We start from the raw sequence: 1,074,323 nt of genomic DNA on the forward strand, positions 1-1,074,323 counted from the left end.
GGTATCCGGTCTAGGGCCTGCCTTAATAAGGAACTCCAGACATCCCGGTTTTGCGCCGAGGTCCACCAATTCGATATCCCTAAAAGCTATCTGGCATCCTGACCTACGCCATCGCTCCATCTTAGGCAGGAACTGCCTCGTCTTCTTTTTCTAAAATAGATATTGCCCTTATAGACTTTCCGGGCTGGATCATCCTCATCCATACGGAATAAGTGACTCGCTCACCGTAACCTAATGAGTCGAATTTTATTCACAACCGGACGGTCATGGTATCGCTCATAGATTTCGTCGTTATGTAGGCTACGGAATCGTCCATCCTTATGTAGGGGGCCAAAAATTCTTCTGAGGATTCTTCTCTCGAACACGGCCAAGAGTTCGCAATTTTTCCCCAAGTTTCCGAGGAATACATGAGGACTGGCAAGATCATAGTCTTGTACAGTAAGAGCTTTGACCCTATAGTGAGATGTTTCGAGCGGAACAGTCTTTGTAAGCTGAAATAGGCTCTGTTGGCTGACAACCGTCCACGGATTTCATCATCGTAGCTGTTATCGATTGTGATTTTCGACACTAGATAGGAGAAATTATCAACGGTCTCAAAGTTGTATTCTCCTATCCTTATTCTTCCTGTCTGATCAGTGCTGTTTGATGTTGTTGGCTGGTTCGTCTTCGGTGCTGACGTTGCCACCATATATTTTGTCTTGCCTTCATTGATGTGCAGCCCAAGATCTCGCGCCGCCTGCTCGATCTGGATGAAGGCAGTTTGTACGTCCCGGGTGGTTCTTCCCATGATGTCGATATCATCAGCGTAGGCCAGTAGTTGGGTGGACTTAAAGAGGATCGTACCTCTTGTATTTACTTCAGCATCAAGGATCACTTTCTCGAGGGCCAGCTTAAAGAGGACTCATGATAGGGCATCCCCTTGTCGTAGACCGTTGTTGATGTCGAATGGTCTTGAGAGTGATCCTACTACTTTTTTTCCAATGTTAGCTCCGGAAATCTCCCTTGTAATTACTGCAGATGCAAGCGGGGGTTTACCTAGGCGTTTTTAGTGCTGGCCATTGCCGCTTCGGGAAGGTAGACTGTTAACATATGTGTGCCCCTGGCATACCATGCTCATCACATGTCAACATGTCTGCTCCATTCCAGCCTGGCAATTTAGAGACCGAGGTGCTGAGTCGCCAGTGTCCTTCGTCGCACATTCTACCAATATAAATTCTGATCAAATGCGCACCCCCGTAAACTCAAAGTCGACTACCACAATGCACTAAGAGTTTTCGTAGATGAGAGATTTGACTCCAGCAAAGCCACATATAAACCTTCCAGTCAAAAAAAAAACATCAAAGAGCAAGATTCGAATTTTGGGCATAAGATTGAGATCGCGAGGTCTCAACAACCATTCTAAATAGACATTAAAACTTAACGCCTAAAAATTAACTTCACCTAAAGATTTTACAAAATTCAAATGTAGATAAATTGCCCAATAATTTTTCACTTACTGTTTTGAGCTGAGTGTTTATAGAAATGCTCAGATATTTAGATCCGCAACTTCATGTTAAACCCTTCGGATACAATGAAAAGGTTACACGAAAAACCGACTACAAATTATATATACAAATACAGCTCTTAGCCTTGTTTTTAAAAGATCTCTAGTTCTTCTTGTACTTGTAATAAATGTTCAATATCACTGGTATCTGTGAAAATTTCTATTTTGAAAAAAAAGTTGAAAGCCCGGAACAATTTTCCGTTGTATACGGGGCAAACGTAGTATATATTCAACCCTAGTCAAAAACTAAATTGTCAAATATCACATAAATGGATGCATTTCGTTTTAATCTTTACTCTTTTTATTAAATCACGTGAAAAAGTAGGTACATGAGAAGAAAAAATAAATCAATTTTCAATGTGATAAAAAAGAAGCCAATTCTAGCCGTTCATCAATAACTTAAAAACCTTCTGAAATTTTTGCAAACTAAACTAAATTCCGTTCATAAAGAAAATAGATTTGATGTGCCACCCACGGAATTGCAGCGTTTAAGAAATTTTACTCGCATAATTCACCAGAAACTTTAGCGGGCAACTCTAAGGCCAGATCATCAGCCGATCGAATAAAAATTTTCTTTTCTCCTGGTGATTTCAAAAATGTTTCGAAATCTTGAGCATTTTTAATGTTTTCCTTCATTCCATCTGCAAGTAGAAAATGAATTATGTTAGCTTTGAATAGTTTGAAATCGCAGTTCTTGAAATACTAGCGAGGCTAATCATTGTCATCGTGGAAATATATGTAAAAAGGCTTTTAACGACAAAAGGAAAGATCAGTTCAATAAATGTATCTAGTTACTAGCGAACGCAGTAGCTATCCAGATAGTCTTAGTAAACCAAGCATGTGTGGAGAATAGTGCACCAGGCAGATTTAGGCACCATCGTTGTTGGTTCCTGGCAATGCACTTCAACTGCCCCACACGCTTCAGAGAAGCATACACTCTCCACGTGGATCTAGCCCCACCCACCGGTCGATCATGCTAGAATAGTGGAGTTGTCTCCTTTCCCGAGGTATAACCTATCCACTGCCGCATCTGCCTCATCAGCAAGTCCACGAGTATCCGGTAGGACGGAAAAGTTCTTCATTTGTTATTGTCTCAGGGCAGAGTACACCGATCACACGATGCTAGAATGAGTTGATGAAAGTTTATAGCTTTTGAACAGTGGCGGTCACTTCCCATACCCTACTGGCATATAAAAAATAACACAAAAGACATTGGCACGGAATACGCTCAATTTGATGTTGAGATAGTTATATTTCTGTGAAATCGAGAAGTACAGGGAAAACCGCACTAGGCACGAAAGTTTTACCAACAAGTCAGCAGGATCCCTGATGCTCATCCTGCGAGGCAGGTGGGAATATGAATTTCGACAGTATGAGCACATTGTAGTGATGGGTTGGGTAGTTTGATGAATGAAAATCAACCACCAGAATATTGCCGAGTTAGAAGTCCCATCAACTGAAGATCGGCTTAAGAATCATAAATTCTCAAGAGCTGATGGAATTATAGCCGAATTACGTAAATATGGGGTTCATCAACTTATGATCGAAGTTTGGCACAGCGAGTCAATGCCTGAAGGCTGGCAACGGGGCATTGTCTGTTCCGTACATTAAAAAAGGGATATCATTTAGTGCAGCAATTGCGTTACTGAGTACCTTCTATAAGCTATCTTCCTAGATTAGATGTTTCATACGCTCAGAACATCATCGGTCCATACCAAAGAAGCTTAATTTCAGATAAATGGAAAATTCTTACAAAGGCAAAATTGTTAGAATATAGCTATACGCACCATCCTTTCAGAGACTTCCAAGGTCTCTGGTCCCAGCCAAGATAAAACTACACGACCATGAGAAAATTCAGTAACCCGATTAAATTCACAAGATTGACCAGGCTGAAACTAATCAGTCTCCAATGCCACATAAAAGCAGCAGGATAACTCTCCACAATTTTCGCCATGAATAACGGTCTAACCCTAAAGGATACTCTATCGCGCATTCTTGAATGTCTGTTGAATGTTGATGTAAATGCTAAAAACACTATCCTCTCCAAGTCCACTGAACTGTCGGTCTATGCTCGCGATATTGACATTATGGGAAGAACCCGAGATGTACAAATTGCCTCCATCCAGATCGAATAGACGATTCGCTGGACTGCACATCAATGAAAACAAGACAAAGTACATGGTGGCGAAGACAACAACATTCTCCTAAATGCACCACTTACATAGAGAATCCCAACATATACTTCCTATTCATGCGGTCGAAATCGATTAAGGTGGAGCATTGATTTCAACTCCGTACACTTCACAATGTTCCGAAGAATGCTGATGTGGTCGATACAAGAGTCTCTATTGATAAAACTTCCTTCCAAGATGAACTTAGCTAATATCTTCACGACAGCCGGAAGTACGCAAATATCCCTTCAGTTGTCACTACCAAAATGACTGTCCGTTTTCGCAACCTTAACGTTCATTCGAAAAGTCCTCAGATTCACAAGATTTACGAATGAATGGAAGTCGCAACCCTTCAGAGATTGCCGAAATTACACCAGAAAGTTCCGCAGGAAAACCGTTGAAGCCGTTGGGTTTTTACTCATTTGAGCACGATGATCGCAAAGATAATTTCGCGTCTTACCATATCATCACAAGAGGTGAATTTTCACCATATATTATGCGATCAAATCATCAGGTGCTCATCATCGTGGATAAGCATTCACCCCTCAACTCGCCCATTAGAGAATGGCCTCCTTTGAGGTAGATTTGAGTTCCTCTTTTGTTACCCACAGCAACGCCCCGACACCGGATTCACGCCTGCTACCACCAGGCTTTACAGAATACAAAAGCACAGTGCCGAAGATGCAAGGGAGACTCTCCTGAGTACTATCATCTCGATCCACTTGGGACCCAGATTGTACAGACGGAATTTTTGTTCAAGCTGGCAAAAGCACACATTCTGGAAGTCCTCGGTACGTCAACGGTGTTGAGCATACAAACATTCCAGAAACCAATCCCAAAACGGTTTCGATAGAGAGAATTAATGATCCGCAACCGATAGTATATATTCGTATATTCGGTCGCTGACATCCGAGCGGACCATTACAAAAATCTTTACGATAAATTGGACACTCGGGCTGGCCAGAGAGATCTGTCTCCACTTGCCAAGAGCCAAAACGAACACACACACGATATCGAACACTTCTGTTGCGTTAATAACAAGAACGGTACTTTGCTTGCCAACCGTCGAGCCGCGACTGGCAGATGACGGGAATATTTTGAGCAGATTTCATTTGGAGCAATTCCACCTGTCAGCACAACTGCAGTCGAAAAGGCAATAAAACAAATGAAATCGAGAAAAGCCACAAGAGCTGACGACATGGCATCAGAGTTCTGGAAAGCGAAGAGCTGGAACCCAACACTGGCTCAGTGAATTCTTTAATGGGGTTATTCAGGAAGGTGGAACACCATCTGACTGGCAAGAAAGTACCACAGTTCCAATATAGAAAAAAAAGATAGTCCAGCAGAATGTTCAAATTACCGTTCAATCCGGTTACTTTCTCATACCATGAACATTTTTGAACGCATTCTAGATAACCGTATCCATGAAATCCTACGTGGTTACTCATGGAGAAACGCTGTGAGAAGCATCACCCTCTTCATATTGCATTTCCGGATCTAGAGAAAGCGTTTGATCGTGTGCCACAGGAACTCATCTGGTATGCTGTACGACAACACTTAGTGCCAGAAGAACTCGTGCGCTGGGTTCAATTGCTCTACCACCATCCGAAACGTAAAGTTCGAAGTGTGGCGGGTGCATCAAGACCGTTTCGTGTCTTTGTTGGCGTTGATCAAGGCAGCGCCCTCTCACCACTCCTCTTTGTTCTTGTTATGGACACCGTCACACGGGACATCCAATGTCCAACGCCCTATACACTGCTTTATGCAGATGTTTTCCTAGCATCTGATAGCAAAAATGACCTCGAGCAACCTGTCCAAAAATGGAATGATCGTCTCATGCAACACAATCCCAGATTGAATCTGAATAAAACTAAATTTTTAACGACCGATCCCCATGAAACAGGCGTCAGCGACAATGATTTGCATAGAGTTGAGCGATTTAAATACCTCGGGTCAACGCTATCAGCCAATGGAGAACTGCGCTATGAAATCGCTTCTTGCATTAACGCAACCTGGATGAAGTGGCGTTCCATAACTGGTGTTCTTTGTGATGTACGTATCAACAAACGTCTCAAATATAAAATTTGCCGTAATGTCGTACGTTCTGTCGCTTTTTATGGTTCTGAGTGTTGGCCGACTAAAAAGACAATGAACGGTGTCTCGCGATAATGGAGACGAAGATGTTGCGTTTGATTATTGGCGTGACACGTTTTGATCACATCCGAAATGAAGATATCCGCGATCGACATGGGGTTGCACCAATCATAGAAAAACTACGAGAGAGGCGTCTTCGACTGTATGGTCACGTAATTTGCGCTAACGAGAATTCACTTGGCAAGATTGGTCTGAACACCGAAGTCGATGGTAAACGTCTAAAAGGCCGAAACAACGGTGGCTTGATTTAAAAGCCTCGAGATTGCATCCAGATCCGCATCCAATGCCTGGCGCCCTATATTGTGCTTTATCCAGATGATTTTTTCCTAGCATCTAATAGCAAAAGTGACCTCGAGCAACTTGTCCAAAAATGGAACGATCGCCTCATGCAACACAATCTCAGATTGAATCTGAATAAAACTGAATTTTTGACCAAAGATACCCATGAAACAAGCAGAATCACTGTCAATGACAGTGACCTGCCCAGAACCGAGTGACTTAAATATCAATGCTAGTCAATGGACAATTGCATTATGAAATTGCTTCACGCATTAGCGCAACCTGGATGGAGTAGCGTTCCGCAACTGGCGTTCTTTGTGATCGATGTATTATCGAACGTTTGGAATCTAAAATTTATTGCAATGTCTTTCGCCCTGTCGCCCTTGATGGTTCTAAGTGTTGGCAGACTATAAAAGCCAATGAACCAAGTCTTGCGGTAGTGGAGACGATGTTGTGTTGAATTAGTGGCGTGACGCGTTTTGATCACATCCGAAATCAAAATATCCGCAATCGATATGGGGTTGCACCGATCGTGGAAAAATTGCGAGAGGCATCTTCGATAGTATGGTCACGTAATTCGCGCTAACGAGAATTCAGTTACCAAGATTGGTCTGAACATCGAAGTCGATGGTAAACAACCAAAAGGCAGGCCGAAACAATGGTGGCTTGATACGCTGGATGGGGATTTAAAAGCCTCGAGATTGCATCCAGATCAGGCATTTGATAAAGCCAAATGACGAAACCGATCACGACGAGCCGACCACGTTTGTGAACGCACAAAGAAAAAGAAGAACCGATATTATATATTTTAACCATCGAATTTTAGTTGAACAGATATCCACAAACACCGAATCCACATACACATTAGAATCAATATTGGTGAATTTTTTAAAATGGGTCAATGAATAAAGCCTAGAGGCAAACGTAAGGCAAAAATTTTATTCTTAGAATATGTCAAATTTTATAGGGAAAAATGATTGCAACATTGGTGCGAAATCTCGAGACCGGTAGATTTTGAAAGTATTTCATTTATATATCAAGTACTTTTCTAATAAAAGACTTGACAACCAACAGATGGTAAACAAATTTTTGACAAACTTATACTGCTTAATATAAGAAACTAAGAAGATAAAAATATAATAAGAAAACCAAATGTCCTGGAAATCATAACTTGGAATACAAATGGACTGCAACAGCACAAGAGCTGATCTGCTCAATATACTGTCCACCCCGACCTAGTTTTGAACAAATCGTGTGTACATTTCTTAGTGCAGAACTATTCCATTTGTACGTAGCATACCACACTACTTAGCGTGATATTATTTATTAATAATTAGTGTTTTATACTACTTTGTAGTAAATCTGCACGGAAGAAACGACTTTAAACTACTGTGACGGTCAGTAATAGTACAATTGACCTTTAACCAAACTTGCGGATATCATGTTTCATATTAAAGTCTATGTTACAACATGACTCTAGGGTAAAAGAGGAAAGGGTTTCCAGTCGATTACCCCAAAACAGCAGTATACTATTAATTTAAGTACATATAGGTATGGAGGCTATTTTGACGCTTGCACACCGTATAGAAGCAGCTTAATCTCTTTTTTTTTCAGATTTTCGTGTTGGGTAGTTTCTCAGAATAGGTCCGTGAAAGAAATGATTCCTTGATAGCCGAATGGCGAGCAATTGCAATTTCGACTACAGCGGTAAGACTGCATGACCTATAAAAACTACCGAAGTCATTGAGTCCTTCGACAATCTCAGAAAAATACATCCATTTTGTCAATAATGAAAACATAACCTCCGATCAATTGCCTGTTATGATGCTGGGCAGTGGAAAAGTGGGAAGAAAAGACATCCTCCTAGGCTGACTAATCGACAAAGTGGGCAATATTCAGAAAGTACATCCAAGGAAATGTTTCCCTAAATGACCAAATCAAGAAGGAAATCGATTTACTAATGAGGGAATTACAAGAGGCTGTTTCGAAAAGCACTCCTGCTCATTACGGACTAAATAAAAAATATACCGGTTTTCCTGCTGAAGTTAACGAACTAATTGTAGAGAAACGTGAAGCATGCAAATGCATGTAGATCTCTTCCCGAAGCATCTAGAAAGTACCTTCCAACCTCTAGATACGAAAGCGTCCACATGAATAACCCCGGTAAAGAAAGTTGATTATGACCCAAGGACAGGAATTAAAACAAATAAAGCTCCTGGCTATAAACGTATTACAGGGAGAATACTAAAGAAACTATCAGTAAAGAGCCTGGTCAAGTTGAAACAAATAATCAAGGCAGCGTTCAGATTAAAATACGTTTCACAACAATGGAAAGTGGCCGAAGTTATAATGGTCCCAGGGAATAGGCCAAGTCGAATCGTATTGGCGAATAGCGTTAGTCTCTACTACCGTTCTCCCAAAGAGGCAAACATGATGTTTGCGTGTGAAGCGAAACCTTGGAACAAACTCACCAATTCGGTTTCCGCGAAAAGCATTTTAGAATTCAATAGGTGCATAGGGATCACGAATCCGATTGGAAATGCAATGTGAAAAAAAACGGATGTCCCCCAGGCATTCAACAAGGTGTGTGACGGAGGTATGTTGTATAAATGGCATAGGGACCCGCTGCAAGAATTCATTGAGATTCTAAAATCCTATATATGAATGAATTTTAAAAAAATGTAGCTGGTGTACCGCAAGGCAGTATTTTGAGGCCCAAACACTATTTCTTTTGTATGTCAATGACACCTTGCTGTGATACTATTGAAGTTACAAAGAGCAGCCAAGGATTACGTTTACATGAAAATAACGAAGTGTAAAAATGATAGATATCTACAATATGAAAAGAGCAAATGGCTCCAACATAAAAGACAACTTGCCTAAGGAGATAAGCTTTTGAGCAACAGAGAGTTCCTCACGAAAGCCAACGAAGGTGCTGCATTAAACGACAGCGTCTTCTCCCTGTAAATACGAAACTGAAATTTGGGAAGTTTCTGGATGGGGAAATCAATTGTAGCTTAGCGAGAAATCTTTTCAGTGGATAAAAACCCCACGCTCTCACGCGACGTGGACCCTAAAGTTAATCTTTTAAAAAAGTATCATATATTAACAAGTCGAGAATAGCAATCAATAGAAGTCTGCCATCCAGGCTTCAATAATGTGGTTCACCCCTCTGCTCTCTGCTTCTATTACTTATAAACACCCACGGCTAAACGATTCGACCTACCCATCTACCTTCCAGACCTACCGCCTCCTCAACCACTCTCAATTACGACGAAATCTTTTTACTCCGTCTTGGACGAGAGAAACATTCAAGCATTTTATCCAACTCAACCAATTGAAACGACTAGCAAAACTCGTAACTACTACCTACCGTGCAAAACTCAACGACAACAGCACCGATAACTATCACCAAAGGTTACTTTCTCTTATAAGAGCGTGAAGTCGATTCCAGGTCAATTTCTTTTTAAAACAAGAAACTGAATTCATCGTTTTCCTATGTTATTTACTCCGCTCCTTGCAGTAACATTAGATACCCCGACCAAATATTACATAGAACTTACCCGGAATTATCATGTAATTCTTCGGATCTATTCGAAGATTAATCTTCATTAACTTTAGAAATGACGAATAATTTTCTGGATTCCAGTAAAACACTTGTTGGTTCCTTTGCAAAGCCCGTGTGAAGCATACTTTTATATTAGGTGTTCTAGGTTTCTCAACAATATAAATTCGCCGATCAACTTCTTTCGACTTTTCCAAGAAGACATAGAGAGAAGAATCATCATATATATCGACTTCGTCGTTGTCTGCATCTATAAAATCAAATAAAGTTGTGGTATATCACGTTAAATGTTTTAAACTAAAGAATGAGAAACTGAATCTTATGAAATGAATATCAAGTTACGAGAAGCTGACCAAACTCAAGAAATTGTTTAGTAGCTGAATAAATTTAGATATAAAAATTCGTTCGCGCCTCTAAAGTTTGGTTTGTTACTATAATGACTCACCTCTCCAAAACATGCGATAATCGATGCCTGCAAAAACCAAGTCGAACGTGGATTGGATTTCTTTAAGTAAACTGTTCCAATTTGCAACATAGTTTATATATTCTCGGTGAAAATCGCCTTTCTGATTAACCGATACTTTAATTGGGCCTGAGCTTTCTGCTGGTGTCGGCGCATTTTTTCGACTGATGTAGAGCTTGGAACCGCCATACTTCAAGAATAGCTCGAAACCTTTCTCATTGACGATGTTAAAATTATCGCCATCTGAATCTAAACAAAAAAATAATCTGTTACAACTGTTGTATATTTTGAATAAAATTATGCTGATAAAATAACTAAAACTGTGCTCTCTTGAGGGAACGTTACAAATATCGTCAACCTTTGAAACACTACAGTTCCTTAATTGCATAGATGGTACACTGACATAATGTCTACACCTAACAGTTTCTACGCATGGTTTGACGCCCTTGATGTCTCGGTATCCGAAATTTGTGCACAAAGTGCTTTTATTCAAAATACCTATTTTTCGGGATTTAACAATTTTAGTTCTGCCTACGAACGATATGACCGATGGAGAAAGTTGCTAAAAAGATAAATCTGCTGTTAAATTTCAAATTCCCCTCCTCCTAGTCTTGGTTCGAAGAACGGGCGAACCAGAACCCACTCCCACCCCGATCATTTCCTCATCAGCAGTAATATTGCTATCCCAAACATCAGAGACCAGCATGCCATAATACTCAACATCCAACTCTCGACAGAGCCATACACCCTCTACCACCACCAGTCCCTGGCTTCCAGAAAGCAGACTGAAAACACAGATACAGCCCTCAAATTCAAATTTCAACCTCCAACAGCCAAGTTCCTAACAACACTATTGACCTGAGAGTTCGTCAATACACTGAAGCAATTCAGCAAGTAGGAAGCAAACTGATCTCGATCCGATTTCTTAATTATCGCATCTGATCTTCTGGACGATATCAAATATAAGATTATCTGGCAGAAATTATTTAGAAACAGGTATTCTCCGCAGTCCTCACACTTCCTAGATGAAATGCGGCCCCTAGACAGGTCAATCCGAGAGGGAGAGAGAGGGATTTACACTAATTACCTCCACAGCACCTTCATTTGCAGTGAACTGAACTTCGCCACATACAAGGAGCTCAGAAAAACCTGTCCCCGGCCTTGGTAAAACATCTCAACAATGTGCTATACTTCTCCAAAACAAATCTCTGTCCGAAAAGGCGAACACCCGAGGACTTTCTCCAAGCGTAACCATAAAATTCGACGTAAGAGGATGAAACTTACTTGTATGCATGCGTGAGCGTTCACAGTTCCCATCTTTCCACCAAATTCGGTGTCAATCGCTGCGTCTTCGAGAAAAATGAGTGTGATGGACAAACAGACGGCTACTCTACGCAGCTCCAGTTTGGGCAACTGTTCTGGATAACAAAGTGAACTGCCGAAAATTGGGAATGGCGTATTGGCTAAGTGCACTCCGGGTATGCAGCGCGTATCGGACATCAAGAGAAGCAGCATATGTACTAGCAGGGATGCTCCCCATAGACATTTTGGCGAATGAAGGTCGGCGAGTCTAGCGCATTTCGACGGCAGCTAGCACGGTGGAAATCTATCGAAGAGTGGCAAAAGCGACGAGACGAGTCACAAACTTAGTGATCGTTGGATATACCGCATCATTCCAGATATTCCGAGATAGTTTCAACAAAGCCATGGAGAATTAAGCTGCGATGAACGCAATTCTTAACTGGACATGGAGGTTATCGTGCTTATTTACAACGATTTGGTCACGAGTTACCAAGCTGCCCAAGATGTAACGTGACTAAGAATGCGGAGCATGTCATATTTGATTGCCCCAGGTTCACCATGCACCTAAGAATGGAAGCGGTCGCAGACAGGCGCTTAACACCCGAAAACATTGTGGAGTTCATGCTGGAATCAACGGATGCCCGGGACCAGGTTCTAGAGGAAATGCAAGCTATTCACCAGCAGCTTAGGCAGGAAAAACTAGGACGAAGACAAGGAAAGGAGAGAACCATAGTGACCCGCAGTTAAAAGCTGATCCAACTACACAAAAGCTGATCCAACTACACAAAAGCTGATCCAACTACACAAAAGGTGATGAACTACACAAATCTGTCTAAAGTCCATGTAAACCCTGACGAAATTCCTGTAGTGGTAGAAGAAATTCTTGATGCAGCAAGGAAATTCGTTGAAAATAGGACCCCAGGGCCAGATGGAATTCCGAATATCGCCCTGAAAGTGGCAGCCAGGACAGCACCAGATGTTAGCCAAAGTTCTTACCGCATGCCGTAGAGAAAGAGAATTCCCCGAGTAATGAAAGGTATCCGACAAATAATTCGGGTTTCGTAAGGGGAGATCAACCGTCGATGCAATCAACATGGTGACTGGCCTGGCTCGCGCTGCAATACATGACAAATGCTGCGCAGCGGTGACACTCGATATAAAAAAAAAAAAAATGCATTCAACACTGCAAAGTGCACGAAAATCGTAGAGGCTCTAACCAAACTACAAGCTCCGAAGTACATTGTACGCATAGTTGTATTTATTCTAGGATTATATTGCGACTCGGACGATGGACTGAAATTATTCCCGATGACGTGCGCCGTACCGCAAGGGTCTGTCTTATGTCCCCCTCACTGTCGTTATGTACGATGGAGTGTTGACGCTACGCCTTCCTAACGGCATGACAACCACTGGTTTTGCGGACGATATCGAGGTAACAGTAGTTGCAAAGCGCTTAGACGACATCGAAAACTACGCAAATGAAGCAATATGGGAGACCAATTCCCGGTTAAAAAAAAAAATCCGGTCTATCACTTGCTGAACATAACTGCTTCTGAAAATTAAAGTTGGTGAACAAACAATTTACTCCCAACAGTCGCTTAAATACTTGGAACCAATGATTGACAAAAGGCTCAACTTTAAAAAACACATTGAGTGCGTCACAACTAAAACGTCTTCCATCGCTGTGCTACTCTATGCAGCTCCAATTTGGACAACTGTTTTGGAAAACAAATCAACTAGGAATGGCGTATCGACTAAGTGCACTCCGGGTATGCAGTGCTTATCGAACCACATCAAGAGAAGCAGCATATGTGCTGGCAGGTACAATCCTCGTAGACATCTTGGCGACATCTCTACGACTAAATGTATGCAAGCGGGGAGTCTATTGTACTTCGACGGGAACTAGCACGAAAATATAGTGGAGGTTATGTTCGAGGCAACGAAGGCTTGGAATCAAGTGGTAATTGAGCTGAAAATAATTCAACAGCTAAGGCATGAAGAACTGCGAAGAACTGCGAAGAAAGCAAGAAAGGTAGAACAATGAGCCGCAAATAAGAACTGATCCAGCCCCGCGATGTAATGCTTATGGCAGTCTCGTGTGGAGAGTGGAAGATGGTTTTAGTGAGGAGCATCACTTAATTGTATGGCAGGAGCCAGCAGTAGGTTTTGAACCTTTCCAACTTCCAATGATGAAAAAACAGACAGACCTGTGAGGAGTGGCGAGATCTCCCTATGAGCGATATCATGAGCGTCCGGTTGTGGATAAAATCCGGCTCAATAGGTTACGGTGGGCGGGTCACTTAATCCGTATAAATGAGGATGATCCCACCCGGAAAGTCTACAAGGACAATATCTATGGTAGAAAAAGAAGACGAGGCGGACCCTGCCTAAGATGGAGGGATGGCGTAGGTCAGGACGCCAGACAGTTTTTAGGGATATCGAATTGGTGGACCTCGGCGCAAAACCGGGATGTCTGGAGTTCCTTATTAAGGCAGGCCTAGACCGGATACCGGTTGTTGCGCCGTTGATGATGATGATAATAGGTCGCAGATGGAGGAAAAGAATAATGATCCGCCGGACCCCGCTGTACCAACAGTGTCACAAGCAATCCAAGTGACGCCCAACTGTATTACCATCGAATTACGGCGAAATAAACGAGTACGTGAAAAAGGGGAATCCTCTAAATAATCAACCGCCTAAGAAACAAAAAGGCGGACAGGACATTCTGAAAACCAGCACCAACAGCTCAGGTGGAAAGCCTACAGCGAATGTAGGAAACTCGACCAGCGTTGCGAAGCCCAAGACGAACAAAAACGATGGATGGACTAAAGTTACCAACAAAAAAAAAAGCGAAACTAAAAATATAAATTCGAACTCATCCAGATGCGATTGTTATCTCTAGTAAAGACAATCTGTCCTACGCGGATATACTCAAAAAGGTCAAAGCTGATCCTGACCTAAAAGATCAGAGTGTGAACAGAATCCGAAGAACTCAGAAAGGGGATCTCATGTTCGAACTGAAAGATCCAGCGTAGGCAAAACTGGCGACTTTCGCACTCAACTGAAACTCACTTGGGGAGAATGCCGCAGTACGTGCCCAAAAACATGAGATCTACAATACAATGTAAGGATTTCGATGAAGTGACATCGAAAGGAGAAATTTGTACTGCTCTGAAGGAGAAATTTGTACTGCTCTGAAGGAGAAATTTGTACTGCTCTGAAGGAGAAATTTGTACTGCTCTGAAGGAGAAATTTGTACTGCTCTGAAGGAGAAATTTGTACTGCTCTGAAGGAGAAATTTGTACTGCTCTGAAGGAGAAATTTGTACTGCTCTGAAGGAGCAATTCAAGTTGGAAGAACTTACCCAAGAGTCTGTTGTGAATTTACGTAAAGCCTATTGCGTTACTCAAACGGCTATAATACGACTACCAGCGGAGGCAGCGCAGTTGTTGGGGGCCGAAAAAGTTCAGATTGGATGGTGTCTGCCGCTTGGGAAAATAAACTTCACTAAAGAGGCGCTTTGAATGCTCCATGTTTGGGCATTTCGCGAAGGTATACACCAGCAGCGTTGATAGGTTGATAGATCGATCGATGCAGAAAGTGTGGGGAGAAGGGCCATATTGCCAGGGTGTGCAATAGGGACCCCAAATGCCTATTGTTCGAGGTGAAAGAGGGGCAGGATAACCGACACATTGCCGGAAGCAATAAATGTCCGAAATTTAGGAAGACGCTTACTGCAATTAGAAAATGAGGGTTATTCAAATAAATCTGAATCATTGCAGAGGCGCTCAGGATTTACTTGAGCATACCACGTTCGAATCGAATCGCCATCATAAGTGAACCGTATAGAAACCGTCACGGTGACATGAGTCACAGATTTGACTAGTGGAGCGGCGATATGGGATTGTGGTCGACAGACCATACAATATTCTGCAAGTCAGGCAGCCAGTGGCTTTGTGTGGGCTAAAATAAGTGGTGTATATGTATACGGCTGCTACGCCCCACCAAGTCTGACTGTCTGAATTCGAGGAAATGCTTGCTAACCTTGTTCTTGACGCAAGGAGATGCAGTCCAAAGGTGACTTCAGATGATTCCATTGTAGACCTGATCTTTGTCAGCCCTGCGCTGGCGCGTATGTCCCGGTGCCTCAGCGAAACCTACACCTACGGCGATCACCAGGCAATCATCCTTGAGACATGTGTCCAGCCACAGGGCAGAGACCCATCATGCCCGAAACGGAGTAAGATTTCAGGCTGGCTTTGGATGAGCTGACATTCTTAGAGGTGTCGCTAGATCAACCTGATAAAGCAAGCCTCTACGCCAAAGCATGCGACGCGCCCATGCCTAGGAAGTGCCCATTCCCAGCAGAAAACCAAACTACTAATGGAATGGTGAACTGGCCGGCCTTCGATCAGCCTGCCACAGAGCCAGAAGAGCGGTAGACAGTCGATCAGGGGCAAAAAGAGCGCGCCCATAAGGCAGGCCGCAAAACCCTCAAGCTCGCCATCCAGCGAAGCAAGAATAAATGCTTTAAGGAGCTTTGCTCGCGTTCATCTCCACAGATCACGTGTCCGACCCTCTTGCTGAAAATCATCCAAGAGTTATTCCCTCAGCAAGAGGGCACCGACACATTCCAACCACCTCTGAATGTGACGGCAATTCTGCCAGTTACCAGAGACGAGCTACTGGATATCTGCGGTAGAATAGAAGACAATAAAACGCCGGGCCTGGACAGAGTATCGAATAAGGCCCTTAAGCTTGCCGTGAAATCCAGACCGGCCATGTTCGCAGGGTTGTTCGAAGCGTGCATGGCCGGTAGGATATTTCCAGCAGTATGGAAGCGGCAGAAGTTGATACTTTTGCCTAAGCCTGGTAAACCTGCAAGTGAACCATCCTGATACAGACCTATATGCCTTTTGGACCCTGGGGAAAATGTTAGAGCGTGTAATCTATATTTCTCCCGGTTGTTGAGTCAAGGCGGCCTTTCAGATCGGCAGTATGGGTTCCGTAAAGCCAGATCAACCATTGATGCCATCAAATTCGTTACTAGCTTGGCCGAAGATGCAAATTGACGGCAAGGATAGTAGCAGCAAATATTGCGTGGTAGTAATCCTGGATGTGAAAAATGCATTCAATTCGGCCAATTGGAATCTAATACGCAAATCCCTAGCGAAGGTTGGTATTCCCGCCTATCTCGTTGCTATCTTCGATAGTTATTTAAGTGAAAGCGCGGGTGTCCCACAGGGCTCTGTATCGGACCCACTACAGTGGAACATCATGTACGACAATGTACTTAATCTTCCCCTTCAGAGAGAAGCCACAGTGGTGGGTTACGCTGACGACATAGCGCTGGTTTTTGTCGCAAAGCATCTCAAAGATACAGAGTTATATTCAGGCGAGGCAATCGGTGCTGTTAAAAGTTGGCTAGAGGCTCTGGTCTGACACTTGTGGAGGAAAAAACAGAAACAGTCATGACTAAGCGCCAGAAGAGAAATTACGCCTGTATTAGAATCGGGAACCATATCACTTCCAAGCCGACCAATAAATACTTGGGGGTGGTGATAGAAAGCTTAGCTAGAAGCAACACGTGCAGCATGTTTGCGACAAATCATCAATTGCATGGCCCTGGGATGGATGATACCGAAAGTGGGAGGGCCACGGCATATCTCTCGGTTGCTTATAGCCAGGGTGGTGACCTCAATCATGCTCTATGCGACCCCAATTTGGAAGGAAGCGTTGCGGATCTCAGTTACCACTAACAAACTGAGCGTAGTCTACAGGACGGCCCTGAGGGTATGTTCTGCCTTCAGGACTGTCTCAGATGATTCGCATTCGTCATCTTTAGAATGATGCCGATTGACATCTTGGCAGATGAAATGACATATACAATGCGAAGCCAATCTCCCCTCATCGCAGACGAAGAAGGCTGAAAGGGAGAGATCTATAAATATATGCCAAGAGCGATGGGAATGCTCGGGAAAGGGTCGATGGACTCACAGATCCATCCCATCAAGGAGCAGTTGTAGAAACGACATGGTGAAATTATTTCACCCAGTTCCTCACAGGACACGGAGGATATCGCCAACACCTACACAGGTTTAAATTGGAGACCTCACCCAGAGGACCCAAAGCATGTATTCTTCCACTGTCCGAGATTTGTGGAAGAAAGGAGAAATCTAGAGACTAGGAGAGGTGCTAATACCAGAAAATCTTATGCCGAAAGTGGTAGCACATTAAGAAAATAGGGATGCGGTGAACTCCACGATCGCATTTATCCAAATTAAACTGCAAAAGGCAGAGGAGAAAACCGCGGTCACGTACGCCGCGTATAGAAGGCGAGTTAGCTAGAGCGAGCCGACTCCGCTCCGTAATGTAATATCTTATGGTGGTTCCGCGGGGCAGGGGGAGTCGGGGGTGGTTTTAGTGGGTAAAATCCCACACGCTGGCGTGTCCAGACCACTCTTTTGACGATTTCCACAAAAAAAATAGGCAGACAGTAAACCGATTTTAATAAAGTTTTGTTTTAGACAAAATGAGCGTTTATCGCGCGTTAAAAGGTCGAAAATGGACCTGTGTGGCACCGTTCCTCACAAACCACGTAGTGGTCGAGCTGCGAAAATTTTGTCGGAGAAAACAAAACGACAGAACATAAGGAACAACTCCACGTAGTAACTATTGCAAAGCATTTTGAAACAAAAACAAGTAGAATCCCGATAATTCATATGATCAAGGAATTGACATTTGGTACGAAATATTGGGATTACCAATTATAGGAAGCGCAAAAACAAGAAAATTAACTGTGGGAACAGGCAGATTTATACATAACGATAATTCATAATCAAACCGTTCGAAATTTTCTATATTGCAAGGAAGAAACCATTGCTTTAAAAAAAAAATGGAAAATGATTTGAATAAGCTTAAGAATTTGTTAATAAAACAGACGAGCTCAGAACAAGTTATTTTTTTTACAACGAATTTATAATAGATTCAACATTTTCGGCTCCGATGGCCCGCAATAGGTGTGGAAGAGTGGGCACTGCCTTACAAGATCGCAATATTGTGTGAAGAGGTAAACGTGGCACTGGCATCATATGGGGTACCATAACGTTTAAAGTACCAGGGTCACTGTACATACTTGACAAACTAAGCTGACACAAACCAGCTACGGTTGCTGTATTTTACTTGTCATTTGATGTTAGATCATGACAATGATTTAAATCCGATAGAAAAGTTACGGGCGCACGAAAAGGGGCTACATAAAAGAGAGGTAAGGAAAAAAAGTTGAAGAGTCACACAAAGGATATCTGGGGGCCTATTCCTGCAGTAGTTATCGAAACTTATTCTGCCCATCTCAACTATGCATAAAAGTCCGTCTTTTCAAATGAGTAGATTTGCCTGTTGTCCAAGTAAATCAAGTATCTGTCGAGATGACCGAACAACTATATTTGATGACTAGTTTCACACATTTGCCTCTAACCCTATTTTTTGAAACAAAAGACCTTCCACTAAAGATTAAGCACCACCTCATAGTCATCATCGAATTTTGATATTGATAGAATGATTTTATTGGTTCCCTACCTGCGAACTGCATCTCTATGTTGCTATCGGACCAGAATATTACCCATAATATCAAAATGGGATATAAATACTTCTTTTCCAGCAGAAATGTTCAAATAGAACAGACTTTTATAGTCCTGTGATGACAAGTGAATTGCGTGAAGTGAATTCTTTATAATTTATTTTTTGTATTCAAACGTGAAACGTAAAAACCATGTTTTTTCTAAACAAAATCTCTCCAAAAACTGCCTTTTAAGTTTGACTAGAAAGGTTTACTTCCACTTAATCATTTTACTTCTTTTGTAGCATGTATTTTAGTTAACCATATTCTGAACGATATTAATGTAAAACCCATAATACCATTTGCCCTACTTATTTATAAAAACAAGAATAACTTTCACCGATGATTAGTTATACACATAACATAGCTCATCGCCCCCTTCTAAGCCCTTCATAAGGTTATATATATAATAAAACCTTATTAAAAATCGACTCATTGTCGATCCGTCTGTCATACCCATTTTTCTCTAAAACGGTAACACCGATTCAAACGGTGGAAATATTGAATCGCACTCATGAAGTGACATAAATTTACGTGGAATTTAAAGGGGGCCACATTCATGCCAACGGGGGACGTACACCGAATATGGTCATGTGGGGTTACAAATGAGAGGTCTCGTAATGCAAATTGGGAAGCGTGTAAGGAAACAAAATGTACACACTTAAAGACAGGACTCATTTTCGGAAACTACTCAACCCAAAAATTTTAAAAAAATCCGTAATGCGCTTATACAGAATCTAGGAGAGTAAGTAGATAAACTTATTAACAGAATACACCCCCGCTCCCCCTCCCTAGTAGAGACAGCGTGTTCATTCGCAAGAAAACTGTGTTGGAACTGTTTTCACATATAGCAAAATAGATTTCACCATTTCTGCGATTAAAAGCCAGCCCCGTGGAACCCCGGATGTTAGGAATCATCCTCGCTAGAAATAAACTAGCTTTTATTACCCCCTTCCCCCCTTAGTCCAAGTGCCCTAAACTCATGTCCCAGGTATTTGGATGATTGACTTCGAGACAACCTCGATCACCAAACCCGGATGTTAACAGTATTGCTTCTCCTGTGATTGGTAAGATGACTTTCCATTCTAACGAACCACTCGCAAACTCCTTTTCAACGTCTTTCCTATAGAATCTCAAAGACAGGAAGATTTGAAGAAGACAACACATAATCTTTGAGGCTCCAGGAGCGCCCTAATGGAAAATTTTTCAAATTTTCGCTGAACAAACCGTGATGGACTAGCATGACTTTGCCGTATTTCAGAAGGCGGACATGAGCTCACACCTCCCACCTTCGCCGCTGGTGGTATATAACATATTAAAAAAAAAACGGCCACCTTGTGGATATTTGTTCTATCAAAAGTAAAATATAGTGAAATTTAGAGCATTGTAACGTCCTCGAATAAAAATATCTACTTCGTACATACCAGTCCAATAGATGCGATAGTCCGTATTGGGGAATCCAATACGGAAGCAACCATCTATATCCTCCAGTAAGGTCTTAAATGTTTCCGCAAAACTATAGACCACTTCCTTCCGTTCAGCGAGATCAAAATGAACTTTTATTGGCGTCTTCTCTTCAGATTTAATGATTAACTTTCCCGAAGACATCTTTAAGAATGTCTGGAAGGTTTTCTCGTTACAGACAACGACTTCATCCCCTTGGTCGTCTGAAAGAGATATGTAAGAGTTAACATTAGAGACTTGAGAAAGCTTAACAAGATTCTTCCGATTAAAGACCAATACGCAAAACGAAAGTTTTCATATTATCCGAAACCGATTCCAAGGTATGTATGTACATTGCACATATGCGCAACTATTACACCTTCTGAGATAAACCAAAAAACCTCCCGGACCGATCTCGTGTTGTATTCAAAAGTAATGCACTCTCTACTTACCACTTTCATCTTATATGTAAATAAAAGTTAATTTATGGAATTTAAGATAAAAATAAAATAAACCTACTAAAACCGCAATTTTCCACTCTTTCTGTAAACGATCCCGAACGAGGTGCATTATTGAATAAGCAAACGAAGACATGTTATGAACCTAAGAACTACGTGCATAGAAAGGGTGACTTTTTTGCAACAAACGCCCATGCAACCGGACAAACTTCTAATTACCTAGCCAAGTCACGCTGAACTTCGGTGAATCAACATCAATATTTCTCTCCCTGTATATTTGCGCCACAAAATCCAACCAACTTTCCGGGAGATTTCCCACGTCAACACTAATCACTTTGGACATTTTAAAACAAATCAATTTCCGATTATGATTCCACAGGACCTCCGAAAACAACCGACATCCAACAAAGACCACGATACGAATGGACCCTTGACCGAGAAAATCTCTTTTTATATACTACGACGCCTACATCGGTTCGATGCAAATTCTATCTATTTCCTTTTTCCCGATGCATAGATATGTATATATGTACATCCAAATTTGACGAGTCTATATATATACATTCTGGCAAAGCGCCAATATCAGGGGAATCCCCCAGTACGGTAGTTCTGTTTTCAAAGAAACCACAAATCCAGGCTTGGCCAATAGGAAATTTGTTCGGAAACCGAGATTCAACGGTCACATATGTACATATGTATCCTCAACTCACAAACAAAAAACTGTTATATAAGTAGAATAAACATTTCCTTATATTAACCCTTTCTGTCCCAAGCATTGAAAAAACGTTCTAACAAATTACTTGTTTGCAGTTTCTTTGACAATTATTAATTTCTAATTAGAAATCAATTTGTTTCTACAAATCAATGTAGTCTTTTAGGAGAAAATGATATGTAGCTATATAGTTACAACGGGATTTCAAGAGGTAAAAATATTTATTAAATCATTTTTGAAGTGATTTTACTAGGGTATATCGATGCATATACCGTCACAACTATTACTGTTTACTGTTTTACATGATAATTTAGAAATCGATTTGTTTGTTATCCAGAGAGCTGCACATATTATATTTCATTCATTTAATTCTCGAAAATGCTACTAAATGCTTACAATCCTTACAACTTTTTTGTAGTTATAAATTGCATTCGAACATTATGTTATCATAACGCACATCTCCAATTAAAGGAACTAAAACTCCTTTTAGAGCAGGTGCGACTACAGGAATTTGCTCCCTCGATGAACCTCTTGATGTGCTAGGACGGTCTCTTTTCTGATGTGAGAGGAAACAAACGTAGATAACAGCATTTCCGAATTCCGCTTAAGGAAAGAACAAATTCGAAATATTCAATTTTTGCAATTCTTTCGATAAATAGCGTTAACATCTAGCAAAGCGAAAAATATCTTCATGTAATAGCGTTTGGTTTTTATATCCATTCGGTACAGCACTACTAGCATAACTGCCCGTATTTTTGTTGTATTCCTCCACCATTCGAGGTCGCTGAATCTGATGATTTGATTTATTTATCCAATAGTGACTTACAACTAAACAATGATTACTTACTGCTAGCTTAAATAAGGCTAATTGATCTTAACGCTATCAAACGGGTGACTATTATTAGGTTGTTGCAAATGAAATGTCGGATATTTGAGTAAAATTTCAAAAAACTAACTTTTATGAAAATTAATTTTATTAGTCAAAATAAGAACCAGCAGCTTCAATGCACTTCTCCCATCGAGATACAAGGGCATTTATTCCAGTTTCGTAAAAGTCTGGGTTTCTAGAGCTAAGAAATTCTTCAAAGGCACTTTTGACAGCTACTTCATTGCTGAATTGTTTCCCCGCCAAAAAGTGATCCAAATGCTTAAAAAAATGGTAGTCGGTTGGCGAGAGGTCGGGTGAATATGGTGGATGAGGAAGAGTCTCATATCGTAATTCATTTAATTTTTGGACCGTCATTCTGGAAACATGAGGTCGGGCGTTATCATGGAGCAGTATCACTCCATCTCTGTTGACCAATCTAGGCCGCTGAACACGTAATTTCTCGTGCATTTCATCAAGTTGGGCACAATATTTCTCTGCATTAATTGGTTCACCACGCTCCAAAAACGAATAATGAATAATTCCAGATGCAGACCACCAAACAGTTACCATTACCTTCTTCGGGTGAAGGTTCGGTTTTGGTATGTGTTGTGGAGGCTGATCGGCATCTAGCCATTGCGCTGATCTGCGACGGTTGTCGTACAATATCCACTTTTCATCGCATGTCACTATTCTGCGCAAAAAGGGATTGTTCCTGTTGCGGTTGAGTAGAGAACTGGATATTTCCATTCGCAGCGCCATGTTTTGCTCGTTCAGTTCATGCGGAACCCACTTATCAAGCTTCTTCACCTTTCCAAGCTGTTGTAAGTGCCGAGATACTGTCGAATAGTGTACGCCTATTTTCTCTATCAAACGCAACTCGTCGTTGTTGATCGATGGTCCTGGGTGTCCACGAGGTTCACTTTGGAGGGTCATGTCGCCTGATCGGAATTTTTCGAACCACCGCTGTGTCGTTCGTTCGTTTGCTGCGTCAGCTCCAAATGCTCTGCAAATGTTTCAGGTTGCCTCCGCTGCGTTGTGACCAAGTTTAAATTCATATAGAAAAAGTAGACGTTTTTGACTCCCTTCCATGCTTTTTTCTTTGAGTTTTACTTGGAACTTCAATGACGATTGAAACTGAAATGACTCCTTGATCGAACGAACGACTATTTATACTCAATTATCCCATACCACCAGAGTCACCTTGCGGCAGTTTTAAACATTAAAATCATAACTAACTTCACTTCATTGAAAAATTCGACATTTCATTTGCAACAACCTAATACATAGTTTGGCCAACCCGACCTTCTCTGTAATCTACTTTACTGTGTATATTATTATTTATATACATCGATCTTGACAATTTTGTATTCGAACTTGACATTTTCGAACTTAACCTAATTAAAAATAATTTAACCTAACTTGTTTTAACTTAACCTAACATAAATAATTCTTAACTGATATATACAATGAGCACATTACAATTTCCTCCTATCCACCCCTACCAGGCAAGGAGTTTCAAAAAGGGTTAGGATTTTTGGTCTGAGAAATGAACTCACGATTTGGCAGGGCGTTTAGAATGTGGCCAATGGGGAGGTTTTACCCTGTTGGTAGAGATGCCGAATTAATGGGTCGGGGTGGTCCTCCATTCTTTCGAAGAACCTTTCCATTAGTGTGAGAACGTATTCTCGAAGTGGTTTGACTTTGGCTCGCCTATACACTTCGACGTTTTTGCCGATCTTTTTAGTTTTCCAGTTGTATGAAAAGCCTGTGCAGTGTCTAAGGATTCCGCGTTCGAATGACTCGCATTTTCCCATGGCTTGGTTGGAGCATGAGATCCAAGTTGGCGCTCCTTAACAGATAACGGGTCTTATAAGGGCCTTATACAGAGTCAGTTTGGTTTTGGTGCTGAGACCTACTGTCTTGCGAAAAAGATAGTAGATGCCACTGACTGCACCGCATGCCTTGCTGATAGCGAGCTGAAGGTGGGGTTTGAACTTGAGGAGTTCATGCAGGGTTACTCCCAAGTATTTGATCGAACTAGATTTGCTCACTGTGGTGTTCTCATTTCTTCTCATTTTCAAGCGTTTAGCTTTCCTGTGGATGCCTCTAGAACCTAAGTATCTAAATTTTCTCCTAAAGGTGCAGATTTGCATTTTTCCCTCATTAATCTTGATTCCCCAACTATGGTAATACATGCAGAGATTTACAATGTATTTCTCAACCTGTTGCGGTGGAGGTTCGAAGCGAAGATAAGCGTGTCATCGGCGAATTGGATCAGTTCAACGCCGTCATCGGGGATCGGAACGTCAACCGTGACGATATTATAGAAAGTTGGCCCAGAAATGGATCCTTGCGGTACACCCGACGTTACCGGCAAGCGATCGTAGAATTCATTCCCCACGCTGACAAAGAAGTACCTATCTCCGAAGAAACTTAACGCAATTCTAATTATCGGGACTGGGAACTCATTATCGATTAATTTATACATAAGTCCATTTACCCACGCGGAGTCGAAGGGCTTTTCCAAGGCTAACGCACATGCTACTGTGGGTTTATTGTTGACGTTAAGTCTTGAGACGACAATGTCGTGCAGGTAGCTCAGCGCGTGCTGGGTTCCGTGTTTAGAGCGGAATCCGAACTGGTGGTCAGGGATAACTTTGTTGAGATTACAATGCTGGACTAGCCCAATTGTCCATGCTTTCTCAAACAGTTTGCCAAGGTTGGATAATAGGGAAATGGGCCTGAAATTGCTTGGCTCGTTGGAGGTTCCTTTTTTCCGGATCGCAATAATTTTTGCAACTTTCCATGTGGATGGAAAGTAGTCGTTATTAATGCAGTTGTTGAAAACTGCTAATAAAAACTTCAGTGAGGCTCTGGGGAGGTTCTTTATGACAAAGTTCGGGATTTCATCAGGCCCGGCTGACGTTTTACCATTGAGGTTTCTGGTTAAGTCGGTGAGTTGAGGTAAACTCAGAAAATTTTGCGATTCCGATACCTTGACTGAGGTGTTGGTTGAGGTGAATTTAGTTAGCTTCTTGGAGTTCTCAGAGACGAAGGCCTTGATTGTTGAATCAACAATCGACGATATAGCCGGGTTGTTTTGAGGCGGGGGAGCTGCGGGAATTGAGCTGAGTCTCAAAAGATTCCGCGAGAACTTGCGCTTTCCTGGCGTCACTGCAGATGTGCTCCCCGTTCTTGAAAGGGCGATATTGCGGGACTTATGTTTGACGGTTAGCCTGTTGATATGCTGAAACATATCTGGGCCGGGCTTAATATCTGCTAGTTTCCTTGTCAGTTCTTTGTTGGGAAATTCGCCACTCTTTGCCGAATTATTGTACTCAGACAATTAATCCGGGAAAGCAATGCTTTATACTCAGCATTAACTTTATTTCCGTGTTTGTGGAAAATCCGTTTGAGTTTCCTACGCAATATTTGCCTGACTTTCATGTGGAGCATGATATCGTGAGGGACTGAGTTATATTGTAACTCGCCGACTTTGATAAGCCTTGTGTTTCTGCGTGTAACAGTATTAATGGCTTCTGTGGCCAAGGTGATGGCTTCGTCGATCTCCATGTCTGATAGATTGCGGTCAGTTGCGAGTTTTTTCAAGTTCAGCTTTGGTGCAAGGTTTGCCTTGAATTTCTCCCAGTCAGTGTGGGCGAAGGACCTTACGGTGGTCACCACTCGCTTTCGCAGTTGGGAGGACGAGGACAGTTTAAGTTGTACTGCCAAGTGGTCAGACATGCCTGGTAGAGTATTACAAAATATCATTTGAAAGTTCAGGTAAGTTTCCTCGGATAGGAGGAAGTAGTCAATGGTTGATTGGCTACTGAATCTTGTCGGTGAATTTGGAAAGATCAAATCGACATAGGCTGGCGAGTGAGGGTCTTGGATCCATTTAAGCAGGGTTTCCCCATTTCTGTTGACTGCCGTATCGCCCCAAAAGGTGTGCCTCGAGTTGAAGTCGCCACCGAAAATGAGGTACTTGTACTTTAACTGGAGATTGTCCAAGATCTTAAGATCTTGTCCCAGTTGCTCATTTCGAGAGTTGCATTTGATGTATATGGAGACTTGCGCGTACGATACGCTGGGTCTGGCCAAGCTTTGTCACAGTTGTGTCACTGCGTGCTTGGCTCGGGAGCTTTCATTAGCTCTTCTTTGCATGGCAGCTTCCTTTGTTGAATCTGAATGTATTCTTTTTGCAAGGATGACCATCTCTGAACGATTTCCATACGTTCAAGGTCAAGTTCACTTCTTTATTAAATACACATTAAACATTTTTTCCTTGATCAAAGTGTTGGTTTCATTTAGAAATTTAACTACTACTGCTGTACAATTCGCACGTCAATCACTAACTTGAGTCGAAGCTTATCTAATATTGATTTGAAGTTTATTCTGAATTTGTATTTTATACCGCACAACTCGATTCCAAAATTGATTTAAGGGTTTTATCTTGTTATTACACAAATCTCGGATGGCTGGCTGGAGTGATAGCAGAGGGATTTGTATCGTGGCTGGATGTCGTATACCAATCGACTCAACTATGAATGAGTACCTGAGTCAAATCAAGGTAATAATCACGGGCAAATGCATTGCTGATCACATTCCTTCATATAGTGTATTATAATCCTGTAGTGTAGTGCCTTAAATGAAGACTCAGATAAAATTGGATTGTTGCGACAATGATTATAACTATTATTACACTTGAAGTGCATTTTCTCCAAATTTCAAAGTGAAATTGGGAAAATTGTAAAAGAACATCCTTTTGAAAAGATCATTAGGCTTAAGAAGAAATATCCTTCTAATGAAAACAGTTGTCTACTGTAAAGAATTAAAGTTGTGCTTGGATGTTTCGTCCATATATCCGGTGGACCTATTACAAGGAGACGTTCCGCCCCCTCATAGTCAGTCAAAACTTCAAATGAGTTCATCTCAAAACATTTTCAAAATCGGTTTATATGATAGCGTGAAAACTATTTAACCGATTGACTTGAAACTTTGTACACAGCTAAACAATATAATTGCCTTCTACATAACAGTAATTATTTTTTTGTAAGTTCCAACGAAACAAAAATTATTAACAAATAATGATGACAATTTAACGTAATGTCCGCCATTTTCTTCGTAGGATTTTTAAAATTTTCGCCCATATGCCTCTAAAATTAAATGCCATGACTTTTAAGGTTTTCTGCAAACATAAAACCCTATTAAAATCGATTCAATATCTATTTGTTTGTCTGTCACACCCGATTTATTCGAAAATGGCTGAACCGATTGTTACGAAATTTAATAAGAAGGTGCGGTCTGTGAATCGATTTACATATAGCCAGTGGCGCCATTTTGTATTAAATTTGAGAGGGACTCCCCACTCATTTGAAAGTGGGTGTGTAAATTTCTTTTTCACTGATAGCATTTTCCGAAAATGATCTCTTTTCTGATATTGGGTGGATGCAAAGCCGTGCACGGGGACTTTCCTACCTAAGATGAAAACAAATCCTTTTGCCCGAAGCGCCCAGCCTCCAGTATCCCGGTTTGTTTTGATTGATGATTGATGTTTTGTCCAGATTAAAGACTCTTTTTGTTCTTACTATAAAAAATGTTTGTTTTTATATTACAATACATTGTTTTCATGACTCTATAGTTTTATAATAGTTGAATGTAGATTCCTAGTTATCTTCCCTTAAGGTAACTTCTGTACATTTGCCAAATAATGTCCAATTCTTAGTACTTTCCAGAACGAATTGGTAGTGTAAAATGTTCTTAAAAGATACTATGTAAACTATAATTTTTTTGTACTCAACTCAAAAGAAAAGAGGAAAGTTAATTTTCATAATTTCATTATAAGGAACTCTTATTGGGTAACATAGTATGCAATTAGAAATAATTGTCCTCTCCTTCATTTTATCATCTTCTTCTTCAGCCTGTGCCCCATTTATAAGTGGGGGTAGGCTAGTCTTGATCAGCTACGCAATTTTGCTCGGTCATACGTTTGATATCGATGGAGTTGCGAAAGTTTTAAATCACCATCCAGCGTATCCAGCTATCGTTGTTTCTATCGACCTTTTGGTCGTTTCCCGTCGATTTCGAAGTTCAGACCAATCTTAGGAAGTGAGTTCCCATCTGCGCGAATTACATGTCCAGAACATCGAAAACACTCTCTCTCAATTTTTCCAAGATCGGTGCAAACCCACATCGACCGCAGATGATGGATTGATACGTCGATCTCAAAGAACACCAGCTATGGAACGCCATTCCTTTCATTGGCTGATAGCATTTATCATCAACGGCGCAACAACCGGTATCCGGTCTAGGCCTGCCTTAATAAGGAACTCCACACATCCCGGTTTTGCGCCGAGGTCCACCAATTCTATATCCCTAAAAGCTGTCTGGCTACGCTATCGCTCCATCTTAGGCAGGGTGTGCCTCGTCTTCTTTTTCTACCATAGATATTGCCCTTATAGACTTTTCGGGTGGGATCATCCTCATCCATACGGATTAAGTGATCCGCCCACCGTAACCTATTGAGCCGGATTTTATCCACAACCGGACGGTCATGGTATCGCTCATAGATTTCGTCATTGTGTAGGCTATGGAATCCTCATGTAGGGGGCCAAAAATTCTTCGGACAATTCTTCTCTCTAACGCGGCAAAGAGTTCGCAATTTTTCTTGCTAAGAACCCAAGTTTCCGAGGAATACATGAGAACTGGCAAGATCATAGTCTTGTACAGTAAGAGCTTTGACCCTATGGTGAGACGTTTCGAGCGGATCAGTCTTTGTAAACTGAAATAGGCTCTGTTGGCTGACAACAACCGTGCGCGGATTCCATCATCGTAGTTGTTATCGGTTGTGATTTTCGACCCTAGATAGGAGAAATTGTCAACGATCTCAAAGTTGTATTCTCCTATCCTTATTCTTCTTCGTGTTTGACCAGTGCGGTTTGATGTTGTTGGTTGATTCATCTTCGGTGCTGACATTGCCATCATATATTTTGTCTTGCCTTCATTGATGTGCAGCACAAGATCTCGCGCCGCCTGCTCGATCTGGATAAAGGCAGTTTGTACGTCTCGGGTGGTCCTTCCCATGATGTCGATATCGTCAGCATAGGCGAGTAGTTGGGTGGACTTGAAGAGGATCGTACCTCTTGCATTTACCTCAGCATCATGGATCACTTTCTCGAGGGCCAGGTTAAAGAGGGCGCATGATAGGACATCCCCTTATCGTAGACCGTTGTTGATGTCGAATGATCTTGAGAATAGATCCTGGTGCTTTTATCTGGCCTCGTACATTGGTCAGCGTCAGCCTAGTCAGTCTAGTTAATTTCGTCGGAATACCGAATTCTCTCATGGCCGTGTACAGTTTTAAACTGGCTATGCTATCATAGGCGGCTTTAAAGTCGATGAACAGATGGTGTAACTGTTGTCCATATTCAAACAGTTTTTCCATCGCTTGCCGCAGACAGAAAATCTGATCTGTTGCTGATTTGCCTGGAGTGAAGCCTCTTTGGTATGGGCCAATGATGTTCTGGGCGTATGGGGCTATCCGGCCTAGTAAGATAGCGGACAATATCTTATAGATGGTACTCAGCAACGTGATACCTCTATAATTGTTGCACTGTGTGATATCTCCTTTTTTATGTATGAGAGATAATGTCTCGTTGCCAATCGTCAGGTATTGATTCGCTGTCCCATACCTTGAGCACAAGTTGATGAACCACTTGGTGTAACTGGTCGCCTCCTTATTAAACCAATTCGGCTGTAATTCCATCGGCTCCTGGCGACTTATGATTTTTAAGCCGATGAATTGCACGGACTGTTTCTCCTAAACTTGATGGTGGCAGTATTTGTCCGTCGTCTTTAGTTGGCGGGACCTCCAACTCGCCGATGTTCCGGTTGTTCAGTAGTTCATCAAAGTACTCAACCCATCGCTCCAATATGCCCATTCTGTCGAAAATCAGATTTCCCTCTTTGTCTCGGCAGGATGAGCATCGAGGTGTATAAGGCTTCATCCTGCAGACTTGTTGATAAAACTTCCGCGCCTGGTGCGGTTGCTTCTTGTACTTTTCTAGTTCACAGACTTGTTGGTTCTCCCAGGCTTCCTTTTTCCGTCTGTGAAGTCGCTTCTCCGCTCGACGGAGTTCGTGAGAAGTCTCTGCGCGTGCCCGCGTTCTCTGAGAATGCAACATTACTCGGTATGCGGCATTCTTCCGTTCCGTTGGTAGCTTATATTCATCGTCAAACAAGCCGTTCCGGCTCCTTTTGCGGCTAGGGCCAAGTATGTTTGTGGCCGTATCCATGATAACGTTCTTCAGGTGATTGTGAAGATCATTTGTTAATGCTTCATCTCCAGGTTCTCTGTTGACTGCAGTTATTGCGGCATCCATTTCCCTCTTATAGGTCAAGGCTGAGAGGTGGCGGCGTTTGTTCAACACATGGTCAATTTGGTTGAAAGTGGTCCCGTCTGGAGAGGCGCACGTATGTTTGTGGACCGCTTTCCACGCAAACTAGGTACTTCCAACAACCATTTCGTGTGACCGTGTGCTAATTGAATAATCCGCAGTCCGTTATCATTTGTTTTTTCGTGTAAGCTATGGAAGCCAACGTATCGCCTGAATACGGGCTCCTTCCCTACTTGGCTGTTAAAATCCCCAAGTATGATTTTAATATCATATCTGGGAGAGGCTTCGAGGGTTTCCTTCTCCGACTCTGCAGTCTCCTCTGTAGGGGCGTGAACGTTAATGAAGCTTATATTTCTAAACTTGCCTGGCAAGCGCAAAGTGCATAGCCGTTCGCTTATGTTTTTAAAGCCGATAACAGCAGGTTTCATTTTTTGGCTGACTAAGAAACCTACTCCGAGCACATGGTTTACTGGATGACCGCTAATATATGGTGTAGCGGCTCTTCTCCAGGAAACCGGTCCATGTCCATCGCATCTCTTGTAACGCTGTTATATCAGCCCTATATTGGGACAGGGTATCGGTTAGCTGCTCATCAGCTTTATCTCTGTACAGGGAGCGCACGTTCCATGTGAAAATGCACAAATCGTTAGTCCCTTGTCGTTGCCGAGTTCGTCGTTGTAAAGTCCATCCTGTCCGAGGCTCCTTTCGTGGCTCCGTAACATCGGTTTTCCGTGTAGGGTTGTCAGCCCTACCTAACCCTCAACCTGGAGGACCAGTTGGTACAGTTTGTCCCGTTTTTAGGCGCGGGGGACTCGCCTTCTCCGTCTGCAGCTTTTCGTTACGAAAGAGCTCCCAGCGGTCACCACGTGGAGGTGGAGATAGGGTTTGGTAGTAGAGCTGTTGGTGTTGGTTCAGCAGACATTTCCCAGGTTTTATGCTCCTTCGTGGGTACACGTTTCGCCCTGGGACCTATACTACCCTTTGACCACTGATTTGACCGTTGATAGCATTGATCCGAGGTATTACAACTCTCAGTTCTACGCTGGTCGTTGCCACTGACACTGATAGTGCCTGTTTCATTGGGATCGATCAGTCTCAGACCAGGTTGCGTCAGGCGATCATTCAATTTTTGAACTAGTTACTCAAGACCAGCTTTGTTATGAGGCGCTAAGAAAACATCATCTACATAGAGCAATATGTAGGGCATTGGACATTAAATATCCGGTGTGACTTTGTCCATAACAAAAACAAAGAATCCGCAGTTCAGTAACAAATCCGACTTTGTCCACTAGTTTTTCAAAGATGTCACTGGACTACCTTTCATTTTCCATTTTGCAAAATTCGTTGTTTAAAACTCTCTTATAAAATTTTCATCATTTTCATCAAGTTTGCGCTCAATTTATCGTTAGAAGTTTCTGGTAGAAGTTTAGGCGCAAAGTAAATACTTCATACATTGTCTGCACATCGGTTGCCCCATTTGATTGATCGAATGTACCGTTTTATAGTTTGCCTTGGTACTTGACCGAACCGCACATTCGGATTTTCCTTTTTGTTTTTGCGAAAAGTGTCGATGGTCTACACACATGGTCCTTTCCTCCACATGTTCTCCTTCCGAGAAAATCCATTTTCTACGGTGTTCTTGTGGGCCTCCGTTATTTCAGAGATGTGGCCTTTGCTGGAGGCAAGTGGATGCATCCTTTCCTAGCATACGCTGCAGAAATTTCAATGGAGAATTCGTCGTCCTTTAGATTTTATGGGCGCAGAACCGAGCGATTTTAGGGGACAGGCTCAGGGTCCACCGCATAGGAGGTTGTGGCTTTATGTCCTTACGAAATCTAGTAGGATTATGTAAACAGTGTATTTATAAAAACTTGGCGTCAGTCCCGTGTTCAAGTGTATTTGTATTTGTAGTAACTATATTTTGTCCCATATCCGAAAAGGAATTTTTCAAACAATTTTTTGAAACGCGTTTTTGTCAAAATGGCGTTTTTCACATTTTGCGGGAATTCTAGCTCAAAAAGTAATACATCGATCATTATGAAATTTAGAGGTATGATTGTTTACAAAATTATCAAGAATATGAACCAACACTTCGAATGATATCCTATTTTTAAGGGTGCTTCATTTTGCATAATTAAAGAAATATGAATTTTTTTTTAACACAGGCAACATTTTTTATTTGAACTATTTTTAGCTGCATATTAATATTTTTAGAAAACAAGTTGGTGATGTAATGTTGAAAGCTTCTTGGTTTCAGATAGAAATTTGAGTGGCGGCACGTCCCGCAGTTGGAGAATTCTAGTTACGACCTTCAGCGGAATGTTGTCGCGTAACTCTATTATTTTAAAAACAAAATCCTCAAAGCTGTTCGGAATATAACAAATATAACGTCTAATTTGATTCAATTTCAAATAATTTTTCTCAGTAAAAAATTTTTAAACAAGTAGCGAAACCGGAAGCTAGACGCTTCAAGTATGAAAGGTTTTGTTTGTTTCTGATGTAAGTATATTTGGGTGAAGAACTATTCCATTTGTATCTAGCCCGTAATGTATATTTATATTAGGTTGGGGAAAAAATAATGTCGTATTTTATCAATAGATGGCGACACTTAAACATATCTTGCGTTGTACTTATCGCTTTGGGTCATACGGCGATTTGAAGACGACAATCTGGGCTGCAGGTGTCTCTTTGATAGTTTTATGATCGTATGTTTCAGTCTCAAGTTATAGCGCATCAAAGATGGAGCCCACCAAGCAAGAAATTCGTCACATTTTACATTTTTAATACCTAAGATAAAAATGCAACGAAGGCGGCCGTAAAAATTTGTGAAGTTTATGGGTCCGATACTGTAACGATTCGCACAGCACAGTGTTGGTTCGATCGGTTTCGTTCTGGTGTCGTCGTAGAAACGTCGTCGTAGAAACCGATAAAATCGTTGAAATCATCCAAGTAAACCAACATGTGAGCATTCGCTCGATTGGCCAGGAACTGGGTAAGGAACATAAAACCATGGAAACCAACATGGACTCATTTGCAGAAGATTGGATTCTAAAAAACAACTGGATGTTTGGGTGCCACACGAGTTGACGGAAAAAAATCTCTTGGACCGAATCAACGAATCCGAATCTGACCCATTTTGGAAGCGAATGGTGACTGGTGATGAAAAGTGGATCACGCACGAAAATCTCAAGCGAAAAGGATCGTGGTCGAAACGCGGCGAGTCAGCCCAAACCATCGCCAAGCCCGGATTGACGGCCAGGAAGATTTTGATGTGTGTTTGGTGGGATTAGAAGGGAGTCATCCACTATGAGCTCCTCAACTAGGGCCAGACCCTCAATTCGGTCCTCTACTGTGATTAACTCGAGCGTCTGAAGCAGGCGATTGACCAGAAATGGCCAGGATTGGTCAATAGGATGGGATGTCCTATCGCACCCACCGTATAGACCGGACCTGGCACCAAGTGATTACCATCTCTTCCGGTCCATGCAAAACGCTCTTGGTGCTACTAAGTTGGCCTCAAAAGAGGCTTGCGAAAACTGGCTGTCTGAGTTTTTTGGAAATAAGGAGGGACTTTTATAAGAGGGGGATAATGGAGTTCCCTTCTAAATGGCAACAAGTTTGCGAACAAAACGACGCATATTTGACTTAAATCGGATAATTCTAAGTATGTTAAATAAAGCGTTAAAATTCGATCACAAATACGACATTACTTTTTCCCTAACCCAATATTTAGCATATCGGATTACACACTTTAATGTGATATTGATATTTTGGATTGCAATAAATTTACACGGAGAAGATTACTTTCAGCTACTGTAACTTTATTATTAATAGCCCGATTTCGATCAAACTTGGAGATATAATGCTTTATATCAAAGTCTATATTACTGCAAACCTTGGTAACTCTAGGGTAAACTCAAGGGGGATTGCTAGTCAATTTCCCCAAAAAGAGAGTAATATACAGGGTGCGGAAGCATAACTTCCTTTTTTCAAAACTCAATAAAAACTATTGTATGCATCGGAAAATATTTATTTATTTTTAATAATGTAGGTACATGTCTAAAGTTTTTATTTACATTGTTTTGAAGATCAAATCTGTTAGGTGACGTCCCCCATTCTCCATACATTAGGTAAACCGATTTCTGGCGTTTGTCATGACTCTTGTTAGCATAGCAGGTGTTATGCTGGCAATTTCTTCTTGGATGTTGGTCTTCAATTCTTGGACGGTTCACATAAACACGGGATTTCAAAAAACCCTATAGAAAAAAATCACAAGGGGACAGATCGGGAGAGCGTGCCGGCCATTCCAAATCGCCTCTAATTGAGATAATGCGCTCTGGAAAGTGTTCCCTCAAAACAGCCATCGATGCTCTTGAAGTGTGTGCTGTTGCACCGTTTTGTTGGAAGCAAGTGTCCCCCAAATCCAAATTTTCTAGCCGTGGGAAAAAAAATGTTGTAGCATGTTTACATACCGGTCCGAATTCACTGTCACTGTAACCTCATTTTCCTCAAAAAACCAGGGACCAATAATTCCAGCTGAGGAAATTGCACACCACACTGTGACTTTGGGTGAATGCAAAGGCTTTTGATGCAATTCTCGAGGGTTGGTGTCAGCCCAGTAGCGCATGTTTTGTTTGTTAACCGACCCACACAAATGAAAATGGGCTTCTTCCCAAAAAAAAAAACAATAGCACCCTCGGGAACGACATCAAGAAGAAGCTCACACGCGTTCATCCGAGAATTGAAGTCACGTTCTGAAAGTTCCTGCACTATCGCCATCTTATAGGTATGAAAATGAAGATCATCATGAAGAATTCTTCTCACAGAACGATCGGATAGTGCAAGGGCAGATGCGTGTTTGCGCGCAGAACGCCGTGGCGATCGCAACATTGACGCTCTCACTGCTTCAATGTTCTCAGGTGATCTAACGGGCCGAGGGACTCCAGTTCTTCCTTTTGTCGCACCTGCAGTTTGTCTGAATGTAGTGACCCATGTAACAATTGATTTGCGGTCTGAGACGGGAGCCAACGGGGCTAAATTAAAGCGATTCCGAAATGCACGCTGTGTTGCAATAACCGAACATCCGCTTGAAAAGTAAACCTCAACGGCAAAGGCACGCTCCTCACTATTCCAGCGCATGATGGCGACTGAACCGTGTCGGGACAAAACTTTACAGTATCCCCTCTTGAACGAGACCACTAGCGCTCCGCTGTGACATCAACTAACTGAGTGGCGCGCATTTTAAAAAAGGAAGTTATGCTGCCGCACCCTGTAGTATGATTAATTTAATTTGAGCAGATATGGGCATCGAGAGTATTTTGAGACCTGGGCACCGTATAGAAGCAGCTTTATAAGTTTTTGCAAATTTTTCGGTTGGGTGCTTTCTGAGAATGGGTCCGTTAAAAAACCACCACTTTCGACACCCGCACTCCCCGCCTTTCTAACAAATGTTAACGCTAAGACTAGATTCGGAAAGTACTCATCGAGACTTTTCATTTTATACCCAACATGACTACATTCGGTGAAAACAAATTTCGAATATATATGTTTACTCGAAATGGGGCCTTCGTGAAGCCTATCCTTGGCATAATCCCGCAGGTTCCCACTAATATTCCAGTGCGAGAGTTATGGAGATGTTTTGAGTAGCTTTGGACAATTGGACAGTATCACATGCGTGTCTTTCACGCTTTATGTTTTGAGTTTCAATGTCATTATTATTATTTTTTAGTTCTCTCCGAATTTCGTTTTGCCTGAGAAAATAAGTTTTCGTTTGTTTTTTCGTCCGCAGAAAGGGTTTTATTTGATCCTTCTTAAATGATTTTCTTTGCATTGTATCCAACAAACTGTAAGTTACATTCATGTAAAAAACAAAACCCATACCACCCCGTGTTACCCCCTTTCCGAACACATGTATCTTGTACGACGATGTTTGTTAACTGTATGTCTGTTTCGAGTAACTGATATTGATACACAAGTAGTTAAAACAAGTCGGAATACCGGAAGCTCGCGCTTCGGGTATAAAGGTTTTGAGTTCATCTTATCTAAGAAATTTCAACGCACATTTTTCTATCCGTATATAGCTACAAATCCAACATACTCCTTCATATTTTTCCAAACTACGAGACATACGTACATATTACAGCAAACAAACTGCCTATTTCCGAATACTGTACACATATAGGCACGTATATAAATTGATCGTACCCATATTTCCCATTTACTTCGTCTATCTGAATTAGGCACTACCCGCAAAGTCCATTAGCACGCATATACTATATACCTACATACACACATGTCTCGTTGGAATAATTGATATTCATATACAAATGACTAAAAAACTAAAACAAAATAATCCTTTTCCACCCAATTCATACGAACTAACTTCGTTGTGGTATTGACCAATTGATATGTGATGATGACGTCATGCAGGTTGTAGAGTGCACGAAATTCACAAAAAATTGTGAAGTTTCACCCCCTATAACTTTGTTGATTATGGTTGGATTTTCTTCAAACTTGACTGAATTATGCACCATGCTCTTCATTACACCTATGCTAAATTTTGTACTTCTGCGATGAACATAAGCGGGGTGCCGGGTAAATTTCTAAAATGTAGAAATATACTATTATTAACTTTATTTGTGCATATATCGGAACCGGATATATTTTGAGGCCTAAATTTCATAGAGATGCATCACTGTGATTTTTTTCGGATTTTTCGGTTGGATAGGTTCTGAGAGCGAGACCTGTTACACTTTTGGATGGTCATATTTTGAGCCCTCACTCCCCTATGTTTCACCAAATATCAAATATTAGACCAGTTTCGAAAAGTACTAATTAAGACCTTTCATTTGATATCCCACATGGCTACATTCTGTGAAAAAAAATTTTGCAGCCTCATTTCACCTGTATGAGGAGCCCCCCCCCCCCTTAAACTTAACACAAAATGGCGCCAGTTGCTGCATGTAAAGGGAACGGTAGATCACATACTCTTACCAATTTTCGTGACAATTGGTCTAGCCGTTTCCGAATAAATCGGGTATGACAGACAGACAGACGGACAGACAGACATCGAATCGATTCTAATAAGGTTTTGTTTCACACAAAACCTTAAAAACTATTATAATAAAGGAAATATTTCTACGCCGTCCCCCGTCCATTTATGTTCTTTTTGATGATGACATCATAGAGTCCAACAAATTCACATGAAATCGCAAAATTTTTCACAAGAAATGACAAACTTCTACTTTCTATTTCTACAACTCTCTTTTCGGAAGTATGGGGATCCTCCTCTGAAAATCAACAGAAAAGGGGGCCAGTTTCTATGGGTAAAGGGGATTCACAGACCACAGGTTGCCTTCAAATTTCGTAACAATAGGGTCAGCCATTTCGAACCTTAAAAAGGACTCAACTAATAGCAATAAAGGCTAAAAGGGCTGAAGTAATTTTCTCATATGTGGTACTATAATATTGCACTCGAATGTTAATTATTTTCGTTAATTATCACGTCATTCCTAATTTGCGCAAATTGATAAGTTTGAACTGCTATACCTTTGGCACTAATGGCCAAATTTCCATGAATGTCCTCTATGCTAGTGCATAATCTGGTACTCAACTTAAGGGGGGTTTTTCAGTCAATTTCGAATATATTATTAGTAGACGCAGATATCGGGATAGGATAAATTTTGAGGCCTAGATTTTATATAACCGCTCCATCCTGATTTTTTTACAGAGTTTTGTATTGGGTAATTTTTGAAGAAAATGTGTGTGACAGATGGACAGTGAAACGGTTTTAATAAGTTTTTGTTTCTCACAAAACCGTAAAAATAAATATTACTGAAAAATGAACTCGTCAAACTCGCGAGAACCTTTCGGAAAAATGGCTTTGATATTTGCCTTCTACGGGAAACCCGATGGTCTGGTGCCAAAAACTTTGACATAGAACGCGAACGCAGTAAATAATGCTATAAACTTCTTTATTTTGGTAACCCACAAACTCAATACGGTGCTGGCATCGTTATCACTGACGGTGTCCAGGACGCCATTAAAGACGTCGGACGATTTGTTGACCAGCTGATGAAACTCGACATTATATCAGCTGATCGCACTATTTACTTCTTCACCGGGTACCCACCACAGACAAGATGACCTGATGCCGAAGGGTGGCAAGGGTATAGGCGATTTTGCGGACACTCACGACCTTGCATTTGTGAATACATGGTTTATCAAACGATTTATAGTAGGAACAGTAAAATGTAAATCGAATATATTCTCATAAGACGAATATATCCTCACTGACTGCAAGCCATTCCTTATGACACCATCGCACTTCAACATCGGTCGTTGATTGCCGCACTGGTCTACCGCGCATTAAATGGTGGCCACTTCGTGAGAAGAAAGAATAAATTATCTCATTTACGCGATTACCAACCATTACGAATGTGGAAGAATCGTGGAACCAGGGTAAAGACACAATCCACAAAGCGCCTATGCAAGCTCGGGGTCATCAAGCCAGGTAGAATGTTCATCAGCTGAGATACTTGTCTTTTTGATGACGATGTTAAATTAAAGGTCCGTGAAAGGAAACGGCTCTACCAGAAGTTTCTCAACGATAAAACGTGGGGCAACTGGAGGGCAGTGTGTCCGGATAGGTGAGTGGTTGGAGCACAAGGTTGTCGTACGGAAGGTCGCGGTTCAAATCTCGCTGGTGGCAGTGGAATTTGTATCGTGATTTAACGTCGAATACCAGTCGACTCAACTGTGGATGAGTACCTGGGTCAAATCAGGTTAATAATCTCGTTCGAACGCAATGCTGACCACATTGCCTCAGGGTAGTGTAATCCTGTAGTGTACTGTTACGGTCTTGAATGAAGTGCTCTAAAACACTTCAAGGCCCTGATCTAATATGGATTGATATGCCAACGATTATTATTATTATTAATAGGCATATTTACAAGAATACAAACCAGGAAGCAAAGAAGGTGCTGTTATCCAAATCGTTCATTGCAAAGATCTATAGGATAAACAGGATTTTCGGGATAGCGCGAGACTTTTGTATCGACTTGTCAAAAGCCGACACGAACAGGATATCGAACACTTCTGTTGCGTTAATGACGTGATGGATAGATGGCGAGAATATTTGGAGCAGATTTCGATGGAAGAATTTATTCATCCTCCACGCATCATCGCCGTTTGGAGCGATGCTACTAGTCAGCGCAACTGAAGTCGAGGAACAATAAAATATTATAGATGAAATTCGGGAAACCAACAGGGCCTGACTATATGCCATCTGAGTTCTGGAAAGCGAAGAGCTCAACACTGTGGCTCAGTGAATTTTTCAATCGGGTTATTGAGAAAGGTAGAACACTATCTGACTGGTAAGAAAGTACCAGAGTTCCAATATGGAAAAAGAAAGGTAGTCCAGTCGAATTTTCAAATTACCGTCCGATCCGGTTGCTTTCCATACCGTGACGATTTTTGAACGCTTTTTTCAAAATCATTCAAAATAACCGTGAATCATGCCGGGTTTGCCGGGAACTACGGAACTACTGATGCATTACACGTTGCCCGATTGCTCTTGGAGAAACACAGTGAGAAAGATCACCCTCTTTGTATTGCATTTCTCGATCTAGAAAAAGCGTCTGACCGTGTGCCACATGATCTCATCTGGTATGCTCTACGACAACACCTAGTGTCAGATGAACTCGTGCACTGAATTACCACGAAGCCAAAAGTAAAGTTCGAAAGGTAACGAGTGTGTCAAAGCCATTTCGTGTCTCATCAAGACATCAAGGCGCAACAGAAGTGAAATAACTATAATAGCTGGCTGTTCCATGGATGCTTTCGAGGAGGTAACATTTCTGGCGGCTCGAGAAGGAAGTCATGACTTGAAGGGAACGGCGCTAGAAAAGGTTCAACGGCGCTGATGTTACGACGGCATTTCCGCCGCAGTAAAAGACGAAACTACTGATGTAACCAAGAAGTCTCGCCGTTGAGATTATTGTATCTGCAAGCCAGGACACTTTTCTCAAGGGCAAGAGGAAAGCATCGGGAGCTGTAGCAAGAATACCGAGATCTTCCTAGAATCCTTAAAAAGCCATAAGGGAAAGTAAACGGAATTTCTAAAGGCGAAATCGGCAGTATGGGCAATGGTCGTGGATGTGGCTCGGGTAATGCCTGGCGGTGACACTAGAAATGAAGTTGTCTCAGTTTGGCTAACTGGTGTTGGATTAAGGACACCTCAACTAAATTGGGTATTCCTGGTCACTTAGCGCGATTAATCGAGAGTTACTTTTCGGAGAGGCTTCTCTAGCTCGGGATAGATGACGGGCCGAAAGAATGGGTTGTGAAAGCAGATGCTTCCCAAGGTTTCGTATTGGAGCCTCTACTGTGAAACATAAAGTATGATGGAGGGCATGGTCTTCGCGTACCAGATTAAGCAATCCTAAGGACGTGTAATTTTATGAAAGTGAAACCATTGATGTCATTATATCGTGATTACGAGTGGGTGTACTGGGCCTGAAGAAAAGATAAAGACGGCCCTTATTACCAATCTCAGGGGAACCAACACCGGCAAAATTCAGGTTGGTGTACATGAGGGTCGCCTGAAAAGCGATCATTGCCTAATGATCAATGCCGAATTGAATCTCAAGGGGCACTTGGACTATGCGCGAAAAAATGGAAGTTTATTTCTAGCAAGAATTGTGCATCTGATTAGAGGGCCAATATATAGTCGCCGGCTATTCATCGATGGAGTAATTTCGAAAAAGGGTTTCTGCATCCATATATTGATCCCATATATTGAGAGATAGGTCGAGCGAAACCACCTCACGGGACACGATGGTTATATAAAGTATTTACATCGTGGAATCTCTCGACTGTCCGCGAATGAAAGTGGAAGGTTAAACGACTCCCTCAACGTAGTTGCCAGACTACTATACTTTGAGGTGCGTATATTTTAAGCTCTAACTTCTTTGTCATCCATCCGCTATTAAAAATTTGGCTAACTCCAAAAAGTATATTAATTTTACTAGATATTACTTGTTATATTTTGAAAACTCACACATCATACTACTCGCCGCGAAGGATTTGTTTAATATATATTGGGTGAGTGGCTACGGAAGAACTTTGAAAAATACCAAATGAAAGTTATTGAATTGCAGCAAAATTACAAACAGTGGAAAATTAAATCTTGTTCCATGATGGAAAACAGCAGCAAAATTAAAATACTAGAAAAGGTTTTTATTCCTTTCTATTTTTCTTGGGACATAAAAGTTCCAGAGCGACATTGTTGCCAGCAGCGACTTTTAAGAATTCGTTGTATGTTTCCGCACTCTTAATTCAATTTTCCTTAACGTCATCTGTTAATACAAAAGAAAAGAAAAGTTTACTGGAATTTAAACGAAGCTCTTATGGAAGACAAGGAATAGCTAAAGATAAGATACAGATTGCAAGAAAAGATCAGGAAGCATCTGATTACTCAAATGTCGTCATATAATAAACGAAAGACAAGTCGGGAAACCGGAAGCTGGGCGCTTCAGGTATGAAAGGTTTTGTTGGCTTCTTCTGTAAGCATATTTTTGGGTGTACAACTATCCCATTTGTACGTAACCCGTTATGTATATGCATTTAGCATGTCAGAATTAGTACTTCGGGTTTTAAATTTACACCTTAAAGACAAGTTTGAGCTACTATAACTTTGTTACTAATAGTATGGTTTTGATCAAACTTGGGGGTAATATAATTCATATTATATATCAATTTCCCAAAACAAAAATTGTAATATACTATTATTAACTTAATTTGAACAGATATCGTTATGGAGAGTATTTTTAGGTCTGGGCACCATATGAAAGTAGCTTCATGAATTTTTTTCAGATTTTTCGGTTGGGTAGTTTCTGAGAATGGGTCCGTTAAAGCAAATTTCACTTCCCACCCCTCCCACTCCCCGCCTTTTTAACAACTCTCAAAACTAAGACCGGTGCTAATCGAGACCTTTCATTTGATACCCCACATGACTACATTTGGTGTTCCCTTTTACATGTATGGGGATCACCCCCCCCCCCCACCCCTAAATTCAAACTAAAAGAATATCACTCACTGTATGTCTGGGGGTCCACAGTTCCCACCTTCTCACCAATCGGTGTCAATCGGTATAGCCGTTTCTGAGAAAAGTGATTGTGACAGACAGACACCAATTACAAAGGCAAAGAATGATGGGCTAAAAGGAGATAGCTGACCAAAAAAGGCGATTTCGACACCCATCGGATTTGATCAAGACGTACTCCAGCAACAGCAAATAGATCCATTCAGGAGAAACTCTAAAATTTTAAGGTCGCCTCCAATACCAAAGCCGGCAAAAAAGAAAGTACAAGGGAACTCAGCAATTGGAAAAGCTGAAGGAGTCAGTAAAAGGAGTAATCTGGCCAAGACTCACCGAGAACAGATCCCTGACCCAGAAGAGCTACCTTTTATGCAGCTTGGGACTAAAGTGGTTGAGCTGTCCGAATTCTTCAAGGACAAGCACAACGTGCATCAAGCCATTAAGAACATGGTGAGAGCCATCAGGGTGCTTTACAATAGGTCATAGGAAGAGGTAAGAAAGCCTAAGGAAAAGCCGAACATCCCAGCCCCAACTGTGTCACAGGCGACCCAAGTGACACCAAAGCAAAAGGCCATCGGTCTTCGATCAAGTAAGCGAGTGCGAGACAAAAAGTGCGAAGCTTTGGGGAATCAACAGGCACCAAAAAGGAAACAAGTCGGGAAACCGGAAGCTAGAGGCTTCAGGTATGAAAGGTTTTATAAAGAGAGTTGAGTGTGCATTTGTCCCATTAGCATGTAGCACGTAAAATATGCATATATTATGTGAAAATTTCCACTTTCAAGTGATATTGACATTCATAGTCTCCAATTTGCAGAGAAGCGACAGCTTTGACCTAGTATTACTTTGTTAGTAATAGTGCAATTTTCACCAAATTTAGCATGATCATGCTCTATGCTGTAACCTATATAACCTATATTGTTTGTGATTCTAGGGTGAACTTAAGGGGGGTTTTCCTGTCAATTACTAAAAATGATAGTAATGTACTATGATATTATTAACTTTATTTGAACAGGTATCGGTGTGAAGGTTATTTCGGAGCCTAGGCACATAGTGACAGCCCCTGATTTTTTTCAGATTTTTCGGTTGGGTAGTTTCTGAGAATGGGTTCGTTAAAGAAATGACCACTTTCAACCCCCCGCACCCCCCACCTTTTCAACAAATGTCAAAACTAACACTGGCTTCGAAAAATACTAATCGAGACCTTTAATTTGGCACCATATATAACTATATTTGATGAAAAAAAAATTTACACCCCCCCCCCCCCCCTTTGCATGTATGGGACCCCTCCCTTAAATTCAAGGTAAAAGGATGTAACTCACTATATGCGTGAGCGTTCACAGTTCCCACCTTTCTACCAAATTTGGTGCCAATCGCTACAACCGTCTCCGAGAAAACTGTGTGTGACGGACAGACAGACAGACAGACGAACACACAGACAGTAAACCGATTTTAAAAAGGTTTTGTGTTTACACAAAACCTTAAAAAGGAGTCTCGACCAGTCCAACAACCGGAATTAAAAGTTCAGAATGACCCAAATTGCCCAAAGTAGGAACGTCGGCTAGCGAAGCGAAACTGAAAGAAAATAAGAGCGGTGGTTGGACTAAGGTCGTGAACAAGAAAAGAGACAAGAAGCCAAAGATGCGAATTCGTTCGGAGGCAATTGTAATCTCCAGCAGAGGACATCTAACGTATGCGCAGATACTGAAGAAGGTGAAATCTGACTCTGACCTAAAAGACCTAGGCGGAAATGTCAACAAAATCCGGAGGACCCAGAAAGGGGATCTCATGTTTGAGCTAAAAAAATCCAGCGTAAGGAAAACTGACGGTTTTCGTAATAATCGTAAGTTTTAAACTCACTTGGGGAGAATGTCGCGCTTCGTTCCCAAAAACATGAGATCTATATCCAGTGCAAGGATCTCGATGAGGTAACATCCAGAGAAGAGATCTGCACTGCCTTGAAGCAACAATTCAACTTCAAATGCCTAATATTTGGACACTTCACGAGGGCATGCACTAGCGGCATCGATCGGTCCGATCGAATAGACGGCAGTAAAGCCCCAGGTCTGGACGCCATACCGAATAAGGTCCTCAACCTTGCCGTTAAATGTAGGCCGGATATGCTCGCGGAGCTGTTCGAAACGTGCATGTCCGAGGGTATCTTTCCAGCACTGTGGAAACGGCAGAAGCTGGTGCTGCTGCCTAAGACTGGCAAACCGCCACGGGAACCGTCCTCCTATAGACCCATATGTCTTCTAGACACTATGGGAAAAGTGTTGAAGCGGGTTATTTGTAATCGACCATTCGCAGTCGTCGAGAGCCAAGGAGGCGTTTCATATAGGCAGTATGGGTTCCGTAAAACCAGATCAACCATTGATGCCATCAAAATGGTTACTGACTTGGCCAAAAATGCAATTCACGGAAGGGGTTCTACTAGCAAACATTGTGTGGTGGTCTCGCTGGCGACGATTGCGCTATTTGCATGAGCGAACACTCTGGTATAATACCAATGATGGACCCAAGAAGTACGTTGTCTCCGCGAGGGTCCCACAGGGCTCTATACTGGGCCCACTACTGTGGAACATCATGTATCATATAATGATGTGCTTAACCTTCCGGTTCCGGAGGAAGTCACGGTGGTGGGTTACGCCGATGATATAGCACTGGTTGTGGTCGCAAAGCATCTCGAGGATGCTGAATTGTACTCAAGCGAAGCAATCAGTGTTGTTAAGGCTTGGTTAGAGAGTGCTGGACTGGCAATCGCGGAGGAAAAGACGGAAGCGGTTTTCATCACTAAGCGCCGCAAAAGAAATTACGCCTGCATTAGAATCGGGAGTCGAATCATCATTTCCAAGCCGCCATCAAATACTTAGGAGTGATGGTAGACGGAAAACTCAATTTTAAGCAGCATATAGAGCATACTTGCAAAAAAGCATCCACCACAAGCATGGCTCTTGCAACGATGATACCGAACGTAGGAGGACCGCGGCATACTTGCAGGCTGCTCATAGCCAGGGTGATGAGTTCAATCATGCTGTATGGAGTCCCAGTTTGGGAAAACGCGCTGCAGGTTTTAGACAGTGCATATAAACTGAGTTCGGTTTACAGAAGAACAGCCTTAAGGGTGTGTTCGGCCTTCAGGACCGTCTCAGACGATGCAGCGTTCGTCTTCTTGGGAATGATGCCGATTGACATCCTGGCGACCGAAATGATAAACATTTACAACACCAGGTCCATCTGTCCCTTATCGCAGGTGAAAAAAGCCGAAAGAGAGAGATCCATAAGTAGATGGCAACACCGATGGGACCAGTCAGAAAAGGGTCGTTGGACTTACAGGTTGATCCCTTCCATCAGGGAGTGGCTGGAGTTTCTCACCGGCCATGGAGGATACCGTCAATACCTGTACAGGTTTAAATTGGACACCTCACCTAATTGTCCAAACTGCAATGGGGTCCCAGAGGACCCAGGAGAAACTGCGAAAAGCAGAAGAAGTGAGGAAAGCGTGGTTGCGAACCCCGCGGAAAGACGGAAGGAGACCTAGCTAAAGTAAGCTAATTTCGCCCCGTGATGTAATACCTAAAGGTGGTTCCACGGGGTAGTGGGGGAGTCGGGGGTAGATTCAGTGACAGACAGACATTGAACCGATTTTAATAAGGTTTTGTTTTGCAAACAAAACCTTAAAAAATAATCTTATCAAAATTAGTCCCACGATCATTACTCGGTTTACTATGGGACATAAAGTTATGATGTTATGTAGATGTACTAAATGATGAATCTATGAAATCAGTTTATGAAACACACTCGAAAATACCTCCTAATGGTTCGGATTTATTTGGAGTTCCCTTTGAATCAACTTCAAGAATGATGGATAATCCTCAGGGCACCAATAGAAAACCTGTTCGTTTCTCTGGCCAACTCGAGTGAAACACACTTTGATGTTAGGCGACCTGGGCTTTTCAGATATATAAATCCTTCTATTACTTCCTCTGGCTTTATCCAAGAAAACATAAAAGGATGCATTTTCGTTCCTCAATATCGTCAGCATCTAAGGAATCAAGAATTGGTTTTTGTTTGTCATGCAGTTTCTATTTTATGAATAATTGGACAGTACGTGATGATTTCCTAACTAAATTACAATATCTGTTGTCTGAAGTATGAAATGTTATGGGTGTTGTTCCTAGTGATATTGCGATAAAACATTCAAAGGTGCCATTAGCGATGACCTACCTTTCCAGTACATGCGATGATCTAAGCCAGTGAAAGCAACTCCAAAAGAGAACTGGAGTTCTTTCAGAAAACTGTTCCAGTTTTCCGCATGATGGCAATATTCTTTCCACAAATCATCTCTGCTATTGTATGTTATACGAGTACATAGTATTTTAATTGGGTCTGTGTTTCCTGCCGAGGTCTGCGTATTTTTTGGAGTAACATGGAGTTGTGAATTCTCATGCCTAAGAAATAATTCCAAGCCTTTTTCGTTGACGATGTTGAAATTATCGCCGTCTGAATCTATTGTGAAAATAAACAAAAGATCAGCGAGCAGAACATGTATACAAGAAATATTCGCCCTGAAGAGACTTGCAATAAACTCAAGTTTAAGATAACCGATGTGTATATGAAATGAACGGTCTTACTTTAGCAAATTAGTATTAAAATATCGCTTACTAGAGACACGTTTTAGTGGATATTAAACACCACATCCGCCGCTCACTTAGTATATTTTGATGATAGTTTCGACAGAAACATAACATCAATTATGGAAACCTAAGTTCCCCCATAGTATAAAATTCGATAGTGCACTTGTATTCTCAGGATATTCTGGTTATGCGGAAACGTAAATTTAATGTATCATTAACTGGTAGTGGTTTAAAGATAACTAGTTTAGCCCTTCGTGGGATATATTTGTGATTTTTATTCAGGGGATATAATTTTGGAATTGGCTTTTTGGCTCCTGGAGAAACTAAAGACCACTCTCATAATATCTGTTGAAATGCCCATTGTAGCAAAGGATCTGTTGGAAAAATTATGAATAATCTTTCACGGACGAACGGAAACTTTTGCATATAGTCAATGCACTCAAAGTTGTTAAAAAGATAATATTGCGCTAATGATGTTCGCACATGTGATAGGAGAGGAATTTTGTTGGTCCCCTAACCCCAAGCGAAGCTAACATTAATTACATTGTTCCCTGTACCGGGCTTGTATATTTAAATTCGACATATCCTGCGTGGACTTGTTAAGTTTCCTATTAAGCGCGTCTCTTCGTTTAGACAATAGAACGCTCGTTAATTGCGCTATGAACATGAACATGTGCACAAAGCGTTCACTGTTAGATAGAAGTTAGCTATGAGAATTCTTCTCGCGATTAGTAGTGGAAGTGATGATAGTCAAGGAGTAGTATATACAGGGTGCGGCAGCATAACAAAAATCACAAGGGGACAGATCGGGAGAGCGTGCCGGCCATTCCAAATCGCCTCTAATTGAGATAAGGCGCTCTGGAAAGTGTTCCCTCAAAACAGCCATCGATGCTCTTGAAGTGTGTGCTGTTGCACCGTCTTGTTGGAAGCAAGTGTCCCCCAAATCCAAATTTTCTAGCCGTGGGAAAAAAAAATGCTGTAGCATGTTTACATACCGGTCCGAATTCACTGTCACTGTAACCTCATTTTCCTCAAAAAACCAGGGACCAATACTTCCAGCTGAGGAAATTGCACACCACACTGTGACTTTGGGTGAATGCAAAGGCTTTTGATGCAATTCTCGAGGGTTGGTGTCAGCCCAGTAGCGCATGTTTTGTTTGTTAACCGACCCACACAAATGAAAATGGGCTTCTTCCCAAAAAAAACAATAGCACCCTCGGGAACGACATCAAGAAGAAGTTCACACGCGTTCATCCGAGAATTGAAGTCACGTTCTGAAAGTACCTGCACTATCGCCATCTTATAGGGATGAAAATGAAGATCATCACAAAGAATTCTTCTCACAGAACGATCGGATAGTCCAAGGGCAGATGCGTGTTTGCGGGCAGAACGCCGTGGCGATCGCAACATTAACGCTCTCACTGCTTCAATGTTCTCAGTTGATCTAACGGGCCGGGGGACTCCAGTTCTTCCTTTTGTCGCACATGCAGTTTGTCTGAATGTAGTGACCTATGTAACAATTGATTTGAGGTCTGGGACGGGAGCCAACGGGGCTAAATTAAAGCGATTCCTAAATGCACGCTGTGTTGCAATAACCGAACATCCGCTTGAAAAGTAAACCTCAACGGCAAAGGCACGCTCCTCACTATTCCAACGCATGATGGCGACTGAACCGTGTCGGGACAAAACTTTACAGTATCCCCTCTTGAACGAGACCACTAGCGCTCCGCTTTGACACCAACTGAGTGGCGCGCATTTTAAAAAAGGAAGTTATGCTGCCGCACCCTGTACATGCCCCAGGGCGAAAACGTGGATTGATACTTGCGATGGAGGATCAAACCTGGAAAATGCTTGGTGAGCCAACACCAATAGCTCTACTACAAAAACCTGTCTCCACCTCCACGTGGTGATCTCCGATAATTCTTTCTTAATGAAAAACTGTAGAAATGGAAAGAGGCGAGTCTTCCGTGCTTAAAAACGAGGCAAACTGTACTAACTGGTCCGTCAGGTTGGAGGTCGGATAGGGCTGATAACTCTACACAGAAAGTAATTGTTACGCAGCTACAAACTAGATTTGCGCATTTTCATATACAACGTGCACTCACTGTACAGAATAGAAGCCTCTGAGCAGCTAGCCGATACCCAATCCTATTATAAGGCTAGTGTCATCGCGTTATAACAGATGGTTTGGATGGGAACTCGTTTCAAAGAGAAAAGCCCCAATACCATATACACATATTACAGTGGCTATCCAGTAAACTATGTGTTCGGAGTAGACTTCCTAGTCAGCTAAAAATGGAACCTGCTGTTGTTGGCTTTGAAAACGTAAGTGTATGGACATACCCTTTTCGATTGTGAGGCAAATTTCGAAATATAAGCCTCATTAACGTTCACGCCCCTACAGAACCAACTGCAAAAAATAGAGAAGAATGTTTTCGGCGCGGCAGTGGGAGGGACATTCTTGGATATTTTAACAGCTAATTAAGGAAGGAGCCTGTATAAAAACACCAATGATATCACAGTGGGAATTATTCAAGTAACACTGTCAAACGTAGTGGCCGTTTAAAGTACCTGGCTCGCGCAGAAAGCAGTCCACAAACAAACGTGGGCCTCTCCAGACTAAATCACTTTCAACCAAATTGACACCGTGTTAATCGAACGCCACCACCTGACTACTGAAGTCATCCATAGGACTGTGTAACATATCATCATCATAATCAACGGCGCAACAACCGGGATCCGGTCTAGGCCTGCTTCAATAAGGAACTCCAGACAGCCCGGTTTTGCGCCGAGGTCCACCAATTCGATATCCCTAAAAGCTGTCTGACGTCCTGACCTACGCTATCGCTACATCTCAGGCAGAGTCTGCCATGTCTTTTTTTTTTACCATAGATATTGCCCTTATAGACTTTCCGGGCTTCATCATCCTCATCCATACGGATTAAGTAACCCGCCCACCCTAACCTATTGACCCGGATTATATGACAAACAGGGGATATTTTCACAAGCTGGTGATCGCTGAGGACGACTTATTCCCGAAATATTGATATATTTTGAATTCAAAAATTTCTACTAGCGACGGAGACAATGTTGAGTTTTGATTCCTAAAAACTTTTTGCTATAAATACTGCGAACACGCATTGATTGTAGAATATGACGGTTAAAGTTCAATCATGAAACGTGGATTTCAATATTCACGCCAACTATAATTACAAATTGTTCCATTGACTATTTGCCACCGAGTTGTTCAACAAAGAGAAAGAGTAGGAAAGTTTGGCAGTTTGTTAGGAACTAGATATAATGTCAATCGCCTTTAGCTACTGGACTATATCGAGGTTGATGACGATAAGTGTTATTCTTGATAAACATCGAATTCTGGAGGATGTTCACCAAATTGAAACAAACAAGAGCAACGGTGAGAATGACGATGATAATAATGCAACAATAAATATACACGATAGAGAAGAAATTATCCAACCAATCGTTAATTTATTTATTTATTTTTTTTGTGCAAAACCGGGATGTCTGGAACTCCTTATTAGAGGCCTAGTCCGGATACCGGTTGTTTCGATGTTGGTGATGAATCGTTAATTTGCAATTAAGAATTTTGCCAATGCCGAATGTACTAAATATAATACATTTTTTAACAAAGAATAGAAAAAATTTTGACAAAGGACAGAAACAGGCCGCTTAGGCAAAAATGACAGATCACCTTAAAAACTTAAAGATCTTACAACTCTTTGTTATTATTATGTTTTGTTCACTTTCAATGAACTATTTGAATCCATGACCATTGACCGATTTTTCCTCCATACGGTCTTATATTTTTTGTATCAATCGGTTAAAAATGATCAGCAGTTTAACAAAAATACCTTTTTAACGTTGCAGAACGCCCTTAGAAAACTTCGAGCTAAATTTAGAAACCAACATAAAAAAACAAAAATAATGGCTCTCCCGGGCACGTAGAGCCGTAACACCCTAAACCTGAATGCTGCGATCAAGAGGGAAGAAGAAGTTCTATGGTCGGTGAGGATGCCCCTATTAGTGTGAGCTTTGTAGGTTACATAGGACAAGGAGAAGAGAGGGCCCTCAAATAAAAGATAATTAGGTCCTCTTCAAATTATTATAAAGAAAAATAAAAAAATTATAAATTTCCCGCACAATTCGATTTATTCGACAGGAAAAGCCAGAATGTCCGGATAGTTCAGTGGCTAGAGTACTATGCTGTTATATGGAAGGTTCTGGTTCAAATCTTACTGGGGACAGAGCTCTAAGGTTGGTTCACAGTTAGATCTATTATTTGTTTTTATAATCCTACTTACACACACTCAACCGCATGACCTCGAAGTGGCGCTTAAAATTTCAAAAATTAAATATTCAGACGACTCAAGGTACATATCGGTTGTCACTTTCAGGAACAAGGCCCCTATTAACAACCATTTTCCATTACTGTCAATATATCTTCTTTTCACGATAAGCATTTATCGACGACGCTGATTCCAAGATGTATTACAAGCAAAATCTCGAGTTTGCAACTGAAATTTGATTTGTGATTATGAGAGTCAGTATATATCAGAGACAGCCAGCATATGCAACGTCGGCTCAAAAGGAGTTGAAGTATTTTCTCCTTGCATGCATGTTTTAATAGGTCTATAGCGCATAAAATAAATCGCCCAGACGCTTCCAGATACCCATGCAAAATATACTCAATCAGCAACTAATAATCTAATCTTACTACAGTTTAGAGCAAACTTCCGAATACATCCACTGATTAATTTCAATATGAATTGATGTAGTTTGTTATTTTATATAATGTATTACCACGACTTTGTGGGGTTTTGGATGTCCGTCTGTCAGTCTGTCATATCCGATTTTCTCGGTGAGAATATATGGTCTGTGTGCTGCTTTACATGCAGCGAGTGGCGCGATTTTGTGTTAAGTTTGACGAGGGACTTCCCATACATGCGAAGCGAGGGTGTACATTTTTTCGCCGTATATGATCATGTGGGGTATCAAATCAAAGGGATCGAATAGTACTTTCCGAAACTAGATTTCTGATGATAAAAAAAGGGGAGATAGGGTTCAAAATGTGTGCCCTAACAAGTGAAACAGGTCTCGTTCTCAGAACCTACCCAACCCAAAAATCTGAAAGAAAATGACAGTGATGCATCTATATGAAATCTAAGCAACAAAATACGCTCCGTTCCGATATCTGCACAAATAAAATTGATAATAGTATATTACCATGTTTTAGAAATTTACCGGAAAACCCCCCTAAAGTTCATCCTAGAAATACGAAATTTGGCAGCAGTGTAGGAGATAATATATAACATAATTCCGAAAAGTTTGAAGGCAATCCAACTATTATTAACAGGAGCTACAGAAGGTCAAAGTTTTGCATTTCAGGTAAATTTATTGCACCGTAAGAAGTGTATGACGTCATCATATAAAGTGAGCTTATATAGACGGCGGGATCCATGGGGACGTTTTAGTTTTCCTTTTTTGGCTTTTTTTAGTTATTTACATATCAGTGTCAAATACTCGAGGGAGACATGTGCGGATAGTAACCAATATAATAGACATGTACTTATGTACCCGGTCACCAGCGGTTTTTAATTTACGTACGTGCTTTTGTGCACAGAGTTAGGTAGAAATGGAAGATGCGTTAGATCAATTTGTCAATACGGTAATGGACTATGCTTGTTTATTTAGGGTGAACACAGTATTTATGTCGTTGATATGTGTATCTTAGAGTTTAGAAAAATATTGTGGAATATTTTGGAGCTTAGCTATGTATGAATGGAAAATTGTGCATAGAAAGTTGCTCACATAAGATGAACACAAAACCTTTTACCTGAAGCGCCGAGCTTCCGGTATTCCGACTTGTTTAAATAGCTTATTTGCGTTACAATTCATTTTCCACCCAATTTTTCAAATTTATTGTATCGTACAAAATTAACTCATCGTCAAAGTAAGCACCGTTAAGTTGTTATTGAATAAGCAGGTATTTTGGGAATTTCGAAGGGTAAACGGAAATATTGACACTTCTGTGTATGAGAGAAAGAACTAAGTCTGGCTCGGAGAACAGAGTGTTATCTCTTATCTATCTATAAGGAACCAATGAGTATTTCACGCATCAATAAAACGGTGAGCCACCCCTAATCAAGAAACGTCAAATCAAAATCACTGGTTGCCGATGACGGACCAAACAATAGTAGTCTGATATCAATTTACCCAATCTGGGTTTTATTATTGCGCTTGCATAGTCACATACCGTGCTGTTCATAAAGGAGGAGGGCTATTCACACTTCAAGGCTTTGATCCAATATGGATTGTTGCGCCAACGATTATTATTCCCTAGTTGTCACAATCTAGGCAGATGTCGGATTTTTCCTAATACTAGCACCAAATGCCACGCATTTAGGCTCGGACGATCCTACATACTTAAAAACTAAAGGGGCGCTGGGGATGGTGGCCAGTGGTAGGTCAATGGGAGAATCCCTCGTGAACTCCCCGCAGCATCGAGCACGTATGCAGAATGGTGTACTTCTGCATGGTTTGAACCAGACTGTGCGAAAGTCCCAGGACATCAAGTGAAGCCGTGAGGGAGTTAGGTACAATACTTATATCTGACAATATTCTTCTCCACTTATTTCTGTTCGATGTTACTATTATTGGAGATAGAAACATCAATAATATCCGCGGAGCAACCCGTCTTGTTAACTAATTGCACGTCACGATATGCAAGCGGTTCATATCGGTAAACCGGACATGTTTCCATGATCAGTCAATGCTAGTATACAAGGTTTTAATGAATCACGTTCCATGCAGCATTATGCCTGGTGATGTATTGCACCGGTGCCATAACAGTGCACCCAGAAATGAAACAGTCCAACGTCTCTAACGCCGAACTACACATTTTCACGTCAACCACGCCCGTACCTCCGATGTCACGAGACAGGTTCATCCACTCCACGGCAGAGTTTGGATGATGCATCCCGCTGGACGTTTTCCAGATCGGTCTTCTCCCACGACAATATTTCGAAAGCATAAGCCAGTGAAGGGAAAGCGAATACATTCAACGCGCTTATTTTATTCTTCCCCGAGAGATGCAATTTTAGTACCACCTTTACACGTCGCAGGAATTCGGACAGCAGAGCATCTTCAGATCACCAACTCAAGGCATGGGTTCCTTGCAGAATTTCTAGGTACTTGTACAAGTCTGTCTCGGTGATAGCTTGGATGTGGAGGTCACCAATGCTGTGTCCGGCTCGTGATGACCTTTGCGGATGGCTTCGATTCTACACTTGTCTAACCCAAACTCCATCCGAATATCATGGCTGAACATGTCTATTATTCGCAACAGACTTCTAACATGGTCGTCAGTGCCAGCATCCAATTTGATGTCATCTAAGTACGTCAAGTGTGTCAGTTTGTACTTAGCACGAAGGCCATACTTTATAGCAAAACCATGCCCTCTAGCATCATTCAGTAGCCATGAAACGGGGTTCAGTGCCATACAAAACCAAAGGGGACTCAATGAGTCCCCCTGGAAGATGCCCCTCCGTATACGGATGGGCTCTGAGGTATTGGCACCCTCAGATGTACACACTGATAAGGTGGTATGCCACCCTTCCATGACTGTCGCCAAAACTTTATTAGTTTCGGATCAATACGATACGATTAGCCAGATATTCGGAACGCTATCAAAACCCTCGGCATAATCGATATAGCAACTAAAGAGGTTTCTTTGGTCTCTAGTTTGTTGTCCTACAACTACCGAGTGGATAATGAGTTGCTCTTTGCAACCACTTGACCCAACTCGGCAGCCCTTCTGCTCCTCGGGCAGAATGTTGTTAGTCTCGAGGTGCGCATTGACCCTTCCACCAATGAAGACATTATGTAGAGGGTTGTTAAGCAAGTAATCGGTCTTGTTTCTGCGGGGTCCTGCAACGTGTCCTCGCAGTGAGGAAGGTTGGAAATTGTTCCGGCCGACTCATGACCTGATTTATGCTGTGTGCCAACCGACTGTGTATGCTGGTAAATTTCTTATACCAGAAATTCTGTACCCGATCCAGACCTGGGCCTCTCCAGTTCTGGCAGCTGTTTATGGCTCGTCGAACTTCTTCGTCGGTAACATCCGCAAAATTCATGCCAGGTGTATTGGCATGCGGGTGCCTTCGGATGTCCACTCCAATATTCTTTCGCTTCCGTCACCGAAAACTGCACTATCTGGACGCTCTGTTGGGATTCGTTGAGAGACCTGAAATGGTGGAATGACTTTCGCCATATCGTCGTATTCGACTGCATACGACGTGTCCAGAATTTCAACTACGGGTGTTTGACTGGCGATGGCATAGTTCCCACTGCACTTTATTCCCCGTCTACTGGCATTGCCAGGGCTGAGTTGAGTCAGCCTAGAAATGCCCTGCCTTAGTGAGTCCCGCCAACGTTCCAGACGAAATTTCCATGGTGGATCTCTTCGGTCACTCAACAACGACATATCAGCACACAGTCGAGATACAATCTCAGCATTGATTTGAGATAGAATATCCGAAAATTCTATGCATGATCTTTGGAATTCGTCCCGAACCTCAGCAGAAACCTCAGCTGGACAATCAAGAAGAGTACTTCGGCGAGTACTGAAACTGTTGCCTGCAGTGCGGCGTGGTATTGTTGATACCGCCGTCTCTGCCCCCATCGACTCTCAGTCAGTCTCCGCTTTGTCCTCAAGTCGAAGACGCTCCCTGATGATGGCCGGGATTTTGTCGCTGTGAGTTATAAAACGGTACTGGTCTGCGACTCGCTGCACAGTCACGTGCGCGAATTGCGGGAAACGCTCGACGAATCTCTGGTGCCACAAGGGGCGCTAAGATATTGTACCCACCCCCGCCATTATTTCGTAGTAGGAGCAGATGATGAAGAGGTTCATTTCTTCAGTCCACTTCATCCGCTGCCTACGTGAACTTGCTGAAGTGGTTGCCACAGATTGTGGCGAAACAGCTGCAGCAGGCGGAGCAATGCTCCTGGTCATCGTGGGGCCTAGACGTTGAACGGACTCACGAAAAGTTCCCTGCACAGATCGATCGGGTTTATGCAACAGCGTCGCGAGAAATGCGCTACATAGGGAACGTTTCTTGGAGAAGAGCCACTACACCACATATTATAGTGGTTATCCAGTAAACCATGTGCCCGGAGTAGGTTTCCTAGTCAGCCAAAAACTGAAATCTGCTGTTACCGACTTTAAAAAGATAAGCGAATGACTATGCACTCTGCGTTTGGAAGGTAAATTTCGAAATATAAGTCTCATTAATGTTCATACCCCTATAGAGGCAGTAGAACGAACCTTCGAAGCCTGTCCCAGATATGATATCAATACTTGGGGGTTTTAATAATCAAGTAGGGACGACCAACGTCCGTATACAGGCGATACGTTAGCTCTCATAGGTACCTCTCTCGACGGGACCTCTTGCAACCAAATTGGCCACATGCTCGAAAACCGACACCTTTCAGCCTTGGTGAATGTCAGAACACTCGGACCACTATCCCGTTTACATGATGTTCCGTGCTTGAAAAACAATACCACCTCGAATAGCCTGTGACAATCAGATAAGAGTGAACACTGAAACCATCCACAACAGAGTCCTTCGTAACACCTATAAGGGGAAATGGAGGGGGAATGGTCCGGCGACAAACATACTTGACCCAAGATGCAAAAGCAGTTGGAACGACTGATTCGACGTTTAATGTAAATTAGCAGCGGAACGGAAGAATGCTTCATACCAGACAATTTTGCACTCTCAAAGAACGCGGCCACGCGCAGAGACCTATAACGAACTTCTTCGGGTGGAGAAGCGACTTCACAGACAGAAAACGAAGCCTGGGAGAACCAGTCTGAAGTCTGGGAACTTAAGAAGTACAGGGAGCAACCGCACCAGCCGCCATAGTTTTACTAACAAGTCTTATACATCTCGATGCTCATCCTGCTGAAGAGGGAAATCTGATTTCCCACCGTATGAGCTAATTGTGTCTGGATAGCTGCGTGGTCAGAACACAAAGCTGTCACACGGAAGATTGCGGTTCGAATCTCACTGGTGGTAGTGAGATTTGTATCGTGATTTGATGCCGGATATCAGTCGATTCAGCTGTGAATGAGTACCTGAGTCAAATCAGGGTAGTAATCTCTGGCGAGCGCAATGCTGAATACATTTCCTTTACAGTGTACTGTAGTATTTCGTTACGGTCTTGAATGAAGTGCTCTTACACACTTCAAGGTCCTGATCCAATATGAATTGTTGCGCCAACGATTATTATTATTATTATGAGCTAATTGGAGCGATGGGTTGAGTGCTTTGGTGAACTGCTCTACAACCAAAATATCGGCGAGTTGGAGGTCCCGGATCACCTGCATCAAGAGCTGATGCTAGTGCGGGACATTAGAAAAAAAAAATTAAAATAAACAAATTAACTGAGTGAAATTATGCGGTGTTTCCAACGATTAATTATCTGAAATAATAAAAACTTGTTTCTTTTTCGTTGGTGTGAATATTTATTCTTGCATGTTCATTGTTTTTTATAGTTGGCCAACACTCAGAACCAAAGACAGCAACAGGACGGACGACATTGCGGTAAATTTTAGATTTGAGACGTTCATTGATACGTCGAGCACAAAGAAAACCAGTTGTAGAACGGCACTTCATCGAAGTTGCGTTGATGCATGAAGCAATTTCATAACGCAGTTCTTCATTGGCTGATAGCATTGGCCCGAGATATTTAAATCGCTCAGTTCTGGGCAGGTCACTGCCGCTTATAGTGGCTTTGTGCCGGTTTCATGGGGGAGAGAGAAAAGTCGATTTGTGTGTTTATGTTTGCGTTTGGGAGATGTACCGTCGTCCTGGGTATTGGGGGATGGATCACTGTGTACTTTCGTTAGATGTTTGGTGTGGAAGATGAAAAAAAGCATAGCTATGGTCTTCTTTACCAAAGCTATACCAAAAACTCCTAAGGGCCGTGTAGGCTTCCAGTATTGCACACAGCCCTTACATCATGAATCTGTTTTGAACCTTCATGTACCTTCCAACGGTTAATCTTCACGAGATTATGTTAACCTTATATTGATTTCAGTTAGGACTTTATCCCGTGTTTCTAACAGGAGATTGTGAAGGGGCGTCCAGCTTTGCTTGGTAGGCGTGTAATGTGGAAAACAGTTGATTGGTTTGAAAAGCCAGTGATAAAAGGGCGCTCATGTGAAGTTTTACCTTAAGCTCATGTGAAGTTTTACAGTTAAGCTACTCATCTGGATATATCTACGGGAAAAGGCACCTATATACGTATTTCGACCCCGTCCAAAAAGGTATCATCAGTAGGCTTGAAAAGTATTTTTAATAAAGATAGAATTTTTGTGTTGTAGAGAGTTGTCCCTACATAACATCCAGAGTTTGGTGGTTCCCAGTAAATGATACTTTGTTGACAAGTAGAGTTTATTAAGGTGCCCTGAGGCTCTTTATTTCATTGCGAGTGGGGATACTTTGAGTTCCAAAAATCGGTGGAGATGTTGTAACTGGTAAGGTAAATGTGTCAATTTATATGCCATTGAAGACAAGCTAAGCTCCAGTATCACGCGGGGAGTATGTGGCTAATAGTTTTGTGCAAAGAGAAGAGAGGAAACGAGGAACGAACATGTACAGTGAAACCTCTATTTACCGAACGCCCTTGGTGCACGTCATTTTGTCCATTATTCGGCGGCGTCCGTTAAATGGAGATGCTGCTTGTATGATGTAATAAAAGGGAGGGGGACCTTTTAGGAAATATGGTCATTGTGTCGAGACAGACAGAACTAAACTGAGTTTAAGAAGTTATTATAAAGGTGGCCTTTTCTCAGAATGCTACCACCATTGAGAAAGGGCTGCGCTTTACTACAATTCCATCGATCAATCCTATCCACCTAAAAACTCCCTTTTTCCGGTTTTCCAGCACGGAGTACCATTTTATGTTGTTTTCTGTTATGTTTGTTTAGTTGTATGTTATAAATTATTCTTAGGTTTAAGCACATGTTATGTCAATTCTCATTTCACCTTTTCACTTTATAACATGTAAGCGGCTAGGCCGGATATTTCCGTAGGTTAGCGTTACATACTTAATTAGCCACGCTTGAGCTTTAAGTTATTATTCTTTTTGTACGCACATGTATTTCTTTTCTTTGCTCAATAAATAAATTTGAATCTGAAGAGGTTTCACTGTATATGATTGAAGAATTGTAACATAAAAACCATCAAACTGATTGTATTTAAATGTAGTACATACCTTTAAGTTGTGTGATGGTTCCTGTCTGCCTTTATATCACTTTATATATAATGAAATATTATCTGAATTGGAGAGAGAAAAATTGAGAGGGGGATTTATTTTATTACACTACTTGAAGTTACTGTTCGAAAGAAAATAATGTTTGTTTTGTTATTAATTCATGCGATATATTATTGAATACTTACAATTCACTCAATGGTTACTCACTTGCGGGATGTTTGTTTTCTGGAGTTCAAGACGAATAAATCGGGTGGATTCTGTGACAATTCACTACACTAGAAGTAGTATGTGATATATTAGTAATTGAGGAATTTATTTTCACACTTGTTGACTACTTTGGAAATTGAGTACTTAGATATAGAGACCCGCGTACGCGGCTGCCAAAAGACGGAATAATTCTGGGAATATCAATACTTCTACGAACATTTTTCCATTCGTCGTTCGTTCGTCAAACTACAAGAAATACGTACATATTGCAGACGTAGATATTATGCTAACCCTAAACAAACAAACATTGCCTGTTCCCTACAATACTATACTTATACATGCACGTACATAAATTGATCGTACACATATTTCCGATTTATTTGAATAAAAACGATTTATGTGAATAAAAACGTGATTCGACGTGAGACGTAAATGTGAAAGACACCATCCTCTTCAAGTCCACTCAACTACTGGCCTACGCTGACGATATTGACATTATGAGAAGAACAACCCGAGATGTACAATAAAAATAGGAGACTACAACTTTAAGACTGTTGAAAATTTCTCCTATCTAGGGTCTAAAATCACAACCGATAACCGCTGTGACGATGAAGTCCAGGCACGGTTGTTGTCAGCCAACAGAGCCTATTTCAGCTTACAAAAACTGTTTCGCGCAAACTTGTTTGCACTGATGAAGGGAACAAGTGGTTCTCGAAATATCGGTATTTGCAAGAATAAATACCCACACCAACGAAAAAGAAACAACAAGTTTTTATTACTTCAATTAATTAATCGTTGGAAACACCGCATAATTTCACTCTGATTAAAATGATCTCCCATTCACGTGAGCTCACTTTGTTGTGGTATTGACGAATTGATATGTTATGCTGATGTCATACACGTTTTAGAAAGTACGAAATTCACATAAAATGTAAAAATTTCTCCTTCTATAACTTTGTTAATAATAGTTGGATTTCCTCTAAATTTCCCAAAGTTATGCCTTATGTTATCCCTTATGCCAGTGCAAAATTTTGTGTTTCGAGCATGAACTTAAAGGTTCCCGGGTAAATTTCTAGAATATGGTAATATACTATTATTAACTTTATTTGTACAGATATCGGAACGGGATGTATTTTGAGCCCTAGATTTCATTTAGATACACCACTATGATTTTTTCAAATTTTTCGGTTGGTCTCTTTCTCAGAACCTACCTTCTACACTTTTTGGAGGTCATACTTTGAGCCCTCACTCCCCTATGTTTCACCTGATATCAAATATGGGGCCAGATTCGAAAAGTATTAATTGAGCACTTTCATTCAATATTGCATATGGCCACATTTTGTGAACAAAAATATTGCACCCTCCATTCACATATATGGAGAGCTCCTCCTTGAACGCTTGAAGCCCGAACTGGCGCCATTTACCATATGTAACACAACAGACTACATGCTCCCACCAATTTTCGTGCCAATTGGTCTAGCCGTTTCCGAATAAATCGGGTGTGACAAACAGACAGACAGACATCGATTCTAATAATGTTTTGTTTCATACAAAACATTAAAAATGGGGAAGTTTATTGTTCTACCTGACATATGTGAGGGAGGGTCTGTGTGGTTACGTAATATGAGTAGGCGGATAAGATGCAGATGCGTGTAAGGTTTTTTAGGTAGTTGATATTAAAAGCATGTATTTTTTTCGATGACAAAAACGACATGTTTGAACATGAATAATTCGAAAACTACTACTTGTGCGAACAATTTTCATAAAACATTTCCTTCCTTAGAATTGACCACTTAATCGACTTCTGCGGCTATTTCGAATGTAAAATTTGCCATCCCCGAGAAAGGGTGCTAATCCCTCCCGGCGGAAGCACATATCGGCACTATATAAATTCTGTTTCTTATGCCACCCTCTACTACCACCCCAAATTTTATATCAATCGATCATGACCGAAAGAATTTGACAGTTGCTCCCGATTTTCAGCTTCAATTATTGGACTATAGGCTGGATAGCCTCATGCGACCAGAACATTATCCATCTAAAGAGGTTTCACTCCAGGCAAATTAGTAACAGTGCGATGGAAAAACTCTTGGAATATTCAGCATCTTTTCTTCGATTTGAAGGGCGCCTATAATAACATAGCCAGGGTAAAACTGTACACGGCCATGAGAGAATTCGATATTCCGACAGTTAATAAGACTGTCTAGGCTGCCCGTGACCAAAGTGCGATGCCAGATAAAAGCAGCAGAGTCACTCTCCAGACCATTTAACACCAACAACGGTCTAAGACAAGGGGTTACCCTGTCACGAATCCTTATCAGGCCCTGGAAAAAGGGATCCGCAGTGACGTAAATACAAGAGGAACCATCCTCTTCAAATTCATACAACTACTGGCCTTCACTGACGATATTGACATTATAGAAACCCGCGATATAAAGTCTACCTTCATCTAGATCAACCAAGCGGCGCGATAGAATAATAAAGATAGAATACTACAACTTTGAGACGCTTGATAATTTCTCCTATTTAGGTTCGAAAATTACAACCGGTAACAGCTATGACGATGAAATCCGTGCCAGTTGTTGCAGCCATTTCAGCTGTTTCGCTCGAAACTTCCCACCATAAGCCTAAAGCTCTTACTGTACAAGATAATGATGTAGCCAGTCCTCATGTACACTCGCTAGAAAAAATGTGCGTACACTAAGCAGTTCCTGGTTATTCGTTAGTAAAACACACGAATAAATTAGTTTTTTAAAAACATTTTATTGTTTGCATATTGCTTGTGGTCTTGTTGCTTTGATAAGGCCACTTTTACGAAATTAGAATCCAAGGAAACTGAGATAAAAAAAGGGAAATAAGAAAAGTCACAAATGTTCAGTAGAAAAAGTCTGCGTACAGCCACATAATTATGTAGGTGATTCCCCGAAATATAAATCCTTGCCATTTGGAGTAAATTGATTGTGAGTTATTGGTTTATGGCTGTGTTTGAAGTGTGAAAAATAAGGACCTTGTTTCGTTATTTTGTGTGTATAATTGTTATTATGGAATTGAAGCGAAAAGAGATTTGTGTAAGTGAAAGAAAAGTTATAATAAAATTATGGGAAGAAGGAAAAAGTTTCCGCGAAATAGCCAGGATAGTAGGAAGGCGACATTCATCTGTTCAAAGGGTAGTTAACAACTTTAAATCGACGGGAATAATAACATCGAAGCCACGATCTGGTCGCCCATCGAAGTTGTCGATTAGGGAAAGGCGAAGTATTATAGGTTCGGTGAAAAAGAATCCACGAATAACTGCACCACAAATCGCGAAAGATATTGAACTTAAGTTCAACAAAAAAATTTGTGCTGATACTGCACGGAAAATACTCGAGAGAGCTGGTTACCATGGGCGAGTTGCACGTAAGAAACCATTTATTTCATTAACTAATAGGCGAAAACGAATAAAATTTGCGAATAAGTACGTAAACCAATCAAATGAATTCTGGGAAAATGTGTTTTTCTCAGATGTAAGTAAATACTGCATTTTTGGAATAAAAGGAAGAAAAATAGTATGGAGAAAAGCATGTACAGCATTGAATAAAGAAAATTTGATGCCAACGGTAAAGCATGGTGGTGGCGGAATAATGATTTGGGGGTGTATGGCAAGTGGTGACGTAGGAAATCTGCAATTTATAGAGTCTACCATGGACAAATATGACTACCTAAATATTTTAAAACGTAATTTAAAACAAAGTGCTGAAAATTTACGCCTGGGTGACGAATTTTATTTTATGCATGACAACGACCCTAAGCATACGGCTGAGGTTAATAAGTTGTGGCTATTATATAATGTTCCCAAACAGTTACATACACCCCCACAATCGCCAGATTTAAATCCCATAGAACATCTGTGGGATTTATTAGAACGCAGAATTCGCCAATACGATATAACTTCAAAGGATATGCTGAAAAATGTATTACAAGAAGAATGGAATAAAATAAGTGTTGAAGAAACATCTAAACTTGTATCTTCTATGCCGAAAAGATTAAAAGAGGTCATAAAAAGAAAAGGGTATCCTACAAGCTACTGATTTGCTTTTCATATTTACTCAAATATAATTTTTTTTAAATATTTGTTTACTGTACGCAGACTTTTTCTACTGAATTATTGCGATTCTTTTAATTTTTGGCTTTATAACCTGGTTTTTGTAAGACTTATAACTTAGTGAATTAAATACACTAAAACTACGGAACTATTTTTAATGTTTGGATAATAAATTCGCCACAAAAATTAGCTTAATTTTTTTGTTTTACTAAGGAAAAGTATCATACTACTGAGTGTACGCACACTTTTTCTGCCTAGTGTATTCCTCGGGGATTTGGGTTCTTAGCAAGAAAAATTGGGAACTCTTGGCCGCGCTCGAGAGAAGAATCCAATGAAGATTTTTTGGCTCCCTACATGAGAATGGACGATTCCGTAGCCTATATAACGATGAAATCTATGAGCGATACCACGATCGTCTGGTTGTGGACAAAATCCGGCTCAATAGGTTGCGGTGGGCGGGTCATCATCAACGGTACCACAACCGATATCTGGTCTAGGCCTGCCTTAATAAGGAACTCCAGACATCCCGGCCGAGTTTCACCAATTCGATATCCCTAAAAGTTTTCTGACGACGAAATACTCGCTCGCTAACAAATAATTTCTATTCCATAAATTTATTTAAATTTTTAGTTTCCCGTCAACGCTTTTCGCATTTTAGAATTTCAATTTGTCCAACAGAATGAATTTTTCACTCCAAATCAATCGCTGTTCCGACGTAAAAGCGCCCACAGACGACAAACCAAGTTGGTGACCAAGTTGTCGGTTGCAGTGCGGTTGGACGTCTGTGGAGAAATTCCCCATACAAACTCAGGTTGGGGCAACGGTTGCAGCAACGGTTGCGCGAACATCAAAATCTTTTGATATTTTGTGGGCGTGGCCTCTAGATGTGAATCGGTTACGAATCGGTTCGGTGTGTGCTTGATCATTTGAAAAGCTTTCGAGCGATTTTAATGTGATGCGAACGCTTGAGACGTGTTTTTTGGGTAGGATGGGAAATGGAGATTAGATTGCCACTATGTAAAATTAAAGTGCAAGACTTTTAATTACCCGGTCGCTATAAGTTAATTACCATACTGTCTTAGTTTTCTTCTGTTTTGTTCGCTCATATGCTTTTCGTAAAATGCATTTAGCTTATTTGGAATGTAAAGACATGTTCTGTGGTATCTTATGATGTTCCTTATCCTTGAATATTCAAACAGATGTGCATTTGATACTTCATACATTTCATTATTGGTTTATGACGCTTCGGATGCACTTATTTCTTATCGTTCAATTGAATGGTTCATAATTCTCGTTTGAGCAGGTGTTTAGGGTAGTGAATTAGATTCTATGAGTTGAGCAACAGAAGCCGATTTATACTGGATGTACTTTCTTATAGAAAAGACGGAGTTGTTGTTTCGTACGGCTGATTCCCACCGTTAATTATTTGTATATGTTTACATCAACTCTTAAAGAAAGAAATTACCAAGGAATGATCCCTCTGGTCTACCTTAATCCTTTTATTAGGTTAATTGCAAGTAGGCGACGAATGGCTGTGTAGGTTGAATTCCCGTGAGGCACATGCCTCGTAATTAATAATTATGTTCTGTATTAACGAAAGCTAAATACCGCGTTTTGGTATTGTTCATATAGGAATTTGGTTTTTTTTTTTAAAAATGGGTTTGCGATGTATCTGTACTCTGCAACTTTGCTTACCATTTTCTGAAAACGAGAAATTATAGTGACGCTTGTCCTTTGCTTTATCTTGAAATTAACTTGTTAATTAAGATGCAACAAGTAATCACAGGAAAATCATTTAAGATACAATAATCAGTAATTCGCTCAATATACCGTTAATTTCTTTGTATTTATAAACATGCAATTAAATTAAATTATGCGCACTGAAAAATAAGAAGTTGATCCATCAAATTCTAATTAACCTATTGGTGAAAGATGACGCAAATATACATTTTGATATGTTTATATTTGTACTTAATCTATAGGTAAAATGACCTTCTATAAGCGGAATAGCTACTTCTGTAGATATAATTTAATTGTTTGGAACCATTTATTAATTTTTCAGGAGAAATCTAAATGTATATATTATGACAAGAAAAACAAAGCATTAAATGCAATGTTCAAAGGTGGCACATATATTTCCTCATTTTGCTTTTGTAAATAAGCACATTATTTACCATAGTTTTCTCATTTTTGCTATTTAGCAATCATTTCCCTTGCAAGGGATCGTCGGGTAACCTAATTAGTTTGCCTGCAAAATGGAAAGTAAGATCGACAATGGCAATCATGGTAATTAGGTTGGAGACAAAAATTCAAATGTCTGTGAAAAAGGAGAGGAACCCAATTAGTGAATGTTCACAGGTACCATATAATAATATCCATTTTCAGGTTTAACTCTTTATCATGTTTAATTTGTGTGATGTTTTGTAAAAGATTGTTAGTTGAGTGAGGTGGGAAATGCCGACAATGAAAATAATGATGGCCAATAAAAATTGAAGTCTAATAAATGTTGGGATGGGACGCATATATTTTGTTAGGAAGCTTTTTTAAATATACACGGCGCCTTTGAGAATTATGGCTTGCATTTCAGGAAGGACAGCTTCAATTGAGGAATAGGTAGCTGAACGAAATTTTCCATTGTTTTATTGTGTTACAAGCATTTGCCTTGTGCAGGGTCATTAGTAATATTTATGGCTTAAGTATTTTCCGGCGGGGTGAGCTGGCTAATCCCAAATATGAGGTGTAAAATACTGTAAACTTATCCACATTATCATTGCCTACTATGTAATATTTTCTCTAAAATACTGTAAATTCATATGTACCGGCCTACTAAGTATAGGTAAAAATTGTATAAAATAGGAAATATGAATTAAAAATACATAGTTCGTTGGAACTATCGAACACAAGCCTAACGTGTTTTATTCTGTGGAGTCCAGGCAATTTGCTGCTCCCAAAATTTACACTGCTTGACTAGATCATTGTGGAGTTCAGGCAATTGCTGCTCCCATAGCTGGTTAGTCTGGAGTTTTGGCATTTAGCTGCTCCGACTAACCATAAACCAATTTACAAAGCAAGAAGAGTAAGGGATTGTCAAGTGGACTGGCAACAACCACATAAGGTGGCACATCACAGAGGATTATGATAATAAAATAATAAAAAGTAAGTGTAGTTTAAAAATGAAAGGAAAATTCTTAACCCATGTTCAAAGGTGAAACATATTTTTAACATATACTTGTTGGTAATGATTAAAAAATAGCCCTTTAATGATGGTGACGTCGCCATACCGAATTAGATATAGTTTTCATGGAATTTCCGATCGACAGAGATTACTCCTGTAGCAAGGCGGAAACCGAGGTAAGATAATTTAGTATTGACGAAGCAATTAGGAAATTACCTGACACAGTATAAATAGGAACATTATATTCGTAGATACACCATACATTGAAATTTTTTACTAATAATTTTTTCAGCTAAATTTATAAAATTAATTAAGAAATACCTGATAGTACTTAGATTTGCCATTGTTTGCAGTATATTTTAAATTATAATTGAAAGAAGTTATTTACATTTGTAGTAAGTAGTATGACAGGGATTGTAGATACTGAGGCGTGGAGGGAGTTTTTCTCCGTGCTACAAACCTTGCCGGAGCTTTGGAAGATCAAAGCGGATGTCTTTAAAGACAAACATAAGAAAAAAATTGCGCTTTCAAAACTATTGGAAGTATACAAGTCCATAGACGGCAACGCGAATGAAGACACCGTGAAAAAAAGACTTCAAAATATAAGAAGCTGCTACCGCAGAGAGTGTAAAAAAGTCGAGAGGAGCCGAAAATCTGGAGCTGGCGTCAAGGAGGAGTATGTACCAACATTATGGTACTTTGATCTAGTTAAGTTCTTGAGGGATCAAGAAATTCAGTTGAGTGGTACGTCTACCGTCGACTTGGATGATGGAGATCTTGAGTTACCAACGGTAAGTAACTATTAATCTAAAATTCTATACTTACATTTCAAATTATTCGTTAATTTATGTTACAATTAACGTTATTTAATTATTTCAGGAAACTCATGAGTCGGGGCCCAGCCGCAAAAGGAGAAGAACGAATGATGCGCACCTAGAGTAGAGGAATGTGCTACTTAAAGACGCGCTGGCCCAGTTAGCATCCTCAGAAAAGCCGAAAGATGATGCCAGCACACATTCTGAAAGTTGGGCAGTTTCACTTAGGGAGCTTGCGCCGTTCCAACAAATATATGCCAAAAAAGCGATACAAGACATTTTCACGCTAGGGCAATTGGGAGCCCTACGGTTCACTACAGTAAATGTTGCTGAAGCCTTAGCAATTTCAAGTGAACATAGCGGTGAATAACTTTCCCTCCTTCCTTTCTATTATTTAATCATATAGTTACATATAAATACATACTTATAAAATCAAAAATACTAATTGTTGTTTTCATTTATAAACAAACTTTGCCAAGGCACTGTTCCAACTTCATTAAAATACTTTGCGTATTTGATTCTTGTTTCTTTTGCTATTAAAGTTGCATTTCTCGATGCAGTTGGTTGAAGTTCAGAAAGCTGCTGGCTGTCTTGTCTCCAAGCACCCAATCGAATATCACCATTATTTATGTGTTCAACATCAACACTTCCTCTTAAGTAGACCGAGGGGTTGGTTCTCCTTAAAAAATTGTGGAGATAACAACATGCTAGAACTATTATGGTAGCTTTTTTATTGTTCAAATTCATGCGGTTTATAAGTATGCGGAATCGCGTTGCCACAATTCCAAATGCATTTTCCACAATTCTTCTAGCCCTGTAATTGTATACCCTTTCCTCTATTGATAGATTATTGCGGCTGTACGGTTTCATCAAATTCCTCAATGATGGGAAGACATCTTCCCCCACAAAAACAATTTACAATATTGACATTTACATGCTCACGACGTCAAAGTGTTACATCGGACTATACAAACCAACACAAACACTCAATAAAATTTAGTAAATAAGATGTTGTAATCCACAAATAATGTAACATATCAGTTCCAATAAACTAATGCCGAATTCCAATAAGAATGCATGGCTTATCGGAACTAAAGAACAACAAACAAGGATCGTTTTTGGTAAGATTTACATAATATAACTGCCTACATAATATTGGACTCAGCTCACATTAGATTTGTTACTTTTCCGTTGCAATTTAAACTTACTAGTCAATTAATGGCTTTCAAATTGAACATAAAGACCATCGTTTGGTTAAAACCTGGTTATTCTCAATCATTGCTACTCCCTAAAACCCACCCGAAGGACTACGGACGTATGTAATTTAACGCCAGTCATAAACCAGACCACTCCAGATAAGCAAAATGAAATGACAACGACATATAAAGGTAAATTTGCGACGCGAGAATCAATTTTCTGATTAGGCTTAGATTGTGTATGAGCAGAAGGATGCATTTTAATGAGTCCACGCGATAATGTATTTCAGATAATCCTAATGAGCGTTTCATTTTTCTTATTTAGTCAATAGTTCAAAGGTTGATTTTAAGATAATGTTGTCCACATATAAGGACACGAAAAAGACATGTAACGAGCAGTTTAGTTGTTAGAGTTGAGTTTGGCGATTGGAAATAAAATCATATTAACAAATAAATCGTGCGTTTTCACTTTCAAGAGAACATATCTCGCCACACTAAAAGAGAGCGCGCAACATAGCGAAGCTCACGACGCAACGATGTGCACTGTTCGACATTTCGCATCGTAATGACCATTACGGTGCGACGATGTGCACTCGTCGAGATCTCGCAACGAAATGAAATTGCCGGTCGGTTGCTGCGTCTGTGGCAAACGAACCGCAAACTTGGTCACCAACTTGGTTTGCCGTGTGTGGACGCTCTTAGACACTCTTCTGGCTCGCATCACTTTCTTTCACTGAAATGCCACTATTCAAAGCACAAGCCATTACCCGTCGCCGTCAAACGGGTCTCCCATCGGATAGCGACCCAACCAGATCTCGGCTTACGCATGCACAATGTCTCGCTTTAGCCAGAAATAACCACTAGAAATCCAATTATTAATATGCAGCAAACTTGTAGTTCAAGCTTAAAAGGTAAAGCCGCACATCACTTTGAGCGTCTTTATTCGGAATACCGGACAGAACTAGACATTATGCTTCATTGAATGGTGATGTTAAAATACCAGAAAATTTTTCGTCTAGTGAAAACTCTTCCTTTTCACTAACTTCAGACATGTTAGCCACTACATGACACTTTGAAGAGCTTAATTAAATTGCAAATTACTTTAAATCCACTGAAGGCAGAAATACACTCATTACATAGAGACGGGAAATAATCTTCTTTTTATTTTCGTAAATTGACATTTTTCAACTTATCAATATTCATCTTTTTCAATTCAAAAATTAATTAATCATGGCCTGCTCTGCCACGGAGAACACCGATGGTGGCTACTGTCAATCGAATTAACAACATTCGAAATAAATTTCGAATGTTGTTAACTCCGCTGCGCCACAAGCTAATTTGAAAGCAAGAGGTTAACGATCGTTTCGTAACGTTAAAAAATTGCTATATTAAAATTTGTAATACAGTAGAATTTGTGTGGCTAATGGACAATGGAAATATTGGGATTACCAAATATCGGGAGTGCAAAATATAGAAAATTAATTCTGGTGTGTACTGGAGAAGCGACTAAAACGTGAGGAAAGGAAGAAATACTGTATATCAGCAAATTAATTCTCACATCTCACATTTTGCAAAGCCACGAGGATAGTATAAAGTGCGTTATTTCAACCATCCTTCTTTATATGGACTTGGAACCAGTACGCTATGTAAATAATATAACTTGGACAAGTTCCTCTATGAAGAAGATGAGCAACATATTTGCTTTTTACCCACCGTTATTATTAGCCTAAATAATCAATCGGAACCGCTTCAGATTCTGTGCAACCGACAAAAAAGCTCAAACGCAATGCGCTCCACGTACCTAATTTTCACCATAGATTCCACACCTATTCAGCATTCAGCGCCACCGTTCTACGAAATGACGTTTCGCAATTGTTCTTTCACGTTCCATAGAGCGAGCAAAACATCTGTGTGGACTGTAAATAGCTGTGAGTCAATTTTCTCCGTTGGTCCGTTTGCCGAGGAACACGTAGTCTTGTTGCGAAGTTGTGCAGCGCTATAAAAGTAGTTGCGTCTCAGAACCGTTTTTGTTTCAGTTTACCGTGAGTGTTGTCCGCAGGCCGTTAGTCCGTGAATTTTCGTGAATCCCATTGGAATTGGAAGTTAAAAGATGAGTCTCGTCTGGACTTTGATCGCGACCTTCCTCTATGCCGAAATCGGCGTAGTTTTGTTGCTCGTTTTGCCGGTGGCCAGCCCATCGCGATGGCAACAATTCTTCAGATCGCGGTTTCTAGCAATGTTAGGTCGGCAGGCGCATGCATATTTCTTCCTTTTGCTCGGCGTCTTGGTTCTATTTCTGTTGGAGGCAATCCGCGAGATGCGTAAATACTCGCAGACGGATCCCGGCGCCGAGACGCACCTAAATGTGGAGATGCAGCACAGCATGCGGCTGTTCCGAGCCCAACGCAACTTCTACATTTCTGGGTTTGCCATCTTTCTGTCGTTAGTGATCCGCCGGTTGGTGACCTTGATTTCCACGCAAGCGACCCTCCTCGCCCAGGCAGTGGCCTCCATGAAGCAAGCCCAGAGTGCCACCACCGCTGCTCGCAGTCTCTTCGAACAGAAAGGAAAGTCGAGTGGCGCGGAAGAGGTCAAGTCAGAGGCAGCAGAAGAGGTAATTCGCATTTTTGATTGTTCTAGAATTGTGAATGGACGTTGACGATCGCTGGCGAAAGTGCGACATTGAGTTGCGATACCACCGGCAGAATTCGGAGTTTCGCGTTTTACCCTTTCTTGAAATCTGCTCGTCACTTTTCCAGAAATTACAGTATTTCTCTAAAGTTAATAGAATTTCACGGTCGCCTTGTTTTGGCGATGATTCACTTCTCGTGAGGTCAGCGAATGATAACCGTGTTATCAAACATTTTTCTGAGTTGCCACACTGGAATGATGCTGGGTCACCTTTTGCTGTAACTACATGTTCAGTTCTATGTAGGGTCAAGAAAGCTTGATGATTTTCGAATTTTGATTCCACTCGAAATTTGCTGTTTGCTACAGCACAGTACAGCTCACAGCCTAAAATAAGAATTGATTTATCAAAGCCTCTTGAGCAGCTGAACAATCAGATTGAACAACAATTAGCTAACTGGCGCGAAGTTAGTCCTCTCATCGAATTTTCCAATCCAAAATTGTACGAATGTATGTGCTGTCCATATTCCTCCCCGGAAACCTAGAGGTTTCCAATAAGATCGCCTCATGTCAAAATTGATTATATTATGTAATGTGGACAAGTGCATTCGATGTTAATGACATCATCATTCAAATATTTACAGTCCTCTCCGGAGGCGGTTCAACATACCTTCTCTGCAGATGATTGAATTGGGTCCATATTTTTCCTCACAGACCTACCCTAATGGGTCAGTTGTGAATCCATACAAAAATGACTGAAGGGCTGACATGTTTAGTATAAAAAGACGACGAATGGCGAGCATTTAAATAACACAATTACATCTGCATTAAACTCAGTCTATTATCAGTGCATTGAAATTGGCAGATTTTATTAAAAAATTTAAATAGTCTTCGTTTTATCAGTCATTGCCGCAAATGATTCATTTGCCATCAAGGGTAGGTCATGAATGAAGAGTGAAATATGAAAGAGGGGACCCAGATAAATTAAAGGAAGCTGATGGGGAAATTCACCAGACTATGAGCATTTCATTAAGCATGAATAAGAAATTTAACACTTTCTTTGATTTGTTCGCTATCACAACTGTTTGGGACAAAAAAGTCAGTTTTGGGCTTCTAATGTGCTACAATTGCTACTTGAGAATTCAGTCCTTTGGAAGTAAACTGTGATTCCTCTCCAACTTTGATGTTTTTCGAACGTTCACTACTCGTCCCAATAACCATTTCGGTAACAGTTCCACTTTAGAATTTCGTGCTCTCCATTTTAGCCTAATAGTTGCATTCTGCAGTTTATCTATATTGGCGTGTCTAGGCTTAAAATCATTAGTAACTTTCCCCATTTTTTAAGGTTTTGTGTAAAACAAAACCTTATTAAAATCGATGCAATGTGTCTGTCTGTCTGTCACACACATTTTTCTCCAAAACGGCTAAACCGATCCGAACGAAATTTGATGGACAGATGGGAACTGTGAAATCCCACCCGTGGCATAAATTTAGGTGGAGTTTAAAGGGGGGATTCAAATTTTTTTTCCACCGGATGTAGTCGTGTGAAAGGTCTTGATTTGTACTTTCCGAAATTGACATTAGTTTTGGCATGAATTGCAAAGTGCGTGAGTAAGAACTCAAAATGTACGCACTTAAAGTGAGACAGGACTCATTTTCGGAAACTAAACCAAAAAATCCGAAAAAATTCAGGGTGCTGCGCTTAGATGAAATCTAGGCCTCAAAATATGTCCCAATCCGATATCTGCTCAAATAAACTTACTAAAAGTATATTATCAATTTTTAGAAATTGACTAAAAAACTCCTCTTAAGTTCATCCTAGGTATACTAAATTTCGCACCGACATAAAGGACAGTCTCGTGCATTCACATGCCAAGTTTCATGAAAATCCAACTATTAGTGGGAAAGTTATAGCAGTTCAAACTTATCAATTTCGTGTTAATTAACAGCATTCTAAGCCATACAAATAAGATGCTCACGTCATAATTAACGAGAATAATTGACATTCGAGTGAAAATTCCATTCAAGAAGAATCTATTCTCCCTAGCCATTTTTAAGGTTTTGTGTAAACACAAAACCTTATTAAAATCGGTTTACCGTCTGTCTGTCCGTCACACGCATTTTTCCCGGAGACGGTTATAGCGATTGACACCAAATTTGGTAGAAAGGTGGGAACTGTGAACGCTCACGCATACACTGAATTACATCCTTTTACGTTGAATTTAAGGGGGGGGGGGTCCCCATACATGCAAAAGGGGGGTGTACAATTTTTTTCATCAAATATAGTCATGTGGGGTATCAAATTAAAGGTCTCGTACTTTTCAAATCCGATCTTAGTTTTGACATTCGTTGGAAGGGTGGGGAGCGCGGGGGGTTGAAAGTGATCACTTCTTTAAGGGGGCCATTCTCAGAAACTACCAAACCGAAAAATCTGAAAAAAATCAGGAGGCTGCCACTATATGGTGCCTGGGCTCCGAAATACCTTCCATGCCGATATCTGTTTAAATAAAGTTAATAATAGTATATTACTGCAATTTTTTGTAATTGGTTAGAAACCCCCCTTAAGTTCATCCTAGTACCATTAAATTTTGCAGGCTATAATATAGAGCATGATCTTACCAAGTTTGGTGGAAATCGCACTATTACTAACAAAGTTATAATACCTCAAATTTGTTGCTTCTTTGAAAATTGAAGACTATGAATGTCAATATCACTCGAAAGTGGATACTCTCACATAATATATGGATATATTACGTGCTACGTACTAAGAAATACACAAAACCTTTCGTACCTGAAGCGTCCGGTTTCCCGACTTGCTATTGCTAATAATATTAAGCTCAGAGTGCGAAGCGTATGAGGTTGACTATTTCGATACAGTGCTTTCCATCAAATGATTTATTTAAATTACTTTCTAAAAAATAGAGGGCAATAGAATTTTTAACTATGTGACACGGAACTGTCTGGCTCATCGCTCCTCACATCTTCTTTTTCTTCAGCCTTCAGTTGTGATCGGTTTCGTAATTTTATTTTATCAAATGCCTGATCAGGATGTAATCGCGAGACCTTCAAATCCCCATCCAGTGTATCATGCGACCATTGTTTTGGGAGGCTTTTTGGTTGCTTACTATTGACTTCGATGTTCTGACCAATACTGGTTGTTGAATTCTCGTTAGCGTGAATTACGTGACCACACCATTGAAAACGCATCTCTCGCAGTTTTTCCACGATCGGTGCAAACCCATATCGATCGCGGATATTCTCATTTCAGACGTCATCAAAACGTGTCACGCCACCAGTGCAATGCAACATCTTCGTCCCCATTACCGCAAGATGCCGTTCCTTGTCCTTTATAGTCGCCAACACTCAGAGCTATAGAGAGCGGCAGACGGACGATATTGCAGTAAATTTTAAATTTGGGATGTGCGCTGATACGTCGATCACAAACTGCTTTTTACGTCGATGTTTTGCTTGCGATACCTTTGATTCGATATTAGGACCTGATTTTTCCTTTAGCACAAAAGCTTAAAAAATGTTTGTCAAATGGAACATCAAAGATAATCTGGTTGAAGCTGTCGTTACAGATGGAGGGAATAATATGATAAAGTCAGTGGAACTAGCTTTCCGAAAGAAAACTCACTATTATTGCTTTGTTTCTTCTAGCTTAAAAATCAGTTGAATGACTCGCTGAGCGAAGACGTTTATTGGACCAAATTAAGAGCACAGACAGCTGATTTAGAATCAACATAATCGAAGTGATGGGCTAAGGAAGAGTATTGTCCATAAGACAAATTTAATTCAGGCTGTTTCCACAAGAGTTCCACTTATTATATGGCCAAGCGGTTTTGAATGTTTTGGGAAATCGTAAACAGCATTACAACTTTTAATGCGTCAGCTGCGCGAATAATAATACCGGCTTCCTTTAGGACTTTGGATTACATTTTAAGCCAATCGGCGTTACTAATAAGGAAGCATGTGGTGAGAAATTCTCTCATTTTCCTAGTGGAAATCTCGAACCGGGGAATTAGATGTAAAGAGTTCGATAGCACTCGAATTTTCTACTCATCATCATCAACCGCGCGCAACCGGTTTAGGCCTGCCTTAATAAGGAACTCCAGACATTCCGGTTTTGCGCCGAGGTCTACCAATTCGATATCCCTAATAGCTGTCTGGTGTCCCTACGCCATCGCTCCATCTTAGGCAGGGTCTGCCTCGTCTTCTTTTTCTACCATAGAAATTGCCCTTATAGACTTTCCGGGCTGGATCATCTTCATCCATACGGATTAAGTGACCCGGCCACCGTAACCTATTGAGTCGGTCTCCGAGCAATACATGAGGACTGGCAAAATCATTGTCTTGTACAGTAAGAGCTTTGACCCTATGGTGAGACGTTTCGAGCGGAACAGTCTTTGTAAGCTGAAATAGGCTCTGTTGGCTGACAACAACCGTGCGCGGATTTCATCATCGTAGTTGTTATCGGTTGTGATTTTCGACCCTAGATAGGAGAAATTGTCAACGGTCTCAAAGTTGTATTCTCCTATCCTTATTCTTCTTCGTGTTTGTGTTTGACCAGTGCGGTTTGATGTTGTTGGTTGGTTGGTTTTCGGTACTGACGTTGCCACCATATATTTTGTCTTGCCTTCATTGATGTGCAGCCCAAGATCTCGCGCCGCCTGCTCGATCTGGATGAAGGCAGTTTGTACGTCTCGGGTGGTTCTTCCCATGATGTCGATATCGTCAGCATAGGCCAGTAGTTGGGTGGACTTGAAGAGGATCGTACCTTTTGCATTTACCTCAGCATCACGGATCACTTTCTCGAAGACCAGGTTAAAGAGGACGCGTGATAAGGCATCCCCTTGTCGTAGACCGTTGTTGATGTCGGATGGTCTTGAGAGTGATCCTGCTGCTTTTATCTGGCCTCGCACATTGGTCAGGGTCAGACTAGTCAGTCTTATTAATTTCGTCGGGATACCGAATTCTCTCATGGCCGTGTACAGTTTTACCCTGGCTATGCTATCATAGGCGGCTTTAAAGTCGATGAACAGATGGTGTAACTGTTGTCCATATTCCAACAGTTTTTCCATCGCCTGCCGCAGAGAGAAAATCTGATCTGTTGCTGATTTGCCTGGAGTGAAGCCTCTTTGGTATGGGCCAATGATGTTCTGGGCGTATGGGGCTATCCGGCCTAGCAAGGTAGTGGAGAATATCTTATAGATGGTACTCAGCAACGTGATACCTCTATAATTGCTGCACTGTGTGATATCTCCCTTTTTATGTATGAGACAGATTATGCCTCGTTGCCAATCGTCAGGCATTGATTCGCTGTCCCATACCTTGAGCACAAGTTGATGAACCACTTGGTGTAACTGGTCGCCTCCATATTTAACCAATTCGGCTGTAATTCCATCGGCTCCCGGCGACTTATAATTTTTTAGCCGATGAATTGCACGGACTGTTTCTCCTAAACTTGGTGGTGGCAGTATTTGTCCGTCGTCTTCAGTTGGCGGGACCTCCAACTCGCCGATGTTCTGGTTGTTCAGTAGCTCATCAAAGTACTCAACCCATCGCTCTAATATGCCCATTCTGTCGGAAATCAGATTTCCCTCTTTGTCTCGACAGGATGAGCATCGAGGTGTATAAGGCTTCATCCTGCTGACTTGTTGGTAAAACTTCCGCGCCTGGTGCGGTTGCTCCCTGTACTTTTCTAGTTCACAGACTTGTTGGTTCCCCCAGGCTTCCTTTTTCCGTCTGTGAAGTCGCTTCTCCGCTCGACGGAGTTCGTGATAAGTCTCTGCGCGTGCCCGCGTTCTTTGAGAATGCAACATTACTCGGTATGCAGCATTCTTCCGTTCCGTTGCTAGCTTACATTCATCGTCAAACCAGCCGTTCCGACTCCTTTTGCGGCTGGGGCCAAGTATATTTGTGGCCGTATCCATGATAACGTTCTTCAGGTGGTTGTGAAGATCATTAGTTGATGTTCAGTAAGGCTGTTTTTTCGTTCATTAAAAAAGCCTATAGTGTAGGCATTCCTCCTGTGGAAATTGGTTTCATATGGCGGCGTACAGTCTCATCGCGCAGATGTGATAAAGCAATCAGCCTTCCAGCATCAAATGTGAAAGTTTACATATAGAGCCTTCTATACCATGCTTCCTGTTGGCTGACACTACTGTTTGAAAGGTCTTACCGAGGGTGCCTGCTTTATCCGTTACTGCTATAACAGCCGTATCTTTGGGGATTGTTGCGTCCATGTTCGATATCAATTGATGTAGTTCCGTCTAACAAGATTTTCCCTGTTGATAAAAATGCTGATCTCGATGCAAAGGGGGAAAGTATAAGTTTTCACAAAGGAAGAGGTAAGACTCATTTACCTATAAGCTTTAACCTGGGTTTGATTTCGTCATGACTTTCCTAGGTAAGCCACCATAGGCTGCCGCCAAATTGTTGTTATATAGCGAAAAGTAACACTCAGGACCTGAAGCTGAGAATAGAGCATGGTGCGTCTGAACCAAGTAATTTTTACGGTTCAAATGAATATACACCCAGCACTGAACAAGGGAATAAGTAGTTCTCGAAATATCGATATATGTCGGACGAAAAATTCACCACTAGCGATGGAGGCGGTGTTGCATTTTAATTACGGTTCGAATGAATCTTGGAATTGGATTTGTTGGGAGGTTTTCTAGGGTCTCTTCTTCAGTTTTTGTGGGTAGAGTCCCGTGAGAGTGTTTTAGTGTTGTAGTCATTTGAGGTATCAAATGAATGGTCTCGGAGGATCTTAAGGGGACTTTTGCAGTCAATTACTAAAAACTATAGCAATATAATATTATTAACTTTATTTGAACAGATATGCAGGGTATTTCGGAGCCTAGGCACTATACAGCGGCAGCCTCTTTTTTCGATTTTTCGGTTGGGTAGTTTCTGAGAATGGTTTCCGTGAAAAAAATTATCAGTTTTGACCCCTGCATTGCCCACCCTTCCAATAAAAGTCAAAATTAAGTCCTTTTTGTCCTGTTTCCGCTTTTCTCTCTAGCGTTCCGAAACCAGTTTTTTGATTTGCCTTATGCAACGCTTTTCGCAAGTATTTGAAGTCCTCTATGTTTTTCGGACAAAGCAGCATGAAAAACGTTACCGATAACAAAGGACTTCGTTTTGAATTTAAAATTCCTCGAAAAATTTGATGGATTTAGCACGTAGTATTTTATACCGTTATATGTCGCTCTAATAATAGCTTATATTTTTTCCAAACGGTTCCTCCTCCATAGAGCAGTCAATGTTTTCGCTATCGAAAGTTTGTACTGGACTCTGTACATTGCTCCAGAATATCTGGAAGAACGTTAATGTGGTCGGTATAAGATCCAGGAAGGAATAGCTCTCCGCCGATTAAGCTTTCCAGGCTTTTTTGCGACTGCAGGAAGCACACAAATACCCCTTCAATTGCTTCAAGACGTTCTTAACGATCATCATCATTTCGTTCACTAGAAAAGATCTCGGATTGCGAGGTCGAAATGAAGTTGAGCTCAAGGAGAGTGCTCAGAAAGCAAAGATGATAAAGTGGAGGTATGACAACTCACAGATAACTGATTTGATAATAACCTCTTCCTATTAAAAGTTTAGTATCGCAAGATGGAGAGAGAAATTTGACACAGTCTCGTCGTAGCATTGTACACAATGGCGCGTGTCCTGTTCATTGAACCTAGATTGATGCACGGACTACTAAAAATTACCCAAACAAGTCCCTAACATTTTATACTAAGGTACTAACAAATGATTAATGTGGCCACAAGACTTTTCGATTGTTAAAGCCTAAGTCTAAAGGAAAAGCGGCTCATCGGAACCTGTTCTCACTTTATCAAGGCCCTTCTAGCTTTCTCCTATTGCATATACCCTCAACAATCTTCTATCCAAATTTTCCCATTTGTTTTTATATCCTTTCCTGAACATCTTCGCGATTTTTCCTGTACTATTAATCTCGATTCGACCCTATCCATTGAATGACATCATAAGAACGCCTTTGCTTAGTTAGTCCAAAAGTTTTGGAATACCATGACAGAAATCTGTTAAATTCCACAGATTTTCGTCACAACGTAGATTGAAGTTTCACACTTTGTATTTTGGGCATGTGATCTGCAAGTGGGGAATGGGTGCACCAAAACATCTCCACTGGGGCTCAATATTCAGCAATTTTGATCTTAATATGGATTTAAACATTAAAGCCTTTTCAGCCCTAAACCAAAAATTAAATCTTTGAAAATAACGTCCATTATAGGAAACTGAACCTCTTTTTCTTTCTATTTTAGATCAAAGAACTCAAGGATAAAGTTGTCGAGCTCACATCTGAATTAAACAAAGAAAAGAAGGACAAGGAAGCTATCAAGTCACAAGCTGAAAGCCTTAACCGTGAATATGATCGTTTGACAGAGGAATACAGCAAACTACAGAAGAAAGTCACAATATCTGCTGGAGGAGATAAGGAAGATTAAGCTTTCAAAGGACTGAAATACACGTGGCTACTGAGCGGCCATCACCTAGATATTAAGTTTTTTGTTTCACCAAGCGCATTTCATCTATTTAGGTAGAGGTTTTTTGTATACTCGGCCAAAGGTCACGCTCGTTTTCACTACTCTTCGGCAATTGTCATATAAAATATCGCGTTGTTGTACTTTCTAGACTTAACAAATAATTTCCTTTTTTAAATTAAAGTATTTAAAAATAAATTGGATTTAATCTTAAACAATTTCCGTGTTTATTTGTTGAATTCCACCTATATTCTTATCACAAATTATTTTCTGTATTATGTAATGCTTATTTCGAGTGTTTAAGCATAAGATTGATGGTCCGACTCTATTTGGCTTGGTTATGATAACTGGGAAGTCATTTGAAGCTGAAAGAAACATTGAAATTATGATGCCCATTGCGTACTTCTTAACGAAATATGCAGAGATCGTGATCGTGATTCATCTCCACGATACAACTCAAGGTATCCCAAGGTCACTGTTATCGGTTGGAGCTGATTTCGATTGAGTATACGTAATTTTTTTTTCTTGGACGACAGCTTTGATTATTTGTATTTTGATAACATTAGCCGTCAACTCCGTTTGTTTGCTGTTTTTATAACATAAATTTCATTCGGGAAAACGCGTCTTTTACTGTTTGTAAATTGCTTACAATGCTTTCAAAAAGCAAATAGAATGGAACTTTATTAGTTCTTTGCCTATTGGTTTAGGATTACTTTACTAAATAAATGGAAAATTATAAAATTACTTTTTTAAGCTGGATTTTGGCGAAAAATTGTAGATGCTAGTGAACAGAGTTGATTTTTTTCTTCACAATATGGACAAAAAGCATTAAACAAGATGTATCGTAGAGAATCGAAAATTCCGCAAGTTGGTTAAATGCAAGGCAGAATTAGAGCGCAATTAGTAGTATTTTTAAAATTGTGATTTTTGGGAATTTAAAAAGGAAATGAAAACGAATGCAAGTTTCGGGTTAACATTTTGAGCGAATGATTCTTGAGACTATATTCTGTAGAATTAGTGAAGTGTTGGCTGCGAAAAGTCCCCTAAATCCAATTAATTTTGTTAAAGATATTATGAGCTCTCTTTCCATACACTTTAAGATATTATTTATGATCGACATATGAGCGGGCCCGTTGTCATAGAGAAACCAGAGTTTCTCTTCGCAAGATGCGGTTTTTTTATGCACTTCATCCCTTAAATGCTGATGGCTTTATGCTTATGAAGGTAATCAATGAATGAACTACAACTTCTGAACACTCAGGCGGTGTTGGCCCATTGTGCTCGCCACCCCCGTCTAACGGAATATTCCGGATTCGTTAACAAATCGCAACTGGAGGACATCTGTACCAAAGATCTGATGGCTGATGCGTCCATAGGTTCAAATAGCAAATGCTCTGTGGATTCCGCTTCCTCATTACAGGAAGGACACGTTTCATTTCGAGTAATTCCTATTCTGAACATATGCCCAGCTAGTGAATTATGCTTTTCGACAGGATAAACTTTGTGGTACGCATGTTCGGTTCTGGCAGGAAAAGTTTGGTGTGTCGAGCAGTATTTAGGCTCTGCCACCTGTCATTGTGAGAAGCTTGTTCCCAGTTGCTGGTTGCTGATTTCGGTCCCGGCATAGGGGAGCTTGACCCCTCTTTCGCTTAAGCATCCGAGATTTCATTTCCCTCTACGCCACAGTGATCAAGTACCCAGAGTAGTTCCACCGTATTGAATCTAGAGATGGAGTTCAAACGATTTCTGCATTCCTGAACGATTTTCGAGGTGATCAAAGGACTACTCAAGGCCCTCAATGCTGCTTGGCTATCACTGCAGACTGCGATGCGCCTACTCTTCAATTGCTCGTCAATCATCCAGTTTGCCACCCCTAGGATCGCATAAACTTCGGCTTGAAAAACCGTTGCATATTGTCCCAAAGGAAAATCCCACTTCTCGTTTTTATTTGAGAGGTAGATTCCGGCTCCAGAACCATCTTCTGTTTTTGAGCCATCGGAGTAGAAGACTTCAGACTGCAGTGGCATTTGTATCGTGATTTTACGTCGGATACCAGTCGATTCAGCTTTGAATGAGTACATGAGACAAATCAGGGTAATAATCTCGGGCGAGCACAATACTGACCACATTGCCTCCTACAGTGTATTGTAGTGTACCGTCACGGTCTTGTATGAAGTGCTCTAACACACTTCAAGGCCTTGATCCAATATGGGTTGTTGTGCCAACGATTATTATTACAGTTGTGACTTCAACAGGGCGTCCTGAAATTCAGCAACCCACTGTTTAACTGCCTACGATTTCGAACGTGCTGTGGATTGTTTAACCATGGTTAACGATACTTTTCTGTAAATAGTTACGCGCTCGTTCTTTTGCTTCTGATGTGTTGTGCAATTAATGCTGACAAGTAGGTTTTAAAGTTTTCATTGGCTTTTGATTCTCTGGATGTGCTTCTTGGCTATAATTTTGCTACTTGATTAGTAGCATAGATTCCATTACTGATTTCTTTTGTGCGGCTTTTTGTGTTGCTACGTAAGCTTGACGTAACGTCAAGCTAGTTTTTACTTGGTAAAAAGATGGAAGAGGATGAAAGCGTTCCCCCTGATAGGGACCTGGATGGAGAAGTTACAACGGACATAGAGCAAAAAAGTACAGCAGACTTTTCCAACTAAGTAGCAAACGATTCTGTCAGTGAAGACGATAGATGGGAAATTGTGGGCAGGAATGTAGTAAAAAAAGAAAAATCTCTCAGGAGTGCTCAATAAGTAAGACGAGCATTTTAATTCCAATTGAGGCACAATTAAAGCTTGATTCATCTTTTTCAACAGCAGCAGGTAATCCCCTGGAAGTGAAACAAGTGGCAGGTGATATTAACAAATTGGTAAATGGGAAAAATGTGTCAGAAAATGACCAGCACTATTGTTCTGGGGATACAACAAAGGTTTTAAACCTTACTGTCAGTGTGGTTAGTATGGAGAAGAGGCCCTTGAGGTCGGCAACAGCTGCAAGGGAGTCGGGAGTTAACTTGACACGAAAATCAAATACAAGAGTATCCTGTGCTAGTGGAATCAATACAGCAAAACCGCGAGGTTAGAATAAGGTTGCATCCTCTTTGATCGTGCAGAGCATTTGAATTATAGAAGTGAGAATGTACCTTTTAAACATGAAACCTATACCAACGTACGTATCCTTTTTACTTCTGCTCATGCAGCTAAATATTGGGTTATAAAGCATATACCTAGCGATGTTGAAGCTTTTGAACAGCGTGAGCGACAGTGTTACAATTCATCATCATCAACGGCGCAAGAACCGGTATCCGGTCTAGGCCAGCCTTAATAAGAGACTCCAGACATACCGGTTTTGCGCCGAGGTCCACCAATTCGACATCCCTAAAAGTTGTCTGGCGTCCTGGCCTCGTCTTCTTTTTCTACCATAGATATTACGCTTATAGACTTTCTGGGCTGGATCATCTTCATCCATACGGATTAAGTGATCCGCCCACCGTAACCGGACTTTATCCACACCCGAACGGTCATGGTATCGCTCATAGATTTCGTCATTGTGTAGGCTACGGAATCGTCCATCCTTATGTAGGGGGCCAAAAATTCTTCGGAGGATTCTTCTCTCGAACGCGGCCAAGAGTTCGCAATTTTTCTTGCTAAGAACCCAAGTTTCCGAGGAATACATGAGGACTGGCAAGATCATTGTCTTGTACAGTAAGAGCTTTGACCCTATGGTGAGACGTTTCGAGCGGAAAAGTTTTTGTAAGCTGAAATAGGCTCTGTTGGCGGCTGACAACAACCGTGCGCGGATTTCATCATCGTAGCTGTTATCGGTTGTGATTTTCGACCCTAGATAGGAGAAATTGTCAACGGTCTCAAAGTTGTATTCTACTATCCTTATTCTTCCTGTTTGCGGTTTGATGTTGTTGGTTGGTTCGTCTTCGGTGCTGACGTTGCCACCATATAAAAGTGTTACAATTGCGACAATTTAGGGCATATAGCTAAATTCTGCACAGCCACGAAAAAGAAGTGTCTAAATTGTGCAAGTGTTGAGCGATGTGATGATAAGGTTGTAACAAAAGGCGTATTTTGTGTGCAAGTCAGGAGCATAGTGCGAGAGACAGAAATTATCCTAAATGGATCACGCATAAAAAAACAATCAAGATTGCTGCAATTAAAAACTTTTCAATCAAGGAAGCCACTCAAACCATGCAAAATTATTACAAAGAAATAGATAATGACATCCAATACGATACAGCCTTTCCGCTTCTAAGAAGTCCCAGAAGCAACAAGAATCAAGAGAGAAATACTATCTCAGAAGTTACTACCATTTTGATAGAAAGCAATTCCAACAAAATCCTGAAGAAAACGTTCGCAGCAACTCCAAGTTACAATTTTCCGCAAGTGAATAGGTTCAGATAGGTTCAGATCCCAAAAACAAATCTCCGGTGTATGAGCATCCTTAATTATTAGAACAATGGATTGCAACGCTGGTCATGCCAATCTGTTTGCTGAAACGCTCAGTCTAGCGCCAAGCATCACAATAGCATCTGTCTACTTTAAACCGGGAGTCAGGGACGCTGCTTTCAAGAAGGAAATGGAGAATCTTTCACAGTTTTTAGCAAATCGGTCCAATGGTATAATTACAGGCGATCTGAATGCTAAATTGACAGTTTTTAGGATTATTAAAAAAACCTAAAGGAAAAATGTTGATTGGTTGTTCCGATTTCTAACACTGATTTTTGGGAGGATGTAACAAATCAGGGGAATATGAAATTTATTTTGGAATAAAATCAAAATTTTCCGGAAATTCCTGGAAGAGAGTAGGCAATTATCAAACTGAAATGAAAGCAAAAATCGTAGTTTTCTTGTGGATTCACAAACCCAAGAAAACAATATGCCAGAGGACCTAACATTTCAACCACATGCAGTTTTTATCGATAGGGATTTCAATTCAGATGAATTTGAAAAAGTTCTAGCTAAGCATAAAATCAGGAAACCAAGGTCCAACTGCTACGGGAACTTATTGCAATATAGCAGAACTTAAAGCCACCCGAGGAATGGAGAGTGATCAGAATAGTTCCAATACTCAAAAAAGAAAAGGATTTGACAAACACAAACAATTTCAGGCCTATTTCTTTAATTAATGTCTTCGCCAAACTACTACATAATTTAATGGTTAAAGAAAGATTAATGGCTCTAACAATATACTAGCACATCACTATTTCGCGTATGGTAAAGGTGATGTACTACATCCTGTATAAATGAAATTCTATTAAAAGTATCCACAGCTAAGGGAAACAAATGCAGGTTAGAGCCGCCATTCTAGACATGAGTACATATCTGACGAGGTGGATTTGAAAACTCTGTCAAATATAGTGCATATATATACGACCCGAGACTCACATTTGGATTTTGAGGTTTCTTCCGAGCATTGAGCTCAAACTGGAGAGCTAAGTGGCCCCGGTGAATAATGGCATTCCTCAAGGTTGTGCTTTGACTCCTATCCTTTTTAACTTATATATCACTTCGTTACATAAAAAGGTCATAGTTCTATTGAAATATTGCATAATTGCAGTTGGTAGGGATAGTGTTGAAATCGAAGCCCTCTTACAAAGACAGATTAATCTATTTGCCAGAGGAATGTGGAGCACTGAAATTGCCAACAAATCCGGAAAAGTCATAAACTGTTACCTTTAAGAGAAGCAGAATCAATGCATGTTCTAACAACCGGTCTAGGCCTGCCTTAATAAGGAACTCCAGACATCCGGGTTTTGCGCCGAGGTCCACCAGTTCGATATCCTCCCATCCCCGCGGTGCTTATATATGTTGAAAACATAAGTTTTTTATGAAGAACGATCACATCTTCTTTGACTATGAAGGATCATGTTAACAAAACTATTGTTAACTTCTATTCCCTTAGGGTCTCAAACCGGATAAACCCATTAATCTCTATAGAGACCGCTCCTTACTATGCGAAGTATGCTCTGGCAAAAGAACCACTAAGTAAGGAGAACCAAGTAAAGAACCACTAAGTAAAGAGTTAATAAGGCAATGCCCGCTGTCCTACCAACTGGTCCCAGATAATTCTACCGCTAAAAATGATTTACAATGGTTTTCAGGATAATCAATGCGTACTACAATGATAATGCGTACTATTTCAGGGGCAACAGGATACAACATGTACGCTACATTTGAAGATTGTGCCAGCTGTGCAGTTGTATCACCATTTCCTGGGATCAAGGTTGGATATAAAGTGTGCTATCCGCTGGGTTTACTGGAAACAAAAAAGCAAAAGTAAAAAAGAAAGAAATAGGAAACTTAAAAAAAAATCATCTTAGTTAAGGATGCACTTAAAGCATGCAAATTATTTTGAAAATACGATAGTGCCCACCCAATAGCATGGGAGATTACGAAAATAATAAAGGGATCGAACTTTGAAGAGGTCAGGACACTTTGGTGTCCTGTTAGAAACTAGCTCAGCAGGCAGCAAGGTCAGCCCTAATGAGTGGTTGCACCATAAAGACGTTCCTTTCTGAAGTGGATGTAGTATAATACATACGGAACCAATTGAATAGGGACTTGGCACAGGAATACCGTCAGATCTCAAAAGGTAGATTTTTCGAGCATATTTCTCCGAATTTACCTGTATCTTTACAGGTTACGGATGTTATAATGGATGTAGCTATGATTAAAATGTTCAACAGACTTTATTCAAATCACACATATAACAAACTCTTTCTAAAGAAAATTAAAAAGATCGCAGATGACAATTGTGGGATTCCTGAAACTGTTAACCACATTATCTTTTACTGTCACAAATACAGAATATTTGGAAACAAATACAGCTGGAAAAATCATTTCCACTCCTCAAAAGTGTAAACCTGAACCAAATTCATGAAAGAATCAGAAATCAAGCTTTAAATTAAAACCTCTATGTGTATCATTTTTTTCTTTTTATTTCTCATCATGGTTTTTATTAAGGTTTTGTGTGAAACAAACCCATTTTCAAATCGATTCACTATCTGTCTGTCACACCCATTTTTCTCTAAAACGGCTAAACCGATCCGAACGAAATTTGATCGACTTATCGGAACTATGAAATTCCACGCATATAGTGAGTGACATAAATTTACGCGGAGTTAAAAGGGGGCTCACCCTACATGTAAAGGCGAAATGTACAATTTTTTTCATTGGGTATCGATTAAAAGGGCTCGATTAGAACTTTTCGAAACTGTCCTTATTTTTGAAACATTGGTGAGGGCGTGCTCAAAATGTTCCATATTTTAGAAATTTACCCGAACACTACCCTTAAGTTCTACATAAACTATAAAATTTGGCACCAGAGTAAATGATGCATGCCAGCCCACCCCATCACTCACTCCATTTTAATAATAATAATAATCGTTGGCGCAACAATCCATATTGGATCAGGGCCTTGAAGTGTGTTAGAGCACTTCATTCAAGACCGTAACGGTACACTAGGAGGCAATGTGGTCAGCATTGCGCTCGCCCGAGATTATTACCCTGATTTGACTCAGGTACTCATTCACAGTTGAGTCGACTGGTATCCGACGTCAAATCACGATGCAAATTCCACTGCCACCAGTGAGATTTGAACCGCGACCTTCCGTATGACAGCCTAGTGCTCTAACCACTGAGCTATCCGGACATTCACTCCATTTTAAGCAGGGATTTATTGCCAAGTTAGCACGCTGCACTAGTAAACGGTTTTTCCCTGGTTGACAAGCAAAAAACAGATAAGAAATCCAGACCAAGCCAGTGACATGGCGCTCACAAACATTTTACGACACTCGTTCCTCCTCTCCTCTTTTTCTTCTCTCTAGGACCCAGTTCCCCAGTCCTGTAGCGCGGTATATCAGGGCAGTCACAACGATAAATTTCCCTCCTGTGGCTGAAGCCTGAAGACAAAAAATTTAAAATCTCAAATTGGAATATCCAAACCTTGAAAGCGGCCAGGAAAATTATATCGACGTAATAATCGTCACCATAGATAGTGCCTAGAGGTTGGTTGAAAAGAGTGCAAGATCAGTCTACTGATTTTATTGGGGTTCCGAATTCTCCATGGTTGTGTACAGTTTTAACCTACCCATGCTATTATAGGCAACCTTAAAGTCTATGGGAAGATGGAACTGATGGCCTTATTACAAGTTTTTCTATCGATTGCCGCATGGAGGGAATCTAATCTATTGTTGATTTGCTTGGAGTGGATTTTCTTCGATATGGGCTGACGATGTTCTGCGGCTATCCGGTTTACGAAGATAACGAAGAATATCTGACATACATTTACTTTCTTATGGATAGGGCAGCTAACGCCTGGCCCATTGAGTGGAAGCTGGCAAACTTGTTGGTTTAGTTGGTCGACGTCATATTTAACAAATTCGCCGGCTCTTGGAGATTTATGATTCTTAAGCCGATGAATTGCACGAACTGTTTCTTCCGTGCTTGGTTGTGGCAGCATTTGTCCGTCCTCTTTAATTTGAGGGACACTAACTTATCCTATATGATCTGACATTAATCAAGGCTGAGAGGACAGCGTTCAGTTAACATTTAAATCAGTTTGGTTGAAAGTGGTTTCGGCGTTTTTTTATGGATCTCTTTCCATGTAAACCATATACTTCCATGAACCAGACGTTTGTCATTGGTACATTTACCGAAACTACGGATGTCGACATATCACATGAATACGGGCTCCGTCCTTACTTGAGTGAAATTCCAAGTATGATTTTGATATTTTTTCGTTCCACTGTCTCTTAAAAGGCATATATGTATTTGTTTAGTTCTCCTGGAAACCGGCCCCTGTCCAATGCATTTCTTGCAAGGCGTGATATCAGCTTTATATTGGGACAAGGTATTAGTTAGTTGCTTAGCAGTACACATGCTTCATACGTCCCATTAGAAAATGCGCAAATCGATTGTCCTTTTTTTTGTTTCTTGCACCCATTATTGTGCAATCAATCCAGGCCGATGTTGCTTCCATCTAGCCCCCTGCACCCAACACCAAGTCCAACCTGGTGGATATCCAACATTTGGCGTCCTAAACCTTCGAGTGAAAATGGAAAGATCGTCCCATGCTATTCGGTCTGCGACTTAATGTAGCAACCTGTACAGTGCAGCGATTAAAAAAAATCTTTAGATATTTCGAAAGTATAACATAATCAAAATTTCAGACTAAAATTCTAAATATTTCTAAAGTTATAGTACAAAGAATGGAGCATGTCCCAGTAGGTATAGGAATGGAAATTAGCCGGTGATAGTGATGAAGTCAGCTGGCGAAAGTCTAGACAATAAAATAAACATTGTCAGAAAATAAAAAATTGACACAGAATGCGGGAAATTGGAACATCTCATAAGTAAATTTTGTTACGAAAAATCAATTGCTAATAAAGTTTTAATGCATTTTATTCAAAATCAAAATTTCGGGGAAGAACTCGCAAAAAACTAAATTTGGATTCTATATTCTACACACCCATGTCGATACGCGGAACCTCAAAATTATTTAATTTTCTATAATAATAATAATTTTTTTTTCACAAATTTGCCATTTGTAATTGTTTAAAAATGTTTGTGTATTTGAGGTTCAGCATCTTTCGACACAGAAGGCTGTGTGCTTCTCCGAATGAAATCATCTTTTTTCGAGGAGTCTACTTTGGTCATAAAAATATACATTGATAAGTAAAAAAAAATTGTTGTGCTTTTTATCCGAAAGGTAGGCTCTTGTGGCCAGAATCCTGTTCTGTCTTTGTGTCATTGGTGTGAAACACTTCAGTCCTAGTTTTCTTTACGGTTGAAAATAAGAGAATCAGAAGGTAATACAAAAACTGGATTCAGTTCCTAAAATATTTCTTCCGATGCTTTGTGCCCCTCCCTTCTCTATTTCCCATAGACCTAGACCTAGACGAATTAATCGTTACACTGCTCTCACTGGATTACTCTGAAAGGCAGTCAAAGAGTAGTATAGTCCCAGGGCGAAAAAGTGGACGAGTACCCACGATGGAGCAGTTCAACAGTTTGCTGAACTAACATCAACAGCTCTACTGCCAAATCCTATCCCCGCCTTCACCTAGTAATCGCTGAGAGCTCTTTCTTTTCCAGATGGGAGTTTGTCCAACACCCCCTCCACTCTCTAATCAACTCTTCGAAGTGTAGATTGTTAAGGCGCATCCACATGTTTGCCAAATCTTAACAAACAATTGCAAACGTAATCCTGTGGATAGGGTAATTGACTTTATTTGTTCATACACTTGCAAAACCTCAATAACCCTTCGTAAGCGAGTCATCACCCACGAAGCAGATGACAAACAAAAACATCTGCGAACATCCCTTCCTCTCGGAAGGATCGTCGTAAAACCTAGGCGAGAGAAGATAAGATGGAAAGTCCCGGATGGATCTTTACGTGAACAATTCAACAATATTTAGAGCACGTGAGTCATAGAGAAAACTGTTCTGTATATCTTCTGTATAGAGTCATTAGATATAAGATAACAATAGATAATAAAAATGACAGTTCGTAGGGAAAGATGTTTTGTATATTTTCGCCTTGAATTTGTTATACACAAGATAAGGATAATAGAAGGATCTCGTTCGAGAAATACATGGTGTCATGTAATATATGTGAAAAGGCCTAATATTGTACTTCTGACCTGTCGATACTATAGAAGTTAATAAATCGGAAAGTCCAACGGTTAAAAAAATACAATTTTATTACACTTTCCTTCGTGGTTGATACAAAACTGAAAAACTCTTAATACAATAACTGCTTAAATATGTTTTAAATTGCCTAATATGCAATTAATATTTCACCTATGCAATTGTGCATTTTAATGTTTGTTGATGGCGATGACCCAGACATCTGCTGACACAGGTGCGGTTGCGCGTGTAGCTTATTCCGGCTGATGTTTGACCTGAGTTCAATAACTTCGATCGCTCGTGTATGAAATGATATCGTGTGCGATAACTTAGATATCAATTTAAGGAAGTAGAAAATAGGAATTAGTCAGTTGTAGTAGTACCACCAGACTACATATGGTCTGGTGGTACTACTACAACCTTTACGACCCTTTACGGTTAAATAAACGCATTATACCAAGTAAAACCGTCTTGTTATTGTTAACTAATGCAAACGTTTGGCTAGTTGGCTTAGTGTCTGTAGGTTCGCCAGCGCTTGCTGCCGATTCGATCGATTATCAAATTTTTGACACAAATCATGATATGGGATTTTCATTCTACATTGCAGTTACTAGCGAGTAGTAGCTCACCGTGCACCTTTGTGGAGGTTTGGAGTTTGCCGCAAGCTTCTTTCTTTTAGGATTGTATTTGCTACTTCGTCAGTAAATATGTTGAGCGTTTACATCACAATCTATTAACAGTTAAAGACCATTTGTATCTGCATATGTTACCGGATCCATTAGTTCTGCGTTAACGTAGGACACACAGAGTCATAGGGTAAGTGTACGGTGGCAATTAGCGTGTTTCTTCTCTTGCCACTAACTTGGTTTTGTAAGATGAGCTAAACTAGTTCCCTGCCTCTAACAATTTTGACATCAGGGCACAGGCTCTCAATTTTGTGGATCTTTCATCGTAAAAGATCTTAGTCCGTTTAACTGATCCAATCCACCAATTTTGTTAAATCGAATCCAAGGGTCTTGCAATAGAAATATAGAGTGACACACAAAATTGATCACGGTCGAAATTTTTACGCTTTTTAAGGTTTTGTGTAAACACAAAACCTTATTAAAATCGGTTTACTGTCTGTCTGTCTGTCTGTCTGTCCGTCACACGCATTTTTCTCGGAGACGGTTGCAGCGATTGACACCAAATTTGGTGGAAAGCTGGGAACTGTGAACGCTCACGCATACAGTGAATTACATCATTTTACAACGAATTTAAGAGGGGGTCCCCATACATGCAAAAGGAGGGTGTAAATTTTTTTTTCCTCAAATATAGTCATGTGGGGTATCAAATTAAAGGTCTCGGCGAGTACTTTTCGAAGCTGGTCTTAGTTTTTACATTTGTTGGAAAGGTGGGGAGTGAGGGTGGTTGAAAGTGACCATTCCTTTACGGGGGCCATTCTCAGAAACTACCAAACCGAAAAATCTGAAAAAAATTGAGAGGCTGCCACTATATAGTGCCTGGGCTCCGAAATACCTTCCACACTGATATCTGCATAAATAAAGTTAATAATAGTATATTACTATAATTTTTAGTAATTTGCTGCAGAACCCCCCTTAAATTCATGCTAGGGCCACGAAATTTCGCAACAATATAGGGTATAATATAGAGCATGATCTTATCAAGTTTGGTGGAAATCGCACTATTACTAACAAAGTTATAATACGTCAAAGTTGTCGCTTCTTCGCAAATTCAAGACTATAAATGTCAATATCATCCGAAAGTGGATATTCCCACATAATATATGCATATATTACGTGCTGCGTACTAAGAAATACACAAAACCTTTCGTACCTGAAGCGTCCAGCTTTCGGTTTCCCGACTTGTTATTTAATGCTGTAACCCCAATGTGCACAAATCTATAAATAGCATTTTATATTTTTGTTGGTTGGTGTTTGAACTTCAACATATTGCTAAGATCAGCCAGAACTAACGGTATAGTAATTTTTCATTAAGGAGCTCGTTATCGTCAATAGGCGCGGAATAAGCGAGCAAAACTTTAACCCACAACATTTGCAAGGGATGTGTCCGGATAGTTGAGTGGTTACAGCACAAGGCTGTCGTACGTTGCGGTTTAAATCTCACTGGTGGCAGTGGAATTTGTATCGTGATTTGACGTCGGATACCAGTCGACTCAGCTGTGAATGAATACCTGAGTCAAACCAGGGTAATAATCTCGGGCGAGTGCAATGCTGACCACATTGTCTCATAGTGTATTGTAGTGTACCGTTACGGTCTTGAATGAAGTGCTCTAACGCATTTCAAGGTCCTGATCCAATATGGATTGTTGCGCCAACGATTATTATTATTCGCAAGGAAATTAAGCATATGCTGCCTAGAGGTGAAACGAATTGGCAGACTCCAATGGAAGTGGGAATCTCTTTAAGCAAAGTGAGCAAAATCTGCCAAAAAATATCCAACTTGCCCGTAAAAAATGCAAACCGCAAGAGGAGTCCTACCCAAATCCTGGAGCGTGCAAGGGGTATAAGAAGTGATGAATACTGAAATGTGGTAAAAGTACGCCACTGCTCTCAACACATTGACAAACTGGAAATAATCTCAGAAAATTGCGAAATGCTTATCTTAGAGGGTGCGCAAAAGGTAAGAAATCCTTGCTAACAGAGAGACACCGGAAATTGCGGTTGGCGTTCGCAAAAAAGTGTAAAACCTTGGCTGAAAGTGGCTGGCCGAAGACTACAAGGTCAAATGATACCAAAATAAAGCATTTTGGATCGGATGGCGGCGAATGCGTGTAGAGGAAACATAGCGGAAAAATACATGCATGAAGCTCAATTATGGTATGGGGCTGTATAACAAGCAACGAAGCTGCGGGATTGGAGAAGATACAAGGAATAATGATAAGGGACTCTTATTAAGGTTTTGTTTGTAAAACAAAACCTTATTAAAATCGGTTTACTGTCTGTCTGTCTGTCCGTCTGTCTGTCTGTCTGTCTGTCCGTCACACGCATTTTTCTCGGAGACGGTTATAGCGATTGACACCAAATTTGGTAGAAAGGTGGGAACTGTGAACGCTCACGCATATAGTGAGTTACATCCTCTTACGACGAATTTAAGGGGGGGTCCCCATACATGCAAAAGGGGGGTGTAAATTTTTTTTTCATCAGATATAGTCATGTGGGGTATCAAATTAAAGGTCTCGGTTAGTACTTTTCGAAGCCGGTATTAGTTTTGACTTTTGCTGAAAAGGTGGGGAGTGCGGGGGGTTGAAAGTTGTCATTTTTTTAACGAACCCATTCTCAGGAACTACCCAACCGAAAAATCTGGAAAAAATCAGGGGGCTGCCACTATATGGTGCCTAGGCTCCGAAATACCCTCCATATCGATACCTGTTCAAATAAAGTTATAATAGTATATTACTATAATTTTTAGTAATTGACAGGAAAACCCCCCTTAAGTTCACCCTAGAATCACAAAATTTTGTAGCAATGTAGGCTACAGTATAGATCATGATCCTGCCAAATTTGGTGAAAATCGCACTATTACTAACAAAGTTATACTGGGTCAAATCTGCGCTCCTCTGCAAATTCAAGACTATGAATGTCAATATCACTTGAAAGTGGCTTTTTTCACATAATATATGCATATTTTACGTGCTACATGCTAATGGGACAAATGCACGCCAAAATCTCCTTATAAACGAAATACACAAAACCTTTCATACCTTAAGCGTCTAGCTTCCGGTTTCCCGACTTGTATTAAGGTTCTATAGGGTCGTCGGTTTGATACCATGGAAGGTGTCATGGTTGATGCTTTCGGCATTGTTGTTCAAAGGGACAATGATCTATGGCCTATTGCAAAATAGCAAGAGTACAGATAAAAAATGTTAGACTGGCTGCTCCACTATTTATACCTAACCCCATTGAACACCTTTAGACAGGGGAGAAGATAACACTTATCGAATGGTGTGGTGAACTAGATTCAACTCTGGGTGAGTCTGCTCGTTCGTTTACAACAATAAAACATAAAACGAACCCCGCAGTAGTTGACCAAATGAGGTAATGACTCTAGAAATGGTGAAGAAAATCTACAAAGCGATACTGATTGATCGTTAATTGAAAGTGCGCGAATTAGCAGACTTGGTAAGCATTTTGAAAATTGCAGTACATCGCATATTAACTGAAAATTCGGACATGACAAAGCTGCGCGCAAGATGGGTGCTGCGTTGCTCACGTTCGAACAAAAACAATGTCGTGAAAATGTTTCAATTGAGTGTTTAGTGAAGTTTCACAGGAACAAGGCAGAATTTTTGCGCCGTTTCATAACCATGATGATGGATGAAACATCGGTGCACCACTTCATACCCGAGAGAATAGAACGGTCGAAATAATGGACCTTTGGAGAACCAGCTCCAATGAAAACGAAGACCGTTTCATCTGCAGGCTTTTTGGGATGAGCATGGAATAATTTACATTTAATATCTTGAGAAGTGAAAAACAATCAGTGGCGAGTATTATGTGAAATTATTGCAACATTTGAGCGAAGAAATCACGCAAAAACGGCCACATTTGGCTAAGAAGAAAGTGCTGCTTTCATGAGAATAATGCACCAGCTCACAGGGACCGTGACAGTGGCCAAAATAAATGAAGCTTGAATTTCCACCTCATGCACCATATTCGCCAGATTTAGCGCCCTCAGATCATATTCTGTTCCCAAACTTGAAACAAGTCGCTTCAGGTATGAAAGGTTTTGTTTGCTTCTTCTGTGAGTATATTTGAATGTAGAACTATCCCATTTGTACGTAGCCTATTATGTATATGCATTTAGCATTTAGCATGTCTGACTACCCACTTTAGTTTGATATTGATATTTAGTTGCAGTAAATTTACACGGTAAGTCAACTTTAACCTACTGTAACTTTGTTACTAATGGTATGATCTTGATCAAACTTGGGGATAATATGCTTCATATTATATTTTATAGTACTGGGATAAACTTAACGGGGGTTTTACTCAATTTCCCCAAGAAGATGGTAATATACTATTATTAACTTAATTTGAACAGATATCGATATGGCGGGTAGAGAGGCAGCTTCATGAATTTTTTCAGATTTTTCGGTTGAGTAGTTTCTAAGAATGGGTCCGTTAAATAAATCATCAATTTCTACCTCTCCCACACCCTGTCTTTGAAACAAATCTCAAAACTAAGACCGGCATCGAAAAGTACTAATCGAAACCTTTCATTTGATACCCCACATGGCTATATTTGGTGAAAAAAAATTGTACACCCCCCTTTTTCATGTATGTGGACCCCCCCTAAATCTCAACGTATAAGGATATCACTCACTGCATGTCTGGGCATTCACAGTTCCAACCTTCTCACCAAATTTCGCGTCAATCAATATAGTCGTTTCTGAGAAAAGTTCGTGTGACAGACAGACAAATATTGAACCGATTTTAATAAGGTTTTCTTTTGCAAATAACTGGTGTTCTTTGTAATCGACGTATTAGCGCACATTCCAAATTTAAAATTTACTGCCGCTCTCTATAGTTCTGAGTGTTAGCCGACTAGAAAGGACAATGAACGGCGTCTTGCGGTTATGGGGACGAAGATATTGAATTGCACTGGTGGCGTGACACGTTTTGATCACGCCTGAAATGAGAATATCCGCGATCGATATGGGTTTGCACCGATCGTGGAAAAACTGCGAGAGAGGCGTTTTCGATGGTGTGGTCACGTAATTCATACTAACGAGAATTCAACGACCAGTATTGGTCAGAACATCGAAGTCAATGGTAAGCAACCAAAAAGCCGGCCAAAACAATGGTGGCTTGATACACTGGATGGGGATTTGAAGGTTTCGCGATTACATCCTGATAAGGCATTTGATAAAATAAAATGATGAAACCGATCACGAAGAGCCGACCCCGCTTGTGAACTGAAGGCTGAAGAAAAAGAAAAAGATGTGAGTCGCGACGAGTGCACGACAGCTCCGTGTAATATAGCTAAAAATTCCATTGCCCTCTATTTTCTAGAAAGCGATTTAAATAAATCATTTGATGAAAAGCCCTGTATTGATAATAGTCAACCTCATACGTTTCACACTCTGAGTTTAATATTATTAGCAAATGCCAAGAATTTATCCAACATCAAATATAAACAAGTCAGGAAACCGGAAGCTGGACGCTTCAGGTACGAAAGGTTTTGTGTATTTCTTAGTACGTAGCACGTAATATATCCATATATTATGTGAGAGTATCCACTTTCGGGTGATGTTGACATTCATAGTCTTCAATTTTCAAAGAAGCAACAAATTTGAGGTATTATAACTTTGTTAGTAATAGCGCGATTTCCACCAAACTTGGTGAGATCATGCTCTATATTATAGCCTATATCACTGCAAAATGTAGTAATATACTATTATTAACTTTATTTAAACAGATATCGGCATGGAAGGTATTTCGGAGCCCAGGCACCATATAGTGACAGCCTCCTGATTTTTTTCAGATTTTTCGGTTTGGTAGTTTCTGAGAATGGCCTTCTTAAAGAAGTGATAACTGTCAACCCCCCGCGCTCTCCACCCTTTCAACAAATGTCAAAACTAAGATCGGCTTTGAAAAGTACTAATCGAGACCTTTAATTTGATACCCCACATGACTATATTTGATGAAAAAAAATTTTACACCCCCCTTTTGCATGTATGGGGACCCCTCCTTAAATTCGACGTAAAAGGATGTAATTCACTGTATGCGTGAGCGTTCACAGTTCCCACCTTTCTACCAAATTTGGTGTCAATCGCTATAACCGTCTCCGAGAAAAATGCGTGTGACGGACAGACAGACGGACAGACAGACAGACAGGCAGACAGACAGAATATTTCAGGCGAATGTCAATTATTCCGGTTAATTATGACGTCACCATCTTATTTGCATGGCTTTGGAAGCAGTAAATTCGCGCGAAATTGATAAGTTTGAACTGCTATAACTTTGACCTTAATAGCCAGATTTCCACGAAATTTAGCATGTAGATACGAAATATTGTCCTCTATGTTGGTACAAAATTCGGAAGTCCTAGGATGAATTTAAGGGTTTTTTTCAGTAAATTTCTAAAAAGTAGTAATATACTATTAGTAAGTTTACTTGGGCAGATATTGGAATGGGACATATTTTGAGGCCTAGATTTCATCTAAGCGCAGCACCCTGATTTTTTTTGGATTTCTTGGCTGGGTAGTTTCCGAAAATGAGTCCTGTCTCACTTTAAGTGCGTACATTTTGACTTCTTACTCACGCGCAGTTTCGGAAAGTAGAAATCGAGACCTTTCATTTGATACCCTACATGACTATATCCGGTGAAAAAATTTTTTGAATCCCCCCTTTGCATGTATGGGGAGCCCCCTTTAAACTCCACCTAAATTTATGCCACCCGCTGTATTTCATAGTTCCCATCTGTCCACCAAATTTCGTTTGGATCGGTTTAGCCGTTTTGGAGAAAAATGCGTGCGACAGACAGACAGACATTGAATCGATTTTAATAAGGTTTTGTTTTGCGAACAAAACTTTAAAAAAGGCTTAGTCGTCAAAGATTTTCCAACGATGAAGAAGTGATGTCGGCAGTTAATGGCTATTTTGAGGGGAAAGTTTGTATTATAAAAAGGGCACCGAAAATATTGAACATCGCTGGGAAAAGTATATAAAGCTAAAAGAAGATTATGTTGAAAATTAAATACTTTTTTTCTAATTTTTTTTTGGGTGTTCTTTGTTATTTACTAACTACCAGTTATTTTTTCTTGTTCTGAAGAAATTCATTCAAATAACTTTCTTGCTGTTATAGTTAGAATAAGAAATAGAATAAAATAAATATTTCAAGAGAATATCAAAACGGTTTTAGTAACATTTCCCATTTACAGCGAAAGCGTGAACAATTTTGTGAGTCACTGTATAAGGGCAGTCTTCCAGCTTCGTTAGCCTTGCTGCGGGATTTGCGTCTTTTCACGCAAAGAACTTTTCTGTTTTCAATTTAGTACCTTTCCTGGTTCGAGGTGTTCAGTTTACGCAGATCCGATTCCATAAATTGGTATTAAGTCAGTTCCTTTCACGTCTCTCGCTTCTCCTTCTTCCGTTAAAGGTGTAGGAGAAGGGAGTAGTTAGGGTCGTCCGTTAAATGTGTAGGCGAAGATACAAACAGGTAATATTTGTCCGGTAGTCGCCCCACTAGTGAGAGCTCTCATATGGGAGTTCTGCCAATATATACGCGCACGCGGAAGATTTTGCAATTTAATCTATTTTGTATGTCAAAGGCCATCATTGTTCTTCACTCTCCCATTAAAAATGATGCTTTACAGTTTTCTGATATTTTTGAATTTTAACTTTCCTGACAAAAAGTGGAGCCCCTGAGCATCTTTTGACTCGTTTGGTATAGTTCAAACTCCAATTTAAAACCTCTCATATTTGGAATTTATCCTTTCAATCATTCGTGAACATACTTATTTATTTATTTAATTTAACGGATAACAGGCAGAGAAAACTCCTATTAATTATTGTCCTCAGGAGAAGGAGAAAGCAAAAAACTTATCCTACGTTTAAAAGTACTTAAAGTAGAGAAGTTCAAAGGACCAAGCTGTTCTGCGTTGTAATTCTGGCAAAGCCTAGGAATGGGGGAATGAAAATAGACTTCGAGCTCTGCGAAGGGCACGTCTGTTATAAGACACAGGACGGCAGGTGATGTCGTCAGCGGCGGAGCAGTCCATCAGACCCAAGGAAAGTTTAAAAAATGCACATAGATCCAGATAGGATGTACGCTGTTGTAGGAATGGAAGGTTCAGAAAGCGGAGGCGAAAGGGATAGTCCACACGAGGGAAGCTTTTCTTAAAGAAGAGGGAACGGGTGAATTTACGTTGCACATTTTCAAGAGCAAGACAATCACAGTTACGGGAGGGAGACCAGATCACGGAGCAATACTCGAGGGTATTCCTCACGAGGGAATTGAAGTGAGCTAAGGAGGGTTGGATGGAGTCAAAATCAGAGGAGGAGCGAAGTATAAAGCTTGACAATTTTGCAGCTCGATTGATGACATCGAGGCAATGGGTGTCAAAGCGGAGCTAATTGTCGAAAGTCACTCCGAGGTCTTGAGTGGAATTTAAGCAGGATAAGGAATGCCCGTTAAGAGAGTAGGAAAAAGAAGTGGGTGAGGATTTTAGGGAGTAGCACATAGAGTGACACTTTCTGACGTTTAGCGCTAAACCATTAGTCGAGCACCAACGAACCAGAGCGTCCAGGTTAGATTGAAGGGGAATACAATCCATAGACGATGATATAGCGGATTAAGGTCGTCCGCATAGAGCAAACAGGGACAAGTAAGGAGGGGAGGAAGGTCGTTAATAAAAAATAAAAAGGGACTCAGAATAGATCCCTGTGGGACGCCAGAGAAGGGGGAGAAGGAGCGGGAAGTACAGCCATCAAAAGAGACGCGACAGGATCGGTTGGAAAGGTAAGAGGCAAACCATAAAACCAGTGACGTTTAGAGACGAGAGTTTGGATAGAAGTATCATGTGAGTTACAGTGTCGAAGGCTTTAGCGAAGTCAGCGTAAATGGTATGCACTTCTTGTCGTGAGTTTCGACATTTGGCGACAAAGTAGGTAAAGTCAAGCAGGTTGGAGGTAGTGGACCTACGTTTAACGAAGCCATGTTGCTCTTTCACTATGTGCTGGTCAAAGTGGGCGGACAACCAGTCGCTGACATATCTTTCCAGGATTTTGGAACAGGAGGAGAGGAGGGAGAGAGGTTTCGTAGCCAGGTCCGACATTGGCATCAAGTTTGCCAATGAGGTACTCGACAAGGATAGGGGTAAGAAGGATAATGGTAGCGGATGCGGGGCAGGCTACATCCACTATCGGGAGGGATTCGGAGGGGGAACATAGACTGACGAAAAGTAGCGGCAGAGTAAATCACAAGATAGTTTGGGGGGAGTTAGCTGAGAAGCCAGTGGATTTAATGGAGGGAGGGGATAACTGGGCAGGGTAGCGGGAGTTGCGAATGTGGGACCAGAAAAGTTTCAGGTTTCTGTGCTTGGGTGAGTCTTCCACACTGGTCAAATATTCGTTTCTGGACTTACGTATTAGGGATTTGACCGATGAACGTAGAGATTTGAAAAAAAAATAAGTCAGCATCGTTTCTAGAAGACAGGAACTTCGCAGTCTCTTTTTGACGTAGCTTTTTGTGAACTTCAGTGGTGAACCAGACGGGGTAAGAGCGTAAGCACTTAGGAGAGGAGGGAACTTAACAAGGAAGAAGATCAGATAAAATGGTATAGAATGTGTTGAGTACTTGCTCATACGTAAGTGGAGAGAAGAGGGGGATTCATTTGATTGACGCCAGGGCTGAGTTCAGACCTTCGAAGTTCACCTTACGAAAGTTGAGCTTGGTAGGCTTGCGAGCGACCGGAGAGTGGAGTCGGGATATTTGAACACCGAACTCGAGAGCAGGGTGATGGGCGTCAGGAGCAACGTAAGACGGAGCATGAAGGGATTGGGAAAGACAACGCATAGAAAGGTTAGAGAGAACAAGATCAAGAGTGCGATCTAAGTGGTTTCTAGAAAGGTTGAACTGGAGGACGCCACAGGTGTACATGAAAGTGGAAGGGTAGGTCGAGTTATTAGGGAGGGAGGGAAGGCCAGAAGAGCATAGGAAGATTAAAGTCGCCACAGAGGATAAAAGGAAGTGTCGAAGAAATCCTCGTACAGAGAAGGCGGGCTTAGTCGGGGAAAATATACACACGATATGAAAAATGGACATACGTTTGGCGGAAAGACACATATGGTGACAGAATCGTAAGAGGGGGAGGGGGAGGAAAAGATGATTTCGGCACGGAGAGGGGACTTAATAGCTATTAGGCCTCCTCTGCCAGTTGTCTTGCCAAGCGCAGCGCAATCTCTGTCATAACGAAAAACAGAGTAACCTTCGAGGATCTCAGAATCTAAAATCCTGTCATCCAGCCAGGTTTCAGAAATGCAGATGACATGATGTTGGAATGATAAGGCAGGCAGTTTGAAATCCGACAGCTTGGTGTATAGTTGTCGGAATCATTCAAGTTTGGCGAGGCAGCCGGGCGGGCCGGAAATTTTCACGAAGCTTAGTCCTCTGATAGCGCTTGACGAAGATCCCCTGTGGCCAAAAGGAAGATTGGACAATAGCATCGAAGGCGTGGGGATATGTCACTTTGAAGGAAGCTATCACTCGGTCAGGACAGCCATCCTTCGTCAGCTTCACACATGAAAGAGGTAACAGAGTTGAGTTGGTTTTGCTTCTGATATAGGCCAGAATTTCGTCGGACGTGGTGGAGTACGCTAGCCTTGACACGAACAGCTGTTTTGGCGGCGAGGCGACGTCCAATTGGGGACCGCTCGGGCGACATGAGGTCGGAAAAACCTGCGGTGGCGGGCGTCGATGATACACAGGAGGAAGCGTGTGGTGGAACTAATGCAGCGACTGTAGGATAATCGCCAGCGTAGCGCATCCGATGCTGAGTTGGCAACATGTCCCTCCGATGGAGGACAATTTTTCAGTTGGCTAGCGCACGTCGTCGGGCTGATACAATCTTTTATAGACGCACTGGAATAGTGCGTGGCAGATAGAGGCAGAGGATTAGAATTAGTCGACCATAGCGACTTAGGTATTGCGCCAGTATTGTTGGCCGCAGTCGCCGGTAAGGTATAAGCGGGTCCAGTCAGCGGCATCTCAGGAGCTGAAGCTACGCTCGATGAAGCTGCAGCTTGTGGGGGCAAAATTGTCGGCGATTTTGAAACTGCATGTTGAATCGACGCCAAAGTCGCTGTGTGTTGATACAGCAGCTGAATCGCATCTGATAATGTGGTACCGCAGCAGGCGTTACCGGTATGTAACGTTCGGTGAACATTTTGCGCGAATATCTATAAACGCAGAGGGAATACCCAAACAGTTGGCGTGGAAGGGAGCGAATAGATTCCGGCCCTTACAAATGGCACACATCATCATCATCATCAACGGCGCAACAACCGGTATCCGGTCTAGGCCTGCCTTAATAAGGAACTCCAGACATCCCGGTTTTGCGCCGAGGCCCACCAATTCGATATCCCTAAAAGCTGTCTGGCGTCCTGACCCACGCCATCGCTCCATCTTAGGCAGGTTCTGCCTCGTCTTCTTTTCCTACCATAGATATTGCCCTTATAGACTTTCCGGGTGGGATCATCTTCATCCATACGGATTAAGTGACCCGCCCACCGTAACCTATTGAGCCGGATTTTATCCACAACCGGACGGTCATGGTATCGCTCATAGATTACGTCATTGTGTAGGCTACGGAATCGTCCATCCTCATGTAGGGGGGCCAAAAATTCTTCGGAGGATTCTTCTCTCGAACGCGGCCAGGAGTTCGCAATTTTTCTTGCTAAGAACCTAAGTTTCCGAGGAATACATGAGGACTGGCAAGATCATAGTCTTGTACAGTAAGAGCTTTGACCCTATGGTGAAACGTTTCGAGCGGATCAGTCTTTGTAAGCTGAAATAGGCTCTGTTGGCTGACAACAACCGTGCGCGGATTTCATCATCATGGCACACAGGGTACCATAAATCGGCGAGGAAGTTGCCATAGTGAATTTGAAAATGAGTGTTATGTGATGCAAAATGATTCACTGGGAAGTCACAATAGTTTAACGTTGGTAATATGAAGTTGCCTAGAAATTTTACGCGCACTCACAGAATAGGTTTATTAGCGTGAAAAAAGAGTGAAACGACGCGTGGAGGAATCGAACCCAGCACCTAGCGCACATTGAGCAAGTGTGCTGTCACAGTACCACGTAAGACCGGCTACAGGTTTGTATTCACCTAGCATGCAAATGATGTCCTCTACCTTCTTTCGAGGGCTGGATCTAACATTCTCCGTCCTGCTCAATTCGGTGATAACGATAGCAAACTTAGCCGGACCTTAGAGTTAAAAACTGGGATAACCTGCTGAAGCCGCTTTGAGACAGCTTCATCGGTGAGCTCCAAATGGAGGGGCCAATCGAGAAAACTTTGATTCTTAAACTATGGTTTCGGTCCAGGCTCCAACACTTTTTTCCACAGGCAGAATAGTAAATTGTCCCTTTGACATTTTGTCACCCTTAGAGAAAACTTCTATAGCAGCGGTTAGATACGAGACCGCTACTTGCGTATACGTCTTCTTTTTATTCGTTTCCGTGTTAGCATTATTATGGGAGGGACCGGCTTAGTTGATATCTCTCCCGGCGATTTGATCACCTCTCGGAATGCCGATGTTAATCCTCGTAGAAGGCGTGAAAATAGGACCTACTTCAGAGCATAACGAAGCGTTGTTCACGACAGATGTGTTGATCTTACGCTGCTTGCGAGCATAGCCGTTGACCGAAGAGTTTATTGCGTCCGGTATGAGTTTCACCGGGATTATCAATTCGTCCCCACCTTCGGTTCCGATTTTTTGGAATATTGCCATACCTGGTGGTGCTCTCTCTACTCGTTTTTCAACCGGGCGTCAACATATAATAGAGTTACTCATTGTTTCGTCGATCCAGCCGATGGAGCAATATTTGTCAAATTAAATTAGCTCATCAAGAACCTTAAGGTGCCAGAACGGCGGATGATTGGATTCACAAAATCGACTTTTTATGATGGAATTTAGAAATTGAAGAATATCGCAATTAACGATAGACTTTTTTTGACGCAGACTAATATTATTGAACAAAATTCAATTCGTAGTTTTTAGTGCTGAACTTTTAGGTTGTTCTGAATATATGAATAATAAGAGGAGATTGTTTTGAATCAGGGAAAATTCATATATGTCGATATGGCGAGAGTCAGTTGCTCCCTTTCTCCGTGAGGAAGGTAACAACTGGCTAGAAATATCGATTAAATATACTAGGGTTGTCCCAAATTAAAAAAACAATTTGCTGATTTTACCCAAAATTCAGTTTTCAAACCGAAAAAGTGACGTAACCGTATTCGTGTACTTTTCACAATAATTAAAGCAAAGGACAGTTAGGTACGATTAAGTGAAAATCACGGAAGTTTTCGTTACCCGTTCATCATAATCTGTTAGAAACAACGGTTGTTCTTCTTCACTGAAATTGAAACATATAAGGGACGCCATGGTCTTGTTGATTTTGAATGGATTAAGAGTGTAATCCCCGTAGAAGTGAAAATCACCTCAGTAGGAGGCTATCACCAGCAGAATGCTACAGGACCCCGTCTCCAAAACGAACCCGCATGTACTTCAGTTACGCTTTATTGAGAAATATTTTCAGGTAATCATTTTCAATCACTTTAGTCTTAAAATTTTCCACCCAATCATTCGCATTTCTACACAACACAATGGCTAACTACGCGAAGGAAACAATCTCAGTCGACTCACTTACATCTAAAGCCTTGCAGCGCCATTCTCCTCCGATTCTGCGGGACCCTTTCCCGCTTTCACACGCCTTTAAAAGTTCTAATCACGTACAATTACTTAGAGATCATCTTTGTCAAGTCTATTGAAGCTGAAACTCTCGAAATCGAGCAGCGGCGGGAGTTCCAGTGGGGCGAGCTGCGGGATCGAGTTCTCCTGCAAATCCATCTCCAGAATGGTTCTGCAGATGGCATCCGTCGAGGACCCTTGGCTGGACTGTTTGGGGGATGATTCGTTGCTGCGATCTGTCGACGCACTGGAACGGGACCCATTAGGACTGCGCTTCTTCGGGTTGGACTCGTTCTCCCGCTGGCGCTCCAACTCTTTAATGTACTTGTCGACCATCGCCTTCTTCAGCTGGATTAAATTCACTTGGCGCATGTGGTCCTTGTGCTGCAGCCGTAGGGAGGCCAGAACTGTCTGCGAGGTGATACCCTTCATTGCCTCCTCCGTGAACTCTGCAGCTTTCTGGTAGTTCTCAATGGCTTTGTCATAACGGAAATGTTTCAAGTGGTTTTCAGCCCTGCGCCCGTAATAATGTGCCTGAAATTTTCATCCGATTAGTCGCCAAAGGGTTATTGGTCTGGTGTGAGCTTACCAAGTTCAGATTTGAGTTATCCATTCAATTAGGACTGCTGCAAACAAGCTGGCGCATCGAAGCAACTTATTTGTTTGGGTTCCGCACTGGCTTTGTTATCATTTATCACCCGATCCCACTCGACTGACAAGCGGTCAGCTGGTTGAGTCCGTTCAAGGCGAATGACAGTTCGAGTGGTTTACACAACTGGATGCGGTGGAAAAAATCGTTATTTATTTAAATTCCGACAATAGGGCAAAGTATGTCCGTGATATTCCTACCCCTCTACTGCATGCAACATAATTTATGAGCACAAAGAATACGAACGATCTTTGAGAAGGAGTTTATTAACGTTTTTTTTTCTATCAGGCAATTAAGAGTATAAGGAAAGAATGTAAATAACACATATTTTTTTATTCACAAAGCTTTACTTGTCGAAATTAAAAATTCTTAACAAACAAAGCAATATTTGTTTACAATAATTTTTAAACAAGTCGGGAAATCGGAAGCTGGACGCTTCAGGTATGAAAGGTTTTGCGCAATTCTTTCTTAAAGACATTCGAGTCTGCGTTTGTCCCGTTAGTACGTAGCACGTAATATATGCATATATTATGAGATTACCCACATTCAATTCAAATTCTTCAATTTGCAAAGAAGAGACAACTTTGACTTCTTATAACTCTCTTAGTAATATTGCGGTTTCCACCAAACTTGGCATCATCATCATCAACGGCGCAACAACCTGTATCCGGTCTAGGCCTGCCTTAATAAGGAACTCCAGACTCACCGGTTTTGCGCCGAGGTCCATCAATTCGATATCCCTAAAAGCTGTCTGGCGTCCTGATCTACATGGATCCACAACAAGACGGTAGTGGTATCGCTCATAGATTTCGTCGTTATGTAGGCTCCGGAGTTGTCCATCTCCATGTAGGGGGCCAAAAATTCAAATCTTCAGGCTTCGAGGATTCATTCTACTGCCTCGTAGAAGGTATCCCTCTCCGACTTTGTAGTCTCCTTCGTAGCGGCGTTAGTGAGGCTTATATTTCTAAATTTGCCTCGCAAGCGTAGAGTTTATAGCCTTTCGCTTCTGTTTTCAAAGCCGGTAACAGTTTTTGGCTGACTTAGAAACCTACTTCAAGCGCATTGTTTATTGAATGCTACTATAATGTATGGTGTAGTGGCTCTTCTCCAGGAAACCGGTCCCTGTCCAGCGCATCTCTTGTAACGCTGTTATACCAGCCCTATATTGGGACAGGGTATCAGTTAGCTGCTATTCATGTTCCATGAGAAAATCGTTCGTCCGTTTTTGTTGCGGGTTCGTCTTTGTGCCAGCCTTAGCCAATCTCCAATCTGCAGGACCAGTTGGTACAATTTGGCCCGTTTTTAGGCGCGTTAAGAAAGAATGCCCAGAGGTCATCACGTGGAGATGGAGATAAGGGTTGGCAGTAGAGCTGTTGGTTCAGCAGCCGTTTCCCAGGTTTTATGCTCCATCGTGGGTACCAATCCACGTTTCGCCCGAGGACCTACACAACCCTTTGACTATAGATGGACCAAAGATGGCAAAAGTCTACGATAAACCGCTTTAAATATTGGCGGTCAATATTTTTTTGTGCAGAGAGTTATAGAAAACTTGAAAGAAGACGGGCACTTCCGTTTCTAAATCTCGCAGGCTCATTCAACTGACGAGAATCTGCTTGTCTGCTGGTCATGTGTTAGGGGCAAGTAGATCTGGCGGGGGCACTAGAGAAGGTGCTAATAAGACCCCAAGCCAAGGTAGAACAGCATACGCCGAGGACTGCGTGACCAATGGGGAGCTTGGTCTTTAGTATGCGAACTTTGAATACTTTGGGCACTTTAAGTTTCAAATAAGACCCTTATCCTGGTGGCCGGCCCAGCCAGGGTGGACATTCTTCCCGGACTACTCGTGAGACAAAGACATGAACTCAATTAAAAAAAAACAAAAAAAAACGACGATAGAAGAAAGGGGGTGATGCCAGGCGCATCATCGGAGGACGAGCTGTTGGCATTCGGCCAGGAGACTATAGCCGTCGAGAGGAGTACCATCGGTCCCAGACGTAGCATCGCTGTGCTGAAACCAATCACTGGGACTTCCCGGAGCGAGGCGGCAGACGGACTAGTGGTTTCCAGCCTGGAATCCACTGCTGTCAAACTGGATGTAGGGAGTACCAGATATAGTACTCCTAACCGGAAAACCTCGACGTCGGGGGATCCCTCCAAAGTGAAAACCGACAAGAACGTCGGTCGTCGGAAACCGACTAAGAAGCGAAGATGCACTGGTGTTCTGCTCAAGAGCCAGTACCAGAGGGCCATGCATATTCTCAGCAAGATTAGTAAGAATAAGGAGATCGGTAGTGTCGACGAACGGGATGAAAAAAACTAGCTAAATACCAGGCAATTGTTGAGGAATACAATAGCAAACGCCAGGCAGACGATACAGATGCTCTGAAAGGCAATCGATCTCAAGACGAGGTCGAGCAAGATCAGAAGCGGAGCAGAGTGGGCAAGAACTCAGACGCTAAGCAACACCTGAAGAAAAATACGCAGCAACAGGCGACGTGGGCAGGAGCCACTTACGTGTGGCGTTGGCGGATGGTAATTCAGCTAGCCATCATCGGCCTCCAAAGCAAATATTTTAATTTATTCCACAGCACAGGAGACGCTGATCAGGACATACCGAGAGCGTGTATTCTCGCGAGGAAGAGTCTTCTGTGTCCAGACCGGAGTTCTAGCGACCTGGTCGTGATCAAGCTAGAGCAAAGGGGGGGGGGGACACAGAATGTGTATATTTCCTCGGATTACATGGCTCACGACCAATCAACTCCGCCAGAAGAACTAAACCATGTGACGAACATCATAGCAATAAAGAAAGCCAACCTGTTGATAGGCTGTGATGCGAATGCAAGGCATACGTTTTGGGGCAGCTCGGAAATCAACGAGAGGGGTGAGTCATTCTTTGATTTTATTATTACTTCAAACCTATCGGTGTGTAACAGGGGAAGTACCAACCTTCCATTTTCCCTGTTCGGAAAACTATGACGGTTGGGAGGAGGTCCCCGATATCACCCTAACAACCGACAATGCGATTCTTAGGGTGAAGGACTGGAGAGTGTCTAACCAGAGATCCTTCTCTGATCACAGTTGCATATTTTTCAGTCTAGATCTTGCCGCAGAGGTCTCTAAATCCTTCAGAGACTACAGGTGGATCGACTGGAGAAAGTTTAGTCAAGTAATCAAAAACAAACTTTCCGGTGTGCAAATTGGTAAGATTAGTACAACAGATGAACTGGAGTCAAAGGTGGGGGCTCTGGAAAAGGCATTCAATACCGCCCTAAAAGTCTGGTGCCGTACTAAGTACAGCAAAAGGACACTGCCACCGTGGTGGAATTTTAACTTTAATATTAATTTCTTTGCAAACCACACTTTTAGGTACACCGGAACATAGACTGGGTTTTTACAATCAATACTTGATAGATTTAACCATTAGACTTTATTAAATAATTTGTGTGACTGTGACTGTTTGCTCGTTAGAGGCAGAAGAGACTCTCGCTTCATGTGTTTCTTTTCTGCCCCTAACTCATGGCACACTTTTCTCGCCGGTCCTCCACTCCCGTGGCGAGCACCGCAAAGTGGATGGATCAGCGCCATCTATTCGTTCGCATTCGCAACATTCGAAATAAATTTCAAATGCTGCGAATCCTGCCGCGCCACATCACTCCGCCCCCAGATGAAACCTAGGGGTTTCGGCGACTGATCCCGGAACTTCGTTCGCCGTCAATCCACAAAACGGACACGACGCTGCTTCGGGGTGGACACGGGTTTCAGCCTGGACAGAGAGACCGCCCTCCTGCGTCCACCGATCTCGAGCTGGAAGAAATGTTCTCCCCGCTCGAGAACGCGGTACGGGCCCTCATATGGAGGCTGCAGCGGCTTCCGGACGGCATCCGTAATGATCAGCACGTGCGTGCATGTGTCCAGTTCCTTGGGCGAACAAGCAGGTATGGACGAGTGTCGAGTGGGTGGTGGCGCTTTGATGCGTCGGAGATTGTCCCTCAGCAGACGCACCAACCCCGACTCCGTGAGACCCGATCTCTTGTCGAAGACCGGATCGCTTGGGAGTCTTGGGTTCTCCCCGTATACCAGCTCTGCGGGGCTGGCAGCAAATTCCTCTCGTCGGGTTGTACGTAGGCCGAGTAGGACGAGAGGCAAGACTTGGGACCAGGACGGATCGTCACGTGCCATAATGGCGGCTTTCAGCGTCCGGTGCCAACGTTCTAGCATCCCATTGAATTGCGGGTGGTATGCAGTAGTCTGCTGGCGTTTAAAACCAAGGAGTTTGCCTAACTCGGAGAAAAGAGTGGACTCAAATTGCATTCCCTGGTCAGTGATGACCACTGCAGGGACGCCAAAGCGAGGTATCCACTCTCGACAGAGGGCTTCGGCACATGATTGCGCCGTAATGTCTTTCAGAGGTATTGCCTCAGGCCACCGCGTAAACCTGTCGATGATTGTGAAACAATACCTATAACCGTGCGAGTCTCGCAAAGGCCCTACTATGTCGACGTGTATCGTGTGGAAACGCTTGGTAGTGCGGGGGAATGAGCCCACTTCTTTCCTTACATGCCTGGAGACTTTACACTTTTGGCATGCGATGCAACCCTCTGGCCCAGGAATTGATATCCTTGTTCATGGAGGGCCAGAAGTATTTTCCGGTGACTAACCGGTTTGTTGTCTTGATGCCGGGATGCGCCAAGTCGTGAACTGCGTGGAACACTTCCTTGCGAAATGTGGCCGGAATGTATGGCCGAGGTCCCTTTTCCGAGTCTTCGCAGCAGAGAGAGAGGTTTGAGCCGAAGATGGGCAACTCCCGAAATTTGTATTTGGGGTTGGATTTGAGGCTCTGAAATGCTGCGTCATCCTCCTGCGCCTTGGCAATAGCCGAGAAGTCGAGTGAGGCGGGGATGTTAACTTCGGAGACACGAGACAAAGCGTCAGCAACTATGTTGTCCTTGCCGGACACGTGCTGGATGTCTGACGTAAACTGGCTTATAAAGCTCAGATGACGAAGCTGACGAGGGGACGCTTTGTCGGGCTTCTGTTTCAAACCATACGTGAGAGGCTTATGGTCCGTGAACACTGTGAACGGCCTGCCTTCTAGGGAGAAACGGAAGTATTTGATGCTCAAATACGCGGCGAGCAGTTCGCGATCGTAGGTACTGTAGTTCCGTTGAGCGGAATTCAACTGCTTCGAGAAGAAGAACAACGGCTGCCAAACTTGATCCACCTTTTGGTGAAGGGCAGCACCTACTGCGATGTCAGAGGCATCAACAAAAATGGCTAGGGGTGCATCTTGCAGAGGGAATGCCAAGAGTGTAGCGTCGGCCAATTGTTGACGGGATTTGTCAAACGCGCAGATAGCCTCTTCAGACCACACGATCTCTCGTGTGTCCTTAGTTTTGGGGCCAGACAAGTACGCGTTCAAAATGGACTGGTGATGGGCGGCCTTGGGCAGGAAACGACGGTAGAAGTTCAGCATGCCCAAGAACCTCCTCAACTCCCTCACTGTCTTTGGACGCGGGAAGCTTGTTATCGCTTGCACCTTGTCTGGGTCGGGCTGTATTCCTTCAGGGGAAATGGAGTGGCCGAGGAATCTCACTTGTTTTTGGAGAAATTTGCATTTCTCAACGTTTAGGACTAAACCGGCCTCAAGGAGACGTTGAAAAATGCACTCGAGATGGGCTGAGTGCCTCATTTCGCGAAGCAATTGGCTGGGAGTTCGATCACCCAACGTTAAACCTGCCAGCAAGTGGTCTAATTTTGCCGACTTGCTTGCCGACAGGCGCCTGATCAACTCGCTCTTGAGCTGTGTGTACGATGCCGACTTCACTACGTCGGACACCAGAAAAATAGACTCCTCGTCCAGGCCGACCACCGCGTAGTTGAAGCGGGTCGCGTCCGATGTGATGCCGGACATTTGGAACTGCGCTTCCAAATGCACGAACCACAGCTCCGGGTTCCGCCGCCAAAACGGAGGAACGCGTACGACGAGGGCGGTCACTTGCGGGTCCGATGGGCCTGCCGCGTCTTTACTGTCAAACGACATCTCGAGTAACAACAAAAAAAAAGTAACAGTTTTCAATGAACACGCGGTGAGTTTATGATGAAACGCGGTGAATTTTGCTCCGACACGGCAGGCCGCACCCACAAATGCACGCACGAACAGAGAAATGACGACCGAAGCGGACGCTCTCCAGCGCAGACCAAAAACACCACCAAGGAAACGGAGAACCCGCGATGTGAAACACCTAACGCCGTCTCTTGCAGCGATTTTCAATTATTATTATAGAAATATTATCACAATTTTAACTTTTAACAATTAAATTTGAAGATTGATTGCCAAATAATCTATAACCTAAGTTGCTGCTGCCAATGTTGAAAGGTGGTCGCGCTCGTTAAATTTCTGATGCGGCAATAATGCTGGTGTCAGCTACGTTTGAGATGGTGATGGCTGCGGCTGCGGCGGCAACTATGGTGGCAGCGGCAGTGATGCTAACGTCTGGCGCTGCGGTGCTGGCGTCTGGGGCTGCGGTGCTGATGTTTGGTTAACTTGATAAAACGCGCTCGAGATCAGAGGAACAGAACGAGTCATCTGAGGTATCGGCTGCACAGGTTGTTCAATAGTTATGTTTACAGGTGAGGGTCCAGCATCTCTTTCTTCACTTTGGATACTGATAGTACTAGGGCTTTGTGCTCTTCGGGGTCACCAATTTAACTTTAATATTAATTTCTTTGCAAACCACACTTTTAGGTACACCGGAACATAGACTGGGTTTTTACAAATTTTCAACCTCTACTACAGGCATAAATATTGGCAGCCATACAAGGACTGGCTGAAGAAGTACAAGTCGGCTATCAGGACCGCCAAGAGGCAATCTTGGTTGGACTATTGTCAGAACATCGAAAGCACCAGTGAATCCGCGAGGCTCAGTAAGATTCTGTCCAAGGAACGTAAGAGCCCATTCTTTCTTAAAAAGTCAGTCAGTCCGGCGCTCTGGTTAATTGTAATGGACGAAATTTTACGAGCATTGGACAGCAGCGGGGTGACGGTGGTGGCATATGCCGACGACTTGGTGATATTAGTATCAGGGATATTTCCGTCCATTATCAGCGACATCATGGAAAGAGCGTTGCGAAAGGTGTGCATGTGGGTTGCGTAAACCCAACCAAAACGAAACTGATGCTATTCACCACCAAGACAAGGATACCTGAATTACATCTACCATCGCTGAATGAACAAAGATTCGTTCTTTCCTCTAATGTAAAGTATCTGGGTGTAATCCTGGATCCAAAGCTAAATTGGAGATTGAATATAGAACTGAAGGTCTGTGTAGCCTTCTATGCCTGCAAGAGAACCTTTGCAAAGAAATGGGGTCTCCGGCCGAGGATGGTTCTCTGGATGTACACCGCTGTAGTGCGTCCGATCCTAACGTACGGCTCTATTGTATGGTGGCAGGCTTTGAGTAAAAAATACAATAGGATGGAGCTTAATGTACTCCTGCATTCCTCCCCCTGGACTTCCACATTAAATACGTTGCAGCGCACAGTGCCGTCAGACTACGTGCCGGATGCTGGCAGCGAAGTCCTACGGCCACAGCAACATCCTAGACGAAGTACCTCGGGAAATCTGGGCATTCCCTGCGGACTATACTACATGCAAGCTGAACTTCATGAGAAGCTTTGCTGTGGACTTTCCAACCAGGGCAAAGTGGAAGACCGGCGGCGTGTTGCAAGGTTATGACTCAGTATTCTTTACCGACGGATCAAAGATGGCTTGTGGAGTCGGCGCGGGGGTTTTCTCGAGTACACTCAGTGTATCCAAGTCGCATGGTCTCCCAGGTTTCGCCAGTGTATTCCAGGCAGAGGTACTGGCGATATTGGAAGTCGATGTCGATGGCTGAAGTGAGATTCGAGCCCCAAGCGTAACATAGCCATTCTGACTGACAGCCATCAAGGCCTTGTACTCAGCGACGAAATTTTCCAGGCTGATGGGGCAGTGCATAGACGCGCTGAATCGTCTGGGCGGCACGCTCAAGGTCAATTTCCTTTGGGTTCCTGGGCCTGGCCCTTCGGTGAATACAGTTGGTGTTTCACTGGCGGCTGTTGGGGGCCGAGTCTATTCGTACTACCCAGCAGCCGCGGGCCTTTGATGGCGAAGGCTTACGAGCTGTGCCAAGTCAAGGAAAATTTGGCTCGCTTATAACATAGCCCGATCATGAGAGCTCCTGTGCCAGACGCGTGCAAATGCATTCAAAATTACGGCGGTCTGTACGGGGCACTGGTCCATATGGGACAATGCCGCCAGGCTCCGTATACCCTACAATTCGCATTGTCGAAGCTTCGGAGAAAGAAGAAAAACCCTCATGCACTTTCTCTCCGATTGCCCAGCTCTAGCTAGAGCCAGGCTACGGACACTGGGTAAACCATTCTTTGGGGACCTCATAGAGCCGGCTAGACTCTACCTCGATGCTCACTGCTTACAAACAGTAGTCACGGTCTTAGGAGTTTGTGGTATCAAAACGGCGCACCACAGCGTTAATTGGGCTCTTCGGAGCGGCCACTGACACCTACCTACCTACCTACTCCATGGGTAGTAATGGTGTCGTAAAACTTAAATTTATACAAGATATAACGGATAAATATGGGTACCTAAAAACCAATTGGAAAGAGAATGCCAGAATGTTACAGCTCGAGGTCATCTTTATGTTTCAGTAGAACCAGGATCCCAAGCATACGGTAGGGATTGTATGAGATTGGTTACTGTACCTTGCTCCAGCCAACTTCAAACATTGTCCCATTCACTAGGCCTCAATCCCACCCATTATTTGGAAACAAAAATTCATCAGCATACGATTTCTAGCAGGGAAATTTTGAAAAACGTTAACGACCTTAAATAATTGCGGATGCTTCGCAATGACCCCTCAAAGCGTATCTAAGTGTAATTATGCGGTACTTCTTGCGATTAAATTATTTGAAATAATTTGTTTTTTTTTCTATCCGCTAATGTTATTTATTGAGCTTGCAAATACCGATATTTCGGGAGCCACTTGTTCCCTATACCAGTGCTAACAAGTTTGTTCTTCAGTGGGTTTACTAACTATTTATATACTAATCTAAGTAAATAAATTGCCTGGATAGCTGCGTGGTTAGAGACCAAGGCTGTCGTATGGAAGGTCGCGGTTCGAATCTCTCTACTGGCTGTTTGCTAATGAATAAGCTTTTGTTTTAATACTTTCAGGTCGTCGGTACCCATTTTACGGCCGCATTCCACCATAGATTTTGTAGATTTTCGGGAGTACTTGATAGCCAACTCTGCTTCCTTCGTGTGCTCCCTAAATCTAGTGGTCACCAGCCTTTTCGTTTGTCCAATATACAGCTTCGGACAATCTGAGCAAGCGATTTTATATGCTTGGACAGATTTGAGAAGGTGACATCCAAGCATATCAAACGCACATCGAAAAGGTTCGACAAGTGGTTCCCGAAATATCGGTTTTTGCAAGACCAATAAATTCCATGTTGTTGGTAGTTCTTTACTTGCTCTCACAGCTTGCAATTTGTTTGGCATCAAGTGCCTCAATTTTTTTTAATAAGAGGGGTTAATCGGTTCTCATTCGGATTTCATTGCGTTCTTTAAGTCTTCCGGGTTATGAATGCTTCCTTTTCTATTTTTCGTCCAGATATACTTCTAAATGATCGATGACATTTAAGAGAGAGATTGAGGAGGTGGATCAAGAACGTTATAAAGTAACCGCAGTTAAACATTTGCAGTTTTATATTTCGCGTCCTTATCTTGGTAGAAGCTGAAATAATTGGCAATGTCTAATTTTTGGACACTTCCCGAGTCATTTTGCTATAGAATCTGTAGATACTTACGCCGATCTATGATCCCGTCAATAAAATGCAAATTAACCGGTCCAGTGGCTGTTTTCTTTTCATTCCTTATTTGGCTTTCTCCAAACATTTGATCGGCAATCAGAGCGAAAAATATTAAGCTTACTTTCGTCCATAAACAATATTGCCCTCCAAAATGAAAGCCCCTTATTTTTGTGTAGTTTTTGCAAATTTTAACGTTTTTGAATGGTTTTTCTTGTCGATAAACGGCATTTTTTTTCGCACGACCATACCATTTAAATTATTTTTCCTTAGTATTATTCTTAGCGTTTCCGGGTTGGTTTCCTTTCTAAATTGCGTTTTTCATTCTGCAGTTAACTTTGGGGCATATAACTTTGGATTTTTCTTAATTTCCATTAGTATCCATCGTTCATCGGACGTTGAAAATGTTTTCCGTTTGTTTGGTCTTGTGTTATTTTCCAAGCTTTTTGTGTGTTAAATCGTTTAATGATGTCGTGAACTGTAGAGTGACTTCGTTTTACAATGCCCGCGATCTGTGGTACTGAAAAATCAGCTTTAAAATGATTTATAATTAGCTCTTGAGTTGCCATAGGGGTTTGTCCCGACTGTCTCCCAATTTTAAAGCTTCAAAATCGAATTTAGCAGGAACAAGTTTCCGTAGTCCTACGATTTGGTGACGCAGTCTGGTATAACATCCCCAAAATAAGTCTAAAATAAAAAGTAAAAATTTTTGATATCTCCTTCCATTTTCGAAATATTGAAGGTTGAAGCTTTAGAAATGGCCCATAGCTAAAAGACGATCGAGGAGAAGACAAATCAAAAAAAATATTTGGAAAACACGAATGAGTGGCTCAGGCAGTACTGCTCCTCCCTCCTCGATGTATGGGAGGGTGCGCGACTAACCCTGAAAAGGGTCGCTGAGCTGCCATCGTTCATCAGGAGAGAGGGTCGATAGGCCGGGAACTTTCCTTACTATCGGCATTCCCGAACTCGATTCAGGAACAAACGGGCTGCCGGTTCAACTACGGGCTAGGGACCGTCACGTTGCAAGTGTCGGCTCCTGAAACCACTGAAGGGGACGCGCAACCCTCGGCATCTTCATCTGAAACGTAGGTATTTTCCAAATAAATTTGCAGCATTGTAAAGCGGTGACTGCACTTATATACCTCATAAAAAACCGTGGGTTGTTGGCGGAGTAGTCAGGGACCTAAACTTCCAATATGCTGACCTGTTGTATGCCAATGGAAGTGATTGACCCCGCTCCTGCAAGGTAGCCTCCAAAGACTTTCAAGCTAATTTGATTAGCAACCTATTTGATGGCGACACCACATCGGCTAAACTAACCATAAAAAGTCAACAGGGAGATAGAAAGATAATATGGTGCTCTGCATATTTCCCCTATGACGCAGAAGAAGTTCCCAGTGGAACATTCATCAGAATCATCCAATATGCGGAGAGTAAAGGCATGGGGGTAATAATAGGATGGGGAAGTTCCAACATCAATGCAAGAGGATCGAGACTAATGGAGTATCTGGTGGGAACTGATCTGCAGATCCTTAATTTGGGTAATGAACCCATTTTCTTCAACGTGGTTAGACGAGAGGCCATCGACATCACGGTGGCATCCCCTAACATTGCGGTTCTGGTCGGAAAGTGGAGAGTATCAAATGATACCGCATTCTCAGATTACAGACGCATTGATTTCGTAATGGGTATAGATCCAGCTCCACCCAATCCATTTCGGAATCCGCGGAAGACAGATTGGGCGGCGTATAAAACGATTTATAGAATAGAAGAGTCATGATCCCTGAGAGGCGCACCGAATCCATTGCTTTCGAGGAAAGCTGTCCAAGACGCCAAGGAAGTGTAAAACACCATGGTGGAACTCTGATTTGGCCAAACAGATAAGAACGACAAGGATGCTCCTCAATCGTGCTCTGAAGTCTGATTCCGTCGCTGGTTGGAATCGCTATAAAGAAGCTCAGAAAGCTCATCATGGAGACGCTTTTGCGAAGTGACTCACTCTCTTGAGGCAACCTCAAAGTTGAAGCCGACCCTTGTTAAAGAACATAGCCAGAAGCTGGCTTATTTACGTTTATAGAGCAGGAGGTATACAGAAAGCGATGAAACGAAACAGCAAACCATTTGCATCAAGTGCACTTTGCAGACAGCATCCAAAATTTCATCTCGGCGCCGACAGGTCCATATAGTCCTCTGCATGCAAATTAGTACCACTGGAGTGAGTGAATTGGGCATTTAACTCGTTCCATAGATACAAGTCTGCAGATCCGGACGGCATCATTCCTGCGCTAGAAATAGAGGGAATAGATGCCCTGGGTCTAGATATTCGGAATACATATCGTGCATGCCAAGCACACGCTTATATTTCAATTAACTGGCGTGATCTGAAGGTAATATTTACTCCCAAACCAGCGAAACCCACCTATACGGACACAAAAAGCTTCTGACCGATCAGTCTAACGTCCTTTCTATTAAAAGGACTAGAGACACTAGTAGATCGGTTCATAAGGGATACAAATATTCCGAGGTGGCCACTTCACCATAGGCAACACGCCTACCAGAAAGGCAAATCCACGAAGACAGCACTCCATGAACTCACGCTAAAAATTGAAAAGGTTATGTCTGAAAAACGGTACGCCTTAGGCGCATTCATGGACATCGCAGGTGCCTTCAATTATGCCTGATCTCTCTCCGCAGTTATGGCTCCTGGTAATGGATTCCTTGCTGTGGAGGACAAAAAAGTCTTCGCACAAGGATTTGCGGACGATCTAGCCGTAATAATTACCGGCAAGTTTGCTGACGCAGTATGTGATCGCTTGAATGCAACTCTGCATGGAATCCACAGTTGGACTGGACTATCTGAGTGAAATTATGCGGTGTTTCCAACGATTAATTAATTGAAATAATAAAAAATTTTTGTTGTTTCTTTTTCGTTGGTGTGGATATTTATTCTTGCAAATACCGATATTTCGGGAACCACTTGTTCCCTTCATCAGTGCTAACAAGTTTGATCGGGAGGGGAGATCCACATCTTGTGGCGCGGCCTTCGGGATTCCCCTTCCTCCTCTGACATTCTTAGGTCATAATTATGGACGATGTCCCTACGAAGTCCACAATCTCAGACAATTTTAAAAACATTCACAAGGATGACTCAACTTTCATGGTGTGTAACCTAAGTCCACTTGTTAGCACTGATGAAGGGAGCAAGTGGTTCCCGAAATATCGGCATATTTGCAAGAATAAATATCCACACCAACGAAAAAGAAACAACAAGTTTTTATTATTTCAATCAAGACTGGACTAGTTATGTTTACTAGGGACGCTAGGTGGGGCAGCTATACACTACCCACCTTAGCAGGGGCGGAAATCGAGCTGGCGTACACAGTCAAGTATTTAGAAGTACATTTCGACTCCAAGTTAACGTGGAAGCACTACATCCAGGAACAATATCAGGAATTCCGCAGATTGCTCTGGTGCTGTAGGACTGCGATAGGTAAGACCTGGGGAATTTCACTAAAACGGATACATTAGATGTATACATCTATAAAAAAACTCATTTTGGTGTATGCATGTATCGTTTGGTGGCCGAGACTGAACTTCCTTTCATTTGGAGGTGAAACGGAAAGCAGCCAACGAGGCATATAGACTCGATACCATTGGTGCGGAAATTCCTTCACAAACAACCGGTAGCTCTGATGCCGGGCGAACATATGTTTCCAGATTCGTCTGTGAAAAGACATACACTGTCGTAATTAACAAAAGAGAAGAATGATTGATAAATGGCCATGAGCCTTTTCAGATTGCAGACATTCTTTAATATCGCGAAGATGCACCGATAGTGCAAAACAGTACGAAGGTATTAAACAAATGTTCGACCTTAGTACGAGCGAATTATAGTAAAGGTGAATATGTTGAAGAATATAATCTAATCAACAGTATAAATGATTTAGAGTAGGAAACCGACTTTTGAAAAATTCCATCAAATATCGAATGTCTTCTCGCTTATTACGCCAATATACAGATGCTCACAAAATTGAAGGCCCAAGTGGTGATTTATTGCTTTGGATTATACTACATTAAAACTTTGCGGGAAATAAAATAGTTTTTTAGTTTTTGTGTAAAATCGATTCACTGTCCGTCTGCCTGTCTGTCACACATATTTTTCTCCAAAACGACTAAACCGATCCGCACAAAATTTGGTGAACTTTTGGGGACTATGAAATCCCAGGCAAAAAGTGAGTGACATAAATATACAGGCAGTTTAAAGGAGGGCTCCCCATATATGTAAAGGGGGATGTAAATTTTTTTCATCGAATATAGTCAAGTGGAATATCAAATAAAAGGTTTTGGTTAGTATCTGATATTAGTTTTGACGTGAATTGCAAAGTGCGCGGGTAAGGGGTCAAAATTTACACACTTAATGTGAGACAGGACTCATGTTCGGAAACTACCCGGCCCAAAGATCCGAAATAAATCAGAAAGGTGCGTTTAGATGAAGTCTAGGCATAAAAATATGTCCCAATTTGATATCTGCTCAAATAAACTTAGTAATAATAAATTTACAATTTTTAGAAATTCACTGAAAACTCCTCTTAAATTCATCCTAGGACTAGGAAATTTCAAATTTCATCATCGACGCCAAAGTTATGACAGTTCAAACTTAGCAATTTCGGACGAATTCACTGCTTCTAAAGTCATGCAAATAAGATGCTGACGTCATAATTAATAAGAATAATTGATAACTCCGCTGTAGCCGATCCCAAGCCCGGTTGTGAAAAGAGGAGGGATGGATATTTTGTTGAGGATGCTGGGAGTCCCGAGTCTGCACTCACTTGCTGACGGACCGGAGCAATTGGGAAGCAGCTACTTCCTTCTTTTGTAGCCCATGGACTCCTCTTTTGGGTTAAATACCTAAGTTTTCAAAAAAGAACGAAAAAGTTGACTGACTGTTTCGTCCAGAGGCTACTCATCAGATGCTGCCCTGGGAGCAGCGTGACCGAAAGTAACGACAGATGGTAATTGCTCCACTGAAATATAATCGTAAACACGTAATGGGTACGAATTATATTCAAGTGAAATCCGTCATAAGTCAAGACCTAAACCAGGCCGAAGTAAATTTTTTGTAGAGAATGCTGAGAGTTCTGAGTCCGCATCCAATTGGGAAGAATAAAATAAGCACATCCAAAATATTCACTGACTTATGCATTCGGAATATTGCCGTGGATGAAGACCGATCTGGAAAACGTCCACCGGCGGATACGGACAACTGTGTCCAAATTCCGAATGCACCATCCAAAGTCTGCCGTGGAGCGGATGAACCTGCCTCGTGACATCGGAGGTAGGGGCGTGGTTGCCGTGGCGGCACAACATCATCGCCAAGTCGACTCGCTGCGTACTTATCTTTACAACAAAGAACAAGCGAGTCCCTTGCATCCGGCTGTCTGTAAGGCAGACTGTGGGCTGACTCCACTTAACTTGAAGGATCGATCTTTCAATCCTCTGAGAGGGGTGAAGTCAGACCCAAGAGCGGATCGATGAATGGAAAAAATTCCGAATGCATCATCCAAATTCGTCTTCTAAAAAATAGAGGGCCATGGAATCTTAAACTGTGTACACTCGGAACTGTCATGCACTCATCGCTCCCCACATATACATAAAACCTTTTATATCTGAGTAGTTCAACTAGCTGGCAGTTACCGTGTCTATCTGATGGATCTGTTCACTTTTTGGCTGGCGTTTTTTTTTTTAATTTTTACATAATTTAAATACTCACCAAGCACAGTCAGTATTTTTCATGACGACTGGTTGAAAGTTGTATAAGTTGAGCCATTGCAGTGTCATATTAGAACTTACAACAACGTGAACAACAATAAAATATTTTTCATAAGTTTCTAAAATAAAACCTTATTAAAATCGGTTCATTGTTTGCCTGTCTGTACGTCAAACGTACTTTTCTCATAAACGGCTATATAGATTGACACGAAATTTGGTGGAAAGGTTGACACTATGGACGCCTATATATGCAGTGAGTTACACCTTTCTACATTGAGTCAAATAAAAGGTATCGATTAGTACTTTTCGAAGCCAGCGTTGGTTTGAACATTTCTTGGAAAGGTGGAGAATGCGGGGGTTGGAAAGGGATCATTTCCTAATCGGACCCATCCTCGGAAACTACTCAACGAAAAAATCTGAAAAAAATCATGAAGCTGCCTCTCTACTGCGTCCAGGCCTCAAAATATCGATATCTACTCAAATTAAGTTAATAATAGTGTATTACTATGTTTTTGAGAAATTGGCTAGAGACCCCATTAAGATTATCCTAGGGTCGTTAAAATTTGCAGTAATATAGACTATAGTATGAAGTATAACCTAATGATCAAAGTCGTACTTACTCATAAAGTCACAGCAGCACAAAGTTGTCTTTTCCATGTAAATTTACTGGAACCCCAAATACTAAATATCAATATCACACTGAAGTGAGTAGTCTGACAATCTAAACATACATATACGTTACGGGCTAAAAGAAATAAACAAAACCTTTCATACCCGAAATGTGGGGCTTCTGATTATCGACTTGTTTCTATTTTATTTAGGACAAACTTTATTAAAATGACTAATTTACTTGCTGTAAAGGGTAGGTTCATTTAGTAGCTGAATGCGGTAGTATTATTGGCTTTGACCGTCAGGTTGCGGATAAAATCCGGCTCAAAAGGTTGCGTTGGGCGGGTCACTTAACCCCTATGAATGAGGATGATCCAGCCCGGAAAGCTTAAAGGGGAATATCTATGGAAGAAAAAGAAGACGAGGCATTCCTTCCTTGAGATGGAGTGATGGCGTAGGTCAGGACGCTAGATAACATTTAGGGATATTGAATTGGTGGACTTCGGCGCAAAACCGGGATGTTTGGAGTTCCTTATTAAGACAAGAGTAGACCGGTTACCGGTTGATGATGACGATGATTATTCGCTTTGAAAATTTCATCATAAAATGATTAACTTTACAGTGAGGTTATGATAGGTAGGTAGGTATCAGTGGCCGCTCCGAGGAGCCCAATTAGCGCATTGGTGCGCCGTTTTGATGCCACAAACTCCTAAGACCGTGACTGTTGTTATAGGAACAAGGAAGCAGAGTCCAGCTGGCTCGGATCTTCCGAGCCAGCCCGTAGCATTCACGAAGGAAAGCAGCTCTCCGACCCTGCAGCTAGAAATCTCACTGAGGTCCCCAAAGAATGGTTTACCCAGTGTCCGCAGCCAGCCTGACTCGAGCCAGAGCTGGGCAATCGCAGAGAAAGTGCATGAGGGTTTCCCTTCCTTCTCCGCAGCTTCGGCAATGCGAGTTGTAGGGTAAGCCGAGCCTAGCGGCATGGTCCCCTATGGGCCAGTGCCCCGTGCAGACCGCCGTAATCTTGAATACATTTGCACGCGTCTGGCACAGGAGCTCTCGTGATCGGGCTATGTTATAAGCGGGCCAAATTCTCCTTGATTTGGCACAGCTTGTAAGCCTTCGCCATCTCAGGCCCGCGGCTGCTAGGTAGTGCGAGTAGACTCGGCCCCCAACAGCCGCCAGCGGAACACCGACTGTATTCCCCGAGGGACTGCCAAGAGCAGAGCCTTGCTTGGTCAATCCGTCAGCCCGCTCATTCCCCTCTATGTTCCTATGCCCGGGAACCCAGAGGAGAGTGATCTTGAGCGTGCCGCCCAGATGGTTGAGCGTGTCTCTGCACTGCCTCACCAACCGGGAAGATGTCCTCGTTGAATACAAGGCCTTGATGGCCGCTTGGCTGTCGGTCAGAATGGCTACGTTATGCTTGGGGTTCGAATCACGCTCCAGCCATCGACAAACTTCCAATATCGCCAGTACTTCCGCCTGGAATACACTGGTGAAACCTGGGAGACCATACGACTTGGATACACCGTGTGTATTCGAGAAAACCCCCGCGCCGACTCCATAGGCCATCTTTAATCCGTCCGTAAAGAATACCGTGTCATAGTCTTGCAACACGCCGCCGGTTTTCCACTTTGCCCTGGTTGGAAGGTCCACAGCAAAGTTTCTCGTGAAGTTCAGCTTGCGTGTGACATAGTCCGTGGGGGATGCCCAGATTTCTCGAGGTATTTCATCTAGAATGTTGCTGTGGCCGTAGGACTTCGCTGCCCAGCATCCGGACTCATGTAGTCTGACGGCACTGCACGCTGCAACATATTTGATGTGGAGGTCTAGGGGGAGGAGATGCAGGAGTACATTGAGAGCATCTGCCGGGCAGGACTGCAGAGCCCCCGTAGCACCTGCACACGCGGTTCTCTGAATCCTATTAAGCTTCGTTCTATTGTATTTCTTCTTCAAAGCCTGTCACCATACAATAGATCCGTACGTGAGGATCGGACGCACTACAGCGGTGTACATCCAGAGAACCATCCTCGGCCGAAGACCCCATTTCTTCGCAAAGGTTCTCTTACAGGCATAGAAGGCTATACAGGCCTTCTTAACCCTCAGTTCTATGTTCAACCTCCAATTTAGCTTAGGATCCAGGATTACACCGAGATACTTTACATTAGAGGAAAGAACCAATCTTTGTTCATTCAGCCGTGGTAGATGGAATTCAGGTATCCTTGTCTTGGTGGTGAATAGCATCAGTTGCGTTTTGGTTGGGTTTATGCTGAGTCCGCATCTTGCGGCCCACAGGCACACCTTTCTCAACGCTCCTTCCATGATGTCACTCATAATGGACAGAAACATCCCTGATACTAATATCACCAAGTCGTCGGCATACGCCACCACCTTCACCCCGCTGCTGTCCAATGTACGTAAAATTTTGTCCATTACTATTAACCAGAGCACCGGTGAGATAGCACCACTCTGGGGCGTGCCTCTGTTCACAGCTCTGGTCAAGTGGTTGCCTCCCAGATCAGACTGGATTATCCTGGTACGCAGCATGGATATAATCCAATGCGTGAGATACCCCTCCAATCCAATACCGGTCAAGGCTTCCTTGATGGCGTTGGTACTGACGTTGTTGAAAGCTTCTTCTATATCCAAGAAGGCAGCAAGGGTATACTGCAGCGACCGCTCAACCGTGCCAATTACCTCGTGGAGGGCGGTTTCTGTGGATTTTCCTTTGAGGTAGGCATGCTTGGACTTAGAGAAAGGCGTTCTCTCCATAATCGTCCTTAAGTGAATGTCCAGGACGCGTTCTAGGGTCTTCAGCACGAAAGAGGTCAGGCTGATTGGCCGAAAGTCCTTCGCGGACTCATGACCTCGCCCGCCGGCTTTCGGTATGAAAACCACCCGTGCGCGCCTCCAGGACTGCGGTACGTATCCTAAAGTGATGCAGCTCCGGTAAATCTCAACAAGCCACGGCACAACCCTTTCCTGCTGCTTCTGTAGCATGACTGGCATTATGTCATCTGGGCCTGGAGATTTATATGCGGAGAAGCTGTTTATAACCCAGCCGATCCTATCCCCGGTAATTACTGATTTGATAGTCTCGCACAGCTGGTGTTGCCGCAAACCCTCCAAGCGAGGTTCTGAGTCACAGTCCTCCTCGCTGTAAGGAAAGTGCGTTTGCACCAGCAGCTCCAAGTTTTCACTAGAAGATTCCGTCCAGGAGCCTTCCGACTTTTTAAGGAAGGATGGACTCTTATGTTCCTTGGACAGAATCTTATTGAGCCTCGCGGATTCACTAGTGCTTTCAATGCTCTGACAATAGTCTAGCCAAGACCGCCTCTTGGCGGTCCTGATGGCCGACTTGTACTTCTTTAGGCAGTCCTTATATGGCTGCCAGTATTTTTGCCTGCAGCAGATGTTGAAGATTTCTCTGGTCAGCTTCCTGAGACTAGAGAGATCTTCGTTCCACCACGGTGGCAAGGTCTTTTTGCTGTACTTAGCAGGGCACGAGTCTTTGAAGGCGGTATCAAAAGCCTTCTCCAGAGCCCCGACCTTTGACTCCAGTTCGTCTGTCGTGCCAATCCTACCAATTTGCGCACCGGAGAGTTTGTTCTTAATTATCTGACCAAACTTTCTCCAGTCGATCCTCCGGGGGTCTCTAAAGGGCTTGGGAACCTCTGCGGCGAGATCTAGACTGAAGAGTATCCAACTGTGGTCAGAGAAGGATCTCTGGTCAGACACTTTCCAGTCCTCCACCCTAAGAATCCCGTTGTCTGTTATTAGGGTGATATCAAGGACCTCCTCCCAACCGTCACAGTTCTTCGAGCAGGGGAAATGAAAGGTTGGTGTACTGCCCCTGTTACACACCGATAGATTTGAAGTAATAATAAAATCAAAGAATGACTCACCTCTTTCGTTGATTTCGGGGCTGCCCCAAAACGTATGCCTTGCATTTGCGTCGCAGCCTATCAGCAGGTTGGCTTTCTTTGCTGTTATGGTGTTCATCAGATGTTGTAGTTTTTCTGGCGGAGCTGATCGGTCATGAGCCATGTACGCCGAGGAAATATACACGTTCTCTGCCCCCCCCCCCTGCTCCAGCTTGACCACAACTAGGTCACTGGAACTCAGGTCCGGGCACAGGAAAGCGTGCAGACTCTTCCTCGCAAGAATACATGCTCTAGGTCTATCTTGATCAGCGTCTCCTGCGCTGTGGAATAAATTAAAATATTTGCTTTGGAGCCCTTTGATGGTTCGGTCGCTTCCGACCCAGGGCTCCTGTATTAATGCGATGTCGATGTCGATGTCTTCCTCTAAGAGGAAGACGAGCAGATTAGCCGAGGCACACTTCGAGTGCTGCAGATTTATCTGCGTTACCCTCAGCATGATCTGCTTGTGTGGGGGGTTTGTCAGCCCCTGTCGGACCGTCGATCGTCATCTCCTCCAACAGCTCGTTGGCGGCGTCGATTGGGTCAAGGTCGTCGTCCGGTTTCGCAGAACGGAACACTTTTACTTTGGCATTCCTGACTCCGAACCACACTTTATAATCAGCCTTTTTCAGTGCCTCCAGGCACTCCTCGTTTATGCGGAGTAGTACGGCCTGGCTGTTTATCTGAGGTTCCTCCTCCTTTATAACAACCCAGTCGTCCATGGGAATCCCGGGGTTGTGAAGGCGCAGGAAATGGACGAGCTTGTCCTTTTCCATGCTGATCTTCGGCAACCAGATGCGAGCGACCGGTCTCCTGGGAATCTCGTCGTAAGGGATAATCTTGAGCTTAACGCCCTCCCAGGCGTCACTGATCTTAGCGACATACGAGCTGAGAAAGCCCTTAGAGAACTGGTCCATGCAAGCTATTACGTGGAACCCACGGACCACCTGAGATGAATCAAAGTGGGGAGTGAGTCCCGGGTGCTTGCCTCCGGTCTTCACGAGATGTTCATAGACCATGCCCGACAGCCTAGCCTCCACACTGGTCCACACCTCCAGCGTTAGTTTGCCGCTAGCAGAATTGCCATCCGCCAGCGCCACACGTAAGTGACTCCTGGCCGCGTCGCTGAAGGGCTTCGCAGTATGTGGCCCGCCGGGTGACGGTTGCTGTACAATTTCTTCCGTATGTTGCTTGGCGTCTGCGCTCTTGCCCACTCTGCTCCGTTTCTTATCTTGTTCGACCTCGTCTTGAGATCGGTTGCGTTTTAGAGCGATGGGCTTCGCCTTCTGCTCGTCAGCCCGGCGTTTGCTATTGTATTCATCAACAATCGCCTGGTATTTAGCGAAGTCTTTTTCATCCCGCTCGTCGACAGTATCGGCCTCCTTATTCTTGGCAATCTTGCCGAGAATATGCATGGCCTTCTGGTACTGGCTCTTGAGCAGGACACCCGTGGACCTTCGCTTCTTAGCCGGTTTCCGGCGACCGACATTCTTGTCGGTTTTCGCTTTCGAGGGATCCTCCGACGCTGAGGGCTTCGGGTCAGGAGTACTATGTCTAGTACTCGCTACACCCAGCTTGACGGCAGTGGGTTCTAGGCTGGAAGCCACTAGTCCGTCTGACGCCTCGCTCCGGGAGGTCGCTGCGGTTGATTTCAGCACCGTAATGCTACGGCTGGCACCGAGCTCGTCCTCCGATGATGCGCCTGGCATCATCTCCTCCTCTTCTATCGTCGTTTTAGTTTTTTTGTTAATTGAGTCCTTGTCTTGGTCCCACGAGTAGTCCGGGAAGAATCTCCACCCTGGCTGGCCCGGACACGAGGGTAAGGGTCTTATTTGAAACTGAAGGTGCCCAAGGTATTCAGAGTTTGCATACTAAAGACCAAGCTCCCCATTGGCCACGCAGCCCTCGGCGTATGCTGTTCCACCTTGGCTTGGGGTCCTATTAGCACCTTCTCCGGTGCAGGGAGGACGATCCCCGGGCTGTTGCTTCAGGCCATCCCTCCGCCAGATCTACTTGCCCCTAACGCATGACCAGCAGACAAGCAGATCCTCGTCAGTTGGATGGGCCTACTCCCAGCCCGGCCCTACACACTCTTGGCCCGCCCGAAGACGGTTTCCAGCGGCCACCACGCGGAGGTCGTGTGAGGACTTGCCGAATTATGCAACTTTAACCTGAAGCATAATCAGACCAGGCCGCTCAGTGAGGTTATACTTATGGAATGCATTTTATATACATGATGTCTTGGGGAACAGTAACTTTCGAAGAAATAGAAACTTTTGACCTACTGTAACTTTGTAAGTAATATTATGTGTTATACCATCACAGCCCAAAACATTCTTGTAGAAAACCCCAAAACCTTTTATAATTATGATTGATCTTGAAAAATAGTGTGCAATTAAATTGTTAACTACGTGCAAATGGGACTGGCGTTAGCCTAAAGCTCCTAATATAAGGAAACCAAAAACCTTTCATACATTAGGCGTCCAATTATTCATTTGTTGTTATATTTTATTCGAACAGTACCATTTTGTTTCACAATATCAGTCAACGATTGCTATTTGGGTCCCGTCCGGTGCAAACTCCTTTACACTGGAATTAATGCATGTGTTGACGATGTAAAAGGGATGAGTTGTCAAAGGATCTGAACCGGTGGATGGCCAACATGCATGCTCATTTTGCGTATTACCAAGCGCCTTAAACACTGCAAACAGTACAGAGACTTCGAATATCTAAGTTAAAAGTTCCTGGGAATGGCGAGTACTGATATGGAAAGCCGATTGGGCTTGCTTTTAGCTTTACACTTTTGGTGATTATTGATTGATGATTAGTTTTGCAACTTGGGTGCTTGCTCAAGAATGAGGGGTTCGTGGACCACAACCGGTCATCAAGTAGATGGCGGACTTAGGACTCCCTCAATTCTAAAACAAAATTTAGAATTTGTCGGCAGTACATCATTCCACATGTATTTCATTGAAAAAGAAATAAAACAATGTAATCATGAACAAGCTTGGATTGAATTCTTTCCTATCATTAAACGAAGACGTATTTGGAGGCAGAAAAAGTATCTGCATTAAACTGGCATTCCACAAGGCTTGCCGAAAACTATTCCGACCAATGAACTAATTGTTCGAGGCAGCGGGGCACCAGAAGGAAGAGGGTGTTGAAATGAAGCCTGCGTTATAATATAAAAGCTATCATTATCGTTTGGTACCAAAAAGATTGCGATATTGTAAATCAGTGTGATCCGAAAGAGTTCGTCGTTGGTGGATCCAATGCAACATTTTATCAAGTGAGCCTGATGAAAACAATTGAATTGTTTATAGTATTTTTTAATTCAATTACTTAAACTATGAATGTGTTCTCAATGCAAATTATTCGCGGACCACCATATTTGCGGTACAAAAAAAACTGCAATTGTATAGAATCAATTAACTTGGAATTCGTAGTGAATAATAATGATTATAAAACTGCAAAACCATTATAGATTTCCAGTTCAAAAAAGGATAGCCATAAATGTGTTGTCTTAAATTCTTCAATGATCTTTAGCTTTAGATTTCCGTTGTCGGAGCAATGGAGCCTAAAATAAGTTATTCACTTTAAATATGAATTTGCATATTGATCTATTGGTCGCTGCGTGCTATGCCCCTCATTACAGGCGGGTGGCTTATTATTGCTAATTGTTTTCGGCGAGGTGTTTATTATAGAATTAAATCGTGGAGCTAAAACGGCACACTTAAAGACGCTGGTGTCCATTATTGTGAATTGGATTCTTATGAAAACAAAGTAAAATGGAGATGACACATTTCGCGTTGAATAAGCACAACAGATTGCGAGATGAGTGACGATACTGCAAGCGCTAAAGTAACGCTTTAAATGCAACCTGCATAGTGCCAGAAGACAATGTAGTTATAATTTCAATTTTATTTCATGAACGAGTAATCGGATCTGAGTGGGAAAATTGCGTGAAACTTTAGATTCTATGTGAGTGGAAAGCTTCCTGCAGATATTTTAAGATCGCCGTTTACGACTGTGGCCAATTGATATTCGAAGACAGTTTCCTTATACTCTCGATTAGTTCCGAAAATAAAATACATTTCTTGATTCAACAGGTTTTACTTTTCATAAGACGCACAACAATTCGTGGATTTACGCGAACTTATTTGAGGCGCCACTAAGCGAATAATTGTTTGCATTTTGAAGGCAATTCAATAGCCTTTGAAGTTATTGTTAGGACCAATTTGGATAGCTTCTTGGGACGGACTGGCGTCTACACGGTGGCTTTCTGTACTGAGGATAACTAAATAGTCTAGATAGCTGTCCACTTTTCACTAGCTAAGCTAGAGCCGTCTCTTCTTATTTGACTCTACTCATCAGAATTTAGGATACTTTCGGTTTAACATATAATCACTGGCTGAAATTAAAGTTCCAAACCCTTTCCGTTTCCGTTTCGCTAGTCTTGTGGCCGCCAGCCATGAAAACTAAAAATCCATTGATGTTTAGGTTTTAACTAACTAACAATAACACATTGATTGGAAAATGAACGAATGACAATCTCATCAACTAACAAAAATAACTTGAATCTAATGGTTATTTCTTCATGGCCTTAGTGGTAAATAAAGAAATATAAAAAGAAAGTAATAATCAGACCTACTCCTAGAATTCTCCTAGAATTACTCTGGAAGACACATGTCGGAAACATTTGTGGAAAAGCCATGAGGGCTCTGATGACTTGCAGATCCATAGCAGGAAAAAAATGGGGTTGCAGCCCGAAGAGACTACTTTGGATATATACTGCAATAGTAAGACCAATGATTACCTATGGAGCGGTAATCTGGTCAGAAAGAACCCAACTCAGCACACAAGCCAGGGAATTACATAAGCTCCAAAGACTGGCTTGCGTGTGTATCAGTAGGGCAATGAGGACATGCCCAACGGCATCCCTGGAGGTCCTTCTGGGATTAACCCCTCTCTATCTGCACATACAGATGCAGGCAAGGAGATCAATATTCAGGATGGCCGGTAGTATGAGTGAGGCGGGGAGCTACCTAAATCGAAGGAAGATTGATATCCTTTCTAGGCGGTATCCCGAATTACTGATACCGAGGGACAACATGACAACGAGGTTTCACTTCGATAAGAAGTTTGAAACACGTTGGAGTAACAAGGCAAACTGGGAGAGCGTGGCTGCGACATACGGCTTAAACCAGCAACTGATTACTTGGTACACTGACGGATCCCTCACAGCAGAGGGAGCGGGTGCCGGTGTCATTGGTCCAAGGAAAATGTACTTTGAGCCAATGGGCAGGTGCACTAGCATATTCCAGGCGGAAATTTACGCCATAGACAAATGTGCCTCCTTTAATCTGTAAAGGAACTACAGGGGGCAGAACATAGCTATTCTCACCGATAGCCAAGCAGCGATCAAGGCACTTAGGTCCAACCAGGTGAACTCTAAACTGGTATGGGAAGCCTTGAGAGATTGAATACACTCGGCTCGTCAACAAGGTCTGGATACTTTGGGTTCCAGGCCATGCTGAGTTGGAAGGCAATGAGGCAGCGGATGAACTAGCCAAGAAGGGAGCAGGGATGCTTTACACGGGCCAGAACCTTTCTGTGGAATCGGAAACGGTTTCATGGCTATGAATCTAAGAAACGAAGAGGAACGGTTGAGGGAACTATATTGGGTAGGCCTACCAGGGATGGAGCAGTCCAGGGTGCTTATTGGGGGATATGAATCCATGCGTACAAAGGATTGCTTAAACCTCACCAAAAAGAACCTCCGAATCATAGTGGGAATTCTCAATGGTCATTGTCGGCTGAACTATCACCTAGGGAAGCTAGGGATATCTACGGACACTGCCTGCAGGTTCTGTGAGGAGGAGGACGAAACCTCTATGCACGTCCTGGGACAGTGTCCGGCACTTGCGCAAAGTTGGTCGATACATCTGGGAGAACACTTAATACCAGATGCAAAGCTGAAACTTCTGGAAGTGGGGAACATACTAAAGTTCCTAACGGTTACAGGCCTGCTTGAAATACTATGATCAACAAGTACACTATAACCAGTAAAAGGGGCACAATAGTTCTTCAAGGACGCGGTGCGACTTTCCCTTAACAGAATAATAATAATAATAATGATCAGACCCTATTCTCAACTTCGCCGTAGCCTGCACCAACCCTGGTTATGACAGGAACAGGAGCTTCAGTCTGAATGGCTGTGGCCACCGCAGCGTCTCAGGTGGTAGGTGAAGAAAGTGCTGGAACTTTGCAGTCTTGCAAATTAATCACGAAAGAAGCTATGACCACACCTGGCAGCTAAGTATAAAATCATCATGATTATCAACGGCGCAGCAGCCGGTATCTATATCGAATACCTGCCTTAATAAGAAATTCCAGACATCCTTGGTTTGCGCCAGGCCCCAACAATTCGTTATCCCTAACAGTTGTCTAGCGCCCTGGCCTAAGCCATCGCTCTGTTTGCCACGTCTCCTTTTTCTACCATAGATATTGTCCTTTTAGGGAAGGCTGGAGCATCCACACCCATACGGATTGAGTGAACCACCCAGCGCCATCTATTCACAATCAGATAGTCATGACAAATCCATGACCTATAAAGGGGCCAACATTTTTTTTGGACGATTCTTCTCTCGAACGCGGCCAAGAGTTCGCAATTTTTCTTGCTAAAAGCTCGAGGTGATCTTGTACAGTAAGAATTTTGACCTTATGATGAAACGTTTTGAGGGAAACAGTTTTTGTAAAATAAAATAGGCTCAGTTGGCTGCCAACAACCATGCCACGATTTCGTCGTTGTAGCTTATCAACGGTTGGTCGTAGTTTCCTATCTTTGTTGTGCTTATTTGACCATCGCCATTTGATGTTGCTGCCTCTTTGGTTTTCGGTGCTGAGGTTGTTAGCATATATTTCGTCTTGCCTTCATTAACGTGCATCCTAAGATCTTGGCCGCTTGCTCGATCTGGATGAAGACAGTTCGTATATCTTTGGTTGTTCTTTTTATTATGTCGATATCGTCAGCATAGGCCGATAGTTGAGTGGTTTTAAAGAGGATGGTGCCTTGCGCATTTACCTCAGTATCGCGGATTACTTTTTCCAAGGCCAGGTTAAAAAGTATGTACGGTAGGACATCTTCTTGACTCATATAATTATAAAATACAAACCCATAAAATGAGGAGAAGGAGGAATTTAATCACTTCAGCAGGTTCGCATAGGCGAATGAAATGGGCTGAGGAAATGAACTTCTTTATCATCCGCTTCTACTATGAAATAACAACGGCCGGGGAAGGTACAGCAACTTACCGCCTCTTTTGCACCAGAGAATCGTTAAGCTTTTCTCGCAGACCAGTACCGCTTTATTATTCGCGGCGATGCAATCCCGGCCATCATCAGGTAGTTCGACTTGAGGTCATGCGGAAACTGGTGATCAAAATTCAATGGAGGCAGACGGGCGGTATCAACAACACCACAAATGGATCATTTGTACAGACTAGGTATTCCCAGGCTCTATGAATCTCCAGCAACTCCGAGAATTCTATTTCAAATCAATGATGAGTTTGCATTTCAACTGTGCGCTGATATGTCGCTTCTGCTTCGGTTTCGTGTTATTGGTTTGAGTGGTCGAAGAGATCAACCATCGACAATTCGTCTAGAATGCCGACATGACTCATTGCGGCAGGACATTGTTACGCTGACTCGAATCACCACACGCTAACAAACAGTTGAAAAATAGAATGCAGAGGGTTTGCCGGAACTACGCCAGTCGCAGTGAGACACCCGTATTCTGGATACATTGAAGCAAAAAGTTTCTGCCGTATGCAGTCGATTGCGACTGTATGGCAAAAGTCATTCTAGACATATTTAGAATGCAACGTACGCGAGGAATCAGTGGACTTCTTTTAGACCACTTAATAGATTCCAACAGAGCGTCCAGACAGTGCAGTTTTCGATAACGGAAACGAAAGAATATTGGGGTGGACTTTGGAGAGCATGCTGAGTGGATTACCGTTGAAGGCAGCCGCTATGCCACTATGTCGGTCATGAATTTTGCGGACCTTACCGAAGAGGAGGCTAAACAAGCCATAAACAATATTTTAGGAGAGCTCCTGCTTTAGATTGGGTGCACAATTTCTCGTATAAAAAGTTCACCTGTATACACGATTGTTTGTCATATGGCATAAACCAGGTCATTAGGCGGCCGTTGCTATATCGATTATGGCAAGGCTTTTGATAGTGTCTCGCATAACCGACTATGGAAGGTGGCGTACCACCTTATTACTGCATTCACCTAAGAACTCAGAGGAGCCTTCCAGGGGGATTCGTTGAGTCTCCTTTGGTTTTGTATGGTGCTGAACCTCCTTTTGAGGACTACTGAATGATACTGGAAGATATGATTTCGCACTAAAATATGACCTACATGCTAAATGCCAGCTGTCATACTTGATGGCATCAAGTTGTCCAAAGTCTGCTCTGAAGCAGGGTCCACCACCCAGGAGGAGTCGCTTTATGTCCTTATAAGATCTTGTAGCGTTATATAGAGTTATAAATACTTTGCGTCAGTCCCTTGTGCGAGTGTATTTATTATAACTGCATTTTGTTCGTAATTAAGAGGGATGAAGGGGATTTTTTGAATTTTTTTTTTAAAATGACATTTTTCACATTTGCGGGAATTTTAGCTCAAGAAGTAACGAATCGATTATTATGAAAATCGGGGATGTGATTTTTGGTTACCAACAAACATTTGGGATGATAGTGTATTTTCAAGTGTGCTTTTTAAGGTTTTGTGTAAAACAAATCGATTCACTGCCTGTCTTTCTGTCGTTCTCCAAAACGGGTAAACTGGTCTGAACAAAATTTGGTGGACAAGTTGGAACTATGAAATCCCACGTATACAATGAGTGGCATAAATTTACGTGAAGTTTAAAGCAGAGCTCCTTATACATGTAAAGGGCGGATGTAAATAGTTTTTGCCCCGAATATAGTCATGGGGTGTATCAGGGCTCAATTAGTACTTTCCATATTTGATATTAGTTTTGGAGTGAATTGTGAAGTGTGCAGGAAAAGAATCAAAATGTGCACTCCTAAAGTGAGACAAGACTGATTTTGGACCACTACCCAAGCCAAAAATCCGAAAAAATCAGGAAGGTGCGCTTATATGAAATCTATATTCCGATATCTGATACTAATAGTATATTGATTTATAGCTCTTAAGTTCATCTTAGAATCATGAAATTTTGCAGTAATGTAGGATTTAATGTAAAGCATAACCCTTCCAGTTTGGTGAAAATAGCACTACTGTTAAAAGAATTATAGTAGGTCAAATTGTCGCTTAAGTTCAAATTATAAAAATGAATGTAAGTATAACGCGAAAGTGAATATTCTGACATAATAGATGTATATACATTTGTTTTTCATGAAAAAAAACGGTGAACATTGGAAAATTTTTGATTTTGTCTAGTTTCAGCTGCATTGAGCTTCATATTCTCAGAAAATAATTTAGTGATGCAAAATTGCAAGCTTTTGATATCAGATGAAAATTTCAATTTTTCAGCAATTTGCATGCTTTTGATATCAGATAGAAATTGGAGTCGCTACACGTCTCACAGTTGGACAAGTCTTGTTACCACTTTGAGTGGAATACTTTCGCAGAACTCTTTTATTTTTAGGTTAAATTTTTCGAAAAATTCTCAAAGTTGTTCGAAATGTTACTAATATGATGTCCAGCATTGAATCTAAATAATTCTTCCCACTAAAAAATCTCAAAAAAGTACGTGAAAAAAGCCTTCTATTGTGGTTTCCCTCCTTAAGGAAGGTTTCCCCATACACCTAAAAGAGGGGTGCAATCTTTTTTTCACCGAATATAGCAATGTGGGGTATCAAATGAAGGGTCTCGATTAATATTAGTAGTAGTAGTAGCAGGCATTAGTGTTGATTGCAAATGGGAGGAGTGCGGGTGCTTGACAGGGCAAGGCCAATTTCTTAAGTATCCGTTCTCAGAAATTAACTAATCAACCGGAGAAAATGATAATAATCCATGCTCATGGTATCTAGATCTCGAACTACTCACCTTCTCCTTCTCTGGCTTAAATAAAGTTAACAATAATAATAATAATTATATATAAGTATATATAAGTGTGTTATATTTTGAAAATTTAGTTTGTGGACCTTAGAAATATGTTCTGAATAAGTCATGAAAATTTGAAAGAATTTTTCGTTGGATAGATTTTGGGCTATGGTGGCAGCAGATTTTCAACATGCAGTTTCAAGAAAAACCCATTTAAAAAGCAGAATTCGATTTTTAACCATAAAATCTTAACCGACCATTAATCTGCTATACCTAGTCCATAAACCTTCAGTTTCTTGAATTCAGTTCAATCCTTTTGATTTTAGTGAAGTCATTCGAACGTCATTTAGACGACATAAACCCGAACGATTCCGAATATCAAAAAAATACTTTGGCCATATATTCTATACTATATCTAAATACAATTGACGCCAAAAACAAAAAATCGATTCCTCGGATCCGACACACGGGATGACTCCCTTAAGATCATCCATAAAATTGCGCTAACATAGGATTTAATGTGAATCAGCATACTGGAAAGTTTGGTAGAAGTCCTATTAGTATTAATAAAGTTATGGTATGCTTCTTTCGCATCAAATTACTACTCCTTAGGAGATAAAATGTCTGTGTAGCGGAAAGCGGGGAGAACGCGGCCGTCCACGAGGTCGGTTAGGAAGAGCGGGGCTACTTCACACTGAGTAATCGTGTGAGTTAGGCCATGATTGCTCGTGATGACGCTTAAAAAGTTTTGAATGAATAATGTCTTGAATTCCAAAATAGTTTTCAAATTTTAATTAATTAATTCTAATAATTTAAATTGTTTAAAAGATTTTTTTAAATAAATTAGTTTCTGGCAGTAGGAAGAAAGATGACTAACGGTTTCTTCCAAAGTAGGGGAAACTCATCAGACATTCCTTCACCTCCGCCCTGTGAGCAGCGGGGTTGAAAGTGGCAACCGATATTTTTATATAATCACAAGCACGACAAGGGTGCGAATTATATCCAACTTAAAGCCGCACGTACTTTAAGCCTAAGCCAGACTAAAGCTAAGTTCGTTCTGATGAGAGATTAGGTCATTTCAACTTTGCGGCACTTTTCGCTTTCGGAAGTTACTTTTGAATATGCTAATTTGAATGAATTTGTTTTGAGAATGGCGAAACGTTACTGACATTAGTTTCGTCTCTTCCACTCATCAAAATTTAATTTAAGCCTGAGGTATGTGCATTCTTAGTGGCATTTACTTGTAAGAATTTTATTACATAAAATATATGAAGATGCATACGCTAATTGCATAAACTTGAAGATTATGTGCAATGCTGTCATTTTGTGCACGGACCATCCACTTGCGTGTATATTTTATGCCACTAAGAGTGCACACATCACCAAGTTAAATTCAATTTTTAAGGTTTTGTTTGCAAAACAAAACCTTGTTAGGTTTTATTAAAATCGGTTTAATGTCTGGCTGTCTGTGTGTCTGTCTGCCACAGGCACGTTTCTCAGAAACGGCTATACCGATTGACACCAAATTTGGTGAAAAAGTGGGAACTGTGGACACCCAGCCATGCAGTGAGTGATATCCTTATACGTTGAGATTAAGGGGGGTCCCCATACATGCAAAAGGGGGGTGTAATTTTTTTTTCTCCAAATATGGTCATGTTGGGTATCAAATGAAAGGTCTCGATTAGTATTTTTCGAAACGCATCTTGATTTTGACATTTGTTAGAAAGGCGGGGAATGGGAGGGGTGGAAAATGATGACTTCTTTAACGGAGCCATTCTCAGAAACTAACAATAATAATAATAATCGTTGGCGCAACAATCCATGTTGGATCAGGGCCTTGAAGTGTGTTAGAGCACTTCATTCAAGACCGCAACGGTACACTAGGAGGCAATGTGGTCAGCATTGCGCTCAACCGAGATTATTACCCTGATTTGACTCAGGTACTCATTCACAGCTGAGTCAACTGGTATCCGACGTCAAATCACGATACAAATTCCACTGCCACCAGTGAGAATTGAACCGCGACCTTCCTCAGCTATCCGGACACTACCACACATCTCAGAAACTACCCAACCAAAAAATCTGAAAAAAATTATGAAGCTGCTTCTATACGGTGTCCAGGACTAAAATACTCTCCATATTGATACCTGCTCAAATTAAGTTAATAATAGTATATAACCATATTTTTGGGGAAATTGAGTGGAAACCCCCCTTAAGTTTATCCTAGAGTTATAAAAGTTTGTAATACTATAGAATATAATATAAAACATGCTATCTCCTAGTTTGATCAAAATCATGCTATTACTAACAAAGTTACAGTAGTTCAAAGTTGACTTTACCATGTCAATTTATTGCAATAAATATCAATATCACATTAAAGTGAGTAGTCCGACATACTAAATGCGTATACATAATGGGCTACGTACAAATGGGTTAGTTCTACACTCAAATATACTCACAGGAGAAGCAAATAAAAGCTTTCATACCTGGAGCGCCGAGCTTCCGGTTTCCCGACTTGTTATGAATGGAAGCGGCGGGAGTAATGCAAGTGATATTAATAATTAGTATTTGCAACGCAAATACTGCCTTTCGCAGTTCTCAAAACGAATTCATTCAAAAGTAGCAGCCGAAAACGAAAACCGCCGCCCGATTTCAAATGACGTAATCTGTCATCAGAAGGAACTTTGCCGACGTGGAGTGACCTTTGCGACCTGAAATCTTCATTGTACATTGAAATTGTGTGCGGTCCCCAGATTCTCGTTTCCGCATTCCGCACGCATCGTAATTGCGTTTCCTGCTTAAACCTAAGCATGTTATCCCCCAAAATCCCTATTACTGAATACTGTATTCTATATGCATGTATATTAATTGATCGTACATCTATTTTCGATTTACTTCGTGCATGAAAGTACACATATGTTTACATAAAGTCCGTATATTGAATACCGCTTGTTCAATGTACAAATATATTTATCTAAATTAGGCACTACCCAAACCTTCATTTACATACATACACATACATATGTATGTTTGTCTGGAGCAATTGATATTTATTTATCACTCCGACCCATATTCACGTGAGCTCACTTTGTTCTGGTATTGACGAATTGATATGTTATGATTACGTCATACACGTTTTAGAATCCACAAATAAAAATAATAATCGTTGGCGCAACAATCCATGTTGGATCGGAGCCTTGAAGTGTGTTAGAGCATTTCAATCAAGACCGTAACAGTACACTACATGATTACCGTACCCTGTAGGAGGCAATGTGGTCAGCATTGCACTCGACCGAGATTATTACTCTGATTTGATTCAGGTACTCATTCACACCTGAATCGACTGGCATCCCATATCTAGTCATGATAACAAGTCCCTCTGCCACCACTGAGATTTGAACGGCGACCTTCTGCTACCACAGCCCCCTTTAAACTTAACCCAAAATGGCGCCACATGCTGTATGTAAAGGGAACAACAGACGACATGCTTTTATGAATTTCCCTGACAATCGGTCCAGCCGTTTCCGAATAAATCGGGTGTGGCAGACAGACGGACATAAAGACATCGACTCGTTTATAGTAAGGTTTTGTTCCACACAAAACCTTAAAAAATTAGCTTTAGTCTGCCAGGCTTGAAGTACGGGCAGTTTTAAGTTGATTATCATTTGCATCCTTATCGTGTCACTATTTCGGTGACGCCGCTCTCAGGGTAGAGGTGGGGCAGTATCTGATGAATTGCCTCTGCCCTGAACGAAACCGTTAGTCATCTTTGTTCCCACTTTTTGAATGCTTGGGTGTGCTATGCCCCAAACCAGGAGTCCGGGGACCAAAAAAGTGAGAGTATGCTGCTCTATATCTGGCCCGGTCTAACATCAAGAAGATGTGGAATTAGGAACCCTCATATTCCGAAGAAAAAAAAATAGTTTCTGATGTTATTTAAATGATTTGTAGTAACATAAATAAATGCTATATCAGTACTACATCGAAATTAATATTGGGTATCTTCAACGTATATACACGACGAGCTAAAATAAATGGAACCATCGTGGACCCGAATATTCTGACAGAAGAAATCAACAAAATCTCTCATACGTGAATTGCCTAGTTTTAGGTTTCTTACTTGTTTTAGTGTAGAGAATGCATTTTCAAATTTCCCCCTTTGCCACCACGAGTTTGACTTCAATCTTTTCAGGCTTGGAGTAATGATCCGCAATCTACCCCATCCGCCTACTGTAACCAAAGTATGGCTATGGTATATTTGGCGTTATTATTATTATTCTGTTAAGGGAAAGCTCACCGCGTCCATGAAGAACTATTGTGCCCCTTTTACTGGTTATAGTGTACCAATTGATCATAGTATCTCAAGCGGGCCTATAACCGTTAGGAACTTTAGTATGTTCCCTATTTCTTGATCTTTCAGCTTTGCATCTGGTATTAAGTATTATCCCAGATGCCTCGACCTACTTTGCACAAGTGCCGGACACTGTCCCAGGACGTGTATAGAGGTTTCGTCATCCTCCTCATAAAACCTGGAGGCAGTGTCCGTAGATATTCCTAAATTCCCTAGGTGATAGTTCAGCCGACAATGACCAGTGAGAATTCCAACTATGATTCGGAGGTTCTTTTTGGTGAGTTTTAAGCAATCCTTTGTGCGTATGGCTTCTTATCCCCTAATAAGCACCCTGGACTGCTCCATCCCTGGTAGGCCCGCCCAGTATAGTTCTCTCAACCGTTCCTCTTCGTTTCTTAGATTCATAGCCATGAAACTGTTTCCGATTCCACAGAAGGGTTTTGGCCCTTGTAAAGGCATCCTTGTTCCCTTCTTCGCTAGTTCGTCCGCTGCCTCGTTGCCTTCCAACCCGGCATGGCCTGGAACCCAAAGTATCCAGACCTTGTTGGACGAGTCTCTCAAGGCATTCCGACACCAGTTTAGAGTTCACCTGGTTGGACCTTAAGTGCCTTGATCGCTGCTTGGCTATCGGTGAGAATAGTTATGTTCTGCCTCCTGTAGTTCTTTCGCAGATTAAAGGAGGTGCATTTGTCTATATTATTCCACCTGGCATATGTTAGTGTACCTGCCCATTGGCTCAAAGTACATTTTCCTTGGACCAATGACACTGGCATCCGCTCCCTCTGCTGTGAGGGATCCATTAGTATACCAAGTAATCAGTTGCTGGTTTAAACCGTATTTCGCAGCCACGCTCTCCCAGTTTGCCTTGTTACTCCAACGTGTTTCAAACTTCTTATCGAAGTGAAACCTCGTTGTCAAGTTATCCCGTGGTATCGGTAATTCAGCATATCGTCTAGAAAGAATATCAATCTTCCTCCGATTTAGACAGCTCCCCATCTCACTGATACTACCGGCCATCCTGAATATTGCCCTTCTTGCCTGCATCTGTATGTACAGATGGAGAGGGGTTAATTCCAGAAGGACCTCCAGGGATGCCGTTTGGCATGTCCTCATTGCCCCACTGATACATACGCAAGCCAGCCTTTGGAGCTTATGTAATTCCCTGGCTGAGTTCGGTTCTCATAGGTAATCATTGGCCTTACTATTGTAGTATATATCTAAAGTAGTATCTTCGGTCTGCAACCCCATTTTTTTCCTGCTAAGGATCTACAAGTCATCAGACCCCTCGTGACTTTCCGAAAAGCGTTTCCGACATGTGTCTTCCAGAGTAATTTTTGGTTTAGCGTAATTCTCAAATATTTGACCTCTGTTTCTTGTTTCACCTCCATATCATGTAATGTTATGGGTCTCAGGTGATCATTACGCCTCCTAGTGAATGGTTCTATGGTGGTTGGGTTGATACACAGTCCCGCCTTCGTGCACCAGGCACTAGTAACCCTTAGTCCAGTTTGGATTCTATCACATAGGGCATCTTCATATTTGCCTCTACCGACAATGTCGTCCGCGTAACCCTGGACCTGTATTCCAGTATTTGTTAACAAGTCCAGGAGCTCATCCACTAACATACTCCACATTAGTGGCGATAGTACCACACCCTGTGGACAGGCTTGAGTGGTGTTCATGACAATAGAATTTGTACCTGTCGGTACTTCTATTTGCCTGCTTTCTAGCATTTTGCCCATCCAGAATGCCAGGGTGTTTCCCACTCCTTTGCGGCTCAGAGCATCTTGTATCTTTGCGTGCGATGGGTTGTCGAATGCTCCTTCGATATCCAAAAACGCGCACAGTGCAATTTATTTTGTTTCTATGGCATCCCGTTGTACCTCTGTCAGTTGATACAGAACAGTTTCAGTTGACCGTCCTGCCCGGTAAGCGTGTTGACAGTGATGTAGGGGATTATGCTTTGCAACGTTATTTCTAATATAGTTGTCTATGATCTCCACCGTTTTGAGTACGAACGATGTCATGCAAATTGGTCTGAAAGATTTTGGGGCGAAAAGGATCCTTTTTACCCGCTTTCGGAATCAAGACCACTTTTGCCCGTCTCCATGCCCTTGGTATGTATCCCAGTGCTATGCACCCCCTTACCACCTTCAGAAGAGACTCTAAGATAATTCCTAGGCCTCTCTGGATTAGTGCTGGGAAAATGCTATCTACTATATTTGTGTACATTTCATTTGTGTATATTTCTGCTAATGTGCTCTGCATGGTAGAAGAATCATGAAACTGTCTATGTTTGGAGTGTTTCTCCAAATTCTGGCTAATAAATGTTTGAAGGATTTACTGTTGTGTTTCCGTTTTACTACATACTATGTACGACAACTTGTGATAGATTTGAATGAGAAAAATCACAGAAATATCATCTTACGTCAATCGATACGTTAGAATTGTGCCATTACAAATGAAAATGTTGTGTCCTGATTGAGCAAGAGACAAAGTAAAACGCATTATAAATTCTACGGCATGTCATGTAATCATCACGAAACTCCAATATTCCATTAAATTCATTATTATTCAACCTTGTTCAATCTCAAATGATGCAACTGAGACTTCCAGCGCCCGTGCGACTTAGTAAAATAGATAATTCCAATTTCAAAACGCGTTAAAACTATTTTAAATTGCTCACAATTCAAGCACCCACCACACGCGCAACAATTCATGTACAACATATATAGATGATCCTGACCTGAATTATTCATCCTTTCAGAGTAATTCGTACCTCATTTCATTTTTGTTTACGCAAGCAATAAATTCATTCAGTTAAATGTAATGGCGCTTCGGCATTTGTCTTATTACTGTCGCCATATTGGTAAGACAAAAAGCTGGATATCAATCTTTGGACTATCTGAGGTTGAAGTTGCGTACTTGCTCCCTTTCTGAAAAACTCGGTTGCGTGAGTATGCCCCCTTGATGTAGTCTTACATACATACAAACATGTTTGAGTTTTTATCGCTATCCATTTATTCCAGCGGAGATGTAAGATAGTAGGTTTGGGAACATTAATTAAATACACAGGAGTTGTCAGGGCTGCGTCCTTCGTTGCGTCAACCGCAGCATTTCCGCATTTACACGAAATTATATTTACTCAGCTAATAATTGGATACTTTCCTGGAAAGATTTTCAGCACAATTTGGCACATGGCCGAAGCTGTTCCGGCTGAAAACAATATTTCCTTGAAAACCTACTTCCTTGCTGACATAAATAATGATTAGAATCAGCCAATAGACTTAGTCCTTATAGTAGAGTATGCTACATATATACTTACACTACACTGTGTACTGCAAACATGGAAATGGAAACAATTGTGAATACACGTATATATCATTACAGGAGGTTATTTTAGTCTGTGCATCAATATCAACTCGTTGGCGCCTTTCTATGCTTTCCCTTCAAAAACCTACAGATGGTGTTATCAAAAGTATAACATGAATTCCTTCTTCATGGTAAAACCATGGATACATACCAAACCAAAAACCAGCATGCCAGCAAAATTAAGGAAGTAAACATGAGTTCTGAGTTGAAACCAATTTTGAGTTCCCTTAACACTGCGGCCACATTAACGATATACTGTAGCTCCTAGGTGAAACTGCTTCTTGGAATTTTTCTGCTGTGTCCCGATTGTCACGAGAAGGATGAGGAACTTCCGATATCTCATTAGGTAATTCCAGCAAGGTAGAAGCGAGGAGTGAGAGACATGACACAGCCATAAGTAACTTCTCATCGAGTATCTGATGAAGTAGGAGTTGCAGCCCATACGCACGTAATATGCTCACGCTTGGAAAGATTGATGATGCTCGCAGGTGGTAAAGTGGACAGACGGTTCTTGTTCTTGATGCCGGGTGTGATACCAGTGGAAAATTGAATGACCACTATTCTGATTCGAAATGGGAATATAAACGAAGACGAAACTGTAGTGAAGAAGAGAAGAAAAGTTTTTAGCATGGAGATTTCCAGATTCTCAATTCCCATGACCGGGAAACTTAGTTCCAAATAGTAGAGGCAGGTCCAAAATTCTTCGTACCTATCGAGTATGTCGGTATCACTGGAGATTTGATTCCGAAGTCACCAAATGCCTGAGACCGTGTACCTGGTCTTTAGGAAACGCTATTGAGAATCGTTAAAGATTCTCCTGTTAGGCTCGATAACAGGCACAAAGCCATGGCGCTTCATAGACAGACATATGTTTTTTCCGTATTCTAAAATTTAAGAACTATGTAAAAAGACAGTTTGAGCTTTCAGCAGCGATGGGGATACCAGATGCCACTTACACTAAATCTTGGCCGTCGACGGGATTTCTTTAGAGGATTTATAATAGTCAGATATAGATCACTATTTCATTGGCATGGAGCTCCAGGCTTGAATAACAACACCACTTCGAATCACCCCTGATAATTAGGTGAGATTGAACACAGAAGCCATCCATAAGCAAGTCCTCCGCAACACCTGCAAAGGGGAAATGGACTTAATAGCAACCGCAGTTAACAGAGGTCTTGGAGGTGAAGCATAGAAGAAGAAAGCTTCGCCAACAAGTCACCAAGATGAAATTATTTACACCTCGATGCTCATTTTGTCGAGTTAAAGAGGGAAATCTGATTTTCGACCGTTGTCACTCACCAACCAAAATATCCGCGAGTATGAGGCCGTTGTTGGAGAGGACATACAAATACTGCCACCGGAAGCATGGAAGAAACAGTCCATGCAATTCGTTGGCTTAAGACTGACTGACTTGTTAAATGTGGGGGCGACCAACTCACTTCATCAACTTATACATAAGATTTGGGACAACGAATCAATGTCTGATGACTGGCAACGAGAGATTATCTGTCCCATAAATAAAAAGGGAGATATTACTCAGTGCAGCATTTGTAGATGAATCACCTTTCCGAGCGCCATCTTTACCAGATATTCTTCGTTTTGTTTTGCTAGGCCAGATTGCCCCATACGCCCAGAATACCAGTCAGATCCGCTGTTAAACAGGCTACACTCTAGCCAAATCTTCAATAGATTAGATTTTCCATGCAAAAATTCGGTATCTCGACTAAATTGATAAAACTGACTAGGCCGACATTCTCGAAACCAATCACCATCATCAATGGTCTAGGACAAAGGAATGAAGGAAAAAGTACCAGATATGTACAATGTGTCTTCAGCTAGATTGAGCAGCTATCAGGGCGAGATTTTGGGCTGCATATTAATAAAGCCAAAATGAAATACATTTTTTTTAAAGTCAGCGTCAGCGACGAAAGAAACAACGTTCTCAAATGGCACTGGTCAAATGAGAACAATAAAAATGGGAGAATACGACATTGAATTAAAGGTAAACAAATCCGTGCACGGTTTTTGGCAAACAACAGGGTTGAATTCAGCTTATAAAAAGTGTTCTGCATGAAACGTTTCACCATAGGATCAATGCTTTTATTGTACAGGACAATAATCTTGCCACCCTTTATGTAATCTTCAGAGACTTTGGTTCTTAGCAAGAAAAATTGCGAACTCTTAGCAGCCTTCGAGAGAAGAATCCTTCGAAGATCTGTTTGATCTCCTACAGGAGGATGAACGATTCGTAGCCTATATGACGGCGAAATTTATGAACGATACCACGACCGTCTGGCTGTGGATAAAGTTTGGCTCAGTAGGTTGTGGTGGACGAGCCACTTAATCCTTATGGGTGGGAATGATTCGCCCAGAAAGTCTATAAGGGCAATGTAGATAGAAAAAGAAGACGTGACCTTATCTGAGATGGAGTGGCCTCAGATAGTTTTCAGGGATATCAAATTGGTGGAGCTCGGCTCAAAACCGAGATGTCTGCAGTTCCTTATTAAGACACGCCTCACGCCGAGACTTTACACCAGTTGTTATGCCGTTGGTGATGATGATTTATAAAAGCGGCCGTTTCTAAACCCATATTCGGGGCTGGTTTCCTGGTAGAATACCAGCTTCTGGCAGATCTTCTGCACAGTTGCCTCCAGCGAAGTGGCAGAAAATAGAATACAATACCGATTAGATAGATTAGAATAATTACTGGGAGATCGTCGTATCTTGGAATTAGTGTGTCCTCTATGTAGTCATGTTGGTGAATACAAGCAAGGGCATTTTTGATCAGCGAGAGGCCAGGATATGCGGGTTTAAGGGAAGAATGTGTTCCCTGCCAGGCAAATTTAAAGTGTTATTATACATCCATAGTCAACTAACGTGAAGCAGTTCAGGGAACTTTTGGGTACGCTAACTTTATACAGGAGGTTTATACTCGGAGAACAGGTACTACTCAATGCGATTCTTCAGGGTAAAATCAAAGGAAATTCACCAATTAATTGGACTTTGCGAATCCACCGTCGTTTTTGGACCTTTTAGAAAGGCAATGGAGCATACTACGCTGCGCATCCGAAACTACTCTTCTACGATGAAGAAGAAAGCTCGACCCAGCGGACTGTAAATTCGAAGCGAACGAGTGGGGGCTACTGGTTATGTGCCTAGTGATAAAACACATGATACCAGGATACCATCCTGCAGTTAAGCGTTTTTATCGTCAGCTAAAAAAAATAATAATAATCGCTGGCGCAACAATCCATATTGGATCAGGGCCTTGAAGTGTGTTAGAGCACTTCATTCAAGACCGTGGTCAGCATTACGCTCGCCCGAGATGATTACCCTAATTTGACTAAGGTACTCATTCACAGCTGAGTCGACTGGTATCCGACGTCAAATCACGATACAAATCCCACTGCCACCAATGAGATTTGAACCACGACCTTCCGTTTGACAGCCTTATGTTCTAACCACTCAGCTATCCGGACACTAACAAAAAATACACTGTCTCAATAAACGCTAGGCAGAAGTATTACTGGAGATTGTGTACGCCTCCCACGCGAGTTCTTCGACTGACAACAAAGAGCAAGCACACGCCTCCAATTTCTTCAACGAGTTAAGACAGTGACAATAGAAGTTTTCATATTTAAGCACTTCATCATCAACGGCGCAACAACCGGTATCCGGTCTAGGCCTGCCTTAATAAGGAACTCCAGACATCCCGGTTTGCGCCGAGGTCCACCAATTCGATATCCCTAAAAGCTGTCTGGCGTCCTGACCCACGCCATCGCTCCATCTTAGGCAGGGTCTGCCTCGTCTTCTTTTCCTACCATAGATATTGCCCTTATAGACTTTCCGGGTGGGATCATCTTCATCCATACGGATTAAGTGACCCGCCCACCGTAACCTATTGAGCCGGATTTTATCCACAACCGGACGGTCATGGTATCGCTCATAGATTTCATCATTGTGTAGGCTACGGAATCGCCCATCCTCATGTAGGGGCCAAGAATTCTTCTGAGGATTCTTCTCTCGAACGCGGCCAAGAGTTCGCAATTTTTCTTGCTAAGAACCCAAGTTTCCGAGGAATACATGAGAACTGGCAAGATCATAGTCTTGTACAGTAAGAGCTTTGACCCTATGGTGAGACGTTTCGAGCGGAACAGTCTTTGTAAGCTGAAATAGGCTCTGTTGGCTGACAACAACCGTGCGCGGATTTCATCATCGTAGTTGTTATCGGTTGTGACTTTCGACCCTAGATAGGAGAAATTGTCAACGGTCTCAAAGTTGTAGTCTCCTATCCTTATTCTTGTTCGTGTTTGTGTTTGACCAGTGCGGTTTGATGTTGTTGGTTGATTCGTCTTCGGTGCTGACGTTGCCACCATATATTTTGTCTTGCCTTCATTGATGTGCAGCCCAAGATCTCGCGCCGCCTGCTCGTACTGGATGAAGGCAGTTTGTACGTCTCGGGTGGTTCTTCCCATGATGTCGATATCGTCAGCATAGGCCAGTAGTTGGGTGGACTTGAAGAGGATCCTACCTCTTGCATTTACCTCAGCATCACGGATCATTTATATTTAAGCACTTGCCAACTACAAACACCGTTCCGAGGTTCATATCGGATAATCAGAAGAATTGTTTTTTGTCGTAAAGTTTCAGGACGTAACATAACAGTGTCCATCGGTGGACTTAAAGTTGCTGATACGATTGCCGATGCTATCGAAGGAATACCAATATCGGGTCAGTATCAGGAAACTATCGTGACAACGACTGCTCTTGGAAAGGACGTTCCAAAATTGGCACGCTACCGTTGGATAACCTGCAGTGACAATCCCAGCGACCGATCCCGTGGAAGGATTACATTTCCGGGTCGTTAGCAAGCAGGACTTCAGTGATCTCGCTATCTGTCAGCAGAACGACAGCATAAATCCATCCCTGGAGTTATGATTCGGTCGGCTGAGTCATCATAATTTTCTTGCACTCAATCAGTGCAGTAATGATTGCCAATTACTTTCAGACACTTATCCAGAATATCAATGTCTGTCTGAACTATTTTAATTACTTTTCTCTTCTACCGAAATGATCTTTAGAAGTTTATCAAATTTAATCGTTAATGGGTTAAACGGACCGGTCACTCGGTAGAAAAGACATACATATAAATGCACATGAAATTTATCCAAAGAATTTTTTTAAGTTTCTGACAGCTTGTGGGCTATAGCATGCAATTCTCGAACAGGAATCTACGGTGTGTTCTATCCGTCTTGCAAAATTGCGGGGAGTACAATTAGCCTCATGTATCCTCTCTGTCTTTGATGTTGGGAATTAGTTTGAGGCATCAGCGAAACTTCTCCGGCGGTTCCCATTGCTGCTGTCACTTTATTGGAGGGACCCGTGTAGGCACTCGTACGGTGGTCGACTTGTAAATCACGCTCAATTCTTGGGCGTTCACCTGCTACCTTTACTTGAATTTAATTTTAGCGTAAACATGCTGCAGATCTTTTATCATATTTGTAAATTATGAAGCTGGCTTTGTGATGATGATGAGATTTTATATTCTGATGTGAGCAGATATTTCTTCAAACGCCGTGTAATTTTGTACCCTTCAGTTAGGGCGGTTGATGTTACTATAACTATACATATTCTTCTATGTTTTTAATACAAATATCCTTCGATTTTAAGCGGAGTAAAGCCGACGGCATTGACGGTTGCCCGGGGTTCCTAGGGTTCCTAGGGAGTTGAAGAGGGGGATATTGTTAAGATTTCAAAAATGACAATTGGAGGCTATTTACGTGCTGACTGTGATCATAATGATAATAGCTGAAATAATCCTGCAATGCATCAAAGAATATATCGAAATCTTGATCAGCAGAGAGCAAGTTAGTCTCCGCTCTGTAGCGCACTGATCATATCAGCGCCCTGCAGATCATTCTGGAACAGTGTTTGGAGTTTAGATTTCATCCTTGTCTGTTCATCATTGACTTCGAGAAGACTTTTGAGTATATGAATAGGGAAACGAGAGTGCTCCAGACAGGGAGACATTCCATAGAAGCTGGTAACTATTATTAAGGCTATGTATGCTAGCGCAATATATGTCGGAGTTCGTCAGAGTTTTCAGGAGGTCGAAAGGGGACATTTTTCCTCTAACAGTTCCACTGCGCTCATGATATATGGCTAAAAGGCTTTTCTTTCTGAAAAGGTGGACATCCAGTGCCCAGTACCAAAAGAATCAAATTTCTCATTCTAGCAATTCATCCCACTTTTTCAATCTACTTTACCGGGCAGAGCATTAAATCAATTTGTCTATCTTGGTACCGGGTTTTTTGCTCACGGTGCGACTCAACACAATGTTAATTGTCGCATTTATAACACTAAATCAATCTTTACTGTTTTGTCTAAAATCAGTAAACGCAGATACCTCAGCACAACAAGTTGAGAGCTTTACTGTTTTGTTTAAAATCAGTAAAAGGAGATACCTCAGCACAGCAAGTTGAGATTGTCTTGTGTCAACGTTCTCACCCTTAATCGAAAAATCTGGATACTCAGGTCTAAGACAATCTCGATCGAAGAACATCGCCAGCGGCGGAAGTGGGAGTGAGTAGGCCACTCTTCTCTGCAAAAGATTCTACTATCTCAAAATGACCGGCGAGTGAGTCGCCTTAGCAACACGTGGTATGGAGCAGTATAGGAGAAGTGCAGACTTTTTGAGAAGACCGCGATGGAGCTGGAAGCCATTTTATCAAACCGACAGCGATAGCATGTAGCTGTCGTACAATGGCAACTATATATTGATATATATCTGATGTGAAGTCATACAGCTTCTATTTCTGAAGCACCTGTGCCTTATGAGGAACTGTGTATGGTAATAATTTGTTCACCGTGTTTCCGTTTGGTATGGACCCCACTTTTAAAGGTGAATCTGAGCGTTCGCCAATCATTCGTGGATTTGCCTCTTCTTAATCTTAGCTACACGACTTTTTTTGTACATTGTTTGTCAATGAGTCCACTGTTTGTTCTATATCTGCTTTGCGGTGGTAATTTCGATCAAGCCATTCACTAAGATGATAACTATAGTCTTTTTCGGAGTGGGAAGCATTGCATAGAGACCTCTTTCAAAAGTAATCTTTGAAAATTGTTGTCAAGTGCAGAGGAACAGCTTTTCCAGTCAAAGCGTGTTTGATTCGTTCGTGATTCGCGAACATATTTTTACATTCAACACCAGCAGGGCTTAGCACTTTCCACGTCCGCAAATACAAAAAATAACACATACACGCCCAGTTGTGAAAGAGAATGGATAGACAGCTTCAGTTTGAACGGTAGTAGGCCACCGCAGCTTCACGGGGGTAGGTGAGGAAGGTGCAGGAACTTTTCAGTCTTGCAGATTATTCACTGAGGCAGCTATCACCACATTTGACAGCTAGGTATAAAATGCAAATTTACCGAATGAGAAATCTGTCTGTTCTGACTTGGTTACTGGGTCGTGTTCCCGCAATGGACAGCACGACGTCGAACCGCCCCATTATTTGCGGTTTCGACTTGAGTTGGTTACTGGGTCATGTTCCTGTAATGGACAGCACGACGTCGAAGCCGCTAATAATGGGGCGGTTCAACGTCTAGACGCAACGATGACTATAATCAGTTCTACTATAATCTGTGCCGACCACTTCAGCAGGTTCGCGTACGTTGCGGTTGAGGTGGACTGAAGAAATGAGCCCTCTTATCATCCGCAGCTACTACGATATAACAACGGCGAGGGCAGGTAGACCAGTACCTCTTCATTACTTGCAGCGGCATAATCCCGGCCGCCATTAGGGAATTTGTCCGACTTGAGGTCATCGCGGAAACTGGTGACCATGAGTCGATGGGGTGGAGGTAGTGGCATTAATAACACCAAGCCGCACTGTGGACAACAGTTCCAGTACTCACCGCAGCACTCTCATTCACGGTCCGCCTGAAATGGATCTTTTTCAAATCCAACAATTCTATTTCAAAACAACGATGAGGTTGCATCTCGATTGTGGGCTACAACTACAATCATTTGTGTATTATGATCCAGTGACGGCTGTCCGATTGTATAGTCAGAAGATTCGCTTGGTTTGAGTGATCGATGAGATCCACTATGGAAAATTCGTCTGGAATGTTGGCTCTGGCAGGAGATCGCTAGGCTCACTGAAATGACCACTGGTGGTGCCCGCAGATGGGTGAAAAATAAGGTGCAGAGGGTTAAACGGAATTATGCTATCCCCACTGAGACACTAGTAGTTGAAATTCTTGGCATACTAAAGCAGCAACTTTTTGTTGTATGCAATCGCCAGACGTGTTCGGAAAGCATCGTACGCGAGGAACCAGCGGAACTCACTCAACGAATCCCAATAGGGCGCTTTGTGGCGATGGCAACAAAAGAATATTGTGGTGGACTTCGGGGTTTATCGGCCCGACATGCTGAGGGGATTACCGCCGAAGGTGCCTGCCATACCACTATGGGGCATTAATTTTGCGGATGTTATCGAAGAGAATGTGCGACAAGCCATTAGCGGCTGGAAGAACATTACGGGCCCCTCGTCTGAATGGGGAATGAATTTACCAGTATACACAGTCGGTTGCCACATGGCATAAATCAGGTTACTGTGGGAATTACCTACATTATTCCTAAAGTAGACACGGTGTAGGACCCCATAGACACAAGACCGATCTTTGGTTTTGTGTGGCATTGAACTATTTTTCATGGCTATTGAATGGTTCTAGAGGGCGTGGTTTGACAATAAAGTGTGGCCTACGTGCTAAGTGAGAACTGACACACTTTCATCAAGTCATCAAGTCATCAAGTTGTACGCTGGTACTTATGACCATCTTAGATGTCTGTTACAAATATTATACATGTTTAGTCGTCATATTTGGACGGAATTTGGATTAGACACTGGTCAAATCTAAGCCATCCACATAGGTTATCAAAATGTTTAAGGGCAGATGCGGACCCCTATGTCATAAGTCATATTTTAGTGGAGTATAAGGCACCACACAGTCAAACTGTGCTTCAATTTCACTGTCATCACACTTACGTTTAGCCGGATATTATAATTCCTTTGCTTCAAAGATACTTTCATTGATTGATATCTCCTCTGAATAACAAGCCGAAATTATAATAGCTTGCTGGAGGATAAGAGATATTATTATTATCAACTGGGAAACTCCACTTTGTTTACCTGTTCATAGGAACTATAATACATTTTTTTTAAGGCATCTTAAGTAACTATTCTGTGTATATAAAGAAATGTATTTGTGGAAAGGCTCAGTATTCAAAGATTGTTTTTGCATCTGGAGCGATCAACTCACTAATAAAACTTAAAATGGGAGCTGGAAAAGCATTGTCCGTTGACGAGATTTGTGAAATAATGAAATATTCCAGGCAGAATATACCTATTGCCGAAATGTGCAGAAGGCTCAAAAGGAGCAGAAAAGTTATTAAGAGATTTCTAGCAAACCCTGTGAAATATCGTCCATCAATAGGGGTCAAACAAAGCAGTGGAAAAGATAGTTTCGCAAACTTGAAGGGCAAAACACACACTCAAGTAAAAATTGATACCATGCTCTATTCGTCAAAATCGCATGGAGAAATTCCCTCCACCAGTTATATAGAAAATGGACCAAGCCATTCTTCCGATCTGGATAATGATGAGGGATATGACCCTAATGATGACGTTGGTGAAGTAGGGGTTCAACACATTATTTTCAAATTACCCAATATGGAGAAATGTATCCGTAAAAAGTTGGCTAAATGATAAATTGGGAATTATCCCGTTTTTTCTTGGTATAGGCCTACTTATTCTTTCTTAGCCTCATAAGTAAGCAAAAATAACTTTAATGTAAGTGAATTTTTAATATGTTATTCGCAATTTGCTTTCGTTCTCTTTAAGTGCTTTAAACAGTGTAAATGTGTGATTTTGTAACAATATAAAAAAATATAATTGTAATATAATTAGCTTGTTGTCTTCTTACTTTTTAATTGAAACAAAAACTCACCAACTTTGTATGGTTGATGGGACATAGTCCGTCTACGATGCCACTGTCGTTCACAGATGGTTTGCTGGAATGTGTTTCAGTTACATCTATGATTTCTAAGGACGCTATTAATCGCCTGCCCACTGTGCGACCCAATCAACTCTTCTGTATTGACTCCACTCTCTTTCCGTCTTTTGATCAACATATCCTAACTAACGACCGTTTATCCCTTGCATGTGATCGGAAAGTTTTCGATGGTCCTCTGAAGGACGATAACGAGTAGCTGAAACGACCATTAACCGAATAACACCCGGTGAAGTTCCGTCTAATGTGTGGAAGTTTAAATCTGCCTGCTCTTCATGAATATGGAAGAATTTCAAGAAGGCTCGCTTTCGCAGGAGGTTCATTCTCGTTCTCGGACTATGTAAAATCTCCGAGGAATTTTTTTGGTGCAAAACAGAGGAGGACTCCCACTTTGTGACTTATTTTTTTATTTTTATTTTGGTCATTTCTCTAGGATATTTCTATGGCAATGATGACATTTAATTTAAAAAAAAATCTTTCTAGACTGACGATAAGTTGAGTATAGCGCAGTTATCATCGCGCTTTAATCGAAACATCATTTCCGAGTGGTTCGGAGAAATTAAGCCATCCCAGAACTGTTAAAATTTGCGGAAGCTGGATTTGCCAGGGCAATAATCATCATCATCAACGTTACAATAACCGGTAGTGACCCACCCACCGTAACCTATTGAGCCGGATTTCATCCATAACAGGACGGTCATGGTATCGGTCATAGATTTCGTCGTTATGGAGGCTACAGAATTATCCATCCTCATGTAGGGGGCCGCAAATTTTTCGGGGAACTCTTCTCTCGAACGCGGTCAAGAGTTCCCCAGTTTTTGTAAGCTGAAATAGACTCTGTTGGCTGCCAACAACAGTGCGCGGTTTCATCGTCATAGCTGTTACCGGTTGTGATTTGCGACCCTAGATAGGAGAAATTACCAACGGTCTCAAAATTGTAGTCTCCTATCTTTATTCTTCTCGTTTGAACAGTGCGGTTTGATGTTGTTGGTTGGTTTTTGGTGCTGACATTGCCACTATATATTTTATCTCTCCTTGATTGATGTCCAGCACAAGATTTTGTGTTTTTGTAAGCTGAAATATGCTCTGTTGGCTGACAACAACCGTGCGCGGATTTCATCATCGCAGCTATGGCTAAATTAGAATTTTAAAAAACTTATATCTTGGTCCTGGAAAAGACTAAATATTTAATTACATTCTAATGGCTAATTTATTTATCCTGAAACGAGAAGAGGTTTATTAGTTTTCTTAAAAGTTTTTTAAACAATTATCCAGATCTGAATTGAACCTAGTGGCCACCGGTTGTTTGCTAATGAACAAGCTTTCATAGGCATCCAGCTGGTTAATTTTTCTTACCTGCAAATCATCGGCGCTTATTTTATGGCCGCATTCCACCATATGTTTAGGCACCATCGATTTTGTAGGTTTTCGGGAGTACTTGACAGCCAACTCTGCCTCCTTCATATGCTCCCTCCAATCTGGTAGTTGCCAGTCTTCCCGTTTATCCAGACACGGGCGAAACTACCGGAAGAAAAACGAAGGGTATTGTCGTGCATCAGTCGGAAGTCTAAACCTACCTAAATCAGCTGCTTAGCGGACTTGGATATTTTTAGATTTACTTGTACACAATCGAGGAAATCACAGTCACCCAACTGCATTTACTGCAACTGTTGTGGCCTGGCTGCCAGACCTTTTAATTCTGCAGAAGGTAGTCGGAAGGGTATCAAATGTCTCTGGAGAACACAATTGAGACCATGGAGCAGAATGAGATGGATAGAAGAGATATCAGAGTAGCTGAGGCTACTTGAACCGCTGGGTTGTGTTCCTACTCTAAACCAGGGAGAAAGTTCACGGCGACCTCAGCCAACGAATTGAGGATAATAAGGCTCCGGGATTGGACGGGATTCCGAACCAAGCCCTGAAGTTGGCTGCCAAAATCAGACCCATATTATTCATAAGCACATTTTAATCGTAGTGGAAGGAGTGTTTCCCGGTCAGTGGAAGAGGCAGAGGTTATAAGGTCGTCTGAAATCGATCATTATATACCTAGGGGTAATGATCGATGCCAGGTTGAATTTCAAAGGGCATTTAGGGTAGTCGATGTGGCATTTAAGGTGGGGAATTTCCTGAAAAGGCCGCTGGACCCATTTAGTGATTCCGTGTATTGAGATCTGCAACCTGATGCATCATCGTCGTAGCTGATATCAGTTGTGGTTTTCCACCCTAGATAAGAGAAATTATCAACGGTCTCAAAGTTGTAGTCTCCTATCTTTATTCTTCTCGTTTGACCAGTGTGGTTTGATGTTGATGACGTTGCCACCAGATATTTTGTCTCTCCTTCATTGATGTTCAGCCCAAGATCTCGCGCCTCCTGCTCGATCTGGACGAAGGCAGTTTGTACGTCCCGGGACGTTCTTCCCATGATGCTGATATCGTCAACATAGGCCAGTATTTGGGTGGACTTAACAATTACCTTAGCATCACGGAGCAGTTTTTCCTGGGCCAGTTTAATAGGGTATCTCTTATCTTAGACCGTTGTTGATGTCGAATGGACTCGAGAGTGATCCTGCTGCTTTTATCGGGCTTCGCACATTGGTCAGAGTCAGCCTAGATAATCTTATTAATTTCATTGAATATCGAATTCTCTCATGGCCTATTCTACCGTAGATCTCCTACAGCTTAACCCTGGTGACTGGCGAAATCTTCGTGGCATTCAGAGGTTGGTGAAGGTTGTCAGTGGGGTGAATTTCAGAAGCATGTTATCTTCTGAGATTAACGGTTTCTGAAACGTCCTATCACATTACTAAATGCGTTCTCCTGTGGGTTTACGTCCACCTCTGACGTATGGCTCGGTTGCAGGCTTATTAAAGGCTGGTCAGTTCACTATTCTACCGGTAGGTGGATATTCCACTAAGGAATGCTCATCTGCTGTTGGCAGTAGTCTGATTAAAGTATAAAGGATTTCCTCTTTTGCTTGGGCGTAATTCGGTGGAAGTATAGTTAGACGATATGTGGGTCGACTGTGAAATTATTGGCACAGCCGGTTTCGGCCTTTCCTTCGATTTTTTTTATCTCCAGCAATCTGTTGCATAATATTCCAAAAGCTGTCACCATATTCTTTATGGTTTGGTGCATCTTGTGCTTGTCCTTGATAAACACGGAGAGTTCAATTATTTTTGCCTCTAGCTGGATGAAGAGTAATTCCCCCAAATCATGGCTTTGTTCTCTATGAGTCCCAATAGGGTTACTCCTTTTATCTGCTCCTTTATGATTAGTATGCATTGACCTTCTTTGTACCTTATATTCAACGTCTTTGGCATTGACAGAGATCCTAGAGTTGATGAGTTTCTTTTGGATGGATCTCTTCTCTGGTCCTGGGGTACTTTCCTCTGTCGCTCTCCTAGTTATACGCGTTGGGTGTTGTCACTGTTTTTGTTGTCCAACAATCTTCCTTAGCCGTAGAATATCTCGCTCCTGGAACGATTGTATTTCCAGCTGGGATCGTAAGGCTTGAAAAATTTCTTCGTTCGTTGTAATCTCGTCCAAGTCTTTACACTCAATAACCACGTGATTTTTACTCAGCTTCACTTTTGCTGTCTCACTCAGTGACGACAATTTGTATATCTGAAACTGAGTGTTACTCAGCGCATAAACAGCGCTAGATCCGCTTTCACTGCCTCATCGTAAATCTGGAAACGCAGTTATCTCAACATCAGATAGCTGCGGTGGATCCGTTTCGCCATTGCAACTACCACGTCCCATGCTGTATTTGATTGCACCATGTACCTTATCAGATTTACCACCGTTAAACGGGTATTTACCTCTGTTTCATGCTTTCTCCTTGAGCTTTTAAATCTTGGCCAGGCGAAAAATATGAATTCTGCATTTTCGGCTGCACCTTCACACGTAGGACAGTCGGACGATTCATCTAGACCGAACCTATAGAGGTAACGATATACAGCTTGAAGTTGTCTGTCGCATTGGTGCCGCGTATAAAAGTACTCGCGATAAAAGCAATCGTCGACTGTGCTTCGGGCCGCCTATATTTGGAAGCATCCAGTGTTGAGCTGGTAGTCGCTGCTTTCTGCCCAGTAAGCTTAAAGCTCTGCTTGGAGTTGAATTTTACTCCCAGATATTTCAGCGATGGCTGAGAGCTAACAACATGCCCCCCGATGCAAATTTAAACAGTTTTCTGTTTCCGCCGGTTTGTAAAGAGTACCAACTGCGTCTTGTGTTCGGGAAGTTCCAGCCCGTGGTCTTTAAGTCAAGACATGATCGTCCGTATAGTGTCGTTCGCATATATTTGTACTTCGTCGGGGTGATTGGATGTTATGACCACTCCAACGTCATCTGCGAATCCGACTGGAAACCCTAAAACGCCATTTTACATTAAGTTCCAAGCAGATGGCCCAGAACAGACCCCTGCGGATCCGTGCATATCCGTGCAAACATGCTTGGCGCCATTCTCATTGCCAATTTTAGCGCCTCGTTGGGGATTCGATCCATGCCGGGGATTGCGGACCCTTTTCACTGCGACCAAGACTTCGTCTGTGGTTACTGGAGGTATGTCTTCGGCGCTCATTGGAATCATTGGGAAGGTTGTTTCCGGATGTTGGAGGAACAATGTTGAAACTATCCTCCACAATAATCGAGGGCGCATAATAGGAGAGGACCGTTTGCCTCTTATTGCTGACATAACGGACTTGTACGCTCCCCCCCATGGATTTGAGTCTGCCTCATCACATAGCCGCTAGCAAAAATTTTTACTTTTTGTGATGGCCCACTGCAACCTTTTTCGTGCCTGTTTATATTCGAGGTACCATCGTTCATACTCTGGCATGTTTCTTCGACGTTGACCCCGCCTTCTGGTATTCCGTACGACACTTTGTTTAGCTTTCCACCAGTAGTTAGGGTTACGCTTCCGAGAATGTGCACGTCTTGGCATGGAAGCGTCACATGCTCGGTATATCTATTGGGTTAGCTGCGATGCTTTTTTTATGGCCGTCCCAGTAAACTCGGTGTTTCCCTGCAATGATGACCAACCTGTTCCTGGTTTCTTCTGGTGAAGATTTATTGTTCTGGATCCCTTTTCAATTGTAATATATATCGCCTGGTGGTCGCTATGCGTATATTCTTCGCTGGTTGTTCGTCTGTCTGTCACACGCATTTTTCTCAGAAACGGCTATACCGATTGACATGAAATTTTGTGAGAAGGCCTAGACATGCAGTGAGTGATATCCTACTACGTTGAGATTTAGGGTAGTCCTTATACATGCAAAAGGGGAGTGTAAAATTTTTTTTCACCGAATATACTGATGTCGGGTATCAAATGAAAGGTCTCGATCAGCACTTTTCGAAGCTGGTCATAGTTTTGAGATTTGTTAGACAGACGGGGAGTGGGAGGGGTGGAAAGTGATGATTTCTTTAACGGACCCATTCTCAGAAACTATCCAACCGAAAAATTTGAAAAAAATCATGAAGCTTCCTCTATATGGTGTCGAGGCGTCAAAATACTTTCCATATCGATATCTGCTTCAATTAAGTTAATAATAGTATATTACCATATTTTTGAGGAAATTGAGTAAAAACACCCCTTCCACATTCCACAGTTATTAAAGTTGGTAGTAGTATAGAATATAATATGAAGCATATTATCCCCAAGTACCTAAAATTTGACTTTACCGTGTAAATTTACTGCAACTAAATATCAATTTCACACTAAAGTGAGTAGTCTGACATGCTAAATGCATATACATATCGGGCTACGTACAAATGGGGCAGTCCTGAACTCAGATATACTCTCAGAGGAAGCAACCAAAACCTTTCATACCTGAAGCGCCGACCTTCCGGTTTCCCGATTTGTTTCTGTAGTAGCACATGGAAAGTATCATTCGGAGGCTCCAAGCCTCCGTCAACAACCAACTGTAAGGTATTATTGGAGAACGTCTAACACTATTAGAAACGAAGAACTGTCATCTGAAGGTGGAAGTGGCAGTGTGTAGGTCACACATTAAGAACCGGCGACAATTGCATTGCTGGCTTCTAAAATAGCCGACGAGTGGGTTGCCCCAAGGACACTTGGCGCAGAACGGGCGCAGGAGTGCAGGGGCCTCGGGAAGTCGTGGGTGGAGCTGAAGGGCATTTCAGGTAACGCGATAGCGCGTAGGTGTGGTTGACGCGCCATACCCCAGCAAGGGGTGAATATAACCATATACCCTACAAGCAGAAGAGGGTGTAATTTTTTTCCTACGGGTATGGTCATGTGGGTTATCAAGACAAAGGCCTCGATTAGTACTTTCCGAAGCGAATTTTGAACGGGGGGAGTACGGCGGCTGAAAAATAAGCACTTATTTAACGACACGATTCTCATAAACTACTCAACTGAAAAATCTGAAAAAAAATCATGAAGCTATGCAGTGCCTAAGGCTCAGAATATCCACTAAATGTATAAGAAATACACAAAACCTTTCATACCTGAAGCGTTCAGCTTCCAGTTTCCCGACTTTATTTTGAACATAATTTACTAAAATGAGTAACTTTACTTATTGGCAGGTTCTTTCAGTAGCTGAATGCAATAGTATTATTCACTGTGAAAATTTAATCATAAAATGATTAATTTGATGTTGGGGGGTATTGTTGTGAAATGTACCTTGTTTTTATCTTTTATCCGGTCAAGTTCAAATTTAAGATTTTAATGGGTGCTGGCGATGAATAACAGGAAATTTATGTGGTTCGAGTCACGAGAAGAGCAATAAAGTGAAATTGAAGTGGGCATCATATTCAAAATCCGCCGGAATTATAACTTTGGGGATGTTGCTCGTAAATAGCAGGCTTCAGGATTTGTTTGATTGCCAAGTGGTGTCAACAGCTCATTTAGGACTTGGCTGAATTTATTGAACATCACATCCTTCCTATTCCCAAGACCATGCAATTCTAATGCTGCCACAACATGGGGAGAAGCAAGTGTTTCCTAAGTTTGTTTTGATTCCATTCACAGAAGGTCGAATTATCTCAAATGGGAAGCATTCCAAACTTTTTCCATCAACTGCTATCACTTGGTCTGCAACTCCTGTTTACTCCTTTCGCCCTGGGCGAGCGTACGAAAGTTCGGATATGTCTGTTGCGTTCATTTTGAATATCCTTCCATGTGGACGAAACGTATTTCTATTTCCCACCGGGTTCCAGGGGCAGCACAACGAGCATTTGTTTTGGGCCACATTATGGGAGTTGCTTGACCATCCATCGCCATGACATGACGCCCAGCACTAGATGCTCCGGCTCCGATTCACACAGCAGTTGCGATGTCACAGATACTCATACGTCACTCGACTATATTACAAATATTAATTTAGAATTCAGGCGGCGAATCGATTGTGCCCTGAGGAGACAGCAAGCTTCGTGCGGAGGAAATGTGGAAGTGAACTCGGAGACGGATTCGAATTCGTGGCTGATGTTGATGTTTTGATGTTTCAATATCAATCCAATTGTCGCAAGATTGGCGGCGAATGGTTTGGTTATGATGACGGTTACGGGCTAGCGTCTCTAGAGTGGCTTTAGATGTCCCAGGTTTGCCAGTTAGTGATGAGCCGCCAAAGTGAACACAATGAAGATGGAGGAGGCCAGCAATCTCATTAGTCCAAGCGTGAACCCGACTAGTCCTAATTATTCCCTAATCACGGATATTCCGACGTCGGTGTCGGACGTGCGTGCAGTTAAATACGGACCCGAAGGTGTCGCTAATGGTGCGATCGCGCATTCCGTATCCGCTGCGTTTTTTATTGTGCTGTTGTTTTATGTGATTGGAGTATTTGGAAATTTTCTGGCGTTGATTATCTTGGCGAGGAAGAAGAATACTAAAAATAGCAAATACACACTCATGCTAAGGTACGTTACTCGAGCATTGCGTCCCATATGTGCAGATTGCGACGCTCTAATCAGTTGATGGAGCACGCGTCCGAATAGTTGATAAGACCTAAGTGCCCCTCGATGTGCCGGTGTCCGTGTGATGCAGCTTCCGAAATCATACCATTTGCCGGAGTGGGAAATCAGATACTAATTGAGCAGTAAAATCATACTAAATTGATTCGCATTAATTTCCTGGCAACCAGCTATCTGCGATGTTGATATAGTAAAACCGCTTTAGGGTTAGAGAGGAGGCTGGGAGTAGCAATAGCGTGAACTGATTCTTTACCACCAGACGACGGTGTACGCTTTCAATGAATGATATTTGGTAGTACCTGCTTGTGGTGCTTAGATGATTTTGTAATAGTTACTATTGAATGTTTACTAGCAATTGTGGTTTGCACCCCTTCGTGTTTTAAGGGAGGCATGAGATATTTGCTCAAGGATGGTTCGTGGCTTTCCTTGATTTTTTGACTGATGTTTTGAGATGTCTCACATTCAAAAGCAGTGGACGCTCTTCTCGTAAACGGATTATATTGTTTTTTATATTTACCTATTTTTTGATATTTATGCAAATAAGTTTTCGCATATGTCCAAAGCTTTGCATATTCCAGAAATTTTTAAGTTTTACCGTTGTTTATGAATTTATATAACCCGAATACTGCCCTTCAAATATTGTCCATTTGAAGACGACATAATTTTCGTACGAAACAGTATTTACGGCGCAGATGTAAAGTTTGAACATTGCCTTTCATAATTCCCTTTTTCCACCTAAATATGATAATTGACTCTTTAGCATGAAACTTCCAATATACGTTAAATGTGTGAAATCCCGTCTCCACGTTCGGATTAGCCGCTTTTTGAAGCCCCAATTTGTTTGAATTGAAAATTTTCCAAATCAGTGGTTCAAATATTTGAATTCAACCTATAATTTGAATTTCAGCAATCAACGCATTCCCCTTCGTATTAATATAACAGAGTAGGAATCAGACAAAATGTTATGTGGGTGTTACGGAAGTTTTTATTGTGGGAAACTTCCTGGAAAAGATATTCAGACCAGATTGGTATTATGCTAGGAAGGTCACCTTTTCCCTTATATCTAGGACAATATAAATTCACATAGGCACTGGATTATTATAATACCACTGATGAGAACCCATTAATTAACGGATATAGTGAGGTTGATGATATTTTAGGGACGATAATGTATAGAAACTAATATTTTGATAAGGATTAATCTTTTCCGAGTTTCACAAATCAAACCACTTTTCAGCGAAACTCTCAGAAAAAGAGGAATCAGAAAACATAGCCCAGGAGTAATTCGGCTGGCTTGAATGAAAACTTATTTCCCAACAAATCTAAAAAGCTACTAAAAAGTGTGATAATATCAATCTTGGATGATTAAATTTTCATTTGAATCATGGAAAGTAATGCTTTGATAAGCCCCAATTCGAATCTGCGGTGCTTTTATTCTGAATAACACTTTCAAGGGGAAAATGTAATTCCTATCCAAAATTATATTAAAGGTAAAATGCTTTCCATTAGCATAAGCATCCGGCATTTAACAAAACAAGACGGAAACCGGAAGCTGCGCACTTGAGGTAGAATACGAAATTTCTACTTTTCAGGTTAACCAAAGGTAAATTCAAAAAGTACGTGCGCTGCTATAGTGTTATTAATTCTATTTGAGCAGATATCGGGATAAGACGTATTTTTGCTTGGGTAGTTTTTGAAAATAAAATCTGTTGCCTTTCATCGTCAGCATGTTCTGAATTCTTCTTTTAACCCATATTGAAAGCTTTGGTATCCCATATGACCATATTTCTGGAAAAGAAATTTGGTAAACCCCTTTACCGGGGCTCGCGCCTTAAACTTCATACCACTTCGTACTATGGTTTTACAGAGCAGCTATATAATGTGGCATTTGCTTTTAATTAATTTTTACAATTATATATATATAGTTAAAAAAGCCCACGGACCCTCTTCCCGCCCAACCGGACCGAGGGGCGACCAACCTAAGGATGGGCTGAAGGCAACATCCAAAGGCCCGCATCGCAGCGATGATGCGTTTTAACGCAAAGTGTGTGCGACCATGCGAAAATGTATTACTACATCCCGATTGTCGCAAACACTTCAGCCAATGACGCGGAGGTTCTACACTACAGAGACATGGATCGTATATCGAAGACAGTGCGGGTCAAGACTGAAACCCATTAGGTCAGATTGTTACCGGACAGGACTCTTCGGACTATAGCACAGGTTGCAAGGATAACCGCTTTTTGCATCTCCATGTATAGTCCAGCCCTAAGATCGAGCGTTTTCAGCGCTTTATGTAAATTCTGCGGGACTAATCCCGTTGCTGAAATTACTACTGGGACTACTTCGATCTTTTGTAGTCTCCAGGTCTGCTTCATATCGTCTGCCAAGGGGCCGTAGTTCCGGATTTTTTCGTGCTGTTTTTCAACAGTGTTCCGGTCCAACGGTACGGCTACATCGATTATAAAGCACGCTCGTTCTTCCTTCAGAAGCAGAACTAGATCGGGTCTGTTATGATTAACACTGTGGTCGGTGGTAATAGTGTGATCCCACAGTAGTTTGACCCGATCATTTTCCAAGATTCTCTGCGGAGTATACTTATAGTAAGGATGGTAGGTTGCCACTAAGTTATACTTCAACGCAAGGTTTTGATGGAGAATCTTGCAGACGGAGTTATGACGATTGGTGTACTCGGTACCGCTCAACATCCTGCACGCAGATGTTATGTGGTGGATGGTCTCCTCTTCACAGTTGCATAAACTACAACTGGAGTTGGTGATTGAGGAGTCGTGAAGAATGTACCGTTTATAATATTTTGTTGGGAGCGAAGCATCCTAAATTGAAGTTGGGAATGCTTCGGTCTCATAGAAAAGTACACCATTTGTCAACCATTTGTTGGAGGCTTCGATGTCAATGCCTGACAACAACAAATTTTTTATATTTCCTCTGTGAATGGGTTTCTCTTTCCACATGTCGATCTTCTGTTGGACTGAAGTAACATTCGACATGGGATCCCATTCTCTGCTTCTCAAGTTCAAAGGAGATAATTTATTATCTGCCATGACGGTAGCCTGATGTATTTGGCTAGAGGATTGTTTCTCATAGAAAACTCACGAAGAGAGTGCACTTGATTGTAGTGCAACGTTTTTAAATCAAGTACCCCCCTTCCTCCCTGATGACGTGGGATAGTGATCCTCAATTTTTCGGAAGCTCTATTATGCATGTTGTTGTTTGCAAGAACTACCCTTACCCGTCTATTGACAGATTCTAAATCGGTATTACTCCACTGTATCACACCCAAAGTGTATAGAAGGACGGGAATGGCGAAGGTATTGATTGCCATGATCTTATTTTTCCCGTACAGCTCAGTTTTAAGGACAAGATCCAGACGCCGTTCAAATTCCCCCAGCAACTTAGATTTAATTATTGCCACAGCAGGTGTTGTTGCTTGCAATATGCCGAGGTATTTGTAGACGTCGTCCGAATCCATACCTTCAATTTGGATGTTATTTTGGCTTTATCCTTCGTTGTCGGTGTGTTTTCCCCGAACAATCGTTTTTATGCGACATTTTTCCAAACCCAACTGCATGCCGATATCCCTGCTGAACTGGATGATGATGTCCAGCAAGGAGCGAAGTTGGTTCTCGTCTTTGGCATACAGTTTGATGTCGGCAATGTACATTAAATGGCTTAATGTACATTTCGACAATATGCCATGCTTGACTTGGAACCCGTATTTGCTTTCATGCATAAGATGGGATAGTGGATTCAAAGCCAAACAAAACCACAGTGGGCTTAGAGAGTCGCCTTGGAAAATGCCACGCCTGATTGGTATCTCTCCTGATGTTTGCGAAGATACCGATAGCTTCGTGCTCCAATTCTTCATTACTGTTCTCAGTAGAAGAACAACATTCGGGTTGATTTTATACAAGCGTAACACTTGTAGTAACCACGAATGTGATATGGAGTCAAAGGCTGATTTATAATCGATGTAGGCTGTCGAGATATTTCGTTTTTGGTGGACAGCCTGCTTTACAGCTACCGTATCGATTATAAGCTGTTCTTTGCAGCCTCGGGAGCCTTTTGCGCATCCTTTTTGCTCCTCAGCTATCAATTTATGAACATCAAGATGTTTTGAGATGTTCGCGCACAGAACTGAAGTGAAGACCTTGTAGATGGTAGGAAGACAAGTAATTGGTCGACATTTTGAAGGGCAAGAGACACCCTGTTCCTTGGGGATGAGGAAAGTTATCCCCTTGGTGAAAAATGGTGGAACTAAATCAGGATCGGCAATCATCTGATTAAATTGATTTGCCAATATCCTGTGAGTGCTCTTGAACCGCTTCAGCCAGAAGTTGTGAATCTTGTCAACTCCTGGAGCCTTCCAGTTACCTGCCTTGTCAAGGACTGCTTTAACGTCGACTTCAGTTACGTCAGGCATGGTCATTTCGGGGAGGGTCTCGCATGAACGCATAAGGTGTGGGAGCCACGCTGCTTCTAAATTGCAACGACTGGATTCGCTCCAAACACTTCTTTAGAAGTCTTCTGCCTGATCCAGATTGAGGTTACTTTCCCTACCTGAGTTGATGAGTTTTTTGTAGAATCCTCGTTGGTTCTGGAAGAACAAGGTGTTGTCTGTCCTTCGCTGAAAGCTTTTCTGATACCTACGGATGCGATTGGAGCATACCGCAAGTTTCTGCTTCAGCACCTCGAGGATTTCTTCGATTGGCATATCATTGGACAGATGGTAGTTTCCAATGATGTTCGCAACGCATCTGTGCACTCTTGGTGATGGATTTCCAAGGAGTGCTTGCGTCACACGACCAATCTCCTTTCTCAACTTTTCGACTCTTTTGTTGAGACGAAACACCCAGAACGGTAAAGTCCTTCTGCGCATACCTCTGTTATTCGCTCTAAGATGTTGGTTATGGAGACGAATAACCGTGGCAGCTGCAACGTAGATCAGGCTGTGAACCTCTGTAGCAGTAATCTCGTTAGCCAAACCATCAGCCAAAATTCTGTCAACGGCAGCAATGATGTTAGTAGTTGCCGAAGTAAACTTCAGTTTTGGGATCTTTGGCCTAGCGTCTGGGAGAATCTCAGCATACTCTGTGAATGCGACCTGAAATGCGGTCAAAGCCTCATTATAAATTGGGTCGACATCCCCAGTTACTAAGCTTCTCCTGACTACTGGATTCATGGAGTGCCTTACAGGTGGAGTACTTGTGTTACTCCTTTGACTAGTCCGGTAATTTGATGACTCCAGCCCGAGCTCAACTGAAACCTCTTGGAAGATTTGTTGCCTAGTTGGTAAAGCAACTCGGTTGTTATTCACGATCACTCGGTACTGGTTGACGACGTTCTGTTCCGGAACATGACTTAGCTCCGGAAATCGGGTTATGAACGCGTCATGTAGTCGATGTCTGTACCCTGATGGATTCCGTTCCAAATCCGTGACACGGTAATAGGCGCGGACGATAAATTCGTTGAGTTGGTTCGTCCAAACCATACGACGCCTAGGTCTCCCGTCCCTGGTGGTTGACGGCATAACCGCCAAAACATCCAAGGGCGAAGAGCCGCTCTGATGTTGTTGAACGACCCTTAACCGTGTTGGGTACTGTCTTCGTGTCCCTGGGGTCCCATTTAAAAAATTTAAACCAAAGTCCCCAATTTTATTCCCACGAGTAATGGGGAACCAGTCAGCCCTGCAACAGAGCCCCAATGTTGCAATGCCCCATGGTTACCTCCAAAGGTAGGGAAGGTATTTGGAGGGGAGCCGCTGAAATACAGTGTAACGTCACTGCAATTCATCCGATAGGCGCGTCGATCCCTTCACCCCGGATTACGGATTTGTTAAGGAGGTTTACTCCCCCTGAACGGGAAGAATCAGTAAGGGAGGACGAGCACAAAGGGAAACGTTCTGCTTGCCCGCGGCTACTTATTTACAAGATTAACTTGCGATATTCGTAGCTGACCCGGTGGGTCATGTCATTATCCGCAACCCATGACACGCGCCTGGTCGCATGCAGCTCTACGTTTGCAACTCAGGTGAGGGTAAACCTGGTACGCCATAGTATATATATATATATATCTGACAATCTGACCTGATGGGTTTCAGTCTTGATCCGCACTGTCTTCGAAATAAGATCCATGTCTCTCTAGTGTAGAACCACCGCGTCATTGGCAGAAGTGTTTGCGACAATCGGGATGTAGCAATACATTTTCGCATGGTCGCACACACTTTGCGTTAAAACGCATCATCGCTGTGATGTGGGCCTTTGGATGTTGCCTTCATCCCATCCTTAGGTTGGTCGCCCCTCGGTCCGGTTGGGCGGGAAGAGGGTCCGTGGGCTTTTTTAACTATATAATTATATTAATAATAATAATCGTTGGCGCAACAATCCATATTGGATCAGGGCCTTGAAGTGTGTTAGAGCACTTCATTTAAGAGCGAAACGGTACACTACAGTATACTGTAGGAGGCAATGTGGTCAGCATTGCGCTCGCCCGAGATTATTACCCTGATTTGACTTAGGTACTTATTCACAGCTGAGTCGACTGGTATCCGACGTAAAATCACGATGTAAATCCCAATGCCACTGCTTGCATTTAAGTGAACGCTATTTAGATACAGGAACATTTTTTAATTTGTCAGCGGACAACGATGTTATATTGTTTATGTTGAAGATTGGGTATAAACAATTGACTTGTCGATCGATGAATCGAGTTTTAAACGAGAAGGTTCCGGTTTCCGAGCTTCTACTAGACTAGGTATAGTCCCGCTTTTTCATCGGCCGCGTACACCAGCATCAGCAGGGCTGCGAGCAAAACCTTTTTTGCGGGCGGCTGTACGGAGGCCAAGCAAAACAAAAAGCGACCTTATATGGGTCCCTTTTCGGAGATTTCGTAGATAGATAGAGGAAGGTCAACCGAAGATGGGGATTCCTTAAACTTGTATTTCGACTCCGACTGCAGGCTTTGAAGAACCCTTCTCGGCTGCAGCGATTCTCGGAAAATCAACTGGGGTTGGAATGTTGATCTCAGAGATCCGGGACAAGGTATCAGGGGCTGAATTGTTTTACCGGACACATATTGAATGTCTGAAGTAAAATAGCCAATAAAGGTTAAGTACTGAAGATAAGACACAGAAGACAACACAACAGGCGAAAATGGTAAGGAGTGTATAAGTGTAGCACCTATTGGCTACCGTTTGGTGGCTTTAAAAGTCAAAAATAATACCAAGTCCGCTTGACATTGGACAGGATGCTGGGGGTAGATTCTGGTCTTAACTGCGAAACATGATCTAGATGACCGTATGCGTTCTTAATTCGGTCAATGCACTCTTTGCATCTCTCAGGGATCGCAACTTCTATGGGTTTTGAATTGATGTAATTTCATTCCTTTTACGAAATTAATCAGACTGTATTTGATTTCCGTTCTTCTTTTTCTTCAGCCTTTGTCCCGTTCACAAGCGTGGTCGGCTCGTCGTGATCGGCTTCGCCATTTGGCTCTATCGAATGCCTGATCTGGGTGCAATCTCGAGGCTTTCAAATCCCCATCCAGCGTATCAAGCCACCGTTGCTTAGGTCTGCCTTTTGGTCGTTTACCATCGACTTCGATGTTCAGACCAATCTTGGCAAGTGAATTCTCGTTTGCGCGAATTGCGAGACCATACCATCGAAGACGCCTCTTTCGCAACTTTTCCACGATCGGTGCAACTCAATAACGATCGCGGATATCCTCATTTCGGATGTGATCTAAGCGTGTGACGCCACTAGTCCAACGTAGCATCTTCGTCTCCATTACCGCAAGACACCGTTCATTGTCTTTTATGGTCGGCCAACACTCAGAACCATAGAGAGCGACTGGACGGACGACATTGCGGTAAATTTTAGATTTGAGACGTTCGTTGATACGTCGATCACAAAGGACACCAGTTGTGGAACGCCACTTCATCCAGGTTGCGTTAATGCGTGAAGCAATTTCATAATGCAGCTCTCCATTGGCTGATAGCGTTGACCCGAGGTATTTAAATCGCTCAGTTCTGGGCAGATCACTGCCGCTGACAGTGATTGTGCCTGTTTCATGGGGATCGGTCGTCAAAAATTCAGTTTTGTTTAAATTCAATCTGAGACCGTGTTGCATGAGGCGATCATTCCATTTTTGAACAAGTTGCTCGAGATCATTTTTGCTATGAGATGCTAGGAAAACATCATCTGCATAAAGCAGTGTGTAGGGCGCTGGACGTTGGATATCCCGTGTGACGGTGTCCATAACAAGGACAAAGAGGAGTGGTGAGAGGGCACTTCCTTGATGAACTCCAACAGAGATACGAAGCGGTTTTGATACACCCGCCATACTTCGAACCTTACTTTTCGGATTGTGGTGGAGCAATTGAACCCATCGCACGAGTTCTTCTGGCACGAAGTGTTGTCGTAAAGCATACCAGATGAGTTCGTGTGGTACACGGTCAAACGCTTTCTCTAGATCCAGAAAGGCAATGTAAAGAGGGCGATGCTTCTCACGGTGTTTCTCCATGAGTAACCGCGCAGCGTGTATTGCGTCAGTAGTTCCGCAGTTCTTGACAAATCCGGCTTGATTCACGGTTATTTCAACGATTTCGCGAATACGGTTGTCAAAAATGCGTTCAAATATCTTCATGGTATGGGAAAGTAACTGGATCGGACGGTAATTTGAACATTCTGCTGGGCTACCTTTCTTTTTCCATATTGGAACAGTGGTACCTTCTTCCTCCACAGTGTTGGGTCCCAGCTCTTCGCTTTTCAGAGCTCGGATGCGATGTCGTCAGGTCCTGTTGCTTTCCCCGATTTCATTTGTTTTATTGCCTCCTCGACTTCAGTTGCGCTGACTGGTGGAACTGCTCCAAATGTCGGCAATGATTGTGGAAGTGGAAGATGAGCAAATTCTTCATTTGAAATCTGCTCGAAGTATTCTCGCCATCGGCGCCTCGACGGTTGGTAAGCAAAGTACCGTTCTTGTCATTAACACAGCAGAAGTGTTCGATATGCTGTGTGCGTTCATCACGGCTTTTGGCAAGTCGATACAGATCTCTCTCGCCATCCCGAGTGTCCAGTTTATCGTAAAGATTTTTGAAATGGTTCGCTCGGGTGACAGCGACTGCTTTCTTTGCTTCCCGGTTGGCATTCTTATAAATTTGCAATTAGGAGCCGTTTTATCGTCGAGAAATTTGTGGTAGAGGCGTTTCTTTTCACGGACCTTCATTTCAACATCATCATTCCAAAGCCAAGTATCTCGGTTGATGTACCGCTTACCCTGCTTGGTGACCCCGACGGTTGCAGAGGTCGCTTTGTGGATCGTGTCTTTCATTTGGTTCCATGATTCTTCCACATTCGTAATGGTTGGCAATTGTATGAGTGAAACCGTTTCTTCTTTCTTCTCACCAAATCGCCACCATTTAATGCGTGGCGGGCCAGTGCGTTCCTCACGGTGTTTTATCGGTGGCTTAATTCGCAGGACGGCAATCAACGGCCGATGTTGAGGTGCGATGGTCTCATAGGGAACGACTTGAATCAGTGACAGTGGTAAAATGTTGGCGTCTTATGAGAATATAGTCGATTTGCGTTTTATTGTTCCCACTATAAAATGTGGGAAGATGAGACAATCGTTTGATGAACCATGTAATCGTAAGTACAAGGTCATGGGTGTCCGCAAAATCGATTGTACGCTCGCCACCTTCATTGCGCGCTCCGAACCCCTTTCCCCTATGGCACCTCTTACCGTCTGCCTTTTCACCCACATGACTATTAAGGTCGCCAGCAATGATTATGTAATCGTCAGCAGACACGTGACAAGTCTTTTCATCGAGAAGTTGCCAGAAGGCATCTTTCTCGGCAGCAGGTCGACCTGTCTGTGGTGCATACGCGGTGAAGAAGTGAATAGTGCGATCAGCTGATATAATGGGCTTCATCAGCCGATCATCAAATCGTTCGACTTCTTTAATGGCATCACGGAAACCCTCTGAGATGGCAATGCCAACACCATATTGAGTGTGTGGGTTACCAAAATAAGAAGTTTGTAGCCATTTTTACCCCATTCGCGTTCAATGTCGCAGCTTTTGGCACCAGACCATCGGGTTTCTTGCAGAGCGCAGATGTCAATGCACCTTTTCCGAAGGGTTCTTGCGAGTCCCTCCGTCTTTCCAGTTAGGGTACCAACATTTAGCGTGCAGACACGTATTTGTTTTGTTCGTTGTGTGCGGACTAACTTGCTTACGTCCTGACGCCGTCCATGCGTCAAGAACCCTTGTCCATTTCTCGACAGGACCGGGACCCGTCCTGCCGCGTCGACTGAGGTGGACGCCCTAGTATTTCTCCGAGGCTTGTGACTCAATCTGATCATCATGTTTGTAACGACATTCTATGCATTTTCTTGGTCGACCTGTCGCGGGCCTGTCACCAAGAGAGATCAGGTAGGATTTAGCATAGTAGAATAACTCCAACTATACTCTATTTATCTCTTTCCCTGATCTCAGCATTTTATTTTTGTTTTACTGAGGGTAGTACAGAGTATGTTGCCTCAAACCCTCCTCCTTTACCTGGGCTTGGGACCAGCATACTATGTTAACAGCATGGCGGAGTTCTGTGTTTGATTTCCGTTATGCTCTGGGAAGAGCTGCTATATTAGTATATGTCATCGTGATTTATGGGGTCATCCCGTATGTCAATTATATCTAGATATAGTGTAGAATATATGAGCAAAGGGATTTTTTGATATTCGGGGTCGTTTGGAAATTATAGTGCTAAACACGTGATAAGTCACATGCCAGATTTATGTCGATCGCCGTACTAAAGTGCATATTTATCATTCCGAATGATGTTCGAATGACTTCGCCAAAAGGACGAAAATTGAAGCCAAGGTTGTACATGTGTTTTTTGAAGAAACCTAAGGTTTATGGGCTAGGTATAGCAGATTAATAGTCAGTTGAGATTTTATGGCTAAAAATCGCATCCTTCTTTTTAAATGCGTTTTTCTAGAATCTGCATGTTGGAAATCAGCTGCCATCATAGCCCAAAATCTATCCAACGAAATTGTTTGAAATTTTCAGGACTTATTCAGAACATATTTCTACGGTCCGCAAACTAGGATAATTCCGATTCAACACCAAAATTTACAAAAAAAAGTTTAACAAGGCACCAAAAATTTAGCTTTTAATATTTTTTAATAATCATAGTTTGCAGACTGTAGTTAAGTCTCTACGTTAAAATGCCGTTTACTTTTTTTCTTTAAGATGATTTTAGCGTCCTCTAGCGTGGCAGCAGAAAAACCCCTTTTCTGGAGGTGGGTGTATAAATTGCTCTGTATTTTAATAACCAACTGTGTGATCGGTCTGGAAAAATTATTATGCACGCTCAAGATATTAATAAATCTATGGTGAAAAACTTATATTTGTATCTTCATCCAGTTCTTCATAAAAAAATTCTGTAAAAAGCCAAAAACGGCCTTCACACGGGATGACCCTCTTAAATGACTTCTAGTCTGGCTGCGTTGACGAAAGCAAATTGACTACTCAGGTTGGGAGTCTCTAGTTTTACTTCTGCCAAACCCCACGTATTAATATTAAAACTTCTCTGGCTAGTGTGCTATTACTTTCATACCTTTGCTTCTCACAAATACGACACCCGCCGCATTTGCCCAAGAGAAATGGCTTGACCGCTTGTTATGAAAATTGGTGAAAGCGTGTGGTCTGTTGTTCCTTTTGCGTACAGCTAGTGGCGCCATTTTGTGTTAAGTTTAAGGGGGCTCCTCATAAATGTGAATGGAGGGTACAACGTTTTTTTCCACAGAATGTTGCAATGTGAGGTATGAAATTAAAGAAATTAGTACCTGTCGAAACTGGACCCATATTTGATATCGGGTGAAATGTAGGGGAATGAGGGCTCAAAATATGACCCATAGAAAGTGTAACAGGTCTCGTTTTCAGAACCTATCCTACCGAAAAATCTGAAAAAATCACAGTGGCGTATCTAAACGAAATCTAGGCCTCAAAATACATCCCGTCTCGACATCTGCACAAATAAAGTTAATAATAGTATATTAGTATATTTTAGAAATTTAGCCAGCCATTTGGCACTTGCATAAAATGTAGCATAAGGCATAACTTTAGGAAGTTTGAAGGAAATCCAACTATTACCAACGAAGTTATAGGAGGTGAAACCTTTACATTTTGTGTGAATTTCGTGCATTCTAAAATGTGTATGACGTCATAATAACATACCAATTCGCCAATACCTCAACAAAGTAGGCTCACTTGAATGAGATGTCGCAGGGAAACATTTCGTTTTAGTTTTTTAATCTTATATATAAATATCAATTGGTCCAAACAGACATACATATGTATGTGTCTATATGTATAATATATGGAAATGAAGCTTTGAGGTAGTGCCTAATTCAACTAAATATATTTGTACATTAAACAAACGGTATTCAATATACGTATTTTATGTGTACATACGTATGCTTTTATGTACGATACATGTATATAGAATACAGTATTCGGTAATAGGCAAAGTTTGATTGTTTAGCGTGAGCGTACTTTCTAGTTTGAAAAAAAATATGAATGAATATTTTGGGTTTTTAGCCATATACGAATGGAAAAGTGTTCGTAGAAAGTTTCTCACATAAGATGAACACAAAACTTTTATACCCAATGCGGCAGCTTCCGGTATTCCGATTTGTTTTTTGTTCAAATGGGGCCGTTTTTCCGCGATTTCCTTTATTCTACGATTATAGTCTTTCGCGGTTGCTTAACTCGTCCGTCAGAGTTGTCCTCCCTCTAGTGATATTATATTGGCCATTGTCCCTCGTTCCTCATATCTCTTTGACCTTGCGCTTTTTACCTTTTTCTGCAAATAGGAAACCAGAAATTTTTTGTTCTTTTGTTGTTTTTCCTTCTGAGGAAAGTATTTCCAATTTTGATTTTCACAGTCTCCTTCTCGCTATTCTAGCTTAACTTTATTATCATGTAGCCACATTTACCTTTCCCACAATGTGTTCGTGTTAATCCTGTTTCCTTTAAATGAATTAGAATTTTCGCTCCTTTCACTTTTTTACCTCGACTCCGTAACGGCAATACAACTTTACAACTGTTTTTAATTCAATCGTCAATCGTCAATCGTCAATCGGCAATATTAAGTCGCTTGTCCTGTTTTGGCACTTTTGAGATTTCTTTTCAAACAGAAATAATGGATTTCCATATTTACCTCTCATTAGAAGGAATCTCAATGCAACATGAACCTCGGAAAAAGATTATTATGTATAGATAAGAGTAATGTAAGGTTATTAACTTTTCTTAATAGCTCGAATTTGCATTTTCCCTGAGGAATGAGAGGACTAAGTTGAATCTTAGCAGATTTCCATTTTTCATTTCAAGACGTTCAGTCCTCATCTACAAATTTCAGTTAAAACATTAACGAATAATAAAGTACGTCCTACTGCTTTTTTCATCTGAGATGTCCAATCCAGATTTTAAACTCCTCCAGCGTAGTGAAATATGCAGTGCAGAATAATTGGTGATCTTTGTCGATACCACGAGCGTTTTCATGGTATTCATCGCCGACTTTAGTTGGAGGAGTATCTTACGCGTTTATATTATGATTGACATGGTTTCACTCTTTGACCAGAATCTTTAATTTAGACTTTTTCTTAGGTAAAGCGGATAGGTTTCGAGCAATCATTCCGAAACAAACTGCACATAGGTTGACTTTGTGTTTTCCCAGAAACTTTGTGATACCACCAGAGAGCATAGTGTCGATGAAACTATGCTAATATAGAGATTACTGGGTACTGAAATGGGTGTCAATCACTATTTGACAATAGGAACAACGGAAGGCCGCTCCAAAAGAGGTGTGCTATCACCACTTCTTTGGAGTATATTCATCGACTTACTACTATATGAACTACAAAACCTGTTAATACACGTTCAAGCTTATGCAAATGGCGCGGCTGTGCTAGATCTCAGAATGGCGGGTATGCTACGCGCCGTTGATGTGATTGCAAGTTGGTGCCGCAGGCATGGCCTTTCAGTAATTTCAAATAAAATCATAATGATATTATATACAAAAGGGAGGAAACTGGATGGTGGTTGCCTTATAGAGATGATGGGTACAACCAAATGAAAGGCTAGATTAGTACTTTTCGAAAATGATTATACTTTCGATACCAGGTAAAACATAGTGAAGTAAGAGCTCAAAATGAGTGCCCCAAAAAATGTAACAGCTTTCGTTCTCAGAACCCATCCAATCGAAAAATGTGAAGAAAATCACAACGGTGCATCTATACGAAATCTGTGCCCCAAAATATATTCCGCTTCGTATCTACTTAAATGAAGTTAATAATAATATATTACTCTTGTTTAGAAAATTACCCGTAAACCTTCCCTTACCCCCCTCCCAAGCTTTGGCAATGTTATTAGTGATAATATAATGCATAACTTTGGAAAGTTTGATGAAAATGCCACTATTATGAACATAGTTATAGAAGGTCAAAATTGTGTATTTCACGTGAATTTAACGTCATCATCATAAAAAGTGAACTCCCATGATTGTCGGAGTTGGAGTTTGGAAATACATATGTACGTATATAAAGGAATATTTTGAATTGGAGGTATACGGAAATATCAATTGTACATCCTAGTAGGGGGATTGGTTACCATAGATAACGCCAAAATTCAGAAAAGTCGAGAATTCGCTGAAATAGTACATATTGCTGGCTTTTTGATTCTGTTTTTACCCCGTATTCATGCTGAATCCCATTGAGAAAGCTTTATCAGAAATAAAGGGGCATCCATGCGAAGGCTTAGCAGATGATTCGCGAGAACAACACCTAATTGCAGGTGTATGGCTATCAGATTGCTGTGGATATGATGATGCAACTACCGAATGTGGTGACATGTACCAATATTTGCTTAATATTTTTAAAAATGAAAAGAGAAAATATAATTTTTTAATTTGGACAGGTGACATTTGACAAACCATTATTATCCCTCGGCAAATCGTCAAAATGCCTTGAAAAATTGTTAATTTGGTTTGAAACATAGTTATTTTCATTTGTTGAAGCGTTAATTTGGCTTTCTAAAGAGTTAATTTCATTTGTCAAGGAGTTAATTTGCAATGAAAGTGAGGGACACGACCATTGAAAGAGTTGTTAGGAGAACTGAATCCACTTCCTCCCCACACATCTAATTGGTAAAATCTTTATCCTCAAACGTATGAGAAAACTGGGATGAATTAGAAGAAAGCCTGGCAGGAAAATACTGCAATACTAAGGTTTTCTACGCCGGTGTTCCAAAAAAGAACCGCGTATGGAGTAGGAGTCTTCATTTCGAATAGAAACGGGAAGTGATTTTCTTCCTTGAGACAATATGCAACGGTCTTTCAAGCTAATGTGTATGCAATCCTAAGGGCAATAACCTGGATTATTGACGCGCGGTTAAATAGTAGGCTTATCATAATCTACATTGATAGACAAGTTACACCGAGGGCGTTGAATGGTACTTTCTATTTCTAGACCCTAGGATACGATGGGGCTATTCTCAGTTCCTGATCACTGTGGTCTAAAGGAAATGAAATCTGGGATGCATCTGGGGTGTCCGGATAGCTGAGTGTTTAGAGCGCAAGGCTGTCGTACGGAAGGTCGCGGTTCAAATCTCACTGGTGGCAGTGGAATTTGTATCGTGATTTGACGTCGGATACCAGTCGACTCAGCTGTGAATGAGTACCTGAGTTAAATCAGGGTAATAATCTCGGGCGAGCGCAATGCTGACCACAATGCCTCCTAGTGTACCGTTACGGTCTTGAATGAAGTGCTCTAACACACTTCAAGGCCCTGATCCAACATGGATTGTTGCGCCAACGATTATTATTATTATTATATTAGCAAACAAGTCGGGAAACCGAAAGCTGGACGCTTTAGGTATGAAAGGTTTGTGTGTTTCTTTTACAAAGATATTTGAGTGTACATTTGTCCCATTAAAAACTAGCATATATTGTGTGAAAATATCTACTTCCAAGTGATATTGACATTCAAATTCTTGAATTTGCAAAGAAGCACATACACATGATTATTTTTTATGAAAAAAAAATTTACGCCCACCTTATGCATGAATAGGGACCCCCGTTCAAATTCGACGTGGAATTATGTAACTCACTGCGTGCGTGAGCGTTCACAGTTCCCACTTTTCCACCAAATTTGGTATCAGTCGCTAAAGCCGTCTCCGAGAAAAATGCATGAGACAGACAAACAGAAGGGCGGACAGATGGACAGACGTACAGACAAACAGAATGTATCATGCTTTTTTTCGCTAATTATACGACGGAATTTCTTTTCGTTGACTTCGACCCTTATTCTAACTTATTGCGTTGTATGCGATTAACCCCATCCTGAACAGATTACTTAGTATTCGATGTACCCATCAGGTAACGTGAGGAAGGACATAAATAAGACCACTCACAATTTATGTACGTCGTAACATATCAACGATGACCAGTATATCCTTAGCCGCAGATGGATTTGAATCGTACTTCGGCAGCTGGCAGTGGGCAGTCAAATTAAGGTGAATGCATTGTTATCTTTCAGCCACAGCGTATTGGTACGTCTCGAAGTGCTCTGACTGGTTTGACGGTATAAATAGGAATGCTGCGCTATTGATTATTTTTATCAATAGTATGCTTTGATCACTGGCTATGCAGTTCTATGAACAACATTTTGTTCTGCCATCTTGCCAACTAAGTCATGATCACGGTGGGGGATGAGACATAGTGGGGCACCTGCAGCTTGACGGGTCGTATGTTGAAATCCTTCTGAGACAAAAACCTATCCCACTCATGGAACATGTGAGCTTTAAGGCATCATCGGATGAACCTTTAGTTTCTGTTTTGGTGGACTTTGGTATATATCTTTGCCTGTTACACGCAATTTTCTCCAAAACCGTCGTAGCGATTGACACCAAATTTGGTGGAATGGTAGAAACTGTGAACGCTCACGCAAACTGTGAATTATATCATTCTAGGTCGAACTTTAGGGGGTCTCCATATATGCAAAAGAGGGGGGCACCAAATATAGCCAGATGGGATATCAAATGAAAGGTCTCGACTAGTACCTTCCCATGCCGGTTTTAGTTTTGTCATCTGTTGAAACTGTGGGGAGTGCATGGGGCCAAACATTATCATTTCTTTTATGGACCCATTCTCAGAAACTACCCAACCGAAAAATCTGAAAAAATCAGGAGGCTGCCACTGTATGGTGCCAAGGCTGCGAAATACGAAACCTCCCTCAAGTTCATTCTAGCACCACTAAAGCAGTAACATATACTATTATATATAGCATAATCCTGCCAAGTTTGGTGTAAATCGCACTATTAGCTTCCGGTTTCCCGACTTGTTGTCATTTCCATTAACTTTCTAAGTTCTGACTCATCTCAGCTAGTTAGCTGGCATCAACGTGGATTACATGACTACACCATCGGGCCTGTGTGCTCTTCGCCTTGTTTCAACGGTGATTTGATTTACAGGACAGTATTAAAAGGTGTTGAGGTAATATTGTCTCGTAGAAAATTACTGAGGTGAGACCGTTGATACGAATTTGCGTGGCTCCGATTAGTTTGCTTAAGTTGCGACGACATCCATACGTCAACAATCCTTACTAATTTTTCAACGACAAGATATGAATGAGGCCTTAGTACGTATTTTTCCGAGGCTTGATATTGTAATTGGCCATGATCTCTTTGTTTGTGAACTAGATTGAAATGAATGCGTTTTCTTGTCCGGCCTGTCGCGAGGTTGGATTTAACATAGTGGAATAACACCAACTATACTTTATTTATATTTTTCCTTATTCTCCTCATTTACTGAGAACTGGACTGAGTGCATTGCCTCAAATTTTCTTCCTTTAATTTCGTTTGAGGTAACCATGTTATGTAAATAATATGTTCCCTAGTTTCTTTGTGGGGTGCGATGGGGTATATATACGCACATATAATATATCCTAGGAACCATGAGTCCTTCAAGCTAACAATTGATTTGTATGTAACGATTCATTATACATATGCACATATATAGCCTGTTTTTCATGGTTAAATTTTGGCAAGAAATTTTCCTTCTATCGTTTCTAAATCCTTAACTTAAGGCTTAAATTGAACTTTGACTTAACGCCTAAATTCTATTTTGCTTTCCGCTCGTGTACACATTGTGTAAGATTTCTGCGTTTAGGTGAATCTTACTCTCCATCGATCTGAATCTGCCATACTACTTTTACCATTATTTATGCGTGAGGGCACTTGAGATTCAAAACTCAAGTAGCCTTGACAGTGTTGGACTGTAGACGCAATCTTTTCGTTCTCTTCAATATCCCACAATTTATTCTTCTTATCCAATGATTTGCTCCGACGAACATGACTTTTTAAGTCCTTTCCCATCCTCATTATGCAATAGGACCAACTCCCTATCTTAAGGAGGTTATTTGTAATGATTAATGCCATGTGTAGCCACATGCTTCGCATTCTGTCTTGAAACGGAAGTATGAAAGAGCTAAAGCTTTTTCATTGATGTAATCAATGATTATTGCTGAAAATGGAGTTATTAATGGCGAAATTCGGATTGGAAAAACAAAATTGAATTCTTATAATGTGATTAGATAATAATAAATGAATTAGGAATGGTGAGTGGAATTCACTTGCCTAGTTCCCTCAATGGTCAACTATTGATAGGCTCGAAAGGCGTGTTAGCATGAATAATTAATTTATTTAGTATATTTGCCACTTTCATGCATTCCTAAAACAATAATATCAGCAACGAATAGTGCCATGATTGGTTCCCTGTCTAGAAGTTAACGGCGAATGATTTCTGAGTCTAGTAATCCAGAATCGTAAAGTTTAGCATTGCCCTCAGGTATTCATGAGGAATAATGATTGGCCAAAGCCTTTGCGTTGAAATTTCGGGTCTATAATGTGGATAACCTATGCGAACAATTTCAAAATATTAACGGTGTTTCACATAATTTATTTTCCATACTTGTCTTCAGGAGGTTTAGAAACTTTCAGATAGGCTCTGGAGTGTTGCTTTATTATCGCAGGGTTGGTATCACGCTTTGTTCTGTGTATCAGGCAGCAAGAATTGCCATGCCTTGTGCTGAGCTTGACTATTTCTCAAATTAAAGCAAATTGTTAAAAACCCCAGCAACATAGATCAGATTCAATTGTCTTACCCATGTCTTTGGGGGCTCTTGGGTAATGTAATAGGCAGACCCTAGGAATTTCATTTGAAATAGAAATCGGCTAATGCCGGAGAACAAATAAGCGTTATTTATTGAATGTTGAAACAAGGAATTCTAATTTATCATTCCTTAGAAATGGTAAAACAAAACAAAAATGCTAAGTAGGTTTGTAAGCATAGATAGATACATAAATATGTATGTATATTTCCATCTTTTAGCCACCGCAGAATTTGCTTGTGTAAAATCATGCGCAGAGTTTTATATAATATGTGGGTTAGAAAATGATCCCTGATCATTTGAGCTGTGTATTCTCTATTACGATTGTAGAGACTCCAGTGACATACTTCTTTCCCATTGTTTTCGTGGCTTTCCTAGGCAGTTGACCCCCTTGAATTTTTCTTTTTAGTGGTGTCATCCAGATGTGTTGGCCACCCCATTACAATTTGCCAAATTATTGTTCCAGTTGAATATTGGATGTTTAAAAGTGTTTTACAGTGCTATCGTCAGTATCCATAGCCATATAGTAATACATTTTTTATCTTGGTTTGTATACGTGGTTTCCACAAACTCCTATATGAGGCATAATGCGTGAATCACACCAACACACGTTCCTGATAATGTACTTCAACACCCCAGGATTTTCCAAGAAGCTTGCTTTCCTCTTTCACCGTTTTATTCTATGTATATATTTCTAAGGTGAACCGGACGCCTGCCATCCTGGGATAGTTCCATTGCATGGCACAACGTGATGCTGAGGTAAATGCAAGAGGTACGATCCTCTCTAAGCCCACCCAACTACTGGCCTATGCTGACGATATCGACATCATGGAAAGATCGATCCGCGACGTACAAACTGCCCTGCCTTCCAGATCGAGCAGGCGGCAATCAGCGCGAGATCTTGGGCTGCACATCAATGAAGGCAAGACAAAGAATATGGTGGCAACGTCAGAACCAAAAACCAACCAATTAACAAAATCAAACTGCACTGGTCAAACGGGAAAAACAAAGATAGGAGACTACACTTTTGAGACCGTTGATAATTTCTCCTATCTAGGGTCGAAAGTCACAACCGATAACAGCTACGATGATGAAATCCGCACACGGTTGTTGTCAGCCAACAGAGCCTATTTCAGCTTATAAAAACTGTTCCGCTCGAAACCTCTTGATGATGATGATGATGATGGTGGCACAACCAGACATGCGTATTTACTGACATTTTGTCATTCTCATCAACCTTCGAGGTCTTTTGAAATCACCATATAGCAGTGGGATCTCTATCACTTCCATTGTGATACAACAAGTCAGGATATCAGAAATACAGGCCACTGACTTCCCCATCAACAAAAAATGGTTTTTATATGAGGTATATCAATGCCTTGCAGCTCTCGATTCGACGACTGATAAATACAGTTATCGCTTTATAGTGTTGTAAATTTATTTAAGGAATATGGCACCTCATCTATGCTTCAGATGAACATTCTGTGTACCTCCTCTCAGTGGCTTTAATAGCCGACACTTGTAACGTGACGGTGCTAAGCGCGTAGTAGAGCGTGCAGCCTTCCTTATCTTCCTTCTTTGAGGAAACGATTTTCGCGCTATTGGCCTGTATGTGACTCATTAACCGTCTTCGGTGGATGACTCTACTCTGAATGTCGAAGAAGAGGTAAAAGATAATATAATATTAATATATGATTCCCCCATATTCTACATGGTTACTTTATGTGGGACCACTTCTGTACATTCAACTTCAAATTCAAAGTGCATTACTTCTACTGATGATTGTATGGGACTTTTCCAATTTTCGCAGCTCCAATTGTGAATTTTTTCTGGAAATCTATTCAAAGAAAACTATAATGGATCTAATGTCTGTCCGTCTGTCTGCGAAATATACACGGTATCCCGTTTACGATGGTAAAAATTTTAATGGTGGATAGCAGAACTCACTTGTGGAAGTTTGTTCCACGGAATGTCTTCTCTATCTGTTAATATTACGGAGTTATCGCGTTTTTCCTCAATAGTGTCAAAAAGCTTGACCTTCCCAACAAAATCACAATTTTCCACTGCCCCAATCATTTAATCCCCAAATCACAATCTTTTGGTAAGCAATCATCAAAGTTTTGCTTATTCTTTTTTTAGTATCGAAGGAGCATTTCCTATGCCACTAAGGCTACTGGGACTATGTCTGCTATAACAAATGCTGCATCGTTTAGGGGTGTCGGGCAGACATTAGACGCTAAACCAAATATACCTTTGCTTCATGCGTGAACGACGCATACAGTAATATAGGTCGCACCACATTAGTATAGTCTCCGACATTATTTCGGCAACTTTCTTGCAAGTGGCCAGAGCAATTGCATGTGTTCTGGCAGGCATATTCTACGTGACCCTTGAAACTCAACTGTCACCGGATTTGAGATAACCGTATATCCACCAACATTTTTCGCATGGTACTTCCTATTATACATACTTTACATACCATAATAGAGGGTTATTGCTTTTTGGTATCCCTTCTGCGTTGATTTACTTTCTCATTCTGTCGTTGTCTATCCCATATCAGAAAGTTTTTCCGAAAGATTGTAATTAATTAATGGATTGTGCGGTGGATAAAGGTTATCAGAGTTGGCCCAAATTAGCCTAGAGGGCAAAGCTGTCTCAAAAACCTAAAAAGTTGGCGAAATTGACTTCGAAGGTCCGCTTGAAAATACTGAAACTTTACTATAGTGCAAGTGAAGTCCCCGGTCTACATGCGCTTGTACAACTCTTTGCTAGTCAGGATCAGGGATATGAAGTGTTTTTTTAGACACTTTACTGCCTTGCGTGCCATTTTACATGTGTCCTTTAACTAATGTTTCGGACCACACCGGAATTTGAAATATAATAGTCAAAAATCAGATATGAAAAGTTTTGTGTATTTGTTATGGAAGGATGTTTGAGTGGATAATCATTCGTTTGCACGTAGCTAGGAATGTACATATGTATATAGAATAATTTAGTTGGTAATACTAGGATTTCCACCAAACCTGTTGATATCATGTACTATATTGTAGCTTACTTAAATGCAACATTTCATTCTTTGGGATAAACTTAAGGGGGTTTTCGGTCGATTTCCCAAAAATATGATAATATATATAATTCACTATATTTTGAGTAGATACCGACATGCTGGACGGACAGACCGGTTTTAATGCTTTGTTTTACACAAAACCGTAAAAAGGAAATATCGCGCGAACCAATCCACACGAGAAATTAAATTCAGAACAAAAAAAAAAAATACTGGCTCGACCGCGCCCGCGGAGTTACTAAACTCCGTCGTGATCGGGAGGGGAGATCCACGCCTCAGATTTTCTTGAGGCGCGGCCTTCGGGATTCCCCCTCTTCCTCTGACATTCTTAGGTCATAATTATGGACGAAAACGAAGTCCACAATCTCAAACAAACAAACAATCTCAAACAATTTTAAAAACTTTCACAAGGATGACTCAACATTCATGATGTGTAACCTAATTCCACTTGTTAGCACCGATGAAGGGAACAAGTGGTTCACGAAATATCGGTATTTGCAAGAATAAATATCTACACCAACGAAAAAGAATCAACAAGTTTTTTTATCTTTTTTTTCATTATTATTTCAGATAATTAATAGTTGGAAACACCGCATAATTACACTCAGAAAAAAGAAAGAAAAAATTTCCACTTCTGCTGTTGTTGTATTTTATGTCAAACCCATGTGTATCTTATAATGTGATTTACAATATTGTTGATACGTTATTTTAGGAGAGAGGAGTTTGAAAAGCGCACATTTTAACACATATGAATCGATACAATGAAAAGACTAGCACATTTATTCTCACGGAATACCGATAATACAGGGACAAAGAAAATAAATATAATCGAGAGCAACGAAAGTATTAGCACAGCAGCTTGGGGAGGGCAGTTTGGTGTTCGTTGAAAAGTACATATTCAATTAAAAAAGTATTCAAAAATGTTGAGGTACTGATACAGAAGGTATCAGAAGGTACAGAAGGAGCTAAATGAAGGTACTAAACCTTTGGAACTTAAAAGACACTATTTATGAGATTGGGCGATGGCCAAATGACGATCCTAGCTGGCCGAAGCAAGGTTGACACAATTGACCTTGTAAATACTCAAGCTCCAATTAAGGGCCCCTTTGACACGCATTTTTACGCCTCTGTCCTTGTTGGCCGAGGACTTTTTGGACACTTCAGTCCCTCTCGTACCATCTAACAAAATTTCACGTGTCCTTTAGCCGGTTTTGAGGACCGCACTCTAACTTGAAAAACCAATATGGAAAACATCGATTGAGGATATGATGCGTCATAAATCGTCCATCTCAATCGCGCCACTCGGATCCCGAATTTTACAGCTCTACGAGACCGATTCAGGGGGTATTTTTTTGAATAATATTCAGCGGAAAAATTTCACACACAGAATAGGTTTTGATTAATACGTGCCAAAGCTAGTCATATTTCTGACAGTTAACGCAAAAGGGGGAGTGCGGGGCTGGAAAGTGATCATTTCTTTCGCAGACGCATTTTCAAAAACTACCCATCCCAAAAAATGTGAAGAAAATCACGCAGGTAGCATTATATGGTATCTAGGCGGCAGTATATCGGTATCTATTCAAATAAAGTTAATAAAATTATGTTGCTGTTTTTTTTAGAAATTGATTGGAAACTCCCCTTGTATTCATCCTAGAGTTGTGAATGCAGTATATAATACAACATGATACAACCATTTCAAGTTTGGTGGAAATCGCACTGTTACTGACAAAGTTGTATTATTTGTCGCTTTTGTACAAATTTATTAAATTTAAATCTTCTGACTTTGAATGTCAGGATTACACTAAAGTGAATTGGCTGGCATACTAAATTCCTAATCTACTTACTAGCTAGCTTCAAAGCCACTAACGCATAAAAAATACGCATGCCTGAAGCACAAAGTTTCTGGTTTTCGACTTGCTTTTATCTTGGTTTTACCTTTAGTGTGATTTCCGCTAGGACTACGCAATATTCTCCGTTTACTTTTCAGGTTCCGGTGCGGTCCCTAGTATCGCCTAAAGGATACGTGGAATTGTGCAAGGAGATCGCCATAATGGCTCCCAACCAACTTGGCCATCGTGCCGTCTTCTGGAGATGTTACGCACTCGTTAGATTGGGCCATTATTCCTTTCCGCAATTTTTCAAGAAGATTCCGACCGGAAGCCTACATTAATCTTTACATTTCCTGCATTTCCACTTTGTAAGCTATACCACACGGCGCGATTGTTAAAGGGGTAGAGCATCAACCTCTTAATCTCGTTGTTCTGGATTCGAATCCTAGTTGTCATGGGTGTCTGTGCTCGACTTGTGTTTGACTCGATGCTGTGAGCTTAGTTTATCATTTGCATAGCGTTAAGTGTGATGACAGTGAAACTGAAGTACAATCTGACTGTATGGAAGCCCTATACTCCATTCAGGAGTGAACAGGAAACACTAAGCTATCCCATAAGATAATATTATATGACGGCCTCCTCCAATAGCTGTTTGAAGGAGTTCCTCTCATGGATGGCGCTTTTTAGGTTGCCTTGGTTTCTATGTTTCGATCTTACCTGGTTCACCACTATATTACTTACATAGTTACATAGCACAAAAGTATATGCCCCGCGGTGTTTATCAATACGTCAAGTTAATGCGGCATTTATGTAGGTCAGCGCCAAACCTTTTCTTCGGAATATTTGTGTTCTCCAGACATGGCATGTCCTATTTTCCAAATGTTCCGAACAGACTGTGTTTTTTGATATTTCTCATTTGGCTGCCCCATTAAAAAACCAACGTATTAAAATTCTCCGCATGGTTTTTGACTAGATCCTCTCGCCTCAATCACTAAAGAGTTAAGCGTCTAGTCATATTCAGTGAATGTTGTGCGTCATTACAAACTTGGCTTTAGAGCGTTTGATGATTTCTTGAAAGCTCCGCAATTGGAATATAGCTCATTAATATTTGTTTGTTTTTATACGGAGCTGCAAAACCGTAGATAGATACACTTCAGTTCCGCGGACAAACGCCGAGGCTAGAGCGGGCGCGTGTGGGACTCCCACTCACTAAAAACCACCTCTAGTTTTTTCAGTTCCAGCTTCGCAGGACCACAATTTAGGTATTACTTCGCGGGGTGGGTTTGCCTTTAGGGACGTCCTTGTGTTCCTTTTGGCTTTCTTCGTTTTTTCTTCCTGCATTGTCAGGCAAGCCTCAAAAGTATTAAGGAACAAGTGGGAGTTTTTCGTTTTGAGGAAACGGAGTGGTAATAATCTCAATTAAGAGGCACAGACAGCACATCTGGATATATATATGTATATATACCTCCCTCCATATTGATATAGAAGCAGTGTTGTTTGAAACAGTTCTATTTACATCTCCAAATGGGTTCTTTTAAGAGGCTGCGTAGTTACCTCTGTGTCTCCTCCCGATCGTCGCTACCGGGCTTTCCCTTGAGCCTTTGGTAAAGCCTCCTTGGTCGGAAACATGCGGCTTGCAGCCTTGCGATTTTATTGTTCCACCAGTAGTTGGGTTGCCGACTGGGGGGCAAACGTCTTCTGGGCATAGTAGCATCGCATGTTTTTGTCAGACATCGGGTGATTTGGGTAACTTTTGCTCTCTCCGTACCATCCAGGAATATGTCGGGCTTGAACGCCATACCGATTGCCTGGTGGTCACTGTGAGTGAAGGACCTCACTCACTTGCCAAGTGATTCTATTGGATAAAGCGGGGTTTACGTATGTTAGAACCACTATGGGATCCCAGGGTCCTTCCTCTACATTCACGAGTACCACGCCTAACTCCCTGAATGCCTAGAGCAGAACACGTCCTCTCACATTCGTTGTACGTTGTGTGGCAGCCCTATTCAACATCCCGCGCATAAAAATCAATTTGCTTATACTTATCAAGTGTAGCGCTGGGTGGGGTAGAGTAGCTGTTTCGCTATGATGAAACCTTCCTTCGGGTGTTCCATTATTTCACGAAGGCTTATTCTCCGCAAGCCCGTAGCGCTGGTTGGTCCGTTTGATCTTTGACCCAAATGTCACCATCGTGTTTTCAATATGGTTCACTAACTATGACTATATAGATGTTCGTTTGCGGATGGTTTGCGAGAGTAGGTTCTGGGCGCCCCGCAGTGGTTGAGGTTGATTTCTATCAAACTCGTCTGCGTTTTGTGTTGAGGGCTTTCCTAAATTCCAGGCTGCTGCCTGCGATGTGTCAATGTTTTACACTCTCTTTCGCTTTTGACATTAAGCAATTTAGGACAGTTCGACAGTCCTTGGAAATGGCCTGCATTGCTTCGACCTACCATTTGAACTGGTGCATGGCTTGGCAATGTCACCGAAGAGGAGGCATCGCTTCAGTGACACCTGCTCCTTAAATCGATACATAGCGTAGCCTATTTTTATTCTCCCTGCCGCTACTAGTTTGATTGCTGCCTCCACTGGTAGTCTGATGACCGCTTTTTGTGTTCCCCCGTATGTTTTTGTCGGCATTTTCAGCGCTTCTTTTCCGATTTGGCTCAAGAATTTGTCTGTGATTACAGTCTTGGACTACAGCATAAGGCCCTCTCTCTGGGACTGGGCTGAGATTGTCTCCCAAATCGGTAAGTTCGGCGTCTGCCTTCACTCTTCTGAGAATGTCAGCGTATGACGTTTCACCCTGTTTGGATATGATAATCACCTCTGATCTTATCTTCCTCTGATCCTTTCTTTCTCGTGGTGTCACTTTTCTCCCGGGATTTCAGATCCACTTCGTTTTCCGGGAGTTGCGCCTACGTTAGTGTGGCCGGCAACTCGAGCCATCGTTCACACTTGCTCCACTTTTTTGGGAGTTGAGCTCCTTTTTAATTCGGTCAACCTTTTGCGCAGCTTTTAATTTGGTCAACCTTTTGCACAGCTTCTTTCTCGGTTTCTCTGCGTCGTGTTTTAAACAGCCGTTACTTGTACCCCCTTGCTCATTTTTAGTTCGACCCTTTCTCCCTTTTTCCATCTTAAGCTTATCGTGCGCCAACCGGATGCCTCTATCATGACTCTTAAATTGTGATGAATATTCGGGCGCTGTATGACGAATTGACAAAATTCCATGATCTTTTTCCCAGTGCGATAAAGATAACTCCTGATTGGTCGCCTTTTCCAACATCGCTTTCCAGGCTTTCTTACTTATCAGACTTGCCACTGGAGGTAGGGCTTTTGATCGCGGAAGCCTGTGCCCGTATGGGTGGGGATCTGCGAAGGATTGAGTTTCCTCTGGACTGGTCCGTTGATGCAGTCCGTTTTAGCCCCTCCAGTATGTTTGTAATTTTAGATGCCATAGTAGCCAAGCTTTCCACTACTGAGGCGCTATGATGTTTGAATATCGATGGCCAGGGGCCGCCTACCCATTCCTAAAAGCCGCGCTGGGTATCCTTCCTATAGCCAATTTTTATCCATGGGGAGGGTTTTTGTTCCCACCTACTCGGTCTGCGCATCAGAGTGCCCATACATGCTTGTTTCCGGATGTGTGGATGAGTATGCCCATTACCCATCCGCCGACCGTGTTGTTATCCTCGTGAAGGAACGCGTTTGATGGGAGGTTTGGTAACTCCACACAGACATATTCATCAACCCACTCAAGAGTACAGAGTTCCAGGGAATTGTGAACCTCATTCACGGTAGTAATCTTATCGATTTCCTTGCATGTATGATGCAGCCCCTAAGACAGTAGATTATCACCTAAGATTTATATCTTTTCTATCTACTATGAAATAGTACGCGATTATTGCTCAGTGTAAAATGCATCTTAATAATTCGCTTCGCGGAAAATATATTATATATCACATAATCAAACGTTCACTATATCTCTAAGAAAGCTGTTGCTACTCTACGGAACGGAGGATTCCTGAATGGAATGATCTGTATTTACTAGGTTAACCCATGACCCACAATCTAAATTTTCCCGTCAAAGATGATTACTTGCTGAACATTTAGCATCATTCCAAAACTGATATCCATTCTTACAATCTCCTCGAGTTTACGAGTTCCTCCTACATATGTACATCCATATGTAAAAAACCTTTCAGTAAATTCAAGTGTACTTCCTGATTGAATATCGCATGGCTATGAAGCCAAGGGTAGTATATTCTGGCATTCCACGTTTATAGTCCCTTCGTTCATTTTTCATATGGTACATATACGGTTTACATTAGATATTAGGATTTCAGAGTATCACCGGTTTGGATTAATAAAACAAAAATTTTTCAACATTTGAAAATATCCTCAGGCGAACATGTGTCGGAACAACTTAATTGAGGATTGGGAGGATTTGCTCGTGAATGGATCCGGAATTCTAATCTAATCTAATCATAATGGAAATTGTCCATCATGCTTTTGACTTAGGCTGTTGTTGGGAATTAGAGAAGTTCTTGTTGAATAAGTTGGCCTCATTAAGGAAAATTCCGATCCAAATGATTAAGACAATTTTCTTTGCCTAAGTTTTTAGTTCATTTTGGACTCAATTTTGTGGGGGCTTCTTTCTACGTATTTTCGGCTTTCAACCTTGTACTCGGAGTCCCAAGTCTTGCTATGAATGAATACTTTGAATTTATAATGGTCTTTTCTATCTCTATATAAACACACATTTGCTTTGTCATCGCTCAGTAATGAAAGTTAAATTGCACCAACTCCAGAAGGAAGGTCATAAGAACATTTAACGGGGGCACTACGGTGCTTTTCCTGGCTGTATCCATTAATTGCGAGGAAAACTATAACAAGCGGTGAATGTTCCGTAAAACTAAATAGACCATAAATGCTTTTATCGTTGTCCTTGAGATTTACGCACTAAGTTTCTACGATTAAATAGGAAGAATAAATTAATTTTTGTCAAGGATGGGAATCCATTTTCATCAACACCTTTTATCCATGGGAGAGCCTGCTCTAAGAAAACGAGGATAGAGTTTGTAGGGTAATGAAAGGCCACGATGATTTCGACGAATTGAACTCAACAGGAATTCTAATTTTGAAATCAGCATGCACAGAATTCAACGTTATGACTGAACGAGGACAGATTCTGGGGGCGGCATTACTAGGCCAATGATCACTGATTAGAAAGTCTACGTGTAGTCTAGTCACAATTTTATTGGGATTAATTCGGATAAGTAAGAGTTGCGGAAATTTCCGCTTGTGTGCCAGTGTTTTCTTTTAATTTCTTCGTATTCAGGTCCTTCTCAGAAAGGATTTACCGTGAAATATATTTTTTGGAGGAATGGTATATTAATTAGGATTAAAGGTATTTTACGGTTAAACTTTATTGACTGTTAAGTGTTATTCATTTGTTTTCGGACATCATCTTGGAGGCACTAATAGCAAAGAGGAGACCAACATTTTTAGAAAACTCAACACAAAATATTTGCTGGAGGTGTAGTCCGAGTTTCGAAAAATTAACCAACTGACTATCTAATACATCACCAGAAAACCGTTTTATAGTATTTCCCTTGATAGTAATATTGTTGCCATTCCAGTCCTCAGGTGGTAATCTCTAAACGTCAAATGATATCATAAAGGGGAGCAGGAACTACCTGTGTCCCAGAAGTAAATAATTTCGGACTAGAATGTTAGACATTTGCGTGAGTATTTTTGATTGCATCAATGTCATTTTATTATATATAGGTACATACTATATATATGGAGCACTTGTACTACAAAAATCACACAACATTTGCTATGAATTCATTAATATCAAAGGTGTTTTCAATTATTTTCCGTTCCCTGCGGATAAAGGTGCCGTGCAATTCCATGTATAATGTCAGAAGCTTTCTAGACTTTTTTGTGGTTTCAGCCAGTTTTGTGGACAGCGAAAACTCGAGGCTTTTCTGGCATTTCCTCCATTTTGATATTTGCATGTCTTTCCATGTAAATTGCTGAAATAAAATCAAAAGTCCGGTTGCCTATGGTATTTGCAGGTTAAGCAGAAAGCAGCTAATGACGTGCATTGACTGGGAGCTTTTTGCTAATCAAACCTATGTGTTTCCATTGCTGCGATACTCTACCACAATGGGGATGCAAGGAATAAAATGGACCGTCAGAGGGAGAATTTTAGTTTTCTTGGCGTTAATCTTTAGTTTCGTTCTCTCTATCTCGATGTACTTACCGTGAAGTATCTAGCCGATGAGAGCAAGGTTTTCCCTACTGCTTTCTATTTAATTATGTGGGTTATGATTTTCTTCGATATTTCTTTTTATACAAAGCATGTGAACGGCGAACTCTCCGTATCAGCAACTTCCAACTAGCGTAGCCTCAGCAAGTGCTCTACATAAATCATAAAACAACAAATAATAAAAATTGAATTACGATCGTGACAATTTAATCATGAATCATCGGCAATCCTCAGCTCATCTATTGACAATTAATTAAATTGGGTTCTAGCAGACGGACTCATATTTCGTCGATTAATGAGCACCTCCCATCCTGGGTTCTAATACTGCTGAGCACAAAGTCTGCCCCAAGGATAGGCTTTTGCTTCCCGGTAAAGATTTGTTTCGAAGCAAAAGAACGAATGGGTCCTGTTTATGATTACCATTCACCCTTTCAGGGATCATAGAGCGTCAGCCTCTACTCGTCATTGTTGATGATCCGCTGAAATGCGGTTCAACTCCTCCTCTATTGTTTGGCGCCATATGATCCTTGTGCGACTTACTCATCAGTCATCTTGGGGGAGTGGGTTTCACTTCACGGCGTAGCGAGCAATACAATTGCCTCCCTTCCTTGATGTGTGACCTATCCGTTGCCACTTCCGTCTTCCGAGTAACTGGCTGACGGTTTCGTCCAGGACAGAGAAACCTCATCAGATGTTGGCTCTCCTCTGCTCTGTGATCATTGACTACAAATTATTGATAGACCAGTAGCTTACTCCAAACTATTATACAATTTTATTTTATTATGTATATATTTCGGGAGCAGCTTACTCCCTTCATCAGTACAAAGCTTTTATAGACTTAACTACAAACAGAAGGCAATATCTAACATTTCACAAATTATTTTTCATCGGTTGTATACCTAAGTATGCAAAGTTGCCTACATTTTCCAAATTGTACTGATTGACGTTATATTTTTTCTGGTGGACGTTATTTTTCTCATTTGTGTCACAAATGTCGTTTTGTTTTCATTAATTCGTTTGCTATTTTGTAGAGGTTTATCAAAACCTTCTTTGACGTTGTGACAGATCGCGCAATGATGATTATATCATAACATCCGCATATGCGACGATTTGGCAAGACTTTTAGAGCAGGATGCTTTCGGTACCCCTAGAAAACTTTCGTATTATCTGCTCCAGTGCCAGATTGAATAGTAGAGGTGCCAGCCGATCCTTGCCTCATCCGACTTTTCTTTCAAACCAATATGTTAGGCTATTATTGATTCTAACTTCCACTGTTGTGTGGGATATTGTCGTTCTGGTAAGACTCAATAATTTTGCTGGAATTCGAGCGGAGCATTACTTTGTATAGTACATTTCGGTCAATATTTTCATATGTCTGCTTGAATATTTAGTTGACGGTGACGTTGAAATCCCAGCCTTTTTCTTACACCTGTTTGACCGTGAATAGCTGGTCAATTATCGATCATCCAGGCTGAGAACATTTTTTCTATTCACGAATTGCTTTAACCTCGTATAGTCTAATTCTTTTCCCTAGTATTTTTGTAAGGATTTTATAGGCTGTACAAAGTCATCTGACTACTGTGATATTTACATCCACCTTTTCGCTTTTTGTGGATGGGGTATTTCACACTTTTTTATCACTCGTGCGGAATCGGTTCTTGGTTCCAGACGGAGAGAACCAAATTATAAATAGTTTCTATGGTCCATATAGCAACACAAAAAAAAACTAATACAGAACAGTCTCAACTTCGTCTTTGTGTTGATGTGTTGTTGAGAGAGCAGACAAATAAGCAGTTGAGTTGTTTGGTCCACTGAACTCTTCTTCATCCTCCGGATAAGATAGCATGAAGAACGTTAATAATAAGAAGAAATAATATTAGTGAGAGGGGCAACTCTGGCAGATTCCGCCTTGTACCACAAGTCCCTCTGAGATTTTACTTTGATCGAGCACTTGAAATAGCTTTTAGTTTCGCCGGAATGCCCCAGATATACTACTTGTTTAAGCTATCGAAGGCTTTCTCGAAATCGAAAGGCAGGTGAAGCGAAGGTCCAAACTCCGGGCACTGTTCCAAAATAATCCATAGTGCGTTGATGTGGTCAATTTAGGAGGATTCGGAGCGGAAAACAGGCTTGCTCTCTGTCGATCAACTTTCGAGATGTTCTTTGATGCGTTCCAGGATTATTTTAGCTATTATCCTTGCCTCGGTTGGAAGCACGTAGATACCGCTGCAGAAACTCCCTCTTCCTTCGTCTGTAATGAGATTGTCAAGCCCAGCGACTTTACTCCGTTTGAGTGCATCGATTGCCGAGATGATTTCTCCTTTGTTTGATTTGCCATTTGATCCAGAAGAGAGCTTTTGCTTCTTTGACCAGCGCAATAATAAATTCCCTTTCTCACTACACTATGCCAAACTTCGCAGGATTTCGCATAATAACGTAGCTCGAGGACGACATGGTCACTATCGCTGACCGCGATTAGTAGAGCTTTCAATCCGCCAACTCCTAAATATACTGCTGGTCGCAAAGTGGTTAATCTAATGGCCCGTGCGGTGTTGGTTGGTTAAAACGTAACTGACCTTATGGCAAGCTCTGTAGGAATAGCTTATCAAGAAACTTTCCTAATAATAAGAACCGTACCATCGTGAAGTATCTAGTCTTGCATTGAGTCGATAGGTATATACCGATAAAGGTTACAATTTAACTTGTGCTGCCGAAAGTACGCATGATTGGCTTAGACACTATTTCTTAACGATTTGAGGAGAAATTGAAATAATAGACAGATTTTTCCATTCGTTAATGTTTTTGTTTAAGTTCACGTGTACCTATATTTCAGGAGCAATTTGCTTCCTTCAGTGCTACACGCCTTCTCACAATTAAATTTTGTTTTGAAATTGAGGGAGTCCTGAGTCTGTTATCCACTTGATGGTGGATTGGACCAGTTGGGGAGCATCTTACTTCCACGGTTGTGAATCACTGACCTCTCAGTTTTGGGCAGGCACTCAAGGTGCAAAATTAGACTTGTGGTTTCTTTCTCTCCCTAATTAGTTCTAATTACAAAACTGCACTAAAGTTGTTTCTGGAGTGCTATGGTTGGTCGGAAGTTTACTGAGGCATGATGATCTTCTTGTTCATCCTTCTAGAGCATCCTTCAGGAGCTTAACTTCTGCGCAAAAATTTGCAGACGATCTAGCCTCAATATTTATCAGGAAGTTTGCGGACACAATATGCGAATGCAACGTTGTGGATAATCTATAATTGGTGCTTCCGTAACGGGATGATGGTGAACGGTAGAAATACTAGACTAGTTGTATTCAACAGGAATGCTAGGGGAGGCAACTACAAGCCACGCAACGTATTAGGGTTCAATTGAGACAGGAGTTGCAGTTTGCTCCAGGTGCTTCTGACTGGTTGACTGAACGGAACATCCCTGAAGTTGGTGCCCGGGCACTCGAAAATTGCTGGTAATGAGGAAGTTAACCGATTGGCTCGTCAAGTGTCTGATATCACGATGGCGGGGTCAGAGCCAGAATAAGGGTTAGGTCATCCACTGTCCAGTTTATTTTGAAAAGTTTTGGAAAACGAAAACGTTTTCAATGCAAAAGGTTGGAGGCGTTCAATACGCCGTTAAGGGCATGAGTGCTTCGAAGTGCGGTTTCCCGTGACCAATAACCTAATCTAACCGATAAGGTTAGGTTAATGATTTAAATACATAAGAGATAACATACAGTCACTCAAAGTGAAAATGATCCACCCATTGAAAATGACTTTAGTCGAGTTAGATTAAAGTATAGTTAATACAAATGAATTTATTTCAACGTAATAATAATTCTTGATATGTTAGTAATAAATACTCAAGATATATTTGAAATTAGTGTATTTTCTTTGCAGTTACTTGTTAATATTTGTCATTGGTCCGAATATGGGGTCAAAGTGAAAATGATCCAGGCAACTTATTCCAATGAACTTGGTACTAAACTTTTGTGATGTACTGTTAAAATGCGTAGCTGTGCAACTGTGCAGTTGACTATAGCCCTTCGCTGAGTGCAGTCATCAGTTACATTTCTATTTCGGCAAGTTTTTCTAGTGAAATGGGTCGACACACGACGTACGAAGAGCAGGAGGTAGTGATCCATCATTTTATGCTTGGAAAAAGTAAAAGAGCGATAGCGAATATTGTTAATAAAAGTCCTTCAACTGTACAACATATAATTGAGCGATTTAGAGAAAATCGCATCGGTAATAAAGTTCGTATAAGTCCTAAAAAGGCTTTTTCCGAGCGTGACGAACGATGGATTTTAAATTTGGTTCGAGACAATCCTAAAATAAGTGCACCAAAAATACGTGTAGAAGTTGAAAAGCATTTAGGTATCAAGGTCTGCGACGAAACAATCCGAATCGTTTTGAGAAATCATGGATTTAAAGACAGAGCCCCTCGAATAAAGCCGTTAATTAGTCCAAAAAATAAGCAACGCCGGCTAGAATTTGCAAATCGTTACTATTCACACGGTCCAGAATTCTGGAACAACGTTATCTTTGCAGATGAGAGCAAATTTAATGTTTTTGGATCCGACGGAAAAGTTCGAGTATGGAGAAAGAAGAATGAAGAGTTAAATTTGAAAAATTTACAAGCGAGCGTAAAACATGGGGGCGGTTCAGTAATGGTTTGGGGTTGCATGGCAGCCAATGGGGTCGGGAATATTTATGTCATAGACGGCAATATGGACAAATTTATGTACCTTCAAATTCTAAAGGACAATTTACATGCCAGTGCCAGAAATTTGGGTCTTGAAGGGAATTTCCAGTTTTACCAAGATAACGACCCCAAACACAAATCGTTTCTCATTCGCGAATGGATGCTCTACAATTGTTCTAAGGTTATCGAAACTCCACCACAATCACCAGATCTGAATGTTATCGAGCATTTGTGGGACTTTCTAGACGATCGAATCAGGCAACATAGAATATCTAGCCGAAATCACTTAAAGCAGGTTATTTTGGAGGAATGGGCAAAAATTCCATCAGAATTCACAAAAAACTTGTTGAGTCAATGCCAAGAAGACTGTCAGCTGTTAGGGGGGCTAAAGGGCTTCATACTAAATATTAATTAGCTAAAAAAAAATTTGAATTTACTTTGTTTTTGCCTTTTTTATTTTAATGGATCATTTTCACTTTGACTAGGAATTATGCATTTTTATGTTTATGTTATTATATTTATAAATGAAATAAATTTTTTATTTTTTACAAACTTAAAAGTAAACGAGTTCATCTTAAGCAACATTTTTTTATTTATAGTAGTTCATGATTTACTTATTTTAAATCAGTACAACACATTTTAACTGCTTTATACCGGGTGGATCATTTTGACTTTGAGTCACTGTAGTATGTTGGCGAAATATGCTACTTGTAATTAAACAGTGTTTACATTTTTTCTTTAGAAAATTACTAAGTTCTTCTATTTCACCTCGTAGGTGTTGCTTCTGAAGTACTGAGAAGCACAAAGTAAAAAGTTGGATTTATTTCTTTTTGGTAAGCTGTCCAGGCCAATCAGTATAAACAGTTTACTTTTATAATCTAGATTTTAGAGAGTTTAGGCAACTATATGCCCTTCCTGAGTACTATTTATTCCTATAAGATTTATATAAAATCTAGGATCTAAATTTTGAGTGCTATTTCGTTACGCATGCTATTATAATCATAGTAGCACGCCAACTCCCTAAATTAACATTTTATAGTTCCATCCATCTATCCATCATGTTCGTTTTGAGATGGAGTCTTTTATACTTCATCATCCGTTTAGTCCGTTTGAAGCTAATTCAAACGCTTGACCCCGTAGCTTAAATTTATGCGACTGCTGGAAGGGTTATATTCTTTAGTAACTTTATAAGATCCTAAAGTTTTGTACAATATTTGGCATTTTCCTCGAATTTATTTCACATTCCAGGAACATAACGTTCACGATTACACAGGAGGTGCAATTAGTCAGTGCCTTCCTCTCCAATAAATAGATGTTCTGCCATGCCTCGCTTGTTCGTCAGGCATAAGTCTAATGGGGAACCTGTAAGCAATCATCGTTTACTTTATTTAGTCTTAACGTAATAGTACTTGCAGCATGGGACCCTACCGAAAACGTAATTAGTAAAGCCTTGTGAACAGCATGACCATATTTTCAAATTTAGTCCTTACCATTCTAAAAAGCTCGACAATTATTAGTATACATCTACTGCATGTTATTTTGGCCTTTTAGTTATGAAATGGTCAAATTCCCGGTGCTGCATGAGAGAAAGATTTGTTCCCCTGATCCCCATTCTCCTTTTTTTTCAAAAAATATGGCTAACTAACTATTCGTGATTTTGCCTCCCCTGAAGTATTTTGAGACCGTTGTACAACAATCTAATTAGTCACGGTTGTTGAAGATTTTCGGTTTCAGTTTTTTGTAAGTAATCCTCTAGGACCTCTAGCATAAACGGTATAGCAATACGGTTTTCATCTGGTGATGTGAGAGATTTAGATGAGAGTCACCATCCTATTTTTTGAAACTGGTTGGCTGATGGAATATTAGGCCAAATTTAGGAGCTGATCGATATTTATGACCAATTTTGGTTTTTGGCCTTATCCTTCCATCGCCTCGTCCATGATATTCTTTACAGTACCCTATCTTTTTTGCTCTTTATGACCATTAGGAAATATTGTGAGTGAATTCTCAATCACCAGCTCACAGCGGAGTCATTAACTCAGTAGGATAGTTGACGCATGGTATTTTACCATATTGCCAGTTATTGATGTCTATTTTTTTCTGCCCACATACTTTTGGAGACGCCTAGGCGTCTCTTGTCATTTCCTTTCCCGGTCTGTCTGTCTGTTTGATTGTCTGCCTTTCTGTCCGCCCGACTGTCTGTTGCGCCCAGTTTATTCGAGGATACCTACAGTTATTGACACGAAATTTGATGAAACTATGGAATCTACAAAGCCATTTGTATGCAAGCATTAGCACAATTAGTACTGAGTGTAAGGGAGACTTCCAATACATGTAAAAGGGCAGTCGATTTTTTTTCTTAGAATTTGGTTCTGTGGGGTATCGAATGAAAATGTTCGGAATGCACGCACCAGTGAAGTACGTCTCGCTTTCAGTGTCTGTTTAGCGTAAGTATTAGTAAAAATACAGGCTAACAACTTGATTAAAACCTTACTGTTAATAACTAAGTATGTCAAAGTTGTCATTTTCCTGTGGTTTTACTGTATGCTGAGAGGTCATATGATGTTACTAAAGAAAAAAAAATGAAGAAGTTAAAGGGACATGTTTAACGTATTAAAAGCCCACCTATACATATATGAAAAAAGTATTCTATTTCGTAATGTAAAATTATTTACTATGTATTCAAATTCGACGAGCGTTTCTCCAACTAGGTTAAGCGTTGTTTCGAATAATCAGTACTTAGATCGGGGACCGGTTGAAAGTTTTATTTTTACTTCTTCCTGTTTTCATTGATTATAAAAAGTATATATAACCTGGGATATCTTATTCCAATGTTTTTTTTGGAAATCCTACTGTCATTCCGCTTGCCGAATGGTTTTTTTTTTATGCAAGATCGTTTTTTTGTATGTGGTAATGTTTAGTAGGACCCGCGGGACATTATTGTTTTCACAATTCACTTGAGCTGTTCACGTTATCGAGGCTCAGTTTTTGGTTGAAGAGGTAATACATACAATGCAAGACAATGCATCGTTGAGTTGATACCCTTCCTCCTTGCTTGTATAGATCGGACTACGAGTAAAGTTTGAAGAATGAGTACTTTCCTAGGATACTCTTGAATCGCATTTACATACATACATTGCATGCCAAGAATCCAACAAATAGAAATTTCCTTCGCTTAATTGCCAGCACGCGCAGAAAAAATCTTTCTTTTCTCAAAAATTCAAAATGTCTGTTATACTTTTCATAACAGTCAGACCAAATGTGAATATGTTCTATTTACTCGAATTGCTTTTATTCTCTCTACGTGCCTTGTAATGGTAATCTGAAGGTGGATTTATATTCGAATACGTTGTTCATTGTATATTTTTATAACGTTTGCTGAGCCAGATTTTATCCTAAAAACGTGCTAAAATCCTTTTTATAAACTTTTTGTTTTGTTTAATCTTGGAGCTTTAACTTTCGTCTATGACATGATTAATCTAGGTTCGTTCCAGTCATTAAGGATTCATGCACTAAGAACAACTTCAGTATCTCTAGTCGATTATTCCGGAAGTTATCTTTATAACAATATACGTACGAGCAGAGTTTGATTTGTCTCATTTCCATTGATTGGTGCTGAGGCTTTTGTTTAGAAATGAGGGGGGGTCTTATTTTTATAGTTGGGATGATTTTGATCTGATGCTATCTCCTGCAAGAGTATTCCGATAAAATTGATGAAAACTTGAAATATAGCGAGTGATACCGGCGAATACCCCCATTTGTTTTTTCCAGGGTAATAAAATAGCGATAATGTTGATGCGCAATAGTTTTATGGTAGGTTCTTAAGCTATTTATAGCTCATTCAAGTCCATACCACAATAAAAGCGTGAGCAGTTTTCGTAGATAATGTCCTTGCCATAACTGGATGTGTTACTTTATGGCTGCATCTCATTCGTGGGACATCTTAACAGTTTGAGAATTTCGAGAAACAAATTTCTTGAGACTTCCAGGTCAGGACAAATCCGGAAGGTAGACAATGCATTGTCTCGAACTGAACCCATATTCTTTAGTATCTGTCTCGCTCGAGGTCGGGGTGAAGTCGAGAGATTGTCAATTCAGCTTCTAGTATGTCATGCCGTTGTTGTTTCGACTGCTTTTTTAATCATTTCCTATTGGGTTAGATATTTATGTAAGTTAATCTTGGAGCAGTTACTATCACTTATGAAGAGTACATACAGGACGAGCAAATCTAGTTTCTAGGCGGCACGAATGTGATCGCGTCAAGAAGGGAAAAATCATTGCACATGTTCGACCGTCTACAGTAGATGCGAGGGAAAATTGGAATATATGAACTACCATCTGGTCCTTACTTCACGAATACGCAATGATATTACCTATTTCCTAGACACTTTATTTGCTCTTTCTGTATTCAGTCGTTTTGGATCGCGTATATGTGGGTTATACGAGGTAGCTAACTTGCGTGTGGTTAAAAATATTATCCAGAATGGGTTCTCCGCATGAATCGGGGTGTCGATGGTCTTTACCATACAAAGGTGACATAAAAATACGTCAGGGATCTCCTAGAGTCTCCTCTAAGTTCTTCCTTTCCTCCACAAATCTCGCACAGTGGAAGAATACATGCTCTAGGCCCTCTGGGACTCCATCGCAATTTGGACAGTCGTGTATTGGTGATATCCTCCATGCCCCGTGCCCCGAAACTGGGTGAGACTATAATTAACCTCACCGTGTCGGCTCTCCAACCAGTCCTTGATGGCAGGAATGAGCCTGAGTCCACCGACCCTTTTCCGAGCGTTCCCATCGCTCTTGCCATTTATTTACGGATCTCTCCCTCTCAGCGTTCTTCGTCTGCGATGAGGGAGAGGTTGGCTTCGCATTGTATATATTCGCCATCTCATCTTCCAAGATGTCAATCGACATCATTCCAGAAATGACGAATATTGCATCATCTGAGACAGTCCTGAATGCAGAGCATACCCTCAGGGCTGTCCTCCTGTAGACTGCACTCAGTTTGTTAGTGTTAACTGATATCCACAACGCCTCTCTTCAAACTGGGGTCGCATAGAGCATGTGTTGTTGGGGGCCGAAAGTGATCATTTATTTAACGGGGCTATTCTCAGAAACTGCCCAACCGAAAAATCTGAAAAAAATCAAGAGGCTGCCGCTATATGGTGACTAGGCTCCGAAATACCTTCCATATCGATATCCCTTCAAATAAAGTTAATAATATTACTATATTACTATAATGTTCAGCAATTGGCTGCAGAATCTCTCTTCAGTTTATCTTATCGCCAATTTTGCAGGCTATAATATAGAGCTTGACTCTACCAAGTTTGGTGTAAATCGTACTATTACTAACAAAGTTATAGTAGGTCAAAGTTGTCACTTTTTTGTAAATTCTAGATTTTGAATGCCAATATCACCCGAAGGAGAATATTCTCACATAATATATTACGTGTTACGTACTAATGGGACAAATTCACACTCTTTATAAAAGAAATAAACAAAACCTTTCATACCTGAAGCGTTCAGCTTCCGGTTTCCCGACTTCTTTTGCAATTGTTCCACGATGGTTGTAGCATGATACAAATTCCCCACTGAACTTTCCGATATTATCATTCTACCCAATGTTTCCTCCAGACTTTTCATTTCATGCATAAAATTTGCAGGGTAGGTGTTTAGCAGAGGTCTGTAATCTTTGAGTCCTATTATAATTATCACAATTCTGTAGTGTATAGCCAGTTTGATGCCTTTGAGAACTTATGCCTTTTTTGAGCTGTTAGTTAGATAACCTGCCGAAGTTCGGATACTTCATTACATAATAAAAACTACTGGTTGGGTCTTGAACTGAGGAGCATGTTTAGTTTTGGCATTGATGGTATGACTCATACATCATTGCGGTACATCCTATTACACTCTTACCGGAGTTCTTTTCGACCAAAGTTGGTAGAGTTAAACATATAGAAAATGTTGTTTGTTTATTGCTTTTGGTGATTAGCCTGACATTTTCCTTATTTTAAGGTATGCAAGGTCCAAACCCTGGTAGACATTTTGAAAATAACCGCTTAATGAAGGCTGAATCCATAACCGAATCGGCTTCTCCATTCCGGTAGATATGAATTCCTTCACGTTTGGAACAAAAAATGTCTAAGGCCGAGTCCTCTTGCATTTGAATCTGGATCTTGCTCATTATATGCATTGGAGTCATTGACCTTTTGTTCCTCTCCTCTTGCATGCGAAACCAGGCTGCCCAGCATGTGCTTCACCAATATAAGGGCTTAGAGGAGCATAGTAGCTTGTGGCGCTCTTCCAATGCCGAGGGCTAACCCTGACCGAGAGCAAATCATGGCTGAGGCAATGTGCATTCTATCAACGCTCTCGTTTTTTCGTGGCGGGTCTGTAGTGGTACAAGCAGCGGTATCATAGACATATATACATATGTATGTCAAATTTGTAGCTCTGTAGGATGTTAGAATAATTTTAAATTATACTGAAACTGATTTCTTTAGCGATCTGACACAATCGTTCATTTTGTTGATATATATGTACTCCAAGAATAAAGCAAAAGTTTCTTTACATGCCCCAATCCAATCCATCCTTTTAATGAAAATATCCTTGAACGGAATTCTTCAAAATATAATTATGGATCCTACCTTAATACACGAAAGGATATTGCTATTTATGCAGACTTCACGGTTTATCTAAAACTACTTTTCCAGCTAGCGAAACGGTGTTAATGCCAAATATTATGAATAATTTATCTTTGTCTCCTAGTTTCGTTGGCCTACGAAACATAATCAACAGGGAAACATGTACATGTGTAAGAGACACAATTTGTAGGTGAACTTGCTCCATATTTCCTTCTCGAATCACTTCCGAGAAACGTGATAGCCATGTGTTTCCCAGAAACAAATCCGGGCAGAATTCTTAAACAAACTTTATTCCTGGTGCCTTAAGTTTCGCAGTTGATTTGGTAAAACATAGGAACACATTGTTCCAGCATTATCATAATTATTCCTGTAGGTCGGCATATTAATGGAAATGAGATTCAGTTATGGAGACGGGTTGAGATTTGATTATTGGAATGGGAGTATGAATTTCTTTTGGGATAAGAAATTCAGGCGCAGGATATTTGAGAAGGGTTGAGTGCGGATTAATTCGAGGTTTCTTAATAATTCATACTTAAATGTGAGGAGACTTGAACTTGGAAAGGCTTATAAGTGATAATTTGATCCTGTTTGCAAGAAATATGCAAATTTAAATTTGACTGCCGTAAATGTAGTAAACTTGAATCTCTGAAGCGATTGAATTCTGAATTTTATGGAGGGTCCTTATGTTAGGATTTACTCGCAGTTTCTCATTCTTACTTCTATGTAATTGTGTAATGGCTCAGCTAAGGAAAACACTTCTCTTATAATAAACTTAAAATTTTGCTTCTACTAAATTTCGTACAAGCAAGTGTAAAAACAACTAAACCCAACTATTTACGAACCACGTATATGTACATATAGCCATGGATGATGACGCAAATACCTTCGCAGAATCTACTTGGGCAATTTGCTTAATTGCTTCAGCTGTGATGGTATCGAGGAGGATCTGGAGCATATATTTTTTTATTTTGCTATAGCACTTGGCGAGAAGCAAATACAGAGGAGACATTACATTCTAGGAAACCTAGGAACCTGGGTCTTGATTCTCATGATCAGACTCATTCAACCTAGGTTTATGAAAACGAAGGAAATCGCACATCCACATGTTGTTAATTTTGGGTTAGAGTTTTTTTTTATCAAAAGGAAGACAAACAGGCGGATAAGTGGACACACAGAAATTAATTGGATAAGGTTTAGCATACAGGTTTTACAGTTAAATCCGTCAAACTTATGAACATCAGTAACATATTCCGTAATGAAGTGGAAGCCACTCGTTTCCTTGACTTCTTTTGCTTCACTTTGAGATGTGACAAACTAAATATGTCTGAGGGAAATTGGCCTACCACCTCTCGTTAGTAGGGATTTTGAGTTAGCGTTTTTTAGTTTTAGCCGCAATTAGAATTCCCTACTCAGCCAAGCACGGAGACGTTGCTGACTGAAACACACTGCAGTTGATCTTTAACACATGTCCAATTTTGCTAGTATACCGAAATTACTGTGCATTCAAATGGCGTACTTTCTTCGCAATTTCTTCAGGACCAAATCTAATGTATTTACGTCCGTTATGCTTTGCATGCAACCCAGATAGAACGTTTATCTTAACTGTAACTCATTTCAATGTGACTGATATTAACTTTGAATGTCGATTTCTAAGTGAATAATTTGCACTTATACTAACTCTTTCGAAGTTTCTATTCGACATAAAATTGTAAATATATGGGTTGATATTTTTGGGTCTTAATAATAACGAGAGGCACCATCCTCTTCAAGTTCACTCAACTACTGGCCTACGCTGACGATATCGACATCATGGGAACAACGCGAGATGTACAATCTACCTTCATCCAGATGGAGCAGGCGGCGCGAGATCCTGGGTTGGATATTAATGAAGGGAAGACGAAGTACATGGTGGCAATGTCAACGCCAAAACTAAAGGAACGAACAACATCGAATCGCACTGGTCAAACGAAAACATTGAAGATAGGAGACTACAACTTTAAGACCGTTGAACATTTTTCCATCTAGGGTCGAAAATCACAACTGATAAAAGCTATGACGATGAAATCCGCGTAGAGTTGGCTGGCAACAGAGCGTATTTCAGTTAAAAAAAAACCGTTTCGCCCGATACGTCTCACCATAGCGTCAAAGCTCTTACTCTACAGGACTATGACCTTGCCAGTCCTTATGTATTCCTCAGACACTTGGGTTCTTAGCAAAAAAATGCGAACTCTTGGCCGCGTTCGAGACAAGAATCCTCCGAAGAATATTCGGCCCCTTACATGAGGATGAACAATTCCGTAGCCTACATAATTACGAAATCTATGAGCAGTACCATGACTATCTGGCTGTGGGTAAAATCCAGCTCAACAGATTGCGGTGACTGGGTCACGTAATCCGTATGGACGAGGATGATCCTGTCCGGAAAGTCTATAAGGGCAACATCCATGGCAGAAAATGAAGACGAGGCAGACCCTGCCTGAGACGGAGCGATGGCGTAAGTTTGGACGCCAGACAGCTTTCAGTGATATCGAATTGGTGGAACTCGGCTCAAAACCGGGGCGCTGGAGTTCCTTATTAAGGCAGGCCTAGACCGGATACCGGTTGTTGCGCCGTTGATGATGATTATGAATAGTAACGAGTGATTGCGGTATAAGTCCCAGTTCAAAGATCTGAGGAGAACCCCTGCTGAACCAACACCAACAGTTCTACTACCAAACTCTATTTCCATCTCTATGTGGTGATCGCTGTGAGTTCCTTCTTAATGAAAAACTGAAGAGGTAGGGTGGTGAAGGCCAGTTTTCTGGGCCAAAAGCCGGGACAAATTGTACAAACTGGCCTCTAGGTAGGGGGTTGGCTTGGGCTGGAAAACCTACACGGAAAACCGAAGTTACGGGGTTTCGAAAGGAGTCTCAGACTGGACGGATTCTACAACGACGGATCCGGGAACGAAAACGGTCTAACGATTTGTGACTTTTCTTATTGAGTGGACACTCCCTGTAAAGAAAAGGAGTTTCCAAGCAGCGATGTTGCATTAGAAGAGATGCGCTGGGCAGGGACCGGTCTCCTGGAGAAGAGCCGCTATACCATGTATTTTAGTGGCTATCCAGTAAACCATGTGTCCGAAATACGTTTCCTAGTCAGTCAAAAAATGATACCTGCTGTCATTGTCTTTAAAAACAGAAGCGAAAGATAATTCACTTTTTGTTTGTGAGGCAAATTTTGAAAGGTTGCAGAGCCGGGACAGAGAGGGGGTTCTACGGGACAGTAGAGCGGACCCTTGACGGAGCCCGTATTAAGGCGATACCCTGGCTCCTTTAGCTTACATAAAAATGACAATCATAACGGACTTCGGATTATTTAGTTGACAGTATCGCACAATATGCTTGCTGGAGGTTACCTGGCTTGCGCGAAAGCTTTCCGCAAACAAACGTCGGCCTTTCCAAACGGGACCACTTTCGACCAAGCTGACCACGTGTTGATTGATCGTTACCAGTTCTCAGCCTTGAATGAATGAATGTTAGAACATATGGGGGGCCAATACAAACTATTTTGTTGGCATAGTACCGGGCTTGAACTACAATACCACATACTCTCTGACAATCAGGTGAGAATGAATACCGAAGTCAACCATAACAAAGCACTCCGTAACATTTATAATGGAGAAATGGATGCCGCAATAACCGCAGCTGTCGGAGATTCTAGAGATGAAGCATTGACAAGTGATCTTCACAACCACCTGATGAAGTTATTGCGGCGGAGTGAGCAACTTGCGTATCAGACGCACGCCAAAATTGTTCTTCGGTGTCAGTGAAGAAATGGAGTGAGGAGGATAGCGCGGAGAGTTTAATTATAATAAAATAATATATTATATAATATATATATTTGGCTAATATAAAATATAATATATATTAAGAACACTGATAAATTTTAATTCAAATTTGATTAAGTTTAGATATTATAAAAAAATAATATAAAATTAAATACTTTAAAAAAGAAAGTTAGTGATTTCTTTAGTTGTGACGCCAAGTGTAAATTGAGGTGTGCGCATGAAGCGGAGTGTCAAGCGCAGCAGAAAGATTATTTCAATTGAGGTTCACTGTGCCGCAGGTTGCTGTCGCTATAGATGTGGTTCTCGGAACACTTCTGCTTCAGCTACTACATTTACTACCAGCACATCCCGAGGAAATGTTGCTTCTGTGCACTACGTCATCTTTCCTCAACTACCTCGTCTGTGCTGGTGACATCTCATCGAGAAGAAGGATAGTGAAGTCTGGCAGGCGATCGCACTGTTCTTTTTTGCATCAGTGGGCAGAGTATTGCTGGTATCGAACAGTTTGTGTATGCGGGCGGCATTGTTTTTGTCGTAGAAGTCACCGAACTTTATGTCACTCGAACCTTTAATAGTACTGGATACGCCTTTACTGGTTTGTCGAAAATCTATAAATATGGATCATCCTAGAATAATGAGCAGAAGCGGATCGGAAACCAATGATGATGGCACACATTGGCCTGGCTGATGAGCTGTCCCCATGTTAGGTCAATTGTATTATTAGCAGATATGTCTTTTTACAATAATTGTATTTTGGAAAGTGGCGCCCAATGTGGGATAAACCGATTTTGTATCTTTCTTCTAAATTCTTGTCTAGCCTGTCAAGCATCATGTATAGCGCAGTTAGGTAGATATTACAAAAGATGTAGGAGCAAATGCTACCACTACCTCTTCGCCACAATATCAGTCACACCTCTTCATCATCATCAACGGTCTAGGCTTGCCTTAATAAGGAACTCCAGACATCCCGGTTTTGCGCCGAGGTCCAGCAATTCGATATCCCCAAAAGCTGTCTGGCGTCCTGGCCTACGCTATCGCTCCATCTTAGGCAAGGTCTGCCTCGTCTTCTTTTTCTACCATAGATATTGCCCTTATCGACTTTCCGGACTGGATCATCCTCATCCATACGGATTAAGTAACCCGTCCACCGTAACGTGTTGAGCCGGATTTTATCCACAACTTGACGGTCATGGTATTGCTTATAGATTTCGTCATTGTGTAGGCTACGGAATCGTCCATCCTCATGTAGGGGGCCTCTTACACAAGCAAAAATTGTGCTTGCGAGATCCTTAAAGAGTCGAATATGGTGCTCTGAAGTTAGAGTCGTCAAGGATATGTATTTAGTTCGAAAGTTTTTTGGAATAGAACCGTTAATGCGATCAGTGTAAAAGTGAGTATGGATTTGCCTTTTAGCGAACCGAGTGAAGATTTGAAATGCATGGTAAACAGCAAGTCGCTCGATCATGGATCTATGGAAAGCCAGGCGGAATCGAACTCAAGGAAGAGAATTCAATCTATATAGGGGTCAAAGGAAGTTGTTTTTTGCGCTTCACTGAATGACCAAAGTTCATTTTCAGCATAGCCGTTAAGTCGCATAGCTGAATGGATGCAACTTGGTTCATTACGATTAAGGGGGAAATCTCCTTAAGCCAATATTTACGGTAGAGTTGCGGAATCTTATAGCTCGACCTAATATTTATTCCAAATTTGACGTGCTAGCTTTAGACCCGGGTCATAATCTTTGAAAAAATAATGATCAAGATATTTTTCAGCACACTATAAAAGATATATTTGACCAGATATGTTTTGTTAGATACGTTGCAAATTAAGTACATTTAAATATGTTAACGGTTTGAAGCGAAAGTATTTTTAAATATTTTGCAAGCAGTTTAATCAATTTATTTTAAATATCTCTGCTTTGGAAACGGTTTTGAAAAGGTTTTGCACCCTATGGAGAATGTAGATGGTCCTCTAAGGCCATCGTTCACGGAGTGGATTGCGCATATTCTTGATGGATATCAGCTTTCATCGGTTTCATTCCGTGGGAAATTACTATTGTTTCAGCTAAGCTATATTTTGCATTGTGCTGGTTGATGCTGAATTAGGGCACAGAGAGATTGAGATTTTTGCCTCCGGCAACTTATGTATGTTACAATTTATTCGCAAAGGGTTGAATCTTCTGTTGTACCAGTTTTTGCAAGTGTGAGAACTGTAAGATACCTGTGTTGAATGTCATAAGTTTTCCTACATATGAGAGATGTAGATATATATAATCAAATAAAATTTGAAGGTTGTATTTTCTAAACGGGATGTTGTTTTAGATATTGGCTGGAAGCTTATTTCTATCGCTGGGTTTATCAGCTGAATAAAGAATATCGTTCCTACTAGAGTGAGATGGGCAGTGGGAACTTTCCGCCTGAAATTACCCTGAGTGGATGGTATCTGCCCAGCACTCAACAGGGACCTAGAAATCCTTTTATGTTTTAGGTTAAGGGATCGAATACCTTTGGAACAAATATAAGGGTGTAGAGGCGGACAAAATTGGGCTTCGTTTTGAAGGCGGGTATAAAGGATACTTTATACCCCCTTCCGATCGATTGCTTGCCATCCTTTCTATTAAAAGTAGTGGAGAAGGTCTTGCCCAATTACAGCAGAACTAATGTTATAATGCCTTATCCTTTACATCTGTGCAAACATGCTTACCGGGCGGGACGACTAACCGTATAATAAGGTCTGGATACTCTGGGCTACGAACTATAATTCGTTAGAAAGCTATGAGGCAGCGGATGAGCTGGCCAGAAAAGGAGCAGAACTAGCGCTATATGAACCAGAACCGGAAGCGGAAAATTATGGTTATGGTACTAAAGGGTACTTTTATTTGAGCGTACTTAGCTTCATGCAAAAGGAGACAATTTTCACTTCTGTTGTTGTTTTATTGTTCTTGGTACACTGCGAGAAGTTGATCTAGGAGAGAGAATGTTGAAGAACGCATATCTAAACACGTATCAGACGATACGATGAAAAATCCTAAAACATTTATCCTCACCTCATACAGATCATAGAAGGAAATAAAAAAAGGGGAAAATAAAATATTGGCATAGCAAGAAAAATGAACGGATTCTAAGTCAATACTAACCGAATGCGAAATTTCATTTTAATTTTAATGTTATGTATTCAATTACGACTTAAAACAATGATTCATCGGATTAGAAAGGTATTGAATCACACCAGGGCAAGTTTCGTTCCAACAATGGTGCAATACCTCCGAGAAATCATTTCTTGCGGAGATGTGCCTTTCATTGACCTGAAGTTCGAGCAAATATTATAGATAAAGGTTAAGGTTTACCGATTGGAGAGTCATGTAGAGTTGGTATGAACATTATACAATACCAATTTTTAAAATATACTTTCTTTTCATGTTCCAGCCAATAAATACCAATCTACTCACTTAGGCAGTTTTGAAGCCCTAGTTAACTAATTCCCCTCACCATGCTTGACAGCTGCATGTATGTTGCTAGTTTTAAATTGCGTATTGACTTACCTATGGATATACTGCTTTCTATTAAACCGAAATAGGTTGCGTTTACTTTTTCCAGATAATCGAGATGAATATCAGAAGTCTAAGATTTAAATCTATGTTATAGGACACTCCTTCACAAAGGTTTCCTGGAAATTTTGGCCTATTTCACGAAGTGATGACAGGCAGCGTAACGCTACCAGATCAACTTTTCAATCACTTTATCATTCGGCAAAACGTGTTATTGCCAAAAATTAACTTTGTTTCGGTTTCTGCTGAAAAGTGCCGATTTAACTAAAAAAGTACTGAAAAATAAGGAAATGTATTGATGAACTTCAAAATGTGATTTAACTAAAAAAGTACTGAAAAATAGGAGAATGTATTGAGGTACTGATGAACTTCAAAATGTGCCAAATTTAGTACTTTTGGTACTTAAAAATCAACACTCACCAGGATCATTTTATAAAATCGGGATGGAGTTTATTATCATGACAAAAATTATGAAAGATTAATTATTTAGGGAACCGTACCGGGGAAATTGACTAGGAATAACTCAGTCCAGGGTGTTCATGGGGAGATATGAATCAAAGTGCTCGCAAGTTTCTTTAAACCTCACAAAGAAGAGCCCTACAATCGTAGTAGAAATACTCACGGGTCACTGCAGGCTAAACTACCACCTGCAAAAGTTTGAGATATCTATGGACACGGTCTTATTTTTGGGAGAGTGATGAAACCTGCATGAATTTTCTGAGACAGTATTCGGCTCTTGATGCTAGGAACAGTGAAAATGACTGGACTTTAAGACCGTTCTAAGAGAAAACAATCCGGATTTCACAAAAATGGCTTTCAGCAAGTAGGAATTGATTCAGAATAATTTTTACCGCTCGCTCTTGAAAAAGAGTGACTATCGCTTTTCTTTTTGTTCTCGTGTATTAGTTGGCATGTTAGTATAAATACAGATTTAATCTGATTTTTATAATCAGGTAGCATGCATGGCTTTACGTTACTTATTTTAATTATAGAATGAAGATCCAACTGGTCTAGAATTGAATATTAACTACTATTTTATCATAATTCGTCTATTACCTACCGTAAAGATTTTATTGTGGTCAAATGTATCAGTCAAGTGCTCTTTTTGAAGGTACGTGATATGAATATGTCCAAAAATATGTAATCGGATGATGTTTTCATTTGTTACCTGCTACTATTTGCGAGGGATTTCTCAAGGTCACCGCAATCGAGTATGTAATCATAACAAAACCATATCCGTTTTAAGGATTTTTTCAATTTATAGGTGTATCTAGTTTAGAGAAAAAAAATATTGTGGTGTTTGAGATAGCCCCACGTTGATAGGCAGAATTTTTTTTTATTTTGTCTCCATAATTTCACTAACCTGTGAACAGGGGAAGTACCATTGTAAGATGAATCCCAGAAATAATAATAGTCTACTTATCAAATTACAAAGAAGTTCTTTAAGAAACTTAATAATAAATAGAACGCTTTGGTAAGAAAAGTAGATATAGCTGATGAATTGGTTGAATGCATCCAAGTTATTATCGATACTGTATAAAAAAATTGGTGTGTTGAGCAAAAAGTTATATTAATCATAAAGAAACGTGACAAGTTCAAACTGACCATCGAAATGAATCGCTTTTTCACTGAACGTTGTTCAAGCGAATCCAGACCTTGCAGATTGTCTTTTGAAATGGGCGTTATAAGCATTTTATTTTATCTTTCACAAAATCAGTCGATACTGCAGAGAACTATCACTTAATCTAAGGTGAAATTAGTTAAAACTTCACTTCAGAACTGTTTCCCCCACCACCATATTTTCATCATCTCTGACAGATATTCATTAGTGAACAAAGACCAGTTCTCACAGGAGTTGCGTTGAATAAAATTTAGAAGTCGTTGCATCATTGATCGTCCACGTCCACGTCACGTCCACGTTTGGCAAATAATGAATACTAGTTCTAAACTTCGATTCTGAAGTACCGATGATCAGCCTTTCTAAACCTTATTTTCGGCAAGGATGGGTATGCACTTAATCATTTAAACAACAAAAGCTCTACTCAGCTTTTGACAGCTCGTCGTATTTTTTAATTTAGCAGGCGTTTCATATCATATAACCCATACTGCTTTGCTGAACTGAGCTTCCCATTGTTTTCCTTTTAGCAGCCTGTCTGCCTTTTCCTTGTTGGGGTTGGATATAAAAATCTTAGAAATTTTCCTTCCCTAAAGAATGACGGGGGAAGCATTACTTTGTGAGGATGACTGAGCTTCAAGCGTCTTTTCTTTCACGTTTTGCCTCACCAATTTCCTGCTGAATCCTACCTATTATTAAATTGGTGGCGTCACCGTCCGATAATTAGGGAAGTTGAGGCATTAGCTTCATGACCTTGGCTTTGTGGTCCACCTATTAAGGACCTGCATGCAGGAGTTAGGTCAAAGGGTAGTATAGGTCCCAGGGCGAAACGTGGATCGGTACCCACGATGGGAACCAGGCTTATGTTAACGTTCCCGCCCCTACAGAGGAGACTGCAGAGTCGGAGATACCTTCTACGAGGCAGTAGGACGAACCCTCGAAGTCTCTCACAGATATGATATCAAAATCATAGTTAGGGGTTTTAACAGCCAAGTAGGGATAGAAGTACCTGGTTTGCGCGGAACGCGGTCCACAAACAAACGTGGGCCTCTCCAGACGGGACCACTTTCAACCAAATTGACCACGTGCTGATCGAACACCACCATCTCTCAGCGTTGATGAATGTCAGAACATATAGGGTGGTCAATATAGACTCGGATCACTATCTTGTCGGCATGGTGCTCCGAGCTCGAATAGCAACACCAACCAGAATTCCCTCTGATAATCAGGTGAAGCCATCCACAACACAGCCCTCCGCAACACCTATAAAAGGAGTCGAAACGGCTGGTTTGAAGATGAACGTAAGATAGCAATGGAACGGAAGAATACTGGACACCGAGTAATGTTGCATTCTCAAAGAACCCGGGCACGTGCAGAGACGTATAACGAACCCTGTTGAGCGGAGAAGCGACTTCACAGACGGAAAAAGGAAGCCTGGGAGAACCAACCGTTCTGTGTAAGTACAGGGAGCAACCGCACCAGCCGCGGAAGTTTTACCGATAAGTCAGCAGGATGAAGCCTTACACACCTCGATGTTCATCCTGCCAAGCCAAAGAGGGAAATCTGATTTCCGATAGAATGGGCATATTAGAGCGATGGGTTGAGTACTTTGATGAACTACTGAACAACCAGAACATCGGCGAGTTGGAGGTTCCGCAAACTGAAGACGACGGACAAATACTGCCATCACGAAGTGTACAAGAAACAGTCCGTTCAATTCATCGGCTTAAAAATCCGGATCCGGTTAGAGCGCAAGGCTGTCGTACGGAAGGTCGCGGTTCAAACCTCACTGGTGGCAGTGGAATTTGTATCGTGATTTGACGTCGGACACCAGTCGACTCAGCTGTGAATGAGTACCTGAGTCAAATCAGGGTAATAATCTCGGGCGAGCGCAATGCTGACCACATTGCCTCCTAGTGTACCGTTACGTTACGTCGAAAGGGTAGTTTACGCATTTTCAGACCAACCGCTCTATTTGCCGTTGTCGATACTATTCATTTAATCGACTAGTATTAATTCGTTGGGAAGATTTGCTGCCCGGCACATACACAATTGAGTAACATTTGCTATTCTTGAATGAAGTATGAGGCGAGAGAGTGTATCTGGAAAAGCAAATTTGTCATAAAGAAGATTGGCTAGTTGGGTCCTATTATAGACAATGAGACGATATGTACCGATGCGGAAAAGGTGCTTGCAATTTCTGAGTTCTCGGAACTGAAAACTGTTAAGCGATTATGGTGATCTCTTGGAGCATGTGAGTGTTATGATCGGTTGGTGCCCATCTATGTCCCCACCTGTGAAAGGCATGTGTAATGGTCAGTTGGTTTGTCTGTGGAGATCTCTGATCTGGAAGCTCTTTTAATTGCCGGGCTTGCATTGTTGTGACTTCAGTAAGCCTTTGGCCATCCATTTCGTTATGCAAGCCGACAAGTCAAGCAGCAGGACTCTGCAAAAGAAGGAAAAGATGAAGTTACGGCAACATTTCTGTGAAAGAAGTTCATTCAGGCTCAGTGGAGCTGGTATGTTTAACTGCGCAAATTGTGAATATATGTTGGTAGGACTTAACTCATATTGTAATGATCACTTTAGACAAACTGGCGCTTCGTGTGAGGTTATTGATTGCATTCCAGTGCATTCAATTAGCTATTCAAAGATGATCACTTCATTGATATACATTCTTCGTACTCTTTGTAATATGTAAAATCCGCCTGTAAACATCTTTTCCGTGTGCTTATGGAATCGCAAAAGTGACAAATTTGCATATCATTCATTTGACTTGGATAAAATTTCAAAATGCGTTGGTAATATTTCTTTCGGATTTACTTGAATTATCCTCAAAAACTCATTTATATGTGCAAGGTCTACTGGAATTACTGATAATTCATTACTTCTGCCAGAGATAAATATGACGTCCATCATCGATATAATATTACAAACTCATGTGCTATGAATAATGCAAAAATAAATAATGTGCATTTACACATTTACGAATTAACTTTATGTCCAGAAATTTTAATTTAGTTCAATATTCTATTTCCTTATTGGTTTATTTGTCTACTGAGTTGGGCCACACGCAATTAGTTAGGTATCAGGAAATAAATTTAAATTAATTACTGCTCGCCATAATTTTTTTTATAAGCGAAATTTTTTTATTTGACCCCGACCATACATCCGAAACAGATTTCAGTCCTTAGAACTTATGAATAACATACAAAATCCAGGACCATTGCTGAAAGTTTTCTGTGGGAGGGTGAACATTTTTCACATTATTTCTTTAACAATTTCATTTTAATTAGAAGAGTTCATTTTTTAAAAAGGTAAGCAGTGATTATTATTAATTAATAATTATAACCGTTGGCCTAACATTCCAATTGGATCAGGGTCTTGACGCGCGTTAAAGCATTTCATTCAGGATAGTAATGGTACACTACAGTATAGTGTAGGTGGGAATGTAGTCAGCATTGCGCTCGCCCGCCATTACTATTCTGATTTGACTCAGGTACTCATTTACAGCTGAACCGCCTGGTGTACGATATCCAGTCACGATAACAAATCCCTCTGCCACCAGGACTCTTTTGAGCCTGAGAGACAAAATTCTCTTAGCTATTGGTCTAGGGTGACTTTTCTGGCCGGCTAAGTTGTTTACCAGTCGAACATTCAATTTCTTCCACTATTGCCTTAGTTTCCAAGCCTTTATGGAGGTTAGCGTTATGGAAATACCAGGGAGCATTGGAGATACATCCCAGAATTTTGGGCCGAGACCACTCTAACAGATTGATGCTGGATGGTTTGGCAGAATCTTACAGTTGATCGACTTATAGGTGACAAAATTCCGCCTAAAAACATGCGAATAATGAAGTCGGAGATGCTTCAACCAATTGGAAAAGTTATGGTAACGGTTTTTGTGTTTTTGCTCAAGCCTATTAAAATTTGTTTACTGTCTATCTGCTTGTCTTTCTCATATACATCCCTCAGAAGCAGTTGTATACAGTGACAATTGGAAGGAATGTCACTTCTGCGCATACAGTGAGTGGGTTGATTGTTTAGCTTAAAGGGGGATAGTTAAATGTAATATTTTTCGAATTCCTAAAAAGAGAATCGGAAATTGAATGCGGAAAAAAAACCATCGAATTGCAATTTGCTATTTTATCTCAATAGAACCGTCGCTCCTCATCCATTTTACCCTACAGAACTCTCTGCAAACGTTACGTCATGGAGCGCTCACTCACATGGTGCCAATATTTCTCTCCTTCCTATTTTTTCATACGTCATCTACTTCTCAACGTTCCTTTTGGGTATAGTTTATGGTTCCACTCAAACCAAAATCCATCCCTTTCATAATTCGTGGAGTTCCATTCATATAGACTCCTTCTTCCCAGTGAATATCGAAGAGTGGAAAAGTAATTCACATCGAATAGTCATGATTACTTAAAAACCCTGTCAGGTGGTAATGAATATCTCCATGAAGTCATATCAACTACCTCCGAATATTTGATATTGGTTTGTACTTCCACCTCCTCTATTGATATTTGGCCTAATACTCTAGCAAAACTTTTATTGGATGTTTTTTGTTGCCAATAACTACGAATGTTCTACGAATATTATGTACGCGTGGTACTAGCCAATCTTTAAGAAACCTAATTTTTGCTTCGTACGCCAAGGCTACAAGTTTAAGATGTTTGTCACCGACCAGGACTGCAATGTTGTCGGCACAGCTGATAAGTGAATGCAGCTGCTGGTCATACACGACGTTTCAAAGTAATGGATCTAATACAGATCCCTGAGGCATTCTATTGGTTGTTTCGTATTCAAAGGAGCCTACCTCAATGTTATAGGAGCTTCCTTTTTCGAAAAAGTATTTGGTGATACGTAGAGCAGGAGTTCCTTGAAAAAAGAAGAAAGAAACCCAATGGTCTGGTGCCAAAAGCGGCGCCATAGAGCGTGAACGCGAATTTTGTAAAACTTTTCTATTTTGGTAGTCCACACTCTCAATACGGTATTAGCGTTTCCATATCAGAGGGTTGCTGTGGTGCCATTAAAGAAGTCGAACGATTTGATGAGGTGCTTATAAAGCTCACCAGTATATGAACTGATCGCACTTCTTCACCGGGTATGCATCCCAGACGGCAACAGGTGCCATTGGGGAAGGGTTTGGAACGCGATGTCCACAACTGAACGATTTAAATATCTTGGGTCAACACTGTAAGCCACAGGAGAACTTTCGTTTTAATTGGTGGACTGTATCTGTTAATTCGACATCTTGTCGTGAGTGTGCTATAGATTCCGCGCATGATACTTGTAAGTTGTCTTTGAACATCCCTCTATCGAATATTTTCGAGCCCTTTTGTTTCTTCCGCCCTTCTCTTTTCGTTACGTTGAACAATATAACCCTATTGACGATTGACTCATCAGGTGGGGGATATTACTATGTGGTGTTTATGAAGGTTATGCCAACTTATTTCCTTATGATATTTGTGATATTAATAAGTACGATATTCAGTTATGGAAAACCTTTCAGCAACTACGGTCCTTTGCTATTTGTTGCGTCTTTATTGCATGCGCGCTCCTCTCTGACGTTTGGAGTTGGGCTTCCTTGTTTTCTGATATATTGTCAACATTAATGCGTGGCGGTGTTATGTTTTTCACTTGAGCTCAACGTATGAAAAGTTTGATTAAACGCTGCTATAATACTTGCAAAAGCTCACAACGATAGATTTTTTGCTTTTGAGCGTGTTTCATAGTCGATGCACTTATACCATACCGTTGGACTGGAACGCAGTTGACAAACAGTAAGAAAAACCCGGCATAATGGTCTTCTGGTGGGTGGTATGAAGCATATGTAGAAGGCATGGAAGATCTCTGTATTTTAGACTAATCTTGCGAGACATTCATAAAGATGTAAGGACGCTTTGACGAAGGCCAGACTATACAGAAAGTTGTCATCTTTGAAATTTTTTTTTAGTGGGCTCCATTTTAAATTTAGCATCATTCAGGTCTTGAATAGCTTATTTGGGCGCAGCCTTTTGCTTGCCATCCTTAAACCTTAAATTTTTTTCAAAAAATTATTTCAAGTTTTCTGTTTTAATTTTTTTCAAGTTTCTTATTAGCAAAGAAAACTGAAGTCGAAAAAGGGATAAGAATTCAGTGTATAAAAAAGGGTAGTTTTGGTTCTAGTAAAAATATTCTTTTGCTTTGGCTTAGATACCATCTTAAGAATTAACTACTATTCGTAGATTATCCTTGCATTCATTTGGAATCTTACAGGGAAAGGAAAATAGAATGAGTGGTATCCCCTATAACCCTGTTTAATGTTGACATAGTTTCATTCAGTGGGATCATTTTTCTCAAATTACTACCCTAGAATGCATATATCAGCTGCCTTTCTTTAACTTGTTTCTTCATCTTTGCGCCGGTAATGACGTTTGCATAGATAATAAAGACCACTTTTGTTTTCCCACAAAGAAATGCCTCTTTATTGGTTAGTCATCCGTTTGTTTTATATTGTCCTTGCTAATATATCATAGTGTCTTTTTAAGATCTGGATGACTTCATCGGCTACAACGTTCGTTTATCTTTCATTTGCGTGGTAATTATCTTCGGTTACAATATGCATTGCCTACTGTCAGGGACACAACTCAGAAAGTGCATTCTTTGGGCTCAAGCTCTAAAGCGTATCTTTCCGTTACCACTAAGTAATGCAGACACGTTCCACTTTCTGTTCGCTTTGCAATATTTTTGTCATTACTTATCATTGCTCATTTGTTCAAGGCAACATTACTTAAAAGGCAATTATTTTTCCTGTACTACTCTCTCTTTAGAAAGTCAATTGATTTCAAGGACTTTTCAACCCCATATTATACATATTAGGTATGTACGTGAATATGAATTGAGTGTTTTTATATAGCTACGAGTACTATGCATCTTCCATTGAAATTCTTTCGCCTTGAGAAGGATGAAGGAAAATTATAAGTTTCAGTGGGTGTGAGGAAATATTCTGAATAAAGGCTCTAGTTTCCTTTATATTACGTTAATTTGGGAAATTGATAATGTTCTCATGGATGCTTGTGAAGAACTATCATCATAGCGCTGAGTAGTTGGGAAGTAAACAATTGCGGGTTGTGTGCTTTAGGCGACAATTTGTTCGCGAAATGCTACTATTTTTAAACAATTCGGTAACCAGAACTAGGCATTTCAGGTATGAAAGGTATTGTGTATTCCCTATGTAGAAATACTTCCGTGTATTATATTATTCCATAGTTCGTAGTGCATTATTTACATTAAAATTTATGCGAAGAAGCTAACATTGAGCCACTACAACTTCAAAATGCGAAAAAAGGACGGATTACGAGGACCAGTTCTCCTCTTCCTCAGTTAGTTTTTGTTAACAAATTTTATTTTTTAAATGCCGAATTTCTCATTATGTTTATATTATTTCTCATATGCCGGTATTACGAGGATGCAGACAGGACGAGGAGGTGAGGAGACAGTCAACAGATAAAAACTCACTGAGGAAGAGGACAACTGGTCATGGAAATACCAGTATATGAGAAACAAGTCGGGAAACCGCAAGCTAGACGCTTCAGGTATGAAAGGTTTTGTGTATTTCTTTTATAAAGAGATTTGAGTGTGCATTTGTCCCATTAGCATGTAGCACGTAAAATAGGCATATATCACGTGAAAATAGCCACTTTCAAGTGATATTGACATTCATAGTCTTGAATTTGCAGAGGAGCGACAGTTTTGACCTAGTATCACTTTGTTAGTAGTAGTGCGATTTTCACCAAATTTGGCAGGATCTATACTGTAGCCTACATTGCCGCAAAATTTTGTGATTCTAGGGTGAAATTAAGGGGGGTTTTCCTGTCAATTACTAAAAATTATAGTAATGTACTATTATTAAGTTTATTTGAACAGGTATCGTTATGGAAGGTATTTCGGAGCCTAGGCACCATATATTTTTTTTCAGATTTTTCGGTTTGGTTGTCTCTGAGAATGGGTTCGTTAAGAAAATGACCACTTTCAACTCCCCGCACTCCCAACTTTTTCAGCAAAAGTCAAAACTAAGACCCGCTTCGAAAAGTACTAATCGAGACCTTTAATTTGATATCCCACATGACTATATTTGATGAAAAAAAAATTTACACCCCCCTTTTGCATGTATGGGGACCCCCCCCTTAAATTCGTCGTAAAAGGATGTAACTGACTATATGCGTGAGCATTCACAGTTCCCACCTTTCTGCCAAATTTGGTGCCAATCGCTATAACGGTCTCCGAGAAAAATGCGTGTGACGAACAGACAGATAGACAGTAAACCGATTTTAATAAGGTTTTGTGTTATTAAAAACGGTTTACTGTCTGTCTGTCTGTCTGTCTGGCTGTCTGTCCGTCACACGCATTTTTCTCGGAGACGGTTATAGCGATTGAGACCAAATTTGGCAGAAAGGTGGGAACTGTGAACGCTCACGCATATAGTGAGTTACATCCTTTTACGATGAATTTAAGGGGGGTCCCCATACATGCAAAAGGGGGGTGTAAATTTTTTTCTCATCAAATATAGTCATGTGGGGTATCAAATTAAAGGTCTCGGTTTGTACTTTTCGAAGCCGGTCTTAATTTTGACTTTTGTTGAAAAAGTGGGGAGTGCGGGGGGTTGAAAGTGGTTATTTTTTTAACCAACCCATTCTCAGGAACTACCAAACCGAAAAATCGGGAAAAAATCAGGGGGTTGCCACTATATGGTGCCTAGGCGCCGAAATACCCTCCATATCGATACCTGTTCAAATAAAGTTAATAATATTATATTACTATAATTTTTAGTAATTGACAGGAAAACCCTCCTTAAGTTCACCCTAGAATTACAAAATTTTGCAACAATGTAGGCTACAGTATAGTGCATGATCCTGCCAAATTTGGTGAAAATCGCACTATTACTAACAAAGGTATACTAGGTCAAATCTGTGGCTCCTCTGTAAATTCAAGGCTATGAATGTCAATACCACTTGAAAGTGGCTATTTTCACGTGATATATGCATATTTTACGTGCTACATGCTAATGGGACAAATGCACACCCAAATCTCTTTATAAAAGAAAAACACAAAACCTTTCATACCTGAAGTCTAGCTTGCGGTTTCCCGACTTGTTTCATTATAAAATAAGCCGAAGAAACGACATATATAACTGAAGAAACACTATCACTTTGTTAATAATAGTAGTACTGTCACCAAAATTTCCAGGACTTCCAGTATGTAACAAATTTATAAAATAACATTATTATTCTGTTAAGAGAAAGTCGCACCGCGTCCTTGAAGAACTATTGTGCCCCTTTTACTGGTTATAGTGTAGCTATTGATCACAGTATCTGAAGCAGGCCTATAGCCGTTAGGAACTTTAGTATGCTCCCTACTTCTAGATCTTTCAGCCTTGCATCTGGTATTAAGTGTTCTCCCAGATGCCTCGACCTACTTTGCACAAGTGCCGGACACTGTCCCAGGACGTGTATAGAGGTTTCGTCCTCCTCCTCACAAAACCTGTAGGCAGTGTCCGTAGATATCCCTAGTTTCCCTAGATAGTTCAGCCGACAATGACCAGTGAGAATTTCCACTATGATTCGGAGGTTCTTTTTGGTGAGGTTTAAGCAATCCTTTGTGCGTATGGGTTCGTATCCCCCAAGAAGCACCCTGGACTGCTTCATCCCTGATAGGCCCGCCCAGTATAGTTCCTTCAACCGTTCCTTTTCATTTCTTAGATTCATAGCCATGAAACCGTTTCCGATTCCACAGAAGGGTTCTGGCATGTGTAAAGGCATCCCTGCTCTCTTCTTGGCTAGTTCGTCCGCTGCCTCGTTGCCTTCCAACCCAGCATGGCCTGGAACCCAAAGTATCCAGACTTTGCTGGACGAGCCGAGTGTATTCAGTCTCTCAAGGCATTCCCATATCACTTAAAAGTTCACCTGGTTGGACCTAAGTGCCTTGATCGTTGCTTGGCTATCGGTGAGAATAGCTATGTTCTGCTCCCTATAGTTCCTGTGCATATTAAAGAAGTGCTTCCTTTAATTTGTCTATGGCGTATATTTCCGCCTGGAATATGCTAGTGACCTGCCCATTGGCTCAAAGTACATTTTCCTTGGACCAATGACACCGGCAGCCGATCCCTCTACTGTGAGGGATTCGTCAGTGTACCAAGTAATCAGTTGCTGGTTTACGCCGTATGTCGCAGCCACGCTCTCCCAGTTTGCCTTGTTACTCCAACGTGTTTCAAACTTCTTATCGAAGTGAAACCTCGTTGTCATGTTATCCCTTGGTATCAGTAAGTCGGGATACCGCCTAAAAAGATTATCGATTTTCCTTCGATTTAGGCAGCTCCCCGTCTCACTCATACTACCGGCCATTCTGAATATTGCCCTCCTTGCCTGCATCTGTATGTGCAGATGGAGAGGGGTTAATCCCAGAAGGACCTCCAGGGATGCCGTTTGGCATGTCCTCATTGCCCCACTATACTATACTATGTATTGGAATCCAGCCAGAGAGTTGTTCAGCAGTTGTTGATGTTGAAGCCAATTGTTGTAGTTTCTCCTCTGGAGCGGTCTACGCTTACAGTGTAGTCCTGTTTTATCGATGTTAAATAATCTTTTGGGGCTTTAATCAATTTTATTCTTAAAAGTTCAATTAAAGTGTCCGTAGATAATTAGACTGGCTTACCTTATTTCATGAATTCGATTGGCGCTCGGCGGATGTGTGTTTAGCTGGTCGCACTTGAAATGTTTGTCCTCTGGGTCAAGTCCACAATCCAGCAATTTTTTTATTTTCACCAAAAAGTTGATGCGTGAATTTTCATTGGTTACACAGATTGCTGGAAAGCATGTGAAATATATGAAGTCAAAGGATACTGAGTCTTTCGAGTAAATCGTGGTATTCGATATGTAGGAGTTTATGAGGTTTGAGTAGCTGACTCCTTCCGTACAGCTAATTAGATAATTAGATGTCTAACTTATTCCTTACGTATTTCCACATACATATTACATTTGTGTCAAAGGGTGGCCTTTGGAATTGTGACCTCTGATAAATATCTAAGTTTCCCCTTCTTAGAACGAACTTGAATTTTTGGATGGTTATTCAGCGTGAAATGATAATGTTGTCATATGATTGCACCAGTTTCTTATGAAACTTTCTCTCATTAATTTAATTCACATCTAATCATTCATTCACTTCTGTTATTCCTGCTACTTTCAATTATGGTTAATATTTTGTTTTATTTGTTCCAGGTAATGGTTACGTATACAATGACAATGGAGTACGAGTTTCAGTATGTATATATGTACAGAAAATTTCAAGGCTAGTTTTAGGTCTATTATTATGGTAATGAAGGAAAAGTAGTGGACATTTATAAATGTGTGTATATATGATATATCATTTATTCTGTTTCGTTCACTCTTCAGTGACTTTCCACAATTTGCTGCATTGGCAGAACATCTTAAAAATTAATTTTGTTCATTTATTCTATCTACATACATATATGCTACAGAATGTAGACAAATTTATCGTGTCTTTCTCCGTAAGTTCCTTTTCTAGGAATTAAGAATGACGTGGCATTTTGTGACTCAACCAGTATGTGTGTAGGCGTATCCTTGCTCAAAAAAAATGTTTCTTATGATTGAGTTGGGCTGTGAATATTGTGCTGTACGCTGGGCTTTGTGCCCAAAATACTTATTTATGTTCCTTACTTTAGTTGTCCTCCATGATGTGGAATTCCGTTCTTATTTTATTCCTACTTTGGGTGAATACCTTTTTCGAGAAAATGTCGAGTCATCCACTGATTTCTTGTTCTTAATTTAATGATTACTTGGGTCTTCTTGCTTTCCTTTTATGCATATGCATTTAACTATATTTAAATGACAAATTGTTCAGGTGTTCCCCATATTTTTGGCCTATATTTTCACATTAATATTTCTATGAAACGGACTCCATAGTTTCATGAACTCTCTGCAAGAAATATACGCCAAGGTTGGCCACACCTACTCGATTTCACAAGAAAGGTGTGCTACGAAATAATTATGTAGGCAAAAGGGGGTCGTCCTGTGCGCCGGGTGCGAGAAGTTTATTTTTTTTTGCCATTACTTGTATCCAGATATAGTGCAGCAAATTTGGGCAAAATTATTTTTTCATTCGAAAATCAGTGTTAAACAGATAAGGTAGGTGAGGTTTATGTCGATCGCCGCAGTGAAACACCAATTTATCGGTCCGAACGACGCTCGAATGGCTTCGATAAAAGAGCCAAAATTGAAACCAAGGAGGAATAGCTCAAAAACTAGATATTAATAAATATATGATGATGATGAAGATATTCATAAATATATGATGACAAGTCCGTGTGTATCTTTACCTTCCAGTTCATAAAAAAAAAATAATGAAAAAAGTGCCCCAAGATCTGAATAATACGCCTATAGGAAGTCTAGGTCCATTCCTATATTTACCCAAATACAGCTTCATAATAGAGTATCATCAAATTTTCAAATTGACCGGAAATCCCCTTAAGTTCATTGTCCCAATATCAATTCTAATAATATGAAGAATAGACTGGCGGATAATAAGGAGTTTTGTGAAAATCCTGTCATTCACAAAGCTCTATGCATGCAGTAGGTGCAAAACCAGACCTTATCGATTCAATGTCTGTCTATCACTCGTTCATACCTAATTTACTAAACAAGTCGGGAAACCGGAAGCTGGGCGCTTCAGGTATGAAAGGTTTTGTTTGCTTCTTCTGTGAGTATATTTGAGTGTAGAACTAACCCATTTGTATGTAGCCCGTTATGTATATGCATTTAGCATGTCTGACTACCCATTTTAGTGTGATATTGATATTTAATTGCAGTAAATTTACACGGTAAAGTCAACTTTGAGGTACTATAACTTTGTTAGTAATAGTGCGATTGATCAAACTTGAGGACAATATGCTTCATATTATATTTTACACTACTATCAACTTTTATAACTGTGGGATAAAGTTAAAGGGGGGTTTTACTCAATTTCCCCAAAATTATGGTAATATACTATTATTTATTTAATTTGAACAGACATCGATACGGAGAGTATTTTGAGGCTTGGGCACCATGTAGAGGCAGCTTGATGAATTTTTTTCAGATTTTTCGGTTGGGTAGTTTCTGAGACTGGGTCCGTTAAAGAAATCTTCACTTTCCACCCCTCCCACTCCCCGCCTTTTTAACAAACTTCAAAACTAAGACCCGCTTCGAAAAGTACTAATCGAGACTTTTCACTTGATACCCCACATGACTACATTCGGTGTTCCCTTTTACATGTATGGGGATCCCCCCCCCCCTAAATTCAAACTAGAAGGATATCACTCACTGTATGTCTGGGGGTTCATAGTTCCCACCTTCTCACCAAATTTCGTGTCAATCGGTATAGTCGTTTCTGAGAAAAGTGCGTGTGACAGACAGACAGACGGACAGACAGACAGACGTTGAACCGATTTTGTTTTGCAGACAAAACCTCAAAAAGGACTAAACCTTCCTAGAATCTACCCAAATGACTTGTTAAGATGGTAAGGTGAATGCGTCTATTTCAATGGTTGCATCTCGCCTCTATTTTTTCGGATGATTACGTTTTTTTTTATTTTTCCCTTCTTCATTTACCTGTCATAGTCTATTATATGCAGATCATTTGAAATTATTTTTCGTTATTGATTCACCTACCGTCAGAACAGCCTGCAGTTGACGGTGAACACATTATGTAAGTGTTGCCTTTGGAAAAAGTTGCTACTTAATGTTAGGCAATCTTAATCATTATGTTATTTACTAAAAGCCTCTTCCACGAAACCCATTTAAAATCTCGTTGCTCAGCCGATTCTTGATTGACGCATGCTTGCTTTTCAAGCTTGGTAACGGCTTAGTGGACATGGCCTGTGGCCTCGGAAATACAATATCGTGACACATCACATAATGTTCGTAACCTTTATATTTTTGAGGCACCATTTGCAGAACCCTTGTGCTACTCCAACTCCCTTTGTCCAGAATGTTACGTGAATATAATCGTTTGCAGCTTGGATCTTCAGCTTCATCCCTAGTCACTCATAAAAGGGAGTTATTCCGCACTGTATTCTGCGAAAATAGATAAACAATGAATAAATAATAAACCTCAGTTTATTGTAGAGAAATGAATAAATGTGATGTAACTAGGGTATTTTGACAGTTTGAAATCAACGATATTTCTTTTTGGGTAATACCAAAACTGCAATAGTGAACTGAAAACGTAAGTCAAATAAATTATCGCAACTTTGCACACTGTAAGAAAAAGCTAGCGGGATTTAATTCAAAATCTCAACCTTATCTCATTCGTTATAACTGGTGACTATTTATGGCTATATTAAGATATTACTCAATACGACAGCACATATCTTTTAGCTGTAGGTAGGTAAGCGAGAAAAATAAAGAAATTCGAAAATTGTGGATAATCTCGGTCATTAAAATTACTCGTTCATAGCTTTTATTGGTACGAACTATTAGTATGATTACGAAGTCAATATCAACAGGATAATCTTGTTTATTTAATTTGTTGTTGTTTCTGGGTCTCATCCCTTATCGTTTACCTTTATTAAACTCATAGTAAACAATATAGGTAAATAAACCTATTCAATGAAGAAATGTAATAACTTTTTTAAGGTTTTGTGTAAACACTGTGTCTGTCTGTCCGTCTGTCTGTCTGTCTTTTTTTTTTCGGCGTTGGAAGGTGGAAAGGTTCAAAACCTACTGCTGGCTCCTGCCACGCAGTTATGTGAGGCTTCTACTCACTAAAACCACCTCCTTCTCATTCCACTCTCCCCACGGAATTCCTATCAAGTATTGCATCGCGGGGCTGGATCAGCTTTTAACTGCGGCTCATTATGGTTCTCTCCCTTCCTTGTTTTCGTCGTAGTTCTTCCTGCCTAAGCTCTTGATGAATAGCTTGCAGTTCCCTTACAACCTGGTTCCAGGCATCCGTTGACTCCAGCATACATTCCACAATGTTTTCGGGTGTTAAACGCCTGTCTGCGACCGTTTCCATTCTTGTTCGGTGCGCGGTGAACCTGGGGCAATCAAATATGACATGCTCCGCATTCTCAGCCACGTTACCACATCTTGGGCAGCATGGTGATTCGTCGTGACCAAATCGATGTAAATAAGCACGATAACCTCCATGTCCACTTAAGAATTGTGTTAACTCGCAGCTTAATTCCCCATGGTTTCGTTCAAACCATCTCCGAATATTCGGAATGATGCGGTATGTCCAACGACCAGTTTGGGACTCGTCCCATCGCTGTTGCCACCGTTCGATAGATTCCCACCGTGCCAGCTGTCGTCGAAATGCGCTAGACTCTCCAGCTGCATACGCTTTGTCATAGAGTCGCCGACTTTCCTTCGCCAAGATGTCTATGGGGAGCATCCCTGCTAGTACATATGCTGCTTCTCCTGATGTTGTCCGATATGCACTGCATACCCGGAGTGTACTTAACCGATACGCCATTCCCAATTTTTGGCAGTTCACTTTGTTATTCAGAGCAGTGGCCCAAACTGGAGCTGCGTAGAGTAGCACGGAGCTGACTACCCTGGAGAGCAGAAGACATCGACTTTGTCTTGGCCCACCAATGTTCGGTAGTATTCTCGAGATCGTTGTAGCGATGGAAGACGCTTTAGTTGCGGCGTACTCAATGTGGCTTTTGAAGTTGAGTCCTCTGTCAATAATTACTCCCAAGTATTTGAGCGATGGTTGGGAGTAAATTGTTGTTCCGCCAACTTTGATTTTCACAGTTGTGTTCTTTCTTCTCTTGCTAATGAGAACTACTTCTGTTTTATGCTCAGCAAGTGAAAGGCCAGAATTTCTCAACCAGGAATTGATCTCCCATATCGCTTCATTTGCATAGATCTCGATCTCGTCTTGGTGCTTTGCAACCACCGTTATTCCGATATCATCGGCGAAGCCAATAGTTGCCACGTTGTCCGGTAGGCGTAGCGTCAACACTCCATCGTACATAACTAGCCACAGCAAGGGACCCAGGACAGAACCCTGTGGCACTCCGCAAGTTGTCGGGAATATTTTTAGCCCATCGTCCGAGTCGCAATAAAGTCTACTCCCAAGGAGAAACTCGACCACAATGCGTACAATGTACTTCGGGGCTTGTATCTTGTCGAGTGCCTCGATGATTTTTTCCATTTTGCACTATTGAACGCATTTTTTACGTCATTTTCCTTCTTCTATTGCAGCCTGAGCCAAGCCAGTCAGCATGCTGATTGCGTCGACAGTTGATTTTGCCTTACGAAATCCGAATTGTTTGTCGGAAAGGCCTCCTTCCTTTTCCGCAACAGCGAGCAGTCTGTTATATATTACTCGTTCAAATAGTTTGCCAATGGTATTGACCAGACATATCGGCCTATATGAGGAGGGGTCACCCAATGGTTTACCTGCCTTCGGAACGAGTATTAGTTTCTGTACCTTCCATTGCTCAGGGAATTCTCCTTCCCTAAGGCATGCCGTGAAAACTTGGGCAAACATACCTGGTGCTGTCCTGGCGGCTACTTTCAGGGCAATGTTAGAGATTCCATCCGGTCCTGGAGTCTTTTTTCAATCAATCTTTTTGCTGCGTCTAGAACCTCCTCATTTACCACTACCGGAACTTCGTCGGGATTTAAATGTACTGCAGGCAGACTTGTACCATTCAGATCTACTGGGAATAGAGTGTTCACTATATTCTGCAACAACTCTGGGCAAGTAATCTGTCTGTCTGTCTGTCCGTCTGTCTGTCTGTCTGTCCGTCACACGCATTTTTCTCGGAAACTGAGCGATTGACACCAAATTTGGTAGAAACGTGGGCACTGTGAACACTCACGCATATAGTGAGTTACATCTTTTTACGTCGAATTTAAGGAGGGGTCCCCATACATGCAAAAGGGGGGTGTAAACTTTTTTTCATCAAATATAGTCATGTGGGGTATCAAAGTAAAGGTCGCGATTAGTACTTTCCGAAGCCAGTCTTGGTTTTGACATTTATTGGAAAGGTGGGGGGTGAGGAGGGTTGAAAGGGGTTAAGTTCATCCTAGAATCACGAAATTTTGCAGAAATGTAGGCTACAGTATAGAGCCTGATCTTACCGAATTTGGCGAAAATCACACTATTACTAACAAAGTTATAATAGGTCAAAGTTGTCGCTTCTGTGCAAATTTAAAACTTTGAATGTCAATATAACTTGAAAGTGGATATTTTCACATAATATATGCATATATTACGTGCTACATACTAATGGGGCAAATGCACACTCAAATTTCTTTATAAAAGAAATACACAAAACCTTTCGCACCTGAACCGTTTAGCTTCCGGTTTCCCGACTTGTTTTTGTTTCAAAGTTGCAAATTCAGAGGAACCAAAACCAAGTTATTCCGCATTATTCCATAAAATATGTGCAATTACAATAAGCTTAGAGGGTTAAGTTTCAGATACAACTAATACTATTTACGCATTTTTGTAAAATTCAAAAGGACGTGCTAAGTATTGTTGAAATATTAACAATTCGAGGAGAGTCAACAACGTTCCTGATTAAGTGGAGCGGTAATAGGATTTGGCAAAAATTATAAACAGAAGATTACGTATAAAAGTAAATTTAATAAAAATTTCGTTAATCTCTCAATAAGCGATGGTATCTATTCAGATACCGAAAAAGGGAATATTTGGTATGAATTCGGATACCCTCTTTTAAAGAATTCCGTAGGCCATCTTCCTCGTGAAATTGTTATACATATTCAGCAAAGCAATTGTGTCTGGTCTAATTTTAAGGAAAATTCTTGATGCATTGATGCACCCATTTAATATAATATGAAAAATTTTCGCTTGCTGTCCCTCTGTCTGGCTGTCCATCTGCCTGTTTGTCACATGCATTTCTCTCAGAGACAGTTGTACCGATTGACCCCGAATTTGATGGGTAGATGCAAACCGTGAACGTCCACGCCTACAGCGGGTTGCATCGTTCTATGTGGGACTTAGGAAGGCTTTTTTTCACTAAATATGGTGATTTGGGGTTGACATTTTATGCACACGGGGGAAAGGCAGGGGCTGAAAAAAGTTTCAGAAATCTATTCTCAGAACCTACCAAATCGAAAAATTTGCAAAAAATCAGGAAGCTGCCACTATACAGAGCTTAGGCTCCGTAATAGCCTTCATTTGTTCAAATAAAGTTAACAATAACATATTACTGTAATTTTTAGTAATTAACTGCAAAACCCCCCTTAAGTTCATAGAGTATGATCCTACCAAATTTGGTGAAAATCGTACTATTAATGGGACAGATGCCCACTCAAATGTTTTTATATAAGTAATATACAAAACTTCATATCTAAAGTGTCCAACTTCCGGTTTTCCGACCTGTTCTTGTAGTAAAGTAATTTTTTTTGAATTGTCAGCCCTCTTCAGCTTTCAACTTCTGTTTCAGTAATGAGCACCTGTGTTTTTGCCACTCCCTCTTCACTTGGAGCTTGGGAAGAAGAAGCTATTGTTGTGCGCTGCAGTGCTACGCTGCATTAAAAGTTTCGAGAATTCTGTCGGCATAGGTATCAGTTTTGAGCACTGCTTTAGTTATTAAATGAGCACTAACATACTACCGAAATTTGAATCAGTTAGTCAATTTGGTCGTTCATCTGCCAGGTCTCCGTGATACCGAACTCGACCAATACTAGCGTTTTGCTCTTCAATTGGTAAATGTGTTGATTGTCTGGTGCAGGGCAAATTGTTTTCATTTGGGGAGAAGCAAGACGTGATCCCTACTGAATTTGTTTTGCTTCGTTGTTCCCATTTGCGGTTTGTTCCGCAGTAAATTTGAATTTTAGTGAGCAATATAGTTATTTGGTTGATCCATTCTGCCAGTCTTGCTTGAAGATAATGCTCCAAATGGTAATGTTTGATTCCCGTCCTTAGCAGTAATCTCGTTCCACCATAAGCCATGCGATCTGGAGGTTTTGTATCGTAGAAGTAGTATCCACGAAAGTTGAAATTGTTTCTTTTCTGGAACAAATAATAATAATAATCCTTTGCCCAACAATCTAATTGTGTCAGGGCCTTGAAAAGTGTTAGAGCACTTTATTCAAGACCATAACGGTACACCCAAGGATTACAGTACCTTATAGGAGGCAATATGGTCAGTATTGCGCTTGCCCGAGATTATTACCCTGATTTGACTCAGGTACTCATTCACAGCTAAGTCGATTGGTATCCGAAGTCAAATCACGATACAAATTCCACTGCCACCAGTGAGATTTGAAACGCGACCAACAAATGAACAAATGGTACTCCGAAATTAATAGCACAACAGTTTTGTTGTAGGAAGTCTTCAATTAATTTGTTATTTATTACTGAGAAGAACCGGGCAATTTACGTTTAGGTCTACATGATCTTGTGAAGTAAATTTTCCACGGTAACGAGAAGTCTCTCTAAGTTTTGTGAAACATTATTTTGCAAATGAATACTCTTGTGGAATATCTCATAATATTATCCTAACTGATTTTAGTTATGTCTGTCAAAACGGAAGTGATTTTAGTTTAAGGTATTCTAATTTGCAATTATCAAATGTTAAATAAATATGTTTTCCCCACAGAAAAAGGGTAACATTTTAAGGTTTAAAAATTACGTTTTATTTTACGCTCCTCATCGGGCAATAAAGGGGAACTTTGGGCCTAATTTTGCAAGAGAGACAATTTAGCAGAGAGTACTTTTACAATGTGTGTTCGGAAATTAAAATTTAATTTATTTTTAATTAGTGCTTCTTACTGAATAACGTAGAAGGTGCGTTGATGAATGAAACAAAGAAACCAATAAATTCGGGTTTTTTGTCAGTAAGGATAATTTTTCAGTATTTATATTGTACTTTGTTTAGTGCCTGTCTCTTGAACTCGTTGCCTCTTATCCGAAACCTGCTCAATCATAGGTGCTTGTGTTTATCTGCGTTTTGTTTCTCTATTGGGACTTAGTTCGCTCAGTCTTATGTATCCTTATTATGTCACTCGTTTTTACCATTTTCGGTGGCTCTGAATCGCTTTGATATCATTCTGAAATTCCTATTCGATGTCTTGGGGATAGAAAATTCAGAAAAAGTAATGTCGGTAATGTTCTTGATAGTGAATTGGTGTTGTTTCAACTTTTCGTCCGTTGCTTATGGCTTAGGGTGAGTGGAACATAGCCTCGCTGGCCATCCTAGGATAATTGATTACATTGCGGAGAATGCCACGCTATGAGTTGCCGCTTTTTGTCAAACAATGACCTACAGACTGTCATTCCCGCCTTATAATCAACGCTTCCGTGGGTGCCTCTTTCGCAGGTTAGCCAAGTTGTTCATTTGTTATTATGTTAGATCAAATCACTTCTATAGTTTGGAGCTACCTTGTAACAATGATGGTCATTTCAGAACATTGACGTGGAACAAATTTAATTTGAGGTTGATGTTTACGAATCTGCATTTCCAGTTTTTTTCAAAACAGGGAAAGCGGATTATGCCCGGTTAATACCCCTAGGCAATGAAGCTCTGTTTCATTATCAGCAGAAACAACGCCTTCAAGGTAGAGAAATCGATAAACGCCTCCAATTTTATGACTGTAGCAAATAGAAGTATTGGCATGTTCCACTGGACTGATATCTTCAATTTGCGTGTCTTCTTCTGCAAACCCAGAGTCATTTGGCCAAGGTCAATGACTCGGTGAGAGATCAAGTACACATATAGATGTCATCGACGTTGTTGAGGAGTTTGACAAAAGGTGTCACGGTCCATTGAACCCCACATTATCCTACAACTTCTGTTGATGTCGTTGAAAGCTTGTTGACGCGGTACCAAGCTTTCTTGAAGACAATGAAAAGGAGACGAAGCGGAAATCTAAACTCATGCTGTTCCAAGATGTTCCACAGAGTGTTTATGGGGTAAGTGAATGAGGATACATAGTGAAAACTAGTCTAATGTTTGTTGATCAAGTTTTCGATGTAGTTCTCACGCTTCTAGGATTATTCTATAATTATTATTTTCATGATGGACGTAATTATCGTATACAAGACGGGTGCTCTTTCTCGGAATCCTAACGGTTATTCCCTTCTTTCACTTCTTTGAAAGAATCTCAAAGTTGAATTCGAAAAAAATTTCTTAAAATAAAACAATTATTGAATTTAATATTTTTGGTGTCGTGATTTCATGCATTACTTTCAGGATTTCAGCAACCTATTTCATTTTACAAAAACTGCTCCGCTCGAAACGTCTACGTCTACGTACAAGACAATGATCTTGCCAGTGCTCATGTATTCCTCGGAGGCTTGGGTTCTTAGCAAGAAGAATTACGAACTCTTGGCCGCGTTCCTTTGAAGAATTTTTGGCCCCCTACATGAGGATGGACGATTCCGTAGCCTACATAACGACGAAATCTATGAGCGATACCATGACCGTCCGGTTGTGGATAAAATCCGGCTCAATAGGTTACGGTGGGCGAGTCACTTAATCCATATGGATGAGAATGATATAGCCGGGAAAGTCTAGAAGGCCAATATCTATGGTAGAAAAAGAAGACGAGGTAGACCCTGCCTAAGATGGAGCGATGGCGTAGGTCAGGACGCCAGACAGTTTTTAGGGATATCGAATTAGTGGACCTCGGCGCAAAACCGGGATGTCTGGACTTCCTTATTAAGACAGGCCTAGACCGGGTACCGGTTGTTGCGCCTTTGATGATGATGATGACTTTCTTATGAAAAGGGGAAAATCCGCTACAAAAAGTTTAATGGTTCACTGCTTTCCTTCGTGAACTTCAAACTTTGAATAACATTTTTAAATAACGGTCGGCATGATCAGTTATTGAATATCTGTAATGCTTAGGAATGGAATTAGCTTTGTGAATATTCTTCCAAAATGTATTATGATATTATTGGAATGTAACAATTTATTACGTTTCATTTAGATTAATATCTGAGAAGTAGTCACGAGAGATGGCCTCAGGGTTGGCTGAAAATAATGAGCGAGGGATGATAGCTTGAACAACTGAGAAATGGCTGCGCATCTTGTGCTATTGTTAGCTCCATCTTCTCCTTTGGCTAGTTAGATATTACGGATGCATTCACAATATTCCTTCAAGTTGTAAAAGTTAATTAGAAGAGCGATCAGCTGTGGGCCAGTAACCTAAGATTTGTAATTTCTTTTATAACTTCGAACACAAACATATTTCTGATACAGATGAATTCCTTAGCCTAGAATTGGGTCATTGGTTATAATGTTGCTGAGTCTCTTTTTCAATTGTCGAAGTGAATGATTTATTGAAGACATTATTACCTCCTATATGGTGTGCACACTGCACGCTCTAGTTTAATTTTTATAAATGAATTAGCATCACTGAGAAATGGCCTTTTAGCACGAGTAAAGTAAATTTAAATAGTTATCGCAGCTTACATAGGTAACCCTAAAGGTGTCCTGAGAGAGATAGAATTAAAAAAAATACTATTGTCTTTGAAAACAATTGTTTGTGAATGGAAATGTTATTCATTATGCATGAAAATGCCTAATGTGCCCATCTGGAACTCAAAATATTTTAAGGGGACATTCCAAACATGTAAAATTCAGAACGGTTTTTGTTGTAAAAAACGAGGGAGGACCTTTCTGCTTGCTTTTGCTCGTCTGTATGTCTGTTACACGTACTTTTCTCAGAAAAGATGACATCTATTGACACTAAATTTGTTGAAACCTGCTTGTACATACTGAATGACTTACTCCTCATATCATCTGCTTTGGAATTTCCAATTCGGAAATAGTTTAAATACTACATAATTCTGCAGAGAGCAGAGAGATGGTCTAAAATGTTTAAGTTATCTGCTGACTTTAACCTACCAGATAAACCGTAACTTGCCTGACACTTATGCTTTTTTTCAAATGTCATAGATCATCTGTAACAGAATTTGAAGAAGCAAGTGTCTATGTTTATTGCACTATCACACCTTTTCATAAAATGATTCTCTATAACGCCCTTCCACCTGAATAGACATAGTAATTAGAAAGGCATATTAGACGATACATGTCGGGGACATTGGATTCAATCTGTAAGTTGCTAACTAGTGAAGATATTTGAAAACTCCAGCAGGGAGTCCATATACTTTGGGGTTGAAGTGACACTTTGTAGTTTAATGTTCTTATTGTTACAAGTTCGCGATCTTGTTTTTCCTCCATTGACCGAGTTTAAGATTTTCAATCGCCTATTAAGGGTACTAATTGTTTTGCCTCATGGGTCCAGGGAGGTCTGTCCGAGTAGCTACAAGTATTTGTCCATAAGTAGCGCGTTATCCATTTTAGATGGTCTTTGGGAGAACTTCGTGGAGGGAATAACCTAATCCAGGCGTGAAATGCTATAGAAAACTGTGTCTTGGTGGGAATAGGAACTCATGGAATCCTGCCTACATTTGTTCTGACTCATATCATATTGCCTGGAATGGGACAACTATTGGAGAATTTCTTATCTACTATTCAATAGACAGGTCCTTTTTATTGAGTATTAATATTGATGCTGGTAATTGTATTGACTTCTTAGTTTATCAACCTGCCGTTTCTCACGATGTCTTACCGCTATAATTATGAACTCCTTTCTAATTCTTCAGAAGGATTCTGGTTCATATAGAGGCGTTCCTTGATCTTGCCAGTCCTCATGTATTCCTCGGAGACTTGGGTTTTTAGCAAGAAGAATTGCGAATTCTTGGCCGCGTTCGAGAGAAGAATCCTCCGAAGAATTTTTGGCCCCCTACATGAGGATGGACGATTCCGTAGCCTACATAACGACGAAATCTTTGAGCGATACCATGACCGTCAGGTTGTGGGTAAAATCGTATGGATGAGGATGATCCTACCCGGAAAGTCTATAAGGACAACATCTATGGTAGAAAAAGAAGACGAGGCAGACCCTGCCTAAGATGGAGCGATGGCGTAGGTCAGGATGCCAGACAGCTTTTAGGGATATCAAATTGGACATCGACGCAAAACCGTGATATCTGCAGTTCCTTATTAAGGTAGGCCTAGACGGGATACCGGTTGTTGCGCCGCTGATGGTGATAATGATAGAGGCATTCCTGCCCCTTTCCTGGCAATTTATTCGCCGCCTCATTGTCTTCTAATTCAATATGGCCTGTAATTCAGTAAGACCTAAGCACCTTAATACCTGCTTGTCTGTCGGTTAGAATGACAATGCTCTACCGTCTATGGTTCCTTTGGAGGATAAATGAGGTACATCAAATTATGGCGTATATTTCCGGCTGGTTTGCCCTGTTACTTTACCATTTTGAAATATTCTTGTCGAAATGAAATCTCATTATCATATTATAATTTGGAAAAATTCGGGATACCACCTAAGAAGAATGTCTATTTTCCCTAGATTTAGGCAGTTTCGCAGCTCGTTCGATGTAAAAATGCAAAGAACGCAATTTATGTAGTTTTGATGTATTTGACTACGACCTTCCTCTTCTGTTCCTCCAAACAAAAGAGAATCATTTTAGCCATCAACGCCTTGAAACTGAGTAAAGTCGCTCGGGTTGATGACCTCCTCGCAGAGTTATTTATCGTTGCACCTGCAGTTACTGCAGATCTGCTACTTCCAATCGTATGAAAATATTGGGAATCCGAGACCTTTCCTAGAGGGTGAAAGAAGTTGTGGCCGCTAAGATTTAAAAGAAGGGCACCCATTTTGAGTGTGACAGTTGGAGAGGTATCTGCGTGTTCCATTTTATCGCAAAGAGAATGGCGAAAATAATTTTGGAGTGCATGAAAGAACTTCTCGAAAACTTGATTGACAGAGAGCAAGCTGGTTTGCGCCCTGGAACTGCATTGACCACTTCAATCTTACGAATCATTTCGGAATAGTGCACGGAATTTAGATCTTCGCTTTACCTGCTCTTCATCAATTTCGAGAAAGCTTTCGATAGCATGAACAGATAGTCTATTTGGACTAATCTATGTGGGAGGGCCATTCCGGAGAAACTAATTGTTATTACAAGAGCGACATCGTACTTCATCGTGGTAAAATCGCAGAAGAATTTGAGGTCTAAAGCAGAATTCATCGGGGTTGGATCTTGTTACTGATATTATTTCTTCTTGTTATCTGTGACATTCTTCATGCTGCCTGGTCGGGAAGACATCCACTTCGACTACGCTGATGGCATCTATTTGCTCTCCCACCAAGCCATGGGGCTGGCCAAACCTCTTTTTTTTCTGTGTTGCTATATGGAAAGTGACGCTCACTGTCACTCGAAGGCTTCAAGCCTTCGTTGACACCTGTTTGCGTCGTATCATCGGAGTAAGTTGACCTGATACTATCGCAAACGAAGAACTTGGTCAACGAACAGATTTGCCATCCGTTCGCGATGTTATTGGGAGGAGAAGGTGGCAGTTCTATTGTTGGCTACACCATGTAGTGGAATCTATTCGCCCAAAATGGCCGATGAGTGGGTCGCCTCAAGACTACTTGGCACAGAACCGTAGAGGATCAGTGCCGGGGTCTTGGGAAGCCTTGGGAGGAGCTGAAGCGCGTTTAAGATAACCATGAACGATGACGCATAGGTGTGGTTGACGCGCTGTAACTCACCAAAGAGTAAATGGCAACCATATAATACAGATGCAGCTTTTGAATGGTGGAGGTTTACCTAGGTTACCTTAGCGTTGGTTCTACAATTGCTTCAAGTTTGGCAGAGGTAACGATGATGGTTTTGCAATGAGGCGTTGAGTTATATACAAGCAGGCATTTAAAGTAGAACTATTCTTAGAGCGATCTAACAACCATCCATTTTGGTGACTTCGCAAACGCGCCGTGGACTCGCCGAGATCAACAACATTCGCCGTCGAAAATTGTTTTTCGATGGCATGGCTAACTTGATTCGAACTTGCGCGCGTGCGACACGAAAGTTGCTCTTAATGCCACAAAAACCCACTTCCAAAGGCCATAATTTTTACGGGGAGAGGGGGCTCCTCTCTCCTTACGAAGATGGGCTTGAAAGTTTACCAATTTTCAGTGTCATCTAGTGGCGTGTTACAACAACGTGGATAAATTTCCATGGAAAAATACATGGCAATCGGGTGAACGATTTGGGAGTATATCGATCATAAACAGATATACATATGTTCTAACTGCTTCCATTGTGAAGGTTTTCTGTGAAACAAAACCTTATTAGAATCAATTCGATGAATTTATCGTAATCTAAGGCGTGTATGTGCCTTCTTGTTTTGCCGGTAAATTGTGGGGAATGATTGGATGCCTTTAAGTCTTCCAATTCACAGCCTCACTGTGCTTACCAATATGGTATTTCTCATCTTACAAAGTGAATGGCAGGAACTTGAAAATTAGACCAGTTTGAAACAAATTGAAAATTGAATTGCTGCGTGAGATCAAACCTTCAATTCGAAAAACTCAGAGTTTTGAATTACTGGCAGTTCGGATTAGCGAGAGTTGACTGACATTAGTTTCCTAGAAGTAAATACATAATTGTTGTCAATATAACAATTTTGGGAAAGACTTTCTGGTTGATCATCAAAGGAGGAACATATTCTTTGGATTTTTTAAGATCCTTTAAATGTACAGTAAAGGATATGAACGGTTTTCTAAATATCACTAAGGCCTTACGTCAGATTTGAGAAGTCGGCATTACAGTTTATATTTGTTTTTATCTCTCCAAAATAAATAAGATTATAAAACTAAGATAATATAATATAATAATGTAAATGTAAAACTGCCATTCAAGGGTCATTTGGAAACAATTTATAGCTTCTTCTCGAGTAACAAGCTTATCTTTATTCTATTTTCTGTCCGGGCGGAAAACTGGCCGACGTGTATGTCGACCTACTTCCAGATTTCTCAGTTTTATTCAAACCTGAGATGACTTCCCTTGACCTATTAAGATAGTATTATAGTTAGCGCTTTTTATGTCAGTAGTTTATCCGCTTATGTTGAAATAAAATCTTGATAAATCGTTGAGCTGGTTGGGAATAAGATATCCTTTGAAGGAGAGTCGAGAAAGTTCACCAACCTCTTGCCTTAAAATAAAATTTATAATATCTTTTTTTAAAAAATGTTTGAATATGAAAAATGCAACTATTAACAATTAATGCTGTTTATTTCATTTGTTGGTTTTGTATTTTTGTAACCACTATAGCTCTTCTCAAAGGAAGAAGGAATCTGGACACTGCTTTCTAGACTATAGAATCCATGACGGTAATAGAAAGTTGTTAACATAAAAACTTCTGGATTAACGTAATTCGTTTGCCGCTTTTCTTATGCAGTTCTCTGTCGAGCAATACAATCGAGTCGTCCTCATAGTGCACATACATATTTTACGAATTATCTCGACTTTCGGCACTAGGGTGAACTTGAATAGAGACTTCGATGAGTATACTACGTACTACGCATCATATGTGTATCCACAGTCTATAAAATCTGCGGATACAGTATTCCGAATAGAACTGAAAGTTGACCATCACGATCTCGGCTATTAATAATTTTTATCCAATTCTAAAAAAAGTTCCCTTGTGATTGATTCCAATAAGTACACCACTGATAGGTCAATTCCACATCATTTACGCAATACGTTTCCTGTAGGGTGAATGAGGTTGCAATTATATTTTTAGAATTAAAAGTCGGCGTGATGCCATTTGAATTAAATTTTACGAGATCATATATGCTTCAATAAAAAGAATCATTGTCATTTATGTCTTGTTTACTGCTTGTCCATTAGAGTAAACAGCGTATAAACAGAACCATTACGAAGATACAAGTCTTACTCGGATATGGTTTATCATGTGGATATGTTTGGGTTATATTGTAGTTTTTGGGATTTTTCCTTCTTATTTTTGATGTATGTAGTTCGTGTACTCATTCCAAAGTTTAGATGAGATTGTAAGTAAGTAATTTTGAACTTTAGTATGCAAACAACCGTTCGGAAAAATCCATTTTCCCGCATCATGGATTGTAGAGAATTAGATGAAATTTAGGATTACTCATACCAATATAAGATAAGCGAATCTGAATTATAGCTGCTTGACGTTTGTGACGAATCCTATAACTATAACCAATCCGCTTACTCCGATTCCGCTCCGCCGGAAACTACACATAGATTGGGTAAGATACTTAAAAAATAACTATTTTGATGTTGGAGATAAAGAGTGCTCTTGCACGTCAAAAATGTTTGAAAAAGAAGAGTTGGAAGTGTACTTTCATGACGTGTTGGGTCGCAGTGCCACCCCTAATGTTCGTGCGGATCTGCATGTAAATCGACTGTGTGGAAATTTTTATACAATCTGGCTGTATTTGGATTTATACGTAGCTTGGTTGGTGTACTGGTCGATTGTGTGCATTTTGGCATAGAAATCAGCTGGGTTGAAAGGGGGAGGAAAACCATTGGCTCGGGGAATCAAAGAAATTTGGCGTCTCGAGCGGGTGTTTGTATTTCCCATAATATTGTCAACTACAGGTATTGCACCTAAATCCCTAACGGCTTCCCTTGATGTCCTGGGACTTTCGCACAGTTGGGTTCAAACCATGCAGAAGTACATCATTCTGCATACGTGCTCGATGTTGAGGGGAGTTCTCGACGGATTCTCCCACTGACCTTCCACCGGCCACCACCACCAGGGCCCCTTTAGTTTTTAAGTAGGTAGGATCGTCCGAGTCTAAATGCTTGGCACTTAGTGGTAGTATTAGGTAAAATCCGGCTTCTGCCGAGATTGTGATAACTCGGGAAATAATAAAAATGATGAATACCGAGGTTGCTTTCGAAAAGAACGATCCATGATGGACCAAATTTTAACGGTCAAACAACTACTGAAAAAGTTCTATGAGTTCAATATCGATGTGTATCAGCTCTTCGTACAAACTGCCTTCATCCAGATCGAGCAGGCGGCGCGAGATCTTGGGCTGCAAATCAATGAAGGCAAGAAAAAATATATGGCGGCAACGTCAGCACCGAAGATGAATCAACCAACAATATCAAACCGCACTGGTCAAACACGAAGAAGAATAAGGATAGGAGAATACAACTTTGAGACCGCTGACAATTTCTCCTATTTAGGGTCGAAAATCACAACCGATAACAACTACGATGATGAAATCCGCGCACGGTTGTTGTCAGCCAACAGAGCCTATTTCAGCTTACAAAGACTGTTCCGCTCGAAACGTCTCACCATAGGGTCAAAGCTCTTACTGTACAAGACTATGATCTTGCCTCAGAAACTTGGGTTCTTAACAAGAAAAATTGCGAATTCTTGGCCGCGTTCGAGAGAAAAATCCTCCGAAGAATTTTTGGCCCCCTACATGAGGATGGACGATTCCGTAGCCTATACAATGACGAAATCTATGAGTGATACCATGACCGTCCGGTTGTGGATAAAATCCGGCTCAATAGGTTACGGTGGGCGGGTGACTTAATCCCTATGGATGAGGATGATCCCACCCGGAAAGTCTATAAGGGCAATATCTATGGTAGAAAAAGAAGACGAGGCAGACCCTGCTTAAGATGGAGCGATGGCGTAGGTCAGGACGTCAGACAGCTTTTAGGGATATCGAATTAGTGGACTTTGACGCAAAACGGGGATGTCTGGAGTTCCTTATTAAGGCAGGCCTAGACCGGATACCGGTTGTTGCGCCGTTGATGATGATGATCAGCTCTTCGGTAACTTCCTTCGAGCGTATGATAGCATCAAATGAGAAGTACTACTTCGTATTACGCGCTGGTTCCACCTACTAGAAAAACTGATACGAGTGAATGAACTGACAATAGCTAGGGCTGAATCCCATGTAAAGGTGCTTGGGAAGCTAACGCAATGCTTCGAAATGAACTGCCGATTAAAGCAAGGAGATAAACTCGCCCCATGCCTTTCAACCTAGCCCTTGAATATGCTATCCCCAAACTACAGTTAAGTACCACCGGAACATTGATCTACAAATCTTCACAAATAGTTGCATTCGCTGACGATGTAAACATCAAGACACGTTCAATTCCAGACGGCTAGGAAGTATTCCACAACTAAATGAAGTAGCGCAAGAAGTCGGCCTAAGAATTAATGAAAAGAAAACGAATGACTCAATCAGGAAAACAGGCGCCAATCCGACAAATGCAACAACCGGTATCCGGTCTATGCTTGCCATAATAAGGAACTCCAAACATCCCGGTTTTGCTCCGAGGTCCACCAATTCGATATCCCTAAAAGCTGTCTGGCGTTCTGACCTACGCCATCGCTCCATCTCAGGCAGAGTCTGCCTTGTCTTCTTTTTCTACCATAGATATTGCCCTTATAGACTTTCCGGGCTGGTTCATCCTCATTCATACGGATTAAGTGACCTGCCCTAACCTATTGAGCCGGATTTTATCCACAACCGAACATAGATTTCGCCGTTATGTAGGCTACGCAATCGTCCATCCTCATGTGGGGGGCCAAAAATTCTTCGGATGATTCTTCTCTCGAACGCGGCCAAGAGTTCGCAATTCTTCTTGCTAAGAACCTAAGCCCCCGAGGAATACATGAGGACTGACAAGATCATTGTCTTGTACAGTACGAGCTTTGACCCTATGGTGAGACGTTTCGAGCGAGAGAGTTTTTGTAAGTTGAAATAGGCTCTATTGGCTGACAACAACCGTGCGCGGATTTCATTATCGTAGCTGTTATCGGTTGTGGTGAAATTATCAACGGTCTCAAAGTTGTATTCTCCTATCTTTATTCTTCCTGTTTGACCAGTGCGCTTACAATGCGCGACATTAATTTTGAAAGTGTGGACAACTTTGTGTAACTAGGATGGAAATAAGAAGAAAGAAGTTCAGCAACGAATAATGATAGCCAACAAATCGTACTATTCAGTCCTACGAATAATGAATAGTAAAAAAGTGCATAGGAAAAATGAGCTCCGAATCTACAAGACCATAATAAGATTTGTGTTGCAGTACGGCTGCGAAACGCACCTGTGTTAGAGAAGTCCATTGACACATTCGAACGTAAACTTCTACGTTGGATACTTGGATCGGTAAAAGATGAAGCTCACTCGCGAATTAGATACGACCATGAGTTGTACCAGCTCTATGACGACCCAGCAGCATCGAAAGTTGCAGTGGGCCGGCCACGTAGAACGGATGGACGACGAGCCAATACTTAACAGGGTATTCAAAGGCACACTGGAAGTACGCCGCCCATTGGGAAAGCCTGAAGGAAATGTATCCTGGAGACCAAGGGCCGATTTGGCCTGTCCCGCTATTGAAGAAAAAGAAGAGGAAATGCTGTCTGGCTCCATCTGCTGAAGGGCCTACTGTGTTTTCTTTCTGTATCATAGATATTATATATTTTTCCTGCAAAGGACCCAAGCCTACGAGGTATGCAATAGTAAGAACTTTGGCCATAAGATGACACGTTCCAACGGAACACTCTTTCTGAGCTGAAATAAACTCTTTTGCCTGTTAACTACTATGCGGGATTCGTCGTAGCTGTTATCGGTTGGTCCCCACCGTGCTGACAAGCTCCTGCCAACAGCGAGCTTTGCTTTCACTAAACACGCTTCGGAATTCGCTATTAGGTCATCTACACTCTGTCATTCAGTTCCATACCTCCATTTAGCGCAGGTTAGGGCCTTCTCCAAGTCGGCAGTTAAATGGATGGGTGCCCTTGGTTTGGAAACCCCTTGAACTATCGGTTTCAAGTTCATAATTAAATTTATGACTATGACAGCTACAATCCATGCACCCCCTGAAATGTTCTCCAATGCAGCTTTATCTGTTCGAAGAGTTTCGACAAATCTCCTGCACAGGAAGATCGTGGAGCTGCTGCACGCGGCGAGTTAGTGTCGATCATATCGAATGCTATGTAATAATGGTTATTTGCAGAGAATTCTTCCAAAATTCGTCATCCTTCCATCGATAATACAGTTGTTCCTGGCCCGAAGGGTTTTTCGGTAATGTTTCCTTTCCAGCCAGGCGCCATTTTCGAATAAGGCATACTTTATTTATGCCAAGGGTCCAGCTTTCCGTGCCCAAGACATTGTCCTCCAGAGCATTAAGTTTCCGTCGAAAGTTCGGCATCGTCTCATTGGGATTTAGATAGACACCGAAAAACGTTTTCCGTAAGTATCGAATCCAGATATGGCCTTGGACCCGAACCCAAAAACGCATACCGTGTCGAACCCAGATGGTACCTGTAAAGTCAAGATATCATGAGGCTGGATCTTTGTTCCAGGCCAGGCCAGGCTCGAGAACACATAAACTTTTGCAAGTGCGAACATGTGACAAAAGGACAACTTGATCTCATTCAGGGGCTGAATACTATATTAAACACTTGCACAAATTATAGCGGTTGTCCGGCATGCTGATAAAAAATTGGGGCAGTGTGCGCTGTTTAGGGCGAATAATAAAGACGATCGATTTAATAAGGATGTTGTTATCAATAGCGATTTTTTATTGCAATAGTATTGTCCCGAGAGAAAAGTGCCCAGTTATGCGCGTTCCTTTTGTCCAAAATTTGCTAGGATACTTTTAATTTATAGCAAAGTATTCGTTTGCCACAATTGATACATTGTGGATTTTCTTCGTGCATCTTGGGGCATTTGTCTGGTTATTGCATGTGGCCACAGTGATAGTAGACGTAGTTGGAACTTTTTGCACTGCATGATCTATTTGTTGACATCGAGCCGACCCCGCTTGTAAACGGGACAAAGGCTGAGATCTTAGTCTTAATTTAGTGAAGAGTTTCCCTACCTTTTTTTCACTAATGACGGAAATCCGTTCGATGTTGCAATCTAACAAAAGATCGTCTTTGAAAAAAAACTGTGTGTTTGAAATTATCAGCATTTTAAATTGAAACTAAATTCAAACAGACTGAAAAGCCCCCGCCATGTTGTGTGATGTCACAACTCGACCTAGGAAAGTTCAGTAGCCCCGCAAATGGCAGTTACTCATAAAAATATAAAACCGTCAATATTAATTTCCCGCGTGAGATGCTAAGGAGGACGATGAAATATTGTTTCGTGCCTTCGTGCACAAATAACTCCATAAAACCCCGCAGGCAGCTTTTTTGGCTCTTCCGAAAAGAGATTTTTGGAAGAAGTGAATCGCTATTGTCCGACGGAATCCAATTTCTTTGGAGTTAGGTTTTACATTGTGAGGATCATTTCAATATGAGTTAACATTTTTTAAACTTGAACTCGAATCTTTATTGATAATATACGACTATGCTACAATTTTGGGTCATAATTATTCAAATTCCAATCAAGTCCTAAGAGAAAAATCTTTCAGAAACGTACGTTTTATTGCTGTTCAGGTAAAAATGTTATAATTTTCTATGCAGCTTTTTACCATTACTGCCAAAACGTAAAGTAACTTGAAAGATTGTCCATTCACGCATCAATTTCCCGCTTTCCTGTTAAAAACTGATTGATTACGTCAAAAGTAACAAGCAACAAACACTAAATCGGATGCCCTCACGTAGATAAGATTCAAATTGCTCGCTCGAGATGATTTTTCTCGACAGAAGAGTATAGATAAAGAACTTCGCCTTGTTTTCCATGGTAATCCGATGGTTTAAGCTCTCTAACTCTTTTGGCAGGAAATCCACCGGGATGGATTTCAAAACATAATTTCATAGGATGCGGTTTCCCGCTAGTAGTAGGAGCATTTTTATTACTTACTATTTTATTATTACAATAAAGAACGATAATTTCATAAATTTTTGTTGGTTCTGGTCTTTGTAATTAATTTCTCTTGCAAATAACTTCGATGAAACTGAAGAAATTAATTGATTTTGTTCAAATCTTCATTGTTCATTCTCCCCTAATTAATAAAAGTTCTATGCCTGTAAGGAGCTTCTGGATGTGCATGTGATGTTCCTTAAGGAAAAACCATCCTAAGAGGTTTCCATGTAATAAAATCTGCCCATAAAAGCCAAACTTGATTTTCTTTTCATAACATCTCTCTCCTTGAATTATTGATAAATTGACTGCTTTGTGGCTTTTATCCTACTTATCATTTATTCAAAATGATAAACCGCCCAAAATGAGCAAATATGTTTGCGTGAATGTTGGTTAAGCCAAAATTTGTCTGATTTCGTTAATTTATTGATACTTTGTGTACCGAAGAACTACGATGAATAATGTATGATATCTCATCATTGCTCTTTAGTGGGTTTTCCACTTCTTTCAGAGCTAACATAATCACAGAAAATTACATTATGAAATCTTATCTCTCGTTTATCTCTCCCATTGCATCTATAACTTCTGAACTATTATTTCCATAAATGCCGGTATTCTCAAAAATTTCCTGTCGGCGCAATCCTCATAATAACTAGTTTAGAGGCACATCAATAATTTCCATTGAAGGGAGTTGCATTAAATTAGTAACCAAATACTACGACCCGGGAAGGAGTTCAATCGACTGGTGGTTTCGTCTATCCTATCCTGGAGCGAAAAATCAAACACGGAGGAAAGTCGAGTAATCGAGTTATTCCCGCGGACGAAAGCTTAATGACCTTTCTAATTCCTTTCTCCAAAGTTTGATCGATTTCCTAGCGGCACTTGTTGAGCCAAATTGCTCAGTGAATTATTAAAAGCACTCGACAGGAGCACTTTACTTATTAATTTCGGAAACACAAAAAGTCTTCTACCGGCTAACAAGATAAAGTTTGGTCCTATTGATAGCAAAGTTGACATACTTCGCTGGGGAATTTTCAGTGAAAGGCAAAACTGAAGCGAGCTTTTCCTGAAATATTTCGAGTATGATTACAGAAAAGGCAGGAATTTAGGGTAAAGATGATGAGGTGGTGTACATTTCTGTTTTTCTTTCCTTTGGTGTTATGACCGAACTTTCTTAATTTCGGAATCCTTTCACGAGAAATTTCTGAGCTATGCTGTACATGTGCTGTCGGAATTAGTGAAATTAAGTTCGGTTTGCACGAGTTTTATCTTTTTTTACATAGGAAGTAGTAGTAGTAGTATTGAATATACGATTGGATGATATGTTGAAGGTATTTAGATACTTTTGGAGTGTTGTTAACTACGGAAAAAAAGTGTTGCTTGGTGTACCTGTCTTTAATCTGTCACGTCCTCTTTCTTTCGAAACCGTTTAGGCAAAAATAGGTCTAGTCATTTGGGAAATTACCGTCAACTAATCATTTTTCTGTGACCGCATAGTTCAGTAGTTAAACCGCTAGGTCGTCCTAGCGGAAGGTCGCGTTCAAACCTCACTGGTGGCAGAGGGATGATACCAGTCGACTCAGCTGTGGATGAGAGTGCCTGAGCCAAATCCTCCTACAGTGTATATCCTGTAGTATACCGTTACAATCTTAAATTAAGTGCTCGAACGCACGTCAAGGTTCAGATCCAGTTAGATTATCGCACTAATGATTATTAATCATGTTTCTTACAATACCATGGCCAATCAGTTGAGTGTACCTCTCTACCTCATGCTCTGGGTTCGAGTTTTGGTTTTAGTTCATACGTATGCTTGTCACACTGTTGTATTCTAATTACTTGCACAGCACTAAGAAGGATGATAACAAAACTGATGGATAATCCTGGAAAATGAAATTGCAAAAACAAAAAAACAATAATAAGAAGAGGTGGAGATATTAAAACTATTTTCTAAATTTGATAATTGGATGAATCTTCATTGGAGGCAAAACACGAGAGGTGAACTCACATATATGTATGTACTTTGTTGTGGTTTCGTTTTGCTCTGCATATATGTCAACTCCGCGTTAATGACTATTGTCATCATTTTTATTCACTGGATTTTTCGATAAAAATATTTTCTTTTTAACTGTCGCCCGGGGGTGTGCTTTTAGAATTTGGCTTTAAGTACATACGGTAGTGGTCAAAACTTCTCTGCAAGAAGAATGAAAAGCTTGTGAAATTTTTAAGCGTTCTACAATATTCTTTCATACGAATATAATGGTTGTGAATTTAGACTTTACAAAAAAAAAATCAAATCATGTTCCGCGAAAAAATCTGCGCAAAAACAGTACACATGTTCTTACGAACTGCTCAATTTTACAACGTTCCAGTATCGACACCAACTGCTCAGCGTCTTTTGCAATAGTGAAATTGTTGAATTTTGCTAATGTTGCCTAATTGTAATAACGTTTAGTAAAAATGGACTAATGGGAGGATGGCCATAAAAAAACAATGGATTTCGAGGAAAAATGTAAAAGATAGACTAAAATTTCCGGAAACGCATTAAGATTGATCTGCCTTTGATTGAGGTCGCGTTTTGTAAGGCGACTAAAACAAGCTTATTAAGGTTTGTACTGATTTAATTAGATATGTTCGTCGTCCAGGGAAGCCTGAAACGATCCCAAGAACCAAGTACTAACGGTGAAGCAAGGGAGTGGAAGCGTAATGATCTGGGGCTGATATTACTTACATTTATTATAGGATGCTTTTCTCGTGATGGTGTTGGTCCATTGATCCAAGCTACAGGAGATGTGAGATCGCCAATGTATTGTGACATTCTGGAAAAGCACTTGCTGTAACTTGTTCGTTACAAAATGGCAAAAAGACTGGGTCTGCATAACGATTCTAAGCACACGTCCAAGTTTGTTTAGAATGAACACAAAAACTTATTAAAATGCGTTCAATGTCTACCTGTCCCCCGTCTGTCTGCCTGTTTGCCTGTCACTTTCCTCAGAAATAACTATATCGAATAACAAAATTTGTTGAGAAGGTGGGGACTGTGAATGCCCACGTAAGTTATATCTTCCTACGTCGAGTTTAAGGGGGGTCTTCATACATGCAAAAGGCGGGTGTTACATTTTTTCATCGAATATAGTCATATTGGGCACCAAATGAAAGGTCTCGATTAGTGCTTTTTGAAACTAGTCATTTTGTCAGGCTAGACTTCCCATAAATTCATGTGGACTAGCAAATAAAAGGAGTAGATAGAACTAAACTGATCTTATTTCTGATACTGGGCGCAAGATAAAGGGTGAGCGCTCAATATGTGACCAAAAGGTCTCGTTGTGAGAATCTATCCAACGGGAAAATCTGAAACAAATCAATCTATATGAAATTTAGGCCGCAAAATACATTCCATTCTGATAAATAGAATAACGACGTTTTTTTTAAAAAATTCGAATTTAGCCATAATTATAATATTATAGTATATAGGAAAGGTTTAGACTAGTATAAATACAATTTATAAGCCTACTGATGAGGAGACTTGTTAGCACTGACGAAGGGAACAAGTGGTTCCCGAAATATCGGTATTTGCAAGTATAAATATCTACACTTCATACACATACAAGAATATTCCAAATGAGCAGAGCGAGTAAACATTCCCCCCAAAATTCAATACTGTAAAAAACGGGAAATCGAGTGAAGTTGTCAGAAATATATAGCTCGGCAGCATGGCTCCTCTAGCTTGATTCCCAGTTCACTTTGACCGGCGTCGCAGCGCTGAATGGCCTGGACGAGGAGCTTTTACTCCAAACAGCTCAATCCTGATCAACGGAATTACAGCACCTATGATACTAGTTACGTACGTTGCAATTAAATACTTCCGGTATTCTCTTGAAGACAGACTTTTCACATTATTCATGGACCAAAGCCGGTCATTTTTGCTTTGAAACAGTAGCCCGACAAAGCGTCTTCTCGTTAGCTCTGGCACTTGAGCTTTATCAGTCAGTTCCCTTCCGACATTCAATACGTGTCTGGGAAAGATAACGTGGTGCCTGACGCTTTGTGCAGAAGTCAAAATCTCTGTCATCGTCGATTTTCCGGTAATTGCCGAGGCACAAAAGGACGACGCTTGAGGAGCTTGAGGAGCAACCACATATACATGTTTAGGGAATTTCCTAACTTTGACGATAGTAATAGAAGATAGATAGATAGAAGCGGTACTGGTCTGCGAGTGGCCGCACAGTCACGTGCGGGAATTGCGGGAAACGCTCGACGAATATCTGGTGCAACAAGAGGCGGTCAGATGTTGTACTCGCCCCCTCCGTTATTTCGTAGTAGGTGCGGATGATGAAGAGGTTCATTCCTTCAGTCCACTTCATCCGCTGGCTACGCGAACCTGCTGAAGTGGTCGCAATGGCCCAGTTACCAAGTCAGACAACTTCCGCCGGCTATCCGTATCGGACCTCAAATTTCTTCTTCTTCTCATTTTTGATGGTGCATTTTATCCCTTACTGCCAGGTATGGTGATAAACTTTCTTAGTGAGTAATCTGCAAGAGTGCAAAGTTCCTGCAATTTCCTCACCCTTGACAAGCTGCGGTGGTATAAAACCATTCAGACTGTAGCTATCCATCCCTCCTCTTTTCACAACCGGGCTTGGGACCGGCTACGGCAGAGTTTATTATTATTATTATAAGTATACATATATATAAAACAATTTTGAAGAGAAAGGAGCGTGAGAGACATTCTAGTGTCGATGATGCAATGCATCAGGCCCTCCACTTGGCGCCCCGGATTTGAACCCTGCTCGTGTTGTGAATGTCTGTGAGTGCCCTATTGCTGTAGGATTATAATTAACAGAAAGCAGAAACTGTATAGATATCTTAAGGCCCACATAGTTTTCCTACATTTTGTGTTGATGTTGTGATGGAAGAAGTGATTAACCCTCAGATTCGCAATTTTTTAGCCCGAACTTCGAATTTAGTTTCGATCGTGGAAAAAGCAAACGTAGCACCTAAGTGCGGACATATTCATAGCCTATGCTATTTTTCTAACCTTATTTCGATGGTCATCGAGCACATTTTGGCTTTGAATTCCAAGTGGATATTGATCAGATCCAGACTTAAGTTCTATATGCTGAACAATGTGGGGACCTTTGCTACCTTTTCGGACGCCACAAGTGCGATCAAACAGCACTAAAGGTAGTAACTGTCAACGCCATCCTTATCTGAGATGTGAAATAACATATCAGTCGCAATATGTTGCGGTTTTTTAATATGTGAGTTGTTGACTATATTTTTATTATCTTTCACGGCGATCAAGGAATAATTTATATGAATTCTTAATCTTCGAAGCAAATGGGAGTTGCTGTCACTGCTATGATAATTATTTCTAATCGTTTGTGAGTGCTGATGTGGCAGGTGAGATTTACCCTGGGGAAGCATAGTAACATAATTCTCCTCTCTTTTTCTTCTCTGAGGAATATTTCGGACCTCTTAGTGAAGCATGGTTGCGTGCCTCAGAGTGTATGAGTTGACTGAACAACCTCGTTGTTCTAGTCAATCAAACAAATATGGTAGACCAACCACTGGAATAATTGCTCCTTCTCGAGGACGTTGCACTAAAAGAATAGACTTCACTAAATTATTAACGGATTTGCTTTGGTTTTTCTCCCTCTCTCTTGTAGCATTGGTGTGGGAGGTTGTTTATAGGAATAAAATCTCTCATTAATTAATAATTTAATGCGTTTAATATGAAAACGGAAGCTTTGGGTAGGAATTGTGAGAGCGGAACGTAAGAATAAGTTCAGTATGTGAGATGTCGAAAATTTGTTAATTTAAGGAAGGGACTCTAACGAAAACGATGACGGCTTCACAGAAAAAACGTACAAATATGCATACTTTTTTTAATATGCTGCTTTCGCTATCATTAGCTGACGATACTTCATTCATTTTGAATCTTTTCAAGATTTTTAAATATCTCTCTTTCTCGCGTTTCTTGTCGTTAAAGCCTAAAATGCGGTCGAGAATATTCATTTCGAAGGCCAATACTGCGCTGCAACTCGATTATTCTGCTCTATAGATATTGTGTTGTGTTGGACTCTATTCTGTTATTGAAATTCGAAACTTGATATATTTGAATGAAGAATGTCAACATGTTATGAAAACTCGGTGACACCTCAATACACATAATATAAAAGATATAGATTTTATATGTTCTACAGAATTAGGGTTTTTGTTTGAAAAGCCAGGAATCCGCTCTCGTATTCAGGAGCAGGCGTTTTAATTGTAATGTATTTATTATACTGTCGAGAATTAATTTATATCTTGATTTTTCCATTATGTCATTATTTTTTCTAAAATCTTTCGCATAATATTATACAATGCAGACTTGTAACAACAAATATTTTTCTTACAGGTATGTCACAACAAAATGGATTACACCAGCATCAGAATTTATAGGCGAGCGTAATTTAATGCGTATGTTATGGATCAAGGTGAAATCTATCGGTATTATTTATAAACTGTTTTCAACTATTAGTGTAATTTTACTAGTTTACATCAAATTAATGTATTCGCAACTAAAATTAACTCTTTACCAAATTGAACAATTAATTTTCCAGTGATTCGTCTCTAAAATTAGTGTGAAGCATGTTGTGAAAAAATATTAAAGTATTTATTTATTTTATTTTTTGAGGTATTTGAAGAGATATGATTTTCCTTTGAAAAAATAAAAAAAAAATGTCCCTAGTGAAACCCTCCATATTTCCGAAACTACGTATTTAAAATTCACTAAATTTCCATAGATTCTCATGAAATTCGGCTTACTTTCAAATTATAGGAGAAAACCAGGTTCTTTTAAGGTTTCGTGTAAAACAAAATGTAATAATGTAGATCCCATTGCCCGGGTCTGCCATGTTTTCTTTTTCTACCATATATATTGTCGTAACAGATTTTTCGGATTGGATTATCTTCATCCATATGAATTAACTGCTTGCCAATTATGTAGCCCTCGATTCTTCCGTAGACGACAAAAAGATCCTCCATTTGAATGCGATAAGAGTTAGTTTTCTTACTAAGAATCCAAATCTTTGAAGGATAGATGAGGACTGGCAAGATCCGTAGATCCTAAGAAATAGGCTATGCTGGCTAACAACAACCGCGCGCAGAATTCTCCTACTTAGCCAACGGTCTGTCAACACACTGACCAAGAAATCAAGAAATTGCATTGAATATCGTTATCCCGGTTCTATCGTGAAATGAGCAAGGGTTCTTGACTGATTAATGGACTTAAAATGTAAGCAGTCTAGTTTTGATTACATAATTCTCTTTATATGCGCTAATTATTGGTATGCTCATTGCAAAACGGGCGAACTTGCAAAAGCTTTTAGGTAGGATCGGTGTCCGCACTTTGCATGAATGGTGTGATGGTGTGATTCCAACAGTTCCAACATAGCATGCGAATGTATTAAGGGGGTCATCCCGTGTGTCGGGATCGAATTTTCTTTTACTTCAATTTTATCTAGTTATATTGGAGAATATATGGGCAAAGTGATTTTTTGATATTCGGAGCCGTTCGGAAATTATAGTGTTAAATACGTAATAAGTCACATGCCAGATTTATGTCGATCGTCGTAATAAAGCGCGTATTTATCGGTCCGAATGACGTTCGAATGACTTCACTAAAAGGGCAAGAATCGAAGCCAAACGTGTACATGTGTTTACTGAAGAAATCTCAGGTTTATGGACTAGGTATCGCAGATTAATGATCAGTTAAGATTTTACAGCTAAAAATCACATTCTACTTTTTAAATGCGTATATGTATATTGAAAATCTGTTGCCACCATAACTCAAAATCTATCAAATGAAATTCTTTCAAATTTTCACGACTTATTCAGAACATATTTTTACGGTCCGCAAACTAGGATAATTGCGATTCATTCAGTAGTTTTTTCTTATTCATTAAGGAAGCCTTAAAAAACACCGAAATTCACAAAAAAAAGTTTAATAGGTCACGAAAAATTTAGTTTTTAATATTTTTTAATAATCCTAGTTTGCGGACTGTGGTTAAGTCTGCACGTTAAAATTCCGTTCACTTTTTTATTTGAGATGATCGCAATGCCCTCTAGCGTGGCAGCAGAAAAGCACCTTTTCTTTGAGATGGGTATATAAATTGCTCTGTATTTCAATAATTAACTATGCTATCGGACTGAAAAAATTACTACGCATACTTAAAGTATCAATAAATATATGGTGAATTTGTATTTGCATCTTTATCCAATTCTTCACAAAATATTTCTAAAAAAAGTGAAAACAAGTCGGGAAACCGGAAGCTAGACGCGTCAGGTATGAAAGGTTTTGTGTATTTGTTTTATAAAGAGATTTGAGTGTGCATTTGTCCCATTAGCATGTAGCACGTAAAATATGCATATATTATGTGAAAATATCCACTTTCAAGTGATATTGACATTCATAGTCTTGAATTTGAGGAGCGACAGTTTTGACATAGTATAACTTTGTTAGTAATAGTGAGATTTTTACCAAATTTGGTAGGATCATGCTCTATGTTGTAAGCTACATTGGTGCAATTTTCTGATTCTAGGCTGAACTTAAGGGGGGTTTTCCTGTCAATTACTAAAAATTATAGTAATGTACTATGATTAACTTTATTTGAACAGGTATCGGTATGGAGGGTATTTCGGAGCCTGGCAGCCCCCTGATTTTTTTCAGATCTTTCGGTTTGGTAGTTTCTGAGAATGGGTTCGTTAAAAAATGATCACTTTCAACCCCCCCGCACTCCCCACCTTTTCAACAAATGTCCAAACTAAGACCGGCTTCGAAAAGCACTACAACCGTCAATTTGATACCCCACATGACCATATTGGATGAAAAAAAAATGTACACCCCCTTTTTGGATGTATGAGGACCCCCCCTTAAATTCGACGTAAAAGGATGTAACTCACTATATGCGTGAACGTTCACAGTTCCCACCTTTCTACCAATTTCGGTGCCAATCGCTACAACCTTCTCCGAGAAAAATGCGTGTGACGGACAGACAGACAGACAGACAGTAAACCGATTTTAATAAGCTTTTGTATAAACACAAAAACTGTCTTCACACGAGTTGACCCCCTTAAAGATACGAGCTAGTAGGTCCCCATTCAATACCGCACTAACGTTGCCACCTCTGAAAATTTCCGTGCCGTCATTAAAGAGATATATCGATTTGCTGGCCGGTAGATGAAATTTACTATTATCCCAACTGATTACATGATTCATTTCCTTACCGCATATGCAATCGAAAAAATATGGTGGCAACGTCAGCACCGAAGACAAACCAACCAACGACATCAAACCGCACTGGTCAAACAGGAAGAATAAGGATAGGAGAATACAACTTTGAGACTGTTGACAATTTCTCCTATCTAGGGTTGAAAATAACAACCGATAACAGCTATGACGATGAAATCCGCACACGGTTGTTGTCAGCCAACAGAGCCTATTTCAGCTTAGAAAAACTGTTCCGCTCGAAACGTCTCACCATAGGGTCAAAGCTCTTACTGTATAAGACTATGATCTTGCCAGTCCTCATGTATTCCTCGGAAACTTGGGTTCTTAGCAAGAAAAATTACGAACTCTAGGGCGCGTTCGAGAGAAGAATCCTCCGAAGAATTTTTGGCCCCCTACATGAGGATGGACGATTCCGTAGCCTACACAATGACGAAATCTATGAGCGATACCATGATCGTCCGGTTGTGGATAAAATCCGGTTCAATAGGTTACGGTGGGCGGATCACTTAATCCGTATGAAGGAGGATGATCCCACCCGGAAAATCTATAAGCGTAATATCTATGGTAGAAAAAGAAGACGAGGCAGACCCTGCCTGAGATGGAGCGATGGCATAGGCCAGACAGCTTTTAGCGATATCGAATTGGTGGACCTCGGCCCAAAACCGGGATGTCTGGAATTCCTTATTAAGGCAGGCCCAGACCGAATACCGGTTTTTGCGCCGTTGATGAGGATGATACGCAATTCAGACAGCTTGACCTGATAACGCGGAATAAGACGGTTTCTGGGAACTACTCGATATATAGGCCTGCAACGTGCCTACCCACAAGTTTATCGTCATTGCGGGTTACCTCATGGCTGAAAAATATATATATATGATTGCCCTTCACCCTTTAATGGTGCATAACGCGTCAAGCACGTCTACATGCCATTGTTTACGCTTCACTCAATTGCGTCTTAGCTCCCCTCAGGACTTCCTGAGACGTTTGCACTCCTGTTCCACGGTCCTGCATCATGTGCTCCGGGGGTGATCCAATTGCCGGCTATTATGGGATAGTGGATTCCACTGCTTGGTGTAACAAGCCATGGAGTTTTGGTTCTTCCTTAATGTGTGGTTTATCCATTGCCAATTTCGTCTTTTGATTAATTCGTTCACGGGTAACTGGCCTGTGCATCGGCCAAGCTTTCTGTTCGAAATTCTACCAGGTCATCTTACCCGATGACATGTCGCAGCCAAATGTTAGCAAAGGTTTGGAGCTTTTGAGTGACACTGGGGGTCACCTCCCTTGTCCCCCATATAACAATACAGAAAGAATATTCCAACAGAAAAGCCATAACTTGATCTTGATGCAGAGATATTCACATTTCTAGATTTTAGACAAAGCAGTGAAAATCAATTGAGTATTGTAAATACGTGTAACATCAAGGCAAATTAATCAACACCTTCGATATTCTGTCCATTAATGCAAATAGGAAAAGAGCAAACAAATGCCATTAACGCGTCTCCAATAACAAGAAGAAATAATATCAGCGCTAAGATACAATCCTGGCAGACACTGCTTTGGACTTCTAGTTCCCTTGAAAATTTACACCATCGCATTTCGCTCTGATAACAGTTATTAATTTCTTCGGAGTTCCCCCTATACGTTGCGTACTTTATAGTAGATGCACTTGCTGTTGACGGGGGCTTTTTCGAAATTTTAACCATCATCTTCTTCTTCGAATCTCTGGGGAAGGTCTCGAATTGCCAGGATTTCCGTGGAAGTAGCAGATCTGCAGAAACTGCAGGAGCAGCGATGAACAGCTCTGCGAGGATACTATCTAGCCTAGTGATTTTACTTTATTTGAGTGGATTAGTGGTCTATTTGGAGAAGCAGTTCGTTCCCCATGTTACGGTTACTAGCCATTTCATCCTTAAGAGGCAGAATTTCACCAGATATCATACAGTTAAGAACCATTGTAAAGTGTTCCTCCCACTTCTTCAGTTGCTAGTGATCGAGAGTGAGTTGTTGACCATCAACGTCTCTTACAGATTTATCGAAAGATTTGCGACCACATGATGCGGTATACGGTTCATTGTTATCTGCAGCAACTTCTACTTCCCTGAACAACGAAGTATCCAATTCCCTTTTTGGACTTCTTAGGATTTTTCATAGTATGAGAGCTCGACCGCGTTACCCTCGCCATGACTCGCAGCGATCAAAAAAGTCCTCAATCACTTTCGTTCATCTATCCGCTTTCATAATTCTGCAGCTAGTCGAATTTTATAACGCTCCTTCGGAACGTCTCCGATGACTTGAATAGTGGCCGACAAAAAAGTATTTTTATTGGCTGCCCTATGCTCATTAATATTTTCAAGCGAATTATTTAGGGTCTATGAAATTGGATTAGAACAATGGCTCTCCTAATTTCAAGTGACAGGTGGATCACATAGCCAACCGGTCGTTGTTGAACTGGAGACGTCACTGCTTTTCAAATCGGACGTAGCACCCTAGCGAAAACAGGCGACCTTTGAAAGATGATCCTTTTCGAGGACTATGTTACGTCTTATATCACACATATCTAGCAGACAAATCCTAAATCTACTACGGATGACAAACTGGTCAATCGGATTAATTGTACATTGCCGGTCAGTTGAAACTTAACTGTCCTCATGGCAAGCTCTGGGCTTGAAAAATGTGACATCCGCGATAAGGTTACGGGAGCTGCAGAAATCCACAAACGTTCCCCCATTATCATTACGGTCGCCAAGAAGATGCCTCCCATCACTTGTTCGCGCAAGATTTTGTCGGAACCCATCTTGACATTTAAATTACCCATCCCCGTCACGATGTCACTTTAAGGAAGCTTCTCCTGATCTGTATGTAATTGCTTATGGAAAGCATTCTTGACCCCGGGTCGAAAATCTCCTTAACATGGACCAGAATCTTGCAGTTAAGGTCCTGTCAGACACCGGATCGGGTTGCCGTTTGCTACCACAGCATAAATCTCACTTCACTTAGGCCAACTGGAATTCTCGTTCCAGTTGGAGAAAATGAGCGCCCTGGGGACCCTCGTTACCATTGTCAAGCAGCTTGCAGTCATTCCAGAAACCAACTATTAGCCGCTTCCGCCAATCGAAGCATGTGTCTATGAGATTAGCCCCTATCCGCGGCGTGGTTGATATTTCGTTAGCAGGAATGTTGGAAATTTTAGGTTGCGAGAGCACGAGTTTCTATCCCATTTAGTCGTCTCCTATGAATTTTGCAATGGAGGAGTAGAGTAACCCGCTAGATCATCGAGTTTAGTGAGCAGTTCATAAATTGAAATGTCTGCCATCTCAAACACGATTTTATTATAAGCTCATCGTCGACGAAACGCTGGTCAATTTGCACAAAATGCCTATCAGGAAGGAAAGAAAACGGTTTCTGCTGCCCGAGCGGCTCATTAGAGAGATCTTTACGAGAAACTAGACACTGGAGGCGGCGAAAGCGATTTGAATCGACCTGTCAGTGACGCCAGTGTACGATATCGAACACTATTATTGTGTTGATCATTCACCATTTCACTGCCGCAGGGAGTCAGCATGATGAAAGTTGACGAAATCAAGGCTGAGCTCCGGAACGCAAAGACTTGGGATCCAATAATGTAGTTCAGTTTGTTCTTCAATCTGATTATTGTATAGAATAGATCACCATCTGATTGGCAAGCCAGCAGAGCCTTTTCTTCATCTGGGATAAGATGGTAATTTGAAAGCTTCTCGACTCCATTAGTCTATAACCGACCAAATCGCACCACGTAACTGGACAAAGGCTGAAGTATGCGAAGCCTTTCTAAAATAATCTTGAGTAATTGGTTGCCATCGTCATTATTACTTTAGTGCACTTTATTTTACTACCTGCGATTACTGCACTTTGAATAGTCATTTTAATTTTGCTGGGCCCAGCTTGTCTTTTTCCGGACCTGTTATTGGCGGTAACGGATTTTGGCACGATGCAGCTCCTGTAGATCTTTTGCTTTATTACAGTCAGTAAGTTTGTCGACTGTCATCTTTTACAATTACCGGGCTTTGACGAGAAATTTTGTTCTTTGGGGATTTCGAGGTTTCAGTCACCATAAATATTTCAGGCAAATTGGGATTCGATCGATTTTGTGTGTGGTATAAATTTAGGTACCCATTGCATAAGGTTAGGTCGCTAGTTTTTCCCCGTGGGGTTGTGGAAATATCATCTTTTTGATAAGTTGACTGGAATCCTCTTCCCGTAATTTTGGAAGAGAGAAAGTGAAATTTGGTCGTATAGAAGGTCAATAGTTAAAATTAACTAAAAACCAAGAAAAAATCTTTTTCTCTTGTTTCAGCCTTCCTTACACTAGTTCCGGTTCCGATCGTCCATTTATTCTTCTTTTCCGTTGCCATCTTTCTTACTTGTCGTTGCCAATTTTGGCAATAATTCTAAAATGTTGAGCATTGTTACATGATTCTAAGTTTGAAGACAACTGTGGGAAACATCTTGAACTTAGGCAGTCTTTTTTAATAGTGAAACACACGTTGAGTCGCAGATGTTCAATCACATACATATAGTCTCATTTTGGCCGGTTTGAAGTATTTATAAATTATTTATTTGACTGTTTTATAGGCAATATATTTAATGTCAAGCAATTCATTCTCGAAAATTGTTTACTCTTAAAGATGATGTGTGATCTCACGCATTTAATATCGCTTTTTGTTCGAGAACGCTTTTTATTTTCCGAGCCTGTACCAAAGTCAAGCATTCTAGGATCGGTCAGTCCGTTGCTTTCCTGTTGTTTTGATATAGTCCCCAGGGTTTTAGAACATTGTTACGAACGCCTTTTGCTGGCAGATATCCTTTCTACGAACTTTCGCTTGATGGTTCTGTGCGCTAGATAGCGTGAAAACGCTCCAGAGGATTATCGAAAATTGGCTTTCCACCTGCTAATTGATCCATGATCAAGATTCAAACAATTATCCAAACGATTTGTATCTTTAGGTTCGCTTTCAATTGAAGTTTGATTTCAAGTAATATATTATCTTCATAAGTTCTATCTCGAATCAATAAGAATAAATGTTTGATTCAGAAAAAAATATGGTCATTCCCTCCCAGGAATTTACATTTCCATGATTACGTTATTGACATTTTCTCCTGTAATTAGTTTATTGGCACTTCTCGTTGCGGCTTTCTCTTCGTGGTTAGGAGCTTTTCACAGCGAATTGGTACCAAGAGCTGGCAAGCAACTTGAATTGGTCATCAAAAGTTCCTCACAATTCGAGACCCCAATAAAGAGAACCTTCACTCCAGCCAGTACGGTTGAATTAATTCAATTTATAATATCAATTCGGGAAGAATCATTTTCCAAGAAGCACTTACGTGGGCTAATACCTGGAAATCTAGGAATAGCTAACGTGAAAATTTATCGACTAATTAGTAAAAATGTCTATTAATATAAAATGCACGGGTACACACTTTTATTCAAATTGTTCTAGACTGCGCAAGATTGGAATATTCCACATTACACTTTCGCACGATTCCCTCCCGGGTTGATTCATTTACTGGTCTGGTGGTGGTGCGTGCTCGATTCATTCATAATTTATGGTTAATTTGGCTTTGCCCCTGAATTAGAGTGTCTTAATTTAATTGAGTGGTTCAATGTGGGGCTCGTATCTATTGGATTGCTTCGGTGGATATTTGATTTCGATGTAGTAACCCTTGTCGACTGTATGCCGGCGAAAGCGTTCCAAAAACAATGCCCATGTTTTCATTTGCATGAATTGTGATTATTGATAGGCTTCAATTGGTTCTCGAACGCGGCGGCAACTGATTGATTGTCAATTGCCTGATATCGTGCTGTCTTCAGGCTTTTTATCAATGAAAGTGGATCATAATTTTCATTATCATAATTGATCTTTATTTAGATGGTATTCTCTTAGCACTACATCCTTTTTATTTAAGAAATAAATTCTAGCCGTGATTTTTGTATGTAGGTAAATTCAGGATGGTTTTCAAATGTTCGAAATTAAATTGAATTAAGTTCTTGAAAGTTGCAATGAATGAATGAAAATTTCTCTTTGTGTATTAGGAACACCATGATTGTACTTCCGCAGTTTCTTCTGTATTATTGGGTGTTCGCCATTTGCTTTAGCTGAACATGTCAATATATCGGAAGTGGCTTCGTCGAATATGAGGATTCGAAATTACGCTTAAATCGTGGACATATTTGTGCAAACTGCCCATTAGAAAAATCTCGAAAAAGTTTATGTCGATGTCCTTATATTATATCCAGAAACCCATTCCGATGTCAGCTTAAATAAAATTTTTAAATTGTAGATTTACTGAAAACTGCCGTGTTCTGGGTATGTTGAATGCATTCACGCATTGTGTGTTGAATTCACTCAGCGGTGTAGGCAATCGAACAATTAACTAAACTCGTTATTGGCGAACCTGAGAGAGCCTGTAATCGCTTGGTACATTACTTTGTCAATAGGGCTACATCCACACTTCTCACTGTCTCTTTAATAGTGTTGTTTGAAGCGCTGTTGTGTCTGCCTAGAGTGAATAGTGAGTGAGTGAATTCCTTTCAGAAGAGAAAAGATCTGACTGACATCATCTTCCATTGCAAACCACACAGTTAAGGGATTGTGTTTTAGTGATCTTATGCAGGTAAGACTTACTAGAATACTTCCATACTCGCTAGAAGCTGAGTATCAAAATCATAAAGCTTTTGGCGAAGCCACGGACCTGAGTTTCGGATGAGCTGCGTAGTCCATCTGCCTTTAGACTTGTTTTCCCAAGACTTAAGACCGGAATTCCTGCCGCAGGCGTGTCCGCTGTCGCTTTAATTTCCTCGAAGAAGCTTATCTTCGAGTCGAGCGTCATTCCGAGGTGCTTATACATTACTTTGGATTCTATATCGAGATTGCTTTTTAATTAAGGTAACCATTTCGGGTTTTTCCAGTAGAAGGGTCAAAGCGTTGGCAACCATTCATCCACTTACAAACGTTTGTGATGTGCATCCGGCAACAAGTACCACAACATCATCTGCATAACTGACCGTGTGCGACTTTGGAATGTCGTCTCTTAGCACTATCTTTGAGGAGATCTCCTCTGGCCTTCTATCGTCACATAGAGCAAGGAGTGGTCTCTCAAATAACCTTTCAATATCTGGGAAATTTAGTCTGGCACATGGAAAACACGTTTTAGTGTGTCTTAATATCTCGCCATTTTACGGAATTAAAGACATTTCCGTAATCGAGTATTTCAAGGAGCACGAGATCGACAGTTGTACGCTTCAGCTTGATGAATTGCATCTATCGCCTCTTAATAGTATATAGTATGGATCTCACGGCTCTAAAACCAGACTGATATCGAGATAAATCACCAGCAGCACGTATCGTTTAAGCGAGTCTACTCGTGATAAGCTTTTTGAGCGTTTTCTCGGCTACGTTAAGCATGTAGGGTGGCTGGTATCCAGATAGCTGTTTAGGCCTTCCTTTGCTTATTATTGCGAGTGAGCGCTTGGATCTGATGTTTAAAGTTATTAGCACCATCCATGCCGCCATTTCCAGGATTCGCTTCCCCTTGGAGCCTGGAGGAGGCTATGTCTTGGCATTAAATGCTCTTCCCACCGAATTTTCGTGTCCAAGACGGCTTCCTCCTGGGCATCATGCTTGCGTCAAAAGCCCGGTATATTTTTATTCTATGTTAGACAGACTTTAAAAAGCGTTATCTTCAAATACCAAATCCATCCCCTCGGTATTGAGCCGAACTCAAATTCGGGGCTTCAAACCGAACCCAGCGGCCCCCGATAAGCTGAGATGCCATTAACCTGGGGTTCTGTTCCGGTACTGTTCGCTGACTAGCACTAAACTAGCATCCACAATGAACTGTACGTACGGTTGTACTTCCATGTAGGTTGATTTGCACTATGCGAATCATATTAGCTATATCGTAGCCTTTTCCAGTTTCTTTGCTGAAGACTATATACCCCTACGAACCCGCAGTAATTGCAAAAATTTCATCAGACGCGCCACGATCACTGCAGATAACGCAAATTTAGAAGAAAGCTGATGCTTACTTTTGGGAGTTGTTGCACTCCAATAACAGAAGTTCTACCACTTTACAAATTCAAGTTAAACGGTTGTTAAGCGTTTAAAGTACTCACTTGGTTTACGAAAACAACCACTTAAGCGCTTTCAAACGGGAGGATTCTGACAATCAAGAGCAGACTCATTTACACTACCCACGGATTAATCCGTTCTAGTGTTCGACCGATCTCTTGAAAATTTTCGATCTATTCGCAAATGAGGGTGTCACAGGATTCACCACTTAAGCTATAGAAATTATCATAACGAAATTTTCACGGTACAATCGCTGCGATCTACTCCTGAGGTATTCTCCATTCCTATCGAATTCCTAGAAGTCTTGAAACAGATTTGCTGCGTTACCCAATAAGCTAAACTAATCCATGTGTAAATTTTTTTGGGACACAGTGTACTTTTACATTTACGAAGGTTGCGATCTTATATGGAATAAAATAAGCTTTATCGGAAAAATGGCGCATGCACTGCCTGTTTTGTGGCAGCAATGGAAATCAGTTTTTCTAGTGAAAGTAGTGAAATCAATTGAAGTGTTGCCTTGAGAACGCTATTAACTGGAAGGACACTTTAGAATTCACTTTAAAACTCTCTACTCCTGTCAATGTTCCTTAGCAGCTTCCACGATTTTGCCAGTCCTCCTTTACTGTTCTACTCCACGTAGTTCTAGAGCGAACTCTTCCTCGGCCATCCTGGGCTGCACTCCACGGTTTAACCCGGAACACGTAGACTCGCACGCTGAGGAAAATCTTCATTTGTTATTGTTTCGGGCTGGGCAATCTCATGATAAGACGCTGAATTAATTTATTTCTGTATCGAGACTCAGTCATGAAATCTGTACTGGAAACGCGAGCTCTTCCGCATTTCCTGATGCAAATAGGCCCGGATGGGCAGGTCCGCGATTTGTTCGGTATCAAGCCGGTGACCTACCACACTGTATACTTGCAGCATCTGCGGAAAGGTGAAGTGTCCCCGGCCCGGCGAGGTCGACGCTTCGCTATCTGGAACTTATCGCAAATTCAAGACTTTCAGCATCGTATGCGGAAGCAATAGGCATCCGACTTCCTACCGTGGGGCTTCTGCATATCGTAAAGAAAAAACCATGAAGCAGCAGGTTCCGTGCTTGACTCGAAAGCCGACCGCATTGACGATGCTGAGGACTACCACTCGTCCGGCGCCAATTGTTCCAGGAGTCTCCTTTGCGGAAGTGTTCTGACAGGGGGGCATCAGGAAGCGCTAGCATAATATAAGCGTGAGCATAAAAATACTGGATATGTAAGAAAGCATGAAAACCCAATTACATCTACGCACCACTAAACTAAAAGAAGTTACATAACATGGTATGTACGCTGCTAGGTTCGTGGCTGCAACAGTATCATCGGATGGTCTCTGGATCATCGTGATAAATGTTAATGCCATCGGAGGGCGGATCTCCCCCATTTCACTGCCAGGTAACAACCTGACATTGTCCTAATTTTACAAACGCACCTCTATCCTAGGCATTCTGTATCATTCTCAAATTTTGATTTTTTGAAAAGCGGTAGGCAGTGACGGTAGCAATATTCTTGTGGATTGCCAGTATCGTTTCAATATGCCTGAATTTAAAACCTTTGAGTGTTATTATATCAGAGCTGGCGATACGAGCGATAGCTATACCTCATGGCTGAAGGCTGTAAACAATCCCAGAGGGGTATTCCTCAAATCTTGGCTAGACCAATCCCAGATAGAGTATGAATATGAACTGTATAGGTCAGATAGTTGACTTGGCCCAAGGTAAATTCACGAAAAGTTCGCCTTTTGTCGATGTCCACAATTTTAAGCAAACGGATTGGAAGACATTCCAAGAAAAGTTTGTTCAGGGATATTGGGATGAATGCCCATGTTAACGGGGAAGACGATGGTACAATTGTGTCCGGTGATATTCACTTGCGGAATGAAGAGATAATTCGCTATTCTTTCAAGTTAAAGAACCTGTCCCTGGACACAACTGAACTAGGTGTCCCCAAGATAAAACTGCAGTTATAAAAAAGCTGAAAAAGGTGAAGAGCCTTCTTTTTATACACATTAACACAATCTGTTGGAGGCTCGAAACTCTCCTCAAGGTTGCACAGGATCTCGTACATCAATATTGTATACTATACATAGATGAAGTGGACTTCTAATGACGGAAGAAGCTACAGGCGTTTTCACTAAGCAATTCGAATACCATCCGAAGGAAGTCGCGAGTAACCGTGCTAAAAATCAAAGTTGGTGGTAGCGAAATATGCCTCATTGACTTAGATACAGATGCTGATAGTGTGATCGTGATCGTTATAGATGTTGCTCTAAAGCTCGAGTTTGTAGGAGAGCACTGTGAATCGGGACAGAATGGACTTAGAGTCAATGCCACTTTGGTGATTGACGAGAGAATAAGGGATCTCCTGGTATGGATGACATTTTTAACGTGGTCATTCCGGGTAAAGTTCCTTTTTCGCTTTTTTTCATATTTTTTTTTTTGAAAAACGGAATAAAATACTAATATGAATCACCATATATTAACAGCTATGACGATGAAATCCGTGCATGTTGTTGGCAACCAACAGAGCCTATTTCAGCTTACAGAAACTGTTTCACTCGAAATGTCTCATCATAGGCTCAAAGCTCTTACTGTATAAGATCTTGCCAGTCCTTATATATTCCACTGAGGCCTGTGTTCTTAGCAAGAAAAACTAGGAACGCTTGGCCGCGTTGGAGGAGGAGTCCTCCGAAGAATTTTTGGCTCCCCGCATGAGGATGGACGTTTCCGCAGCCTCAATAACGATGAAATCGATGAGCGATACCATGACCATCTGGTTGTGGGCAAAATCCAGATCAACAGGTTGCGGTGGGCGGGTCACCTAATCTGTATGGATCAGGATGATTCAACCCAAAAAGTCTATAAGGCCAATATCTATGGTAGAAAAAGAAGAAGAATTGGTGGGCCTCGGCACTAAATCCGGATGCTTGGAGTTCCTAACTTAGGCCGACCTAGATGGGATACCGGTTGTTGTACCATTGATGATAATGAAAATATCTCATTATTGAAGTTGAAAAGCGGGACGCCTCGGCAAGGAGGGTCTGCTCATCGTAAAGGAAAAAAAAAACGGCGTTTTAATGTGTGGAGTATATCTTCGTTCGTGAACTAGAGTTATTAAAAAATATCGAAAGGTAAATTTTTGGTGTTTTTTCAAGGCTTCTTTAATGTAGAACGAAAACCCAACCGATCAACCGCACTTAGTCGCGAAAATTTCAAAGAATTTCGTTGTATACATTTTGGACTATGTTGGTACCTGATTTTGGGCATGTAGTTTCGAGGGAGATGCATTTAAAAATTGAAATTTGGTTACTAACAATGAAACAGGCCATTAATCAGCCGTATCTGGTCCCTAAATATTCAGCTTCTTCAAAAAAGATGTCACTGGAGTGTCGTTCGGACCGGTAAATTCCCGAAATTTCCGAAAAGTTCTAAATATCGAAAAGTAACGTTGACCAAATATTCTACACTATAACTAAATAAAATTGATGAAAAAAAAATGATTTCTAGGACCCGACACAGGGTATGACCCCCTTCAGCATCTACTGGAGATTACCATTCGCCATTATTACATCCCATTAAATAATCTATTTAACTATTCCTTCTTTCCAAGATAGTGGAAGAAATCTGGAGTGTAATCGAAGAATTCATTCAGTCCTAAGAGGTACTCCCTAAATGGGAGGGCCGAACGTCAGGTTTTAGTATTGAAAGCTTTAAACGGGCATATCAAGGGGAAGGAGTTATTGTCGAATCCCAATTCGGATTTCGATTTGGACATTCAACAATATATATATTAACGATGGTAAAGTCCGATATTTTCTGGAGGATTAACAGTGGTGAGAAGCGTTTGCCTTATAGACATGGAGGCGGTCTTTGATACCGTCTGGCTGGATCCTGAAGAACGGCTGTATGACATTAGTGTTTTGTCATTACCGGTAGAAATTTAACCACAGGTAGAAAATTTCATGTGCTGAATGGATTGCAGCAAAGAACAGTAACTTCGTCCCCACTTTTTGCAGTATTTACGAATTATTCAATTTGTGGGAGTTCAAAAACGCCTTCCTTGAAGATCTGATAGTCGACACGGCACATAAGATAATAATTGATATGCAAGTTCTACTCCAGCAGTTGGCGAATGGAAATCAACGCGCAAAAGTATGAATTGATTCTCTTTCGGAATTCCTTATAGTTCATCAGAAAGAATTTGAAAAGGAATTGGAGACATTTTCATATTGTCACGAATAAGAACGGTCCTCAGCGTTAGATATATTTGCATCTCTAACGTATTGAGAAATATATGCTCTCTTCACCCCGCTTATGCTTGGTCTTGAGGGGGATGAGTTCACATATTCGAAACTCATGACTCGCAAAATCATGAACACAGGGGTTTCTACAAATTGGCCGAAAATGGTCAAATCTTGATCTATGACATCTTCCCACCTAATAATACCAATTTCTGTTTGGTTCATGATTGAACTAGCGTGTATCATAGTTTTGTTTCAAGAAAAGTATAATCGCCCTTGCACTGCAGGTGCAATCATCATCATCAACGGCGCAATAACCGGTATCCGGTCTAGGTCTGCTTTAATAAGGAACTCCAGACACACCGGTTTTGCGCAGGGGTCCACCATTTCAATATCCCTAAAACCTGTTTGGCATCCTGACCTACGCCATCGCTCCATCTTAAGCAGGGTCTGCTTCGTCTTCTTTTTCTACCATAACTATTGCCCTTATAGACTTTCCGGGCTGGATCATCCTCATCCATACATCCACACATCCACCGTAACCTATTGAGCCGGATTTTATCCACAACCGGACGATCATGGTATTGCTCATAGATTTCGTCGTTATGTAGGCTACGGAATCGTCCATCCTCATGTAAGGGGGCACAAATTCTTCGGAGGATTCTTCTCTCGAACACGGCCAAGAGTACGCAATTCTTCTTGCTAAGAACCCAAGTCTCCGAGGAATACATGAGGACTGGCAAGATCATTGTCTTGTACAGTAAGAACTTTGACCCTATGGTGAGACGTTTCGAGTTCACAGACTTGTTGGTTCTCCCAGGCTTCCTTTTTCCGTCTGTGAAGTCGCTTCTCCGCTCGACGGAGTTCGTGATAAGTCTCTGCGCGTGCCCGCGTTCTTTGGGAATGCAACATTACTCGGTATGCGGCATTCTTCCGTTCCGTTGCTAGCTTACAATCATCGTCGAACCAGCTGTTCCGATTTTTCTTGCAGCTGGGGCCAAGCATGTTTGTGGTCGTATCAATGATAACGTTCTTCAGGTGGTTGTGAAGATCAGGTTCTCTGTTGACTGCGGTTATTGCGGTATCCATTTCCCTCTTATAGGTGTCGCGGAGGGCTGTGTTGTGGATGACTTCAGTGTTAACTCCCACCTGATTGTCAGAGGGGATTCTGGGTGGTGTTGTTATTCGAGCTCGGAGCACCATGCCAACGAGATAGTGATCCGAGTCTATATTGGCCCCCCTATATGTTCTGAATTTCATCAAGGCTGAGAGGTGGCGGCGTTCGATCAACACGTGGTCAATTTGGTTGAAACTGGTCCGGTCTTGAGAGGCCCACGTATGTTTGTGGACCGCTTTCCGCGCAAACCAGGTACTTTCAACAACCATTTCGTTTGACACTGCTGATTTAATAATCCGCAGTCCGTTATCATTTGTATTTTGGTATAAGCTATGGGAGCCAGTGTATTGCCTGAATACGGGCTCCTTCCCTACTTGGCTGTTAAAATCCCCAAGTATGATTTTGATATCATATCTGGGACAGGTGGTGGTGCATAGCCTTGGTTTATGTTTTCAAAGCCAATAACAGCAGGTTTCATTTTTCTGGCTGACTAAGAAACTTACTCCGAGCACATGGTTTACTGGATGGACACTGTAATATATGGTGTAGCTCTTCTCCAGGAAATCGGTCCCTGTCCAACGCATCTCTTGTAACGCTGTTACATCAGCCCTATATAGGAACAGGGTATCGGGTAGCTGCTCAGCTTCATCTTTGTACAGGGAGCGCACGTTCCATAAGAAAACGCGTAAATCGTTATTCCGTTGTCGTTGCTGGGTTCGTCGTTGTGTTATCCGTCCAGTCCGAGGCTCCGGTTGTGGCTTTGTAATAAGTTGTTTTCCGTGTAGGGTTGTCAGCCCTACCCAACCCCCAACCTGGAGGTTCAGTTGGTACAATTTGTCCCGTTTGTAGGCGCGGGAGACTTGCCTTCATCCTTCTTCGTCTGCAGCTTTTCGTTAAGAAAGAGCTTCCAGCGGTCACCACTTGGAGGTGGAGATAGGGTTTGGTAGTAGAGCTGTTGGTGTTGGTTCAGCAGGCATTTTCCAGATTTTATGCCCCATTGTGGGTACCAATCCACGTTTCACGCTGGGACCTAAACTACCCTTTGACCACCAGGTGCAATAATAATACAAATTTAAATGAATAGTTATGCACGCCAGGGATAAAGGCGGACTTACTGCTGGTGAACTTTGTCTATTGTGTAAGAACAAGCGTTGGTTTTGAAATTTCAACAATGGTATCAAGAACCCGTATAATGCCCTTTACGTTCAGCTTGAGCGAAAATTCTGGTCCTCAGCCAAGCAATGGCGTTCCTCTTTCGACCAATGCCTATTACTGCTGAGCGGTAGTAGGTTTCGGGGATTTAAGTACTGATTTCAAATAACATTTTAACTGTCAAATTCCGTCCAGTGCGGGAGCATTTCAAAATGGTACCTCAGTGCTTTGTAACTATGAAGACTTTCGATATAGTTCAGTGGGATACGATCAATTAGTAATTGCAAAAGTGGGTTCCTACAACATGTTACTGTAAGGTGTAAAGTTAACAGTGTTTCTCCTGGCTAGCATCGAAAATCTAGTCAGATCGACGATACCGTGGAAACAGTAGATGCAGAAGCTGCCTTCTTGAAGTCTAAAACAACTGGAGATTTATTTGAGTGTGCTCTCTTGTTACTTTAAATTAAACATCTCGAAAGTTTGGTTAACGAGGAGTATAGTGTTTTTTACTCTGGTGGTTGATGGGCTCTGCCCATGTAGTATCAGGTTGTCCACAAAGTTTTCGCACAAATATTAATGTGACAATTAAAAAGCAATTAGCAGACAAACCAAAACAGCAGGTACAACATGTGATATCCCAATGGAAAGGTCAGAGTCCTAACTATAAAATGCATGGTAAATTATCCTTGAAGGATCAGTGTTGTGAAGGATATTCAAGGATAAACATGGAATTCGACAAAGTACATTTTGGTCATTGCATTTTGTACGAGTTTCAAATGGGGACGAAGGTGCCGAAGGCGATTGAAAATTTGTCGAAGGTATTCGGTGAAGGAAAGGTAAAGCGCAGGACAGTTTACGATTGGTTCGAAAAATTCTACAGCGGAGACCTGACACTTGAAGATGAACCTCGCTCAGGAAGACCCTATACGATTGACGACGATATCCTGCGCAACAAACTGGAAGCGAATCCTTTTCTTTCGACACGTGTGCTTGCAGAGGATCTCGGTGTATCAAAATCAGGAGTAGCAGTAGCCATTACGCGTCTTGGATATGTTTTGAAGAGCACAAAGTGGGTACCGCACGAACTGACTGAGCGAAATCTGGCCGATAGAGTGAGAATTTGCTCCGCTAACCTTTTACGGAACGAAAACGACCTTTTTTTGAATCGATTGGTAACTGGCGATGAGAAATGGATTGTGTACGAAAACGTAGCGAAGAAACGAGCCTATACTCATCGAGATCAACCGGGTCCATCGGTAGCAAAGCCGTCTATTCATCAGCAGAAGCGAATGCTCAGTATATGGTGGGACGTTCGTGGCCCCATACACTACGAGCTTTTGGGACCAAACGAGACCATTACCGCCGATAAGTACTGCGAGCAGCTCGACAGATTAAACACCCAGCTACGTTCGAAACGACCAGCATTGGTCAACAGGCGAAATATTGTCTTTCATCATGATAACGCCCGGCCGCATACATCTTTAACTACTCAGCGAAAATTGAGTGAGCTTGGCTGGGAAGTTTTGAGTCATCCTGCGTATAGTCCCGACCTTGCTCCTTCTGATTACCATTTGTTCAGGTCCCTCCAACATTTTCTGGATGGTAAAAAAATGACTTTTGAAGCTGACCTCCAAAGTGCACTTCGCACGTACTTTGAGGGGAAGGGGGAAGAGTTTTATAGAGGGGGGATTTTGAAGTTGCCCGATAGATGGAGGGAAGTCGTATCTAATGGAGGCAATTATATATTAGATTAAATAATTAAAGGTTTTTATAAACTTATCTGCTGAATTCTGTCTTTGATTTGTGCGAAAACTTTGTGGACAACCTGATAGTTTATCGTAATAAATGAGCTTGAAAGGGAGAGACCGAATTTTTCAGAAAAGCATTAAATGGATGCTGGATTAGACTCGTTGCTGTTATTAATTTTTCAGTGCAGAGGAAACATAAAGGCCTTGATCTTAATGGCATACAACTATGGGGATAGAACCCATTGATTCCACATAGGAAAAGGCAGTGGTTGAGGTTGAATAAGCTCGTGATAAGTATCGCAGGCTTACTCTACGGGGAGTATGGCTACCGACCCAAAAGTTTTTGTCGTAGGTCGATATGCTCATTGGATCACATTTTATAATAGATACAAACAGGAAGAATGTGTTACAGCCTTCTCATGTATCAATGAAAGTGTCAATACCTACCAGCAAAAACGAAAATTTCAAAGGAAAATTACAATTTCTTTCCATTTTCAAGTGTTACTTGTATCTTGTAACTCACATATAAGCAATTTAAATGTCGGTCTCACATTATATTATGATGGAACGCCGAATAGAATGTTGGTTGCCGGGAAGCACCCTCTAACGTAGCAATCGATATTTTACCCATCCAATTTGTCTAGTAGGAATTGCTTTGGTGAATCTTTTGTACTTAAATTTTTCCTATCTCTTTGATTTTGCTTACTGCGACCTATTTAAATTGTGCCTAACACTTCAGTGCTCCCCTTTCTCCAATCGTGTATTCCAATAATTTAATTTACAAATTATAGCCCCGCTAGATAGAACTTTTCAGCCTTTAATATGATCTCATCTATGTAGCAGTTGATTCACTGCTGAATGTCAATTACATTGCGAATATCTGACTTCGCGAGCATAGGATGGGATGAATGATAAAATCCCCCGGACTTTTCCCCCAGTCCCCAGTTTACCACTTAGAAGTAAGCACTCGGTCTATCATCTAGTTAGTGCGAGTATTCTTTAGGCTGAAGAGGAATGGACTTGCCACGGTCCGTCTTTCACTGGCTTTCACGTTTCAATTGAAGTAATTTAAAAGGAGAGCCTTCCAGATAAGATACAGCTGAGAAGATTAAACTTAAAGTTGCTATTCATGAGTTTTGCTTTCCTATCGTGCTTGTTTTCTTTGTTTGACAGTCCACGAAGTTCCTCCCAAGTTCTTGCTGTCTTATTTACCTCAGCAGTTAACACTTAGGGAGTGCTTTATGAAAAGGTGTAACGATATTTATGGGGTGCCATGGGAGGGATAAAGCATATTGTACGGATACAGCTTATTGCTTTATTCTCGCCATTTGAAGATACACTTTAATGGCCTCATTACCATACCTACTTTTCATTACAGTTGCGATAATGTTCACAGCAGCAAAACGTGTTAATTTGTTTATGATGTGCCCGTGGACGCAACAATCTTTCGTCTTGCCTTCGTTTCACGTCCCTTGATCCGAAAAGTAGAAATGCGGCTTACAGTGCTATTTTCTTTCGAATTCGGAGCTCCTTCACTAGACACTTGATGCATTAAACTTCAAGAGGGAGAAGTGCTTTTCACATTTACTCCCATCCGGTATCGTACATTGTTACGCTAATAAACAATAAAGTTTATGTGTCACTTTTTATAAACCTAATAGGATTCCTTCTAAAGACCTAACTGCAGGGGCGATTACCTCCATCAAAGACCAAATCCCATGCTGGGCGAAATTTGAAATCAACTTGTTGTTTAGCCATTAATTACAATTAAGCGGAGTATCTCACATGAAGGAGCTGAGAAAGTGTTTGCGCTCTAGTTTTCTACATTCCCGAGAGGGTCGTTCCTTTCCAGGGATTTTGATACGTGATGGGGGGTGGAACGGAGAAGGACATTAGTGATGATATTTTTAGGATGTGTCATTCGTCTATTGTTTGCTTTCATAACTAATTAGTGTTTTGAACGTGATACAATTTCATGGTGTCGTGCAGTGTTTATTGAACTTGTTATAGAAACATGGACTAGGGGCAAAGGATACGAAAATAGTTTTTCTCAGACCAAATTGTTTTACTGGCCTGTTGAGCTCTCCTTCGATAAGAATATACGTCAAAAGTTTCACCAGCACATAATTAATGTTACTCCGTCCCTCAAAGGTAGGAAAACCTTTTAATTTGAGTTTGGGTGTTAAGGTTCCCTGTATGTACATATGGCTACATCCTTCAAGTATCAGAAAGAACAACAAGAAATACGGAACTGTTACGGCCCTTTTCAACTGAAACTTCCCATCTTGGGGGAAACGGGTCTGTTCCTTTTTCGCTCCCTGGAAGTTAATTTGTTCAAAGACTTTTGTCGATAGCTGAATCATTTAAAGGGATTTGGGTATTAAGGTCAAAGGAATGAGCGAGTGGGGCACAGCTGCTTATTTCTAGGAAGAATGTAATTGCAAAATTGAATGCCTACGGTGAATTCTCTCGACAACAGTAACACAACGTAAGTGGTAAGTGGAAATCGATTTATGAACGAACATTTTGTGGAAAGGGATAAAAAGGAGTACCATCAATTACATGGAATTTTGGTTTCGTGGAGAATGGCGTTTTGAAATGGGTGACAGAAATAAATAGATTGGATTGAGCAATACATGTACGATTTCCATACATTTTAATTGATGTAGGTTGGGCTAGATAAGAGCTGAGATTTTAAGATAAAACGGCACCTTTCTATACCTAAAATGAAGAAAGCCACCAAAAGATGAGTAAAGTCGGATGCACCCACATCGACTAAAATTAATGGAATAATTTTTTTGTGGGTGATAAATTTTCGTCCTAATATCAGATAACATTGGTGAATTTTGTTCCGCTTGCTCAACTTCAAGCATTCCATTTAAACTGCTTTGGTTCTGTATCAACATCTTCTAAAGCTGATATCAAGTCCTTAGTACAAGTTAGGCTAGTTATTTCAATGTTCTGCTTAACAAAACAGTCTGTCAGAGGAAAAGCAGTAGACTTTTGATCATGCTTTTTAGTTCAAATGAACTCCACAAGTAACTGGATTAGTACGCCAAGAAGCGTAGAATAGCATGGTGAAGCTCGAATTTGCAAAGCATAGAAAAACGACAAGGGAACCTCGCAACCGGACTCTGAGGTCGAATTAAGTTGTTGTTGGGAATCGGTAGCAAGAGGTTGAAGAACAGCATAAAGTCATCTAAACGACTATAATTGAGATGCTTTTGTAAGGAGGCAACCCCGAAATTGAAATGGATTTTCGCCAAAGAACGCAGCCAGCAGCCGGGAAACTTACGTTTGCAGAGTGTGAGTAAACGGGAAATCATCTGCTTGAAGTGCCCATCCCCGGCTGCATTCAAAATTTCAGCTCAGCGCCATATGACACTTAACAATGGGACTGGACTTTAGCGTGTAAAATAGTGACACTTGGGCGAAACAAACCAACACTTCCTGACACAAATCTGCGGGCTCGGATGGTATCATTTCACCATTTCATTTACCTTCCTGGATAGTTATTCTCAAACCAGGAAATTCCAACCACATGAATGTGAAAAGCTTCTGATTGATCAGTCTAACTTCGTTTCTACTAAAAAGACTGGCAAAGCTAGTAGATCAGTTTACAAGGGGTTCAAACGGTCATATTTGGTCGATGTTGGTAGAATATTATAAATAGATAGATGTATGATAGAAAGCGCTCCATGAGCTTACAGAAAAACGTGGAAAGGCGATATTTATAATTAATATGTCATTCAACGACAAAGGAACAACGATTTGCGCATTTTCTCATGGAACGTGCGCTCCCTGTACAGAGATGAAGCTGATAAGCAGCTAGCCGATACCCTGTCCCAATATAGGGCTGATGTAGCAGCGTTGCAAGAGATGCGATGGACAGGGACCGGTTTCCTGGAGAAGAGCCACTACACCATATATTATAGCGGTCATCCAGTAAACCATGTGCTCGGAGTAGGTTTCTTAGTCAGCCAAAAAATGAAACCTGCTGTTATCGGCTTTGAAAGTATAAGCGAACGGCTATGCACTCTGCGCTTGCGAGGCAAGTTTAGAAATATAAGCCTCATAAACGTTCACGCCCCTACAGAGGAGACTGCAGAGTCGGAGAAGGATACCTTCTACGAGGCAGTAGAAAGAACCCTCGAAGCTTGTCCCAGATATGATATCAAAATCATACTTGGGGATTTTAACAGGCAAGTAGGGAAGGAGCCCATATTCAGGCGATACGTTGGCTCCCATAGCTTACACGAAAAAACAAATGATAACGGACTGCGGACTATTCAATTAGCAGGGTCACACGAAATGGTTGTTGGAAGTACCTGGTTTGCGCGGAAAGCGGTCCACAAACATACGTGGGCCTCTCCAGACGGGACCACTTTCAACCAAATTGACCACGTGTTGATCGAACGCCGCCACCTCTCAGTCTTGATGAATGTCAGAACATATAGGGGGGCCAATATAGACTCGGATCACTATCTCGTTGGCATGGTGCTCCGAGCTCGAATAACAATACCACCTAGAATCCCCTCTGATAATCAGGTGAGAGTGAACACTGAAGCCATCGACAACACAACCCTCCGCGACACCTATAAGAGGGAAATGGATGCCGCAATAACCGCACTCAATAGAGGACCTGGAGATGAAGCATCAACTAATGATCTTCACAACCACCTGAAGAACGTTATCATGGGTACGGCCACAAATATACTTGACCCCAGCCCCAAAAGGAGTCGGAACGGCTGGTTTGACGATGAATGTAAGCTAGCAACGGAACGGAAGAATGCCGCATACCGAGTAATGTTGCATTCTCAAAGAACGCGGGCACGCGCAGAGACTTATCACGAACTCCGTCGAGCGGAGAAGCGACTTCACAGACGGAAAAAGGAAGCCTGGGAGAACCAACAAGTCTGTGAACTAGAAAAGTACAGGGAGCAACCGCACCAGGCGCGGAAGTTTTACCAATAAGTCAGCAGGATGAAGCCTTATACACCTCGATGCTCATCCTGCCGAGACAAAGAGGGAAATCTGATTTCCGACAGAATGGGCATATTAGAGCGATGGGTTGAGTACTTTGATGAGCTACTGAACAACCAGAACATCGGCGAGTTGGAGGTCCCGCCAACTGAAGACGACGGACAAATACTGCGCCACCAAGTTTAGGAGAAACAGTCCATGCAATTCATCGGCTAAAAAATCATAAGTCGCCAGGAGCCGATGGAATTACAGCCGAATTGGTTAAATATGGAGGCGACCAGTTACACCAAGTTGTTCATCAACTTGTGCTCAAGGTATGGGATAGCGAATCAATGCCTGACGATTGGCAACGAGGCATAATCTGTCTCATACATAAAATGGGAGATATCACACAGTGCAGCAATTATAGAGGTATCACGTTGCTGAGCACCATCTATAAGATATTCTCCACTATCTTGCTAGGCCGGATAGCCCCATACGCCCAGAACATCATTGGCCCATACCAAATAGGCTTCACTCCAGGCAAATCAGCAACAGATCAGATTTTCTCTCTGCGGCAGGCGATGGAAAAACTGTTGGAATATGGACAACAGTTGCACCATCTGTTCATCGACTTTAAAGCCGCCTATGATAGCATAGCCAGGGTAAAACTGTACACGGCCATGAGAGAATTCGGTATCCGGACGAAATTAATAAGACTGACTAGGCTGACCCTGACCAATGTGCGAGGCCAGATAAAAGCAGCAGGATCACTCTCAAGACCATTCGACATCAACAACGGTCTACGACAAGGGGATGCGCTATCATGCGTCCTCTTTAACCTGGCCCTCGAGAAAGTGATCCGTGATGCCGAGGTGAATGCAAGAGGTACGATCCTCTTCAAGTCCACCCAACTACTGGCCTATGCTGACGATATCGACATCATGGGAAGAACCACCCGAGACGTACAATCTGCCTTCATCCAGATCGAGCAGGCGGCGCGAGATCTTGGGCTGCACATCAATGAAGGCAAGACAAAATATATGGTGGCAACGTCAGCACCGAAGACGAATCAACCAACAACATCAAACCGCACTGGTCAAACAGGAAGAATAAGGATAGGGGAATACAACTTTGAGACCGTTGACAATTTCTCCTACCTAGGGTCGAAAATCACAACCGATAACAACTACGATGATGAAATCCGCACACGGTTGTTGTCAGCCAACAGAGCCTATTTCAGCTTACAAAAACTGTTCCGCTCGAAGCGTCTCACCATAGGGTCAAAGCTCTTACTGTACAAGACTATGATCTTGCCAGTCCTCATGTATTCCTCGGAAACTTGGGTTCTTAGCAAGAAAAATTGCGAACTCTTGGCCGCGTTCGAGAGAAGAATCCTCAGAAGAATTTTTGGCCCCCTACATGAGGATGGACGATTCCGTAGCCTACACAATGACGAAATCTATGAGCGATACCATGACCGTCCGGTTGTGGATAAAATCCGGCTCAATAGGTTACGGTGGGCGGGTCACTTAATCCGTATGGATGAAGATGATCCCACCCGGAAAGTCTATAAGGGCAATATCTATGATAGGAAAAGAAGACGAGGCAGACCCTGCCTAAGATGGAGCGATGGCGTGGGCCAGGACGCCAGACAGCTTTTAGGGATATCGAATTGGTGGACCTCGGCGCAAAACCAGGATGTCTGGAGTTCCTTATTAAGGCAGGCCTAGACCGGATACCGGTTGTTGCGCCGTTGATGATGATGATGTCATTCGCAGCAATTCGTGACGTGTCGAGACAGCACGGAAAACTGGAGCGGAAATAGAACGACATATTGGCCAAACGGAAATCTACTGAGGTTGGATGTCTTAGGCGCTACCCACAGGAAGGGGTTTTCTCTTTTGTTAGGGTTACTGTTAATGGACAAATTGCTAGGGCTTCTGGAGACGTAAAGGTTTTTGTGTGAGCATTTGCAGACAACTTGACATTCATAATTATTGACAAGTTTGCAAATACTGTACTATAACTCTGTAGATAATCCACAGTTAGTGCCTCCGTATTGCCTCACGGTGAACGCTAGGAAATCTGGACTAGTTATGTTGACTAGGAACATTACCTGGGATAGAGAAACCTTACTAACCTTGTCAGAGTTGAAAGTCCAACCGGTACAGTTTCGTGGGGACTTTTAGCACAACACACTTCCACAATAAAACTTATTTTGAGGTATGCATGCATGATGACGACGGGTAAATTTCTTAACGGCAGGAATTTGTTGGTCTTTAAATGGTGTCGGTTACCTAAGTCGACCGTGGCACTCGAAGCTATCCTATGTCCAACGCTTCCCCATTCATTTGGAGGTAAGACGGATAGACGGTATTGACGCATATTGGCTTCATACCATTGACACGTGGAAAGGTGACTAATCGTACCGTTATGGGATATCGTGATCCCTTGGCAAACATAGAGCGGCGCTGGTGCCTGGTGATCATATCGTTTTTAGATTTGTCATTGAGAAGACATAATCTGTGGTAATAAGTGGAAAAGAAGGATGGTCGACAAATGGCCCTTAGTCATGGAAGATGGATCGGGTTAAGGGGTGTTTTCGAAAAACCCACGAACCCACGAAAAAATGGCAACTATATTCCAGTTGGAGATGGTATACGTCAAATTGGAGGGAAGGTAAATCCATACAGTTTGTGTAATTAAGAAGTTTTATCCACCTAAGAAATTTTTTAAGAAAATTTCGAAACAAGAGGAATGTTAGCTCGCCTTTGAATTTCGAACTGTCGCATGACAAATGTTGGTTCTTAAGGTTAATGTAAGGAACACAACAACTTTATCTAAGGCGAATATGAAGTAACATTTCTCAAATAAATCTGCACATTGTAAAGTGGGCAGAGAAAATAAGGAAAATCTCTATATTTAAAGATTAAGAAGATATTGTAATAGCAGACTGGGATGTTAACCCCTACCATATGTATTGAGGAAGTTCTAAAATCAAGATTCGAAAGGCCTGATTAATAGTAAATATAGTAGGAACACGATAGTAAATCCTCAATTTTGGCATTAAAAAGAGTGCCAATACGGTTAATCAAAAAATCACCGACACCCCTATGACATTTCCTGATATAGCGTCTTTAGTCTAGTCGAATCGCGAATATAAAATGATATCACAGTGATAATACTCTTTTTAACAGCGTTAACTTCAGCATAGGCAAGTGTGGAATTCATATAGAAAATCTCGGAAAGCTTTGAGAAGAGCATAAAATTAGTTACTTAATCATCATGGAAATGGTTTCAAAAGAGGTTAACCCGTTCGAAGCAACCGAAAAGCAATTAACCAAGCCCTCAAGTGGTGAGAAGTATACTCAAAGTGACAGGGAACGAGTAAAATATTTGAATGAAGTCCACTTCACCAGAGCATTCAAAACTATCGCACTGAGCCAGAGACTGCCCGTTAGCATACAATATCATGTCATTCCAGTGAATAAAATTAGTGTTTAAATCATGCCATAAATACGAATGGATGGCTCAAGTGGTTAGAGCGCTGGGCTGTAGTAGCGGAAGGTCTTGGTTGAAATCTCACTGGTGGCAGAGGGATTTGTTATCGTGACTTCTTCTTTTTCTTCTGCCTTTGTCCCGATCACAAGCGGGCTCGACTCGTCGTCATCGGTTTTGCCATTTGGCTGTACCGAATGCCTGATCTGGGTATAATCTCGAGACTTTTACATCCCCATCCAGCGTATCAAGCCACCGTTGTTTCGGCCGGCTTTTTGGTCGTTTATCATCGACTTCGATGTTCAGACCAATCTTGGCAAGTGAATTCTCGTTAGCGCGAATTGCGTGACCATACAATTAAAGACGCCTCTCTCGCAATTTTTCCACGATCCGTGCAACCCCATAACGATTGCGGATATCCTCATTTCGGATATGACCAAAATGTGTTACACATCTAGTCCAACGCAACATCTTCGTTTCCATTACCGCAAGACGGCGTTCATTGTCTGTGTAGTTGGCCAACACTCAGAACCATAGAGGGCGACATGACGGACGACATTGCGGTAAATTTTAGGCTTGCGACGTTCTTTGATACATCGATCGCTAAAAGCACCAGTTGTGGAACGCCACTTCATCCAGGTTGCGTTAATGCGTGAAGCAATTTCATAACGCAATTCTCCATTGGCTGATAGCGTTGATCCGAGATATTTGAATCGCTCAGTTCTGGGCAGTAATTGTTCCTGTTTTATGGGGATCGGTCGTCAAAAATTCAGTTTTGTTCAGATTTGTGTTGCATGAGGCGATCATTCTATTTTTGACAAGTTGCTCGAAATAATTTCTGCTGTTAGATGCTAGGAAAACATTATCTGTATAAAGCAGTGTATAGGGCGCTGGACATTGGATGTCCCGTGTGACGGTGTCCATAACAAGAACAAAGAGTAGTGGTGAGAGGGCGTTTCCTTGATGAACACCAACAAAGATACGAAACGGTTTTGATGCGCCCGCCACACTTCGAACTTTACTTTTCGGATCGTGATAGAGCAATTGAACCCAGCGGACGAGTTCTTCTGGTACTAAGTGTTGTCGTAAAGCATATCAGATGAGCTCAAACGCTTTCTCTAGATTCAGAAATGCAATGTAAAGACGGCGATGCTTCTCACGGTGTTTCTCCATGAGTAACCACGCAGCGTGTATTGCGTCAGTAGTTCCGCAGTTCTTGACAAATCCGGCTTGATTCACGGTTATTTCAACGATTTCGCGAATACGGTTGTCAAGAATGTGTTCAAAAATCTTCATGGTATGGGAAAGTAATCGGATCGGACGTTAACTTGAACATTCTGCTGGACTGCCTTTCTTTTTTCATATTGGATCACTGGTACTTTCTTGCCAGTCAGATGGTGTTCTTCGTTCATGAATAACCCGATTAAAGAATTCACTGAGCCATAGTGTTGGGTCCCAGCTCTTCGTTTTCCATAGCTCAGATGCGATGTCGTCATGTCCTGTGGCTTTCCCCGATTTTACTCGTTTTATTGCCTCCTCCTCGTTTACGTGAGCACCTGTTTGGAAGACTTAATCCCACGGTCCTCTTCGTACACGGATTGATTTTGTGATCACAATCAGAGCCCCGCTGAGACAAGCAACAACGGTACCAGTCTATACCAAGTGCATGGCTTAGCATCATAGTGGTGGATGCAAGACCTACCTAAGTCTCTACCGACCTAAGGAGTGCAGCACCCGTGTTGAAACGCAACACCACGCCGATGCCCGAAAGTCTTTTTTCGCATAACAGAGCATAACCACAACCCCCCTGAAACTCCCACTAGGGAGCCTACCACAAATAACGAAGTATGAGAGTCCAGGAGCTATCCCGGTTTCCATGGTACCAGTAAGGTTTCGTGACCAATTTGCCACTTCAGATGAGTTCCCGTACAGACTCGGGTCTGATTGCCCTTTCGGCCTTTGGAGCATTCGCCTACTGCATTACGGCCGGCAAGCCAAAGTGAGTACAACGTTTCCCGGTGTCACCACTATGGAGGTTCTCCTCGGCCACTTGGTTATGGTTTGGCCGATAGGGTTGCCGCCCCGTCTTCCTCACTGTCACCTCTGAGCACTAAGTTGCGCTGACAGGTGGAACTGGTCCAAATGTCGGTAATGACTGTGGAAGTGGAGAATGAGCAAATTTTTCAGTTGAAATCTGCTCGAGGTATTCTCGCCATCAATCCGTTGCGGCTCGATAGTTGGTAAGCAAGTTACCGTTCTTGTCATTAACCCAACAGAAGTGTTCGATATCCTGTGTATGTTCTTTATGGCTTTTGGCAAGTCGATACAGATCTCTGTCCCCATTGAGTGTCCAGTTTATCGTAAAGATTTTTGTAATGGTTCGCACGGGTGACAGCGACCGGTTTCTTTGCTTCCCGGTTGGCATTTTTATAAATTTGCCAGTTAACAGGCGATTTATCGTCGAGAAATTTGTGGTAGAGGCTTTTATCTTCACTATCTCAGTTGACGTATTGCTTACTCGGCTTGGTGACCCCGAGGGTTGCAGAGGTCGCTTTATGGATCGTGTATTTCATTTGGTTCCACGATTCTTCCACATTCTCAATGGTCGGTAATCGTGTGAGCGAGATCGTTTGTTCTTTCTTTTCATCAAAGGGAGAAAAGGCATTATCTTTCGCGATTATCAAATGAAAAGAAAGGTCGTCAGACCACTATAATTGGCTTGGGATTGTACACACAATAGCCTTTACCGAAGTTTCAGTTGTTGCAATGAGGTTCGGGGATGTTTTCAGAACACCCTACAACAAAGATACACACCATTTTATTAAAAGAGAAACAATAACTGCAACAAAACTGGCAAAACCATTTTAAACCAGTTGATATGGAGCTGCTCCCAGAAAGAATTTTGCTTCCAAAACTTTCACCTGGATAAAACTTGGGTTCGCTTACAATCTGAGGAAAAGTTCGTGGCTGGCTTGCACTTCATATGGAGCTGCTTGGTTCCATCAGATAATGGAAGAAGATACTTCGGAAAGGTCCTCGAAGAATCTGCGTATTCAATGACAAAGACGTCCTTCGATTCGTGTAATATTTCGAGGATCATAAATAGGAATACTGAATATGTATTTCATGGGATAGTACAGTGGGCTAAAGTGAGAACTGTACTTTTCCTACTTCCCCAACCTAGCTTAGCCTAATATATGGTCAATTATGTATAGCCAAGATTTATCTATGCATATACAATCGTATACTGTATCATAGAAGTTCCACATTGTAGCAGTAAATTTACCAATGTCCTTCTGAAAGAAAAGCTGATTATGAATGAAAATATCATATTTGATAAATGTTCAGTTTCCATCCATCCCATTACTCCACCTTTTAAACAAAATGTGCCCGCGGGGAGACTTTTATCCAACATAATGCGAAATTTCATTGTATGGCGTTCGTCGTGGCTCGTTGGTTAATGCAGATTTCCCTCGCCGTCCCGAGTGTGAAGATTATTATAAAGATCTTTGTAATGGACCGCTTGGGTTAAAGCTTGCTTTCTTTACTTCTAAGACTTCGAAAAAAGTATGGCCGATATAGAACTGGAAAAGCAATCAGTTATGTTGAAAAATGGGTGGGATGTGGTAAAAATTGAGGAAAAATGATAACGAGGAAGCACACAAAATCATTTAGTAGAACAAGAAGCAACGGGAATTTCGAATAAGCCAGCAGGAAATACATATGACTTTCAATCGTTTCTGATGTCTTTCTATATATGTTCCAAAATATTGGGATTGCGCGTGTTTAATTAATATTTTCGTAAATGAACATATTGTCAGCAAGTTAATCCCATTTTCGTTACTAGCGAACTTGGACATCTCAGCCGAATTTTATGTTACGCTGGAAGAGCAACACAAATTTCCACAGTGACCCAAGTGCAGACGCAGTGATTTTGTAATGAATTCTGCAGTGCACTGCTTCAGTCAACTATGGAAAGAGATTGATTCAGGGATAGGGAATGAGAACCGTTCAAATTAAATTTCGACACCTTTGAACTTGGCTGTACATAAGCTCACTTGAAACAGAAGTCAAATTCAAGAGGCGGATTGGGATCCCCGGCTCTATAATAATCCTTGGAATAACGTGAATGGTGTTTTGGCGTTTTATTTTTGGTGGGAGCGGACTAGCACAGATCGCAATTATCCCTCGGCCACTTGCCGATAATTAATTCGGATATTTATTTTATCATTGCTCAAACTTGCGCTTCCTTCCGCGGAAATTCACGAGGAAGTGGACCATTAGGGCTCAACGAGATAACAGACATGGCAGGAATATACTTCTTAACGACCAGAAATAGAGTTCTTATCTTGATATCGTATTACGTTCATAGCAAAGGCTCGTGTAACTATGGAGAACTCTAAATTCGTGCCAAATTTCACTTATATTGATGTTGTCATGCATTGAGAGCGTAGCAGATAGTGCAAGTTGATATAAGTATTGATAGCGCAGTCTAGAGGATGGTCTCCGCTTAAATTTCCTTGGGTCTGTTCGTGAAAGTATTTGATGAAAACACAGGGTGTCCAAAGCAACAAATAATTTAATTCCTCCAAATCAAGTTGATCAGTCAATTTAGATTGACTCTGTAATACTTGGTGGTAGGTAGCTTAGTCTACGTTCTACAGGCATAAAGGTCGGATAATCTTCTGACATTACTTTCCGCTCCGCGTTAAACCGATAACGCCGAGTAGACGTTGACTCAGCACTCAACGCTAGTAGATCGAGCATGGGTGTATGAACGGATTTGTCTGTAGAGAAATGAGAGAGACATGAGAGTATTGATCGACCGAAAGATTTTGGCTTGAGCATGTGATGAGAGAGCTGGAAATGTTACATTGATGTTAGACTCATCGAGGACAGAAAGAATAGTTGAATAGTAAATAAAAGGTATCCACTAGGCTAAAATTCAGTCGAAGACGTGCCATGGATTCTTTGATTAATAGTCAAAGCTGCAGTGCGCTGATATAGAAGTTGAATTATACTATATTTGATCTCCTTACGATTACGAAAAAGCAAACTACCTTTCAATTTGAGTGTGTAAATGTTTCAGAGGTATTCTTTGGTTAACAGAATTATTTAGTTTCAACTGCGACGGCCGAAAAAATCTGCCTGATGTAGACAGACGCCAGACGCATATTAATGATCTAATCAAGCCGATATTTCACACAGATGTTAGTTGGGGGCACACCAATTTGCCATAAAATAAAAACAAAATCCAAAGCAACTCTTTTAAATTGCAAATTCTTGATATTTCAGCAGCTACTAAACATACATATTTAACCGGTTTGGTTCAGTTTGCTTGCTTTAAGGTGATTTTTGGTACCAGTAATGAGAGTGCTAACTTTGTTTAAATTACTTCTATGCTTGTTATGTTTCAGGAAATTGGCTAGATATATCACTGTAAACATCTCCAAAAATTACCCAATAATGGGTTGGTAGCAATTTTCTCTGAAAAATGTTGAAATCTAGCATTGAATCAGTAATATACCACGACATTTTTCACGCTTCGTACTTATGGAAATTAAATTTTTGAAAGTATACTAATAAATTTCGAGAAGGTATTTGTTATGCATTTATAACCGATTGGCACCAAAAGGTGGAAATGACCATACCCTCTCCGAATATCGGGGCCGGTGGATACTGTAGTGACAATATAGTCACAATTAGCAGAAAGAAAAACGGTGGCAGTAAAAAGCTATCTGTTGATGATATGCTTCCCATCCGAAATGGAAGCGTCACTTGTTTTAACTAGGAAATAATTTGAAGTAATACCATTCATTTCCACTAATTAGGCAACCACGCCCCTGCACCATTGGTGCCGATTCTCCTTGATTAGTGCAATTATAGAATCCCTTTCGTTACTGCATAAGCTAGGCTGAACTTGGAGAGATTTCCCTTTATAACGGAGCTTAAATATATCACGTTCGTCGCTTCCCCCTCGTAGTGGCTTGTCGTTCCTGCTCCGTTTCCGGAATCAGATCTTATTGCGCCCTGGGACGTGGTTTGCGTCAAAGGAAAGAACACTTTTGATAAACAACTCAACGCTTATCGATATTCTTGGCGGTCTGCTTCAGATGTCTGTGGGGCAATGCGACCGGATCAACTCGTTGTAGGTCGATTTGTGCGCGGGGGCGCCGGAAACTGCAGAAAGCTAAAACCTGTCACCATTATTACAATGGTTCTCAAAATCATATTTCCATGACCCCAAGCCATTCAAATACCATTATGATGAAGAAGTCTTTTCTAGACCGCAGATCATTAGGAGCATAATTTTCCCTTATATTGGAATTCTCCGCTGGTGCTTAGCACTGAACTACTGAGGTATTCCTCATTCTGGCTCCGAAGTTTGCAATCCATATTCCGTTTGATAGCGGTTCCTTGGATATAAGAGCGCATCGGCAGGAGCAGTAAATACGAATCTATGAACATCCGGCTGGCCTACTCATCATCATCATCAACGGCGCAATAACCAGTATTCGGTCTAGGCCTGCCTTAATAAGGAACTCCAGACATCCCGGTTTTGCGCCGAGGTCAACCAATTCGATATCCCTAAAAGCTGTCTGGCGTCCGGACCTATGCCATCGCTCCATCTTAGGCAGTGTCTGCATCGTCTTCTTTTTCTACTAGATATTGCCCTTATAGACTGGCCTACTAGAGTACCCCAAGAGAAAGAGAGTGAGAAGTAATTCCGCTACCTTACCCCGTGTAAACTCAGAATGTTCACTTCTGAATTGTCGCTAAATTTGGAGGAAATGGATTTGCATCGTAACTGTAACGTAGTGAATCCTAGTAGACCGTCACGGTCTTGAAATGAAGTACTCCGAGACCCTTTAAGACCCTAGATCCAAAATGGCTTGTCACGCTATCGATTATAATAATATCAAACAAGTAAGAGTCTCGAGTGCTGATCGTTACATGATGAGACGGCTGTGATTGTCGTGAATACCAGCTTTTCATGGATATTTGTGCGCGTGTTTGTGCTGTCCCGCTGCTGTAGGCTTATTATTTGTCTAGCATTAAGTATGATGATAACAAGACTGACTTTCAAAGTTTCATTGGGAATTTAGGGGTATTACTTTTCCCAAATTTCCCCAACAAAATGAAACGAACCCCTTGAGGTTAGTTTTGAGTTGAAAATTTCGCAAGGAACCTCTGTATGTCCTTTTCTTCATTTATACAAAAATGAATTTCATTGTTAATGCGGAGGAACTACAAAATATTGGAAGAAATTTTCAGGCTTTGGGGCCTGTAGTGGATTTTTACCAAAATAAGGCAATAATAATGAAATCTAAACTAAATACAAAACTTTAAAATTCAATCGTTGTTAAAGAAGATAAAGTTTTTGGTTATCTTTCCAATGCAGTTTGTGTCAAGGATAGACCAATCATTTGCAATAACATTTTCAATACGAAACCACATATCGGGGAATGTCTGACTTTTTTTTTATAAGGACAGACGGGGTCTATATTCGGAGGGGGCGGTTACATGCATATACGCTTTCTTCTCAGCAAAGGGGCACAGGACCACCTGCTTGATAAATGAAGATTAGACGACGCCTGTTGGAATCATTGTGATATATTCTGATTTTGGACAAAGTAGCTCCACCTTTATCTGTTTTTCAGTTCGATCTTCATTTCATATGCAAGTGAAGATAACACATTCAGCATAAGCTTCAGAGGTTGCAAGAATTCAAATCACTAATTTAAGCATGGGTTCCTTTTAAAATTCTAGGATAAATTCTCTTTTGCCGTTGTCCTGTTTGGTAGTGCGATCAGCTTGTGTAGATCGGATGCTTGGTCCGGATGGAGTCGAGAGGATTTCAAATCACAATCTAGCTTGCCAAGCCACGAGGAAGCCAATTGAAATAATTTTCAATTGGCTTCTTTTTCGTTCCCTATCGATTCTGCTGTTCAAGCCAATTTAGCTTGTGATTTTTAGCAGACGTACATTACATAATAGTACCATCGAAAACGCCTCTCTTGCAACTTTTCCAAACGTGATCATAGCGTATTACACCTTTTGATTCAACGGAATATCCTTGTTTCCATTAGTGGGAGGCGGCGTTTATTATTTTCGATAGTCGACCACAACTCATAACCATAGAAGGCAACAAAGCGAACGACACTGTGATAAATTTTTATTTCAGGTCACCGATGCTGTATGTGGAATGTAGTTATTAATATTCTTTGCAAATGCCTTGCATCCGTCATTTATCTTAACTAAACTCCATCTGCGGTATCCAGATCAACTTAGTGTGATGTCATCAAGTGCGTAATTGTGCACCTAGTATGTAGGCTATATTTAATCGTAAAATCACGCTTCTAGCATTATGCAGTAGTGATGAGGACGGGTCGAAAATGGATGAATCCTCTTGCAAATGCAGATGAATGCACTAGCTTGATACTAGCATAGGAATTCTATTAGCTAGATTTCCGGCCGCTAACAAAATTGGATTTGGGCAGTGAAGTGTGTTTGAGCACTTCATTCAAGACCGTAACGGTACACTACAGGATTACAGTACCCTGTAGGCGGCGAGCATTGCGCTCGCCCGAGATTTGATTGGAATCCGACGTCAAATCACGATACAAATTCCACTGCCACCAGTGACATTTGAATCGCGACCTTCCGTACGACCGCCTTGTGCTCTAACCACCTAAGCCTTTACGAAATCTGTATAGTAACTAAACTATTTTTGGTGTCTAGTTTTTTGTACTATACTTATCGAAGCCATACCGAGCTTTTGTTTATAACTCTTTGATTTAGTTCACTTCCTCTGAAATGCACACTGATATTTCCTTAATGAAGAATGTTATGAATTTCCAGGGGGTTGGCAAGCAAACAAGTCGTCCATCTTGAATCATAAGTAATTACCGATCCATATTTTGATTTATACTCTGAGTCAGGATATATAGTAGTAAGTTACTTGTACCGGAAACTTTTGCCGAGTTGTTTTTGGCCCGTTCGAAATTCTCTTCAGTAACATCTGCAAAATTCATATTTGGGACTGTGATATAGGGTTCACATCTTGAAATATGACGTAATATTTTATCTTTTTAGGGGTAAGTAAATAGGCATAAGTGCATACAAAGAAGCAGGTTAAAGCGAATTAAGGTAGTGCTCATTCCGCTATTCACTTAAAGAAAGAAATAGTTTATGATTTCATCGATATCAGAGGTAACTCATCAGACGAAATAGTTCTTCAAAACAAGTAACTACATTTTCCACTATTGTGTCAAAAATTAAGCGACGGTTATTTTGAGCGTTATGCGAAATAAATTTTGATTAATACAAAGAATGTTTTTCTGATATAGGGTATTTCAGCGAAAACTAGCTCGTTTTAATAATTTACATAACTAGCAATGCTTGCTTATTACAATTATCTAGTGCCACTCACAGAAATATTGTTAAATATACTCGATGGGCGTATTCGTAACTACATTCTCTTTTTTTAAGGTTTTGTGTGTCTGTCTGTCTCTTTGTCTGTCACACCCGATTTACCTGGAAACGACTGCACCTTTTGTCACGAAATTTGGTGAGAAGGTGTGCTCTGTGAATCCCTTTACATATAGAAAGTAGCGGTATTTTGTGTTGAGTTGTGTTGTAGGGAGGCTGCACATACATGCGAAAGGGGGTGCACATTTTTATTCACTGATTAGAGTTATGTGGGGTATCAACTGAAAGGGTTCGATTAGTACTTTTCAAACGTAGTCTTATATATGATACTGAGCGGGGGGAGGAGAGTGAAGGTTCAATATAATAGCTTCACAAAACAATGTTGCATCTGTATATATGAAATCTGGGCCTCAAAATACATTCCGTTCGCATATCTTCACAAATAATGTTAATAACGATCTATTACCATATTTTAGCACAAAATTTGAGTTTGGATGCAATCCGACTATTAATAACAAAATTATAAAAGGTAAAAGTTTTGCATTTTACGTAAATTTATTGCAGTCTAAGATGTGTATGACGTCATCATCATGTAAATAGGATTTTTATGAACGGCGGGGTCCATGGGAGGGGATGCGGCTGGCCTGTCAGTTTGGACTGTTCAGGCGGCACACAAATACATCTCTGATGCTGCTTGGCTTGCCGGTACGTGGATGGTGCTTCCGGTCAGCTGGCCGCCGGGTGAACTATGCGCTCTTTTGGCGTAATCGACAGGCCGAACTGAATGTTTTAGTTATTCACGAAGGGAAAAACGTGCTTAGCGAGTTCTTCACATAAGATGACCACAAATCCTTTCTATCTGAAGCGCCGCCTTCCATCCCGACTTGTTTCTTACTATCTTAAATGAATCAGTTCGACTTCGGTTGTGTATATCTTGTGAGAAAGTTTACAGGCATTAAATTATGACAAATGGCATTGAACTTGGCAAAAATCCAAATATATACATTGTACTGTATTACATTGTCTTATGTTTACACAGATGGTGTTATTTTTCTAGAGCCACCATTTTATCGTCCAATAAAATTGTCTATATTTTTTCCTAAAATTTTGTTTATCCCTTAATGTCCTGTTTCCTAAGATATAGACTTTAATTTCTTTTTTCGTTTAAAGTACTACGGTAGATTTATTCTCTAATCTTCATACACTGGTGATACATTGCCACCTCGATCATCCCTCCAACCTTTCATTATCCATTTTTTATATCCGGAAGTTCACATTTGTAGTATTTCGTGGGCGTTTACTATGGAACTGAATGTGCTGGAATGTAACATACATCCCTTTTGAATCATTACATCCTAGGTCATGATAAATAACAAAAACTGAGATACTGAAAACATATCCTGCTTTATTTAGATATTCAGATGTGGGCTGAAATGGGAAGTAATTCGGGAGGCTGTAATTTTCAGCGCCTTTGATGTCGGTTAATTTTGAATCATTGTTGTCAAGGAAGTAATGAAGACAAATTGCTTTTGGGGGCACAATAATAAATACATTCTGTTTATTGTGGTCGAGGCGTGACCTGACGGAATGTGTTTCATATATCCTCGTTAAGCTTTAATAAGTTACATTGATTTTGGAATTCGTCTCTGATTGGGGTAGAATATTCGATGGTAATCGATTGCCATGCTTGGAATTGATTTTCAAATTAGTTTACTAATAGTGTTTACAATGACGGATCAATGAATACATATAATTAGAGGGTAAATAGTTGGTTTTTGTCTTTATGACGAGCATCCAATCGTCTACATTTGTTATAATATTGTTTGATGTATTTCTACGTACTATTGTTCTACCTATATGGCTGTAGTACATGAAAAGTCACCACCACTGCTACTGGAAGCTACAAGCCTGGGCGGAGAATGTATAATCTGCTACCGTGGCAAACATCTCGAAATAGTCGAAATAACAAAGCACTGCATGCAACATCAGAAATCGCAATTACCAAGTGGGGCGAGTCTAAGACGTTCCAACAATTCATAGGCCACCACAGTAAGCGTTAGGAGGCAATATGGACAGCATTGCGTTCGATCAAAATTAGTTAATTGGTATCCGATATCAAATCATAATAAAAATCCCACTGCCACCAGTGACCTTCTGTATGGCAGCTATCCCGACAAAAAGATCGAAAATTACTGAGAAATTGCAAAAGTAAATATAAATGTTTTCATCGAATTTATGTATGTACGTCTAAATACATATCTTAAAATTTCTGAAATTTGAGAGTTTGTCTGCATCCGCGTTTTGACAGAGAGAATCAGATTTGATTATTGATAACACAGGAGTCAAATTCAATGTGATAATATACCAAAAGACACTTGAGGCAGTGTCTCATGTGTTGCATCTGCCCTGACGAAAACGTCAGTCAACTTTTTTGAAAAACTTGACCGGAAACGGCCAGGAGCAGTCCCAAGAATCTAGAATCCTTTAACCAATGCGTTCGTCCACATCAAAACCTGAAAAATAACACTGGACTTTGCGTGAACCTAGCAAAAGATCAACACGCGAGGTAAACCTGGAATTGAAACAAGTCGGAATACCGGAAGCTGACGCTTCGGGTATAAAGGTTTTGTGTTCATCTTATGTAAGAAACCTCAACGCACATTTTTCTATCCCTATATAGCTACAAATCCAACATATTCCTCCATATTTTTCCAAACTACATATTACCCTCACCATAAAAAAACAAACTGTCTATTTCTGAATACTGCACATACATATATATGCACATATATAAATTGATCGTACCCATATTTTCGATTTTCTTCGTACATATATAGCACGTATATTAAATACCGCTGGTTTAATATACAAATATATCTATCTTAATTAACTCATTAGCACGCATACATAGTGTATACCTACATACACACATGTCTGTTTGGAGTAATTGATATTCATATACAAATGACTAAAAAACTAAAACAAGATAGTTCTTTGCGACCTAATTCATACGAACTCCCTTTAGTGTGGTATTGACGAATTGATATGTGATGATGACGTCATGTATGTTTTAGAATGCACGAAATTCACCAAAAATGACAAAGTTTCACCCCCTATAACTTTGTTAATAATAGTTGGATTTTCTTTAAACTTAACCAAGTTTATCCCCATACCGAATTTTGTACTTCTAAATGTGGAAGATGCTATTATTAACTTTATTTGTGCAGATATCGGAACCGGATGTATTTTGAGGCCTAGATTTCGTAGGGATGCACCACTGTGATTTTTTTCAGATTTTTCGGGTGGATAGGTTCTGAGAACGATACCTGTTACACTTTTTGGGGGTCACATTTTGAGCTCCCCCTACCTTATGTTTCATACGATGTCAAATATGGAACCAGTTTCGAAAAGTGCTAATTGAGTCCTTTCATTTGATACCCCACATGGTCACATTTTACGAAAAAACATTTTGCACCCCCCATTCACATTAAAATTAACACAAAATGGCGCCGCTTGCTGTATGTAAAGGGAACAACAGATCACATGCTCCCACCAAGTTTCGTGATAATCGGTTCTGCCGTTTCTGAATAAATGCGACAGACAGACAGGCGGGCAGACAGACATCGACTCGATTCTCCGTAGGGTATAGCCGAGGTTAATGTATTGATGTGTCGGGGTGTCGATGGCGCTTAGATGGTTTTTTTGTGTGTGTTTCTCCATCCCATGTGGCAAGCCATAATAAGCTGAGCAATGCCACAAGCTCGCAAAGCTCGTAAACGGCACTAACACCAGACCTATTCGCGGAATTTGTCTCGCATATGTACCGTAGACGATCGAATACGAGTATGTGCAATGTTTTTTCTCCATCATAATGTTTCGAAAGGTGCGTTGTAGTTGAATCTCCTGTAATTGGTACTGATATCCAAATATCCAAAAAAATCGAAGAAAGGAAAATTAAAATGCACCCGTGGTGGAACCGATGCTTCTTCAATCATGAGGATCGGAACGAGTTCCGTTTGTTGACCCGAGCAGGAGTAAAAAATAATAAGAAAGGAACTTTAAAAACCGCAAAATAAAGCACCGAGAGTTGTAATATATCATTAGAACTTTTATTATCAAAATTAATTAATAAACAAGCGAATGTTGTCAAAGGCGTGCTTATAGATTCAGCCACCGAACTGAAATGGAGAAGAATTCCACATTTCTGTGGAATTTTTATTAGGGAAAAATTGCTATGCCGTTAGCAATTTTTGCGAAACTAGATCCGAAAATTGCTGATCTATTGCCTGGGACAGCTACCTCTTGCAGGTATTGGGTTACTTTTGCCATTGAAGAGTTTTATTTTTGTCTTACTGAATCCACCGGATATGTAACTAAAACGAACCTTTCTAACTGCATGTGATATCAAAAACGAAAAAGAAGGAACAGCACCTTGCTACAATGCACCGTTTTCCCCGAAATTTTTCATGATATGAAACACAACAGGTTGAAACACACAGGAGTGAGGACTCAAAATGTGTGCCTCAAAACAGTGAAACAGGCCTCGTTCTCAGAAGCTACTCAACCGAAAAGTCTGAAAAAAATTACAGTGATGAATCTAAACGAAATTTAGGTCTCAAAATACATACTATTTCGATATCTGCTCAAATACAGTTAATTCGACTCCGTTTTAGGTAATATATACTCGACCATTGTGTATATTGTACATGAGATGGGTTTGAAAGATCTCGTTATTTTGCCCAGTGCTCTGCTCGCTTACTTGATGGAAATCAATTTATTTTAATCTTGTCGATCTCTTTGAACCGTTCATGGAGGGGACGGGTTAGTTGGGGTATTTTTTAAGGTTTTGTGTGAAACAAAACCTTATTAAAATCGTGTCGATGTCTGTACGTCTGTCTGTCACACCCGATTTGTTCGGAAACGGTTGAAACGATTGTCACGAAAATTGGTGAAGGCATGTAGTCTGTTGGTCCCTTTATATACAGTAAGTGTTGCCATTTTAAGTTTTAGGGACGGGCTACATACATGTGAATCGAGGGTGGAACATTTTGTTCACAGAGTGTGGCCATGCGGGTTACCAAATCAAAGGGCTCAATTAGTACTTTCGAAACTCCATATTGAATATCGGGTGAAACGTAGGTGAGTGGGGGCTCAAAATATGGCCTCAAAAAGTTTAACTGGGCCTGTTCTCAGAACCTATCAAACCGAAAAATCTGAAAAAAATCGCAGTGGTGTATCTAAATGAAATCTAGGCCTCAAAATACATCCCGTTCCGACATCTGTACAAATAAAGTTAATAACAGTATATTCGTATATTTTAGAAATTTACTCGCAAAGTAGTGCCTAATTCAGATAAATATATTTGTATATTGAATATACCTACCAACCAATATACCTACTTTATATATGTATGTTTACTTTTATGTAAGTTGATGCATTCATAATAAAGTATCTGGTAATAGGGAATGTTTATTTGTTTAGGGTGAGCATAATATCTAAGTCTGTAATACAATATATACGTATTTCCTGTAGTTTGAAAAAAATATGAGGGAATATTCTGGATTTTTAGCCATATACGAATAGAAAAGTGCGTATGGAAAGTTTCTCACAAGTCACAAAACCTTTATACCCGAAGCGCCAACTTTTCGACTTCAGTCCATATAGCCTTCCTTTTCAACAAATACTGTTGTTACTGATGTTTTCGGCTGTTAAGTGCTCCCCGGTTGTAACTTCCAATGCAGCCCTCTAAGCTACGCAGCGAGCATTGAAGTAGAATTTGTTTTGCGATGATGACGAATCGTCATGCCCAGATCGCTCAAACTCTATGTTAGGTCGAAACTTACTTCGCCGTGTGGTTGTTCAATCCATCTCCCTGCTAACTGCCGCCGACGGGCGAAAGATTATCCGGTGAGGCTCGATCGTAAAGCGTTGTCCTTTTTTCGGCAGACTATCAATCGGGATCTTTCCTGCAAGTGAAGTGCACTTATGTAATATGCAGCAGCAATTTTTCTCTTATTAGCTTTATTTTCCAGTGCCTCTGCACACACTGGGGTTGCATTAGTAGCATTGAGCTGACCATCATTGAAATAAGGGGTTAACTGCCCGGTGTTGGGCCATTTATATTTAGTAGGATTCTGGCAATCAGTGCTCCGGTATTATATGCCTTGCTGCACACTACGCATGTGATTTCAAGTTTAGCCTCTGGTCGATTATGATGACTGAATAATTGAGCGCAGGCTGGCAATATATTGCTTGTCTTCCCACTTTGGTGATTATTACTAATTCCGTCTTATGTTCTGCTAGCGATAGACCAGCATTCTCTAACCAGAATTTAACGTCATAAACTGATTCATTTGCACCAGTTTCAGTTTCTTCGAGTAGGCTTGCAAAAAACATAGCTTCAAGGTCGTCCGCAAAACCAATGGAAGCAACACCAGTAGGGAGATCCAACGTCAGTATTCCGTTATGCATAATTATCCACAAGAGTACACATCTAATATTCTGTAGTGTCCGCTCTAGTCGCTCGTCGCCCTGGAGCACCAACCACCCACTGCAAAAACTAAGAAGCACTATCTAATGCTAGTGTCATTCGCTTAAAGGGGTCATCCCGAGTGTCAGATCCGAGGAATCGATATTTTTTTCTGGCATCGGTTCTATTTAAATATCGAACATATGGGCAGAGTGATTTTTTGATATTTGGAGTCGTTTAGAAATTACAGTGTTAAACAGGTGAACTGTCACGTGCCAGGTTTATGTCGATCGCCGTAATAAAGCGCGTATTTATCGGTTCGAATGACATTCGTGCAGTGCTAAAATCATAAAAATTCAAGCTAAGGCTCTACATGTATTTCTTCAAGAAACCTAGGGTTTATGGATAGGTATAGCAGAATGATGGTCAGTTAAGATTTTATGGTTAAAAATCGCATTGTACATTTTAAATGTGTTTTTCTCGAAACTGCATATTGAAAATCGGGTGCCACCATAGCCCAAAATCAATCCAACGAAATCCTTTGAAATTTTCACGACTTATTTAGAGCATTTCTACGGTCCGCAAGCTAGGATAATTGGGATTCATTCGGTAGTTTTTTTATTCATTAAAGAAGTCTTGAAAAAAGGCCAACATTTCCAAAAAAGAAGTTTAACAAGGCGCCAAAAATTTAGCTTTCCTTATTTTTTAATGATCCTAGTTTGCGGACTGTGGTTAAGTCCGCACGTTAAAATCTCGTTTACATTTTTTTCCTAAGATGATCACGGCGCCCTCTAGCGTGGCAACAGAAAACACATTTTTTTTAGATGGGTGTATAAGTTGCTCTGTATTTCAATAATGAACTACGCTATCGAGCTATGCATGCCCAAGACATTAATAAATATATGGTGAAAAATTCGTATTTGTACCTTTATCCAATTCTTCACAACAAATTTCTAAAGAAAGTGAAAAAACAACGGCCTGACTCCTTTAAGGCTCCAAATTACACTTCCTCAGGACTTACGCTAAATTACCCTCCACGCTCGCCTCTGGCTATAATTTAAGGATTAATTTCTGTTCTTTCGGGGCCGAATGCATGGACGGACGCCCCGGAATCGGGCACAAACTCCGAAGTTGCGCGCAAAAATGTAACCAAACCAGATCGCCTGATATCTTGGACATGGCATAATATGTGGCTAGTAGGGTTGTAAGTTTAATTGAGAGAGTCAAACGATATACGGAAGATGTGCGCAAGGTTTACAACGCCGTGTATCTCTGAAAGACCGTCGTGTGGATGTGTGCGTCTATCGAAGAAAGATATTCACTATATCTGAATAACAAATATATCAAAATAAGTTCGCGCTTCAAATATGAAAGGTTTTGTATTTTTCTTATGTAAGGATATTTGGGTGTACATTTGTCCCATGTGTAGCTAGCTCGTAACGTAATGTCATACTATACACTTCAGTGTGCTGCTGACATTCGGAGACTTAGATTGCAGTGCAGACATAGATTTGCACAAAAGACCTATTATAACTTTGTTGCTAACAGTCCGAATCTATCGAACTTGGCAATATTATGCTCTATATTTTATTATAGCCTAGTTTACTGCATCCATTATGATTCTAGGATGAACTTACCTCCCTGGTGTTGTCACCTTTTATAAAATGTAGTAACATATTATTATTTACCGAATTTGATCAGATGATCAGCGGGCGGCTTCTTGATTTTTTTAAAGTAGGTCCATGAATGAAATTATCACTTCCTAGCCCCCGCACCACATTTTATGGGGTCGGTCAACTTTGGAAAATGCTAATCGAGACCTTTTATTTCATACCCCTTAAACCCATCGTATATTCATGCAAAAAATGTAAACCCTTCTCTCGCATCTGTGGAGACCTCCCTTAAACACAAGGTTTTTGATAAACGAAGGGACTCGTTTTTTGACTAGCAACAAAAAAATCCGGGCACGTTTGTTGGCAGCCAACAGCCTATTTCAACTTACAAAAACTGTTCCGCTTGAAATGTCTCATCACAGGTCAAAGCTCTTACTGTACAAGACAATGATCTTGCCAGTCCCCATGTATTCCTCGGAGATTTGGGTTCTTAGCAAGAAAAATTGCGAACTCTTGACCGCTTTCGAGAGAAGAATCCTCCGAAGAATTTTTGGCCCCCTACATGAGGATGGATGATTCCGTAGCCTACATAACGACGAAATCTATGAGCGATACCATGAGCAGCCCGGAAGTTCTATAAGGGCAATATCTATGGTAGAAAAAGGAGACGAGGCAGACCCTGCCTAACATAGAACGATAGCGTAGGTCAGGACGCCAGACAGCTTTGAAGGATATTGAATTGGTGGACCCCGGCGCAAAACCGGGATGTCTCAAGTTCCTTATTAAGGCAAGCCTAGACCGGATACCAGTTGTTGCGCCGTTGATGATGATGAACAAAAGAAGAGTGTTTGGAAAATGTGCAAGAAAATCGAGTTAGAGTTGCAGGAATGAAGTTTTTTATGAAGAAAGAATTTTTTTTTATGCGTGGCTTCAAACGATTGTAGCTACCAGATTAAAAAAAAAAGAAAACATTGAAGAATACGCGGCGATGCTGATCAAACACAGCTGTGGAGCTAGCGTGGAAACATAGAAAATATAAAACGGTCAGTGCAGTCTCCTTGTATAATAGATTCCTTTTTTCCGCTTAAAAAATTTATAGCGAAGTAAACCGAAAGAAGTGGAGGGGGGCGAGACATCCTCACATTGATCGTACAACAACTACTGAAGTTCTGTCTCCTCTGGATAAAGTGGTCAACCATCATAAAATACAGATGCGAAGTGCTCTTCGGATTTGATATCATCGTTGTTATCGTAACATTCAACAAAAATAAAGTCGCCGGCCTTGACGGTCTCCTTCTGGAACTTACCCTCCGGCTCCCGCAATTCCTGTTGAATTATGGCTTTGGCTTCCTTCTGTCAAAAAGTCTTGGGACTCTGAGACCTTTTCTATAAAAGAGTGAAAATGGGATGATTAGTGCCATATCAGAGGGGTATTTATGTACTCCATGTTTTCACCAATATGATGTAATAGTAAAATAATTTTTGCACAGAAAATTCTTGCTTCGCTCTTTCTCGAAGTCTGATTGAGAAAAAACAGGTTGATTTATACATTAACTACATTAACATGGTTCTGATAATCGTTGAGCAATCTGCGGAATTTAGATCTATTTTCAACGACAAGTCTTTCAGCGGTCTCAACAGGGAGTGCTTTAAGCAGAGGAAAGTGAAGTAGATATCCACAAAATCAATATTGACCGATATTGAAATCTTCCTATAAAAACGTGCATCAAAATAAGATTGCTCAAAACCGATGTTGCTGGAAATAACATATGGAGTGTGACTGACAATGTTATTCGAAAGTTCCAAGCCGCCAACTCTGGTTGAACCCCCTCTCCAACAAAGAATATTGGAGTATATGTTAGCTGCGTATAAACGTGTTGATTAGAAGGGGGAAGTACTAGTAGATACATAGCCCTGATACTAAGGAGGAATGACAGTTTTATTCCTGGCTATACGAGGCAATGCAATGTACCATCTTATGACAGTCGATTGGTGGAAAGGTGGAGGCTCCTTGTGAATTCTTGGACGGTACTGAAATACATTTCTATGAACTCTATAAATGGGAACAGTGTTATGTAGGTGTGGTTGACACGTACTTAGGGGTCATTGGCTACCGTGTAATCAATGAATCATGAAAAGATTGTGCAAATTTTTTAATATATTCAAATTAAGGAGATTGCATACATATGGATATCGCGGTCGGGAATGCCCCAGAATTTGCTTCTTCTGATGTAATCGAGATCAAAACAAGAATCAAAACGTCATTCTTCGGGGATCATATTCTAAATTTAAATAATAGTTAAAATATTCAAAACATCGCATCAAAATCAGACCGAACGAATTGGCTTCCATACTTCATCGATGTATGCCGCATGAATTTATTTCATCGCAATAAATCTTTTCCTATAAATTTTCGCAAAAAGTGCGTGGAACTTGTCTCTGAAGCTTGACAAACCTACATCAATGGATAGGCGTAAGTGCACCGTGTCCTTTACATTTTGATGTGAAACACCTTAAATTTCAGTCGCAACGATATAATAAAACACATTCCAATGCTAATTTCGAAATAGAGGCGACGGAGCGCGAATACAAATGGCTAAATATCGCGATTTTGTTTTTAAACATTCTCAAATTAGCATTATACATATTCGCACTGCCCAAAAGAGTTGTAAAGAAGTTTTGAATTGAAATTAAACGCATTGTTTTGTAAATAATGGATGGGCTATAAACATTGTGGTCGCCTATGGTATGTACATAGTGAAAAATGGATTCGTAATAAAGACATTATGTGCCAGACAGGGGCTTTGATCGGCACTTAAGGATTGGCTTTTTATGATGCCTATTCTATGAAAGAGGAAGTTCAAATTCATTTACTTATGGTACTAAAATGGAATGGTATTCGGCTATAATGTAGCCATTAAAAGAATCATTTTGCTTTGCCATTATTCACTGTGGAATTGCCTGTGAAAAATTAATGTGAAGCTTTGTCCACAAAAGGTGTAATAGTATATCGCAGTACTCAATTTAGCCTACTTTTTTGTGCATTATGAGAAGTAATTGATACATGTGTATGTCCATCCGGAAGTATGCACCTCACGCCAAATATTAGTCATTAATATTTTTTGTTGAGGATGCTGGGAGTCCTAAGACCTCACACAATTAGTGACGGACCGAACCACTTTGGGAACAACTTACTCCCTCTTTTGTAGTTCCCGGACTCCTCTTACAAAAAAAGGCAAAAAGTTGACTGACGGTTTCGTCCAGGGCAGAGGCAACTCATCAGACGCTGCCTCACCTTTGCCCTGTTTGCAATTATATTTAAGTGGAGCATTTTCCATCGATCGTCACTTTCGGTCACGCTGCTCTCAGGGCAGAGGTGAGACAGCGTCTGATGAGTTACCTCTGCCCTGGACGAAACCGTCAGTCAACTTTTTGACTTTTTTTGTAAGCTCTGCCTTGGACGAAACCGTCAGTCAACTTTTTGCCTTTTTATTTAATCATTATTACAAATAACAGAAACATTTGTTGATTTCGACGGGTTTATTTTTGGATTCACGTTCTATTGGTGTCTATATTTTTTTAATACTGTTGACGAGGGTGCTTCCCAGCTTCACCAAGGACTAAGCTCTGGCTTCTTCTACACGAGGAAGAAAATCGAAATTACATTTTATCAGTTCAAAATCTGAAATTGTGAAATTTTTTGTTTTCTTTTAGTCGAAAACAGAAATACTCAATCGAAAGGCACACAAATCGTTAACCGAATTGCTGACGTAACTCATGACCCACAGAGCAAGTGGTCGAGGAAAATAAAATTGTCTGAAACTGCTTATGTGGGTTGATTCTCCTCTTCAAGGGAAAGCTTAGAAAAAGAAGGATGACTGAAAGTAGTGGGATGGGAAAGTTAATAGTTAGCTTTTCTTTTACTTGAAATTGAGAACAGGGCGCCGGTTCATGTAAGGAAAAACTAAACAATGTGGATGGTTCTTTTGGAAGATTTTGTTGCATTTTCAAAATGTATAATTCTTGAAAAATTTGCAATAATGACTTCATCTTGAATCCAGACAGTGGTTTTTAATATCTTTTTAAATGGTCAGTAATAGTGTATTGGTAGCCAACAAAGAGTTCATTCTAATCAACTGATTCTTAAAAGTGAAATTAGGAAACGAGAACTGTAAAATTTGGTGTATATAATAATATCATTTCAAATCTTGAAATTACTGTGGATAATTATGACCGCAATGGGAAGGGAACATAAGAATAAATATGAAAATACAATAAACTCTCTGATCTGCACCACGTGTGTGTGTTTGAGGTGGGGGAGAGGCAAAGCCTCTGAGCACTCAGACTTTAGTGGCCCATTGTACTCGATTCTCCCGTCTAACAGAATATCCCGGATTCGTTTATGTATGGCAGGATTTCCGTTAGTGGATGTGATGTTATCCTCTGCGGTTGGAGCACATCAGCACCAAAAATCTGATGTTTGATGCGTCCGTAAGCGGGGCACTCACATAGAAAATGTTCCGTAGATGCCGCGTCCTCATTACAGGATGGACACGTATCATCTGGGATAATTCCTATTCTGAACATTCGCCCAGCTAGTGAATTATGGCCAATCAGAATGCCCACAATACTTCTGCAAGTCCTCCTGCTTTTCGACAGGATAAACTTTGCAATATGTTTTTTGGTTCTGACAGGAAGAGTTTGGTCTGTCTAGCAGCATTAAGGCTTCGCCACCTGTCATTATGGGAAGCTTGTTCCCGGTTTTTGGTAGCAGCATCAGCCAATGCTACCGACACCCCAATTGCTGGTTCCGGTCCGGGCATGGGGAAAGTTGAAGCCGCTTTTGCTAACGCATCTGAAATTTCATTTCCCTCTACACCACAATGACCACTCAGAGTAAATCCACCATATTCAACCTGGAAACAGAATTCAATCGGTTTCTACATTCCTGAACGATTTTTGACGTGATCAAAGTACTACTCAACGCCCTCAATGTAGCTTGACTATCGCTACAGATTGCGATGTGCCTGCTCTTCAACCGCTCGTCAATCATCTTGAAATTTATGTACCCCATATCTTCTTATGTTTTTTATGAACGAACAACATTTCAAGAAAGTTGTGTCAAATTTTTAGAGCGATTGGAGCAAAACTAAAGGAAATATGAAATTTTAACCATTGGAAGATCTGAGTCGTTCCACTCCGATCTGTTGAATTTTAAAGCGATTGCCCCACACTTCATGTTTTCAAAGCCAGTTTCAGCTTGTTGTTATTTTTTATAGTATCGTAGATAATATATCGATTTTTTAAGCGAAAATTGCGTTTTTTGAATTTCCAGTGTTACCAAAAATCGAAAAATCATTACAAAAATAAAAACTCAACATCGTTACCTGGGGAAACTCATATGCAAATGAAATGAAATGAGTTACAGTCGTCACCGCAAAATGACTTTTTTGCAGACGTCTCCGCAGAATTGTTGTCAGCGGCTTAAATTTTAATATTTTTCGCTGAACTTTTCATGAATGACATTGGGCCGATTTTAGTAAGATTTTCTTTTCCAAAAAAAAACCTTAGAAAATTTGCGGATAAGTAAATTTTTCTTAAAAGGAAGTTTAATATTTCGCTCCAATGTCAAGTAAGTTTGAACTGCTACAAATTTGTTACTAATAGACGGATTTCCGGCGCAGTGTTATCCGATGCTGTCCTCTATGTTGCTGCGAAATTTGGCCCATCTAGAATGAACTTAAGAGGGGTTTTTCAGTTAATTTCTAAAAGTTGGTAATATACTATTAGTAAGTTTAGTTGAGCAGATATCGGAATGGGTCAGATTTTGGGATTTCGATTTGGATTTCATACAGGCACATCACCCTGCATTTTTCAATTTTTTGGTAGTTTCCGAAAATGAATGCTGTCTCATTTGAAGTGTGCACATTATGACCTTTAACTTGCATATTCTGCAATTCACTTCAAAACCAATCTCTTTGTGAGTAATAATTGAGACCTTGGCTATCAACGACACGGGTACATTACGTTCACCCTTCGCATGTATGACAACTAAGCCAGTGCGAGTGTAGCAAGTCGATAGCAAACCTTGTGGCAATCTCCTAATCCTATATTCTTTTGTTCTCTGCCTATACCTCATTTTAGTTTAGTTTCAATCGGCAAGCCACGTGGACGGCCGATTACTGTACATATTGGAAAATTAATTAATTAATTCTTACAGTGTTGATTTTAAATTTTTAGTCCAAAATGGATAGAAAAATTGAAAAAGCCACCATTTTAAAATTTAAATTTTATTTAAATATCTCCCGTCAAACGGACATCCTTACACTTCGAGAATTCACTAAAATCAAGGAGACTATACACAGGACTTGAAACTGCCTAGGTTAACCTTGATGTTTTGCGGGCCAAAAAATATAAAGTCTGGTGGGTGGGGCTTTTCAGTCAAGATCGCAGTTGCGTTCTGCGCGTCATCATTGTTATTGGTTCCCATTTGTGCGATGATGTTAGTGCATATGGCCGCGTTTGATATTGAAATTTTCCAGCTTGGTGCCAAAACCAGTCGTAGAAGGCGGCGATCTGAATAATATTGCAATGACACTTCATCAATTTCCTATTGTATTTATTGGGTGTTTATAGCTGGTTGCTTAGTTACATGGATTCGCACACACAGAAGTGCTATAGAAACACCACACAATACATTAACAGACGCCTAGAACGCAGTGCGGTCCTGACTCGACCTCAAAACGGATCATTCATTTTTTGCCATGCTGTTTGTAGTTTCAACTCCCGTGTATAATCTTCTTGACCTTCTTGAAGGTTTTGTTTCAGATCACGGAAGGGGTTAAAATCATATCGACCTGCGATGGCGCTCCATTCTCGGCCTCTACTTTTCCGGTTTTTGACGTTTCCTCATAATTTTATTTTTTTATACTCTTTGAATGTCAACAAAGGCGCCCGGCTACTCAAAAATGCACCTCACAAAAAGTGACTTTTTGGAATCTAAATTAGAGGTATTATTTCGGACTTGTCTCTATAATCACTTATATTTATGTTTTGAGTAACAGCTACAGGCAAAGAACATAAATTCTTCCTCCCTGGTTCCGCCATTAAACCAGCGCTAATGAAAAATCCTCTGAAGTACATATCCCCAATTTTCCCTTTAGTATACCGTTAATCTTTAGCCATTCGCAAGTGACAGCCTTTTAGAAAAATGAGGATATATGTTTTTGGGGGTACATGCTGAAAGGCTTCTGGTCTAAACTTACTAGAACTGTTCTTTAAATTTTGCTGTGAGTGGCAATTAATTTCAGCTGATCTTCGGAATCCCCGTTTATCTTTTCTACCTTGTTGGGAATAGGAAATGGATTTGTGACTAGTATTTTTAAGGGTAAAACCAATGTAGAATTTTCTTGAAACTTAATGCCTTAAGGGGGTCATCCCGTGTGAAGGCTGTTTTTTTTGCCTTTTTTGAAAAATTATTTTGAAGGACTGGATAAAGATAGAAACGTAATTTTTCACCATATGTTTATTGATATCTCTACTATATGTGATAAATTTTTCAGCTTGATTTCGTAGCTAATTTTCGGAATAGGTGTTAATTTATGCACCCATCTCTAAAAAAAGGTGTTTTTCTGCTGCCACGCTGGAGGGCGCTGTGTTCATCTGAGGGAAAAAAACTAAACGGCATTTTAATGTCGACAATATTCCACGGTCCGCAAACTAGGATAATTAGAAAATACTAAAAGGTAAATTTTTGGTGGGCTTTTAAACTTAATTTTTTGGATTTTGGTGGTTTTTTACGGCTTTTTTTATGAATAAAAAAAAACGACCCGTCCGATTGCAATTATCCTAGTTTGCGGACCGTAGAAATATGTACTAAAGAAGCCGTGAAAATTTCAAAGAATTTAAGAATTTGGTTGGATAGATTTTGAGCTATGGTGGCAGCCGATTTTCAAGATGCAGTTTCGAGAAAAACGCATTTTGAAAATTTAAATGTGATTATCAACCGTAAAATTTTAGCTCACCATTAATCTGCTATACCTGGTCCATAGAGAGCACCCTCCGTTTCTTCAGAAAAGTCTTGTAAGGCCGATTGTTGCTCTCTGGTGTCAATTGTGGCTCTTTCAGCGAATTCAGTCGATCGTCGTTCGGACCGCCAAATTCGCGCTTCATTACGGCGGTCGGCATAAACCTGACATATGTGACCAACTTGACATCCCATTGTCACTAGGATTTTGAGAATGCAACTGAGTCCTCCATTGAAAATAATTACAGCCAGAAAAGTGGCTATTTCTACGACCTTGGCCCCAGAATGAAGGTGTTTAGGAGCGAAAGTTCAGATCAATGCATTGACCGACTCATTGTTATTCTGGGTCTCTGCTCCTAAACATCTGTTCAAGAGATCATCTCGTGACAAATCTTCGTAGATTGGTTTGATGACTGTTTGAACTTCTTCAATCAAAGGTGCCTTCTCGTGGTGGAAACTATCCAGTTCTCCTTTAGCTTCCGCTTTGCGCCATTTGCACCAACTGTCCTCGCCTGCTGGACAATTTTGATGCTGAGGATTTTCGTCTGTAGAACATTTATGGAAGAAAGTTGCCCAAATTTCTTGCTTCATTCCTTCTATCGAATTTGTGCGTCGACGAATAGCTAGCCCAGAAAATGTAGTGAGGTCCTTATCAGCAAGTTTTCCAGCCCCTTTTCCACCAATGCCTTTGTGATTCTTCTTTGCATTTCTAAGCCGCGTTCTCATTCTTTTCTCGACATGTTCTACGTATTCCTTTTTTACTACTACGTATATTTTATCATTTGCAGAAATACCGGAGAAAACTCCAGCAAAATCCAATATACAAAACTTGTCGCAATTGGAACATCCATGTTCATGCTTGCTAAAAGTTTCTTTGCTGATGTTGATGCGAAGTCCTTTTTCTTCTCTGATAAGTATCGATTCCCATGAAATACTCGTTTTTTAGTGCGAGAATGACGTTGAACGTTAAAGAGATCTACCTTCGTACGATCCATTTAAAAAAATCACTGAACACACAAACAGCACAATACTTACGACAAAATATAACTGAGTATAACTTGAACGTCTTTCAGTGCTCACTCTATACTGGATTATCCTTTTTATTCCAAACAGCAAATAAGTTTAGACAATTGATTGGTTTTGTATCTTTTTATATTTATACCTGTGTTCAAATTTATAAGGCTCAGGTAAAAAACTAACAGGTAAAAAAAGATTCGATGCTCTTTCTCTTCGAGTACTCTAGCCGCGGCTGCAAACTCCTTACTTGTTTAACCCTGTAATGTCTGAAGGACTCGGAATATCGGAAAATCCCTTTGACCACATATTCTCTACTATATATAGATATAGATTCATGCAAAAAAAAATCAATTTCTCCAACACGACACACGGGATGACCCCCTTAATAAATACTTTGAAGTCTAAGGATATGAGCCAATAAGTGAAATTTCAAAAGAAAAGCGTACGTCATTCTCTAGCTGCACTGATATTGATTAAAATTGATTCCTTTTTCTAGCTTTAAATTGGCACTAGTTACACCTCGTACAGCAGAGCACCTAAAATTCGACAGGCTTCTGGAGAATTGCTGCACTGGTACCATCAGCAAAATTTATTAGAATATACCAAATATACGCGTAATAATTACCCCCATTTGCACTCCTTTGCGGCCCTTTCTTCCATCCTTAAAAAAATCTCGAAAAGGTTTTATCCTTTATATTTACTCCTTAAAAGTATGAAAGTTATAAATCATTACTGCAATTTTTTATTCAGAGTATCTCACTTTATCCTGCTTAGGATGGCAAACGAAACACAACTGTTCGATTCGGATTAATTATCAAAATCAATATTCTCCTCTTCGAAGTAATCTTTATCGGCTGAAATGACCCGGTTTAATCCTCAAAACATCTTTTTATACTCTGTATTTTGTATATCCTCTAGTGCCATCACCGATATTTCCATAACTTTTTCCAACTGTTGAAACGTGTTTCCCATAGTTTGTGATCCGATTGGACAGAAAATCAAAGGGATCCAAATTAGGGACTTCGGAGGCTATTAGATGGTATATGTCTCGTGTTTGATCAACTCAAAACTACACAAAAGATTCTAACTATACTTTCATTGACATTGAAAAGTGGTAATTCAAGAAAAACCTTTAAATTTTATTTAGAAATGAGCATTCAACTTATTTAAATTGTTGCAACAAATGTAACCATGTGTTCGCAACATACACTATCGTATGCATGACAGCAGCACTTGTAAACGAAAAAGAAAAAGAAAAACTTTTCTTTTATCATATATATTGGAGCATTGGGTCGAAAGTTGCACCTCCTCAGTGTAGTCTTCTTGGGTCAACAGTTCGCCGATAATGATGGCATTGTGCGTGCATTATTATGGTGCCGAATCCACAAATTGTCTAAAAATCCTGTGAAGAATAGCTACACGCGTCCTATATCACTGTTGTTCACTGTCTGTAAGTAGTAATAACTTTGAAAAGATGCTACAGACAGACCAGAAACCAGAAGCTCGGCTCTTCATATTCAGGGTTCCACTTATACATAGCTCGTGGTGTACAAATTTTGAATATACTCGATATTCAACTCGATATAGTACTGACATTTTATCTCATGGGGGCGTAGTAATTTGACGTGAAAGTGGCAACTTTGACCTTCTATAATTTTGTAAGCAATAGTAGAATTTGCAACATACTTTCAAATATGACGTTTCATAGTAAAACTTAAATTACTGTAAAATTTGACGGTTTTAAAATGAACTCAAGGGGGGCAGGTTCGCAACTTTTGCGTGAATTATACATGTTGCACATTTTTCGTCCAAGGATGACTTATCCATCACCACTAAATTCTTTAAATAAATCAATCGGCATCCTTGAATTGCAACATGCTTCATATTCTTGCTATTTGCAATATTAATAATAACAATAATCGTTGGCGCAACAATTCATATTGGATCAGGGCCTTGAAGTGTGTTAGAGCACTTCATTCAACGGTACACTACAGGATTACAGTACCCTATAGGAGGCAATGTGGTCAGCATTGCGCTCGTTCGAGGTACTCATTCACAGCTGAGGCGACTGGTATCCAACGTCAAATCACGATACAAATCCCACTGCCACCAGTGAGATTTGAACCGCGATCTTCCGTACGGCAGCCTTGTGCTCTAACCACTGAGCAATCTGTTCATCGCAATATTGATGGTTAATGGTTAATTGAATATCGTCTAACAATATTTCGCTACCACTGTTTATCACAATCCAATATTAAGTAACCATCCAAAACCAATAACAGTGAACCATAAAATATCATGTTACATATCAATGATCAATCAGATTTCATTTAAAAATATTAACATTGCATCAGAATTGCATACGATAGGATGCAAACCTTAGATACAGTGAATGTGTGTTTAGCAGTTAGAACTATGTCAGTTTGAATTCAGTTAGATCTTAATACTTGGGAAGTTCTCTCGGTTGTCGATGGACGCTAATGAGGTTCTACAGGAAACGACGGAATTATTTGCAATCACAAGTACACGATTTTATATTTAGATCTCATGAAAAAAACGGGGGGCCCTTTTTACCCCAGACCGCATACCGTGGTCCATTAAAACAAATAATGATAGAAGAGTGATGAGCTGCTCAGTTTTTTCCTTCAAAGTGCCCGTCCATCCAGTCCATCCAGTGGCAGAAAGTTAGTATAGAACTCGATAGTTAAATATCGAAAAATTCTGAAATAGAAATGGAAAAATCTGAATTTGAAATGGAAAATTCGGAAATTGACTTGGAAAAATCTGAAGGTAGTTTGCAAATTTCTGAAATTGGTTTGGAAAATTCTGAATTGGTTTGAATAATTTTGAATCAGACTTGCAAAACCTATAAAACATAGTTGATTATGTTTCACTGACAAGTTCCATGGAAGCCATTAAATGAAGGTTTTTTTGGATTCAACCAAAAGCTCATTCATAACTCATGTATTTAGATTCGCATAAGTAGTACAGAAAGGTAATCCATCGCATCGTGTGGGGGTTCACAGTTTCCACTTTCCCACCAAATTTTGTGTCAATTTTTACAGTCGTTTCTGAGAAAAGTGCGTGCGACAAACAGGCGGACAGTGAACCGACTTAAATAAGCTTTTGTTTTCAACAAAACCTTAGAAACAATAGTTTTTCTGTAGATAGTAATTTGAAGCAATAGTAGAAATGAATAAAACCAAATCTTACTTCAGATCGAACAACGGATTTTCAGAGCAATTTTCGAAGTCAGGTAAGTCATTCAAGTTCAGCACCAACATCCCAAGCGTTCATATAATGACCATCAAGAATACTCACGCTTATCCTAAGTGAAGAGAAACCGGGAGTAACACTTAAATGGCATCCGGAGTTGAAATATTTTATGACGTAAAAAGGGTTTAAAAGCATTCCTAAGGATTTCGTAAATTATAGACTGGAAATACACTCTTTTGAACAAGGGTCCCAGTAAAACGGAAATTAGGATGCAAGTTGAAAGTTTCAACTTTTCAACGAAAACGCTCCGGTTTCTAGCGTTGGATTATGTTTCGCATGAAAATCGCTCTTTGAAATATGAATAAGTATTGTTCGCAGTTTGACGAACTATTGAGATTTTCACGTGTTTCGAAGTATCTTAGAGCATTTTATAATTCGTAATTCACTTTTTAATTTCGTTGCCTTTTATTTTTTTAGAAAAACTGTAGGGAGCACCTAATCCTAAGTATTTAACGTGAAACTGCAGTCTTCAAGAGTATGAGGTTAATGTACCCAAGAGAGAGAGAGAGAGTGAGAGCTGATAATGTTGTTCATACCAATAAAAGTCAATGACCAATCAATACTCCTGAAATCGAAATTTTTCGTCAATAATTTACGTTTACACTTTCTGCATAAATTCCTCGTAATTCATTCCCCTAGGAAACCTCCCCGAAATACTAAATATTTACATAGAGGATATTTCCTATATAACGAGTATCTTTTCAATTTCCTTTTCAACAATGGTCACTAAATTCTTGTGAAATTGGTTTCCGATCAAGTTAATATTTGCTTCGTTAAATCGAAGCGGGGGTGGGACTGTGTTTTGGTCGACTGGCACATGTACATTACAATTGCTGAAAGAAAGTTTTTGGCGTTGTTTGTTTAAAATAAAATTGAAACACGTTGTTTTTATATTATTGCTTGATCCTATTTTCTTCATCTTAGCTCCGAAAATAGCTAGGTATGAAAGCTTTATATTTTGGCAAGTGACAAAGCTTGCGGATGTGGATTCGACTGGGAATGTTTTAGAGTGAGCTATTTTTAGGGTGTCATGGCAACCTAAACTTTATTAATATTAACTTAGGACTAATCTTCCTGTAGCAAATGGCATGCTCTGCTGGAGAATGTAAACGCAATGAAATGTAAGAAGTAAATTGAACCAGTGTTTTCGTAGATATCTGCTTTAATACCGCTATACTTGCTAGTGTAAGAATGTGCGTAAGTATGAGGTGAATATTGCTTTTACTAAATTTCACGTTAGTTGCCCAATCGGCAACGAAAGGCTCTGGAAAAGTGGAACGTGTTCTGGATGTGACTGCAAAAAAAATTCAAAATGCCGACAAAACGGTCGGAGTAGGGATAACCAGGGCTATTTATACTTAGATACATTGTTGAGTAAGAGAATGTCAAAAGCACCCAAATAGTAAAATAAACAGTGAATTCCACAATGCCAAGGTATGCATTTCCCATGCGGATGGAAAAAAATTTCCTTTTAATTTTAATCTTTGCTATCTTCAAGTAAAAGACGCTGATCCTTAAAAAAGCTTAAAAAAAATTCCCGGAAAGTTTAAATGCTCAGAATAATTGATCAACGAAGATTAATTGAGGACAATATAAACCAAAGCCACTGAAGGAAAGGGGGATACAGTGCTGCCGCAAGCGAATAAATTATTAGTGTTACCTGTTGCCTTTTCTTTTTTTTCAGCCTTTGCCCCATTCACAAGCGAGGTCGACTCGTCGGGATTGGTTTCGCCGTTGGGTTCTATCAAATAACTGATCTGGATGCAATCGCGACGCTTTTAAGGATTCGCGACATCGATTTTTTTTGGCATCAGTTGTATTTAGATATCATCAACATCAACGGCATAACAACCGGTATCCAGTCTAGGCCCGCCTTAATAAGGAACTCCAGACATCCCGGTTTTGCGCGGAGGTCCACCAATTTTGTATCCCTAAGAGCTGTCTGGCGTCCTGACCTACGTCATCGCTCTATCTTAGGCGGGGTCTGCCTCGTCTTCTTTTTCTACCATAGATATTGCCCTTATAGACTTTCCGGGTGGGATCATCCTCATCCATACGGATTAAGTGACCCGCCCAACGTAACCTATTGAGCCGGATTTTATTCACAGCCTGACGATCATGGTACCGCTCATAGAGTTCGTCGTTATGTAGGCTACGGAATCATCCATCCTCATGTGAGGGGCCAAAAATTCTTCGGAGGATTCTTCTCTCCAAGTCTCTGAGGAATACATGAGAACTGACAAGATCATTGTCTTGTATAGTAAGAGCTTTGACCCTATGGTGAGACGTTTCGAGCGGAACAGTTTTTGTAAGCTGAAATAGGTTCTGTTGGCTGACAACAACCGTGCGCGGATTTTATCATCGTAGCTGTTATCGGTTGTGATTTTCGACCCTAGATAGGAGAAATTATCAACGGTCTTAAAGTTGTATTCTCCTATCTTTATTCTTTCCGTTTGACCAGTGCAGTTTGATGTTGTTGGTTGGTTGGTTTTCGCTGCTGACGTTGCCGCCATATACTTTGCTTTGCCGTCATTGATGAGCAGCACAAGATCTCGCGCCGCCTGCTCGATCTGGATGAAGGCAGTTTGTACGTCTCGGGGGCCAATAGTGGACTTAACGTGGATCGTAACTCTCGCATTTACCTCAGCATCAAGGATCACTTTCTCTAGGACCAAGTTAAAGACGACGCATGATAAGACTTCCCCTTGTCGTGGACCGTTGTTGATGTCAAATGGTCTTGAGAGTGATCCTGCTGCTTTTATCTCGCCTCGCACAATGGTCAGGGTCAGCCTAGTCAGTCTTATCAATTTCGTTGGGATACTGAATTGTCTCATGGCCTTGTACAATTTTACCCTGGCTATGCTATCAGAAGCGGTTTTAAGGTCGATGAATAGATGGTGAAACTGGTGACCATATTCCAACAGTTTTTCCATCGCTTGCCGCAGAGAGAAAATCTGATCTGTTGCTGATTTGCCTGGAGTGAAGCTTCTTTGGTATGGGCCAATGATGTGTTATTTAGATATAGTGTAGTGCAAAGTGATTTTTTGATATTTGGAGTCGTCCGGAAATTATGGTGTTAAACACGTGATCAGTCACATGCCAGATTTATGTCGATCGCTGTAATAAAGCTCATATTTATCGGTCCAAATGACGTTCGAATGAGTTCGCTAAAAGGGCAAGAATTGAAGTCAAGGCTGTACATGTGTTTCTTTAAACCTAAGGTTTACGGATTAGGTATAGCAGATTAACGGCCAGTTTAGGTTTTATGGCTAAAAATCGCATTCTACTTTTTAAACGCTATTTTCTCGAAACTGCATGTTGAAAATCGGCGGCCACGCATCTTATTCAGAATATATTTCTACGATCCGCAAACTAGGATGATTGCCATTCATTCAGTAGTTTTTAAGGTTTTGTGTAAAACAAAACCTTATTAAAATCGATTCAATGTCTGTCTGTCTGTCTGTCTGTCGGTCACACGCATTTTTCTCCAAAACGGCTAAACCGATCCGAACGAAATTTGGTGGACAGATAGGAACTATGAAATCCCACGCATACAGTGAGTGGCATAAATTTAGGTTGAGTTTAAAGGGGGGCTCCCCATACATGCAAAGGGGGGATTCAAAAATTTTTTTCACCAGATATAGTTGTGTAGGGTATCAAATGAAAGGTCTCTATTTGTACTTTCCGAAACTGATATTAGTTTTGGCATAAATTGCAAAGTACGTGAGTAAGGAGTCAAAATGTACGCACTTGAAGTGAGACAGGACTCATTTTCGGAAACTACCAAACCTAAAAATCCGAAAAAAATCAGGGTGGTGCGCCTAGATGAAATCTAGGCCTCAAAATATGTCCCATTCCGATATCTGCTCAAATAAACTTACTAATAGTATATTACTACTTTTTAGAAATTTACTGAAAAACCCCCCTTAGATTCATCCTAGCACTTCCGAATTTTGTACCAGCATTGGGAACAATGTTTCGTATATATGTGCTAAATTTCATGGAAATCAGCCAATTAAGGCCAAAGTTATAGCAGTTCAAACTTAGCAATTTCGCGCGAGTTTACTGCTTCCAAAGCCATGCAAATCAGATGCTGACGTCATAATTACCCGGAATAATTGATATTCGCGTGGAATATTAAAGTCACATTTATGAAGAATTTATTTATCTGCAGCCCTTTTTAAGATTTTGTGTAAAACACTTATGTGAAATCTAATCTTCGAGAGATGTCCCATTCCGGTATCTGCTCAAAAAGTTTACTAATAGTATAATGTCAACTTTTAGAAACTGACTAAAAAACTCCCCTTAAGTTACCCCTAAGTGTACTAAATTTTGCACCGACATAGAGGACAGCCAGACACATGCCAAGTTTCATGAAAATCCAACTATTATTAGGAAAGTCATAGCAGTTCAAACTTATCAATTTCGTGCTAATTAACAGCATTCTAAGCCATACAAATAAGATGCTGACGTCATAATTAACGAGAATAATTGAAATTCGAGTGAAATATTAAAATTCCATTCAAGAAGAATCTAATTCTCCCTAGCCCTTTTTTATATTTGATATTGGTTAAATTGTTTTCATTCGCTAATAATATTAAACTGAGAGCGTGAAACGTATGAGGTTGACCATTATCAACACAGGGCTTTCCATCAAAAGATTTATTTAAATCGCTTTCTAGAAAATAGAGGGCAATGGAATTTTTAGCTATATTACTCGGAGCTGTCGTGCACTCCTCGCTCCTCACATCTTTTTCTTTTTCTTCAGCCTCCAGTTCACAAGCGGGGTGGCTCGTGATGATCGGTTTCGTCATTTTATTTTATCAAATGCCTGATCAGGATGTAATCGCGATACCTTTAAATCCCCATCCAGCGTATCAAGCCACCATTGTTTCGGCCGGGTTTTTGGTTGCTTACCATTGCTTTCGATGTTCTGATCAATACTGTTTGTTGAATTCCCGTTAGCGTGAATTACGTGACCATACCATCGAAAACGCCTCTCTTGCAGTTTTTCCACGATTGATGCAAACCCATATCGATCGCGGATATTCTCATTTCAGACGTAATCGAAACGTGTCACGCCACCAGTGCAATGCAACATCTTCGTACCCATTACCGCAAGACGCCGTTCATTGTCCTTTATAGTCGGTCAACACTCAGAACTATAGAGAGTGGCAGACGGACGACATTGCAGTAAATTTTAGATTTTGGACGTGCGCTGATACGTCGATCACAAAGAACACCAGTTGGGGAATGCTACTTCATCCAGGTTGCATTAATGCGTGAAAAAATTTCATTACGCAGTTCTCCATTGGCTGATAGCATTGACTCGAGATTTTTAAATCGCTGAGTTCTGGTAATGGCAGTAACCAATGGAGAACTACGTTATGCTCCTCACATAGGGAAACACAAAACCTTTTATACCTGAAGCGTCAAGCTTCCGGTTTCCCGACTTGTTTTTTTATTCGTTAAAGAAGCCATGAAAAAACACCAAAATTCACAAAAAAAGTTTAAAGCGCCGCCAAAACTAGCTTTTCATATTTTTTAATAATCCTGGTTTGCGGACTGTAGTTAAGTCTGCAGGTTAAAATGCCCTTTAATTTTTTTCTTTATGATGATCCGAGCGTCCTCTAGCGTGGCAGCAGAAAAACACCTTTCTTTTTAGATGGGTGTATAAATTGCTCTGTATTTCAATAATGAACTATGCGATCGGATTGGAAAAATTACTATGCACGCTTAAGATATTAGTAAATCTACGGTGAAAAATTCGTATTTGTATCTTTATCCAGTTTTTCCCAAAAAAATTCTAAAAAAGCGAAAAAAAACGACCTTCACTCTCGATGACCCCCTTAAATGCCCATCCAGCGTATCAAGCCACCGTTGTTTCGGCCGGTCTTTTGGTCGTTTACCATCGACTTCGATGTTCAGACTAATCTTGAATTCTCGTTGTGTTACTTGTTCACTCCTTGGTGGAGTATAGGGCATCCATATAGTCAGATTGTGCTTCAGTTGTGTGCTAAATGATGATGATAAGCTCACAAAAATATTGGCACAGCAGATAAAATTGACGGGTTTGAATGAAAGTCAACCAAATTCGAACTTTTAATGTTATGCATGTAATTAAAGCCTAATTGATTCCCGAGACCATGCTTGATGGTTTCATATATATATGATATACTTTTATCAAACTACAGGTTGTAATTACTTTTTCCAAACCTCAGGACTAAGACAGTTTAAGATTTTTATAGAAGTCTCTTTCGCAAAGGCTGGCGTTTTTTTTGTTTTTGATAAAAGTTGTTTGATAAAAGATGACTTTTCTCTGCTCGGACGATTATGGAACTTCCCTACCCACAATACTATGAAATGTACTAAATTTGTTCCATTTGGTCTTTAGATATGAGAAAGCCATAAAGATGGTTGGGCTTATAAAAAAGCAGATCATTTTTGAAATTAGGGACCAGGCAAATGTTTACATTTTGAACGCTGAGCAGCTGGTGATATCAGGAAGCAAATAGCTCTCGAAATATCGATGTTTACGAGAAAATACCGGGTTTGTCCCTACTTTAAAAAAACTTTGAGCCTTTTTTCCTTATATACTTAGGATGAGTTCTTCGGGAGTGCCCATGGCAAATTCTATCTCATTTTTAAGGGTTTTAAAAGCTTTGTTGGAAATGAAATCTTATTGAAATCGGTTTACTGTCCGTCTGTCGGTCACATGCACTTTTCTCAGAAATGGTTACACCTATTGAAACGAAATTCCGTAAAAAGGATGCAATTGTGATCCCTCACGCATGTACCAAATTGCATTGGTGTGCGAAAGGGCCGTTCACGGGTGAAATTTTTTTTTCACTTATGGTACTAAAGCTGTATGGGGTATCAAATGCAGGTATTAACTGGGATAGTTGTTGGAAAGAGGAGTGCGAAGGTCCAAAAAGGGCCAATTACTTCAAGAGCCCATTCCCAAAATCTACGCACCCTAAAAATTTGAAAAAAATATTGGTAATCCATGCACATGGGTTCTAGGCTCCGAAATACTCTTTATTTTGGTATCAGATCGAATAAAGTTAATAATAATATAATATTATATTTTGAAAATTTACTTCGAAGCTCATTTAAAGTCATTCTAGATCCGTAAAATTTCAATAATATAGATTTTAATTAGAAGCATACTGGAAGTTTTGGTGGAAATCCTTCTACCATTAACGAAGTTATAGTAGTCAAAGTCAAGCCTCTTTCACAGAAAATTACCATTCCCTAGGATATAAAATGTCAGTACCACATCAAATTGAATATCGAGTATATTCAACGAAACTATTTATAAATGGAACCACCATGTACCCAAATATTCTTACTTAAAAAGTCAACAAAACTTTTCATACTTGAAGTGCCCAGCTTGCTATAATAATAATCGTTGGTGGAACAATCCATATTGGATCAGGGTCTTGAAGTGTGTTAGAGCACTTCATTCAAGACCGTAACGGCACACTACAGGATAGCCTGTAGGAGGCAATATGGTCAGCATTGTTCTCGCCCGAGATTATTACCCTGCTTTGACTCAGGTATGCATTCACAGCTTAGTCGACTAACAATCCCACTGTCACCAGTAGTACAGGCCGTACAAAATAACTATACCGGACAGGTATAAAAATTTCTAGATAAAGGGTTTAACGAAAAGTTTGTTATCCTGTTTCTTGTTTTGAGGCATTGATAAGCATATTCTCTGTTTTTCTCCACTTTTCTTCAACGGCAACTTTCAGCTTCGATATAGTCTCATTCTTGCCCCCTCCAGCATAAATGCGGTTAAATAAAATCACTTATAAACTGTCTATGGGGTTTAGATCAGCACTTATAGTCGGCCACTCGAACATTGTGATATTTTCAACGCCAAAAAAATCGCTTCGTTATCCTGTTAGAATGTCCTGTCCTGATACTTGAGTATCTAGATTGTCTCCTAAAATACACAATTGCGTTTTTGCCTCTTTTATTCTAATGCCCCAATAGCGACAGTATTTTGCAGAGAAGCACCAAATATTTTTCTATTGCTTTGGCGGCCTTGTTGGGGCGGAGGTTTGACGCGAAGATAAGGGTGTCATCGGCATATTGGATAATGTCAGTGAAAATGTTATATAAGGTAGGCCCTGAAATGGATCCCTGCGGTTCTGCTGATGTTAGTGGGTAGAGATAGGAAAATTCGTTTCCAACATTGACATAGAACAGCCTATCTTCGAAAAACCTGATGGCAATTGTGATGATCGGAGAAGTTGTTTTCGATTAGTTTGTATATGAGTCCGTTTGCCCATAAGGAGTCAAAGGCCTTTTCTGGATCCAATGCACAGGCTATGGTTGGTATATTGTTCACATTAAGTCTAGAAACGACAGTGTCCTGAAGGTAGCTCATTGCACTTTGCTTTCTGTTTATGACGGAAACTGAACTGGTGACTGGAAATGATATTTTTGAGATTACAATGCTGGACAAGTTCAGTCCAGGCCCTCTCAAAAAGTTTTTCTAGGTTAGAAAGCAGAGACGAGATTCCCTTCTTTCGGATAGGAACGATTTTTCCTACTGTGCAGGTAGATGGGAAGTAGCCGTTATTAAAAACTGCTAAAGGAAATTTTGAGGAAACGATGGGTAAATTTTTAATGACGAAACTGGTAATCTCGTCGGTCTCTCGGTCAAGGTGTTGAGTTGTGGAAGACTCAGAAAATGTTGCGAATCCACTGGTTTGACTGCGGTGTTCGTAGCTCAAAAGGTGTTTGGAAAGGAAATTTCTAATTGTCGCGCCAACAGTCCGGATTGTTTCGAAGCAGAGAGGTATTGAGCTGAACCTCAAATGATTCCGTAAGATCAAACGCAAGTTCTCTAGCGTCACTGCAGACAGGTTCCCTGTTTTTAGTAAGAACAAAGTTTCGGGACTTGTGTCTAACCGTCAACCTGTTCATATTCTGAAACATATTAAGCTCATGTTTTATGGCTGCTAATTTCCGGGTTAATTCTTTATTGCGGAAATTCGCCACCATTTGCCGAATAATTACACTCAGGCAATTAATCAGGGGAAGTAACACTTTATATTCTGTATTGACTTTATTTCCATATTTGTGCAAAGTCCGCTTGAGGTTCCTGCGCCATATTTGTCATGTTATCATGGGGTAAAGAAATTATGTATATTCGAACTCATCGACTTTTATTAGCTTGGTATTTCTGCGTATAGCAGTATTGATGGCGTCGGTCGGTGGCCACAATTATTGATTTGTCGATTTCCTTATCTGACAAGTTTTGGGTTATCGGATTTGAATGTTGTTGTCCCAATCTGTGTAAGCGAAGGATCTGATAGTCGTTAGAACTCGCTTTTGCAGTTGAGAAGACGAGGAAAGTTGGAGTTCAACTGCAAAGTGGTCGGACATACCCGTTGACGATTTACAGGATTTCACTTGAAAAGTTTGTTCGGTTTCGTCGGACAGCAGGAAGTAGTCGAGGATAGATTGACTATTCGGCCTTGTCGATGTATCTGGCCAAACAATCTCAATATTGGTGAGCGAAAAAGGTTCGTGGATCCATTTTAGCAGGGTTTCCCCATTTATCTTCACTGCTAGTATATATAAGTGTTCATTTGGATTGGGAGGTATCAGGTAATATGCCGACACGGCACAATAGGCCTGGTGCCCCACCATTTAACTAAGCGCCATGAACACCTACTCTTCTAACAGTTGTAATTTTCTGACAACTTCGAATATTGGATGCTCATTCTAGCACATATGCTACAGTATAGATGTAGTTACTAATTTTGCCCTTGAATTATTATATTTCTTGAATTGCAAGAAGATTGATATTGTTAAGGACACCCTCTATAACAGCCGTTCAGTAAATGGATTTCATATTTCAAAAAGAAATAGTCATTTATGCTCGATCAGTTCAATTCGAGGATTTTTCTGTTCTCCTTGACAACGGCGTGTGTGAAACACAACCTTATTAGAATTGATTCAATGTTTGTCTGTTTGTTTGTCATACTCGATGTACTCGGAAACGGCTAAGGATATTGTCACGAAATTTGGTGGAAACATGTTTTCTGTAAACCCTTTACATATAGTTGAGTTCAAACGGAAGCCCTTCATCCATGCGAAAGGGCGTGTAACATTTTCTTTACTGAATATGGAATGTGGGGTATCAAATGAAAGAGCTTGATTAGTGCTTTGCGAAACTGATCTTTTTTTGATATTAGGTGGAAAATATTGGAGTGAGATCGCAAAATGTGTGCCCGAAAAAGTATACCAGCCCTCGTTCTCAGAATCAATTCATCCGGAAAATTTTAAAAATCCACAATGCTGCCCCTGTGGCGGTACATCAGAGCTGCGAACCTGAACGCCACCTCGAATTCACAGGAGACTGGGAGTGACAGCATACGAGATCCCTTTTAGAGTTTTTGAGTGAGGCGAGCTCGATGTCCGAGGCGGGCCCAAGCGGATCTCCTTGTCGAGGCTAAAAGCGTTCGACGAGCTGAGGCTGCTTCAAAAAGCACCCGCGAAGCGTCATATTCGCACGGTGACCCCATTGAGGGATCATGTGGGCGCTTTGCTCCACTGAACCCGCGCGGTTTCAGCTGCGGGTGCAGTGATGTGGCGGCACATCCGAGGCGCAAACCTGAACACCACCGCGAATTCGCCTCTGCCACCGCATTGAACGGCTATGGAAACAACTAACAGCCTGAGAAGACACTGGGAGTGCCAAGAATGACATTTTGTCATTTCCGGACACTCTGGTCTTGTCTGCAAGCCCGGTGGCATCTCTCAAACTCTTGATAAGTATCTAGCCATCAAATTATAGGAAATAAATAAAGTTATTTAAATAATTTTAAATTTGTATAGTACAAAAAGTGCAAATGTTTATTCCTAAATGAATTAAATTATTGTCTTGAAAGTGGAGACCCTATCCCCTAGTAAACTAATGTTTTTGAGGAAGAACAACAATATATTGGGGAAACGGTATCCTAAACATCTACGCAAAATCTAGGCTTCAGAATTTATTGGCGACTATTTGAGTAAGGCCCTGAATCATTCTTCATCAGTATTTTATCCTCCATTGCTGAACAGCGCGTTGGACTTTATCCTCATCCTTTATGTTTTTGGTTTGTGTGAAAGTAAACCTTATTCAAATTGATTCAATGTCTGCCTGTTTGTCCGTCTGTCCATTTGTCCGTTTGTCTGTCTCAATCCAGACCAATTTACTCGGAAACCGCTGAACCGATTGTCACGAAATTTGGTGAGAACATGTGGTCGGTGTGTCTTCTTACATGTAGCGAGTGGCAACATTGTGTGTTGAGTTTGATATATGAACGGCGGGGTCCATGGCTTCTTGTTTTTGTTTAGTTTTTTGCATGTCAATTACTGGAGGTACACATGTATGTATATGCATGGGCTGGTAAAGCATGCGTGTAGTAACCGATATAATAAACATTTGTACTTGTTTACCAGCGGTAAACAACATATATATATGCTTTTGTGCACGGCGTAAAGTGAAAGCGCGTGAAGTTGCGTTAGATAAATTTAGATGCGCACATATATATGTATACACCATCATGTATCTTGGATTTTGGCTAAATATGACGGAAGCTTGTACGGATGGAAAATCGTACATAGAGAGTTTTTCACATAAGATGAACACAAAACCGCCCAGCGGTATCTCATTTGGAGTTCTTAAAAAAAAATGAAATCGGAAGTGTGAACTTTGTTAGCGTTGCTCGTTTGATGTTGGTTGATAATGGGATTCGCTTTGTTTTATCCGGAGAACAGAAAGCAGTGCCTGCATAACGGGATATGCAAAAATGCAAACTCTAGCTATAATCTTATCAGTTTGCGATTTTCTTTATACATAATTATCAATTGATAAATAGTCTCCTAGATCCATACATAGTAAGAGGTTGGCAATATTTACGGTTTTTTTGACCGAGTATGTCTTATTTACGCTTACTATTGCAGAAGAGTTGCTTGAGCAATTTGTGAAACTTGTGAGGTGCTTCTCGAAACGCTTTCCATATAATATTTTAATAATTGGGTAAGTCTTATGCTAATAATAACATCTGTGCTAAACGGAAAGTATATTCATCGATATTTTGCATCCCGAGAGTAAGATTTGTTGGAAAACTTTTATTTTGAAAATGATTAGCGCAAGTTGTTATCCTTCTTGTTGTCTTGGTTATTTTTCAACCCAACAAAGTAGACTACAGAACCTTTGTCAATATTCTGACAAAAGGATCCTGGATTGGATGCTGTGCTGTAAAGATGTTGATGCCATCCCAAATGTAGAAGCTGTTCCCTTGTCTGGCACGTGTATACTGGATATTTGCATATTTTTGTCCTGTTACCCCCGTTCTTTTACTTTGATAAGGATGTGTACGCCTCAGAATCTAATCTTACATATATTTCAGAAAACTAAATGTGACGTTATAAAGTGGTAATGCTTCAAATTTAGTGCAAATAAAAATATACAGACATACTTCCAAAGCTTGATCATATTTACCACAAGAAACGCTTGGATTTCATTAACCATTTAATTTTCTATTCTGCGGCCGTTTGTATGCGCTCCACGTCCAACATGCGAGCGCATACGCAATCAAAATTACAGCGAGATTGTTTTGATTTTAGTACTGGGCGTAATTTTAAAATCAAATGTGTTCGCACCATTTTTGCATTTGAATTAAATTCACGTGTCTGATAAGTCAAGAACAAGTTAGTTTTTACAGCCGTTCACTGTACTGCGCTGACACTGTGATGCGACAACCACACCCAATAGAGGAAGCATTTTTCACGCGAACTGTTTGGAAGATATGGGAATACCTTTGGAATTGATTAAATGAGAAAGTCACGCATTTAAAGGTGACTAGTGCAGGTTCAATAGATAAAAAAGTGAATAAAATTATGCTGGGCAAACCTTGACCCAGTTTTCTAACGGGCGCACGTAGCCCGGCTAGACGTTACGGAAGCAAACGGTTGATAATGAAAAGCTGATTAAAACAATATTAAAGTGTCATTGTCCACAATGGATTATGCATATTTGATGAAATAGTCAGTTACTTTGCTAATGAAGATTATCAGGTATTTAGGGGTAATCATTGTGTTAATCATTATTTCAAGGGAAGTTTAAGGCGAAGGTCAAGTGCACCAAAAGCACTCAAACTTGAAAAGGTTATAGGGTGTTATTGTGGTTAAGCCAGACATGTATTAATGTACGATATGGTAAATTTCGTCTCCCTTTGTGTTCGAAATTTTCATTTGTATCTCAATGTAGAAGGCAATTATCGCACAAGACGCAAATATTCTTCACTTTTATTATTTGGAATGTTGCTATTATAAATAATGGTCAACCTTATCATGCGCAGATATATATATCTTATACAGATCCCTGCAAGATAAATAGCAATAAAATGTTTTTCAAAAATAATCACATGGGATATCAAATGAAATATCTTAATCAATAGAATTCGTGATGAATGAAATAGAGTGACGGATGGAAAATAAAGGGGTTGAGTTGAGTAATATGGTTCTGTTTTTCTAAAAAATTAATGTGACAAAATACAAGCAAATATGTATTGTTTCATTTTTTCCTTGAAGGAAGATAATAAAACTACAATTTTTACTTCGGAAATCAACTTTAAGGGCAGTTTTCATGCTCAGAGTGCAATTAGTATTGTTTTTAAAATTGCGTTTTCTCAGAAACGAAATAATGTGTTGATTTGCGGTTTATCTCACTTTGAAGATAAAGAATGAAATCAAAAAAAAAAAATATTGTTGTTATACACAGGGTTGTATTTGATGTTGAAATTGCCCTTATTTTGGGACTTGACCCAATTTCTCTCGCTTTTTTTGACGTGGACCCGAACAGGAAATTAGAATGGCAGTTTTGTGAACGTATGTGGTTATGACTTTAACTAGAACTAACGGGATCAGTTGAAAAGTAGAATTTTGGCAGCTTTTAAAAAATTAAATTTTAAAATTACCTTTATTTTTTACAACTAAAATATCGAAAAAGGGACTTAATATCAACGAATCTTAAAAATTCTAGTTCGGGCCATTATGGCGAGTATTGTGATTATTTTGATAAAAAAAATATTAAAATCTATCCTGTAATTCCTGATTCCTGATTTGTATGGGATTTCCTTACTTGCCTTCAGAAAAAAACAATAAATTATTGCGAGTTTCGATTTGAAATTTTGAGGGATGGTTGTTGAGACTATATATTATCGAATAAGTAAACAAATAATTTTTACAAACAAAAACACGCTGACCGTAAAAAGTCCGCTTAAGGTGAAATCACATTAGAAGGCCCTTTTATGTACTTTATTGAATTTCTTTGAATAGGAAAAATTATTTGGAAATCATTCGAATTTGGGCATCATATTAGTCACATACACAAAAACTTTTGATTTTTTTTTTAAATTTATGCCAAAAAGAAAAACCTACGCGACAATATACCGCTGAAGGCCTTAATTAGAGTTCTCCAACTGTGGGACGTGCAGCGACTTCAATTTTCATCGAAAACCAAAAAGGGTTTAATTTTGCATCACTAACTTATTTTTTAAGGATGTAAACCTGAATGTAGCTGAAAATAACTAAAATGAAAAATTTTATAGGTGCTAAAGAAAAATATTTCAATTTTCATTTCATTTTCATAAATTACGATAAAATGCACCTTTCAAATATGATGTCATCCTAAATGTTAGTTCATATTCTTGGTAATTTTTTAGAGAATCATACCTCCAAATTTTCTAATGATTGGTTTATTACTTTTTGAGTTAGAATTACGGAAAAAGCGAAAAAATAATGATTTAGAGGAAAACGCTTTTGAAAAAAAAAATGTGTCAAAAATCCCCTTTCTTAATTATAAGCCAAATACAGTTACAACAAATACAAATGCACTCGTACAGAGGACTGACACCAAGTATTATAAAAACAAAATTTACATGACCCTACAAAACTCCGTAAGGACATAAAGCGATTATCTCCTGGGCGGTGGACCCTGAGCCTGTCTTCGATAATCGCTCCGTTCTACGCCTATAAAGTCTAAAGGAGCACGAATTTCGCTGAGAAATTTTCGTAGTGTATTCTGGGATAGTTAAGTTAATGATGTCGGTAATAAAAAAAATGACTCTGAAAACCTCCTGATGTTGTTTCCCATTTAAAGTCAGTTTTTCACTCGTCATAATATATATATGTATGTCAGATGATGAACCTGGGGAATTCAATACAAGGTTATAACCCAACCCGGTTTATATTATACATACAAGCTCCGGGATTGTGGTGATTCCAGTTGTATTAAAGTCGGCAAATAATTGTTTATGATGATTACAGCAAATTCTAATCGATCATTATCATCAACTGCGCAACGACCGGTATACGGCCTAGGCCTGGCTTGAAAACGAACTCCAGACATCCTGGTATTGCATCGAGGTCCACCAATTCGATATCCCTAAAAGCTGCCTGGCGTCCTGGCCTATGTTATCGTTCTATCTCAGGCAGGGTCTGCCTCGTCTTAGTATTTTTTACCATAGATATTGACTTTTCGTGCTGGATCATGCTCATCCATACGGATCAGGTGATCCGCATACCGTGACCTATTGACCCGGGTTTTTTGCACAATCTGGCGGTCATGGTATCACTCATAGATTTCATCGTTATGTAGGCTGCGGAATGCTAATCGATGCCTGGCATTTGCCAGGCATCGATTGTGATCTAGAGTAGCTGCAATTATGGTTTAATGTACCCGCACTTGGCAGCTAGCGTGTTTGTCAGCTGAGGAGAGTATTTTGTTATAAGCGTATTTCATCGTGATTTCAATTACATAATTTAATTCAGAAGTGTCAGTGGAGTTATTTGCCCTTCCCTGAATAATAGTTTTTAATAAATACATTTCATTTATTGGAAATAAGTCGGAAATGGTAACGGCTTTTGGCAAAAGCGTTCTGTAGTGGCTAACACGGATGAGCAAATGATCATCGGACTTGGCCGAAGTCCACTGAGAGGACAGAGCTACTCTAAAAAAAGTGAAGAAGTGGCGAAATTTATCGCTAAGGTCCGGGCGCAATTAGTCCAACTCTACGCAAGTGTTCTGTTGACACATGGTTGAATGTTTTTGTGCTAGTCAGCCTCGGAAATGTTCACACTTCAGCACCTCTAGTATTTGTGGTTTCGCGAAATGCAGCTCATTTCTTTTCGCCTTTATCTTGCACCTAGTTGAGGAAAAGATCCATTTGCTTGTTAGTAACATTTACCCTTTTCCGCTTTTCTAGCTAAATGATGTACCTAAGTTATCTTCTTCTTCCATCCCTAAATTCCATCCCAAATTCACATTACACATTACTAAGACATTTTAAATACTAATTTATAACTCATCATTTTAATCTTCCTTTGAAATTTGTATACCACAAAACATCGTCACTTTTAAATTCCCCCAAAACCCTAAAATCTGTCAATTAATCAAATACCAAAATTATCATCAGCCTTTTCGTCTTTTCCTTTAATAAGAAATTGCATGACTCGGCCGTACACATGTCCATGCTGTTACCCATGCTAGCAAATGCTTTCTTTACTAACGGACCGGTAAAGGGAACTGCAACATTTTTATTTATTGAAGGATTTTTGCGAAACATCTGAACGCATATTGCGCCTATAATTGTTCTTCTAGTGCATACGATGGAAACTTGTTCGACGAAAGTCCCATTGATGTCTATTCAGTTTCTGGTGGTAGATATCGCGAAGATAGAAAAGAAACAAGAAACAAGAAGTTGAGAAGAGAGGGAATATGTATCTGGAAAATGCTATCTAAAAAGTGATTTTGTGGTGGTGGTTTTTGCGTAAAATTCAGTGCGAAATTGTGTACTTTGTGGCCTCACCTAGTTATTTGAGAGTGGGGATCTTGTGTACAAGAAAACTCTCTTAAAATTGGTTTACTGTCTTTCACACGCATTTTTTTCAGAAACGGCTGCATCTATTAACTCTAAATTTGTTAGGAAGGGAGAGACTATGAACCCCCAGCCATGTAGTGGCTAAGTACGTTCTGCGTGAGTATAAACGAGGTCTCCATACATACGAAAGGGGTGTACATTTTTTTCCAGCGAATGTAGTCATGTGGGACATCGATTAGTCCTTTCCTAAGGTTGGTTCAGTTCTGATATTTGGTACAGAAAGATGCCTTATGAGAGCCCGAAAATGACTATTTCTTTTACAGACAATTTTCAATAGTTAATCGGGAGGAGAAAAATCTGAAGCAAATCACGAGACTGCTACTATACGGTGTCTATGCTTCCCTTCCGATATCTGCTAAAATAAACTTAATAATATAATAATCTTTCATATCTGAAGCATCCTGTTTCCATTTTCCTAGCTTGTTTATTTTTGTATTTTTAGCCTCACCCAATATTCCCATTTTGTATGTCAGGTTCCGATGGAATTTCTCACACCGATTCAAGGATACGTGAAATCTTTGATAATGGCGTGAGTGGCGTTGAAGTGTCCAAAAGGTACGCTTTCCCAAGGTTGGTTAGCACTTCTTTATGTGTGTGTCGACGCGACACTTGTGCGGGTCTGCGTTAATTGCGGGTGGACCTTTCTGGTCAATTTTGCCACTTTAAGTTTTGAGGGAGTTTCACTCGTTTAGTTGACTTCGGCCAACTTGAATGGTTTCTTGCGCATCTCACAATACTTCGGATGATTTGCTGAAAATTGGATCATCTACCTTGCAACTCTACTCGATACCGAATTCATGGCTAAGCAACTATTCAGTTTTCTTGGAACTTATAGTAGAAAGTATAATATAATATGTTATAAAATCTTACAAAATAGAAACTAACATCTTAAGGCATAATATGAAAATTACTTTAATTTGAAAATGTCAATAAGGACTATGTATTATGTTAGCGAGTTCCCGGCAATATGTTTAGATATTTTGTCGCCTACGAGTACAAGAGAAGTATTTACAGGAGGTGTCGGAGGAATTGCCACATTTTATTTTGATACAACTGCATTCAATTCAATTTTGCAAAGATTCTATGGAAGTTACAAGCAATAATAATTTCTAATCAATTTTCGAATTGCTAGAAAGTTGCTATTCAACGTCTTGTAACGTCTCTTGGAAGTCCTGTAAATTGTTTCACTGCGCCGCGACCTACATATTTTCATCTAACTCACGCCATGCTTTCAATGAGTCTCCCTTTAGACGGAGAGTCTTGATATATATGAGAGAATGCACCGATCTTCCTCATATGGAATAGTCTAGTGGGTTTAAATCTGCTAAATGAGCAGGCCAGCTTTCTTTGGTGAAAAGCCAGGTAAATTGGCTCGGCACCAAGCTTGAGCAACGTTTACATGATAAAATTCCCCTGAGCTTTGCTGAATTGCAGTAGAAAAATTGTAGTTGATGTAACGATTTGCATTTATAAGTCCCTTTTCTACGAAAACCAGAAAGGTGTTGTGGCTGCATAAGACTAAACTTTTTGGCGTACCTCTGTATCTGAAGGTCGTAGCTTTACTCTATTGTGAACAATTTGTTATTTGAAGATACAAAATTTGAAGTAAGTGAGCTTTGTGCCGCTTTAATAATGCTCGATTTCTTCCTTTTCATTTATTGCTACCTTCAAAGTTTTGACCTTTTTTGGGCTTAACGAATTTCAGTTCTTAGTTATTTTCAATGGTTTTACTAGTACTTTGATTAGGCTAGGGGCTAGACCGTCGCAGCGGAACATCACGGTTCAAATCTACTGCTGGCAGAGGGGTTTATATCGTGATTGTTTATCTGAGCCAAATCAGGGTAATAATCACGGGCGAGCGCAATGTGGACCTCATTGCCTCTTACACTGTACGGTACACCTGTGTGTCGTTACAGCTTGAATGAGGTAGTCTAACACGCTTATAATTATTTGATAGTTCATTCCTTAACCGATCTAATTGGTTTTCAGATTTTATGGAGAACAAAACTTTACCAACCGCGGTTTACTATCTATTTGTTCGTGTTACTGACACCAGTTAACGTTTTCGTGACACCAGTTGGAACGAAATTTGGAGCAGTGAACTTTCACGCATGCAGTGAATGTCATGTCCATCCGCTGAAAGGAGGTCCATACATATAAAAGAGGGAATGGGACGTCATTTCCGAGTCAAGTCTTTGTTTTGAAACCAGTTGCAAAAACGAAAATCGAAAACCTGCTCTTAAAAATTTCTCGGTCGAATAGCTGATATCCAGGTCGATATGGTCGCAAGACACAAAAATACCCTGATACCAGCATTTGTTCAATAAATTTAATACTGGTACATTACTATATTTTGTTAATTTACTGTAAACCCCCTTTTAATGTGGAGGATGATTCTGAAAAATTTAGTGAAAATTCGACTATTAGCATTAGTTAAAGTTGCCACTTTCGCTAGAACTCAATACATTCTAAGCCATTATGCGTATTTATGCGTATACTGAATGCCTGTGTAACATTGAAGTGAACAGACCTATTCGATGTATAAATCTCGAGGCACCTTTTATGTTGTAGTGAGAGGTAAGGATTGCAATGCCCTAAAAAGCTTGTTAGGAGACATTTCCTTTGATGGGATGCTTTTGGGCGTGATGCTTTTGTATTTTCGTCTGAGTGATCTGTTGATTACCCTGGAGACTTCGGATGACAGCAGCCGTGTCTAGGGGCTCCCACTCTATCCGAGATCTCTGCTGAGAAACACCTAGTCAAATGAAAGAAAGCTTCCTCTTCTGAAATATTAGGTCCATACACTCAATTTGTTCACGATTAAATAACCCGGGAAACAACAGTTGAAAGGAAAATATAAAATGTTTCACTCCAGTAAAGAAGCTCACTAATTTGGCTAACGTTAATTTACACAGGGAAAGTTGATTCTACAGGTCCGCCGCTGTTAACCGAACTAAAGCAGTCTAGCAGAGGTTATTGGCCTAGCACCTTCCAGTCTTTCGTTAGGGGTGGGAATACCGACTTCTTGCGCAGTGGGGATGAAGATGTTTGAGATTCGCTTCGAATAAGGTGCAATTGCAGGGATGCACTAGCGCAAAACATGAAGACGCACCTCTGTATCAAGTTGTCTTATAACCGTAGAAAACAGGATTTCATTTATGAGGATTCTCCGACGTTGCTTGAGGATGTGGGCAGAGCTTCGCATAAAGAAATACAACTTCGCCCATATTCGTAAGGCCCTGCCAAATTGTTAGTACTAACATAAAACCCGCCATTCTTCCTCTCTTGATAATCCTTTCCTGGCTGGGTTGCAGATACATTAGGCAAAGTAAACCACAACATGCCATTGTAAATCTTCTTTTTCTGTAGCCTTGGTCCCGTTCACAAGCGGGGTCGGCTCGTCGTGATCGGTTTCGCCATGTGGCTTTATTGAATGCCTGATCTGGGTGCGATCTCTAGGCTTTTAAATCCCCATAAAGCGTATCAATCCACCGTTGTTTCGGCCGGCCTTTTGGTCGTTTACCATCGACTTCGATGTTCAGACCAATTTTGACAAGTGAATTCTCGTTAGCACGAATTGCGTAACCATACCATCGAAGACGCCTTTCTTGCAACTTTTCCACGATCGGTGCAACCCCATAACGATCGCGGATATCCTCATTTCGGATGTTAAGTCCTTGAGGGTTTTACGTGAGCACCTGTCTGGAAGACTTAATCCCACGGTCTTCTTAGGACACGGACTGATTTTGTGACCACAATCAGAGCCCCGCTGAGACAAGCAACAACGGTACCAGTCTATACCAAGTGCATGGCTTAGCACTCATACTGGTGGATGCAAGACCTACCTAAATCTCTACCGAACTAAAGAGTACGGTACCCGTGTTGAAACGCAACACTACGCCGAGGCCTGAAGGTCTCTTCTCGCTTGAGCATCACCGCAACCACCATGAAGCTCCTAACCGAGCTGTACTCACATACAACGGGAGTTCACCCAAAGTATGAGAGTCCATTAGCTATCCCGGTTTCCATGGTACCAGTATACCCCTGGTGAGGTTTCGTGACCAAATTGACACTTCAGATGAGCCCCCGTGCAGACTGGGCCCTGATTAGGCCTTTGGAGCACTCGCCTACTGCATCACGGCCGGTAAGCCAAAGTGAATACAGCGTCTCCCGGTGCCACCACTATGGAGGTTCTCCTCGACTACTTGGTTTTGGTGGCCGCGCCGTCTTCCTCACCGCCAGCTCTTAGCACCTCATTTCGGATGTGATCTAAACGTGTCACGCCACTAGTCCAACGTAACATCTTCGTATCATTACCGCAAGGCGCCGTTCATTGTCTTTTATAGTTGGCCAATACTCAGATGATGATGATGCTGGTTGATACGTCTATCACAAAGAACACCAGTTGTGGAACGCACTTCATCCAGGTTGCTTTAATGCGTGAAGCAATTTCATAACGCAATTCTCCATTGGCTGATAGCGTTGACCCGAGGTATTTAAATCGCTCAGTTCTGGGTAGATCACTGCCGCTGGCAGTGATTGTGCCTGTTTCACGAGGATCGGTCGTCAAGGATTCAGTTTTGTTTAGATTAAATCTGAGACCGTGTTGTACGAGGAGATCATTCCATTTTTGGACAAGTTGCTTGAGATCATTTTTGCTATCAGACGCCAGGAAAACATCATCTGCATAAAGCAGTGTATAGGGCGCTGGACATTGGATATCCCGTGAGACGGTGTCCATAGCAAGAACAAAGAGGACTGGTGAGAGGGCGCTTCCTTGATGAACACCAACAGAGACACGAAGCGGTTTTGATACACCCGCTATACTTCGAACTTTACTTTTTGGATGGTGGTAGAGTAATTGAACCCAGCGCACGAGTTCTTTTGGCACTAAGTGTTGTCGTAGAGCATACCAGATGAGTTCGTGTGGCACATGGTCAAACTTTTACTCTAGATCCAGGAATGCAATGTAAAGAGGGCGATGTTTCTCACGGTGTTTCTCCATGAGTAACCGCGCAGCGTGTATTGCGTCAGTAGTTCCGCAGCTTTTGACAAATCCCGCTTGATTCACGGTTATTTCAACGATTTCGCGAATACGGTTGTCAAGAATGCGTTCAAAAATCTTCATGGTATGGGAAAGTAAGCACCTGTAGTGGTGACAGGTGGAACTGGTCCAAATGTCGTCAATGATTGTGGAAGTGGAGGATGAGCTAATTCTTTAGTCGAAATCTGTTCGAAGTATTCTCGCCATCTATCCGTTGCGGCTCGACGGTTGGTAAGCAAAGTACCGTTCTTGTCATTAACGCAACAGAAGTGTTCGATGCCCTGTGTACGTTCGTTACGGCTTTTAGCAAGTCGATACAGATCTCTCTCACCATCCCGAGTGGCCAGTTTATCGTAAAGATTTTTATAATATTTCGTTCGGGTGACAACGACCATTTTCTTTGCTTCTTGGTTGGCATTCTTATACATTTGCCGATTGGCAGGCGTTTTGTCGTTGAGGAATTTGTGGTAGAGGCGTTTCTTTTAAGTATCTCGGTTGATGTACCGCTTGCCCGGCTTGGTGACCCCGAGGGTTGCGGAGGCCGCTTTGTGGATCCTGTCTTTCATTTGGTTCCATGATTCTTCCACATTCGTAATGGTCGGTAATCGTGTGAGTGAGATCGTTTCTTTTTTCTTCTCACCAATTAATGCGCCGCGGACCAGTGCGTTCCTCACGCTGTTTTATCAGTGGCTTAATTCGGAAGACGGCAATCAACGGCCGATGTTGAGGTGCGATGGTCTCATAGGGAACGACTTTGCAATCAGTGACAGTGGTATAATATTGGCGTCTTATGAGAATATAGTCGATTTGCGTATTACTGCTCCCACTATAAAATGTAGGAAGATGAGGCAATCGTTTGACGAACCATGTATTCGTAAGTACAAGGTCATGGGTGTCCGCAAAATCGATCATACGCTCACCACCTTCATTGCGCGCTCCGAACCCCTTTTCCCCATGACACCTATTGCCGTCTGCCTTTTCACCCACGTGACCATTAAGGTCGCCGACAACGATAATATAGTCGTGAGCCGTCAGGAACCCTCTGAGATGGCAATGCCAACACCATATTGAGTGTGTGGAGTGTGAGAGAAATTTACGTTCGCGTTCAATGTCGCAGCTTTTTGCACCAGACCATCGGGTTTCTTGCAGAGCGCAGATATCAATGCGCTTTTTCCGAAGGGCTCTTGCGAGTTCCTCGGTCTTTCCAGTTAGGGTACCAACATTTAGAATGCAGACACGTATTTGTTTTGTTTGTTTTGTTCGGACTAACTTGCTTATGTCCTGATGCCGTCCATGCGTCAAGAACCCTTGCCCATTTCTCGACACGACCGGGGCCCGTCCTGCCGCGTCGACTGAGGTGGACGCCCTAGCATTTCTCCGAGACTTGTGACTCAATCCGATCATCATGCTTGTAATGACATTGTATGCATTTTCTTGGTCGGCCTATCGCGGGACCTGTCACCAAGAGAGATCGGGTAGGATCTAGCATAGTGGAATAACTCCAACTGTACTCTATTTATCTCTCTCCTTGATCTGAGCATTTTATTTTTGTTTTACTGAGGATAGTAGTATTAAGTTAGGTTAAGTTTGTAAATAGATTTTAGTTACATTTAAGTAAGCAATATAAAACCTTGCTTTAATTAAAGTCCGAGCGCAATGTGGCAAAATAGTATTTGTCATGAAAATGCAGTTGTTATGATCGATATAGAACGCAAAGCATCCACAAGTAAAGAAAGTTATGTGAAAGGTCGGGTAGGCCAAACAGTTGTTCATTGCAATATAATTAAGCTAAATTTAACTAAATATAAACGACCATGTTAGAAGTATGAGACTATTGAAAAATAAAATTAAATAAAATCAAATTCAGTCTCAACTGGTTGGACTTTCGATGGAGGCTTTTTAACTACGCATTCTACTTAGGCTGCACTCACACAAAGTACCTTTTATTTAGATTCACCGACGATGTCGAGATAAAGAGAGTCATGAGTAAAACCGACGGCGGTAATCACAGATCCGCGACAGGACTTTATCCAGAAAAGGTGGTCAAAGCTCTCCTCGGGTTCGGAACACGTAGTCATCTTTTCGACCGAGCTTGAAATTAAAGTACATAACGAGCGCCTTAAAGATAGTATGCCAAACAGGCATGAATAACTCCATGATCTCATTATACTCACCTCCTCCGCGCTAGAACCAAACACTTAATGACCGTATGAAACGCGACTCCTTGCAAAATTGCTCATGTTACAATCATTAATGCTTCACAAAAATTCCGAAATGTGGAGGACTGCAGCACAATGGTATTTTCAGTCAGCAAATAATGCTTGTTTCAAAAAAGCATTACACATTTTTGGCTTCCAGATGTGCTTACACCACCTGCTTTGAACTTATCAGTCAGCGGCTAGTAAGGAGGACGTATCCATCGAAATTCAGGTTCAGTTACTAAATCCTTTTGTTCTCTCCACAAAAGCCCGTACATGTATGTATATGAGTGTGTTTGCATCAGCTGGTGTGAATATATGAAAAGAGCGTGGATCCACGTGGAGCCTGGAGTGGGAATTTAGTCTTGCTGTTGACAGGAAGTGACGACTATAATGATGATGATGTATAGTAAATGCTCTTGTTTCCTAAGTGAATAGAAAGCATACACGTGTGACACTGAAGCGAGAAAAGATTAGATTTGGATCCAAAAGATACAAAGTATGTTGTATCTCGTGTAATCCTATTTTTGTTATTGATATGGTATTTCCATTCAATTAATTATCGCAAATCATCAATGAAAAACTAGTAACATACGAAAACGACCCTTATCTATTATTATAGTGTTTCTTCACCTTTGATTTTCATTTACAAATTCATTTCTAATCCGGATTTTTTTCTTATCTTTTGTAGATGCTTGGCTTCAAATAATTTAATCGCTTTGTTGGGCATGCTAACGCAAATGATAGCAGAAGTCTCTCTTCCTGGACATGTCCTTGTGAAATGTTATAGAATTTTTTGCATAGGACGCGTAATTTGCAGATATTTTGGATTGAGTTCAGGTTGCATAGCTGCTGTAATGGCCGCCGAACGGTGGATGGCTCTTGCAAGACCATTTACATATCATAAGGTAATTTTCCTGCTTTTGAAATAACGGCTAGTTTGGAGGAAGTGTTGTTAACTGCTTTTTCTTTCCCTAGCATATTACATATTCCGTAATAAAAAAGACAATTGCTTATTTAGTAAATATTGCTGCTGTTGTTACATTCCTCCCATTAGTGGGATTTGGACTATATCATGATCCTGAGAAAAGGAAATGCGTTCGCTATAGATCTGCAACGGAACCTGCTGACATTGCTTATGCTTACTTCTTCATGGCATTTGGTAAGTAATAGATTTTTTTTTTATTTTGTGATAAATTTTCACTTAGAGATTTTCCTTTGTATTTGATGAAACTAACAAAAACAAATCTCCAACTTTAGCTGTCGTTAGGACCTAATCATATTCTGAGCGAAGGTTTATAAAATTAATGGTGGAATTCATATTCAAGGATGGATTTTGAAAAGTTGTCGCATTGCGAGGCACCACTATCTCTCCAATTGTGATAGGTTTCTTGCATTCTGCAAGAGTTCTTGAATAAAATGCTCTTAATAGTTTCGATATTCGACTTCGACTGGGAGACGTTGGTCCAATCTAGGCAACATTTTGATGGTAAATTGTCGCGAAAACTCACTTTCAAGTCAAGTTTTGAGAATCCCTTGCGCGAGCATGGAGAAAGCAGTTTTCACGATTGTTATTATTTTTTTCAATAGCATAGCAATAGCACTTGACTTAAAACTAGTCAAGTGCAAATGATGGTTTAACTTTCATCAGATTAGATCCATGAAATCACAAGCAGCAAAAGACATAGAAGCATTTCTTTCTGATTTGTGCAATAAAAGAGAGGCAACATCATCCCCGAAGGAATGTATCACATGACTACCGCAAACCATTAACCGTAAACATACCCTCTTTCCCTCTGAAAGATTTATTGCTTGAACATACATATATAATATTTGGTCGCAGTGCAAAAGCAATAAGGATGGAAAGCGGTTAAACTTCAGAAAATCATACCGTGAATATATACTCAAGCTGGACTACTAGCTGGACAGGTGATTGAATTGAATTAAGCGTTTCTGTAAGAGAAATTGGAAGATTGCAAGAACGATGGTTGCGAATGCTTTTTCATTTAGCTGCTATTTTGCTCTTTGAATATTTTGAAGCACGTAGCATAGAAGTGTAAAAACACTCCGATACAAAATGATGATATATCGCACCTTGCTGCGACAGAAAGTCATTCTTGCTAGAATGTGTGGAGACACGGATTAAGCATCATATTCCTGAAAAAAAGCTGAGGCGACACCCATTGAGCGAAAACTATCTAGCTTACCAACGTAGCGAGTTATGTGAGTCTGCTCTCTATTCCTAGGTTCCTAAGATAGAGGACGCAACCCTGGAAGGTGGGTATGCGACGTGGTTTTTGTGGATATTATTGAAGGGGGTTTTTATTGTGCCCCTTGGCAAAAACTTTCTGCTGTCACAAGCGAGTATGGAATCGATGATGATTTATTTAAGTGGTACACATGGCAACAGAAGCAATAAAAGACTGTCCCCGAATTTCGCGCAAGCACATGCAGATGATGTGGTTGTGTTTAATGTGGATCGAAACTCGGAAGAGTGTGTAGAAATATACAATATGTTTTTGGTTTGATTGACAGTTGGTTCTTAACTCGTGGCCTGTCAATACATGGAGGAAATTGAATGATCTTGCATTTCAAAATCTATTCTATCACGCACTCAGGTGGCAATTTATAAATCATAAATTACGTTTACGTGAAGATCTCCTACTGATTCTCAGAGGCTTGTCAAACATACTAAAAGATTACTCTAATAAACACGCAGGATGGGAGGATAAGTCTTCTCGTTGGGGCCCTTTTATAATACACGGTGAAGTGCACTCGATGTCGATTGGATTGAACGCTCTGATATTGTCAATTGCTTAAAACTAACTTGGGATTCTCAGTTGATCATCTCTCAATCTCTTTGTTTGTAGCTAGTTTGTCATTATCATCAACGGCGCAACGACAGGTATCCGGTTTAGACGTACCTTAGTAAGGGCATCGGTGTCTACCAATTCGATATCCCCAAAAGCAGTCTGGCGTCATGACCTGTGCCATCTGTGACAGCCACGTCTTCTTTTCTACCATAGAATGAATGCAATTCCAACGAGATAGTGATCTGAGTCTATATTGGCTCCTTATATGCTCTGACATCCATTAAGACGGAGAGGTGGCGGCGTTCGATTAGCACATGGCTGATTTGGTTAAAAGTCTGGAAAGACCCATGTTTATTGGATCGCTTGCCGCATAAAATAAGTACTTTCCACAAACATTTCGTGTGACACTGCTAGTTGAATAATCCCCGGTCCTTAATTGTGGAAAAACGGAAAAGTCACACAAAGTCCATAAATAAAATTTGTTGACATTTGTCTGGATTGCAGAAAGATAGAATCTGGACTTGCGGGTATCGTTGCTGTTAATTGTTACCCCTCTATTTTCCTCAATCACATGAAGTACGATTGATCACAGAATCGGCGTAATATTGAAATGTTGTTTTTTGAAGAAAATGGAATACTCAGGAGTGCAAAGCCAGCAATGAAGAAAGACAAATTTTGTGTCCCATACAGTCTAATTTCATTTTCCGATAATTTGCCCAATGATGAATAAAATAGCTTGGAAACCCTTCTACATGATGTTAATTTGTACACGTTGCTTTCGTACTCCAGTTGCTTTATCATCTTGATAGTACCAAGGATGATTTTTCTACCTTAGAGAACATTATTCTGATTTCGTACCGCTAACGTAGGTAGACGATTTGCCGGCGGAATTTCCATAGTGGCTACTTCTTTAAAAATGGAAGTTCGACCTACAACTCTAATCATAGTATAATATTTTAAAATTTTATAAATGGGGCCATACCATAAAGGCTATGTAAAGATCCTTCTATTCGCAGCGTTTAGAATTTTGACGTGAGGAATACATAATTTTGTTGTATAGTAGATTTAATTAACAAGGTAGGCCGAGCAAGATTTCGGTTATCAAGACTAAAACAGCAAGAACAGCATTCTCAACCTAGTGATCTAGTTGGTGGAAGTATTGTTACTATAACAGTCTTAATCGGTAATAATGATAATTGGGGGTCCGCTCGAAGATGGAGATATGTCTGCAGCTATCAGTAAGTACGTCCTCGGGTTCTCGTTTATCTTTAGTACCGATATCACCTGGGCACACTTTCAAGTTGTGGAGAAGTGGGCGTTCAGGGAACGAATTAATTGTTGCTGAGCAGAGGAGGATAATGACCGGGATTTAGTCATGTCCAGTCGACATTAACCAAAGCCAAAATAGGCTTTGGTTAATGGGATATTGCGTCCGTTTTGGGGTTGGCAAAGTTGATTTGTCGGATAGAACCAGTCTAGAGTCTAGAGCAAGAAGTGCTGAAAAAGACAAGTTGACTAGAGCTTCGGGTAAATGACGGTGTGGGTTTGAAGGCAGTTATTGTCGCATTGACTTCGACTTCAAAATTTGGATCAAGCATATTGGATCTGGAATGGGGTGCTTTCAGAAGGTAGTCGCAAGGAGGATCGAAAGGGAAATACTTTGGGGAGGATATCCTTACGACTAGTGGCTTTAATAAAAAGTTAGATATTATGGGTGGATGTGTTGGTGTAAAGGGTCGACTAGTTTCACAAATCTTTAGGTAAAAGTACTAAATAGCCTCCTCCTCTCTGGAGTTCTCATATATTGGATGTCTTGAAGGACGTCATCTGGGAGGAACGTGAGGTTATTTAGTTGCATGGAAGTAGGAGTTGCAGTAGTCTGTATTTAAGGTTTATGAGCCACCAGTTGGTGCTTCTGAAATCTGGGGGTTGGTAGAGATGGTGCACGGATGGCTTGACGTATGAGTGGATAATGTTCCCTGATGCCAGGAACGGCTTCAACAAAATGAACATGTATTTAGATAAGGTTTTATGTTAATCTCGCCACTTATCAAGAAATAGTCAATGTATGGGTCTGCCGAGATCAAACAAGAGATGTTTGAGCGGCCGGTTTCAGCTTTTGCTTGGGTAATCTTTCCTTCTGCTGCGACCTATTGCAGAGGAGTTTAGTGGCTCTCACCATGTTTTTAATAGCTTGGTGCATGTTATGCATGTCGTGATGAATTTGGGCAGCTCAACTATTTTTGCTCCAAGCTGCATGAATTATAGTTCCTCCATGTCACGGCTCTGTTCTGTATGATTCTTGACCAGGTCACCCTTTTTAAACACCGTCGCCCTTAGCGTTTAATGTGCTTTACAGATTTTTTCCCGCGGTGGCCAAGTTGTTCACCACTTATGCACTGGTGTGGGGGATATCGAGGGCCTGGAGCTCGCTTGCTCACTCCCAAAAACCGCCGTTGTTAGGGTTCCGAGCCCCTGTGCTGTAAGTTTACTCCTTCTCACTTCTTCCATGTTGACTTTATTATCTGGGTATCCTTCCTATAACCATTTTGGTCTACGCACCAGATATAAGCAAACATTAGCCCATCCACAGTCAGAAAAGAGAAGTAAGTGAAGATATTTTTACACATCAGTAGGTACGCCCCCCGGGGTTCGCGCCTGTTTGGAGATCTGGGAATTCGATAGAAGGTGAGTTACATCGTACACGTGGAATTTCTCCATACATGCAAAAGGGGATGTAACATTTTTTTTCACCGTCTTTAGTTATGTGGGGTATCAAATAAAAGGTCTCGCTTAGTAATATTCAAAGCTGTTTTGACATTGAATGCACAAGAATGAGTCGGGGAGCTGAAAAGTTGGCATTTGTTTCACGGATATATTTCCAGAACCTACTCAACCGAAAAATATAAATATAAAGCATGATCTTACCAAGTTTTATATAAATTGGACTATTACTAATAAAGTTATAATAGGTCGAAGTTGTTGCTTCAGTGCAAATTCTAAGATCTTGAATGTCAGTAGCACGTGAAAGTGAATATTCTGACATAATATATACATATGCATTACGTGTCAGGTATTAACGCGACAAATGTCCACTCAAACATGTTTATATAAGAAATACACAAAACCTTTCATATCTAAAGTGAGTGGATTGTTTCCGGTTTATATGAATTCCTTCTGTCGTTTTTGAACCTGTGCGGTTTGGTTGTCTGTTGTTACTTTGCGTTATCCTTCCACCTTTCTGAAATCCCTATCACCCTTCATTATCGCTCGGTAATTTCTTCACAATTCGGGCATTTATTATTCGATTAGCTTCTTTTTTTTTCATTGTATAGACCTGCCTGCATTTAAATTTAAAGAGCTTTTACATTTTCTGAAATTTTGAACGCGTTTATCTTCAACACATGCTTTTCAAAATTTCTCCTTATTTTTCTCAGGAACTGCTGGTATGATTTTAACAGCTTTCTTTATTAAATTCATCGCAACACTCGTCATTATGGCTCGAACTAGAATTCCCGAGATTTGTTTACATTAAGTCCCTTTTTAACAAAAAATACGGCAATTTTGAAATTTAATGTTATAAAAGTTGCCAAAGTTCTACTTTTTAATCGGTTTGATTAGTTTTGTTTCGAGCCATAACACCATTTGTTCTAAACGAAACTGCACTACACTTTTTTTTTCGGGTTCAAGGTTTAGTCAAACACGTAGGAGAAGTTGGAGTTAGTTTCAAAAACGGGCAATTACAACATCAAATACAATAATCCGACACATTTTTTAATTTTCATTTCATTCTCCGCATCTACTTGATGTCGGATCGGAACAACTGGGGAGCAACGTACTCCCTCCTACTCCACCCAAAACTTAAAAATATTAGGTGAAGATGGCTTTATGGTTTCTTACCAAGGCAGAGGCAAACCGTCAGATGCTGCCTAACCTCTGCCCTGACAGCAGTGTAACCAAAGCGGCTCGCTGCTGTTAAATGCTCCTCTATATCTTTTGCGATATGACTGCGAAATATTGAGCGCAAATCCGCCCATACTTCGGGTCAATGCTTGGCCAGAGCTGAACATATTTTTTAAAGATTGCGGGGTCCAATTCTCTATTTTCAAAATAAACAAAAAACGCAAATCAATCTGTTATTTCATTTCTGGGAAATCACAATTTTAAAAGCACTCTACCAATTGCTGTAGTGTCCGGATAGTTCAGTGGTTAGAGCGTAAGGTGGTTGTATGCAAGGTGGCAGTGGAATATGTATCGCGATTTGACGTCGGATACCAGTTGACTCAACTGTGAATGAGTACCTGACTCAAATCAGGGTAATAATCTCGGGTGAGCGCAATGCTGACCACATTGCCTGCTACAGGGTAATATTATCCTGTTGTCTACCGTTACGATCTTGAATGAAGTGCTCTAACACACTTCAAGGCCTTGATCCAATCGGTTCGCTGCAACGATTATTATTACTAATTTAAATTGTCCTTAATAATTTTTTTCATCTGCCCTCCATGTAGATTCATTGATTTTTCCTGCCGTTTTCCCCTTATTTTCCTCATTGTGAGTATTACTGCCAGTAATTTGTCTTCATTTATCCCGGCTGAAATTCCGGCCACGGGGTCAAAGGGTAGTATAAGTCCCAAGACGAAACGTGGATTGGTACCCACGATGGAGCATAAAACCTGGGAAATGCCTGCTGAACCAACACCAACAGCTCTACTACCAAACCCTATCTCCACCTCCACGTGGTGACCGCTGGGAGCTCTTTCTCAACGAAAAGCTGCAGTCGGAGAAGGATGGAGGCGAGTCTCCCGCACCTAAAAACAGGACAAATTGTACCAACTGGTCCTCCTGGTTGGAGGTTGGGTAGGGCTGACAACCTTACACAGAAAACAACTTGTTACGAAGACACAACAGGAGCCTCGAACAGGACGGACTTTAAAACGATGGACCTGGCAACGACAACAGATCAACGATTTGCGCGTTTTCTTATGGAACGTTCGCTCCCTGTACAGAGATGAAGCTGGTGAGCAGCTAGCCGATACCCTGTCCCAATATAGGGCTGATGTAACAGCGTTACAAGAGATGCGATGGACAGAGACCGGTTTCCTGGAGAAGAGCCACTACTCCATATATTATAACGGTCATCCAGTAAACCATTTGCTCGGAGTAGGTTTCTTAGTCAGCCAAAAAATTAAATCTGCTGTTATCGGCTTTGAAAACATAAGCGAACGGCTATGCACTCTGCGCTTGCGAGGCGAGTTTAGAAATATAAGCCTCATAAACGTTCACGCCCCTACAGAGAAGACTGCAGAGTCGGAGAAGGATACCTTCTACGAGGCAGTAGAACGAACCCTCGAAGCCTGTCCCAGATATGATATCAAAATCATACTTGGGGATTTTAACAGCCAAGTAGGGAAGGAGCCCGTATTCAGGCGATACGTTGGCCCCCATAGCTTACATGAAAAAACAAATGATAACGGACTGCGGATTATTCAATTAGCAGGGTCACACGAAATGGTTGTTGGAAGTACCTGGTTTGCGCGGAAAGCGGTCCACAAACATACATGGGCCTCTCCAGACGGGGCCACTTTCAACCAAATTGACCACGTGTTGATCGAACGCCGCCACTTCTCAGCCTTGATGAATGTCAGAACATATAGGGGGCCAATATAGACTCGGATCACTATCTCGTTGGCATGGTGCTCCGAGCTCGAATAACAATACCACCTAGAATCCCCTCTGACAATCAGGTGAGAGTGAACACTGAAGCCATCCACAACACAACCCTCCGCGACACCTACATATAAGAGGGAAATGGATGCCGCAATAACCGCAGTCAACTGAGGACCTGGAGATGAAGCATCAACAAACGATCTTCACAATCATCTTAAGAACGTTATCATGGATACGGCCACAAGCATAATTGGCCCCAGCCGCAAAAGGAGTCGGAACGGCTGGTTTGACGATGAATGTAAGCTAGCAACGGGACGGAAGAATGCCGCATACCGAGTAGTGTTGTATTCTCAAAGAACGCGGGCACGCACAGAGACTTATCACGAACTCCGTGGAGCGGAGAAGCGACTTCACAGACGAAAAAAGGAAGCCTGGGAGAACGAACAAGTCTGTGAACTAGAAAAGTACAGGGAGCAACCGCACCAGGCGCGGAAGTTTTACCAACAAGTCAGTAGGATGAAGCCTTATACACCTCGATGCTCATCCTGCCGAGATAAAGAGGGAAATCTGATTTCCGACAGAATGGGCATATTTGAGCGATGGGTTGAGTACTTTGATGAGCTACTGAACAACCAGAACATCGGCGAGTTGGAGGTCCCGCTAACTGAAGACGACGGACAAATACTGCCAGCACCAAGTTTAGGAGAAACAGTCCGTGCAATTCATCGGCTACAAAATCATATGTCGCCAGGAGCCGATGGAATTACAGCCGAATTGGTTAAATATGGAGGCGACCAGTTACACCAAGTGGCTCATCAACTGATGCTCAAGGTATGGGACAGCGAATCAATGCCTGACGATTGGCAACGAGGCATTATCTGTCTCATACATAAAAAGGGAGGTATCACACAGTGCGGCAATTATAGAGGTATCACGTTGCTGAGTACCATCTATAAGATATTCTCCTCTATCTTGCTAGGCCGGATAGCCCCATACGCCCAGAACCTCACTGGTCCATACCAAATAGGCTTCACTCCAGGCAAATCAGCAATAGATCAGATTTTCTCTCTGTGGCAAGCGATGGTAAAACTGTTGGGATATGGACAACAGTTGCACCATCTGTTCATCGACTTTAAAGCCGCCTATGATAGCACAGCCAGGGTAAAACTGTACACGGCCATGAGGGAATTCGGTATCCCGACGAAATTAATAAGACTGACTAGGCTGACCCTGATCAATGTGCGAGGCCAGATAAAAGCAGCAGGATCACTCTCAAGACCATTCGACATCAACAGCGGTCTACGACAAGGGGATGCCCTATCTTGCGTCGTCTTTAACCTGGCCCTCGAGAAAGTGATCCGTGATGCTGATGTAAATGCAAGAGGTACGATCCTCTTCAAGTCCACCCAACTACTGGCCTATGCTGACGATATCGACATCATGGGAAGAACCACCCGAGACATACAAACTGCCTTCATCCAGGTCGAGCAGGCGGCCCGAGATCTTGGGCTGCACATCAATGAAGGCAAGACAAAATATATGGTGGCAACGTCAGCACCGAAGACGAATCAACCAACAACATCAAACCGCACTGGTCAAACACAAACACGAACAAGAATAAGGATAGGAGAATACAACTTTGAGACCGTTGACAATTTCTCCTATCTAGGGCCGAAAAACACTACCGATAACAGCTACGATGATGAAATCCGCGCAAGGTTGTTGTCAGCCAACAGAGCCTATTTCAGCTTACAAAAACTGTTCCGCTCGAAACGTCTCACCATAGGGTCAAAGCTCCTACTGTACAAGACTATGATCTTGCTAGCCCTCATGTATTCCTCGGAAACTTGGGTTCTTAGCTAGAAAAATTGCGAACTTTTGGCCGCGTTCGAGAGAAGAATCCTCCGAAGAATTTTTGGCCCCCTACATGAGGATGGGCGATTCCGTAGCCTACACAATGGCGAAATCTATGAGCGATACCATGACCGTCCGGTTGTGGATAAAATCCGGCTCAATAGGTTACGTTGGGCGGGTCACTTAATCCGTATGGATGAAGATGATCCCACCCGGAAAGTCTATAAGGGCAATATCTATGGTAGAAAAAGAAGACGAGGCAGACCCTGCCTAAGATGGAGCGATGGCGTAGGTCAGGACGACAGCTTTTAGGGATATCGAATTGGTGGACCTCGGCGCAAAACCAGGATGTCTGGAGTTTCTTATTAAGGCAGGCCTAGACCGGATACCGGTTGTTGCGCCGTTGATGATGATGATGATGAAATTCCGGCCGCTTCCTCCCGAGCCGTGATACTTGATATACAAAGCTTAAAAAATTCTCTCCTGTAGTCCTGCGTTTGTCTTATTGTGGGAGCAGATACAGCGGTACCAATTCCCTTTTAAGCTGTTTTGGTTTCAGATTTTCGAATATCACCTTTTCGGCTTACCTAATTCCACCGTTGTTATCAATTGTTTAGTGGACGTTTCCGTAGAGGTAGAGTTGCAATTTTCAACACTCGAACATGTGTGTTACTATTCTAAGGTCGTAACCATTGTTTTATCGCGGTGATGTGGCAGTTTTCGCTATTTGTTGTTTGAAGGATATCTTGCACGGACTCCTTTGGTTAGATATGAGCACTTCTTACATTTTGATGAGTTATGAAGCATACATACCTTTCTCCAGAAGGGAAGTTTGTTATGACTTTTTGAAGCCTAAATATAACTTTGCTAAGTATATTGAACTAATTTGTTTTCTTATTTTTGCGGCACATAACCAACCAACGTTCTGTGGATACTATATTGATATGACAATCACGTTCAGTACTGCCTTATAAAGCATATTTGACTGCATATACAAATTCGTGTCATCTACGTTACTTTATCATCCACCGAAATCTCTTTAGGACTTCTTTGCACACCCTACCATCCTGTATCTATTAAGATTTTATATAATCTTCAAGTAACGTATAATATGAGTAGGTACATTAAAATTGAATTTCGATCAAGGCTTCTTCATTGCTTTGTGTGGTGAATGGCATATAAACGTTTTAGAATATTCACCCCAGATACTTGAACGTTCATTTTCGATAGATTTCTTACAAGACTCCAGCATATAATGTCTTGTTTGTGACACTATCGTTATCATTTTTCAATCATATTACATCACATCCTGACAAATCTCTCCTTGTCAGCCTGGAAGGTTTAATTTTGTAAATATTTTACGAATGAATCTTATTCACTTTACAAATGATTGATGATGATTCGGCGATGCTGGAAGTCCGTAGGTTCAAAGGTTTTTTCCTTGGTAACTATCAACAAAGACTTCCAGGCTTCACATGTAGCTCTCCTTTTGAAAGTAACGAAAATTCAAGCTCGAGTAAGCAGTTAACTACACGTATGCATAGAATGTAGAATGTATCCGAAGCAGCGCAAGTTAACTTCATTCTTCGCACTTGAAAGATGGGGTTTCTTTTAGCAGAAATATGCTAAGCATTGATTTTTGTTGCTTTGCTTTGCTATATAACCTTTTCATATGGTGAACGCTTTCCAAGCATTTATTTGAAGACAAATCTTGTTGATTGGCTACCTTTTCTACTAGCGACTTATCTGTGCTATATATAACAACAACACCCGAATACAAATAAAAAATTGAGAACATTATTAGTCCTTAACAACTCTGCACATTAGATTCACCCCATCAAGTTTTCCAGAAGATATCCCTGTTCACCGGATTCTTCCAATACTAAAACATATGATTTCATTCAGATTTAGCATTAGCCTGGGCCATTTTCGCACGAATGAGGTGTGAAAGATGATTTACGATTTTAAAGTCATACTAAAATGGACCGTGAAACGCAGTAAAAGGTACCCAATAAAGACTCAGCGGGAGGAATTCCCTTTTTGTATTAAAAGTAATACCATTATTTACCGACCGTCATTTGAAAATTTCCGGACAAAGGAAAAAAGGATAATGTTAAACTCTTGTACAAGCAGGGAAAACAGAAAGCATGGCAGATCCGCTGAATCTATGAGAGAACATTAGGATGTGAAAAGAACATTTCGGGTTCACTGCGCACACATATCAGATGGGTCTGATATAGGTCAATAATGAAAACAGCAAAGAGTTTCCATCTCAATAAAAGAAGAATAAAAGTACGCGTTATGTCGGAATTGGCAGCTTAACGTCTTTTTTGTACTGTGATAAAAGATACTTTTCATTTCGAGCCAGAGCGGAGTCAAGTGCGGGTAAGAGTCTCTTTCTCCATAAAATCTTAAATAACCCAATTCCTCGCCTAATGAGAGTACTTTGTCAGAAAGTGGGAGAGCTTCAAAAGGGAATTGGCTATGCTAAGAAGATTAACAACCGAGACTGCTTATGTTGTAAATCATCGCAGCTTTTGAGGTATTGAGATACGAATTACGTCTTTGTTCAGTAGCCCTCAGAGGGTTACCAATCTATTTTGGTCATAATTAGTATATTCAAGGCGGCTTAATCAAGCTTTCATAAGGAAAGAAGGGATATAAGGAAATAAAATCCGTGGGTGTTAACTGATTTCATCGTCACGGTGACTTTCCTTCATCCACTGCAGTGAATACTTTGTCATCCACTTAAGAGGAAAGAAATTTCTAAGGAGACAAATTCTTTCCACCTGCTTTCTGCACCAGATCTTTCTCGGGTGGTCCCCGATTACCCGCACTTTATTGTGCAGAAGTTTTCTGATTAATCAATTGTAGTCAAGTGCCAATGGGTTAAAAAAAAGATATCAATTTAATGTAAGAACACATTATTGACTCGATAACGAAATATAAAACATTCGTTTGCCAAAACTTTTAACAATGTGTCCGAAATGTATTTGCACAGTGACTTTTAGATTAGTTAGTGACTAGCCGTTAGGCCTATCTTCTAATGTATTATGCTAAGATAAAAACGCCTTGAAACTTGTCTTCAAGTTCCTTTCGCACTGTCAAAGATTAGCATCTTCGTTATGATGGCGGAATTGGTATCGATGAAGACAACAAGTCAAACCTAGATTACCTAGATTAAGAAAAGAAATTTTCCATTTTCTTTAGCATACAATTGCTTCATCAGTGCTAAAACCTAATTAATTGATCTGTTTTAAGCTACGCCTATTTATACAGTAATTTATATGTCTGCTAATTACTATATAATTATTTTTCATTTTCCCCATCCTTTCCGATTTTTCACCAATTTTTTATTAACTGCTGCATATCTTTTTTACCAAACTCGTTGGCCAGTGTCCTTCATCCTGATTTAAGGTTACCTGCCTCCTTTCTTTGATGATGCATATGCTTTTCGCTGCATCCAAAAGGTGTGTTTTCTGCACCCGCTTTATAATATCTACATTGTCCTTTGTTACGGTATGTCCCTCTTCCATCATGTGCCTTCTTATCATTGACAATGTTTCGCGGGTCGTCGCTTTTTCGTTTGGTGTATTCTCTTATGTGTTCTTCGAATCTTGTGGTCGCTAGCCTTTTAGTTTTCATATTCTGCTGACCTTATGTATTCCGCTCATCTCGCCCTTTTTTGTGTTTACATAAAATGTTATTGTGTTAACATAAAATCTTATTAATATCAATTCAATGTCTGTTTGACCGTCTGTCTGTCACACCCAGTTTCTTCGGAAACGACTGAGGATATTATCACGAAATTTAGTGAAAAGGTGTGGTCTTTGAGTCCCTTTACATACCGCGCGTCATTTTGTGCTAAGTATAAGGGGGACTCCCCATACATGTGAAAGAGAGGTTTTGTTCTATACAATGTGTTGTATGAAATGACAGGGCTCGATTATTACTTTTGAAAAACTGAACTAATTTCTGATATTAAGTGAAACATAAGAGAGTGAGGACTCAAAACGTATGTCCCGAAAAGTGTAACAGATCTCCTTCCTAGAACCTATCCAACTGAAAAGAAAATATAGGTCTCAAAATGCATCCTACTACGATACCTGCTCAAATAAAGCTAATAATATCATATTACCATATTTTACAAGTTTGGCCGAAAACTCCCCTTAAGTTCATCCTAGAGGTACAAAATTTGGCACCATCATAAGTAATAATATAATACACACTTTTGAAAATAATACAACCATTATTTGCAAAATTATAAAGAATCAAATGTTCGTGTTTCAAGTGAATTTATCGCAATTTAAGACGTGTGTGACGTCATCGTCAGATAAAATGAACTCATATGAACGGAAGAGTTTCATATATCAACGAATATTTTGAATATATATACGAATGGAAAAACGTGCATAGGAAATCGCTTACACTAGAAAAACACAAAACCTTTATACCCGAAGCGGCCACCTTCCGGTATTTCGACTGCTTTTAATTTGGCTTTGGTAGAACCTAGCTTATCCTCAGTTGTCTGTTTGCGCTTGTACTTACTACTTCGATGTTGTGTTTTGAAAATGCATTTCTTAATTTGCTCATTAACGATGAGAATATAAGGCTCGTTCTGATATCCTTTTTAAGGTTTTGTGTGAAACAAAACCTTATTAGAATCGATTCGATGTCTGTCTGTCTGTCTGTCTGTCCGTCTGTCTTTTTTTTTTTTTTTGAGGAGGTGGAAATCTTCAAAAGACACTGGTCTGGACACACCAGCGTGTGGGATTTTTACCCACTAACCACCCCCGACTCCCTCCCTGCCCCGCGGAACCACCATAAGGTATTACATCACGGGGCGGAGTCAGCTCACTCTAGCTTAATCCCATTTCTTCTATACGCGGCGCACGTGACCGCGTTTTTCTCCTTTCCTCTGCCTTTCGCAATTTATCTTGAATTGATGCGATCATGGAGTTGACCGCATCCCAATTCTCTTGATGTGGTAGCATTTTCGGCACCAGATTTTCTGGTACCAGCACCTCTCCTAGAGTCTCTTCTAGGTTCCTCCTTTCTTCCACAAATCTCGGACAGTGGAAGAATACATGCTCTGGGTCCTCTGAACAGTCGGGTGAGGTCTCCAATTTAAACCTGTGAAGGTATTGGAGATATCCTCCATGTCTCGTGAGAAACTGGGTGAGATTATAATTAACCTCACCGTGTCGTCTCTCCAACCACTCCTTGATGGCAGGAATGAGTCTGTGAGTCCACCGAACCTTTCCCGAGCATTCCCACCGCTCTTGCCATCTATTTATGGATCTCTCCCTCTTAGCCTTCTTCGTCTGCAATAAGGGAGAGATTGGCTTCGCATGGTATATATTCGCCATCTCATCTGCCAAGATGTCAATCGGCATCATTCCAGAGATGACGAATGCTGCATCATCTGAGACAGTCCTGAAGGCAGAGCATACCCTCAGAGCTGTCCTCCTGTAGACTGCATTCAGTTTGCTAGTGTTAACTGACATCCGCAACGCCTCGCTGCAAACTGGGGTCGCATAGAGCATGATTGAGGTCACCACCCTGGCTATAAGCAACCTAGAGGTATGCCGTGGCCCTTCCACGTTCGGCATCATCCTCGCCAGGGCCATACTGGCAGTGGATGATTTATCACAAACATACTGTACGTGTTGCTTATAGCTGAGCTTCCTGTCTATCACCACCCCCAAGTATTTGATGGCCGACTTGGAGGTGATGATATGATTCCCGACTCTAACACAGGCGTAATTTCTCTTCCGGCGCTTCGTGATGAGGACCGCTTCCGTTTTTTCCTCCGCAAGCGTCAGACTAGAGCTCTCCAACCAGGATTTGACAGCACTGATTGCCTCGCTTGAGTATAACTCAGCATCTTCGAGATGCTTTGCGACAACAACCAGTGCAATGTCGTCAGCGTAACCCACCACTGTGGCTTCCTCCGGAAGGGGAAGATTAAGTACATCGTTGTAGATGATGTTCCACAGTAGTGGGCCCAATACGGAGCCCTGCGGGACACCCGCGGTAATGACGTACTCCTGCGGTCCGTCATCAGTGTCGTACCAGAGCCTCCTTTCAGTTAAATAACTATCGACAATTGCGGCGAAGTAGGCGGGAATACCAACCTTCGCTAGGGATTTCCGGATTAGATTCCAATTGGCCGAATTGAATGCATTTTTCACATCCCGGGTTACTACCACGCAATATTTGCTGGTACTACCCTTTCCGTGGATTGCATCTTCGGCCAAGCCAGTAACCAATTTGATGGCATCAATGGTTGATCTGGCTTTGCGGAATCCATACTGCCGATCTGAAATGCCGCCTTGGCTCTCAACTACTGGGAGTAATCTATTATAGATTACCCGCTCTAGCATTTTCCCCACCGTGTCCAAAAGACATATGGGTCGGCATGAGGATGGTTTACCTGGCTTAGGCAGAAGCACCAACTTCTGCCGCTTCCATACCGCTGGAAATATTCCCTCGGACATGCACGCTTCGAACAACTCAGCAAACATGTTCGGCCTGGATTTCACGGCAAGCTTAAGGACCTTATTCGGTACTCCGTCCAGACCCGGTGCTTTATTGTCTCCTATTCTGCCGCAGATCTCCAGGAGCTCGTCTCTGGTGACTGGCGGGATTGCCGTCACATTCAGAGGTGGTTGGTGGTTGGTCCGTCTGTCTGTCTGTCACAGCCGATTTATTCGGAAACGACTGGACCGATTGTCACGAAAATTGGTAGGAGTATGTGATCTATCGTTCCCTTTACATGCAGCAACTGACGCCATTTTGTGTAAAGTTTAAGGGGGGGCCATACATGTGAAAGGAGGGTGCAAAATTTTTTTTCTCAGAATGGAGCCATGTGGGGTATCAAATGAAAGGTTTCAATTAGTACTTTTCGAAACTGGTTCAATATTTGATATTGAGTGAAACATAGGGGAGTGAGGGCTTAAAATATGACCACCAAAAAGTGTAACAGGTCTCGTTCTCAGAACCTATCCACCCGAAAAATCTGAAAAAAATCACAGTGGTGCATCTCTACGAAATCTAGGCCTCAAAATATATCCGGTTCCGATATCTGCACAAATAAAGTTAATAATAGTATATTTCCACATTTTAGAAATTTACCCGGCACCCCCCTGATGTTCATTCCAGAAGTACAAAATTCGGCGTGCCTATAATGAAAAACATAATGCACAATTCGGTCAAGTTTGAAGAAAATCAAACTATTATTAACAAAGTTATAGGGGGTACAACTTTACAATTTTTTGTGAATTTCGTGCACTCTACAACCTGCATGACGTCATTATCACATATCAATTCCTCAATACCACAACGAAGTAAGTTAGTATGAATTGGGTGGAAAAGAATTATTTTGTTTTAGTTTTTTAATCATTTGTATATGAATATCAATTATTCCAACGAGACATGTGTGTATGTAGTATATGCGTGCTAATGAACTTTGCGGGTAGTGCCTAATTCTGATAGATATAAGATGTAAATCGGAAATATGGGTACGATCAATTTATATACGTGCCTATATGTGTACAGTATTCAAAAATAGGCAGTACCATACTGTGGGGTTAACGAATTCTCCATTCCAGTTCCTGAAGTGGTTTTGCAAAATTGGTCCCTACAATTGAAGTAAAAGCGTGTCGATCTTCCAAATTTAAAATCGGTCGTTCCCGCGATCCGGCTATCCTCCAGCAGTTTTTCTGTGGCCTAGACCACATAAATAATAAACACTGATGATCCCTGCGTTGCCATCAGAAACGTCTTCACTTTAATCCACTGTGCTAATGCAGGTGTTGGTTATATCCCAAAACGTTATTACAAGGCCCCGCGAAAAGAGAAATATCACCATTGCGTTGGTGAAGCAGAAGCTACTGAAAAAAACAATGATTTCGTTTATATATATCGCATCACAACAGTGCTTTCTTGTGGACACAAGCCTCTAGATGGCTCTGTAAGGGAAATCAACGTAGATTGGAGTGGAAGAAAGAGCACTTTTCCGCAACTCTGAACTGAGTTATATTGGGGGAATTTTCATCGCTGGTGGCTGATATTGCAAGCTTTACTAATATGCGGATACAGACTGTTCCTCCAAATAAAAGTGAAATAATTTCTATTAAGATTCCGACAAACCGCCACTGTCATAAGTGCATTGCTTTTTGCCGTCGCAAGGATAATAACTAAAATAATAATAGCTCAAGAAGCAATAATTCGAAGGATTGGTCGCTAGAGAGCAAGTTGACTACTGTATGTTCAGATGGGTTTTAGGATCTGCTTATAAATTAGCATCTTGTTGTCAATGGTGAGCATGGAATTCCCCCCTAACAGTCAATACATTTATTTGTATCACATCTAGCATTTAACACTTCCTTTTCAAAAATGTCACTTTTCAAGCTGAGCGGGTGCCATACTAAATATTTAATCTCATTCACCTGTGGTATGCCTCGTCCGTTTATGATGACTTTAGCTAGATTTTTTTTTTTGTTGATGGGGTTAATGTACGTCAATGTGGTTTCATTTAATTTTCATTTCTTGATCAATTCTATAATGTGGTCAACTGCTTTATCCTTCCTCAATAGAATAGCAGTGCCATCTGCAAATTTCGTTATTTAGCTTCATCACTGCAAGGTATATCATTGGGTCCAAAACACTGTCTGCGGTATATCAGCTGCAATATTTTTTAATGTAGATTACGTCCTTTCGTATTGCACTTTGAATATACGCTTGGACACATAAAATTTTAGGATCTCAGTCAAATCTTCTGGGAGATCGCTATGCAATTTATGCAGCATACCTTCATGTCACACCTTGTTGAACGTCTGGGTGACATTACTGTGCTTTTGCCCAGGTTCTGAGAACAAAACTTTACTTCTTGGGGCACACATTTTGAGTCCTCTCTCCCTTAAATTTCACCCAATATAAACAAGCCTGAATACCGGAAGCTGGCGCTTCGAGTACAAAGGTTTTGTGTTCATTTTATGTGAGAAATTTTCTACGCACATTTTTCCATGTCCTGCAAATTGATCGATTAAAATCCACTAGACCATTTCCTGTGAGGGTATTTGCAAAACGAGACGCCCTAATTTCCTTAGAAGGTGTTTCTTCCTATTGCATTTTCCATCGAGTTCGTGCAAATGCGCCTTTTAAATTGTGGAATGCTTTTCAGAAACCGAATTGGTGAGCTTGGTATAAGGTTTCGATTCACAATGAATTGTTTAAGTCTCTTAAGGACAACCCTTTCAATAGCTTGACGATAATAGGGAGTTGCGATAGGTATGAGTACTTTCTAGAGGTCTTTCTTATCCGGCAGTGCCGAGCTTTGGCTTGGTTATATACTGGGAACATAATGCAATTCCTCTAATCGCCGAATAGATTTTTTCGCTTCGTGTCTTCATTACCACTTGGTGAAGGAGATGTTTTGCTAAATATAACCATGCGGGATATCAAATGAAAGGTCTCAACTACTAAGCAGATATTAGTTTGGACGTTGGTTGCAAACGAGAGTAGTTCAGGGGCTCGAAAGGACCTCTTCTCAGAAGCCACTCAACCAAAAAATCTGAAAAAAATATGTTGGTTCACGCACTTGGTATCTAGGCCCCGATATACACTCCGTTACGATAACTGCCCAAATAAAATTAATGAACGTATATTAATATATGTAGATAAAAATTCAATAAAGTCTTTCATATTTGAAGCGCTGAACGCTTCCGTTTCCGACTTGTTCTGGTGGGCGTGTACAGTTGCTTCAAATCTTAGGCGTGGGAACTCCTCAATTGTGTCTCCACAGTGAATGTGAAGGATACTAGTCCTGCGGCGGTATTCAGGAGCATCCGAAAGTATTGGATACATCTAAATTTGATGTCCTCTGGGATGCAACTAATTTCCCCTTACTTGCCTTCACAGTGACTGATTCGCTGTTTGCACGAAGCGAATTTTATTTTTCGCAAGCCCTCCTGGCTTAGAAAAAGTAATTTTGTTTTTAGTGCTCGGTTTTAACATTTAGTCACTCCTGCAACACATAAATGAAAACCAAATTTTCGTCGGCAATTAGTCAAGACTCCAGCATACCGAAGTCGTAATAGCTTACGTCTTTGGTGTGCAGCGACTATTCCGTCAAATTAATTTGTCTAGCCTAATGTAACATATATGTTCAAGGGACAGGCAGAAAAGACAAAAAAGAATATCAAAAACATGTCGGATACTGACAGCCTATATTCAGAAAAACATTTTTTAATGTGATTCCTTCTCGAAGAGCATTAACTGAGTCTTTTTGTTTGATAACCAGCATGTGTGGAGGTGAATGTAACCCACAAAAGGGGACGTAGTAATCATACTTGTAGTTAATTTGGATAACATCTGTCTTGGAAACTGCAATGGCAACGGCAAGAGGTTTGTCCAGCTTCCACCGCATCATTTTGGTGGCACATTTTTCGAGCATATAAAGCCTACTATAACGTCAGCTGAATGTCAATTGATTGATAACGAATGATCATGCCATGATTTGCAATCGACTTAGAAATTTTCTATCCCTTTCCTTGACAATCGGTTTAGAAAGTTAGTTTTGGTTATATGCCTGCCCCTCCATCCACGATTACTAGTATTAATAGGGAGCTTTGACTCCTTAAGTTTTACTTGAATGGCCTTCTTGATCCAGTTGCCGATAAACAAGGGGGTGACCCTTTACCTCTTGGACTATAAATAAAAATGGTCTTTTCCACGGCATTATTGACCACATCGCAGTCCAGTTAACCCGTTGGTGAGTTCCGTACCCACGTACTCGAGGAGGCCGATCAGACCCGAGTCTGCAAGGAACTCATCTGAAGTGGCTCTGCCACGAAGCCTCACCGGAGGTTATCTGGTACCATGAGAACCGGGATGACCCTTTTAAAGCATATGCTCCAGGAGAATTCCTTTAGGATGTGTTCTCGGTCCGGTTATTTGCGGTTGGCCCCCCAGTGGGAGTTTCATGGTGGTTGTGGTTATGCCTACATCGCGGGCGGAAATCCTCGGAGCTCAAGCGTGGATTTGCGCTGTAAAACTCGGGTGCTGTACCTCTTAGTTGCGGCAGAAGCGTTAGATAGACCTCGCATCCACTGGTATGAATGCTGAGCCTGCACTCAGTATAAACCAGTACCGCTGTGCTAGTCATGGCGGGGCTCTAATTGTGGTCACAAAATCAATGCGTGTGCGAAGATGACCGTGGGATTATGCCTACATGGCGGGTACTCACGTTAAACCCCCAGGACTTTCATGACCACATCCCAAAAGTCTAGTGCTTAGACTCCTCCTCACTCATATGAGGTTCATATACATACATATCATCTATTGTGTCTGAGTCCTTGGGCGAGTAAATTAATTTTTGTGCCAAAGCCCTACTGAAAAACGATGTCGCTAGCTGGGAGCCACTTTTATCTATTCTAAAAAGCTACTGGGACCCCTACTCCATTTTGCATTTTATGTGGTAGTGTATGTGTTGCTCATACGAACTCAGTAATGGCCAGTTCGTCGTATATATGGTATAAAGGGAGTGCGTAAGGCTCTTTCCCTCGACGGTTGTCACGTGGGGTCTCCAATAGAGGGCCTTTGAAGTTGGAAAAGTTGCATCTTCAAAGTGACGATTGTAATTAAGAATGACTAAGCTGACCATGATCAATGTGCGAGGCCAGATAAAAGCAGCAGGATCACTCTCGGGATCATTCAACATCAACAACGATGTAAGATAAGGGGATGCCCTTTCATGCTCTTCAAGTCCGCCCAACTACTGGGCTATGCTGACGATATTGACATTACGGGAAGAACAACTCGAGAAATAGAGTCTGCCTTTATCCATAGCGAACAGGTGGAGCTCTTGGGCTGTACAATAATGAAGGCAAGACGAAGTACATGGTGGCAACGTCAGCAGCAAAAACCAAAGAACAAACAACATCGCAACATCGATGTATTCCTGCGAACTCTTGGCCGTATTCGAGAGAAGAATCCTCCGAAGGATTTTTGGCCCCCTACATGAGGATGGACGATTCCGTGGCCTACACAATGACGAAATCTATAAGCGATACCATGACTGTTGGGTTGTGGATAAAATCCGGCTGAATAGGTTGCGGTGGGCGGGTCACCTAATCCGTATGGATAAGGATGATCCAGCCCGAAAAGTCTACAAGGGTAATATCTATGATAGAAAAAGAAGACCAGGCAGACTTAACCTGAGATGGAGCGATGGCGTAGGTCAGGACGTCAGACAGATTTTATGAGTATGTGGAGTTTCTTATTAAGGTAGGCCTAGACGGGAGATCGGTTGTTGCGCCGTTAATGATGATTGTAATTGGAAAGAATCCAAGAATCCAAGAATCCATGCGGTTTCGTCTACGGTAGAGGAAAGTCATCAGAAGCTGATACACCTCAGCCCTGGGATCAATGTGATTGAAGTGGCTACAAGGTAGTATACGCTCCCTTATATAAATTCAAAAGCACGATATGTGTATGAGTTATATTCGGGACAAAACTACCGCATAAAAATTTATGCCAGACCCGGCCGAGACTAATCTAATCTCATATACAAAACAAAAATATAATTGATATTCATGTCGTGCTTTTGAACTTCTCACTTATAGGCAAACAACACCCAGTACCCACTTCGGTCACGCTACTAGACAGAGGCTAGGCAGTGTTGCCCTTGCCTTGGATGAAAACCCAAGTTGCAAACTTGGGTGCCAGCTAGAAGCGATGGGTCCGTGAACCAGAAGCCGTGGGAAAAAGTCCCTTCCTAATTGGCGTGGTCCCCCGTCAACTAAACCCCGGACTTAGGACTCCCAGAAAACAAAAAAAAACGTAACTTCAGTTTAGAAATTTACTCAAAAGCTCGCTTTAGGTTGATTCTAGGAATATATAATTTTGTAGCAGTGTAGACTTTAATATGACGCATGATACTGGAAAGTTTGCTCGAAGTCTTGCTATTGTTAGCGAATTTCCGTGTGCACTGAATTACTTCGCGAGATTCTCCTTCCTCAATAAAATTCTACACATCACTGGCAACACCAAAATAAAATATCATCTTATCGTTCTCTGTAGATTTGAAATTCTTTAACCCATAAATCACTGCTGAAGTGCTTAATCCGGCTTGAATTCTGTATAAGCTTTGTCAATTAGCAATTAATCAGCGCAACTAGTGCCCCAATTTATTTCAGAACCCATTAATTGCCGCTTTGTGGCAGCCGTTTAAATGTTACTGACAGACGCGAGATTAAAAACTTTATAACCAATTCTGCCCTCGGATAAACTTACGTTGGTGAAACTCCATCGATCATTACACTTTCACTTCCGTCACGGCTATGTTGCTCCTTTCACTGTTATCATGCTTCTTTCGCCGATTCACGATGGGCTCAGGTGCCAGTCGACCCACTTTGGGGATGAATGAAAGTCATTCCAGTAAATTGCCTGTTGTTGAGACGCGCTCTCGAATAAAATGAATTATATTTGATGGCAATTGTGCTACGCTACTCATTTCCGACTATTTCCTTGGTTAATCCGAAAGAAGTACAACTGCTTTTTACAATCGCTCGGTCTCCTTTTCCTGTTCCTGTTCCTCGTAATAATGTAATGAATTTAAGAAGGGTTGAAGAGGGTTCGGACTGGTGGCGATGAAGGTAACCGAGTGAATTAGAGTAGAAATTATTAGGGACAGTCAACTAAATATTTAATTGAATTTTCAATGAATACAAATTGAAGCTTAGCAATGTCCCCAAAGTTGTCTCAAAGAGTGGAAGCGGCAATATTTGTTGGTCTCTTGGACCGAATCCCATTTCGTCCTTGGGAGTTGTTAATTTATTTGAAGAGGCCATTTATCAAATTCTTATGATTGCCCGTCATTAAGTTAAGCTTTCGGATTACTTGTAAGCTATCTGGCTCCAACATTTATATTTTCAAGAGCCATTGTGTCACTTTGGTGTCTAACCAATGTAACAGATTTGTAAAATGCCCGGAAATGCCAATTAAATACAACAAATTTTCTATGCCTCACTCTGAATTATTCCTGGCAAATTTAACCAGTGCCTACAACGAATCTAAAGAATTTTTTACGGATTTGAGGAAGCGATCAATACGCTGGAATAAATATCGAAGCTTCGGGATTATATAACCGAACTTAAGATTTTATTTCCTTGAAGTGTCCTGTTGATATCCTAATAAACATTATAAGTGTTCATCTCGTGAACTTTGCTTACAATGCTTGCCTTTTCGAGGATATTATTGCAAACTAGGTGTTTATGAAAGTGCTTGAATGTGCTGTATGCTGTACAATCCTTTCTAAATTGTGAGCCTAGTCCCTTTTTGGGTCATATGCTTTCAAAGTTGACCAACAGGTCCATTAATTCAATGAACTTTGGGAACCAATCATTTCGGTAAGGCCGTGTCTAGTAATAAAAATTCAATCCGTTCTTATTGTATGTTGAGTATGATATTCATTATTATATGATACCATGATATATATATTAATGAAACATTAAGATGCATAATGTCGACCCAATGCCTTAGGTCCAGTTCAGAATTGACCTGGAAAGTGCTGTTTTGATAATAATCAACTTTATACGCTTCTGACTAGGAGTTCAACAAAATTAGCCAGTTTGGACGAGTTTAACGAAAACAGATACAAACAAATATTCCTTGGTATGTCTCCAAACTCCAACTCCGTCGTTCATATGAGTTCCCTTTAACATATACCATATGATGATGATGTTATACATCTTTGAGTGGAATAAATTAACGTGAAATACAAAACTTTGATCTTTTATAACTTTGTTAATAATAGTTAAGGGAAAGTCGCACCGCGTCCTTAAAGAGCTAATAATAGTTGGATTGCATTCAAATTTTTCAGAATTATGTCTAATATTATCACTTATATTGATCCCAAATTTTATACTTCTATAATAAACCTTTTCCTGGTAAATTTACTCAAATATGGCAATATGCTCTTGTTAGCTTTATTGGAGTTGATGTATACATATTTTGAGTAAATGCATCACTGTGATTTTATTCAGATTTTTCGATTCAATAGGTTCTGAGAACAAGACCTGTTTCACTTTCGGGGCACACATTGTGAGTCCTCCCTTCCTTGCTATTTACCCAATATAAAAAATAAGATCACAGTATTAGCTAAGCCCTTTCATTTGATACCCCACATGACCATACTTTGTCAAAAAAATGTTGCTTCTCCTTTCCCGTGAATGGGGAGTATATTTTTGCGATTGGGTCCAAAAGCGAATTAGGGAAAACCGTGACTTCACTACAAATATTTTTATTCTTCGAAATATGTCTTTTTGCCCAAGAAGGGACATTTATTTACCACTGCAATCATTAGTGGAGTGAATGGCGTAGTATATTATCAAAACCGGTTGAGTTTTATCTCTTGTTCAGCAATTATTGAAGACCAACATACAGTTAAAAAATCATAAGTCGCCACGAGCCGATGGAATTACAGCCGAATTGGTTAAATATGGAGGCGACCAATTACACCAAGTGGTTCATCAAGTGATGCTCAAGGTATGGGACAGTGAATCAATGCCTGACGATTTGCAACGGGGCATTATCTGTCTCATACATAAAAACAGAGATATCACACAGTGCAGTAATTATAGAGGTATCACGTTGCTGAGTACCATCTATAAGATATTCTCCTCTATCTTGCTAGGCCGGATAGCCCCATACGCCCAGAACATCATTGGTCCATACCGAAGAGGCTTCACTCCAGGCAAATCAGCAACAGATCAGATTTTCCCTCTGAGGCAAGCGATGGAATAACTGTTGGAATATGGACACCAGTTGCACCAACTCTTCATCGACTTTAAAGCCGTCTATGATAGTATAGCCAGGGTAAAACTGTACACGGCCATGAGTGGATGCGGTATCCCGACGAAATTAATAAGACTATCTAGGCTGACCCGGACCATTGTGCGAGGCCAGATAAAGGCAGCAGGATCACTCTCAAGACCATTCGACATTAACAACGTTCTACGACAAGGGGATGCCCTATCATGTGCCCTCTTTAACCTGTCCCTCGAGAAAGTGATCCGTGATACTGAGGTAAATGCAAGAGGTACAATCCTCTTTAATTCCACCCTACTACTGGCCTATGCTGACGATATCGACATCATGGGGAGAACAACCCGAGACGTACAAACTGCCTTCATCCAGATCGAGCAGGCGGCGCGAGATCTTGGGCTGCACATAAATGAGCACCGAAAACCAACCAATCAACAACATCGAACCGCGCTGGTCAAACGGGAAGAATAAGGATAAGAGACTACAACTTTGAGACTTTTGATAATTTCTCCTATCTAGGGTCGAAAATCACAACTGATAACAGCTACGATGATGAAATCCGCGCACGGTTGTTGTCAGCCAGCAGAGCCTATTTCAGCTTACAAAAACTGTTCCGCTCGAAACGTCTCACCATATGGTCGAAGCTCTTACTCTACGAGACAATGATCTTGTCAGTCCTCATGTATTCCTCGGAGACCTGGGTTCTTAGCAAGAAAAATTGCGAACTGTTGGCCGCGTTCGAGAAAAGAATCCCCCGAAGAATCCGGCTCAATAGGTTACGATGGGCGGGTCACTTAATTCATATGCATGAGGATGATCCAGGCCGGAAAGTCTCTAAGGGCAATATCTATGGTAAAAAAAGAAGACGAGGCAGACCATGCCTGAGATGGTGTGATGGCGTAGGTCAGGACGCCCGACAGCTTTTAGGGATATCGAATTGGTGGACCTCGGCGCAAAACCGGGATGTCTGGAGTTCCTTATTAAGGCAGGCCTAGACCGGATACCGGTTGTAGCCCCGTTGATGGTGATGAACATATCATACAAGGCCTTACACTTCTCTCAAAGCGATTGGGAAGTGAAGAGTGGAAGTCTTTTCTCCGGAATATTTTTCTCGATTTATTAGAAAATGTGTCACTTAGCAGAAGGAAGAAGATGTGTTTTCGACAGTATGGGGCATCCCCAAGTAATTCGAGAGAGGTTATACCCTTTCTTAGAGAAAAATATCGTGGAGGTTGGATAGACCGTTATAGATCTGCACAATGTCCTGCAAATTGATCGATTAAAATCTACTAGACCATTTCCTGTGAGGGTATTTGCAAAACGAGACGCCCTAATTTTCTTAGAAGGAGTTTCTCCTAAAATAAGTAACATGCAAACATATCAAAACGTAATTTTTGTAAATTTTCTTTTTTTAAATTATTAACAATGGAGGGTGTTTACTCTGAACTCTCTCGAAAAAAATGTAAATAGAGACACACATAATACAATCAATTTTCATTTATCAAAATATCCCTGAAGTCTTTTAATTCGTTGAAAACGTTAGTTTGTACAAAAAGTGCGAGGTTCGGTGAACTTTTTTCATTTTTATGGTTCACATTTTCAGGATAATGATGTTAATTTTATCGCAGTATGAAAAAGAAAATTTTCATTCGGGTTCTGAACGATCATTCACTTCCAGGAAATGGCTTCAGATACCTAATATTTACGGATATGTGGAGGTAGCAATTCTGCACAGACTCCTGGAACTGCACGAAAAAGTTTCGCAGGGAAACCGTGAAGGTCGGCTTTGGATTCTGTGGAGCCTTGCTACGTTATGGCGGAACGAGTGCACATTTTATATCTTAAACTGATTTCACTAACCAAAAATCGCTACCGTGAGAGCAACTCTTATCAGTGTCGCTGTTCTATCCCTTTTAATTCCCTTTAAAGGTAAATAAGGAATACTTTGAGTGTAACTTTGAACTCAGAGCTAAGGAGTATGCATTTTCTTCCTCTCTCAGTGTCATTTTGGTTATAAGTTTGAGCAGGTTAGAGCACATTGCTCTATGTTGGCAAGTCCACCATCTGCGCCTTTCTTAGAAGACAGTTTAGGGAGTAGAGCTTCGTTGGAGGTCTCATTCTTCAGGTCTTCCACAAATATTTTCACCTATCGAACGAAGTTTAAATAACCCCCTTAAACTGACCGAAATTTTGCAACCTTGCTCTTTTGAACAGTGAAAACTGGCTCTAGCGACGATATATTTATATTTTCTTTGCTACCAATATGCATATATGTATACATTTATACATCAACGCAACTTGGATGAAGTGATCTTCCACAACTGGTGTTCTTTGTGATCGACGTATCAACGAATGTCTCAAATCTAAAATTTGTCGTAATGTCGTCCGCCCTGTTGCTCTCTGTGGTTCTGAATGTTGGCCGACTATAAAAGACAATGAACGAAATCTTGCGGCAATGGACACGGAGATGTTGCGTTGGATTAGCGGCGTGACATGTTTTGATCACATTCGAAATGAATTGCACCGATCGTGGAAAAACTGCGAGAGGGGCGTCTTGGCATGGTTATGGAATTCGCGCAAAGGAGAATTCACCCGCCAATATTGATCTGAACATCGAAGTCGATAGTAGCCGACCAAAAGGCCGGCTGAAACAACGGTGTGTGCATGCTGCATTTTTTCTTGCTGCTTTTCAACACTATTTCGGTTCAACGGTACGATTACCAAGCACGCTCGCTCTTCCTTGAGAAAAAGAACTAGACCGGCTTTGATGTGATTAACACTGTGGTGGATGGAATGGATGGAATAGTGCGATCCCACAGTAGTTTGGCGTGAACATTTTCCAAAATTCTTTGCGGAGTATACTTATAGTAAGGATGGTACGTTGCCACTAAGTTATACTTCAACGCAAGGTTTTGATAGAGAATCTTGTAGACGGAGTTATGACGATTGGTGTACTCGGTACTGCTCAACATCCTGCACGCAGATGTTATGTGGTGGATGGTCTCCTCTTCACAGTTGCATAACCTACAACTGGAGTTGGTGATTGAGGGGTCGTGAAGAATGTACCGTTTATAATTTTTTGTTGGGAGCGAAGCATCCTGAATTGAAGTTAGGAATGCTTCGGTCTCATAGAAAAGTACACCATTTGTCAACCATTTGTTGGAGGCTTCGATGTCAATGCCTGACAACAACAAATTTTTGATATGACCTCCGTGAATGGGTTCTCTTTCCACATGTCTTCTGTTGGACTGAAGTAACATTCGACATGGGATCCCATTCCCTGCTTTTCTAGTTCAAAATAGACAATTTATTATATGCCATGACGGTAGCCTGAGCTAAAAGATTGCTTCTCATAGAAAAACTCACGAAGAGAATGCACTTGATTGTAATGCAACGTTTTTAAATCCCTGATGACTTGGGATAGTGATCCTCAATTTTTCGGCTGCTTTATTGTGCACGTAGTTGTTTGCAAGAACTACTCTTACCTGCCTATTGACAGATTCTAAATCCGTATTACTCCACTGTAACACACCAAAAGTATATAGAAGGACGGGAATGGCGAAGGTGTTGTTTGCTATGATTTTATTCTTCCCGAACAGCTCAGTTTTCAGGACAAGATCCATCCAAATTCCTCCCAGCAACTTAAATTTTATTATTGCCACAGCAGGTGTCGGTGCTTGCAATACGCCGAGGTATTTGTAGACGTGTCCGGATAGCTGAGTGGTTAGAGCGCAAGGCTGTCGTACGGAAGGTCGCGGTCCAAATCTCACTGGTGGCAGTGGAATTTGTATCGTGATTTGACGTCGGATACCAGTCGACTCAGCTGTGAATGAGTACCTGATTCAAATCAGGGTAATAATCTCGGGCGAGCGTAATGCTGACCACATTGCCTCCTACTGTACCGTTACGGTCTTGAATGAAGTGCTCTAACAGACTTCAAGGCCCTGATCCAACATGGATTGTTGCGCCAACGATTATTATTATTTGTAGACGTCGTTCAAATCCATTCCCTCAATTTGGATATTATTTTGACTGTATCCTTCGTTGTCGGTATGTTTTCGCCAACAATTGTTTGATGTGAAATTTCTCCAAACCCAATTGCATGTCAATATCCCTGCTGAACTGGATGGTGATAGCAAAGAGCAAAGAGGGAAGTTGATTCGCATCTTTGGTATATAATTTGATGTTATCAATATACATTAAATGACTTAATATACATTTCCACAATATGCCATGTTTAACTTGGAATCCGTATCTGCTTGAGGGTCGTCCTGGAAAATGTCACGCCTGATTAGTATCTCTCTTGATATTTGTGAGGATACCGATAGCTTCGTGCTCCAATTCTTCATCACTGTTCTTAGAAGAAGAACGATATTCGGGTTGTTTTTGTACAACCGTAGTACTTGGAGTAACCACGAATGCAATATGGAGTCAAAGGCTGATTTATAGTGGATGTAGGCTGTCAATATATAATATTTCGTTTTTGGTGAACAGCCTGCTTCACAGCGGCCGTATCGATTATAAGCTATTCTTTCCAACCTCGGAAGTCTTTTTGCTCCTCAGATATCAATTTATGAACGTCAAGGTATTTTGAGATGTTCGCACAGAGAACTGAAGTGAGAACCTTATAGATGGTAGGAAGACAAGTAATTGGTCGACATTTTGAAGGGCAAGAGACACCCTCTTCTTTGGGGATGAGGAAAGTTGTCCCCTTGGTGAAAAACTGGGGAACTACTTTTGGATTGGTAATCATCTGATTAAAATGATTTGGCAATACCTTGCGAGTGCTCTTGAATCGCTTCAGCCAGAAGTTGTAAATCCTATCAACTCTTGGTGCCTTCTAATTACCTGCCTTTTCTACGTTGACTTCAACTATGTCAGGCATAGTCATTTTGGAAAGGGGCTCGCATGAATGTATAAGGTGTGGAAGCCACGCTGCTTCTAAATTGCAACGGCGCGGTTCGCTGCAAACACTTCCCAGAAGTCTTTCGCCTAACCACAAAATGCCACAAACTCCTAAGACTGTGACTGTTGTTATAGGAACAGGGAAGCAGAGTCCAGCTGGCTTGGATCTTCAGATCTATGTTCCTATGCCCGGGAACCCAGAGGAGAGTGATCTTGAGCGTGCCGCCCAGATGGTTGAGCGCGTCTCTGCACTGCCCCACCAACCGGGAAGATGTCGTCGTTGAGTACAAGGCCTTGATAGTCGCTCACGACCTGAGTTGCTGAGATTTTTATAAAGTCCTCAATGGTTCTGAAAGAACAAAGTATTGTCTGTCCATCGCTGAAAGTTCTTTTGATACCTACGGATGCGATTGGAGCACACCGAAAATTTCCGCTTCAGCATCTCGAGGGTTTCTTCCACTGGTATCTTATTGGACGGATGGTAACTTCCAATGATGTTGCAACGCATATTTGAATTTTAGTAAGTAGATTTGAAGTGTCCTCATTTGTTAATGCCTAAAACTAAAGGCTTTGAATTAGTAATTTTCCGTTGGTATTTTCTTTGCGTATTCAAGTTCGATTTTCATTGAGATGATATACGATTTTTTTCTTTTTTTTTAGGAACATTTCTTTGCATTTTAATTGTTGTGTGCAATTTGTTTGTGACGCAAGTCCTGTGCATAATTGGACGAAATAAAACTCGGCGATCAATTCAATACGATTTCGTCAACCGAGATAAAGGAAGTGCAACGTTGGTGCACCAAACCAGTTTTCCGAATACATCTTCTGACGAGATACGATTCGCAAAGCTGATGACGTTCTTAAGCATTTCATTCGTGGTTTGTTGGATGCCTCAAATGGTAAATAGTTTATTTTTGCTACACGAGGACACATTTAAATGTTTTTCTTTTCATTTCAGATTTCAATACCACTTACTCTAAAACCAAACCCTCTTCGTGCGAATCATCCCTTCTTCAAAATCGCAGACATGTTGATGGCTCTCCATTTCACCTCAGACCCTTATGTTTACGTGTTGTCTCGAACGAAGCAGTCAGGCATATTCGATTGCTTCAAGAAATGCCGAAGACGAGGTATGCATCGATCACAAAGTGTCCAGAGTAGCAAATTACGTCCTACATTGGATCAAACCGTTGAATATGGCTTCAATACTTAATTTGTGGCAATTGTTTAATTTCTTAAACGACACATAATTTGTTGATAATCCAAAACGTCAGTATCAATTTTATAACAAAATATTTATCTACAAAAAACTAAGATTGCAACAAGTGACTAAGTTTTACGCTGCAGGTTCTCAAAGGAATGTAAATAGGTTTATGAGTATTCATACTCAGATTTATGAGCAAAGCAGGAATAGGCTGACGCATCCCTTTTCGGATGTATTTGTGATAGACGAGGCAGTGCAGCATTTTTGAGAATAAATCCTATCTTTGTCGCTCAAATGTTGCAGTCTTAGTTTCCATAAAAACCCACTCACCGTAAAGTAGCTGCAAGGAAATTTGCTCTCTATGCTGTAAGGATTTAGGACCAAGTAGATGATGTATATTGTAAAATATGTATTAATACCCGTTAATGTACTACTTTAGTTAAGGCTATGCGTTTTTCACCCCCTGATTGGTTTGTTACCATTATTTAACTAGAGATAGATCTATTCGTGAAGGCTATTAATAAACAATACTAAAAATAAGAAATGAATGTTGTTTTCCTCTACGCTTACGATACCTAAAATTCTTCATTTTTCTATTTACTTCTAGAAGAGGGCGCCGTCCAGATTGTCTACAAAAACGATTTGCCGTAATTTTCTGTGAAAATGTTGGCTCCCGACAAATTTTATCACTAGATGAGATCCACTTTTCAGGATTCCATTTGATTCATAGCTTTAAGCTCCACGGCATCTATCTGCGTACTTAATATATATTTTCGGAAATGTATTGTTGTTAAGATATACCAGGACTACAGATATTTTATTATTCCAAAGTTTTTTCAATTATTGATAACCGCAAATATAAAGCTATCATATTTGTATCTTTGTTATAAAGTTAGACTCGGAATGATTGTACGTTAATTGTCTCTAACGAAAAAATATATTCTGAGGTAGAATAGGACGAATAACACCAAAGACATTTACACTTATAAAACTTCGAACACCTTTCTTACTACTAAGGATATTTGTGAAGTAGATTAAGCTTTTCTATGTACATATGTGACTTTGTAATGTGGAAAAATGACAAAAGACCTGAACATGCTTTAATTATAAATAAAATTTCAAAGTAAATTAAAATGAAGCAAATATTGGACGGTTTAGAACACAATTGGTCCTAAAATGTGATCAGAGATTATGTGTTAATATTGCCTGCCATTAATGGCGTTAAGTTGGAGAGTGTCATCTTCTTAGTCTTGTGCTATGAATTCGAATTTTAGTTGTGATCTGCCTATGTTTGCCTTGTACTTACCTCGATCCTGTAGATATATCATTTGAACAGTGCTAGATGTAATAATCTTAGGGAGGGACCATCGAATTGTATGAACCTTCTTTCTGAAGGAAAATGAATGTCCCAACGGAGTGCTTCTTACGCTGCAACCTGTAAATAATGTAGGTCGCATATTTTTGTTAACAATAATATCGTCAAGGGATATCGCACTGCGTCCTACAAGAACTATTGTGGCCCTTTACTGGTTATAGCATATATATAAACTATGGTAATCGTTTAAACCTATAACCGACGGAAACTTTATTATGCTTCCTACTTCCAAATGTTTAAACCTAGCATCTGGTGTTAAGTATTCTCCCAGGGTGAACCTACTTCGCACAAGTGTCGGACACTGTCTTAGAATTATGTCGATATTTCATCGCTCTCCCTATAGAATTTAGAGACAGTATCCGCAGTTTAGCTTACAGTGGCTAGTGAGGAGTCCCGCTACCATCTGAAGGCCCTTCTTGGTGAGGTTTAAACAATCTTTCGAACGCTTGTTCTGCCCCTTGTAGTTCCTTTTGAGGTTGAAGGAGGCGGATCTGTCTATGGCGTTTATTTCTGCCTGAAATATGCTGGAATGCTTACCGATTGGATCAAAGTGCGTTTTCCTTGGACCGTCAGGGTACCAAGTAATCAGTTGTTGGTTTAAGCCGTATGTTAGTGTCACGATCTCTCACTTTGCTCTGTTGCCCAAAGTGTTGCAAACTTCTTATCGAAACGGCGCCTCGTTGTCATGTTATCCCTTGGTATCATTAATTCGGGATGGGGAAGAATATTAATTTTCCTTTGATTCAGGCAGCTCCCAGTCTCAATGGTACTCCCGGACATTCAATCGCCCTCCTTGCCTGCATTTGTACGTGCAAATGGAGAGGAGTCAATCCCAAAAAGACCTCTAGGCATGCCGTTGGCCAGGTTCTTATTGACCGACTGAAACACATTTTGTGTAACTCCCTGGCTGTGGAGAACCTCCATAGTGGTGGCACCGGGAGACGCTGTACTCACTTTGGCTTGTCGGCCGTGATGCAGTAGGCGAATGCTCCAAAGGGCTAATCAGGGCGATCAGACCCGAATCTGCACGGGGACTTGTCTGAAGTGGCAATTAGTCACGAAACCTTACCAGGGGTATACTGGTACCTCATACTTCGGGTGAACTCCCGTTGCATGTGAGTACAGCTCGGTTATTTGCGGTTGCTCCCCTAGTGGGAGCTTCATGGGGGTTGTTGGATATGTTCCAGCGAGAAGAGACCTTTGAGCCTCGGCGTGGTGTTGCGTTTCTACACGGGTGCCGTACTCCTTAGTTCGGTAGAGATTTAGGTAAGTTTTGCTTCCACCAGTATGAATGCTAAGTCATGCACTTTATATAGACTGGTACCGTTGTTGCTTGCCTCAGTGGGGCTCTGATTGTGGTCACATAATCAATCAATCTTAAGAAGACCGTGGCATTAAGTCGTCCAGACAAGTGCTCACGTTAAACCCTCAAGGACTTAACTGTTCCTACAGATTGAAACAACGTCATCACCGGTATTGAATGGACCGGTATTGAAATGTTTGTTAGCTCCCTTTGGAGTTCATCAACTACCATGCTTCATATTAATGGTGATGATAACCCATCTTGTGGACAACCTTGAGTAGTGCTCATAAAAATAGAATGTGTACCTGTCGGTACTTCTATTTGCCTACCCTGTAATATTCTGCTCATCGTGAAAGCCAGGGTGTTCCCCACTCCTTTAAAGTATCTGGTATCTCCGCGTGTGATGTGTTATACAAGGCTCCTTCGATGTCCTACGCACACAGTGCTATTTCCTTCGTTTATATGGCATCCCGTAATGCAGCCGTCAGCTGATACAGGGCAGTTTCGGTTGACTTGCTGGCATGGATATAGGCTATTGCGTATTAGAACGTTACTTTTAATACTATGTAGTTGTCTATGCCCTTCTCTACTGTATTATGTTCGAACGATGTCAGGCAGATTGCTGTGAAAGATTCCCACTGCTCATCTTACTCTAGCTTCCGAGCATACCTCTTTCACTAGTTTCTAATTCACCTTCCTTCTCCTTCTGTTCGTTGTTGCCGCGTCAGGCAGGATGCTATTGTTTCCCGCCAGTAAATGTCAGTGTAATGTCTGACAGACAGAAAATATTGCTTTGCCTTTGGCTATAGCTCTGCATAGCCTGGATGCTTTTGCAGTTTGTTCTATTCCTTCATAGGATTTTCTAAAGCTCTTTCGTTTTGCTTCCCTGGCAGGTTGCTATACACCGTCGCTTTTTGCACTTCTGCCAATCCTCGATTTGTTTTTTTCCGGTTGAAGACTTTTCGCACCTCCTTTCTCAATGTGGCAAGATCCACCAGGGTACATCCCTTCATGAGTTGATGGTCTTAGTCTGACAGCTCTACGCATCTGCGTCAATGTGGATTCTGTTAAGGCCTTCCACCACTGCTTCTACCTCTATTTTGCTCCTGATGTCACCGCTCATCTGTGAATGAGTCATGTTGTCACTCAGGTGTCTTCTGTAGGAGTCTCAGCCTGTTCTCCTGGGAGTTACCCACAATATAGAATTTGTTATTCTGTGAACCGACATAGAAGGCTTAGAATTGGAGGATATCCAATTCTTGACCAAACCGCTCACGACAGTGTTCCCTAAAATTATGTCTAGCGCCTCTTGTCAAGTGCTGGTCACGAATGTTGGAGTGTTCCCTGTATTATGTTATTCTAACATTTTACTGAGGATGAGTTCCAAAAGGAACTTACCTCTTCGATTAATGTCGTTGCTTCCTCAGACCGCATGGCCACAACTTCGCCAGTCTGACGACTAATTTCGGAAGGGTCCGGGTATCAGCTCTTAGAAAGTATCCTAAAGCCACGATTGCCTCTCGAGTTCTTTCCCCAGCTTGAGACTGGGACAACCACGAGGTCTCCAGTTAGAAACTCTAAAAGAGATATGTATCTTAAGTTTCCTTTCATTATGATGCAAGCTCTTGTTTCCCCCATAAGAGGATTTCCAGATTGCCTGCATACTTCCTCCTCGAGCGACTCCACTTCCAGTACATCCAGCGCTCTTGAGCCGACACTATTATAATGTTATCCTTGGACTTGCAGCTATAGCTTTTATGATACATGGTGGAAGTTTACCTGGTCCATTTTTCTGCTCCCGTTAGTGCGTGGAGCTCTTTTCAATTGTCCGTACATTACCCTCCTCCTTCGACGTGGTAGTTTCTTGCATTTCCCTTTCAGACTTGAGCTCTAGAAGGCCAAAGATTAAGCTCGCCTAGCTCTTCTCTTCCTCTTCTGGGGACAGCAGGTTCTGCCCTTTCAGCCTCTATGGCCTCCCAGATTCCTTCGGGAATCTCGGTACGATTTCCAGCCAATGTGTTCTTCGAAGTATCCCTTCTTGGTTTTATGCTGCCAAATCTGTAATTGATGAGGCAGTTATGAGGTTTAATTGTCTTCAGTGCTCAAACATCTACCCCGATAGTGAGGAATTTGCCTTCGCTTTCCTCTTTGCTCCTAAAAACTCTCCATAACAGAGTGTGAAGATCCATGTTTTCAGTGGTGAGGAGGCGTAGAGGCTCCGCTGATTGAATCACTGCGGTCTTGCGGAGGTAGACCGTCACCATGAGTGCTCTCGCACATTTCGACAGTTCCGCTCCCTTTCATTCTGGTAGTTTAGGGACTAAAGTCCTAAGCGAGTCCGCCGTAGCACGGTAAGGTCAAGCTTCTTACTCGGGCGACCAGGTATCAGTGAGGCTCCATTCGAATGCGGTCATTTATCCCCAACTGCAAACCTATGGGCACGGTTCGCATACAATTCTGGATTGGTGGTGGTGTTTTTCGATTTCCGATCCGTAGTGTTTTGTTAATAGTAAGGTCACCGTACAGGGTGTGCGTTTATCACCACCTACTAACGGTCTTGGTAGGCTGGAGGCTTGGCTTGTGAAGAACGCATCAATGCCGAGAGGGATAAGTTGGCTCGTAGAAGACTGTCTTCCGCATCAACGAATCCTGCATTATTGTTATAATGGAGTCATATCTAAACCTTAAATCGTGTTTAGGCAACACGACCCCTAACCGGAGCTCCCACGAGTTCAAACTCTATAGTTCGGTGTAGTGCAGACATGTATGGAATATCTAGCATCCCATAGAACCCCTCCAAGGTTTTGTGGAGAACTATACCTTATTAACAGTGGTTTATTTGATGTTTGTCTTTTTTGCTTCTTTTTCTTTTAATTAGAGAGGGAAAGTTCCAAAAGGTTGGCTCCTGCCGACGGTTACTCTTACCCACCCTTCCCGTGATATTGTTAGATGGTATTACGTTGCGGGGCTATATCAAAATATATTCTGTACTCATACTTACGTTCGTATTCTTCTCTCGTTCTGATTTCTCCCTGCTTAAGCTTATTATGAATAGTTGATTTCGTCTTTTCGACTTCAGTTCGACTTTTGTATGTTGCTCGTTGACGTTTTCGGATGTTAAGTGCTCCCATTCGGGTATTGAAATAAAACGTATTTTACGTTCTCTACAATGCTTGAACATTTTTGGCAATATGACGGACTATCATGCTCAAATCTGTTGAAGTACTACTAGATAACCTCCATGTCCGCTCGAAAGCTGTGCTACAAACCTACCACGCCGTCGCTCGGAGAAAACACGTTCAACTTCAATGTCTTTGGTTTGCATTTTTCAGCCTTTTTTTGGGAAGGTGAACATGTTCAAAAGACACTGGTCTGGACACGACAGTGTGCGGAATCTTCACCCACTAAAACAAACCCCCGCCCTGACTCTGCCCCGTGAAACTAACATAAGGTGGTACATCATGGAGCAGAGTTAACTCACTTTAGCTTTGCCTGCTTTCTTCCATACGATGTGATTGGCTTTCCTAGTCTCTACTGCCTTTCGTAGTTTATCTTGGATTGATCTGATCATGGAACTGACCTCATCTCAATCCTTGTGACATGCCAAGATTTTCGATACAAGGTTTTCTGGCAGACTACCAGCACCTCTCCTAGGGTTTCCTCTAACTTCCTGGTTTTGGACTGGTTTTGGACTTCATCGTATATTGGACAATTGGGTGAGGTGTCTAGTTTAGATTTACACAGGTGCGGGCGATATACTTTATGTTCCGTGAGAAACTGGATGAGATAATATTTGCTCTTAACATTCTGTCTCTCCAACCATTTATTCATGGCATGGAGGACTTCACGTTGTATATGCTCGCTATATCAACTGCTAGGATGTCAATCGACATCATTCTCGAGATGAAAAACGCTGCATCATTTAAAGGCAGAACACACCCTTAGGGTTCTTCTTGTGTATAATGCATGCAGCTTATGAATGCTAAATGAGCCCTGTAGTGCCTTTCTTTAAACTGCAGACAGCTTCAGATTTTCGTCGGCTTCCTTTTAGGCTGCCATTCGTTTGGGTCGATTGCAAATGATTCTATCAGTAGTTAGGCCTCCTAGGCATGGACGCCTCATATGCTTTGAGGATAAATTACGTTACATGGAAAACAGGTTCCGTGGAGGTGCTTGCCTCAGTAGGTTGAACTACATACATCTCTGTGACAATTTGCTAATCCAACGCTATTAAAAACCAGCCTCATATCTTCCTCAGTTAGGTATACAACCAAGTCAGACCCCCTCTTCCGAAAGGTGTTTACATTTCGTTTTCGTTGGTGAAAACTATATCCTGTGTAAAATAATAATAGACTGCACTCCTTTCAATTTACTATTTTGCTACCCTAATCGAGGGCTCAAGCATTGATGCCACCGACAATCACCTTTAGTGTTTTTTCTCGTGCGTCGAAGTTAAGATTTTTGTAGGGCTCACTTATTAAGGCAGTTTCCATCTTGGTTTCGTAAGTTATCTGCGAAAATAAATCCTGTGCGTCCCTGCAATGATTGAATGAACTTCACTTTTTTATTGTAGTCAGTACCTTTATAAATTCCGGGCATTTGCCACTTCCGGCAATATGTCCGTTGTCCGGTCTGTCCTTTCCTTCTTACGATATGCAATTGGGGTTCGCAGTACGCGCTTTGGGAGTATGTCCTTTCTTTCTAAATCTTTTGTATCGATCGTATCGATCAATACCGGCAGTGAATCCTGTAGTGACCGCGGCTGCGCAACGGGAACGGAATCTCATTCGGCTCTTTCTTAATTAATTTGCTTAAACAATGCATTTAATAGTGTGCAATTGCCTTAATGTTCGCCGCAGATTGCACATTATTGAATGCATTCGGGCGAATTGATCTTGACAAGAGGCGAATGATTTGCCGCATCCGCAGGCGCATGCGCATGTTGCCGCAACATTGCTTAGCGAGTGAGAAAGGTTATGTAGCGGGAACTGAAGCGGAGCGCGAGGAAAAAAGAACGGGCAGGTTGTTGGCTGGAGGAGGTTGAAGCGGTGCAGGAGAAAGGAAGAAGGTGGCGGAGCGTTGAAGGGGTGCGCAGGAGGAGGTTGTTGGCTGGAGGAAGGACGGGAGTCTTTTCTTAGGGAGTGGAGGAGCCCGGCGACAGAAAACGAAAGTAAAGTTTTGCAGAAGAAAAGGAGAGTGCTTTGTTTTGGCTAAGAAACGTGCGGATACAAAATACTGAGGAGAACAAAAAACTTAAAAGGAAAGGAGAAAATAAGTGAAAAAGAACATAGGTTTATACTTAATTTGAAATTACATTGGAGTGGAGGAGGAGAACTGGTGGAAATATTATTTATGTGAATTTTGCTTTTTCGTTAATGCTCTAACCGGAAATATTTGAAATGTGAATTAGAATAAATCTAAAATTAAACAAGCACGATTACGGCTTTGAGTAGTTCTTATATTGAATTGAGAATGTTCATTGCTATGTTTAGAGAGGGTAACAATTAATATAGATATTGATGATGTCCTGTGACATGAACAGCGATCAGATTTTTATGCATTAAATGTTTCGTGTATATTATCACTCATCATCATCATCAACGGCGCAACAACCGGTATCCGGTCTAGGCCTGCCTTAATAAGGAACTCCAGAAATCCCGGTTTTGCGCCGAGGTCCACCAATTCGATATCCCTAAAAGCTGTCTGGCGTCCTGGCCCACGCCATCGCTCCATCTTAGGCAGGGTCTGCCTCGTCTTCTTTTCCTACCATAGATATTGCCCTTATAGACTTTCCGGGTGGGATCATCTTCATCCATACGGATTAAGTGACCCGCCCACCGTAACCTATTGAGCCGGATTTGATCCACAACCGGACGGTCATGGTATCGCTCATAGATTTCGTCATTGTGTAGGCCACGGAATCGTCCATCCTCATGTAGGGGGCCAAAAATTCTTCGGAGGATTCTTCTCTCGAACGCGGCCAAGAGTTCGCAATTTTTCTTGCTAAGAACCCAAGTTTCCGAGGAATACATGAGGACTGGCAAGATCATAGTCTTGTACAGTAAGAGCTTTGACCCTATGGTGAGACGTTTCGAGCGGAACAGTCTTTGTAAGCTGAAATAGGCTCTGTTGGCTGACAACAACCGTGCGCAGATTTCATCATCGTAGTTGTTATCGGTTGTGATTTTCGACCCTAGATAGGAGAAATTGTCAACGGTCTTAAAGTTGTATTCCCCTATCCTTATTCTTGTTCGTGCTTGTGTTTGACCAGTGCGGTTTGATGTTGTTGGTTGATTCGTCTTCGGTGCTGACGTTGCCACCATGTATTTTGTTTTGCCTTCATTGATGTGCAGCCCAAGATCTCGCGCCGCCTGCTCGATCTGGATGAAGGCAGTTTGAACGTCTCGGGTGGTTCTTCCCATGATGTCAATATCGTCAGCATCGGCCAGTAGTTGAGTGGACTTGAAGAGGATCGTACCTCTTGCATTCACCTCAGCATCACGGATCACTTTCTCGAGGGCCAGGTTAAAGAGGACGCATGATAGCGCATCCCCTTGTCGTAGACCGTTGTTGATGTCGAATGGTCTTGAGAGTGATCCTGCTGCTTTTATCTGGCCTCGCACATTGGTCAGGGTCAGCCTAGTCAGTCTTATTAATTTCGTCGGGATACCGAATTCTCTCATGGCCGTGTACAGTTTTACCCTGGCTATGCTATCATAGGCGGCTTTAAAGTCGATGAACAGATGGTGCAACTGTTGTCCATATTCCAACAGTTTTTCCATCGCCTGCCGCAGAGAGAAAATCTGATCTGTTGCTGATTTGCCTGGAGTGAAGCCTCTTTGGTATGGGCCAATGATGTTCTGGGCGTATGAGGCTATCCGGCCTAGCAAGATAGTGGAGAATATCTTATAGATGGTACTCAGCAACGTGATACCTCTATAATTGCTGCACTGTGTGATATCTCCCTTTTTATGTATGAGACAGATTATGCCTCGCTGCCAATCGTCAGGCATTGATTCGCTGTCCCATACCTTGAGCACAAGTTGATGAACCACTTGGTGTAACTGGTCGCCTCCATATTTAACCAATTCGGTTGTAATTCCATCGGCTCCTGGCGACTTATGATTTTTTAGCCGATGAATTGCACGGACTGTTTCTCCTAAACTTGGTGGTGGCAGTATTTGTCCGTCGTCTTCAGTTGCGGGACCTCCAACTCGCCGATGTTCTGGTTGTTCAGTAGCTCATCAAAGTACTCAACCCATCGCTCTAATATGCCCATTCTGTCGGAAATCAGATTTCCCTCTTTGTCTCGGCAGGATGAGCATCGAGGTGTATAAGGCTTCATCCTGCTGACTTGTTGGTAAAACTTGCGCGCCTGGTGCGGTTGCTCCCTGTACTTTTCTAGTTCACAGACTTGTTGGTTCTCCCAGGCTTCCTTTTTCCGTCTGTGAAGTCGCTTCTCCGCTCGACGGAGTTCGTGATAAGTCTCTGCGCGTGCCCGCGTTCTTTGAGAATGCAACATTACTCGGTATGCGGCATTCTTCCGTTCCATTGCTAGCTTACATTCATCGTCAAACCAGCCGTTTCGACTCCTTTTGCGGCTGGGGCCAAGTATATTTGTGGCCGTATCCATGATAACGTTCTTCAGGTGGTTGTGAAGATCATTAGTTGATGCTTCATCTCCAGGTCCTCTATTGCCTGCGGTTATTGCGGCATCCATTTCCCTCTTATAGGTGTCGCGGAGGGTTGTGTTGTGGATGGCTTCAGTATTCACTCTCACCTGATTGTCAGAGGGGATTCTAGGTGGTATTGTTATTCGAGCTCGGAGCACCATGCCAACGAGATAGTGATCCGAGTCTATATTGGCCCCCCTATATGTTCTGACATTCATCAAGACTGAGAGGTGGCGGCGTTCGATCAACACGTGGTCAATTTGGTTGAAAGTGGTCCCGTCTGGAGAGGCCCACGTATGTTTGTGGACCGCTTTCCGCGCAAACCAGGTACTTGCAACAACCATTTCGTGTGACCCTGCTAATTGAATAGTCCGCAGTCCGTTATCATTTGTTTTTTCGTGTAAGCTATGGGAGCCAACGTATCGCCTGAATACGGGCTCCTTCCCTACTTGGCTGTTAAAATGTATATTATCACTGGAAACATCAAAGAACACAGAGCATGCGCAACGGCGAAAGCTGCTACCTGCATAAATTGCACTTGGTGTTATTAATATATGCATATATATTATAATCGTTTTACATCCAAGAGAGAAGAGACTTGGTTTTTTTTTAATACAAGAGCAAATGAAGATGAGGCAGAAATTGATCATTAATTTCTAATTCTTGTATTTAAGCAATTACTTGAAAATAGAGAGTAAGCAACTTTGAACAAAGTAAACCAGCATCAATTCGCGCTCGGAATGACGACCTGGGTGAGTCATTGTTTTTATTTTCTTTTTTATTTTCTTTTTTTTTATTATTTTATTTCTTTGAATTTTACATATTGTTTATTTTTATTTTCATTTTTTTTGTTATAATTAATGTTATGAAGTTTGCTGGAACAATGAACAATGATGCGTGAACAGTCTAATCGTAGTTTGAGGTCTTCCTCCCTTTCGTATCCTCCTTTCTCCCGCGGAATTTCTATAAAGGGACATCCTCAAAATGATTAACTGGCCTGAGGGTGTCGAGGAAGGGTGGGAACCTCAGAGGCCGCGCCTCATACAAGATCTGAGGCGGAAGAGACAATAATTGAGACGGTGATCCGTCGTGGATCTTCCCCTCCTTGATCGCGGCACTCGGGTCCGGAGACTTACGGCTCCACGCGCGCGGTCGAGCCGTTTTTGTTTTTCTGTTCTAATTTCCAATTTTAGTTCGCGTTCTGTTTATCATTCGATAGGCCGTCGCGAAATCCTAATTAACGTCTATTTTAGAATCCGGTGCGGTCCCACGCATCGAAATAGACACCTTGTTTTGTAGTAGTGAAGCGTGAGGGATCAAAGCGCTCAAAGGACCCCTCCCACATTCCCGAGCCTGGCTAGCACAGAGGCATGCAAGAACGTGTCGACCGAGCACTTTGATGGAGCTTCAATCTTTGTGGGCGGACCTTCACGGTCAATTTAGCCAATTTGTTTAGATTTTTGGGATAGCTCTGCCCTCTAGGTCGTTATCGGCCACTCAGGATGATCGACCTGATCTCCTATTTCCACTCATATCATTACAATCCTTTTGCGAGTTGGCTAAACCTGAGGCATTTGAAGCACCTCTTTAGAGAGGTCTGTCCTCTTGAACGGCAGCTTACTCATCTAATGCAGATTTTTTCGGTTGCCATTAACTTCTGTGCTACCTCCACTGGTAATCCCGTGTGGCTGTTTCAGTAGTGTCATAGGCTGTTCTCGAACTCACAAAAGACCCTTTCACAAGTTCTCCCCAATTGAAGGCAGTGTAGATTTTTCCTTTGGGCGTCTGCCTGTCTATCTTTTTTTTATTGGAATGTGGAAAGGCTTCGAACTTATCGTTGGCTCCTGTTCTTCGGTTTCCCAAACCCTGCAAACCCACCTTCTGCTCCTTCCATTCTCCCTGCCGGATCATTTGAAAGCATTGAATGGCGGGGCTGGATCAATCCTGAGCCTCGTTATAATTCACTCCTTTCCTCTCGTAGAAATGCGTTAGATTCTACACATATTTTATCGTTGAGGCCCTCGGTTGCAAATAAACCAATTATTTTATCGCGAGCTGATAGCATTGACCCGATGTAAATACCTTGGGTCAACGACTTAGGTCTCAATGAATTCGTACCATTTTCTTGAGTTGGCCGGCACTTGACGTCATTCATTGCTGCGTTAGCCTGGGCAGTCACTATATCGACTGCATTGACAACTAATCTAGCCTTATGACATCGACACTGCCTTGAGAAAGGCTTCCTTTCTTTTCCGTGAACGAAGGCAGAGTTTCATATACCATGTTAAATAATTTAGCCTATCGCCAAACACGGGCAGTTTGTGAAAGCGGAAGGAAGGAGTGCAAATGGTCTACATGGCCGTGTCACACCTAGGTCTCTGAGGCGGACCCTAGTATTCGCTTTGAATTTATTGCATCTTTACCCCACTGAAGTAGTGACATCTCTTTGATGGCTGCGGTGATCGTGATGGTTGGGTGTCTGCACCTCGATCTCGTTACCCCGGGTTCGAATCCCGATCGCCTTGGATGTTTGTGTTTATATTCGTGCTGTCCCGCTGTTGTAGGCTTACCACTTGTACAGCATTAGGTGTGATGATAATGAAACTGAAGCACAGTCCCATTGAAGCCTGAGACTGCGCGGATGCCTTATACTCGGTAAAGAATTGTATAGTAGAAAAACTGTCAGGTGGGGATTACGAATTTATTCAAAGTATTCCCTGCTTGTTACAAAAGGCAACTTAAAGGGCCTGAAATTTCTGAGCTAGCAACGTCCAGATTTCAAAACTTTCGTGCTGCAGAAACATTATCCATTACTCTGAAAAAGACGAACGGACAGTGTCGTTTCTGCAACTATCTCGACATTAACATCCAGTTGAGGTATTCCGCGCCTTGGTTGAAATTGAGAAGCTTTGACCCGCTATTAAAAATTCGCCGTCCGGGATCCGGCTGGTTTCGGAATCATCAAAGCAGATCGATGTATGGAACGAACTGTAGGCTTCATTGATCGCTGGCACCGAAAACGAGCGTGATGCATTCCAGCTCTGATATAGATGGAGGGGTCCAACGGGCCATGACATCTTCCATCAATCAGGGCTACGTGGATTACGTCTGTCTGCTCTCTCACCGAGTCATGATCCTTGCTCAAATAACCTTGGATTGAAAGAAGGAGGCAAGTAGAGTGTGGTTCTCTATCTGACGGCAGAAAGTCGTGGGTGTCATCTTTAAAACGTCCTATCGACAATGTAATCGAGTTTGACATCACCAACCACGCTAGACCATAATTCGCTGCTTCATCTTATATCTGGAAATACAGTTGTCTTAATTCTAAGATCATGCTCAGGCTGTTTCTTAAAATGTTAATTATGAGTTGCTGTATGGGAATAGCACTTGGAAAAGTGGGGAAGGGAAGGGGGATTACCTCCACTGTTATTCAAAAGCTCTAAGCCTCCCATAAGAAAGGGGACAAAAATCCATTGCTACCGACGCTATACAGTGGAATCCATTACCCCAAAATGGCTGATGAATGCTCCGCTTCTACAAACACATGGCACAGAATAGTGGGGGATGGTGGGAGTATTAGGTGAGCTGGATGCATTTCACTAAGCCGTAAAATGCCCCTTGGGAGTGGCTGACGCGATATACCTCATTAAGGAGTGAATGACAACAATATCTACTTGAACTGTATGTGATCGTAAAAGTTGCAACCTGGTTGAATGACCAGCGATTGAAGGACTGGCACATAACAATTTGTAGCCGTAGTCACCAGCCTTGAAAGCGTGAAGCAGTTCTACGACATCTCAAAATCTCGCGGTACATAAACAAATTCAGGATATACCATCCTTTGACAAATTTTTATCACTTGGAACCAGAGCGCTTCAACCTCTCAACTTTTTTATTCCACCCGTACTTTCAAAATGTAAGATAACATGATGTAGTTCAGTCACCGAATGTAAATTGATACAATGATACCAAGCAAACACTTAAACTTCTTGACGAAGGCCATCGCAAAAACAGATAAGGTGCTCAATCAGTTTACATTACTTCGTTGATGATTCTAGGATAAACTTAAGAAGGGCTTCGAGACAATTCCTCAAAAATTTCTAACAATAAATATGATAATATACTATTATTAACTTGATTTAAATAGGCATCGTTGTGGAAAATATGTTGAGCCCTGCCTAGGGGAGAAGGGTGGCCATTACACGCCGTAGTGACAAAAACCGCATCCAAGCGTAAAAGGTTCGGGGAGGCCCCTCAGGGTCGAGAGCCGGATTCGGTTAGGAGAAGCTCAACGATGATGAGATCGCCTTCAATATTAAAGGCGGTAAAAGACCTGGGCCAGAGGAGCCCGGTTAACTTTCCAAAATGTGCGGCAAGAGGTGTGGTCACTCTGGAGTAAAAGGCTTTGGAACAGAAGTCCGACCTGGAAGCCTCATCTTTGAATCTCTGCTTGGAGCGAACATTGTTTGCGGAATTTATAGAAGTTAAACACAACATGGACCAAACATCAAACATATGGTGAGAGACATCAGGGTTCTATACTACGAATCGTAGCAAAGTCATAAAATTATTCCTTCGACAATAACGCTGTCAACGTACCGTATACTCGTGGATGGGCAGTCAGTCCTAGGGGATTTAACGTGAGTACTTCTCATGGAGACTCAATCCCACGGTCTTCTTAAGGCACGGATTTATTTTGTGACCACAATCAGAGCCCCGCCGAAACAAGATACGACGGTACCAGTCTATACCAAGTGCATGGTTTAGCATTCATACTTGTGAATGCAAGACCTACTTAAATCTCTACCGAACTAAGGAGTACGGCACCCGTGCTGAAACGCAACACCACGCCGAGGCCCGAAGGTTTCTGTTCGCTTGAACGTAACCACAACCCCATAAAGCTCCCATTAGGGGGCCAACCGCAAACAAGCGAGCTGAGTCCAGGAGTTATCCCGGTTCCCATGATACCAGTATACCCCTGGTAAGGTTTCGTGACCAAATTGCCACTTCAGATGAGTCCCTGTGCAGACTCGGATCTGATCGCCCGGATTAGGCCTTTGGAGCATTTGCTTACTGCATCACGGCCGGCAGGCCAGTACGATACAACGTCTCCCGGTGCCACCACTATGAAGGTTCTCTTCGGCCACTTGGTTTTGGTTCAGTCGATAGGGTTGCCGCCACCTCTGAGCACCACTCGTGGATGGGCAGAGAAAAAGGAGGGTTCGGGAAAAAGGAGACGAACATCCAGGAAACCAACAGGTTTCAAAAAAAAAAAACAAAAATCGTATCGCCACTTCGAAGAAGGGGTCGAAAACCTCAGTAGCCGGAAAAATAGTGAATAGAAGCATTAACGCCGGCAAGGGAGCCGATGTCTGATTAAAAGTTACGCGATGGTAAGATTAAGGTTGGGCCTAAAAACAAGAAGGAGAGAATAAGGATCCGTCCTCATAGACGTCTATAATTCGCCTGACGTCACCGGATTTTTCGGTCATTTTGGACAGATTGGTCTTGGACGCAAAAGGATGGAGACCACAAGCCATTGCTTGTGACTTCACTAATGAATGCAAGAGGGCGTTGTGTCTTGGAGGCTTGCGCGCGGTTACACATCATATTGGTTAACGAAGGTCTGATTAGTACTTATCGGAAAGCGGGTTCAGTTTGGTCGTGGGTCTGTCTGACTTTTGTTAGTTCTTCACTAGCTCTTGACATTTCTTCTAGTGAACACAACATCCACAGTGATCACCAGGCAATCGTCTTTGGTCTTAAGAACAAGCCAGGCCGAGTTGTGTTTGTCTATGAATGACCAGAATGTCAGGTTGGTCGGCAAACATTTATAGGTGTGTGGTTGGACCATTATACCAAGCACATCCACAGAGGGAGCCTTCCATATCAAGATCCTCTTCTAAGAGCGAAGCAAGAGGGGGTGCATCAAACAAGTCTGCGCAGCGGCGGGTAGCACCGCAGTATTGTAATATTGAGAAATAAACGGGCATCTTCTCTGAGACATGGAAGCGATTAAGGGTAGTGTTGCTGCCTAAACCTAGTAAATCTCCTAGTGAGCCATTTTCGAATTTTTCTATTGGACACTATGGGGAAAATAATCAAGCGAATAATCTATAACAGACTGCTCCCGACTGTAGAGAGTCTAGGAAGCTTACTAGACCGACGATTCGGCTTCCGTACGGGCAGATCAACCGTCGACGTCACTAACTTACACTATGCCAATTGGAACCTTATTAAGAGGTCTTTGGCGACGATTGGTGTATTCAGTTACTTAACTGTGCTTCTCGACTCACTGAAAAGAGTTATATTACAAGGACTGTCTGTACAAGTTGACCATCAAGACTGCCTGGCGGTCTTGGTTGTACTATTGGCAAAATATTGGAAAGACCAGCGGAACTGTGGGACTCAATGAGATTCTGTGCGAGGCACATCCTTTCTTAGAAAGTCACAGTCATCTGGTGAAACCTTGGAGCTGTTGGTTTAGCGGGGAGCACTGTGAGTCAGAGCTCTGCTTAGAGAGTACGCAGTCGTCTGCGATTATCTTATCGGTAATCACCGAGGATAAAATGGGCCGCTTGTAGACAGCTTCTCCACATATAAATCTCCGGGCCCAGATGGCATAATGCCAGTCATGCCACAGAAGCAGGAAGAAAAAGGGCTTCTTCAGATTTATCTCTTTGGGATACGTCCTACACTTTTGGAGATGCTCGCGCGTGGTTTCTTTAAAGCGGGCTGGTGCGGCCATGAGTCCGCGAAGGACTTTCGACCAATCAGCCTCAAATTTTTCGTGTTAAAGGCCTTAGAGTGTATCCTGAACATCCACAACAATTATGGAGATAACGTCTTTTTGCAAGTTGCAGTGTGCCTACTTCATAGGCAAACCCATAGAAACCGCTCTCTTCGAGGTAATTAGCACATTTGAGCTGTCCCTACAGCATAAGTATTATATTCTAGTTGCATTTTTGGATATAAAGAGAGCATTCAAGAACGATAGTAACAATGAAGTTGCCCTCAAAATGGCAACAAGTTTGCGAACAAAAAGGTGCATATTTGACTTCAATCGGATAATTCTAGGTATGTTAAATAAAGCGTCAAATTTCGATCAGAAATACGACATTTCTTTTTCCCCATCCCAATATATTGAATAGAATCCATGCTAAAATAATTCAGTCTGATCTGGGAGACTGCCAATTGACCAAAGCGAAAAGTACAGGCACGCCCCAGGGTTATTTTCTGGGCTTTGGTTGATAGTGATGGGTAAAATTCTACCCATATTGGACAGAAGCGGAGGTCTATGCCGACGACTCGATAATATTGACGTCAGTGATGTTTTTCTCCGTTGTAAGAGAAATTATGGAAGAAGCGGTGTGGCCGGTAGGAGGCAGACTTAGCATAAATCCAACCAAAATGGAGCTGATGCTATTCACCGCCAAGGTTAGTGTACTCGAATTCCACCTCCCTTGGTTAAATGAAAAAAAGATCGGTTTTTTCCTCCAATGTAAAATATATAAGTGTAATCCTTGAAACTGAACATAGAACTGAGGGTTGAGAAGACCTGTATGGATTTCTATGCTTGTAAGAGCTTGCAAGGAAATGCGGTCTCCACCCTTGGATGTACATAGTCGGAGTTCGTCTCATCATAGCGTACGATTCTATTGTCGGGTGGCAAACAACAGAACGAAGTCCCTCCCAGACCTCCACATTAAATACGATATATCGTGCAGTGCTGTTAGACCACGTGAGCCCGGGTGTTGGATGGTGAAGCCCTATGGCCATAATAACATCCTAGATGAAGTAAATTGAGAATTCTCGGCATTTATTACGGACTATGTCACACGCAAGCCGAACTTCAGGAACTTTGCTGTGGATTTTTCACCCAGGGTAGAGTGGAAGACGGGGGATATATTGGAAGGTAATGAGACAGTATTGCGAGCCGGTGCGCGAGATTCCTCGGATACACATGTTATACTTATCCCTTATGATTTGCCAGTGCATTCCAAGTGGAAGTATTGGCGATACGAGAAGCTTGGCTATGGCTGGGCAATCATTCGAGTCCCTAGCCTATCATAGCCGTTCTGACCGACAACCAACCAGCCATTAAGCCCTTGTACCCCGTGACTACATTCTACGGGCTGGTGGAATATCTGGGCGGCACGCTAATGAGCGGGCAGAAGGAATGGCTAGGCGCGGCTTTGTTCTTCCCAGTCTCCTGGAGGGCACTGCCTTTGTCCCGCTGGTGATGTTAATAGTGGACCTCAGATGGCTCACCTTCTGCGCCTAGACAAGGAAAATGTGGCTTGCCTACTTTGGCAGACAGGTGCAAATGCATTCAAGATTACGGTGGTCGGCACTGGGCACTAGCCTAAAAAGGACCATACCGCCAAACGCGGCAATTCTCATTGTCGAATCTGCGGAAAAGAGGGAGAAACTCTCAGGCATTTTCTTTGCGATTGCTTAGCACTAGCTAGGCTGCGGACACTAGGTAAACCATCCCTTGTGGGCCTCTGGGAGATCTCCATTTGCAGGGTGGAAGGGCTGTTTTCCCTCGTGAATACTATGGGCTGGCTTTTAAAATCTGAGACCCCTGTACTCTGCTTTATTGCTCTTACCGCAGAAGTCATGATTTTAAGCGTTCCTGGCATCAAAGCGGAACATCGTAGTGCTAATTGTTCTCCTCGGAACGGCCACTGATGCCTACGTACAATCCTAACCCACGTAACATAAACTATAAAGGAAGCCTGTCACTTTACATGAGTAGATTAATGGTGGCTGTAGATGACCTAACAATAATGACAATCATCACCTTGTCTCAGAATAGTTTTACGTTGAGAAACACCGGCGCATAAAGTGTAGGCTGGTGGAATCAAAGTCTGGCAGTGCTATGACAGAAAACACTCTTGGAGAAGTCGCAATCGCAATATAACCGAATATCTAGCGCTAAGAGCTAAGAGGGATTCGTGTAGGAGTTCCTGTGACTAAATGGGAACACTGCCAAAAGAAATGCGTCTCCAGAAGACTTTAAGAAGATCCAGCTAATTCTGTGGTCATTGAAAAGACTCGACAGAGCACCTACAAAAACTTGAACTTTCGTTCGTTCGTCTAGTAATTTATTTTCAGACCAACTTTTCTGGTTCATAAGCAAGAATGAGTGGCGAGATCCAGTTGGATAGTAAAATTTTCATGGCATTCAATATGTGAAATGGGTAATAAACTCGTTAGAACCATTTAGCTGGGCAATTGTGACGGCGACTCAATCGAGAAATTTAAGTTTTTCTACTCACATCGGCGGTTAGCACAAGAAGGAAGAAAGTTCGTACGCCGGCCCTGTGCCAGGCCATGCATCCGATCTGCCGCTACAACCGTTAGATCAGCTGATCTAGATTGAGTTAACACTATTTTTTGTGGCCGAGGATTCCATTTTTGCATCTAGATAGTTAGCTAGTATGGTCTTTCTATAAAACCTATTGAGATTGAAATAAAACTTTATTAAAATGAATCCAATGTGAGTCTGCCCATCCGTCTATCTATCTGTTTATCTGTCACATCTAATTTACTCCGAATACCGAAAGCGTGCGCACCGGGTATAAAGAAAGTTCATCTTATGTACGAAACTTCAACGTATATTTTTCTATCCGTATATAGCTACAAATCCAACATAATCCTCCATATTTTTCCAAACTACAACCCATACGTACATATTACAGCCATAGATATTTTCCTCACCCTAAACAAACAAACTGCTTATTTCCGAATACTGTACACATATATGCACGTATATAAATTGATCGTACCAATATTTCCGATTTACTGAGTGCACAAAACCATACATATGTGCATATATAGCACGCATATAAAATACGGTACAAATATTTCTATCTGAATTAGACACTACCCGCAAACTTCATTAGCATATACTATATACCTACGTACACACACGTCTGTTTGGAGTAATTGATATTCACATACAAATGACTAAAAACCTCAAACAAAATAATTCTTTGCGACCCCATTCCTACGAACTCCCTTCGATGTGGTATTGACGAATTGATATGTGATGATGACGTCATACATGTTGTAGAATGCACGAATTTCACGAAAAATGGCAAAGTTTCACCCCGTATAACTTTGTTAATAATAGTTGAATTTTCTTCAAACTTAACCAAGTTGTGGATTATGTTATCCCTTATCGCCACACCGATGGGATTAACGTAAGGGGGGTTGCTGGGTAAATTTCAAAGCTGTGGAACTACAGTCACTCAAAGTGAAAATGATCCACCCATTGAAAATGACTTTAGTCGAGTTAGATTAAAGTATAGTTAATACAAATGAATTTATTTCAACGTAATAATAATTCTTGATATGTTAGTAATAAATACTCAAGATATATTTGAAATTAGTGTATTTTCTTTGCAGTTACTTGTTAATATTTGTCATTGGTCCGAATATGGGGTCAAAGTGAAAATGATCCAACTTATTCCAATGAACTTGGTACTAAACTTTTGTGATGTACTGTTAAAATGCGTAGCTGTGCAACTGTGCAGTTGACTATAGCCCTTCGCTGAGAGCAGTCATCAGTTACATTTCTATTTCGGCAAGTTTTTCTAGTGAAATGGGTCGACACACGACGTATGAAGAGCGGGAGGTAGTGATCCATCATTTTATGCTTGGAAAAAGTAAAAGAGCGATAGCGAATATTGTTAATAAAAGTCCTTCAACTGTACAACATATAATTGAGCGATTTAGAGAAAATCGCATCGGTAATAAAGTTCGTATAAGTCCTAAAAAGGCTTTTTCCGAGCGTGACGAACGATGGATTTTAAATTTGGTTCGAGACAATCCTAAAATAAGTGCACCAAAAATACGTGTAGAAGTTGAAAAGCATTTAGGTATCAAGGTCTGCGACGAAACAATCCGAATCGTTTTGAGAAATCATGGATTTAACAACAGAGCCTATCGAATAAAGCCGTTAATTAGTCCAAAAAATAAGCAACGCCGGCTAGAATTTGCAAATCGTTACTATTCACAAGGTCCAGAATTCTGGAACAACGTTATCTTTGCAGATGAGAGCAAATTTTTGTTTTTGGATCCGACGGAAAAGTTCGAGTATGGAGAAAGAAGAATGAAGGGTTAAATTTGAAAAATTTACAAGCGAGCGTAAAACATGGGGGCGGTTCAGTAATGGTTTGGGGTTGCATGGCAGCCAATGGGGTCAGGAATATTTATGTCATAGACGGCAATATGGATAAATTTATGTACCTTCAAATTCTAAAGGACAATTTACATGCCAGTGCCAGAAATTTGGGTCTTGAAGGGAATTTCCAGTTTTACCAAGATAACGACCCCAAACACAAATCGTTTCTCATTCGCGAATGGATGCTCTACAATTGTCCTAAGGTTATCGAAACTCCACCACAATCACCAGATCTGAATGTTATCGAGCATTTGTGGGACTTTCTAGACGATCGAATCAGGCAACATAGAATATCTAGCCGAAATCACTTAAAGCAGGTTATTTTGGAGGAATGGGCAAAAATTCCATCAGAATTCACAAAAAAAACTTGAAATTTTGAATTTACTTTGTTTTTGCCTTTTTTATTTTAATGGATCATTTTCACTTTGACTAGGAATTATGCATTTTTATGTTTATGTTATTATATTTATAAATGAAATAAATTTTTTATTTTTTACAAACTTAAAAGTAAACGAGTTCATCTTAAGCAACATTTTTTTATTTATAGTAGTTCATGATTTACTTATTTTCAATCAGTACAACACATTTTAACTGCTTTATACCGGGTGGATCATTTTGACTTTGAGTCACTGTATACTATTAATAACTTTATTTGTGCAGATAGCGGAACCGAATGTATTTTGAGGCTTAGATTTCGTAGAGACGCACTACTGTGATTTTTCTCAAAATCGGCTGGATAAGTTCTGAGAATGAGACCTATTACCTTTTTTACGGGTCATATTTTGAGCCCTCACTCTCTTATGTTTCACCAGATATCAAATATAGGACCAGTTTCGAAAAGTACTAATTGAGCCTTTTCATTTGATATTCCACTTTTTATGAAGCAACAATTTTGCACCCTCCATTCACATGTATGGGGAGCCCCCTTTAAACATAACACAAAATGGCGCCACTAACTGTATGTAAAGGGAACAGCAGATCAAACGCTCGCATCGATTTTCGTGACAATGGGTCTAGCCGTTTCCGAATAAATCGAGTGTGACAGACAAACAGACAGACAGACTTTGCGATTCTAATCTAATCCGTGTGTCTGTCTATCACTCGCATTTTTCTCGGAGGCAGCTATAGCGATTGACAAAAAAATTGGCGGAAAGGTGGCTACTGTGAACGCTCACGCATACAGTGAGTTACATAAATCTACGTGGAATTAAAGAGGGTCCCCATATATGCAAAATAATAATAATAATAATGGTTGGCGCAACAAACGATATTGCATCAAGGCCTTGAAGTGTGTTAGAGCACTTCATTCAAGACCGTAACGGTACACTACAGTACACTGTAGGACGCAATGTGGTTAGTATTGCGCTCGCCCGGGATTATTACCCCGATTTGGCTCAGGTACTCATTCACAGCTGAGTCGACTGGTATAAAATCACGGTACACGCAAAAAGGGGGTGCAAATTTTGTTTCATCTAATATCCTAGTCACGTGGGGTATCAAATGAAAAGTCTTGGTTAGTAGTTTGCGAAGCTGGGCTTAGTTTTGCCATATGTTGGAAAGGTGGGGAGTGCGGGGGGTCGAAAGTGATCATTTCTTTAACGGACCCATTCTCTGAAACTACCTAACCGAGAAATCGGAAAAAAATTAAGGAGCTGCCTAGGCTCCAAAATACCCTCCACGCCGTCATTTATTCAAATAAAATTAATAATAGTATATATATATTACTGAAGTTTTTACTAATTGACTGCAAACCCCCTTTAAGTTCATCCTAGAATCACAAAATTTTGCAGCAATGTAGGCTATAATAGAGAACATAATCTTACTTTGGTTGAAGTCGCACTGTTACTAACAAAGTTATAATAGGTCAAAGTTACTGCTTCTTTGCAAATTCACGACTTTGAAGTCAATATCACGCGAAAGTGGATATTCTCACATAATATATGCATATATTACGTGCTAGGTTTTAATGGGAGAAATGCACCCTTAAATGTCTTTATAAAAGAAATACACAAAACCTTTGCTCCGGTTTCCCGACTTGTTTAGGTTTTTTTTCTTTAGATATTCATTTATCTGTGTAAACCAATTATTCGAGGCAGACATAAATATATGCTAGGCAAATTTGCGGTTAATGTCCAATTCCTATATGTACGTATTATTACCTGCTGTATTTATAATAATTTTGTAATTTTAATTTACATACATATATATTTATATATATGTCCGCGAAAGCTACACGGAGGAAATATTCAAGTGCATACGGTCAATTTAGACGCAGACATTTGTATGTGTAGTATTCAGTAATAGGAGTAAATGAGCGTAATATGTATATCTTTTATATGTACATATATATTTTGGAGTTTGGAAATGTGTAAAGGAATATTTTGAATTTTTCGCCATACACGAATGGAAAAACGTGCCCAGATAGTATCTCACACACGAAGAACACAAAACCTTTATAACCGAAGGGTCTAGTTTCCAGCATTTCGACTTGTTCAAGAATGAATTGGGGAGGATTTGATGAATCTGGTTTTAGAACAAGGTGGCGAATTTGGAGCAGTTTCATCTGTAACAATAAAAGGAATAATAGCGCCTGGGGAGGGATTTAAAAGAAGCTGTTGCCCCTGAAAACTAGTTGAAACTAGAAAACTAGAGTTAAAGAACGACGTATTACTTTATATAGCTTTGTTAAGGGACAGTTTCAATCGGGTTACTTTGCAGAGAGATCTGAATTCATTTCATCATCATCATCAACGGCGCAACAACCGGTATCCCGTCTAGGCCTGCCTTTATAAGGAACTCCAAACATCCCGGTTTTGCGCCGAGGTCCAATTCATTCAGGTGAATTCATTTACCAGTACTAAATAGTGGAAGTAGGCGGACTACCCAAATTGTTGGAAAATACGTTGGAATCACTTGTGGACCTTGATGGGGTGGCCTTCGATAAACTCTATGCGATTTATCTCATCATCAAATAAAACGCAAACATATTGATAAGATTTTATATAAAAAACCGACTTATTTATTAAAACGTTTTCTAAATACTCAATTAACTCTTACACACTAGATACATTCAACTTCGAATTATTTTGCGCGATAATCCCTGCATAATTGAGGACAAGATGTGAATTCGTCCCGTTGGTCAGTGATGTTTGCTTCTTAAATTCCTTTCGCATGGAGTTACAGTGTCGCGGTGCTGTCACCAGGTTGAAATGGTCGTTACGAAAACTACATCGTTGGTAGTGACTGGATCGCTTAAAGGTATGCCTACTGCCATTCGTATCTAATTGTGTTGTTGCAGTCATTGACGGTGATCTTTGGTATGTGTTTGAACCGTCTCTACGAAATAGTTTCAAGTTAGCGCATTTTGTGGCAAACATCTAAAATTTGACAGTAGATTCAAAGGTGTCATTCGTTACCTTGTTAGGCTATAGTGTGTATATTGTCCGTGTTGTTTAATTGGCCATAGATGGAAAGCACCATAGATCAATGGATTCACTAAACTATTTGACATGCCGAAGAAAAAAATTCCTGACTGCAAATCCTCACCCAGCTGTAAAGACAGAAAAAATGCATTGTTTCTGTTAGTTTTGCTTTCTTATGTAATTGTTACGCTAATTAATTATCTATTAATTAACAACTATGATGTTGCTTCCTGGAAATAATCTGTTGTATAAGGGGCTGATCTCAGTTTCTGAAAATGCTAGCAGATTTTAGATACTAAATCGTTAAACTGAGAATCAGAGAAGGTAACTAAAGTTACGTCCTTTGTTTTCTTATTTATTTCCTTTATCGTACAACTACGCCCAACCAAGTGAAAGTTTCGGCAAGTGTGCTTCAAAGTGTTTATCAAGAAATCCGGAAATGCAATCTCCATGGCACTCAAGATACCTGGGGTTTATAAAATATAGCAGCAGTATGCACCGGTTAAGGCAATTGATCAAAACGGACCAGTAAATGTATCGGAGAAGAAACAGTATTTTTTATTTAATTATTATGGTTTACATGCGAACTATGTATAGCTAACTTAGCGACTACCTTCACAGTTAAACTTGACCTAGGCCTAAACTAGTATATTACAGAAGATATAAATGGAAAGAAATATGTCTATGTTATTTTGGAGGGAAAGTCGAAAGACCCTCCACTCTTTGATATTTTAATAACATTTCTGGATAGAAGAGAGGATAGGGCACAAGAGTGGAAATTACAGGCTAAGATTTGGTCCTTGGAAAAGACGGTTCAGGAATTGAAGCGATAAAAGAAGTTCAAGGAACAGATGGGAACGAAGAAGGTTCTTTTCGACGTTCTCCATCTGCATGACCTGGGCAAAGGTCAGGAAGTTCAAGGCGTGACGGATCAGGATAGCATCGATGGGGGGATTTTGGAATGGTTTTCGTTCCCGTAGGTATTCGAGTACGTACGGTGAACTATCTGAGCAGAAGATGAAGCCGAACATGAACTGAGTTGTATGTAATAGAATAGCTTTGTTTTCTAGGGCATTGGAGCGCGTTGTTTTAGAATGGAAAATAGAAATTTTCAGCTACTGTTCGCACGGTCATTGCCTTCGAAATATGGGATATTTTGAAAAGACGGTAGTACATTGTCGCTACTAAGTAGGTGACTTCATTCACAATAGGAATGATGATGCTATCATGTATTTTCAGGGAAAAGACGGTAGTGCCCCGCCTCATTTTCGGCGTTATCCTCATCTTGCCACGATACACACAAACTCCGCCGTAGCCGGTCCCAAGACCGGTTGTGAAAGGAGAAGAGATTAATAGCTTCAGTCTGAATGGCTGTTGCGTCTTAGGGGGTAGGTGAGGAAAGTGCAGGAACTTTGCAGTCTTGCAGATTACTTACTGGCAGTTACGGATAAAAGGCGAATCCATCTATGAAAAGAAGGAGAAACTGGAGGGCCGGCATGGATAACTGGCGGGAGTCGTCTGATTTGGTGACTGGGTCGGGTTCCCGTAATGGACAGTACGGCATCATAGGGCGGATCGACATTTAGGCCCTACGACCACCATGATCACTGCTCTGGTTGCTGCAGACTGAGGAAATGAACATCTTTGTCATCCACCCCTCCTACAAAATAACGCCGGTGTTGCGCCAGAGATTCATCGAGCGTTTCCGCGATTCGCGCACGTGATTTTTATTTTTCGCAGGGACACAATCTCGGTTATCATCAGGGAGCATGTTCGACTTTAGGTCATCGCGGAAACTGGTGAATAAGTATGGATCCTTTGCATTGACCAAGTATTCCCAACACCAGTCAGAATCCCCTCTGACAATCAGGTGAGAGTTAACACTGAAGCCATCCATAACACAGCCCTCCGCGACACCTATAAGAGGGAAATGGATGCCGCAATAACCGCAGTCAACAGAGGTCCTGGATATGAAGCATCAATAAATGATCTTCACAACCACTTGAAGAACGTTATCATTGATACGGCCACAAACATATTTGGTCCGCAAAAGGAGTCGGAACGGTTGGTTTGACGATGAATGTAAGTTAGCAACGGAAGGGAAGAATGCCGCATACTGAGTAATGTTGCATTCTCAAAGAACGCGGGCACGTGCAGAGACTTATCACGTCGGACGGAGCGGAGAAGTGACTTTACAGATGGAAAAAAGAAGCCTGGGAGAACCAACAGGTCTGTGAACTAGAGAAGTACAGGGAGCAACCGCACCAGGCGCGGAAGTTTTACCAACAAGTCACCAGGATGAAGCCTTATACACCTCGATGCTCATCCTGCCGAGACAGGAAAATCTAATTTCCAACAGTATGGGCATATTGGAGCAATGGGTTGAGTACTTTGATGAGCTACTGAACAACCAGAACATCGGCGAGTTGGAGGTCCCGCCAACTGAAGACGACGGACAAATACTGCCACCACCAAGTATAGGAGAAATAGTCGGTGCAATTCATCGGCATCATAAGTCGCCAGAAGTCGATGGAATTCAGCCGAATTAGTTAAATATGGAGGCGAGCAGTTTCACCAAGTGGCTCATCAACTTGTGCTCAAGGTATGGGACAGCGGATCAATGCCTAACGATTGGCAACGAGGCATTATCTGTCTCATACATAAAAAGGGTGACATCACACAGTGCAGCAATTATAGAGGTATCACGTTGCTGAGTACCATTTATAAGATATTCTCCGCTATCTTGCTAGGTCGGATAGCCCCGTGCGCCAGAACATCATTGGCCCATACCAAAGAGGCTTCACTCCAGGAAAATCAGGAACAGATCAGATTTTCCCTTTGCGGCAAGCGATGGAAAAACTGTTGGAATATGGACACCAGTTGCACCATCTATTCATCGACTTTAAAACCGCCTATGATAGCATAGCCAGGGTAAAACTGTACACGGCCTTGAGAGAATTCGGTATCCCGACGAAATTTAAAGACTGACTAGGCTGACCCTGACCAATGTGCGAGGCCAGATAAAAGCAGCAGGATCACTCTCAACACCATTCGACTTCAACAACGGTCTACGGCAAGAGGATGCCCTACCATGCGTCCTCTTTAACCTGACCCTGGAGAAAGCGATCCGTGATGCTGAGGTAAATGCAAGAGGTACGATTCTCTTTAAGTCCACCCAACTACTGGCCTATGCTGACGACATCATGGAAGGAATCACTCGAGACGTATAAACTGCCTTCATCCAGATTGAGCAGGCGATTTTGGATTGCACATTAATGGAGGCAAGACAAAATATATGGTGGCAATGTCAGCACCCAAAACCAACCAACCAACAACATCAAACCGCACTGGTCAAACGGGAAGAATAAAGATAGCGGAATACAACTTTGAAACCGTTGATAATTTCTCCTATCTAGAGTCGAAAATCACAACCGATAACAGCTACGCTGATGAAATCTGCGCACGGTTGTTGTCAGCCAATAGAGCCTATTTCAGCTTACAAAAACGTCTCACCATAGGGTCAAAGCTCTTATTGTACAAAACAATGATCTTGCCAATCCTCCTGTATTCCTCAGAGACTTGGGTTCTTAGCAAGAAGGATTGTGAACTCTTGGCCGCGTTCGAGAGAAGAATCCTCCGAAGAATTTTCATAACCGTCCGGTTGCGGATAAAATCCGGCTCAATAGGTTACGGTGGGCGGGTCACTTAATCCGCATGGAGGAGGGTGATCCCACCCGGAAAGTCTATAAGAACAATATCTATGGTAGAAAAAGAAGACAAGCTAGACTTTGCCTAAGATGGAGCGATGGCGTAGGCCAGGACGTCAGTCAGTTTTTGGGGATATTGAATTAGTGGACCTCTGCGCAAAACCGCGATGTCTGGCGTTCCTTATTAAGGCAGGCCTAGACCGAATATCGGTTGTTGTGCCGTTAATGATGATGAAGTATTCACAAGTTCTATGCATCTCCAGCAACTCCCAGAGTTCTATCTCAAATCAATGATGTGAATGCGTCTCAGTTATGTGCTGATATGTCGCTGCTGCAACAACAATCACTTCCGTATTGTGGTGCAGTTACAGCTGCATGGTCAGACGATTCGCTTTCGCTGTATTGGTTTGAGCGACCGAAGCGGTTTACCATGGAAAATTCGTCTGGAACGTCGGGGGGACTCAATAAGGCAGGACATAACTAGATTGATTGAAATCAGCGTTGTTAATGCCAGCAGACGGGTGAGAAATAAAGTGCAGAGAGTTTAGCGAAACTATGCCATCCTCACACCCCTAGTTGAAATTCTGCACACTATAGCAGAAACTTTTTATCATATGCAGTCGGTTACGACAGTATGGCGAAAGTCACTCCAGACGTGTCCAGAATGCGAGGAAGCAGCAATGGAGCGTCCAGACGGCACAGTTTTCGGTAACGGAGGCGGTTACCTGTCCGACATATTGAACATGCTGAGTGGATCACCGCCGAAGGCACCCGCCATTCAACTACGCCTGGCGGATGTTACCGAAGAGGAAGTTCGACAAGCCAAAATCAGCTCGAAGAACTGGAGAGGCCCTGGCCTCAATCGGGTGCAGTATAGTATACACAGTCGGTTGGCACGTAGCATGAGTCAGGTCATGAGTCGACCGAAGGAATTTCCACCCTTCCTTACTGCGGGGATTACCTATCTTATCCCTAAAGAGGACACGGTGCTGGACCCCGTAGGCACAAGCTTACCAACTCTCTACAAATTCATAACGTCAATTATTTGTGGAAGGGTCAATGCGCAGCTCGAGACCAATAACACTCTGTCCGAGGAGTAGAAGGGCTGCCGAGTCAATTCAAGGTGTTGCAAAGAGCAAGATTAGGACGAGCAACTAGCAACGTATTTAGTTCCCATATCAATTATGGCTTTTCACAGCGCCCCGCATACCTGTCTAATCGATGTCCTACTTCTGTATCGCATCGATCCGAAACTAAGAAAAGTTTTTGGCGGCAGTGTGGCAGTGCGTCCATCTTAAGGTGCTAATACATCAGACCCTATTCATCAGAGGCATCTTCCAGGGGGATTTGTTGATTCCCCTTTGGTTTTGCACGGCACTGAACCCCCTTTCAAGGCTACTGAATGATGCTAGAGGGCATGGTTTCGCAATTAAATATGGCGTGCGTGCTAAGTGCGAGCATGGGGGGGGGGGGGGTTGGTTGACCACCTGAGATGTCCGTTGTGAATAGTAGACACATTCAGCCCTGATATTTGGATGGAATTTGGCTTAAACAAGTGTCGAATTCAAGTTATCTGTAAAGGTAATCACGAGCAGCATGCCGGACACAGTATTAGTGATTTCCACTCCAGCTATGACCGAGACAGATTTCTACAAATACCTCGAAATTTTGCAAGGAACCCATGCTGGACAAATTCTCCCAATTCCCCCTCACTACCATCGGCCACCACCACCAGTGTCCCCTAAGTAGGTAAGATCGTCCGAGCCTAAATGCTTCGCATTTAGTGCTAGTATTAGGTAAAATCCGTCATCTGCCGATATTGTGACAACTCGTAAAAAATAATATAAATTATTATTATTAAATGTTACTCCAATTGTCGCACTTGGGATGTGTTCCCTTCTTCGGAATCCCTTTCTTCTACTCACCAGAAACAATATAAATTTCCAAGATTTACCGTTGGCTGCCCACAGCTCACAGCTCCGGGGGAAAACCGTGAAGCCCAGAGGCTTTGCCTTCATCATCATCATCATCAACGGCGCAACAACCGGTATCCGGTCTAGGCCTGCCTTAATAAGGAACTCCAGACATCCCGGTTTTGCGCCGAGGTCCACCAATTCGATATCCCTAAAAGCTGTCTGGCATCCTGGCCCACGCCATCGCTCCATCTTAGGCAGGGTCTGCCTCGTCTTCTTTTCCTACCATAGATATTGCCCTTATAGACTTTCCGGGTGGGATCATCTTCATCCATACGGATTAAGTGACCCGCCCACCGTAACCTATTGAGCCGGATTTTATCCACAACCGGACGGTCATGGTATCGCTCATAGATTTCGTCATTGTGTAGGCTACGGAATCGTCCATCCTCATGTAGGGGGCCAAAAATTCTTCGGAGGATTCTTCTCTCGAACGCGGCCAAGAGTTCGCAATTTTTCTTGCTAAGAACCCAAGTTTCCGAGGAATACATGAGGACTGGCAAGATTATAGTCTTGTTCAGTAAGAGCTTTGACCCTATGGTGAGACGTTTCGAGCGGAACAGTCTTTGTAAGCTGAAGTAGGCTCTGTTGGCTGACAACAACCGTGCGCGGATTTCATCATCGTAGTTGTTATCGGTTGTGATTTTCGACCCTAGATAGGAGAAATTGTCAACGGTCTTTGCCTTGTCTGAGTATATAGATGACCGAGATGATTTCCCTTTTCTTTGGGGAAATAGCCGGCGTGCGCATACGATGACTAGTTGAGAACCGTGCTGAGATGTTACTTCTGTGGAGAAGCCAGCTATCAAGAGATTTGCGACCGACAAGCTCTTTCGTGATGTAATGTACGGTAGTGAAGTCGTGGTATTTTCTGAGAACTTCTGACCACGGAAATGACGAATTACTTTCCTGTCACGACGCAAGATACGTTTCACTTCCCAGGACTTTCCACGATGCCGGAGCTAAAGCAGATGACATCCGCTTCCACTCACAACGGCAATAAGAGCCTTCAGTTTCTTGTGTTCTCATATTCTAGACCGGATTCTCAATGTTAGTATTCTGTCAGATACGGGCTCCCAGAAAAAGGGCCCAAGCGGACGCAGTAAATATCAATCCAACACAGGATTCCCACTTCCAGCAAGCTCACCGGAATTCAACAGCACAGTTCCCCAAAATTGAGAGGAATGCTCCCCAGAAGAGGTGGAATACACATGAGAAGCCCTATTTGTGTTCAACCAACAACATCAAACCGCACTGGTCAAACACAAGCACGAACAAGAATAAGGATAGGGGAATACAACTTTGAGACCGTTGACAATTTCTCCTATCTAGGGTCGAAAATCACAACCGATAACAACTACGATGATGAAATCCGCGCACGGTTGTTGTCAGCCAACAGAGCCTACTTCAGCTTACAAAGACTGTACCGCTCGAAACGTCTCACCATAGGGTCAAAGCTCTTACTGTACAAGACTATGATCTTGCCAGTCCTCATGTATTCCTCGGAAACTTGGGTTCTTAGCAAGAAAAATTGCGAACTCTTGGCCGCGTTCGAGAGAAGAATCCTCCGAAGAATTTTTGGCCCCCTACATGAGGATGGACGATTCCGTAGCCTACACAATGACGAAATCTATGAGCGATACCATGACCGTCCGGTTGTGGATAAAATCCGGCTCAATAGGTTACGGTGGGCGGGTCACTTAATCCGTATGGATGAAGATGATCCCACCCGGAAAGTCTATAAGGGCAATATCTATGGTAGGAAAAGAAGACGAGGCAGACCCTGCCTAAGATGGAGCGATGGCGTGGGCCAGGATGCCAGACAGCTTTTAGGGATATCGAATTGGTGGACCTCGGCGCAAAACCGGGATGTCTGGAGTTCCTTATTAAGGCAGGCCTAGACCGGATACCGGTTGTTGCGCCGTTGATGATGATGATGACTTTTTTGGAATTTTTTTAATGGGAAAAATTAATTGGAATTCAATCAAATTTAAACAGTGTATTAGTCATAGTTCGAATAGCTTTTGAGAATTTTTCGAAACAGTTTGAGCCAAAAATAACAAAGCTGTGCGGCAATAATCCTCCAAATTTTATCTGAAACCAAAAACGTTTGAATTTTGTATTACCATTTTATTTTTTTAGAATAAAATAAATAAATAAAATAATAAAAATTAAAAATCCGATGTATCTTAACGAAATCTAGACCTCGAAATACATTCCGATCAGATATATATGTTTTAGAAATTTAGCCGGAAATCCCTCCTAAGTTCACACTAGAAGTACAAGCACAGCACTTGGGATAACGGGATAACGTTAGGCATAAATTTGGGAAGTTTGAATGAAATCCAACTATCATTTACAAAGTTATGCAAGGTAAAACGTGTATGATGTCATCATAATATATCAATTTGTCTATACCACGACAAAGTGAACTCATATAAATGGGAGACCGCAGGGAAACATTTTTTTTTAGTTTTTTAATCATTTATACAGGGTGCGGCAGCATAACTTCCTTTTTTAAAATGCGCGCCACTCAGTTGATGTCATAGCGGAGCGCTAGTGGTCTCGTTCAAGAGGGGATACTGTAAAGTTTTGTCCCGACACGGTTCAGTCGCCATCATGCGTTGGAATAGTGAGGAGCGTGCCTTTGCCCTTGAGGTTTACTTTTCAAGCGGATGTTCGGTTATTGCAACACAGCGTGCATTTCGGAATCGCTTTAATTTAGCCCCGTTGGCTCCCGTCCCAGACCGCAAATTAATTGTTACATGGGTCACTACATTCAGACAAACTGCAAGTGCGACAAAGGGAAGAACTGAAGTCCCTCGGCCCGTTAGATCACCTGAGAACATTGAAGCAGTGAGAGCGTCAATGTTGCGATCGTCACGGCGTTCTGTGCGCAAACACGCATCTGCCCTTGGACTATCCGATCGTTCTGTGAGAAGAATTTTTCGTGATGATCTTCATTTTCATCCCTATAAGATGGCGATAGTGCAGGAACTTTCAGAACGTGACTTCAATTCTCGGATGAACGCGTGTGAGCTTCTTCATGTCGTTCCCGAGGGTGCTATTGTTTTTTTAGCAATGAAGCCCATTTTCATTTGTGTGGGTCGGTTAACAAACAAAACATGCGCTACTGGGCTGACACCAACCCTCGAGAATTGCATCAAAAGCCTTTGCATTCACCCAGAGTCACAGTGTGGTGTGCAATTTCCTCAGCTGGAATTATTGGTCCCTGGTTTTTTGAGGAAAATGAGGTTACAGTGACAGTGAATTCGGACCGGCATGTAAACATGCTACAAAATTTTTTTTTCCCACGACTAGAAAATTTGGATTTGGGGGACACTTGGTTCCAACAAGACGGTCCAACAGCACACACTTCAAGAGCATCGATGGCTGTTTTGAGAGAACACTTTCACACTTTCCAGAGCGCCTTATCTCAATTAGAGGCGATTTGGAATGGCCGGCACGCTCTCCCGATCTGTCCCCTTGTGATTTGAATTCCCGTGTTTATGTGAACCGTCCAAGAAAAATAAAAAATAAATAAATATTTTCCGATGCATACAATAGTTTTTATTGAGTTTTGAAAAAAGGAAGTTATGCTGTCGCACCCTGTATATCAATATCAATTACGCGAGATAGACATATGTATGCTGTTATATGTATATATGTAAATGAAGCTTTGGGGTAGTGCCTATCTCAGATAAGTATATTTGTACATTGAACAAGCGGTATTCAATATACGTACTTTACGTGTACATATGTATCCTTTTATGCACGAAGTAACTCGAAAATAGATGTACGATCAATTTATATACGTACATGTAGAATACATGCATGAAGAATACCGTGTCCGGATAGCTGAGTGGTTAGAGCACAAGGCTGTCGTACGGAAGGTTCAAATCTCACTGTGACAGTGGAATTTGTATCGTGATTTGACGTCGGATACCAGTCAACTCAGCTGTGAATGAATACCTGAGTCCAATCAGAAGAAGAAGAAGGGAAAAGGTGCGTAGAATGTTTCTGAGATAAGATGAACACAAAACTTTTATACACGAAGCGCCAGATGCCGGTATTCCGATTTGTTTTTCACTAATTTTGCATAAAGTTGGAGAAGTCGAGCATTCTGGAAAACTTTGATACCATCGTCAAAAGGGTACGCATATTGCAAACTCGTACCTTGAAGATCTGAAGATAAGGAAATTCGATATGTGCATATTCCTAGTGCACTAATTTCTATTCGTTTTAGTCACTTTTTGCGACAAGCAGGTAATATTTTGAGTAAACAACCCCATATCACAAGGGACTGAATACTCCAGCAGGTCATTGACCTCCCGTGTTAATAGCAAGTATTATTAGTCAGGGCGGGGTTTAGTTTCGTTTACACGCCGAACTTGGGACCGCCTATCGCGGAGTGAACCTATGACAGGTGTAGTTGCAGTCGTTAAGGTTCTCTATACTATACCGTAACAGAACGAGTTTAAGGTAACATTAAACTTTCTGCCCCCGCGGTGTTACATGTGATACAAATTATCTCTAGTTACACTGTCATCGATTTATCGGCAAACAAAAGGGTACAGGAAAGAAAGGAGTTTCAATAGCAGGGGGGGGGGGGGGGGATATTCCAACAGGTGTAGTTGAAGCAGGGTCCAATGAGTTGCCTCTGCCGTGGTGCGAAACCGTAGCCGTCTTCGTCCCTCTTTCAAATCACAGCCCTGTTAGGTCCCCCAAACTTCCGTTTTCTGTCTGTGAAGTCGCTTCTCCGCTCGACGGAGTTCGTGATAAATCTCTGCGCGTGCCCGCGTTCTTTGAGAATGCAACATTACTCGGTGTGCATCATTCTTTCGTTCCGTTGCTAGGTTATATTCATTGTCGATCCAGGCGTTCTGAGTTTTCTTGCGGCTGGGCCCAAGTGAGTTTGTGGCCATATCAATGATAACCCCCTTCAGGTGGTTGTGAAGATCATTTGCTGATGCTCATCTCCAGGACATTTGTTAGTTGTGGTTATTGCGGTATTCAATTCCCCTTTATAAGTGTTACGGAGGGCTATGTTGTGAATGGCTTCAGTATTCACTCTCAACTGATTGTCAGACGAGATTGTAGGCGATGTTATGATTCAACGAAATGGTGATCTGCGTTGATATGCTAAAAATGATGTGCTAAAATCCACATTCTACTTTTTAAATGCGTTTTTCTCGGAACTGCATATTGAAAATCGGCTGCTACCATAGCCCAAAATCTATCCAACAAAATTCTTTGAAATTTTCACGACTTATTTAGAACATATTTCTAGGTCTGGAAACTAGGATAATTTCGATTCATTCAGTAGTTTGTTTTTTATTCCTTAAAGAAATCTTAAAAAAACACCAAAATTTATAAAAAAAAGTTTAATACGGCACCAAAAGATATTTTTTAATATCTTTTAATAATCCTAGTTTGCGGACTGTAGTTAAGCCTGCACATTAAAATGCCATTTACTTTTTTTCTTTAAGATGATCGCAGCACCCTCTAGCGTGGCAACAGAAAAACACCTTTTTTTGGATGTGGGTGTATAAATTGCTCTGTATTTCAATAATGAATTATGCTGGAAAAATTATTACGCATGCTCAAGATATTAATAAATATATGGTGAAAAATTCGTATTTGTATCTTTATCCAGTTCTTCATAAAAAACAAGCGAACAAAACGGCCATCACACGGGATGCGATGGAGTCCCGAATGACCTGGACCACTCCCCGCTTTCGTAGACGAAGTGAGAAACGTAAAGAGTTTATAGGTAGCAGAAAACTAGTGTGGGGACTATTTGCATCCTAACAGCGTTGCCATCGTTATAGAAATTGCATGTTTCTGTTAACCATTAGCCCTCAATTGTAAGGGTTACAACAAGACTTTTTGCTCAGTAAACTGTGAGTGTATACCTAATAGAAAGTAAAGTAAAAAGTGGGAAAACTACACCACACACCTCTAGGAATTCTTTAACAAGAAAATTAACCCCATATCGACCTGGGAAAAGTAGAAACCATTTTTCAGAATGGAATGAAATCGTATGTAAGTGCAGGATGGTGTTTTTTGACATATGTTGCAGATTCTAACAAAATTTCCAATTTTAAGAAAACTTTCTCCTTGTGCTCTATTAAAAATATAACATTCCCTCGACACTTTCCATAATTTTAAATTTTGAGGAACTCAATTTCAGTCCTGGAAAAGCTCCTAGCAAGATGAAGTTTCTAAGAGTTGAGAGTTCACATTTGCATTTTGGAGACGTCGATAACGAAATTGGATCGTATTTCGAAATGATTGATCTCCTAACCTCCAACAAAACAGAACAAATTCCTGATTTCTGGCAAAACAAACATCTCTCTTTATTGCGAAAAGAAGGCAATGTCATTTGATTTCTGCTTTGATATTTGTATCTGACAAGTGACGAATTTCCACCTTCCTCCTTGACTAGAGAAGTTCTCTGTGTCAATATCACGACGCCATATGAACATGTGCATGCAATTGAAAATAAAATCAAACTTTTGATGTACATCTCTGGGTTCGTTTGAGGTGTTTGGCGTGTGCTCTCAATATGCCTCCTTCAGAATATCGATTTCAATCTTTTTTAAATAAAATGAAGATTTGATCGATTGTTTAAGTACAACAAAATTTTGGATACTTTTGGAGCACGTACGTAAAAAATCTGAAAAGATGTTTAGTGAGCCAGAGCCAAGTGCGATAATAAGTAAATATGTGGACATAAAACTGCTGTGTGTGTGAAGCATATCAAATAATTTTTGAACAATTGTGCACTTTCAGCAAAGACATCAGGAGCATATATTATGTAAGAGAAATAGAAATAGAGACCAGCTGTGCCATGTAGTGCGACTAATCCCATTATTGCCGACTTTCGGGGTTCCGCCTACGTACCTCACATCAATTATTGAGAATGAACACAGAATTCAAATTGACAACATTGAAGCCAGTCAATGTGAACTTCCTTGCACATATATGCGGAACACGAAAAAGTGCTTCACCCACATAAAGTGACATTCTCATCGATTTTCACTTGGAAATTTCTGTTAACACGTTAGCCTTTTTCTGCTAGAAACAGCACAAAGTCGTGGTGGTACCAGGGCGCGCTTTGAAAAGATTCAAATTGAAAAAGGAATACAATGGAATTAAATATGTAGGTGATTACATATATATAAGAACACGAAATCTCATTATTCAAAATTGCACTAAGTGGACGATTTCAACATTCCGGAACATTTTCCTAATTTTCTTTTTTGGAACTACAATAGTAATCCAGCATTAAATATGTATATATAAAATATGCCCAGATTTCGGAGCAGTTTACGAAAGCAATCTTCTGTTTCAATATAGCATCATTTTTTTGCAAGTGTGTTTTTTTCTTTCCCCTTATCTGAATTTTATAATAGGACCACGACCCCAGTTTTGGCTTAGTTGACTACAGTCTTTAACATATATGGCTGAAGTGTTTGCGACAATCGGGATGTAGTAATACATTTTCACATGGTCGCACACACTTTGCGTTAAAACGCAGCAACGCTGTGATGCGGGCCTTTGGATGTTGCCTTCAGCCCATCCTTAGGTTGGTCGCCCCTCGGTCCGGTTGGGCGGGAAGAGGGTCCGTGGGCTTTTTTAACTATACTTCACTATTCTAAATATTGTGTCACATAGGGCTGAACAAATTAGTTAAGGTTTTATTTACCAGCCATATGCTTTTGAAATGGACGAAAGCAAAGGTAATTGTTAAGTAATGTTATCTGGAGATCCAAAAGACATGGGTGCCATAGACCTCTATATGAAGGGTTACGCATCAAACACACATCCATCATCGCTATTGGCTTTGGACAATAAGCTCCTCCACTATTCTCTGCTATGCAACTCTAGTGAAACTTGTTAGTCATCTTAGAAGAGAAGATTCCATTGCATGGCACAACTGGCATTGGATCTGTCGCTCTTTCTTAATGTGGGATTTGTTAACTGTCACTTCAGTCTGCTGATCAGCACGCCTCCGGGTATCTGACCGGTATGACGGCAAAGTTCTCATTTGAAATTATCTTAGCTCAAAATATGCAGTATACGTCGAGATACAACATGTTTATTGTCCCGCAACAAACTGATGTGAAGATCCATTTATTTGCGGGGACAATTTTTCTCTTTCTTGGTTTTTAGCATCCTTGTAAAAACTAAGTGGGTTGGCTGGAGTCGACTTAGAGGAGAAAATTATCCCGAAAACCTAAAAATTAGACGAAATTGACCATGAAGCTCCGCCCACCAATAATGAAGCTTCACCGAAATGATTTATTGATATGATTTTGCACAGAAGCGACCACTTTGACCTATTAACAACTACTAAGAAAGTTAGTAATAGTGCGATTTCCACCAAACTACTAGGATTGTGCTCTTATAGCGTACTTTGCTGCAGAATTTGGTGATTCTAGGATGAATTTAAGGGGGACGTTGCAGCCAATTATTTAACATTACTACTATTAACATTACTTGAACAGATATATATATATTTTACACAAAACCTTAAAAAGAACTGCGGAGAAGCAGATTCTTTATGAACGGAATTTTAATATTGAATGTCAATTATTCTCGTTAATCATGACGTTAGCATCTTATTTGCATGGATTAGGATGCAGTTAATTCGCATAAAATTTATAAGTTTGAATTGCTATAACTTTGACGGTAGTAGATGGATTTGCTTATGCGAGACAATGTCCTGTAATCAGTTGGAATACTAAACCTAGGATGACCTTAAGGGGGTTTTTCATCCAATTTATAAATGCTGGTAATATATTATTAGTAAGTTTATTTGAGCAGATATCAGAATGGTATATATTTTGAGGCACCTTCGCGATTTTTTTCGGATTTTTGGGTTGGTTAGTTTTCGAAAATGTGTCCTGTCTCACTTTAAGTGGGTGCACTTTGGCTCTTTACTCATGCACCATGATTTCAAATTTCGTTCGGATCAGTTTAGCCGTTTTGGAGAAAAAAGCGTGTAACAGACAGACAAACTGTGAATCCATTTTAATAAAGTTTTGTTTTACAGAAAAAAACGGCTTGACCGCACGCGTGGGGCCGTAAAACTGCGGACCAGTGCACCGCAATCGAGAGGGAAGATCCACGATGGATTACATCTTTGATCGACGCTTCTCCTGCCTCAAATCTTCATAACGCACGGCCTTTGCGGTACCCACCCTGCCTTGGCATTCTCAGCTATGTTATTGGGGAGCCCCTTTCTTTATAACATATTGCGAGCTAGGCAGAAGAATGGGAAGAAGGAGCCTTCTGATATAAGTCGAATTACTACTTAAGAAATCCGCGCAAGACGCTTCAGGTATGAAAGGTTTTATGTATTGATTTCATAAAAAACATTTGAGTGGACATTTGTCCTATTAGTAAATAGCACGTAATGTATACGCATATATTATGTCCACTTTCGCGTGCAACTGACATTCAAAATACTATAATTTGCACAGATATCGGTATGGAGAATATTTCGGAGCCTATTTTTAAATTTTCTGAGTTCTGAGAATGGGGCCGTGAAGGGAACGACCACTTTTCAGCTTCCGCTTTCCCTCCCAGTGTACTGAATGTTAAAACTGAGTTTTGAAAATTGCTAATCAAGGCCTTTCATTTAATCTCGAACACAACTATATTCGGCGAAAAAAATGTACACCTCTCTTTTGTATATATGAGGATCTTTCACTGTTGAAAGATGTAACTTACTGCGTTTGTGGGTGTTCACAGGTCTCACAATCTAACCAAATTTCGTGTCAATCGTCTAATTAAAAGGAGGAGAAAAACGAACAACAGAAAAAGAAAAATAAAAAAATTTGAAAGTTTATGCTTTGCTTAAGCAAAAGGTGTCCGGATAGCTGAGTGGTTAGAGCACAAGGCTGTCGTACGGAAGGTCGCGGTTCAAATCTCGCTGGTGGCAGAGGGATTTGTATCGTGATTTGACGTCGGACACCAGTCGACTCAGCTGTGAATGAGTACCTGAGTCAAATCAGGGTAATAATCTCGGGCGAGCGCAATGCTGACCACATTGCCTCCTACAGTCTACTGTAGTGTACCGTTACGGTCTTGAATGAAGTGCTCTAACACACTTCAAGGCCTAGATCCAATATGGATTGTTGCGCCAACGATTATTATTATTAAAAGTGAATAAATGATAAAAATTCTATAATGAAACCACAAAAAGGGAATAATAACACTTGAAAAAAATACAATATGAAAAACAAATAACAGTACTGCTCGGAGGTAGTTTACATAATCTAAGTAAAATAATTTGTGACTGTTTAAAATACAATTCCACCAAATTTTTTAAAAAAACCCTTCAAGTCCTTCCAGAACATGCCAATTGCCGGAAATTCCTATAATATCTAATGAACATTGTTGATTGAAAGCAATAATGCATGCACTATCCTTCTTCAGATATTCCCACTTTTAGCCTAGCACTATTGACATGTCAGTGTCACTGTCACTATTGACAGTGTCCGGATAGTTGAGTGGTTAGAGCGCAAGGCTGTCGTACGGAAGCTCGCGGTTCAAATCTCACTGGTGGCAGTGGAATTTGTATCGTGATTTGACGTCGGATACCAGTCGACTCAGCTATGAATGAGTACCTGAGCCAAATGAGGGTAATAATCTCGGGCGAGCGCAATGCTGACCACATTGCCTCCTAATGTTCCGTTACGGTTTTGAATGAAGTGCTCTAACACACTTCAAGGCTCTGATCCAATATGGATTGTTGCGCCAACGATTATTATTATTATTACTATTGACACGTGACGACACAAAGGCTTATCTACTAATCACCTGATCCCATCGGCCGAAATATGGTTCTTATCATCACGGAAATGTGACTCTTTTCGATCCGTCAAGTCTTTTCGACTCACTCATTTTATTGAGTTCTTACAAAAGATCGCTTTAAAAGAGTCAGCACTATTTTAACATCACCCATAGCGGTACTACTATGTTAGCTATGGAAAAACTTCCTCCCGAAACATTAAAATGCCACTCGTAACAAAAAAACCTAGATAAATTAGATTCGCAATAAAAATGTTCCATTTTACCATCAAAGAGTGTTGTTTTTTTGGAAAAATTTCACGAACGGAGTTAATTTACATTCACAGGTACTTAACAAATACATCATTGGGCCAATCCTTTTTGATGAACAAATGTGCAAAACACAAAATCGTCCTTTGAGTATTCCCACATATAGTACGTCCGCATGTGCACTACAGAATATATTCGTAATACAATGCACAGTGCACTGCATCAACTGCTCGTTATCGCGGGGTCGTGCTAAACTTTCACAGGACTATCGAAAGGTTTGCGATCAGATGCAAGTTCTTTCGTGATGCGGTATAGACTTCTGAAATCCTTACATTCCGCGGTATCTTCTGCTCCCTGAATAGCGCAATAGCAAATACCCATTTGTTACAACGCACAGTATGCTGAACTTCTTCGGATTTCGCTGGGTAATGGAGTTGGAGCGCGTCACCCCCATCATTGCTAATAGGCAGTCATTCCTAGGGGTTTTACGTAAGCACCAGTCGTGGAAACTTAAACCCATGGTCTTCTTAAGACACGGATTGATTTTGTGACCACAATCAGAGCCCCGCCGAAGCAAGCTACAACGGTAGGAGTCTATACCAAGCCATGACCCAGCTTTCACACTGGTAGATGCAAGACCTACCTAAATCTCTACCGAACTAAGGAGTATGGCACCCGTGTTGAAACGCTAGAACACGCTGAGGCCCAAAGGTCTCTGTTCGCTTCAACGCAACCACAACCCGCATGAAACTCCCACTAGGGGGCCAACCGAAAACAACCGAGCTGTATTCACATACAACAGGAATCCTCCTGAAGTATGTGAGTTCTGGGGCTATCCCGGTTCCCATGGTACCAGTATACCCCTGGTAAGGTTTCGTGACCAATTGCCACTTCAGATGAGTCCACGTGTAGACTCGGATCTGATCGCCCTGATTAGGTCTTTGGAGCATTTGCCTACTGCATCACGGCCCGCAAGCCAATGCGATACAACGTCTCCCGGTGCTACCACTATGGAGGTTCTTCACGGCCGCTTGGTTTTGGTTTGGTCGACAGGGTTGCCGCCCCGTCTTCCTCACCGCCACCTCTGAGCACCAATCCTAACAGGCTCAATCCGCTCGTCGATCCATTTCTACAATTTCGTAGTCAGCCAGATCTTATGGTGCTTCTTCGGGACATGGCCGACGATCTATGTAGGACCCAAGAATAGAGTATTTCTAATGGCGGCCCAATGCTTATAGATATTCTTACTCGGGTTATTTAGTATATCTGCCATCCGACCAGAAATGTAGTTCTTTATCTAGTGACAGGTGAGCATAAAAGGTGCCGCTGTTGGACTTGGGGGTCGTAGCTCTCCAAACTTACGATAAGTGGAGGACGCAACACGCAAGTTGAAATAAGCGCCCCTTCGAGGAAACTCCTAAATTGACTGCTTTTTGTGAAGCGGCCAATCTCATTGCTCATACGGCTCCGGCAAGATCAAATCCAACGATGACCACGCGGTGGAACTTGAAGAAATCCACAAACCTCTCACTCTACGGTCGCCAAGACGGTGTTTCCACATCTGCCCTAGCAAGGTGTTGTGAACGACATGTAATTGCAAGCAGAAAGCATCCTTCACTATTATAGTGGGAACTTCAGTTGGTGTGTACTACTGTACAATTGTGATGCTCGTTAATCCTTAATTGGAGTTGTGGGTTCAAATGGACCTTACCGTGCGCATTTTTTGCTCTAATATTTATATTTTTTAACCCATCCGCACGCTCATCTAAGTAATCTCATTACGTGATATGTGACGGTGGTTGGCGAACGAAAAATTGGAAAAATCTGAACGCAAAAGTGGGCATAGCTTTCTACGTGAACAGAAAAAGGGCCAAAAACAAGCTTCCAAATGTTGTAAATACAATATATTAGTAAAAGTCATTTAGTAAAGATGTATTCTAAAATGTATTCTAAAAGTGAAATATAAGTAGTTTTAAGAATATTCTAAAAAACTCGCTTTCTTCTCGCTAATATTTTGAAGTTACGTTTAGTTTGTCATATTTTAAGGTTTTGTGTAAAACGAAACCTTATTAAAATCGGTTTAGGGTTTGTCTGTCTTCTTGTTATACGCATTTTTCTCGGAAACGGTTATAATGACTGACACCGAATTTAGTGGAAAGGCGAGAACTGTGAACGCTCACGCATACAAGGAGTTAATCTTTCTAGGTCGATTTTAAGGCCCCCCATACTTGCAAAAGGAGGAGTAATATTTTTTTCACCAAATATAGTCATGTACTTTCCGAAACAGTAAGTACTTTCCGAAACGGGTCTTAGTTTTGACATTTGATGGAAAGGTGGGGAGAACGGGGGTTTGAAAGTGATCATTTCTTTCACGGACCCATTCTCGGCATCTACCCAGCCGAAGATTCTGAAAATCAAGAGGCGGGCGCTATATAGTGCCAAGGCTCCGAAACACCCTCCATACCGACATCTGTTCAAATCAAGTTGATAATAATATATTAGTATAATTTTTAGTAATTAAGTAACTAACGGAATTGCAGCAATGTTGGCTATAATATAGACTAAGTTTGGTGGGAATTGCACCGATACTAACAAAGTTATAATATTTAAAAGTTATCACTTTTGCGAAAATTCAAGACTTTGAATGTCAACATCACGCGAAAGTGGATATTCTCATATAATATATGCTGCGCTGGGTACTAATGGGATAAATGTGCACTCAAATTTCTTTATAAAAGAAATACACCAAACCTTTGATACCTGAAGTTTTCACTTTCCCGACTTGTTTTATATTTCATCGATCCCAAAAAAATATTTTGTTCGATATTCAAAGCCTAATTAAATGTTAAAAGGTGTTCGTTTTTGTTTTTTCTTTATTATTTAATATTTTTCAACTACTTCAGTCTATCTTAAAAAAGATACACAAGACTGTAAGTAATAAGTAAATATGTGATGAAAGATGATAAAGTTAAAAAAAATTTTATTTCCCGAACTTCTTACGTAAAAAAAAGGACCTAAAATTGTTCACGCCTGTAATTCGAGCTTCTAGTTCGCAGCTTGTTTACACATTTCACTTGCTTCGACGTCAATTAATGTATATATAGTATCTACATGGTGAAGTCTCTTAAACTTTTCCATTAATACAGCTTTTATCCCAGTTTCCTGATATTGGGGTCATTGTCTAAGAATTTACACGTACACGTGTTAAAACCACAAAGAAGTTAGCTATAAAAATATAGCATTCTCCTTGGCAAGCTTTTCGCCGAATCTTTAATATCCCAGAAAATCAATTCCAGTTTACAGGCGAGAACAATGAAACCTCTTTTCTGCTTGTATCTACTCTGCCATGCAAGTAGCTACTCCCGGACGTTTCCATGGTATTTTAGTCAGGATTTGCACTTAATCCCACCTAATATACTCTATATTACAATCGCGTGTGCCTCTGGAATGTTTTGCTTTTACTCTGCTGGGAAAATGGGTTTCTGATCACTAAATAAGTTAATATCATGTCATTCTTCCGAAAAGAGTGTTATTAAGATTCCAACCTTCAGGCCTACGTCCATTTGTTTTTTTTTTTGTGTATTTGACAGGCCATAGGAGAAATACTGCCTCTCAAGTTACGATAGGATTTGTTTTCGGGCTTTGTTTGCTCACATCGTGAAAAATACAGAATTGAAAAGAGGTTTTCGCTTCTGAATGAAGTTTATAGAAAAGTGACAGACAAATAAAGATAAATCCGACCCAGTCATAAAATCTTCAGCCTCGGAATTGTTATTGAACTTCTGGTAATGTGGGTGAGTGTCAAATTCTTCCCGGCAAACTGCACAGCTCGGATAAGTGAATGCGAACTTGACTGTTCTGGTTTTTAAGATTTTCTGTAAATACGGACACAAAACATTCAATTCTGCCCGCAACGTCGAAGACTAGAAAAGATGTATCCCTGTATATGCCGTCTTTTATTTTATTGAATATATTAAGCAGCACAGAGGATCAAAACTTTAGTATTCACAGCCTTTTCACCTGTTAACAATGACAATTTAGCTTGGAACTCGTACAGACAAAGGTAGCCGGCATACACATATTCAGTCGCGATGCTGCCCCAAGTTTCACATCACATTCCTTTTTACTGATGGAGAGACTAGATTCCGCAAGTCGTCATAACTCAATAATAATGGCTGCAGATTTTAACGCTTAGACCGAAGAATGGGAATGGGAAGAAACAAATGGAAAAGGCCGCATATCACTCGAATTATTCTTAGGTTTGAATGTAGTTTTGGCAAATACCAATCGGGTCAATGATTTTCGGAGGTGGAATATGGTGAAATAAGTTACGTTTGTTAGCAATCCAGTGTTCAAGGAGACCCAATGCCAGGTGAGCGAGAAATAAACGCACAAGGATCATCATGATCATCAAACTATCATTTTCTACGTGAACTGTGGAGTAAGAATAAAGCAGGCCAAGCCAACGGCAGTAGTGGTTTGAACGAACGAAGCTAATGTTCGACAAGTATTATTGCAAGATACGGCGACCACCGAAAACACGGGAAAAAAGGTGTTAGAGATTGTTGAAATAATAAAATGTCGCCCAAAAAATGTCGTTTGGATCCAAGTAGGCAAGTCAGAAGTAAAACTGGATAATTCAAGCGATTATGCAAGGAAGTGGGCACTGACCATGGGAAAGGGGGTGCATGCAAGGCGATCGTGCCATTTATCAAGGATAGATGCTCCCCACGGATCAACATAATTTAGTTCCTGTGGAATATTATTAATACCACTTTTCCAGAAGCTCCGGGAGAGACAAACCTACCATTTATTTGGGTAAGCTCCAATGAAGTTCATATCATAATCATGTAAGAAATTCCAAGGACTGCGAAGAGAACTAGTGAAGATAAAGTGCCAGGCTTAGACGCATTCTGAAAAAAAAGTTATTAGTGGTTGTCAAGACTGTACCAAATTAGTTCGCTTTTCCCTAAAAAGTAGAAGCAACAAAAACTAATGCTGATTCCAAAGTCATACAACCTTTGGGCGATCCTTCGTCCTGTAGACCTGTGGCTCTGCTAATTACTTCCAGACACTTGAATGAAAGTAGAACTTGTTTAGTACCTTTCTTTTCTCCGGAAATGATCTACTTGGTAAAAACTATAATAGCTAATTGCTAGAGGGTTAAGGGGTTAGGCTACTGCAGTAGCCTAAGAAATAAGTTTATTTCTGAATTTCTTTTTCAGCTGGATTATTAGGTAAATTAAAATTCTGATCAACATCCCTATCTGTACATACGATAAATTGCCCCGCTTCTGAACGGGACAAATGCTAAAGAAAAAGATGAAGAATCACGTTGGTATATTGATCATTCACCAAACTTTAAGAATTATCATATTTGTATGTGCATTAAAAATTCCGAAATTTGGGGATATATAACATTTTTTTGGTTTTCCGGTTTGGCAGTTCGTATCATCATCATCATCAACGGTGCAACAACCGGTATCCGGTCTAGGCCTGCCTTAATAAGGAACTCCAGACATCCCGGTTTTGCGCCGAGGTTCACCAATTCGATATCCTAAAAGCTGTCTGGCGTCATGACCTACGCCATCGCTCTATCTTAGTGGGGGTCAGCCTCGTCTTTCTTTTCTACCATAGATATTGCCCTTATAGACTTTCCGGGTGGGATCATCCTCATCCATACGGACTAAGTGACCCGCCCACCGTACCTTATTGAGCCGGATTTTATCCACAACCAACGGTCATGGTATCGCTCATAGATTTCGTCATTGTGTAGGCAACGGAATCGGCCATCCTTGGCCATCCTCATAGGGGGCCAAAAATTCTTCGGAGGATTCTTCTCTTGAACGCGGCCAAGAGTTCGCATTTTTTCTTGCTAAGAATCCAAGTTTCCGAGGAATACATGAGGACTGATAAGATCATAGTCTTGTACAGTAATAGCTTTGACCCTATGGTGAGACGTTTCGAACGGAACAGTCTTTGTAAGCTGAAATAGACTCTGTTGGCGGACAACAACCGTGCGCGGATTTCATCATCGTAGCTGTTATCGGTTGTGATTTTCGACCCTAGATAGGAGAAATTGTCAACGGTCTCAAAGTTGTATTCTCCTATCCTTATTCTTCTTCGTGTTTGACCAGTGCGGTTTGATGTTGTTGGTTGATTCGTCTTCGGTGCTGCAGTTGCCACCAAATATTTTGTCTTGCCTTCATTAATGTGCAGCCCAAGATCTCGCGCCGCCTGCTCGATCTGGATGAAGGCAGTTTGTACGTCTCGGGTGGTTCTTCCCATGATGTCGATATCGTCAGCATAGGTCAGTAGTTGGGTGGACTTGAAGAGGATCGTACTTCTTGCATTTACCTCAGCATCACGGATCACTTTCCCGGGGGCCAGGTTAAAGAGGACGCATGATAGGGCATCCCCTTGTTGTAGACTGTTGTTGATGTCGAATGGTCTTGAGAGTGATCCTGCTGCTTTTATCTGGCCTCGCACATTGGTCAGGGTCAGCCTAGTCAGTCTTATTAATTTCGTCGGGATACCGGATTCTTTCATGGCCGTGTATAGTTTTACCCTGGCTATATTCCAACAGTTTTTCCATCGCTTGCGCAGAGAGAAAATCTGATCTGTTGCTGATTTGCCTGGAGTGAAGCCTGTTTGGTATGTGCCAATGATGTTCTGGGCGTATGGGGCTATCCGGCCTAGCAAGATAGCGGAGAATATATTATAGATGGTACTCAGCAACGTAATACCTCTATAATTGCTGCACTGTGTGATATCTCCCTTTTTATGTATGAGACAGATAATGCCTCGTTGCCAATCGTCAGGCATTGATTCGCTGTCCCATATCTTGAGCACAAGTTGATGAACCACTTGGTGTTGTGTTGTGGATGGCTTCAGTGTTCACTCTCACCTGATTGTCAGAGGGGATTCTAGGTGGTATTGTTATTCGAGCTCGGAGCACTATGCCGACGAGATAGTGATCCGAGTCTATATTAGCCCCCCTATATGTTCTGACATTTATCAAGGCTGAGAGGTGGTGGCGTTCGATCAGCACGTGGTTAATTTGGTTGAAAGTGGTCCTGTCTGGAGAGGCCCACGTATGTTTGTGGACCGCTTTCCGCGCCAACCAGGTACTTCCAACAACCATTTCGTGTGACCCTGCTAATTGAATAATCCGCAGTCCGTTATCACTTGTTTTTTCGTGTAAGCTATGGGAGCCAACGTATCGCCTGAATACAGGCTCCTTCCCTACTTGGCTGTTAAAATCCTCAAGTATGATTTTAATATTAAATCTGGGATAGGCTTCCAGGGTTCGTTCTGCTGCCTCGTAGAAGAAGGTATCCTTCTCCGAGTGCAGTCTCCTCTGTAGGGGCGTGAACGTTAATGAGGCTTATATTTCTAAACTTGCCTCGCAAGCGCAGAGTGCATAGCCGTTCGCTTATGTTTTCAAAGCCGATAACAGCAGGTTTCATTTTTTGGCTGACTAAGAAACCTACTCCGAGCACATGGTTTACTGGATGACCGCTATAATATATGGTGAGGTGGCTCTTTTCCAGGAAACCGGTCCCCGCCGATCGCATCTCTTGTAACGCTGTTATATCAGCCTTATATTGGGACAGGGTATCGGCTAGCTGCTCATTAGCTTTATCTCTGTACAGGAAGCGTACGTTCCATGAGAAAATGCGTTAATCGTTAATCCGTTGTCGTTGCCGGGTTCGTCGTTGTAAAGTTCATCCTGTCCGAGGCTCCTTTCGTGGTTCCCTAACATCGGTTTTCCGTGTAGGCTTGTCAGCCCTACCCAACCCCCAACCTGGAGGACCAGTTAGTACAGTTTGTCCCGTTTTTAGGTGCGGGAGACTTGCCTTCATCCTTCTCCGTCTGCAGCTTTTCATTACGAAAGAGCTCCCAGCGGTCACCGCGTGGAGGTGGAGATTGGGTTTAGTAGTAGAGCTGTTGGTGTTGGTTCAGCAGGCATTTCCCAGGTTTTATGCTCCATCATGGATACCAATCCACGTTTTGCCCTGGGACCTATACTACCCTTTGACCAGTTCGTATAGAATTGAAAACTGCCTGTCACGAAAATAATCTGGGTTGGACTGACAGGCAAAGGCAGAATCGATAACGAATAGGAGCAGCGCATTTTCTCATTGAACGGGCATTTCTTATACGGATCCGATACTTTGTCCCAATGTAAGGCTGATATTACATTGCATTGTGTAGTGTTTGCGGCTTAGCGAGAGGAGCGTTATTTCATTCGCCTTTAAATATGCATTCAATAATGTGTAGTAGTTCCTTTGTCCTCACGTTTTTATCTAACCTTTTAGTTTTTCCAATTTTCCGTCCTTATTTCATAATTCCCATCCCGTCCTTCATTTAAATACAATATTTAATATTTTAAATAATTTTTTTGAAACAATCCAACAACTGGTCCCTTTTCCCAAAATTTTTGATTCCATTTTCAATTGAACAATTTCAAATTCTATTTTTTCATAGTTTTCCAATGGTGCAAGCTAGAATTGACCGGGCTAACCGTTTGTTGACCCCCATAAACTTGTCCATATTGTTCAATATTAGGTGGGGTGCTGATCGATTGACAGCGGAACAGCTGGACCCAGGAGTTCATGGTGTGTCTTGGAGGAAGTCGACGTTGAGAGTGGAGTACGAGAAGCAAATGAATTGAATTCATAAAACGTAGAATTTTCAATTAACAGATCGAAATAGAATATTCCGGTGCGAACCGATCTATTGAGAGCTCTCAAGGAGAGGGAGCTTAGATTTCTTATTTCGAATTAGATTTTTTATGACCTTGTACTGTTTTTAATTTTTAGTTTTTTCGATTTTATTTTTATTTTCGTATTTTTCTGTTTTTTGCTTAAGAATAACTTAGTTATTCTTATTCAAATTTTCTCTATTCCTGTTCTTCTTAGTTTATTTTCTTTAATGTTTCTTGAAAATGTTATTAGTTTTATTTTTTTTTGAATGGTTTGCTTATACTAATTCTTTGCGTTTTCATATTTGATTTTTTAATTTGAGGACCTCTTTTTTCACCACACAACCTTATTAAAATCATTGTTTGTTTCTGTGTCACACGCACTTTTCTCCAAAAAGACTAACCCGAACGAAATTTGGTGGACATATGGCAACTATGAAATTTCACGCATACAGTGGGTGACATAAATTCACGTGAAGTTTTAAAGACGGGTTCCCTATACATGCAAAGGTGGGATGTAAAATTTTTCCCATCGTATATAGTCAGGTGGGGAATCAAATGAAATGGCTCGAATAGTACTGTCCGAATCTGATATTAGCTTTGACGTGGTTTTGTATAAAACAAAACCTTATTAAAATCGGTTTAAGGTCTGCCTGTTTGTCCGTCACACACATTTTCCTCGGAAAGGTTATAGTGATTGACGCTAAATTTGGTGGAAAAGTGGGACCTCTGAATGCTCACGCAGACAGTGAGTAACATCCTTCTACATGCAAAAGGGGGTGTAATTTATGTTCACCAAATATATTCAAATGAAAGGTCTCGGTTAGTACTTTCCGAGACGGGGTTTAGTTTTGACATTTGAGGGAAAGGTGGGGAGGGCGGGAGGTCAAAAGTGATTCTTAGAAACTGCCCAACCGGGCATAGCGGCAAGAGGCTGCCATAGGCTCCGAAACACCCTTTCATACCGGCATCTGCTCAAATCAAAAATAGTATAGTATATTACTTTAATTTTTAGTAATTGACTGCACAACTCCCCTTAAATTCATCCTAGAACCACAAAATTACAGCAAGTTTGATGGGAGTCGCACTATTACTAGCAAAGTTATAATAGGTCAAAATTGTCACTTCTGAGAAAATTCAAGACATATCACGCGAATGTGGATATTTTCACATAATATCATATATTCATATAAGTTCTGGGTACTAATGGAGCAAATGCACACTCAAATGTCTTTCGAAAAGAAATAGACAAAACCTTTTATACCTGAAGCGTTCAGCTTCCGGTTTCTCGACTTGTTTGTATCTGCTTTTGGTGAACTTCTTGATATTTGCTAATAATGTTGAACTTCTTCTGTGAAGCGTAGGAATGAGCTGTAATCGATAGAGTACTTTGCTGAGCAAGTTATTTGTGTAAATAATTTCTGACGCAGTTGAATTTTACATTATTATGGAAGTGCAACTGCCATGCACTCAAAATTCCTCACATAAGGAAACACAAAATTGATTGTACGCGTCTGGCTTGCGGTTTCCCGATTGGTTTATTTTTGTTTTCAGGTTTAGCACGCGTGTTGCTATTTCGCTAGGTGGGCGCAAATCTCCGTGTTTGTGTTTATTTTTCAAAACGGGATGCGGACCCACGTACCGAAAAAGACTTGTAGATTCGATGGAAGTGCTCGGAGTATAGTATTTTTTGGAAAATTAACGATACATGGGCGTGGGATAGGAAGCGATGCAACCATGGTCATTATTTCGATGAATTTCAACAGAGCTTTGTCTGATTTGCAGATGAGTGCTTATATACAGGGTGCGGCAGCATAACTTCCTTTTTTCAAAACTCAATAAAAACTATTGTATGCTTCGGAAAGTATTTATTTATTTTTTATAATATAGGTACATGTATAAAATTTTTAATTTACATTGTTTTGAAGATCAAATTTGTTAGGTGACGTCCCCCATTCTCCATACATTGCGTAAACCGATTTCTGGCGTTTGTCATGACTCTTGTTAGCATAGCAGGTGTTATGTTGGCAATTTCTTCTTGGATGTTGGTCTTCAAATCTTGTAGGCTTCTTGGACGGTTCACATAAACACGGGATATCAAACCCATAGAAAACAAGTCGGGGAACCGGAAGCTAGACGCTTCAAGTATGAAAGGTTTTGTGTATTTCTTTTATAAAGAGATTTGGGTGTGCATTTGTCCCATTAGCATGTAGCACGTAAAATATTCATATATTATGTGAAAATAGCCATTTTCAAGTCATATTGACATTCATAGTCTTGAATTTGCAGAGGAGCGCAGATTTGATCTAGTATAACTTTGTTAGTAATAGTGCGATTTTCAGCAGGATCATGCTCTATACTGTAGCCTACATCGCTGCAAAATTTTGTGATTCTAGGGTGAACTTAAGGGGGGTTTTCCTGTCAATTACTAAAAATTATTTTAATATACTATTATTAAATTTATTTGAACAGGTATCCATATGGAGGGTATTTCGGAGCCTAGGCACCATATAGTGGCAGCTCCCTGATTTCTTCCAGATTTTTTGGGTGGGTAGTTCCTGAGAATGGGTTCGTTAAAAAAATGACAATTTTCAACACCCCACGCACTCCCCACCTTTTCAGCAAAAGCCAAAACTAATACCGGCTTCGAAAAGTACTAACCGAGACCTTTAATTTGATACCCCACATGACTATATTTGATGAAAAAAAAATTTACACCCCCTTTTTGCATGTATGGGGACCCCCCCCCCTCCCCTTAAATTCGTCGTAAGAGGATGTAACTCACTATATGCGTGAGCGTTTATAGTTCCCACCTTTCTACCATTTGGTGTCAATCGCTATAACCGTCTCCGAGAAAAATGCGTGTGACGGACAGACAGACAGACAGACAGTAAACCGATTTTAATAAGGTTTTGTTTTACAAACAAAACCTTAAAAATCACAAGGGGACAGATCGGGAGAGCGTACCGGCCATTCCAAATCGCCTCTAATTGATATAAGGCGCTCTGGAAAGTGTTCCCTCAAAACAGCCATTGATGCTCTTCAAGTCTGTGCTGTTGCACCGTCTTGTTGGAACCAAGTGTCCCCCAAATCCAAATTTTCTAGCTGTGGGAAAAAAAATTCTGTAGCATGTTTACATACTGGTCCGAATTCAGTGTCACTGTAACCTCATTTTCCAGCTGAGGAAATTGCACACCACACTGTGACTTTGGGTGAATTCAAAGGCTTTCGATGCAATTCTCGAGGGTTGGTATCAGCCCAGTAGCGCATGTTTTGTTTGTTAACCGACCCACACAAATGAAAACACAAATCACAAAAACAATATCACTCTCGGGAACGACATCAAGAAGCTCACACGCGTTCATCCGAGAATTGAAGTCACGTTCTGAAAGTTCTTGCACTATCGCCATCTTATAGGGATGAAAATGAAGATCATCACGAAGAATTTTTCTCACAGAACGATCGGATAGTCCAAGGGCAGATGCGTGTTTGCGCGCAGAACGCCGTGGCGATCGCAACATTGACGCTCTCACTGCTTCAATGTTCTCAGGTGATATAACGGGCCGAGGGACTCCAGTTCTTCCTTTTGTCGCACTTACAGTTTGTCTGAATGTAGTGACCCATGTAACAATTGATTTGCGGTCTGGGACGGGAGCCAACGGGGCTAAATTAAAGCGATCCCGAAATGCACGCTGTGTTGCAATAACCGAACATCCGCTTGAAAAGTAAACCTCAACGGCAAAGGCACGCTCCTCACTATTTCAACGCATGATGGCGACTGAACCGTGTCGGGACAAAACTTTACCCCCTCTTGAACGAGACCACTAGCGCTCCGCTATGACATCAACTAACTGAGTGGCGCGCATTTTAAAAAAGGAAGTTATGCTGCCGCACCCTGTACTTTCGCAAATTCAACCAGTTCGTTGATTTGACTGTTAATTTCCTATTTTAATCGCTTGCTATAGGTTTGCTCACAACAGTCGTAATGACGGGCAAGTAGTTTGAAAATAGCTCATAACATGGTTCGCTTGTTATCAGCTCATAACTAACGTTTTTAGTAACACTAAAGTCAGTCAGGTTTACTGGTCAATGAGCGAACTGTCATGATGAGACGATGTCAAGTCTAGTGTTTCGAACTAGCATGTCCCAGAACTGCCTTCCTTTGGGAGAAGGCTAGAAATCTGTTCCCGAGGGTGTATGCTTAATGCGGATGCTTAGTGTTGTGGAAGTAATACTAATTACTTTCAGAATTGTGTTTGTAAGTGAGATGATTTGATATGGATATGAACATTATTACGATTTCTTTAAAGTGTCGTATTTCCAGTTAATGCTGGTTGACGTCTTTTGCATTCCAGTGACTTGTCTTGAGATTGTCCACTTACTTTTAAGAAGGGCCTGTAAGATTGTGGTTTGATTTTAGTGAATAAAAATGCAGTGTACTGAGTTGTCCAGGCCAGCCTAATAGATAGACAGATAGCCAGAGGCCAGTAAACTTAAAAGTTACTATTTATAAAGAAATTATATACTAATTTATTATTGGCTGTAATTTTTTTTTTTAACAAGCTCAGCGCAATTTTTGGTAAGGGGTGCAATTTTCAGCATAAAAACAACAAATAAAATCGCAAAAGTACTTAAACGTTCAATAATTTCAATGGTTTTCCGAGGACGAAAGCCCCAGTCACTCCACTAGTCACATGAAATCAGTTTCGGCACATTATACTGTATATCAAAAAACAAGTAGCATCAATAAATCATTAATTAACGATTATTGAATTTCTTTCGGGAAAGATCAATTTTTAGATAACTTTAACTACCCACCCATTCCTTTACAAATAGTTCAACTTTTCTCCAAAAAAATCGTTGAACCTGGTTCTGTTGTGCTCTCCGTTGATCACGACATTTAACTCCGTGGTACAGCAATCCACACCCAACCCTCACAAGTGGGGCGTGGGGGCGGGGGTATAATGGCTGCGACTACGTTTATTTTTTCTATGCAAATCCCTGGGCTAGTGCGTGACCTTGTAATGTTGTTTTAATGATTTCAGTGCTGTTCAGTGTGCGTACCATACTCAGTGCTTCGAACTTCGACGAAGAAGCTGTTACTGTGAAAATTAAATGTAATTTTAAATGAAATCAATACATGGGCTAGTCTCCGCGTCGATTCAATTTCAGAGGCATTTTCAACTGATTGGAAATATTCCATCGTAGGGCTCTTTCCTGTTTTTGTAAATGTTCGTTGACATTGATATTAATGGTCGAATAAATTTTTATTCTACCCGATAATTGGATGTTTGTAAAGTGCAATATCTTTTTATTTCTGTTCAGTGTGTACATATATTGAATTCCATGATATAATGAATCGCGAAAATTTGATCAGAAATCAATGTTTTCCGCCCTAACTTTGTGTTTACGTTTGCCGATATGGGACAGACATGCCCTTGGCATTCCAATCCAACAAATTAAATGGCATTCACACATTTAAAGTTTATTTAAATGTTCCCTTGGAGAATCATGTCTAGCGGGTAGCAGAATCTGTAGGTTTAGACGCAAATGAAAAGGTGACGTCAGGGTTTGAGTGGATCTAACTGTAGCTATAAAGATAACTTCAAATTGCTCCAGCCTACTTCACACGCACCCATTTCAAACGTGCCATCTCGTAGAAATGTTATAAATCTCCTACAGATTACAGGATACGTGATGCCACAGGGCTCACGTAAAATAGTACATGTCTCACTGCGAATACAACTGCATGAAAATGTTTTTTACAGGAAGAAATTGTCGCAATTCTGGAAAAAGTATAAAAAATTGCGGATATGCGGAAAGGAAAGAGCGTCGAAGCTTCCGCTAAGAATGGAGAAACATAAATATTACTTTAGGACGTAAAGATTTATTTGATGTTGTTTGGAAATTCAAATTAAATGTATGCCGCCATGTACATAATGTACACATACTGATGCACGCTGAAAATCTCTCCCGCCCAGATTCCTTTTAAAACTGCCTCCTCCCTCTTCGTGGCAATGAATCTGCTGGGATTCGAACTTGATAAATTGGAACTTGTGTAAAATATGAAGGTTGCTTGGCTATGATTAAAGCTTTGCAAGGTTTCTTTCGGCGTTCCACATGTATTACTTCTAGAAGATCTGCCAAGAAGCAGTCCTAATCTGCTTGTCATTCGTTCGATTCTTGCAAAAAGATTTGTTGGTCGATTTTTGACAGCTTTAATAATTTGGAAAACAACATGAAAGAATAAACAAGAATTCCTTTCGTCATTAAACCTATTAAATTTATCTTGGCGATAATACGCACAAAAAGGGCTGAAATGGTCGAATCATTTGCTAAGCAAGCTGAGAATAATTCGGACCCTGCGGTGCGATGATTTTAATTATTCTCGAAATGATGGAGATTTTCTGCAGCAAGTTGTTTTTGGGATAATTTCATCATTTGTGGTTGATGGGGAAATTATTACCAAGCAACTTTACCGAAGGCATCTCACATCGAAAATCAAATTTGTTTTGGAAAAACATTTTTTATTTACTAGGTACTTCAATATTATCTTATAACTAACTTAGGGTCTATGTTAAGAGTTAAACTTTATCTAAGGTATAACATCTGGTCTAGCTTAATTTATCACTAAAGGAATATATGTATATCATTAACGGAGGTGGACGCTTCGGGCATAAAGGTTTTGTGTAAGATGATTATGTGAGAAGCTTTCTATTCACGTTTTCCTATTCGTACATGGCTAACAAATCAAGACAGTCCCTTATATATATCCAAGCTTCAATACATACACATGTACATATTAAAATCATAAATATAGCTCATCCTGAACAAATGAAACACATTCTAGTACCGTATGCTGATGCATACATATGTGTACATACAGGCACTCCAAGCGCAATTTGAATTGAATATCTCTGGTGCATACATATATTATGTATTATATATCTATTTAATTTGGGCACTACCAGGAACTCTATTAGCATATATATATATGCTCATATACAAATAACTAAAAAAATAAAAATAAGATAACCTGAAAGTACAATAAGATGCGATACGCACGCAGCTTCAATGTACAATGAGGTTCCTTCTGATGACAGATTACGCCATTTGCAATTTGCGTTGCTTTTCGTTTTCAACAGTTACTTTTGAATGTAATTAATTTGAATGAATTCGTCTTGAGAACTGCGGAAGGCACTATTTGAGTTGCAAGTGCTAATCATTAATGTCACCTACATTAGTCCCGTCGCTTCAATTCATAAAAATTGAATTTAAGCCGGAGGTATGTGTACTTTGAATGTTTCCTGTTCAATCCTGGGTGGAGTGTAGGGCATCCAGGCAGTCAAATTGAGCTTCAGTTTCATTATCATCATTCTTGACGCTGTGCAAGTGATAAGCTCATAGCAACGAGACAAACGAACACAGACAACCATAACGACTGGGATTCCAACCCAGAGTAGGGAGATAGGGAGACTGACGTCACTTTCACCCATTGCGCCGTCACTCTTAGTGGCATTTAATTGAATGATTTTCATAACACGTTGAAAAATAAACACTCTTAAACTCCCGCCTTATCTCGGTCCCATTTGGTCACAATAGCACATATATTCCCCTACTTTATTGAAATGGTATGAAAACTTCGGAGGAAGTAGGGATAGATGAGTTTACAAATTAAAGATGCAATTTTGTTAATTCGTAGTCATTATAATTTTTTTATTTAATTTCATATCTTTTGATTTATTCAGAAAGCAAATCATCATCAAGTTCAAACGTTATGATGATTAAGTAATCCACTCAATTTAGCACAGGAGCAGCGTCCTATTGAAATATTCTACTAGTCATTAAGTCACTGTGATAGCTTAATTTGTAGAAAGATAAGAGAACGAAGAAAGAATAAGGAAAGCGGAAGGAAAGAAATTCGGAAAATATCCCGCACAAGAATTAGACTTTCTTCGCGAATGAATGAACAACTTTCACAATTTCACCACGACGTTCGCTGCAAAGTACGGTGGCAAAGGGAAAGACGATAAAACCCAATTGTTTTTGTTGTTGCACCATATCGGTCATGTACATACATACTCGAGCATACATAGTATTTCATGCGAATTTTAAAATAGTTGGAAATAAAGCACCTGGCTTGGATAGCATCCCTAATAAAACTTTCAATGCAGCAGTGAAAATAGGGTCAAATATGTTTGCCGAGGCGTTCACCACATGCCTTAAAGAAGGAACATTTCCTACACTCTTCCAGTAGTTCGGCAGTTTGTGACAAATCTGGCTTGATTCACGGTTATTTCAATATTCTACTCAACATACGCGGAGGAGCCACTTATTTTGACTACTTTTCGATTTCAGGTCAGATTGTATCATTTATATATGGCAATTTTTATTAAAATTTTATTAAAATCAGGTGCCACTCTAAAGGAGCTGGACCCATAATTTGGCAAAAAGACTTTCCGAACTAGTTCCCATATTGGAGTACCACTGCACGCCATCAGTCCCAATTGCTTGTTATGTTATAGATTTCCCTAGCGGGTATAACTCTAAACCCGCAGTTGACGATAGCTACCTTGTGTAAACTCCGAGAGGTTTTGGAATGCAGTTGTCTAAACGAAAGTCCGAGATTAACGTTGCGTTGCTATAATGGAGGCCAGGATGTAGATAAAAACTGGTTAGATTACGAAGTCAGTGGAAACCGACCCAAACAATGATCGAAATAGTAGGGGCTTGGTACGGTAGATGATGATTTGAAAATTTCACAATTCCACCATCATCATCATCAACGGCGCAACAACCGGTATTCGGTCCAGGCCTGCCTTAATAAGGGACTTCAGCGATCCTGGTTTTGCCGAGGTCCAACAATTCGATATCTCTAAAAGCTGCCTGGCGTCCTGGATTATGCCATCGTTCCATCTCAGGCAGGGTTTGCTTCGTCTTCTTTTGCTACAATCAATACTCAAAACATTGTTCCAATATGCCCATTCTGTCGGAAATCAAATTTCTCTCTTTCTTTCGGCAGGATGAGCATCGAGGTGTATAGGGCTTCAGCCTGCTGACTTGTTGGTAAAACTTCCGTGGCTGGTGCAGTTGCTCCCTTTACTTTTCTAGCTCAGACGCTTGTTGGTTCTCCCAGGGTTCCTTTTTCCATCTGTGAAGTCGCTTCTCCGCTCGTCAGAATTCGTGATAAGTCTCCGCGCGTGCCCGCGTCCCTTGAGAATGCAACATTACTCGGTATGCAGCAGAAGCCTTATGGTACATCGAGTAAATCAGAAACCAGTACTAATCGGGACCTTTCATTTGATACCTCACATGACTATATTCCTTCAAAAAACTTTACATTTTTTAGCGTGGAACGATGTTACTGACTGCGGGCAAGGGAAGTCACAGTTGCGATCTTTCCACTAAATTTCGTATCAACAGGAGTAACCGTTTCCGAAAAAATGGGTGTGGCTGACAGACAGTAATTGGTTTACTGTTCATGAGATTTTTCCACACATAAAACCTTAAAAGGAAGTAAACAAATCGGGAGCTAAGAGCTCGACCCTCCTGATATAAATGCTTGGGGGGAATTTTAGTTGCATAATTGACCTATTTGCCCGTATCTGAACATTCAATTATTCACTCTTTTATATGAGGAACCTAGCATGCAGAGTACTAGGGATATATAGAATATTTTATTTTTATTTATTCTACCATTAACAAAATGAAAAAAAAAACAAACAAAATATTAAAACCTAATACTGCTGCTTGGTAGGACGGTAATTTCTTTCAAATACTTTTGAGCTAATTTTCAATTTGCCAACGTAATATAATATTACAAAATAATACTTTGTACTGTAATGTTATAAAACTTGTGTATAGGATTGGTAACATTTTAAATGAAATTCAGTTGAGCGTGTTTCTAGATTGTTTTTCCGGTTGGGAGAATACTTTTTTTAGGGCCCTTAGTATTGTCGGACTAATCAGGTATGCTGCACCAACAAGTGTAAATGAAGAGCAAATTTGTTGGACTAGTTGGAATCTTAAAGAGGTAGCCTGTAAATAATACAATTAATGTAAAAAGGTCTACTTCGAGTAAGAGGTAACCAAACTTAGAAGTGACGCGCTTCGCTTGGCACTTACCCAAAATTTACAAAAGTGATTTTTTTCAATTTCGACTTCGATTGGCGTGATAATATCTGGCTGTGGTTTTTCCAATGTCTGTGATTAGAGCGTATTTACAATTATTAGTTCAAGATCTCGACTATCAAAGTTGAGGTCGGAAAGGGTGCTGAGCTATCCCAAAAACCTAAAAAATGGCAAAATTAACCGTGAGGGTCCGCCCATAAGTACTATAGCGTCAGCGAAATGCCCCATCGACATGCCCTTGAACGCCTTTATGCTAGTCAGTCTCGGGAATGTGGCACCGAAGCCAGAAATAATAAATGGGATATCGTGTATTGTTAGAATATCTGCTCAACCACGCGCGTGGGGCCGGAAAACTCCAAACCCGAATGTCATAATCGGGAGGGAAGATTGATGACAGATGGAATCCGAATCGATGCTTCCTCTGCCCCAAATCTTCAAGAGGGGGTCCCACCTTTCCTTAGGATCCATAAAGCCACTTGTATAAAAACGGGTTGAAATCTAGGATATCAACTAACAGAAGCGAAGTGGCTAACAGAAGCATTTTTTTATGGGTCCACTTTATATTACATTGTAACTATTGGAGAGCGGCAAATTGTTTAAAAATATTTTTCTTTCGGTTTTTTTCGAATTTCAAATTTTGCCCTTTTAAGGTTTTATGTAAAGCCAAACTTTATTAAACTCGGTTTACTGTCAGTCTGTTCGTGACACGCATTTTTCTCGGAGACGGTTGTAGCGATTGGCACCCACAATTTCCTGGAGAGATGGGAACTGTGAACACTCACGTATACAGTGAGTCACATCCTTTTACGTCGACTTTAAGGGGAGGTTACTTCGATTAGTACTTTCAAAACCGGTGGTTATTTGGACATCAATTAGAAAGGTGGCGAGTGCGGGTGGTTGAAAGTGATCATTTCTCCAACAGACCCATTCTTAGAAACTACCTAACACAAAAATCTGAAAAAAAATTAATAGGCTCTCACTATATGGTGCCTAGGCCCCGAAATACCAACCGATATCTGTTTAAATAAAATCAATAATAGTATATTATTATAATTTTTAGTAGTTGGCTGCGAAAGCCTCCTTAAGTTCACTCTAGCACAACGGGATTGTAGGGTATAACATAGAACATGATCCTACCAAGTTTGGTGGAAAGCGCACTATTACTAGCAAAGTTATAATAGGTCAAATGTGTCGCTTCTTTGCAAATTCAAGACTTTGAATGGCAATTTCACCGCAATGTGGATATTTTCAAGTAATATGTGCATATATTACGTGTTAGGTACTAATGGGACAAATGTAAACTCAAATGTTTTCATAAAAGAACTAATCAAAACCTTTCATACCTGAAGGGTTTAGCTTCCGGTTTACCGACTTGTTTTAATTTAATCCTAGTTCATCTTTAGTGACGAATATCGGCTAGAGGCTTCTGATAAATTATATTTATTGAACGTAATAACGTTATACACGTGTAATATATCAACAATCTGCATCTTCTGCATATAGAATATGCCTTAATGCCCGGTGTCGCGTCTTGCCTCACATCCATAGCCAGCTTGAATTATTTAAATTCGCTGGATCAGGAACTACAGCCTTGGCCCGGCAATTCTCCGGGCGTAAGCCTGATTAAGATTTGTTGGGCTTATCTGAAATCTAAGCTATATCAGCGCAGAAACACTACACTTACAAATGTCAAAGAAAACATTATTATCATTACATGGTATAATGAGGTTGATTAGAAATTGTATTGGCGATACATCTGATTGCAAACTCCGCTATGCTATTAACATAGCATGCTGGTCCCAAGCCAAGGTAAAGGAGAAGGATTTGAGGCAATGTACTTTGTACTGTCCTCAATAAAACAAAAATAAAATGCTGAGATCAGGGAAAGAGATATATAAAGTATAGTTGAAGTTATTCCACTATGCTAAATCCTACCTGATCTCTTTTGGTGATACGCCCCGCGATAGGCCGACTAAGAAAATGCATCCCATATCATTAGAAACAAGATGACCGGATCGAGTAATTAGCCTCGGAAAAATGCTAGCGCGTCCGCCTTAGTCGACCAGTTAGGACGTAAGTAAATTAGTCCGAACAAAACAAATACGTGTCTACACGCTAAACGTTGGCACCCTAACTGGAAAGACCGAGGAAATCGCAAGAGTCTTTCGGAGAAGATGCATTGATACCTACGATCTGCAAGAAACCCGATGGTCTGGTGCCAAAAGCTGTGACATTGAACGCGAACGCGGTAAAAATGGCTATAAACTTCACTATTTTGACAGCCCACACACTCAATACGGTGTTGGCATTGCCATCCCAGAGGGTTTCAGTGATGCCATTAAAGAAATCGGACGATTTGATGATCGGCTGATGAAGCTCACCATTATATCAGCTGATCGCACTAATCACTTCTTCACCGCGTACGCACCATAGGCAGGTCGATATTATGCCGGGAAATAGAAGAAAGAAGAAATGATCTCACTTACGCGATTATCAATCATTACGGAGGTAAGCGGTATATCAACCGAGATATTTGGCTTTGGAATGACGATGCTGAAATGAAGGTTCGTAAAAAAAACGCCTCTACCAAAAGTTTCTCGACGATAAAACGCCTGCCAATTGGCAAATTTATAAGAATGCAAGCCGAGAACCAAAGAAAACGGCCGCTGTCACCCGAGCGGACCATTACAAAAATCGATAAACTGGCCACTCGGGATGGCGAGAGAGATCTGTATCTACTTGCCAAAAGCCGCAACGAACGCATACAGGATATCGAACACTTATCTTGCGTTAATGACAAGAACGGTACTTTGCTTACCAACCGTCGAGCCGCAACGGATAGGTGGCGAGAATACTTCGAGCCCATTTCAACTGAAGAATTTGGTCATCCTCCACTTCCACAATCGTTGCCGACATTTGGACCAGTTCCGCCTGTCAGCGCAACTGGTGTGCAGAAGTGGCGGTGAGGAAGACGCGGCAACCCTGTCGGCCAAACCAAAACCAAGTGGCCAAGGAGAACATCCATAGTGGTGGCACCGGGAGACGCTGTACTTACTTTGGTTTGCCGGCCGTGATGCAGTAGGCGAATGTTCCAAAGGCCTAATCAGGTCGATCAAACCCGAGTCTGTACGGGGACTCATCTGAAGTGGCAAATTGGTCACGAAATCTTACCAGGGTTATACTGGTACCATGGGAACCGGGATAGCCCCTGTGAACTCTCATACTTCGGGTGAACTCTCGTTGTATGTGAGTACAGCTCGGTTGTTTGCGGTTGGCCCTCCTAGTGGGAGCTTCATGGTGGTTGCGGTTGTGCTCAAGCGAGAAGAGACCTTCAGGCCTCGGCGTGGCTTGTCTCAGCGGGGCTCTGATTGAGGTCACAAAATCAATCCGTGTCTAAAGAGGACCGTAGGATTAAGTCTCCACGACAGGCACCTACGTAAAACACTGATGGGCTTAACTGTCAGCGCAACTGAAATCGAGGAGGCAATAAAACGAATGAAATCGGAATGGAAAGCCATAGGACCTGACGCATCGCATCTGAGCTCTGGAAAGCGAAGAGCTTGAACCCAACACTGTGACTCAGTGAATTCTTTAATCGGGTTACTCAGAAAGGTAGAATTCCATCTGACTGGTAAGAAAGCACTACAGTTCCAATATGGAAAAAGAAAGGTAGCAGCTTCGGCTTCTTCCCTAGTTCCTCGCTGCATCTCCAAACTTTCTATACGAAATTTCGTTTATTCCGCACCGTGATTTTTTTTAATTTTATGAAGTTTATTTCGGAAACAAATGAAATTCTCAGAATTTTAATCAGATATCAGCCAACAGCTTATTTTTAAGGTTTTGTGTAAAACAAAAAGCTTATTTGTGTAAAACAAAACCTTATTAAAATCGGTTTACGGTCTGCTTGTTTGCCACACACATGTTTTTCGGAAACCGTTATAGCGATTGATACCAAATTTGGTGGTAAGGTGGGAAAAACTGAAAAATCTGAAAGAGCTCCGAAACGCCCTTCATCCCGATATCAGTTTAAATAAATTTAATAATTGCATATTACGATACACCCCCTAAGTTCATCCTAGAAAATGCACCAATGCATGCTATAATATCAAGCACGATTCTGCCAAGTTTGATGAAAATTACACCACCAAGTTATAATAGGTCAAAGTTGTCGCTTCTGGGCAAAGGGGGTTATTCTCACATTATATATTAATTTATTACCCTTAAGGCATCTCATTCAATCTCCACTCAAATGTTTTTATAAAATAAACACACAAAACCTTTCATACCTAAATGTCCAACTCCCGGTTTTCCACTTGTTTCTATTTTTCGGATACAGAATTAATGCTTCCCTTGCACTACCAAAGACAGAAATCAAATTGGAACTTCTTTTCTCCACGATCGCCACAGAACAAAAACCGATCGTGCTTCTAATTTCGAAACTGAACCCCTCTAAAAAATTAAAGAGCACACTGAATAGCTTCAAGTCTCCTTATGCGAGGAGCTTTAAGTCAATTCAATGAAGCACTTCTTTCAAAAACCACTTACACAAATAATTTGACATGGAAAATACACAGTACACAAAGTTTGCAAAATCAGCTTTGAATTACCCTCTTTCGGGCATGGATAATTACACATTGCGTATTCGCAAGTCGGAAAACCATCATCGTTATGTATTTACACAGCGCAAAGACAAAAAACAGGAAATCTAGTACAATGGAAAACTTTAAATTGATTAAGTATATATCTGCTTGCATTTAGTGTAGACAAAAATTCTATATTAAATTTTTACCCACATTCTTTTACAAATATATGTAGGTGATAGGAAGTTTACCGGGTCATCTAGTCGGAAATATATTTCACTTTCGAAAAGCACTAATTGAGCCCTTTCATTTGGTACCCCACATTTCCATACTATACGAAAAAAATGTTGCTCGTTGCGCGTGTAGCGGGTCATAGACAACATATTTTCACCAAATTTCATGATGATAGCTCCAGCCGTTTCAGAGTAAATCTCGTGTGGTAGACAGGTAGATGGAAAGACGCACAGTAAGCCGATTTTAATAAGGTTTTGTTTTACACAAAGCCGTGGAAATGGTTTGTTCGAATACCTAAAGGAAAAACCCGACTTTACTATCAGAATTTCAAATGACTATGTATGTATGTTGAGAGAAAAAGGAACCGCTACTCCAAGTCGTTTACTTTACTCCAAATCTCAAAATGTCCGCTTCCACAATACCGCTTCGTATAACGTTATCATATAAATTCACTACTATGTTATGGGCCAGAACTAAATTAATTCCATTTCTTAACAGTAACTGTTAGAAAAATATATTATTATGTTTGGAGAAAGCCAAGAAGATTTCAACGCTGCATCTTGACAGGTTTTCAAATTTCTCATTTACGTATTGGGTAAGGTTTCCAACTGTCTCCTCCTTCCTCGTTCAGAGGGCCATAAAACATGCATCGCCATTGCCAAGTCCGACCACTCGAATGTCACTTTTCAATCCTTCTTTCTGTTCCACGTCCCGCAGTTGGCTCGCTTGCTGACCATTGTAAGTACAAAGAAGATAAACGGGTTTCCTCAATGAAAAACCACCAAAGTCAACAATACCCCTAACATGCACGGCGCGGGTACAAAACTTGCTTCCATATTTATTATAATTTTGAATTTAAAATGAATTTATGTATGCGGGTTTTCGTTCCGTCCATATAAAAATTTGTTTAAGTTTGTTACGGTAAACATGGCCATTTTTCCACACTTTTTTCGAATTCCTCATGTTTCTGAACATTATGCTAACGAAACTTCTATATTCAGAAGCAAATTTCCTACTTATTGATTACCATAGCACTTCCTTCTAAATAATATGCATGGGATTCTGTAGACTATATCCAATAAATACAACAACAACAACAACAACAATTAAATTCAAACATTCCCTCAAAAAACAATCCCGAAATCTCATTCCACTGAATAAGCAGTTGTGTTTTCCGTAGGCAGTAAAAACACGTTTTTCCAATGTAACACAACAATAAATAATTGAAAACTCACGATTACTGGAGCAGAGCCGGAAGCGGTGAAGGAAAATTGGTTATTAACCAGAGGTTCCAAATTATTATTAGAAATTCGGTTTCGGCAGATATGCAGATCGGCAAGGAATATTACTTTCGGCGTCAGAAATAAATTTGCATGTCTAATGAGGAAGGAAGTAGGGCATTCACTTTTTCGGAATATAAAAGATATCTGCGAATCGAGAACTCTATTCACTTCAGAAGGTTTTGAAAGTGATGTCATTGGAACAAATTTAATATTTTTACAGCGTCGGTTTTTTAATTCATTTTCTGATATGAATGAAGGAGTGATCTCCTGCTTCTGCATAAACTGAAAATATAATAGAAGAAATTCCTTCATGCTTTCGACAAGTATTGAAATTGGTGTTCTGTTCAATTCTTTGGATAGTTTAGTCGGCAGAGCGTCAACCTTTCAAAATAGAAGGTCCTAATTCAAATCCTACTAGGAACATTGAGACTGGTATTATATGAATATCCTGAATCAAATCAGGATCGGAGTAATGTCAGCCAAACTGCCTCCTACTTAACGACATGGCTTTGAAGTCTCGAAAGGCCTAGATTCAAATTGGACTGTTGCATCATCAATTATAATAAAGCTTCAGAATTCACTTAGATAGAAGCAATCTCAATGCACCTTTGGCTGTTGATTTGCAAAGACTGATCATGAGCCTACGTTGGTCGCCGTATATTGCATACGGCATACCCTAAGAGAGAGAATGCACGATTTTCCATTCGTACATAGCTAAGAATATAAAATATTCCGTCCTATTTTGCAAAACTTCAACTTAAACGCAGTGTTCATCCCAAATAAACAAAGGTTGTCTATTACCGCCTTGATAAATTGATCAAACGCATCTTCACGCATTTTTACTTTACTTTGTGCACAAAAGCACGTACGTTAATTAGAAACCGTTGGTAACCAGGTACACAGATGTCTATTCTATTGGTTGCTATCCGCATACACATATTTACCTCGAGTAATTGACACTGATATGTAACTAAAAGCAGCCAAAAAGGGAAAACTAAAACTTACCCATGGAACCCGCCATTCACGTAAGTTCACTGTATACGATGATGACGTCATACGCATCTTAGGGTGCAATAAATTTACCTAAAATGCGAAATTTTGACCTTTCATAACTTCGTTAACAGTAGTTGGATTGCCTTCAAACTTTTCAGAATTATGTTCTATATTATCGCCTATGCTGATGTCAAATTTTGCACTTTTGGGATGAATTTAAGGGGGGTTTCTCGTATATTTCTGATATCGATATTGGAACGAAATGTATTTTGAGGCCTAGATTTCATATAGATGGATCACAGTGATTTTTTTGAGATTTTTCGCCCGAGCAGGTTCTGAGAACGAGACCTATTTCACTTTTTGGGGCACACATTTTGAGCCCTCTCTCCCATACGGCTCAATCGATATCAGAAAAAAGACCAGTTACGGAAATGAAAAGGGGGCCTGGCTGTCCCCCTCATATTCAACTGTTTCAGAGTAAATCAAGTGTGATAGACGGAGAGACGTACAGACGGCTTGTGAGGAGTGGCCAAATCTCCCATCAGGCGCGACCCTAGCTGGCAAATTGGGGCATACCTATTGATGTGTAAATATGTGTTCATGCAATTTTCTTTCCTGCATAGGCTAGTGTTTGCTCATCTCTGGTGCGTGGACCAAAATGGCTATGGGAAGGATACTCAGAACATAAAACCACCATGGAAGACGAGAGAAGGAGGAAACTTACGGTGCAGGGGTCGGAACCCCAGTACCGGCGGTTTTTGGGAGTGAGCGAGCGGGCTCCCGGTCGTCGATATCCCTCGACCGCAGTGCCTCGGTGGTGGACAACTTGACCACCTTGGCTTATAATGTTACAAGTGATGATGTTACAAGTGATTTGTATCTGTTGAAGTGTTGAAGCGAAGTAAGATCTTACCGAGAACGGCAGTAACAAGACTAAAGAAAGATGAACTGAAGGCAAATTGTTGGACGCCAAAAACCGTAATAACACCCACCGCATATGTTCAAGCTGCGCGACAGCAGGAGGTGCTCCGGGAACAAGGAAGGGATCCATTCAAAAGAAGCTCATCAACTTTGAGATCTCCACCAACGCCAAAGACGATGAAGGATACAGTATAGGCAAGGTCGATTAACCCCAAAGTGAAGGAGTGTATAAAAGGAGTAACCCTGCCTGGGCTTATAGGGAGCAGAGCCCCAACCCGGAAAAATTACCCTTCACACAGCTTGAGGCAAAACTAGTTGAGCTGTCTGAGTTTATCAAGGACAAACTGAACGTGCACCAAGCCATAAAGGATATGGTTAGGGCTATTAGAGTCCTTTGTAACAGATCGCAGATGGAGGAATAGAATACCAAGGATACGCCGAACCTCGCTGTGCCAACAGTATCACAAGTGACCCAAGTGACCGTAATATTATCGAATCACGGCGAAATAAACGAGTACGTGAAAAAGAGGGGGATCCTATAAATAATCAGCAGGCGCCTAAGAGAAAAAAAAGGCGGACAGGACGTTCTGAAAATCAGCACCAACAACTCAGAAGGAGGAAAACGTACAGCGAATGTAGGAAACTCGACCAGCGTTACGAAGCCCAAGATGAACGAAAACGATGGATGAACTAAATTTACCAACAAACAAGTCGGGAAACCGGAAGCTGGTCGCTTCAGGTACGAAAGGTTTTGTGTATTTCTTAGTACGTAGCACGTAATATATCCATATATTATGTGAGAGGATCCAGTTTCGGGTGATATAGTCTTCAATTTTCAAAGAAGCAACAAATTTGAGGTATTATAACTTTGTTAATAATAGTGCGATTTCCACCAAACTTGGTAGTATTATGCTCTATATTATAACCTATATCACTGCAGAATTTCATGGTACTAGGATCAACTAAAGGGGGGTTTCTAACCAATTACAAAAAATTGTAGTAATATACTATTATTAACTTTATTTAAACAGATATCGGCATGGAAGGTATTTCGGAGCCCAGGTACCATATAGTGGCAGCCTCCTGATTTTTTTCAGATTTTTCAGTTAGGTAGTTTCTGAGAATGGCCCCCTTAAAGAAGTGATCACTTTCAACCCCCCGCACTCCGCACCCTTTCAACAAATGCCAAAACTAAGATCGGCTTCGAAAAGTACCAATCGAGATCTTTAATTTGATACCCCACATGGCTATATTTGATGAAAACAAATTTTACACCCCCCTTTTGCATGTATGGGGACCCCCCCTTAAATTCGACGTAAAAGGATGTAATTTACTGTATGCGTGAGCGTTCTTTCCTTTCTACCAAATTTGGTGTCAATCACTATAACCGTCTCCGAGAAAAATGCGTGTGACGGACAGACAGAGAGACAGACAGACAGACAGACAGACGGACAGACAGACAGACAGACAGACAGTAAACCGATTTTAATAAGGTTTTGTGTATACACAAAACCTTAAAAAGCGAAACGAAAAGCAAAAGTGCGAACTCATCCAGATACGATTGTTATTTCTAGTAGGGGCAATCTGCCCTACGCGGAGATACTCAAAAAGGTCAAAGCTGATCCCGACCTAAAAGATCTGAGCAGCAATGTGAACAGAATTCGAAGAACCTAGAAAGGGGATCTCATGTTCGAGCTGAAAAGATCCAGCTTAAGCAAAACTGATAACTTTCGCAAAGCCAAAAACTCACTTGAGGAGTATGCCGCAGTGCGCGCTTAAAAGCAATTCAAGTTGAAAGAACTTACATAGGAGTCTGTTGTGGGCTTACGAAAAGCCTATGGTGGTACTCAAACGGCCACAATACGAATACAGCGGAGGTAGCTGATGTTGTTCGCTCTCGGAAGGGTACGAATTGGATGGGTTGTCTGCCGTCTAAGAGAACAAACTTCACCAAAGACGTGCTTTACATGTCTCATGTTTGGGCACTTCGCGAAGGCATGCACCAGCAACATTGATCGATCCGATCGATGCAGAATGTGTCGGGAGAAAGGCCATATTGCCAGAGAATGCAATAGGGACCCCAAATGCATTTTGTGCGAAGAAAAGGAGGCAAGGGATAACCGGCATATTGCCGGAAGTGGTAAATGTCCGAAATTTAGGAAGGCGCTCGCTGCAACGAATAAATGAGGTTTATTCAAATAAAACTGATTCATTGCAGGGTCGCTTAGGATTTACTTGAGCAGACCATGTTCGAATTTGAGATGGAAATAGCTATAATAAGTGAACCGTATAGAAACCGTCACGGTGGCGTATGGGTCACAGATTCGACTGGTGGAGCGGCGATATGGGGTTACGGTCGACAGGCCATACAATGTACTACAAGTCAGGCAGCCAGTGGCTTTGTGTGGGCGAAAATAAGTGGTGTATATGTATAAAGCTGCTACATCCTACCAAGTTTGACACTGTCTGAATTCGGGGAGATGTATGATAATCTTGTTCTTGACGCAAGGAGACGAAGTCCAAACGTGATTGCTAGTGATTTAGCATAGCAGAGAATCAAATGCTAGGGGGCGCAATTTATTAGACGCTTTTGCGCAGATGGAGATAGTTTTGGCTAACGAAGGTGCTGTAAACTCCTTTCAGAAAGGCCTGCGCGTGGTATGCCCTGGTGCGTCAGCGAAGGCTACAACCACAGCCATCACTAGGAAATCTTCTTTGAGACATGTGTCGAACCACAGGCTATCATGTCCGAAACCGAGAAAGATTTCAAGCTGGTCTGCAAAATCTTTGGATGAGCAGACCTTTATAGAAGTGTGCTTAGATTAACCTCAGAAAGCAGGCGCCTCTACGGAAAGAGCAGAAAGAGCAGAGGTTCAATCCATCGCCAAGGCATGTGACGCGTCCATGCCTAGGTGGTGCTCATTCCCCAGGAGAAGACTAAACTACTGGCGGAATGATGAACTGACCGGCCTTCGATCAGCCTGCCACCGAACCAGAAGAGCGACACAGAAGGCGGTAGGTAGAGTTGATCAGGGGCAAGAAGAGTACGCTTATAAGGGAGCCCGCAAAACTCTCAAGCTCGCCATCCAGCGAAGCAAGAGGAAATGTTTTTAGGAGCTCTGCTCAGAAGGGCACGTAAACCCGTGGGGGAGTGCTTATAGAATAGTGATGGGACGATTCAGAGGTCGTTCATCTCCGCGTATCCCGTATCCTACCCGCTTGCTGCACCGACATATTCCAACCACCTCTGAATGTAACAGCAATTCCTCCAATCACCAGAGACGAACTGCTGGAGATCTGCGGCAGAATAGGAGACAATAAAGCGCCGGGCCTCTACGGAGTACCGAATAAGGCCCTTAAGCTTGCCGTGAAATCCAGGCCGGACATTTTCGCTGAGCTGTTTGAAGCGTGCATGTCCGAAGAATATTTCCGGCGGCTTGGAAGCGACAGAAGTTGGTACTTCTGCCTAAGCCTGGTAAACCTCCAGGTGAACCATCGTCATACCGACCCATATGTCTTTTGGACACGGTGGGGAAAATGCTAGAGCGGGTAATCTATAACAGATTACTCCCGGTTGTTGAGAGCCAAGGTGGCCTTTCAGATCGGCAGTATGGGTACCATAAAGCCAGATCAACCATTGTACCAGCAAATATTGCGTGGTAGTAACGTTGGATGTGAAAAATGCATTCAATTCGGCCAATTGGAAGATAATACGGAAATCTTTAGCGAAGGTCCCGCCTATCTCGTTGCTATGTCGATAATTATTTAGCCGAAAGGAGGCTGAGGAGCGGACCTCAGGAGTACGTTGTTTCCGCGGGTGTCCCGCAGGGCTCCGTATTGGGCTCACTACTGTGGAACATCATGTATAACGATTTAATCTTAATCTTCCCCTTGCAGGGGAAGCCACAGTGGTGGGTTACGCTGATGACATAGCACTGGTTGTTGTCGCAAAGCATCTCGAAGATTCTGAGTTATACACAAGTTGGCTAAAGAGCTCTGGTCTGACCCTTGCGGAGAAAAAAAACGGAAGCGGTCCTCATCACTAAGCGCCGGAAGAGAAATTACGCCTGTATTAGGATCGGGAATCACATCATCACTTCCAAGTCGACCATCAAATACTTGGGGGTGGTGATAGACAGGAAGCTTAGCTGTAAGCAACATGTGCGGTATGTTTGCGACAAACCATCAACTGCAAGTATGGCCCTGGCAAGAATGATGCCGAACGTGGGAGGGTCACGGCATACCTCTAGGTTGCCTATAGCCAGGGTGGTGACCTCGATCACGCTCTATGCAACCCCAGTTTGGATGGAGGCGTTGTGGATATCAGGGAACGCTACCAAACTGAGTTCAGTCTACAGGAGGGCAGCCTCGAGGGTGTGCTTTGCCTTCGGGACTCTCTCAGATGATGCAGCATTCGTCGTTTCTGGAATGATGCCGATTGACATCTTGGCAGATGACATGGCGAACATATACAATCCGAAGCCAACCTCTTCCTCATCGCGGACGAAGAAGACTGAAAGGGAGAGATCCATAAATAGATGGCAAGAGCGGTGGGAACACTCAGGAAAGGGTCGGTGGACTCACTGGCTCATTCCTGCCATCAAGGAGTGGTTGGAGAGACGATACGGTGAGATTAATTATAATCTCACCCAGTTTCTCACGGGGCATGGAGGATATCTCCAATACCTTCACAGGTTTAAATTGGAGACCTCACCTGACTGTCCAAATTGCGATGGTGTCCCAGAGGACCCAGAGCATGTATTCTTCCACTGTCCGAGATTTGTGGAAGAAAGGAGGAATCTAGAGGAGACTCTAGGAGAGGTGCTGGTACCAGAAAATTTGGTGCCGAAAATGATAGCACATCAAGAGAATTGGGATGCGGTCAACTGCATGATCATATCTATCCAAAATAAACTGCGAAAAGCAGAGGAGAGGAGAAAAACGCGGTCACGTGCGCCGCGTATAGAAGAAAGGTGACAAAAGTTAGAGTGAGCTGACTCCGCCCCGTGATGAAATACCTTATGGTGGTTCCGCGGGGCAGGGAGGGAGTCGGGGGTAGTTTTAGTGGGTAAAAATCCCGCACGCTGGCGTGTCTAGGCCAGCGTCTTTTGAAGATTTCCACCTCCTCAAAAAAAAAGACGGACAGACGAGAGACAGTCAGACGGACAGACATTTTGTTTTACACAAAAACCTTAAAAAGGGATTTCATATGTTTAGAAATCTATAAGTAAAAGTCAGGGTAAGGAATACTTTATTTGATATGGCAGCAAATGATTACAGGCATCGAAGTCGTTTTAATTTTTTAACATTTCTCTACCGAATTATTTGATTTTCCGGCTTAGCCCTTGCAGAATAACAATAATAAACTGTACATTCTTAAACAGCCTCTAAACTTTCCCTATCTCTCCTTAAACCACCACAGGTAGATTGGTTTCGTGCCTAGAGTGGTAGGTGGTCGCGGTTTAAATCCCACTGGTGGGAGGCGGAATTTGCATCGGGACTGAATGTCGGATATCAGCTGACACAGTTGTTGTTAAGTGGCTGAGTCACATCAGTGCAACAATTACAAAGAGCCCAATGCTTACTCCATTGCCCCATAATGTTAAATTATATTCTTGTTTGAAGTGTTCCAACCGACTGCAAGGCCTAGATTGAATTGGATTGTCACACTAATGATTATTATTATAATATGGATTTGGGGTTTATCTTAATGAGAATCTCAAACGCACCGTGTATTAAGAATCGTGATTTTTCTAAAAACGTGTGGGGCCTGACTAGCGTGGCCTGACTGTTCCTATAAGAAAAGTTTATAAGGCGATGCCTGCTCTTGAGTTATGTAACCTAGTCGAGCATGGACATTTTGGGTGCAGTAGTTATGGGTTGTTCATTAAGAAATTGAAAGTTAGCAATATTAGGACTCAGCGAAAATTCGGAATTCAACCTTACCTTGGACGGATTTTATCAGAAAATCGTAATCACCCCCTCCTAGCGCCAGGACCATCGACTGAACGGAAGAAGATAACAACCACTTACTGGAATACCAATCAGAAACTAAGATACCGCTTGAACTAAGACTCAGGCTCGCAAAATTGAGGGTCTCGTTTTGTTCTTTTAATAACGAACAGTTAATCAATGTAGAGTTCTTGAGTTTTTGAAGACATTCACTCATAAATAATTATCCACTTTCATGTATCTCTGTTTTAGGATAAAAATTATTGTTATTATTTCTTGAAACACAAAACTTCCAGTTCACTAGAATATATCTTACAGATTGCACGCAATACAAGAATGCTCAAATAATAAATCATAGCCGCATACAAGAGGTGAAATCAACACGAATATATCCTCTGGGTGTACTATTCAAAACTCCTCCAACAGGAATAATAAAGTGCTGTTACGCAATAAATGTCACCGTCTGTATTCGCAAAGATCATCCTTGAAATCTTTCCCTTACACCCTAAATAAATATTTAATTTTATCGTCAACAAAGGAAACACCTGATTTAATGGGAAACTTTTCTACAATTAAAATAACAGCTTGGACGTACTGGAAAACTTTGATGGTCCAGGACCGTTACAATAAAAAGGACTACCTTTCGAAAAGTTTTGCTTTTCTTCGGGTATGTCTCAATAGAGGGTGTTGGGAATAAGCGTGGCTGAAGGTTTTTGGTTTACCGGGAAAGATGCTGCAGTGAATATATGTTCCCTGAAATGTCCAGTATTGGCTTTGATGGAAGTTGGGGCACATATTAGGTGAACTTTAAGGATTTTGTTCAGTATTATGTCCAAGGTTTATTTGCGATGTTTTCCAACAGAGATAAAAACAAAGTGGAAAAGGTTGTGTTCACACTTTTGTTTCGTAGTTTTATTTGCAAAAAGGTCCAAATGTTATTGGGAAGATATAAGAGGCTGTTGTTTGACACCTAAACTACTGAAGTTTGAAACTGATGGCCAGTTTTGCGTAGTTCGGTAATGTGTTTGAGGGAATCCTTGAATTTATTTATATGTTTGTCTATTTTAAGAAGAACATTCACAGAAAAAGAAAACCCAATTACTTATTGTCCTCAGAGACAGGAGGGATGGAAAAAGAGTAAAAAAAGAAGTTGCAGAGTATCGAAATGGCCACATTTTTAAATGAAGTGGGACTTAATCCCGAAAATTATAAATAAGCTCAGATATGGTAGAGTTGTCCACGAAGACAGTGGCAGAAGGGAATCGAAGAAGATTTATGTGCCCAATCCATCAAGCGGCGCTTGTCGACAACAGTCCACCGAATATCTAACAAGTTTGTCAGCGCACCCCAGATTTATATGGAGAAAAATGGAGTTATTAATAAGAAAGGAATAACAGAGCCTCAAGTAAAGGTAGCGTTGAAGAACTATAGAGGAATGAGAAAGGATTGGGATCTGCAATATCAAAAGGTACTCTACGGGTTTGGGTTGTTTTGGAGAAGTAGGCGTCGACTAGAAGTTAGTCAAAAGCATCAAGATGTAATTAGCGGCCTGGTGAAGAATAATTTAACTTTGTCCTTCGACAGAGAAGAATAAACGAGAAAAGCTTAGTATTAAAATTGCAAGTATTCTTCCAGGAAACGAACCTGCCTCTATTAAAGTGAATTTAAAATTCTGATAATGAGACAATGAGAATGGCTTTAAAGTGATATAAAGATTGTTTAGAGCAAATGGAAGATTTACCTTTCTCGATTTCATTGAATACTCTTGTGATCCGTTATGATGGAGAAAGGTCTGTCTCAAGAGAGGCGCATTAACTCTGTAATCGCGGTTTTCCATTTTTCGAGATTTTCATAATGAAACGGACCACGCAAGAGTACTTGCCAATCAAATTGTGTTCGGTAGCTACTTTTGTAGGCAGGTAGAATAACGATCTGCACAAAGAGAGCTTTTCGCTGCAAATGAAATCCTGATGGCGGTTGTTCATTGACACTTTCGACCTTTCTCAGGAACTTAACAGAACTTCAGAGGTGTATCGTTGACATCGTTTTTTGCCCGTAGATTGTAATCTAAAGATGGAATCCTAGGAAAACGAATTGGATAAAGTTCAATCAACTTCTTGGCAACAGAGTACAGCTCCTTTCCAAAAAACTTCGTAATGCCGCCAGAGAGCATCAAGTGGAAGCAACTCTAATTAAGTGCATTTATGTTATGCTAACGCGGAAATTACTGTGTGCTGAACTTGGGGTTGGTCGCTACCTGACAGAAGATGAAAGGCTGCCCCAATGAGGGGCCTGCTATCGTAATTTCGATGCAGTATGTTGAATGACTCACTACTATGCGAAGTGTAAAATCTGCCATGCTCAAGTTTATGTAGATGAAATGGCGGTGTTAGCTGTAGGAAGGATGTGAAGAAATGTACAACACACCGTTGATTTGATTAACAATTGGTCATTGGTGTCTTAGGCGTGGGCTTTCTGTAAATCGACTAAAAACACATGGGAGTTATTTACAAAAAGGATAAAATCGAGTGATCTTAGCTTTCTAGGGATGATGGGGATAACCTTTTAACTTTCCGAAGAGGTGAAATATCTGTTGTTCTATATATAAACAGGTAGAGGTAAAGGTGAAACGAGCTGTCGCAGTTTATAAGCTATGCAAGCGAACCTTTGTCTGGACTTTGTGTTTATAGCATCTGTTGCTATTAGGACGAGACGAGAGTGGATTCACTGTAAGCTAGTCTTTCTGCAATGAACTGAATGTGTGATCTTATCGGTATCTGGCACAGTTCTAAATGCTTTGCTTAGTTTGCAGCAGTTGGATTACTAATATTTTTAGATTCTATGGAGACATGAGGGACATAGAGTACAAGAAGAATATTTGGCAATACCTTTTGATTCTCAAATTTTTGCATAAAGAATCAACAAATCCTTTCAAACCTAAAGCTTCTGGGTTCCAACTTTGTTTTATTTTGCAAGTTTTAGTTCTGACAACCATGTCCTTATATACACCTGCTGTAACTGGTGAGGTGTTCTATTTAACCGCAGTTGCAGCAGTCTGGTGTTTCTGTATTTGGTCTTGGACATTCCCCACAAGAATGGCTTTCTGTATAGTCAAAGTGCTTGTGTACGATATGCCCGAAGTTCTGACAGCCAAAATACTACACATCATCTTTTTTTTTTTTTTTTTTTTTTTTTTTTTAAATCATTTTTATTTTTAAGAAATAGGTAACAATAGTATATGGATTGGAAAAATGAACAATAAAAAACAATCTTTTAAAATAACAAAAATAACTTAAATCTAATGGCCACTGTGGGCTCTCAAAATTTTTGAATAACGATTTACAGACAGAGAAGAGAAACAGTAAGAAATGAAAATCTAATTTTACAATAAGTTGTCGGGAAATGGTCAAAAACCCGACAGAATTCACTTGGCCTTAGTGGCAAATAAGAAATATAAAAAGTAATAATAAATATTTGATCGCTTCAAAAGACACTTTTAACTTAAATTATTGTTCTTAAAACTATCATAATTATAGATTTTATATTACACATTTTTTCTTTTTTTTTAAAATAACATCCATACAAAAAAAAAAACAAACAAAAAACAAAACAAAGAATAATAACGTATGTATTTATAAGTTACAACTGGAGAAAAAACCAGCACCCGTTCAATGTATACATATTTACAAAGCCCCACCAAGAAACAAATGGCAGGACTGAGCACGGCCACCGCTAACCGGCATCCCACAGCCACCAGTACCAAAATTTCTCTTTTTCATCCCGCTTAATGTCAATTGCTCTCGCTCTGGAGTATCTCCAGTCGAATCCCGGAGCCCCCACTGTCAAATTCGGGGGGTAATCTATCCTTTTGTCCGTGGCCCGCCTATGTATATGATACATAACCGGATCACCGGCAGAATCAAGAATTAGACCATTCCTGTCAAGATACACGAACGCTTCGGGAGGAATGAAGCCTGTCGTGAGAGTTTTCTCGAAATACCCATCATTTGGGTAGAACGGCTGCGAAACCCAAGGGTTTTCACCATGCGAAGCAGATCGCACTATATGATTCCGAATCAATCTGACGATAACTGTATCGATTCTTGGCACAGCAGCAGCTGCATACATCACTTCATTAGTTACATAGTGCTCATAGTTTGACGAAGCAGTCCTATTAAGCCCCGTGCAAGCACGCAGACATTTCCGTTCAAAGATCCTTATTTTCTCCATTTGGCTAGCACTCAAATTAAACCAGATAGCACACCCGTAGGTAAGCACCGGTCTAACCAAAGTAAGATAGCAAATAATCTTAACCTTCCGGCTAAGATGTGGAGCATAAAAGAGTCTTCGAAGAGACATGAATGCCTTGCGAGCGCTCTCTAGCGCGACTTTAACGTGCTCGTTAAATTGGAGACGCTCGTCAAGACGCACACCCAGGTATCTAACGCACTTCTTATGAGGAATGCGCTCAGAACTATCCTCGTTCGCGACAATGTGGAAATCTCTCCAATTCCTTTTCAAGTTCCTACTGGCATACGCCAAGGAGTTCCGAAACAGAATCGTTTCACACTTTTGCGCATTGATTTTCATCCGCCAACTGTTCGTGAAGAACTTAATATCATTGAACATCTTCTGAAGTTCAATTTGCACCTCAGTTACCTTCTTGTGCGCCGTGTAGGCTATCAGATCGTCAGCAAAGGCAACCAACGACCTTTTAGGAGATTTATTAAAATCGAAAGAATTGAGCAATTCGCCGGAAAATACCGCAAAAAGTGTAGGCGCAGTCACTGTCCCTTGCTGTAATCCATTCAGAACATGAAATTCTCTGTTAGTAGTGAGATTTCCGTCCGTAATAACAAAGTACTTGCCATACAGCATACTACACATCATCGCTACGAGGTGACTGGGAAACTCATTCTTCAGGAGCCTGAAAATCAGTCCATCCAACCAGACGGTATCAAAGGCTTTCTCCATGTCTATAAGGCAAGAGCCTACGCACTCACCATTGTTAATCCGCCAGCAAATATCAGACGTTACCTTCGTTATTGCATGTATTGTCGAATGTCCAGATCGAAATCCGAATTGCGCGTTCGGCAATAATTCCTTCTTCTTGATATGCCCGTTCAAGGCTTTCAATACCAAAACCTCAAACACCTTGCTGATGTTAGGCAGCAAACTGATTGGGCGGTAGCTTTGAGGGCTGGATGAATCCTTCCCTCTCTTTAAAATCGGGAATACTCGGGCTTTCTTCCATTGTCCTGGAAAGAAGGAATTGTTCAATAAATTATTGAACAAAATGCAATAATTACGAATGGCAATGTCTGGTAAATGCCTGAGGACCACGTTGGGAATGCCATCCATACCGGATGATCTCTTATTGTTCACTCTTCTGAATATGGAAGTTAACTCAACACATGAGACAAAGTAATCAAGCAGATTATCACTCGGTATGAGATCAGCCTGCAACGCAGAGCTAAATTGGAGAACTGTGGTGCCGTTCAGGCTATATTTGAAATTGTGGACATCTCGTTCTACAATTTCCGAAAGCTGCGTTGGCTCTAAGTCCGTTCTGGGCCGATGCACCGATTCAAAGTGCTCCCCTATAAGTTCGAGTTTCAGAGCATCATCCATCACGATGTAATTGCCTTGCGCATCAGCAGTTACTTTATTCGTGTCTATACCTGAGTCAATGAGGTGTTGTATCTCGCTGCCACCGACTTTAATTCTCGGCACAGTTATTCGTGACTTCTTCCGGAATAACGTATTTATCTTAGTAAACATGGAATCTGGATCGCTTGGTGAAATACCCTTTAACTTCTCCCGCCACTGGGAGTTCACTTCATTTACGTAATGTTGACGGATAAGATCCCGCGCGATCTTTAGAAGTGATTTGAACTCAACCAATATGGGATGATGATAGTCCCCATATCTCCGATAGATTTTGTTGACGCGAGTGAGCAGAAGGCTTTTCACTTTTTTCAACCGTTTTATGGCTGCAGTTTCATATCCTTCCATATTATTGCGAGGTTTAATTTTAGGGACGACTTGTTCAATTGTTTCCAGCGTCAAGTTCTCCAGCTTGAGAAGATACTGAAGTATTTCCTCGTTGCTCAAGTTCCTGTCACCTGGTGCAATTGTACTATCGTTTTCCCCATCAAGAGGTGGGCATTCCTCTCGATATCCCCGAATAAACCTCTCTTGGAATTTCTTCCAATTTGTTTGTTTAAAGTTCAGCCTGTGGACACCACTGTCCATCGGCAGAAGGCGAACTCTTCGTCCATCAAACAGAACTTCAATAAGAATAGCGTTATGATCGCTATCGTAAGGAAGAGTCTGTAGTTTCCGTTGAGGATTCCTAAAATTAAAGTTCAAGCGCGCGTCAGCAATGCACAAATCCAGATAGGAATTTGCCCTGGGCCAGGTTGGACTCTCTGACCCATATAATTCGCATTTATACTCTATCTGGTATTGCTCTATCCAAGATTTGAGGAATACCCCTCTGGGATTGTTTGTGGCGTTTAGCCACGAAGTATGCTTAGCATTCAAGTCGCCAGCTATAATATAGTAATTATGCAGCCTATTCAGTTCGAGTATCGTAAACAGAGAATGGAATTCCTCCTTGAACTTGGCTCGGTTGTTTCCCACTGCATAGACTGACAGAATGTATAAATTCCCTCCTCTAGGCAGTGAAAAAAGAATACATGAGACTTCGATACACTCAAAGGTTTCAAATTCAGGCCTATTAATATGCCTGAAACGATAATGGCGACCCACAAGTATTCCGGTACCACCTCCCCCATCACAATTTCGTCTATCGTTCCTCACGAATTCAAAATCCTTGAATGTTATCGAATGCCTCGGATTGAGGTGGGTTTCTGAAATCAAGACTATGTCAGGCTGTTGTCTGGCAACGAAATCAAGGAGCTACGCTCTTCGATGGATTCCTACGATGGAATTCACATTAATCGCGATGATCCGGAGACCATCCAGTGGTACCGCTGTGACTGCAGACCTAGCAGCGGGCATGCTGTTTGTGTAAATATTCTGTTATGCTATTTATTTTTGTATTGTGTACGTGTAGCGTATGCTGCATGTTTTCACACATGGTTAGTATTTTATTGAGGATAGTGTTCATCTCGCCACTTGCATCTTGTTGGGGCTTCTTAGCTCCCCCTTGTCGAACTACTTCTGCAAATGGGATCCCCGAGACGATTGGTGCCGAAGGGACGGTACCATCCAACGCCGCTGACACCTTCGTTTTTTGGGCCGATCTCGGTGCTTGCTGCCTTGTGACCTTAACATTGCGGTATGCAGGACATCCACGGTACGAAGCCGGATGCCCTCCGCTTCCGCAGTTAACACAGAAAGTTTTTTCCTTGCCATCTGCTTCAGTCAGCGAACATTCAGCTGCGGTATGGTCTTTCCCGCACTTTACACATCGTAAGGTCATTTGACAGTTCACTGCCGAGTGACCATAGCGCTGGCATCTTCGACACTGGACTATTTCGCCCCTTAGCAGGCGCTCAAAACGAATGGCCTGGTAATTAAGCGACCTGATGCCGATCAGATCGCTTCCCCGGCTCTCCGGGCTTATCTGCACGAGGAAGTGCGGCAGGATTTGTTTTTCCAAAACGGACCTCCTCGTACCAAACCGTGACACTGAGAGGAACTTAACTTCAGTTCCCGTCTCTCGGAGCATTTTGAGCACCTCGTCGGGCTCTTCCTCCGCATCCAAGCCTTTCAGAAGGAAGGTTTGCACCTTCTCTTCCTTTGGAGTGTAGGTGAAGTGAGGAGCCTTCACTCGCTCGAGGATCTCCCGTGCTTTTTTATAATCTGCAATTTTATTGCATTTGACTTGGGCTCTCTCGGCCCCCGTCTTTTTAATAACAAAATTTGAGAGCCCCGCGCTCCTATTAAGTAGAGTGGCTAAATCTCTACCACCTAATTTATAAACATTAATGGGGGGCACCCTTTCCCCCTTTTCTTTATTTCGGGTGCTAATTGTATCCCCAGTCGGACCATTTTTTAAATTTTCACTCGTACTTGCATTATTTTTTAAATTTTCACTGGTACTTGCATTATTTTTAACATTATTTAACATTTTTTCTTGAGTTTTGTTTTTTTTCTTTAATTTTTTGGAAACAGACCAAAAACTCACCCAATTTTCCATCTTCACTATTGCAACTTGCCTGGTTAGCATCCTCTTCTGGGACATTTCCCTCGCCACCGTTGTCGCCGACTCTCGTATCGTCTGCTTTACTGCTTTCTATGTCCTCCATACGGACAGATTCGCCGTCGAGAACTTGTTCGCCCTCAAGGCAGCCCGGTTCTTCCATGATTGCAAAAATAGTCGAAGATAGCTTAACCTTTTTTCTGGCTACCTTTGGAGGCGGCGGGCCCGCCTCCCCAGCCATTAGCTGCTCTGTCAGCTTTTCATTTTTTTTTATCAATGTTGTCATTTGCTTTTTAAAATCTTCGAGCGTCTTCGCCAGCTCGCCATTTCTCCTTTCAAGATTGGCTATCCTCACTTTGGCTATTTTCAAGTCTGGATCCTCCTCGTTGCGGACTCCACGACCGATCCGAGTGCCCCTAGACCTTATGGTGGGGGGCCGGTCTGGTCCTCCACCCGCCGGCGGCTCACCGCTCATTCCCGCCAAGCCAAAAAAAACGAATGTTTTCTCAAAACTTTTTAAGGAAAAGTAACTTAGATAATAACTCAAAAGTAAATTAGTTTCGATTAAGTTTTAAATTATGTATTATTAATTAAGTAATATAAATATCTTTTTATATTCTTGATAAAAGTTAATTTAATTTCAATTTTAAATTATTTTTATTAATAATCACTACACATCATCAATGCTCTAGACTTTGCCAAAATTGATTTTTAGGTGAAGTATGGTATATACTTCACTTTGAAAACCTTGTTGAGCTCATCAAAATGCTTGAGAGTTTTGGCTGGTTGGTTGTTGGTTGGTCCTTTTTCACTGATAAGAGGGAATATTTTGGCATGGTTCTCAATGGACACAGCAAAAATAAAACCCCAACTTGACGCTTTTAAAGGATTTTAAATTGTATCCTACGAATTTTTGCTTTTTTAGTTAACGGTTGGGTAAAAAACTAGAAGAACAGGTATGCTTTCTGGAAGAGTACTTTCAATTTCAACACTAACGTTTTCTATTTTAGTCGAATGATGAAAAACTTGGCACATGAGCAAATACTGCCAAACTTGGGTATAGTTAATATAATATTATATATATATGTATAAAGGCATTGACATCGAAGCTTCCAACATTGGCTAATGAAGTAATAAGAGTCAAGCAGTCGGCTGCAGAATAGACTCATGCGGAATACAACCTTCTGGGAGTACATCTATCTTTTTCTATGGTTGATATGGGGCTCTCCGGAAGCCAAGTCTCTAGTCTACCAAGACCTTCAGTGGGTGGTTCAAGGCGGATCTCTTGCCCTCCATTCTAATGAGATTCATATGAATGCAGAAATTGCGAAGTCAAGCAGTGCTTCTAAGGTCAACCTTGGCTTACTGCGAGGACCGCAACCAACAAAGCTGCCCACTTGTAAAGCAAGGCCAAACAAAGGTACGTCTGAGGTGGTGCAAGTAATAAATGGTATCTGCGCTATTCAAAGGAATGCCTGAAACCAGAGAGACGATCTACCTTCCCAAAGCCATAGTGATTGAGTTGGGGAAGCTTCTAAGGCTTCTAAGGCCGTGGTAAAAACATAACATTCGTTACCAGCAGCAGGCAACAGGTACTGGACATATATCTAGGGAACACTCTGATAAGGGGCTTGGTTAAGAATTGGAGGGTGTCGAATGAACCTTTTATATCGGTTCACATATTGATCAAATTCGACATTTAGGCAACGGTTCATCCATAGATAATCGAGACATCAGGAGAAAAATAAAGCTAGAAATAGTGGTGAAAGATATCAACAAAGTCGTCATTGACGCGTATGAGGTTAGCTACCCTGCTAATATAGTGAAGTCATCAAGGGATATACCCTTGTGGAACAGGAACCTAGCCAGAATGAGAAAGGAGGCGTGGAAAATCTTAGAAAGAAGAGAACAAACCGGGGGCTAGCAGAAGTACAAAGGAGCATTGACTGTGTGTGTAATAATGCGACCAGGGAAGCAACACGAAGCAGCTTGGGGGAATTCTGTGAAGGGATACAACGAACGGTAGAAGCATCAATGCTGTATAAAGCTATAGCCAAATACAAGGCAATATCCTCTGTCTGTCTGAAGAAAGAAGATGGGGCATTTACCTAAAATGAAGAGAAGACGGTTAATCTGCTTCTCAAAATTCATTTCCTGACGTCCAACTTCACGGAAATCCCAACAACGGACAGAAGGGGGAAGAAGGCAACTAGCGAAAGAGATATGCTCGGAAGCTAGAGTAAGATGGAAATGCCATCCATACCGGATGATGTCTTATTGTTTACCCTTCTAAATATGGAAATTAACTCCACACATACATACACATACATACATACATACATACCTGACTCAATAAGGGGCTATATCTCCCTACCACCGACTTTAATTCTCGGCAGTTACTCGTGACTTCTTCCGGAATAACATATTTATCTTTGTAAACATGGAATCTGAATCGCTTGGCGAAATACCCTTTAACTTCTCCCGCCATTGGAAGTTCACTTCATTTATGTAATATTGACGGAGAAGATCCCGCGTGATCTTAAGAAGTGATTTGAACTTAACCAATATGGGATGATGATAGTCCCCATATCTCCGATAGATTTTGTTGATGCGAGTGAGCAGAAGGCTTTTCACTTTTTTCAGTCGTTTCATGGTTGCAGTTTCATGTTCTTCTATATTATTGCGAGGTTTAATCTTAGGGACGACTTGTTCAATTGTATCCAGCGTCTAGTTCTCCAGCTTGAGAAGATACTGAAGTATTTCTCGGTTGCTTAAGTTCCTGCCACCTGGCGCAATTGTACTATCGTTTTCCCCATCAAGAAGTGGGCATTCCTTTCGATATCCCCGAATAAAGCTCGCTTGGAATTTCTTCCAATCTGTTTGTTTAAAGTTCAGCCCATCGGCAGAAGACAAATTCTTCATCCATCAAACTTATGGTCGCTATCGTAAGGAAGAGCCTGTAGTTGGAATTCCTCCTTGAACTTGGCTCGATTGTTTCCCACTGCATAAACTCCTCTAGGCAGTTAAAGCAGAATACAAGAGACTTCCATACATTCAAAGGTTTCAAATTCAGGCCTATTAATATACCTGAAACGATAACGGCGACCCACAAGTTTTCCGGTACCACTTCCCCCATTACAATTTCGTCTATCGTTCCTCACGAATTCAAAATCCATTAATATTATGGAATGCCTCGGACTGGGATGGGTTTCTGAAATCAAAACTATGTCAGGTTGTTGCTTGGCAGCGAAATTAAGGTTAATCGCGATGATCCGAAGACCATCCAGTGGTACCGCTTTGACTGCAGACCCAGCAGCGAGCATGCTGTTTGTGTAAATATTCGGTTCTAATGTCTATTTTTGTATTGTGTACGAGTAGCGTATGCTGCATATTTTCGCACATGGTTAATATTTTATTGAGAATGGTGTTCATCCCGCCACTTGCATCTTGTTGGGGCTCCTTAGCTCCCCCTTATCGGACTACTTCTGCAAACTTGATCCCCGAAACGATTGGTGCCGAAGGGACGGTACCATTCAACGCCGCTGACATCTTTGCCTCGTGACCATAACATTGCGCTATGCAGGACATCGACGGTACGAAGCCGGATGCCCTCCGCTTCCGCAGTTGACACAGAAGGTTTTCTCTTTGCTTTCTGCTTCAGTCAGCGAACATTCGGCTGCGACCTGATGCCAATCAGATCGCTTCTCCGACTGTCCGGGCGTATCTGCACAAGGAAGTGCGGCGGGATTCGTTCTTCCAAAACGGATCTCCTCGTACTAAAGCGTGACACTGAGAGGAACTTGATCTCAGTTTTGGTCTCCCGGAGCATTTTGAGCAACTCATCGGGCTCTTCCTCCGCATATGAACCTTTCAAAAGGAAGGTTTGCACCTTCTCTTCCTTTTGAGTGTAGGTGAAAGGAGGAGCCTTTACTCGCTCGATGACATTACGTGCTTTCTTGTAATCTGCTATTCTTTACATTTGACTTGGACCCTCTCGGTCCCCGTCTTTTTGATAATAAAATTCGAGAGTCTCGCGCTCCCATTAATTAGAGTGGCTAAATCTCTACCACCCCTGTTCCTATAACAACAGTCACGGTCTTAGGAGTTTGTGGCATCAAAACGGCGCACCAAAGCGCTAATTGGGCTCCTCGGAGCGGCCACTGATACCTACCCTACCCTACCCTCTACCACCTAATTCATACACATTAATGGGGGCAACCTTTTCCCCTTTTCTCTATTTCGGGGGCTACATGCGGCCTCAGTCGACCATTTTTTAAATTTTCAATCCTACTTGAGTCATTTTTTACATTAGTTGATATTTTTTCTTCAATTTTGTTTTTCTTTTTTAATTTTTTTGAAACATAGAGCAAAAACTCACCTAGTTTTCCCTCTTCAGTACTACAACCAGCCTGGTTAGCACCCTCTTCTGGGACATTTCCACTGCCACCGTTGACACTGCCTTGGACTTGGACTTTTCAATGTCCTCTATACGGACAGATTCGCTGCCGGAAACTTGTTCGCCCTCAAGGCAGCCTGGCTCCCCCATCGCTGCAGAAGTATTCGAAGAAAGTTTCACTTTTTTCCTGGCTACCTTTGGAGAGGGCGGGCCCGCTTTCCAGCCATTAGCTGCTCCGTAAGCTTTCCATTTTTCTTTATCAATGATGGCTTTTCATTTTTAAGATCTTCAAGTGTCTTCGCCAGCTCGCTATTTCTGCCTTCAAGACTGGCTATCCTTACTTTGACTCTTTTGAGGTCTGGGTCCTTCTCGTTACGGACTCCGCGACCGATCCGAGTGTCCCTAGGTCTTATGGTAGGGGGCCGGTCTAGTCCGCCACTTGTCGGCGGCTCACCATACATGCAAAGGGGGTGTACATTTGTTTCACAGAATATGGTTATGTGGGGTGTCAAATGAAGGGGCTCTATTAGTACTTCTCGAATCTATTTCTGATATTGCGTGAAAGGTAGATCAGCGAGGGCGAATACAAAACTTTTATACCCGAAGCACCCAGATTCCAGTATCTCGATTTGTTTAACTATAATACATTGAAAATATCAATATGAAGTCCGTTGTGAATTCCATTATATGAAAACCGAAAACAATCATATTGCAACATCGCCATGAGTACTATAGATGCTCGCTGAATACGTCTTTCCTACCTCCAAATCTACAATTATAAATATTAATACAAAATTTAAATTCAAGTTGTTTCCTTTTCTAAGACAACTTCGCAGAATCAAGTTGTTGTGTATTATAAACTTTTACTTTTGTACAGGTCTCCACTGCACTGATGAAAATTCAAGTCTTGCCACGCCGTTAAAATCAATCTGATATCGAACTTGCAAGAAGAAGAAGAGCATTTATCATTTAAATCACCCAGAATATCAGACCTGGAATCGCTTAAATTTTTGCTAAATCGACAGAAAACGAATATTCTTGCGACCCTCGATATCGTTGTCGAGGACTTTCCGTACATTCCATAAACCAACTACTGTTCTTTTAATGACAGAAAAGTCCGTCGTTATACGAGGCGTAGATATCGTTTCGCTACCAATAAAGTTTGAAATTTTATTAGTTGTTTGCCTATGTACAACTTTTTCATTCGAATTTTCCGAAAAGAAGTAAATATTGAAATCCTAACCCGATGAGGAGGAGGGAGGGTACTACCCCAATGCCTATAACGACAGACCAAAGCAAGGTCAGATTTTTATTGAAATTGGATTTCCATTCTACCTATTCTTTGAGCGTAGTATATATGGGCCCGCCGTCCAGACTTCCCATGGTAACTTTTTCTTGCCCTTTTTAAAGTTTTGCGTAAAACAACACTTTATTAAAATCGAATCACTGCCTAGCTTCGTGGAAATCCGGCTATTAGTATCAAAGTTATAGCAGTTCAAACATATCAATTTCCCGCGAATTTACTACATCTTAAACCAAGCAAATCAAATTCTGGCGTCTCAATTAACGCGAGATTGAGGGATCTAGTGCCAAAGGTCACATGTCCCCAAAACGCCTTTTATCAGGAACTTTGAAGACTAATTTCACCCTAAAATTTTTTATACCATTCGATCCGGCTTGAAATGTACTATCCAGTACCACTTTTAATTCATTTTTGACAACTTTGGAATATGTGATCTTAGGAACTAGATCCCTCAGATTCGAGTGAAATATCTATAAAGAATCCATCTATAAAGAATCTACTTTTTCCTAGCTCTTTTTAAGGTTTTGTTGAAACAAAACCTTATTAAAATCAGTTCACTGTCTGTCTGTCTGTTTGTCACACGCAGTTTTCTCACAAGCGACTGTACAGATTGACACCAAATTTGGTGGTAGGATGGAAACTGTAAACGCCCACGCATACAGTGAGTTATATCGTTCTACGTATAATTTAAGGGTTCCCATGCATGAAAAAGCCGGGTACAAATTTTCTTTTTCACCGAACGTAGTCATATGGGGTATCAAATGAAGTGTCTCGATAAGTACTTTTCGAAGCGGTTTTGACATTAGTTGCAACGGAGAGGAATGCGGGAGTTCGAAAAGTGACAATTACTTCAAGGACTCGTTCTCAGAAAGTACCCAGCCTAAAAATCGTGATTGTCCGTGCACACGCTACCTATGCCTAAAAATACTCTCCGTTTCAATATCTGGTCGAATTAAATTAGAATATTTTTATATTCTGAAAGTTCACTGCGAACCTCCCTTAAGCCCATCCTACACCCGTGAAATTTTGCGGTAAAACAGGGATTATAGGAAGCACAGTATTGGAAATTTAGTGGAAAAATATAACGCAATTGAATTTTTCACTATAAATGCACGAAATTGTTATCATTCCTGACATTGGGAAATATAAAACCTTTCGTAACTCAAGCAGCTAACTTGCGGTTTCCTGACTCGTTCCGCTTTAGATTGACTTTGATAAATTCATCACCAAATTTACTGACTAGAATGTTCCAAAAACAAGAGCTGAAATGCGAGCGATTTCGTTATTTTTTGTAGACACGTAGAAAAATAACGACTTGCGGATTTTCATCTAATGCCGATAAACAGCACATTATCAGATTGGGGGCCCAAGCTCAAGTCTCAATAATTGATTCATTAATCGATTCCCAATGTTATTGAGTGGCTACACAAACAAAATGTAGACTATCAAAGTATCCGCATCAGGATACGGAATCTCAAAGAGATTCCGTTGATTTATTTGGACTGGGTATGTTGGCTCCAATCCATTCGCATCAAAGTGGTAGCGGTTGCACATTATTCGGACGGGGTAGTAATTAATCCAAACTCAAATTTGTTTTACTGCCATCTACGATCCAATGAGCAATGAATGTATGCCCTCAATTGCATGAAAGTATCGTGCTAGGATCAGGCGCGTTCAACCAACGGGAATCTGGAATGAAAACTTTCTCTCCAGCGTGGGGATATGAAACCACCCTCGTCGTCGTTACTGGGAAATAAATTGACGTTGGATTAATTAGCATTGCTCAATCAAAAAGAGTCATATGCAGGAATAGAATTTCTAAGTTTGATCCTTCGAGCGTAACAAGCACCATCAGGAGACAAATTGAACAATTTAATTAGTGTCATATCCAATTGGAAATTTGAAGAGAAAGCCTTGGTAAATTGGGCCTTTCAAATGATATCGACATCACTATCATTCGAGTATATACACAGGCGCAATTTGGACTTCCTGAATTAGGAATGATTCAGAAAACTTTAAACAAATTGGAAGCAGGAAGTTGGTTGTTGGCACATATGATTGCACAATTGTTCTACTTTGATGTGGTACTAAGCAATTTGCTTCAACTGCTTCCACGATTCTCCGACAAGCTTGCACTCCTATTGCACTATTCTATTTCGTGTAATTCTAGGGCGATCCACACGCCGGCCATTCTGAGAGAGTGGGTTCCATTGCATAGCATAACGGGCCGTTGAAGAGTCGCCCGTACTCAATGCTTGGAGCATTTGAGTAGCAGTGGTGGTCACTTTTTCTGTATTACTCCCTTGTAGAATAAAACCACCGAGCATCCTGACTTTGACTATTGGCCAAAATGGCGAAAACAAACTTCGCGCTGTTAATGTGGCATAACACCATAACAACACTTCTTAGATATACAAATGACTCGATGCTTACGAAGTTCTACCAATCAAAGGAAATAGGAAGAGTGCGATGACTAATCAGACTGAAAACCTTGGCTTTGTTGGTGGTTATCTTCAATCCAACTGTGCTCACCTCCAGAGCCATAGTCAAGGTCCGTGACCTGATGAAAGGCTAAGTGGATGTTATCAGTGTAGTCGAGGAGGGAATAAAGGTAAAGATAGTCCAGTAAAATACCACAATACCTTCCAGCCAAAGCAGTACCAATACGTATTTAAGCCTTAAACAATAATGAAAATAATACATATGATTAATTTATATATAATATATAAAATATTGCTGCAAGTGCGTTGTAATTTTATAACTAAAATAGAATGGGCGAATCGATTATCACCAAAATTACAATTACAATTAATAACATGTTCCTAAACTATAGGAAATAGTTTATGTGAAGTTTGCGTGAAATCGGTGTACGCGTTCGTGAGTTATGATTTTTTATGTCAACATAGGATTTCTCCATATAAAGTGTATATAGGAAGCAAAATCAACACCAAATGCGTCGAAATGTTCGCGTCGCGCTTTAAAGTTTGAGGAAGAAATGTGTGGCATGTATTGTACCCCTGGCAAAGTCGATTTGCCACCACTGACTGACCCGCTAGATCAACTTTCAGCTCATTTCTAAGAGGTTAGATATTGTCTTCTATCTGTAGTTAAGTCTTTTCATTTTATTTTAAAGTGTATATATATATTTCGGGAGCACAGTATCAGTACTTTGTACTGATGAAGGGGGTAGCTGCTAACCACATAGAATCGGGCCGGGAAGACATCCCTCAAGAATTTTTTAGGAGCATGTGCGTCAGACAGTCATCCCGGTTCTGATAATCTCCGGTAAGTTGGGTGGCAGATGAGTCCTATTGCAGACTTGGTTCTGAACGTCATTCTCGAGTACGTGAATACGAAGTGTATCTGATTTGTTTACTCATTCCAGTACGCGAAGAACATCCACAGTTTTTGCAAATATACTTAGCAGGACAACGTTTGCCGTGTCCAGCTAGTTACACAAAAACGGGAAGCAATAAGGATTTAAATTTACATAAGACAAAAATATACTCCACTCTAGCTTCAGTCTGAATGACTGTACGCCACTACAGCGTCTCAAGGAGAAACTGGGGAAAGTGCAAAAGTTTTGTAGTCTTGCCGATTACTTATGGAGGAGGCTATCCGCACACTGGCAGTTAGGTGTTAAAAGCAAATCGAAAAACGGCGCGGATAACTAGTGGGAGTCGTTTGACTTGGTGACTGGGTCGGAATCCCGTAATGGACAGCACGGCGTCGAAAATGCTAATCGTGGGGCGGTTCGACGTTTAGGTGTGATGATGACGAGGAGCACAATCTGTTACGACAACTTCAGCAGGCTCGCGTAGGTAGCGGATGAAGTGAACTGAGGAAATGAAGCTCTTCATCATCCACTTCTAGTACGAAATAATGGCAGGGGAGGGTATAATATCTTACCGCCCCCTGTTCTAGCAAAGATTCGTCGAGCATTCACTGCAATATATGCCGCGTGTGTGCAGCCGGCTGCAGACCAGCACCGCTTTATTGCTCGTACCGACAGTATTCCGGTCGTCATCAGGGATGTGGATGTCGACGTGGGCAGAGGGGACGGCATCAAGAACACCACAGCGTACTGAAGGCAACAGTTTCAGTACTCGCCGAAGCACTCTCCTTCTGTGGTTTGGGACGAATTCTAAAGAGCGTGTATGGAATTCTCGGAAATAGATCTTTTGCATAGGCCAGGTGTTTACTGGCTCTCTGAATTTCCAGCAACTTCGAGAATTCTATCTATAAATCAATGATGAGATTGAATCTCGACTGTGTACTGATATGTGACTGCTGCAATTATTATCACATGTGTATTGTGGTGCAGTTGCGGCTGCTATATTACACGGTCAGAAGATTCGCTTTCCCGTTATTGGTTTGATGTTTGATGTATTTGATGTATTGATCAAAGAGGCCCACCATGGAAAATTCGTCTGGAATATGTGCGCGACTCAGTAAAGCAGTACATTGTTAGGTTGACTCAAATCAGCTCTGACAATGCCAGCAGACGGGTGAAGAATAAAGTGCAAGGGGTTTAGCAGAACTATGCCATCCCCAGTAAGACACCTGTGGTAGGGATCCTGCACACACTAAAACAGAAACTTTCTGTCAGGGATTACTGCACTGCACCGTCACCCGCCATACAACTATGCAGGACATGATTTTTTAAGGTTTTGTGTGAAACAAAAGCTTATTAGAATCGATTCGATGTCTGTCTGTCGGTCTGTCTGTCTGTCTGTCGGTCTGTCTGTCCGTCTGTCTGTCTGTCTGTCTGCCTGTCTGCCTGTCACAGCCGATTTATTCGGAAACTGTTGGACCGATTCTCACGAAAATTGATAAGAGTATGTGATCTGCCGTTCCCTTTACATGCAGCGCCATTTTGTGTTATGTTTAAGGGGGGGGCTCCCCATAAATGTGAAAGGAGGCTGCAACATTTTTTTTCACAGAATGTAGCCATGTGGGGTATCAAATGAAAGGTCTCAAATAGTACTTTTCGAAACTGGTTCAATATTTGAAATTGGGTGAAACATAGGGGAGTGAGGGCTCAAAATATGACCCCCAAAAAGTGTAACAGGTCGCGTTCTCAGAACCTATCCAACCGAAAAATCTGAAAAAAAGTCACAGTGGTGCATCTACGAAATCTAGGCCTCAAAATATATCCCGTTCCGATATCTGCACAAATAAAGTTAATAATAGTACATTTCCACATTTTAGAAATTTACCCGGCACCCCCCTTACGTTCATTCCAGAAGTACAAAAATTAGCATAGGTGTAACGAAGAACATGGTGCACAATTCGATCGAGTTTGAAGAAAATCCAACTATTATTAGCAAAGTTATAGTGGGGAAAACTTTACAATTTTTTGTGAATTTCGTGCATTCTACAACCTGCATGACGTCATCATCACATATCAATTCGTCAATATCACAATGAAGTAAGTTTGTATGAATCGGGTGGAAAAGGATTTTATTTTATGTTAGTTTTTTATTCATTTGTATGTGAATATCAATTATTCCAACGAGACATGTGACATGGACTTTGCGAGTAGTGCCTAATTCAGATAAATATAAGAAGTAAATCGGAAATATGGGTACGATCAATTTATATGCATGCCTATATGTGTACAGTATTCTGAAGTAGGCAGTTTGTTTGTTTAGGGTGAGCGTAATATCTACGGCTGTAATATGGACGTATGTCTCGTAGTTTGGAAAAATATGAAGGAGTATGTTGGAGTTGTAGCTATATACGAATAGAAAAATGTGGGTTGAAATTTCTTAGATAAGATGAACACAAAACCTTTATACCCGAAGCGCGAGCTTCCGGTATTCCGACTTGTTTAGATATCACTGAAGAGGAGGTTCAACGATAAATAAACCGCTCGAAGAACTAAAGGGTTTCCGTTAGGATCGGATGATCCTGGTATAAAGGAAATTTACGAGTATACATGGTCGGTTGGCAGAAAGTAGCCGGCCTGAAGATTTTCCACCTTTTTTCACTGTCCCTAAAAAGTATACAGTGCAGGACCACGTAAGTCTATAACCGTTAGGAACTTTAGTTTATTGCATATTTCCCGATCGGTCAACTGGTATTAAGTGTTACACCAGATGCGTCGACCTACTTTGCACAAGTACCGGACACTGTCCCAGGACGTGTTAGGGGTCTCATCACACCCCGCACAGAACCTGCAGGCAGTCTCCATAGATATCCCTAGTTTACCTAGGTGATAGCTTAGCCGACAATGACCAGTGGGAATTCCCACTATGATTCGGAGGTTCTTTTTGGTGAGGTCTCATTGATCCTTTGTGAGGATGGGTTCGTATCCCCCAATAAGCACCCTGGACTGCTTCATTCCTCGTAGGCCCTTCCAATATAGTTCCCTCAACCGTCCCTCTTCAAAGGGTTCTGACCCGTGTAAAGGGTTCTGACCCGTGCAAAGGCGTCCCTGCTCCCTTGTTGGCTAGTTCGTCCGCTGCCTCGTTGCTTTCCAATCCAACACGGTCTACAAACGAACCGAGCCGAACGTATTCAGTTTCTCAAGGCATTCCCATACCAGTTTAGACTTCACCTGGTTGGACCTAAGTGCTTTAATCACTGCTTGGCTGTCGGTGAGAATAGCAATGTTCTGCCCCCTGTAGTTCCTTTGGAGATTAAAGGAGGTACATCTATCTATGACGTATATTTCTGCCGGGAATATGCTAGTGTACCTACCCATTCGCCCGAAGTACATTTTCCTTGGACCCATGACCCCGCCATCCGCTCCCTCTGCTGCGAGGCATCCGTCAGTGTACCAAGTAATCATTTGCTGGTTGAACCCGTATGTCCCAGCCACGTGTTTCAAACTTTTTATCAAAGTGAAACCCGTTGTCATGTTAGTTCTTGGTATCAGTAACCTGATGAAACCTCTTTGTCATGTTATCCCTTGGTATCAGTATTCGGGATACCGCCTAGAGAGAATATCAATCTTCCTGCGGTTTAGGCAGCTCCCGCCTCACTGATATTCCCGGCCATCCTGAATATTTCCCTCCTTCTCTGCATCTGTATGTGCAGATGAAGAGGGGTTAATCCCTCCAGGGATGCCGTTGGGCATATCCTCCACTGATATACAAAAGCCAGTCTTTGGTGCTTGTGTAATTCCCTGGCTTGTGTACTGAGTTCAGTTCTTTCTGTCCAGATTACCGCTCCTTAGGTAATCATTGGCCTTACTAGTGCAGTATATATCCAAAGTAGTATCTTCGGGCTGCAACCCCATTTTTTCCTGCTATGGAGCTACAAGTCATCAGAGCCCTCGTGGCAAGACCGATTATTTGCTTACCAATTCTCAATAAGTTCATAACAACGAATCACTTTAGTCGCTGTGTCGATTACGGCAAGGGTTAGGACAGCGTCCCGTACATCTGGCTAATCGATCTAAATTGAATTGACCCTAAGTTAATAAACTTTTTGGCGACAGTCATGGAGGGGTGGTATACTACCTTGTTAGTGTGTTTAACTGCTGGTATCACCTCGGAGCTTATCCGCATACGCAGGGACATTTTCAGAGGGGACTTATTGAACCCTTTTTGGTTTTTTGGCTACTGAATGAAGTTGAGAAATGAACTAGGTGGTTTTTAGATACTAGCATTGAGGAAGGAGGCACGTGGTCTCCGAAATCATTGTATGCGGGGAAAAAATAAAAATATTTACAGGATAAAGAAAAACACCTAGTTCTTTTCTCAACTTATATACCAACTTTAAAAAAAACATGAACATTAATTTTAACTTACTGAATGAAGCTAGAGGACATAGTTTTGGGAGAATATACAACAATCTTTTAGTTGAGGTGTATGCCATCCGAAGAACCACAGTATGGGTGATTGACATGTGATGGAAGGACAGATGCATCGAATTCTACAGTGACAGTCAAGCCAGTGAGGGTGCTGAGCACTCCTTTTATCACCATCATCACTATCATGAAAAAATTAAGTAAATTCAATTTTTAGATCCGTTACGGCAGAACAATTTTTGGTGATCTTGGGAAATGCCTTAGCAAAAGAGGATCCAATTACGCTAAAGTCGGAACCAGAGCGAGCAATTAGAGGTGGATAGCGTTGATCAATGCTCTTATCAAAAACTAGCAACAACCTTGAGCCATATCCACGACAAAGCCTAAATGCGATTAGAGACAACAAGTGGAGCAACCCGAAGGTGATCTAGAGACGGTGGTCCACCCAACAACAATCGTTCCTAGAATTTATTTTCCCACAGAGGTAGTTCGCTTAGTCCGTAACAGAGAGAGAATTACCAATTACTAGGGGTCAAGCAGTGCACTGTAGGATAGACTGACAAGGAAGATAGCTCGCTGAGCCCAACCCATCTCTCTTTGAGGGTGAGTTGTCTCTTTTCTAGGGCGATGTGTGATTCTTCAGAGGCCAAGCCTCTCGTCTACCAAGACCGTTAGTGAGTGGTGATAGCCACACCCTGTACGAGGTGACCCTACTATTAACAAAACGCCACGGATCTAGGCTGGTAAGTCGAAAAACACTTCCCCAATCCAGGGTGTCATGCGCATCGTGCCCTTTGGATAGTTTACAATCGGGGGTAACTGACTGTATTTGAACGGAGCCTCACTGATACCTGGTCGCCTCAGGGAGTAAATTAGACCTTACCGTGCTACGGGGAGCTATGGCACGGCGCACCTCCTAAACCTCATACTCGTGGGAATCAAATGAGTACCCGTAAAACAAGAATAACTACAGCCAATAAAGCGGGACCCCGTACCGGAGGCATATCTCCGAAATACTGAGAACCAGGTGATTATACCCAAGAAGGGAGAAGTTGGGACGCCAAGTAGTGGATCCAAGGTCAACATTGCTGTACTGCGAGGGTAACAACCGACAAACACCACTGCTCAAAAAGCAGGGACTAGCAAAAGCACGTCTGAGATAAATATTGACAGGTTTCAGTGCCACAGGTGCTAAATGGTGCCTGCGCTACTTGAAGGAAGGCCTGAAACCGGAAGAGGTCCTTAAGAAGGCTCAGGATAGAACTAAGCCATCTTTATCGGAGCTAACAAAGCGAGATGCAGCAGAAATTAGTCCGCATGAAGGAAATACTCTCAAAAGATCTAAACCAGAACCCAAAAGGGGAGAAAACCGGGCAGGTCAGGGGTGAACCTCCTAATCATAGTGGGAATTCCTACTGGTCACTGTCGGTTAAACTATCACCTAGAGAAGCTAGGGATATCTACAGACACTGCCTGCACGTTCTGTGCGGAGTTTGATGAAACCTCTATACATGCTCTGGGACCGTATCCGGTACTTGTGCAAAGTAGGTCGAGGCATCTAGGAGAACACTTAATGCCAGATGCAAAGTTGAAAGATCTGGATGTAGGGAATGGCCTAAAGTTCCTAACGGTTATAGGCTCGCTTGAGATACTATGATTAATGGGTACACTTTAACCAGTAAAAGGGGCACAATAGTTCTTTAAGGATGCGGTGCGACATAAGAGAATAATAGTAATACCAATTACTATACACTCATTATCAATTGAAGACACATATATTGGAACCTTATATCACAAATCCTTCCATTACATCACCAACTACTGAAAGGAGTTCGCTATTTGGGAAGTACCACCAAGTTTGATAAGAATTCTACTACTATTAGTATAGCTATAGCGTCAAATTTGCCTTTCTCGTTTGGATTTACTCCATTCTAAAACATGTTAGTAAAATGAACTATACCAGAGTCCAATACGTATATAAGACGAAAGAATTCTTGTTACCTATAAACTATTGGAAAATTTCTTTAAAACGTTTTCAGCTGAAAATCATTTACTAAATATATTAAATATCAATTAGGCTTATCTTGTATGGCGAATCTTCCAAGAATATTATGTGACAATTGCAGACGAATCGGAATAAAACTAAGGAAGATGCAGCGGTTTACGTCCCAAACATGACACAGCGGACACTCGTGGTGCGAATGGCAAAAACTGCAGTTGCAAATGCATTGGTTTCCTTCAAATAAACGTATAGTGCTTTTGCCCAGGATGTTTTGGATGCTATCAAGCCTATCTATGAACATCTGAGGAAAGATCTTGGGTCGATTTGTGGAGGCTTTGTGCACAAGGACGATGATAGTTCGAACCAACTTATTTGGAAAATCTCACCAAATCATTTGGATGCAGCCACTATCACCGTTGTTGTATCTTATGCGACAGCCAGTCTTCAATTAAGGTTCTTTGCCTTACTAACTGGACCAAACGGTCATGAATGGACGCGATAAACTGAGTAGAACAGACGAAAGAAAGAAAGAACTCTTAGTAAGTAGACAGTAGCTAAAAGATGCTTCTAACATCATGGATGATAGCGACACCCTTTATGAATCTGGGTGAGGTAAGCCGTGAAAACTCCCTTATGAACGTTTTATTCCAAATTTTGTAGTGTTCAAAACTTCAAAGCTTTTTTCTCATAACTCACGCTTTCAAGGTCGGTGCCGCTCATAATTTCAAAATGGCTGCACCGATGCTTTTTTTTCAAATCTGTTAATATTTTTTATTCTGCCGGATTTTTTTCGCAAAAATCGCAATTTTTACTTCAAAGTGTTCCCAAACAGTGAAAAACTGAAATTTCGAAAAACCCTCCGTTCGGTTATTTAAGAAAAGAACGTTGATTTTTGCTATCGGGTGACCCAGCACCGAGTTATGAGGGGCACGCCAATTTTATTTTTTTTTTCCGAGATGCTTCCGAATAATTACTGCTCTTGACTTATTTTTTAATATTTATTCATGAAAATTTTACACAATATTCTTCAACTGGCATACCACAATGAACAATGCAAAAAAAATTCACAAAGTTATGCCTTTTTTGAACGAATTCACGTCATTAAATGGTGGGCTTCTCAGATATGTTAGGGGGAACAACATTTTTGTTTTCACAAAATATGGTAATGCGGAGTGTCAAATGAAAGGGTTCGATTAATCAATCTTATTTTTAATATTGGGTGAAATGCAGCGAAGTGTGGAATGTGCCCAAAAGGTGAAACAGGTCTCGTTCTCAGAACCCATCAAACCGAAAAACTTGAAAGATGAAAATAGTGATGTACATATCTATGCTAAAACCAAGGCTCAAAATACATCCTATTACGATATTTAGTCAAATGAAGTCAATTCAGCGGAATCCCGATAATTCCCACATGGATTATTCGTATTTCTGGCTAATTCGAAGAAATTTATCGGTCTCCAGAGTTAATTTTCTTTATTTTGTACTGCTGACAGTTGGTAGTCCTGATATTTCGTACCAAATCGTCAGTCCCTAGACCATACGAATTATCGGGATTTTACTGTAATATTCCTGTTTTTTAGAAATTTAACCGAAAAAAACTATACATTCATTCTAGAAGTAGGCCATATGACTATTATTAACAAAGTAATAGCAGGTCAAAATTTTGTATTGCACGTGAATTTATTGCACTCATATGAACGTTGGAGTTGGAGTTTGTAGACATATCAAAGAATATTTTGAATATTTAGCCTTATACAATACTAGTGGAAAAAATGTGCAGCGTTAGAAAATTTCTCACTCAAGATAAATACAAAACCTTTATATTGATTTACGTTAATGACATGTCTCACTTTTCTATCGTAATATGTATGAAAGTAAGGGAACACAACCAACTACGCCTTACATACATCAGAATTCAAATTTGAAGTTCAATTCCAGAGTATTTTCGAAATCAATTCATCCCTAAAGTTTGCAGTTTTCGATAGATAATGATTTTCAAATTTAATAAGCATGAACAATGTTGCTTTTCTTCAAAAAGATATTCACCAGGTGAATTCCCAAACGTAACGTTCCATATTTTTCTCCACTATAACTTTTAAAATTAAATGATCTCAAACAGTTTGCGACTTTTCATAACCAAATTGTCGCCCAGAGAAATCACTTTGGACTCATAATGCGATCCAGTACACAAATCCTTGTAACACATATATCTGGAAGGTTCTTTATTATCCGAATCTCCCTGAAGACGGATCGCAAAAAAACTTTTTATTTATGGGCGTTGCATTAAAAACACTCCTTCCGTAGTATTTTCCGAATGAAATACCTGCAGAGAGCTCACTGTCTATTTTAGGCTTCAAATTCTTATCTGTGAGGACGGTAAGCCCACAATATAGCTCTGTTAACTTTTTTCTTGCAATTTTCAAATGCGAAAAGTTCTGCGCACGGAATGACAGCAGGGAAAACAAATTGGGAAACTTTTTATTGAGAAGGAATACAACCCATATTGTGTACCTGAAGCAGGGAAGATACTTCGGTCGGGCGAGATGACTTTTTAGTACTTCCTTTTCTCAATTGGAAAAACATTTTCTTACGGAATTTACATTCCGTAATAAATGGATCTGGAGGCAGGCGGACACCGAATTCCGACCAGAAAAAAGTCAACCTAGAACCATTAGAAATCTGTGGGCTCGTTTCACGCTATACAGATATCCGATAGGCCACGTTTTGTGTGGTAATCTTATAAATCTTTAAAGAATAAGTTTTGGTATCCCATTCCTAATTACACAAAATATTTTGGCCAGGCAATGTAAATTTCATGAAAAATGGTCTACCTATTCTTTGCCCTTATTTGGGACTGGGGTTTTTAAATAAAAGTATGTAGGGATGCGGGTATGCCTCATGGTTGATTAATTGTCAGAATCCTATTTCTGAATCAATTATTGCCATATATTTCAGTTTACTATATTTGATGCCAAATATGTATATTCGGCTTCTGTTTCGTTTTGAGGCCCAAATGAATTAGTATCTAAAAGTTCACTTAATTTTTTAATTAAATAGCAAAATTTTCAAATAATTAACAACTTACTCTTTTATCAGGATTCAAAAACGTAAAAATAATCATCATGACGTTGTACGGCGTCCAACAAATTAGAAATGCTACGACTATCACAACTGAAATCCGCAAGGACTTCATTTTCGCCTTATGTATCAGGCGTTGTCTATTCGTTAGTTGAGCCCTATTGTTATAAGCAGCATGTTTCGAGTTTTGAAACATCTTTTCGCTTCCTGCAAGAAACAAAAAGAGTGTGTATGCGTGCGTTAAATGACCACTGCGGGACTAATGAGACTTAATGAGTATTATTACCTGATATTGTCCTAAATGTAGAGAGGTACGTTACTATTAATATACACAGAGGGATAATAAAAGTGAAGAAAAGCGTAAACGTTGTGTAGAGTTGTTCCTGCCATTCGGCTGTGTAGAAACCGTGCGTTACACACTGGTAGAAATCCTCGATGAATGGGCCTTTAGCAACACGAAAGATAAAGACCTGCAAATAGAAACAAGGGAATTTTATTATTTAATAGAAGGACATTTCAGGAATTTTACATGTCTAGGGAAAGGGACAATTACTCGTAGTTATATGAAATGTTAGACGATGTCTTTGCAAATATGACCATTGGGATGCAGAATGTTTATTTGGTAAAGCAACCACATGGAGAATTACTTCAATTGAATTCTGATTGAATTGTGTTCGTACCATCCGTTGATTGATATTCAGTAGCGCTCGTTTGAAACCTTTAGTTCTTAAAACAGAGAACTCCTTGACATATCGGAGTGGCTGCTACAAATCTTGGGTCGTTATGAATTTTTACGTTTGCCTTAGGGCTATCACGCTCATTGATAATCAAACGAGGTGAAAATAATAGTAAGAGAAAGAACTGGGTGAATGCTGTTGGAAATTAGAAATTCTAGATTGTTCTGCCAAAGCTCAAGTAATTCGAGCAAACGCTCGATAGATGACGCTTCGGTCGACACGCGACATCGGGGCCACCAACGAACAAGTACCGTGTTCCGAAACGACTGTTTATATCATTACGCATCGGGCTTTTAACCCCATACTCGTTGTTAATCTTATTTCCTTTAGGTTATGGGTCTAGATTATCGCCGGAATAGAAAGTGAAGTTAGACCGGAAAAACATGATTCTGAATAAATCTACGTGAGGCGAACATTAAAGCAATTTTCGACCGTGGCGACCTATGAGAAGTGGTGAATTAGCTGGGATTGAGAACAGCAATAAACCTATGGTACACATAACCCGAAATTTCGAAGAGGAACAGTTGACATATATTCAGCAAATTATACCTGAGGAGAAAATTAAGTTCAATACCCGAATCTCTCATCTGCTATTCCTCGTATTTTAGATTAAGAGTTTACTAAGCAGTAACGGTCGAACTTCTATTCCACTTCAAGTTTTAAAGTGGAAATGGATAAAGAAGAACCCAGAAATTCTTCAATGTATCATGGCCCTAATTTTGAACAAAAGGATCAACCGCGAAAATTGAGCCAATCAAAGTTAAATAATCTCATTCGAGACTTTGGCTTGTCATAGCATTGTGGAACTTCTAGGGTCAATGTTACGGCAATGGAATCTTATTCAATATAAAAATATAAAAGATGCCAACGGAATCGGCATCCGTTTTGGAGAGGAGAAATGGTCTTTATTTTTGTTTTGCTGACGTATTATTGATTTGATAAAAAGCTTGAATTTGAACCATGATGCAACTGAATGGGTGTTATTCGTGGACTCCTTTAAGCTTAGTTTGAAGGCAGCATTGTTTCACAAAGCCAAGCGTCTTCCTTTTCCAACTGCATGAGACCTGCAAACTTGATCTTCTTCGACTGAATCAAATGTGCTGAATATAAGTAGGAAATCTCCGGCAATCTAAAAGTCATTGATCAACTCTTAGGCGGGCGCAAGTTGAGATGCAGCTTAGTTAGGTAACGTGACATGACTCACGGTGACTTTTGTGAAACCAGGAAATGAATGCAACAGCGAATGTTCGTACGGAGGGTGACGTGATGCCACTTGGGAGCGTCCGTGACTTGCGAAGGTTTGTGTTCATGGCTTAGTTTTCATGACTGCTGCCTGCGTTGATTGATAACTAGGAAATATTGGCTCCTTGATGAATCCATGTAATTCAAAAAAAATTTCATGTGTTGCTTAATGATAAGCTTTATATTTTTATTAGAAAATTTGTTCACAACGATAAATTCACTGATTCTACTTTCCTTTTTGTGAATGATTTTAATTTAGTTTATTTCCACGAATACGTATTTCATTTTTCTGCTACCTTCTGCAGCGGAAAAATCCCAACAATTTCCTAATCTAAATATATACTAACTAAATTCATCGTTATTTATTCAATTTTTTTCAGTAAAACAAAACCATATTAAAATCGTTTTACTGTCTGTTTCTGTTTTTTTTTCTTTTTTGAGGAGGTGGGGTCCTCAAAACACAGTGGCCTGGACACGCTAGTGTGTGGGATTATAAAGTTAATAATAGTATATTACTATAATTTTTAACAATTGGCTGCAAAGCCCCTTTAATTTCATCCTAGTACCACCCATTTGCAACAATGTAGGCTTTAATATAGAGCATGATCCTACCAAGTTTGATGGAAATCGCACTATTATTAACAAAGTTATAATAGGACAAAGTTATCGCTTCTTTCAAGATTTTGAACGCCAATATCACTTGAAAGTGGATATTTTCACATAATATATGCATATATTACTTGCTGCGCACTAATGAGACAAATGCACACTCAAATGTCTTTAGAAAAGTAATACACACAACCTTTCATACGTGAAGCGTCCTGCTTTCGGTTTCCCCACCTGCATGCTATGGTTTTCGAGCTTTTACGGAAAATCATTGAAAAACATTCATTTTTTTATAAAAAAGACGACATGTTTGGACATGAATAATTCGAAAACTACTACCTGTACGAACAATTTTCACTAAAAATTGATAGCCTAGAATCTACCATTTAATCAATTTCTGTGGTTATTTCGAACAAAAAAAAGGCTACCCGGGAGGGGAGGTGCCACACTCCTCCACGTGGGGAGGCGCATATCGGCGCGGCCCCCACCCCAAATATTATGTCAATCGGCCTCGACAGAAAATTCAGATGTTGAAAGCTTTAACGACTGAACTATAAGTAAAAAGATTGATTTTATTTGACATATAAAAATCAAATAACCGTAAATTAATAGAAAATGGGTAAAAAGGAAACATTAAGGAGGAGAAAAAAATGCAAGCGGTATATATTTTAAAGGGGGAAGGTCAAGCTATATAGCGACTGCTTTAAATATCGGTGTTATGAAATCGGAGGTATCTGAAATCGTAAGAAAATTCAGTATTTTTCGTCATTAAGTAAAGGATTTTTGGAATAGTCGAAAGAAGACTACTCAAAGGAAAATTGACTAATTTTGTGGGAGGCTTGTGAGAATCGAACTGCAATCTCGCAATTAATATTCTTTGACGTGAGAGACGCTTGAGGGTGATATCCCAACATTTACTACGCAGGCGTTTGTGGTAAAGCAGTTTGGAATTCAGGAGGCCAGCTAAACGCTGAAGTTAACAGAATTTGTGCGGCGAGGGTGATTGAATTACAATTCGAACTATTAGAGAATATATAATTAGGTTAATTTTTCGAACTTCAAGTTCTGGCTTCTTTTATTTAGGTCAACTTAAACGACGAACATCATCTAGAGGGTGGAAAATTATGTTGAAAGAAGAAAGGGTGAACGCTTTTCTGATGCCTGTATGGCCTAAAATGTAAAATATCCGACAGCAGTAATGGTTTGGAGCTTAACTTCTTGGCAGTAGATTAGCCTAATACAAAGCGTATTTTTGCTATATACATATTTTGGGAATTGCAAGGTTAGGGTAATAGCATAAGTTGAATGAAAGCCGTTTTAAAGTTTTGTGTGAAATTGCAAATTTTTTTTCACAGAATATGGTCGTGTGGGATATCAAACGAAGGGGCCCAATTAGTAAGCCCCGTATTTGATATAGGATGAAACATAGGGTGTGAGGGCCCAAATTATGACCCCGAAAAAGTGTAACAGGTCTCGTTCTCAGAACCTATCCAACCGAAAAATCTAAAAAAAAACGCAGTGGTGTATCTAAACGAAATCTAGGCCTCAAAATAAATTCCGTTCTGAAATGTGCACAAATAAAATGCTAGAAGCACAAAATTTGGCTTAAGCATAAGACATGACATAAGGCCTATGTAACTTTGTCAGGTTTGATGAAAATCTTTTACATTTTATGTGAATTTCGTGCGTTCTAAAACGTGTATGACGTCAACATATCAATTCGTGAATACCACAGCAAAGTGAACTCATAGTGATGGGGGTCGCAGGGGAACATTTCGTGTTAGTTTTTTTTAACATTTACATTTACATGTATATACTAATGAAGCTTTGGGGTTATGCCTATTTCAGACAGATATGTATATTTGTAGATTAAACCAGCGGTATTCAATATATGTACTCTATAAGTACATAGAATTCCAAACTCTTGGCCGTGTTCGAAAGAAGAATCCTTCGAAGAATTTTTGGCCCCCTACATGAGGATGAACGAATCCGTAGCCTAGATAACGACGAAATCTATGAGCGATACCATGACCGGTTGTGGATAAAATCCGGCTCAATAGGTTACGGTGGGCGGGTCACTTAATCTGTATAGATGAGGATGATCCCACCCGGAAAGTCTATAAGGGCAATATCTATGGTATGAAAAGAAGACGAGGCAGACCCTGCCTAAGATGGAGCGATGGCGTAGGTCAGGACGTCAGACGGCTTTTATTCGATAATTGGTGGACTTCGGCGCAAAACCGGGATGTCTGGAGTTCCTTATTACGGCAGGCCTAGACCGGATACCAGTTGTTGCGCCGTTGATGATGATGATAGGTACACATGTTTGCTTTTGTGTGCGAAGTAAAACGAAAATATGTGCACAATCAATTTGTATACGTGCATGTATAAGTAGAGTATTCTTAATAGACAATGTTAGTTTGTTTAGGGTGATCTACGTCTGTAATATGTATGTACATAAATCTTGCAGTCAGAAAAAATATGGAGTATTTTGGCTGTTTAGCCATATACGAATAAAAAAATGTGCGTAGAAAGTTTTCATATATGATGAACACAAAACCTTTTGTACCCAAAGCACTAGCTTCCGGTATTCCGACTTGTTTTGTATATGATTTGGTTATTTAAATTCAATATCGATCATGCTTCTCTTTGTGATGGTCTCAAAGTGAGAACTGTGAGTGAACTCTCCCTTCTATCGAGTGACTGATTTACTTAATCCTCTAGCATTTAGCTAACATTTTGGGAGTAGATCACTTCGGTAGAAATGGTTTAATTACCTCTCTTTTCTACCCAAGTGATATTCTAATTCCAGGCAAGTGTCTGGAAGTAATTAGCATCGCCACAGTACTCCCCTGCTAGTGATTGCGTGCAAGGAAATTACGCCGGTTAAGATGGCTATCTCGTCACGCTAGCTGTGAATCTGTGGTCTTGTTATTGTTAAATTATTGAAGGACTGCCTGGTAACAACCAGCAAATCTAACCCATCTATTACATTTAGTTGAGTTTGCCACTTCAGGTTGTTGAACTTGAACTTCAACAATTTTTCGGATGTCTCTCTCGGGAGTGGGCATTAGGTTTCCTGACTTGATCTGAGACCGGATTCTCTCCGATATTGTCGGCCATCACGTAAGCAGGTTTGAACCGATCGATTTATACTGAAATGATATGTCCGGTAACTTCAACTCGTTGGCGAAATTAGATGTGTATACCTTTTCGTTGTTGGACTGTAAGTCGAAAAATTCACCTGGGAGGCGTAATGGCTGACCATACACCATTTCTGCAGCAGTTGCACGGAGGTCTTCCTTCCAAGCTGTGCGAATGTACAGCAGTAGTAGCACAACAGACAATGCTTCTGTCCAGCGGCTGTTGTGACACCATTTTGCTGCTTTGAGCTGCCAGTTTCTTTGGTCGAAGCCCTGTGTTTCCTTGTTGAAGCATTTTGAGTTTTTCATCCGCGGATTGAGACGCTGCAAGCTTTGTGTAATCGCTAATTAACAGCAACTCCTCAATATGCGATAATGTGTGCGCGGTAACGTTATCGGAACCGGATACGTGCTTGATATCGGTGGTAAACTGCCCAATATTGTAGGCAAAATTTAGGTAGTTGGCATTCGTTCTTTTTGTAGAAAGCGGATCACAAGCCTCTGATCCGTAAAGATGGTGAGCTCCCTCGCCTTAACCATATGATGAAAGTGTTTTATTGATAGCCAGTAGTTTCCGGTGGTGGTCAAAGGGTAGTATAGGTCCCGGGGCGAAACGTGGATTGGTACCCACGATGGAGCATAAAACCTGGGAAATGCCTGCTGAACCAACACCAACAGCTCTACTACCAAACCCTATCTCCACCTCCACGTGGTGACCGCTGGGAGCTCTTTCTTGACGAAAAGCTGCAGACGGAGAAGGATGAAGGCGAGTCTCCCGCGCCTAAAAACGGGACAAATTGTACCAACTGGTCCTCCAGGTTGGGGGTTGGGTAGGGCTGACAACCCTACACGGAAAACAACCGTTACGAAGCCACAACAGGAGCCTCGGATAGGATGGATATCAAAACGACGGACCCGGCAACGACAAAGGAACAACGATTTGCGCATTTTCTCATGGAACGTGCGCTCCCTGTACAGAGATGAAGCTGATAAGCAGCTAGCCGATACCCTGTCCCAATATAGGGCTGATGTAACAGCGTTGCAAGAGATGCGATGGACAGGGACCGGTTTCCTGGAGAAGAGCCACTACACCATATATTATAGCGGCCATCCAGTAAACCATGTGCTCGGAGTAGGTTTCTTAGTCAGCCAAAAAATGAAACCTGCTGTTATCGGCTTTGAAAGTATAAGCGAACGGCTATGCACTCTGCGCTTGCGAGGCAAGTTTAGAAATATAAGCCTCATAAACGTTCACGCCCCTACAGAGGAGACTGCAGAGTCGGAGAAGGATACCTTCTACGAGGCAGTAGAAAGAACCCTCGAAGCCTGTCCCAGATATGATATCAAAATCATACTTGGGGATTTTAACAGCCAAGTAGGGAAGGAGCCCGTATTCAGGCGATACGTTGGCTCCCATAGCTTACACGAAAAAACAAATGATAACGGACTGCGGACTATTCAATTAGCAGGGTCACACGAAATGGTTGTTGGAAGTACCTGGTTTGCGCGGAAAGCGGTCCACAAACATACGTGGGCCTCTCCAGACGGGACCACTTTCAACCAAATTGACCACGTGTTGATCGAACGCCGCCACCTCTCAGCCTTGATGAATGTCAGAACATATAGGGGGGCCAATATAGACTCGGATCATTATCTCGTTGGCATGGTGCTCCGAGCTCGAATAACAATACCACCTAGAATCCCCTCTGACAATCAGGTGAGAGTGAACACTGAAGCCATCCACAACACAACCCTCCGCGACACCTATAAGAGGGAAATGGATGCCGCAATAACCGCAGTCAATAGAGGGCCTGGAGATGAAGCATCAACTAATGATCTTCACAACCACCTGAAGAACGTTATCATGGATACGGCCACAAATATACTTGGCCCCAGCCGCAAAAGGAGTCGGAACGGCTGGTTTGACGATGAATGTAAGCTAGCAACGGAACGTAAGAATGCCGCATACCGAGTAATGTTGCATTCTCAAAGAACGCGGGCACGCGCAGAGACTTATCACGAACTCCGTCGAGCGGAGAAGCGACTTCACAGACGGAAAAAGGAAGCCTGGGAGAACCAACAAGTCTGTGAACTAGAAAAGTACAGGGAGCAACCGCACCAGGCGCGGAAGTTTTACCAACAAGTCAGCAGGATGAAGCCTTATACACCTCGATGCTCATCCTGCCGAGACAAAGAGGGAAATCTGATTTCCGACAGAATGGGCATATTAGAGCGATGGGTTGAGTACTTTGATGAGCTACTGAACAACCAGAACATCGGCGAGTTGGAGGTCCCGCCAACTGAAGACGACGGACAAATACTGCCACCACCAAGTTTAGGAGAAACAGTCCGTGCAATTCATCGGCTAAAAAATCATAAGTCGCCAGGAGCCGATGGAATTACAGCCGAATTGGTTAAATATGGAGGCGACCAGTTACACCAAGTGGTTCATCAACTTGTGCTCAAGGTATGGGACAGCGAATCAATGCCTGACGATTGGCAGCGAGGCATAATCTGTCTCATACATAAAAAGGGAGATATCACACAGTGCAGCAATTATAGAGGTATCACGTTGCTGAGTACCATCTATAAGATATTCTCCACTATCTTGCTAGGCCGGATAGCCCCATACGCCCAGAACATCATTGGTCCATACCAAAGAGGCTTCACTCCAGGCAAATCAGCAACAGATCAGATTTTCTCTCTGCGGCAAGCGATGGAAAAACTGTTGGAATATGGACAACAGTTGCACCATCTGTTCATCGACTTTAAAGCCGCCTATGATAGCATAGCCAGGGTAAAACTGTACACGGCCATGAGGGAATTCGGTATCCCGACGAAATTAATAAGACTGACTAGGCTGACCCTGACCAATGTGCGAGGCCAGATAAAAGCAGCAGGATCACTCTCAAGACCATTTGACATCAACAACGGTCTACGACAAGGGGATGCCCTATCATGCGTCCTCTTTAACCTGGCCCTCGAGAAGGTGATCCGTGATGCTGAGGTGAATGCAAGAGGTACGATCCTCTTCAAGTCCACCCAACTACTGGCCTATGCTGACGATATCGACATCATGGGAAGAACCACCCGAGACGTTCAAACTGCCTTCATCCAGATCGCGCAGGCGGCGCGAGATCTTGGGCTGCACATCAATGAAGGCAAGACAAAATACATGGTGGCAACGTCAGCACCGAAGACGAATCAACCAACAACATCAAACCGCACTGGTCAAACACAAGCACGAACAAGAATAAGGATAGGGGAATACAACTTTGAGACCGTTGACAATTTCTCCTATCTAGGGTCGAAAATCACAACCGATAACAACTACGATGATGAAATCCGCGCACGGTTGTTGTCAGCCAACAGAGCCTACTTCAGCTTACAAAGACTGTTCCGCTCGAAACGTCTCACCATAGGGTCAAAGCTCTTACTGTACAAGACTATGATCTTGCCAGTCCTCATGTATTCCTCGGAAACTTGGGTTCTTAGCAAGAAAAATTGCGAACTCTTGGCCGCGTTCGAGAGAAGAATCCTCCGAAGAATTTTTGGCCCCCTACATGAGGATGGACGATTCCGTAGCCTACACAATGACGAAATCTATGAGCGATACCATGACCGTCCGGTTGTGGATAAAATTCGGCTCAATAGGTTACGGTGGGCGGGTCACTTAATCCGTATGGATGAAGATGATCCCACCCGGAAAGTCTATAAGGGCAATATCTATGGTAGGAAAAGAAGACGAGGCAGACCCTGCCTAAGATGGAGCGATGGCGTGGGCCAGGACGCCAGACAGCTTTTAGGGATATCGAATTGGTGGACCTCGGCGCAAAACCGGGATGTCTGGAGTTCCTTATTAAGGCAGGCCTAGACCGGATACCGGTTGTTGCGCCGTTGATGATGATGAGTAGTTTCCGGTCGTTCGATATGTATTTATGTTCTGCTGGACCGAACTTTCTTGAAAACAAATTCAATGGTTGTCAACAATAACTAAACGGCTGTTAGAGGACTGCTACAATCCCGAAGTCAGACGTATCGCGGAAAATGGCCAAAGGTGCACCAGATTTTGGATGTGCAAGCAGCCTTGTCTGTTCCAGTGCGGTTATGGAAGGTTCAAAAACTGCGCAGAGACAAAGTATCCTAAGAAACTGATAATTTTACTGACCAAAAAAGCATTTGCTTGCATTCACGTCTACTCCATATTGTTGCAACTTTTGGAACAGAGCTCTTAAGTGGCTGGCGTGTTCCTCACTTGAAGATGAAACGACAGATATTTCATCGATGTAGGCATAGTAGAAGTCCAAACCTGTCAAAGCCTTGTTGATGAATCCTTGGAACATTTGCGCCGCATTCCGTAAGGCGAATATCTTAAACGGAAACTCGTAAGGACGGAACGGTGTTAGTCTTTTTAGTAGTAGTATGTTTTTTTCGGCTGCGGAATCTGGTTTAGTGCTCTTACTAAGCCTATTGTTGAGAAGACAGTTTAACCATAAACCATTTGCGCGAGATATTGGATGTTCAGAACTGGGTACTTGTCGGCGAAACTCCGGGAATTGAGTGAGCGATAATTTCTACACGGTCTCCATTCGTTATTCTTTTTATCTAGTGCAGCTCACGACCTATTTAATGGATGCGCCAATCATAGCTGTATCGAGGTATTGAATTCCTTTTTCGCTCTCTTCAGCATGCGGGGAGCCACTCATTTGGGTTTTAAAGCAGCTGGTGGTCCTAGCGTTGTAACTATATGATACTTAGCTTGGTGACACGTCATTTTTTCAGTTTCGTCCGGACGAGTAATTTCCAGACAGTCATATCATAATAAGGGTTTCCTGCAGTAATTGTTATAGTGGTCGGGATTGCACATTTTGCCATCTCTCCTTGGCAGGAAAGTTGAGCTGTTAAATCGCGAAGATAACCGTGCTGAAGATCTGAAACTAGTCTGCAATGTGCTAGAAAATCTGCTCCCAATTATGGATTTAGAAACATGCGTTATAATAAATTTCCATGGGAAATCCTGTCGAAGGCCGAGGTTAAGTGCGAGGTTAGCAATTCCATGTGTGGCAATTGATGTCCTGGTGGCAGTCGAAAGCTCGAACCATGCTTTCTACATAATCCTCGGAATTTTGAATACGAATAAACGCATATATTGGCACCTGTGTCTATAAGGAGCCGTCTTCTAGTACTTTCGTCGGACATAAACAGGCGGCATGAAAACGATGAAACGGGGCTTTTTTTAAGGACTCCCGCCACAATATCAATAATTTGCAGCTTCTCCTTACATTTATGCAAGACGGCGCAGATTGGTATACCTCCAGGACAAGCATGAATTACCTAAATTTAATGGATCCGGATGTACTGCCTTGTCCGGGCAATTCTCTGGATTTAAATTCAATGAGAATTGTTGGACTTATCTGAAACGCAAGGTATATCAGCGTAGAAACACTACCCTTACAAATTTGAGAAAAAAAAGGATGTATGTAGTACTATGTCGTTGATTCAGCAATAAATATTAAAAAAAGTATATTGGGTTCCAACAATAATAATAACCGCCGAAGCCGGTCCCAAGCCCGGTTGTGAAAGGAGGAGGGATGGATAGCTTCAGTCTGAATGGCTGTACACCACCGCAGCGTCTCAGGGGGTAGGTGAGGAAAGTGCAGGAACTTTGCAGTCTTGCAGATTACTCACTAAGGAAGCTATCTACACACCTGGCAGCTAGGGATAAAATGCACCACCAAAAAATGAGAAGAAGGAGAAATTTAAGGTCCGGTACGGATAACCGGCGGGAGTCGTCTGACTTGGTGACTGGGTCGGGCTCTCGTAATGGACAGCACGGCGTCGAAACCGCTAGTCGTGGGGCGGTTCGACGTCTAGGCGCCACGACGACCAGGAGCACAGCTCCGCCTGCTGCAGCTGTTTCGCCACAATCTGTGGCGACCACTTCAGCAGGTTCGCGTAGGAAGCGGATGAAATGGACTGAAGAAATGAACCTCTTCATCATCCGCTCCTACTACGAAATAACGGCGGGGGCGGGTACAACATCTTACCGCCCCTTGTTGCACCAGAGATTCGTCGAGCGTTTCCCGCAATTCGCGCACGTGACTGTGCAGCGAGTTGCAGACCAGTACCGCTTCATCACTCGCAGTGACACAATCCCGGCCACCATCAGGGAACGTGTTCGACTTGAAGTCATCGGGGAAACTGGTGACCGAGAGTCGATGGGGGCAGAGGCGGCGGCATCAACAACACCACGCCGCACTGCAGGCAACAGGTTCAGTACTCGCCGAAGCACTCTTCTCCACCGTCCAGCTGAGGTTTCCGCTGAAGTTCGGGACGAATTCCAAAGAGCGTGTATAGAATTCTCGGATATGGATCCTTTGCATAGACCAGGTATTCCCAGGCTCTATGCATCTCCAGCAACTCCGGGAATTCTATCTCAAATCAATGATGAGATTGCATCTCGACTGTGTGCTGATATGTCGCTGCTGCAACTACAATCACTTATGTATTGTGGTGCAGTTGCGGCTATCAGATTGCACGGTCAGAAGATTCGCTTTCGCGTTATTGGTTTGAGTGACAAAAGATATCCACCATGGAAAATTCGTCTGGAACGTCGGCGGGACTCACTAAGGCAGGACATTGCTAGACTGATTCAGATCAGCACTGGCAATGCCAGCCGATGGGTGAGAAATAAAGTGCAGAGGGTTTACCGGAACTATGCCATCCCCTGTGAGACACCCGTAGTTGAAATTCTGGACACACTAAAACAGAAACTTTCTGTCATATGCAGTCGGTTACGATGGTATGGCGAAAGCTATTCCAGACGTGTCCAGAATGCAACATACGCGAGGAACCAGCGGAGCTTTTTCAGATCTCTCAACGAATCCCAACAGAGCGCCCAGACAATACAGTTCTCGGTGACGGAAGCGAAAGAGTATTGGGGTGGACTTTGGGGGTTACCTGCCCAGCATGCTGAGCATGCTGAGTGGATCACCGCCGAAGGCACCCGCCATGCCAATACACCTGGCATGAGTTTCGCGGATATTACCGAAGAGAAAGTTCGACGAGCCATAAACAGCTCGAAGAACTGGAGGGGCCCAGGTCTGGATCGGGTGCAGAATTTCTGGTATAAGAAATTTACCAGCGTACACAGTCGGTTGGCACGCAGTATAAATGAGGTCATGAGTTGGCCGGAGGAATTTCCACCTTTCCTCACTGCGGGGATTACCTACCTTATCCCTAAGAAGGACACGGTGCAGGATCCCGCAGACACAAGACCGATCACTTGCTTACCAACCCTCTACAAATTCATCACGTCCATTATTAGTGGAAGGATCAATGCGCACCTCGAGACCAACAACATTCTGTCCGAGGAGCACAAGGGCTGCCGAGTTGGGTCAAGGGGTTGCAAAGAGCAACTCATTATCGACTCGGTAGCTGTAGGACAAGCAACTAGAGGCCAGAGAAACCTCTTCAGTTGCTATATCGATTATGCCAAGGCTTTTGATAGCGTTCCGCATACCTGGCTAATCGACATCCTACATCTGTATCGCATTGATCCGAAACTAATAAAGTTTTTGGCGACAGTCATGGAAGGGTGGCATACCACCTTATCAGTCCGTACATCTGAGGGTGCTAATACCTCAGAGCCCATCCGTATACGGCGGGGCATCTTCCAGGGGGATTCATTGAGTCCCCTTTGGTTTTGTATGGCACTGAACCCCCTTTCATGGCTACTGAATGATGCTAGAGGGCATGGTTTTGCAATAAAGTATGGCCTACGTGCTAAGTGCGAACTGACACACTTGATGTACTTAGATGACATCAAGCTGTATGCTGGTACTGACAACCATCTTAGAAGTCTGTTGCGAATAATAGACATGTTCAGCCGTGATATTCGGATGGAGTTTGGATTAGACAAATGTCGAATCCAAGCCATCCGCAAAGGTCATCACGAGCGACATGCCGGACATAGCATTGGTGACCTCCACATCGAAGCTATGACCGAGACAGACTTCTACAAGTACCTAGGAATTCTGCAAGGAACCCATGCTCGAGTTGGTGATCTGAAAGGAGCTCTGCTGTCCGAATTCCTGCGACGTGTAAAGCTGGTGCTGAAATCGCATCTCTCGGGGAAGAATAAAATAAGCGCGTTGAATGTATTCGCCATCCCTTCACTGGCTTATGCATTCGGAATATTGCCGTGGACGAAGACCGATCTGGAAAACGTCCAGCGGCGGATACGGACAACTATGTCCAAATTCCGAATGCATCACCCAAAGTCTGCCGTGGAGCGGATGAACCTGCCTCGTGACATCGGAGGTAGAGGCGTGGTTGACGTGGCGGCACAACATCATCGCCAAGTCGACTCGCTGCGCGCTTATTTTTACAGCAAAGAGCAGGCGAGTCCTTTGCATGCGGCTGTCAATAAGGCAGACTGTGGACTGACTCCACTTAACTTGAAGGATCGATCCTTCAATCCTCTGAGTGGGGTGAAGTCGGACCAAGAGCGGATCGATGAATGGAAGTCGAAGGCAATGCACGGTAAACACGTGAATTGTCTTTGGCAGCCATTTGTCGATTTGCATCTGTCGAACAGATGGCTGTGTGCTGGGGAGCTCTTTGCTGAGACGGAGGGGTTTATGTGGGCCATTCAGGATGGCGTGGTCGCCACCCGAGCTTATAAAAAGCTCATCATGAAAGAACGGGTGGAGAACGACCAGTGCAGAATGTGTGGTTCGGCGTTAGAGACGTTGGACCATCTCATTTCTGGCTGTACTGTTATGGCACCGGTGCAATACATCACCAGGCATAATGCTGTATGTAAGGTTATCCATCAAAACCTTGCATATAAGCATGGACTGATCACGGGGACATGTCCGGTTTACCGATATGAGCCGCAAGCAGTACTTGATAGTTCTGCTTACAGCATGTATTGGGACCGGCAAGTTCTGACTGATCGCCATACAGCACAGAACAAGCCTGACGTACTGCTAGTTGACAAGACGGGTCGCTCCGCGTATATTATTGATGTTGCTATCCCCCATAATAGCAACATTGAACGGAAATACGTGGAGAAGAAGGTGAACTATGAGCCATTGGCTTGTGAAATCAAAGGAATTTGGCGTCTCGAGCGGGTGGTTGTAGTTCCCATAATATTGTCAGCTACAGGTATTGTACCTAAATCCCTCACGGCTTCCCTTGATGTCCTGGGATTTTCGCACAGTCTGGTTCAAACCATGCAGAAGTACACCATTCTGCATACGTGCTCGATGTTGCGGGGAGTACTCGACGGATTCTCCCACTGACCTACCACCGGCCACCACCACCAGTGCCCCTTTAGTTTTTAAGTAGGTAGGATCGTCCGAGCCTAAATGCTTGGCACTTAGTGCTAGTATTAGGTAAAATCCGGCATCTGCCGAGATTGTGATAACTCGGAAATAATAATAATAATCGTTGGCGCAACAATCCATATTGGATCAGGGCCTTGAAGTGTGTTAGAGCACTTCATTCAAGACCGTAACGGTACACTAGGAGGCAATGTGGTCAGGTCAGCATTGCGCTCGCCCGAGATTATTACCCTGATTTGACTCAGGTACTCATTCACAGCTGAGTTGACTGGTATCCGACGTCAAATCACGATGCAAATTCCACTGCCACCAGTGAGATTTGAACCGCGATCTTCCGTATGACAGCTTAGTGCTCTAACCACTGAGCTATCCAGAGTTCCAACAATATTGCAAACATATGTCATTCAAATAATAAAATCATACTTCGTTAATCTGTATTCATAACTGTTGTTTGTATTACTGCTCGAAATGGTAACTTTACATATTTTCTTAGCGTTCATAATCCAATGAGCGGATACTTTCCCACAGTAGGACATCTGACCTTGAAATGAGGAGTATTCGGACATATTTTATGCGACAGGAAAGTGGTGAAAGTTTAATAATACGATTTCAATAGACTTAATTACTAAATCAAAAAGAAGATACCTCCTACCTAGTTTTTGTTAATTTCTTTCACTAGATACAGTATGCATATCAAAAGTTAGAGCCATTTGATGCATCATAACCTTCTTTTTGAGTAGCAAAATTAATCAGTTTGATCTGCGTATTTTTCCTCGAATCTTGCTTCTGAGAAGTATAGAAAGTACATTCTATTCAGAACAGGTCTGGCGTAAAGTATTTTTGGTGGAATTGAAAGGCAGCCTCAAGGCAGCCTACTCATGAGCTCATAAGAAAGCTGTTCATAAGAATCATTCTTTTGTCAATATGCTCCCTTGACGTTATAATCAGCTTAATGTGTAGTGCTTCCAACCATAAAAACTACACTCAATTCTATTCACCTCATTTCGTTTCATGCAGTGACTCATTAACACTTCTTTCTTGGTCATAGATTATCAATCTGTTTTCGTGAACTGTGACCACTTTAGCCCTAAATCCGTATTTATATGGCCGCCTTCTTCGTGTCGACTCAGGATGGCTGGTCGGCATTCCTGTGGCTAGTTTCTGCTTTATATTTTTAGAAAGGAAATTGCTGCGGGTATCATTCTCCATAGAAAGGAATCTTTAATTTATTTACCTCATTCTCCTTGATTTCCTTGGTGATATTGCGGTAAATGGGAAACCATTGAGGTGTGAGTTATTGGCAATTTGGTGGAGAAACCTATCAGATTTCATTTGCGGTCAAAATTAACCAAATGAATGAAGGCAAACCCCAATTTTTCGGAAAAGCGAAGAATAATACATTAGCAGCGATGTTTCTAGATACAATACAAAAGAAAGGAAAGAACAGGGTCCCTTGTGGTAGCTGAATGGTGAAAATACATGAATAAATATTCATGATTTTCTACTTGGACTTAATAAGGAAAAATCATTGGGGAACAGTACATCCACTGGAAAGTTTTTGAGAAATAAGTCATGCTTTTCCGTACAGAAGAATTTTATAGGATTCTTTAATGTTCATATACTTTCTCATTGTTTCTGAAAACCTTCAAAGGTGCGAGACGACACAGCCCGAAAGTAGACTCCTTAGACACCTAGAGGGCAGATTGATATGTATGTATAATATCAACCGAAAATGTTTTTCCTATTCTTCTTTAAGAACTCATTGAAAAAGATTAAAATTAAAAAGATTAATGAAAGAATTTATTTCTGTCACGTTTATAGGTGGATTAAAAACGAACAGTGTTATTGGAGTGTTATGGTAAAATCCGGTGTTCTAGTAAATTCTTACATCCGACCAACCAATATAAGGCTGCTCCAGCTTGACCTTTCTGCCGACTTAAAAGTTCTTTATTTGATTATCAAAATGTAATATTTGTTGGTGGGACCTTGGGGTCGCTTTCCCCTCTCTAAAATTTTAGGTTGCTGAAATTTAGATGCAAAATTGGTTGTTACGATAGCCACTCTAATTAATCTGAAAGTTGGGGGATGCCTCACAAACTGGACAGAGTTCTGGAGCTGGATTTGATAGTCAAGCTGCATTGAAGGCGCAAATTGAACTCTCTATCTAGATTCAATACGATTTGACTAATCTGGGTTCCTCACTGCAAAGTTAATCCTGTCGAAAAGCGGGAAGATTTGTACAAGCATTGTGGCCAGAACAGGGATTACATCCTATAATAAAGAAACTGGATCCACGGAACATATTCTACATGAATGCTCCGCTTATGGCCGCATCAAACATCACATTTTTTGCGCTAATGTGCTCCAAATGCAGCACTAGAGGAATTCCTGCGATACGTGAACGAATACGGAATGTCCACTAGACGGAGGAATCCAGTACAATAGTGCTAGTTTGAGTGCTCAGAGGGTTCCCTCTTCCCCACCACATATACACAAATCTAAGAAACCGTGCTCTACACTATGAAACCCGGTAAGGATAACAAAGAATGGCGGTCACATGAGCGATTACCCAGGGATTTGCCGTTCGACCGGATCGGCAACACGTCTCATGTAATGGTCTGCTGCGGCTCGAAGTGTCTGATGAATGGCACCTGGTTGGGCATGAGGCGACTCTGCTTTTCGATTATTGTCTTTTGTTTTCCTATAAAGAATCATTTGGAGTTACAGCGTCAGCCTCAGTTAATTTCATAACGACTTTATTATCTATTTTATATAAAGTCCCCATCACCTCATGTTCCTGCCGTCATCTAGGTTCTCACTACCGACATTATGTTGAATAAACAGCTATTTATGTTTGTTAGTATTTCCTTTATGTTCTTTTTTCGATTTTTTTTGCTCATTTAAACAGGAGAATTTTTTCCCTGCTGTACCATCCTTATTTAATGATAAGATATTGTTGTATGTCGTGTGAGCCCATTAAGGAAAGAAGGATATGGTTCCTCCGAAATCCTATAATGTAACGATGTCATGGGTTAAGTGATAAACATCAGACTTGCTTTTTGCATATATATACATGAAAACTGGAAAATTCTTTGTCTAAAAATAGACAGCAAATCATAAAAACTCGAGATTTGACTTACATATGACGCCCACAAGGATAAATTTGCCAAAATAACATATTTAATTTAACCTTCGTTCTAGCTCTCCCATATCCCAGAAATCTAGTCCAGAAACATTCCAGGGTAGGGCAGGTCTACTTTTGGTAATTTCAGAATTTCGTCAGCTTTCAGCGGCACCAGTTAATTGAAATTCTATCCTCTGAAAGCTGATAATAAAGTAAAGTCTCCAAATTCCAGAAATGTTTCGTTTGGAAAGTTGAGTATTATAAGATACATTCCCCAACCCCAAAATGTTCATTAATCCCGTGAGAGATTAACTTGGGACCTACTATTGTACGCATATGCTTGACATATATAGCACAAACAATAATTACATTCCATCACCAGCTCCATAATCGACCGACTAAATTCGGTCACAAAATGTCAGTTTGAGTAGCAGGTACGTCAAATTAGAGCACAAATGTTCGAATAACATCCAAATGAGCTCAAGGACTAAGACATCAGACCGCAATTATTTTCTCGAATTATTACATACACGCCGATCTCCTCCGTGGCACAGCCCCAACCCATACGAATTCAACCCTTGCTATTTTAAACGACGCTTACTTTAGCGTCAATTAATTTGAAACTTCATCCCCACCTAATCCTTAGCGCGTAAATTTAATTAAATTGCTTCCCGCCTCGTATGTGCGTTTCACGCTATGAAGTACACTCTCCTGACTATTCTGCGGTGGAAACGATTGCTACACATTGACAAGAGTTGGGTACTACTTACTTAATACTTCTTTAGATTTTATTGGGGGTGGCAGACAATAATAAAAATATTTTCCGTGGATATTCATTGAGCCTATTATCGAAGCTTTTTATGTACAGAATTGACTTTATAGCAACATGACACGGAGAATGGGGACGCAAACACTTCATGTCAAGTTGATAAAGTACGTAAGACTAATAAGGCCTCAAATCCAATTATTTTGTAAATTAAGCGTACGTTATCGGATAGCGTTCGCCGCTGTAATGAGCCATCAGGAATTTTTCCAAGGATGAAAATATGGCTCTGCTCGGAGACATTTTGGAAAGAGTATTATGTATGCTTTTGAAAGGGTATTATGCCTTTATGCTTTCAATCGTGCAGCTTTCGGGATTGAAGCAGACATAAGGAGTTCTCCTTGACTTTATCCTTGATATTTTTGAATTTGTATTGATCTTATTACTTGGAATAAGGCGCCATAGAATCTGATGCCTATGTACATATATCACGAAACTTAAAAGAGATTAGGGAAAGCTTTCCATGCACTCATGACTTTAGATGCGTGTGGGGTAAAAACCAACTTAGGTTACTTTTTTACATTAATTTGGATAGATTATTTAATATCTTATGGTCGTAGAACGAAACATTCTGATAATAATTTGAGTTGAATAAAAGAGGTACTGTGCAGTCTGCTCCCTATCACGACTACTTCCAAGTCGAAGCTTCTCTGCGCAACAGAAATCAGGAGAAAACAAACATTTTCCTAAAACAAACATTTTTATTACACCTATAAACATACAATTCTAAATTAACCTAACTTATGTACTACCTTAACAGCCTAGTTTAATCTAAGGTACAAAATATGGCCTAAACTAACTTATCACTAAAGAATAAATGGAAAAAATATCTGACAGTAGATACCGTTGTAGAAGATTATTCTACCGGCGGGGTCGAAAAGAAGGTTACGGGCCTGGAGAGATAAGAGGATTTGTGGGAACAGATGAGTTCGTAGAAGATTCTCCTCGACGATCTCGATCTGCCTGGCCTGGGAGATAAGTGGATTTGGGTGGGATATGGCGTTTTCAAGGAATTTGAGGGCATGACGGGCTAGGACGGCGTCGATGCGGGGCGTTTGAGAAGAGTCGTAAAGGATCTGGTTGGAGATGTTTTTGGAGCGGTCTTCGTTCTTGTATATGTTGGTGCAGTGGCGAAGGATTCTGCGTTCTTTGAGGCGGATTCGTTCGATTTGGTGAGGGGAAGCGTCGGACCAGAAGATGAAGCCGAAAACGAGGAGGGGACGGATAAGCTGCTTGTAGCAAAACAGCTTGGCTTTCTGAGGAGTTGGACTAGTGTATTTTAGGATTGGGTAGAGGGATTTGAAGGCACCTGTTGCACGGTTCAGTGCCTTCGAGATATGTGGGACGTGGGACAGGCGGGAAGTGATTGTCACCCCAAGGTAGGTGACTTCTTTGACGGTTGGGATGGTGTCGTTGTGGATCTTCAGGGATAGGGTTGAAATGCCGTTCCTCATTTTCGGCGTCATCTTAACGGTACCACGGAATACGATGGTTTCGCATTTTTGTGGGTTCAGGGACAGTTTCCAGCGGGTGAAGTACCGGTAGAGCTCGTCCAAATAGGAATTCAGGCGGGCTTCACCGGCAGGGATGTTTCTGGTGGAGGTGTAGAGGATGAGATCATCCGCGTATTGAAGGATTATGATTGGATTTGGGTGTGGCGTTGGTTTAGGAAGGTCTGCGGTAAACAGGGAAAAGAGGGTAGCGGAGAGGACTGACCCCTGAGGGATGCCAGCCGGGCTAGAATATGGGGAGGAGAGGTGTTCACGGAGTTGGACTTGGGATTTCCGCCCATCAAGAAAGCTAAGAATTAGCTTGCAGAGGTGCGGATGGAACTGGAGGACTTCAGAAAGCTTGTATGCGAGTCCGTATTGCCATATGGAGTCGAAAGCCTTCTTTATGTCGAGGAGACAGGCTATGGTCGGAGCGTTACGGTTGAGGCCGAGGAGGACGATTGACGAGTAGTGCATGCTCGACTGAGTGTTTGGAGCGGTTGGCGAATTGGAATTGTGGGATTGAATGATTGGAGTCACAGTGCTCGTCAATAATGACTTTCATGATCCGCTCGAAAATCTTGGCGGAGGATGAGAGGATTGAGATAGGCCTGTAGCTATCGGGATTTAGTGGGTTTTGGTTTTTTTTGGGGATAGGAACAATTCGGCACTCTTCCAATCTGTTGGGAAGTGGGCGTTAATAAGGCAGTGGTTGATGATGGAGGACATAATGGGGGCAATGCTTGGGGCGCATTTCTTAAGGACGATGGAGGGGAATTTGTCAAGCCCAACCGATTTCTTGTTTTTGGAGGCGGCGATGGCCGCCCTGACGGAGTCTGGAATGACAAAGTGAATGGGGAGAATATTCTCTCGCTGACTTGGGTCGGCGAGGACATGGGTGAAAGGATTTTGTGTGGGTTGGGGAATGAGGTAGGAAGGGTGGGTTAGGAGTTGGGAGACTTTTCCGTTTACCTCGTTATCGAAACTTGGTTCACGGATGTGGAGAGTGCAGTGGTGTGCTTGCAGGAAGTGGTCGGCGAGGACTTTCACTTTTTCTGTGGGTGGGGAGGGGAGGGAGGCGGTTGTGGAGATATTGAGTGTATAGGGTGAGGATTCGTTCGCGAATGGACTTGTCCAGTTCGCGGATTTCGGTGAGGAGGTGAGAGGATTGCGGAGAGTATCTATTCCTAAATAATCTCCGTCTGAGGGTCTTTTTATATTGGATGTCGGATAGGATATCGTCGGGAAGGGTGATTAGGTTGCGGTAATTTAAGGGACGGGAAGGGATCAATTCGTCGCATACTTGCCGAACTGCTTCGGTGTATTGACGAACTGTGAGGTCGATGGATTCGTTAGGAACTGTACCGTTGGATGGGAGTAGGAGTGGTTGAAGTTTGGTTTTGAGGGCAAGGTTGATATGTTTCCAGTTTGCACGCTGGAAGTCAGGAACTGAGGGTGGGACAGAAATCAGAAGTGCAGAGATTTCTGTTTTTATTTGGTGTATTCCGTGTTGATGCTGATTCTATCGTGTGGGTGATAGATTAGTCCGCTTAACGATTTCCGAGTGTAATTCCATTTTAGTTGGAAGGAAAAACACGATGACACCAGAGCACGGAGTAATCACAAATTGCAAATGACGTCGTTACGAATTAAAACTTTTATTCAAACAATCGAAAATAATTCAAGAAAGGAAAGAATAACGGAAAATTTTTTCGAACAACGCGAGCGATCCGTCGTCGTTTAAGGCTGGAGGCAGAAGAGAACGATCCGTCTCCATGTGGTTCTTTCTGCCCCGACTCATGACACACTTTCATCGCTAGTCCTCCACTCCCGTGGCGAGCCCTACAAAGTAGAAAGTTCCGCGCCATCTATTTTTTCGCATTCGCAACATTCGAAATAAATTTCGAATGCTGCGAATCCTGCCGCGCCACAGTACGCGTAAGGGACAGTATACCCTAAGGTCGCTCATATGTATACTTCCAAAGTGCCCTTTGGAAGAGGTAACCTTCGACAACACAGTTAAAAGAATCTGTATTACTCTATTTATATTTATTTATTTATATAGCATACTGGTCGAAAATCCAGATAAACTAGAAGAGTTCCAGTCGATGTACTTAGTGCTAACCCCCGTAAAATAAAAATTAAATGCTAAAATAATGGTATAATCGGAGTTATTCAGTGTTTTTAAAAAATATATCGCAGTAATTAATATTTCTCGGGGAAATACGTGGGCCCTTTTGATATCTAGAAATGAGGCAGGACTCTTGCGTACGTTGCGGCAAGACTTAACAAACTAGACCCAGTCAAACAAATTGATGCGTGAAGTAATTTTATAATGCATTGACCCGAGATATTTAAATCGGTCAGTTCTGAGTAGGTAAATATCATTGACAGTGCCTATTTCATTGGAATCGGTCGTCAAAAATTCAATTTTTTTTAGATTCAATCTGAGACGCTGTTGCATGAGGCGATCATTCCGTTTCTGTACAAGTTGTTCGAGATCATTTTTGTCATTGGGCGCTAACTTTACTTTCCGGATCGTGGTGGAGCAATTGAACTCAGCACACAAGTTCTTCTGTCACTGAGTGTTGTCGCAGAGATTACCAGATAAGTTCGTGTAGCACACAGTCAAAGGCTTTCTCTAGATCCAGAAATGCAATGTAAAGAGGGCGTTGCTTCTTCCGGTGTTTCTCCGTGAGTAACCGCGCCGCGTGTATTGCGTCAGTAGTTCCACAGTTCTTCACAATTCACGCATACAGTTGTCAAGAATGCGTTCAAAAATATTCATAGTGGGGAAAGGAAGAGTACCTCAAACATGTTATAAAAGATCTGGCTTTCAGTCCAATCACATCTCAATTTGTATTGAGATAAATTGTTTGCCTTTCTTTTACATTTCATCAGTCTACAAAATATGGATATGACAGTATTGAGTCGATTAGCAAGGTGTTGTTTGACACAAAATCTTAAAAAAGAGGAAAAAGGTTTAGTATATTTCTTAGAATTGGTTGGATGGATGCACGACGAGTTGATTTGTTCGTAACTCCTAGTGTACTCGTACAGGATTTAAGTACGTTGGACTATCCAACTTCATTGGGATAACGGCATTTTCAGCATTGCGTCGTATTTATGTATTTACGATATTGGAGAATTTTGTAATTCACTAATTATTGTATTAGTTAATAAGTTTGAGGGGGGTTTGTCAGTAAATTTCGAAAATGTAGTATATATATGGTATGCCCATTTACTCCTTATTGCGGTATAGTGCATCAACCATACCTATGCACAATTTCCTCACACGCCTGCATTCATTTTTTACTGTTCTGCGCCAAGTGCCCTTGGGCGAACCAGCCGCCGCCGGTCATCTATGGAGAGTAGACTCCACTGCATGACTTTGCCAGCAATGCAATTGTCGCCCTCCCTTAATGTGTGACCTATCCACTCTCACTTCCACCTTAGGATAAAAGTGCGTACTAGGGCCAAACCGGTGCCTAAGTTCTTTTTTTTGTAATAGATTAGGTCAGCGTTCTCTGCTGGTAAGACTTAGATAGATGTTGTCGAAGGCTTGGAGCTTCTGAGTTACAGCGATACAGAAAGAATGCTGGCACAGGGGAGTCTCAATTGATCTTGAGATAGCCGCATAATCGCATTTGAAGGTTTTAGCACTGTTCACGGATAGGGCTTCATCCAGTTCGGTGCCACAGTCGGCAGAAAACAGCTTCCTAGATGTATAAATTGATTGGCTTCTTCGATGCCCTGGCCATTAATACAGGCAGGAAGAGTGCGGTGACCCGTCAGACTGAGGAACTTATTTTTGTTGGTGCTTATCTTCAGTACAATGCTATTTGCCTCTCTTTCCAAGTCCACATTTAGATCAAGTTCAGTTCAAGTTCATGAAGAACGTCACCAATAACGAGTAGAAATAATATCGGTGACGCATGGGACCTCAAAATTATCTGAGATTTTACTTCTATACAATTGTTACATTCAAAATAGGTGCCCTTCTTTGGAATCTTAACGATCAGCCTCCCCTCTCACTTTCTGCTAAAGATCTTGGACTCCGAAGATATTTGTTCGAGTGAAGTGCTCTTTCCATCTTGCTTCAATTGCTCGTCATCGTGAATGAAAAGTTGATTATTGATGTCCATGTAAGCTCTTTCGTAATGCAGTATCCACTTCCGAAATCATTGCATTCTGTGGTATTTTCCGTTTTCCTGACCGACGCGATAGTAAATCCTCCCCTGTCACGACGCGTACAACCGTGCCGGAGTTCGATTACATCATGTTTTGGTCAACAGACCCTTGAAACCATTCCGTTCATCGATTGCACGATTTTGCAGTGAGTCCAATTTTATGACACCAATTCGGAACGCGGTCGATGACCTGCGTAGCACCCGAGAAAAGAAAATTTTTGATGGCCGCCCAATGCTCACGGATGTTCTCAGGCGGGTTACTCAGTATATCCGGCGTCCGATCAGCAAGATAGCTCATCACTGTCGAGCCAAAGCTAGATCATAGAAGCGGTCAATTTTTAATTTTAGGGTTGCGGTTCTTGAACCCTGCAAGAAGTGGCGGACGTAACATGCAAGCGAACGTAAGGGACTATTTAATGTCGTAGAGCCTACCAGATGAGTTCGTTGGGCATACGGTCAAATGCCTCCTCTCAATCCGGAAATACAGCTTAAAGAAAGTAATGCTTCTCACGGTGATTCTCCGTGAGTAACCACGCAACGTGTATTCCGCCCGATTCACGGTTATTTCAACGAATTCGCGAATACGATTGTCAAGAATGCGTCCAAAAATTTTCATGGTATGGGACAAAAAAAAGAGCGAACGGTAATTCGAACATTCTGCTGTTTTTGTTTGTTTTTCCATATTAGCACTGTGGTACTTTCTTGCCATTTAGATGGTGTTCTGCCTTCTTCTGTAACCCGATAGAAGAATTCACTGAGCCACAGAACAAGTGTTCGATCTCCTGTGTGCGTTGCTTTCGGCTTTTGATAAGTCGATCTCGCTATCCCGAGTGTCCTTCTTGTCGTAAAGAGCCTGGTTGGCATCCTTGTAGAGTTGCCTATTGGCCAGCGTTTTATAGTTGAGAAACTTGTGATGGAGGCGTTTCTTTTGACAGATCATAATGGCATTATCCCCAATAGAGTTGCCACTCCACCTGCCCATACACCGGCCAAGTTCTTGATTTGTTATTGTCTTAGGCCATGGTATCATAATGGCGAAGCAGACAAACGTATTGCAAAAGGGGTTACGGGCTTGCTTGATACCGCACTTCACCCAAAGTGCGGTACCAGCTCGACAGCTGTTTAGCAGAAAGAAGGCTCTGATATAATACCATTCTTGTTATGGCTTAATTACAGAGCCCTGGAGTGGATTTATGCAGGCAGAACCGTAAATGAAAAATCGATAGAAAGGAATTGTGTGTTAATAAAACAAAAAATATTGTTGAAGCGAAGGCTTGGTTTGACACACATTATTCGGACTTTCATCATCATCATTAACGGCATAACAGCCAGTATCCGGTCCAGGTCTGCTTTAGTAAGGAACTCCAGACATCCCGGTTTTCCGCCGAGGTCCGCCGATTTGATATCCCTAAAAGATGTCTGGCGTCCTGACCTACGCCATCGCTCCATCTCAGGCAGGGTCTGCCTCGTCCTCTTTTTCTACCATAGATATTTCCCTTATAGACTTTCTGGGCTGGATCGTCCTCATCCATACGGATTAAGTGACCCGCCCACCGTAACCTATTCAGCCGGATTTTATCCACAACTAGACGGTCATGGTATCGCTCATAGATTTCGTCGTTATGTGGGCTACTGAATCGTCCATCCTCATATAGGGGTCAAAAATTCTCCGGAGAATTTTTTTCTAGAATGCGGCCAAGAGTTCGCAATTTTTCTTGCTCACAACTCAAGCCTACGAGGAATACATGAGGACTAGCAAGATCATAGTCTTGTACAGTAAGATGTTTTACCCTATGATGAGTTTCGAGCGAAACACTTTTTGTAAGCTGAAGTAAGCTGCCAAGAACCGAGCGCGGATTTTATGGTCATAGCTGTTATTGGTTGTGATTTTCCCTGACCCCCCTGACCCTAGATGGGTGAAATTTTCAACGTTCTCAAAGCTGTAGTCTCCCATCTTTATTGTTTTCGCTTCATCAGTGCGATTTGATGTTGTTGGTTCTTTGTTTTTTGGCGGTGATGTTGCCACCATATATTTCGCGTTGTATTTATTAATATGCAGCCCGCGATCTTGCTTCGCGCCTGCTCGATCTGGATTAAGATAGACTGTACATCTCGGATTGTTCTTCAAATAATGTCAGCGCCCTTCCGACTTTTCTTACGGCTGGGCCAAGCATGTTTGCCCCCGCAAGAATGATAGCGCTCTTCAGGTGGCTGTGAAGATCATCTGTTGTATTCGGGCTTTGTATCAGGAAAATCAACCGATGAGAAGTGGTTTGCTAACTTTAAACGAGCCGAAATGAGCACCGAGTACGGTACACGCGGTGGACGCCACAAAGAGGCTGTTACCGACTAAAACATAAAAAAGGTCAACAAAATAATTTTGGATGACCGCAAAGTGAAGTTGATTCAGGTAGCTGAGGGTTTAACCAAAGAAACCTGTTGGCAATATCCTGCATGATTTTTTAGGAATGCGAAAGCTCTGTTTAAAGTGGGTACCGCGCAAGCACACAACCGACAAGTAACAAAAACAAGTTGAAGACCCTAAGTAGTGTTTGAAGCTCTTCCTCCATATAAACCCCGAATTTGTGTGTCGATACGTAGTAATGGATGCAATAGAAGGCTGCCATCGAATATCTTGAGAAGGGAAAAACCATCAACAGCGACTTGTACATAGCGTTATTGAAGCGCTCGAAAGATGAAATCACGGAAAAAGAGCTCCATTTGAAGAAAGAGAAAGTACTTTTTTTGCTGAGGATCCTGGGAGTCCTGAGTCCGCATCCACTTGTTGACGGACCGGAAGCAACTTACTTCCTCTCTTGTGATCCACGGACTCTTCTTTTCTGGGTTAAAACCCCAAGTTTACTAAAAAAGTTTACTGACAGTTTCCTCTACGACAAACTGATCAGACGCTGACCCACCTCTGCCCTCGGAGCAGCGTGATCGGAAATAGCGATAGATGATAATCGCTCCATTTATATATAATCGCAAACACGGCATGAGTATGAATTATGATGAAATGAAATCCGTCGTAAGTTCACACCTAAACCAGGCCGAAGTGAATTTTTTGTTCTTGATCTCTTGCCTGGACGAAACCAATGAAAACGGTGGCACAATTGCATGAACTGGGCTTCGAATTGCTTTCGCATCCAAAATATATTCTCCAGGTGGCCTTAATGGGTTTGATAAATATGAAAAAAACAATAATGGTTTACGGACATTATTGTCGAAACTTCTTTAGGAGTTTGGCTAAGGGGTAACCGGTTTATTATTATTTAAAAGACAGACAGAAAATTTTCCTGGGATTGTAAACAGAGTCAGCGAATCAATGCCTGACGATTGCAGCGAGGCATACATACAACGGGAGATATTACACAGTGCAGCCATTAAAGAGTACCATCTATAAGATATTCTCTGCTATCTTGCTAGGTCGGATAGCCCCATACGCCCATAACATCATTGGCCCATATCATACCATCTAAGCGAATCAACGACAGATCGCATTTTCTCTCTGCGGGAAGCGTCGGAAAAATTGTTAGAATATGGTCATTGGGTACGCTATCTTTTCATCGACTTCAAGGCCGCCTATGATAGCATAGCCTGGGTAAAATTGTACACGGCTATGAGAGATTTCGGTATCCCGGCGAAATTAATAAGACTGGCTAGGCTAATGTAGATTTGTTCAGGTAAAGCGCCAGCCATCGAATCAGTTGAAACATAACTGATCGGTTACGCAGGAGTTACAGATTGATCACGAAGCAGGTGACTTAGGAGCTGTCTTCTGAATGCGCCTACTAAGACGGGCACCGACGTAACATCAGTCAGTTTTGGTTAGGAAGCCCGTTTATGAGATAAACTATTTTTATACAGTTTTATGTATTTGGGAACCTAATAAGAAAATTCAGTTAGTGGGGCCTAACAAACAAACAAACAAAAACTATCGACTCCGTTACCAATGCGTCCTCGTACTTCAAATTCGCGCATTCGAAGGGCGAGTTACCGGCGTAATGGAGTCAATACAATTTATTTCGTTCTTTACCTAAGTTCGGTTTGTACTTCGCGGTTTACATTTTACTAGGCGTTAATTTTTTCCAATCATTATTTAAGAACCGCAGAACCCCACTTAACTTTATATTAGAAGTACCAAATTTGACAGTAGTATAATACTGTGAGTTAAGGCTTAAGAACGCACTCAAAGTTTTACTTTCTTTTTGAAAGGAGCGACTAAAAGGGATCGAAGTTCATGGACTAGGAACCTGCAAATTCGGAAACTTTATTACTACCGAAATGTCAACAACGCCTCGGATAGGGACTGAGCACGCGGCTATGACCATTGGCTGTCGAAAATGGAATATGATTGACTTCTGGAATGGGTTGCGTTCGCCAGCTAGGGCAGGAATTCTAACGACATAAGCTGGACATTCTGGGCCTGAGTAAAGTAAGATGGCTGAACTCTAGAGAGTACTTCTTTTCCTTTTCCTAGCAGACGCGAATTCGGTGTCGGGTTGTTTCTAACGGTGCCCTCTCTTGCCGTGGGATTTCTGGCAGGCTTCCGCCTGCAAGATGGGGGAGCGAGGGCACGTAGGTGTGGTTGACGCGCCCAGCAAGGGGTAAATGGTAACCATATATATAATTCTGAGAACTTTCATAGAATTTGGCTATTAGTGTCAAATTGTTATCAGTTTAAAGTTGTCAGTTCCACGCGAATTTACGGCATACGAGTGAAATTTGAATGTGCAATGTACGAACAAGCTATCGTTCCCCATTCTTTTCCAAGGCTTTGTTGAAAGCTACACCTTATATTGCCTGTTTCTCTGTCTATCACATGCACTTTTCTCAGAAACGGTTACACTTCTTGACATGAGATTTGGTAGATATGTTGGAACTCTGAGCCTTCATATACGCGGTTAATATTGTTGTACGTTGAACTTAAGGGCGGAAGTATGAAATACGTCTTACGTCTGAGTTTTACCCTGCGTTCTGTCAAATGAAACCAATGAATTTGTCTATACAATTATCTTTCCCTAGCTTCACTTACGCACTAAATTTACAATCACTTCGACTCTACCTAACTAGATTACTCTTCAGCTCTCAACCATGTGTTTCTCAAGACTCTAGTTTTGAAGCCTTCAGAGAAGCGGAAATCGCTATCGGAATTCCAATGTTTGCGGAATACATCCGTGAGATACTTTGTTGATGATGATCGTTTAAATGAAACGCCCGGTTAATTGACAAACACCTGATGGCGGAAACGAAATGTGACCATCCATCACTTTGGATTTCCGCACATTTGAGGGTGTCATACATGACAATTTTTGGCCATTATGTGGGATAAATAAATTCACTCAAACATGGGGTATCAAATGAAAAGTCTCAATTAGTACCTTCCGATGCAGGTGTTGGTTTCGGCATTGGTTGCAAGCTGAGGAGAGCCGGGTTTCTTCATCCGAGCACGGGTGACTGCAGTTAAAAAGTTAGAGGCGAAGGGATTAAAAAGGTCGAATTGGTGAAACAGGTCCTATTGTCAGAAACCCACAAACGGAAACTTTAGAAAAGAAAATAAGATCTTAAAAATACATTTCACGCCGACTTCTGTTTTAATAAAATTAATAATAGTAGCTAACATGAAATTTGTAGAAACATAAAACACGATATAAGCCATATTTTGGGTAAGTTTGAAGGAGGTAGTGCTATTATTAACGGAGTTATATTAGGCCAGAGATTGTTTATTTGTTGTGAATTTACTGTGACCTGTGATCTATGGTGCCCTGTGCAGATCACAGATCGGTTATTTACCTGTACGATCATTGAAAATAATGAAAAGATAAGATTACCATCAACGATATTATTCGCCAGCTATTAAAAAGTCGATTATGCATCAGGACCTAATGCAAGAACGTCGTTAATGCTAAACCATGCGGAATCATCCAAAACCATAAACTGAGCGATGAAGCATTTGTTGGAGTGACATTCTCTGTGTTTCCAATATTTTCGCAGCAACGAACCAAAAAATCGTAAGGGTTTTTTTGCTTGGGATATGAGGGATTACAAGTCCACATCCACTCGATGTTGACCGAACTTATCCGCCCGTGCTTTGCTCCACGGCCCCTTGTTTGGGGCATAGCACCTAAATGTACAAAAAAAGGACTAACAGTTTCGTCTGGGGCAGAGGCAACACATCAGACGCTACCTCCCCTCTGTCCTGGGAACAGCGTGATCGTAATGCGAATTATATCCAAATTTAAACCGCCAATACTTTGAGCTTAAGCTAGGTCTGGGCCAACTGGATGTGGATTTAGAAACCCTCGTATCCCAAACAAAAATCTAGTTTTGGTCTAGCTTAGGCTCAACCTAATGGCGGCCACTGTGAAGCATGCGTTCAAAGTTGTTTTGAGGTTCTCTTTATTCAGCTGGGTATTTGCTATGCGTCAGACATGAGACATTCCATAGGAACCGAAAATGTTAAACTTTGACTCGTTCGCAAAAATTCGGGTATTCCAAAACGTAGAATCCTTATTTATGTGCTCCTTGGTAAAGGCAAGTCGAATTTTCGTGTTTGTTGTTGAAATACAATGTTTTTTTCCAACTGCTGGGACGTTGGGCGCGTAGCACGCATCGAACGTTTTCAGCACTGGATAACTTTCCCAGTTCATCACGAACCTCATTAGCGAACTTTGGAGAAGAGAAGAGAAGAGAACTTGGGGTTTGCTATGATTTTCCGAATAATGCAACACTCATCTTGCTCGCTTAAAAATTTATTTGGCGCTTTTTTGCCCTTATTTTCCGATCGGTTTTTGGGCACGAAACGCTGAATTAGGTGATGGACTGTAGAGGCACTTAAATCGACATTTTCAGCATTTTTGCCAACATCCTGTCCTTTTTTAAAACGATGAATTCCCAGTTCACGCTGCTCCATTTTAGAAAAACTTAATAATGAAAGTTACTCCAAAGTGTGATATTACAATACCCAAAAACGACGAGAAACTCGCAAACTGTGAAACTGTGAAATTAAATTCGGCTATCCATCTAGAACAGGGGTCTTGTAAGCCATAAACATGTTTTTTGGGGTTCCCCGACACATCTGCATTAAAATTTATCGATAAGTCTCTTAGTTTCGTATCGCAGTGATGCAAAATTGAAAGCAGAGACTGTACCAAGTAAGCTTTGGAAAATGTTCGAGGAGATGACCTTCAGATCATGGCATTTAAATTCTAAAACGTTTGGCAGTTTCTACCGAAGAAATCAGGCAAATGTCTAAAACTTGGAAGGCCACTTTTCTAAATAATTGCCTTTTAAAAAAAATTTCTATGAAATGATGAAATCTTCAGCAAATCTTGGAAAATGTTTGGCAATTACTCGTATATGTAGTCACATAAAGGTTTAATTCTGAATTGAGTCGTGGCACACGTGTGATTGGATTTTCTGGTTGCCTGCCTTTAATAACACCTTTCATGCATTGAATATCAGATCAAAGGGCGGATTTGTTATAATCAATTCAGATGAATGTCTTCAGCAAATATACGCATTTTATTACTCGCATTTGTCTCGTAAAATTTTACATACTAAATCACATTTGTGCATAATACATGAGCTCCTAGTTCCCAGCAATTGCTGCGAATTGTGATAAACTGCCATTCGAGCAGACATCTTTCATCGAGAGGATAATGAAAAGTTGGTACATAAACACATCATATTGCTGTTGGCTTTCTCCAAATCATGCACACGAACTGGAGGCTCTGATTTAATTAGCTTAGCGATCTGTTACACACATTCCAATCCTGTAATCTTATCGAACACAAGATAACAAGGATTCTCGTTTTATGATTCAAGGATTTTTTATCGACGGAGCAAGGCATGATTCAGTGGAATATTCCATCTTTATTGCTCATTGATGTACTTAGAAATATGTAACATCAGCACAAGAGCCCTTAGAGGAAATCTTTGGGGTGGAATTCTGATAAATTGGCTCATAAATTGTAGAGGGATCTTCGTACCTACACACTTGAGAATGCTTCATGTTGAAATGTTATTATAGTTTTTATGAAAAAGGGAAGCAACCAAGCAACTATCTTGATGGCAGAGGGCAATAGGGTTAGCAGTATTCTTGGCACGGAGATTTAGGGCCTGTGCTAGGGTGTCGAAAATTTGACTTTACTAGGTCAAGGATATAGCGTCTAGGAGGGAGCTGCTACTTCGTGAAATTGATGATAAGAAATATGATATCAACGAGTCATGACTTAGCAGATCTTTGGGAAATTTTAGCAAGATGGTGGCCTGGAATAAGATACTTTAAAACATTATGTGAAGTATCTTGAAGTAGTAGTATTTCGCACTTGGTGAATCCCCAGCGATTTTGCGAGCAGCAGTTAGTTTACAAGAGGGTGTAGCTCTGTAAGGAGTTAAAATCTGTAGGAAGAAATCATATGAGTAATGGAGTATTAAGATGGACGTTAAGTTCTAGAAAATTCAGCATCCCCGTCGTTCTTCTCATCTGTTTTTCTTACTGGGCAATTTTCTTTTAGTTACGTACACACATGTGAATATCCTTCTTATGTATTAGCAGTCAAAATGAGTAGGCAGGTCTGGAAGATTTATTTCGTTAAAGGGAGAGCTTTGAAAAAAAGGAGATTGTTCTACATATCTCACCAGTAATAAATTTTCACTTTAAAATTAAACATTCCTATACGTCTGGCCAGTGGCTACTGTAACCGAAAACGTATTTTGAGTGGTAAATAAGCAGGCATGTATTTATGATGTAAGGGAAGCAACCTAAACTAGGTTGATTAATAAACCGTCTAGTGTCCCAAGTGGTTAGAGTGCTGGGCTGTCGTCATTTCACTGGTGGCAGAGAGATTTGTTATCGTGACTGGATGTCTGATACCAGTCGACTCAGCTGTAAATGAGTACTTAAGTCATATCAGGATAACAATCTCGGGCGGGCGCCATGCTAACCATATTGCCGCCTACAGTGCACTGTAGTGTCAAATCCTTTACGGTCTTGAATGAAGTGTTCTAACACACTTCAAGGCCCTGATACAATTGCATTCTTATGCCAACGATTATTCTGATTAATAAGTCGTAGTTCCTATGGCGAAGGGGCTTAATGAAGACTAATAGAAGCTAACTCGTGTTTTACATATCCATAAACATATATGTATGTATCTCAAGTTTTCATTCACTGGCATTGCTGAAAATCTAGAGCCCGTTGCAAATGTCTGTCAAGCACATTTTAGTCTTTGCCCTTGGATTTCTTCTCTTTATTTTTATTGTTGTACAACAATTTTATTTATTTTATTGTTGTACAACAATTTTCCATTCGACGTCTTGAAAAAAACCCTGTCGCTGCCATTAGTTCGCCAATTGAATTCACACATTCAGAGAAAGGGAGGTGGAGGTTCTTTAATTGAGATAATAAACTTTCCACAAAAAAAACGAATACTTTGTGATCATGGTATAGAAAGGTTATACATGCGTATACACATTTGAAAGATTTTATCTGAAAAAAAACCTTATCAAAATCGATTGGATGCTTGTCAATTTGTCTATAGCACCTAATCTCCTCGGACAACTTAAGATATTATCATTATGTGAAATTCTTTATATACATACAAATAAATTAATAATTAAATAATGCGTTGGGGACTGTAATGTAATTTAAAATGATCCTTTTTAAAAAATATACTAAAAATTAGGATTTAAAATTAGTGTAAATATACTCTGGGAAACAACATTTTGGAAAACGCCACGTGTTCTTCCTGGTTATTGCTATTCATTCTCAGATATCTTGTTTAAATTGACCCCGAGAAGTAGAAATGTTCGTGTATACTTTTGGGTTAAAGTCCCGGTTACAGGGAGACTTGTTTAGGTTACCTCATCTTTCAAAGGCTAAAGCTATTGTTGTTGTGTGTTTGGATGAGGTGGGAGGAAGGCAAAGCTTCTGAACACTCAGGGCCATTGTATTCGATTCTCTCTTTAACGGAATATCGCAGGATTTCCGTTAGTGGATGTGATGCCACCCGATGCAGTTGGAGCACATCATCACCAAAAATCTGACCTATGATGCGTCCGTAGACGAGGTATTTATATAGAAAATATTCCGTGGACTCCACTTCCTCATTACATGATGAGCTTATATTATCTTGGAGAATGAAAGAATGAATTATGGCCTGTCAGAATGTCCACAATACTTGTGCTTGTCCAGCTTTTCAATGAGATAAATACTGCGGTAGGTTTGTTTCGTTCTGACAGGAAAAGTTTGTTGCTGGATGCACCGAGGTTCTATCATCTGCCATTAAGGGAAGCTTGCTCCCAGATTTTAATACTCGCATTATGTCATGCTCCTTTTTCCGGTCCGGACATGGGACAAATTGAATCCTCTTTTTCTAAAGAATCCGGGACTGCATTTCCCACTACATCTACCAAATACCCAGAGGGGTTCAACTGTGTTGAAATTGAGTTCCATTGGTTTCTACATTTCTCGACGATCAAAGGCCTGCCCAATGCCTTTAATGGGGCCTGGTTATTGCTACAGATTGTAGTACGCTTGCCTTTTAGCTGCTCGTCAATCACCCAAGTTGCTGCCCTTAGGATCGCATATACTTTAGCCTGGAAGACAGTTACATATTCTGCTTTGCTAACAGCGAAACTTATTTTGTTCCCCTTTAACATTATGGATGCATAAGCGAACAGCGGCCTAATAATAGCAATTTACATATATCCATTACCACCTGCGGTCTAAGTTCCTATATCCAGGCAAAGTTACTTCGAGGTATACACCTGTACACTGAGGAAGGGAACAAGTTTTTCTCGAAATATCGATATTTGCTTAATAAAATAATTATTACTAGCGACGGAGACGGTGTTACATTTTCATTCCTTAAACCTTTTCATATACACCGTGAATCACACATTGATTATACTTCGAGGTATTTGTACCAAATATGCCCCTTGTCTAGAAAACTTCCTAGACATGTCGCTTCTTCCGAGAGTTGATGGAATGTACCCCTCATCTCTAAGACCATTCAGTTTCTTCTTCCTTGAAAGTAGGGACACACTCTACGTTCGCGATCATTAGACCAGCTAAACTGATAAAATCGAATAGTTTCTCTCCTCCAGGATTGTATTTGCTTCTGCTCTAACAGATATGTTAAGCATTTGCGGATTAAATGGTTGTATATTAAGGGTTCAAAGCCGCTTGATTTTGTAACACTACCAGATCCCTTAGTTCTTGCGTCAGCGATGGACAGAATCGTAGGGTAAGTAAGCAGAGGTAACTTTGACGTTTCTCTTCTTGCAATTAACCGGGTATTGTAAGTTGACCACAATTTGATCGTGAGAATGGAATTGTCTCAGCATTGTTGTCTCTAACATCATCAGGGCACAGGTTCTCCGTCTTAATGATCTCTCATCGAAGAAGATCCTAGTCCCCTTAAGTAATGTAGTACCCCAGATATAACGAACCCATGGCTCTTGTACCAGAAATATATAAGGAGAGTCTAGCAACTTTGCTAGCCTTGCTGCCAATAGATAGGAAGAGGCTTTGGAATATTGCAGATTAATTTTAATAACTATTATGTAGACATAAGTGTAATCTAATGTGAAAGTCGCCACTAACTGAAAAGTTCCGCCGAAAATTCCCTCTTCTTGCGATTAGTTTCCCTGGATATCGCTCATGCCCTCATTCCCAGGAAATGTCGCTTTCCTTCCAAATGCCTTCTGTTTTCGTCCCAGGTTCACGGTGCCTGGGCTGTATGGATATGTTTCTACTTACCGATACTAAACCAGTTGCATCTGCATCATCAGCTTCCCTTTCTTCCGTTTTTCTTGGTAGAGCCGCAAGACAGGGTTCCCACAGGCAAGCCTAGTTCCTTGCCAAGCCTTCGTTTCCCGCTTTCTAGAAGAATTAGGCAAGAAAAGTTGCTATACTGTCCTCTCTGGTTGGCTCCTTCGTTGACCGGGTGCTTTTCACTGAAAAAGAGAGCATGTACTCCGCAGATTTCTCCGTGAGAGAGTGTGAATCTGGTGCGGCCTTGGGATGATTGCAAATCTGTGACTTTTTGCCACTTGAAGAGTTACAATCCATTGCTTCCATCTTCATGTATTTTGGACAGCTTTAGTTTACTAGTAAAATACCCACTACAGCAAGGTTGTGCCTGAGGGAGAGCATTAAACATGTAGTCCCGTTTCCTTTCCACTTGAAGTTTCCTTTCCCGCGTTTTTTATTTTTTAAAGAATTAGGTAACATTGCCACCGGCCGTAGTCAGGAACCCAGTTCCTCCCATTATGACAGTTACTGTACTCTCTTTTATGTTTGACCTGTAAGCCCTGAATGCAGGCTTTCTACTGAAGTCGAGAATCTGCCATCCACAGATTTCTCCTTGAGGGAACATGAATTTGGTGAAGCCTCTAAAATTCGTGCCTCACCCGCGACTTGATTGTTCGCGGGGAGGTTCGAAGTATGCAACTCCAAATCGGTTCCTTGGGCATCCTTAGTTGTGAACTACTACAGGCTACCCCGCCACGGACAGATGGTATCAGAAGGGAGGAGGGGGTTGGAAGTATATAGTTTGTGGAGTCCTTTACATGTAGCAACGAGCTCGTCTTTGGGTTAATTTTGGAGGGAAAGGGGGGGGGGGGCGGCTAACTTAGATGCAAAAAGGAGGTGACGTTTTCGAAATTGGTTTTACCATTAGTTGGAAACTGGGAGAGTAGGGGCTCAAAAGGTATCCCCCATAAAGTGAAACAAGTCTCGCTCTCAGAATCTGACTTTTGACAGCTACTAAAAAATTGAATGCAGAGCGTTCAAAACTGCGTGCGCTCGTCAGGGGAATTGCTTTATCTGCACATACTCCTCCCCCTCTTATGGCACTGCACTTTTATTCTCTAGAGAGCATAGTGGCGATAGCCGCGGGTCGATTGTCAGACTGTTGCTGATGGCACCGAATGATGCGTTTCCACAATCTGTTAGCCGGTTTCTTCCGAGATTCCATCCCAATTTAAGGAGCACTACAGTTGTGCAGTGGTAGCACACTTACGCGCTTATCATATAAAGAAAGACACAATCTACTGGCTACGGCTTTCTAAAGGTGATCGAAACAACAACAGTGAAAGGTTTACATATTTAGGATAATTTTACCACCCCGTCATCGGTAGCATACTTTCCGAGTACAAGGTCTGTCACAATGTCAGCTGGGTGTCGACTAATCTAATCTTATCATTAAGATCACATCAGCAGTAAATCCACCGCTGATCAATAGTGGCAAAATTTCTTGCTGCGCAAACTACACTAACCTGGAACAACCAGCATAAGAATATTTGTCAGTACTGAGCCATTATCAAAAGTGTCTTTATCTCAAGCGTGAATAAAGCTGTCGGGCATGCATCAATCATCATCATTTATCAAATAATGTTGCAAGACATTGGTGATTATGAAAACGTGGAGACGGAGATGGCTGTAAGTCGGAATTAGCGCGACAAATTGGAGTCCCGTTACCGTGGAAACTTTTTTTTTATCAAGCATACTCGTATGGGGTATTAAATGAAAGGTTCCTTGGTACTTTCCGAAACTTTGGTTGCAGAATGGAGGAGTATGGGGTCCAAAAAAGCTCACTTACTTCAAGGACCCGTTCTCAGAAACTACCCAACCCAAACGTCCGAAAATAAACATGGTGGTCTATGCACATGACATCCAGGTCTCAAAATACTGTTCATGCCGTTATTTGTTTTAATAAAGTTAATAATAATATATTACCATATTTATTATCCACCATCAAGTTTTGCAGTGATAGAAAATCGCACTATTACTTAATTACTAAGTTACCAAATACTTTCTAGTGGTGTCTAAAAAAAGTCAGTTCCATCAGATCAATTGAACCAAGTCACCATTCAGGATGCGCCCTCAGGGTTCCCAGCAATGAGAAAACCTCCCATGTAGCCATCAAGGTTAATCTCCAAATAGCAGTCGGGCACTGTAGTTATACTAACTCGTTCTATTTTTACAGGTGCAGCTGAAGCTATAACCGGCCAAAGTCTACGTGTCTGGACAAATACTAGTTCCTTTGCGACCAGGACCGACGTCGAACCAACCAATAGCTGGACCTCGTCCAATAACACACAAAACACCACAGTCAATATCAGGTCCGACATTCTACACTTGGGCAAACTTTACTAGTCAGTGGGAATATGGAGTGGCGACTAAGGGGAGGCCAAAAAGTGCAGCAACGGCCAGAGAGGCGCATGGTACATCTTCTCCGGGAGAACACATCGAACCCAGAAGACAAACAAAGGATTGAACCTGGACCTTCACCAGTTGAGGTAAAAACAGATGCTGGAAAAGGCAGAACATCGAGCGGGTTGAATACTTAATCTCCCGAGAGTTTCGAAACAAACTGGTGTCAGGGGCTCTCGTACTAGATTTGGGAATTAGACCTATGTTAAAATGACAAATATAAGAGCACTAAAAAATATACACTTCTGGTCTAGGAGCAACAAGAACAACAACCTGTACAAACATTTAAGTTAGGGATCTAGCATCAATAGATATACTGCAAAACTTTGGAAAGAGGCCCCAAGGCGTATGATAACTACACATAATGGGATTCTCAACTGTATATCTGTGAAGATTCACCCCTTGTGGATGATATAGCAAGTCACCGTAACATATGGATACCGCCTCTTTAAAGCTGTTACTTTCTCTCATTCGAAAATCCTGTTAATTAGGAATCTTTCTGAGTTGATGAAGCGGGTGTGTGTTAATATTCTGAAAAAGGGCATCCGTGTTCAATAAGACTACTGGAGAGATGTTTGCGTGTTTTATGCTGTCGCGATGATTTTAGTTAACATAATACTGGAATGTATCAAAGAACACCTCGAAAGATTGATCGGCAGAGAGGAGTCTAGTTTCCATTCTGTATCATCTTAAACTGATTACATTGCCCTTCGGATTATATCCAAGCAGTGTTCAGAGTTCATAATTTCTCACTCTTTGCTCTCATAGAATTTAAGGATGCTTTCAACAGTGTTTATACTGTCGATAGCTACTATCAGAGCGACATATGGTGGGGCCAAGTATCATACTATATTACGTTCAAAGCGGGATTAACTAGAGTTTCCTTCTTCATATTGATTAACTGAAAAACATGGAGGGATTCATTGAACGATATCATCCTTCCTTATATAACCTGACCATGTTGATGGCACTGATAAAACCTGCTTGCTCTCTCACCGAGTTATGGATCATGGTCAAATGTTTGTGGACTTGGAGAAGGTGACCAGCAGAGTCGGAGTGAGTATACACATCACCGTCTGAAATTTTGTATTAACAGACAGAATGTCGAAGGATTCGGGCAGTTTTTATATCCATGAAGGATTTGCCAACGGCGGCACGGAACTTGCTTCTCCAAGTATCAACGGTACTAAATACTTCTTCGCTGTTTTGAATAAAACTTGTAAATGCAACCATCTTAATACCACAGCTGACGTTCTTCCGCGCCAGTGTTCCCTCTGCGTTACTAAATGGGAGTAGCAGTGGCCATTATTATTGCTCGGTAGCTCAAAGCCTTCATTAACTTATGTCTGGGTTAAGTCGTCGCTGTACTCTTGCCTGATAAAATCTCGAACGAAGTATTTCGTCGTCGTATGGGTCAGATACATGTGGTAATGCTAACCAAAGGAAGGACGTGACAGTGGGTAGATCACACATTGGGGACAAGTAACAACTCTGTCTAGAGCTAAGTGATGCAGGACAGTGGAGATGGAATGTAAGCTTATCTGAAGAACGTGGTGGCAGTTTAAGCAAGTGTACGTGGCCCGCTATGTCCCACATCGGAGTTTATAGGAGCCATAATACAGAAAAACGTTGAAAATTTAGGTTTCAACGATTTACCGGTAACGTTTGTGAATTTTTCCAGAATGGCGTACGAAGAACAGAATTGTTAATATCCCACCTATATTCCTGAATTAGCTACCAGAGTGCGGTGCAGGTAAGTCGATGGGCGGTGTAGCTGCAATTACGTGTGGGCACACTTGAACGGCGCCCAGCTGTCATTTATTTATAACTTTTATAATGCTGTTCCGTGGCTTACTTGTTGGTATATATTGACTATAAATTAATACAATAAACTCTCGCAGTAGTTCATAGATGTACGCGAAGCCCTTTAATATGTCCAATCATATAAAAAAAAATTTAAAAATTAGATAGACGTTTATTTTAATAGCTAAGTGATAAGGAATAAATAAGCACAAATTTATAATCGATGAATTGGTATTAACCCAAAAATACTCTTAACAATTTATTGATAATTTAATAACATTCTCACGTACTTTTTTCCACTATTTGCCCTGATAGCAACGTACAACAAGTCGGAATACCGGAAGCTCGTGCTTCGGGTATAAAGGTTTTGTGTTCATCTTATCTAAGAAATTTTAACGCACATTTTTCTACCCGTATACAGCTACGAAACTACGGGACATACGTACATATTACAGCCGTATATGTTACGCTCACCCTAAACAAACAAACTGCCTACTTTCGAATACTGTACGCATATAGGCACGTATATAAATTGATCGTACCCATATTTCCGATTTACTTCTTATATCTATCTAGGCTCTACCCGCAAAGTTCGTTAGCACGCATATACTATATACCTACATACACACATGTCTCGTTGGAATAATTGATATTCATATACAAATGATTAAAGAACTAAAACAAAATAATTCTTTTCCACCCAATTCATACGAACTTACTTCGTTGTGGTATTGACGAATTGATATGTGATGATGACGTCATGCAGGTTGTAGAGTGCACGAAATTCACAAAAAATTGTAAAGTTTTACCCCCTATAACTTTGTTAATGAGAATTGGATTTTCTTCAAACTTGATCAAATTGTGCATTATGTTCTTCATTATACGCATGCCAAATTTTGTACTTCTGGGATGAACATAAGGTGGGTGCCGGGTAAATTTCTAAAATGTGGATTACTAACTTTATTTGTGCTGATATCGGAACCGGATATATTTTGAGGCCTAGATTTCGTAGAGATGCACTACTGGGATTTTTTCAGATTTTTCGGTTGGATAGGTTCTGAGAACGAGACCTGTTACACTTTTTGGGGGTCATATTTTGAGCCCTCACTCCCCTATGTTTCACCCAATGTCAAATATTGAACCAGTTTCGGAAAGTACTAATTGAGGCCTTTCATTTGATGCCCCACATAGCCACATTGTATGAAAAAAAAATTTGGACCCTCCTTTCACATGTATGGGAAGCCCCCCTTAAACTTAATACAAAATGACGGCAGTTGCTGCGTGTAAAGGGAACGGCAGATCACATACTCCTACCAATTTTCCTGACAATCGGTTCAGCTGTTTCCGAATAAATCGGCTGTGACAGACAGACGGACAGACAGACATCGAATCGATTCTATTAAGGTTTTGTTTCACACAAAACCTTAAAAATTGCAAAAAATCGCCCTGTTTTATAGAAAATTACTTTATTTGGGTCACAAGAAACTAGTCTTTTCTTTTTAAATTTTTGTATATACGAAAGTAGTGGATCGCTTCACAGCACCTTGAAGTCGATATTAACTAAGTTCAATAGGAACGACAGAAAGTATTTTTATTTACTTCCGGGTTACCTTCTGGTTCACAAACATATCCGTATTCTTGTTTCTTTCCAGCACGGAGGTAAACTGTCTCCAAACCTACTAAATTACGATAAATAGAATCCACAAATGACTTCTTCGAACTTTAAAAACTTAATTCAGATCAAACAGAAAGTTATTTGCAAGTTCTTTCTTGATGCTGTCCCTAGAACCTATCGAATAATGCATCCCTCACTTGCTCGGAAATAAGTTTTTCAAGTGGGATGTTTACTGCCGTCCGTTTCCCTTGCGAGAAACCATTTCTGTATCTCATTAAAAATTTTCTTAACCCAAAATGTTCAGAAGCGATCAAAATTGAGTTGTAAACTTTATAATTGGAAATGATTGGAATTTTGATCAGCGAATTCCTTGACAGGAATAGTTTTCCCTTTTTTGCGTTGTACTGAGGACCAGTTTGTTCTTGATAAGGAAAATTCAAGACCCTTGTCAAATGCATAAATACTTTTTAACTTGAACTCCATTGGGATTATGACTCGAAGCGCTCGAATTAAGTATTAATTTACCATCAGAGTCATGGCTAGACTTGCCTCAGGCTATGTGCTTAGCAAAAAGGATAAACATTCCAGAAAATAATCGTTCAGATAATCTTTATTCCTTTCATTGACCTGTTCAGTAGCGAGGCTTATCGCTGTTATTAATATAATTTATTATACCAGTTGCCAGTTGCGTATGATTGTTCTATTTTAAACTTTTGTATGAAATAGAAGCAATGTTGAAACTTTCTGTTTGTTTGTCCACAGGTACAGGTTGTTGTAACAAATAAACATTGCCCATTAACGTTTACTGATGCTTACATATGTACATACACAGTGACCATAGAAAAGTGTACAGGCAGTGTAACTGTGCTTGGAAAACTCCGCCATGTTATTTACATATCGTTGTGCTCGCAAGCTCAGATAGAGGAGGGGGGTTGGAGCAACGTACTTTGTAATATCCTTAGTAAAACAAAAAAAAAATGATTTGATCAGGGAAATAGATAACTATCGCATAGATGGACTTATTCCACTGTGCTAAATCCTGCGTAATCTCTCTTGGTGGCAGGTCCCACGACTGGCCGACTAAGAAAATGAGGTGACGCCGCAGGGCGCCCCGGTTCTGTCGAGAAACAGGCAAGGGGTCTTGACGCATGCACGGTGTCAGGACGTAAGTAAATTAGTCTGTGTCTGCACGCTAAATATTGGGATCCTCACTGGAAAGACCGAGGAACTCGCAAAACCCCTTCGGAAAAGGCGCATTGATATCTGTACTCTACCAGAAACCAGATCGTTTAGAGCCGAAAACTGGGACATACAACGTGAACGCGGTGAAAATGGCTATAAACTTCTCTATTTTGGTAGCCCATACACTCAATACGGTATGGCGCGGCAGGGTTCGCGACATTTGAAATTTATTTCGAATGTCGCGAATACCAGCGGACAGATGACGTCACCGGCGCTCTACTCAGTTCAGAACTCGCTACAAGAGTGAAGAACAGAGTAGGTGACGAAAAACGTCAGATAGGAAAAAATGATAGTTGGTTGGCAGTCACGGTGAAAGGAAAGATTTTCGTGCAGAAAGAAAGCAGTTACATACGGAAATCAGTATTATTTCTAACATCTCGGAGTTATCAGATTTTCGTGCAGAAAGAAAACAGTTACATACGGAAATCAGTATTATTTCTAACATCTCGGAGTTATCAGATTTTCGTGCAGAAAGAAAACAGTTACATACGGAAATCAGTATTATTTCTAATATCTCGGAGTTATAATAAGAGTAATTTATAATAAGAGTGATTTCTTGGAATTGTGTATTGAACTTTGCAACATACGAAAAATATGTCAAAAACCTATTTCGAATAATAGAAGAATAAAAGGTAAAATACAAGCTCCTAAATTTGACTGAGAACTCTTATAACGGTGTTGTCGTTGCCATTTTAGACGGTTTTCGTGATGTCATTAAAGAATTCGAACGATTTGATGATCGACTGATGATGCTCAGTTGTTTGCACTGTTCACTTCTTCACCGTATTCGTGCTACAAGCACGTTCACCTAATGCCGGGAAAGATGCCTTCTAGCAACTTCCACAACGCGGCCTCTGCAACCCTTGAGGTCACCAAGCTAGGTAAGCAGTTCATCAGCCGATATAGTGGGTTTTGAAATGACTATGTTCTAATGGGCGAAGAGAATTGCCTCTACCACAAATTCCTCGACGATAAAACGCTGGTCAACTAGAAAATTTGCATGAACGCCAACCGGAAAGCAACACGGGATGGCGAGGGAGATCTGTATCGACTTGTCAAAAATCGACACCAACGCACACACGATATTGAATACTTTTGTTACGTTAATGACAAGAACGGTACTTTGCTTACCGACAGACAAGCCGCAACGGATAGATGGTGAGAATATTTCGAGCAGATTTCAACGTTTGTTCATCTTCCACTTCCATAAGCACTACCAATATTTGGAGCAATTTCACCTGTCAACACCAAAGGAACCGGTTTGTTGAGGAAAGGAGAACACCATATAACTGGCAAGAAAGTACCACAGTTCCAGCATGGAAAAAGAAATTTAGTTCAGCAGAATGTTTAATGTTGCTGTCCCATACCAAGAAATTTGTTTTGCGCATTCTTAACGCGCGAATCTAATGCGGTTTGTCAAGAACTGCGGAACTACTCACCCAATACACGCGGTTACTTATAGAGAAACACCGTGAGAAGCATCGCACTCTTTACATTGCATTTCAGAATCTAGAGAAAGCATTTGGCTGTGTGCCACACGAACTTATCTTCTATTCTCTACGGCAACACCTAGTGCTAGAAGAACTCGTACGCCGGGTTCAGTTGTTCTCCCATGATCTGAAAAGTCAAGTTCAGTCAGCATTCATCCCCATGAAACAGGCACTTACGTCCGCCCCGTCTCCGTCAATGGTTTTGAGTGTTGGTTTACTATTAAATTCAATGAGTGGCGACTTGCAGTAATGGAGACGAAAATGTTACGTTCCACTAGTGGCTTATCACGCCTTGATTACATCCGAAATGGAAATTCTCTCTCTCTTCTCAGCCCTATCCTGAAGAAAGTGACCCAATTTTTGAACATCATATTGCTCCGTGTCATCGCTGCAAACCAGTAAGTAATTAAAGATAGTTGTTATGAAATCTAATATTTTTGTTTGTGTTTTGCAGGTAAAAGATTATTTAGTAGAGGTCAAAGCTTCTACTCTAAACTGACAACCGAAAACCTTTGGCGCATCATAAAGATGCTGATTGAAGACGTACGGTATAATAAAATTACATCACTCTTTTTACAAGATTTCGTCAATTCGATGTCTGATAGGATTCAAGTCCTCATAACAAAGGAAGGAGGTTTAAAAAACTACTAAAATAATAGAATAAAAGTCACTGTCAAAAATTTAGATTAAAAATAGAAATAGTTTTAATGTTTAAACATTTTTATCTTCGATAGATGATGACCTTTAAATTTGAAAAAAATATTCATATCTAAGAATTTTTATGCAGTTTCCGAAAATGGTACCAAATCAGACATTAAATGATTGGGGCAGAGGAAAATTATGATTTTGTTGGGAAGGTCAAGCTTTTTGACGTTATCCGCGGAAAACTATAAAACTCTGTAGCGGTGTAAAGTGAACATTCCAGAATCAAATCCCGCGACAGGCCAACCAAGAAAATGCACACAATGTCGTTACAAACAAGATGATCGGATTGAATTACAGACCTCGGAGAACTGCTAGGGCATCCAACTCAGTCGACTCGGAAAGACGGGCCCCGGTCCTGTCGAGAAATCGGCAAGGGTTCTTAACACATGGACGGCGTCAGGACATAAGCAAGTTAGTCCGAACGGAACGAACAAAACAAATGCGTGTCTGCAAGCTAAATGTAGGCACCCTAACTGGAAAGACCAAGGAACTCGCAAGAGCCCTTCGGAAAAGGCGCAATCATATTTGCGCTCTGCGACATTGAACATGAACGCAGTAAAAATGGCAGCAAACATCACTATTTTGGTAGCCCATACACTCAATATGATGTTGGGATTGTCATCTCAGAGAGTTTTTATGATGCCATTAAAGAAGTTGAACGATTTGATGATCGGCTGATGAACCACACCATTATACCAGCTGATCGCAATATTCACTTCTTCACCGCGTATGCACCACAGACAGGTCGACCTGATGCCGAGAAAGATGCCTTCTAGCAACTTCTCGATGAAAAGACTTGTCACGTGCTTGCTGACGACTTTATCATCACCGACCTGAACCCGCTGGACTTTGAAATATGAGACATTTTGGAGCGAAATGCATGCTGAATACGCCATCTAAATTTCGAGTCGCTCAAATGAAGTGTCCTCGCAGAAAACGCAAAAATACCGTTAAAGATTGTGCGTACATGTATCACTAAATAGCCAGAACTTTTATGGCCCTCTATCGATAACCAGGTTGGCACATGTTAGCAATAGGAATTCTACAAGAATTCTGCGTTCGCATCCTCTAATAGGGAAGTGGAATCTCTAGAACTCTACCAGTGTAAATTCCTCGTCTATGGACGCTTCAGTTATCAGACATGATGCTGATGGACCATAGTTGCAGCATCAAATCTGTTAACGGAAACCCTATGATACATAAACGAATCTGGTTAAGTCTCTCCCTAACCCCAGTCATTCAACATATAGTCTCTTTGCATTTGACTCATGGCGTTTATTGGACATCTGAGAGATTGTTTGGGGATCGGTTGGTGTGAACATTTCTTCCTGGCCGAGGCTCTCTACTTTTTGAGCTCCTGATTCGGCGGAAAAAAGTCATTGGCAGGGTCTTCACTGTGAGATTCAAACCCAGGCAAAGGAGCATTACAATTGTGCAGTGTTACACATCAACGGAAATTTCCCAAGCAGTGGGGAACCAACCCACAATCAGCGTTTAGTCGCGAAATAGGCAACGGATGAAGTGGACTGAGCAGATTAATTACTGTGCGGCGCTTACAAAAAGCGCATAATTAAAGAGCGGATAGAGAAGGACCAGTGCAGAATGTGTGGTTCGGTGTTAGAGACTTTGGATCAAATCATTTCTGGCTCTGCTGTTATGGCGTCTGTACAATATGCCGAGAGACATAATCCTATATATATCAAAACCTTGCAAATAAGCATGGGCTTATGACGGATATAAGGGTAGTATAGATCCCAGGGCGAAACGTGGATTGGTACCCACGATGGAGCATAAAACTTGGGAAATGCCTGCTGAACCAACATCAACAGCTCTACTACCAAACCCTATCTCCACCTCCACGTGGTGACCGCTGGGAGCTCTTTCTTAACGAAAAGCTGCAGACGGAGAAGGATGAAGGCGAGTCTCCCGCGCTTAAAAACGGGACAAATTGTACCAACTGATCCTCCAGGTTGGGGGTTGGGTAGGGCTGACAACCCTACACGGAAAACAACTTTTTACGAAGCCACAACAGCAGCCTCGGACTGGACGGATTATACAACGACGAACACGGCAACGACAACGGAATAACGATTTGTGCATTTTCTCATGGATGTACAGAGATGAAGATGGTAAGCAGCTTACCGATACCCTCTCCCAATATAGGGCTAATATAACGGCGTTACAGGAGATGCGTTGCACGGGGACCGGTTTCCTGGAGAAGAACCGCTGCACCGTATATTATAGTGGCCATCCAGTTAACCATGTGCTCGGAGTAGGTTTCTTAGTCAGTCAAAAAATTAAACCTGCTGTTATCGGCTTTGAAAACATAAGCGAACGGCTATGCATTTTGCGCTTGCGACTTTATAAATATAAGCCTCATTAACATTCACGCCCCTACAGAGCAGACTGCAGAGTCGGAGATGGATACCTTCTACGAGGCAGTAGAACGAATCCTCGAAGCCTGTCCCAGATATGATATCAAAATCATACTTGGGGATTTTAACAGCCAAGTAGGGAAGGAGCCCGTATTCAGGCGATACGTTGGCTCCTATAGCTTACACGAAAATACAAATGATAACGGACTGCGGATTATTCAATTAGCAGTGTCACACGAAATGGTTGTTGAAAGTACCTGGTTTGCGCGGAAAGTGATCCACAAACATACATGGGCTTCACCCAAATTGACCACGTGTTGATCGAACGCCGCCACCTCTCAGCCTTCATGAATGTCAGAACATATAGGGGGCCAATATAGACTCGGAACACTATCTCGTTGGCATGGTGCTCCGAGCTCGAATAACAATACCACCTAGAATCCCCTCTGACAATCAGGTGAGAGTGAACACTGAAGCCATCCACAACATAACCCTCCGAGACACCTGTAAGAGGAAAATGGATGCCGCAATAACCGCAGTCAACAGAGGTCCTGGAGATGAAGCATCAACAAATGATCTTCACAATCACCTGAAGAACGTTATCATGGATACGGCCACGAACATACTTGGCCCAGCCGTAAAAGGAGTCGGAACGGCTGGTTTGATGATGAATGTAAGCTAGCAACGGAACGGAAGAATGTCGCATACCGAGTAATGTTGCATTCTCAAAGAACGCGGGCACGTGCAGAGACTTGTCACGAACTCCGTCGAGCGGAGAAGCGACTTCACAGACGGAAAAAGGAAGCCTGGGAGAACCGACAAGTCTGTGAACTAGCAAAGTACAGGAAGCAACCGCACTAGGCGCGGACGTTTTACCAACAAGTCAGCAGGATGAAGCCTTATACACCTCGATGCTCATCCTGCCGAGACAAAGAGGGAAATCTGATTTCCGACAGAATGGGCATATTGGAGCGATGGGTTGAGTACTTTGATGAGCTACTGAACAATCAGAGTATCGGCGAGTTGGAGGTCCCATCAACTGAAGACGACGGACAAATATTGCCACCACCAAGTTTACGAGAACAGTCCATGCAATTCATCGGCTAATAAATCATAAGTCGCCAGGAGCCGATGGAATTACTGCCGAATTGGTTAAATATGGAGGCGACCAGTTACATCAAGTGGTTCATCAACTTGTGCTCAAGATATGGGACAGCGAATCAATGCCTGACGATTGGCAACGAGGCATTATCTGTTTCATACATAAAAAGGAGATATCACACAGTGCAGTAATTATAGAGGTATCACGTTGCTGAGTACCATCTATAAGATATTCTCCACTATCTTGCTAGGCCGGATAGCTCCATACGCCCAGAACATCTTTGGCCCATACCAAAGAGGCTTCACTCCAGGCAAATCAGCAACAGATCAGATTTTCTCTCTGCGGCAGGCGATGGAAAAACTGTTGGAATATGGACAACAGTTGCACCATTTGTTCATCGACTTTAAAGCCGCCTATGATAGCATAGCGAGGGTAAAACTGTACACGGCCATGAGAGAATTCGGTATCCCGACGAAATTAATAAGACTGACTTGGCTGACCCTGACCAATATGCGAGGCCAGATAAAAGCAGCAGGATCAATCTCGAGACCATTTGACATCAACAACGGTCTACGACAAGGGGATGCGCTATCATGCGTCCTCTTTAACCTGGCCCTCGAGAAAGTGATCCGTGATGCTGAGGTAAATGCAAGAGGTACGATCCTCTTTAAGTCCACCCAACTACAGGCCTATACTGACGATATCGACATCATGGGAAGAACTACCCAAGACGTACAAACTGCCTTCATCCAGATCGAGAAGGCGGTGCGAGATCTTGGGTTGCACATCAATGAAGGCAAGACAAAATATATTGTGGCAACGTCAGCACCGAAGACGAATCAACAAACAACATCAAGCAGCACTGGTCAAACAGGAAGGATAAGGATAGGAGAATACAACTTTGAGACCGTTGACAATTTCTCCTATCTAGGGTCGAAAATCACAACTGATAACAGCTACGATGACGAAATCCGCGCACGGTTGTTGTCTCTTATCAAATCCAGAAGGAAAATAAGTAAAATCGGTATTGTCTGTTACTAGGCCATGTAAAATAAATTGTCTTAAAATACTTCGAGAAGGAAGCATTTCATGAAGGTTACTGTTTTCTCCTGGATAATTTGAATAACAGTTACCTTTTAAGTTTACATCGCAGCTTTTTACCAAATAAATTACACTGCCCAGGACTAGTCTGGAAGGAAAGTGAGCGATGTTAAAAGTTGAAAAGTTATTCTTTCGAAGAGAGATCGAAATTAGATGGTGCCAATTACGCAAATTGATATCCCCGTGTTACCAAAAAATCGATGAGAATATGCAATTATATTTTGGAAACAGGTGACGAACCGGAGCTTCGATTTCCAACACATTATCTGAACAGAGTCAGTTCCTGAGAATAAATTGAAAAGTGTGCAAAGGAAAAAGGAAGAAAATTCAAATGATGGCTGTGTGAACCCTATTACTATTATTCGGAATCAGAAATTTTGCGGGTTCATTGATTTCGATAATCTAGCGTTGCCGGCCTTTAACAAAACGTACGTATCTATAAACAATCCATTGATCCAGATTTCAATAGAAATATAGATGGAGTTCTGTTCAACTGGACAAAATCGGTCGCCTTTAATGGAATTGATTGACATTAATAGGGATTGGCATTGGCGCGAAGGAAAGAAATGACCTTTATTGAATATTAAGCAAAAAGGATTGCTTAGAATTTTACATCGATAGAAAATTCAATTATGAAAATGGTCAGTATTTTTTTAGGGTATCTGTGGAAAGAGCACAAACAATTTCTATCGCTCTGAATCTATGTAGCTGAAAGGACCAAGCACATATTATACATAAATTTGGAAATTCGTTTCCTGAAGTACCGATGATAAAATTTTAGGATCTTCGAATGAATTCCAACAAAGATATTGAATGTGCTGCAACCCAGGCTTTAGTAAGCGGCCAAAACGGAATGTTATTGCCAGCACATCTGGCACGAGGTTGTAGTTTTACTACCCAAAGGAGAAAATCGACGGCAGGCATGGTACAATTAGCGCTGTGGTGCGCCGTTTTGATGTTACAAATTTCTAAGGTATCTGCTGTCGGAGGAGATGGGGAAGGCACAGAACAAGACCAACTAAAATTTTCAGAGCCACTAGCGATCCCCAAAAAATTATTGGAAGCTCTAACTAGAACTGGGCAGTTGAAAGGAAGCATCTAAAAGATCAGCAACTTATCGAGTCTGGTGGTATAGTCTCTTATAGGGTAGTAGAAGTACGATTCGACTACACTTTGAGAAAGAATCCAATAATAAAGAATACTGCATTATAAGCCCGCAACGGGTCCGGAGGTCGAGATGGTGGAGCTCCAGCCCATCGTTACCGTGGGTTCGAATCCCGGCCGTTTTGTGTTCGCATTTGTGATATCCTGCTCCTTATTATTGGCTTGGCAGTACTGCATATTATATCCAACATGCACAGTTTCCCAACAAGCCCCCAATCTTTCTCAGAACGGAGGAAGAGATCCCTGGCATGGATATTACCAAGACGTCAGCGAACGCCACCACATTACTACCCAGCACTAGTAAAATTTCATCAATCACTACATATTAAAGCGCTGACAAGATGACGCCACCCTGGGGAATCCCTCTATTCACAGTTTTGATCAAGCAGCTACATTTCATATCAAATTGGACTATACTGGTTCTTAGTATAGATATCATTTACTGCGTGAGATACAACTCCAATCTTATTGAGGCTAAGTCTTTGGTACTCATGTTGTTAAATGCTCAGTCCTTATCCAGGAAGACAGCTAAGGGAAGTTGCTTATAGTGTAACGACCGATCAGCCGTGATAATTACCCTCGTGAAAAGTGGTCTCCATGCCACGGCATAATCCTTTTCGCCAGTTTCTGAAGCATGGCTGACATTATGCGGTCCGATTCTAAAGATTTATATGCGGAGTGACAGTTTACAATCCTGCCGATAGATGATAATAGATTCAATATTCTTAAACCACGGAGGCTGAATAACTTCCAAACAGGTTCCTGACTCATAATCCCGACTTTGCTCGTGGCGGGATTCGATATTCTCAAATGCTGCGCAGGTTGAATAATTTCCAAACGGGATTCTGACTCGTAATCCTGACTCTCCAAGAGGCGGGAAAGTGTGTGTGGACCAGCAGCTGTAGGGCTTCCCCTGTAGATCCATAATTTTACTGAGTCTCATAGATTCCTGGACCTTTTGATGTTATCGTAATGCTTCAGTCATGACCACCACCACCTAATGCGCTACTATACCCCTTGTTATCCAGTTATCATATGGCTATTTATGTCTGTAGAAAACCTCCCTGGCCAACGGCAAATGTCATTTTGCTGCATTTCGCCACGCACGAGATTTTACAGATAATTGCAAATGCCTCCTCCATTTCCCTTTTTTAAATTTTGGACGGCCTGTAGTGCTGTATTGTCATTGAAAGCATCAGTAAATTTAGATTTGACAACGTGACCAAATTTGCTCGATACTCCTGGGATCAATTGCCAATGTTTGGAGGTAATCAATGTCTGAATTGGTATCTCTGCGAACTCTCGAGGTCAAAAGCTCGCTGTGGTTGAAGTTACCGAGAAAGCTTCTTAACAGCGGTAAAATAAAAATTGGCTGGGCAATATGTAGGATACGAATCCCGGACACTCGTCTGCAATCTGTCGGGTATCTAACGGAAAGGCAAGATGCCGCAGGCGGACCATGAAACGAACACCTGCAACGAAAAGCTGAGTTGTGTTCTATTGCGGGTATCGTGGGGCATCTACTGCGAACTCGGGGCGGTGTTCAGTCTTTAGAGCAGAACCGGAAAGAACTATAACGCGGTTAGCATGATACGCATTCCCTATAATTCGCAGTGGAACCGCTCACAAGTTGCTGACACAGTTCGACGCGGAGACCAAAGCTGATCTAGTGCTCATCAGTGAGCAGTGCCAAAACAAGGACCCAGCTTCATGGCACCCCAAAGTTCCATGTACCACTGCCATTTGGGAGGGCGCATGTACCATAATGACAGAGTACAGATTAGCCAACAAGGTGAATGGAAGCCCGTGGGGACTTGGTTTCAAATGGGTAACCCGATAAATGGGAACTATGCAGAAGCTCTGTTCACTTAAGGCCAAATAGGTGGACCGCATTGTTCGGGCACTATTCCCTGACCACCCTGTACAGCATGATGATGACAGTGTGGAGAGTGCGAGGGCCTATTTTTCACTATAAAAGCGTTGGAAGTGGCATTCCTCTCTATGAAAAACAAGGAGGCGCGAGGAGCTAATGATGTCCTAGCAGAGGTATACAAACTGGGGCTCAAACATCGACCAGACCTAACGCTCGACGTATTCAACGTTTGTCAGAAAGAGGACAATTTCCGTTTTCGTTGAAAGGTGGTAAGCCTTGCACTTATCAGTAAAAGGAAAGGTGACTCTAAGTTGCCGTCTTCATACCGACAATTTTGTATGCTTGACGCTGCTGGGAAAGTGATCGAAAAGCTCATCAGAAGTAGACTCGCTGAAGCGATACGTGTTGCCGGAGATTTATCCCCATGGCTTCAGAGCAGGGAGATCCATATTTGATGTTGTTATGCAAGTCGTCGGCCGCCGAGTTCCACGGGTGGTGCTTCTCGTAACGCCTGACATCAGAAATGCCTTTAATTCCGTAAGATCGAAAGGCATTTCAGGCACACTAGGCAATATTTTTCTCGTGCTGAGCTATCTCTTGCAGATACTGAAGAACCGCTCTCTGCTCGATGAGACGCTCGAGCTTCAGAGGAGGATGGAGGTCACGTTGGTGGTAGTGCAGGGAACTCTGGAAAACTTCTTACGATAGTCTTCTTGCAATCGGCATGTCAGTCGGTTATGTGAATGCTCTCCCGGCGCTTGTTGCTGTCCGCAGAGTCATACATTGCATATATCGTAAGCGTCTTGCGCAAGTACAGAGGAGGAGCTGTGTGGGTAGCGTTTGCGTGCCGCGTCTCTGAACCGGCCGTGATAGCGATCGCGGGATTGATCTCCGTTGCCCTATTGCTAAGGGGCGTAAAACGCAAGGAAGAAGACTGCTCGTGAAGTACGGTAACGCACACTACGTGAGATTCAACGTTCTTGGCAAAATGAGACAGGAAAAAATGGACTGCGCAGCTTATTGGTAATTTAGTTCCATGGCTGAATCGGAAGCATGGTGAGGCTGACTATTTCCTTACCCAACTCTTAAGTGAACATGGAGGTTTTCAGTCTTACCTGCCCAACATTGGATAGGCTCGGTCTCCTTGTGTGTTTGCAATGGAGTTGTGGACGACGTCCATTACACCTTTTTCGCAGTCAGCCGAAGCATAAAACCCCCTGTTAACGGCTTTGAAAACATAAGTAAACAGCTACGTATTAATGAGCACCCCCTACAGAAGAGACTGCAGAGTCCGAGAAGGGTGCCTTCTACGAACGAACCCCAAAAGTCTGCCCCAAGTATGATAGCTCGTAGAAAACTACAAAAAAACTACGAAACGAAGTGCAGGTTACTTACGCGAAATGGGCATTTTAGTACCTGATTTTTGGGGGAAGAGAACCCCAAACAAAGATTTTGCTTCGGGATCGAATAACAACACCACATCGAATCCATCGAATGAATGTGCAGCCACCCTTCATATCACCTACAAGTGGCGCATGGATACAACAATAACCGCAGATGATAGAGGTCCGGGAGATGAACGTTACAATTGGTATGGTCATATGTTTTGTGTACCAGATGTATTGCTATAATTAAATGAAGGTAAGACGGAATACATTGTGCCAGAGTGAGTAGCAAAAGCGAAAGAGGCAATAGCGTCAAATAGCACTGGTCAACTCTGAGCAATAAAGGTGTTGAAATTGAAAATTTTTCTATCTAGTGTTGGAAATTAAACAGTTGTTGGCAGCCAACAGAACCTCCGCTCGATACGTTTCACCATAGTTCATAGAGTCAACACTCTTACTGCAAAAGGCAGTAATCTGTTGATGTTGTATTTTGTGTCATATCGACGTATATTGAGTAATATGATTACCAATATTGTTCGTACACTGCCAAAAATTACTTTAGGAGAGAGGAGGTTGAAGAACGCAAAACTAAACACGTAGAAAGGTATTGAACCACAGTAGGACAATTTTGACCCCCAACTTCCTTTCATGCCTTCCGGGAATCACTTCTGGAGGAGATGTGCCGTTTATGGACCTGCATTTCGAGCAAATGATAAAGATGTTCAACCAAGTTAGGGTTTACCGACTGGGCAGGCATGTAGAGTTGGCATGGACATTATACGATAACCATTCTTGTAGCGAAATGGAAGTGTACTTAAGATCGTGGTCCTGCTGTGTGATTAAGAAGGCGTTTTGGAATAAATTAGCAAATTAAGGCACAATACATTAATTAATCTACTCAATGTGGTCACTTTGAAACTTGAAGTGAACTGATTTCCTCCACTATGCTTGATAGTTGCATGTATGTCGCTGGTTTTAAACTTCCTATTGGCTTACCTATAGACATATTGCATTCTATTAAACTCAAATGGTTGTATTTTCTTTTGCGTGGTATAAAAGCCTAAGATTTTTATACCACGCGCTTTCACCAAGGCGGACTGTTTTCCTGGTTATTTTCAGAGGTGAACGGTTTTGTTCTGGCTGAGCGACTATGGAACTTCGCTACTACTAATTCTCTGCATCTAAGAATGTCGTGGCATCTTCCTCTAATATTGTAGTGCTTTTGAAGGGACTTTTCTGTGAATTAGAAATTGGGTCACATTGTTTTTGAATTATCTGCTTTGGCAGGGAGTCATTCCACTTTATGTGTAGCTTAGCGGATTATTTTATACTTTCTATGACATATCCATCACGGATGCATTTCACCGAAACCGTCATTCTGTTTTTCGGCTCATTTTACAAAGTGAAGACCGGCATCGTAACGTTACCAATTCAACTTTCCGGGCATTTTGTCCTTCACAGAACGTGATATTTCTAAATCTGTGTTAACTTTGTTTCGGTATCTTTTGAAAAGCACCTATTTAACAAAAAAGGCCCGAAAAATGAGAAAAAATACTGAACTATAAATGAATTTCAAAAAGCAGTAAATTCAGAACGCCTCGGATGAGGACTGATTTCACCGCTACGACCTTCGGCTATCGAAAACGATTGGTTTCTGGAATATCCGCAAGTTCAAATACAACAGTGTCGAGAATATACTTTCAATGAGGAATTACACGTATTTAAGGAGAGGCTTCCTGAAGGTAACATTGTAATTGGATGGGCAATATGATGGGAAGACATGGTCTTGACGGCTGAAAAAGTCAGACGTTTGTTAATTTCTGAAGCTTCCATTGACGTGTCATTGATGGCAAAGCTCCTCATAAGGCCAGTTCGGGTTTCGAGTTGTGCCTGTTGCTCCATACTGGGCGGAAGGCCTTCCCCTCTCGAGTTTTAGCGGCTAATTGGACGGTAGACACCTTGAGGCCCACCAGAGAATATTGGTGAACATCGGTCCGCCATTAAAATTTTTATTCCTCGCACACTACCTAGATTGTCGGCCACGTCCGCTGACTGAAAAAATTGTATGTCCTGTTGATATTTAGTGGCGTTAGTAGCGGGTGGTGGTAGACGTGACGTACTTGAACCCCGATAATTGGCAAAAAATCCCGCAAAGTTCAGCGTAGTGTGTCGTGATAAAAGAAAATTTATTACTCCACTGATTATTGAAGCAGAACTTGCAGGTGGCCGCAATTTTTTCAAAGTTACTTTTAAAGACGTTAACAGTTGGTTCCTTAGATGAAAGGAGCAATTTACCATGGTTCCCAACTAACATTAGGAATTCAGAACTCTGCTTCGCTTGCTCTTTGCGATTTCGGGAAGACTTTCGATAGTGTCAATAGGGAGTGTGTCTTGAGTGCTCTACACAGGAGGGAAAACTATTATAATAGCTATTATCAGAACGACTTATTTACTTCGGAAAAGTTTAAGTCCAAAACAGAGTTCGCAGAGGTAGGTGTTCTTTTTCGTGCTGTCTTTAATGGAGCATGACATTTTTCCTTAACCATGATGATATTTACTTGCTCTCTCACCTTTCGACTTCAATGGATTCATGCCTGCATGATTTCATCCGGGTATTCAAACCAGTAACAAAAATAAGTGAAGAGCTTCGTAGACGTACAGAGTAAATGCTTGTGAAAGCAACAATCCGATGTTGGTTTTTTTGTTTCTTAAAATCATTTTTTGTTTTTAAGAAACAGGTAACAATAAGATATAGATTATAAAAATGAACAAAAAAAATAATATTTTAAACTAACAAAAATAACTTAAATCTAATGGCCATTGTTAGCTTTTTGGATAACAATTTGTAGACAGAGAAGAGAAACAGTAAGAAATAAAAATCTAATTTTCCAATAAGTTGTCGGGAAATGGTCAATAAAGCCGACAGAATTCACTTGGCCTTAGTGGCAAAGAAATACAATGAAAAAATAAATAAATAAAGAAATAATAATAAATGTTTAATCGCTTCAAATTATACTCCTAACTTAAATTATTCTTCTTAAAACTAACATAAAACTATTAACTTTTAGCTTTATATATTTTTTTCTTTTTTTTTACAATAACATCCATAATAATAATAATAATCGTTGGCACAACAATCCATATTGGATCAGGGCCTTGAAGTGTGTTAGAGCACTTCATTCAAGACCGTAACGGTACACTACAGAACACTGTAGGAGGCAATGTGGTCAGCATTACGCTCGTCCGAGATTATTACCCTGATTTGACTCAGGTACTCATTCACAGTCGACTGGTATCCGACGTCAAATCAAGATACAAATGTCACTGCCGCCAGCGAGATTTTACCCGCGACCTTCCGTACGACAGCCTTGTGCTCTAACCACTCAGCTATCCGAACACATCCACAGGAAGAAAAAATAATAATAATAGTTGTAATAGTTGTTTGGGAGGTATGGTACGGTAAATAAGTAAAATTCTACACTTTTATGCTATAAGAACTACTCAATGGAACTTATATTAAGACTATAATGATAACAGGATCGGGATTTTACAGAGTGTGAGAATAATAGCAAGATATCAAATTAGGAACTTGGCGCGCTCGACGAATTGATGTGCTCGATCTCGGTGTAGTAGTAAAACTGAACTCATTTTAACATTTCTAAGTCCCTTTATACAGTTCAATTTCATGTGTATTGTAAGTGTCTATTATTCATGGATGCTGATGCATGTGTTTGGAGAAAAATGTAAAATAAGAACCCGGTGTATAATATTGTTTAAATATGTCTCGAGCAAGTTCCCGTAAAACAATAGATTAGAAAGTGTATGCATATGTTGTATGAGGAAGCTCGATAAAAATAAAATGATTGCTTTTGAGAAACCAGTCTATGAATAAATATGGCGATAATTAGATTTATTTTTTTGGTGTGTACAGTGTTCGTATTTTATGTTTAATGTAGTTTTGATACATTTTATTTGTTGTATACTTTTGTGGCGTGGACGCTACAGTTGTAATACCAACAAACAGACAAAGAATAATAACACATGTATGTATAAATTACAACTGGAGGCAAATGTAGCACCCGTTTAATATGTACATATTTACCATTCCCCACCCCAGAAATAAATGGTAGAACTGAGCACGGCCACCGCTAACCAGCATCTCGCAGCCGTCTGTACCAAGATTTTTCTTTTTCATTCCGCTTAATATCAACTGCTCTCGCTCTACAGTCGAATTCCGGAGCCCTCACAGTCAAGTTTGGGGAATATTCTATCCTTTTGTCCGTGGCCCACCTATGTATATGATACATAATCGGATCACCGGCAGAATCAAGAATTAGACCATTCCTGTCAAGATACACGAACGCTCCGGGAGGAATGAAGCCTGTCGTGGGAGTTTCTCGAAATACCCATCACTTGAGTAGAACGGCTGCAAAACCCAAGGGTTCTCGCCATGCAAAACAGATCGCACTGTATGATTCCGAATGAATCTGTTGATAACTGTACCGAGAATCGACAGCAGCAGCTGCATATATGACCTTATTAATTACATAATAGCAGCATAAAACAGCCTTCGAAGAGACATGAATGCGTTGCGAGCGCTTTCTAGCACGACTTTAACGGGTTCGTTAAATTGGAGATGCTCGTCAAGGCGCACATCCAGGTATTTAACGAACTTCTTATAAGGAATGTGATCAGAACTATCCTCGTTCGCGAAAATATGGAAATTTCTCCAATTCCTTTTCAAGTTCCTACTGGCGTACGCGTTGGTGGATGACACATTGTTGTCGCCCTTCCAATTCCATATATGGGTGGTGGAAATGCTGTACCTCGGATAGGGGTTTTATCCTAACTATATATATAGTGTGCATTTGGTGCATTTGGATTGCAATGAAACTAAAATCCGCATACTGGAGAGAATAGCGACTTATTCTGCGCTTAATCATCATGGATGAGGAACCTACTGCAAGTCCTTTCGTGATATAATACACAGTGCTATTTGCTTTCCTCACCAACGTAGTGGTGGAATTCCTTTTATCACGGCGTAAACTATGCTGTAGTACTTTTTCCCTAGAATTTTGCAGAAAAGATACTATTAAGAATCAATTTTCCTATGTGAGTAGCAGTCCGACACCGAATTCGCCTTCTAAGCCTTCTAGGGCACGAAAGCCAAGTACCGCAGGAGAGGGAGGAGGACTCTTCACTTAGGCCTAGTTTGTTGTTCAGTGAAACTTTCTTTTGAAAAACAACTGAATTTTGAATATATTTACTTTTGAAAATTCGGAAAATTCATTCTAGTTGGTGTATATCTAGTTATTCTAATTCTCGTTCTAGAAAAAAAAATTTTAAAGTAGCAATTGAGATTAGAAAAAGCACAAAAGTTGCACAATGATTGCATTTCCTTTCCTTAACGCAATTACAAAAATGTATCACTGCAGAAAAAACTTCCTTGAAAAGCTAAAATTGGGTTTCCTCTTATTTTCTGAAGTGTGCTGATTTTATGGCATAAATTTGCATGAGATTTCTTCACCTACAGAACCCACGTAGTAATAGTTATGTACATAAAATCAATGTAATGTAATGTATCCAGTGACCCAATTTTTGTTTCCTGCCCGTATCTGTATGCGTATCAGGATATCGCGCATTTTTAAAAATCATAATAAATTACTAAATCAGAACGCCCACAGACATCAACGCCATTTTCATTCAATTTGGAACAGTATTTCCTAGTATGATGGCATACTAAAAAGGCAATAGAAATTCCGAAAGGATAATGTTGTACGCCTTACAGTAGATTTAGATATTTGCAAGGGAGGCTCTGAAATTCATCTCATACTAAGTGTTTTCCGTTCAACGAAATGTTTTTCTGAAGGAAATCCAACATCTAAAGACAAACCAAATAAAAGGGTTGAGATTGGTATGGTCTTAACCCAAAGCAAGGATTTCTTGGAACCCATCATCGATTATTTACGACCGACGAAGGATAAGATGGAAATCTCTAATATACGTATATTGACACTTGCGGAATTGAATATTTATTGGTGTTCATAAAAAGCCAAATTTAGTAATTTGTTATTTATTTCGTAGATTTAACTTTTTGAGAATAGATACAACAGAGGCTGTTATTCATGTTAGTATTCGTGTAATTTTCATAGATATTTTGTGATGTGATGAAATGCTGCAGTTCCTAGGAAGTCGAATTTTCAACCCACGCAGGTTGGTTGGTGGGGAGCTCTCTGAATTTGGGAAGACGTTGATGGAAGGTTCGATTTCAACATTGTCTACCTTTTCAGCTCCTTCTGGTAAGGATTCATCAAGATCCACTTTTTTCTCTCACCACCACTTCCAATTTTGGCCTACCAGCCAGGGAGGTCTTTTAAGATATAAGCATTGAGGATATAAGAAAAGTTGAATGCCAAAGAAATTCCCTAGCTCCCTTTCGACGTTCATAAAAATATACATACACATAATCAAAAAGCCTATTCTATTACCTGCTTTAATTTATTACTCTCCTTCATGCGACACCATGCAATCAACCCTTGTGATTTACTAGAGGACTTTATAACAATTTTAATAGGCGCAAGGACCAACCTTTCGTTATCAGTGTGGTCATAATTATTTCCTCTTCCGTATTTCCCGGAACATTGTCGATATGTACAAAGCTTAACTGCGTTGGGAGTCTCGGAAGGGTAAATTTATGCCAAATACGCCAGCTTTGATAACTTGAACTGGCTTACGTTCTTTAGTTATACGATTTTGCACAATACCAAGAGGAGTGCTTTAACATGCATGATAGAGTGGAATCATAAAACGTGCATTGTTATCCCTGTTAACCTTTTTTCAACGTCATGATTACGGTAGCAAGCCACGATTTCAGTAACAAATATCGTATATATATGTTTATCTGTCTTATATGTTGCTGTGTATAGATATGCAATTCATCCACTGTTGCCATTAACCCATTAATAAAGTAAACGGAATAAGGTTTACCCGAGGATGCTCTGAACCTTCTACGTGTTTATGCATCACTGATTCAGATCTAAATGGAAATTATTCCGAAAGATGGAAATTTAATGCAGTCTCATACGCTATATTGTATAGCATTTTATGCATTTCTACCTGGTGAAATTTTATGATCGCTCTTGATTTTATTATTTGACCAATAGTAAGTCCCTTTTATCGGTTTTATTATGCAAATATTAATTAAGGAAAAAGTTTTACATCAACAATTTGATGAATGTTTGTTAACCGTTTTGTGAGAGTTTTCAATTTTATCCCCAATCTACTTCCTCAATTAATAATCTATGTGGATAGCATGAATGAAATCCAGTATTTTCACTCCAGTGGATGGCTTCATGACTGAGTTTTGCCAACAGAAAGTAGGGCTAAATTAACTATTAGATACAGGAGTATTCTCTATACATGTACGCGAATGAAAATATAATTCGTATTAGAATATAATTTACAATTATTGTATCAAGGGTGAAGCGGAAATTAAATATGATTCCAAAAAAATGTAGTCATGATCTTCTTAATGCTTTTGGAGACCTTAGTCTTTTCAAGGTTTGGTTTGTAAAACAAAACCTTATTAAAATCGGGCCAATGTATGTCTCTCTGTCTGTCACACGCACTTTTGTCAGAAACGGCTTCACCTATTGACACGAAATTTGGTGAGAAGGTGGGAACTGAGAACGCCCACACATACAGGGTTACATCTTTCTACGTTGAGTTTAAGGGCGGGCCCTATATACATGCAAAAAAGGGGTGTGAATTTTTCCACCGAACATAGCCACTTTGGGTATCAAATGAAAGGTATCGATTAGTACTTTTCGAAGCCGAAAGCGGGGGCGACATTGACTTCCATTTACTGAACAAAAGAAGGCAAAATAGGACGACCCCCTTTTTACTAAGTGACGCTAAGAGCTTATGGACCGCCCTACGAATATGAAAATAAAATAATGTTAGCTATTAGAAATGTATCGTGACTGGATGTCTGATATCACACGATTCAGCTGGCAATGAGTACCTGAGTAGAATCAGGGTAATAATCAGAAGCGAGTGCAATACAATGCAAATCACATTCACCGCTGCGGTCTTGCATGAGTTGCTCTAACATACTTCAAAGTTTGATCTAATTGGATTGTTGTTGAACTTTTCAATATTAGTTTAGTTTTAGAGTGCAGTAATTTCACATGAAAGCTAATTGACTTTTGTAGGATTTCCACGAAACTTTGTTCTTTCATCATGTTGTGAAATGCTAGAATCCTCTTCCATTCCTAGTATTCACTTGGAGGGGTTTGCATCATATTTGCATAAAGTAGTAATTTACGATAATAATATTAAGTTTTTTCTGGACAGATAGCTAGATGGCGTATATTTCCGTTCTTAGACCTTATTTGAGTACACTAATGTAATTTTAAGATGTTTGGTTAGGTGATCCCTAGGTATGAGTCCTGTCTCGTGTTAAGTGCGTACAATTTGATTCCTCACTTCTTTACTTTGCAGTTGATATCGAAATTAGGATCTTTTGTCTTAATAGACACGGTTTTATTGGAAGAAAAAAGATTACATCACCTTAGAACTCCGCCAAAGATGGTCCCAAGCCTATCTGAGGAAGGAATAGAGCGAGTCACCATAGTCTGAACGTCCGCGTAACACTCAGATGTCTCAGAGTGTAGGTGGGACCTTCAATAGTATTTATTGTCAATTTAAAGGAAAAGATACAACATTCCACTGACATAATTAAAAATTCATTCAAATGCCTTAGATAAGAACGAAGCTACAGGTACCGACTTTTGGCCATTGAATGAGAACACGAGATGGTTTTTAGAAAGCACGTACGCTCCCCGACAACGGAATCGAGGGCCGCCAAAATGCTCACTTTCTCCAACTTGAGCGTGACCTCCAGCATTACAGTATGAATATTCTGGGGTTAGGTGAGGTCGGACTCTGTGTTCTTAACCCTCCTGCAGCAACCCCAGCGGCAGTAATCGTCAAATCGGTATTGGATTAGGGCTTTATAAGGTCATTGGGTTTCAACTGACCGGCAATTTAGATGTCGTTGGGATCGGTAATGTCTGCAGTTTTGCGACATGTGCAGCATTTTATCTGCCTTGTCCAATGACAATCTGACAATCTGAGCGAACACTCGCTACATAGCAGCATTTGCCCTCAAGTTTTAACATGCCTCAGCTTCTCCAATACACTCCTCCCAATTTCCAAATCCCTATCGCGACATTGATTCATTTATATGAAAAAATTTAAATTTTACTTTTTGTAATTTTTACTGTTGTGCCTTTTCCCAAAAGCCCGAAAACCCATTTTTATTTAAATTTCAAATTTCACCATAGCAGTTTGACAGTGTCCGGATAGCTGAGTTGTTAGAGCACAAGGCTGTCGTACGGAAAGTCGCGGTGGCAGTGGGATTTGTATCATGATTTGACGTCGGATACCAGTCGACTCAGCTGTGAATGGGTACCTGAGTCAAATCAGGGTAATAATCTCGGGCGAGCGCAATGCTGACCACATTGCCTCTTACAATATACTGTAGTGTGCCGTTTCGGTCTTGAATGAAGTACTCTAACACACTTCGAGGCCCTGATCCGATATGGATTGTTGCGCCAACGATTATTATTATTATAAATTTGACAATATTGCAAATGATCGTTGACGATTTTGCTTGCACATAAGTTGCCCCATACTCTCACATTATAAAAATAAAACGATGCCCTAATGTATTTTGAAAATTCACGCTATGTTCACTATGATGTAGTAACATATGCTCAAGTAGGTGCAGAATTAAACGTATTTGTGTCAGATACATTTATAGCGCATTTTTCCCCAATGTCAGTCTTTTATATCTCTCTAGAAACTCATTCGAAGTGAGACTGTTTAATAAACCCTGATCCCCAAAACTTTTTGCTTCGCCTTCTAAAATGTTTCACCTGACCATTTGACGATTTCGTTCGTACATGCCAAGTCACAAACAATCAACGATTTAATGCAGAGAATATACCATGATTACATTCTATCCTGGTTTGGACGAAAAGTTTCGTAAAATCACGGCAATATTGAGCATACTGAAACTGTAGTAACTTTACAAAACTTTCTGTGTAAAATTGCGATGATTTTGGTTTATTGGAATATCAGTCAAAAAATAATCAGTACCCAGTAAAACACTAATTTTGTTTTCGGAATGTGATTTTACATAGCCATTTACATCTATTTATACGTTTTCTTTACATATATTTTTGGTATGCGCGTAGAGTATTGCTGCATGCAAACTGACGTTTTTGTTACTGCCTAAAGCAAAAGAAAATTTATTTTCGCAATAGGAAAAATTTGATGGAATTTTTCCTTTTGATACCGCCAACTTTGGAATTGGAAGTTCAAGGTGGGGCCCGCAAAAGCAAAAATTGGCGGGACCTTGGTGCATTTCGAAACATGTATGTAATTTGAAAATGAAATTGCAGAGTCGAATAGTATACATAAATTTAGGTGTTATCAGGTGTTTCTAGTTGGAACTGCTTCTTCCTCTTTTCTTCTTCCTATATAACCCCGCAGAACTCTCATCAAAAAAGGGCGTCCCTTAATATAAAGGTCTGAGGAAGCCAAGGCAGGGAGGAAACCTTGCGGGCGGACTTCGCGGTACAATTTCCTCAATTTTCTTTTTTCTTGTTTTGGTTTGGGATAGCTTTCCACTTTTGGTCGTTTTCGAACAATCAGAATGATCATTCGACCATGCCCAATCGCACTATGTCATTACAAATATGTGTAACAAAAGCCGCACTAACATCGGTTTCAAAAGGGATTATCATCTAATGGTCGTTTGCCTTCACTTGCATGATCCTGAGAGAAATATCGTGAGATTCAGCGTAGTGTGCTTCGTGGAAAAGGGAATCTGTTATTGTGATAATCAGGGGCAGCACGATGTTTGAAGGGGTGAAGCGTCAACTCTTGCTGCTTGCGGTTCGTATCCTACTCGTCATGGGTGTCTGTGTTCGTCTTGCTTCTGTAAATTTACCACTTGCACAGTGTTAATTGTGATTATATTGAAAATGAACCATTTTGGTTATGTAGGTGCCCTATGCTCTACTAAAGAGTAAACAGGAGCCATTAACTGGCCAGGGAAGCCAAACCTGCTGCAGGTGACTATGGTTCCAAAACCGTATTCCACGCCACAGAAATCTTTCGGTGGCCATGTGAAGGATGTTGAAGGTTGATTTCCTATTCCCTCAATGGTCGAAGAACACTCCACCACGAGTTTCAATAGTATAACATCTGGTGAAGTTCTGCCTTAAATGGATTAAATTGCTAGCCGCCATAAGATGTGGATACGAATTGCTCCTCGAAATAGTGGTGAAATCATCTTGGCCATCGATGCACTCAAACGGAATAAAGCTGTTGGGTTGATCGTCTCCCGCAGAGTTATTGACCGCTGGACTTGCAGTTTCTACAGATCTATTACTTCCACTCGTACAGTTCTTTAGATTTCCAGATAGTTCAAGTAGCAAATAATCGTTAAGGTTCTGAAAAAACGGAGGAGTATTTGCGTGCTCACTGCCATCGCAAACTTAATAACTAAAATAATGCTAGAATGCCTCAAAGATAATCTCGAAAGCTTAATTGACAGAGGGCAAGATGGTTTCCGCTCCGGGTCCTCCTCCACTGACACCTTAAAACTCTGCGTGTTAGTTGGAAACAGTACGCGAAGTGCCGATATCCGTTCTATGTACTCTTCATTTCAAGCATACTGAAGCTGCATCCTTTTCCGATTGTTTTACTTCCTGCTATATGTGACGTTCCTTATGCTGCGTTGGCTTGAAAACGTGGAGGAGTTTTATGAACCATGACACCTTTCCTCAAAAATCTCTATTAAGCTGATGATATCTCTTTGCTCTCTCACCGAGTAATGGACTTTGGCGGTCACTTTGTCGGGTCATCGAACTCTTCCGGTATGTTGTAATGGTGTTGGTCGATTTTTATATATTTCTAGCGTCGTTTCTGCTAGCGGTGATACCGAACTTGCTGAATCCGCCTTTGCTATTTTACCCAGAATCTAGAAATGCAGGTACGTCAACACCGAGATAAAGTTGAGACTGTTCAGTGCTAATATCTTTTTTGTGAAGCTAGATACGAGTAGCTTATGGGAAGAAAGCACCGCTGCTACTCAAATGCTCATAGCTTTCATCAGTTTACTACTGAGGAGTGCCATCGGGGCAGTCTGGCATACAGACTAGTTGACCGTGTACGTGTTGATGGTAAGGCGGAAGTGGCAGTGAATTGGTCACATGTTAAGGAAAGGCGACAACTTACACTCTTCCAATATGGTGGAAGAGAGGGGGGTCCCAGAAACGCATGCTTTAGAACAGAGGGGAGGGAGTGTTTACGAGACTGATGAAGTCCTATGGGGAATCGAAGAACATCTAAGAGCATTTCAGCTAACCGTGAATGATGGCATGTAGGCATGGTTAGCGGCCTACGCTCCATTCAGGCGTGAATGGCAATGCTATGTCGTAGTTTATATGGGAACTTACTTGAACTGGACGGCAAATTATATCAAATTATTGGTTGTATCCATGGATTGGATTTTCCAGTTTCCATCACAAAATTGTGTATCCATAGGTTTAGCCGTTTTCAATATAAGTGCGTGCGCATAACATAACCTTGTGAGCTGTCACAGCTTTGTTAATAATGGTACGAATTTCAGGAAACGTTCCAATATGGTATATTGTGGCTTTTTTGTACGTCGGAGCATTACGAAAAAACATTTGAAAGACACCTACTTCGCTTTTGCCTGAAAAATAAGTCGGGAAACCCAACGGCTTTGTGTATTCCTTACATAAAAATATTTGAGTAAAAATTTGTTCGATTTGTACCTAGCACGTAATGCATATGTCTGTATAAAGTCAGAAAATTTACTTGCTTCAAAGTTTTTATTTTTGCGGCGAAGTTATACCTACTATAACTTTATTAGTAACAGTGCGATACCAAACCTGGTAGGATAATCATATTATATTATAATTTGCTGCAATATTTCATGATTTCAGGATTAACTTAAGGAGGATTTTCAATCAATATAGCAATTACTAAACTTTTGTTGAGAAGATATGGGTATGGAGGGAATTTCGGAGCCTAGGCCCCGTATAATTGCAACTTCATCACTTTTTTTAGAATTTTCCGGTTTGGTAGGTCCTGAGAGTGGGCCCCTGAAAGAAATGACCATTTTCCAACCCTTGCCCTAGTCCCCATTGCATTAAATGTCAGAACTGAGGTCATCATTGACAAGTAGTAATCGAGACCGTTTATTCGATGCCCACATGACCATCATCATCATCATCAACGGCGCAACAACCGGTATCCGGTCTAGGCCTGCCTTAATAAGGAACTCCAGACATTTCGGTTTTGCGCCGAGGTCCACCAATTCGATATCCCTAAAAGCTGTCTGGCATCCTGACCTACGCCATCGCTCCATCTCAGGCAGGGTCTGCCTCGTCTTCTTTTTCTACCATAGATATTGCCCTTATAGACTTTCCGAGCTGGATCATCCTCATCCATACGGATTAAGTGACCCGCCCATCGCAACCTATTGAGCAGGATTTTATCCACAACCGGACGGTCATTGTATTGCTCATAGATTTCGTCGTTATATAGGCTACGGAATCGTCTATCCTCATATAGGGGGCCGAAGGCCGAGGATTCTTCTCTCGAATGCGGCCAAGAGTTCGCAATTTTCCTTGTTATGAATGAAGTCTCCGAGGAATACGTGAACACTGGCAAGATCATTGTCTTGCATAGTAAGAGCTTTGATCCTATGGTAAGACGTTTGAAGCGAAATAGTTTTTGTAAACTGAAATAGGCTTTGTTGGCTGCCAACCACCGTGCGCAGATTTCATCGTCGTAGCTGTTATCGGTTGTGATTTTCGACCCTAGATAGGAGAAATTATCAACGGTCTCGGTCTCATGACCATACTACAAAATGCTCCCCCATTTTGCCGGAGGCCCCCCTAAGTTTCACAAAAAACGAAGTAACTCACCCCATGCGTGGGCGTTCACAGTACCCACCTTCCCACCAAATTTAGCGTCAATCAGTACAAGCATTTCTGGGAACGGATAGACAAACAGACAGTAAACGGATTTTAATAACGTTTTGTTTTACACAAAATCTTAAAGACAGATCTGCCGAATTTTCCCTATTTGGATTCAGCTTGTACAAAATTCCAACATCTGGCTCGTCAGTTACACCTGAACAATTCGCAATCCATCCGGCCGCCTGTTGGCCTGAAAACACCGTACACGTACTGCTAAGCCGGCGTGGTAAATTTACGTGAAATAGGCAACTACTCTAAGTTACTATGACTTTGTTAACAATAGTGAAAGTTACCAGTATCCTTTTACATATTGTGGGCTATGTTACTATTTTATACCCCTAATATATTACATACTAGTAAATTTCCTAATTTTAAATTATTAATAACTATAATTGAGCAAATAACAGTATATATATATTTTCAGATCTAGATATAATATAGGGTCGTAATTATGATTTTTTTTCTGATTTTCTGGTTCGGTAGTTTTATTTATCTCTTGAATTTAAATATCTTGTTTCTAAACCCACAAGTCTTTTTAATTGATCCTCAAAAAAGACGTCCTCCGAAACTTCGAAACTCCGAACTAATCGAAGCTTTTTGCCTGATATCTTATGTCTTATGTTATTTGGTGAAATAAATGTTTACCTTTCTCCCCCCCTTTACCTGTATGGAATTCCCCGTTAAACTCAATATAGAACAATTTCATTCACTGCGTGCACATATGGTTTACAGTGCTGCTACAGAAAGACGGACAAACGGACTAATTTTCCAAAAACCTGAAATGTTCTCCTTGGAATAAAGCGAAATCTTTTTAATGCGCAGAACAAATGGCGCTAATTAAAAATTTGCAATTTTTAATCAAATGTTAGTTTCTTGGATAAATAAACATAAACCACTTGAATTATCGTTTTATTTAAAAACTACAAAATAAAAATATACCATAGGAAATCGATTACGTTATTCTAAATAACGAAGATGTTTTTGGATTAATTTTATTTAATAAGAAATCGTAGCTATTTAGATATTTTTGAACATTTTTGGAGTATTGCAAAAGGTAGTGAACCGAGATAGTGCTTCTGCCGCTTGACGAAAAGGTGACACAACTGCGTGAGTACGTTAGGGAGGTGCGGAATATTCACCAAGGAAGCTTCAAGAAGAAAATTCACGCGGTAAACTCAGGTGATGTCTTTACAAGGTAAGAGAGGACTTTCAGGTCGCAGTTCCTAAGAAGAAAACTGCATTTTTGTAGAAAGAAATTATAACAAAATACCTGAGGAGTCGGAAATTCCTCGATTGTGGCTTCAACATGGGCAAAAGTCAAACTCTTAAGTCAGGAAAGTCGTTGAAATTGATGGAAGTAGTTATGACATTTGAATTGTCATTAATGGTCCTCTGGATTCCAAATCTCCCAAAATATCCTCACCTGTAAGAATTTCACAGACTTTTTTCCCTTCTTCTCCCGTGCGAATCACATATGCTTTCTACTCTTTAATTCGATCATAACCCACGAATTTCTAAAGTGAACTAATCATTTCAAAAAAACATCTCATTAGAGTCAAATTTTCTGATTTTTTTCAGATCCTTTTCTTAAGAAATCCAAACAAATTAAGTTCAACGTTCTAATATTTCCTAAAACTCGTCGAAATATCTTAAAAGGCTTCCAATTATCCATATTTTTTTAGCATTATTACTATTGAAAATTCATGGGATCAAGAGAGAAGTCCGAAATATCCACGATTTCGAATTATCAATTGCCAAATTATCAAAGTTCGACTGTAAACAGTAATATACGATTGTTAATTTTATGGGATATATTTTGAGGACTGGATGTCATATAGATGCTACACTGTGATTATTTTCAGAATTTTGGGTTATTGGGGTATTTAACTAAGGTTAACGTTCGAAAGCCAGAGATAACGATGGCATGCCATTCAAAGACGAACGATCGTGCAGTCGTCGGTAGAAATGTATCTACCTACATATACAAACTGTTTGACGTTTGCGGTGTCCTGCAAACTAATGAAACTTAGAAGATGATTCGTCAGAATTTGTTAGTGTTTACTCCAGTTCAAATTGTTTTCCTCGTTCTTCAAATGGAGAATTCTTTGGCCAAGGTACATGACTCTATGAGAGAGCAAACAGATGTCATTAGCATAGTGGGGTTGTTTGAGGAAAACAACCATGGTCTATTGAATCCCTCCACTTTCTCCTGAAAAAACCAACCTAAAGAGCATTACCGATAATGAGTAGGAAAAGTAGCGGCGTCAAGATGCGAGTCCTATTTCGAATTTAATTTTTTTTGAGATGTTACCTCGGGGCAGCACGTGACATTTTGTGCCGTCATATATCAATCAAATTGGATTAGGGCCATGAAGTGTGTTAGAGCATTCCATTCAAGAACGCAGAACGGTACACTACATGATGTCAGTATCCTGTAGCAGGTATTGTGGTCAGCATTGCACTCGGCCGTGATTATTACTCTCTCTCTGCCATCAATGAAATTTGAACCGCGACCTTCCTACGACAGCCTAGTGCAGTAACCACTTGAGCCATCCAAACTCTGTTATTGGTTTAACCCAAATGCCTCTGATTCTGTTATTGATTTAACCCAAATGTTCCCCTGGGTAGAGAATTCCAGATATACTCCTTGTTCACATTATCGAAAGCTTTCTCGATATCGATAAAGTGCAGCTGGAACAAAGGGCTGAACTCCGCACAGTTATTAAAATCAAAAACCAACGAAACTCTATTAAAATCAGTTTACTGACAGTCTGTCTATGCGTCTGTCTGTCGGTTTGTCTGGGTGTGACAACGCACTTTTCTCAGAAACGACTGTACAGTCGTTTCACAACATTTGATGGGAAGGTGGAAACTGTGAATGCCCATGAATGTAGTGAATCACATCGTTCTATGTGGAATTTAAGGTGGGTTGGTCCCCTTATATACAAAAGGGGGTGCCGAATTTTTTTTCATCGTCTCATGTGGGATATCAAATGAAAGGCCACTATTAGTGCTTTCCAAATTTGACCTTTGAAGCCGAAAATTTAAAAATTTAAAAGAAATTATGACGATGCCTTTCTATGGCTTTACGGCTCGGAAATACTCTCCATACAGATATCTGCTAAAATAAAGTTGATAATAGTATATCAATAGACTTTTCAAATTTACTGCGTACCCCCCTTAGACCCGTAAAATGTTAGCTTAATATAGGGTTTAATATGGTGGAAATCCTATTGCTACTCACGAAGTTACAGTAGGTCGAAGTTGCCTCTTTTGCGTCAAATTGATACCCCCTAAGAGATAAAATGTCAGTACCATATCAAATTGAATACCGGCACGTTCAAGTTATGTATAAATGAAACCATCGTGTACCCGAATATTATTACAGGAAAGATCAAGAAAACCTTTCATACCTGAAGCGTTCAACTTCCGGTTTCACAGTAGTTACTATTATCTTCGTGTCAGCAAAGACTACGCCGATACCCCTTTAATTATCGTACTCAAGAGGGACGCCCTTATCCGGAATCTTAGACACCATTCCCCGCTTCCCTAATTGGGAAATACCTCAGATTCCCAGGATTTAAGAATAAGGTGAAGTAGCAACTCTGCGGAGATGACAGGAGCTGCACATGAAAGCTATGCTGGGGTGCCATCAAGCCTGTCGGCTTTAATTCCATTTAAGTACCGAGAGCGGAAAAACAATTGAGTTTCTATTTAGAAGACCAATCCGTATCCATATATTGCGGTGGCTCCTCGTATTTTCCACAAAAGGTGACAATTCCCGGGACGTCATAAGATTTGGAATGGTAATGAAGTGTTCCTTCCATCTCCTCAGCTGCTTGCCATCTCGGATGAGAAGCCTACCGTCATAGTCTCTAACAAAACTTTCGAAAGCAAAATCGTTACAGTTTGCGACAACTTCTGTTGTGAGGGTAGATATTTTCTTCTATTTGTAGTTAAGTCTAAAATTGATAGACCAGTAGCTTACTCCAAACTACAATTTTATTTTATAGTGTATATATATATAATGTATAAAGCTACTCCGTAGCTTTGTACTGATACAAAGCTACTGGTCTATCAACTTCTGCTGTCTTCATCAATTCCTTTTGGTACTAAGTACACTACTCTGCGCTTTTGGCAGCTTTCCACTATAACCGAGCATCAACGTGTCGCGTTTATGAACCTCGATGCCACAAAAAGAGTTAAAAGCTTCCTAACGTTCATGTTTTGTTTCATTTTTTGGAACGTGGATGACAATTTCATCCGCGCCAGAAATAAAGGAACTCTTCATGGTGCAAGTGTCATTTGCACAGTAAGAAACTTTTCGCACTGCTGGATGACACCCGGACTGCGGGGGTGACTCGCTCTGTATTATACCTTATGTACGGGATCCAGTCAATTTCTAAAAAGTATAGTAATATATAATTTCTAACTTTACTTAAATAGCTTTTCATTTGAATGGAAGGTATTTTGCGTCTTCGTTTTTCAAATATACCCCATACGCATACATTGCGTTGAAAACGATGTTAAGTGAACAGTCCAAAATTTTAAACTAAATTTCAATTTAATGGGAATAACCGTTTCTTAAAAAGTACGTGTGGCAGGGTTTTAGGAGGAGTTTCTTCAAGGACAAAAAACAAAACCAAATTTATATTGCAACAGAAGGATAAATAAACCAAATCATAGATAGTCTAACTGTACCATACTTTGTTTAGGGATATTTAGATTCATGCTGATGTGAGTCCAAACGACAAAATGTAACTATTATAGTAGCAACCGTCAACAGGGTTGTAGGGACTCGAATCAACTTCCTGAATTGGGCTAGCAAATAATTTGGTAATTGCCTTGATTACAATGGCAATTACGCCTTATTTGTCCTGAACAGACTAAGTTCACCACATTTTAGTTTCATTGAAGAGTTCTGACCTAGTATTGAATGATCATTTAGGGTATCCTCTAGTCGCATTCATCGCTGACATTCTTTAAGCTCTCAAAATAATCTAATGAGTGAAACTTTCAAACTCAAATTGTATATTTTAGAATATGCACCATTATCTGTCACGTCCATTCTTGGCGATGGCTTTCCTTATTTGTCCCACAACAATGAGTTTAGTACGATTAATATGGGACTGCAACTGATGCAGAAGGTATCAATTTCATTTTTTTCACTTTTAAAGAAAATTATCTAAAGAATCGCAAATCTCAAATGTAGATATAATTTGATTTTTTATCAGAAAGATTATAAATTATCATGAATCACCGTTGTACCCGCAATAGGCATTATTTCCTTCCTAGTGGGTCCATAACCCAGCCCAGGGAAAATCAGAACTCACTTTGCTGGAATTGGAAACAAAATTCTTTATTAAATTTTCTTGGACTGAAAGAGTAAATCATCCAATTCTGTTTTATTAAATTACTCAAGTAAGTAATCCAATTAAGTTCAGATGAATTTCGGACTTGAAGGCCAAACTCTGCGGCAAATAAACCATTGCACCAATGAAAGCCAACAAGCGGCAAACTGTCTTCATTTTGCGTAGGATGAAATTTCACAGGACGGCAAATATATTAGCTGTCATAAATCTAGGTCATGTAGCTTTACAGATAAACTTCCTTAAATTGACCTGAATTGCGTGGTTCTTTTTCAGGATACTATCAAATGACTGCCCATGCTATTACTTCTGCAAAGTACTTGTAAACCAAACGATGTCGGAAAGTATTATATGCTTTACTCGTGCTGAGAATACTTCAAGTTCGCAAATATGTATTAATGTTATTTGCGAGAGCAATTTTAAAAACCGCTGGAATGAATGAAAGTGGAAACGTGTTTTTATAAAATATGAATTTGCCTTTCAGTCAATGAAGATATACTACCTAAACTTCTCGTATTCTGCCACATACATACCAATAAACGAATTTCATGCCGCATTGAATCACACAAGGGATAACGATCGTTTTCAGTTAATGTTGCGAAATATACATGAAAATTGTTTTTCGCGAATTCAAACTTAAGAAGTATCGAGATTCAAGACGTAATTTTATTCCACTTAGTTGTTTGTTGTGTCTGGATAGCTGAGTGGTAAGGGCACAAGGCTGTCGTACGGAAGGTTGCGGTTCAATCTCGCTAGTGGCAGAGGGATTTACATCGTGATTTGACGTCAGATATCAGTCAACTCAGCTGTGAATGAGAACCTGAGTCAAATCAAGGTAATAATTTCGGGCGAGCGCAATGCTGACCACATTGCCTTCTACAATCTACTGTAGTGCACCGTTACGGTCTTGAATGAAGTGCTCTAACACACTTCAAGGCCCTGATCCAATATGGATTGTTGTACCAACGATTATTACTTCCGAGTTATCACTATCTCGGCAGTTGCCGGATTTTACCTAATACTAGCACTAAGTGCCAAGCATTTAGGCTCGGAAGATCTTACCTACTTAAAAACTAATGGGGCGCTGGTTGTGGGAGCCGGTGGTAGGTCAGTGGGAGAACTCGTCGAGTACTCCCCGCAACATCGAGCACGTATGAGAATGGTGTACTTCTGCATGGTTTGAACCAGACTGTGCGAAAGTCCGAGAACACCAAGGAATTTAGGTACAGTACCTGTAGCTGACAATATTATGGGAACTACAACCACCCGCTCGAGACGCCAAATTTCTTTGATTTCCCGAGCCAATGGCTCATAGTTCACCTTTTTCTCCACATATTTCCATTCGATGTTGCTATTATGGGGGATCAATAATATACGCGGAGCGACCCGTCTTGTCAACTAACAGTACGTCAGGCTTGTTGTGTGCAGTTTGCCGATCAGTCAGAATTAGCCGGTCCCAATACATGCTGTAAGCAGAACTATCAAGTACTGCTTGCGGCTTATATCGATAAACCGGACATGTTGCCGTGATCAGACCATGCTTGTATGCAAGGTTTTGATGGATAACCTTACATACAGCATTATGCCTGGTGATGTATTGCACCAGTGCCATAACAGTGCAGCCAGAAGTGAGATGGTCCAACGTTTTTAACGCCGAACCACACATTCTGCACTGGTCGTTCTCCACCCGTTCTTTCATGATGAGCTTTTTATAAGCTCGGGTGGCGACCAGGCCATCCTGAATGGCACACATGAACCTCTCCGTATCAGCAAAGAGCTCCCCAGCACACAGCCATCTGTTCGACAAATAGCTTCCAAAATAAATTCACGTGTTTACCGTGCATTGCCTTCGACTTCCATTCATCGATCCGCTCTTGGTCCGACTTCACCCCACTCAGAGGATTGAAAAATCGATCCTTCAAATTAAGTGGAGTCAGCCCACAGTCTGCCTTACAGACAGCCGCATGCAAGGGACTCGCCTGCTCTTTGCTGTAAAAATAAGCTAACTTGGCGATGATGTTGTGACGCCACGTCAACCACGCCCCTACCTCCGATGTCACGAGGCAGGTTCATCCGTTCCACGGCAGATTTTGGATGATGCATTCGAAATTTGGACATAGTTGTCCGTATCCGCCGCTGAACGTCTTCCAGCTCGGTCTTTGTCCACGGCAATATTCCGAATGCATAAGCCTGTGAAGGGATAGCGAATACATTCAACGCGCACATTTTATTCTTCGCCGAGAGATGCGATTTCAGTACCAGCTTTACACGTCGCAGGAATTCGGACAGCAGAGCATCCTTCAGATCACCAACTCGAGCATGGGTTCCTTGCAGAATTCTAGGTACTTGTAGAAGTCTGTCTCGGTCAGAGCTTCGATGTGTAGGTGACCAATGCTATGTCCGGCATGCGACTCGTGATGACCTTTGAGGATGGCTTGGATTCGACACTTGTCTAATCCAAACTCCATCCGAATATCACGGCTGAACATGTCTATTATTCACAACAGACTTCTAAGATGGTTGTCAGTACCAGCATACATCTTGATGTCTTGATGTCGGCTAAGTACATCAAGTGTGTCAGTTCGCAGTTAGCACGTAGGCCATACTTTATTGCAAAACCATGCCCTCTAGCATCATTCAGTAGCCATGAGAGGGGGTTCAGTGCCATACAAACCAAAGGGGACTCAACGAATCCAATTCGGTGCCACCATCGCCAGAAACCATGCTTCCTAGATATACAAGTTGATCGACGCTTTCGATGCTCTGCCCATTGATGCGGGGGAAGGGTGCCATGACGTCAGACTGAAAACCCGGCGAACTCCGCTTTGGACCTTAACATTCTTTGAGATTTTACCTTGGTGCAACACGTGACATTTTATGCCATCATATGTCGCTCTGACAATAACTATTAGTTTTTACAGAATGTCCATCTTGTGTAGAGCAACCCAGATGCACTCCCTGTTCATGCTATGGAAAACTTTCTCGAAATCATTGAAGCGTACTTGCAACGAAGATTTAAATTCCCCGCACTGTTCCAAAATGATCCGTAGGCTGTTTATTTGGTCAATTGAGGACAATCCGGATCGGAAAGCGGTTTTCGCTCTATCGAATAAGCTTTTGAGATGTTGTTTGATACGCTCCACGATTATTTTAGCTATTATCTTTGCAATGGCAGGGAGCACGCAGATACTGCTCCAATCGTCATACTCAAGCATTGCAAGCCCACCGGCCTTTCTACGTTTGAGTGCGTTCATGGTCGAAATTATTTCTCTTTTGCTTGGAAGGAAAGTTCGTATCCCCATGTTACGGTGACTAGTCATTTTATCCATAGGAGAGAAACTTCACAGGACGAAACCATGGTGAAGTGTTCTTTCCATTTCTACAGTTGTTTATCATTCCTGATGAAAAGTCGAGGGTTGAGGTTGGTGACAGGATCATTGAAAGGTTCGCAACCACATGCAAGCTCTTTCATGATGCGGTGTAAAGTTTTGAAATCATTGGGATTAGCTTCATCTTCCGCTTCTTTGGCCAGCGCAATGGCAAATTCTCTTTGGTATGGCATGCACTACGCTGAACTTTCCGGGATTTCGCTCGGTATAGGAGTTCGAGCGCGTCACGCCCGCCATCACTCGCAGCAGTCAGTACAGCCTTCATTTCCTTCCGTTCATTGATCCGCTTCCATGATTCCGCAGACAGGTAGATCTTGTGACACTGATCTCGGGACGTGGCCGACGACATGCAGTTAAATTCTTGAAGATAATGGCGGTCGCAAATATCAGGAAAAAGAAGTAACAAACAACTAGCAGAAATGATGCAAAAAGCTCCTTAGCTAGTAAGGCAATTTAGCAACAGAAGGTGCAACAAAATTGCTAATCAAAGCAACGACAAAGGAAATTACTGGATTGGTGACCAGTTGAATACAAGGACAAATTTCAGTGCATAAATGTTTCGAATGCTGTCAGTTCAGCCACATGACAAAAAGCTCAAAGGATTTATCAGACTTAAGAATGGCGGCAGTGCCTTCATTGCTTTCAGTGTTCAAAGATATAAAGACCTGCATACTGGCTTATGGATAGCAACAAAAACAGCAAAACAGCGATATGGAGCTGCAAGAGTTGCAAGATATAGAAGATACAAAGAAACACTCAGACGGTAGATTCAAGCCTGCTGAGATAGAAAGTATACAGAATAACAGCTGCTGCGTAGCTCCGGTCCATACATTAGAAGATAGAAGTCATTAATTTTAAATCCACCACAGTCTTCTAGTATCTGCTTCGCTGATAATATCTGATAAAATTTGAGGATCCTTTCGGGCATCGATATTCCTCTCTAGTTCTCACAGCAGAGTTTGTCAGCTATTTTATAAATAGGGTGAATGTCAATCTCCCGGTTAGATCAAATAGTATTTATGAGCTCTTGAAGCTTGGTCTTCATCCCCACTCCTTGTCTTTAGTAGCTCAGGAGGTATTCCATTCAGGCCAGGCACTTTGTTGTTTCCCAGCGTTTTTAGTGTATCCTCTACTTTTTCAAGGGTAGTTTGGGAGCTCCTTGTTGTGCAGACATTTGGTTTCTGAATTGACTAGCTCCTCGGAACATTCGGTCCGCTGATCTTTTATCCTCTTCACGTTTTCAATAGGATTTTCCGCTCTGACTCTGAAAATTGTATGTCTCTGCTGGGATCCTACTGCGATGCTTTTCGTCAAGTTGAAAGCGGATTCAAGGGGCATAACACTCGAAATTATCTACCAATCTGCATAACTGATCATTTACGTTTCTGCCGATCTTTTCATGTCTAATTTCATGTAGTCGTCTCGTTTGGGTCTTGCGGGTTAGTTCTAATCTTGCTGATATGCAGCGTCAATTTAGACACATGGAGTGTACAACGAAATACGGGTAAGACAACGCTCGCGCAGGTTGAAAGAGAAGAGATTGAGAGGAATTCTGGTGGCAACGGGGAAGAGTGTGAGAAGTTTTTAGAAAATATTGAAAAGCTGGTAAGCTTTTTACTGACAAAAAACAGGAGCGTCTAATATTTTCTAAAAAAAAGTTCCACTGAATAAAGTTGACATTAAAATGAATATGTTTACATTAAAATTCCCTTTCGGTGGCTAATCCTATTAAAATGTCCGGAAATATTTCGATTTCGTTCATCTGAATGTAACTTATTATATTGAAGGGACCTCTAAAAAGTTATTCCAATAAGATATAATCACAAGTACATTAATTTCTAATATCGGAGAGTGGGCTGAATGCTGGACTTAATTGAATTTATTTTCAAGGCTCGCGAAAGGAAGTTGATTATTTTAAATCGGATGCCCATTTTTTATTTATTTTTCATATTATTCATTCAAAGAGAAGGCAGTGTACTCCCACGGTAGACCAGAAAAATGAAAAATATTCCCGGTTCCTCATAGGCACTCGGGCGTTTCTATGCTCACTAATTCCACGAAATTCATTTTCCACCATTTCATAGTCATTTTAATGCTTTTATATTTGTGCTATTCAGGAAATAATGCATGAGGGCATTCGAAAAAAGTAAAAGTGGAGTTTGAAACGGTGATGCTCAAATCGGTGAATGAATAGAATTAATTTGTTACAGGAGAATGTATTGCCTTAGTCGAGAAATCAATAAAAGTAGGACACAGCCGCAAAATTCTTCGTTTGTTTTCTATGAAAAATATACATTTTTGGTCCAGAAGCGGAATTTTGAATTATTTTTAACGATTGAATATTAATGAAAAGTTCGGGAAAAAGGAGATTTTTGAGGAACACATTAAATAGCATTGGTAATGCTGCCTTTGGGTGTAAGCAGAGTGACACATCATTGGTTTCGAGGGTGTATGAAACAACAGATCCTAGAGTCGTTGCTGCCAAAAAGGCCTTAATTTTGCGGTTTCATAGCACGAGTTTAGGAGCACGTGTACATGGTAAGTAGGATAGGGCCGTGAGCACGTGTAGAGGAGAAGTAGTTTGGGCTATTAGAAGAAGAAATCTACAGGCATCATAGGATTATTACGAGCAGGTTTTCCCAAATGCAGCGCAATTCTTCTGCATCGAGCACATCAACTTCTGTTGTCCCTGTTGAGTGAGTCTTCCATACCCAAAAACGAGACAAATTGTACTAACTGGTTCTACAGGTTGGGAGTTGGGTAGGGCTGACTACTCTACAAGGAAAATAGCTTGTTACCAAGCCACAAAAGGAAGGAAAGGAAATGGACGAACTATTTGCGTGTTTTCTCATGGAACGTGTGCTGTCTACACAGATCGAATGCTGCCCAGCCGATACCTTGTCCGAATATGAGGGTGAAGTAACAGCGTTACAAGAGAAGCACAGGACAGGGACCAGTTTTCTGGAGAAGAGTCGCTATACCATGCATTATAGTGCATGTGCTCGGAGTTGATTTTCTGGTCAGCCAAAAAATGCACAGTGTCGCATTAAATGTCTGTTGGAAGTACCTGGTTTGGGCGGAAAGTGCTTCACAAACAAACGTGGGTCTTTCCAGATGAGACAATTTTCAATCAAATTGGCGACGTGTTGATTGAATCCCGCCACCTCTCAGGCTTGATGAATGTCAGAACCTATAGGGATTCCAATATAAACTCGGATCACTATCTCATTGGCATAGTGCCCCGGGCACCTGTAAATTAACCGCAATAACCGAAATTAACAAAGCTCCTGGAGAATCAACAAATGAACTGCACAACCACCAAAAGAACGTTATCAATGATACGGCGACAAACATAATTGGGCCCTGTCCCAAAAAAAATCGGTACAGCTGGTTCGGCATTGCTAGCAACGGAACGGAAGAATATTTCATACCGAGTGATGCTGCGTTCTCAAACAACGCGAAGACTTATCACGAACTCAGTTGAGCGTAGAAGCGACTTCAGAAGGAAAAAAAGAAACCTGGGAAAACCAATAGGTCTGCATACTCGAAAAGTACAAGGAACAATCGCATCGGGCGGAAGTTTTACCAAGTTTTACCCACCTCGATGCTCATCATGCCGAGACAAAGAGGGAAATTTGATTTCCGACACAATGGGCATATTTGAGCGAGGAGTTGAGTATTTTAACGAACAGCTCCACAACCAAAATATCGACGAGTTGGAGGTCTCGCCAACTAAAGACAACTGGCATATATTGCCACCACCAAGTGTAGAACAATAGTCCGTGAAATTCATTGGCTTGTGGCGAGGCAGGATTCGAGGCATTCGAAATGTATTTCGAGTCGTTCAGAAATTACAGTTCTAAATAGGTAAGGAGTTTGCAACCGGGGCTAGAGTACTCGATGAGAGAGAGCATCGAATTTTTTTTTTATCTGTTACTTTTTTACCTGAGCCTTATAAATTCGAACACAGGTATAAATATAAAAAGATGGAAAACCAACCAATTATCTAAACTTATTTGCTATTTGGAATAAAAAGGATAATCCAGTCTAGAGTGAGCACTGAAAGGTGTTCAAGCTATACTCAGTTATATTTTGTTGTAAGTATTGTGCTCTTTGTGTGTTCAGTGATTTTTTTAAATGGATCGTACGAAGGGAGATCGCTTTAACGTTCAACGTCATTCTCGCACTAAAAAACGAGTATTTCATGACAATCGATACTCATCAGAGAAGAAAAAGGACTTCGCTTGAACATCAGCAAAGAAACTTTTAGCAAGCATGAACATGGATGTTCCAATTGCGACAAGTTTTGTATATTGTCTATTGGATTTTTCTCCGGTATTTCTGCAAATTTCTGCAAATAATAAAATATACGTAGTAGTAAAAAAGGAATGCGTAGGACATGTCGAGAAAAGAATGGGAACGCGGCTTGGAAATGCAAAGAAGAATCCCAAAGGCATTGATGGAAAGGGGGCTTGAAAACATACTGATAAGGTTATTAACTACCTCCCTACATTTTTTGGGCTAGCTATTCGTCGATATGCAAATTCGATAGAAGGAATGAAGCAAGAAATTTCTACAGACGAAAATCCTTAGCATCAAGATTGTCCAGCAAGCGAGGGCAGTTGGTGCAAATGGCGCAAAGCTGAAGCTAAAGGAGAACCGGATAGTTTCCACCACGGGAGGACACCTTTGACCGAAGAAGTTCAAACAGTCATCAAACCAGTCTACGAAAATTTGATGATCTCTTGAGCAGATGTTTAGGAGCAGAGACCCAGAATAACAATGAGTCGTTAAATGCATTGATCTAGACTTTCGCTGCTAAACACCTTCATTCTGGGGCCAAGGTCGTAGAAATAGCCACTTTTCTGGCTGTAATTATTTTCAATGAAGGATTCAATGGTATTCTCAAAATCTTAGTGACAATGGGATGTGAAGTTGGTCATATATGTAAGGTTTATGCCGACCGCCGTGATGAAGCGCGAATTTGGCGGTCCGAACGACGATCGACTGACCTCGCTAAAAGAGCCAGAATTGAAACCAGAGAGCAACAATTGGCCTTATAAGACTTTTTTGAAGAAACGGAGGGTGCTCTCTATGGACTAGGTATAGGAGATTAAGGGTGAATGAAAATTTTACTGTTGATAATCATATTTAAATTTTCAAATGCGTTTTTCTCGAAACTGCATCTTGAAAATCGACTGCCACCATAGCTCAAAATTCTATCCAACCAAATTCTTTGAAAATTTCGCGACTTCTTTAATATATATTTCTACGGTCCGCAAACTAGGATAATTGCAATCGGACTGGTCGTTTTTTTTATTCATAAAAAAAGCCGTAAAAAACACCAAAATTCAAAAAAAGTTTAAAAGCCCACCAAAAATTTACCTTTTAATATTTTCTAATTATCCTAGTTTGCGGACCGTGGAATATTGTCCACATTAAAATGCCGTTTAGTTTTTATTCCTCAGATGAACACTGCGCCCTCCAGCGTGGCAGCAGAAAAACACCTTTTTTGGAGATGGGTGTATAAATTGCTCTGTATTTCAATAATGAACTATTATTATACATGCTCAAGATATTAGTAAATATATGGTGAAAATTTCGTGTTTGTAGCTTTATCCATTTCTTCACAAAAAATTTATAAAAAAAGCGAAAAAAAACGGCCTTCACACGGGATCACCCCTTTAAAAATCGTAAGTCGCCAGAAGCAGATAGAATTATAGCCGGGCTGATTAAATACGGAGGCGACCAACCACACCAAGTAGTTCTTTCACTTATGCGAAAGGTGTGGAATAGCGGGGGAAGCTGGTGTTGTGGACGCAACTGGTCTAATTCCAGAAACAGATTCATGCAACCCGGATACCACGAACTTAGGAGGGTTTCCAGTTAACCAAGAGAAAACTGAGACGAACCAGAAGAATGGGTGTTATGGTATACTAACGTCATCTACACCGATGACTGAAAAACAGAATAGGGTTCTGGAGCAGGAGTGTGCCTCTCAATTAAATATATGTAATGGTCTTTCAGGCGGAAGTATAATATATGCGTTCCTAAGGGCGGCAACTTAGATGATTGAAAACTTGCGCTTTTATGTTGTCATTATTATTTTGCTTTTTAAGGTTTTCTGTAAAACAAAACCTCATTAAAATCGATTCACTGTCTGTCTGTCATACGCACTTTTCTTCAAAATGGCTAATCGGATCCGAATGATATTGGCGGACAGATGGGAACTATGGAATCTCACGTATACAGCGAGTGACATAAATTTAGGTGGAGTTTAAAGGAGGGTTCCCCATACATGTAAAGGGGGAATTTAAAAGTTTTTTTCACCGGATATAGTCGTGTACTTTAATACTTTCCGAAACTGATATTGGTTTTGACGTGGATTGGAAAGTTCGTGAGTGAGGAGTCAAAATAGACAGATAAACTTACTAATAGTATATTACAAATTTTTAGAAATTGACTAAAAAACCCCCTTAAGTTTATCCTAGCAATACTAAACCGGACAGTATCGGTCATACCCATGTCAAGTTCAAATCCGGCGATTAGTGTTGAAGTTATAGCAGTTCAAACTTATCAATTTAGTGCGAATTAACTGCATCCTAAGCCACGCAAATAAGATGCTGACGTAATAATTAACCGGGATAATTGACATTCGAGTGAAACATTAAAATTCCATTCATGAAGAATCTACTTCTCCGCAGCCCTTTTTAAGTTTTGTGTAAACATGAAACCTTATGAAAATTGGTTTACTGTCTGTCTGTCTGTCCGTTTGTACGTCTGTTTGTCTGTCCGTCACACGTATTTTTATCGGAGACAGTTATAGCGATTGACACCAAATTTGGTTGGTATACAGTGAGTTACATCCTTTTACGTGGAATTTAAGGGGGGGGGGGTCCCCATACATGCAAAAGGGAGGCGTACAATTTTTTTTCATCAAATATAGTCTTGTGGGGTATCAAATTAGAGGTCTCGGTTAGTACTTTTTCGGAGGCGGTCTTAGTTGTGACATTTGTTGGAAAGGTGGAGAGTGCGGGGTTTGAAGGTGATCATTTCTTTAAGGGAGCCATTCTCAGAAACTACCCACCCAAAAAATCTGAAAAAAAATCAGGAGGCTGCCACTATATGATGCCTGTAAGTTAATAAGTTAAAGTTAATAATAGTATATTACTATATTTTTTTGTAATTGGCTGGAAACCCCCCTTAAATTCATCCTAGCACCACGAATTGCAGTGATGTAGGCTATAAAGTAGAGCATGATTTTACCAAGGTTTGTGGAAATCGCACTATTACTAACAAAGTTATAATACGTCAAAGTTGTTGTCTCACATAATATATGCATATATTGCGTGCTATGTACTAAGAAATACACAAAATCTTTCGTACCTGAAGCGTCCAGCTTCCGGTTTCCCGACTTGTTTGTATGTGTTGTAGCTTAAGTTCTTCACATTTGCTAATAATATTAAACTCCGAGTGTGAACCGTGCGAGTTTGAGTATTATCATTAAGGTACTTTCCATCAAAAATTACTTTCTAAAAAATGAAGAGCAGTGAAATTTTTAACTACGTACACCCGGAGCTGTCATGCACTCATTGCTCTTCACACATGGAAACACAAAACCTTTTATACCTGAAGTGCCAAGCTTCCGGTTCCCCGACTTGTTTTTCTTTATGTTTGGTTATATTGTGTTTTAATGTATCTTCATGAATACAATTATTATTAGGAACTAACTTTTTCGTCAATTTGAGGATTTCCTTCTTTTGTCCTCCTTCTTAGCCCTGCAAAACTCGAACAAATCACGGATATCCTACAAAGTAATGGCCTGAGGGTTGGGAGGTTGGGTGGAAACCCAAGGGGCCGCGCCTCACCGAACATCTGAGGCAGAAGAAACAAAGATTGCGGCTGTGATCCGTCGTGGATCTTCCCTCTCGATCGCGGCACTCGGGTCTGGAGATCGGCGGCTCCACGTGCGCGGTGTATGTATGTGCTAATAAAGCTTGTGGGTAGTAATTAATATAATAGACATGTACCTTTTTACCAGTGGTTTTTAATTTATGTACATAACGTATATATGTTTGATTTTGTGCACGGAGTAAAGTGGAACTGCGTGAAGATGCGTATCACAGTATATCTAACAGGCAATACCAACACTCAATGGACCGGACTTGCGAATGTATTGGGGAACCTTATCCGTACACATTTGTCAGTATTTACATGTGGTTTAGTGCCTAGAGCAGTTAGAGCACTGGGTTGTCATACGGAAGGCCGCGGTTCAAACCTCGCTGGTGGCAGTGGGATTTGTATCGTGACTTGACGTCGGATACCAGTCGAATCAGCTGTGAATGAGTACCTGAGTCAAATCAGGGTAATAATCTCGGGCGAGCGCAATGCTGACCACATTGCCTCCTAGTGTACCGTTACGGTCTTGAATGAAGTGCTCTAACACACTTCAAGGCCCTGATCCAATATGGATTGTTGCGCCAACGATTATTATTATTAGTGCCTATGATGTGTACGGATAAGCTTCCTCAATCCATTCGCAAGTCCGGTCCGTTGAGTGTAGGTACTACTTATTAGATGTACTGTGATGCGTACATATATTGTATGCATCGTATGCGTCGTCATGCGGTAATAGCCAATGTTTGTTCATTTAGGATGAAAACAGTATTTATGTCGTTGATATGTATGTACATATATGTGTCTTAGAGTTTGGCCAAATATGACTGAATATTTTGTATTCTTAGCTATGTACGAATGGAAAATCGTGAATAGAGAGTTTTACATAAAAGATGCACATGAAACCTTTATACCCGAAACGCCCAGCTTCCTGTATCCCTCTGTATTACTTTTATTTTCAGGTTTTAGCTTGCATTTTATTTTGTCTCGTAAGGCTTGCGTAAATCCCTCTTGTATGTGTGGATACTATCAAGATCCGGTGCGAATCCACGCACCGGTATAGACACGTGAATTTTGTAGAATGACACGTCAGTGATCAAAGCGCTCAAAGATCCCCTCCCACCACTCGTAATCTTCCCGAGCCTGTCTTCCATAGAGGCGTGTCGATAGGATAGTCCTTCCCACAAGATCGTCTCCGGCCACTCAGGATGGTCGTTTGATCATCCCTTAAGAAGACTGCTAACTCAAATTAACAACTGTCTGTTTCCATGTCCGATCACCACCATTTCAAATGTCATGGAACTAATGCACACCAGAAATTTTGAGTTTCAAGTAAAAGCTTTGCTTCAAATTTTGGGAATATATCATAATAAGTTTTTCATATTAATTGTATTTCCGCCTAGTGACTGAAGAAAAACAGTCGTTACCACCAGAGTGTAGATTTTATTTACTTATTGTTTTTATACATACAGCTCTCACATTACCTTCAACTGTTTTTTTAATGCTTTATTTTCGTCCTCACCTAGAAAGAGAATAAAAGACAAATAAGAATGATACGTCAATTCCTCTCAAATATTAAATATGGGTGATTTTGTGTGCATGGAGTCGGGACGACATTATAGAGGTGAGAATACCTAAAATTTATTTGCCCATGAAGTAGAAAGGAGTAAGATACACAATTACGGGGATCATTACACTTATCAATTTCATTTGAATAAATGTCAGTGCAAATCAATATTTATGGATTTCAAGTTGTGTACATACGAAAATGCCACACACGTTTCTAGAACCACAATTTCCTTTATAGCTTCTGAATGACGTAATCGAATCGTAGTCCTTCCGTAATCTGTTACCTTTCCACAATCAGTTGTAGTCCCATAAATCATGGAAAAAATCAATGAATGACATTTCCTTCAAAATATCCAAATATGAATGGTGATGGGAGGTAAAGAGTTGTCTTATCAAGGCAGGTTAGATTTCAAGAACGGGCCGTCAAAATGTACTTTTCCATTTTTCTGCAATTCAAACGCTTTAATTTCTCCTCGAAGAGAAAGCAATAATCAAATCTTCACAGTCCTAATGGAAGGTAGAAGAAAGTACATTTGAGTGAGGTGACAATAAAGTAGAATAGGCGATAGAATACAATTTGAATAGACTGATGGATGAAGCAGAGAACAGAAGAATATACTGTTGCAAAATGTGGCTTGCTCGAAAGCACCCCACCGGTTTCCGACGGTTGATATATGGCTCTCCAAGAGCTGAGCCTCTCGTCTATCAAAACCATTAATTACCCAATTAACCCAATTATTAACACAATGCTACGGACCTTGACCTTCCCAATCCAGGATATCAAGCTAATGGTGCGCTTTGGACTTTACTTGAACGGAGGGAAACTCGACATTGACATATTTTAAAAGTCACAACCAACTACATTCCACGATCAGAACGCATCGATTAGCAAAAGTACGTCTGAGGAGAGTATATAAGACGTCAGGAAAATATGACTTCAATGGAGCAAGGTTTAACTGGTGCTGGTGTTCTGGAGCCAAAACAGGCCTTTATGAAGGTTCTGGATAGACTTAAGCCTTCAGTGGCGCAATCAAAGAAGAGGGTAACAGTAGGAATTATTCCGTGAGAGCTGATAAATCCAAACCTGAACCCAAAAAATAGGAAGAAACCTTCAACGGTGTTGGCTATGCTAGTGCGGTGAAGGGCACCCGACTGACTGTTCTGCGTAAATTATTTTTACTCACTTGTGAGCCAGCCGGATGTGTGAGGGGTGAAGTGGCAAAATTTTCTTCGCCAGCATACGTTTTCGGCCAACTTTAATACTGGTAGACCACGCGACGGAAGACGCGGAATGGCTCAGGGCAACAGTCTCTAAATTTCAACCCTGAATTGAAGCAGAGCTATCAACGTAATATAACAGGGGTATCCATAGGGACAGTCTACATTTCCAAAGCTGCAAATGATGGAGACGGAAAGGCTTCTGAACCAAGTAATTGTACAAAATGACGGCTTCTGGACACACTTGTGTGAGTATTTAGTGGCAAAGTGTGGATGGCCGATTCATGAAAACGATCAAAAACCATAAATGCAGTATCAGTTACAGATTTAGTAGCATCACGTTATATATGCCCGAAGAGAAACCGGAGAAGAATATTTCGAAGGGGACAATGGGTTTCTCAAAACTTATATCTCGGGGGGAATAGCAACATTCTGTCTGATACCCCAATAAAAGCTATGGTAAAAAGACTAGCGGGGATTTTTAAACCACCTATATCACCTAAAGTGGCTGGCATCTTCTCAGTAGTACTCCAGCAAGGCTAATGGCTCAGTGCTAAGGGTTTTAAGGCGCAACATAGCGCAACATTATAAAGGGTATGGAAACAGGCATAGACGGTTATCATTCCGGAAACGGATAAAAATGATTCTTTTCCCTCTAAATCTCTCAAATCAGTTTACCTGACACCCTTTGTACTGAAAACAGCGAAAAAAGTCTTGATTCGAACCCAGAGTAGCGAGATTGGGAGACTGACACTCTCCCCCTCAACCATCGGGCCGTCGTGTGAACTAACATTTGGCATGATATATTTCTTTTTTTCCATAACTAGTGAAAAAAAATCATGGAAATTTAAATATTTTTTCAATAGCCATTAATTTTTTCCACCAGAAGCGATCTCAAAAAAGTACGTGAAAGTAGACCTTCTAACGTGGTTTGCCGTGAATTCCGGATTCTAAGCTTAAATATTTAGAAGTAGAAAGCATCCCCAAATCCTATTCATTGTAGGGTTGATGGGAATTTAATCCCAAGGCTAAGGATACGGCAAGGCTCGAAAAGGGCGATCCAGTCCGGATACGGAGTTCTATCGGAGGCCCCGAATTGAGAAACGCTCTGATGGAAATTATTAGCTGCTCCCCTCAGATAGAGATACACTCCTTGTTCACGTTGCCGAAAGCATTCTCGAAATCGGTGAGTAGTAGGTGCAGTGGTGATCTAAACTCTACACTCTGCTCCACAATTACTCGAAGGGTGTTAACTTGCAGGGTGCTGTGGAGTCCCTCCCTCCTAATAATGAAAAAGCTATATTATACGATGTTTAGTTGGAAAGGACATGATTAGCCCTTTCTGAAGCGGGTGTTAGTTTTAGATTTTATTTTCACCATCACCTGTAAAGGGGGGGGGGAGGTTGTGCAGACCAGGAAGAAGTCACTTATTTCAATGACGCAAAGGTCCCAAAGTACTCTCTATTCCGATGTTTGTTCAAATAGAGTTATTGATAATCAAAACTTTTTAAGGTGTTGTGTGAAACAAAACTTCATTAGAATCGAGTTGATGTCTCCTGTCTGTCACACCCAATTTATTCAGAAACAGCCGCACCGACTGTCATGAAAATTGGTAAGAGCGTGTGACTTGCTGTCCCCTTTACATACAGCAAGTGGCTCCCCATACATGTGAATAGAGGGTGCAACATTATTTTTTCATAAAAATGTTGATATACCACAATCAAACGAAAGGGCTTAATTACTACTTTTCGAAACTGGTTCCATATTTGATATAGGGTGAAACGTAGGGGAGTGAGGGCTCCAAATATGGCCGTCAAAAAGCGTAACAAGTCTCGTTCTCAGAACCTATCCAACCGAAAAATCTGGAAAAAATCACAATGGTGTATCTCTACGAAATCTAGCCCCCAAAATACATCCGGTTCCTATATCTGCTCAAATAAAGTTAATAATAGCATATTTCCACATTTTAGAAATTTACCCGGCAACTCACCTGTGTACATCCCAGAAGTACGAAATTTCGGGGTGTAAGGGATAGCACAATTTGGTCAAGTTTGAAGAAAATCCAACTATTATTAACAAGTTATAGAGGGTGAAACTTTGCCATTTTTTGTAAATTTCCTGCATTGTATAACGTGTATGATGACGAAGTAAGTTCATATGAATGGGATCGCAAAGAATTATATTGTTTTAGGTTTGTAGTCATTTGTATATGAATATCAATTACTTCAAACAGACATGTATGTATGTAGTGACTAATTCAGATATTTGTACATTAAACAATCCGCATTTAATATACGTGCTATATATGCGCATATGTATGATATGTGCATACGTATGATATGGGTACGATCAATTTATATACGTGAATATTCGGAAGTATTCGGATAGGCAGTTTGTTTAAGGTGAGGATAATATATATGGCTGGTAATATGGTAATATCTAGGTGTGCCTTGTAGTTTGGAAAAATGTGAAGGACCATGTTGGATTTATAGCTATATACGGATAGAAAAATGAAGTTTCTTGCATAAGATGAACACAAAACCTTTATACCGGAAGCGTGAGCTTCCAATATTCAGACTTGTTTTTCTTTCCGAATGCAAAAAGATCTGAGCCGACGAGAAAAAATTATGAACTCCAATGAGTTCTTACGAGATATAAGCCTGGTGTTTGGTTTTATTTTATTCTTACCGGTTTATTAAATACTGTGCAAGCTAGAAAGAAACCCCTCGATCTGCTCCCAATGGTTGGAACTCGAAGGTCGCAACTGAAATAGCGTCCTCTGTGTGATAGGAAGCTAGGGAACAATACTCCTTACCTAGCATGCTATCTCATATCAACGCACGTTGCTTCGAAACCTCTGGAGACTAAAGTGAGTCCACTTTCTTAGTAAAAGGATTTCAAGTTCGGGGTATAATATAAATCATATAATATGCTATAAGCCTCGCGAATTAAGCGTTAACTACATACACTGCGAACGATACAACACATTGCGCTCATCTGCCTTCACCGCTAAGTAATATAATTAAAAGTAATTTGACATAACGCAAGGTGTGTAATTGCCTTTTCAGCGCTTCCATAAATCCATATTTTAAGAGCAATAATGCTACGGTTGGAGAAGCAACCGTAAGACAACGACTTAGGGTGTAAGAAATTGTGTTAGCTATAAAATGATAATGACGTCTTAAAATGAAATATATGTCTCAGCTTAATACAACACGTCTTAGGCAACGATAAAATCCTGACGGGCTGTTTACACCCCCGAATGTACATTGTCAAATGGTTTTAAGAGACAATCGTTACTTGGGGATTTCCCTGCTATCAATTATTTCGGATTTACGCCCACCGCAAAAAGAAAAGGGTAGTAGGGAATTCTTAAACTATTTGGTTTATTTCGAGATGAGTGACACTTTGCTACGAAAGGTAGCGCCTACGTACGCGACATTAAGGAAGGTATTCTTGGGTAGTGAACCATATGAATATGTCAAATCGGCTATAGTGAGAGAGGGCTGAACTATCATTCAACTCTTGAGGATACACTTCAATATACTTCATATATTGAATATATATTCATATATATGTGAATATTAATAAACAAATTGCTTTTTACCCAAACTTTGTATACAACATTTACATAGGAACTATGATCCAGAGACCGAAGCGGTGAGGGCTTAGAATTTGAAAAGCCTATAAGCGGCAGCACAGAATACTAATGTGGGATTATCTCCTGGACTAGCCATGTAAAGCCACTAGAAGCAATCATCAAGTTTTGAGTGAGATTCTATTACCCGTGACCACAGACAGAGATTCTGTTGAAACAAATAGTTGCCATTTTCAAGAATGAGGTCGAACTATTTTTGTCTGGGTGCAAATTGTTAGAATAGGAAAGTAGGAATCTTCCACGTGCCACATAAGGAAGGGGATTACATACTTCTAAGGGATGACTCTAAGCGAGCGAAAGAAACATGATACAGTCCCATATTAGCAATAACTCCTTCTAAGAAAACTAATATCAGATGTTTTGGACATATTCATCATTTTCATCTTCAGCAGATAATAGGAATGAAAGAAATTCCACAGCTTTGGACAGTTCCAGGAATCTTGTGTCATTTGTCCTGTGAATAGAGAAAGTTCTCCACTTTTGTAAAATGTACTTGTTAGTTGGGAAATTTATCAGTGAATCCGTATGTCGCTCTTGAATCCTTTGATGAATGATAGTAAAAGAGATCTATAAAGGTAGCAATAGAGTATAGATTTAATTCAAAGCTGTTATGAAATATATTTCTTTTTATTGCAAATTATAATAATGCTCAGGCTGTTTCGGACACCTATTGAAATAGAAACAAATCGGAAACCAGAAATTCCGGTAAAGTAATTTTTCAAAATAAAATAACATATCAATCGTGAAGGAAAATATTTCAGATCCTCGACACTATATGTGTGCGTGGATCACCATATTTCTTTTCAGATTTTTCCGTTGGTTAGTTTCTAGGAATAGGTCCTTGAAGTAACTAACCTCTTTCTGAGAAGTAATTATCCCCACACCCCTCTTCTTCGCAACAATATCAAACCGAATAACTGTTTCGGAAAGTACTCCTCGCGACCTCTCTCTAGATACGCCACATGGCTATATTCGATGAAAAAAAATGTTACAACCCTTTTTTAGGTGTGTGGGGACTCCTTTTCATTTCAACGTGAAGCAATGTAATTGACTGCTTGGCTGAAAGTTCATAGTTCCAAACTTTTTACCGAATTTCGTGTCAATAGGTGTAACCTTTTCTGAGAAAAGTGCGACAGACACATGCTACCAGCCTCAGACGGTATCTGATTCCAAGTTGGAATACCGGAAGCTGGCGGCTTCGGGTATAAACGTTTCGTGTTAATTTTACGGCGCAACAACCGGTATCCGGTCTAGGCCTGCCTTAATAAGGAACCCCAGATATCTCGGTTTTGCGCCGAGGTCCATCAATTCGATATCCCTAAAAGTTGTTTGGCGTCTTCACCTACGCCATCACTCCATCTTAGGCAGGGTCTGCTTCGTCTTCTTTTTTTGCCATAGATATTGTCCTTATAGACTTTCCGGGCTGGATCATCCTTATCCATACGGATTAAGTGACTCGCTCACCGTAGCCTATTGAACCGGATTTTATCCACAACCGGATGGTCATGGTATCGCTCATAGATTTCTTCGTGGTGTAGGCTACAGAATCGTCTATCCTCATGTAGGGGGCCAAAAATTCTCCGGAGGATTCTTTTCTTCCGCGGCACCAAGAGTTCGTAATTCTTCTTGCTAAGAACCCAAGTCTCCGAGGAATACATGAGGACTGGCAAGATGATTGTGTTATACAGTAAGAGCTTTGACCCTATGGTGAGACGTTTCAAGCGGAACAATTTTTGCAAACTGAAATAGGCTCTGTTGGCTGACAACAACCGTGCGCAGATTTCATCATCGTAGCTGTTATCGTTTGTGATTTTCGACCCTAGATAGGAGAAATTATCAACGGTCTCAAAGTTGTATTCTCCTATCCTTATTCTTCCTGTTTGATCAGTGGGGTTTGATATTGTTGGTTGGTTAGACTTCGGTGGTGACGTTGCCACCATATATTTTGTTTTGCCTTCATTGATGTGCAGCCCAAGATCTCGCGCCGCCTGCTCGATCTGAATGAAGGCAGTTTGTACGTCTCGGGTGGTTCTTCCCATGATGTCGATATCGTCAGCATAGGCCAGTAGTTGGGTGGACTTGAAGAGGATCGTACCTCTTGCATTTACCTCAGCATCACGGATCACTTTTTCGTGGGGCAGCTTAAAGAGAATGCATGATAGAGCATCCCTTTGTCGCAGACCGTTGTTGATGTCGAATGGTCTGCTTTTATCTGGCCTCGCACATTGGTCAGAGTCAGCCTAGCCAGTTTTATCAATTTCGTCGGGATACCGAATTCTCTCATGGTCGTGTACAGTTTTACCCTGGCTATGCTATCATAGGCGGCTTTAAAGTCGACGAATAGAACAGAGAGAAAATCTGATTTGTTGCTAATTTGCCTGGAGTGAAGCCTGTTTGGTATGGGCCAATGATGTTCTGGGCGTATGGGGCTATGCGGCCTAGCAAGAAAGCGGAGAATATCTTATAGATGGTACTCAGCAATGTGATACATCTGTAAGTCGTTTCCATTTGTATAGAACTGAAAATTCAAAATATTCCATGTCCATACACATCCGTGTATATAAATTGATAGTAAGCATATTTCCGATTTACTTCGTACACAAAAACATGCATATGTACTTATAGAGTACGTATATTGAATATCGATGCACTAGTGAATAGGTACATATATCTGAATTAAACACTACCCGGAAACTTCAGATAACTGACTTGTTTCTGGAATGTGCGCACGCTCCTTGACAACGGTGCGGAAGGTCCTCAGAATGCATTTTGGGCATAAGTCAAGCAAGATGGTTGGACTTTGGAAAGTATTCCTCTTGCTCTTTCGAAAATGTACTCTTGAAAGGCAGGTGGTAACAGAGATATTTCCGGTGTCAGATTGTTTCCGACGGCTACCGCAAGTCACGCTCTGGGAGCCAGTTTGTGATTCCAAGATTCCTGTCTAGGTTAAGCAGCATTACAATAGTGGAGAATGATGCTTTCTATGAACGATTAGAAACAGTTCAGGGGAGGCTTCCTATAGGTGACGTTGTTATCGTGATAGATAGCCTGAATGCAAAGGTCAGCTCTAACAACACAGTGATCTCGGACATGTGATAGGAAAACGTGGTCATGGCGACCGTAATGATAATGGTGGGACTTTTGTGAATCTCTGCATCCTTCACAGCCTCATCATTGGTGGCACATCGTTCGAGCACAGAGCCTACCATAAGGTCACTTCGGTTTTTGGGGATTGACCACTTTGCAATCAGCATTAGATTTAGGATTTGTCTTCTGGATGCGCTTAACAAAGGGTAAAGGGTTCATCATCTGATGGTTGCTTATCTTCGCTCGCGTATTGCTATTATACTTTTCGCGGAGATGGTGGGCTGCAATCGTCTAAGTTCACAACTGGCCGCTTATATGATTCAGCTGTCGATCAATAGTAGATGGTGGATATTCTGAGGACCCCATAAAAAGATTTTTTTTCTCGGATGTTACGCATTGACCGCTACGAGCTCCGATAACGTAAATCCCGGCAAGCTCAGAACAGTGTACGCCGGGACAAATAGGAACTAATTATTGCGCTCGTCAAAGAGGAAGAAGCTGCCACAGACTATAATGATTTCAGAACTGTGTACCCCGTCACGGGGCAACTTATCTCTTGAGGTAAAATCTCAGAGGAATTTGAGATCTAAAGCGGAATGCCCCCTGGTTGCAACTTGTTACCAATGTTGTTTCGTCTTGTTATCAGTGACGTTCTTCATAATGCCTTGTTCGGAGGACCTGGAAGAATTTAATGGACCATGATGTCTTCATTGGACTACATTGGTGACATCTATTTGCTCTCTCGCCAGGTCATGGACCTTGGCCAAATGGCTCCGGATTTGGAGAGAGGGGCAAGTAGAGTAGGAATAAAAATGAAACTGTATTGGTTTTAAGGATTTTTTCTTCCATAGTCGCTTTAAAATTGGTGGTTCTGGTGGTTTCTCAGATATTCGAATTTCTCGTAAAAATTTGGCAAATCTTGCACCTATATTCGATCGTAAGGATATCTACGGGTAACTATTATTAAACCAAAAGAACCAATTATATAATACTTAAAACGCGCATGTGAAAGAAAATTCGATTATTTTGTTTTTTGTGGCCTTATTCACAAAAAATCGTATAATTTTGTTATCGGTGGCTATCCGCAGGTAATTCTTATGTCACAATGTAGCCTAATATATGAGCTCTAAAGTACAACAAGAAATGCTACGTTAAACATTATTTGAATATAACAAGAATTATTGATTCTTAACTAGCTTATCAAAATCTATCCCAATTACAAAATATTAGGTAGACAACTCAAAATTTCATTTTGTTTTAATGTTCACACTGAGAGCGCTAACAACAAAACGTGTACTTTGTAACAGGGCTAACTACCCCTCACGTACATCTTAACAGATTGAGCAGTATGGGTGGTGTATTATTGTTATGGAAATTGTCCTTTACCTCTGCAATTTTTGTTGCATTCCTCCGGCCACTTTTGAAATTTGACTTTTGCCCGGATAAATCCTTCAAATTGACCAATGTGCGATGGTGACACCAAGCTTACTACAACGCCAGATCCGCCTTCGCTACCTTGCCTAAAATGTGGAAATCGAGTTATGTCAACATCAAGATCAAGTTGAGACTATTCTGTGCCAGTATCCTTTTTGTATTGCTATATGGGAGTAGCACCTGGAAAGTGACCCTCATTGTCACGTAAAAGCTCCAAGTTCTACGTATCTGCGACTTATCAGCAGAGTACGCTACCTTGGTTGGAATCACTATTTCAAACAAAAATCAAACAAGTCGGGAAACCGGAAACTGGATCCTTCAGGTACGAAAGGTTTTGTGTATTTTTTAGTACACAGCACGTAATATATGCATATATTATGTAAGAATATCCACTTTCGGATGACATTCACACTCTTGAATTTGCAAAGAAGCAACAACTTTGAAGTATTATAACTGTGTTAGTAATAGGGCGATTTACACCAAACGTGGTGAAATCATGCTCTATGTTATACCCTATGTTGTTGCGATTTCGTGGTGCTAGCATAAACTTAAGGGGGGTTTTGCAGCCAGAAAAGCGTGGTTACGTTCGCCGCGTAGAGACGAAAGGGAACCAAGCTACAATGAGCTGACTCCGCGCCGTGATGTAATACGTGCGGTTCCGGCCTTGGGGGGAGTCGGGGGTGGTTTTATTTGGTAAGAATCCCACACGCTGGCGTGTCCAGGCCAGTGTCTATTAAATATTTCCACCTCCTCAAAAAAAAAAAAAAAAGACAGACGGACAGACCGACAGTAAACCGATTTTAATAAGGTTTTGTGTTTGCATAAAACCTTAAAAATTACAGAACCAATGTCACTAAAAAGAGGCGACAATTTCGTTCCTAGCTGCGTAATGCAGTGGAAACTTTCCCAAGATTTCCGGGGAGTGGGCCATGGTAAGAGCATTTTGCGGAAGGAGTTGAAGTGCATTTCAGCGGACTGTGTTCGATACGAGTGGACATGGTTGAAGCGCTATACCTTACCGAGGGTTGAATGGCAACCATATACATATAGATTAAATTGGAGTCTGATAAATAAATATGGTTTTCTAGTCTAGAACGTTAATTAACTTGTGTTGGAACATTTATATCTATCAAAGCCTCGAAAACAGAAAATTGATGCTGTTAACAAATAATTTGAATGAAATGAATCTTGTAAAAACCTCCCAGCTTGACGATCAGCACAAATTCCATAAAATTTGCGTCCCCGTAGCGTCAACAAAATCTAAGTTGAAAAGCTAACTAAATAAATTTTCTTGATTTAAATTTTCTCTAGAACGTAGCACCTGCAGCAGTTTGAAGTGGAGATAAAAAACTTTTAGGTCAGGCAGAAGTCATAATTGTGCGGACAATAGCAGAAACCATTTCATGGTTTTGTATAAATCATTGTATTAAAATCGATCTGTCTGTCTGTCTGCTTGTCAGTTTGCCAACCTATCTATCACACGCACTTTTTTCGGAATTCATTACACCGATTGACACGAAATTCGGTAGAAAGGTGGGACCTGGGGGAGCTCAGGCATGCAGTGAGTTACCTCGTTATACAATGAGTTTACATGCAAAAGGGCACTATGTTTTCGTTGAATATAGCAATGTGGGGTGCCAAATGAAATGTCCTGGTTAGTATTTTTCAGTGAATTCAGCACTGTTGTTATTTAGGAAGCAGCAAAGTTAGACTACCTGGAATGATTGCGTTATCATTCAAGTAGTACAGATATGTAGAAGAATTCAGCTAACATTAGGAAGGGTTGAGCTCGTTGGAGGATACTACATTGGACTTCAAGGCATAATAAATCTAAATGAATAAAACTATTTACAACTTCTATGCATTAAAAATCCCCATTTTACTTCCAAGTCACGTATTACCTCAAGTCTATGCGCTATGCAGTATACATAAAAGTTCTGCGTAGTGAAAAGCCACACTATATAAAAATCGAGGACAAGTCATAAAGATGTTTAGGAACTGGAAAAACAAATTGAGGTGGACAGTGAAAGCATTTCCCTGTTGTCGATAGGTTTGTAGCGTATTTTTCAAATCAATAACTACAAGCTCATGTGTGTTTTTATTTCCGGAAAAAGCTCAACATAATGTGCTGAATTTTTAGCGGTCGGAAGGTCTTTAGAGTAAACCAGGGAGAGTAGTTATTGAAAGAGGACACGTAGTTATTCTGAGAAATATTTTTTTTTCATAATTTTGTCCAAGTTATAACAAGAACTTTCGAGAGAAGATCTCAGCAAAAGGCAAAGGGCCAATGATATTGAGGTGGATTATGTGGAAACACTTGGTGGACCGTGGGAACACTCTTATCTCTTTTCACACATGCTTTTTAGTCTTGCACTTCTGACATGCGATGCACTGTTTGGCCAAAGAACTAATGTCCTTGTTCATGGATGGCAAGAAATATTTTGCAGTGACTTACCGATTAGTTGCCTGAATGCCTGGGTGCCCCAGACCTTGACGGCATGAAATATTTCCTTTCGCAAATCGGTCGGAATATATAACCTTGATCCCTTGCCTGAGGTTTCGCAGTATGTACTGGATGCCGAGCCGAAGATGTGAAAATGTGTATTTGGAATTGGTCCTCAAGCTCTGTAAAACTGAATCGTTCTTCTGCGCCTCGCAAAGCTGTTGCTTGGTGGTCTCAAATGCCTGGACAGCTTCTGGGAGCTACACAATCAGACGGGAGTCTTAGGTTTTCGGCCCAGACCAGAAGGCGTTGAAGATTGGCTGAGGGTGGACGGCCTTGGGCAGGAAACGATAATAGAAGTTTACCATGAATCAGAACCGTTTCGCGAGTCACCTCACCAACCATGGGTCGCACGTGGACGTCATGAATTTTATCTGTAGTGGCGGATAATGTGGCTAGGGACTCCGAATCCGCATATGCTAGGATAGCCTGTGTGCTCTCTAGGACCTTCTGCAGCCACAAAAGCTTTAGCACCTCGATGTTGACTTTTTCACCACTAAACTACTTCAGTTTGCGCAGCAGTTGGCCTAGCGCTTGGTCACCTTGCGTTTGCTCTGTCAGTAAGTGGGTAAGTTTAGTAATCTTACTTACTGACAAGCACTTTATGAGCTACTTCTTTAGTCCATTATAAGAGCAGCCCTCGAGAACGTCCGAGAGAAGCTCAATTGTCTAATCATCTATTCCGACCAGCGCGTGATTGAAGCGAACAGTATCTATTGTGATGCCGCCCAAAGCGAATTGGGTCTCGAGCTAGAGGAGCTACGCTGCCGGGTCAATATGCACCCATGTAGCCACGGTATTTACCGAGGAACTTGCCTCCATTCTGGTGGACATCGTGAGCGGAAAGAAACAACCCACAATGATCATCAACACGCAAGCAGAACGAGTGCAGAAAAGAGCAGGGGCAGCATGTCTGGTGATTCCAAACACTTGTGCTTGCAATAAATGTAGTGTAATTAGTTAAATATATATATATATTTCTGAGTTGTCACAATCTCGGCAGATTTCAGATTTTACTTAATACTAGCACTAAGTGCCAAGCATTTAGGCTCCGATGATTCTATCTACTTAAATGATAAAGAGGCGCTGGTGGTGGTGGCCGGTGGTAGATCAATGGGAGAATCCATCGAGAGCTCCCCGCAATATTGAGCACGTATGCAGAATGGTGTATTTCTGCATGTTTTGAACCAGACTGTGTGAGAGTCCCAGGACATCAAGGGAAGCGGTGTGGGATTTATGTACAATACCTGTCGCTAATTATATTATGGGAACTATAACCACCAGCTCGCGACGCCACATTTCTTTGATTTCCCGAGCCAGTGGCTCATAGTTCACTTTCCTCTCCATGTATTTCTATTTGATGTTGCTATTATGGGGGATAGCAACATCAATAACACACGTTGAGCGACCCATCTTGTCAACTAACAGCACGTCAGACCTGCTGTGTGCAATATGGCGACCAGTTAGAGCTCGCTGGTCCCAATTTGCGCTGTAAGCAGAACTATCAAGTACTGCTTGCAGCTCATATCGGTAAACCGGATATGTTCCCGTGATCAGCCCATGCTTATATGCAAGGTTTTGATGGATCACCTTGCATACAATATTATGCCTGGTGGTGTATTGCCCTGGTGCCATAACAGTACAGCCAGAAATGAAATGGTCCAACGTCTCTCACACCGAACCACATATCCTGCACTGGTCGTTCTTCACCCGTTCTTTTATGATGGGCTTTTTATAGGCTCGGGTGGCGACCACGCCGTCCTGAATAGCACATGACTTCCCTTCATCGATCCGCCCTTGGTTCGTCTTTGCTCCACTCAGAGGATTGAAAGATCGATCCTTCAAGTTAAGTAGAGTCCGTCCATAGTCTGCCTTATGGGCAGCTGCATGACTGTTCTTTGCTGTAAAAATAAACGCGCAGCGACTCGACTTGCGTTGATGTTGTGCCGCCACGTCAACCAAGCCCCTACCTTCGATGTCACCTCACTCCACGGCAGAGTTTGGATGATGCATTCAGAATTTGGAAATAGTTGTCCGTATCCGCCGCTCAACGTTTTCCAGATCGGTCTTCCTCCACGGCAATATTTCGAATGAATAAGCCAGTGTGCTTATTTTATTCTTCCCCGAGAGATACGATTTCAGTAACAGCAAGCAGCAATTCGGACAGCACATCATCTTTCATATTACCAACTCGAGCATGGGTACCTTGGAGAAGTTTGTCTCGGCCATAGCTTCGATTTAGAGGTCACCAGTGGTATGTCTGGCATGCAGCTCGTGATGAACTTTGCGGATGGTTTGGATTCGACATTTGTCTAATTCAAACTCCATCCGAATATCAAGGCTGAATCTGTCTACTATTTACAACAGACTTCTAAGGTGGTCCTCAGTACCAGCATGATGTGATCTAAGTACATCAAGTTGAAAATGCCCCTCCCTGCCAATCCCTTGACCCAACTCGGCAGCCCTTCTGCTCCTCGGAAAGAATGTTGTTGGTGTCGAGGTGCGCATTAACCCTTCCACTAATAATGGACGTTATGAATTTGTAGAAGCTTGGTAACCAAGTAATTGGTCTTATGTCTGCGGGATTCTGCACCGTGTCCTTCTTAGAGATAAGGTAGGTAATCCCCGCAGTGAGGAAGGGTGGAAATTCCTCCGCCCCACTAATGACCTGATTTATACTGTGTGCCAACCGACCGTGTATACTGGTGAACTTTTTGTACCAGAAGTTCTGCACCCGATCCAGACCAGGCCCCTCCAGTTTTTCGAGCTGTTTATGGCTTGTCGAACTTCCCCTTCGGTAACATCCGCAAAAATCATGCCACGAGTATTGGCATGACTATGCCTTCGGCGGTGATCCCCTTAGCATGCTTGACATGAATAACCCCTAAAGTCCACCCCAATATTCTATCGCCTCCGTTACCAAAAACTATACTGTCTGGACGCTATGTTGGGATTCTTTGTGAGATCTGAAAAGCTCCGCTGGTTTCTCGCGTACATTGGATTCTGGACACGTCTGGAGTGACTTTCGCCATACCGTCGTAACCAACTGGATCTAACAGAAAGTTTATGCTTTAGTGTATCCGGAATTTCAACTACTGATAGCCGCAACAGCGCCACAATACACAATTGATTGTATAATAGTTGCAGCAGCGACATATCCGCATACAGCCGATAAGGAATCTCATCATTGGTATGAGATAGAATTCTCGGAGTTGCTGGAGATGAATAGAGTCTGGGAATATCTGATTTGTGCAAAGGACTCATTGCCGAGAATTCCATTCACGGAATTCGTCCCTAACCTCAGCGGAAAGTTCAACTGGACGGTGCAGAAGAGTACTTCGGTGAGTACTGAATTGCCTCATGCCCCATCGAATGTTGGTCACCGGTTTCCGTGATGACCTCAAGTCGAACACGCTCGATGATTACGGCCGGGACTGTGTCGCTGTGAATGATAAAGTGTTACTGGTCTGCGACTCGCTACACAGTCACCACGTGCGCAAATTGCGGGAAACGCTCGGCGAATCTCTGGTGTAACGAGGGGTGGTAAGACGTTGTACATGCCCCGCCGTTATTTCGAATTAGGAGCGGATGATGAAGAGGTTCATTTCCTCAGTCCACTTCATCCGCTGCCTACGCGAACGCCGCAGACAGCGAAACAGCTGCAGCAGGCCGAACAATGCTCCTCATCGTCGTGGCGTCTAGAAGTTGAACCGCCCCATCACTAGCGGTTTCGACACCGTGCTATCCATTACGAGAGCTCGACCCAGTCACCCAGTCAGACGACTCCCGCCGGTTATCCAAACAGGACCTTAAAATTATCCTTCTCCTCATTTTTGGTAGTGCATTTTATCTTTAACTGCGAGGTGTAGTGATAGCTTCCTCAGTGAGTAATCTGCAATACTACAAATTTCGTGCACTTTCCTCACCTACCTCCAGAGACACTGCAATGGTGAACAGCTATTCAGACTGAAGCTATTCATCCTTCCTGCTTTCGCAACCGGACTTGGGACCGTCTACGGCGGAGAATAATAGAATAACCTTCGCAATGTACTGACTCCATTTCCGATACGCTCCGCCATAGGAGAGTGAGTAGCTGGCTTAACCACGAGGTTGGGCTTCTACACTGAATGGACCTAGCTCAAGGTAATGAATCAAACGGTTCCGGGTTAGTTTCTAAAACCCAAGAGGGTTTAGTGGGGGTGTCTTAGCCGGTAGTTTGTCTGTGGCAAAAAATCCACCTTTTCCCTGGACCTGGAAATTTGGTCTGCAGAGATACACTTATGTAGAGACCAATTAGGATCAAGTGAATTCCGCCCCTCCCCTCCTTCCCCCTTGAAAACATGCCAACTTTCATTCAAAGAAAAGCTTACTTGTTCTGAACTATGGCAGCGCCCGGCGGATTACTCGGTACAGTAGCAAGTTTCCCAAGGGTCGACAGAAAATCGTAAACTATAAAACATCTACCTGTATGATGTACCGCTCCCAGTCTGATCGGGAACCTTCGTCTTTAATGCGCGACCCTTACATTCCTCCTTCAGAATACTATGTAGTAAATATAATTTCTAGATAAATTAATGCTGGCTAGCTTTTTACTTAACAAAGCTAAAAATCCTATCATAAGCTAAATAGTCTTTCAATTTTCATCTTGGTAAATTCTGTTCCTGAAGTTTGCTGAGAGGCCATTGGAAACTAGTAGGGAGTCTGGAGGAAACCGAAATATAACTCAATCAACATTTTTAAAAGTATTGATTGAAAAGTAATGATTTCCATGTTCCATGTGTTTTTTTTTCATTAATGAAAAGTATGTAAGTAAAGATAAGCCTGAAAGTTATTGTAAAATAAATTCGATATATAAACGAATACATCGACGACTCTTTAGTTTTCCTAAACATAATATATGCACATAAATAACTTTCGCCCACTCCAGCAAAACAACTTTGCTTCAATAATCCAGTGTCCAAACAAGCCACGCTAGCAAGCCATAAATAGACTCCTGAAGTTTAAAGGAACTTATCACGTAACGTGCCTGAAAATGCAAACCAATTTTACCAAAACAAAAAGGTCCAAGGAAATAATTTAATAGACAGAAATGAGGAATTAATCCAACTAATCTCTTCCCCACACGTATCTTAGCGTTCCAGGAAACAAATTGTATTTTTTTGGGATTTGCACGGAATACTTGGAAGCAATGAATGGCTTAATTTCGTCCTGGCTTGGTTGAGTTGAGGGCAACAAACAATTCACATTCTCAAAGGTTCAAGAGCAACTTCATTTATTTTAATCAGTTTGTTACAAAGGCTCTCACGTAACATTGAGCAAGTCCTAATTGATATGCTCGCGTGCGGCTAATAGCTAACTGTGGTGGTTATACTGGCGAACGTTAGTTGTTTGCCAAAGATTTTGTGTCGTGCTCCAAATTGTTGTGTCTGATAATGGATGTGAAAATTTGTTCGAAGTAAGTTTATTGCCTGATGAACTTCTATTTTTGTTTTTTCGCAATTGTTCATATCGAAACGGAATCCAATCACGCTTTGAATTCGAGCAGAAATGAGGGTTGATATGATTGAGGAGCGAAATTAGCCAGAAATCACAAAAGATTAAAAATATTTACGTATAAATACTACGTAAAATTTCGTTTACATTTTAAGATAGCAAAAATGTGTAGGGTATGATGCTTACACTGTGAACACAACAAGGTGTAGTATCTGCGTTTCGTTTCGTTAGCACGCAGATAATTTCGCTGAGCCTTTACCACCGAGGTTATGAGAGGATCCATGTGATTATATGCAGTATTTTTTCTTTTCCACCGACTTACCACATTCTATATACATAGATAATCAATCTTCCTTGTTGTAGCAGTGCGCGCCAGCCACAAATATGCCTCAGTTTCCTGCTCTTCTCGAGACGCTTGCACTCCTTCGCCACTGTTCTGCGTCATTTTTTCCTGTGGCGACCCACTCGTCGATCATCTTGGGATAGTGAATTCCCCTCCATGGCATAGTCAGCAATTTTCGCACTTCCTTAACGTGTGACTTATTAAATGTCACATCCGCCTTCTCATCAACACGCCCGCGTATAACGGACCTGTGCGCTGAAGGAGATGTTCGTTCGAAATTGTATCAGGCCAACGTATTGATGAAGGCTTGGAACTTTTGGGGAACAGTCTCAGCGTGATCTCGGTGCTTTAATAGTTGCATTTACAAATTTTAGACAAAGTAGTCAAGACGGATTCAGCGTTGCTAATCCATCGGACGACAACCACTTCGTTGCCTTTGGTGGAAACTATTCTTCCTAGATATACGAATTGATCGACGACTTCGATGCTTTGGTTTTGTTGGTGTTTATCTTCAGGCCCACTCTATCCAAATCCAGAGCCATTTGGGCAAGGGTCATAACCCGGCGAGAGAGAAATCAAATAGATCCATTATCAGCATCATCAACGGCGCAACAACCGGTATCCGGTCTAGGCCTGCCTTAATAAGGAACTCCAGACATCCTGTTTTTGCGCCGAGGTCCACCACTTTGATATCCCTAAAAACTGTCTGGCGTCCTGACCTACGCCATCGCTCCATCTTAGGCAGGGTCTGCCTCGTTTTCTTTTTCTACCATAGATATTGCCCTTATAGACTTTCCAGGTGGGATCATCCTCATAGATACGGATTAAGTGACCCGCCCACCGTAACCCATTGAGCTGGATTTTATCCACAATCCGGCTGTGGTCACGGTATCGCTCATAGATTTCGTCATTGTGTAGGCTACAGAATCGTCTATCCTCATGTAGGGGGCCAAAAATTCTCAAGAGGATTCTTCTCTCAAACGCGGCCAAGAGTTCGCAATTTTTCTTGCTAAGAACCCAAGTTTCCGAGGAATACATGAGGACTGTTAAGATCATAGTGTTGTACAGTAAGAGCTTCGACCCTATGGTCAGACGTTTCGAGCGGGACGGTCTTTGTAAGCTGAAATAGGCTCTGTTGGCTGACAACAACCGTGTGCGGATTTTATCATCGTAGTTGTTATCGGTTGTGATTTTCGACCCTAGAAAGGAGAAATTGTCAACGGTCTTAAAGTTGTATTCTCCTATCCTTATTCTTCATCGTGTTTGACCAGTGCGGTTTGATGTTGTTGGTTGATTCGTCTTCGGTGGTGACGTTGCCACCATATATTTAGTCTTGCCTTCATTGATGTGCAGCCCAAGATCTCGCGCCGCCTGCTCGATCTGGATGAAGGCAGTTTGTACGTCTCGGGTGGTTCTTCCCATGATGTCGATATCGTCAGCATAGGCCAGTAGTTGGGTGGACTTAAAGAGGATCGTACCTCTCAGGATCACGGATCACTTTCTTGAGGGCCAGGTTAAAGAGGACGCATGATGGAGCATCCCCTTGTCGTAGACCGTTGTTGATGTCGAATGGTCTTGAGAGTGATCCTGTTGCTTTTATCTGGCCTCGCAGGGTCAGCCTAGCCAGTCTTATTAATTTCGTTGGGATACCGAATTCTCTCATGGCTGTGTACAGTTTTACCCTGGCTATGCATCATAGGCGGCTTTAAAGTCAAGTAATTGCTGCACTGGGTGATATCTCCCTTTTTATGTATGAGACAGATAATGCCTCGTTGCCAATCGTCAGGCATTGATTCGCTGTCCTTTACCTTGAGCACAAGTTGATGAACCACTTGGTGTAACTGGTCGCTTCCATATTTAACCAATTCGGCTGTAATTCCATCGGTTCCTGGCGACTTATGATTGTTTAGCCGATGAATTGCACGGACTGTTTTTCCTAAACTTGGTGGTGGTAGTATTTGTCCGTCGTCTTCAGTTGGCGGGACCTCCAACTCGCCGATGTTCTGGTTGTTCAGTAGCTCATCAAAGTACTCAACTCATCGCTCCAATATGCCCATTGTGTCGGAAATCAGATTTCCCTCTTTGTCTCGGCAAGATGAGCATCGAGGTGTATAAGGCTTCATCCTGCTGACTTGTTGGTAAAACTTCCGCGCCTGGTGCGGTTACTCCCTGTACTTTTCTAGCTCACAGACTCGTTGGTTCTCCCAAGCTTCCTTTTTCCGTCTGTGAAGTTGCTTCTCCGTTCGACAGAGTTCGTGATAAGTCTCCAGGAAACCGGTCCCTGTCCATCGCATCTCTTGTAACGCTGTTATATCAGCCCTATATTGGGGCAGGGTATCGGCAAGCTGTTCATCAGCTTTATCTCTGTACAGGGAGCGCACGTTTCATGAGAAAATGCTCAAATCGTTATTCCGTTGTCGTTGCCGGGTTCGTCGTTGTAAAGTCCATCCTGTCCGAGGCTCCTTTCGTGGCTCCGTAACATCGATTTTCCGTGTAGGGTTGTCAGCCCTACCCAACCCCCAAATAGATCCATTATCCTCATTTCAAATTCCTAATTCCTATTTCAATTTGATTTTTCTTGTTTTTCACTACAAACTGCATAGTCTGGCCATATACTGGATTATGCATTCAACTTTCAGATTTCCTTTTGAAATAAAACGAATTTTGTCGATATCATCCACCCCAGGGGAGCCTCGAACAGGATAGATTTTAAAACGATAAACCCGGAAATGACAACGGAATAACGGTTTGCGCATTTTCTTCTGGAACGTATACTCCCTGTAGAAACCGAATGCTGCTAAGCAGCTAGCCGATACCCTGTCCCAATTTAAGGGTGATGTAACAGCGTTGCAAGAGATGAGAGGATAGGGACCGGTTTCCTGGAGAAGAGCCCCTACACCATATATTATAGCGGCCATCCAGTAAACCATGTGCTCGGATTAAGTTTCTTAGTCAGCCAGAAAATGAAACTTGCTGTTATCGACTTTGAAAACATAAGCGAAAGTTATGCAGTCTGCGTTTGCGAGGCAAATTTAGAGATATAAGCCTTATAAACGTTCATGCCCCTACAGAGTCGGAGAATGATACCTTCTACGAGACAGTTGAGCGGACCCTCGAAGCCTGTCCCAAGTATGATATCAAAATCATACTTGGAGATTTCAACAGTCACGTATTTAGGCGATACTTCGGCTCATATAGCTTACATAGTCATACTAATGATAACGGACTGCGGATTATTCAGTCAGCAGTGTCGTACGAAATGGTTTTTTGGAAGTACCTGGTTTGCACGGAAAGCGGTTCACAAACGTACGTGGGCCTCTCCAGACGGGACAATTTTCAACCAAATTGACCACGTGTTGATCGAACTTCACCGCCTCTCAGCATTGATGAATGTCAGAATATATATTGGGGCCAATATAGACTCGGACCACTATCTCGCATGGTGTTCCGAGCTCGAATTACAACACCACCTACAATCCCCTCTGACAATCAGGTGAGAGTGAACACTGAAGTCATTCACAACACAGCTTTCTGTAACACCTATCAGGGTGAAATGGATGCCGCAATAACCGTAGCTAACAGCCGTCCTGGAGATGAAGCATCAACAAATGATCTCCACAACCACGCGAAGAACGCTATCATAAATATGGCCACAAAAATACTTGGCCCTAGTCGCAAGAGGAGTCGGAACGGCTGGTTTGACAATGAATGTAAACTAGCAACGGAACAGAAGGATGTTGCATTCTGAGAGAACGCGGGCACGTACAGAGACTTATCATGAACTCTGACGAGCGGAGAAGCGACTTCACACGCAAGCCTAGGAGAACTAACAAGTCTGTGAACTAGAAAAGTACAGGGACCAACCGCACCAGGCGCGGAAGTTTTACCAAAAAGTCATCAGGATGAAGCCTTATACACCTCGATGCTCATCTTGCCGAGACAAAGAGGGAAATCTGATTTGCGACAGAATGGGCATATTAGATCGATGAGTTGAGTATTTTGATGAGCTACTGAACAACCACAACATCGGCGATTTAGAGTTCCGCCAACTCTAATCGACGGATAAATGCGGCCACCACCAAGCATATAAGCAGCAGTCCGTGCAATCGACCGGCTTAAAAATCATAAGTCGCCAGGAGACGATGGAATTGCAGACGAATCAATGCCGTCTGGTTGTGGATAAAATTGGGCTCACCCGGTTGCGATGAGCGGGTCACCTAATCCGGATGAATGAAGAGGATCCAGTTCAGAAAGTCTATAAGGGCAATTTCTATGGTAGAAATAGAAGACGATAGAGACCCTGCCTGAGATGGAGCGATGGCGTAGGTCAAAACGCCAGACAGCTTTCAAGCATATCGAATTGGTAGATCTCCGCGCAAGACCGAGGTGTCTGGAGATCCTTATCAAGGCAGAGCTAGACAGGATACCGGTTGTTGCGCCGTTGGTGATGATGATGATCTTAGCCAAGACTTCGCGAATGTGTTTCTCCAGGTGCTGTTTCCTGCAAGTTTGATAATTGTCCGTATAAGAATGTCACTTAGCTCCAGCTCCGGTGAAAAAAGTTGAAAGGAGTCGCTTGATTTCGATGGTCAAATGATGTTGCCTAATCATGAAATTACGCATCCTAGAAATTTTTCATGCAATAGCTTGTTTGTGTCGGTCATTATGTGGCATGCTGTCCTGTCTTATTGAAATCATATATTCGCCACGTTATTATCTTTAATTCTTGGCCACAAGAATTGAATATTTTTTTTTTATAGCGGTCGCCATTGACAGTAATAGTGTCGTTTTGCTCATTTTCAATGAAACACGAACCAATGACCACACCAAGCCATTATTTTGCGAGCATGTAATAGCCTTTCCTGAGTCTGTTGAGAATTCCCTGTTCCTTAAATTCGGTAAATCTACTGGTTTACATGTTCAGAGAGATGTAAAGGCATCCGAAATCTACTGTGCAATCCAGGAGGGTTCATGTACACAACACTCATAAAAGAAGCGGGACGGTTAAGGAAAATATAATGGTGACCTTAATACGCATTTGATTCAAGACCATAATGGTTCACTACAGTACATTGTAGGGGGCAATGCGCTCGACTTTGGGTATTACTTTGATTTGACTTAGGTACTCATTCACAGCAGAATTGCTGGCACATTCAGGCACAGTACGAATCCTTCTGCGAGTGTGGGTGCGGCAGGATCTGCAAGCCCTGTGAGGAGATCAATGAAATACCTAAACATATACTAACGCAGCGTCCGACATGCATGCAGACTACGCCCTAGCTGGCAGAATATCTGCGCATCGCGAGTAACCACAGACTGTTAGTCCGCGGCAACGTGAGCACGTATCAGGAGCCAGACCCTTCGGGACCCTGTTCGGGTAGTGTGAATTGAAACGAGTGAGTGAGCATTGATTCCACCCGTTTCTGACTATTTCGACCCAATTCCTTCCGCATGATTCGCTGGTAAGGTTTCAATAGAAAACAAGGCAATAAAATTCGCAAAATCGATGAAATAGCAGGGATGGAGGAAGAGTTCTGACACACAACAAATACGTAGTTCGAAAATGCGTCACCCATACCAGCGCCCGGCGAAAAAGGCGGCAAGGGCTAAAACACTCAACTTGCTACAGGACGTGCAAACAAAGGGGAAGTCATGCAGAGTAATGTAGCTATCAGTGCGAGGATGGAAAGTCCCTACAATCCTCCTGTTACTAAAAAAACTGAGAAAATCGCTAGAACTGAGTGCGAAGTGGAGTCAACTGTTCTTGCTATAGCCTAGGAGGAAAGGCTCATTACGAAGTGGTGAAGTGCATGCGGCCACCTTCCTTTAGGAGAATGTCAGCAAATACGCGTAGAACGAGCTGAAGAATACGACATTTCCTTCTACAGGGGGGACATAGACAGCAGCACAAAAAGCGCCAAACGGATCGCAGACAGTCCAATAAATAGCGAACTGAGGAAAAAGTGAAAAGAGGGGATGCGTCTGAAGGAGACTTCATTCAAATAGTCTCCAGAGCCAAAAAAGGTAAAGAAGAACAAAAGGATAGAACACGCCACGTAGTCACAAAACCGTTTGTGAAAAGTCAAAACGGCTGCGAATAGTATCTCACAGAAAGGGTCGAAGCAGAGGAAATTATCAAACGTAAAATTCCGGAGGTGACCGATGCCTGGATAGGTATCACCTCTGCGAATTCTCATGGTGAAAAACTTACTATGGTTGAAGTTGCCAAGCTATACGCGAAAAAATCAAAATTTGATTTCATAGTATATAAAATGCGGATAGCCCCCGCGAAATTTCGCAGGCACTCAGACTATGGGCGCACGTCTACAACTTGCCGAGGATCCGACGGGGGGACAATATGTTGTAGATGCAGCCAGTTAGGTCACACAGCGAAGACCTGCAACGAAAAAGAGAATTAGGTTCTCTGCAATGATCGTGCCGCGTCTGGTGACAGCGTTGTACACACAGCGGGCTTGAGGCGGTGTGTAGTCTTCAATGTGGAACTGGAAGGGGCTAGGACGCGAATAGCATGATCCTCATTCTACAAATTAGCAACCACCGAAGTGCAATCACCCACGAATTGCTGGTGTAGTTCACAGGTAAAAGCAAATTAGCGAGCAATATCGGAACAACTTCATGGCATCTCGGCTTATCCTGAACGGCACTGAACTTCGGTTTCTTGACCAAGGCCGAGGGAATGGGTTTGCCTGAATTCGGTGTTCAGTCACAATGTTTTTAAGCATTTATCTAACACAAAAAGGGATAATGCCGGACTTTTGACTTGCTTGATGCTCTTGAGGATGCGGTTTTGGAAACCGAGGGGCGGGTCCTGGTAGGGGAGTAAGTTTAATGCTATGGTCCTTGACCGGGGCATGCCCCACCTAGACTACAGGGAGAAACGGTTCGTGGAAATGGTAGCGAGAACAGGGTTCGTAGTTTTAAATACCGGATCCACGCCAACGTTCTGGCGCTCAGGCTGCAAAAGAAGCATATCTGATGTAACCATTGCATCCGAGTCACTGGCGCCCTCGGTCGACGGGTGGCGATTTCTGAACGGCTTTTCGTTTCGGTCAAAGGGGTTCACGCTATTTTTCGGCTTGCACGAGCCTCCCTGCGCGTAGAGCGTTGCGATGCGAATCATCGAGAGAATCATCGTAGCTTTCGGACACAGAAAGAATCGTGCTGGAGGGCACTTCGGGGGATGGTGACATTGCAGCTTACACTATCATAAATTTAGCAATAAATCTGATGACGTCAGCATGAGGCATGCACCAGAATGGAAGAGTACAGATCAATTCAAAGGAAACTCCGCAACAAACAGAAACAAAGCTCGTTGCTTGCGGAAGCTAATCGACGGAGTAAATGGGGATCCGTGGGGACTAGGTCGTAAATTTGTTCCCCAGAAAATCGGGCCTCTGCAGAAGCCTTGCGTACTTAATACCTATCATACTGTCATGAAGATCGTCCATGCGGCACAGAGACGCTGATCTCGACGGATAGTACTTCTCGTAACATTTAATGTACGGAATACCTGCAATTCCGTAAGATGAAAAGATATGCTAAGCACACTAGAAAGTTCATTCTACGTGCCGAGCACTCTCTCTCTTGTAGATATTGACTAAATATCTGAAAAACCGCTCCCTATTCATTGAGACACTAAGCATCTCTGGAACTGCAATCTTGACCAGCAAGATAAGGAGGCCGGGGCTGCTCTTGGCAAGCAAATGTATTGCAAGCGCGTTGCCCAAGTGTATAGACGGGGAACCTTACAGGTCTGCCTACCGTACCGACTCAAAAACAACTGTTGCACTTGTTGCTAAGAAATGTCAAATCATCTATAGGCGCCAAGGAAACAACTTCAAAGGCGTGGTTGTTCGTGATGAATGGCTTTTTACACTAACTGAACTCCTCGGCAAAATATCATAAATCAATAGGCCGATAAACTGCGCGAGTCATCGGCAAGTTGAATTCGAATCAAAAGTACGGTAAGATTAATTATAATATTTCCTTACCCAACTTCTAAGTAGACATGATAAGATTAAGAAAGCACGATCATTTCATTATAATCTCTTTAATATTTCTCATAACACACAGAAAAACTTTGTGAAGTCGAAGGTAAATGGCGAATAAGAAGCCAATTCAGATATTTCCTTCGTCGAATTGTTTTCTGATGACGATTTATTTCACGAAATCCACACAATTCCATATAAAGCGCTCTCAGTATATAACATCTCGATTGTATTCTCGTTAATCTTGTCCCATTAATTAAGGTCATTATTGTTCAATATCATGGTTTTGGTCGCATAATGAAACCACACTATTTTCCAGTTCAAGGTAAGATATTTTCACTAACTGGCCTTCATTTAGCTAATGCTCAGAATATCCCTTCCCGATCTATTAATACCAACCATTAGTGCGTATTTTTCAAATCCGCTTAATGTGAATCAGACATTTCTCTCAAAGGACGAACTTTAATCGTCAATGGCGATAATTAACCGAAAGTAGTCCTATAAAATGATTTCCTTTGAATTATCTGAAATGTAGTGTAAAATTATTGAACGATTCAGTATGATAGTGGCTCCCTGGTATTGCAAGTAAAACCGAACGACATATATATCTATATATACATATATCAAAGGGAAGTCTCCGATGGCAGTTGAAAAAGGGCGAGGAACTAATGTGCGCCCGTTATGAGCCCTAATTATGGCTTAAGAATCTTAGCCTAGTGTAGGATATGTTCTTAATAACATCTTGAGTGTCTTTGACAGGGCTACGTTCTATCCAGGCTTACCTCAGTCTATTATTTAATTTCTTTCCCTGCTTGATTAATAGCAGCAATCAAAGCATTAATGCCACGCACAAAATTTCGTTCTCGATACTTACCTTTCCTGTTGCGCATTTTGCGAAGTAAGATGGCAAGGGAATTTGCTCCCCACATAGCCTGTAATTATTCCGAAATTGTAGCCCCGTCATGGCCATCACTGCCGTCGTCACCTGTTTAACATCAAAAGGGTGGGCCTACCACGGAACATTGCAGTTAAAAACTGAAAGAAATCGCTTTTTAATTCGCCATTAATAGCTACGGCTAACCTACTTCTCATTCTGGACTAGAGAACCGAATAAACATTTGGCAGCCGCAACTGGGGTAGTAAGCTGTTTGGTGTCAGTGGAGGCGTCAGCACGTGCAAATATTTATCATATTTGCTGACTTTATAGGAAATGTTTGCAAAATGTAACATAAGGGAACAGCCCGGCTTCGTGCTTTTGAATACAGCATGTGGTTGCCGCCAGAAATATTTACATTCAATTATAAGGACACGTAGCTCAAACTTCAAACTTGCTAAGATATGTATATTTTGTGTGTGGGTTGACAAATAAACTCTTCCTTTCCTCCGATGATATGGAATGATATAGTCGCACATAATTTTTTATGTTGGGTTGCAATGGTAAGTTTTTATCCTAAAATGTATAAAAGGAAATTGAAGTCTAAGTCCTCCAAAGTATCGACTCCTTTCCGGATGAAGATCCCTATTCCATGAAATGGTTTCCAAGTTATTAGCCAAATTGTCACAACGTCTGACTAAAATAAAACTGACCTTGTGAATGTCAAGACAAGTCTTTGAAATATTCCGTACAATCAACCCGATGGACTTTACGTGCGTCCGAAAAACATCCACTTGAAAGACACTCCACATTTTTCTTTGGCAACTGTCGTTGTGACACCACCAATAGCGACCCAAGGATGGCGAATTTGTACCCATTGATGAAGTGACCGGATTATGGATAGGAAGGAACATTTTATTGGATTTCGCTCAATGTTTTTTTGTTCATGGTTCCTTTAAAATGAACTTGTTTGCTCCCAGCAGTGATATCATTACAAACAAGATACAAAAAAGAGTGAAATAGGTTGACTTTGCAAACATTGCTTCCAACTGATTTATCAAACGAAACGCCTGATTTAATTTAAGAAATAGGAGAGTTTAAGCTTTCATTTCATTTCAAGTGAATCGTTTGATTGGCCAGCATTCAATTAAGGTTCAGACAGGTAGGAAGCTACAGCAAAAAATAAATGAGTATCCAACGGCCGAAGCACACGCTTGAACTTTGATTAGATTTTTTTCTGAATATTCATGACGCAAAGGTCTTTCATATAATATAAGGTTGCAAATTAATGCGGTAGGACCTTTTCTTGGCAATTACGAGTGGTACTGAAACCTTGTAAAGGAAAGTGTGTATTTTTTCATTGGAATATTTTACTGAATAAAACCCACGAACTGACCGAAACACTGATATTTTGCTATCTTAATCATTATGAACTCTGAAGAGATAAACTGCTTCCATTGGATTCGACGAGGACACAGTGGGTTGTTAAAGGATGGAAAGCACGTGAATCCTAATGGAGAAACAAATTCAGGGACTGAGATGATTATCATCCAGCAATCCCAAAATGAAGCTAGTCAAATGTGTCTACACCCCGGTGTTCTTAATATGGCCGGTTGCCAATAAAGTTTTACCTTTCGCTCCAGCTGAGGGTTTCAAGAGAAAAGTTCAGCCTTATTCAAAACGATTATAACAACAATATTATAACATGAGTGAAAAAGTATTTTCGAAATTTGTAAGTCTCATTAAAGTGATAGAAGGCAGAAGTGCCATCGGGACCCAGACAGTGGATAGGAACATAATTATTGAGACGCAGTCGAACACTTTTCCGCGCACTTGTTGCCTGGCCTGCAAATTTCTTATGCGCGGACTAAATTGACTATAGAATGTAGGCGATTTGGAACGTAAGTGAGGCAGTAAAAGCCAGACTTGGCTACCCCACCCCAGCTTTGCATAAAGGTAGATGTAGGGAATCGCTAGGATAACCATCCTAATTAACTACGGTCATTTGATACCCAACGTGATTATATAATAATCGTTGGCCTAGAGGTGCGTTAGAGCATTTCATTCAAGACCGTAGCGGTATACTACAGGATTACAGTAACCTGTAGGAGGCAGTAAGGTCTGCATTACGCTCGCCCGAGATTATTGCCCTGATTTGTCTCCGACGTCAAATCAGGATACAAATCCCACTGCCACCAGTGAGATTTGAATCGCGAACTTCCGTACGGACAGCTTTGAGCTCTAACCACTGAGCTATACGGACACTGACTATCATCATCATCATCAACGGCGCAACAACTGGTATCCAGTCTAGGCCTGCCTTAATAAGGAACTCCAGACATCCCAGTTTTGCGCCGAGGTCCACCACTTTGATATCCCTAAAAACTGTCTGGCGTCTTGACCTACGCCATCGCTCCATCTTAGGCAGGGTCTGCCTCGTCTTTTTTTTTCTACCATAGATATTGCCCTTATAGACTTTCCGGGTGGGATCATCCTCATCCATACGGATTAAGTGACCCGACCACCGTAACAACCTATTGAGCCGGATTTTATCCACAACCGGACGGTCATGGTATCGCTCATAGATTTCGTCATTGTGTAGGCTACGGAATCGTGCATCCTCATGTAGGGGGCCAAAAATTCTTCAGACACTGACTATATTCGGCGAAAAACATGTTACACCCCCATTTTGCATGTATGAGGGGGGTTTAATTTTAATGTAGATGTCCCTCGCTGCATGCCTGGATGTTCACAGTTCTCACCTTCTTACCAAATTTCATGTCAATCCGTATAGCTGTTTCTGCGAAAAGTGCGTGTGACAGACGGACAGACAGACGGACAGACAGACAGATAGACGGACAGATAGACTGACATTGAACCGCAAACGAAACCTTAAAAAATGGCAAAGTTCTACTGTACAGGTCCACTAGTACCTAGATCTCACTCTACTGAAATATCTCGTTGACACGCGCTGTCCTGTTCTCTTGCGCCATGTACACTTCACATCTCTTACATATGGTGCGCTGGTAGGGAAATACCGGGGAAGTCACGAAAACAATCGCGGAAAATGATAAAATATGCTTGACTGCGAACATCAATCTGAGAACCTGTAACCTGTGTCCCGCGATCGCGAAGAAAAGTGTCATTACCGATCACATTCACATTCGATACTTCTTTTAGGATGGGGCCTTAATTCCACATCACTCAGAAATAATATTTTGGGACGTTTCATTACTTGGAGCTAAGGGAAGGATTCCTCAAATAATTGAAAATTTAAATATATATATATATAATTATTGTATGAATTTATACCAAGCCGAAACAAGTCGGAAACGAGAAGTTGAGCGGTTCAGCGATGAAAGGTTTTAGGGATTTTGTAAAGAATATTTGGGTGCACGATAGTATGACCGATGGATATGATGCAAACATTTTATCTCTTAAGGAGTAGTAATTTGAAGCGAAAGGGGAAAATTTATCCTGCTATAACATTCGAGCAGCACTAGAAGGTAATCTTTAATTCCGAGAAAGGTTTATTAGGTTACAGAATTGCACAGCAAACACGGTCTGGTTGACCTGAGAAACGTTGCAAGACAAGCGAATCCTCCTCCGAAGAATTGAGTGCAATCCTAAAGTAGGAGCTGAGAGTAGTTAAATGGACACTTTACCGGGTCGTATTGTAAAAAAATGCTGGGTGCAACAACCTCTTAGAACGTATCAGTATTATTTTCCGAACCGTTTGCAACAAACCGTAAATTTGTCCAATGAGTAAGAGAAAGCGCATCGAAATTGCAAAAAAAAAGGAAACCGGAAGCACGAGACACTGTAACTTTATCAGCAATAGGACGATTTTAGTCAAACCGGGGTTATCATGCTCCGTACTATACCCTATATTACTGCAAATTTTTTTAGCCCTATGATAAACTTAAGAGGGGTTTCTAGTAAATTTCCCAAAAACATAATATCGACGTACTAACTATTATTAGTTTCATTTGAATAGATATCGACGGGGAGAGTTTTTTGGGGTCTGGACTCTGGATAGAGACATCTTCATTATTTTTTCCAGATATTTTGGTTGGGTTGTTTCTAAGAATCATCACTTTCGACCCGCCGCACTCTCCGACTTTCCAAAACATGTCAAAACTAAGACCGGCTTCGAAAACTACTAGTCGAGCCTTTCATTTGATATCGAACATGAGACTACATTCGGTGAAAAAAATCTTACAATGCAAATTCTTATGTATGAGGAGCTCGCAGAGCATAAAACCGAGGTAGTTTGATCACCAAACGAAATAAACAAACGTCGATAAGGATCAGAATTCGGGAATACATCGTATGCTAGCGACCAACGTTTAAATATCTGGAGTCACGGTTGACCAAAGACTGAAATTAAGGCCGCATATTGAGAATTTACTAGCAAAAGCTTCCGGGATTGCTACATTGTCGGCAAGAATGTTACCGACTGTAGGTGACGCTAGACAAAGCCGTCGGCTCCTTATCTCCAGACTTGTCAGCTATATTTTGCTTCATGCAGCTCCAGTCTGGGCATTGTCATTGAAGCTAGAACCAAATAGAAAAAGAATCGAAGTTACATACCGTTTGAGTGCATTGCGAACATCATGCGCTTACCATACAACATCAGACGAGCAGCATGTGTGATAGCATGCATGATCCCCATTGACATCTTGTCAAACGAGGGTCGAAACTTCTATGATCCATCACAAGCAATCGTTGAATCCTGTATAGAGTTACAAAAAAGATGGGATGATTCACCTAAGGGACGCTGAATTCACAAGATTATTTCAGATGTCTCGAAATGGATCAAACTAAGGCACCGTGAAGTTAGCTAGGATTTAACTTAATCCCTAAGCAGATACAGAGGGTTCGGTGTGTATTTTTATTACTTCGGTCGTGACGAGTCCCCATATTACTCGACATGCGATATAATTCTGGACGACGTAACGCATGTTGTTTTTAACTAACCGAGGTTCGCCGCACACAGAACTGCAGTGGAAATTGACGCTGGAATTCGGTTGTCACACGAGGATATCGTGGACCACATGCTAGCTTCTCAAACAGGTCGGCAGGCTTTAGAAAAAATAATGAAGGCGATCCACAATTTGCTCAGGAAGGAGGAGCTACAAAATAACGGCACGACCGATCCTTCCCCACGAGGTAATACCGAAATGGCAGTCCTGCGGATAAACGAAGGAGAAGGAGGTGGTTTGAGTGAGCAAATGTCTCACATAATCGCACGATAGGAGCCAGCGGTAGGTTTTGAACCTTTCTAACTTCCAAAGCCAAAAACGAAATAGACACACAGACAGACAGACGGACGGACAAAATCTTAAAAAATGGATTGCGAAGGATGAACATTTCTGGAGAATAGTTATCTTTTGTGACGATTTCAAATTCAATTTACTCGAATCGAATTTGATGAAAAATAAACATCAAACATGGTGCTGGAACTATCATGATTTGTAATTACTTCCCGGCACCGGGGATCGGCGCACTACAGTTCATAGAAGCAACGTTGACTGCCAATAGCTACATAATTTTGAAAAAAACTGCTGAAAAGCTAGGTATGTTACGATTCGTTCCAATTTTACCAGGATAACGATCCGAAGTATAAAGCATATGAAAACCGGTTACTGTCTGTCTGTCTGTCCGTCGGTCTGTCTGTTTGTCCGTCACACGCATTTTTCTCGGAGACGGTTGCAGTGATTGACACCAAATTTGGTACAAAGATGGGAACTGTGAACGCTATATACTGAGTATATACGTATATACTGAGTTACATCCGTTTACGGGGAATTTAAGGGGGGTCCCCATACATGCAAAAGGGGGTGTAAATTTTTTTTTCATCAAATATAGTCATGTGGGATATCAAATTAAAGGTCTCGGTTAGTACTTTTCGAATCCGGTCTTAGTTTTGATATTTGTTGGAAAGGTGGGGAGTACAGGTGGTTCAAAGGCATCATTTTTTTAACGAACCCATCCTCTGAAACTACCCAACGGGAAAAAATCAGGGGACTGCCACTATATGGTGCCTAGGCACCGAATTACCCTCCATATCCATACCTTTTCAAATAAAGTTAATAATAGTACATTACTATAATTTTTAGTAATTGGTAGGAAAAACCCCCTTAAATTCACCCTAGAATCACAAAATAATGCAATAATGTAGGCTATATTATAGAGCATGATCCTACCAAATTTTGTGAAAATGGAACTATTAATAACAAAGTTATAATAGGTCAAAACTGTCGCCTCAATGCAAATTCAAGACTTTAAATGTCAATAATACTTGAGAGTGGGTATATTCATATATTACGTGCTACTAATGGGACAAATGCACACTCAAATCTCTATATAAAAGAAATACACAAAACCTTTCATACCTGAAACGTCTAGCTTCCGGTTTCCCGACTTGTTCTATGTTGAGTTTGGGGGAGGCGTCCTCATACTTGCACAAGTGAGGTGTCAAATTTTTTTTCACCGAACAAAGTCATATTGGTTATCAAATGAAAGATTTCGATTAGTACTTTCCGAAACCAGTTTTAATGTTGACATTTATTTGAAAGCTGCGGGGAATCGAAAGTGAAGATTCCTTTTGCGGACTCATTCTCAGAAACTACCCAACCGAAAAATCTGAAAAAAATCATGAAGCTGCCTCTATAAGGTGTCCAGACCGCAAAATACTCGCCATACCAATATCTGCTCAAGTTACTAATAGCTTTACTGCTATTACTATGTTTTTGGGAAATTGACTAGAAGCCTTCCTTAAGTTTATGCTAGAGTTATAGTAATATATTAGGTTGTTGCAAATGAAATAGCCGTTTTTGTACTAAAGTTTGAAACGACTGTAAAACTTTATTTATTTAATCAAAATAGGTGCCAGTCGATTCAAAACACTTCGCCCAGCAAGATTCAAGAGCGTGTATGCCAGTTTCGTAGAAGTCCAACTGTCGGGTGTTGATAAATTCGTCGAAGGCAATTTTGACAGTCCCTTCGTTCCTGAATTTTTTTTTCCGCCAAAAAATGATCCAAATGCTTAAAAAAGTGGTAGTCGGTTGGCGAAAGGTCCAGTGAATATGGTGGATGAGGCAGGGCCTCATACTGCAATTCGTTCAACTTTTGAACCGTTGTTCTGGAAACATGAGGTCGTGCATTGTCGTCAAGGAGTATCACACCATCTCTGTTGACCAATCTCGACCGTTGAAAACTCAATTTTTAGTGCATTTCCTCGAGTTGGGCACAGTATTTCTGTGCATTTATCGTTTCTCCAGGTGCCAAAAAAGAATAGTGGATAACTGCAGCTGCAGATCATCAAACAGAGAACTGCAAATTTCCATTCGAAGCGCCATGTTTTGCTCCGTAAGAGCATGCGGAACCCATTTGACGAGCTTTTTCACTTCTCAAAGTTGTTGTAAGTGCCGGGAAACTGTCGAATAGTGTACACCCAGTTTCTCTGCAATGTCACGTCGTTGTCAATCGATGGTCCTAGATGTCCACGTGGCTCATTTTGAAGGTTTACGTCGCCTGACCGGAATTTTCCGAACCACCGCCGTGTGGTTCGTTCGGTTACCGTATCAGCTCCAAATGCGCTGTTAATGTTCTTGGTCGCCTCCACCGCTTTATGACCGAGTTTGAACTCATACAGAAAAAGTATACGTTCTTGGCTCTTTTCCATCCTTTTTTTCCTTTCTATTCCCTGTTATCAGAACGATGGTTAAAACTGAAATGACTCCTTGATTAAATGTAGGAGCATTTATACTTTATTATGCGACTCCAACAGCGCCAACTAGTGGTGGTATGATACAGGAAAATCGCAACTAACTTCACGTGATTGCCAAATTGGCTATTTCATGTGCATCGAGCTTATAGATTGTAGTATGAAGCATGATATCCCCAAGTTTGATTGAAATCGTACTATCACTGATAAAGTTACATTAGTTCAAAGTTGCCTTTTCTTCATAAATGTACTACAACTTAAAATACTAAATATCATTATCACAATAAAGTAACTAAAGTTTGACATGCTAAATATACATTTATATACAAATCGGATAGTTGCCATTAGCACTGAAATATACTTGTGTGAGAAACAAAACCATTCGGACCTGAAGCGCCGAGCTCCCCGTGTCTGACTAGTTTTATAACTGTCTTAAAATGTTAGACACGTTCCCCCATTCGCCGGATCTCTTTTTGGTACATGCGCATTCATAGATATCGTAACGGAGATCTTGAGACCTAGAAGCTGGACGCATGGACCCCCATAACTATTTTATTAACATTTTTCCCAATAACTTTTTTAAAATTTTTACGCTGGGTGGCCTTTGGGAATGGATGCTTTTATGTATTCTTATCCGCTGGAATTGTTTTCATATCCCATTTATTTAAAATCTCCCATCTTAATCAAATTTATTCTTTATCAATTTAGACAATAATTCTAAAATTTTGTTTATTTGTGATTCCTTTTCGCTTCGAGAAGTGCTAATCGAGATTTTTAATTTGATGGCAAATGACTATAAGCACTGCACTAAAATGTTGCATTCTCCTTTTGTAGTCGTAAGAACCTCCCCACACAATCCTCCAACGTGGAACAACATAATTAACTACATGTGTGCAGGTTCATAATTATTTTATAATTTATAATTATTAATAATTATTTTATAAATTATAATATTTATAATTTTCTACCTGTCAATAAGTTTAACCGTTTCTGAGATGACAACCAGACAAACAGACGGAAAGGAAGTAACGAAAACGGTTGTCGGACACTTTGGGAAAGGGGCTAAAGTTTTGTTGCCGAAAATGTTAGTATCTGTAAGGACGCCGATGTTCAATTAAAAATTACGTTACCTCTAGGTTGAGGCCGAGCCAAGAAAGTTGAAAAGAGGAAGGAGAATAGAGGATCCGTATCGAGGCGATTAACATTTTAGCACTGCTAGTATGTCTGCGGAGGACATAGAAAAGGTGAAAGCTGATTCCGATCTTAATGACTCAGGGGTATGTCAATAGGATCCAAGGAAACTAAATGAGGTATTTCATGCTAGAGCTGAAAAGACCCAAAGAGCAAAGCTTTCGCAGTCACGCCAAAAATTAACTTGGCAAGAATGTTGTGGTGCGTGCTTAAAAGCATGAAAGGACTGCTCAGTGCAAGCACTTAGAAGAGGTTACTTCTTCCCTAGCAGAGTAGTTTAAGCTGCACAACTTATAAGAGTCATCCATTGTAAGGCTCTGAAAGAAATGCGGAGGCTCACAGACGGCGACCAACAGAGGCAGCGGACAAGCTCCAGACGTTGGGAAGGTTCGCTTTTCATGACTAGTCTGTCGAGGAGAAGATTTTCTTAAAGAGGTGCTTCAATATCTCTTCTCTCTGGTATTGATTTGACCGTTGCAGACGGAAATGTGACAGGGACCTCAAGTCGATGCTCCGCAATGAAAATCGCAATCATATTGCTGGACGCGACAAATGTCCTGAGTTCAAAAGGGTCCTAACCGCGGTGGGAAAATGAGATCAGTTCGCAGGCTATCTACGAATCGGAGGTGCAAGTGGCTATAATGAACCAAATCTAAGGAAACCCTTACAATGATGTATAGGTAGCCAATTTCCGGATGTACAAAGCAGCCTATAAATAGGTTCGTATTTGCAAAAACAGACAGCACATACGTCTACAGCTGCCACGCCCCTCCAAGCCTGACGTTGGCTGAGAGTGAGGATATGTTAGACAGATTGATTTTGGACGCGAAAAGGCGGAGACGAAAAACCATTGCCGATAGCTTTAACGCATGTCATAGATTAAGTAAGTAAGTAGGTTACGTTCACGTGGATTTGGATATAAGAATACACGCAAAGGCTTCTCTGCTTGTCATAAAAGGCAACTAAAAAAAGAAACTTCCGCTCTCTGCTCTTTTTTCGAGTACTACGCAGGTCGTCGGCCAGGGTTATACGATCTGGCTGAATACGGAACCATGGAAGCGGATCAATGAACGGTAGAGGTTGAAAGCTCTCTTGACCGCTGTAAGTGATGGTGGGGTCGAACTCCGGTACCGTGCAAAATCCTGAGAAGTTCAGTGGAGGGTGGGCCAGGACCGCCGGGAAATTTCCTATTGCACTGAGCAGTGAGGCGGAAGCTGTCGCAGAAGGCAATTATTTCAGAAATATATACCGGATCATGAAAGAGCTTCCATGTGGCCGCTAATCTTTTGATAGTCCTAGGAAGGACGTTAACGGTCGACTACTCATTTACCACGCGGAGCAACTGAAGATGTGGAAAAACACTGCACTACGGTTCTTAACCGTAACACACCCGGTGAGGTTCCTCCTCTTGTAGATTAAATGGTCAGTCCCTGTAACATGCGGATACGGGCTTTTCTTCCAAGCAGAAAAGAAATCATTTCTGCCATCAATCCACTCAAACGGAGGAAAGCCGCTGGGCTTGACGGTCTCCTCACAGAGTTATTTACCACTGCATTTGCAGTTACAGCAGATCTGTTTCTTCCTCTCATACGGGAATCGTGGGAATCCTGGACATCTCCAGAGAATCTGAAAAGAGGATGATCGTTAAGATTGCCAAAAAGGGCACCTGTTTTGAGTGTGACAATTGAAGGGGCACCTGCGTGTCCTTCATCCCCGCAAAATAATAGCTAAAATAATCCTGGAAGGCATCAAAAAACATCTCAAAAAATTGACCGACAGAGAACAGACCGGAGCATTGACCCACAGGGAATAATGGTGTGAGACTCAAGCGACCTTATAAAATGGAATCCTGAACTTGCGAAGAGAGAAAAGAAATTCTCATGCACTTCTTTTGCGATTAGTCAGCTCTATGAAGAACAGGAGGGTAAGAGATTGATATTTTTATGGAACTCGACGGGTTGGCTTTCAGTTTTAGCACACAAGAATATTGAAGTTTTTATCCCTTCGCTTTATAACGGTCCTTGGAATTCTAAATCAGAGCAAACGATTTCCACATGCACTTTGCTCCGAGGCTGACCTATTCTCAGAGACAATTTAACGGAAAAATCTGAAGAAAAAATGTGAAGCTACTCCTGCCTGATATTTAGGAATAAAAATATCCTTCTTACTGATATCTACGTTCTATGTCAAGTTAAATTTTTTGAAAATTGGTGTGTAACATCTCTTAAGTTCGCCCTAGAATTATGAAATGTTGCAGTAGTGCACAGCATTAAACGTGATTATAATGGAACTGAAGCACAGCGTCATTGAAAACTCTAGAAAAATAACACGCTAAAGTAAACAGTGCAGCTACGTACGTGCAAATGGAACTGTCTTGTATCCATGAAGAATGTACAAAACTGTTCATACCTGAAGCGCCGGGCTTCCGGTTTGCAACTTGTAGCTAGCTGTGGCTTTCGAGTTTCGTAAAGACTGTAGGTTGTTTGCCCAAAATCGATTATCGCAAAGATGTTAATTATGCTAATCCTAATATCCAACTAATATTTTTATGTACGTTTTGTATCGACCCGGGAATATAGATATGTATAATGCACAAACACTGAATTTAGTCATTCATACTTTTCCATATGGCTCCTTGTTCCCTTAATACCGCGTCTTAGAAATTATTATATATAGAGCGTAGGTATGTGCGCCATTAGACTGTTATATATATGTACTTGAACCAATTATGTTAACTTTCACATAAATTCTAAATAGGATTATAAAACGTCAAAGCTTTTGGATGGTACTACTAAAACGACCATGAAAGATTTTTATTTCTGGGTTCTCGTCAACTAAGGATACCAATAAAATGCCATCGAGACCCGAAAATTCTAAAGAAAAACACTCCATAATTCGCGAATTGAGTTAACATACACCGTTACACATGGAAATTCTACGTTCGTGGCGAAAGCATACTCCAAGTTCCATCTAAAACTTTGGCCAACTTGTGCTCCAAAATTAAATGCAGTAAAATATAAATGGCTCTTCATGAAATCTCACTCAAAAACTTTCACAACTTGGTGAAGTTTTTTACTGCCTTAGAAAATTACCATTTTGACATTTATTCAAATTTCTTTTCCGCGCAAATCTGCTTCCAGCTTGGGAACTTCTCTGGGGTTTCTATGATTTCTTCCTATAACCACAGAAAGCGGAAACAATTCTCCACACCACGTACTGAGAAAGCGCTAATTGAACATCGCAAAAAGGAATGTTTCCCTCTCTCTGCTTATGCTTCTCGTGTTGCCTTGCATGCTGATGATGCTGGGTCAGTAGCGGAGGCATCAGCCTAATAAATAATGGCGAATTTATTCAAACAGGATCGTAAAGTTAACCATTGTATAACGGCTGTGCTGGCATACTCGCTCTCCAGATACTAGTAAAGCATGGAAATGTTATGGCGATCGTAAATTCGCACATACTTAACCTAACCGCAGTCCGCCACTGTATTCCAAAAGAGGATGTTAACGGCGCCAACCCCTTTTCAGTCTACAGGAACTTCCAGCTAAGGATGTCACGGGCCGCTCATCTTTCATGATTCTATACGAATCAAACGTGCCCAAAATAAAAGCTTAACCAGAAAATGATTCTGCGGTGGTGTCAGTTTTTATTACCGGGAATATTATTTTTGATTCCTCTTATCTGCAAACTGCTTTTGTATTCTCCCTTGCATTTAGCATCATATCTTTATACAAATGGATCTTCTGCGAATGTAAATAAAACCAAGATATGAGTTCTCCTAGGAAGCAGGATCCCCGTGAGAACAAAAACACATTTATTCGCCAAGCTCTTAGAGGAGTTCCAATGAATGGATTTTGGCTTGTGATTAATGATTTCACTGGCCATTCATTCATTTCTTTCACATTTTTGGTGGAATATTCATGAAGGACACGGTTGGGAAAGGAACACATTATTTGCTTCTTTTCTTTGAGATTGAGGAAGGTGTGTATTCAAAATGCAAACAAATGGAGTAAATCAACGTAATCTAGATGTTTTCCTGAGGTTTCAGATGTATTGCCGAGAAGGCGTTGGAAGTTTTCATACCAGAAAACATTTGCATATTTCCTCCAGAATATGGGAATATGAGCAGAAAGTAAATTTCCACATTTGGATGTTCGATAAGAAGCGGTCGCATTGTAAATGGAAAAGGATGGGGTTTAAGATCGGCCAAGGTAGCAAGGTACCAGTCCCAAGAAGAAATTGTGGCTAAACGTTAGGGGCACTACCTACAAACCTAATATGAATATGTCATCAAAATGTTCCTGAATGGAAGAGTATGACCTTTCCAGTGAGGGTCTCTTTTGGAATTCTGGATATGGATTTTGGTCAGATTATCTTTAAGGATTTATATAAAGACCGGGTAGCTGATTGGTTAGAGCACAAGGCTGTCGTACGGAAGGTCGCGGTTCAAACCTCACTGGTGGCAGTGGAATTTGTATCGTGATTTGACGTCGGATCCCAGTCAACTCAGCTGTGAATGAGTACCTGAGTCAAATCAGGGTAATAATCTCGGGCAAGCGCAATGGTGACCACATTTCCTCCTACAGGGTACTGTAATTCTATAATTCTATAGTGTACCGTTACGGTCTTGAATGAAGTACTCTAACACACTTCAAGGCCCTGATCCAATTGGGTTGTTACGCCAACGATTATTATTATTTATATAAAACAAAATATGTCAAGATTCCTTTTTTAATCACCGATAAGTTCCTGGACTAGCAACTCTAAACCCTACAGCTGAATTTTGTAAGTCTATGTTGTCATTATGGCGGCTTTGTAGAGCAGGTGTCTCTACTCGAGTCCCAGTTTAGAGTTTTCATTTAGAAGCCAATACATATTTTTTGCTCTCAGCATTATTTTCAACGCCTTCGTCTTAATGTGTTTTTCACGTTAATCTTCTATCCAGGTACAAAACCGAAATACCCGTATTCCGTATTCTCTTAAGGGATCATTACACCATTGATTGAGACCTTAGCGCAGTCTTCGGTTTATAATGAAAGTCGCGTGACAGCACTTGGTTTTATTTACGCGAATTCTCCATTTTGTAAACCACTTTTCAATTCGTCTTAGGTAGATTTGTGCGGCTTTTAATGCAACCTCAGGATCGGTGTGAACACTTAAAATGCATTAATCTGCAAATGCTGAGGTAGCGTGTCTGCCTAAGGACGATGTCTTGAGGGATATTGTCCCAGAGTGGTGAACTTGTTCGATTATACCACACTTCTTTCGAAAGCTAAACTGGTGCAAGTGAATCACTTTGTTTTATATAGGAGATGGTGAGACTTTTGAAAGTAGTAGTTTTGCGAACGTCTTTGAGCGGGTTCCTACAGGGTATTGTGATCCTGTGTTGTACCGTTACGGTCTTGAATGAGATGCTAAACACATTTCCAGGCCCTGATGCAATTGGATTGTCATGCCAATGATTATTATTATTATTATTGGTGCGGATGGGTAGGAGCTTTATTTGTGTCTAGGATGCAATATTTGGTCCTGTCTACATTTATTAATCATTGTATTTGCTGAACCTTCCAAGCCTTGCGGAAATAGGCGACCTGTAGAATTGCGTTGAATATGTGAGTCACGCGAATGATTACGATCCTTGGAAGTTTTTTCAGCATTTTCCTTATGATCATAACCAGGAGCTTTCGTTGGATCCATTTGTTTGGCTCTGAACGAGAAGTTTCGCTTCGATGTAACCATAGCTATTTTGGGAAGTCTTGAACCCATCTGCGGTAAATGGGGTAGGACTACCTTTTGCAGGTATTTTACGAATGCCGGCTCTTATACTGATTTTAGTGGTCATTCGCATTGACCAGGTTCTTTAACTTTCTTGCAGCTTAGTATGCTATGCCGTATACTATTTTTTGGAAGATTGGCGATACACGGGTGTGGGGTGCAGCCATGAGTGTTGGTTTGCAGATGAGATGATGTTTACAGAAATTCAACCATTTAGTTGATTTGGTTGTTAATTTTCAACTTGTATTGCTTCTTATAAGAGATACGCTCGCGAGTGTTATAATTCTGGGTAAGTGATCTAAAAATAGCTCAAAGCACGGTTCGCTCATTGTCAGCTCCCGCTTAGTAACATCAAAGTTAATCAGTTTCGATATTTTTCGACGATCTGCTGACCAATACATGGGCCGTTCAGATAAGATGATGTCAAGTCTAGAGTTTCGGGTTAGCATTAAGTCCGCAGTCGCAAGAAGCCAGTTCAAACTTTGGAGGACAGTAGCTCGCAGTGATGGTTATCTCGCTGGTCCAGTTCAGTAATCGGATTGAAGTCGCTTCGAAGCGGTCATTGCAGTAATCTTCTGAAGACAATGCCTAATGCGGGATCTAATAAGTGTCATCCAAGCAATACTCATTAATTTGAAAACTGTTTCTATGAGTGAGATGTCTTCGGATATGGGCTGTTGGAAGTGTCGAATTTCCAATTTAAGCCGTCTGACGACATGACGGTAAGATCTGGGTCTGACACATCATTTCTTGCATCATATTTCGCGTCGAGACCAATAACTAGTTCATTGTATGAATCAGCATAAGGAGACACCCTTCCAAGTTGTGGGATGGGTGCTTCTATTTTCTTGGTTTCGAGGTGCGGCTCTCAAAACGCTAGTATAGCTCACGCCTTGCCGAGCTATGCCTTTAGTGCCTACAACTGCAGGTGTGCTGGTCCGCTGGGTGGGGTAGATACTTGTCTCGACGCGTTAAATTCGCTGCTTCGATTGCCGTTTTTGCTTAACGACAGGCGACATTCATGGCTATCTGCGAGAAAAGACAGACGGCAACAGGTGCCGTAAGGGAAAAGGGTTCGGAGCGCGTAAAGAGGAGGCCGAGACTATAGTCGATTTTACGAACACACATGATCTTGCACTTGTGAATACATAGTTCATCAAACGATTGCTTCATTTTCCTTCACTTTGCTTTTCAAACAAATTTCAGAATTTCCAAATTAATTTCGGACCTTTACAAATTAACTTGAGATTTTGCCTTAAATTCACATTCATATTCCAAAATCGGAAGGAGCCGAACCAAATAGATATTAAAGATATCTGAGATTCATGGAGGGTATGAGTGGATTAAGAAACATAGTGAGTGTGGATATGTAAGGAGACGGAGTAAACGTTGGAAATAATGACGATACAAAAGAGGCTTCAAAGTGTGATGGGCAGGGGCAGGATCGAGGAACTACCGGCTTCAAATGAGTTGGGATCCATTTTTGCATGTTGGACTTTACTTTTTCGGAAAACGTTTATTTGTTTTTTTTTCCGTTCACGCATGCTGCCATAATCTAATGCCGTAGAACTCCATGGCGATATGGAAAATGTGGATTTTCGCCCACCTTTTATGGTATTCCAGGAAGCATGTTGGTCATGGGATGTCATCTTGGAGACAAGCTGAATTCTTTGTGTTTGTATGAGCGCAGTCTTTAAGTTCACTATCAGATAAACTTCCGAATGGTAAACCACACTAATTAAAGCTTCTAGTGCGCGTTCCAGGACACGGTGGACATATTGAATACTATACGCAAGCTGGCTGGATTTGCTACCGGAAACTTGAAGATCTAATTGCACTCTTGTCACCGGAAGACATCATTATCGATACTGATCGACATTTAATCAAACTCAAACGATTACTGGATTACTGGAAACCCTAGATCCAAAAATATAAGTTTTGACAATTTATGCAACGTTTCTGTTGTAATGCTGCTACCCCAAAAATTGAAAGTGGATGACGGTGTCCGGTGATCCTGATACGATAGATACCGCTGGCGGAAAGTGCAATTTTAATTTATAAGATAGGAAAACCGAATAAAAATCCTCTGGGAATTATTTTATTTTATTTTGAACAAAAAATTCGTTATTTCAAATTATCTGCGCAATATTCAGAGAAAAGAGAGAGTATAATCAATTAATTAATTCTTCTTGTAATGGAATTAATTAATTAATGTAATTTTTGTAATGAAATTTTCACTGCTGCGTAGATACTTCTTTTTTAAGGTTTTGTGTGAAACAAAACCTTATTAGAATCAAGTCGATGTCTGTCTGTCCGTCTGTCCGTCTGTCCGTCTGTCCGTCTGTCTGTCTGTCTGCCTGTCTGTCACAACCGATTTATTTGCAAACGGCTAGACCGATTGTCACGAAAATTGGTGAGAGTGTGTGACCTGTTGTTCCCTTTACATACAGTAAGTGGCGCCATTTTGTGTAAAGTCTAGGGGGGGGGGGCTCCCAATACATGTGAATGGAGGGTGCAAATTTTTTTTTCATAAAATGTGGTCATGTGGGGTATCAAATGAAGGGGCTCAATTAGTACTTTCCGAAACTGGTTCCATATGTGATATTGGGGGAAACGTAGGGGAGTGGCGGCTCAAAATATAACCCCCAAAAAGTGTAACAGGTCTCGTTCTCAAAACCTATCCAGCCGAAAAATTTGAAAAAAATCACAGTAGTGCATCTCTATGAAATCTAAGCCTCAAAATACATTCGGTTCCGATATCTTCACAAATAAAGTTAATAATAGTATATTTCCACATTTTAGAAATTTACCCGGCAACCCCCCTATGTTCATCCTAGAAGTACGGTATGGAGATAAGGGATAACATAATGCATAACTTGGTCAAGTTTGAAGAAAAAACCAACTATTATTAACAAAGTTATGGGGGGTGAAACTTTACCATTTTTCGTGAATTTCGTGCATTCTACAACCTTTATGACGTCATCATTACATATCATTTCGTCAATACCACACGAAGGGAGTTCGTATGAATGGGGCCGTAAAGAATTATTTTGTTTTAGTTTTTTAGTCATTTGTATATGAATATCAGTTACTCCAAACAATCGTGTGTATATGTAGGTATATAGTATCTGTGTGCTAATGAAGTTTACGAGTAGTGTCTAATTCAAATAGATATATACATATACATTAAAACAATCATATTTATTATTCGTACTATATATGTACATACTGTCTTGTACATATGAATGCCTTGTACATATGGATGCGATCAATTTATATACGTGCATGTGAATGTACAGTATTTGGAGATAGGCAGTTTTTTTGTTTAGGATAATATCTATGGTTCTAATATGTACGTATGGCTTGTACTTTGGAAACATATGCAGGATTGTGTTGGGTTTGTAGCTATATACGGATAGAAAAATGTGCGTTGAAGTTTCTTCCATATTACAGATGAACACAAAGCCTTTATATCAGAAGCGTGAGCTTCCGGTATTCCGACTTGTATATTGCCTTTGATTATTTAAACTATTGAATATTGAAGTAAACTTCAAGTTACACGGATAAAGTTTAAGGATTGCACGACCTTGATGGCTAATTAAAGTCTCTATGGCTAGAATCCACCCATCCGCAAAGTCTGTCCTATAGTAGCAGCCGAAGGAAGTCCTAATAAAAAAAAATATCACCCAACTGGTATCAATTTTAGGTCCAAGGAATCAATTAGCATCATCGATAACGAATTAATAATAATTGTGAGGCTCGGTTGAGAGGTTGCCAGAAAAACTGCACCATTCTGGTTGAATGTGATTGTTTAACCATTTCTTTTGGGTTTAATTCCACACTGGTGATCCCGAATTCGTTTGAAGAAACAAAAGTCTGGTATTATAGAGGTATCTCAAGTAGTATGGGGAATTATTATTGAATCCAAGGTTAAGATCGTGACTCTCCTTTAAAAGGATTATAATTTGCAAGTAATCTGCAATTTTGGGTGCGTGCCAATACGTAGCTTCATACAACCCTTAAGAAGATTGTTAAAGGTGATTGTGATGGGTTATCTAGCTACCTATAATGACCGTAACGACACTTTGATTGGACATTTAATCGAAAAATTGATAGTAACCGCAGTGGTGAAAGAATGAAAGACATTCAACGTCTCCTCATCTTTGACATATTATGCAAGCGCTGAACCAAAAGTATCTGATCAGATCAACTATATCAGTATTAGTAGTAGATTTGGGAACTATTTTTAGATTTTTTGAAGGGGAATCGGCGAAGGACTGTTTCTTGGATCAGTCGACTAACGAATATAGACGGGTGCTCGATTGTCAACAGAAGTGTATTTATTTCTGCTGAAAAGCAGTCTGTTGGCCATCCATTTTTAAGGTTTTGTGTGAAACAAAACCTTATTAGAATCGAGACGGTGTCTGTCTGTCCGTCTGTCCGTCTGTCTGTCTGTCTGTCTGTCTGTCTGTCTGTCTGTCTGTCTGTCTGTCTGTCTGTCACACCCGATTTATTCGGAAACGGCTAGACCGATTGTCACGAAAATTGGTGAGAGTATGTAATCTGGTGTTCCCTTTATATGCAGTAAGTGGCGCCATCTTGCGTTAAGTTTAAGGGGGGGCTCCCCGTATATGTGAATGGAGGGTGCAAATTTTTTTTTTCACAGAATGTAGTCATGTAGGGTATCAAATGAAAGGTCTCAATTAGTGCTTTTCGAATCTGGTTCAATATTTGATATTAGATGAAACATAGGGGAGTGAGGGTTGAAAATATGACCCCAAAAAGTGTAACAGGTCTCGATCTCAGAACCTATCCAACCGAAAAATCTGAAAAAAATCACAGTGATGCATCTCTATGAAATCTAGGCCTCAAAATATATCCGGTTCAGATATCTGCATAAATAAAGTTAATAATAGTATATTTCCACATTTTAGAAATTTACCCGGCACCCCCCTTATGTTCATCCCAGAAGTACAAAATTTATCATGCGTGTAATGAAGAACATAATGCACGGTTTGGTCAAGTTTGAAGAAAATCCAACTATTATTAACAAAGTTATAGGGGTTGAAACTTCACAATTTTTTGTGAATTTCGTGCACTCTATAACCTGCATGACGTCATCATGACATATCAATTCAATACCACAACGAAATGAGTTCTTATGAATTGGGTCGCAGAGAATTATTTTGTTTTAGTTTTTTAGTTATTTGTCAACCAGACATGTGTGTATGTAGGTATATAATATATGCGTGCTAATGAACTTTGCAGGTAGTGTCTAATCCAAATAGATATAAGAAGTAAATCGGAAACATGGGTACGAATTTATATACGTGCATATATGTGTAAAGTATTCGGTAATAGGCAGTTTGTTTGTTTAGGGTGAGCGTGATATCTATGGCTGTAATATGTACGTCTCGTAGTTAGGAAAAATATGAAGGATTATGTTGGATTTGTAGCTATATAGGGACAGAAAAATGTGCGTTGAAGTTTCTTACATAAGATGAACACAAAACCTTTATACCCGAAGCGCGAGCTTCCGGTATTCCGACTTGTTTGTTTATGAAATTGCATAGCTGCCTGTAATATCTGGGTAGATATAGGTTTTTCAAATTAAAACTAAATTATTTCAGTCTCAACGCCTAGGTTAACATGCACCAGGAGTAGTATTTTTTCCGCCGATGATGGCTACATTTGCCTTCAATATTCAGTGAAAAATTTGGAAAAATCACCTGTCTCAATACGTACACTGAGTTAGTGCTGCGCTTCCACCAATCTTCGTCCTTTCTCCGCAAACGTTCTCTCTCGCCTGTTATATTGCATTAGGATAATCAACATGGACCGAAATTACGACTCTTGTGGCAATGCAGTGAAGACAAAACAAGTTGGATACCGGTGCTCCAGATGTGAAAGGCTTTCAGTAGTTTTTATGTAAGAATATTTCGGTATACGATAGTTCCACTTATATATAGCTCGTAGTGAACACTCGTTGAATATAATCGGCATTCAGTTCGATGCGATACTGACATTTTATTTTTAAGCACTTTTCAGCGCTATGATATTAAAACCTATATTCTCGAACCTACGGTGAACTTAAGGGGAGGTATAAATATAAAAAGTACTAATCACAACCCTTTTTTGAATACATGACTCTATCTGATGAAAGAAACATTTTCCCCTTAAGTTCAATGTGAAATATTGTAATTGAAAGTGCAGGTGAAAGACAAGCTCACAAACCGACAGATTTTATACAAGTCGGGATACCGGAAGCTGGGTACTTCGAGTATAAAGGCTTAATGTTCATCTTATGTGAGGAACTCTTTACGGTTTTCCGTATATAGCTAAAAGTGAAAAATGTTTCCTTAATAATTGTGAAAATCTAAGATGTACTTATGTACATACATATGAAAGACATGTATATCATGCTCATCATAAATTAGCAAACGTTGCCCATTGCGGCACACTGATGCGTACATATATATACACATTCAAATTGATCTAAAGCATCTTCGCATATATCCACTTCATTCTGAATTTTCTGAAGTAATTGAATAAAATATAGTCATTTTACGTTCCTTTTACTGCTGAAATTTTGTTTTAGGGCTTTTAAGATCCACGTACTTTTTTATTAAGGTTTTGTTTGCCAAACAAAACCTTATTAAAACCAGTTCAGTGTCTGTCTGTCCGTCTGTCCGTCTGTGACACGCACTTTTCTCAGAAACTGCTGTACCGATTGACACGAAATTTGGTGAAAAAGTGGGACCTGTGGGCCCCCAGACATGCAGTGAGTGATATCCCCTTACGTTGAGATTTAGGGGGGGGGGTCTCCATACATGTAAAAGGGGGGTGTAAAATTTTTTTTCACCGAATATAGTCATGTGGGGTATCAAATGAAAGGTATCGACTAGTACTTTTCGAGGCCAGTCTTAATTTTGAGATTTATTGGAAAGGCGGGAGGGGGGGGGGAGGGGATGAAAGTGATGATTTCTTTAACGGACGCATTCTCAGAAACTATCAAACCGAAATATCTGAAAAAAATAATGAAGCTGCCTCTATATGGTGCCCAGGCCTCAAAATACTCTCCATATCGATATCCGTTCAAATTAAGTTAATAATATTATATTACCATATTTGGGGAAATTGAGTAAAACCCCTTGAAATGTATCCCAGAACTATGAAAGTTGGTAGTAGCATAAAATATAATATGAAGCATATTATCCCCAAATTTGATCAAAATGATACTATTAGTAGCAAAGTGACAGTAGATCAAAGTTGTCTTTGTAATATGAGATTCCCTCCCAGACCATGCAACTTTCAGGAAGCTTGTTTCTGGAAACCACAGCGCTTGGATGCGACTCTCCATTCACCCTTAGGCGGACGTACGGCACTCCATCGGGCTGGTTGAGGTTTATGTTTGATGAATCCGTAAATATCACTCACCCCCAATCCGCCTGAGTCCAAAATTGCATTTTAGCCGTAAGCACGGGCTTTCTTGTAAGGGATCTTCTCGACCTAATATCCATTTGGTGACACCTCGAAAATGCACTGCTTATTCGATTGGATGTAATAAATTTCCTTTAAAACACGATCCTACCGCACCGTAGTTATTCGGAACGCTCTTCGACTTTCAAAAACTCTCTCTAAAGATTTACTCACTTTATATCTGTCTAAAAAGTTCAAAATAGACACATACACATCACATCTTACTTACTTCCCGATCGCGGTTAGTGACAGACTGTCGTGTCTTCAAAATCACAAATTCCTGCCCACTAGTTTCATCATCATCAACGGCGCAACAACCGGTATCCGGTCTAGGCCTGCCTTAATAAGGAACTCCAGACATCCCGGTTTTGCGCCGAGGTCCACCAATTCGATATCCCTAACAGCTGTCTGGCGTCCTGGCCCACGCCATCGCTCCATCTTAGGCAGGGTCTGCCTCGTCTTCTTTTCCTACCATAGATATTGCCCTTATAGACTTTTCGGGTGGGATCATCTTCATCCATACGGATTAAGTGACCCGCCCACCGTAACCTATTGAGCCGGATTTTATCCACAACCGGACGGTCATGGTATCGCTGTGTAGGCTACGGAATCGTGCATCCTCATGTAGGGGGCTAAAAATTCTTCGGAGGATTCTTCTCTCGAACGCGGCCAAGAGTTCGCAATTTTTCTTGCTAAGAACCCAAGTTTCCGAGGAATACATGAGGACTGGCAAGATCATAGTCTTGTACAGTAAGAGCTTTGACCCTATGGTGAGACGTTTCGAGCGGAACAGTCTTTGTAAGCTGAAATAGGCTCTGTTGGCTGACAACAACCGTGCGCGGATTTCATCATCGTAGTTGTTATCGGTTGTGATTTTCGACTCTAGATAGGAGAAATTGTCAACGGTCTCAAAGTTGTATTCTCCTATCCTTATTCTTGTTCGTGTTTGTCTTTGACCAGTGCGGTTTGATGTTGTTGGTTGATTCGTCTTCGGTGGTGACGTTGCCACCATATATTTTGTCTTGCCTTCATTGCAGCCCAAGATCTCGCGCCGCCTGCTCGATCTAGATGAAGGCAGTTTGTACGTCTCGGGTGGTTCTTCCCATGATGTCGATATCGTCAGCATAGGCCAGTAGTTGGGTGGACTTGAAGAGGATCGTACCTCTTGCATTCACCTCAGCATCACGGATCACTTTCTCGAGAGCCAGGTTAAAGAGGACGCATGATAGCGCATCCCCTTGTCGTAGACCGTTGTTGATGTCGAATGGTCTTGAGAGTGATCCTGCTGCTTTTATCTGGCCTCGCACATTGGTCAGGGTCAGCCAAGTCAGTCTTATTAATTTCGTCGGGATACCGAATTCTCTCATGGCCGTGTACAGGTTTACCCTGGCTATGCTATCATAGGCGGCTTTAAAGTCGATGAATAGATGGTGCAACTGTTGTCCATATTCCAACAGTTTTTCCGTCGCCTGCCGCAGAGAGAAAATCTGATCTGTTGCTGATTTGCCTTGAGTGAAGCCTCTTTGGTATGGGCCAATGATGTTCTGGGCGTATGAGGCTATCCGGCCTAGCAAGATAGTGGAGAATATCTTATAGGTGGTACTCAGCAACGTGATACCTCTATAATTGCTGCACTGTGTGATATCTCCCTTTTTATGTATGAGACAGATTATGCCTCGCTGCCAATCGTCAGGCATTGATTCGCTGTCCCATACCTTGAGCACAAGTTGATGAACCACTTGGTGTAACTGGTCCACTAGTTCCACTAGTTTACTTCCGCATTTTTCAAGCGAATTTTCTTCCAAATTTTGTTTAATTTCGATAACATGACTTCTAAACACAACCAGCTTCACAGTGGCAATTCTCAAAATATTGTGAAAATAATCAAAGCTGCAATGTTTAAGTATTTACGACTCGAGTTTGCTACAGGGCTCTATTGTAGCATTTATCCGGGCACTGCTGTATATGCACTTAATGTGAATGCCACTGGTACTAACTTACACACATGTCTATCCTATTGGACGCTACCCGCAAACTTTATTAGCGCTTATATTTGCTCACACATGTCTCTCTCGAGTAATTGATGCTGATACCCCAATAAAAAATGTAAAAATGTAAAACTAAAATATACCCATAGACTCCCTCCGGTCATGTAAGACCAATTTATCTAACGATAACGCCATCATACACTTCTTAGAGTTCAATAAATTCACGTTAAATGTGAAACTTTGAGCGCAAAGTTATGCCTTATATTATCCCTTATATAAACACCAATGTATGGCTAGAATGAACTTAATGGTGGTTTTGAGAAAGAAACCTCCTTCACTTTTTGGGGTAACACATTTTGCTCTCCCACTCCCCTATGTTTAACCTAATGCGAGAAGTAAGGGAGGTTCCATTTGATATCGCACTTGATCATATTTTGCGAAGAGAACCATACTTCCCCTCCCTTCCTAAAACTCAACACCAAATGGTGATATCTGCTACATGTAAAGGGTTCGCAAATCATAACCTCTCACAAAATTTCGTAACAATCGGTTCAGCTGCTTCCGAGTAAATCAAGTGTGACAGACAGACAGATAGACAGCCAGACATTGAATTGAGTTTAGGTTTTCTTTTACACAAAACCTTAAAAATGCGTTCAATACTGGAAAGTGCACGAAAATCGTAGAGGCTTGTACGCAGTACAAGTAATTTCCTAAGCATTTCCAAAATTCTATCTTTAGCAAATTAACGCAGACATAATTTATGCAATCTGTTTATCTACGGTTTTCATGATTAACTGTGGAATACCATCCCATATCTATAGTAATAAAATATGTGGTTGAAAATTTGGCAGAGGATGAGTCCCTCAGAGACCTTTAATATTACTTAGGTTCTTTCTATTCAGATGTTGGAATTTGGTCGTAGTAAGGCTTGGATTTTTTGCTATTCTTTATCTGATAATTACATCGAATTATCATTATGCTGATAATTACAATATCTAATAGTGGGGAAACCCGTAATTTTATCCAAGCTCAAGCTTATTTTGACTTATCGATTGGGTAAGCATACCCGCAACTTTCACTAAGATTCCAATGAAACCCTCAACTAAACTTTTGTTATTTCAATTATTTTAATTTGCAATTCATTAAGTTGTTATCCATAGTAACATTTTCCCAAAGCCGTTGAAGGTACATAATAAGGGATGGCAAACATTTCCGAATATTATATACATACCTTTTGGAAATTCTGCAGCTCCCTGGCCCTGGCGAACAAATACTGTGAGGAAACATATAACGAAAATGGAAAATCGAAATTTTTGTAGTTGCTGGCAGAGAAAGTTGAACGCAGCGTGCTACCCTAGGGAGCAATGTCGGTATTTCTTAATGAGTTTTACACTTTCCATGTGAACGCAAATACAATTACTTCCCAAATAGTCGCAAAGTAAATGTAATAATCGTTGGGTGAAAATATTAAATCCCCTAATATTTTTGTTTGGGTAGTATTCCCAGAGCTCTGGAATCTACCAAAAACATCATTGTATCCGAAGAATATTGGATGGAAATGCTTACCACTCCTCCCCGTTGTGATATATTAGTTTGGTATATGAGTACTGGGTACTCTAAGGCTCACTCGAGACAAAAATTAGAGGACATAATATCCATAGATTATCCTTTGAATTCAATTATTATACTCACCTACAGAATTATCATCAATACTCTCGACCTTACTTGAAAGTAGCAATATACACTTTTAAACTATAATATATATGGACATTTTATTGCCTTTACAAGTGGAAAAATACTATACTATTATAAAAGTAAAAATGGTTTTAGTGTGATAAATATTGCAAAGATAGCATTTTCAGGAAAATGATGTTTGATATCACAATTTTTTTACGAAATTCACAAAGTATTGCTTTCGTTTCAGTTGCATAATTTTTAACTTTTCTGGGGCTGTTTCTTTTGAAACCAATCGGCATTGAAGCCTGCCAGGTTGCAAAATGTAGCCGTAGTGCGCCAAACCGTGAAAGTAGATTTTATGTGAAAATCGGCTTTCGCAATCCAAATTTACCTTAGGAGCACTAAATGTGGAAGAAATGCAAGTGATAAATCTGCCAGAAAACTGAAAAGTTTCGTGAAAACTGTAGCGTAATTATCAAAGTTATAATGTCTTTCAACGAATTAACAGCATTAAATCCATTCTCGGTGTTTATCCAAAATCTGGGAACGCAAATATCTCAAAACCGACTTTAATTTGAGAAGGTTCCTCCCAAGCTGAAATTTCAAGCCGTCGTCAATTCATCTCTGTATCGTATCATCGGGGTAGTCTGACCTCACAGAATAACTAATGAAGAGCTTGGTCCGCGTACGCGGGCGCATTAATCAGAAGGGGGAAGTTGCGATGGATAGGCAACACATTAAGAAAGCACTTCAACTCCATCGCGTACGCAGTAGAACCCACTATCCCAGGATCGCCGACAGCTGAGTCGCCATAAGGTGGTATAAAATAGTGGATGAGGAGAGCAAGATTCTTGAAAAGTTCTGGGGAAATTGAAGCACATTGCTAGGCATCATCACATAGTCACAAACTGAGATCATACACGCCTTATAGTACGATAAATTTATGTGAAATGCAAAACTTTGATTTTCTATAACTTTGTTAATAATAATTGGATTTCCATCAAACTTTCCAAAATTGTATTATTTATAACGGTATCAAATGTTGTACTAGAATTAACTGGGTGGGTTTTCGGGCGAATTTTTAAAATATGATAATATGCTTTTATTAACTATTTGAGAAAGTATCTGAATGAGATGTATTTTAAGGCCCAGATTTTATGTAGGTCCACCATTATGATTTTTTTCAGATTTTTTGGTTGGATTAGTTCTGTGAAAGAGGCCTGTTATATTTTTCAGGGGACACATTTTTAGCCTTCACCCCACTACGTTTCTTGCAATATAAGAAATAAGACCCCATTTATTTGATAGTCCCCATGATCATATTTAGTGAAGAAAGATGTACACCCACCTTTCGCATCTATCTTGTTGAAAATTATCCAGGGAACCGACAACTTCCAGTGGCAGAACAAACTGCTGGAGATTTGCGGATAAATAGGAAACAACGGTTGTTGAGAGCCAAGGAGGCCTTTCAGATCGGCAGTATGGGTTCCGCAAACCCAGAACAACCATTGATGCCTTCAAGTAGGTTACTGACTTGCCGGCGAATTGTAATCTAATACGGAAATCTCTAGCGAAGATTAGTTTTGCGCCGATCTCACTGCTATCGTCGATAGTTATTTAGTTGTCGAACCTCAGGAGTACAGTATTACCGCTGCTACCTCGCATTGTTCCGTATTGTGGAAATCATATACAACGAGGTACTTAATCTTCCTCGGTGGTGGGTTACGCTGACGATATATCGCTGGTTGTGTTAAAGCATCTCGAAGATGCTAGGCTATACTCAAGCGAGGCAATCGGTGCTGTTAAGTGTTGGCTAGAGAGCTCTGGTCTAAAAGAGGAAAAAAACGGAAGCGGAATCATATCAACACTTCCAAGCTGACCATCAAGTACTTGGGAGTGCACTGCGAGTACGGACCTGACAAGGATGATGTTGAATATGGGAGGATCACAGTATACCTCTAGATCGGTTATAGCCAGGGTAGCGAGCTCAGTGACTCTATGAGAACCCAATTTGGAGGAAGGCGTTGCGGATGTCAGTTAACGCTAATAAACTGAACGCATAGAACCACAGCCCAGAGGGTTTGTTCTCTCTACAGGACCGACAACTTGGCAGATGCAAAGTCAAATTCTCCCTTATCTCAGGCGAAGAACGCTGAGAGGGGAAGATCTGTGAATAGGTGGCAAGAGAGCTCGGCAAAAAATCGGTGGACTCACGTGAGGTTAATTTTAACCTTACTCAATTTCCCACGGGATATGCCAGTGTATGCATAAGTTTAAACTGGACACCCCACCCGACTGTTCAAATTGCGATGAGTCTCAGTGGACTCAGAGCATGTATTCTTTCAATGTCCAAAATTTATGGAAAAAAAGAGGAATCTAGAGGGGGACTCTAGGAGAGATGCTGGTACCAGGAAACCGGGGGCGAGAATTGTAGAACGTCAAGAGGATTGGGATTCGATCAACTCCATGACCACATCCTACCAGAAAAAACTGCGAAAGGCAGAGAAGATGGGAAAAACGTGGTTACGTACGTCGCGGAGAGAAGAAAGATGATGAAGCTGGAGTGAGCTGGCTCCCTGTGATGAAATTATGGCGGTTACGCGGGGCAGGGAAGTCGCAATAGTGGGTAAAAATCCCGCACACTGACGTGTATAGGTCAGTATCTTTCGAAGATTTCTATCTCCTCAAAAAAAACAGACAGGCAGACAGACGGACAGACATTGAATCGATTCACAAGAAACTTCAAAAACGGTGCATGAATTGTGATTATTCTGGTTTCCTTATAAATATGTCGTGAAAATTCCAATGAATTTCGTTGGATAGATTTTGAGCTATGGTGGCTTCCGATTTTCAACATGCAGTTTCGAGGAAAGCACCTTTGCAAATTAAAAAGCCATTATGAACAATAAACTTAACAACAACAACAATTAAAATTAACAATAAAATGTTAATCGACCATTAATCTGCTATACCTGTTCCATAAACTCTCAGTTCTTCAAAGAAGACATATAAAGCCTTGGCTTCAATCTCACTCTTCCAGACCGGTAAATTCGCGCTTTATTACGACGTTTACCTGTTTAACACAGTAATTTCCGAATGACGGGGAAAATTGAAAAATAGCTATACCCAAAAATTCTACACAAAAAAATCGATTTCCTAGACTCGACACACGGGATAACCCCTTTAAGTTAATATTCCTTAGTGAACAAAGTATCTACTATTTTACTACTATAAATGATTTCTAGGGTCTTTTTAAACTATTTTGTATCACTAAGGACAATGATGCCTCCTTCATTGACCTTAACAGAATAGTCCTCGATAAGGTCAACGCAATGGTATTTTGATAATTTTGCTGTTCCTACGCAGCCTTAGGGTGCACGTGCTTTTTAGTAAGTACATCAAGTGGTTTGTGGAAATCAATATTTCCCTCTTTATGACTGTAGGATGCACATAAATAGACCTCCAACTACGACAATTACGACCGTTTACCTTTTTCGAGTCATTGGCAATCATATCTTTGCTTAATTCTTGAGATAATGCCTAAAATCTGCCGAGTTCAAAATGAGTGGGTGAGCTAACCAGATACGACAAAAATCTGATGAAATTAGTTTGGGGTTTCGTGATTCTATTCAACGTGAATTGTGCAGAAACCTTCTGGATGATCATGCAAAGCATTATAGGTATGTATATACATCGAGCCATCAACTCCAATAACACTAACAGCAAATGCACTTTAAATAGCAGCCTAGTATTCATGAATATTCCAGCCGATATAAATATAGTACGTTTCCTTTCTCCGGCAAATACTCGTAGGTTGTCCATATTTCGCACCTTCTTTTCCGATTTGGATTTGGATTGCTTTTAAGTGGAGTTAATATAGCCTTACTGAAAGGTTTACTATAATGAAAAGGATATTTTCCGTGTAGTAAACAGGGGAAAGTTAGATTGGATATCCGTATCCATGGCGGTATTAAAACCATCGGAATATTTTGCTTCGGTAGGAGAAAGGATAAGTAGCCAAAGAAGTCCATGATTAGTAAATTGTGTTATAATGGTTAGACCATTGAACTATCCAATGAGCATTCTGGAGTACGTGAAAGAACCCTCCTAATATTTTAGCTCATAAATTAGTAAAACAAAAACTTGATACCGTTTATCTATCGTTTCTACATATATTTACCCAATGTCAAGATGCTCATCTTAAGATTGGAGAAGTGGGTCATTGAACAGTTCATAAGAAATCCTGAATCAAAACATCTCAGGAAACCTCTACGGCCACCAAGTACGATACGAGAGGGTGGAAATACTTTCTGTATATTTACTTAGTCTATTTTCAAAGGTATAATATCTACATGAACACATAAATTCAAATACTCCCTTGAAAAGAGGGGATAGATGCCGAAAAGTGATGAGAGTATTTTTTCGTTCGTTATCGCTCGATTCAATTTCATCAGCCAACAAAGAATTTGTGGCTGGCATTTACCCAAAATATTTTACCGAACTCACTTAAGAAATTATTTTTGAATAATGTACTTGGGGGCGTGAGAACGGGAAAGTTGTTTTCGCGGCTCAATGCACTCGTAATGTGAAAAGTGAGGTTCTTTCACAGCTTGATGGAGCCATAAATAAAAAAGGAAATTGTGATTAAATTTCAATATGGATGTGGCATGAAGTCGGCGAAGTGGATCGCAAGATTCAAGTGACTGGGGTCCAGGGTGATGAATTAATCTCAGCGAGAGAGTTTACCAAATTGAATATTTCTATGGTGTTTAGAAAAGTATCTTAAACAACATCTGCATTTACATAATATAATGTAGCTCATCGTTGTATATGTGTTTTTCCTGTTAGGTCACATCTGTTGCTAACATTCCTTCCAAATTCGTGGTCGGTTTTTAAGGCTTTGTGTGAAACAAAAGCTTATTAGAATTGAGTCTGTTTGTCATACCCGATTTGTTCGGAAACGGCTAGACCGATTGTCACGAAAATTGGTGAGAGTTTGTGGTCTATTGCTCCCTTTATATACAATATATACAACAAGTGAATGGGGGGTGCACATTTTTCGAAGAATGTGGTCATGTGGGGTATCAAATGAAAGGGCTCAATTAGTACTTTTCTGCTGGTCTCATATTTGATATTGGGTGAAACATAGGGGAGTGTGGGCTTAAAATATGATACTCAAAAAGTGTAACAAATTTCGTTGTCAGAACCTATCCAACCGAAAAATCTGAAAAAATCACAATGTTCCGTTCTGATATCTACCCAAATAAAGTTAATAATAATATATTAACATATTTTGGAAATTTAGCCCGAAATCCCCTTAAGTTCATGCGAAAACTATACTTGTATAAGGGATAAGAAGGCATAACTTCGGGAAGTTTAAAGGAAATCCAATTATAATTAACAAAGCTATAAAAGCTGAAACTTTTACATTTTGTGTGAATTTCGTGCCTACTTAAGCGTGCATGGCGTCATCGTAACATATCAATTCGTCAATACCACAACAAAATGAGCTCAGGTGAATTCGAGGTCGTAGGTAAACTGTTCTTTTTAGTTTTTTAATCATTTATATGTCAATAGCAATTACTCCAAACAGACATATGTATATATTTATATATATGGGCTGGGAGTCCGCTTGCCCACTCCATGTGTGGGCGTTTGCTCCTACCCGGCTTGCGCATGACCATGCCCATATGCGGACATCTCCTGATACATACATGTACATGTTCATGTTCATATCTACCCGAAGAACGCTCCTGAAGGGGAATTGACTAATTCCACACAGGAGACAATGAGTTGCAGTGACCTCAAGACACCGCCTAAACCGCTTGGAGGGGTCATCCCGTGTGAAGGCCGTTTTTTTTGCCTTTTTTGAAAAATTATTTTGGAGGTCTGGATAAAGATAGGAACGTGATTTTTTCACCATATGTTTATTGATACCGCTTTTTGGAATTTGTGTCAGTTTTTGGAATATGTGTCAAGTTATGCACCCATCTCCAAAAAAGGTGTTTTTCTGCTGCCACGCTGGAGGGCGCTGTGTTCATCTGAGGAAGAAAAAAACTAAACGGCACTTTAATGTCGACAATATTCCAAGATCCACAAACTAGGATAATTAGAAAATATTAAAAGGTAAATTTTTGGTGGGCTTTTAAACTTAATTTTTTGGTTTTTGGTGTTTTTTACGGCATTTTTTATGAATAAAAAAAACGACCCGTCCGATTGCAATTATCCTAGTTTGCGGACCGTAGAAATATATATTAGAGAAGTCGTGAAAATTTCAAACAATTTGGTTGGATAGATTTTGAGCTATGGTGGCAGCCAATTTTCAAGATGCAGTTTCGAGAAAAACGCATTTAAAAATTAAAATGTGATTATCAACAGTAAAATTTTAACTCACCATTAATCTGCTATACCTGGTCCATAGAGAGCACCCTCCATATCTTCAAAAAAGTCTTGTAAGCCCGATTGTTGCTCTCTGGTTTCAATTCTGGCTCTCCGATATAAACCTGACATATGTGACCATTGTCACTTGGATTTTGAGAATGCCAATGAATTCTTCATTGAAAATAATTATAGCCAGAAAAGTGGCCATTTTCTACGACCTTGGCCCCAGAATGAAGGTGTTTAGGAGCGAAAGTCTAGATCAATGCATTTAACGACTCATTGTTATTCTGGGTCTCTGCTTCTAAACATCTGCTCAAGAGATCATCTCGTGACAAATCTTCGTAGATTGGTTTGATGACTGTTTGAACTTCTTTGGTCAAAGGTGTCCTCTCGTGGTGGAAACTATTCGGTTCTCCTTTAGCTTCCGCTTTGCGCCATTTGCACCAACTGTCCTCGCTTGCTGGACAATTTTGATGCTGAGGATTTTCGTCTGTAGAACATTTATGGAAGAAAGTTGCCCAAATTTCTTGCTTCATTTCTTCTATCGAATTTGCGTGTAGATGAATAGCTAACCCAGAAAATGTAGTGAGGTCGTTAATAAGCTTATCAGTAAGTTAAGCAGCCCCTTTTCCACCAATGCCTTTGTGATTCTTCTTTGTATTTCTTTTCTCGATATGCCCTACGCATTCCTTTTTTACTACTACGTATATTTTATGATTTGCAGAAATTTGCAGAAATACCGGAGAAGACTCCAGCAAAATCCAATATACAAAACTTGTCGCAATTGGAACATCCAAGTTCATGCTTGCTAAAAGTTTCTTTGCTGATGTTGATGCGAAGTCCTTTTTTTTTCTCTGATAAGTATCGATTCCTATGAAATACTAGTGCGAGCATGACGTTGAACGTTAAAGTGATCTCCCTTCGTACGATCCATTTAAAAAAATCACTGAACACACAAACAGCACAATACTTACAACAAAATATAACTGAGTATAGCTTGAAAGCCTTTCAGTGCTCACTCTAGACTGGATTATCCTTTTTATTCCAAACAGCAAGTTTAGACAATTGATTGGTGTCCATCTTTTTATATTTATACCTGTATTCGAATTTATAAGGCTCAGGTAAAAAAGGATTCGATGCTCTTTCTCATCGAGTACTCTAGCCGCGGCTGCAAACTCCTTACCTGTTTAACACAGTAATTTCTGAACGACTCGGAATATCGGAAAATCCCCTTGCCCACATATTCTCCACAATATATTGAAACAATTCATGCAAAAAAAAAATCGATTTCTCCAACCACACACACACGGGATGCCTTGCCCCCGATGCCTTGTGGATATATCTGATCTTGGACAAGTTGGAGTTAATTTACACATGTAGATAAGAACGGAGCATTGCCGGATTTTTGCAGGTATAATATATTGTGTGAGTAACTGTTATTAAATTTTAACCTGAGTTTGCACCCATCTAGGGGGCTAATAAAGATGTGGGTAGAAATAAATGATGTTTTCCAACATGAAGTCGAGGCAGTATTTCCATGCATTGTTATATAGAAAACTCGAAGTGTAGTAGCTAAATCATTCGATGATCGCTAACGAACGATTTGTAATGATAGCCTTGAAAAAAGGCGACCATACTCTTGCCACGATTTACCGTCCTGACAGAAGGTTCGCATTGCATTCACAGATATCCCTAAGGCCGTTACTTTGATCGAAACTCATCTCACCCTTCTTTATGGTTACTTCAAACTACGTAGAACTGTCCTCTACTAAAATGACCAACCACGCCCCTCCTAGCACGCGCATCGCAGAAATTTTGCCTACGCCCGCGTCTATTCCTGGTTTTTGAGAGTAATTCAGGGTTATACCGAACTACAGACAGGTCAGTTGGAATCTTCCCCACATCTTTGAACGTAGGCTAGAGTTTTTACTGTTCCCTTCGAGGGCAACTTTCAATTGTATTCTCTCAGTACACTCTCTAGATAAATAAATAATAATGAATTCTCTCTTTCTGGTAAGTTCATCCAGCAAAATTCATAATGACAAGCGCTATACTTAAGAGTAACAAGTACTGCACGAAGGCCTCTATAATAAGTAGGAAGTTACCCTAATTTGCGGAAATTTCTAGCCAAAACCGAGCAGTGATGGCATTTACAAAATTGGCGCTCGAAAACTGTGTACGACTTTTTATCCTTAGACGACTTACCAGCAACATTACTTACGTGTCCTTCATTATTCCTAAATTTGTAATGCATATAGCCTTCGCTAAACAATTAAATCTTTCGTCTATGGGCGGTAAGGAATATTGATATTATTTGCACTGCCGCCATCACGATTCAATCGCACTTTAACTGGATTTGGAGCAAAAACGACCGCTGAAGTTCAGCAACTTTGTAACTTCCCGATTGGCGTGAAATCTTGGGCTGCACATTATGCTGACAAGATGAAGTACGTCAACATCAAAAACAAAGAAGCAACAACTTCAAATCGCACTAGTCAAATAAGAACAATAAATATAGGAGATTACAACTTTGAGACCGTTGATAATTTCTTCTATCTAGGGTCGAAAATCACAACCGATAACAGCTATGACGATCTTCGCGCGGTTGTTGGCAGCCAACAGAGCCTATTTCAGCTCACAAAAACTATTTTGTTCACGTTTCACCATAAGATCAGAGCTCGTACTCTACAAAATAATGATCTTGCCAGCCACATGTATTCCACGGAGACTTGGGATCTTCGCAAGAAAAATTGCGAACTCTTGGCCCCCTACAGGAGGATGGACGATTCCGTTACCTGTATAACGACAAAAATTGTGAGCAATGCCACTACCGTATGGTTGTGGATAAAATTCGATCCAACAGGTTACGGTGGGCGGTTTCCTTAACTCCGAATGGGTGAGGATGATCCAGCCCGGCAAAGCTTTTAAGGATATCGAATTGGCGGAAAACGTACAAAAATGGGATTTCTGGAGTTCGTTACTAAGGTAGGCCTAGGCCGGATGTCGGTTGTTGGGCCGTTGATGATGATGAAGGCTGGTGTGTTTATTCGTTTTTATTGCATTCGGATGCGAAGGGTCGAGTATTTCGACGTTCCCGTAGTCAAATCAACCATCCCCGCAATTTTCTCCAGCAAACTCATATTGTTAGAGTCCATATGCCTAAAAACTGAAAGTATCGCTTTTCTAGAAATAATCAGTAGTGGGGTTAAGTTCCTTTGAATCAGTGCAGAGCCCAGTTCTTTGAAAGCTGGACGAATTATTTTAGTCAAGACCGATTGACATCAAATTTGGGGTGGGAGTAGAGGGTGGCATGTTTTTGATTTAGAAAAACCGTAATTTTTCTTAAATATTTCAAAAAGTAAAGAGGATAGTGAAGAACTGTTCACTTAATATTTTATTAAGAAAACGGCCATATTTTTGTGCTTTAGTATCTTTTAACTATCTTTCTTATTTTTTGATATATTAAAAAAAACACTGCAAAAAATCAAAATATCTTTACCTTCGGCAGTCCCATTTTTTCTGAGATAATTGCCAGAAAAAGTTCGTTATGGATGTTAATTTCCATTTCATAGAAATTTATTAGCCACTCAGCAATTATTTGCTGCTTACGTTGGGTGCTTACATTTGTTGGTTTTCCAAAGAGAATAAATTTTGTAAAGTTATTCCGTTCACATCATTTGCCTTCTTATCCACTCCATAATGCGAAATCCACTGCCCTTTCGCTTTTCAAGCTATTGTCGTTTGGATTTCGGGAGAAGTCCTTTATTTCAAGTGTCTCCTTCAGTTGCTTCGTCCCACATACATACATTTATCTATAAATAGATTTGAATTTTCGATTACGGTACGATTACAGTGCTGTGCACGTTGGGAGCCGGAAATAGATTATCTAAAGAACAAGCAAAGCGAGGTTAGCATAATTCCGCTCAGCCAGCGCTTTCGTGCCTGTATTTATTCATAGGTTCAAAACTCTATTTTCCAGGAATTCATACAGCTTGGAATAAATAATTCATTTGGTTGAAGCAAAAATTCCTACTTTAATTGGGATTCAAGATACAACATCTACAGGAAAATCACACCAATAGAGCATGAGATAATTATTTTTGGTGAGCAATCGATTGAGGAAGTCATTTAGAATTCATTGGAACGAACTGCTATATTTATAATTCAACGAAATGCTTAAACCTCTTTATTTATTCAAATCAGGTGTCCTTTATGCTACCTACTTTGGACATTATTAGAAGCGATAAGTGATAATTAGAATTTTTCAAGTTTTTCCCAAGTGTGTCCCTGTATTAATTGATTACTATTTTATATTTCATTCAAGGTACATTTTCTCTGAAACGTTTCGTAACGGCAGATATAAATAAAAGTTGCAGGAAATTTATCATCCAAAAGTGCATGAGTCTAAATTTAGAAAGATTTTACCGTAGTAACATGACAGAACTTACAAATTCAATATGAACTACAGTTCCTTAAGTTCATGATTCTTATGAAGACTACGCACGGGAGAAGCGGACCTGACCAAACGGATCCAGTGATTTTCAGCCTATTATGTATTCGAGCATGAATTTAATAGAACAGGATCAGTGAATTCACTCTTGTCATGAAGGTGTTAATGGTGACATAAGATACTGACTTCATCAGAAAGCTAAAAAACACCTACTAAAATAAAATGCACTAAGATTGATTAATCTGAAAGTATCTATTGGGCCATATAAAAGTAAGCCTTCTTCTATGTAAGCCAATGAATAGAAGAAATCCGTTTATCAGGAAGAGGGGATGAAAATCGAGGCCATGAGGCGACGAGGAGCCATCGTTCGCGCTTTAAAATGTTTTAAACTACTTCAAGATTAGAATATTTCCAAATTATTTTAAGAAGTCATTTTTAAAAATACAAAAGAAAAAACTAGATTTCTAGAAATTTATAATGTAACTTAAAAGGGTAGGAATCTGCGGTCTAGCAACCCGGAAGTTCTGCAATAAAAGTAGACAGTAACAATGTGTCTGATTTTAATTGATAATAATCTTCTTGATTTATTCCCTAGGTCGCATTTGGCAGCTGGATTTTCTCATCTGGATCATCCCCCACGCTTCTGCCACATTTCGAACTTTTGAAAATAATCTAATGCACCGCAAGACTTTCTTGAGCACTAGGTGTTGTCGCAAAATAAACCAAATGAGTTTATATGGTAGTTAGTGAAAACGCCTTCTTTAGGTTAAGAAATGTCCACAAGAACAACGTTTCTCACGATTTTTGTCCATGCTTTAAGCGGCACGGGGCACAGGGTTAAGATTTGTTTTGCCAAAATGGGATTTTGCGTCACAAGGTTGAAACCGTCGCATCCATGTGTCAAGTCTGCTTTGCGCCGTTTCAACAGTTCATGTGCCAATCAGTGCTGGTATAACCGACCAGGCGCAACTCTTCTCGTATGTTGAGTTTTAGCACACTATCGAAGGAAGTGTTGTAAAAATTCTGTCCTAAAATGGAATACTTTTTCTTCCTTTGACGAAAAATTCACCCTCCTCCGCTTCGCAGTGTCCCATATAGGAGGGGGCGGTGTCTCAATTTTCGCCAAGGGTAGCTTAGCACATGAAAATATTTTTCTACTATGGCAGGCATATCAGGCTATCTTCGAGAAATGAATGTATCAAAGGCTTGTAACCTTCAGTTCGGTGAACGGCATCCACACCCTCTGTAGCAGTATCTACTCCTGATGAGCATTTTAGTCATCTTCCTGGCTGTATCAAGCACACAAATCGATCATGGTTAAAAGGGGCAATCAACCTTGCCCATAGATTGCTTACACTTGGGGACATGAAAGCCCTGCAAGCTGCAGTTATCAAATCCATAGCCGAATTCACGGCAGTATCAGCCCCTTAAACACCCGAAATCTCTGTCTTTCCAACACAGCTGTGTCTGTCCAAGAACTTCGACGGATCTCTCAATGTTTACTGTCTTAAAATAGTCCAGTAATTGAAGCTAAAAATTGGATGCTACCTGTGAATTCTTTCAGTCAAGACCGATTGACATTAAGTTTAGAAAGCGGCTAGAGGGTGGTATGAGAAACAAAACTTATATAGCGCCGATGTGGCGACTTTAAAATGAAGTATGATAGAAGTCTGTAGAATAAATAATGACGGAGCTACGATAAAAAAAAAGAAATTACCTGAATTTTAGATATAAAAATTAATAAGTAAGCTGATCGACATCAAATCGATTTCTATGGTTATTTCGAAAAATAAGTCCACCCACACAGGGGGAACGCAAATCGGCCCTACATAACTTTTGTTTTTTATGCCATCCTCTACTCCCACTCCAAATTTTATGTCAATAGGCATTGACTGAAACAATGTGGAGGGTGAAAGCTTCAACGTCTTCACTGTACGAGAAAGGGTGATGTACCGTGAGATAACGTCAACCATATTTTGGACGCAATATATTAACAGTCGCGTGCCGAGAAATCTTTACACATACCCCCGACGACACCGAATCGCGCGAGAATTATGTCGAAAATGCCTCTCTCGCAATTTTTCCACGATTAGTGCAACCCCATAACGATCGTGGATATCCTCATCTCGGGTATGATCATCGGGTGTGATGCCACTAGTCCAACGCATCCAACATCTTTGTCTATAGTCTTCTATAGTCGGCCAGCACTCAGAACCAGAGAGAGTTTTTTTAGACGTTTGCTGATACGTCGATCTCAAAGAACACCAGAACGCCACTTCACCCAGGTTGCGTTAATGTGTGGAACAATTTCATAACGCAGTTCTCTATTCGCTGGTAGCATTGACCCAAGATATTTAAATCGCTCAGTTCTGGGCAGATTACTGCCGCTGACAGTGATTGTGCCTGTTTCATGGGAATCTGTCGTCAAAAATTCAGTTTTGTTTAGATTCAATGTGAGACTGCGTTGCATGAGGCGATCAGTCTATTTTTGGACAAGTTGCTCGAGATCATTTTTGCTATTAGATACTAGGAAAACATCATCTGCATAAAGCAGTGTATAGGGCGCTGGACGTTGGATATCCCGTGTGACGGTGTCCATAACAAGAACAAAGAGGAGTGGTGAGAGGGCGCTTCCTTGATGAACACTAACAGAGACACTCAGCGGTTTTGATACACCCGCCATACTTCGAACTTTACTTTTCGGATTGTGGTAGAGCAAATGAACTCAGCGGACGAGTTCTTATGGCATTAAGTGTTGTCATAAAGCATACCAGATGACTTTATGTGGCACACGGTCAAACGCTTTCTCCAGATCCAAAAATGCTATGTAAAGAAGGCGATGCTTCGCACAGTGTTTTTCCATGAGTAACCGCGTAGAATGTATTCCGTCAGTAGTTCCGCAGTTTTTGACAAATCCGGCTTGATTCACGGTTATTTCAACGATTTCGCGAATACGGTTGTCAAGAATGCGTTTAGAAATCTTCATGGGATGGGAAAGAAACCGGATCGCATCCCAAAGCCGGGATCTCATGTTCTTCCAATTTTGAAATCCGAGCCATATTGCGCTGTCTTCGTCAACAGAATCTGCCACTGATCTTCATCCTTGGTCCTCGATTAGCTCATTGCAGCTTCAGGTTCGACAAATATTTTATACAACTCAGGGTTGTATTGTTTCGCCATTGACCGTTTTCTCGTTTGGTTCCTATTATTTTCCTTACTCTTGAATGTATTGACTAGTTTTTTCAAAGTTTACGTTAGGGTTCATGTTTCAAATTGTAGGTTCCCTTTCTGTGATTTAAAGTTTTCTATCTATGGAGCTGCCTTTTAAAATCTACAGCACCAAGTAGAAGTTGGACTCATAAATCGTTATATTTTGTCTGACGGTCGTCACCTTTGCGCTTTGTTTTCGCTAATTCGTAGATCAACTTCATTTGCTGTTTTGTCGAGATTTATTAAAATCTGTTTTGCTGATGTAGAAGATCGCGCCATAATGTTTATACGGTCCGCATATGTGACAAATTGAGAGGAATTACGGAACAACGTGCATCCGGATGGCTATGTGGTTAGAGTGTTAGGCTGTCGGAAAGAAAGGTCGCGGTTCAAATCTCACTGGTAGCAGAAAGAATTGTATCGATTGAATGATTGAATGTCTGACATCAGTTGACTCAACTAAGTCAAATTACGGCAATAATCAGGGGCGAGCGCAATATTGACCATATTACCTCCGATAGTGTACTGTGATCCTATAGTGTACCGTTACGGTCTTAATTGAAGTGATCTAACACGCTTCCAGGCTCAGAACTAATTAAATTGTCGCGCCAATGATTATTGTGTTATTATAGAGCAACGTGCAGGCGTATGCCTGCTTGAAGTCAACGAATATTTCATGGGCGTCAATGTCTCTATAATTTTCGTAAGTTAGGCTGTCAACTGTTTTCTGCGGATAGGGCATATAACAGTTTTTGACTACTCTTGCGCAATCCGTTTTGCCCAGACGAAGGGAACCATGGATAGCTTTCGTGGTCGCCTGATTTGATGAGTTCAGTGGCAATCTACTCCTTGTTCTTTTGTTGACATTTGATGACTGACTCTATTACTTCCTTCCTTCCTTCTCGCTTAAGAATAATTTTTGTAGGTTCCTGTGATTGGGGTGTATGCAATGGATTGAGGAATTCGTTGAAATAAAAAGCCCGTCCCTCACGTGTTTTACTTTCCACGTCTGACGCTCTTCACTACTTTGTAGGCTTTTCTTGTGCTACTGCTCGCAATGTTGTCGTCTATCTATTTTCTCTAATTCGTCTTCGTCCTTGTGTTTCGCTATATATTTTGTCAGTTCTTCTTGTCGAGCGCTTTCTGGTATTCATCATCAAACCAATAATGTCCCCGGCGTCGGGATTCATATCCAACCACTCCTTCCGCTATTGTGTTGATAGCGTTACCAAGTCTCATCTACGGGCTTCCTTATAAAATTCTGGGGAGTCGAACCCCATCGTTGTTCCAATTTTGGCATGCACTCCTCCGCAGGTCTTTGAGATTCAACAGCTACAGACACCTTTTACCATATAATAGTCGGAGTTTGTTCCTCGATATTGCCTTACGTCGACGATGCTGGAACTCCATCTTTTGGTGATGCGAACGCGGTCTATCTAGTTCAATGTAATGGCGTCTGGGGGCACCCATATCCTCATGTAAACGCGCTGCTGGGTCGTTCTTCGATGTGACTCCTTGTTACAAACTTTCGCGTTGAAATTCCAGGCTATCGTAAAATTGATAGACCAGTAGCTTACTCCAAACTACAATTTTAATTTTACAGTGTAGCAGAGGGAGGGAGGGAGCCACTTACCCCTTTCATAAGAACAAAGCTACTGGTAACTGGTAAGTGGCTCCCTAAATATATATCTACACTGTAAAATAAAAATTGTAGTTTGGAGTAAGCTACTGGTCTATTAATTTTAGGCTTGACTACAAATAGTAGACAATATCTAACCTTTTAGAAATCGCAAAATTGCTCTTTGGCGTATTTATTTTATTTTATTTTTTTCTTCAGGTGGGACGTGTATGCCGACAACTAATATATTAAAAAACTTTGCTTTGCACAATCCTTCAGTCACAGTCGATAACATTTGGTCTGGAGCCTCTATCCACGTTGAAAGCGAGTGACTCCAGCTTGCTACCTGCTCCTGCCCGAGGCTGTTCTTCCTCCCTCTGTACATTTTCTTGCTTTGTCGTTGCTTTCTGGTGGTTTGTAACCCCATGACTCATAGCCCCGAACATCGAAGGTCAACCAATTACCTTAGACCTCCTCTGAACGAGGTGTGATTAGGTAGGATGCAGTATGGTGGTGTTATGCAAATTAAGCTGAGAGGCCACTTCTATTTTTTTGTACTTTTCCTAGGTCACGGATTTTTGACTGACGATAGTACTAAGTCCGTTGCCTCAAACCCTCGTCCTTTACCTAGCCTTGGGGCACGCATTCTATTCACATAACATCGGAGTTTCTGAGAACCCGTATCGGGCAGAATATTCGCCATTCGATGCTGGAGCACATTTCGCTAGTGCAGTGCTACACACCAAGAGTACATCCGGAATAGAGGAAGAGACTTTCTATGAGCCATTGAATGCAGTCCTGCGGAGACTTCCTAAAGGTGACATTGTGAGCATGATAAGTGATCTGCTTTCCTTGTTTGAACATGTGATAGACAAGATAGATAGATAACGGCGAGAAGTCTGCATATTATTTAAATTCAGTCGCATTTCAGCTGACCGATAACGTATGAGCAAGTAAATTAATCCAATTTCTATTGGTGATTGATTTGAAGGATGCTTACAAAACATGGGTAACAATAGCATCGCTCAAATCAGTCTCGAAAGCGATCATCAATGGACAGTTACTTCCGTGTCTGCCGGAACATGCTCCCAAGTTCAATATAGATAATTTCAATGATAGAAATATCGTTTCATAGTGGAAGAATTATCTTGCTGATTGGACGCCAGATTTCTTAAAAATTACGCCTGCGGATATTGATGAACATTGGACCGAAATTGAAAATGCTGTTTTCTCAAGCGCTATTCAGGAATACCACGTGCCGAAGAGGCGTGCAAGAACAGGCCCACTGCGAAATCGTAGAAACGTAGAAAGGGATTGAAGACTCTATTGACCGGGGAACTCTCCTAGTCTCGATAATAATTCGGATAACATCCGGTGTAGTCTCACTTTTTGTGGATTAAATAATAAATGTCCGGATAGCTGAGTGGTTAGAGCGCAAGGCTGTCGTATGGAAGGTCGCGGTTCAAATCTCACTGGTGGCAGTGGAATTTGTATCGTGATTTGATGTCGGATACCAGTCGACTCAGCTGTGAATGAGTACCTGAGTCAAATCGGGGTAATAATCTCGGGCGAGCGCAATGCTGACCACATTGCCTCCTAGTGTACCGTTACGGTCTTGAATGAAGTGCTCTAACACACTTCAAGGCCCTGATTCAACATGGATTGTTGCGCCAACGATTATTATTATTATTATAAATAATAAGCCATCATAATATATGTGTGTCACCTCTTCCCTCTTTATCTGCACGGAGAATGTGTCAACTTCCATCCGACGAGTTATGTCAGATTCGGTAACACCATCGGTAGAAACAATTCACATTCATGCAGCCCTAACAGACTCTACTCTAGAGGGAGGGATTTTACTTAGATGCAACACGTGACATTTAGCGCTGTCAAATTTCACTTTGGTAACAGGTATTTGTTTTTCCTGTGTAAGGCAGTACAAATATACTCCACGTTAACGCTGTCGAAAACGTATTGGAAATCGATGAAGAGCAGGTGAAATGGCAGCCTGAGTTCCAAAGACTCCACGATCATTAGCAAAGTGTGGATGTTATTATCCACAATTATACCAGGCTGGTGGATGGAGATCAAACTTGATAAAACGTGTCCGCGCGGAGGGTAAGAAATAGACTGTCAGAGGTTTTAAAAGAGTTCAGGGCAAACAAACTAAAAGCCAATAGATTGTTCCTAAGGAAATAACATTTTAATAGAAGTTATTTGTATATTTTCATAGCATAGCAACATGATCCGTTTTTCAGCTTTTTCTTAAAAAATATTTGGTAGAACTGAAAAATTTGAACGCTTTTATATATGACATAATGAACATGTATCCTTTTAAACTTGTAGACATGGAAGCAGCTAACGAAAAATATAAAGTTCTCAAAAAGTGTTAGAGAAAAGTATAATACCAACATGCCTGTAATGAATTGTATATGTACCAGCTGCAGAGTACCGTCCTTCAATTTCCGGAAAATTTTAAACTTTTTATAAAGAATCCATTTCTATTGTGAAATCTGGCATTAAATAAAATAGTCACTCTGAAGTTCAGGCTACTAATTTAAAGGTTAAGGCATTAACTCAGTAAAGCCATTTTCGGTAATTTAGGTCCAATTAATCAACACCCGCAATAATTACCACTGGAATCTTTGATTCTGCTCTGTACGTTCCATGAGTTATTGCTAATTAAATACACCTCATTGAATCTTTCGCCAGACATTCACAAACTCGCAGGACCAAGTTCCAAAAAATGATTTCAATTTAATAAATCTCCAAAATCGACAAGTTTGCAGATAATAATATTGACACGAGGCCAACATTTTGTTTGAAAAGATCGTGGCCTAAGCAAAACAAAAAGTTTGAGGTTTCCCTACTGTTGCCTTTCCCCAGCTCCTATAAATTCTGTGATGGCGAAAAAAATAAAAATGGCTTCTTATTCTTTGGAGGGACTATCGATTTCTCATGGAGCAGGTCTAGTTCGCCTAAGATTTAATTATTCAATTAATTCGATTTGCGATATTTCACCCAGGGGTAATGGGCATGAAGTTCTCCGTCCGCAGCTTAGTTTATTGGTCTTTCCATGCAAATTGTTTTCTTATTCTTTTCTTCGATAATGGACAATAACGACTTCTAGAAAAATTATGGAGAAATTTAATTTGGGGCATGCTCTTGGGAAGCCGCAAGTAAAAAGTGAAGACTTATTTCTTGTCTTCGACACGAACCGTGTGACTTGAATTTCAAAAAAATTTCCTTTCAGCTTAAATAGGATAGAAAATTGAACACGAGTAACTTTAAGAAAACAAACAGCGCTCAAGCGAAAGGACGAACACTGTGCTGGCGAATATTTAAATTTAATGTCTGCATCGTTTCTTTGGATTTGCAAATTTTTTAACTTATTGAATCTCTCCGCAAGCTCCATGGAAGATATGTGAGCAGAAATGTGCTCCGAATTAGAATTGTCCCCCTTTTAATTTTTAAGGTTTTGTGTGAAACAAAACCTTATTAGAATCGAGACGGTGTCTGTCTGTCCGTCTGTCCGTCTGTCTGTCTGTCTGTCTGTCTGTCTGTCTGTCTGTCACACCCGATTTATTCGGAAACGACTAGACCGATTGTCACGAAAATTGGTGAGAGTATGTAATCTGGTGATCCCTTTACATGTAGTAAGTGGCGCCATCTTGTGTTAAGTTTAAGGGGGGGGCTCCCCATACATGTGAGTGGAGGGTGCAAATTTTTTTTTTACAGAATATAGCCATGTAGGGTATCAAATGAAAGGTCTCAATTAGTACTTTTTGAATCTGGTTCAATATTTGATATTAGATGAAACATAGGGGAGTGAGGGTTCAAAATATGACCCACAAAAAGTGTAACAGGTCTCGTTCTCAGAACCTATCCAACCGAAAAATCTGAAAAAAATCACAGTGGTGCATCTCTACGAAATCTAGGCCCCAAAATATATCCGGTTCCGATATCTCCACAAATAAAGTTAATAATAGTATATTTCCACATTTTAGAAATTTACCCGGCAGCCCCCCTTATGTTCATCCCAGAAGTACAAAATTTGGGATGCGTGTAATGAAGATGCACAGTTTGGTCAAGTTTGAAGAAAATCCAATAATTATTAACAAAGTTATAGGGGGTGAAACTTTACAATTTTTTGTGAATTTCGTGCACTCTACAACTCGCATGACGTCATCATCACATATCAATTCGCCAATACCACAATGAAATGAGTTCTTATGAATTGGGTCGGAGAGAATTATTTTGTTTTATTATAGTTTTTTAGTTATTTGTCAGCCAGACATGTGTGCATGTAGGTATATAATATATGGTAGTGCCTAATTCAAATAGATATAAGCAGTAAATCGGAAATATGGGTACAATCAATTTATATACGTGCATATATGTGTACAGTATTCGGTAATAGACAGTTTGTTTGTTTAGGGTGAGCGTGATATCTATGGCTGTAATATGTACGTATGTCTCGTAGCTAGGAAAAATATGAAGGATTATGTTGGATATGTAGCTATATACGGACAGAAAAATGTGCGATGAAGTTTCTCACATAAGATGAACACAAAACCTTTATACCCGAAGCGCGAGCTTCCGGTATTCCGACTTGTTACTTTTAACTTGGTGCAAATTTCAGATAAATCATTGTCAGCTCACCCTTATTTCAGTAAGTTACTTGAAGGGCGCTACCAGGTCAACACGCCAAGGACCGATTTGGCTTATTAAATCATTTTAAACCATTGCAGAGGAAACGTATATACGAATATCGTAGGTTATATGTTCACCCTTTTGAACCTCTTTTTTTCCGATTGTTATACCCCGCTGCCTTTGGTCCGGGAGCAATGAGAACAAGAGGGTAACACTTAATCAATGTATTCATTGCCTGCCAGAGGTATCTACATTATATCTAGCTGTCGATGGGGATTATGCCCTGCTTCGAAAAATATATAAATATTTAAACCAGAGGTAGATGCTTGATCAGTAACCTAAAGGCAGAAGTTAGTTCGAAGATTTTAATTGAAACGTCAACTGAACTTAAGCTGCAATGACCTTTCATTACCTCGGTTCTTTTTTACGAAATACTTCCTTTATCTTTAAAGGCAGTAACTTCCATAAGGTCCGATAACTTGAATATACAATCTAGTTGATTTGAGTTAGCTTAGGAGTAAGTAACTCACTACAGTTGTTTTATTGGGTTACCAAATTTACCATCAGGCGCGCCCCTTCGTGTGTCGATCGCAATTGTCTATGGAAAAGATACCTAGAAAAGTGAACTAAATATACGCGAGAAGAAATGGACATTTTTTTCTGGGTTTCGGTTAATTAGTAGCTGAATTTTTTTGGGTATCGGCAAGAGAGCCCCTGCGTTAGCGTTCAGCGGTAGTTATAAACTTAGCTTCTGAGGCATATAATGCTATGGGGGGTAGTTAGTTGGTCGAATTGAGATTCATACCTTGTCACAGAGATTCGAAGCTAGGTAAATCACCCCGTAAGGCACTCTTCCCCCTCGACCAGCAAGGTGCAGATAAAATAGTTGGGAAAGTTTAAATAGAAGTACATATAATCCCAGGATTGATGTCTACACTTTGGCGCAAAAAAGCCTCTCTTTCACTTGAGAAATGCATAAATTGGCTTTGTGAATTCATCTAACACAGGCGGAATAACCAACTACTCATCCGAGGCAGGGGGTGGAGTCATAGATGAAAAACACTCCAATACTAAGTGGCAAAGTTACGCGCAATATATTAGAACTAAAAGGAAAAGAGGATCGCTTTAACAAAGGTTGCTCCAGAGGTTCACAATGCATATTGTGAAAGGGGCAAGAAGCTGTGCGTGTTCGGCACATTGCAGATGTAAATGTCCGGCATATTGGGGGTAACATAACCATACGACTAAATATGTAGGCTTGACACAGTTCAATCTCAGTTATTGCAAGGGACCTGCGCTCGTGCTGTTCTGATGCTGTAGGTCTATCACTTGCACGGCATTAGCTGTGATGACAATCAAATCTTTCTACTTCTTCTACGCTTTTCCATTCGTGTATCGCTAAAAACCCAAAATATTCCTTCAATTTTTTTTCAAACTACAAGAAATACGTGCATATTACACATGTATATTATGCTCACCCTAAATAAACAAAAATTGCCTATTACCATATTGGATCAAGGCCTTGAAGTGTGTTAGAGCACTTGATTCAAGACCGCAAAGGTACACTACATGACTACAGTACTCGGTAGGAGGCAATGTGGTCAGCATTGCGCTCGCCCGAGATTATTACCCCGATTTGACTCGGGTACTCATTCACAGCTGAGTCGACTGGTATCCGACGTAAAATCACGATACAAATTCCACTGGAATCAGTGAGATTTGAACCGCGACCTTCCGTACGACAGCCTAGTCCTCTAACCACTCAGCAATCCGGACACGTATTCTATATGCATGTATATAAATTGATCGTACACCTATTTTCAATTTACTTCGTGCATAAAAGTATACAAATGTACATATAAAGTCAATATACGTACTTTTTTCAATGTACAAATATATCTATCTGAAGTAGGCACTACTCCAAATCTTCTTTTACATATACATATAAATACATATATATATCTGTCTCGTCTGTCTAATTGATATTGATATATAAATGACCAAAAAATAAAACGAAGTGTTTCCCTGCGACCTCCTATTTATGTGAGGTCACTTTGGTGTTGTATTGACGAATTGATATGTTATGATGACGTCATACATGTTTTAGAATGCATGAACCACGCTCCATTCACATGTATGGGCAGCCTAAACTTAACAGAAACTGGCACCACTTACTGTATGTAAGGGGAACAACAGACAATCGGTCCAGCCGTTTCCGAATAAATCGGGTGTGACAGACAGACAGACATCGTCTCAATTCTAACAGGGTTTTGTTTAACACAAAACCTTAAAAAAATCTAGCTAAAATTATCATAAACGGAAAAGATGTGCCACAGACGAATGAAGCCAAATAATTAGGCATGACACTCGATGATAAGCTCAGCAGGAAAAGACACGCCCTAAGCAAGAAGAACGAGCTAAATGCCAGAAACAGATAGAAGGACTGGCTATTGGTCCATCCCATATGGTAGTACGGCATCAGGCTCTGGGGCTGTGTCAAAGAATCAAACCTGAAGGTCATACAAACGATCCAAAATACAGTGCTTAGAAGCATAGTAGACGTTCCCTGGTTCATTCGTAATGGGAACCTGCATAAGGTTCTGAAAGTACAGTTGGTTAATGAAATCATCATCAAAGACCAAGCAATTAAACATAGCCATCGACTACGACCACATGAAAATAACGAAGTCCGAAAATTGACAAACGACTTGCTAACATAACGGATGCCTAATGAGATAAGATACTGAGGAACAACCAGCTCCTCAGCGAAGCCAACCAAGGGTGGACCAAAGGGTCTTCTACCCATAAAAGCGAAACTTAGGTATGCAAAGAAAGGTGTTGGATGGGGAAATTTCAATCGTAGCTTGGCGAGAGGTGGTTTTAATGGGTAAAAATCTAACACACTTAGAGATCGTGAACCCTGAGATTAGTCTTTTGAAGATTTCCACCTCTTAAAAAAAGTTTCGAAAAGTATTAACTGAGCTTTTTTTTGATACCCCACACGACTATATTCTGTGAAAAAAAAATTACACCCGCCTTTCACAGGTATTTCTTGCCTTGGAATTACCCTTTTTATACGAAGTTTATGTATTATATGCGCCTTATACGATGCTTGCCCCTTGCTGGATTCACTACGGTGTTATGTACAATACCTTTTACGCTACAGTTATTCATATTACTTTTTCCTTCGTAAGTGATTTTCCTTATCCGGGAGCTCATGCATTGGAGTCACCGACAATGACTTTTAGCTTCGTTCTCTTGCATTTAAGATCTTGAAAACTGCCTCTCCACACAAGCCAGCTGTGTACTGCTTCATACATTCCTTTACCGCACATGTTCGCTGCGCCGTTACACCTGTTGAATCAGCTACATACAAACAATCCATTGCTAATATTTCTGCGTGTGTGTCCTGCGAAAGCAACCCAACTGTGGTCGGCGTTTTTTGTTTGTTTTGATATCATAAGGAGCTAAAATCGTGAAAGATATGGAAAGGGCATGTGGGGCAGAATCCAGCCTTCTTAAATCTTCAGAGCAGGAAATAGCTTCTCCACCCTATACCCCAAAGGATTGATTTATGTAGTGTTCGTAGCCTGACCCTACCTGAAGTTATGCAAACCCCGAAAACTCCTTGTTTTTTCTGGAGCATGGCCGGCATTAGTCCGCGTGAGCCCGCAGATTTATACGCGGCGAAGCTGTTTCTGGGCTAGATGATTGCCAACTCTATAATCCCAAAGGGCTGGCATCCTGGCAGATTTATACCTTGTTCTTAAAGTAGTCCTTGGATATCTAGCAAGATTTGCACCTGTACTTTTAAGGCCCAAAACATTATTGGCCCACACCAAAGAGGCTTTACTCCAGGCAAATTAACACCAGTCAGATTTTCTCTCTGCGGAAAGCGATAGAAAAACTGTTGGAATATTGCCATCAGTTGCATGATACTTTCATCCACTTTAAGGCCGGCTGTGATAGCATAGCCAGGGAAAAATTCTACAAACCCATGAGAGAATTTGGTAACCCGACCAAATTTATAAGACTGATTAGGCTGGCCCTGACAATGTGCGAGGGTAGATAGAAGCAGCAGGGTTACTCTTGAGACCATTCGACAACTTCAACGGTCTAAGACGAGTGGATTCTCTATCATGCGTCCTTTTTAACCTGACCCTGGAAAAAGTGATTCACATGCAAGTGTTAATGCAAGGCATCATCCTCTTCAAGTCCATCTAAGTAACTACTGGCCCATGTTGGCGATATGGACATCATTGGAAAAACGAACTGAGACTTACAAGCTGCCTTCATCCAAATTGAGCAAGCCGCGTGACATCAATGTAGGCAAAACGAAATACATTATGGTAACGTCAGCTCTAAGCTAAAGAGTAACATCAAATCCAACTGGTGAAATAAGAATAATAAAGATAACAGACTGCAACTTTGAGACCGTTAATAACTTGTTTTTAGGGTCGAAAATCAAAGCCGATAACAGCTATGACGGTGAAATCCGCGCCTGGTTGTTGGCTGCCAACAGAGCCTATTTCAGCTCACAAAAACTGTTCCGCAAGAAACATCCAACCATAAGATCAAAGCTCTTTCTGTACAAGATAAAACTTTTGTCGCGAGGCAGCGCACACGAGGCAGACTCTGCCTAAGCTGGGGCAAAACCGGAATTTCTGGAGTTTTTTATTAAGGCAGGTGTAGACTAGATCCGGGTTGTTGGGCCGTTGGTGATGATGATTTTGCAGTCCAGACTGCTCAGGGTCTCTGGAAAAGTAGGAAACACAACAGTGAGATTAGGACTGAAACTGTGATCGGACAAACATCTTTGATCAGACACTTGCCAATTTTCCGCCCTAACAACACCGTTGTTGGTTAGCAGGATGATATCAAGGGTTACCACTTTTCTATATCAGAGTAGCGTTTTCGGATTTGCGCACCTTTTGTTGCCTATATAATCGTAATTTTTGCTTGTTTCACGTTGAGCGGCATGTAATTGCGCACCAGGAGTAATTTGGATAGACAGTTCAACAATAGCTTCAGAGCTTCAGAGCGGTTTCACAACCGCTACCATCCCTCTCATTTTTGCTTAATTGGGAAGTAATTGAAATAAAATGCAGTATGAGATGAGAAATGTTGCAATGATTTGCGGGAGGAGATTAAAACTTTTTCTTTCACCTACCATGTGAGGTGGGATCACATATTGCTGACCAATTTACTCAATTGGACTTAGTTTTTCAAAAGAGGGATGAGGATAGGGTATACGTAGTACAAGCATGAAGTTGATGGACACATGTGGCATAAAATTCCTAAAGCCATCACACTTAATTATTTTACAAATGAAACTAGCGTATGAAATCCATTTATGAGAAGAAATGTTTTTACCTTAGCCTTCTTCAATCTCATCTTATTTTAATTAAAATCTTAAAACTAAAGGACTAAAAAACTTTCACAAAATGAAATGATTAAATCTTGTCCGTGTACGTGTATTTAACTCCTCCGTGCAAATGGTTTATCCTATGTTCAACACGCCGTTTTGGGATTCAAGTACTGATATTTATGCAAGTTTTGATTCAGAAAGATAGAAGGCTGAATAAGGACGAAAAATTAAATAATTTCTGCTTTGAATTCTGAGTGGAACAGTAATACAATCTGATATAATTCTGCGGTTAAAATGGCAGACATTAGCGATGCGTAGCATTTCATGCTGAAAAGAACAGCAAACAAATCGCGAATTCAACAACAATAATGTGGAAAAAACAATAACCACTGGCGTCTTTAGTTTATTGTTTGCCGTATAAAATACCCGCCCCTATCACTTTAAAACCGTTCTTTTTCTGAAATGTTTACTGATCTACAAAGGGAGAACTGAAATCTAATTTCACCTTGTAAATAAGTAATTCGCACCAATACCAAAGGAGACATATTTCCGGGAACATCGCGTTCTTTGCCTGCCCATCCAGAAAACATGAAAATCGCCTTAAGACAGCAAGGAATCGTAAACGTTCCCAACCAAAATGTTTAAATGCTAATCCTCCAGGAAAGTACGAGTATAATACAGGCAAGAATGATGCAAAAATATCCTTGGCCGTCAGCATGATGATAATAATTGAGAGCCATCTGCTCTGAAGCAATGTGGCAAGAAATAGAACCATCCCGGAAAAATTTAGGGGAAGTAAAATAACAGAATAAAGAGAAGTTTATCAGTTTCAAAATCTCGAATTTGATTTGAATTTAAGTCCAAACTTTAGCTAAAAGGAAAGAGAATAACAATAGAAATCCAGAAGATAGAGAATGATAAACAAATGGTTGTCGAAGGGCGTTCTACTCAACCATTAGAACTCAGGCAGTACGACATTTCAAAAGCCTCAATCTAACTAAAACTGCCGCCCCAAGAGAAAGAAAGCCATTCGCTCACAAACCCTTAGAAGCCGCCACATTATTTGCTCATTATACCCAATTTTACTCACTTTAACTTATGTTTTCTGTAGCGGCCCACATCAGAATAACGTAAATTTTTTTAAAGTGTGCCTTGAAGAAATATACATTCATCTAAATTGTACGGCTGTAAATCGTCGGGGCCCCAAACAATTTCCTCAAAATCATCCGCAGGATTTGTGTAAAGTTGGCTAGAAACAAATAGGCAAAAAGTGCCCGAATCGCAAAGGGAAAAACCATTGAAAATTACATTTCGCCGAAACAGCAGATTCAAAAAGTTCAAAGCAGAAGAAAGTTCAAAGTGAACTCGGATGTCATGCTCCTAGTTTCTGCGAGCATCCCGCTGGCAATTACTTTTCAACTTCTGTCTACACACATTAATTAGATCCATCCCTACTCCACACAGTTAAGCATACACAGAAAATGTAAATTTTTTCTTAAATAAACTCTCATGGCAACGTATCACGAACATGTACTCAAATAATATATGGGGATTGCAATTCCCACAATTTTTATGAACGTGTGGGTATAGCCCTTCGAGGGAGGATGCCCCTTTGCGAGTTGAAATTATGCAAGGAAATGATTATTTTCTGTTCTGGTCTTGATGAGTACTTTTACAGGAAGATTAAAGGTTTGACATCCATAGGAGAGTTGGACAGTGACGAGTACAAAACTAAAGTGAGACGGGGCTCATTTTCAGAAACTAAAGTTCACCATGAGGCGCTTATATAAGATCTACCCATCAAAATACATCCCAAAATGATAACTATTCTACCAATAATTATGGTATATTACTTACTTATTATTAGTTTTTTTAATTTGACGACAAACCTCCTTAGGCTCAACCTAGGAGTATACAGCAGAATAAAAAATAGAATAACGCATAATATGAAAAGATTCGTGAACGTTTTGGACGTTTGCATTCCAAAACATTGCAAAATGGCTAGAGGACTTCGAAATTATGGCTGGCATGTCTAAATGGTTTTACATCTAAAAAGTGATTGAGAAATTCTCCAATAGTATGGGTGATAGACAAAAGTTCAGGCTCTACCAATTCTCCACGCTAAGCATGATGAAACAAGTAGGGAAACCGAAGCTGGACGACGTTTCAGGAATGAAAGGTTTTCTGTATTTCTTTTATAAAGACAATTGAGGGTGAATTAGTTCCATTGTGTGTATGGTGGGGGAGAAGCTACAGCTTCAGGCCGTGTTGGCCCATTGTTCTCGCTCCATTAGTTCCATTAGTAACGCAGCCTTCGCTAACTTTCATCAAGTTTGCAGACTGCTTTGTGGATTCGCTGCAATTATGGTATGGCATGCTTTGTAAAAGGGAGATATCATACAGTGCAGCAATTATAGAGATATCACGTTGCTGAGTACCATCTATAAGATATTCTCCGCTATCTTACTAGGCCTGATGGCCCCGTGCGCCCAGAACATCATTGGTTGATACCAAAGAGGCTTCACTCCAGGCAAATAAGCAACAGATCAGATTTTTTCTCGGCGGCTAGCGATGATAAAACTGTTGGAATATGGACATCAGTTGCACCATCTATTCGTCGACTTTAAAGCCGCCTATTATAGCATAGCCAGGGTAAAATTGTACACGGCCATGAGAGAATTCGGTATCCCGACGAAACTTATAAGACTGACAAGGTTGACCCTGACCAATGTGCGAGGCCAGATAAAAGCAGCAGAGTCACTCTACGCCAAGGGGATGCCCTATCATGCGTCCTCTTTAACCTGACCCTCGAGAAGAGAGATGCGTGATGCTGAGGTAAATACAAGAGATACGATCCTCTTTAAATCCACCCAACTACTGGCCTATGCTGACGATATCAACATCATGGGAAGAACCACCCGGGACGTACAAACTGCCTTCATCCAGATCAAGCAGGCGGTGAGACCTTGGGCTGCACATCAATGAAGGCAAGACAAAGTATATAGTGGCAACGTCAGCCCCAAAAACCACCCAACCAACCAATCAAACCGCACTGGTCAACCGGGAAGAATAAAGATAGGAGACTAAAACTTTGAGACCGTTGATAATTTCTCCTATCTAGGGCCGGAAATCCCAACCGATGACAGCTACGACGATGAAATCTGCGCACGGTTGTTGGCAGCGAGCGGAGTCTATTTCAGCTTACAAAAACTTTTCCGCTCGAAACGTCTAACCATAGAGTCAAAGCTCTTATTGTACAAGACAATGATCTTCCCAGTCCTCATGTATTCCTCGGAAACTTGGGTTTTTAGCAGGACAAATAGGCGAACTCTTGGCCGCGTTAGAGAGAAGAATCCTCCGAAGATTTTTTGGCTTCCTACATGAGGAGGGACGATTCAGCAGTCTACATAACGACGAAATCTATGAGCGATACTACAACCGGCTGGGTGTGCATAAATCTGGCTCAATAGGTTACGGTGAGCGTGTCACCAAATCGGAAAGTCTATAAGGCAATACTGTGGTAGAAAAAGAAAACGAGACACACCCCGCCTGAGGTGGAGCGATGGCGTAGGTCAGGACGCCAGACAGATTGTTGTGATATCGAATTGGTGGACGTGGGTCTGAAATCTGGATGCCTGGAGTTCCTTATTAAGGCAAACCTAAACCCAATACCCTCCTCCTCTCCTCTTTCCTCTTCCCTCCCCCGGATTGGCGAAGCGTGTACCCGCGTTTTCTGCCGTAGCTCTTCTTACCCCTTCTAAGTCAAATACTTCATTGGTCCTGACAGCCTTAGGATTAGGAATCCCTTTTTTATTAAAACCAAACAGATCATTTCCTTCCGGCTCGGTATAATTTTTAACAAAAGCGTCAAAGGTTGTCATTTGCCCAGTCTGTGGAAAGACGGTCTTATTATCTCTATAAACAAAAACGGTGATCATACCATACACTCGCCGAGAACTGCGTTCTCCATACTTCCTCTCCTGCTCTTCCAAAATATTTACGACTGGTTAACTGATACTCACCTACTAGACATCGTGAGTGATGGCCTCATAGAGAAGGGCTTTACAGTCAGTGGCGGCGGTAAAATGTCGGTGTTTTATGAAAGTATAGTCGATTTGCGTTTAACTGTTCCAACTATAAAATGTAAAAAGATGAGACAAGCGGTTTATGAACCATGTATTTACAATTACAAGGTGATGGGTGCGTCCTGCAAGCCTTTTCCCCCATCAAACCTGCAGCCGTCTGCCTTTTCACCCACATGACCATTAACGGCGCCTGCAATGATAATATAGTCATCAGCGGACACGGTAAAAGTCATTACAATGAGAAGTGGCCAGAAGGTGTCTTTCAAGTCCCCCTGTCTGTGGTGCGAATGCAGTGAAGAAGTGATTAGTGTGGCTGATATAATAGTCAGCTTTACCAGCCGGTCATCAAATCGTTCGACTTTTTTAGTGGCATCACGGGAACCCTTAGAGATGACAATAAGAACACCATGCGTATGTATGGCTTTGGCGAGTTCCTCGGTACTTTTAGTAAAGGGTGCGAATATTTAGCGTGCAGACAAATGTTTTACTTGGACTAATTTACTTACGTCTTGACTCCGTCCATGCATCAAGAATGCTTTCCCACTTTTCGATAGGCCCGGGGCCCGTCTTGCCGCGCCGACTAAGGTGAACGACCTAGCATTTGTCTGAGACTTATTATCTCTCAATGCAATCATTTTGTTTTCAACGACATTGGATGTGTTTTCGCGGGCAGCCTGACGCGGCGCCGTTCACCAAGAGAAATCAGGAGGGACCTAACATGGTAGAATAACTCCAAGTATATTTTATTTATCTCTTTCCCTAATCTCAGCATTTTCTATTTGTCAGTATGCTACGTAAATAATATTCTATTGTCAGTATGCTACGTAAATAATATTCAGTTATATGTATGCATATATATATCAGTACATATAACAGGTAGCCTTCCAAAAACGATTTAGAATGTGAGAGATTATGAGAAGTTCGGAACACTCTCCTCAGAACAGGCACGGACCCTTCGAAGGTGATAACTTCAAAATTATTTAGAATTTTGATTTCTTCAGTGATAATTATACGGAGGATTATCATCATATCTAGATGGAAAAAAATTTTCAATTTTTTTTTCAAAGGATGTCAAAATTAGGGTTCCCTGTTGATTGAATTTGATGAGTGATTTTTGCAATAGGTAAGTCATATGTGACTTGCAATTAATTTTTTTGGTACAGTCTGACAATGTGTTGGCTTTTTCGTAACGTCATTGAGGCTCCTTAATTACACTCCCGAGGTTTTTCTCATAGGTCTTCCTAAAAATTAGGTATATGGTTGGCACATATCCCTTCAGGGTCCCGGTTCACATCTCACGGGGGGTAGGGGGTGGCGGGATTTGGTATCGTGATTGTCGGATGCCAGTCGACTCAGTTGTCAATGAGTACCTGAGTTAAATCAGGGTAATAATTTCGGGCAAGCGCAATGCTGAACACATTGCCTCCTATAGAGTACTGTAGTGTACCATTACAGTCTGAAGTGTTCTTACAAGATACTGAACCAATTGGGTTATTGCGCCAACGATTATTATTATATACCCTCTGGTCGGGTATTGCGCGTTGATGACATCTACGCGCCATCGCTCGCGGTTACTTTAAATACCCTTCACGACTTCCGGAGACCCACTTGTCGGCCACCTTGTGGGGGTGAATTCCACTGTATGGCATAGCCAGCAATGCAATTGTCGTCCCTACTTAGTGTGTGATCTATCCACTGCCGCTTACGCCTTCCGAACGCAGTCAGACGAGCGCCAGGCATGTGCGCCAACCAAGTTCTTCGTTTGAGATAGTGCCAGGCCAGTGTGCCCCGATGATACGGCGCAGACAAGTGTTGACGATTGCTGCTTCGAAAGTATAACATATTGAAAATGTACAGTCAAAATTTGAGATTGAACTTCGAAATATTTCCAAATATATATCATAAAGAATAGACAGCGTTACAGATAGCTGCCTAATATTCAGGCATTATGCAAACATGTATAATATAAGAAAATTGAAAATCGACAGAGTATGCTTGAGAGAATTTTGGGACATCTCATTAGTAAGTTTTATTACGAAAAATCTATTATCAAAATTTGAAACGTGTTTTACTTGAAATTACTTTTTCAAAGTTTCGGTGAAGCATTCACAAGAAATTACGTAGCCGATTTAGTTGAAATTTGAATCTCTTATTCTATACAATCATGCCGATACGCGGAACTTCAAAAATATATCATTTTCTAATAATTAATATTCGTTTTTTGCCATAACCGCATAAAAATTACAACGATTTTTCACAAATTCGCTATTTTGTTATTTTCATGTTTGAGGTTCCGCATATTTCGCCAAATGTTCAAATAGAAAGAAATTTATTACCTTCGGTTTACCAAAGAGGCCCATGTACTTCGCCGAGTGAAACCATCTTCTTTTCAAGGTGTCTACTTTGATGATTTAAAACTGTGTTGTATATTTTAAGCTTTCATCAAAAACATAGTAAGACTTCAGAACAATCGTGCATTATATTCTTGGTTAAAGCAAATAATGAAATAACGTCAAAATTTCGAGTACTGTGCTACTATCTTAAACACATATAAATGCCAGAATATTATATTTGCGAACTGTATGCACATTAAAAATTCTATATAAATTCAAAACTTTTGGATAGACCCAAAATGGTTCCATTTTGAAATTAATCAATTCAATGTGCATAATGCTGGAAAAGTTTGGTAAATTACCCCAGTTCAAAATGGGCAGAGCAGTAAACATAACAAAAAGTTACTATCAGAAGAATCTTTTATTTGTTCTTTCGTAGTTGATAAGAACATTCGCTCACACTCTTATAACACAATTTCGACTCTCAGCAAAGGTGAGGAAGGCAGAAGAAAGCCCAAAGGTAAAATACATCCTTTACTCATAGACTTACTTTGAAGCCTTTATTTCTTTCAATTTTGTATTTTAATCAGGACACATAAACTTGGAAGAGATCACGTTAAGGCCTTGAATTGCTTTTCACATGGTGAAATGGGTGCTTATATCTCACCCTTCTGTCAGGCTTTTAGAAATAGGAATCCTACAATAATTCAAGATATTTTCATTTATATTCAAGTATTCAAATTAGCATGTTTACCCATATCACAGTTCTATTCGTAAGAGGACGGGTATTTAGAGAGCATCTCCTTAAGATGGCCATAATTTTTACCTGTTTCCCAGCCTTCTTACTGCTCAAGATAAAATTTTATCATTTCATCTCTGCTTTAGTTTTATTTACGATTGTTCAAGCAATGCCGTTTGCCGTTAAATCCTATTTGCTTCCTGTCTTGGGTACTGCGTCATGCATGTCCTTATGCAAATTTTTCATGAAGATTTAATAAGCTCGACTGGGGATCATCCCCACTTCAAACTGTTTTATGGGCTGATGTGAGGGATTAACTTTAGCGCACTTGATTTTGAATTTATTGTGCTCTTTTTAAGAGTGGTTTTATCTGAGGTCGCCCTCTGTTTCTTAGACGTATTTTGTGATTTGTGTTCGGCTATGTTTTTTTTATGTTGTCGAACGTATGATGACATGGTTTTATGACCCATATAAAAGGAGAGAGTAATTTGAAATATACGCCTTATATGCGTGTCTTCCTCGAAACGGTTAATGCTTTTTAAACCCTAGAATTCGGAAGTAAGATATCTGGTAGGATTCCCGAGAACAATACCAAAATAAATCTCTATGCATTACCGAGTTGGAATACAAATGGCATATGTATGTATATTCCGAATCTAACTTCAATATGAACATTTCGCGTAAAGCTGTCAACTTAAAAATGTTCCCTTTTTGGATGAGTTATATCTATAGGTTGCAGAATTAAGATATTTTTCCATGCATTTATAACTGTTTCAAGTTTTTAATAAAAGTTACACCGGAAGAACCTCAATTTTTTTGGCCATAATGGGAAAAGATTCATTAGACAATGCACGGACTAATTTCTTATCAACGGAAACAAACAAATCGTTACCGATTTGGCTGGCTCAAGAACAGAAGTGATCCTCCTACTCTCCTGCGCTCTGATCGGTCTTAAACTTAACTTCGAACTATGTTACCGCATGCAGTTGTATTTCTAGGCTTCAGTTTTCTACCATCAAACCATCAAACACCGCAAACTAAATATTACAATTTGTGATACACGGCAATGGACATTAATCGGGACATATGTAAGAAAGGACATGCTAGAAAGAGACATGCACGCCTTTCTATATCTGTACCTAACCGTGGTTAAACTCCCCGGGTATCATGACTCGCAACCGATCAGTTGCATAAATGGAACTACCGCATCGGACATGCATTATCACTGTAAAGAAAGCCAACCAGCATATGCGTTGAAGCAGCTCGGTAATCTACGAGAGAGATGAATCTACCTTTGGCTTTATTATTAAGACAAACCTATCGTTACGTAATAAAACAGAACACCATTCATATTTTCAGTTCGAAGAACCGCGATAGTTTCGAGAAGATCTCTAATACTACCATACTAATCAATAATGGAACTTTCAGGATGAAGAACTGGAGAGTGACTGACCAGAGATCCTTTTCAGATCACAGTTGGATATTTTTCGGCAGCACCAGCGAGCTTGCGAGACTCACTAAAATTGTGGGCAAGCAATCATCCTTTCTCAAAAAGTCGGCATCTTCTGGTGGGTCCTGCGGCTGCTAGCACATATGCACTTGTATGAGTCAGAACCTTCCTTGCATGGTATGGGTAATTATCAAATTGGCAATTATCAAGGGTAAATTCAGTTGAGCTATAAATAGCTTCCTTACATAGAAATCCCCAAGACCGGACGGCATAATGTCAACAATGAGGAACTCTTGACATTACCTTGGTGGACACGGTAGACGTCCTGCTGGTGACCATCAAGAGTCTAGTCAAGTCAAGAATCTACTGGCACTACTTAACAGCCGTTGATTTCAGATAAGGGAAACTCACCAACTGCGTGAAATCATGGAGGATTTGGTTCCCCTATAACAAGACTCGATCGCAAGAGTTTTTGGGCTATATGCATGCTGGATTATAGCAGCTTGCCGGGAGCACTGCTCTATAGAGGAATATGTATTGCTGGAGCTGCGGAGACAGAGGAGAAATCCTCGGGCACTTCACCAGCGATTGCCCAGCTCTAGCTAGAACCAGGCTGCATACTTTCCTTCTTTGGGGACCAAAAAAGGCCTCAAGTTGCATGGCCTTGGAACTGCCATCTTTCGTAAATACTACGGATCTGAACAGGATGGATTCTACTCCCCTTGCTCTTCCCATAGCAGGTATAATCTTTGGAGTTAGTGGCATCGAAATATCCAAAATATCCTTTGACTTTATTCAGGTGTTATCGAGGAGTTTATAAGCATCAGTTTTTCATGCTCGCCGTATGCTAGATAATACATGACTAGTACAGGAAGGTCCCAAAACTAATAAGACAAGATTACTCAACTAAAAACCCGGAAGGACCCGACTTATCTGAGGAAACATGGAAGAATGAACGTTATGAATAAATTAAATGATGAATGAATGATCCAACGAATTTGTCATTGCATGTGTTTGAATTTCTCGCTAAACGATAGGATTCAGTGTGAACCAAGGAGTTTCCTTCTTTTGGTGAATTGTTGACTTTGGTCCGCGACCCTTTGTATGACATCCTAATGCTTTAACCACTGAGCTATTGGGACCCGGCTTTTTATGTCCGACAAAAATTTAAAAACACGGCTCCTCATAGACACAATAACCGATATATGTGTTTATCTACGCTACGGAAATATAATAATATAATAAGAAACGATACCAGCAAAATATGAAAAACTAATGACAGCAACAGCCATGGTCAACATGTTTTAGCTGTGGGGTCAGCATCTCAACAGCCTGTGAAAATAAATCCATATACGATGCGCTGTTTTGAGTTTGGTAAGCAATGTTCCGGGGTTAAGATCAACGTGCCTATTGGTAGCATGGATCGACTCACACGTCCTAATGTGATGGCCGACAACATCGAAGAGGACCTGATCTCGCCCCAAGAACAGGAAGCCTTCGTTCCAATGGCGAACCGCAGAAAAGATATCCCAAAAATCAATCAAGCTCTCGTTTGAAATCCAACAGACAGATAAAATTCAATAGTTTCATAAGCAACCAGCAGATCACAAAGCGTCATAACATCCCAAATTCCTAGCTGGCGTTATGCCACGACCAGCTAAATCATGGTAGCTTACTTGCATTTAATCACTGGCAGGGGAATGGTATAGTGGCGCCAATTGTTTGCATACACTTGCCTGGAACACCTAAGTACCTACCTAAGTAATCTTCTCCCTAAAAGTTACTTATTGTCGCTCCGCCCAAAAGGCAGTATACTGTAGTAGATTTGAGAAAGGCGAGATGTAACATAACAGTTTTTTGCAAAAGAATTTCAAATTCTAGGACTGATATTTCCATCAAAAATGAAATATTTATTTTTAATTATCATTGCTTTACTGAAATTCTCAATATAGATTTAGTTAATGCAATGAAGAAGCTCATTCCATGTTGAGTTTAAGGGATAGACTCCATACTTGTGAGTGCTGGGCATATGTCCATGGAGCATCACATAAAGGGTCACTTATTTCAAGGGCTGATTATGTACGGAAATGTAAAAATCGAAAAACACGTCCGCTCCAGCTCAACCGCGGCAGCGTCAGATCTAGAGCGGGCACTGAAAACAACCTCTGGTCACACCAACCTCCTTCCTACCGGAGCACCATTAAAATATTGACGACTTTACGTTAAATATAATTGCTAGTTATATTATGTTTTGCGAATTATTTAAAGTGAGCATTCTACATCTGCAAACCGTTTCGGTCACGCTGCTTCCAAGGCAAAGGTAAGGCAGCGTCTGACGAGTTGCCTCTACCCTGGTACGAAAGCGTGAAGCTGTCTTCGCTTTTTAGTATTCTGCAGGCTCACGCTCCTTCCTTTGCGAAACGTGGAAAAATGAAGTATCACATGCTCTGAATCTTCCGCTACGCTACCGCATCCGTTACAATTCGCCGAATCATCCACCTAAAGTGTTGCGGTAATGTGGTAGTGGATTACCCCGTGCTTCCTCTCAAGCTTTACCTTAATGTTAGGAATGAGCCTATGCGTCCATCGTCCTTTCGTACACCCGTCCCATCTGCGTTGCCAAGAGTCATATGACTCTTTGTCGGATTCCTGTGTTCTGTGTGTCTTTTCAGCAAACTCATCTCCTCGGCTACATTATCGACTGGGATCATGTCAGCCATCAATAGTACCTCATCTGATGCGCTGCAAATCGCTAGCCCGTAAACCAAATTCACCTGCTTCCGTCTATAAGCATTTGCATCCCACACAGGTGACGCATAAAGCAGAATAGATTACATAACTTTGGATAGAAGCAATCCGTAACAGTATTTCAGTTCGTCAACTTTCAGCAACACTGCCGCGGTGGCACTGATTGCTGATTGAAATGTGAAATTGATTGATTGAAATGCGTACTCTAGATCTCCACTAAAGCTGAGTTTGGAATCAACCAGCATCTCCTATTCGATAGCCGACTTCAAGCTGACCGTATGTCCACCGACTGCCACTTTCACAGTATTCATCTTTCTGCGGATCGGTACCGTTTTCTCATTAGCTAGGATTAGCCCAACTCTTTCCGGGACTTTACTGCTGTCCCTGTCTCCGTCACATAGACCTTCAAAAGTAGTCTTGCAATAATATAGCGTATTATATAGGACACCATACTAAGAAATTTAGGAGTAATTCTACTATAATTGACAAAGTTATGATAGGTCAAATGAATGCACCCTTAGCACCATTAGCATAAAATTCATTGAAGTCAATTGTCGGACATCTAAATGGAACCATCATGTTCCCAAATACTAGTATATAAAAATTCAACAAAACTTTTAATACCTCAAGCGCCTAGCTTCTGGTTGCCGACTGATTTCCTTTCCATATGATCCTCTTAATTTCTGTTTTTCTAAGTTTAATAAATTATATGAAACTAAATGCTAACATCGTGGTTTTTGTTGTTCAATCGCAGCACTCGCTGGCAGATATTAAATTGCCTAGTAGATTCGACGCTATCAATATTTTGCCTTTGGGGGCAAATAAGAAGTACTCGAAGATACTATTCTCCTGGTCATCTCCTTTTTTAAACTACGGGCTGAATTGCTGGGTTGTGTTAGGATGTAAGTGTGTATATGTAATTGTTCATAAGAAGAATAAGTACCATTATTAAATTACAGCACAATGACCGTCCATATATTAATCTGAAATTGCCGAAATTTTTCCTGAGATATCTTCATTGCATATAGCAGCAATGATGCGTTCTATCTTTGCTCCAATAATATTTGCAATAGATAAGAGATTAAATACGACCCAATAAACTCTATATTCTCACAATGTTCCAGATAGCCCTTGTGTCAGCAACATGACGAAGTTGTCCAATTGCGACGAGGAAACTGGCAAATGTTTTTTCAATTAATCTAAGACATCTTCTTACACGTCCAAGCTGCAACCTTTCACCTTATCACTGTTTCATGTCCCTAACTCACGGTCTTGAACTTTGCTATTTTTCCACATTCCTAAATTACATCTTTACTAATTCAGGAATCTCGTGAATACTAAGATTATTTCATCAGTCCTAAAACCGTCGTGGAAGATTAACATTGTTTCTCGTGATAGCAATCTTATTCAAAAAATTGCTTTAATGAGGTTTACTATCAAGTGAAAGTAAATGGTATTATTCATTAAATATATTTTCATCCATAATTTAGTATTTAATTTCCGTCGTTTTATAAGAATTCGACGAATTCTATGTTAGTTAACTGCCGGAACTATGTTAAGTATAATTAAGAAGTGTATATTAAGTTCGCCGAACTTATTTTTTAAGAAACATATTTTCCTTTAACAGAATTACAATTTATGAATCTGAAATCATTATCTTTCGCAACATCCTTTAATCTCTTTAATCGAATAATCATTGAATACAGAAACAGCATGGTTTGCAGTCTTTCAACTATCTGTAGAAATTGTCAATATATCAGCCTTAAAGGATAAACATTCATTTCATACATACGCATCTGCATGCGCTTACATTAACATAAATATATTTTCCATCTGAAATTTGCAATACATAAAATGTTGAAACTTTACACGTCATGAAATGTTTACGACAGTTCACGCGAATGTTTTCGCGACATACTACGTGTATGTATTTTCCATTGAAGCACGCGTTAGCTATTTTGGATTTGAAACAATATGTTACACAAAATAACATCCTGAAACAATTTTTATACTCGTATCAAAAGGACTTTCGCAATGCGAAATTGGCGACAAATGGAAGTATTAGTTTCGGGATGGATTTTGAGGAGAATTCAATAACACGCGACAAGCATCATCCAAGAACATTTTACTCAACCTTTCACCTTCAAGTCAAGTCAGCTAGCTGCTGAAAACGCAATGATTTAAAGCGAGGTACCTGTAAACTGCCAAAACCAAGGCAATTTTTAGAATTTTTTTCTTATAAAAATGTTTTCAATATTTTAAATAGTATGATTTTAATTAGGTATATTTAAAGGAAACATTTCACTTTTTATGTCATTTATTTTACTCTTAAAAAACCAAAATGGCGGTAATACTTGGATTTTGTTCGAGGAAGTCGCAATTGGAATGTGTAATTGGTGCTGAAATATGCTTCTTGAATTTTTATCCGAAAAAGTCAAAAAATTCGCAATTTATTATAGTTTCTAGTTGAACCTCTAAAATGTTAAAGACTTCCAAATTTGAGTCTTTAAACAGAAAAATGCAGATTTTCAATAAAAATTCAGCTTTTTATGTGTTAAAAAAATATTTTATCTTAATAATATTTCGATTTTTTAGGATCAGCTATAAGGTACTAGTGTAAAAAGCTTTGTCCGACATTTTAGCAAGATCAAAGGAGGTGTAAGGGTTTTATGTTCATCTTACTCATTCACATTTTTTAGTTCATATTTTTTTCAAACTACAATATATACGTACATATTACAGACGTAGATATTATGATCACCCTAAACAAACAAACATTGTCTATTACCAGGCGTGCATAAAAGTATACATATGTACTACATATTGTGACGAAAATCACTTTGGAAAATTATGTGTGACGTCAATGTAAATCGTAGTAATGACAACTAGTCAGGACGTCAAAATTGTATAATAGGGAAAATATTTAATTAGGATTATTGTTAACAGGCGACTCTAATCCTAGTAAGATCTTGTGTAAGGTTCACAGTAGGTTTCTAATAAAGGGTTTGCATGCCTTTCTGGAATGTTCCGCGGGGTATAAAAGGGCCAGGAGTCCGCCCATAAAGTCCATTATTCTTGAGAGTTCAGGCGAACGCAGCAGACGTCTTTGGACAGCAGCAGAGTGGTAAAAGTTTTTGAGAATTTCTAATTACAAATTTATTTTCTTTTTTCAGGAGTGGTTATCTTTTAGGTACCCTTTAGTGATAAGCGTGGATAGTGTTAAGTTTTTGTGGGTAGAAAATAGTTTTTGTTTTTGAAGAATTTTCAGCAGAAATCGTTATGGAGACGAGGGCCCAGAAAGCCCCAGAGGTCCGATTACTATCGGAGAAAAGCTAATCGCCAGTCTGCAACGCAGTCTGGATGAAATTAACAAACAGCTAGCCGCTGCGAAAATTGAGATAGACGAGCAGCGGAAGCAGAACGAGGGTCTGACAGCCCTCATTAAAAGCTTGCAGGAGTCAATAGACCTGCAAAACAGGGAGAAGAAAGAAAACGGCAAGCGTTTGCGTATCGAGAGTCCACAAGTGTCGGACTCTGAAAGTAACTCCTCATCGGAAGAGGAGATGTCCACCGACAACACGGACAACACCGCCACCGAGGAGGAGGAAGATGTGGACTTTCCACCTCTGCCGCCACCGAAACCAACTCCAAGTCTTCCGCCCACTTTTTTTAAAAAAACCGTAGTGAAGTCACCGGAAAAGCCAAAGCCTTCAGGACAGGAAAGTCCTAAGGCTAAAGAAGCCGAAAAGGGCACGGTACCCGTGATTTTAAGGCAGCCATCAAAATGGCCAGCCATTGAGAAAGATTCGTTTTGAGAATGAAGGGAATGAGAATGAGAATGAGGTCCGGTCCTGCATCAAGTTGATGCGGACTTAGGACCCCCTTCATTCTCAAAACGAATATTTCAGCTCTGGCCAAGCTCTGGTCAATAAGGCGGATTTGCGCTCAATATAATTCGTAGGCATGTCGTGTTCTACGAATTATATAAAGGAGCATACAACATCTGCGAGCCGCTACGGTCACGCTGCTCCCAGGGCAGAGGTGAGGCAGCGTCTGACGATTTGCCTCTGCCCTGGTAAGAAACCGTAAAGCCGTCGTCGCTTGACTTCATTGAGAAAGAATTGAGAAAAAGGAAAATTAATATCCTTCACGCGAGGAGGAGGAGTGAGAATAACTCCAGAGCAGCCGAGCGACCACCGGAAGATCACCAAATTTTTTAGAGAAAGTGGAATTCAATTCCACACATATTTTCTCCCAGAGAAAAGAACATCAACATTATAATCCGGGGGCTCGAGGGAATAGCGCCCGAAGATGTGAAGGAAGACCTTGAGGATCAGGGCTTCCATCCTATAGAGTGTTTCTTCATAAAAATGAAGAACGGGCGCTCCAAACTACTAAAGGTGTTAATGACGAAAAACGAAACCGGCGTATACAATGTCAAATCGATCTGTCACCTGATCGTGAAAATCGAGTCCCAAAAACTGAGGACTTCCCAATCTCAGTGCCATAATTGTCAGCAGTTTGGACACTCTGCGAACAACTGTTTCGCTGACGCACGTTGCGTTAAATGCGAGGGATCGCATCACTTTTCCGAATGCGAGAGGAAGCAGGAGCAGAAGGCAACCTGCACCAATTGCAAAGGGGATCATCCAGCCAGTTACGGCGGATGTCCAAAAAACCCTAAAAATATTAAGAAAATCTTCGCCCAGATGGCGAAATCTAACCCTTCTCCACAGGTATCACAGGTAACACAACCAATCAACAAACCGACAGGAAAAACTCCAACAGCACCGAAAACTCCCTCTTCCTCAGCGAACCCGAAGCCCGTACAAATGGATCAAGTTCTGAGCAGCATGCAAGCACAGATCCAGAACATGATGGAGTCAATGATCACGAAAATGATTCAAAACCTGTTTAGCTCGCAGATCCCTCTAGGCAACCCAACTAAAAACCACCATGGTAAGCATTAAGCTCAACATTATCTCATCGAACGCAAATTCCGTAAAAGGAAAAATGGGAGAATTGAAAGAATTCCTTTACGAGGCAGAAGTAGATATACTACTCATCCAGGAAGCGTTCCTCAAACCAACAGACCCACTTAAAGGACCCAACTACGACATATATAGAAGCGACCGACTTACTGGCCGTGGAGGAGGAACCGCAGTCCTCATTAAGAGAAGCATCGAGCATCGCCGCCTGGAAACACCACTCATCACTGGAATGGAAGCTACAGTCATCGAGGCAAGGACAGGACCAGCTGATATAAAAATTATATCAGCCTACCGTCCACCATCAGCAGATAATTTTTCAGAGGACCTTCAACTGCTACTCAACGAGGACAAACCGACTTTTCTCGCCGGGGATCTGAACGCGCGTCATCGAGACTGGGGAGCAACCCGAAACACCAAAGCGGGGAGAGAACTGCTCACCTTCCTAAACGGAAACGGAGCAACTATTCACGCACAAGAGGAACCAACACATTATGGACGCAGCACGACCGGCACCATAATCGATGTGGCTATTACAAAGAATTACAACAACCACATCACAATCAACGTGTTGGACGACCTCTCGTCGAACCACAAACTGGTGTTATTTTCAATATACAACATATATATTGAAAATCCGCCGAAAATGATAAAAACCACCAACTGGGACACCTACCGCCACATTCTAAGACAATACACCACAACCTCAAAACTAGAAACTTCGGAGCAGGTAGAGACAGAGATTCAAAACCTAACCGTCCAACTTCAACCAAGCAGGAGAGCTCAACGGAGACAGAAGTAAACGACCAACAATACTTCCGGCTCTCAAGAAATATTAAAGAAAGAATAAGGGAGAGAAATCGCATCAGAAAAAGAGGAAGAATGACAGGAGATCCCAATCTGAAAAGAGAAGCGAATCGGCTCACTAACGTCATCAGAGATGACACTGGGAATACTTCCTCCAAAACTTAGAGCCGGGAAGCAACAATTTCTGGCGGCTCAGCAAATATTTTAAAAGAGGCTCGAGAAGGCAAATGCCTACAATTCATGGTCCCAATGGCCTTGTATTCTATAAGGAGGGAAAGGCCGAAGCGTTCGCGGACTCACTCGAACTCCAGTTCAGGGAGAACACCGCATCGGACGACGAATCTGAAGAAGAATACGAGTCAGAAACAGAGACACAAGATGACTCAACACAAAGAGAAGACTGGGAACTGCAAACAGATAAGGTGGAAGTCCAAACCATCATCCATGGACTAAGCAGCAAAAAAGCCCCAGGATGGGATATGCTTACAAACGAATGCATCAAGAATGCACCGAATAACATCGCCGAATCAATCACCGCAGTAATAAATGCAGTACTCCGCCTCAGAACATATCCAAAAGCATGGAAAAAGTCCATCATCATCCTTCTGCTGAAGCCGGGAAAGAACCCAACCTTCCCACAGAACTGGAGACCCATCAGCCTACTTCCAACAATTGGAAAAATTGCAGAAAGGGTAATACGGAGCAGACTGCAGGATCAACTCAACGAGCTCAACATCATCCCAGAGGAACAATACGGATTCCAACGAGATCATTCATGCGAGCTTCAACTGGTCAGAGTAGTCCAGCACATTCGCAGTGGTTTGAACAAGCGGAAATCGACCGGACTAATAATGTTCGATATATCGAAAGCTTTCGATAAAGTCTGGCACGCAAAGCTCGTAGCCAAACTAAAGAAATTTAAAATATCTGATTCAATGATAAGACTAATCCAATCCTTTATTGCAGATTTAGGGTGGCACTGGAGGGGCACCAATCAACGGAAAAAAGAATAGAGGCACGGGTACCCCAAGGATCGCCGCTTTTCCCGCTGTTATACACAGTATTCACGGCGGAGATTCCAAGACAATTTAACCACTTCACAGGGATCTCCTTATTCGCAGAAGACACATGCCTCTTCCACACATCGAAACAGGCACGCCTCATCACAAGCAATCTTCAGAAGGCAACCAACACAATGCTGGAATACTTCAAAAAGTGGAAGATAAAAATAAACCCGGAGAAGACCCAGGCAATCTTCATCACAAGAAAGAGAGAACAGAAACCGGGGAAAATCAAAATCGAAAATCAGCCCATCGATTGGAAACCAACAGCGAAATATTTAGGACTGACTTTCGACAGCAGACTAAATTGGAGAAAACACATCAAGTTGAAAAGAGATGCATGCACAGGTACGCTGAAATCCCTTTACCCTTTAATTAGATCTAAGAAACTAAACATTAAGAATAGACTTTTAATTTATAAACAATTAATTCGCCCATCTCTGCTATACGGGAGCAGTATTTTTTACCAAACATGTAAGACATAAAAAACAACTGCAAATATGTCAGAATATAGCTGTAAGAAAAATTTTCAATGTCCCGCATTATATAAGAAATCTAGACATACATAGCGATCTAAGATTAGAAACTATAGATAAGTATATTAAAGATAAAGCCCTGAAATTGTTCCAAAAAATTGATTCCCACAAGAATAAAACTCTAAATATTTTAAAAACAGAAAATCGGAAAAAAGAAACTTATCCTAGCTTAAAGGCATTAGTATTGTAAGAATATATAGTATTTAAGGTATTAGTATTGTAAGTAATTTATAAGTAGTATAAGATATAAGTATTATAACGTTTGGAAAAAAAGAAAGAGGAACGATAACAAACCCGAGTAAAGATGGACAACAATGTCCACAGAGAAAAGGGGAGCAAAGGTGTCGAACACCAGCTCTAGATTCATCACAGTTCCAAGCCCATAAAGTCAGTCCAGTTATAGGATTAGAAAAGATCGCGTCGGTCTTGAATACGTTACGAACTGTACCACTTAAGGAATTGCTCCATAATTAATTGCGCATTATGATTGTATAAGTTAATGTAAAATAAACGCTTATATAATATTAAAGTTATAGAACGGGTTTTTGCAATTCAGTGCTACGAGTCAACGTAAAGCAACTAACATAACTGGTGACGAGTCTACTTAAAGCAAGTAACGTAACGAAGACGAGTCTAAAGCAACTGGTTTAATGTACAAATATATCTGTCTGAGTTAGGCACTACCCCAAAGTTTCATTTAAATATATATATAAGTGGATACATATGAAAAGCAATGTTTCCCTACGACCTCCAATCCATGTGAGCTCACTTTGTGATGGTATTGACGAATTGATATGTTATGATGACGTCATGCACGTTTAAGAATGAACGAAATTCACACAAATGTAAAGGTTTCACCTTCTATAGCTTTGTTAATTATGGTTGCATTTCCTTCAAAAGTGCCAAAGTTATACCTTATGTTAACTCCTATACCATTGTACTTCTAGCATTTCCGGCCAAATTTCTAAAATATCCTAATATACTATTATTAACTTTATTTCTGCACATTTTGGAACGGGGGGTATTTTGAGGCCTAGATTTCGTTTAGATACACTACTGTTTTCTTTTCAGATTTTTGGGTAGGATAGATTCTGAGAACATGACCTGCTACACTTTTTGAAGGTCATCTTTTGATATATGGTATATTATATGGTGCCAACGTCAGCACCAAAAACCAACCAACCACCAACATCAAACCGCACTGGTCAGACGGGAAGTATAAAGATAGGAGACTACAACTTTGAGACAGTTGATAATTTCTCCTATCTAGGATCGAAAATTACAACCAATAACAGCTACGACGATGAAATCTGCGCATGGTTGTTGATTGCCAACAGAGCCTATTTCAGCTTACAAAAACTGTTCCGCTTAAAACGTCTCACCACAGGGTTAAAGTTCTTATTGTACAAGATTGTGATCTTGCTAGTCCTCATGTATTCCTCGGAAACTTGGGTTCTTAGCAAGAAAAATTGCGAATTTTTGACCACGTTCGAGAGAACAATCCTCCGAAGAATTTTTGACCCTCTACATGACGATAGACGATTTCTTAGTCTATATAACGACGAAATCTATGAGCGATACCATGACTTTCAGGTTGTGGGTAAAATCCGGCTCAATAGGTTACGGTGGGCGGGTCACTTAATCCGTATAGATGAGGATGATCCCGCCCGGAAAGTCTATAAGGTCAATATCTATGGTAGAAAAAGAAAACGAGGCAGACCCTGCCTGAGATGGAGCGATGGCGTAGGTTAGGACGCCAGACAGCTTTTAGGGATATCGAATTGGTGGACCTCGGCGCAAAACCGGGATTTCTGGAGTTACTTACTAAGGCATGCCTAGACCGGATACCGGCTGGTGTGCCGTTGATGATGATGATGATATTTTGAGCCCTCACTCCCCTACGGTTCACCCGAGGTCGAATATTGGACCAGTTTCGAGGTATTAATTAAGCCTTTTCATTCGATACCCCACATGGATACATTCTGTGAAAAAAAATTTGCACCGTCCTTTCGCATGTATGGGGAGCCCCCCTTGAACCCAACACAAAATGGCACCATTTGCTATATGTAAAGGGACCCACAGACCACATGCTCGGACCAACTTTTCCGACAATCGGTCCAGTCGCTTTCGAATACAAAACTTTAAAAAAAAACTCTTTCACTTATCAATCACACCGATTTGGAAATGTTGTTCGATAATCCTTCAATTTCCTCATAAAGGTCGGTATATATCTGTACATTTATTACATGCATATAGATCAGTATGTACAACAGTTAATCATCCAAAAACGAATGACAGTGAGTTTGTGAGAATTCCAGCACTCTCTCTATTAGACCATTTGTTCGGATGGTAAAATATATATGCAACAGTTTCTGAAGTATCAATTTTTATAGAGTACAAGATTTTCAATATAACAGCAAACAAGTCAGTTCAGATGCTGGGCGATTAAGGTATGAAAGGGTTCGCACAGAGTAATGAGAACATTTAAATACAGAATTGTTCCATTGCAGTTAGCACATCAAACAACTCCCTTTACTACGATACTGATATTCACTGGTTTGGATTGTAGTAAATTTACTCGAAAGAGACAAATTCGAGCTCCCATAGCTTTGGTAGTATTAGTGGGATTTTCCTGCTTTAAATCATAACCTATATTACAACAAAATTTTACGATTCTAGAATGCACTTAAGGGGGTTCTTGCTCAACTTGGACGCCAGACAGCTTTTAGGGATATCAAAATGTTGGACCTCGGCGCAAAACCATTCCTTATTAAGGCAGGCCTAGACCGGATACCGGTTGGTGCGCCGTTGATGATGATGATAATATAGTACGGTTAGATAGGCGAACATCTGCTTAATGATGGCAAGGTATATCCATATTAGCGCATAAGGCTGGCTGTACTTCATTCAGCAGGTGCGAACCTAATGCCCTCTCATGCATGTATCGCACGAATAGTTTCTGTTTTAGCGAGAGTAATGTTAAATTTGTTTGATTAGTTCCAGGCTTTGGGATGAAGGCCACTGTAATTTTCTTCCAAGAGATAAGCATGTGATCCCAGTTATTTGACACCTGACCTTCATTGCTGGATAAATGTCCTTCATGCCAGGTACCCAGAAATCCTCAAAGTTTTGCAAAAACCGCCATTTATTTGCTTACCAATAGTACCATCTGATCACCCAGCATTACGTGTAAATATACGAAACTTCACGTGTCCTTAAACCGACGCCTGGATCCGTACTGGAACCTAAATAAGTCGGGAAACCGGGAGTTTGACGCTTCAGGTACGAAAGGTTTTGTGTATTTCTTATATAAATATAATACATTGGAGTGTGCATTTGTCTAATTAGTATGTAGCACGTAATATATGCATATATTATGTGAGAGTATCCACTTTCGGGTCATATTGACATTCATAGTCTTGAATTTGCAGAGAAGTAACAAATTTGACATGTTATAACTTGGTTAGTAATAGTACGATTTCCACCAAACAAGGAAGGACCATGGTCTGTTATAGCCTACATCACTGCAAAATTGACGTGGGGCTAAGATGAACTTAAGGAGGTTTGACAGCCAATTACTAAAAATTATAGTAATATAATTATAGTAATATACTGTTATTAACTTTATTAGAACAGATATCGGTATGGAAGGTATTTTGGAGACCAGGCACCATATAGTGGTAATCTCCTAATTTTTTTGCAGATTTTTCGGTTGAGTAGTGCCTGAGAATGGATTCGTTAAAGAAATGATCCCTTTCAGCCCCTTGCACTCCCCACCTCTCCAACAAATCTCAAAACTATGACTGGCTTCAGAAATTACTAGTCGAGGCCTTTTATGTGGGGTATCCACATGACTATATTTGGTGAGAAAAAAAATTTACACCACCCTTTTGCATGTATGGAAAGCGTTCACAGTTCCTCAGTTTCCCCCCATTCCAACAAATTTGAACAAAATAATCAGAATTTATATCATAAGGTTGATTTACAAGGAATTATTTCATCAAAGCGATGAATTCTTTCTATCATAAATATTAATTTTTGCCTCTATAAAAAGTCTCTCAAATTTACACAAAATGTCTTTTTAACTTGTTAATTTTTTTAGAGATTTGATTTATCGAATAAAGGACGAATCTTTTATTAAATTTGAATAAATTATAAAAGACAACATGCATAATTGTAATGATATAGCATTAGTAATTGCCCCACTTTTCCCTAAATAGTTGAAGCTTTTGAGGTCTATTATTGGGAAATGTTGACCTCCTATAACTCACATACAGCCAATGTGAATTAGTACAGAATTAAGCTGCTCCTATCAGATGTAGATGAATGAGATTTTTAAAGTAGGGGTGTTCGGCAACGGATGCAGTCCGAATGCCGCGAAACTTTTGTCGCAGCAGCATACTCACTCTTCAGCCAATCAGATGATTTTTTGTCCCCATCTTCAGTCGCTTCACTATACGGTCAATTTTTCGGCCCAGATAAAGTACCCAAAATTCATCATGACTTGAGAGAACAACAGAAGCTACCTTAATTTTTTCTATAATTTTATATCGAGCCGTCCTGCCTCAAAACGACCTTATTACAAAAACAAAATCCCTGCAATGGTATTTCTATTTCCATGCATAGCATTTCGCCTTAGCCAGAAACAAACACCAGAACTCCATTTAATACTATACTGCATAATTTACTCGGAAACGTCTGGCGCCATTTTATGTTAAGTTTGAAGGGTCTCCCCATACATGCTAAACGGTGGAGTATTTTTTTTAACAGAATGTGGTCATTGGGGTATCTAATGAAGGTTCTCGAACAGTATAGGCATACTGGGTGAAACATGGGGGAGTGCTCAAAATGTGTGCCCCAAAAAGTGAAACAGGTCTTGTTATGCACCTATATGAAATCTAGGTCTCAAAATACATCCCGTTCCCATATCTTTACAAATAAAATTGATAATAGTATATTACCTTGTTTTAGAAATTTGTCGGGAAAGCCCAGCATATGCGATAATATAGGATAAAGTTCTGAATAGTTTGAAGGCAATTCTACTATTATTAGCAAAGTTCTAGAAGTTCAAATTTTCGCATTACAGGTAAATTTACATAGAGTGAACTTATATGAATGACGGGGATCATGGGAAGGCTTTAGTTTTAATTTTTTTAGCTTTGTTTAGTTATTTGCAGATCAGTGTAAATGATTCGAGGAAGACGTGTATATGTGTGTAATAAAACTTGTGGGTAGCACCCAATGTAATAGACATATGTGCACCTGGTTACCAGCGTTTTTTAATTCACGTACGTGCTTTTGTGCACGGAGTAAAGTGGAAAAGCGGTAATAGACAATGTTTGTTTATTTAGGATGAACACAGTTCTAAAACCGTGCCGCAACCTTTCCCAATTGGAGTCTATCCCTCTTGTTTGTCATAACCTATACCGTCCAGCACCTAAGATCAACTCCTGGACTCTATTTACATGCGGATTATGTCTCCTGTCACGAATCCGACATCCAACGCTGAACTTAGATATTTGCAATAGTGAACTAGTACTTGCTGGAGTCACTTTAAACTAGCCTCATTAATGCAGTCCAAAAGGGCTTTTCTACCGCGAAAACCTAGCCTCGGTCTAGGGTCTCAAATTGTATTTTACAGGTACGCCTGTAGTATGATCATTTTTTTCATGTGATATTTTACAATCTTTAGAGAAAACTCTCATACAGCAGCCAGAAGCGAGCCTGCCGCTTGCTCATATGCCTTCCGTTCTCGAATTTGGGGTAGTGTCCCTATGGGAGGGACGAGCTTCATTGAAGTCTCTTCCAAACGAGGAGTCCTACCAGGATTACCCGCCAAAGGTACCACTTCTGCCTTCCTCCTTCGCCGGGTGGGAAGCTTCTCTGGTGCTCGGTGTAAGGTATGCACAAATCCGTTTTCATATACTAGTATTAGATCAGTTGAGTCCACGTTAGTATTATAGTTTCCCGCCCTTCCGTTTTTCCGGGGTATTTCTCTGTAGGTTAGCAAGAGGTGTATGAAAACCGCGTCCTGGTCGTGACTCGACTGCCCAGAGTCGCTATTAGTAAATAACTTTTTACCATTCAGAGAGTAAAGCCTAGTAGTCAACTATCACTGGCTACCACCTGCTGCTGTGAGGTTATCACTTGCAGAGCATTAAATAATAAAACTGAAGCAGTCTTATTGAAAAATGGAAAAAAGTAAATAACAATATCAACAGAGAGACTGTGTGTATGCCCTGCATTCCAATAGCGAGTGAACAGGAAGCTGGTGCAAGTGCAGATTATTTCTAATTCCTCTGAGTTTACCTAAAGTTCTAAGTTGCACGCTAGAAATGATGAGGAGCAAAAAGCTGCTAAAATTAGGAGGCTTACCTTCAAACTTAAGGTGCAAAAATCTTGCACCTTTGCTTCAACAAGGTTTTGTTACATTTGTTCTGGAATTAGAATCTCCTTCAACAATCTTGAATTTTTTATTTTGGAGAACAATGTACTTATCACGAAATATTTACCATCTTTCTTCATTGCATTGCATCAAGTTTAACTTTTAAATGTTCCTTCCTATCTTTAATATTGTGTAATATATCTTATATGTGGGGTTGTAAAGTGTAGTGCATTCATACACTCGCTTCACTCATATTGCCTCATATTGTCTTTTTAATATTCTGTTTTCAGTGAGATACAACTTCAGTTTCTTTATCTTATCACGCTCAATGCTTTGCAAATCCAGAGCAATGGCTTCGAGAAGCTGATGGTCGGGCAACTTGACCAAATCATCTGCGCCCAATAGTGCAGAAACATTGAAATACGAAACCTGATAATTGAGGTTTCCTAAGTTTGTAAAAAGGATCTAACTATATAATTTTATATTTAAACATCATGGTAAGTCTTGAAGGCTGCATCTCCGGTCACTAGGATTTCATCACTGACTCCTGCCTCATACACTAAAAAGAAGAACCACACCAAGTACAATAAATATTGCTTGGTAATATAAATAGACCTCTGATTTTTAGGGTTAAAGTCAATTTCATTCGCAATAGTGGAACAATAGAGGATAATATAAGTATTGAAATATAATTTTAAGCCCAATGATGACATACCAAAAATATATACGCAAAATGTCTACTCCCAAATACTTTGATCTTCTCAAACATGTTTCTCACCTAAAAGTGCCACATAAAGGAAATACCAAATCCTTCATTTTTTCGATATCCACCTACTACCTTTTTGTATTATGAATATACATAACGTCATTTACAGTCAACCTTTAAAATTTCCAGCTCCCTAGAAAATGAAATCTGGTTTCGAATTATTTGTGCGGTGCACGAGCAGATAAATTTAAAAGAAGAGGAAAATAACGTATCTTAAAGTCATAGACGAATTCAAGCACATAAGACGTGGAGAAGGCGTGGTTAGCACTAGTGAACACCATCCCATACTCCAGCCGAGCGTGAATGTAATTCCGTCTAACTTAATTGCATGTAGCATTCACTTATGCGGATCCGCTGTCACCAACCGTTCATCCATATTATTCTGAGCTAATGTGCTGACTAATATCCAAGACATTTCGATTTTATGGCCTTTGAAGAATGCTTCATGACTTAATAACCTTGCCTTGGACCCATTGAAATAGCACAAATAATCTTCCTAGAAAATGGGATATTTTATTTATTAGCCAAGACAAATCCACCGGATATAAAGAGACGTAAAAGTTAATTAGCCTTCTGTCTTCTTTTATCCTGTTTGAACATAAAGTTGGATGTAACATGTTGCGAGTATGTGGCTTAGATATAATACCGCAAGTTTTACTACATCCTTGTTACCAAGCAGGTTAACGAATAGCTGCCAACCGAATGGCATATCTTGCTAATAACTCAAACTTCAATCCTTTTAATTAAGCCCCCAACGAAAGGAGCCGGCAAAGTGTGGAAATCTAATGAAGCAGTAAACTCGATGCTCATTCTTTGATATATTCTATATGGAAATGTACGTAGGTACATATGTGTGCACAAGGTCAAAAGTGGGTAAATTCATTCACCTGTGAGGAAGTATTATAGTTTGAATGTTTACCAAACACATCTTACTCAATTTAAACCTGCAAATCCACGGATACAGTGTCGTACCTTCCCACACAGGTCGGTCCAATAATCCATCTAAACCAATATGTGGTTCGGAAGAGACACTTTATGTTCATGGGTGATGAATTTTATATAATTTCAGAGCACGTCAGGAGCAATTGTAAAGTTAATACATAATATCTTAAGCCAATACACATACATAGGTATAAAGAACACAGTGACGGAAGAGGAGTTAACTACTCTCGAGGAAGCAATAAGCCAGAGGATGATAATAATGTGTTCATTCGTCGACAAGAGCAATCAAACGCTTTGCATACTATACATATTTGGTATCACGTGGGACGAAATGGTTACCCCATCTATCACCACGAGGATGTCTGTTTTCAGGGCTTTTTATAAAGATGACGTGAGTTTGCCGCTAGGGTTGATTTCAAAGTCTAGGCGGAAAAACATTATCTTTTTGGTTGTATTAGTTTTAATTAAAACATTTGAATATTAATAACTGTTTTACTATTTCAAATTATTTCAAGTGACTGGTAGTGGCGATGTGGGTTACGGTCGGACTAATCCATACAATGCGAGCCACACTGAACGTAACAAATTCGTGGATCAGCGGCAATCTGCATAAAATGCGTAAGACCAACATATCAGCGGTGGATAATCCTTTAAAGTATTTCACACCTTCCAGCATCATCATCAACGGTGCAACAAACGGTATCCGGTCTAGGCCTGCCTTAATAAGGAACTCGAGATATCCCTAAAAGCTGTCTCGCGTCCTGACCTACACCATCGTTCCATCTTAGGCAGGGTCTGCCTCGTCTTCTTTTTCTACCATAGATATTGCCCTTATAGACTTTTCGGGTGGGATCATCCTCATCCATACATATTGAGTGACCCGCCCACCGTAACCTATTAAGCCGGATTTTATCCACAACTTGACGGTCATGGTATCGCTCATAGATTTCATCCTTATGTAGACTACGGAATCGTCCATCCTCATGTAGGGGGCCAAGAATTCTTCGGAGGATTCTTCTCTCGAACGCGATCAAGAATTCGCATTTTTTCTTTCTAAGAACCCAAGTTTCCGAGGAAGACATGAGGACTGGCAAGATCATTGCCTTGTACAGAGACGTTTCGAGTGGAACAGTTTTTGTAAGCTGAAATAGGCTCCGTTCGCTGCCAACAACCGAGCACCTTCCTTAGTGGAGAAAATCTAATCAGCGGAAAATGAAACGGATACACGCGCAAGTGGTAGCTTTATTACTGGCCGCTATCGCGGGAGGTTTTTCTAAGGATGGCAAACTATTACAAAGATAATTTGTCATCCTGCCGAAATACTGTAGAAAAAATGTTAGAGTCTGCAACCAAGCCAAGGTTTGATAAATCTACAGATTTGTACGGCTCTATTTGAACTAGACCAAGAGAGTCTGAAGGTGCTCAGGGGCATTCTCCATATCTTTTCCACTTTTTGCAGCACAGATTGTTATTCAATTATATAGTTAAACTATTGAGCGTATGTTTATTTTTGTGTTTTTAGAGAATGCACCCATAAAGGATAAACCCTATTTGGAAACTCGCACTGATGGAGGAATGGCTGTCAACTCGATCCTGGTTTTTGAGATCAGATCTCTGTTGACCGGACAAAGCAAACCAAAATACTTTGCGTGAAAAGTCGATTGCGCTCTGCGAATGAGGACTTGGACACTGCTTTACAATCACATGCAGCAGTTCTCAACGAAATCGCCCGAGACCGAATGTTTGGGGGGAAACGCCAGAGTGACAACAGCGGGACCTAAACGGATCGTAGCATATGCTCCTATTTTGGATATCATATGTATAAGCCTACGTTTATGTTAAACAAGTCGAGAAACCAGAAGCTGGATGCTTCAGATACGAAAGGTTTTGTGTATTTCTTAGTACGTAGCACGTAATATATGCATATGTCCACTTTCGGGTGATATTGACATTGACAGTCTTCAATTTTCAAAGAAGCAACAACTTCGACGTATTATAAATTTGTTAGTAATAGTGCGATTTCCATCAAACTTGGTATGATTATGCTCTACACTATAGCCTACATCACTGCAGAATGTCGTGCCGCTAGGATAAATTTACGGGGGGTTTCCAGCTAATTACAAAAAATTATAGTAATATACTATTATTAACTTTCTTTGACCAGATATCGGTATAAAAGGTATTTCGGAGCCAAGGCACCATATAGTGGCAGCCTCCTGATTTTTTTCAAATTTTTCGGTTTCGTATTTTCTGAGAATGGCCCCCTTAAAGAAATGATCACTTTCAACCCCCCGCACTCCCCACGTTTCCAAGAAATGTCAAAACTAAGACTGGCTTCGAAAAGTACTAATCGAGACCTTTAATTTGATACCCCACATGACTATATTTGATGAAAAAAAATTTACACCCCCCTTTTGCATGTATGAGGATTCCCCCTTAAGTTCAACGTAAAAGGATGTAACTCACTGTATGTGTGAGCATTCACAGTTCCCACCTTCCTAGAAAATTTGGTGTCAATCGCTATAACCGTCTTCGAGAACAATGCGTGTGACGGACAGACAGACAGACGGACAGACAGACGGTAAACCGATTTTAATAAGGTTTTGTGTTTACACAAAACCTTAAAAAAAGGTTGAAAAATTAACTTGCAGCATGGAAAGCCTATGCTCTGATGACGAGTTCGGTGGTGAGGATCAGCTGCTGTCACCATCCAATACCAGGTTAATGCTAAAAGCAGAGATTTGCCTTTGGCATTGTGTGTTTCTTTCCCTTTTGACTCTCTATTGATTTGGCCTATTACTACAAATAAATGCGGTAAAACATTTCCCAGGCCGAATGAAAAACTGCAAAAACTGCAAATGTATTTGTGAAAGCTATGAGAATGAAGGTTGGTTAAATTCCAGGAGCTTTCAGGGTAGGAGAATCGGAATTCAAAGCGAGACTGCTTTGGAACATACAGGCTATGCCTTGTTCTTAAAGAGAATGAGTTAGCTAAGTTGAACTCCCCCGCATAACTGCGTGGTACACTCCAGAATTGAACCAGTGCAGGTTTTCCTGGAAGTACATATATCATCCAAGAGAACAAGCATAGAATTGGGAACGAAAAAATTGGCGGTATCTAAAAACCTTTCAGCATGAAAGTATTGAAAGAAGGACTTGAACATTGTAAAACCGATCGTTATAAGTGAAAAGCGACATAGGCTTTACTACCCTTTGGCTATTTCAAGACATATGGCATGACGGTAATTATCCAGTCATGCTAAAGTAGAGTAGAGCAACTAGACCGAGTTTTGGAAAATATTTTTCCTAGTTTCCTTACGGTAATATATGTGTTTACCTCTTCTCAGAAGGTTAAGTATTCAAACACAAAGAACTATAGACAAATTACCTTAAATTTATTCTCGCAGAAATCTCAGGGAATACTGATTGAGGATCACATTCAATAGAATGAGTTAAAGTTGTACCCATTGAGTAAAATTAATGTGTTCACCAGCCCGGGAAGCACTTGCCGTCTGTTATCTATTCCATGGCTTCCAAGATGAAGAATGTAAATTTGAAAGGCGATTACCCGATGCGGGTGTTTGTGGACGTTGTAGAATTTTTTACCTTTCCGCTTTTTCAAAAATGTCGCCGATGCCTTAGATAAGCGGACCTTCAACTTTTTCAGCTCAGTTTGTGGAAGGACATTGTCATTGACAGTGATAGTTCCTGAAACAATGTGCGGCGTTTAAATGACCACTCCATCTACACTTCACCGATTGCGAGAAAACTCCCGCAGAAGTAACATTCGACAGAAATTAATAGCACCTATCTGAGCGACATATGATGATGCAAAATGCCACGTTCCGGCGTCAGCAGAGCTCTCCATGCTGCTGAAGGGAGGTTTATACACTTCAGAAGAGGCAAGGGAAATAAGGAAGTCGTCGCTTGTGAGGTGAGAGCCCGCACTCTCTCCGCATGCAACCAATCTAGGGAAAGACGTACGATCGTGGTTCAATCGAAAGCATGGTGAGGTTGACTATGATCTAACTCAGCTGCTCAGCGGACACGCCTGTTTTCAGTGTTACTTGCAAACTAACGGGAAATCAAGGCCGACGGCATGCATTGCAAGGATACGGTGGATGATGCCCGCCACATTTTTCCCTTCTGCAGAAGGTGAGACCGCTATCATCATCATCAATGGCGCAATAACCGGTATCCGATCTAGGCCTGCCTTAATAAGGAACTCCAGATATCCTCGTTTTGCGCCGAGGTCCACCAATTCGATAGCTGTCTGGTCTGACCTACGCCATCGCTCCATCTCAGGCAGGGTCTGCCTCGTCTTCTTTTTGTACCGTAGATGCTCTTATAGACTTTCCGGGGGGGGATCATCCTCACCCATACGGATTAAGTGACCCGCCCACCGTAACCTATTGAGCCGGATTTTGTCCACAACCGGACGGTCATGGTATCGCTCATAGATTTCGTCATTGTATAGGCTACGGAATCGTCCATCCTCATGTAGCAGGCCAACAATTCTTGCGAGGATTCTTTTTTCGAACGCCGCCAAGAGTTCGCAATTTTTTTTGCTAAGAACCCAAACTTTCGGGAAATACATGAGGACTAGTAAGATCATTGTCTTGTACAGTAAGAGCTTTGACCCTATGGTGAGACATTTGGAGCGGAACAGTTTTTGTAAGCTGAAATAGGCTTTGTTTGCTGACAACAAACGTGTGCGGATTTCATCATCGTAGCTGTTGTGATTTTCGACCCTAGTTGTAGTTTCCTATCTTTATCCTTCCCGTTTGACCAGAGCGGTTAGATGTTGTTTGTTGGTTAATTCTTGGTGCTGACGTTGCCACCATATACTTTGTTTCGCCTTCATTTATGTGCAGCCCAAGATCTCGTGTCGCCTGCTGGATCTAGATGAAGGCAGCTTGTACGTCTCGGGTAGTTCTTCCCATGATGTCGATACCATCAACATAGGCCAGTAGTTGGGTGGAATTGAAGAGGATGGTGCCTCTCACATTTACATCCGGATCGCGAATTGCTTTCTCGAGGACCAGGTTAAAGAGGGCGCATGATAGAGCATCCCCTTGTCGTATGATGATGCTGTTAATGTCGAATGGTCTTGAGAGTGATTCTGCTGCCTTTATCTAGCCTCGCACAATGGTCAGGGTCAGCCTAGCCAGTCTTATTAATTTCGTCGGGATACCGCATTCACTCATGGCCGTGTTCAGTTTTACCCTGGCTATGCTATCATAGACTCCCTCAGGGATCGTCAACGATCCTTCATGGGTCGTTTACGATACGGGGAGTGGCGTCCCCGAGGTGCCCGAGCAAGTAGTTCTGACCCACTAGCTGGCATAATACTTGCGTCCTAGGTAGTAGCGTCGAGAAAGTTTCTCGGTGAAGAGCGAACTGCTAATGACCGATACACGCCGGGACACACTGGGAGTCCCCGGAGCCGTCAACAACTCCCTGTCGACGTCGATGGGGTGATGTGAGCCTAGCTCTGCCAAGGTGGTAGTTGTGGCGTGTATTAGGAGCCAGCCCCTTCGGGACCCTGGTCGGGTAGTGTGCATTGAACCGGTGTTAGTAGACCGCGTTGTCCGAGCGAGCGCTGATCCGTCCGTGAATTCCGGGATCAGCTAAGCGTAGGTCAGGCCTCAGGAAACTGGGGTAGGGGCTGTGTCCCCGAGGGTATACCCGTTCCTGACTATTGCGGCCCGCTCCCTTGCACACGATGCGCTGGTAAACAACTCAAATGGAGTATAAAAACGAACGAAACGAGGAGATAGTGGAAATGGAGAGTGAGTTGGCTGCACGAAAATGCGCCGTTCGCCCCAGCGCCCAGCAAAGGACGCAACAAGGGCTGAAATACCCGACGAGACATCGGGACGCGCAGACGGAGAGAAAGACTCGGAAAGTGATGCGGCACCTGCAACGCAGATAGGAACTCAGACCATACCGCACAGTGCTGTAATTGGGGAAAGAGGCACAGCGGAAACTGCCGAAACTAATAAAATGGTTTCGAATATAAGCCGAGTGGGAGGACTGTCGATTACTCTGGCGCAAGCGGAAGAGGAAAGACTTATTAAAAAATGCACGGCAGTTGTGAAGCACATGCGATCTTCGACGTTCCTCCAGAAAAACGTCGGTAAGGGGGTAAAAAACGGGCTAATGAAACTGGAAGAGCTCCTGGACAGGATTTCATACCATAGGCGAACATGGAAAGTAAGACAAAATCCGCAGGAAGCAGAAACAACCGCGCTTCCCGAGGAGAACACCACGAGTACCAAACGGATCGCTGACAGCCCATTGCAGAGCGAACTTGGTAAAAAACGAAAGAAGGAAGGGACATCTGAAGGAGACTTCACTCAGGCACTCTCCAGGGGTGAAAAGAAGAAGGCGAAGAGGATCAAAAGACAACAACACGTCGCGCCATCAGAAAAACCTCTTCCTAAAACTAAGGCGGACACGAAGGACGGAGTGCCAAAAGAAAAGGTGGGGAGACGAAGGAGGACTAGACCGCCAACTTTGCTTATTAAGCCGACGGAAGGCAAGACTTTTGCGGAAGTCCTCAGTGAAATCCGTTACAAAATCAAACCCGAAGACAACGGAGCGGAGGTGTCTTCCATATGTAAAACGCAGGGTGGTGGAGTTTTAGTCGAACTAGGCCCGAAGACTATAAATAAAGTCACGTTCTGTGAAGCAGTCAAGGGGCTTCTAGGAGAAAAAGCTTTGGTTTCTAGCCTGGAACCCACGTGTGCTTTAGAAATCCGAGACCTTGACTGTCTCACGGAAAAGAACGAGGTAGAAGAGGCCATCAAACGCGAATGCCCAGAGGTAACTAATGTCCGGATTGGTATCACCTCCGCAAACTCCCGAGGCCAAAAACTCGCTGTGGTGGAAGTTGCCGAGCAATACGCGAGGAAGCTTCTAAACAGCGGGAAAATAAGAATTGGTTGGGTAGTGTGTAGGATACGAATTCGGGCCGCCCCAACCAAATGTTACAGATGTTTGGATTATGGGCACACATCTGCAAACTGTCGGAGACCTGACAGAAGGGCAACATGCCGTAAATGCGGTCAGGCAGGCCATAAAGCGAACAGCTGCAATGAAAAGGAAAGCTGCGTCCTATGCAGGGACCGTGGCGCAACTGATGAGAACATTGCGCACACTGCGGGATCGGGGCGGTGTCCAGTTTTCAGTGCAGAACTGGAAAGAGCTAGGATACGGTCAATATGATTCGCATCCTACAAATCAATATGCACCGGAGTGCAACCGCTCACGAGTTGCTAGCGCAGTTCGCTGCGGAGACCAATGCTGATTTAGTACTCATCAGTGAGCAGTACCGAAACAAGTGCCCAGTTTTATGGCACCCTCCTGGGGGTTCTTGCCCAAGGCCGAGGGGACGGCTTTGTCTGGATTCGGTGTTCAGAGATAACGTTTTTTAGTGTCTATCTTACGCCGAACGAGACGATGCCGGACTTTCGTCGGAGGTTTGATCCTTTGGAGGACGCTATCTTAAGCACGGATGGGCGGATCCTGGTCGGGGTGACTTCAATGCCAGGGCACTTGAATGGGGCATGCCTCACACAGATTCCAGAGGGAAACGAATTCTGGAAATGGTGGCAAGAACAGGACTGGTAGTTCTAAATACCGGATCCACCCCAACGTTTCGGCGCCCGGGCTGTGAAGGAACCATTCCAGACGTAACCTTCGCGTCGGAATCACTGGTGTCGCTGGTGGACGGGTGGCGAGTTCTGGAAGACTTTTCGGCAAGTGACCACCAATACATTGCTTTCGAAGTGGTGGACACAAACTCTCGGTGTGCGCCACCCCAGCGATCTTTCTGTGTATGGAACGTCGCGAAAGTGAACACCGGGAAGTTTGTCGAAACTCTGGGAACAGGTGGGGCCACGCTGAAGGGTACTCCTGGTGGCGGTGGCGCCGCGGCTGACACTGTCGTAAATTCAGTTATGAACCTGATAACGACGGTCTGCGGAGCCTCCATGCCCAGGAAGACATCGAGGCGCGGCAAACCTTCCATGTATTGGTGGACAGTGGAAATCGCAGAGCTCCGGAAGGAGTGTCACAGGCTCCGCCGCTTAACACAACGTCTAGGCGACCAGGGGGAGTCATGTACCATAATGATGGAATACAAATCAGCCAAAAGGAGACTCCGCAGCGCAAAAAACAAGAGCAAAGCTCGCTGCTGGTAAGATCTGATCGACGAGGTGAATGGGGATCCGTGGGGACTCGGTTACAAACTTGTAACCCGAAAAATCGGGGCCCTGCGGAAACCCTGTTCACTTAAGCCCGAGCTGATGGACCGCATTGTGAGGGCACTCTTCCCTGCACACCCCCTATGGGATGGTGACGTCGGCGCAGAGAGCGCAGAGGACTGTCCACTTTTCTCTATAAAAGAGTTGGAACAGGCAGTCCTCTCTATGAAAAACAAGAAGGCGCCAGGACCCGATGGTATTCCAGCAGAGGTATGCAAACTGGTATTCCAACACCGGCCAGACCTACTGCTCGGCGCATTCAACGCTTGCCTGAAAGAGGGCATTTTCCCTGCTCGTTGGAAAGTTGCGAGGCTTGCGCTGATCCCTAAAGGGAAAGGCAATCCCGAATTGCCGTCTTTATACCGCCCACTATGTATGCTTGATACTGCTGGAAAAGTGCTCGAAAAGCTCATCAGAAGTAGACTCCCTGAAGCGATACGCGCTGCCGGTTTTAGGGCAGGGAGATCGACAATTGATGCTGTCATGCAGGTCGTGGACGCCGTTCGCGAACAGAGGCACATAGCCGCTGAACTCGACGGGTGGTGCTCCTCGTAATGCTTGACGTCAGAAATGCCTTCAATTCCGTAAGATGAAAAGACATTCTAGGCACACTAGACAATACCTTCAACGTGCCGAACTATCTCTTACGGATGCTCTATGAAACATTAGAGGGTCAAAGGTGGATGGAGGTCACGTCGGGGGTAGCGCAGGGATCCATCCTAGGGCCGGACCTCTGGAACGCTACCTATGACAGTCTGCTTAAACTCGACATGCCAGAAGAATCGCGCCTGGTCGGCTACGCAGATGATGTCGCAGCGATTGTTGCTGGACGCACTGTCGAACAGGCGCAAAGCAGACTCGGCATATTGATGCGACGGGTAAGCTCATGGTTTCAACCATGCACTGAAAAAAACGGAAGTAGTCATCCTGACTAAAAAGAGAATTCTGACCCTGCGTCCCATATCGTTCGGCGGGTCGACCATCGAGTCAAAATCAGCGGTAAAGTACCTCGGGTTGACTCTTGACTCAAAGATGAGCTTTTCTGAGCAAATCCAAGCAGCAGCGAACAAGGCTGCGGCTGGAGTTTCGGCGTTAAGTAGGCTAATGGCAAACATTGGGGGTCCTACGTCTAGCAGGCGACGTCTCCTGATGAGCTCAACGTAGTCTGTCCTGCTCTACGGCGCAGAGGTATGGACTGGCGCTCTTAACAAGGAGGTATATCGTAGACGCCTCGCGCAAGTACAGAGATGGGGAGCTTTACGGGTGGCGTCTGCGTACCGCACAATCTCTGAACCGGCCGTAATGGTGATCGCGGGAGTTATCCCCGTTGCCCTTCTTGTTAGGGAGCGTCAGGCCATATACAAGCGCAAGGGAGATGAGCCAGACGAGTGGCAGCTCTCTTGGCAAAATGAAACTAGAGGCAGATGGACTGCGCGGTTCATCGGCAACTTAGGTACGTGGCTGAATCGGAAGCATGGTGAGACTGAGTATTTCCTTACCTAATTTTTAAGCGGGCATGGAAATTTTCCGTCTTACCTGCACAAGATTGGAAAGGCGCGTTTTCCGGATTGTGTGTTTTGCAGTGGAGTTGTGGACGATACCCACCACACTTTTTTTCCTTGTGGAAGGCGGGATGGGGTTCGTCAGCAGCTCTATTTAAACACAGGGGATCTCTCCCAGACAACATTGTGGAAGAGATGCTGAGGACTGCTGACAGGTGGAACCGTGCTGCCCGGGTTCTTCTCGTTGCTAAGAAGATAGAACTCGACCGGTGGACGAGCCGGATGGCAGGGGGCTCCTTGAACTGACAGTTCCCTTCCTCCTCTCCCCTTTCGTTGGTGAAAGGAATTCCCTGATTTGAAGGCTCCGCAAGGCGGGAGAGTTCGGGGGCTGGCCCGAAGTAATGTGACAAAAGGTTCCAGGCTAGTTCTCTGGCGATGGGGAAGTGTTTAGTTGGTAGTCCGACGACCCTACCCCCAAAAAAAGAAAAAAAAATGCTATCATTGACGGCTTTAAAGTCGATGAAGAGGTGGTGCAACTGGTGTCCATATTCCAATAGTTTTTCCATCGCTTGCCGCAGAGAGAAAATCTGATCTGTTGCTGATTTGCCTGGAGTGCAGCCTTTTTGATATAGGTCAATGATGTTCTAGGCGTATGGGGCTATCCAGCCTAGCATGATAGTGGAGAATATCTTATAGATGGTACTCAGCAACGTGATACCTCTATAATTGCTGCATTGTGTGATATCTCCCTTTTTATGTATGAGACAGATAATGCCTCTTTAACAATCGTCAGATATTGATTCGCTGTTCCATACCTTGAGCACGAGTTGATGAACCACTTGGTGTAATTGGTCGCCTTCATATTTAACCAATTCGGCTGTAATTCCATCATCCTGCTGACTTGTTGGTAAAACTTGCGCGCCTGGTGCGGTTGCTCCCTGTACTTTTCTCCGTTGCCTGGCTTACATTCATCAAACCAGCCGTTCCGATTCTTTTTGCGCCTGGGGCCAAGTATGTTTGTGGCCGTGTTTCTGATAACGTTATTCAGGTGATTGTGAAGATCATTTTCAGAATCTCTGTTGACGGCGGTTATTGCGGCATTCATTTCCCTCTTATAGGCGTTGCGGAGGGCTGTGTTGTGGATAGCTTCAGAGCTAACTCTCACCTGATTGTCAGAGGGAATTCTTGGTGGTGTTGTTATTCGAGAGAGCACCATGCCAACGAGATGGTGGCCCGAGCCTCTATTGGCCCCCCTATATGTTCTGACATTCATCAAGGCTTAGAGGTGGTGGCGTTCGATCAGTACGTGGTCAATTTGGTTCGAAGTGGTCCCATCTGGAGAGGCGTATGTTTGTGAACCGCTTTGCGCCCAAACCAGGTACTTTTAACAACCATTTCGTGTGACGCTGCTAATTGAATGATCCTCAGTCCTTTATCATTATGTGATCACCATCGCCATCACCTTTTATCGGAAGGGTGCCAAGTGTCTTCAAACACTATAATTGAGGCCATGCTACAGAGCTTGGATACGTGGAGCGGAGTGGCGTGTTACATACAAGGCATTCTTCTTAAGACGAGAAAGAAGCAGATGGATAGGAGAGGTGCCAAAGAAGCTGAGGCCTCCTGAACCAAGAAAATTTGTTCCTACACTGAATAGGCCTGGCCTGAGGTAATGTGTCAAACGGTTCCGAATTAGAATTCTAGATGCACCGGGGGTGGTGTTTTGCCGGTAGTAGGAGTCCGGCACTTAGTGGGTAAATGCATTTCACCTTCCTATCATAAAAAAAACACACGTCGTTGCTATTCAACAAGGACTTTTCAACCGAAACCAAAAGGTCAAATTAGGCATAGTGGGGTTATTTGTACACCAGATCCAGCCTGTGGCGACCCATCTTTAAAAAGGGAATAGTTATGGTAATAAAAAACTTCCCAATTACTTTGCATGTCATACTTAAGTTACATCAGCAAATAAAAGATTGCTTGCTTTGCCGGTAATTTAAAATTCTTGATGTGTATGTACCTCCTTTGCTCTACCAGATGTTTCAGTTAAGCTATCTAAGCATGTTTATGCTATCTAATAATAAGTGTCAAAATGGTGCAGGGGTTTAATTTTGAACACCATCTTTTAGAGTGTGGAAGACATGAGGGATTTTCTTTCTCCAACTCTGTTAAAAAATTTGCTGGGGGCACCGCTCCGCCTTACTTAAAAATTATTGCACCTCAAATGTGTATGCTTTCTGCGATTGTTTATTTGTTTCGAATAAAAGCGATTTTAAATCGACTCATAATTTATACGCATTAGCCATGGGACTTCCAGATAACTCAAGCAAACCTCCCCCTATTTGAAGAAGCTATTGTGCTAAGGCTGTGCAAGTAACTATCTTCAATTATAATTTGCAAAGGATTTTTATTGTACCACTTAATTTACAAATGGGGCCACACGTGCTTGAAGGGATTATTTCTATTGAAATCTTGGTTATCATGTGCTGCCTTTGTTTAGAATCACTCTAAAAGCTGTAACCTTTAATTCAGAAATATTTCTTAGTTATTATCTAAAGTTGAGCATGGTGAAAAATTTGTTCAACTTCGCTCAAGGAGTTCTAACAGAATTTAATCTGTGCTCGTCATTCGAAATTAGTTCTAGCGAAGCGAATGCTTCCTTCGCGTGGGCAGAGGTAAGTAGAACAAAAAGCAAGCGAAATCCAATTCAAAAAACATCATTTTACTGATGATCTATTTGATTTCAGTTGGATTTACCTTATTCTATAACCAATATTCACTATATACATTCCGAACGAGGCGATACAATATAATTACAGATGATGATCCCATTTTGCAATAGAACCCATGATCAAACTTTACCCCATGTTTTGTGTGTTTTTTATGAACCTAAAGCTTGTCACGTGCCTCCGATTAATAAAGTTTTTCTCTTATCTTCAGATTGAAATTCTTCATGTTCCAGAAGGTATGATAATGAAAATAGTCAGAAAACCGACCTAGACTCCTATATTTAGATACGATAAAATAGCAATTTCAAAAGCACCCACATAACGGTAAGAATTTTTGACCCAAAATGTAATCTATGGTGAAGGTAAAAGTTCAAAACTCCATACATTTTTGAGGGTAGATATATTAAGGCAATATAAAGTATTTTATTTATTTACCATTTTATAGATTATTTCTAGCTACAGAATGTAACATATTTGGATGATATTCACCGCTTCCGGTCTACCCCAATAAATTCTACCTAAGATTATCTGGGAATAGGGAACACGTCTTCGGCAGCAAGAAATTTTACAATAAACAAAATCCGATGTGGAAAGTACGAATTATTACATTCTGAATTAAGTGAAGTACGACGTTGTGTACATACTTGATGAAATTTTCAGGAGATACCACCTGCACTCTCATGACGCTTCCTTGCTTATTCATTTGCTTCACAGATATGTACGCGACGACAAGCCAGTCATAATCTGGTTACGTTTTTGGGAAGAATTTCCAGATTAATTCACCGTTGCTTGAAGATAAAGGAGTAAGAAGATTGTATCATAAGGCTTCGAACAAAAACGACGAAATCATGGTTGCTGTGCAGAATAATGTTGTATTATAATACAGCCAGGAGTTATGGTAGGTTTTTGAGGAAATCCATTCAACAAGACTTCAGTAAGAAATTTCGAGCAGAACGTGGAGAAAGATGCCTCGTGGGGAGGGGCTAAGTGGTAGGTTCATAAAAGGACGAAACGTATTTGGGAATGAGCACAAAAATATCATATATTAGGTCACTGGAGTACGAATAACGAGTATGTGCAAAATAGGCAAAGATACCTAACAAATTCACATAAAAATCACTTCAATGATTTCACTTCAATGTTTTGGATTAAAGTTACTAAAAGAAGCTCTGATGACTTGAATAAACTTCAATAAATGTAAAGATAAGTGAACCGGAAGTTTGCACAACAGACAAAGGGAAGTATTAGACTAACAAGTTGAAGTGAGCTCTTGAAGACAGGATATTGTCGTTACTTGCAAAGAGGTTGACAAAGCGAAGGATATTCGCGCTGTACGTGAATGCAATACGCTTTGAGCGGATTGCAAGGGTATTTTATATTAGATATGAGAAACTCATTTGCGGGCATGCAGGATGTAATAATGAGCTTGTAGTTCCTACAGGCATGATAATCTTTAATATGCTATTTGGAAACTATTTAAAGATGCTTTTGGAAAGCAAATACTTAGCTGAAGTTGCAAAGGTACAGGACGCTGGGGAACAGGAAGCTGGACGCGTCATGCATAAAAGGTTTCATATCTTTTTGTGTGGGGAACTTTCCAGGATATCAATTGCATTTCCAGATTCTAAATTCAGTTTACTCTTTAACACAACTATTTGGTTCTGGAAATTATCGATTGTTCCGTTATGTTCCTAATTAGCTTCGCAACGAGTGTGAATCATTACTTAACAATTAGAAATCCACTTAAAACAGGTGCAGCCTGGGCGATAATCGAAAAATCAGTACCTCAGGTGGTTTCATCCTTCATATAATAGCCTATTTTTCTGCAAAATTGTATGATTCCAGGATCAATTTAAGGGCGCTTTTCAGTCAGTTCCCAAAAAGTAGGGTAGTATACTATAATGTTCGGGTGGCTCAGTGGTTAGAACGCTATTTTTGTGGAAGGTTACAGCTCAAATCTCACCGACGGCAGAAGAATTTGTATCTTGACTGGGTGTCGGATACCAGTCGACTCATCCGTGAATGAATGAATCAAATCAGGGTAATAATCTAGGCGAACGCAATGCTGATCACATTGCCTCTTACAGGGCTGTAATCCTGTAGTGCACCTTAAGCGTCTTGAAGGAAGTGCTCTAACACCCTTCAGGGCTCTGCTCCAATTGGATTGTCGCTTCAGTGATTATTATTCTTAAATTAAATTTATTTGAGCAGGTCTGCCGGTTGATTTATTTCTAAGAGCGAACCCACACTTCCTCTTTTCCAACAGATGTCAAAACTGAGAGCGGCTGCGGAAAATACTAATCAGACTTTCATTTGACACCCCACGTGGCTGTATTTGTGTGAGAGAATTTCACATCACCCCAAGTATGGGTACCCACCCTTAAATTCAACATAGAGTGGTGTTAATCACTGCACTTGTGTGGATTTATAGTGTCGACCTGAACATCAACGACTTCACTTCCATCAAGAATAAAAGGTTACAATAGGGAAAATATGCACTGACTGTTATAGAAACAAGCGAGTTAAGGTACGCTGAAATTTGTGCAAGGGTAAGATAGACAGTTCTCTACTAGATCTGGGAAAATGCGTTTATCGCGTACGACATACGCAAAAACATGACGTACAAGTTGAGGTCAAACAAAGAAAGTAAGTCCCATCAGAAAGGCGAGTTATCCCCAGGGGAGGCAGTGGCGATAGAAATAGGTCAGGACTCAATGCTGATTAACTACAAGAACTTGGATGAGTTTACCGCAAAAGCGGAGTTTTTACAGGTCTTGAGGACATAATTCGGGTTACATTTGATGATTGAGTCCAATATGATAAATCTGCGTAACGCATATCGTGGTACTTAGACAGCCACAATACAGTGCATGGAATTCGCTTAGTCGCACACAGCAAAAAAGTATCGGTTGATTGCCGGCACTCAAAACATTATGTTCTGGAGCCTACGTTTCATATGGTAAGTGTAACAACAAAGTTCAGAATATAACAATGTTCCAATTACAATATAAGCATCGATGCCACTTTTTCAGGGCGAAATTTGCAGTGTCATTTTAAGCGCCATGTCGGTGAGTTCCATTCATGTCTTAGCGTTTTGTAAATATTTCGGAAAAACTTGTATCTCAAGATTATTTCAGACTCATATTCTCAATTCAAATCAGAGGATTATTAAAATGGTAAGGGAAAACCCCTAAGAAAGACCAGAAATAATCCAAATCGTGGCTTTAAAGGAAACTGCACTTTAAAATTGTGAAACTTTTCCCCGAATTAATAGATCGAAGGAAGGGATGGAAAAATTGTTTCAAATTACGAGCTAAATGCCACCAACAAATCAACATTTTCTTGAAAAAAGCTACTAAAAATAGATTAAGTGCGTCACAAATTGTGTCCACATTGTAACTTTCAACTAGAAAGCATCGGCGCATTAAATTTCAAACGCGGATAAAAACATCAAATAGGAAAAACTGACAGAAAGCCTAGCCTAGCTTTTCTCACAAATTGGCCGTCAAATTGGATTATATAAAAAATCATATGGCTTGGACCGAAATTTGCTTTAATGTCATTATTTTATTCGGGATACCGAAAGCTGGGTGCTTCGGGTATAAAGGTTTTGTGTTTTATGCGAGAAACTTATGACTTTCCATTCGTACATAGCTAAGAATACAAAGTACTCCGTCATATTTTGCCAAACTCCAAGATGTGTATCTTCTTCTTTTTTTCCAGCCTTTGTCCCGTTCACAAGCGGAGTCGGCTCGTCGTGATCGGTTTCGCCATTTGGCTCTATCAAATGCCTGAGGCTTTTAAATCCCCATCCAGCGTATCAAGCCACCGTTGCCTGGTTTTTGTTCGTTTACCATCGACTTCGATGTTCAGACCAATCTTGGCAAGTGAATTCTCGTTAGCACGAGGTACACATATGTACATACATATCAACGACACATGTGCTGTATTCATACTAAATAAACAAGCATTGTCTATTACTGCATTAAAAAATTGATCTAACCCATCATCACGTATTTCCAATTTACTGCATACGCAAAGCCATTTACGTAAATTAAAAACCACTGGTAACCAGGTACACACATTTATATAATTTCGATTACTACCTTCTATGACTTTGTTGATAATAGTTGGATTGCCTTCAAACTTTTCACAATTATGACCTACATTGTTGCCTATACTGATACCAAATTTTCTGCCTTTGGGATCGGGGGTTTACCGGTAAATTTTTAAAACATTGTAATATACTGTTATTAATATAATATACTATTATCACCTTTATTTGTGGTGATATCGGAACGGGGTGTATTTTCAGACCTAGATTTCATATGGACGCCCCCCTGTGATTTTTTTCAAATATTTCGATTGGATAGGTTCTGAGGGCGGGACTTGTTTTACTTTTTGGGGCACACATTTTGAGCTCTTACTCCCTTACGTTTCACTCAATATCTAAAATAAGATCAGTACTAATCGAACCCTTTCATTTGATAGCCTACATGATCATATTCTGTAAAAAAATGTACACCCCCTTTCACATGTATAGGGAGCCCCCTTCAAACTTAACACGTCGCACTCGCTGGGTATACGGCCCAGATGCTCTCACTAAATTTTGTGACAATCGGTTCAACTGTTTCTGAGTAAATCGGGTGCGACGGCCAGACGGACAGACAAACAGACGGATAGGCAGGCATGGAACCGATTTTAATAAGGTTGTGTTATACACAAAACCTTAAATAGACCGGACTTAAGACCCCACAATTCTCAAATTTAAAAAATACTCGAATAACCCTTTAATAACTTTTAAGTAAAAACTAATAAATTTCACCTTGAACCGTTACAGGCGCGTTTAATTATATGCTGTCGCCTATAGGTAAATTCTGATAGTGTAAGAAAAATATTTGTTGTTACAAGTCTGCATTGTATGCGAAGAAAATATTTCGAAACAATAAATTGAAAAATTCTAGCTATAAATTATAGTTCCCAAATATAATATCAGGCAGAGACGGAAATTCAAATGAAAATAAAAAAACAATTTGGGTTTCCTTTTTTTAAATTTTTATATTTATTGCAAACATTATATACAATTTTTCGACGCATCAAATTAGTCCAGGAATCACGGAAAGTTTTGAACATATTTTGCTAGTTAATAGTAACTAGAGTATATTTAATTGTTTTCTGTGCTTCAAATGTAATGTTTCCATTCCCAAAATGATTTTTTCCAATTACCATAAAGGGTGTGCCTTGTGTAGTTGCCAAAGTTTTAGTTTACTTTGTAATACAATGTACGGTACACAATTACAGAAAAAGACGAGAAAGAAGTCGACATCGATGATACTTTATATTATCTATCTGACATCTGCACTAAAAAGGAGCAACATATCTTCAAGTGTAGAATTCTCAAATAATATACAAAAATATAACTGTTAAATAAACAAAATATTTTCCTAATTAAATGGTCTATCATAAAAATAATATTTTGTCAATAATTATCGCAAATTCTAGTACACGGGGTGGTAGCTATTCTTTAAAAAATACCAATCAATAATAAATTGTATAATAAATTATTAAAGGGTTTTGATTGCGTTACCTAAAGTATTTTATTCCAAATTTTTTCACGTTTGGCTGGCTGGTTGGTTGGTTGGTTAGCTTACATAGAAGATTTTAAACTAAAAATTGCTTACATTCATAATTGACACAATTTCAGGGCAAGGGGTGGTGATTAGGAGTTGTAAAGTTGCAATAAATAATAAGTTATCTACCGAATTGTTAATGAATGTTTTGTTTCATAAAAACAAAAACAATTATTAAAACATTTTTTCCCTTAAAAATGCAGCATTGTCAAGTGGATTAACGTTCCATAGTAAAAGCATTGATTTATCACATTCGTATATTAATAAATAATTCAATATACGATTTTCTATCTTTTGACCGTCTTACAACAAAAAGCGCATACTGAATATATATAACTTTTGAAATAAAGGACAATAGAATTTACTCCCAAATTTCCACGTAAATGCATGTTGACTGGAAGATTGCGGAGATCACACCCGATTTTTACTTTCAGTGACTGGACCATCAACGATTTCTTGCATTTAGCTATGTCTAATCCACTCCGTTATTTCGCTGAGGTGCCCGGGATACCACTCAGTTATCTGCACGACTGCCGAGTTTGGAAAAAGCTTTGCTTAAGCATAAACGCTTTCTGGCAAATTGTAATTGATCTGCAAATAAAAATATTTGCATAAAAAGATTCTTGATTCTGCTATTCATGGACTCCTTCTAGCACGTGCCGCAATATATTTTTCAATATTTTTCCATTGTACATTTTATCTTATGTTCACATCTCAAACTTTGCACCCCCACATCAAATAATCTCAGAAAAAAGTCCCCTTATATAATAGATACATAGGAAGGATACTTGGATGTTCTTTCACTGAAATGGAAATGCTTAAAACGTAAACAACTTAAAGTATTTGAGGCAGTGGAGAATATGAAAATTTGTGACTGCAGAACAATTGTGCGAGGGAGCATGGGATCTGGAAAGTTTAATTTAGAGTAAAATATCAACGTGGATAGCAATCATGTTTCGACTGATGTCTACAGTAATCAGTAACATAAATGGCAACCTTGAATTTATTCTGTGCAAAATGTTCTCTTGTAGACACAGTGAAAAATTACAGTGCCTAGGACACATATCCACGTGAGGTAAAGGATGATATGCAAAACTTTGAGACTTCTCAAGAATCTGGTGTACCTATGGTAAGCTGGTTTGACATGAGATCAATCATAATCTATCCCGGCTTGGAGAAAAATACAAGAATTTCTACTTTCTTCCACATCGTCGTTCTTAGAATAAAACTTTTACGACACCATAAATTTTTCAATTTTATTTGACCCATCAATTCTCCCAGCGTGATCTACACTCCATTACCAGCTGAAGGAAATTTTCATTCATCTCAAACTGGCGGATATTATTTTGATGCATTGTGAAAATAATTCTGCTAGGCTTTTCCTTAGAGCAATGAATATAGTTCGATTCAATTGTTTCAGGAAGAAAATCAGAATAAACTGCGTTTACAGCCCGTCTGAGATTTATAGAATAACATAAATTCACGGCCACAAAGTCGAAATGTTGTGGTCACGTTTTTGGTGTTATTTTGACTTTATTTTCCCTAAATGACCATATTTTGAAGTTAAGAAGGGGATTTAGATTCCAAAACTTGAAAAAAATCCTTGGAGGAGAGATCGCATAGATTTATGACTACAATTTGGAGGCTTTTTATTTTCCTGGAGTTTAATGGGCCATTTGTTAGCAGGATATGGAGGAATGTAGTTCTCTTTTCGATTGAAGTGCTCGTAATTCTCTAAATATATGAGGACTCTAACTATGTTTGGTAAAATAAAATTAGGTTCCTTCAAGAGGATTTTTATAATAGCCAGGAAGTTATAAGAAAAATAAAAAAGCCAAAAATTGATGGGACTATCTTTGATTTCAACAACTTAAACCACTTTAATATGCTAGCCCAGAAATATATAAAATATATGAGCGTTTTATGCCCAAATTTATTTAGCTCAAGAATGACCTCAAAATAAAGGAATGATGAAAAATAAGGACAATGGAATGAAGCTTATATCAGTGGCGACTCTCCCGGTAATTACTATCCCAAACAATTGGTTATTGTTTCCGAGATTCCCGTATTATCTAAAAACCTCAGATTTTAAAAGTTCCTTTTTTGCAAAACCCCCTTTCGATAATCGGAATTCCTATACGTAATTAAAACATTCGTGTGAATAGCAAGACTATCTCCGTCGAAGCATATTACTAGGTTGAGGGTACTTGCCCCAAAACCTGTTCTATAAATTTTAGGCAAAGCACTGTTTACAATTTTTTTATATGATGTCATAAACCTTTTTGTTTGAGTGCAGCGATTGAGACTTTTACGCCTCCTCACTTGAAACATGAGATCCTCATGGATGCTGTTATGGACAGTTTTTAGCAGCAAGAGTTAGGGCATAGGCAAACTCTTCACGATCGGAGTACACGACCGATCCCGGGAGGCAATCAAACTTTGTCTCTGCCTCATTAATTACAGATTGGTAGCATATCCGTACGCATGCACAGGGAGAAACCACAGAAGGATACTTCGGAGGAGACATCGAGGTCTCCGAAGGAATCGCGGAGGTTCAGTAATAATTTAGAAATACACAATGTAGGGAACACAACAACATTAACTCTTGGGAACACCCTGATGAGCGGCTGGATCAAGAATTGGAAGGTGTCGGATGAGCCTTCTCTGACGGATCACAGAATAATCAGATTCAAAATTGAGGGTTACGCGGAAGTAAATAGAATATAAGGAATCCTTGGAGAAGAGCCTAGGACTTCTACACAAGACATGTGAATGATAGCTTGACTCATTTACAGGTGATCGGTGACATCAGGAGAGAGAAAATAGAGTTAGAAACGGTGGCAGAAGAGACTAAGACAGTTAAATTATTGAAGGACGTAGCACGAACGACGAGCAGGAACCTTGCCAGAATGAGAAAGGAGGTGTAAAATTTCTTAGCCAAACCGGGGAGTGGCAGAGGTATAAAACGCAACGCGGTCAGGGAAGGAAAACGAAAGAGGTTCAGGGAATTCTGTGAAGGAATAGAACAAACCAGAGAGGCATCCAGGCTATATAAAACTATAGACAAGGGCGAGGAAATGTCTTCTGTCTGCCTAAGGAATTAAAATGGGACATTTACCGAGAATGGGAACGACAGAATATATCTGCTTCGCACAACTCATTTCCGTGGTCCTACTCCATGGCGAAAGGGCATTCAGCCTGACACCCCAACAACGGGGAGGTGAAACAAAAAAGTGAATTGGAAAATATCGAAATGCTCAGAAGCTAGAGTAAGATGCGGTAGAGCAACAAGGGTAAAAAGGATACTTTTCGCACTAAATCTTTCAGACCAATCTGTCTGACATCGTTCATACTTAAGATAGTGGAGAAGGTCATTACAAATTAGACCTAACAGTCTATCGATCCCCTACATTCATGTCGGCACGCTTACCATGCAGGACGGTCAACCGAAAATGCTCTATACCAGTTGATGTATTATGAGATGCCATAAAGACGAACGAAATAGCACCGTGTGTGTTTTCGGACATCGAAGGAGCGTTCGATAAAACATCACACACAGAGATACGATATGACCTAATCCGCAAGGGAGTAGAAAACATCTTGGCCTTCTAGAGGAGTAGAATTTTAGAGAGCATTCAAATATAAATACCAACAGGTATAAATTCTATTATCATGACCACTACTCGAGGTTATCCACAATTTGGGGTATTATCATCATTAATGTAGAGCATGATAGTTGAAGAACTCCTAGGAGAACTAACAAACACTAGAGTACATGTCCAGAGTTATGCTGATGATATTGCGGACTGCGAATTTGTAGTAACTTGTGCTGAAACGCGGCATTGCGCATAAATCCAGCCAAGGCACGGAGGCGAAACGAGTAAAAGAGGTCAACTATTTGGGAATCACGCCAGACCAAAAACTACTCCGGAAAACACATGTTGAAAGTATATATCGGAAAACTACAAGGGCTTTGTTGACTTGCGGGTTCATAGCAGGGAAAAAAAGGAAATGTACTCCAAAAATGCTGCACTGGATATACACTGCAATAGTAAGGCCAATGATTACATATGGGGCGATAATCTGGGCAGAAAGGACAGAATTCAGCACAACAGGTAGGAAGTTACAGAAACTTCAAAAAAATCAACCTCAACCCCCTCGGTTCGCTCAGTAAGGTGAGGATATTCTGGGTTCTAAGTCACATTAAGTTAGAAGACAATGAGGCAGCGGACGAGCTGACCAGGAAAGCAGAAGTGAGCGCCGTCACTAGGGGGCGTATGTGTTGGAAATTGGTTCATGGCTACGTCATTGAAAGGGTAGAGGAAATGGCTGAGGGAACTTTACTGGACGAACTTGTCAGGAATGGAACAGTCCAGGGTGCTCATGGAGGAGGAAGGAATACCCACTTGTGACTCCAGTCTAAACTACCTCCTGGGAAAACTGGGGATATCTACGAACACTATCTGTAAATTCTGTGAGGAGAGTGATGACATCTGCACGCACGTTTTGGGGGTTTGTCCGGCATTTCTACAAAGTACGTTCAGGCACCTGGGAGAATACTTAATACCAGACGCCAGGTTGAAACATTTGGAAATAGGAAACATAATAAAATTTCGGTCGGTTATAGTTTTAAACAATTTACTGTAGTTTATAGATATATTATAAACGGTAAAGAGGCACAATAGTTCTTTTAGGACGCAATGCGACCTTCCTTGACGATATTATTATTTATTGGAGTGGAACATCAACTACCCCTAAGCGTCTCGTTTCCAGTTTTTGACAATGTGGCTCGATTCGCACCCTCCATGATTTTCCGAAAAGTCTATATTCCTTCTCCACTATCATACACCACATAGTTCGCTGGTCATCTTGGGATAATGCATAGAGTAACCTGCAATGGGCTTATAGCCCGGCCTCAATGTGTGATCTTTCACACCCACCTCCCTATCTAAGTCAACACGATGACGGTTATCTGGTCCGTATGTTGAACAACTTTTTCATTTCATATTGCAGGAGGCAGGATACTGCGATGGGTGTTGAGGATAAGAATGCATTTCAAGTTGGCATTTTCAGTATTGCAATCCTCAACAAGTACTTGTGTAACAACTACGCACTTCCATTTCCACGCTTTTAATCCTTGGCCAATACAAAGTCAATTTTCTGTGGTATGCAAAAGAGGTGAGGCTACTTATTCTGCAGATTCGCAAACTGTTCATTGAATAATATTGTCTTGGAAATTGAACCTCGGATCAGATTGGAAACACAACTTCGAAGTCGGCAACGAAAAGCGGACTAGGAGTTTCAGGCGCTCTTAGGACACTCATTAGCGCTCATAGAGCACTCAATAAATAGGTCTTTTGAAAAGCGAAACAAAAGTATAGAATGGCGTAGCTTTTATCGTCTACAAGAACTTCTCACTTGGCGACTTGGCGAAAATCGGATAAGAACTGGTCCTCCATGAAACTGCTGTCGATCATAACTAACGAAAACGGAAGCCAGACGTTAGAATAACATATCAATGCCGGGTATTAAATAATGGGAGTAGCGGACTCCATCTCCGCTGCCAAACCCAACATTGAAAAGTTACAGAACGAAGAAATCGCATTGAAATATGTTTGTACGTCAGAGGAACAAATCCTGTAGATGTCAAGCTGACACCAGGAAGCTTATAGCATTGACAAGATATAGTGTCATCTTGATAACGCAATCAAGAGAAGACCATCAGATACGAATGTCGACGCTAGGAAATGAATGGCTTCAAAAACAGTTCAGATGAGAACCAGACGTTTCAAACAAGACAAGTGCAAATAAAATTAAGCCGCTGGCAGGATCTGCAGAAAGTGAAAACGCAAGCGTATAAATAACAAGATCTCCAGAGTGAACAATTACTTTACACGTTACAAACGTCATTAAAGATCGACTTAAAATTTGAAAAAGAAAACTAGGAGAATTGCTGCCCGGAACTACATTTCGGGCCAATCGGGGCACCCTATTGGAAATCTAGAGCAGATCGGAACTCAAGGATACCCATATTTCGAAAAGTTGAAGGCTGGCGATGGCACTGCATAAGAAGGAGAGGCTTTATCCAATATGCAGAGGAATGACAAATAGCTTTTGGTGGAAGGCAGGGACAATCTTGCAACCCCAGTGAGCTCAGTTACGCCGATTTTCTAACATACACCAAAATAAATTTATAACTACAAACATGAAGGTTAGTCAAATTACCTTGCACCATTCGAAAGCCTTTTCCTTTCTACTAACAGCACTACTCGCATAGTGGCTGGACTGTCCTTATATCTTTCTGGTACAAGAGCCATGGGTTGGGTTCAACAAAATAGGTGGTATCGGATCAGTAAAAGGGTCTAGGATATCAAATTTGTTAAAAGCTACCATGAGCTGCCAAGCTGCCAAGGAAATAGCTGCGCGCATCTTAAATGATTCCTTGTGTGCTCCACTAATTGAAGAGTTAATGGATTTGTTAGCCTATATGAAATCAAGTGGCTCTGAACTCCCAACAGGTTGATATGCGAACACTTAACATATTTGTTGGGGAATAGGAAAGAGATTATTTAATTTCATCACTTCTGCTTGTCTCATGACTGCGAACGTGGAGTGTGCTTTGACGTCCGTCGTACTAAGGAGAAGTGAACTAATTGACCTAACAATTTGTACTTTCAAAATGTTAGAGTTGATTAGAGACTTACGGATGCAAGATAAAATCTTATTGTCAGACCACCACCACCGCTTAGAATTCAGTGAGAATGGCGCAGAGAAAAGGATGTAATAATAAGACAAAATCCCAAGAAAATATTTTGAGCAATGTCCGTGTGTCCGGATGGCTCAAGTGGTTAGAGCGCTGGGCTGTCGTAGCGAAAGGTCGCGGTTCGAATCTCGCTGGGGGCAGAGGAATTTGTTATCGTGACTGGATGTCGGACACCAGTCGACTCAGCTGTGAATGAGTACCTGAGTCAAATCAGGGTAATAATCTCGGGCGAGCGCAATGCTGACCACATTGCCTCCCACAGTGTACTGTGGTGTACCGTTACGGTCTTGAATGAAGTGCTCTAACACACTTCAAGGCCTTGATCCAATATGGATTGTTGCGCCAACGATTATTATTATTATTATTATTAGTATCAATGAATTTCGTGGGATTGAACAGTAGGGCCCTTGGCGGCTAAGGACCCATTTGGGGATAAAAGCAGTTATTAGTAAAACAGGGACAGCTGCTGTACTGCCTTTTGAACCCTTCGAAGCATAGATTATATACAGCCACAGCGAATTCTAAGAAATATTTTTTCTAGCGTTTCTTGTGTGCGCTATGTGCCCATCTCTTGGCAAGAGGTTAAGGTAGTCTTCATTTCAAAGCCTTGGAAAAATGACTATTTAAACCCAAAGAAATACACACAGCTCCACTTTACATTGTCCTGTCGGATTCTAGGGAGATGAGCCTCATATTCGCGAGAAGGCGCTAAATTCGGGCTACAGGGCTGTAATCCTGTAGTGCACCTTTACTGTCTTGGATGAAGTGCTCTAGCACACATCAAGGCCCTGATCCAATTGCATTGTCCCGCCAACGGTTATTATTATTAGTATGTTTAATAGCATGGCAAATCTTATGTCTACTTTTTATTCCTTAGTTTCAGAGGTAGCGGACGCAGCTCAAAAAAGCGAGTGCCTAATAGGGAAATGTGGATCTAGAAGGGGCTTTTGACTATGCTTCTCCCCAAAGACTGTCATACTGTCAGAGAGCGTGGTGGCGATGATACATCGATTAAGTCGATCTATGCAAAGGTATCGTTGATTGCTATACGCTGAAGTAAATGTTGATTGCTTTCTTACTTATTGCAGAAGCAACAAAACAGCACAAGAAGGTGCTGTCGCCAGTTCTGTGGAGTATGCCGATCGAATCACTGCTTTAGGATCTGCAAAAATTGACTGCAGTCGGATCTATGCCGCGGTCTCGTAATGTGGTGGGCTAGGGGAAACAAAATAGTTTTCATTAGAAACTAGCATCACTGCAAAAAACTGTATATCTGGGTGTTACCGATGCTTTGAACAAGACTTTCGGCGTAGTTCTAAATGTTTTTCTCAATTTGCAACGATACATGTAAGCATATATTCAATGCAATGAGAGCAGCTGGTCGACAAAACGACAAAAGACCGGCTGAGGCAATGGTGGCTTGTGGGCCTCGCGATTGCATCTAGATCGGGCGTTTGACAGAGGAAAATGGCACGACCAATAAAAACGGGTCGACCCCGGTTTTGTACGGGACAAAAGCTGGAGAAGAAAACTGCAATGAGAGAAGCTCACGAGCTAATGATTCTATGGGGAAGTACGGACGTGGGACGCATAGAGTATTGGAAGAAATAATGGAAACACTGAATCTAGTTCTTGTAATGCCTAGCACGAAGTTCTTCTCGAACCTGGAGGAATCTGAGAAGAAGCTGAAGTGGAACCTAACTAATGCAACCTAGGTGATTGACGAGCGGTGGTGGCGTTGACCAATACCTCAAAAATCGTTCAGAAATCTAGAACCCATTTGAACTCCATATCTACATTCAATAAAGTGGAACTCCTCTGGGTGCCTGGTCACTCTGGTGTGGAGGAGTCCTGGATTCCTTAACTAAAAAGTGTTCAATTTCTCCCTTAACGGGACTAGAGCCAGCAATTGGAGTGCAAACAGCATTGCCTATCAAAGGCACAAGCTTCCTGTAAGAACAGGTAACATAGCTACTGATATATTTCAGATGCAACGGGTAGTATTATATTCACTAACCGAAATCCTGCAATAGATAAACGAATCTGGGATATTCCATTGGAGTACAATGGACCTGAGTGCTCAGAGGCTACGCCTCTCCTCTATCTCACACACACAAGCAGGAAAAAGTAGTGTGAATTGTGTTTCAATTGTATAAATGATTTCATTGAGAAACTGAATAAACCAGTGTGGAAAAGGTTAAAAACCATCCCCATAGGAGTGGGGAGTTTATGGGTGGAAAAGACAGGACGCTTTTTGCAAGAGATGAAAATTCGGACGGTCATCCCCTATAAAAGTATTTCACTTCCAACTGAGGTGGAAAATTGCCTCCTTTCGAGTTTTGTTGGAGAATTTTGGCGATGTCTTCCTTAAAATGTTATGGCCTACCCTACCACCATCCTCTGATGAGATAGAAAGAGTATGAATAGAGAAGGGGAAGGACACCTTAAAGACCTATGGCGCTTCTGCAGTAACATTATGGTGAATTTTGATTTGAGAAGGGCCCCCCGTTTCTAGGTCTGCTGAAAACTCTACAATAAACTGCCTGAATTTTTTAACAGCGGTAAAGAGACGAACTTCTACTTGCTGTATACCCTTCTTACCACTCCCTTTCCGAGGTGGGATTAGCAATTTAAACTTTGCAACGATGACATCAATATCCCTCCCCCTTATGAAGCATAACTTTTTAGGAGATAAATATTATATGTAAGGATATTATGTCATTTCTCCAAAGGGATCGAACGGTGACTGACGAGAGGATTACCATAGAGGCGCATGGCACGGCATAGAGTATATGTCCCTTGGTGTGTATTGAGGGGAGCTGATGCACATTACCAGAAACCGACAGCATGCGATGATTGGCGCATTATGCCCCCATTGGATTTATGACTAAATGCAATTTTTACATTTTTTCCTTCTCCGCCCGGAATTTAAATACTCATTTAATATGTTTCCGCCTCTAAAAATATATACCCATCATCTAGCTAATTTAGGTAATATCCGATTCGGCTTAGTCCTTTTAATGTGAGAAGGCAGATTGCCAGTTTAACTCAAAACGAATAAAATTTCAGACCGACCCTCAATGAGAAAAAGTATGGGAGACTGCGTAATGAGACACGATTGGTACAGATAGCGAGCAATCGTTCAAAAATGTAGAAATTTTCGTATTAGAGATGAGAAATTGAGATGAATATCAGAAGGGGTAAATGCTCGTGTTTAATTAAAATGCCAATTAGCCTTTTTTGGAACCATCAGTATTTAATTACACGAATTCTACTATCTGCCTTTTGATGTACTACTCACTGTGAATGCCGGCAACGTTTAAAAGATAAATTCAATCCTGCCTCATTGCGTCAGAATATCACTTTTATGTTAGCCTCACCGCACTATTTGCCCATTTTAATCATCGTACTTTAATGTAGTCTGGCCTTCACGTTTATCGCATCTGCTGCTACTCCAGCGATTAAGTTTCTGAGGAGGATATTATCCTTAATTTTATTATCCTCTGGACAAATGCACATGAAGTAATTTATCACCAGAGCGAAAGCTAAGAAGTGTCCATTTCGGGTTTGGCTTCATGACCGGACATGTTTTCCTGCCAACAGAAAACTTGGTCCAACAATTAAATTTCAGCTTTCAAACGAAATTTCTGAGGCACATAGTTCAATTTTCATTTAATGAATTCAAGAGAACGTTGCGGCTTTCTACATCTCCATCAACTGAGCTGAATTTGTGGGGGCTCAAGGCAGTATCTTCGTGGAATTCCTTGCGTCGTTAAACGGGAAAGTCGCTGCGATAAACTTTCCTGCTCATTGCCAGGCCTGAGTTATATCTGGGAAATTCATTTGAAAATGTTTCCCAGTTTTAACACCTGGATAAAGTCGCGGATTGCTTTCTTCTCTTATTATTCATAACAGCCCACTTGTAAATGTTGATTGGTACAAGCACCCTTTTTATACTTAAATCTCCAGGAGCAAACCATGTCAAAAAAGGAAATCGCTTAATTTTTTACAGCATCTTTAAGCAGGAACTGTGATGTGGATATTTCCTGTTAAATTCGCTCTTTGAAACTGTAAGAATTGAGTGAAGCGATTACTGGCCAGTTCAAAACCACAGGAGTGAGATGAAATAAATATCATCGTCTTGCGAATTGGATGTAAAGGAAAGATGTTATGTAGTTCGCTGAAGGTAACAACAAAATTTAGGATGAAAAAATATAATCAAAAATATCGGACAGATTTTTGAATAATTGATTTTATGCGCAAGGAGTTATTGACCCAAATGCATACGAATAAATATGAAATTATCCAGACAGGAAATTCTGCTAGAAATTCATGCAAATCGAAATCGAGGGGTGTCTCCCCTGATGAATAGCTTCTTGAAATTGTTTCTCTATCTACACTACACAACTCATGAGTCAAGCGGTTCCAAACTTATGGAATCTTCCCTTAAATCCTAAGTCAGGGGGACTCTCCTATTTTTTAGAATAATAGCCAATCATCATGAAGAATCGACTTCATAAATTTCCGGGTCGGAGGAAGAGCGAACGCTGTTGCTTCAGAACTTTTTCTTCGAATTATCATATTTCCAAACAAGAATTCAAGGAAGCGATAGTATCCTTTTCATAAATCAGAACCTGTCATTTGCATGAGTACCTAAATTTGTATCTAAATAGGAGCAACAAATCTCCAGTTTTATTCTTTGTGTCATTTTCCAATCGAAAATATGTTGGGTGTTCGACCGAATTCGCTTGTGGCAACCACTCGTGCGGAATAGAAGACATTTTCCTGCTAAGATTAAGATTTGTTAGAAGTTCCTCGGATTGTTGATCCGAACTCTCAAAAGTATCTGTTGCAGATTTGTATTTGAAAGACCGGCTCCTTGAATATAGGAATGTTGCGAAATGTTTCAGCTAAAATTTAGATTAGGGGTAACCATTGGTAGCCAAAAGGACAGCAGTTAGTTGCAGAAAAGGAAGGCTGGGAAGGAGCGGCAATATGACGTGCTAGGGGTCACCAAATAATAACGCAAAGCCATAAAAATATTATCGAAATGCCTTTTCTACCGTCGAAAATGTATAAAAATTTTATTTTTGCAAGAAAGGTGTTAGGTCTTACCCTTTGTAATTCAATTTTCTGTCCGCATTGAGTTGATGATTGGGTGGCGCCCCATGCTAAATAATACTAGGCATCTCGTTTTATATTTATTAGGCTTTGGTTCTGCACTAAGTTGTGGTGGTTTTCTTCTGCCTTTTTGGTAATTCGGAAAAAAATGAAATTGAAAACAAATTCGAAAATTCGAGGATAAGAAATTAAAAGTAAAAATTGTATTATTGGAATCCCTAGAGTATTCTTTGCCGCCACTATTATTTTATAATATGAAGCAGCATATTGACGAAAACCTTTCGGATACAACGCCAAACGTAAAATGTGAAAGTACCGCATAAATTTATCAAATGGTGAACACATAATCGATTTTCTGGCGTAAACCTGCACCCAGGTTTCACAGCACTCACGGGCTGACGAAAAGGTTCATTTTCTTCCATGTAGCATTTTTTGTTTTCAATCTATCGAACGTCTTTCACCATTTTATCCACATTATATTCTTTTTAAACTCATTAACGTGTTTTAAATATCCATTTATAAATGATTTCCTTCCACTATGAAATTTTTATCACAAACTCCTCTTACCTTTAATTTTCCCGAAACCCTAAACACTTTTGATAGATTATACATGCCCATGTTATGAATGCTAGCAAATGAGATTTTGCCTAGCGATTCGGTTCAGGCAATTGTGAAAGATTTATTATTGATTTGTTTATTGCCATGAAACAGTTGAAAGCAGTATTGGAATATTGGAGTGCCTAAGATTACTTGACCGACGACAGTACTGTTGTTGCTTAGTTATAGTTTTTTGTCCCTGACGACGGTAAAAATTGCAAGTTGAAAAGCAATATGCTAGCAGAGAAAAAGTCAAGTGTGTATCAGGAAAACCCAACAACAGAATTATTTTACAGCAGCGTTTTCCGACTGAAATTTATATTTTACAGTGCAGCTTGCGTAGTCTAAGATGAGTTCATCGTGTCTCCAGTAAACTATTTGTTTTCAGTCAAACGGAAACAAAACGGACGCATTTAGGAGAAAGGTTTCAGGATTGGGTTTTACTTCGTGTAAAGGAAATATCCGCCCTGTGAGTTAGGACTTAAGGCGACTAAAAGGTTCCTAGACTCCGAAATACCCTACATATGAATATTTGCTCAAATAAAGTTAGTAATAGTATATATATAGTCATCCCGATAGCTCAGTGGTTACAGCACCAAGCACTCATACGGAAGGTCGCGGTTCAAATCTCATTGGTAACAGTGGGATTTGTATCGTGATTTAACGTCGGAAATCAGTCGACACAGCTATGAATGCGAACCTGAGTCAAGTCAGAATAATAACCTCGGGCAAGCGCAATGCTGACTACATTGTCTTCTACAGGATATTGTAACACGTCATCCTGAATAGAATACATAAATCCCTTCGTCTCAGCGAAGAGCTCCCCAGCACACGACAAATGCAAATCACCAATGGCTGCCAAAGACAATTCACATACTTACCGTGCATTGCCTCCGACTTCCGTTCATCTATCCGCTCTTGGTCTGACTTCAACCCACTCAGAGGGTTGAAAGATCGATCCTTCAAGTTAAATGGAGTCAGCCCACAGCCTGCTTTCGATGTCACGAAGCAGGTTCAACCGTTCCACGGCAGAGTTTGGATGATGCATTCGGAATTTGGACATGGTAGTTCATATCGGCCGCTGGACATTTTCTAGATCGGTTTTCATCCACGGCAACATTCCAAATGCATAAGCCAATGAAGGGATAATGAATAACATACAGTCAATGCACTTATTTTATTCTTTCCTGAGAGATGCTATCAGCACCAGCTTTACACCTCGCAAGAATTTGGACAGCAGAGTATCCCTTAAATCATGAACTTGTAGAAGTCTGTCTCGATCATAGCCTAGATATGGAGGTCACCAATGGTATGTCCGGCATGCGGCTCGTCACGGCCTTTGTGGTTGGCTTGGATTCGACACATTATTGTTATTGCATAATAGTATAATACTATAATATAATTGTTAGTAACTGACTGTAAACCTCCCTTAAGTTCACCCTAGAATCAGGAAATTTTGCAATATATAGACTATAAAATAAAGCATGATCTAAAAAGTTTGGTGAAAATCGCGCTATTAATAACAAAGCTATAATTTATCACTTCAGTGGAAATTGAAAGACTGTGAATGTTAGTAGCACGCGAAATTACCGGAGCAATGAGTACTACGCCGACTGCGGCACTTGAAGCTATCCTAAATTTACCCCCCATTCACTTGGAGGTGAAACGGAAAGCGGCCAACGACGCATATAGGCTCGATACCATTGGGGCGTGGAAAGGCGGCCAATCCAACGGGCATGTGTCTATCTGGAAATTCCATAAAAACATCCGGTAGCCCTGATGCCGACCGATCATATGGTTTCCAGATTCTTTTCTTTGAAAAGACATGTACTGTCGTAATCACCGAAAGAGAAGAATGGTCGACAAGTGGCCATGAGTCTTTTCAGATTACAGACCTAATAATCTTCACCGACGGGTCAGTCACGGAGGATGGATCGGGTGCAGGTGTGTTCTCGGAGAATCCGATTATAGAACTGGTCCGACCCCTTAGAAAACTGACGACCATATTCCAGGCGGAGATATATGCCATTTCATTGGCAGCAGAAGAATGTCTGCGACAAAAATAGAGGAGTCGCACCATTCGAATCTGTTCCGACAGTCGGGCGGCATTATCGGCACTAAATGGTAACAACATATCAAGCCAGTTGGTGTGGAGTTGTCATCAGGTGCTGTTGAAACTTGGCCGACTGAACGAAATATTCCTTATGTGGGTACCGGGGCACTCTAACATCGGCGGTAATGAGGAGGCTGATAGACTGGCTCGCCGAGGGTCTGGATCCACAATGATGGGGCCAGAACCAGCTCTTGGAATCCGACCATCTACTGTCAAGTCTACTCTGAAGAGTGAAATTGCAAGAATTCACGCAACCGAGTGGAGAAATTTGGACTCTTGCCGGCAAGCGAAAATGCTTGTGAAGGAGCCTAGGGCCACTAGAGCGGCAGTTTTGTTGTCTCTTAAGAAGTGGGACATGAAAACCCTAGTAGGGCTTTTGACGGGACACTGCCTCTTAAACTACCATATGGAAAAGATTGGGGTAGTGGTTTCGGCTGTGTGCAGCCAATGTGAGGAGGAGGAGGAGACAGCCCTGCACTTTTTATGCAGCTGCCCGGCATCCTCAGATCTCAGACGAAGACACCTTGGCAAGGTTTTCTTCAATGAAGAATCTGCACACTCTCTGTCTCTTGAGAATGTTCTCAGATTCGCTAAAGCCTGCGAACACCGTAGGCGGGAAGCCATTGAATAGGCAACTTACGGGGATAGTACAATGGGCCTAATAATGGCCTGAGTGCTCGGAGCTGCGGCTCCCCCCAGTTAACTTAACTAACTAACTAGTAGTACGCCAAAGTGAATATTCTGACATAATATATATATACATTAGTGCTAGATACTAATGGAGTGACGCCATTTGCTGTTGAAGTAACAGGAACTCCCCAAACATGCGAAAAGGGGTTGTCAATTTTTTTCCCCGCGGAACATGGTCATGTGGGATATCAAGTGAAAGAACCCAATCAGCACCTTTCGAAACTGATCTAATTTAGGGTATCAGGTGAAGCATAGGGGAGTGAGGGTTTAAAATATATGGCACATCTCGTTCCTAGTGCCCATCCAACCGAACAATTAAAAACAAATACAATGATGTGTCAATACAAAATCTATACCTCAGAATACATCCCATTCCGATATCTGATCAAATAAAGTTACTAATAACATATTAACAAATTGAATGAATGAATGAGAATGAATTTCTCGCACAAAATGAACACAAAACCTTTATACCCAGAGAGTGCAGCTTTCGATATTACGACTTGTTTGAGATCCAAAATTGGAGAGCATCAATTTAGGAGGCGATCCGTCGTGCATCTTCACTCTTGACCGCGACACCTGAGTTTCAAGTTTTCCGACTTCACGCACGGTAGAACCGGTATTGGTTTTCCTATTTTCCCATTTTCAGCTTCGCTTCGAACTGCTTCATTCCTGAGTCAGATTAGCACAAAGGCGTGCCAACGCGTATGGACGGAACGCTTCAATGCACCTGTATTAATTGGCAATGCATGAAATGGAACACATCCCAAAGTGGTCGACAAATGAGTCCTAACAGCACATGACACATAATAGCAGCAAAGAGGTAGGCTTTTAGGGAGAAGCCGAAGAGAGCTAAAGCACATTTCTTTGAACTGACAACAATGGTGCTTTGCGTGATGGACGCGCTATGCTCTAGATTTTAGATATTCATCAATCGCTGGTACCTGCAGAGAGACGCTATCGCAGTGAACTAACTACAAAGTGTGTTTCCTTAGAAGCTTATATAAGCACCTCCAGTGAACCTGGTAAAGTTGACGTTAATCACATGATTATCTTTTCTGAGTTCTATACTATAATCTATAATGTGGAAAAAGAGTCAATGACCCTGAAATTAAGATACTCATTATCTACCGATTGAACTAGTCACGGGAATTTTGACAGACAGCCTGAAAAGGATATGGAAAATTTTTTCGAAAGTTGTATTATATCTATGCGCAGAATGTGGAGGGCATGCTTTCAAGGAGGCATGGTGTGAGGAGGTTTATTAAATGAAAAGGAATGCCATAGTGACTATGTCAATCATAAAAAATAATTTGGCAGCGCAAAGAGAAAAGTGTGAGTGACGTTTTTAAACCCGCATTTGTTTCGGGAAGGTTTACCGAAGTTCGATAGCAGGATGTTATTTGACTCATGATAGCTGAGTTCCTCTCCGGATTGTATGACTTTGGGAATCTTAGTCGATTCAATGGATTTTTCGTGATGCTTATGGATATTTTTTACCAGAAGGTTACATATAGAGGTTCTCATTAGTGGAGGAACTACAAATAAAATCGGACTTCGCAGCATCTTCTTCACTACCTTTAACAGAAAAGTAGAAGAAAAAAGAGCTAGAGACGTGAATGTAGTTGGGTTGATGTTAATTTGTGAAATGAAACTTATGCTATCGAAAACCGAAGAATGTTTTGTTATATCTACAAATGAGGTAATTCTGAAAGAAATTGATTGCACGCTAACAGAGTCCTTGTGAGGTAAGCCAGATGAATGCAGTGAGATCCACGTTGATCACAACATACAACATTTTCTGTGTGCATTTGTAACAGCTGTTTTACTTGTGCATCTCAGTAGCAAATGTGCGACCTCGGAACAAATTAAAGATCTAAATTTTTGTGTGCCCGTAAAAAATAAACCCCCAAAAAAGATTATGTGCGCAAGGAGTCAATAAGATTCCAAATTCTACGCAAACTCAGGGTAAACAAAATTACAAAGCTTTTGTGTGCAGAGGATCAAAATGTGTATACCCGCGGCAATGAATTCCTAACTGTTATGAGAGTTCCAGGTATCAAAGAAGGAATAAAAATTAAGACCACATCCCTTAATTCAGCAGTTTCCGCGAAAGCGTTCTAAATATTCCACACTAATCGGTTCGTTAATTGAAAGTAAGTTCATCAATCTCTGACCATCGAAAGCACCAAGAATGAAGATCAAAAGTAGTCGGGAATTTTTGTGTAAGCTTAGGCAGGAATACAGAACGGGTGAAAGATTCGACACGGCATTGCAAGAAATTTGACAAAATTCCTTGGATTCCATAAGATTATTATCCTCCCTCAGAATTCAGATCGATACTTGAAAGGATAAATTGGGCATTATGATTGAACACTATGAGCGGAAAAACGGCTTTATCGGGAGCCGTCAGCATTTGAAGGATATTGGAATACAGGCACATCACTTCTATGTGGATAAGGATCCTCATAATGTGGATAAGGATCCGTGTCAAAAGAATCAATTAAACGTGGGGAGAAAAGGCGAATCAATGACAGAGGGTTGCTGGTTCTACTCTTAGGAGGGTCAATTAACTTGGAGAGCCCGATCTACCGAAAAGTCAACGTGTTGTCGTTGCAACGTCTGGCAGAGGTCTAACAGAGGCAACCCATACCTAGATCTAGTTTCGGGGAAGGATTGCATTCACAGATCATGGTGGTGTAGAATCTCCTAAACGTTGTGTTCAATCCTGAGACCGGTGTTCTTTTCAGTTCTTTTCTACTGCCAAGAAAAATGAACACCTCAACACGAGGGGAATTCGACTTAATGCTAAAAACAAGTCGGGAAACCGGAAGCTGGGCGCTTCAGGTATGAAAGGTTTTGTTTGCTTCTTGTGGGAGTATATTTGAGTGTAGAACTATCCCATTTGTACGTAGCCCGTTAAGAATATGCATTTAGCATATCAGATTTAGTACTTCGGGTTGTAAATTTACACGGTAAAGACAATTTTAAGCTACTGTAACTTTGTTACTAATAGTGTGATTTTGATCAAACTGGGGGATACTATGCTTCATATTATATTTTATACTACTACTAACTTCTATAACTCTGGAATAAACTTAAGGGGGGTTTTACTAAATTTTCCCAAAAATATGGTAATATTATTAACTTAATTTGAGCAGATATCGATATGCAGAGTATTTTGAGGCCTGGGCATCATATAGAGGCAGCTTCATGATTGTTTTCAGATTTGTCTGTTGGGTAGTTTCTGAGAATGGGTCCGTTAAAGAAATTATTACTTTCCACCTATAGACAGACGGGCAGACAGACAGACAGACAGACATTGAGTCGATTTTAATAAAATTTTGTTTTGCCAACAAAACCTTAAAAACCCAAAAGTGCCGGTGACTATTGAGGGTATTGATCAAATACTCGAAAATTGATTAGTGGTAATGTGGAGCTGTTGGGAAGAAGCAGTAGCGTTAGGAAACGAGGCAAATTGAACATTAAGCGGAAAATTCAAAAAAAAAACGTTCTTGGCATAAGGTAGGGAAGGAAAAATGAGTCATATGTTACTTCTGTACAGAATCTCATAGCACGAATAGAAGTCCCAAACTCGCCCAAAGCGCAACTGCGGTAACATCATCTTTGTACCTATTGCGCATCACGCAAATATAAATCTAGTGAAGTAACAAGCGAAAAACTTTGAGTGTGATATCTGTAAAGGTCAGCAAATCACGGTCTTCCATCCAACAAAAGGATTTAAGAGATAGACAAGCAAAGATTAGAAGTATGAACATCCTCCTTACAGGTGTCGGGTAAACCTTAATATATCATGACCTGTTATCGCTTCTCCAGAAGACAACAATGAAATATAGTAGTTTCCTAGTTCAAAAGTCCTTTAGTAATTTTGTGTAAGGATCTTGTGAGTAAAATAAACACCAAAAGAGGAAAGTTGTTTAGCTCTCATCACCAAATAATATTGTTCTCTCCAAAAATTGAGACGATATTATCTACCATCCGCCCAAAATCACCCGAGATACTGGAGCGGTATGCGTTTTCAACTGTTGGTTCATTGAACATTTACTAAATCAAATCTATCGGACAATTTTTGTCTATCGAACCATACACCAAAAATCCTTTTCCTAGCCTCCAAGCATTGTGGACACAGAAACAGTAGGTAAAAATACATTAACACTTTTACTCACAGTCTTCGTGGGCTACTCTACAGATTTCACGCAAATAATATTGCCTTGAACAGTGTGGAACAGGCATACGCCAGCATCCTTGAATCGACGATTCAGTAACATACTTTTTTCAGTAAAACTAAGCTCATGGCATTTACTTAACAACAAATATCCAGAAAACAAATCCTGAAGCCAAAGTGAGGGGCAACCTTGAAGGTCTGGGTCCATATGCTTCCGCGCTGCCTTCCATCTTTTATACTGTGTGCATATATTCTCTCAGGCTTAAGGGGGCCATTCCAGGGGTCGGATCCGCGGAATCGAATTTTTTTGCATCAATTGTATCTAGATATATTGTAGAATATATTATCAAAGTAATTTTTTGGTATTCGGAGCCGTTCGGAAATTATAGTGTTAAACTCTTACGTGTTTCACATGTCAGATTTATACCGATCGCCATAATAAAGCGCGTATTTATCGGTCCAAATGACGTTCAAATGACTTCGCTAAAAGGACAAGAAATTAAGCCAAGGCTGTACATGTGTTTGTTGAAGTAACCTAAAGTTTATGGATCACACTCTACTTTTTAAATTGCGTTTTTCTAGAAACTGCATATTGGAAGTCTGCTGCCACCATAGCCAAAAATCTATCAAACGAAATTCTTCTTTCTTTCTTTTTCGCAACTTAATCAGAACGTATTTCTACGGTCCGCAAACTAAGGCAATTGCGATTCATTCAGTAGTTTTTTCTTATTCATTCATAATAATAATCGTTGGCGCAACAATCCATATTGGATCACGGCCTTGAAGTATGTTAGAGCATTTCATCCAAGACCGTAACAGTACACTACAGGAGTACAGTACCTTTCAGGAGACAATGTTTTCAGCAGAGATAATTACCCTGATTCGACTCAGGTACTCATTCAAATCACGATACAAATTCCACTGCCACCAGTGAGATTTGAACCGCGACCTTCCGTACGACAACCTTGCGGTCTAACCACTCAGCTATCACTTATTCATTAAAGAAGCCTTAAAAGACACGAAAATTCACAAAAAAAGTTTAACAGGTCACCAAAAATTTAGTTTTTAATATTTTTTAATAATCCTAGACTTGCAGCCTTCGTCTGACAGTGTAGGTAACTTTTCATCTGCTACTCCCATAAAACAACATAGAAAGAACATTAGGTAATTGTATTTCTAGATTTTTGCAAAATAGGGAAGGCGGATCTAGTGCTGTTGACGAATAGAACATCACCTTCAGTCCCGGAGTAGAGACAATTCTTCCGAGATACACAATAAATGTCTTCCCCCATTAAGGAAGATAGGAAGAGAGCGCTGACACGGCGGACTGGAAACCTTTCTCCGCTTTGAACATCTAATTTCTCTGGAATTTTACCTCGATACAACATGTGATATTTAGTACCACTGATAACAGTCATTAGCTTTTTAGAAATGCCTCTCCTGCGTGGGGCATTTAAGATACACTTTTGTTCACCTGTGCCTCTGAAAAACAATAAAGAGCAGGTGAAGTGGAAAACCTAAAGCGGAAGCCAGCTTGATTTCCGTCGATCAAACATTAGCGTCTCAGCTTTGAAGGCCAGTGAAAGGGATGCGCAGTCCCCAAAATCTTCTTCTAAACCGTAGATTATTGCCAGTCAACGAATTATCATAAATAAATAAAACATTTATATACTTCAATTAAACACCATGAGTTATTGATGGTGAAACTAGGAACTTTAGTTCCCAGCATGCCGATTTATTTTCTGCTTACATCTTAGGCAGCAACTGGGTGGTCCACGTTTACATAGTAGGAGGTATGCAATGGAGGGAGAAACAAACAAAACGAGGAAAGAGAAAAAACCATCTGCTTTAATAGTCAAGTTAACATAGAACCACAAACTGAAGGAAAATTAGTGAAAGCTCTCCAGTTTGTTCGGTGCTATAAGGCCGTGGTAGGTAGAACCGGATACTTGCTTTACAACGCGGAACTACTAGGAGCCCACTTCCATATACAACCTAACTTTCATGTATATATGAAGCGTAAATATTATTAAGGGAATGAAAGTTATCTGTGATATTCAAAACTGTCTTTTATTTAACCTTTTCACTTCACGGTTGAAGGGCAGACGAGAAAACTATACTTGCTGATTTAGCGCCATTGACTCCTGGAAAGGTAATCAATCGTTGGAAATTCCTGGTCTCACCAAGAACTTAGGATAACCTAAATGCTAAAAAATGGCTTTTCTTTGGTTGGCTTAGGCCGTTAACGAATAATACTTGGAAATCAATTTCGTCCATGCTACTCCCAGGATTGAGGTGAGGCAGTACCTGATGAGTTGCCTCTACTCCAGATGGAACCGCTAGGTCCCATTTTTGAACAATTGTAGCCAGTTTCGCCCCAACTGGTCAGGTCCGCCATTAAAAGACAAAAACAAAAAACAAAACCTTATTAGGTTTTGTTTTTCACGAAAATCCCTAAAAAAGAAAACAACTGTGAATGACATATTCGAATTGAACAGGCAATTCAAGATAATCAGGCTCTAAATAGGTAGAGCATTCGCTCAAGTCGACTGTCTTCGCGGGATACTTTCAACATGAAGTAGTATTGGACCAGTCGAGAAATGAGAGTGTTTCAATTTCGAATAAAGAATCCTAAGATAGAGCTATTGTCCACTAACAAACAGCTCGTGCTTGTGAAAACTCAACAATTTGAGAAGTTTCGAGAAAAGTGGATATAGCTTAGGGATTATGATTATTGACCGTTCATAACACTATTACGATACCAAAAGCAAATGGAGATAAAATTTCAGGAAATCCTATCATTTCCACTTCGGTGAATTTACGCTCGCAGAGAAATGGAATAAACCTACATTTCTGGTCTATATTCTCGCTACAACAGAGGCAAGAAATTATGTATTTTTAGAAAACGAAATTCATGTCATCGAAAATGAAATCGTGAAAAGTGTATGTGTGTATGCACATATGTGTAGACATGTGTACAACAAAACACATTGGAAAAGGACTAAAGCTAAATGTCAATGTAAAAGGAAGAGAAGTTAATGTCGGGATTTTTTCCTTCCTCCAGGCAAATAGCCTATTCGTTTTCAGCTAACACATCTTTGAGATCATTGAACTAGTCGTCACATTTTTTTAAAGGACCACATTTAGTAGTAATAGACTGATTTTCAGTAGGATAGAAAAATTTCGGATCTAGAATGTACTGCTGCAAAATTGGCACAATGGGATTTTCTCAGTATGAAGGGCCTAAGTTATCTAACCTCTGATATGGTCATGGGTGATATTAAAAAGCTAGCCAAAGGGCGAGATGAAAGGGATGAACGTTTATAGAGATAAGATAGCGATATGCATTCGGTACAACCAGCTTTGGAGTTGACAACGGAGTGGGCTAAATTTTCTGTGCGCAGTTGTAACAATGGTTAGAATTTATCGAGTAAGTCTTTTATCATTTACAAGCAACTGCATACCACTTTGGCGGTCACTTCCTAAGTATGGGAGAGCCCAAGCATCAAGAGGCAAAATCATTCGGGAAATGCAAGCGACGTCCGCCCAACAGAGTCCCTATTAATGAACCCTATGGCTTCCAGCAAGTAGCTTAAAAGAAACAATCCATTTTACTAAAGAAAGCTAACCCAGCGAAAATATCAGCCAAAGTTGGGAATTCCACGAGGGATATGTCCTACACCAGTATTCTCCGAAAAGGGAAAGCGGATACGAAATGGACGCACTAAGGCGATAGTGTGAGTCGTATCCAGTAGATACAGAAAGGCAATCTGATGTTAAAATCAAACGAAGCTAGCGAGAAGTCAACGAATAGTTACTAGGTGCTAGGTGAACAAACAAAGACTTCGATGAGTTTACTTCAGGGAAGGATATCTGCTTTGCACTAAGGGAAAAACTTAATCTTAGCAGAATAGAAAAGAGTACCGCAAAAAAGACGAGGAAGTCATATTGAGGACACAGACCGCTATTATCAGCAGTTAAACTCGACCTGTCATACGAAAAGACGGAAGCGTCATAGTCTGCTTATTGTTGGAATGGTGAAATTCATTTTACCAGTCCGGGCGAGAACGCTGAACAACACAGTCAACCATAAAAACCTGAGTTCGACATAGCCGTAAATCACGCAGAGGATGGCATGTATATTGTGCAGGATCAAGTGAGACAGTGGGTGTCATCGTTGGAATTGTGAGAAGAAAAGAAGAAAACCCAGCGGAGCAGGAAGCATCTTGTTAGCAGCTGGAGTATTCAAGATGCATGAAAACCACAAAATGGATTTCATTATGGATATGGGTATACGCCCAATGAATCCACTTCCACGTTAACTAGAAGTCGAGATGTACATTGAGGAGTATATCTTGACTAATTTCACTAGCTGGATTTCCGCTCCTGACAGAGTTGGCAACGTGTAACTATGTTCATGTTAAGGAAGCACCAATTATGCACACAGAATGGCATTGAAACAGTCACATATTGTGTCCGCAAACTTGCCCATAATTATTTCAGCTAGATGGTTTGCAAATGCTTGTGCAAAGACCTCTGTGTTGTTCGAGAACCATAACGGAAGAGAGAGAACCCCTCCCTAAGGGCGGCCCCTAAGACTGTTGTCTGACATATTGGATGGATGAATTCCATGCTGCTTTGCCGAGCCACCAATCGACACGAGTAAGGCATAATTGAAGGCTCCTTTGACCATGGAAGCTTCTTAGGCGTATCTATTTTCTTACATCGCTTTCTTGATTTCTTGTCGTGAGTTCATGGAATCATGTTTCCGTGGATTTGTCTTCCTGTTAATCAAGTTGCCTAGGGTAAATTGGTCACCTCAGTGTATTTCCTATGTTTGTGATTGTTGCCAAACTGCCGAAGGTAACAGTGGTTCCGCGCTGTACATAATAGTGACAACTATGACCTGGACAGTGAAATTGAAGAATAATTTACAGTTTCATTGAAAGTTACTCGCCAAGCTAATTCAGAATACACTTATATTCACTAGGTATGATCTGAAAGCAAGGAAATTAGGTACCGTATAAATTATAGCAGAACGGCGATTACTCACATTTGAATTGTTGCTCGTACGACAAAATCAGAAAGGTTTTTTGCATCTTATTACTACCGACGATGAAAAGGGGAAAAATTATGATAATCCGAAACGAAAAAATTGTAGGGTAAGCCATATCTTGCAACAATATCGTCAGCAAAGACAAAATTCCAGTCCTTGAATCCCATACTCTACATTTGACCCAATTATCTGGGTTTGTATCTGGTTTACTACCGAAACTCAACAAGCCTATCAGAGGAGATCGATATAGACTGCAATTGACAAGACGGAAGCAGGGATTCATTGAAAAATGACCACAAAACGAACAAAAACACGATAGAGTTATCCTTTAACGTAATAACGCTTTGAGGTCAATCAAAACATAATTAGAAACACTGAAATCGGAATTCCTACCCCATCCGCAACATCCACCAACCTTGACTCTACTTGCCTCCACCGCTGGTGCATGACCTATCTGGCCAACGCTTTCATTCATATAAACAAAGGGAAATTTGGGGTATCACAAGGATAGCGCCAAAGGACCAACCTTTTTCCAGCCTAGCACCCGCAAGATGCCAGAAAAATGGGAAGAGTTATAGGTATTCATAGATAATAGTTTTAATGATTGATGATTAATGATAACCATTTCTGAGATATTAATGTCTATTTCAATGAAAAAAGGTGAGGTTCTAAAGTTGCGCATCTAATATATAGTTGTCATACAACCCTTAAAAGAGGTATAGCGTTTGCTAAAATTCGTTCCAGCTCCATCCAGAATGAATTATATCCGCTGACGGTCTGTCAACTCACCTAGTGAGGTTTGATAGTTTTTTTATAAATTTGCTGCTTGCCGATGGTGAAAAAAAAATGAACTCAATGAACTAAATTCTTCTTTAAATTGTCCTCCGTCTTTTCCTGCTCTTCGTAGCCCTTCATAAACCTTACACAAAAAATCATCTCTGCAATCAGAAAAATTCCGTGGTATCCCTATAGGCCCGCCTAATTGTCATCTGAGATAGGAGAGGCATCAAATCGATCTCTTTGATCGCATCTTTCGAAAAAGTATTTTTAGACTCCACCACGCGGGCGAACCAATACCTTTTTCATTCATTTTTCATTATCTTAAACCAGTTTAGGTTCTAACAAGGCGATTTCGGTCGTAGTAATTCATACCCTTCGCGGGTTTTGAATTGAATATAAACGAGCCAAATGCCACCTGTTGTCGCTTTCGGGCACGCTGCTCCGCAGGGTAGAGGCGCTGAGGCAGCGTCTGATGAGATCGCCTCTGCCCTGCGATCGAAACCACATAGCCAATATTATAAATTTTTAAAAGTACTGGGCGCTTGCCCACAAAAGAGTAGTCCGCGCACTGAATAGCTGAAGTAAGTTGCTTCTCAAATATGTGCAGCCCGCCATCAAGTAGATGGTGGGCTCAGGAAAAGCTGGGCTCCTTGCACATTTCAATAGAACTGAAATTACAGGTAGATGCTAGCGGAGCTGCAAAGTCAATTTTCACCGCTTACTCTACTTCTGGGATAGTTCTTCCCTCGTGATTTACTGTAGTCGATCGGGACGACCATTTTGGCTATCCTTCACTTCTAACTTCATGACAGCAACGAGAATTTACTTGCTATACTGCCATTTATTATAATTTTTATTACTACAGTCGCTTAATGTAAAAGGATATAGAGCAACGGACTTCAAAATAAACACCTACTTCAAAGGATATTAATCAGTAAATTTCACTTCACATCCCTTTTGATAATATTAGGAGAGCAACTGCTTTCAGCTTTCTTTCATACGTAAGCAACGCCGTTCTTAAATTTAGGATACTATTCTGTTCGTTCGTGTTATAGTTTCCGCATCTATAATAAATTTCATGATGATAAGTACAGTGATATAGAATCAAATTACATGTAACAGACAGACAGGCGGGCGCACGAAATCTCAAAGACGATTCGCAAAACAACATGTTTTTGCGGTCGTAATTCTTAAGCAGATATGCCTTCTTGCCGGGAGCATAGATTCCATCAACGTCACGTTCTAATCGATGTTTTTAGATACAGTAACTGGTTGCAGTTCAAAACTTTTAACCCGAAAAAAATTCCAACCCCTATAAAAGGAATTATTTTTGGAAAACCATCATCAAGCCTTCTTCATAAATTATCACTAATCCTCATCCAGTCCTTAATGCAATTATTCCGATTAACACCAAAGAAGGGAATTGTTTTCTTATCTAATCATCATGACTTCTCCCGCATACTTTGGGTTATTTACCGTGAAAACTGTGAACAACCCTTGCGATTTCTTCTGCTTTTCGTTCTTCGGTAGGTTTTCATTGCTTATTTTGCACCACCTTGGAACATAACCCAACCGTGAAGAGTATTAAAGCGCAAACCCACTTAAAGCATTACAAGAATATTCAAGAGGACTCGAGCTCTACAGGTGTAGCGTTCGTTTCGAGGATAGCTTGTGTAAACACAAAGCGAGCACACAGGCTTCAACTGACGTATATCATTCTTAATCCTTGGAAAATAACAACTCCACACATTTACAGCATAATAAATATAATAGAATACTCGAGCGGGACCAACAATGTGTGCTACTTAGTGCAAATCGCGAAGCTCTTTAGCTGGAGTAGTCACGGAAATCCCAAAAGATAGCTATTTTGCTGCCTATTTGGCTTTGATAACTGTCAATTTTCTACCAAGCTGGATTAGAAATAATGGCAAAAATATGGGTAGAACATTTCGTGTATCATTTGGCCAGGATACGAACCTTACATTGTCGAATTTTCACAATTTTAAGTAGACCATGAAACCACGATTCTGATCCTTATCATTTTAATAAAACTGCATTCCAAGTAAATCCAAATCATTAAAGCTCCTCGGAATTCTGGAAAAATTGAGCTCCTTCTGCTTGCTTATTAAGCAGTTTTCGAACAGATTACATAACCACATACATGTGTATGCTTTCACTTCGCTTTCCCCACATACACGTAACAATGGCGAGCACGTCTGCAAGATAAGGAAAATAGTCTCTGGCAAATGCTCTGGTTTTATAAGATTTTGTCCTCCTACTTATCAGAAATTTGTATGTCTAGGACGAGCCCATAATCGCATTCTGGATGTAAACGCTGGAAACAACTGTTGTTTTACGGTTTTTCTAGGTGGCCTGCAGAATTTTGATTGGGGTGGAAAGAATATTCGGTAGAATATGCTTTCAATATACGTTTGACAATATGGAAAATTATAATAAGTTTCAATCCAAAAAACACATTTAGGAATGGACAGACCGCCGACCACAGATCTAGTCGATTTAGATACAGGCCGCAGATTGAACGCAGGGTGCCGTACACAGAGTTAGGACTGCAAAATTGAATATAGTAGTTATAAAACCGTTCGAATTGAGTGTGGAGCGAGGAGCGAAGTAAATTCATCTGTTCTGCGGATTCGTCAGCTTCGATCTCCCACTATTTCTCAAAGGCGAGTGTCGCACTCTATGGCCGGTTGAAAAAACCTTTGCTCTCTTCAGGCACTTCATACTGAATAGAAAACGAAAATCACCAACGGAATGAGTAAAAGTTAACACGCCTAATATAGAACGACAAAAGAACAGACATATTTGGCCACAGATTGTACCTTAGGCGAAAGGCGTACGCGAGTCCGTTTAGTGAAGTTCTAGAATTTCTTGAGAATTGGGAAAACGATTCTAAGGCGACAAAATATTCTGTTCTTTTGGTGAGTCTGCTTCATTCATACTCAAGTTCATGTAAACAACTTAGAAGCTGCTAGCAGTGAGGATTGCAGCATTACAAGGCATGAAGCTGTTTTAGCTCAGTAGGTATTTATCTGAATTTCAGCCACAAAGGAGAGGGAAATACTGAATGAGGACGTGAATATTGCTGCGCCACCAGGTGCGGCGAAGCGAAGAAATTGACTTAACAATTCACATTCAGAAATGTTGTGAGACCACCGTTACTTAGAATTTAGGTTGACTGCTGTAATACGAAATTCTCGGAAAACGCATGCGATAAAGTTCAATGAAATTCTTGACAATAAATGACCTCTCTCTAGGTGACAAAGGATTTCGTTGAAGATAGAAGCTCAATTGAAAACTCTGAATCGCAGACTTTCAGGGTGCTTTTAAGACACGTGTCCTACTACCCAAGACAAACGCGATAAAACAGTTCTGTGGTGCAACCGACAAGTGTCAGAACTCGGGAAATCAACCAGAGAGCTGCTGAGCCATGTGTAAAGATGGATTTCCCAAAACGGAAATGAGGATGGAGATTGATTATATAATACTTCAGAAACTCGCAGCGTGACCATAATTATCTCCAAAGACGTTTGTAACAAGAGTCCTTTTAACCATATTGTGACGAATTATTCATTCAAGACCTGGTAGGAGTCCTATATAGCACCCGCCGAAAACTGCAAGCTATTTTAACAGATTGCAGAGTTGGGCCAATTCAGTTTTTTTTTGAAAATCCATTGTCTGAATAGTGTATTTGGAAGGGAGAGAGTTAGCGGTTTTGACAAACCTTTGTAATGTCTACATGTTCGACATGTTCAGTATTTTATTCGCCTTTTCCAGGGATAATCTTACAAGGGATTGCATTTAATAATATGTAAGACTTCCACTTTTTCTCCCGTTTTAACACCCCCAATGTACTACTCTTAATTTCCTAATTTCCACCCCTACATTAATTTATACCCAACACTTAACATTTAAAATTAATAATTTTCTTTATTTAAATAAAAACCTAACAAATCGTAGTTTTCCCCGAAATCCTAAAATCCATTTCCACTTCAATAAATTGCAATTTGTATTATATTTAATAGCAATTCTATAATATTGCAAGCCGGACATTGCCCGAACAATATGTACGTTAACCCTTCTACTTACACATAAACTTACCCAGCTTACATATTATTGAATGTAAACACAATCGCTGACATTTTTTGACTAGGATAGGTGAATATGTTTGCGCACAGAGTGTTCACCATCATCATCAACGGCGCAACAACCGGTATCTGGTCTAGGCCTGCCTTGATAAGGAACTCCAGACACCCCCATTTTGCGCCCAGGTCCACCAATTCGATATCCCTAAAAGCTCCATCTCAGGCTCAGTCTGCCTAGTATTCTTTTTAGACCATAGATATTGCTCTTATAGACTCTCCAGGCTGCACCATCCTCATTCATACGGATTAAGTGACCCGTCCACCGTAAACTGTTAAGCCGGATATTATCCACAACCAGACGGTCGCGGTATCGCTCATAGATTTCGTCGTTATGTATACTACGGAAAAGTCCATCCTCATGTAGAGGGCCAAAAATTCTTCGGAGGATTCTTCTCTCTCCGAGATCTCCGACTAATACAAGAGAACTGGCAAGATCATTGTCTTGTACAGTAAGAGCGTTGACCCTAAGGTGAGACGTTTCGTGCAAAATAGTTTTTGGAAGCTGAAATATACTCTGTTGGCTGCCAACAACCGTGTGCGGATTTCATCATCACAATTGATATCGGTTGTGATTTTCGACTCTAGATAAAAGGGTGCACAATGAGTCATCTCCTTGTCTTATATTGTCGTTGATTTGTAGCGTTACATAGCGGCCGCTGCACTAATCGGTCGTCAGGTAAAAACACCTAAATATGCACTCATCAAAGAAGCAGCTCAAACTTCGATAACGAAATAACATGATGAGCTCAGTGGCCTGCTTTGAATTAAATAGTGTAGATTTCACGGGGAAAGAGAAGAACTAGTCTCAGTCAAGCGACTACCAACCATTACGAAGTGAAAAGAACGTGTAATCAAACCAAGAATACCATTCACAACGCGGTCTAAGCGATACTTGGGGTCAATGAGCCTAGTAAACATTTCTTTAATGGAGAAGTTTGGCTTTGAAAAGACGACGGCCAGATAAAATCCTGTGAGAATAAATGCCACTATCGTGAGTTTCTCGTCGATGCAACTTTGGTTTATTGGAAAATTCGTATGAATCTGCTCGATTCGACTGTTACCCACACCACGAGGACTCGTAACCGTATTAACTGCTTTCGTGATATCTTTCAAATTGCAAAAAAAAAATTGTCAAGAACTCTAAAACTATTAATACAATACTTGCTGAGCCGTTGACTTGAGGAAAGTAGAAACAAGTACTGTCATTATTAATGGCACAAAAACCGGTATCCGGCGTAGAACTCCAAACATCCCGGTATTGTACCGAGGTCAACCAATTTAAAATGCTAAATAGTAGCCTGGTGTCCTAACCCGCGCCATCGTTTCATCTCAAATAGAATCTTCCACGTCTTCTTTTTTCAACCATAGATATTACCCCTATATATTTTCAGTAAGTCATCATTGTCACTCATGCGAATTAGATTATGCTTAAAATGTGCGGTAGCGAATCAAAACCTGGCAAAGAGGGATTATCTTTCCCGTACATAAAAAGGGATATATCCCGCAGTGTGCCAATTATAGAACACAACATTACACAACAGAGCATCATCGCCCCATACCAAAAAGGCTTTACTCCAGGCAAATCACCAACGGATTAGATTTTCCCTCTTTTCCACCCAATTCATACGAACCTACTTCGTTGTGGTATTGACAAATTGATATGTGATGATGACGTCATGCAGGTTGTAGAGTGCACGAAATTCACAAAAAATTGTAAAGTTTTACCCCCTATAACTTTGGTAATAATGGCCACCATACGAGTGCCAGCGGAGGCAGCGCAGATGTTATTAGCTGCCTGAAGGGTTCGGATTGGATGGGTTGTCTGCCGTTGAAGGGAGCAAACTTCACTAAAAAGGTGTTTTAAATGCCTCATGTTTGGGCACTCCGCGAAGGCATGCACCAGCAGCATTGATCGGTCCGATCGATGCAGAAGGTGTTAGGAGAAAGGCCATATTGCCACAGAGTGCAATAGGGACCCCAAATGCCTATTGTGCGAAGTAAAAGAGGGACAGGATAACCGGCACATTGCCGGAAGAGGCAAATGTCCGGAATTTAGGAAGGCGCTCACTGCAATGAGAAAATGAGGTTTATTCAAATAAACCTCAATCATTGCAGGGTCGCTCAGGATTTACTTGAGTAGACCACGTTCGAATCTAAGATGGAAGTTGCCATCATAAGTGAACCGTATAGAAACCGTCACGGTGGCGTATGGGTCACAGACTCGACTGGTGGAGCGGCGATATGGACCTGTGGTCGACAGGCCATACAATGTACTGCAAGTCAGGCAGCCAGTGGCTTTGTGTGGGCGAAAATAAGTGGTGTATATGTATACAGCTGCTACGTCCCACCAAGTTTGACACTGCCTGAATTCGAGCAAATGCTTGATAATCTTGTTCTCGACGCAAGGGGACGAAGTCCAAAGGTGATTGCTGGTGATTTCAATGCTTGGGCCCTAGAGTGGGGTAGCAGAGAATCAAATGCTAAGGGGCGCAGTCTATTAGAGGCTTTTGCGCAGATGGACATGGTTTTGGCTAACAAAGGTGCTGTAAACACCTTCCAGAAAGGGGGATCAGGCTCGGTTGTAGACCTGACCTTTATCAGCCCTTCCCTGGCGCGTGGTATGTCTTGGTGCGTCAGCGAACGCTACACCCACAGCGATCACCAGGAAATCTTCTTTGAGACATATGTCGAGCCACAGGGCAAAGAGCTATCATGCCCGAAACCGAAAAAGGTTTCAGGCTGGGCTGCAAAATCTTTGGATGAACAGACCTTCATACAGGTGTGGTTAGATCAACCTGATAAAGCAGGCGCCTCTACGAAAAGAGCCGTCCATCTGGCTCAATGCATCGCCAAAGCATGTGACGCGTCTATGCCTAGGAGGTGCTCATTCCCCAGTGGAAGACCAAACTACTGGTGGAATGATGAACTGACCGGTCTTCGATCAGCCTGCCACCGAGCCGGAAGAGCGGCTCAGAGGGCGGTAGGTAGAGTCGATCAGGGGCACAAAGAATGCGTCTATAAGGCAGCCCGCAAAACCCTCAAGCTCGCCATCCAGCGAAGCAAGACAAAATGCTTTAAGGAGCTCTGCTCAGAAGCGGACATAAACCCGTGGGGGAGTGCTTATAGAATAGTGATGGGACGACTCAGAGGCCGCTCCTCTCCGCAGATCACGTGTTCCACCCTCTTACTGAAAATCATCCAGGGGTTATTCCCCCAGCAAGAGGAGAGCACCGACATATTCCAACCACAACTGAATGTGACGGCAATTCCTCCAATCACCAGAGACGAACTGCTGGAGATCTGCGGCAGAATAGGAGACAATAAAGCGCCGGGCCTGGACGGAGTACCGAATAAGGCCCTTAAGCTTGCCGTGAAATCCAGGCCGGACATGTTCGCTGAGCTGTTCGAAGCGTGCATGTCCGAAGGAATATTTCCGGCGGCTTCGAAGCGACAGAAGTTGGTACTTCTGCCTAAGCCTGGTAACCATCGTCATACCGACCCATATGTCTTTTGGACACGGGGGGGAAAATGTTAGAGCGGGTAATCTATAATAGATTACTCCCGGTTGTTGAGGGCCAAGGCGGCCTTTCAGAGCGACAATATGGGTTCCGAAAAGCCAGATCAACCATTGATGCCATCAAATTGGTTACAGGCTTGGCCAAAGATGCAATTCACGGAAAGGGTAGTACCAGCAAATATTGCGTGGTAGTAACCCTGGATGTGAAAAATGCATTCAATTCGGCCAATTGGAATCTAATACGCAAATCCCTAGCGAAGGTTGGTATTCCCGCCTATCTCGCTGCTATCGTCGATAGTTACTTAACTGAAAGGAGGCTCTGGTATGACACTGATGACGGACCCCAGGAGTATGTTGTTTCCGCGGGTGTCCCACAGGGCTCCGTATTGGGCCCACTACTGTGGAACATCATGTACAACGATGTACTTAATCTTCCCCTTCCGGAGGAAGCCACAGTGGTGGGTTACGCTGACGACATAGCACTGGTTGTTGTCGCAAAGTATCTTGAAGATGCTGAGTTATACTCAAGTGAGGCAATCAGTGTTGTCAAACGCTGGTTGGAGAGCGCTGGTTTGACGCTTGCGGAGGAAAAAAACAGAAGCGGTCTTCATCACCAAGCGCCGGAAGAGAAATTACGCCTGTGTTAGAATCGGCAATCATATCATCACTTCCAAGTCGACCATCAAATACTTGGGGGTGGTGATAGACAGGAAGCTCAGCTATAAGCAACACGTACAGTATGTTTGTAATAAATCATCCAAAGCTAGTATGGCCCTGGCGAGGATGATGCCGAATGTGGGAGGGCCGCGGCATACCTCTAGGTTGCTTATAGCCATGGTGGTGACCTCAATCATGCTCTATGCGACCCCAGTTTGGAGCGAGGCATTGCGGATGTCAGTTAACGCTAGCAAACTGAATGCAGTCTACAGGAGGACAGCTCTGAGGGTATGCTCTGCCTTCAGGACTGTCTCAGATGATGCAGCATTCGTCATCTCTGGAATGATGCCGATTGACATCTTGGCAGATGAGATGGCGAATATATCCCCTGCGAAGCCAATCTCTTCCTTATCGCAGACGAAGAACGCTGAGAGGGAGAGATCCATAAATAGATGGCAAGAGCGGTGGGAATGCTCCGGAAAGGGTCGGTAGACTCACAGGCTCATTCCTGCCAAGGAGTGGTTGGAGAGACGACGATTAATTATAATCTCACCCAGTTTCTCACGGGGCATGGAGGATATCTCCAATACCTTCACAGGTTTAAATTGGAGACCTCACCTGACTGTCCAAATTGCGATGGTGTCCCAGAGGACCCAGAGCATGTATTCTTCCACTGTCCGAGATTTGTGGAAGAAAGGAGGAATCTAGAGGAGACTCTAGGAGAGGCGCTGGTACCAGAAAATCTGGTGCCGAAAATGCTAGCACATTAAGAGAATTAGGATGCGGTCAACTCCATGGTCGCATCTATTCAAGATAAATTGCGAAAGGCAATGGAAGAAATGGGATTAAGCTAGAGTGAGCTGACTCCGCCCCGTGATGTAATACCTTATGGTGATTCCGCGGGACAGGGAGGGAGTCGGGGGTGGTTTTAGTGGGTAAAAATCCCACACGCTGGTGTGTCCAGACCAGTGTCTTTTGAAGATTTCCACCTCCTCAAAAAAAAAAACAGACAGACAGACGGACAGACAGACATCGAATCGATTCTAATAAGGTTTTGTTTCACACAAAACCTTAAAAATGAAAGAATGTAGCTTTGAGCCCGTTGATAATTTCTTCTATCTAGGATCGAAAATAGCAACCGATAATAGCTACGACGATGAAGTTCGCGCACGGTTGTTAGCAGCCAATAAAACAAAAACAAGTCGGGAAACCTGGACGCTTCAGGTATGAAAAGTTGGTACACGTAGCACGTAATATAATACATGCATATATTATATGAAAATATCCACTTTCAAGTGATACTGACATTCAAACTCTTGAATTTGCCAAAAAGCGTCAAATTTGACCTATTATAACTTTGTTAGTACTGGTGCGATTTCCACCAAATTTGGCAGGATCATGCTCTATATTATGGCCTACACTCCTTTGTGGTACCCCACATGACTATATTTGATGAAAAAAAGATTGGCACCCCCTTTTGCATGTATGAGGACCCACCTTAAATTCAATGTAAAATTATGCAACTCACTGTATGCGTGAGTGTTCACAGTCCCCACTTTTCCACCAAATTTGGTGTCAACCGCTACAACCGTCTCCGAGCAAAATGCATGTGACAGACAGACAGAAAATGGATTTTAATAAGGTTTTGTTTTGCACGAAACCTGAAAAAAGTGCATTGCTTGTTCTTTGGACGTCCGAAGTTGTCATTAATCATCACTTTTGCCCTGAGACACCCTGTTTATATGCTCATCCTCCAGAAGGAAATGGAGATACACAGGGTTGTGTATCGGTAAATGAAACTTTAGTTTCCTAACCACCATCCAAAATCTAAAAGAATACCAAAATATAGTCCTTCAATTATAGAACGTTTTCCAGACTTTCTCGAAGCTTACTTGGAAACTAAAACATCCCCTTCAGGCACATTTTAATTAATTTTGTGTCATAAATTGTTGGTATCCGAAACACATTTAACCACAAACTGCTCTGCATATTTCATATCCAATATTTAACTGAGAGCATTGGTTGGGCATGGATGCTTTTGATTGAGATAAATGCTTTCATCTTGCGCCTTTGACAAGTTAAGGATGTCGGGCAATGTCATCTTTCGATTAATTACTACCCTCAGCACTAATCAGTGTAATTTTACTCCTTTGAATATTCAATGAAGATAATTTCGTCCTTCGCCCAAGAAACGTTCCACGAAGGTTTCTCCTCGTTGGCGGACAGTGTAGGAAACTGGAATAACTTGGTAATGAACTGAAGTACTCCTTGTGTTGGTTTAAAAATAACCATTTATATGCAAATTCTTTAGTTGGCAATAGAAAGAAAGCAGACCCTAGAGGGGGAGATGTTATCACAGGATCTTTTAGGTAAACGACCCGTTATAAAGATGTTGTTTAAAAGGAAGGTTTCGCCCTTTGCCATTCAACCTAAATATAATTAGCATCCATTGGAAAATAGTCACAGCCAGTAAATGGGCTGAATTTCCCACATTCGTTTGGAAGTAAATTTTTTTTAATGGAATTTTGGGGTTCATCTAAATTGTAATTACTGCAAACGTAATTAAGTAGACTTTCTAACTAAAACTAAGAAGTCCAATAAAATGATAAGTTGCCTCGACAGTTTTTAATCAACTGAAAAGTATTAGTCATTGCCGAGAAAATTTATCTATCTTATGATGAAATTTGTGACTGCTTAGCCGAAAGATATGTACATTTATTGTGTATCGTTTCCTAATTACACACTTAAGTCGACTTTCCAAATCCCAAGGAAATCTGACCGATATTTCAAACGTCTTTAGAGACGATTCAAGCTGAAATTAAGATAGATTATTGCGGAATCCTTTTCCCCAGAATACAACCCACAAAGTTTCAACCTGTCCTTATGCGGTTGTTTTCATACGCGTTGCCACAATTTTCACAGAATCCCTTGTTCCTCGTGCAAATCCCGAAAATTTCATTGCCTATAATACATTTCTTTGGATCCGAACGCATTACGCATCTAAGCCCCGCATTTCCTCATAGAGAGGAAAGAAAGTCGTAATCGCAATTCATCCCCGAAGAACGGCTCAACGAAGAACTTTCTCCGTCTCCATATGGATTAGACTTTCCGACTTTTCCTCAAGTGGTAATCCTTGTGATATTGCTGTTATAAGAGGGATGGAAAAATATTTAATGCCTTCAAGAGGCTTTCATATTTTGTATAGTTGCACATGTGCGCGATGAACAGTATCACAAGTCACACATAAATTAGACCGGAATCATCCCGGTGCTAGGTTTGTTGAATATGGAGGCATCCTTTAGGGTTGAATGGAAGACGATGTTCAAAACGTTAAGTAATTGGTGCTCATTTTTGAAAAGAAAAGGAGTTGCCGAGCCTAAAATTTGAAGTCAAAATTCTTTCCTTGATATATTAATTCAGTTGGGGGGAAATCGTGTTTACAATTTTTTTTAAACTATATTAGTTAGATACTATAGGGAAAAATATAAGGCGTCTGATAAATTCGCGCTTATTTACTTCAATGTGTCGGCGGTACGTAGCCCCAAAATGGTTGGGTCACCATTTAGCTTTGACCTCGCCCTTCCCCTTTGGCACTACATTTTCCCATTAATCACATAGCAATATTGTCATTTTCTCCCAGTTTGGTCTGCATCGGTTATCTTATGGTTTGATTTTAGTGATGCCAGTTTATTGTGATATTAGTTTATAATGATTAATAAAAGTAAAATGGTGGTTTTATCAACTTCAGAAAAACTTGAGGAAAAAAGTGTTAGTTGGTAAACTGAGACAGCGAACGAGCTTACAGTGTAAGATAGCAGATCTATAGCTAGACGTTTCTCATGCATCTGGAGGCCGCTAATTATCAAGCCAAAGTGTTCCCTGCTTGTCGTAAAACGTGACTGAAGAGGATAGAAATTTGTGGGTTCGCAAAACGGAAATTTTCAAACTTTACTGCTACCCAAACGTCAACAAGACCTCGGATAGAAACTGATTGCACGGCTATCGAAAACGGACCATGATTGGTTTCTAAAATTTGCGCACGGTCCTCGAAAACGATGGCGAGGCTCCTCAGAATGCTAGCTTTGCCCAACTTGAGCAGGAGTTCCAGCGATATAAGCTGGACATTCTGGTCCTAAGCGAAATGAGATGGTGGGACTCTGGAAAGTACTCCTTTCCCTTTCCCGGCAACATGTTTTTGTATAGTGTGAAGTTACTCATAGGAAGTATCTTTCTCCTCTATATAGGAAATCTCCATTGTGATGGTTCTCAAGCTGGAACGCATCAAGATTCTGTTAGGTATCGGCTCGCGCTCATGAGATCACGTCTTGTAATAGCTTGCAGTCACCGCCTTATGTCGGAATTGCGTATGTTATCTCCAAGCTCTACTGGATACAAATAATCAGTGCGAGGGCGAGAGAGGTATTCTCCAGAATCATACCGTCTTTCTCAGTTAGACCCGAAATGTGCAGCCTAGATCACCGGAATTTTCGCTCAAGTCAGAGAAAGACTGTATTCTTGCGGTTATCATTGTTGAGCGAGCGGATATTTCAGAAGCGAGTCTAAGCCATTTTTGATAGCCAAACTAGCCAAGTAGTTGCAGCTTATATTTACAGCAAGAGACATGCGGTTGTTTCTAAACCAGATTGCCAGCTGACCTCTCTTAACTGGAAGAAGCCATCATTCAATCCTGTGAGTGAGTAAAATTGGTTCAGAGACAGTTTGATGAATAGAAGTTGAATGCAATGCGTGGTAAGGTGATTTATCCCTATCAGCCGTTTGTCGATCTCTGTCTGATATAGATCTAAAAGCCTTATATTATAGATTTTTCTGCTGGAGCAATTTTCCGTACCCTCCTGCGGAAAACTTATTATAAAAGAGTGGATGGAGAACGACTAGAGTAGTATGTGTCCAGGATTAAGTTGATGCGGACTTAGGACCCCATCATTCTCAAAACGAATAGTATGTGTAGTTTTGTGTTAGAGAAGTTGGACTGGTGCAATGAATGGGTATGCATTTGAGGACATCTTCAACCATGGCACGTAAGTATGGTTGATGTCCTTTGCTCCTTCCAGGGAGACCAACCATATATAACTTTATATGAAAGGTGGTGCTTCAAAACGTTCAATACAAATCAGATCAGATCAGATATGATCCATGAGAAGCACTCGTTAACTCCGCTTCCGACATTAGTTGGACCTTGAAGGTTTAACTCGCTGTTATATACAATAAGTCCAAATTTCTGCCAGTTGATAAATTCGTCACTCTGTATATTTCAGATATTGAGAGGAAATATGTGGGGAAAACGGTCAGAACTAGCTTGTCGAATAAAAGAAACCTTAGGTTTTAAACCTCAATCTTTAAAGATTTGCATAAATAACTTTCAAACATTCATTGAGAAGCATAACTCCTCCATGCTATTAACATAGTATGCTGGTCTCAAGCCCAGGTAAAGGAGGAGGGTTTGAGGCAACGTACTCTGTACTATCCTCAGTAAAACAAAAATAAAATGCTGAGATCAGCGAAAGAGATAAATGGAGAATAGTTCGAGTTATTCCACTCTCTTGGTGACAGGTCCCGCGACAGGCCGACCAAGAAAATACATACAATGTCGTTACAAACATGATGATCGGATTGAGCCACAAGCCTCAGAGAAATGCTAAGGCGTCCACCTCAGTCGAGGCGGCAGGACGGGCCTCCGTCCTGTCGAGAAATGGGCCTTCTGGCAGCTTCTCGATGGAAAGACTAATCACGTGCCTGCTGACGACTATATTATTATTGCCGGCGACCTTAATGGTCATGTGGGTGAAAAGCCAGACGGTAACAGGTGCCATGAAGGACTGGGGTTCGGAGCGCGCAATGAGGGTGGCGAGCGTATAATCGATTTTGCGGACACCGATGATCTTGTATTTATGGTTTATCAAACGAATTTTCCATCTTACTACATTTTATAGTGGAAACAGTAAAACGCAAATCGACTGTATTCTCATAAGACGCCAACATTTTACCACCGTCACTGATTGCAAAGTCGTTCCATGAGACCATCCCACCTCAACAACGGCCGTTGATTGCCGTCCTGCGAATTAAGCCACCGATAAAGCATCGTGAGGAACGCACTGGCTCGCGGGGTGAGAAGAAAGAAGAAACGATCTCACTCATACGATTGCCGACCATTACGAATGGGGCAGAATCGTGGAACCAAATGAAAGACACAATCCACAAAGCGGCCTCAGCAACCCTCGGGGTCACCAAGGCAGGTAAGCAATAAGTCAACTGAGATACTTGGCTTTGGAATGATGATTTTGAAATGAAGGTCCATGAAAAGAAACGCCTCCACCACTAATTTCTCGACGATAAAACGCCTGCTAATTGGCAAATATATAAGAATGCCAACCGGGAAGCAAAGAAAGCGATCGCTGTCACCGGAGCGAGGCAGAAAAAAGAATGAAATCGAGGAAAGTCACAGGACCTGACGACATCGCATCTGAGCTCTGGAAAGCGAGGAGGTGGAACCCACCACTGTGGCTCAGTGAATTCTTTAATTGGGTTATTCAGGAAGGAAGAATACCATCTGACTGGCAAGAAAGTACCACTGTTCTAATATGGAAAAAGAAAGGTAGCCCAGCAGAATGTTCAAATTACCGTCCGATCCGGTTACTTTCACATACCATGAAGATTTTTGAATGCATTTTTCACAACCGTATTCGCGAAATCGTTGAAATAATCATGAATCAAGCCGGATTTGTCAAAAACTGCGGAACTACTGACGCAATACACGCTGCGCGGTCACTCATGGAGAAACACCGTGAGAAGCATCGCCCTCTTTACATTGCCTTTCTGGATCTAGAGAAAGCGTTTGACCGTGTGCCACACGAACTCATCTGGTATGCTATACGACAACAATTCAATTGCTCTACCATGATCCAAAAAGTAAAGTTCAAAGTGTGGCGGGTGTATCAAAACCGCTTCGTGTCTCTGTTGGTGTTCATCAAGGAAGCACCCTCTCATCACTCCTCTTTGTTCTTCTTATGGATACCGTCACACGGGATATCCAAAGTCCAGTGCCCAACACACTGCTTTATGCAGATGATGTTTTCTTAGCATCTGATAGCAAAAATGATCTCGAGCAACTTGTCCAAAAATGGAATGATCGCATCACGCAACACGGTCTCAGATGAAAACTGAATTTTTGACGACCGATCCCCATGAAACAGGCACAATCACTGTCAGCGGCAGTGATCTGCCCAGAACTGAGCGATTTAAATACCTCGGGTCAACGCTATCAGCCAATGGAGAACTGCGTTATGAAATTGCTTCACGCATTAACGCAACCTGGATGAAGTGGCGTTTCACAACTATAAAAGACAATGAACGGTGCCTTGCGGTAATGAAGACGAAGATATTACGTTGGACTAGTGGCGTGATCACATCCGAAATGAGGATATCCGCGATCATTATGGGGTTGCACCGATCGTAGAAAAGTTGCGAGAAAGGCGTCTTCTATGGTATGGTCACGCAATTCGTGCAAACGAGAATTCACTTGCCAAGATTGGTTTGAACATCGAAGTTGATCATAACCGACCAAAAGGCAGTCCTAAACAACGGTGGCTTGATACGCCGGCTGAGGATTTAAAAGCCTCGAGATTGCGCCCAGATCAGGCATTCGATAAAGCCAAATGGCGAAACCGATCACGACGAGCCGACCCCACTTGTGAACGGGACAAAGGCTGAAGAAAAAGAAAAGAAAATCCATTGAGAAACATAAAGACCTTGTGTTCGTCTTGTATGAGAAACTTTCTGAACACTCATACATATCTATGTTACAACACTGTAATTTTTTCGAGGCCTGTTTCACTTTTAGGGGCAGTTATTTTGAGCCCCCACTCCCTTGAATTTCACCCAATATAAGAAATAATCATTTTCTATTCTGTGGAAAAAAGTTTTGCCCCCTCCTTTCACATATATGGAGAGCCCCTCCCCGCTATACACAACACACAATGGTCCAACTCCTTGCACATGTAGAGGTTTGCAGACCACCTATTCACACACACACATAGACGGACAAACAGACAGACAGACTGATGGGCAGCCGGACAGACAGTCATTGAACCGATTTCAATTAGATTTGATTTCGTACAGAGCCTTAGAAATTGATATCGGCATCTCATAAGCAGCCTCTAATTGAAGAATACCCCAGGCATGGCTCCCTTTCATTATTTCAGTTCAATTTCTGTGCTGCTGTAAACCAGAGGATTATGATGCACGATCACGCTATTGTTGGCCACTTAGGAAAAACTCCAGTTTTCTGTTTAGGAGCAAGGGTACCATCGAATTGGGAGAGAAAATTCGCTTGAAACGTTCACTCAATGCGAATTTAAACAAGTCGGAAAACCAGAAGCTGGACACTTCAGGTATAAAAGGTTTTGTGTATTTTCTCAATTATAATTATATAATATAATATAATTATGTGTATATATATCAATTATAACATTGTTAGTAACAGTGCGATTTCCACCAAACTTGGTAGGAGGCCTATATTATAGCATAGGTTGCTGTAAAATTTTGTGGTGCTATAATGAACTTGAGGGCGTTCTACAGCCAATTACTGAAAATTATAGTAATATACTATTATTAACTTTTTTTGAAAAACAAAGCTCGAATTGTAGGCACTTCAAATACGATTACACATTTCCGTTTCTGAATTTATGCAAAAGTTGTGGTTGGCGTGCGCACTTTCCAGCGGTCGGAATAAAAAGAAAGAGGAAATACAACGCGCCGGCCTCGTACCAGGCGGCAGTTCAGTGCGTCGCCAAGGTGTTCTCACGGCCGGCAATGCAGTCGGTGGTTCTTGCTTCCGCTGTGCCGCCACAATGTATCTTTATTTGCATAACGTCCACCGTCGGACTGGTTACCTCTACTGCAAGCGCCGATTGCACCCATAGAAGCCAAATCTATAACATTTCCAACACTTCGCACGAACAATCTTTTGTAGAAGAGCGATTTTTCTTAAGATTTTGACTACTCCACTTTCACTTTAAGATTTTATACCGCATATATGTGAAAGAGGCGTGTAAAACTTTTTTTACCGAGTGGGTTATCAAATGCCAGGTCTCAGTTAGTACTTTCCGAAGCTGATATTAGTTTTGACATTGACTGCAAAAGGGAAGATTCCGGGGGTCTGAAAGGGATCAGTTATTTCAATGACCCGTTCTCAGAAACTACCTGATCCAAATATCTGAAAAAAATATGGTGGTCCATGCACTCTCAAAATACTCCCCATACCGATGCCGGCTTAAATAAAGTTAAGAATAGTATACTATAATATCATATTCATTATAAACACATTATTGGGAAAATGACTAGGAGCCCCCTTTGGTTTATTCTGGAATCATTAACTTTTGCAGGAATATGGATTATACGCGAGCGCAATGCTGACCACATTGCCTCCTAGTGTACCGTTACGGTCTTGAATGAAGTGCTCTAACACACTTCAAGGCCCTGATCCAATATGGATTGTTGCGCCAACGATTATTATTATTATGGATTATACTATAGAGCATAATACTGCCAACTTTGGTGGCAATCATACTAATCCTACAAAGTTGTCAGTTTTGTGGAAATTTGGTGCATTCTAAGACTCTGGAAGTCAGTACCATACTAAAATGAATGGTCTGACGAACTAAATGCATAAATGTTATGAACTAGGTCCTAATGGGAGGAAAGGTGCTTATGTAGTTAATACACAAAATCTTCCATACCTGAAGCGTTCAGTTTCTGGTTTCCCGAATTGTTTCCTAGTAGATATGCTCTTCTCAGAAAACAACCTCTTTTGCCCCAATAAACGGAAGCTACCTTAGTAAACCAATCCATAACATACATATTTAATTTGATCTCAATGATAGCATCCGTTCGCTATTTTTATAGATATCTGCCCTTGAGTAATAAAAGCTGATTCTCCTGTTCCGTCCAAAAATGATCACCAATTATCTTAAAAGTAAACTGCGCATGCCAATTGGACATAATTCCTCTCCAAAATTGCTGTTGGTTAAAAGTTTTGCGATATCAAAGCATAACTATTCGAAAGCATATAACTACTGCTACTCTTTTGCCTTTATCCACTTAATGTGCGGCACTGCTTACTTTCATAAAATAAGTTCATGCGGTAAACGAAGGATCCATTCTCAGAAACTATGTAACGGAAAAATCAGAAAAAATAATTGTAGTCCATGCCCATGGTATCTACACTCTCTGTCGCGATGTCTACTCAAATATAGTTTATGATGGTATATTATTATATGTTGAAAATTTTTTGCGAACTCTCCAGATGCCAGATTCATAAATTCAGTAATATAATATGTGTTCTAATATGAAGCACCATACCGGCAAATTTGATGGAAATTCAACTATTATTAACAAAGTTATAGTAGGTCAAAATTGCCTCGTTCGCGCCAAATTACCACTTTGTAATAGATAAGTAGTACTACATCGAATTCAATATCGAATATACTCAAAGTATATACACTATAAGCTACATATGAATGGAACAACCCGAATATTCTTACATAAAAAAACAACAGAATCTTTCATAACTGAAGCGCTGAACTTCCGATTTCTGACTTGTTTTAGTGCCTTCTCAATCTGGTGCCTTTCTTTTGAATATTATGTGTACGGGATTCCTCTCGACTCAACTTTAACTTCAAATTCATGTCATTTCCTCCAACTTTGAAAGAACTGCAAATGCATTATAGGCAGGCTCTGATCTCCACGAACCTGGTTGCAGCCTGATATCTTTAAGAAATTTAAATCTACAAAAATGCAGGGAAAACTTCCCAAGCATCAAAACTGGGGCAAGGATTTTGATAATTTCCTTAGGGAGGATTGAAGAGGTATGTCAGACGGACCGGAAGTAACAAATTGGAAATACTTTAACTAGAACAAACGAAATATGTAGCGAGTCTGTTCGGATTTCTTTTGTTTAGTGGGGGAACAAATCGGAAATGAATGATTTCCGCATGATAACGAAACAAGGAGGGGAGGAATAAATTATTGCTGAATTAGTGTGTTTAATGAATTGTCATATTAAGTCCGTTCAGGAAACGAAACAGCGAAATTTAAATTTATTGTATCTTTTCTAAAGTAGAAGAACAGTTGATCTGACAACTAACCGGAACAGGAATTGTAGAATACAGTACAAGGAGTTATATGTATGTATATAATAACATTTTGGCTTCGTTAATTAAACTTCAGCAAAATTGCTTACCCCAGTTGTTAAGGATTTTAACTAAGTAGATAAAATGGGACACTAGCTGCCTTGTAATGACTTATTTATTGCGACATGTTTACTATAACTGGTTAATATTTGAGATATCTTTGAATAGACAACTAAATTTAATAGTTGGAAAATGGGTTGATTTATTTAAGGTGTTGTAAACAATTCCCTATAGGGAAAAATCAACCAGTTACTGGAATACTTACCAGATCCCGCATTTAGCACTTTAGAAGAGTACTACAAAGACCACTTCCAATCCGATTATTGGAGTGGATCAAGAAGATATTCACCGCTGTGATGTATGTACTTCCCTCCAAATTTTAAGCAGCCCTGTCCAACGTGCTAAGAATTTTTCAAGACTCTTTAGAACAGTTGCTCTGCCGCAAGAAATTTAAATGATAAGTGAAAATTTAAACTAATCACTCCTAATAGAATAGAGATAGAGATAATTTCTTCTAGACAACCCACTGTCCCAGTGGTGATTGATACTAGCATTAATAAAAATGTGATAACGATAACGAGATAACGAGAGGGTCGTACCATTAACTATATAAGATTATTCGCTTGTCATTATGTAACTTGCAAAGGCACTTATAACAAGAAGAAAGATAGGAAACTAACCAACTAGCCAAAATTTTTCAAGTACGTAACCGCTCATTTACAAATCAGTACTCCCTTGATAAGCAAGGGTGAAGTGCGCTGTACTGATGTGTAGTGTACTAACGCATCTTCACGCATTTCCACTTCAATCCGTGTATAAAAGCATACATTTATGTACTTCAAGTAAATACCATTGGTACTAATATACATACATGTCTATTGGACACTAGCCGCGAAACTGAATTAGCACATAACCTACGTATACATGATGAAATAAAAAGGGGGTACTTCGGTTAAATTTCTAAAATGTGGTAATATACTATTATTATCTTTATTTGAGGAGATATCCGAGTTAGACGCATTTTAAGACCTACATTTCACCATTGAGAATTTTTTAAGATTTTTCAGGTGCATGGGTTCCCCTGTCCTCTATTTTCCAACCCAATATCAGTTTCGACTAGTAATCGAGCGCACATCACCCTCCTCACACTCAACACAAAATGTAAAGGGATTCACACATCACCTTTTTTCACCAAATTTCGTCAAAATTCGTTCAGTAGTTTACGAGCAAATCTGGTGTGACAGACAGACAAGCATACATTTTAATAAGCCACTTTTCCCACCGGCTACTGAACAGTCCATCAGGTCAAAGCTTCACCAGGATGCAAGCGTTTATAAAATTCTTCTGTTTTGCAGAGATGCCACAATAAGGAAAACTAAACGTCGTTTCTAGAAATTACGCGATCGGAAAATATTTCATGCAAAAGAGGGATTATTTGATTACTTGTATGGCACGTTGCGCGCCTACTACTACTTGAAGAGACAACTCATCAGACGCAGTCTCACCTCTCTCGCACCCTTGTCGTGTTTTTGCGATTGTATAAAGGAGCGTTTTCCACCTGTTGCCACTTTCAGTCACGTTGCTCCCAGGGCAGAGGTATATTTTTATAAAAGTTATGGCAGTATAGTTGAAGGAGAAACCTCACAAAACCCATCAACTGCGATTGCCTTTTTATAAATGAATGTTTGTATCTATCTACAAAAATATAGGTTTAAATTTCTGAAAAATAAACAAATTTCTAAAGAAAAACCATCATTAGCTCGGAAAATAAAAGAAACCCATAAATCTTGCCACATTGTCCCTGAATAAATAACCACTAATAAGGCGAAATTCCATATGAATAATGTCCTTTATAATTTGTATATCAGTATCACAGCGCAAACGAGTTTATTTTCTTGGGCGAATATATTTCACATTTAGGTAAAGAAGCCGTTAACAAAAAAGTCCCAGTCGCGCGTCTCATTTGAAATAATGCTAACTCAGGATGTGATTTGCTCCGGAGGGGAATCGAATAAAAACAGCTTCGGACGATTCTAAGTCATTAATTTCATCTGCACAAATGCCCTCAATCAACTCCAAATATGTACAATGCAATTTTTTGTAAACAAAAACCGGATCCGACAGCCTAAAAATAGCCTAGAATATTCCTTCAATCTTGGTTATGTTGCCTGCATAATTGATTATCGACCGTATCCTTTCTCGCCCCACCACTTCAGAAGTTTGTGTACAACTTTGCTCATTATTCAATGAAAGGTTACACGTTTGGAATGTTCATCACATTGGAAATGATGACTGTCTACCAAATAAGTTGTATATAATAACAACTACTTTTTGATTAAGGACATGGGTATGGCGAAATCAATAAGTCTACTTCGACGGAAACGTGCACAGGTCATCGCGATGGAGAGGTAAGCGTAAACGTGTGCATACTGTCGCTGAGGAGATTGAGAGAGTAATCAGTCGTTTGAATTGCGGCCATACTAATTAACTCCTCCTATCGATAACACTGGGCATGGGAAGCTTCCTTTTATTTAGAATTTCTCAATGTGTAGGTCTCCCATGTAATCTCCGCGGCATCCGCTTTTTACTGGCGGAGGAAGATAATTTGTTGTGACTCCGTGTTTTCTCTCTCCATGCACTCACAAAAAGTGGGAATTTGAAACCTTTCCTTTACACTCAGTCAATTTGTTATTTATTATAGCACATCCAACTTCCTACTTTTTCTCGTTTCCTAGAATGGTTTCAAAGAAAATTTAAATCAGGAGCGTTACCCTTCTGTTTACATGATTTTGCAAACCAGATAAATCCAAAGCAATTTCAAGTTACCGCCAGTCGGGATTCTCCAATTTGATAGGAAGTAAGACAGCTGAAGTCAATCCAGGAATCTATACGGATCCCTAAAACATAAATATGCAAATCTATGACCAGTCCGGAAGTTGCACTATTGGAAACTGAACAGCTCTGATGAAGCTGGGCGAATGCTTTAACACTTGCCAATGACGGATGTATAATAAACGATTTAGCCAGATGGCCGGACTTTATCGATCACTACGAAAAGAAAGTTATGCTACCACACGACCAATTGAGAGTTTGAAACAACTTTTAGACACTTTTTTGCAATTTCAGGAAACAGAAGAAATGCTGTAAAGCATAGATTTTAATGCACAGGCAATTGAAGGAGTTAATAAGAAATTTCAAATATTATAGAGAAGGATGGCCGCATCATTAGCGGAAAAAATGGCAATGGAAAAATCACCCTGGATTGAAAAAAACAAGCAACTGACTACCGGCAAGTTTTGGAAGCAAGCAAGCGGCTTTTCGACAGTAGATGGTGGATGACCTGGCCACCGTGGCATTTAGGGTTATACGTGAACCAATGCAAAAACACAACCACCAAACCAACCATAATACCACCTCTGGATGCACAAAAGTAAACAACAATCGGAAGCGAGACGCTCCAGGTACGAAATGTTTTGTGTATTTCCTGTTTAAGGATTTTTAAGTGCGCAATTGTCCTATTTGGACATACCTCCTAATGTTTATGTGTTTAGTATGTCAGACTGTTCACTTTAGGGTAACACTGACATTCAGTCTTAGATTGCAGAAAAATTGCATAAGAGGAGGAACTTCGCCGGATGTGACACGGTTAAGAGCCTTGAATGTGTTAGAGCACTTCATGCAAGACCCTATTGGTACACTACAGGAATACAGTACGTTATAGGAGGCAATGTGGTCAGCATTGCGCTCGCCCGAGATTATTACCCTGATTTGACTCAGGTACTCATTCACAGCTGAGTTGACTGGTATCCGACGTCAAATCACGATACAAATTCCACTGCCACCAGTGAGATTTGAACCGCGACTTTCCGCACGACAGCCTTGTGATTAGAGCACCTGAAACTCACCGAGGAAAAGGACAACTGGACTCGAGGTATTGGTATATGAAAAATGAAAAACCTTTTTCGGCATTCTTGTTGCCGACATACACAACAGTAGAGTTAAAAAGGAAGTTAAAACAGAAGAAACGAAGTTGTAAAGTGGACAACCAAGACGACCTATCGGAAATAGAACTATGCTTTTAGCAGGCGGAAGGAGAAAGACGCTTTCAAATTCAAAATAGAAGCATATCTAACCTCACTAAACCCTCTACAAAATATTTTGAAGTAGTATTACATGAGAGGCTGGCATTCAAACACCACCTCTGGCGGCGAGTGAAAAGGGGGTGGTGGGAGGCGACCATTGTCCTATCGTCCATGAAACCAAATATTGTTGGACCAAGAAGGTTACCACTATCAGAAGTTGTTGCCTCAGTGTTATTTAATGATGAACGCGTCTGGGCAGAAACAGTTTAGTGGGTGTTATTGGCAACGGTGTTCCAACGGAGTGCAATCACTTATTGTCATGACACATAGTGTAATAATTTATAAATTACAAACTTATTATGAAAATATGAATTCACAGTACAATTGTACAAGTAAAATGTATTAAAGCAATGCACAATGGCCCATGCACTTACAAATTATGAGGCCGACCCAATAGTTTGTAAATTATGAATAAAAATTTAGCCAGATAAGAAATTAGCCACGTAAGCATTCAAAATTGAGATAAGGCGAGAATTTGCAAATAAAAGTCATTCTTTATCCAACTGAGCCATAGCATTTTCATTCCTGCTCAAAAGGAGATAGCTTTTGGGCTTTTCCAGGATAGTTTCTTAGCTTTTCCATACAAGGTTGGTCAGACCAGGTTGCACTGGAAGCCGAGTCAAAGCTATTTAGCTGCTCTCCCCTGATCCAGTCTTTACTACCGCGCCTGAGTAGAACTATAGCGCTCCACGCTGCTCTAAGCCGTAAATCGTGGTAATCTAGGTGCGACTAAAAACCAAATCCCATTACATTATTGTATAACAACAGAAATATTGGTACGTTGAGTGGTCGGGATGATACCGATTAATGTTCTCGCAATTGAGATGAATACATCGATTTTAGAGGGTTAAAGTCATATACTCCGACCGTCGATACTTTCCCGCTTTAAAAAAACAAAAACAAAACGATGCGAATAGACTCGCATTCAACTGACTTTACAAAGGTATTATTTGCCACACACACACTCTAACAATCTAGTATTAAAAAGGAGCGAACTGGCCCAATGTTAGAGTCTATGCCTCAACTATCTGCTGAACAGGTATTATACTAACTGTCAAATTCTTAGCGCATACTGCATTTATTAAACAAACCATAGCATCACACACTATCATAATAATAGTATTTCCGGATAGCTGAGTGGTTAGAGCACAAGGCTGTCGTACGAAAGGTCGCGGTTCAAATCTCACTGGTGGGATTTGCATCGTGATACGTCGGATACCAGTCGACTCAGCTGTGAATCAGTTCCTGACTCAAATCAGGGTAAAAATCTCGGGCGAGCGCAATGCTGGTCACATTGCCTCCTACAGTGTACTGTAGTGTACCGTTACGGTCTTGAATGAAGTGTCCTAACACACTTCAAGTCCCTGATCCAATATGAATTGTTGCGCCAACGATTATTGTTATTATTATTATCATGGTGACTAATAAATGAAAGACCCAATGCGAGACACCAAGAAAGGGTAGACCATCGTCAACGAAATTGTAGAATATCCACCCTCATTACATAGCGAAATAAATCGAATCCTACCAACCTTGGAGAAATCGCGAACACTCAAAATGGTTGCATCATCTTTCGTGCCATTCGTTTGGGGTTTGTCTATTTTTCATAGCAGATTAATTCAGAACGAAAACTACTGATCGTAATTCTACTATTGTGAAGGTCGTTTTGGTGGGTTTGGCTAAATGATTACCATTAACCTCTTACGCTCCATTAAACACGATCCCCTGAAATGTGCTTCAATTTGCCTCACGACTTCCCGAGACATTTTAATACTTCTCTCCTGTTCTACGCCAAGTGTTCTTGGGGCGACGCACTCGTCAGCCATTACAGGAGAATGAGAGTGGGTTTTACTGCCTGCTTTAGCCAGCACTGGAATTGTTATAGCTCGCGGCTTCTCATCAGCACATCTATGGAAGGTAGACCTCTGTGTTGACCAAATCCTCCATTTGAAATACTATCAGGCCAGCGAACCCAGGTGGCACGACGGAGGCGAGGTTTGGAGCCTTCGAGTGACATTCACTTTCCATGTCCTACTCCTATACAACAACGAAGAAAGAATATTTGCCCAAATCATTCTTAATACGACCATGGTGTTGAGATAACTGCATTTCGAGATATTAGACAAATAAATGAAAATGAATCTAGCACTATTTATGCGTCGGGAGGCACCCAATTCAATGTCACCGGCGGCAAAAGTTAGGCTTCCTAGATATACAAACTTACCGACCCTCAGGATGCTTTGCCCATTTATGCAAAAAGGAAAGGTGCGGGACCCGTCAGACTGGTAACCATCTATATCTTCAAACCAATTTCTCTTTTTCCAAATCCAGAGCGATTTGGCCCAGGTCTATGACCAAGCGAAAGAGTAAACAGATGTCTGTAAAACTGCTCTTCGTCTTTCGGAGGCAGTTCTTATGCTGGTCACGGAAAACAAGAAAAAGTAATATCGGTAACAAGATACAACCCTGGTGGACTCTGCTTTCGACATCAATTTCCCCTGGGATTTTACGTCGATTCAGCACGCAGCATTTTGGGTCATCATATGCCGCTCTGGTAATAGTTATTTGTTTCACTCCCGCGCCGTCGAAAGTTTTCTCGAAATCGATTAAGCAAGTTAAAGCGAAGATTTAAAATCTGCAAACTGCACCACAATTATCGATAGGGTCAGGTCAGGATGAGCGGACTTCTTAGCTTTGATGGAGGGAACTAGTAGTTCCCGAAATATCGGTATTTGCAAACTTAATAAACACCAATAACGAATAGAAAACGCTAGTATTAGTTATTGCAAATATCGATAGGGTATTGATGTGGCTAATGCCAGGGGATCCGCAATAGGGACCAGCCTGTTCTCTGTCAAGCTTCCTCGTTCCAAGATTTTTTTAGTTATTATGTTTGCGACACAGATAGTTGCAAGTACTTTCGAATGTTAACAACTATTCCTTCCTTCGATTCTCTGGGCAATCTCTCGGATTCCCAGAATTTTCGCAGGAATGGAAGTAGTAGGTCTTCAGAAACTGCAGGTGCAACGATGAATAATTCTGCCAGAAGGGCGTCAAGCCTAGTGACGGGAACCATTTTGAATGCATTGATGGCCAAGATCATTTCTCTTCTTTTTGGGGAAGTAGCGATAAGAGGCAGAACTTTATTAAATGTGTTACGGTTAAGAACCCGCAGCTGTTCGTCGTTGTACTTCACAGTACTACCGAAAGGTTTGCGAGCACAAGCAGGTTCTTTTGTGATGCGGTATACAGACTTGGTTAGAGCATAAGGCTATCATCATATGGAAGGTCATGGTGACAGTGCAGTACCTGAATCAAATCAAGGTAATAACTTCCGGCGAGCGCAATGCTGACCACCTTGCCTCCTATAGGGTACTCTCATCCTGTAGTGTACCGAAACGGTCTTAAGTGAAGTGCTCTAACACACTTCAAGGTCCTGATCCAATTGGATTATAGCGCCAACAATTATTATACATTATTATACATTATTATACAATGTGGTCTGTGATCTGCGACAGCTTCTGCGCCTCTGCACAGCTCAATTAAAAAATCCCTTTTGTCACGGAGCACACTAGTTTGATTTTGCGGGATTTCACACGATATCGGAGTTCGAGCACGTCAGGGTATATGTCGTCCAAATAAGCAATATAGTACTACTGTCAAGCGACAACTGTTATATGATCCAGTTGGAACTATATTGCTGATGTTGAACGTCGACTACGAGAAGTGGCAGATGCAACATGCAAGCAAGAATAAGCGACCATCAGATGGTGATCCTTTTCAAGGCCGATATTGGCATCTGTTATGTTACGCGCATCCTTTCGGCAAGCTCTATTCTCGAACCATATGCCACCAATGACAAGGCGGTGGCACTTTCAGAAATCCACAAGCTTCATACCATTATCAGTCAAGAGAGCGTGTCTTGTGGCAGCCGTCAGACTGGATTTGTGTCTGCTGCCAGAGTTCAAAACATATTGCGATTAGTGTCGTAAGAGTCCCATACCATTTCCTTCGGCTAGGCCCGCTTCGAAATTTGCAGGTTGCTAGCCTACAGATTCTGTCTATTTCAATCGCCTTTTGCAACAAGCAGGAAAAACGTTGAGTGTATTCTTGAGCCTCAGCTCGCAATCAGCTATAACCTACCACCTCTTGCTGCAAAGGGACGATCCGCAAGCTCAAAATTGACCAATCAAGGCAATATTAATTAATTGCAATACACCAACAAAAACGAAAATAAACATTTTGATTTTTTTTAGGGAAAGGACCGAGTACAAATACTATCTATCTGAAAGAAAAAGGAATGCAGACAAATAGTTGGATTTTCTAGGTGTCCTATTCCATGCCATGAATGAGCATGGATTCTTTCTGAATCGTCAGATGAGTGGATCTCCATTGCTACTTTGGGAAATACATAGTTCTCAACTTTGACATAAACGGTAGGAAGAAAGTTTAAAGACTTAAGGACTTGGAATCAAAATATTTCGCATTTCCATAGATAAATAAAGTTAATATTATATTACATACTAAACCACCTTCACCGAGAAGTTGAGTTAAAAATTACAATCTAGAGCGCGTTTTAGTATCTGAGAGGAGGAAGTAATGGAAAAATCGAAGATGACTCTAATGATCTTACCTGATACCGAATATACAAGATGTTTCCAGGTTTGGGTGAAGCGCTGTTTTGTGGTGGAATCTTGCATAGCAGAATAAAATCGTCCTTTTCATTCAGATGTACTGCATTCTATAAGTTGTTTTCCATTGATAGCGACACATTTATTTATTTTTTTTGTCACAGCGACACGGCAAAGAATTTTCAATTTACTTTGCTACCGGAACGAAACGACAACGGCAAAATATTCCTTTGCGTATTTTCAAGATGTACATATTGAAGATACAATTATTATGTACATTCTAAACGAGCCACATCTGTGCATGTAAATTGGATATATCGGGTTCCTGGATGTGTACGTATGTTAATCTAAATTGAACGTGTTTTTTTTTTCAAAACATAAATACTTGTATTCAAATTAAAACAGTCGCCAAGCTACAAAAGTTAAATTCTTATACAGGAATTATTGTTTGAAGATTCTAAAACCAATCCTTGCGTCTTTATTGTTCTATTCACTAAGCTTACACTAAACCTAATGCTTAATTTAGAACAAAATTTTTAACTTAACTACGCTGATGTGGCGCTTGGTTCAGTGCTCGGCAAAAACATTTCGCACCTGTCGGTAAACTGGCTCTTGTTGTGACTAACATACATATATCGGTTTTAGCCTCTGACGTGCGTAGAACTACTATGATTTCGGAACATGTTTCAGCTTGGAGTATCTCTATTTTATCTGTATTGTTTATTGGACCTCCATCATCATTTCAAGTGAAAGGTGTCCCTTCCTAATCCCTCCTTGCAGTAATATACCATGAAGAAAAGAGAGAAACATAGACTTGATTATATACGTAAATAATCTCAATCAATATTGCAGCGTTATCGAACTTCAAGGGGCAGGCCAGGTTGGGTTTTTACAGGTTTCCAAGACATGTTTCATCAATGATTGTTATCTCTACATGGCTCTTCTTATTGCAGATGGCGTTGAAACAATCGGTATTATATGTATCTCTAACATCTATATCATTCATGTCTCCTATTAACCCCTTTACGCAGGACAAGGCATGCATATAGTCTCCTTTTTGTTACTGTTTCATTCTGTGAGGGGCATCTGCCAATATTATGGCATGAGGTATCCAAGGCAAATTGGGAACACCAAAGGCCGCGTCATATGAACACCTAAGGCGCGCATTGATGGAAGATGTGATCCGTCTTAGATCACTTAGAAGTCCAGTTTTATGACCCTACGTGTGCGATCGACCCGTTATTTTCTTCGTATTCCAGTTTTAGTCCGCGTGTTTTCTTCCGCGCAGTATCCCCCTGTTTCTTTCGTAGATCAGGTTCCGATATGGTTCAATATGTTGGTCAAAAGAGCACGTGAACTTTTAGTAATCGAGCACGTGAAAAAATGAAGTGTCCAAAAGGATCCCCAAATCTCTGATTGAGTGAGAAGTAATGGTTTCTCAATTTTATACCCAGCTAGGCTCCACGTGTATTTGACATCATTTTTTAAGTTTTATAAGCCTCATTTTTCTATCCTATCTAGAATAGAGTCTGCTACCCCTTCCTTGGTAGCATACCTTACCTTGTCGTTTCTAGCCTGATTGTCATAAGAGAAGTCTTGCGAAGCAAGCCACCCGCCGAGCACTAAATGGTGGCAATTTTATCAGAAAAAAAAACAAATGATCCCACTTGGGCTTACGTACGTCAAATTAAGTTAAAGACACACTCCAAAAAGTGGCCTGCGCAACCCGCAAGCAGTCCGTCAACCGAGATACTTGGCTTTGAAATGACGATGTTCAAATGAAGGGCGGTGAAACGAAACGCCTCTATTTTAAGTTTTCCAACGAAAAAATGCTAGTCAATTTATGAGAATGCCAATCGGAGAGCAAAAAAACCATCACTTTTACCCGAGCGGTCCATTACAAAGATCTTTAGGATAAATTGAAAACTCGGAATGGTGAGAGAAATCTATATCGGTTTATCATAAGCGGACACAATCTGCGACGAATAGATGGTGGGAACATTTGGAGCAGATTTCATCTAAAGAATTTGCTCATTCTCCCCTTCCACAAGCATTGCCGACATTTAGAGCAATTCTACCTGATCAGCATGAGGAAGCAATAAAACGAATGAAATTATACAAAGCAACAGGACCTGATGACTTCGCATCTGGGGGCTGGAAAGAAAAAAGCTGGAATCCAACACTGAGACTCAGAGAATTCTTCAATTGGGTTATTCAGGAAGGTAGGACACCGAGTGGCAAGAAAGCACCACCGTCCCAATATGGAAAGTGAAAATTGGTCCGACAGAGTCTTCAAATTACCATCTAATTCGGTTATTGCCCCATACCATCAATGCATTCGTAACAACACTATTCGTGACATCGTTCAAGTAATAGGGAATCAAGCCTGATTTGTCAAGAATTGCGGAACTATTGACACAATACACGACGAGCGGTTACTCATGGAGAAGCATACATTGGATTTCCGGATCTAGAGAAAGCGAGAGTTTGCGCCACAAGTTGCCGTTTCAATTGCGCGGCCTCACCGTTTTTATCTGTAAACACACATACTTTGTGAAGTCTAACCGCCATTACCAGAGCGTGAAATTATTACATAAACGTACCAAGCTCCCCCTAAAATGAATCCATATTAAATCATCCCATTTTGCTACGTTGGGTCGTTACAGACGTCGTTTAATACTGTCAATTCCATCCTGCTATCTTTTTTACTGCTGGACACAGATGTCCTGAAAACAATACTTTTGTTGCAGATATATACATGTATATATACATATATATACCATATACAAAACGAAATATTCAAAAGAATTAAATTTAAATCAGTTTTCGTTGTAACGAATGCTGGAGTAATTTGGGCTGACAGTTGCCGGGAGGAAAAATTTAGGTTTATTTTTTTCACTCCCTCTTCCCAATATGTTCGTAACAAGTTCACGCTATTCCCCTTTTATCTGATCTAACTGAATCTTCAGTGGCGGTTTTTGCAGACTGGTTATTATTTTCCAACGGCTTATAAATGATTACGTTCCTACACTCCTGAATTTGTGTATGTTTTGATAGAATAGGTACAAACGTTAACATTTTGTTTCGGTCTGGCTTTAAAGTCTGAAAATTGATGGACTAGAAAAACATATCCATTGGATGCCATTAATCCTAAGTAATCCTTAATTTTAATGTCAAATATTGGAGCTGGAGTTAAATAAATTGACATTAATAAGTTATAGGTAGAGTAGATATTCAATAATTTGGAAACCTTCGGACGAATGCGCTAACCTATAACCTATAACTATATACACACGTATACACATAAATGAATTTGAGAAACATGATACATTTGAGGATACCAATTAGCTTCCCGACTACACAGGATTCTTTCAAGTCGGCGTGATAATCCTTAATTTCTCTACGAATTCCTTTTACTTAATGAATTCATAGCACAGTTATGTCACTGAAGGAATATTCTTTTCATAGAATTTCCGTTGTTGATTCAAGTTCATCATTGTAATGAAAGACAGGTAAGCCTCACTTTTCTGTTCCCAGAATTGGCATCATCAGAGAAAGAGTAATCTATTCAAAATGAAATTTGTTTGCTTTTCTTCAAAAATTCTGGTGCTAAGCGACGATGACACTTTTCATAAATGATGTGGAATTCGACGAAATAGAACTTAGGCTTTATCTATGCATTAATTCAAAAGCTAGTCGAACCAAAACCAAAAAGTTATTAACTTTTGCGTCCATTATTACAACATTACCTTCCTTATTGTTTTATTCGGTGACGGACGAACCCGGGTCTGTTTGAAGGAGTGGGGACCGACGATTTGTCAGGAACTGAATGGGTAAAATAACATCTGGTCATCTACGGTATTCGTCTTCCTTCCTCAATTCATCGGTCTTTTTCCCTACTGCCCCTCTGAATTTTCTTCTTCACGCGCTCCCCATCGTCCTATTTTCCCTATTTCTCGGGCGTGGATTTGGAAAACAATTTAAATATTTAAAATTGGAATGGTTTTACACAATTTTGTAAATTCAAATTAAGAATAACGGAACTTCTAGCTACATCTGGCTTTTCCTTCCAATGACATCAGACTGTTGTCAGATGGACAGGATCGCGCAAAGATTCAGCGGCACACCAAAGGCTGCATGTGAGTTTGCTCTGCGTAAGCGATGAAAGGAAGTGGGGTGATTCACACGAATTCAATTCCTCAAGCTATGTATTCCTATTAGACACCTTTGATTTCAGTAGCTTTAGTTCATAAATGCAAGAGCAGTGGAGATGTTTGAGATTTAATGAGAAATCTGAGAGAATTTTCTCAATGCTACGGAGCCGATTGTATAAAAAGTGTTGCTAAAAGTTCTGACCAGAATAAACAAATCTTCCAACAAACCAAAAAAAACTTCAATTACATCCTGAAGGTCGCAAAAACGGGAAAAGTTAAATCCTAAGTAGCGTAAGATAAGTTGTAGAAATAAGGCTTAGCATAATTCTAACTAGAGTCGAGTTGATCTTCTCAGACCATCGAAATCAACAACTCCACAAGCCAACTGGGGCTGCGGCTTTAAAGTTGATTAGAACAGTTTCTCTAACTGCTGCAAATAAAAACGCAAAGAAATATCTACTCGTCCCGTCAAACTCCATACCTGAATGCCGCCACCGAAAGGGAAAATCCACGACGGATCTCATCCTCATACCTTTCCTGCCTCAAATGTTTATGAGGCGTGGTGTTTGACTTTTCCATCCTGCCTTGACATTCTCAAACCACTATATTTGAGGATGCTCTTTTCTTACTCAGTCTTACAGTTAGGAGAGGAGGAGGGGAAGAGGCAGTCCACAAATCAAAAAGAATTAACTTCAATTCGCTTCAATATAATTCTTCAAATAAATTGTGCAACTATCATATTTCATGCAGAAGTATAAACAAGTCGGAATACCGGAAGCTTGCGCTTCGGATATAAAGGTTTTGTGTTCATCTTATGTAAGAAATTTCAACGCACATTTTTCTATCCGTATATAGCTACCAATCCAACATAACCCTTCATATTTTTCCAAATTACGAGGCATACGTACATATTACAGCCGTAGATATTACGCTCACCCTAAACAAACAAACTGCCTATTTCCGAATACTGTACACATATATGCACGTATATAAATTGATCGTACCCATATTTCCGATTTACTTCTTATATCTATTTGAATTAGGCACTACCCGCAAAGTTCGTTAACACGCATATATTATATGCCTTCATACACACATGTCTGGTTGACAGACATCTAGAAAACTAAAACAAAATAATTCTCTGCGACCGAATTCATAAGAACTCACTTCGTTGTGGTATTGACGAATTGATATGTGATGATGACGTCATGCATGTTGTAGAATGCAGGAATTTCACAAAAAATTGTAAAGTTTCATCCCCCATAACCTTGTTAATAATAGTTGGATTTTCTTCAAACTTGACCGAATTGTGCATCATGGCCTTTATTACAACTATGCTAAATTTTGTACTTCTGCGATGAACTTAAGGGGGGTGCCGGGCAAATTTCTAAAATGTGGAAATATAATATTATTAACTTTATTTCTGCAGATATCGTAACCGGATATATTTTGAGGCTTAGATTTCATAGAGATGCACTACTGTGATTTTTTTCGGATTTTTCGGTTGGATAGGTTCTGAGAACGAGACCTGTTACACTTTTTGGGGGTCATATTTCGAGCCCTCATTCCCCTATGCTTCACCTAACATAAAATATTGAACCAGTTTCGAAAAGTACTAATTGAGACCTTTCATTTGATACCCCACATGGCCACATTCTGTGAAAAAAAATTTTGCAGCCTCCTTTCACCTGTATGGGGAGCCCCTCTTAAACTTAATACAAAATGGCGCCAGTTGCTGCATGTATAGGGAACGGCAGATTACATACTCCTACCAATTTTCGTGATAATCGGTCTAGCCGTTTCCGAATAAATCGGGTGTGACAGACAGACAGACAGACAGACAGACCGACCTGTGAGGAGTGGCCAGATCTCCCATCAGGCGCGACCCCAGCTGGCGGATAGGGGCATACCTATTGATGTGTAAATATGTGTTCATGCACTTTTCTTTTTTGATTGTGCATGGGCTAGTGTTTGCTCATCTCTGGTGCGCGGACCAAAATGGCTATGGGAAGGATACCCAGAACATAAAACCACCATGGAAGACGAGAGAAGGAGGAAACTTACGGTGCAGGGGCTCGGAACCCCAGTACCGGCGGCTTTTGGGAGTGAGCAAGCGGGCTCCCGGTCGTCGATATCCCTCGACCGCAGTGCCTCGGTGGTGGACAACTTGGCCACCTTGGCATATAATGCTACAAGTGATTTGGATCTGGAGAAGGAAGTATTCAAGCGAAGTACGACTTTACCGAGAACACCAATAACAAGACCAAACAAAGATGAACTAAAAGCAGCTTTTTGGACAACAAAAACCGTGACAACACCCACCGCACATGTTCAAGATGCTCGACAGCAGGAGGTGCTCCAGGAACAAGGAAGAGATCCATTCAAAAGAAGCTCATCAACTTTGAGATCTCCACCAATGCCAAAGACGATGAAGGATAAAGTACAGGCCAAAAGTGAAGGACCATGTAAAAGGAGTAACCCTGCCGGGACTTATAGGGAGCAGAGTCCCGATCCGGAGGAATTACCCTTCACCCAGCTTGGGGCAAAAATAGTTGAGCTGTCCGAGTTTATCAAGGACAAGCACAACGTGCACCAAGCCATAAAGAATATGGTGAGGGCTATTAGAGTTCTCTATAATAGATCACAGATGGAGGAAAAGAATAATAAGAACACGCCGAACCCCGCTGTGCCAACAGTATCACAAGCGACCCAAGTGACGCCTAACCGTACTACCATCGAATCCCAGCGAAATAAGCGAGTACGTGAAAAAGAGGGGGATCCTTTAAGTAATCAGCAGGCGCCTAAGAGAAAAAAAGGCGGACAGGACATCCGGAAAACCAACACCAACAGGTCAGAAGGAGGAAACCGTACAGAGAATCTAGGAAACTCGACCAGCGTTGCGAAGCCTAAGACCAGCGAAAACGATGGATGGACTAAAGTTACCAACAAAAAAGCGGAACGAAAGGCAAAAGTGCGAACTCGTCCAGATGTAATTGTTATCTCCAGTAAGGGCAATCTGTCCTACGCGGAGATACTCAAAAAGGTCAAAGCGGATCCCGACCTAAAAGATCTGAGCGGAAATGTAAACCGAATCCGAAGAACCCAGAAAGGGGATCTCATGTTCGAGCTGAAAAGATCCAGCGTGGCCAAAACTGATGACTTTCGCACTCAAGTGAAAAACTCCCTTGGGGAGAATGCCGCAGTGCGTGCCCAAAAACATGAGATCTACCTTCAATGTAAGGATCTCGATGAAGTAACATCGAAAGAAGAAATTTACGAAAAGCCTATGGTGGTACTCAAACAGCCACAATACGAGTACCAGCGGAGGCAGCACAGATGTTATTGGCTGCCGGAAGGGTTCGGATTGGATGGGTTGTCTGCCGTTTAAGGGAACAAATTTCACTGAAGAGGTGCTTTAAATGCCTCATGTTTGGACACTTCGCGAAGGCATGCACCAGCAGCATTGATCGATCCGATCGATGCAGAAGGTGTGGGGAGAAAGGCCATATTGCCAGAGAGTGCAATAGGGACCCCAAGTGCCTATTGTGCGAAGTAAAAGAGGGACAGGTTAACCGGCATATTGCCGGGAGTGGTAAATGTCCAGAATTTAGGAAGGCGCTCACTGCAATGAGAAAATGAGGTTTATTCAAATAAACCTGAATCATTGCAGGGTCGCTCAGGATTTACTTGAGCAGACCACGTTCGAATCTGAGATGGAAATCGCCATCATAAGCGAACCGTATAGACACCGTCACGGTGGCATATGGGTCAAAGATTCGACTGGTGGAGCGGCGATATGGGCTTGCGGTCGACAAGCCATACAATGTACTGCAAGTCAGGCAGGCAGTGGCTTCGTGTGGGCGAAAATAAGTGGTGTATATGTATACAGCTGCTACGCCCCGCCAAGTTTGACACTGTCTGAATTCGAGCAAATGCTTGATAATCTTGTTCTCGATGCGAAGGGACGAAGTCCAAAGGTGATTGCTGGTGATTTCAATGCTTGGGCCCTAGAGTGGGGTAGCAGGGAATCAAATGCTAGGGGGCGCAGTTTATTAGAAGCTTTTGCGCAGATGGACATAGTTTTGGCTAACGAAGGTGCTGTAAACACCTTCCAGAAAGGGGGATCAGGCTCGGTTGTAGACCTGACCTTTGTCAGCCCTTCGCTGGCGCGTGGTATGTCCTGGTGCGTCAGCGAACGCTACACCCACAGCGATCACCAGGCAGTTTTCTTTGAGACATGTATCGAACCTCAGGGCAAAGAGCTATCATGCCCGAAACCGAAAAAGATTTCAGGCTGGTCTGCAAAATCTTTGGATGAGCAGAGCTTCTTAGAGGTGTGGTTGGATCAACCTGATATAGGAAAGAGCTGTCCATCTGGCTCAATGCATCGCCAAAGCATGTGACGCGTCCATGCCTAGGAGGTGCGCATTCCCCCGTAGAAGACGAAACTACTGGTGGAATGATGAACTGACCGGCCTTCGATCGGCCTGCCACCGAGCGAGAAGAGCGGCTCAGAGGGCGATAGGTAGAGTCGATCAAGGGCAGAAAGAGTGCGCCTACAAAGCAACCCGCAAAACCCTCAAGCTGGTCATCCAGCGAAGCAAGAGGAAATGCTTTAGGGAGCTCTGCTCAGAAGCGGACGTAAATCCGTGGGGGAGAGCTTATGGAATCGTGATGGGACGATTTAGAGGCCGTTCGTCTCCGCAGATCACGTGCCCCGCCCTCTTGTTGAAAATCATCCAGGGGTTATTCCCCCAGCAAGAGGAGAACACCGACACATTCCAACCACCTCTGAATGTGATGGTAATCCCGCCAGTCACCAGAGACGAGCTCCTGGAGATCTGCGGCAGAATAGGAGACAATAAAGCACCGGGTCTGGACGGAATACCGAATAAGGCCCTTAAGCTTGCCGTGAAATCCAGGCCGGACATATTTGCTGGGTTGTTCGAAGCGTGCATGTCCGAGGGAATATTTCCAGCGGTATGGAAGCGGCAGAAGTTGGTGCTTCTGCCAAAGCCTGGTAAAGCACCAGGTGAACCATCCTCATACCGACCCATATGTCTTTTGGACACGGTGGGGAAAATGTTAGAGCGGGTAATCTATAATAGATTACTCCCAGTAGTTGAGAGCCAAGGCGGCCTTTCAGATCGGCAGTATGGATTCCGTAAAGCCAGATCAACCATTGATGCCATCAAATTGGTTACTGGCTTGGCCGAAGATGCAATCCACGGAAAGGGTAGTACCAGCAAATATTGCGTGGTAGTAACCCTGGACGTGAAAAATGCATTCAATTCGGCCAATTGGAATCTAATCCGGAAATCCCTAGCGAAGGTTAGTATTCCCGCCTACCTCGCCGCAATTGTCGATAGTTATTTAACTGAAAGGAGGCTCTGGTACGACACTGATGACGGACCGCAGGAGTATGTCGTTTCCGCGGGTGTCCCGCAGGGCTCCGTATTGGGCCCACTACTGTGGAACATCATGTACAACGATGTACTTAATCTTCCCCTTTCGGAGGAAGCCACAGTGGTGGGTTACGCTGACGACATTGCACTGGTTGTTGTCGCAAAGCATCTCGAAGATGCTGAGTTATACTCAAGCGAGGCAATCGGTGCTGTCAAATGCTGGTTGGAGAGCTCTGGTCTGACGCTTGCGGAGGAAAAAACGGAAGCGGTCGTCATCACGAAGCGTCGGAAGAGAAATTACGCCTGTGTTAGAGTCGGGAATCATATCATCACTTTCAAGCCGGCCATCAAATACTTGGGGGTGGTGATAGACAGGAAGCTCAGCTATAAGCAACACGTAGTGTATGTTTGTGATAAATCATCCACTGCCAGTATGGCCCTGGCCAGGATGATGCCGAATGTGGGGGGGCCACGGCATACCTCTAGGTTGCTTATAGCCAGGGTGGTGACCTCAATCATGCTCTATGCGACCCCAGTTTGGAGCGAGGCGTTGCGGATGTCAGTTAATACTAGCAAACTGAATGCAGTCTACAGGAGGACAGCTCTGAGGGTATGCTCTGCCTTCAGGACTGTCTCAGATGATGCAGCATTCGTCATCTCTGGAATGATGTCCATTGACATCTTGGCAGATGAGATGGCGAATATATACCATGCGAAGCCAATCTCTCCCTTATTGCAGACGAAGAAGGCTGAGAGGGAGAGACCCATAAATAGATGGCAAGAGCGGTGGGAACGCTCGGGAAAGGGTCGGTGGACTCACAGGCTCATTCCTGCCATCAAGGAGTGGTTGGAGAGACGACACGGTGAGGTTAATTATAATCTCACCCAGTTTCTCACGGGACATGGAGGATATCTCCAATACCTTCACAGGTTTAAATTGGAGACCTCACCCGACTATCCAAATTGCGATGGAGTCCCAGAGGACCCAGAGCATGTATTCTTCCACTGTCCGAGATTTGTGGAAGAAAGGAGGAACCTAGAGGAGACTCTAGGAGAGGTGCTGGTACCAGAAAATCTGGTGCCGAAAATGCTAGCACATCAAGAGAATTGGGATGCGGTCAACTCCATGATCGCATCAATTCAAGATAAATTGCGAAAGGCAGAGGAAAGGAGAAAAACGCGGTCACGTGCGCCGCGTATAGAAGAAATGGGATTAAGCTAGAGTGAGCTGACTCCGCCCCGTGATGTAATACCTTATGGTGGTTCCGCGGGGCAGGGAGGGAGTCGGGGGTGGTTTTAGTGGGTAAAAATCCCACACGCTGATGTGTCCAGACCAGTGTCTTTTGAAGATTTCCACCTCCTCGAAAAAAAAAAAAAAAGACAGACAGACCGACAGACAGACAGACAGACAGACAGACAGAATCGAATCGATTCTAATAAGGTTTTGTTTCACACAAAACCTTAAAAAGTTAAAAAGGTAGGAATAAAAAAAAATAAAATAAAATTTTCTTTTAAGAATAAAGAAAGATAAAATATATAAATATATATAAAATATAATTAACCATAAAAATAAAAGAATTTTATTAAATAATTTTTAAAAAAAGATAGGCGTAAAAATGAAATTGATTAACATGCAAAAAAAATGCACCCTCCTCCTCTTTCAGAGCTTTTACAGGAAAAAAGGGATGGAAGGACGTCTGCCTCTTCTTTACAAATTGTAATTGCGCCTAAATCGCGTTGTTGATTCAAATGCGTATCAAAATTCAATCTTACAGCAAAATATGTAATAACCTTTTGAAATTTCAAGTGTTAGATTGTAGTTCGTTTTCTTATTCTAAATGGCATGGGAAAATACAAATGTCTTTCTTTCGGAAATTAGATTGCAAGTTCCAGCTTCGTCTTCTCTTTTGTATCAAGAATATGCTGATTGAAATTTAAGTGAATTTCGTTGCGCAAGATTCACTAGCGGTCCTTATTGCAAATCGCGGATTAGTTTAGTGGTTACAAGAAGCACCCTTCGTATTTTGGTGCTTATTTCGTTCGTGCCGATGTCAACAGCATGAAAGATGAGCATTATCCGCTTCAAACCATAAAAGAGACGGAAAGAGAAATTACACACATTGGCAGACAAAGGAAGACTGTGATCCCCTTGAAAATGGTATAGGTGGTTCCAATCTTGAACTATTATAGAAAAACCGACGTAAGCATCTTCACTAAAAAAAGAATTGCGACCTTGCATTTCATGACAATCAGCGAGACCAGTATAGGGTAAAAGCTAACGATTAAGCAATTTCAATTAACCCTCCTCACAAAAACTAGCTATTTGGAGCAAATCAAAATAGTGCCAGAAAAACCTGTAACAGCAATCGAGCAATGGCAAAAAGTGGGGACCTGCCTTCAGCGTGGGATGTCTTTCTATGAGCAGGATGGAGTACCTTCTGCTTTACAGCAATATTGTATGATTATGAGGGAGATGCTGAGAAACACTGAAAAGTGGCGGCGCGTTGCACATAACTTTCTCCTTCGTCTTCTTCTTCTAGCGAAGACGATTTTCATCAACCGGGGAGTTGGTAATTTTTTTTTTCGTCGAATATGGTCATGTGGGGTATCAAATGAAAGATCTTGGTAAGCGCTTTCTGAATCAAGTGTTAGTTTTGAAGCTAGTTGAAAAACGGAGGAGTGACTAGTATAGGTCTTAATATGAAGTATCATACTGGAAAGTTTGGAGGAAATTCTACTATTATTTCCAAAGTTACAGTATATCAAAGTTGCCTCTTTTGGGTCTAATTGGAACACTCTAAGACATAAAATGTCAGTATTTGAAACAATTAAGATTCGTTTTTTTCTATTCGCTTGTGATATTTATTACGCTTGCAAAAACCGATATTTCGGCAACCACTTGTTCCCTTCATCAATGCTAACAAAGGAGAAAAAAGCAAGCCTTAATTATTTCAAAAATTGTAATCGCTAGAAACACCGCGAAATCACACCTAGATAAAATGTCAGTTCCGCATCGAATTAAATATTGGGTATGTTTAACGGATATCCACTAGGGGTTATGTATAAATGAAAACAAAACCTCAACAAAATCTTTCATACCTGAAGCGCCGAGTTTCCGACTTCTAACTTGTTACTTCTCTTTAGAGTATCGGCTTTCATTTTAATAACTATATTTTCGCCATTTTACATACAATGAGATTGTACTCAGCCGCAGCCATACAATACAGAAGCGAAGACAAGCATCCTTGACGATTAGGATTCAATTCGGTGACGAGATGGAGAGGCTCTTCATTCTTTTAGAAACTTACCCGTCTAGTGCGGTTACTTTCTGAGACTTATTGGTTCTATTTACAGCTAGTGAACTTGATTTGATAATCGTGATAATCACTGTGTTCCCGTGGTTTTTAAGATAGTGGCTTTGCCCGATAGTCATGATTCCTGGGTCCTGTTGCTAGTTTCCAATTATCATCGGATCGACTTTTCTTGTTTCTGTGGGTAAGGGCAAGACAAGGACAAGCTCTAGTGGCCATGATGAAAAGTAGCTACCGAATTTTCATGCCCGTAGCATTTGATAGCAACGGCTATTAATAATTATAATCGTTAGCGCGACAATCCAATAGGATCTGAGTCTTGAGAGCACTACATTCAAGACCGTGACGGTACACTTCCGCTTCGACGCCCTAGCGATCAACACACTAAACGTACCGGATAATATCAACCCTTCCGTTTTAACATAAAAATAGCTCCATTTTGAGCCGCCATAAGTTTTCAAGAGGCGACTGCCCCAGTTGCTGAGCGGTGTCAGCGAAGAGGACTTTCATGGTTCTCTTTCGTACCCTTTCCATCCCTTACCCTTTCGGGGTCTGGGTACGGTTATTACGGGATCCGATCCCTCTTTCTTGGCGTTATGGATTTATTATGGATTTTTTATATTCGCACTTACCTGCTTGTGAAAGGGTATTTGAGGTGGTGTTGCAATTCCAGCCCAGAGCACTGTTATATCACTAATCCAGTTCTAGACTTTTCTCGTGTAGTCTTTCTAGGTAGGTTAGTCAGTGCTGCAACAACCTCTAAGCTGAAGCAACAATTGGCACAGTTTTTCCTGTTTTTTGACGCCTTCATTCTTTTCCGTCTAGAATTTTTCATTAAAATGGAAACAATAACGATCCCGATGTAGAGGAGGTGGTAAGGTTTTGCAGCAGAGATGATTGCGTTTCTCGGGTATTATGCTTCACTTAGAGTGCCAAGGCGTGATTTCACCTTGAGACCTATGCTACCATTTGGCCGCGAACTTTGCGAATGGTAATTCGAAAGCACCTGGAATTTAGACGCTATAAACACGGTCGAAGGAATGTAAACAATCGAGGAGGTTATCCAAAATGCGATAGATTACAAATACGGCCTGTTTGTTCATACTATACTGGACACGGAGGCAGTCACACAATCGAAAGAAGCTTATTTAGACCAACGAAATGGTCCACATGAAAACCAGTTTCAAGATAGGGATGATCAATTTGTAGATATGCTTCGTTCTTATAAAGAAAAGTGAGGCATTCCTAAGAAATTGAAACAAAACTAGAACTACGATATGATTATCGCGATTGAAATTAGCGTGAATCAAAGAATTATAAGAAACAGCGCCACGGGAGGCAACAGAAGTACTTGGAATAACTGTTTAATGGACCTTACTCCGCGCCAACTTTCCAAATAATTTTACGCCTCACAGTTGAAACAGAAAGTGAAGGTCAAGCCCCTAAATTGTGGGCCCTCCTTTATTTTACATGGTTGCTGTGGCTAAACCCTAATAGGTTTCCCCTGTCAGAACTGTATTCGTATACTTGCAATATACTTCCTTACTCTTATCTTTGTTAGTGTTAGTGTTTTTTCAAAATTAATTTTAAAAATACATTCACGAAGAAATGGTTGTGTTTGAATTAGGACGCGGTGGTTGTTATTAGATGGTAAAACATTCTTCTAACATTTCAGTTTCGAACTTTAAACAAAGGAGAATTGATTTTCCCGTTTGCCCTTCTAGCTTTTGCTGATGCCATGCTTTGGGACAACTCCTCTTGATACACTTTATTCATGTATTTGGTTCATTTTCTATTTCTTAAGGTTAAATCTCGCTACTTGATGTTGGTGCTGGAGAACAATAGACTAAAATATTAACGGGGTCATGTATATGGCCAGGTAACTTATAGAGAACTAAAGAAAAAATTGATATTAATTTCTACATATATTCGGAGATTTATGTAGTTAAGGGGTCAACCCGTGTAAAGGCGGTTTTTTTTAATTTTTTTGTGAAGAGCTGGATAAAGATACAAATATGAATTTTTCACCATAGATTTCTCAATATCTTGAACGAGCATAGTAATCCTTCCAGCCCGATCCCATAGTTTATTATTGAAATACAGAGTAATTTATACACCCATCTCCAAAAAAAAATGTTTTTCTGGTGTCATGCTAGAGGGCGCTGTGGTCATCATAAGGAAAAGAAGTAAACGGCATTTTAAAGTACAGACTTAACTACAGTCCGAAAACAAGGATTATTAGAAAATATTAAAAGCTAAATTTTTGGTGCGGTGTTATACTTTTTTTGTGAATTTTGGTGTTTCTTCGCCGTTTCTTCAATGAATAAAACAAAACTACTAAATGAATCGCAATTATCCTAGTTTGGGGACCGTAGAAATATGTTCTGAATAAGTCCTGAAAATTTCAAAGAAGTTCGTTGGATTGATTTTGGGCTATGGTGGCAGTAAATTTTCAACCTGCAGTTTCGAGAAAAACGTATTTAAAAAGTAGAGTGCGATTGTTAGCCATAAAACCCTAATTCACCATTAATCTGCTAGGCGTAACCCATAAACCTTAGGTTTCTTGAAGAAACACATGCACAGCTTTGATTTCAATTCTTTTTATTTTGGCGAAGTCATTCGAATGTCATTCAGATCGCTAAATACGAGCTTTGTTACGGCGATCGACATAAATCTGGCATATGACTTATCACGTGTTTAACACTATAATTTCCGAACGACTCCGAATATCAAAAAATCAGTTTGCCCATATATTCTACACTATATCTAGATACAACTGATGTAAAACAAAAATCGATTCCGCGGATTCGACACACGGGATGACCACCTTAAGAATGGAATCGAAAATTATTTGCACTCCTGGTATTATAGCGCTTGTGCGTCACTTTTACTTTATTGTTTAGTCGAGGCAATCTGTTTAATTTTTCTATTATCTTCATTGAATAATATTGAGTACCGCCTATATTTAAGTTTTTTTTGCTTTCATTTGATGAATAGGGCCGTTGAGACATGATCAAATAATTATCGGAATTATCTATTATCAACTATGAGTGTAAATCCTGCTGCTTGAGACGAACAGCAAACTATCACCACAGTGATCCGACTGTTTGACTGAAGTGCAACATTTTGTAATACAGGGTGCGGCAGCATAACTTCCTTTTTTAAAATGCGCGCCACTCAGTTAGTTGATGTCATAGCGGAGCGCTAGTGGTCTCGTTCAAGAAGGGATACTGTAAAGTTTTGTCCCGACACGGTTCAGTCGCCATCATGCGTTGGAATAGTGAGGAGCGTGCCTTTGCCGTTGAGGTTTACTTTTCAAGCGGATGTTCGGTTATTGCAACAAAGGGTGCATTTCGGAATCGCTTTAATTTAGCCCCGTTGGCTCCCGTCCCAGACCGCAAATCAATTGTTACATGGGTCACTACATTCAGACAAACTGCAAGTGCGACAAAAGGAAGAACTGGAGTCCCTCGGCCCGTTAGATCATCTGAGAACATTGAAGCAGTGAGAGCGTCAATGTTGCGATCGCCACGGCGTTCTGCGCGCAAACACGCATCTGCCCTTGGACTATCCGATCGTTCTGTGAGAAAAATTCTCCGTGATGATCTTCATTTTCATCCCTATAAGATGGCGATAGTGCAGGAACTTTCAGAACGTGACTTCAATTCTCGGATGAACGCGTGTGATCGATGTCGTTCCCGAGAGTGCTATTGTTTTTTTTAGCGATGAAGCCCATTTTCATTTGTGTGGGTCGGTTAACAAACAAAACATGCACTACTGGGCTGACACCAACCCTCGAGAATTGCATCAAAAGCCTTTGCATTCACCCAAAGTCACAGTGTGGTGTGCAATTTCCTCAGCTGGAATTATTGGTCCCTGGTTTTTTGAGGAAAATGAGGTTACAGTGACAGTGAATTCGGACCGGTATGTAAACATGCTACAGAATTTTTTTTTCCCACGGCTAGAAAATTTGGATTTGGGGGACACTTGGTTCCAACAAGACGGTGCAACAGCACACACTTCAAGAGCATCGATGGCTGTTTTGAGGGAACACTTTCCAGAGCGCCTTATCTCAATTAGAGGCGATTTGGAATGGCCGGCACGCTCTCCCGATCTGTCCCCTTGTGATTTTTTTCTATGGGGTTTTTTGAAATCCCGTGTTTATGTGAACCGTCCAAGAACCCTACAAGATTTGAAGACCAACATCCAGAAATTGCCAACACAACACCTGCTATGCTAACAAGAGTCATGACAAACGCCAGAAATCGGTTTACGCAATGTATGCAGAATGAGGGACGTCACATAACAGATTTGATCTTCAAAACAATATAAATAAAAACTTTAGACATGTACCTACATTATAAAAAAAAAAAATATTTTCCGATGCATACAATAGTTTTTATTGAGCTTTGAAAAAAGGAAGTTATGCTGCCGCACCCTGTATATTAATTGGGGTGTGGGGGGATACCGGTATACCGGGACACCGCGACCGCAACAAGATTCCATCGTAGACTAAGGTATATATAGAAGAAATTGAAATAGCTGTTGAGGTCTGTGTATTTGAGCGGCAAATTCCCGATATTAACCCCAAAAATTAATTCTAAGGCTGCAGCAAAACATGCAATCGCTAAAGATCACAGAGTAAGAAAATCTGGCGAAAATTTCCATTGAGGCACCAATGAATTGTACGAGACTCCTTGAAAATTATATACCAACTTATGATTTTGATCAGGGCATCGTAAATGATTGCCGAGTTTAAAACGGATGAGCATTCCGATATTAGACAATTGGATACGAATTAGAAACAAGTAGTATAATAATAATAATCGTTGGTGCAACAATCCATGTTGTATCAGGGCATTGAAGTGTGTTAGAGCACTTCATTCAAGACCCTAACGGTATACTGTAGGAGGCAATGTGGTCAGCATTGCGCTCACCCCAGATTTATTACCCTGATTTGACTCAGGTACTCATTCACAGCTGAGTCGACTGGTATCCGACATCAAATCACGATACAAATTCCACTGCCACCAATGAAATTTTAACCGTGACCTTCCGTACGACAGCCTAGTGCTCTCCACTGAGCTATCTGGACACGATACAAGTAATATACATAAATGAAAAGGCAGCTCATAATATTGGCCAGAATAGGGGCAACCCTAAACTGGAAAATGAGGGGGGGGGGGGCTTTATAATGCCCTATACCTACCATTACTACTAACACTAAATTGTTAGCTATCAATGATTGTGTGATCACTTTGCCGCTCCCATCAACTTTGAACGGCAGAGGTTATGAGGTAACTTACAAAAATCACACCCTTCATTAGTTTAGATAACAAATACATAGTAGATAACAGATTCAGCACTAAGTTTATAATTTCATGTGACGAAGTCTACCCAACTTTTCAACATATGTTTGAAAATCCTTTATCAATAAACACCAAAATAAATGTAACTGTTATAATTGGAAATCAAATCTTAAAAATGTTCTCGGGATACTTAATTACCTGTGATGATTGATTCCTTTTGTATTTGCAAATAGGTTACCAATTCTGATTATTTCCTTACCTGAAAGTACAGAAATATTGCATAATTCATATGTAGCAGTTAACATTTTATTGTGGTGCTATGGAAACTCAGTTTAGCAATTCAAATAGACTTGAATTTTATTTACAGTTTATGTAATTATATATACGCATATCTAATATATTGGCTAAGTTACGATTAATGCTCCTAATTCTGTTGTGTCAAGAATCATAATTAAGTTTTTGAAGAGAGTGCGACTTGCAGAAATTTTAACACGTTTACGATCCTTATTTAAATACAAAATTTTTTAATGAGCGAAAAGTGTTGGAAAAGTCGGGCACGATCGAGCATTCATTACGAAAGGAAATCGGTTCCTCATTGTTGATGAAACTTACACCAACTTAGTGACGGACGAAGTTGCTTCCCAAGTGATCCGGTCCATCACTAAGTTGGTGCGGGCTGAGGATTCAGGGCATCCTCAACAAAAATTTATTTCGGCCTGGTTTAGGTCTTGACTTATGACGGAATTCACTTGAATATAATTGGTACCCATTACGTGTTTGCGATTATATTTAAGTGGAGCGATTTCCATCTGTCGTTACTTCCACAGTCAAGTCAGTTCAATTCAGTCGCGGCAGCAGTCACGTGCAGACGTGGCTCTTCGAGACTAAGAGGAAAAATAACATCGACTGAGTCCTCAGTAACTGGAGCCGACTTCGGTCGCCAGTAAACCGCAACCACCGGTGGACTTCCACGTACCCAACCGAACTCAACGCTATCGGCCGACGTTAGTCGGAAGGGTAATCTTTCATATATTATTTTTTATTTTTCCCCCGGATGTCGAACTGGGTGATAGTGAAGCGGAAGAAGCGCGCAACCGCGCCGCTTGACGATGACGCCACTGTGGAAAGGTAAGAACAACCGGCAACGAACGCTACGGGCCGGAACGATCCGGAAGCGAGGATCAAATTCTTGATGGCGCACATCCAACGCCAGAACCTCACGATCGTGCAGCTACGAAAGCAGATGGAGCAAATAGAGAACGCACGGACTACTTCATCTACCCCTCATCTTGACCACAACGCACTGTGCACCTCTAAGTCTACGTCAACGAACACCTCCGCTGCGAGTACAACACCACCACGACGAATCCAGCATCCACATCAATCAACAAGAAGGTAAGAATTCCGCCCATCATCATATGTGAGGATGAAGCAGAACTTCCCACCATTATCTCGGAGCACCTCGATTCGCTCCCAGATAAATACACCCTCGAGAAAAGTGGCGGCAAGACCAAAGTGCTCGTGAACTCACTAAGTGATTTCAATGAGACCAGGAATTATCTGGCAAGAAAGAAGAAGTGCTTCTTCTCCTACACCCCCAAGAGCTTAAAACCGGTTAATATGGTTATCCGGGGCTTGCACAGATTCCGTCTAAGAACTGACGTGATGACTGCCATCGCGCAGGCCGGCTTATCCGAGGGCACAGACGTCAAAGAATACGCAACGAGACGCTCTCTACGAGAAAATCGATCGCTCGACCTAGTCACGTTCCAACTAGGCTTCAACACGGCAAAGCTCGCCCGTGTCAAGACACTCCTGAACACGCTCGTTAAATTCGAGCCCGTTTGCAACAAGGAGGTGACGCAGTGTAAAAACTGCCAACGAATCGGCCACGATGCGGTTAATTGTAGCATGCCCTATAGGTGTGTGAAGTGCGTCACCCCACACGCGTCAGGCAAATGCCGTAAGACACAGGAGGAAAAATGCGCCTGTATTAACTATGGTTCGTCAGAACATCCGGCAAACTACAGGAAATGTTCTGCTTTCTTAGTTTTCAAGAAGAGCGCAAGAAACAACCAATCACCAAAAGTAAGCCCTAGCATCTCCTATGCCCAGGCTACCAACGGCATCCCGTTAAGGAAAAGCCAGCAGATTCCTGCTCACACACCACCCCCAAACGTACATGAGGTAATTAACAGCAAGGCGCAGGAACTCTTTAAGTGCAATCTGCCGGAATTCAGTCGCCAACTTATAACTTTTCTTCCAGCCCTGTTCGGACATCTGGGAACAAAGGCTGCAAATGATTGCTTTTGTGGCGTCAATCTGCAAAGATTGAACCCTCATTAGCAGTCTACTGACGACTCCTGATCGGGGATTAATTACCTGGTAAGTCGAGCAACTAGATTTTAAGGATTTTTAGCCATAAGAGGTTTTAGTCATCTTTCCTCTTTTTTCCTTTTTCATTTAGGTTATACATGTATTCTTAATTAGTCTAGTTCATCATCTTTTTTCATTAGTTTAGGACTTAGATAAATTTTAGCACGTTAAGTCTTCTTTCCTGTCTGTCTTCTTTTAATCACCTTCTGTGTTTTTCCCTTTATGTTTTACTCTGTCGTTACTTTCGTGACGCTGCTCCCAGGGCAGCGGTGAGGCAGCGTCTGATGAGTTGCCGCTGCCCTGGACGTTTTTTTGGGAAGCGAAACCCAGCGAAATTTGTTTTATTTTTATAAATCTCATTACCTGAACTTTTTTTATATGATGCTCGAAGCAGCACGTTGTCTTGCCATTTTAAGCCTCGACCTCAACGATAGATCATATTCTCATTCATAATATCTCCAACAGCAAATTTTTAAAAGATGCTTCGTTTAGGCTTCGTCCTGGCTTAGCATCCTCAGGCCGTAACAATAAGGGACATTTTCTACGGGTCATAATCGTTCAATTACTGTAGTAGCAGAAGGAACCGCAGCCATTGGGAACGGAGTCAATACTTCGTCGGTATCTGAGTTTGAATACCATCCGTTTATAATTTACTGTCTATAGCGAAAAGACCAATTTAATCGACAATGGATGAGCACTTTTCACAAGTGTAACTCCCATTGCTACATACAAACCGTAATGCACAGTAAACAAACCCATAGTTTTTTTGCAATCAAAACCTTTTTAATATCGGTTCAATGTTTGTCTGTCTGTCTATCACACTATTTTTAGTGAGACTTTTAGTTTTGAACTTTGTTGGAAAGGCGGGGGTGCGGGGGGTCGAAAGTGGTAATATCTTTAACGGATCCATTCTCAGAAACTACCCAACCGAAAAATCTGAAAAAGATCATGAAACTATGGCTTTACGGTGTCCAGACCACAAAATACGTTTCTACATCGATCTCAGCTCAAGTTAAGTTAAGAATAGTACATTACTATATTTTTGAGGAAATTGACTAGAAACCCCCCTTAAGTTTATCCTAGCATAGCATGTTATCCCAAAGCTTGATCAATACTATTACTAGCAAAGTTACAGTAGCTCTAAATTGTCTTTTGCGTATAAATTTACTGCAACCCAACATACTTAATATCAATAGTTCTTGAAGGACGCGGTGCGACTTTCCCTTAACATGCTCTTCATCCGCTGAGCTTCCGGTTTTCCGACTTGTTTTGAAGATATTAAAAACTTTATAAATTTTTTACTGTTGAAGTGAAGAACTGGTGCATTCAAAATTCAATCAGAAAGTGGAGGCATTCTTAACTCACTTTCCTTTCAAATCAATAGTCTCATTTAATAAGCAGTATTTAAAACTTGAAAACCTGGTACTGTTCATAACGCACTACAAATTTCCAGCTCTGAAGATAGAACACTTCCTCATTGGATCCTCCTATTCAACTCGCCGAAATTAAATCTTTAAAAAAATCACGTAGTAATAAGGCTTGGATAAAAATAATACAAAAGAACGAAAATCCGCAGAACGTTGAGAGAACTAAATGCGATGTCACTGGATGATGCGAAAATACAAGCTCCAACGTCAAAAGTCCAAGCGAGCATAAAAATTGAACAACCCCCCAGTCAAATTTTATGTGAAAATCCCCGTTAAAAAGTTAGTTCGCATTTTCCCCTCATTTGCCTAGCTTTCGAAAATATTTCTTTTCATCCCGGCCATGATGGAATAAAAGCCCGGAATTTTCCTTGAACCCGCAGCAATAACAATTATAAACGCAGTCTTCCATCAGCTGTTTCGCTGCAATGCATCACTAAATAAATATTCCGCGGTTGCCTGAATTGGTCCGCTAGACCATAGTGCATTTGCCACCACATCGGAATGGACAGCCAGGTAACTTATAGAGAAAGCAGCTAAAGAAAAGATTGATACTAATTTCTAAATTCGGAGATTTATGTAGTTAAATAAATTTTAGGGATATTTTTGTGAGAGTTAAAATGGGTATCTTTTAATGGGTATCTACATAATATTAACGATTTTGTCTAATGCGATGGGATTCAGGAGTTTGAAAGAAGGATTACGGCGACACCAAGAGTATAGTTCGAAGTGTGGCAGAAATATCAAAATCGTTCCGGGCCTCTGTCGGGATTCATTAAAGAAGCGCCTTTGTTGTTGTTAGGAACACTATTATACGGACATCCAAAGACTCCCCTCCCCAGCGCCCTATACACTGTTCTATGCTGACGTCTGTGACTGAATCTGTATAAAGCAGAATTTTTGAATTAAACCCAATACAACGTTACTGCGTGGACCATATTGGGACTTTCTTTCAGAAGAATTATATAGTAGCTATCAACAGGTGAACATGCACATCGTGATACTGGAAAGCTGATCGATATCTGTTTTTGCACTCCGTATATCTTATTTGATTGTGTGGAACCCCGCTGCGGGCCGAATATTCTCGGGTGAGATACGTTGGATCTCTCGCCAGAATATGAATTGTGATTATTCCTGCTGTTACATACTCTGCTTCATCAGACATTGTTTCGTAAACACATCATGCCATGTTCGGAATGCACTTATGCGATACGCAGCTCAAATTGCGAAATTCATCCTTGAAATAAGTAGTCGACTTCTCGGTATTGCGCCATCTTTATTTGGTAGCATTCTCACAATCAGTGATCTGCATATAGCCTTGGTTGCTACACACTGCACATGATTTGAAATTTAGCCTTATCATCATAATGCCTGCGCAGGCTGGGAATGTCGTTCCCATGAAGCTCGAATTCTTCAGAAGGCGTGCAGCAAACGTCACTCCAATATGGCTCGCAAAATCAATGGAAGCCACACCAGTAGGGTTATTATCTACAAAAGTGGACTTAGGACGGACCCTTGTAGGACACCGCATACCGTTCGATATGATTTCGGTCCTTTATCTGATTCGTAATCAATCGGCAACAATAAGCACCAGGTACTTCGTCTGCCTAAGTTGATTAGGGATTTAAGCATTTTGCCCCACCCCGCTGAAATAAGGCACTCTCAACACCCAGTGTTATCGGTGCACATCATTTGTCCTCTTCGGCTTTAGCTATATTAGCCACCAGTTGGCAGCATATTAGCTACATCGATTATAGACTAGTAGAGAAGTAGAACTGGTTCTCAGAGAAACCACCATCCTTTTCGGCAATCGGAAGTAATCCTTTTTAAATTATCCGTTCAAATAAATTGCCAGTATTTTTCAAAAGGCATATCGTGGTGTAGGAAGAAGTTTCACCTGAAGGCTTGTTTATTTTCGGAATGAGAATTAGTCTCTCCTCCTCTCCTGATTCTACTCTGCGGGAGTTGCTTCTCTTGCATTGTCTCATGAGTAAATACCTCGGCAAACATATTTGGCACTATTTTGAATTCTGCCTTAAGAGCGCTGTTGGGGATGCTATCCTAGAAAGAAGTTTTATTTTCTGCTGATCTTTTCACATCTTCCAGGACCTGCTCCTCATTTACCACTGGAACTTCGATGATATCTACCTGGTCAATTGGAAGATTAGCGGCATTCACATTTTGTGGGAAACGGGTCGTCACTATCTCGTATAGTAGGTTAGAGAAAGCAGTCGGTGGAGAACGTTTGTCTTTAATTTTTGACATTACTCTTTTGTAGGGGCTCTCTGGGGGTACGAGTCAACCTCCATACACAGCTGATTAAAGTGTTCGCATTTACTTTTGTTTATGTCCAAATGTAATTTTTTTCCCCCGTCTTTGCAGTACTCACGCTGCTGCTCGTATCTATACCGGTTCTTCGTCTTCCGGCCTTAAGGCAGGTTTTGCGGCATTATTCGACTTCAGACTTCTAATGGAACTCTGAACTTTGGTTCGGTACTCCTTTCCCGCTCACATGCTCGCCGTAACTTCTCGCTGATCGGGAAAGCCGTGCGTTCCATTCCACTATTGTGTTTTTCAGCAGAACCTCTTTGAAGGTCTCCTCGTCGAACCTTTTTATTTTTGTATATTGTTTGATTCAAAAAGCTATGGTTTCACCGACGCGCCTCTAAAGTAAAGTGTGACTAACAAATGTAACATCTATTACCGACCTCATTTTCTTTCTTCGGAAAACGTGACGCAGCTAGTATTTGCAAGAACAAGATTCAAACAAGAAAAGGCTTCATGTAATGCGCGTCCTCTTGTCTTCGTTTCTCGGATGTCCCATACTTCAGTCCATGTATTGATACCGCCAGCTATTATTTTAGGGTTATGGTCGTTTGCATATATCACTACCCTGGAAACTCTTCTCCGTGCCGCAACTGTGGAAGGTTACACAGCCTATTTCCTGCTCTTAGCCATAATCTAAATTCCACTAAGTATATCCTTGTACTATTGGCAAACAATGGCGAAGTAGATTTTGTTTTTAAGTACCGCCTGGGAGAGTAAACCCTGAACTGCTTGAAAATGGTTTTGGTTTAACTGTAAGAACATTTGCGCATAGTGTTGATCCTGGTTCCTGGGATATGCGCGGCTTGTAAAGTGGGCCCCATTGATCGACGTCGTTTATTTGCCTGCAGAACAGACAATTTGGTTTTTCACCGCAATCTTTAACAATGTGACCTGTCTTCCAGCATTTGCGGTATAACTCAGACTTCTGGGGAACATTAGTGCTGTGCAATGCCATGTGCTCTAATTTTAAACATCTCGAGAATATTTTTAGAGATACCTGTTCTCACAGTCGGAGACGACCCAACTGATTCGGACTTTGGTGGCAGTGATACCGAGCTCTTTTCGAGTTTCAAGGGTTGGACCTATCGACGCAATTTGTATGTTGCCATACGCCTTCCTTAGCCGTAGAATATCTGCCACATGCGTTGACTATATTCCTAGCTGGGACCGTAAAACTTTGATAGTAATCCCTTCTAGGTTTTCCAGACCTTTCATTTGACACGAGGCTACATTTCGTAAAAAAAATTTACATCTTCGTTTTGTATTTATGCGCATCCCCCTTAACTTCAACAGTGGACGATTCCATTCACTGCGTGCGTATGAGTTCACACTTCCAACGTTTCCACCAAATTTCGACAGACAGACGGACAGTGAACTGATTTTAATAATTTTAATTGTTTTCCATATAACCTTTAAAATATGCTTTGGTGTGTTTGTCGTTACCGTTCCTTATAAGGATGCATAGCAAGCCATAACAGATGAGAGAGCGATGAGCAAATTTTCAAAGGCTGTACATAATTGTGAATACACAGAAAATATGTTCTTGCGGTTTTTCGAATTTTTTTTCATTGCAATCAGCTTACTGAAAATGTTCGAACAGACTAAAGTAATCAGTTTTTGAAATTATTACAAAATGTTTCTGATATGCTCAAAAATTGAACCGAAGGTCTCGATGAATCTCTTTTTTGTGGCTCTTCCGCCAATGTAGATAATAAAGTGCGAAATGGAAGACGTAATCAACAATTCTGGATTGTATGGGCGAAGAACAACAGAATGGAAATAGAATCCCTACCAGAGTCAAAATTATAGTGAAAGGGAAGGGCGATCACGAGAAAACAAAGATATCTTCCAAAGTTTTGTTGAATTTCTCTATAAATGTTTATAGCTTTCCATTGAGAAATTGAGAACTTCAAGCATTAAAACCTCTTTCGAAAATGTCGACGAAATGAACTGGATTTACGATTGGCCGATAATTTATCCAATTTGGATTTGTACTACTTTCTAGAGAAAATCTACTTCGCACAAATTTGACGATGGAAAGTCAGTAATAAATTTCTAAAATCGTCTATTTTGGTTCTAAATAGTACTCCTTCTGTTGTAGAGGGGGTATATACTAGTTACGGTACTAAAACTTGAAAAATGTTTCACAATTTCGCCAATCGGCAACCTCATTCTTTTCCAACATACATATCTCGGAATCTACGGCATTCCGATTTTATAGTGTAAGCGGAGCATATTCAATTGGTCAAGGCCACTCTTGTACCAGTCTGGAGTTCCCCTAATCTGATTTGAGTGCCTTGATGGGTCGCATTTTTATATAAAACACATATAACAATTGAGGTTATATTAATTTCAGAGGTGGAGGTTTAAACAAAATTTAATTATTTGATATACATATGTACAAACATATTCTTTTGGCAACGAGGATTTCCGATATATGGGAGAAGCCTTTTTTCTATGAGCAAATACACGCGGATCAGGAGAGGCTCTTAAAAGTGATGTGTGGCTGATCTGAATGCCGACGTGACTTCAGACTACCTTGTTTAAGCGCGTAGTGGGTGGTGATAATAACAACAACAGCGAAAGGTTAGTTTCGCCCTTTCCTCATCGGCGGCATACTGTTAGGGCCTACGACAAGGTCAATTTAGTTCCACCTTATCGTAACCAATATCTATGCTAATACAGTATGATGTATGGAAGTGTATAGAAGTGGTAGCAAACGAATTGCCAAAGTGTTTCTGATGGCTAGCGCAAGGAGCTCTCTTGACCCCGGGAGCCGATTTCTGACAAACCGGCCACTGTTACGGAGCATCACAATGGTATAGTGCTATGTACCAATGAGCTACGATGATGAAATCCGCGCACGGTTGTTGACAGCCAACAGAGCCTATTTCAGCTTACAAAAATTGTTCCGCTCGAAACGTCTCACCATAGGGTCAAAGCTCTTACTGAACAAGACAATTAGGTTGCGAGCCCTCATGTATTCCTCGGAGACTTGGGTTCTTAGCAAGAAAAATTGTGAACTCTTGGCCACGTTCGAGAGAAGAATCCTCCGAAGAATTTTTGGCCCTCTACATGAGGATGGACTATTCCGTAGCCTATGAGCGATACCATCTCCGACAAGTTGTAGATAAAATCCGGCTTAATAAGTTACGGTGGGCAGGTAACTTAGTCTATAAGGGCAATATCTATGGTAGAAAAAGAAGACGAGGCAGACCTTGCTTGAAATGGCACGGTGGCGTAGGTCAGGAATCCAGACAGTTTTTAGGGATATCGAATTGATGGACCTCTGCCCAAAACCGAGATGTGTGGAGTTATTACGGCAGGCCTAGACCGGATAACGATTGTTGCGCCATTGATGATGATGATGATGCACAAACGGAGGCTTCCGATATAGTTGAGAGCGATGCTTTCAATGAACAATCACACGCAGTTCAACAAAGATTGCTTAAAGATGACGTAGTGATCGTGATGGGTGATCTAAATGCGAAGGTTGGCTTTGATCACACCTTAATCGGACATGTGATGGGAGAACACTGTCTTGGCGAATGCAGCGATAACAGTATGAGATTTGAAGATTTAGACAGTTTCAACAGAGCCATTGACGTCGACTGCGAAAAGTATCATCATGTGATGGTTGTCTACGTTTGCTTGCGTTTTGCGTCCGTCACTTTTTGTAGAGTTGGAAAGCTGCAATCTCAGTTGAACATCAATTGCTTATATAATCTAGCTGTTGCTCAAAAGTAGGAGAACTATTATGCTGATTGGAAGGCAGATTCACTGCGCAACCCGCCTGAGAATATCGATGAGCGTTAGGCACCCGTTAAAATAGCCCTTTTCTCGAGCGCTACGCAGGTCGTCGGCCACGCTTCGAAAGGGTAGCATAAAATATGCTTGACTGCAGAATCCCGGAAGCGGATCGATCATTAGATCGCTACGAGTGACGGTGGGCGTGACACACTCGAACTCCAATAACCTGCGAAATCCGCAGAAATTCAGCATAGTATGCGCCGTGGCAGAAGATAATTTGTAATGTGCTAGTCAGGGAAGCGGAAGATGCCACAAAACACAATGATTTCAGAAGTGTATACTGCATCAAGAAAGAACATGCATATGGTTGTAAATCACTGATGGTCCAGTGAAGGACTTTCGCAAGCGACTCCTCATCCACGACGACGACCAACTGAAAAGATTGAAGGAACTCTTCACCACGCTTCCTAACCGTACCACATTCGATGAAGTTCCTCCTCTTGTGGATGTAATGGCCGTAAAATGCCGATAAGGACTGTTTCTCCAAGCAAAAGAAATGTAATTTCGGCCATCAACGCACTTAAACAGAGTAAAGCCGCAGGGATTGATGATCTCCCCGCAGAGTTATTTATCGCTGCACCTGCAGTTTCTGCAGATCTGCTACTTGCACTCGTACCTGGGAATCCGTGGGAATCCGTGACCCTTCTCATAGCATCGAAAAAGGAAAGGAATCCAAAGCGGTGGACACCCATTTTGAGTGTGACAATTGGAGGGCTATCTGTGCGCTCTTTGCCGTCGCAATGATAATAGCTAAAATACTCCTGAAACACGCATCAAAGAACATCAAATATTGATCGAGAGGGAGCTAGCTGTTTTTCGCTCCGAATCTTCTTCCATTTACAGCATCAACACAAGTATGAAGTTAAAATCTTCGCTGCATCAGCTCTTCATCGGTTTCGAGCTTTGGATAGCGTGAAGGGGGAGTTTAACTACAATGCTTTACGCAGGATGTCAAACAAATAGAAATTGTCACATCGACATATGATGTCACGTGCAGCACTGATGTAAAATCTCGGAAGAATCCTTGTTCAAACTCCTTGACTACGCTGATGACATCTATTTACTCTCCCCACGCGTCATGGAACTTGACAAATGGGTCTGGATTAGGAAAAACAGCAAGTAGGAAATGGAAGGAGCAAGGTAAGCTGAGACTTTTCTGTGCTAGTGTCCTTTCTATATGCGAGTAACCCATGGAAAGTAGCCCCAACTGTGACTCGAAAGCTCCAAGCGACCCCTGTTCGGGACGTATCATGGTAGTATGGTGGCCTAATATTATTTCAAACGAAGTGTTTGGTCGGTCGATGTGGTTGGAAGACGGAAGTGGCAGTCGATAGGTCACATACTAGAGGCTCCAATAGCTTCGCTGGCCTTTCTCAAGATGGCCGACGAGTGTGTCGCCTCAATAGCACTTTGCTCAGAACAGGGAGAAGTGTGCTCGTTCTGGAAAATTATGGGCAAAGCTAAAGCGTACGGTGGAGCGACACTAGCTTGTCGGTCCTGTGTGGGACAAGTGATGCGTTAACAACCGGCAAGGTTACGGGTGGTTACGATACCAGTTGGAAACTGGGACTCGCCCGAGTCGAATCACAAAAACCATTCAACTGATTTGAATTTGGTACCCCTTATCATTCCTGGATATCCTAATTTCGGATATGGTCAAGACGTGTTACGCCAAAAGCCCCACGTAACATCTCAATTACCGCGAGATGTCGTTCATTGTCTTTTATAGTAGGCCAACACTCGGAACTATAGAGGACGACAGGGCGGACGACATTACGGTACACTTTAGATTTGTGACGTTTGTCGATATGTGGATCACAAAGAACATCAGTTGTGGAATCCTACTTCATCGTGGTTGCGCTCATGCGTGAACTAAATCCATTGGCTGATAGCATTAATCGGAGATATTTAAATCGCTCAGTTCTAGGGACAGTGATGGTGCCCGTTTTATGGGGATCGGTCGCGAAAAGCTCAGATTTATTCAGACTCAATCTCATACCGTTCTACCTGGGGCGATTATTTCACTTTTGGACAACTTACACGAGATCATCTTATAATAATAATTACATACGCAAGGTTCCACACATTGGGATAAAAGTCTACAAAATTAAAAGAAGTTGTTTTTTTTTTGTTCAAAAGACTACATATGGTTTTTTGTAGAATTCGACCTTAACCGTAAGGGTATGAGTGTATATTATATTTATACATATTGCATTGCATTGCATTGCATGTTTCGAGAGATATCGAATTTGGATTGCTGTCGAATTGCAGATATCCGGCAAGATCTTCACGACCCCCATACTGGATATAGCATTGGTTTTCAATCCCCTGCGTAGGGTGAATTTAGACCAAGAGCGGATGGATGAATTTAAATCGAAGGCTATGCACGGTAAACCTATGAATTGCCTCAGACAACCATTTTCGATCTGCATTTGCTGAACAGAAGATGGTTGCCAACCCGGGGAGCTTTTTGTTTAAACCGCGGTATTAATGTGCAATATTCAAGATGGTGCCAATCGAGCTTCTCGTGCTGTTAGTTGACAAAGCGGGCCGCTTCGCGTACATTATTGATGCTGTCAACATTGAACGGGAATAGCTGGAGAAGAAAGTGAATGTGTCCCACTTTCAAAGAAATTTGGCCTATAGAGAAGGTTGTTATGATATTGTAAGCTACAGGTATTTTACCTAAATGTCTCACGGCGTCCTTGATGTCCTTGGAGTCTCACACGGGCTGGTGCAAGCCATGAAGAAACATCATTCTCGACGGATTCACCCACTAACATACCACGAATCACCACCGCCAAAGCCGGGCCTAAATGCTTGTCAGTCAGGAAACATAAATAAATAAATTAAAGTAAAATTCAAAATAAAAACTTATGTTTGAAAGTGAAATAAAAATTTGTTCTCATTTCTCACAAAAAAAGCAATAACGAAATAATATTGATCGATCTACTCACTGTACTACTACCTAACATGTTCTCTGCTTCTTAACTCAACAAAAGAAGTGTACGCTGATAACTGCAATATCTTCCGACTCTTTGAAGGGAAGAAAGGGGAGTAGATGAAAAATATAACCAAAAGTGGATAAAACACGGCGACTGGAAATAATGTCACGATTTGTATCTACAATCTAGCAAGTATTGACTGTTTCACATATGAAGAGAAAATTTATTATAGGAAATTATCCAATAAAGTGTCTAAGGGGAAAATCGATGAGAAAACATTATTACACATTTCCAGGACAAAAAGGCTTGGGTCAACGAACTAAGCCAATTTTCAGCAGGAATTCCACAAGCTTCAAAATACGAGCAGAATGCAACCCTAAGAGGAAACGAAATTTTTCATGTTAGTTGCCCTAAGTGCAACTGTAAATTTACTTTCGCTTGAGGACTTTATATTTTTCTTCTTCACAGTGAATAGTCTGAAGACGAACTCATGTGCTTATATTAAAATGCCATGCTTTCCTTTCATTTATCCAATCATATTCATAAATATTCAATATGTATATCAGAGGACAGCATTTCTATGTATGAATTTCCTGGAGGTTCCTTTGAATAGCCAATGGACTTTCTAAGGGCAGTTCTCTCCCACAAAAGGAGGAAGTGGAAAATACCAAAGTCATGAATTATGCGATTTCTATGACTCCTCGATACAAACGCTGCTCCTTCCACTTGGAAATCGAATTAAGTTCCCGTGCTTAGCTTATCCCTGCTGTTACCAACTTGAATTTTATCAACCTTTTCAGCGCCTATCCACGATAGTGTACCAAATGGAATCTTTGGAATGATGAGGGAATTACCGAGTGCTGTTATTGACTCAAGCCTGCCTACGAAGGACTTGTATTTTGTGTATGAGCTCAGTGACTTTTAGCTTTCTTTCAGCACATTTGTTTTATTAAAACCGAACTAGTCATTATCTGGATGATTTTATTATTTTCTGTTTTCCTTGCGGTTCATCGCATATTGTCATAACAATAGCATGGACTCGATTCGCCGAGTCATTGTTATGAAGGTCTGCCTTATGGAAATTTGTGGAACTGCTCGCGTCGACTGATGGCTGTAATGAGGTTGTTTCCTATTAAGTTATTGTCAACAAATACCTAGTGGTATCGCAGAGTGCAAAGTAGCTAATTGAGATTCAGTTATAGATATAATTCGAAACGATGTAATTTGAGGAATGTACATAGATATGCTGGCTTCTAGGACTAATTTACTTTAGAAATTGTGTTCTAATATAGCTCCCATGTATTACTGCTTTGGGAAAAGAAATTGTGCAACTGAACCCTTATCTTCCCAACTAAAAATATTCGTCTAGCGGAAGAATATGCAGACCTTGGAACTGTGATGAATCTGGAGCTGGTGTTCGACACCTTTGCTCCCCTTTTCGCTGTGGACATTGTTGTCCATCTTTACTCTGGTTGGTTATTGTTCCTCTTTTTTTTTTTCAACAACGTTATAAAACTTATATCTTATACTAGTTATAAATTACTTACAATACTAATAATAATAATTTTTTCTTAACTAACTTTTACTTAACTAATTTTATTTGAACTAACAATATTAACAATATTACTTTATAATACTAATTACCTTAAAATACTATACATTCTTATAATACTAATGCCCTTAAGCTAGGATAAGTTTCTTTTTTCTTTTTGTCTGTTTTTAAGATATTTAAAGTTTTATTCTTATGTGAATCAATTTTTTGGAACAATTTCAGGGCTTTATCTTTAATGTACTTATCTATGGTTTCTAATCTTAGATCGCTATGTATATCTAGGTTTCTTATATAATGCGGGACATTGAAAATTTTTCTTATAGCTATATTCTGACATATTTGCAGTTGCTTTTTATATGTCTTACATGTTTGGTAGAAAATACTGCTCCCGTATAGCAGAGATGGGCGAATTAATTGTTTATAAATTAAAAGACGATTCTTAATGTTTAGTTTCTTAGATCTAATTAAAGGGTAAAGGGATTTCAGGGTACCTGTGCATGCATCTCTTTTCAACTTTATGTGTTTTCTCCAATTTAGTCTGCTGTCGAAAGTCAGTCCTAAATATTTCGCGGTTGGTTTCCAATCGATGGGTTGATTTTCGATTTGGATTTTTCCCGGTTTCTGTTTTCTCTTTCTTGTGATGAAGATTGCCTGGGTCTTCTCCGGGTTTATTTTTATCTTCCACTTTTTGAAGTATTCCAACATTGTGTTGGTTGCCTTCTGAAGATTGCTAGTGATGAGGCGTGCCTGTTTCGATGTGTGGAAGAGGCATGTGTCGTCCGCGAATAAGGAGATCCCTGTGAAGCGGTTAAATTTTCTTGGAATGTCCGCCGTGTATACTGTGTATAACAGCGGGGAAAGCGGCGATCCTTGGGGTACTCCTGCCTCAATTCTTTTTTCCGTTGATTGGTGCCCCTCCAGTGCCACCCTAAAACTTCGATCTGCAATAAAGGATTGGATCAGTCTTATCATAGAATCAGAAATTTTAAATTTCTTTAGTTTGGCTACGAGCCCTGCGTGCCAGACTTTATCGAAGGCTTTCGATATATCGAACATTATTAGTCCGGTCTATTTCCGCTTGTTCAAACCACTGCGAATGTGCTGGACTACTCTGGCCAGTTGAAGCTCGCATGAATGATCTCGTTGGAATCCGTATTGTTCCTCTGGGATGATGTTGAGCTCATTGAGTTGATCCTGCAGTCTGCTCCGTATTACCCTTTCTGCAATTTTTCCAATTGTTGGAAGTAGGCTGATGGGTCTCCAGTTCTGTGGGAAGGTTGGGTTCTTTCCCGGTTTCGGCAGAAGGATGATGATGGATTTTTTCCATGCTTTTGGATATGTTCTGAGACGGAGTACTGCATTTATTACTGCAGTGATTGATTCGGCGATGTTATTCGGTGCATTCTTGATGCATTCGTTTGCAAGCATATCCCATCCTGGGGCTTTTTTGCTGCTTAGTCCATGAATTATGGTTTGGACTTCCACCTGATCTGTTTGCAGTTCCCAGTCTTCTCTTTGTGTTGAGTCATCTTGTGTCTCTGTTTCTGACTCGTACTCTTCTTCAGATTCGTCGTCCGATGCGGTGTTCTCCCTGAACTGAAGTTCGAGTGAGTCCGCGAACGCTTCGGCCTTTCCCTCTTTATAAAATTCAAGGCCATTGGGGCCATGAATTGTAGGCATTTGCCTTCTCGAGCCTCCCCTCCCGGCTCAAGATTTTGGATAAAGTATTCCCACTGTTCGTTTCTGAATCGGTCAATGTCATCTCTGATAACATTAGTGAGCCGATTCGCTTCTCTTTTCAGATTGAGATCTCCTGTCATTCTTCCTCTTTTTCTGATGCGATTTCTCTCCCTTATTCTATCTTTAATATTTCTTGGGAGCCGGAAGTATTGTTGGTCGTTTACTTCTCTCTCCTTTGAGCTCTCCTGCTTGGCTGAAGTTAGTTGGGCGGTTAGGTTTTGAATCTCTATCTCTACCTGCTCCGAAGTTTCTAGTTTTGAGGTTGTGGTGTATTGTCTTAGAATATGGCGGTAGGTGTCCCAGTTGATGGTTTTTATCATTTTCGGTGGATTTTCAATATATATGTTGTATATTGAAAATAACACCGGTTTGTGGTCCGACGAGAGGTCGTCCAACACGTTGATTGTGATGTGGTTGCTGTAATTCTTTGTAGTAGCCACATCGATTATGGTGCCGGTTGTGCTGCGTCCATAATGTGTTGGTTCCTCTGGTGCGTGAATAGTTGCTCCGTTTCCGTTTAGGAAGGTGAGCAGTTCTCTCCCCGCTTTGGTGTTTCGGGTTGCTCCCCAGTCTCGATGACGCGCATTCAGATCCCCGGCGAGAAAAGTCGGCCTGTCCCCGTTGAGTAGCAGTTGAAGGTCCTCTGAAAAATTATCTGCTGATGGAGGACGGTAGGCTGATATGATTTTTATATCAGCTGGTCCTGTCCTTGCCTCGATGACTGTAGCTTCCATTCCAGTGATGAGTGGTGTTTCCAGGCGGGGATGCTCGATGCTTCTCTTAATGAGGACTGCGGTTCCTCCTCCACGGCCAGTAAGTCGGTCGTTTCTATATATGTTGTAGTTGGGTACTTTAAGTGGGTCTGTTGGTTTGAGGAACGTTTCCTGTATGAGTAGTATATCTACTTCTGCCTCGTAAAGGAATTCTTTCAATTCTCCCATTTTTCCTTTTACGGAATTTGCGTTCCATGTGATAATGTTAAGCTTAATGCTTACCATGGTGGATCTTAGTTGGGTTGCCTAGAGGGATCTGAGAGCTAAACAGGTTTTGGATCATTTTAGTCATCATTGACTCCATCATGTTTTGTATCTGTGCTTGCATGCTGCTCAGCACTTGATCCATTTGCACAGGCTTCGGGTTCGCTGAGGAAGAGGGAGTTTTCGGTGCTGTTGGAGTTTTTCCTGTCGGCTTATTGATTGGTTGTGATACCTGTGGAGAAGAATTCGATTTCGCCATCTGGGCGAAGGTTTTTTTAATGTTTTTAGGGTTTTTGGGACATCCGCCGTAGCTGGCTGGATGATCTCCTTTGCAGTTGGTGCAGGTTGCCTTCTGCTCCTGCTTCCTCTCGCATTTGGAAAAGTGGTGCGATCCCTCGCATTTAACGCAACGTGCGTCAGCGAAACAGTTATTCGCAGAGTGTCCAAACTGCTGACAGTTATGGCACTGCGATTGGGAAGTCCTCGGCTTTTGGGACTCGATTTTCACGATCAGGTGGCAGATCGATTTTACATTGTATATGCCGGTTTCGTTTTTCGGCATTAACACCTTCAGTAGTCTGGAGGGCCCGTTCTTCATTTTTATGAAGAAGCATTCTATGGGATGGAAGCCCTGATCCTCAAGGTCTTCCTTTACATCTTCGGGCGCTATACCCTCGAGCCCCCGGATTATAATATTTATGTTCTTCTCTTCTGGGAGAAGATATGTGTGGAATTGAATTCCACTTTCTCTAAAGAATTTAGTAATCTTCCGATGGTCGCTCGGCTGCTCTGGAGTTATTCTCACTCCCAGGTGAATCCTCCTCGCGTGAAGGATATTAATTTTTCTTTTCCGCAATTCCTTCTCAATGGCTGGCCATTTTGATGGCTGCCTTAGGATCACGGGTACCGTGCCCTTTTCGGCTTCTTTAGCCTTAGGACTTTCTTGTCCTGAAGGCTTTGCCTTTTCCGGCGACTTCGCTACGGTTTTTTTAAAAAAAGTGGGCGGAAGAGTTGGCACTGGTTTCGGTGGCGGCAGAGGTGGAAAGTCTACATCTTCCTCCTCCTCGGTGGCGGTGTTGTCCGTGATGTCGGTGAACATTTCCTCTTCCGATGACGAGTTGCTTTCCGAGTCCGACACTTGTGGACTCTCGATGCGTAAACGCTTGCCGTTTTCTTTTTTTTCCCTATTTTGCAGGTCTATTGACTCCTGCAAGCTTTTAATGAGGGCTGTCAGACCCTCGTTTTGCTTCCGCTGCTCCTCTATCTCTATTTTCGCCGCGGCTAGCTGTTTATTAATTTCGTCCAGACTGCGTTGCAGACTGGCGATTAGTTTCTCTTGCGATTGGTCCGATAGTAATCGGACCTCTGGGGCTTTCTGGGCCCTCGTCTCCATAGCGGTTTCTGCTGAAAATTTTTCAAAAAACAAAAACTATTCTCTACCCACAAAAACTTAACACTATCCACGCTTATCACTAAAGGGTACCTAAAAGATAATCACTCCTGAAAAAAGAAAAAATCTTGTAATTTATAAATTCTCAAAAAACTTTTACCTCTGCTGCTGTCCAAGGACGTCTGCTGCGTTCGGCTGAACTCTCAAGAATAGAATATGCAGACATACATATGTGCATGGAATATAATGAAGGTCAAGGGTTATGTATTGTGACCTGCAGATGCCATTATGAGTTCTGCGAATATCAAAAGTTCGCATCCTTCATTAGTAAGCGACGAAACAACGCATACCCAATTTTTTCCTTGGAGAGCAAATTTCAATTGAAGTTCAGAGACTGATCAAATGATACTTTTAGTATCCATAAAATACACATATATACATATATATTTATAGCAGATATACTACAAGAATGATCGTAAGAACATGAGAAGCCAGAGATTATTTTGCAAAATAAGATTTCCATCAAATTTGCTTTCCTTCCATGCTGTAAAAGCTCCTGGAAGTGCTAATACAGTATTCGCGTAAACTGGTCCGTGCTGTAAAGGGCAACTATGGGGTCCCAAATTTGTATGAGACAATAATAGAGCTCCACTGGATATCTCGTAATCGAGGAAGGCAAATTTTACCGAATTCGAAAGTCAAATAACAGTTCATCAAAAGAGGATAGTTTCCGAAGAGCTGAGAGCTATCGTACGGAAGGTTGCGGTTCAAACCTCACTGGTGGCAGTTTGATTTGTATCGTGATTTGACGTCGGATACCAGTCGACTCAGCTGTGAATGAGTACCTGAGTTAAATCAGGGTAATAACTTCGGGCGAACGCAGTGCTGACCACATTGCTTTCTACAGTATACTGTAGTGTACCGTTTCGGTCTTGAATGAAGTGCTCTAACACACTTCAAGGCCCTGATCCAATATGGATTGTTGCGCCAACGATTATTATTAGAAGAGGCTGCTGCTGTTCTGTGTCTTGTAATCGATGATGTGTTTCATATCAAATCCTCTTTGGAAACCTAAATTCTTTGAGTAAACTTCCTAGTTCTCCCAGTGGCATACAAATTTGTAAGAATATTCAAGTTTGATCTATTGGAAGTTGAATGACAATGAACAAATAGGAAAATGCAAACTGGCCGGTTGAGGTACGACTAGCCATACCTTATAAACATTGGATGTAGGACTATTCTATATTGTTCAGGCGATAGTTAAGTTGGCTAAGATTTCTTTGAACAGGGTTTAGATTTTTGTCCTTATGGTTTGTATTAATTTTTGTACTTACTTCACTGCTATAAGTTTATCACTTGTGCTGAATCGACAGTAACGATAATGAAACTGGAGTTCACCCCCATTGCAAAATTGAATAACAAGAAAAACAACAATAGGGAGGAACAGGGTGTATGGATACCCTTTCCTGGACAAAATGAATCGGAAACATATACATACATGTAACAACTCACTGATGTAGTATTTCTGGTAAAAGTTGAGGAGGGGTAGAGATGTTATAGAGAGGGATGGAGGATATTGAGGTTTGAATTTTCAGCCATAACCCAGAAAGCGAAAGTGGGGGGGGGGGGGGGGGGAAGATGCAGAAGAGAAAAAGGAAAGCCCTCCTCTACGACCCCATCGAAGAATTGTGGCGGTCACCTCTTGAAAATTTCATCATCATCAACGGCGCAACAACCGGTATCCGGTCTAGGCCTGCCTTAATAAGGAACTCCAGACATCCCGGTTTTGCGCCGAGGTCCACCAATTCGATATCCCTAAAAGCTGTCTGGCGTCCTGGCCCACGCCATCGCTCCATCTTAGGCAGGGTCTGCCTCGTCTTCTTTTCCTACCATAGATATTGCCCTTATAGACTTTCCGGGTGGGATCATCTTCATCCATACGGATTAAGTGACCCGCCCACCGTAACCTATTGAGCCGGATTTTATCCACAACCGGACGGTCATGGTATCGCTCATAGATTTCGTCATTGTGTAGGCTACGGAATCGTCCATCCTCATGTAGGGGGCCAAAAATTCTTCGGAGGATTCTTCTCTCGAACGCGGCCAAGAGTTCGCAATTTTTCTTGCTAAGAACCCAAGTTTCCGAGGAATACATGAGGACTGGCAAGATCATAGTCTTGTACAGTAAGAGCTTTGACCCTATGGTGAGACGTTTCGAGCGGAACAGTCTTTGTAAGCTGAAGTAGGCTCTGTTGGCTGACAACAACCGTGCGCGGATTTCATCATCGTAGTTGTTATCGGTTGTGATTTTCGACCCTAGATAGGAGAAATTGTCAACAGTCTCAAAGTTGTATTCCCCTATCCTTATTCTTGTTCGTGCTTGTGTTTGACCAGTGCGGTTTGATGTTGTTGGTTGATTCGTCTTCGGTGCTGACGTTGCCACCATGTATTTTGTCTTGCCTTCATTGATGTGCAGCCCAAGATCTCGCGCCGCCTGCTCGATCTGGATGAAGGCAGTTTGAACGTCTCGGGTGGTTCTTCCCATGATGTCGATATCGTCAGCATAGGCCAGTAGTTGGGTGGACTTGAAGAGGATCGTACCTCTTGCATTCACCTCAGCATCACGGATCACCTTCTCGAGGGCCAGGTTAAAGAGGACGCATGATAGCGCATCCCTTTGTCGTATACCGTTGTTGATGTCGAATGGTCTTGAGAGTGATCCTGCTGCTTTTATCTGGCCTCGCACATTGGTCAGGGTCAGCCTAGTCAGTCTTATTAATTTCGTCGGGATACCGAATTCTCTCATGGCCGTGTACAGTTTTACCCTGGCTATGCTATCATAGGCGGCTTTAAAGTCGATGAACAGATGGTGCAACTGTTGTCCATATTCCAACAGTTTTTCCATCGCTTGCCGCAGAGAGAAAATCTGATCTGTTGCTGATTTGCCTGGAGTGAAGCCTCTTTGGTATGGGCCAATGATGTTCTGGGCGTATGGGGCTATCCGGCCTAGCAAGATAGTGGAGAATATCTTATAGATGGTACTCAGCAACGTGATACCTCTATAATTGCTGCACTGTGTGATATCTCCCTTTTTATGTATGAGACAGATTATGCCTCGCTGCCAATCGTCAGGCATTGATTCGCTGTCCCATACCTTGAGCACAAGTTGATGAACCACTTGGTGTAACTGGTCGCCTCCATATTTAACCAATTCGGCTGTAATTCCATCGGCTCCTGGCGACTTATGATTTTTTAGCCGATGAATTGCACGGACTGTTTCTCCTAAACTTGGTGGTGGCAGTATTTGTCCGTCGTCTTCAGTTGGCGGGACCTCCAACTCGCCGATGCTCTGGTTGTTCAGTAGCTCATCAAAGTACTCAACCCATCGCTCTAATATGCCCATTTTGTCGGAAATCAGATTTCCCTCTTTGTCTCGGCAGGATGAGCATCGAGGTGTATAAGGATTCACCCTGCTGACTTGTTGGTAAAACTTCCGCGCCTGGTGCGGTTGCTCCCTGTACTTTTCTAGTTCACAGACTTGTTGGTTCTCCCAGGCTTCCTTTTTCCGTCTGTGAAGTCGCTTCTCCGCTCGACGGAGTTCGTGATAAGTCTCTGCGCGTGCCCGCGTTCTTTGAGAATGCAACATTACTCGGTATGCGGCATTCTTCCGTTCCGTTGCTAGCTTACATTCATCGTCAAACCAGCCGTTCCGACTCCTTTTGCGGATGGGGCCAAGTATATTTGTGGCCGTATCCATGATAACGTTCTTCAGGTGGTTGTGAAGATCATTAGTTGATGCTTCATCTCCAGGTCCTCTATTGACTGCGGTTATTGCGGCATCCATTTCCCTCTTATAGGTGTCGCGGAGGGTTGTGTTGTGGATAGCTTCAGTGTTCACTCTCACCTGATTGTCAGAGGGGATTCTAGGTGGTATTGTTATTCGAGCTCGGAGCACCATGCCAACGAGATAGTGATCCGAGTCTATATTGGCCCCCTTATATGTTCTGACATTCATCAAGGCTGAGAGGTGGCGGCGTTCGATCAACACGTGGTCAATTTGGTTGAAAGTAGTCCCGTCTGGAGAGGCCCACGTATGTTTGTGGACCGCTTTCCGCGCAAACCAGGTACTTCCAACAACCATTTCGTGTGACCCTGCTAATTGAATAATCCGCAGTCCGTTATCATTTGTTTTTTCGTGTAAGCTATGGGAGCCAACGTATCGCCTGAATACGGGCTCCTTCCCTACTTGGCTGTTAAAATCCCCAAGTATGATTTTGATATCATATCTGGGACAGGCTTCGAGGGCTCTTTCTACTGCCTCGTAGAAGGTATCCTTCTCCGACTCTGCAGTCTCCTCTGTAGGGGCGTGAACGTTTATGAGGCTTATATTTCTAAACTTGCCTCGCAAGCGCAGAGTGCATAGCCGTTCGCTTATACTTTCAAAACCGATAACAGCAGGTTTCATTTTTTGGCTGACTAAGAAACCTACTCCGAGCACATGGTTTACTGGATGGCCGCTATAATATATGGTGCAGTGGCTCTTCTCCAGGAAACCGGTCCCTGTCCATCGCATCTCTTGCAACGCTGTTACATCAGCCCTATATTGGGACAGGGTATCGGCTAGCTGCTTATCAGCTTCATCTCTGTACAGGGAGCGCACGTTCCATGAGAAAATGCGCAAATCGTTGTTCCTTTGTCGTTGCCGGGTCCGTCGTTTTAACATCCGTCCTATCCGAGGCTCCTGTTGTGGCTTCGTAACAGGTTGTTTTCCGTGTAGGGTTGTCAGCCCTACCCAACCCCCAACCTGGAGGACCAGTTGGTACAATTTGTCTCGTTTTTAGGCGCGGGAGACTCGCCTTCATCCTTCTCCGTCTGCAGCTTTTCGTCAAGAAAGAGCTCCCAGCGGTCACCACGTGGAGGTGGAGATAGGGTTTGGTAGTAGAGCTGTTGGTGTTGGTTCAGCAGGCATTTCCCAGGTTTTATGCTCCATCGTGGGTACCAATCCACGTTTCGCCCCGGGACCTATACTACCCTTTGAAAATTTAAGATGCCTAAAAATGGGACTAACCTCATATCGAAAACCCCTCGAAGAGGAACAGAAGTTATTGAGGGAAAAGCAGCAAATTTTAATTTTTCAGCCGCGCTCATGACAGGGGGCAGGAGAAGGCACGCATGAGAAAGAGGAAGATTCTTCCCTTCTAGGCCCGTTTAACACGGTAATCACTCAACCTTAAAATGTACTAAGATAATTTTGCACAATTAATTAATTTGTTCTGGAAAATATTGTGCTGATACCATTTACTTTCGTTAGTATCCGGCTTCGTAATGGGAGTTGGATATCATTTGGAAATTATACAGAAGTTCACTTCAAAGCGACACAAAAACGTCGACAACCGGAAGTTCGGCGCTTTAAGGGGGTTTTCCTATGTGATAATTTCAAGAATTCGATCGAATCGAATTTTTATTTTATATACATGTATTTTGAAGGCAGAATGTATTGGGCGCATATTGAAGAAATTTTGGATCGAAATTCAAAACATTTACCAAGTTACGGCAAACAGTGGCATGGTGACGTGCCAGCAAAACAAAAATGATCAACAAATTTCGTCAACTAGTGGAAAGCATAAATTTTGTTGAACGGATCAAACTGAAATTTTTGCACATTATTCACACATTTGTAATTCTGGTCCAATTCGCGGTTATGTATTCTCGTTAATAATTTCTTATTTGTACTCTGGATTTTCTATTAAAAATAGACGCGATTTTTGAAAATTTATTTTTACAGCTACGCAATTTTTATGTTTAATGTTTAGCTAAAATTATCATCAAGGTTCGAACGATCGAGGCAAGCATATAGAAAAGAATACGTTTAAATTTTTGATTTCAGATTATTAGAAATGGAGATATGCTTCCCATTAGACAACCACCTTTTCGCAGAGGAGTTTACTTCGACCGCAGAAGGCAAATATAAATAATTACTAACTATTAATTAACAATTTCGTATTATAATTCAATACCCCAGTAATAAAATAAAAATTCAAAATAGGTATAAATATCAACATCACAAACCCCCTCAAGTATAAAAGGTTCTGTGTAATTCATATCCGAAAATATTTCGTTACATAGCAAGTCCATTTGTACTAGTCGATCATAGTTGGTATGACTTTAATATCTAAAACTATTTACTTTAGGATAATATTAGCATTCTATGCTATCCTACTCGCCTCTCTAATTGTCTCTCCTTCTAGAACTATCTGGCCAAGGTCCATTGTCCGGTGAGAATGCAAACAGATATCATCTGCGTAGTCGAGATGTTTGAGGACAAGGTACCATAAAGAACGTCACCGATGGCAAAGAGAAATAACATCGGTGACTAGATGCAATCTTGGTGGATTCTGCTTTGGACCTCAAATTTGTCTGAGGTTTTACCTAGGAACAGGAGGCGGCATTTTACGGCATCATACATCGCTTTGATAATAGTTGAACACCCAAGCTAATCTGTATTGACGCCGTCGACAGTTTTATCGAAGTCGAAGAAGACCAGATGAAATGTGAAGTCCGCGCATTGTTCCAAAGTGATCGATAGGGAATTGAGGTGGTCAATGCGGGAGTATCCAGAGCGGAAATCATTTCTGGCGATCCGGCTTTCGAGGGAATTATTATTGCGTTCCATGGTTTTCTGTGTATCTTACGCCGAATGAGACGATGTCGGACTTTCGACGCAGGCTTGACGCTTTGGAGGACGCTATATTAGGCACAGCTGAGCGGGTCCTGGTCGGCGGCGACTTCAATACATGCACTTAAATGTTACAAACTGGTAAACCGAAAAATTGCGGCTCTGCAGAAACCCTGTCCGCTTACGGCCCAGCAGATGGACCGCATTGTAAGGACACTATTCCCTGCGCACCCCGTATGGGATCATGACGTCAGCACGAAGAGCGCGGAAGACTGTCCACTTTTCTTTATAAAAGAGTTGGAACAGGCAGTCCTCTCTATGAAAATCAAGAAGGCGTCAGCACCCGATGGTATTCCAGCAGAGGTATACAAGACGTTCGGGTCCTTCTCGTTGCTAAGAAGAAAAAGCTCGACCGGTGGAGGAGCTGGATGGCGGGGGTTCCTTGAACTGACAGTTCCTTTCCTCCTCTCTCCTCCCGTTGGTGATAGGAATTCCCTGATTTGAAGACTCCGCAAGGCGGGAGAGTTTGGGGACTAGCCCGAAGTAATGTGACAAATTGTTTATGGTTAACTCTTTGACGATGGGGAGATGTTTATTTGGTAGTCCGACGACGTACCATATTAATTATAAGTAATGATACGGTGGGTACCCGTATCACCCACAAGAGGTGAAGCCCATAGTGTTTTACGTAGGCACCTGTCGTGAGACTTAATCCTACGGTCCTACGGTACCAGTCTATACCAAGTGCATGGCTTAGCATTCATACTGGTGGATGCAAGAATTACCTAAATCTCTACCGCGCTATGGAGTACGGCACCCGTGTTGATACGCAACACCACGTCGAGGCCCGAAGGTCTCTTCCCGCTTGAGCATAACCACAACCGCCATGAAACTCCCACTAGGGGGGCCAACCGCAAATAACCGAGCTGTCCTCACATACAACAGGAGTTCACCCGAAGTATGTGAGTCCAGGGGCTTTCCCGGTTCCCATGGTACCAGTATACCCCTGGTAAGGTTTCGTGACCAATTTGCCACTTCAGAATCACGGCCGGCAAACCAAAGTGATTACAGCGTCTCCCGGTGCCACCACTATGGAGGTTCTCCTCGACCACTTGATTTTGGTTTGGCCGATAGGGTTGCCGCCCCAACTTTCTCGCCGCCACCTCTGAGCAGCACCCATAAGAGGTGGAAATTCACAAGATGTTATACTGGCAAAAATCGTCACGAAGTCTTCTTTCAACCTCTTTAAGTGTTCATCGGGGTGATGAGTAGCCAACCATAAGCGTCCCTCATAGGACCATCGCATGTGGTGGCAAGTTCTTTCAACCTGCGGCAACCTCTACTTTACTGACCGACGGAATAACTGAGGTTTTGAGTTGCATCGGATCCCGATTGCATCCCGCTCGTGCTACCGCTCGCAACAATCAATGCAGCCTTCAATCCCTTCGATTAATCGATCCGCTTCCCTGATTTCGCAATCTGCCAGATCTTGAGACGCGTCTTCGGGGCGAGGCCGACGACCCGCGCTTCACCCGGAAATAGGGCACTTTCAATCGTGAACTAGTGCGCATCAACATCATTAGGCGTATTACTAATGGTATCTGCCGTCCGATCAGCAAGTTGTCTCTGCCATTGTCGAACGACAGCTGGATCATATAGGCAGCTTCACTTCATGTTACGCGCATTAGGAAGAAAACTCCTAAATCTACTGAGGAACATAAAGTGATCAAGATGATTACTTATATGGTGTTGGTTAGTTGAAACCGAAATGCTTTATAGCAAGCCCTGTTCTTGAACAGTGTACCACCAATGACGAGGCGACGGAAGCTGCAGAAATTAGCAAATCAGCCACCATTAGGGTGTCAAGACCGTGTTTCTCATCATATGTCAGAGCCCTCCTTGGTATTCAGATCACCCTTCACCATCACAATACTACCTCTACGAAGGCTCTGCGTGATATTCCTCATTGAAAGCATTCTTCTGTGACTTGCACACTTAAATTGCAACTAACGCAATAGGGAAATTTAAATCATTTATTAATTAAGAAAACTGAATTACAAACGTTTTATGAATTATGAAAACTGAATTACAAAACAATGTCATTTACACTTTTTTGAATTCAATTCAGGAAAAACTTTATTCAATTCTTTTCCACCAATCACTCCCTACATTCCATGATTGCTCCGCCAACTTCGTGACTTTCAGCCCGCTACCGACAGGGTGGCATCTTTTAAAGTTTGGGTGCTGAGCCCTAAATGGGGGGTCTATTAACCAAAAAAAGAGGGAATAAGTTGTTCGCCATTTGGTCCGGTGCAGCATTAAGTTGATGCGGACTTAGGACCCCACAATTCTCAAAAAATATTAGCTCGTAATGTTTATGCATTTAGTTTCTCAGATTATTTACTTTAACATGGTACTGACATTCAAGGATAAGGGGTTAAAAATGAACTTCTTAAAGATATACTTATAATTAATATGGTAATATACTAAACTTTATTTTATTATCGGCATATAGAGTATTTTGAGGATGGTAGTAGAATAGTCATTTTTTCAGATTTTTGGTTTGAGTAGTCTGAGAATGGGTCCGAGGAAAAAATGATCAGTTTCCAGCCCCCACGCACAGCTGTTTTGCATCAGACGTCAGAAATGATGCTAGTCTTGAAAAGCACACATAGAGAGGACTCACAGTTCCCGCCTACCCCTCGCCTACCAAATTTCGTATCAATAGGACTAACCGCTTCTAAGATAATAGATGTGACAGACAGGCAGTAACCTGATTTGAATCGGATTTGGTTTTATCCAAAACTTGAACAAAAATCAGTAGTAAATTCATTGCTTGCATTTAATTCAACGGCTAGAGACACCGCCGGCATACATCTAGTTAGATAAATTCTTGGGGCTTGACAGCCTTCCTGCAGATCATTCCCATCGATTAAAGGAAAAAGATGATCGTTAAGATTCCAAAAGACACATCTGTCTGAGGGCATCTATCTTGAGTGCGACAACTGGAGGAGTGTCTGTGTGCTCCCGGTTATCGCAAAGATAATAGCTACAATAATTCTAGAATGCATCAAAGAACCACGAAAGCTTGGTTAACAAAGAGCATGTAAATTTCTGCCCTAGATCCTCCATGCTTATCAACACACCTGGAAATAGAACAGGAGAAACGTAAATTTCTCTAAAAGAGCTGGATTGAACTGAAATACTTTTCACGAACCGACACGGATGTCGCGCCGGAGCGGTTGAAATGTGAAGACCTTTTAAGGTAGTAATGGTTGTAAGTTAAGCTGTCGTAACAGAAATCTCACCGGTAAATTAGTACCAAAATTAAATCAATTTAATAGTTTCGTGTGAGCGCGATGTTGACGGTCTTCAACTGAAGATCTTTAACACACTTCAAGGCCTAGATCCAAATTGTATTTTAGTGAATCGGTCATATACGTACTATATATATATATATACAATGCAATGAAAATTACTATGTAATAATGGGTACTGGGAGGCGGGCTGAACATCAATTCAGCCAAGACCATCATAGTGGCATAGTGGCCCCGTTAGACTAATCGAAATAGAAATTAAACAGAAATTGGAATTCAAATATTTTGGGATTACGCTAGACTACCCTAAAAGATGCAAGGGGAAAATATGTACATATGACAAAATTGCAAGGACTTCGATGGCTTTTAAAAATAAATGCGGTTGCATCTCGAAACCAGTAGTAAGACCAACGGTTACTTATTCTAGGGGACAGAGTCAAAGATTTTCTTGTGTGTTATCCTTAGCCTTAGCCTTAGGGTCATAGTGGACATACTCACAGGATACAGCAGGCTAAACTATCACCTGGGGAAGCTGGGAATGTATATAGACATTTTGGCAGATTCTGCAGAGATTACAAAGAAATTTGTGCAAATTAGGAAAACATACCTAATAGAATACTTAATGCAACTAAAATAGGTATAAGTAGGAAACTCCTTCAAATTTCTGTCAGTTTTAGTAGGACTGATCGATATTTCACAGGTAATAGGTACACTACACCCATCAATGGCATATGGTGCCCACAAACTTCCAGGATGCGATGTGCTCTACATTTATGGTAGTCAGTAAATTATTGCATCATTCTATGGAAAGACGATTGCATATCAATTACGGGCCATCTACCCACCTTTTTCTGATACAGCAAGACGATTCCAGCACGCACCGTAAAACGTTTTATTGTAGCCAACATCGTCTTACGACCTCAATTAGGGGCCGATGTAGGAAACATAATCGAAAGGCATACTTATCCATAGGTGGAACACATGAAACCTGTCAATGCATAGACCCCATTATTTGCCTGAACTTTATATTCTGTCTGTCAACCTTCTTACTTCGGGGCAACAATTATTCGAACCCAGTTTTATCTTTGGCAGTTATTGAACAATTCCACAGAACTTCACATGTAGAACGCAACAAAGACTGATTCCTTGAATGCTGATTCACATCATTGATTACATGAAAGAAAATATTTCGACCCTATTCCAGTAGCATATAAAAGTCAATGTTTCGTAAAATTGACAACTGAAAAAATGTTTACCAAGCAATTTAGGTCAGTAGTCGGTTTATTCGTAATCCAGCGTGAAGAGTTCCAGTGACCCCGGCCTACTCATAATTTAGGGACTTACTTCGCCGTTCTCACAAAAACTCGTAATAAAAGGGAATGGCAGTAACTCCTATTATCCGAAGGGGAGTTTGCTATCCATTTTGTTTCCTTGTAATTTCTTCCTCGAGCGACTTTGTTCACTACTTCCGGTCCATGTACTAGATGTCATATTCTTTAAGAAATTACTTTCGGTTAATTATTTCCACAAAAAAGCGCACGTTTCCCTACCCAAACACGAAAACGTTCAAGTCGCGTAGAATGAATGCTCGCTCGAGCTACTAATGTAATAATTAAGAGTTATTATATTTTCTCCTTTATTTTGCTTGGTGCTGTATGGCACTGAAGGCATCAAGTCAACAAAATACGAAGGGAGGAATTAGCTCCACGTATTTTATTGTATTAGGAATTAGAAGATTGGGCAGAAGCATAATAGATATTTCATTAGCTGAAGTGACGTACGTGCTACGTCCGTGACGTACTAAATGTCGAGTTTACCATTCACATGGCATAAAGTGAAAATATTCTGATTATAAAATCTAACATTAGCTACCGTTTCATAATCCTAAAAAATTAAGGACATTAGGCTGCGTTAAGCTGTGACATTACGAATAAATTAAAAGGGGATTGACCGGAAAATATTCACAACGCTTCGTTAAGTAACTTCAAAATTTTCTCCGAAGAACTTTTTTTATGGGTTCATGTGGTAATTTGCAGAGTAAGTATTGTGTCCTTTTTTCTCGACTAGTGTTTCCCTAGGAACATATGGAGTAGAACAGCAGGAAAGAAATGGAAGCTTCTGGAAAAATCCTGGAGGGAGCTGAAGCACAATTGACTGTTGACGTAGAATTAGAATTAGCCAAAGAAAGAGGCAATGACCACAAGCTTGATGAGGAAATTAGGAAACTAGTTGAGACGCTGTAGGACCGAAAGAATGATGCAAATGAAAGTATTAGAGCTAAATTAACGGAGATCGAATGGAAGGGCAAGGAAAACAAAATACCGATTCGTGAGAATCAATCCTAGCAGATTATTCCCGGATATGCTCAAAAAGGAAGGATAAAATACCTCTATGTTCGAAAAGGAAGTATACCAGCTCCTCGAATCAGAAAGACAAGCAGAAAGCGACATCGAAGTGAAGAGTGGCAAATGTAGTTAGGCGAGCAAACGCTGTAAGCCTGAAACCGGTGGATGATAGAAAACAAGTACACTGCGCGAAATTTGCTTAGCTGCACATAGTATTTTTCTGAAAAAGTAATACAACGACATTTCAATTTCAATATCTATATTTGGTACCACTTTTTTAGCGTAGAGATTTGCTTAGCTGCAATGCCATTTTAAGCGTCGTGTCGGTGAGTTCCCGCCAATTTTTCGGAAAAAACTAATTCGTTAGTATTATTTCAAGCTAATAATGAGGAAAGCGGAATATTAAAATGCCAAGGGGAAATCTTCTAAAAAAAATTGAAAAAAGGTAACTCTTGTTTTCAAAGAACCTGAACTACCAAATCATAAAATTAGTCGCCAAATTAATAGATCAGGCAAAACGATACAAAATTATTTTACATTGAGAGACAAATACGACGTTTGGAGGAAACATGAAAATATGCCGGGTACAAATCAACATTTTCAAAGAAAAAACCGCAATAAATAGGTTTTGTGTTTCCCTATGTGAGCAGCTTTGAGTGCGTTGCAGTTGCACTTGCAGAATAATTTAAAATTCAACTGCGTCGGCAGCTAACCGCACAAATAATTTTCTCTGCAAAGTACTCTATCGATTATAATTAATTCCACACGCTTCACACTAAGAGTTTAACATTATTACCAACCGTGAAGAAGTTCACCAGAAATAATGCAAGTAAGTCGGGAAACCGGAAGCTGAATGCTTCGGGCATGAAAGGTTTTGTGTGTTGCTAATATAAGTATATTTGAATGGACATTTGTCCTATTTGTACTTAGCTCGTGATGTTTATGCATTTAGTTTATCAGATCATTAGCTTTAGAATGAGGCTGACATTCAAAGCCCTAATAATAATAATCTTTGGCGGAACAATTCAATTGGATCAGGGCCTTGAAGTGTGTTAGAGCACTTCATTCAAGACCGTAACGGTACTCTACAGGATTATAGTACCCTATAGGAGGCAATGTCGTCAGCATTGCGCTCGCCCGAGATTATTACCCTGATTTGACTCAGGTACTCATTCACAGCTGAGTCGACTGGTATCCGACATCAAATCACGATACAAATCCCACTGCCACCAGTACAATAGCTTTGTGCTCTAAACAATAGCAATCGGCGAATGTGTACGAATTGCCGATATAAGAATAAGCAAAATATGAGATATCGCGATTCCACTGTATTAAATATTCTCCCAGGTGCGTTAACCTACTTTGGACAAGCGCTGATCATTATTCTAGAATATGTATGGAGATTTGAGCACTGCCCATAAAAACTGCAGGCAGTGTCCATAGATATCCCTACCTTTCCCAGGTAGTAATTTGAACAGCTATGACCAGTCCCACTATGATCCTATGGCCCTTCTTCGCCTGGTTTAAACAATCATGCGAGCGCGTGGGTTCGTAGCCCTCCATGAGCACTCTGGTAAGTTTGCTCAGCATGGTTCTCTTCGTCGTTTCTCTTCATCTCATAGTAGCATGGTCCGTATAGCGATGTTTCTGATGTTTTCCTGACCAGCTCATTCGGTGCCTCATTGTCTTCAAACCCAATATGGTCTAGAGCTCCGAAAATCCAGCGTATTCAATTTATTAATGTATTCTTACATCAGTTTTGAGTCCACCTGGTTGGAACTAAGTACATCCATAACCGACGGCTTGTCAGTCGAAATCGCAATATTCTCTCCACTATAGGATATATTTCCGCCTGAAAAATACTAGTGTGTTTACAACACCTTAGTAGTGGCATTATCCCATCTTGTGGGAATTATGGTATTTGCCAGTATTTCAACTAGACAGCCAACATTCTGCACATTCGGAAAAAGAGGGTATTCCCGATTCCTTAGCCGACGCGTTGTTCAAAGCTCCTTCGATATTCCTTTAGTTTCTATAGTATTTCATTATACATCTGCCAGGTAATACAGGGATTTTCGGTTGACCGCCCTCAAAAGCATTCTGACATAGATGTTGGAGATCACATATGACAACGTTAGCCCGAGTGTAGTTGTCCAAGACTTTTTCCATTTTTTCTGTGCAAATAATGTCAGGCAAATAGGCCTGAAATATTTCTGGTGAAAGGGATTTTTTTTTCCAGCTTTCGGAATGAAAGCCCCTTTTGTGCCCCTTGGTATATATTCCCAAATTATACTGCGGCTTACCATCCTTAGGAAGGATATTAAAATGACTAGAAATAATAATCATTGGCCCAATAATCAGGGCCTTGAAGCATGTTAGCAATGTGTTCAGGATTGCACACGCCCGTGATTATTACTCACGGCTGAGTCGATTGGTATCCGACACCAAAACACGATACAAATCCTACACCAGTGGAATTGGAACCACAACCTTCCTTACGATAACCTGGTGTTCTAACCACTGAGCTATCCGGACACCCACTCTAGAAAAATATTACCATTGCCAGTGGTTTCAAAATTGTCACTGCTCAAGCACATCAAGCAGTCACACACCCACTAGCCGGACTTTTAGCGGGAAGGGCTCTTCGGACCATAGAGCAACTAGCAAAGTTTATTGCTTCTTATATTTTCATATGAAGTACGTTTCTTAGCTCGAGAGTTTTCACCGGTTTATGTAAATCTTTCAATATTATTCCCATAAAATGATAACTGATACTTCTTGGATCTTCAATAGTCTCCATGTCGACGTCACGAGTTTACCCAGGACCATAGTTTGAGATTGTTCTTGCTATTTTTCGACAGTGTCCCAGTCCAATGATACGACTACTACCGGGGTAGCCATAAAGTATGTAGATTACGCTATGAACTAGTAATATCGCCAGCCAAACAGTTATCGAAAATTCCATGGCAATAATGTAGTTAGTTACCAAGGTAAATTTTAGTTTTGGGATCTTTAGTCTAGCGTCTGGGAGAATCTCAGTATATTTTGTAATGGCGATGTGAAATGCGGATTTCTTCATTCGCCTTGGCCCCTTCACAAGCGGGGACGGCTCATTGGGATCAGCCACACAATTTTGCTCCGTCAAAGGCCTGAGTGTGAGGCCATCCAGTGTATCAAACCACCATTGTTTCGGCCGGCCTTTTGGTCGTTTACCTTCGACTTCAATTGTGAGAACAATCTTGTCAACTGGGTCTTCTTTAGCGCGAATTACATGACCATACCATCGAGGACGCCTCCCTCGCAATTTTCCTATGATCGGTGCATATCGATCGTGGATGTCTTCAGTTCGGAAGTGATCAGCGTGTATTACGCCACTAGTCCAAAGTAACATTATCACCTCCATTACCGTGAGACGCCTTTCATTGTTTTTTATAATCGGCCAAGACTCAGGACCATAGAGGGCGACAGGAAGGACGGTAAATTTTGTATTTGAGTCGTTCATTGATACGTTGATTACATAGAATGTCATTTTTGGAACGCCAAGTTCCGCTACCGGGTCAAGCCAGTATTGACCCGAGATATTTAAATCGGTCACTTCTGGTAGCGCCAGTTTCATGGAGATCGGTCGACAAAAACTCTGTTTTATACAGATTTAATTTGAAACTGTGTTACATGAGGCGATCATTCCGTTTTTGGACGAGTTGCTCGAAATCTGTGACACGGGTATTAATGTAGACCATAAATCCATTTATTCGATCTATTCAAATCATACGGCGCCTAGGTAGTCTATCTTTCGGAGTTGATGGCGTGACTGCCAGCACTCTTCCAAGGGTGAAAAGCAAATGTGGTATTTTGGAGCGACTCTTAACCGTAGCGTGCTAGTTCTGTATCTCAGAAACTTCAATAAGAGTTGGTATATGAACATCCCCGACATTTTTTCTAGCAGCAATGAGGAAACAGTCAGCCAAGGATGGGGAAGTTATCTGGAAGATGCCGCTATAATATAGTGAAAAGAAACTGCAATTTTCATTTTGTTTGCTTCTTCATTTAATTTTAAATGTTTGGAGGGCGAAGCATTTGGTGCACTCTCTCGAACTTCTTGAGAATTTACAGTGCCTCAAAGGAGGGAATACAAATTTCTGTGGTAATTGTCTTACTAATAAGGAGGAAGGGAGAAGGAAAGGACCATCTTTTTCTCCTTCCATACCCTCTTCTCTCAACTGGGATTTCAAATTAAATTATACCGCTGTGACATTAAAATTTAATTCGGTAAAGGTTAAAATTTGAACCCCATCCCCGGAGGGTGAAGAAATTTTATAATAATAATAATAATCGTTGGCGCAACAATCCATGTTGGATCAGAGCTTTGAAGTGTGTTAGAGCACTTCATTCAAGACCGTAACGGTACACTAGGAAGCAATGTGGTCAGCATTCCGCTCGCCCGAGATTATTACCTTGATTTGACTCAGGACTAGCTGAGTCGACGTCAAATCACGATACAAATTCCACTGCCACCAGCGAGATTTGAACCGCGGCTTTCCGTATGACAACCTAGTGCTTTAACCACTGAGCTATCCGGACAAATTTTATGGACCCCATAAAATTGCGGCGGGGCGGGATAAGCGCCCCCTATTCAAACCTGATAAAAGCTCGTGCCCCTTAAAGTTTATAGCCGTTCAAAGTTGTTTTAATTTTATATCATTATAGAAAAATTTAAATTTTCAGTCCCACCCCGCGTAGAAGAAAGAGTAGGGCTTTGCGTTGGAGAATTGGGGTATTGGAGTATTTGGATATCACTATGGTAAAGTTTAGTTTGGCAGGGCCATCACAGGAGGAAGGGAAAGTAAAGTGGATATGTAGAAAAAAAGAAAGATCTCGCCTTTCTACCCCGCTAAAATCCCATGGCGTTCACTATTCCTTAGAAAGTTAGGACCATTTTAATATCATTATTAAGCTTATTGGTAGGGCAATCATCGTCGCAATATGCAAGGTGGGTCACTGAGGGTCACCAACTTGCCTTCTGGCCACACCCGTATCTATGCGGTTGATTTGGGGGAATTCTTGGACGGGATCAGAAATGGGTGGACCTCCCTATTTCTTTCAAATGAAAATTCAAACTTGACCGTAACAATAACATAATAATAGGATAATAATATTATTATTATTAGGATCATTAGGGGAGATTACCACAACGGGTTTTTATAGTATTTGAAGATGAGAGACGTCCCCTTCCTAAACTCCGCATCGCCTCAAGGGATGGGTTTGAAAATTCTGTCTTTACCTGCAGCCCTTCAAAGGCATACCATCCGCATCCCTTCTCTATCCGAGGTAGGACTGAAAATTCAGCCTTCGCCGTGATGGAAGAATGAGAGAATGAGCCACTTTAGCTGGGGATAGGATTAAAATTTTACTCTTTGCCTGAACTTCGTGTTCTTCTTCATACTATATCATTAGCCAGAAACCAGCTATATTTTCGCCTCCCCTTACCCGAAATGGGAAACTGCATTGTATCAGATAAAGCGGGCATCGCATGAAAACTTTTATAATCCTGCCCACTCTTAACTGCCTTCTCCCAACTTAAAATATACAAACCTAATAAACACATCAACAAAACATTCGTTTATTTGTTTCTTCCGCGTAAACAAATCATTCATTTCTTTATTGGTAGGAGAACTATTTATGGCTTATTGGAAAAGGAAACAACTGAGAAAAGAGGATCATTCCAATAATCTTCACTTCAATTTCTCAATCCACCAACTTTGTACTGACTCCGGATGTATGCTCATAAGAGCTACTCAAATTTATGTGGCAAAACCTACATGAATACGCAGAATATCTCAGAATAGTAAGGAGCAGGGAATATGTTTTCAGCCTTTTATGTGGCTGAAATTAAAGACAACGGATTTATATACATTACCCGGTAAACTGAACAATGGCAAATGATGGCAATCAATTTCCAGATGTCCTCCAGTTTTCATCATCTGAGTCTCTGTTTGTTATTTGGACTAAGTGAAATTTATTTCTGTAATAAATGTCGACTGCTCGTAATGGCAGATTTTTGGTTCACTTGACTTCCAGACCAGAGAACGGCCGAATATCGATGCCGAATTAGAGATTACAATTTGCTCATCGTTCAATGGCTTTCCAGCCATGAACTCAATTGTTGTATTCGATTTCCCGCGTGATGGCGGTAATCCCACCCCAAATAGTTCCCTGCGGCTTTCATGAATATCCATTGAGTTCTCTTAGAATTAATTTGCGGTTAAGGTAGGGATGAATGTGGGGCTCAAAATGTTAGTAAACAAAGGCTTTAGCTTCCCATCACATACCATCTATATCCAGTATATATTATGTTTATATAGCAAATCGGGAGTCGGTAGTTCAGCGTTTTATGTATGAAAGGTTTTGTAAATTTCTTATATAGAATATTTGGTGTTTTCATTTGTACACAGTACGTGGACTATTAGCATTGAGTAATCTCGTGAAGTTCAGCTTGCGCGTGGCATAGTCCGTGGGGGATGCTCAGATTTCCCTAGGTTCTTCGTCTAGGATGTTACTGTAGCCGTAGGACTTCGCTGCCCAGCATCCGGACGCACGTAGTCTGACGGCGAGTACATTGAGATCAAATGTCGGGCAGGACTTCAGAGCCGTATGCCCCATCCTATTGTATTTTTTGCTCAAAGTCTGCCACCATTCAATAGAGCCGTACGTTAGGATTGGACGCACCACAGCGGTGTACATCCAGACAACTATCCTCGATTGGAGGCCCTCAGTTCTATGTTCAATCTGCAATTTAGTTTTGGAGCGACGATAACACTGAGATACTTTACATTGGAGGACAGAAGCAATCTTTGTTCGTTCAGCCGTGGTAAGTGGAATTCAGGTATCCTTGTCTTGGTGGCGAGTAGCATCAGTTCCGTTTTGGTTGGGTTTATGTCGAGTCCGCTCCTTCCATGATATCTCTCATAATGGCCGGAAACATAGCTGACACTAATATCATCACGTCGTCGGCATACGCCACCACCTTCACCCCGCTGCTGTCCAACATTCGTAAGGTTTGGTCCATTACTACTAACCAGAGCGCCGGATAGATGGCGCCAACCTGATGCTCGCCTCTGTTCACTGATCTGGTCAAGTGATTGTCTCCCAGATTCGACTGGATTATCCTGGAACTTAGCATGGATATAATCTAATGCGTAAGATATCCCTCCGATCGAATACTGTCCAAGGCGTCCTTGATGGCGTTGGTACTAACGTTGTTAAAAGCTCCCTCTATATCCAAGAAGGTAGCTAGGGTATATTCCTTGTGCTGCAGTGACCGCTCAACTGTGCCTATTACTTCGTGGAGAGCGGTTCCTGTGGATTTTCCTTTGAGGTAGGCATGATGGGACCCAGATGAAGGTGTTCTCTCCATAATCATCCTCCAGGACGCGCTTTACGGCTTTCAGTACGAAAGATGTGAGGCTGATAACTGGCATTATCCATCTGGGCTCGGAGATTTATATGCGCAGAAGCTGTTTATAGCCTAGCCGATCTTATCCTCAGTAATTACCAATTTGATAGCCTCGCCCAGCTGAGGTGGCTGCAAACCTTCCAAGCAAGGCTCACAGTCCTCCTCACTGGCGGGAAAGTGTTATGTTCCTTGGACAGAATCTTGCTGAGCCTCGCGGATTCACTAGTGCTTTTAATGTTTTTACCAAATACCAACCAAGACCGCCTCTTGGTGGTCTTGATGGCCGACTTGTACTTCTTAAGGCAGTCTTGTATGGTTGCCACTATTTATGCCTCTAGCAGATGTTGAAGATTTCCCTGGTTAGCTTCCTGACGCTGAAGGGATCTTCATTCCTCCACAGTGGCAGTGTTTTCTTGCTGTATTTAGCACCAGACTTTAGAGGCGGTATCGAATGCCTTTTCCTTTGATTCCAGTTCGTTTGTCGTGCCCATCTTAATTTGCGCACCGGAGAGTTTGTCCTTACTTACTTGATCAAACTTTCTCTTCTCTCTCTCTCTCTCTCTTCTTTGTGATGTTTGTCAGATATTGTAGGTCTTTTGGCGGAGCTAATCGGTCATGAACCATTTAAGACGAGGAAATTCGTTATCTACCCCCGCCTGTTCCACCTTGGTCTCTAGGAGGAAGACGTTTATACAGAGGAAAAAGGTTGGCTGTATGTCTGATGCGAGCGGCCGTTCTCCTGATCTTAGCGACGTACGAACCGAGAAAGTCCCTAGAGAATTGGTCGCTGCAAGTTATAACATGGAACGCACGGACTACCTGAGAGGAATCAAAGCAGTGGATGAATCCCATGTGTTTACCTTCGGTGTGCACGAGATGTTCAATGACCATCTCGACGGCTGTTTCTGCGTACTTTTCTTCGGATGTTTTTTTTTTTTTGGGGTAGGGTAGGCATTTACGCACACAGTGTTGGACTATCGATTCGGTACGTCGTCGGACTACCAACTAAACACCTCCCCATCGTCAGAGAGTTAGCCTGGAACCGTTTTTCACATTACTTCGGGCCAGCCCCCGAACTCTCCCGCCTTGCGGAGCCTTCAAATCAGGGAATTCCTTTCACCAACGGGAGGGGAGAGGAGGAGGGGAACTGTCAGTTCAAGGAGCCCCCTGCCATCCGGCTACTCCACCGGTCGAATTCTATCTTCTTAGCAACGAGAAGGGCCCGAACGTAATGGGCAACACGGTTCCACCTGTCAGCAGTCCTCAGCATCTCTTCCACAATGTTGTCTGGAGAGAGATCCCCTGTGTTTAAATAGAGCTGCTGACGAACCCCATCCCACCTTCCACAAGAAAAAAAAGTGTGGTGGGCATCGTCCACAACTCCATTGCAAAACACACAATCCGGAGAGCGCGCCTTTCCAATCTTGTGCAGGTAAGACTGAAAAACTTCCATGCCCACTTAAAAATTGGGTAAGGAAATAGTTAGTCTCACCATGCTTCCGATTCAGCCACGCACCTAAGTTGCCGATGAGCCGCGCAGTCCATCTGCCTCTAGTTTCATTTTGCCAAGAGAGCTGCCACTCGTCTAGAGTTTGTTGCCGTTCTTCGCGAGCAACCACTTCCCTTGGCTCATCTCCCTTGCGCTTGTGTATGGCCTGACGCTCCCTAGCAAGAAGGGCAACGGGGATAACTCCCGCGATCACTATCACGGCCAGTTCAGAGACAGTGCGGTACGCAGACGCCACCCGTAAAGCTCCCCGTCGCTGTACTTGCGCGAGGCATCTACGATATACCTCCTTGTTAAGAGCGCCAGCCCAGGACAGACTGCGTTGAGCTCATCAGGAGACGTCGCCTACCAGACGTAGGACCCCCAATGTTTGCCATTAGCCTACTTAACGTCTTCGGATCGAGTAATTTCACATAAAGAGCCAATTTTAACCTAGTATAACTTTGTTAATAATAGCGGAATATCCACCAAATTTTCCAGTATAGTGTCCATTGTATAGGCTATATTATTGCAATTTTGTGGATCCATGTAGTTCTATTAATAACTTCATTTAAGCCTAGAGACGGGCATCCGCATTTTCTGACTGACTAGGTTCTACGAAAGCGTGATGTATTTCTAGTGAGAGTCACAGGACATCAAGAGAAACAGCGAAGGATTTAGGTGCAATACATGTAGTTGACAATATTATGGGAACTACAACCACTTTCTTGAGATGCCAAATTTATTTTATTTTCCGAGTGGCACACAGTTCATTTTTTTCTCCACGTATTTCCGTTCATTGATTATGGAGGTTAGCAACATTAATCATATATGCGGACCGACCCGTCTCGTCAACTAATAGCCCGCTAGGAGTTGCTAGTTCCAACAAATGCTATAAGTAGGGCCATCAAATACTGCCTGCGAGTCATACCGCCAAATGGGACATGTTTCCGCGATGAGCCCGTGCTTATCTGCAAGGTTTTGATGAATCACCTTACATACAGCGATATGCCTGTTCCTGTATTGCACCGGTGCCATTACAATGTCTCAACGCTGAACCACATATCCTGCACTGGTCGTTTTCGACCTGCTCTTTGATTATGCGCTTTTTATAAGCTCGGGGTGCGACCATGCCATTCTGAATGGCACACATAAATCCCTCCATTTCAGCAAAGAGCTTCACAGCTACCTGTTTGACAAATACAAATCGTCAAATGGCTGCAAAGACAAATCACGTGTTTACCAATGTCACGAAGCAGGTATATTCGCTCCAGGGCAGAGTTGGGATGATGTTTTCCGAATTTGGAAATAGTCCGTATCAGCCGCTGGATGTTTTCCAGATCGTTTTTTGTCCATAGCAGTATTTCGAATGCATAATCCACTGAAAGGATAGCGAATACATTCAATGCACTTACTTTACTCTTCCCCGAGAGATGCGATTTAGGTACCGCCGCAGGAATTCGGAAAGCAAAGTATCCTCGAGCATGGGTTCCTTGCATTCCTTCATTGCTAGGAAGCGGTTCGTGATGACCTTTTCGGATGGCTTGGATTCCACATTTGTCTACTCCAAATTCCATACCAATATCACGGCTGAGCATTTCCGCTATTCGTAACGGACTTCTAAGGTGGCCGTCAGTACCATCATACAGCTTGATGTCATCAAGTACATCAAGTGTGGCAGCTGGTATATTTGATTATACAAGCATGCCAACTGACAGCATTCAGAAGCCATGAAAGGGGTTCAGTGCTATGTAAACCAAACGGGACTCACCGCGCCCTGGAAGGTGTCTCTCCGTATATAGATAGGCCCTGAGGTATTGATACCGTCAGCCGAACGCACTGCTGAGATGGTATGCTAGCTTTCCATGCCTGTCGTCAAAAACTTCATTAGTTTGGGATCAATACGATACAGACCAGGATATCGATTTTATATATATATATATATGGCGTACGAGGTTTATCCTGGGGGTGTGTAACAACTGTAGTAACATACTATTATTAACTTTATTTGAACAGATATCGGTATTGAGGGTATTTCGGAGCCTAGGCACCATATAATGACAGCGATTCGATTTTTTTCAGATGGGTTCGGTAGTTTCGGAGAATGGGTCCGTTAAAGAAATGATCACTTTCGAACCCCCGAACTCCCCACGTTTCCAATAAATCTCAATTCTAAGACCGGTTTCGGAAAGTAGAGACCTTTCATTCATACCCCACATGACTATATTTGATGAAAAAAAATAAACACCCACCTTTTCCATGTATTGGGACCCCCACTCTCACTGTAGGCATGAGCGTTCACGGTTCCCACCTTTCTACCAAATTTAGTGTGAATCGCTACAACCGTCTTCGAGAAAAATGCGTGTGACAAACAAATAGACAGATGGACGGACAGACAGACAGGTAGACAGTAAAATGATTTTAATAAGGTTTTGTTTTACACAAAACTTTAAAAAGTGGAGAAATTCAAATATATCGGCCTATGCTGCGCCTACAGAAGAACATGTCACACTGCATAACCCCGGCCGACAGTCAGGAAAACAAGCTGCGTGTCTGGAAAGCAACAAACAAACTCAGTAAATAACAAGTCGGAATACCGGAAGCTCGCGCTTCGGGTATAAAGGTTTTGTGTTCATCTTATGTAAGAGACGCACATTTTTCTGTCCGTATATAGTTACAAATCCAACATAATCCTTCATATTTTTCCAAACTACGAGACATACGTACATATTGGAGCCATAGATATCACGCTCACCCTAAACAAACAAACTGCCTATTACCTACTGTACACATATATGCACGTATCTAAATTTATCGTACCCATATTTCCGATTTACGTCTTATATCTATCTGAATTAGGCACTACCCGCAAAGTTCATTAGCACGCATATATTATATACCTACATACACACATGTCGGGTTGACATATAACTAAAAAACTAAAACAAAATAATTGTCTGCGACCCAATTCATAAGAATTCATTTCGTTGTGGTATTGACGAAATGATATGTGATGATGACGTCATGCGGGTTGTAGATTGCACGAAATTCACAAAAAGTTGTAAAGTTTCACCCCCTATAACTTTGTTAATAATAGTTGGATTTTCTTCAAACTTGACCAAACTGTGCACTATATTCTTCATTACACGCATGCCATTTTCATTTTGTACTTCTGGGATGAACATAAGGGGGGGTGCCGGGTAAATTTCTAAAATGTGGAAATATACTGTTATTAACTTTATTTGTACAGATATCGGAACCGGATATATTTTGAGGCCTAGATTTCGTAGAGATGCACCACTGTGATTTTTTTCGGATTTTTCGGTTGGATAGGTTCTGAGAACGAGACCTGTTACACTTTTTTGGGGTCATATTTTGAACCCTCACTCCCCTATGTTTCATCTAATATCAAATATTGAACCAGATTCGAAAAGTACTAATTGAGACCTTTCATTTGATACCCTACATGGCTACATTCTGTGAAAAAAAAATTTGCACCCTCCATTCACATGTACGGGAAGCCCCCCTTAAACTTAACACAAGATGGCGCCACTTACTGCATATAAAGGGATCACCAGATTACTCTCACCAATTTTTGTGACAATCGGTCCAGCCGTTTCCGAATAAATCGGGTGTGACAGACAGACAGACAGACAGACAGCGTACGTTGATAATAACGAATGTGAATCGGAAGCGCTGTGAGAATTAAATAGCATAGGAAGTGAAAACAAGTCGGGAAACCGGAAGCTGGACGCTTCAGGTACGAAAGGTTTTGTGTATTTCTTAGTACGTAGCACGTAATATTTACATATGTTCACTTTCGCGTGATATTGACATTCATAGTCTTCAATTTTCAAAGAAGCAACAACTTCAACGAATTATAAATTTGCTAGTTATAGTGCGATTTCCATCAAACTTGGTACAATCATGCTCTATGTTATGGCCTACATCACTGCAGAATTTTGTGCCGCTGGTATGAATTTAAGGGGGGTTTCCAGGCAATTACAAAAAATTATAGTAATATACTATTATTAACTTTATTTGAACAGATATCGGTATGAAAGGTATTTCGGAGCCAAGGCACCATATAGTGGCAACCTCCTGATTTTTTTCAGATTTTTCGGTTTGGTAGTTTCTGAGAATGGCCCCCTTAAAGAAATGATCACTTTCAACCCCCCGCACTCCCCACGTTTCCAAGAAATGTCAAAACTAAGACCGGCATCAAAAAGTACTAATCGAGACCTTTAATTTGATACCCCACATGACTATATTTGATGAAAAAAAAATTTACACCCCCCTTTTGCATGTATGGGGACCCCCCCCTTAAATTCAACATAAAAGGATGTAACTCACTGTATGTGTGAGCGTTCACAGTTCCCACCTTTCTACCAAATTTGGTGTCAATCACTATAACCGTCTCCGAGAAAAATGCGTGTGACGGACAGACAGACAGACAGACAGACAGACAGACAGACAGACGGACAGACAGACAGACAGACAGACAGACAGACAGACGGTAAACCGATTTTAATAAGGTTTTGTGTTTACACAAAACCTTAAAAACAAAGATTGTTTTAGTTGATTTGGCGGAAAAATTGCCGGATGGTGTATGGTGCGCGAGTGCTTGGAGATGAAGTGAAATCTAGAGCCACTTCTTATTTAAACCACGAACAAAAATATCGACTTCATTGAGTTTAATTAGAAAGTGAAATAATTACGTGGTCTACACTACGCAGAGCTCGTGTTTTCAAGTAGTGCGCAGCCTAGAGGGAGCACGTTTGGCCCCTGCTTCTCAGGATCGAGATCCAATCCCGGGCTGCAGCGCGGGACGATCCTTTTTTCCTTGAAACATTAAGCATTAATAAACAAACCCCAGTTTAGAACCATTTGCGGGTGGATAGCCCTCAGTTTGATCTGCAACCAAAGCAAGAGCGTGTAGGAATCAACAGACAAATTTGTTTGTAAATTATTTCACTGCAAACAGTGGAGGAAGCCGAGAATTTCGGGGGGCTTCCCACTAGCAAAACGGCTAGTGGGGAGTCGCCTTTGATGGTTTTTAGCCTTAATGATCCTTTTAGGCGGAGCGGTAAATTAGTGCGATCGCCTCCAGCGAAATCGAGTGAGAAACAGATGTCGGATCAAAGGAGCAGCAGCGGTGGAGTCAATTCTTTAAATGAGGCCGACGCGTTCACGCAGCTGGGAGCAATGATCCAAAATCTGATGGAGTACGTTGGTCAGCGGAATAACGTCCATCACGCTATCAAAGACCAAGTGCGTTCTATTAGGGCGACGTACTTTAAGGCTAAAGAGGATGTAAAAGCACGCGAAGAAGGTATACTGCCGAACAGCCAACAGAAAGTGATGGTTACTGTAGCAACACAAACTATGTTGAAAACATCTCTTCCCAAGAGGCTATTTGACAAAGAAGGTATCCAAGGTGAAAGAGACATCTCAGCAATGCGCAATAAGCGACAAAGAGACCCCAACGAAGAGGTACAATCACCCCAACGGACAGCGAAACGCAAAAAGGAGAAACCACTTCCGGCGCAACCTACGAAGACAGGAGACGGAAGCTTATCGGCCCACCCGGAAAAAGCCACTAACCGCGCCGAAGACTCTACCTGGACTAAAGTAGAAGGTAAGAAACGGTTGCAAAGGAGAGCCAGGCCAGACGCGCTGATCATAACAAAAACTAGCGTGCTGACGTACGCGGAGATTTTGCGCAAAGTAAAAGCAGATACCTCCCTGACTGAACTAAGTGGTAATGTTACGCGTATCAGACGTACGCAGAAAGGTGATCTGTTGCTGGAGCTTAAAGCGGGTGAAGATGTAGGCGAAAACCTACGAAAAAAAATCGAAGTGGCACTAGGTGAGGCTGCAGCAATCAAAATGAGCAGAGATTCAGTGGTGATAGAATGTAAGGACTTGGATGAAATCGCCACGAAGTCCGAGATCTGTGAAGCCTTGCAATCTCAATTAGGAATACAGTCAGTGAGCGAGGCCAACGTGCTACGACTTAGGAAGGCGTACGGGGATACACAGATAGCGTCGATAAGTCTTCCTGTCGAAGCAGCAAAAAAGGCTATAGCAGCAGGTAAAGTTCGTATTGGATGGGTGGTTTGCCGGATACGAGAGCAAAGTCAGGTGCATAAATGTTTTAAGTGCTGGCAGTTCGGCCACATTGCGAAAGCCTGTACCAGCTCACAAGACAGATCTAGTCTGTGTCGTAAGTGCGGAGAGCAAGGCCATTTTGCGAAGGATTGCAGCGGAAAGCCCAAATGCGTGTTGTGTGTTGAAATGAAAAATAGCGACAGCGCCCACACTGCAGGAAGCAGTAATTGCCCAGTATTCAGAAAGGCGTTCATAAATAAGCACAAATGAAGTTTATGCAACTAAATCTGAACCACTGTCGAGCGGCCCAAGACCTGCTCTCCCAGAGCGTGTTTGAAAATAATGTCGACGTAGCTATTGTATGCGAACAATATGAAAATCTTCATAGCGGAGTATGGGTAGCTGACAAAAACAGCAAAGCCGCGATATGGAGCTGCGGAAGTCGTGCTATAGAAGATGTAAAAAAACATCCAGAGAACGGATTTACACGTGCCAAAATAGGAGGTATATACATCTATAGTTGTTACGCAGCCCCGAGCCTTACGCTGGAGGAATTCACTTTGTTGCTTGAGAAACTATCTTTTGATGCCAGGCGCTATAATCCCAAAATAATTGCCGGTGATTTCAACTCATGGGCAGAAGAATGGGGAAGCAGAAAAACAAATGCAAGGGGGCAAATACTGCTAGAGGCATTCTCGCGTCTAAATGTCGTACTTGCGAACTCTGGGGGAGCCAACACATACCGGAGGGGAGAATTACAATCGGTAGTAGACCTCACTTTCGTCAGTGACACCCTTATCAAAGACTTGCAGTGGCATGTTAGCGAAGAGTACACACACAGCGATCATCAGGCTATTGTCTTCCAAACCTCGCGTATGAATTACATGAAGCCACAAAAAAGAATAACGATGAGCTGGGTAACTAACAAATTCGATGAAGAAATGTTCAAGGAGGTACTTCTAGATGACACATTAGTATCGGGAAGCGCACAAGAAAAAGCTTTACAGGCCGCGGAAAAATTGCAGCGGGCATGCGATGCCTCTATGCCACGGCGTAGCGCTTTCCGAAGACGAAATCCCAATTTCTGGTGGAATTCAGAAATTGAGGAATGTCGGAAAAACTGCCTCAGAGCTAGGAGATGCTCCCAGCGCAGAAGAAATCAACCTGAATTCGTTGAGCTGCACATGCAATACAAGAACGCGAGGAAAAAATTGCAAGTAGCTATCACGAAGAGCAAATCCGAACATTTCAAGCGGATGTGTACCGAAGCTGATTCTGATCCATGGGGTGGCGCCTACAGGTCTGTAATGTCATCACTGAAAGGCAAGCGCTCCCCACCGATTACCTGTCCAAAATTACTACAAAACATAGTGGACACTCTCTTCCCAGAGGATGTGAACTACACAAATCTGCCTAAAGTGCATGTAAACCCCGACGAAATCCCTGAAGTGGTAGAAGAGGAAATTTTTGATGCAGCAAGTAAATTGGCTGAAAATAAGACCCCAGGGCCAGATGGAATCCCGAATATCGCCCTGAAAGTGGCAGCCAGGTCAGCACCAGGTATGTTTGCTAAAGTTTTTACGGCATGCCTCAGAGAAGGAGAATTCCCCGAGCAATGGAAGCTGCAAAAGTTGATACTTATTCCGAAGCCAGGTAAACCATTGGGAGACCCCTCCTCATATCGACCGATATGTTTGGTCAATACCATTGGTAAACTATTTGAACGAGTATTATACAACAGGCTGCTCGCTGTTGCGGAAAAGGAAGGAGGCCTTTCCGACAAACAACTCGGATTTCGTAAGGCAAAATCAACTGTCGACGCAATCAGCATGCTGACTGGCTTGGCTCAGGCTGCAATAGAAGAAGGAAAATGCTGTGCAGTAATAACCCTCGACGTAAAAAATGCGTTCAATAGTGCAAAATGGAATAAAATGATCGAGGCACTCGAAAAGATACAAGCCCCGAAGTACATTGTACGCATTGTGGTCGAGTTTCTCCTTGGGAGAAGACTTTACTGCGACTCGGATGATGGGCTAAAAATATTCCCGACAACTTGCGGAGTGCCACAGGGTTCTGTCCTGGGTCCCTTGCTGTGGCTAGTTATGTACGATGGAGTGTTGACGCTACGCCTACCGGACAACGTGACAACTATTGGCTTCGCCGATGATATCGGAATAACGGTGGTCGCAAAGCACCAACACGAGATCGAGATCTATGCAAATGAAGCGATATGGGAGATCAATTCCTGGTTGAGAAATTCTGGCCTTTCACTTGCCGAGCATAAAACAGAAGTAGTTCTCATTAGCAAGAGAAGAAAGAACACAACTGTGAAAATCAAAGTTGGCGGAAAAACAATTTACTCCCAACCATCGCTCAAATACTTGGGAGTAATTATTGACAGAAGACTCAACTTCAAAAGACACATTGAGTACGCCGCAACTAAAGCGTCTTCCATCGCTACAACGATCTCGAGGATACTACCGAACATTGGTGGGCCAAGACAAAGTCGACGTCTTCTGCTCTCCAGGGTAGTCAGCTCCGTGCTACTCTACGCAGCTCCAGTTTGGGCAACTGCTCTGAATAACAAAGTGAACTGCCGAAAATTGGGAATGGCATATCGATTAAGTGCACTCCGGGTATGCAGTGCATATCGGACAACATCAGGAGAGGCGGCATATGTACTAGCAGGGATGCTCCCCATAGACATCTTGGCGAAGGAAAGTCGGCGACTCTACGACAAAACGTATGCAGCTGGAGAGTCTAGCGCATTTCGACGGCAGCTGGCACGGTGGGAATCTATCGAACGGTGGCAACAGCGATGGGACGAGTCCCAAACTGGTCGTTGGACATACCGCATCATTCCGGATATTCGGAGATGGTTTGAACGAAACCATGGGGAATTAAGCCACGAGTTAACACAATTCTTGAGTGGACATGGAGGTTATCGTGCCTATTTACATCGATTTGGTCACGTCGAATCACCATGCTGCCCAAGATGTGGTAACGTGGCTGAGAATGCGGAGCATGTCATATTTGATTGCCCCAGGTTCACCGCGCACCGAGCAAGAATGGAAGCGGTCGCAGACAGGCGTTTAACACCCGAAAACATTGTGGAGTTTATGCTGGAGTCAACGGATGCCTGGAACCAGGTTGTAAGGGAACTGGAAGCTATTCACCAACAGCTTAGGCAGGAAGAACTACGACGAAAACAAGGAAGGGAGAGAACCATAATGAGCCGCAGTTAAAAGCTGATCCAGCCCCGCGATGCAATACTTGATAGGAGTTCCGTGGGGAGAGTGGAATGAGAAGGAGGTGGTTTTAGTGAGTAGAAGTCTCACATAACTGTGTGGCAGGAGCCAGCAGTAGGTTTTGAACCTTTCCACCTTCCAACGCCGAAAAAAAAAAAAAAAAAAAAGACAGACAGACAGACAGACAGACAGACAGACGGACAGACGGACAGACAGACACCGTCTCGATTCTAATAAGGTTTTGTTTCACACAAAACCTTAAAAAAGAGCCAGCGCAGCAATTGGGATAAGGCGTATGTGTGTGTGAGCACTCAGGCCCTGTTGGGCCATTGTACTCGCCTCCCCCGTCTAACGGAATATTCTGGATTCGTTAACGTATCGCAGGATTTCCGTTAGTGGATGTGATACTACCCGTTGCAATTGGAGAACATCGGCTCCAAAGATCTGGTATCTGATGCGTCCATAGGCAGGGCATTCACATAGGAAATGCTCCGTGGATTCGGCTTCCTCATTACAGGAGGGACACGTTTCATCTTGAGTAATTCCTATTCTGAACATATGCCAAGCTAGTGAATTATGGCCTGTCAGAATGCCCACAATACACCTGCAAGTCCTCCTGCTTTTTGGCAGGATAAACTTTTCGGTACGCATGTTCGGTTTTCGACAAGAAAAGTTTGGTGTGTCGAGCAGCATTTAGGCAAACAGATTTAGCCTATGCTACTGATACTCCAATTGCAGGCTCCGGTCCCGGCATAGGGGAGATTAACCCCTCTTTCGCTAAAGCATCCGAGATTTCATTTCCCTCTACGCCACATTGACTAGGTACCCAGAGTAGTTCCAGTATTGAATCTAGACATAGGGTTCAAACGGTTTCTGCATTCCTGAACGATTTTCGAGGTGATCAAAGAACTGTTCAATGCCCTCAATGCAGCTTGACTGTCACTGCAGATTGCGATGCGCCTGCCCTTCAACCGCTAGTCAATCACCCAGTTTACCGTCCTTACGATCGCATAAACTTCGGCTTGAAAAACCGTTGCATATTGTCCCAAAGGAAAAGCCCACTTCGAGAGGTAGTCTCCGGCTTCAGAGCCCTCTTCTGTTTTTGAGTTATCGGTGTAGGAGATTTCCGTATATCTCGCCACGCATTCCTCTGAGTCTTCCCAGCCCTCTCTACGCTTCAGGGTAACTTCATATCTTCTACCAAACAGATGTATGGGGACACGAGAATCAGAAGGCACTGTAAGAACTGGATTCAGTCCTCCAGGTATCTGTTCCAATGCTTTGTACCCCCCACATCCGTTGTTTTCCCATAGATCTAATCGAATTAGCCTATGAGCTGCTCTCATTGCAGTGCTTTAAATAGGCAGGGGCTGCAAATTGAGTAGTGCATTCAGAGCTGCGCCGGATGTCGTGTTCATGGCACCAGTGATACCCAGACACACAATGCTTTGCAGTGCGGCTAGTTTACGGTGAAAACCTTTTTGCCTCACCTTAACCCACCGCACTACGGATGCATATACGAACACTGGCCTAATGGTGGCAACGTATATCCACATTACCACATGAGGCCTGAGTCCCCCCTGTAGAGGCAAAGGTTCGTCTGCACAGCCCATAAGCTGTGAGAGCTCGTTTCATCTTTACCTCTACATGTTTGTTCCAAAGAAGTTTTTTATCTAGAGTGACTCCCAGATATTTCACTTCTTCGGAGAGTTGAAGAGTAGTACTCCTCATCTCAGGGAGGCAATGTCCATCCAGTTTTCTCCTTTTTGTGAATAAAACCATTGTGGTTTTATTTGGATTAACTGGCAGGCCATATCTGAGGGACCAGCTGCCTAACACATCAACGGCACGTTGTATATTCCTACACACCGTTCCAATATCCCGATCCACAGCAAGCAGAGCCACGTCATCAGCATAAGATTGACCGTGTATTGGCAAATTATGTACTTCGCATGGTAGTGAGTCTATCAGCATACTCCACAGAAGTGGCGAAAGCACACCTCTTGGGGGCAGCCCTTTGTTGCTTCTGCAGTCAGGTAGCGATCGACACCCACCTCAGCGCACAGCAATCTCTGCGTTAGCATAGCATGGATCCACTTAATTAAAGTATCATCAACACCATGTGCTCTGGCGGCATCACAAAATTTTTGAAAAGGCGCCCAGTCAAAAGTCCCTTCAATGTCCACGAACACTCCCATCGCGTACTCACCATTCAAAGTTGCATTCTCTATTTTGTGACCAAAAAATGAAGAGCAGACTCATAAGACTTTCCACGTTGGTAAGCATGTTGGTTTTCACTAAGTGGGCGTGACCTAAGTGCGTTTCCACGAATGTGATGCTCCACCAGTCTCTCCAGACCTTTCAGCAAGAATGAAGTCAAGCTGATCTGTCTGAAGTTCTTTGGATTAGAATACTCATGTTTTCCAGGATTCGGTATGAAGACTTCCTTAACCTGTTACCAAGAGGAAGGCACGTAGCCCAGAGCAAAACATCTTCGAAAAATATTTCTTAGAGGTGGCTCTAAACGCTCCATACCTTCCTTTAGCATTGCCGGAGAGATGCCATCTATGGCAGGTGCTTGGTGCTTGGCAGCTCTCACTTTTTCATGGGTAACAACCGCTGTTGCAGTGTTCCAGTTCCCCTTGCAGCACTTGCGTCAACTCTCCCCCTGCCACTTTTCTCACCCGTTCTCCCGGGTGATGTACTTTCAGGAGGGTCTGTACTGAATCCAGCCTGGAACTCGTGAAATTACCGTCGGGTTTTCTAAGAGAATTTAACTTGGCCGACTCATCCTTTTGAGGATAAGGCGTAAGGTCGGTATATATAATTATATAATTTGACTTAGCTCTTAAGTGAAAATGGCGAGTAGAGGAAGTGCTTGAGGTTCTGTTTCCAATAAAACCGTAAACGATAAGTATTTATTTATACACTCAGTTGCTATAAGGAGTTTGGACTTCTTTTAGAATGGAACGGAAATGACTCCGACCTTCCTGAATGTTCTAATTCAAGGTATATATGGTATAAAGGAATTCCAAGCAAACACTACACACAACGATGTTACGAATCAAATAATTCACATCAGTAAAATCTTTTACGGGGAATATTGTTATACTCAATTAATTTAGTCAAAAAAACAGACACAATTACTAAACAGAGCTCTGCACTATCAATGGGAGAGAAATTTCATCCTCACCGCGCGCATCTGCTTCCCAAAGAAATGGAAAGAGATTTTAGTGGAAATTTCGTAGGAGATCTGGTTGCCGATGTAACGAATGTCCAAATCGATAAGACCGAACGTCAGTTAACTTCTCCTAGAAAGTTATGGATTGAAATGGAAATCGGGGAGGACAAGACAACGTAAGAATGGTGTCTAACAAACTGTGCGGTGGAATGAATTTTCCCTACTGAATGAAATAAATAATACCAATTGGATATAGTAAGCGTCCTCGGCGAGAATCAAACTAATCCAATAAAAAATTCAGCTTGTTCCATGCCCAGAATTGTGCTGAACAAAAATCCATTCTGTAGGCATTTTGGAAATTTGTGTTGTTTGCTTTGTCGGTTTTCCATGTCGGAAGCAGCACGAGATAAGTAGATTTCTGTCCGGGAACGGAAAACTGAGGATTTCTATTTTCTATGCATTGCAATGTGTTGCCTTCCAGACGAAAATATTTTGAGCGTCTGAATTCTGATTTAATTTGGCCATTGAAATGAAATACTTGCAAAGTTTCGATTTACTGTGGGAAGTTGTCTTAGAAAATTACACTTCAATAACTCACTGTAAATCTCGAAATGATAATCTTTATAGCTGAGATTTCAAGTTGCGCTCAGAGCTGGAAAGGCTTTATTTCGTCCGAGATGGAATCGATTATTGAAGAAATTTCAATGGAAAACTATGCGCTAAATGGAAAAACTGAAAAAATCATTGGAAAAGTCGCTTTTAACTCACATTTTCCAGCAAGAGGATGGTTGTGTGAACAATAGTAGCAACTTATGGGAACGCTCTTCTGCGAAGCATCTCAAGGCCCATAAATATGAACAGATACATTTATTCATTCATTTTTAAGGTTTTGTGTGAAACAAAACCTTATTAGAATGGTGACGGTGTCTGTCTGTCCGTCTGTCCGTCTGTCTGTCTGTCTGTCTGTCTGTCTGTCTGTCTGTCTGTCTGTCTGTCTGTCACACCCGATTTATTCGGAAACGGCTAGACCGATTGTCACGAAAATTGGTGAAAGTATGTAATCTGGTGATCCCTTTACATGCAGTAAGTGGCGCCATCTTGCATTAAGTTTAAGGGGGGCTCTCCGTACATGTGAATGGAGGGTGCAAATTTTTTTTTCACAGAATGTAGCCAAGTAGGGTATCAAATGAAAGGTCTCAATTAGTACTTTTCGAATCTGGTTCAATATTTGATATTAGATGAAACGCAGGGGAGTAAGGGTTGAAAATATGACCCACAAAAAGTGTAACAGGTCTCGTTCTCAGAACCTATCCAACCGAAAAATCTGGAAAAAATCACAGTGGTGCATCTCTACGAAATCTAGGCCTCAAAATATATCCGGTTTCGATATCTGCACAAATAAAGTTAATAATAGTATATTTCCACATTTTAGAAATTTACCCGGCACCCCCCTTATGTTCATCCCAGAAATACAAAATTTGGCATGAGTGTAACGAAGAATATAATGCACAGTTTGGTCAAGTTTGAAGAAAATCCAACTATTATTAACAAAGTTATTGGGGGTGAAACTTTACAATTTTTTGTGAATTTCGTGCACTCTACAACCCGCATGACGTCATCATCACATATCAATTCGTCAATACCACAACGAAATGAGTTCTTATGAATTGGGTCGCAGACAATTATTTTGATTTAGTTTTTTAGTTATTTGTCAACCAGACATGTGTATATGTAGGTATATAATATATGCGTGCTAATGAACTTTGCGGCTAGTGCCTAATTCAGATAGATATAAGACGTAAATCGGAAATATGGGTACCATAAATTTAGATACGTGCATATATGTGTACAGCAGGTAATAGGCAGTTTGTTTGTTTAGGGTGAGCGTGATATCTATGGCTCTAATATGTACGTATGTCTCGTAGTTTGGAAAAATATGAAGGATTATGTTGGATTTGTAGCTATATACGGACAGAGAAATGTGCGTCTCTTACATAAGATGAACACAAAACCTTTATACCCGAAGCGCGAGCTTCCGGTATTCCGACTTGTTCATGTTTTCCATTTCGTATTGACGATTCTTATGGCTTCCGAAATTGTAAAGAAAATGAAAAAGACTTAGAAGTCTCATGGAAACTTGACAGATTGAAGGTAACCAAATCGAAAATTGGAAACTGTGTGTTAAAAATGTAATATGGCCACAACCGTTTCATTTGAAAGTAGTTGGAAACTCATTCGTATATTATTCTTTAAGACTCATATGATGTAAATTCAGCATAACTAAACGAACCTATCTACTGCAAGTTGGTCAGTTCCAATAGTATTCAATTTGGTGACGTCGATGGTTGGCCTGGCTTCACGGAACTCATACTGTCAATTTGAAAGGCCTCATTAGCTCTCAACAACTGGGTGGAATCTATTATATGATACCTATATATTGTCCGCTTCAACATTTTCCCCATAGGATCTAGAAGAAATATGGGTTGAGAGGAGGATGTTTCATTCGGAGGTTTATCAGCGTCTGTCGCTTTTATGCGGTATTAAGTTTCACCTCGAATTTGCTTCGAACAACTCCGCGGACATGTGCGGTCAGAATTTTATGGTGGAGTTAGGAGCCTTATTCGATGTGCTGTCGAGACCCGGGTTTTACATTCACCTATTCAACTTTCGGATAGCTGAGTGGTTAGAGCACAAGGCTGTCGTACGGAAGGTCGTGGTTCAAATCTCACTGGTGGGAGTAGGATTTGTATCGTGATTTGACGTCGGATAATAGTCGATTCAGCTGTGAATGAGAACCTGCTGACCACATTGCCTCCTATAGGGTATCCTGTATTGTATCGTTACGGTCTTGAATGAAGTGCTCTAACACACTTCAAGGCCCCGATCTAATATGGATTGTTGCGCCAACGATTATTATTATATTCTACGTTAGATTCTCGGTAGCTAATTTTTGGTAACTGCCGGGATCGTCATGATCCCTTGCTAAAGAAATAACTCCCGCTGGGTGATTTTCAATAAGAGGGTAGAACGTAGACGTCATCTGTCAAGATGAACCGACTCTTTTTTTGTAAGCGCACCCCCACGGACTTGCGTCCGCCTTCAAACAAAGCTTTTAGCAAGCCTAAAACCTTCCCTTTTGTTTGCCTGGAACATGGCCAGAATGAGGTTCTTACGCTCTTCCCTCTGAACGATACTGCGCTCTGAGCCGTTCGTCCAGTTCAGTGGCAAGTCGATCGAAAGCTGGCCAGCCCACTATTCTACCAGTAGTTGGGTCTGGAATAGACATCCGCCCTTTACATTAGTCTTCATGCTCCAGAACACGAGGGCTCATGCGTTAAAATTACTGAAAATCGCCTTAAGACTTCATTTTCTTGCGGTGAAAACAAGATTATCTTGCAAGACTTTAACTGAGCTGTTGAAGCGGAAGGTCGCGGTTCAAACCTCACTAGTGGCAAAGGTATTTGTAATCGTGACTGGATGTCAGATACCAGTCGACTCAGCTGTGAATGAGTACCTGAGTTAAATCAGGGTAATAATCTCGGGCGAGCGCAATGCTGACCACATTGTCTCGTACAGTGTACTATAGTATACTGTTACGGTCTTGAATGAAGTGCTCTAACACACTTCAAGGCTTTGATCCAATATGGATTGTTGCGCCAACGATTATTATTATTATTAATGTCAGATTTGATGGAGCATAGCAGTTATGAACGGTTACATGGCTTATTTTGACCCATACAAAGCCATAGGCCGACTGACCCATGGTTATATGGATTAGCGACCACACGCACATCTCGCCTCTCCATCAGTCGAATCTGTGACGCACACATCACAGTGAAGGTTTCAATGGGCTCACGTATGATGGCAGTTTCCATCTCGGGTTTGTGGGTGGTCTGCGCAAGCAAATCATGAGCGACCCAACAATGACTACGGTTCATTTGAATAAATTTTATTTCCTCTTTGCAGTTAATGCCTTCTTAAACTCCAAACTGTCCCCACTTCTGGCAGGATACTCCGTCCTGCCTTTCCTGTAACCTGTATTGATCGCTCCGATCAATGCCACTGTTCTATGCCTCCGTGAAGTATTCAAATACGGCAAACAAACCTTCTGGTTCGAACTTTTCCAACCGACTACAATTTCTATGCTGCCTGATAGTCCCGTTGTGGCCTATTGAGTATTGCCATAGGCTTTTCTCAAACTCGGGCTGGATTATCCTCTAAACTCTTCCAATTTGCAAATGCAAATTTCTTTTCTGGTTATCCCATCATCAAGATCCTTGCACTGTATATAGGTCTCATATTTTTGAGAACATACTGCAACATCCTCCCCAAGGGCATTTACAACTTACTTACGAAAGCACCAGTTTTTCCCAAACTGGAATCTTTCAGCACAAAATGAGATCCTTCAGGCTGGCATTTCCGCCTAGGTCGCTTAGATCGGGGTCAGTCTTCACTTTTCCCAAGGTACCCGCGTTCGACGGGTTGCTTCGCTAACTACGACAATTGCCTATAGCGAATTCGCACCTTTGTTTCTTTTTTACTTACGATCTGGATCTACAACCCAAATCAAATGTCTAGTACCGCTATACAAAATAGTAAAAACTTTGTTCCGATAGGAAAGTTGGACGCAATATCCAATGTGGTTATAAAAACAGGTGAAATTAGTTTGTTTACATGTTCGGCACTGGGAGCACATCATTGGCCCCCGAAACAAGTTGAATGTACTCATTTTTAATCTGCAAGCAAAAGGTCTTTTAATATAGCAAAGCAGGGATGAAGTACCTTAAGGATCTGCACTAAGTCCATTACTTTGGAATGTCATATATAACCATGTCATGCATATGCATGTAATGCATATCGCATTTCGGCAGAAATTACTAATTGGGTAGGCTGACGATGTGAAGAAGCACGTGATGGTGAAAGAAACCCAACCGAACTTCAGATACAGAAAGTGATTGTAACACCAGCAATCAAACAACCGAGAAGATTGCCACTAACCAGATGACATATGTCAACAAATTACCTCCAGAAGAAAAATCAATTATTTACACGAACATTGAATTACTAATTCCTTTTGAAAAACATAAGACGAAAGCGGTCAGTAAGCCAAGCGTGGGAAGCGACACGCTGATCAAAAATAAATAGACGAAGGAAAGGAACTGGGGTAGTAGGCTGACATTTGTAGAGAACGGACGTGTCTACAAATTGATATTATTAATAAAAATAATTTAAAATCGAAATTAAATTAACTTTTATCAAGAATATAAAAAGATACTTATATTACTTAATTAATAATATATAATTTAAAACTTAATTGAAATTAATTTACTTTTGAGTTGTTATCTAAGTTACTTTTCCTTAAAAAGTTTTGAGAAAAAATTCGTTTTTTTGGCTTGGCGGGAATGAGCGGCGAGCCGCCGGCGGGTGGCGGACCAGACCGGCCCCCATCATAAGGCCTAGGGGCACTCGGATCGGTCGTGGAGGACCGAGGAGGATCGAGACTTGAAAATAGCCAAAGTGAGAATAGCCAATCTTGAAAGAAGAAATGGCGAGCTGGCGAAGACACTCGAAGATTTGAAAAAGCAAATGACAATGTTGATAAAAAAATGGAATGCTTACAGAGCAGCTAATGGCTGGGGAGGCGGGCCCGCCGTCTCCAAAGGTAGCCAGAAAAAAGGTTAAGCTTTCTTCGACTACTTTTGCAGTCATGGAGGAACCGGGCTGCCTTGAGGGCGAACAAGTTCTCGACTGCGAATCTGTCCGTATGGAGGACATAGAGAGCAGTAAAGCAGACGATACGAGAGTCAGCGACAACGGTGCCGATGGAAATGTCCCAGAAGAGGATGCTAACCAGGCAAGTTGCAATAGTGAAGATGGAAAATTGGGTGAGTTTTTGCTCTATGTTTCCAAAAAATTAAAGAAAAATTTAAAAAATGGTCCGACTGGGGATACAATTAGCACCCGAAATAAAGAAAAGGGGGAAAGGGTGCCCCCCATTAATGTTTATAAATTAGGTGGTAGAGATTTAGCCACTCTACTTAATAGGAGCGCGGGGCTCTCAAATTTTGTTATTAAAAAGACGGGGGCCGAGAGAGCCCAAGTCAAATGTAATAAAATTGCAGACTACAAAAAAGCACGGGAGGTCCTCGAGCGAGTGAAGGCTCCTCACTTCAGCTACACTCCAAAGGAAGAGAAGGTGCAAACCTTCCTTCTGAAAGGCTTGGATGCGGAGGACGAGCCCGATGAGGTGCTCAAAATGCTCCGGGAGACGGGAACTGAAGTCAAGTTCCTCTCAGTGTCACGGTTTAGTACGAGGAGATCCGTTTTGGAAAAACGAATCCTGCCGCGCTTCCTCGTGCAGATAAGCCCGGAGAGCCGGGGAAGCGATCTGATCGGCATCAGGTCGCTTAATTACCAGGCCATTTGTTTTGAGCGCCTGCTAAGGGGCGAAATAGTCCAGTGTCGAAGATGCCAGTGCTATGGTCGGCAGTGAACTGTCAAATGACCTTACGATGTGTAAAGTGCGGGAAAGACCATACCGCAGCTGAATGTTCGCTGACTGAAGCAGATGGCAAGAAAAAAACTTTCTGTGTTAACTGCGGAAGCGGAGGGCATCCGGCTTCGTACCGTGGATGTCCTGCATACCGCAATGTTAAGGTTACAAGGCAGCAGGCACCTAGATCGGCCCAAAGAACGAAGGTGTCAGCGGCGTTGGACGGTACCGTCCCTTCGGCACCAATCGTCTTGGGGATCCCATTTGCAGAAGTAGTTCGACAAAGGGGAGCTAAGAGGCCCCAACAAGATGCAAGTGGCGGGATGAACACTATCCTCAATAAAATACTAACCATGTGTGAAAACATGCAGCATACGCTGTTAGGTCTGCAGTCACAGCGGTACCACTGGATGGTCTCCGGATCATCGCGATTAATGTGAATTCCATTGTAGGAATCCATCGAAGAGCGGGGCTCCTTGATTTCGCTGCCAGACAACAGCCTGACATAGTCTTGATTTCAGAAACCCACCTCAATCCGAGGCATTCGATAACATTGAAGGATTTTGAATTCGTGAAGAACGATAGACGAAATTGTGATGGGTAAGGTGGTACCGGAATACTTGTGGGTCGCCAATATCGTTTCAGGCATATTAATAGGCCTGAATTTGAAACCTTTGAGTGTATCGAAGTCTCATGTATTCTTTTTTCACTGCCTAGAGGAGGGAATTTATACATTCTGTCAGTCTATGCAGTGGGAAACAACCGAGCCAAGTTCAGGGAGGAATTCCATTCTCTGTTTACGATACTCGAACTGAATAGGCTGCATAATTACTATATTATAGCTGGCGACTTGAATGCTAAGCATACCTCGTGGCTAAACGCCACAAACAATCCCAGAGGGGTATTCCTCAAATCTTGGATAGAGCAATACCAGATAGAGTATAAATGCGAATTATATGGGGCAGAGAGTCCAACCTGGCCCAGGGCAAATTCCTATCTGGATTTGTGTATTGCTGATGCGCGCTTGAACTTTAATTTTAGGAATCCTCAACGGAAACTACAGACTCTTCCTTACGATAGCGACCATAATGCTATTCTTATTGAAGTTCTGTTTGATGGACGAAGAGTTCGCCTTCTGCCGATGGACAGTGGCGTCCACAGGCTGAACTTTAAACAAACAAATTGGAAGAAATTCCAAGAGAGGTTTATTCAGGGATATCGAGAGGAATGCCCACCTCTTGATGGGGAAAACGATAGTACAATTGCACCAGGTGACAGGAACTTGAGCAACGAGGAAATACTTCAGTATCTTCTCAAGCTGGAGAACTTGACGCTGGAAACAATTGAACAAGTCGTCCCTAAGATTAAACCTCGCAATAATATGGAAGGATATGAAACTGCAGCCATAAAACGTTTGAAAAAAGTGAAAAGCCTTCTGCTCACTCGCGTCAACAAAATCTATCGAAGATATGGGGACTATCATCATCCCATATTGGTTGAGTTCAAATCACTTCTAAAGATCGCGCGGGATCTTATCGGTCAACATTACGTAAATGAAGTGAACTTCCAATGGCGGGAGAAGTTAAAGGGTATTTCACCAAGCGATCCAGATTCCATGTTTACTAAGATAAATACTTTATTCCGGAAGAAGTCACGAATAACTGTACCGAGAATTAAAGTCGGTGGCAGCGAGATACAACACCTTATTGACTCAGGTATAGACACGAATAGTGTAACTGCTGATGCGCAAGGCATTTACATCGTGATGGATGATGCGCTGAAACTCGAACTTATAGGGGAGCACTTTGAATCGGTGCATCGGCCCAGAACGGACTTAGAGCCAACGCGACTTTCGGAAATTGTAGAAGGAGATGTCCACAATTTCAAATATAGCCTGAACGGCACCACAGTTCTCCAATTTAGCTCTGCGTTGCAGGCTGATCCCATACCGAGTGATAATCTGCTTGACTACTTTGTCTCATGTGTTGAGTTAACTTCCATATTCAAAAGAGTAAACAATAAGAGATCATCCGGTATGGATGGCATTCCCAACGTGGTCCTCAGGCATTTACCAGACATTGCCATTCGTAATTATTGCATTTTGTTCAATAATTTATAATTTGGATTTCGATCTAGACATTCGACAATACATGCAATAACGAAGGTAACGTCTGATATTTGCTGGCGGATTAACAATGGTGAGTGCGTAGGCGCTTGCCTTATAGACATGGAGAAAGCCTTTGATACCGTCTGGTTGGATGGACTGATTTTCAGGCTCCTGAAAAATGAGTTTCCCAGTCACCTCTTAGCGATGATGTGTAGTATGCTGTATGGCAAGTGCTTCGTCATTACGGACGGAAATCTCACTACTAACAGAGAATTTCATGTTCTGAATGGATTACAGCAAGGGACAGTGACTGCGCCTACACTTTTTGCGGTATTTGCCGGCGAATTGCTCAATTCTTTCGATTTTAATAAATCTCCTAAAAGGTCGTTGGTTGCCTTTGCTGACGATCTGATAGCCTACACGGCGCACAAGAAGGTAACTGAGGTGCAAGTTGAACTTCAGAAGATGTTCAATGATATTAAGTTCTTCACGAACAGTTGGCGGATGAAAATCAATGCGCAAAAGTGTGAAACGATTCTGTTTCGAAATTCCTTGGCGTATGCCAGTAGGAACTTGAAAAGGGATTGGAGAGATTTCCACATTGTCGCGAACGAGGATAGTTCAGAGCGCATTCCTCATAAGAAGTGCGTTAGATACCTGGGTGTGCGTCTTGACGAGCGTCTCCAATTTAACGAGCACGTTAAAGTCGCGCTAGAGAGCGCTCGCAAGGCATTCATGTCTCTTCGAAGACTCTTTTATGCTCGACATCTTAGCCGGAAGGTTAAGATTATTTGCTATCTTACTTTGGTTAGACCGGTGCTTACCTACGGGTGTGCTATCTGGTTTAATTTGAGTGCTAGCCAAATGGAGAAAATAAGGATCTTTGAAAGGAAATGTCTGCGTGCTTGCACGGGGCTTAATAGGAATGCTTCGTCAAACTATGAGCACTATGTAACTAATGAAGTGATGTATGCAGCTGCTGCTGTGCCAAGAATCAACACAGTTATCGTCAGATTGATTCGGAATCATATAGTGCGATCTGCTTCGCATGGTGAGAACCCTTGAGTTTCGCATCCGTTCTACCCAAATGATGGGTATTTCGAGAAAACTCTCACGACAGGCTTCATTCCTCCCGAAGCGTTCGTGTATCTTGACAGGAATGGTCTAATTCTTGATTCTGCCGGTGATCCGGTTATGTATCATATACATAGACGGGCCACGGACAAAAGAATAGAATACCCCCCGAATTTGACAGTGGGGGCTCCGGGATTCGACTGGCGATACTCCAGAGCGAGAGCAATTGATATTAAGCGGGATGAAAAAGAGAAATCTTGGTACTAGTGGGTGCGGGATGCCGGTTAGCGGTGGCCGTGCTCAGTTTTGCCATTTGTTTCTTGGTGGGGCTTTATAAATATGTACATATTGAACGGGTGCTGATTTTGTCTCCAGTTGTAACTTATAAATACATACGTTATTATTCTTTGTTTTTTTTTGTATGGATGTTATTTTAAAAAAAAAAAAAAAAAGAAAAAATGTGTAATATAAAATCTATAATTATGATAGTTTTAAGAACAATAATTTAAGTTAAAAGTGTTTTTTGAAGCGATCAAATATTTATTATTACTTTTATATTTCTTTATTTGCCACTAAGGCCAAGTGAATTCTGTCGGGTTTTTGACCATTTGCCGACAACTTATTGTAAAATTAGATTTTTATTTCTTACTGTTCTCTCTGTCTGTAAATTGTTATTCGAAAACTTTGAGAGCCCACAGTGGCCATTAGATTTAAGTTATTTTTTTTATTTCAAAAGATTGTTTTTATTGTTCATTTTTCCAACTATTGTTACCTATTTCTTAAAAATAAAAATGATTTTAAAAAACAAGGAAAGGAACTAGCAAATTTGAATTCCCCTTATCGTATGCGCACAAATCAAACCAATTGGAAACGACAACCTTGACGCTGCAGGTATGAAAGAATTCGTGGAGTTTTTGTGAAAGACATCCAAATATTCGCAATGGTTCCATTCATACTTAGCTGTGTACATGCGTTGAATATATCAGATATTCAACTCAACGTAATGCTAATAGTTTATCCCTTAGGGAGCAATAATTTGGCATGAAGGGGCTTTGACCCATTATATTTATTTTATTTATTTTTTATATACAAACTTTCCAAAATGATGTTCTACACTAGAACCTAGTTACCACAATCTCGGCCAGCTGGATTTCATCTACCAGACGATCCTACCAGTTAAAAAATATATAGACGCTCTTGTGGAGGTTGGCCGGTGATAGGTTAGTGAGAGAATCCGTCGAGAAAGATTTATGGGAACTACAACCACCCGCTCGAAATGCCAAATTTTTTCGATTTCCCGAGTCAACGCTCATAGTTCGCCTTCTTCTCCACCTGTTTCCGTTCACTGAAGCATTGTGGGGATAACACCATCAATAATATACGCGTAGACTTGGCGCTGATGCCTCTGATGTCCCGAGGCAGGTTCATCTGCTCCACGCAGAATTTGGGTGATGCATTCGGAATTTTGACAAACTGGTTCATACTCGCCACAGAACGTTTTCCAGACCGGTCTTCGTCCAAGACAATACTTCGAATGCATAAACTAGTGACGGGAGAGCGAACATATTTTGTGCGTTTATTTTATTCCTCCGAAAGATGCGATTTCAGTGCCAACTTTACACGTCGCAGGAATTCGGACAGCAGATCATTCCTTATCTCATTTACTTGACTTTGGGTTCCTTGCATAATTCCTAGGTATTTGTAGAGGTCTGTCTCAGTTATAGCTTGGACGAAACCTTAGCAGATGGCTTGAGGTCGATATTTGCTAAAACTAAATTCCATCCAGATAACACGAATAAACATGTCTATTATTCGCAACAGACCTCAATAGTGATCATCGATAACAGCATTTAACTTGACATTATCTAAGTATACCAAGTTTGATTGCGAAACCATACTCTCTTGCATCATTCAGTAGGCATAAGAGGGATTCAGTACCATACTGAGCCAAACCCGACTCAACGAATTCCCTGGAAAATGTCTCTTGGTGTACGGATGCGTGCGTGTATCCTTTCCACTAATAATGGACGTTATGAATTTGTAGAGGGTTGGTAAGCAAATAATCAATCTAGTGGCTGCGGGGTCCTGCAACCTGTCCTCCTTAGAGATAAGGTAGATAATCCATGCATTTAGCACACTAGACAATACTTTCCACGTGCCGAGCTACCTCTTACAGATATTGAGGAATAATCTGAGGAACCACTCCCTGCACTATCTGACGCCAGAGGGTTAGAGGACGATAAAGATCACTTTGCGAATAGCACTGGAATCCATTTTAGGGCCATACCTCTGGAGCACTACCTATGATAGTCTACTTAGCCCAGACATGCCAGAAGAGTCGCGCCTGGTCTGATAAGTAGATTATGTTGCGCCGCTTGTTGCCCGACGTACTATCGAACAGGCATAAGCGGATAAGCGGATGAATGACTGCTCATGGATTCAGTCTTGCATTGGAAACACGAAAAAAACCGAAGTAATCATCCGGACTAAAAAGAGAATCCCGATTCTACATTCCATATCGATCGGCGAGTCGATAATCGAGTCAAAACCAACGGTTACGTACGTTGAACTGATGATTGACTGAAAAATGAGCTTTTTCATGCAAATCAAAGCAGCGGCGGAGAAGGCCGCAGCAGGAGTTTTCACCTTAAGTCGACTAATGGCAAACATTAAGTTGACTATGAGGTTAGATATTGTCTTCTATTTGTAGTTGAGTCTAAAATTTATAGACCAGTAGCTTACTCCAAACTACAATTTTATTTTATTATGTATATATATTTTGGGAGCAACTTACTCCCTTCATCAGTACAAAGCTACTGTTCCATCAATTAAGTTGATTAATGGCAAACATTGTCCCACGTCTCCCGATGAATTTAACGCAGTTTGTTCTTTTCTACGAGGCAGAGATATGGATCGACGCTCTTGGGAAAGAAGTATGTCGTAAGCGCCTTGCGGAAGTACAAAGACGGGTAACTCTTCGGGTTCTGTCTGCGTACCGCACTGCATCTGAACCGGTTGTGGTGGAGATTGTGGGAGCGACCCCCGTTGCCCTTTTCCCTAAGGAACTTTAAGCCATCTACACGCATAAGGCAAAAGGACGAAAAGAGGTGGCCGCTCGTGAAGAACGACAACTTACAGGAGATTAGTGGCAACTCTCTTGGTTAAAGGAGACAAGACGTAGATGGACCGTGTGGCTCATTGGAAACTTAGGTGTGTGGCTAAATCGGAAGCATGGTGGGGTTGATTATTTGCTTACCTAACTTCTAAGTGCAGAGGGAGGGTGTTTAGTTGGTATTCCGACGGCGTCACGAGAGTGCGACACTCTGTGCGTAAACACATTCATTTACCCTACCCTCAAAAAAGAAAAAAACTTGTATACCAGAAATTTTGCACCTGATTCAGACCAGGGGCCTTCTAGTTTTTCGGGCGGTTTATGGCTCGTGGAACCTCTTCGCAGTCACCAAAAATCATATTGACTGGTCGATCTGCGTGGATTCGTTCGTGAGTGATCTGAAAAAAAAAACTGACATGGTTTCTCGCCTACGTCGCATTCTGGACAAGTCTGGAGTGACTTACGCGATACCATTACAACCGGCTGCACACGACAGAAAGCTTCTGCTTTAGTGTAGAATCTCAACCACGGGTGTCTTACTGGGGATTGCATAGTTCCGGTAGACCCTCTGCACTTTATTCTTCATCCGTTTATTGCCCTGCCCATACTAATGTAATCTTCATTTAATTTAATTTTATGGGCCTAAGATGAAGAGGGGTTCACAGTAAATTTACAAAATAGTAAAGTATACTGTTATTAACTTTGTATGAGCAGATATCAGAAAGAAAGGTATTTTGAGGAGACGCAAATGTCAAGAGAATCCGGGGAGACTCGCTAGCGATGAGTGGTTGAGGAAAAAGCGTGTCAATTATATTCTCACCGAGTTTTGCACAAGCGAATTAGCAAAAAAAAAGTATAGTGCGGGGAGTAGTCGCAAGTTGGGATTGGGATGCAGTTAACTCCATTATTAGATTTATCCAATATAAACCGGAAAAGCGGAAAAGAAATGATTACGACCAGGGAAATAGAAGAAAGGAGGGGTAGTTAGTTAACTCCGCTCATGATATGATACCTTATGTTGGACCCATAGCGCAGGGGCTAGTAGTGGCTAATTTCAGGGGGTAAAATCTGATACTCTGATATCTTCAGATCAATCGTGGTTTCGGTGTTGCACTCTTTCTTAAACAAAAATAGAGGCCAAGGCTTTTTAAGGTTTTGTGAAACAAAACCTTATTAGAATCGAGACGGTGTCTGTCTGTCCGTCTGTCCGTCTGTCTGTCTGTCTGTCTGTCTGCCTGTCTGTCACACCCGATTTATTCGGAAACGACTAGACCGATTGTCACGAAAATTGGTGAGAGTATGTAATCTGGTGATCCCTTTACATGCAATAAGTGGCGCCATCTTGTGTTAAGTTTAAGGGTGGCTCCCCATACATGTGAATGGAGGGTGCAAATTTTTTTTTTACAGAATGTAGCCATGTAGGGTATCAAATGAAAGGTCTCAATTAGTACTGTTCGAATCTATTTGATATTAGATGAAACATAGGGGAGTGAGGGTTCAAAATATGACCCCCAAAAAGTGTAACAGTTCGCGTTCTCAGAACCTATCCAACCGAAAAATCTGAAACAAATCACAATGGTGCATCTCTACGAAATCTAGGCCTCAAAATATATCCGGTTCCGATATCTGCACAAATAAAGTTAATAATAGTATATTTCCACATTTTAGAAATTTACCCGGCACCCCCCCTTATGTTCATCCCAGAAGTACAAAATTTGGCATGCGTATAATGAAGGACATAGTGCACAGTTTGGTCAAATTTGAAGAAAATCCAACTATTATTAACAAAGTTATAGGGGGTGAAACTTTACCATTTTGTGTGAATTTCGTGCACTCTACAACCTGCATGACGTCATCATCACCTATCAATTCGTCAATACCACAACGAAATGAGTTCTTATGAATTGGGTCGCAGAGAATTATTTTGTTTTAGTTTTTTAGTTATTTGTCAGCCAGACATGTGTGCATGTAGGTATATAATATATGCGTGCTAATGAACTTTGGGGGTAGTGCCTAATTCAAATAGATATAAGAAGTTAATCGGAAATATGGGAACTATCAATTTATATACGTGCATATATGTGTACAGTATTCGGTAATAGGCAGTTTGTTTGTTTAGGGTGAGCGTGATATCTATGGCTGTAATATGTACGTATGTCTCGTAGTTTGGAAAAATATGAAGGATTATGTTGGATTTGTAGCTATATACGGACAGAAAAATGTGCGGTGAAGTTTCTCACATAAGATGAACACAAAACCTTTATACCCGAAGCAGGGGCTTCCGGTATTCCGACTTGTTTGATTTTGATTCTGTAAAATATATTAGAGAGCGCAATAAGTTAAAAATAATCTGCTGGTTTCATTGAGGCTAATGCTTTTTGAAAATTTTAACTTTCTTTAAAAAGGAAGACTGACAGACAGACAGATAGTAAACCCCTTTTAATAAAGCTTTGTCGTTCGAAAAACGAAAGAGTAATCACCGGCCAAGTTGAAAATATACATATTATTAGGATTAAGACGTATATAATAATATTTTAACTTTCTGCCAGACGACATATTTTTCCCCGGTAGAGAACGTGAAGCACTTGCCATCACATGATCCTTTCCCGGGATATTCTTTGAATCATGGAGAAATAACAATAAGAATGAATCATCTGGATAAGGACATAATCGCAAATAAACTCTCTACATTATAGGAACGCATGAATTCCTAAGGCAAATAAAATCGATTTCCTTTTTTACGGGCAGGATATTGCTGTGTTATGTAGCGCAGCAAAAATGGTTACTTATTATCTTTAAGGTAAAATTTTAGTTGGTGTAATCCTCATAAGGATTGAGCAGAAATCGGTTAAAATGCATTTTGTGTGGGTACTGACTGTTCTCTTGTTATTTATTATCGAATCTCTAGTTTTTGGGTAAACAGTTCTCTTTGCTTCTTTCGTAAAAATTTCACATTGGATTAACTTGGTCTTTAGTTAACATATTGTCTTTATTTTTTAATTCATTTATTTTATATTGCCGCTAGGTTGGTACTTAATTTAAAACAGCTTTCCAACTTCCGCGGAACTCCAAGCACGCTTTTCTTATAAAGAAAAGGGGCATCTCTTACATTAACTAATAATTATATAACTAACTTTACAAATGACATTCCATTTTCGAAATTACTGTTCGAGTAAAATGTGTACCATTTCTTCTTTCAAAGTAATGAGAAAAGAGATGGAAGCTAAAATCCCTATCAGTGAAATACAGGCGCGTGTTAAGCTAGAAGCCCAAGGAGCCGTAATTTATCATTTTCGTATTCTTTATTAAAAGACACGTTCCACCGCATCTATCTAAGCAAAGGGGATTCTTGGCTTCTGTGGAAAATGACCATGATATCTAATAAAAAAAAGAATTTTCCAATAGTAGAATCATATTCCACCAATTTCCACCTGGTAAATTTGAATTGAATATTTACATGTATACATGTTTGATTCCATGTAATAAGACAGGGAACAGAAGGTGGAAATGAAATTCATGTCATGTTATTAATTATTTGGAAAAGCTTGACTATAATTTGAAACTGCTACATTGATCGATCTATTATGATCTAGAAATTGAAAGAAATATGGAATATATACTTCCTATCTGCATGTATGAATTTAATTGACCATCAATGCTTTCGCACTTTTGTTTAGTTTGCTAAAAGCTTTCGAATATAATGAAAAATGAGAGAACAATTGCGCATGAGGTGTTTCAGCTATTACTGATTCGCTATCATATCCAGCAATATCACATCATTAATCTAGGCTGCTGTACTATTATATAGAGATATACCGAATGCCACTAATGTTTGTGAAAAGGGAGATTTGTTGGTGCGAGGTAATGGAGAGTGAAAATGTACCATGCATAAAATCTGCTGGTTAGGATGGATTTAATATAGGCGATTCCCCCGGTAATTGTCCCTCCCTTATTCACCTTTTACACAAATCCTTCCCGTAGATATATATTAGGTGTAGTAAAAGGAAATCCATTACTTCTTAAGGGTTTGTGTAAAACAAAACCTTATTAGAATTGATTCGATGTCTATCTGTCCGTCTGCCTGTTTGTCTGTCTGTTACAGCCGATTTACTCGGAAATGCTAAACCAATTGTCACGAAATTTGGTGAGAATGTGTGGTCAGTGAATCCTTTTACATACAGCAAGTGGCGCCATTTTTTGTTGAGATTATACATGTGAAAAGAGGGTGTACATGTTTTTTCACAGAATATATATGGTATATCAAATGAAAGGTAGCAATTAGTACTTTTTGAAACTGATCATATTTTTGATACCGGGTGAAAGATAGGAGAGGTGGGCGCAAGATGTGTGCCCCAAAATGTGTAACACACAATGGTGCATCCATATGAAATCTAGGCCACACAATAAATCCCATCCCGATATCTGCTTAAGGGGGTCATCCCGTGTGAAGATCGTTCTTTTTGGCTTTTTTTAGAAAAACTGGATAAAGATACAAATATAGGTACGAATTTTTCACCATATATTTATCAATATCTTAAACGTGTATAGTAATTTTTCCAGCCCGATAGTATAGTTTGTTATTGTAATAGGATTATTTAAAAATATTAAAAGTTAAATTTTTGGTGCCGTGTTAAACTTTTTTTTTGTGAATTTTGGTGTTTTTTCACTGCTTCTTCAATGAAACTACTGAATGAATCGCAATTATCCTAGTTTGCAGACCGTAGAAATATGTTCTGAATAGGTCATGAAAATTTCAAAGAATTTCGTTGGATAGATTTTGGGCTATGATGGCAGCATGCAGTTTCGGGAAAAACGCATTTAAAAAGTAGAATGCGATTTTTAGCCATAAAACTTGAACTGACCATTAATTTGCTATACCTATTCCGTAAATATTAGGTTTCTTGAAGAAACACATGTACAGCCTTCGCTTCAATTCTTGTCATTTTAGCGAAGCCATTCGAACGTCATTCGGACCGATAAATACGAGATTTATTACGGCGATCGACATAAATCTGGCATGTGACTTATCACGTGTTTAACAATATAATTTCCGAACGACTCCGAATATGAAAAACTCACTTAGCCCATATATTCTACACTATATCTAGATACAATTGGTGCCAAAAAAAAATCAATTCTGCGAATCCGACACACGGAATGACCCCCTTAAATAAAGTTACTAATTTTATATTACTATATTTTAGAAAGTTATCTTAAATTCATCTTAAAGGTAGAAAATTTGATATGGTTATAAGTAGTAATATAAGGCATGATCTTAGCAAAAATCTAACTATTATTAACAAAGCATTAGAAGGTCAGAGTTGAATATTTCACGTGAATTTCTCGCACTCTAAGATATTATGACGTCATCATCTAAAAAGTTGAACTCATATGGATGGCGGAGCTGCAGTTTGGACATACATTTGAATATTTTGAATTGGAGGTATACGCGAATGGGAAAACGCGAATAGGGTATTTTTCACACAAGATGAACACAAAACCTTTATACTGGAAGCGTCCAGCTCGGTATTCCGACTTGTTTAATCGTGCCTTTACTGATCTATATATTGTGTGATGTAAGTCGGATCGATTTACACTGGATGGAATGTAACAGCTTTATGATGGGATGATTCAAATTTGTTTGATTGACCGCTAAAGATAGACCAACAAAGAGTAAATACGCCACATATTATCGTTTTTCGTTGTCAAAGGCGAAAACGCAAGGGACTCGACTGAAAACATGGCTAGTGTTTGTTGTCTAGATACTGGAACAACCATGCACAAGTTTGGTTTCGTCGATATTCCAAAAAAGGTCGTTCAGAACCATTTTAATAAGTCTGGATTTAAAAAGAAACTCACCGTATGTATTCCGTAGGAATCTATACATTCAGGGGTCTTCAGCGACCCTTAACGGTTCGCTTACCATACGGGGAGTGGCGTCCCCGAAGTACCCGAGCAGTTAGTTCTGACCTGGCTTTGCGACATAGACAACATTTCCTTTTATTTGTTAATAATTCCGAATTGTACAAGCAAATATTTAGGAATATTAGGGAAAAATAGCGAAGGGATCGTTGTATTATTGGGTGCATTCTCTAGCCGTTGTTTGTTTCTAGACGGAGCATGGTTGAGGCTTTTGTGGTTCTGCTCTTAGCGGCGTCTACTTCGAATTTGGAAGTTCAAGATCGGCTGATTGAGTTGGCAGCTAATCAGTTGGGCAGTAAGAAAATCATTTTGGTGTTTTCGCGGCTGACAAAATTTAGTCGACGAGATGAATGCTGACCCGTGGGGCACGGTTATAAACTGGCAACTGGGAAACTGGGAAAATTGTGGCTATGTGAAAACCCTGTTTACTTAATTCCGAGCAGATGAACCCTGTTTTATAGGCATTATTCTATGCAAATTCCATACGGGTAGACAGAAGCGTGGATGGTGCCGGGTTTTGCCTGCTACCTTTATAAAAAATTTGGAAAAGGCAGTCCTTCTTACTAAGGAGCTTAAAGTCATGCACAAGCGCAAGGAAGAAGACTCAAGGAACGTGGTTGCTCATGAAGAACGGGAGCAGATACGTGCACAAAGTTTTTGGTAAATCGAGTCAAGAGGCACATGGACGGCTCGTTGTCAATTTAGATGTGTGGGTGTATCAGGTGAATCGGTGAGACTGACTATTTTCTTATCCCGTTTTTAGAACAGCGCAAGACAGGATTCCCTGACTGTGTATTCTGCAATGGGGTTGCCTTTTCTTGTTTAAAGTTTAATGGGACTCGCCAACAATTTTATACAGATACAGAGGAGCTTTCTTCAGACAACGTTGTTAGGGAGATGCTGAGAAGCACTGACAAATGGAGCCATGATAGGCATAACGCTCTTTTTGTTGCGGAAAAGCGAGAGAGTTTGATCAATGCAAGTGTCGAGTGACAGCGGGTTCCTTGAACAAGCAGTTCCTTCCTTCCTCCCGTTGATGAAAGGAGTTTTTCCTCAGCTTGTGCTCCAAAGCCAGAGGGAGGGGTAGCCCGAAGTAATGTGGGCAATAGTTCAGTTGAATCTATCTACCTGGCTATGTTGAGAAACTACCTAACGCAAATATCTGAAAAACTTCATAAAATTAACCATACATTACTCCTAGGCCTCCACCTTTACATTGATATATGATGAAGTAGGATAAATCAAAGTGCAGTATTATAGCATATCGTATAAGTACATAATTTTGCGTCCTACTACGATTAAAAAAGTTATAATAGACCAATCTGTAATGAAATTTACCACTCCCAAAAAAAAACCAAAGCGCGAGCTTCTGTTTTTTGACTTGTTTAATATTCAAATGGTTGAAAATTGACTTCAGTTTGCTTTTTTAACAGCATATTTGATACTTACATATCTACAATGCTGAAGCAACTGAAACTTAATTGCGCTATATTACAGCACCCTAAGATATAAAAGGTCAGTAAAATGGGTAGTGTTGGGTATACTCAATGCGTTCACAAAACGGTTAATCCCTGAAAAGCCGAACTTCTAGTTTTTGACATATTTGCTTCTGGCATCTGAGGTTTTACTGGAAAAATCTGGTTATACGTTTACGACTTAGGGGCAGCGTACTGATTATGCTTGGACGAAACTGGTTGTCTTTTGAAGGAATTCAAGACTAACTTTTGCGATCCTCCACAACTGTAATTTTAGCATTACTTCAAATGGTGAACTTTCTATAGCCCTCATAATTAAACCTCCTACAGCTTTCCCTTCCTTTCTTCTGTATAGTAGCCACAGTTTTCACGTCTTCAGTATTTTCAGAACTATGTTTTCAGCGCGCACGCCCTCTTTTAGATCCTTGGTCAACCTCCCTCCTTTCGCGTTCGGATTTAGTTATTAGTTTAGAATTTTCCGCTATTCTGTTGAATCTTGAAAAATTTGAAGGATCAGGTAGTCTATTCGAGCGCCACATACAACAGAATCGATTGGACTACTCAAATTAAAAGTAGTCGTCGACTGTTTTTTGGTCTGCTGACATTAGGCAGTATCCTTATCGGTCAGGTTCTTGCTACCCTTTGAAGCTTAAGTTGACATCATCTCCAAATATTAAGTAGTCATCTCAAAGATACCCGTATTTCATCTTGATTTTGTTCTTCTTGCTGTCATTCGTGACTATGGCCAACCGTCGTAGCTAGGACTTCACCATTCTTAGCGCCTTTGTTTTCTGGTCCAGTTTTTCTATTCCCAAGAGCACCACCGTCGTCAAGTTGAACGCAGTTTTCATTTTCAGCGTTTAGACGGCAGAATTGGCGAAAGTTCGTATCTAGCCATTTGGAGTTAACGTTCCTCAGTTCATGTGAATGAAGGCAACATTATTCACCAAATATAAGTTTCATTTTTCCCTTGTGTTCCTTTCCCACCAACTACTCTATATGTTGAATCTTATACAGATATTTATTCCTAAGTTTCCTGGCCGATGAAGCTGGCAATTGCAAATGAGTGGCCACCTTGCCCACTCTATACCTCAATATATCTCAGCCGCAAGTAATTAATCTGACCAAAAAAAAAGATAATTTAAGGAAAACACAAATTAATAGGAATCATTAATTAAATGCAAATATTTTTGGAGGCCAGCGAACTATGTAGATGAAATTATTTTATGAACGCCATTAATTTGAAATGAGAAGCCCACAGAATTTGAATTGCAAAATGAAGGAAAACATTTTTTCATAACATAATAACAACTTTCATGAACATAAAATATGAAATCTGACATATTTCAATAAGTTCCAAGAATAAATAAAATTATCCTCCGAGCTGAAGGAGCGATTTAATGAAGAGACGCAAAATGGTAAATCAGAATCGATACACGGCTAGGAAATGGCAAAACTGTGGTGATGGTTTTCAAGATTATTAAGAGTAAAATATGATCCAATGATTTATGGAGGACCTACGTTTCAAATACGAGACAGATAAAAGTAAAGAATATGATAGTATGAAAGTAAGGACTGTCTAAACTAGGAGAATCACTAAAGGCTAATCAATGAACGATATGTAGACACTTGAGGATCCTAATTCAAATTTGAATGATAGAGTCTGACATAATGTGAAAACTGAGGTAATGATGTTACCAGGAATTTGCATTGCATTCTAAAAGAACCATTGTGCTCCTTTATTGGCCCGAATGTATCTATTCATCCTATTCTCGACAGGAATTTTGAGATGTTCCATTCTTCTAGGCATTTCAGAGTAGCATTTGTTTAAATATTCTCCCAACTGCATTAACCTTCTTTGCACAAGTGCTGAACATTGCCCTAGAACATGCATAGAGGTTTCCGCCTTTTCCCGGAATCCGCTCATTACCTTTTAGCCTAATATGGCCTAGAACGCAAAGTTTCCAGACCTTATTCTGCGAGCCAAGTGTGTTCAAATTATTAAGGCATTCGCATACCCGAAGAGCTCACCTGAATGAACCTCAATGGCTTTATAGCCGGTTGTCCTTCAAAAGCGCAATGCTTTGCCTCCTATAGTTCTCATCTATCTGGTATATATTTCCACCTGAAACAACTACATAGTGTGCTTACTCATTGGTTCAAAGTACGTTTTCCTTGGACTAATGCCCCCGGCGCTTCGACAGGTCCGTCAGTGTGCCAATTGCTGATTTAAGCCCTAGATTACTGGATATCTCCTCGTTTGCCCTTTCTCTACATGCTATCCATTGGTATCGGTAATTTCGGATACAGCCCAGCAAGAATGTCAATGTTCTTTCAATTTAAGCAGGTCCTTGCCTCGGTGATACCTCCAAACATTCGTGAAGGTGAAGAGAAGTTAACTCCAGAACGACCTAAGAAATACTGTTGGGAGTGTCCTCATTGCCCCGGTGATATACATACAGAGCTTTATAAACGATGTACCATTGAAAATAAAAGAAATGTTTTGTCCAGTAGAGAGGCAACACTTTATACGATATGTTAACTCACCTCTGCTATTGGAGCAGTGTAAATAAAGTCAGGGACGGATGTTTTCTGTTCCATTTATAGATCAAGCGGAGCACGAAATAAAGTCAGCTCACTCTGACACAAACACTTTACTCGGAAACGATGATACCTCCGAACACTAACTTTAACGGGGACTATTTCGCATGCAATAAATAACATCTTTGCATGATGATTTTCAGGGGAGAGGATCCTTTTGCAGGCAAAAGAGGTGCAATATATTTTTTTTGCCGAATATAGTCGTATAGGATATTAGATGAAAGGTATTTATTCTTAAGCGGCTTTTTGCTTTGACATCAGTGGTGCAAGGCTGGGGGGTGCCAGAAATTAGCATTAATGAAATAAATGAACTACCAAACTAAAATATTTAACAAAATCATGGCATCAGCAATATTTTGAAGAATCGATTTCTTCAATATTCGTTTTATATGCAATTAAATTTCATTTTTTTGCAGTGCCTTGAATGCGCTTCGACTCCCTTCAGGAATTTCCAAGACGCCCGCACTCCTTCTCTACTATTCTGTTGCTCTTGGGACGACCCACCCGTTGGCCATCTACTAGTCTGGGTTCCACTGCATGGCGTAGCCCGCAACGCAATTGTCGCCCCTCCTTAATGTGTGACGTGTTCAGTCCTACTTCCGCCTTTCGATCGCATCGTATATGGGTAGCAGGTAGCGTACGAACCCATGTACCACAAATGATTCATACTACTGGAAAATTGTCATGCTCCTTAACTTGCACCAGAATCTTGCAGTCAGAATGCTCTCAGATATTGATATTTAGTTGCGGTAAATTTACATGGTAAAGTCAACTTTGAACCACTGTAACTTCATTAGTAATAGTATGATTTTGATCAAACTTGAAGATAGCATGCTTCATATTATATTCTATACTATTACAATTTTATAATTCTAGGGTAAACTTAAGGGCTTTCACTAAATTTCCCCAAAAATATTCAGAGTATTTTGAGGCCTGGACACCATATATCATAGAAGCAGCTTCATGATTTTTTGGTTGGGTAGTTTTTGAGAATGGGTCCGTTAAAGAAATCACCACTTTCTATCCCTCCAACTCCCACCTTTCTAACAAATGTCAAAACTAAAATCGGCTTCGAAAAGTACCAATCGAGACCTTTCATTGAATACCTAGTATGATTATATTTGACGAAAAAAAATTTAACACCCCCCTTTTGCATGTATGGCGCCCCCCTTAATTTCAATGTATAAGGATATCACTCATTCCATGTCTGGGCGTTTACAGGTCTCACCTTCTCGCAAAGTTTCGTGTCAATCAGTATAGCCGTTTATGAGAAAAGTGTGCGTGACAGACAGGCAGACAGACAGACCTGTGAGGAGTGGCCAGATCTTCCATCAGGCGCGGCCCCAGCTGGCGGATTGGGGCATACTTATTGATGTGTAAATATGTGTTCATGCACTTTTCTTTTCTGACTGTGCATGGGCTAGTGTTTGCTCACCTCTGGTGCGTGGACCAAAATGGCTATGGGATACCCAGAACATAAAACCACCATGGAAGACGAGAGAAGGAGGAAACTTACGGCGCAGGGGCCCGGAACCCCAGTACCCGCGGTTTTTAGGAGTGAGCAAGCGAGCTCCCGTCGTCAATATCTCTCGACCGCAGTGCCTCGGTGATGGACAACTTGACCACCCTGGCATATGCTGTTACAAGTGATTTGAATCTGGAGAAGGACGTGTTCAAGCGAAGTACGACCTTACCGATAACACCAGTAGCAAAACCAAACAAAGATGAACTGAAGGTAGATTGTTCGACGACAAAAACCGTGATAAAACCCAAAGCATATGTTCAAGATGCGTGACAGCAAGAGCTGCTCCAGGAACAAGAAAGGGTTCCATTCAAAAGAAGCTCATCAACTTTGAGACCTCCACCAATGCTAAAGACGGTGGAGGATAAAGTACAGGCTAGATCATTAAATGCCAAAATTAAAGCAGCGTATAAAAGGATTAACCCTGTCGGGGCTTATAGGGAGCAGAGTCCCGATCCGGACGAATTACCCTTTATCCAGGTTGGGGCAGAAATAATTGAGCTGTCCGAGTTCATCAAGGATAAGCACAACGTGCACCAAGCCATAAAGAACATGGTTAGGGCTATTAGAGTCCTCTATAATAGATCGCAGATTGAGAAGAAAAATACTAAGGATACGCCGAACCTGGCTGCTCCAACAGTGTCACAAGCGACCCAAGTGACACCTAACCATACTACCATCAAATCACGGCGAAATAAACGAGTATGTGAAAAAGAGGGGTATCCTTTAGATAATCAGCAGGCGCCTAAGAGAAAAAAAGGCGGACAGAAAACTATGCAAATCAGCGCCAATAGCTCTGAATGAGGAATGCGTACAACGAATGTAGGAAAGTCGACCAGCGTTGCGAAGCCCAAGACGAACGGCAACGATGGATGGACTAATGTTACCAGAAAAAAAACGAAAGGCGAAGCAAAATTGCGAACTCGTCCAGATGCGATTGTTCTCTCCAGTAAGGACAATCTGTCTTACGCGGAGATAGTCAGAAAGGTTAAAGCAGATCCCGACCTAAAAAATCTTAGCGGAAATGTGAACCGAACCCGAAGAACCCAAAAAGGAGATCTCATATTCGAGCTGAAAAGATCCAGCGTGGGCAAAACTGATGACTTTCGCACTCAAGTGAAAAACTCACTTGGGGAGAATGCCACAGTGCATTCCCAAAAACATGAGATCTACATACAATGTAAGGATAAAGTGACATCGAAAGGAAAAATGTGTACTGCTCTGAAGGAACAATTCAAGTTCGAAGAACTTGGCGAGGAGTCTGTTGTGAGTTTACGAACAGCCTATGGCAGCAGCGCAGAAGTTGTTCGCGGCCGGAAAAGTTCGGATTGGATGGGTTGTCTGCCGTTTAAGAGAACAGAGTTCACTAAAGAGGTGCATGCACCAGCAGCATTGATCGATCCGATCGATACGGAAGGTGTGGGGAGAAGCACCATATTGCCAGGGAGTGCAATAGGGACCCCAAGTGCCTATTGTGCGAGGTGAGAGAAGGACATGATAACCGGCATATTGCCAGAAGTAGTAAGTGTCCGGAATTTAGGTAGGCACTCACTGCCATGAGAAAATGAAGTTTATTCAATTAAATCTCAATCATTGCAGGGTCGCTCAGGATTTACTTGAGCAGACCACGTTCAAATCTGAGATGGAAATCGCCATCATAAGTGAACCATATAGACACCGTCACGGTGGGGTATGGGTCACAGATTCGACTGGTGAAGCGGCGATATGGACTTGTGGTCGACAGCCCATACAATGTACTACAAGTTAGGCAGCCAGTGGCTTTGTGTGAGCAAAAATAAGTGGTGTATATGTATACAACTGCTACGCCCCACCAAGTCTGACACTATCTGAATTCGAGGAAATGCTTGATAATCTTGTGCTCGACGCAATGGGACAAAGTCCAAAGGTGATTGCTGGGATTTCAACGCTCGGGCCATTGAGTGAGGTAACAAAGAATCAAATGCCAAGGGGCGCAGTTTATTAGAAGCCTTTGCGTAGATGGACATAATTTTGGCTAACGAAGGTGTTGTGAACACCTCTCAGAAAGGGGGGTCAGGTTCAGTTGCAGACCTGACCTTTTTCAGCCCTGCGCTGGCGCGTGGTATGTCCTGGTGCGTCAGCGAATGCTCCATCCACAGCGATTACCAGGCGATTTTCTTTGAGACATATGTCCAGCCACAGGGCAAAGACCCATCATGTCCGAAACGCAATAAGATTTCAGACTGGTCTGCAAAATCTTTGGATGAACAGACCTTCGTAGAGGTGTGGTGAGATCAATCTGATAAAGCAGGCGCCTCTACGGAAAGAGTTGTAGATGTGGCGCAATGCATCGCCAAAGCATGTGACGCGTCCATGCCTACGAGGTGTTCATTCCTCAGTGGGAGACCAAACTACTGGTGGAATGGTGAACTGGCCGGTCTTCGATCAGCCTGCCACCGAGCCAGAAGAGCGACTCAAAGGGCGGTAGGTAGAGTCGATCAGGGGCAAAAAGAATGCGTCTATAAGGCAGCCCGCAAAACCCTCAAGCTCGCCACCCAGCAAAGCAAGAGGAAATGCTTTAAGGAGCTGTGCTCAGAAGCGAACGTAAACCCGGGGGCAGGGGGGGTGCCTACAGAATCGTGATGGGACGATTCAGAGGCCGCTCCTCTCCGCAGATCACGTGTCCTATCCTCTTGCTGAAAATCATCCAGGGGTTATTTCCCCAGGAAGAGGAGAGCACCGACACATTCGAACCACCCCTGAATTCGACGGCAATTCCGCCAGTCACCAGAGACGAGCTGCTGGATGTCTGCGGTAGAATAGGAGACAATAAAGCGCCGGGACTGGACGGAGTACCGAATAAGACTCTTAAGCTTGCCCTGAAATCCAGGCCGGACATGTTCGAAGCGTGCATGTCCGAGGGAATATTTCCAGCCGCATGGAAGCGGTAGAAGTTGGTGCTTCTGCCTAAGCGTGGTAAACCTCCAGGTGAATTATCCTCATACCGACCTATATGTCTTTTGGACACTGTGGGGAAAATGTTGGAGCGGGTAATCTATAATAGATTACTCCCGGGTGTTGAGAGCCAAGGCGGCTTTTCAGATCGGCAGTGTGGGTTCCGTAGGTGCCCTCAAATTGGTTACTGGCTTGGCCGAAAATGCAATTCGCGGAAAGGGTAGTACTAGCAATTATTGCGTGGTAGTAACCCTGTATGTCGGGTGTCCCGCAGGGCTCCGTATTGGGCCCACTACTGTGGAGCATCATGTACAACGATGTACTTATTCCTTCCACTCCGAGGGAAGCCACAGTGGTGGGTTACGCTGACGACATAGCGCTGGTTAATTGTTTAGGATATGCGGGATCCTAAGTCCACATGATGATGGACCGGACCAAAGGAGGAGCAGCTTACTCCCACGTTTTATAGTCCATGGATCCCTAGTTTGGAGCATAGCACCCCAAGCATTACGCCGGTATTAGAATCGGGAATTATTATTACTATTAGAATCGGGAATCACATCATCACTTCCAAGCCGACCATCAAATACTGGGGGGTGGTGATAGACAGGAAGCTTAGCTATAAGCAACATGTGCGGTATGTTTGCGATAAACCATCAACTGGGAGTATGGCCCTGGCAACGATGATGCCGAACATAGGAGGGCCACGGCATACTTCTAGGTTGCTTATAGCCAGGGTGGTGACCTCGATCATGCTCTATGCAACCCCAGTTTGTCAAGGAACGCTACCAAACTGATTCAGTCGACAGGTGGACAGCCTTGAGAGTATGCCCTGCCTTCAGGAGTGTGTCAGGTGATGCAGCATTCGTCATCTCCGGAATGATACTGATTGATATCTTGGCAGATGAGATGGCGAATATATACAATGCGAAGCCAATCTCTCCCTTATCGCGGACGAAGAAGACTGAGAGGGAGAGATCCGCAAATATTATAGATGGCAAGAGCAATGGGAACGCTCGAGAAAGGGTCGGTGGACTCACAGGCTCATTCCTGCCATCAAGGAGTGGTTGGAGTACGGTACGACACGGTGAGATTAATTATAATCTCACCCAGTTTCTCACGGGGCATGGAGGATATCACCAATACTTGCACAGGTTTAAATTGGAAACCTCATCCGCCTATCCAAATTGCGATGGAGTCCCAGAGGACCTAGAGCATGTATTCTTCCACTGTCCGAGACTTGTGGAAGAAAGGAGGAATCTAGAGAAGACTCTAGGAGAGGTGCTGGTACCAGAAAATCTGGTGCCGAATGCTAGCACATTAAAAGAATTGGGATGCGGTCAACTCCATGATCGCATCTATCCAAAATATACTGCGAAAGGTAGAGGAGATGAGAAAAGCGCGGTCGCGCAGAGATTTCCCTTGTGGTTAACAACAGACCACCTTGATGTTCATTTGGACCACTCTAGCTCTTTTCTCAAGACACCCATCCTACTGTGTTCACAGTGTTTTTGTAATGCTTTTCATGGAACTATCGTGACTACTTGCCAAGTTTAACTCCTGTGAAATAAAAGTGTAGCTGAACTACAATTGTCAATAGCGTAGTTCTATGACTTCCTCTAGTGTAGCTTTCATGGAAAAGGTTTGTTCTATTCTGTAACTTCGTCTTCTACATGAAGTAATTGGATCGTCTCAATCTAACATGTAGCATGTTCTATATTATATACAAACAATACGGGAGAATTCAGGTAAATAATTTCTACGTTAATGTTATGTAAATCATTTACATCATAATCTATAAATCATTTATGATTTGCATGTATGCATTTTCATTATTTTGATTTAATTTCTGAAGCTATTTTGACTCGTCGCAATATTGATTCGATTAAGTCATTTATCTTATTAATAGCTTAATAACAAGCTAAAAGGAAATTCATTTATCATCATCAGCATGTTATCTCGTGAGCTCAACTTTATTGATCTTCTTCAGCAGGGCTGTTCCCTCAGAGGTATGGCATATTTGCGCTCAGTGTTGTGTGAACGATTTTATCATGCATTCAAGCAGAGAAGCTGTGCGTCTATAAAAGCTGCTTAAAATAAGGAAAATGAGAAAATGTCGTCATTGAATTACCTAACAAATTCAAACGGCGGGCACATTATGTTCAAAGAATGTTTTCATTGTTTCACTCGACAAAAAGTTTCCCAACATCACTAACCGAATGCTTCATATTGTATTGTGATGTATGCAAATGTAAGTACGTATTAATATTCGTATTATTTCAATTTCCAGAAAGTAGGTATTTAGTATTATACATAGCCGTACAAGGCGACAATACGTACTTCTTTGTTTATTGTATTCCTTATACAGATAGAAGGCTCTCCACTGATCAACAAGTCTTGAGCTTGCTACCTTCAAGCGATAAATTTTCCCCACTAAACCACATTTATTTACTCAACCCAAAGTCAAGAAACCTCCGCAATCGTTTGTCTTATTTTACCTTCCATCCATACGAATCAGCAAATTAAAAGCCACTCATTCCTAATGGAGGATATTGTCCTGAATGTTGCGTCGCTTTTTGGGACTTTGTCCCTTTTTATCTGTCACATCACCTTTCGGGTCTACCTTTCTCGTTTCCCAAAGGTTCAATTTAAAACCATTATCATGTGCTAACAGTCATTCAATCAAGCTCTGAATAAATATATTATACGGTGGATGGAATTAGTTCTCACAGCAGCAAAGGAGGCGAACGTGCGAGGATTTACCAGTATCGGGTCATCTAAATCGAATATCCCATGTTTTTGGGTAGTTTGAAGATTCGAAGGAGCATAGTCCTGAGCGCCTTCGCAGCAATAACTTTATTATATGCCGGAGTGTTTGATATGTTCGAAAGAATCCGGTGGACACATTTCAAAGTCCTACAATGGCAATCTAATATAATTAAGGGTCAGCAGTCAATTAACCGCACAAATGATTTCATTGACTATGCAGAACAGCCACTTTAGGCAAGAGGCATCAAATGGGAGAGTATCAGTTCCATTAAACTTTACGCATTAGGATGTTGAACTCAGTGCAGTGAAAACCTGAATATCTATAGCAGATACTCATGCGTACGTAGATTAAACAAAGCTCTTTGCAGATCAAACAAAGCCGCGGAAAATTTACAGTCGGCGAGCAACAGTTTGATTTTGCAACTTTCATCAGCGCAGACAGGAGAATTTGATACGTGAATCAAGGAATTTGATTACACTGCAAAAACTTTTGAAGCAGAATACGCAAATCGCTGAAACCGAAAAGATTCAGTTTATGTGGGTAGGTCTAGGCGCCGAAAACGTTGCGATGGAGTCGAGTACAAAATCAAAGCAAACAAACTCAACGTAAACTGCAGAAGCCAAAAAGCAAACAGTTTGCGTCTGCAATGGAGATGGGTGAACTTTAGTCCACGAAAATCCTTTGTAATGTTATAGTCCCTTGAAAGTGCTTTCGTAGCGAATGGCACTGAAAATGAAAGAACTATCGAGCACGTACGCAGAGAATACAATTTTCTGATAAAATAACAAAAATTTATGGAAAAATCCCCTTGAAGAAGAAAGAAATGACCTCAAAGTTTTGTCTGTAGAGCCAATAACTGGTTATTTACAAAAGGACAAGCCAAACGAAAGTATACGGGGTATGAGTGGTTACCATGGTTATGTATATTCCATGCGACACAACTATGGAGCATAATACCAAAAACCAACAAACTCCACTAATAATAACAATTTATTGACAATATTGTTAGTCGTTGAATGTTAGTTACATTGTGGAGAGGTAGGCAAACCACATATGAAGAATATCAAATTAATCTTAGCATTAATATAAACATAAAAGGCAGCATATTACTGGTCACTAAGACACAATTAAAGCCTACCACATATGATCATCAAAATAAAAATATCGCTTAAGCCTTAGTTATGAATTAGGTCTTTGTTAGTTGACACTTTGCATGGCAGTTGTAGGCTTAGCTTCAATGAAAATCAAATTGGAAAAAGGAGGAGGAAGGAAAAGGAAAAGAAGGAACTCATTGCACTTTCAAGAAGTAGCGCAGACTCGATCATAGCAATAACAAGTTGGAAATCAGAAGCTTGGCTCTTCACTAATGAAAGGTTTTGTGGGGTTTTTACCTAACAATGTTTAGGCATACAATGATTTCATTTGTTATAATTCGTAGTGTATATGCATTAAGTATGTCCTACTATTTACTACAATATGAGACGGACATTTTATGTATCGGGTTATAGTAATTTCTTTAGTCGTTAGCTTAGTTTAGAGGAGAGAGCCGCCACTCCAATCACTCAGGCCTTTCGTTGGGTCTGTTGTACTATCACCGAAAATCTACTGTTCAATGCCTCTCCACTGCGTCTTTCGTAGGCTTTTGCGAAAAAAACATTCTCCAGAGGCAGACAGTGCTCAAATTCTTCGCTGCATTACCGAGGCGTCAGAGACATGGCGAAATTGGCAGCTGCATATAAAGGAGAGGTTCGCTCCCCCCTCACATTAGCTGCCCGGACTGCCATCCAATTTTTACACTGGTACTTTAAGGAGCCCTACTAGGATTTTCATGGCCCATTTTTTGAGGAACGATAAAAATGCTGCTCCAGCGACCCCAGGTTCATCACGAAGATTGTCGTCTGTCGGCAGGAGGCCGGATCTCTTCATTCGACTGCGTGAATTTTTCAAGTTTCACCTTTCAGAGTAGACTTCAAATGGCCTAATGTCAAATGCTGATTCAAGTTCGGCTAGTGCTGGTTGGCATAATATGTTGTTGCTGATAACAATGCTCATGATCGGAACAGAATTGAATATTGCGACCTCACCATGTTATATATATTTCTGTCTGGAGTATGGTCTTCATTTTTCATAGAAGTCACACTGGTGCCTGATCCGTTTTCAGTAGCTGACTCAAAGACGATGATGAATAGGTCTGTATTTGTAAAAGAATCGTGGCCGTTTGTGGACCATTCTTTTCTTATGGTGATTTCAACGGCGTATGTCTTTTCAAAGACGACTCTGGAGACCATATGATTAGCAGGCATTAGGGATTGATCTTTGCCAAGAAGGCTCCAGATATACGCATGATCGAGAGTTTTAAGCCTGCGTGGGTCATTGGTTACCTTCTACTTTACCTCCAAAAGAATGGGGGGACGTAGGATAGCCCCCCCTGTAAGCAACACCAAAGGCGTCGTCCTTCAAAACGCTTCTGTTCGACCAGCATGAAAGATCCAGTCAATTAACAGATGATCGATTCCACGCTGTCTTACTGCGTCACAAATTGCTGCGGATAAGACATAACTGAAAGCACATTCGATGTCCATGAATGTACCTAAAGCGTATTATTTATTGGCCACTGCTGGCCAATAGCTACGCGGTGAGCTCATAAAGAGCTGTTTTCGTGCACTTCCTTTTTTTGCCCAGTTCTCCTGGCATGCAAGCATTTTCGCAATTAAATTTTCCGGTGTTTCTGATCCAATGTCTCTTCTAAACTATTCCTTTCCGCTACGAAGACATGCTTCTTTTCGGAAGAAGAATCAGGCCCATCACAGATGCGCCTCACTTCGTTGGCCAAAATGTTGATCGGCATCAGTCCGGCTACCGCGTAGGGCGCTTTGTTTGAGATGGTTGTAAAACGGCAGCACACTCCAAAGGTGGTCTTTCTATAAACCACGCTCATCTTTTGAGCATTGCATGTGGTACGCAGTGCACTTGTACAAACTGTCATTTTCACGACGTGTCTGTTAATTAGAGTATAAGCCTACGGCATTTATTCCAAATGTATAGACACAGAGCATATCATTCGAGCAAGAATAATGCCATCCAGGCTCGCACATTTGTGTCTATGGAACGAATTAAATGCCCATTTGACCCGACCATGATTTTCGAAACTGCTTTGGAAGTGCACTTCAAGCAAATAGTCTGCTATTTCTTGGACACTTCTGCATGTATACCTCCCAATATATAAACGTAGATAACCCAGCTTCTGTCTACTTTCCCCGACAAGGATTCACTTCACCTTAAAGGCGTCTCCATATTCTTATGTCCTTATGTTCTCCTTCATAGCTTTCTGAGACTCTTTATAGCGGTTTCAGTCTGTAGTAATTTCATTCGAAAGAGGCAACTTTCGCTTATGTTATTACTTAATGTCTTTTGCGATTACTAAAAGGTCATCTTAAGTTGTCAAAGAAGACCATGAGGGAAGATCTATCCCGAAACCCGAAAAACAAAAGAAAGTTAGCGAAATTCATGGTGAAAATTATCCGTAAATAATGCAGCTCTTCCGAAGTTGCTGCTTGCTTGCCTCTGTGCTAGCCAAGCTTGGGATTGTGGGGGATTCCTTTGAACACTTCGTTCCCTCACGTGCCATTTAACAAAACATCATGTGCCCTTACCCGATACGTGGGTCCGCACCAGTGCCTACGAATTAACTAATAACAAACCTGGAATTGGGAATCCATCACGTGTGAGGAGCCTCAAAACTCCATTTAATCAGTTCTACGAATGGAATTTCCGGCGATCAAGTCCATATATAAGCACTGAAAAACCCAATCGAAGATTGGAAGTTTTTCCATTGGAGGCCGGAGCGTCAGTTTGGGAGGTTTTGACGTATAGCACTTTTCATAATTATGGATGTATTCGTTGACCTGTGAAAACATTTCATACCAATAGCACCATAACCACAGCCTACACAGGTTTTACCAATGCCCAACCCCCTTCCACTGATGTATTCATGCAAGACAGGGAGTCTGACTCTAGATGTTTTGAGCATTTTCGGTGTTTCTGATGAACGAGAAACCCTGAAGCTTTAATGCCTATCTAGCCAGTCTACCATAAACATGTGCCTATTTCATCAGCCGTTAGAGCAAAGCGTGGCCAGTTACTACTTGGAAAGTCTACGAACGCTCTAAATTTGCGCACTATCGCAATTGCTACCAAACTTTCCTATTCAGTGATAGTGTAGTTTCATTGAGCGTGCATAAACTTCTTTAACATATACGGTATAGGAACTTCATTTACGCTAATGGATAGTGAAAGGTTTGAAGAAGTCGGAGCTGTGCAAGACCAAAGCTGCTTCAGAGAAAATCTGACGTTTCTTCTGGAGATTGTCTATCAACGGCGCAGTCAGCGAAACGTAATTTGGCGCAAATCACTGATACCACGAACACATTCCAAGGAACTGTTCTAGTTCTTTGACGGCTTCGAGGCTTCTTTCCAATTGGTTCAGTCCATCATCAAGTGGATGGTGGACTCAGAACCCCTTTTCCAATCGGTCTCATCCGCCATTAAACGGATGGCGGGCTCAGCACTTCATTATATCCTTAAGCAAAATATAACTCATGGCAACTCATGACTTCTCATATCCCAATAGCAGAGCCACTATAGCATTATACGAATCATAATACAAAAAAGTTAGTTTAGCCAAATATGCCAACAGAAATTCGAAATTGGTGTCGTAGTTGTTGTATAGAATGCCAAAGACGGACTGGAAGACAAGTCAGGCTGCCATATAAACACTAGGCCATACTAAATAAGCATTTCGAAAATATACAATAGTACATATAGATATCGTAGGATATTTGGGATCGTTAAAAGGATTCATTCATTTGCTATTGAACGATTTTCAAGCTGCCCCTGGATGCTTTCTATTCCTTCTGTGGATCACTAGCATTAGTCGCGTTCGATCAAATGTCACAGTTTAAGTCCAGATTTTTCCAGGTGCCATCCAATCGGCTGCAGAAATATAAGAACAACACCACATCATCCGAGCTCCAACGAGATAATGGAAAGGTGTCACAGATTTTTAATCATAGGTCGTCGGGGCTGAGTGACAGAAAAATTGCTGATTTTTGGAGGAATCTTGGGAAAAACTTTAAACCCTTATATCTTTTGGGAAAAACTTTAAACGCTTATATCTCCGTTAATATTGAGAATTTCGCAAAAAGGAGCTTAATTCGTGATCACTACTATCGGGAGAGGGTCTGAGCTTCACAATGGTATATATAGGTCGTCGGGGCTGAGTGACAGAAAAATTGCTGATTTTTAGTCATCACGAATTAAGCTCCTTTTTGCGAAATTCTCAATGTTAACGGAGATATAAGGGTTTAAAGTTTTTTCCAAGATTCCTCCAAAAATCAGCAATTTTTCTGCCACTCACGTGTAGAAAAATTTCGCGAGAACATTCGGCAGAAAGGCCCCCGATCCATCAAATGTCACGAGTCCTCGTGCACAAGAACATCCACTAACATTTTTGTCCTCATCGTGCTCGGAAATTATTGGAACACCCATACGAGGGGCCTGACGCCCATAATCCGATCGTCCATTGGAGCAAGTATCCAAGTTCGATGAATAGGTTCTTCAAATTTGATTCATAATTATCACACAAATTTAGAATTTCAGAAATTTCCAAACTAACAAACAGACCAAGTTAATTTCGGAATTTTCCATTTCCAATTCAGAATTTTTTTGACTAACGTTTTAACACCGATCGATCTTTGAGATCATGAGTTTCCGTAAAATGTAGCTTTTGATTACCACTGATTAAGTATAATTAAGCAGTGGTGTTAACTGATTTGTTTTCCCTTATAAAGTTGGTCTAAAAATATAATGCATACTCTTGTCGGGATTTTAATTTGATGCATATAGAGAGGAAACAAGATCCGTAGCAGCTTCTGATAACGCTGCTTTGCAGGGCAGAGACGGGAGACAGCGTCTCATAACATAACCCCTGCCCTGCAATCAGGATCGATCTGCCAAAAACATTTTTAAAAGAATTGAACACTCGCCTAACAAAAAGAGTGGCCCGTGCACCAAATCAAAGGAATAAGTTGCTCCTTAAATCAGTGCGACCCGACATTAAGTAGATGGCGGCTGAGGACCACTCAATACTAAAACGAAAAGGGTATCTTTTAATTGAAACCAGCCAAGGATGCAAACCTGGTGGTTTCAATGATTATGATTCATAGCCTTAAATCAAAACCACAATGAATGCGCCCGCGCATGCGCAATGAACATTTCAGGGCGGCGAACTTTGCTCCAAGTCGACAAGGTTCATTCTGATGACAGATTGCGTCATTCGAATTTTTCGGTGCTTTTGTATTTAATTTGTATGAATTCATTTCGAAGAGTGAGGAAGCTACTATTTTAGTGGCAAATGGTAATTATTCATGCCACTTACATTATTTTCGTCGATTCTATACATAAAAATTTAATATAAGTATTTATTTTTATCATGTTCATCATAACATAAAATATGCACGCAGGTCGGTTGTCTCACTTCCATGATTGTTTCTTGCAGAATCACATAACGCTCAATTTTTGTTCAACACTTGGTGGCTCGCTGCTCATTTCCTTCAAGCAACTCACAAGACAAACGCGAATTTTTTTGATAAAATTTTTAGGAAACGAAAACATGGAAAACAAATTAAATGTAGATTTATAAATAAACTTTTGAATTGCTAAAGTTGTTACTATTATGAATGAATGTTCATATCATCAATAAGATTTTATTTCATTTTTATAATTTTTTATATTAGTAATATTAATTGGTAGAAACGTCCGTTCCCCACAAATGTCAGCCTACCCCTTTCAAAATTTTATAACTATTATAACTTTGTTAGTAACAGTCCACGAAACTTGGTAGGATATATTATAGCTTGCGCTTCTTTTATGATTCTAGAATAAACTTAAAAGTTGCAGCCAATTTCCCAAAAACATGGTGATACTATAGTATTATTAACTTTACTTGAACAGATATCGGTATGGGGCATTTGGAAGTCTGGGCGCCGGGTAATGGATCCGTGAAAGAAATTATCACTTTGTAATCTACGTACTCCCCGCTTCTGCAACAAGTGTCAAAACTGAGGCCAGTTTTTAACTGCACTAATTGCGAACTATCATTTGATATCGTACGTGATGATTTTGTAAAAAAAAATACTGAGCGCCTGTGAGGACTTCACAGTTCTCACCTTCTCACCAAATTTTGCACCAATAGTAGCAACCGTTTCTGAAAAAATTGGCTAATAAAGTTTTTTTTTACAGAAACCCTTAAAAATGGAGCTGTTTTTTATAGAATCCGAAATCTTTCAACCGATCGCTATGAAAGTAAGCACTAATATGTATTTCTGTGTACGGCTAGCTGAGTGGTTAGAGCACAAGGCTGTGTTAAGGAAGATTGCGATTTAAATTTCACTCAAGCAAAAAGAAAAGGTCTTCACCTCTGCTGTTGTTGTATTTTATGTCGTTTTCATGCATATCACGTAATGTGACTGTTAATATTGACAGTACACAACAAAAAACTGTTTTAGGAGAGAGGAAGATGAAGAGCCCGCATCTAAACACGTATAAAACGTACAATGAAAAGACCAAATTCCCACGTAATACAGACCGAGTAAAACAGAAGTATCGGCTGGCTAATGAACCGATTCTAATTAAAAACCAATCAATTTTGATGTAGACCAACAATGCATTAAATTGGAAGGACATTGAATCACATAGGGAGTAATTCCTACCTTCCTACAGTTCCTTCCGGAAGTTATTTTTTGAGATATGAAATATGTTACAGATGCTCAGCAAAGGTAAGATTTACGATTCGGGAGCACATATAGAGCAGGCGTTGGGAATTATACAATAACTATTCTTGTGGGGAAAAAGGAGTGCACTTAGGATTGTTGTCCTATTGGAGTTTTGTAACAATATATAGCACAGCATATTAGAGCAAACTTTCGTTCCGTGTTGTTCTCAATAAATTCCAATATATTTATTCTGGTGGCTTTGAAGCTACTCCCTACTAAGCTTGATGGTGTAATGCATATCGCAAGTTTTAAGTTCCATATTGGCTAACGCATAAAAATCCAAACATGTTGTATTTACTTTTGGCAGGCCACAGAACTGAGTACTAAGATTTTTATAGCACGTTGTCTTCACGATTATTTTGGGAGATGAATGGTTTTCCTTCTTTCGGGCTGCTATGAAACTTCGCTACTTAACGCTACTTATGTATACACTAAAAGTGAACCTGTCCATCCGCGCATATTACAACACTTTCTTCTAATGTCGTGCCGCTTTTGAACAGGTTTTTATGTGAATTGCGAATGACATCGAAATGCCAGCTTTAGCAGTGAGTCGTCCCACTTTCTGTCCAACTTAGAATTTTTTATACCTTCTATGATATGATGGACTGCATTCACTGGAACCGATTTTTGATTTATTTCACAAACTGATGGCAGGCAGCGTAACATTACCAGTTCAATGTTCAGTGCCAAATATTAACTTTGTCACGGTTTCTATTGAAAAGAACCTACTTAATTGAAAAAGTACTGAAGAAAGTCGCCATAGCCGTGGACATTACCCTGTACTGTACTTATATATGCTTATATATAAATTGATCGTATCCATATTTCCGATTTACTTCGTGCACAAAAGCATACATATGTACATATATAGGAGGAGATATGTGTACAAATATATCTATCTGAATTAGATATTACCCGCAAACTTCATTAGCACGTATATGCTATATACCTACATACACACATGTCTGTGACGCTTTGAAGTTTCAGTAAGAGATGCCTGGTATGCGTTATTTACCGGTAAGTTCAATTTACCACCGCTGGCTGAGCCGACAGAGCCATTTCTAACTGATAGTGCTGGAAACACAACTCATGCTTTCATCTGGCATCGCTTGGAGCGATGAATATTATAAAATATGGTGTGTGTGTGTGATGGGGAGAAGCTACAGCTTTTGAGCACTCAGGCCGTGTTGGCCCATTGTACTCGCCTCCCCCGTCTAACGGAATATTCCGGATTCGTTCACGTATCGCAGGATTTCCGTTAGTGGATGTGATGCTACCCGTCGCAATTGGCACCAAAGATCTGATGCCTGATGCATCCATAGGCGGGGCATTCACATAGGAAATGCTCCTTGGATTCGGCTTCCTCATTACAGGAGGGACACGTATCATCTTCGGTAATTCCTATTCTGAACATATGCCCAGCTAGTGAATTATGGCCTGTCAGAATGCCCACAATACACCTGCAAGTCCTCCTGCTTTTCGACAGGATAAACTTTGCGGTGCGTATGTTCGGTTCTGGCAGGAAAAGTTTGGTGTGTCGGGCAGCATTTAGCCTCTGCCACCTGTCATTATGGGAAACTTGTTCCCAGTTTTTCAAAACAGACTTAGTCAATGCTACTGATACTCCAATTGCTGGCTCCGGTCCCAGCATAGGGCAGATATACCCCTCTTTCGCTAAAGCGTCCGAGATTTCATTCCCCTCTACGCCACAGTGACCAGGTACCCAGAGTAGTTCCAGTATTGAATCTAGACATAGGGTTCAAACGGTTTCTGCATTCCTGAACGATTTTCGAGGTGATCAAAGGACTGCTCAATGCCCTCAATGCAACTTGGCTGTCACTGCAGATTGCGATGTGCCTGCCCTTCAACCGGTCGTCAATCACCCAGTTTGCCGTCCTTATGATCGCATAAACTTCGGCTTGAAAAACCGTTGCATATTGTCCCAAAGGAAAAGCCCACTTCTCGTTTTTATTCGAGAGGTAGACTCCGGCTCAAGAACCCTCTTCTGTCTTTGAGCCATCGGTGTAGAAGACTTCCGTGTATCTCGCCACGCATTCCTCTGGGTCTTCCCAGCCCTCTCTACGCTTCAGGGTAACTTCATATCTTCTACCAAACAGATGTATGGGGACACGAAAATCGGAAGGCATTGTAAGAACTGGATTCAGTCCTCCCAGTAACTCTTCCAATGCTCTGTGCCCCCCACATCCGTTGTTTTCCCATAGATCTAATCGAATTAGTCTATGAGCTGCTCTCATTGCAGCGCTTTGAATAAATATATCCAGGGGCTGAAAATTGAGTAGTGCATTCAGAGCTGCGCCGGATGTCGTGCTCATGGCACCAGTGATACCCAGACAAACAGTGAAACAGTGAAAACCTTTTTGTCTCACCTTAACCCACCACACTACGGATGCATATACGAACATCGGCCTAATGATGGCAACGTATATCCACATTACCACATGAGGCCTGAGGCCCCCCTGTAGAGGCAAAGGTCCGTCTGCACAGCCCATAAGCTATGAGAGCTCGTTTCATCTTTACCTCTACATGTTTATTCCAAAGAAGTTTTTTATCTAGAGTGACTCCCAGATATTTCACTTCTTCGGAGAGTTGAAGGGTAGTACCCCTCATCTTAGGAAGACAAAGTCCATCCAGTTTTCTCCTTTTTGTGAATAAAACCATTGTGGTTTCATTTGAATTAACTGACAAACCATGTCTAAGGCACCAGGTGTCTATCAAATCAACGGCACGTTGCATATTCCTACACACCGTTCCAAGATCCCGATCAACAGCAAGTACAGCCACGTCATCAGCATAAGCTTGGGCGTGTATTGGCAAATTTTGCAGTTCGCATGGTAGTGAGTCGATCAGCATACTCCACAGAAGTGGCGAAAGCACACCTCCTTGGGGCAGCTTCCGTAGTCAGGTAGCGATCGAACCCTACCTCAGCGCACAGCAATCTTTGCGTTAGCATAGCGTGGATCCACTTAGTTAAAGCATCATCAATACCATGTGCTCTGGCGGCATCACAAAGTTTTTGAAAAGGCGCACAGTCAAAAGCTCCTTCAATGTCCACGAACACCCCCATCGCGTACTCACCATTCAAAGTTGCATCCTCTATCTTTGTGGCCAAAGAATGAAGAGCGGACTCAAAGGATTTTCCACGTTGGTAAGCATGTTGGTTTTCACTAAGTAGGCGTGACCTAAGTGCGTTTCCATGAATATGACGCTCCACCAGTTTGTCCAAACCTTTCAGCAAGAATGAAGTCAAGCTGATTTGTCTGAAGTTCTTTGGATTAGAATAGTCATCTTTCCCAGGTTTCGGTATGAAAACTACCTTAACCTGTTGCCAAGAAGAAGGCACGTAGCTCAGAGCAAAACATCATCGAAAAATATTTCTTAGAGGTCGCTCTAAATGCTACATACCCTCCTTTAGCATTGCCGGAGAGATGCCATCCATGCCAGGTGCTTTGAAATGTTCAAAAGACAGTATGGCAGCTCTCACTTTTTCATGGGTAACAACCGCTGTTGCAGTGTTCCAGTTCCCCTTGCAGCACTTGCGTGTTAAAGGGGTTGCAAGAACCGTCAACCCTCCCCCTGGCACTTTTCTCACTCGTTCTATCGGGTGATGTACTTTCAGGAGGGTCTGTACTGAGTCCAGTCTGGAGCTCGTGAAAGTACCGTCGGGTTTTCTAAGAGAATTCAACTTGGCTGACTCATCCCTTTTGAGGACTCTGCACAGCCTTGAAGTCTCTCTTTCGCCTTCCAGTTCCTCACAGTACGCTCTAAAGGAGTCTCGTTTCGAACACCTAACGAGCCTCTGATATTCACGTTGTGAGTTCCTGAAATTTAACCAGTCTTCGTTTTTGTTACTTTTGCAAGCACGATTTAGAAGGCGCCTGGTTGATTTCCTGAGTTTTTGCAGTTCTCGGTTCCACCAAAGAACCTTTTTACCGCTTTGGTCTCGGGAAATAGGATAGGCCTCTTCATAGCACTCTAAAAGTGTGCAGTTCAGAGTTTTCAATTCATCTTCCAGCACCAAAGGAGTCCTTAGTCGCCTAGGGAACTGTACTTTATTGCCAAGAAGTTCATTGAACTTTGCCCAATCCGTTTTCCTAGGGTTCCGTCTTTGTACTGCAGACTGTTCGCCCACAATAGTCAGATTGAATTCTAGATATCGGTAATCTGACAGTGAGACCTCGTCTAGCAATCGCCAGTGTGTAATCAACTCTAACAATTTTGGGGTACAGATTGTTAGGTCAATTACTTCGATTCTTCTCGGTCCCACGAACGTAGGGGCGCACCCCACGTTTGCAGTCATAAGACCAGTTGAAGTGATGAAATCAAATAGCTTCTCCCCTCTTGGATTGCATTTGCTATTGCCGCAACAAATATGTTGAGCATTCGCATCGCAACCTATTAAGAGTTCGAGACCACTTGATTCTGCATACGCCACCAGATCCCTAAGCTCTTGTGTCGGTGGAGGATATATATATATATATATAAAATATGGTAATTTCACACCCAGATTCAAAGCGACAAGGATATCGTCAGATTGGTTCACTTCTTCTAGAAACTGAAGAAAACCCGCATTTTTGGCAAATATATGTTACACAAGCAATACAATATCTGCCGGGTTCAATAAGGGAACAGAACGGTGGTTGTCGTAGTTCATACAGCATATGTACGTATGCAGTTGATTAGCCTATGTACATGAATCTCTATCCTTGGTAACCATCCAAACTTATTGTTTAGTGGAATTACAATGGAAGTAGAACACCAGAGCATTTATGCTTAATATGCTGAAACAAATGCTTCTCATGGTGCAAGGAACTGGATGCAGCTCAAAGAGAGGGTGCATACATGCCTTTCAGCATTTCATATATATTCTCAGAAATTCAGGATCGTTGCTAGAAATCGATGGAGTGTTTGTTACTGGTGAAAGGATAACTCAATCTATCATTCACCTGCACAATTCCCACCAGTGAAAATACAATGGAGCAAACAAATCAAGGAATTGGATAAATCCTATTTATTGGTAGCCTGGCTGCAGATTTGCATTACAAATTTCCTTGTGGATGCCTCGAGCAAGTGAATTCATATTTAAAGAAATTTATTTGTTGCAATATTCTCAGACATGAATTTTGAAATTACAGAAAAACATATTTTTTTGTTGTCAGGAACTTTTACAGACGAGAAAGATATCAATGATTAATCCTACAGTTGTTACTTCTCTAAAACATTGTGTCTACAAATAGAAAAACATCCACTTTGTTTGTACATACGTGAATATCATTATTTATCCATAACTACATTTGTGCTTTTGAGGATAGATTACGGTGGAATTGGGTCATTAGATTAAACTAAGCAGAAGAAAGTAAGACATTTAACCCTAATCACTCATTTCACCCCATAAAGTTTTTATCTGACAGATACCTTTCTCCATACCGCATAGAAATTTTGTTAGTTTGGTGGTAAACATCTGCATGGTTAGCAAAGGAATAAATACTGTCCCCCTACTTTAGCAAACTTTCCAATATCCCTTCCTTCGCTTGTTATATATTCGGCACCATAGTCAAATATATAATATATTGAAAAACTTTTCCCCAATTTACACGAAGCCTGAATGCCTAGCTCGTAAACACCTCCCACTACACTCCAAATAAGTAATAAATTAATAATTTCTGGAAGGATTTATTTTTGTTACTGTCAATAGTTTCCCAATATTTGGTTAGTTTCCCAAATTACGATCCTTAGACAAATTGCAGTAGTTCAAGTTCAGACAGAGTTGACAAATAAATCTCTCGACAACGAGGATGACACTTTTTCCACTTTTTAAATAATTTATCGTCGCATTATTTGTCATTCCTTGACAAGTTGGGACGGATCGCCTTTAACAGGAAACTTCATTAACTTTTAGACCTTCGCACACATCAGTTTAGCTCGGGATATGTGGGAGAATACTTAGTATATTATTTAGGAAGAACCTTATTCAAAGAATATGTTCATATGTTGGCCTGGGAATGATAGCAATCCCAAGTAGGAAATGGCACATATCATGTCATGGCTGCCTCCTGAAAAAGGAATAGTTCTCATATTCTGCTGTTTACGGCCAGTTAAGCTTACGAGGCAATATAAAGTGGCCTTTGAATTAGTCGGTGCGCCAAAGTCGTTTATATTTGAATAATGCTAGTCAGTAAGGCAGATTTTGAATAATAGGAGAAAAGGAAATATGCCGGCAAACGACTATAATAATTTTTCAAACTGTCATACCTATATTGGACAAAGTAATAAACGAGCCCATTAACATTTTCACTTTGGCCTTGTTTGTCAATTCCGGTAAATTAAGTTCCATTAACAAATTCTGATAAATAAATGGTTTGAGTGAGGGTCGTTTTTCATATTCTGTGGAATCTATAAGTCACCATAACCAACTTGTTTAATAAAGGACGCACCTACTGCCCCAAATTTATGGGAAATATGAAAACAACCAATGTGCGGATGAAATCGTCTTGAGTTGACCTACATATATCAATATTGTTACGTAACTTCAGTCTGGTTAATGCTGGAAAAAGCCCTTTCAGGACACAGTTACGTAAAAACCTGAATTTTGATGTTCTTCACCAGCAGGGGAACGCCACAGATCTGCTGTCGGCTTCATCATTCTGTTATGTTAAATTTTCTCTATCAGCTTCCCTACTTGCAGGTGACAAACTTTGAGGAGCTTATGGAACTAGATGGGATTTGACCAAGCAGGAAAGCCACAATTTCACTCGGAGGAAGTTGCTCGTTGGCCGTTCCACAATTGAAGAGTGGCTGTGTTTTTAGCACTGATTTGATTCGAGGCGCCAATTTCATTTTGACTGAATTTTAAATTTGTTTACTGTTTTAAAGTAGCTTACGTGTAAGAGAATTGCTTTCCTCTTTGCCCTATTGCCAAATTTCTGAAAGTCAAGTACTGGTATCACCGCAGTCGTCAAAGAGGGTTTTATTCGCCAGCAAGATGTTATCATTATGGTCGACGTTGTAGTCCATACTGGATAGGAATTCTTGATGGCTCAGTAGGCAAGAATTTACCTATGTCATCCAAAAACAAATATGACTTCGAGGAGGCTCAGCAGACCGCCTTACGCAATAAAGTTTAGGAAATCAACAATTTCAAGAAGGACACTAAAAAAATCGAAGCTGAGAACAGGAAGCGCACTGTAAATCTCGGCGAAACCAAATCCTGTCACTCACTAGGACGGTAAGCTAACTGCGCGATAGAAGCAGTTCATGTTAAGGGGGAGGGGCGTGTAAGGTATTTAAATTTTTTTTTCTTCGCATTTTTTGTATTATTGTTATTTTCAATTGAAGTTATGAGTGGGCAGGGTAGGACTGACAACCCTACACGGAAAACCGAAGTTATGACGCCACAGCAGGAGTCTCGGATTGGACTGATAATACAACGACGAACTCGGTAACGACAACGGAATACCGATTCGCACATTTTCTCATGGAACGTGCCAACGTAGCCGATACCCTGTCCCAATATAGCGCTGACGTAATAGCGTGGCAGGAGATGCGCTGGAAAGGGACCGGTTTCCTGGAGAAGAGTCGCTAAACCATATATTAAAGCGGCCATCAAGTAAGCCATATGCTAGGAATAGGTTTCCTAGTCAGCCAAAAATATGAAACCGGCTACTATCGGCTCTGAAAACACAAACGAACGGCTATGCACTTTGCGATTGCGAGGCAAATTTTACGAGGCAGTAGAGCGAACTCTCGTAGTATGTCCCATATGATAATCATACTTGAGGATTTTAGCAGACAAGTCGGGATGAACAGGCGATACCTTCGCTCCCATAGCTTACATCAAAATACAAAATGGTAACGGACTGAGAATTATTTAATTAGTAGTTTCACACAAAATGGTTGTTGGAAATACCTGGTTTGCGCGGCAAGCGGTCTACAAACAAACTCGGGCTTCTTCAGACGGGACCACTTTCAACCAAATTGACCATGTATTGATCTAACGCCGCCATTTCTTAGCCTTGATGAATATCAGAATATATAAGGCGGCCAATATAGACTCGGATCACTATCTCGTTGCCATGGAGCTCCGAGCTTGAATAACAACATCACCCAGAGTTCTCTCTGACAATCAGGTGATAATTAACAATGAAACCATCCACAACACAGCCCTCCGCAACAGTAACCGCAGTCAACAGAGATCCTGGAGATGAAGCATCAACAAATGATCTCCACATTCACCTGAAGAACATCATAAATACGGCCAGGAACATATTTGGCCTCAGCCACAAAAGGAGTGGGAACGGCTAGTTTGACGATGAATGTAAGCAAGCAACGTAACAGAAGAATGCTGCATACCGAGTAATGCATTCTTAAAGGGCATGCGCGAAAACTTATCACGAACTCCGGCGAGCGGAGAAGCAACTTCTCAGACAGAAAAAGGAAGCCCGGGAGAACCAACAAATCTGTGAACTCGAAAAGTACAGGGAGCAACCGCAACAGGCGCGCAAGTTACCAACAAGTCAACAGGATGAAACCTTACACGCCTCAATACTCATCCTGGTTAAATATGAAGGCCACCAATTACCCCAAGTGGTTCATCAACTTTTGCTCAAGGTGTGGGACAGCGAATCAATCATCCCAATAAATGGCAAAGAGGCATTATCTGTCTCATACATACAAAAGGAGATATCACACAGTGTAGCAATTATTGAGGCATCACGTTACTGAGCACCATCTATAAGTCAACCAGGGAAATTAGCGGCAGATCAGATTTTCTCTCTGCGGCAAGCGAGGCAAAAACGTTTGGGATATGGACATCAGTTGCATCATCTTTTCATCGACTTTAAAGCCGCCTATGATAGTATAGCCAGGGTAAAACTGTACACGACCATGAGAGAATTCGGTATCCCGATGAGATTGATAAGACTGACTAGGCTGGTTACGGTGGGCGGGTCACTTGATCCGTATGGATGAGGATGTTCCATCCCGGAAAGTTCAATATCTATGGTAGAAAAAGAAGACGAGGCATACCCTGCCTGAGATGGAGCGACGACGTAGGCCAGGACGTCAGACAGCTTTTAGGGATATCGAATTGGTGGACCTCGGCGCAAAGCCGGTATGTCTGAAGTACCTTATTAAGGCAGGCCTAGACCGGATGCCGGTTGTTGCGCTGTTGATGATGATGATGAGTAGGTTATGGAGTTATGAGTAATTGAATGTTCTCCGCAGAAGCTTTTTTTTTTAAAGTTGTTATTTGTGAAATTCGTGTATGCCGTAATTCTAAATCTACTGTATCAATTGTTTTAACACTTTGCACAGGTTTCTTCACATAATTCCCCAGGTATCCGTCAAAACCTTTTGTTTCTTTTTATAAATATATTAATTGACAATATGTTCCGACTTCATTGCTAATTAATGGGCCTCAGTCAAAGAGACCAATTTCACAATTGCTCGTTTTGAACAAATCAGTACCAAGCAAGTGCTGCAGCACAAAAGCAGCCAGCATGTTGGACACGCAGCTTCTAATTGCGATCTCGACAACTCCCATAGTCCTGGAGAGTTTACCAAAATTATAGAGTAGAACATCAAATTTGTAAACTGCGGGGCACCGACGCCGACGACCTGGCCAACTATAGGAATTACGTGCATTTATTGGTTGTTGTAGCCAGATGAGTCGTTCTAAAACAATCATCTCCTTCGTGCTCGTATATTCTCAGCAGAAAGATTGTAAACCCATCATTTACAAGACATCAGTTTCCTTCGCTGACGCCATACACAATGGTTGCTAGCATGCACATGTCATAGCGGCCAATATTTCGGTGAATGCTAGTGAATTTCCCAACAAATCTAGGTAATTCAGTGAAATTTGAAGGAGACAATTACTATACTTATGCATTTTGAAATCATCCATTTAAAAATTACTTCAATTATTGGTCGGGCTTGCAGATAAGAGCGCTCCCAAGAAAAACTTGACTATATTTACAATTTAAACTGCCGCTTTCCGGCTTTGATTTTTTTGGAACCGACCGCGATAATCACACTGGGAATAATCTAGCACAGCGACATTCGCCTCTAACAAACTCTCTTCCAAATAATTTTGTTCACCGTGTCAACACTGCTGTTTCCCTCGAGGTAACACTTGCATATAATAATAACAACAATCCATATTGGCCTTGACGTGTCTTAGAGCATTCAGAACCGTAACGGTACACTACAGTACACTGTAGGAGGCAATATGTTCAGCATTGCACTCGCCCGAGATTATTACCCTAATTGGACTTAGGTACTCATTCACAGCTGAGTTTACTGTTATCCGACGTTAAATCACGACACAAATTCTACTGCCACCAATAAGATTTGAACCGCGACCTTCCGTTCGACAGCCTTGTGCTCTAACCACTCAGCTATCCGGACACTAACACTTGCACACACAAAAACTCAATCTTGTATCCTAGCGCGAATTACGTGACCATACAATCGAAGACCCTCTCATTTCGGATGTGATCAAAATGTACCACGCCACCAGTCTAACGCAACATCTTCGTCTCCATTACCGCAAGACGCCATTCATTGTCTTTTCTAGTTGGCCAACACTCAGAATTATAGAGGGCGACAGGACGGATAACATTGCGGTAAATTTTAGATTTGAGACGTTCGTTGATACGTCGTTCACAAACAATACCAGTTGTGGAACGCCACTTCATCCAAGTTGCGTTAATGCGTGAAGTAATTTCATACCGCAGTTCTCCACTGGCTGATAGCATTGACCTCGCTCAGTTCTGTCCAGGTTACTACCACTGACAGTGCTTGTGCTTGTTTCATGGGGATCGGTCGGCAAAAATTCCGTTTTAGTCACATTCAATCTGCGACCGTGTTGCATGAGGCGATCATCCCATTTTCGAACAAGTTGCTCGAGATCATTTTTGCTATCAGATGCTAGGAAAACATCATTTGCATTGTCCGGTCTAGGCCTAGGTATATTGAAGACCGCTGGTTTAATACACAAATATGTCTGTTTGGATTAAAAATCCATCTGTCCCATGTCTGTCCGGAGTAATTGATATTGATGTACAAATCATCCAAAAACTTAAAATGTTTGTTTGTGACTCCCCATTAATATCAGCTGACTTTGTTGTGGTACTGATGAATTGGGTGTGAATGGGGTGATGATGTCACACGAAATGCACGAAATACACAACAAATGGCAAAGTTTCACCCCCTATAACTTTGTTAGTAACGGTTGGATTTTCTTCAAACTTGACCAAATTGTGCAATATGTCGTCCTTTACACAAATGCAAATTTTGTAGTTCTAGCATGAACTTAAGAGGGGTTAGCTATGATGAACTACGCCATTCTTCTAGGCCAGAGCAATTGCCGAAAATTATCTGCGGCCAGGATGATCTCAGAGATCCGGGATAAAGCATCGGCGACTAAGTTGTCTTTATCAGAGGCTTATGGTCCGTGAATATCGGAAGTGCTAAATACTCAGATAAGCGGCTAATAATTCACGATCATAGGCGCTCCGTTGAGTGAGATTCAAGTGTATTGAGAAGAAACCCAACGATTGCCAGCTTTTGTGTTCTCTGGTGAAGAGTAGCGCCTACTGCGGGGTCTGAGGCATCTACGAGCACGGCTAGAGGGGCATGTTGTTGAGGGAAGGCCAAAAAAGTAGCGTCTACCAACTGTTCTTGGCGGTTCTAAATGCTTGGATGATTTCTGGGGGCCACAACTCCCGCGAATCTTAAGACCAAACAGGAAGGCGTTAAGTAATGCCTGATGGTGAGCAATTCCGGGCAGGAAACGACGATGGAAGTTTATCCATGACCAAGAACCTTCTAAGGTCTATGACCGCCTTTCGCACCGGAAAGCTCGCGATAGCTGGACCTTGTCTGGGCCGGATTGAATGCCGTCCAGGGTGATGGAACATTCCATCTGCTGCTGGAGAAATTTGTATTTGTCAACGTTGAGAATGGAGGCGTTAAAAAATACACTCGAGCTGTGCCAAATGTTCGGATTCGGTGGTAGATACGAGCAAAACGTCATCCAAATAGACGAAATAGAAGTCCAGGTCATCTATGTGAACTTGAAAAGTTCAAAAGGTGTGTAAATTGCTGTCTTTGAAATATTCTCGGAAGCTACAGGCTGTATATCTACCAACACAACAAAGTGACATAGGAAGTCTGCGCCTAATTTGGGGACGATGATGTCAGTCAAAATGAAGCGCCACGAAAAGGTGCAACGCGAACTAAGACTCACGTCTACTTGCCTGCAGCCGTAAGTTGCGATTGATATAGATCTGCTGAGGAAATAATTTATCAGATCTGGGGACGGAGAGGACCGATACTTCCGTGTCTGTATCTACCAGATAATTGCGCCTACTAAGGGGGTCGTACACCGAAGGCAACGTGTTACTACATTTGGGTAGACATCCCAATAAATTCAGTTTTCTCGTGTCGCGCAGTTTGATCCACAAACCTACGATAGTACCAACACACGCCGCAATTCGGTGCGGACAACGACTCGCGGCTACATTTCTCGAGAAGGCCATCAACCAAATTCGCGACCGCTCTCTCGAATGCAACACATTCGTCGCTATTGTCAGTATGGGCACTTTCATCGTAAGCACGGCAAAATACCTCCGAAGAACTGTCTTGTCGCGGACTCGCGAGACACCTCCGCAACGACGAAGCGCGCGTGCAGTTCGTGTAACTTGTCCGTAGTCGCGACCAGCATATCCAGAAAACCGCCATCGGCACACGCTAGGATGCCCTCGGTGCCTTCCGGCAGTCATTGAAGCCACAAGGAGTTTAAGAGTTCTGAGCCGACCTTGTCCCCACTCAGCTGCTTCATTTCCGGAAGCAGTTGGCTGGGTGTGCGGTTGCCAAGCGTCAGACCTATCAATAAGTGATTGAGCTAAGCTGTCTCACTTACCGACAGGTGCCTGATGAAATAAGGATCCTTGAAAGGAAATGTCTGCGCGCTTGCACGGACCCAGGACTGCTTCTTCATGTTATGAACATTATGTGACTAATGAGATGATGTCTGCAGCTACTGCCATGCCAAGATTCGAGACAGTTATCGTTAGACTCGGAATCATATAGTGCGATCCGCTTCGCTAGGTGAGAACCCTTGAGTTTGGCAACCGTTCTACCCAAATGACTGGTATTTCGAGGAAACCCTCACGACAGGCTTTATTCCCATCAAAGCTTTTATGTACCTGGATAGGAACGGTCCAGTTCTTGGTTCTGCCGGTGACCTGGTTATGTAGGTGAGTCGCCGACTAGAAGAATATTCCGGGACTGCGGGAGCTGCGGGATTCGACTGGAGATAATCCAGAACGAGAACAATGGTGGGGCGTTGCAGATATGCACTGAACCGTCTAGACAGCACGTTCAAGGTCACTCTCCTCTGGGTTCCTGGGCATAGGAACTTAGAGGGGAATGAGCGGGCTGACGGATTGGCCAGGCAAGGCTCTGCTCTTGGCAGTCCTTTGGCGAATACAGTCGGTGTTCCGCTGGTGGCTGTTAGGGGCCGAGTCTACTCGCACTACCTAGCAGCCGCGGGCCTAAGATGGCGAAGGCTTACGAGCTGTGCCAAGTCAAGGAGAATTTGGCCCGCTTATAGCATAGCCCGATCACGAGAGCTCCTGTGCCAGACGCGTGCAAATGCATTCAAGATTATGGCGGTCTGCACGGGGCACTGGCCCATGCTACTAGGCTGGACATATCCTACAATTCGCAATGCCGAAGCTGCGGAGAAGGAAGGGAAATCCTCATGGACTATTATTCATTTTATTAGCTCTAAGATAAATAATTGTAGAGTTTCTTGTATTAGCCTTAAGAATAAATTTAAATTTTAGAGTAAGTTTTTTTACGATATAAAGTGTGGAATTAGGTTGGGATATTTCGTTTGCCTTTTTTTCGTCAACAAGACACAAGGCTGTCGTATGGAAGACCGCGGTTCAAATCTCGCTGGCGGCAGTGGGATTTGGATCGTGATTTAACATCGGATACCAGTCGACTCAGCTGCGAATCAGTACCTGAGTCAAATCAGGGTAATAATCTCGGGCGAGCGCAATGCTGACCACATTGCCTCCTAGTGTACCGTTACGGTCTTGAATGAAGTGCTCTAACACACTTCAAGGCCCTGATCCAATATGGATGGTTGTGCCAACGATTATTATTATTATTATTAAGACACAGCTAACTTCGTCGAGTTTTTGACTATTTAACTTACATATTATTTTTCAGGGGATGTATTTATTTCTTTTGGTACACTTATAAATATCGCCATTTTCAAAACTAGTTGTTTTGTCTTTTTAAATTAGAATTTTCAAATCGATGACCCTTACTCAATTTAGCGCAATTCAAACACTAATACGGAATGAATTGCTTTAATAAAAGCTTGAATTCCAAGGAAAGTTTTATCTTGTGAGAAAGTTTTCTTTCTTTAAAGTAATAAAAGGGAATCATTTCAAAATTTTTATGTTTGAAAACATGATTATCCTGAATACCAGGAACAAGGTGGTACAACAGAATTTGTTTGTGTTTAATAAATACATTTTCTTCCTATTATCGAAAACATCCCTCTATTTCATTGAAACAGGATAAGGTTTAACCTCTTGTGCACTGTTGGGTCTTCGTCGTCATCGGTCTACCGTCTATGTCCGTTTTTTTCTGTTATTGTTTTGTTGTTTATATTTGTTCGTTTGCTATTTTCTATTATTTGTTTTCAAAACTAACTTGTGTTCCTATTTATTTTTCAAAATAACTTTCAAAGAGCAAAGTTTTTTACTAGGTCATTATGCATGCCTTCATGTTATTTGTTAAAGTTGTAGACAACAGGTATTGTTTACTTGGATGTGTACGTTGATGAGACAGCTTTGAGGAAAAACCTGATTTCGTTACTGGCGTTAGCAATCGAGAAGGCGATGTAGAATATATATCATACATTTACCTATGGGAACGGCATGATAATTAGTATAGCTAGGCGTGTGTTCCACAAAAACCGCGTATCTGAAATACATCCGCATACATATGCATATGTAGGTATATGGTTGGTGTACTAGGTCGGGTAGATAAACTAACAAATAGACCACTCACAGAATAGACCAAGAGGCGATTCATCCCCATTTAAGGGGCAACAAAATTTTATTAAAGGAAGCTTAAATTTTTTGCACTACTGTTATCTAAGACAACACTAGATATTAGATCCTTGCATCTATCCTTTCTAGGGATCAAAAAATATATCTATGGATTTCAGCGAATACAGCTCTCCAGGAGTATTAGTATCTCGTTTACCAAAACAATTAGATTCATTTCAGTGGGTAATTTTGGTCTCACCGTGTTACTAAAAGCCGCGGCGGACCCCGTGAATAATATACCCGTGCGAATCACACACTAGTGAAAATACAAAAACTATAAAATAAGTGCGATGTCTTCTCACCGGAATAGTATTAACTAGGAATAAACACCGAGGAGAAGGGAAACTGGACAATCAGGTAGCGGCTCAAATCAACATTGCTCCCTGTCACGAGGACAACTTCTTCTTTTTCTTCAGCCTTTGTCCCGTTCACAAGCGGGGTCCGCTCGTCGTGATCGGCTTCGCCATTTGGCTCTATCGAATGCCTGATCTGGGTGCAACCTCGAGGCTTTCAAATCCCCATCCAGCGTATCAAGCCACCGTTGCTTAGGTCTGCCTTTTGGTCGTTTACCATCGACTTCGATGTTCGGACCAATCATGGCAAGTGAATTCTCGTTTGCACGAATTGCGTGACCATACCATCGAAGACGCCTCTCTTGCAACTTTTCCATGATCGGTGCAACCCCATAACGATCGCGGATATCCTCATTTCGGATGTGATCTAAACGTGTGACGCCACTAGTCCAACGTAGCATCTTCGTCTCCATTACCGCAAGACGCCGTTCATTGTCTTTTATGGTCGGCCAACACTCAGAACCATAAAGAGCGACTGGACGGACGACATTGCGGTAAATTTTAGATTTGAGACGTTCGTTGATACGTCGATCACAAAGGACACCAGTTGTGGAACGCCACTTCATCCAGGTTGCGTTAATGCGTGAAGCAATTTCATAGCGCAGTTCTCCATTGGCTGATAGCGTTGACCCGAGGTATTTAAATCGCTCAGTTCTGGGCAGATCATTGCCGCTGACAGTGATTGTGCCTGTTTCATGGGGATCGGTCGTCAAAAATTCAGTTTTGTTTAAATTCAATCTGAGACCGTGTTGCATGAGGCGATCATTCCATTTTTGAACAAGTTGCTCGAGATCATTTTTGCTATCAGATGCTAAGAAAACATCATCTGCATAAAGCAGTGTGTAGGGCGCTGGACGTTGGATATCCCTTGTGAAGGAGGGCACTTCCTTGATGAATTCCAACAGAGACACGAAGCGGTTTTGATACACCCGCCATACTTCGAACTTTACATTTCGGATGGTGGTAGAGCAATTGAACCCAGCGCACGAGTTCCCCTGGCACGAAGTGTCGTCGTAAAACATACCAGATGAGTTCGTGTGGTACACGGTCAAACGCTTTCTCTAGATCCAGAAAGGCAATGTAAAGAGGGCGATGCTTCTCACGGTGTTTCTCCATGAGTAACCGCGCAGCGTGTATTGCGTCAGCAGTTCCGCAGTTCTTGACAAATCCGGCTTGATTCACGGTTATTTCAACGATTTCGCGAATACGGTTGTAAAGAATGCGTTCAAAAGTCTTCATGGTATGGGAAAGTACCCGGATCGGACGGTAATTTGAACATTCTGCTGGACTACCTTTCTTTTTCCCTATTGGAACAGTGGTACTTTCTTGCCAGTCAGATGGTGTTCTTCCTTCCTGAATAACCCGGTTAAAGAATTCACGAGGACAACTCTGGAGGTGCAAGCTAGGAACTTGGACCAAACTAGAGTAGGAACCAAAACGTACCAGCGCTACCGAAAGATAGCCAGAGGGCCCCCTAAAAGAAGGTCTATGAATGACGTGATCCTTCAATATCATATTGGGAAAAGGAAAATAGTGGAAATTACTCAAGTAGAGGAGATGGTTGTAGAAAGCGTTGGGCTAGTACGTGAATATATGATTGCCATTTATGCTTTGATTGGGCAAAGCGCATCAAATATGCCTGGACGTCAACATTCACGATTCGCCGAATTGCGCTTCAACTGCTACCAGAACTTCTTGAGAACCCTACACGCTTCTATTGATCAGCGCTGAGTGCTTCTGGGGCAACACACTCGTTGGAAGAGAATAGGCTACATTCCAGCTTGCAATGGAATTGTCGCCCTTCTTTAAGGTATGACAAATCCATTGCCACGTCCGCTTTCCGATCACATCGCCCACAGATGGTTGGCTTGTGCGCCGAACAAGTTCTTTATTGTCATAGTATCAGGCCAGCGTACGCCAATCACAAGTGTTTGCGACTTGTGTTCACAAAGATTCGGAGCTTTTGAGTAGGGGTCACCTTCAAGGGCTAATCCCATACAGCAACAACTTCTATATAGTTTTTATACAAAGCACTATTAATGCGTACAGCTACATCAGGTTCGAAATTTCATAGATATACAAATTGAACAACGGTGCATACCTTCAGTTCGACTCTGCCTGCCTCTTTTTTCGAATCGAAAGTCACTTGCCCAAGGTCTATAACTCGGCGAGTGATCAAACAGCTCCCATCAACATAGTAGATGTATCTGAAGAAAATGTTGTGCTCATTGAGGTCCTCCGGACAAACATAAATAACAGTACCGATGACAAGAAAAAATAATATCGCCGACAAGACGTAAACTCAGTGGACTCTACTGTTGACTTCAATTACCCTGAAACTTTACCTCGATGCAACACGTGACATACTGCACCATCTTCTGAACCTCTGATAATAGCTACCTACCTAGAGCACTCCAGGTACACTCTCTTTTCCGTTGTCGAAAGCGTTCTCAAAATAGGTGAAGAACAGGTGCATTATTCCAAAAAGATCCGTAGGGTGTTGATGCACTCAAAAGGGTGTAGAACTATATTAGAACTGACGTTCTAAAGCGTAATCCCCTACATCACTGTCAACACGCTTACCGGGCAGGATGGTCAACTGAAACTGTTCTGTATCAGCTGACAGAGGTACCACGGGATGCCATAGAAACATTGTGCGCATTTTTGGATATCGAAGGAGCATTCGACAACACATCGCACACAGAAATAAAAAGATGCCCTGAGTCGCAAAGAAGTGGGAAACACCCTGGCATTCTTTCTAGGCGGTATCCGGAATTACTGATACCAAGGGATAACATGACAACGAGGTTTCACTTCAATAAGAAGTTTGAAACACGTTGGAGTAACAAGGCAAATTGGGAGAGCGTGGCTGCGACATACGGCTTAAACCAGCAACTGATTACTTGGTACACTGACGGATCCCTCACAGCAGAGGGAGCGGGTACCGGTGTCATTGGTCCAAGGAAAATGTACTTTGAGCCAATAGGCAGGTACACTAGCATATTCTAGGCGGAAATATACCTATATATATATATATATATATATATATATATATATATATACATCCTTTGGTCTACAAAGGAATTACAGGGGGCAGAACATAGCTATTCTCATCGACAGCCAAGCAGCGATCAAGGCACTTAGGTCCAACCAAGTGAACTCTAAACTGGTGTGGGAATGCCTTGAGAGACTGAATACACTCAGCTCGTCCAACAAAGCAACGAGGCAGCGGACGAGCTAGCCAAGAAGGAAGCAGGGACGCATTCACACGGGCCAGAACCCTTCTGTGGAATCGGAAATGGTTTCATGGCTATGAATCTAAGAAATGATGAGGAACGGTTGAGGGAACTATACTGGGCGGGCCTACCAGAGATGGAGCAGTCCAGAGTGCTTATTGGGGGATACGAACCCATACGCACAAAGGATTGCTTAAACCTCACCAAAGAGAACCTCCGAATCATAGTGGAAATTCTCACTGGTCATTGTCGGCTGAACTATCATCTAGGGAAGCTAGGGATATCTCCGGGCACTGCCTGCAGGCTTTGTGAGTATGACGAAACCTCTATACACATCCTGGGACAGTGTCCGGCACTTGTGCAAAGTAGGTCGAGGCATCTGGGAGAAGACTTAATACCAGATGCGAAGCTAAAAGATCTGGAAGTTCCTGATGGTTATAGACCTGATTGAGATACTATGATCAATAGGTACACTATAACCAGTAAAAGAGGCCAATAGTTCTTCAAGGACGCGGTGCGACTTTCCCTTAACAGAATAATAATAATGATATGCGTGTGCATATATAGAATGTTAGTGTTACATGTTAATGTCACATTCTCACATAATTCGTGGACAATGCAAGTTCTGCGCAAATGGAGGCATTGAACACCTGAAAGCAGAAAAAGCCTTTAATATCTTGACCTTCCTGTTCCTGACTTGTTTCTTTATTATTCCATGCAAATCAAATGGGACTAAATAGCAACTTCTGCCAATATTTTCTTTTGAATACAATACATACATACAATACAACAAAATGCATAATTTATCTATGGTTCGAAAACAAAGAACAGAAAAAATATGGCAAGAATAAATCGATCATTTTAATGCAACATATTCGTTTGTATCACATTCAAAGTAACAGTACAGATAGAACTTAGTTTTCCAAAACGCGGAGCATATGTCCCTGATTAGTAATTATAAGTCCTTATTTGATATTTATAACTTTCCAACAGTCTTCTTAATTTTTCCGAGATGCATTATAAGGCACCGTTTCAAAAAAGGAAAATATTCGAAAAATATCTCTCCCTTTAACAAACTCATTTTTTTTCACGTCACGGCATTACCTTTACCAACTACGAATAATTTCTTTCTCCTCCTGCTCAATCATTTAGGAGATGAGGGGATATTTTCCAATTCTCACACATTTTGGGCTCAGACGTGGTATTTTCAGTACTCTATGTGGGTTTAGTTCTTATTCATATCATTACAATTAGCCAGGTGTATTTTGGTTCTGATTCAACGAAGTCGTTTTCTATTATATAATTGGCTGGTATACTTGCATCTCAAAGGAAAATTATATTCTCTCGATTTGACACATTCATCGTGCTCATTGCCAGAGTCTTTATTGGAGTTAAAAATAAACAAATTTGAATTACAAGGAGAAAGGCATGGTGAGCTTATCCAAAGGGACTCAAGCTACTACATGTAGATCAAAATAGAAATAAGGTTTGAGATTCATGAGGGAAATTGCGTCACTTTCCAGAATATCTTTTTATTTGTCACATTCGACTTACTCGGTGACAAATGGGATTATTGGCACGTAAGAAACACCACCCACGGCGTGTACAATATTTCACTTTAGAAAGTCCCACAAGCGCTTAGGGTAAACCTTGAGAAAGTGCTCTCATTCCTGCTTTTTGGTTGGTCTTTCTGAATATAATAGAATCATGTTAAGCTTTACCTAAACTATAGATCTGAAAATAGTTCAACATTAGCGTCTGTTACCTAGGGTTGTTGAAATTATCTCTAGCTCAAGAGCGAGGAACCTTCAATACATATATAGTGGTCTTCTTTCATAGACTGCATTTCCTTGTCATTTCTGTATTAACTGTCTAGTCTTCTGATTCGTTTATATCAAAGTTTATTACTTCCTTATTTGCTCACCAAATCGATAACTTTATGCATTTGTATATGACGAAAACCATCTTCCGGAAACATTTGTCCTTTGAGAGCAAACCCGTATAAAAAATGTCTAGCAATAGTTCTACAATTTTTCCTGGCTCCGAGGTGAATTTTTCCAGATCATTACTTTTTACTGGCACGCATTCTATTGAATGAACCTCAACAAGATGATGTGTCTTCAGATAAACGACCACTTAGAGCGTTTTTCGCCATAACGTTTCCCCTTTATGGATCCCACGAAATTTTGTATTTCTTCAAAAATCTAAAATATTCATGGATAACTGGTGGATTTTCCTGGAGGCATACAGGCGTTGGCGAGGATATAGAAAGTCAAAGATAATAAATCATGGAGGAGTTGCAAAGAATTTTCTGAAGATTATGCATTTTTCAGAAATCCCAGCCTATGGCTACGGTACCATTCACCGAATAAGCATGATGATAGGGTAGCGTTTCTAAAGTTTGTTCTTGTTGGGGTTTGGGGTGCTTATTATTATAATACATATTTGCTTGACTATGAAGCTAATATAACGAGACTTTCTCTCATGGAATTACTGGTATGAATTTTCGTTTCATTAAAAAATTAATCCGCTATATTTTGGTGTATTTGGAATAACTTCATGCCCATGTAGACCCAGAATCCTCCCCACCATACAGTTTCATTTGAAGAAATCAAACAGTTGGCAACTGGCCTTTTTAGGGGGTCATCCTGTGTGAAGACAATTTTTTTCGTCTCTTTTGGGAGTTTGTGAATATTGAATTTTTACCAACATCTTGAACATCCCTTACAATTTTGCCAGCCCGATATCTTCGCTCATTTCTGAACTTATCCACACAAAACCTTCATTAGGCTTTGTTTTACTCAAAAATTGCAATGTCATATTATACCATTTTCTACCTATTTCAGATCAGGCATTATGCTTTGAAAAGAAAAAGACTATTTTACAACCAAGTTTTGGCCCTTGGCAATCCAAATGTCCTTCGAACCATCTCCATCCGTCGATTGCTTTCTCCAATTTCGAAATTCCTTCAGTGATGATCTTCGTCAACAGAATCTGTCCAGTGCTTTCGGAATTTCCCCACTGGTGTTCGCCTTTCTGTTTTCTGATCGAATACCGTTTTATGAATCTGAGTTATGTAACTCCTGGTTTTATTAGATTTGCCTTTGGCCGACCTCTCGTTGAGCTCCTATTATTCTCTTCAATTATTTCGTCCACTTTATTTCGATCTATCTAAATTGTACACGTCAATAATTACATTTTGCCCGGTGGGCTGCTTGTTTATGGCATAATTTTCGTCTTGTTTTTGTTAATTTATAGAACAACTTTGTTTATAAAAACCTCCCTTGCTAATGTGAAAAATTGCGCCATGATGTTTATACTGCTTGCATGTGCCACGATTTGACAGAACTTATGGTGCAGTCCTTTTATGTCCACTAAACACTTTCGTACAACCAACGCCAGTGTCAGATTGAGCAGTGGGGATCTCAGCCCATCTCCTTGCTTTAATCCGACGTTTGCCTTAAATGCGTTTGTACAGCTATTTGTAAGGTGATGTAACTTTCATATGTCAATTTGTCACCCTTTTTGCGGATAGGGCATATATTGTGTTATCGGAAGAGGACGAATTATGGTACTGAAATTGTGGCAAAAAGTACTAAGTGGTACTTTTATATGAGCTTACGTAGGTTCAAGTAAAAAGAAAAGATTCTCAGTTCTTCCGTTGTTGTATTTTGGTTCATACCCATGTATGTGACTACCAATATTGTTGATTCATTATTTTAGGGAAGAAGAGGGCAAGGTAGGTAGATAGGTACGTATCATTGGCCGCTCCAAGGAGCCCAATTAGGAGGAGGGCAAAGTGCGTACATCTAAATCTGAGATGATACGATACGATACGAAAATTGAAAACCTCTTCTTTTTCTTTAGCTTTCGTCTCGTTCACAAGCGCATTCAGCTCGTCGTGAAGTTTTCCACAATCGATGCAACCCCATTCGATCGCAAATATCCTCACTGTAGTGAAGGCGAGTTTCCCCATTAATCCGAGGCAAAATCTCCGTCTCCATTATCGCAAGACGCCATTCATTGTCTTTTATAGTCGGACAACACTCAGAAGCACAGAGGGCAGACGACACTACAGAAAATTTTAGATTTGAGAAGTTTGCTGATACGTTGATCAAAAAGGACAGCAATTGTGGAATACCCCTTAATCCAAAACGCGCTAGTGAAGCAATTTCTTATCGCAGTTCCCCATCAGGTGATAGTATTGACCCGAGATATTTAAATCACTCAGTTCTGGGCAGGCCGCTGTCACTGACAGTGATAGTGCCTGTCTCATGGGGACTGGTGGTTAAAAATTATAGTTTATTCGGATTCAATCTGAGATCGTGTTACATGAGGCAATCATTCCATTGTGTTCGAGATCAGTTTGGCTATGAGATGATCTGCATAACGTGGTGTGTAGAGGACTGGGCTCTGGATGTCGCATGTGACATAGAGGGCGCTTCCTTGATGAACACTGACGGGAGGCATGCACCAATTTTGATATACCCACGCTGGATTAAATTGCTCTATCACAATTCGAAAAGTAAGGCTTATACCAGTGTATTAGCTCTCCCGCCACTAAGTGTTTTCGTAGAGCATACAGGATAAGTTCGTGTGGTATAAGATCAAACGCTTTCTCTCGCTCCAGAAATGCAATGTAAAGAGAGCGATGTTTCTCACGCTGTTCTGTCATGGGTAACCACGCAGTGTGTATTGCGTCGCTAGTTCTGCAGTTCTTGACAAACCCGGCGACGTCGTTATGGTTATTAAAAATGCGTTCAAAAATCATCATGGTATGGGACAGCATCCTTGCCGGACAATAATGTGGATATTCTGCTGGAATACCTTTATTTTTCAATATTGAGGCTGTGGTGCTTTTTGCTAGTCAGTATTTACTCTGGCTACTTTAAAGCTCCAACTGGCTTCCGTCGAAACACAGAACTCGATCCCTAAAACTCAAAGACTTTGATAACACCATCTTTCACAGTGGCACGCTGTTTGCGGAAATAAATGGTGTTCTTCTGGTCGAGCGACTATGAAACTTCGCTACCTAAAATATTCTCTGTATCCTCTAGAAGTGAACCTGTTCACCAGTGCATGTTGCGACATCTTCCAATGTCGTGGCGCTTTGGAACCGATTTTCGTGGGAATTGCGAATGACGTCGCGTTGTTTTCGAACTTCTCCGCGGTGGGTTGTTCCACTTTATGTCCAGCTTAACAGGTTATTTTCTAGCTTTTATCATGAAATGGGTTACATTAACTGAAACCGTTGTTTTGTGCTATTATTCAAAAGGAAAATGTAAACAGATTGTTAGGGCAAGTTCCCGGACCACGAAGGAAGCCATTTCTAGCAGTTTGTTTAGATTAATTTTTTGGACTTTTATCTAAATTCTTTCAATAAACTTTGTTCATGCTTTAATATTCGCTTTTTTGATTCAAGTGTGAAGATTCCACTGGTATCTTTGACTAATAAGAAGATTTTTCAAGTCAAGCGTCTAGCCATTTTCTTTAACACATGTTTTACATTCAGTAAAATCTAATAATCGAAAACTTTCACGTCTAAGTCGTAAATTTTCGTATGCCACTTGAAAGGTTAAACCACCACAGTTACACCAAGTGGTTCATCAACTTGTGCTCAAGGAGTGGGACAGCGAATCAATGCCTGACGATTGGCAAAGAGGCATTATCTGTCTCATACATAACAAGTCAGGAAACCGGAAGCTGGGCGCTTCAGGTATGAAAGGTTTTGTTTGCTTTTTCTGTGAGTATATTTGAGTGAAGAACTATCCCATTTGTACGTAGCCCGTTATGTATATGCATTTAGTATGTCTGACTACCCAGTTTAGTGTGATAATGTTATTCAGTGCAGTAAATTTTACCGTGTAAATTCAACTTTGAGCTTGTAACTTTGTTACTAATAGTATGATTTCGATCAAACTTGGGAATGATATGCTTCGTATTATATTTTATACCAATACCAACTTTTATAACTCTGCGGTAAACTTAAGGGGGGTTTTACTCAATTTCCGCAAAAATATGGTAATATACTATTATTAACTTAATTTGAGCAGATATCGATATGGAGAGTATTTTGAAGCCTGGGCACCATGCAGAGACAGCTTCAAGAATTTTTTCAGGTTTTTCGGTTGGGTAGTTTCTGAGAAGGGGTCCGATAAAGAAATCGTCACTTTCCACCCCTCCCACTCTCCGTCTTTCTTACAAATCACAAAACTAAGACCGGCATCAAAAAGTACTAATCGATACCTTTCATTTGATATCCAACATGACTACATTCGGTGAAAAAAGTTTTTACACCCCTCTTTTACATGTATGGGGACCCTCCCTAAATCTCAACTTAGAAGGATATCACTCACTTCTGGAGGTCCACAGTTCCCATCTTCTCACCAAATTTCGTGCCAAGCGGTATAGCCGTTTTTGAGAAAAGTGCTTGTGACAGACAGCCAGACAGACAGACATTGAACTGATTTTAATAAGGTTTTGTTTTGCAAACAAAACCTTAAAAAGGGAGATATCACATAGTGCAGTAGTTATAGAGCTATCACGTTACTGACTACCATCTATAAGATATTCTCTTCTATCTTGCTAGGGCGGATAGCCCCATACGCTCAGAACATCATTGGCCCATAAAAAAGAGGCTTCACTCCAGGCAAATCAGCAACAGATCAAACTTTCTCGCTGCGGCTATGGAAAAACTGTTGGAATATGGACATCAGTTGCACCATCTTTTCATCAACTTTGAAGCCGTCTATGATAGCATAGCCCGGGTAAAACTACACGGCCATGGGAATTCGGTATCCCGACGAAATTAATAAGGCTGACTAGGCTGACCAATGTGTGAGGCCAGATAAAAGCAGCAGGATCACTATCAAGACCATTCAACATTAAGAACGGTCTACGACAATGGGATGCCCTATCATGCGTCCTCTTTAACCTGGCCTTGAAAAAAGTGATCCATAATGCTGAGGTAGATGCAAGATGCACCCAACTACTGGCCTATTCTGCCGATATCGACAACATGGGAAGAACGACCCGAGACGTACAAACTGCCTTCATCCAGATCGAACAGGCGGCGCGAGATCTTGGTCTGTGCATCAATGAAGGTAAGATAAAAAAAATCGCAACCGATAACAGCTACGATGTTGAAATCCACGCACGGTTGTTGCCAGCCAACAGAGCATATTTCAGTTTACAAAAATTGTTCCGCTCGAAACGTCTTACTTACTGTACAAGACAATGATCTTGCCAGTCCTCATGTATTTCTCGAAGACTTGGGTTCTTAGCAAAAAAATTGGCCGCATTCGGAAAAAGAATCCTGCCACGAATTGTTGGCTCCTACATGAGGATGGACGATTCCGTAGCCTACATAACGACGAAATTTATAAGCGATACCATGACCGTCAGGTTCTGGATAAAATCCGGCTCAATAGGTGACGGTGGACGGGTCACTTAATCCGTATGGATGAGGATGATCCAGCCCGGAAAGTCTATAAGTGCAATATCTATGGTAGAAAAAGAAGGCGAGGCAGATCCTGGCTGAGATGGAGCGATGGCGTAGGCCAGGGCGGCAGACAGCTTTTAGGGACATCGAATTGGTGGACCTCGGCGCAAAACCGGGATGTCTGGAGTTCCTTATTAAGGCAGACCTATACTAGATACCGGTTGTTGCACTGTTGATGATGATGATGATTAAATCGGAGTTTTCTCTAAAAAGTTAGATGGTTTTGACAACAATTAAAAACACGAAATGAAATGTATATTTGGGCGGCATTTTGTCACAAACAGAATGTGGCATATGGTTTGAAAAAGACTGGTCAACTTTCACTAATCTCGTTATCGGCATTTCTAACTTGACGCTGTCTAGACAGGCTTAGACAAAGCTTTTCATAGGGTCTATCATTATGTTCCATTGGGTAAATTACGCATTTTTGGTATATAGGGTCCTTTGCACAGTGGACTTCAATCCTATCTTCCTGGTCGAACAAACTTTTTCAAGCTTTCAAAGCATCTATACAAATTGCATGTCTGCTGGAGCACTGCAAAGTAGTCATTTACATCCTCTCTAATCTTACATTTTCACTTCTATCACATGTATTATTAGATATTCCTCTCCGGTTCTATATTGATAGCTTGAAAATGTGCCACACTGTGCACAGTCAATTCCATTCTGTCGAACTAAGTGTACATTGGTGAACTGAATAACAATAATGTCAATATGATGATGATCTGGGCATAGTTCTGGACACCAAGCAGCACTTCACTATGCAAAATGACAGAATCCTATCCACAGCCCATAGACAACTTCTTTGATAGATAGATAGATAGATAGCTTTATTAGTGTAAATCAACTCATGTTCAGATACAATCAATATTTAAGTGATACAGACTAAGTCTTTTCAACTATGGTAAGTTGTGCAGTATAAACAATCTTAATAAGTGCAATCGCTTCAATTCTCAAAATTCCCTAGGAAAATTTAAAAAAAAAAAAAAAAACCTAGCTTGCATCACTTCTTTTTATTAAAAATAAGCGAAAGTGGGTCCCCCCTGATTCCTTATACACGACTGGTATATGCCCCCTGTTTGATAAGGCCAGAATTGCCTGCAAATTAAACAGGAGTGAGCCCATAAAAAGGTGTTTTCTAATATCTAACACTGTTAACGCGCATTATTCGTCTGACCTCTATAGGTTCCAGCTCCGAGTTACCTTAGGATATTTAACGTACAGTTGTTACTTGTTAACGTTCGCTATCTTTATTTCTTGTGTATACGCTAAAATTTTATTGATCACGTGAAACCATATTGGTATATAGTATACCTTGCTGTATGAATAAGTAATTTCTAGAGCAGCAAATAGCAAAGAAATAGATCACAGCCAATTACTTACTCGTTTGACGGTAACTTTGACCCTAATCGAAATCTCCTAGCAAAATAACATACCTAAAAAGTAAAAGAAAAATACATAAGTTAAAGTTGTATATCTGCGAGGTGTGTTAAAGCACTTCATTCAAGACTGCCACGGTACACTAAAGTACACCATAGGAGGCAATGTGGTCAGCAAGGTGTCGTAGTATGGTGCATATGTATGTTAAACTTCAAACTCTAACCTTATTCAACCGGGAAATTGGGAACAATAATATTCATTTCATTCCCGGGAATGTGTTCATTACCGAATCACGAAGTGGTTTAGATGATATGATTCAGACCCGTTATGTTATTGAGAAAAGAGGTTCTATCTTACAGGCTTTTGTAACATACAACCTCCGAAGTTTAATGCAAATAAAGAACCTTTTCCTCAGATTTCCATAATAGTTCTTTCCTGGTTTTTCAGCAACCATCTTTGTAATTATTTGTCATTACCATAGCATACGCACTGGATCTCTGTGTGGAAGTATGACAGCTTTTACAGGTCTACATTTCCCATACCTATCTATAATCTCCGCCAGTAGCTCTCCTAAGCCTGGTTAAAAGCCAAGAAAAAATCAATCCCTTAATTAATTTTCTTTATAAATACCGTGAACCTTGTCTACATGAAATGCCTCTCCAGAATCCTTTCTGATGGGGCTGACAAATCGTCAAAGACAACAAAAACAAAATATAAAAAAAAATTTAAAAATTACCCATCAGAAAGAAGAAACTTTTCACGAGATTTCAAGATTTCTTGACGTGTTTCTACCACGAGCGGTCCATAAAAAGGATCATTGTATTCACGAATCTTAGAAGATAAATCGGAAAGCTTATGACTGCTATATGGAAGATTTTGTTATTTTCTTATGCAATGGACTTTTATACGTACGTAGTAATTGCGTGTTTTTTAAGGCTTTGTATGAAGTGAATCTTTATAAAAAACGGGTTTAGGGTGTCTGCCTGCTTGTCGTCGTTCTGTACCTTTCTGCAATACCTTTTTTCTAAGAAACAGTTACTCGTATCGATACGAAATTTTGTGGAAAGGTGGGAGCAGTGAATTTCCTCACAGTCAGTGAGATACATCATTCTACATTGAGTTTTCGGCCCAGATAACGCAATTGTAATGAAATTTCTACCCTCGGCGAGGGCACAAAAAGGTTAAGGTTTGTGTGAAACATTATTAAAATCGATTCAATATCTGTCTGCCTGTCTGTCTGTCAGGTGCTCCGAGATGGCGGTGAGGAAGACAGGGCACAGGGTTGCCCCCTGTCGGCCAATGGAGAATCTCCATAGTGGTAGCACCGGGAGACGTTGTAATCACTTTGGCTTGCCGGCCGTGGTGCAGTAGGCTAATCCTCCAAAGGCCTAATCAGGGCGATCAGACCCGAGTCTGCACGGGGACTCATCTGAAGTGACAAATTGGTCACAAAACCTTACCAGGGGTATACTGGCACCATGAGAACCGGGATAGCCCCTGGGCTCTCTCGGGTGAACTGCCGTTGTATGTGAGTACAGCTCATTTATTTGCGGTAGGCCCCTTAGTGGGAGTTTCATGGGGGTTGTGGTGATGCTCAAGCGAGAAGAAATCTTCGGGCCTCGGCGTGGTGTTGCGTTTCAACACGGGTGCCGTACTCCTTAGTAAGGTAGAGATTTAGGGTAGGTTATTCTTGCATCCACCAGTATGAATGCTAAGCAATGCACTTGGTATAGACTGGTACCGTTGTTGCTTGTCTCAGCGGGGCTCTGATTGTGGTCACAAAATCAATCCGTGGGATTAAGTCGCAAGACAGGAGCTCACGTTAGACCCTCAAGGACTTAACTGTGTGTCTGCCAGGCTATCACACCCGATTTCGTCGAAAACGGCTGAACCGATTGTCACGAAGTTTGCTGAGAACATGTGATCTGTGTGCCTCTTAACGTGACGCACACACGCGAAAGGGGGGTGTAAATTTCTTTCACAGAATATGGTCATGTGGGGTATCAAATGAAAAGGCTCCAATAGTACTTTGCGAAACTGGTCTTATTTCTGATGTTGTTCTGTTGTTCTGATGTTGGGTAAAACATATGGGAGATAGGGCTCAAAATGTGTGCCCCAAAAAATGAAACAGAAAAATCTATTCAGAAAATTCTGAACAAAATCAGAGTGATGCGTCAATATGAGATCTAGGCCTTAAAATGCATCCTGTTCGGATATTTGCACAAATAAAGTTAATAATAGTATATTACCATGTTTTTCAAAATTGCTGTTTTTTTTGTTTTTGTTTAGTTATTTGTATATCAGTGTCAATTGTTCGAAGGAGACATGTGCGGGTAGAAACCAATATAATAGACATGTGTGTCCTGGTTACCAGTGGTCTTTAATTTACATACGCGCTTTTGTGCGCAGTATAAAGTGAAAATTCGTGAAGAGATGGGTTAGATCAATTTACCAATATGGTAATAGACAATGTTTTTTTATTTACGATGAACGTAGTATTTATGTCGTTGATATGTATGTACATATGTGTACCTCAGAGTTTAGAAAAATATTGCAGAATATTTTGCATTCTTAGCTACATATGTACGAATGGAAAACGTGCATAGTGAGTTGCACATATAAGATCAACACGAAACCTTTTAGCTGTCGGTATTCCGTCGGTTTCTAAAATCTTAAACGGTCATTCATAGCTGAAATAGAGCTGTAAAAATACAAATGTAGAAATATATTTGTTTTCATTAAAATGTGACGAAGTTGATTATTTACAATAATTTTTTTTTGGTGTAAGTAATAAGTATAAGTGTCCGGATAGCTGAGTGGTTAGAGCACAAGGCTGTCGTACGGAAGGTCGCGGTTCAAATCTCCCTGGTGGCAGTGGGATTTGTATCGTCATTTGACGTCGGATACCAGTCGACTCAGCTGTGAATGAGTACGTGAGTCAATCAGGGTAATAATCTCGGGCGAGCGCAATGCTGACCACATTGTCTCCTACAGTATACTGTAGTGTGTACCGTTACGGTCTTGAATGAAGTGCTCTAGCACACTTGAAGGCTCTGATCCAATATGGATTGTTGCGCCAACGATTATGATTATTAATATTTTAGAGAGATATTTATATTAGTATAACTATTTGCGAATATGCCCTCAAAATATCAAGTCGAGATATGATCGTTGAAAAAGAAAAATCAAAACACCCTCGAGTTGAAACATTCAATGCGTTTTTCTACAAATGACATTTTTGAAGCCTGTGACCAAAATTATACAAAAACCGCTGAACCATTCTTTTTGAAACTTGGCAGGCTTATCTAAATGTAATTTCGCGGTGTTTTTATAGATCAAATTATTTTAAATAATTAAGACTTTTTCTATTCCCATAGTGATATTTATTATGGTGGCAAAAACCGATATTTCAAGAACCACTTGTTTCCATCATTAGTTCTAATAAGTCTGATTTTATGTGGGACTCTTAACTACTTATATATTTTGTATACTGTTTTTCAGTCCTTTTCCCCCAGTTGTATGCGGAACCTTTTCAAGGTGAGCTGTATGTGCCGTGACAGATTTGAAAAGTTAACGCTTGATTTTTTTAATCCTTTTTTAGAGGAGATGAGCGATATTTATAAAATCGTTTGCTCAGATTGTCCGAAGGTGTATACCGGACAGACGAAAAGGCTGCCACTAGAATTGGGAAGCATGATATGGCTAATAAATACTCCTGAGAACCCACAAAATCAATGGTGAAAAGCTGGACGCCTACGAAAGCTTATTCATTAGCAAGTAGCCGCTAGAGACTAAATTAAATTCAGATCTAGGTAATTGCTATTCCCCGTTATTTAAAACACTAATAAAAACTCGCCTTCTTTCAGGATATACTAATAAGTCTTTAACATGTAATTAAATATTTGAAATAATAAAAAGCTTGTTGTTTCTTTTTCGTTGGTGCCAATATTTATTGTTGTCAATCAAGTCCTTGACTTGTTAGCACTGATGAAGGGAACAAGTGGTTTCCGAAATATCGTTTTTTGCAAGAATAAATGTCTACACCAACGAAAAAGAAACAACAAGTTTTTTTATTATTTCAGATAATCAATCATTGGAAACACCGCAGAATTACACTCAGAGGTAACTAAATATTTCTTCTTTTTCAATATATAGAAATAAGTCTTTAAAAACTAATTTAGCAATATAATTAATTAGAATAGTAAATAAGTAGATAATAACTCCACTTAAGAGCAGACTTGTTAGCACTGATGAAGAGAACAAGTGGTTCCCGAAATATTGGTATTTTCAGCCATAATTATCACCAGCGAAAAGAAAAAACCGAGTCCTAATTATTTCCAGCCTGCCAGGCTTATTTAAAACAGGAAGCTAGACGCTTCAGATATAAAATGCTTTTTGTTCCCTATGTGAGGAGGCAGAGAGGTAAAAGGCCACCAATTCTCTTGAGAAAGAGAAAGTCAATGAAGTGTTATAAGCGGCGTTAATTTTAGTTGACAAATCTTTAATTCAAAATTATCATCATTGACGGCGCAACAAGCGGTATCCAGTTTAGGCCTAAGGAACTCCAGATATTCGCACCGTTGTTTAATATTTCGATATGCCCAAAAGCTGTCTGTTGCCGTGACCTACAGCATCGTTCCATCTGAGGCAGGGTCTGCCAGGTCCTCTTTTTCTGACAATGCTAAGGCAGGGTGGGTATTCCTAAGGCCCCGCCTCACCATACATTTCAAGCAGGAGAACCATCGACCGAGGATGTGATCCGTTATGGATCCTCTTTTTCGATCGCGGCATTGGGGTCTAGAGTTTTACGGCTTCACATAGTTTAGCTCGCGTGATGATATGTCAGTTGGCTTATGCGTGGGAATTGAATTTTTAGGATTCAGTGCAGCCCCACGTATCGGTCGAAAAGATACTTGAATTTTCACATAATGGCACGTGAAAGATCAAAGTGCTCAGACCCACTCGCCCCTCGTCCCCCCAATTTCGAGCTTGGCTAAGACAGAGGCATGTAAGCAAGTGTGGACTAAGCGTTTCGATGAAGCTTCAATATTTGCGGGCGGGTCTTCAAAGCAAATTTCGCCATCTTTTTAGATTTTAGGATAGCTCACCTTTCTTGGTCGTCTCCTCTCACCTCTCACCTCTCTCTTAAACCACCTCCGACCCCATTAGCTCATTACAACCCACACTTGAAAATAAAAAGAAAAATATATTGAAAAAACATTAAATTTTAGGACAATTTTCAATCCAACTATAAAATATAAAAAGGATTTGGAAGAATGATAAGCCGAAAGGCAGGCCAGATTTAAATCAATCAAAACCAGATTTAAATTTCATGCTGACAACAAGATTACGGTCTAAGTAGAGAGCACAGAGGTCTTTATATCACGCCAGACGAGAGAGTGGTGGAAAGGGCGGTATTCTTACGGGTGGCCAGAATAAAGCTGTGAATGAAAAAATGGGATAATGGGGCACCGATTAATTTTCAATGTAGATTACCGTTTTTCGGAATATCTTTCTCCTCGGACGCGGATTTTCTCTCCACAGCCTTGCTCTACGTATAAATATTGTTTACCTTTTCAGTGGAACAACTATCAAAGGTACTTTAAACGCTTTAAATACTCATAATCTAGTAGATCAGGTATCTGATATCTATAATTTTTATACATTAGAAAATGCCAGAGAGTCTACAGAGAGGTCATTAGTGACAATATTATAGTTTGATTCATGACTTACTTGTTATTAACAGAACAACGAAATTTCTATGTATTTATATGAAGTTCTATATATATGTATGTCCGTCATCATATTTCAAGATTCTCGTGGACATCGTATCGTATGAGCAATATTCGTCATAAGAGAATCTTGAATGTGAAATTCCCAAAATTCTGAAAGTGATGAGAAGGTCAAGAGCATCAAATTCTTGTGAAAAATTTTCTGTTGAGAGTGACGAATTCTGTGAAGGCAATTCCACCCTTGCTTTTGCCATTTAATAGCAAAGAAAAAATGTTTCACGAATGGCATTCCATAATAAGAAATTGACACCAAGAAGAGGATATTGATGCATCAGTAAATGCGTTGAGCTCCACAATATTCCTCGTAAAGTCATTCACATCAAACTTATGATCTTACTCGTTTTTCACTACCGAACTTCGAGTAGAACATTGGTTGCATAACCATTATACAAATTACAGAACGGAAAAAATCGATATTTGTTTCCCAAACTCCGCAAATACAGTTTGCATAATGAAAACTCTAGAAAGGATGTGAATTGACCAAACCGTTCAATGCCTACAATTTTATTATATCGCAGCAGTATTTATCTGTTAATTGTTATTACCGATAGCTAGCTGCGATAGCCAACTATGGGAAATAGGGTTGCTAACAGTGGTCGAAGCACCTAATGGACGCATTTTCTTTTATTGATTCTAATCTGACTTTCAGCCATTCAAACAATTCCCGACTCAGTTGTGATGAAGGCTCGACGTGGCGACTGTCTACTTTTAATTTATTATTCTATGCCTTAAATGCCAACCTTTCAAAGACGAACAAAAACCCTATAATTTATTTCATCCCAAGAAAAAACACGCATAAAGGTGGGATGTCTTAGGCAGAAGTTTGTGTTTTCTACAACAATTTTTTTTTTGGGCTCCGTATTTGCCATACCAACTTACACGTATCGCATGCGGAAATGAGTCTTACTAGCGGCTGGCAGAGCTCAGTTTTTTTCTCAACTACATAATCGATAATCCAGGTTCAACAAGCTCCAATTGCATTGTGTTTCTGCGAAATAATGAAAATTGTGTCAGCCGAAAGACCCCAACGTAAGTTGTATCGTATCATTCTAAGTAAAGTCCTTTCCTTATTCTGTCCTGGAGGGAATATTTCCGACGGCTATATCCTATAATGTACTTGAAAACTTATGCCAAGGGGACGGTAGGTAAAATTTATGAGCAATTTGTGTGGTAAACATCGTTTCAAGTATGAAAATATATGTGTGTTTCCTATTTGTTTACATCAAAAGAAGTGGCGCACATAGTTCTGAAGTTTCATGTGGGGGAGACATCACAATGAGCATGAAATATTTCGAGAATTACCTTGTTTTCATACGCGAAGTCCGCGAATATCTCTAGCATTTCCGCATTGGCAAGGACCACCTTGTATATGTATGCTGGGTAAAACTTTATGTACCGAAGGATAAGAATTTGTGATTTGTAGTTTTTGAACTTTTTGTTCGCCTGATTTTGAAAATAACAGACTATTTTCTTTAAGGATTTACGCAAAACAAAACCTTATTAAAATCGATTCAATGCCCGTCGGTTTGCCTATTTGTATGTCCACCTGTCACATTTAAGAGAAATAAGCCAAAAACTGGTAGCTCTCCACTTCAGATATGAAAGACGTTGTGGATTTTTATGTGAGAAATATTTTACTTTAGGGAGCAGTAATTAGATTCAAAGAGGACAACTTTGACCAACTATAATTTTGTTGGTAATAATAGGATTTCAATCAAATTTTTCCTATATACCACTGCAATTTTGCGGATCCAGGATGAACTTAAGGGACATTGTACAAGCTCGTGCTTCGGGTATAAAGGTTTTGTGTTCATCTTATGTAAGAAATTTCAACGCACATTTTTCTATCCGTATATAGCTAAAAATCCAACATAATCCTTCATATTTTTCTAAACTACGAGACATACGTACATATTACAGCCATAGATATTACGCTCACCCTAAACAAACAAATTGTCTATTTCCGAGTACTGTACACATATATGCACGTATATAAATTGATCACCCATCTTTCCGATTTACTATCATATCTATCTGAATTAGGCACTACCCGCAGAGTCCATTAGCACGCATATACCATATACCTACATATACACATATCTGGTTGACAGATAGCTAAAAAACTAAAACAAAATAATTCTCTGCGACCCAATTCATAACAACTCATTTCGTTGTGGTATTGACGAATTGATATGTGATGACGACGTCATGCAGGTTGTAGAATGCACGAAATTAACAAAAAAATGTGAAGTTTCACCCCCTTTAACTTTGTTAATAATAGCTGGATTTTCTTCAAACTTGACCAAACTGTGCATTATGTTCTTCATTACATGCCTGCCAAATTTTGTACTTTTCGGATGAACATACGGGGGGTGCCGTGTATATTTCTAAAATGTGGAAATATACTATTATTAACTTTATTTGTACAGATATCGGAACCGGATATATTTTGAGGCCTAGATTTCGTAGAGATGCACCACTGTGATTTTTTTCAGATTTTTCGGTTGGATAGGTTCGGAGAACGAGACCTGTTACACTTTTTGGGGGTCATATTTTGAGTCCTCACTGCCCTATGTTTCACCCAACATCAAATATTGAACCAGTTTCGAAAAGTAATAATTGGGACCTTTCATTTGATATCCCACATGGCTACATTCTGTGAAAAAAATGTATGGGGAGCCCCCCTTAAACTTAACACAAGATGGCGCCACTGCATGTAAAGGGAATACCATATTACATACTCTCATCAATTTTCATGACAATCGGCCCAGCCGTTTCTGAATAAATCGGCTATGACAGACAGACAGACACCGTCTCGATTCTAATAAGGTTTTGTTTCACACAAAACCTTAAAAACGATGCACCTCCTTTCGCATGTATGGGGACCGCCACCCCCCTTTATGCATGTGACCATAATTAGTGAGTCATATGGTGGTGGTTAAAAATCTAACGAGTTAAAAAGTGTTATAGGCGAGAGAAATTGTGTATTACTATGGACCTATAGACGTCCGACGTAGGGAGGTGCAAACAGAACACAGGAATGCGGCAAGGTCAGAGTCGCATTATCTCTGGGAACACTGGTGATTCGAGTCTTCGAAGGTTCGATAATCGTATAAGCTTATTTCCAAAATTAGGGTATGGGTTGAGTGGCGAGGACAACTAGCACATTACCCAATTCTTCACGAGAAACGATAATTGCTGCAGACAATGTTTGCACTGCTTGGGCGGAGTTTTAACACGAATTACCTTGCATTCGGTGGCATATCGGAGGGGGTGAGGAAGCGTGAACCTAGCGAGTATAGCCGCAGAAATCCTGAGGTTGAAGGAAAACTGGGTTACGGGTTCTTCTGCAATTGTAAAAATACAGGACAAAAAGGAGGAAAGCTCAATCGATCAGAAAATGGAAAGTTCCTAAAGGTAAACCGTAGGGCAGGTGGTTGAGAGTCCAGGGGTTGTTTTCAGTGACTGCCAACACCAGACGAACCCACCCTAGCTCCGACGCTCACGCAGCGGACGTCTTTTTCTAAAAATTTTACATCTTCGTATTCGAACAACAAAACATAATATACTACTACTTGTATTTAAATCAGTACCGCAGTAAAGTAAACAGCCCCTTTTAAGGGGGAGATTGAATTAGAATATCGCCTCTTGCCTTTTGTGCTTTTTTACTTATTTGTTAAGCAGTGTTACTTTTTAATGTCTTTAGACAATCACAAGTATCTTTAGATAATCATATTTGTGTGCATGCGCAGATTTTACATTAAAGAAACCCTTTTGGAGGTACCTCCGTCTCCTTCTGTTCATTGGCTATATATTGCTGCGGCCAACACCTCGATATTTTCCACGTCGTAGCGTCCTTTTAAAATCCTTTGAACGACTTTTCTGTTTGACGATTGAGTGGCCTGTTAGCGCAATGCTGACCACATTGCCTCATACAGTGCCCCTTCTGTGTACCATTATGGTCTTAAATGAAGTGCTCGAACACACTCCAAAGCCTAGATCTAATTGAATTGGCGCGACAGCGATTAGCATTATTGAGTGGCGTCTCAATCTTTCACTCACTTGACGAATTGCACTCATTTTGAGAAATAACTTATTCTTTCCTCCTGGTACAGAGACCACGCTAGCCTACAAGAATGGCAAGAGTGAGTTGTCGATTGTTATTCCGGCTATCACTTTGTAGAACTTATTCCTAAATGTGAAACAGGACTCGTTCATGCAAATTTTTGCAGTTCTTTGTGTAAATTGGACCATTTTCTGCACTGAGTAAAGTCCTCATACCAATCCACTTCTCAAAGAGGCTGTTTTCACTGGCACACTAGGGTACAATGGGTTTACTTCGAAGGATACCATAATTTCATAATCATGTAGTCTTTAGATCTCCGTTTGCAGCTTTCTCATATAGCCAGGGAGAAATTCATTTGTTTGCTCACGGTTTTTCGTTTTTCCTATTACGTGTTTTTAAGGGTTTGTGTGGAACAAAACCTTATTAGAATCAATTCTATGTCTGTTTGTCTGTTCGTCAGCCCCGCTTTATTCGGAAACAGCTGAACTTATTGTCACGGAAATTGATGAGACCGTATGGTCTGGTGTTCCCTTTACATACAGTAAGTGGTGCCACTTTGTATGAAGTTTAAGGGGGAGCTCCCCATACATGTGAATGGAGAGTGCAAATTCTTTTTTCACAGAATGTGGCCGTGTGGGATATCAAATGAAAGTACTCAACTAGTACTTTCCGAAACTGGTCCTATATTTGATATTGGAGTGAGCTCAAATATAACCTCCAAAATGCGTAACGGGTTTCGTTCTCAGAACCTATCCAACTGGATAATCTCAAAAAATATCAGTGGTGTACCTAGATGAAATCTAGGCCTCAAAATACATCCTGTTCCGATATCTGCACAAACGTCCATTAAGTTCATGCTAGAACTGCAAAATTTGGCACTCGCATAAGGGATAACATAAGGCATAACTTTGGGAACTTTGAAGGAAATCCAACCATTATTAACAAAGCTATAGAAGGTGAAACTTTTACATTTTGTGTGAATTTCGTGTATTCTAAAACGTGTATGACGTCATCATAACATACCAATTCGTCAATACCACACAAAGTGAGCTCAATTACTCGAGACAGCCATATGTATGCATTTATATGTATATGTAAATGAAACTTTAGGGTAGTGCCAAATTCAGATAGATAGTGTATCTGTACATTAAACTAGCGGTATTCAATATACGTATAATACTTTATATGTGCATATGTATACTTTAATGCATGCGGTAAATCGAAATTAGGTGTACGATTATTTGATACACATGCGTATAGAATACAGTATTCGGTAATAGGCAATGTTTGTTTGTTTAGCGTGAGCATAATATCTACGTCTGTAATATGTACGTATTTCTTGTCGTTTGAAAAAAATATGAAGGAATATTTTGGGTTTTTAGCCATATACGGATGAAAAAATGTCCGGGATCAGATGAACGCAAAACCTTTATACCCGAAGCGCCAGTTTCCAGTTTTTCGACTTATTTTATCACTATCATCCCATTTCCAAATTGCTGTATCCTATCCTTCTTAATATGAGAATTAACGCCTTTTCCTACTGAGTAACTAATTACATGGTTAACAAAAGTGATCATTGACCTGTTCTTATAATTTACATCGCAATGTGCAATTGTAAGTGTTTTGCTTATGCGATCCTACTCAAGCAATGTAGAGATATTTATCTGTAAAATGCTGTGAAATTGAAAGATGTGCCCTGCCCTTGCCGAATACATAAGCTTCAGCCGATCGTTGTTCTGCCGATTCAAGTGCAGCGGGAGTCAACCGGTACTTCAGGAAAAGTACGCCTGATGTGGGTGCTCATTCGGCTCCTTGCGACTGAATTTGGGATGAGGCATTCTATTACTTTGCATAACTCTCAATATGTGGCATATTCACCGTCGCTCCTGCCTTCACATCAACGCGTCTACGGCTGTCTGACTCGTATTTCGATGAAGTTCTTAATTTATTACATCCTTTGGCCAGAAATGTATTATAGTGAATTGTTGGTGATAAAAAGAATTGCTGAAATGCCAAACCAGGCCAGAGTTTGAGCCCCAAGCCCAACAGGTTCAACTCTTTCCAATCTGGTAGTGTTCCTGGCTTCTCAACATCCACATCATTTCGTACTCTTTGCTCTGAGAGGGGCAAGGGTGAGATTCATTTCCTTGGATGCAGCATATTTCCTTGACTCCTGTTTAATCCCTTTCAACACCTTCATTACACAAACATCGCATCCCATCGCCTTACTTTTAAAAAAATTGGCTTCAAAGTGATAACTTTTATTTTCAATTCTATTTATAATAATAATAATCGTTGGCGCAACAATCCATGTTGGATCAGGGCCTTGAAGTGTGTTAGAGCACTTCATTCAAGACCGTAACGGTATACTAGGAGGCAATGTGGTCAGCATTGCGCTCGCCCGAGATTATTACCCTGATTTGACTCAGGTACTCATTCACAGCTGAGTCGACTGGTATCCGACGTCAAATCACGATACAAACTCCACTGCCACCAGTGAGATTTGAACCGCGACCTTCCGTTCGACAGCCTTGCGCTCTAATCACTCAGCTATCCGGACACAATTCTATTTACGACACTAAAATTTACTTGAATATTTCAAAGATTAATATACAATATAAATTGTCTAACATTGCGATCATTGGCTTTTTTGTAGTTTGCACGTAAATTTAATCATGTTGTATATCGCGGAAAGCATTACTAACGCTTGTTTCGTCCTAAAGCGACCTGTTGTGCATGCGAACGCTGCGATCTAGCGGTATCATTGGCATTGATGAACAGTTGAGTTGCATTTTAAATGTGAATTTTTGGCATTTTATATAGTTTCCTCTATGAGCAGTTTCTGTGGTAGACAAGCATCAAGTAGGGCCATTTCTAGAAAAAGGGAGTTCCCCGTGTAAACTTAAGTTATAAAATTGAGTTTAAGCTTTAAAAGAAGTTCATTCCAACTTTATAATCGTCGTAATTTAGCGGTGGGAGCCGCGATCGAAGTAGGAAGGCCTAGGTAATTATTCTAGCTTATAATTTCCTGGAAAATTTCCGGAGAAATTAAAATCCTACATCAATATTGGATTTACTTCGCGGTGGTGTAGTGCATTAGTGGAAATTTTGAAATCTTCAGATTGGTAATCTACCTATTGATAACCATAATAATCGTCTTGTATGAGGAAGTTTTATTCGCGGTAGCTAGACGACTGGTAACCAGCAAAGGTGGTGCCATACTTAAATAAAATACCTTTGAACGTGAAACTTCTGGCTAAAAATTGTAAAATGTGAATTCGATAGTTAAGGACTAAACAAATCGCGTGCAGTGTTTTCGGTTTCCGCGAGTGATTGGATTAGGCTACCCGGAGTACCTGCATTCTGCGGTTTATTTTGCTTGCACTGTTTTGGTCTTGCAATTCTCTCCGATGACGAATCTGTTTCTGCAACCGTAGTTTCTAACAATTTGCAGAGTCGCACAAGTAGGGGTTTCGACCCAAAGGCATGGTATTTTTAAAATTCTTGTGTTATTTAAAATCTTAGGACATTTTTACCTTACATTTGTTTTTAATGCGGATCTCATGATTATTTACATCTCGATTCTTCTTTTCGCGTGTTATCACCCTCTCGGTGGATACCAGATTTTATCTAATAAAAGCATCATGGTAGGTATGGTAGGTATCAGCAGTCGCTCCGAGGAGCCCAATTAGCGCTATGATGCACCGTTTTTAAGCCATCTCTCCGACGGTGCAGCTGAAGATCTCTCTGTGGTCCTCAAAGAATGGTTTACCTAGTTCCCGTATCCTGCCTTTAATTAGAGCTGGGAATAATAAAACTAAGTGGCAAACATTTAGGTTTGGACGATCCCACATACTTAAAAGATAAATGGACTTTGCTGGTGTCGGCGGCGGTAGACAAGTGGGATAATTAATGAAGAATTCCCCGCAATATCGAGCACGTTTGCAGAATGGTGTATTTCTGCATGGTTTGAACCTGGCAGTGTAAGAGTCCCAGGGCATCAAGGGCATATTTATATGCAAGGTTTTGATGATTCACCTAACATACAGCTTTATGCCTGTTGATTTATTATACGGCTGCTATGACAATTCGGCCAGAAAGTAGATGGTCCAACATCTCTAACGCCAAACCATACATTTTACATGGGTTACCTCACGCAGAGGGTTAAAAGACCGATCCTTCATGCTAATTGGAGTCTGCCCACAATCTGCCTTACAAGCAGGCATAAGCTAACGACTAGCCCTCTCTTTACTGCAAAAATAAGCGGTGATGTTGTGTGCAGAGTTAACTACACCTCTGCCTCCGATACCACGACGTAGGTTAATGCGCTGCATGGCAAAGCTTTGATGATGCATTTGGAATATGGACACAGTGCATATCCGCGGCTTGAAAATTTTCCAGATCGGTCTTCGATCGACACAATATTTCGAATGTAAAAGCTAGCGAAGAAATAGCAGTTACATTTAGTCCGTTTATTTTCTTCTTTCCCGAGAGATATCATAATCTTCATCTTTTTATTATTTCCTGTTTTTGTTAGTTTTTTTGCATGAATTAATAGAGTATAGAGATATAAACGTTTTTGACTTGGGTAGGCAGTCCTTTTCCAACTCCCGTCAATGCCGCAAAACGCATATAGCACTTCACGAAGGAATATTTTACATTTTCAGCCATGCACGAATTGAAAAGTGTGGTTAGAGAGTTCCTCGTATAAGAGCAAAATACAAAACCTTTATACCCGAAGTGTCCAGCTTCTGGTATCTCGACTTGTTTATATCTGTTGCAGTTTAACTTCTTCACATTTGGTAATAATATTGCACTCCTAGTGTGAGGCGCATGAGGTTGGCTATTATCAATACAGTGCTTTCCAGATCAAATAATTTGTATAAATGACTTTTTAAAAAATAGAGGGCAATGGAAATTTGAACTATGTACGCATGGAACTGTCATGCACTTATCGTTCCTCTCATAGCGAAACACAAAGACTTCTACCCCTGAAGCGTCTAGCTTCCGGTTTCCCGATTTGTTTTACAACTTTTTTTCATAATAAAAAAGAAATGTAAACTTGTCAAAGTCTAGTATAGGTCCCAGGGCGAAACGCGGATTGGTACCCACGATGGAGCATAAAACCTGGGAAATGCCTGCTGAACCAACACCAACAGCTCTACTACCAAACCCTGTCTCCACTTCCATGTGGTGACCGCTGGGAGTTCTTCCTTAACGAAAAGCTGCAGACGGAGAAGGATGAAGGCGAGTCTCCCGCGCTTAAAAACGGGACAAATTGTACCACCTGGTCCTCCAGGTTGGGGGTTGGGTAGGGCTGACAACCCTACACGGAAAACAACTTGTTACGAAGCCACAACAGGAGCCTCGGATAGGACGGATGTTAAAACGACGGACCCGGCAACGACAAAGGAACAACGATTTGCGCATTTTCTCATGGAACGTGCGCTCCCTGTACACAGATGAAGCTGATAAGCAGCTAGCCGATACCCTCTCCCAATATAGGGCTGATATAACAGCGTCACAAGACATGCGATGGACAGGGACCGGTTTCCTGGAGAAACTACACCATATATTATAGCGGTCATCCAGTAAACCATGTGTTCGGAGTAGGTTTCTTAGTCAGCCAAAAAATGAAACCTGCTGTTATCGGCTATGAAAACATAAGCGAACGGCTATGCACTCTGCGCTTGCGAGGCAAAATTTAGAAATATATATTCACGCCCCTACAGAGGAGTCGGAGAAGGATATCTTCTACGAGGCAGTAGAACGAACCCTCGAAGCCTGTCCCAGATATGATATCCAAATCATACTTGGGGATTTTAACAGCCAAGTAGGGAAGGAGGCCGTATTCAGGCGATACGTTGGCTCCCATAGCTGACACGAAAAAACAAATGATAACGGACTGCGGATTTTTCATTTAGCAGGGTCACACGAAATGGTTGTTGGAAGTACCTGGTTTGCGCGGAAAGCGGTCCACAAACATACGTGGGCCTCTCCAGACGGGACCACTTTCAACCAAATTAACCACGTGCTGATCGAACGCCGCCACCTCTCAGCCTTGATGAATGTCAGAACATATAGGGGGCCAATATAGACTCGGATCACTATCTCGCATGGTGCTTCGAGCTTGAATAACAATACCACCTAGAATTCCCTCTGACAATCAGGTGAGAAGGAACACTGAAGCCATCCACAACACAACCCTCCGCGACACCTATAAGAGGGAAATGGATGCCGCAATAACTGCAGTCAACAGAGGACCTGGAGATGAAGCATCAACAAATGATCTTCACAATCACCTGAAGAACGTCATCATGGATACAGCCACAAGCATACTTGGCCCCAGCCGCAAATGGAGTCGGAACGGCTGGTTTGCCGATGAATGTAGGCTAGCAACGGAACGGAAGAATGCCGCATACCGAGCAATGTTGCATTCTCAAAGAACGCGGGCACGCGCGGAGAGTTATCACGAACTCCGTCGAGCGGAGAAGCGACTTCACAGATGGAAAAAGGAAGCCTGGGAGAACCAACAAGTCTGTGAACTAGAAAAGCACCGCACCGGGCGCGGAAGTATTACCAATAAGTCAGCAGGGTGAATCCTTATACACTTCGATGCTCATCATGCCGAGACAAAGAGGGAAATCTGATTTCCGACAGAATGGGCATTCGGTATCCCGACGAAATTAATAAGACTGACTAGGCTGACCCTGACCAATGTGCGAGGCCAGATAAAAGCAGCAGGATTACTCTCAAGACCATTCGACATCAACAACGGTCTACGACAAGGGGATGCCCTATCATGCGTCCTCTTTAACCTGGCCCTCGAGAAAGTGATCCGTGATGCTGAGGTGAATGCAAGAGGTACGATCCTCTTCAAGTCCACCCAACTACTGGCCTATGCTGACGATATCGACATCATGGGAAGAACCACCCGAGACGTTCAAACTGCCTTCATCCAGATCGAGCAGGCGCGAGATCTTGGGCTGCACATCAATGAAGGCATGAAGGCAAGACAAAATACATGGTGGCAACGTCAGCACCGAAGACGAATCAACCAACAACATCAAACCGCACTGGTCAAACACAAGCACGAACAAGAATAAGGATAGGGGAATACAACTTTGAGATCGTTGACAATTTCTCCTATCTAGGGTCGAAAATCACAACCGATAACAACTACGATGATGAAATCCGCGCACGGTTGTTGTCAGCCAACAGAGCCTACTTCAGCTTACAAAGACTGTTCCGCTCGAAACGTCTCACCATAGGGTCAAAGCTCTTACTGTACAAGACTATGATCTTGCCAGTCCTCACGTATTCCTCGGAAACTTGGGTTCTTAGCAAGAAAAATTGCGAACTCTTGGCCGCGTTCGAGAGAAGAATCCTCCGAAGAATTTTTGGCCCCCTATATGAGGATGGACGATTCCGTAGCCTACACAATGACGAAATCTATGAGCGATACCATGACCGTCCGGTTGTGGATAAAATCCGGCTCAATAGGTTACGGTGGGCGGGTCACTTAATCCGTATGGATGAAGACGATCCCACCCGGAAAGTCTATAAGGGCAATATCTATGGTAGGAAAAGAAGATGAGGCAGACCCTGCCTAAGATGGAGCGATGGCGTAGGTCAGGACGCCAGACAGGCTTTAGGGATATCGAATTGGTGGACCTCGGCGCAAAACCGGGATGTCTGGAGTTCCTTATTAAGGCAGGCTTCGACCGGAGACTGGTTGTTGCGCCGTTGATGATAATGAAACTTGTCAATCTTTTTATATGTTTTTATTACAATTGTTGTTATTGTTGTTATTGAATTATGATGTAAAATAGCTAATTAACATGTTTAGTAATTGTTTGTATTTGTTTTTTACGGTCAAAGTAGACTCCACAAAAGAAAGTTGGGAGCATATCTCCATCTGTAGTCATCTGGAACTAAAAATTCAAACGTCTTCTTATTTTGTATATTCTGTTTACAATATACATATATATCAAATAAAACATATACTTCTGGAAACCGTCACACAAGAATACCCCCTAAAAGGGGAGATATCTGTAGCGAGTTCAGGAGACTCATATTTTTTTTGTTCATCGTAGTATGTTGGTAAACTTATGTATAATAAAGTCCGAAAATTTCAAATTGAAATTCGAAGTAGTTTTGACGGTATAACCTTCGAAGTGCCCGTGTCTCTACTTCTCATACTTTCTCACATTCTGATTCATATATACCGATATATATCCATACAATTATATACCGATCTCTACCAGGAAGCTGAAGAATTACGGTATGTAATAGAATCGCCAAATTACTGCAAGTCTTTACAATTAACAATTTCTCGTTATCAAAACATTGAACGCGTTTTTCTCAAAACAGTGGTTTTTCACTTTGGTGTGCAAGATCACTCAAAAGGTGTACTTTTTTTATCTTGCTGAAATATTCCATACACCTTTCGGATACTAGTTGAACCTAAAATATATGAAAGAGAATATCTTTTTAAAGCCTAAAAATCTCAATTTTTACTGAAAATTCCGGGTTGCTTAAAACTTAAAAATTATAATAAAATTTGAACGTATTTAACATTTTACAGATTTCACTATAAACAATATATCTTTGTAATAAATAGTGAAATTTTTAATTTTTTCAGATAAAAATTAAGGACGCTAGGTTGCATACATTTCGGACTTTCCGATTGCCATGTTTCTTTTTTTGAAAGTAAAACAAAAATGAAATATTTCATTTAAATACACGTAATTAACATTATTAACATTAATCACATTACTCAAAATATTTAAAACATAACATTTATTGGCTTGGTTATGGCAGTTTACAGGTATCTCTCCCCTAAAGTTCTCAGAAGTGTATTGACATCATCATCAACATCATGATCCAGAACACTATTTTTGTGAGATATTGTACCAATTTCAACAAGTACCGCGAAAATGGTTGAGATACATAGTAATTTCAAACATCAGTCAATTGAAACCTCAAAGATCTCATTAACTGTGTAAATCAATTATACTCAGATAATCTACATAATATGTGTGTCCGGGAAAATTCCTTTGAAAAGTTGACTTTATATCTGAGTGAAAAAGCATCCCTTTCGGCAGTAAAAATAGCTCGGCTCCTAATCGCATCATCTGCTTACCAGCCAATTAGACAATGTCATAAATAAGTCAGGTGATTGCCAATTCCTTTAGGTTTTTGCTTTCCTGTTAAGTGGGTTTAACTTCACGTGTCGTTGGGAGGTCTTCATTGAATGGGATATGTACGAATAAATTGTCTTTTCTTTCCCCAAGGACTTCGAGGAACATATAAATGGTTTCAAGTATCTTTTGTTTAGATATGGTAACAGAACTAGCTCGTATCAGTGAAGCAACTTGGATATGTACATACATATATGTTTCACAGGATGCAGGAACGCATATATCAAACCTCCTTTATTGCTTCAGTTGATTCTAAAACTTCATTCCGTATCCGCGTTCGTTGAAACCAATAGCAATAACACTCATGTTAGCATTAAAATTTCATATATGTATGTATATATCAGAAATACTTTAAGTTCACACGTCTTTCATCGTACGTACATGGATACAGTGGTAAATTCCTCCTTGTCGAATTTCAGAAGCATTTACCACTTGAATTTCGAATTTTGTATCTGCTATCCATGAAATTAGGCCTATTGCCTTTGTTAAAGGGTTTACTCTGTACAATTAAGAGTAGTCAAATGGTGGAACGTTTGAAACCACCATTTACTGCAGTGAATGCTAATGTTATTCGCTGCAGAGGAGGAGGACGGGACGTGCTGGTAATTGTGTCATGTACTTCAAATGATTGTAACGTGCCTACTTGAGAGTTTTATATATGCATGATTAAAACTAATTAAAATTCGGATGAAAAGGGGAAATGTGAACAGAAATGAATCTTTGAATTGAGAGTGATGGCTTTGAATTTGTCTCCTTGTAATAAGTTTATTATCCGATTAGAAACTTTATATCCTTGCTTAGCGCGAAGTCTTGATCAAAATATATAGCCGATGCAGCTCCAGGTGACTGCATGTCCAACAATGTTGGTTTATTTCATATGATTGGGCATGGATCCTCATATAATCAATAAATCTAGTACTCTTCGCCGATGTTCCGCCCAGCTAGTTTTAAGTAAGTTCATCTTAAAGTAACGAACATAGCATTCTCATTGATAAAATCGTAGACAATTTTCATACGACTCATCCACTTCCACTTTTGTCATGAAGTAAACACATTCATGAATGTCGGAGCCATATACTGATAAAGCTGCTCATTTGACACCGTATTGGGCTGTGCGGTTCGGCAGGAAGCCTTCACACACTAGGGGCATTCCAGGGAATTTAATAGCTATTATTAGAGCGACATATAATGGCACAAAATGTTTAGAGTTGCATTGAGGTAATATCTCAGAGGAATTTGAAGTTCACGACAGAGTCCGCCGGTGTTACATCTTTTCACCGATATGATTTCTTTTAATTATTGATAACGTTGCGTTGTGTGTCCGGATAGCTGAGTGGTATTGCGATTTGTATCGTGATTCGACGTCGGATATCAGTCGACTCAGCTGTGAATGGGTCAAATCAGAGTAATAATCTCGGGCGAGCGCCCTGCTGACCACATTGTCTTCTACAGTGTACTGTAGTGTACCGTTACGGTCTTGAATTAAGTGCTCTAACACACTTCAAACCCCAGATCCAATATGGATTGTTGCGCCAACGATTATTATTATTATTGTTGATAACGTTCATGTTGACTTAGCTGAAGAACGTGGAAGGTTTCAATGGATTATGACATATTTTCTATACTATGCTGATAGTGGTCAAAGTGTAGTATAGTTCCCAGGGCGAAACGTGGATTGGTACCTACAATGGAGCATAAAATCATAAAAATGAACCAGCACCAACCAACCAAACCCTATCTCCCCGTGGTGACCCCTGGGAGCTCTTTCTTAACGAAAAGCTGAGGACAGAAAAAGATGACGGCGAGGGTCCCGCGCCTAAAAACGGGACAAATTGTACCAACTGATCCTTCAGGTTGAGGGTTGGGTACGGCCGGCAACCCTACATGGAAAACAACTTGTTACGAAGCCACAACAGGAAGCTCGGACTGGATGGATAACACAGCGACGAACCCGGTAATGACAACGGAATAACGATTTGCGCATTTTCTCATGGAACGTGCGCTCCCTGTACAGAGATTGCGCTGCCAATACTCTGTCCCAGGGGCTAATGTAACATGTTGGACAGGGACCGCTTTTCTGGAGAAGAGTCACTATACCATATATTATAGCGGCCATCCAGTAAACCATGTGCTCGGTGTAGATTTCTTAGCCAGCCAAAAAATGAAACTTGCTGTTATCGACTTTGAAAACATAAGCGAACGGCTATGAAATCTGTGCTTGCGAGGCTAATTTAGAAATATAAGCCTTGTTAACGTTGACGCCCCTACAGAGGAGACTGCAGAGACGGAGAAGGATACTTTCTACGAGGCAGTAGAACGAACTCACGAAGCCTGTCCCCTTGTTACGATATCAAAATCAGACTTCGGGATTTATACAGCCAAGTAGGGACGGAGCCCGTATTCAGGCGATACGTTGGCTCCCATAGTTCTCATCAAAATACAAATGATAGCGAACTGCGGATTATCCAAATACCAGTGTCACACGAAATAGTTGTTGGAAGTACCTGGTTTGCGCGGAAAACGGTCCACAAACAAATGTTAGCCCCCATTTTTAAATGCTTGGGTGCCGTGCTTCAAACGAGGGATCCGTGGAACAAAAAATGTGAGAGTTAGTTGCTCTCCAGTTGGTCCGATCCAACATCAAGCGGATGGGTACTTAGGATTCCTCAATATCCTAAACAAACTTGGGCTTCTCCACACGGGACCACTTTCAACCAAATTGACCATATGCTGACCGAACGCCGCCACCTCTCAGCCTTGATGAATGTCAGAACATATAAGGGGGCCAATATAGACTCGGATCTATTACCTGGTAGCCATGGTGCTCCGAGCTCGAATAACAACACCACCAAGCATCCCCTGCAACAATCAGGTGAGCGTTAACACTGAAGGCATCCACAACATAGCCCTCCGCAAAACCTATAAGAGGAAAATGGATGCCGCAATAACCGCATGGATGCCGCAACAACAAATGATCTTCACAATCACCTGAAGAACGTTATCATAAATATGGTCGTAAACATATTTGGCCCCAGCCGCAAAAAGAGTCGGAACGGCTGGTTTGATGATTAACGTAAGCTAGAAACGCAACGAGTAATGTTTCATTCTCAAAAAACGCGGGCCGCGCAGAGACTTATAATGAACTTCTTCGAGCGGAGAAGCGACTTCACAGATGGAAAAAGGAAGCCTGCGAGATCCAACAAGTCTGTGAACCCCAAAAGTACAGGGAGCAACCACACCAGGCGTGGAAGTTTTACCAACAAGTCAGGAAGATGAAGCCCTATACACCTCGATGCTCATCCTGCCGATATAAAAAGGGAAATCTGATTTCCGACACAATGGGCATATTGGAGCGATAGTTTAGTTCCAGGGTGGGATTAAGCCGATGGAATTACAGTCGAATTCGTTAAATATGGAAGCGGCAAATTACACCTAGTGGTTCATCAACTTGCGCTAAAGGTGTGGGACAGCGAATCAATGCCTGACGATTGGCAACGACGCATTATCTGTTCCATACATGAATAGGGAGATATCACACAGTGCAGCAATTATAGAGGTATCACGTTGGTGAGTACCATCTATAAGATATTCTCCACTATCTTGAGAGGGGAGCCACATACGCCGATACGATACGATACGATACGACGATGAAATCCGCGCAAACTGTTTCGTTCGGAACGACTTACCATAGGGTCAAAGCTCTTACTGTACAAGTTGGTTGTCGATAAAATCCGGCTCAATATGTTGCGGTGGGCCGGTCACTTAATCCGTATGAGTGAGGATGATTCAGCTCGAAAGGTCTATAAGGGCAATATCTATCATTCAATTCAATATCAGCTTTTATGGATATCGAATTGGTGGACCTCGGCGCAAAACCGGGATATCTGGAATTCCTTATTAAGGCGGACCTAGACCGGATACCGGTTGTTGCGCCGTTGATGAGGATGATGATACTGGTAACATCTGCTTGGTTCCTCACTGAGTCATGAATCTTTGCCAAATGATTGTGGATTTGGAGAAAATGGCAAGTAGAGTCGAACTAGCGATAGATGCCAATAAAATCAATGCTCTTGGTATGACATCTCATCTCAGTCTTCCTAGCTGAATTAACAGAATAACGATGGCATTGATTATCTAAGATGTAGCACCGAACCTATCGTTATTCGAGGCATTAACAGCTGCAGATCCGACTTCGTTGTTTTATCTAAAATTTAATATTTCGAAACCAGCATCAAGTGAAGGCGGCTTTTTGTTTATATTCTTTCTATCTTGTTTTAAGGAAGACTATAGAAACTAACCCTTAATAAAATGTCGGGCGATGGCGGCTTTACGGTTTCTGACCAGGGCAGAGGCAAATCGTCAGACGCTGCCTCACCTTTCGCCTGGGAGCAGCGTGACCGATGCGGGCTTAGGACCCCAGAATTCTCAAAAAAAAAGAACCCTTATTGTTACCCAATGTTCCAAGGCTTCGACCCCATGTTGCCGGTGAAATCTGGCTTAACAAAACCTCGAACGGAGAATTTCGCGGCGTTCGAACCTGATAACTGTAGATGTGTTGATCAGAAAGCGGTAGCGAAAGGGTCCCACATTAAGGAAAGGTGGCATCCCCGTTGCTACCTACACAACGTAGTGGAATTCACTATCCCATGCGACGGGTGGTGTGCCAGTTTCGCTTACGAAGCGAGAGAAGAAATTCTCTAATCCATGGAACGAATAAAGACCCCAAGCACAGCATTAAAAAGATCATAAATACTACGATAGCCAGACGACTTCACTTATTAAACTGGGAGGGATTGAACACAAATCGGTCATAAGAAGCCACCTTGTTCAAGCATTACTGTGATCTTCGTTGAAGCAAAGCGTCTATTTGGGTCTAATTATCCACTAGAACCGTCAGTCGCCGTTCACAAGCACATCAGCAAGGCTCGAATTTACGATGATTAGTCCTTGGCATTAACAATATCTTTGAGCCAAAGCATTATCTACTTCTGACGCATGCCAGTCCAACTTACTCCAGTTAGAACTACGCACTGTCAACAGTAATTGCGGCTCTATGACTGTTAATCGTTTGCGGCCAGGGCGGGCCAGACAGCTTCCACAACAATTGATATATACCATGCCCTCTGGACTGGACGATATTTGCACCTACATCGACAGCGAAATTACAACAAAAACTACTGTACGAAGTACTTCGTCGCTTACGCGTGCAGAAGTGTTCGTTCACGTGAGTTAGGGGTGCGTTTATATCACGCATGCCTCAACGTTATGCTTTCCATAGAGACAAGCGTAGGAAACCTGAAACACAATCTACATTTTCCCGTGTTGTACAATCAAGTACTCGATGCAACCTAATGCCAAAACATGCCATGTAACTCAGCATTTTTTCCTACTTTAAGTAAGAAATAAGAACTTGTAGTTAAGATTGGATTGTAACAGCGGAAGCTTTTTAGAAAAGTTAAAACTATAAATTGCGCACTTCCATCCCATTCCGTCGCTCAGGTCCCGGCAACATCAAGTCAATCCATAATTTGCGGCAACCAACCGCTAAACATATGGAAGCTAGTCATTCCTTCATTATGTACATCCTTGGAAGAGATTCTCGAATTTTTTCCGGCGAATATCATTCCGCAGCAGGAGCAATTCCTCAGTTTCAGTTCAAGTGTCGTTAAGACCATTGACGTCTGAAAAAGCGTAAAGCATAATAATAATCGTTGGCGCAACAATCCATATTGGATCAGGGCCTTGAAGTGTGTTAGAGCACTTCATTGAAGACCGTAACGGTACACTAGGAGGCAATGTGGTCAGCATTGCGCTCGCCCGAGATTATTACCCTGATTTGACTCAGGTAATCATTCACAGCTGAGTCGACTGGTATCCGACGTCAAATCACGAAACAAATTCCACTGCCACCAGTGAGATTTGAACGGCGACCTTCCGTACGACAGCCTTGCGCGCTAACCACTCAGCTATCCGGACACTAAAGCATAAGGCAGTACTATTCGGTGAAATGCGTAGAAGGCTGTTCGTTTGTTTGTACGTCAAAGTCCAGATAGACAAAAACAACCTTGTTTATTGTTTGCAGCTTCATAATCCTTTTTGTTGTCTGGGTCGTGTTGAAGCTAGAAGAGCCTCAAAAGAACAGTCTATGCACCTTGGTCCTTTTTAATACAAAATTGTCGGGGGTAGTAGAAAACGCAGACACAATAATGACTGCATTAGGAAAGCCAAAGCTTAAGTTTGCGTTCTTCGATATGTTGAAGAAGATAGTTGTCCAATGAAAATGTTCGCCACCGTACAGACGGACGTCGCTGAGGGAAGTGCAAATCAACCATGAGCGCTCGAGAGGAACACATCGATTTCGATTTAATAAAGAAGTCATGGATTGGAGGAGATATGATAATAAAAGTGCCCAGCATAAAAAGCACAACATATTCGATAGGCAAAAAGATGTGTTCTACGTTTCCGCATCTGATTTACATTCCGGAGATTGCACCGTGGTTAAACAAGAGTTGAAGATTTGTGTGCCTGAGCGGAATACATATTTATGAGAAACATCCATCCATCCAGAAACAAAATATTTAAGGGTTCCCATTTATTATTATTTTTTTGACATGTAGGCAATACTCCAGTATAGCCTGACTCCTCCCCTTCAAAATGAAACCAATTCGATTTTCGGTTTGGCTAAAAGCGTCAAACCAAGAGACAGTCTCAACAGTGGCAACCAAAAAAACATTATGGCATCCACGTGTTGGGACCATAACGGTACAATTTTGATTGAATAATTGACTCAGGGGGAGACTAGCAACGCGATAAGATGTTATTAGACCCTAAAGAAATTGGAAAAAACGAATAAAAAGAAGTTTAGCTGCTACACGACAATTCTAGACCTCACAGACCCAATGTTACGAAGCAATTCCTGAACTTGTTTAGATGAGCCCTATTGCACCACCCCTGCATTTCACTTTCAGCTTACCATCTGTTCACTTCGCTATTGTTTTGAGTGTTTCCGACTATAAAAGGCAATGAACGGCGTCTCGTGGTAATGGAGATGAAGATGTTGCGTTGGACTAGTGGCGTAACACGATTGGTTACATCTGAATTGAGAATATTCAGGATAGGTCTGAACATCGAAGTCTATGATAATCAACAAAAAGGCTGGTCGAAATGGTGGGTCAATATGCTGGATGGTGATTTGGTAGAACAAAATGGCGCATCCATTCACCCTTGTGAACGGGACAAAGACTAAAGAAAAAGAAGAAGGAAAATGTTCACAGTTTCATCAACTCGGACGCACACAAGCTTAGCGTGTTATCTCTGCGAAAATAGTAAAGGACACACGCAAGCTTAGCGTATTATCCCTGTGAAAATAATAAAGTAGAAAAAAAAACTCACCTCGCCCTGTAATTTCTGTACAGCTTCAAAGTATGGGCCTTGCATAGCTATTGCAGAATATAAGCATGTTAGTCTGCTTGTGTAAATGCCGATTATTCCTGAGCTACGAGGCATGTTCAGAAAGTAAGTTTTCTCAATCTAAGTAAGTTTTGAAAAAATGTATTTATTTTTCAACTTAGTGTGGACATCCATTGCAATCCAGGTGGCAAAGGCCGGAAATCAAGTAGTTCATGCCTCCTTGAAACAATCGCCCGTCAGCTGCATCCTCTAAGACAGTCCCTAATGCTGAGCACACCCTTAGGGCTGTTCTTCTGTAGACTGAACGCAGTTTGTTTACGTTAAATGTAACCTGCAACGCCTTTTCCCAATTTGGAGCTGCATAGGAAGAATGCCGTGGCCCTCCCACGTCCGGCATCATCCTTGCTAGGGTCACAATTGCAGTGTATGCTTTGTCGTAAGCATACTGCACGTGTTGCTATAGGTAAGCTTTCCGTCTATCACCACTCCCAAGTATTTAATGGCAGGCTTAGAAGTGATGATGTGATCACCAATTTGAATACTGGCAAAATTTCTTTCACGGCGCTTGGTGGATTGCTTCTTTGGTGAAGCCAGTAACCATTTTGATGGCATCAATGGTTGATCTGGCGTTACCGAACCCATACTGACGATCTGAGAGGCTTCCCTACCTTTCGACAATGGGGATTAATCTATTATAGATTACTCGCTCTAGCATTTTGCCCACCGTGTCCAAAAGAAAAATAGGTCTATAGGAGGTTGCCTTACGTGAAGGGCTGCCAGCCTTAGGCAGTAGCATTAACCTCTGTCGCTTCTATGATGCTGGAAATATCCCCTCGGATATGCACGCTTCGAACAACTCAGCGTACATGTCCGGTCTGGATTTCACGGCAAGCTTAAGGACCCTATTCGGCACGCCCTCCAGACTCGGAGCTTTGTTATCTCCTATTCTAGTGCAGATCGTCTCTGGTGACTGGTGGTATTGCCGTCACATTCATAGGACGCTGGAAGCTATCTATGGCCTCCTCTTGCTGCATGATTGTATAGGCGCTCCCCACGGGTTTAGGTCCGCTTCCGAACAGAGCTTCTTAAAGCAGTCCCTCATGCTCCGTTGGATGGCGAGCTTGAGGTATAGGCGCGTTCTTTTTGCCCTTTTTCGATTTTGTCTACCGCTCTCTGAGCCGCTCTTCTGGCTCGGTGACAGGCTAATCGAAAACCGGTCAGTTCAGTATTCCACCAGTAGTTTGGTCTTCTACTGGGGAATGAGCACCTCCTAGGCATGGACGCGTCACACTCTTTGACATACCACGTGGCAGTGCAGGGCTGACAAAAGTTAGGTCTACGATTGGGGTTTACATAACCCTCGTTGGCCAGAATTCAGAAGTCTAATGGACTGCGGCTCCTTGTATTTATCTCTCTAGTACCCCACTCACAGGCACTAGCATTGAAGTCATCAGCAATCACCCTTGGACTACGACCCCTTGTGTCAAGGACAAGACTGTCAAACATTTCGCCGAATTCGAACAGTGTCAGACTTGGTGGGGCGTAACAGCTGTACACATATACCCCGTTTATTTTCGCCTACATAAAGCGTCAGATTCAGTACATTGTATGGCATGTCGACCGCATGCCAATATCGCCGCTCCACCAGTAGAATCTGTAATCCGTGCGCCACCGTGCCGGTTTCTATAGCGTTCGCAAATTATGGTAATTTCCACCTCGGATTCGTAGGTGGGCGACTTGAGCGACCTTGCAATGATTGAGCTTTGTTTGAATAAACCTCATTTTTTCATTGAAGTCAGCACCTTCCTAAATTTCGAGCATTTAGCACTTCCGGCAATATACCGGTAATCCCGTCCCTCACTTCCTTCATACAATAAGCATTTGGGGTCGCTATTGCACGCTTTGGCAATATGGCCTTTCTCCCAAACTCTCTGCGTCGATCGGACCGATCAATGCCGCTGCTGCATGCCTTTGCGAAATGACCAAACACGAGGAACTTCAAGCACCTCTTTACAGAAATCTGCTCTCTCAGACAGCAAACGACCCATCCGATTCGAACCTTCTCGGCCGCCAATAACTTCTGCGCTGCCTCTACTGGTAATCCCAGTGTGACCGTTTGAATATTGCCGTAGGCTTTCGCAAGTTCCTCGGCAAGTTCCTCCAACTTGAACTGTTCCATCAAGGCGGTGAAAATTTCTTCTTTGGATGTCACATTAGCGAGATTCTTGCACTGTATATAGACCTCATGTTTTTGGGCCCGTGCTGTGACATTCTCCCCAAGTGAATTCTTAACCTGAGTTCGGAAGCCATCAGTTTTCCCAAGGTGTTTTCAGCTCAAGTATTAGGTCACCTTTCTAGGTCCTTCGAATCTTGCTGATATTTCCGCCTAGATCTTTCAGTTCGGGGCCAGCTTTGACCTTTTTCAGTATCTCCGCGTAGGAAAAACTTCCCTTGCTGGAGATCACAATTGCTTCTGGGCGAATTTTGCCTTTTGCTTCGCCTTTTTATTAGCAACTTTGGTTCATCCGCCGGTTTCATTCCCCTGGATTTTACCGATTTGATTGCCAGAGCTCACACTTGAGGGACCTGTTTTCTCTCTTCGATTCTTTTAGTTCGGTTTTTCGGAACTATTTGAGCAACAGATTTCGACTTGGCCTTGGAATTTCATTCTTCCTGCTGTGATTTATTGTAGAGCACTCTAATAGCTCTCACCATATTTTTTATGGCTTGGTGTACGCTGAGGTTGTCCTTGATGAACTCAGACAGTTCAACTATTTTTGGACCATTGTGTGAAGCGTAATTCCTCTGCTTCAGGGCTCTACTCTCCATTAGTCCAAACTAGATTACTAGTTTTAAATAGTCCTTACATTTGATATTCATTGTCCCTCCCTCCGTTTTATCTTTTTTGATGCTTGGCATTGGCGGAGATTGAAAAAATCAAAAATTTTGACTGACGGTTTCGTCCAGGGCAGAGGCAACTCATCAGACGCTGCCTCACCTCTGCCCTGGGAGCAGCGTGACCGAAAGTGCCAACAGTTGGAAAGACGCTGCCTTTTATCATCGCAAAAACACGACAAGGTTGCGAATTATATTGGACTTAAAACCCCAGTCGTTGTAGTCTAAGCTAGACTAGAGCTAGGTTGTTGGGATCCATGGACTAAAAAACGAGGGAGTAAGTTGCTCCTCATTTAGTCCGGTCCACCATCAAGTGTATGAGGACTTAGGATCCCGCAGATCCTAAACAACAAATTGGCGGAGATCTCAAAGCTGACGAACTTCTTCTGAATGGTTCTTTTTCCTGGTCCTGGAGTACCTCCTGCTGCTGCTCCTCTTGGATGTGTGTGATCAGTGTTGTTCCTTTTTTTTTCGTCCGGCGATCTGCCTTCAATTAATCCTTCTTAGATTTTGTCACTGTTGTTCTTGGTAGAGTGGTACTTCGCTTAAGCGCTTCCTTTCCCAAATTTGAAACACTTGTAGCGTTAGATGCTACGGTGGCCAAGTTGTCCACCGCCGAGGCCGGCGGGGCCCGCTTGCTCATTCCCAAAAGCCGCCGGGTCGAAATCCCCTGCCCCCTAAGTTTCCTCTTTCTCACATCTTCCATAGTGGTTTTATGTTCTGGGTATCCTTCCCAAAATGGCTATGTTCCGCGCACTAGAGATGAACCAATACTAGCCCATGCACAGTCAGAAAAGAAAAGTGCATGAGCACATATTTACACATCAATAGGTATGCGGTGCGTGTAAAGTTTTTTTCACCAAATGTAGTCATGTGGGGTATCAAATGAAAGGTCTCGGTGAGTACGAACCCGGTCTTGTTTTTGACATTTGTTCCTTTCAAATAAAGTTATAATAGTATACTATTATAATTTTTTGTAATTAGCTGCAAAACCCCCTTAAGTTCATCTTGTTACCACGAAATGCAGTAATATAAGTTATAACATAGAACATGGTGCTACTGGAAATTGCACTATTACCAGCAAAGTTATAATAGGTCAAAGTTGTCGTTTCCTTGCAAATTCAAAACTATAAAAGTCAATATCACCCGAAAGTGGATACTCTCACATAATGTATGCATATATTACTTGCTACGTACTAATGGGGCAAATGCACACTCAAATATTTTTATAAATACGCAAAACCTTTCATAGCTGAAGCGTCCAGCTCCCGGTTTCCCGACTTCTTTATGATAATGGAGGATCGCCATGTGACATACCGTGTGACTGAGGGATCCTTGGACCTTAGTATGAGAAGCATAAATATCATTTTACACTTGGGCGTGCAACAAATTTGCTCTCGCTGGACACCCAAAAATCTATCATATCTATCAATAAATCTATTTTCGATAATAAATTAATAATAATAATCGTTGGCGCAACAATCCATATTGGATCTAGGCCTTGAAGTGTGTTAGAGCACTTCATTCAAGACCGTTACGGTACACTACAGTACACTGTAGGAGGCAATGTGGTCAGCATTGCGCTCGCCCGAGATTATTACCCTGATTTGACTCAGGTACTCATTCACAGCTGAGTGGACTGGTATCCGACGTCAAATCACGATACAAATTCCACTGTCACCAGTGAGATTTGAACCGCGACCTTCTGTACGGTAGCCTAGTGCTCTAACCACTCAGCTACCCGGACACATAATAAATAATGAATAATAAATTACTGTGCTTTAATTATACAGTACATCGAGAGATGCATCCCCGTCTTTTAACAGATAGGCGGCGAATGCTTGTTGCCAAGGTAGTGTCACAAATAACCATTTATAAAGTTTCAAAGGATGTTATATTTACATATAACATGTTCCCAAAGGAGTGTTAAAACGCAGACTTCAACTTCGTCGTATGAAGGAGAGTACTTATGCACAATTTCAATCTCGATCTACAGATTCCTTCCTTGTCCCTAAGCAAGTTGAAGTTCTAAGCAACGAAATTACTACCCATTTCGCAAATTCAGATGCCCTGACCTGGACTTTCCAACAGCGTAATTCCCATGGAAATTTTCCCAAATTTCTGCTGGCTTAATTGAGGTGCACATTTGGTACTCCTCTTGTTATTCAATCTATTTTTTGAATTACAGCATACTTTCCTTCCTCAATTGAGCTGAAGCCAGAATATTTCTTCCCATCTCAAAGCACTAAAAGCTCCTTCCTTAAATGGATTTGCATTTCTTGAAATCATTTTTGCATTAGCCTGAAGGCACGAATATCTTCAAATTCGTTTTTGTTGTCGCTCAATTTCGGGCAGGAGTAATTTTTCTCGTTTTCAATTTTTTTGTCTTTCTTGTTTATTTTGCCCTCCTGCCCCGAAGTGTTTTTTTAGTTTGATTCAACTAAACAATACTAAATTCATATTTTCTGTAAGTTTAATTTAAGTGAATTTAAGAAAACGGAAACCGGTTGAGTTGAATCAGTTTTAATTGCTTATGAAAGCTGTTAAGTTTTCTCATTCCAACGCGATTTGGATCAAGTCCATTTCGCCAGTCTTCGTCTGAATAAAGGATTACACGAGGGTAGAATATGGCGTCGATACCGCAAAATGAATTATTCCCTGAAGTAACATTAATTCCTATAGCTACACGTGGTGCTTAGCTGACGCCAAAAAAAATATCCTTTAGTATGCGGTAGCGACTCTTCCCTGTTAAGCAGTCATAACAAAAGTATAGAACGGAATCAAGAAAACGGCCTCGGATTGAACGGATTCAATGGAATTTGAGAAGATTCACTTATTAAACAGTATCAGGGCACACGAGTGCCGAATTAATTTTCTGAACATGGCGTCAACATCCTGCCGCACGTCGCCGTAGGCACGTTGTATAGTTACTTTAAAAAATTAGTAGTGGCATTAGGAGGAGCGACACAATTACTCCATCTGGTCCGCAATATTTGCATCGAGAAGTGGTGATAATGTATGTACATGCCAAAAAAGTCAAGCAAGGGTGATCCATCGAAACAGATGAATATTTGGTAAATGTCTAATTTTCAACTTTATCCCCGGAGAGGGTCAAGTGTTCATGACGATGGGAAATGTTCCTTTCAAATCAAATTCGTGGCAATCACCTCCAATAAAATAAAATCATGGGGACTCAAATTGGTACTATCATATCAGCATGATTTAATTTTGAACCACATCTCCGAAGCTCGAAGAAAGGCGTTGAGGGAGAAGCTGGGGGTTCTCTCTGCCCTCATTAAAAAATCGAAGTAGCCAGCCGCTTAAAAAGTTATGGCGTTCCAAATTGAAATTATTTCGAAATTTTCATATTAAAGTTGTCGAGGTGAGAAAGCTCAGAGAGGAGGATTCTCCAAGGAACCAAAGGTGATAACTGAAGTTAAGCGGTAATCAAAACCCAAAGCCAAGGTGTGACAACCGTGTTGAGGTTGAATGGTCACAGAAATTAAGATGTTGACGTGAACGGTGAACTCAGGGTACCATCGGAATCGGATATAAAGAAGGTTCAAGTACAAACGGGCTGTCGGGACTACTAAGGGCTTCGGACCGTCACGTTACCGATTTAGAGAAGTGGCCAAGAAACGTTTCGGTGACCGCGACACGTCAAAAGTGCCCAAGTTATGCCGAGGAGGAAGCCGAATTTTCAAGGAGTGTAAAGGGGTAAAGGGAAACAAGGTATCGGTAGTATATTGCAATTAGCAGCAGATGCCCAGTATTTGAGAGCGCATGGAACATAAGGAATAATCAAGGGTGATAAAAAGCAACCCCAGACATTACGAAGCAGTGCTGGCAGGTAGTCTTACATATTATTTCCGAAGAGGACATTGTAGTTGGTATGTTCCTCTTAGCGTGGTAATTGTTGTGGTCTGGGTTACCGGTGCTAGAGTCGGGAACTTCCATATCATGGCCGCAAATTTTGATATTTGCTACTCTTGTTGAGGCCGTTGACCTAGAAAGTCAAGTATCTTTATCTTGAATGAAGCTTTCACGAACGTAATATCGTGATTATTGCTTACATATAAATCAGGTATTCGACAAAAGCGTGAACAAATTGTGATTCTGACAAACTTACAAAGTCATTGTATTTTCTGGTGATTTCTACTAGGTCAAAATTATGTTAGACCTATTAACTGGGTTCCTGAATATCGAATGCTACGTTATTATTATAGATTTAAATAATCTCCTTATTGAGGGACTTTCGTAATGTACAGAAAATATAATCCATGGAAACTCAAACAAAGAACTTTCACTGGATGGGAATAATTGATATCCGGACACGACTTACACCTCCAGAAATATTTCAGCGATAATTTATCGCAGTGCTTGTATGTACACCGGCTGACTCACGTCTGTAGGAGTGAACTTAGGTGTAAATAATATTAACCTATTTTTTCTACATTGCTTTTGGTATAAACTACATATCTAATCAAATCCAACAACAGTCTAACAGGAATCCTACTTACCATTAGCATTACAAGGGAAGAGTGCCAAGACTAAAAATAATCATCTTCGTCGAACCGGTGTCCTGGCCGTAATAAATTCCTATGATTAATGACGAAAGAGTGAAGCATTTCCAGCTACTTGCAAGATTAATGGATTTTCGATTTGTTTACCCCTTGTCGCCCATTGTCAACGAAAATATTCTTTAATGGTGAATAAATTACCATTAATGATAAATTCTCAAATTTCTCTGGCAGGACCAGACAAAGAAGGCTGACTTTACCTTGTCAGTTTATTATTAAGCACACAAGCATAAAGATTGAGAGACACAGCCCACCTGCGCGAAAGAAAAAATATTTTTTCATCAAACAAAAAAAACACCAGCATATATTCCAAGCAGTGATGATGAAATATGTATGTCTAATGGTATCACCTTGATGTCTCGAATGAAATTTGATTCGATCTTGAAAAATATCAGGCACGACTGAAGTAACAATAAATTCTGCAAATTTTTCTACACGGTACGAGTGCAAAGGACATGGAACACTTCTTCAATGAACCTGTTCGAAAGCAGATTTGTCTGGCTAGAATCATTGTCAACGCATGCATGTGGGTAGGCTGTTATCTGAGCGATAAATATATATTTTTCGACTATAAAAAAAGTTAAATGAAGAAGAATTTGAAATTCGTATTGGAAGTGGAGAAAATTTGATATTCAATTGCTCTTTTTATTCCAATAACACTACAAATCAAATTATTTCCATTCAACTCATTGGGGGATTTTTTATTTCCTAACGTTAACATCTTTCTGTAAAACAAAAGTTTAAATTGTGAATCCAAACAAATTCAATGAATGACATCATCCTATCTTTACCTTAAGGGGGTCATCCCGTGTGAAGGCTTTTTTTGGCTTTCATTAGATCTTTTTTGTGAAAAAATGGATAAAGATAAAAATACGAATTTTTCACCATTGATTTATCAATATCTTGAGCTTGCATAGTAATCTTTCCAGCCCGATCGCATAGTTCGTTATTGAAATACAGAGCAATTTATACACTCATCTCCAAAAAAGGTGTTTTCTGCTGCCACACTAGAGGGCGCTGCGATCATCTTAAAAAACGGCAACGTACAGACTTATTACAGACCGCAAACTAAGATTACTAAAAAATATTAAAAGCTAAATTTTTGGTGCCGTGTTAAACTTTTTTTTGTGAATTGTGTGAATCTTCAATGAATAAAAAAAATTACTAAATGAATCGAAATCGTCCTAGTTTACGGGTCGTAGAAATATGTTCTGACCGATAAATACACGCTTTACTACGGCGATCGACATAAATCTGGTATGTGACTTATCACGTGTTTAACACTATAATTTCCGAACGACTTCGAATATCAAAAAATCTCTTTGCCCATATATTCTACACTATATCTAGATCCGACACACGGGATGGGGGCCTGAGTGAAGTTGCCAAATATATTATTAGGCGCGTCCTTTCATGCGGATAAGGGAATGCTCGGCTATGGGCATGCACGCGTCCGGAGATGTGCTTCTATAGGCATGGTTATGCGCACGCCGAGTAGGTGGGAACAAAAAGCCTCCCTGTGGATAAACATTGGCTATAGGAAGGATACCCAGAAACAAAACCAAACATGGAGGGGAAGAACAGAGTAAAAGTTAAGGTGCAGGGCTTCGGAACACAGTACCGGCGGTTTTTGGAAGTGAGCAAATGGATAGAACCTCAGTAGTGGAAGCCTATATAATATTAGAAACGCACGGGAGGGATTGGAATTGACTCCACTGACGGACCCATTCGGAAAAATCTTCAGATTCCGGCCCACGCTAACTTCAGTGGAAAGCATGCAGTGGGGGTTTTTGATAACGAACGAACCTTGGGGCCGAACCATTAACGCAATGCTGCGTAAAAAGATCATGGTGCTAATTGAATTCATAAAGAAGCGCAGGAATATTCACCAAAAAATAAGGGCGATGATAATACGGAAAGTCTCAGTAAGAAAGAGGGGGAAAGGCATCGGACGAAAGAGTGAGTCAGGCGACACAAGTATCGCCTGTTTAAAACACGAAAGGAGAGAAACCGAGAAGAGGGTGCATGAAAGGTTGAACGAATCAGCAGGCCAGCAAACCTCGAAAAGAGAAAAGGGCTCAACTGCCAAAAAAGCAAGGGTCATATCATGATATTGGAGTGGAGGTAAACCTCGCACCCACCAACTTGGGAGATAATGTCAGCCGCATTAGACCCTCGCAGAAAGGTGACCTTATGTTGAAACTCAAGAAATCCGAGGATGTAACCACGGACAAACTCTTGGCCAAACCGGAAAGTGGTTAGGGCAGAAAGTCGATATGAAGGTTAGCAGTTCCGATACTACTATAATCTGCGCAGATATAGATGAGATCGCCACAAAAGAGGAGGTCAGTGAAGCTTTGGAGAAGCAGTTCGATCTTATCGGACCGCAGGAGTTGGCAGTGAAAAAGTTGAGGAAATTTTACGGGGGAACACAATTCGCCATCATCAATCTACCAGTAGAGGCAGCACTTAAACTATTAGCAGCAGGGAGAGTAAGAATAGGCTGGGTTATGCGTCGGTTTAGGAAGCAGCTGGCATTGAAGCGATGCTTTTGATAGCTTGGCTTCCAGCGCATTGCACCAGTCCAAATGACAAGTCGAAGCAATGCTGGAGATGCGGAGTGGAAGGCTACATAAGCAAGAACTGGGGAGATGATCCAATTTGTTTACTGTGCAAAAGGTGTGGCCCATCGGCACGTTGCAGGCAGCAGCAAGCACCCAGAATACAGAAGAGCTTTTAACATAAATCGCTGATGAGGTTGATTCAATCAACCTCAACCAGGCGGCGCAAGATCTCTCACAAACCATCCGCGAGAAAGCATCGATGTAGCCAAAATTAGTGAGCCATATCGAAACCACGGTGGCGGCATTTGGGTCAAAGACCAAACCGGCCAAGCAGCATTATGGACTTGGAGAGAACAAGCATTCTTTTTCAATAATGGCACACCCGGAGGAAGGCTTCATCAGAGCGAAGGTAAAGAGGGTTCACATCTATAAATGCTATGTTTCACCCAGCGCTACGCTTGCCGAGTATGAGTTGATGCTGAGCCCCCTGGTTTTGGATACAAGAGGTCGTTGGCCAAATATAGTAGTAAATAATTTTAATATTTGGGCTCTTGAATGGGGCAGCCGGGCAATTAATCTGAGGGGTCATGTTCTCCCTGAGAGATTCGCGGAGCTAGATGTGGTACTAGCGAATGTTGGGGTCTGAGGTCTATAGTGGACCTGACATATGTGAGTTCCGCTTTAGCCAGTAAAGTCGCTTGGCGAGGCCGAATCGAAAGCTTTTTAAGGGGAGCACCTTTTCCGCGGCGCTCAACCGGACATCCCTGAATGGTACGGCCAAGGGAAAAGCCACCCAAATCACCCGATGGGTGACGGAAGCGTGCGATGCTACTATGTCCATGAGGCATTCTGTCCCCACGTGCTCGAGGAGGGCGATCAGACCCGAGTCTGCAAGGGGCTCATCTGAAGTGGCTCTGCCACGAAGCCTCACCGGAGGTTATCTGGTACCATAGGAACCGGTATGGCCCTCTGAGAGCATATGCTCCAGGAGAATTCCTGGAGGATGTGTTCTCGACCTGGTTATTTGCGGTTGGCCCCCTAGTGGGAGTTTCATAGTGGCTGTGGTTATGCCTACATCGCGGCCAGAGCTCCTCGGAGCTAGAGCGTGGAGTTGCGCTGTACAACTCGGGTGCCGTACCCCTTAGTTGCGGCGGAGGTGTTAGATAGGCCTCGCATCCACTGGTATAAATGCTGAGCCTGCACTCAGTATAAACCAGGACCGCTGTGCTTGCATGGCGGGGCTCTGATTTTAGCCCCAAAATCAATCCATGTCCGAAGAGGGCCGTGGGATTATGCCTACACGGCAGGTACTCACGTTAAGAGCCGGGCTGACTTTGGTGAACGCGACCACCGCGGCACTTGCAAAATGTTCCCGAATATTGGCGGGCCGAAACATTGTCGGAGGTTGCTTCCAGCCGAAGTGGTGCGATCCATCCTGTTTTACTCGTCACCTGTGTGGCCAGAGGCGCGTGCAAGGTAGGATATGTACTGCTTTGGAATGGATGATTCGTCGAATTGTCCTAGATGCGGTGACATACCCGGGATCCAGAGTATGTGATGCTTCACTGTTCAAGGTAGGTAATGCAAGGGAGCAACCTGAAACAAGTGCTGGGAAAGAACCTTGGAGGATATAGTCGCAGAGATGCTGAGGTCAAAGGAGAACTGGTTTACGGTTTCCTCCGCAATCGAAAGAATACATGAGGAGTTGCTAAAGGAGGAAAAGGACGAGTGCTTAAAAGCAAACCCACCACACGAAATAAGATTTCAATGGTGGTCGCGCGGGCTTAGGGTTGGAGAGACCGGAGGTGGTTTATAGTGGGTGCTAGTCCCAAACACGCCTGCTCTACCTCCGCGTTGGTGGGGCGTAGCTGCAGCAGACATGTCTCTCTAAGATTTTCACCTCCGTGTACGAATAAAAACAAAAATGTTGAGTTTAATTGATGTTCCCCGTGCATACAAAAGGGTGTGAATTTTTTCCAAGGAATATGGAACGTGGGATATCAAATGAAAGGCCTCCATTAGGGTTTTCCAAAAGTGGTATTAGTTTTAGCATTAGTTGCAAAATGGGGGAGTAAGGAGTTTCGAAAAAGGCCACTCACTCAAAGAAAAATCTTCAAAAAATTATGGTAGTACGTTTATACGACGTCTAGATTCCATAATATCCTCAATAACAATATTTAAATTTTTTTAAATCACCTGTACCGGTTTTGTCCTAGAGCTATGAAACCCTGCAGTAATGTCGGCTATAATATCATACTGGTAAGTTTGGTGAACTCCTACTATTACTGAAAAAGTTGCAGTAGGTCAACATTGTTTGTTTTGTCTTTTTCCTATAAATTTACTGCACCATAGGACACTATACCTATATAGAATATTAGCACAATATTTAAATGAGTCTGACATACTTAGTATTGTACATACATATAAACTACTATGAAATGAAACTATCGAGCACCGAAATATTCCTAAAAAACTTTTTACCAAACCTTTTACACCTAAGCCGGCTTCAAAGTAGTGAAAACCTGATTTATTGAAGTTTTCTTACAAGCGGCAGCATATTGACTCGATTTACGCATATTATGGTGAATCGGAATCTCAAATTTATTGCATGGGTATCGATAAACCGTTCTTGGGGGTAAATACATAGTTGCCTGGGAGTCAAGCTTGTCGTCTATGTAGGTATGAAGTACGTACGTTTATCTCAGTAAGTAAGCGTGACTACTGTCGGCTATAGCAAACTGGTGCTCCAAATGAAGGTACATCATAACAACAATGACAACCTGAAAACATTCAAAAAACTGAAAACTGGCAAATCAGGTAGCCCAGCCCAGGTCAACATTGATATGCCGCGAAGACCATAACCAACAAAAATACTGTTTAGAAAACAAAAACTAGCAAAATTGCATCCGTGATTGGCATATTAGATGTCATGGACCTTATCTGAAGGAAGACCTGGGAAGGGGTCTTGCTTCAAGAAATTTCAGTAGCCGGGAGACCCAGCATTAGCTATGCTACTGCGTCAAGGGTTTAGAATCGGTAATTCTACCTAGACCATTTTAGAAGCGAATACTTACTCGTGTATATTGCCGAATAATCGAAAACATTCTCGTTAGACAGGTGTACAAAGGATGGATTACAAAACTGGTGTTCGGTTGCGTACGCTTTTGGTCAGTTGTAATACTAGTAGGCAGCACGAAGAAGGACATCGTGGAATTGGTCAGAACCATAAACCTTAAATTAACAGATTTGAAGGAAGCAGAACTATCAACACGTGCTGAAGATGATATCTAATACACACAAATTGGCAACATTGGAGGCTGTGAAACTTTTGCCCAAAATTAAGGTCTACACGCATTGAAAATCAAATAGAAACAAGTCGGGAAACCGGAAGCTGGGCCCTTCAGGTATGGAAGGTTTTGTTTGCTTCTTGTATGAGTATATTTGCATGTAGAACTATCCCATTTGTACGTAGCCCGTTAGAAATATGCATTTAGCATGTCAGATTTAGTACTTCGGGTTGTAAATTTACTCGGTAAAGACAACTTTGAGCTACTGTAACTTTGTTAGTAATAGTGTGATTTTGATCAATCGGTATAGTCGTTTCTGAGAAAAGTGCTTGTGTCAGACAGACAGACAGACGGACGGACAGACAGACATTGAACCGATTTTAATAAGGTTTTGTTTTGCGAAACCTTAAAAACAATAACAATATTAAACAAGTCGAAAACCAAAAAGCCGCCGCTCTAGGTATGGAAGGTTTTGTGTATTTTTTATACATATCTGACTGTACATTTGTCTAATTTGTTCCCAGCGTATAGTATACATACGTATATTATGTTAGACTATTTCAGTGGGATCCTGACATTCAAAATCTTAGATTCCACTAAACGTGTGAAAAAGCGACAAATTTGAGCAGTTGTAACTTGAGGATTTGCACCAAACTAGCAGTATGAAGCCTTATATATAGAACATTAGTACAAGATGGTCTCAACTTGATCATGGTGTTCAGAGAACTACATTTCCACACTTTAGACAGGGCAGCGAAGGTAGAAGCCATGCCTCCTAGTTATACAAATTGATAGCTGAGATGATTTCTCTTCTGTGTGGGGTAACAGTCCTTATCCGCATGTTACGGTGACTAGTCATTTCGTCCACAAGACGAGGAACTTCACCGTCATGAACTGTTCTTCTCACCTCTTTAGTTACTCGACCGTTAACGTCTTTTGCTGGAACATCGAAAGGTCTGCAACCACATACAAGTTCTTTCGTGATGCGGTATACACTTCTGAAATCATTGCGTTATGTGGCATCTTCCGCTTCTCTGACCAGCAGAAACGCAAATTTCCTTTTGCTCAGAGCACTCTGCATATCGAAGTTGGAGCGCGCTATCACTCACGGTGGTCAATAAAGACTCCAGTCCCTTTCGTTTATTAATCCGCTTGAGCGATTCCATAGTCACCCAAATCTTATGACATCCCTTCGGGTGACGGTCAGCGGCCAAGAAAAGAGTATTGTGGATTGCGGCCCAATGCTCATTGATACTCTCAGGAAAATCTGCCGTTCGTTGAACAGCGTGCCGTGATCGAACAGCAAGTTAGCTCTCCCAAAGTCGAGCGATGACTGGATCATACAAGCGAGAAGTGGCGGACGCAACACGCAAGCCGCATCAGTTGGGGATCCCTTTCGAGGTGAATGTTGGCAAATCTCTTGTTACGCACATCCAGGATAAAACACCCAAATCTACACCTAATCGCAAAGTGATCAATCCGATTGCTCGAACGGTGTCAGTCAGTGGAGACCAAACTGATCTTCAGACAAGCTCTGTGCTCGAACAAAATGCCACCAATGACGCAAAATGCTACATGCCGTGTGGATGTAAATTTTCAGAGAAACTTGAGACTCAAAGCAAAACGGGCCAGATTTGCATCCTAGCGTCATTATCATTTCCTTTTGTTATCGGTGACGTTCTTCATACTGCGTTAGCTAGGACATGGAGGGCTTCTGTGGATCATGATATTCTTCCTCAAACACCTAGACGAATCTGATGACATCTGCTTGCACTCTTAACGAGTCATGAATTTCAAGCAAACAACTCCGGATTGGGAGAAGGGAATTTGGATTAAAACTAACAAAGTCAAGGCTTACGCTGAGTCTCCTGAGTAACACATGGCTCAAAAAAATGAAGGGGTAATGTGAGCTTCTTTAGAAATCCTGGAGGGAAAGATCCACAATAGGCGTGGTTGACGCTGTATTCCACAAAGTGTGCTTGCATAGGTGATAAGCACAAAAACTATAGCCAGGAAACTGCGAAACTGTAGGGTCGAATTGAACTCTAGGTGCAATATCCCCACAGCCGTGTGTAAAATGTTGAACACGGAACAAAATTGTACATCCATACATAATGGGTGCCAATTAGACTATTATCGAAGAAAGCCCAAAAAGTCGGTAGTAAGAATACAAGAATGTACGAGAAAACTTCTCAAGGCAATCTTTCAAAAATAATATCACAGAAGATGCACAGCAAATAGAGCTAGTGCTAGTTTGATAATTTGCACAACAAGAACATTTCAACAAGTCGGGAAACCGGAAGCCTGGCGCTTCAGGTATGAAAGGTTTTTTTTGCTTCTTGTGTGAGTATATTTGAGTGTAGGACTATCCCATTTGTACGTAGCCCGTTAAGAATATGCATTTAGCATGTCAGATTTAGTATTATTATTATTATTCTGTTAAGGGAAAGTCGCACCGCGTCCTTGAAGAACTATTGTGCCGCTTTTACTGGTTACAGTGTACCTGTTGACCATAGAATCCTCCAGCAGGCCTAGCAGGCATAGAGGTTTCGTCCTCCTCCTCACAAAACCTGCAGGCAGTGTCCGTAGATATCCCTAGCTTCCCTAGGTGGTAGTTTAGTCGACAATGGCCAGTGAGAATTCCCACTATGATTCGGAGGTTCTTTTTGGTGAAGTTTAAGCAATCCTTTGTACGCATGGGTTCGTATCCCCCAATAAGCACTCAGATTTAGTACTTCGGGTTGTAAATTTACACGATAAAGACAACTTTGAGCTACTGTAACTTTGTTGCTAATAGTATGATTTTGATCAAACTTGGAGATAACATGCTTCATATTATATTTTATAACTACCAACTTTTATAACTCTGAGGCAAATTTAAGGGGGTTTTACTCAATTTTCCCAAAAATAATAATAATAATAGTTATATACTATTATTAACTTAATTTGAACAGGTATCGATATGGGGAGTATTTTGAGGCCTGGGCACCATATAAAGGCAGCTCCATGATTTTTTTTAGAGTTTTCGGTTGGGTAGTTTCTGAGAATGGGTCCCTTAAGGAAATCATCATTTTCAACCCCTCCCACTCCCCACCTTTTTAACAAATTTCAAAACTTCGAAAAGTACTGATTAAGACCTTTCATGTGATACCCCACATGAAAAAAATTTTACACCCCCCTTTTACATGTATGGGAATCGGAATTATCACTTGTTATCACTTGCTTTCGGAATAGCTATGTTCTCAAAATGGCTAAAAATAGTGCAACCAAACCCAGCAATATTTTCAAATTAAAAAGATATCTCGTTGCTGTTAAAGGGTAGGGCGAAACACTTCTTCCTCATTGTGAGTGCAAAAGACACTTAATGTAAGTATAGCTCACAATAGGCTCACATATACATGTAACATGATTGTTATTTAGTGCCATTAGTACCAGCAATTTGTGACTACTCACCATGACATGTTTGCCAGATGAAGGAGGCTTTGCTCCTATTGCTGTTGCCCTTCTCCTTTAGAGAGCGTAATAACAATTGAAAAGAAATGCTCAACCCTAGCGATAAATGCAATAAAATGTTTCCCCAATTGCTGTGTAGTATAAAATGATCTGAATCAAAGCAAATGTATTGCACCAGTTTTCGAAATGTTTGCACTTTAAAATATATTTGCATATGCAAAAAATAGGGACGAAAACTGCATCTTGCACTGCACTGCAGTGTGGGATCGATAAGAATGCGAAAGATAAATATCTACGAGCATCTTATTCCTTTTACGTATTTCCATGCCGTGTCCAATAAATATAATAGTATCCGAATCCACCCTCTGTAGCCAAATGGAGCTTGAATTTCGTGTTTTCTTTTCTTGTGTGGTTTATGATGGATTTATATCTCTTAAATTTTTCAGAACAACATAGTCATTTGTCCTCTGATGATGACGAGGGAGTATTTTTGCTCCACAAAACCTTTCTCCTTGTATGAGACTACTAATGGGTTGTTTCATCATTTGGTGATAAAAAATTTGCCACCCCAGCGTCTTTGCTTTCCTTTTATCGGTAGTTGAGGATGATCAGAAGTTTGACTGCTTTATGAAAGCACAGGTAAGGGGAAAAACTGGAAAATGTCAAATCAGTTGAGCAGATTAGGCTTAACTTGTTCGTTAATAGCTAAACACTTTTCCACACTGGGGGCTTTCGCCATTCCCCTGTCGTTGTCAATTTGTTGTAATCTGATAAGACCGCCTCACTGAACTGGAAAAGAGTCACCCGAACTGCAGTCCTCTTATATGGTGATTGTAGCTTTAATAAACCCACCGGTAGCAGCACTAATTGCAACATTTTCTAGACATTTCAAGTAGATAATTGTTGAATGTTGGTACTACATATATTACGAAGCAGGTCTAGATATAATACTTTAGTATTCAGTAGCATCGTAGCATCATGTTGAAGTATGCATTGTTTTGCTTTCAGACACATTGACAGATTAGATTTACTTTTCAGAAAATGATCCGGCTGAAAAAGCAATAACGAATTTCTTAAAGTATGAAGCTAACGCCGTCGATTCACAGACACATTTGATACATTAACATGTCCGAACCTTGTGTAAGATTCAAATTTAGTTTTAAAATGACTAAGTACTAAAGAAATCCATTCAGCGAAAATGGCGGTAGAAAAATAGAAATGACTCAAAAGAAGGAAGGAGCTTCCCTGACTACATCACAAATAATCTGGTAGCGGTGGCAACCTGCATTAATTCTCTTCTGTGCGAAGAGGGAACATTTTAAAAATGTCTTTCATCGTTGGAAATTTTCATAAAAGGGACCAGAATGTCAGTGGACAGGTGGCTTGGACAGGCACTTAAGTCCTAGAGAATTAACATTGTACAGAATAATTGCTACCATCGTTTGATGCCAGGTGTTGAGATGCAAGGCAAGGAAAGAAAAAACGACTGACAGCTAAGAGCCAAGTAAATTACAGAATGGAATGAACAATATACTCGAATTTCCAAATAAGAACTAGAATGAAAAAATAAAACTGAAATTCGTTAAAGGTCAATAGACGGTGAGCCGAAGAAAACATAAAGTGGATTGGATAAAAAATGTTTGTGGGCATGGCTTTGAAACGTCAGTCTAAAAATATGACCACTAAAATGGTTAGGCTGATGCCTTGAAAATTGCTGCTCAAAAGTGGGACGGGTGTTCGTATCATCGTCAAAAAAGTCCGACAGAAGAATCAAAGGTAACACTAGTTCACTCAAGTACACCAGAAATCCCATTAAGCAACTTGATTTCAAGTTTACTATCAATGTGAGTTCAAATTATAAGAAATAACGGAAAATGAAAGCCATTAAATAAATAGCTTCTGAACAAAAAATTTGAGTTTCTACTTTTTTACAGATCAAATTTGGCTTTTACTGCTTTTTCAAATCCCACATATACCCTAATAGAGCTAGTTCGGGAAGAAATCCTTTTTCTTGAGTTGATATGGGTAAATAATATTTCTGGACAAAACATTGGTTTATTATTTTTTACTAAAAATATGAAAATATGTATTTTCGTAGCACTATATATAACACAACAAATAATTTAAATTTTAAGTTTTCCTTCAAATATTCATATTCAAAATGCAAAGGGAAGGGTTCCTTGCAATTAATCGGGCAGTAAAACTAGCTTTATTTCATGTAAAACATTCTGGAGACAGTTTTTATTGCAAGAGTATTAGGAGCAGTGGTGGTTAAATGACAGTAAGGATCATAGGGCAACACCGTGATCTGGCGTAGCGCTAGCACAAATCCTGTAAAAAATCTCCTGTATACTAACAGCAACAGCAACCTCCACCTCCACGTGGTGGCCACTGGGCGTTTTGCTAGCAAAACAGCAAACGGAGGAGGACGTGTTTTAAGGAAACTATCCGCTGACAACACTTTTCAGAAAACATCAACGTGCCCAGGAACCCAGGATACAGTCCCGGACTAGATGGATCAAACGGTAAAGACTTCAACAATGTAAAATGGACAACTCTTTTAAGTATTGCAATGTACGATTCCTTTTTCGAACGGGCACACTGCAGGAGCTTCTCCAGAAAGTATCCCGTAACAACATTAGCATTCTTGCGCTCCAAGAAACGAAATGACTCGTGAGCGAATTACGGACTTTATTTACCAGCGGCTAAAAGAGAGGAAGCAGAGAATTCGGTGTCGTCTTCGTAATAAACAACACATTTCAAAAGCAGATTGCAAATCGATTAGTGGACGAGCCTGCTTAATCGGCTTGAAGTTTCTGAACGAGTGGTATGTCAATTGCCATGTACCAACGGAGGGCAAAGATGAAGTCATTAAAAATGAATTCAACATCCGACAGGATAGCATTTTTGACGAAAGTATTATTGGAAGACTTCAACGGTAAGAAGAGTTGCCTCAAACATATTGGACGTGAGGACGTTACGAAATGCCAACTTTGACTCGTATCATTTCCTGGTTGGAGGGACACACCGTTGTCGAATAGCCAAAACAAGCCACAGGAGCAGGAATCTTGAAATAAATGTGCAAAAGTTGAAAGATGACACGGTCAAAGTGGCTTACATGTCCACAATCAAGCACTAACTCATGCTGGTCCGAAGGGAAGTAGTGAGGAAATGTGCCCAAAAATTAGGGGTGGTATCCAGAGTGAAGCTAAATCCCTCTTGGATATGTAGAACGATAAAACCGTAACGAATGGTTCAATGATGCCTGCCAGGAAACTTATTGACTATTAATCGAAATACAAACCAGAGCCAGGGAAGACGAGTGTAATCAGCGGTACGCAAAGAAGTTTAATAACAACAAAATTTTAAAACTTGATTGCAACTTGAAGAAGAACGATGTGTGAATAGCGTTTCGCACAGTAAAATAGATGAGGACGAGTCATCAGCGACGCGAAAATAAAAGCACGATGGGTTCAGAATTTTCAAGACCTCTTGAAGACAACGGCGGCGCATTCCCATTCTTTTGTCATTCCGGATGGCCAAACGGAGAACAAGTGCCCGCATCACCTCTGCCCGGTACAGCTTTGTTGAAATGAAAATCACATAAAACTCCCGGAATCGATGGCATCCCAGCCGAGCTCATAAAACAAGAGGGAGCAGAGCTCAACAGTCGAATCAACAAACTAATCAGCAAAATCTGGAGAACCGAATAAATACCTGACGATTGGAGGAAAAGTGTAATTTGTCCAATGTACAAAAAGGGTGATCGTCAATTTTGCGAAACTGGAGGGGGATCACATTGCTGTGCACGTGCTACTAGGTACTGGCGAACATAATCGAACGACAAAGTTAAGCAGGTGGTTGAAAAGTGCTGGGAATATGAAATCGATGTATACCAACTGTTTGAGGACTTCTGTGAGGCGTACGATAGTGTAAATCGTAGTGCTCTGCACATAATGATGATTGAGCTAGAAGTCCCCCCGCAGTGGGTCTGGCTAGTGAAAGCCACAATGATTAAGAAGGAGGACCAGATAAAACTCCAAAATGAACTCACACAAAGCTTTCCTATAGTATCAGGACTTAAGCAAGTGGATGGTCTCACCCCCACCGTCAACTTCGTGCTCGAATACGTCGTCAGAAAGGTGGCCTCAGTTGATTCCAGATGTACATTACTGGAACGTGAACAGATGTACAACGTGGAAATTTTTGCCCAATCGATGCTCCATGCTAAGAAAATGTTCGAACAGCTCCGAGTCAGCAGCGAGTGATTTGGGACTCAGTTTTCGTGAATCCAAAACGACATAAGTATATGCCCCAGACTCGAAAGGTGGCTGCTAGTATGCAGAACATCGCAATGAACGATCATAATTTCGAACAAATGGAGCAATTCGTCTACCAAGGAGCTCTACTCTTGAAGGACGGAAATGAAAAACAGGAAGTCCAAAGATGGATTACTACTGCTTATAAAGCATTTTATGCGGTCCTCTCCGTAATGAGATCGAGAAAAGTATACAGACGAAATAAACTAGATGCGTGGCAACTATTTATTAATTCATCCTGCGCTGTTGCATGGATGTGAGACGTGTACCTTGACACAAATGTCGGAAAAGCAGATCGATATCTTCGAGAAAAAAATTCTTCGAAACATTTTCGGAGCCGTAAAAGAAGGAGATGCCTGGTAAATCAGATACAATCATTAATTATATGAATGATTTGACAGCCCCCCAGTATCGACACAAATCCAAATTCAGAAATTGCAACGGATTGGCCACATCGAACGAATGCCCGCGGGAAGGATTCTGAAACGAGTGCTGAGAGGCAGAGTCGATGGTAGCCGACCAAAAGGGAAGCCAAGGAAACGTTGGGAGGACTCAGTGGACACAGACTACAGATGAATTCTCAGATTTTCTAACTGAAGGATGCGGTTTTTGGACCGTAATAATTGGAGGCGATGCATCCGGGAGGCAATGCAATCGAAAAAGAAGTATTAGGAGTAGTAAAGGCTATACAAGTATAAAAGTTATGTTATGACTTGTATTGTATGTAAGAAGAATTTAAGAGGATATGGAAGTGGGTTCCATTTATATGCCTGGATTTTATATATTTAAGTGTACATATTGCATTCAAATTAAATCTTTCAAAATTTTTAAATTAAAAAAGCATCGCATGATGGGCTGTGGGTAATTATGGTGGGATCGGGTGTTATAAAAGGGCTCAGTGCTTCGAGCCGGATCTTTCTATATAATATCTTAAACCAGTTGGGAAGCGAGAAGCTTGACACTATGAAATGTTTCGTGTATTTCTTATATAAAACTATTTTGGTGGATCTTTGTCCCATTAGTTCCTAGCATATATTATAGCAGACTATCTACTTTCACGTGTTACTGACATTCTCGCATGCAGTTCATCATTCTACGTTGAATTTAAGGGGGATGCGAAAGGAGGGGGGACTTTTTTTCACCAAATATAACCATGGGACCAAAGGTCTCGGTTAGTACTTTCTAAATCATATCCAAACAAGCCGGTTGTAAAACGTGGGAGTGATGGGATCATAAAAGGATTTTGAGCCCTCCCGGGTGGAAGTACAGTCGCAAATCATTTCCAGAGCTAAAGACGAAACGCTAATGAAGAAAAGTTTATTTGGACATGCGAATCTAGAAAAACGTCAGCAAAAGCATAAAAAACAGGCTGATGAAACTGGAATAACATCTGCGCCTTATTCCCTGACAGAAATTTTATTAAGGTATTCTCCAGAACGTGAAACAAGTTTACCGAAAGCTCGTCACTTCAGATGTAAAGGTTTTGTGTTCATCTAATCAAGCCGGCCTCCAGTAATCACGAAATGTCCCCGTGGACCCCGCCGTTCATTTTGTGCGATGATGATGTCATACTACACGTTTTAAAGTTCAATAAATTTGACCTTGTTAATAATAGAGGCAGAGGAGCAAAAATGCCTTCCATACTAAAAAAAGATTGGCGGACTCCTCTTTGAATTAGTTCTGTGACCATTCAAAAAGATATGTTTTATAAAGTGATCAAGGAGCTACTGTAGAACAGGTTATGATTTATAGCTTGGAGCCTATGTGCTCTTTGCGATCTTAGCTGCTGTACAGGAAAAACTAGAGTGGAAACGTACATGCCCACAGCTAACCAATGCCCCGATAAATATCACCACTGAGCACTTTTCAGGCCAAACCACGCTGCCGTGTAATTTTCCGAACAATACAAGAAGAAACATCATCCATAATATCCCTTAGTGAGGAACCCAAGCCCCCCAGTTTTGTGTCTTAAAATTCGGCGTCCTGCCCTACAACATCGTTTCATTTAATGTAGAGTCTCCCATGTTTTCTTTACCCTACCCTATTACCCTTATAGGCCCTAACCTCACCCATACAAATTAAGTGACCTACTCACCGCAACGTATTCAGCCAGAATTTATCCACAACCAGACAGTAGTGGTTCTGCTTATAAAGTTCATCGAACGGAATTAATCATCCTCATGGATCCAAAACTTCTTCGAAGGATTCTTCTCTTGGACGCGGCTAAGAGTTCACAATTTTTTTTTGAGGGAGTTTTGATCATTCGACAAATGCCATTTGATATTAAGAAGAAGCTTCTTAGCAACAGTAAAAACCGGAAGTGGTTGGGTAGTATATAGGGTATGAATTTGGGTGTCACCAAGTGTTACAGGTGCAGGACTACAATTAAACTGTCTTTCATCTAATTGCCAAATGCTGGATCCATACCAACACTCCGGCACCCATGCGAAGGTAGCAGTGAGTGGCGATTTCTAGAAGAAGACTAGAAGATTTCTCGGCAACATAAATACATTGCATTGACGCCATCTCTCTGCGTGCAACAGCTTAGCGTTTCTTTGTACGTAAAGCGTAGCAAAAGTGAAAAGGATTCCCCGACCAAAGCCATACAAGAGAACACTTAATGGAAGTGAGGGAACTGTAACTGACACTGTGGAAGATTTAGCTATCAACCTCGTAACAAGCGAAGGAGGGCACCCAGTCGACGACAAATCCATGAAGTATTGGTGGAAAGTTAGCCGAGCTGCGGAAGGAGTGTTATAAGTTCCGCTGTTTGGCACAACGTTTAAAGGACCGGGAATGAGGCCTGTCACAAAATGACAACTGGCAGATCATTTGAAAGGCAATGCGTTAAATAAAAGTAACCCTTGCTGCTAGCAGTAGTTAGTCGGCGATTCCCTGACAATGTATTTTCCAATGGGGGAGGTGAACGATACTGATCACACATTTGGTCAGCAACTTTATGCAGTCCAGGGAAACTTGGTCCAGATAACATTGCCAGAGAAATGCTGAGGGCTGTTGACAGTTAAAGCCATTCTGGGCATTATGAACGGGTTGTTTTTTTGCGAAGAGGATTGAGCTCGATCGGGACCGGATGGTCGAGGATTTCTTGAACTAACAACCCCACTTCTTCTTTTCTCCTCTCGATGGTGAGTGGAATTCCATAACTTTTAGGCTCCCTAAAGTGGGAAAACGGAAGGAATAGCCCGAAGTAATGTGACAAACAATTCAAAGCAAGTTCTCTGGTGAGGATGAAGTGTCTGTTGTGTTTCATAGTTCGACGACTTATCTAACATTCGTCCATAAATTCATAAATAAAGTAATAAACAGGCATCATAACATTACTGAAAATGAAGCGAAATATGTTAATATCAATCAATTTAAACAAAAGCCTTTCTTCGAAGTTATATACTTTTCCGACGTAAAAAACTTCAAACAATCGATTAACGTATCTGTGGTCCAATGATTTTGGCATTGTCCATAAACGCTGTATGATGTTACTAAGCAGATTCAAGTTTCTCCTGAGTATGCTTAGTTTCGACAATAAAGCCACAGGACCTGTCGATGAACAGTTACTTTTTTCGAAGACGATATGATTTTAAAGCTGACATTGGTGGCAAATCAGATTAATCTGAAATCAAAATCATGTTGCTTAATATTGGAATAATTTTCGCATGTATACCGCAGGACCGCATGTAGGAAAAGTCGAAAAAGAAAATAATGAAAATCTTTGGAAGGAACTTCAAAAAACACACCATTCGATAATTGGTTCCCGTCTTAAGAAAATTGAATCTGAAACCTCCGATTCCTTAAAGTTCGAAGGCTACATATCTCTCTTTGAAGCTGTTGAAATATTCTCCAAAGAAAAACAAAATCGTGTTTCTTTTGCCTTCTTTTGACGAGTAAGACAAAATTGATGAGCTGATTGTACTGTATTATTTTACAATAGGACCAAGGGAGTCACCGATAACTACATGTGCCATGAATCTGTCATCCAAAATGAGGGTTTTGGTATAAAATGCTGGATCTAACTGCAGTCAACGCCTTTATTTTGCACAGATTCAACAACATGTAATATTGTATCACGAGCATTCCATTATACTCGGCAGCCGATATCAAATGTTACTTATCACTACAGTAATAATTGCCCTGCAAATGTCACATTTGTAGTGTGAAATATATGCAGCGATAAGTAGGAATGATTAAAGAATGAAGCTTCCTTCAGGGAAAAAAAGATTCCCATATACTATAGTAAGATAACTTGACATGCTAACAGCAAGGACTCATAATTCTTGCGAACAACTACCTCTGTACGGACTCATTAGAAAAGTACTTGGTGATGCTTGTGATGTGGTATCACATCACACACTATTAAACATTGCTTTGTGGTTCTATTAAAGTGAAGAAGAAAGCTGATAGCGATATAACATACATCACGTGCCCACAAGCACTTCATTTACATTTGTCCACGTCTAACTAGCGACAAGCCGCGGACGCTACCGGCTAGATTCTGCCGCCTTGGTCTTCCTACAGCCGTCACGGCCTGGCGTTAAAATTGCGTAGCAAAGAGCTAATTGGGCTTCTCAGAGTTATTGATACTACCTACCTACCACGAAACATTCCGAAGATTTTAGGTTTTTTTGCGTATTAAATTTCTTTTACAATTTGCAATTCATAACATTGTGTTCCTTCGTGTTTTCAAAGGCGGAGGCAAATCACACAATACAAACCAACAATTTTTATAGACGCAGCAGAAGTTTGAGATTTTTCATACCCATCATTCCCCCCTTTTCATGTGCAAGAAAAATCATATATTCCTTCTAGGAATATTGAGTATAGTAGCTTTTATCTTGTATCTCATTACATCAAAGCGTTACTTACCTGTGGTAAACTCAGAACAAATGACAGGACGTACGCGCCACCCAGCAGCCTGTAGCACCTCTTCGCCATATTCAGAGACTTCATCGGATACTTCACAGCAATCCACCGATCCACACCAATCAAAACCAACACATAAGTCGATAAATACAAACTGAACATCTGGAACAATTTCACTGCCTTACACGCGAATTCACCCGCTAACCACTGAACTGTATAACTCCAAGCCGCTTCGCCAATTATGCAAAATCCTGTAACCAGCAGGTCAGCAATGGAAAGATGAAATATCAACGAATAAATAGCGCTCCAGCTATGCCGCGACACCCTCCGCATCATCCTCGTTTTGTAGATGTTCCACATGGTCGCCGTGTTGCCCAGCAAGGACACAATTGCCATTGCGGACAGGACGATAACTCGTATCACCGCCGATTTGGAAAGACGGGGAGCGTGCTCCAGTTGAGATTTGCTTTCATCTTCTGGCTCGGAGGCGTTGAGCGCCAACGAATAATTCCAATCGGTACCGAATTCTGTTGAGTTGAGCAAGAAGAATTCCGACATTTTATCATTTGTGTCAGAGACCTAAGTCAAATCACTACTCCATCACGGTTGCATGGGTTGTTACACCTTTAGTAAGAGAAGAACCACGAAAAAGGACACGTTTCCGAATTATATATCGTTTTTAGTTCACTCAAAAATTGCTCCTCTAATCCGATGTTAACTTTATGCATTTCACTTCAGACCTCCGAGACTTTTCACAAACACCAAATATATTACACACTAATCTAAATCACACAACCTGATTGATCCTTTATCCTTTCCGAACTATGAACAATTTGCTCCCTCTCGAAGTGTCCGTGAACGCAGCTCCTGTGTGAAAAATTAAAAAGATGTAATTACTATCAACCCAGAAAAGGTCCACTGGTTGGATAAGAAAAGCATTTGCAGTTCCAGTTAGGCATTGATCCATCATTTCGTTACAAACAAACAGATTGGATGGTGCAAAATTAATTTATTTTACGACGTGACTTCATAGATCCTAAAAGAAAAGAAAAATGCTCAGGGAAATTGGATTTCCTACCCAATTACGTGTCATACACAATGCAGGAGTTCGGAAAGGTTAATATAATTTGAAGGTTCTAGGATGGGAATACCCGGTCCGGGCAGAACGTCATGTGACGTGTCCGTAGGTGAGCAATAATTTAAAGTTTAGTTTTTCCCATTGCTACGTACAGTACGTATGTATAATATTTGCCATTTGGGGTGGCTTATCCGTAAGAATCTTGAAAAATCATCTGTTCCGGTCGACCGGAAAGTTCATCGCTATGTGAGCATCAAGTGTCCCTTCTGGGAAATGGCTCTAAGCATGAGTGCGTGATTATCCCAAGGTGTAATAATCGAGATTTGCTGTCTCTATCATTTATGTAGTTTTCCTTGTAATGGATAGGTTTTGGATAGGTTTAGTGGTGTTCATAAAACCATTTTCATCCGCAAATATCGCCTTACAAGTTAAAAATGGAAAAAAAAACCCACCCAACGAGACAAATCTAAGCCACCTTCCTAAAAAGCTAATTGGGAAAAACCAGGAAGCAAATACAAAACTAGAATAGATTTTCATTGAAAATTCCCTATAAAATCTTTCAACAAAGTATGCTCACAAAGTGAGCAAACATTTCCATTTAAAGTTTGTAGATTCCTCTTGAAATCCGAAATCAATGGTTTTAAGGGTTTTATATTTTAAATTCGTTGGGAGCAGATGTGACCTATTTCATGGAACCTAAGAGGATTATTTTAGCTTCCTATTGAAGCTAATATGGTTGTCGTTGTTGGAGTTCTATTCTCATTTGTTATGTATTTATTAAATTTTGAATCTATCTTTTCTGAATATACGCAACAAGCAGCACCATTTTGTATTGGGTTCACAGAGTTTCCCACACAAAACTGACCATACCATTTAACAAGCCCCGCAAAATGCTAAGGCATTCACCATTGCCGGGCTGGTAGAACATTACCGGGCTCTTCGAGAAATGAGTGAAAACAACTGAACAAATATAGGTACCCTTACTAGAAGAACATTCCAAGAGTCCTTCAAATAAGTTGGAAACCAGGAGCTCGGCGCTTCAGGTATGAAAGGCTTTGTAGATTTCATAACTCGTAGTGCATATACGTTGAATACACCCGATATTTAATTAAATGTAACACTGACATGGAGGTTTGTAGGTTCAATCTTCCTACCAAATTTTGTATCAATAGCTGTAACAATTTCTGACAGATACCCAGAATACAAAACCACTATGGAAGACGTGGGAAAGAAAGAACTTGTGGTGCAGTACCCAGCACCGGCAAGCAGCCCCCGGTCATCAATATCCTTCCACCGTAGTGTTTCAGTAGTACTAAACTTAGTAACATCGGTATCTCATGCTATAAGTGCTTTGGATTTGGCGAAGGGTACTAAGCCATAAGAAGAACCCAAACCGGCTAATCCCACAGTATCACAGACTTAGAGAACGATAGGAAGAATCAATCAGGTGCAAAGAAACTGCGCCTATAACGAAGCCTGCAAAACCCTCAAGCTCGCCATCCAACGGAGCAAGAGGGAATGCTTTAAGAAACTTTATTCGGAAGCAAACGCAAATTCTTCGCTGAACCCTACCATCCTGGAGTTATTCCTCCAGCAAGAAGAGGGAACCGACGGTTTTTAGTAACCTTTGAAACTGACGCCAATATCGCCAGTTACCAGGAAAGAGTTGCTGAAGATCTATGTTAGAATAGGAGACATCGAAGCCCCGGGTCACGATGGCGTGCCGAATAGGGCCCTTAAGCATGCCATGTTCGCTGAGTTAAGCGTGCATTAAAACCAAATCAATCATAGGTGCCATCAAATTGGTTACTGGCTTAGACAAAGATGTAATTCACGGATTCAAATCCAATGCACTCACATGGTTACTAATTGCGATAGGTCTTCGAAGTGCTTTTATTTGGCCTCAGACATAGTTTAGGATGAGCATCGAGATGTAATTAGTTTCAACTGCTGACTTGCTGGTGAAATTTCTGCCCCCGGTAGGATTTTCCTCTGTACTCCTCGAGATTTGTTGGTTTTCCTATTCTTTTTAATCCTATTCTTTTTAAAATTAAAATCGGTTTAATGTCTGTCCGTCGGTCTGTCTATCTGTCTGTCTGGCCGTCACACGCAGTTTTCTCAGAAATGGTTATACTGATTGACACGAAATTTAGTGAGAAGGTGGGAACTGTGAACGCCTAGACGTGCAGTGAGTGGTATCCTCCTACGTTGAGATTTAAGGGGGGTCCCCATACATGTAAAAGGGGGGTGTAAAATTTGTTTTCACCAAATATCATCATGTGGGGTACCAAATGAAAGGTCTCGATTAGTACTTTTCGAAGCCGGTCCTATTTTTGAGACTTGTTAGAAAGGCAGGGAGTGCGAGGGGTGGAAAGTGATGATTTCTTTAACGGAGCCTTTCTCAGAAACTGCTCAAACGAAAAATCTGAAAAAATTCATGAAGCTGCCTCTATATGGTGCCCAAGCTTCAAAATACTCTCCATATCGATATATATTCAAAATAAGTTAATAATAGTATTTTACCATGCTTTTGGGAAAATTTAGTAAAACCCCCCTTAAGTTTATCCCGGAGTTATGAAAGTTGGTGGTAGTATGAAATATAGTATGAAGCGTATTATCCCCCCTATCAGCAACAAAGTTTCAGTGTTTAAAGTTATCTTAACCGTGTCAATGTACTGCAACTAAATATCAATATCACACTAAAGTGGGTAGTCAGGCATGGTAAATGCATATACATAACGATATACGTATTCCGACGTACAAATGGGATAGTTATACACTCAAATATACCTACAGAAGAAGCAAAAAAACCTTTCATACTTGAAGCGCCCAGCTTCCGGTTTCCCGACTTGTTTCTACTTGCAATCGCTTCTTTTCTACGGCAGAGTTCATTGACTTCGTGCGTGCCCACGTCCTTTGGAATTGCTGCATTACCGGTTACTATCATTATCAAATCAGACGTTGCCATTTTTCGTGGGACTGACATTCACCACCGTTATTGCGTGTGCCGAAGCCTTTTAACTCATTGTATCCATTGTCCCCTGCCTATTTGACCGTAGCCACTAGGATCGCCTGGCAGACACATTACAGGTATTTAGGTCGAGCGATTACCAGAAGACATCGTTCTCCGCATGGCTTTGACTTGTCTGTCGGGTGTATGACGCAGCTTTTGACACCACGAAATCGAGTTTCTTGAGTGAAGATAGAGATGCGCATTTATTATGGTTTTCAATAAAATCTTATTAAAATTGGTTCACTATCCGTCTGTCTGCTTTTTGTTCCAGTTTTTTTTTGAGGAAGTGAAAATCTTGGAAAAGCACTGGCAATTTTTATATGTGAAACCCCCGCGTATTATTTCCGGAGAAGGTTTAGCTCATTCTAGCTGGGTCTCCTTTCTTCAATTTGCGGCATACGTAACCGCACTTTCAAAATTTACTCTGGATGGATTCGATCATTGAGTTGATCGTATCACAATCATCCTGACATGCTAGCATTCTTCGCATTCGAAGACTCCATCTCAATTTGGACAACCGATAGAGGTGTCCAGTTTAAACCTGTACAGGTACTGGCGACATCTTCCATGCTCCGTGAGAAACTGGGTGAGATTATAATTGATCTTATCGTAGTGCCTCAAGAATGGGGCCAAGGACATACTTGCAGTGCATACTTTATCAAAAGCAGACCGCACGTCTTGTTTATAACTGAGCTTCGAATCTATCATCACTCCCAATTATTTAATGGGGGAATTTGGAAGTAATGATATGATTCCCAATTTGAAAACGGCATCATTTTTTTCACGGCCTAGATGTCAGATCAGAACTTTCCAAAAAACCTTTACCATCACTGATTTTGTTACATGAGTGTAACTTAGTATCATAGAGATGTGTTACATGCACCAGCGTGACTTCCAAATGAGTGGTGGTGGGGGAGCTTGTGGTAGTTTACTACTACACTAAGAGTGTTCAAAAACACATGAAGATGAAAACAAAAGATTGTAACTCTCCAAGTGTAAGAAGTCACAGACTTCGATCCGAACGCGACTCTGAGAAATCAGGTCGTGGTCGAGGCATGGATTTTGGAGGCCTCACCTAATTCATGTTTCCCCACGGAGAAATCTGTGGAAGACAGACTCTCCATTGTAGTGGAAAACCTACAGCAGGTGTCTACGGCGCGGTCAGCTAAAAACGATTGTACAGCAAGTCGCTTAATGAGAGGAACTTGAAATGTGACTACGGCCGGCCTGTCGGTGACATTGTTGCCTAACTCTTCTAAAATACTGGGGAGGAAGGCTCGCCAAAAGAAAACTTTAGCTACAAAGGAGAAGGGACTACAGGCTTGCCTGTCAGAACCTTCACCTCCGACTGTACCCGGAAAAACGGAAGAAAAGGAAGCTGGTAATGCGGACGCATGGTGCAACTGGTCTAACGCGGTATATGAAAATAGATCCATGCATTCCAACCGACGACAATGGAAGGCACTGCAAAAAAAGGCGAAGTTTCTTGGGAATGAGGACATGGAAGTTAGTACACCACCAAGCGTGTCGATATCCAGAGAAATCGGACGCAAGAAAGCGGAACTTTCGGCGGAAGGTGAGGACAAGCTGGTAACCCCGGTGAGATCCACACTGAATGCAGCAGACTTTTCAGTTAGCGGCGGTTCTTATATTAGACTGCATTTACGGCTACAAACATAAGAGTTAGTCAAATCGCCCTGCAGCATGCCAAAGCTTTTTCCTATCTACTGGCAGCAAAGCTGGAAAAGTTGCAGGACTGTCCTTATATATTTCTAGTTCAAGAGCCCTGTGTTCGTTTTAACAAAATCTGTGGTATTGGATCAGTCAAGGGCTAGGATTTGAAATAATAAAAACTTGTTGGTGTGAATATTCACACCAACGAAAAGGAAACAACAAATTTTTATTATTTCAAATAATTAATCGTTGGAAACACCGCATAATTTCACTCAGAAGGGCTAGGATCTTTTTCAACGAAAGATCCTCGAGACCGAGGACTTATGTTCTGATGACAAAATTGTTAGAGGCAACCATACTGAGACAATTCTATTCCCAGGACCTCCTATTTCCCGAGGCCAACGGGGAATAGGATGGTTCCATGGTGGAACCGAGAACGGCAGAGACTCAGGAAATCAACCGGACGACTTCTAAGTCGTGCTTTCAAAAGCAATAAAAATCAAAACTGGCAAAATTTCCGGAACTCACAGTGTGAATACAAAAGGCTCGTAAAACGTTTGAAACGAGACTCTTTTAGAGCATACTCTGAGGAACTCGAAGCTGAAAGGGGGACGACCAGATTGTGCAGAGTCCTTAATAAGGATGAGTCGGGCAAGTTGGACTCTCTTAGTAAAAAGGATGGTATTTTCACGAACTCCAGAGTTGAGTCTATATAGACACTCTTGGAAGTACACCACCCGAGAACACAGGGTTCAGAAGCGGGAAAAAGTGAATTGCCGTTGTTATCGCCACTTCAGTGGAGTATGCTGATCAACTCACTACTATGCGAACTGCAAAATCTGCCGTGGCTGTACTGGCTGTTGGTCGAGATCTCGAAATGGTGTGTAGAAAAACACAACGCGCCACTGATTTGATTGACAGTTGGTGTCTCAGGCAGCTCAAGATTTTCCCATTGAATAGTATGGCCTTCTTCGACTATGTGCGCTGTAATTGACAACAATTTACTGGGAAGCATCAAGGATCCTGTGACAGCGGAGGAAAAAAGCAGAATCTACCGAATAACGTGCAGCCTTTGTAATAAGATATATATATATATATACATGCGTCTGGATCTTGTCCTTAAAACTGAGCTGCACGGGAAAAATAAAATCATGGCAATCAACACCTTCGCCATTCTCGTCCTTCTATACACTTTCGGTGTGATACAGTGGAGTAATACTGATTTAGAAGCTGTCAATAGACGGGTAAGGGTAGTTTTTGCAAACAACAACATACATAATAGAGCTGCCGAAAAATTGAGGATCACTATCCCACGTCATCAGGGAGGAAGGGGGGTACTTGATTTAAAAACGTTGCACTACAATCAAGTGCATTCTCTTCGTGCGTTTTTCTATGAGAAACAATCTTTTAGCCAAATACATCAGGCTACCGTCATGGCAGATAATAAATTATCTCCTTTGAACTTGAAAAGCAGAGAATGGGATCCCATGTCGAATGTTACTTCAGTCCAACAGAAGATCGACATGTGGAAAGAGAAACCCATTCACGGAGGTCATATCAAAAATTTGTTGTTGTCAGGCATTGACATCGAAGCCTCCAACAAATGGTTGACAAATGGTGTACTTTTCTATGAGACCGAAACATTCCTAACTTCAATTCAGGATGCTTCGTTCCCAACAAAAAATTATAAACGGTACATTCTTCACGACTCCTCAATCACCAACTGCAGTTGTAGGTTATGCAACTGCGAAGAGAAGACCATCCAGCACATAACATCTGCGTGCAGGATGTTGAGCAGTACCGAGTACATCAATCGTCATAACTCCGTCTGCAAGATTCTCCATCAAAACCTTGCGTTGAAGTATAACTTAGTGGCAACCTACCATCCTTAAGTATACTCCGCAGAGAATCTTGGAAAATGATCGGGTCAAACTACTATGGGATCACACTATTGCCACCGACCACAGTGTTAATCATAACAGACCCAATCTAGTTCTGCTTCTCAAGGAAGAACGAGCGTGCTTTATAATCGATGTAGCCGTACCGTTGGACCGGAACACTGTTGAAAAACAGCACGAAAAAATCCGGAACTACGGCCCCTTGGCAGACGATATGAAGCAGACTTGGAGACTACAAAAGATCGAAGTAGTCCCAGTAGTAATTTCAGCGACGGGATAAGTCCCGCAGAACTTACATAAAGCGCTGAAAACACTCGATCTTAGGGCTGGACTATACATGGAGATGCAAAAAGCGGTTATCCTTACAACCTGTGCTATAGTCCGAAGAGTCCTGTCCGGTAACAATCTGACCTAATGGGTTTCAGTCTTGATCTGCACTGTCTTCAATATAAGATCCATGCCTCTGTAGTGTAGAACCTCCGCGTCATTGGCTGAAGTGTTTGCGACAATCGGGATATAGTAATACATTTTCGCATGGTCGCACACACTTTGCGTTAAAACGCATCATCGCTGTGACGCGGGCCTTTGGATGTTGCCTTCAGCCCATCCTTAGGTTGGTCGCCCCTCGGTCCGGTTGGGCGGGAAGAGGATCCGTGGGCCTTTTTAACTTTTATATATATATACGTCCGACTAAAAGCCTGATAACAACTAGATTTAATGAACACATCAAGGAAGCGGTAAGTGCTGTCCGGAAAGAAAAGTCGTGCAAAAGATCATCAGTTGCAACGCAGAGAGTCGAAGAAGACCATACTATTCAACGGGAAAATCTTATGCTCTTGCGTCATGCAAACCGAATGACAACCTTGTACCTTTGGGAAAGTTTAGAAATTATGAGAGAAGATGCGACGCGGTTATTAAAGACAGATCCAGGTAACTGCTGCTCGAAATTAATAAGGCTCCCCGCAGCAATTAGTTTGATAGTTTAAAAATTTTAAAAGTAATTAAGTAATTAGTGAATAAGTATAAGAAAATGGAGAATTGTTTTTAGTAGCTTTGTACTGATGAAGGGGGTAAGTCATTCCCGAAATATATATTTACATTCAAAACCAAAAATTGCAGTTTGTAGAAAGTTACTCCTTGTCTATTAACTTTAGGCTGGACTAAAAGTAGCAGACGAAAATCTAATCGCTTAATACTAAAGGCACTACCGTCTATAAGTCCACCTAAGTATCGACCTATGCTAATGAAATCAATATAATGAGAAGAAAATCCCGAGATATAATATATAAACTGCCTTAATCCATATCAAACAGTAGAACAGTAGAAGTACACGATCAGTACTAAAGCCAGAAATAACAGCATCCAATAGCATCCATTAATTGAAAACAATAAAGATAGGAGAATATAATTTTCAAAATTTCGCCTACCTAGCGTCAAAATTATAAACGGTTATGATGGCTACATGTGCGCACAGTCGTCGGTAACTAATCAGATCCTATTTCAGGGCATAAAAACTGTTCCATTCGATTTACGAGTACGCTCTTTGCAATAGCTTAGCTTTCGAGATAGTAATCTGACAGACTGATCATTTGAAACTACTCTAGGACTACACCATTTCACTGACCATCGAGTTAATCAGAATAGACTCGATCTAATACTCTTTGTTAGGGAAAAAAACAAGCATTGATAAACGAGTCTTAAACCGAAAGTTCGGCGCTATAAGAGAAATGTTTCCACATTTATACACTCCGTAGTGGAAATACGTTGAATATACCGTATATTTAATTCGACGAGGTACTAATATTTTATCTCTTAGCAAGTAGTTAATTGACGCGAGAGGGGCAAATTTTGATCTAGTATAATCGCCTTATAATAGTATGATTTCCACTAAACTTTCCAATATGATGCTACGTACCCCATTGCAAAATTTTACGGATCTAGGATGAACTTAAGGGGGCTTAGCAGTAAATTTTCAAAATAAAAAAATGTACTATCTGTGAGCGGATATCGTAACGGAGGGTAGTTTGAGGCCTGGACACCATTTCAATATACATACATACATGTAGATACAAAGGGTGATTATCCTTCCAGCTTATGTTATAGCTCGAAGGGCCTTGTCCAGTGATAGAGTGACTTATTTCTACTCTATTTGGAATTTACCAGCAGTGAAACAGCTTTCGAAGGATTGAGTTCGGAAACAACCAACAGTCGTCAACAGCCACAGTCTTGTTAGACACTGTGACCACGCCAACCATCAAAATCGCAACAGAGATGCAACCACCCAAGCTTAGTTGCCGCCCCCGTCAAGCCAGCCCAGCCGCAATCATTATCGTCCAAGGAACAGAAATACCAACAGACATCTTGGAAGAAACAGTTAAACGTCGAAATTTTTCAGATCTTATTTGTGCTTCCTGGTTACGAAATTAGAAAACTCTAATTATCTCCCTCAAAAAGCTAGGAGGACTATTCTGTAATCAATGACGTTCTTGAGAAGAACCAGTCGAAGTTCTTATGTATACTTTCCCATTGGAGAAACCACCGTCAGTGATAATTCGTTACCTTTACCAAATTTACTCCGCTCAGAAAATCGCTGAGTGCTTAAAGAGCCGAGGTATCTACAGTGCGTTCTACACCAAACCCTTTATCGTTACGAAGGCAAAGCAGGAGTTCTGTAGAGTGAGCCTGTGGCTGCCACATCTGACGCCTTTTTAATGTCGATGATTTCACTTCACAAATCGCATGCAATGAGTGCCACCGTTCTGCAATATATTGAGTTGAAGATGCGAAATGGAGCGGTAAATTTACGTTTCTCCGAAACAAGTTTTAACTGTGACAAATGTTGCGAAATGAGAGAGTTCTGAAATCATTCAACTTAAAATCTCAAAGACAAATCGGTTATTATTATATTTTGGAAATTTGCTGGAAGTCCTCATTAAAAAGAGTTTGGTGTAAAACCTGTTATTATCAACAAAGTCAAGATATGTCAAACTGGTCTTTTTTGGGTAAGTACAAAGTACAAAAACCCAGGACATTACACGTATTTGAAAACGATTTCATTGGTGTCTTTAAAGTAGCAATCCGACAGTGAGAAGCACCACTGGAAGACAAGTGCCTGGTCGGGAAGTCAAATCGGTCAGGTTGACTGAACTAATTTTGGCATATGTATCAGGAAAAAATAACAAACACAGAAAAAAGTCATCAGAAGGATAAGTAGAAGACAAAAGAAGAAGAAGAAGCTTTAAACTTGCAAAGTAGTCGTTAAATTTGCAGAAACTTCTGACAATTTGGATGCAATATGAATGCAAATTCTATACAGAATAAACTATCTGCGAAATGTCGGAAGACAAAGTCGAAGATATCACGAGACTTTGGGAATGCAAAGTCGGAATACAACGAGAATTAAATGGTAAAAATTCCGAGACCGTTTTTCGGTACGCGCAGCGTTCAGCGATCGATTACAGTTTGTTTCTCATATTGTATACGTATATAATGTATATATTAGATATAAAAAAATAATAATTTTACTTGCAACAATATACTACTTCTTGAAATGCAGATTTTGCTCTCTGGCATAACTTTGAGAATGGCAACTGTATAAAATATATGATAAAAATATGTTACACCATCCATATTTCAATTTGCTACAAATTGAGTTGTGACTCGAAACAAAGACGCCTGAAGTCAAGGTGTGCTCCACAATTATTCAAGGGTGTCAGACAAAATGAGATATATCAATAAAATATGACGACGAGGCTAAGAATAGAGGTGAATCCTTTTTCTTCGAGGGGACGGTTAAAATTACTCCTAATTTCGCATCGAATGCAAAATAATTATGTCAGAAATTTCGAAATTGGGAAAAATGAAAGCGAAATTTGAGATGCCTCCGTCTTCAGTCTGTAATTAATGGGGCCGTGGTCCACACTAAGGAGAATTTCAGGCAAAAATTAAAGCAATTTCAATGTCTGAAGGCCACAACTGATCCCGACTTGTTTACGAGGTAAATTCCTACAGAATTTTTCATCATTACGGATTTCGTTTTTCTGGGATTTATTTTTTACCAAAAAAAGAAAAATAATTTGCATAGGCCAAATGGTTGTACATACTTTTAGGGTAGCAGTAGGAAGAAACCAGCAGACTTCCCAAATTGCACTTTTGGAGGAGGAAGCTAAATGGTATCAGAAGCTTTCGCAGTAAAGGGGTGTTTCCGTTGGAATGCCCGAGGGTCACTTCTTATTATTTCTAGGAACGGAAGAGTAGATGTTTGTTTGACAGAAGAGCTTCTATTCCAGTGGGAGCAAAGCAGTAACCTGTAATGTACATGTATTCTGTATGCTAACCTATTCATTTAGTAGAATTTAGAAGGCCTTGGACTTTGACTTTATAAGATGTATAGAAAATTTCACATTACATACTTCTCGAATGAACCTAAGGAAGATTCTAGTCTATTTTCAAAAATATAGTAGTTATTATTAAGTTAATAATAGTGAATAGGAATCGGTATGAAGGCCAAGACATTATATAGTGAAATCATGATAGGTTTCCTCAGATTTCTCCATCGTTTAGTTTTTGAAAATGGTCCCATTTATAGCTGTAATTTGTTAACCCTCTCTTGCCTCACATTTTAAATTTTAAAACTACGTCCTGCATTTGAAAGTATTAATCTAGATCTTTCATTTAATACTCTTCAAATTCTACACCAGCCTGTTGGCATGTATGGAAATCCTCCGCCGTTTATACTCCCAACTTCCCCAACAAATTTCGTGTCAATAGTGTAACATTTCCAAATAAATTGGGTATGGCAGGCATCCAGGAAATCAGGCAAACTTGCGGACGGACAGACACCCAGTAAATAGTCTCTCTTCAGATGCAGCTTTGGGTAAAGGAGAGAGCATAACGATTAATGTGTAGATAAGTATTCACGCACGTTGTTTTCAGCAAGAAGTACGTGTTTGGATATATTTGGTACGCGGACCACCATAGCTATGGGAACGATTTCCAGAACATAAACTAACAAGTCGGGAAACCGGAAGCTGGACGCTAAAGGTACGAAAGGTTTTGTGTATTTCTTAGTACGTAGCACGTAATATTTGCATATGTCCACATTCGGGTGATATTGGCATTCATAGTCTTCAATTTTCATAGAAGCAACAATTTCAACGTATTATAAATTTGTTAGTTATAGTGCGATTTCCATCAAACTGGTACGATCATGCTCTACGTTATGGCCTACATCATTGCAGAATTTCGTGCCGCTAGGATGAATTTAAGGGGGGTTTCCAGGCAATTACAAAAAATTATAGTAATATACTATTATTAACTTTATTTGAACAGATATCGGTATGAAAGGTATTTCGGAGCCAAGGCACCATATAGTGGCAGCCTCCTGATTTTTTTTCAGATTTTTCGGTTTGGTAGTTTCTGAGAATGGCCCCCTTAAAGAAATGATCACTTTCAACCCCCCGCACTCCCCACATTTCCAAGAAATGTCAAAACTAAGACCGGCTTCGAAAAGTACTAATCGAGACCTTTAATTTGATACCCCACATGACTATATTTGATGAAAAAAAAATTTACACCCTCCCTTTGAATGTATGGGGACTCCCCTTAAATTCGACGTAAAAGGATGTAACTCACGCATCGTGAGCGTTCACAGTTCCCACCTTTCTACCAAATTTGGTGCCAATCGCTACAACCGTCTCCGAGAAAAATGCGTGTGACAGACAGACAGACAGACAGACGGTAAACCGATTTTAATAAGGTTTTGTGTTTACACAAAACCTTAAAAATGAAACACGATAGTAGGAGTAAAATTGAGATGCAAGGGTCTTAGGCCCATTACCAGCGGCTTTTGGAAGTGAGCAAGGGGACTTCCCACCGTCTGGCAGTGTCTAATGCCAGAAGCGGTTAAGATTTGTTAAAGGAGACATTTAAACGAAGTATGACGCTACCAATATGGCCACTTGAAAGATGAGCTGTAAGGAAATCACTGTATGGTCAAGGCGATTTCGACAGTCGTAGCAATTGTTCAGGAGAAACAATTTCTGGAGGTAATTTAATACTTGGAAGTGGACCAGTTCATCAGAAATTCTTTTATTCAAAGATCTTTAACAACGGTAAAGATGATAAAAAATAAATTTCCCAGAAATTCAATGGATACCTTGAAATATAAAGGAGTGCTTAAAAGGAATAAATGGGCCAGAACTCATAAAGGCTGGAATTCGGAGCTGCCTTTTCTAGGTTTACCAAGGAAAAGCACAACGTGTACCAACCGATCAGAACATAAAAGGGGCTGTTGCGCTACTTTCTAATAGGTCGCAAGAGGAAGGAACTATTCCCTGGAGTAGCTAAAACCTACTATCACACAGCGTCACAGGCAATCCAAATGCATCCCAATCGCATAGCCGTCAAGTTACAGCCAAATAAAACAGTGAGGAAAAAAATCAGAGAAGAAAACTATACACAGGGTAAGCAACACCAACAGCAAAGAAACACGGAACCTCATTGTGCACCTTTAGGGTAGGGACTAAGTAGGTAAGTGATATTAGCGTGTCGATGTCACTTATATGGTTTTCTGATGTGTTTTTCTTCATCTTATTCACCAGCATGAAACGGATGCATCCGAAAGATTGATTTTGGACGCATCTACTTATTTGCTCCCCACTTTCTAGAAGAACAGATTTATTGCTGCGAATGTTCCACATGTTTGCTTCCTCCAAGCTTCCCTTAGAATTTCGGGGAATCATTGGCTCAGTGATTCCATTAACGCAACCTGGTCGAAGTGGCGTTTCACAGCTGGTGTTCTTTGTGATCGACGTATCAGCAAACGTCTCAAATCTAAAATTTATTGCAATGTTGTCCATCCTGTCACCCTCTATGGTTCAGAGTGTTGGCCGACTGCAAAAGACAATGAACGGAAAACTGAGGCGTCTTCAGTGGTATGGTCATGTAATTCGCGCTAACGAGAATTCACTTGTTAAAATTGGTTTGTACCTCGAAGTCGATTGAAGTGATTCCATTAAGATTCATTACCATTAATTCGAAATGAAACTTAAACAAGTAGGGAAACCGGAAGCTTGACGCTTCAGGTATAAAAGGTTTTTTGTTTCCCTATGTGAGCATAACGTAGTTCTCCATTGGCTTATAGCATTGACCCGAGATATTGAAATTGTTTCACGCATTAATGCAACCTGGATGAAGTGGCATTCCCCAACTGGTGTTCCTTGTGATCGAAGTATCAGCGCACGTCTCAAATCTAAAATTTACTGTAATGTCGTCCGTCTGCCGCTCTCTATAATTCTGAGTGTTGGCCGACTATAAAGGACAATGAACGCCGTCTTGATGTTGCATTGCACTGGTGGCGTGACACGTTTTGATTACGTCTGAAATGAGAATATCTGCGATCGATACGGGTTTGCACCAATCGAGGAAAAACTGCAAGAGAGGCGTTTTCGATGGTGTAGTCACGTAATTCAAGCTAACGAGAATTCAACAACCAGTATTGGTCAGAACATCGAAAGCAATGGTAAGCAACCAAAAAGCCGGCCAAAACAACGGTGGCTTGATACGCTGGATGGGGATTTAAAGGTCTCGCGATTACATCCTGATCAGGCATTTGATAAAATAAAATGACGAGCCGACCCCGCTTGTAAACTGAAGGCTGAAGGAAAAGAAAAAGATGTGAGGAGCGACGAGTGCACGACAGCTCCGTGTAATATAGCTAAAAATTCCATTTTCTAGAAAGCGATTTAAATAAATCATTTGATGGAAAACCATCTGTTGATAATAGTCAACCTCATATGCTTCACACCCTGAATTTAATATTAGCAAATGCCAAGAATTTAACCAACATCAAATACAAACTAGTCGGAATACCGGAAGCTCGCGCTTCGGGTATAAAGGTTTTGTGTTCATCTTATATGAGAAACTTCAACGTACATTTTTCTGTCCGTATATAGCTACAAATCCAACATAATCCTTCATATTTTTCCAAACTACGAGACATACGTACATATTACAGCCATAGATATTCCGCGCCCCCTAAACAAACAAACTGCCTATTTCCGAATACTGTACACATATATGCACGTATATAAATGGGTGGTACCCATATTTCCGATTGACTTCTTATATCTATTTGAATTAGGCACTACCCCCAAAGTTCATTAGCACGCATATATTATATACCTACATACACACATGTCTGGTTGACAGATAACTAAAAAACTAAAACAAAATAATTCTCTGCGACCCAATTCATAAGAACTCATTTCGTTGTGGTATTGCCGAATTGATATGCGATGATGACGTCATGCAGGTTGTAGAGTGCACGAAATTCACAAAAAATTGTAAAGTTTCACCCCCTATAACTTTGTTAATAATCGTTGGATTTTCTTCAAACTTGACCAAACTGTGCATTATGTTCTTCGTTACACGCATGCCAAATTTTGTACTTCTGGGATGAACATAAGGGGGGGTGCCGGGTAAATTTCTAAAATGTGAAAATATACTATTATTAACTTTATTTGTGCAGATATCGGAACCGCATATATTTTGAGGCCTAGATTTCGTAGAGATGCACCACTGTGATTTTTTTCAGATTTTTCGGTTGGATAGGTTCTGAGAACGAGACCTGTTACACTTTTTGGGGGTTATATTTTGAACCCTCACTCCCCTATGTTTCATCTAATATCAAATTATGAACCAGATTCGAAAAGTACTAATTGAGACCTTTCATTTGATACCCTACATGGCTACATTCTGTGAAAAAAAAATTTGCACCCTCCATTCACATGTATGGGGAGCCCCCCCTTAAACTTAACACAAGATGGCGCCATTTACTGCATGTAAAGGGATCACCAGATTACATACTCTCACCAATTTTCGTGACAATCGGTCTAGTCGTTTCCGAATAAATCGGGTGTGACAGACAGACAGACAGACAGACAGACAAACAAACAGACGGACAGACAGACACCGTCTCGATTCTAATAAGGTTTTGTTTGACACAAAACCTTAAAAAGGGCTAAGGAGAATTAGATTCTTCTTGAATGGAATTTTAATATTTCACTCGAATTTCAGTTATTCTCGTTAATTATGACGTCAGGATCTTATTTGTATGGCTTAGGATGCTGTTCATTAAAATGAAATTGATATGTTTGAACTTCTATAACTTTGACACTAATAGTTGGATTTTCATGGAACTTGGCATGTGTATGTGTATGCCCTCTATGTCGGTGCAAAATTTGGTATACCTAGGATGAACTTAAGGAGTCAATTTCTAAAAGTTGATAATATACTATTAGTAAATTTATTTGAGCAGATACCGGTTAGATTTCACATAAGTGTTTTACACAAAACCTTAAAAGGGCTGCAGATAAATAGATTCTTCATAAATGCGACTTTAATATTTCACGCGAATGTCAATTATTCCGGGTAATTATGACGTCAGCATCTGATTTGCATGACTTTGGAAGCAGTAAATTCGCGCGAAATTGCTAAGTTTGAACTGCTGTAACTTTGGCATTAACAGCCAGATTTCCATGAAATTTAGTACGTATATACGAAATATTGTCCTCTATGCTGGTACAAAATTCGGAAGTCTTAGGGTGAATTTAAGGGGGGTTTTTCAATAAATTTCGAAAAAGTAGTAATATACTATTAGTAAGTTTATTTGAGCAGATATCGGAATGGGACATATTTTGAGGCCTAGATTTCGTTTAGGCGCACTACCCTGATTTTTTTCGGATTTTAGGGTTGGGTAGTTTCCGAAAATGAGTCCTGTCTCACTTCAAGTGCATACATTTTAACTCCTTGCTCACGCACTTTGCAATTTATGCCAAAACCAATGTCAGTTTTGGAAAGTACCAATGTACCAATGCAATTGTCCCATTAGTACGTGGCACGTAATATATGTATATATTATGTGAGAATATCCACATTCAGTTTGAATTTGCAAAGAAGCGACCATTTTGATCTATTACAACTTTGTTAGTAGTAGTTCGATTTCCATTAAACTTAGTAAGATCATGCTCTATGTTACACCCTACATTGTTACATTTCGTGGCGCTACAATGAACCTAAGGGAGGTTTGCAGCTAATTACTAAATTAACTTTATTTGAATAGATATCGGTATGGAAGGTATTTCGGAGCCTAGGCACCATATAGTGGCAGCCTCATGATTTTTTTCAGATTTTTCGGTTGAGTAGATTCTGAAAATGGCTCCGTTAAAGAAATGATAACCCTCTCCGAGAAAAATGTATGTAACGGACACATAGAGAGACACCACCGGCTACTTCCACCAGCGCCCCTTTATGATTTAAGTAGGTAGGATCGTCCGAGCCTAAATGCTTGGCACTTAGTGCTAGTATTAGGTTAAATCCGGCATTTGCCGAGATTGTGACTTCTCGGAAAAAAATAATAATCGTTGGTACAACAATCCAATTGGATTAGGACGTTGAAGTATGTTAGAGCACTTCATTCAAGAGCGTAACGGTACACTAATGCTTTAGAAAGCACCTGTAGGAAGCAGTGTGGTTAGCAAGATTATTACCCTGATTTGAGGTACTCATTCACGGCTGAGTTGACTGGTATTCGACGTGTAAATTAAGATACGAATTTCACTGCCATTAGTGGGATTTGAACCGCGGCCTTGCGTAAGATAGTCTTGTGCTCTAACCACTCAGTTATCCGAGCATACGTAATCTTTTAGCGCTATGTAAATAGCGTATTTATAACTACCAGTCGACTCAGCTGTGAATGAGTACCTGAGTCAAATCAGGGTAACAATCTCGGGCGAGCGCAATGCTGACCACATTGACTCCTACAGTATAATACTATAGGGTACCGGTATGGTCTTGAATGAAGTGCTCTACCACACTTCAAGGCCCTGGTCCAATATGGATTGTTGCGCCAATGATTATTATAAATACATGGCGTCAGTCCCTTCGACGAGTGCATGTGTATTTGTTTGTAACTATCCGAAATAGGACTTTACAAACAATTATTTTTCAAACGCGTTTTCGACATTTGCAGCAATCCTAACTCAAAAAGTAAATAACCGATCAATATGCGATTTGGAACCATGACTCTCTACTATTCACTAAAAAAAGATTTGGGATGGCATCGTATTCTTACCGGTACTTTTTCCCATAATTAGTAAAAACACAAGTCGGGAAACCGGAAGTTAAACGCTTTAGGTATGAAAGGTTTAGTGTATTGCTTATCTAAGTATATTTGGGTAGGCATTTGTACTTTGTAGCTGGTAACGTTTATGCAATGGTTTGTCAGACGATTCACTGTAGTGTGATACTAATATTCAAAGTCTTAGAATGCAGTGAACCCAAAAGGGGAAATTTTAACCTATTATAACTCTGTTATTAATAGTGCAATTTCCACCGAACTTGACAATATTATGCTCTATAGCATAAGCTGACTACAAAACGCGATGATTCTAAGAGCACAATATACTATCATCAACTTTATTTAAAGAGGTACTAGTATGGAGAGTATTTGGGAACCTAGATGCCAGGAAATTGCTGACCCATTTAGCGCTCCTCCCTTTCCAACCAATGTCAAAACTAATATCGGTTTCAGAAAGCACAAATCAAGATCCTTGCATTCCTCAAATTCAACGTGGAGCCATGTGCTTTATCATACATCTGAGGCAGAGGACCATCGATCCAAGATGTGATTCGTCGCAGATCCTCCCATTCGATCGCGGGACTCGAGTCCGAAGTTTTACAGCTCCACGCACGCGGTCGAGCTGGTATTTCTTTTATTTCTATTTTCAGCTCGCGTATTGTTCATTCGATGCGCTCACGCGAATCCCCTTTTTGTTTATTTTTCAAGATCCGGTGTGTACACACGCTTCGGAGGGTTGGATACCGTCGTTCGACTATCTCAATCACATTTTTGTCATTACAAACTTGTACTTCATACTCTAGGCATATTCCTCTTCAAGAGTCCCATGGTAATAAAATTTTAGAATTATATCGATAAGAGGATTAACACCGGGTCCGCGAAGTAAAAGTTCGTTTCAATCGAACTCAAAGTGTTGCTGCTGATGATTGAAGCTTTCTTCTCCATTTGTCCAAGAAACTTCTACCCCTGCCTTCATTTCTCCACAAAACACACGAAAACTGATTCCTAGACTTAAGAAGATTAGTGAAATTACCGTGTTTACTCCAATACTGCTGCCCACTTGAGATCCTAGTCGCAATTTCTTTTATGAATTTTTGTTATTCAAATTCAATAAAACCGGCTACCGTTTCAAGGAGAAACCTTTGATCCTTAAAGAACATTAAAAGTTTTATCTGCGGGAAATTAAGGTTTGATAATGCGTTACAAATAAAACCAGGAATAATTGAGTCACAATCCGTTCATTTATTAACTTTTTATGCGTATCTTGAAAAGAAACATCTAGGAAAAAGTTTTTCCACCTTCCTTTCTCTGTTGAAGAGAATTGGGGTTTTCACTCCGGGCGAATTCTTCTTGAAAGACTTTTTCTCAAAAGCAAGGATTTATTTCGACAAACAAAGTCACGCATTCAGGAAACTTTCTTATATATACTTCAAAATCTCAATATGAAGATTGGAAATACAAGTCCTTTCACCTCATTATTTTTAGATTTTGCGGCAGTTTCACCTCAAATGCTTTTTTAATTAGCCCTTCCGCAATCAAATCGTTTTATCCTCGATGTTCCTCAGATTTGAAAAGCCCTCTGAATTTGTTAGCACTGAGCAATGTAGCAAGTTTCACCCTTCAAATATTTGGATTACTTTGGGTGCCTAACTGTTGCGTTACCATGTAGCTAAAAGTTTAACGGTGGATAATTTATCAAAACCATTTTTTCACACAACTCTTCATGTGTTCACTTGAATTACTAATTGCCCTTACGATAAGTGTTAGACATATTTCCCTTCTCAGCCAAAGTTGATGTTATTTAGAAAGCACAAAGAAGTTCACTATTATCTAATTTAGTCTATTTCCAAGCAACTACTCTATTTATTATTCTAATTTGTGCACCTGAGAGAGCTGCATACAAGCTATTTAGAACTATTAAAAAAAATTCTCCAAAATTGACTTGAAGAATTGGCTCACTTAATAGATGGTTTCAATGCGAATGGCCAGGATAATTTTAGCAAGGTTAGAGCATACCCAAAATAACAAAAAAATCAATAGAGAAAAGCCCCAAGGTAAAGTCGTTTCTTCTGTTCCGTAGTTGCTAGTTATGAATGAAACCTTGACGAAACTCATCCATTACAATGCATAGTAATATTGAAGCTACTGCCGAGAAAACTGCGCAGGGAACTCTAACTGACTACATCACAAAAAGTTGAGGCTTATTGAAAACTGCCTCCAGAGAATGGTGTAATGACACACGGTTTTGATATTAGTGTGGGGTGGGAACACTCATCTATTCCGAATTGGTCGGCCTCTGCAAATCTTCAAGCTTTTCGAGTCATTAGTCATCTGGCAACCATTGTATCATAATTGTTGAAGCAACATATGTCTACATAGCCAAGTGGTTGTAAAAGCTCCAGAATTCACAATTTTATCCTCTGAACTGATATCACAGTGTTATTATGAACTGAAGAGTTTAGAGAAATTACCCAAAGTTATCATCATCATCATCATCAACGGCGCAACAACCGGTATCCGGTCTAGGCCTGCCTCAATGAGGAACTCCAGACATCCCAGTTTGGCGCCGAGGTCCACCACTTCGACTTCCCTAAAAACTGTCTGGCGTCCTGGCCTACGCCATCACTCCATCTTAGGCAGGCTCTGCCTCGTCTTCTTTTTCTACCATAGATATTGCCCCTTTCCGGGTGGGATCATCCTCATCTATACGGATTAAGTGACCCGCCCACCGTAACCCAATGAGCCGGATTTTATCCACAACCAGATGGTCATAGTATCGCTCATAAATTTAGTCATTGTGTAGGCTACGGAATCGTCCATCCTCATGTAGGGGGCCAAAAATTCTTCGGAAGATTCTTCTCTCGAACGCGGCCAAGAGTTCGCAATTCCTCTTGCTAAGAACCCAAGTCTCCAAGGAATACATGAGGACTGGAAACAACAGTGTCTTGTACAGTAAGAGCTTTGACCCTATGGTGAGACGTTTCGAGTGGAACAGTTTTTGTAAGCCGAAATACTGCGAAAGCAAGGCTCTGTTGGCTGACAACAACCGTGCGCGGATTTCCTCATCGTAACTGTTATCGGGTTTGATTTTCAACCTTAGATAGGAGAAATTATCAACGGTCTCAAAGTTGTATTCTCCTATCCTTATTCTTCTTGTTTGACCAATGCGGTTTGATGTTGTTGGTTGGTTAGTTTTCGATGCTGACGTTGCTACCATCCTTTTTGTCTTGCCTTCGTTGATGTGTAGCCCAAGATCTCGCGCCGCCTGCTCGATCTGGATGAAGGCAGTTTGTACGTCTCGGGTGGTTCTTCCCATGATGTCGATATCGTCAGCATAGGCCAATAGTTGGGTGGACTTAAAGAGGATCGTACCTCTTGCATTTGCCTCCATCGCTTGCCGTAGAGCGAAAATCTGATCTATTGCTGATTTGCCTGGATTGAAGCCTCTTTGGTATGGGCCAATGATGTTTTGGGCGTATGGGGCTATCCGGCCTAGCAAGATAGAGAAGAATATCTTACAGATGGTACTCAGCAACGTGATACCTCTATAATTGCTGCACTGTGTGATATCTCCCTTTTTATGCATGAGACAGATAATGCCTCGTTGCCAATCGTCAGGCATTGATTCGCTGTCCCATACCTTGAGCACAAGTTGATGAACCACTTGGTGTAATTGGTCGCCTCCATATTTAACCAATTCGGCTGTAATTCCATCGGCTCCTGGCGACTTATGATTTTTAAGCCTGAATTGCACGGACTGTTTCTCCTATACTTGTTGGTGGCAGTATTTGTCCGTCGTCTTCAGTTGGCGGGACCTCCAACTCGCCGATGTTCTGGTTGTTCAGCAGCTCATCAAAGTACTCAACCCATCGCTCTAATATGCCCATTCTGTCGGAAATCAGATTTCCCTCTTTGTCTCGGCATGATGAGCATCGAGGTGTATAAGGCTGCATCTTCCGCGCCTAGTGCGGTTGCTCCCCGTACTTTTCTAGTTCATAGACTTGTTGATTCTCCCAGGCTTCCTTTTTCCGTCTGTGAAGTCGCTTTTTCGTTCGACGAAGTTCGTGATAAGTCTCTGCGCGTGCCCGCGTTCTTTGAGAATGCAACATTACTCGGTATGTGGCATTCTTGCGTTCCGTTGCTAGCTTACATTCATTGTCAAACCAGCCGTTCCGACTTTTTTTGCGGCTGGGGCCAAGTATCTTTGTGGCCGTATCCATGATAACGTTCTTCAGGTGGTTGTGAAGATCATTTGTTGATGCTTCATCTCCAGGACCTCTGTTGACTGCGGTTATTGCGGCATCCATTTCCCTCGTATAGGGCTTTCGGAGGGCTGTGTTGTGGATGGATTCAGTGTTCACTCTCACCTGATTGTCAGAGGGGATTCGAAGTGGTGTTGCTATTCGAGCTCGGAGCACCATGCCAACGAGATAGTGATCCGATATTGGCCCCCTATATGTTCTGACATTCATCAAGGCTGAGAGGCGGCGGCTGTCGATCAACACGTGGTCAATTTTGTTAAAAGTGGTCCCATGTGGAGAGGCCCACGTATGTTGTGAACCACTTTCCGCGTACTTCCAACAACCATTTCGTGTGATGCTGCTAACTGCATAATGCCCAATCCGTTATCATTGGTATCCTTATGTAAGCTATGGAAGCCAACGTATCGCCTGAATACGGGCTCCGCACCTACTTGACTGGTGAAATCTCCAAGTACGATTTTGATATTTTTTGGCTGACTAAGAAACCTACTTCGAGCACATGGTTTGGATGACCGCTGTAATATATTGTGTAGCGGCTCTTCTCTCGGAAACCGGTCCCTGTCCATCGCATCTCTTGTAACGATGTTATATCAGCCCTATATTGGGAAAGGGTATCAACTAGCTGCTCAGCAGCATTCGGTCTGTACAGGGAGCGCACGCTCCAGGAGGTATGTTTCCACAGCGGGATCGCAGAACTGACCAATATAATTTAAGTAGGGTCTTCATTATAGGTTTCTGTGGTGTGCTGATCTATTCGCAGAAGACTGGAATCGGTTAGTGATGTCTCTCATTGGTGGGTTGATTGGTTGAGTTACAAGGCTCTTAAACCACAAAGGGTTGGGATCCCTTTCTTGGAAATTTATCCGCGTTCTCATTGTTGTCAATATATTTATGCTTAGGTGATGCCAATGTTCGACCTTCCTCCGTAGATTCTCTTTAACATGAAAAGTTTAATGCTTAAATCTCCACTGGAAAACAGTGGTATATTAATCTGCTTCTTGCACGCCCTAAGGTGATCCCACGTATCCCAGCCTTAATTGCCTTCAATCCACATGTGCACTATCGTATACGGTTTGTCAGGTGCTTATTATTTCAATGATGAAAGGCATTCCTAATTATCATGATCTCAGGTTTGGAATCGAAAGAGCATTTGAGTGCATAAAGCCACTACCCATTCCCACAGTGGGGTTTATGATTTCTTCGGTGATTCTGCTACGACCATATGTTCGCCGTTCAACTTAAGCCTCTATACTGGAAGCCTGTCCTTCTACGACGAGGTCCAAATTGCAGAAGAATATCATGAGCAAGACACCAACCTTTATGCCATCAACGATGCAGAGGCGTGGAGTGACGACAAATTCTCGACAACTTGGTTACGCTTCACTTCTGTCAACCATAGTAGTTCCGCATAGGTGGCTGGTCTTATTGCAGCTTTTGAAGTGCGACCACGTAAAAGCGGAAGGATATATTATAATTAATTTTTTTGAGGAAAAACTTTCGTGAATTCGGAAAAATGAAAAAACTTATTGACAGCAGTTGACTGTCTGTCTGTTTATCATATACATGTCTGCCTGTCTGTCATATATTACGTATGTTAAGACTAATTGAAGTGGACCTATGCAGACCGTGAAATCCCACATTTAATGTATGAAATGATTTTATGCAGAGATAAAATAAGCCCACATGCGAGCGAAGGGATGGTCAACAATTTTTTTCCGCAAATACAATATAACGGTATCAAATGAGAAGTCTCGATTAGTACTAGTATTCGATTTGGCATCATTTGCAAAGAAGAAACTGCAACCGCAAAATCTAAAAACAAATTGTCGTTGTAAAATCTAGGCCTCGAAATTGTTTAGATAACGTTATTAATATTTTTTACTATATTTCCGGATTTTACTAAAAAGATCTCGTTAATTTCACCCTAGAATTGTAAAGCCGACCAAGAAAGTGTATCCAATGTCGTTAAGAACAAAAGGATCGTGTTGGATCTCCCAACACGCCTTAAGCCTTTGAGAAATGCTAAGGCGTTGACCACGGTGGACGCGGCAAGACGGGCCCCCAGTCCGCTCGAGAAATGGACAAAAATTCTTCATGCATGAATGGCTTCAGGACTTAAGTAAATTAGCCCAAGCGAAACAAATCATATTTGCAAACGACGGATAAATGGCGAGAAGATTCCGAGCAGATATCAACTGAAAAATTTATTCATCCTCCACTTCCACAAGCATTGCTGACATTTGCAGCAATTCCAATTCAGCGCCTCCGAAAGAGAAAGGGTGGTGGAAGTGAGTGCAATATCGATCGATTCGTCATTGATCGAGCACAGGGCCTGCCATAAGGGTAATTGGGATTTAACTGACCGATCAGCTGTAGATTTACGAGCAGTTTTCTGGATGAGTGTAATAAGGAAGACGCTCACATCGCCTGCGAAAGGGACCTGATTATCACTTACGTTCGGTTGCGTATTGCGTCCGCTAATTCTTGTAACGTTGGCCCCTTTGCTCAATATCGACGGCTTATATAATCCAGTTGCCATTCGATAGTGAGAGAGCTATCTCGCAGATAGGATTGCAGATACCTTGGATAGCCCACCGGAGAATATTGAAGAGATTGGACAGCATTCGCAAATGTTCTTTCCTCGGGTTCTATGCAGGCCATCGGCCACGTCCTGAAGGGAATCGTGGAACTGGGTTGATGAGCGAAAGGGGTGGTGCGGGTGGGCGTAACGCGTTCGAGCTCCCACACCGACCGAAATCATTAGAAGTTCAAGCGCGCCGTGACAAAAGGGGATGGCGCTAGTCAGGGAAGCAGAAGATGCCGCAGATTGCAGATTTCAGAAGTGTACTTCACATCACGAAAAAATTTCATAGAATTGTAAATCTTTTGATCTACTGTGGAGGACATTAGCGATCGACTCCTCTTCTACGATGACAAGCAGCTGGGGAGGTAAAAAGTACACTTCATCACAGTTCTTAACCGTATCCCATCATCTTCTGGATGAACAGGTTAATCACCGCAGCAAGCGGATACGGAGTGTTCCTCCAAGCAGAAGAGAAATCATTTCGGCCATCAATGCTTCACCATAGCGTGATTCATCGCTATACTCTGCTTCTGTAGATCTGCTGCTTGGAAATCTTGGGAATTCGAGACCTTTCCCAGAGAATGGAACGTATCAAGGAACAGGTCGGAAACTTGATCGGCAGAAATCAGGTTGGTTTCCGATCCGGATCCTCCTGTAATGACCACATCAACTCCCTGCGGATCATTTTCGAACAGCGTGGGATCTTTTCTTCGCTTCACCTGCTGTTCGTCAATTTCGAGAAAGCTCACGATAGCGTGAACGGGGAATTATGTAGTGTGCTCTACGCAGAAGGGGTATTCCGGAGAAATCAATAGCTATGATCAGAGCGACATATGATGATTCAAAATATTATGTGCTGGAGTTGAATGGACTACCCGAATAACATCTTTCCTCAAACATGTTGACTACGCTGAGGAGATCTTTGTGCTCTCTCTCCGAGTCATAGGCCTTGACCAAGTGGTTCTGAAAGAGTGGCAGGTAGGGTTGGACTAAAGATAAACACCAACAAAACCGTCTGATGCAGTAAAGCACTCTTCCTGTTTCCATTAATGGGCAGGGCATTGAAGACGTAGATCAATGTGGATGTATAGTAGGCATCGTTTCTACCTACGGTGGTACCGAACTGGATGCATTAACAGCAGTAGATTTGCCTTCATTACTTTATCTGAAGTCTGTTGAGTTGAGGCTGTCTAATGTTCTTTTTGTGTTGCCGCATGGGAGTAGCACATGCAATATGAACCCTAGTGTTACTCAAAAGCTCGAAGCCTTCGTCAACCCTTGTCTGCGACTGGTCGTCGGATACGCTGGCCTGGTTCTAACCCAAAAAAAAAGTACAATTCCATTGCTGGATGCGTCAAGTAGTAAAACCCACTCTACCAAAATGACCGACGAGTGGGTCTCCGTAAGAGGACTTGGCGTAGAACAATAAAAGAGAAGTTTGGGTGTGTTGGGAAGTCATGGGGGAAGTTGAAGCGCATTTCAGGGAGCGCATTTCGGCTGATTAACGCGCTATACACAAACAAGGGTGAATGACTACCATATATGAAAGGAAGCGGAAGTGCGGTCAGTGCTCATTGAATTGTGATGGAATGACTCAGAGGTCATCTACAATCCATGACCTAATCTTATTGGAAAAATTGTTCAAGTTTCATTTCCTCAGCAAAGGGAAGGATGACAACTGCAGCCAAATACCCTTTATCCCAAAGTCATTACCAATGTAACCAGAAACAAACTGTTGCATACGTTTCGCAGATTAGAGGTCAACGACGCCCCGAAGAAGGTTCTTAACCTAACTTTGAACTTTAAATCGAAATCGAATATCATCATGGAAGCCACAGACGATGATCATAGTTGCAAATATATTGAGGAAATATTGAGATTAGTAGGCATTATATGAGAAAAGGTGTTAATTTAAATAGATTGTTGCCGATTTCCGAGGGAACCTCACTTATATTAATAAAAGAGGACAAATAATGCATGGTAATAACCCGAGACGTGGGTAACGCGTTTAATTCAGCGGATAAAGGTCTTTAGGCATAATCAGTATTTTCAGCTGTTTTACAGCTATTATCGACAGCTAACTACAAGAAAGAAGATAACGGATCTACCATTAATAAGTATGATATACAAATGATATAATTAATCTTGTGCTACAAGAGCAGTTTGTTTTGTTCAAAGTCCAAAACGGATGTGGTCAATTTCGCATTGCTCCTGCAACGCTCCTTCCAAAACTGTCGATTATGTGCCGAAGAAGGTATTGATTGTTTTCTTCATAAGGGCCTCGACTCTTAGGGCCATGTGGTTTTAATGATAAGTCACTGCAACTAACTAGCCATGGAAAAAAAGTAGCTGAAATCTATTTTAAGCAATAACGCGAATTGTATAGTAGCTGCCATACGCACTTCCTTATCTAATAGACCTCGGCTTAATTTAAAGTCCTCACGTCACTTACCTACATTCAATATCGTCCCCATAAATACATCGTCAAAGGACGCCAGCTCAACCAGACATCTTCTCCCACATTTGACTCAAATCCAATTAAGAAATAAGTAACGCATTGAAATACCTAACCCGTGCGATAGTGGATGCAACCGGAATAGCTGCCCCAAGTATCTCGCAGACAGACAGAAACGATCCTGATATACATTTCTCCAAGCTCTAAAGTAACCTTAAATAGTTCAAATAAATTCTTAAGCAAACCCTGCATAAGGAACAAAATAAAGCAGCGAAGGATTTCCCCTCAGATCTTGACCAATATGCCGATTTTTATTATTTCACCTGGGACGATAAATTAGGATTAGGATTAACCCAATGACAGGAAAAACGTACTGACGCCGCGGAAATATCAACGCTTAAAAAGAGCAGCTACAGTCGCCCTTGCAGTGCGCTAGTACCACTTCGACCATCCAAGCACGAGCGATTTCATCCATTCCTACAGACTTGTAAGCAATTTTACCTTAGGACCAAACCGAACAAATTAATAGTACAGGTGAAGTAGTAAACATGTTAATTGTTCAAGCGGTAGACGTTAAATTGGAACGTCTGCACAGGGCTTTAATAGTTCTGACTCCCTTGTGGAGGCTTTGCAAATACATCAGGTCTATAAAGATAGTAAATGCAGCCTCAAAAGATGGTGTAAAAATCCAATAGCAACAGCAGCCGTTAGAAATTTAATACTTTAAATGAATTTACTTTGGGTTTTATTTCAGTCATTATTTTAACCCCACTCCCAAAATGTGAATCGATTATCCTGTTTCTAAAATCTTTTTATCAACCATATAGGGTCAAGCGGTGAGACATACAACAGAATCGTACTCTACCATTGCTTCTGTTGGTAGTACCTTGTTTTCGATATATAAGACAAGACGCGCGCTCTTTTGCTGTACGAAAATCAGGTGAAAATGTCCTTACTACTCTTCTGATATGCATGCCTTATTTACATGTCGCACAGATTCCAGACTTCCAGTCGATTTTGAAACAGCATTAAAATTGAAGACCTGAATTGGCCTAGGCAGATGTGGCCAGTGGATAGGTTATACTTTTAAAACAAGATTAACAAATATATTGTCGGGAATCCTATGCAATGGAACCTGGAGTACCCGACGAATGGGTCGGCCTAAAATCACATGGGGCAGAATAATCACGGAAGAGCATCGACTTCTCGTGAAGATTTGCAGAGATGTCAACGGCATTTCATTGAACTGTTAGGGGTGGCGGGTAGGCCTGGTGGGCGCGCTATGCTTCACTTAGGAGGTATTGGCTACCATATATTAAAATTGATGAAAGGTGATCATCGCGGCCACTCTATTCCACTGCTCAAAGACCAGACCAGACCAAGTTCGTTTCCCTCACAATCGAAGCTATTCCTGAAACTCCTACTATCCAAGCTACAAAAATACTTGGATGAGAAATAGGTTATTCCTTCTCACCAGTTCAGATTCAGAAGAAAACATGGAACGGTTGAACATGTTCATCGACAAGCCTCTGAAATAAGCTGTACTTTGGAAGGTAGAAAGTATTGCTCGGCCACAAGCGTTTGATAAGGTTTGGCATGAAGGCCTCATATACAAAATCAAGGGAAAGCTACCTAAGAAATAATATAAAATTCTCGAGTCATATGAGAAGACAGGAGTTTTGTTATTAAAAAACAACTTTCATCCCACAAGAATGTAACATCACAGCGGGAGTACCCAAGGTAGTGTCCTGGGCCCTCTGCTTTATTTGATACATTTTGCAAATTTGCCCAGAAACGCTTATTTACTTCTACTTTCGCTAACGATACGACGATACTCTGCACACATTCCATCCCCAAGCATTGCATCTCGAGACCCCGAGCTTGGAGAATCAAAGCAAATGAGTCTTGTTACTTTCGCATTGAAGAAACGAACATGTTCCCCAGTTAATTTTAATGACGTAAAATGCCTAGAAATAAACTTAGACAGAAGGCTTATTTCGAAAGAACATATTGAGGCCAAAAAACTCAGGTTAACCAAAGATTCAAAAACCTGCCTCTCGCTACTCAACAAATTTTCCAAGCTGACTGTGGAGTAATAATAATAACTCCACCAAAGCCGGTCCCAAGCCCGGTTGTGAAAGGAGGAGGGATCGATAACTTCAGTCTGAATGGCTGTACGCCGCCACAGGGTATCAGGGGGTAGGTGATGAAAGTGCAGGAATTTTGCAGGAATTTTACTCCTGAGGAAGCTTTCCCAACACCTGGCAGTTAGGTATAAAATGCAAATCCATCTATGAGAAGAAGAAGGAATTTAAGGTGCGGTACGGATAACCGGCGGGAGTTGTCTGACTAGGTGCCTGGATCGGGCTCACGTAATGGACAGCACGGCGTCGGAACCGCTAGTCGTGGGGCGGTTCGACATCTAGGCACCACAACGACCAGGAGCACAGCTCCGCCTGATGCAGCTGTTTCGCCACAATCTGTGGCGACCACTTCAGCAGGTTCTCGTCGGCAGCGGATCAAGTGAAATGAAGAAATGAACCTCTTCATCATCCGCTCCTACTACGAAATAACGAGGGGCCGGGTACAACATCTTATCGCCCCTTGTTGCACCAGAGATTTGTCGAGCGTTTCCCGCAAGTGGCTGTACAGCGAGTCGCAGACCAGTACCGCTTTATTACTCGCAGCGATCAAATCCCGGCTACCATCAGAGAGCGTGTTCGACTTGAGGTCATCGGGGAAACTCGTGACCGAGAGGCGGCGGCATCAACAACACTACGCCGCACTGCAGGCAATAGTTTCAATACTCGCCGAAGCAGTCTTCTCCACCGTTCAGCTAAGGTTTCCGCTGAGCTTCGGTACGAATTCCAAAGAGCGTGAATTGAATTCTCAGATATGGATCCTTTGCATGGACCAGGTATTCCCAGGCTCTATGCATCTCCAGTAACTCCGGGGATTCTATCTCAAACCAATAATGAGCTTGAATCTCCGCTGTGTCGCTCCACTTGTGTATTGTGGTGTAATGGCGGTTATCAGATTGCACGGTCATAAAGTTTGCTTTCGTGTTATTGATTTGAGTGACCAAAGAGATCCACCATTTGTCTGGAACATCGCGGGATTCACTAAGGCATCACATTGCTAGGCTGATTCAGATCAGCACTGGCAATGCCAGCAGACGGGTGAGAAATAAAGTGCAGAGGGTTTACCGGAACTATGCCATTCCCAGTGAGACACTCGTAGTTGAAATTCCGGGCACACTAAAGCAGAAGCTTTCTGTAATACGCAGTTAGTCGCGACGGTATAGCAAAAGTCAGACGTGTCCAGTATGCAAAATACACGAGGAACCAGCGGAGATTTTTCAGATCTCTCAACGAATCCCAACAGAGCGTCCAGACAGTACAGTTTTTGGTGACGGAAGCAAAAGAGTATTGGGGTGGACTTTGGGGGTTACCCGCCCAGTATGCTGAGCATCCTGAGTGGATTACTACCGAAGGCACCCGCCATTCCAATACGTCTGGCACGAATTTTGCGGATGTTACCGAAGAGGAAATTCTACGAGCTATAAACAGCTCGAAGAACTGGACAGGCTGAAGTCTGGATCGGATGCAGAATTTCTGGTATAAGAAGTTTACCAGCGTACACAGTCGGTTGCCACACAGCATAAATGAGGCCATGAGTCGTCCGGAGGAATTTCCATTCCTCCTCACCCCTACCTTATCCCTAAGAAGGACACGGTGCAAGATCCCGCAGACAGAGGACCGATTACTTACATACCAACCTTCTACAAATTCATAACGTCCGTTATTAGTGGAAGGGTCAATGCGCACCTTGAGACCAACAACATCCTGTCCGAGGAGCAAAAGGGCTGTCGAGTTGGGTCAATGGGTTGCAAAGAGCGACTCATTATCTACTCGATAGTTGTAGGACAAGCAACTACAGACCAAAGAAACCTCTTTAGTTGCTATATCGCTTATGCAAAGGCTTTTCATAGTGTTCCGCATACCTAGCTAATCGATCTCCTAAATCTGTATCGCGTTGGTTTGGTATGGTACTGAACGCCCTTTCATGGCTACTGAATGAAGCTAGAGGGCATGGTTTTGCAAAAAAATATGGCCTACGTGTAAGTGCGAACTGACACACTTGATGTACTTAGATGATATCAAGCTGTATACTGGTACTGACGACCATCTTAGAAGTCTGTTGCGAATAATAGACATAATAGCATCATCGAAAGTCTGCCGTGGAGCGGATGAACCTGTGTCGTGACATCGGAGATAGGGGCGTGGTTGACGTGGTGGCACAACATCATCAACAAACCGACTCGTTGCACGCTTATTTTTACAGCAAAGAGCAGGCGAGTCCCTTGCATGCGACTGTCTGTCGGCTGACTCCACTTAAATTGAAGGATCGATTTTTCAAACCTCTGAGTGGGGTGAAGTCGAACCAAGAGCGGATCGATGAATGTCGAAGCCAATGTACGGTAAGCACCTGAAGCCATTTGTCGATTTAAATTTGTCGAACAGATAGCTGGGTGCTGGGTACCTCTTTACTGGGACGGGGGGGTTCATGTGTGCCATTCAGGACGGCGTGGTTGCCACCCGAGCTTCTAAAAAGCTCATCATGAAAGAACATGTGGAGAACGACCCGTGCAGAATGTATGGTTTGGCGTTAGAGACGTTGGACCATCTCATTTCTGGCTGTACTGTTATGGCACCGGTGAAATACAACACCATGCATAATGCTATATTTAAGGTTATCCACCAAAACCTTGCATACAAGTATGAGCTGATCACGGGAACATGTCTGGTTTACCGATATGAGCCGCAAGCAGCACTTGATAGTTCTGCTTACAGCATGTATTGAGACCAGCAAGTTCTGGCTGATCGCCATACTGTACACAACAAGCCTGACGTACTGTTAGTTGACAAGACGGGTGACTCCGCGTATATTATTGATGTTGCTATCCTCCATAAAAGCGGACGGAAATACGTGGCGAAGAAGGTGAACTATGAGCCACCGGCTCGGGAAATCAAAGAAATTTGGCGTCTGAAGCGGGTGGTTGTAGTTCCCATAATATTGTCAGCTACAGGTATTGTACATCAACCGAGATACTTGGCTTTGGAATGATGACGTTGAAATGAAGGTCCGTGAAAAGAAACGCCTCTACCACAAATTTCTCGACAATAAAACGCCTGCTAATTGGCAAATTTATAAGAATACCAACCGGGAAGGAAGGAAAGCGGTCGCTGTCACCCGAGCGAACCATTCCAAACCATACGATAAACTGGACACTCGAGATGGCGAGAGAGATCTGTATCGACTTGCTAAAAGCCGTAATGAACGCACACAGAATATCGAACACGTATGTTGCGTTAATGACAAGAACGGTACTTTGCTTACCAACCGTCGAGCCGCAACGGATAGATGGCGAGAATACTTCGAGCAGATTTCAACTGAAGAATTTGCTCATCCTCCACTTCCACAAACATTGCCGACATTTGGACCAGTTCCACCAGTCAGCGCAACTGAACTCGAGGAGGCAATAAAAAAGTCGGGGAAAGCAACAGGACTTGACAACATCGCTCTGGAAAGCGAAGAGCTGGGACCCAACACTGTGGCTCAGTGAATTCTTTAACGGGGTTATTCAGGAAGGAAGAACACCATCTGACTGGCAAGAAAGTACCACTCCAATATGGAAAATGAAAGGTAGTCCAGCAAAATGTTCAAATTACCGTCCGTCCGTCGGATCTCTTTTACTTTCCCATACCATGAAGATTTTTGAACGCATTTTTGACAACCGTATTCGCGAAATAGTTGAAATAACCGTGAATCAAGCCGGATTTGTCAAGAACTGTGGAACTACTGACGCAATACACGCTGTGCTCATGGAGAAACATCGAGAGTAGCATCGCCCTCTTTACATTGCCTTTCTAGATCTAGAGACAGCGTTTGACCGTGTACCACGCGAACTCATCTGGTATGCTTTACGACAACACTTCGTGCCAGAAGAACTCGTGCGCTGGGTTTAATTGCTCTACCACCATCCGAAAAGTATTATAAAATTGGAAGTATGGCGGGTGTATCAAAACCGCTTCGTGTCTCTGTTGGCGTTCATCAAGCAAGCACCTTCTCACCACTCCTCTTTGTTCTTCTTATGGACACCGTCACACGGGATATCCAACGTCCACCGCCCTACACACTGCTTTATGCATTATGATCTCGAGCAACTTGTTCAAAAATGGAGCGCCTCATGCAACACGGCCTCAGATTGAATTTAAACAAAACTGAATTTTTGACGACCGATCCCAATGAAACAGACACAATCACTGTCAGCGGCAGTGATCTCCCCAGAACTCAGTGATTTAAATACCTCGGGTCAACGCTATTAGCCAATGGAGAACTGCGTTATGAAATTTCTTCACGCATTAATGCAAGCTGGATGAAGTGGCGTTCCACAACTGGTGTTCTTTGTGATCGACGTATCGACGAACGTCTCAAATCTAAAATTTACCGCAGTGTCATCCGTCCAGTTGCTCTCTATGGTTCTGAGTGTTGGCCGACCATAAAAGACAATGAACGGCATCTTGCGGTAATGGAGACGAAGATGCTACGTTGGACTAGTGGCGTCACACGTTTAGATCACATCCGAAATGAGGATATCCGCGATCGTTATGGGGTTGCACCGATCGTAGAAAAGTTGCGAGGGAGGCGTCTTCGATGGTATGGTCACGCAATTCGTGCTAGCGAGAATTCACTTGCCAAGATTGGTCTGAATATCGAAGTCGATGGTAAACGACCAAAAGGCAGACCTAAACAACGTTGGCTTGATACGCTAGATGGGGATTTGAAAGCCTCGAGATTGCACCCAGATCAGTCATTCGATAGAGCCAAATGGCGAAACCGATTACGACGAGGCAACCCCGCTTGTGAACGGGACAAAGGCTGAAAAAAAAGACGAAAAAGAAGAAGAGGTATTATACCTAAATCCGTCATGGCTTCTCTTGTTGTCCTGGGACTTTCGCACAGTCTGGTTAAAACCATGCAGAAGTGCACCATTCTGCATTCGTGCTCGATGTTGCGAGGAGGACTCAACGGATTCTCCCATTGACCTACCACCGGCCACCACCACCAGCGCCCCTTTAGTTTTTAAGAAGGTAGGATCGTCCAAGCCTAAATGCTGGCCACTTAGTGGTAGAATTAGGTCAAATCCGGCATCTTCCGAAATTATGACAACTCGGATAATAATGATCGTTGTCGCAACAATCCAATTGGTTCAGGGCCTTGAAGTATGTTAGAGCACTTTTTTCAAGACCGTAGCGGTATACTATAGGACTACATTCATATACATACATATCAAAGACATCAATATTGTTCTAATCCTAAATAAACAAACGTTGCCCATTCAAAATGATCTAACGTATCTTCACGCACTTCGTCCACAAAAACAAACACACACTTGCCAGAATAACTATTCTTACACTTAAATGTTCAATTTTAAAGTTAATTTAAAAAAATAAATAAAATAGTTTTGTTTAATAATAATAATAATAATCGTTGTCGCAACAATCCATATTGGATCTAGGCCTTGAAGTGTGTTAGAGCACTTTATTCAAGACCGTAACGGTACACTACAGTATACTGTAGGAGGCAATGTGGTCAGCATTGCGCTCGCCCGAGATTATTACCCTGATTTGACTCAGGTACTCATTCACAGCTGAGTCGACTGGTATCCGACGTCAAATCACGATACAAATTCCACTGTCACCAGTGAGATCCGAACCGCGACCTTCCGCACGACAGCCTTGTGCTCTAACCAATCAGCTATCCGGGCAGTTTTATTTACTTATTTAATACCACCGATTAATCGGAATGTTTACTTAATTTTTGGTATGTTTCCCAAGCTCTGTGCTCTGTGGCAACGCTTTGCTACCAGAAAATATATTCGTTCATACACTAGTGAATGACAAAACAGTACAAAATCGATTTGAATTAAATTGATTTGATTCGATGATAATTTACTCCCGAATTGAGAATTGTGACACAGACAAAAAGAAATTGGTGCTGATAAGCGAAGATTGATTTTAAAATTCCTTTCGTGAAACCTCGAAAAATATTGGTAGAAGTCACTTTTCCATCCAGTACGTTATTAAAAACTTTCAATCCACCGGTTCTGTTTTGTCCAAGGCACGAACAGGCCTTCCATCTAAGTTGACTGAACGGGAGAAGTGATTAATTTTATCATCAGTGAAAGAAAATCCAAGAATTACAGCTGCCAAAATTTGCGAAGATGTAAGGGAGTCCTTCAACAAAGACATTCATGAAGATATCGTTCGAAAAATATTCAAAAAGCCGATTACCAGTTCCGTGTAGCGCGTCGAAGGCCGTACATATCCGACATAAACCTAAAGATAAAAATGGAATTCGCTAATAATTCACTAATTAACTTTGGGAACGTATCCTATTTTCCGACGAAAACAAGTTCTGCATCTTTGAAATAAAAGAAAGTTATAATAGTTTGGCGGAAGAAGTGAACAGCGCTTAACAAAGAAAACCTTGTTTCAACGGTTAAGCAAGGTGGAGATGGTGTTATGGTTTGGGGGGTATGTCAGCTACAAGGGTTGGAAAATTGACATTTATAGAATGCACAATGCACCAGTATGGTTATTTAAATATTTTGAAACAACATTTACAACAAAGTGCACAACTGAACCAACCAAACATCAATTGTATTCACCCCCTCAATCGCCAGAACTTGACCCAATAGAACATTTGTCGGATTTACTTGAGTTTTACGCTTACCTCTGGGGAAAGGTAAATAACACCAATCCGTTTAGGTTATTTTCGAGGCAACAATCGATGCAAATGGTTGGTTTTATAAGAAGTTCCTAATTTAGAAAACAAGTCAGGAAACCGGAAGCTCAGCGCTTCAGGTATGAAAGGTTTTGTGTATTTCTTTTATAAAGAGATTTGAGTGTGCATTTGTCTCATTAGCATGTAGCACGTAAAATATGCATATATTATGTGAAAATTTACACTTTCAAGTAATGTTTACATTCATAATCTTGAATTTGCAGAGAAGCGAAAGTTTTGATCTAGTATAACTTTGTTAGTAATAGTGTGATTTTAACCAAATTTAGCAGGATCATGCTCTATGCTGTAGCCTATATTGCTGCAAAATTTTGTGATTCCAGAGTGAACTTAAGGAGGGTTTGCCTGTCAATTACTAAAAAATCTACTAATGTACTATTATTAACTTTATTTTAACAGGTATCGGCATGAAGGGTATTTCGGGGCCTAGGCACCATATAGTGGCAGCCCTCTGATTTTTTTCAGATTTTTCGGTTGGGTAGTTTCTGAGAATGGGTTCGTTAAAAAAATGACCACTTTAAACCCCCCGCACTCCCCACCTTTTCAACAAATGTCAAAACTAAGATCGGCTTCGAAAAGTACTAACCGAGACCTTTAATTTATACCCCACGTGACTATATTTGATGAAAAAAAATTTACACCCCCCTTTTGCATGTATGGGGCCCCCCTTAAATTCGACGTAAACGGATGTAACTCACTATATGCGTGAGCGTTCACAGTTCCCACCTTTCTATCAAATTTGGTGCCAATCGCTATAACCGTCTCCGAGAAAAATGCGTGTGACGGATAGACAGACAGGCAGACAGACAGACCGACAGACAGACAGACGAACAGACAGACAGACAGTAAACCGATTTTAATAAGGTTTTGTGTTTACACAAAACCTGAAAAACTATGAAATGCAATCAATTTATCAATATCCATATATACATATATAGGTTAGCTGATACCATTTGTTTTACTGATTCGAAAAAAGAGTAGAAAACTTTTTAAAGCGCATGAAACATGTCGAAACCTTTACAGAGCCACGAAGTTAAAATCTAAGACTGGAAACAAAAGCAGACATTACTATCTATATGACCGAAAAAAAGGTCCAAAATGAAATCTCCAAATCATTTAGTAAAGACGATAATGTATTGTAAATGTCAAATATAAGTAGTTGTATGAATATTCTAAGGAACTCGCTTCGTTTGCGCTAATATTTTGAAGCTGACGTTAAATTAAACCTTATTAAAATCGGCTCAATGTCTTGCTGCCTGTCTGTCCGTCCGTCTGTCTGTCACAAGCGCTTTTCTCAGAAACGGCTAAATCCATTGACATGAAATTTGGTGAGAAGGTGGGAACTGTGGACCCCCAGACATGCAGTGAGTGATATGATATCTTCTAGGCTGAATTTAGGGGAGGGGGGGGGGGGTTCCAATACATGTAAAAGGGGGGTATAAAAAGCTGGGCGCTTCAGGTATGAAAGGTTTCGTTTGCTTCTTCTGTGAGTATATTTGAGTGTAGAACTATCCCATTTGTATGTAGCCCGTCATGTATATGTATTTAGCATGTCAGATTTAGTACTTCGGGTTGTAAATTTACTCGGTAAAGACAACTTTGAGCTACTGTAACTTTATTACTAATAGTATGATTTTGATCAAACCTGGGGGATAATAAGCTTCATATTATATTTGATACTACTACCAACTTTTATAACTCTGGGATAAACTTAAGGGGGATTTTACGCAATTTTCCCAAAAATATGGTAATATACTATTATTAACTTACATATAGAGGCAGCTTCATTAATTTTTTTAAATTTTTCGGTTGAGTAGTTTCTGAGAATGTGTCCGTTAAAGAAATCGTCACTTTCCATCCCTGCCACTCCCAGCCTTTCTAACAAATCTCAAAGTACTCAAAGTACTAATCGTTTCATTTGGTACCCCATATGACTATATTCGGTGAAAAAGGTGTTTACACCCCCTTTTATGGGGACCCCCCCCCCCCCCCCAAAATCTCAACGTAGAAAGATGTCACTCAGTGCATCACCAAATTTCGTTTCAATCGGTATAGCCGTTTCTGAGAAAAGTGCGTGTGGCAGAGAGACAGTCAGACAGACATACAGACGGGCAGACGGACGGACAGACAGACATTGAACCAATTTGAATAAGGTTTTGTTTGCAAAACAAAAAGTGAAGAGAAGGAGAAATTTAAGGTTCGGTGCGGAAAGCCGGCGTCTGGCTTGGTAACTAAGTCGGGCTCTATAACAAACTGTACGGTGGGGAAGCCGCTAATCGTGAGGCGGCTCGACTTTCAGGAGCCATGGTAGCCAGCAGTTTGGCTACGGCTGCTACCACACCTGTTTCACCACGCTCTGTGGCGAACTAGTACCGCTTCATTGCTCGTAGTGACGCAATCCTGGCCGCCATCAGGGAACATGTTCGACTGGAATTCATCAAAAAACTGATGACGAAGAGTCGATGGGGGCAGAGGCGGTAGCACCAACAACACCACGCCGCACTGCAGGAAACAGTTTCAGTACTCGCCGAAGCACTCTTCTCCACCGTCCAACTCAAGTCTCCGCCGAGGTTCGGAACGAATTCCAAAGAGGATGTATAGAATTCTCGGGAATGGAATCTTTGGATAGACTCGGTATTCAGTCTCTATGCATCTGCAGCGACTCTGAAAATTCTATCTCAAATCAATGATGAGATCGCATCTCGACTGTGTGCTGACGTATCGCTGCTGCAACTGCAATCACTTGTGTATTGTAGCGCAGTCAAAAGACTCGTTATTGGTTCAAGTGGCCGAAGAGATCCACCATGAAAAATTCCTGTGGAAAATCGGCTCAACACACTAAGACAGGACATTGCAAGACTGACTCAAATCAGCTCTGGCAATGCCAGCAGACGGGTGAAAAATAAAGTGAAAATAGTTTACCGGAACTATGATCCCCAGTGAGACACCCGCTGTTGAAATTGTGGACACACTAAAGTAGAAATTTTCCGTGTATTCAGTCGGCTACGACGGTATGGCGATAGTCATTCCAGACGTGTGCAGAATGCAACGGACACGAGAAACCAGTGGAGTTTTTTCAGATCACTCCACGAATCCAGGTTATTCGGTAACGGAAAAAATATAGGGGTGGACTTTGGCGGTTATCCAACCAATATTCTGAATGAATCACCCGCATGTCGAGCATGAATTTGATGGAAATTACCGAAAAGGAGGTTCAACGAGCCATAAACAACTCGAAGAAATGGAGTGGCCAACGTCAGGATCGAGCGCACAAGTTCACCAGTATACATGGTCGGTTGACATATAGCATCAAATCAAGCTGAGGAGTTTCCACCATTCCTCACTGCTGGGATTACTCACCTTATTCCTAAAAATGATACGCTGCAGGACCCCGTGGACGCAAGACCAATTATTTGTTTGCCAACCCTGTACAAATGCATATCGTTCGTTTTTATTGGAACGGTCAATGCACACCTCAAGGCAAACAACATTCTCCCTGGGAAGTAGAAAAGCAACCAAGCCGGGTCAAGGGGTTGCCAAGAGAAACTCATTATCTACTCCGTAGTTGTTAGACAAGCAACTAGAGGCCAAAGTAACATCTTTAGTTTCTATATCGTGGGTTTTGACAGCTTCCCGCACATCTACTACTCGATGTCCTACGAGTGTTTTGCATTGATCCGAAACTAATAAACTTCTTGGCAGCAGTCATGGAACGGTGGCATACCACCCTGCATCAGTACATTCATCTGACGGTACCAACTCCTCAGAGCATATCCCTATATGGAGGGGCATCTTCCAGGGGGATTCGTTGAGTCCCCTTTGGTTTTGCATGGAACTGAACCCCCTTTCAAGGCTATTAAATGATGCAAGAGAGCATGGTTTGCAATCAAATATGGCTTACGTGCTAAGTGCGATTATTTTCACAGGAAGTAGCAAGCGAATCCCTTCCATCCGGCTGTTGGGAAGCCCTTTGCTGAGACGGAAGGATTTATATGTGCTATTAAGTACGGCGTAGTCGCCACCCGAACTTATAGGGTGGAGAGTGGGCAATACAGAATATGTGGTTCGGCGTTAGAGAAGTTGGACCATCTCATTACCAATTTCCAAAAAAAAAATATTTATATAGTAAAATACTGTTATTAACTCGAGCAGATATCATGATTTTTTTCAGAATTTTAGGTTGACGAAACTAATACCGGCTTCGGCATTTTACACGAAACCTTAAAAAGGTACCCAAAATAGAAGACTATAAGCAATAAATGAATAAATGATGAAAGATCTACGATATAGTTAACAAAATTTTGACTTGTATTTAAACTAGTTGGGAAACCAGAAGCTTGACGGGTCAAGCATGAAAGTCTTTGTATGCATATGAGTAGGCACTCGTCCCATTGGAACCTTGCACGTAGTGTAACATATATGCATATGCCAGAATACTCTCTTTAACGTGATACTGATATTTTAAATCCTAGAATTTACACGGAGGCGACAACTTCGACATACCATAATTTTGTTAGTGACGATACGAGTTCCCCTAAAGTTATCAGGCTCATGTCGTATATATTAGCCTATATTATTGCCATTCATGATTCATAGGGTTTTACAGTCAATAAAGAATAATATAGTAATAATATTATTAAGTTTACTTGAGCAGATATGGGTATGAGAGGTATATCTGTGCCTAGGCAGGGTATAGTGGCAGCTTCGTGACTTTTTTCGAGATATTTCGGTAGAGTAGATTCTCAGAATCTACTCTATCGAAAAAATGCCCATTTTCCAGCTCCGCACTCTCCTCTTGTGTATTAAATATGAGAACTGAAAGTTTTGAAAGGTACTAATTGAGACCACTCATTTTATAACCCACATGGCTATATTCAGTCAAAAACCAAATTTACATCCTCCCTCAAATTCCACGTAGAACGATGTAACACTGTATGCGTGGACGTTCCCAGTTCTCATCTTCCAACTAAATGTGGTGTCAATCAGTATAACCATTTCTGAAAAAAGGAGCGTGTGACAGACAGACAGACAGATAAACGGACAGCCGATTAAACCGATTTTGTTTTGTAAAAAGAGGTTATTTTTAAAAAAATATCAATTTTTCACCACAATTTTTGCATAAAACACTATTAATTTGCTTTTTTTCAACTACTGGTAATTTTAGACCAAGGATGCCAACAACCAATGCCAGTTGAGAGCTAAGTTAAATTACGAGTAACACTAATTAGTGATTCGAACACCAATTCCAGTTAAGATTTGTTTATCTCCAACAAGTAATTTTCCGAACTTCTTAAAATAATTTTCTTGAACTTCTCGAAATAATTTTCATAATTATTAATACGTCTACAAATCACAGGTTTACAGGTTGTAAGAAATCCATTTTAAGACCGGGCCAATGAAAGAGAATAGATTCCTGGCAGCATTTTACTAGTGGTTATTCTGGAGTTCCAAATAATTATTCACTCATGAAATGTTCATCCACTCACGGCAATTATGGTGACTTGCCGAACCAGAAAATAAGGAGGCACTAATGGTATCTTCAATCACATACTCTCAGGTATTTGAGATGTCCTCACATGTAATTTAGTTACTAAGAGGTTTGATGAAATCAATGGGCATTCAAGCACTTCTTCTAAAGTGCTTTTTCAAGACATTTAATATAATAATAAATTTCTGTTCCCGTCAAGGATCCTACGGACTTTGTGGGGAAAGAGTGAAATAAGGGAATTTATTTAGTTCTTGATGTTTAAACGTAATAACTGAACTCATTTTCCAATGAAACAGAAATTTTCTAAAAATGTCAAATAAAATTACTTTCCTCCAATAAAATGATTTGAAATTGTTGAAGCCCACATTTTCTACGAATTTAAATTAGCTCTAGACCAAAGTAAAAGAATGAAAAATAAATGTGCTTTTCTTCCAAACATATCCAGTTATAATTTTGCTGAAATGTTTATCTCTTATAAAAAATTAAAAATGTTTATTTAATTCCTCTGTATGCTCTCAGGCTTTTCAACGAAAAATTAAATTTGTATAAAGTAATTTAAAATATATTAAAGAACGCTCTCAGGCATATCGAACCACTAAGTGAAAGCAGGCAACCGTAAAAATTATTATTTACGGAATTCCCAAAATGAGGAAAATTTAAAGAAAACACAAACCACCACAATTTAACCGCCGAATTCCCGGTTCGCTAAAGGATCCGATCGAATCCACACATTTTGCATATCCATTTCAATTAGTCGCCATGGTTTTTCGTAAGTAGATCAACACGCTCCAACACACTTGCTTCACATAATTTAAACGACTTCAATGCTTAATCCGAATTTTAAATATTTTTCCTCAAATCTCACATACACAAAATAACAGAGCTCACTTCTTTAAGGACGACACTCAATTTCCACTTGCACTACGGATGTGCAACAGTTTGCTGCACTTCCGCCAATCATTTCGCACTCCACTTGATGCACTTCGAAACATACGACACGCACAAAACCAGTCGAGCGTTCGTACAAGAAATAGCTACCGAAAGCGCGAAACCTCCAATGTGGAGAAGGTTTAAAACCTCAATACTCCGGCGGCACATTTTCAAGAATACTTTCACCTTTCATTCAGCTGAAAGCAGTCCACGCGCATGTTCAGGATTCCAGCGAAGCCAGCGTCCATGCTGCGAAAGTCCTGTTGAATGAGTTAAATGCTTGGATCTCTCTGTAAAAGGAACTCATGGTGTTGTTCGTTTACTAGGAGCGGATGTTACGGAAGAAAGTCACTAAAGATAGTGTTATTTCAAACAATGTCTTTGAAACATTGGAGGACGGCAGTTGTTTTATTATTATCAGTATTTTAATTAGAATTTTATATTTGGAGTTTTCGGCCCCACAGGAAGAGCGATGTATCTGGTTTTGGCTTTAGCTGGGCTTCAAATGAGAAATCACCTCGTAATCAATCAACGGAGCACATGCATATGGGAACTATTTATAAAAAAAAGGTTGCTTCCTTTTTTGCAAAACTAAGCTAGTAAGTTATAGTCGTTGGCATCACGTCTAAGGATGAAAGTAAATTTTGACGTATTATCCTTTTTATGACTGAAGGAAAAGTTTTCCGGATACGGATGATGCAGGGAAAAATTCAATGAAACAAACTGAAAGACCAGATGGTCTGTAAACTTTAACAACAAAACCTCAATTTCCACCTTAAGGAGCTTTTTTTATTTCCTCATTCTTTCAAAAGAAAAATTGTGCGGCTTTTCCGTAAATTTACCTTTTGTCCAAAAATATTTCTTATGCAAGATTATTTTAAGAATCAAGGACGCTAACATTATTTAATGGAAACGTAATCAATCAAACTTCAACTTAGAAGATACTTGTGAAAGGTACGAAGTGAAATTGGCTTTAAGTTACTCACTGAAACTAGGAGTTCAATTTAATAGACGTGGGGGTACCCATTTGTAACATGAAACATCTAATATTTACTGCGTGAGTGGGCGCGCATTGATATTGTCAATAAATTAAGTATCTACACATAGTGATTCCGCCGTACCTATGAAGGTTCGCGTAGCAATAACCTCCTAATGTAAAAGACAAAACCACTAAACAGCAAGCCGTATATCAGGCATGTAACCAATACAGGATATTGGCTCAGTACGTTTCTCTATACCTTGAGGTCATTGATTGCAAATACTGGCAAATTTGCGGTCAAAGCTTCGTTAGAATTTGAAACAAAATACGATTATTATTCCAAGATGCGAGTAATATTGGGAGAAGAGAAAACATCCTGTTCTACGATAATTGGGTTGGAATCAAATCGGTAAGTCAGGTCAAGGTGAATGATTTCAGGTCTAGTTTTTTGGTCGCAGGATCACATACTTTCTCAGTGAGTTCAGATTCAAACTTCAGATAAATATAGGAGGCAGTGATTAAGTCAATAAAGCGAATTCAATCTGTTTTTAAGCTTTTGTGTAAAACAAAACCTTATTAAAATCGGTTTACTGTCTGTCTGTCTATCCGTCACTCGCATGTTTCTCGGATACGGTTGTTCCGATTCACACCAAATTTGGAGGAAAGGTGGGAACTGTGAACGTTCACGCACACAGTGAGCTACATAATTCTAGATCGAATTTATGGGGGGACTCAATAAATGCCAAAGAGGGCTGTAAATTTTTTTACCAAATATGATCAGGTGGGGTATCAAATGGAAGGTCTCGATTAGTACTTTCCGAAACTGGTCTTTTGTAGGAAAGGTGGGGAGTGCGGGGAGTCGAAAGTGATCATTTTTTAACGGACCCATTTTCAGAAACTACCCAACCGAAAAATCTGAAAAAATAAAAAAAAAAATTCGAAATACCATCCATATTATCTGTTCCAATAAAGTTAATGATAGTATGTTACTATAATTTTTAGTAAATCGGCTTTAAAAGCCCCTTTTAGTTCATCCTAGCACCACGAAATGCATTAATATAGGTTATAACATAGAGCATGATCCTACCAAGTTTGCTGGAAATCGCACTATTACTAACAAAGAATGTGGATATTCTCACATTATATATGCATATATTATGTGCTACGTGCAAATGAGAGAAATGTACACTCAAATGTCTTTATAAAAGAAATACACAAAACCTTTCATACCTGAAGCGTCTAGCTTCCGGTTTCTCGACTTGTTGAAGTCTGTCTAACTATGTGTCAGACTAACTTTTCTCAGAAACGCCTATTCCGCCGCGTTACATCTTTCTACATTGAGTTTAAGATTCGCCCCCTTAAACTCAATATCACATGTAAAAGGGTGGCGTACATTTTTTCCATCGTACATAGTTATGTTGGATATCAAATGAAAGGTCTCGATTCGAACTTTGCGAAGCCAGTTTAGTTTTGACATTTGTTCAAACGACGAGGCGTCTGGGGGTCGACCAAAAGAATATGTCTTCTTCCTTTTTTACGTGCTTGTTGATCTTACACTTCTCGTCGGCGATGTACCAAGAGTTTACGTCCTTGTTCTTGGATGCCTGGGTGGGCGCTCTCTGTGGAACAATTGCTTGCGAAAATCGGCCGGAATAAATGGCCTCTATCTTTGTTAGCAGTTTCGTATAGTAGATAGGAGCTCGAGCCGAATATGGGGAATTGCTTCAACTTGTATTTGGAGTATATCCTCAGACTCTGAAGTTCTACTTCGTCTTTCTGCCCCTCTGCGATTGCCGTATAATGGTCCCTGGCAGGGAATGTAACCTCCTAAATTCGTGACAAAACGCCTGCAACAACGTTGTCTTTCACTGACTTTCGCTGTCCCGCTGGATGTCGGAAATAAATCTGAGGCATCGACGAGCACGGTTAGGGGCGCATCTGACCAAGGAAATGCCAGAAGTTTTGCCTTAAGAAGCTGTTGTTCGACGGTTTCAAACACCTTGGCGGCCTGAGTAGACCACACAACCCCGCGTGAGTTTTTTTTTTGGGCCCAGACAGGTAAGCGTTGAAGATCGCTTGGTGCTGAGCGGCCTTAGGCAAGAAATGACGATAGAAGTTTAACATGGCCTAGAACCTTCGCAGATCCTTCACCGTGGTTGGCAGGGGAAGGTTTGTGATGGCTTTAACCATGTCTGAGTCTGATCGAATTCCGTGAGGGGTGATCATGTGGCCGAGCAATTTTACCTGCTCTTTTAGGAGCCTCCATTTTTCATGAGCCCGACCTCAAGGAGACACTGAAAATTTCTCTTGAGATGGTACAAATGCTCAGATTCGCAAGAGGCGACTAAAATATGATCCATGTAGACGAAACATAAATTTAAGTGTCATAGGGTAGAGTGGATTAATTTTTAGAATGTCTGCGCAGCGTCGTACAAGTGAAATGTCATCCTGGTGAGCTCGAAGAGTCGAAAGCTACGCAGAAAGCCATTTTTGTTATGTCTTCGGGAGCTTCAGTGGTTTGCTGATACGCCTTGGCCAGATCCAAGGTCGTGAAAAGACGGCAGTTTGGTAATGAGTGCGCAAAGTCATAGATGAGTAGAACAGGGTATCGGTAGGGAATTATCTGAGCATTAAAATGTCTATAATCTCCGCAAGGCCTCCCATTCGCCGTTTGATTTAGGGACCATATGGAGTGGAGATGAATGGCAATTGGAAGGTTTAGCAAGCTTCTGGGAGGATCGGGTAGTGTTGACATGCGATGGTCAGCAATATCCTCGAAAACAATGGAAAGAGTTTCGTTTGCGCAGGTGGTAATTTTTCCTGACGACTTTAAAGAGTTTGCGGGGTCATCAAGACTTTATTCTCTAGGCCAAACAACAGCCCATAGTGACACAGTAAATCTGCGCCTAAAATAGGGGTGTTGATGTCAGCCAGAACGAGTCGCCACCGAGACGTTCGATGCAATGGGAAACTCACGTTCACCTCCCTGTAGCCGTAAGTGTGGATGGGAGAGGATGTCACGGCAACCAGGCTCCCGGGATATGGCTATCCTAACGTTCTTTTCGGGAAGCAGACCTCGACTGCGATCGAGATCTACCTCGCGAACGCGAAGTACCTACAGACGCGTCAGTTTGGCAAGCGTAGTCATCATTGACCTAAGACTCTCGACCTCCCAACGTACGTCCCTAGACACTTCCGGGACCAAGAGGCGCGCGTACATATCGGGTATTTTGTCAGCCGTGGCCAACAGCGCCTCGAGTGATCCCGAGTCCGCGCAGGCCAAAATAGCGCGGGTGATCCCCGTGAGCCACTGCGACCATAGTGATTTCATAAGCTCTGAGTCGAACTTATCCCCACCCAGCTGCTTCATTTCTCGGAGCAGCTGACTGGAGGTATGGTTGGGCAGGATCGCTTCGTTTCCACACTTGCTGACAGCCGGCGTATGACCTGTTCCTTTAGCAGTCATCCAAAACCTCCGCGGCTAGCCCGATGGTCTCTTCGTCGAGATAAATAAGCACGTAGCGTACGTTGTGACGCCTGCCAGGGCAAATTGCGCTTCCAATTAGCGAAACCATGCCGCCGGACTGCGTCGCCAAAAGGGAGAACTCTGACTGCGACCGCCAAATGATGTTGCAGCTTGGATAGTAGGAGTTTCTCGAATAGCTTAGTTAGTGAGGGAAGCAGGCTTATCGGTCTATAGGACATGACGAACGTAGGATCTTTAGTTTCCTCTGGGATCGTCGTTACTTCCAACAATTTCCAACATTTTGGAAAGTACCGAAGGCGTAAGACACCATGAAATATGTGTACTGCCTGAATACAGATCTTGACAGTTCTAGGATCATTTTGCCGAAGGTCGAAGGGACCCTTTTGGGATCAATGTGGTTTCGGAAACTTTAAAACGAATCCTTTGGAGTGAAGCTTAGGGAATCGAAACTGATAATTCTTCCTCCGTTATATGTGGGTTTGGTTGAAAAACACATCTTGAGTGTTGAGTAAGGATTGAACCTTTTATCACTCATCGCCCAGCTGCTGTCCGTCAATCGGATTGATACTTCGCGCAAGATTGCCTATTGAGCTTCTTCACCGCTCACAATTGGTGGTCGGAAAAGGTGTTTTGGTTTAGATCAGCTTTTCAGGGTCTTTTGGTACTATAGTTCCTACCATAACTTTTTGGCCGGGGGATCTTCCTTTTCTAATGGGCATTTAGCTGTGGGATGGAGGTCACCCCATATGACGCACACTAATATGATTTGGCGGGTTCAAACTTATGGCACTTAAGACATGGTATAGGCCCATTTCATCGGTTCCTCAACTATTATCCTTAGATGTAAAAGGTAATCCAAGTTATAAATGGGATGCGTTTCACCTTTGCTGAGTGTCTTAGGTTCCGGCTCCAGCTCTACCTTAAATAGAGGGCGTGGTACTCTGAACCGATTCTTAATGTTATATACCGATTTAATCTTAAAGCCCTCTTCTGAAAACACTTCATAGATTTCATTCAGGTCAACTTTAGTTTCAATGCCTTTAATTACTCCTACTAGCCCTTTGCTACTTCTAAGGTGGAATGTGTCATAATTTTTCCGTGCCAGATCAAAGTCTTTGGTCCCTTTATGATATTCGCCTTTTCTATAGACCTGGACTTTTGTGTCGCTAACATTACCCTTTTGCATTGGAACAATATAAAAGTTGATTCGTCCAATCTTATGGGTTAAGGAATTAACTAGTGTGGAAGTGTTACACTCTTGTAAGTAGATTGGTGGGGGGTTGAGTAATTTTCCTCATGCAAGTGACTAGGATGTATATATCGAACTTCGTCTGTACTTTTTCGGGTGATCTTCGTCAGTCTTTATTGACGTTTTGCGTGAAGATTTAATACTGACCTTATTATTGGCTTCCGATTGCCATCGGCGCTGAATGTGAAGATATTTCGGTTCTCCAAGTATTTCCTTGAGCTGCTTGAGTTTGGAACTGATGAGAGTGAAATACCTGCGTACCTGCTCAAATGGTAAAGTTAGATAATAATAATAATCGTTGGCGCAACAATCCATGTTGGATCAGGGCCTTGAAGCGTGTTAGAGCACTTCATTCAAGACCGTAACGGTACACTAGGAGGCAATGTGGTCAGCATTGCGCTCGCCCGAGATTATTACCCTGATTTAACTCAGGTACTCATTCACAGCTGAGTCAACTGGTATCCGACGTCAAATCACGATACAAATTCCACTGCCACCAGCGAGATTTGAACCGCGACCTTCCGTACGACAGCCTTGCACTCTAACCACTCAGCTATCCGGACACGTTAGATGCGTGATAGAAATTTTATTATTATGCAAGCACGTATGTCTCCATTTACTTTAGTCAAATTAACTTAAATTTGGCTAAAAGTCAACTAGCATTTTCGCTCAAAGCACATTTTTTATTAAAAAATAAAGGCAGAAACCTTAGCAACTAGATACCTCAATTTGTAGTTAAACATCTGAAATTTAAACTGCCTTGCTCGTAGTAAACTACAGGTTAAGATTGCATAATTGGGCAAATCCTCATAAGAGCCTCCCCCGTAACTGCTGTATATTGTCTACAGATGGATCAGAAACGTACAGCCTGCCGGTTGGTAGTAGGGTCATCCAACCGACCGGCATGCGTTTGTTTGCTAATTATGTTTTAGGAGCAAGCGAATCTGGCGGAAGATCAACCGAAGCGAAAACGGGTTAACGCAGCACACGGCGGGTAATGCGTGATAAGGGGGCTTCGTCTCAAGCATGCGGACTCTGAATAGCCTGGGCAGCTTCAATTTCAACTAAAAGTCTCACCTTATTGGCCGGCCTAGCCAGGGTGGATATTTTTCTCAAATTGCTCATGGCACCAAAATATAGAGACAACGACGCCAGATTCCAGCTTTTGATGCCACATTCGAGCCCAGGCCAATACAGTGGGTGCCAACCGTACAACTCTTGTGCGGGAAACAACAAGAGGACCAACATGGTAGATGGATAAGTGGGTTCCAGGCCGAATATTACGGTCGTTGAACTGAACGCAACGAATATTAGCCACAGTACTTCTGCCCGACACCGCCGAAATCTAGATTCACACCAGGAATGAGGACCGGCCGGAATGCTAACCTTCGGAAACCAGCGAACCAGTTGAATTAGGGGCCTAACCAAAACTGCACAGAATAAGGACGCTGCTGTTGTTGGCATGTCAGATTAAAATGCGCTTCTACCGTGCATGCATGCCACCGTTTGTCATCATCATCAACGGTGCAACAACAGGTCTCCGGTCTAGGCCTGCCTTAATAAGGAACTCCAGACATCCCGGTTTTGCGCTGAGGTCCACCAATTCGATATCTCTAAAAGCTGTCTGGCGTCCTGGCCTACCCCATCGCTCCATCTTAGGCAGGGTCTGCCTTGTCTTCTTTTTCTACCATTTATAGTGCTCTTATTGACTTTCCGGGTGGGATCATTCTCATCCATACGGATTAAGTGACCCGCCCACCGTAACCTATTGAGCCGGATTTTGTCCACAACCTGACGGTCGTGGTATCGCTCAGAGATTTCGTCGTTATGTAGGCTACGGAATCGTCCATCCTCATGTAGGGAGCCAACAATTCTTTGGAGCACTCTTCTCTCGATCGCGGCCAAGAGTTCGCAATCTTCTTGTTAAGAACCCAAGTCTCCGAGGAATACATGAGGACTGGCAAGATCATTGTCTTGTACAGTAAGAGATTTGACCCTATGGTGAGACATTTCGAGCGGAACAGTTTTTGTAAGGTGAAATAGGCTCTGTTGGCAGCCAACAACCGCGCGCGGATTTCATTGTCATAGCTATTATCGATTGTGATTTTCGACCCTAGATAGGAGAAATTATCATCGGTCGCAAAGTTGTATTCTCCTATCTTTATTCTTCCCGTTTGACCAGTGCAGTTTGATGTTGTTGGCTGGTTCGTTTTGCAGCCCAATATCTCGCGCCGCCTGCTCGATCTGAATAAAGGCAGTTTGTACGTCTCGGGTGGTTCTTCCCATGATGTCGATATCGTCAGCATAGGTCAGTAGTTTAGTGACTCAAAGAGGATCCTACCTCTTGCATTTATCTCGGCATCACGGATCACTTTCTCAAGGGCCAGGTTAAAGAGGACGCATGATAGGGCATCCCCTTGTCGTAAACCGTTGCTGATGCCACCGTTTCTGGTTCGACGAAATGTGCTTTACCACTCCTTCCTGAAAAGCCTACACTCCTTTTCTACTGTTCTCCGCGAAGTGATTCTAGATCGCCCCCCCCCCCTTGGCTGCTTTGAGAATGTGGGTTCCATTGTATAACAAACTCAGCATTAATTTGTAATTAATTAATTAGCAGATCTAGCGCTACTTGGCCCCTACGCAACATTCGAAATTGTTAACGATAGCTTTTAGCTTTTGAGTAGCAGTGGTGGTAACTTTCTATGGGCTGGTCTCACATAACAGCACAAAGAGAACAATGGTGCAGAATAACCTCAACTTGGTTTTGATGTTGAAGTATCTACATTTCAAAATTTTAGATAAGACTGCAAGGGGCGGATTTAGTGCTGTTACTCCGTCGATGTCACCCGTTTCCATTGTCTGTAAACCCAGCGCTACCAAGCTAGACAAAGTGATCAACGTCTTGCCCGCAGATCCAACATTGCTCTTGTTGATATTTATCTTCAGTCCGACTCTAGTTGACTTTCCTTCCAAATCCAGAACCATTTGGCCAATGTCCATGACTCTTTGCGAGAGCAGACCTATGTCATCCGTGTAGTCACTGGGCTCCACTTTAAACTTAATATTTCTAAGAAATTTTACGTCAATTCAATCATTGCGCCATGCGTCATATTTCGTTCTGCGTAGAGCATAAATAATTCTAGGATAATTTTAGCAATTACTTTGCAATGGAAGAAAGCTTGCAAATACCCCTCCCATCCACATTGTCGCACTCAAGATAATCCTATTTTCAAAAATTCACGGATGAGTGGAAGAAGCACCTCTGCAGATTCAGGGGGAACTGCAGTGAACAGTTCCGCAAGGAGACTGTGAAGCCCAGCGACCTTATAAGGGCGTGATTTAGAAATGCAGTAGGCATTAATCCGACATCGGATTCAATGTCACTTCTGTTAGGCTTCCAGAAGTACAACAGAGATGAGGTAGGGAGAGCTCGGACCATTTTATCTTGCTTAACCCAAGAATACCTAGCCTGAAATTATCACTAAAGTTAGAACAAACAACAATTTTGGGGAGCCTCGATATGGTCGTCCAGGAGCGCTCGCATATTTCAAAATCCATTCACAGATCATCAGTCCGATTCCAAGACATGGTAGCCGTTTCCATAAAATTGATATTGATTGATGATTGATGACAAATATATATTCTTTTCGTAGTCTCTTGCAACGAACAGCTATTATTTCACTTACCTCAGCGAATTTCATAGAAAGTGCCATTAATTAGTCTACTACCTAATATATCAAGGTTTCATACGGCCATATAGACTACATTGGGATCGACGCGCAATGCGAAACCCTTCAACGATGTGGCCAACAGTCACCTACTGGTGGCGCTGCCGAAATGTATCTCTGGTAGTGACAAACTGGTGTCCGCTGCTTGAGCCAGCTTAAAGCCAGGGTTTCGAAACTGTTCATAGGTTATTTCCTGGATGGCAACGGGAACAGAGGGTACATATTCCCCGCTTCGATTCCCCAGATCAAGGCGAGGGAATCCTTGAAAGCACTGGAAAGGCGGACTATCGCTATTCGCAACCAGGGGCGCCAAAGTAAAAGCGCTCCCTTTTCAAAAGCTGACGATGATTTGGGTCAACTCCCCCCCCCCCCCAACGAGATTTTGACGCAAATGAAAGTCCACGAGCCGAAGAAAGCTGACGCTCCCGTATGCAAGCAAACCATTCTAAGGGTAGCACCCATAAATTTGCAGCCCTCGAATTCTTCCCCAGCTAACCTATTGGTCCTCTTAAGTGACATCGACTTCACATTGGTACACGAGTGCTACATCAGAGAAAGCAGCACAATCAAAGGACTCTAAACTAAATAAAGCAATTTATTCCATAGGGTAAAAGGTACTGGTGAAGACAGTCCCAGATTATATATCCTCGCTAGAAAGAGCATGCTATTGTGCCCAGACCTGAGGATCTGCGACCTAACCGAAGTAAAACTGCAGTAGGGGAGTACAGAGGACATACGTATTTCCTCAGCTTACATGGTGACTTGTCGAGCCCACCACAAGAATTACAACATCTGGCGTCTATCATTGCAACGTGGAGGACAAACCTGTTAGGCTGGGTCTCTCTTCGACTTTATTTTTAACACAAACCTAACGGTATGTGACAGGACCAGTAGACCAATTTTCCCTTCGCTTTTTCGGAAAATTATGTCGGTGCAGAGAAGGTACTTGATGCCATGCTATTAACTGATAATAGTAATTTCATGATGGAAAACCAGAGTGTCTGATCAAAAATCCTTTTCGGGTGATAGTTTCAGTCTAAACCTTGCTAAAGAGCCTCCCTACCCTTTCAGAAAACTCGACTGGAGGAAGTTTTGTGAAGTTGTCAAGATAAATTCCCTACTGCTCCCAAGGCGTATTCCGTGGAAAAATTAAGGCCGAGAATCATCAAACATCAACGAGTTTGCAAGACGGGATTTTGGCCAACATAGAAACCCATTCTTTCTGAGAACGTCAGAAAGTTCCTGCACGGAATCTTCTGGAATGATCCATGAGCTGCTATTCCGGACGCACTTCCCCAGCAGCGAGCGGGACTTGAATCAGAACTCTGCTAGGAAGTTGTACAGCCCTAGTAGTTTGAGAATATCGAACTATTAATCTGACCTATGAGGTTGCCATTTGACTAGAGCTGTGAAAGACTCCCCTGGGTAAAGCCATCTCTACGGTACTCTGGTTGAAAGTTGTGATAACACTAGATGAAATTCTACTGATACTGGATAGGAGGTTAATATGGCGGCGAATATTTGAATTAGTGATAATGATGTCAAGGAAGTTTCGCTGAATTACATTTCAACTCCCCCTACAAACAGTTGCACTCTTCCTCTTCTGTTCTGCGCCAAACCTTGTTGGCGCGACCCACTCGTCGGCCATCTTTGGAGGATATGGCATAACCAACAGCAGGAATTATCACCCTCCTTAAAACATGACATATTCATTGGTACTTCTCATTCGCCTTATCATCAACTCGTTCACAAGTAATTAGCGTGTGCATTCAAAATAGTTTTAGACCAGCGAACGCAAAGACACGCCACAAAGAAGTATTGATGAAGAATAGAAGCTTCTAAGTAACAGCGGGGGCTACTTTTCAACTGCTACTCCCACAATGTAAAAAAGAAAAAACATTAGCACAGAACAGTTAAAGCTTTGTTGGATGAAAGGTTTCATGGTTATTAAAACCTTCGTGTCCTCTAGACAAGGTAACATGAAAAACGTCACCAATAGCGAGAAGCAACAATATAGGTAAAAATATGCAACCCTACAGACTCTACTTTGGGCATCAAATTCTTTTGAGATCTTACCACGATGAAGCACGCGACACTTTGCGCTACTATATGTTGCTTGTAATCAAAGGGTAGTATAGGTCCCCGGCTGAAAGGTAGATTGATACCCACTATGGAGCATAAAACCTGGGAAACCCTTGCTGAACCAACACCAGCAGCTCTACTGCCAAAACCAGTCTTCACGTGGTGATCGCTGGGAGCGCTTTCTTAATAAAAAACTGGAGATGGGGAAGGATGAAGGCCAGGCTCCCACGCCTAAAAACGGGACAAATTGGATCATGAAAATGGACTGCGATAAAGTTCAAGTCAGAGTTTGCTACAAATATGAAGGGTTTTGTGTATTTCTTCTATAAGAATATTTTATGTTCATATGTATGTCTAGCTCGTAATTTTAATGCATTCGGTTTGTCTGACTATTCAGTTTTGTATGATGCTGACATTCAAAGTGTTCAAATGCGATAAATTTGCGTGTGTGAGAAATTTGATCTATGATGACTTTATTAGTAGCAGTGTGATTTCCTCCAGTGCCATGCTCTAGAATATAGCCTATATTAAAGCAGAGCTTGATGATACTAGGGTAAACTTAAGGCGGGTACCAAGGTAGTTTCTAAAAAAATTACTTATATGATATGATAATATACTATCATCAACTTTATTCAAACGTTTCTGAGATAATCGGTGTGAGAAGCAGACAAAGATGCAAATAGGCAGACGGAAGAACAGCAAGACAGACAGGCTTACACAAAACCTTAGAAGAGAAGGTTGGAAGAACCAACGGATCTATGAGCTCGGAAAGTATAGGCAGCAGCCGATTTTCATCTTGTCGTGACAAAGGGGGTATCGGAGCGATAGGTTGAGTATTTTGATGAAATGCTCAACAACCAAGACGAGTTGAAGGTCCCGTTAAATGAAGATGATGATGCTGCCACCGCCAACCAACCATTTGAAGAAAAAGCCTGTACAATTCGTCCGCTTAAAAGTCATAAGCCGCCAGAATCCAATGGTATTATAGCCAAATATGGATGGATGGAGGAAACCAACTACACAAGGCGGTGCATCAACTGATGCTCAACAGGAGTAGCGAATAAATGCCTGATAACTAGCAATCAGGCGTTATCTGACCCGTAGATAAAAAGGGGAATATCACGCAGTGCAGCAATCATAGAGGTATCATATTGATTAGTATCAACTTTAAGACATTCTCCCCTATTTTGTTAGGCTGGAATCCCATACGTCCAGGACATCATAGCATAGCTAAGATAAACACGAGAAAATTCGATATTCCGAATACATTGATAAGATCGACTAGCTTGACCCTGACCGGATAAAAGCAACCGGATCGTTCTCGAGATCATTCCACATGAATTACGTTCTAAGATAAGGGGATGCCCTATCCTGGCCCTGGCCTATGCTGACTATATTGATATATCATAGAACAACCCCATTTGTAAATGCAATCTACTTTCATCCAGATTAAGCAGTAAATGCGCAGCACATTAATGAAAGTAAGGCAACATCAGCACTACCCCCAAAGAAGTAACAGAATCAAATGGCATTGATCAAATGAGAACAATAAAGATAGGAGGTGGCTGCAACTTTGATAATTTCTCCTATGTAGGATGGAAAATCAGAAATCCGTGGACGAATGTTGGCAACCAGAAGGGCCCATTTCAGATTATAAAAATTGATCCGTCCGAAACGTCCCACCATGGGGTCAGATTACCAGTTCTCACGTATTGATTAGAGACATGGGTTCGTAGCAGCAAAAATTGAGAGCTCTAATTCAAGACAAGAGCCTTTCGAGGAATTTTTGGCCTCCTACACTCCTCGTAAGAGGCCACTAAAACGGAAAAAAATTTGTGGGATAGTAACCTGCAAATTTTAAAACTATTTGTTACCAAAACGTCAACAACGCCTCGGATACGGACTGACCTCATAAGGAAAACCTTTGACCATTGAAAACGGAGTATGGTTGCTTTTTGCAATGCGCACACGCTCCTCGACAACGATATCGAGGGTCTTCGGAATGTTTACAACTCGAGCGGGAATTCCAACGATATCAGTCGAATATTCTGGACCGAAGCGAAGCAAGATGGTGGGACGCCATCCTGCGGCAATATGGACAATGTACTCTATGTACTCTACAAAGCTGATTGGTAGTAGACGCGAAGCTGGTGTCCGACTATTTCTGATGGCTGGTACAAAGCGCGCTCTCTTGGTCTGGAAGCTGGTTTCCGGTCTACGTTAAGGAGCGTCATAGTTGTTCAGTGCTATGTAACGGCTGGATGTTGGAAGTTTGTGGATTTGTGAAACTTCCGCCGCCTCGTCATTGGTATCACATTATTCGAGCACAGAGCCTCCCATAAGACCTGTTAGGTTTCAACCGACCAATGCGCACGAGCAATCACATTCCCGACTTAGCGATGAGCTGAACATTTAGGAGTTGCCTCCTGGATGTGTGCAACAAGAGAGTTGCTCACATCAGCCCCGAAAGGGATCACCATCTGATGGCCGGTTACGTTCGTTCGCGTATTGCTTCCGCCACTCCTCGCATTGTTGGAACTCTGCGGCCCCGCAAGTTCAACATCAACCGCTTGTATGAACCATCTGGTTCTCGACAGAGGGAAAACTATCTTGCTGATCGGACTGTAGATATACTGTGAGAGAATATCGACTAGTACTGGACCGTCATCGAAAACGCCCTTTTCTCAGGTGCCGCGCTGGTCTTGGGCTACATCCCGAAGAGGCGTCATAAAATCTGGCTGACTGCGGAATCATAGAAGCGGATCGATGAACAGGTGGGGTTAAAGGCTCTATTAACTGCTGCCGGTGATGGCGCTCGCTCTCCCAAAATGACCAACGGCTGGATCGTCCCAAGGGCACTTGGCGGGCATCTCAGGAAGTCGTGATGACAGCTGAATTGCATTTTAGGTAATCACGAATCATAGCACATAGGCATAGTTGACGCGATATACCGCATCAAGGGGTTATTGGTAACCATATATGCACAAGAGAATGGACGATCCGGTAGCCTATTGAACTACGAAATTTATGAGTGATCACGACCAGGTTGGTTGCGAAGAAAATTCGGCTGAATAATTTGCAGTGGGCAGGTCACTTAATCCGTGTGGGTGAGGAAGATCTAGGCGGAAAGTTTAAGGGTAATATAATAATAATAATAATAATCGTTGGCGCAACAATCCATATTGGATCAGGAGCTTGAAGCGTGTTAGAACACTTCATTCAAGACCGAAACGGTACACTACAGTATACTGTAGGAGGCAATGTGGTCAGCATTGCGCTCGCCCGAGATTATTACCCTGATTTGACTCAGGTACTCATTCACAGCTGAGTCCACTGGTATCCGACGTCAAATCACGATACAAATCCCACTGCTACCAGTGAGATTTGAACCGCAACCTTCAGTACGATAGCTTTGTGCTCTAAACACTCAGCTATCCGGACACATGGATAAGGGTAATATCCATGGGATAAAAAGAAGACTTGGCAGGCCAGGACGCCAGACGGGTTTGAGGGATATCGAATTGGCAGACCTCGCCGGAAAACTGGGATGTTTGGAGTTCCTTACTAAGGCAGGCTTAGACCAGATACCGGTTCTTGCACCGTTGAAAACGAAAGGGTTCTGGAACCCCAAATCAAGGGATTTACAATACCTGTTAAATGTAACTAAATCATGGGACAATTGAAGTGATGCGCTTCGAATTTTAATTCAATCATTCGATTAGAAAAAAATGTTCATCGCCTTATCAAGGTGCAATCTGCTTTAAACCTTCTCTCTTACATACTAAGGTTTGGATGTTTATATAGTAAACTCCTATTTACTGTCTAACCTGATGAGTGATGATATTAAAATCCAAATCCCACTTCAATTAGTTGTGCTTTCCTGCTCATTCACCAGCATTATCAATCCGAAAAATGAATATCGATAGCACGAATTGTGATTACGAAAAAGGTGAATGCAATCAACAATTCCGCAGAAGAATTCCCTCTGACTTAGGAATGTGTTCATAGACAGTCCCATAATCCATCGTGGGAAAAGTACTTGGCGCGGCATCACGTGAACATCGTCCTTGTCCATTTTCATATTATTAAAGTTTGTTTTTATGTTCGCAGATTCAAATCCAACCAAGTAATCCTTCAAAAGTCCCTGCCTATCACTAGATCCCCTTGATACGTTTCTATGACACCGGCTCTTGCATTAGATTTACCTCGGGACATATTTTGGACTATACTCAGTCCATGAGCCTTTAATTCTGGATCTGACTAAATTGAAATCACTCCACCAGGATTATCATCAAATTGCATAACGATGGTTTGTCGACAATAATTTGATTGTTCGATTTCAATGACACAAAAGATGGAACGTCGTTGGGAAATGGTGGTCCGGTCGAAGCGATTACCAGGAAGTTAGCTTTCACTCCAAAGTTACGAAAGAGGCAGGTCCCCAATTCATTGCTTTGTAATTTATGGAAGCTTTTGAACATCTTCAGAACAAACGATGGGTTTATGCGGAACGCAAATATCATAGTTAGCAGCGAACGGTATCCTTGAGAATCTAAATAAAGTAAAACTACATACCATATTACAAGCTGATGTTTTCATGCAAGAGAAATCTACAAGAATCCATTGAGCACCGTTACACCATCTTCACACTTTGGAATGATTTTTTTCCACTCATTGAGAAATTGAAAGTAAATTTAGTAAACTTCCCAAGGAAATTCTAATAGAGACGAATGTACGCGACAACCTTCTCAGACTCGATGCAATTGACATTCTTTTCTTTACCTACGTCGTGGGCTCGTCGTACCGCTCAGCCCAACTAGAAAGATTAGCTCCAGCACTTGTGCGTGAAACGACTAATCACACGTTAATCCGCATGAAATGAGATGATATCGTTTCAGCTTTGATTGGCCTGAAGTAGAGAAGCGACTTTTGGTATGTTATGTTGTCTCCCCACAGACTTAACTCACTCACGCAGCTCTTCATAAACCTGTAGATTTGCTCCATGCACTTATGATAGGATCCTGGAACGCATCCCGGATTTACTATTTGAAATATATTTGCGTAGCCGCTTAATAGCATTTATTCTTTAGCTATCAATTCTTAACTATGATTAATTATTATAATATTGGAGTGTTGATAGCTGAAATTAGCTTCTTCTATTGTATTTCCGCTTTGAAAACTTCATTGCACATGATCATATATAAAATCAGACAGCAACATTTCGAAGCGAATCTAGTCAGAACGAGCTTGGGTTGTACAGATCAAGTTATTTTGGCAGTGAAATAAATTAAATAAATTGCAAGAAATTAATTTAATTTTCTATGGACCATTTAGTTAATCGGTTAGGTCCCCGCCCATAATAACAGTACTGAAGCTTGATCGATAAGAGACAGCCCGTTTGCGCCTTAGATCTTCGAACTCAAGCAATGGAAAGTGATGTACATTGATGCGAAATAAGAACTCCCCAGATACCAAAATATCCCTGCGTTCGGTCACCCCCCATAAAAGTAGTAAAAATTACACAAAATTCAATTTTTCTTTCTCAGCTATTTTATGTACATATTTTAGCCTTCAAGAGTACTAAAATATTTGTGTTGTTTCGTTATCAGTCGGAAAGGGTTTTGTGAATTTCTTATATAAAGACATTTGAGTATTAATTTGTCCTATCAGTACATAGCACGTAATATATATATTATGTGATAATATCCACGTTAGGGTGATATTGAAATTCATGGTTTTGAATTTGTAAAGAAGCGACAACTTTGACATATTATAACTTTGTTAGTAATACTGCGATTTCCACCAAAATTGGTAAAATGTTATAGCCTACATCACCGCAAAATTTCATGGTGCTAAGATGAACTTAAGCGGAGTTGTGCAGCCAATTACTAAAAATTATAATAATATAATAATAATAATAGGTTCGCGTAGCCAGCGGATGAAATGGACTGAAGAAACGAACCTCTTCATCATCCGCTCCTACTATGAAATAACGGCGGGGCGGGTACAACATCTTAGCGCCCCTTGTTGCACCAGAGATTCATCGATCGTTTCCCACAATTCGCACACGTGACTGAGCAGCGAGCCGCAGACCAGTACCGATTTATTACTCGCAGCGACACAATCCCGGCCACCATCAGGGATCGTGTTGGACTTGAGGTCATCGGGGAAACTGGTGACCGAGAGTCGATGACGGTCGCATCAACAACACCACACCGCACTACAGGCAATAGCTTCGGTACTCGCCGAAGCACTCTTCTCCACCGTCCAGCTGAAGTTTCCGCTGAAGTTCGGAACGAATTCCATAGAGCGTGTATAGAATTCTCGGATATGGATCCTTTGCATAGACCAGGTATTCCCAGGCTCTATGCATCTCCAGCAACTCCGGGAACTCTATTTCAAATCAATGATGAGATTGCATCTCGACTGTGTGCTGATATGTCGGTGCTGCAACTACAATCATTTGTGTATTGCGGTGCAGTTGCGGCTATCAGATTGCGCGTCCAGAAGATTCGCTTTCGTGTTATATAGTCTTAGTGACCAAAGAAATCCACCTCCGAAACTTCGTCTGGAACGTCGGCGGACTCATTAAGGCAGGACATTTCTAGACTGATTCAGATCAGCACTGGCAATGCCAGCAGACGGGTGAGAAATAAAGTGCTGAGGGTTTACCAGAACTATGCCATCCCCAGTGAGACACCCGTAGTTGAAAACCCGAAGTTGAAAGTTACGACGGTATGGCGAAAGTCATTCCAGACGTGTTCTGAATGCAACATACGCGAGGAACCAGCGGAGATTTTTCAGATCTGTCAACGAATCCCAACAGATCGTCCAGACAGTACAGTTTTCGGTGACGGAAGCGAAAGAGTATTGAGGTGGACTTTGGGGGTTACATATCCAGCATGCTGAGCAGTGGATCAAGGCACCCGGCATGCAAGTACGCCTGGCATGAATTTTGCAGACGTTACTGAAGAGGAAGTTCGACGAGCCATCAAAAGCTCGAAGAACTGGAGGGTCCCAGGTCTGGATCGAGGACAGAATTTCTGGTATACGAAATTTACCAGCGTACAAGTCGGTTGGCCGCAGTATAAATGAGGTCATGAGTCGGCCGAAGGAATTTTCACCCTTCCTCACTGTGGAGATTATCTACCTTATCCTTAAGAGGGGCACAGTGCAGGACCCCGCAGACACAAGACCGATTACTTGCTTACCAACCCTCTACAAATTCATAACGTCCATCATTAGTGCAAGGGTCAATGCGCACCTCGAGACCAACAGCATTCTGTCCGAGGAGTAGAAGTGCTGCCGAGTTGGGTCAAGGGGTTGCAAACAGCAACTTTTTATCGACTCGATAGTTGTAGGACAAGTAACTAGAAGCCAAAGAAACCTCTTTAGTTGCTATATCGATTATGCCAAGGCTTTTGATAGCGTTCCGCATACCTGGCTAAAAACTAAAACGAAACTAATAAAATTTTTGCCGACAGTCATGGAAGGGTGGCACCTTACCAGTCCGTACATCTGAAGATGCGAATACCGCAGAGCCCATCCGTATACGGAGGGGCATCTTCCAGGGGAATTCGTTATGTTACCCCCTTTCATGGCTACTGAATGATGCTAGACGCTATGGTTTTGCAATAAAATATGGCCTACGTGCTAAGTGCGAACTGACGCACTTGATGTACTTAGATGACATCAAGCTGTATTCTGGTACTGACGACCATCTTAGAAGTCTGCTGCGAATAATAGACATGTTTAGCCGTGATATTCGGATGGAGTTTGGATTAGACAAGTGTCGAATCTAAGCCATCCGCAAAGATCATCACGAGCCGCATGCCGGACATAGCATTGGTGACCTCCACATCGAAGCTATGACCGAGACAGACTTGTACAAGTATCTAGGAATTATGCAAGGAACCCATGCTCGAGTTGGTGATCTGAAGGATGCTCTGCTGTCCGAATTCCTGCGACGTGTAAAGCGGGTGCTGAAATCACATCTCTCGGGGAAGAATAAAATAAGCGCTGCGCAGGCAGGCAGTACACCGATTTTAATAAGGTTTTGTTTTCAACTCACCCCCGACGCAGCTGGGCGAATGCTTGAAAAAAGTCATTTTTTGGCACTTTTTCCTGGTTAAATTTTTATCAATCTGTTTAATTTTTGATGATGACGCTTCCTGCTTTGTAGCTTTTTCGGGTATTGCGATCCTGCCTTCATTTTTTGTATAGTACATTCATAGGATTTGAAGTCAATTGGGGAGCCCATTATGTGTAGAATTTTAACACAGTTATCCGTTCTTCATTGAACCCGACAAATAACATATGCATACCCAATTCCTCGACTTCCTTACCCGTAAATGTTTGTTTGGGAATGCTCGCCCAAAGCGTTTTGTTATTTGAATGTTCTTTCCAATGCAACATTTGAGTAAGTCGTCATCGGTTAACTTTTCAAAAACAGGTTTTAAATACTTTTAACATCTCGAAACTAAGAGATCGTATCTCATTCTTCTCCTGCAAGTACATATTTACACCACTCCACGCTGCAATTCTCATGTTGCTTTGCCTTGGGTGCTCGCTGAATTTTCAACCCTACCCCGTTAACGGAAGGATAGAGGGCGAATACAGTTGAAAAATCGCGGCGGTTACCCCTCATGAAAAGTTTTTCTGTTAGAAACCTTCAGAATAAGTATTTTTCTATAATAAATAAAAAATGTAAAATGAAGATAATTTTCATTCGATCAACCAACTTCACAACGCAAGAACGAAGAGGTTTGTCGTGATCAGTTGTGCTATTTTGTTCCGTCAGTTGCCTGATTTTGATGAAGTCTTGAGGCGAGGCGGCGCCAACCATTGGGTTGGTTCGGCCGGCCTTTTATTCGTTTTCCATAGACCAATCTTGGCAAGTGAATTCTCATTAGCGCGAATTACATCACCACACCATCGAAAAGCTTACGCATTGGCTGATAGCATTAATCCCAGATATTTAAATCACTGCCACTAACAGTGATGATGCCTATTGCATGAGGATCGGCTAACAAAAGATCATTTTTATTCAGATTCAGTCTATGACCGTGTCGCATGCGGCGATCATTCCAATTGTTGGATAAGTTGCTCGATATCCAATTTGCTATGAGACGCCAGTAAAACATCATCTGGATAGTGCAATGTATAGGGCGCTGAACAGTCTCCATAACAAGAACAAAGATGAGTGGTAAGAGGGCGCTTCCTCGGCGAATATCGACGGAGATACGAAGTAAATTTAATGCATCTGTCACACTTCGGATTCTACTCTTCGGATCGTGGTAGAACAATTTAACTAAGCGCAGGGGTTCTTCTGACACCGGGTCTTGTTGTAGATCATACCAGATGAATTCGTGTGGCACACGGTCAAGCGCCTTATCTAGATAGATGTAGATGTAAAGGGGGTGGTGCTTCTTACGATATTTCTCTGAAGAATGCGTTCACAAATCTTCATGGTATGGGACAGTAATCGGATTGGACGGTAATTTGAACATTCTGCTGGACTACCTATCTTTTTCCATATTGGAACTGTGGTACTTTCTTGTCAGCCAGATTCTGGTCTGCCTTCCTCAATAACTCGATTGAAGAACTCAATGAGCCACAGTGTTGGGTCTCAGCTCTTCGCTTTCCAGACCTCAGATCTGACGTCGTCAGGTTGCTTGTTGTTGCTGTTCTTGATTCCTTTCCTTTTATTGCTTCCCCAACTTCAGTGGCGCTGATAAGTGGGATTGCTATAACTGTCGACCTTGCTTGCGGAAGTAACATAAGCGTTCGATATTCTGTGTGCGTTGATGTCGGCTTTTGACAAGTCGATACAAATCTCTCTCGCCACCCTGAGCTTTCAGTTTGTCGCGGTCATAACCGTCATTTCTGTCCAGATGGCTCAAGCGGTTAGAGCGCTGGGGTGGCGTAATGGATGGTGTCGGTTCAAATCTCATTAGTGGCAGAGGGATTTGTATCGTCACTAGGTGTCGGTTACCGGTCGACTTAGCTATGGATGAGTACCTGAATTAAATCAATGTAATAATCTCGGGCGAACGCAATGCTGACCACATCGCCTGCTATAGTGTATAGTGAAGAGTACGTTCTTGAATGAAGTGCGCTAACACACTTCAAGGCCCTGATCCAATTGGATTGTTGCACCAACGATTATTATTCATTTGGACATCTTCATTCATTGTTTTATTGCTTGCTTGGTTTAGTGACCCTAAGGGTTGGGTAGCTAGGTAGGTAGGTAGCTTCACGATTCGTCTATATTGGTGATCCATCCATCCATCAAGGCGAGCCGAGATTATAGAAATGGTAATTTTTTTAATTCAAAATGAAAGCATAACATCACAGCATATTATATGCATAATCGCTGATTTGGAATAACTCTAGCAGGATTTTGAGGTTTGCACATCTTTAATGCCTCGGTGACTCCAATATTTGCGAGACCCAATCTTGTCGGCCCCATTATATGATGAGGAAATTGGAAATAGGGTACTCCAAGATTAATAAAGACATCCACTGCATAATAAACATGGAATAACGGCAACATTACATTAAAAAGGTTAAATTTCCCCATTTTTGTTTCCAATTTACGCTATAAAGTTTCCTGGATGTATCCGTTCAACGTAACATACTTTTCAAAACCGCAAGCCACTTTGAAAGTTCAAGGACCCAGCATATGTTAAACGTCATTCACTTCAATGAGCCACACCGAATCTATAAGAATCAGCAGAACATTCCAGAAGAACACAAATCCCAAGATGGCGCACTTACATCCTTCTTATGCTAATTCCTGTCTTCTTGAGGAATGTACCCAATAACAAACAAAAAAATTTAAGAAAGCAACAGGCAATAAACTTTCAAACGTACACGTGGCGGAAAAGGCTGGGCTAACGGTGAGCAATTGGAAAGAATTTTATTGTGCTTAGGAACGTGTATTTATTGGACTGGAGAAAGCAACGCAAGAACTGCAAACTTCCTACCGAAAATAATGTGCAATTTGTTTTGCTTTCACTTAGTACCTTCGAAAAGGAGGATTAGATCATTGGAATATTTTACGAAAAAGAATTTACGTTATTCGAATAAAATTTCACATTTAACGGCGACAGGAGTTGCAGGACGCAAAGAGAAGCAAAATTGGTTTACTGAATCCTTTCACCTGTTTCCCTTATCTGTATTGTGTACATTAAAGCAGATATTTCACGAACATTGCCCATTCGCTTTTTGAATCCATATGGGTCGACTGGCCTTAGCGAATATGATATAATAGAAGTCGTTGAAACTGGTACACTTGTGAATACTTATTTGCACATCTTGAAGATATATATGATAATATCTCAAATTTACAATTACAAAAATTACAAATTTCTGGAAGCTACTTTCCCAAATATGATACTGCGCGCTTTAACCTCTATAAAATCATTAAAGTAATCCTTGGCAGGTATGAAAGTTTCTTGTCGTTCCTTTAGCGAGAAAATCTTTGTAAACCTATAAAAGAAAGGAAGCTTATCCCAGTAAAGGTATACGGTAATGGTACCCACAGATCGAGAGGATATGGATGTGTGGACCACTGGGAATGCCAAGCTGCTCCCCAACTAGGTAAGCAAAAAATCTGTCTTCAGATTTAAGTGAAACATTTTATGACGGTCAGGTCTAGAGAGAAAAGTATGAAGCGAGGACTTTTCTATTGTGATAGAAATGATTTAATATTTAGTGCGCTAATGTATTTAACTATTTTAATTTTATTCAGTTTTAAGAGCTCCGAAGAAAAATAGAGTTATTATTATTGTTTTTCTTTTTGGGGATGTACAAAAGGACGATAACAATAATAACTCTATTTCCCCCCGGTGGGCGCTAACGAATTCACTAAAGAAAACGAAAAATTCTTTTGTGATGTATTATACAACGTGACTGGAGCGTATTTGTTATTTTTAAGGTTTTGAGTGAAACAACACTATAAAATCAATTCAAAGTCAGCCCACCCTAAACAAAAGCAGTAATCATCGGAAACGGCTAGACCGATTGACATGAAAATTGGTGAGAGTATGTAATCTGGTGTTCTCTTTACATGCAGTGAGTCGCGCCATTTTGTGTTAAGTTTAAGGTATGGGGTATGGGGAATACCTGTGAATGGAGGGTGCAATTTTTTTTTCCAAAAAATATAGCCATATGCGGTATCAAATGAAAGGTCTTAATTAGTACTTTTCGAAACTGGTTCAATATTTGATATTGGGTGAAACATAGGAGAGTGAGGGCTCAAAATATGACCCACAAAAAGCGTAACAGGTCTCGTTCTCAAAACCTATCCAACCGAAAAATCTGAAAAAAATCACAATGATGCATCTCTACGAAATCTAGGTCTAAGATACAACCGGTTCCGATATCTGCACAAATAAAGTTAATAATAGTATATTTCCACATTTTAGAAATTTACGCGGCATACCTCCTTATGTTCATCCCAGAAGTACAAAATTTGGCATACGTGTAACAAAAAACATTATGCACAATTTCGTCAAGCTTAAAAAAAATCCAATTATTATTCACAAAGTTATAAGGGGTAAAACTTTACCATTTTTTTGTGAATTTCGTGCACTCTACAACCTGCATGACGTCATGACCACATATCAATTCATCAATACCACAACGAAATGAGTTCTTATGAATGGGGTCAGAAACAATTATTTTGTTTTAGTTTTTTAATTTTTATTGAAATCGGTTCAATGTCTGTCTGTCTGTCTGGCTGACTGTCTCAAGCAGTTTTCTCAGAAACCGCTATACCGATTGACACGAAATTTGGTGAGAAGGTGAGAACTGTGGACCCCAGACATGCAGTGAGTGATATCCTTCTAGGTTGAATTTAGGGGGGGGGTCTCCGTACATGTAAAAGGGGGGTGTAAAAATTTTCACCGAATGTAGGCATGTGGGATATTAAATGAAAGGTCTCGATTAGTACTATTCGAAGTTGGTCTTAGTTTCGAAATTTGTTAGAAAAGCGGGGAGTGGGAGGGGTAGAAAGTTATGATTTCTTTAACGGACCCATTCTCAGAAACTACCCAAACGGGAAATCTGAAAAAATTCATGAGCCTCTAAATGGTGCCAAGGCCTCAAAATACTCTCCATATCGATATCTTTTCAAATTAAGTTAATAATAGTATATTACCATATTTTTGGGTAAATTGGATAAAACCCCCTTTAAGTTTATCTCAGAGTTATAAAATGGTTGGTAATAGTATAAAATATATATGAAGCATATTATCTCCATTTACAAGTACTAAATCTGACATGCTAAATGCATATTCTTCACGGGCTTCGTACAAATGGGATAGTTCTACACTCAAATATACTCACACAAGAAGCAAACAAAACCTTTCATACCTGAAGCGCCCGGCTTCCGGTCTCCCGATTTGTTAGTCATTTGTATATGAATATCTATTACTCCAACCAGACATGTGTGCATGTAGGTATATAGAATATGCGTGCTAATGAACTTTGCGGATAGTGCCTAATTCAGATAGATATAAGAAGTAAATCGGAAATATGGATACGATCAATTTATATACGCTCATATATGTGTACAGCATTCGGAAATAGGCAGTTTGTTTGTTTAAGGTCAGGGTAATGCCTATGGCTGTCATGTGTACGAATGTCTCGTAGTTTGGAAAAATATGAAGGAATATGTTGGATTTGTAGCTATATACGGATAGAAAAATGTGCGTTGAAATTTCTTACATAAGATGAACACAAAACCTTTACACCCGAAGCGCGAGCTTCTGGTATTCCGAGTTGTTTTATATTGGGTGAAACACATGGGTGTGAAGGCTCTAAATGTGTGCCCCAAAAAGTGAAACAGATCTCGTTCCCAGAACCTATCTAACCAAACAATCTGAAAAAATCAAAGCATAGCACCGATATAAAGTCTAGCTTCAAAATACATGCCATTATGATATTTGCTTAAATAAGGTTAATAATAGAATATAGCTATATTTTAGAAATTTAACCCAACAGCCCCCTTAAGCACATTCTAGAAGTATCAAATTTGGCAGCAGTATAAGTGATATTTCACTAACGAAGTTATGGCTGCAAAGAAGGCTCGGTCGGCAACAGCTACGTCTTCATTTACAGCCAAAGCTATCGAAGCCGATTTTTGGGTCTTATATGACGACACTAATCCCTCCGGTTACGATACAAAGCAGTGCGAGCAACTTAGGAGGAAGGTAAGGACTGCATGTTTGCAAGGGATTAGACTATGCTTCGAGTCGAAGAGAAGAGAGTTTCCGAGCTACCATCGCTTAGAAAGTGCTATCTCTGCCTTCCAGAAGAGGAGCGTAATGGTGCTGAGGTCCAGGAAATACTTAGGAGTCCATAATAACGGGGAAATTTGCTCACTATCGGCATTCTTGAACCGGATATTAAGAAGGTTCGGCAACAAACGGGCTACCGGCTCAACTGCGGACTTGAGACCGTCAGCCGTGCAGCCCATGGCACCTTCATCTAAACAGTAGATGTGGTGCTATATCTCTCAGATAAACTTTCAGCATTGTAAAGCGGCGACTAGACTTATCAATCGTCGGATCAATAGCTGCAAGTCATATATATACCACATACAAGAAATATGGGTTGTTGGTGGGGAAATTAGGGGCTTAAATTTCCGACATGCTAACTTGCTGTATGCCAATGGAAGTGATAGACCTCGCTCCTGAATGCTGGTTTCAAAAGACCTGCAAGCTATCTTGGTTAATGACCACACCATAACGCTCTAATTGATCATAAAATGGCCCACAGGGAGATAAGGAAATCCTATGGTGGTTTGCTTAGTTTCCTTATGACGTAGAAGAAGTCCCCGTCCGGTTGTGGATAAAATCCGGCTCACTTAATCCGTATGAATGAGGATGATCCCACCCGGAAAGTCTATAAAGGCAATATCTATGGTAGAAAAAGAAGACGAGGCAGACCTTGCCTAAGATGGTGCGATGGCGTAGGTCAGGACGCCAGACAGCTTTTAGGGATATCGAATTGGTGGACCCCGGCGCAAAACAGGGATATGTGGAGTTCCTTATTAAGGCAGGCATAGACCGGATACCGGTTGTTGCGCCGTCGATGATGATGAAGTTCCCAGTGGAACATTCATCAGAGGTAACCAATATTCTAAAAGTAAAGGCATGGAATAATAGCCAGATGTGATGTTACCGCCCACCATATATCCTAGGGAAGTTCCAACATCAACGCGACAGGATCGAAACTACTGGAGTATCTGGTAGGAACCGAATTGCAGATCCGGATGTCGGAGAGTGGGGTGATATCACGCTCTCGGATCACAGGTGCATTTATTTCATAATGGGCATAGATCCAGATCCACCCGATCAGTCTAACTTCCTTTCTGCTAAAAGGACTCGAAAGACTAGTAGATCGAAAAACGGCAAGACTAGTAGATTCATAAGGGATACAGATATCCCTATGTAGCCACTTCACTATAGACAACTTGCCTACTAGAAAGTTAAATCCACGGAGACAGCACTGCATGAACTAACGGCACAAATTTAGAAGGCAATGTCCGATAAAGAATAGGCGCATTTATGAACATCGAAGTTTCCGTCAATTATGCCTCATTTGGGGTGATTTGTAACGCAACAAGACAGCAGTTGGATCCTTCGCATGCTAGAATGGAGATAATTTACATATCGGTCAGGTAGAAGTCTATTGAACAGAGTGTTTTAGCGGAAGTTTTTTCCCTGGCTCCTGGTAATGGACACCATGCTGTGGCTCCTGGAGGGCACAAAGGTCTTCGCTCAAGCATTTGCGGACGATCTAGCAGTAATAATTATCGGCAAATTTGCGGGCACAGTATGTTATTTAGGAATATATCTCGACTCCAAGTTAACGTGGAAGCACCTTATCCAGGATGCAGGATTTCTGCAAATTGATCTGGTGCTGTAGGACTATGATGGGCAAGACCTGAGGACTTTCACCAAAACCGTGATGTATGTATCCATAATAAAACCCACTTTCATGTATGCATGCATCGTCCGGTGACCGAGGCTGAACTTTGCTAACAGCAGGAGAGGGCTCCGTTGTCTTTTATATTTTCTCAAAAATGGTTATTCACATTTCCACGGTAGGAACCGTGAATCCCCACGCGTGAGTAATATCGTTCTGCGTTGAGGGGTTCCCATACATGCAAAAGATTTCTACCTAGCTAGACGCTTCAGATATGAAAGGTTTTGTGTATTTCTTTTATAAAGAGATTTGAGTGTGCACTTGTCCCATTAGTAGGTAGCACGTAATATATGCATATATTATGTAAAAATATCCACTTTCAAGTGATGTTGTCATTCGTATTCTTGAATTTGCACAGAAACGACAGCTTTGACCTAGTTTAACTTTGTTAGTAATAGTGCGATTTTCGTAAAATTTGCCAAGATCATGGTCTATACTGTAGCCTACATTGCTACATTTCGTGATTCTAGGCTGAACTTAAGGGTTTTCCTGCCAATTACTAAAAATTATAGTAATATACTATTATTAACTTTATTTGAACAGGTATCGATATGGAGGGTATTTCGGAGCTTAGGCACCATACAATGGCAGCCTCTTGATTTTTTTCAGATTTTTCGATTCGGTAGTTTCTGAAAATCGGTTCGTTTAAGAAATGATCACTTTCAATCCCCCGCACTCCCCACCTTTCCAAGAAATGTCAAAACTAAGACCGGGCTCGAAAAGTACCCTACATGACTATATTTGATGATAAAAAAATGTAAACCCCCCCGTTTGCATTCCAGCGAGCATTCTCTTTAGGTTTGAGTACAGTAAAAAGTCGCTGGGGGCTAGATCTGGAGAATACGGTGGATGAGGAAGCAACTGGAAGCCCAATTTACTTTCACTTACTTTCATTGCCATTATGAGGTTTCTCCTTTATAAAGTTTTCCGGTCAATGGGAGTTAATCAATAGTCGCAGTATCCTCGTTCGTATGCAATCCTTTTTGTTAGTCGTTATAGAATGATGTACATGTGATCGCCCCCATTGTATTTGCTTGTTTCCGGTGGACATCAAATGAGGGGTGTCGATTGAAGCACATACTGAATTTGAAGTGACGTGAAGATACGGACATTGTATAATTATTCAGTATATTTAAAAGGCAACACTAACCACATTATTATAACGACGTCAAACTTTTTGATGTCCCTATTTCAGATTCGGTTAATTTATTTCAATTTTATCAAGAAGTGATTTCATTACATAAATTACCTTCATTTCCCATGAAATCAACAACGGCTCATAAATTTGCTTTCGTAGTTTTCTCATTCTCAAAAAAAAAGCTAGTCCTGGACCCCGTAAGTTCCATAAGCCAACTGTCTTGCTACATTCGTGAACAATATCAGAAAGATACTCATATATTTCAAAATCTATCAGCTGAATTATTGCACATAAAATCCATTAAGTGCGAGCTATCAAATCTAACTGCCAATTCTATGGGCCATATGTAACGTTCGGTTGTTAGTATTCATTTTCAAACTGCACAATTCATCAAATACTATTGAAAGGGATAGAATGGTCGGGAAGCTCGTGTCGAGTTTTCGGCCGTCTCCCAGCGAAGAGGATGTGAATTTCGAAGCAAATGTAGCGAGCGCGTGTAGTGAGCCTTTCAAAGAAAACCCATATCTACTACTATCTACTACTTGAATCCATTTGTGCTGAATTCTCATGCCAAGGCCTTTCAGGTCCAGCTGACATTTGAGGCTAGACATTTTTGGAGTATCGCATTTTGCTAGAACCAATCATCCCATGATAAGATAATGCGTTATATGAAGTATTTTGGCTAATTAAAAGAAACTACCTCTAAAAGACTGGCAACTCGCTTACTATAAAATGTTTCCCCAATAAATCGGAAGGAAGTTAATATGAGGATAATAATAGCAATCCTTGTTTATTCTTTACTAAAAGTGAAAATCAGAGGAAACGTAGATACTATACATAGGGAGGAAAATAGGAGAGCTGACAAAAGAGTATATTCATGCTGAAGGCTTTCATCAAGAATTTCTTTTATGAATTGCTTGCAAAACAAAGCTAAGTTAACTGGCAAGAGGGTATCATTGTTTGCATGAACATCAAAGAGATCTTAAACAAGTTTCCCAGAAGTCTGCAAAAGGAATGCGAGTTCACAGTTCTAGTTCGTAATATTGCAACAGTGCGTAATGCGTCAAAGAATGCTACTCACTGCAGCAACATTCCGACTGAAAATTCGGGCAATGCTTCTGACGTCTAGGACTCGTTTACAAAGGGATAACATATGTTAAGATATGTAAGAAACATGTAAGAGATCAGAAGCAAAAAACACTATCATTGAACAGCTGATTTAAATGATTGACAAATGATTCAACAGAAAAAAGATGCCCCAATTCTCTGTCACATAGCAAATAATAACTGGTGCTTGGAGTTCAGATAGCCCTAAAAGTAAATCAAGGATGAAATAAATACAAATCATTCTTAATTTTTATTCAGGAGCGCGCAGAACATGGCTATAAACTATTGGGGAAAACAATTACTTGCCAATATTTCTATTCCAATTATTTAAAAAAGAATTACATGGCGCTTGAGAACAAAATCATTTTCGATTTAGTAAACCAAATAAATCCATTTTTTTTTTCAGAAAACTCATTTGGAACAGCAGAAGTGTTATCGTATTGCGTCGCGAAAAATGTTAAAGTAGGCGCGTGCCATAGAGGGAAAGTACACAGATTACCCAGTTGATCATAAAATCGTGTCGACTGTGAAATAATGATTTGTTGAGCCGCACCTTGACATACAAACTACCCTTTTCAGTTGCTTAGAAAACAAATGAACTTAAAGCTTGACGTTTTATGCATAAAAGATTTCGACGATTTTTATGTAAGAATATATGGGTGTTGTTGATGAAATGTGCGTCTATAACTTTATTAACAATGGAAGGATTCCCACCAAACTTTCCAGTCTGATACCTCATATCAAAATATACAATACTACATTTAGGAAATTGGATCTGGGATCCACTAAAAGGGGGGCGGGCTAAATTCCCAAAATGTAATAATAAGCTATTTATACGAACATACTATTAACAGTTTTATTCAAGCAGGAATCATAATGGAGAGTATTTTCAGGCCTAGGTATTTTTCAGATTCAGGCAATTGGGCAGTTTCTGGAAACGGATCCTTAAAGTAATTGGCCTTTTGGACATTCGGACAATCAACCATTGTTTGCTTTGAAAAGTACTAACGAAGAGCTTTCTTTTGGTGGCTATATTCGGTGAAAAAAATGTGCACATTTTACGTGTATGGATATCCCCTCTTAAGTTCAACGTGGAGCAATGTAATGCACCGCATGTGTGGGGGTTCACAATTCAAAAATTCTACCAAATTTCGTGTCAATAGGTATCACCTTTTCTGACAAAAATGTATGCAGGGGGGCAGACAGACAGTGAGCCGACTAAAATAAGTTGTTTTCAACAAAAATAAACAAGTGGAAAATCAAAAGTTCAGCGCTTTAGGCATTAAAGTTTTTGTTCATTTCCTATGTAAGAATGTTTGAGTGTACATTTGCCCTATTTGCAGCTAGCTCGTAATGTTGTATTTATGTCGGACAATTCAATTTAGTGTGATATTCAGTCTTAGCTTGCAGTAAATTTGCAAATAACTTTCTTAGTAGTGTAGCAGAGCAGTAGCATATTTTATACTTATACTTCTGTACATTATGGTTTTCGGGTATACCTAAGAGGGGTTTCCACCCAATTTCCCGCTTTATCCCCCCTTCGCCTCCCCGTGTAACAAATGTCAAAAAGTAGGCCAGCTTTGGAAAGTATGAACGGGACTTTTCATTTGTTATCCGACATGACCACATTCGATGAAAAAAACTTTTACATTCCCCTTCTGCTTACATGGGGAGCCTCACAGTTGATCTACTACTCCACAAGTTTGAAGTCATTCGAACCTATCCACTGTTCTGATAGATTCGGATGAAATTCTGGAAGTAACCAGTGAAGAGGCGGCCGCCGAAACAAAATTCCAGCACTGTTAGTGACAGTCAAGACACTTCCAAATTAACTCATTCATATATTGACTGCTGCTTCAAAGTAGTGATTTTTCCTGAAAAGTGGACGCAATAGAAGCTAAGGCTAATTGCGGAACCAAATGAGCCCTTGGGCGATTTTGTCTGCCTGCCTATATGCGACATCGGCAAAGTTTGCGAAGGGGTCAACCGCAACAGGCTTGTACTGGTCAAAGAACGGGAAGGTGACCTCAGGGAAAAACAATTCGGATGCACGGAGATCTGATGCCAATGCGATCAGTACGGTGATAACAATTGCGGGAGCAGCAGTGAAGGCAAATAAATCCTGCGTGGTAGTTACTTTTGATGTAAGGAATGCTCTTAAAGTCGTAATCTAGTATAAAATAATTGAGACTTTAGCCAAATTAGGCGATGGACCTAAGACCTTCTTCCTGTTCCTCTTTTGTGGGTATTAATGTACGACGGAATTGTGAGGTTACAGCTCACAAAAGATATATACCTAGATATAATACTAGTATTGATGAATAAAATTTGAAAATATTGCCAATTTTACATATCTAGGAGGTACGATATTATAGAACACAAATTAAATTGGCGGTCAACGAGTAGTATAGGTCCCAGGGCAAAGCGTGGATACCCACAATTGAACATAAAACCTGGGAAACGTGTGTTGAACCAACAAAAACAGCTCTACTACCAAACCCCAACTCCGCTTCTACGTGCTCATCTCTGGGAATTCCTTCTTAAGGAAAAACTGCAGACGGACAAGGATCCATGGAAGGAATCTCGGATGGGATGGATCTTTCAACGACGAACCCGGCAACGAAAACAAAATAAAAGTTTCCGCATTTTCTCGTGGAACGTGGGCTCCCTGTACAGACTGAATGCAGCAGGTAGCTGATACCCTGTCCTAATATAACGCTGATCTACCAGCGTTGCAAGAGATGCACTATACAGGGAATGGCTTCCTGGAGAAGAGCGACTACACCATATATTATTGTGGTTATCCAGTAAAGTATATGCTCGGAGTAAGTTTCCTAAGTTTCTGAAACTGAAACCTGCTGTTATCGGCTCTGAAAACATAAGCAAAAGGCAATGAACTCTGCGTTTGCGAGGCAAATTTAGAAATATACAGAAGAGACTGGAGAGTCGGAGAAGAATACCTCCTACAAGGCAGTTGAGCGGATCCTCAAAGCCTGTCCCAAGAATGATATACTTGGAGATTTCAACATTCAAGTAGAGATAGGCTGAATCCTAATCCGTATGGCATAGTGGGGAGAGCGATTATACCCGAGTCTGCTGTGGATCCATCGAAAATGGTTCTTACCAAGAAATCTCACTGTAGGTTGTCTGGCATTATAAAAACCGGCGGCGAATATGAAATGATATTAAATGTAAGAATTTGAATGCAGTCACTGATCCGAAGCAGTTTGAAGCAAATGTTAAAAGCAACCAACCTCCGAAACGCGTTACAGTGCTGAGAAAAAGAAGAAGTTAAAAGATGAACTCGGAGATGAAAAACACAGCTCCGGTGGCATAGACCTCAATTTTGTTATGTGGATGGTTATAATTCATACTTATGTGCCTTTCATGAATTGATACAAATCCTACCTTCTAGCTCCTTCAGTCACACAGCTCCCAGGGCGAAGGTCAAGCAGCGTCTAATGAGTTCGCCTTCGCCTTGGACGACACCGTACATTCATACATTCCAGATTCTCTCCCTGTTGATGTTGTCGAAAGATCTCTCGCAATTGACGAAACGCAGATAGAGCGAAGGTCTAAGCTTCACACTCTTTTACAAAATGATTCTAAGGAAATTTATTCAAACAGTAAATAAGGATCGAGAGCAGAAAGCAGCTTGCTTTTTGTTGGCCAGTCATCGAACAATTTGCGAAAAATTTATATAATTACGGCTTGAGTGCGTTGCGATCCTTTACGTCCTCACGTTCGTGGATCCACTTCTCCCATCTCACAATCTGTCAGGTGTTATGAGACCTCTTCGGGATATGAGTGGCCGTATAACAGACCGTTTTAATAACGATCCAGTGCTCATCAATAGTATTTGGGAATGGTCCAAAATACCTGGTGCCAAAGAAGTTAGATAATCTTCTCATCATCGAATAATAGTTAGATCGTGTAAACAGGAGTTATTGGACTTGGGAGGTTCAGCTCTTCTCCCTCCCAAAATCGGCAGATGCAACACCAAATCGAAACTACATAAGGTACTATGAGGTGAACATTTTTTGCGAGACCGAGATTTGCTCCTTCTCGTTACGCACATTTAAACGATAGCTTCTAAGCCTACTACTGATCGCAATATATTATTAGAAGATAGAGGGCAATTGAATTTTTAACTATGCACACACGGAACTGTTATGCACTCATCGTTCCTCATGTAGGGAAACACAAAAACCTCTTATGCCTAAAACGTCCAACTTCCGGTTTCCCGACTTGTTTTTGCTGAATGATCATACATCATAGTTTGTATTCATTTCGATTTTTAATGACGATTCAAGTAAAATCAACTCAAATCGTTCGATTCACCGATTCTGTTTTCGAAACTTTTCTTGTAATTTGCAGGTACTTCCGCGAATGCAAATAAATTAGATGAGTTTTAACAAGTCTCACTCTAACGTTTCCCCATTTCCTGTATGAAAATAGACGGCCTTAAAGTTATGAATTCTTTTCCGAAATTTCTGAATTCGTTTACTATTATATTTCCAAGCTTTTCAAATGCGTATTTCTTCTTAGCTTTGAATTCATAGGCTGATAAGTGTTGACTAGGCCAAGCACCTTTTCCGTTTTCCTTGAAAGGAACATTTTTACAATCACCCAAATCAATGAATACACCCCACTTGGAGTACACGTTCAGCAAAACTTTTTATGTAAATACGGAAAACTTTACATGTAAATACGAAACTGGGTCGTTAGTACGACACAGAAATATATATAGCGTACAAGGATATGAGAAAATGTCATGAAAATCTTATTATCATTTTTAAAGCACCGAATATTATAACCAGATTATCCATACAGCCGAAATCTATGGTCTCTATCTATTGGGAACCTTAGAACCTTAGAATAAGCACCTGATGCTTAATTCAAAGGGAGCGAGAAAAGTTTGCGAAAGGGAGCAGATGGGATAGGAAAAGTGCAGACGTGTCCTTATTGTGAAGAAATATTGACCGCATTGTTTGTTATATTTCTTGATGAAATATATATAATATTGTATATACGCACACGAATTCCAAGATACCTATAAGTATGAAAAACGGCATTGTTAGCCCAATGTTGACTGGTGGAATACAGCAGTTTACTTAAAAAAAATTTCGATGAATCGCTATACATAAACCATTAAGCCTTCGAGTGTATCAAATCGGCGCCATCATAATGCAGCCAGAAACTAAATGATCCAGCGTTTCTTACGCCGTACCATACATTCTGCCCTGGCTTTTCTCCACCGACAATTTAATAACAAGCTTTTATAAGCAAGGTTGCGACCACCGCTTTGTAGATAGCGAATAAATGATCAAAGGGTAGTAAAGGACCCAGGACGAAACGAAAATTGGTGCCCAGAATGCATAAAGCATAGAGCATAAAATCTGGGAAACGCCTGCTGAACCAACACCAACAACTCTACTGCCAAACTTTCTACACGAAAAGATGCAGGCAGAGAAGGATAAAGTCCCCCGCGAATAAATCATCATCAACGACGCAACAACCGGTATCCGGTCGAGGCCTGCATTAATAAGGAACTTCAGACATCCCGGTTTTGCGCCGAGGTCCACCAATTCGATATCTCTAAAAGCTCTTTGGCGTCCTGGCCTACGCTATCGCCCAATTTTAGGCAGGGTCTGCCGCGTCTTCTTTTTCTACTATAGATATTGCCCTTATAGACTTTCCAGGTGAGATCATCCTCATCCATACAGATTAAGTGACCCGCCCACCGTAACCTATTGAGCCGGATTTTATTCACAACCGGACGGTCATGGTATCGCTCATAGATTTCGTCTTTGTGTAGGCTACGGAATCGTCCATCCTCTTGTAGGGAATAAAGGGTTGACTAAATGTACAGGTCCTCTAAGTTGGGGGTTGAGTAAAGTTGACAACGTTACCAGAAGAATCGAAGTTACGAAGTCACAAAAGGAGCCTCGGACTGGATGTATATGACAATAGCGAACTCGCTAACGAAAATTTAATACCGATTTGGGTATTTTCTCACAGAGCGTACGCTCCGTGTATAGATCGAGCATTGTTCGGTTGATGTAACGACGTCACAAAATATGCGCTTGACAGGGGCCGATTTCCTGGAGAAAAGCCACTACATTGTATATTATGGTGGCCATCCAGTAAGCCATGTGCTCAGAATAGGTTTTTTAGTTAGCCAAAAATTGAAACCTATTGCTATCGGCTTTGAAAGCATAGGTTATGTACTTTGCGCTTCCAAAGCAAATTTATATAAGCCTTATTAACGTTTACGAATCAGTAGAGGAGATTGCGGAGTTGAATAAGGATACCTTCTATGATGCAGAAGAACGAAATCTAACCCAGGTGTGATATCAAAACCATACTTGGAGATTTAAACAGCTAAGCACGAAGGAAGTCGGTATTCAGGCGTCAGAGCACTTCATTCAAGGCCGTAACGGTACACTTCAGAATAGCCTGTAGGAAGCAATGTGGTCAGCATTGCGCTCGACCGAGATTATTACCCTTATTACAGGTACCCATTCACAGCTGAGTCGATTCGTATCCGACGGCAATCACGCTACAAACTCCACTGCCGCCAATGAGATTTGAACCGCAACCTTCCTTACGATAGCTTTGTGCTCTAATCACTCAGCTATCCGGACACTGGTTGGTTTCCATAACTTACATAAAAGTACCAATGATACTGAACTGCGGATTATTTAGTTAGCAGAGTCGCACGAAATGGCTGTTGGAAGTACCTGGTCTGCGAGGAAAACGGTCCACAAACATACATGAGCCTCTCCAGACGGGACCACTTTCAACCAAATTGACTATGTGTTAATTGAACGCCTCCAGCCTTGATGAATGTCAGCACATATAGGGGGCCATTATAAACTTGGCATGTTTCAACGGGTTTGAATAACACAGCGCCTATTATGCCCCTGACAATCAGGTGAAAGGGAACAGCCATCCACAGCACAGCTCCCCGTAACACCTGTAAAGGCAAATGAATGGCGCAGTAACTGCAGTCAATAGAGGTCCTGGAAACGAAGCATCGCCAAATGATCTTCGGAACCACCTGAAGAACCTTATTGTTGATACAGACAAAAACATAGTTGGCTCCTGTCACAAAAGAGTCGGAACGACTAGTTTGACCATGAATGAAAACTAGCAACAAAACGGAAGAATGTTGTATTTCGAGTAATGTTGCATTCTCAAAGGACGCGGGCACGCGCGGAGGCTTATCACGAACCTCGTCGAGCAGAAAAGTGACTTCGCAGTCAGCAGGATGAAGCCTTATACACCTCGATGCTCATCCAACCGAGACAAAGAGGTAGCTCTCATTTCCGACAGAATGGGCATATTGGAGCAATGGATTAAGTATTTTGATGAATTGCTCGACAAGCAAAATATCGGCGACTTGAACCGTGTGCTTTTCAGGTAGAAGGTACGCGACCCCCCCATTAAAAAGGGCAGAAATTCCTCCGGCTGACTATGACTCCGTTTTTTTCTCATAGTAAGAATGGATGATAAGGAGGTTCGAATCCTCAGTTCACTTCATCCGACGAAACAGCTACTGCAAACACAGCCATGCTCCTGGTGATTGCGGCGCCTAAACATCCAAACACTTCACGATAAGTGATTTCGACGCCCAGCTATTCATTGCGATAGCCCGACCTAGTCACCAGGTGAGTATTACTTACATGGTTAGACTGGAGGAAATTTTTGATTTGAAAACTTCATTGCTTTTGCCTTCTAACTTTTGCATCTCTCATTCTGATGGCTTGTGGAAACCAAGGAAGGCGCGAACGCCAAAACTGAGTCTCATGGATATCAAAAGTAAGGGAAGCATCGATTGAGGGTGTGATCCGTCGTAGATCTTCTTTCTCGATCGCCGTTCTCGTTTTTCCAGTTTTACCGTTCCAGGAGTGCGATCAAGCCGGTAAGGTGAAACCAGAGAAAATTTGAAAGTAATTTAAGAAACTCTAATGAACAGGCAAAACAACGATGGAACTATTTTATAAAGCCTTGCGGGTAAGTATAACGACAGCAAAAAGCTTTCTTCTTAAACTAGTATACTAATTGAGTTTCCGCAGAATCAAATTAGGTTAGATAAAACTAGTCCAACTTATTTTAGTAATTGCTTTAGATAGGTGTCTGCCCTTACTGTCCTGAAGTCCTTGTCCCCATTCTTCACAGTAAATTCCGTAAACCGAACAGGATGTACTTGCGTTGTTAGCTGAGTCCTCCTGTATGTTTCCGGGTTGCCCAGGTGATCGTGTACTTCCACCTTGTACAAGTATCTTTGCGCGGCAATTGAGAATCCTTCTGACTTCCACACGTTCTACATGTCCTGCTATTGAAGATGCTCAAATAAATTGTGGTTTCAGGATCGTTATATAATAATAACAACTTACTAGTTTATCTCATTCGCCCTTCACCCTCATTGCCCATAATTCTCTTCAGGACCAGACATCGATCTTTTCCTCTCCGGTTCGTTTCATTTTCCACTTTTCTCTAAGCCAACCTAGGGAAAGGTCAATACGAAAGTTAAACCTGAAAATTAAAAACTCCGCATACCGATAAGAGACTACCTTTACGGTTACGTCATTATATTGGAGAATGCTCCTTTAATTATTGTGAGAGTTGGAGGAGGTGGTCAAAGGGTAGTATAGGTCCCGGGGCGAAACGTAGATTGGTACCCACGATGGAGCATAAAACCTGGGAAAGGCCTGCTGAACCAACACCAACAGCTCTACTACCAAACCCTATCTCCACCTCCACGTGGTGACCGCTGGGAGCTCTTCCTTAACGAAAAGCTGCAGACGGAGAAGGATGAAGGCGAGTCTCCCGCGCCTAAAAACGGGACAAATTGTACCAACTGGTCCTCCAGGTTGGGGGTTGGGTAGGGCTGACAACCCTACACGGAAAACAACTTGTTACTAAGCCACAACAGGAGCCTCGGATTGGACGGATTTTAAAACGACAGACCCGGCAACGACAAAGGAACAACGATTTGCGCATTTTCTCATGGGACGTGCGCTCCCTGTACAGAGATGAAACTGATAAGCAGCTAGCCGATACCCTGTCCCAATATGGGGCTGATATAACAGCGTTGCAGAGATGCGATGGACAGGGACCGGTTTCCTGGAGAAGAGCCACTACAACATATATTCTAGCGGTCATCCAGTAAACCATGTGCTCGGAGTAGGTTTCTTAGTCAGCCAAAAAATGAAATCTGCTGTTTTCGGCTTTCAAAGCATAAGCGAACGGCTATGCACTCTGCGCTTGCGAGGCAAGTTTAGAAATACATATAAGCCTCATAAACGTTCACGCCCCTACAGAGGAGACTGCAGAGTCGGAGAAGGATAGCTTCTACGAGGCAGTAGAAAGAACCCTCGAAGCCTGTCCCAGATATGATATCAAAATCATACTTGGGGATTTTAACAGCCAAGTAGGGAAGGAGCCCGTATTCAGGCGATACGTTGGCTCCCATAGCTTACACGAAAAAACAAATGATAACGGACTGCGGACTATTCAATTAGCAGGGTCACACGAAATGGTTGTTGGAAGTACCTGGTTTGCGCGGAAAGCGGTCCACAAACATACGTGGGCCTCTCCAGACGGGACCACTTTCAACCAAATTGACCACGTGTTGATCGAACGCCACCACCTCTCAACCTTGATGAATGTCAGAACATATAGGGGGGCCAATATAGACTCGGATCACTATCTCGTTGGCATGGTGCTCCGAGCTCGAATAACAATACCACCTAGAATCCCCTCTGACAATTAGGTGAGAGTGAACACTGAAGCCATCCACAACACAACCCTCCGCGACACCTATAAGAGGGAAATGGATGCCGCAATAACCGCAGTCAACAGAGGACCTGGATATGAAGCATCAACTAATGATCTTCACAACCACCTGAAGAACGTTATCATGGATACGGCCACAAATATACTTAGCCCCAGCCGCGAAAGAAGTCGGAACGACTGGTTTGACGATGAATTTAAGCTAGCAACGGAACGGAAGAATGCCACATACCGAGTAATGTTGCATTCTCAAAGAACGCGGGCACGCACAGAGACTTATCACGAACTCCGTCGAGCGGAGAAGCGGCTTCACAGACGGAAAAAGGAAGCCTGAGAGAACCAACAAGTCTGTGAACTAGAAAAGTACAGGGAGCAACTGCACCAGGCGCGGAAGTTTTGCCAACAAGTCAGCAAGATGAAGCCTTATACACCTCGATGCTCATCCTGCCGAGACAAAGAGGGAAATCTGATTTCCGACAGAATGGGCATATTAGAGCGATGGGTTGAGTACTTTGATGAGCTGCTGAACAACCAGAGCATCGGCGAGTTGGAGGTCCCGCCAACTGAAGACGACGGACAAATACTGCCACCACCAAGTTTAGTAGAAACAGTCCGTGCAATTCATCGGCTAAAAAATCATCGAATTGGTTAAATATGGAGGCGACCAGTTACACCAAGTGGTTCATCAACTTATGCTCAAGGTATGGGACAGCGAATCAATGCCTGACGATTGGCAACGAGGCATAATCTGTCTCATACATAAAAAGGGAGATATCACACAGTGCAGCAATTATAGAGGTATCACGTTGCTGAGTACCATCTATAAGATATTCTCCACTATCTTGCTAGGCCGGATAGCCCCATACGCCCAGAACTCCAGGCAAATAAGCAACAGATCAGATTTTCTCTCTGCGGCAGGCGATGGAAAATCTGTTGGAATATGGACAACAGTTGCACCATCTGTTCATCGACTTTAAAGCCGCCTATGATAGCATAGCCAGGGTAAAACTGTACACGGCCATGAGAGAATTCGGTATCCCTACGAAATTAATAAGACTGACTAGGCTGACCCTGACCAATGTGCGAGGCCAGATAAAAGCAGCAGGATCACTCTCAAGACCATTCGACATCAACAACGGTCTGCGACAAGGGGATGCGCTATCATGCGTCCTCTTTAACCTGGCCCTCGAGAAGGTGATCCGTGATGCTGAGGTAAATGCAAGAGGTACGATCCTCTTCAAGTCCACCCAACTACTGGCCTATGCTGACGATATCGACATCATGGGAAGAACCACCCGAGGCGTACAAACTGCCTTCATCCAGATCGAGCATGCGGCATTCGGCACAAGATCTTGAGCTGCACATCAATGAAGGTAAGACAAAATATATGGTAGCAACGTCAGCACAGAAGACGAATCAACCAACAACATCAAACTGCACTGGTCAAACACAAACACGAAGAAGAATAAGGATAGGAGAATACAACTTTGAGACCGTTGACAATTTCTCCTATCTAGGGTCGAAAATCACAACCGATAACAACTACGATGATGAAATCCGCGCACGGTTGTTGTCAGCCAACAGAGCCTATTTCAGCTTACAAAGACTGTTCCGCTCGAAACGTCTCACCATAGGGTCAAAGCTCTTACTGTACAAGACTATGATCTTACCAGTCCTCATGTATTCCTCGGAAACTTGGGTTCTTAGCAAGAAAAATTGCGAACTCTTGGCCGCGTTCGAGAGAAGAATCTTCCGAAGAATTTTTGGCCCCCTACATGAGGATGGACGATTCCGCAGCCTACACAATGACGAAATCTATGAGCGATACCATGACCGTCCGGTTGTGGATAAAATCCGGCTCAATAGGTTACGGTGGGCGGGTCACTTAATCCATATGGATGAAGATGATCCCACCCGGAAAGTCTATAAGGGCAATATCTATGGTAGAAAAAGAAAACGAGGCAGACCCTGCCTAAGATGGAGCGATGGCGTAGGTCAGGACGCCAGACAGCTTTTAGGGATATCGAATTGGTGGACCTCGGCGCAAAACCGGGATGTCTGGAGTTCCTTATTAAGGCAGGCCTAGACCGGATACCGGTTGTTGCGCCGTCGATGATGATGATGATGATGAGAGTTGGAGGGGTAAAAACGAGGAAGGGAAGAGAGAGTCTTCATATCAAGGAAATCCAATTCATTTTCGTGTCTCTATTTTCTAGCAATTCATGCGGAGACAAAGTAACATTCATTCAAGAGCAAAATGGAAGGTTTAAAAAGCATTAATTACAAGGAACCAAATTTAAAATAAAAGTAAGATAAAAATATAAATTATTGTAATACGGATATAAAACAAGTAGAAAGCCGGAAGCCGACACTTCAGGTATAAAAGATTTTTTTTTTTTTAAATAATTATACTTGGGTGCAGCCCGTAACGTATACGTGTATTTAGCATGTCAAACAACTCACCTCAGTGTGATATTGATATTTAATATTTTGTGTTGCATTAAATTTGCACGGAAAAGGGAACTTTGAGCTACTGAGAGCACTTTGAGACCAGAAAACCGTTTAGAGGCAGCTTCATAATTTTCTTTTATAGTTTCTCAGAATGGGTCCGTTAAACAAATGATTATTTTTCAGTCCTCGCACTCCTCACTTTTCCAACAAATGTCAAAACTAAGACTAGCTTCGGAGAATCCTAACCGAGACCTTTTATTTGGTACCCCACGTCACTACATTCAATGAAAACAATTTACACAACCTTTTACATATATGAGGACTCAACCACAAACTCAACGTAGAAGGGTGTAACTCACTACATATTTGAGCGTTCATAGTTTCTACCACCTCACCAAATTATGTGTCAATTTATAAAACAAAACCTTATTAAAATCGGTTTACTGTCTGTTTGCCTCTCTGTCAGATGAATTTTTTTCAAAAATGGCCGACACACACCCATACAGCGAGTTACATTGGACTATGTGAAATAATCAGGGGGAAGCCAGCAGACATGCAAATTGGGGGTGCAAAATTGAAAGGTCCCAATTAGTACATTTCAAAGCTCAGTTTTCTCATTAACTAATGTACATAGGGGGTGGGCGGGGGCTGAAGAGTAGTAATTTCTTTCACGGACCCATTCTCAGCACCCTCACTTCCCCACCGGAAATGATGACGAAGCTGCCATTATATGGTGCTTGGGTCCCGAAATACCCTCTACACCGATATCTGTTCAAATAAAGTTAATAACAGTATATTACTCTAATTTTTAGTAATTGACTGCAAAACCTCCCTTAAGTTCGTTCTAGAATAGAATATAATAGTAATATAGGGTATAATAAATGCTATAACCCTACAGAGTTGGTGGAAATCATACTATTATTAACAAAGTTATTGCAGGTCAAAATTGTCGCTTCAGAGAAAATTCAAAGACATTGAATATCAGTACATGGAATACATTATGTGCGAGGTCCAATTCAATCAAATGTTTTTATATAGGACACATAAATGCAAAGGGCGATTTGCAATTTTTTTCCGCCGAAGATGGTCATGTGACGGGTTGTGATTAGTACTTTCCACCTCACGTAGTAAAGGCGGAAACTGGAAACTGATAATTTCTTTCATGAACCTATTCGCAGAAACTACTATACCAAAAAACCTGGATAACTGTTTATGTAAAGTTAATAATAGTATAGTGCTGATGTGAGCCAGTCTAGCAATGTCCCCTGACGTTCCAGACGATCTCTTCAATCTAACAGCCGCGGCTGCAACGCAATACACAAGTTCCAGACGATATTTTAATTCACTCAAACCGTGTAATCTACCAGTCGAGACTGCCTCACAATACACAAATGATTTGTTGAAGATACATGGAGGCCGGAAATACCTGGTCAATGCAAAGAACCCATTTCTGAAAATTCTGTACACACTCTTTGGATTGAGCTTCAAGTCAAACACGCTCCCTGGTGATGGCCAGCTTTGTGTCACTGCGAGTAATAAATCGTTACTGGTCTACGAGTCACTGCACAGTCACGTGAGCGAATTTCAGGAAACGTTCTCTAAATTTCTGGTGCAACAAGAGGCAGTAAGATGTTGTACCTGCCCTCGCTGTTGTTATTTAGTAGTAGGAACAGATGATAAAGTGGTTCATTTTTCGTTGGTCCCCTGTGATTACCTGCTGAGGTGGACGCGATTGATTGTGGCGAAGCAGCTCCAGCAAACGGAACTATGGTCCTGGTCGACCTAGAAGTAGACCCGCCATAAGATTAACGGTTTCGATGCCGTTCATTACGGGAGCCCACCCAGTCACCAAGTGAGACTCCCCCGGTTATCCGTACGGACTTTCTCCTTCGTCTGCTTTTTATACCTTACCGCCATGTATGGTGATAGGTTCCTCAGTAAGTAATCAGCAAAAATACAAAGATCCCTGCACTTTTTTTACCTGCCGCTTGAGATGCTACGTTTTCCAATAGCCGTTCGGACTGAAGCTATTCATTCCTCCTCCTTTCAGAAGCGGGCGACGGAGCGGCTACAGCGGGGTTTTTATTTATTATTACAATATTTTAGAATATTTCGTCACAGGGTATATATATAGCTCGTAGTGTCAATACGTTAAATATACCGTAATAGTGACAACTTATCTCGAAGCGAGTAGTTATTTGACACGAAAGGAGCAAATTTGATTTATTGCTATTATAACTTTGTTAATGATAGTAGGATTTCCACCAAACTTTCCAGTATGATGCTCCCTACCCAAAACCAACCCACTGCAAAATTTTACAGAACTAAAATGAACTGAAGAGTGGCTCGGAAGAAACTTTTAAAATATGAATAATAATTGATTTATTTTGAACCGATATCGTAACGAAGAGTATTTCAAGCCATTGACCACCGTGATTTTTGTCAAATTTTTGGGTTTCATAGCTTCTGACAGTCGGTCCTTGAAGTAATTGTCCCTTTTCAGGCCCCTTCCTCCTCCGTCCGTTTGCAACTAAGGCCAAAACTAATATCTGCTTCGAAAAGTACTAATCGGGGCCTTTCATTTGATACCCCACATGACTACATTCGTTTAAAAAATCCTGCATCCTTGAAGTTCGACGTGCAGCAATGTAATTGAGCACATGCGTGGGAGTTGTTCCAACGTTCCCAGCAAATTTCGTGTCATTCGGTAAAGTCGTTTCACATTGCATGTGGCATACAGACAAACAGACGGATAGGCACGCAGACAGATAATGAATCGATTTTAATAAATTTTGAACAAAACCTTAACAACGTTGCAGTTTCTGCAATCGCCTCGTGAAACCAAAAAGATCGCATGCGGCTCCTACAGTTCTTAACTAAAAAATTTACCTGATCAATTTAAAATTATTAACCAGAAATTTCTTAGTACGATCCCTGGCATTCTAATTTGTCGATCCTCTCCACTCCGTCAAGGCCGCCGCCATTGCTAAAATTATGATGGTTATTAGGTCGAAGTGATATTTTAATACAATTGACACAATGTGTTAATTTGAGTTTAAAACAAGATGGAATACCGGAAGCTGGTGCTTCAGGTGTAAAGAGCTTTTGTTCATCTGTTGTGAGAAACTTTCTGCGTACATTTTTCCATTCATATATGGGTAAAAATCCAAAATATTCTTTCATATTTGTTTCGAACTACAAAATGTAAGTGCATATTACAGATGTAGATGTTGTTTCTATGCCAGACGAGCAAATATTGCCCCTTACCAAATACTGTACATATGCATGTATATATAGATAAATTAATCTTACGCATATTTCCGATTTACTTCGTGCAAAAAAGCATACGTATGTACATATAGAAAGGTATATTGAATACCAGTAGTTTAATATACAAATATATCCACCTGAAATAGGCACTACCCCAAAAGTTCATTGGCATATACATACATATGCATGTCTCGAGTAACTGATATTGATATATAAATGAATAGAAAACTAAAACGGAATGCTTCCCTGCGACCCCCCATTCATATGAGCTCACTTTGTTGTGGTATTGACAAATTGAAATGTACGTGTTTCAGAATGCACAAAATTCTTATAAAATGTAAAAGTTTCACCTTCTATAACTTTGTTAATAATAGTTGGATTTTGTAGAAATTTAAAAAGGTGACAAGTTATATAAACAAAATTGTAATATACAAATGGACAATAAGAGTGATCATTTTTAAAGTATTATTTTAAAATGATTGTATGTATCCACTAGTCACTAAACAAAGAGAGCTGAATGATGCCGATGATGAGATGCGCGAACATTATAAGTGATGATCCGGAGAGAAATTCTTGTGGACGAAAAAACTATGACCCATTTTTGCGTTCCAGATTTGGTTCCGCTTTCGAAAATAGCGTTTGTTAGACAGGCAAATACCCCATTGCCTAATAATTTGGCTTCCTGGACGGTGGGTACACCTATCTGATACTTTTCGACATGTTCGATGGGTGATCTTAGGGGACCAGTTCTGAATAGCAAATGCACATTCCAGGTCCTACCGTACCTCTCAATCTATTTTCAATCCGATCTGAAAGTTGGTTTTGGGCTGCAATACAATGTATACTATGAGCAAGGTTTGAGCCTGTTTCAAAGGTCCGAAGCTGGAAGACTAGTTGGCTCATCTCCGTTTTACAGCACAGCAAACCTACCATTCACCACTCCACATCTTCTGTTTTGTCTAAGGGCTGGGAACGTGAGGGTTAGAGTAGGACTTGCTAGTAAAGGTATTTGTTGGGGATTGCAATCTACTCCCACTACCTTTCCCTTTCCCATCATCTCACTTTCCTTAGAATCAGAATGCCCAGTTGATATCGCCGGAATTCTCACCCCAGTTGGAGAAAACTGTGACGGGTGGAGGGGAGGTTTCTCAATATTATGGCCGGGAAACATGCGTACGTTTCAGAAACCAAAAGTCGTAGCCGTGAAATCTCAAACCAAGTTGTTATTGACATTTCTGCAGAAGAATATTTGCGAATGTGTAGATTGTAGTCCACAAATTTTTATCCCTTTGTCACTTGACACTTGTTAGGATCCTTTTTCTTTCTCTAGTCTTAAATATGTGATAAGCTATGTACTTTCTCTTTCCTGTGAGGACAATCTGTCCTTTAAATTTCATTTCTATTTTAGCATTTTCATAAATAAATAAATAAGTTTGTAAATTGAGATTAATGAAATGTAGGTGGTTTTAGAATCTAAATTTCGCACATTCTTCCTTCATGACTTGTAAAGCGTGAATGTGGCATAAATGTCTACATCATCGTATCCGCAAAAGGAGGAACTTCACGGAACGCAATATATTTGAAATTAATGACGAAAGCCTATGCGTTTCTTTTGATGTTCTCGTTACCCCGGATGAACACTCTACAGCTTGAAAATCGAAAGAAGTAAAACCACTATGATGGAGGGATATACAATTCTTATTCCATTTCGTCTTTTTCGAGGGGTAATACGTGAAAAATAAGGTTTTCATCGTTTCTTACCTTAGTCCAGATGTTTTTCGGTTACTTATTTTCCCTCACCGTTTTTCAACTCCGCTTGCTACACAAAAGGCTACCCTGACGATAAAGACAGCAGAATATTTGAGAAATTGAAACTGGAGGTTGAAAACTAGATTACTTTAGTTTCATAATGAGCCATATGGGAAAAACAATAATAACTAGGTCGCTCTCAATATATGTATGTATAAGAATAAAGTATTATTTCCTAATTGTTGCAATGTCAGCTGATGACGGGTTTAGGTTATTACTTCTACTTGTTTATTGATGTTACCAAGTAAGTACTTTGGCAGTCAATGTACCGTACAAACTCATGACTAGATACTTAGGTTCTGGAGAAGATTGAAACTATGTGGGGAAGAATGCCACCTGACTTGAATTTCATTTCATTTTTATCTGGGTGGCATACATATTTGCTGTCCCGCTTGCCTGCAGGAAATAGGTTACTACTCCCCCCAGAGAGGGAAATATGCTAGAATTGTTAAATTTTATTGGAAACATCAAAGCACACTTAACAAAAGTGCCGCAGGACATTTCTGATGTTCAGAATATGGGAACCACTGTATTTGCGAGATGAAAGCGACGAGAGACATACTCGTACTCAAATCCAAAATCATTGAAGAAATTTAAAATGGATTTTCCTGGAACTGTGAAGAGCGAAAAGAAATTCATTCAAGTACAGACAGCGCAATGCCGAAGGTGAAGGCAAAACGTTCTGATGCCAAAAGCATTGTCCTCGGAACGAAATTATTCTGAATTGGTCTCTAAAGAAGTTCCAAAACTTTGCATGGTGAATTATTCATCTAGGATGATGCCGGAATAACCAAATCAGTAAATCTCATTCCCCAACAAAGCAAACTATTGTAGTTTACCCATAAACAACAATTTCCTTTACTTCTTCCGAGGGATAATATCGAATAGAAAAAAAGCTCCACCTTCCGTCCTTGTTAAAAATTCAATGGAGACCTCCAAGAGGAAGGTCGAATGGTTTTTTTATTATTCATATGAAAATAAATATGTAAATGTGTCCTGGAATCTTATTTGAATTCTCTGCAAAAATCAGGTTATTTGGAAACTTTGATTTTCGCTGGCACTTTTGTGGCCGAGCTACAAAGTAGGATTTTAGAGGCGACCCTCTCTCTCCTACTACGACGCCATCAGAGTCCAGAAAAAACATACATAGGAATAGATTTGCGGACGTTGGAAAATTATTTGTGCCATATTTCAGGATAAGGGATTCTCGAAACAAATGGAATACGATGTTATATGGTACTCTCCTTCCAGGCATTCGAGAAGGTAGCAAAAAAATGAAACATACGTTTCGAAGGATGAGTTACAGGTTTATTATTTTAAAATCTAATAGCGAAGTTGGAATACCATAATATGTAAAGTAGGAGGGAAGTTGATATCCATTAACAAGAGGAATGTACATATTTTTCCATTTTGAAATGTCTAAAGAGTGGGGAAACAAATTTGTGTACGTGTTCCCGTTTCATCCGTGTTCATTATGATATGGTAATATTTATATGGGTCTAATTTAGCTAGAAATTTAACCCCTTACAAATGGCTTCAGATGCTTCCATTTGATGATGCCTAAACCATATATATGTCATTGCTTCCCTGGCAGACTCAAAGAAAAAAACATTACTCTGAGCTGCGAACTCGACAGAGGCGATTGTTATCTCCAATAAGAGCAATCTGTCCTACGCAGAGGTACTCAGAAAGATCAAAGCTGGTCCCGGCCTAAAAGATATGAGCGGAAATGTGAACAGAATCCGAAGAACAAACAACGCAAAACTGAGGACTTTCGCAATCAACTTAAAAACGCTCTTGCGAGAATGCCACAGTTCGTGCCCCAAAACATGAAATCTACATACAATGTAGATGAAGTGACATCGAAAGGAGGGACCCCAAATGCCTAATGTGTGAAGTAAAAGAGGAACAGGATAATCGGCATATTGAAGTGCTAAATGTTACGGAATTTATTCAAACAAACCTCAATCATGTCAGGGTGGCTCAGGATTTATTTGAGCAAACCGTTCGAATCTTAGACGGGAATCGCTATCATAAGTGAACCGTATAGAAACCATCACGGTGACATATGGGTCACAGATTCAACTGGTGGAGCGATGATTTAGGTGATTTAGGCTTGCGGTCGACAGGCCATACAATGTACTGCAAGTCAAGCAGCCAGTGGCTTAATGTGGGCGAAAATAAGTGGTTTATATGCATACAGTTGGTACGCCCCACCAAGTTTGGCACTGTCTGAATTCGAGCAAATGCTTGATAATCTTGTTCTCAACGCAAGGGGACGTAGTCCAAAGGTCACTGGGTGCTAGTGAGTGGGGTGGCAGAGAATCAAATGCTAGGGGGCGCAGTTTACTGGAAGCTTTTGTGCAGATGGACATAGTTTTGGCTAACGAAGGTGCTGTAAACACTTTTCAGAAAGAGAGGTCTGGTTTAGTAGTAGATCCGACTTTTGTCAGCCCTTCACTGGCGGGAGGTATGTCCTGGTACATCAGCGAACGCTACGCCTACAGCGAGATCACCACGCAACCTTCTTTGAGCTCCCTCGTCGATTACCTACCTTGACGTGGTGAGGGAGCTCAGTAAGGAAGATCCTCCAGGAGACGGCAGGCGACACCTGAAGCCAAGCGGTAATCAAAACCCCAAGCCAAGGTGTGACTACCGTGCCGAGGGCTGAATGGTCACAGGGGTTAAGATGTGGCCGTAAACGGTGAACTCTGGGTATCAGGCGACTCCCAGTTTCAACTAGCCTTGTCTCGGCAAAAAGGGGCTCTGCCGAGATCCACTTACTTTCCCCGGAAAAATTGAGGCCATGGCAGCCAACTACGAAAAAACAAAAATACAAGAACATAAACCTACTAAGCAAACACAATTAAACTTCGATCGTGACGATCCAACCCCGAGTGAAGGGGCAACCCTGAGCTCATCGATGGAGAACCTGAGTCTAGACTCAGATTCCCCACTTATTCAAGTGGGAACCAATTCAATTGGGACCCAGTCCTTAACGGACGAGCCGAAGCAGGCCCCTTCTGTCAGCACTCCTGACCCCAGGCTCCGATCGACGCCACCTGCTGAGGCTAAAGTCTTGCCCATGGGTAAGCACCTGTCCACGGACAGCAAACTGACTCCGGGCAAACCGCCTTCGGGCAAACCGCCTTCGGGCAAACCGCCTTCGGACAAACCGCCTCCGGGCAAACCGCCTCCGGGTAACGCACAACCAAAGAGCTGTTCCAAGGTTGAGGGGAAAGGAGCGTTCAGGGCACCTGCGACTAAGGGGAAACCGAAGTGGCAGCGGTCCTCGCTCGATCCTAACTCTTCGATACAAAAGGCAGCAAAGAGGGCACGGCCGGCAACTGCTAGGCCTTCATTTGCAGCTAAGGCTATCGAAGCAGATGGATGGGTCCTGTATGACAACTCCTATCCATCGGGCTACGACACTGAGCAGTGCGAACAGCTTAGGAGGAAACTCCTCCTAGCTGTAAGGACTGCGTCCGCGCAAGGCATTAAGATTTGCTTTGAGTCGGTAGGTGTATACCGTAAAATGTTACGGCTGAACTTTGCCGACGAAGACACGAACGAGTGGCTCAGGCAGTACTGCTCCTTCCTCAACGATGTGTGGGAGGGTGCGCGACTAACCTTCAAAAGGGTCTATGAGTTTCCATCGATCAAAAAGTGCTTTCTCTGGCTTCCAGAAGAAGAGCGAAATGGTGTCGGTGTTTTGGAACAGAACAGAACAGAACAACCTTAACACTTCAACCTGGTTGCTGCTAGGCAGCAAAACAGGAGAGACAACCGATAGGCCAGGAACTTTTCTCACTATCGCCGTTCCCGAACCTGATGTTAAGAAAGTTCGAGAAAAATCGGGTCGCCGGCTCTACTGTGGGCTGGGGACTGTCACGTTACAAGTGTCGGCTCCTAAAACCATTGAAGGGGACATGCAGCCCCCGGCATCTACATCTGAAACGTAAATGAGATGCCACATTTCCCAAGTAAATTTGCAGCATTGTAAAGCGGCGACTGCACTTATCAGTCGTCGGATCAATAGCTGCAAGACATTTATATACCTCATACAAGAACCGTGGGTTGTTGATGAGGCAGTGGGAGGCCTAAACTTCCAACATGCTAATCTTTTGTATGCCAATGGAAGCGATCGACCCCGCACCTGCATGGTAGTCTCCAAAGACTTCCAGGCTAACCTGGTTAACGACCTATGTGATGGCGACAGCACATCGGTTAAGCTAACCATAAAAAGTCAACAGGGAGATAAAGAGATACTATGGTGCTCTGCATATTTCCCCTACGACGCAGAAGACGTTCCCAGTGGAACATTCATCAGAGCTATCCAATATGCCAAAAGTAGAGGCATGGGGGTAATAGCAGGATGTGATGTCAACGCTCACCACATATGCTAGGGAAGTTCGAACATCAATGCAAGAGGATAGAGACTACTGGAGTATCTAGTAGGAACCGATTTGCAGATCTTAAATGTGGGTAATGAACCCACTTCCTTCAACGTGGTCAGGCGAGAGGTCATCGACATCACGGTGGTATCTCTTGACATCGCGGCTCTGATCGGAGAGTGGAGAGTATCGAACGATATCACACTCTCGGATCACAGACGCATTGATTTCATTATGGGCATGGATCCAACTCCACCCACTTAATTTCGGAATCCGAGAAAGACAGATCGGGTAATGTATCAAACAGAATTGAGCGCCCGAGCCACGATCCCTGGGAAGCGCATCAAATCCATTGCTGGAATTGGGAAGACAACCCAGATGATCACAACTAGCATGAGAGAAGCTTTCGAAGAAAGCTGTCCACTCAAGATGCCAAAGCAGGGTAAAACACCATGGTGGAACTCGGATTTGGCAAAACAAAGGAGAACGACAAGGATGCTCCTTAATCGTGCTCTGAAGGGTGAATCAAGCAATAGCTGGAATCGCTATAAAGAGGCACAGAAGGCTCTAAAGAACAGCATAAGATCGGCTAAACACTCTTCTTGGAGACGCTTTTGCGAAGAGACTAACTCTCTTGAGGCAACCTCAAAGCTGAAGCGGATTCTGGTCAAAGAACGTGGCCAGAAACTGGGTTATTTACGTTTACAGAATGGGAAGTACACAGAAAACGATGAAGAAACGGCAAATCATTTGCTTGAAGTACACTTCCCAGGCAGCATCCAAAATCTAATCTCGGGGCCAACAGGTGCATACAGCCCTCAACCGAGAGACTGGAATCTGGCATGCAAAGTAGTATCACTGGAGCGAGTGAAATGGGCATTTAACTCGTTCCATAGATACAAGTCTGCAGGTCCGGCTGGCATCATCCCTGCGCTAGCAATAGAAGGAATGGATGCACTGGGTCTACACGTTCGGAATATATATCGTGCATGCCTAGCACACGCTTATATTCTAATTAAATGGCGGGATGTGAAGATGTTGTTCATTCCCAAACCAGGAAAACCCACCTACACAGACGCAAAAAGCTTTCGACCGATCAGCCTAACGTCCTTTCTACTAAAAGGACTAGAAAGATTAGTAGATCGGTTCATAAGGGATACACACATTCCTAAATGGCCACGTCACCATAGGCAACATGCCTACCAGAAAGGCAAATCCACGGAGACAGCACTCCATGAACTTACGGCAAAAATTGAAAAGGCGATGTCCGTTAAAAAATACACCTTAGGCGCATTCATGGACATCGAAGGTGCCTTCAATTATGCCTCATTTGCGGCAATTTGTGATGCTGTAAGACAGCATGGAATCGAACCGCTGCTAATCAGTTGTATCCTTCACATGCTAGAGTGGAGAAAAATCCACATATCGGTCGGCCAGAAGTCTATTCAAGCAGGATGTCTCAAGGGCTGCCCACAGGGAGGGGTTCTCTCTCCACTGTTATGCCTCTTGGTGATGGACACCCTGCTGTGGCTCCTGGAGGACAAAAAAGTCTTCGCGCAAGCATTTGCGGATGAACTAACCGTAATAATTACCGGCAAGTTTGCGGACACAGTATGTGGCCGCTTGAATGCAACTCTGCATCTAATCCACAGCTGGTGCCTCCGCAATGGACTCACGGTGAACGCTAGGAAGACTGGACTAGTTATGTTCACTAGGAACGTCAGGTGGGGCAGCTATACGCTACCCACCTTAGCAGGGGCGGAAATCCAGCTGCCACAAACAGTCAAGTACTTAGGAGTACATTTCGACTCCAAGTTAACGTGGAAGCATCATATCCAGGAACAATACCAGAAATCCTGCAGATTGCTCTGGTGCTGTAGGAATGCGATAGGTAAGACCTAGGGACTTTCACCTAAACGGATATATTGGATGTATACATCCATAATAAAACCCATTTTGAGGTGTGCATGCATCGTCTGGTGGCCAAGACTGAACTTAGCTAACAGCAGGAAGCTGCTAACGCAGATTCAGAGACTTGGTTGCCATTTTGATTAATAAAACCCATTTTGACGACGCATATAGGCTCGATACCATTGGGGCGTGGAAAGGCGGCCAATCCAACGGTCATGCGTCTATCCGGAAATTCCTTGAAAAACATCCGGTAGCCCTGATGCCGACCGATCATATGGTTACCAGATTCGTCTTTGAAAAGACATACACTGTCGTAATCACCGAAAGAGAAGAATGGTCGACAAGTGGCCATGAGTCTTTTCAGATTACAGACCTAATAATCTTCACCGTCGAGTCAGTCACGGAGGATGGATCGGGTGCAGGTGTGTTCTCGGAGAATCCGATTATAGAACTGGCCCGATCCCTCGGAAAAATGACGACCATATTCCAGGCGGAGATATATGCCATTTCATTGGCAGGAGAAGAATGTCTGCGACAAAAATGGAGGGGTGGCACCATTCGGATCTGTTCCGACAGTCGGGCGGCATTATCAGCACTAAACGGCAACAACATATCAAGCCAGTTAGTGTGGAGTTGTCATCAGGTGCTGCTGAAACTTGGCCGACTGAACGAAACATTCCTGATGTGGGTGCCGCGGCACTCTAACATCGTCGGTAATGAGGGGGCTGATAGACTGGCTCGCCGAGGGTCTGCATCCACAATGGTGGGGCCAGAACCAGCTCTTGGAATCCGACCATCTACTGTCAAGTCTACGCTGAAGGGTGAAATTGCAAGGATTCACGCAACCGAGTGGAGAAATTTGGACTCTTTCCGGCAAGCGAAAATGCTTGTGAAGGAGCCTAGGGCCACTAGAGCGGCAGTTTTGTTGTGTCTTAAGAAGTGGGACATGAAAACCCTAGTAGGGCTTTTGACGGGACACTGCCCCTTAAACTACCATATGGAAAAGATTGGGGTAGTGGTTTCGTCTGTGTACAGCCAATGTGAGGAGGAGGAGGAGACAGCCCTGCACTTTTTATGCAGCTGCCCGGCATCCTCAGATCTCAGACGAAGACACCTTGGCAAGGTTTTCTTCAATGAAGAATCTGCACACTCTCTGCCTCTGGAGAATGTTCCCAGATTCGCTAAAGCCTGCGAACACCGTAGGCGGGAAGCTATTGAATAGGCAACTTACGGGGATAGTACAATGGGCCTAATAATGGCCTGAGTGCTCGGAGCTGCCCCCATTTAACTAAACTAAACTAAACCTTCTTTGAAACATGTGCGAACTACAGGGCAATCAAAACCGAGGCTGGTCTGCAAAAGTTTTGGATGAGCAGAGCTTCAGAGAGGTGTGGGTAGATCAACCTGGTAGGCGCCTCTACGGAAAGAGCCGTCCATGTGGCCCAATGCATCGCCAAGGCATGGAACGCGTCCATGACCAGGAGGTGCCCATTCTCCAGTAGAAGACCAAACTACTGGTGGAATAATGAGCTGGCCAACCTTCGCTCAGCCTGGCACCGAGGCAGAAGAGCTTCTCAGAGGGCGGTTTGTAGGGTCAGGGACAAAATGAGTGCGCCTATAAGGTAGCCCACAAAACCCTCAAACTCGCCATTCGGCAAAACAAGAGGAAATTATTTAAAGAGTTCTGCTCAGAAGCGGAAATAGCCTCAATCATGCTCTATATGACCCCAATTTTGATGTCAGTTAACGCTAACAAACTGAGCAAAGTCCACTGGAGGACAGCCCAGAAGGTATGCTGTGCCTTCAGGACTGTCTTAGATAATGCAGTACTTGTCATCACTAGAATGATGCCGATTAATATCTTGGTAGTTGTGCAAACATATACAATGCGGAGCCAACCTCTCCCTCATCGCAGACGAAGAAGGCTGACGGGAAGAGATCCATGAATAGATGGCAAAAGCGGTGGGAGCGCTCGGAAAGGGATCGGTGGACTCGCAGGCTCATTCCTGCTACTACTTCCACTTTCACCCTAACCCTTGTCCTTTCCTCTCCTTCCACCTTCCTTCTCTCTCGTTAAATTACTGAAACAAAGATTGGAATGCTTTTTGTAAACTTTCCTTCTTATGTTCAACCTTAGATTAAGTTAGCTGTTAAACTTTCTTTTAGGTTAAGTGTTTTTCAAATGTGATGTCCACTATATATAAATAGTTGTTGTTGTCTCAGCAACTTTTTTTCCATTTTGAATGAAAAGAATCGCTACCATTAGAAGTGGCATACATTTACGCATTTAATGGACTGTCATCAGGATTTATTTTTAACTTCCATTTCATAGACACATTATTCCACGTACATACCTATTCCCTCAAATACCCAAGTCTGCAACTTCAGGAAAACAAAGCTGACTTTGCTTGAATCTTCTATTGCCTCCGGGCAAACATTAATAATAAATCCAATGCAAGGACTAAGGAGTAAATAAAATCGTCGAACTAATCGCCCCTAATACGGGCTTTGCCAGTAATTATACAAACATAAATAATTGACTTCGGATATTCTAGTCGGACTTGGTCCAATAAAAATGGAACAGTCCTGCTTTGGGTATAAATGAAGGCCTTCAATATTTATTTTCACCGTAAAGAAGTATTGCCTTAATTAGGAATAAACAGAAAGGATCGAAAATAAGGATTGCTTGCGAATAATCTTCACCAGTGAATCAATGATTGATTTTCGCAATACTTATGCATGCATAATTAGAACTTTTATGTATTTGGGTGCATGAACTCAGCTGTTTTGATTATCAGATTATCACGGGGTTAGATTAATTTGTCTGCGAAGATGCCTTCCATAAAACTGTCGTTGGTTTAAATTAAGCAATTTCGGGATTACTTGGAACTATTGAACCCTAAGGCAATTCGATAATCGGCATTGCAGGGTTGCACTGTTGCGTGAATCAATTGGTGGTGGAAGAGGTGTTGCCTTCTAAATTGGCGGAGATGGTTGATGTGTTGCCTTCGTATGGTAGGATTAGATCACGGTGTAGATCCACCCCCAAGACAAAGGGGATCAGGTAGTAAGCTGCCACGAGCCTGGCGCGATATGTCGATACCTCGGAAAGTCCTATATGTACCATCCTCACCACCTTTTTCCAAAAAAACTAGACTTACCAGGGCTCGGGCGACGGCTACTTGAAACAAGGGACCACATCGTCTAATAATTCATGATCCCCTAGTGTGGCACCACTACCTATAAATACAGGCACTAAAGTCTGAGTTCCCTCTGCATCCCGGAATCATATATTAATACTGCAAACCTTAAAACTTCCGGGAGGTAGATATGAGTCCAGGACTTGACCGAACGTTTTCTCGACGTTTCGCTACAGCGAATACGGCATTCCCATCTTAGGCTTCTTCAATCACTATGGATTGCTGATGGATCTGTACAACAGGTCCCTCTTCTATCCATCATTGTTTAGGACGTTACTGATCCACATGTTCGTGCTCTTCTTAAAAAAAGCCACAACATCACAACCAAATAAAAATAAAACTAGGTAGCTTGCTCCTACTACAATATATTTTAATAGTTAGTACTCACTAGAGTAAGTACTAGAGTAAGTAGCTTTCGAAATACGTATTTAGTTAGTAAATAGCTTTCGAAATACGTATTTACTAACTATTAAAATATATTGTAGTAGGAGCAAGCTACCTAGTTTTATTTTTATTTAGAAGAACTACAAGCATCGGAACGGTAACTATCACAACCAAGTCATCAAATCCGTGTAAATGGCAAACGGAACATCTTTCGGATAACTTGAGAAATGTGCAATGCGGCGCAAACCTTCAGAGTTTCATCCACTCGGTATTATGAAAGCTTCACTTTTATTTCTTATATTTAGATTAGTGCCGTCCTTCTCTGAGTTCGAGCATTGAGCACATCTCGAGTATAAACAATTAAAGGTGAGATTCCACGGCCACATGATAACTCCCGAAGCCATCCAGCCGGAGCGAGCTACTCGTAAAGTGCAATCAATTTCCAGCTTCCCGTTTTTTGTCAAAATCTGAAAAGTTTCTAATGCATTTTAAACTTCTACCATCGGTTGTTGCGCAAATCTAACAACCATTCATTGGTCCTGAACACTTATTCGTCTACACAAAAACTTCTGCCAAGTGATATGGTCCCAGAAGTTTTCCAGGCGCTTATGACCATTAAGCAATACCTGCCGGTAACCACACTTCTGGTATTCACTTAGCAGGATACAACCCTAGCAGTTTTCGTCAATGCATTAGGCGTTAGGTGAACGAAATCTTGCAGTTGTCAAGCTTCTTTTCCAGTCAACTGAACGACCTACTTTTTATTCGAAACAGAAGCCCGACAAAGAATCCACTCGCCAACTTTAGAACTTAAACTTTATCGGCCAGTACACTTCCGGCATTCAACACTTGTCTGCAAAGTATACCATAGTTGTTGCAGAAGTCAAGATCTCCCCTACCGTCGATTTTCCGGCAGTTGGGGACACCAGGGGAGTTTCCTATCTTCGGCTTAATATCTAGTATATACTGCAAGGTCCCAGATAAGAGATCAAGACCATATATTCCGACTGATTTCCACAAGTAAGTATTTCAGACATCTAGGCATCTAGGCATCTGGACAACGAATCGATTAGTCCCCGCAAAATATTTGTAGTCGTCCATGTACAAGAACATTAATTCTTGGACCTGACAGAGATAAGATCAGTCCATTAAATGCTATAAGTGTAGAACTAGGAAACAAATAAGAAAAACGGTAGGCGTGTTTCCTCGGTCCCCCAAGCGGTTTTACATAATTCATGAGGATATTATGATATTATCGGGCCTTTGAAAGACTCGCACAGTTTTAAGTATTGCCGCACAATCCTCGATAAGTTTACGCGGTCACCGGTACATAATTCCACGTCGATAGCCTCAGCCTTTGTCCCGTTCACAAGCGAGGTTGGCTTGTCCTGATAGGCTGCACCATTTTGTTGTGTCTATTGCCTGATCTGGATGTAGTCGCGAGGCTTTCAAATCCCCATCGAACGTATCAAGCTATCCTTCGTTCGGCCGTTCTTTTGGTAGCATCGAAACAACCCCTCTCGCAACTTTTTCACAATCGATGAAATCCCAAATCGATCGCCGACATCCTCATTTCGGATGTAATCAAGGCAAGTAACGCCACTAGTCCAATGCAACGTCTTCATCTTCATTACCGCAAGACACCGTTCACTATATTTTATAGTCGGCGAACACTCAGAACCATAGAGGGCGGGAGTGCGGACGACATTGCGGTAAATTTTAGATTTGAGACGGTCGTTGATACGTCGACCACAAAGAACACCAGTTGTGGAACGCCACTTCATCCGCACTAATGCGTGAAGTATTTCCATGGAGGACCACGTTCTCCATTGGCTGACAGCATTGACCCGAGATATATAAATCAGTTCTGAGTAGGTCACCGCCACTGATAGTAATAGTGCCTGTTTCATGAAGGTCGGTTGAAGAAAATTCTGCTGGACTGCTTTTCTTTTTCCATATTGGAACGGTGTTGCTTTCTTGCCAGTCAGATGATTTTCAAACCTCCTTAATAACCCGATTAAACAATTCATTTAGCCACAGCGTTGTATTCCACCTTTTCGCTTTCCAGAGCTTAGATGCGATGTCGTCAGGTCCTGTTGCTTTCCCCCAATTTCATTTATTTTATTGCTTCCTCGACTTCAGTGGCGCTCACAGGTAGAATGACGCAACAAATTCTTCCATTGAAATCTTCTCGCTATATAACTATCGCAGCTCTTCCATCGGTAAGCAAAGGATTTCTTCTTGTCGTTAACGCAACCGAAGTGTTCGATATCATGTTTGCTGTTGGCTTCTGACAATACGATACATTTCTTTCTCGCCGTCAAAAGTGTCCAGTTTATCGGAAAGATCTTTATAATGGACCGCTCGGGTAGCAGGTATTACTTGCTTTGCTTCCCGGTTGGGAGTATTGCTAATTTGCCAGTCTGCCGGCGGTTTTACCATCGAGAAACTTCTGGGGGAGGCGTTCCTTTCCACGGATCTTCATTTAAAGTTTGTCATTCCAAAGCCAAGTATCTCGGTTAATAAACCGCTACCAGGATCGGTGACCCCAAGAGTTACATAGACCGCTTTGTGGATCGTGCCTTTAACTTTAACTTACCTACGTGAGGTCAGCCATTTTTACCACGTGCACGTTCTAGGTATATGTCCCTGCTTTTGGCATCATAACATCAAGTTTCTTTCTTAAATATCAATGCCCCTCTTTCGAGTTGCTCCATCTTTCCAGTGAGGGTACCAATGCCGTACCGAATCGAGGCCCGTTTTGCCGCGTCGACTGAGGTGGACGCCCTAACATTTCTCCGACTCGACGCGATTATTTTCTGTTTTTACTGACATTAGCTGCTTTTTTTGTTTGGCATGTCGCGGGACCGATTACCAAGAGAGGTCGGATTTAGCATGGTGAAATAACCCCAACTATACTTTATTTATCGTGCATAATGAGTCGACTAGGTGATATTGTGATATTGTTCAATGTCAAGCACGCCGCGTCTACCGCTGGACGTGGTAGTCTACATCCGCTGCTTGACGTTTTTTTCCGAATACATATCCCATTGAAGTACACTCCACCCAGATACATTCAGTGTACTGCAATTTCGGCGCCATGTTTATAGTTGAAGTTAGTGATCTGCAGATGCTCTGCTATCTGGATTCCTGCGATGTGTAGTATGTATACTTGCAGAATTCCCAAGTATTTGTTCAAGTCTGTTTCAATCCAGCTTGGATGTGAAGGTTCGGCGTGTACCTTTTCAGATGACTTAGATTCGGCACTTGTCTAATCCAAATTCCATCCGAATATCACGGCTTAATATGTCTACGATTCATAACAGACTCCTAAGATCAGGGTCATCATTGCCAACATACAACTTGATGTCATCAATGTGCATATTTTATTGGTAGCCATGGAAGGGGTTTGCGTGAAAAGCACCTCTTGAGTTCATCCTAGAAATACGAAACTTAGTGCGATTGTAAATAACAATATAGTGCATAATTTTGGAAAGTGTTATAAAAATTCGGCTATTATTAACAAAGTTATGAAAGGTTAAAATTGTGTATTTCAATTTATCGGACTTTAACGTGTGTATAACTTCATCATCATATAAACTGAAGCCATGTGAACGACCGAGTTGGAGTTTGGAAATGCACATGCCATTGCCAAATTGTTGGGGTTTGGAAATGTCATATATCAAGAAATATTTTGAACTGGAGGTATATACGAATGAGAAAATGTGAATAGGAAACTTCACACATGTTTTGGAATAATTGGATTACCTTCAAATTTTGCGGAAGCGTGTCTTATATTATCAATTTTACGAGATGCTAAATTTCGTACTTCTAGACAGAAGTTAAGCGGGGTTTTCGTGTAAATTTCTAAAATACAATTTACGCTGTTATTAAAATTATTTGTCCAGGTATGGTAATGGAATGTATTTTGAGACCTAGATTTTGTAGAGAAAAAATACTGTGATTTTTTCAGATGCTTCCGTTGAACTTTTTGGGCAGTCATTTTGAGCCTTAACTCCCCTGTGTTTCATCCGATATGATAAATTAGACCATTCTCGAAAAGTATTAATTGGGTCCTTTCGTTTGATACCCTACATGGCCATATTTGATGAAGAGACCCGGCCCGCCGATTAAACCCAGCACAAAATGATACAACTCATTGCACGTGCAGTGGTTCAAAAACCACATATTCTCACCAAATTTCTTGAAGATTGCTCTAGCTCTAGCTGTTTCGGAGTAAATCTCGTGTGATAGTCGGCCAGACAGATGGCCAGATATTGAATTGATTTTAATAAGAGTTTTGTTTGTTTCAAAACAGGACTGAAAAATACTAATTCGTTTTTCTTTTATAAATCATAGCAAGTAAACACTTAATACCATGCACATAAGGTAGTATTACCCCTCAGGGGGGGCTCTCAATTTATGCAGGAGCGATATTTTTTCTTATAGAATATGGCGACGTGGGGTATCAAATTAAAGAGCTTAATCAGTACTTTTCAGATATTGGAAGAAGCGCAGGAGAGCGAGGCGGAGCCTAAAATTGAAACAGGACTTATTCTCAGAACCTATCCAATCAAAAATCTGATAAAAGTCAATGTTGCATCTAAAAAATTTAGGCCTAAAATACTTGCCATTACGATGTCTTCGTGAATAAAGTTAATAAAAGCATATTACCAAATTTAAAACAAAAATATCGGAAAACCCCGCTTAAGTTCATTCTAGAACTACAAAATTTAGCACCAGTATAAGTGATAATATTACACACAATTCTGAAAAGTTTGAAGGCAATCCAACCATTATTAACAAAGTTATAGGCTCGGAGTTGGGGTTTAGAGACATGTCAAGGAATATATTTTTTTTTATGTGTACGAGAGGAAAAACGTCCATAGAAAATTTCTCACATAAGATGAACACAATACCTTTATACGGGAAGCGGCCAGCTTCTGGTATTCTGACTTGTTTGTTATTGATAAATGCGTTGTTTGCTTTCATTCAACTATTCGAGAAAGGCTGTTTTCGAATTTATAGATACATATACGTATATCAAGTACGTATATATGGTCGAAATTTTCCATTTTTTAAGTCCAAACCTTTATACCTGTAACAATTTTCCCAGGCTAAGAATTGGACTTACAGAAATTTTACTATATTACGCTAAACACTTAGTAGAATGTCATGGAAAATTTCCAGTCATAAAACAATTGTTAAAAGCTCACGGAAAATTTCCCGTCCAAGTTAGGTAGAGGTTAGAGAAGTGTCAGAATAACCAGGGGAATATTTAAATGATGTAGCACCCAACAAATAAACTGGTAACGTCTGCATGCAGCTTTAATTTTCGGAGTTTGTCTTCAGAAAAATGGAGCTTGGTATGGGAAGGAAGTCATTAGACAGAGAACTGAATACCGGAAAACCTGACAGCTCCACTCTTATTAAGGTTTGAAAGCTCCAGTGGACAGGCTATGCTAAGGAGCGAGCAAAAGAAAAACTCCCTGACACCTACTCAAAGTAGAATTAACGACAACCGTCTTTTTGGAAAATCCTGGATACGTGGAAGAACTCACCAAGGCAAATTAGGCCCTCTTGAAGAATGCTTCCTTGATAAGGAGATGAGAACGATAACTTACGCAGGCTAAAATCCACATGGGACTCTGCCGACCCAGGAATGAATTTAAATCAAAACTCTCTTATTTATGAACGCTAACTGCATTCATATTTACATGCTCAGTGTTTATTAAATTCAGAAACTCATTAGAGAGCGCCCTGTTCATTACCCAGCACAAAACGAAAAAGTTTTATTACTTTTCCTTCATTGTTGTTCAAATTGTATGTACTTAAAGTTTGAAGATTATGCCATTGAATATCTCCGAATACGTTTCAAGACTGAATGAAACAGGACTAATGTGTGCGGGTTCTCTAATTTAGTCATTCGTTAGACGTTATACGTCTAAAAGAGGAAATTTTAGATATGAAAATACACTATTGCAAATAGAGAAATGGAGAAGGAAATGGGGGCAATGATTATTCCAAGCGTAAATAGACGCAATAATCTTGATCTTATGTTTAAAACAATTACGATATACACCAGTCGGATTTAAATAGGTTTCATCCCTAAGGAAAGAGAACGTCTGAACACCAGGCAATTATGGCATTTTATCTAATGAAATTTTCTAAGTCACAGGGTCGTCGAATTTAAGGGAATAAGTAGAAATCGATAGAATGCGTCTTTGAGGAGATTATGAATGGAAGTTGCTTCACTAAACTTGATAGCTTTCTTTTGAAGTGTTCATTCAGGGAAACCCTTACGAAAATCGATTTGCAGTTATCCTACGTGGCTGTTTGATATTAGGCATCTTATTCAAGAAATTTATGAAAAAATGTGAGATTAGTGTAGCCTATGCATCAAATGAATGGTACTATTTTACTTCAAGCTCAAGAATAGTATTCTATATATACATACAAACATGTGAACGTAGGCACTCCTTATCTCCGATTAAAGTCACGAATCTTATGACATGCCTTGGCTAGTACTTTTCGGTATCACCGCTATTGAGAAGAACTGGACGGCAGCGTCAAAGATAAGGACTTGATTTGCTCTGATTCGAGCAACTTGCCAGGGTTGAATAGAAAAGCTGCCCTATCTTCTCCATAGACACTTTTGCAGGTTCTATTTCCCATAGATACCTTGGCAAGTTTTATATCTACGGTAAATGAGGGTGGAACACTTTTTTGATTATCAAGCTCAACGTGCACCAGTTGAGCCCGATTTTCAGAGAGTCTTTCAGGCGTGGACAATAGAAGATGACACATTTCGGATCCTCAGGTGTGCAACCATACTCAGATACTTTCTGTAACCACCAAGCCATAATAGGAGTTGAGTTAGGTTGTAGTTAATCTCGCCTTGTCATCGCTGAATCCACTTCTCAATGCAGGAAATTAGAGTGTGCGTCCAGCGACCCCTCCGCGGGTCACCCTAAAACTCTGTAACGTGCCGGCTGATGACTATATTATTATAGCATTGCGACGTTAATGATCAGATGATGGTAACAAGTGCAATGGAGGAAAAGGTTTTGGGGCATGCAATCAGGGCGGCGAATGTATAGTCAATTTTGCGGACACTCATAATCTTGTAATTAGGAACATGTGGTTCATTATTCAATCATTCTTCCTACATTTTATAGTGGGAACAGTAAAACGCAAATCGACTATCTTCTCAGGCGCCGACATTTTACCGCCGCCACTCACTGCAAACCCGTTCTCTATGGGACCATCAAACCTCAACATCGACCGTTGATTGTCATCTTGCGAATCAAGTGACCGATAAAACAGCGTGAGGAACGCACTGGCCCGCCGCGTATCGTATGGTAACGTTCCTTGAGAAGAAAGAAAACTGATCTCACGCGGTTATCAACCATTGCAAATGTGGAAGAATTGTGGAAAAAAAGTGACACGATCCATAAACCAGAACGCTAAGCGATTCAACAACCGAGATACCTGGCTTTGGAATGACGATGGTGCAATAAAGGTCTGTGAAAAGAAACGGATCTACCGCAACTTTTTCTAGAATAAAACGTTCGTCAATTGTCAAACTAACAAGACTGTCAACTGAAAAGCAAAGAAAGCGATCGCTGTCACCCGAACGGTCCATTACAAAGATATTTACGATAAACTGGACACTCGGCATGGCGAGAGAGATCTGTATCGACTTGTCAAAAGCTGATACGAGCGCACACAGAATATCGAATACTTCTGTTGTGTTAATGACAAGAACGATACTTTGCTTACGGACCGTAAAGCCGCGACGGATAAATGGCAAGAATATTTCGAGCAGAATTCAATGGAAAAATAATTTTTTTTTATCCTCCACTTTCATAAGCATTAACGAAATTGGGGTCTAATTCCACCTGCCAGCGTCACTTAAATCTAGGAAGCAATAAAACAAATGCAATTGGGAACTGAGCTCTGGAAAGCTAGGAGCTGGGACGCAACAAAGTGACTCAGTGAATTTTTCAATTGGGCTATTGAAGAGGGAAGAAAACAATCTGGTTGGCGAGGAAGTACTACAGTTCCAATACGGGAAAGAAAAGTAGTCCAGTAGAATGTTCAAATTACCGTCCGATGCGGTTGCTGCCCCATAACATGAAGATTTTTAAATTTTAATTTTCTTGACAACCGTATTCGTGAAATAACCTTGATTCACGTGGGGCTTGTCAAGAACTGCGGAACTATTGACGCTGCGCGGTTACTCATGGAAAAACACCGTGAGGAGCATCGCCCTCTTTACATTGCATTTCTCTGCCTGGAGAAAAAGTTTGACCGTGTGCCACATAAATTCATTTGGTACCAGAGGAACTTCTGCGCTGGGTTCAATTACTATGAGGCGATCCGAAAAGTAAAATTCGTGTCTCCCCGGTTTTCACCAAGGAAGCGCCCTCTCACCACTCATCTTTGTTCCTGTTATGGACACTGTCAGCGCTCTATACACTGCACTATCCAGAAGATGTTTTACTAGCGTCTCATAGCAAAAATGATCTCGGGGAAATTGTTCAAAAATACGTTCTACATGATCGACATATCAACGAACGATTCGAATCTAAAATTTATCGTAATCTCGTTCGTCCTGTCGCTCTCTATTGTTCTGAGTGTTGGGTGAGTATAAAAGACAATAAACTTCATCTTACGGTAATGGAGACGAAGATGTTGTGTTAGACTAGTGGTGTAGCACGCCTTAATCACATCCGATCGTGGAAAAATTGCAAAGAGACGTCTTCGGTCGTATGGTTGCGTAATTCACGCTAACGACAGTTCACTTTGGTCTGAATATCGAAGTCGATGGTAAGCGGCTTGATACGCTGGGCGGTGATTTGAAGGCCACGCGACTATATATAGTTCAGACCTTTGATAAAATAATCGACTATCACGAGCCGACTCCGCTTGGGAACGGGACAAAGACTGAAGGAAAGGAAGATGTCGCTATGAGTATCGTACTTACTGAGAAACCAGGCTATTCCACACGTCAATATTGTGAGTATTTTATTTCTTTTTACTGAGAGACAACCGTGGTATATTCAATCGCATGTGTCGATGTTTCGGAAGCCAGAGCAACTAGCTTCCGAAATATCGATTTATGCAGTTCCAATCTCCATTTTCTAATCTTATTGGTTTCTTTTCCTGGGTCTCCATCCCATAGCCATTTTCGTCCTGTGGTGAGTGTTTTTCTCTCACCAACCAGGTCTATGCATCAACATGCTCATGCATACATACCTCCAAAGGGGTACAAATTCATGTTGATATGTATTCACCGGAAATTCCCTTATCCGCCCGAAGAAACGCGGCTGATAGGAGATCTGGCAGTTTGCCAAACATGTTTTTTTCAGAAACGGTCACATATGTTGACACGGTAGAAGCGTTTAAACTATAAGTCTCCGCACGTGAACCTCTACACATGGGGCGAATTATACTGTAGACTAACATTGAATTTAAGGAGAGGGGGTCATACATGTAAAACACACATTTTTTTCACGGACTGTAGCCATGTGGGATATCAAATGAAAGTACTTTTCAAAGTAGATGTCAATTTTAGCATCACCTGCAGAGGAGCGGAGAGCGAGGGTCTAAAAGGGATCATTTACCTTAATGACCAGTTTTCAGAAGCACCCTAAGCGAAAAATTTGAAAAAATTATTGTCTTCCATACACCGTTACGATATCTGCTCAAATAAACTTATTAATGTTATTTAATTATATTTTGAAAATTTAAATCGGAGCTCTACTTGCTTATATTTTTTTTTCATTTCCAGTAGCCACGAATATGAGGGCTATGAGCTTCGCAGTACTATAAGCTCCCATATTACAGTAAAGTTAATCTTACTGACTGAGGCGACCAGGTACAATGAGAATGGCTGGTTTAATACCCTGGATTAGGCGAGGTGTTTTTTGAATCCTCAGTCTAGATCCGCAGCGCTTTTTCAATAAAAGGTTCACCTTCGACAGGGTGTGACTATCATCATCCACCGTCCGTTTTGGTAGACGACATGCTTCTGGAAAGCCACATATCTACCCCAAATAAGAATATGTTGGCCTCCAGAGAGCTGTATAAAACATCAGCCCATCCTATACTCCACTACTTCGCGTCTTATTTTAACCTTTCTTTAGTTATTTTCGAATCGAAAATAGAATATATATAGACGTTTTTTTGCTCACTCACACAACTGTCAGACGATATTCAGCTTCCCCAGGTGGTGGTGTAGTCTGTAGTGACCTGTGAGTACTTTCACAATAATCCTGTGGCTTGAGGTTCAAACAATCCTGCCAATACTTCGGTTTATACTACCCAACAAACACCTCGGACTCTTCCATTCTAGTTCCCCCGGTAAAGTTCCTTAAGCCGTTTCCCTTCTTTCCTGGATGTCATGACCATAAAAATTCTCTTGATTTCAGAGAAAAGTTCTAGTAGTAGTTTTCAGTATGTAAAGAAATCCCTTCTGTAATTTTTCGCCCCAGTTACTACAAATTTACTCATGAAAACTAATACTGTATCGCAACGTATCCTTGGACCTTTATTTCAGAGTTAGTTTGTCAGTGCGGTGTCGTACCTTGGCCGGTCTCCGGTTTGTTTTGGCGTTAGTGAGGGTTCCTACGCGTTAGTGAGGATTCTGTCTAAAGGAACTCCAGTTCCAAACTAGCCAATTCATAGCAGCATTCCTGCGATTATGCTTAGGATATATTGTCTTTTGCTAGCGTGAATGTTGGCGCGTTTCCTACATTGCGTATTTCTAACTCATTGCTAAAGATAATTTCAAGAAGGCTGGTGTCGCTGCGTCCTTGAATTTCGTTGTGCCAGTTGGTACTATAGTCGAGAAGGAGTCTAATAATTTTTGAAGCGTCTAATAATTTGTTCTGCTAGCATATTTTTCAGTCTAAGTAGCAGCAGCTGGCGCTCGTTTTTATAAATTTACATGAATATTGAGGATATTGATGTGGTAAAGCACAACAATCACGCCTACTTGCTGCGTATACGGTTTACCGAAATTCCAATCCAAAGCCATTTGGCTAAGTTCCGTGATCCGGTGAGAGACTCAACAGATGTCATCGGCGTAACTAAGGTGTTTAAAAAAGATATCATGATCCATTGAACTCCTTCCCGTCTTACAGAGAAGGCAGAAGAATTAATATCGGCGACAAGATGAAACCATGGTGGAATACACGTTGGACCTAAAATTCCTCAGAAATTTTATATAGATTGCGTCCTAAAAGGACTAGTGTGCTATTTTACTGTTCATAGTATGCCCATAAGCTATAGTATGTGACAGAAACTTGATTATAGTCCCTACTTCCAAGTGTTTCAATCTTGTATCTGGTACTAAATATTCTCCTAGGTACCTCAGATCATGTGTTCATCACTCTGCTCACAGAATCTACAGTGCCAGTGTCCGTTGATATCCTTACATTTCCCAGGTGATACTTTAGTGGGAAGCGATCATTGGGTATTCCCACTATGATCCGAAAACTCTTCTTGGTGAGATTTAAACAATCTTTCGAGCGCTTAGGCACATAATTGCTCGGGTCCGTATAGCGGCGTTGCTGCTCCTTTCCTGGCCAGGTCGTCTGCCGTCTCATTGCCTTCTTCCGCAATGTGGCCTGGAACTCTGACTATCCAAACCTTATTGAATAAGCCAAGCATGTTCAAATATTTCAAACATTCTCATACTAATTTGCAATTCACCTGATAGGACCTTAATAGCCGTTTGGCTGTCGGTTACAAAAGCAATATTTTGTCCCCAATTTCCGCCTGAAACATGCTGGTGTGCTTACCCATTGGGTCAACGTGCGTTTTCCTTAGACCAATGACCCCAGCGCCTGCTCACTCCGGCGTAATGGATCCGCCAGTGTACCAGGTAATCAATTGCTGGTTTAAGCTATTTGTTAAAATCACGCTCTCTCCCAGTTTGCCCCGTTATTTCGACTTGGTTCAAACGTCTTATCGAGGTGAAACCTCGTTGTCATGTTATCCTTTGTTATCAGTAATTCGGAATGCCGCCTAGAAAGAATATCAATCCTCCTCTCCTTGTCTGCCCAGATTACCGCGTCCTAGGTAATCATTGGCCATACTATTATAGTGTATATCCAGTGCAGCATTTTCGACGTGGATCCCCATTTTTTCCTGCAATGAGCTTGCAAGTCATCAGAACCCTTGTTGCTTTCCAACATATGTTTTCAACATTTCTCTTACAGAGTAGATTATGGTCATAATATTTGACCTCTGGTACTCGTTTCATCTCCATGCCATTTAACATAATGGCTCCCGGATGATCAAACTTGCGTTTCCTGGCGAATGGTACTATACTGGCTTTGGTTGGATTTATGTCCTCCCCCCTCCGTCTCTTCCTGCACCAGTTACTAGTGACTCGCATTCCAGTATGGATTTTGTCACATAAGGTGTCCTCGTATTTATCCCTACAGATTCTAAGAATATCATCAGTGTAACCCTGGACCTGTATTCCAGTGTTTGCTAGCTCTAGTAGGAGTTCATCAACTACTATGGTCCACGTTAACGATGAGAATACCCTAACTAGTGGATCACCTTGAGTTGTGTCCATAAGAATAGAATTTTTATCTGCGACTCTTCTATTTGCCTACCAACTAACGTTCTGGCGATTGTGTTTCCCACTTCATTGCGGATTAAGGCATATCGTATCTCTATGTGCGATGTATTATCGGAAGCTCCTTCCATATACAAAATCGCACACAGTGTTATTCCCTTTGTTCCTATGGCATTCCGTAATGCATTCGTCAGATGATGCTGAGCAGTTTCGGTTGAACATCCTCTCCGGTAAGGATGCTGACATGAATGTAGGGGATTACGCATTAGAAAATGGTTAATAAAATTATCTATTACCTTCTCTACTGTTTGAAGAACGAATGATGTCAGGCAGATTGGTCGCTTCGAAATAAAGACCCCGTCTTCATGCCCTCGGTATATATCCCAAGGTTTTGCTACCTCATACTACTCTTAGGAGAGATTCTAAAATGATTTCAAGGCCTCTCTGGAGTTGTTCTGGGAAAATGCTACCTACCCCGAGCAACTTCGGTTTCTTAAAGGTTCCTATTGCCCATATTACTCTACCTTTCTAGCATAATTCTTTCGCTAGTTTCCCAACTTCGCAGGCATCGCAGGGCAGAACCTCGGAAAATGAGTTCTGAGAAGCAGATGTACCCTGTCCTTCTCATTCTGGGCAAATGGCCCATCTTTTTTCTTTAGACAGAGAGAAGACCTTTATTTTCTGTAATTCGTTTAAATGTAGAACTATTAAAACAAAAAGGAAATTTTCCGATTTTATTGCAGATTTATTTTTAAAAAATGCAAAAGTGTTTTTCGGACACAACTCTGTACTCTCTGTACTTTGTACTCAGAGTAAAAGGACACATGCTGTGTCCGAAACACACGTTCCTTTATATGTTCCTATTATCTTTCGTACAGTAGGTAGCACGCAAACATCGCTCACACTGTCACACTCAAAACGAGTGTCCTTCTTTGAAATTCTAGCAATCATCCCCTCTTCCACTCTCTGGGAAAGTCTCGGATTCCCAAGATTTCCATACGAGTGGAAGCAGAAAATCTGCAGAAATTGCATATAATAATAATAATCAGGGCTTTGAAGTGTGTTAGAGCACTTCATTCAAGACCGCAACGGTACACTACAGTACAGTGTAGAAGGCAATATGGTCAACATTGTGCTCAAGAAATTGAAAGTGCACCAACAAATAAGTCTGCGGGAAGACCGCCAAACGCAGCGGCTTCAATCCCTTTGACGATCGAAATGATTTCTCTTTTGCTTGGAGACACAGATTGTAACCGCATATTACGGTGACTAGCGATATCATCCACAAGACTTCACCAGATGTGATATGGTTAAAAACTATGGTGCGCTTCTGTCACCTTTTCAGTTGCGCGTCATCATGGACCAAGGGTCAACTGCTAACGTCTTTTACAGGAGCATCGAAAGTTTTACACCCGTATGGAGGCTGCTTCGTGACGCTGTATACACTTCTGAAAGCATTGCGTTCTGCGGCAGCGGGAGCTCAAGGGTGTCAAGCCTACCATCAATCGCAGCGGTCAAAAGAGCCTTCAACCCCTAATGTTCATCGATACGATTCTACACGTGGTCAACACCTTGCGCAGCAACCTACATGGTGGGACAATGCAACTCTCTTTTCAAAGGGATTACTCAGCGTATTTGCCATCCGTTCTCCAAAACAACTTTCCCACTGTTGAGCAATAGTTGGATAATACCAGCGGTTGATGTTGAACTTGGGGATCGAATGCCCTTAACTCTGAGAAAAGTGGTGGACTCAACATGCAAGCGACCATTGGATGGTGATCCCCTTCGAGGTCAATGTTAAGCATTCGATGTCGGTCAGTTGAAAGCCAAGTGACTTTATGGCAAACTAAGTGCTTGAACAATGTGGCACCGATGACGAGGCGATGGAAACTGGAAAAATTCTCAAACCTTCCATCATTATCGTTGTGGTCGCCAAGATCGTGTTCATCCATCACATATCCGAGTAAGGTGTTGTCAGAGCCCAGCTTGGCATTCAGCGCCGCAAGTGGGGCGGAGTGCTCTCCAGACTTTTACCACTTCATTTGTTTTAGGATGTCTAGCTTACGCCGCGTGAATGCTGGCTTAACTTGGTGGAACCGAGCATTCTGAGGACCCTCTATACCATTTTCAAGAAGCTTGCCCTCATTCCAAACACCTATCATAATCCGTTTCCAGTAACCAAGGTTCGTAAGGGTGAGGTCAATACCTATCTGAGGCGTTGCTAACGTTTCGGTAGCAGTAAAATTTCTAAATTTTCAAGTTTGTGGCCTGCGAATTCCTATCCCTTTTAGTCCCCTTTTACCATAATCAGGAAATACTTCATCTACATTAATAAACTTGAACTTCAGGGCTATTGAGAACAGAAGCGTCAAATTTTATTAAAATAACATTCACGTGCCGATGGTTGCTTTTCTAGAGTTGCACTTAAGTACTGAGGAAACTGCAGCATCCTTATTAAATAACTTCCATCTTATCTGTCAAAGGCGGCTCTTCTGCATTAAAGTACATTTCAAAGCCAACATAAATGGTTATGAAGAATATATTGGATAAACCGGAAACCATCCAAGAAGAGTTAAAGAAACTATGATCCTTCCACTTGTCTTAATCCACTGAATTTAGAAAAAAATGAATTCTTGAGGGGTTGTGTAAGAAAAAGGATAGAAAGGCAAACGGGTATATTAAAGGTATAGCGGGTGCTAAGAAGCAGACGTTTAAAAACATATTCCTCTACCAGACCAAAACATAAATACAAATAGGTAATGTAAAAAATTTATAAATAGGAAGATTAAGGATGGGATTTACGACTGCCTTTTATTAAGATTTCTCTAGTTAGGGTATCGCTTCACTCTTATAAGCGATGGATGGATGGTTTAGACGCTTTATACCTTCTTACCTCAGTAGGTGATACCTCAACGTTGAAGACGTCCTAATGCCGTACATGCTCCTACACAAAATAGAAAACCTCCTGAAAATTATTTTTCCGCACGAACGCCAAGCACAAATGCTTCGCTATTATTACTCTTATACAAAAGAGAAAGCGGAATACCAATAAGAATTTGGATCACAGGACTCACAAGTTTCATCACTTTTTCCCAATTTGCACAAAGTTTGTGCCATTTTGTTTGTGGTTTATTGATGTGGATACAGACGACTGTTACTCACGAAACTAACTCTTCAATATTCAATGCCCATATTCGGAGGAAAGTCTTGAATGAAGTTCTCAAAGTCCTTGCATAAGAGGAAAACTGTTTCTACATGTATTTAATCAGCGTGAAGAATATAAAAGACTTTAGGGCAGAACGAATTTCTGGATAACTGTTGGTCATGGATTGAGTGTTATAAATGAAACTATACCACGTGTAATAGTTGAACAAATTAAGGAGAAATTTTGCTAAATATTTCCTCGTGTTATCGACTGAATCCTGCCGGGATATGTGCGTGGCCGTATTGTCTTGGTTGAGGTAAAAAAATGAAAAGCGAATGACCTTCTACGCACTTGCTAATAATTTGCTTTTGAATGCCAATTTAGGAGTCTCGTCGAAAAGAAAACAAACCTTCGTAGGATGGGTAATACTTTCACAAAAATGGGGACAAAAAAGCTGTTTGTATAGCGTCTGATGTTGAAAAGTATTCAAAGCTAGACAATTTTCGTCGTAGTCGCATTTGCTAATGGACAATTAGTATCTCATCGACATGACGGTTGATGAAGGATTAAGTGAAATTGAAGCAAACTCGACTACAGCATAATTAAATCAGACAGTTTAGTTGTAGTGAATGCAAATAGGAGGATTGATTAAATATTTGTTAGTAATTTAAGATTATTAACATTATACTGGCGCGGTCAAAGGGCAGTACAGGGCCCGATATGAAAGCGCGGATTGGTGCCCACGATGAAACTCAAAACCTAGGAAACGCCTGCTGAAACAACACCAACAGCTCTGCAACTTTTACACGTTAATCGCTGGAATCTTTCTTAACTAAAAACTACAAACGGAGAGGGTTGAAGGTAAGTCTCCTGTACCTAAAAGCGGGGATAACTGTACCAACTAGTACTCTAGGTCAGGAGAAACTAAATGTTACAAAGAGACAGGAAGAACCTCAAAGTGGATTGACCACTCAATGACAGATCCGGCCAAGGAAAAAGACAAAGGCTTTGCTCATTCTCTTGTTGAACGGACACTCCCTGTGCAAACGGAAAGCAGCCACTAGTCTAAAATCTCCCACAAAAGTTAACTGATGTTGCAAGCAATGCCCTGAACAGGGAGGAAATGGGCAACCATACCATATATTTTTCAGATTTTTCAGAAACCATTTGCTAGGAATAGATTACTTAATCAGCCAAAAAAATTGTGCGTTTTATAATTGCAACGCAAATTGCCCAATGTCAACCTCATTAACGTTAATGACAGTATAAAGAACACCTTATTTGATATGGTAGAACAGACTCTTGTATAATATCAAAATTATATTTACATATTTCAAGGGACAAGTAGAGGCGGAGCTCTCATTCAGGCATGACCTCGGCACTTATAGCCACCTATAACGACGTCCTCCGTAACAACTAGAAAAGGGGAATGGATGCCTGAAGTAACAGCAGCTATCAGATGCTCTAGACATGAAGCATCGACAAATGAACTTCGCAACTGCTGGAAAAACGTTATCATTGGTACGACCAAAAGGGTATTTGGCCTCAATTGTAAAGAAAAATCGGAATGACTGGTTCGACGATGACTGTAAATTATTTGAAATAATAAAAAAAACTTGTTTTTCATGTTCGCTAGTGTTGATTTATTGGTCTTGCAAATACTTCATCAGTGCTAACAGACGGTCAGTCTGTTGTAGGACATGACACCAAAGAGGCCCACAAAGGGGTCAATATGTGAAATTAGATCTTGACTTGAAAACGCTGGTGTTCCACTGACAGAGCATACAACTGTAGTAGTACCAATTGCGAAATGGAGAAAAGATACTTCCACAAAGATCCAGATTGACCAATAGATTATATACTTAGAAGTTATAATTGACATGAAACTTAACTACAAGCCACACCTTGAGAGTTGAGCAATGGAAGAATCAGGAGTGCTGGCCAAGTTCTCGGCTTCTTATCTCAGAAGCTCAATCTTCCTCCACGCAGTTTCGGTCTAGGCTTCGACGTAAGAGAAAAAAATGAGAGTTCTACCTAAATGACCTACAGACCACTGAACCTAACGGATTGTGGCGCAGCAGGGTTAACAACATTCGAAATTTGTCTCGAATGTTGTTAATGCGACAAACAAATGCCACACCGGTGTTTTCCGTGGCGTATTCAAACTCGCCACGAGGCCGATTGAAAAGAGTTAGTTCCGAACCGTCCACCTGGCTGGTGAAAGTAAAAGAGAAACAACAAAAGCAGAAACCTGTTTACAATTAAAATAGTTCTTGTCAATAAATTAAAGTAATTGTAATGATCAATAAAATAATTGTAATATTGCAATATATAAATATTTAAATGAAATCAAAGTTACAAGAAACACAGAAGGACCAAACTCAATAAATATATTCCTCAAGGATTATTCCAGATGCTTCACTTTGAACTAAACAACGACGTGGATTATTTTATTAAGTTCATTTGAGAATCGAGGGATTCCTAAGTCCGCCATCCGCTTGATGGCAGGCCGGACCAGTTGAAAAGCAATATACTTCCACAGGTTCACAGGTCCACGAAACTCTCACTCTTGGATTAGAACCCAAGCTGCAAAAAGTATATGGGTTGGGGTTTCGTCCAGGGCAGAAGCAACTCATCAGACACTGCCTCACCTCTACCTTGGGAGAGATGTGAATAAGTTAGCTACCACCTAAACCAATTCCTAAGCGGACACGGAAGGTATTGCGTATACCTGTTTTACTTTAGGCATGACCTGTTCCCATATTAATGGACATGTCAGATGATTGAGTTCAGGGGGTGGAAGGGGAAGCGGTTACCGAGACACTATTATCACTTGAGAATGTTCTGGAGCACATGTTCTGAAAATTTCTTTCACAATATGCTAAGGAAGGAGAAGCTTCGACCGAAGATGGTAAATAACAACACAAGCCCCAATTTCTAACCGTTCCCGATTCACGGCCCAAAAATGACCAAAACCGGCAAACAGACAGACAGCGAATGAATTTTAATAATACTTTGCTTGATACAATACATACTGATGCTAATACTATAGGACAGCGATTTTTCCACTGTCTTGCTAGGGAAGATTTCCCCATAAGCCTAGAACAACCCCAAGCAATAAGAATTACTAGGCTGACCGTGACGAATGCGCGAACCCAGATAAAAGCGGAAAGATCACTGTCGACACCATTCACCAGTAACAAGGGTCTAATATGAGGGAATGCTCTACCTTAGTCAAATAAGGGTAATAATCTCGGGCGAGCGTAATACTGACCACAATACCTCCTACAGTGTACTATTGTAATCTACCGTTACGGTCTTGAATGAAGTCCTCTAACACACTTCAAGGCCCTGATCCAATATAGATTGTTGTGCCAACGATTATTAGTTAGTTACCTCAATCACGGCGGATGCTGAATTTTACCTAATACTAGCACTAAGTGCCAAGAATTAAGTTCGGACGATCGCACCAACTTAACTTTATTTTCTAAGTAGGGGTGCTGGTGGTGCTGGCTGGTGGTAGGTTAATTAGGGAATTAACATTGAAAACGTGTGCAGAATGGTATACTCCTGCGTGGTTTGAACCAGACTATGTGAGAGTCCCAGGACATCAAGGGAAGCCGTGAGGAATTTAGGTACAATACCTGTAACTGACAATATTATGGGAACTACAACCACTTTCACGAGACACCAAATTTCTTTGATTTCCCGAGCCAGTAGCTCGTAGTACATCTTCTTCTCCACGTATTTCCTTTACAACAAGCTTCATGCAATGAAATCACTTACTCTTTGCTGTAAAAATAAGCGCGTCGCGAGTCGACTTAGCGGTAATGTTGTGGCACCCTGTCAACCATGGCCCTAACTCCGTTGTTACGGGGCAGGTTTATCCGCCCCACTGCAGAGTTTGGATGATGCCGTTGGAATTTGGACATCATCACCATCAACGGCACAACAACCGGTATCTGGTCTAGGCCTACCTCCAGACATCCCGGTTTTGTGCCGAGGTTCACCAATTCGATATCCCTAAAAGCTGTCTGGCGTCCTGACCTACGCCATGTCCCCATCTTAGGCAAGGTCTGCCTCGTCTTCTTTTCTACCATAGATATTGCCCTTATAGACTTTCCGGGCTGGACATCCTCATCCATACTGATTAAGTGACCCGCCCACCGTAACCTATTGAGCCGGATTTTATCCACAACCGGACGGTCATGGTATCGCTCATAGATTTCGTCGTTATGTAGGCTACGGAATCGTCCATCCTCATGTAGGGAGCCAAAAATTCTTCGGAGGATTCTTCTTTCGAACGCGGCCAAGAGTTCGCAATTCTTCTTGCTAAGAACCCAAGTCTCCAAGGAATACATGAGGACTGGCAAGATCATTGTCTTGTACAGTAAGAGCTTTGACCCTATGGTGAGACGTTTCGAGCGGAACAGTTTTGTTAGCTGAAATAAGCTCTGCAAAAGCGAATCTTCTGGCCGTGCGACCTGACAGCCCCAACTGCACCACAATACATAAGCGATTGTAGTTGCAGCAGCGACATATCAACACACAGTCGAGATGCAATCTCATAATTGATTTGAGATAGAATTCCTGGAGTTGCTGGAGAGGTATAGAGCCTGGAAATACCTGGTCTATGCCTAGGATCCATTTCCGAAAATTCTATACATTAAGTTGTCAGAGTACATCAACCATTATTATTAGCCACAGCACCCTCGTGGTGACACTACCCTGGGGCATCCCTCTACTCACAGCTCAAACTCTGGATGACGGCCAATGATTGGATGTCCAAGACGCATTCTTAGAGTTTTCAACACGAAAGATATGGGTCTGATTGGTGCAAAGTACTATGCGACTCATAGTGATGCCCATTCGCCTTCGGTATGAAGGAGTCTGGTGCATATCTGGACGAAATAGAGGTCCAATAAAATTCTGCACAACATGGATTAACTTTTTCAAGCTATTTCTGAGGCGTGACAGTCATTACGGTACCCGGGTTCAAAGATTTATCTGCGGAAAGTTTATTCCACTAGCAGTTCTAGAGTTTCCCCTGGAGATTCTGCCCAGGAGCCTCCGACTTTTTAAGTAGGGATGGATTCCTAATTTCATTAACCAGAATTTTACTAAGCCTCACAGAATTGCTGATACATTCGACGTTCTAACAAGAATATTCCACTTCTCCTAGTGGACGACTAATAACTTCTCAAACAGTGCTTGCATGATTGCCAGCATTTACGCCTGTAGCAAATCTTGACGACTTACTAAGATAAGACTGGTCTGCGTTACACCATGGTGGCAATGTATTTTTACTGTATTTTGCTCTAAAAGCGATTTGGATTGTCTCCTCTAAAGCCTCGAACGTTGACTGTAGTGCATCCCTTGGGAAGGCCGGCAAATTTGGGTTTAAAAACTACACCAAAATTTCCCCAGTCGTTCCTCTTTGAGTCTCTGAAAGGATATTTAACCGATACTGTGAGATTCAGATTAAAAAGTGCCCAGATGTGATCCGAGCAAGATGTCTCATCAGACACTCTCCACTTCCCTACTCAGAAATCCCATTGTCAGTTAGTAGGGTAATATCAATCAGTAGGGTGATATCATAAGCATCACAATTTCTAGGCTTCTGGAAGTAGAAGGTTGATGTACTACCCCTGTTACGAACCAAAAAGTTTATTACATTAAAACAAGTGGAAGGGAAACTCAGCTGTTTTGTTGATTTCTAAACCCTCCTAAGGCGCGCCTCACATTGCCATAGCCATGAATTTCCTCGGTATCATTATAGACGCTAGATACTTTTCTGCCGATCTAACCGGTCATCGGCGGATCTTTGGCAAATAGTTGCGGGCATCAGATCTTCTAGGAATCTTGTCAATTAATAATAACCTTAAAGTACATCCCCTCTCTCGTCGGTAATCTTAGCAAAGAGTCGCAGAAGAACTGATACTACCATGTCTTACCCATAGACCCCCAGGATGAATGGAAGCAGGGGATAAATCCCCCATGCTCCCCTTTGACGTCCGGGAGATGTTCGGCGCCCAGATCCAGCAACCTGACCTCAATGCAATGCATATGTAGATTCCTATTGTCGCAATGTCCATCGCTAGGACAACCCAAGTTTTCAAGGGGAAAATTCCAATGTGATTTTAGTGTATATACTTTCAGTGTCCGGATAGCTCAGCGGTTAGAGCACTAGGCTGTCGTGAGAAAGCTCGCGGCTTAAATCTCGCTATTGGCAGTGGGATTTGTACCATGACTTGACGGCGGATGCCAGTCGACTTAGCTGCGAATGAATACCTGAGTCAAATCGTGGTAATAACCACGAATGACGGTAATGCTGACCACGTTGCCTCCTACAGAGTTCTGTAGTTCTGTACTGGACCGTTACGGTCTTCAATAAAGGGGTCGAACATATTTCCAATTGGATTGAAGTGTCCGCGCTTATTATTATACTTTCAATGGCACACTACACTGGACACCGTTAAGAATTTCTAACTTGACTTCTTCTAACACGCATATACTACATACTTATAATACATACACATGTCTGTTTGGAGTCATTGACATTCATATATAAATGACTAAAAAACTAAAACAACAATTTTTTGCGTCTCACATACACGGTATAGAATGCATGAAATTCACGAAAAGTAGCAAAGTTTCACCCCCTATAATTTTGTTAATAATAGTTGGATTTTCTTCAAGCTTGTCCAAGTTATGCATTATTTTATTCCTTATCTCCATAGCTTATATTGCTGGGATGAACATAAGAGGGGTTGCGCGGTAAATTTTTAAAATGTGCAGATAGCGGAACCAGATGTATTTTGAAGCCTAGATTTCGTAGAGGTGCACCACTATAATTTTTTTCAGATTTTTCGGTTGGATAGATTCTGAGAACGAGACCTGGTATACTTTTTCATGGTTATATTTTGAGCCCTCACTCCTCAATGTTTCATCCGACATCAAATATGGGACCAGTTTCGAAAAGTACTAATTGAACCCTTTCATTTGATGACCACATACTGCAAAAAAATGTTTGCACCTCCATTCACATGTATGAGGAGCTCCCGTTAAACTTAACACAAAATGGCGCCACTTGCTGCATGTAAAAGGAACAATAGATCACACTCCCTTACCAATTTTCGTGACAATGGGTCTATCCATTTCCGAATAAATCGGATGTGACAGACAGACGGACAGATGGACAGGATTCTGCTTCAAGCTACCAAGTCTTGCAATATCCACAACTTTCGTCAGAGTAAATTGGGCGTCAAATACTTCGGATCCAACTGCCGCCTTCAAAAAAAGATATATACGTACATATATTTACTAGGATGCTTTCGCACAAAGCCACTACACCTGGAAAGAAAATTGACGGAGCTTTTCCAGGCTTCCTTCAGCGTTACAAGTTGTAATTCTCGATCTTCATGGTCGTGAGTTTGGTTTTCATCGCGTCTCTGTGGAGTTTCTTGTGGGGCTAGAATCTCTGCATAAGACAGGACATCCCACACTGCTACGTTGTCGTCAACTCGAACATAATTTTCAAAAGGGGCATCCCCTAAGGTAGGGTGAGAATCCCAAGGTGTTGGGGTAATTTGTGGAATCGATCGGAAATCCACATTTCCGAAAGGAATTGAAAATTGTTAGACATGCTCACACTACTCCATGCTTTCTCAACCATCAACTCAGCTGTGAGAATAGATATGGAAGGCTTATTACCGTTTTACTGTGGAAGTATTTTCACAACCTCATGAGGGTAAAAACTTTTGAAGTTCCGGATGATGCCATGATCAAGTGGCCTTAGTTTTGATGTCGTGTTTGGAGGAAAAAATTTAAGTTGTACATTAAACAAAGGTGGAGGATAGTTTTGCACTATAAAATTGTCCAGGAACAACAAGGTTCGACGCTTTTGATGTTTTGTATCGCTATTTAATGACAGTAGCCATTTATCAAACAATTCCGTCCTCCGGTAAGTTGTTGGGAATGACTGGATGCCTTTAAAACACCAGGACTTCGCGGCTTTTCCTATGATGAGTGGCTACAACTTTTTTGAACCTTCTATGTTCACAGTCAATAGAAGCGTCAACCACTCCTACCCTCCTAGTTCAGTGAATGCTCTGCGCCAATCAGAAGAAACTACTTCATCAACGCTTTCACTTCGTCAAACAATTTTTTAAAATAGACAACATTCCTGTCAGCCAACTCTCACTGGCCATGAAATTAGAAATGTTGAGTTCCTTTGCAAATGCCTTTGCCTTTTCTTTTAAAATGAACCGCCCACAGAAACGTTTTCACTTCTACATTTCTACCATGAAACCAAACAGTCTTCTAAATGAGGAAACTCACCTTTGGTAGTTAGCTTTCTTTCTCCAATGGCTTCCGCATTCACTATCTTTTCCTTATTTTTTAAAATGGTGGACAAAGGTTCATAGGAATCTTAAAATTTTTTGCCACTTCCGCCTTTTTCGAACCACTTTCAACAGTCCGGATTGCTTCTTTTTTTAACAGTAATTGAAAAGCACTTGTCGTTTCAACTTCAAATTACTGAGTCTACCAAATTGCATTGAACTGCATTGAAACTAACAAGAACGAGAGGTTCGAATTACTGAGAGTTCGAATTGGGGAGAGTCGACTGTACATATATATTATAATTAAGAAATCTATCAGAAAACCGCTTAAATTCTAGCATAATTAGAAACGATAATATAAGACAAAATACTTGAAAAATTGGAGAAGGAGATCCTAACTGTTGCAATAAGTCGCAATTTTCTATTTCGTGTGAATTTGCTGCCTTCGATGCCCTACATGTTATTGACAGAAACAAACCCGAACATGGAGGGGAAGAGAAAAGATACAGCTACGGTGTTGGGCTTCCGGTACCGGCGGTTTTTGGGAGTGCGCCAGCATGCTCTGGCCGTAGATATCCAACGAATGCAGTACCTCAGTGATGGATGCTGCTTTTATCGCACTAGGTAACAAAATAATGGAGCTCAATAATCAAGAAACCTCGGAACAATCATCAGAATGTAAGAGCCATGATAAGAGGCATCAGGTTGGCGTACGACAAGACCTTGGATGAAAAAGTGAGCCAGGCAACACAAGTAACGACCATTCAAAGCAGGATAGAGGAGAAACCGGGGAAGAGGCTGTGTGGGTGGCTGAATGAAGCAACAGAGCAAAAACTCTAAAGAAAGTGAAGCAAGTGAAATTTATTTCGAATGTTGCGATTGCGAGCAAATAGATGGCGCGCCGAACGCTCCACTATTTAGAACTCGCCACGGGTGTGGAGGACTAAGGGTGAGAAGGTGCCGTTGGTTGGGACAGGAAAAGACCGCATGGAGATAAGCCGGTCTCTCCTGTCTTGACCACCGGCATGTGCACACAGCACGTTTTCTTGTTGTACAAAAATTCATCGATTATCCAAATTGAAGTATTCATTGAATGTGTAGTGGTTTTATAAAATCAAGTTCAATTAAATTTAATAACTAACTAAATTCGGTGTATCGTTTTATTTAAACCAAATTGCTTATCAATTGATCCCAACTATAACTAAGCAGACAACGTGGAACTTTGTTCTGCCTAGCATTAACCGTAAAGATTAATGAAAGATATTTTGAAAACTACGACCAAAGTGCGAAAGTGGAATTGTACAGTGAGGTGACACAAAGCAACTTGGAATTTGATTTTTGTCTTTCGAGCTGAAGGAGCCTGGCCCCAAAACAAGTAGCTCCGCCGATTTAGTTAAAAGATCAAGAACTCATTAGTTTGGAAACCAACGATTACCACATTGGAAAGTTTTAGAAACCAGACCCTAAGTTCACAAAATCCAAGGGTTCAACCGCAGACAATTGTTTGAGGCCTTAAAACTGAAAGCGCACATAATAAACAGACCGAAGATCTCTACTGTATGGATGGAGTTAGATGAGAGCGAAGTTTGCGAGGCCTTGGAAAAGGAGGTCGACTTTATTGGACTTCTCGGGGTAGAGGTAAAAACACTGCCAGAAACCTACAATGAGGCCCAAACCGTAATTATCGGCCTTCTTGTGGGTAGCAGGTAGAGTAAGAATAGGCTGGATTATGTTTTGGCATGGGGAACAGATGGTACTGAAACGATGCTTTAGATGCTTTGCCTTTGGGCTCAGCACAAAGGAACGTACCAGTATGAATGACAGGTCGAAAAAGCGCGGGCGGTGTGGAGTGGAACACCATATCAGCAAGGATTGTGGAATTGACCCAATTGCCCATCGCAAAAAGGAAAAAGGGTATGGACCAGCAGCATATTGCAGGTTTCTGGTCGATCGATCAAAATCCGGCTGGAGGCATCACCAGTTAAAGATCGAACGGACCAAGCACCGCCATAGGAAAGTTATAGGAAATATTGGAACACCCGGATGAGGGAAGAGAATTCACATATGCATTTGCTATCCGCTACCCGACGTTAAACTAGGCGAGTATGCGTAGGTGTTGGAGGACATTGACCGACAATGAAAGCAAGGGACCCGTGAGCTCTTAAATGGGGCAACCGGACAGCGAATGTAAGTGGACATGTTCTGTTCGATGCCATTGCGAAGTTTATCGTGAATGTTAGGACAGAGGAAGGAGCCTGAGGTCTCTATACTGGATCTGACATTAGTAAGCGCTACTTTAGCCAGAAGAGTTGCTTGCTAAGTCAGAACTATGCTCAAAGGCATTGATGTCAAAGGCAATTTGCATTAGTATCAAAGGCAAGTCGAGCTCGAAAAAGAGCTCTTGCAGAATATTGGATGGTTGCCCTGGTGGACGGCGAAAGCTTTTGAGGAGGGTACTCGTTCGACAGCGCTCAAGCCTGACACATCGACACGGCCATATAAAAAGTCTTCCGGATCACCCGAAGTCGTCTTTCGAAGCGTTTCTGGTACTTGGAACCCTGTTCCTTCAAACAGCTAACTAGTGCTGAATCTAGCATCGACCGAAACTGAAGTGCAATTGCGCTCCAGTTTTCATGTTAAAGGATTTAATTTCAAATTGCCTGAACTTTATGTCTGTAAATAAGGTTGGCGTAGGCGTTCTTAATGAAAGTAATGTGTACAGTTTCGGTCATTTGAAGAAAAGTGAAGTGGAATAAACAGGCACTCGGACAGAGCCATCTGAAATCAAAACAATAACGAATTCAGAAGAATAATAACAACGAACTCAACGCACAGTTTGAGGTTTATATTTTGGTGGCTCCCTTCTGCCAGCTATATACCACTAGCTACGCAAAAATAAAGTTAAAAGCAGTAGTCCAACAACAAAAACCGCGCTTTGGAATGTAGGAGCAATTTGCAAACAATTAACTCTGACCTCAACTTCGAACAACACAAAGTTGAAGTTATCCGACTTTGCAAACATTTATCGAAATCACATCATAATTAGAAAATTTAATCAGCAACTGAAGTTGAGCACAGAATCGCGAAGTGAGGCGCTGGAGCAATTTGCTATTCAAATATATACGAAACTCACCTTCCGAGCGGATTCTCGGGGAAGGCTTCAAAGCCAAACTTGGAACAAATTTGCCTAAAAACCAATCTTCTCTTTGTCCTGTTCGCTTCCAAGTTAAATGAAATTTCTTGTTGCGCCGTTTTTATATCCCGTGAGAAAGGATAACCATCGCGAATCTCATAACATTTTACCGTACAGCACGCGACTTCTAATATTGAAGTTGTCGAAATGCTTTGCATTCAGACCCTTTTCCAATTTCACCCTTTTATCATACCGAATACTAGTCAAAATATGTAGGAAAACCAGAAAAACAGGCTTCCAAAAGTTTTTCACTAAAATGTTTGAACCTGAATATTCTGAAAATTTTATTGGAATATACAAAATTGGACAGCATTAATGGAGGAATAAATCTCCTGCCTTTTCCCTGCCTTCGGTTACGTAAACAGAACATTATAAATAGACACGGACAGAATGCGTTTTGTTATTTCTTGTTATATTTGTTATGCTTAAAACCTCGTTGATTATGCAAATTACTTTGTAGCCTTTTTCTGGCAGGAATTCGCAGCTGTAGACTTTAACAGCAGATAAACCTTTTGGAAAGACTTCGTTATTCAGCAAAAACTAAATCGATACAAGAGTTCCTAGATACAGGTTAACCGACTAAGATTGTACCTAATTAGTAAAATCTTTATTTGAAAATAGATGCTACTAGCATCAATTTCATCACTAAATCGAATCCATCTTCTTCGGCGGCTTTTTGTATATATCATTTAATTCATTCTGATGCGATTTACATTACATATTAATCTATTTCAGCATCTCAATGAAGACCATCCTTCAAAAGAATCGGTCTTGTTGTGTATTGCGATTCTTTAATGCGTAAGCTAATTTATTGTTAACCAAAACAACGGGGACTAATGCCCGCTAACATTAGCTTTTAGCATATTCCAGATTCTCTATGGGGAGCATCCTAAAAAAGAATTATGAAATTCTGTTCGGTTAAAGCAAGGCATAAAAATCCTTTATTCTACTGGGAGGTAACCCAACTTTTTATTTTTGATAAAAGCACGCCTTTAGGAAAAATATTTCCGACTTCTTTTTTCCTATAATTCTAGTAAACAACATGCATATTCCACGCTGGAAGAAAGAAATTTCTTTTGAGACCAATCCACTCCTTCTCGGCAAAGGCAACATCACGGCAAAGCAAAATTTCAATAATAGCGAACATCACAGAAACTTAAGGGGGTCATCCCGTGTGAAGGCCGTTTTTTTTGCCTTTTTTTGGAAAATTATTTTGAAGGACTGGATAAAGATAGAGACGTGATTTTTTCACCATATGTTTATTGATATCTCTAGTATATGTGATAAAATTTTCAGGTTAATTTCGTAGCTAATTTTTGGAATAGGTGTTAATTTATGCACCCATCTCCAAAAAAAGGTGTTTTTCTGCTGCGACGATGGAGGGCGCTGTGTTCATCTGAGGGAAAAAACTAAACGGCATTTTAATGTGGACAATATTCTACGGTCCGCAAACTAGGGTAATTAGAAAATATTAAAAGGTAAATTTTTGGTGGACTTTTAAACTTAATTTTTTGGATTTTGGTGTTTTTTTACGGCTTTTTTTATGAATAAAAAAAAACTACCTGTCCGATTGCAATTATCCTAGTTTGCGGACCGTAGAAATATGTACTAAAGAAGCCGTGAAAATTTCAAAGAATTTGGTTGGATAGATTTTGAGCTATGGTGGCAGCCGATTTTCAAGATGCAGTTTCGAGAAAAACGCATTTGAAAATTTAAATATGATTATCAACAGTAAAATTTTAGCTCACCATTAATCTGCTATACCTGGTCCATAGAGAGCACCCTCCGTATATTTAAAAAAGTCTTGTAAGGCCACTTGTTGCTCTCTGGTGTCAATTGTGGCTCTTTTAGCGTGGTCAGTCGATCGTCGTTCGGACCGCCAAATTCGCGCTTCATTACAGCGGTCGGCATAAACCTGACATATGCGACCAACTTGACATCCCATTGTCACTAGGATTTTGAGAATGCCATTGAATCCTTCATTGAAAATAATTACAGCCAGAAAAGTGGCTTTTTCTACGACCTTGGCCCCAGAATGAAGGTGTTTAGGAGCGAAAGTTCAGATCAATGCATTTAATGACTCATTGTTATTCTGGGTCTCTGCTCCTAAACATCTGTTCAAGAGATCATCTCGTGACAAATCTTCGTAGATTGGTTTGATGACTGTTTGAACTTCTTCAGTCAAAGGTGCCTTCTCGTGGTGAAAACTATCCAGTTCTCCTTTAGCTTCCGCTTTCCGCCATTTGCACCAACCGTCCTCGCCTGCTGGACAATTTTGATGCTGAGGATTTTCGTCTGTAGAACATTTATGGAAGAAAGTTGCCCAAATTTCTTGCTTCATTCCTTCTATCGAATTTGCGTGTCGACGAATAGCTAGCCCAGAAAATGTAGTGAGGTCCTTATCAGTAAGTTTTCCAGCCCCTTTTCCACCAATGCCTTTGTGATTCTTCTTTGTATTTCTAAGCCGCGTTCCCATTCTTTTCTCTTCCAAACAGCAAATAAGTTTAGACAATTGATTGGTTTTCCATCTTTTTATATTTATACCTGTGTTCGAATTTATAAGGCTCAGGTAAAAAACTAACAGGTAAAAAAAGATTCGATGCTCTTTCTCATCGAGTACTCTAGCCGCGGCTGCAAACTCCTTACCTGTTTAACCCTGTAATTTCTGAAGGACTCGGAATATTGGAAAATCCCTTTGCCCACATATTCTCCACTATATATAGATACAATTCATGCAAGAAAAAAAAAATCGATTTCTCCAACCCGACACACGGGATGACCCCCTTAATAAAACGGTATATATATGAAGCTTAATGCGCATCTCAAGATCAAAGACATTCTGTCTGAGAAGCAGAAGGGCTACCGAGTTGAGTCAAGGGGCTGCAAAGAGCAACTCACTACCGACCTGCTAGTTGTAGGACAAACAACTAGAGGCCAAAGAAACCTTTTTAGTTGCTATATCAATTATGCCAAGGCTTTCGATAGCGTCTCGCATAATTGGCTAACCGATGTCCCACATCTATATCGTATTGATCGAAATAAATAAAGTTTTTGGCGTCATGGAAGGGTTGCATACCACCTTATCGGTGCGTACATCTGAAGGTGCTATTACTTCAGAACCCATCCATATATGGGGGGTATCTTCCAGGGGGATTCGTTGAGTCCCCTTTAGTTTTGCATGGCACTGAACCCCCTTTCATGGCATGATGCTAGAGGGCATGGTTTTGTAATAAAGTATGCCTACGTACTAAGTGCGAACTGACACACCTGATGTACTTAAATGACATCAAGTTGTATGCTGGTACTGAGGATCAACTTACAAGTCAATTCCAAATAGTAGACATGTTCAGTCGTGATATTCGGATGGAATTTGGATTAGACAAATGTCGAATCCAAGCCATCCGCAAAGATCATCACGAGCCACATGCCGCACATACCATTGGTGACCTCCTCGTCCAAGATATGACCGAGACAGATTTCTACAAGTAGCTAGGAATTCTGCAAGGAACGTGGAGCGCCTGAACCTGCCTCGTGACATCGGAGGTAGGGTACTGGTTGACGTGGCGGTACAACAGCATCGCGGCGCGCTTATTTTTACAGCAAAGAGCATGCGGCTCTCTGTAAGGCAGACTGTGGACTGACTTCACTTAACTTGAAGGATCAATCTTTCAATCCTCTGAGTGGGATACACGTGAATTGTCTTTGCCAATTATTTGTCGATTTGCATTTGTCGAACAGATGGTTTTGTGCTGGGGAGCTTTATGCTGAGAGGGAGGGATTCATGTGTGCATTTAGGACAGCGCCGTCCCCAACAGGGCTTATAAAAAGCTCATCATGAAAGAACGGGTGGAGAACCACCAGTGCAAAATGTGTTGTTCGACATAAGAGACGTTGAACCATCTCATTTCTGGCTGCACTGTTACGTGCAATACACCACCAGGCAGAATGTTGTACATAAGGTGATCCGTTAATAGTTGATAGTTCTGAAAATACGTGGAGAAGAAGGAGAATAAAGAGCCACTGGCTCGGAAAATCGAAGAAATGTGTCGTCTCGAGCGGGTGCTTGCATTTCCTATAATATTGTCAGCTACAAGTATTGTACCTAAATCCCTTGATGTCCTAGGACTTTCACACAGTCTGGTTCAAACCATACAGAAGTACACCATTCTGCTTATGTGCTCGATGTTGCGGGGAGTTCTCGAGGGATTCTCCCAGTGACCTACCGCCGGCCACCACCACCAGCGCCCTTTAGTTTTTGAATAGGTAGGATCGTCTAAGCTTAAGTGCTTGGCACTTAGTGCTAGAATTAGGTCATAACCGGCATCTGCCGAGATTATGTCAACTCGGATAATAATGATCGTTGTCGCAGCAATCCAATTTGTTCAGGGCCTTTAAGTATGTTATTGCGTTTCATTCAAGACTGTAACGGTACACTACAGGATTATAGTATCCTAGAGGAGGCAATGTAGTCAGCATTGCACTCGCCCGAGATCATTTCCCTGATTCCCTGGCATCCGACGTTAATCGCTATACAGATCCCCCTGACACCAGAGAAGTTTGAACCGCGACCTTCCGTCTGACAGCCTTTTACTCTAATCGCTCAGCTATCCGGACACATTTCAAGCTTAAAATAATTAAATTTTCTACAAATTTCATACATGATGGCACCTACAGAAAATAAAATAATTTGGAATAACGGAAGTTGGACACTTTTGGTATAAAGGTTACGTGTTTATTATATATGAGTAAATTGAACTCCAAGATACGTATCCAAAAATATTATACTCATGCTAAACAAACACTAGTTGCCAATCACCGCATACTCGTGTGTATATATTGTAGTGCCCATAGCATCTCAGCATCTATACCATTTACCTTATATGCAGCATATTTCAGTTTTACTTACCGTTCAGCATATCCAGCTCCCTCCTCACAATTCCATATTTGCCACCCAATATGGAAAGATTTCTAACATTACGAATGAAAACCTTCGTTCTCCTTTGTTATTGTTGTTTACCCATGATTCTAAATCAAGTTGCATATTGCGAAAAGCGGTTCCAATACTTATTTCTGGCTAAAGAGAAACATTGCACATGCATGTAAGGCAGCGGCTGATGGCTAGTGTGTGTACAAGTGGAATTCTAGAGAGCAGTGCGATCGGTAATTTCGAAGTGAACACGTTAATATCGTGGAGGAAGTACTTTTGCTAGAATATCTTTCTTAAGCCAGCCATGGCCGTTAGTTATGCCTAAATAGTTCACAGTCCATACACACAGCCTACGGGAAGCAGGGCGGCGTCATCAATTTTTTTTTGAATAAATATTTATTATTTAATTCCAACCACAAATAGATTTCAAATCTTAAAAACTAGTAAATTATTTACATAATTTCCTTGTCAATGTTGGACATTTTATGTTTTAGCGTTAATTATTTTTTTTACTTTAAATTAAGTTAAAGCGCTAATTTTGATAGTGGTGATCGATGTTAATTCATAAAAGAAAGAGCAAAATTGTTTGAACTGAAGCTAGTGCAGACACTGTTCCGAGATCCAGGAGGTCAATGCTTTTCAGCCGCTTGAATTTATGATGAGACTAAATTCTCTTAGCCATTGTGTTGAGGTGACTCTTCGGTCTGGCTAAGTGTTTATTAGTGGAACACTCAATTTTCTTCCACTATTGTCCTGGTTTCCAAGTCTTCATGGAGATCAACGTTCCAGAAATACCAGGAAGCACCCGATGTAAATCTTAGAATTTTAGACGAAGACCGCTGAAGCAGATTAATGATGGATGGTTTCGTATAGCTCCATAATTGAATTATATAAGTCCATACAGGCTTGTAGATCAACAACTTGTAGTACAAAGCGAGTAGTAATTTTTTGTGAAGCATCCACAAAAAATGTTTAAACTTAAATTTGAGTTGTTGATTTTTGCTCTATGTGTCGTTTTCAGTTGAGTCTTCTATCGAGGTGCATCTTCAGGTATTGAACGTCTTCCGATTGGGGTATAGCAATGTTGTTGATCTTCACTTGATGAAAATTTCCTTTTCGCAAAGTAAAAGTTATTTGCACACACTTTGACTCGTTCACTTTCATCGTCCATATTTGAACCCTTTCGTCTACTGCTCTCAGATGCAATTCCAGGTGCAGAAAAGCTAACTTCGGGTCTGCTTGTGAACTTAAAATTGCGGTATCAACAACAAAGGTAGCTGTGGTGGTTAGCCCGCTAACAGGAAAATCGGCCGTGTAGATAAGGTACAGTACAGAGCCAAGTACACTCCCCTGAGGAACCCCTGCTCTGATCTTATATTTTCCACTGAGAATATTCTTGTAGTTCAGCTGGAATCTCTATTTCGGTAAGTACGATATTAACAGATTGTGGAAACAACCAAGAAGTATTCGTTTGATGTGTGCCAAACTTTGTCGAATGCTGGTGCCACATCAAGGAATACTGCTGTACAATATCTTCTTCCTTCGAGGACGTTATTTATTTCGATACAATCCGGTGGAGTTGTTCTGTTGTGTTGTGTTGTTTCCTAAATCCGAATTCCTGATCGGGTATCACGTTGCTATTTGTTAGGATTGGCAATAGCATCTAAAGTAGTAATTTTTCGAATATTTTAGGTATTGTGGGAAGAGTCTGAGCGATATAATTTCAGTGGCATCCTTTTAAAATTACGGAATTATTGTTACAATTGCATTTTCCATCAATTTGGGAAATATCCGATTTTCAAGATTGCATTGAAGATATAGTACAGCAATTTGAGGGCTTTCACCGGCAGTTGTTTCAACATGAAAGAAGTGATTAAATCATACTCTAGAGCCTTTCTGAGGTTCAGTTTTTCCTTAATAATATTTTGAACCTCTTTTAAGGATGTTTGCAGGTTGATCAGGTTGGTGATAATTGGACATCTGGGAAGTTCAAATGGCATTTGCCGATTGATTAGTTTGAATACTTCTTCAAGGTAAGCTGCAAAACCTCTGGCTTTGTTTCTATTGCTTTTTTGGCGAATTGCCTGCGACAGTTCTTAGCGGGGATTTCCTGAGCGTTGGTCTATTGACTTTTTGGGCTGCTTTCCACAGAAAATAGTCGCCAGACGGATATCAGTTTTTATCAGACTCTTGGTCTTCGAACAGCGGCGATTTAAGCAAATTTGTCGCTTCGTAAAGTTTGTTTTTCACTCGTGGAAACCAGTGCCATTCTCTCCGCGCTCGTCTATTGTCACGCAAAGGCTTAACGATTGTCGACGAGGTGGCTTGTAGTATGATTTTGTTAAAACGCTTAAGCACTTCATCAATATCAGATTTGCTCTTTAATTTAATGTCTAACGAAGCACTGTTGTTGATTTCCTGTTTGTATTTTCGCCAATTAGAGGATTTGTTCGTTAGTCAGGTTTGTGAAGAGTTTTACTTTAGCTTATTGTGTACCGTGATGATCACTGGAGAATGGTCTGACGACAGTTCGTAGACTATTTTTGACAACGTACATTGTCGCTGTGTTCCTTATAAGACTCCCAAATCGATTAGATCTGGGGTTTTGTTGATGTCAGTCGGCCAGTAAGTACGTAAGTACGCTGATATGTAATCGAGTTTGCTCCCCCCAAGAATTATCAGTCTACATACAATCCCTAAGAAAAGACCAACCTTGAACCCCAGTGAGTGTGCTTCGCATTGTAGTCTCCAGCAGCGACGAATTTGTTCTCTAAAGTTTTAAAAACTGGGTGAATTGTTACCGAATATTTTATGTCTCGTTCGGCAATAAATCGAAGGTATTGTAAGTTCACCTAACCAAAGCGAGGTCCCTTGAATAAAGTCCTTATTGGTTACTTCCAGTGGACAGTGTTTGAGCATCATAAAATATGTCGTCGGGAGCTTTGAACTTATTACTGTGGCGGAGCGATACCGGGAGAACGCAACCTGCCACGGGGCCAATGTGAATTAGCGGGACTACTTCACACGGGGCAGCCGTTGTCGTGTAAAGCAGGCCTAGCCGGCTCAATTGCTATTTTTTTAAATTTTAGAAAAATAAATGAATTGAATTACGGAGTTTTTGCAAAATCTTTGTTTTATAAAATGTGATCATGTATGTCAAATGAAAGGGCTTAATTAGTACTTCGGGAGTGAGGGCTCAAAATATGACCATCAAAAAGTGTAACAGGTCTCGTTCTCAAAACCTACCCAACCAAAAATCTAAAAAAAAACAGACACACTCTTCGAAATCTAGGCCTTAAAATACATCCGGAAAGTTGTCGGAGCCACTTGATGTTTGAGTTTTTGCCACAGTGTTCATTTGTTGTTGCTCCCATTTTTGTACAGGCAGGGTGTTTTGTTTCAGAGCTTTATAGACTTCGCACATTTAGCAGTATGATGCCACAATTTCTGCGTTTTCTGGCTGTAACACCTTTTTAATTGTTGGTGCAAAGAACAGTTTTGTGGAACGCACACACTAGAAAGTGTACATTATGTTTTTGTGTGGTCAAATTCGTGACAGTTCATGCACTTGACAGTACCATTGCGTTTATGTGGTTCCTCCACTGTGATTCACCTCTGCAAAAGATAACGAAGTCAGTAAAATATAGAGTAGCTAATCCACAGAACAATTTCCTATAAATGAGTAGTGCTCTTCACCATTAAAATTCCTATGATCTTCAAAAGCACAGTCTGTTTAGAAATTGAAATTTGAAGGCGAGGTTCCATATGTATTTTGTTGAATAATTAAAATTTTATTTGGATTTGGAACTCTGGCATCGCCTAGGGTATTCCATATTTGAGGTTGCTTGGGTCTAAGTACTAATTATAGGGGAAATAAGATACGTCATTGTAAACCAACGCTAGAGCTCTTGGATAGGCCTCCATGCCAGATTTAAATTTAAATTATAACCATTTCTTTAGTTATCTGAATTACGTTCCTTTTTCAAGGTTTTGTGAAAAACAAGACATTATCTATCCGTCCGTCTATCTGTCTGTCACACGCATTTTCCCGGAAGCAGTTGTACCGAGTGATACCAAATTTTCTAGAAACTATGAACGCCCACGCATACACCGAATTACATCATTTTGCAACGAATTTGGGGGGCTCCCATACATTCAAAGGGGGGAGTAAATTTTTTTTCACCAAATGCACTTTTCGCTGCAGTAATTTTGACTCTTTTTGGAAAGGTGGAGAGTGCGGCGGACGAAAAGTATCATCTCTTTCACGGACCCATTCTCAGAAACTAGCAAACGGAAAAATCTGAAAAAAATCAAGAAAAAAAAGTTCTCTCTTAGCGCATAGTTTGCTGGATGCTCGCTATAATAGATGGTGTAGTGGGTCTTCTCTAGGAATCCGGTCCCGGTCCAGGGTACCTGATATAACGCTACCATATCACCCTAATATTAGAACGGGGAGTCGGCGAGCTACGGGGCAGTACTCGATCTGTATAGGACTCGCACATTCCACGTGAAAATCAACAAATTGTTTGTGCGTTTTCATTTCCGGGTCCGTCCTTTTGAAATCTGTCCAGTGGCTTCATAACAAAATGTTTTGCCTCTATTGTCAATCTTACTTAACTCCCTACCTGGAGGAACAACAGGTGCAATTTGTCCGGCCTTTAGAAACGAAAAACTTGCCTTCATCCTTCTCAGTTAGCAGTTTTTCATTAGGAAAAAAACTCTCAGCGATCACCATATTGACAGCCCCTATCCATTAAGTGAACACAATGAGAACTTCGTGTTTGTACGGTTCACAAATAATTCTTAGCTACTTTTGTCCAGTAATTGAAACCATTTATTATTCAAAAAACATTGACATTTTGATTATATAAATATCTAATTAATATATAAACTACGGACGAGTTAGTAAATACAGAAGAGAAAAACTTGACTGAGCTTTCTTTTTCTACATCACTTCACTGACTTTTTACTTCCCCATTGCTCCGCGAGCCTCGTGACTCTCACCTCGCTACTCACAGTTAGGCGAACCACTTAGGCGGGTGAGTTTCGCTTTGTGGTGAATTGCATCGTTCTCGTGCGGAGCCCGGACGAATCCGTGTTAATTAGCCTGTGCCTCCACATGGCAATGGGCCCAACTGTATTCATAACATACGCTCTCCATGAAGATTGAAATCAATTTCTTCAATTAAAATACTTTAGTTAGTTAGTTTAGTTTACTGGGGGCAGCCGCAGCTCCGAGCACTCAGGCCATTGTTACGCCCATTGTACTATCCCCGTAAATTGCCTATTCAATGGCTTGCCGCCCACGGTGTTCGCAGGTTTTAGCGAATCTGAAAACAATATCCAGAGGCGGAGAGTGTGAAGATTCTTCATTGAAGAAAACCTTACCAAGGTGTTTCCGTCTGAGATCTGAGGATGCCGGGCGGTTCCATAAAAAGTCCAGGGCCGTCTCGTCCTCCTCCTCACATTGGCTGCACATAGCCGAAACCACCACACCAATCTCTTCCATATGGTAGTTTAAGGAGCGGTGTCCCGTTAAAAGCCCTACTAGGGTTTTCATGCCCCACCTCTTAAGGGACAACAAAAATGCCGCTCACCGCCGTTTCACCTCCAAGTGAATGGGGGTAAATTTAGGATAGCTTGAGTCGGCGTAGTACTCATTGCTTCAGTAATACTTAGGCAACCAAGTCTCTGAATCTGCGTTAGCAGCTTCCTGCTATTAGCAAAGTTCAGTCTTGGCCACCAAAGATGCATGCACACCTCAAAATGGGTTTTATTATGGATGTATACATCCAATATATCCATTTGGGTGAAAGTCCCCAGGTCTTACCTATCGCATTCCTATAGCACCAGGGCAATCTGCAGGATTTCTGATATGGTTCCTGGATATGGTGCTTCCACGTTAACTCGGAGTCGAAATGTACTCCTAAGTACTTGAATGTTTGTGCCAGCCAGATTTCCACCCCTGCTAAGGTTGGTAGCGTATAGCTGCCCCACCTGACGGTCCTAGTGATCATAACTACTCCAGTCTTCCTAGCGTTCACCGTGAGTTCATTTCGGAGGCACCAACTGTGGATTTCATGCAGAGTTGCATTCAGGCGGTCATATACTGTGTCCGCAAACTTGCCGGTAATTATTACGGCTAGCTCGTTCGCAAATGCTTGCGCGAAGACCTTTTTGTCCTCCAGGAGCCATAGCGGGGTATCCATTACCAAGAGGCATAACAGTGGAGAGTGAACGCCTCCCTGTGAGCAGCCCCTGAGACATCCTGCTTCAATAGACTTCTGGCCGTCCGATATGTGGATTTTTCTCCACTCTAGCATATGAAGGATCCAACTGATTAGCAGCGGTTCGCTTCCATGCTGTCTTGCCGCATCACAAATTGCCTCGAATGAGGCATAATTGAAGGTACCCTCGATGTCCACCTAAGGCGTATCCTTTTTCGATCATCGTCTTTTCAATTTTTGCCGTAAGTTCACGGAGTGCTGTCTCCGTAGATTTGGCTTTCCAGTAGGCGTGGTGCCTATGGTGAAGTGGCCACTAAGAAATGTCTGTATCCCTTATGAACCTACCTACTAGCCTTTCTAGCCCTTTTAGTAGAATGGACGTTAGAGTGATCGGTCGAAAGCTTTTTGCGTCTGTGTAGGTGGGTTTTCCTAGCTTAGCAATGAATAACACCTTCACATTACGCCATTTAATTGGAATATAAGCATATGCTAGGCATGCGCGACATATTCCGAATATGGAGACCCAGGGCATCCATTTCCTCTATTACTAGCGATGATGCCATCCGGACCGGCAGACTTGTATCTATGCAACAAGTTAAATACCCATTTTACTCGCTCCACCTGTTGGCCTCGAGATTAGAATTTGGATGCTGCCTGGGAAGTGCACTTCAAGCAAATGATTTGCCGTTTCTTCATCGCTTTCTGTGTACCTCCCGTTCTGTAAACGTAAATAACCCAGTTTCTGGCTACGTTCTTTGACCAGAATCCGCTTCCTTCAAGAGAGTTAGTCTCTTCACAAAAGCGTTTCCATGATGATCGTTTAGCCTATCTTATGCTCTTTTTTAGAGCCTTTTGTGCCTCTTTATAGCAATTCCAGCTAGCGCCTGAATCACCCTTCAGGACACGATTGAGGAGCATCCTTGTCGTTTTCCGCTGTTTTGCCAAAGTCGGGTTCTACCACGGTGTTTTACCCTTCTTTGGCATATTGAGTGGACAGCTTTCTTCGGTAGCTTCTCTCATGATAGTTGTGATCATCTTGGTTGTTTTTTCAATTCCAGCAATGGATTTGATGCGCCTCCCAGAGATCGTGGCTCGGGCGCTCATATCCATTTTATGCATCAACCAATCTGGCTTCCGAAATGGAGTGGGTGGACTTAGATCCATGCCCATTACGAGATCAATGCGTCTGTGATCCGAGAATGTGATATCGTTTGATATTTTCCACTCTCCGACCAGAGCTGCGATGTCAGGAGATGACACCATGATGTCGATGACCTCTCACCTAACCACGTTGAAGAAAATGGCTTCATTGCCCAAATTAAGGATCCGTAAATCCATTCCTACTAGTTACTCCAGTAGTCTAGATCCTCTTGCATTGATGTTGGAATTTCCCCAGCATATGTGGTGAGTGTTGATACCACATCCTGCTATTACCCCCATACTTTTGGCATATTGTGTAGCTCTGATGAATGTTCCACTGGGAAGTCTTCTGCGTCATCTCTTTTTCTCCCTGTTAACCTTTTATGGTTAACTTAGCCAATGTGGTGTCGCCATCACATAGGCCGTTAACCAAATTAGCCTGGAAGTCTTTTGAGGCTACCACGCAGGAGCTAGTTCGATCGGTTCCACTGGCATACAATAGGTCAGCATGTTCGAAGTTTAGGACCCTGACTACCCCACCAACAACCCACGGTTCTTGTATGAGGTATATAAATAGCTTGCAGCTATTGATTCGACGACTGATAAGTGCAGTCGCCACTTTACAATGCTGCAAATTTATTTGGGAAATGTGGCACCTCATCTACGTTTCAGATGAAGATGCCGGGGGCTGCACGTCCCCTTCATTGGTTTTAGGAGCCGACACTTGCAACGTAACGGTTTTTAGCCCATAGTAGAGCCGGCAGCCCCATTTTTCCCGAACCTTGTTAACATCGGGTTCAGGAACGCCGATAGTGAGAAAAGTTACCCGGCCTATCGGCTTTCTCTCCTGTTTTGCTGCCTAGCAGCAAGCAGGTGGAAGTGTTTAAGTTATTGTGCACACCAAGTTGTTCAAAACCGCAGCGCTATTTCGCTCTTCTTCTGGCAGCCAGAAGAAGCACTTTTTGATCGAGCTCAGAGACCTTTTTGAAAGTTAGTCGCGCACTCTCCCATACATCGTTGAGGAAGGAGCAGTACTGCCTGAGCCATTCGTTTGTATCTTCATCGGCAAAGTTCAGCAGTAACATTTTCGGCTTCGATAGCCTTGGCTGCAAATAAAGGCCTAGCCGTTGCCGGCCGAGCCCTCTTTGCTGCCTTTTGAGTCGAGGAGTTAGGATCTTCCGAGGACCGCTGCCGCTTCGCTTTCCCCTTAGCCGCAGGTGCCCCGAACCCTCCTTTCCCCTCAACCGTGGCGCAGCTCTTGGGTTGTGCTTTGCCCGGAGGCGGTGACCGAGGGCGGTTTGCCTGGAGGCCGTTTGCCCGAAGGCTGTTTGCTGTCCGTGGACAGGTGCTTACACGTGGACTAGACTTTAACCTCAGCAGGTGGCGCCGATTGGAACCTGGGGTCAGGAGTGCTGACAGAAGGGGCCTGCTTCGGTTCGTCCGTTAGGGACTGGGTCCCAACTGAATTGGTTCCCACCTGAGTAAGTGGAGAATTTGAGTCTAGACTCAGGTTCTTCATCGATGAGCTTAGGGTTGCCCCTTCACTCGGGGTTGGATCGTCACGATCGAGGTTTAATTGTGTTTACTTAACAGGATACTTCTAATTGTTGAAAATTGGTCAGGATAATACAAATTTATGTTTGGCGAACTTATTCTTATTGGGGCCAACGCATGCCTTCAAAGGTGCTCGCAACTTCTGCTTTGAGTGTAATAGTGTCTAAAAGATAAATTAAACGAGGAGTACGTAAAAGTTTCCCTTGTTCGGTCACATCTCGACTAGTAAAGGCTACAACGGAATCGCGGGAAGACAAGATAGCACAGGAAAAATTATTGAACAAAAAAGAAGAGGGAGGAATATATACTCATTAGACTCAGCTCTTTTTAGGTAGCCCATTATCCGATTATTAGTTTCAAAATTACCGACATTAAAATTAGCATCAAACCCGGTGTCAATGCCCTCGTTGTTACTTGTTTCCCAGACTAACCGTTAGTCCTATCTGAAATATAATATTTTTCGTGAAGACAATATGGTGTCTTTCGAATAAGTAGCGAAATTTTTAAGTGTTTCAGTAAAATGCAAAAAGAAGCAAATAAGAAGAACTATAATCAAACCCCCCATCTTCCCTCCCTGGAAACATTTCTGGATTTTAATAACTTGGAGACTAACCTTTGCTAGGAAGATGAATAAATAAAAGAATCTCTGGACAATATTTATGTCATCACACAAATCGGTGTTGTAAGGGTATAACTAAGAAACGATGTTGACTCCTACCCTTTTCTGGTTAATAATTGTCAAGTAGATTGTTATCTAAAATTTGGGAAATCATTGCTCAATACAGAACTTTGCTTAACCAAGGGGGTGTAATATGTTACTAAAGGCTACCCCATGTACAAAGTATCACAGCACCGTGGGTACCTACAAACTTTGCATACTGAACCCAACCTTTTATTCCGCCGTAGCCGCTCTTGCGTTACGACCCAATATGCTTTAAGATCTTTGTTGATTCTAAAAGAAAAGTAGGTATAAAACAGCCCATTGCAAGAAGGTTTTTATTAGTCCGACTAAATTACCCCAGGCCGAACCCTACGTTAGAAATAGCATAGCACAGAAGAGTGGTACTTGTGATAAATTGGGTAAATTAATGAATTCAATGCTCGATTACCCCCATCCCCTCTTGTTTTTCATTATTTCGAATCGCAATCGTAGGCAAATGACCTCACTTAAGTAGATTTGAATCGGATTGACTTTCGGTATCAGGTAGAATCGCATTGATTAAGGCTTGCTCAGAACAAGCACTCAATTCTCCAGTGGAAGGAGGAAACAAATTACCCGCAAATCGGGGATGAGATCACATCAGGACGTAAAGCGCTTTTGACCTATGTAGCGATGGAGCATTTTAAATTACACATCCCGGTCATCAATTACATATGTCTGGGAACTATGCCTCCAGTTCTTGGAAGCGTCTAACAAGAAAATATTGTCCCTTTCACTCCCGCCACAGCGGCTTATGACGAGAGTCTATTCCTTATCAAAGGTAATTTACCAAATACGCTTCTCCGTGACTCGAATTATTTCTGCTCACTGTAAATGTTAATGGTGGAACGACGAGGAATGAGACAATTTTGTGAAAAATTAGTTGTAGTCTCCGATAATGGTATCATTCTCCTATCATTCTCTTTTCATTCGTCAAGGCAGATGCCCGGTCTCCAATGCTGCTAGGATTCGGAATTTAATTTCAGATGTATGGCTGCCGCAATCCTCATCCTTGTTTAAGAATTGGATATTTTTTCGCATTGGTCACGTAGTTTTTTACGATATACCTGCAAATGTTTCCACCAAGCAGTCATTTCCTGCCATGTCATTTAGGATTCTGCTGCTTACTTGGTCGAAATGCGGAAGTTGCTTTAGCTAGAATCCTGAATGGAATAATTGAGCAATTTGATAGGTTGGTGGAGAACGATGCGATTCAAAAATGTGGAAAAAATAAATCATATTCTCACTTACCAGCAGATTGTCTTTTAGCATTTGGACGTTTCTATAAATACATAACAAAACCTATAGTGAGCCTTTAAGTGATAAGAATTAAACTAATGAAAATTTGAATTCTCTCCCCTTTATAGCTTTTTTTGACCTCAGGTTGTTTTTTGGCCAACAGGGATGTTTGTACGTCTGGTATTATTCACCTTCCAGTACTTCCTGTACTAGCTTCAGTATTTCCTACTCCCTATCGCTGGGACAGTAGGTATTGATATGTAATATTTTCTCTCTTTCTGCCGCTTTAACACTCCTTAGCTTTCCGAATTTTCTCCCCACAATTTGACAATTTTCATCCCGACATTCATTTGCATCCAACATTTAACATTCAAAATGATTAATTTCGCTTATCTGAAAAAAAAACCTAACATAACAATTGGTAGCTTTCCTCTAAACATGAAAATCCATTCTCATTTGAACCATTGCAATTTAGTGAAAGTGAAAACTGACCAGGCAAAATATTGGTCGACCCTTGCACCCGCGCTTGTACATGAAACTCGGCCAGGTTACATATGTGTTATTGAATGTAGACACAACGGTTGACTTTAGCTGAGGGCCGATGTGAATGCACCTAACAATGTAGACTTTGATAATTTTTCCCTCTACTGCCCCGACTTAAAATTTGAAGTTCAAGGCCGGGTTCAGCAGAATCAGAAATTAGCGTAACCAGGACCGACTGATTAGGTTGGTTTATTGTTGAGGAGTTCCATTTTTTTCAATTAGTAGAATTCCAGGCTTGTTGTGTGATACGTGGCGATTAGTTAGAACTTGGCGGTCCGAGTACATGCAATAAGCAGAACTATCAAGTACTGCTTCCGGCTTATATCGGCAAATCGGACATGTTCCCGTGATCAGCCCATCCTGCTATGCAAGGTTTTGATTAATCACCTTATATAAAGCATTATGCCTATTCATATCTTGCACTGGTGCCATTACAGTGCAGGCGCAAATGAGATGGTCCAACGTCTCTAACGCAAAGCTTCACACTCTGCACTCGTCACTCTCCACCTGCTCTTTCTTTATGAGTTTTTTCTTAACTCGGTTGGTAATCACGCTGCCCTGACTGGCACACAAATCCCTCTGTCTCTGCAAAGATCTCCTCAACACACAACAATCTGCTCGACAAATTCAAATCGGCAAATGGCTACCAAAGACAATTCACTTTTTTACCGTGTATTGCTTTCGACTTCCATTCATCGATCCGCTCTTGATCCAACTTCACCCCACTCAGAGGATTGGAGGAGATCGACCCTTCAAGTTAAGTGGAGTCAGTCCGCAATCTCCCTTGCAAACCGCCACATGCAAGGGAAGTGCCTGATCTTTGCTTTAAAAGTAAGCCTGTAGCGAATGGAGTTAGCGGTAATGTTGTGCTACCACGTCAACAACGCCCCTACCACCGACGTCCAAACATAGATTCATCCGTTCCATAGCGGAGTTTGGATGATGCATTCAGAATTTGGGCATAGTCGTCCGTATCTGTCTTTGGACGTTTTCCAGGTTGATTTTCGTCCACGACAATATTCTGATTGCATAAGTCAATGAAATGATAGCGAATACATTCAATTCGCTTATTTTATTCTCCTGCGGGAGATATGATTTCTGATCCAGCTTTACACGTCTCAGGAATTGGAACAGCAGAGCCTCCTCAGATCACCAACTCAAACATGGGTTTCTTGTAAAATGCCTAGGTATTTGTTGCAGCCTGTCTCGCTTGGATGTGGAAGACGGCAATAATATGCTCGGCGTGCAGATGGCGATGATGAACTCAACGAATCCTCCTGGAAAATACCCGTATAAGCTCTGAAGTTTTAGTACCTTCAGATGAACACGCTGATAAAGTAGTATCTTCCATCCATGACTGTCGCCAAAAATTTTATTCGCTTCGGATCAATGCAGTACAGATGTGGGACATCGATTAGCCAGGCGTGCGGGATTCTATCAAGGAGATTTCTTCGGCTTTAAGTTGACTGTCATACAACAACCGACTCAATAATGTGCTGCTGTTTGACCCAACTCGCACCCTTTCTGCTCCTCGAACAGAGGAGGGGGTCTCGAGGTGTTCATTGACCCTGCCACTAATATGCATGAGCACATATCTTCGCCATAAATCAGAACGAACTGCGTTGCTTCTATAAGAAGACATCTCCTAGTAGATACAAGGCCCCAAACATTTGGCATTAGTTGACTCAAGGCCGAAAATTGAGTTGCAATCCTGTCCACTGCTACTTTGATTTCATTGAAGAAGCTCATTTCGAGTCGAGCACTAAACCAAGGTATTTAACCGCTGGTTTTGACTCTATACTCACCCTGATTGATTTCGGTCGCAGGGACAAGATTCTCCTTCTGGTCAAGATAACCATTAGTAGTCATCTATCCGCTTACTTGGCGCATTAACAAGTGCCGCAACGCCATCTGCATAACCGACCATGCGCAATTATTCTGGCATCTCGATTCTTAGTAGACTATCGCAGAAGGGTTTCAGAGGCCCTAACTAACAAAGGTCCTTATGTAGATCCTCATTACAAACGAACTGGGGAGCGTCTAATATGCTTCTAGGCACTTTATTTTGTAACGTTTGTATGACCTTCAGGTTTGATTCTTTGGCACAACTCCAGAGCTGGGTGCCGCACGTCCATATTGGCCTTAGGATCTGCTTATAAATTAGCAGCTTGTCGATCGTCAACTGGAAATTGCACTCCAATAGCTAGTACATATGTCTGTATCTGGTGTTTAGCTCGTTCTTCTTTCTTAGGGTACGTCTTTTCCAGCTGACCTTAGCTTCGAGTGTCGCACTTAAATATGGGAGCTCACTTGCTGTGGCACATATTGTCCATTTACGATGACTTATCGTGTCGTCCGCAAATGTCGCCATTTTGGCCTCTTCTTCATTGGTACGCAGGAGAAACAGTATTAACAGTATAGTATTAGTCCAAGACACTGGCCTGTGGTACACCGGCTGAAATTCCTTTCAGTCCAGAGTAGGTTCCTTGGTATTTCACTTTGAATAGGCTCTCTAATACTTATGATTTTAGGATATCGAAAAATTAATTGATACCATTGATGCCACACCTTATCAGACGCCTGGGCGACATCGAGAAAAATGGTGAGCACACCTGCCTTTTTTCCACTGCATTTTCAATCCTGTGCACCTGTTGGATTGTGGAATGCTTTTCGCAGAAACTGAATTGGTGGAGTGGTATTAGATTTCGATCCACAATGATTTGCTTGTTGTGTTGCATCTTTTTAGATCTTTCGCGGTCTTCCACAGGGAAAAGCCTGTGTCTTCTTGCGCTATAAGATTCTGCTGAATGACTCGTTTCTATATTTGTTAATTAAGGCCTTTAACTTGTTTGTCAAAAAGTTTAGGGTTTTTTCCTTTGCGTTGTATGGTTTCTTTGCCATAGTTTGCGAGCTCTGCGATCTCTGCAATTAGTTAGCTTACTTTTGCAGGACAGTCAGTATAATTTTCATTAAGTGCAGGATGAGCAGGAGTGCTTTTCCAAGCCGTCTGCTGTATCTTCGTTGTTAGCAGATTGATCTCCTCCCTAAGTCGATAAGCAGTATTAATTTGGTAATTTATGAAACTATTTTCTTTGAAGTGCTTTTCGCTACTGCCCACTTTGTTTGTCTTATAGTCAGCCTGGGATGGGATGTCTTAACTCTTCGCTTTTTCGCTGAGCAATATCATTACTTATATTTTCATTGTTGACAACATGGATGTATTCGTCTGAATTCCCGTTAGTTATCCACTCATTGCAAAGAAAGAAACATCTTTAGTGTCCACGACTTTGGGACGTTAGTTACGCAAAAATCAATGACGTCGGGGGTTTTCGTTACGTTAGTCGGCTAGTATGTAAGCTCACCGCTGAAGTGGAAATTGCACTTTTGCCGTCTTCCTGCTTCAAATAATGCTCTGCTTCTGGATGTTATCAGCCTAGATCTACAGAATCCATTTTTAAGGTTTTGTGTGAAACAAAACCTTATTAGCATCGAGTTGATGTCTGTCTGTTCGTCTGTCTGTCATAGCCGATTTATTCGGAAACGGCTGGACCGATTGTCACGAAAATTGGTAAGAGTATGTAATCTGTCGTTCCCTTTACATGCAGAAACTGGCGCTATTTTGTGAAAGGAGTCTGTACAATTTTTTTCACAGAATGCGGCCAAATGGGATATCAGACGAAAGAGCTCAATTAGTACTTTTCGAAAATAGTTCCATATTTGATATTGAGTGAAGCATAGGGCAGTGAGGGTTCAAAATATGACCCCCAAAAAGTGTAACAGGTCCCGTTCTCAGAACCTATCCAGCTGCAAAATCTGAAAAAAGTCACAGTGGTGCATCTCTACTAAATCTAGGCCTCAAAATACATCCGGTTCCGATATCTGCACAAATAAAGTTAATAATAGTATATTAGAAATTTTAGAAATTTACCCGGCCACGCCCCTTATATCCATTGCAGGAGTACAAAATTTGGCAGGGGTGTAACGTATAACATAGTGCACAATTTGGTCAAGTTTGAAGAAAATCCGACTAGTGACTAGAAAGTGATAAGGGATGAAACTTTGCCATTTTCGTGAATTTCGTGCATTCTATTATACAACGTGTATGACGTCATCATCATATATCAATTCGTCAATACCACAACGAAGTGAGTTCATATGAATCGGGTCGCAAGGAATTATTTTGTTTTATTTTTTTTGTATTTGTATATAAATATCAATTACTCCAAACAGACATGTGTGTACGTAGGTATATGGTATATGCGTGCTAATGAAGTTTGCGGGTAGTGTCTAATTCAGATAGATATATCGGTACATTAAACCAGCCGTATCTAATATACGTACTATATGTTTACATATATATGCTTTTGTACATGGAGTAAATCGGAAATATGGATACGATCAATGTATATACGTGCATTTATATGTACAGTATTCGGAAATAGGCAGTTTATTTGTTTAGGGTGAGGAAAACATCTATGGCTGTAATATGTACGTATATCTTGTAGTTTGGAGGAGAATGAATGAATGAATGATGAAGGAATATGTTGGATTTGTAGCTATATAGGAATAGAAAAATATGCGTTGATGTTTCTTACATAAGATGAACACAAAACCTTTATACCCGAAGCGCGAGCCTCCGGTATTCCGACTTGTTTGCATTAAAGTCGCCTCCTAAAAGAATGGAGTTTCTAATAAACTAGAAGAGTCGAGGGAAATCTTTTTTTTAACACCGGATCGGGACGGACAGTATATTAAGGAGATCTTCACAACTTTGTTAAATAGTTGTAGACCAGTCGCCACAAGCTACATTTTTTTATCTTCAATTTTTTGTTCTTCATAGTATCTGATACTGTCTTTTACAAAAATTGTAGTTCCCTTTCGCTTGTTGATTGGGATGTGTTGCATGATATGAGCAAAAGCCAGAGAACGTTCGTACACTCCGTGATGTGGCTTTCCGAGATATGCCATATGTCTATCAGTGTTAAGAAAGACTTCCAACTCTTGTAGGTGCTGTTACAGTCCATTTGCATTTGACGTTATGATTTACAGGACATTTATCATTTGGTGATTGGACATTTTTGTCTCCTTGCGTTATACTGCTTAAGTTTGTTAAAAATTTGTTAGTTTACGGCTAGTTGTTCGTCAAGTCTTCTATTTAATGTGTGAAGTCAAGTCTACCTAAAATAGTTTTCAGTATTAGATTGCCATCGTCATTCGTCAAACCATCAAGGTTTTGCGTAAAACAAAGCCTTATTGAAATCGATTCAATGTCCGTCTGTCTGTCTGTTTGTCTGTTACACGCACTTTTTTCCAAAACGGCTAAAACAATTCGAGCCAAATTTCGTGGACATATGGAAACTATGAAATCCTACGCATACAGTGAGTGACATAAATTTACATGGAGTTTGAAGGGGGTTTGTAAATTTTTTTTTCATCAAATATAGTTATGTGGGGTATCGAATGAAAGGTCTCGATAAGTACTTTCCGAATCAGATATTAGTTTTGACGTGAAAGTGCGCGAGTAAGGAGTCAAAATGTATAAACTTGAAGTGAGACAGGGCTCATTTTCGGAAACTACCCAACCCAAAAAACCGAAAAAAAAACAGGATGGGGCGCTTATATGAACTCTAGGTTTCAAAATACGCCACATTCCGTTATCAAACAACTTACTAGCTTCTAGAAATTGATTGGAAAACGCCGATTAAGTTCATCTTAGGAGTGCATGGCCATAGGGGATTGTATCGCGCATGCGCATGCCACAGTTCAAAATTTCGCGCGAATTAACTGCTTCCAAAGCCATGCAAATAAGATGCGGACGTCACGTCAACGGGAATAATTAAAATATTAAAAGTCGCATTTATGAAAAATATGCTTCTCTCCAGCCCTTTTTACGGTTTTGTGTAAAGCACTTATGTGAAATCTAAGTCTCTCATCTTTTTCTTCAGCCTTTGTCCCATTCACAAGCGGGGTCGGCTCGTCGAGATCGGTTTCGTCATTTTATTTTATCAAACGCCTCATCTGGATGTAATTGCGAAGCTTTTAAATCCCCATCCAGCGTATCAAACCACAGTTATTTCGACGGCCCTTATGGTCGCTTATCATTGACTTCGATGTTGAGACCAATATTGGCAAGTGAATTCCCGTTAACACGAATTACGTAACCATACCATCGAAAACACCTCACGCGCAGTTTTTCCACGATTGGTGCAACCTCATATCGATCGAGGACGTGATCAAAACGTGTCATCTTCGTCTGCATTACCGCAAGACGCCTTTCATTGTCTTTCATAGTCGGCCAACACTGAAAACTATAGAGAGCGCCGGACGGACGATATTGCGGTAAATTTTAGATTTGAGAAGTTCGCTGATACGCCGATCACAAAGAACACCAGTTGTGGAATGCCACTTCATCCAGGCCCGCTTCATTCAATACGCGGTTTTCCATTGGCTGATAACATTGACCCGAGATATTTAATTCGGCCAGTTCTGGGCAGGTTATTGAAGCTGACAACTCTGAGCAATTTAAATATCTTGAGCCAATGCTGTCACCCAAAGGAGAACTGCGTTTTGAATCTCACATAGGGAAACACACACCCTTTCGTACCTAAAGCGTCCAGCTTCCGGTTTCCCGACTTGTTTATTATTATTTAAGATTATTGACATGAAATTCTATTTCTTTTTACTTCTGCCTGGTAAGTTTAAATTCCAATTGGTTGGCGCTAGTACAATTGTCAACATGAATCGAAATCATGCCTCACGATTTTGCGCTATTTTGTTTCAGGTTCTAGTTCAGACCCAGTGTACTGAACGAATGACACAAAGATAGAAAATTAAGTACTCAAGTGATTAGAAGGACTATCACCTCCCATATTCCTGAGCCTGATGCACAGTTAACGTTTGGCAATGTTTCTTAGGTTTGGAGATAGCTTTGCCTTCGTGTTTCTTGATCATTACCAACCTGGATGGCCATTATAGCCTTTTGCAACATTTCAGTTCATTGCTTGCCATTCCTTCATTCTCACAGCTTCCAATTTCATTGCAATAAATTCCTCTGCAAAACTTCACATTAACATTTTAGGGATATTCATAATTTTTTGCCATTACTGAAAATCCAACACATCTTACTTTTAAATTCCATTTCATCATCATCATCATCAACAGTGCAACAACCGGTATCCGGTCTAAGCCTGCCTTAATAAGGAACTCCAGCCATCCAGGTTTTACGCCGACGTCCACCAATTCGATATCCCTAAAAGCTGTCTCGCGTCCTGGCCTACGCCATCGCTCCATCTCAGACAAGGCCTGCCTCGTCTTCTTTTTCTACCATAGATTTTGCCCTTATAGACTTTTCAAGTTGGATCATCCTCATCCATACGGACTAAATGACCCGCCCACTGTAACAGCTGAAACAGGCTCTTTTGGCAGCCAACAACCGTGCGGAAATTTCATCGTTGTAGCTGTTATCGGTTGCGATTTTCGACCCTAGATAGGAGAAATTATCAACGGTCTTAAAGTCGTGGTCTCCTATCGTTATTTTTCCCGTTTGACCGGTGCGGTTTGATGTTATTGGTTGGTTGGTTTTTGGTGCTGACATTGTTTTACTCTCGCTATGCTATCATAGGCGGCTTTAAAGTCGATGAAAAGATGGTGCAACCGATGTTCAACAATTTTTCCATCCCTATATTTTCTAACATTCATCAAGACTGAGAGGTAGCGGCGTTCGATCACGTGGTCAATTTTGTTGAAAGTTGTCCCGTCTGGAGAGGGCCACGTTTGTTTGTGGACTGCTTTCCGCGCAAACCAGGTACTTCCAACAACCATTTCGTGTAACACTGCTAATTGAATAATCTGCAGTCCGTTATCGTTTGTATGATATTTTGATGTAAGCTATGGGAGTCAACGTATCGCTTGGATACGGGCTCCGTCCCTACTTCGCTGTTAAAATCCCCAAGTATGATTTTGATATCATATTTGAGACAGGCTTCGAGGATTCGTTCTAGTGATTCGTTCTACTGCCTCGTCGGAACCCCCGTATGGGGGCTCGCACTGGGGAAGGGACTACAGAGTGAATCCTACCTGCTAGTAACTTCTCCCACACCTTCCAAGGAACAGGCGGAAGGAAGGGAAGCCAGAGACGTGAACGAAACTGACTTGATGCCAGTTCGAGTGATCGAATCTATGCAACCCGGACACCGCAAACCAAGTAAGGTGCTAAGTAGAAAACAGACGAATGCTCTGCGGGATGAGGTGAGATCTTTCGTGGATGAGAACATGGGAATTGCGGTACTCCCAAGTACGGCTTTTCTCAGAGAAATCAATCACGAGGGGATCGAGTCTCTGGCGGTACGGTGTGGGGGAAACCCCGTCATACGCGGACTGCCGCATACGCTTCTAACTGTTTTCTATAAGACAATAGACTAAGTTTATGTCGAAAAACATAAAGATTGGTCAAATCAACCTGCAGCATGCCAAAGCTCCCTCCTACCTGTTGGCAGCGAGAATGACAAAGCTACAGGATTTCCCCTATATCTTTCTGGTGCAAGAACCGTGGGTTCGATTTAACAGAATCTGTGGTATTGGATCAGTAAAGGGGGCTAGGATCTTCTACGACGAAAGATCCATAAGACCGAGAGCTTGCGTCCTGATGTCAAGACGGTTAGAGGCAACTATGCTGAGACAATATTGTTCCCAGGACTTAGCTACGGTCATCATACAATACCAGATAAATGGCGAGAGGAAAAACTTCATAGTTGCCTCCGCTTATTTACCCTATGATTCTTTGTATCCTCCACCGACGCAAGAACTTAGGGATCTGGTGGCGTATGCAGAATCAAGTGGTCTCGAACTCTTAATAGGTTGCGATGCGAATGCTCAACATATTTGTTGGGGCAGTAGCAAATGCAATCCAAGAGGAGAGAAGCTATTTGATTTCATCACTTCAGCTGGTCTTATGACTGCAAACGTGGGGTGCGCCCCTACGTTCGTGGGACCGAGAAGAAGCGAAGTAATTGACCTAACAATCTGTACCCCAAAATTGTTAGAGTTGATTACACACTGGCGAGTGCTAGACGAGGTCACACTGTCAGATCACCGATATCTAGAATTCAATCTGACTATTGCGGGCGAACAGTCTGCAGTACAAAGACAGAACCCTAGGAAAACGGATTGGGCAAAGTTCAATGAACTTCTTGGCAATAAAGTACAGTTCCCTAGGCGACTAAGGACTCCTTTGGTGCTGGAAGATGAATTGAAAACTCTAAACTACACACTTTTAGAGTGTTATGAAGAGGCTTGCCCTATTTCCCGAGGCCAAAGCGGTAAAACAGTTCCTTGGTGGAACCGAGAACTGCAAAAACTCAGGAAATCAACCAGGCGACTTCTAAATCGTGCTTGCAAAAGTAACAAGAACGAAGACTGGTTAAATTTCAGGAACTCACAACGTGAATATAAGAGGCTCGTGAGGTGCTCGAAACGAGACTCCTTTAGAGCGTACTGTGAGGAACTGGAAGGCGAAAGGGAGACTTCAAGGCTGTGCAGAGTCCTCAAAAGGGATGAGTCGGCCAAGTTGGATTCTCTTAGAAAACCCGACGGTACTTTCACGAACTCCAGACTG

General features: G+C 41.2%; 5 protein-coding genes and 1 long non-coding RNA gene across 9 annotated transcripts; 2 read left to right on the top strand and 4 right to left on the bottom strand.

Moving 5' to 3' along the window:
* Window positions 1–1,807: 1,807 nt before the first annotated feature.
* On the bottom strand, window positions 1,808–21,431 carry LOC119648895. Its single transcript, XM_038050794.1, has 5 exons — window positions 21,216–21,431; window positions 20,520–20,762; window positions 10,158–10,424; window positions 9,711–9,962; window positions 1,808–2,184 (listed from the first exon to the last, which is right to left on the bottom strand). The coding sequence occupies exons 1-5, from the start codon at window positions 21,337–21,339 to the stop codon at window positions 2,042–2,044; spliced, it is 1,029 nt and encodes a 342-aa protein (XP_037906722.1). The 5' UTR covers window positions 21,340–21,431; the 3' UTR covers window positions 1,808–2,041.
* Window positions 21,432–60,024: 38,593 nt separating this feature from the next.
* LOC119648716 lies at window positions 60,025–71,347 on the bottom strand. Its single transcript, XR_005249054.1, has 3 exons — window positions 70,588–71,347; window positions 60,217–60,284; window positions 60,025–60,071 (listed from the first exon to the last, which is right to left on the bottom strand). It is a non-coding gene; the product is annotated as an uncharacterized LOC119648716 (long non-coding RNA).
* An 80-nt stretch (window positions 71,348–71,427) lies between these two features.
* On the top strand, window positions 71,428–80,845 carry LOC119648715 (B-cell receptor-associated protein 31). Its single transcript, XM_038050523.1, has 2 exons — window positions 71,428–72,100; window positions 80,409–80,845. The coding sequence occupies exons 1-2, from the start codon at window positions 71,597–71,599 to the stop codon at window positions 80,589–80,591; spliced, it is 687 nt and encodes a 228-aa protein (XP_037906451.1). The 5' UTR covers window positions 71,428–71,596; the 3' UTR covers window positions 80,592–80,845.
* A 24,685-nt stretch (window positions 80,846–105,530) lies between these two features.
* LOC119648639 (nuclear receptor-binding factor 2) lies at window positions 105,531–106,468 on the bottom strand. The gene is made up of 2 exons (XM_038050410.1): window positions 106,309–106,468; window positions 105,531–106,253 (listed from the first exon to the last, which is right to left on the bottom strand). Exons 1-2 carry the CDS (start codon window positions 106,330–106,332, stop codon window positions 105,771–105,773), a joined length of 507 nt encoding a protein of 168 aa, XP_037906338.1. The 5' UTR covers window positions 106,333–106,468; the 3' UTR covers window positions 105,531–105,770.
* A 55,431-nt stretch (window positions 106,469–161,899) lies between these two features.
* Window positions 161,900–368,325, top strand: LOC119648638 (thromboxane A2 receptor). 3 transcript variants are annotated; one of them, XM_038050408.1, is made up of 6 exons: window positions 161,900–162,298; window positions 335,625–335,841; window positions 335,912–336,095; window positions 366,667–366,905; window positions 366,965–367,136; window positions 367,818–368,325. In XM_038050408.1, exons 1-6 carry the CDS (start codon window positions 162,018–162,020, stop codon window positions 367,859–367,861), a joined length of 1,137 nt encoding a protein of 378 aa, XP_037906336.1. In that variant the 5' UTR covers window positions 161,900–162,017; the 3' UTR covers window positions 367,862–368,325. The 3 variants fall into 3 exon arrangements, with proteins under 3 accessions (XP_037906336.1, XP_037906337.1, XP_037906335.1); XM_038050409.1 differs by having other exon boundaries at window positions 367,821–368,325; XM_038050407.1 differs by lacking the exon at window positions 367,818–368,325 and having other exon boundaries at window positions 161,902–162,298; window positions 366,965–367,753.
* A 23,477-nt stretch (window positions 368,326–391,802) lies between these two features.
* LOC119648949 (gonadotropin-releasing hormone receptor) lies at window positions 391,803–964,249 on the bottom strand. 2 transcript variants are annotated; one of them, XM_038050866.1, is made up of 6 exons: window positions 963,860–964,249; window positions 920,727–921,590; window positions 468,729–468,912; window positions 468,450–468,649; window positions 392,172–392,305; window positions 391,803–392,091 (listed from the first exon to the last, which is right to left on the bottom strand). In XM_038050866.1, the coding sequence occupies exons 2-6, from the start codon at window positions 921,279–921,281 to the stop codon at window positions 391,809–391,811; spliced, it is 1,356 nt and encodes a 451-aa protein (XP_037906794.1). In that variant the 5' UTR covers window positions 921,282–921,590; window positions 963,860–964,249; the 3' UTR covers window positions 391,803–391,808. The 2 variants fall into 2 exon arrangements, with proteins under 2 accessions (XP_037906794.1, XP_037906792.1); XM_038050864.1 differs by having other exon boundaries at window positions 963,857–964,249.
* Between the last annotated feature and the right edge of the window lie 110,074 nt (window positions 964,250–1,074,323).

This window comes from Hermetia illucens, chromosome 2 (assembly GCF_905115235.1).
Source record: "Hermetia illucens chromosome 2, iHerIll2.2.curated.20191125, whole genome shotgun sequence".
Taxonomy (NCBI): Eukaryota; Metazoa; Arthropoda; class Insecta; order Diptera; family Stratiomyidae; genus Hermetia; species Hermetia illucens.

Coding starts and splice junctions, on each gene's coding strand:
- LOC119648639 (XM_038050410.1), bottom strand. CDS start 106,332: ATGGATAACTCAAATCTGAACTTG. Junction 106,254..106,308: donor ATAACTCAAATCTGAACTTG/GTAAGCTCACAC, acceptor TGAAAATTTCAG/GCACATTATTACGGGCGCAG.
- LOC119648638 (XM_038050407.1), top strand. CDS start 162,018: ATGAAGATGGAGGAGGCCAGCAATCTCATTAGTCCAAGCGTGAACCCG. Junction 162,299..335,624: donor AAATACACACTCATGCTAAG/GTACGTTACTCG, acceptor TATCTTTTGTAG/ATGCTTGGCTTCAAATAATT. Junction 336,096..366,666: donor TTACTTCTTCATGGCATTTG/GTAAGTAATAGA, acceptor CTTTTTTTTTAG/GAACATTTCTTTGCATTTTA.
- LOC119648895 (XM_038050794.1), bottom strand. CDS start 21,339: ATGTCCAAAGTGATTAGTGTTGACGTGGGAAATCTCCCGGAAAGTTGG. Junction 10,425..20,519: donor CTATCGCATCTATTGGACTG/GTATGTACGAAG, acceptor TTTTTTGTTTAG/ATTCAGATGGCGATAATTTT. Junction 9,963..10,157: donor TTATCGCATGTTTTGGAGAG/GTGAGTCATTAT, acceptor TTGATTTTATAG/ATGCAGACAACGACGAAGTC.
- LOC119648715 (XM_038050523.1), top strand. CDS start 71,597: ATGAGTCTCGTCTGGACTTTGATCGCGACCTTCCTCTATGCCGAAATC. Junction 72,101..80,408: donor AGTCAGAGGCAGCAGAAGAG/GTAATTCGCATT, acceptor TTTCTATTTTAG/ATCAAAGAACTCAAGGATAA.
- LOC119648949 (XM_038050866.1), bottom strand. CDS start 921,281: ATGTCGGAATTCTTCTTGCTCAACTCAACAGAATTCGGTACCGATTGG. Junction 392,306..468,449: donor TTTTGAATCCTGATAAAAGA/GTAAGTTGTTAA, acceptor CTGTCTTTACAG/CTGGGTGAGGATTTGCAGTC. Junction 392,092..392,171: donor ACACACTATAGCCTAACAAG/GTAACGAATGAC, acceptor ACTATTTCGTAG/AGACGGTTCAAACACATACC.